This window comes from Crinia signifera, chromosome 5 (assembly GCF_055691185.1).
Source record: "Crinia signifera chromosome 5, ASM5569118v1, whole genome shotgun sequence".
NCBI classification, from domain to species: Eukaryota; Metazoa; Chordata; class Amphibia; order Anura; family Myobatrachidae; genus Crinia; species Crinia signifera.
Window position 1 is genome coordinate 245,697,174 of NC_139221.1, and position 1,113,439 is coordinate 246,810,612.

Sequence of the window (1,113,439 nt, forward strand, 5' to 3'; positions counted from 1 at the left end):
CGGGCCTATATTAACACTGATAACAAAAGTCAAAATGAAGCATAGAGGATAGATGATGACAAGATTATGGCGCATCAGCTGAAGCAATGGGGAGACAAAGAATCAGAGGCTTGTAAAATAAAGCGCAACTTAGGTGGTGATTCAGGTTGGTTTGCAAAAGCAAACTCCTTTAATGGACAAAACCATGCGCACTGCAGGTGGGGTGGATGTAACAGTATATACTGTATATATACAGTATATACTGGCTGCTTTATGCTTAAGTGGTGTACACGCGCTTCCATTTTGACAGGTTTTCGATTCGATTTTGCTTATAGAAGCAAAATCGAATCGAAATCTAATGGTTTTTAAGATGCTTTCGATCTGTATTCGATTTGATGCGCGCTCCCGTTTTCTCTATATCGAAAAGAAAATTAGACCATGCAGGCAGGGAAAACACTGGCTTGCAGGAATCTATGACCTGCAAACCGGATTTGTTCTAGGGAACAGGATTGCCACCTAGCAACAGCAGGTGGGTTAGGCAGCAAGCCTCCCGAAATTGCTGAGGGAGAGAAAGTGAAAAAAATTTCACTTACCTCTCCCTATACAGCTACAGCGACGCGGGGGGCGCGTGCGCGCAGCGTCACGTGCGCGCACACGTGAGCGCGCCCCCCAAGCGCTGGTCAGATTTTTTTTGGAAGCTTACTGGTGGCAACCTGTCCTCCAAGAATACGAGAAGGTATTATGACCTTCCAATTGGTCTATTCTTGGCCAATACCTAAGTAAGGAACGACACAAACCAGAAATGCCTTGAAACCAGAAAAAGGTTTATTAAACTGAAAAACGGAAGCCCTCCTGAGTAACTGGGCTAACTAGATTTGTTAACGATCCTTCTGCAAGGAGGATTGAATTTCTTTAGACTGAACTTGAAACAGGTAAGAAACTGGTGAAGCGTGAAGATTAACTGCCGACTGTAGGATGTAGATTACATCTGGTCCTTATTGGCAGCTGCTTGAGGCTTCTTTTGGTCCCTCGGTGCACCTTATGGGAAGAAAGAAGGGAACATTTTAATAGCCAACTAATTTATAAGAGGAAGTGCCAGACCTAGCGACATTTGGTGCAAACCAAGGGTGGGCGGGTGGGAGCTGTTGCTAGGTGGCAATCCTATTCCCTAGAACAAATCCGAAGATTTTTGTATGCCCCTTCAGGATGATATGGAATCCTGTTTGAGTACAGTACGTGACAACCATGGATCATCAGGGCCGGCTCTACCACTAGGCAGCTTTAGGCGGCTGCCTAGGGTGCCGGGATCTAGGGGGGCACCACCAAGTCTGCCTATCAAAAAATCTAGGATGTCTGTGAGGATCCTTGTTGTACTTAATGCAGGTGGTGGCTGTGGAACCTCTACGACCTCACCTCCATACTTCCACTTGAGGCATACTTCCCTATTTTGCTGCCTTCTCTTCCTGTACTCTGTTGTGGGTGGCAAAGGGGAGGTTGCTGGGGGCCTCCAGAGAAAGCAGGGGTCTTTCCCACCTACCTGAGGGGCTGGGAGGACCACTCAGTTGGGAAATGGTTATTGGTGGCAGTATGGGGGGGAGGGGGGGCGGGCGGCAGTAGGTTGAAGTTTTGCCTAGGGTGCTGAGAAGCCTTACACCGGCCCTGTGGATCATCGATGTGTATGAGGGTTAGCTCGGCCACTATTGCTGCTATAGCCAGGGCTAGTAAGGATGCTAATTTACGGGAAAGCAAAGTGATGTCGTCAGTTGTATCCTGGGAAGACCAGAAAGTTAAGAATGGCTCAATGTCCCAGGTATTAGAATATTTTGGTGTGAGTGGTCTGGAAAGGTGGATACCTCTTAGTAGTCGGAGGTAAAGTTTGTTAGTTGTTAGGTTAGGAACCAAAATGGCCAAAGCTGAACCATATGACCTTATGGTGGCTGAGGCTAGCCCTGACTGGTATTTAGATGCCAAGAAATCTAGGGCTAAGTGGAGGGGTGAGCCCCGAGTTTATAAGGTACGTTGGCCTCTCCAGAGATCGAATTCTTTAATAATTGCACAGTATCTGGATCTAATGCGTGGTCTTAAGGATGCATTAATTAGTGCCCTTGTGGGTGATGCTAGGGCTAAGTCGGTTAGCAACCCAGTAATATTGCCATCCACATGCATTGGGGAAGGGTCTCCAGTATGTCTGGAGTTCCCTGGAAGCATTCCTTGGATAGCCCCAGGGGAATCTTGGGGCCTATTCGTAGTTGGTTGACTAGGGGAAACCACACTCTGGATGGCCAAACAGGGTATACCAAGACTATATGGGGTACCCGATCTTCCCTGATCTTCTGAAGGACTTTCAGGAGTAGGGCTGGGGGAGGGAAGGCGTAAGGTTGAGGAAGGTCTGTCCATGGAAAGGACATCGCATCCATCCTCCAGACTCCCTCGGTCCATATTCTGGATACGAAACATGGAGTTTGGGCATTTGTGGGGCTGGTGAAGAGATCTATTTCTAGGTCTCCGAAAGACTCCCTAATTTTTTGAAAAAGTTGTCCTTTCAGAGCCATTGAGTCTAGGGAGATTTTTTTCTCTGGATAGCGAGTCTGCTAGTTCGTTTAGTTGGCCTGGAATGTAAGATGCCACTAGGATAATCTCCCTCTTTGTTGCCCATTCCCAAATCTCTAGGGCTTCCCTGCACAGGGAAATGGATTTTGTGCCACCCATTCTGTTTATGTACCACACCGCTGTCGTATTGTCTAGGCACAGCTGTATGCAGGTGTTCATCATGTGATTGGGAACTAGAGCTTTCATGGCCAGTTTCGCTGCCTGCAGCTCCAGGATGTTTATAAACATCTGGACTTCTTCTGCTGACCAGACTCCCCGGACTGCTTTGTCTTGTGAGAAGCCTCCCCAACCCGTTAGGGATGCGTCTGTAGTAATTGTCATAGACGGTGGGGGATCTTTCAGAGGACGAGGAGGAGGGATAGGAAGAGTGTTCCAGTGGGACAGCTCTGTCTTTGCTTTTCTGCACAGGAATATCATATCTGTCCATGTATAATGTGCGTGTAATAGGGACCTGAGGAGACCCTGCATCTCTCTGCACATCAGGGGAACATGGCGAAAACCCAGGGACATGGCGATCATTTTTCCAATGATTGCAGCTAAATCCCGAAGGGTTAGTCTGCGTTTCTTAAATGTATTGTGGATATAAGTCTGTGTCTCTTACCATTTCTCTGGGGGGAATGCCAGGGAGAAAGAATGGGTATCCAGGTTGAACCCCAAAAAGGTTATCGTTTTGGTGGGATTGAGGATGGACTTCTGGGTGTTTATAGTGAAGCCCAAGGTGGACAGGAGAGATAAAGTTATGTCCCTGTGATTTATCAAGGTATTGATGTCCTGGTGCATCAGTAATATGTAGTCTAGGTAGACAATGCACAGTATGCTCCGCTGGCGTAGGTGGGATATAACAGCATTCATGACCTGTGTAAATGTGTAGGGTGCACATGAGAGGCCAAATACCATGACAGTCCACTGATATATTCTGTCTTTCCAGACGAATCTGAGAAATCGTCTGTGGTTGGGATGTACCGATATAGGGGGTTATTCTAGTCCATTCTTTCTGACAAAATCCTTCTTAGATGGACAAAACCATGTGCACTGCGGGTGGGGCAGATGTAACTTGTGCAGAGAGAATTAGATTTGGGTGGGGTTTTTCTTCAAAGTGAGATCTATATTGAAGTGTAAAATCATGCAGTCAGTATTTTCCCTGCACAGAAACAAAATAACTCACCCAAATCTAATTCTCTCTGCACATGTTACATCTGCCCCCCCCCCTGCAGTGCACATGGTTTTGTCCATCTAAGAAGGATTTTGTCAGAAAGAATGAACTAGAATAAACCCCATAGAATGGAAAGCCTCTTTAAGGTCTGTCTATCTTTATGCAGAAGCAGTCCCTTGTCAGGATATATGGAATGTCTGATATCCTTCCATACGAAACCTTTTGGTTTTTAGGTATCTGTTTAGGCCTTTGACATTTAAAACAGGTCTTACGGAGCCGTCTTGTTTTGCTATAGGGAACAAGTGGCTTGTCCAGCCCGAAATTGCTGGGTTTGCTGGCTCTATTTTCCCCTGACTCAGGGCTAGTGTCAACACCTTGTCTAGTCGAGGGCTGCAATTCCTTGAACAAGGAATGCGACGAAACTGGTATGGGAACCGAATTAGAGGGAGGTTCAGCCCAAGTTGAATCATTTTTAACAACCATTTGTCTGAGGAAATGTTTTCCCATTCCGCATAGGATTGGCCCAGCGTTTTGTGAAATGTGGGGTGTGTGGTTACACTTACCGTAATTTCGGCCTCTTTTGGAGCTGTTCCAATTATTTCCTGTCGATGTTCTGGGGTTATTACCGGATCTGTTACTGAAACCTCCAGTGTGGGTTCTTCTCATGCCCTGATATTCTCGGGATGGACCTGCGGGTCTCGAAGTCCGACCCCCTTGGGGAAAGGGCCTCTTGAAGTGTTCACTCCCTTTCTTGAGGTCAGAAAAGGATTTCCGTGCCTTATGGCGAATTTTTACCTCTTCCATAAATTGGGGCCCGAAAAGGTTGGCGTTCTCTAGATTGGGGAATTCTAGTGACTTAGGGGCCAAGTCTGCCAGACCCGCTGTAGTGAGCCATCTGGATCTGCGGGTATTGGTAAAATTATTAAAGGTCTGGCCTATAATCAGTGTTGCTCTGCTAATAGCCTTCAGAAGAGCCATTTTAGATGCTACCAGTGCATCTAGGGAGACGCTAGATTCTCCTTCCCTCTCTGAATTATCTAGCACATATAGCAGCGGCCCAGCTGAGTCTGCAATTTTATATTGTATCTTTTTTAAGGTACGGTCAGTGGTGTCATTCTGTCTTTTTTCACCCACTATGGACATAGTGCTGGGTCTATACCAGGCGCAAATAATGCGGGTACATCTGGTAACCCTGTATGAGAGCGCAACAGTAATTCATCTTCTTTAATCAGTGCTGCTCTGAATGCTAGCTGAGCAAACTTCTGTACCTCAGAATTCTGTTTTAGCTCCCAGTGGGTAGCATATAGCTTAGGTGGAGGGGTCTTCCCTGCAAGAGCCACTCTAGCCATTTGAATGTCACTATATTCCCCCCGTTTTGAAGAAGCTGATGTTCTGGTTACTTCTTCTGACTCCCAGTCTACTGAGGGAGGGGGATTACGATCCCTATGGGGGTGATGTGACTGTTTCACAGGTGACCCTTTATGGGAGTGATGAGACTGTTTCACAGGTGACCCTTTATGGGAGTGATGTGACTGTTTTACAGGTGACCCTTTGTACTGAGAACGGGTACCTTCAGGCTGCCTGCTACGGACAGGAAAATTTTGCCAGCTACGGGCAGGAGAGGTGTGCTTGCTCCGAGCACTATCAGGTTGCCTGCTATGGGCAATGCCAGGAAATAGGGGTTTATCACCTGAACAGGTCCCCTTATCAGAAGACTTACGTTTATCTGTCTTCTGTAGACTTTTCCTGTGTGGAATGGGGCTCCCTGAGGTGTAGGGTGACCCTGCTCCCTCCTGAGGAGACTCATTTACCTCAAAGTCAGAGTCAGTCTGTGTCACTTGTCTGACTGACTTTTTCTTCCTTTTGGGAATAAATATATCCTCAGAAGAGGATGTGTCAGTGGAGGAGTGAGGCAGTGCCCTCTTGTGGCCTCTCTCCCCTAACATACTGCCAGGAATGGAGGACATATACAGTGAGTCTGTGGCAGACACAGAAACACTGTCCTCCATGTCTGCTGACAGAAAAAATCTGACCAGCGCTTGGGGGGCGCGCTCACGTGTGCGCGCACGTGCACGTGACGCTGCGTGCGTGCCCCCAGCGGCGCTGTAGCTGTATAGGGTGAGGTAAGTGAAAAAAATTTCAATTTCTCTCCCTCAGCAATTTTGGGAGGCTTGCTGCCTAACCCACCTGCTGTTGCTAGGTGGCAAGCCTCCCGAAGAACAAATATCGAATTCGATCCAGTAAATCGAATGTGTACACTGTGCCTTGAATGTAAATCGAATTTGATATCGAAATCTATATTGAATGCAAAAGTACAGATCTAATTCCAAATTGAATGCAAAGATCTTAATGCCCAATCTAATGGAAAATCGAATCGGACATCGAATCTAAAGCAAATTGAAGCGTGTGTACACACCTTTACACTGCTATTTAGATATAATTTTGAACACACCCCACCCAAATGTTACTCTCTGCACATGTTACCTCAGCCCCACCTGCAGTGTGCAAGGTTTCATCTGTTAAAGAAGGAGTTTCCTTTAGCAAACTTACCTGAATCACCCCCTAAGTACATTTGATTTTAAGTGTAGAGAGAATACTGTACATAAGAAGCCAGAGAATTGTAGAATCATTCACATATGGCTGGTAAGCAAATGACTGCAATGAGAATTTATGGAAACTGGTAGCAGCCTTGGTGTTAGATGTCATACCGTGTTACCATCTGCAGCAATGCTACACCAGCCACAGGCAACCTGTGGCTCTCCAGGTGCTTTACAACAACAAATCCTATAATAACCTGCCAGCTATCAGCTACAAGGCAGAGTATGCTGGGGAATGTAGTTTTACAATACAGTACATGAGTAGCAACAGGTTGTCCAGGCCTGTGCTACACTTAGGGTGGCCATACATTACTGCAAAAAGTTGCAGCAGTGTATGACGATCCGATCCCCCTTGGTCCCAGGTGGCAGGATCACATGCAATAAGTCACAATTGGTCCTTTTGCATTTGATGTATTGCATACAATCACGCTCTCCACCACCAGGAGGGGGGTCCGAGTTGGAGCAGGTAGGTCCGACTCTGATCCAGTGTGCATTGGACTGTGTATCTGATCGGATGTGATGTCAAACACATGCAATTTCGACATGGTTTTTTTGGGTCGATCAGTCGGAATCGGGCCAAATCGCATAAGTGTATGGGGGTCTTTAAATGGCTGCTGAGGAGGGGGGCAATAACACTCCTCCCACACCTCCCCTTATTAGACCACACACACCAAATTTTACCGGGACCCAGCATACCTCTCGGCGGCCCTGCCTAGAGCCACCAAGTGTGTCTTCCACCTACAACAGCCACTGGATCACACAGAGTATCCATAGGGTACAAGTACTGGAATCCAGAATACTGGCAAGCTACTTACACACAGTAAACTATAACAGGCAAGGGAAAGCTGGACTGGGTTCCTTATAACAGCAAGCTGGTCCAATCTGGGAGAGTCAGAATGCTAGGTAACCGAAGCCACCGTAGCTGTCTGACATCCCAGTTGCCTAGCAATATCGGGAATGTTGGACACTACAGCTGGAATATGTGGAGTGGAATTTACTAAGATGAGAGTTCTGTTACACATGGGATGTTGCTATCGGCAACCAATCAGATACTGGGCCTGACGCACTAAGCTTAAAAAGTGATAAAATGGAGACTGATAAACAGCCATCCAATCAGCTCCTACCTGTCATGTCGCAGACTGTGTTTGAAAAAATGTCAGGCAGGAGTTGATTGGTTGGTTGTTACTCTCCATTTTATCACTTTTGAAGCTTAGTGCATCTGGTCCAACATCTATTATCTTATAAAAGGGTGCTAACTAAATAAGAAGTAGATTCTTATTGGTTGCCCATAGCAACATCCCATTTAAAATAGAACTCCCATCTTAATAAATTCCCGCAGTGGTGTCCTGGTTGTGTAGCAACAACTGGGACCCACCAAAGAGACAAGCTGCCACTGTGGCTTGTAAAATTTACTAATTAAGTTACCTGTGCTTGGCTACCCTTAAAACCTTGTCTGTTGGTTGAGAACCTCTGAACTAACCTTTTGTTGCAGGAAAGGAGAAGTAGAGCATTATGTACTGAATCATGGTCATGCTAGAAGGACTGACTAATCCTTACATGTAGAACTGGTATACTATGATTTCCTTTGGAGTAGTGTTTCAACTATGTAAAATAATAATAGATAGAATTAGCAGAGAAATTGATGCGACCCAGGTAAGTATCATGTAGGTTCCCTGGTCAGTACTACATGTTATAGAGCTTTAGATGAACAGTAGATGTCACCTGGGTTGGTGAATGAGTAGTCCAACCAACAAAAGCTTCACTGCTGTTTTCTAGAGATGTTCAGAGGTATTTCCTATTGATATATAGCCAAAAGTTGAAAGTCTGGCCGATTACTCAATGTAACTGAGGTAGATCGTCATTCAATGACACTTCTTACTATAACCACTTATTATAGACTACAATTCAGTTATATATCTACTGTACTTAACCTTTGGTTCCCTTTTAAATAATATAATTTATTCTGAAAAAGATGAAACTCGTGGAATATGTATTACAATGTCTGTTTTTTCCTTATTGAACAGCAGCTATTGGATTTTGCTAGACTATTAAATTAGTAGCCCCTTTTTCTTAGTTTTTTATAGAAACTGTTGCAACTCACTGATGATATCTTAATAGATATTTTGTAGCTGTCCAAGTAGGTAGCAACCAAGTTTCCACCTATGTTATTTCAGCAGATATCCAAACTCAATATGAATCCTAGTAAAATTGCTGACTCAAAAACGATTGTCACTCCTGTCACTTATGTCACTCCTGTGCCTCTAAAGCTGGGTGCACACTAGGAAAATGTAGAAAATATTTGCTGATAACAACATGTTGCTACGACAAATTTGTAAAATCTAGTGTGTACGCACGTCAACATTATCGATTCACTCTCCCTTGGGTTGTTAGAAACATACCCCTTCCTCTGTACCTACAACTCAATCTGGGGAAGTCCTACTACTGCTGGGTTCTGACATTGCGCATGCACCATCATTATGCTGCCCATGCACAGAAAAAAAATTACATTAATGGAGATAGAAGCAGGAGCAAGTTCTCCAGCAATGCTCTCCAAATTGGATTAGAGCCTTTAACATCATCTGGAGAAGGTGTCAAGCTTGAAAATGCTATTCTTCACTGTCGGGAAAATGCATGAAAACTAAACACAAAGAACTGTTTTGAGGGGAATGAAAGAGCTAACCATTTCTGAATTCATATTTTCAAACATAGAAACCTAAGCTATCCAAAAACATGCTGGTACTGTAAGTGTATTGTCTTCTGGGGAAAGGGTACATACAGTTTAATAGGGGCTATAGATAGTACGCTTCAATGGGTCAGGGACTGGTGGCCAAATAATCTCTGTAATCCATAGTATAATATGTATGTGCTATATAAATAATACCCCATTTCCTCCAAAAGGCCAGGTCTGACCTGTAATTGAATACACGTTCAACCTGTTTTTTTAAACAATGCTTTTATTTTATTATGAATAAGTAATTAACAACACAAAGGGTATACACAGGGTATACACAGTACCATGTACTATAATTTACCATTTATAAAAACAATGGGGGTTATTTTTTTTTATTGACTAATTCTATTGAATAACTTCCGCAAAACATAAAATTCCTTTTCGCCTTACATTTGGTGTTGTATTAACTCCAGTTCAGCAATCCCAATCAATAGCTACTAAGATGAACCCAAATGACAATTTTGCAAGAAAGGCCATTGAATCTGTGATCTAATGAATCAGGGATATAATTATAAGAGATCATTGCAAGACCATTAGTATTTTTGGCAAACCTGTCAAATTGGGAGAAAGTCATTACATAAATAATACAATAAATAGAATTCTATATTTTACTTAATTTATCCCTAATTCAAGTTTTGAGAGTAGTCCTTCAATTATTACAATTTTTACCTGTATTTCTGATTTTGAATGATTGCGTTATTTGTCCCATCTTTCATTCTTAACATGTGTAAAAAAAATAAATCAGACTGAAAAGAAAAAAGATCATCTTTAAGGTTCTAAATTCATTTTACATTAAGATCTAAAAGAATAGCTAAATCTTAGCACATATCTGAAAAGCTTATTATCATGCAGTAGTAGCTTGATCTTGTTACTGATTTGCCTCATATGAATAAGTGATTAATTACTACAAAGGCTAACACAGTGCAGAGTGAGAGTATCGTAGCTCACCCTGAAAGCGGGTCTTAAACACGTTTATTGCCCTTTAAGTGCATTTCATTAAGGCCAATTAAGGACTTTCGTGTCTTATTAGAAAAACGAAGGAGATTTATGAGGTTGGTTGTAAATGCTGGGGTCTCTGAGATACTAAACTGCACAGAGATTACATGGTTTAGCAGCAATGAAAATGTAGGAAAATACTAACAGAGAAAACTTAATGTTAAATTTCATTAGATAGAAAGATTACAATAAAGTTTTCTTTAAAAAAAAAAAAACAATTAAGAATTATCCATCTGTTTTATGTCAGCCTTTGGTTTTATAAATAAAATAATGGATGTCTGGTAGTTCAGGATATTTATGCATTTCGCAGGCATTACCCTCTGTGCTGCGTATGGACGAAATCAATCACATTTGCAAAATGATGATGATCTAAGTAATAAAGTCCATATTGAGAGGGCAGTAATGGAATAAAGACCTTTTTAAATGGCGTGTAACTCCCAGGATAAAACAGATGCCTCATAAGAACCTTTCATCTACACCTTCAAGAGCAAGTGTCTTTGCATATGAAAAGCACACTTTACCTTCATAGTTAGCATTTTATAGCTAATTCTCCCAAACCACACAACATGAACACAACTAACCAGTGCACGAGGCAACGGAATCTCTGCATTTGGCAAAGATTAAAATACATGATATGAGGCTCAGCATTGTGAATAATGCCAGGAAACGTGTTAAGATGAATTCAAGGCGGTAATACCTTTTAATTATTAGTAAAATAAGCAATCAAAACTGCTTTAAATACGTCTAGTTTTACATATTTGATTTCCAAAGCTAATACTGAAGCTGAAAGAAACCAGCTGCATAAAAGTATAACAGCGACAGATATGTACATGTATCAAAATGATTATTATTGAAATAAAATACGATTCTTCTTTGCATTGGATTTCTTTAGAAGTAACACTATACATCATTAAAGACAAAAAACTCTATCAACTGTATGAATAAAAAGAATGTCTAAGCTTTTTGTACTGTTGGAACTATAGGACTACTCTAGGAGTAACAGCAATGTGTGTGTACAGTATGTGTGTGTGTGTGTTGTTTATATATACTGTACATAAATAGTGCCACTCGCGAGTGAAGCATAATGGTGTATAACCATGTCAGGAAAATATTAGACGGTAAGTTGACAATTGGGTACTTATATGTTAGTTAGGCACCCACTAAGCTATTTGCTTAGTTTTCCACGTCCCCTGGCGGAGCTCGCTACACTCGCCTTGCTTCGGGCTCAGTGGCTCGCTGCGCTCGCCACACTATATAAGATCAACTCCATGCCGACATGGATAGTGGGGGTATGAGTGTATTAACTATAGTGGGCGCCAGGGCATAAAGTGGTCATGCAGAGGTGGGGGAACTCATTTCTTTATGCCACCTAATTACACCTCCTCCCCTACCCCCCCATTAGGCAGAGACAGGGGCAGTGGTAGGGTGTTTGGCATTCCCCTGCAAACTAGAATGCTTTTCTGTAAGAATTACTGTGCAGTGCCAATGTGGAGGTTAAAAATGTTCCTCCTCACTTAGAGGTGGTGGAACTCAGTTCCACCCCGTTCCCCCTCACTTTAACCCCTGGTGGGCGCCCAACTAACATATAAGTACCGACAATTGTTCATGTTTTGAGTACAGAACATATGGGAAGGTGTATAGAGCTGAGTGATTGAGTGACTTTGATAATTATGGCCAGACAGGTTAGCCGTTATAAGTACTTACCGACAGTGTTCTGAGGAGGGAAAAATCCAAAGCTATGGATATGGTGTTGAGCAGCAAAGACCAATCAATGCAAGAAGAACAAAGTCTATCCCATCTGATATGAACCTACAGAAGGTTAGCCACAAATCTCAGAAATGTTAATGATGATATTGGTAGTAATGTGTCACAGCCCATAGTTCATTAGCTAAGTATGTGGCTTCATGGTTGCAGGCCATTTAACGTGTTAACCCCTGTCCATTGTCATAAGAAATGGGCACATGATTGTCAGAACAAGACCTTGGATCACTGGAAGAAAATCTCTGGCTCAGATGAATTCTATTTCTGTTGCATCATGTGGGCAGCTGCTGCACGCAATGGGGATGAGAAGATGGTAAGTGAAGGCAAGAAAATCCCATGAGAGAAAGAGGGCCCTCCTCAAAGGTATTCATTTCCTTCATTAGCTATCATCTGCACCCCAGTTCTGGTGCCTTACTGTATGCTGCAGCCTAATGAACCTATTGGTTAATCAGGAATGGTCAACAGCATATTACGCAGATAGAAACATAGAAACATAGAATTTGACGGCAGATAAGAACCACTTGGCCCATCTAGTCTGCCCCTTTTTTTAAACATATTACCTCAAACCATATTTGATCCTTATTTTTTTGTAAGGATATCAATATGCTTATCCCAAGCATGTTTAAATTGTACTACTGTATTTGCGTCTACCACCTTTGTTGGGAGGCTATTCCACTTATCTACTACTCTTTCTGTGAAAAAATTCTTCCTCGCATTTCCCCTGAATCTTCCTACCTCTAGTTTCATTGCATGTCCTCGTGTTCTGTTGCTCCTCTTCCTGTGAAGAATGTCTCCCACCTGTACCTTGTTAAAGCCCTTGATATATTTGAAAGTTTCTATCATGTCCCCCCTTCCCTTCTCTGCTCTAAAGTATACATATTAAGATCTTTTAGTCTTTCCTGGTACGTTTTGTGATGTAGGCCATGCACCATTTTAGTTGCTCTTCTTTGTACAGTCTCTAATGTATTTATATCCTTCTGGAGATATGGCCTCCAGAACTGAACACAATACTCTAGGTGAGGTCGTACCAATGACCTATACAGTGGCATTATTACTTCTTTCTTTCTACTGCTGATACCTCTCCCTATGCAACCAAGCATCTGACTTGCCTTCTTCATTGCTTTGTTACATTGCCTACCTGCTTTTAAGTCCCCTGAAATAGTGACACCTAGATCCCTCTCTTCCTCAGTAGTTTCCATTATAGTGCCATTTATACTATATTGAGTCTTTGGATTTCTGAGACCCAAGTGCATGATTTTGCATTTTTTGGCATTAAACTGTAGTTGCCATTCTCTTGACCATTTCTCTAATCTGCCTAGATCATCAATCATTTGTTTTACCCCTCCTGGTGTGTCTACCCTGTTGCATACCTTTGTGTCATCTGCAAAAAGGCACATTTTACCCTCAATTCCATTTGCAATATCACCAATAAAGATATTAAAAAGCACCGGTCCAAGTACAGATCCCTGGGGTACTCCACTTGTAACCTTTCCCTCCTTTGACTGTACTCCGTTTACTACAACTCTCTGTTTTCTGTCCTGCAACCACGCTCTTATCCATTCAACTATCTTAGAATCCAATCCCAAGCTTTCAAGTTTATTTAACAGTCTGTGATGTGGGACAGTGTCAAAAGCTTTACTAAAGTCTAGATAAGCTACATCTACAGCCCCACCTTGATCTATTACTTTAGTCACCCAGTCAAAAAAGTCAATAAGATTTGTTTGACATGATCTTCCCCCAGTAAACCCATGCTGTTTTGGATCCTGTAAATTGCTGGTTTTGAGATATTCTACAACTCTTTGTTTTAAGAGTGTTTCCATCAATTTCCCTACTACTGATGTAAGGCTCACTGGTCGATAGTTGCTTACCTCTTCCTTGCTTCCACTTTTGTGCAGTGGGACTACATTCGCTGTTTTCCCAGTCCTCTGGGATTACTCCAGTAGCTAGTGACTGGTTGAATAATTCTGTTATTGGTTTTACCAGCTCCCCTTTAAGCTCTTTTAGTATCCTTGGATGTATCCCATCTGGCCCCATTGATTTATCCACTTTCAGTTTTGAGAGTTCTGTGAGGACTTTCTCCTCTGTAAATGTACTTGTCTCTCCCTCAGTTTTCTGACTATACTTGCAACTTAACTGTGGCCCCTTCCCCTCTCTTTCAGCAGTGGTCATATACTGTAATTTTGGGGCATCAATGAGTGAATATAGATATATAAATAAAACACAAGTACAGTGTGCAAAAATAAAATAGTGACCAAAGTCCCAATGAGGGTGAGGGTGTGCAGGAGTCCAATTCTCCTATAAAGTTCCTTATTCGGTCATAATTGACCAGACCTCCCCTTATCCGGTTGAATACCGGGGCCCCAACTTGGAACTATTCTCTCAGCTCGTCAAAAAGGACTTTGTGACTGTATCTGAGGATATAAAAATTAAAGAAAAAAATCTCACACAAAAGGAAATCTCTGCACTTAAAGAACTAATGGACATTAAACAAATAGTGTTCAAGCAGGCAGATCAGAGGTCTGGTCATTATGACCAGAGATTATTACAACAAAGAGATGGAAAGACTTTTGTCGGACCCTATTGGTCCATATACACTGGGCGACAATGCCCAGCGTGTATGGACAGCAATCATAGCGTTCATCGCTGCGGGGAAAGCCACTCAGTGCATACACACTGAACGGCTTTCCCCCTGCCCGGCGCCATCAGCTGGGGGAGGATGGCTTTTGCATTGGACGAGCTGAGGGAACTTCTAGATCGGGGGAGACAAACTGGAGTTCTTTGTAAGGATGAATATGATTATTTGTTGACAAATTTGACCCTTCTCAATGACACTTCTTATAGATGATTCATATAGCATCATGACCCGTCTCTCGGTCCTTCCCATGTACTGTGGTAATTACTTCACTTTGTTCTCTGCAATCTTTTTATTACAAGGCACTGAAATTCAAAAATGGTTTTATATGATATTGTTTATTTTTTGCTACAAAAATATGTTAAGACAAAAATCTGAAAATGCTGTATGAATGTATTGAATGCCCATAGTTTACTTTTTCCTCGGGATACCTTTTGCAGCAGCAGCAACAACATACAGTATTTGGGTCTTTTAGAGTATGTGAATAATTGGCACACTGATCAGGAGTAATTTTGTACAGTGAAGTAGACAGTCCAAGGCTTCATTCCATGATTAGTAGTGAATTGAGCCTTAGTGATTACACAATTCATGAACTAACTAATTCAGGATTTCTTAGAGGATAACATTGAAATTTAAGCAAGTATGTTCTGTTTCTTCTCACATGTGATGTTGTCTTCTCTGCTGCTTCTCTCACAAGTGTTCTGATTGTTTGGGAGTTTTGAGGTCCTACCTTTTCTGTAAGATGGCTTAAATGAAGAATGGCTACTGAATATTGAAACACTTGGATATTGTTTTGAACCTTTTTCCTAATTTATGAGTTCTTTGGGAGGCTTTGTTTTCTTCATTTACATCTGTTCTTCAGATTCACAACTTCAACAATAATCCAATGACTGTGGGTAGTCCATGTAGACCATTTGTGAGTGTATTTAATGACCCACTGGTAAAGCCCTGACAAAGCTATCCTTTAGCTCCAACCTTTGAAGGCCCACCTTGTTTCAAGAAACACACCTCTGAAATGTAAACTCACCAGATATTGTGAATCCAGAAAATTCTAATAGAGATTTAACAAGCCGTTTACAGGGCCTTTTACATGGCCATGGCCATGGTAACCAATCAGCTTGTAGTTATCATTTACCTAGTACATTCTATAAAATTGATTGTACACTGATTGGTTCCTATTTGTCGCCTTTAGGAGGTTTGTTAAATCTCACCATTGATCTGTCTCAAGAGATGTCTTACCCTACTAAAACTCATGTTGACTAGCAGCTACTATCTATTTGCACCAATTTACGTTCTAAGGTTAAACAACTATGGGGCCTTGGAGAGAGATAAAGTGTTTGAAGAGATAGTACCAATCAACCAATTTCTAACTGACATTTTTATTGGCTGAATCTTTATCTGCATTCACTTTTTTTCTCTCCGAGGCTTAGTACATAGATCCCCATGTCACAATAATTTCACCCAAAAAATAATATAAAATACCCTGCCGCTTCATATGTTTACATGTATCAGTCCCTCACGTAACAGCTGGCTAGAGATGATATATTACTTGGTTATCTGTGAGCTGAAATAGAGGTTAGAATAATATTTTATACAATTCCGTAGGTAGTGATTTCTAATACTGTATTTATTAAATTCAAAATGCATGACATATTACAAAGCCAGCAAGGATTTATTTTTCTGTTGAAACTGCTAAATATTAATGGATATTTTACTGTAATCCTTTTAAAGCATTGCTTCTGCAGTATGAGATGTTACAGATAAAAAAAAAAAAACTGACCGTGGGACCTGAAAATCTCCCAAAAATCTAAACCTGCACCCTGCTTTACAGACGGTTAGACAGCCTGCTTCAAAGCCAGGGCAGATGCCAAAGATCAGATCAGCCATAGATCGAACAGAAGCACAATCCAGAGCCTAGCATCTGGGTAAGTTCATCTGCCAAGCTTGCCTCATAAGTAGCCACAATGGTTGGCTCCTCCACTGGAACCAGCAGTGAAAGGACAAAGGGTTCTATGTTCCAGTCTGCCAGGAATAGGTATGGGTAGAGCCAAGGCAGCATTGCAGTTACAGGAATGTGCCAATCTGCTTTGGAACTGGATTTTTGTATTCAAACAAATGAAAACATCCTTGCTCAGGAAGCCACGGCTAAACATTTCTCCCCACTGTACTTTTTTTTTTTGTCCTTCATTAAAACTATAGTAAAACGTTCTATACATTCACACTTCTACTGGCTCTCTCTAGCTGCTGCAAATTACAAAGCTGGCTATTCGTTTGTATCAAATGAATTAAACAAAAATAACGTACAGGTAGTGCTCTCATAAAAAGCTAACATGCTGTAAATATCTTGGACCCTGCTGCTGATATGAATTACTTTTCAACTAAAGCATTATTGAAATCTGTTTTAAAAATACAGTTGCTCCTCCATTTTAGGTTACAGTCCATCTGTGCCTATCTGGTCTTCATTGCAATGTTAATAAATATGATATGGAACAGGAGGAAAGGTGTCAAGTTTGTATTTATAATATTTTTCGTGAAGCATTTTTCATAAACTCTCCTTATACCCTGCTCACTGCGGAACATTTACAAGCAGGCCTTGAAGTGCTAATCCAACTAAACAAAAATTATTAACAACAGATTAGTCACAGCTGCAGTCATCCACAGCCGACGTTTAAATAGTGTCACTTGTTTCAAATATGTGTCCTCAAGTACGTGACCTTTTCAAATCTGAATTTAAAAAATGGTTCCAGTTAGGATGTCGACTTTCAGAATGTCAACAATCAAAATGTCAACACCATAATGTCAACATTATATGACGATATGTTCGGAATAACGACATATAACATGGTTGCAGCCACAATGTTGACACTGACATAATGTCGACATTGGTCAATGTCGACAGTCAAAGTGGTGACATATGAATTAAGGGTTAGGCTACAATTAGGGATAGGATTAATTTTAGGCTAATAGTGTTGACATAGTGAAAAATGTCGACACTGAAATGATGGATGTTAGCATATTTTCTGTCAACATTTAGAGCAGGGGTGGCCAACCGGTCAGAGGTAAAGAGCCGAAAAATATCGGTAGTCGAAGGTGAAAGCGCCAAAAAAAGGGGCGTACTCTATTTTGACCCCTTGGGTGGGTGTGATACAAATATGCCTCCAATAGTGCAGTGCCATATATACATATGCCCCCAATAATGCCAGATACACATATGCCCCCCACACGGTGCCAGGTATGCCCCTACACATATGCCCCCACAGTGCCACAAACTGCTATGCCCCCCACAGTGCCACAAACTGCTATGCCCCAACAGTGCCACAAACTGCTATGCCCCCACAGTGCCACAAACTGCTATGCCCCCACAGTGCCACAAACTGCTATGCCCCCACAGTGCAAATTTCCCAGCAGCAGCACTCACCGTTGTAGCTGCTGCTGCCGGGCGGGGAGAGGACAGTCTGGTGTCCCCCTGCAGTCCTCCTGTTATGTCACCGATGGGAGGAGAGCACAGCACACTGCGCATCTCCTTCCCCCTCACTTCCCTGTGACTGGGCTGTCCACCAATCAAAGCTCGCTGGCTGGCTCCTGATTGACTGCTGGCCTGCGAGCTCTAATTGGCAGACGGCCCAGTCACAAGGATGCACAGTAAGGGGTAGGAGAGATGCGCAATGCGCACTCTCCTCCCCTCATAAGGAGAAGGGATTCAGGGAACCGGCAGCAGGGGGGACTGGGACGGACGGTGGGCGGCGGGCAGCAGTGGCAGCAGGAGCCACACTTTACAAGGGGGAGAGCCGCATGAGGCTCAAGAGCCACAGGTTGGCCACCACTGATTTAGAGCATGCAAACATTCAGAACATTATGGTTTCTACATATAATAAACACTTTAAACTGCAGTATTCCCCAGTATGTATAGTTTATATACTTCTATATATTTAGTGATCAGTATAACCAAAGCCATAAAAGCTATGTTCCATAACTGTAGATTGTAAGCTTGCAGCAGGGCCCTCCTACCTCCAAGTCTGTCTATTGTTACCCAGTTTGTCTTATCACTGTCTACTATTGTAAAGCGCAACGGAATCTGCTGCGCTATATAAGAAACTGTAAATAAATAAATAAATAAATAACTGGGACATTTTGAAGTCAATCAAGCATCTACTGCATGTCTGTAAGTTAATATCTTTAATCTTTAGAATGTCCTTTTTGTTTCCTTACATTAACTGGGTTGGGTACGCGATCCTGAGTCAGAATGTTGATGATCCGAATCCTGAGCAGTGTCGGACTGTGGAATGAAGATTTTACCAGGGGAATGCAATCATAGGGGTCCACTAAGGGGTTTGGCCCATTAATGAAGGGTGTGGCTAGCCACCAGAGAGAGGAGTGGCCAGCCATTATAAGAGCATCATTGTATATTATATACACAGTGAGATATAAGGGACCCAGGTATAGGGGACATAGAGGGATGTAGAGGAGACAAAGAGCGGTATAGAGGACACAGGTATAGGAGACAGAGAGGCATAAGTAACAGAGAGGTACAGTATAAGGGATACAGGTACTGTACAGGGGATATACTGTATATAAATATGAAGGGACACAGGAACAGGGGACACAGAGAGGTATAAGAAACACAGGAACAGTGGAGAGAGGTATAAGGGGCACAGGAAGAGGGAATACTGAGAGGCATATAGGGCAAAGGGGACAATGTAAAGGGGACAGATAGAAGTATATGGGACATACAATATATATATATATATATATATATATATATATATATATATATCCACAATACTGGATGTCAGCACTCAACAACATAAATAAACTTCTTAGGTGCCCATCATAGTAGTTCCATTCACAATCCAAATTGGAAGGAGACAATCAGACACAAAAATTCTTAAAATTAAGAAGCCATCTGTATTGGTGTCTCCCCCGTCCTCAGGGCACAATACACATATAAATAGATATAAATATATCTGTATAAATATATATATATACATATATATATATATATTCATATTCTCTGTGCCCCATAGATATAGATATATATATATCTATATCTATGGGGCACAGACAATTGTAGGTGACAATGAGGGGCATGGGGACACTGAGAAATGTATATGGGATGCAGAGGGGTACATTCTAATAAATAAGTCACTCCCATGAGGCTGTGCTGCTGCTGATCTCTATGGGTCAGAAGAGCATGTTATAAGCTCCTCCAATCAGATCTAAGCCCATGCTACTATGATATTTATTGGACTGGATTTATTTCTAAGTGGTACGCTTACCAGGCCCTCATTAACCAGTTCAGTTATAAAACAATTCAGTTATAAACCAGCAGCTTCACTCTGGCCTAGATCCACTGTAACCTGCATCAACCTGGGCTGAGCTCCTTCCCCCTGCAGAAATCACCACTGATGCAGCCATCAGTCAATAGTCTGCAATGACTGCCCAGCAAGTTAATTATAATGAACGCAATTGAGAGTTGGTGACCCAGGCTCGGCCCCGCTGTTCCACAATAGAGAATGCGTCTATAAAGCAATGGGTCCCACTCACGAACCCCCAATTCCCCCGCAGCCCAGTCTGAGCCTGATCCTGACACATATTGGTAACCAAGCTTACCCTAGGGATATTGGCATCAGGACTTATGCGGTGTTGATATTCCAATGCCAGTCTTCTGACCGCTAGAATCCTTATGGGTGAGATGCCAACTACATCTTTATAGACTTGGGGATATTATTAATTATATAGAATTCTTATTCATTATAAAGAAGCTTTTTAATTTGCAGGCATCAATGCCTGGAGAATTACAAAAGGGCTATATCACAAAACACATAGAGGTTACTATAAGGGTTTCAGCAAGGGCGTAACTACCATAAGTGCAGAGGATGCAGCCAGGGGCGGATCCAGGAGAAAATGACAGGGGGGGCACCATGATAGGGGGGGGGGGGTGATAGTGGTGCCAGTGTGCCCGCTCAGAGAGTAGAGAGAGAGAAAAAGAGATAGAGAGAGATAGAGGAGGAGAGCAAAAAAAGGGTGGGAATGGGATTATAAATAGGCCCTGGCCTTTAAATACACAGGCCCACCTTGGCATCAAACACGAAAGATGCGGTTTGAAAAAAGGGTGTGTGGCCTCGTGAAAAGGGGGAGTGTCCTTGAGTGTAGTGTACCACACCATTCACCACTTCTACACATTATTGTACACAAAATTGACATAATGCCACATGGATTGAGCCAAAATTCACATGCCACACAGATTACATAAAAATTCGCAACATGGTTAACAAAGAAGGACATTGCGCACCATTATTCCCATTACACGTTAAGTCACGGACCATAATGTTCATTACGTATTATGCCAAACACCATAATGCCTATTACACATTATGCCCCAAACCATAATGTTCATTACACATTATGCTAAACACTACAATGTCCATTACACATTATGCTAAACACTACAATGTCCATTACACATTATGCCACATGCCATAATGCCCATTAGACAAAAGATCTCACATCTTAATGCCTCTCTTACACATTCTGCACAGTGTAGGGTAATGCTGGGCAATGGGAGGGTTAGATTTAGGCACTAGTGGGGAGGGTAAGGGTCAGACTGTGTGTGTGGGGGAATAAGGTGATATAATCTATCTGTACGAACACACTGACCCTGATCCCCACTGCATCTCTCTCGGTTCCCCATGCACCTCTCCATCCCCTGTCCTACCTGCACCTCTCCATACCCCTGTACCTCTATGTCCCTCTGTTCTCTGCTGCACCTTTCCAACCCCTGAACCTCTTGGTACCTCTGTCCTCCTCTGCTCCTCTGCATCCTCCTGTCCCCTCTGCACCCCTCCTTCCCCCCTTCACCTCTATTCCCCTGCATCTCTCTGTCCCTCTGTCCTCCCTGCATTTCTTTATGGTACTCAAATAAAATGTACTGTACATACAAAACATAAAAATTACTAAGCAGAAATTCTATTTACCTAAGTTAATGTAGACAGCAGGCGGAGGATGGGGAGTGCCGCGTGCGGCAGATAGCAGATGGGCTGGCAGAGGAGGTAAAGTGGCACTCTAACAGCCGCGGCTGTGTGATAGACTCCCAGTCTTATCCATTGCAGCCTGCGCTGGGCCTCACCAAAGCCATGGCAGGACAGGCTTTCAGAGAGGGGGGCCCATGGGTATTAGTGATAGCAGCTCACCTTTGGAGTCTGGCGTGACGTGCAGAAGTCGGGCGGGAAGGACGCGCAGTGCGCGCACGCTATACCCCTGTTCCTGTTAATCAGTCGGCAGCTTCCTGTTAATCAGTCGGGGGTTTCCAGAGGGGCGGAGCAAATCACGGAGATGGACACTTAGGTGACCCAGTATATGCCGGGTCAGTTAAAGTATTATAGATACACCAAATGTATATAAATAATTAAAAAAAAATATATATATATATATTTATATACAAGGGCGTCAACAGCAGTGTAGACCCCTGGGCATAGCAATGTACTGGGGCCCCTACCGATCCTCCAGCGGTAGGGGTGGGGGAAGCTTTGATGTCCCGCGGGTGGTAGGGGGTATTATATCAACCGCTCAGCATGTAGGGCCTGGATCAGTGATTTCCACTAATTACCCCTTTACTGCACAGATGGTGGGAGATGGGGTGGGAGAAGGGGGCATTGGGCTGAATGAAGGGGCCCTGATACATAACTTCTAAGGTGGTAGAGGATGTTTAATATCTAGAGGAGGGGTGTATAGTGGAGTGGGCTTATTATTCATAATTTTGTGGTGGGAGGACAGCTTGCTTGACTGCAGATATCTCCAGTTCCCGGAAATAGATTTCTTATAGAATCCCACCTACCAAATGGTACTGGGGACTAGGGTATCAGAGTTCAGGAGACAGAGCAATCTGCCAATGAGAATATAAAACTACATACCAGGTGTGTGGAGCTGGAGCAGTAACCAGCTGCTGGAAGGCTGATATCTCTGGTTCTGGGAACAGTAGAGACAAGCTACACGAGTTTATCAAAGGGGGAGAGTCCCAGCTTTTGGAATATACCCTCAGAAAAACTCTAAGTCAGACAGAACCTTAAAATATCTGACTGGGAAGAGCAATTAACAGGCTTGGATGGGGACCACTGTTTTGAAGTCAGATATCTCCGGTTCCTATGGGCCGATTTTAATTTTTTTTGTACCTATGGAAAGAGGGGACCTTCAGCTTTCAGGCTAGGTCTCTTAGACTCCTGGGGGGTTTCCGGGTACTCAGAAACCCCCCCTGCGTGCGCTACTGGCGCTCTCTACAGTCCCCACCGGCGTTGGCTCCCCAAGCAGCTGCTGCATTCAGTGTCAGAGACCACTGCAGCGGCACTTGATCCCGGCTCCCAGCTATTTAAAATTTCGCTCTGCCGCGGCCGTCTGCCTGTTGTCGGGTCACCGAACCATTCCTGATTGGCTGCCGGGCCGCGAGCGAGCTCCGATTGGCTCGCAGACCCGACAGGTGGCAGAAGCACAAGATTAAAAAAAAACGGGAACCGGGATCGAGGACTGCTGCAGTGCTCTCTGACACTGACTACAGCCGGGTACTCTGCGATCTCTGCCCGGCTGTAAATTCTTTCCAATTCCGGCAGCTAAAGTGAAAAAAAAAGTGTCAGAAATGACAGGGGGGGGCACGTGTCCGGGTGCCCCCCCCCCCCCCTAAATCCGCCAGTGGATGCAGCTGCTGTGGGCCCCTGGGGGGGGGGAACTGTGCATTTTCACTGTGAAAGTTACATATTTCAGCATTTGAAATGTATTTACACAGAGGCCTTCTTCTGTATAAGAAGGCAGAGATAACTCCAGGACATTTTAATATCCCTCTCCTCTTGGCATCTCTTCCTCCTTCAAAATAATATATCAAAATATATCAAATAAATAAAAAATATATAAAAAAATAAATAAAACCATACTTGCACATCGTGTTCTCTGGATTTCATACCATAGCATTTAAAGGGTTTACAAAGCCATGCAATTCTTGTTAAAATGCCTATGGATTTGTTTTAGCATCAAGGACAAACACTTTAAGATTTAATATATAAAAGGTACAATGCTTTAGATAAAATAAATATTAGATAATTGGCATACAGAATAGATGCAGAACAGGCATGACAAAAAGAGAGATACAATAACTGAAAATGTAGCAGATTATGTAATTATGATTGTACAATCTGAAAGCCAGAGGCTGGCATGCTAAGAAAAACTGTCAATTGACACCAAGAGGTAAATTTGCTAAGAATCGTGTTTAGCCAAGATGACACGTGCTGGGCATCGCTGGGAAACATAAACGTTTTTCAAGATCAAACACATTTATAGTTAATAAGATTTGTGTTTGACAGAATCGTATTTTTCGTTGGTCTATGCAATCATGTTTTGACATTTGTGTGTTCTGTTGTACATATGCATCCACATACATCTAGCCTGTTTATGTGGGCATGGCATGACTCAATACAAAATCATGAATCTTTTTTTGGTAATTCGATATGTCTTATTCAAACAACAGTGAAAATAGGATGCACACACAGCTACTGCTGATTAAAATCATATGCCGCATGCCTATATTCTGTGTGAGACCACATTGGTATCTGCATCCGAAATGCCACAGTACAATGTTTTCATAGCTTTTTTAATGCAGAACCAGCTCTACCTCATGAACAGGGAACCCCTGCTTGCCTCCTGCCTGCTGCCTGGGTGTGCACTGGGCTAGACTGGGCTCCCATCACTGGAGGGGTAAGCAGACTTCAGCTACTCTCTGCTGGGCACCCTGTGAGGTTGTTACATGGGAGGAGGCAGCCATTTCTTTCTTGTATTTATTTCTTACATTTCTGCCCTGGCTTGTGCCATTTCTGCTACCTGGCCCTAGCATAAGCTCTACTATTGTGGCAGATCCCCAGACTGCTTTCTGTGTGCATATATAGTACATTGGTGCCCCTCCCGTCATTGATTACTATACAGCTGCAGTCCACCATTGTAATGTAGCTGGTATACTGCCGCTCACCGGATCACTGAGTGTGCACATCACACTCCTAAAGGTCTAAAATGGACTGTGGTATGCTTGTTTAGACCCTCGACCTCCCTCCAGCATTACCTGTGCTCAAATGTGATCTAAACCATTTATGGTGCTAGTGGACCCTCCTGTTTCATTTTAGGTCTAATTGGTTTGTTTTGCTCCCCTTTTTTCATGTAGTGGAATACATATGCCCTCCAAACGGAGTAAGGTTTCCAAACCGGTGTCTCAAGTGTCATTTTTCAAACCGGCCTCCCAGCCAAGACCCTCAGGGGGCAATGGACACTCTCAGATGAGACCTTCGCAGTCCCCTTCTCCATCAGAGTCTCCCGCTTCACATGTCAGTGGTGACTCCCCTGCACTTATTGGGGATGATGCCCCTATAATTGTGGGAGCAATGAAGTCTCTCCTTACCCTCTTTAAGAATGAGGTCACGGCAGAATTTTGCACCACACTTCAAGACTGCCAGAGGTCTATTGCGGACCTGGGAGAGCGCACTGATCATTTGGAAACAAAAATGGGAGAGTTCACAGGATCTCACAATGACCTAATTGACTCTCACACTGCCCTTGAGTTAGAAGTAGCATCCCTCAAGGATAAAGTCGCAGATTTGGAGGACAGAATAACCTCAAACTTCATGGTGTTCCTGAAACTATCTCAAACAGTAGCCTTAATAATTATGCACTTAACCTTTTCAAGAAAATGCTTCCCTCCGCTCCCTCTCCAGATCTTTTAATAGATCGGATTCATCGCCTCCCCAAGGCAAGGAGTGCTCCAGAGGGTGTTTCCAGGGACATTCTCGTGCATATTCATTTTTTCCATGTCAAGGAAGCCTTATTGAAGGCCACCAGACCCTAGTCTGAGACTTCTCAAGTTCTGAGCGAACTACATCTGTTTCGTGACTTTGCTACTGCTACTCTGTTTAAGAGAAGATCGTTTCTTCCATTCACAATGGCCCTCAGAAGGGCAAACATTCTGTACCGTTTGGGTTTTCCAACTAAGATCTTGGTCTACTATCTCCGTATCCAATGTCGATGATGGTATGAAACTCCTTTCTAAGTAGAATATGGCAAATTTATCTGCTCCATCTTCCCCAGCTCGTGGATTGCAGCAAGACTGGTCCATGGCGGGGAAGCCCTCCTAATGTATTGTCTACACATTAACAGTTCACTTTGTTCTATCTAGCATTTCACGTTATCCAGATCTTTAGTTTTTGGATTTCATTGGTTTCCTATGGATGATTATTATATTGGTATGTGCTGGGGGGTGGGCCTCTACCCCCCACACTGTCTTAACACATGGTGGACATGTTATGTCGCCTCAATATGATCCCACATGGGGTCATTTTGGTTATTCTTTCTTTTATTCTTCTTCCTCTCCACACTTTTGCCTTCTTCATTTCCTCTTTTCTGCTGATTTCGCTTCCTTTATCCACCTCCTGTGTTTCCTATTTACTGGGTGCGTGCTATCTATTTGTATGTTGTGCTAAAACCACTATTATGTATTTTTTTTTTATTGTCATTATGGTTAATTTCATCTCTATCAAACTCTCCTCATAAACGAAAATTGGCCTTAAATTATTTTCACAAACTGAAAGCTAGCATAGTTGGAGTCCGAGAGACACACTTCCAGCTTTCCTCCTCTCCTAAATTTTTTTATCACAGATACCCCCACTGCTACACTGCTAACAATCCCTTGAAGAGGGCTAGAGTGGTGGTCCTAGTTGCTCACCACTGTCCTTTTGTTTTGAAATCTATACACCCAGATCCTGAGGCACGCTATCTGAACTTAGTGGGTAAATTAGACAACACAGATGTCACCTTGGCCTCTTGCTATGCCCCTAATACCAAGCAGCTTCAGTTTTGTAAACGCTTCTGTAGAATCCTCCAAACTCACACCAGAGATTTTGGTGGATTTCAACATGGTCGTGGACCCGGTCTTAGATAAATCTAGATCTACAGTATAATGATGAATCCTGGCAGGTCCTCTGATTTATCCTCAGGCTTTCGTCAGCTTGTAGCTGAGTATGGCTTATTCAATGCATGGAGGGCCAAACACCTATCGGCTAAAGATTATACTTTTTTTTCACATGTTCACCAATCCTACTCTAGAATTTATTATGCCCTAACTGATAAGTGGTCTTTAAATTCCATAAATCAGATTTACATTTTAGCCATGTCTTGATCAGACCTTTCCCCCCTACTTGTTCCCTGGCATATTTCAGAGATAAAATTAACACCAGGCCCTTGGAGGTAGGGAAGTATATTTTGACACAATTGGCGGCCTCTCAAGCTATCCATCAATCCCTGTTATGCTTTCTGTCCACCAATGCACCTGAGGAAACTTTATTCACATTGGTGTACCTTGAAAGCGGTGGTTCATGGATCAGCCATACAGGCGGCTGCCAGACACAAAAGAGAACAGAGGGAAAAATTTGAGCTTGTGGTTGCTAATTCTGCCAAACTAGAGGCAGCCCACAAGGCCAACCCATTGAATAAGGAGTGCTATAAACACCTCCTTAAGGCTCGGGAGGAAGTTAATGCTTTTTCCCTTAGAGAGATACAACGTAACATTTTTCGACTTAACCAGAAATTCTACTCCTTTGGCAATCGCACTGGTCATCTCCTGGCCCGTAAAACTTAGAGGCAGACAAGCAAAGGAGAGGGTTTATAGTGTTTATAACTCTAAAGGAGCTAAACTGACTGACCCCAATGCCATTTGCGGTTTACTACTCTAAACTCTACAAGTTAAAAGACGATGCTGATACCCCACAGCCTACAATGGAGAATATTGTAGCTTTCTTAGATAGTCTCTTTTTGCCCTCTTTAGACGGGAGACCCGGTTATCTCTGTGTGCCCCTTGGAGCTTGCCAGAGGTTGAAAAAGCGATTGATTCTCTCCATCTAAAAAGAACCGGGACCGGATGGATTCCCCTCTAACTTTTATAAAACTTACAAATCTGACCTGGCATCAGTCCTCCTATCAGTGTTTAACAAAGCTTTGGATCTTAAAAGCTCTCCAAAAGAAATGCTTGAGGCGCAGATTGTTACTATTCCTAAACCGGGTAAACCTGCTACAGCTGTTCAAAATTACCGGCCCATAGCGCTCTTAAACACTAATGTTAAGTTTTATGCTAAACTCATTTCCTAATGTTTCTGCCCTTTACTACCCTCTCTACTCAGTCCAGACCAGGTTGGGTTTGTCCTCAGGAGGCAAGCCCCAGAAAATATGCGAAGAGCCCTCAATGTAATGGAATTCTGTAATGTTGGCAAGATTCCTCTCCTACTCCTCTCCCTAGATGCCGAGAAGGCTTTTGACAGACTACACTGGAAGTATCTTCAATTGACTCTTGAGTGTTTCGGTATTGGGGAGAGGATATTGAATTCCATATTAGCACTTTACTCCTCCCCCTCAGCTAGAATTGCTGTTAACGGGTGTTTATCTTCTAGGTTTAACATTACGAATGGCACTAAACAAGGTTGCCCTCTTTCCCCCCTTGTCTTTGCTTTAGTTATAGAGCCTCTGGCTGAAAAAATCAGTTTGTCGGCCAGGACTATAGGACCTATAATTGGCAGTATCTCCCATAAAATAAGCCTTTTTTGCCGACAATGTTTTGTTGTTTTTCCTGCAACCCACATTATCTTTACCACACCTCCACTCTGTTTTGGAGGAATATTCCAAAATCTTCTACTATAAGTTGAATACTTCTAAAACAGAAACCTTACCTCTTAATATCCCGAACGCTGATGTTAAAGCACTGAAAATCACCTATAAATACTCTTAGCAGATTAAGTCCTTAAAATACTTAGGTGTTCAATTAGCTAACGATTGCGATATCTTGGACTGTAACTATATTCCCTTACTAAGGGCGTTTGAGCAACTGACCAAAGAATGGTTCCTACATGAGGTTTCTTGGTTAGGTCGAGTCGCCTCAGCCAAAATTATATTGTTCCCTAAACTCATGTTTCTATTTTGTTCCATCCCCAGACCTATTCCAAAGTCCCTCTATGCCAAATTCAACAAGGTTCTCTCTCATTATGTTTAGAAAGGGGCCAGACCTAAAATTTCTAGAAATGTTCTTGTTCTCCCAAAAATGTTTGGTGGAGTTACCTTTCCAGACCTTGAAACCTACCATGTCGCCTGCCTATTCAGTCATCTTGTTGACTGGTTCGATTTAAAAAACCCTAAACCTTGGGTGATAATTGAACAGTCCTTTTCACCCATCCCCCTGCAAGACTTGTTGTGGCTTCCAGTGAATGTATCGGTGTTGCATTCCAATCCGGGCAAGGCTCAACAGTTATCTTTGCTAGCATGGCATAAATTGATATCCTTATGTGATGGGTTTGCTCTGCCCACGCCGGAACTGTCACTCTCTACCATTGCTACATTCATTCCTAATTTATGTATCAACTCTTGGATAGCTAAGGGTATATTGCTACTTAAAGATATCTGTGACTCTGAGGTCTTGCTCCCCTTCAATAGTATACAACTATTACATGACATACCAAAACAAGAATTTTACAAATATTTGCAGGTTCACCACTGGTTACGATGTCAGTCTTCATTCAAGGTTGGCTCTCCTCCTAACATGCCGCTGATTTGATCCCGCCTCCACTTAACACGAAGCAGAGGTGCTATATCATGGTGGTATTCCTTCATGATGTGAGTTTATTAAAAAGGAAAACTGCCATCTCAGTCTAAGTGGGAACTGGATCTTAACAGGACTTTCTTGACGACTGGAACTGTATAGCGGGTTTATGATTTAAAATGCATTTTTCACTCTGAGATGTATTTCAAACTGTGTCATAGGGCCTATTTCACGCCTGACAGGTTACATAAAATATGGCCATCCTCCTCAAAATACTGCTGGTGGCAATGTGGATGTGTAGGCACCTTATATCATGTCTTCTGGTTTTCCCCAAAGCTGCAGCCCTTATGGTCAGCTGTATTTGCGTTCAGCAAGGAGGTGTTGATGGAAGATGTCCCTGTGGATCCTGTAATAGCCCTTTTTCATTATCACCCCAGTTTACAATCAAGCGATGATGCCTATTTACTAGGTCATATTTTAATTTCTACTAAAGCAGCTATAGCACAACTATGGAAGTCAGCTTCACTCCCTAGCCTTTCGGCTATTATTAATAAGATTCATAAACACTATCTTTATGAAACCTACGATTGTACTCCACTTTGAAGTACTCCACTTTGAAGTGGTCTAGATGGGGTGAGTACATGGAGAAACAGGGACACTTTGCCATAAGTAGTCCTCCTTACATAAAACAAATTTATGTTTTGTTCTCTTAAGCACGCACCCGGTACTCTTACTCTTGCTCCTCTTCTTTTCTCCCCTATGTGTTCTTTTCCTTTCCCCCCTATTTCTGACCCTTTTGGTTATTACTGCCTTCGCATTATAGTTTTGGAAGTTTCTCTTAATTTGTATGTCTAGCAGGTTTATGCATTTGCGGGAGTTTAAGGCTGTGCATCAACCCCTGAACTACGTCACTACTGTATTACTTTCTGATATGTGTAAGTTAATGCTCCTCTAAGTGGGGGCTTTCTTTGATGTTTTGATGCCTAGGCTTACTTTGATATATGTCATTTTTTTTCCTTGAATACCCCCCCCCCCCCCCCCCCATTTTCTCTTTCTGTAGCCTAATTTGTTTCTAACTATAATCTAAATAATCTAAATAAAGACTAGTACACAAGCAAACACGCTCAGTGCTACTGAGTCACACAGAGCTCACGTGTAATGTGTAACACGCCTTGCAGCGCATGTAGGAAACATGTATGTAGACACATCTGTATTGTGCCCTAATTCAGAAGACCTGCCTGTGAGATGTACGTTCTACCAATGCCTGCTCAGATTAGTGTTATGTGTGTTACTGTGTAAATAAGTTGTTAAAAGAGAGAAAAAAATGTGTTTTAAAACATTTATTTAGACAGTAAATATGCCCCCTCCGGAAAATATTGTAAAACCGCCTAGAGCTGGTCTTGGGGCCTGATATTGATTCATTCAGTCCCCCAGATAATCACATGGGAGTTCAATGTTTGTGTCCTGTGATTGCACATAATCAGTTATCCGCATGTGCAGGGCTTGTGTGTGAGTACCCTCACTGACCTTCACTGTTGGCGTGGCACTCGCACAGGTGGGTGGATGGACGGGGACAGTCGGGGAAGCTGGCTCCGGCGGTACATGGGAATGTGGTCATGGATGTTCCCATGCAAATGGTGGTGTAACGCGGGTGACCACATATATAAGTCAGTCTCCACTGACTTATATTTGCAAGCCCTGGAGAAATCATTTTGATGGTCGGCCAACCATCAAATGATTTTTCCAGCAGCGGGACATGCGAGGGGATGTGTCTTCATGAAACATCCCCCCCACATGGTTGCGAGGGGATATGGTAGAGAGGGGGGTGGCAATTCGGTGGGGCAATGGGGCAGGCATTCTGGGACTTAGCAAGCTGCAAGCTTAGCAGTTTACAGACAACCAGAATGAGTGCCTTGGTCCTGAAAATACAGGAAAAATGTGTAGGGATCTGCCTGTATTTTCATGAACCAGCATCAGGCTGAACTAGCGTGATCCCCTTGTCCAGTAGCCATCTGTTGCAAAATGAAACACTGCTTACCCGATCCATGTGGACACATACTGTACTGTATATAGAGTGCTTTCCCGACGCATGATAGAACCCATGTGGTTCTCTGCACTTCAGGCTCTCGGGAGAATGGGACTAGTAAGCACCATGGAGAAGATGAGTATGTAGCGTGAGTGTGAGTGCTGGAGAATGTTTAATGATGGGGTATTTGAAAATATTAGTTCTTCTAAATTTGACTTCTATCAACTCCGTACCCACCACTCCCAGGGTGTGCGTGATAACACTAGGCTTCAGCTCAGGCCTGGGGTATACTCAGATGTAGGTGGGTCTTCACTCTCCAAGAAAATGCCAGTCCTGGGAGAAGATAATGTTTTGGTTAGTTGAACCTGGTGATGGTTCTTAAAAAAAATAATTGGTACGCTAGAAAAATAATTTCTGCATGTTCAGCAGTTTTTCGGCTGTTTGGCCCGGTGTTGGTTACAATTTTGGAGGTGGACTCCACAATATTTTAACCAATTATTATCACAGTTACAGTACAGAAGCAATGTATAGATCACACTGATCTATGCAGGCTCTGCATGGATGAGAGGCTAAAGATGGATGAGAATGAATTCTCAGCAATACACAACTCTTAGTAAAAATTACTATAAATTGATTAGGCCATCTTTACAGCAGTACAGGCCCCTGGGCAAAGCAATGCCCCCTTTAGCAGTGGGGGGGGGGGGGGGGGCTGGTGTGTTTGTGGCAGGCAGAGGGGTTCTCTCATATGCAGCAGGGCTGCCATTGAAAATGTGGGTCCCTGCACTGACAAATAGCAAACCATTTGCTGCCAGCAACTGCAGACAGGTAACTTTCTGTCATTTACAGAGCCCAGCAGGAGGTGTGACATATAGCAGCAGCAGGAGGTGTGATCCTGACACTGCAGCACTGAACTTACAGTATTCTGATTCATTGACTTCTGGGCCAGAGCACCAGTCACTAACACCAGTCATTTTGAGCTGGTACTGCAAGACTTGCAAGTGCCAGGGTGACAGCAAAGAGCTTCACCTGTTATTTTTCATTCGCCTTTCTTTCGCCACCAAACTAACCCATGAGCTGGTTTTCCCAACAATGGCCCCTCCCACCTGTACTCTGACATACAACCTGCTGCACCAGTATACTGACCACCCTGTGTCTGCCACTGTGGATGGGCACTTTGACAGTCAAGGAGGTTTTATTGTCCACAGGCCCTTGGAATACTGGGGCATTGGGCAGGTAGAGACGACCCTGAAAGTTATACATGGCTTTCCCAGACCCACTTTAGGGATTTCACAGAGGGGAGACTTTTTCCAAAGCATACTCATTCTGTATTTAAAAAATTCTCCATCCATGAATTCTTACCTCTTGTAGTGCCAACTTATCTCAGGTCTGTAGTCATAAGATCTGGTTAGCTAGTAGCCCTCATTGTCCTGCTAACAAAAATAACACCATTTAAAAAAACACCATTTAAAACTACCCCGGTCTTCATTTAAAAAACCATTTAACACCATTTAATAATAATAACCCAGTCTTCATTTAAAAAAAAGGTACATAACCCTAGATAAAAGGCAGGAGACTCTTTTGTCTGTGACATGGATATGTCAAAATAGCTAGCAGAGACTATTTGTATTGACATAGTTACCTATCCCCTTTATTTATAGAGCCTATTTTAAATCAGTGTTTCTAAGAATAAATAATTTCTTTGAATTTGTTTTAATATTTTATCCCTTTATTGAGTCTCCACCATGACAAACTAGAGTATGAATTGCAGAAAAATCAAGTCCATCTTCTGTAAATGTTCAGATAATAGTAGCTTTATAATTCTAAGGAATGTTATGCATCAGTCTTTGGGAATGAAGCCCCAACAGTCACGTACTATAGAAATGCAGTGCATAGTAAAGTTTAAAAAAATTGGGATTTAAATTGCTTGTAGCTCTTTCTGCCATTTTCAAATTCGTTCTACAATATGAGTTACAAAAAAGACTGCAGCAAGTTTGAAAAGCTCACTTCATAAGAAGCTTTAGAATGTAACTCTACAATTGAATTCAACAACGAAAGAGCAATTCTTCCATTAAGTTACCAATGTGAATTAGCAAAAGCTGATCGATGCTCAGTCAAGCACTAGCCATGGGACCATTTCTGGTACACAAACAATTAATTACCCTGCCAGTCTTGTTTATTCAAAACAGGCTCCTCATAAATATTTCATATTTTGGAGAATATACTGGAAAGTAATGACAGTATAGGAAGGAGGGTTCTAGGAACATTCAAAAAAGGAATGAGTCGCCTTTTTCATGTTGACATTGTTAATGTCGACCTAATGACCTAATGGTTTGCTTCCCTGCTATTTATTACACCATTGTATCAGCTGAGGAGCAATACTTTCTAACAACAGCCATGTAAAAAGAAACCTCGGCCAGTAGTGTAAGTAATCAAATAAAACCAACCAATAGAAGGAAAAAGTGACTCACTGGCGTTTCGTTGAAGTTGGGATGTTACCCATAGCAACCAATCAGATCTACTTCCTATCTATTTAGCACTGCCTAGAAGATAGATTCTGATTGGTTGCTATCCCATCTTCAATAGAACTCCCATCATACTAAATAAATTGCACAGAGTCAATAGAAGCCATGACTCTCCTAATCTAAACCGCAACTTGTCCAACGTGGGGGAGACTTCAACCCAATATCCGACAAATACGTTTAACAGAACTCCAATGCGGCATGACCTCTACCAAATCAGCTCTGATGCAGAAGGTAAAAGCAATACCTAAACCTCTACCCAGGTCAGTGCAACTGGAAAAATGACAATATCACTGGGAACCCACAGCATTCAGCTATAAGATACAATATTCTCAAAGAGTTTTTAGGTATAAAACGTGCATTTGGAAGAATATACCCCAAAGCTATAATGCACAAGTGCTGCTGCCATTGACATCACTGCTACTGCCACCACTGTCATCACAAAGGACCCCCCACCACTGCTGATTCATACTCACCATCTAGGCTGGATTGGGCTCCTACTTTTTTGACCCCCATTGCTGTAAAGTGAGCTGACACTTTCCAGTGTCACTTTACTGCACAGAGGGCCACAGATCAGCACAGCCCTGAAGACTGGCAGCCCTAACAGTTCACCAGACCCTAGGTAAGCATATTTTTGCACAATGATCAGATTGTGTGTCTATTTGACACATATAGCTGATCCCATCCCTGCACTGCTAAAACTGCTGTTATTATCAAAGGGCAAATTTTATGGGGGGGGAGGGGGGGGGTTAATAAAAAAAATGATCATTCTCAGGGGTAGATGTACTATTGCAGTGCTTATCGCACCGCAATAACACTTCCTGCTTTGCCTCATTACAGATGGGCAGCAGGAAGAGACATTGACAAGATATATTAACAGTGGGAGAGCGCAAACTCCCCTCTCCAGCATGTCCCCTTGAGCAGACCCTGCATCAGTGCCCACTGGCATGCTATCACTGCCTGCCTGGCCAGCTCTTGTAAGATTGTGCGAGATCTCGCTACTCACGCAATATCTTCTGCACAGCCTGGAGTCGGTAGCAGGGACAGTGCTGTCCCTGTTGTGGGAGGCGGAACCACTCATACATTTGCCCTGCAAACTGGCCTGCTACTGTATCTTTTAAATAGCAGTGCCGATATGGACAGGGGCGCCCCTGTCATTTACTGCTCACCAGCCCCTTCCTACATGGGGGAAAGGCAGTAATAAAGTAGACAGAGATAAATATTTAACTAATCAGCTTCTTACAGGCTGTGTTTGAAAAAATGACAGTTAGTGTCTAAATGGTTAGTACTTTATCTCTTACCAATACATTTCTCTCCATGGGCCTTATTTTGGTTCACTCTTTCTGACAAAATCCTTCTTAGATGGACAAATCCATGTGCACTGCAGGGGGGCAGATGTAAAATGTGCAGAGAGAATTAGATTTGGGTGAGTTATTTTGTTTCTGTGAAGGGAAAATACTGGCTGCTTTATTTTTACACTGCAATATAGATCTCACTTTGAAGCAAAACCCCACCCAAATCTAATTATATCTGCACAAGTTACATCTGCCCCACCTGCAGTGCACATGGTTTTGCCCATCTAAGAAGGATTTTGTCAGAAAGAGTGAACTAAAATAAGGCCCCAAGTTTTGATACATTTCCTCCTGTAAGTTTGACAATACATCAGTAACAGAGTTATCAAAACCTAGAATATATTTCAAGCAAAATCATATATTATACTCAGGTAGCAAGGACCAAATGATGCACAAGACTCAAAGCAATAGAGGAAGATACCAATAGAGCAGGGATGGGGAACCTTCGGCCCTCCAGCTGTTGTTGAACTACACATCCCAGAATGCTTTGCTACAGTTTTAGCATGAGCAAATAGCAAAACTGTAGAAGTGCATGCTGGGATGTGTAGTTCAGCAACAGCTGGAGGGCCATAGGTTCCCCATCCCTGCAATAGAGGAATGATAGAATGTGCCTGCTTAGTCTAGAATGGTGTGCTGAGAGCTGGTCCCCAGAACTGGGATGAACCACCTCAAAATATGACACCAGAACATAACCATTGCACAAGCAACTGGAAAAAGACCCAAAGAAGATTTGCAGCAAGCCCTCCTAAATTCCTGCTATTGGCAAACAAGCCTTTCAGTTGGAGATAATGCAGCCTGAAATGTTTGGCCCAAGAAGCAATCTCATGTATAGGAGCTTCATTAAGCATGGATCGCTAAATTGAAAAAGAGTGGTTGCTGCGATCAAATATTTGCCGCCCATAAAGAAAGAAAAACTGCCCTTTGCAGCAGAGTACTTTCCATCTGCGCCAATCAAAAGCTTACACAATTCTGCTAAAGTAACAGGCTGGAAGTGGTCATTTCTGATGTCAGAGACTGACCCCAAAAATTTCTTGGTACACCTGTGTTTTTACAAACACACCCACAAAACACCATGGGTGACATTTAATGAGATGCGAAAATAGTTTTTTGGTGATATTTTTGTCAAAAACGGCCGAAATCGCGCGGTTTTCCGAAATCGCATATTTAATGAGATAAAAAAAGCGCTAAAATCACCCATTTTGCCGCAAATTCACACATTCTGAAGGTGCAATTTTTAGTCACGCCGGAAGTCGCATCCATATGTTTTCCCATTATAAAGTATACAAATTGCATATTTAATGAGATGCGAAAACGGGAAAACTAAAAATCGCCACACATGCACACCTGGTTCTGACAGGTGAATTTGCCAGAATCATGCACAGATCATTGAGATCTGTACATGGTCCTGTCTTAAAAAATGTGTAAAAGTTACATTTTAAAATAAAAATGGTGTGAGGTCCCCCCTCCTGAGCATAACCAGCCCCGGGCTCATTGAGCTGGACCTGGTTCCAAAAATATGGGGGACAAACGCATAGGGCTCCCACGTATTTCTGAAACCAGACTCGGACTCTTGGACCGGTCCTGGTTCCAAAAATCCGGAGTACAAAAAAATCTGGGGGTCCCCCGTATTTTGAAACCAACACCGGGCTCCAACAGCCCGCGGTGTCATGCCACAGCTGGGACACTTTTTTACATAATGTCCCCCGGCGGTACCATGAGCCCGATGGCTGGTCAGCCTTGAACAGGGTACCTGGGGGAGTGGGGCCCACCCAATAAAGTGGTCCCCCCCCCCCCAAGCTTCCCCCGTTCAGGGCTGAAGCCCGGGGCTGTCACCGGTGTCCGTGGGCTGTGGACGCCGGCTTGATAGGGTTAAATCATTTATACCAAACATTGCTTTATACAGGTGAACTACAAGTGCCAGCATGCCTCCCCTGCATGCTGGGACTTGGTGAAACACAAGTCCCACTATGTGGGGCATTAATGGGCCCACTGGGACAGCCAGCTCACCCTGCACTGACAGCAGGGTGAGCCGGCTTCCTCCATCCCTTCTAATAGCTTCCATAGCGCTGTCACAGCAATCCACTGTATTGCAGCACAATCAGTGATAACTAAGGATGGTGCTTTAATCATTAAATGGTTCCAAAATCTTATTGACAGTTATTTTGCTACTGATTCCGTTTGCTGACATTTTAATTGGGATTTTAAAGATACCTTTTGATGTATGCGAGATAGAATAATGAAGTAAGTGTTGGTCTTTTATTGATAAGCCCACCTGATTATTTTCACCAAGGATTTAAAGGAACTGCTATGTGTACACAAGAGTGAATTAGAAAGTAAGTGTGGTTCCAATTACTTATCACCTTATCTTTCACTCCCCTGAATCACAAGCAAGTTTCAGAGCTGCGCTGGTTATTCCCAAAAAAACTGTGTTTCCAATTACGTGACCTGAGCGGACACAGTGACCAGACCACGACACCCAGCGGCACAAGATGGAGAAGTGCGAGCAGGGAACGTCTGGCTGCCCAATCAGTGATGACTAAGGATGGTGCTTTAATCACTAAATGGTTCCAAAATCTTATTGACAGATGTTTGTCTCATACTTATGAAGTTACAGTAACATTTAGCCATCAGTTAACATGGCAACATAGAGCATATACAAAGAATACCAATGACTGATAGCAGAGGAGACAGAGTAATACTGTAACTTCACATTTCATTCAAAGTTTGTATATTTGTGAATAAGAAATCTTGTTTGCATTTACATCTATGAAATATATTCATAGACTCCTGCATACTGTATAACAAAATGACACTTTGGGAATACAGCTATGATAACCAGCCAAACAGTCAAAATGATATGGATGTACTATAATATCACCAACAGGAGCAATATGTAAAGCAATACCTAGAGAAAAACGTGCATTTATGTACATTTTTGTTGAAAAGGTTTGGGAAGCAAATGACATATGCTCTAATGGTACAGTATTTACCAGAGAATCAGTGGAACCTTATTTATATCTGACTACAATAGCTGTAATGAGGCGCGTACGTGCGTGCAGTGGGGGGCAGATCCCTCAGCCAGGACCGTTGTTTAGAGTGGCCACGGTGCACCCTACACTGGCTTTGTTGACCTCCTTGGGCAGATGACCGTAGTCTGCAGTTAGCTAGGCTTCACCTTTAATCATTGCGTTCGAAGGAGCGAGTTAGGCCCGCTCCAACCCCGATGCAACCAGGTCTTGTGAGATGACAAAAATACGGCAATCATCAGAGGTAGTGCAAAAAGGAGATCTAGCTAACAGGCGCTATCTGGAAGGAACACCCTGCCTGATGGCACCAGGCCAAGGACAGAGAGTGTGACTTAGTCACAGACACCAGATACAGATGGACCGGGCTGCCACCAAACAAAAACACGCCAAAGTAAATACTGAGTACACAATAACCTACGGTACCCCAAAACAGGCGTAAACCCACAGCCATGGCCCTCTCCGTACCTAGGAGAGCCAGACAAAGTAAACAATAAGAACCAAGGACTGAGGGCAGCTTGCCCACCATAATAAAGAAAGTAACAGAACCAAGCTCCACTGGAGCACTTACGTGACCTAATTGGACACAGCAACTAGACAGCGACACCCAGCACTACAGATGGACAAGCGTGAGCAGGGAACGTCTGGCAGGACTGGACAAGACAGGAAAGCTGACCAGGACAGGACCAGGACAGGACCGGACCAGGACAAGACCAAGACGAGACCGGACCAAGACTGGACCGCAGCGTGGCCAGGACACACTGCTAAAAAGCAATATCACCGGTGGAGCTGAGCTGGGCCAGATCCCTTAAAAGGGATGCTCTGGCCAATCAGCCCCCGCCATCACACCAGCGCCCAGTGATTAGCTATTCACTTCAGGTGGCCAAGCGCGCACCGCGCGGTGTCCCCCCATTGCTAGGCAACTGCCGGGCAATGCTGCCTGCACAGCCCCTGTATTGGCATCCCCCGCCCGTGCGGAAGTGACGCATCCTGGCCGGGCAGAAGTGATGCCGTGGGACCCAGCACCACTGGGCAGAAGTGTCCGGGCAACTCTGCTCCGGGCACCGGCACCCTGCCGCTGCAGCGCTGCTGACAGTACCCCCCTTGAGGAGAGGTTTTGAAACCTCTACCCCCAGGCTTATGAAGGAATTCCTGAAAGAACCTCCTCTTGAGGCTAGGAGCATGAACATCTCTGTCAGGAACGCACAATCTCTCTTCTGGCCCAAACCAAGAACCGAAGGGAACCACAAACAAACAACTACAAGTTTACCTACTCACCCATGTCTCTGATAAGAACATATATCGGTGCTTTGCTGATTTTAGCACACTTCACCATTCCCAAGCGCAATCCACATGCATGGTAAAACGTAAAAAGTGCAAAACAAGAAAAACTCCTTGACAATGCCGACCACATGATGTCAACTTATTTTCTGTCGACCTATTGACTGTTGACCTATCCTCTGGATCCCAATTACTTAATTCAGCTTAAAGACAAAAAGATAACAAAAAGAGATCCTTGGAACAAAAAGAGATCATGGAAGTCACTTCTTTGCCCATGCTACAATAGCCAATGTACTTGGAGCTGGCAGACATTACTATACTCTGATTGTTATTTTTTCTCATATGTTATTCTTGAATGCAAATAGTTTGTCTTTACTAACTAATATTAGTTTGCAATACAGGGCACAATAGCAATGGAAGAAATCTGAGGAGACTTTTCTTGAAAACTTATTTAAATGTATTGCAAAGTGCTCTCATAAATATTTCATACTGTATGTGCAGAGCCACAAATATCAAACTTCCCAAGTAAAGTATGTATCTCTTTTGACATAAATCTGGCACTGATAATATATTTGTAATGTATTAACACTACCTTTCCTCAAGGTATTTGGCTGTTTTCCATCGCTGTCAATTAAAACTGAAAGCAAACTATACATTTCTCACAATAATTCAGATTTATGACTATGCACATTATATGGTCATTTTTCCTACTTAATATGTAATTTTAGTATAATACAGTGTCATATATATTTCACTGACCTTCCTGTACCACAATGAAGTCATCAGTTCCAGGTTTGAATGGACTCACACATAACAGGATGGTTAGACATCTCAATGCTCTATGCCAGTGGTTCCCAACCCCGGTCCTCAAGTACCCCCAACAGTGCACGTTTTCCAGGTCACCCAGCAGGTGCACAGGTGCACTCATTATTCAGACACATTTGAAAAGATCCACAGGTGGAGGTAATTATAGCACTTGTGATTCTGTGTGGAGACCTGCAAAACATGCACTGTTGGGGGTACTTGAGGTCCAGGGTTGGGAACCACTGCTCTATGCGTCAAAGAAGGTCCTCTGATTGGAAGGATAGAGGGGGTATCATTTGTTGGGTGCTGCTGGTCTAGCAGCACCAGACCCTCTCTTAAGTTCCTCAGTATCTTTTTCTGCATGATGTACTTTGTTTAATTTACACTTTGAGATCATTAGTACAGAAATAAGTACATGAGATAACAGAACTAAATTAAATTGAAGACTTGTTCTATAACACGTAGCTGGCCTTGTGAGACTGCATAGGTAATATGTCCACATACAAGAAGCATAATATAACTGAAAACCAACGCACAATACAGATCTTTATTGCAGCTTGTATAAAGAATGAGAGTAATGCCAATCATCTTTTCACTAAAGCAGCAGAGTGGCTTGGCTAACCACTATGGGCGCAGTTAAGCTTTAAGTATAAGCAATAAAAGTTTAGGTACCATAATTTCTATTAAATATATTAATTAATTACTTCACCCACAAGTAAGAATGTTCCAGTTACTAAAACATAACTGGGAACTACAGGTCACTGTTCCTTCAGTTCCTTAACTTACTTTTACTAATGCACCACAACTTTTCCAAATGGATTATTGTTTTACCCACAATACACCAGCCTTGTCAATGATTTGGTCCTCAGGGGAAATTTCCCAGGACCTCCTACTGATGAAGAAATCATGATGTGGGTGGTGCAAAAAGACCTTTCATATGTGTAATGTTCTCCATTTCTTTCTAAATTCTCACCAGGCCAAAGCAAGAAGACCATTGTTTAACTTCACAGCCATTAGAATGCGCCTCATATGTGAGAGTATGAGGTGCATTCTAATGGCTGTGAAGTCAAGCAATGGTCTTCAAATGTAAGATGGCGGGGCTTGCAATAGCATGGTCAAGCATTGATGTGCGTAGTGCAGGGGTTCCCAATCTTTTTGGAATCATGGCACCCTAGAGTATCAGAATTTTTCCACGGCACCCCTATTCCCCCAAAAAATATATATGCAATTAAGCAGATTGTGTTTATATGTGCTTCTTAGGTTCAGTTATGTGGTAAAGGGCAGGATTTGCTTGTGATTGTGCACATATTTTATGATTGGCAGCCACTAGCACTGGTTTTGTCCATAAATAATTGATCATAAATAATTTGAATTGGTCCTGGACCACCAACCCGTGGCACTACTGCAAGTGTCCCAAGGCACCGCAGGGAGCCACGGCACACAGTTTGGCGTAGTGTGATCAGATTTCTGCATCTAAAGGGCAAATCAACAGTCAAAATTCATCACCAACTTGCAGTGCCAGATTAAGGTCTAAATGGGCCTGGAGCTGAAAATTATCATTGGCCTATTATGAGCAATAATAGGGGTTGAGGTGTTGTTGCCAGCACCTAATAATGTAGGGGTCGTAACCAGTGTTCTGATTGGGTGTTCTGCTCATGAGTGTGTCTCTATTTGTGTAAATACTTTCAACTAATTAAATATATATATATATATATATATATATATATATATATATATATATATACAACGATGGTCTGGCACTCCAAACAATATAGAACAATGTCCCGGGTGCCCTCACATAAAGGGTAATATAGACATGCGACGGTGCGGCACTCCTGGTATAAATGAAGACTCGCAGACAGGAAACTGTAACAACGTTTCAGTTCATTAGAGAACTTTTTTCAAGTGTACAAAGAATAAACAGTATACAACATACCTTTATAGTAACCTCACCCAATGTGTATGCGGCTTGCCAGAGCGGGACCTCACTCCCGTCCGGTACCGTCGCAGAAAAATTGACGTCATCACGCCCAGCGTGATGCATGATACAAAGTGCTGTATAGACCCGTCACCATGGAGATGTGAAAACATAGCAGTTGCCGTGGATGTCTCTGAAAGAGAGGGCAGATTAATAAACTCTGGCACCCAAACTAATGCGCACCATATGTAGAATATGAAACCAAATAATCTAATAACATACACGTAAACAATGTAAGATAAAAGTCTAAGTGCAGCGCTCTAAGTCGGCACACTGGTGTCGACCTGAGTCTGGCGGTATGGGCCGTAAATGGGATAAACGTCATAATGACTATATGAGGAATATACAATACTAGAATGCAAATAACGGACAAGGTATACATAAAGGTAAGTATAAGAAGACAATGTCCGCGGTGAATAAAGATAGACACAACTACATACTAGAAAATGACCAGCTTAATGGGAAATAAAAGAAATGTTCTCATTAAGTCCTTTGGGTGATATAACGTCCAAAGTCATGATCCACTTGGTTTCAAGTTGGATGAGTTTGGAAGATCTGTTGCCCCCCCCGTGGCAACGGTGGGACGGTGTCAATCATACGGTATCGCAATGAATTTAATGGGTACTTAAACTCCAAGAAATGCCTGGCGACTGGTTGCTCCGCTTTTCCAGAAGCCAGGGCTTTACGGATGGCCGACCGATGTGCTGTCATTCTGTCTTTGAATTTGCAGTCTGTTTTGCCTATATAGGCTAACCCGCAAGGGCAGAGTATCTGATAGACCACATAGGAGCTGTCACAATTGAACCTATGTTTTATAAGATATTTGCATCCCGTGTGAGGGTGATAAAAGCAATCTCCGGACAGAAGGAATTGGCAAGTAGTACAGCCACATTTACTGCAGCCCATTTTAGGCGTTTGTAAAAATGTTTCTTTTGCTGCGGCTGTCTTGTATTTACTGATGTCTGATTTAACCAGTATATCCTTCAAATTTCTGCCTCTGGTGTAACTGGGCATGATCTGGGTATTTGCCAGGCCCAGTGCTGTGTCAGTGTTGACTATGGGCCAATGCTTCTTGGTGATGGTATTGATTTGCTGCGAATTCACGTTGTACCTGGTCACCCAAGGTATCTTGGAGGCTCTCGGTTGGCTGCTGCTACGTGTGGGCTGGAGCAAAGTAGCTCTATCCAATTTAGTGGCTCTTTCTTTGGAAGCTAAGAGTTCTTTTATGGAGTAGCCTCTACTGTAGAATTTATTGATCAGCTCATCAAGTTGTTGAAATGCCATAGTCTTGTCACTGTTAATTCGCATCACCCTTACCATCTGGGAGTATGGTAATCCGCGTATGAGGCTCTTCGAGTGGCAGCTAGTGGCTTGCAAAATCAAGTTTCGGTCGGTCGGTTTGGAGTAAAGAGATGTATCAATCATCATGCCTTTTTTGGAGACCTTGACGTCAAGAAAATTAATTTCGGTTTGGCTAAAGCTGTATGTGAACTTGATCGGATTGTCACTTTGATTATGTCTCTCTAGAATATCTTCCAAGGTTTGTTGAGTGTTTTTCCATACCATGAACAAATCATCGATAAAACGACAGAGCAGGACGATATCCTTCATGCAATCAGGATTATCATAGAATACGATGTTTTCAATGCCATACATAACAATATTGGCATAGCTTGGAGCAGCTGAAGACCCCATAGCACAGCCTTGGAGTTGTAGATAATATAGACCATCAAAGATGAAGAAGTTATTCGTGAGGATTAACTCAAGTAGGTTAATGATAATTTCTCGATGCTCATCTGAGAAAGTGCTTTTTTGTTGTAGAAATCTCCTGACCATACTGAATCCATAACTGTGGGGAATGGATGTATATAAGCTTACAACATCTATACCCACCAACCAACTGTCAGGTGGTACCCGTGGGATGTTGTTCAATTTGGTGAGAAATGTGCCAGTGTCCATCAGATAACTCGGCTCTTTTTGAATGAGCGGTTGCAGTAATGAATCTACAAACGCGGCCGTGGGTTGCAGCAGCGATCCTTTGGCAGCGATTATGGGGCGCCCGGGGGGGGTCAGTCATACTTTTATGTATTTTAGGGTGTTGTATAAAATATAGGTGTTATGGGGAATTGCGGTACAAGAATTTTATATATCTCTTGCGTGATGAGTCCAGTATGAACTCCATATTGCAGTATCCGAACGAGAGATTTTTTGCAATGTGCTGTGGGATCAGCCGGTAATGTACGATACACTGCAGTATCTTGTAATTGGCGCATGGCTTCTTTTCTATAATCTTGCACATCTTGCAATACAATTCCTCCCCCCTTATCTGCAGCACGGATAATAAGTTGCTTGTTATTTGCTAAATTCTTTAATGCCGTTCTCTCCAGGAGTGTCAGATTAGGATGCGTCAAACGAGGTGGGATGGTGGCTACATCTTCATCTACCATCCTCATGTAGGACTTAATACTGGCATTCATGGAAATTGGTTCAAAGTTGGATTTAGTCTTATATGGTAGTAGCTGTTTAGGAATAGGTGGTGCAGTAGCATTCTGCATAGTCGGTTTTGAGTGGAAGTATTCTTTAAGTTTCAGCTTTCTATGGAAGGCTTGTTTTTTAATGTTCCATTGCAAGGAATCGAACGGGACCGATGGTATAAATGATAGCCCCTTGCTTAATAATTTATGTTCACTGGAAGACAGTTCGTACGACGATAAGTTAAATATTACGCCTTCGGAGGCTTGGGGGGTCTTCCTACTCTTCCCCTGCCTGCGGGCTTGTTGTCCCCTCTTGGTGTAGGGGCGTTTTTGCCTGCGATATTCGCCCGTGTTGCTGCTCCTAAAGGGCCCTTTGATTTTCCAGTGTTATCTGCTGATGAATTAGCGGACTCTTCGGAGGTATTAGTGTCAAAACGATTTTTCCATTGTCTATTTCTCCTAAAAAAAGGTTTTTTACGATCCGTAGATTGAGGATCAGACAACCACCTGTATACAGTATGTCTTTCATAGTCAAGATCCACTTTCAAGCTTTTGTCTTTTTTAAACTTGATCAGCTCTTTTTTATATTCGGCAATTTGCGTTTTTAATTTGTCTAGCCAATCTGTATCATGATCAATGGTGAGTGTAGTAGTATGGATATCTTCAAAATTTTTTATTTTTATCTTCATTTTTTCCATTTCCTTAGTAGATTGATCTATCACTAGAACCATAAGGTCTAGTGAGCATTTGTTTAAGATTGCGACCCAGCGCTTGCAAAACGCTGGGTCGTATCGGCCGATAGTCGGGCAATTACGTACCCGGAAGCCTCTGGGTATTTTCTTACTTCTATAATAGTCAGATAAAGACAGGCAATGCAAGTGGAAATCCACTTCTTTTTTCTTTAAGCGGAGGAGATCTCTGTAAATGCTCTCGCAAGATGCTGCTTCTGCTTCATCCTCTATGCCAGTGGTTCCCAAACTGTGTGCCGTGGCTCCCTGGGGTGCCTTGGGACACTTGCAGGGGTGCCCCAGGTTGGTGGTCCAGGACCAATTCAATTTATTTATGGTTAATTATTTATAGGCAAAACCAGTGCTGCTGCCTGACAATCATAAAATGTGTACAAACAGAAGCAAATCCTGCCCTTTACCACATAACTGACCCTTAGAATTGCATATAAACCCAATCTAATTAATTGTTTTTGGGCCTAGGGGTGCCGCGAAAAAATTCTGATAGACTAGGGTGCCGTGATTCATAAAAGTTTGGGAACCCCTGCTCTATGCCTTTGTCGCAGATGATCGATTCTACTTCTGACTCCGAGTAAGTAAATGTGTCTCCAACATGGAATTGCATGTGTGCCCAGGCTTCCGAGCCTCCTTCCGCCATGGATTAAGTGTATGCTGTCACACTGTAGATGTATATAGTGACAGATTAATGCAACTACAGCGTCTTGAAAAATCACCACTGTGTGTGACAACTGCTGTAGCGGATCCACTCCTGAATCCGGTCCGGCAATAATAAACAGGTCTGCAATGTGCAGTGTTTTTTAGTGCAGAAACATAGACGCTCCAACATTAGAGTACGTTACTTGTTTGTAGATTGGGTGCCCACGACTGGTTCCAACGCTTTCCAAGCAGTGGTTCCTATATATACAACGATGGTCTGGCACTCCAAACAATATAGAACAATGTCCCGGGTGCCCTCACATAAAGGGTAATATAGACATGCGACGGTGCGGCACTCCTGGTATAAATGAAGACTCGCAGACAGGAAACTGTAACAACGTTTCAGTTCATTAGAGAACTTTTTTCAAGTGTACAAAGAATAAACAGTATACAACATACCTTTATAGTAACCTCACCCAATGTGTATGCAGCTTGCCAGAGCGGGACCTCACTCCCGTCCGGTACCGTCGCAGAAAAATTGACGTCATCACGCCCAGCGTGATGCATGATACAAAGTGCTGTATAGACCCGTCACCATGGAGATGTGAAAACATAGCAGTTGCCGTGGATGTCTCTGAAAGAGAGGGCAGATTAATAAACTCTGGCACCCAAACTAATGCGCACCATATGTAGAATATGAAACCAAATAATCTAATAACATACACGTAAACAATGTAAGATAAAAGTCTAAGTGCGGCGCTCTAAGTCGGCACACTGGTGTTGACCTGAGTCTGGCGGTATGGGCCGTAAATGGGATAAACGTCATAATGACTATATGAGGAATATACAATACTAGAATGCAAATAACGGACAAGGTATTGTATAAGAAGACAATGTCCGCGGTGAATAAAGATAGACACAACTACATACTAGAAAATGACCAGCTTAATGGGAAATAAAAGAAATGTTCTCATTAAGTCCTTTGGGTGATATAACGTCCAAAGTCATGATCCACTTGGTTTCAAGTTGGATGAGTTTGGAAGATCTGTTGCCCCCCCGTGGCAACGGTGGGACGGTGTCAATCATACGGTATCGCAATGAATTTAATGGGTGCTTAAACTTCAAGAAATGCCTGGCGACTGGTTGCTCCGCTTTTCATGAAGCCAGGGCTTTACGGATGGCCGACCGATGTACTGTTATTCTGTCTTTGAATTTGCAGTCTGTTTTGCCTATATAGGCTAACCCGCAAGGGCAGAGTATCTGATAGAGCACATAGGAGCTGTCACAATTGAACCTATGTTTTATAAGATATTTGCGTCCCGTGTGAGGGTGATAAAAGCAATCTCCGGACAGAAGGAATTGGCAAGTAGTACAGCCACATTTACTGCAGCCCATTTTAGGCGTTTGTAAAAATGTTTCTTTTGCTGCGGCTGTCTTGTATTTACTGATGTAAAAGCGGAGCAACCAGTCGCCAGGCATTTCTTGGAGTTTAAGCACCCATTAAATTCATTGCGATACCGTATGATTGACACCGTCCCACCGTTGCCACGGGGGGGCAACAGATCTTCCAAACTCATCCAACTTGAAACCAAGTGGATCATGACTTTGGACGTTATATCACCCAAAGGACTTAATGAGAACATTTCTTTTATTTCCCATTAAGCTGGTCATTTTCTAGTATGTAGTTGTGTCTATCTTTATTCACCGCGGACATTGTCTTCTTATACTTACCTTTATGTATACCTTGTCCGTTATTTGCATTCTAGTATTGTATATTCCTCATATAGGCCCTTATTCTGAATCGGACGGTACGGCCCGCGTGCGGCCGTACCGCCGATGTTTTTAGTCTGCACATGCGCAGAGGTCAATCTGCGCATGTGCAGCCCCATTCGCCGCAGACGTATTTCGTCCGCCGCAAAGGGGGCGTATAGGGGCGTGAGGGGCTTCATACCCTCATTTCCCTATGTATACGCCCCGCGTTTCATGGGCGTTCCCATGCAAACGCGGGGCGTATGCATGCTAATCAGGGTATGACGCCACTGATGGGGGCGGAAAGCTGACGTCGCCGGATGTCAGCTCTCAGCCCCCATACAAGCTATCACACGGACGATTGTCCGTGTGGTCTCAGCTTGCGGGAGCTGCTGTGGCGTGCGGCCCTGCCTTCGATGGTCGACGACCATCGAATGCAGGGGGCAGCTCCCACCATGGTGGAGGCGTACGCCCCACCATTTTTATGCGGATCGCCAGCCGTCCGTGTACGGACGGCCGTGGCGATCCGTCTCGTGGGCGGGGATTGGTTTGTGCGGCCGGAGCACCGTGTGCGGCTCCGGCCGCACCAACCAGAATAAGGGCCATAGTCATTATGACGTTTATCCCATTTACGGCCCATACCGCCAGACTCAGGTCGACACCAGTGTGCCGACTTAGAGCGCCGCACTTAGACTTTTATCTTACATTGTTTACGTGTATGTTATTAGATTATTTGGTTTCATATTCTACATATGGTGCGCATTAGTTTGGGTGCCAGAGTTTATTAATCTGCCCTCTCTTTCAGAGACATCCACGGCAACTGCTATGTTTTCACATCTCCATGGTGACGGGTCTATACAGCACTTTGTATCATGCATCACGCTGGGCGTGATGACGTCAATTTTTCTGCGACGGTACCGGACGGGAGTGAGGTCCCGCTCTGGCAAGCCGCATACACATTGGGTGAGGTTACTATAAAGGTATGTTGTATACTGTTTATTCTTTGTACACTTGAAAAAAGTTCTCTAATGAACTGAAACGTTGTTACAGTTTCCTGTCTGCGAGTCTTCATTTATACCAGGAGTGCCGCACCGTCGCATGTCTATATATATATATATATATATATATATATATATAGACTTGGTGGTACTAGCACTGACTTTTCCTGTTAAGAGTCTCCAACCAGTTCTGAACCACAATTCCGTGTTCACTCTCAATTGCACACTCCCTTAATTCCCGGGCGGCGGCTCCTCTCCTGTTGGTTTCTGTTCTGGAAAACCTTTTTTACAATCTAAAAATATAAAGGGTGAGAAGAGCGCCTCCTAGTGCAGTATTCCAAGTGTATTGGTTCTCCCTCCACCACAAATGGACAAGACGGCACCCCACATTTATGTTAGTACCGTTTACAGTGGTATCCCACCACTGTTTAATGAGCTTGATATATCTAGTGATGCTCCCAGGTATAAATACTCCTCGTCAGATTTCTCCCCAATCAATCCTCATCTGTTATGATCTGATGAAGAAGCGTATTTCCTGGCATGTTTGCAGGGGAAAGGGAATAAGCATCCTGGAGGAAGCCAGAGGTAACTTTCCGGGATTCAAGTATCAAGGGATAAACCAGCAGGACCAGATTCAGGAATCAAACGATAACCAGCAAAGTGAGAGCAGTCTCCAAACACTTCTATAACCGGAAGAGATATGTCTCATATATTGTGAGACATACCAACGTTTCGGGGACTAGCCCCTTTGTCAAGGTAAAGGTTCTTCACCTTTACCTTGACAAAGGGGCTAGTCCCCGAAACGTTGGTATGTCTCACAATACACGTTTTTGAAAAAACCTATTGAGTGCCGCTGCTTGATTGCCATCTTCTTTATATATATATATATATATATATATATATATATATATATATATATATATATATATATATATATATATATATATATGGATGCTGGGGTGCAGCACTCAGCTTTACACTTTACAGACATCCACTCCAAATTAATAACTGCAATGTAGCACTGGTGCCCTCACTGAAGCGGTAATACCGCTGTTGTACATGGATACAGGAGTGCGGCACTCGGCTTTACAGACGTCCACTCGGGGAGGCAGTGGTTAACGACGTTTCAGTTTATTTCTTCAAGCTGTTTTCAAGTCATATCAAAGTCATATATATATGTATATATATATATATCAGATGAACAGATGCATGTTTTGTACAATATCTTTTACATTAATTGTCTGCATGTCACTTCTGTAGTGTACTTCAAACTGCTATGTTGCTTTATTGCTTCACACAGTTGGAGTTGTTCAGATTTACACTTCATATTTTAAATTAACTACATGACTGCCCCCTTTCAGCACATTTTATTAAATTTGTCTTTTAAATTAAGAGACTCTAAATGTTGTGTCATTTCTAATATGCATACGTGTGTTATAATTAATCAATATTCCAGATCTTTTTAGTACTAATAAGTCATTATTATTTAAATAACTAAGCCTAATTAGACCAAAACTGTATTATAATTAAAAATATTCTACACTTCAAGTCCACTCAATTACTTTAAGTATCCCATTGGTTTTTTTGGTGTTTTTTTTAACAATAGATAGAAAATTAAGATGCATAAAATATATGAATACATTAGGAACATATTGTCCATAAGAAAATATATTGTACTAGCTAAGCCTACTCAAAGCAAATGCTTCAATAGCTAGTCTGCTACCTTGTGATTGCCTCTGTGTTTGTGCATGTGTGAGAAAGAGATGTATTTTCACTCGTTGCCAACAGATGGCAGTGTTTTAGAGACACACAAACAGACACTAGACATATATATATCTATATCTATATCTATATATATATATATATATATATATATATATATATATATATATATATATATGGGAAAGAAAGGGGGGTTTCAGGGTGCGCTTAACCTTTCCTGATTGAACAGAATCTTTCAGGTAAGTAAAACAATTTAATATAAAACTGCCCTAAGGGCATAGCAGTGTACAATAAAGGTTTGGTACAATTACAGTGAATCACAATAAAAATGATATCTTTTTATACAAATGATGTACAATCACAACAAGTGTTTCAATACGCCCATAAGCCCAACGCGTTTCGTCATTTGCATGACTTCATCAGGGGCACGATGCGATAGTTGAACAAGATGATCACACTGTGAATCATAATGCATACATATAAGTATAATAAACATTTCATAAGAACAATAGAGTACATTTTTTTTTTTTTTTTTTTTTTAATAATATAGAGGATGAATTTAAAAAAGGAGAGAGAGGGGAGCAGGGTGTGGAGAATGAGGACAAAATAGGTGTGTTCGAAGCACATGTGGAACAAAATTGATCATTCACATACCAATTGTAAACTGAGACAAAATTCTCCCAGGCGGTGAAAAAGCGAAGGTGATTCTTAGGTAATGTTAATACAAACGACCATAAATCCTAAAAACACAATCGATACAGTCCTCAATATAATATCAATATCAACACAAATCTGGTCAATGAATGAATAGTACATACCACTGGTTGCTGTATATAATATATGGAATGATAGCACCTCAGGCTCTTTTAAGCGAAAGAAACGGGCTTCAAATATTATACGTATAGTTTTTTGCTTGACAAGTCCACAGTTGGTATCTAGTGGTGATGGGAAAAGGGGTTTATGCAAGTGTATCTTAGTGGGGAAAAATATATATATATATATATATATATATATATTTTTTTTTTTTTTTTTTTTATTTTTTTTTTTTTTTTTTATTAAGAATATATATGTATATTATAATATATAAATATATGTGGAGCGATATGTATGCACACATATATAAAGTTAAGTGAGCGAATATGATTTTAAATAGTAGCAATTCCCCTTAAAGTGCATTTTAGGGTCCCGTAGGGTACCATATATTTAACGAGTTCAGGGGTGCCCATGGGGCAACAAATATTAGTTACAGAAAAAACAAACTCTATCGAACAGTGACTTCAAAGTTAAAGTTCACCAGTGCAAATAAAGTGGTAATATGGAAGAACTTACTTGTGATCCAAAAGATGGGTGTACACTGCTCAGCTCCAAACATGAGAATGGCTGAGAGGTGAGAGTGCTGGGTATATATAGGGAATGATCAAAAACGTCACTTCCTGTGAAGTGAATTTTTTTTTTTTTTTTTACCCACATCTTTATTTAAAAAAAAAAAAAAAAAAATGAGAATGGAAGATAAATAATATATATATATAAATATAAAAATAAAATAAAAGTAAAAATGAAAAATAAAAAATAAAAAATAAATATAAAAATATAAATATAATAGTGATAGAAGGTACGATAAGGACAATTATCTATATAATGATCTGGTCTATATGTCGATATATGTATGTAATGTTGGGCATGATCGATAATATTGCAAAATTCAATCATCTTTGAACCTAGCTTGGAAGTCACTGCTCCATTTACAATAAAATGGGAATGTGGGTTAAATATCAATTCAATACCAATATACTAGGTCAGAAACATAGGAGAAAAGTAGCAAGCATTAAGACCCACAAAAAAGACAAAAAGAGGTGGAAGGTTGAGAATGGAAAAGGGGACTAAACCTAGATCGTATCTCCCAGTTGGAATTGTAAAGGGGATTATTTAGAGGAAGGCCACTATATCCACTCCTTCGTTCAAGCCTTTAGGTGATAGTGTGTCAAGAGTGTAGATCCAAAAGCTTTCTCGTTGGATTAGTTTCAGACCTCTATCTCCACCTCTTGGGCTTTCTTTAACTTTTTCAAGAATGGTGAACTTGAAATTCTCTTTTGTGACGGTGGAATTATGTTTGTCCAGGTAATGTCTCGGTATGCTGTGAATTCGAATCTTATTTTTTATATTTCTCATGTGCTCCTGTATGCGTATCTTGGCTTGTCTAATTGTTTTACCAATGTATTTGAGATTGCAGCTGCAGGTGATCATATAAATGATATATTCTGAATTGCATGTCACAGGATCCTTGATGGTATAGGTTCTGCCATTGTTTAAGGTGCAACTGAACTTGGTCTTATCTATATGCTTGCAACAAATACATTTGTTACATGGTAGTATGCCGTTTTTCTTCTCCAAGAAGTGGGAGGGGTTGGGTGCTTTTTGTTCGGATGGTTTTAACCTGCTGGGTGCTAATATCGTTTTAAGATTAGAAGCTCTACGAAACACCAAATTTGGTTTATTGGGTAAGTGTGGTCCCAGAACCGGATCTCTTAAAAGAATGTTCCAATGACGATCGAGTGTCTTCTTGATTTGTTGGTTTTCACGGTTATATTGAGTGATGAATGGTCTACACTTGAAATCCATCTTTTCTTTTTTAGATTGTGATAATAGATGGTCCCTTTCTTGTGCCAATGCTTTATGCATGGATGATTCAATGAATGGCTTATCATAACCTCTTTTAAGAAAACGATCAGTGAGAAGTTTAGATTGTTGTATGAAATCTGTGGTGTTACTGCAGTTACGTCTCATTCTAAGAAACTGCGCATATGGTACACTTTTTTTCCATGTAGGGTGGTGACAGCTATCGGCAGGAATATAACTGTTCGCGTCTACTGACTTAAAGTGGGTTCTTGTGGTGATTTCCTTTTCTGGTATACCCTCTAATTCCAGATCCAGATATTCTATCTTGATAGGGTGGGATTTGTGCGTGAATTTAAGGTTGAAATCGTTGACTTGTAGATATGCCATAAAGTCATTGATGCTGGTTTGGTCTCCTCGCCATATAAAAAGCAGGTCATCGATGTACCTTCTATACAAGATTATATTATTTTCAAAGGAGGTACCATAAATGTGACTCTCCTCCCACACTCGCATATGAAGGTTTGCGTATGCAGGGGCAAACTTGGTGCCCATGGCAGTTCCTTGTTGTTGTAAGTAGTATTGCCCATCAAACTCAAAAAAATTATGTTTAAGAATGAACTTCATACTTTTAATTAAAAAGTCTATTTCTGATTCTTTTTTTGTGGGATCATTTTTTAAGATTTTTTCAACGGAAGCTAATCCTTTGGTATGGGGGATCGAAGTGTACAAACTTTGGACATCTATTGTGAGCCAACAGAATTCGGTCGACCAGATTTTACCTTTAAGTAAATTAAGAACTGAAGTACTATCCTTCAAATAGGACTTTGTTTGGATGACGTAAGGTTGGAGTTTTAAGTCCAAAAAATGAGACAAATTTGCAGTAAGAGAGTTGATGCCAGCGATAATAGGACGTCCAGGTGGATGGGACTTATCCTTATGCACCTTTGGGATGTGGTAGAACACAGGCAGAGTTGGAAATTTGACGTTCATGAAATCAAATTCATCTTTGCAGATGACCCCCTTTTGGAGACCTGTATGCAAGAGGGATTCCAGATCTAATTGAAAATTTTCCGTGGGATTAGTCGGTAATTTCACATAGGTGACTTGATCCTCCAAAATTCTATTAGCTTCAGCTAGGTACTCTGTTTTTTCTTGAATGACCACAGCTCCTCCTTTGTCAGCTGTACGTATAATGGTACTTTCATCATTTTTTAGAGATTTGAGTGCCTTAATCTCCCCAGTGTTGAGATTTTTTGATGTTCGATTGTTGTGTTTAATTTTGTGAAAATCTTCGCGGACGGCTTCAAAGAAAATTTCTACATGGCTGCCTCTAGACTCCACCGGATAAAAACGAGAAGGTAAAGACACTAGGGGTTTTTCATCCTTTGGCTTGGAAGTATTCGTGGAGTTTTTTAAGAAATGTCTTTGTACTGTTAAGTTCCTGACGTATTTGTTGAGATCAATAAACAGATTGAAAGGGTCAATGTGATTGTCGGGAGCAAATTTGAGCCCTCTATCTAATATCGAGATCTCTGCTGCAGATAATTTCTTCTCGGAAATGTTGATGATTCCGGAATCGGTTGGGTAGATGGTGCTTTTTTCTTTTTTGGGGAATTTTTTCCCCCCTCCTCTGGATCCTCGGTATCGCCATCGAATCTCCTTTTCTGTCCGTGGGGGGAATCCAGACGAACATGAAGTTCCTCCCTGGTGACCCGAGGGGGAGCGTTTAGACTTTGTCCTTCCTCTAAAAAATGACGTCGATGGAATTTGTCTATGGAAGGAGATCTGAATACTTCAAATCTATTGCGGTAAGAGTCATCTTGACGAGAGGGGATTCTCCCCCTATAATTCCTTCTTGGTTGGTTATATTCTCTTTGATCTCTGTGGTTGTAGATTTTTGATCTGTTGGTTTGTCCGTAGTGTTCATTACGTCTATAGGAGTTCAAGCGATATCTGTTTTGGTCGTTATTTTTGTATGAATTTCTTCTATAGTTTTCTTTATAGATGTATTCATCCCTACGTGGTTGGAATTTATTAGGGTAAAATTGTGGGTTCCTGGCTTCCTTTGGCCAGCTATACACTTGACCATTGGCATAGTCTTTTTTGTCCCGAGTAAACTTTTTTTGTTTCCTTTGGGTTATCTCCTTTTCAAGTTTGTCCATTTTATTTTGAAGGTCCAGTATGTCCCTCTTGAACTCCTCATTCTGATCGAATTTGGATAACGAGGATTCCAATTTGCTGATTTCATTATCAATCGATGACAGTTCTTTCTTACGTTCGTTGACCAACAAATTAATCAGTTTTATGGAACATTCATCTAAGACCATATTCCAGGCTTTCAAAAAAGAAATGTTGTCACTCCCATAGGTCGGTGCTTTTTGCATCCTTAAACCTCTTGGGATGCGACCTACTTCAAGGTATTTTTCAAGCGTGATGATATCATACCATCCTTTAAGTTCTCTAGTTCCCAATTTTTCTAGAGTATTTAAATGTCCAAAATAATCATTATCATTATCCTCTATCTCCGAAACCTGCTCATCCTCTGAAAAAATACTCCTCGCATTAAAAGACCTTTTGGTTCTATCATTAAGAAAATGCATGGCTGCAATGTGTGGGGTCTAACAGACAGAAAACAGAAAATATCGAAAAGGACCACACTATGCGCACAATGATACTTGAGGGAGCTGCTACCCTGATAGGGTCCCCTGTTAGATGGGACCCGGTACAGAAATGGGAAAGAAAGGGGGGTTTCAGGGTGCGCTTAACCTTTCCTGATTGAACAGAATCTTTCAGGTAAGTAAAACAATTTAATATAAAACTGCCCTAAGGGCATAGCAGTGTACAATAAAGGTTTGGTACAATTACAGTGAATCACAATAAAAATGATATCTTTTTATACAAATGATGTACAATCACAACAAGTGTTTCAATACGCCCATAAGCCCAACGCGTTTCGTCATTTGCATGACTTCATCAGGGGCACGATGCGATAGTTGAACAAGATGATCACACTGTGAATCATAATGCATACATATAAGTATAATAAACATTTCATAAGAACAATAGAGTACATTTTTTTTTTTTTTTTTTTTTTTTTTTTTATAATATAGAGGATGAATTTAAAAAAGGAGAGAGAGGGGAGCAGGGTGTGGAGAATGAGGACAAAATAGGTGTGTTCGAAGCACATGTGGAACAAAATTGATCATTCACATACCAATTGTAAACTGAGACAAAATTCTCCCAGGCGGTGAAAAAGCGAAGGTGATTCTTAGGTAATGTTTGCAGGGGAAAGGGAATAAGCATCCTGGAGGAAGCCAGAGGTAACTTTCCGGGATTCAAGTATCAAGGGATAAACCAGCAGGACCAGATTCAGGAATCAAACGATAACCAGCAAAGTGAGAGCAGTCTCCAAACACTTCTATAACCGGAAGAGATATGTCTCATATATTGTGAGACATACCAACGTTTCGGGGACTAGCCCCTTTGTCAAGGTAAAGGTTCTTCACCTTTACCTTGACAAAGGGGCTAGTCCCCGAAACGTTGGTATGTCTCACAATACACGTTTTTGAAAAAACCTATTGAGTGCCGCTGCTTGATTGCCATCTTCTTTATATATATATATATATATATATATATATATATATATATATATATATATATATATATATGGATGCTGGGGTGCAGCACTCAGCTTTACACTTTACAGACATCCACTCCAAATTAATAACTGCAATGTAGCACTGGTGCCCTCACTGAAGCGGTAATACCGCTGTTGTACATGGATACAGGAGTGCGGCACTCGGCTTTACAGACGTCCACTCGGGGAGGCAGTGGTTAACGACGTTTCAGTTTATTTCTTCAAGCTGTTTTCAAGTCATATCAAAGTCATATATATATATGTATATATATATATATCAGATATATATGTATATATATATATCAGATGAACAGATGCATGTTTTGTACAATATCTTTTACATTAATTGTCTGCATGTCACTTCTGTAGTGTACTTCAAACTGCTATGTTGCTTTATTGCTTCACACAGTTGGAGTTGTTCAGATTTACACTTCATATTTTAAATTAACTACATGACTGCCCCCTTTCAGCACATTTTATTAAATTTGTCTTTTAAATTAAGAGACTCTAAATGTTGTGTCATTTCTAATATGCATACGTGTGTTATAATTAATCAATATTCCAGATCTTTTTAGTACTAATAAGTCATTATTATTTAAATAACTAAGCCTAATTAGACCAAAACTGTATTATAATTAAAAATATTCTACACTTCAAGTCCACTCAATTACTTTAAGTATCCCATTGTTTTTTTTGTGTTTTTTTTAACAATAGATAGAAAATTAAGATGCATAAAAAATATGAAAACATTAGGAACATATTGTCCATAAGAAAATATATTGTACTAGCTAAGCCCGCTCGAAGCAAATGCTTCAATAGCTAGTCTGCTACCTTGTGATTGCCTCTGTGTTTGTGCATGTGTGAGAAAGAGATGTATTTTCACTCGTTGCCAACAGATGGCAGTGTTTTAGAGACACACAAACAGACACTAGATATATAGGTGATTTTAAAAATAATTCTAAGAACAGAAGATTTTTAAGGGCTTGTAAGGGCAATATGGAGCAAATGGTGTGGTGTGTAGTAAGCATATGCAGGAACACATAACGGAAATAAAAAGCGCATATAATATATGGGCATATGTTCAGTTGGAAGTTGGAAGATGAAGGGGGTCCATCTTGTGCAATCAGCTAATTAGACTCTGAGTTGACAGAGCTGCTGATCAGCAGTGTCACATACTTCAGTGAAACATGGCACAAATAGGGGGGAAACCATGTTTGTGGTGTAGGTGACCCGTAACAAATAGGGGCATAGCTTCTCAGCAGGGGCGTTGCCTTGAACAGAGGGTGTGGCCAAATGGCTGGTCCCCATTTTCATCTCTTTGGGGGTCCTGGATGGTGGAGGTGGGATGGTTCTTGCCTATCAGTGGAAGATCACAGATTATTTCCGATCTGCATATGCTCAGTACTGGTGTAGGGCATGCACAAAGTACACAATGCTGTACAGATGCTGGCATTTAAACACAGTGGCATACATTATTTGTGTCCATTACATATACAATTGGTAGAGACATGTGGCATATTATAATAGGAACTAGATAACAACTACGCATCTTAAGCTTCAACACATATCCTTAATGGGTAAATACAACTGTGCTCATAAGTTTACATACCCTAGCAGAATCTGTGATTTTCTGGCCATTTGTCATAGAATATGAATGATAACTCAAACTTTTCTTTCACTCATGGTTAGTGGTTAGGTGAAGCCATTTATTGTCAAAAAACTGTGTTTACTCTTTTTAAATTATATTGACAACAGAACTACCCAAATGACCCAGATCAAAAGTTTACATATGTGTGTGTGTGTGTGTGTGTGTATGAGTGTGTGTGTGTGTGTGTGTGTGTGTGTGTGTGTAAAAAAGTTTCTGGTCTCATGAAAGACCCTTGCATTTTTCATCCAGTGCTGCACTGACATGTCATTCTGAGTCATGGGGAAAGCAAAAGAATTGTCAAACGATCTGCTGGAAAAGGTTATTGAACTGTATAAAACAGGAAAGGGATATAAAAAGATATCAAAGCAATTGAGAATGCCAATCAGCAGTGTTCAAACTCTAATTAAGAAGTGGAAAATGACGGATTCTGTTCAAACCAAATCACGGTCCGGTAGACCAACAAAAATTCCAGCCACAATTGCCAAAGAAAATTGTTCAGGATGCAAAGAAAAATCCAGAAATAACTTCAGCTGAAATACAGGACTCTCCGGAAAAAAAAGCACACTAAGGAGGCATTTAAAGAAAAATGGGCTGCATGGTCGAGTCGCCAGAAGAAAGCCATTACTATGCAAATGCCACAAAGCATCCCGCTTACAATACTCTAAACAGCACAGAGACAAGCCTCAAAACTTCTGGAACAAAGTCATTTGGAGTGATGAGACCAAAATTGAAATTTTTGGCCACAAACATAAATGTTACATTTGGAGAGGAGACAACAAGACCATTCCTACTGTGAAACACGGAGGTGGATCCCTGATGTTTTGGGGATGTGTGAGCTACAAAAGCACTGGAAACATGGTCAAAATTAATGGCAAGATGAATGCAGCATTTTATCAGAAATACGGGAGGAAAATTGCATTCATCAGCCTGGAAGCTGCGCATGGGACGTACTTGGATGTTCCAACATGACAATGATCCAAAACACAAGGCCAAGTTGACCTGTCATTGGCTACAGCAGAATAAAGTAAAGATTCTGGAGTGGCCATCTCAGTCTCCTGACCTATATATCATTGAGCCACTCTGAGGAGATCTCAAACTTGCAGTTGATGCAAGAAAGCCCAAGAATTTACAGGAACTGGAGGATTTTTGCCAAGAAGAATGGGCAGCTTTACCATCTGAGATGTTAAAGGGGGCAATACAAAGTATTAAGAACTAAGGTATGTAAACTTTTGATCAGGGTCATTTTGGTAGTTTCCGTTGTCAATATAATTTAAAAATAGTAAACACAGTTGTTTGACAAGAAATGGCTTCACCCAACCACTAACCATGAGTGAAAGAAAAGTTTGGGAGTTATCATTCATATTCTCTATAGAAAGGGGGTAGGGTGGTAACCTGTGCGCACTATTTTACTCTAGGAATATCTGCAGCCCTCTGTTGCCAAATATAAGAGTAACACCGACTCTTAGATGGATATGGAAAAAGGAGGTATCGGTCAACAGGCTAGGCGCACGATATTTCCAAAGTGGATATGATAATGATCTGGACCCACAGTTGGGAATTTTTACCAGAACAAAAATTTATTGTACATAAAATTTACAATTAAAAGTGCAAATGCAAAAGACAGGTGATTTAAAGTGCAAGTGCAACAGCAGTACATTAGATGATTTCCAAAGTGACAATGCATAAATATTTCAAAGTGCATTAACAATGGATACGACGGGGAAATCTGATGTCTTATCTCACCATTCCAGGGAAGTGCGGTGGGCTAGGTGCTATAGATGGTGGGTCCCGGGTAGCAGGAATGAAAGCACCACCGCACAGGCTTTGGATGGGGATACACAGGTATAACAGCAGAGTCCTCCCGTCAGAGCGTTGGCATCCTCATAACATGTTTCGGAATCAGGTTCCTTCTTCAGATGTGGATGCCAACACACTGAAGGACAGGGTTTTTATACCCTAGGTAATTGGCTAATCCAAATCACCTGTACAACACACCTCCGTTTTTCAGGAAGTGACTTTTTTTTTTTTTTTTTTTTTTTTTTTAAGTGCACTACAGAATCTTTTCCCTGTTTGTGCATGGAATACAAGTCCTCCGCATTTTAGTTCCGCTTAGATGTGAACATGAATGGACAGAACATCAGAGGATGTTTGCGCAGCGTCTGTTATCGTTCAAACCGGAAGTCGCGTCACCGGATGTGACGTTTGCGTTCCAAGACGCTTCCTGTTTGTGTTCCACTGCGGCTTATTTCGCTCACGGATGACAATACATAATTTCCACACTAAAAATTGGCGATTCTTGTTTATATTGACACCGGTGACCTTGCATCCTTCAATGTGATTTATTCATGTGAGGAATCTTTCAGCTTTAATTGGATGTTTCTTGTGAATCTCAAGTCTCCATTTTGAAAGCTGGCAGGTCAGCAGATTTGAGCAAAACGTCCTCTATGGCCACATCTATAATCTAAGCCCTACTTCATTCAGGCTGAGTCCATCCCTGATGTGGCCATAATTAATGTGCAGATCCGACAAGTTCCATATAAAATGAATAAATAGATAAAACAAAGAATTAAAATACTGATAATACATGTAATAATACAGGCTAAAATCAAATTAATCTAAAAACCACTTTAGCTCGAAATCAATATTGAGACCATGTGGTGTGAGGGTATTTAAATTAAAAATCCAGCGCATTTCATTCTGGGCGAGAAGTTTCTCCACATTTTTCTCTTTCCAGGAGTTTTTTGCGACTTGGATTCCTAAAAACCTTTTAATATGTTTTTCGTTACTGCCGTGTTTTATTTTAAAGTGCTCTGACACTGAATGGCTCATCAGGCCTTTACGAATATTGTATATGTGTTCGGCAAGCCTCACTTTTAAGTTTCTGGAGGTCTTGCCGACATACACAAGGCCACAGGAGCACTCTAAAAAATAAATCACGTTTCGGGTATGACAGGTGATGAAATCCTTTATTTTGTAAGTTTTTTCATTAATCCTGAATTCAGTATATTTCCTCTCAATGTTGGTTCTTGTGGTAGTTTTGCACATTGTGCACTCCCCACATCTATGAAAACCTACATTTCTAGTACTCGGGGGTTTTTCTATAAGCGCACTCCGTACTAATTGATTTTTTAGAGATTTGGCCCTCCTATAGATAAAAGATGGTCTTTTCGGTATTTTTTCACCAATCACAGGGTCATCCTGAAGGATTCTCCAGTTTCTCTTTATAATATTTTCTAATTTTTTATGATGACTCCCATATTGACTGATGAATGACCATTCTGTTTTATTGTCTTGGGCTACTTTATTTTTTTCTATTAACAAAGTGCTACGGTCAACTTTTTCTAATTCAACCAAGGCTCTGTCTAGATTTTGCTCTTGGTAACCTTTCTGTTTAAAACGATCTTTCATATCCCCAATTTCTTTTTGGAGAATAATTGGGTCTGCACAATTCCTTTTTAGCCTCTTAAATTGACCCAAAGGTATGTTCTCTAACCACCTTTTACGGCAAGACCTCCAGAAACTTAAAAGTGAGGCTTGCCGAACACATATACAATATTCGTAAAGGCCTGATGAGCCATTCAGTGTCAGAGCACTTTAAAATAAAACACGGCAGTAACGAAAAACATATTAAAAGGTTTTTAGGAATCCAAGTCGCAAAAAACTCCTGGAAAGAGAAAAATGTGGAGAAACTTCTCGCCCAGAATGAAATGCGCTGGATTTTTAATTTAAATACCCTCACACCACATGGTCTCAATATTGATTTCGAGCTAAAGTGGTTTTTAGATTAATTTGATTTTAGCCTGTATTATTACATGTATTATCAGTATTTTAATTCTTTGTTTTATCTATTTATTCATTTTATATGGAACTTGTCGGATCTGCACATTAATTATGGCCACATCAGGGATGGACTCAGCCTGAATGAAGTAGGGCTTAGATTATAGATGTGGCCATAGAGGACGTTTTGCTCAAATCTGCTGACCTGCCAGCTTTCAAAATGGAGACTTGAGATTCACAAGAAACATCCAATTAAAGCTGAAAGATTCCTCACATGAATAAATCACATTGAAGGATGCAAGGTCACCGGTGTCAATATAAACAAGAATCGCCAATTTTTAGTGTGGAAATTATGTATTGTCATCCGTGAGCGAAATAAGCCGCAGTGGAACACAAACAGGAAGCGTCTTGGAACGCAAACGTCACATCCGGTGACGCGACTTCCGGTTTGAACGATAACAGACGCTGCGCAAACATCCTCTGATGTTCTGTCCATTCATGTTCACATCTAAGCGGAACTAAAATGCGGAGGACTTGTATTCCATGCACAAACAGGGAAAAGATTCTGTAGTGCACTTAAAAAAAAAAAAAGTCACTTCCTGAAAAACGGAGGTGTGTTGTACAGGTGATTTGGATTAGCCAATTACCTAGGGTATAAAAACCCTGTCCTTCAGTGTGTTGGCATCCACATCTGAAGAAGGAACCTGATTCCGAAACATGTTATGAGGATGCCAACGCTCTGACGGGAGGACTCTGCTGTTATACCTGTGTATCCCCATCCAAAGCCTGTGCGGTGGTGCTTTCATTCCTGCTACCCGGGACCCACCATCTATAGCACCTAGCCCACCGCACTTCCCTGGAATGGTGAGATAAGACATCAGATTTCCCCGTCGTATCCATTGTTAATGCACTTTGAAATATTTATGCATTGTCACTTTGGAAATCATCTAATGTACTGCTGTTGCACTTGCACTTTAAATCACCTGTCTTTTGCATTTGCACTTTTAATTGTAAATTTTATGTACAATAAATTTTTGTTCTGGTAAAAATTCCCAACTGTGGGTCCAGATCATCATCATATCCACTTTGGAAATATCGTGCGCCTAGCCTGTTGACCGATACCTCCTTTTTCCATATCCATCTAAGAGTCGGTGTTACTCTTATATTTGGCAACAGAGGGCTGCAGATATTCCTAGAGTAAAATAGTGCGCACAGGTTACCACCCTACCCCCTTTCTATTGTGCATATTTGTTTGACACCAAAGGGAGGTTTCCGTGCTGCCAGGATATGTTTAAATACAGAGAAATTAGGAAAGATCTGATTAAAGATACTTTCAATACGCAAAGTGATCCATCTATTCAGGATGAAAACTTGGAGACCATCCTGAACAGATTGGAAAACAAATTAATAAAAGAAAACAGACTGTGGTGGGAAATTGCCACTCTCGAACAATATCAGGCGCATAAGCTCATCCCCAAGGGATTGGTGATCAATAAGACACCATCCTTTGGAACAACCAATGAGGATTTTAAGACCGAATGGGAGAATATTTTGAAAAAATGTTCCTCCAACCTGATAGATCTTATTATTAGAGAGAGAGGAATGGAGTCTGCTGAGCTAAATATTGAAATAGAAAATCTCAAAAAACTCATTGAACCAGCCATGGAATTAGAGGATGTAAAAGAAAAAGAAAAAATAATCCTATCCAAATTGGAAAAAGAATCCAGGGTACTTAGGTTAAAAAAACAAAAAAAGTTCAAAAGGGACTCTCCTAATACCACCATTGATCTAACCATAAAAGATGTCCCCATCAATATGGTTGAGATCCCGGCTCTAACACCAATGAGAAAACAAAACAACAATAAAAAACCCCAATGGGTAAAAAATAGAGCTCAGAAAAATTCAAATAAATCCAAGAATTATTATCAAAATACCCCCCAAAGTCAGAATAAAAGATATGGTCCATACATACCACCCCACTCTTATCGAAATAGAGAGAATAATGATTATAGATTTACTCGGCAAAAAGATTGGCATGAAAGGGAAAGAAACTTTTATAGACATAACAGATGGGAAAGAAATGAACCATTTAAAACCAGTAATCGTTATGAACCCTTACAAGAAACCAATCAAGTTAAAAGGTCTTTTTTAGAACAGAGACCGTACACCCCACGAAGACCGTAGTAAATTCTGGCAAAACCCACAGAGGGAGGAGAGGAGGTACCAATAAAGTAAAGAAAAAGAATAAAAAGGTCACCCCTCCCCTTGGTGTTACCTTAAATGAACCGGGAAAGGTTTTTAATTTAAGTAATCACACTTTGACGGATACAGAATTAAAAGTATTACAAAAAGGCTTAAAGTTTGCCCCTACGTCAAATGTTAATCCCTTTGAAATTTATGTGGACCTCCAAAAATTCGTAAGAAAGGTCACCATAAAAAAATTCTTCGAATTAAAAAAAACAGAGGAAACAGAGACCATCAATGTGGAAGAAATTCCTACCTCTAAATTTAAAAGGAGATCCAAGTTTTACCCGAAACACATAAAGGGAAACAATATAGACAGTTTTAATTCCATTGTTACTAAGGAAATAAAGAAACTGACCAGTAGTAAAAAGAAAAATGTTACAAGAAAAGAACAACTAGCTATTGAAAATCTCCAAAAAGATCCTGATCTCATTATTAAACCCGCCGACAAAGGCGGGGGGGTGGTCCTACTTAGTAAAGAGAAATATATTGCGGAGATTGATCGTCAGTTAGAGGATCAAACCACATATAAAAAATTGCGGAGCGATCCGCTACAAAATATGACTAAGGGACTCCATGAACTTACAAAAAAGGCCATGGAAAAGGGCTGCATAACAAAAATTGAAATGGAATATGTAAACATTGAAGCACCCTCCACTCCCACTATTTACATATTACCTAAAATGCATAAGCACCTTACTGCTCCCCCAGGTCGACCCATAATTACGGGGACCAATAGTTTGACCTCCAATCTGTCTGAAATGATCGACTCCTATCTTCAACCTTTAGTGGTAAAGACCATGTCCCATTTGAAAGACACAGGAGATTTGTTGAGAAAACTCAACACATGCCAATGGAGTTCAGACTGTTTTTTAGCAACTGCTGATGTCAGCACATTATACACTGTGATTGAAAACGAAAAAGGTTTAACAGCAGTTTCATGGTTTCTTGATAGAAGTGAATACTCCCAGAACTTAAAAGATTTTTTATTGGAGGGTATTAAATTTATTTTAACCAATAATTACTTTTATTTTAATGGAACCTTTTATCTACAAATTAGGGGAACCGCCATGGGCACCAGGTTCGCCCCTAGTTATGCCAACTTGTTCATGGCTCATTGGGAACTCAGTACCATTGATGCACACAGAACAGAAGGGGCGAGCCTGGTGTGCTGGTGGCGGTTCATAGATGACATCTTTTTTATTTGGAGGGGAAACCAAAACGATCTTAAAGAATTTTGTGTAAGCCTTAATTCTAATGATTTTAATATTAACCTGACCTTCACAACAAGTCAGGAAGAAATCTGTTTTTTAGATCTCACGATTTATATTAAGGATAATCATATATGCACAAAAATTTTTAAAAAAGCCACTGACTCCAACTCTTATATTGACATACAAAGTGAGCACCATAAAAGGTGGTTAGAGAACATACCTTTGGGTCAATTTAAGAGGCTAAAAAGGAATTGTGCAGACCCAATTATTCTCCAAAAAGAAATTGGGGATATGAAAGATCGTTTTAAACAGAAAGGTTACCAAGAGCAAAATCTAGACAGAGCCTTGGTTGAATTAGAAAAAGTTGACCGTAGCACTTTGTTAATAGAAAAAAATAAAGTAGCCCAAGACAATAAAACAGAATGGTCATTCATCAGTCAATATGGGAGTCATCATTAAAAATTAGAAAATATTATAAAGAGAAACTGGAGAATCCTTCAGGATGACCCTGTGATTGGTGAAAAAATACCGAAAAGACCATCTTTTATCTATAGGAGGGCCAAATCTCTAAAAAATCAATTAGTACGGAGTGCGCTTATAGAAAAACCCCCGAGTACTAGAAATGTAGGTTTTCATAGATGTGGGGAGTGCACAATGTGCAAAACTACCACAAGAACCAACATTGAGAGGAAATATACTGAATTCAGGATTAATGAAAAAACTTACAAAATAAAGGATTTCATCACCTGTCATACCCGAAACGTGATTTATTTTTTAGAGTGCTCCTGTGGCCTTGTGTATGTCGGCAAGACCTCCAGAAACTTAAAAGTGAGGCTTGCCGAACACATATACAATATTCGTAAAGGCCTAATGAGCCATTCAGTGTCAGAGCACTTTAAAATAAAACACGGCAGTAACGAAAAACATATTAAAAGGTTTTTAGGAATCCAAGTCGCAAAAAACTCCTGGAAAGAGAAAAATGTGGAGAAACTTCTCGCCCAGAATGAAATGCGCTGGATTTTTAATTTAAATACCCTCACACCACATGGTCTCAATATTGATTTCGAGCTAAAGTGGTTTTTAGATTAATTTGATTTTAGCCTGTATTATTACATGTATTATCAGTATTTTAATTCTTTGTTTTATCTATTTATTCATTTTATATGGAACTTGTCGGATCTGCACATTAATTATGGCCACATCAGGGATGGACTCAGCCTGAATGAAGTAGGGCTTAGATTATAGATGTGGCCATAGAGGACGTTTTGCTCAAATCTGCTGACCTGCCAGCTTTCAAAATGGAGACTTGAGATTCACAAGAAACATCCAATTAAAGCTGAAAGATTCCTCACATGAATAAATCACATTGAAGGATGCAAGGTCACCGGTGTCAATATAAACAAGAATCGCCAATTTTTAGTGTGGAAATTATGTATTGTCATCCGTGAGCGAAATAAGCCGCAGTGGAACACAAACAGGAAGCGTCTTGGAACGCAAACGTCACATCCGGTGACGCGACTTCCGGTTTGAACGATAACAGACGCTGCGCAAACATCCTCTGATGTTCTGTCCATTCATGTTCACATCTAAGCGGAACTAAAATGCGGAGGACTTGTATTCCATGCACAAACAGGGAAAAGATTCTGTAGTGCACTTAAAAAAAAAAAAAAAAAAAAAAAAAGTCACTTCCTGAAAAACGGAGGTGTGTTGTACAGGTGATTTGGATTAGCCAATTACCTAGGGTATAAAAACCCTGTCCTTCAGTGTGTTGGCATCCACATCTGAAGAAGGAACCTGATTCCGAAACATGTTATGAGGATGCCAACGCTCTGACGGGAGGACTCTGCTGTTATACCTGTGTATCCCCATCCAAAGCCTGTGCGGTGGTGCTTTCATTCCTGCTACCCGGGACCCACCATCTATAGCACCTAGCCCACCGCACTTCCCTGGAATGGTGAGATAAGACATCAGATTTCCCCGTCGTATCCATTGTTAATGCACTTTGAAATATTTATGCATTGTCACTTTGGAAATCATCTAATGTACTGCTGTTGCACTTGCACTTTAAATCACCTGTCTTTTGCATTTGCACTTTTAATTGTAAATTTTATGTACAATAAATTTTTGTTCTGGTAAAAATTCCCAACTGTGGGTCCAGATCATTATCATATCCACTTTGGAAATATCGTGCGCCTAGCCTGTTGACCGATACCTCCTTTTTCCATTCATATTCTCTGACAAATGTCCAGAAAATCACAAATTCTGCTAGGGTATGTAAACTTTTGAGCACAACTGTATATCCTTCACAGTTATCAGCAAAAATATCCACTCTCCTATGGATAAAGGAGTAAGCTAACTTACTTCATATAACAGTTAAAAGTTCAACTGTTCTGAATTACATTTAAGTGATGTTTCCAAATGCTCATATATAAGTATGTAAACAATGAAATAATGCATCAATGGAAAAGTGTGCTAAAAACGATAGTTGAGGAAAAAGGTAATTATATTCTATTATACTCACTTTAGCCTTCAACAAGACTCAAGCATTTAAAATGGTAATTTTTTTGTGTAAGCAGTACTTTAGTATATATACATTTAAAGAGATCTAGTGCAAAGTGAGGTCAGGAACCTCATGGAAAGTGAGCAGTTCCTAGGCATGATGGGCCTGCAAATCATAGGAAGGCACAGGCAGAGATAGCCCACTCAATGTCAGCAGTCACAGAGGGCCAAAACAGGACACCATGCCCAGGTCTCCCCTGGTGGGCTTGCTGAACAGAGAAGTCTTCAAAAACGTAAGATGTCATGAAATACAGCAATGCACAAGTATGCTGTCTAAGCTGGACAGATCATTATGGAAAGTCAAGACAGACTTGCGATCACTAGACAGTTAATTGCAGAAGTCCAGCCATGCAGCACAACAAGAGACATGACTACAGGATAAGATATCAAACTCCATGACATCTAGGTCATCATCAGTGACCCCTGGTTCCAGAGGTAAGCACATGAAAAGGTGTCAATGAAATGGAGATGTTTTTGTACACCTCATCCATTTGGTACCTGTGGTGCTTGAGCTTGAAATGTTGAATTTGTGCAGTGGCAGGATGCAGGGGTTTGCTGAGAATGGTGAGCAGTAGAACTTGCAAAACTTTTGACAAGCAAAGACTAAACCCAACAGTTCATTTTCAAATTAATACCCCTTTTCCACTAGAGACCTGGGACGGACTTGAGAATTTGTTCCTGGGTCTGACCTGGGGTGGACCCATGGTGAGATGCATTTCCACTGCACTGCTTCCCGGGATATTGCTGGGTCAGCTCCATTCACACTGAACCCGGGTAAGCCATGTTGTTTCCTATGAATTACATAGGAAATGGCTTTTTTTACAGGGCTATGACAAGGGGGAGGTCACAAAGAGGGCCACCATTACCCAAAAGGGCTATCATTAAAGAAAACATTTCCTGGTAAAAGAAGAGACAAAAAAAGTTTGAGTTTTTATTTTACTCCCAAATATTGAATATGAAACTTTTAAAAAATGTCTTTATGCAAGACATGTAATACCGTTGTATAAACAGTTTGACATATACTGTACCTGATCCATTGTTGCACCAAAGCATGTAGAAAGTTCATACAAACATGTGCAAAGTGTGGAAGTTAAATATAAAACTTTTATACATTACGTTATTATTTATTTATTAACAGTTTCTTATATAGCGCACACATATTCCGCAGCGCTTTACAGAGAATATTTGAACATCAGTCCCTGCCCCAGTGGAGCTTACAATCTATATTCCCTACCACATGTACACACACACACACAGACATTCTAGGGTTAAATTGTTGGGAGCCAATTAACCTACCGGTATATTTTTGGATTGTGGGAAGAAACCGGAGTAGCCGGAGGAAACCCACGCAAGTACGGGAGGAATATACAAAATCCACACAGTTATACGTTTACAACTTGTGAAAAGTGTATTTGCTATAATACTTTAGTGTAAATTGTTTACAGCACACCTAAGGAATTGCTGCATATAAAATGTCAAGGTGTACCGCTAACCAGTGTCCACAAGGCGACTTAACAGACCAGGGGCCAGATGTAATAGCTTCAGAGTTCAGCAGCCATGTGGGATGCAGGCTGAAGTTGGAAGTTTTTAGAAAGGGGCAGTCATGTACAAGGCATGTTTTGGCCTTAAAAATGATTGCCCCATTCCTTTAAAAGTCCTTGTGGCATACTGCACAGTTGATGAATTCAGATTCTATTACACATGGCCCCAGGTGTTCAAGATATTCCAGGTACTTTTTATGGCAAATTATGGTATACCTAAAATTCAGGGGAGCCTAGTTTCAGCAATGTAGTAGGGGTGTTGTCACTGCTACAGGGGTTTGGCCCTGTATATTCCAGACCTTCTGGGTATAGTGGGGCACTGGTCACAGTGCTGGTGGCAAAGGTAGTGGAAGTGCTGGGGGAATAGATATGCGCAGTACTGGGGGTATAGCTAGCAACAGTGCTGGGGGCGTAGCTAGTAGCAGTGCTGGGGGCATGGCTACTGGACCATCCATATTCAGAGCGGTCCTGCATGTCCTTTATTTGCATTAAGAAAGACTGCAGCACTGACGCTTATTCTTTAAAAACTTCTCCATCTTAGCATCCTCCTTGACCTGTATCTCCAAGTTCATTTTCCATAGGTGTTCCGTTACTACATATGAAAAAGCTCTTGCTACTATTGTACCTGGGGAAGGTTTGGTCTCTTCTTCCTTGGTGCAGGTGGGACAAACGTAAAATAGAATTCTCTCAGCCAATCAGAAGGAAGCTGATTGGCGGAGAGAATTCTCTCCGCCAATGAACATCCTGCGAGTCATTTCAAAATTCAGCATGCAAATGCCGCTACTATAGTTCCCAGCCGCCGCATCTTGGATGGTCCGCTGCCCACCCCCACCGCCATCTGCTGGCCGCCCACACCACCATCTGCTGCCTGCCCCCCACTGCTATCTGCTGTCCATACCCTCCCCCCCCCCCCCCCGACTAGCTGTGAGGACCACATAGCGGCATTTGCTGGGAGCTGGGTGGGATGCTGAATTTTGAAATGACTGGCTGGATGTTCATTAGCTGAGAGAATCAGCTTCCTTCCATCTGATTGGCTGAGAGAATTCTCTCAGCCAATGAACATCTGGCCAGTCATTTCAAAATTCAGCATCCCGTCCCAGCTCTCAGCAAATGCTGCTACCATAGTTCCCAGCCGCCGCTGCTTCTTACAAGATGCGCTGCCCGCCCCCACCACCATCTGCTGGCCGCCCCCTGTCGCCATCTGCTGCCCACCCCCATCTGCTGCCCGTACCCCCCCACCCCCCAGTAGCTGCGGGGATCACATAGCGGCATTTTGCCAGTCGCCCATCCCATCAGGTACATGCGATTTACATGCGATCAAATCACATGCTGATCACATGTGAAAAAGGGAACATCAAGAGCAAAATCGGATAAAGCCTTCCAGGGGAGAGGCAGGAGAATTTCAAGGGAAAACATAGTCAGATCTGTGGTCAGATAAATCTGGTTCGGTGTATGGACACCTTAAGAGTTTGACATTACTGTACACTACAGTATATGAAACTGAAGTTGGTGGACGTTAGTGTGGCCACACCCATGGTCTGGTGTTGATTACCTGGACACCATAAGCAACTAGATTCACATTTTGACAACAGTCAATAGGTGTTTTGAGGTTTGTGCGCTAGAGGAGTTCACATGACAGGATGTTACACTTCGCTCCATTGTCAATGCTTATTTTGATGGAATTATTGGTCTCAATCTATTATGATGGTAATATTTCACCATTTACAGCACTGAAGTCAATACTCTCACAGGGGAAACCGGCATCTAAAGTGTTATATGGCATGTGACCTCATTAAGGTTTAGGCTTGGTCCTTGCAGTATTTAAAATGATTATGTTTGCCACAGGCACTGCAGCATTTATTGCAAGCAGAACCATTGCAGTATTCATTTTTAATGGCGACTGTTTACACAACTTGCTTGTTGCTTCTCTTCTTTTAAACTCCATTGCACTTTCATTGAACTGCTTATGCAGCTCGCACATGCGCATAGCATTACCCGCTGTTAATTCCTTCGGTACTTGTTTCCTAGCACGGCGCCCATCGGGTCCCATCGCATACCTTAACTTAAGGTATGCGATGGGACCCGACCAACCCGATTTCGGGCTTTTTTTTTAGGTTTCCCGACAAATGTAAAATCGGGTTCATCGCATGCCATTATAATGGCATGCGATGCGACCGACACGACTGACCCGATTTTACATTGTAAGTATTGTATGTAATGTTAAATTCCTATGTAAAATCGGGTCCATACAATGCATACAATGCAACCAATGCGATGGACCCGATTTTACATAGGGACCAATGTTAAATGGCCCCCCATACCCAATTTTTGATTGTATACCTACCCTGATGGGTAATTTCTATGTCAAATGCCCCCCACCCATTGTTAACGCCACCCCATGATGAACGCCAACCCGAAGCGTGGCGAGCGGCAGCGGTACACGTCCTCCGACCTTTTCATATCCCCACTATCCACGTCGGCGTGGAGTTGATTTTATATAGTGTGGCAGGCCCTGCGAGGGGACGTGTAATACCTGTGAAGTAATGCGCGTCCCCTCGCGAGGCTCGCTGCGCTCGCCACGCTTCGGGCTCGGTGGCTGGATGCGCTCGCCACACTATATAAAATCAACTCCACGCCGACGTGGATAGTGGGGGTATGAAAAGGTCGGAGGACGCGTACCGCCGCCCCTCGCGGGCTCGCTGCGCTCGACACGCTTCGGGTTCACGTTGATCGTGGCATTAACAATAGGGGGGCATAGAATGAAAAATGGGTTCTGGGGGGCATTTAACATTGGGGCCAATGTAAAATCGGGTCTCAGGGACCATTTAACATTGGTTCCAATGTAAAAAATCGGGTCGGTTGGGTCAATCGCATTGCATGCAATTTGGTTGCATGCGATGCGATTGGCCCGATTTTTGCAACCCGATTGCATACAATTAAAATCGGTGGCGCCGTGCTAGGAAACAAGTACCATTCCTTCTCATATAGTAAATGTGTATCAGTTATATCTTATATCTTATCTTACCTTGCACGTCATAAATATAGCAGGGCAAAATGATCTAAACAAATTGATGATAATACGTTCAAATTGTTTTGCATCTTTACCTTTAGATCATAAGTAGATAATCACATTTAAATCATAAACAATTTAGGGGGTTATTCTAGTTCATTCTTTCTGACAAAATCCTTCTTAGATGGACAAAACCATGTGCACTGCGGGTGGGGCAGATGTAACTTGTGCAGAGAGAATTAGATTTGGGTGGGGTTTTTCTTCAAAGTGAGATCTATATTGCAGTGTAAAATAAAGCAGTCAGTATTTTCCCTGCACAGAAACAAAATAACTCACCCAAATCTAATTCTATCTGCACATGTTACATATGCCCCCCTGCAGTGCACATGGTTTTGTCCATCTAAGAAGGATTTTGTCAGAAAGAATGAACTAGAATAACCCCCTTAGTTAGTTATAGTCAGTCCTTTAAATGTGTTCATTTAAAGTTCTCCTTAAGCTGATTTGTTCCATTTTTATATATGTATTTTCTTATTATGTAAAATAGTTTTGTTTTAGAATGTACATATTATTATATCATGCTTGAAAACTACTTTGGCTGAAGGGGTATAACAAATAATAATAATAATAAAATATTAATAGTCATTATCAATAAATAATAGCTGTTGCAGGCATAGAAATACGTTCTTATTCTAGAATGAATGCATGCATAATAAAATCTGTAGGGCATGTTGAGAATCAAGAATTATATTTGTTTTTGTTCCGCTACTTTTCATTCTCTCATTTAATTTTTTTTATATATAAAATCTGTCATTTTTATTCAATTTATAAAAAAAACTCTGGAAAAAAAGGGTTTGGTTTAAAACTAAAATAAAATTGTTACATTCTGAATGGCATGTAAGTACCTGATTCTTTTGCCTTTTTACTCATCCCTACCAAAATAAAAAAAAAAAAAATGTGCAAATCCATTTGCTAACCAGCTGCACCTCTGTACTGAACAGATAACAACCTGTGCAAGCCAGGCTTTTGCTGTGAATCGGTGCTGATAGGCCTGAATCTCAGAGCTTTTTTTAAATGCTAATGACAAGAAACATTTCCTAAGCCAAAACGCTCTTGTAGATCTGTCTACTTCTATTATGACAGATATTTGCTTGTAAGTACATAGAACACTTGTTCGCAGCATCTTATCTGCTACGGTGCAGCCTGCTGACCTACATACCATTCAGCACAATATGATGCACAAACATCTTCTATACAATTTTTCATTTTCGACTTAAAAACAGTAGAGTGAAGATAGGATTGCCACAAATCTAACAAAGAGATGGTGTTACTTCCAAATAAAAATGTGCTTTTCCCAAAGAATGTATTTGTCTCGTAGCATTGAGTTCATACACAAGCGGAGCTTAAAAGGGTGTTCAATGGCGATTAGGTAGGGGAGACTTAAGAATAAACTGTATCCTCTCTCCTCTGGATAAAGCAGTAAGCTAACTTACTTCCTATAACAATTAAAAGTTCAACTGTTGCGAATTACATTTAAGTGGTGTTTCCAAATGCTCACATTTAAGTATGGAAACAATGATAAAATGCAGCTATAGAAAAGTGTGCTGAAATCGATAGTTGTGGGAAAATAAACTGATATTCTATTACCTCTCACTTTAGCCTTCAGCAAGACTCAAGCAATACTATAGAACATATACAATAAAAATATGTGTCCAGTTATATTTACCGACTTAACTTACGATTTACAATTGTAATTTGGCAAACTAAGATTATTATCTGTCTAAACTTTAGTAAATAAATAACAAACACATATAAATGCTACCATTCAAAAGTTTAGGGTCACTTAGAAATTTCCTTATTTTTTAAAGAAAAGCACTGTTGTTTTTTTTTTTTTTTCAATGAAGTTAACATTCAATTAATCAGAAATACCCTCTATACATTGTTAATGTGGTAAATGAATAAACTAGATACAAATGTCTGTTTTTTAAAGATATATCTACATAAGTGACAGAGGCCCATTTCCAGCAACCAACACTCCAGTGTTCTAAGGGTATATGGTGTTTGACTAGACTAATGTATGATTAGAAATTCCTTGTGCAATTATGCTAGCACAGCTGAAAACAGGTTTGCTCACTAGAGAAGCTATAAAACTGGCCTTCCTTTGAGCTAGTTGAGTATCTGGAGTATCACATTTGTGGGTTAGATTATACTCTCAAAATGGCCAGAAAAAGAGAACTTTCATTTGAAACTCGACAGTCTATTCTTGTTCTTCGAAATGAAGGCTATTCCATGGGAGAAATTGCCAAGAAACTGAACATTTCCTATAGCAGTGTGTACTAGTTCCTTCAAAGAACAGCACAAACAGGCTCTAACCAGAGTAGAAAGAGAAGTAGGAGGCCCCAGTGCACAACTGAGCAAGAAGAAAAGTACATTAGAGTCTCTAGTTGAGAAATAGATGCCTCACAGGTCCTCAACTGGCAGCTTCATTAAATGGTACCCACAAAACGCCAGTGCCAACGTCTACAGTGAAGCGGCGACTCCGGGATGCTTGCCTTCCAGGCAGAATGGCAAAGAAAAAGCCATATCTGAGAATGGCCAAAAAAAGGAAACAATTAATATGGGCAAAACTACAAAGGCATTGGACAGAGGAAGATTGGAAAAAAAAGTGTAATTCACAGATGATTCAAAGTCTGAGGTGTTTGGATCACACAGAAGAAGATTTTTGAGAAGCAGAACAAGGTAAAAGATACTGGAAGAGTGCCTGGCGCCATCTGTCAAGCATGGTGGAGGTAATCTGATGGTCCGGGGCTGCTTTGGGGCTGGTAAAGTGGGAGATTTGTTCAAGGTAAAAGGGATTTTGAATAAGGAAGGCAATCACTTCATTTTGCAATGCCTTGCCAAACCCTGTGGTCAGCGCTGGATTGGAGCCAAGTTCCTCCTCCACCAGGACAATGACCCAAAGCACACCTCCATATTATGCAATATCTGTAATAGAGTGACCAGCTCAGTCACCAGAACTCAACCCCATTGAGCTGTTGTGGGAGCAGTTTGACCGTATGGTACGCAAGAAGTGCCCTTCAAGCCAATCCAACTTGTGAGAGGTGATTCAGGAAGTGTGGGGTGAAAGTACCTCAACAAATTAACAGCTAGAATGCCAAAGGTCTGCAATGCTGTAAATGCTGCAAAAGGAGAATTTTTTGATGAAAGCAAAGTTTGAACAACAAAATTATTATTTCAAATAAAAACCATTATTTCTAACCTTTCCAATGTCTTCACAATATGTTCTGTTCATTTTGCAACTCATTTGATAAATAAAAGCCAGTTTTCATACAAAACACGAAATTGTCTGGGTGACCCTATACTTTTGAACGGTAATATATATATATATATATATATATATATATATAATATATACACTAAACATCGGCACTCACCTTTCCTAGTTTAGGGGGGTTGTGACCACATTGTTTAAACAGACATTGTAGGGGCTCTGCACACACTAAATTAACTGATAATAAATAGTGGAGATTTGGTTCATGAATTGATCAATGCATTTAAGCCTGCAGCCCCCTTTACGGGACACCACTTTTCAGCAGGTCCTAACACTATCGCTCAAAATGGCTACATTACACATAGCTATCACATCAATGCTTGATTCCAGGCATGCTATCTGGATAGTGTTAGGACCTGCAGAAAAGTGGGGTCCCGTGAAGAGGGCTGCAGGCTTAAATGCATTGATCAATTCATGAACCAACTCTCCACTATTTATTATCAGTTAATTTAGTGTGTGCAGAGCCCCTACAATGTCTATATATAAATATATATATATATATATATATATATATATATATATATATATATATATATATATATATATATATATATATATATATATATATAGCAAACAGTCCAAAGAACAAGCAGAGGCACTCAGGAGGTCTTTTTAAAAAAAACTTTAAATGGTGGTCAAGTGATAGCCAACGTTTCGGGTTTCGCTTACCCCTTTATCAAGGTATAAAGGGGTTATCGAACCCCGAAAAGTTGGCTATCACTTGACCGCCATTTAAAGTTTTTTTAAAAGACTTCCCGAGTGACTCTGCTTGTTCTTTGGACTGTTAGCTACATATTCATTGAGAGGGCACCGGGGCAGTTGCCATCCATAGGAAGAGTGCCGGGCTGAACCATACCCCTATATATATTTATATATATAGATAAGTAAGTGGAAAAGATGGTGGCACTGGCAGGCTTGATGAAAAAGATTTGAAGTGCTTTAATTTAACATCACAGCAAAGTATAAAACATGCAAGGTGTCCGACGTTTCGGGGTTATCTCCCCGTTTTCTGCACCTTGAAAACGGGGAGATAACCCCGAAACGTCGGACACCTTGCATGTTTTATACTTTGCTGTGATGTTAAATTAAAGCACTTCAAATCTTTTTCATCAAGCCTGCCAGTGCCACCATCTTTTCCACTTACTTACTTACCTGTATTGGAAGGCACGACAGCATACCCTATGAGGGAAGAGTGCCGGTCCGTTGACACTGTATATATATAGATAGATAGATAGATGTAGATAGATATATATATATAGATATATTTATATCTATCTATATATATACACTGAAACGTAGACTACAATGGATTAAAGCCTGATCCCACTGTTTCACCTTTTCCAAGACTCCGAGTGCCATTTCTTCATATTGCCTATATATATATATAAATATATATTTTTATAAATGCGGAAAGGGTGGGGCACTCCAACAGACTTAGGCAAGAGGTTACAATAAAAGTTCCATAATCCTCCATAGCATTAACAGAATTAGTACCCAATCGTACTGGACTATTTGTGTATCATACTGTATACATATATTTCTACACAAACAAACACGCACACTTTGAGTATTCCTGTAATTATCATTGAATGCTACTTTTTTGGAATTTTCATTATATTTATCTCTGTGTGCAGCTTCTGTTTAACAGAACCTGCACTGAATTGCAAATGTACTCCCCTGCCTTCACCATTTTGAAATATATTAAATTGTGTTGTCTATTTGAATAATCATCTAATCCCAAATTTATCTGAAGAATTTACACTCTGTAAAAAGTATTCAGAAATGTGCTTAAATGACACACACATATATATATATATATATATATATATATATATATATATATATATATATATATAAAACTGTTAGTATAAGAGAGTACTACTGTGCATACTCCAACATGGTTCTTCCAGGGAAGTTTCATTCCTTAATCAAGATGGCCGCTGGGGTTATTACTGTACTTGCGCAGTGCTATCTTGTCACTTATACAGTGACATACCGCAGTGGAAGATGGATATCTCCCCTTTAGCTCCACAGAGATCCGGCATTACCTTTCCTTATACTGCAGTTCCATCATCCTGCTCCACTACCATGAGTCCAGTTACCTGCTGATGATTTGCAAAACTTGCTCAGGACCAATAGGTCCATTTTTCAAAAACCAATCCTTATAGTATTCATCTCGTTCTACTTATGAGCAGGGTTATATGCCAGAATCCACCATTAAATTGTCCAAATGGAGCCCTGAATCTACTTTGCTTCACTTGGAATTCAAATTACACAACAGAGACAATAGAACTGAAACTGTTATTTAAGGGCCGGATCTACCATGAGGTAGAGGGGGGGATTCAGACACCAAGTTTCCCTATCACAACTATGGAACTTCTAAGACCCCCATCTCCACACTTTTACTTAAAGGGGCTAGAAAGCAGGTAATTGGTGGCAGTATGGGGTAGGGGGTAGTAGGTTAAAGTTTTGCCTATGATGCCGAGAAGCATCATGGAGATGCCTGCAGCCAATCAGGGCTGAGTGCTTCCTCGGCAGTATGACAGCGGGGATCCTTGCTGTCATTACGGCGGAGGAAGCCATCTCACTCTGCAGTCAGTGCGAGGGAAGCTGGCTCACCCCTCAGTCAGTGCGGGGTGAGTTGCGGAAGAGAGAGTCACCACTGGAGCCAGGAATGGTAATGTATGCTGGTGTAAAATTAGTCTATGTGGATGTATTAAAGTTATACTGTTCTCTGTGTGTGTCTTTATTTGAACATTCTTTTTACAGGTGAACTACAAGTCCAAGGGGGCCCATTAATGCCCTGCATGCTGGGAGTTTGCCTGTAAAAATTGTACACGTATCAGCCCCTCGTCCACAGCCTAGGGATGCCAGGGACAGCCCCAGGCTTCCCTAGATGGATGAAGCCTGGGGGCCTCCTTTATTGAGGGGGTCCCCACTTCCACAGGTACCCCATTCAGGGCTGTCTAGCCATGGTGCGCATGGTACGGCCGGGGGACCTTACGTAAAAAGTACCCCTGGCTGTGGCATGACACCACGGACTGTTGGAGCCCAGTGCTGGTTCCAAAATACGGGGGGACCCAAAGTTTTTTGTCCCCCATATTTTTGGAACCAGGTCCGGCTCAATGAGACCAGGGCTGGTTATGCTCAGGAGGGGGTACCCCATGCTCATTTTTTTCCTAATGTTAAAGATGGCCATACACACGCAGATTTATCTTCAGATCTGGCTGGTTGAAACAAAAACATGGTTATGGATGAGAGCAAATGACAGTTGCTGGAAAACTGACAAATTGTCACTCATCCATAACCATGTTTTTGTTCCAACCAGCCAGATCTGAAGATAAATCTTACTAGTGTATGGGCACCTTAACTTAACCCATTTTTTAAGACAGAACCATGCACAGATCTCAATGATCTGTGCATGGTTCTGTCAAATTCACCAGTAAGAACCTGGTCTATTTTTTTTGTGATTTTTGGTAAAGTTTTCCAAAAATCACACTCTATTATATTTGTGAGTTGTATACTTTATAATGAGAAACATCTGGATTTGAATTGAAGTGTGACCAAAAATCGCCAGGTCAAAATGTGCAAATTTCGCAGCAAAAGTGCGATTTTTCACAGCAATTCGCACCCTATTAAATTAGTGATTTTCGGATAAAGTGCAAATTCGGATGTTTCTGACCAGAAATCGCACCTGTCTAATAAAATTGCACCCTATTGCATTTTTGCCCCCAGTATAGTATTGCTGCTATTTTACCTATCTAAAGTCCCACACCTATTCTGCATGCATTAGAACCAGACTTATAGACCTTTTCATGTTCACTCCATTAGATCCCTGAGGTGGAAGGTGCTAACAGCCTAGCATCATGAATTGTGATTTTGCGTAGTGCATATATCATGATGATGTGATTCACAGTGAATCAAATCATCAAGCTCCTGGACCATCATGGATAATTCCTGCTTACCTTATAGCCACAATACTGTCTGCAGTTCTTGTACACTAGTATAGAGACCTTAATTCATTAAACACTGATAATGGAGAGCTTTCACAGTTTGTCTGTAGGAATCTAGGCCATCTTCAGATGGCATTGGCTCCAGGAGCCCCAGTTGTTCTTATGAGTTGAGAAGATGATCCCTCCATGCAGCCAGTGCGCATGTGTGAGATCCTGCCACTAGCATCTATCTGCATAATCAGTGATGGTAGAAGATGTGGGCCTCGCTGCTTTTTGCCATCCCCAAACACAGACAGAATGGAAACGTCAGAAAGCTGCCTTTTATTGGATATGTATAACTTCAGGCTGGTCATGATGTAAGGAATGAAAGTTGAGGCTATAAGCAACAGCTGTTTTTTTTTATGTTATACGTGAACACACAATATTTAAAATTTTATATATATATATATATATAAATGCACATTGTAAACATCATACAAATAAAGTTATTTTGTTGTGGATGTTGTGTTTTAGTATGTTTTCAGTTCTATATATTATTCTGTTAGCCTTTGGCCATGACATATTAATTAGACGAAAAACTCACAGTTCAGAAATAATTAAAGCTTACTAATAACTCAACATATTATGCAAAATGATACAGCAGAGCTTCCAGATTCATCAAATGATTGTTGCAGTCATAGGCAAAACAGAGCTGCACAACGCAAATGTAAGATGGCTTCTTTAGCCATCTGCAGAAAAGCAAAATCTGCTGCCTGATGGCACGTGGGCTGCCAAAGCTTCTAAAGGCTTTGGCGCCTATTTACTAACTGTCCATCTGCTGCATGGCACAAATGACAGCTGATTCTTTTGCAATTGGTAAGATGAAGTAGACCTGGGCTATACAGTCACAGGCTCTAATCACCCAAAGTTCCTCCTTTGAGCTTCATTAGTCTATTAGCCAGACACAAGAGATGTATTAGATGGTTTTACATATTTCTTATTAGCAGAAGAACACCAATGTTGTACATGGTCTTTAAAACCCAAAGGCATACAGTTTTGCTCATAAAGATAAAAGCATATTGGCAATGTTTAAAGCATATTGGGACATAACAATAGTCTAAAGACCTCAGTGTGAATTCAGACATTTGACCAGATGTCTATTTGACAGTGTTACTGCAGCTACACATTTACTCAGTGAACAGTCACTGTTTGTTTTATTCTCTCTGGTACAGACTTAAAGGGGAATAATAGCTTCACTGTCATTTTCACAAGTTAACCTTCTATGCTCTACTACTGTAACATAGTAACCAGGGGAGGTTAATAAAGGGAAGGGGGGGGGGGTGCTGCAGCACAGTTCAAAATTCAAATAGGGGATGCACACCCACTGACATTTCAAGTGATTCAGTGGCAGTTGGTGTTTCTCCCCTATTTGAATTTTAAACTGTGCTGCAGCCCCTCCTCTGGAGACGCCACTAATAGTAACACTTCATTAACGGGCCTATTCATAATTGGGTTGCGAGTTGTGACTCTGAATGCTAAAGTACCAGAGCAATGTAGTCTTCTCAATGTTTTTCAGCTTAGAGATGTCCCAACTAGTAAACAATGTAACCAAATACAACGTAACATGACAGTGCATTGAAGATGTAAAATGCTTTGTGTCCTTTTGGAGAAAATGTGGTATAAATAAACAGTATTCATTTGATTCTAGGGGTGGTTTTGCCTCTATGGTATACACATAGTGTTGGGAGTGATGTGTGTGCGGGTGTTGTTAGTGCAGAGTTATATAGGCAGTCAAACACCAGGAGATGACTCAAGCTACAAGCAGCCCAGGTGTTACGGTATCAAGTTTTATACAGCTCACCAGCTGGGGAGTGTATGCTGCCTGCAATTAGAGGTGCAGATTTGCTGGAACATATTTCTATTTCATAATCTCTGGAGCTAAATGGGAGCAGAGGCTGATTTTTCGCAATGTAATCTAAAGTACGTACCTGTCTAGGGCCCAGCAGGTCCCAAAGGGCTCCATAAAGATACCATGGCCATCTAACATGTTCCCATGGGAGCACTGCATGACTACCGCATGACCATGACATCACATGGACTTGCCCACACTCCCAAAGACCCTTTGATGTTCTTTGATAGGATACAAAATATTTGGACACACAAAATGGTTTCAACCACTGTATATGTGGGCAGTCAGTTTACATTATATGTGACACCGGTATTAAGCCTACTTAAAAAAGGGCTAGAGTCTGATTCAGATTTGTATGCAATGGCGATGTTCAAGCAGCTGAGCATTTATCAGTATGCCATCTGTAATCAGCAGCAAAAATATAGTTCTATGGATTGTTTGAGGGGGCCCTAAAACAGTATCTTGTGTCAGCGCGCAGAAGCTTACCACAGGTAGGGGTCGCGCTGTCTGCCCTGCGGGCCACGTGGTGTGGTTGGGACACCGGGAAGCAGGAGCACACAGAGGCAGGTTTCGGGCAGCGTGGTGTGGCAACTGAGGCCACCATTGTAGCACAGTGTTGTGGAGGGGCAGACCTGCTGCGTGTCTGTGTCCGTGAGAGGAGGTGTGTCTGGTTCTCTGCAGTGTCTCCAGTAGGTGGGCAGCCATGTTGGAGACCTAGGTTTCTCCAATGCCCTCGCCAGGAGTTTCTCCAGCCAATCCGGTGCGTCTTTCCCTGATAAAAGGGGTCTGGCCCATGTCTCCCTGCCAGTGCTTCAGTCTACCTCCTGGAGAGTGGTTTTGTGGCTTATGCTCCACAGTGTTTCCTGTCCAACCTGCTGATGCTCCTGTCCGGTGTTCCTTAAAGGTACCAATGCCACAGTGATCCACCAGTGTGCTGCAGGGGACCCACCTCTCTCCTGCTGGGCAGTAATAAAGAATTTTGATCGGTGCGCTACTACAGTATTTGCAGCTGGTACTGGGGTTGTCAATCCCAAATAGGTGTATACAAAGCAAAACAGAGAGTGTACCAGCGCAGGCTGTGAAAAAAATATTAAGTTAGAATGGTATCTTATACAATATTGCAATATTTTTGTTAACCAGCACTGTTCATATGAAAGGTTATATGAGGTATATTACCATATGGACATGAGAGTTTTGCAGTGTCTCCAATTTAGCAGAAGATGATTTAGCAGCAGATGAACCCCAGGTGGCCAATAAGTCACAGAAACAGAGTCCAAAGGTGGAAATTAGGTTGAGTTGTTAAGTGGAGATGTTAAATTGTCCGTAGTCCATATTGTAACCCTCAGTGGTGGTATATGCAGAATATTGTAGTTCTTTATAGGGTATTAAAAGCTCAACGCGTTTCCCTGGGATAAATCTCTCAAGAGCAGAGGAAGTTGGGAGGTTGATCCCAGGGTTACAATATGGGCTATGGACAATTTAACATCTCCACTTAAACCAGTCTCCTTAAACATCATATCCGGAAGGCAATCCGAGGCAGCCCAAGACTTGCACAAGTCGTCCAGGTATACCACCACCCCATCAGAGGAACCTAATCTCCACCTTTGGGCTTTGTTTCTGGGATTTATTGGCCACCTGGTGTTCATCTGCTGCTAAATCATCTGCTGCTAAATTGGAGACACTGCAAAATTCTCATGTCCGTATGGTAATATACCTCATATAACCTTTCATATGAACAGTGCTGGTTAACAAAAATATTGAAATATTGTATTTTGTTCATTTTTTAAAAATTTCACAAATATCTCTCCTGCTGGGATAGCCTTTCAGCACTTCACAGTTGCCTCCCAGTTATTCACAGTTATCTCCAAGGCTCCACAGTGATTCTCAGTCGTGTTCAAGGTACCACAGTTGTATAGTTGTCTCCAAAGTGCCATAGTGACTCACAGTTATATCCAATTGCCGCAGATATTTCACAGTTGTGTCCAAGTGCTAGTTATTCACAGTTGTGTCCAAGTGCCACACTTAATCACCGTTGTCTTCAAAGTGTCACAGTTATTCAAAGTTGTGTCCGAGTGCTACAGTAATTCACAGTTGTCTCCAAGTGCCACAGCTATTCATAGTTGTCTCCAAGTGCCAGTTATTTACAGTTGTCTCCAAAGTACCACAGATTTTCACAGTTGTCTCCAAAGCACCACAGTTGTTCACAGTTGTCTCCAAAGTACCACAGTTATTCACAGTCATCCCCAAGCCTTCACAGCTATCCACAGTTGTCTTTAAGTCTTCACAGTTGTTCACAGTATTTCCAAGTTGTACACCACCATCTACAAACTTGTTACAGTGGTCTCCAAGTTCTTCACTCATTTCCAAGTCTTTACAATTTTCTCCAAGGTCCTCACAATCATCTACAACAGTGGTGGCCAACCTGTGGCTCTTGAGCCTCATGCGGCTCTTCCCCTTGTAAAGTGCGGCTCCTGCTCCCACTGCTGCCTGCCGCCCACCGTCTGTCCCAGTCCCCCCTGCTGCCGGTTCCCTGAATCCCTTCTCCTTCTGAGGGGAGGAGAGCGTGCATCGCGCATCTCTTCTACCCCTTACTGTGCATCCTTGTGACTGGGCCGTCCGCCAATCAGAGCTCGTGGGCCAGCAGCCAATCAGGAGCCGGCCAGTGAGCTTTGATTGGTGGGCGGCCCAGTCACAGGGAAGTGAGGGGGAAGGAGACGCGCGGTGTGCTGTGCTCTCCTCCCATCAGTGACATGACAGGAGGAGTGCAGGGGGACACCAGACTGTCCTCTCCCCGCCTGGCAGCAGCAGCAACAACGGTGAGTTGAGCATAGCAGTTTGTGGCAGTGGCACTGTGGTGGCATAGCAGTTTGTGGCACTGTGGGGGCATACCAGCTTTTTGGCACTGTGGGGGCATACCCGGCACCGTGTGGTGCATACCTGGCACCATTGGGGGCATAGGTGTATCTGGCACTATTGGGGGCATATGTATATATGGCACTGCACTATTGGAGGCATATTTGTATCACACCCACCCAAGGGGTCAAAATAGGCTACGCCCCTTTTTTTGGCGCATGCGCCTTCGGCGCGCACATGATGTCGGCTCTTTAGCTTGACTACCGATATTTTCGGCTCTTTACCTCTGACCGGTTGGCCACCCCTGATCTACAACTTCTTACAGTGGTCTCCAAATCCACTAATCAACTCCAACCTCTTTACAGTGTTATTCAAGATCCATGCAACAGTCTATCCATTTATATACGAACTACTACTGATTAATACTGTTGCCTGATTCATCACATTGCTATTTGTTGCTTGTTTATTCACAGTTTATTTATTGACTGTATCGCAAGACCTTATTATTAAAACTTCTCAACATTACTCAACTTCTCCTCCGTTTATCCTGTACACCAGTTCATGAGAAAGCATTAATGTAGATTCATCCACCAAGCTTCCGCCATCCAATTCCCATCTCCTCTAAGGTTACTCCCCATTTGCCAGTCCCTACAAACCCTCAGGGTGAAATTTAATAGAATGAGAGATTCAGAAAGTGAGAACTTTGGTAAGAAATCTCTAGGTTTTATAAAGCGGCAATCATTTACATGGCAAAACCAGTTTGCCTTTGCAGTGTAAATGATTGCCGCTTTAAAAAAACTGGAGATTTCTTCCCAAATCTCTCACTTTCTGAATCTCTCATCCTATTAAATTTCACCCCCAGAGTGTGACATCTTGGTCTTTCCATGTGGTCTGAATCTGCCTCTGAATCTGCCTCTGAATAGCAGGCTTTTGTTTCCACCATTTCACTTCTCACATACAGTCTCCCTGTACTTAATAAGGATCTACAAGAGCTGCAGTCACATGGGAGGCAGTACATCAGATTGGAATACATATTTTCCTGGGTCCTAATGCTCAGCATGTATACACAGTGGGGAGTACAGGAGAGGACGGCTTTCTAACAAAGAGCACATTTGTATACTGAACCACTGTGTTTCTTGAACCACTGGATGATCACTAGTACCCTATTCTGATGTGTAACAGGCATTCTGATTACCAGATTTGAATAATTGCATTTTTTTAGAGATGTGTGCAGAACTGTGTGTACAATTACCCTCAATAACATTAATTTCTAGTCATTTCCAGTCAATGACTACCTTATACAGTAGCTCATAATATTTTTTTTTTAAAACAATGGCTGCAGTGAGCTGGTTCATTACAAAGCGACAGAGCAGAAGCACAAACACACATCTATGAAACATTGAGCATAATTCAGACCTGATCGCCCAGCTACTAATTTTCAGAGCTTATCAAACAGATATACTTTGCTCTGCCAGAGTAAAGTCCCACCCTGTGCAAGCCTGCAAATTGCTTAGCATGGCTTGTGAAAATATTGAAGGCCTGTGATTAGCTGCAAATTTATTCTCAAGCCGCTCAACATCGAAATATTCTTCCATTTACTTGGTGGCTGCAATAGAAACTAAGTTGTTCGGGGCTGGAGCTGATGTCAACATGACTTGGGCATGCCTGCATTTTCCCTGACACTCCCTATGGGCTGTATGCATGCGCAGTGTATCAATATTCGACCAGCCTGCTAAATCACAGCCGTGCAATCAGGTCTGAATTAGGCCCATTGCCACATAGCAGTGCAAGAAAAGAAAAGCAATGCAAGATGAATTGTCATTGGAAACTCTCACTCCTATGTAGGAATATAAAAAGGACATGCACGCTTAACAAACCAAGCACTTCAGCAACTGTGGCGGAAATGCTTGGTTAGTTTGGGCTCCTACACCTTTTTAGAAGGTCTACAGATGTGTCATCCTACATCCTGCTGCAGTCATGTTAAACAGCTGTTCTAGCCACACCATGCTGGTAGCATAGAACGACCCTCCCTGTGACTTTTTTCTATTAAAATGCATTGTATTTGTATATTTGTGCATATATCATACACAAGGAGCTTTTGCTGATTAAAATGATACTGTATGTATTACTATGTTCTATGTGTGACTGTGGTTGTACTGTTTCTGTATATGAAATGCTACCTTAAAGTGCTTTCATGGCATGTCTTCTCTGTACCTCTATTTACTTTGGCCTTACAAATGGATCAGATACCTTCACAAATGTTGTCAGGATTTGGGTAAAAATAATACCAGATCTGTTTTTTTTGGTCTTTTGCTTAGCCATCAAGATGGCTTTATTTTATTTTTTTTGATCACAGGCAATACCTGCTGCCACTGTAAAAATATTACCCTCTCTGTGCAATACACCCCTTACACATTATGCCCCACAGAATTAATCAAAATTGGGGAAAATTTATTAAGCTCTGTATTCTACTTCACATGTGATGTTGCTATGGGAAACCAATCAGATTCTGTCTACTATCTTCTAGAGCAGGGGTCGGGAACCAATGGCTCGCGAGCCAGGTGTGGCTCTTTTGATGATTGCATATGGCTCGCAGACTGCCTGATTTTTTATCCCCTTTCTATGAGGATACGCGGCTGACATCGGGGGAATGGATTGAGCCGTCAGCGCGGCGGCGGGGGGGGGGGGATGTGGGTGGAAGAGCTGATACGCCGCAGTGTGTACTGTAGGCTCTTCCAGCTACATCCCACACCCGCCGTGCTGACAGGCTGCCCGCCGCGCTGATAGGCTCCCCACCTCTGCTGACACGTGGGGAATCACTGCGCGCCACACGGGTGCTGGAGGCTTTTGGACACTGACGGTGAGTGTAACTTACAGCAGTAAGTTTGTGCTGGGGCATTCTGTGCACTTCTATTATACTGCTGGGGGCATTATGTGTGGTATACTGCTGGGGGCATTATGTGTGGTATACTGCTGGGGGCATTATGTGTGGTATACTGCTGGGGGCATTATGTGTGGTATACTGCTGGGGGCATCATGTGTGGTATACTGCTGGGGGCATTCTGTGCACTTCTATTATACTGCTGGGGGCATTATGTGTGTGTTATACTGCTGGGGGCATTATCTGTGGTATACTGCTGGGGGCATTATGTGTGTGTTATACTGCTGGGGGCATTATGTGGGGTATACTGCTGGAGGCATTATGTGTGTTATACTGCTGGGGGCATTATGTGTGTTATACTGCTGGGGGCATTATGTGTGGTATACTGCTGGGGGCATTATGTGTGGTATACTGCTGGGGGCATTATGTGTGGTATACTGCTGGGGGCATCATGTGTGGTATACTGCTGGGGGCATTATGTGTGGTATATTGCTGGGGGCATTCTGTGCACTTCTATTATACTGCTGGGGGCATTATGTGTGTGTTATACTGCTGGGGGCATTATCTGTGGTATACTGCTGGGGGCATTATGTGTGTGTTATACTGCTGGGGGCATTATGTGGGGTATACTGCTGGAGGCATTATGTGTGTTATACTGCTGGGGGCATTATGTGTGTTATACTGCTGGGGGCATTATGTGTGTTATACTGCTGGGGGCATTATCTGTGTTCCTGCTGGGGGCATTATGTGTGGTATACTGCTGGGGGCATTATGTGTGGTATACTGCTGGGGGCATTATGTGGGGTATACTGCTGGAGGCATTATGTGTGTTATACTGCTGGGGGCATTATGTGTGGTATACTGCTGGGGGCATTATGTGTGGTATACTGCTGGGGGCATTCTGTGCACTTCTATTATACTGCTGGGGGCATTATGTGTGTGTTATACTGCTGGGGGCATTATGTGTGGTATACTGCTGGGGGCATTATGTGGGGTATACTGCTGGGGGCATTATGTGTGTTATACTGCTCGCATTAATGGTGAGTATTATAACAACATTATTTAAAAGAATAAATTCAGAGGCGTTTTATACTGACATTTACTTGAATTCACTTTTAAAATATGAACAACGCAGTGGCTGCATAGACAGGGAGTAGTTTAAACATGATAGGCTGGGTGTGCAGCTCAAGGGTCATGTGACTCGGGGACCCTATCAGATCTTGGGTTTGGCTGGTTAGCTGGGAATATCACCTCAGGAATGGGAGGAGTCTGCCTCTTTTTCCTGTGAAATCTGAGTGAGTAAGACGTATCACTGTGACCTTAGGGGTTTACTGTGGCAAGTTCTTCTAAATTATCTGTTAGTCACACCTTTAGTACTGTGTGACTATGCCTAGGGCCAAGCAATCACCCGCTGTACGCCCCAAGCGTACTACCCGTCCCCCTGCCCGTTTTGACCAGGGCTCTGGTTCGGGCCTAGCAGAGGGTACCTCACCTGCGGCCTTGGCTGGTGCTTCGGCCCCCTCCGCGGGCTCCGGTGGCGAACGCGCTGTTGCTGCTGCCCCTGACAGGGCTGCAGCGTCGGTGCGCACTGCTGTGACGCGGGAGGAAGGGCGCGGGCGGCAGCACGCCCGCGGCGGACGTGCGGCTTCTGGCCGCGGACGTCGCGGTGGTAGTAGGGGGACCTCTGCCGGGGCTCCGGCACCCGGTCAGCGGTCCGGCAGGGGTAGGACAGCGGCAGCGGCGGTGAGCGCTGCGCCCGTTTCCCCAGACGAAATGGCGTCCGCGAGTGTAATGGCGGCGCCGTCTGGGGGGCGGGGCGGCTCGCGGCTAGCAGCGGCTGGGGCGCAGGAGCATCGGGGGGATGAGACTGCTTGGCCTGTGGCTCCGTTGAGGGCGCGAGGCGCTGGCAGGCCGGGCACTAGTACAAGCCCACAGTACAGGCCATCCTGGGAGCGCGCTGACCCTGGGCCTTCACGGAGGCAGCACTCATGCAGTGATGGAGGCAGTGTGCGCAGTGGGAGTGGATCCTCTAGGCACGCACGGTCTGGTGCTGAGGCACACAGGCGCAGCAGCAGGGGGAGATCACTTCCCCCTGATTTTGATCCTGCTTTCCTCTCTGCAGCGCTGTCTTCTGTGGCCGGGGCACTGGCACCCTTGGTGGATGGGACTCCTGGGGAGGCTAGGGCTTCAGGCCATAGCCGGCGCAGGTCCTCTAGGAGAGAGACTATCCCGGGTTGCGCCGCATTTGTGCAGGCTTTCAGGGGTACGGGCTCATCTGTAAGGGCAAATGCAGCCAGGGGGGACCGTGCTCACTCTACTGGCGCAGCATCACACAGGGTCACGCACAGGCAAGGGGGTAGGCGCAAAGGGCGTAGGGCCTCCCCTGGGTCCCCTTCTTTTTCCCCTGCAGCGGCTGACGATGTAGACGATGGTACAGAAGATGACAACCGTGGCGATGAGGAAGATGATGACGGGGACGACGACACATGGGCGGCACAGCCCGATTCGTCAGGTGAGGCTTCCTCTGATGAAGGGGGGAGTGAAGGATCTGGATCCTCCTCTGGGGGCTCCCACTCCACGCATTATTCTTCTTCCTCCTCGTCCTCCTCTGCGGCAGGTTCAGAGGTGGGCAGCGCTGCTAAGGCGCGGAAGCAGGCGGCGAAGTATGCAAAAAAGGAGGCCAGCCGTCAGGCTCGGCTGGGTAAGCGCAAGCGGGCAACGCGCATTTCACGCAGGGAAAGGAAGCGTAGGAATCTCCCCCCAGTGGTTCACTGCGATTACACCGCCGTGCTGCGGGGGCTTAGGGACAGTTGCAGAAAGAAGATTGAGAAAGGTGATTTTGTGGATTTGTTCAGTTTGACTGATGAATCCAAAAAAGCATACAAGGCAGCGAAGTCTAAGGCTGGGATCGGGGCGGAGGCTTTTCGATCATACGATAACTGGCTGGCTGGCTTTTGCGTTTTTTCTGCTTGCTACCTTGAGGACCGCCCAGAGGAACACATGAATGTCATTCGGTACATTCATATGATCCATGATATGCACATGCGTTACGGCGGGGTGGCATGGAGGACATACGACGAGCGCTTCAGGCGCAAGCAGGATTGCCTGCACATAATAGATTTCGGCTGTAAGGATGTGGAGGTCTGGATGGAGATAGCCAGGGTCCATTCAGAGGTTGGGGCGGAGGGTCACCCTCCTCCCCCCACGGCGCCGGCGCAGGTTCATGTACCACAGCGTTCGGCCAGCGAGCCAGCAGCATCAAAGCGTTTTACACCAGGGGGTAGGGCATTCACCCCCGGTTCTGCTAAGGGCAAATGCTATGCCTTTAATAATTCTTTCTGCCAGCAAGGACAGCGTTGCAAGTATAAGCACATATGCATCAACTGCGCTGGCAATCACCCAGCTTCTACTTGCTTTCGAGGAAGCCGCCCCGCAAGAGGGGCGGGGTCTCAGGCCGGACCCAAACAGGGTACATCTGGCCCCGCTCGCTAGGGCCCCCACTCCGGTTATGGTTGAACCCATGTCCGCATGGCTTCGGCAATATCCGGATAAGGCAATAGCAGATTTTTTGTTTAAAGGTTTTTCAGTTGGTTTTAAGTTACCCATACAAGGGGATGTTAGAGGTGGGTCATTTAGGAACCTTCAATCCGCGCGTGCTCTTGCTTCTATTCTCAGAGAGAAGGTTGATAAGGAAATTGCTTTGGGTCGCATGGCCGGACCTTTCCTGGGCCCCCCATTGGATAATTTGATTATTTCACCGGTGGGGGTGGTCCCAAAAAAGGTGCCTGGCAAGTACAGGCTAATTCAGCACCTGTCCTATCCGGAGGGATCGTCGGTTAACGATGCCATCCCTCAGGAATACTGCACAGTGGTTTATCAGTCCTTCGATGATGCTCTTGAGATGGTTAGATCCTATGGCCAGGGGGCTCTCATGGCCAAAATCGACATAGAGTCAGCATTTCGGCTGCTTCCACTTCACCCAAATGCATTCAGATACATGGGCTTCCGCATAGGGGCCGAGTTTTTCGTCGACAAGTGCTTGCCGATGGGATGCTCTGTCTCATGCGCGTATTTTGAGAGGTTCAGTACCTTTCTGCATTGGTGCGTGGAAGAGTCGACAGGGGTGAGCGGGATCGCTCACTACCTGGATGATTTTTTATGCGTGGGTCCATCGCATTCCTCTCAATGCATGGAGCTCCTGCACACAATCCGGTCTCTATTTGGCGAATTTGGCGTGCCAATCGCCGAGGAGAAAACCGAGGGCCCCGTGACGTGTCTGTCATTTCTGGGCATACAGATCGACACAGTACGGGGCCTGTGCCTCCTGCCTTTGGACAAGATAGTCAAACTCAAGAGCATAATCGAGCTATTTAGAGCATCTAGGAAGGTAACGCTGAAGCAGGCGCAGTCCCTGTTGGGGCAGCTCAACTTTGCATGCCAGGTCATCCCAATGGGGAGGCTTTTTGGCCGCAGGTTGGAGCGAGCCACAGCCGGGGTTGCAAGGCGACACCATTTAATACGCCTTTCAGCTGAGATTAAGCGCGACCTTGCAGTTTGGTCCTCCTTCCTGGAGGATTTTAACGGCGTCCGCATATGGTTGTCCCCGGTCGTGGACAATGCTAGGATTCAGCTCTTCACTGATGCAGCCGGTTCTTCAGGATTCGGCTGCTTCCTGGAGGGTAGCTGGTGCGCACAAGCCTGGCCTGCATCCTGGGTAGCGGATGGTTTGGTCAGGGACATGCTGCTCCTGGAGCTCTTCCCTATCATGGTTGCTATGGAATTGTGGGCCTCACGGTTGGCTAACCGTAGTGTCATCTTCTGGTGTGACAATTTCAGCGCAGTACATGCGATTAATAATCAGAAGGCGAAGTCGCTCCAGGTGCTTAGGGTCCTAGCGCAGCTGTCATTGCAATGCCTCCGCTTTAACATCCTTTTCAAGGCGAAGCATGTTCCAGGCATACAGAACGAGATTGCGGACGCGCTGTCGCGATTTCAATGGGAGCGTTTTAGGCAGTTGGCTCCTGGTGCTGATTCTGTCGGGGTATCTTGCCCACTTTATGTTTGGCAGGTCATCAAGCCGGACTGGAGGGGCTAGCGGAACTGTCGGTAGCGCCCGCTACCCTCAGGACTTATCGCCAGGCATGGTCTGAATGGGAGTCCTTTGCTGGAGGGCCTGCTCTCCCAGGTAGGCGCGGGCAAAAGCTCCTGCTTTCTTTCATTTGGGAAATGTACAACGCAGGCAAGTCCAGGGCGGCAGTGTCGCGTCACCTAGCGGGCATATCATTCTTCGCGCAGCTGAAAGGCCTTCCTGATTTTACAAAAAGTTTTTTAATAAGGAAAGCAATGAAGGGGTGGTCTCGCGCAGCTCCCGTAGCACCGGATAGAAGGCGTCCCATTGATTTCGACATGCTTAACGCGCTGTCAGAGAAAGTGTCCATCATTGCGGATTCAGCTTTCGAATGTTTATTGTTTCGTTTGGCCTTCTCAATGGCTTTTCATGGGGCTTTTAGAGTTATGGAGCTGGTTGCTCTATCCAAAAACAAAGACTCCACTCTCCAGCTGTCGGACATACGCATAGACAAACGGGCTCTTTGGTGTAGGATTAGGCGCTCTAAAACAGACCAGGCCGCAAAAGGGGTTTGGGTGCCGATGCATCAGGTGGTACCGGCTTTAGTTTGCCCCGTCACCTTGGCAAGCCAGTATGCAATGGTGAGGCCTGACATGGCAGGATCTTGGCTCCTGCACTATGATGGGGCCCCCTTGACGAGGTACCAGTTTAGCTGGATGATGCGTCGCTGTCTGAGCGAGCTGGGTCACCCCCCTGGAGATTTTGGCACCCACTCCTTCCGCATAGGCGCGGCCACATCAGCGGCTAGGGCTGGCTGGCGAGTTAGGGACATCAAGAGCCTAGGTAGATGGCGCTCAGCGACCTATAAGAAGTACATTAGGCCACACCTTCTGCCCTGATGACTGTGCGTGTCTGGTTTCTGTCTGGAGTGGATGTTCTCCTGTGTTACCCTTCCTTTAGGCCATCCTACTCGGGGATTAGCTACGCTCTGTTGTTGGGCCAGCGTCCGGAGTTTTCACGCTTTTTTACCTGACTGACGGACTGAATTCGGCATCTCTAATTCGGCTAATCAGGCACCAATTAAGAGTCCCTCAGCAGGTCCAGACGTTTTTTCTCCGGCCGAGTAATCCCCCTTTTTCCCAACCCTATCCAATCCTCACCCTCCCATGTCTCGTCCTTCCCTTCTGTGTCGGGAGTGGCTTCACTTAGTAGTGAAGCAGTGTTACCACACCAAATTTGTGCACATCTAAATTTTTTCTTTTGGCAGATCCTCCTAATATGTACTATTTCCTCTCCCTGAATAAATCAATTCTAATCCCTATCTAAATATTTCTCTCCATATAGGTGCGGGCTACGATAACTGCAGGGTCTGGGTGGTTGGACACTCTTACGTGCATTGGGCTTCTAGGCTCATGGCTTCTGGTGATGGGCCTGTGTTGGAGTGTAGGAATTTGGTGCGTTGGTTGGGAGTGAGGGGGATGTCCTGGCGTGAGCTAAGGGCTTTCCTCCTGTTGAAGGTGAAGCTGTTTGGGTTACCGGAAGTCTTGGTGATCCACCTTGGTGGGAATGACCTCGGGAAAATGTCCCAATTGAGGCTGAGGTCCTTGATCTTGGATGATCTGGAAGCTATCAGGAATGCCTGGCCCAAGTGCACCCTGATTTGGTCATTTATTGTGCCACGTCTGTGTTGGAGAGGGGCTTTAGATTGCCGGGCAATTGATGAGTCTAGAAAGAAGCTGAATGCAGCAGTTGCGCGGCGGGTGCTGGAGTTTGGTGGAGTTGCGGTCCAGCATGAGAGGATTAGGTTTGGTTACCAGCACTTGTATAGGCCTGACGGGATTCACTTAACCAGGGAGGGTCTTTGGTTATTTGTGGAGGATCTGTTATTGGCAGCGATGTCGGTGCTTTAGATCGGTGGCGGGCGGGGGTCTCGGGATCGAGATCCCCGCTTTGGCGGGAAAGAACGGCTTGTTGATAGGTTGTAAGATTTTCATTAAGTTATGTTTGCTGCGTATTGGTTGGTTGCGGTGCGCTCGCCTCTCATTGGCTTAGGCATTACGCTGTATCACCCGCCCGGGGACAGCGTCCCCATCCGGCTGGGTGGGGTAGTCATAGTAGTAGGAGGAGTGGATACCGTGTTGAGTTAGGCCAACCTACGTATGCTAGTTTGGGGTGGAGTTTAGTTTAATTTAGTTAAATAGCCGTTCTTTTCTGGGCCACCATTAAATTAATTAAATTAATTAAATTAATTAATTAAATAAAATAAAACATCAAAAATTAGCTTAAAGATTTACAAATAAATACAGCTAACAGCTTCTGCCAAACCTAAGTCTCCGAGTCTTCATTTCTATTAGAGTGTTAAGTTGATTGTATTAAGGTATGCACGCCAATAAAGGCACACATCTGCCATTACAATGTTTAGAACAACGCAGTGGCTGCATAGACAGGGAGTAGTTTAAACATGATAGGCTGGGTGTGCAGCTCAAGGGTCATGTGACTCGGGGACCCTATCAGATCTTGGGTTTGGCTGGTTAGCTGGGAATATCACCTCAGGAATGGGAGGAGTCTGCCTCTTTTTCCTGTGAAATCTCCCGCCCTCCCTCCCTCTTAAACAAGGTTCTTTAGGGTGGGGCTAATAGTTTTCTCTTCTTAATTGCGTTAGCTGTAGGCGGGAAAGAACGGCTTGTTGATAGGTTGTAAGATTTTCATTAAGTTATGTTTGCTGCGTATTGGTTGGTTGCGGTGCGCTCGCCTCTCATTGGCTTAGGCATTACGCTGTATCACCCGCCCGGGGACAGCGTCCCCATCCGGCTGGGTGGGGTAGTCATAGTAGTAGGAGGAGTGGATACCGTGTTGAGTTAGGCCAACCTACGTATGCTAGTTTGGGGTGGAGTTTAGTTTAATTTAGTTAAATAGCCGTTCTTTTCTGGGCCACCATTAAATTAATTAAATTAATTAAATTAATTAATTAAATAAAATAAAACATCAAAAATTAGCTTAAAGATTTACAAATAAATACAGCTAACAGCTTCTGCCAAACCTAAGTCTCCGAGTCTTCATTTCTATTAGAGTGTTAAGTTGATTGTATTAAGGTATGCACGCCAATAAAGGCACACATCTGCCATTACAATGTTTAATTATATGGCTCTCACTGAAATAAATTTCCAAATATTTTGCTTTCATGGCTCTCTTAGTCAAAAAGGTTCCTGACCCCTGTTCTAGAGGGTGCTAAATAAATAAGAAGTAGATTCTTATTGGTTGCCCATAGCAACATCACATGTGAAGTAGATTACACATCTTAGTAAATCTCCCCCAATGCGTCAAAATTCACATTATGCTAAATGTAATGTGCCAAAATTCTAATTCTGCCACATGGAATGAGCTGATATTCACATTCTCCCACACGTAATGTGCTGAAATTCACATTATACCACTCGGAATGAGCTGAAATTCACATTCTGTCCCACAGAATTAGCCTAAATTCACATTTTGCCACATGGAATGTGCCGAAATTCACATTCTGCCACACGGAATGCATTGAAATTCACATTCTGCCACACGGAATGCGCCGAAATTAATTCACATTCTGCCACACAGAATGCACAGAAGTTCACATCTTGACACACAGAATACGCTGAAATTCACATTTTGACACGGAATGCAACTGGGACAATTTTACACTTGGGGAGAGATCCCCCCTCCCACAGAATAACAGCATATAGAAAAAAAAACCTCTCAACTGGGGATAAACTCATTCCCCCACATGCAGTGTGTGTGTCTCCACGTTAAAATCTTACTGTACTCTATAGCTGTAAGGATAGTCACTGCTTGGGTCCAGCTTACTGGCATGCCACTGACACTGAGCCTCCCCGCTGATACAGAGCCCTCCCACCATCAATGATCTTCCCACCACTGAGCCTTCCCGCTAGTTCTACCAGGCCCCTCACTTGTGGTGCTGGGGTGCGCAGGTGATGTCATGACAACACCCATGCACCTGCACACTGCATCACTGTGAACACTAAAGCCTCTGAGAACCTCTCAGAGTCTTAATCAGATATATGCATTGGGCGATCTACTGGCGGCAGCAATGCAATTTTTTTGGCCAGCTCTGCCCTAGACTCTCTTCATTTTTCACAAATGTCTATTTGGATACTCACAGTACTTAAAGCTGCAGGGCACAGCACCTACTGAGCTTTATTGAACACATATAAGCTGTACAAATAATAAACAACATATTTTTGTTAATATTTATTAATGCAGTAGGGCATGGCATCAACTTGACTGTTCATGGCATCTACTAAGCTTTATTGAACAGTCAAGTTGATTAAAAAATGTATATGTTTTTTCCACAAATGACACTGAAAACTGAAATGCTCCGGACCAGAAGAATTTTGGCTAATGGATTATTCCGTATTTCAGAATATTTTTATATTTCAATTAGGTATCTTGAGGTATCTTTATTTACATACCCTCCAACATGGCCCATTCCATTAGGTACACAATGCTCTGTTTCTGGACTTCCTTAACAGTGGCAGTTGCAGATGTGAGACTGCAGCACAGTCCAATTTTCAAAAAGGGGAGCCACACCTAATGTCACTCCAAACATCACTGTCCTGGACTGACTGGCAGTTGATGTGACCCCCTCTTTGAATTTTGGACTGTGCTGGAGTCCAACCTCTGTAACTGCCACTGGCAGGGAAGTCCAGGAACAGAGCATATTGTACATAATGGAATGGGTCATGTTGGAGGGTATGCATTTATGTTGTGCACGCACATCAAACACCTGAAATACACACAAATATATTTTATTTGTGCATAAAACAAGGTTACAAAACATGAAATAAAGTTTGTGTACTATCTCAGGCACTGAATTTGAATGCTAAGCAATCATGTCCTTGGACATAGTTCCAGTTACATATCATGTTCTCAGTAGTGCTGTTACAGATGTCCCCAGTAGTGCCATTACATATCATGTTCTCAGTAGTGCTGTTACAGATGTCCCCAGTAGTGCCATTACATATCATGTTCTCAGTAGTGCTGTTACAGATGTCCCCAGTAGTGCTGTTACAGATGTTCCCAGTAGTGCTGTTACAGATGTCCCCAATAGTGCTGTTACAGATGTCCCCAGTAGTGCTGTTACAGATGTCCCCAGTAGTGCCAGTTACATATCATGTCCCCAGTAGTGCTGTTACAGATGTCCCCAGTAGTGCCATTACATGTCATGTTCTCAGTAGTGCTGTTACAGATGTCCCCAGTAGTGCTGTTACAGATGTTCCCAGTAGTGCTGTTACAGATGTCCCCAATAGTGCTGTTACAGATGTCCCCAGTAGTGCTGTTACAGATGTCCCCAGTAGTGCCAGTTACATATCATGTCCCCAGTAGTGCTGTTTCAGATGTACCCAGTAGTGCTGTTACAGATGTCCCCAGTAGTGCTGTTACAGATGTCCCCAGTAGTGCTTTTAGCAAGTATTTTTTTCTTCACTTTCTGGAATGTATGGTTTTCGGAATTATTTGGATAAGGGATACTCAACCTGTATTTATGAAAACAATAAAGCACAGCCTAGCCCTGAACACACAAGTTATATAATATAAAATAACATTTACTTTGTCACACACTGCTGTGAATCACTGTACCTATATAATTATAGTAATGGTGGCATGCACCAGTGTACACCAATAAAGGGTTAATACTGCACTGCTGTCAGTGACAAAAAAAAAACAGTGGGTTAATGCTGCCCCTGTACCAGGATGATAATATTATTGAAATTCCCCCTGGCAGTTTAGTGATGGTGCCCTCAGATGAAAAAAACACCAGTGGGTTAATGCTGCCACTGTATTAGGAGGATACTATTGTTAATATTTGCCGTGGCAAATGGGAGAGACTTATTCTAATCCAAAACATGCTAGATACAATGCTGGATGATGATGGTTTGCCTTGTTTTGGAATCTGAGCCTAGAAGGAAATTCCGATCCATATCTCACACTGGGGCAGATGTATTAAGCCTTAACAAGAGATAACTGCAAGGGTGATAAAGAGAGATAAACTTCCAGCCACTCACCTGCTAACTGCCATGTTACAGGCTGTGTTTGAAAAAAGTCAGTAAGGAGCTGATTGGCTGGACGTTTATCTCTCCTTATCACCCTTGCATTTATCTCTTGTTAAGTATTAATACATCTGCCCCATTCCCGCTCATCACTAATCATTTTTTGAGGAAACTTTAAATACTTTTTATTCTTATAATACATGTGTCCCGCTTATAATCATGTTGCATACCTCCCAACAGTCCCGATTTTATCGGGACAGTCCCGATTGTCAGGGGCTGTCCCGATGTCCCACCCGCGGGCGGCAGTGTCCCGCGGTGTGGGGGGGGCTGTTGGGAGTCCCCCCTGTCGGCTGCTAAGCAGCGGGGAATAAACGCTGTGCGCATGCGCACAGCGTCTATTCCCGCAGCCAGGGGGCTGGGGGCATGGCTAGAGGCTCACAGAGCCTCTGGGTCATGCCCCCATAGCGGCAAAATGGGGGCGTGGCCTCACGGGGGAGCCGCGAGTATAGGCCACGCCCCCAAATTAGGCCACGCCTCCGGCGCGCAGCAGCTGTGTCCCGACTGGTGGGTCACGAAAGTTGGGAGGTATGCTGTTGTCATAATTAGGGATGTGCACCGGACACTTTTCGGGTTTTGGGTTCTGATTACCTTGAGGTTTTGGGTTCTAATGGGTTTTGGCAAAACACCTCCTAAGTGTTTTGTGTTTGGATTTTTTGGGTTTTGGGTTCTGATTTTTTTGTGAAAAAGGCATAAAAACTGCTAAAAACGCAGAATTTTTTTTTTTTTTGCTCCTACGCTATATTAACCTCAATAACATTCATTTCCAGTCTATTCTGAACACCTCACAATATTGTTTTTAGGGCAAAAGGTTGCACCGAGGTCGCTGGATAACTATGCTAAGCCACACAAGTGTGCAGCACAAACACGTGGCTCATGTAAGAGTGGCACTGCAGCGGTAGATATGGCAGTATTAGGCAGTGAGCCCCAGACCAGACGGTAGATACGCCAGTATTAGGCAGTGAGCCCCAAAACAGACGGTAGATACGGCAGTATTAGGCAGTGAGCCCCAGACCAGACAGGTAGATATGGCAGTATTAGGCTGTGAGCCCCAGACCAGACAGGTAGACATGGCAGTATTAGGCAGTGAGCCCCAGACCAGACGGTAGATACGCCAGCATTAGGCAGTGAGCCCCAAAACAGACGGTAGATACGGCAGTATTAGGCAGTGAGCCCCAAAACAGACGGTAGATATGGCAGTATTAGGCAGTGAGCCCCAGACCAGACAGGTAGATATGGCAGTATTAGGCTGTGAGCCCCAGACCAGACAGATAGACACGGAAGTATTAGGCAGTGAGCCCCAGACCACACAGGTACGCCAGTATTAGGCAGTGAGCCCCAGACCAGACGGTAGATATGGCAGTACTAGGCACCAGACAGGTAGATAAGACAGTACTACTAGGCACAAGACAGGTAGATACGTCAGCAATACTACTATTGTGCACCAGCAGAATTTATAATAATTAATTATAAGGTACTGCTTGGCAGTGGCACACGTCAGTGCACCAGCAGCATGTAATTATTTTTTACAGTCCCACACAGCACAAGTATTATTTTTGAATTAAATTAGATATAGCAGCCTAGTATGTACTAGGTAGGTACACTAGGTAGGCAGTAGCACTGTCAGTGGCAACAGTGGACTGTGTAACTAAATAATACTGGCAGATTCAGTGCAGGCAGCACCAGTGGACTATATATATATTTATTTAATATAATTCATTAATTATTAATAATATAATAAATGGCACTGCACAGCACCAGAGGTAGGCCGCAGCACAGAGGAGACACTAGTACTACAGGTACACAGTTAGACTGTTCTCCTAAGCAGAGAGGAGAACAGAGTACACAGCAGCACTGAGGGAGACAGCCCCAGCGAATAAAATAATTAATTACAGCACAGCACACCAGAGGTAGACCGCACAGAGGAGACAGTAGTACTACAAGTACACAGTTAGACTACACAGCAGCACTGAGAGACAGCACCAGCGATTGCAAAATATTGCGCTCAAGGTCAAGCTCAAGTTTAAGCCCCAGCAGCAGCACCAACACACCCTCTCCCAACCCACTACTTGACTGGAGTGAAGATGGCGGGCGCGGCAGCCGCTTATAAAGCCTCGCGAAATCCGGCACCGGGAGATGACGTTCTAATCACGCGGACGGACCGAGTCAGGCGGGAATCTCCGTGCGCTGCTCGGAATCGGGCTCGGAATGATGACGTCCGTGGGGGCTCGGATCTCTGAAATCCGAGCCCGCACATCTCTAGTCATAATGACAGGCCTATTTTTATGTGGAAGCCTGGAAATATAGTACATCTGCTACATTATTAATCTTCTCTGCATTAAAACATAAAAATTATCTTAAAATGTTTAATTATAAAATTGAGCAGCATAGGCATGCATGGCCCGTTTTCTTAGGAGTGCACCATTTTAAGGAAGTGTCTAGCACCACCTACTGGGCGTGTCCATCACCGCATCAATGCAAACTTAATAGAAGGTGACTTATTTATGTATATGCACTTCAGAAAGAATCATTCCCCCCACACATACTAGAAAGAGGGACAGTGTGCGCCGAAGGCACGCTGCAAAAAGTTACAATGTAATGCCCATTACACATAATACCACACACTCTAATGCCCATTACACATAATGCCATGTGCAGTAATGCCCATTATGCATAATGCCACACATCATAATGCCCATTCTACATATTGCCACACACCATAATGCCCATTACACATTATGCCAGGGCTTGACAAATTTTTGTAAAATATTGCTTTATCCTAATCTGACTGTTTATTTTATCACCTGTGTCTGAACAGTGTCTTCTGGTCCGCCCCCGATTCAGCAACAGGCAGCCTCGCCGATTGGCTGCCTGTTGCTATGCCGACTGTGAGGAGGAACAACCTTCCCGCACGTCTTCCTTTTCGGCATCCCACTGAGTGCCCGTGCATCCATGCTAGCGCCGCACTTAGAGATCAACAAAACCCCCCCCAAAAAAAACACGGTACTCTGTACCAGCGGTAGTTTCGCCCCTGGCGACCACAGTACTATTTAGCAGCCAGCATGGCCGAGCCGCATCCGCACTGCTGCTACTGGTCAAAAGGTGGTGCAGAAATCATTTGGGGGGGGGGGTGCCTGTCAATAGGAGGTGCCTGTGCACCCCTGGCACCCTCCGTGCACACGCCTATGTTAAGCATGTGTATATGTAAAAAAAATAAAGTGTAAAACCACCTAATACTAAGTAGCCAAGGGTTAGCGAGGGCCAAAGGATTAAACAAATCCTGCTCAACATCTCAGAGATGGACAGCACAATCAGTAGCAGCGGACAGACAGCACCAGTGGTAGCCGTGGAGGTGAAGTACTACTGGGTTAATATTTTAAATGGAACCAATGCATTATGTGTATAAGCAGCCTTCCTGGGGTTATTATTAGTAAGTAGCACTACATTATGGCCCTCATTCGATTTCGCACCAGGGACCGATGTTGGCATTTGTGCTGGATATCTCTGTCTCAGACTCAGGTGGTGCTTATTTCCGGGTGCTGGACGGGTCCCGACAGTCGGGATCCCGACAGGCATTTACCCGACGTCGGGATCCCGACTGTCAAAACACCGACAGCCGAGTTCCCGACGGCCACCTGCTATTTTCCCTCGTAGGGGTCCACGACCCCCATAGAGGGAGAATAGAATAGGTGGCGAGCGTAGCGAGCCACTATGCCCGCAGCGTGGTGAGCAAGGGGCTTAGTTGCGCTCACCATGCTGTCTGAGTCCGGCCAGTCGGGATCCCGATGTCGGGCTAATGACTGTCGGGATCCCGACTGTCGGAGCCCTGTACCACACTCCTTATTTCCTGGCAGCAGCTCTTCTCAGCCCAGCACCCTTGCTGTATGCTGGACTGCGGTGTGTGCTTAAAGTGATATTTTTTCCTGTATTTAATTCTAAGGGTGCATGGCCAAGGATCCTGGCTGAGCATGTCAGAAATCATAGCTTTCCCCTTTGTTAGCCAATTTATAAGTTGAGTATAGAAGAAGGATAGTAAAGCGCTCACCTATTGTATAGGTAGTATAGGAGATGCAGAGTCAGGAGGTAAAGAAAAGTAATTTATTGTAATACAATATATCTCTACAATGAGTGAAAATGCAATAAAAATGCAATTAAATATAAATGGGGTGTAGGTGCCTCGGGCACAAATGTTCACTCAGGTAGAGTGGGTGGTGATAAGTCAATAGCAATGACAATGAGCCCGGGTAGGGAATGAGGGTGTCAACAGACCCCCTTTTTACCATAAACCTCCTGCAGTTTATGTCTCAAAGTTAAATGGTATGCTGGGAGGTGTGATGGGCACCTTGGGGAATGAGGGAATCAGCGGACCCCTTTAAACCATAAACCTCCTGGGTTTATGTCCCATGCACTGAGGATGGTGTATGCAGGCCTCCGTGGGATGGAGGTGCAGCAAGAGTTAATGTAAATGGGTGAGGGGGTGTGATGGCAGTGAGCGGCGTCCCACTCACTTGCCACTTACCCAGTCAGCCGGCGTTAGGGTTGCGGGACGGAGCTGTTGGTGCTGCTCCGTGTATATAGTTCCTCGTTGTTGTGGGTTCCAGCACAGGGATGCTGGATCAGCAGATGGTGCGGCTGTGGATGGACGTGCTGTCCGCCACTGTCAGCCGCTGTCCTTCTGTCCGGCTTCACGGACTGTGCGGCTAGCGCGTCACTTCCGGGTAGCGGTGATTGGCTGTGCGCCGCTGTTGCCGGAATGACGTGGCCTGGTGTCCGTGCGCTCAACTCGGAGGGGAGGAGACTAAGCCGTTTGCTGTGTGGATGTGGATGTTGCTATGCCAACGCGTTTCGGCCTCTAGGGCCTTTGTCAAGGATGCATTGAATCATTCAGGCAGTCTATTTATGTGCACTGGGCGGGTCTTAATGACATCTGACTGGTGTGGCCGTCCAGTGATAGGTCCATATTGGCGTGCCTCTGATGTTGCTCATCTGTTAGCAATCAGTGTGATGTCTGATACTATAGTCTCTGTGGGCCTTATTTTGGTTCATTCTTTCTGACAAAATCCTTCTTAGATGGGCAAAACCATGTGCACTGCAGGTGGGGCAGATGTAACATGTGCAGAGAGAATTAGATTTGGGTGGGGTTTTACTTCAAAGTGAGATCTATATTGCAGTGTAAAAATAAAGCAGTCAGTATTTTCCCTGCACAGGAACAAAATTACTCACCCAAATCTAATTCTCTCTGCACATGTTACATCTGCCCCCCCCTGCAGTGCACATGGTTTTGTCCATCTAAGAAGGATTTTGTCAGAAAGAATGAACCAAAATAAGTCCCTATGTGCACTAATTACAGTGTGCAGATAATGGAGTCATTTATGTGGTAGTTCGATGGGACAGATGATGGGGACAGGTAACAATGAGACTGAGATTATTGGTGTAATGGGCTACTAATGGCAAGTGAAGTATATCGAAAAAAATAAAATTATATGGATTTTAAAGATTAGAAATAATAATAATAAACATATGGGATCAGAAAGAATGAAAGTGGACAAAACTATAGTAGGTGGATGAATATTAATACTAAATAATAATATTAATGAAAATTAATAAATGCATAAATAAATCAATGAATATTATAATGACATTTTATGTACATGGTAGTAATAGAGGAAGTAATAGAGGTAAAGATATCCAAAAGTTAGATTGGATAGGAATATGAGAGAATAGGTGGAAGTGGAACAGGGGAATGGGATGAATGCTGTTGGAGATGTCAACAGTGTGATGAGGTAGGATAGGGTTATACTGGATTAGAATGCCTTGTGATGAGTTATGTATGTTATTATAATTAAGGGACAGTATCTTTTTGTGTCATCTGCAGTTACCCTAGATGACTGTTATGGAAGTCAATATCTAAGCCCCTAGGTGCCATTGTTTTGAGAGTGAAAATCCAGAAGAGCTCTCTCCTGTTGAGGGTTTGTGTGTGGTCCCCCCCTCTCCAGTTTCTTTTTGGTGCCTCAATGGCCATGAAAAATAGGTCTTGGGGATTGCTGTTGTGTTGTTGTTTGTAGTGTAGTGACACACTATGGTTTTCGTACCCTATCCGTATGTTTCTTACGTGTTCATATAGCCTCTTTTTTAGCGGTCGTGTTGTCCTCCCTACATACTCAAGACCGCAGGGGCATCTCAAGATGTATATAAGGCCTGCATGTTCACATGATGTGAAGTGTTTTAGGTTGAAGGTTTGTCCCGTGGTGGTGGATGTACAGGTTTGTATGCTTTTGGTGGTTTTTGTCGTCATATTGGTACATCCTGTGCATCTTCCACAGTAGTGGAAGCCTGTGCTAGAGTTTATTGTAGTTTGAACTAGGGTTTTGGGCTTGATGTGATTGTGTACTAATTTCTGTCGGATGTCAGGTGCTTTGCGGTAGACAATTCTCGGTTTGTCTGTAAGTATGTTTTTGAGATCTTGGTCCTGTTGAAGGATATGCCAGTGTTTATGTAGTATATTGTTGAATTTTCTGGCTGATCTGTTGTAAGTGGTAATGAATGTGGTTTCCTTGTGTTCAGTATTGATGGGTTTGTGTTTGGTTTGAAGTATTGTGGTTCTGTCTAGTGTTATTGTGTCTTCAAAAGCTGATTTGACTATGTGGTTGTCATATTGTTTGTTCTGGAATTGTTGTATGAGTTCTGTACCTTGTATTTTGAAATCCTCCAATTTGGAACAGTTCCGTCTGATGCGCCGGAACTGTCCCTTTGGTATGTTTTGCAGCCATGGTTTGTGATGTGCGCTTGTGTATAGAATAGAACTGTTGACGTCTACGTTTTTCCTGAAAGTCTTGGTATGGATAGTGTTATTGTCGATGTAGATTTCGAGATCTAGGAACTGTACTGAGGTTTGGCTGGTATTGGTTGTGAAGGTCAAGTTCATGTTGTTGTCATTGAGGTAGTGTGTGAATGTATTGAGAGATTCCAATGTGCCTTTCCAGATGAATATTATATCGTCAATATAACGCCGCCATAGGATCAAGTTAGAGGCCCAGTCATGCCCACTCTGTATATGGTCCTCCTCCCACTTACCCATAAACAGGTTGGCATAACTGGGCGCCACCTTCGATCCCATGGCGGTCCCTGTGGTCTGTAGGTAGAAGATGTCATTGAACCAGGTGTAGTTATGATGTAATATATAGTCTATGGTGTGTAGGATGAATTCTGTTTGTTCAGGTGGAAGTTCTGTATTTTTGTCCAAAAAGTATTTTGTGCTGTCCATGCCTTGTGAGTGTTTTATGATGGTGTATAGTGATGTGACATCGCTGGTAGCCAGCCAGTAGTCAGCTTGCCAGTCGACGGTTTGAAGAGTGTTGATGATGTCAGTAGTGTCCCTAATGTATGATGGTAGTGATTTGACCAGATTTTGTAGGAAACTGTCTGCGTATTGTGATAGGTTGGAAGTGAGTGAGTTAATGCCAGAAATAATGGGTCTGCCAGGGGGGTGTGTTTGGTTTTTGTGAATTTTTGGTAGGTAATAAAAAACGGGTATGATGGGGTGATCTTGTTGTAGAAATTGGAGTTCTTGTTTGTTGATAATGCCCTGTTCCTTTCCTGATTTGAGTAGAGTGTCTAGTTCAGTCTTAAATTTGTGTGTTGGATCACCTCTGAGTGGTGTGTACGTGGTGGTGTCTCCCAGTAGGCGTAAGGCCTCTGTTTGGTAACCCTGTTTGTTTAAGACCACTATTCCTCCCCCCTTGTCTGCCGGTTTTATAATGAGTTGTTCATTTTTTTCTAAGTCTCTTAAGGCCTTAATTTCTTTCTGTGTCATGTTGTTTGTTTGTGTGTGGGGATTGGTGTGGGTGTCTTTCATATCCTCGAGATCCCTGGCAACCAAGGTCTCGAAGGTTTTGATGTGATGCGATTTGACGTGCGTGGGGTAGAATGTGGATTTGGGTTTGAGATTTGAGTGTTGGTATTTGTCAACAGTGTCAGCGTGATTTCTTACTATGGGATTGGAATTGAAATACTTTTTAACCCCTTCCTGACAGAGCCAGTTTTTGCGTTCCTGACAGAGCCCTTTTTTTCAAATCTGACATGTATCACTTAAGTGGGGATAACTTTTTTTTGCTTTTACTTATCCCAGTAATTTTTAGATTGTTTTTTCGTGACACATTGTACTTCAAATTAGTGGTAAATTTGGGTCGATACAGTCTGTGTTTTTTTGTGAAAAATACCAAAATGTCGTGAAAAAATGGAAAATTTTGCAATTTGCAAAATGTTAAATTTTCTGCTTGTGAGACAAATAATCATACCACTCAAAATAGTTAATAACTAACATAGACCATATGTCTACTTTATGTTTCCATCATTATTTCAACTTCCTTTTAATTTTTTTGGACACTAGGAGGCTTACAATATGAATAGCAAATTCTCAAATTTTCAAGAAAATTTCAAACACTGATTTTTTTTAGGGACCAGTTCAGTTCTGATGTGACTTTGAGGGACTTGTATGTGAGACACCCCCATAAATGATACCATTTCAAAAACTGCACCCCTCACAGTATTCAAAACAGCATTTTGGAAGTTTGTTAACCCTTTAGGTGTTTCACAGGAATTAAAACAAAGTGTAGGTGAAATTTCTAAATTTCATTTTTTTTGCAGATTTGCAATTTTAATACATTTTTCTAAGGAACACAGTACATTTTACTAGAGAAATGTGACTAAAAATTGATTCCCCCAATTCTTTTGTTTTCATAAATATCCTATATGTGGCCCTAGTGTGCACGTTGACCAAACCACAGGCTTCATAATAGAAGGAGCACCTACTTGATTTTGGAGCCTCCTTTTTATGAGATTATTTTTTAGGCACCATGTAGGTTTCTAGGCACCATAAGATGCTAAAATTTAGGAACCCCCCCACAAGTGACCCCATTTTGCAAACTACACCCCTCAGGGAATTCATCTAGGGGTATAGTGTACATTTCAAACCCCCAGGGGTTTCACCAATTGTGGTACAACTGGGCAGTGAAAATGAAAAATTAAATTTTTTACACAAAAATGCAGTTCTGGCTCAAAATTTTTCATTTTCAGAAGGTATGAAGGAGAAAAAGCACCCCAAAATCTGTGCCCCAATTTCTCCCGAGTACGGCAATGCCTTACATGTGACCAAAAAATACCATTTGGGTGCATGGCAGGACTCAGAAAGGAAGGAGTGATTTTTGGATTTTGCAGCTCAGATTCTGGTGGAATGTTGGTGGGTGCTATGTTGCATTAGCAAGACCCCCCAAGCACCAATACAGTGGAACCCCCCCCACAAGTGACCCCATTTTGCAAACTACACCCCTCAGGGAATTCATCTAGGGGTATAGTGTACATTTCAAACCCCCAGGGGTTTCACCAATTTTGATACAACTGGGCAGTGAAAATGAAAAATTACATTTTTTTACACAAAAATGCAGTTCTGGCTCAAAATTTTTCATTTTCATAAGGTATGAAGGAGAAAAAGCACCCCAAAATCTGTGCCCCAATTTCTCCCGAGTATGGCAATGCCTCATATGTGACCAAAAAATACCAGTTGGGTGCATGGCAGGACTCAGAAGGGAAGGAGTGATTTTTGGTGGTGGAATGTTGGTGGGTGCTATGTCGCATTAGCAAGACCCCCAAAGCACCAATACAGTGGAACCCCCCCACAAGTGACCCCATTTTGCAAACTACACCCCTCAGGGAATTCATCTAGCGGTATAGTGTACATTTCAAACCCCCAGGGGTTTCACCAATTTTGATACAACTGGGCAGTGAAAATGAAAAATTACATTTTTTTACACAAAAATGCAGTTCTGGCTCAAAATTTTTCATTTTCAGAAGGTATGAAGGAGAAAAAGCACCCCAAAATCTGTGCCCCAATTTCTCCCGAGTACGGCAATGCCTCACATGTGACCAAAAAATACCATTTGGGTGCATGGCAGGACTCAGAAGGGAAGGAGTGATTTTTGGATTTTGCAGCTCAGATTCTGGTGGAATTTTGGTGGGTGCTATGTCGCATTAGCAAGACCCCCCAAGCACCAATACAGTGGAACCCCCCCACAAGTGACCCCATTTTGCAAACTACACCCCTCAGGGAATTCATCTAGGGGTATAGTGTACATTTCAAACCCCCAGGGGTTTCACCAATTTTGATACAACTGGGCTGTGCAAATGCAAAATTACATTTTTTACACAAAAATGCAGTTCTGGCTCAAAATTTTTCATTTTCACAAGGAATGAAGGAGACAAAGCACCCCAAAATCTGTGCCCCAATTTCTCCCGAGTACAGGAATGCCTCAGATGTGACCAAAAAATACCATTTGGGTGCATGGCAGGACTCAGAAAGGAAGGAGTGATTTTTGGATTTTGCAGCTCAGATTCTGGTGGAATGTTGGTGGGTGCTATGTTGCATTAGCAAGACCCCCCAAGCACCAATACAGTGGAACCCCCCCACAAGTGACTCCATTTTGCAAACTACACCCCTCAGGGAATTCATCTAGGGGTATAGTGTACATTTCAAACCCCCAGGGGTTTCACCAATTTTGATACAACTGGGCAGTGAAAATGAAAAATTACATTTTTTTACACAAAAATGCAGTTCTGGCTCAAAATTTTTCATTTTCATAAGGTATGAAGGAGAAAAAGCACCCCAAAATCTGTGCCCCAATTTCTCCCGAGTATGGCAATGCCTCATATGTGACCAAAAAATACCAGTTGGGTGCATGGCAGGACTCAGAAGGGAAGGAGTGATTTTTGGTGGTGGAATGTTGGTGGGTGCTATGTCGCATTAGCAAGACCCCCAAAGCACCAATACAGTGGAACCCCCCCACAAGTGACCCCATTTTGCAAACTACACCCCTCAGGGAATTCATCTAGGGGTATAGTGTACATTTCAAACCCCCAGGGGTTTCACCAATTTTGATACAACTGGGCAGTGAAAATGAAAAATTACATTTTTTACACAAAAATGCAGTTCTGGCTCAAAATTTTTCATTTTCAGAAGGTATGAAGGAGAAAAAGCACCCCAAAATCTGTGCCCCAATTTCTCCCGAGTACGGCAATGCCTCACATGTGACCAAAAAATACCATTTGGGTGCATGGCAGGACTCAGAAGGGAAGGAGTGATTTTTGGATTTTGCAGCTCAGATTCTGGTGGAATTTTGGTGGGTGCTATGTCGCATTAGCAAGACCCCCCAAGCACCAATACAGTGGAACCCCCCCACAAGTGACCCCATTTTGCAAACTACACCCCTCAGGGAATTCATCTAGGGGTATAGTGTACATTTCAAACCCCCAGGGGTTTCACCAATTTTGATACAACTGGGCAGTGAAAATGAAAAATTAAATTTTTTTACACAAAAATGCAGTTCTGGCTCAAAATTTTTCATTTTCATAAGGTATGAAGGAGACAAAGCACCCCAAAATCTGTGCCCCAATTTCTCCCGAGTACGGCAATGCCTCATGTGTGACCAAAAAGTGGCAGGACTCAGAAGGGAAGGAGTGATATTTGGATTTTGCAGCACAAATTCTGGTGGAATGTTGGTGGGTGCTATGTCGCATTAGCAAGACCCCCAAAGCACCAATACAGTGGAACCACCCCACAAGTGACCCCATTTTGCAAACTACACCCCTCAGGGAATTCATCTAGGGGTATAGTGTACATTTCAAACCCCCAGGGGTTTCACCAATTTTGATACAACTGGGCAGTGAAAATGAAAAATTACATTTTTTTACACAAAAATGCAGTTCTGGCTCAAAATTTTTCATTTTCAGAAGGTATGAAGGAGAAAAAGCGGTACTCTTTACCTAGCACGGCGCCCGCGATTACAATCGCGGGCGTCGGGGGTAAAAAATCGCGGGCATCGCGGGTAAATCAAAAACGGGTGCGACGCGATGCCCGCGATGCCCGCGATTTTCCCATAGGGATCAATGTTAAAAGTCAGATTGGTCGCGATTTTAGCGTTAATTGGCTCAATGCCCGCGATTTTTACATAGGAAACAATGTTAAATGGGCCACAGAGCCCTAATAGTCCCCCTGAAGTGTGAAATGGCCCCCACAATTTTTAACGCCACCCCACGATCAACGTGAACCCGAAGCGTGGCGAGCGCAGCGAGCCCGCGAGGGGCGGCGGTACGCGTCCTCCGACCTTTTCATACCCCCACTATCCACGTCGGCGTGGAGTTGAGAATAGAATAGTGTGGCGAGCGCAGCGAGCCACCGAGCCCGAAGCGTGGCGAGCGCAGCGAGCCCCGCGAGGGGACGCGGATACCTTCACAGTTATACGCGTCCCCTCACGGGCTTCACAGGTGTCCGTGGCGACGTGGACACCTGTGAAGCCCGCGAGGGGACGCGTTTACCTGTGAAGGTATCCGCGTCCCCTCGCGGGGCTCGCTGCGCTCGCCACGCTTCGGGCTCGGTGGCTCGCTGCGCTCGCCACACTATTCTATTCTCAACTCCACGCCGACGTGGATAGTGGGGGTATGAAAAGGTCGGAGGACGCGTACCGCCGCCCCTCGCGGGCTCGCTGCGCTCGCCACGCTTCGGGTTCACGTTGATCGTGGGGTGGCGTTAAAAATTTTGGGGGCCATTTCACACTTCAGGGGGACTATTAGGGCTCTGTGGCCCATTTAACATTGATTCCTATGTAAAAATCGCGACCAATCTGACTTTTAACACTAAAATCGCGACCAATCTGATTTTTAACATTGGTCCCTATGGGAAATCGCGGCCATCGCGGGCATCGCATCGCACCCGTTTTTTAGTGCATGCGATGGTCGCGATGGGCGCCGTGCTAGGTAAAGAGTACCGAAAAAGCACCCCAAAATCTGTGCCCCAATTTCTCCCGAGTACGGCAATGCCTCATGTGTGAAAAAAAGTGGCAGGACTCAGAAGGGAAGGAGTGATATTTGGATTTTGCAGCACAAATTCTGGTGGAATGTTGGTGGGTGCTATGTCGCATTAGCAAGACCCCCAAAGCACCAATACAGTGGAACCCCCCCACAAGTGACCCCATTTTGCAAACTACACCCCTCAGGGAATTCATCTAGGGGTATAGTGTACATTTCAAACCCCCAGGGGTTTCACCAATTGTGGTACAACTGGGCAGTGAAAATGAAAAATTACATTTTTTTACACAAAAATGCAGTTCTGGCTCAAAATTTTTCATTTTCATAAGGTATGAAGGAGAAAAAGCACCCCAAAATCTGTGCCCCAATTTCTCCCGAGTATGGCAATGCCTCATATGTGACCAAAAAATACCAGTTGGGTGCATGGCTGGACTCAGAAGGGAAGGAGTGATTTTTGGATTTTGCAGCTCAGATTCTGGTGGAATGTTGGTGGGTGCTATGTGGCATTAGCAAGACCCCCGAAGCACGGTGAAATGATGAACCTAATAATCCATAGATGTGTGGTATATTTTAAAACACTCCTTTATACATAGGCCGGATTTGTCGGGGCAAGTTTCACAGTGGAAAATAGTTTCCTTTCTTATTCCCTTTTTATAGCAAACTTTGCACCTTTTTTGTGTCCTGCCCTTTCTTGCAGTGGAGGGGATTTCGTTCGGAAAATGCTGCCCTGGTACAATACGGGGGCCAGTACTAGAAGTACTGGGGCCCTCTGCCTGCTGGTTCCCAAATACTAGGCCCTTTATGACTTCCTCTTGAAAGTGCATAAATGTCCCCCTCTGGCCGGTAGAACGGAATAGCACGTAAGCGTTATACAGTGCCATCTGGATGATATACACGGCCAGCTTCTTGTACCAGATTTTTGTTTTCCGCAGGGCACTGTACGGCTTCAGTACCTGATCTGAAAGATCCACTCCGCCCATGTACCTATTGTAATCCAGGATACAATTAGGTTTTGAGGTGTGGGTACTGGTACCTCGTACAGGGACGGAGGTGGTACTGTCTCCGTGAATTGTTGTCAGTATAAGGACATCCCTCTTGTCCTTATATTTGACCAACAACATATTTTCGGTGCATATTCCCCTGCTTTCACCCCTTCTCATTACTTGGGCAATGTGCGTTTTTGGGAGGCCTCTTTGGTTCTTGCGCACAGTACCGCAAGCTGCTGTACCTCTTGAACCAAGGGCCTTAAACAGGGGGATGCTAGTGTAAAAGTTATCCACATAGAGGTGATAACCTTTATCCAGGAAGGGGTGCACTAAATCCCAGACAATTTTTCCACTAACACCTACGAGGGAGGGGGGGCATTCTGGCGGTTCAATTCTTGAATCCTTCCCTTCATATACCCTAAACCTGTGAGTGTACCCTGAGGTGCTTTCACACAGCTTACACATTTTTATGCCATACCTTGCCCTCTTACTGGGAAGGTACTGGCGGAATTTAACCCTTCCTTTAAAATGTATAAGGGACTCGTCTATGCAAATAAATTTATCTGGGATGTACATCTCTTCAAATTTGGCACTGAAATGATCAATGACCGGCCTGACTTTGAATAGCCGGTCAAAGGTGGGATCATCTCTGGGTGGGCACTGTGCATTATCGTTGTAATGCAAAAATTTAAGGATCGTCTCAAATCGAGCCCGGGGCATGGCCATACGGTAAAATGGGGTGCTGTACAGAACATCTGTACTCCAATATTGCCTAATTTCTGGCTTTTTTATTATGCCCATATGAAACACCAGACCCCAAAACGTCATCATCTCTACTGCATCTACAGGGGTCCACCTAGCAAATGATGACGTGGGGTTTTGAGCAATAAACTGCTGGGCATATAAATTAGTTTGGTCCACCATTAAATTTATAAAATCATCAGAGAAAAATAATTTGAAAAAGTCAATTTCTCTGAGACCTGTGGAATCAAATTGAATTCCTGGCATGGCCAAAAACTCAGGAACCTGGGGCTCAAAATTGTCTGGTGGTGGGGTCCATACGAGATCAATTATTGGGGGGTGGGTCTCAGCTGCTCTACGGGGGCGTCTTTGAGGGGGTCCCTCATCACCAGAGGAGGAAGAGGAGCTTAAGACGAATCCTTCAAATTCCCCGCTTGCATCACTGGCTGTGTCAGAGTCAGAGGCAAGCATGGCATATGCCTCCTCCGCTGAATACATTCTTCTGGATGACTGGGATGACATTTGGGATGACATTTGGGATGCCATTTTTAATTTTGTGTTACTGGTAGTGAAATGTTTCAACACGTGTATAGTGTAGGGGGGGGGTACAAACTTTATTTCAACCCGGGGGGTATGTAGTGTGTAGTGTGTATGTAGTGCAGAAAAAAAAAATACTTTATACAAAAAAAAAATTGAAGGGGTTAAAAAAAAAAAAATTGAAGGGGTTAAAAAAAAAAAAAAAAGGTCCTGCGCCAAAAATTGAGCACAGATGTTGGTCAGTAACGTCCGTCACTGAACAGCGCTCAAAGGCAACAGGAATTTGATCCAAAAAAAAAAAAATAGATCAACCCTGTGCCGAAAAAGATGATCAGTGATGTACGTCACTGATTAGCGCACAGTGGCCACAGGACACCCACAAAATCACAGTGTGTGTAAAAATTTTTTTTAAAAAAGACCCCACAGCACACACAAAAAAAAAAAAGGTGATCAGTGATGCGACACTGATTACCAGTGAGGGGCAGCAGGTGCACAACCTTTGGTGCAACTGACAGTGCAACTGGCAGGTATATATAAAAAAAAAAAAACCTCTGCACCCCCAAAAAGTTGCTGATCACCTCAGATATAGTGATCAGCACAAAAGGCGGGGGCAGCAGACACAAAATTTAGCACTCTCTATCACTATCTCTCTCTATCTCTCTATCTCTCACTATCTATCACTCTATGACACTGCAGCAGCAGCACTGACAGTTATATATATGAAAAATAACCCCTGCACCCCCAAAAAGTTGCTGGGGGTGCACAAAAGGGGGGGTAGCAGACACAAAATATAGCAGTCTCTATCACTCTCTGTCACTATCTCTCTCTATCTCTCTATCTCTCACTATCTATCACTCTATGACACTGCAGCAGCAGCACTGACAGGTATATATATATATAAAAAATACCCTGCGCCCCCAAAAAGTTGCTGATCAGTTAATTTATACTGATCAGCACAAAAGGGGGGGCAGCAGTCAGTTATATAAAAAATATATAGCACAATCTGTCACTATCTCTCTATCTCTCTCTATCTCTCTCTATCTCTCTATCTATAACTCTATTACACTGCAGCAGCACAAAATATAGCACTCTCTGTCACTAGGCCTCTCTATCTCTCTCTATCTCTCTCTCTCTATCTCTCTATCTAATAACTTGCAGCAGCACAACACAGCACAACACAGCACAGGATGTCACAAGAAGAAGCAAGATCCAGGCAGTGATCAGGTAAGTATTTAGCAAAGTTCTGGTCAGTAAATGGCGACAGCTGGGCACGGTGACCGCACTGCACGCTATTCCAGACCGGAATGGCGTCTGCAGTGCAGTCACCGTTAGTTTAAACCCCCCTCCATGGCTGTGATTGGTCCGTCGGTCCGACGGACCAATCACGGCCTTTGGGGGCGGGCGGGGTGAGGTGGGGTGACACCAGTGTCACCCTTACACCCCGCGGTGATTGGTGCTGTACTTTACAGCACCAATCACCTCCGATCCCGTGTCACCGGCGAACGTTATTCGCCGGTGACACAGAAAACGCTGTAATTGGCTGTTCACACTGAACAGCAAATCACAGCGATCGCCGACGGGGGGGGCGGCATCGCAGCCCCCCCTGGGCATGCAGGGACATGTCTGCTGTCAGGGACAGCAGACATCGTCCCTCTGTCACTGCGTCTCTAGACGCAGTGACAGTTAGAAGTCATGACGTGTATATATACGTCATGTGTCGGGAAGTACTTCCCGGCCATGACGTATATATACGTCAAATGTCGGGAAGGGGTTAAGGGTGATTTTTCGTATGAATGCCTGTAAGTCGCAGTAAATGTCAAATTTGTTTGGTTTGTTGGTTGGGGCGAACTTAAGTCCTTTGGATAGCACTTGTTCTTGTTCAGGGGTTAGTGGTGTGTTACTGAGATTGAAGATGGCCGTGGTGTCTGTGATCTGTTGAGGTATGGTTGTTATGTAGTCGTTTGTCTTTGTTTTTTTGGAGTCGCCTCCTCTGCATCCTCTTCTGGTTCTATGGGTCTTTTCTTTGTGTTTGTCTGTGTGCTGGTTTTTGGAAGACAGGCTAGCCGGCCTGTCTCCGTATCTAAAAAATGTTCCCCCCATTGCGCTGTGGAGGAGGAACCTTTCTCTGTGCTCTCAGTGCCTGTTTGGTAGTCTCTAATGGTAGTGACCCAGCCCTGGTCAAAAGATAGTCGTGCAAGGTTGTCGTATTCTGTGTCTTCTTCTATTTCATGTATAGAGAAGGATGTTTCACTTTCTGAGTCGGTGGTAGTGGTATCGATGGTGATATTGCAATTATTGTCCGTTTTGATGTCTGTTAGTAACAGTTGTTTTGTTGGTATGTAGTTTGCTCATGTATTGTTGGTATGTGAGGCCTGTGTTTTTGTATATTGTGGTTTTGTGTGTGTTTTTGTGTTTCCAGTTTATGTGTTGTCTCTTGTTAGGAGTGTGTGTTAGGAGTGTGCGTTTGGTATGTGTGGGTTGCTTTGTATTGCGTGTTGTACCGTCTTGTGTCTTGCTGGGTTGCCCTGCGATCTTGAGTTTGAGGTCTCTATGTATTTTGGCAATTTTGGTTTTGACTATGTGGTCCTCTTTGTTGTTTAATCTTTGTTTGGTAATGTCCTCGATGGCTGTGTAGCCTGGTTCTGTGGTGTATGGTTCCACTAGTGCGTTGGTGTCATTTATATTAGTGTGCACTAATTACAGTGTGCATATAATGGAGTCATTTATGTGGTAGTTCAATGGGACAGATGATGGGGACAGGTAACAATGAGACTGAGATTATTGGTGTAATGGGCTACTAATGGAAAGTGAAGTATATCGAAAAAAAGAAAATTATATGGATTTTAAAGATTAGAAATAATAATAATAATAAACATATGGGATCAGAAAGAATGAAAGTGGACACAGAGACTATAGCATCAGACGTCACACTGATTGCTAACAGATGAGCAACATCAGAGGCACGCCAATATGGACCTATCACTGGACGGCCACACCAGTCAGATGTCATTAAGACCTGCCCAGTGCACATAAATAGACTGCCTGAATGATTCAATGCATCCTTGACAAAGGCCCTAGAGGCCGAAACGCGTTGGCATAGCAACATCCACATCCACACAGCAAACGGCTTAGTCTCCTCCCCTCCGAGTTGAGCGCACGGACACCAGGCCACGTCATTCCGGCAACAGCGGCGCACAGCCAATCACAGCTACCCGGAAGTGACGCGCTAGCCGCACAGTCCGTGAAGCCGGACAGAAGGACAGCGGCTGACAGTGGCGGACAGCACGTCCATCCACAGCCGCACCATCTGCTGATCCAGCATCCCCGTGCTGGAACCCACAACAACGAGGAACTATATACACGGAGCAGCACCAACAGCTCCGTCCCGCAACCCTAACGCTGGCTGACTGGGTAAGGGGCAAGTGAGTGGGACGCCGCTCACTGCCATCACACCCCCTCACCCATTTACATTAACTCTTGCTGCACCTCCATCCCACGGAGGCCTGCATACACCATCCTCAGTGCATGGGACATAAACCCAGGAGGTTTATGGTTTAAAGGGGTCTGCTGATTCCCTCATTCCCCAAGGGGCCCATCACACCTCCCAGCATACCATTTAACTTTGAGACATAAACTGCAGGAGGTTTATGGTAAAAAGGGGGTCTGTTGACACCCTCATTCCCTACCCGGGCTCATTGTCATTGCTATTGACTTATCACCACCCACTCTACCTGAGTGAACATTTGTGCCCGAGGCACCTACACCCCATTTATATTTAATTGCATTTTTATTGCATTTTCACTCATTGTAGAGATATATTGTATTACAATAAATTACTTTTCTTTACCTCCTGACTCTGCATCTCCTATACTACCTATACAATAGGTGAGCGCTTTACTATCCTTCTTCTATACTCAACTTATAAATTGGCTAACAAAGGGGAAAGCTATGATTTCTGACATGCTCAGCCAGGATCCTTGGCCATGCACCCTTAGAATTAAATACAGGAAAAAATATCACTTTAAGCACACACCGCAGTCCAGCATACAGCAAGGGTGCTGGGCTGAGAAGAGCTGCTGCCAGGAAATAAGGGGTGTGGTACAGGGCTCCGACAGTCGGGATCCCGACAGTCATTAGCCCGGCATCGGGATCCCGACTGGCCGGACTCAGACAGCATGGTGAGCGCAACTAAGCCCCTTGCTCACCACGCTGCGGGCATAGTGGCTCGCTACGCTCGCCACCTATTCTATTCTCCCTCTATGGGGGTCGTGGACCCCTACGAGGGAAAATAGCAGGTGGCCGTCGGGAACCCGGCTGTCGGTGTTTTGACAGTCGGGATCCCGACGTCGGGTAAATGCCTGTCGGGATCCCGACTGTCGGGACCCGTCCGGCACCCGGAAATAAGCACCACCTGAGTCTGAGACAGAGATATCCAGCACAAATGCCAACATCGGTCCCTGGTGCGAAATCGAATGAGGGCCATAATGTAGTGCTACTTACTAATAATAACCCCAGGAAGGCTGCTTATACACATAATGCATTGGTTCCATTTAAAATATTAACCCAGTAGTACTCACCATCTTCACCTCCACGGCTACCACTGGTGCTGTCTGTCCGCTGCTACTGATTGTGCTGTCCATCTCTGAGATGTTGAGCAGGATTTGTTTAATCCTTTGGCCCTCGCTAACCCTTGGCTACTTAGTATTAGGTGGTTTTACACTTTATTTTTTTTACATATACACCTGCTTAACATAGGCGTGTGCACGGGGGGTGCCAGGGGTGCACAGGCACCTCCTAATGACAGGCACCCCCCCCCCCCCCCCCCCCCCAAATGATTTCTGCACCACCTTTTGACCAGTAGCAGCAGTGCGGATGCGGCTCGGCCATGCTGGCTGCTAAACAGTGCTGTGGTCGCCACACCTCCTGACTCTGCATCTCCTATACTACCTATACAATAGGTGAGCGCTTTACTATCCTTCTTCTATACTGCACTTGTACGAGCCTAGACCACTCGAGTATAGCAGCTCCCGCACACATAGTGATTCTAGCGCCATACCCCAAAACCCCCCTTTTAATTTATAAGTTGAGAAAAAGCCTTTTCTCAAGTGAAAAAACTGGAGATATAGCTTTTTTAATGAATAGAATCCTAAACTAGTAAATCATTTTTTGGTTTCAATAAGAGAACCCACTCAGACTCTGAATAACATACCAAGCCTTGAGAAGTGATCAAATGGAGAGTGATAAACCACCAACCAATCAGCTCCTACTTGTCGTTTTATAAACACAGCCTGTGACATGGGGAATGGGATCATTAAGTCGGCCAAAAGATGGTCGACAGTCATTAGGTCGCCACGGTTGGGTCGACGTGCAGAAAGGTCGACAGGTGTGTAGGTTAACATAGGACAAGGTCGACAGGTGTCTAGGTCGACACAGGCAATAGGTTGACATGGGTTAGGTCGACAGTCAAAAGGTTGACGTGGGGTTTTTCACTGTTTTTTTTACCCGAATGTGAACACAGTCGACATGGACACAGTTTTAAGTGCGCCGCTGTGCTAACCATGCTTCGGGCACGGTGCCTCACTGCGCTCGGCACACTATTTTATTCTCACACCACGCCCCAGTGGATGGTAGGGCATGCAATACCACCTGATGACACATGGCGGGTCAAAAAAAAACATGTCGACATTTTGACTGTCGACCTAACTCATGTCACCCTAATGCTTGTGTCGACCTAGACACCTGTCGACCTTGTGCCATGTTGACCTAGACACCTGTCGACCTTCCAGTATATCAACCCAACGGTGTAGACCTAATGACTGTCAACCATCTTTAGGTCGACCAACCAACCGTATCCCTGACATGGTAGGTAGGAGCAGATTGGCTGATGGTTTATCACTATCCATTTCATCACTTTTCAAGCTTAGTACATCTGGCCCAATATCTCCAAAAAGTTCTACTCTGACATACAGTATGGGGCCTACACAAGGGGTAATTTCAGGGCATTTTCTATGCGATTTAACTAGAGCAGTGGATCTCACACTCAGTCCTCAGGACCCCACACAGTTCACGTTTTCCAGGTCCCCCAACAAGAGCACTGATTACTGGCTGACACATTTTAAAAGATCCACAGATGGAGCTAATTATTTCCCTTGATTCCGTAAGGAGACCTGCAAAACATGCGCTGTGTGGGGTCCTAATGCCTGAGTTTGAGAACCTGTGAACTAGATCATTTAGAAAATGCCCCTACATCGCTCCGTGTGTAGGGGCCATAGCAAAAGCGGTGCACGGCGTCCCTATCACCTGGCAATAAACTTTCAGCATGCTGGATAAATCTAGTAATATCGCCGGACAGGGCCAGTGTTCTAACCGGAGAACACTGGCCCTGACAGACCACTCAGCGCACAGCGCTGACACATTGCCATGTGCTGAGCGATCTTGATGACCATTCTGGGATCAGTCAGAACGCTCAGCACATCTCCCCGCGTGTAGGACCCATTGGTTCAACTTACAACTCACCGATATTATTCGATTTTTACATATGGTTTATTTTTATAAATATGTTTGATAGATATTTTGTTTTAACTTTTGAATAAAATGTACTAATCCGTTTTGATAACGGTATCATGTGAGCAGCAATACCACATGAATATTATTTTAAATTTAAGGATAAAAATATTTTGAAACAAATGTAAATGTACTATCTTCATACTGATCATTTTCACAGTATTTCTACAGTATATCAATAAAAGTAAATGAAATTAAAATAGTCACACATCTCTCCATGAGATGCGCGGCAGAGTGCAACAAAGCCAGATGAAAACTAAGCTATCTCTTTACAGTGCAGAAGCTGCAAGTTTTAATCGTTTCCCTAAAAATAGTCTCGAGCTCACCTGAATTTTCATTAAACAGCTTAAATTTTATGTTTCTTTTTTTAACTTTTTTTTTAATCAGGCATTTTTTTGTGAGGATGCGACCGGATTTTGATGACTGTCCCAGATTATATCCAACTGAGGAGTGGGTGTCTTTGCACCTGGTGCAGGGTACGTAGCTTAACAATACATATCATTACATTATTTACAGCTCATTTTATTTTATTCATCACCAGGCTGCGGGTTAACTCTTCGAGAACCACCAAGAGAGCATTCTGCTCCGGCGCAGGATTACTGTATATTTTATGATTGTAGGGAGAACATCTTAAACTGCATTGTATTTCTAAATAGGGAAACATGTTCATTACAACAGGGATCAGCATCAGAGCTGGCTAATTCCTCTCCCAGGAAATCTGCTTCATAATTACATTCCTAAAGACACTGCTCTTGTACTTCTGCTGATAACACAGGTTGTGAAAGCAGCTCTGCACTGTACTCAATTAATGCACTGTCTTTTTAACTTCTTTTATTAGACTACATCCAGCTCCTATGGGACTTAATGTCAAGCTGCTGGCAGTCAGAAGACCCACAGGGCATTGATTTTATGCAGTGTCAGCCCTGTCTTTAGAGTACTAGTGAATACAAGATTATGTGACGACCCCCACTTAACGCTGACTCAACACCTCAGGTACTGTGACAACATAGGACAAAGTAGGACATGTGGTAGAGAAAAGAGGACGACGTTCTACCCTGGGCACAGACTCCGACTGGGCCAAATAGAGACACACACAGGTCATGACAAAAGTGTGCAGCTGTAGTACAGGCAATCCAAGCGCTGAGTAACAAGACAGATATGGAAATAGCGTACCGCACTCTAGATTTGTAATCTTTTTAAACACCTACCAATGCCTCTGCTGCTAAATTAATCAGCCTCAAAATTATCAGTAATTTAGCTGCATTTTGTTCATAATTAGCTTGATAAATTAGCATCTGCAATGGAAAAAAAATTGACATCTTTTCTCAGATTCACAAAATGGTTCTTTCTTAGTAAATGATCCTTTCAATCAACATGTGGAAAATACAAAAACAAGGCTCGTCAGGCAGGGAAAATATATGTATTAATATACATGATGAATGGGTAATATTTACCAGGAAGATTGGTTTTAAACACTAGGAATAACAAATCAGTCTACCTGAAAAGAGCAGATTTGTATCCTAGCATATTATTTAACCTTACAATGCCTAGAACGGCAGTGTACACAGCCATGCCCAAAACTGCTAGTGATTTTGTCCTGATACTGTATGTTCTGGCTGAAATCACAGATCAATGATAGAACTGGTATTTTCAGTAATCTCCTATGTTGTTGTTTTTTTTTACAAAATCTTTTTCAGAAATTCGAAAAACTACAGTAGTTTAAGTACCATTTATCTGTATTACACACACGCACACATATATATGTGTGTACCTCGCATAAAATACAAATGTAACCCCATACCTCCCAACATGACTTAATCCAGGAGGGACAAAATGCTTTGCTCCTGGTCTTCCTAGCAGAGGTGGGGCCGCAGTGCAGTACTAAATTAAAATAGGGGAGTCACACCGACTGCCAGTGAGTCATGGATGGTGATGTTTGGGATCCCGGATGACATCCCAACACTTGGGATTCCGCCGGTCAGTACACAGACATCAGAATCCCGACTGTTCAAATGACCAACAGTCGGAATCCTGACTGACAGGGGCTATTCTGCCTCGTGGATGTCCATGATCCCCATAGCGGGAGAATAGAACCTGTGGCAATTGCAGTGAACCACCAAGCCCACAAGTGGCTTCTTTGCATTCGCCCTCCTGTCAGACTACTTGTGGGCTTGGTGTCAACACACATACAGATCTTTTTCATAAGGATGTCTTGCATACCCAGACTCACAATTGAATTGGGGATCACGAATGGTGTAATAGTTAGCATTACTGCCTCACAGTGCTGAGGTCATGGGTTCGATTCCCAAAATGGCCCTAACTGTGTGGAGTTTGTATAGTCTTCCTGTGTTTGCAAGGGTTTCCTCCAGGTACTCCGGTTTCCTACCACAATCCGAAAACATACTGGTAGGTCAATTGGCTTCCAACAAAAATGAACCGTAGAATGTCTGTGTGTGCATGTACATGTGGTAGGGAATATAGATTGGAGCAGGGACTGATGTGAATGTTGAACTATTCTCTGTAAAGGGCTGCGGAATATATGTGCGCTATATAACAAACTGTTAATAAATAATAAATAAAATATGAATAATCGCATCAAGGTTTCTTTTAAAATGATGCATAGCCCACACTCACAAAGAAAGATATAAGGATCCACATATAAGGGTTTCTTTTAACTGTTGCCACTTTAACGGAAGGAAATGTACATTGATAATTAGAAGGCATACTACTACTCAAGTAGTTTTAATGGCATCATGGTATCTTTTTTCCTCAAAAATCACCATACAGTCTCACAGTAAAAAAGTTAAATCACTGCTGTAGTCCTGCTCGGCCTCCCTGGCCCCCGAGAGGTGCTGAGGAGATCGAGCAGGACTAGTTGGGACACAGGATCTAAAATCTTTATGCACTTGCTTACATCTGATCCAATTGTGATTGGGGTACGCCACCCTTTCCTTATCATTTTCTTCACTTTGGGGGATTTGTTAAAATCAGACCTTCTACACAATATACCCTTTTCTCTCTCCCCTTTTTTTAGCTATACTTATTAAAAGGAGAAGTGCCTCTGCCCCCTCTCTTCAACTGTGGCCCTGCTCTCTTCACCACTGATGCCTGTAGTAAGTAGGCAGACATCCAGAGTAGTCTCTCCCATCCCCAGGACCAAATCTGGACCCCTTCCTGCTCCCATCCCTACAACCAGGAAAAAAGAGCTCACCAATCACTAAATGTAAGCAAAGGTGTGTTACTTGTGATGTTATTTGAATTTATGGTACTTGTTTCCTAGCACGGCCACAATCGCGGGCATCGTGTACCTTAAAGTTAAGGTACACGATGCCCACGATGGACCCGATTTCTGTTGAAATCAGGTCCATTTTGCCGGCAAAGGCAAAATCGGGGGCATCGCGTCGGTCGCGTGCATTAACATGGCCCCCCGACGCGACCGACGCGATGCCCGCGATTTTGCCATAGGCTTCAATGTTAAAATATTTTTAACATTGAAATCGGGAGCATCGCGTCGGTCTTGTGCCATTATAATGGCACAAGATGAGATGGACTTGATTAAGTCCATTTTACATAGGAAACAATGTGAAATGGGCCAATATGACTCATTTCACATTGTATATGGCCCCGTCATGGGTTACGCAACCCCATTGTGAGCGTCACCCCACGATTGACGCCAACCCGAAGCGTGGCGAGCGCAGCGAGCCCGCGAGGGGCGGCGGTACGCATCCTCCGACCTTTTCATACCCCTACTATCCACTTCGGCGTGGAGTTGAGAATATAAAGTGTGGCGAGCTCAGCGAGCCACCGAGCCCGAAGCGTGGTGAGCGCAGCGAGCCCCGCGAGGGGACGCATATACCTGTGAAGTTATACGCGTGCGCTCGCCACGCTTCGGGCTCGGTGGCTCGCTGCGCTCGCCACACTTTATATTCTCAACTCCACGCCGACGTAGATAGTAGGGGTATGAAAAGGTCGGAGGACGTGCACCGCCGCCCCTCGCGGGCTTGCTGCGCTCGCCACGCTTTGGGTTGGCGTCAATCGTGGGATGGCGTTGAGGGGGTAAAATTGGGGGTCTGGGGAATACTTTACATTGAATCCAATGTAAAATAGGGTCCCAGGGACCCTATTCACATTTGATTGAATGTAAAAATCGGGTCGATCGCGTCGGTCGCATCGCATGCGATTTGGTCGCATGCAATGCGACCGACGCGATTTTTCCGACACGATCACCCCGATGCAAATCGGTGTGGCCGTGCTAGGAAACTAGTACCGAATTTATCATATCCCATCCGTATTTTGATTTTGTGGATTGTGATAAATATTCCCCAACGTAGTAATATAGTACAGAGATGTAGTATGAGGGTAAAGTGCAGCAATGTAGCATGCAACCACAATGGAGGAAATTGTATGTGGTGTGTACTGTGAGCTGGGCACTTTTGCTTAGCATCCCCACACACAGACATACTGTATATGCATCAACCCCCCCCCCCTTCCTCCAACACACACACACATACTGTATACACACACACACATCCCCCCACACACATTCTGTATATGCACAAATCTCCCCCACACACATTCTGTATATGCACAAATCTCCCACACACGCATTCTGTATATGCACACATCCTCCCCACACACACATAAACTGTATATGAACAACCCTCCCAAACACACACACACACACACATACTGTTTATGAACACCCTTACACACACACACACATACTGTATAAGCACAGACCCCCCCTCCCCACACACACACACACATTTACTGTATATGAACAACCCCCCCCCACACACACACACACACACATTTACTGTATATGAACAACCCACACACACAAGCCCCTTCATTGCTCCCTACAAGTAGCGGAAAGCTCCGGCTCGGCGGCTCCCTGCTCGACGCAGCTGCTGAGTTTTCTTTCTTCTCTCTTGGGGGCAGCAGGGCCTGGCTGTCACTGTGACACGTGGGTATTAAGGCCACACCCACTGCCAATCTTTTTGTCCTATCCCGGGGCCGCCCCTTCCTGATGCTGGTGCCAGCTTGCAAAGTCCGCACACCCGAATCCCACTATGCGCCCGTTATTGCAGTGCTGGCAGCTTAATACCAGATTGCAGGAGCACTGTGGTATCTCGGTGGCCCAATCCGCCCCTGAGGGTAAAAACTGTCCGCTTTATTTTAACACTGCAAATTAGATTTCGGTTTGGATACACCCCACTTAAATCTAAATGTCTCTGCACATGTTACATCAGCCCCACCTGCAGTGCAACATGTTTTTTTTCCATTAGAGAAAGATTTTGCTTTTGCAATCAACTCTGAATCAGGACCATCAGTCGCATCATTGATCTGCAAAGCAACCCCCTAGTTCCTGAGAAAAACAGTTTCCACACATCTGCTTTTTACCCGTCATACCCCATTGCCTTTCACAAACATTTATTTCCCTTTCACACCTCAAATGCTGGGTCACCCACGATATATGGGCTTGTCAAGGGAGCGACCCAGCATTTGCAGTGTTTTGCTATCAACAGCAACCCCGCTTATTGCCTGGTCGCTGATGTCAGATGGGGTGGTGCGGAGCGGGGGCGCATTATCGGGGTACTGCCTCCTCTATGGTGTGAACAGGACCCAGCTAAACAGTGCATGATTTCCAGAACTCCTCCTAGAAACACAAGTAAAATAATAAGTGGCACCTGTGGATGGTTTACAAAGTCAGTCAGATGACTCAGCATGAAGTCTGGAAACACTGGGGCTCCCAGAGGACTGACATTGGTAAACTCTGACTAGGATGTTAAACAAATACAGCACTTAACAACATTAACCAATCAGAAATGACTTTGTATCTGTTTAATGCAAGACAATAAATTATTTGATTGGTTTCCACTGTATAATTCATTGTAAAATTTGCACTGAAATATAATGAGAAAATAATGAGCAACTGAGCCTTATTATGTCACACCAAAGGTCTGTAACCAAAGAAAGAACAAAAACAGGCACATTTTCATACTCTGAAAGTAATACATGTATAATGTATTTATTAACATTTACTGATAAAGCACCAGAATATTCTGTTGCAAATTACAATTGATTTCATTTCAGTATATTTCTGGTTGTGGTCTTAAGGGATATGGTCACTAGGTTTACAAGCATTAGGTCGACACCACTAGTTTGACAAGTATTAACATGGGAAAGGTCAACAATCAAAAGGTCGACATGGGGATTTTCACTTTCTTTGAGCCGACATGTGCCGACAGGTGGCATTTCATGCCCTACCATCCACTAGGGGATGAATGGGAGAATAAAATAGTGTGCAAAGCGTAGCAAGGCATCATGCCCGAAGCATGTCGAGCACAGCAAGCCATGCAAGGGGACGTGGTGCACTTTTTTAGAGTCCATGTTGACTGTGTCGACGTTCGGGTACAAAAAAAAAAGTGAAACCCGCCATGTCTACCTTTTGACTGTTGACCTTCCCAATGTTGACCTAATGCTTGTGTCTACCTAAGAACCCTGTTGCCCTAACCCCATGTTGATCTTCATGATCTCAGGTGACTTTAATCATGTCTCTCTTGCCGCCACTTTGCCAAAAAAAATTTCAGTCATTTTTATTGAATTTTTTCATAAAAGAACAAAGTAAAACATAAACAAAAGACATACAAGGATTTAGCAGCTAGGGGTACATATAAGACTGTTTGTTATATACAATTGGTAAGGCATATACAATATACTGCCAATATAACAATTATCACTGAAGCATGTTTGTGTTAGCTAGTATACCAGAAGGCGCCATTCAGGTATCATACTTAGGAGATATTACAGAGTTTATACATTATGAAAATAGTCACAGAATTTAGCTAAATAATACCCACCCTTTGAATTGCGCAACCCTGGTGGTGGCGACAGGGTGTTTCCTCTGGCCAAGTTGAGTCAGGTTGTTAGTTATATGCCTGTCTCCACTATGGCAGAGGAACTTACCGCTGAATCATCCATTAAAAGCGCTCTGATTAATGATGGGGGTCCAAGTACTAAGAGGCTCCATTTTGAGTTCAGGAATCAACAGAGGAGGTGCTCCTCACATACTGTGATTTCTCGTCCTGTAAAATCAGAGTTGCAAATCCCTAAGGGGAAAGCCCAGGTGATAGGTTCAGTTGGCATGTTTAGTGGCATCGCTTACGATTTTGGGGGTCCCGGAGTTGCTTCCGATGTTGGGGTCCCTGAGCTGCCTCCGATGTTGGGGGTTCCAGATTGGTACCCAATCTCCCGGTCCCCATGGGCCACTCCATTGCCGGGGGCCCGCCGAGCGAGTCCGATGCTGGGGGCCCGCCGAGTGAGTCTGATGCCAGGGGCCCACCGATCGAGTCCTATGCCGGGGGCCCACCGAGCGACTCAGGTGCTGGGGGCCCACCATGCGACTCGGGTGCCAGGGCCCGCTGTGCGACTCAGTTCCTGGGGCCCTGCCGCGCGACTCAGGTGCACGGCGGGTCCGCTGAGCGAGTCTGATGCCGTGGGACCTGCCGAGCGACTCAGGTGCCGGGGGCCCGCTGTGTGACTCAGGCGGCGGGGCCCGCTGTGTGACTCAGGTACCGAGGGTCAGCCGGGCGAGTCTGATGCTGGGGGTCCGCTGAGTGAGTCTGATGCCGGGGGGGCCCGCCGGGCAATTGGAATGCTTGGGGCCTGCCAAGGGCCACAGCCCCAGATGGGGGTCCAAAGGCCATAGCCCCAAGTGGGGGCCCACAGTCTCAGTTAGTAGCCCCAAGTGGGTGCCTACAGTCTCAGTTGTTAGCCCCAAGTGGGGGCCCGAAGGCACTGCCTCTGCCGAGGTCCCGAAGGCCACTGCCTCTGTCGAGGTCACTGCTTCTGCAGGGGGTTCTGTTTGTTCAGTCCCTGAGAGGGGTTCCAATTATCCTGCCTCAGAGCATGGGTCCAGCCATGCCGGTAGCATGGAGGGACCATCTGTTGGTCACAATAGTGCTGGCCAGCCAGAGATCCACCATAGTGCTGCCCAGTCAGAAGTTCTTCACAGTGCTGCTCAGCCAGAGACTCACCATAGTGCTGCCCAGCCAGAAAGACAATCAGACTCAGAAGAAGGTCTAAGAGCCATTACCATCTCAGGTAATTCAAAATACATTATCTCAAAGAGGAATTCTTGTCATAGTTTTAGTCATAGTCAAGTTTCCCCGCAGAGGGATATCAGCCCGGTATCCCTGCCGAGGGGTTCCAGTCCTGTGTCCTTACAGAAGGATTCCAGTCATGATGTCCCAAGAGGGGTTAATGGGGACATTAACTCGGAAGAGGTCACTAAAGCCACAGTCTCAGAAAGGGTCTTAGCGTTCCTAGCCCTACAAGAGATGCTAAAGGCCATAACCTCTAAGGGGGTCCCTAAAGTCACAGCCTCAAGGGTCTTAAGTGAGGTCACTGGTGCCATTACCCCAGTGAAGCACTCGAGCCAGTCAGTGCAAAAGGCCCAGCCCATAGCTATTACCGCTGGCTGTGCTCTTTTGTCTCCCTCTAACAGATATGTTCCTGGATTATTAGCTTCTAGAGCAGTGGAATCCAGGTTTGATTCTTTTTTAGATTCCAATTCAGAATTTGTGTCTGAGATTGATGGTTATCCAGTGTTTACAGGCCATATAGCTTATAAAGAAGCTTGTTTTAAACCAGGGATATCTTCTCTTACCAAACATTCCAAGAGAAGGAAAAAGAAGAATAAGCACTGACCTTTTGCCTTGTCCTGTTGTCACATGCATTTGTCTGGTCATGTTGTGTCCCAGGGCCACCTTCAAGAGGGGGGCACTGTTACAAGCTGCAGCCGCAGCTTGTTTCTGTTTTTCATGTTTTGGTTAGTACCCGCATGCCAGGGTTTTGTTATTCTCCATGTTAATGTTATTCCTCAAGGGGGGGGGGGGGGTTGTACTGTTAGGAGTCATCATTTATGACTCCTATCTGTCTTGCCTGTCATGGGTTTGTTTCAGCCTGTGTTGGTATCGACTCTCTGGTGGCCTCCAGTGGTGAGTCTGTGCCATTTCAGCCAAATCATCTGTAAATTAATTATGCACAAGTGTGATCTCATTAGTCCTGCTAGCCTGGAGGTCACAGCTGCTCTGATTACCTGAGGCCTTGATAAGGCATCCTGACCTGTGCAAACCTGCCCTTCATTGTTCTGAGTCCTAGTGCGGTGTGCAAGTCTGTTTGTCTGAGCTCCTGGTTCTTGCCTTGTATCAGTTCCCAGTGGTGGTTCCTGGCTCCTGGCTTCCCTTTAGAGCACCCTGCCTGTCGGTTCCTGTGCCTGTGTCGCAGCTGAAGACTTCATCTGTGGTTTAGTCATCTCCCAGATAAGTCAGGGGTTCTCCCTGCATTGGTTTCCTGTGTTTATTTATATTCCACCTCTGTGCATTGTTGCACCTGCACCGTGTATCTTGCTGCTGGAGTCCACGGGTGCACCACTATATTCCATTCCTGTGCATTGTTGCATTTACTTTGTGTTTTTGACCACCACTGTTCATTATTGTCACACCTGGGGTTGTTCCTCATTCCCGGGGTTGTTCTAAGGGTGTCCCAGCCTGCCCTATCCGGGTTATTTAGATTTCCTCTTGCCCTCTCCTTGCCTTGGTGGGCACGTTGTCCCAGGTAAGACCAGGCGGCATCGGGGACGGAGCCGGCAAAACCAGCTCTGTCGAACGCGGCTGTTAATGGTGAAGCCTAGCAACGCACATGTCTGCCAATTACCAGGAGAGGCAACGGAGTTAGAGGACAGGGCTGGTGGTACCCTCCAGAGCCCTAACAAGTACGGTGCTTCTCAAACAATAAACCCTGGATTAACCCTGGTATAAAGCCTCTTCTCAAAGATAAAAAGAGGGCTTTTACTGTAAGTCAGGCAGCAAGGAGGAATTGAGCGCTGTGCAAAGGGAATTGAGGATGAAGATTAGGGAGGGTAAATTGAGCTATAGCAGGAGGGTGGAGGAGCAGCTCCAGCTTAGGAATGTTAGGGGAATCTGGAGAGATCTAAAAACATTTCCGGATTCAAAGATGCGGTTTCCCAGCCTAAGGAAGATTTTAAGTGGGTTAATGATTTGAATTTTTTTTTCAACAGATTTGATCAGGCTGTCACCTCACCCCGGTAAACTGTCATCACCAACAGCGGTGTCCTCTATCACCCAAGCCAGGGCATAGCTCTGCTATCCCTATTGCCTCCACCCTGTCCTTTACAACAAATAAGGTGAAGAGGGAACTGAGTAGGTGTAATGTAAGGAAGGCTGAGGGTCCAGATGGTATCAGTTCACGAGCCCTTAAGTCCTGTGCTAAACAGCTGTGTGGGATAGTAGTGGCCATCTTTAATCTAAGCCTGGAGCAAGGGAGGGTATCAAAGCTGTGGAAAACCTTGTGTGTGGTACCTGTGCCAAATTCATCACGTCCTAAGGACTTCAATGACTATAGGCCGGTTGTGTTGACATCTCAGCTGATGAAGTCTCTGGAGAGGTTGGTCCTTGGCTATCTTCGACCCCTGGTGAGAGCTTCTATGGACCCATTTTGCAGTAAGCAGTTTGCTTATCAGCCTGGGATTGGTGTGGATGACGCTGTCATATATTTGATGCAGAGATCCCTACCTCATCTGGAGAGGGCTGGGGCCACCGTGAGAATAATGTTCTTTGACTTCTCCAGTGCTTTTAACACATTTCAGCCCATGCTTCTGGGGGAAAAGCTGGTTCAAAACTCTGGGGTGAATCATCATCTAATCACCTAGATCCTGGATTACTTTACTAACCATCCACAGTATGTGAGGACCAGGGAGTGCCAGTCTGGTATTATTATCACAGGGAACAGTCTTGGCACCATTTCTCTTTACCCTCTATACTTCAGATTTCACATTTAATTCATCAACCTGTCATCTACAGAAGTTCTCTGATGACTCTGCTATTATGGGCCTTATTGTAGACAGGGATGATGAGGAGTACATAGAACTTGTGCAGAACTTTGCTACTTGGTGTCAGGGGAACCATCTTCAACTTAATAAGAGAAAAACTAGGGAGCTGGTAGTTGCTTTCAGGAAATGTCAGTATACCACCCCCCCCCCCCCAACTCCAGTTATCATCCAGCGAATGGATATTGATAGCATAAGAACTTACAAGCATCTGGGTTTTCACCTTAACAATAAACTTGACTGGTCTGATAATTCTGCTGCTCTGTATCGGAAGGGGCAGAGTAGACTTTATCTGCTGAGGAGAATGAGGTCCTTTGGAGTGCAGGGTGCGCTCCTGAAGACCTTTTTTGACTGTGTAGTGGCATGAGCCATATTCTATGGAGTGGTCTGCTGGGGCAGCAGTGTTTCAACAGCTGACAATAAGAGATTAAACAGACTAGTAACGAAGGTGTCACGGGTGAGGGATTGGATGAAGCCGTGTGATGCTCAGGAACAGGAGACGGACCAGAAGATGAAGGATAAAAACGTGCAGGTTAAATGAAGGATTTCATATAGCTGACAACTTCACTTAAATACTTCTTTAAGTGGCAGTTAGTGGTAAACAGAAAAACACATGCAAGGTACTTGAAATGAATATAGGCAATGTCTTTGAAAGAAAGTTCAAGTGGGTAATGAGGCTGGCAGGAAGACTGGTAGTGATGATGTTCCAAAAAGAAGATGGTAATGATGGAGGGCACAATTGGATCCTTTGGACTGAAAGAGGATGGATAATGAGTCTCTGAAAAAGAATTGGGAGGTGATGGTGCCGGTAGCTCGGAAGTACGGGCTGGCTGCTGGACTTGGCTGGAACAAGAGCGATGGGGTCCTAGGCAGTCAATAGTCTGAGCGCAGAGCAGTGAGACAAAGGCACCAGGAGAGTCAGGAGTCATCCATTAGAACTGAACAGCTCAGAAGACTTTTTGTACTGACCCTGAACAGCCCTAGGCAGATCCCCTATATCCCTAGAGGGCAGCTGCCATTGGCTGTCAGGATAGTAGTGGGCGGAGACCCCTGACCTGGCCCAATCCCATTTCTGCCCTGAAGCAAGATGGCGTCGAAAGGCCTGGCCAAACACAGACACAGCACTGCACTCCCCAGCCTTCCCCGCTGCCGTCCTCACGCCAGAAGCCGCTGCCACCCGCCGTCCACAAGCCGGGAGCCCACACACGCTAGCCGTCGGCGGGCATGGACGGGTGAGTAATGTACCCGCCGTGTGCCACCGCGGAGGCGTGTGACAGAAGGCCAGTTCTGTCCTAGGAATGCCTTTGGATTCTGTAGAGATAGTGGGTGAGAGGAGAATAATTAGCAAGATAACATACTTATTGGATAATGCTTCACACCCTCTCACAAAAATTTTGTGTAGCACTTAAAGTAATAGATTAGAGAAGCAAATTTTTTGAAAAAAAACAAAGCGTGTGCCAAATTGTGCCATACGTGGCGCAATAAAACCAAGATGTATGTGGACACATCTGTAGGTTGCTTCACCCTCGATGCTCAACGGAGAGATATTGCAGATCTTTTCTTCTGGCTGCAATTAGAATGTACAACTGCCATGGTCTGTAGATGACCTACATGTTCTTAGATTCTTGATTTATATTGTTTGGACTTATCTTATTATCGTGTGTTCTTATTATTATGCTATTACTCTTATTTGTACTTGAACCTTACTGTAACAATTGCAAATTTCTCCATTGTGAGATGAATAAAGGAATTCTATCTACCTATCTATGCATGTTGACCTAGTGGTGTCAACCTAATGCTTGTCGACCTAGTTGCTGTCTATCCAAAGTTTCATACCCGGTCTTAAGGCCTCTGTATATTAGTTCTGTAGATTGTAAGCTTGCGAGCAGGGCCCTCCTACCTCTATGTCGTTTTTTTTTTTTACCCAGTTTGTTTTATCACTGTTTCCAATTGTAAAGCTCAACAAAATATGCTGCGCTATGTAAGAAACTGTAAATAAACAAATAAATTAGTGCAACTTGTCTGAAGGGCAACTTGCATCCCATTTCCCTTCGAACTTCCCCGGCAGCTCCCCAGTCGTTTTTCCTTAGCCCTAAGTGTTTGGCCACCTAAAGCACTGTAATATAAAGCTATCACAAACATGGCAGACACATGATAGATATAGTACCTGAGAAATACTAAAGGTGCCCATACACGTTAACGATAACTGCGTGCAATGTGACGCATTATCGGGCGGATCGCATCGCATGCGTTTCGCATGCGATGCCCGGGCAGTACAAAAAGTATGTGCAGCACATACTTTTTGTACTGTGCGATGGGATGCCCACAGGAGCGTGCATCCCGTCACGTCACATTGCAGCTTCTCATCGCAACATGTATGGGGGCCTTAAGGGGTACATTTACTAAGATGGGAGTTCTGTTGAAGATGGGATGTTGTCCATACCAACCAATCAGATTCTATGTATTATCTTCTAGATGGTGCTAAATATTTAAGTAGAATCTGATTGATTGCTATGGGCAATACCACATCTTCAATAGAACTCCCATCTTAGTAAATTTACCCCTTAATGTTACAATATTTTTAAGCCATAATAAGACTTGGTTGAGTTATTCAGTTCAAAGAAAGTGACTTAAAGGAGTAGAAGGTTGGGAAAATACACATAGTTTCGCCCATTTTGAAAACAAATTTGCCCTGCGATCAAGTCTGAATTAGGCCCAAAGTACCAGCCAAGCAGCTCCTAACTGTCATGTTACAGGCTGTGTTTGTAAAATGACAGGAGCTGGTTGCTTGATACTTTGGGTCTAATTCAGATCTGATCACATGGCTGCTAATTTTTGGAGCCCTGCGTTCAGGTATACCTCACCCCTGCAAAATGCTTAGAAGGGCTTGCGAAAATATATCAGTCCTGCTATTAGCTACAAATCCATTCGCAGCTACTCCTGTGTGTGTGCAGTCTGTGTGTAGCTCAGGACTTACTCAGGGGCTGCGATAGAAACAGGCTGATCGAAGGCGGAGCTTGCATCACACGACTCCCCCTATAACACCTGGGTACGCCTGTGTTTCCCCGACACTACCAGAAAATGGGTGGTCACATCCCCCAAACAATGGCTTCATGTCAATCACTTTACGAATGGCCAGCAATAAAGAAAAAGTAGCAGGATTTTATCACAGGATGGCCTAATGTATGCATACTATGGGCCGTATGCATGCATGCGATCAGGTCTGAATTAGGACCCTTATCTCCAACCATTTCATCTCTCTCAGTACATAGACTCCTTTGGCCAGATTCAAAGGTGGATGCAAACTCAGCCACAGCTGCATCTTTTTACAGGTGCCCATTATTAGTTTTATGTGAATGCCTCTACAAAGCCCTACCCTGTGGTAGATGCATGCATATGAATGTGCAAGGACTGAGATGCCCATTTGCAGCTATAAGCACTGAAATACCTCCTGGTACTTCTTTAATCACCACTATTTGTCATAGTTTGTATTTGAAACTTGCACCAAACCTATGGCAGGAGCAGATTTTCCATCTGAAAATGGCCTCCACTGTGAAAGATTGAGCATCTGTGCACACAAACACATCAGCAACAAGTCCAAGGAGCTCTTATAACAAGCCCCTAAGACGGATCATCTCCTTGTGTCTAAATAGCCATGTCCCAGTCACCACTGAGGAACAGCTAGACATCTCTGTTACCATGGATCTCAAATGCAACAGCGCCACATCTGCAGGCCCCCACCTCCACTCTCTTCTAGTCATGTGCCCGCTCTCCTGCTGCCTCCGCCTGTCTGATACCTCTGCCCGGTAAGATGCAAAAGCACTGCTTCTAAGCCGTTTCCATTGTCAGGTGGCTAATCCCGTGATCCAAGGAATCCCGGCATTGACAGTTTTTCAATCCTGAGTTCCGTGATTGGCCTCTGCACTACTGAATAATCAAGGTGTTTTGCATTGTGTATCGGGTTTGTCCTCAGGATGCAAAACCAATGCTAAATGGAGGTCCCTCTCTCTATGGTACCCATGATATTGCCCTCTAATAGCGATATCATGGCATCACTTGTTCTGGGCACACTGCCAGCACAGGCAGCATTTTTACCCTGCTATAGCCCTGGCAGGCAATATCATACTCATACCTGTAGCTCCAATATCCAAATAAAAGGAAGAAGACAAATGAAGAATTATTTGATAGTGGGAAAAGATGACATACGACACTGTGCTTTGTAGTATAACAAAATAAGCAATTTTGCTAATTTTTACAATTTCAATACAATTTCACACATTGTTTTATATGGCAATGACAGGTTCACTTTCACTCTGAACTCTGAAGTAATTTAGAGAATATGAAACATAAAACTGGGTAAATCAGTCTAGACATTCACTTGGCTTATATGTTACAGTAAGACATTGTACCCACAAATTATAATATGCGTATGTCTGCTACAATCTGTATGCAAGGGCAGTCATTCGATAACACTGGTCAACACTCCGGAAATAGTCTTTTATTTTTGAGTCTATTTAGGGTAATTTGAGGGTGGTGATTCTGAATCTGACATTAGTTTTTCCAGATTTGCTCTATTTTTTTAGATAATTGGGTACCCAATGAAGTACAGTAATACGTGTATCAGATTCTGTACATGCAGAACAGTGTTGCTTAGCATTCAGAAGTTACTACAAATCTCTTCAAATGAAACTCAAAATACTCATAATGAATATCACTGGGCAACAAAAAAATGTCTATAGTCAAGGATATTTGAATGAATTAAGGGTAATTTGATGGTACTGATTCCAAATATGCAATTGGTTTTCCCATATTGGCTCTAGTTTTTGAGATATTGCCTATACCCTGAAATTGAACATTACCCATAAACGCTTTAGACCTTCTTGTCTTAGCAAATGTGTATTGATCTTCATTGTGTTCTTACTTAATCTGGAACTTTTAGTTACTTAATTAGGTGCAAATATGAGCATAAAAGTACACTTTCTTCACAGTCACTTGGACAGATTTGCAGTTAATTTAGGTGACTATAGTGAGGAGCAAGGTGAGAGATTTCACCAAGACATAAAAGTGATGGAGGAAAGGTACCAGGGTAGATGGGACAGGAATATGATGGCTGACTACTGTTGGGGGTCTTATGCGTGACTGTAAAGATCACTCTTATAAAAGAAAATCATACAAGCAGCGTTTTTTAAAGCAATAAATGTCAAATGTTTACCATGTTTATATGTTGTTTCATTAAATATATTTATAAGACAAGAAGGACTAAAGCGTTTATGGGGAATGTTCAATTTCAGGTTATATGCAATATCTCAAAAACTAGAGCCAATATGGGAAAACTAATGGCATATTTGGAATCAGTACCATCAAATTACCCTTAATTCATTCAATTTTCTTTTGTTGGCCAGTGTAATCAGATTACAAATACGCACATTGGTGATCAACTGAATAACCCCCAAATGTTCCGGCATTCTTTGAGTATTGTCATTCAGAATTGTTGGTGAAGCTGGGTACACATTATGCGATATGGTCCTAAGGTCCAGCAGATCAGACCAACATATTGTTCACATATAAGAAAGTGTGTATGCCCAGAGAATATTATCTAATACTCTAACAATTTGCTTGTAATCTCTCACCAGTGCCCCATGGCCTAGACTTCAACCCTTGGAATGTTAGAGACTAATCTGAGGAGGAGGATACCTGGACATGGTGGGTTATCCCATAACTTTGGCCAAAAATATGCAAACTTGACATTTACAGTATTTGCAAAATGTAGTATAATTGTAATTAGCGATGTTTGGAACGTGCACCTGTGTTCCTTTTTTCTGTGTGTGGCACTAATAGTCTCATCAATGTAGCAGGGTACTATTAGGAGGAACTTGGTTCCGCAGAATTCACTCCATTGATCAGGTTATGTACTAAGCTGGGGTGGACAAACAGTATGAGACAAAGAGCAAATAAATATGTTTACTGGTGCCCAAGACCCAATATCATGCTTGTGCCAAAAAAGAGGCATAGCATTGTGTGCACTAGACCATGTCCCAAATATATAGAAAAAGTCACATAACACATAAAATACATTGAGAAAGTCACATAATACATTTCCACTGCCCCTCTAGGCCTCATGTGTCGTTCCAGCAGCCCCTTGTGTGTCACTCCAGCCTCCCATGCCACTACAACAGCCCCTAATGATGTCACTGCAGCCCTTCAAGTGCCATTATCTCTTTAATTGTAATGAGATCAGTATGTCAGGTGGGATTACTGCATTCTGTAGCCAGAAATCACTGCAGTGCTATGTCTTAGGACCCCAGAAGCCTCTTAAAAACAGGACTAGTCACAGGGACCAACTAAATTCCTGGTCCAGCATGGCAGGTGGCCAATAGCGGTGAATGGGAGATAGCTGCCTCTAATGGCTGCCACCTTTAACACACACTTGAGCTGTTCCTGAAATATTGTTTTTCTGCTGCCAGCATTGTCTAACCATTACTGTATGTCTGCCACCTGCACTGACCCAGTATGAGTTATCATTGTAGAATGTCTGTATCCATTTCTGCTCTCGATTATCTTCTACCAGCTGCTCCTTAGCCTCCTGTGTCCAGTCTTTTGTAACCAGGACGGCGTTTGGGAATCCTTAACACTTCATCTAAAAATCTTGGCCATGCCTTTTGATAAGTGAAAGACCAAGGGTATTTTAGAGAACTAGTTATCATATCAACCTTTACAGGAAAGGAGGCGTTCTAAAGGTGAAGCCCCTAAAAGCATATAATATGGGTCTCATTCCCCCACATCAATACACAGAGGTATTGCCCTAACATGTTGCTATGTTTATTGATTACAATGGATTCTTCATGTTTAACATACTGTATATGGCAGAAGCACTCAATATTTTGTATTCCTTGAATATCCTGGTGCAGGACAAAGATACACAGTGTTGTAATATGTTTACTGATTGGAAATCCTCAACCAAAATAATATTGATCTGTCCTCCCAAGAGCAGTGGTTTCAGTTGTCCCTGTGATCTTCCTCAAGACATCTTCAGTGTGATATTTGGGAAGATGGAACAGGTGCAGAAGATAGCATATGTTCAGGCATATTATCCATGTTGGTAATAAATGCAGGCAACATCGCTTACACATCTCATGTTTTTCACTCATAATTTAAGATGATTTCATTGATCCAACAATTCTAAGCATATCAATATCACAGTATCTACATATGCTCATATAACCAATGCTTCAATGCAGTGCTACATCAAACCGCAATCAAAACAGTATATACTGTATGAACCAACATATTGATTATCCAAGCGCACCCAAGATGTTGACTAGCAGCTTTGAATGTAAACCCAGGGTTGTAATGCCAGTTACGCATGGGTAGATCCTGCTGCTCAGGCCCAAATGCCAGGATTGATGCCCAATTTGAACAGACATGGGGCCAGATGCACTGAGCTTCAAGAGTGATGCAATGTAGAGTGATAAACAACCAACCAATCAGCTCCTACCTCACATTTTTCAAACACAGTCTGTGAAAAATCTCCATTGAAGCTTAATGCATCTGGCCAATGTACTGTAGGCCAAGTCAACCAAATGGATCACTGGGGCTTGTTCTGCAGTAGTAAGATGATCAAACACTGCCCTAACTGGGAATAAGTAGTAATTTTCTGACTGCGCTTATAGTATAAATATGTTTTTGTGCCTATGACCAGCATTATGATCTGAATTTTTATCACTTTTAACTTAAAGTATATTAATAACAATTGTGTTATTTTTTGTGTTGAATGGAAATTGCCGACATATTCTGCAGACATGTAATGCATTTTTTTTTTGTAACTACACAAAGGTTACAAATGTCTTTATGGCAGCAGATTTTCCTACCAAGTTTGCTCTGTCTGTGGACAATCCTGGGCCATTTTTTCAATCCTGGGATTCCCAGGATACCCGGAATTGAGTTGGTCAATGAAACAGTCCCCCCCCCCCCCCCCCCCCACTCCAACTAATATAAACATAATATTTCACTGACTCACCCAGGCACAAGCAGCAGCAGAAGCAGTCAGCTGACAGGTTCAGTTCAGCAAACTGATAGCAGCACTGGCAGGCTGCATATCATAGGCAAATGCAAGGGGGGGGGGGGTTCTGGTTGCCTGGAAACCCCCCTCCTCTATGCAAGTGCCTTAAATATGACAACAATAGCACTGGTATATAATTTGATCAATAGAGCTGCCACCACGTCATGCAATGTATAGGACTGAGCAGAGCTGCTGCACATGCCCAGTGTACCAGCTTCTACCACATTTACTGTATGTGTAGATTTGAGCCCTCAAACATCGCAATGGACCAGAGTGCAGCTACCAGGAGGAAAAGACAGGAGCACTACCATGAAGTGGGAGAATGTGAGCTTAGAAAGTGCAGTACTGGTTCTATTCTGTTTGTGTATTTCTTCTGATATGTTTTCCTGACCACTTATCTTATTTATGTTCGAAACAGCCTATACTATAGACCATTTGTAATGTTAAATATTAATTCTGCATTCCATACAGTATCCAGTGTATAAAAAGTCCTGCGTTTGCCACTGTATGCAGCTTCTTGGTTCTGGCTTGCTAAGGACTTGGTATTTAGCAGTGAAGAATCAGCAAATCCAAGACACTGTCACTCACACTGGCCATTTGGCTGGGCAGTGGTGGCACTGTGACAGGCAGCAGCAGGACTCACTCCTTATGGCAAAGTTTACCCCTCACACGGCCACATCAGACAGTTTGCCTCTTCTTAAGTGCGGTGTGGCAGGTGAGCATGATGCAGTGAGCTTTGCAGCATGACTTCTGACATCACATCATGCTGCACACAGCTGGAGGCATGGAGAGCCATGCCTGAGACATGTACTGCCCGTCATAACAACAAAAGTAATTGCACATGCACTGACTAATCACAACATTTTACGCAAAAATCCCAGGATCCTACCAATCCCGATCCTTGGTTTGAATTCCCTAGGGCAGACTATAGCTTTTTACATTCTAATTATCCATCATTCATGTGCTGGTGACAGTCTCTCTAAAATCAAACATTTGGAAACCCCTATCCAGCTATCCCATGCCGGCACACTCTACTAGTTAGTTTTTGGACTATCAGTCCCAAGGGTATGAATTTCCTCATTCTGGGACTGTCAGTCCAGACTGCTGCTAGCAGAAAACACTTCCATGGGGAAGCCACTCCTGCATTTATACCCCTTTCACACTGACAAATTGGTCAATGTCAAAGGGTCCTGAAAGATTGTCCCATGTCCAGCGTTCCGGTATTTAAACCCGGGTCTTGACTAGGGTTGGACATGGGACGCTCGTGGGTCCAGGGGCAAAGTGATTAGGTAACCTGGGTCGACGCAACCTGGGTCCCATTCACTGCACTGTAAAGGCACCACTTAGAGATACTGACATCACCCAACCCTGCCCTGGCCCCACCTCCCAATTACGTCACCCGCACAGCTTTTTGCTGGGTTGGGCAGCTAGTGCGAAAGCGCTTTTTAAGCTGGGTCATACCCAGGATCTTGTACCCAGCTTGCAAGCGCTTGCAAGTGTGAAAGGGGTATTAGTATGCCAGCACTATCTTTTTATAGGGGATGCAGACAATGCAGTCCCTAGAAATTCATTTTTTTTTTCAAATGCATATTCTTTCCTACCTTCCTTGCTTGAATATTTGCGCATGCACAATGAATGCGCCCAAACTGAATAACAGCGATGGAAGCTCCCTCTCTCAATAAAGTAGGAGATACTGCTCCAAGTTACTTTAACAGATTGTTAATATCAATCCATAAAAGCTATTACCGGAATCTAAACAAATCAACATGAAGTTACAATAACAGTAAATGTTCTTGTTATATACTGTATGTATTTAACCATATGCCTGCATACCTCCCAACTGTCCGGCTTTTCACGGGAATGTCCAGGTTTACTGCCCGGGGCCAGCAGTGACCCATGGCGGGTGGGCAGTTGGGAGTCCCCCCTGTCACTGGTGAATAGAAGCTGTGCACATCATCTATTCCTGCAGCCAGAGGGTCTGGGGGCCAGGCCAGCAGGTCACAGAGCTGCTGGCCAGTCCTCCACAGTGGCAAAACTGCACCCACATCCCAAAAATGTCAGATGCACGCCTACGCCGCGTGCAATGTCCCTCTTTCAGTCACTGAAATGTTGGGAGGTATGTGCCTGAGCCCACTGTGTCTCCTGGAAGACAAATTTCTTGCAGCTGCTGCTCTCAGATACACCTCCCAGTTCCTCTGCTTCCTGGTTCCCTCCCCCAGTGCCTGTCACTCACCACCAGTGAGTGATAAGCTGGGGAAATGCCATAGAAGTCTCCCTTACCTTGCTTGTGTACACCAATATGCAGCCACTGCGTAAATGTATATTCCCGATGGTTTTGATGTTACAGTCCAGTGACCAATATTTCAGTTATTGCTGTTTTATCAATATTTTTTTTTAAATTGTACATTTATTTTATTTTTTATTTTTCAAAAAAATAGAATTGTGTTAAATATGTTTTAAACAGATGTTCATAATTTATTCAATCATAAAATGATTAACCAATTAAGGCCGAATTTCATAATTTTATATATATATATATATATATATATATAAGTGTAGATGGTGGTACTAGCGCTAGGAATCAATCCCCTTTTAGTTAGAGGGTTAGTTCTATATTAATATAGTCAGTGCGTGTAATTTTCACACGGATGCACAGTTCCTCCTCTCTCCAGGAGTGGCAGCTCCTCTCCTATTTGTTCCTGTCCTAATGAATCGTTTGGTAGAGATCTGGAAAAGAAGATGAGATGGGCGCCCCCTAGTGCAATACGTTTATACGTCACAGTGATACCCTTCACCGTTCGTGAGATAAACACCCCAACAAAATTCAGGTGTACCGTTAGTAGTGGTCTCCAACCACTCTGACATGCGTTTGTAATAGATCTCAGATGTCAGGGAGTTTCTACTCTCCTCTTCGGTTATCCAAGAGCAATTCTCAAACAAATCCCCGCACAATGCATAAAACGATATTTGCTTATCTGGTGTATACACGATGCAGTCCGTCATCAAACACCTTGGAAAAACATAGAGTCCCCTCAACGCGTTTCGTCCGTGGCCCCTAGGCAGTCCTGAGGAAGTCCTGCCTAGGGGCCACGGACGAAACGCGTTGAGGGGACTCTATGTTTTTCCAAGGTGTTTGATGACGGACTGCATCGTGTATACACCAGATAAGCAAATATCGTTTTATGCATTGTGCCGGGATTTGTTTGAGAATTGCTCTTGGATAACCGAAGAGGAGAGTAGAAACTCCCTGACATCTGAGATCTATTACAAACGCATGTCAGAGTGGTTGGAGACCACTACTAACGGTACACCTGAATTTTGTTGGGGTGTTTATCTCACGAACGGTGAAGGGTATCACTGTGACGTATAAACGTATTGCACTAGGGGGCGCCCATCTCATCTTCTTTTCCATATATATATAATTTCATAATTTTTAATATATATATATATATAGGATAGTGGTGCGGATCGGCACTCCAACGTTCATACGTATGCACCTGGGTGCCCTCCGGATCAGTGTAGTAGAGAAAAACGGCAGGCAAGTGGCGGCACTCCAAGGATTTTTAATCGTGCAAAAAGAATCTCCAACGTTTCGGGGACTAGCCCCTTTGTCAAGGTGATACACCTATCACCTTGACAAAGGGGCTAGTCCCCGAAACGTTGGAGATTCTTTTTGCACGATTAAAAATCCTTGGAGTGCCGCCGCTTGCCTGCCGTTTTTATATATATATATATATATATATATATATATACAGAGCTGTAATAAGCGGCACTCGGAGGCTGAAGTAAGTGGTGAAACAAGCTGGAAATTTAATCCATGTGCAAGTGAAAATGTTTCGGAGCTCGGGGGCCCCTTCGTCAGTTCAGGGAAGACAGTACTTCAGCCTCCGAGTGCCGCTTATTACAGCTCTGCATATACCCAGAGGACTCACCCCTTCTTGTGAGAGGGCACCGGAGCCAGTACACTGTGGCATCCACACTCAAGTCCTGAGTGCCGGTCTCATCGGATCTTTTATATATATATATATATATATATATATATATAATATATAATTTTATGTGAACAAATATTGTGTAGTTGTGTATTGTGATATTATACAATAAGCCCTATTTGTTATTTAATTTATTATTTAATGTTCCCAATGCAATTTTATACAACGCGGTACTACACTAATTGTTTGGACACAGTTACTATATTCATTATTTAAAAGTTTCAGCGCACTCATGATTTGGAGTATCCAACAAGTGTCAGTGTCTTTGTTGTTCAGCCAGCGCATGATCAAAAGCAGTGCGAGGAAATTATCAGCCAACATTCATTTACATATATTCTTATCCATGTTTATGTGTTTAAATATGATTAAGAAGCCTGGAAAAATGTGTCTATGCTGATGTACAGTTGCCTAAAAGTCTATGACATCTGCATCATGAGGTTTTGCATAATGTGAACTGAAAACTACTGTACTCTGCATATTACAGTAATCTATATAAAAACATGGCTACGTTCTGTAAAGAGACTGATGTTTGCCTTGTATCTATGGTTGGGCACATTATGAAACAAGACAAATATTTTATTAATGGTAACTCCATATCTTCAGTGCAATGATACATGCATAACAGTAAAATATTACTAACACATTTTACAGCACGTTCCACTAATTATAATTATAATTATCAATGACTTCAGTGAGACTTGGTTGTGTCTAGATCCACTTCTGTTTTGTGGGTAGGATGTGACGTTGGGTGAGGGCGGAAGTTGTTAGATGCCTTCACAGCATTTTTTATTTTATTTGTATTTTACGTAGGTGTAGTTTATTTTAATGCATCTGTATTGTACTCTCATAGGCTCGCTTCGCTCGCCACGTTTCAGGCATGGTGGCTTGCTTTGCTCACCACAAATTTATTTCCCCCCTCCAGATATACGTGGACCCAGTGCATGATGGGAAAACTCACAAAACAGAAGTGGTTCTAGTCGCAACCAGTGAGTCATGTATTATGACGTGGCAAAGAGTTTTCTTCTACACAAAAAAAGTTGCAGGTAAATGACGCCGCTCTGTCTGCCATGATTTGATAAAAACTTACTTCTTCATATGTTTCATTACTATTTTTATATTTAAAGAAAATGACACGCTATACTACATATTTTCCAAGAGCAATTTGCTGTAAAGGAAAAAAAAAAAAAAGACTCATTTGTTAATGCATTCTACGGAATACACAAATACGAAACAAACAGCCTCAGTAATGTGAATATGAGAAATTTCACACAATCTGTGTTACCTTTCTGCTGGCTGCAACCTTCTGCCCATTTTTTTTTTCATTCTTTTTAGGAAGCGCTTTGAGGGGAATATACCATGAGAACAATACACAGCTGCTGCTGTATAGAGATATCTAATTGTCAATATTGCGGAATTTCGGCAGCTTATTACTCGCATTCAGTCTAATTCTGGGCAAATTGCCAGTCACTTCAGGGACATTCAAGGGAACCACATTACACGTGGTATGGCAGCCCAGCTTTAAGATACCCGGCTGTTTTGCCTCTGGCCAGTGAATGTTTTTACCAACGCTCACGAAAAAAGGAAGGAGGGGGGTAACTACAAATAAAAATAAAATTTTGTATTTTTTTCAAGTGGGCTGAATTTCAAGCCCAGATGTTGGTAATGAAAGATTCAATTTAAGGATTTAAATTACAAATAAATAAAGAATGAAACAGATGTGATTTTTAAGGAAGTTCAAATTATCCAGGAAGAAAAATATCTCCGTGCATGACAAAGTACTAGGGATTGTCTCGAGAGTCTGTCGGAAACAATCTGCTTTGTTAGATACACCCTAAGGACAGGCTTGGTATAGAACAGGGAGGACTGGTGGAGCTTGTCATTAAACAAAAATTGTGTTTAATAAAACTTTATAACCGTGATTAATCCTATGAGGCCCTAAAGGAGTTTGCAATTTCTGATAAACACATTTTCCTTGTTTGCAATGGTAATGATATTTTCAGGAGAAAGAAATTTGAAAGAAAGCGAGAAAGTTAACACAAAAAGTAGCTCTCCCCACCTAATATGAGGATAATGCTGATGGGGAAATATCATAAAGATCATAATGTCTGTAATAAAGCTTCTCAGTATCTTCCTTTTGAATAGGCTGCAAACTACTAATTCTAATTAATTTGTTTAATTTTATACTCTACATTCTGTGGTAAATACAATAGGTGCTCAAGATAGTGGTTTCCAGATAAAGGTATTTTAAATATATAAAATTGAGCATAATATTTAAATATACAGTACATTACTAAATGTCCTTCTTTCATTGCCATCCTCTGTGTTTAGCAGTGCTCCTCATAGTGATTGATTATAAGAAGAAATACATTGGATTATTTCTGTATGTTTTGCATAATTTCCTTGTTGTTGCAATTAGTTCCAGTTTATTTTCTGTCTCTCTAAACATTTTGTACAACAGTTACCTGGATACTGTAAAATATGCAACAGTTAAAATGAAGACTCTAAGGCAGTGGTTCTCAACCTCGGTCCCCAGGACCCCCCAACAGTGCACGTTTTCCAGGTCTCCACACAGAATCATAGGTGGAATAATTAGATCCACCTTTTCAAATGTGTCAGTGAATAACGAGTGCACCTGCCGCGTGACCTGGAAAACGTGCACTGTTGGGGGGTCCTGAGGACCGAGGTTGAGAGCCAATGCTCTAAGGGGTCAATTTACTAAGATGGGAGTTCTATTAAAGATGGAATTTTGCCCATAGCAACCAGTTTCTAGCTATTATCTTCTAGAAGGAGCTACGTAAATAAGAAGTAGAATCTGATTGGTTGCTAAGGGCATCATCCCATCTTCAATAGAACTCCCATCTAAAATTTACCCCTAAGAGATAAAGCATGAGTTTTTATAAATTTGAGATGTTTCCCATAGTAAACAAAACATATTCTACGTAACATATATCTAGCACCTTCTAGAGTATAACAGCTAGAATCTGATAGGTTGCTATGGGCAACAGCTCTCACTTAACTGCTATTTCACAATATTGTAGCAAGTTAATTTCTGTTTCAATAAAAACCTGAAACAAGATTTCTAAATGTCTTCCCCAAAAAATCATGTTATTCCTATCAAAATGTTTAGATTTTTAAAACCAGCTTTATCCTAAATTGCATTTCATAACAAAAACTTTCTTAATCTAAAAATATTTAAATACACTACAAAAACATTAGGAAAAAGTGTTTCTTTTTGTTAATATTGTTTTAGATTATGTTGGTCATTGTGAAGAAGAGCATGGGTGCTCTCAGTTGGTGCACATGCAAGTCTATTTCTTGTTTAAGAACATGTGGATGCAGGGCAAAATGGATGGATTTGGGGGAGAAGCAAATGAGAGTATGTGATGATGGTATATTGTCAGGGGTGTTCCTTGATGTGTGCGGTCATTTTTCCACCATAATAGTAGATTGGGTTTTTAGGAGACAAAACTTTTCCCAAACACAGAACACTGTGAAATAAATAATTAAAAAACAACAATGATTGTCAACCAACGCCCCTCAGGGCCGGTTTAAAGTTCTCATGGGCCTGGAGCTGAAAATGTTCAAGGGCCTATTATGAGAAATGGAGGAGGAGAGGCCAATACCGTGTAGGCATGTAGAACCCATACACACTATAGATGTGCTTATATGTGTAAAATAGAAATGCAATTGCAATACTTGAATTATGACCAACCATGTGGCCATGTGGTGTCTGCCTGGTGATCATCAAGCTGCCATGATGGTGGGCCTATTCTATGTGAAGGCCTGGAGCTCCAGCTGTCCTATTGTTCATCTGGCCCTGATGCTGCGTCTCTTTACTGCATGGATCACTAGCTCCCATTCACTATTACAGGACTTTCGGGCTGCTCCCATCCTATGGAATGCCCTTCCACACACAATAAGACTCTCCACAAACTTTCAAGTGTTCCCTGAAAACTCCCCTCTTCAGGCAAGCCTATAATATTTAAGTTCTACACGCATAACCCTCTGAGGCACTTATGTATTATATAGCTTCCCTTCTGGACTTGTAACTTGGTGGGACTGCTATGCTATTACTGGTGCCTGTCCTTGTGTTTCCCTCCTATGTCCCTATAGATGGTAAGCTTGCAGCAGGGCCCTCCTACCTCCAAGTCTGTCTGTTGTTACCCATTTTTTTTGTCACTGTCTGCTATTGCAAAAGAGAGAGTAGCAGGCAGTGGTGTAACTAGATACATTTGGGCCCCATATCAGCTGCACACCCTGCACCTATGGTAGTTACGCCCTTGGTAGCAGGTGGTGATAGGGAATGAGATGCAGAAATAAGGTGGTGGCGGCAGAGACAGGCAAGGAGGTGGTGGTGAATGGGATACAAAAAGCAGGTAGTGGTGACATAGAGGAGGGTGAATTAGATGCCAAAAGCAGGCTGTGGAAGCAAAAAGGGGAATGGGAGGCAGAAAACAGGCTGCGGAGGCTGCAGAGAGAGGACAATGGAAGACAGAAAGCAGGTGTTGTCAGCAGAGAGAGGAGAGTAGGTGAAGCACAATCGGACACAGAAAGCCAGAAGTGAAAGCAGTGAGAGAAGAGGAGGTGACGGGACATGGGATGCAGAAAGCAGCATAGAGGTGGCAGCATAGAGGAGAGGAGATGACAGTAAAATGGGACGCAAAAAAGGCGGTGGCAACAGAGATGTCATGGCTATGAGTTTTGTGAACCCAGCGTATGTGTGAAGTCTGTGCAAGAGGGTGGAAACAGGCGAAGAGGCAGAGTGCAATCCCTGACCGGGAATTGAACCCGGGCTTCAGCAGAGAAAGCCGTATACTGACCACTGGATCACCATGGAGTTGGTTGATAGCAGAATGATGTAGGACTGAACTGTACTGGTTATCAGTGTTGTATGGACAAGTCTGGATATTATGTAGAACTGGTATGGACCGGATACTGGATACAAATGGAACCAGTCTGAATGCTGGATATGAATTGCACTGGACTGGCTAGATACTGGATACTGGATAGGACCGGACTGGATACAGCTGGACCTGGCTGGATATGAGCAGGATTGGATACAACTGGACCGAGTTGGATATGAACAGGACTGGACTGGATATGAACAGGACTAGAAACTGGATACAACTGGACCAGGCTGGATTCAAGCTAGATTCAAGCTGGATTATAGCTAGGAGCTGCAGGATAACAGTAGCAGAGGTTTGCATGAACCAGGGTAGTCAGTATGACTCATACAGGAGGCTCAGACACTAAGCTGTGTGACTTGAGGAAATGACAGCCTTGGAGACCCAGGTCTCTCTATTTATACCTAGTTGATGGGTGACGAGGCAGGTGATACAGAGAGACTCAGGCTGACACAGGATTGGATGACTGATGGTCAGATGATAAGACCCTGTGATGTCAGTACTCCAGGTATGCCTGAAGTGGAGAGAGGCCTAGTAGGCCGTAAAACACTGAAGCCTACCTCCTAACATGCACAGGGAATGCTAGCTTTCAGATCCGGATAACAAGCGCTGATTTGCAGAGGTTAATCAAGGGTTGCCCCAAGGTTGTAATAATTACTTAGGGAGAAATTCAGTGAGAGTTCAAATGGAGAAATGCTGAACTACTGCTAGCAGGGAGCTTAAGGGTGCGAGGGCTGTGTGCTGTGTCCCCGTGTGACCTCACTCCCAACCCCAACCGAAATCATACTCAGAGACAGTGCGTGGGATTGAATCATTGGCCACAGTTTATTTACCACACCTTAATTACCTTTGCAGGGTAGGGACAGAGAACGGTGGGCAAGGCAAGAAACCTGTCAATGACCTTCATTGACTTAAACCGCGGAGCGTGCCCCCCGCCTACGCTGTAGGCCCTTGGCTACGCCCCTTACCTGTGAGCCAGCCCCCCGCGGATCACCCGTTGGCTGGCGCGCAGCCGGTTGGCCTGCCGTCGACAGCTAGAGCCTGGCGTGCGGCCCGACCGAGGGTGAATCTGCAAACCTCAGCTGGCTCCTCCTGTCCCGATGCCTTGCGCACTGCTTCTTCCCGCCCTGCGACATGCTTACAATGCTCAACTGTGACAATATTGCATAACATTAAAAACATTTCCCTTTATAGCTGGTTACCCAACCACCACTCAACACTTTCTTGAATACAATACATTCCCCTTGAAACAACAATGTATTCGTACATGATTACGTTAATTCCCTTGTTACCATTATCACTTTTTTTCTTAATTTTTTTTTTTTTTTTTTTAATTTTTAATTTCTATTTTTTATTATTTTTACATTTTTTTTTTTAATTTTTTTTTTTTTTCAATAATACAATAATACAGTACATATCACACCATTACATATCACCTCATTACATACCACACAACTTAAATGCCTGCTCCCTTATGGGTCCCGGACCCTATAAATACTAGATGGGATGGGTGGGTGGGGTCTGTGTCCTGGCTCTGCTTGTGCTGAATGCTGCCTCCCCCACTGGCCTGACTATTTAAACCCCCCCCCCCGGCCAGGCTCCCCCCTGCTCTCTCTGACTGGCTGGCCGGATCGCCAGGTGTGAAAGGAGGGGGTCAGGCCTACCTGCCTGCCCCCTGACCTTCCCTTCATTCGGACTTGACCCGCCACTGCCCCGCCCCCCATGCCGCTCCTGGCGCCATTTTGGCTGCCTGCGCTCCCTTAAGGGTGCGAGGGCTGTGTGCTGTGTCCCCGTGTGACCTCACTCCCAACCCCAACCGAAATCATACTCAGAGACAGTGCGTGGGATTGAATCATTGGCCACAGTTTATTTACCACACCTTAATTACCTTTGCAGGGTAGGGACAGAGAACGGTGGGCAAGGCAAGAAACCTGTCAATGACCTTCATTGACTTAAACCGCGGGGCGTGCCCCCCGCCTACGCTGTAGGCCCTTGGCTACGCCCCTTACCTGTGAGCCAGCCCCCCGCGGATCACCCGTTGGCTGGCGCGCAGCCGGTTGGCCTGCCGTCGACAGCTAGAGCCTGGCGTGCGGCCCGACCGAGGGTGAATCTGCAAACCTCAGCTGGCTCCTCCTGTCCCGATGCCTTGCGCACTGCTTCTTCCCGCCACTGAGGCCCCTCTACCTGCCCCGGGGCCGAAAAAACCCCACCCTGCCGCTTCCACTTAGTTTAGCCCCCCGGCGCCTTTGCGTGCATTGCCCTTTTACCCCTGTATAAGCCTGGTGCCTTCTGAATGCTATCCGTGCGTTGTACGGTGCTCACGACTAAAATGCTTTTAAGCATTTTCGTCTTCCGCTGGTGCTCCCTTGCGCGCCTCTTTCCCGGCCGACCTGGGACCGTATAATGCGCAACTCTGGCCCTCGCACTTTTGCCCATGCCAGGTTGTGCCGCACTGTTCCCTTAAAATCAAGGGACCTTATCCACCCAATGTAGTTGCCGCCCAGGCGTCTTAACAACCGCCCCCGTGCAGCCCATTGCTCGCTCCTCGCACCTTGGTGCCTCCCCGAGCCCCCCATCTCCCTGTCTGTCCGAACAAAAATACTTCCACTCCAAACAAGGTGATGCTGCGCTGCCGCGACTCCCCCCTGCCTCCCAACTCACTTAGGAAATGCCATGATGTCCATGAGAACATTACTTGTACTGATCTTTCCAACCATACATACCTTCTGGCCCTGCATTTGCAATACAGATTGCCCAGCTGTGTGACTGCTATCACCATGAGGGGGGGGGGGGGTGAGGAGAATGCAGCCCCCCCTCCTTCTCCCAGACCTAGCCTAGCATCTGTGTGCCTGTTATCACTATGGGAGGGTGAGAGGAACACAACCCCCCCCCCTCCCTTCTTCCCAGACCCAGCTTAGGATCTGTGTTGCTGTTATCACCCTGGGGGGTGAGTGATACCACCTCCCCCCTCCCCCTAGGCTACTTCCTGCCCTGAAAACCATGGCAACTACTAACCTGCCCTCTGGCCGTATAACAAAGGAATTCCTATAGTCTCTCAGGAATGACTGAAAATGTCCATTATACCTCATTGCGAGCAATACTCCATAGCCAATGTCCTTAAAATTCGTTTTACAGTGGCTAAATTTTTACCCCTTGTGATGGCGATAAGGCCAAGCCTTTTAATATAGATTGGCCATATGTTTTGTTTTGTTATCACCCCTAGCTTTGCTAGCATTTGGCTCTTCTAATGCATAACCTCCCGGCATTGCTAGACATTCTACGTCCCCTGGCATGCTACCTAGCCTTGCTAACTCTCTGTTTTTTCTTGGATAATGCATACTGGCATACTATTATTATTATTATAACTATCTTATCTTTATACGGTGCCACAGGGGTTATGCTAAAAGGGCCTGCCTTCTAATATAGCTGCATTTTGCAACCCGTCCTTGGCACCCCTAAAATATCACCCCTAGCATCGGCAACATTCTGGTTCTCATAATGCATAACTTTCTAGCATTGCTAAACATTCTACGTCCCTTGGAATGCAACCTAGCATTGCTAACATTCTGGGTAATTATTGCCTTCCCTTCTTGGCGTATTATATCCTGAATAATGCCTACTGGCATACTATTATTATTATTATTGTCATCATTTATTTATAAGGCGCCACAAGGGAAACAGTAACTACTAGACAGCCTTGCTAACCTTATGGATAATGTATATAGAGCTCATGGTATCCTACATAGCATTGCTAAAATTCTGTATACCATCTACCTTGGCATCCTACACATTTTTCAGGTTATTAACATTTGTCTTACCGATCCTGTGCGTCGTTAGTATTGCTCCTGCGTTGACCCTGGAAACCTCTTCTCATGCCACCCGTTACCCGCGCCGAGCAATGCGCAAGGAGGTGAGCAAATGGATTCTGGCTGAGATGACGTGAATGCTGAAGCCACGCCGATCATAGCGGTGCCCGTACTTTGCTGTCCTTGCCTGCTCCCTGCGGCCTGATGGCCTGCCCTGACGCCTTTTTGGGCCGATGTATGTGCTCCATCCATGTGGGTATTTGCTCATCTGCGGTGATGTGCTCCCATCTTCCATCCGTGCTGATAAACATGCTCACCCTGATGAAAATCTTGCTCCTGCCTCTTCTAAACGAAGTGTGCGGTTGCAGCCGACCCTTACTGCTGCGCCTTGGTGTTAGCTGCTCTGCGCTGGCGAATGTTGATCGCTTTGATGTGTTGCGGCCACTAGGGAGAGCCCCTCCAGGTCCTCTGTGCTGCTGCTGCTGAAATCCTCCCCCACTTCCTCAACTGCTGTTGCTGCTCCCTTTGTCCTGCTGGACTCCTCCCCCTCTTCCTCCTCGTGCTCATGCTGGCTATGGGGACAAGGCCTGGGTGCTGTATGGCAAATGGCTGGATTCTGCTGCTGTACTCACTCAGAGGGCGTGGATAGGTTACCCCATGTCTTCTGGCGACGATGTTGTTAAGGCGATTTTCTAGCGGCTGCGAGGCAGGATGATATAGACTGCCACTGTTCCGCTCCGATCCTTGGCTAGCTGCTGATGGTGATTTTCGCTCCTGTCTCTGCCTGTGCCGTGTCCCCATGCTGCTGCTCCTCTGGCTGTGGCCTCTCCTCTCGAGTCATATGGATGCTGGCTGTATGCTGCCTCTGTCGCTGAAGCCCCTCCCACACTTTGGCCCTTTTCCCCGCAGCTGTGAAGCAGGATGACACAGACTGCTAATATCCTGCTCTGGTCCCTGGCTGATGGATATCCTCTTTGTTGCTTAAAGCAGGTAAGGAGGCCTTGCCCTTTGTCCTCTCAGTGCCTTGTGCTTCAGCTTTAAGCTGCTGATGCTGCTTGGTGAGGTCTGTGTCCTGGCTCTGCTTGTGCTGAATGCTGCCTCCCCCACTGGCCTGACTATTTAAACCCCCCCCCCGGCCAGGCTCCCCCCTGCTCTCTCTGACTGGCTGGCCGGATCGCCAGGTGTGAAAGGAGGGGGTCAGGCCTACCTGCCTGCCCCCTGACCTTCCCTTCGTTCGGACTTGACCCGCCACTGCCCCGCCCCCCTATGCCGCTCCTGGCGCCATTTTGGCTGCCTGCGCTCCCTTAAGGATTACAGCTGTCAGAACACTGGGATAGAGTCTCAGGTGTCTTAAATAGGAAAGGCTGACCATAGTCTCACACACAGTGATTGCAGCCTAGGTGCAGGCTGAATGAATCCAGGCAGAATACAATGCAATATCACGTAGAAACTGGGGAAAAGAAGAACAAACACCCAGGTTCTTGACAGTACCCCCCTCTTCAAGGGTGGACTCCGGACACCCATCTCGAATCTTAGAGAACTTTTTGATCTGGGCAAAGAACTTGGAATCTTCTGTGAGGAGAAGACTTCATCCCTAAACATGGGACCTCCTAGGAAGGCCGTAGCATCATGATCTGAATCATAATCAGAATTTGAGTCCAAATCTAGCGTTAGCATTGAATCTTTTCCCTTGGAGGCTTTATCTACTAGGTAATCTTGTAAGTAGCATGAAGCGGGAGATCCAACACATATTGAATAATGAATCCAGGCAGAATACACTGAAATATCATGTAGAAACTGGGGAACAGATAACCAAACACCCAGGTTCGTGACAAGAGAGAGGAGAGGAGGTCATATGGATTGGGATGCAGAAAGCAGATGGTGGTGGCAGAGAGAGGAGAGGACGTGACAGGGAATGGGATACAGAAAGCAGGCAGTGGCATCATAGAAGAGAAGGGGAATGTGATGCCAAAAGCAGGTGGTGGTAGCAAAGAGAGGAGAAGAGGGGGACAGGGAATGGGATGCAGAATTCAGACAGGGGCATCAGAGAGAGAAGAGGAGGCAATGGGAAATGGTGCAGAAAAAAGGACATTGGCAGGATAGAGAGTAGAATGGGAGGCAGAAAGCAGGCAGTGGCAGCATAGAGAGGAGAGGATGTAACAAGATATGGGATGCAGAAAGCAGGCAGTTGAAGCATAGAGAGGGGAATGGGATGCAGAAAGCAGGCAATGGTGGCAGAGAGAAAAGAGGAGGTGGCGGGTCATGGAATGCAGAAATCAGACGGGCATCAGAGAGAGAAGGGGAGGCATTGGGCAATGGGATGCAGGAAGAAGGGCGGTGGCAGTAGAGAAAGTGCAATGGGACATAGAAAGCAGGAGGTGACAGCAGAGAGAGGAGAGGAGGTGACAGGGCATGGGATGCAGAAAGCAGACAGTGGCAGCATAGAGAGAAGGTGATGGGGAATAGGATGCAGAAAACAGGTGGTTGCGGCATAGATAAAAGGAGGTGATGGTAAAACGGGACACAAAAAGCCAGTGGTGGCAACATAGAGAGGAGAGGAGGTGATCGTGGATGGGATTCAGAAATTAAGGTGTGGCAGCAAAGGGAGAGGAGGTGGTGGGGAATGGGAAGAGCAGGGCAGTGGTGGCAGAGAGAGAACGGGTGGATGGATGCTGTTTTTCTTTTGTTTGCATTTGAATTTTTTTGTTTTTACATAATACAACAACACAAAGAAAGGAGTTTGCTGAAGCGGCTAGAAGTAGGTGGTGGTGGCATAGAGGAGAGGAAATGACTGTAAATTGGGACGCAAAAAAGCAGGCGGTTGCATTTTTATATATTTGTGTTGTATTATGAAAGAAAGAAACTAACAAAAAACACAGCTAGAAGGGGCAGTGGTGGCAGAGAGAGGAGGTAAGGGGAAATGGGGTGTAGAAAGCAGGCAGTGACAGCAGAGAGAGTAGAAGGTGGTAATAGGGATTGGGATGCAGAAAGCAGGTGGTTGCAGCAGAGAGAGGAGAGGACATGACTGGGAATGGGATACAGAAAGCAGGCGGAAGTACCAATGAGAGGAGGTAATGGGGAATGGGATGTAGAAAGCAGGCAGTGGAAGTAGAGAAAGGAGGTGATGGGGAATGGGATGCAGAAATCAGACAGGGGCATCAGAGAGAGAAGAGGAGGCAATGGGATGCCGGAAGAAGGGCGGTGGCAGCAGAAAGAGTAGAATGGGCAGGGCCGCCAACAGGGGGGATGCTGTGGGTTCAGTTGTCCTAGGCCCCATCTTCTGGAAGGGCCCAGACAGCAAATTTTGCGCACACCAAACCCCCCCCCCCCCCCCCCCAACTGCCTCTGCTGTGCTGCCTGCTTCTTTAATGCAGGACGCCGGCGGACAATTAAAATACTGCACTGGCTTTTGAGCCAATCAGAGCTTGTGTACCATTAGCCAATCAGAGTGGCTGCCGGTACTCGAGCTCTGATTGGCTCACCAGCTGGTGCTGTGTTTTATTTGGCCACCAGCATCCTGCATTAAAGAAGACTGTGCTTTGGGACCTGCGGCCGGAGTCGGGCAGTAAGTGAAGGGAGGGGGGGAGAGAAGGGGGAGCCACACTGGAAATCAGTCCCGGGCCCCAAAATTCCTAGTGGCAGCCCTGAGAATGGGAGGCAGAAAGCAGGCAGTGGCAGCATAGAGAGGAGAGGCTGTGACAAGAAATGGGATGCAGAAAACAGATAGTGGAGAGAGAAGGGGAGGCAACGGGCAATGGGATGCAGGAAGAAGGGTGCTGGCAGTAGAGAGAGTAGAATGGGATAAAAAAAAACAGGCAGTGGAGGCAGAGATAGGAGAGGAGGTGAAGCGCAATGGGAAAGCAAGCGGTGACAGCAGAGAAAGGAGAGAATGTGATGGGGAATGGGATGCAGATAACAGGCGGTTGTGGCATAGAAAAAAAGGAGGTGATGGTAAAATGGAACACAAAAAGCAGGCGACGGCAACATAGAGAGAGAAGGGAAGGCAACGGGCAATGGGATGCAGGAAGAAGGTCGCTGGCAGTAGAGAGAGTAGAATGGGATAAAAAAAACAGGCAGTGGAGGCAGAGATAGGAGAGGAGGTGAAACGCAATGAGAAAGCAAGTGGTGACAGCAGAGAAAGGAGAGGATGTGATGGGGAATGGAATGCAGAAAACAGGCGGTTGCGGCATAGAGAAAAGGAGGTGATGGTAAAATGGGACACAAAAAGACTTCCGGTTCTGGCTCTGACAGAGGTGGAGGCGTGAGGACGGAGCTCCATGGGCGGTGAGTCAGGCGGCACCCCTAGACACCCACTGCACGGTCCCCAAGTCCACAGCTGGGAGGCAGAACCATACAGACGCTGGGCGCTGTGTATGGAGAGGTTTTATCCTCCCATGCCGAAACACCAGAACCGCAAATCCTCTGTAGCCAGCAAATCCAAGATGGCGGCCACTCCACTGCACACGCTGCCAGGCACAGAGGGGACAGAAGCTCCCAGATCACCACAGCTGGGAACGCTCACACAGCAATCCGGGATCCAGCTATTCTCCGGCAGTGACTCCACTCCACTGATCCCAACATACACAGGTACCCCCAGATGTTTTACAGAGGGGCAGGGTGATGGCGACGCGGGGGATGACTCAGCGGCATACCAGGACATGGTGAGGGCTATTAAAGCCACTATGGCCCCCATGTTCATGGCACAAGCAGAGACATTCAAACTTAGTGTGGAGGAACTAAAGGGCCAGATGGCACAGATATCCCAGAGAGTCTCCCACAATGAATCGCAAGTAGGATATATTTCCCATGAGGTCCAGGAGCTCCAATCCCATAATGAGGACCTCCAGAAATCTGTATATGCCCTAACAAATAAGGCCGATGACCTTGAAAATCGGTCTAGGAGATGTAACTTGAGGCTGGTGGGGCTCCCAGAGTCATTTAGGAGACCCACCCTACACCACTTTGTACGAAACACGCTACCGGGCCTATTAGGTGTGAAAGATGAATGTGCTGACATGGTGGTGGAAAGAGCCCATAGGCTTGGGCCTGAAAGGGAAGGCATTAACTTGAGGCCGAGAGTAACCATCTTCAAATGCTTGAATTATCTGCATAAAGAGATACTCTGGACAGCGTCACGTAAACAGAAATCGTTACAATGGGAGGGGAATAAGCTGCACCTATTCCAGGACTATTCTGCAGAAGTTACCAGGGCGAGGAAGGAGTTTACGCCCATCTGCTCACAGTTGATTGCAGATAATTGCAAATTTGCGCTGCTGTACCCAGCCCGCCTTAGGGTGTTTGAGGGTAATAAGTTTAAGGACTTTTCTACGGCAGGAGACGCGAGGGCCTACCTCGCAGGGGAGACCCGCTCTGTCACACCACCTCGGGAGCAATTATAAAATAAGGCTATCTGGCAATGCTGACTGCTACTAATCTGAAAGGGTCGGGTGGTTGAGTGGCGAACATGGAGGAGGAGGTAGACATGTTTAGACTAATATTGGAATGAAGATTTTTGTTCCTTTTTCCTTGTTCTTTCTTTTGTTTTTGGCTCTGGTTGTTGCTGGGCCATCGCTGACATGATAACCCGTTGGGGCCATATGTGCAATTACTTTCCTACGGCAGGACATGTACGGGCCTTGCCCGGAATGGAGACTGAGACTGACACCCCACAGCGGGGATGGCTATGCTAATGCTGATTACCAATACTAGCTGATCTTCACCCGGTCCGGCCTGAGGTTTTGTATGACCACCTTATAGACAATGACGCAGTACACTTTCTAAAAGTTGTGCTCAGAAGGTTATAGGGCCTGATATAACAGGAAATTTACTGTTTTTCTTGTTGTAAAACTGGGGATAGTGATTTAAGCAATACATATTTTAGGGGGAGAGGGGGAATATGGGTGCCGACCCGTTCACGCAGCTCGGGAGTGGCAAGGTAGTATTAAATACTCCCATCGTGGAGTGATATACGGAAGTCTAGTAATTTACACTCAGTTGTGTGAGGGAGGGGGGGGGGCATACAGCTTGAGGCTAGCCCTCCACTGTTTGAAAATGTTTTTCTTCATTTTTGTCCTATCTAGGACGGTTACAGTTTTGGGAATGTTGAATTTCTCTGGGGAGGGGTTTTGTTCGTGGAGGGGGGAGGGTTGGGTCTTTGTTACATTGTTTAGGGATAGCAGGAATACCGGAGATGTTTCAATTGATAATAGGCTGTACCTGATGTGATGTCGCAATTGAAGATATGTTCATGGAATGTGGGTGGAGTCAATTCCCCCATAAAACGTAAAAAAATTATGTTATATCTTAAACAACAAAAAGCTGACATAGACATGCTCCAGGAGACACATCTTACGGAAAGTGAACATCTTAAAATGGGGATTATGGGATACAAGGTGGCAGCCCACGCATCATTCTCCTCTAAAGCCAGGGGGGTAATTATATTAGTCAGGTCAGCCCTAGCAGCGGAGTGCTCCCAGTTATATGCAGACCCGGCGGGCCGGTTTGCTATAGCTGCAATCACAGTTCATAGGGAGTCTTATGTTATGTGCAACGTTTATGCCCCAAACACTAAACAAAAAAAATTCTTCCAGAGAGTTTTAAACAAACTGTATCCTCATATGAACACACAGCTGCTGGTGGGGGGAGATTTTAATATGGTAGCTATGCCCTCAATGGATAGATCTTCTTCTTCTGTAAGACGCCCACAAACCCAAAAAATCGATATAAAGTATTTTACTGGCCAACTTCAACTTATTGACTACTGGAGAGTTACACACCCAACGGAGAGGGATTATACTTGTTTGTCGGCAGCACACGGTACATTATCACGCATAGATTATTTGCTCCCCTCCTCTGTGCTGTTTTCCAAGGTACTAGATGCAGGAATAAGCCCGAACTGCATTTTCGACCACTCCCTCATATGGTGCACACTGGAAACAGCCGTGGATATGGGATCCCATCGTCAGTGGAGATTTCCGTCCTACCTGGCCATCTCCACCAAATTTAGGCAGGCCTTGGAGGCCAAGTGGGGTGAATACTCTACCACCAATAGAGAACACTCCAAAGACCCTCTGTTGTATTAGCAGACAGCGAAAGCTGTATTAAGGGGTGAAGTAATGGCCTTTGTGAATAAATATAAGAAAGAACGCTCAAAGGATATCTTGGAAGCGCAAATAACACTGACGGAAACATATGCGAAATACAGGGAGACTTCCACGGGTGATAGTAAAACACTGTACTTAAAGGCTAAGACGCATTTTGAATCCCTTATGGAATTTCAAACCACCCAGTATATCTCTAACTCCTCTTTCCAATTTTATAAACATGGAAATAAAAATGTCCGTTTACTGTCAAACTTGATAAGGGGAACAAGGCCTCCGGCGGTAGTTACAGCCTTGAGAACACCTGGGGGAAACCGGTCTTCTGGAAGCAAGGATATTTTAGAAACCTTTAAAGAGTTCTACAAGGGTTTATACTCACAGTGCCCTATTGACATGGAAAGGAAAAGGAAATTCTGGGCCAATATAGAAGTCCCACAGATTTCGGAATCGGCCAGGGCCAGCCTGCTTAGACCAATAGATGTGGAGGAGGTAGTTCGGACGATTAAACAATTAAAACCATTAAAAGCCCCGGGCCCGGATGGCTTCTCTGGGGAATTTTATAAAATTATGGTAGACAAAATCAGTAACCCCCTGGCGGAAATGTTTAACGCCATAGTACAGGGCCAACCTTTGCCCCTGTACTTTAATTCTGCGGTGGTGAAAGTCCTCCCGAAACCGGGCAGAGATACCCGGGGTCATATCGTCCTATCTCCCTCCTCAATAATGATTATAAGTTGCTGATAAAGATTATATCCGAAAGGCTGAAATACATCTTGCCCACAGTGGTGTCTAGGGACCAAACAGGATTTATATTAGGGAGACATTCCGTGATTAATGTCCGTAAAGTTCTGACGGTGGTGCAGTGGCTGGAGCGGATGGGTGGCTCGGGTGACCATGCTATATTATCAATGGACGCTGAAAAAGCGTTTGACTTGGTCACCTGGGACCACCTGTTCGAATCATTAGATCGGTTTGGATTCCCCAGGGAGTTTAGGGCACTGCTTCGGCTGCTGTACCACGCCCCTCAGACCCAAGTAGCCTGTAACGGATACATTTCTTCTTGTCTTCCTATACAAAAGGGAACCAGGCAGGGGTGCCCCCTGTCGCCACTGTTGTTTGCCCTGGCACTGGAGCCCCTTGCAATTGCCTTACGTTCCCATCCCCTATTCAGGGGAATCACAATAGGGGCTAATACAGTGAAACTTTGTCTGTTCGCAGATGATATGTTAATGTTTGTGTCAGATTTAGCAACTTCCATACCCGCGATTGTTAGTCTAATTGATGAATTTGGATCCTTTGCAGGATTCAAGATCAATTATAATAAATCAGAGGCTCTGGTGGCCCCCCCGGCGACTTGCAATACTATAAACATACCCTCTCTATCCCAGTCCAAAGTTAATCGTCACTCTATTAAATATCTTGGAATTAATATCCCCAGTAAATTAACCCAATTATATAGATGCAACGATGACCATATTATAAGTGGTGTTATCCGGCAGTTGGAGATCTGGAAATCCCTCCCACTTTCATTGTTGGGGAGAGCAGCGGTCCTGCAGAATATAGTATTTCCTAAAATATCATACTGCATTCAGATTCTGCCGATTAGGTTACCCAAAAGCGATACCAAAAAGCTAACATCGGCCTTTTTTAAATTCCTTTGGCTAGGGAAAAATCCTCGCATAGCCAGATATAAACTATATGCCAGGAAAATAGAGGGGGGCCTGGGGGTACCGCATTTGGATGCGTTCACACAATCTGTCTTTATGCGATACATATTAGACTGGATGCAGGGCTCTGAAAACTACACACATAAGGAACTGGAATCCGAATTATTCCCACCATTCTCTACCGCAGCATTGCTCCATGTCTCCAAGTCTGCGTTGCCTCCTCAAGCTATGCATGATATTCTATTTACTCACACGTATTTAACATGGCAGGCTATTAATAAAAAATTGGGTCGTAGACATGGGGTGACACGCTACATTCCATTCTGGTGCAACCCAGACTTTCAACCGGACATACTGAATGCCACATACCACACATGGAAATCTAAGGGGCTAATGGCTATCAGAGATGTATTTGACCTGGGGGGAAAGATACTTCCATTCCAAGACTTAGTACCAAGTACTCTATTAGCAACAAAGATTTCTGTATGTATCTGCAGATACGACATTACGTACAGACTCTACCCAATGCTATGAAAAAGGAGAATGTCCAGGACCCGCTCCTTAACATATTTGCTCTTAGCTCCACCGGCCCTTATAGACTTCGGTATATGTACACCGGCCTGTTGCCACTTGAACCCAAAGATATGTGGGCGGGTACATTGAAGTCATGGCAGAAAGACATCCCAACCATGGAGTCCCAAGATACCTTAGTAAAATACCTAGAAAAAACAATGAAAATACACCAATCAGCGATGCTGCAGGAGGTACACTTGAAAACCCTACAGAAGGCGTATATATGTCCCAAGCTCAACGTAAACATTTTATACCAGAGGAACTGGGGTTGTACCTAAAGTGTAAATGTTCTAATGCATCAATGTTTCACGGTCTTTGGGAGTGTGGTAAAATTAGACAATTTAGGGAAAAGGTAACAGGGTTTAAAAATAAAGTGTGCGGACTGCGGGTGGTAAAAGACCCGATAGTCATGTTGTTTGCCAATTTTTCCACATGGAATCTGGAGGGGAAAAGGGGAAAGCTGATCCCCTTTCTCACCATAGTAACTACTGTAGCAAAAAAAGTGATATTGCGGTCCTGGGCCCTTATTCTGATCGGTGCGGATGTTCCCGAATTCTTACGGTGCGGTCCGCACGCCACGCTGTGCGGCGGCGTGCGGGCATCGTCCGTAGAAACGCCCACGTGTCCTCCGCATTCGGACGGACTCACTCTTTAAGAACAGGGCGTGTGTACGGGCGACATACAAACCGTGCGTGTGCGGTGGAAACGTACAGATTCTTGCACGGTCTTCCCGCACAAGCACGGTCTTACCGCGTCAGAACGTACGGGAAGCTGTCCGTACGCCCCGATGCGGAGTATTTACGCACAATCCAACACTTTTGTACTGAGTACACACAGCGATCACATGACCCACTTAGGCTATTAGGCAACCTCCTGAAAAAGGGATTGTTATCAATTTCAATCAATTAAATGCTCATCTATACTAACCCACATTCCTACTTCATTCATGACACACATTAACCCTTACAGCATGTGACCCTATCATACATCTATATACACTATGTACATTTTGCTTATTTTAAACATTTTAAACAACTTACACATATACTTTAGCATGTTAGGAAAAAACACTGACAACTTTGAACTTTAAATAAATATTTATTCAGAAACAATATTAACAAAAATGAAAACTAATTTTCAGCATCAATTATGCTTTCAATGAGGCTCGTCATTTGCCGCATCAGGCATCGTAGACGAAGGAGGGCCCCACGGCGACCCTCCTCTGCTTGGGCAGGCTCATCTGTGGAGGAAATTCAAATTTAAAAATGACTAATGATATTCATGCATACATTTAACATAGTCAAACCTACATTTTAAACATGCATACTGACAGGTGTGTGTATATATATATATATATATATATATATATAGATATATATATATATATATATATCTATATATATATAGATATATATATATATATCTATATATATATATATATAGATATATCTCTATATATAAATATATATATATATACACACATATCTAACTATATATATGAGACATACACCTATACATACATGCATACATACTACATGGAAAGCCTGATTTTGGCCCTCTACCCTTTACTCTGTAGAACACCTCACAGTCATACTGTTCCTTCTCAATCCAAACCCACCCATGACTAAACTCTGAGAAGCATGCCACGCGCTGCACCAATCACAATTCTGCAAACAAAGTTCAGTGTCTGTTATATGATGGAGCCTGGCAGGGGAGTTACACAACTCTCAGGAATGCTCAGTACATTTGTGCAATCAAGCATGGCTTGCCTGCTGATGGTCTGCTCCAGAAATCATTGTCATAATGCCAGTTAGGGGAAGCTGCAGCACTAACCCACTCCCATGCTCAAAAGCATTACTAAGACCAAATCCACACACAATTATGGTGCAAAACATACATGCAGACCGCAGGGGGTGGTTAGCTAGAGGAGGGCCCAGGGGCACTGACCACTTGTTACTCCAGTCTAAGCCACGCCTGGCCATACTCCATTTATGCCATACTGAATCTAGTTTACACAGATCAATCACCAGTAAACTCTACTCACCTATATGAGGCTACAGATTGTATGCAAGCAGCAGGGACATGTAACCCTTACATGAGCAAGTCATCACTTTCTTCCAGGATACAGATTAACTACACAGGTTCAGTGCCACTTAAAATCGACCTGACAGCCATCCGCACAACCTGTGTCATTAATATGTGTCCAGGATGAAAGGGATGGTTTGGCCACTCTATCTAACCCCAAAGTGTGTCTGTTGCTATCCAGTTTGTTTTATCACTTTATAGTATAGAAAAAAACAATTGAATCACCAGTGCTACAAAGCAAATAGAAGATGACAAAAGGAATAATGAATCTTTATGTATACATACCACTTTCCTCCGCCTGCGCCACCTCACAGGCCTCCTCATCCTCCTCTTCTTGGTGGTCCTCCGCAGCTGGCACCACCTCCATTTCAGCTGCTACCACCTCCTCCTCCACCAGCTCCTCCTGCTCAACCACCTCTGCAGCCTCCACCTCCTTAACCACCTCTGCAGCCTCCTCCTCCTCAACCACCTCTGCAGCCTCCTCCTCCCCAATATATCCATCTGGCACCTCCTCCCGGCCCTGCTCCTCCTCGGCCTCCTCCCTGGCCTGTCTTTCGCGTTCACGTGCTGTAATAAAAAAAATAATTAAAGAGTGTTAATGAATGCACATGATTTTTACATGCATCATTCCTTTCAAAAAAATACATATACCTACATTACAACATGTCAAACAGGAAGTCACACATATATAGTGAATGATTTTTCTAATCATTAGCAGCCATGTACCCACATTAACTGAAATAATATATTAAAAACATTCACTGGTTAATATGTAATATTTGCATTAAAACTCACATCTTGCGATCTGTAGCCTAAGGCGTTGCAGTAGCTCCGGTTGCCACCGGCGCAGATCTGACCACCTTCGCTCCAATTGGGCCACGGACCTCCGCACCTGTATGCGTGCGAAGATCCGTCTGCGGGCAGTACGATAGGCCTGGCGCTTTTGGGCATTTGTAATAAAGGGCCCCGCACGCCCTAGCCTGGTCTCCATGACAGACACCAGGACCCTTAGCTCAGCAGTACAGAATGGTGCTGCACGATGGGAGGTCGCCATTTTCCCAATGGGGCACCACAAGCAATAATGAACTTATGGTGGAGCTAGTTACCAGCAATAGGGCCCTAATGTCACCCGCTTCGGGTGCATTACCAACATCATCACTCCCTGCTGCCAGAGGGGGAAGAACATCCACCCCCTCACCAGCATGTGCTCCACATGAGCCACCATCTGACTCTGGCCGTGGACGAGGCCGAAGAACTGCTGCACGTGGCAAGGAGCCTGCCAGGGGCAAACGTGCCCGCAAATGACTTGTGTCCCCATTAATCTCCCCCGTTATGTCTTCCCAAATCTTCCATTGAGCTGTGTGTGTCAGCATCCTGTGTCCAAATCCGTGCCCAGGGTCACCACTTTTGCCCGCGGTTCAAATGTCATGTTTAGTTCCCCTGTTGCCCTGTTTCGGCTAGCATTACTGTGTGCTGTACTTGAAGTGTTGGTGCTGTACTTTTGTTGTGAAGCCACCTGATGTGTTCCTAATGATTCTGCTGTGGCTATTTATTCTATATTATTTCTTTTTTGTCCTGTTATGGTCCCATTTGTTTTGTGATGTTTTTGTCATTTTTGGCAAAGTTTCTTTAATAAATGATATTTTGGACCCACAAATGTCTGTATTAATTGATACATGCAGAAGTGCCATGTGTATTAGTATTATTAATATTAAGTTGTGTGCATTATTTGCAGTGTAAAAGTGTGTGACAAGTGCAGCATGTAATGTTCCCTTTAAGCTGCAATGCTTCCAATTGTAGCAGTGAGAAGCGTGTAATTAACAAGTAATGGGTAAAGTATGTGATTGTATTGGGTTCAGGTGACATTGGTTAAGGTGCGTCCGTCCTGATTAGGCGTTCCGATTGCCTAGCGCATGACCGAGTGGTGTCCGCAAAGCAAGAGTAGCCTTTTGGACACCGCACATTTCTTCCCTTTTTGTTCGCGTGCATTCGGCGTGCTGTCCGAATGCACGCCTACCAAAATATGTGTACTCCCCCGTGTCCGCCCATGTTTCCGCCCAGTTTAGCCCACTTTGAAACTACGCCCCTGTGTCATTCCGCATGACGCCCATAACACACCCATATTGCCCGAGTGATTGCGGTGCACATTTCTGTACGGTATTAATGAGAACAAGTACGGAGACCATGCGTGGCACATGCGCGTCGCGTTCTCCACGCATGCGCAGACGGCTAAAAAACGCCATCCGAAAGAATACGGAAAAGTACGCACCGATCAGAATAAGGGCCCTGGACTTCTACCTTAACACCGGTATTGTCCTCAGTCAAGGCAGAATTATTGAAAATGTTGTACTTTGAATGGAGGGCCACTCTGCCGGACATAGAGAATGGGGTAAAACGCTTTTATAAAAAATGGGGAATCTATATAGAGTCATTGGACGATGTCACTAAAAAACATGTTTTCAAATTGTTCGAAGACACTACATGGTATTTGCTTCGCACATTGACTTGAGATATCCTGGTTTATTTTCATCCTGCTAAGGGGGGGGGGGAATGTCTGGTTGATTTATGTCAAGTCATTAATGCATTATACTGTTATTCTGTTGACACATGACCAGGAGTTTTGTTTGGGGGGAGGGGGGGAGAAAAAACTAAAAACTACATTGAGTGTTACAAGCAAATTGTTGTTTATTGAATTTATTGTTGTATTTACATTGACGCTCAATAAAAATAGTTCTTCAAAAAAAAAATGGGACACAAAAAGCAGGCGATGGCAACAGAGAGAGGAGAGGAGGTGATTGTGAATGGGATTCAGAAATCAGGGCGTGGCAGCAAAGGGAGAGGAGGTGGCAGGGAATGTGAAAAGCAGGGCAGTTGTGACAGAGGCCCTTATTCTGATCGACGCGGACTTTACCGCATACTTTCGGATCGCGTCTTTACGGCGTCTGCACATGCGTGGAGAACGCTACGCGCATGTGCCACGCATTGACTCGGTACCAGTTCGGCCAAATCCCGTCCAGAACTGTTCACCGCTATCATTCGGGAAATAGGGGCGTATTATGGGCGTCATGCGGAATGACACATGGGCGTAGTTTCAAAGTGGGCAAAACGGGGCGGAAACATGGGCGGACACGGGGGAGTACACTTATGTTGGGGGGCGTACATTCGGAAACCACTCCGAATGCACGCGATCAAAAAGGCCAGAAATGTGCGGTGTCCACAAGTGTACTATTGCTTTGCGGACACCACTCGTTCATGCGGTAGGCGAACGTACGCCTAATGACTACAACCATTAACACCTGAACCCAATAGAATCTACTCCTTTACTCATTACTCACTAATAGGCCGCTTGTCAGTGCTTTAATTGAAACCATTGCACTTCAATTGCTGTAAGGGTTAATGTGTGCAATGCATGTGTTAGGCATGCTTGTAAGGATATATTGGAATCTAATTGATTCCAAGTCCAAATAAGCAGTTTTTTATGAGGATAGGTAATTGAATAAGTGGGTCATGTGATGTATTGCAGAAGATACTTCATAGTGGGTTGTTTGGCGTAAATACTCCGCTTACGTGCGGTAGCACCGCTTGGCTCCCGTTCGGATGCGGTATTCCCGAGCATACTCTGTAATACTCTGTAATACCGTGCCGAATCGGAGTGTTTCTCCCGCACACGCATGCTTTGTATGTCGTCCGTAAACACGCCCTGTTTTAAAGAGTGAGTCCGTCCGAATGCGGAGGACACGTGGGCGTTTCTACGGACGATGGCCGCATGCGGCAAAACACCGTGGCGTGCCGACCGCTCCGTAAGAATGCGGGAATTTCCGCACAGATCAGAATAAGGGCCAGAGAGAGAACGAGTGGATGGATGCTGTTTTTCTTTTGTTTGCCTTTGAATTTTTTTGTTTTTACATAATACAACAACAAAAAGACAGGCGTGTGCTTGGCGGGTTAGAATGGGCAGATTGAAGGTTGGAATTTTTTTTCTTTTTACATTATAATATTTTGTTGTATGTTTATTTTTTCATAATACAACAACACAAATATAGAAGGAGTGTGATGGGCCGGCTAAAAGGGGTGGTTGGAGGCCGGATTTTTCGTTTAAATATTTTTATATTTTTGTATTGTATAATGAAAAAAAAGAAACGAACACAAAACACAGCTAGAAAGGAGAAGTGGTGGCAGAGAGAGGAGGTAATGGGAAATGCAAAAAGCAGGTAGTAGCAGCATGTATGTGTATCTGTAGGAGAGGATGTGACAGGCAAGAGAGGAAGCAGTGGCAGCATAGGGGAGAGGAGGGTAATGGGACACCGGAAACAGGTGGTGGCAGAGGAGAGGAGAGGAGGTGACCAGGAATGGGATGAAGAAAGAAGATGATGGAAGCATATAGGACAGGAGGGGAATGGGATGCAGAAAGAAGGTGGTGGTGGCAGCAGAGAGAGGAGAGGAAGTGATTGGGAATGGGATACAAAAAGCAGGCAGTGGCAGCAAAGGGAGAGGAGGTGGCGGGGAATGGGAAGCAGAAATCAGGGTGGAGACAGCAGAGAGAGAACGGGTGGTTGAACGCTGTTTTCTTTTGTTTACATTTAATTTTTTTTTTTTTTAAATACAACAACACAAAGAAAGGAGTGTGATGGGCATTATTTTTTCATAATACGACAACACAAATACAGCTAGAAAGGGGCAGTGGCGGCAGAGAGAGGAGGTAAGGGGAAATGGGATGCAGAAAGCAGGCAGTGGCAGCAGAGAGAGTAGGAGGTGGTAATAGGGATTGGGATTCAGAAAGCAGATGGTTGCGGCAGAGAGAGGAGAGGAGGATACGGGGAATGGGATGCAGAAATTAGACAGGTGCATCAGAGAGAGAAGAGGAGGCAATTGGGAATGGGATGCATGAATCAGGCGGTGGCATTAGAGAGAGTGGAATCGGAGGCAGAAAGCAGGCAGTGACAACATAGAAAGGAAAGGATGTGACTGGCAATGAGATGCAGAAAGCAGGCAGTGGCAGCAACGAGAGGGGACTGGGATACAGAAAGACGGTGGTGGAGGCAGTGAGAGGAGAGGAGGTGAAGTACAATGGTACACAGAAAGCAGCCAGTGGCAGCAGAGAGAGCAGGCTTTCCCAACCATGGTCCTCAAGGCACACCAACAGTGCAGGTTTTGTAGATATCCAGGCTTGAGCACAGGTGACTTAATTAGTATCTGAGGGATTCTGATTAAACCATCTGTGCTGAAGCCTGGATATCACTAAAACCTGCACTGTTGGTGTGCCTTGAGGACCGTGGTTGGGAAAGCCTGCTCTCTCTGCTGCCACTGGCTGCTTTCTGTGTACCATTGTACTTCAACTTGCCTGATATAGAGGATAGGAGGTGATGGGGAATGGGATGGAGCAAACAGGCGGTAGCAGCAGAGAGAGGAAAGGAGGCGACAGAGAATGGGATGCAGAAATAGGCAGTGGTAGCAAAGGGAGAGGTGGTGGCAGGGAATGGGATGCAGAAAGCAGGGCAGTGGCGGCAGAGAGAGAGAATGAGTGGTTGGACGTTGTTTGTCTTTTGTTTGCATTTTGATTGTTTATGTTTTTTACATAATACATCGACACAAAGAAAGGAGTGTGATGGGCTGGCTAGAAGGGGGCGGTTGGCGGTCATATTTTTTTTCTTTTTACATTATAATATTTTTGTGAACGTTTTTTTTTTCATGATGATGTCAGCAGCCCTCCCAATGGCCAGGGAACCGCCCCCAAACACCATCAGGGTCTCAATATCCCGGCGCATCTGCATCATTCGATTATCGTCCACGTGCTCAAGTGTCGAGCATTGACACACAAAAAATGTGAAAACCACATTTCAACATTTTTGTGTTGACCTTTTTGCCATGCTGAAATTTTGCTTGTGTTGACCTTTTTGTCAACCTTGTGCATGTCAACCTTTTGCTGTTCACCTAATGACTGTTGTTGGCATTGTCTGTGAGCTGTAACTCCTGCCCCGTTTCAGGTGTGCGAAATGGAAAGGCAAAATGCAATGTGCATAATGAAACCATTAATTATATTTATACTCTAAATTGGAACGAGTGTGCTTGTAAATAGGTCATACAGACACGTATCGGGAGGCATATCAGAAAATGATTTCCCTTCTCTTTAGATTTTCATAACTTTGGCTTGTGTGAGATGGATAGCATATTTCCTCATTTGAAGGCTTTGCTGTCTACAACTGATCGAGTACAGTCACTCACGTTAACACATTCAATCCATCAGCTTTTCCAACTATTGCCAGAGGCTACAGCAATTGCTGCTTGTGTTCTGGAAACACTGATTAATGAATACAACAATTCTCAAATTTATCAATGTTACTATAGCATCTTGCTCCTTACAAAAATGCATTGTGGATTTACTTTATGTATATATTTCTCACAATAAATGTTGTTGCATAATTATTTTAATGGTCCTTACAATCTTGATAATAAAGTTGATATTGTAGGTGTGATGTGAAATGAAGTGTGCAACCATCACGAATGTAAAATATAATAATAAATCAAACCATCATACTTTAATTCATTAGTGGAACAATATACTGTAAATAAATCTATTAAGTGCCCTATCAGTCCCTGTCCCAGTGGAGTTTACAATCTATATTCCCTGTTGATATGCTAGCTCTAAATACCAGTTGTGCCAAGGGGGCTGCCGAGCTGGAGTGGTCCAGACTCCTAAGTAACAGTTGAATAGGGTAGTAGCCCTGCGCTCACCCTCTACTGTGTAGACTGATGTACTGTAAGTAACAGGTTAATGATTTATTATAAATTGTGCTGTGATGACATACAAATAAAAATGTTTGCAGAGATAACCAGTGTGCCTATAGCTCGTGCTGAGATAATATGTCAATGGCACTGATGCTGGGCAATGAACTGGCACAATGCAGGGGGTAGTGGGGGATGGGGGTGTTGGGGGGACCCTGTGGTGCGGTATTGCACAGAGTATGGTGTGGGATCTGCGGGAAGAAGTTCAAGTCTGTGACAAAGAGGTCAATGTAAGAGTGTAAATGTCACCGGTGGTGCATTCAACACTTACCCGATACCTGTCCCTCTGAGGCTTGATGTCCCTCGCCGCGTGTCTGTCTATCTTCACCGGCGTATGCACTCGTGCAGCCGGCCGCTGGTCCACACTGCTCACACGGCGGCTCCCGTAACTTCCGGGTTCGACTTGAGGGCGTGCGCCCGGAGTGCTGGTGCTGCCAGAGCTGTGTGCGCTCGACTCCTCTGTCAGGAGGAGACTTGGATGTAGGTGTTGGTGGTCTGTGGAGCTGTGTCCAATGCGTTTCGGCCACGATCCGGCCTTTTTCAAGGATGTTGCTGGTCAATATCGAAGTGGGCTTTATTGGGTGACGGGTCCCGCCACCATTGTTCCGATAGGTGGTGTATTCTGTCACTCAATGTCTCTCACAATGTGTAATAGCGGCTGTCATGATTGGACACCATCCTGTCATGAGCGACCGCCATTTTTACGCCAGAAGGAGAGTAATTGTACCATGCCATTCTGCCCTAATTGTAAATGTAATTGAGAAAGTGTCCTGCCTTTGCCCTGGATGGTTGGGAGGAATGGGGGGTGAAGCAGGAAGGCAGATGGGATCCCTTTCCTTTGAAGTCCATGCTCTGTTTACAATAATGTTTCTGATATGGTGTGCTATCTACTCATCATAGGAACAAAGGGGAGCAATTTCCCCTAGGACCCAGATCAAGATCTGGTCCGCCTGGTATGTCTCAACAAGGTTTGTTGACTCTGACCCCAGGGGGGTGCTTTGTATACTAAGGTGTGAAAGCTCTAGGTGTTGATGGCTAATTGCTCAGCTTCAAAAGGACAGTAAATTAGCCAGCCCCTGGGTATATCCTAAGGAAACCCCGTGACAGGGAGATTCCTGAGGTGGGGGCTGTATTTGTGTGGGATTTGCAAATCATAAAAGTGTGTGTCTCACAAGAAATTTGGTTAATTTCCCTTGGAATCAGATGGGTCGATACCTGTCTCTGAAATTATCCAGTATCCGGAGAGATTTCCACTCCAACCCCGTTTCATGCTGTGTGTCCTTGAAACGGTCTGTTTTTGCTATTACCCTTTTTGTTTTATTTGAAACTGTTTTTTACGTGTGACTTACCTATTAATCATATTGTTAGGCGCGTGGCGCCGTATACTCCAGGTGGTGGTGTCGACACGGCTCAGGCAGGCTAGGAACCCATGTAAGCTAGGAAGCCGAATGGGTCTAGCTGATAATCATAGCCGTTCGACAGATGTTATACCGACAAGAGTATGAGGGGTAAGTGCCGCGTAGCACGGGACACTGACGTGGACCGGTTACTGACCCGAAGGTGGGAGAGGTCAGCACCGGAGTGGATGATACTGTCCCAGCCCCTAACTCCGTTGCCACCCTGTATGTCCACCGGTAGGTGCAGAGGCCCTAGATCTTCTCGCACGGCAGCCACGTTTGAAGCACGGGTTAAGCCTGTGCAACTCCGGTGCCCTCCAAAGCGTTTTAGGTGGTGGCGACAACCTACCGACGGAGAAACAAGATGGACAAGGGGAGAGCTAACTGGGACCCCGGTGGCTGGGACAGGGGACACCTAAGAGACCTGGACAGGGACCCTAAAACAACCCCTGAACTAGGCAAGCTTGAGTAACCACAGAAAATAATAAACTACAGTACAGCAAATGAAATGATAATAGAGATAATGCGTAAATAACGATACCACTCCAGTGAAGGGGAATGGGCAGGAATGGTCTCGAGGAGAAGGGAGAATGCAGGAAGCTGGGAAGCACTGCAGGTCTCTGAGCCAGAGGATCCACGAGCGGGAGCAGGGAAGAAACTGCAGCACTGAGAAGGGAATCCACGGTGAGCAGGCTGGAGACAAGATGCAGCGTTGGAGAGGACACAGTGAAGAGCACCACAGAGTCCAACGAGAACTATAGCCAGCGTCTGCCTGGCATCACTGGCCCCATTATAAAGGCAGAACGTGCGCACAGCACGCTGAGGGGATGCGTCATGATGACGCGGACGCCGGGGCCTGCCGGGCGGCAGCGGGGATGTCGTTGCTAGGCAACGCCCCGACGCCCGGCCGCCGGACGTGACGTCGCGGACGCTCGGGACGTTGCCTAGCAACGTCCCGATAGTCAGAGAGCCGCCCGCCGCGCACCCCGGAGGACGGGGAGACATATGCGCGGCGGCGGCTTCTGACAGTACCCCCCCCTTGAGGAGAGGTCAACTGACCTCTTTATTCCGGGTTTGTCGGGAAAAGACTGAAAGAATCTCCTTTTGAGCCTGGGAGCGTGAAGATCCTGATCAGTGACCCAAGACCTCTCTTCAGGTCCAAAGCCCCTCCAATGCACTAAGAAAAAAATTTTCCCTCTGGAAATTTTGGAATCCAGAATGGATTCAACAACATACTCCTTATGCCCTTGACGTAGGATGGGCACTGGCCTACGAACACTAGGCTGGAGAGCAGGCTTGAAGAGGGAGCAGTGGAAGGTGTTGTTAATTCTGAGAGTATGGGGAAGCCACAATTTAAATGCGACCGGATTAAGCTTTTGAATGATCTTATAGGGACCAATAAAACGTGGGCCCAATTTACGTGAGAACTGCCGGAGCTTGATGTTTTTAGTAGAAAGCCAGACCCAGTCTCCAACCTTGAACAGGCATGGTCTCCTGTGGCGGTCAGAGAAGTGTTTGGCTGACATGGCAGCAGAGAGGAGCGCTCCCCGAACCACGCGCCAAATCTTTCTCTTAGAAGCCACCCACCTAGAATTACCCACTTTGGCATAAGTGGGAAAGAAAGAGTTCGCTCTAGGGTGGAAACCGTAATTACAAAAAAACGGAGACTTTTTGGTGGCGGCATGCCAAGCGTTATTATATGAAAACTCTGCGAAAGGCAAATTCTCAACCCAGTCCCGCTGAGTCTTGGAGACATAACACAGCAGGAACTGTTCCAAGGATTGGTTAACTCGTTCAGTCTGACCATTCGACTGAGGGTGAAAGGCAGTCGATGGACTAAGTTTGACTTGCAAAGCTAAACAGATCATCCTCCAGAATCTGGCAACGAACTGGACACCTCTGTCCGATACAATGTCAGAGGGCAGTCCGTGAGCACGAAAGATATGGGTGATGAATAAAGAGGCTAATGTCTTAGCCGAGGGTAAGCCCTTGAGAGGAACAAAATGTGCCATCTTACTAAATCTGTCTACCACGACCCATATGGTATTAAAACCGGATGATGATGGTAAATCCGTAACGAAATCCATGGAGATATGCGTCCAAGGTTTATCAGGAACAGGTAGGGGAAGAAGCTGGCCTATGGGGGAAAGGCGAGAGGATTTGTTCTGAGCACATGTGTTACATCTGGAAATAAAATGCTCCACCTCTCTTTTCATCTCCGGCCACCAGACGGCACGAGACATCAAAGAAAGAGTTTTAGAAACCCCCGGATGACCAGCGGATTTGCATGATTGAAACTCGGAAAAGACCCTCTCTCGGAGCCTCTGGGGAACAAATAATCTACCCTCCGGAGTGGTAGCGGGAGCCGAAGCTTGAGCCAAAAGCACCGAATCCAAGAGCCCTTGAGTGAGCCCCGCCAAAATACATGAAGGGGGAATAATAGGATCGGGATGAGGCACTGGATCTTGTATGGCCGAAAAACTTCTGGACAAGGCATCAGCTAGGATGTTTTTAGCTCCAGGACGATAAGTGATTAAAAAATTAAACCTGGCAAAAAATAACGCCCACCTGGCTTGTCTTGAATTTAACCTCTTGGCTGATCGTAAGTATGCCAAATTCTTATGATCGGTAAAAATAGTGACCTGAAATTTGGCCCCTTCCAACCAATGCCTCCACTCTTCCAAGGCACACTTGATGGCCAGCAATTCCCTGTTACCCACATCATAATTGGATTCGGCCTCTGAGAACTTCCTGGAGTAGAACGCACATGGATGCAACAAGCCATCCAATTTGTCCATTTGGGAAAGGACCGCACCTACGCCAATCTCTGATGCGTCTACCTCGAGGATAAAAGGGAATTCGGGATCGGGGTGTCGAAGAATGGGAGCAGAAGAGAATGCCCGTTTGAGCTCTTTAAAGGCCTTAATGGCAGAACCAGGCCAAGATGCAGGATCGGCTCCCTTCCTGGTGAGGGCCACGATGGGGGCGACAATATCTGAGAAGTGGGAAATAAACCTCCTGTAGTAGTTCGCGAAGCCCAAAAACCTTTGAACCGCCTTCAAATTCGAAGGTTGCACCCACTCCCGAATGGCCTTAAGCTTGGCAGGATCCATGGCGAAACCCTTGGGAGAGATAATGTAACCAAGGAAAGAAATGGAATCTACCTCGAACTCACATTTCTCGAGTTTGGCAAAAAGATTATTCTCCCTAAGCTTCTGAAGCACAGCCCTGACATGCTGGCGATGCTGATCCACAGAAGAAGAATAAATTAAGATGTCGTCAAGATACACCACAACAAAAATGCCTAAAAACTCCCTGAGAACATCGTTGATGAGGTCCTGGAACACGGCAGGTGCGTTGGCAAGGCCGAATGGCATGACTAAATACTCATAATGGCCTGAGTGAGTGTTGAACGCTGTTTTCCACTCATCTCCCGCCTTAATGCGGATGAGATTATAAGCTCCGCGTAAATCAATCTTCGAAAAAACCACAGCAGTACGCAACTGGTCAAAAAGAACAGAAATCAATGGCAACGGATAAGAATTTTTTACCGTGATATCGTTTAACTGACGAAAATCAATGCAGGGACGTAAGGTCCCATCTTTTTTTTTAACAAAAAAAAAACCTGCTCCAACTGGAGATTTGGAGGCTCTGATGAAGCCTTTTTCTAGGCTCTCCTCCACGTACTCCTGCATAGCCTTCTCTTCAGGCAAAGACAAAGAGTACAATCTACCCTTGGGTAATTTAGAGTCGGGTAACAAATTAATGGCGCAGTCATACGGGCGATGCGGAGGAAGAGAGTCCGCCTCTTTCTTAGAAAAAACATCCGCGAATTCCGCATACTGGGTAGGTAACCCAGCAGGGATGGGAGTGGTGAGAAGAGCTGGAAAACTGATACAATGCTCAAAGCACTCCTTACCCCACCGTATCAATTCCCCAGACCGCCAATCAAAGACCGGATTGTGTCTTTTGAGCCAGGGAAGGCCAAGCACAATAGGTGTAATGGGACACTGAAGAACAAAAAACTTTATGCTCTCCGAATGGGAGAGTCCAACTCGGAAATCAAATAATTCAACAAAATAAGTGATTGCTCCGCCGAGCAGGGTATTACCGTCTAATCCGCAAACGGTGAGCTGGGACGTCAACGGTTGCAGCGGTAATCCCATATCATTGACAATTTTACTGTCCAGAAAATTGGCTGCGGCGCCAGAATCCACTAACGCCTTACCCTCCCAGGAACGGAAACTAACTGGGATAAACAACGAATCAGATGGGGAAAACAATGAAAGGCCCGAGAAGATACTCCCCATTACTTCTGGGCTCTGCCGTTTCCCTGTAACAGAGGACATTTGTTCAGGATATGATCCTTAGATCCACAGTACATACATAGCCCCAGGGAACGTCGTCGGGCCTTCTCCTTGGGAGTGAGCCTAGAAAATAACCTGGTAGCCCCAAGCTGCATAGGTTCACCCAGGTCTGGGGGAGCCTCCTCTGGGAGCTCAAAACTGGGTAACGCTTGAGCCTCTCTTTCGCACCGCCTCTCCCTAATCCTCCGATCGATACGTATGGCTAGAAGGATTAATTTATCCAAAGAAGGAGGAGAGGGATATTGTACCAAGCCATCCTTAACGTTATCCGCCAGACCTAGGCGAAACTGACTCCGTAGGGCTGGATCATTCCACCCAGAGTCGGCGGCATAACGTCTAAACTTGGCACTGTACTCTTCGGCAGAAAGATGACCCTGTTTTAGGGCTCTAAGATAAGCCTCAGCGGAGGCTGATCTGTCAGGATCGTCGTAAAGGACTCCTAATGCCTGAAAAAAGGCATCTACCGAGCGGAGAGCAGGATCGTCTGGAGCCAGACTAAAGGCCCAAGACTGGGGGTCCCCCTGGAGAAGGGAAATCACAAGACCCACTTTCTGTTGCTCGGAACCTGAGGAGTGTGGCTTTAACTGAAAAAACAACCTACAACTCTCTCTAAAGTTTATGAAATGGGGCCTATGACCTGAAAACCTATCAGGGAAGTTAACCTTGGGTTCCTGGTGAGAAACCGCTGGTGGCGAAGCTGAGAATCTGGTCTCTACCTTAATCGATAAATCCTGTAACTGTTTGGTCAGGAGCGAAACCTGATTGGCCAGAGCTTGGGCCGCGTTGGGATCCATGACGACCAAGCAATAATAAAAAATGAAAAAATAGCGGTATGGGAATATGGACCGTTCACTGCGGGGGTGAATGGGCCCACAAAACTATAGGCTGGCTATACTGTTAGGCGCGTGGCGCCGTATACTCCAGGTGGTGGTGTCGACACGGCTCAGGCAGGCTAGGAACCCATGTAAGCTAGGAAGCCGAATGGGTCTAGCTGATAATCATAGCCGTTCGACAGATGTTATACCGACAAGAGTATGAGGGGTAAGTGCCGCGTAGCACGGGACACTGACGTGGACCGGTTACTGACCCGAAGGTGGGAGAGGTCAGCACCGGAGTGGATGATACTGTCCCAGCCCCTAACTCCGTTGCCACCCTGTATGTCCACCGGTAGGTGCAGAGGCCCTAGATCTTCTCGCACGGCAGCCACGTTTGAAGCACGGGTTAAGCCTGTGCAACTCCGGTGCCCTCCAAAGCGTTTTAGGTGGTGGCGACAACCTACCGACGGAGAAACAAGATGGACAAGGGGAGAGCTAACTGGGACCCCGGTGGCTGGGACAGGGGACACCTAAGAGACCTGGACAGGGACCCTAAAACAACCCCTGAACTAGGCAAGCTTGAGTAACCACAGAAAATAATAAACTACAGTACAGCAAATGAAATGATAATAGAGATAATGCGTAAATAACGATACCACTCCAGTGAAGGGGAATGGGCAGGAATGGTCTCGAGGAGAAGGGAGAATGCAGGAAGCTGGGAAGCACTGCAGGTCTCTGAGCCAGAGGATCCACGAGCGGGAGCAGGGAAGAAACTGCAGCACTGAGAAGGGAATCCACGGTGAGCAGGCTGGAGACAAGATGCAGCGTTGGAGAGGACACAGTGAAGAGCACCACAGAGTCCAACGAGAACTATAGCCAGCGTCTGCCTGGCATCACTGGCCCCATTATAAAGGCAGAACGTGCGCACAGCACGCTGAGGGGATGCGTCATGATGACGCGGACGCCGGGGCCTGCCGGGCGGCAGCGGGGATGTCGTTGCTAGGCAACGCCCCGACGCCCGGCCGCCGGACGTGACAGCGCGGACGCTCGGGACGTTGCCTAGCAACGTCCCGATAGTCAGAGAGCCGCCCGCCGCGCACCCCGGAGGACGGGGAGACATATGCGCGGCGGCGGCTTCTGACACATATCTTGTAACTTATGTTTTCTGTAATATACTGTAAGCCTTGTAGTGTTTTCACTTAAATTAAAAGTCATAATTCTGGTGTCTGCTGTTTTCCAGCCCAAGCCTCTGACGAATTTGCTAGAGCGCTACCGTGTAACTCATAATTTGGTGAGTCGACAGAATCAAAGCTGTCATGGACTAAGTCCAAAAAACTTACTTTGATTGGTGGCAAGCGGAATCGTGGTGAAATACGCACACACTTGGGATACTCAGTAAAAGTGTCACATGGCCCAGATTCTCAGATTGTCGTATCTGGAGAAACGCCAACTAGGGTCGTGACAGCGGCGCCACAGCCAGGAGGCGCACATAGAAGTTACAGATAGGCATCACTATCCCTATTTACCGGTACAGCAATACACCCACCCAGAAACTTGTAAGAGAGACATTGAGTGACAGAATACACCACCTATCGGAACAATGGGGGCGGGACCCGTCACCCAATAAAGCACACTTCGATATTGACCAGCAACATCCTTGAAAAAGGCCGGATCGCGGCCTAAACACAGTCCAAAAAACTTACTTTGATTGGTGGCAAGCGGAATCGTGGTGAAATACGCACACACTTGGGATACTCAGTAAAAGTGTCACATGGCCCAGATTCTCAGATTGTCGTATCTGGAGAAACGCCAACTAGGGACGTGACAGCGGCGCCACAGCCAGGAGGCGCACATAGAAGTTACAGATAGGCATCACTATCCCTATTTACCGGTACAGCAATACACCCACCCAGAAACTTGTAAGAGAGACATTGAGTGACAGAATACACCACCTATCGGAACAATGGGGGCGGGACCCGTCACCCAATAAAGCACACTTCGATATTGACCAGCAACATCCTTGAAAAAGGCCGGATCGCGGCCGAAACACAGTGGACACAGCTCCACAGACCACCAACACCTACATCCAAGTCTCCGCCTGACAGAGGAGTCGAGTGCACACAGCACAAAGCTCAATTTCTGAGATTTCAAACTTCCCGTTTCATATGTGCAAACAAACACCCCAGAATCCGCCTGCTTACATTACAACGTCCCACACAGAGTGGGGGACTGGGTATCCCAAACTTTAAATGATACTATATTGCAGCCCAGTTAGCTCACTGTGTCCAATGGTGCAATCACGAGGCGGGGAAGGTCTGGACAGATATTGAGGCTGCCGAATTGGGACTCTCCTCCGTCTCTTCCCTTCTCTGGATCCCGAGAACTAAACGACCCAAAGGTATAACATCCCACCCCATAGTATCTCGGACCCTGGCTGTTTGGGATTATGCAAACAAAAAGTATAATCTGGCACCTAACCCATCCCCTATCATATCTATCTTACATAACCCTGCCTTTCCCCCAGGTATGCACAAAACCGCATTCCTTCCATGGAAGGACAGAGGTATAATGTTTCTCAACGACATCACCAGAGATGAGAGTTTTCCCCAGTTCTCTCAGATCCAAACCGACAAAAGCATATCCACTAGGAACTTCTTCCAATACCTCCAACTCAGACATCTTCACTCCACGGTGAAATCTATTGTCACCAACAGGCCCTTATCTACTTTTGAAGCACTGTGCCTCCGACGGTCCAACACCAGAGGATTAATTTCCCTTATATACTCACTGACAAATCCACCCCCCAACTAACAGCTTCTGAAAAGGCCTGGGGAACTGATGAGGACTGGTTGGAGATCTGGGGCAACGCTGCCTCTAGCTCTATCTGTGTCAAAATCAAAGAAAACACATATAAAATACTCTACAGATGGTATTATGTCCCCTCTAGACTTAGTAAATATACCCCAATGTGTCAGACAGATGTTGGAGAGGATGTGACGCTGCAGGCTCATTTATGCATATATGGTGGACTTGTCCTAAAATAGATGATCTATGGAAAGAGGTCATCCAATTCACAGAAAATCTATTACTTGCACCCATCCCAAATGAACTTAAACAAAGAGAAACAGTGGTCCATAGATAGTGGGCCACCGTTCAAAAGAAGAATTCCTTTTTGGAGGCACACTTTTGAAAGAGTAAGGATAGTGTTGAATGAGTAAGATAAAACTTAACTTTTATTTCCAATTATTTTAAAATACTGATAACTCTATAATTTCATGTGTTACACAATTTACCATGAAGAGTTAACTCTTCATGGTAAATTGTGTAACATAAGAAATTATAGAGTTATCAGTATTTTAAAATAATTGGAAATAAAAGTTAAGTTTTATCTTACTCATTCAACACTATCCTTACTCTTTCAAAAGTGTGCCTCCAAAAAGGAATTCTTCTTTTGAACGGTGGCCCACTATCTATGGACCACTGTTTCTCTTTGTTTAAGTATATTAGTACTTAATTCCTGGGGGCACCTCCAACACATAATAATTTTTTGTATGTATACAAATATATTGTCTGTTTAGTTGGTTCTATAATTCACAAGTAACTAATTTATGTCCTGTGCAGGATACTACTCCTATTTGCCCCATCCCAAATGACCCCAAATATTTCCTCCTCCCACTAGATGTCACTACCCTATCCAAGCCGCAAAACAAAATGATGCGTCATGTGGTCTCTGCGACCACCTGCCAGATTGCTATGGACTGGAAATAGCTGGTGGCCCCCACCATGCACTCAAAAATATCCCGCTAATGGCACGTCTACCGCATGGAGTACATGACAAGCATCCTTAAACACTCCTCTAAAAAATGTAACTCGGTTTGTATTCCTTGGGCCTCCCTCCAGCAGATCACCTCCCCTTTCACTATATGATACTGAGTCCTCCAGACTGACCCCCAAATCATAACTATAATCACTATACCCCACCGAGGATCCACCCTCTCCATCTCCTTTTCTCTCTCCTATCTCCCCTCCTTCATTTACCACCCTCTTACTTTTCTACCTCTTGATCGCCCCTCCTCTTTCACTTCCTTTCATCTCACAATTCTCTAGCACTTCTCTACAAAACTGATAAATTTGGATCACGTTTTCTATATGACCGCAAATGGTTCTCCCAGTTTATTCGTATACCTTTATGCTTCAATGTTATGGAGGTAATGTAACTCTTTTATTATGTATCGTGGTTTACCAATAAAAAAACCTTTAATAAAAAAAAAAAATAAGTGAAGTGGGCAGTTTACGTACTGTGTCCGTAAACTTACAACCTTTTATTCCTAACTACGGGCAAACTAAAGCGAACTACGGGAAAACTAAAGCGCATCACCACGTATCAAACCTTATTTGTTACACACACCTTATACCGATACCCTGATGGCGGTATCCTTTCAGCCACAGCACAAAATACAAATACAAGGGAAAGATCAGTTACCGTCTCTCGTTCTTTGATAAAGCTGTGGAATACAGCGAAATGCATCAGGCGTGTCACCCAGACCCCATTGAATCCTGGCATCTGAACCCATCCATCATCTTTGACTGGGATCCATCCGAACCAGCCCTCTATTAGAAACCTCCACCAGTTCCAGAACAGGAGCTACTTTTCAATCCACCCTCAGCGCTTACCTTCTTCCAAATCAAACTGGACATCAACTTGGACCAGCATAACTGGTTAGCTGAGGAGGTCGCTAACAGCGCAGGACGGTACCCCATAAGTGGACGGTAAACCAACACCCCCTTATTTTCATTCTTGGGAGTGCTGTAAAAGGGCACAATAGGAACGGACAGATCCCCCCAAAATTCATATTCCATTATTACACCAGGAATCATGGAGCTTAAGTCTAGTGCACTAGCATTGTTTTAGTATTTTATTTTATTTCATTTTATTAATCCAAGCTTCAGCATTTGCATAGCAATATATAATACTGCTCATTTTAAATTTCATTTGATCACATTTTGTATAATAAATTGTATGTTTTTTATTGTGAAACCAGTCCAATTGGTCTTAGTATTTCCAACCAGCGCTGCTTAGTATCTTTTTTTTTTGCTCACCCCTTTATAGGGTCCGACTATCCCTAATTTTATCAGCAGCTCAGTGAAACACCCTCAGTCAAGCGCTACCAGCTACACCCTCTAGGGGGTGCTGCAAATTTTCTCTCTCTTTTTTCTCTCTCAACACGCTGCGCTACTTTGGTCTGAGTCTCCTGTATTCTATCCAGAGTACAGTCCAAAATAGAAGATAGAATTAATGGGAAAGAGAGCTTCCTTATGCTGGGTTCAACCTTATATAGTGTCCAGACAAAAGGGGACAGTAAAGTTCTACATTGGCCAAGAGGTCAGGTTTCGCTTCTCCTTGATTGGTACAGAAGAATGCACATCTGTTTCTTTGTCCATGGCTTGTCATAGGCCTAGAAGTCAAGCTGTGCAAACCTGTTTCATCCGGATCGTCCAATTTTACTGTCCTCATGGCAATGTAAAACATTACATATGTATTTGGTCCATAACTTTTGAATGGTACAAGTTGCGCACTTTAAACAAGAACCGGAGCGCTGCGCATGAGAGACGGAACACACAGATGCGAAATATGTCCAAGGAAGATCGTGTTTTACCATTTATACTATGTGTAGTGGATTTAAACTATATAACTACATTTTATTATCTGTGTTTGTGTGGGATATGGGTTTATGTGTATTAATATGGCTGTGCACGTGAATAGCATAATTATTTCACCTGGTTCCTATACTCTATTTACGTAACTATGCAAACCAAAATGGTTGCCATACCATACTACAGTGGTGTAGATGCAACTCGACTTTGACAAAATGGAGGGTAGTTTGGAGAAGGGATAGTAAGAAAGAAAAGCAGAGTAGGGTAGGGTAGCAGACAGATTGAAAAAGGGCATGGTAGAACTAAGTGGGATCAAGTTGGAATGGGGGGTGGAATTTGTGCCATTTTCTACAATTATTACAGTAGTTCTATTATGAATCACTAATGTCTGTACTGATCACTGGCCTTATAGAAGCCCCTTTGTAAATCATCATTAGGGTTGTCCTCCACATCCTCTATTTTATTTAATCCTGGACCTACGTTTAGAGTCTTAGGGTGGGATGTACTACGGGGAAAATGCAGTAAAACCCCCATTTTACCGCATTTTCCTATGTACTAAAACCCTGCCGCCACGTTACCGCATAGTAGGGTATCGCCACCTTTGGGTGGCAATACCCTATAGAAGTCTATGGGCTTCTTTTTGCCTCTGCCGCAAACCCACCGACCTTCCTCTCCCCCTCCCTCTGGTTTACCTTAGTCCAGGTCCTCCTGGACCCAGAAGGTAAACCCTTCCTCCCCCTAGTAACGCAGCCGGACGTCCTTCCGGCTGCAGGGGGAGGAGGAGGTGCCGGGGACAGTCTGCTTAGCTGTCCCTGGCATGAGGGGAGCAGGAGGTGGCAGGGAGGTGATGGAGACCCCCCGCACACCACATTACAGGTATCACGGGGGCCTCCGTCATTGCACTGCGATGCCAGCCGCATATGTTAGTACATATGCACTGGCATTGCAGCGGGCTGGCAGTCATGTACATTAATATATCCCGCCCTTACAGAGCTGACTACTGCTGAAGGGCATTAGTATAGTAAAAGAGACAATGAAAATTGTGGCTTTTGCAAATTACATTCTTTTACATAGGCGCAGAGGAGGATGGGAGGAGATTACCCAAGTCCAAGATCATCTGATGGGACTAGAGGAAAGTAAGCTCAGCCATGGATGAGGTGGAATGACCCTCTTCTAAGTGCATGTTACCGCAAAGCATAGTATTTTAAGTCAATTTTTGAACTAGTTGGTGCAGCATTGCCCCTCTGTTTGGCTTTGGGGGGGTTGCAATTTGGTTCCATATCAGGGCTTCAGTTAAACTTTTATGATTCTACTAGTTCTACTACCTACCCCAGATTGGTGTAGAGGTTGCCATTAATATGGGCCACTAAGTCATTGTCTTAGGTATGGTGTTGCCTTATGAAAACTGCATCATTTCCTTAATTGTTATACTGTATTTATACATATTTGGTGGTCACCATTGTTATGCAGATTACAAGCTTTCTTATCCTTTTTGATTGAAAATTATACTCAGACTGAGCCTACTTCATCTACTTTGTTGAACTACAACATAACGATAATGGGCCTATTAACTTCCATATACTGTTCCCTACAGCCATGCGTTCCATCTACGATACCGATAATTTAAGTATTCCCTACAAAATCTTGATACTTAATTAATACAATGATAGAGAATTCCTCCCACATTTAAGTCCAAGAGCTTCCTTTTATCTATGTTCTCCATAAGAGAACCCAGTTTGATCTCTATAAGACTTTGACATTCTCCAACACATGGAACCTTACAAATTCTTACAATTATCTTTTTTTTGGGGTAAGTCAAAGTTTCAAGATGTCACGATGTCATTCTCTTTTTTCAGACCCAGCAATTTACTTAATATTTTACAAATTTTATTTCAAGCTATGATAAAGATATTAAGCTCAATAAATAGCAAAATAAAATAATATTATATGAATCCTATTTCCATGTGTATACATGTACAAAGCAGTAGTGAATTAAATATTTAGTTCTTATCGGTACATACAGTGCAGCATCATTTAATATTCAAAATGTTATACAGTATTCACATAGGTTAATAAATAAGTAATATAGTAGTTAGAGAGTTTCAAAATATATGTAGAATTTATGTGTGACATGAATAGGTATCAGATACCTTTGACAGTAGTAGACAATAACAGCCCGTAACAGATACAACAGTTCAGTAGCAAGATGCATAAGGGATGTGCAAGCAGGGAAGGCAGTGCTTCTGTAATTTTGTTTAAAATAATATAAAGAATATACATATGACACATATTCTGTGTCGTAAGTATTTTCTTTATATTATTTTAGTAATTATAACATTTAAAGTCGTTTGGGAGGCACCGATAAGTGCTTCCCACTGACAAGTGAAGGGGATGAAGTGCCGGGGGGTGGGGCTAAGCCATGGGCTAAAAAAGCCGGTACTCTTTACCTAGAGGGGCGCCCATCGCGGGCATCGCATGTACATCGCATTCCATTATAATAGCATGCGATGCGACCGATGCGATGCCCGCAATTTTACATAGAAATGTGTTTAAAAATGTAAATCGCGTCAGTCGCATCGCACAGGTATCCGCGTCCCCTTGCAGGCTTCACAGGTATCCGCGTCCCCTGCACTCGCCACACTTTCTATTCTCAACTCCATGCCGACGTAGATAGTGGGGGTATGAAAAGGTCGGAGGACGCGTACCGCCGCCCCTCGCGGGCTCGCTGCGCTCGCCACGCTTCGGGTTCACGTTGTTCGTGGGGTGGCGTTAACAATTGGGGGGTTATTTGGGGTCTGTGGGCCATTTAACATTGTTCCCTATGTAAAATCGCGGTAATCGCGTCGGTCGCATCGCATGCGATTTTTTGGTCGCATTCGATGCGACCGACGCGATTTTTTACCTGCGATGCCTATGATCAAAATCGTGGGTGCCCTTCTAGGTAAAGAGTACCAAAAAAACATTGAAAAAATGGTAAAAGCAGCACTTCTAGAAGTGCTTCATTGACAGGGGCTGCTGTGATTGGACAGCAGATCCAGCTACTGTCCAATCACAGCAGCCCCTGTCAATTCATATTGTAGAAGTGTTGCTTTTATCCGGCTCTCATCTCTCCCGTGGTGCGCCTGGTGAGAATTTTTTTCAACAGGTGGGGGGGAGGTAATGGCTGTTACAGTTCCTCTCTGTACACAGCCACCACCGCACGTCGCTTTGGTGCAGCTGGCTTGCTGCTAGTTTTATTGGACCTCACATGAGCAAAACAAGTGAGAATCTCAGCATATGCCACCAAGTTTCTATCTTCAGGAAGTAGCACAAAGAAAAAAGGTTAATTTTGCACTCAAAGCTCATTACCCCTTACCTGTCTGAGAGGCCAAACAGCCAGAATAGGTAGATAGCCATATATTTGAAGAAGTTGGACACTGAGGTAAATGCATAGTGTGAAGACCAATTGCTGCTGCTTGATCAAGGGCTGTTGCTATTGTTTGATTCAAATGTGATACTGTTATCTCAGGACAGGAGAATTTACAAATTGGGGAGTTGCTAGAGAGGTGGAGAGTTTTTGCAAAATAATATAACTGAGATTTCTGTGAGTATGAGGATGTTTTTCAGCATAGAGTTTGAAGCAAGGGAGGAGAGCACGGTGAGAAAGTGATCATACAAGAGAGGGAAATGGGTGTTAAACAGATCAGAAACGTAGCATAGATTTCAGAATACTAAATCAAGGCAATAGTCATCCTAAATGACAGTACGGATGGTGTAATGGTTAGCATTACTGACTCACAGCACAGAGGTCATGGGTTCAATTCCCACCATGGCCCTAACTGTGCAGAGTTTGTATATTCTCCCCGTGCTTGTGTGGGTTTCCTCCGGGTGCTCCAGCTTCCTCCCACATTCCAAAAATATACTGGTAAGTTATTTGGCTCCTAACAAAAATTAGCCCTAGAATGAATGAGTGTACATGTGGCAGGGAATATAGATTGTAAGCTCCACTGGGGCAGGGACTGATGTGAGTGTTCAAATATTCTCTGTAAAGCGCTGCGGAATATGTGTGCGCTATATAAGAAACTGTTAATAAATAAATCATGATAAGTAGAGGAGTCAATCCACTGGGAGAGGATATGAGGCACAGACAGATATTAGCAGTTCCCACAGATATTTCTTGCATTGCAAGAAATTTGTGAACGCATCACTCTCCACTCGAAAATACAACAAGCTGTGAGTAAGTAGGAGGCTTCCACTAATCTGCAACTCTAAGTGCAACTGTGAGTAAGTAGGAGGCTTCCACTAATCTGCGACTGAAGACAGGGTGGAAGTGGTCCTCACTGATATCACAGACCCTCCTTAAAAAATGCTTGGGCATGTCTAAGTTTTATTTTCACCACACCCAGAAAATGGCAGGTTACCCCCACACACACAAACACACACACATATGCCCCCCCCCCTCCCCCTCATGCTACGCAGAATATGATATTAAATCAATCATTTTGTAATATGACAAAAGGATAATATGTTGTATCATATCTGAGAGGCAGGGTATGGAGATACCAAACAGGGATTAGTCACACCAGAAATAAAATAGGGTACCCTGTTAACCAGCATAGGGGGTATTCAATTTTGGGTCAGGAGGTCCTGATCTCGACTGAGATTTGGCAGGCAGGATTCAATCTCCCGCCTGCCGAGCGCCAAAAATGGGGCGTGTACATGAGAAACGACCATGGATCGTCGAGATACAGCTGTGAGCTCGACAATCCCCGGCCGCTCTCGCCAGTAAGGACCCGACTGCTTCTAAAGTCGGGTCCATTGTGCTGAGATGCCTGTTCAGTGCTATCAGAAAGACATAGACACCCTCCACTATTTCCCCCATCATAAATAGCGGTGGGTTATTGAATACCCCCCGGAACAAAATAAAATCAGCTTGGCAAAATGGTGTCTAGATCGCAATCCCTAAATAACACCTCGTATATTCCAGAGTTGATTAGTGTATGCTGTAGTATAGGGCTGATATACTGTATGGTGGCCCAGGACAATTATATCAATAGCGACTAGGTCACAGAGTAATGTATCTGAGGCGCAATAGTAATAGAAGCCAATAATGGTGACATCCGAAGCAGGCATAAGGATATAAAAGTATCTTGGCGGATAACCTGTCATGTTACATATGTTCCAGTTTGTTTACAGATTCCACAACAGTGCTCAGAGCTACGTAACTATTCAACTGATAGGGCAGATGTACAAAGAGTGATGAAATGGAGAGACATTTTATAGCTTGTAAGCTTATGCGCAGGGCCCTCCTACTTTTTTGACTATCTGTAATGATCCAGTGATTTTACCATTGTTGCCAAATGTAAAGCGCAATGGAATTTGCTGCGCTATATGAAAAAAACTGCCATGTTACAGACTGTGTTTGAAAAATGGCAGTTAGGGGGTGATTGTTTGGTAGTTTATCTTTCTCCAATTTATCACTCTCCAAAGCTTAGTACATATGCCCTAAACATGTATCCAAATTTGAATACAACAATAGCTAAAAACCTTACAAAACGGAACTGCCTTCCTCATACAGTAGATATCCACAGTTGTCATCATATCTAGCCATTTCATTCTTAGAAGCTATTACTTTTGCCCAGGATAGACTCTGCAGCTATACAACTAAGAGAACAGGTGACTCCTCTTATATTTTAATGGGTGCCGGATGACCTCCTGATATCAGAATCTCGACTTTTAAAACACCAACACTCGGGATCCCGACCCCCATAGAGGGAGAATAGAATAGGTGGTAAGCGCAGCGAGCCACCAAGCTCACAGCATGGTGAGCACAGCGAGCCTGCAAGGGGCTTTGTTGCCCTCACCCTCTGTTTGAGTCCTGGCAGTCAGGATTCAAACTCCCATAGTGGGAGAATAGAATAGGTGGTGAGCGCAGTGAGCCACCGAGCTCACAGCATGGTGAGCGCAGCGAGCCTGTAAGGGCTTTGTTGTGTTTGCCCACTGTTTCAGTTCAGTTGGGATTCCAACGTCGGACTAATGACTGTCGGAATCCTGACTGTCGGCATGCTATAACACACCCATTTTAATATCTGTGTATGAATTTATCCATTTTCTCTTCAGTACATGTTTTTGTTTTCATTTATCACTTTCTTTTGTCTTTTTCTCCTGGTCTGTGAGAGCGAAAACTAGAATATTTATTGCAGTTAAGAGGCAATCCGTTTTAATAGTAGACCAGAGTCATAAAGACACTAATATTTTTAAAATGACAGCCATATTTTTCTGAAAGACTATAAATAGTCCATTTTAGACTAAAACCAATATCATTGGCTACTTTCATAATGTACTCTAGTACAAAACAATTGATAATAGTTACTTATTTTACCTTACACATAGTGTTAATGACCCTTAAATTAATAATGGTGATAACCCACTTCTTGTCCGCCAGAGCATTGCATTTCTTTCATAGTATAGACAACGGTGATAAATAATTCCATTTGAATTCCAAATTTACAAACTGAAAGACAAATTATAATGATATTGTAGCTTTATGCCATGTGTTTCGGCAAATCCCAAAACTTTATCAAGCAACTTAGTGCTAATTCTTGCAATGAACATCACTGCATAGCATAGCAGCTCGGTCAATGAACCTGTGCAGTATCTTTAAAATGCTAAATATTGATGCATTATTCTACTAGGTCTTATTTTTCATAGCGAAGCAGATTTATTTGACAGCCTCTATATGCAATTGTAACCACAATTTACCATGTCAAACATACTTGACTAAACAAAATGCCACTAAGTAGGCCATTCAAATCTGTTACTATAATGCAACTGGAAAATTATGCAGGTAGAGTTTTTTATGTGACTAGTACAGAACAACATTTTGCTATTTTTTTTTTTATTTTATCAAACATTTGTTTTCAAACTTCATTGTTTTCTCAGTGCATCTGAATCAGCAGTATTTAAATACCCAGTATATCAGAACAGATATGCACACAACAAATACAGCAGGTGTTTAATTGTGGTTTAGGATCCGCATTGTTCACATTTTATAATCACAATTAAAATCAAACAATAACACCAAAGGAATTTCAGTACATGGCAATAATATTTAGCCATATAGTGAAATTGATAACGATCCAACTATTTTCTTGCCTATCGCGGTAACCCTGTGGTGACTGATTGCTGCTCCGTAGTCAATAAGCAACTAAGAAATAGTTATTTTTTTTATTCTACATTTTTTAAATTATCAATTTGTTTCTTGAATATGAGAGCTATGTAAACCCCAAGGAGAACACAATAGTTAGTGTGGTATTAAAACAGTTATATAACTAATAAAAACACTAAATCAACTTAGATATGCAGTAGTGTGTCATTTTCATTTTAATAAAAAGGCACATTATTCTCCGCTCAAAATTATAAAATGGTATTATTTTTTTTGAAACTCCGTGCCAGGACAATCTGGAACTAAAAAGTAATAAATTCACAGTTACTAAAATTGCTGTTTGAGCCATTTCACTAATCTCCAGAAAGGTAAAAAGTAACAATGGAAATGCTTGCCAATATCAGTATTCTGCATTGGAGAATTTAAACAATTCAGCTGTTTCTTGTTTCTCATTTTCTATTTTCAACTGGGATGTGTATTTGCTAATTTGCTATGTTGTGTACATAAATAAATAAATACAGGAGGTCCAAATAACCAGTTCAAATTGTTAAGTAGGAAATAAAACAATAAATGTTTCAGCTAGCGTAAAAATAAAAAAATCCATTAATGTTTAATATGTACGATAGCTAGATAGATAAATAGATAGACAGACAGACAGACAGACAGATAGATAGATGGAGAAATAGAGAGAAAGATTTGAGGTACTTGTGTATTTTGGCTGCGCCCCCGATGTCCGTCGTACGATGAACGTATCACGTCGCATCGCATGCCATGCACCCGATGGCATGCGATGCGATGCGACGCGATTTTGACCCCCTATACGATCAAAAATCGTATAAGCACCCTAATGGGTGCTTAAAATGTTAAATGCACCCCCACGCCACCCCCCACTATAAACGTGAACCCGAAGCGTGGCGAGCGCAGCGAGCCCGCGAGGGGCGGCGGTACGCGTCCTACGACCTTTTCATACCCCCACTATCCACGTCGGCGTGGAGTTGAGAATAGAATAGTGTGGCGAGCGCAGCGAGCCACCGAGCCCGAAGCGTGGCGAGCGAACGCGGATACTTTCACAGGTAAACGCGTCCCTTCGCGGGCTTCACAGGTATCCGTGTTCCCTCGCGGGGCTCGCTGCGCTCGCCACGCTTCGGGCTCGGTGGCTCGCTGCGCTCGCCACACTATTCTATTCTCAACTCCACGCCGACGTGGATAGTGGGGGTATGAAAAGGTCGTAGGACGCGTACCGCCGCCCCTCGCGGGCTCGCTGCGCTCGCCATGCTTCGGGTTCACGTTTATAGTGGGGGGGTGGCGTGGGGGTGCATTTAACATTGTAAGCACCCATTAGGGTGCATAACATTGTATAAGCACCCATTAGGGTGCTTATACAATGTTTAATCGCATCGCATCACATCGTATGGCATTGTATGCCATGTACAATGGCATACAATTTCAAAATTGTATGCCATCGTGCACTGTCGTACGATATTGCGTCGCATCGCATACCATCGTATGCGTTATGGTATGCGATGCGATGGGCGCCGCCAAAATACACAAGTACCAGATTTGATTAAAAAAATTGTTGAAACGTGTTTGTTAAATTTAATCAAAGTTCAATTTTAAATCTGTGATAAAACATCTTTACTTACATCAGATGTTGCAACCTAAAATAAACTAGATTGACAGACAGACAGACAGACAGACAGACAGACAGACAGACAAACAGATAGATAGATAGATAGATAGATAGATAGATAGATAGATAGATAGATAGATAGATAGATTGGCCCTTATTAAGATCTGATCGCAGTACAAATTTGTTCTCAAAATGTGCAAAACCATATGCGCTGCAGGTGGGGCAGATGTAACATGTGCAGAGAGAATTACATTTGGGCAGAGTGTGTTGAAACTGAAATCTATACTGCAGTGTAAAAATAATGCAGCCAGTATTTACCCTTCACAGAAACAAATTAACTCATACAATTCTAACACTCTCTATACATGTTACATCTGCCCCACCTGCAGTGCACATGGTTTTGCCCATTTTGAGAACAAATGTGTACTGCGATCAGATCTGAATAAGGGCCATAGATAGATAGATAGATAGATAGATAGATAAATAGAAAGATAGATTTGATTAAAAAAATTGTTGAAATGTGTTTGTTCAATTTAATCAAAGTTCAATTTTAAATCTGTGATAAAACATCTTTACTTACATCAGATATTGCAACCTAAAATAAACTAGACTGACAGACAGACAGATAGATAATTGTAGATATATATATATATAATTTTTTTGATCATTTCCGGTGGGGGCCAGGGATGGTCGCATGCACGTAGAGCTCTGACCTCCGAGCTCCCATCCTCGGCTCCTGGAGGAGAGGTAGAAGCTGGCAGAGAAGGAGGAGGAAGAGGGAGAAGCTGGCAGAGATGGAGGAGGTAGAAGCGTGGCCCAGACGGTGGATGGTGGACGAGAATGAGGATGGAAGCGCCGAGGAGGACTGCCTAGTGTGCGACCCCCCCCCCCACCCGTACGGGACAGGACAGGTGATGTCCCCGGCATTACTACTAAACCCCTTCCCGATGATCCACCAGGCCAAGCAGGACCCCCGGCCGCGTTACCAGGCTGCGCCACCCGGCTGAAGAAAATGTAGGATCTCTGGCCTGCCTGCCTCCCACCCGATGCTCCAGCCCCGGGAAAATCCAGCGGCAGCGGCCCCCATGGGATTAGGTACTGCTACTCTATTGGCCCTGTGAGGGCCCAACTCCAGCCCCAGGCCCCACAGACTCTATCACGGCCTCATTGACTCTTCCCCACCACAACCCACGCGGGCACTCCCTCCAGCCAAGGCCTCTGGCACGCTGCACCTCCCCCCCAGCAGGACAGCATCTGGACCCATCCAAGCTGACTCTTGTGGGTGCTGAAGCGGAGTTGTCCTGTTGAGCCCCTTCACTGCTGCCTGCAATGTTAAGATGGCGCCATTGAATGGATGCCTAGGATCTGTGCCACTAGCCAAAATATGTACCCCTTGTCTCCCCTGTAGTGTTTCATATCTGTATTGTTTTCAAATTCCTACCTATCTGGCTGGTGCAATCACCAAATGGCACCACTGAATGGCTGTCTGGGTGCTGTACAGCCCAGTAAACATATGCCCCCCATGTCCGTGTCCCTCATCAGGATACATTTAGTGCATACCTGTACATGTCCTATATCTGTACTGTTCTTATTGTCTACCTATCTGGCTGTTGCAATCACCAAGTGGCGCCGCTGAATGGCTGCCTGGGTGCTTTGCAGCTCGCTGGATATATGTTCCCCATGTCTGCGTCCCTCATCAGAATACATTTAGTAGAAAGCTGATATGTCATTCACTGTTACTATCGTTGTACCATATATGACTTGATTCTCTTTAATAAAAATATATTTAAAAAAAGAATACATTTAGTGCATATCTGTACGTGTGATATATAACTACACCGTCACTGTTTTACTTGTCCCCACCCTGGCTGTTGCACAGCAATCCAAATCTAATTCCTAGCATACGCGAGTATACTTGGCCAATAAAGCTGATTCTGATTCTAATATACTGTACATGACTGCAAAACCAGGAACTTGTTTTGCAGATGGGGTGAAAAGAAAAAAGACATTAGAGGAGAGAGAGAGAGGCAACAAGGTTAGACAACACCATATAGGGGCTCTTCAGAAAAGAGTTCATGCTGGCCGATTTGCCTGATAAGGGAAGAAAAATGATGGGTGAAGACACTTGTGTGAAGGCTCTACAGGATCAAGAGATGATTCAGCAATGAGGATCAGAAAGGATCAAAAGCGCTCCTTTAGTTGTCCCTCTGGGTAATGCTCTAATGGGTCACTATTATTATTGACCACTCTACCAGCAGTAAATTGACAAGCATTAGGGCACTAGGACCTGTCTCCCACTGCTTCTTTACAGGATCCATCCCTAGTTATATCCAAGCACAAGGGCTATGCCAAATTATATATTCTGCAACGGCATTAGGTTTATGGGTGCTGTGCAAGTTGGGCACCAAGCCCATGGGCAGTAAGGGCATAAGGCCCTGTGTAACATTCATTGCACATGGTGCCTCAGGGCAAACAGGCTTGGTCTCAGATACATGTCTATGTGCAGAAGGATGATGGTTGGCGGCGAGCACATGCATTGCAGTGTGCAGTGTATCAGTAATTGATCACTGTGCCAATTCATAGCCATGTGATCAGGTCTGAATTAGGCCCTAAGATCCTGTCATCCCGTGATGTTCTGGATTCCTGTCTCTTGGGCTTTGTTCCCTGTACATGACTCTCAGTGCTTCACTATGTTTGACTGCCAATAGCCTTTACTGCTCTCAAAATTGGCGGTTAGGAGTCTCTGGACTAGTGTCAGGGCTGTGAGGAGTCTGGTACATGGAGTGTGTCTGACTGGAGAACCGTTATCTGACTGGAATTGATGGCACAGTTAATCAGATAGGAATCGATGGCACATGATATTGGACTGGAGTCGGAGTTCAATACCATGGAAATCAGAAACAAGGCCAGCAATAGAGTACTCTGGCGCATGAACCCTACTTTTAAATACTCAGCTACGTGAACAACAGTATTGCATACAAATCTCAATCAGGCTGTAGGTCTTTTGGAAGTAGGCTTAATACCCATTTCACACTTAACCCCTTGAGTTGTGGGTTTTTCAAGGTCAGGACAAACCAGGGCAGGTTTATCCTGCCCCCCCCCCCCCCAAAAAAAAAAACAGCACAGAACTTAAGGACAGCCCCTCTCCTGTCACCTGCCCCTCCCTTCCTGTTCTCACCGCCATCCAGTGCCGACTACCCACCTAAAATTGCTGGGGTTCCCCTGCCACTGCCCCCGCCGCCATTCACAGCAGAACTCCCGAGTGCTCCCGAGATCCCCAAACATTTCCAAGAGGGGCCTGCTGCCGGCGCCTGATCACTGCTGCGAATTGTATACGATTGCCGGGGTGGGGAGTCGGGACTGGCTGAGGGGGGGGGAGCGACAGGGGAGTGGGGAGTGACAGGGGGGAGGGTTCCCCTAGAGGTTTTTTACTTAAATTTTCATAATAACCATATTGATGGTATGCCCAGAAATTTTCCAGGAGAGCCCGCTCCTGCAGCGCGGCTCAGCCCGGAAAATTTCCAGGCATACCACCAAAGTGGTTAAAGTAAAGTGATGACTGCCCACAAACAGTCCAATCATAGAACATCAGAGGGACTCTGGGAGGTCTACGTGATGTCATGACATCATGCAGTAGTGGGTAGAATGCTACTCTGTGAACATTTTGGACAGCCAGGATATCTTTAAGGGACTCTTTGGGACTTGCTGGGCCCAAGACAGGCACCTAGGTTGCCTTGAAAATCTGCATCTGCTGGAAAGTGACAGGGGCATGTCTAATCAGATGCACAGCTATTCTACATCTTATTAAGAGTGTTATGTGTCACAATCACACAGCTGTATGCCAGAAAATGGCTTTGTAGTGTTATTGGATTAAAATCACTGACAATTGCAGCAGCAAACGTTTGACTCAACCCCAAAGTGTCTTAATTTTGAATTAAATACAACACTAAATTCATGACAGTTTCTTCTTTTATAACATTTAAACACAGACATTGACTACATTGTCAGTGCAGTATGGATGGTATACATGGATAAACCCAGCGCCTCACAATGTAAATAAATATAGGCACAGCTGCAGCAGCAGTATAAGAGGCAATTCCCTACCCCCCAGTCGCAGTCAGGGCCAGTGACAGGGGGGGTCAAGGGGGAAAAGTGTGATGGGCCCCAGCGATCTAAAGGGCCCCAGAGCTTCCATGCCCCAGCACGGCCACCTTCTGTACTAGCTGGCCTGTCAGTGACCCTCGCGGCCTGGACCTCTATTGTGCACCATCTGTGTGTCACACGTAGCCGCGACGGAGCGCGGCGGGTACAGTACTCACCCGTCCGCGCCCGCCGCCGGCTAGCGTGTGCAGGCTCCGGTCTGCGGTGTGCGGGTAGCGGCAGCTCTGGGTAGGGATGGCAGCAGTAGTGGTGCCGGGAGGCCGGCGTCGCCATCTTGGTTGAGGGCAGGAGACAGATTGGACCAGAGTGGAGGTTCCCTCCTCATCCTGTGCTGACAGCCAATGGCAGCCATCCCCTGGGGATATAGGGGATCTGCCTAGGCTGTTCAGTGTCAGTGCAATGAGTCTTTGGAGTCATTCACAACTCCTAGCTGATTCCCGGATCCTGGCTCTTTCTCTCCTGACTCTGGTGCCTTGCTCCCTGCATCTTGCTACAAGGAAGTTTTCTCCTGACACCAATGCTGCAAGTCCTACCTAGTGCTTGTTCCTGCTTGTGTCCCAGAATTACCCTGCACAGCTTCCCGCTGTCCTCCTTCATACAACTCATTCATTCCATCATCTTTCAGTCATCCGGATCCATTTCTTCTGTCATCAAATCAACCTCCTTCCGGATCCTCATCTATGTACTCTGGCTCACCAAGTATACGTTTCCAGATTTCCCTGCCCGTTATTAGTATTGTGCTGGACTCTATTTAATTTATTCCAACTGTCACTTAAAGAAGTATTTGAGTGAAGTTTATCATTTATGAAATCCGTTATTAAACCTGCACGTTTCAATCCTACTCCTCCTGGTCCGTCTCCGGTTCCTGTGCACCACACGACTCCATCCAGCCCTTTAGCCGTGACAGTTTGCACTGACCCGATGGAATCGGGTGAAGCACAGGCCTCCATGACGGATGTACTTCAAGGCATCATGGCTCGATTGGAACAAGTAGAGACTACCCAGCGTCAAGTGGCTCAATTTCTCCAGACCTTGTCATCACCTCAGGCGGCTCCCTCAGTTTCAGCAGCACCAACCTCCGGAGCTTCGGCCCCTGCTGCTCCCCCTGGGCCAGCTGCTCCTCACCAGCTACACCTGTCAACCCCCAGTAAATATGACGGGTCCCCGAGGGGGTGTCGAGGATTCCTGAATCAATGTGACGTCCATTTTACCCTCCAGCCTTCCAATTTCCCCTCTCCCAAGACTCGGGTGGCTTACATCGTGTCCCTACTGGCGGGTCCAGCCCTGGAGTGGGTGTCCCCCCTTTGGGAGCGTGCGGATCCCATCCTCAATAACTATGAAGAATTTGTGGCCTCCTTCCGTCGCATCTTCGACGAGCCTGGCAGAGTGTCCTCCGCAGCCACGGAGATCCTAAGGATTCGTCAGGGCAGTCGCCCAGTGGGACAATATGTCGTACAATTTCAAACCCTGGCTTCCGAACTCAGATGGAACGAAGAGGCTCTCGTTTCTGCCTTCTGGAACGGCCTAGCTGGGCGCATCAAGGACGAGTTAGCAACTCGCGATTCTCCTTCCACCCTGGCTGAACTCATTTCATTATGTAACAAAGTCGATCTGCGACTCCAAGAACGCCAACTTGAGAGGAATCGCTCTGATCGCCTTCGCCCTCGATTTCCTTCCAATGTCGCACCAGCCTCCAAACCAACCCCGCCTCCTGCGGTGTCAACAGATGAGCCCATGCAAATCAACCGCTCCCGTCTCTCTCTCGAAGAGAAGTCCCGAAGACGGCGAGAGAATCTATGCATGTACTGTGGCTCCTCAGCTCACTTATTGGCTTCCTGCCCGCTGCGGCCGGGAAACGACCGCTCCTAATCTCCCCGAGGGAGGTCCGATTAGGAGTCTTGCTTCCATCTCCCTCTTCTTCTGATTCCACCATTCCGGTTACCCTTGTGTGTCCCCAAGGGAGAAAAAGAGTTCAGGCCCTATTGGACTCTGGAGCAGCGGGAAACTTCCTTTCTTCTTCTTTTGTTACCCAACATGCCCTGCCTGTGCAACCCCTGGATCACTCGCTGGTCCTCACTGCAGTGGATGGGAGTCGAATTCGTAGTGGACAAATCACCCATCAGACCACCCCGGTGACACTGCTCATAGGAGCTCTACATCAAGAGACCCTCGAATTCTTCATTCTTCCACAGTCCTCACACCAAATGGTCCTGGGCCTTCCCTGGCTCTCCAAACATAACCCACACATCGATTGGACCAATATGGAGGTCAAGGCCTGGGGAACAGATTGCCAGTCTACTTGCATTCCTCAGATCCTTCCGGTCTACCAGACCCATCCACAACGTGAGGGTAACTGTCCTTCATCCTCTTCAGCTCCACCCTTGTCGATACCCGCACCATATCGTTCATTTACAGATGTATTCAGTAAAGGTGGTGCCGACACCCTGCCTCCTCACCGTCCTTGGGACTGCCCGATAGAGCTGGTGGCCGGGAAATTCCCTCCTCGTGGCCGCATCTATCCCCTGTCGCTACCTGAGACTGAGGCCATGTCCTCGTACATTCAAGAGAACTTAAACAAAGGTTTCATTCGACCATCTACTTCTCCGGCCGGGGCCGGGTTTTTCTTTGTGAAAAAGAAAGATGGCGGTCTTCGGCCATGTATCGACTATAGGGGCCTGAACGACATCACCATTAAAAACCGCTATCCCTCCCCCCTTATCGCAGAACTATTCGACAAGATCAGAGGGGCAGCAATCTTTACTAAATTGGACCTGCGAGGGGCCTACAATTTGATCCGGATCCGTCCAGGTGACGAGTGGAAGACGGCTTTTAACACGCGCGACGGCCACTATGAATACCTGGTGATGCCCTTCGGCCTTTGTAACGCCCCCGCTGTCTTCCAACAGTTTGTAAATGATATCTTTCGGGACTTGCTGTACCACTCCATCGTAGTCTATCTAGACGATATACTCATCTTCTCTCCAAATCTCCAACTTCAGAGACAGACAGTGTCCGAAGTCCTACGACGTCTTCGCCAAAATCAACTGTTCTGCAAGTTGGAGAAGTGCGTTTTTGAGGTCACGTCCATTCCATTCTTGGGTCACATTCTCTCCGCCACTGGGATAGAAATGGACCCAGAGAAGGTGAGAGCCATCCAAGACTGGGCAGCCCCCACAACACTCAAAGGAATTCAGAGATTCCTAGGGTTCTCAAACTATTACCGGCGATTTATCCGGAACTTCTCTACTATCGCTGCTCCCCTCACTGCTCTCACTTGCAAGGGAGCTGATCCAAGCCGATGGTCGCCAGAAGCATCCTCTGCCTTCCAGCAGTTAAAGAGAGCATTCATGACGGCACCAATCCTCCTCCAACCAGACCTCGACAGGCCCTTCATTCTCGAGGTGGACGCATCCTCGGAAGGGATCGGGGCCATCTTGTCACAAAAAGGTGAGGATCAAGAATTACACCCTTGTGCCTTCCTCTCCAAAAAATTCCTCCCAGCAGAGAAGAATTACCCCATCGGGGAACAGGAGTTGCTTGCAGTCAAAACTGCGTTAGAGGAGTGGCGATACCTTCTGGAGGGGGCACGACATAAGATCACCGTGTATTCAGACCACAAAAATCTGTCCTTTCTTAAACAGGCTCAGTGCCTTACTGCCCGCCAAGCCCGTTGGGCCATGTTTTTTGAACGCTTTGATTTCCAAATTAAATTCCGACCTGGAACCACGAATACTAAGGCAGACGCTCTATCCCGCTCCTTTGAGACGACCTCTGACCTAGAGACACCTCCTCGTCCAATCCTCGATCCGCTGGTCTTCGCTCAAGTAACCGTACAGCCATCTCCTCCTCCAGGTAAAACGTTCGTTCCCCCCGAACTTCGCAAGAAAATATTGTCATGGGCACATTCTTCCCGCTTCGCAGGGCACGCAGGAGCACAAAAGACCTTGATGTTCCTGTCACGTTCTTATTGGTGGCCAACCATCCGCCACGACGTAACCAACTTCGTTGCCTCTTGTGTAAGATGTGCTCAGCATAAAGTGCCCAGAACAACTCCCGCTGGTCCTCTCCGCCCTCTAACCATTCCCACAGAACCATGGACCCATCTGTCAATGGACTTCATTTGCGAACTACCTCCCTCAAAAGGTCATACCGCAATCTGGGTAGTGGTCGACCGATTCTCGAAAATGGTCCATTTTTTCCCACTAAAAGGTCTCCCCTCTGCTCCAGTACTGGCTCAGCTATTCATCTCAACCATTTTTAAACTTCACGGACTGCCCAAAGAGATTGTATCCGACCGCGGAGTACAGTTCGTTGCAAAGTTCTGGAGAGCTCTCTGTGCCGCGGTACAGGTCAAACTCAAGTTTTCCACTGCCTTTCATCCCCAGACCAACGGCCAGACAGAACGGGTGAATCAAGACTTGGAGGCCTTTATCCGACTGTTTGTGTCGTCTTCCCAAGATGACTGGGTGGATCTTCTCCCGTGGGCAGAATATATGCATAACAACTCCTATCACTCTTCCTCCGGAACCACCCCCTTCTTTACAGTATTCGGCAAACATCCACGATCTCCGGATTTCTCAGAATTATCCTCTTCCGAAGTTCCTGCAGCAACCACTTCATTACAACGCTTTGCTAAAATCTGGTCGGATGTCCACACCGCTCTTCTTAAATCTTCCGCCCGATACAAGAGGATGGCAGACAGGAAAAGAAGGGCAGCGCCCAGATTGAAAGTCGGAGACCGGGTATGGCTGTCTACCCGCCATATACGCCTCCGTCTGCCCTCTATGAAGCTGGCTCCCCGGTTCATTGGACCATACCCTATCATCCAAGTCATTAATCCTGTCGCTTATAGACTTCAACTTCCTCCTTCCCTAAGGATTTCGAATTCCTTCCATGTGTCCCTCCTCAAGCCTTTAAGGTTGAACTCTTATCAAAAGAAGATTCCCAAACCGCCCAAGATTAACTCCGAAAGTGGGGCTGAATTCGAGGTAAGACGCATTATAGACTCTCGTTGCCGCAATTCTCGTACCCAGTATCTGGTGGAATGGGTTGGGTTTGGTCCCGAAGAGAACTCTTGGGTGGATTCCATTGATTTGCACGCTCCAAAACTGGTAAAGCAATTTCTCCAGAGAAATCCGCACAAGGCCCATAGGCGCCCTGGGGTCACCCTGAAAAGGGGGGGTACTGTCACACGTAGCCGCGACGGAGCGCGGCGGGTACAGTACTCACCCGTCCGCGCCCGCCGCCGGCTAGCGTGTGCAGGCTCCGGTCTGCGGTGTGCGGGTAGCGGCAGCTCTGGGTAGGGATGGCAGCAGTAGTGGTGCCGGGAGGCCGGCGTCGCCATCTTGGTTGAGGGCAGGAGACAGATTGGCCCAGAGTGGAGGTTCCCTCCTCATCCTGTGCTGACAGCCAATGGCAGCCATCCCCTGGGGATATAGGGGATCTGCCTAGGCTGTTCAGTGTCAGTGCAATGAGTCTTTGGAGTCATTCACAACTCCTAGCTGATTCCCGGATCCTGGCTCTTTCTCTCCTGACTCTGGTGCCTTGCTCCCTGCATCTTGCTACAAGGAAGTTTTCTCCTGACACCAATGCTGCAAGTCCTACCTAGTGCTTGTTCCTGCTTGTGTCCCAGAATTACCCTGCACAGCTTCCCGCTGTCCTCCTTCATACAACTCATTCATTCCATCATCTTTCAGTCATCCGGATCCATTTCTTCTGTCATCAAATCAACCTCCTTCCGGATCCTCATCTATGTACTCTGGCTCACCAAGTATACGTTTCCAGATTTCCCTGCCCGTTAATAGTATTGTGCTGGACTCTATTTAATTTATTCCAACTGTCACTTAAAGAAGTATTTGAGTGAAGTTTATCATTTATGAAATCCGTTATTAAACCTGCACGTTTCAATCCTACTCCTCCTGGTCCGTCTCCGGTTCCTGTGCACCACACGACTCCATCCAGCCCTTTAGCCGTGACACTGTGTGTGGCAGAGTCTGACTGACTCACTGTGTACCACTGCCATCTACTGTGTGTGTGCCCTGCTGCTTGGAGATCAGAGCTGTCTACTCTGTGTGTGCGAACGGCCTGGGGCTGCAGGCGCACAGCCTTACCTGCTGCTGGCGCTATGGCCTCAGTCTCTGGCTCCTGTACTTTTACTGCACATGCGTGGGTTGTCTGTTACATGCTCTACGAATGACCTGCCCTGCCTGCTCGTAGTTCTCAGTGTTCTTTTGTGAAAGTGACAGGCCAGTAGTAGTTGGGAGCCAGCAGAAAGCAGCAGCCAGGAGCTGGGCCAGCAGGACTGAGTACGAGAGAAGTCGGCACCTAAAAGCAGGATCTGGAGCAGTGAAAGGATAAATGAGGCTCATGCAGAAAAAGGTTGTGTGGATTTGGGATTAGGTGGGGGGACCCAGAAATATCATTGTACATGGCCCCAATATTTCTGTTGCCGGCCCTGCCTGCAATACAAAGAATAAAGGGAGCTGCACTGCTGTGTCTAGTAGTATAGTCAGAAGCCACACTTGGATAGAGAAATCCTCAGATGATCAGTTGCTGTTACATACAACCACAACTCATAGTCCCACACTGTGGATCACCACAATATATAGATTGTCACCTGAGATTGATTAGCAGTTCAGTTATCTGCACTGTACCGAATTGAAACTGGCTATCTTCATTTAAAGCATAGGAGTAGCTGCATCTAGCAGCCGCTCCGGGGTCAGGCAGCAGGGAGGCTCTTAGCTTAGTACAGAGTAGGCATGGCCATCGGCCATCGGCCATCAATTTTTCCTAATAATCGATGGTTTATGGCTGATGTAATATAACTTTGTCATTGATGGGGAGAAGCAGATAGTTCGGTACTTGTTTCCTGGAACGGCCACAATCAGGGGTAATCGTGTACCTTAACTTAAGGTACACGATTACCCCCGATGGACCTGATTTCCTTTGAAATCAGGTCCATTTTGCCGGCAAAGGCAAAATCGGGTCCATCGCGTCGGTCGGGTGCATTAACATGGCACGCGACGCGACCGACGCGATGGACCCGATTTTGCCATAGGGTTCAATGTTAAAATATTTTTAACATTGTAATCCGGGAAAAAATGGGAAATGGGCCAATATGGGCCATTTCTCATTGTACATGCCCCCCCCCCCATTGTGAACGTCACCCCACGATTGACGCCAACCCGGAGCGTAGCGAGCCCGCGGGGGGCAGCGGTACGCGGCCTCCGACCTTTTCATACCCCTACTATCCACTTCGGCGTGGAGTTGAGAATATAAAGTGTGGCGAGCGCGAAGCGTGGCGAGCGCAGCGAGCCCCGCTAGGGGACGCGTATACCTGTGAAATTATACGCGTCCCCTCGCGGGGCTCAGTGCGCTTGCCACGCTTCGCGCTCGCCACACTTTATATTCTCAAATTCTCAACTCCACACCGACGTGGATAGTAGGGGTATGAAAAGGTCGGAGGATGCGTACCGCCGCCCCTCGTGGGCTCGCTACGCTCGCCACGCTTCGGGTTGGCGTCAATCGTGGGGTGCCGTTGAGGGGGTTAAAATTGAGGTCTGGGGAGAATTTTACATTGAATCCAATGTAAAATAGGGTCCCAGGGACCCTATACACATTTCAATCAATGTAAAAATCGGGGCCATTGCGTCGGTCGCATCGCATGCGATTTGGTGGCATGCGATGCGATCGACGCGATGCGACCGACCCGATCAAAATCGGTGTGGCCGTTCTAGGAAACAAGTACCGATAGTTCCCCTCCATCGATGGTACAGCACAATAGTAAGGTGTTTTTTTTCTGAAGGTGCCAGGAGACGAAGCATAGCTCTACCTCCAACACCCATGAAACCCTGCCCCAAGGGTCTCTTTGGGCAAATCAATCAAAGAAAATTGCTGACCATCAATAGTTAAAACCATTAATGGTCCTCTATTACATATTATGCTGCTGTCAAAGACCATTTGTAATATTGCCATCGAAAGTAACCATCATCGGGGATCACAACGATGGCCATCCCTAGTATAGAGGTTTCCACAGACTTAGGTGTCACAAGTAGTTACAGTGTGGCAGTCTAGAAATACCTGGAAAAGAAGTCACACATGTAGGGAGTAGAAATGCATTTTGGCCACTTCTGTAGCCTCCTTAAGCTGGTATTTAAACCATGGACTTTATCAGCTTTAATAACTTACAAAAAAATGCAATCCATTTACCTACAAAAAAAGATATATATATATATATATATATATATATATATATTCAAAAACATTAACTATACCAATGGCCCTCAAGCAATGTCCACAAGGCACAACGACAGTCCAGGTTGTATGGCTATCCCTGTTTGTGCACAGATGGTATAATCAAGCTGACTGAGGTATAAATGAATACCCCTTTCACACTGACAAATATTCCTGGGATATTGCACATGAACACGCAACAACCAAGTAAATTGTTCGTTGTAAAATGGTCCTGAAAGAATATCCCAGGTCGAGCCTTCCTAGAATGGACCCGTGATGCAGTGCAGTCTGAAAGGTCCCTACCTGGAATTGGGTGCACAGGACTGATAAAAAACACTGTGATTGGAGCTTTCTTGGGCTCATAAAATATGATGTCATCTTCCAGAGCCCTGGAAAGCGGAAGAGAAGCCCTGGACAGTGCAGAATGGAGGATACAGGCATCATGGCTACCTGGTCAGACGAGGAGATCAGAGAGCCCCCATATAATAAATGTGAAGTATACTACACAGTGTAGCAAGCTGCATAATTCTTTTACTGATTGCATCAAAAAGCTGTAAAGCACACATAATCAGGAGCTCTGGCATACAATGGTTCTCCATTGGACATTGCTGCTGCAATGCTGTGAGCAGCCCCCACCCCTCCCTTTGCTTGCCTATTGGGACCTCATCTACATTTGTGCAACAGAAAAATATCCATATCGGTACTTATGTAATATCTGGGCTCCCGTTTTTCTTATGAGACCGCGTCCCCTCGCGGGGCTTGCTGCGCTCGCCACGCTTCGGGCACGGTGGCTCGCTGCGCTCGCCACACTTTATAAAATCAACTCCATGCGTAGTTGGATAGTAGGGGTATGAAAAAATGGGGTGCATTTAACATGGGAGCCCAGATAATACACAAGTACCTCCATATCTAATGACATGCATATGTATTTGCAAGGATTTCCCAGGATCAGTGTGAATGGGGCTGTCTCGGGTCGATCCCAGGTCTGAGTGCAGTGTGAAAGGGAACATTGCCGGGTTGTGTCCCGGGATGCGTCCAGGAATACATTCCCGGGTGTGACCCAGCTCTGTCAGCTTGAAAGGGGTAGTTGTCTGGATAGTCATAAAATCTGGACTGTTGGTGTGCCTGAGAACCACATGTGAGGACCACTGCACTATACTAACTGAAATGACCAGGAAAGATTTTTTCAAAACTGACAATAATAATTATTTGTGTCAGTTAAACATTACTGTGTTTAAAATGCCTTAAAACCCAGTGAAACCAATTAAAAACAGTGTGAAACCATAAATATATTGTTACTGATTCAACATATACAGTAGGATAGAGTGAAATCCTAGGTGAACATATGTAGATGTCAAAATTCAAAAGAGGTTTTAAAAAAACAACAACATACTACCAGGTGGATTGGAAACTTAAATAAATATATTAGTTCTGAGAGATGTTATTCAAACAGATATGCCTACTAATAAATCTATGATTTATGCAAATGCCTAAAAACACAATGCACACTTTACTTCAAGTTCTAGTTTATTTTACATATTTATGTTAATTTATATTAGCTGTGCCTGTCACATTGCATAGTAATGTGATGTGGTAATATTTAGAACTCAGATCAGCGGCCACCTAGGCTCACTATCGGTTTTTCCTATGGGTAACACTTTATTCCGGATGTTGGCGGGTATCTTATCCATTCTGGACCCTCGGTGACATGGCTATGGGAGCTGTTTAGCGGGACTAGGACAAAGAGTTTTTACATGCTTGTAATTGTTTTATATAGTGAGTGCATTTTATTGTTTATTAAATTCCTTCACCTTAAGGTCTCTGCACTAGATCTTTTTCTTCTTGTGGTATCACCACAAACATCTAATTTCATACTGGGGTTAAAAAAAAGGGCATACCAACCTCTTTATCAGATGGAGACACTTTTGGTGTCAGTTGATAAAAAATAAAGGATCACTTGCCCATTCAAATAAATGGACACTTCTTTTGAACTGGACTAAACAAGGGTCATTATCTATCCACATACTAAAATATATGTGATTCATGTTTATAGTATCAGCTCTTAAGCATATACTTTGTTTTGTTTTTTACATTGCATTTTACTAACTGTGACAATGAATCACATACACTGGATAAAGATGAAGTATTGGTGTGTAGTTTGTAGCAGGCAAAACAGCTTACCAGGTAATCAGCATAAGCAAGTATGGTTACAGCATTGCAGCACACAGGTGTCACAGCATAGTACAAACACTTCAGAAAGCTCCAGTGGTCCCTACCGTAGCCCACACCCCGGCCTATCACTTGGCCAGCTATTCCACCATCAAGAGCAATGACCCTGGAAACACTTTTATTAGGAAGCCACAGGTGCTACTTCAACATTGTTTAAGTCACACAGAGTTTTACGATTGATCTGTTCTTTCATAACTTACTTATTATTAGGCTTTAATGTAAAGGACTCTACTGTAAAATACAAAATGCACATTTTGTTGCTTCAGTAAGCCCAAAACCATCATGCATGCAAGTAGAAGCTTTGATAATAAAACACCCTTGCTTGTGAATATTTGATATCCTGCGTTAGGACAACACAACTTTGGGCAATGTAGGGCAGATTACCATGCACAAGTGTGCAGTGCTAGGATGCTGTAAGGATGACTTTGCACCCGTGTTTTGTAGAAGCTACAAGTTGCCCAGAATTTGCACTACACAACCTCTCTTGTTCACACAGATTGCATTTAACTTTATTTACATTGTAACCCTGGAACTGGGGGCACTCAATTATTGCTACATACAGGAGATGGTTGCAGATTATTTTTAAATAAAACACAGGTTCTAAACCTTCAGGACTTCACAGAAGTGCATGTTTTGCCGTTCTCCTCACAGAATCAAAAGTGCACTTGCCAAGTAACCTGCAAACCTTAACTTTTTGGGGTCCTGAGGACCGAGTTTGAGAACCACTGGATTAAAATATCTGTATTAAAGAATATGTAATGCTATACAGTACATGGCGTACACTAAAGAATACACTCATACAAAAACCAGCGAGGGAAGACATCCAAAATGATAGCTTTGAGAACACTCTTCGTACACATTACTGGGGCATACAACTATATGTACAAGAGTAGTTGCGCTACAAAGTATATTCAAGGTTGTGCAATAATTAAAATAATAATATTTTATTAATTAATTAATAACTAAAAAATAGGCCGCATGGCCTCAAGGAAAGTAAAAAACATAAATTATTTTTGGGGCATAAAAATATGTATTTGATCTACACAACATCGCTAATGTACTAATGGTATTACAGGGTGATTTCTTATCAATAAGAACACCTATTATATTGTCATTGCACTGTCCATTCTTCTCCTGACCAGTAAATCAACATTGTAAAATAAAAAATTATTAATATAATGACAAAGGAATATGCAATAAGGAAGCTAACACGTTGTAGTGAAATGGATCCTTCGGGAAAGTAAGAGGTGCAGAAGAAACTGTATATGACACTTAATGTGGATTGTTCCAACACAACAGAACGTGATAGGAATTATAATATTCAAAGAACACTTTTTTTTCATCAATCCGGAAAATATCTCAGTACTTTTAAAGAAAGTATAATTAATGGAATAAACCTGTTATAATAATAACTCCTTTTTCTTGTACAGTGGATATGTGTTTAATAGATTTGCAGTATATTAGCATAATGTGGTGCTTTTACTTTCTGCAGCTAATCTTTAAGAAACACACATTAATATACTGTACTGTATTCTTACTGAGATAATATTACTTATACTCAGTTGATGTTAATAAGATTTAGGTTGCTAACACTTTCATGCCGAGATGCAAATAAGGCTTTTTCTTTACTGATTATAAAAACAGCAGAACAGCATACAATTATTATGGTTTTCTGTCTCGTCAAAGTGCTCTTTTCTGTTTCTGTTTCTGCCTATCAAGAACACCAGCTCGGGACGCCTTTTCTGTTTTAGTTTTTTTCTATTTTATTTTTTTGTTTGTTTTTTTCCATTTGTTTGGTTTTTTTGTTGTTTGTTTGCTTCTTTATTTTTGGGGAACTTTTAATAACTGTCACATTTCAGCACTGACACATTCAGATATGTCCAGTACATGGACAGGAAGACTATGGAATTGATGAAATTCCTTTTTTCATCTTATAAAAGACCTTTGAAAGTCCTTTATTGTTTGAGACAGAGACATTTCTTTGTAAATAAAATTCCTTAGAGCTTTGTATGGGTGGTGTGCCATATCTTAAGACCACATGCCCAGACTTCAACCAAGCCTGGTGAAGAACAGAAAACAATCTCCTTGTTTGAATGAAAATATATTAGTGTATTTATTCGGAATTATATGTTAATACATTGTGATATCTAAATTGCAAAACAGGTACTTTTAAAATAAGTAAAATGAAAATGTTGCAGAAATGTGATACAGCTAATGGATTATTTTATAAATTAAAAAAAAAAAAGTTTTTTAGGAGAGTAAGAAATGAAAACACGTATTTACAGCTATTATGCTTATATTTGCATAACTGTATATACTAAATACTGGAAGACAAATATCAGGACATTATAAATCCTACATATGGGGCCTGATTCTGGTTCACTTGCAAAAAAAATTTCTCTCTCTAAAAGACAAAATCATGTGCACTGCAGGTGGGGCAGATGTAACATGTGCAGAGAGAGTTAGATTTGGATGGGGTTTGTATTTCAAACTGATATCTATATTGCAGTATAAAAATAAAGCAGCCAGTATTTACCCTGCACAGAAACAAAGTAACACCCAAACCTAATTCTCTCTGCACATGTTACATCTGCCCCACCTGCAGTGCAGCATGGTTATGTCCATTGGAGAGTGAATTTGCTTTTGCAAGTGAACCACAATCAGGCCCTTAATCTCTTTAAATTATGCTTTAACCCTTTGAGTGTTTATATCTCTGTGAGAGATGTTCAAGATATCCGCTAAAAATGCCAGCGTCGCTCAAAATTGTTATATCAATTCAAATAAAAAATGTTGTGTAAAAAAAAGATTAGATTTCATGTATAACAGGGATGGGGAAACTTTGGCCTTCCAGCTGTTAATGAACTACGCATCCCAGCATGCCCTGTAATAGTTTTAGCATCACCAAATTGCAAAACTGTAACAGGGCATGGTGGGATGTGTAGTTCAACAACAGCTGGAGGGCCAAAGGTTCCCATCTCTGCTATATAAGGTAAACATTACAGGTCATTTTGATGAATAAAAATGTCTGCTTGGCAATTTTCACACCTGTTTTGACAAATTCACTTGGCACTCAAAGGGTTACAATAGCTACACACTAAGCTTTTTTTCCATTACAAATAGATGATTTTTCTGTTAGTGGAAAGGTCACGATATTGATGCTAAACACTAAACATTTTTTTTTAAATTATAATTTTCTGCTACATGACACTGATTTTGCACACCCATATGGAGGATGAGATCATTAAGATAAATTGAAGGAAACATGGGCAGATTATCGAGAATTAAAAGGCACTGTATGATCTCTGCACGTTTCGGCTGCTTTCTTCTTTTTGATAAGAATATCTGAGCGTTTCTGGCCATTTTTCTACCAATTTATCAAAATAGCGTGTACCTAGTTTTAGCTGCACCTGGCCACACATCTTTCTGTCCCATTACTAATCCGTTTACTAACAACAGCAATAACATTCCATTTAGAATAAGCCTGCTATGAGCAACAACGACTCATCTATATATATATATCTATATATATATATATATATAGATATATATATGTCTAGTGTCCATTTGTCTGTCTCCGAAACACTGCCATCTGTTAGCAGCGATTGAAACTACATTTCTTTCTCTAACACAGGGCTTACTAGCGAATAATATACTCACTGGATAAATATCGACCCTCATTTCCCTAAAGGCTTCGACTTCTTAATGTTTTTGTCAAACATGAATTTGCAAACTGATTTCTGTAACTTTGGCAAATTATTTATTACTATTTTATTATAATATACATTAGACAATGCCCAGGGCCGGTGCTAGGGTGTTCGGCGCCTCCCTGCAAGTTTTAAATTTGCGCCCTCCCCCCATCCCTTTTAAAAGAACACACGCTAGGGGCAAACAACACAAAATTGGGGTTGTGTTCTCACAAAGAATGTGTTTTAAAATAACAGCAAACAGTAGCACAATGTTATTCGCATGTAGTGCCACTGATTCACATTATGCCACACATCAGTTTCCCTTATTGCCATTACAAAACACAGTAGAGTACACTATTTATGTTACTACAGGCATTTATAGTGTTTATACACATTATGCCACACAGTAGTTGCCCTTATATAAAATTCTAAGTAGTGCCTTTTAAGGCCCATACACATTGGGCGCCTTTGAGCTGAAAGACGCTCAAAACAGCATGTTTGAGCGGCTTTCAGCTCAAAGCCGCCCAGTGTGTATGGCCCAGCGATGAGTGGTGAGCGCTGCTGCGCGCTCCTGCATCATCCCTGGGAAAGTCGTTCATCTGCTGGAAATACCAGCAGATGAGCAGCTTTAAGGACGGCTTTACATAGCACTGGGCAGGGGGAAAGCGGGTCAGTGTGTATGCACTGAGCGGCTTTCCCCCAGTGATGAACGTGATCATCGCTCTCCATACACGCTGGGCATAGTTGCCCAGTGTGTATGGCCCTTTTACACATAATGTCCACAGTAATGCCACTTATACATAATTTCCAGAGTAATACAAGTTACACCTAGTAGGGCTGTCTAAACATAAAAGATGATTCAATAATGATTGGATGGGGCTGAATTTGTTCCCGTTCGGATGGTTGGGGATTTGTGTGTGGGCGTTTTCGCAGACCCCAGCGCCCAATGATTTCAGCGAGTTACACACTCGCTGGGCTGTTCATTGCAGGGATGGAGAGGTGGATGGGGGAGGAAACGGGGCTAGTCCATGGGAACACAGGGGCGCCAATGCCTGCTGGGGGTGGCCAGCTGATGTCACATGATGTCAGCTTCGGCCCCTCCTTGGCGCATACTGACAGAAATAAAATTCAGTTTCTACTGACTTTTATTTTCGAAGTGGAGAGAAATCATTTGATGGTTGTCGACCATCAAATGATTTCTCTTCCTATCGGCCTCATGTGAGGGAATGTGTTCATGTATTGTACGGGGGAGGGATGCATGGTACCGAGTGTATTTGGGGGACGGGCATTCAGCTAGGCATCGAACGACCGCTGCTTAGCGAGCGTTGTTGAATCCCCCCACCCCATAATGCCCAGAGTAATGCAGGTTTATTTATTTTTATTTATTAACAGTTTCTTATATAGCGCACACATATTCTGCAGCGCTTTACAGAGAATATTTGACCATTCACATCAGTCCCTGCCCCAGTGGAGCTTACAATCTATATTCCCTACCACACGTTCACGCACACACAGACATTCTAGGGTTAATTTTGTTAGGATCCAATTAGCCTACCAGTATATTTTTGGATTGTGGAAGGAAACCGGAGTACCCGGAGGAAACCCACGCAAGTACAGGGAGAATATACAAACTGTGCACAGTTAGAGCCACGGTGGGAATCGAACCCATGACCTCAGTGCTGTGAGGCAGTAATGCTAACCACAACACCGTCTGTGCTGCCTCATGTATATAACACATGGTGGGAATAGAACCCAGGCCCTGTGAGGCAGTAATGCTAACCACTACACCGTACGTACTGCCCATTACACCTAATACCCACAATAATATTGCTTACACATAATGCCCAGAGTAATGAGGGTTACACATAATACCGACAGTACAGTTGCTTACACATAATGTCAAGATTAAAGGAATGCAGGTTACACATAAGGCCCACAATTATCCCGCTTACACATAACAAACCATAAGACCGCTTACACATAATGCACACAGTAATGCAGCTTGCACATAGGGTGGAATTTAATGCTGCCCAAGTTCAGCGGCACTGCGAGATGTCCGCCGAACTCTGACTTTTTTTAAAGGGGAATTAACGTTACTGCTTACACATTATGCCCAGAATAGTGGCCTTTAACATAATGCCAACAATGCACTGTATTAACAAAGGTGGCAGGGGCACGCACAAAATTAAGTGTATGAATAAACACTCATAGACACTTCTCTATCTCAACAAATTCTAATTAATGCTGTGAGTGCCACTTCCACATCTGTGTTAATACAGATGATGCCTCTGACATCATGTGGGAGGCAGCAGTGTCTATAATACTGGCCCACCATTCTAGCCCTGGATAATTTCTCCCCTTTATTACTGTAGCACGCACCTTTGTTAGAAACTCTGTCACTCAGACAGTGCCTCCCTGTGTGTGTCCCGGGTGGCTCCCGCAGTGTGTCCCACACCGCACTTCTTACCTGCTGCTCGCTGCAACAGCGTCATGAGCTCCCCTGCCCGACCTGAAAGGGGGAAGGCAGGGAATTCACAAGATCCCCCACACCGTGACCCGTCACAGACAGGAGTCGGGCAGCGTCACATGGAGCGCGGTACTGGGCGGCAGCAGCGGACTGCCAAGAGTGGTCAATGCCCAAATTCAGTGGCGTAAGTTCGTTCCAGTTGCCAGGAGGCAAGATATATATTGGCGCGCGCCCCCCCACACACACACACACACAAACCTATAATACTGCATATAAAATATATATTTCTGTTCAGATAGATAGATAGATAGATAGATAGATAGATAGATAGATAGATAGATAGATAGATAGATAGATAGATAGAGAACACATATATATTTCAGAACTCAGCCACAGAAGCAATATCATTGGCTTTTAAACAACTGATTTAAACTTCCAGGGGATGGAGAGGTGCCCCCTTGGGCAGGAGCCCGGCGGCAGATGACTCCATTGCCTCCCAGAGTTCTGCCTCTGCCCAAATTGAATTAAATGCCCACCCTTGTCCAGCACCCAGGTGCCTGTCCGATGTGTTAAGCTTGCTGCTGGTGCCGCCGCTGACTGTCATATACATTTTCAGGCGCAGGCTGCGGCACCCGGCAGCTCAAAGCTACAGTGTCAGAGAAGGGTGGAAGGAAGCGCCTCTAAGGGCCGGCGCCTACCTGCTTCGCAGGCTGTGCTGAGTGGGTAGCGCCGGCCCTGACAATGCCTAAACTAAAGCAGCATTAATAGTTTTGTCATTTTTATCATTTCAGCTGAATATTATTTTATTTCTATTCAAAGTACACTAATATAGAAAAATGTATGTTTGCTCTAGATCAGGGCTGGGCAACACCGGCCCTCCAGATGTTAGTGAACTACACATCCCAGGATGCTTTGCATTAGTTTTGCTATGTGGCCATGCTGAAACTGATGCAAGGCATGCTGGGATGTGTAGTTCATCAACATCTGGAGGGCCGGTGTTGCCCAGCCCTGCTCTAGATTCTACCAATACCCATCACACCTGAAGCAGTTTGGACATATGACCTGATTCTGAGTCAACTGTAATCTTTACATATCCACTGCAAAGGCCACACAAACAAAATGTGAACACAACTATAGAAGTCACCTCAATGCAACTGCACCATTTCACTCTTCTGTCCACATCATTACAAGAGTAATCATCATCATTGTCATCGGCAAATACACTACCCCATGCTAGGAGCATGAACAGCCATGAAATTACATTTCAGAAATAAAAAAATTGGTTTACCCACAATTTCTCTGGAACCAATTATTCCATATGAACCAGCCTGGTATTAATTGTTTTTTTTTTTTTTTAGTTTCTGTGGCCAAAGCTCACAGTTACTAATCAGAGGCCCAGCTGCACTCAGTAACATAAACAATCAAATCAGGGTTTATGGACACATTATAACAATTTATTAAAAATAGAATTCATAAAACATTATTTAAAGTGCACTTTATATTGACACACAGACATACAAGACAGACGACATATAACACAAAATGGCTATGAGACTAGAGATGGCTCTGATCCTTGGGCATAAATGTGCAGAGTAGTGAGGCAGAACACCTATAGTTACCAGTCCCGCTCTAAGTGGATGCTCCAGTGGCTATATTGTACAATCCTGGGATATCAATATTGTCCAGGTATGCAGCTCCCCTTCTTTATCAGAGTGACTCTCCGAACAGCTGTTTTGTGGAGATTTTTGCTGCGGCCAGTAGGAGTCCAGCCTGCCGCTCTTACTATTGTATAGTCAGCGGTAATCACCAGAGATGGGACAGGATACAGATCAATACGCGTTTCTCTGCTTATGTAAGACACATCAGCGGCTTCCTCAGTATCATATTGAAGAACTTTTCAGTGGGCTCCAACTGATTTAGGTCCCGTGAAACTGGGCCATTTGGTTCCAGAGAAATCTGCCCTCAAACAGCATGAACAGCCATGAAATTACATTTCAGAAATAAAAAAATTGGTTTACCTACAATATCTCTGGAACCAATTAACCCAAATGAACCAGCCTGCTATCAGATTGAAGGCCCAGCGATTTAGGTTCGAATGAGATCAACCTCTTCTGTAATGCCAGGGGGGAACTGGCAGCCATCGGAACTGGGTGGGGTTCACAATTAACGGGTCCCATGTTATCCTATGGGGAAAACGTTCCAGCTTTGCCTGGTGGTATCTCCGGTTTTCTGGGGGGGGGGGGCTAGCGACATGGGGCTTGGCTCATTGGAAAGCCCCAGTCCTCAGCTACAAAATGGGTCTACAGCTTCATCAGGCCCATTGTTAATCCGGCCCTGGTTAGCATGACTGCTGAGAACTGGCAGGACTGAGCGATCATATTTCCGAATCCAAAATGGCCACCCCACAAATCTGTTTGTTTGTGTACATCTGACGATGCAGTGCTCTGGCATATTGTACCTGGCTAGGGGATGCATAGATCACAGGCAGACAGCACCGTAGGAAATGGTTAGTGGAGCTAGTGGCAAATTTAGACCTCCCCAAGGTACAACATTATTGCTCCCAATGCACATTATTGCTCCTCTTCTGTCTCTTCTGCTTTAGGTCCACAATGCCACTCCAGCACCTCATTATGGGGGAAATCTACTAAGGACTCATGTCCCAGGAGCCGGGCAGTGGGTCACTTGTATGCTGCTTGTGTCCGGTGCTGCAGGGCACTTCCAGGTAAACGCTCTGTGTGTAGCGTGGTGCAGCAGAGCTTAGCCCGACAGGCAGGAGAATCAACAGGAGATAGGATTTGCGTCAACGCGTTTCGTAACCCTTTGTGTACGGGGAACTTTTTTAAGACAGGTGAGTAGCAGTGTGTCCGAACTCATTTCTTTTCAGTGGATAAAATCAGCATTTACTCTTCCAACAGCGCATTAGCATCTCTACACTCTGGTATATTTAATTACTCCTTTTGATATTTACGGAGCGCCGGGTTTTGTGTACCCAGGTGGAGACTATTCTTCATCAGGAACTACACTGCCCCTTTTTCTTCCACTGGAAATCTACTAAGGCAAATACGACTAAAAAATTTGTATTTGCATAGTGAAATACAATTTATTTAGGCATATTCGTATTTTTGGCATTTACTATGTCAAAAATACATATATTTGTATTCGTATTTATGGCATATTCGTATTTATATTAACAAATATGAATGTATACGCCATTGGGAAATACGAATAGGATACGAATACGATCAGTCAGATCCGTGCAGGCTTCAGTGTAAAAAAAAAAGAAAATGAAATAAATAAATTTTAAAAATGGCGTGAGGTCCCCCCCACAGCTGTAACCAGCACCAGGCTCAAAGACCTGGGCTGGTTTAAAAAAATCTCCAGGACCCCTGCCCAGGCTGACTGATCGGTAGGGATGAATGCTTTGGCTGGGGGGACTTGTATAAAAAGTCTCTCCCCGGCTGTGGCGTTACCTTGCTGGCTGGTTGGGCCTGGGGCTGGTTCTTAAAATACGGGGGACCCCTATTCATTTTGTCCCCCGTATTTTGGGAACCAGACCTGGCCCTGGAGCCTGGAACTGGTTTTAAAAAGTCAGCGGAGCCCTATGTGAATTGTTCCCTAATTTTTTTAAACCAGCCCTGTCTCTTTGACCCTGGTGCTAGTTACAACCGTGGGGGGGAACCCAGGCCGTTTTTTTCTTTATTTTTCTTTTTTTATATATATATACACACTGCTGCCTGCACGGATCTGACTGATCCGTGCAGATTGCCTATACTAATTCATATTAGCGGCTGTATATACGGACCCTAATACCAATCAATACGGATGAATACGCCATCGGGGATTTCAAAGCAGTCGTATTTGACTGCTTTGTAAATTATCACCTGGAACACGAATTTGCATATGGCTAAAACAGCCGTATTCATTCGTATTAAGAATACGAGTTAGAAAAATCGTATTCGTATTCTTAGTAAATTTCCCCCTATATATCCTGCCCCATCTATCTATACAGCTTCAGTACCCCATTGTCTCCTCAGTTCCTTAGTATCTATACAGACCACTTATCTCAAGCTCCAGGCCCTGCATCCTCCCTCACAGTCACTTACCTCCTTATATGGCTTCCCTGGATGCTGCTTCTTTTCGCTGTACAGCTCCTATGCCTTTCAGCGCAGTACTGCCGTGAAATGTGACTTGATGCTATTGTAGCAGAAGCTCACCTGGCCCTGTTCATGCCTGTATTGTAAACTGCAGGCAGCAGTTAGAGATGGATTTATCTACAGGGGGACCACCACCTCCCTGCTGTTGGCAGGTGCTACCGCAAGGTGTGTACCTCACATGTCTAATGGAAGTTCTTCCACTGCTAAGAACCTGATGTGTGACAGGGCAGACTTACCTGTGTACCAGCTCCTGAGATATACTGGTGTCTTCTGGTGTGGTGGTGTCAGTTCTAATAGAATCATCTATTTCAGCGTTTCAACTGTGCAGTCTAACCCTCCCTTCCACAGCGTAACGGTAAAGTCTCCATCCTGCCAAATATTAGCATTTTACATGTTGAAAGCATAACTGTTGACATTATGGCATCAGTATTGTGAATGGCCATAGTTTGAATACCAACATGGTGACCTCATTCCGCACCAGAGACAACAGTGGACGGTACTTGTGTAGTTTCACGGTGGCAGTTACGCCGTCAGCATAGCATCCCTGTCAGAATCAGAAACATAGAAACAGAATCAGCGTAGTGTTCCCGCGGCCAGCGTAGTTAGCGTAGTCAGTCACAGTGGCGTAACTATAGCACCGCAGCCCCCGCGGTCGCGGGGGTACGCTGTGCATATGGGGGCGCCAGGGGGCTGCGGTGCTATAGTAAACCCCACCGCCCCTCATCCCCCGCATGCTTACCTGTCCACGCGTCCTGGCTCCCCTCCTGGCTTCAAGCAATGCTATGGAGACGGACCATGATAAAATGGCCGCCCCATAAAGCAGACTGTTCTCTGAAACTGTCTGCGTTATGGGGGCGGCCATTTTATCGTGGTCCGTCTGCATAGAATTTATTGAAGCCAGGAGGGGAGCCGGGACGCGCGGACAGGTAAGCGTGTGGCAATGGGGGGAGGGGGCACGGGGGGCGCCCCCCATTAACGGTGGGGGGGGGGGTGCCCCAAACAAAGCTACGCCGCTGGTCAGTCAGAAGTAGTGTAGTGTTCCCGCAGCCACTTAAGCGTCCCGGTCAGATCCAGCGTAGTCAGTCAGTGGTATTGTAGTCAGTCAGCAGTACATTATATGAGTTATGGCTGCCGACAAATTAACTATATTTAACCTGCCGCAGACAGAGGAGGAGTCAGGGAGTTTTTTGCAGCTTCACCACTTTCTCCCTGAGACCAAGACATGTCCTAATGGTCATCCAATGCGTCTGAATGTGAAGGAGCGGATGTAGCACTGCAACATCAGAAGCTGCAGCAAAAAGGTTAGCATCCGGGCCGCACAGTGGTTTAGTGGAAGCCATCTCACATTCATGACGCTTCTACGCTTTGTGTTTTGTTGGGCAGAGGAGTTAACCAGCATCATGTTTTGCCAGCAGCATCTGTCCATGTCTAAAAAAAAACATTGTGCAGTATAATAACTTGATGCGGGAGGCCTGCACCTTAAACCTAATGTCCCAGCCCCAACGCAGGATTGGCGGTCCAGGGAAAATTGTGGAAGTTGATGAGAGCCTCTTTGTGCAGAGGAAAAGCCATGTGGGATGGATGCAGCCTCAACAGTGGATATTCGGAGGCATTTCCAGAGACACTGGTGAGTGCTTTGTGACATCGGTAGAAAGGCGTGACACCAGCACCCTGATGGCCGCCATCAAACAATACATTGAACCGGGGACGACTATCTACTCCGATTGCTGGCGTGCCTATAACACCGAGCAGCTGGAGCAGGCAGGGTACCACCATGCTCGGGTGAACCACAGGTTTAACTTTGTTGATCCGGAGAGTGGGGTTCATGCACAGAACATCGAATGCCTGTGGGGATCCTGTAAGTGGCGCAACAAACGCCAAAGGGGAACTGCGCTCCAGAATCTTGAATCCTACTTACAGGAATTCATCTGGCAAAAGACTGTCGGCGCAGAAAACCCCTTTGAATGGATTATTTATACCCTGTCTCTGCTCCCACAGACTGACACAAGGCGATAACACAGATGCAGAGACAACTGTATCCACCTCTGCTGCAGTTTCTGTCAATGCTGATTGTGATTAATTACTGTTTAATTTAGTTATTTATTCTTGATGATTGTACTGTAATGTGTTTAGTAATCTTCTTCTTATTATTAACTAAAATCCAGTTATGGCGTGTGCAGCGAGCCCCGCGAGGGGACGCAGATTACCTTACATCAGGGGTGGGGAACCTTTTTTGTGCCAAGGGCCATTTGTATGGGGAAAAAATCCTTCGGGGGCCATAAGTAAAAAATTCTCTTACAAATTGTCCTGCTGCAGCCGTCCCACGCTCCAGCGGCTGCCGCTGAATAGGACTGACAGTTTATGGCTGCTGTTGATTAAGAGGAATCTCGCGAGAACTACCGACCTCTTGCCAAGGGCTTGACTCACGTTCCCCTGTACTTGACTCACGGCAAAGCCACCGGACAGGTGGGAGGGCCACTCAGACCGGCTATGGGGCCGCATACGGCCCCCGGGCATGAGGTTCCCCACCCCTGCCTTACATGTAATCCGCATCCGCTCGCCACACTTCAGGATCGGTGAATCGCTGCACTCGCCACACTACATTAATTCAGCTCCACACCGACGTGGATAGTGGGGGCATGAAAAGGTCGGGAGGATGCGTAATGCATCCCCTCGCAGGGCTCGCTGCGCTCGCCATGCTTTGTGCTGCCGTGGATAGCGGGAAATTGAAAAGGAGACATTTGCCAGTATGTAACATGGAACACTGGCAAATGCCTCCCATGCTTTGGGCTGTCATGGATAGTGGGGGTTTCAAATGGAGGCATTTGCCAGTTTGTAACATGGAGCACTGGCAAATGCTTCCTTCATTGTGAATGAGATGCACTTGAGTCCGCACTCCCTCTTCGGACAGGAGACACACACGCTACTGAACCCCTAACCCTGTCGGCGGGGTTGCTATACCCTGTCGCAATAGTTACTCAGATGCAGGAGCGTCTCATTGCTGGAGCGTCTGAGACTCTCCTGCGTCTCAAACAGATGGAGCGCCTCTCCGCCGGCGCCAGCATGATCCCCTCTCCGCCAAAGAGAAGCGATCATGCTGGTGCCGGCGGTGTTAGAGGCGCTGACTGGGCTTGCCAGGGACGCCGGGAACAGAGATGCAATAGTACGGTAGTTACTTGTGTAGCTTCACAGCGGCAGCCTACGCTGATAACATAGCTTAGGCTGCCGCCGTGAAACTACACAAGTACCCAGTGGACTATGTTATAGTAGAACAATTGGGGTAAATCAGACCTGATTGCATGGCCATGAATTTGCACGCCGGCTGGTTATTGACAGACTGCGCATGTGTACGGCCCCTAGTATGCACGCATGAGCCCATGCTGAGACAAAATCCTGCTACTTTTTTCTATTTGCAATCCATTCACAAGGTGATTGACAAGAAGTAGGTATCTGTGGGTGGAAACCGGCCATTACATGTAAGCAAGTAATACGCAGCCCTGCCAGAAAAAAATGCTGGGAGTGTCCATGAAATTGCAGGCATGTCCAAGCATTTTAGGGGAGGGTATATGGCCGGATATGCCTGTATTCATCACAGCCCACAGCTGCCAAGTAAGTCTCTGGCTACTCTGAGCCTGTGATGTGTGTTGCCCAGTGGAAAAAATCATTAGATGGTGAGCATCTAATGAAAGGTTTTGGACATATTTGCTTGGCTGCGACGTGTTTGCAAGGCATATACAGATGTAGCGCGCCTCATCTTGCCGGGGGCTGGCGATGGAATCGCCAACCGCCAGCCCCCAGAAGGGGACTCTCGCATACAAGATGCGCACTCGTCCCCTTCTGATGGAGATTCTGACACCTCCTCGTTGCTCCTCAGTCGCTGTCCACAACCCCCCTAACCTTGCCGGTCACCCTGAAGAGGAGACAGGCAGGGTTTCCGCTCCCCGCCACCGAGTGTCTGGGACACGCATGTGTGTGAGATGCTCGTGCATCCCAGTCAGATGGAGCGCCTCTCCGTCGACGATCGCCAGCGGGGGCAAAATGGCGATTCCCAGCGCTGCATGAGAGGTGCTCCATCTGTACATCCATTTGCTTGGAGCACAAATTCATTTGGCAAGGCAGGAATTCCCTATACAGTAGGAGGGCACATTTACCTGATCGCTGGCTGTTGCACATTCGCGGCTGTGCGATCAGTTCTGAATTACCCCCAATGTTTCGTAAGGTAAGAGCATTCTTAAATGCATTCTGTTATACTGTATATACTACAATTTATTTGTAACAAGAACATTAATGTAACATTTTCCTTGCTTCTTTCTAGTGGCATTCCTCAATGTCATTAGTGCAATTGATAGTACTTATATTGCCTTAAGCCGAAATCATACTTTAAGTGATCCATGATGAAAATTATATTTGACTGATTTAGTTGCAATGCATCCAACAGCATTAGCCTGTGATTAAATTATTAAGTGAAATACTGCTATGCAAACTGAGCCAAAGGAGATAAACTCCGTATACTAGGCTGACTGTGCTACATAGGCAGAGAGAAGAAAAGACAGATTGTAGCATAGTTATCCTTTAAAATCAGAAAAATATTACTGATATTCTGAAAATAATTAAGTATTTTAGGAAATGACTACTAAATAATATATTTAAACCAATGTTAGAACGCAACATAATTCAAAGCAGTGCAAAATAATAACAGCATTGTGGTCATATGTAAACCCTTTCAGGTCCAACGTCTAGTCAGGCTCAACAGCCCTAGCGCTAGTAGCAGATCCAATGGTGAGACACTTTAAAATAAGAACATTAACATTGTTCAAGATTCAATGTAGACCATTTTTGAATTAAAAAATAAATAAATCACAACTAATTTAAACATTTAAACCAGACAGCTTAAATTGCAAAAAAAAAATTGGACTGCAAAAGTTTAACTTTTGCTTTCCTAAATAGTGATGTGCTTCTATCACCACGTTTTTAAATAATACATTTTTTATTTATAACAAGGAAAAGGTATTTTGTTAAATTTCTTCCTCCCACCACTATCCACACTTTATACTAAAGTTACAAACAGGTTTTCTACTTCCCACCTTCTTCATATAGCTGGTTATATACAGTATATCTACATACTGGTGCCCTTACATCTCCCATAAATTGGGTTAAATCAGTATGCACCATGGAAGATGCAGGTGCATCCTGACCGTGTATGGGGCTGCTGCATGGCATCGCACACAGCCATTGCGACAGGTAAATTGGTAGATTTTCGTTCCGAATGTCGACATGCCTCGGACATGGTGCCTCACTCTGCTCGGCACACTATTTTATTCTCTCTGTGAGCTGGGCTGCTGCTGAGGGATTGGTAGGGTTGTGAGGTGGGCTGCTGCTGCGGGATGGGGAGAGGGTGTGAGCTGGGCTGCTGCTGAGGGACTGGGAGGGATTGGGAGGTTCGTGAGGTGGGCTGCTGCTAAAGGATGGGGAGAGGGGTGAGGTGGGCTGCGGTTGAGGGATTGGGAGGGTGGTGAAGTGGGCTGCTGAGGGATGGGGAGTGGGGTGAGGTGGGCTGCTGCTGAGGGATGGGGAGAGGGGTGAGGTGGGCTGCGGATGGGGAGAGAGGTGAGGTGGTCTGCTGAGGGACGGGAAGAGGTGTGAGGTGGGCTGCTGAGGGATTGAGAATGTGGTGAGGGGGCTGCTGCTGAGGGATGGGGAGAGGGGTGAGGTGGGCTGCGAATGTCTATATGTGAATGTATGCATTTGCATGTGGGCATAAGGGCGCAAAATGCAGAGAATGGGGCAGGTGCTGACGTCATGTGATGTCAGCCGCCCGCCTCGTGCAGGCTTCGCCACTCCTGGGTTTCGCATTTTTCTGGGTAGGCCCATTAAATGCCGGGCATCCCGATGCGACAGCTTCCTGCCAGCCCACTACCCGCCCCGCTGTGTGCAAACGCCTTGGTTGACTGGAATCGGGTCCTCCAGAAGTACAGGAAAGTAGTGAACTCTTCCGACATAGGGTCAAACTGCTCAATGAGAAGTGTCTGACTGCAAAGTTACAGGTAGTGGGTTCAAATCCTGAGTATACCAGCATTTTGAAATGTGTGCCTTTAATAAAGGAGGGTGTGACTAAAGATGCTTAGAAACAGATAGGAAAAATCAGAGGAGATAAGGGCAGCTAGGAAAAACAAATCTTTTAATAATTCATCCAATTAGCCCCTTAATTTTGGCCCTGGGGATAGAACTTGGTGAAAGGAGATAAGTCTAGGACATTGTGGCCTGGTGAGCCAGAGGAGGTATAAGGGCATCACCAAACCATTTGCCTCAATTTCTGACCAATTTTTTAAGGGCTCCAGGGTTGCACTATAATATGGTATTCGGTCACTAGGTCGACAAGGAGAAGGTTGACATGCATTGTGTCAACCACTGAAGGTCCAACGTGTATCAAGGTCATCACACCTGAAGGTCAAAATGTGGTTAGGTCAACAGGTCATTAAGTTGACACATGCATTAGGTCGATATGGGTTAGTTTGACAGTCAAAATGTCAACATAGGGTTTTAGCCTTTTTGGAGCCAACATGTGCTGACAGCCGGTATTTCATGCCCTACCATCCACTAGGGCGTGGTGGGAGAATAAAATAGTGTGCCGAGTGTGCCCAAAACATGTCGAGCGCAGCAAGTCATGCGAGGGGACATGGTGCACATTTTTAATGTCGACATTCATGATCAAAAAACATGGGTAACCCTATGTCAACTTTTTGACTGTCGACCTGGCCCATGTCTACCTAAGGCATGTGTCAACCTAATGACCTCTCGACCTAACCCCATGTCACACTTCAGGTGTGTCAACCTTGATGCATGTCGACCTTCAGCGGTCGATCCAATGCATGTCGACCTTCCCCTTGTTGACCCTATGACCCAAACCCCTATAATACTTATTGAGCATATGAGCAGCCATATATACATTCCTTGCAGCCAAGTCCTTTATTTTTTATTTAATGTACTTTATGTTACATTTTTCCACTTTAACAAAAGGCAGAGGCATAGACCCAACGTTAGAACAAAAGCACAACAATCTCCTCCATTAACGTTTAGAGAACATTTTAAATCTTTTGTAAAAACAGCAGTGGACTAACATTGTTGGTGTGTTTAGTTATATGGTTATTTATTCTTAACAATCGAATCTAAAAACACCTAATTAAACTGAAGAGCTGTGACAGCAGGGAGATCTGGAATAATTGTGTTATTTACACTTGTTTAAAAATGACTGTTTCTAATATGTTAGGAATGTAAAAAAGAATGTTTTAGAAAATGCTTCTTTAATGTCGTATTTTACAGTGAGTCCTGACCTTAAAATATTTAATTGAATAGATTAGAGTCACTAATTGCAGTTTAAAATATAGAAATATTTAAAAATAGATATGTTCATCATAAAATGACATAATTTAAAAATGCAGTAGCTATTATTAAGTTAAGTTATGGTTGTATACTGTACAGTAGGAACAAACTTACCTTGAATGGAAGGTCTTACAGGCCCCTCACGAAGAGCTAAATTGCACCCCCCCCCCCCCCCCCTATCCAGAGACAGGGGGCGAAATGTAATGGGATGCGTTTTTTTTTTTTTTGCGATTTTTCCTGCAAAATATGCCGTTTTCGGGCATTTCCCGAAAATCGCATATTTTATAGGGTGCGATTTGCGGGAAAAATCGCATTTTTTAAAGGTGCGATTTTTAGTTAGACTAAAAATCGCATCCAGATGTTTTCCCATTAAAAAGGATAGAAGTCGCATATTTAATGGGTTGCGATTTTTAGTAAAGCTTACTAAAAATCGCAAAAAAAATAGACCAGGTTCTGCCTGGCGCTTTTATCAGAAACATGCACAGATCATTGAGATCTGTGCATGGTTCTGTTGTAAAAAAATAGTTAAAACAAAAAAAAAGAAAAAAAACGGCGTGCGGTCCCCCCCCTAAGCATAACCAGCCCCGGGCTCAAAAAGCCGGTGCTGGTATCATAAAATCAAAGGAACAATCAAGTTGGGGTTCCCTGGATTTTATAAAACCAGCACCAGGCTCAAGGTCCGGCGCTGGTTCCCAAAATACGGGGACAAAATGACTAGGGGTCCCCCGTATTTTAAGAACCAGCACCGGACACAACCAGCCAGCAGGGTAATGCCACAGCCGGGGGGAGACTTTTTATACAAGTCCCCCCGGCCAAAGCATTAACCCCCTGGCTGGTCAGCATGGGCAGGGGTCCTGGGGAAGTGGGGACCCCCCCAATGAAGGGGTCCCCCCCCTCCAGGACTTACCAGCCCATGCTGATAGTCCGGGGCTGTCCCCGATGCCCCTGGGCGGTGGGCATCGGGCTGATGACTTGTGTAAAAAAAAGGATAAAAACTATTGTTCTTTACTGGCGAACTATGAGTCCCAGCAAGCCTACCCCGCATGCTGGGACTTGGGGAACCACAAGTCCCAGCATGCGGGGCATTAAAGGGCCCGCTGGCACTTGTAGTTCTGCAGTGAAAAAAATAGTGCACAAAATCACACTGACACCCTGTAAAATAAAACTTTAATACACACAAAACACACACACACTGATACTTACCTACCTTGAGCCCGTAGGTCGGTCCCTGGATCCTGGGTCCGGGCTCCGGGGCTCCAGGGCAGAAGAGTCCGGTTCCGGGGCCTTGGTCCTGGTTCCGGGGCTGGTCCTGGGGTTCCGGGGCTCCTGGCGTGAAGAATCCGGGGTCCGGGATCCGTGGTAATCCAGAGGGGTACCTAAGGAGGCAAATCCTACTCACCTGCTCCCCGGCGGCGACCTCCGGTGACAGCGCTGCTCCCGACTGGTACCCGGCTTCAAGGACTTTGCCCGGCGCTGAGATGTTTCCTCTTCGCCGTCTGTGAACAGAATGATTTCTCGGCCAATCAGGAGCCGAGAAACTCGGCTCCTGATTGGCCAGAAATCATTCTGAATACAGACGCCGACGGAGTAACATCTCAGCGCATCCAGAGCAGAGATGTTACTCCGTCGGCGTCTGTATTCAGAATGATTTCTGGCCAATCAGGAGCCGAGTTTCTCGGCTCCTGATTGGCCGAGAAATCATTCTGTTCACAGACGGCGAAGAGGAAACATCTCAGCGCCGGGCAAAGTCCTTGAAGCCGGGTACCAGTCGGGAGCAGCGCTGTCACCGGAGGTCGCCGCCGGGGAGCAGGTGAGTAGGATTTGCCTCCTTAGGTACCCCTCTGGACTACCACGGATCCCGGACCCCGGATTCTTCACGCCAGGAGCCCCGGAACCCCAGGACCAGCCCCGGAACCAGGACCAAGGCCCCGGAACCGGACTCTTCTGCCCTGGAGCCCCGGAGCCCGGACCCAGGATCCAGGGACCGACCTACGGGCTCAAGGTAGGTAAGTATCAGTGTGTGTGTGTTTTGTGTGTATTAAAGTTTTATTTTACAGGGTGTCAGTGTGATTTTGTGCACTATTTTTTTCACTGCAGAACTACAAGTGCCAGCGGGCCCTTTAATGCCCCGCATGCTGGGACTTGTGGTTCCCCAAGTCCCAGCATGCGGGGTAGGCTTGCTGGGACTCATAGTTCGCCAGTAAAGAACAATAGTTTTTATCCTTTTTTTTACACAAGTCATCAGCCCGATGCCCACCGCCCAGGGGCATCGGGGACAGCCCCGGACTATCAGCATGGGCTGGTAAGTCCTGGAGGGGGGGGACCCCTTCATTGGGGGGTCCCCACTTCCCCAGGACCCCTGCCCATGCTGACCAGCCAGGGGGTTAATGCTTTGGCCGGGGGGACTTGTATAAAAAGTCTCCCCCCGGCTGTGGCATTACCCTGCTGACTGGTTGTGTCCGGTGCTGGTTCTTAAAATACGGGGGACCCCTAGTCATTTTGTCCCCCGTATTTTGGGAACCAGCGCCGGACCTTGAGCCTGGTGCTGGTTTTATAAAATCCAGGGAACCCCAACTTGATTGTTCCTTTGATTTTATGATACCAGCACCGGCTTTTTGAGCCCGGGGCTGGTTATGCTTAGGGGGGGGACCGCACGCCGTTTTTTTTCTTTTTTTTTTTTATAACCAAAATCGCATATATGAAAATGCGCACATTTTCAGGACTGAAAATGCGCACATTTTCATGACTAAAAATCGACCTAAATCGCGGCAAATCGCATATTTTGCCGCTAATTCGCATCTCATTACATATGCGAATTAGCGTCTAAAAATGCGATTTTTAAAGGTGCGATTTCTGGCGAGTTTGGAACTCGTCCAAAAATCGCACCCTATTACATTTCGCCCAGGGAATCCAAACTGTACAGTAGACATCAAGAGGAGTGTAACTTATATAACCTGACTGGTTTCAAATTGGCAAAATTTTCTGTAAGGTCCATATTAGAGGCTTCACAAGATTTGATCCTCAAAATATCATAGGACCTACCTAGACAATCGACCCATTTACATGCCTTAGACCAAAACAACTCCCCTTTCGCGGAAGACTCAAAACGCATCACCCATTATTTGCTTAATATCTTAATATTTTTGCATGTTCATATATAATCTTTGTATGTCTTTTCTTTTTTTTCATATATTGTTTGTTACAAATCTCTTCGAAACTCAATAAAAAAAGTAAAAAAAAAAAAAAAATGCAGTAGCTATAAGAAAACTATTTGGACACTCATGGGATTATATTTACTTAAAAAAAAAAATTATAAGTAAAGCTACTCCATGGCCGTAACTGTGCGGAGTTTGTATATTCTCCCCGTACTTGCGTGGGTTTCCTCCGGGTACTCCGGTTTACTGACACAATCCAAAAAATATACTGGTAGGCTAATTGGCTCCCAACAAAATTAACCCTAGAATGTCTGTGTGTGCGTGTACATGTAGTAGGTAATATAGATTGTAAGCTCCACTGGGGCAGGGACTGATGTGAATGTTCTCCAATGGGAGCTGCTCTATAGTTAGTAGTGCCACTTATACATAATGCCCACAGTAGGAGAAACCAGGATGCAGGCAAAGAGTTGAGCAGACAGTGGTAGGAGTAGAAATAGTTAAGCTGGAGAGATCAGAAAGGTAAAGGGAGTGAAGAAGGGGAAATACAGTAAGAAAAATTAGCTTGTAATAAGGATGGGGAAACTTTTCCATTATGTGCAGGGTGAGCCATGGGCATTATACATAATGCCCACAGTAGGAGAAACCAGGATGCAGGCAAAGAGTTGAGCAGACAGTGGTAGGAGTAGAAATAGTTAAGCTGGAGAGATCAGAAAGGTAAAGGGAGTGAAGAAGGGGAAATACAGTAAGAAAAATTAGCTTGTAATAAGGATGGGGAAACTTTTCCATTATGTGCAGGGTGAGCCATGGGAGGGGCATGGCCTGCAGGAGGGGACGGAGAAGAACATCTTGTATACAAAGGCAGCACTGGGGACCAGCAGCCAGCTAAGAGACTCCTAGACGCTGCTGCTGCTGTGACAGGCAGCAAGAAATAACCAACTAAACCTGGGAGGTAAGAGAGGGCAGTGGGAGGCTAATTTAAAAATTGCTAGCTAAAGGAGGGTAGGCTACTCCGATGTGGGCGCCCCTAATGTGTGGGGGCCCTGTGACAGGCCCTCCGTCACCCTTCCCTTAATCAGGCGCTGGTGCTGTGGCACTCTGGGGAGCCATGGGACTCTTGTAGATGTGCCCTGGGTTGAAGGTGCAGGATCAATTTAAATTATGCTCAATGTAATAGGCTTCCAGTCATGACATACAGTACAAACATGTGTACAGAAGAAAATCTGGTCCCTCACCAAAAACTGAGCCTAAGGAAGACATATCAACACAATTTATTTTATGTAATATTTATTTTTCTAAATTTCTCAATTACAAACTTATGGCCTAGGGGTGCCATGAAACAAAATTCTGATATTCTAGGGTGCCGTAATTCAAAAAAGTTTGGGAACCACTGAGTTAATGGATGCAATGTTCAAAGTTTGGGGAACCTGTACATAGGTGGACATGGTTAGGCCTTCTTTGGGAATGGTTACTCCTCTGTAGCAGACATTATTGCCCTGAGAAGCCCCAGGTACTCGGTCCATGACCCAATTGGCACAGCTTCCTGCATGATGTAAAGATGGGAACTACAGTAGGTCAAACTAGTTAAAAGTGGCGGGAAAAAAGGTACATACTCAGAATAGGGCTTGGAGAGCAGAGGGCAGTGGAGGTTTGAGGGGCACCGCTCTTTCCATAGGGAAAAAAATGTAGTTTGTACTTTAGTACAATATATTCTGATAACACAACACATTATAGGGAAAAATGTGTATCTCTTAATGTGTGTACACACAATGCAATATGGTTGCAATTTTGGCTTAATATCTCTCAGAAATATATTACTCAGTGTACCGTCTTAAAATCTCTCAGCAATACAGACGGAGCGCCTTCCAGCCCTGCAGGATGTAGGTAGGTGGTGAGTTGCTCCATCTGACTGGGATGCAGGAACTTCTCACACGCTGGCTTGTCCTGTCAGCATGGCGGTGGGGAGCAGATTCCCTGCCTTCAACACTTCAGGAAGACAGGCAGGGCGGGTGGGGGCTTCGGGGGGCTACGGGGAGCAGTAGGTACCTGGCAGAGGGTGGCGGAAGGCTCCGTCAGAATGGGCGCTCGCCATGCTTCGTGCTCGGTGGCTCGCTGCGCTCGCCACACTATATATAATCAACTCCACGCCGACGTGGATAGTGGGGGAAAGAAAAGGTTGGTGGACGCGTTCTGCCGCCCCTCACGGGGCTCGCTGTGCTCGCCACGCTTCGGGGTGGCGTTAATAGTGGGGGGGGGGGGGCCTAAAACATCATTGTATGTCATACAATGATATTGTGGTACAGCTAATCTCATGGCATCGCACACCCTATAAAATTTTGCGGGACATGCGATGCTATGCCCCATGGCTGAGAGAGCAGTGAATAAATGACCGTAAAAAAATCACATTGCGTGACCCTTAAATGGCCCATGCGATGCAATGCGATTTCCCTACGGTGACGTACGTTATGTAGCAAAACTGGGCGCCGTGATAATACACAAGTACCGTTTCTTTTATATTATTTATAAGTTTGGGGTCTTATGTAATATCTGGGCTCCCGTTTTTCTTATGAGACCGCGTTCCCTCGCGGGGCTCGCTGTGCTCGCCACGCTTCGGGCACGGTGGCTCGCTACGCTCGCCACACTATATAAAATCAACTCCATGCGTAGTTGGATAGTAGGGGTATGAAAAAATGGGGTGCATTTAACATGGGAGCCCAGATAATACATAAGTACCTAAGTTAGTTTATAGATTTTTAAAAAATAATTAAATACTTTAGGACTAAAACTGTTGACTTTACTACTTGATGTACACAATGTTATTAGTTTGGCAGATGACAGTAAATAAGTGTAAAATGAGTTATCACCTTTTTAAACACTAAATACATGCATTCCACTGACAGATGAAAAAAGGAAGTATTTATATTGTTACTGATCTTCATACAAAGACAGGGACAGAGCGCATGTTAATTTTCTCAGAGTATACAATGGTATAGTACAGGGGGAATCAGACATGCTATTATTATTATCCGTGATATTATCCTGATATATAGCCATAAGCACTGCTGTAGCTTCTCTCCATATAAAGAGGGTGGTTCTGGTTGAGTCGCAATATAGCAAGTTCGGCCCCATCCCGATACTTTGGGGACTGTGCATGTGCACATAAAAGAATGGCTTCTGAGACTTGCATAGTCGCCGAGCTGCACACAATCATTGGGATAGGAATGGGGCTCATCCATGGGAATGCCCAGCATTTATGGGCGTCCCCATGAAAACGCTGAGCGTTCCCATGAGTATGCAGGTGGGCCAATGCCTGCCTAGACATCACAGCCACCCGTCTCGTCTTTGTCCAGACGCACTCAAATAAAAATCAGTTTTTACTGACTTCTATTTGCAAAGGGAGGAGAAGTCATTTGATGGTCCGCGACCATCGAATGATTTCTCCTGCAGTTCAGGCATGTGAGGGGATGTGTTACCGAGTGAAATCCGTGGCGGGGGCTGGCATCTCAGGCGTTTGACAAGCTACGATGTTCGCAGCTTACCGAGTCAACCTGAATCAGGCCCAAAATCTCAAATGCGTGGTGTGCTGGTGTGTATGTTGGAGTGCACACCGTTCATATACATAACTGTGATATAGACATTTTAAATAGGTGCCGAACAACTCACCGACAGTCGGGATTCCGACTGCTCCCTCATTGGGGTCCACAACCCCCATGGAGGGAGATTAAAATAGGTGGCAAGTGCAGCGAGCCACTGTGCCCGCAGGGGGCTTTGTTGTGCTCCCCCCGCTGTGCAGTCGGCATTCCGACGTCGGGCTAATGACTGTCGGAATCCCGACTGTTGGTGTGTTATACCACACTCGTTTTAAACATATGTGATTGTGAAATTATCTATATTACCATTTCTGGTATCACCTGTCTGTTATATCTCCAAAAATTACTTTCCCATCTTCCACAACAGAAAATGTATTTCAAGTGTCACAGTTTCTTTACTCATACGTATATACATGTTGCATCCTATGCGGAAATCTGCTTTGCGTTATATGAGTAGCAATTAAAATAAGTTTAAAAAAGCAACTTGTATATATACAAACACAGAAGGTAGCAGACTAGCTTCTGATTGAGCGGGCTTATTAGTATAAATATATATACACATGTTATTTGTTATAGCTAAAATCATCACCAACTATGACAACTCACTTTTTTCAAGGACTAAGTAGATACCAGGCACATACTTTGCCATACATAACTATCATTACTAAATTAGGCAAAAATCGATTGCTTTATGATGCTTAAAATATAAAAGACACTTAAACTAAAGGTCAGTACACTGACAGTTGCTGATAATGATTCAAGTGTCTCTAAGGTCATCTTGAGAAGGAATCATATTAAATCTTTTCCATATGAAAACGTTTTATGTACTATATAATACAGAAACAAAAGAAAGTATTGAACTGTCACTTTAAACTTCTAGTTTTGTGGTTTAATAGATTTTACCTATGTGTTCTAAAATAAATGTGTAATAAGGAAGAACAAACAGTAAGAAAGAATGGTAGCGAATAAAAGTTAGTAGGATTATAGCCACAGAAGCCTATCCCATTGTACTGCGTATGACAAACCACGGCTAATGGATTCCATGGAGCATTCCAATTAGCCCTGATAGCTGGTACTTATCAGGGATTATACTTTGTTTGCCTCAAGCATGTAAAGCATAATCCCCAATAACCAACCTTCAGAGCCATGAAAACACATGGATCAAACAACTTACCCCGGATCCCATGTGCTATTGCCCAAAATTGGGCCATTTTTCAGCAGAAAAATAGTGCAGCTAACTGGATACTCCCATAGTGTATGCAAAGTAATAATAAAATTAATAAAAATGTAGATGTTGACTGAATAGAGGCTTTTCTGTTGGATGATGATTCTGTACACTATAATAATTGATGGCCTTGTTTCAAATTACAGTATGGGGCCCATTTATCAATGAGTTTTAGCTATTAAAAACTTGGTTTGTATTATAAATGATGCTCCAACCAATCAACTGTCATGGTTTTGACAGTTGGGAGCTGATTGGCTGAAGCTTCACTTATCATATACAATGAATAGCTAAACTCATTGATAAATGGGTCCCTAAAATGTGTGTGCTTCATGAAACAATGGAACAGGAAACAGCAATGTTAAATGTATTAATCCTGGCAATATTCTCCTAGTTTCTAATACTTCGTACACTGGGATTTATTAAGCTCGGTGAAGTAAAAAAGTGGCTGGTACTTTATCACCAGTCAATCAGCTCCTAACTGTCAAGTTACAGACTGGGGGGCAGATTTATTAAGCTTGGAGAAGAGATAAACTGGAGATAAAGCGGAGAAAAGGTAAAAGGAGATAAAGCACCAGCCAATCAACTCCCAACTGTCTTTTTCAAACACAGCTGATTGGCTGGTGCTTTATCTCCTTTTACCTTTTCTCCACTTTATCTCCAGTTTATCTCTTCTCCAAGCTTAATAAATCTGCCCCTGGGTTTGTAGGAGCTGTTTGACCAGTGATAAAGTACCAAACACTTTATCACTTCCCCAGGGCTTAATAAATCTGCTCCATTTTCCTCTATGCACTCAGAGAATTCTCCAATAAAGTTTTTTTTTTTTTTTAGCAAAAATAAGGTAAGGTCTGTAGATGTATACAGTTAATTAAGAGTAATGGGGCCTACACATGTAGTGGTGTGTGTAGATGAGCGTTCTGAGTGATGTGCAGAACGCACAGCACACAGCGCTGCACAGCACTGTGTGCTAAGAGGTCTGTCAGGGCCCAACCGATTAATAACCACCGTGCTGGCTATTAATTTCCGGGAGATAGGACTGCACGGGGCAACGCATTGCTGTGGCTATGGCCCATACACTCGCCGATAAGCGCCCATCTACAAATCCATTTGCAACTCATTTAGGATTGAATGATTTTTACAGTCTGTGCGTAACCCTGACCCTTCCACAACTCTGCAATAGAATCAAGTTGATCGAATTCGGAGCTGATGTCATGCACCCTCCCTGAAAAAGCTTAAGCATGCCTGTATTTTTTACAACACTCCCAGTAAAAAGGCCAGATGACACCCACAATCAATTGTCAATCAGCTTGAATAATAGTTGGGTCAGTGGACAAGAGATCTCAAATAAAGTCTGTCCAGAGAAAATGGGACCAGTGAGAGGTAATGTATAATATTTTGTTTATGAATAAGATATAATTGCTCTGAGGTTGGTCTGTCTATACCCTTTTTAGTTAAAAAATGCAAATATAAACAGAACTACAGTAAAACTCACTTCTATCTTATGGCCAGAAGTCTCTACCAATTATGTTTCCAAAAACAAAAAAATTACAGAAAACATATTCATAAATAGTGCATCGTTTCCCACTTGTATTAAGGGGATAAATATAATCTTCAATGTTCTTCCCTGATAATGTGAAATATTCTGTTTTATTTTAACTTACCCTTTGTGTTTTCTCATTATAATGCACATGCTTTAAAAGTGAATTAAAACATGTCTGGGCTTTATAGCCATGTTGGACTGTTAAAAGTCCCATGTGATTAATCACAAATAATTTAAAAAGATGCAGCTTGGTTATATCTTTGCTCTATGTATCTTGGCTTTTGTTAGCACATTTTAATTAGTATCTGGTATCTGCAATAAACAGTAAACATAAAGAGCTTTGCAAAAATGTATTAGACTGTTTGTTTTCACACTCTAATGCATATTTGCACAATTTTACCATGAAAAAGGAAAAACATGCTAAGCTCTTGGGCTCCTTCCCAAATATCCTGGAACAGAATGTAGAAATGACTAAGAATAAAACAGTCACATCATGCTTCAGGATTTAACCAAACAGAACAGGGCAAATCCTGTATAGAGAAAACTATGTGAGAATACTCCCTATCGTCTTCTAGAGAGGGCTGGAAATCACTGGACCTCAGAAGTTGGAAGAGAATAAGTGATAATGAGATCAAATGCTTAATATTGTGAACATACTGTAGATATAAAATCTTCTATTGTAACTGATTTTGCAATAACTTTGGTAAATAGCAACAGCCACTAATGTTATGCAAAGTACTGTCAATCATATTTGACCAGTTTTGGCTACATGATCCTGGGATTGAGTAGTCACACCTAATCTTGTGATGCCTACTAGGGATGTATTAGATGTTGATGGCATAGGCGAAACTAGAAATATGGTAGTGAATGGTCCCAGATTCAGCGATGCACAAAAAAGGGGTGTGGCCTCATGTGAAGGGGCATGACTTAGTGGGGGTGACACTACTGCAAGACACTCCCCCATTTTTTTGCCACCGTAAGTGCTTGTCCAGGGCTCTGTGAGCTGCTGGCCATGCCCCCAGATTAATTTCACAAGTACAGCATGGATCTTAGCCTGCTAGTTGTGGAGGAGTCGGGACACCAGAGCTAAGATAACATATTCCAAAAGGATCATTTGGGTACTTTACAGTCCGACCAATCCCAAGACTGGCTCAACAAATTACAATCTCAATGCGAACAAAGAAACAAACATCTTACGGGCACATCAGACTACAAGGACAACTGCGTGTACAGGTTGTTAATGGGCGGAGACAACCAGAGCAAGGACAGGCTTGCATTCAGATCAAAGCCTAACTGGCTCAGAACCAGATAAAATCCAGCAATTGTGGTCCCCTCTTCAAAGAGCGATAGCGAATTCACTCTCATCGATTCTGAGGACTAAGCAGCCAGTGGCTCTACAAAAACTTCCTCTCCGGCCGCAGGCAAATTATGGGTGCCTACCCATCACGGGCATCAGAACCAGATGATTCAATTTACAGCACACTACCTGTGGATCCTACCAGCATTTACAAAAAAGAAGTCAACACCATCCTCCGGGAGGTAGACACAAGGAGGGTAAAATCAACAGTAAACTATTGGGGGCTTTGAAGCAAGAACATCCAGTCATCCCGATACTATTCATGGTTCCAAAGATCCATAAAAATTTGGAGACACCCCTGGGCAGACCCATCATATCTGCCCAGGAGTCAATATTTCATCCTGCAACCCCTGGTGACCAAGCAAGACACCTTTATCAAAAACATCATGAGCTTTCTACAATTATTGAATCAGATAGGGGATGTGCCCAAGGCCGCCATTTTATGTGTCATGGACGTTTGCAACCTCTATACAAGTATTCCGCACACAGTGGAATTGGAAATCATGAGGGACTTCCTAGTGCAAGAACAATGTCAGAAATTGATCATGACCTCTTCCTCCGCCTCCTGCAATTAACATTGGAAAGAAACTACTTTCTCTTCAACAGTAAATTCTACATACAGCGTACAGGGTGTGCCATGGGCAGCAACATGGCATCCTCGTATGCTAACATCTTTATGTTCCAAAAGGAGCACAATATCTTCTTTTGTGACTTTGCTGGTACGTGAATTTAATTGCTGACGCTGTATCATTGATGTTAGTAATAAGTGTCACAAAGGCCTCTACCCCGCCTGTCCAGACCCTAAATAGGTTGTCAATAAAGTGTGCATATGCCAGGATATTACTGGATATCATGTCACTATAGAAGACAGAAACATGTTATTATGGGCTAATAGCCACCATCCTAAAGCCCTTATCAGGGGATTTCCCAAATCACAACTAATCAGAGTGGCCCGAATCAATAGAAACCCCTAAGCGCAACCTGACTAGTTAGAAAAAGTGGTCCAAAAATTCCTTCTGAGAGGGTACGAACTGAACTTGTAAAACAATTTGAAAACAGTGCTACAGGACAAACAGGAAGATTTGTCACAGTGGAGCCCCAGGGACAACAAGAATGTTATCCCATGGAAAACTAAACATAATGGGGGAAATTTACTAAAGGAAATTTGTAAAAAATAGGTGTATTTGTATCCAGAAATACACTTATTTTTGACATTTACTATCCCGAAAATACGGCAATTCGTAGTCGTATTGATAGCACATCAATACGACTACGAATTGCCGTATTTTCGGGATAGTAAATGTCAAAAATAAGTGTATTTCTGGATACAAATACACCAATTTTTTTACAAATTTCCTTTAGTAAATTTCCCCCAATACCTCTAGTCCCATTATCCAGAGGGCCACTAGGGCATTGTGGCCAATAGTTTCTATGGACAAAGATCTTCCAGGCTTTAGAGCAGTCCGTCCTATGGCATGTGTCACACGATCTAGAAGTATTCAAGACATTATTGTCCACACAGAAATAATAGGGCTCGATTCCCCACCAGCAACCCAGAACTTTTTGACAAAGGCCCCCGGATGTTACCGTTGCTTGGATGATGCCTGTGCTGCACAGTCTATTTCTACGTTCGATTCTGAAGCCTTGGGCCCGCGCATCGGGATCGAATAGGGTGCAGGTAAACACGTTGCGATTTGAACTAACTTGCTATCGATTTTAACTATATAGTCAAAATTGATAGCCCAAATCCCTTCGTGTGTTTATACCTTAAGGTATCCAGTAGTGTGTACACAAACTCTGTTACAAACTCAACTCTGTACACAAATATTTCCAACAGTGTCAACATTATTATTGTTGACATTTTGAATATCAACATAGTCACTTTAAAAGTCTAAACTCAAGTTAGTACTACATTATTATTTGAATAAGGAATTATTTGATTTAAACTATAACTGAAGTCTTGGATGCTAGAGAATAAGGAATTACATATCAACATATTGATTGAAGATGATACTGATATATTGATAAATGTACCGAATTTCCTACCAGTCTTTAGAAAAATATTAGTATATCAATTTTACCTACAGTAGCTGGAGCCAAACAATAGAAATGTTCCACTTTGATGATATATTACAGATCAAATCAGGTAACACATTTATTATTTCACTTAACAACATGTTCTAGAAGGCCTAGTGGTAAAAAAAAAAAGCAAAGAACATTTTAATTTATACTTTTAATGTATAAAAAAATATTGAGTTACATTAAGCACATTAAAGCTTGGAAGCAGCAAGAACTTTTATGAAATTCTGATATGTTTGAAACTGTAATGGTATGTTTATCACCCTGGAGACAGGTGAAACATGTAGTGTACAATTCATTTAATCTCAAACCTTATTTGGTTCTTTTGAATATATTTAGCTCAAAACAAAGACTGGCATATTGGGATATTCATCATTCTCCACTAGTAAAGGTCAGAAAGGCATGAAATAAAAATAAATGTATACAATTTGTACACACAATACATAGATCCTAGCCAGCCCTATGGGTCTGATTCTGAGCCAGCCTCACCTGCTTGCTAGCTTATGCTTACGTGAGAGTCCATCCATTTATGCCGAATATGCAGTCGCCTGCATGTAGAAGTCCATCACTTCCATTATAGTTCCATCTGCAGCTGTTTCTGTCATCATCCGTATTTAGACTTGCACCCACACTGGGTGCATGATCCATGTCCCATCTGAGTTTAACTATAGTAGCAGAGAAATCAACTTACACACTACAATACTCTCCCAAAACAGGTAAGTCATGTGTGTACACAAAGTCGCCACCCTGTTACCAATCAGAAATGCCACAAGAGGGCTCCTTTACCGGATGGATTTATCCACACACACTAGCAAACTCCATCCTTGTCCTGGCGCATTTACAGTAAGAGATTTTGATCTATAGCTCAGTATGCAAATATCCACAATATCCGCACTGTTACTAATGATCAATTTTTTAAATCAATTTAAAATGACCAACACCATGTTTCAGGATCTACATTTGAAAATATATTTACTAAAAGCTAATTATAAAATCACCAATTGGTCTGCTGTTTTTGTCAGTTCCATTCAACATCTACTGCAAATAGCTATAAAAACAACTGACCTAAAAAATCACTGTAAAACAACCAAAATTCGACTACCGATTTTCTTTTGGACATAACATACAGTATCCCATGCAGTATCTAGTGTGGTTCCTCTAATTCTGCCCCCATGCCTCTTCAGTCAGGTGCTGATTTGCATAAAGTACTGTAGGGCCTCATTCAAAGCAAAATTAATAAAAACAGCTCCCCTTCGCAGGGCGAATTCGGGCACATGACTGCAAATGTATGTTTTACATAAACATCCATTCATAGCCTACGGGGCCAAACCCACATCATTCAATTTTTCACCAACCATCAAATGATGTGGAAGTCCCTAGCATCCCCGGGGATACCCTACTGACTCCTAAGGGTTCTGTCGGGACTCCGATGGTTAAAAAAATGCCTTGGGTGAACCATTTTAATACCTTAAGTGGATCCATTAGTAGATTTGCTAAACAACATTGGCCCCTTCTTGGCACAGACTCTGACCTTGGTTTGTCTAATACTAGGTTTATGCCCTGCTATACTAGGGGTAAAAATGTCCATGACTGGGTTGTCAGGATGGACATTACGGGTGACATTCTATGGGATGCGATTATCGTTTTTTTGCGGTAATTAGACCACAAAATGGCGATATCGCATTTTCCCATTAAATCGTTTATTTAATGGAATGCGCTCAGGGACTGAAATCGCATATTATGTGCGTTAAGGTATGCTGAATAAAAATGCGAGATTAATTCGCATTTTTATCGCATCCAGATGTTTTCCAATACAAAAGTATACAAGTCGCATATTTAATGCTATGCGCATTTGCACATCGCATTTTTTAGGTGACTAATTATCGCACTAATTTCAGACCTGGGTCTGTTAGGCGAATTAGCCAGAACCCTGCACAGATCGCAATGTTCTGTGCAGGGTTCTGCTGTCAAAAATAAAAGAAAGGGTTAAAAAACAAAAAAAAACGAGCGCGGGGTCCCCCGCCCGAGTATAACCAGCCCCGGGCTCACTGAGCCGGTGCTGGTGACATAAAATCAGGGTCCCGACAAATAGGGGTCCCCTTGATTTTATGAAACCAGCACCAGACTCAAGGTCCGGCGCTGGTTCCCAAAATACGGGGGACAAAGTGACTAGGGGTCCCCCGTATTTTAAGAACCAGCACCGGACACAACCAGCCAGCAGGGTAATGCCACAGCCGGAGGAAACTTATTATATAAGCTCCCGCGGCCAAAGCATTAACCCCCTGGCTGGTCAGCATGGGCAGGGGTCCTGGGGAAGTGGGGACCCCCCCAATGAAGGGGTCCCCCCCCTCCAGGACTTACCAGCCCATGCTGATAGTCCGGGGCTGTCCCCAATGCCCCTGGCCGGTGGGCATCGGGCTGATGATTTGTGTAAAAAAAAGAATTAAAACTATTGTTTTACACTGGCGAACTATGAGTCCCAGCAAGCCTACCCCGCATGCTGGGACTTGGGGAACCACAAGTCCCAGCATGCGGGGCATTAAAGGGCCGGCTGGCACTTGTAGTTCTGCAGTGAAAAAAATAGTGCACAAAATCACACTGACACCCTGTAAAATAAAACTTTAATACACACAAAACACACACACACTGATACTTACCTACCTTGAGCCCGTAGGTCGGTCCCTGGATCCTGGGTCCGTCCTCCGGGGCTCCAGGGCAGAAGAGTCCGGTTCCGGGGCCTTGGTCCTGGTTCCGGGGCTGGTCCTGGAGTTCCGGGGCTCCTGGCCTGCAGAATCCGGGGTCCGGGATCCGAGGTAGTCCAGAGGGGTACCTAAGGAAGCAAATCCAACTTACCTGGTCCCCGGCGGCGACCTCGGACTCCTCACCGGTGACTGCGCTTCTCCCATCTGCTACCCGGCTTGCAGGACTTTGACCGGCGCTGAGATGTTTCCTCCTCGGCGTCTCTGGACAGAATGATTTCTTGGCCAATCAGGAGCCGACTTTCTCGGCTCCTGATTGGCCAAGAAATCATTCTGTCCAGAGACGCCGAGGAGGAAACATCTCAGCGCCGGTCAAAGTCCTGCAAGCCGGGTAGCAGATGGGAGAAGCGCAGTCACCGGTGAGGAGTCCGAGGTCGCCGCCGGGGACCAGGTAAGTTGGATTTGCTTCCTTAGGTACCCCTCTGGACTACCTCGGATCCCGGACCCCGGATTCTGCAGGCCAGGAGCCCCGGAACCCCAGGACCAGCCCGGAACCAGGACCAAGGCCCCGGAACCGGACTCTTCTGCCCTGGAGCCCCGGAGGACGGACCCAGGATCCAGGGACCGACCTACGGGCTCAAGGTAGGTAAGTATCAGTGTGTGTGTGTTTTGTGTGTATTAAAGTTTTATTTTACAGGGTGTCAGTGTGATTTTGTGCACTATTTTTTTCACTGCAGAACTACAAGTGCCAGCGGGCCCTTTAATGCCCCGCATGCTGGGACTTGTGGTTCCCCAAGTCCCAGCATGCGGGGTAGGCTTGCTGGGACTCATAGTTTGCCAGTGTAAAACAATAGTTTTAATTCTTTTTTTTACACAAATCATCAGCCCGATGCCCACCGGCCAGGGGCATCGGGGACAGCCCCGGACTATCAGCATGGGCTGGTAAGTCCTGGAGGGGGGGGACCCCTTCATTGGGGGGTCCCCACTTCCCCAGGACCCCTGCCCATGCTGACCAGCCAGGGGGTTAATGCTTTGGCCGCGGGAGCTTATATAATAAGTTTCCCCGGCTGTGGCATTACCCTGCTGGCTGGTTGTGTCCGGTGCTGTTTCTTAAAATACGGGGGACCCCTAGTCACTTTGTCCCCCGTATTTTGGGAACCAGCGCCGGACCTTGAGTCTGGTGCTGGTTTCATAAAATCAAGGGGACCCCTATTTGTCGGGGACCCTGATTTTATGTCACCAGCACCGGCTCAGTGAGCCCGGAGCTGTTTATACTCGGGCGGGGGACCCCGCGCTCGTTTTTTTTTTTTACAACTTTGCGCTGTCCTGCAAATGTGCGATTTTCAGACATGAAAATCGCACATTTTCAGGACTAAATACAGCGCACCACTTCGCTGCAAATCGCCCCTCTTCGCACTTTTCAGCCTCCAATGCGCATCACATTAAATATGCGCATTTTGACTGAAAAATGCGATTTTAAAATTGGCGATTTGCGGCGATGTGGTGCGCAAATAAAACATGCGCATTTAGCGCATAGCATAGAATCTCACCCTATATCTCTTTCTAGTAAAACATCTGCTGCTTCTGCTAGTTTCTTGGATCGCCGGAATGGTTGCTATAGGTGCCTCAATTGTACCACCTGCAGGAGTCTCACTGTTGGTTATAGCTTTTGCCACATGTTTAGTGGCAAACGCTATCTGATTAGACATAGGGTCACTTGTACCACTCGCTACATAGTATATCTTATTTCTTGCCCTTGCGGGCTTCATTATGTGGGAAAAATGGATAGGACCTTGCGTGAGAGGATGGCTGGTCATCGTGGGGCGATTAGGGCGGCTTTATTGTCTGGCACTAGCAACCAGCCTGTTGCCAGACATATCGCACAGGCTGGCCACATTATGGCTAACCTCAGATACATTATTATTGACCACATGCCACAGCGATTGTGCATAACATAAAGTTTAAGAAAAAGGTGTGGTGAAATCTGGGAGCCAACCACAGAGAGGTGTATGCCGGGCACACCATGGGCATGGGGAGCATGTTCAGGGCCTTCTGCCGGACAGAACTGGTTGAGAACTTCAGACAGGGATGGCAAATGGTTTGGGATGCCTTTTGGAGTGTCCAGGACCTCTGTCTGATGTCAAGTTGGTGCTTCCCTCAGTGGCGTAACTACTGTAAGCCAGCCCCAGCTGCCGCTTGGGGGAGAGGCCAGAACCCTTTTTGGGCCCCCAGGACTGGGAGTCTGAAGCTGGCTATACACTAGAACAACCTGTTCATATGCAGGTCGTAAGAGCGGTCAAAAGAGTGATCATATGTACTTTAAGAGCACATAGACCTGCTTACGACCACAAGTAAAGCCGATGGATCATATGTGAAGCACATATGATCAGTGGAGCAACCTCTTGATCACACATCGTATCGATATTCCACACGATATGCACACAATTGATCGCACAACCCGTTGGAATTGTGCGTTTGGGCCTAAGATCATTCAAGTGTATCGGCACCTTTAGTGGCTGTGAACCTAATCTGGACCCAATCAAGCCCATACCCTCCAACTGTACCATTCTAGCCGGTACAGTACAGTTTTTTTTTACGGTCTGTACCGGCTAAAATAAAGTGTACCGATTGTACCAATTTTATTTAGAGCTCTGGCTGAGGGACTCTGTCTCTGGGAGATGTAGTTCATAACATTGCTGACTGTTCCGCAGGGAGTGTGGGGAAGCAGCCAGACAGTACTACATCTCCCAGAGTGCACGTTGGTGGGACATGGCAGGCCCGCCTCCCCCTGCTTAGGGAGAGCAGGGGGAGGCGCCCTCTCAACTCCCAGCGCCCTCTCCCCTTGCAGCTGTGGAACCTACTCGTCCTCTCCAGGCTGTACAGGCGGATACAGGTGTGGGACACCTGGATTGGAGCCCTGACCTGAGACCTATACCTGCCTGGCCTGGGCGCCGAGCACGGGGACCAAGGTGAGCAGGGATCAGGGGGTGGGAGGACGCAGAGGCCAGTGATACAAGTGTGTGTCTGACTAACACGTGTGCAGCATGGTCTGTGTATATGAGGTGAGAAGCAGCGTGTGGCATGCAGTGTGTGTGTGCGCTCTTCATCCTGTGTGAGTGTGTCATGTCAGCCCGGTTTCAGTTTGGGGTAGTGGAAAGTGAAAGGGTCCAGACCACGCCCCCTTTAAAATGGTAACACCATCTATCTATGGCCACACCCCCTGCAAGCCACTTCTCATTGGCATACCCACCAACTGTACCGTTTTTGCCGGTACAGTACAGTTTTTTAGCTGTCCGTATCGGCTAAATAAAAGTGTACCGAATGTACCATTTTTTGGCGATTGGACGCCCGTCTCAGAGGTACACAGTCAATCAGTGGTGTTGTTATTGGAAGCAGCACCAGGAAAGAGGGTCTGGCTGCAAAACCAGGCTTGCACCACATCCAATCACATAGCAGGGGCCGGGAGGCGATGCTTCAGTCCACTCCTCTCAATGCTAACTAGCCAGAGCCCTGAAGAACCAGCAGCACTGGCTTCCCATGGCGCCCATAGAAGTGCACAGATAAAAACACCTTTTCAAACTGCCTATCAGCTAGCCTGACTGACGGCACCAATAGGCACCCACCAAATCCATTTTTCTCCTGACTGACGACGGCACCAACCAATTAAAACATGGCACTGCAACCAATACCAGAGGATGGTATTATGAAACCTAAGCTCTGGTACAATTGACATAAATACCCAATTCTGTTATTCTCTCCCCATTTAGGTGTCTTCCCCACAAGTCTGACAGCTTATTCAATATTTATTAAGTGTATTATTATTATTCCTGTCACTGTTGATGACACGCCCATTTTACACATGTTCACTCCACTTTGCCAGTGGCCACGCTCCCTGTGTACCTTTCTGCCCATAAGATGTTGGAGGGTATGCATTGGTTTCACCAACTCAGTCCCACAGTGTCCGAATGCATACCGGACAAACAGACGAATAACAGATGACAAATATGTGAGGTTTAACCCCCTTCTTCAGGGCGCAATCCTACATATAATATCGCGCTATATAAATAAATGATAAAGTTGCAGATAGAGGAGAGTATTGAACGTTTTTTTTCTCCATGTGCAGCGAATCCTGTTTAGGATTCACTGCACATTCACAGGGTTCAGGAGGGCTGCAGCCCTCCCTGTCACCCTATTTAATGCCGCAGGGGCTAGCTGCCCCTGATGGCGAATTTTAGGTAGGGAGATGTAAGCCTCCCTGCCTGCCCCAGAATTTGTGAGGGAGGGCTCCCGGGGACACAGGCACGGGAGAGCTGGCAGGGGACAGGGGTAGGGAGCTACTTCACTGTTCCCGCACGTAATAAGCTGGGACCAGAGTGACATGAATATATGAATATCTATTGAGCAGCTCCCGGCCCCCTGCTGGGCGAATGTGTAAAAACAAAACAAAAACATTTAAATTAAATATATATTAATGTGCTTCAAGCACATGAATAAAAATAGCATGCCCCTTCACAGAGAAATAAATTGTGATTTTTTTACACCAAAAAAAAACAACCCTTTATTTTAAAAGATCACTTTCCAGTTCACCTTAAAAAGATGTCAAATGCAAAACGGTGAATCATGGCAAAAATCAGGGAGAAAGCAATTTGCGTTAAATACACTGACGGCGAATCCCAGTGAAATCCCCATTGAAAAACACCAGTGAATTGCAGCGAGCATGGAGCGGAGAACTGGCCGGCATTCACTGTTAGCTTTTGGCGAACAGTGAACATTGAACATGGTGAATCAGATTTTCAGTGAAAAAGATTCACTGCAATGAGTGAAAATAGCCCGGTTCGCCCCCAAAAAATCAGTTTATCGGAAGCATTGAATACTGGCCAGAGGGTGAAAGTTAACAGGATGAGAGATTCAGAAAGTGAGAGATTTGGTAAGAAATCTCCAGGGTTTTTTTTAAAGCGGCAATCATTTACACCGCAAAAGCAAACTGGTTTTGAAGTGTAAATGATTGCCGCTTTAAAAAAAAAAAAAAAAAACCCTGGAGATTTCTTCACAAATCTCTCACTTTCTGATTCTCATACTATTAAATTTCACCCAGAATATTTGTTTTTATCTAATAAAAATATACAATGTTAGTGACACTTGAAGACACTATCTGACATAAATTAGTGTGGCAGAGATCTAATTAACAGCTGCACTTCGTCCTAGTCTCACTCGCGCTTCCTGAGACCATAGTAACTTCTCGCAAAGAGCAAACTGTCCCTCCCCGGCCACTGTATTTGTGGCTGCTCAGCCCAGAGGTTGCTGGGAGTTGTAGTTTCCTGTTCCTCTCAGTGTCTCCCTGTCATGGCTGCTTCCAGTTAGGTACTGTGCTTTTCCTCTTTCTTAATAATACTCACCTCTCGTTATGGCAGCAGCAGTAGCAATCCTGCAGGGTGTGAGAGGTGACAGTGCGGGGTAATACGTATTCATAGGAGACGGTTCTGCAAACAGTTCCCTGTAGTAGTTGGGTTCCGAATGGATGGGACTGTGCATTCTTACATGGCACTGATGTTACTGTGTAAATGATGGGCTTATCGTTATAAACTTCCAGGCACTTCGGGATTGCATGCACTTGTAGTACTTCTAGCATTCTGCGGACCTACTTGGTGCTCTATATGTCCTAGCACAGATGACAGGCACTTTGTTTGCAGTGGTGAGGCTGACATGATTGTTTCCTCTTTAGTCATATGATCAAGTACGTATAACTGCAGCTGCAGAGGCTTGCCTACACTGACTGAGCTACAGTATACAGTACATCACTGTGGATAGCGTACTCTGCATTGGCTTCAGTAGTTCAGCAGGATGCACCAAGCAGAATATATGTTTATGTAAGCGAGTACAATAACAATGCTAAGCACACAGGCACTGTAGGTGTAGTGTACATTTTATAATATTATTGGGATGTTTACAAAAAGCAGAACTATGCTACTTATTTATTTTGCTTACCAGTTGGGCTGTTGTAAATACATGTTATATACTGTGCATTCAACTTAAAAAAAAAATACAGGGATAACTGTTGTCCCCATGTATCAGCTGCATGCAGGTTATATATCATGAAGGATTGGGTTTATTTTCCCTTATAGTCTAATATGGCATGAGAACCTACTGTACTCTACCTGATCCAAAATATGCCCTGCTGCATACAGTAGTGTAAAACAAGCTTTGGTGCTGCTGTCGCCTTGTTATACGTGAGGTCAGTGTTGCTTCAACATTTCTGGCTCGAAATGACGTAAATTGCAGACTAGTATAAAGCTGGGTACACCCCATAAGATCATTTCTAACGATATACACTATAACAATATAGTTAATAATGTTATTGTGCATATCGGTTTTTTTTTGTGTATCCACTATATCGTAAACATTTGATAATGTTGTTGATGACTAGGTTTTCATCAGTGTGTAAAGCTGTAAACACATGGGGGCGATAGGGGCTGAAATCGCTGGAAATATGGTCGCTGGCGACCATATTGCCAGTGATTGGGAGTGTGCCCTGGCGATAAATCGGCAGGTGCGCGCTCCCGTTTTCAGCCCCTTTCTAATCGCTGGTGGCAGGAGCTTGCTCCTGCGACCAGCTAATTACCTCTGCGGCACCGCCGGCAGAGGTTCCTTTTCATCAGCGACCATCTCTGGTCCGTCGCTGATGAAAAGGAGACACTGGGCAATATATCTCCCCCTGTGTGTACGGGGCTTAAGTGATTTTCATAAAACAAGATGGTCACTGGTAAAGCAAATTATATCTTTATCATTTGTTAAATATCTTTTTCACATCGCACAAATAATCCAGGCTTTTTAATATCACGGGTTGAGCAACCTGGTATTTCAACGCAGTTTAAACCTGGGTTGCAGTGTGAATAATGGGTAACCCGGGTTCAGTGTGAAATTGTCTGATGGGGCTGGTTCCGGGTTTGCGATCTAAAAGCGGTGTTGGTGTGGACGCACTACGTTGTTGGTTCTTGGGCTCCTTGGAGTTTAAGGGAAATCATTAACAACAACATTGACTTTTCAAATTTGATCGATCCCCCATGCGTTCGCACGGGGGAACCGATGTTGAAGCACTGCGCTTGCGTATAATCAGTTATAGTAAGTTTTATTTATATAGCGCACTTTCTCCAACAGGACTCAAGGCGCTTTACAGACATTAAAAATAACAATGCACATACTGCAATACAAAGGGTTATCAGTGCAAGGAACAGGCAACAATGGCAGTACAGATGTACATCACACATACAGTTATGCACAAGACGCATTCTAATAAGGGTCACGAACATGGGGAACATATTTACCGAGCTGTACAGTACCCAGGCAGCCATTCAGCGGCGCCACATGGTGATTGCACCAGCCAGTACTGTACATATAGAACACAAAAGAACAGTACAGGGTACACAGAACTAGTCATAACACAATTAAAGCACAATTCTTAGTACACAATACAGCTGAGATATAGGAAGTGAATGAGAATAGATGCAGGTATAGATTGTAGATGAGTAAGAGAGCTGTAGTTGAAATACAAGAAAAGTGCTGTGAGAACAGGAGGGAGGAGGGAGTTATGAGCATTTGCAGGGCTTCTGTGTGGGTGCCTTCGCCGACCTGCATAGTCAGCGTGGTCCTCGCACAGGGGGTGGGCTTCCCGAGTCAACCAGAATCAGGCCCAGTGTGTACCCAGCCTAAGAGTTCACAGGCAGGGCTGCAGAGAGGAAATGTCAGGGGAAGGATGGGCACCCCCCTTTGTTTTTATCTTTTTAGAGCTGTACAGAAACTAGTTTTTATTTTTGTGTGTTGATTTATTCAAATGGAGTTGTCTGTAAAAGGAATTGAATTTGTCAACTAAAAGCAGGAGGTTTGTTAATAGGACCCATGTTTGTTCTCCGTTGCAATTTGGTGGTCCTTCCAGTAGGCTAATCATTGTCGCATGTACCACAATATTATAAGTATCCCTTTATATTATACAAACTGGAAGAAGAATAAAGTGGTAGGTGGTCAGACTTTTACAGTGGGAGTGAAAGTTTGGGCACCCTAGGCAAAAATTCATTTTAATGTTCAAAAAAAAGCCAAGGAAAGATGGAAAAGCCTCCAAAAGGCATCAAGTTACAGATTAGACATTCTTATAACATGTCAAAAAAAAAGTTTGATTTTATTTCCATCATTTACACTTTCAAAATAACAGAAAACAAAAAATCGCCTCTCGAAAGGTTTGGGCACCCTGCAGAGTTAATAGCATGCACTGCCCCCTTTGGACAGCTGGGACCTGGCAGTGTCATGGATTGTTCTAAATCATCGTCTGGAAAGACCAGGTGATGTTAATCTCAAAGGTTTTAAAAGCCCAGACTCATCTGACCTTGCCCCAACAATCAGCACCATGGGTTCCTCTTAGCAGTTGTGTAGAACACTGAAACTGAGAATAGTTGACGCTCACAAAGCTGGAGAAAGCTATAAGAAGATAGCAAAGCGTTATCAGATGCTTATATTCTCTGTTCGGAATGTTATTAAGAAGTGGCAGTCATCGGGAACAGTGGAAGTTAAAGAAAGTTCTGGAAGACCAAGAAAAATATCAGACAGAACAGCTCGCAGGATTGTGATAAAAGCAAGTCAAAATCCACGTTTGACTGCACAATCCCTCCAGGAAGATCTGGCAGACACTGGAGTTGTGGTACACCATTTCAATATAAAGAGATACTTGTACAAATATGGTCTTCATGGAAGAGTCATCAGAAGAAAACCTCTTCTACATCCTCACCACAAAAATCAGCGCTTGAAGTTTGCAAATGAACATATAGACAAGCCTGATGCATTTTGGAATCAAGTTCTGTGGACCGATGAGGTTAAAATAGAACTTTTTGCCCGGAATGAGCAAAGGTACATTTGGAAAAGGACGGGCACAGAATTTTATGAAAATAACCTCTGTCCAACTGTTAAACATGGGGGTGGATCAATCATGCTTTGGGGTTGTATTATAGCCAGTGGCACAGGGAACATTTCGCTAGTAGAAGGAAAAATGGATTTAATAAGATTCCAGCTAATTTTGGACGCTAACTTGATGCCATCTGTGAAAAAGCTGAAGTTAAAGAGAGGCTGGATTCTACAAATGGATAATGATTCTAAACGCACCTCAAAATCCACGGTGGATTACATCAAGAGGCGTAAACTGAAGGTTTTGCCATGGCCTTCACAATCTCCTGACCTCAACATCATTGAAAATCTATGTATAAACCATAAAAGAGCAGTGCGTCACAGAAAGCCCAGGAATCTCAAAGAACTGGAAGACTTTTGTAAGAAAGAATGGGCGAAGATACCTCAAACAAGAATTGAAAGACTCTTGGCTGGCTACAAAAAGTTTTTACAAGCTGTGATACTTGCCATAGGGGGCAGTACAAGGTATTAACTCTGCAGGGTGCCCAAACGTTTGCAGACGCCATGTATTGTTTTCTGTTATTTTGAAAGTGTAAATTATGGAAATAAAATCAAATTTATTTTGACATGTTATAAGAATGCCTAATCTGTAATTTGATGCCTTTTGGAGGTTTTTCCATCTTTCCTTTGCTTTTTTTTGCACATTAAAATGATTTTTTGCCTGGGGTGCCCAAACTTTCGATCCCAACTGTATGTGGTAGCTATACTTTTGTGCAGTGCGTTGACTTTTTGGGTTCCTCACACTTCTAATTCCAGAGATCATCTCCTGAGAGTAGCTGTACATGTTCCTTGGGTATCCAGTGTGGACTTTGGGGTTCCTTGTCTGATTTCCTGGAGGCTACAGAATTTTGGGGAGCAATCTCAGACTACTGAGAGACTAGACCAGCCCTCCACTTATTCAAATTGATGGTCCAGGGCTTTTATGATGTGATTAATGGTAACACATTATGTATGTATTATAAACCTCTTGACAAACTGTAAATGTCCAAATAATAGCCCCTCTTGTTATTTAAATGAACATGTGATAGCAGCTGACTGGCATATATTATTCCATCTTTCCCTCTGCAATGCCACAGTGCTTTCTTGCCCATTGCTTTGATGTTATAAATATTATTCTGAACTTTCGTGCAACAGTTTTTACATATCAGAAGCATTTAAGTATTTTGAGTATTTTTCATGCAAGACATTTGTATTGTTTTATGTGTGTCAGAAAATTATATTTTGCTTATCAACGTAATCAATAAGTTTTCTGAAATTAAGTCATGTTGTTGGATGTAAATACAGTATATTATGGGGTGTATTCAATGCTTTCTGCTAGCTGTGACAGCGAGCAGTGCTGCCTGCTCGCTGTCACAGCTTGCAGGGTCAGTATTCAACTGACCCCCTGCACATGCCGTTTCCCCCTCGCTAAGTTTTTGGGGCAAGGGGGAAACTGCCTATGCGGCCGCTAAAACAGCGAGGCTTACGGCTAAATGCAGCAGGCTCCCTGCATTAGCCGCGATCCTCACTGTTTGGGGAATCCTTGCTGTCCTCTGACAGCAAGTATTTTCCCGGAATGCTGAATACGGTGAGCGGCCGGCACAGGGGTTAACCGTCGAGGGTCCCTTGTTTTAGGCCGCATTGAATACACCCATATATTGTAAATATATTTAGTCTGCATATAAAATGAATGTTGGAGACACCCCAAGGGCTGACAAGTTGCATAAAGTGTATTGGTGAACCTTCCCAGCGACAGCCCATAACTGGATATTATCATCAAGAGGGAAACTATGAATTTACACATGATGTCTGAAGATTACATGTTGGATTATATAACACTATGTCTTTTCCCTTATGTTATTTTATGTTTTATTTTCCTTTTGTTGTTTCTAATAATTTTATATGACATAGCGAAAATACAAAATTAGCGATTTGTGGAATATGTTAAATTGTTATCTGATTAGGACAGCAGGACTGTCCACCATGTTGTATCACCACGGATGCTTAATAAAATGGTTAGGGAAAAAAACAACCATACACTATTGCGCTCCCCCCTCCCCCCCCCAAAAAATTGTTAAATTGCTATCTGATAAGGACAGCAGGACCGTTGTATCACAACGGATGCTTAATAAAGTTAGGGGGGAAATAAAACAACCAACACGCTATTGCGCTGCAACCCCCCCCCCCCCCCCCCCCAAAAAAAAGCAAAAACAATACAAAAAAAAACAAAACAAAAACACAGTAAAAATAAATCTGCATTAATCTCTACAGGAAAAAAAAAAAAGAAAATATACAAAGGTGTATCCTGCCTACATTTAAAATATAAAAAGGAAACATCTGATCAGTTCAGCTGCCATGAATAAGAATTTTTATTCAAATGCTGGGGTTTTTTTGTTTGTTTTTTGGGACTATACTGTACAATTAAACATAGAACCACAGCAATCAAACCACAGCAATCCTAGCGCTAAACGTAAACTTAAATAGAAAACTCATTTTAGTCACACAGCTGCATTTGTGATGCAACTTCCACATTTTTTATGTTGTACAGGAATCGAAACTGTTCTAAAGGCCCATACACACTGGGATATTTAGTGCTGAAAGCAGCTCACTTTCAGCACAAAAGCCACCCAGTGTGTATGACCGGCATGAGTGCCTTCCACCACCATTCATCTGCTGGTATTACTAGCCGAGTGGACCACTTTCCATAGTGTCCTGCTGTGGAAAGCTGCACGCCCCAGCGAAAATCATTTGTGCGGGTAAAAATCGCTCAGTGTGTAATGCACTTTTATATGCATTTGCGTGATTGTCAGTTCTGTATTCACAATTTGAGGCAGTAATTCTGCAGTATTTTTTAAACGTTTGTCCCAACATTTCTCATTTTGGATTGCTAAAATAAACTAACTTGACCATAACCCTTTGTGACACTTTAGACCTTACTTTTGATTTGTTGTTTATATATTTTGTATGAAATAAGTACTGAATATTCCAAATACACAAAATGTTATTTGCTATAAGTAATTGTCACAATATACTCTTTTATGAGACACCTCATCTTGTTAACTTCCAGTTAGCAAAATTGCCCTCAACTGGTGTAAATGGTGTTCATAGCCTTTATGTGTTGGTCTAGCTGTTGCTTGAATGGAAATTAGACATTTTTGTTTTTTTTATTTATTTCTAGTACTGTAAGTTCTTGGAACTGATTTTGATCTATGTGGTGATATTGTTCCTATGATGGGTATACTGGTGGGATATTCACTCAGACTCCTGTGTTGTGCCTACCCTAGATATTGCTTTTCAGGGGCCGCTCCCTTCAGTTTGATTTTCTCAGTTTTGCTGATAGCATCTCTTTTTTAAATTAATTTTATTCTTTACCCTCGGAATGAGGCAAGCCAGTGATGTCTGACACGTTTTTCACCTGATGTTTTTGAATTTTCAATGCGGTTTTGGAAATAAGTGTTCTTCCGGATTCAGTAATTGCAAGTGATTATAATTACTGATTATACTGATTATGAGTGATTTGTTTTTGAAATTATGATATCTTTAAGGTGTCTTATAGTGTGGTGTTTCATTGACTTTTTTTTTCCTGGGGGTAAGTTGGCAAGGAGGATGCAGTTGACATAGATTTGCTTTTCAGATGCCTCACACACAAACACACACGCACACATGCGCACGCACACACACACAGCTAATTCATTGCTTTAACAAGGATCTGATCAATGTTTCTTAGTTCCAGCTATCCATGTATACTACTGTATTGTAATCTGTGTATATTTATTTAAATTATAATCTATAATGCAGCCTATATAATAGAGCACAATGACCGGATCTATGTGGATTTAGGCTGTAAAAGAATATTTTGTTCCATATGCAGCTTAAACTGAAATTCTGGAATATACACTTAGAGCGTTATTCAGAACTGATCGCCGTACAAATTTGTTCTCAAAATGGGCAATACCATGCACACTGCAGGTGGGGCAGATGTAACATGTGCAGAGAGAATTAAATTGGGGTGGGGAGTGTTGAAACTGAAATCTAAATTGCAGTGTAAAAGTAATGCAGCCAGTATTTACCCTGCACAGAAACAAAATAACTCACACAAATCTAACTCTTACCTCTGCCCCACCTGCAGTGCACATGGTTTTGCCCATTTTGAGAACAAATTTGTACCGGGATCAGTTCTGAATAAGGGCCTTAGTGAAGACAAGAATTCTTGGTGGTATTGATTCAACAAGGTGCTGGAAACATTTCTTAAATATTGTGGTCCATGGTGACTTTATGCATCATGCAGCTGCTGCAGATTTGTTGGCCGCCCAAAGGTGCTCTATATCTATATCTATATCTGGTGTCTGGAGACTACAGGAGTAAACAGAACTCACTGCGATGTCTAGTGAACCAGTTTGCAATGTTGAGTGCTTTGTGATATGGTTGCTTGGTGGAAGTAGCCATTAAATAATGGCTAGGCTGTGGTCATGGGGGGGGGGTAATTTGTGTGTGTATCCCCACCACCATTAAATGGTGCCTGGCAGGGCAATTAAAGAGGAGAATTCAATTGTTGGGGGCCTATCCCGACACACATGCACACCTGCCACCGATATTGAAATGTTTTAGTAGATGGGGGTTTGCATGTCTTTTCAGCTTGCTACCCCCGGGGTTAGTGAGCTAAAGGACGAGAAAAGTCATTGCACCTGAACCCAACCTTAATGGGCGTCAAATGTCTGATAAAATTCACCATTTCAATATTGCCCTGAGATCTCCTATCACTTTAGACAGGAGATCAGACACGATAAAACATTTGAATTCCCCCCAAAGTGTTGCTCTGCTTGGGTGCGCAAACAGCAGTGACACACACACACACACTATTCTGCTTTCAGACTCCTTAGGTGCAAGTTGGAATGTGCGATAAATTAGCCCCAAGCAGTTATTTAGACTTGTTTAATCACTTTGTACTGCTACGCACACATCCCAGTCTGATTTTATATAGCTCAGTTATTCTTTTTTCTCTAGTTTGTTCTGAATCTCTTGACCATGCCAGCATGCTTTAGTTTATTGCATTAAATTGCTGCCACATGATTGGCTGATTAAATTTTTTGCATTAACCAGTACTTGTACCTAATAAAGTGATAACTGAGTATATAATACTACAATATTTCTTGTTTGTGGTGATATTATGATATAATAGTATATATGAAAGAACTTAATACTGGTGTTTTATTTCATTATTGAGAGCTGGACCATCGCTGTGCCTAGACTACATTTGTGACTTTACAGAAAATCTGTTTGTCTATCAGCTATTATTTCTGCTGAATGCTTAGGTGTGTCAGTATTTGAGATAACTGTGTATCATTTTAATACCAAATGCAAGTGTTAAGAAGCTTTTTGCAGCTAATTTCAATGGCCCATTAACTTCAATGTAGTGTTTATTCTAGCCCCTGCATCTTTCAAAACCGTGCGGTTCCTTTTCCTTGCCTGTGGTGTCGATTTTTGCTGTGGTGATTCTAGCACAGGTCTGGTTTGCATATCAGTGCTGAAATACAGACCACAGTGTCCTAGAAGCACCACAACAGAGAGCGACACCCAAGGCAGGGAAGAGGAACTGCACGGGTTTTGGAAGACGCAGGGTTCTAGAAGGAACACTACAGTATTAACCATCTTTATGATGATGATTTTTTTCTATTAAAATGAATGGCAGAAATTCTCCTTCTGTGGTTTAAGCAGACCTACAACAAAATTAGGTCAGCAACGCGGTTTTGTGCTAAACTCGGAAAATGACCGTTCTAGAGACTAATCACCTGTGAATACTGACATCACAGCACACTGATTACAATTGGTCTAGGAGCTTCCTCCTGTTGCTATTCACAGCACTGAGCATTGAATCAACCCCAAAGTGTTGATAGTATAACACAGCTGCGAAACCAGACTTACTACTACCTGATGCTAATGTAAGATCCGTAGTACTAATTCTAGGGTGTGCTGCTGCAAAAACACGGTATATGTATCCATTCCCAGATGTCTGTCATACTTAGAATGAGCCTTGCAAACCTCCTGTCATAATTTAATTAGCCCAGAATGGCATGAAAGGGGCAAGGTTTGTTGTTACAACGCAATACTAATACACAAAAGGAGAGACTGTGGATTTATATGATACCAGTATCCATTCATGAAATGCATTGTGAAAATGTAATCGCCATCCTGAGTGATATTTTGGGGAGGGACCTGTGGGCAAATGCTCCTTGGAATGACCTTGTCGCATGGTGGGAGATTCCAGAACTCTCCTTTTTAAGCGCATTTTCTCCCTTCTTTACATGGTTTGGTTGTGCACATTTTCTGTACACGGGATGCTACGAGTTTTACGGTATTATTTGTATCACTGTGCCAAATGCATGGGGCTTTTTTTATTTTTTTTTATTATTATTATTAATTTTGTCTGCTTGATTAAAGACCAGTTGGTTTAAAGACGTTGGGATATACCAGGGTAGAAAAAGGATATACTGGTGCTGGTAAAAAAAAGGATATACTGGTGCTATAAGAAATGGTTAGAATATAGACTCAGTATTCAGAAGAAAGGCTTTGTACAATCCAGGACTCCATCAGAGCTAGAGGCATTGAGAACAGCCTTCAATCCTTAATTAGAGCAGGGGTAATCACCCAACTTCCATCGGAACAGAAGGGCAAAGTGTTTTATTCCCGACAAATTCTTCATAATAAAACCCCAAGATTTGTACTCTGCGAACACTCAAAGGAAACAATGTTATCTCCTTGACCAGAGTCAAGTTTTCTAAAGTAATGGGCAAGAATATCAGGGTCACTGCACTCTTAAGGGGTCCTTACACCAGTGGGGGGCAATCATCCGACCTGCCGTAATCCGTGATCCGGTGGACATTGATTGTTGGTGGATCAGGGACAGTAAAAAAAAAAAAGCCCAGATTCTGCAATCCCTGTGGATGGCATGGAATCAGGGGATTGCCTCAATACACTGCAGGTATATGGGCCCCTTAAGTTTGAAAAATAATATTGCATGGTTTAAAGATAAATTAAAACCACCAGATGATTTTCCAAATATCACTGAATTCTTTTTTTCATTTACTTTGAAGGTACAAGTATCTGCATTAAAGGATATACTTACTAAAGCTCATTTTTTAAAGCCGCTGATTCTCTATGGGTTTGAGGGACTGGCTTTGAAAGGGCATTAGTAATACACAGAGAGAACAAGCCTGCTTTTGCATGTATTACTATTGCCCTTTAAAATCCAGCCCACAAATCCACAGAGAATTGGCAAATTTGAAAAAAAAAATCTATCTTTGTAATTGTACCCCTAAGTGTTTTCTTACAAGATAGAATGGTCACAAAAGAATCACACATTCATTATTAACAGGCATTAAAATAGATGATCAATCTGTCAGGCCTTAGTGGTTCTATGGGGGGAATTCAATAGTTTTATCCCCGGCAGCCAGCAGATGCCCCCCCCACGTATTGGAATCCTTGCATGCCTAGTCATTTTTCTGAGACTGTTATCTCACAGCAGATACAAGAGATAAAGGGCCTTATACAGACCAGGTCGTTTCTGTGCGGTCCCACAAGGACCGATTATCGATAGACTCTGCATGCGTACAGGTCCTACTACGCATGCACAAGGCCGTCCTGAAATGAAATGCTGCTACTATTTTAAGTCCCTGGCCGTTTGCAAGGTGATTGACAGGAAGTCAGCATTTGGGGGTGGTAACTGGCCATTTTATGGGCATGCCTAGTCATTTCGAGAAAGGGTGTATGACCAGACCTCCGGCTGATTTCATTGCAGCCGCTGAGTGATTCCAGGGCTACGCACAGGCTGCACACAGTGGGGAAATCATTTGATGGTGAGTGAGCTGTGAATGGATCTGCATCTTGTCACTATGTACAATCATTAACCTAGGTTAACTGTAAGAGCGCCTTAATATGGGTTAGTTTTCTAATAAGCAGCTGCTACCGGGGGTGGTCAGTTCCCCAAAAATAAACAAACAAGAGAAAAACAGAGATGGAGCAGCGCTATACCAAAATAAGGAGTGTATGCATCAATTAAAAATAATGACAATTTAATCACATTTAGACATGCATAAATAACACAATGTTTAAAATATGGGGGACCTATTTAAGGTTTGGGGGACTTGTGGAGTGTCAATAGTCACCAATGGGGGATTGATATAACCTGCATGGATCGGGATTGACGTCCAAGTCCATCTTGTCACTATGCTACAACATCTTTGCTATCCATTTGCAGGCTTGCACAAAGTGGGATTACACTGTAGCGGCTGAGTAATTGCACAGTGAACGCACGGCACTGCTTTTTTGCTGCAGTGCAATCATATCTGAATCAGGCCCAAAATACAATTGTGTCTGGAAAATACCCCATGGGATATTGTTGTATCTGTAAGACAATATTATGGCTGATATTGGGGTATTTATTAGACAATTCAAATTCATAAGCTTACTGTAATGAAATCACAACAGGGATGGGTTCCACAGATCTCACTGCTCCTAGAGCAGCAATCAGAAAAATTAACCAAAGGGGATAGTTCAGTCCCCCAAAAGACTGCAATAAACACAAAAATGAAATTTCTAATGACGCTCTAAATATACATATATGATAATTACGTATCCAATGACTGTGAACAAGGTACGTATCCTCTTTGCCTGATTTTCTCCTGTGGGTTACCTAATACAAAAAAAGAAATGTTAAAACAATCAAAGTGTAGTAATTTTTTAAGTTCATAAGTTGAAAATGTTTTTATTCCAAGTGGCGAGAAAATCCATCAATATGAGGAGTGGTTATGCTGACTCTTATAGGGTCATCCTTTGTGTCGATAATGGTATTATTGCTTACAGGAAGCTTACATTTATCTGGTGATTACATGTTTCAGGTGAGAAAATAGCAAGTAATTTTTCAGTTCATACTTTCTGGCAACACGTCTGATGTAGGGTGGCCAATCCCGGTATCGGCGGGATCCTAGGATTTGGCCTCAAAATGTCTGGGATTTCGTGATTAGACTGCCCATGTGCAGTCTAATGCCAGGCAGCTTCTCAGCACCCGCTCAGATGCTGCCCGGCTGTTCCCGGCTGTTCATGCAGGTATAACGCTTACGGCTTTGCCTCTTTACCTAGGCAAAGCAGGAAACCCTACCAACAAGATGTATTAACATCTTGTCTGCCAAAGCGTTTGTATGAAAACTCCCCCCTCCAGCGATCCCTGCTTAGAGTGCACAGCTCATCAGCCCTGTACTGGTGCACTGGTGTCTTTCTTCCCCAACCGGCTCCACAGGGCATGCGAGAGATCTCGCTATTATCACAAGATCTCCTGTGCAGCCCAGAGCAGGCAGATGCTGCAGCCAGGGAGAGCTCTGTGCCTGCCGCGGTATATGGAAAACGACGCCTGTAGCTTCCGGAATTGATAGATGCAGGTGTCGGAATGGTCAATGGTATTGACTGTTCATACATTGCCTACAGCATTGGTGCACTTTTAGGTAGCAGCGCCAATATAGACTATTCACACACTTAATTCTTGGGGAGAAGCGATATTAGCGCACATAACGGCGCTGATTCCGCTGCTCCTCCAAATAATGCTTCATATATCTACCCCAACTTTGAAACTAAATTTAGCCCACAGAACACACTTCTTTTGTAGGTGAACTAGGGTTTAGGTGAAGTGGGGTAAATAAACAATGCACAGATCACACAATAACAGTTTTTTTTTGTTTTAAACTTCAACTAAAACCTGAGTTTGTGGGTCAAGTATTCAGAGTATATTGGGCAATTCCATTATACTTTTAATTATCAATTAAATGTTAATGTGTGTTCTGTTAATATTTTTTGCATCTTCAGTTTTAAATATTGCTTCTAGTGTTCCTTCTAGGAACTTCGGCGGGCAGGGCGCTGCTTCAAAGGGGGCAGCGTGAAGGGGGCGGACCGGGCCCGCCGAAGTCACAACAGAGGCGTGCCCAGGCCGCGCCATGACGAAAAGGGGCGGGCCCAGCCGCCGGTGTCAAGAAAAGTGGTGGGCCCGGCCACCGCCGTCACAGAAGGGGTGGGCCCGGCCGCTCCGAAGGCTTTGCACTGCCGGGGAAGCGTCGCTATCTACAGCGGCGCCGGGCTTCCCCGGTCTCACCTGCAGGGAGGAAGTCAGGCTGTTTTAGCGGGGCGCTGCCAGAGAGGCAGGGCGCATTTTGCCCTTTAAAAATCGGGCAGGGCGCAGCGCCCCGCTAAAACAGCCTAGCGGGAACACTAGCTTCCAAAATGTATATTAATAGTTTAGTTCTCTTACAGTAAGGTGGACATTTTCTCAGTATGGTATTCTTTACTGAAACACAGTAAATGTTTTGTTCTTGTTTACCAAAATTAAGACCAAACTTTCATTTTGCCCATTTGGCATTTTTCTTGATTTAGAGACCATCCTAATGCAATATACATGATGCAGATACTATTCTGCTTTCTGCATCAATTTGTTGACTTGATACTATTGATGAGTGTAAATGACATTGTATTCATACTTTATTACGTATTGATTTCAAAAAGCTTTATTCTTTACTAAAATTAAATCAGGAGTTTAAATGATATTGTCTTTTAAATATTTTTCCAGATTTTTTTTTTCCAATTAATTTGTTGCATTGATGCAAATATAATGCAATTGTAGATCTTTAAATGTTGCAGAGATAAAGAAATTTATATTTTTTTAAATCCAAAATGTATAAAATAATATTTACTTTCCTTTTACATTTTTTTTAATTTATAAAATGAGATCTGTGGATTTTTAAGGAAAATTTTAAATGGGGAGACCTCCTGGCCTTGTTTTAACACTCATTTTCATGTTTTGTCTCCTAAACTGGGCTCTGACAGTTTTTACCTTTTGTAGATGTACCTAATTGCTTTCATATTTCTGTATGGTAACCATGGTGTGTTATAAGAGAGTATTTTGCCATATAGCAGTGTATTAACCTAAAAATAGTTTGTAATCGCAACAAGAAAGCCAGCAACCAGGGACATATGGTAAACCTATACAAGTGGTGCTGCCACTCAGGGTGCAAGGTTGGTGTTACTTGCATTTTGCTTGCAGTCTAGAGAGTAGCCTGGCATGACATTAATGTACAGTACATCTAGCATTCACTCTCAGCACTGCTGAGAGGGGAGGTGGAAGGTAATTGTTACCTGAGCCAGTGCTTGTTGGAGTAGCCCATTGTGGGTCTGCCCCACTCCAAATAACCTTACCTGGTTTGTTTTCTCTGTTGCACCATCTTCATATTGACTTATTTGGTAACATGGCTCCGCACTGTTACAAAGACTTTGTTCTCTAGTGCACATGCACCATCTTCATGAATTTTGCTGATGGGGAATCCACTTTCTGGACCCAGGTAAGAAATGGATTGCTCCTTTTCAATATGCCCCCTGAGAGGGAAATGTTGCCACACCCTTGATTATGCCACGCCTCCTTACACAGTACCATGACTCTGCTCACCTTCATGCTCTCTCTACTGAGAGGTCATGATAATGCATAGCCTATGCATGGCACGAACAGCAAATAGATGCTAAAATGCAATGGTAAACCTGTCCAAGAAGAAGCGCTGCACAGAACACTATGATATTTGCAGTGCTTCTTAAGGTTAAAAGTAATTTAAATAAAAATAAAACCACATGGGGTCCCATGCTTAATACATACCCAACCAACCCAGTTCTGGTACTGGAGAATCGCAGGGAAAACCAATGTGGGGTCCTCCTGTTTTTCTAATAACCATCATCATGCTTGCAGTTTGTGTTCATCCTATAGTAAACACTCACACTTCATACTCCCTAGTATGTGCTTGTCTCAATGTAGTAGTCCAGTGGTCATGGTAAAACAAATGGACACAGTGACGCAAACAATAACGGACCTGCTGTACTCACTTGCGGAACACAATAAGAATACGTTTCAATAGGGAAGAACTGATTGTCTATTATAGTTTGGGTCATTGTGCTTTCTTGGAACTAGTAGTAATTCTTTATTAACATTTAGGATCTCTTTGTACGTGGCAATTGTTTTGGCACCCATGGCTCCCAATGGGTGTTGGATGGCCTCCCGACAGTCGGGATTCCGACAGTCATTACACCGACATGGTGAATGTGGACCCTTTTAGTGTTGACCTATTGATTGTCTATCGAGACATTGTCTGTGAGCCATCTGGATACCACCTGAAGTGACTGCAGTTAATCAATTGTTTGGGCAACTAACTCTGCACATGTGATGGGCTCATTCTCGTCCAAAAACAGGGGATTAGCTGCCTAAAGTGGGTTCTCCATGCTAATATAGAGTTAAGGCACCATAAAGCACTAATTTAGTTAATGCTTGTGCCTAAAGAGGGTGTAAGTAAATTACATGATAAGTAATGGGATGCCTAAAACAATTGAGATGTGAGCAAAGGGGAACACCTGGGGGATATGTGTTCAGATCAGCTTTATTTTATTCTCCCCGCTATACAAATTGGCAATATAATAAACCCTGTTTTTCTGAAAAGGTGGACTGCAACAAGTGTTCCTTATGCTGAGTACACATCAGAATGAGTTGGGCTCATTTCCCTCAATTTCGACGCGTCTAATGTAAAAATAGAGATCGTAGAATTGTTGGTTGCGAATGGATCGGATTTTACACAAATGCACAGTTTTTAAAAATCATCATGAGCCGGTAAGTTCAAGGGAAATCGTTTCACGATCCTCGCACTATCATGGTCGTTTTGGTGTGTACCCTACAATAGTTTTAAGAGTATTCATCTTCCATGCTAGCAGAATGACAAACCCAAAAGAAACAGTCTACATCAGAAGGAATTTTTCCTCTGGTATTCTGTTTGGAAAACAAAAAACAGCACCACATTGTCATACTATAGTACTATCGGACCTCTGAGCAACAACTCACATGGCACATGCGCAGTAGAATACACATTGGCCAACTGCGAAAATATTGCTTCTACCTCTGAATTTGGTCCTTAGTTTACTTTTCTAGCATAGGAGTCTAATGCATCTGCCGCAACACTATATCAGGGCTTACAGGTGCCATAGTTTACTACAAAGCTTGGTTTCATCCCTACATTTGTACATTTTGGGACATTCTCACTTTATCTTGTCTACAGTTTTTCTTTCTGTATGTGTGGCCCATGCATACCTATCAGAGCCGGATTAACAATGGGCCTGATGGAGCTATAGCTCCAGGCCCACTCTCCAAATAGGCCCATTTTGTAGCTGAGGGTCAGGGCTTTCCAACGAGACCAGCCCCGCGTCGCTAGCCCCCTGGGAACCGGAGATACTGCCAGGCAAACCTGGAACGTTTTCCCCATAGGATAACATGGGACCCGCTAATTCCGACCTCCACCCAGTTCCAACGGCTGCCAGTTCCCCCTACAGCATCACAGAAACTCGAGGTTGATCTCAGTCGAACCCAAATCGCTGGGCCTTTAATCTGATACCTGGTCCATATGGGTTCATTGGTTCTAGAGATATTGCAGGTAAAACTATTTTTTTTTTCATTTCTGAAATGTAATTTCATGGCTGTTCATGTTGTTTGAGGACAGATTTCTCTAGAACCAAACGGCCCAGTTTCACGGGACCAAAATCATTCGAAGGCTACATGTAAATGGGTCAGTTGGTTCCGAAGATATAGCTGGTTGTTTAAAGGGGGGTGGGGGTGGTTTTCTCTCCCCCTCACACCAGAAAATGCAGGGACTAGGCTGGTGTAAAAGGGGCCAGTCTGAGAATGTCCCTGCATGATCCTGGGACCATATTCCCTGCATTTTCTGATATGAAAGGGGTATTATTTCATGCGGGGACATGCAGTGCTCTGAATACAGCTGGGCAGCCCCCTGCTCTCTGCCCGGCTGTTAATGGCGTTAATGGCTGTCATTTCTGCCCAGCGGCGACTGTCCCCCAGTTTCCGCGAGCATGTATTCCCCCTTGGCAATGAGCATTTAATCCCACATGGCAACGAGCATGGAACCCCTGGCAATGAGCATGGAACCCCTGGCAATGAACATGTAGGTAAGCAACACTTATGTAGCATAATTTTTAATAGGCATTATGATGTTTGGCATAATACGTAATGGAGATTATGGTGTGAGGCTTAACATGTAATGGGCATTATGGTGTACATTTTAATGCACGCCTTTGGCGTGCAATGCCCCTATTTATGAAGCATATTGTGCATTATTGCTCAAGCTGTTTGGTATAGTGCAGGCATGTCCAAACTGTGGCCCTCCAGCTGTAAAACTACAAGTCCCATTATGCATTGCCGCAGTTTTGCAATTAGGGAATGCTAAAACTATGTCAAGGCATGCTGGGACGTGTAGTTTCACAACAGCTGGAGGGCCACTGTTTGGACATGCCTGGTATAGTATGTATTTTGGCTCAATCCATGTGGCCAAATGTGAATTTTGCCTTAATCTGTGTGGCATAACGTGAATTTTTGCTCAATTGGTGTGAATTTTGTCTCATTCCATGTGGCATAATATGTAAGAGGCAAGTACAGTATAAGGGGGTTACTATTGTGTTGCATGATTTGTATAAGGGGTACATGGTGTGGTAAACTTAGGTTACCACATAAAAGGTGCTGAAATGTTGTCTACCAAGTTTCGGCTTTCAGTATTTTTTTTATGACTGGAGTGCCGCCTCACCCCGCAAGTATCTTAGGACATCGGCATCCTGCGTGTGCACCTTTGGAGGGCATCCGCCAATATATCTCACTGCATTTTTCCTATGCCAGCCCCCTGCCTTTTCCAAGCATATATAATTAGTTGAAAGTATTTACACAAATAGAGACACACCCATGAGCAGACCACCCAAACAGAACACTGGTCACGCCCCCCACATTATTAGGTGCTGGCCGCAACCCCTATTATTGAGCATAATAGGCCCTTGATCATTTTCAGCTCCAGGCCCATTTAGACCTTAATCTGGCTCTGATACCTATGGGCCCTTTCACTCTCATCAATGCTGCTATTATTATTTTTTTACTCATACTGTATACTACCTTTCTTTTTTTTCGTAGTGTTATTGGTTGGCTTTCCGGAGGGTACTTGTTTTTATTAGATAAGTATATATGGAAAATTAAGAGTAGTGTTATGCCAAAACTTTTTAGAAGTAAGGGTGGGAAGACATTGGGCAAATGGGCAATTGGGATTGCAAGGGGAATTCCACTCTCCGATTGCCTGTATGTGTTTGTGTGGTTTTAATACCAGTACTTAATTAATTTATTATGTATTATACCATTACATTTAAAGGTGAATATTAATGTAATGCGGTCACTGGGTAGACAATGTCTAGGTCGACCACTAATGGGCGACAGTGGGTTTTACACCTTGAAATTGTCAACATACTCAAGGTTGACATTGACACAAGCTTATGGTCGACATGCTGTTGCAGCAGTGGGCAGCGGCGGCTGGAACGGAAGCTTGTTCTTGTAGCGCTGTTCTATATGCTGGGGCCCGGGCGGCGGAAGCTGACTTTGAACACACTGGTGGGATGCTGATTGGCTGAATCCTAACAGCCAATCAGCGCCTGGCCAGTCTTTTCAAAATCAGCAGCACTTCCCCCCGCCCAGTAAATAGCGCTGCTGAGCTACAGACTCCCAATCGCCGGTGCCGCGGTGCAGCAGCAGCTGTCCTGTGTCGGTGCCCCCCCAGCTGGTGTGTGTGTGCAGCGGTGGTAGTGAGTTTGTGCTGCTCCTCCCGCAGCTGTAGCCATAGGGTTCTGGGTCAGGAGCAGCGTCATCAGGTGTCACTGAGCCTCCTCTACCCCCTGCCTCTCACACAGCAGAAAGAGCGCTGGTTGGCCACTCAGTTATCTGGACCGCCCTGCCCATACCCGCCGCTCTGCCCATGCCTCTGCGCAGGAAAGGCAGCTAGGATGGCGGCAGCTGGCGAAGGGTGTGTGGGAGGTGCCGCACAGCCAGAGATTGAGGGAAATGCAATCCGGGGATCAGCACAGCTGTGGGGGGTTTAAGCAGCATGGCGGCTGGAAGCTTGTAGTGCTGCTGTGTTTGCCGGACGGCGGGAAGCGCTGCTGATTTTGGAAAGACTGGCCGGACGCTGATTGGCTTAGAGAATTCAGCCAATCAGCGTCCGGCCAGTCTTTTCAAAAGACTTACCGCCCTGCAGTGCAAATAGCTCAGCGCTACAAGCTCCCAGCCGCCACTTCCTGGACCCCGCTCCCCATAGGTATGTGAGGAGGGGGGGCTGCGCTAATGTTCTGCCCAGGGGCCCCTGACAATGTTAAGACGGCCCTGGGCATAGTGTGGTGAGTGCAGCGAGGAGCCGTGCCTGAAGTATGATGAGTGCAGGTAACCATGTGAAGGGATGCAATACACTAATACTGTGTCCATGTCACCATATGACCTTTTGTCAATATTGATCTTGGGTGTGTGAAGAATTTCAAGGTGTCAACCTAGTCACTGTCGACCTAGACATTGTCTACCATTTATGCCGTAACCGTATTAATGCACTGAGGGGTAGATGTATAAATATGAAGCTGTGATAAGGGAGGAGAAGTGATAAAGTGCCAGGAACTTTATCACTTCTCCTCCCTTATCACTGCATCCTACATCTACTCCCATAGTGCTACTGTAAATCAGACTGTAAGCTCTGAGATTGACAGATAGCCTCCACCAGCCTCCTTTTATTTGCTCAGCAAGGCATCATGCCCAAAGTTTGAATGCATAGCCAAAGCAAATATAACGCTTATACTGCATCTAAGCAAGTGTTTTGTGTTTTTCTAGTCCCTAGAGGCATGTGATACTTGTTAACTAAAAGTTAACCACATGTTACATGTTAATTTTGTCCTTATCTGTTTTTTTCCTTAAATCTGAAAGGCTGCCAGGTTGCACAGATTGTATGTCAAATTAAATACAAGAAGCAGTCCTCAGTCTGCCATGCATTGTGCTAACATACTCCACAAGACTTTCCGTAACCTGACTGCAGACAAAAAAAAACCAATTGTTATTTTGATTGTTAGTATAATTATTAGCATAGTGAACAGTTGAAAGCAGACATTCAACAAGAACTATTTCATATAAAGAGACTTGAATACTCTGCCAATGATTTGACAGAGTTATTCCCCCTCCACCTGTGGCAATAATTTTTAAGTGTTGAAAACGGGAACAAGACTCTATAACATTACAAAATGCTAATGATGTGTTTACTGCATGCAATTTATATTTAAGGTGCAGCTTATATCACTGTGATAGTCTACTTTATCTTAATTCATTTTCTTATACAATTATCTGTCATAAAAGCCTGCCTAATCTTGTAGTCCTTTTTATGGCTATTTTCAGAAATAATAATAATATTATATAATATTCACAGTAGCTGGTTATTATTTTAGTAAGTGAGCTCTGGAATAAATGGAGTTAAAAATGAATGCTTCCTTCAGCATTTGCTTACTACTTCACAATTTCCTTTATATTGCAGAATTATTTATTTCCTGGTTTATTTATGTATTTCATTATTTATTTGATTATTTGGTAAATTATTTATCTGATGAATTATTAATATTTTTCATGATGTGCTTTAAATTATTTATCCCTTAATTTTGAGTTTATTGCTTTTAGATGTTGCCTTGCCACTAACTAGTTTTAGTGGATTTTTTTGTATTCGCTTATTGAATTTTAACCTGTTTCCTGCCAGAGTACAGTGGCATAGTTAGAATGGGTGCAATGTGAGAGGTGCACGGGGGTCCCTGAGTCCCGGTGGGGGGGGGGCACACTGCACCTATTCTTTAATGCTTACCCTCCGGAGTCCCGCAATGAATGCAGCAGCACTGCCAGAATCGCAGGGAAAACGGCTGCCACGCAATTTTTATGGCAGTTCGCTCATGTGCTGGAGAGTCTGAGCGCTCTAGTGCTCAGACTCGACTGCGCTAGGTGGCATACGGGGTGCTGCTCCCAGCTAAGAGGAGGGGGCCCGGCTGGAGGAGGCTGCACACGGGCCTCCTCCTCTCTAAAAGAGCCCATGCCAGAGTAGATTTTGTTAGCTCCATGCAAAACACAAGTTCTACTAAATGATATGCCGTTATTTTATCACAAACACTATTTGCCAGTGTGTGTGTGTGTGTGTGTGTGTGTGTGTGTGCCAGGGTACAAGTGGGCTGTCACACAATTACTTTGAGTCCCTCTTACCACACCTAGCACTGTCATTTCATCATCTGGCATGCTTCCACTGGTTAGAACAGTAAATATAAATATGCTGTGTCAAGCAGAATGTTGGCATTTCTTCAGAAGCTGGCACTGCCTAGGTGCCTCCATATTGGATTGTTCATATGACTCTGGGTTTGTCCAGTAATTGAGAAACACATTCTCACATGACTTTGATGCGCCAATGACTTATTAGAGCACCTTATTCAACACCCCGTAGTTCAACCTGCTCATTACCATTTGTACAATACAATTACTTAGCTCCAGGATCTGCAGCTCTGCTTCCTGGCTGTTCCTGTCCAGTGCAAACTCCATGGTGCACATCAGTGTTCCTGTAGATTCTGCACAGTGCACCGTGCAATTCCATCTACACCAGTGTGCATTATCACTCTGCCTGCAGTTTGTATATTGAGCAATACAATTTACAGCCTACAAAAAGCATGCCCTATGCCAGCCTGCATTACCATACATAGTGGTAGATGTATTAAGTGTGGTGTAATGATCACTGGTACTTTATCACTGGCCAATCAGCTCCTAACTGTCAAGTTACAGGCTGGGTTTGAAAAATGCAGTTAGGATATGATTGGCTGGTGCGTTATCTCTGGCCACTTCACCAGGTTTAATAAATCTGCCCCATTGTCTGAATAGCAGCTATTCATCACCAGCATGCATTACTATTCACATAACATATATTCCAGCGTGCATGATTATCTTTACTAACACATATCACTGGTAGTTACAACTATTTGTAGACCTGTGTTAAAGACTTCAGCTAGTGGCTGTTAATATTACAAGGCCCAATACCAATCCATGAGAGTGGCTACATCTGTAGCATTGAGTGATAAGAATAGTCATTAGCCCACCTAAGTACATTCACTACAATTCTAACCAGTTCTACCCACCAGTGGTCCCAGTCCACAACCCAAATCCAGTTCTGAACCTGGCATGAGTCTAATCTGATCTTTCTGTGTGTTTTGATGTCATTGCAGTTAAAATACTTGGTACTTATGTATTATCTGGGCTCCCATGTTAAATGCACCCCATTTTTTCATGCCCCTACTATCCAACTACGCATGGAGTTGACTTTATATAGTGTGGAGAGCGAAGCGAGCCACCGTGCCCGAAGCGTGGCGAGCGGACGCGGTCTCATAAGAAAAACGGGAGCCCAGATATTTCATAAGTACCAAATACTTTTATTTCCTTCTCATTCATCCATTCAGTACACCATGACCATCTACACTCATCCATTCAGTAAACCATGAAGATCTAGACTCATCCATTCAGTACTCCATGACCATCTAGACTCATCCATTCAGTACACCATGAAGGTCTAGACTCATCCATTCAGTACTCCATGACCATCTACAGTCATCCATTCAGTACTCCATGACCATCTACACTCATCCATTCAGTACTCCATGACCATCTACACTCATCCATTCAGTACTCCATGACCATCTACACTCATCCCTTCAGTACTCCATGACCATCTACACTCATCCCTTCAGTACTCCATGACCATCTACACTCATCCATTCAGTACTCTCTAACCATCTAATGTCAACTAATCAATACTCCATGACTATCCAGACTCCTCCATTTAGTACCCCGTGACCATCTACACTCATCCATTCAGTACTCCATGACTACCTAGACTCATCCATCGAGTACTCCATGACCATCTACACTCATCCATTCAGTACTCCATGACCATCTACACTCATCCATTCAATACTCTCTAACCATCTAATGTCAACTAATCAATACTCCATGACTATCCAGACTCCTCCATTTAGTACCCCGTGACCATCTACACTCATCTATTCAGTACTCCATGACTATAGACACTCATCTATTCAGTACTCCTTGACCATCTACACTCATTCATTCATTTTCTTATATCTAAGTATTTCAGTCACAATCAGGATTCATTAACATTGCACAATTAAAGAAACGCAACACAGAAATTCAGATGTCTCCCATATCCAAAATTCTGTAATAAAGAATATTACAAAAAAAAATCAGAATTTTATGACTGAGGTAGTGACACCTTTACTTTCTGATGTTTTACACTTTAACTGTCAAAATGTATAAAAACTATTTTATAAATTACCTTTAGGCTATGAGGGGTATGCAATTGCCTGTGATCATTGATCGCAGGTAATTGCTTTACCGTGGGGCTATTCAGTTATCCCCAATAAGCCGGCGTGACCCGCAGCTTATCGGAGGTTATATTTCTCCTGCCTTCGGCAGGCAAAACAAATTCGCATAAATATCCCTATTTTTGCTTATTATCAGGTTTCACTAAAAATGTTTGTTTTCGTTAGAATTTTTGTTTTCTAAGGGACCTTGGCTTGTATTCAATTTCCTCCTATGAATAATTGGAAGTAATTGTCTTGCCACAGTGCTATTCAATTAGCCCTGGTAAGCGGACTCATCTGAACTAAAATAGGTCTTTTTTGAGTGAAAACACAGGTTTCACTGAAATCCTTTTTAGGGCAAATATATATTTTTTTTCCAGCCTTCCAAATTAGATAACTTGGAAACAACACACCTGATTTTTTCGGCGGTGGTAATTGAATACTGATAATAGAATGGCCTGGTGGGATGAAAACATATCTTTTCCTGTAATTGAATTTTCGGTACTCTTTACCTAGAACGGCGCCCGCGATTGGCATTGCGGGCGTCGGGGGTAAAAAATCGCGGGCATCGCGGGTACATTAAAAACGGGTGCGACGCGATGCCCGCGATTTTCCCATAGGGATCAATGTTAAAACTGTGATTGGACGCGATTTTACTGTTAAATGCCTCAATGCCCGCGATTTGGCCATAGGAAACAATGTTAAATGGGCCACAGAGCCCTAATAGTGCCCTTGAACTGTGAAATGGCCCCCACAATTGTTAACGCCACCCCACGATCAACGTCAACCCGAAGCGTGGCGAGCGCAGCGAGCCCGCGAGAGGCGGCGGTCCGCATCCTCCGACCTTTTCATACCCCCACTATCCACGTCGGCGTGGAGTTGAGAATAGAATAGTGTGGCGAGCGCAGCGAGCGGACGCGGATACCTTCACAGGTAAACGCGTCCCTTCGCGGGCTTCACAGGTGTCCTCGCGGGGCTCGGTGGCTCGCTGCGCTCGCCACACTATTCTATTCTCGACTCCACACCGACGTGGATAGTGGGGGTATGAAAAGGTCGGAGGACGCGTACCGCCGCCCCTCGCGGGCTCGCTGCGCTCGCCACGCTTCGGGTTGACGTTGATCGTGGGGTGGCGTTAACAATTGTGGGGGCCATTTCAGACTTCACTGTGACTATTTGGGCTCTGTGGCCCATTTAACATTGTTTCCTATGTAAAAATCGCGGGCATTGAGGCATTGAACACTAAAATCGCGTCCAATCTCACTTTTAACATTGATCCCTATGGGAAATCGCGGGCATCGCATCGCACCCGTTTTTTAGTGCATTCGATGGTCACGATGGGCGCCATTCTAGGTAAAGAGTACCGAATTTTCCCTATGTGTATAAGACATATAACTACATTTTGTTTATTTGCATGCACTTTGTTTTGGGCGCAAAAGTGTTAAAAATATTGTATAAAATTACCATCAGACTGTGCGTATAAGTGTATAGTATATGAAACATAAATACATTCTGCTTTTATAGATAGAATCCCTTTATTCGAATCCCCCCCCCCCCTTCATCCCTGCTTGATGCTGCACTGTAAATCCACAAAAAATTCCTAGTGTGCACAAGCATACATGGCCAATAAAGTTGATTCTATTCTATTTTGAACGGGAGACTTAACTTGTAAAACCTTTCCTTAAAGGCTAATAGTAACAATATTCTTGGGATAGTTGGAGATAGGCACTTACTGTATGTAGAGGAATTCAGACTTTTTTGCCTGGATGATGTGGCTAACTGAAATTCAATAGGCACCATGTTGCACCATCTTTAAATTCTGTGGTACAGTTGTCTTGGGATTCGTTGTTAGGTCTTCCATGAATGGGTATGAAGTCTCTTTATGCTGGATAGATGTTAAGAGGATATAGGTACTGTATGTATTGCAGCTAAATGCAGTTTCCAAACTGTACTGCTATGATGAATTGATAGATTCAAAGTGGAAATTCTTGTTAAAGCACCAGCCTCCTGTATCTAATAAGCATTCAAGAAAACTGTGGGTGACACAAACTACGATTTAATTTCTGCATTTGACATACAGTATGCTCTTATTCTGGATATCTAATGTGATTTTCTGGGAAAAAAAAGTTCTTTATGGTAACTCATGTGATAATAGGGTGCCTCTGTGTCTAAAAATTCTATCTATCTATCCATCCATCCATCCATCCATCCATATCATTTAGAAAAGTGTTTGATAAAGTTTATCATTTAACAAATGTTGATAGTGTGCAGCTATTATATTCTGTACTTATTGCCAGTGACCCAGAGATGTGTATTCTTTCCAGTTCAAGATCAAAGTTTCTTGGGCTTTATGTCAAAGTCACTATGGATCCTGCCAGTATAAAGAAACAGGTATAATTGTCATGGTATGGTTGATAAAAAAGGGCTAATTATAATGTTCCAATGCTTATGCTGTATGCACTATGGCCTTGATTGAAGATCATTCGGAAGAGGACAAATTTGGCCCCGTTCAGATGTTAGGGGGTTTGCGCAAGCGCGTATTTGCGCAGACCCCGGCAATGAATGGCTTCGGCGAGTAACACACTGTTCTTTGCGGGAAACTGAGACCTCTCATGGGAATGCCCAGTGTTTTATGGCCATCCCCATGAAAATGCTGGGTGTTCCCATCTTCACGGGACACCAAAGGAAATAAAAGTCAGTTTAGGGGGCATGCAAGGGGATGTGTTAGCGAACACATCCCCACGCATGGTACCGTGGGATTTCCGTGGTGGGGGTCATTTGACAGGGCAGCAATTCAGCGCTTGGTAAGCAGCGGTCTTCGCGGCTTACCTGAGCCAAGCTGAATGAGGCCCTAAGTTCCAAACAGATACATTTTTAGTACAGTATTTGCATATTTCCCATATTGGGGCAGATGTATTAAGCCAATCAGCTCCTTACTGCCATGTTACAGGCTGTGAGTGAAAAAAGTTAGTAAGTACAGTAGCTGATTGGCTGTACATTTAGCTCTCTTTAACACCCTTGCATTTATCTCTTTTTTTTTTTAATTGAGTCTTTATTTTTCATTTTTATCAAGTCATTAAAATACATACAAAATACCAAAGTACTTTTACAATACATAACATGGACAATTACATACACATATACATACATACATAGTCAGGGCTTGTGGACATTTTTATTTTGTTGTTTCTGCTTTGGAGATTAGAGATATAACTACTTTAAATACGAGGCCATCTAACAGGTCCTTCTAGAGGTGGATTCGTTACTATCTGACCCTATTGCCCCCAACATTCTTCACAGCGATACCTAACAGATACGAACACTACTCATTACTACTTATCTGTGCCAAGAATCACTTGCTTAAATCCATACTTCCCTACACGTTAGGACTGCTCGATGTATTGACCCTAATGAAAAACAAGGAGAAAAACAAGACATAATACTCTATTTGAAACTCCCACTACAGATTAGTAGGGTTTAATTATTACTATACCCTGAAAACATCCCAGGATGGGGGACAGGGGTCGCCAGGGCCAACAATAGGTCATACGCACTATGGGAGCATTCATTCTGGCTACTATATAGGCCATAGTCTCTTACAACCTAGGCTATAGTCTAAGAGAGGAGGAAAAAAAAAAAAAAAAAAAAAAAAAAAAAAAAAAAAAAAAAAAAAAAAAAAAAGGGACGTGTTCTGTGCTTATAGACATTCCATACTATATATATGAAATAATTACTTAAAAAATGTGAACAAACACTACTCATTACTACTATCTATACCAAGCATCACTTGCTTATAAACATTCCCCACTATATATATGAAATACTTATTTATACTATACGGATTCCACCTTTGTCCCCTCGTACTGTATTTGTGGAGAGCTAGTCCCCAAGACTCTATGTGCTGACAAAAGAAAAAAAAAAAAAAAAAAAAAAAAAAAAAAAAAAAAAAAAAAAAAATACCTCTTACAAAATAGAGAATATATATTCTGTACTCTCTCTACCCCTTAAATTGATAGTGTGATGACTGATGCCATAAATCCCATATTGAATAAAATTTAGTGCTAAGGCCTTTAGAGGCATAATAATATTTCTCGTGCTCAAACGTGATATTCACAAGATTTATCCATTCTATAAACGGCGGACCTTCTGCCGCCATCCAATATCGTGCCACTATTACTTTAGCTAATGCCACCAAGTGCGTCAATAACAAACGGTGCTCCTTTGTGCCTATTTCCTCCTGCCAGAACCCCATGATATACTTGATATCCGAAAAAGCAACCTGTGTCACCCCCAGATCCTTAAGGGCCATACCTATGTTGTCCCAGAAACAGGCAACCTTATTACACACTCTGATAAGGTGCCAAAAGGTTGCCCCATTCTCCCCACACTTGGGACATCTATCGTTGTCCGATCCTCCAATCCTTTTTAATTTAATCGGAGTCATATACGTCCTATGTAAAATATTAAACTGGACCTGTTGCACCCTAGTGGAGTTTGTTGCCTTTTCTGGAAGGGCTAAGATCATTGACCAGTTACTTTCATTGATCTCAGGTATATCATGGGACCATTTCACTCTTAAATGGCTAAGACCGTCATCTGGTGTACAAGCGAAAAGAAATTTATATATTTTCGCCACCGCTTTCTTCCCTGTTATCTTTCGAAGAAACACCTTAATGGGAGTCTCAATTAGCCACCCATCCCTTTCTCTTCCCCATCCATTTATGGCACTCCGTAATTGAAGGAATCTATAGAACATAGTCTGCGGTAGCTCATATTCCGCCTGAAGCTGAGAGAATGACTTAAGAACCCTATCCTGATAAAACTGACCCAGTGTGCTAAGGCCATACTGATACCACAATCTCCCCCCCTGCTGTCTCATCACTTCCTTCATTGAGGGGAACAGTATAATGGATGCTTCCGGGTCCACTCCCTGCCACTTCTCCAACCTGCAAACTGCTCTCCAAATTTTAACAGCTTGAGATACAATCGGGGGGTATTTCCTCCCACATGGGCTGGCAAGTAATATTTGCAGGGGTGTAACACTAGGGTCAATACAGCTAGTTATTTTACTAAGTTCTACCATTTGATCCTCGGGACCCACCCATGCCCTTAAATGTACCAATTGGGCCGCATAATAGTAATTCTTGAAATTAGGAAGGGCCAGACCCCCGCCCTCACGGGTTCTACATAATGTCGCTAGTTTTACTCTTGGGCGCTTATTACCCCATATAAATGAGGAAATTATGCTGTCCAAGTTTCTGAAATATTCGTCTTTGATGAAAATGGGAGAATGTTGCAGTTGATATAATATTTTAGGTAAAATCACCATTTTCAACATGTTCACCCTTCCCGTTATTGAGAGAGGAAGTCTGGCCCAGCATTTCAATCTTGATTTAGTTTCCTGGATTGTTGTTACAATATTGTCCCGTATATAGTCCTCAGCTACCGCCGTGACCCTGACCCCCAGATATGTGAACCCCTGAACCTCTACCAGCGACCCCTCTAATGCCCTGTCTTCCCCCCCGCTACTGTTACCCATATATAGCAGATTTGATTTGCTCCAGTTAACATTAAGCCCAGACATTTCCCCAAATTGACTTAAAGAGTCAATAACTACTGAAAGATCTTTGTCAGGGTCCGCTAGTCCGACCAATAAATCGTCGGCGTATAACGACACCAAATTATATCTTATGTCCCTACCGGGATCACAATGATGCAATTTGGTTCTTAAGAGACAGGCCAGGGGTTCATTTATCTCTTGCTATGGCTATTTCACTAACGTCCTTGATGGGATACTGGGAATGGTCTTAAGACATTGGGTATTAGAGGGTATCCGCAGGAGACAGGCACATCTATAACTTTGAAGCTGGGTGTACTGGCTCCTCCCCTCTGATTCCCCTCCCAGGAACCAGTTTAGAAAAATGTGCCCTCAGGAGAGGATGCACACTGCTGGAGCTCCAGAGAGTTTGTCTTCAGTTTAATTTCTTTTATTATTTTGGGGTTACTGTGTTGGACTTCACAGTATCCCTGCTTCGAGGGAGTCAGTTGAGGAGGGTTCAGCTGCAGGCCTCTTAAGGTACCGAGCTGTCCCTGCTGCAGGACCACTGTCCTGAGAGGTTGTTTGTACTCACGGGCATTGCGCTGCAGTGATACTCACCCCCAGCATGCCGCACACTCCTGACACAGTCCGAAGACGTCTGTGGTGAGTAGAAACCGGGGTCCCCACAGTGGGGTACCCCGGCTCATTGTGCGGCAAGATGGCGGTGGCGGCAGACGCGGTACCCTGCATAGGGGCTGCGCAGACCCCCTGTCACAAACTGGCTGCGGGTGACAGTCCCTGGGCTACCAGGGCAGATCCCACCATAAAACGCTGTTCAGTGTAAAGGGCGCCATTAAAACTGACAGCCAGCGCCAGTATAAAGATCAGTGAAGCCCCTGCGCCATCACAGGGGGGCGGGGCTTCAGCGGAGCGAGGCCAGAGCTCTGAGCGCGCATACACTACTTCCTGCTTCTCCCTGGGCGCCATTACTGCCTCCAGATCACTCCTCAGCGGTGAGGTGTTGGACAGAGGAAATCTGCAGAAAACAGCAAGTGTATTTAGCGCTAAAATCGCTTAATTGATCACACTGTTCTGTGTTTATGCGTGTTACCAACTCCTAAATAGGAGTTCAGGTTGTACAGGGTGTGCTGGTCTCCTCAGTGTAATCTGAGCGCTCCCCCACGTGCTTGTTAAGCTACACACTTCCAGTGATAGAGCTCACACATATATAGCTGCTATACACTGCACATTGATTTTATATATCTTTATTTCATTGTGATTGTGGTGTGTTTGTGGATAAAAGGTTACTCTTTCCTTCAACATGGTGAGGAAGTTAACCTGTCTCATTTGCAGCAGCAAGTTTGTGCCTAAGTCCACCTCACAGATTACTTGTGAGGAATGTATGACCACTCAGACAGGGGTTTCACCCCAGATCAGTGGTACTCCCCAATCAGACTCACAAGAGCCTGAGTGGGCTGCAGGCATAAAGACCATGCTGCAGGCAGTGTCAACGCAATTGGCTGCAAATACAATGCAGACCAAACAGGTGCAGCAGGACTTAACAGTTCTAGCCGCACGGGTGGATAATATGAACACCACCACGGGCCAGTCACGGAAGCGTGCTGCGGCCGCCATGTTGCCTGATTCAGATGATGATCTGCAGGCGGGTGACGACATGGATGATAACGTGGATGACGGGGCTCTGATCCCTGATTCACAGTCATCTCTTAGGGGCCCGGAACCTCTTATTATAGCAATAAGAGAGGTTTTAGACCTTCCCTTAGCAGACATGCAGGAAGGTGACCCGTTTTTTGGGTCTCAAAGGAAACCGCTCCCTGTCCCAGGGGCAGCAACACTAAAGGATAGTACAGACAAAAAACTGGATACTACCCTTAAGTCCATGTACACTGCGAGTGGGGCGTCTCAGAGACCTGTCCTCGCCAGTTGTTGGATGGCAAAGTCCATTTATACATGGGCTTCCCAAATCCAGGAAGGCATACTGGCCGATATGTCACTGGCGCAAGTTGGAGAGAGACTTCGCCATATCCAGGACACTGCAAAGATCCTTTGTGACACTCAAAAGGAGCTTGGAGCTATAAATGCTCGCTCTTCCGCAATGGCGGTTTCGGGCCGCAGGGCACTCTGGTTAAGACAATGGGTAGCTGATCCAGAGTCAAAGCGTAGTGTGGAGAGTTTGCCTTTTAAGGGAGAAAAGTTGTTTGGAGGGGGGCCGCGGTAGGTTCAGAAAGCCCGCCAGCACAGGATCTCAGGATCGTGCCGCTAATGCCACCGCCTCTAAGCCTGCGGCATGACTCGGGTTCCGACCCTGGAGTCACTTGCGAGGTGGGGGGTCGCCTGTCAGCTTTCAGCCACGTGTGGTCAGTCTCTCTCCTGGATTTCTGGGTGAGAGATCTTATTACCAACGGCTACAGGTTGGAATTCGAAAAACCTCCCCCTCACAGGTTCTTCAAATCAGGTCTGCCGGCCCTACAGGCAGATCGAGTGAACCTACAACAGGCAATACAACGCCTGCTAACGTCACAGGTCATCACACCTGTCCCATTGGAGGAACAAGGAAGGGGTTACTACTCCAATCTTTTCCTCGTGCCGAAGCCGGACGGCTCGGTATGCCCCATTTTAAATTTAAAGTCACTAAACCCTTTTTTAAGGGTTTACAAATTCAAGATGGAGTCCCTCCGGGCAGTAATAGCAACCCTGGAGGAGGGAGAGTTCTTAGCATCGCTGGATGTGAAGGACGCCTACCTCCACATACCAATTTGGGGTCCACATCAGGCTTTCCTGAGGTTTGCGCTGAAAGATCTGCACTTTCAATTCAGAGCGCTGCCATTCGGCCTGTCATCAGCGCCGCGTGTGTTCACGAAGGTGATGGCAGAAATGATGGTACTGCTCAGGAGGTCGGGTGTCAACATTATCCCCTACCTGGACGACTTGCTGATCAAAGCAAGGTCGGAACAGGTCCTGCTGCAGGATATTGCAAAAACCAGGCAGGTTTTATCCGAGCATGGGTGGATCCTAAATATCCCCAAGTCCTCCCTGACGCCGTCGCGTCGTATCCTCTTTCTGGGAATGTTCCTGGACACAGAGTTGAAAAGGATTTTCCTCCCTCGGGAGAAGATGGAAGCCATACAATCCCTGGTGATGGTGATTTTGGCAAAGCCTCAGGTGTCGGTTCACCAATGCATCCAGCTATTGGGCAGGATGGTGGCCACCTTCGAGGCCATTCAGCTCGGACGCTTTCACACCAGGGTGTTCCAACTGGATCTGTTGGCAAAATGGTCGGGCTCCCATCTCCTGATGTACAAGAGGATTTTTCTGTCGCATCAGTCCCGGCAGTCCCTTCTATGGTGGACTCAGGAGTCGAACCTGCTTGCAGGTCGGAGATTTGGCATCCAGGATTGGGTGCGACTCACGACAGATGCGAGTCTGCAGGGATGGGGTGCTGTGACCATGGACAGAACCTTTCAAGGTCAGTGGACTCGGTGGGAAGCGAGACTCCACATCAATATCCTGGAGCTGAGAGCTGTATACCATGCAGTGTTACAAGCCCAGGATCTCCTCCAAGGTCGGGCGCTCCAGATACAGTCCGACAATGCCACAACTGTGGCCTACATAAATCGCCAGGGAGGCACGAAAAGCAGGACTTGCATGAAGGAAGCTTCCAAGATCCTGACTTGGGCGGAAATGTACGTGGTGGCTCTGTCGGCCATCTTTATCCCGGGTGTGGACAATTGGGAGGCGGACTTTCTGAGCCGTCACGCCCTCCACCCCGGGGAATGGAGCCTGAATTCACAGGTGTTTGCAGCAATTGTGGACCGTTGGGGCCAGCCATCGATAGATCTGATGGCATCCCGGTTAAACCACAAGGTCCCCATGTATTGCACAAGGACCAGGGATCCCTGCGCAGTGGCAATAGACGCCCTGACAATTCCATGGGTGTTTCCCTTGGTGTACCTGTTTCCACCCATACCACTACTGACAAGAGTTCTAAAAAGGGTTCGAAGTCAGGGAGTGGAAGCCATTCTTGTGGCTCTGGACTGGCCAAGAAGGGCTTGGTTCTCGGACCTACAGAGCCTGCTGATCGAGGATCCTTGGCCTCTGCCTCTAAGGAGAGATCTTCTCACACAGGGCCCTTGCGTCTTCCAAGATTTAGGGCGGCTACGTTTGTCGGCGTGGAGGCTGAGCGGAAAATCTTAGCTCAGAAGGGTCTGCATTCATCAGTTATCACCACGATGATTCAGGCCAGAAAGCCGGTAACAAACACCCACTACTACAAGATCTGGAGAAAGTACGTGGGTTGGTGTGAGGAACAGAAGGTCCCCCCTGCGAAGTTTAACCTGAACAGGTTATTGTGCTTCTTACAAGCGGGATTGGATTTGGGTCTCCGTCTGGGCTCACTAAAAGTACAGATTTCGGCCCTGTCCATATTCTTCCAAAGAAAATTAGCTGTCATCCCGGAAGTACAAACTTTCCTTCAGGGAGTGCTTCACATCCAGCCTCCCTTTGTACCTCCTACACCTCCTTGGAGTTTGGACGTCGTTCTAAACTTCCTTCAATCCTCCTGGTTTGAACCGTTGGAGTCGATTGAATTGAGGTATATCACCTGGAAGGCGGTGGTCCTTTTGGCCCTAGCCTCGGCTAGGAGAGTGTCTGAATTGGGAGCCCTTTCCTGTAAGAGTCCCTATCTAATTTTTCACTCAGACAGAGCGGAGTTGAGAACAAACCCGCGATTTCTCCCTAAGGTGATCTCTTCCTTTCACCTAAATCACTATTTACACTTATGTTTACATAGGTGACATATAAGTTATTCCTCTCATATGTACATTCTCCTTCGGGCACAGTTTTTCCATTAACTGGTTCCTGGGAGGGGAATCAGAGGGGAGGAGCCAGTACACCCAGCTTCAAAGTTATAGATGTGCCTGTCTCCTGCGGATACCCTCTAATACCCAATGTCTTAAGACCATTCCCAGTATCCCATAAGGACTACGTGAAAAGGAATTACCGGTAGGTATTAAATTCCTATTTTTTATTTTGCCCCCATGGACTGCATATACATTGCATTGCTCACTTGTGCGTGACTAATGGTAATTTGCGTAAATTACGTAGATCACGTAGCCAGCATAGTGGTGTATTGGTATTCTCCATACACCACTACGCAAACTACGTAATGAGCGCCCTGCTAATACATAAGTACCGCTATTTATTAACTTATCATTTATTATATAGCACAGTAAATTCCTTTATGCTTTGCCTTACAATTGGTAATAGTCTTGAAACAAATCAAAACAGTCTGAAACAGCAGTGAAGAAACAAGACTGGGAAATAACAGAAATACAGCCTACACACATGCCGATATTAAGGCATTTTCTAAGCGATTTTGCTTAGTTTGGCAAAGTCGCTTAGAAAATGCCCTCACATCGGTGTGTGTGTGTGTGGCTATATCGACAGCAATGCGTGTCCCCGCGCGTCTTTGTCGCTGGCCGAGATTGATGAACAGGGTCCATCAATATCGGCATCGGCAGGGTTCTCTCACCGGAGAACACTGGTGCTGTCTGCTTGCTTAGCACACAGAGCTGACAGCTCGCTCTGTGTGCTGAGCAGAATGGCCCGACATAGCACAGCTAGGTCGCCCTACACACATCGGCATGTGTGTAGGGCCCAGATGTAGTAAGGCCCTGCTCACAAGCTTAACAATTTATAGGGAAGTAAAATAGAGGCTTTCCAGATAATGAACATCTAGCAAGGAAGATTAGTCCTCAGCACAATTCAGAATGGATTGTAGTGGGGAAAGTCTCTTTTTGGTTAAACCAGTTAAAAGACTATTGCAATAATCAATGCGGTAGATAATGAGTGCATGGATTAGCATTTTTTAGTGTCTTGTGTAAGGTTTGGTCATATTGTTTAGATCATGTTGCAAGATTTAGAGACGGATTGAATGTGGGGAACAAAGTACAGTTGGGAGTTGAGGATGACACTTGATTTCTCAATAGTGACAGAGATATGAGGTTGATAACTGCTATTGGCTGGTGAAAATATAATTAATTCTATTTTAATAATATTGAGTTTGAGGTGGTGAGATGACATCCAAGAAGGAGCTGCAGAAAGGCGTTCATACAAATGGTGACACATTTGGTGAGGATAGGTAGATCCAAAAGAGCTGATTAGTTTGCCAAGAGGTTGTGGTATACTGTAGATTGTGAAAAGCACAGGACCTAAGATTGAGTCTTGCTGTACGCCAATTGATAGAGGTAACAAAGAGCAGGGATTGTAGTGTTTGTATGAGAAGAGTGGTCAACAGTATTAAAAGCAGCAGAGAGATCTAGAAGAACCTCCCTGCACTGACAGCCAATGGCAGCCACAGCCAATGGCAGTCACCCTCTAGCTATATAGGATATCTGCCTAGGCTGTTCAGTGTCAGTGCAAAGGGTCTTCTGAACTGTTCACTTGTAGAGACTCAGGCTTCTGGCATTCTGGCTTCATGCATGTCCTCAGCTCAGCCTGTTCTTCGTCATGGTTCCTGGGGCACCTTACTGCTTCGTGGCCTCTTCTGACCATCCCAGTCCATTACATCCAGTTTCCTTCTGTCCACGGTCCACCAGACTCCATCACGGTACCATCCAGCTTCCAGCAATTCTTCGCATTATCTCCATTCTTCTGACCAGATTCAATTATCTTCACATCATCTCCATACTTCTAACCAAACACTATTATAATCACTTCTCTGTTCTTCAAGCCCGGACCTAAGCATGTTTGTCGTCAATCTTCATCTTCTTTAGTTCCTCCGTCCAGGTCCAGTTATCACTATCATTAAATTTTTCTAAACCCTATGCAAGAATTATTGATTACATTTGTAGTTAACCTATTGACTTTTCTCAAAGACTTTATTTTGGATCAGCCTGTTTGTTTTTTCCATTGATGAAAAAGTCCATCATTAAACCCGTTTTAACCCTGCAATTTCTAGTCTGAGTGTAGTTCCTGAACATCACACAAACCCATCCAAATCCACACCTGTGACAGACAGATTTTATTTTATTCATAATGGGAGTAATTGCTGCATGTAAAGGAAAGATACCAGTAGAGAGAGATTCAAGATTATAGTTAGGGTTGGGATAATGGTATAGATTCCAGAAGAGAGATGATAGAGTAGCAGAATAAGAAGAGTGTTAATACTTCATGTTCAATTGTAGGATTAAATTAAGAGAAAGTGCCAGAGAATTCAGCTATGGAATTGAGCAGGGTGCTGACTAATGAAGAGCATACCATTTAATCTCTGATCATCTCTTATCAATCTTGTCCTTTTGAAGTAGGAAGCAAGATCTTGCAAACTGTTATAGGCTGGTCACTTGGGTGAGGGTGGATGAGAAGTGATTTAGATTTATTAAAAAGTCACTTGGCTTTAGATGCTCAGAGATGAGAATTTGGAAATATGTTTGATTGGCAGTATCCAGAGCATTACAATAGGAGTGGTAGGTAGTCACTTGGTAAATCACTTGGTTACAAGAGTAACACCATTGACAATCAACTTTATGTGCTTTTGATGGTGTCTTGTTAATTTAGAGTCCCACAGTTTAACGTCTAAGCCTAAGTGGATGGGGATGTATAACAACAGCAATTAGAGTTGTGCTCCCTTGTTTTGTTCCCCAAGCCACATGAAATATTTTTATTATCATTAATAATATTATTATTGATAACCTGTGGAAAAGCATACTTCGTTGTAAATGTAGGGAGTAACAATGCTGTTTGTGATATCTTTTCTTTACATTTTGATGTTGAATCCCAAATCTTCTGTGCTTGTAAACATGTTTTTAATAAGGAAAGAACCTTTAAAAATAGCACAGCATGTGCTTCATATTTTTCTAATTTCAACATATGTTGCAAAATAAGACAACTGAAGTAACATATTTGGCCTAATTGTAATATTTTAATATTCTAATTATGCAAATAATTCAACATACAATATGGGTACAGAAAAGCGTTGTTTTTTTTTTGTATATAATCTAAACATTAAACATGCCATATTTAAAAATGACATACCCACAATAGAAATAATTGCCGTTAAATTGTAGTTTCTAATGTCATTATTTTTTTTTCTTTCCTTTCTATGCATAATGCCCTTCTGCTCATCTTCAGGAGAGTTGTTAGGTATGAGCTGGCGTCTACCCTGATAGGTGCTGCAAATAACTTGCCGTGTCAGGATTTTGGGGTGAAACTTGGCTTGGCATGCTGGCTACATGTTTTTCGCTATGTAGAAAAAAATTATTGGACACTGTAAGAAAATAGGTTGAGATTTTATTGACTTCAATACTTTGTAGGTCCACCACGTACAGTGAGTTACTGCAGATAACCTTTTTGTTAAACTGTTCAGAAGTTCCTGGACAACAGCAGGCGGAATGTTTTGCCATTTCAAATTAAGTACGGTGACCAACTGCGACATTGAAGGTCAAATTAGCCTAGAATGTCGTCCTGATAAAAACATTTGTTGTTGCCATTTTTCAGAGTTATCAGTAACATCTCTATTCTTCTCAGTGTTAATGTGACTGTGCCCTACAGCATAAGGCCACCACCTCAATGCTTTACCTATAGGTACTCTACACTCTGGCATTAGACATAGCAATGGCATAACCCAAACACGTCCATTTGATATAAAAAGTGTTAATTGTGAGTTATCACTCACTGCCATTGTTCCACTGTCCAGTGTTTGCACTCTACACCAATGTTAGCACTGAGCTGCATTCATTTTGTTTTTATTAGTAGCTGCTTGCCCATAATATCCAAGTCCAAAATGTTCTTGTTGAAATTTAGACATTAGTGGCCATTTTGAACTTTTGTGCAATGCTATGCAGTGAATTTAAGAACATTCCTAACATCCTTAATGCTACTCACACTCATTCCTCAGTCTACATTGATCCCCTTTTCAAACTTTGTAAGTTATTAGTGCCCCACTGTTGAAATACAGGTTGCATGCAACCACCTATGATAGTTTCACGGCCTGAGAATGAGTATAGTCTGACAGCAGAAAATACGGTACTTGTTTCCTATCTGGGCGCCCATCGCGGGTACATCGCATGTCATTATAATGACATGCGATGGGCCAGACGCGATGCCCGCGATTTTCCCATAGGGAACAATGTTAAATGCCTCAATTTACCCGCGATGACCGCGATTTACCATAGGAAACAATGTTAAATGGATCAATTTCCCCAAATTATCATAGGGAACAATGGAAAATGTGGCAAAAACACCCCTGAACATAAAAATGTCCCCCCGAAAGTAGTTGACGCCACCCCGCCATCAACGTGAACCCGAAGCGTGGCGAGCGCAGCGGTACGCGTCCTCCGACCTTTTCATGCCCTACTATCCACTAGGGCGTGGAGTGAGAATAGAATAGTGTGGCGAGCGCAGCGAGCCACCGAGCCCGAAGCGTGGCGAGGGGACGCGGATACCTTCACAGTTATACGCATCCCCTCGCGTGCTTCCCAGGTGGACATGGCGTCGCGGACACCTGGGAAGCCCGCGAAGGGACGCGTTTACCTGTGAAGGTATCCGCGTCCCCGCGCGGGGCTCGCTGCGCTCGCCGCGCTTCGGGCTTGCTGCGCTCGCCACACTATTCTATTCTCACTCCACGCCCTAGTGGATAGTAGGGCATGAAAAGGTCGGAGGACGCGTACCGCCGCCCCTCGCGGGCTCGCTGCGCTCGCCACGCTTCGGGTTCACGTTGATGGCGGGGTGGCGTCAACTACTTTTGGGGGGACATTTTTGTTTTTGCCACATTTCCCATTGTTCCCTATGATACTTTGGGGAAATTGATCCATTTAACATTGTTTCCTATGGTAAATCGCGGTCATCGCGGGTAAATTGAGGCATTTAACATTGTTCCCTATGGGAAAATCGCGGGCATCGCGTCTGGCCCATCGCACCCGATTTTTTATCGGCCGCGATGCCCGCGATGGCCCCGATTTTACCCCCGATGCACGCGATTAAAATCGTGGGCGCCCAGATAGGAAACAAGTACCGAAAATACTGTTTAATTTATTTGTTTATATCTTCCTCCCTCTACCTGTTGAATGCTGGAGATTTTTTGGGGGAGGGTGTATAGTGTACTTGGCCAACCTGTGGCTCTCCAGCTGTTGTGACACTATGCATTCCAAAATGCCCACAGTCTCATTCCCTCATAGAAAAACTCTTGGAATATATGCTGGGACTTGTAGTTTTAAAACTGCTGGAGAGTCACAGGTTGGGCAATCCGGTTTTAGGGAATATAGTGAAAGACATCTGGTAGCACTGTTCCGGCTGTCAGAATGTGTCCAACAGTTGGAAGATTAATTTCTTACTGTCGAATTGACATCGTAAACTAACAATATTTATCGACAGTCAGAATCAAGATTGAGTACCCCCCTATGTTGTATGTATGTTGCTCATCTGTAGCTTCTGTTTGGATACTAACATTGATAATCTACTAATGTGAATTAGTGAGTGCTGCAACTGTCTAGACAGCTAGCTTCACAATCAAGAGAAGGAGTTTAATGCATAAGCAATTGGGTAATTGCTAATGGTCTCACTGGTTACTTATTACTGAGAGTTTCTTATTTTATTGCGACTTACTGAATACAACAAATGGAGTTGACAGAAAATGATTGATTAGGGGTTGTCACTAGGCATTACTGTTCTTGCTGGTAGTAAAATCGTAGTACTGATCAGTACTACTGGTAAAATATTCCTGGGTTCTACTACTGTTAGTAACATATTGTGTTACTAGACATTACTGCTACTGGTGTTCTATTAATGGATACTACTACTATGGGTGGTGTGTTACTGGGTGCTCCTACATTAATGTTCACACTGGGTGCAGGTTGTTGATCAGTGAGGACTGCATCATTTCAGTTTGAAGGGCAAAGTTTTAGACCTGATGTATTGATACAGTATAAGCTATGGCCTGTAGCTGGGTCTGCAGCTCCTGGATTTCATGGACCCTCTCCAGCAGCTCAATTTACCTGCCCTCCTACATACTCTGACACTTTGCTTCCAGCTGCTTGTTCTGCAGCTTGTATTCATATTTAAAGCAGATCATGTCCTGGTGGTTGGTGGCCAGTGTCCAGAATTTGTCCCCCAGTTGGTACCCCTCCTTCCTTTTTGGAGGTTGGTACGCCCTCCACCTCCGAGCTCTGTCTCTACAGCTCCAGGTTCACCACGTTCAGGCCCTGGCATTGCAGCAGTCTTTGTCCAAAAAATTCAAAAGGGCCAGCTGCGGTGGGTGGAGCAGATCTAGGTGGGAGCAGCTGCTGTGCTGCCCCAAGGCACGTGCCTAGTGGGGAATTTTCCACTGCAGCCAATACTATGAATTGAAATCGCCCGTCATGATTATCACTAAACCATAGGATGTCACTAATACATCTAAACCAGCGGTTCTCAAACTGTGGGTCCTGACCTTCTAAGCATGGGGTCCCGACTTCATGTTGCAGACCATCAGGTTGATGACTTTTCTAATCTCAGTCAGTGATTCAAGGAGTCTGAAAAATCTGTTGAATTGTCTGTTATTATAGACTTTTCCCATCATTTTGTGCCTTCACAATGCTGCCTTGTATGTGCTGTCTGCTGACTACACATGTGATGTGATGACCTTCTGCAGTAGCTTGCTGGGGTCCTGTAATTATTGTTATTGTCTGATGGGGTCCCAGAGCAAAATAGTTTGAGGACCCCTGATCTATACTATCAATTACCAAGAATTAGTGGCATTGCATCACATTAGAGAAAATCTTCCCTCAGTGATTATAAAATGACAACCACTGGTAAAAGACGGCTGCACTGTCAATTAACATTTCACAGGTTGTGGGAAGACTTGCAAGTTGTAACTCACAATGTAGATTTAAATGTTTTAAAGTGGATTCTTCCATATTAAAATGTGATAGCATTTTTTTATCTTTGCACCAATCTTATGCTGATATAATCTTTAGCAGTTCTCTGTCTTTTAGATAAAGGGGTGAATAACAGCAGGTCTTATGGGGCCCCATAAAGATACATTGGCCCTACAAAATGTTCCACAGTAGCATTGCAAAACTATTGTGTGATGTCATGACAAAAACTTCCCAAACTCCCAAAGTCTCTTTGATGTTCTTTGATAGGATTAAAAATGCTTACACACACAAAACGGTTTCATCCACTGTATGTTTACAGTTTACCTTAAGGGGGGTATCCATTCCCCTGCCGCCATTTCCAACGGGGGAAATATCGGCGGGTGCCTATTCAATGCTGTCTTTCCTGACAGCATTGAAGAGGCATCTTGGCAAAACGAACCCGACTTTAAAAGTAGTCAGGCTCATTTTGCCGATAGCGGCCGTGTATTGTCGAGCTCACGGCCAGATCTCTCCTGGCCACACCCCCTTTGTGCTCGACAAGTGGGACATTGAATCCCGCCTGCCAATTATTAGTCGAGCAGGCCGAGAACGGGACAGGGTCATGGCTGTCGGGACGTCCCGGCAGTGGTGACCCGGAATTGAATATCCACCTAAATGTGACAAAGGTATTAATTACTACTTCCAAAAGTCCTAGAGCCTGATTCAGGTTTGTACACAATGCCGATGTTCATGCAGCTAAGCATTTATCAGTAGTGCACGTGTCAAGGTACTGTATCCATGCCACCCAAAATATAGTGCTATGGATAGCTTAAGGGAGAAGAGCCCCAAACCGGTATCTTGCCTAGGGCACAATGATGTATAAATTTGCCTTCGGGTGAAGTCAGTTACCCGACGTAAATTACTGTGGGTAAAAAATGGAGGTAGCCTGGCTCTTTGAAGCCCTGTGGCTATTCAGTTGTACACGTTCTCTCCCAATACCTGGTTTATCACCCGATAAATAAAAAATTAACACGTTAATAGTTGCATGTCAAAAACCCTAGATAAGTGCAGCAATAGGGGCTTACACTGGGATCAATTAGCTCTCAGTAAACTCAAGTCACTAATGGAACCCCCCTCCCCCCACCATGTTAAATATACAGTGCAAACATGCATTTCTTTTCTCATTGATTGTACCACTATCCAACCTGAAATATTTATTACTAATTCTTTTAGTTCAGTGCAGTTTTTAGTTGTTGACTGCTGTGTGTGTGTGTGTATGTGTATATGTGTGTGTGTGTGTATATATGTATGTATATATATATATATATATATATATTGTCATCTTTATGCCCACTCAACGTATTTTTCAGTGCCCACTGTGACTATTCCACACTGGCTCAACACATCCCTTATGAATGAATCCTGTATTGCAGTTGTAATATGCAATTAATGCTCTGCTGGTTCCGTAGAATTCGCTTTGCATAGTGGATATTGGCACATTAAGAAAGATCTTCAGAGTGTAGATGAAATGCCTTACACAACTCTCTCCGCAGAGATGCTTTCAGATTAATTATGACTGGTATAGAACTAAACATGTTTGTGTCTTTCTTAGGGAGAAGGTGGACAGGTTGTGCTTTGGAATCAGCAGGCCCCTGTGGGAGGCGTGCAGCTGCTAAGGTAATGTTTTCGAACAAATATAAAGTCAAATAAAAATACTGCCATGCCTCCGAAAAGTATAATTTTTGGCTAATGGAGACTTTTTGGGGTGTTCGATAGCATCTGTACCACCTACACCTGGGAATGTTATGAGATTTGATACCCCACAATGCTTCAGTGTTTTCAATTTGTGCATGTTTATGCAATACCAACAAGAAGTAAAAAGAAAAGGCTTTCTTTTATTCCTTGCTTTTTACGGCTTGTGTACTAGTGCAGTTCCTTGTCTTGTTGAATTCATGTTCTGTTTGATTTTAGTCAGCATCTCACCTCCTTTCTCACCGTATTTTCTATTTTCCTTGATCGTCTTACATGTACATTAGTGTAGCAAGGATTGTCTGAAGTATTAAAAGTGATTGTGACACAGTTATAAGTCTAATTCTAAAATGCTAAAAGTTTGCATAGTAATGTGACAAGCAGAGGTTCTTTGCTTTCTAAATAATTGCCTTTGTAAGCTGTCTAAAAACAGATGCATTAATCTGTATACTTTTGAAAATGTTCTCTTTTTTTTTTTTTTGTCAAAAGGCAGACCTCTAGCATAAGGGAGTTCTCGCCTGAAAGCAGATCTGTAAGCAATTTGTTTGCATGTCTGGCCACACGGCTTTCACCTGGTTATTCAGCAGCTGCAGGAAACAGCCATATTGTACAGGGCAGACATTGATACCAAGGGTCAGATAATAAATCTGTGGCCAAACCACCCCTGAATTACAGCTAGCTCTTGAGATGTCTTTTTACATGCTACATCATCTGGGACCTGGTTCTGAAATACCACAACTCCAAGGTTAACAGTGTTGAGTTTTATTTTTTTTTCTGTGTAAAAAAACTAAAAACCTGTACGTACGGCACATGTATTACACTGTGTGTATCTGTGTGTATACACTAGTGATGAGGTGCATGGTGTGTGATATGCACTGGGCATGGGAGTTGGCTATTTAGACACACAGCGATGTACCATCTTATTTCTGTGTTACTGGAGCACCATGGACTGATCTAGTTGCAAACACAGACTCCTAAGGCCCCATCCACTAGTGCGATATGGGCACTTCTCATGCGTTTCCGATGCATTGTTGCGATAGATCGCATGAAAAGTGTCATATCGCATGTCGTTTTCGCAATTTATATGAGGCGATTTTCATTGCGCATTGCTTCACAGATCTCAGTTACTGCCACAAGGATCTATCCTTAGTGGCAAGTGTGTGTGTTCAATATAGTTAATGATGCGTGCGGCTGCGGTTGTTAATGCCCCCATGCTGTCTGTACACCTCAATCATGTGACAATCTCATCAGTGACTGCATGTACAGATCAGGTGATGTCACTGACCGATATCGTGATACGTGGTCACTGTGAATGCCCTATATCGTTCTCCCATGGCTATATTTAACTATATCAGCTGCTGGAATTGGTCCAGTGCGTATCCGGCATTACTTTGAATGGGCAATAGAACTCTTCTGTCAGGGCTGGAAATTCGGCCAGACCCTAACCGGGTGGCACCCTCAAAACGGTGGAAACCTCCCCCCTCCCCCCCACCACCATCAAAAAAAGTCAGCAGAAACTGATTACAGTCCTCAGTTTTACGCTGTTTCATGCATAATAGATAACTTTACAGGTAGTCACTTGCATTTATCTTGCTTGCATATTATTTAGGGCACATACCCCTTAGGAAGGTACCTGAGCAAGATTACCCCTTTGGGGTTCCTGGGTGCTTGGGACCTATTGGATTTATATATAATAATTTGTCCAGGACTAAAAACAGGTTAACTGACATTATTACGTACCATAGCAGTTGTTGTTTTATGGAGCTTCTTATGGTATGGACAGTTCCATGCTAATAAAATTCTACCTGATATGAAAACGCTGGTAGACCTGGCATCTGTCTCTTTTGAGTACCGCCATATATGGATTTTCTAAGTGCTGTTGCGGCTTCCCTGGTTTAAAAATACATACCTAAACATAAACACACATTTCCCATGACTAGAAAATAAGTAAACTTACGATATAAAATTTAGTTTAACACCAAACAACTTAAGGAACCCCAGCAGTTATTGCTAGGATCATACCTAAATTCTTAACATGAAAAGAGTTGAGCAGAGTCCGAAACTAACCAAGTGCTGACTCGCTCATCTCTTTTTTGGATTTTAGGAAGTTAGGATTCTGGTGTTGGTAATCAGACTGTTGGCATCCTGATTGCCAGTATCCCATGCCCAACCATTTCTTTTCTGTCAAGTCTTTATCTGGCACCGCTGCCCCTGGTAGCTAGTTCTATGGAGACAGTGTTGGCACAGGGATATTTGGATGTGAATGCTCTTATAGAAAAGCGCGAGTCAGTGCAATTCTTGAATAAAGTAAAGGATTCCAAGGCAAATAGCTTTTTGTAAAAGACCCCCTTGCATGGAGACACACTTGTGTTAATGTTATCAGCCACCATTTATCCTATCAGTATTTCTTAATGTTTGTCAGAAAACAGAGAACACATACGTACACATTCCTCACAGACAGGGCCCTGATCAGGATAGAATCCATGACCCAAGGTTTTAGATGTAACATTCAGGTGTTTTCCATTCAAGCAAAAACGCTGTAAATAATTGATGTATTCATACTTTTAAAATGGAAGAATTAAGTATTGCCGTTACTTTTAATTATGTCTCAGTGGTTTTTTTTATATGACTGTTATATTCATTTGCAAATGTTTTACACTGACACTTAACAGTTTTCTTATCACGTTTAAATAAGAATGAGTAGCATCAAACGTGTTACAAAGCGTGGAGTATTTTTGTTATATTACCCTGTCATCAAGCTGTGAGCTTTTTTTTGTGAAACATTGTCTGAAAATATAGTCTAATAATTGTGATGAACATATCTATAACTGGGAATTTCCAAAGTAAATTTATTCTGTAATACTTCTTTATATAAAGGCTAAATGGTAATAACATAATGATCATAAAAAAGGAAGATGAACATATACTGTAGAAGCAGACCTACACATCACCAAACTAGCGAATATTGAAGAATAACCTATATTTTAGCCTATGGTAATGGTTATACCATTTAATAACATTTTTGCTTAAATTTTCAATGATAGTGTTCAATGGTTTAATGGCATGTGGTCATAGCATTGCTTCTCTGTCTTCTTGGCATTTTATGTTGCTCCAAACCATAAACGCTTAACCCAAGGTATTGGATGTAGTATCTGAAATATCTGGGGCCAGTGGCATTTCTATATTGGGTGCATGGTACCACACTGCATACCCTGCACATGTATTGGTATCTTCAGGGTACTAGAGGTCATGTGAAATCAATTCCGGGTCAGACCGGCATTGATTTCACACAACTCTGACAACTCTGACAACTCTACTCCTAACCCTAGCTCTAGTTCTTAACCCTTCAGCCTAGCCCTCATGTCAACATTTTGACAGTGTTGGGATTTACAACAATAATATTTAGGATATATCCAAAGCGCTGTCTGTGTCTGGTTCTCCTTCTTCTCCCGTTCTCACAGAGGGTCTTTATGTGGAACAAAGAGAAGAATTAAATGTGTAGGATTATAAATTTCTTCTGAAGGAATATAAATTAGGACTAGGAGAGAACATACCACACTCCCAAAAAGTGTGTGTGTCAGAAGCTCATAAAGGTATCTTTGGACACGTTGGTGTATTCTGGTGAAGGTTTCACCAGAATACACCAACGTGTCCAAAGAACTTTTTTAGACGTACATTTCCACTCACTCAGAATTAGATGTGACACATATAATGGTTTCTTTTTAGTAAGCGTACCAATGACTCACAATTCACAGAGGATTTTCAAACACATCTGGGTTTTTTTTTGCTTGGAAAATATTTTTGAAGCAACCAATGGTGGAAAATTCACATAAAAACTTTTTATTACCAAAAAAAGAATTTTAAAATTGGACCACACTTAAGTATACTGAAAACATAAATCCAAAGGTAGATGGATGATGATAGGGAACTCTCTATACAACAAATAAGACCTTCCGGATAAGTCAAGAATGTCGGTGAGTAAACCACCTGATACCTTAGGTAAATATCCAGCATTGACAAGAAGGTAGTCCAAAAAAAAGAAGTGCAGGTCCAGATAGCCAGCCAACGCGTTTCTATTTCAAATCTTTATCAAGGCCTGTCTCTGGACTTATCCAGAAGGTATTTTTTGTTGTATAGAGAGTTCCCTATCATCATCCATCTACCATTGGATTTATGTTTTCAGTATACTTAAGTGGGGTCCAATTTAAAAAAAAATATTTTGGTAATAAAAAGTTTTTATGTGAATTTTCCACCATTGGTTGCTTCAAAAATATTTTCCAAGCAAAAGAAACCCAGATGTGTTTAAAAATCCTCCATGAATTGTGAGTCATTGGTACGCTTACTAAAAAGAAACCATTATATGTCTCACATCTTCTAATTCTGAATGAGTGGAAATGTACGTTTAAAAAAGTTCTTTGGACATGTTGGTGTATTCTGGTGAAGGTTATCAACATCACCATAAAGATACCTTTATGTTCTTCTGACACACACACTTTTTGGGAGTGTGGTATGTTCTATCCTAGTCCTAATTTATATTCCTTCAGAAGAAATTTATAATCCTACACATTTAATTCTTCTCTTTGTTCCACACAAATACCCTCTGTGAGAACAGGAGAAGAAGGAGAACCAGACACAGACAGCGCTTTCGATATATCCTAAATATTATTGTTGTATTTTATTGTCTCACTTGTTTTTTGGTTGAACAAGTTTGTGTGGGTATATTGTGCTGCTTCTCTGTTTGCGCCTTGGAAACCACCAGCATTTATATCCTAGTGTTGGGATTTAACCTGTCGGCAATCTGAGAATGCCGACATGTAGACTGTCAACATTTAACCACCATTTAACTCATAACTGCAATGTGCTGTTGATATTACAAATGTCATCCCAGTTCAGTTTTTTTTGCACTACCTAAGGTGAAATAGTAGGGAAAGGAAATAAGCAAAACATTTTTGATCTTGTGCATGTGAAGCGGTTTCCTTCAAGTAATACACTGAGTAAGTCAGTGTCAGAAAGAGGGGCAGGAGAAGATGAGGAAGATGAGGCATGTAGAGGGACTTAACATCAGCAGACCATAATTTACACAGATCAGCCTACCTTCCATTATATGGAATGCACAACACATGATGTAGATTCCCTGTAGGATGCAAGTAAGTACTATTTATTTATATAGGGTGCTTTTTTCAATAGGACTTAAGATGCTTTACAAACATAAAAAACAATGCACGTAATATATAGGGTTCAGGTAGTAGAGCAATAGACAAGTCACACAGAAATAAAGGACAACCTTGAGAGCACAGGAGCACATTAGGCATTAATGCAGGATTGGATCAGGCATTTTGGATAAAAACTTCCATGGATTGTGTATACCACCCTAACAAGGTAACAGGCGAGGCAGCCAACTGGGCGCACAGAGTAGGATTACCCAGGGTGGAATAGGTTACTCCTATAATAAACTACACAAAGTAGGTGATTTCAGTGTAGAAGAGGTTCCCAACAAGACGGACAGGTCCATGTATTTTCCCCCATCCACAAGTGTACCAGATGAGGCAGCCATATTGGGTGCACTACAGGTTGCATGGTGGGAGGTCAGCCATGAAGGGCCCAATGCAGATATGAGAACCAGATGCTTGAGTAGTAAAGTAATATACCCTGCACGGAAACATACACGTGAAGCACATCCTGCCCGCAGATGAAATATTTGAAGCAACATCTTGGGTACACTGCAAAGGTCGCCGCTATATGCACTACACTCAGAGCCTGATAAGGACAACTTGTATAAGATTCTATAGAAAGAAAAGGATATAATAATAATATAGCATATCTAGAAATGAGTTGGGCTAGAGTATACACCTCAAATTGGCTGGGGGGGGGGGGGGGGGGGGACATTAATTATTTTTGTGGCTTTTTGCAAACACACCTCATACCCCTCATTAATAAAGCATTTTGCTGTAACTATTGGACATCTGTTTAGTTGAGGAACCAGTTTGTCATTTGATGAGCAATGTTTTTAGGTAGACACATAAATAAACATATTCATCTGGAATAGAGAAATCTGTTAATTCCATTTTATGAACCAGTTGTTATCTGGTCTCGCCTATGACTGATGTCCCTGTATATTATTTTTACTGCTTTCATATTGTGACGCATTGAGCTTTAAGCAGAAATAGTTAATATAATGCTTACTGTTTTTTTCTCCAGTTTATAAAAAAAAAAAAGAAATATACATTTGGAAGCAAAAGGCATACTTGTAATATCATCAAAGTTTGGATTGTTCTTTCCATATGATTAGAGTTTCTTAAAGCTGAAAAATGTGTTCTGCTTCGCAACAAACAGATGCTGCTCTAACAATGCAATACATTATGTACCAAAAATGATCTCTGTTTTAATCATAGATGCTGATTTAATGAGATAAGACTCGCTTACATCAAAAATGGATTTTGGATGTGATTTTATTTTCGGTATATTTCCTCTACATAATTAATAGAAATATGGTACAAGCAGGCTGAAAAGTGCACTCTTGTATTATTTTGTTCTACTGTGAATGTAAGCTATGCCCAGGTTGTTTACAACAGTGTTAATGTGACTTGTATAACGCCAAAAACTGGTATTTTAAATACATTATCAAACACGGTGATGTACAATTATGTCTGCTTTTAATTTCCGTTAAGCAACACAAACATACGTTTTTAAAATATGATTAATATTATAAGCACATACTACTTACATTTTTCCTGTTATTTGTATTTTTAGTATGCCTGTCCTCCACACATTAAATTTATATAAACTAACACCTGTCTAGTGTCTAGATTACATTAATTGTTTATATTTATAAACAAAAAGGGTTCCTGAATCTGGGCCTCACTTTCAAAGTGCAAAAACTTTTTGGTGGCAGGACTTGTTAGTAGACCTAGACTTCATTGAGAGAGATGACAACTTTGTTGGAGGATCCAAAGTTTGTCAAGTGGGAATGAGATGTCATAAAAGAACAAGACTATTGAAATTGGGTGGAGGGAACATTTTTAACATTTCTTTAGGCTTGTTTTGTGGAAAGGCTGCCATTATTTATTTTTGTCACATTTCAACTTCAGCCGAAAACTGGGTTTTTTTCATTTATTGTAATTAAAATATCTTGATTTGCTATATTGACATGTGTCAGATGCTGCTTTTTTTGATTGACTAGTAAGCCTGCTCGAAGTTGCCCCTGTAATAGAGAAAGTGGTATAGTTTCATTCACTGCCAACAGATGGCAGTGTTTGTGAGACACATGGACACTAGTCATAAAAAAAAAATATATATATATATATATAATCCCCAATCTGTCCGCACCCTACAAAGATGTTATAGGGTCGGGTTCTCCATATGATGAATAAATTCATCCATAGAATATACAAACACAGAAGAATGGGCACTCACCAAGGTCACGGTTATTCAAGTGTTTTAATAGTGAAACAAAGGCATAGTCGACATGACGTTTCGGTCCTCAGTGGACCATCATCAGGACTTGTGCAATGCAAATGCTGTAGGACAACCACCCATCCTTCCTCCCAAGAGGATCTATCAGCTTGACCAAGAACATGCAGGCGGGATTCAAGGGGCGTGGCTGCATATTGCGGCCGGGAAGAGGTGAGCTGCAGCTGGCAGCTCGTCACTTCCCGGCCGCTCTCAGCTAGTGATGTCGGGCTCATTCTGCCGAGATACCCTGCTCAATGCTGTCGGGGAAGACCGCATTGAATAGGGCCCGGTGGGCATCTCCCCGACGGGAGATGCTCGACGGTGATTGAATATCCCCCTAAACCTGTCATATATAGCATAAGACACATAATAAACATGTTAAAAACCGGATCATACTATTCAATGCGTGTCATCTAACTAAAATTGCAATGTAGCGGAAGGGGTATCTAAACCAGTCCGGGAGTCATCACAAATGTTTGTAAATATGGAAACTGTTTTACATACACAAAAAAAATCTATATAAAATACATTAAGAAAACATCATATATTCCATGTATCTTATTTCTGTGGACTTAGATTTTTTAGAGAAAACATTTTTTACATTATAAATTTTTGCATGAATTTTTAGAAGACAAATATTCAGAAAAATACTGAAGTCTTTAAGAAATTTTTGAAAACATTTTTTGAAAACTTTTTGACATTTTTTTTGAACATTTTTATAGAAAATAAAAAATTTTAAGATAATTATTTAAAACCCCTGGGCGATAGGGTGTCCAAATCATAAATCCATCTGGATTCACGCTTTTTCAACATAATTTTACGGACCTCCTCTTGTTGATTTGGGCATGTAGTCTATCAACATGCATCTAAGGCTGGCAATGTTGTGACCAGCTTTCACAAAGTGCATCGCTACTGGTTTGTCTGATTTTCTAGTTTCCAGTGCAGCCCTGATTTATGTACGGTGATTGGCCATTCTCTCACGAAAATTACGCTTGGTGAGACCTACATAATAAAAGCCACAAGGGCAAATCAAAATATAAATAACATGGTCCATTTTGCAATGTAACCGGTATTTGATCTTAATCTTTCTTCCACTGTGTGGATGTGTGGATGTGTGAATGTAGGACCAATCACCATTAAGCTGCATGTTGTACACCCGGTACATTTGTAGCAGCCATTTCTTTTTGGAGGCATCCATGAATCAGGTGTGGTTGACGGTTGTAACAAGGGTCTCATCAGTAAATCTTTCAGGGTACGTCCATGACGATAAGCACACATCGCCGGACTTGAGCTTACGCTGGAAAATGCCGCATCTGTTGAAATAATAGGCCAGTGTTTGGCCAAGGCTTTCATTCTATTTTGTGCTTGAGTGTCGTACGTATCCGCATAGATTAGCCTTGCTCATATATATATGAGAGAGAAAGATGATCCTTGCTGTTTACAAAGAAGAAAACTTTGTTATTTTTGCTTATTTGACAGAATCCAGAGGTGATTGTGACATCTGATAAAATGGGAAGAAGGGTTATCCAAGCAAATAGTACATTCTGTTGTTTCCTACTGATTGGCACTGATGAGTATTGCACTGAAAACAGCAATTACCCTTTTAGAAATGGTGTAGTCTGCCTATTGGCTTAAAGTAATTGTTTGGGTTAGTTGCACCCTAATTGCTTCTAATAAGGGCAGAACATGTACATTTAGTGTTTGACCTAAAGAGGACAGCCCCTTTAATTATTTCCATAACCATAGCAATATTTTATCTCTTCCCAAGTTACTACTCCTTTAGTTAGTTAAGTGGTTGGAAGGAAGTGCCCATTAAATAAGATATTGGTAGTTAATTTAAAAGAAGGCAAACGTGTTAATATCCATAATAGATCTTTATCTCAGCTGATAATTGTCAGGAGACTTACAGGTGCGTTTATCTTGAAACTGAAACGTAAATTATATAAAGCAAAACTTCAGTCTGGAAGGTTACTACAGGTGATCCTCACTTATAAAGTACAGTATCTTTAGAACCTTTATGGAACAAAGGCAATTATATATAGTATATAATTGCCAGCTTTTAGTAACCCAAAAACTAGCATGCTTTCTTCCCAGCACTGTCCCTGACTTCACTGACTGCAGTCATTACACAGGGCCTCCAACATGTGAAGTCCATTCACCTGGCTGATTGGGAATCAAGCCAAAATGTTGGCTTACTCAGAAATAGTATACCCAGTAATTCCTATTTTCTGAGCCAAGAAACTAGTATTTACCAACTTCTTGTCACTATCAAAACACACCAACCTGGACCTTATTTCACCAGGGTCGTAAGCTGGGGAAAACAAAACATGCTCAGTTTTCCAGACAACTCGCAGTGTTTATAAGTTATGTAAAAACATATTAAAATCACAGTAGGTGAAAATAACATATTAGACAACAACTGTAAGCATACACCAGAGCCCTAGCTTTGTAAATTTGATTGTATTAAGGCCTCTCGTGGCAACGAGCCCTGCTCGGCTATTGTCTCTTTAGAAGCAGCTAAGTCTTTTGACTCCATAGAGTGGCCATTTCTGTTTGAGGTTATGAAGAGGTTTGGATTAGGTACAGTATTAATACAGTGGGTGAAACTATTCTGCCATGCATCTTGTGCCAGAGTGTCTACTAACATGGCCGTCTTAATGCATGAGCTTGAAGGGCAGTCGCCAAAGGGCCCCAAAATGCTAGTGGCCCTCAGCCTGCTACCCCCATCAACAAGGCACAGGCCCCCCCACCCCCCGATCGCAGCCTGTACCCCCAAACACCACCCACCCCTGTCATGAAGGACACCAGCACATACCCCATAACTGTTGGTGCCGATGCCTCACACACGCCACGCAGTCTGCGGGCCTTCCGCAGAGCATTACTGGGAGTGTGGGAGGGGTCATGGGACAGGAAGCTGAATCTGCAACTAATCCACATTGACAGCAGCCAACAGGATTACACACTGCACCCAAGCAGCCACCAACAAGCAGCAGCCACCGCTAATTCATCAGCGTGGGACGACGAGTTGGCCCCCAGAAGCTGACTGGAAGACGGGAGAGTCCGGACCTGTCAGTGGGAGACACTTGGTGGCTATGTCCCACTCCATCGGACAAGGCTGAAGCACATTGCTATCAGCAATAAGAGGTAGAGACCGAGGTAGAATTTTTTTTCTCACGGACTTAAAAAAAAAAGCAGCTCTGTATGGAGCTGTAAACATTAAACCATTAATTACTTTTTTCTCATGGCCTCACCCACCACCGTCGTGCCCTTCAACCTCACGCTACTATCACCCACTGCCCATCACCCTCACGCAGCTATCAGCCACTGTCCCTCACACTGCTGTCACCCACTGCCCGTCACCCTCACACCACTTTCACCGAATGCCCATCCCCCTCACACTGCTGTCACCCACTATCTGTCACCCTCACCCACTGTCCATCACCCTTATGCTGCTGTCACCCACTACTTGTCACCCTCACTCATTACCCATTAATCTCATGCTGCTGTCACCCTCAGTCACTGCCTATCCATATCACGCTGCTGTCATATTGCTCATCACCCTCACCCCATATATATATATATAGAGAGAGAGAGAGAGAGAGAGAGAGAGAGAGAGAGAGAGAGAGAGAGAGAGAGAGAGAGAGAGAGAGAGAGAGAGAGAGAGAGTATAGGGAGCATCTAGGCGCCTTAAATAATACAATGTATCTTATAAAACAATGATTTATACGCGTTTCGTCCACTTATGGACTTCTTCAAGGGGAGCTTGAAGAAGTCCATAAGTGGACGAAACGCGTCGGGTCCACCCTCCAAACCTTCCTGCCATTGAACCCTGAGACTACTGCTCTGCTCCCTAGTCTTAGACTAGGAAAAAGGACTTCCTTTAAAAACTATTTGCTTTCTTTTACCCAGCTAAGTACCAACTTTGTTTTTTTATCTGAATCCCTCTTGTACATCACTCACGATCACTTATTGTCCCCCATTTACTCCCCCCCCCCCCCCGTCCTGGCCTATCCTAAAAAGCTGTTTGCACATCTGTATTTATGTGATCAAATTTATTTTATGTATATTATGACTACATGTTTATATCTTTATTTTTATCTTAATTAAAAAATATTTTTTATGATAAACATTTTGGTATATGTATAAATCATTGTTTTATAAGATACATTGTATTATTTAGGGCGCCTAGATTCTCCCTATACTCTCCACCTAAAAATCTAATCCGATTCACCAAGTCGGTATACAGTGAATCGGCTTGCCACCCTTTAGATTTGTCAGATATACCCTGAAAATCTTGAAGGTTTTTTAATATTATATTCTTCCATTTATATGGGTAATGTAATGCTCCAGTGTCTTAGAACTTCTCTTTGAAATATATATATATATATATATATATATATATATATATATATATATATACACACAAAATATAAAGAGTAGAGGGGCGCTCCATGGTGCATGTAAATGATATATTTATTTGGAGAAATAACACTTCTACGAGGCAAATAAAAGCAGATGCTCGTACCGATATAAAAGACACTGTGGGCTGGTTATCACAAGATATAGATATAAAATACCACTGCAAACTGCTCCAACCGCCGCTCCACAGACATCCGATTCACATTAACGACAGGCGCTGGTTTGTGTGGCCGGGTGGGGGAAACTCAGGCAGGAGACAGCGCCGGGACACAGTCAGTACGGGTATCACTGACCACGCCCTAACGCGTTTCGTCAGAGACTTCGTCAAAGGGAGACGCCTGCTTTTCCCCCACCCCCGGCTTCCAAATCCGGCCAGCGCAAACCAGTGCCTGTTGTTCCTGTGAATCGGATGTCTGTGGAGCGGCGGTTGGAGCAGTTTGTCATGGTATTTTATATCTATATCTTGTGATAACCTGCCCACAGTGTCTTTCATATTGGTACGAACATCTGCTTTTATTTGTCTCGTAGGAGTGTTATTTCTCCAAATAAATATATAATTTACATGCACCATGGAGCGCCCCTCTAATCTTTATATTTTGTAGATCTCATACTTCCTGACCTTGGATGTTGGCTTTGTCCATTGAGGGAGCTGCAGTCTATATCTTTGGACTTTGTTGAAACTGTTTGCCTTTTTTGAACAAGGCATTTATAGCTGGACTCATTTGGGTTTGTAAAAAAACATTAGCGCCACCCGCACAACTGTTTTCTCTAAAAATATATATATATATATATATATATATACAGTGGTCGAAGTGGGGCGGTATACGGGGGTATGGCATACCCCCACTTTAATCTGAAGATAAAAAAAAAAAGTTTTTTTCCCCCCTCAGGATGCTCTCTGATCACTCAGCAGCACATATTGTGCTTTTGTAATACCCCTGTACAACGGGGCAGTCTGGCAGGGGACGTTGATGGACAGGGGGTGTCCGAAGGTGCGCACTATATTCACTCTTTACTTTTCCATACCCCCACTTCAAAATTTCCATACCCCCACTTCAAAATTTCCACTTCGACCACTGTATATATATATATATCAGATAGGGGCCCCACTGCACTGCTTTGCTCGGGGCCCATACTGCTATTAAGATGGCTCTATCTCACCTCTGTTCACCTTAGCAAGAGATACCAGGCAGGGGTATCCACTGTCTCCATCTCTCTTTGCCCTAGCTATAGAAGCCTTGGCTTTCCTGCAATTTAGGGAAGAAACTGGCCATGTATACTCAATATAGGAGTCCTGCAATGAGAAAACCGTTCATCACATTTTAAACCCAAAATGCAGGCATGATTAGCATGCCTATCCAGTTAACATGCTCTATCATGTTAACCATGTGAACATGCCCATACATGCAATCTGGGATCAACCTAATCACTGTTGTCATAGCGACTGTAGATCCAACGTACCCAACCCATGTAAAGAATAGTAAACTGCACTGGTTCCCAAACTGGGTGCTGCTGGTTTATGTACTAGGACCAAAATCAAATTATTTATAGTCCATATGGTAGGCAAAACTGGTCATAGTTGCTGTCAATCATAAATTGTGTTGCCAAACAGAAGTGCTACCCCTACATACTTGCACCTAAGGATGACAGTGAAGCAGGACTTACTTAATTTTATATTTTTTTTCAGACTCTATAAGAAACTTTTCACCCAGGGGTGCCATAAAAAGAATGCTGATATTATAGGGTGCCGTGATTTAAAAAAAAGTTTGGAAACCACTGACTTCATTATTAGTGAGCATACTTTAATTTTAACACTTTGAGTGCCAAGTGAATTTGTCAAAATTGGTGTGAAAATTGCCAAGCAAACATTGTTATTCATCATAAGGTCCTGTAATGTTTACCTCATATAGGAAATATAATCCTTTTTTTACACAAAGTTTTTATTTGAATTGATATAACCAATGTGAGCAGCGCTGGAATTATTAGCCAACATTTTGCACACCCCGATATTTTGCGCATCTCTCAGAGATGATGGCACTCAAAGGGTGTTAGAATACAGAGTGGCAGGTCTAAGGGAAAGCACTGTACATATTGAAGTTTGAGAATTGTGGGTTGAAACCAGAGTCGTATATCAATGAGCGTTGTATAATGTGTTTAATGTGAAAGGGATTTCCTTGTCAGTGCCACGCTGTGTGATGGCAGGGAATGGCTTACAGATCGGATCTCAAATGTCTCCTCTTTCCTGCAGGCATTCTCTTTTACAAAGAAATAGTGGCCATAACTCATGGGCAAACCCCGATGTCTTGCAGTGGTCCTTTACATCCTTTTTATGTGTATTTTTTTCTTATTTGAATACAGTTAAATAATAATACACTTGAAGCACACACAAAAAAAATCTTCATATTGTATTTTTAATTCATCTGAATACCCAGCAGAGTTAAATGCAGTTTGGATGCACAGGGAAGAATTAATGATTGGAAGATACAGAGTTGGTAAATTATTTATTCTGGCCCTGAGGAAGCTGAAAAGCTGAGTGAAAGACTAATAAATCATTTGTGGTAGTGCTGGTTGTCACTTCCAATTATTTTAGACGGTTTTGTGATAAACTACAGCACCTGCTATATATCCCTACGCTATCCCTTGATGCTTGCAGGCCAGCTTGTTCAGTTGATTATTAAAGGCAACTTTGTCTAAACTTTCCTTGAGCAGCAAATAAAATTTACTTGAGATTTTTGTGGGTTTGTTCCATTTTTAGTTTTGATTTTATTTGTTATTTGTCTGTAAACCTCCTGACATAATAGATCTCAGTCCTGTTGGTGTAAATAGAAGAGTCCCTGTCTGCCTTTATTGAGAATCATCAAGTCGAACAAATTTCTTGGCATGTTGTATCCTAGGTAACTGCTTACTGCTTAACATGAACAACATGCAACTATTAGATATTCATCAAAACTTTTTAGCTTTTTATCTTATTTGTACGATTCATCTAATATCCAAGCATTTGGAGAACATTATTTAAGTAAATTGTAGCCAGTATAAAATCTGTTATGTTTTTCTGATGGTACTCAACAGGTCTGGAAAAGGCACTATAAATCTTGCACAAATTTGTAACATTAGATGTGTCCAGTACACTTTTACCTACAACTTTCCCCCGCACTAGAGCATGTGCATAAATTATATTTATAGGTGAGTTTTATACTTTATATAAATTTAAATCATATTTGGCTTTTCACATAAGAATCTATCCCAGAAGCGCTTACAGTTTCTATTGTCTACCACACATATGCATACTAGGGTTAATATTTGTCGGTACTTGTTTCCTAGCACAGCGCCCGTCGCAGGTGATCGCATACCTTAACTTAAGGCATGCGATGGACGCGACCGACGCGATATCAGGGCTATTTTTAGCCTTTTCCCCGACAATTAAAAAAATCGCGTCCATCGCATGCCTTAAGTTAAGGCATGCGATGCAACCGATGTGATGGATGCGATTTTACATAGGGAACAATGTTAAATGGGCCAATGGACCCGATTTTTCATTGTATACCCACCCTTATGGGTATTTTACATGTGAAATGACCCCCCCCCATTGTTAACACCACCCCACGATGAACGCCAACCCGAAGCGTGGCAAGCGGCGGCGGTACGCGTCCTCCAACCTTTTCATACCCCCACTATCCACGTCGGCGTGGAGTTGATTTTATATAGTGTGGCGAGCCCGAAGCGTGGCGAGCGGACGCGTATTACCTGTGAAGTAATGCGCGTCCCCTCGCGGGGCTCACTAATCTCGCCACGCTTCGGGCTCGTTGGCTCACTGCGCTCGCCACACTATATAAATTCAATTCCACGCCGACGTGGATAGTGGGGGTATGAAAAGGTCAGAGGACGCGTACTGCCGCCCCTCGCGGGCTCGCTGCGCTCGCCACGCTTCGGGTTGCCGTTCATCGTGGGGTGGCGTTAACAATGGGGGGGGGGGGGCATTTGACTCATCAGGGTGGGTATACAATGAAAATTGGGGTTTGGGGGGCATTTAACATTGGGCCCAATGTAAAATCGGGTCTCGGGGACCATTTTACATTGGTTCCGATGTAAACATCGCATCAACAGTGTCGATCGTTTTGCATGCAATTTGGTTGCATGCGATACGATCGACGCAATTTTTTAGGACACGATGGATACAATCAAAATCGCAGGCGCCGTGCTAGGAAACAAGTACCTATTTGTGCATATCTATTTAACTTACCAGTATATTTTTTGATTGTGGGAGGAAACCCATGCAAGCATATATTAAAGGAGGATGAGGAAACCTCTACCAGTGCAGGAGAACCATGCACTGCCACAAGTGAGGTGATGGGTGAAGATTGAGGTTAACCAGCGTAAATGGGTCCATGTACTGACTCATATAAGAATGGTACAAAGCATTTTCTCAGATCAGTATGCTCAGTAGATGTCAGTACTCTCTGGAATGACATTCCTGACACAAGTGGGAAGGGTCAGAGTTCAGACCAACCATCAGTAACTGTAGTTACATTTTGGTTACTTCATATTTGCATTCAGAATTTAATCAGTACGATTCTATGGAGGTTACAAGGGGTAACATCCAGAAGACATTTTTAAAAAAATGCACTGTGAAACTCTTATACAGTTTAGCAATTATAGCAACTGACTTGAAAAATGCATTGGTACCCATATAATCTAATGCAACAGAAATATAAATGCACTAGCCTTTAAAGGTTTAGAATACACCTATTTATCCAATCCAATGTAAGCATTTCAAGTCCAGTGAATAGCTGGAAATGGCATACAGGGTAAGCTTAGACTACTAGACATTACAACTAAAGTTTAGAAAAACAGTGAAAATGTATAAAGTTATAAAAAGCCCTTTCTTCTAGGAACAAGTAATGAGTTAAGAACATATAGTTATTTTGCAGTAATGACAAAGATACTTGCCTGGACTTGCATGGCCAGTGAATTACTAAAGACTGGAAGAAGATCTTATGGCCCAACTAATCAAAATTTTAATTCTTTGGTTCATAACACAGGATTTTGGTACAGTGTTGAGTAGGTGTAAAGATGGTTTCTGAATATGTTGGGTTTATTTACTAAGCAAAACGCTGTTTTCTGATTTGTTTAAGCCCAACATTTAAAAGGCCAATTTTTATTATTATTTTTTTTTATAAAAGAACACCACATTTCTTGCTAATAAATCTTAGGCTTAAACACGCTTGAAATAAAATTCTGGTAAAAGCCACCACTTAATAAATAACCCCTGTAGAACTATTTGTCAAACATGGAGAAGAAAGCATGAAGTTGGAGCGATTTGCGAGATCCCGAGTTGCACAAAGTGATTGGCTACCACTGCATTTTGTAGTGCCATGCAAATATTCTCCTTGCCTAGTTGGCCAAGGGATCATCCTACTGCAAGGTAATGATTCATACCTCCATGCTAGTCAGAACCATCTTCAATGAAAAGCATGTGACTGGACTTAAAATATCAAAATATTCAGTGCAGTATCCAGACTTAAACCCAATAGACAGTAAGCGATATTGTAAACGATATTGCTGATTTTGGCCCTCTATGAGACATCACTTAGAGTGTGTGCTCAGTATCATTAACGATGTATGGTCCCATACATGATGCCCTCCATCATCTGTTCATGAAGGTCATTAATATTGTTTACACTCAATATCATTTTGTCTGGGATAATAGCAAAGTTCAAGGGAAACTCATTGACAATATTGTTCTGCCCGTAAGTGTTTAGTATGCCCCTGGCTTTATTCAGCAGTGTCTTAGTACCAAATATTTTTGGTTTGGGGTTTCCAAATACGTGCCCATGACCACTTTGTTTTACACCTGCTCATTGATGCATGCAGTCATGTGTAAGAGGTCACTTGTCATTCATACCAAACTCCACATTACAGTATGGAAGAAATGTGATCTATGTGGCTTTGGCTCTAGAATAATTGTTTGTGTTGAGGAGGGAGGATTTAATATTTCATAAAATGCTGCTCTCCTGCTACACAACAGTTTTTGTAGCTTACAGAAAATGGTACACAAAATAAAAGCATGCGGTGAGAGGCAGCTCTGTGGCCCAAATAATACATGGTAACAGTGGTATAGACTGCTGAAGAGCATTTCTGAGCTCACAGTGAACCTAGATGGGGATGAACTACAGACAACACCAGGTTCTATAACTTTCCCGATTGGAAAACTAGGATGCCATTACATTTATCATCTACCACTGTCAGTACTGTTGGCAAGTGTAGGAAAGAGCTCGGCAAAAAGATGAAATATATGGACAAAAATATTCAGATGCCTGATATTTATACAAACAGGGACTGTAATGACATCGTATTCATATACCTATACTTTGATATGGAGTTGTTCCCTATTTGCAGCTATAACAGCTTCCACTCTACTTGGAAGGCTTTAAACAATATTTGTGAGTGTTTCTGTGGGAATTTGTGCCCATTCATCCTATAGAACATTTATGCAGTCAAGCATTAATGTTGGATGAGAAGGCATGGCTCACAATCTCCATTCCATTTCATTCCCAAGGTGCTCGATGGGGTTGAGATCAGGGCTCTTAGTGGGCCAGTCAAGTTTTTCCACACCGAACTCCTCAAACCATAAAATTAGAAGCATAGCATTGTTCAAAATGTCTTGCTATGTTGAAGCATTAAAATTGCCCTTCACTGGGGATAAGGGGCCTTCCTTAACTCTGATCCACAGCCCCATACATACCATTATCCTTCCTCCTCTAAAGTTGGCATGAAGCAGTGTCTTAGGTAATGTTCTCCTTGTATCCACAAAACCCAGACTTGCCCAAACAGAAGCGTGATTTGTCACTACACAGAACACATTTCCACTGCTCTACTGTTGGTGAGTTTATACCACTCTATCTTATGCTTGGCAGTGGACTTAGTCATGTGAGGCTTGCATGCAGCTGCTCGGCCATGGAAATTCATTCCATTAATAGTGTTCACTCAAGGAGTGACACCGGGCAGGGCTCTGGGGGGCGGACCGGGCACACCAACGTCACAGCTGGGGGCGTGCCCGGGCCGCCGACGTCATGAAAGGGGCATGCCCGGGTCGCCGCCGTAATGAAAGAGGTGTGCTTGGGCTGCCATTGTCATCAAAGGGGGCGGGCCCGGCCGCCACAGTCATCAAAGGGGGCGGGCCCGGCCCCTCCGAATACACTGTGCTGCCGGGGAAACGTCAGGCATCGCCGTCAACGGCGACGCTGGGCTTCCCCGTGAGGCTGTTTTAGCGGGGCGCTGCGAGACGGGCAGGGCGCATTTTGCTAAAACAGCCTAGCGGGAACACTACATTAAGCATCTCACCGCAAAACTTTTGAGCTTACATTAATGCCAGCGGAATTTCAGAACTCAACAAATTTTACGCACCATGCACCTTAGCAGTCGTTGACCCCACTCTGATTTTACCTGGTCTTTCATTTTGTGGCTGAGTTGTGGTTGTTCCTAAATGCATCCACTTTGTAATAATATTGCTTACAGCGGACCATAGAATATCCAGAAGGGATGAAATTTCTCAAGCCATCTTATTGCATAGGTGGCATCGTATCACAGTACCACACTTGAAGTTACTGAGCTCTACAGATTGACCCATTTTGTATCACAAATGTTTTCAAATGGAGACTGCTTGATTGTATACACCTGTAGCAACAAATCTGATTGAAACACCTGAAATCAATAATTAACAAGTGTGGCCAAATACTTTTAAAATACTAGTACTAGTAAATGGGTAAAATACTAGTGTAAATGGGTTGTAAAGAAGCATTGTGTTCCTTTTGGTGAATTTTCTTTTTGAAAATTGGAAGTTCTACAGCCAACTGCGACCAAAGGATTGAGAGGTTTGTTTAAGTCATCCTGATGTACAGTAGGTATATTGTACTGTATAAATAGCAGATCTTCTTCAACCTAACTGAGGAAAGGTGAAGAAATATGAACTTTATCCCCATACAGTTTTGTCAACGCTAGGCCCAGACAGTATCATTTAAGACGGGGCTCGACTTTGCATTAGTCTCGGTAAGCAATGTGTGTTCTTGCTTTTGTTTTTATTAGATGCAAATGTTCTCACTACAACACAAAATACTAAACGTGTATGTTCCCTGAAACAATTGCCTTCCAGGCATGCGGCAGATAAGGTGTCATGTAGTGCTTTCACTTCATTACCAGTAGAATATGTTGTGAACCAGGAATGCTTCATTAAAAAGTGTTGATCGTTTCCGTATTGAAAAATTGTGCATTTTTCAGCTTAATTTTTTCTTTAATTATTTTTATTTATTTAACTGATTTTAAAAAAAATGCCTTCCGTTTATAAACTATAAGAGAAATTGTTACAGCATGGAAGAATTTAATATCCATGTAGATCTATACTTATTTATTCGTTGTGTAAGTAGCACAGTACATGGAAAATATTCTTTACAGGCACCATTACTAGAACTTTAAATTGGCCATCATACTTCATAATTAAAATTAAGTTACAAGTGCGATAAGTAGTTCATGCTGTGACTATTAATAGTTCTCTATTTTTCATGCAGTCAGCATTTGCCACTACATACTCACTTGTTTAATGCATGTAAATGGCAGCACGAATTGTGTCATCTGCAACAGGCGACTTTTAAAAGCAATATGACTGGGAAAGCTATTTCAAGGAATGTAACTTTTTAGTGAAGTGCGCATAATGTAAATGTAATAAAATAAATAAGGGTATTTGAATAAAATATGACATTACTCTTATGTAACTGTCACATTTTGGGGAGATGTATCTAAAAACACACGTCTATTCATGAAGCAGTGCAAAAGTGGGGATGTTGCCCATGGCAACCAATCGGCTGCTACGTATGCACTTGATAATTGTTACTTCAAAGCTGATTGATTGCCACGGGCAACTTCTGCACTGGCCCACTTCTCCATTAGTATCATTGCTTCACAAATAGACCTGTGTGTGTGTTTGGATAAATCTCCCAAAATATGACAGTGTCCAAACTTTGTTCTATCTCCACCTTTGTGATTTATATGAGGGTGGTTCAAGAAGTAAGGTCACAAGACCTCTCATACGTCTCACGTGTAGTGTTATCTATTTAATTCTGCTGGTACTGTACTTCCCGCCAGGCCAGAGCGCGTAAGTATAAGTCAGTATCTGCATGATAAGTCCACAGTGTCTAGATAGACAGTCAATAGGTCGACATGCACAATATCAACATTGGCAAAAGGATGACACAAGCAAAGGTGACATGTCAATGGTCGACACGTGAAACGGTCAACATTCTTCAAGATTTTTCAAGATTTTGTGCATTTTATTGTACTTTTTAATGCATTACTATCCACCAAGTTTCCGATTGAAAATGGTAAAGTGCACCAAAGCTTGGCTAGCGAAATGGCACACTATTTGTGAGTCCACACCAAAAAAGTGAGAAACTCATGACAATGTCATGTGTTGACAATTGCCATGTTGACCTTTTGCTTGTGTTGACATTTTGTCTGTGTCGACCTTTTGTCACTGTAGATCTTATGGTTTTGACCTATTGACTGGATATCTAGAAAACGTCAACCTTTAATCCGGAACATTTTAATTCATGCTGTGCCAATGAGGTGAAATCAGATTTCTGTGTCTAAAGGGCCCCTGACTTGCTGAAATTATTCACCATCATTTCAAGGCATATGGTGATAATATCACCGAAACAGGTTTGGTGCACTGCCTATGATAATGGATCTTCAAGATGAGCAGCGATCCGGCCGGCCAAGCACGTCCACCACCAATAACAATCTGTGCCGCATTGAAGGCCTGATTCAGGAGGCTAGACACATTTGTGTTGTTGCTATTGCTGATGAACTGCATGTGCCATTTAGATGCAGAAATCTGATCACCATATACACCTCAATGTTTGACCATGTCTCCACCAGCCCCGCCATCTTACAACTCATTTTGGGAAAGTAGAGATGTGTCCCTATAAAGTTTTGCTGCATATAGCAGCTTGCTGTAGTGAGAGAACAATATGAATACATTGCGAATCCTACGTGTGTCTGCATCGCAGCCGGCTCACATTAGACACAATGGTTTTTGGGTATGTGCACGTGGTGGTTTATGACAACTTTGCCCTTAAATCTTCAACTAACTATTCTGTGTGTGTCTAGCACAGGGGTGAGCAATTAGAGGCCCTCAAGCTGTTGATGAACTACACATTCCATCATGCCTGGGCAGCACGGATGGTGTAATGGTTAGCATTACTGCCTCACAGCGCTGGGGTCATGGGTTTGATACCCCCCATGGCCCTAACTGTGCAGAGTTTGTATATTCTCCCTGTGCTTGCGTGGGTTTACTCCGAGTACTCCGGTTTCCTCCCACAATCCAAAAATATACTGGTAGGTTAATTGGCTCCCAACAAATTAACTCTAGAATGTCTGTGTGTGTGTGTACATGTGGTAGGGAATATAGATTGTAAGCTCCACTGGGGCAGGGACTGATGTGAATGTTCAAATACTCTGTAAAGCGCTGCGGAATCTGCGTGTGCTATATAAGAAACTGTTAATAAATAAATAAATAACTTGCATCAGTTTCAGCATGGCCAAATAGTAAAACGAAGACTGAGGCATTCTGGGATGTGTAGTTCATCAACAGCTGGAGGGCTGCTTAATGCCCACCCCTGGTCTAGGAGAAAGGTACATCTGGAATTGCAGTTTCATTCCCCTTTGAAAAGCATGGACGGATATATTTCTGTGTATACTATTAAGTGCTGCTGAATCAGCCTTCTCCATCTTACCCCCACTTATGTGCATGTGCCTACCACCATTGCATCGTGAGAGCGTGCAGACATATCGCAGCAACACCTTAAGAGGACACATCTGTGTGACTGAGATGAGTGACCATATAATGGCCAAGAGGGAAAGCAGCTGTCTACCTGCTCTGGCCTGGTAGGAAGGCAGAATGAAATGATAAACATTGTACATGTGACAAGACTTGTTACCTTTCTTCATGAACCACCAGCACACAAGCAAGTATAAGTTTTTCAATCCTAATACTAAAATTTTTAAGGGACTGTAAAAAATGTGTACTGATGTTCAATGCTCTTTGTCTACGAGGCGCTGGGAAACTTCTCATTAATAATAGTGTTGCATATACTCTCAAATGAGGGCTCCCCACTGAGCTTACCTCCAGCTTCTCTTCTCACTTCTAGATATTACCGCCACTTAATCAGTAATTGGAAGGAGGTGCCAACACTTGCTATACTACGCTCACTGGAGCTTCACTTTTTTTAACCTAGAAACCCTGAAATTCAAGTTTGTTCTAGTGTTGTACAAATACATTACAGAAGATATACAATTTTTTCGTGCCTGTGGTTTTAATACTTTAAATAAATGATCTGAGGCAGCTTGTCTGACGTTTATACAATACATCTGCAATTCTTCACAATGAATCCAGGTGTTGAGCTTTTTTTCTAGCTAAGCATAAGCACGCCAATAAAAAATAGCATAGTACAAATTAATTACAAATCCTTTCTTATTGCTTGCTTTAATTTGTAATATGCTGGATATATTGACTTTTCTTAAAGGAGATATGCAGCCCGTCCATTTTATATGGAGAAAAGAGCTAGCAGAGGCCTGTGATGGTTTTAGCATATGTTTGTACATACGATACGGACGAAGACTTCAAACTTTGAATCAGGTCCCGAATGTATTATCTTGCACGTTGCCTCCAAATTGCGATCAGAACATCGAACCGTCCAGTATGTAAGCACTATGCCACTGACTATGTGCACTACTTCGGTTCCTTGATCTTTTCAACATGCAGGAAAATTTGTAAATATGGTTAACGACCACATACTCCTGAATGTGGCCACTGGCGATATCTCAGTATGTATGCACTATATCGTTTGTTAGGGAGGGAAATAGTTAACAATATTGTATAATTTAAAAGTCATCTAGCGCGCCCCAGTGGTGGCTTCGACGGACACGTGAGAAGAAGCTTTCTCCCGCTGCTCCCCGATACAGCTGTCCTTTTTGCCCATTCTGACTGCTCTCATCCCTGCTGAGCTGATTGAGGTGGTGGGGGAAGCTGCCTGGATCACCCTTACGTGCTCCGAAATAGGCGACGGGCGCAGAGGAGAGAGATCCGGGTCTGACGCCGTGCAGCTCCTGGGTGAAGAGAGGCAGGTGCCATCTTGCTGCTGCTGTCACTCGATGTGATCCAGACGCCAACTCTGTCTCCCCGCTGGGCCAGGTCCTGAGCGCTGCTGACCTGCTGCCCTGCCGCATCATTCACTCCTGCCTTAGGCTGTACTGCGCCCAGTCGGGAGGAGGCTCCCGCCGCATATTGGGGTGACAGGGAGAGGCCGCAGCCATCTTGGCCTTGGGGGCTTTGTGTGAGTACCTCTTGGAGCCCCTGTGTCACTCCATATAAATCCCCTGGTGCCCTGGAGATTCTCCTGCACTAGTCCTGCAGTTCTGTGAGGTAGCCTCTGGAGGGGATCCGTGCATTACTGCTAGGTCTCTGTACATGTTGAGCACGGACAAAGAGAGGTGAAGGGTCACTGCCAGAGCAGATCCACTGACTCCACTGAAACATCCCTGCTCCATTCTTCGGTAGTTGTTGGCAGATTTCTCCCTGCGGTGTGAAAGGGCGTACAAGATGTTAGTGTAATGCTGCTTTAAAGTGACATCTACTGTATTTCTTGGGGAGGGATATACCACAAGCTAAAATCTTCATAAAGGCTCCAAACTGATTATGGCTGGCCCAGTCAGGAAACAATCCGAGTTGTGGTGTTCAAAACTATCATATTACCGATGCTACAATAAGAGTTGTGAGGAGCTGTAGGCTAGAAACCTTTGCTACTGTAGAGGGACCAGTGAGTTAAGCTGGCCATACACCTAAAGATTTATTGTCCAATCTGACTGGTTTGAACGAAAATCTGGTAATATTCGAATAAACATTTCTGTCAGTTTTTTCAGCTTTTTGAAGCTGACGGTCAACTTTCCCCATAAATTAGCAGAATTTTGTTCCAACCAGCCAGATCCGACAATAAATCTTTAGTTGTATGGCCAGCTTTACACAATAAATGGGCTGAGAAGATTAATCAGTAACCCTCCTCCCCCTCAACAATACACACACACGGACACACACACAGACACACACCGCATTAGTGAGAAACCCTGTGTATAAGTTTTGTTTCCAAATCACTGGCTGCTTTTAGTATTTTATTTAACATTTTGGTCATTTCTGCCAATGTATTTCTTACTACAGTACCTTGGTGTGCAAACAGAATTCTGATGGTCAGAAGACTGGCAACAGTATTCTGACAGTGTAAATCCTGGCAATTTTTGGTATTATACAGCTAAAGCTGGCCATATATCTACAGATTGAATGTCAGACTTGGCTGGTTGGAACAAAATTCTGGTAATGGATGAGAGCAAATGACAGTTGACCATTTGCTTTGAAATGCTGGAAAACTGCCTCAAAAATTGTCATTCAGATGTTTCCAGGTTTGTTCCAACCAGCCCAATCTGAAGGCCCCCATACATTAGGCCGACTTGTCCTCAGGATGAGTTGGACCCAATTCTCCTGTGAGCCACCCAGCAGCTCCCCGGGAGGCTCACATACAATTTGGCACTTGATGGGCCATTTTTTACATGTGATAAATCGCTTTGCATGTAACGGGGAGCTGCAGCGGACGGTGAGGAGCAGGTGGCGGGCGGTGATCATCATCTGCGGGACGCCGGGCGTGCAGTGGGTGCTGAGTGCTTTCACTAGCGGGCGGCAAGTGCTGACCTTGCCGGGCGGTGATCGAAGATATCATCAGCGGGACGGGCAGTGCTGTGGCGGGTATTAGATTTTTAAAATAACCTGTCAAATGACTGGCCGTTCTCTGATTGGCTGAGAGCTCTCCTGAGATGATCACCGTCTGCACCACTGCTCCCCTGCTCAGGCATATCTACAGGGAGGTCGGACGTGATTTTATGTGCTGACCGTCCGACCTCCCTGCTTCGGTCCGATTCGCACGGGACCACGCGATTTTGGTCCGATTTCACCCAGTTATTGGCCCAAAGTGCCGAAATCGGATGAAATCGGCACAAAATCGCATAGTGTATGGTGGCCTTGACAATCGATCTGTAGATGTATGGCCACCTTAACCCTAACCCACCCGTCCCACAGCCAAGACAGCCACAGAGTTTCTTACTGGTGCCCTGACCTTCTGTGGTGTATGGCTCAATAGCCAGAAATAATCGGTTATACTTACTGAATAATTGTGGTTTAGCAGCTCAGTGCAAACCGGCTTTTGCTAGAGCTCTGTGTTGGTATTTATCATCACAAGCTGTCACCAAGGGCCTTATTCTGATCGGTGCGGATATTCCCGCATGCGGACGGACCGCCGATGTTGATCGTCTGCGCATGTGCAGAGGTCACTCGCGCATGTGCAGGCGATTTCGCCGCACGGATTCTTTATACGCCGCACAGGGGGCGTAGAGGGGCGTGAGGGGCTACTTAGCCTCATTACCCTATGCATACGCCCCGCGTTTCATGGGCGTTCCCATGCAAACGCGGGGCGTATGCATGGGAATGAGGCCGTGACGCGTGGGTACGGGACGGGCATCTGACATCGCCGGATGTCAGCTGCCCGCCCCCATACATGATTTCACACGGACAAGTGTCCGTGTGGTCTTGTGTTGCGGGACCTGGTGGAGCGTGCGGCCCTGCATTCGATGTTCGGCGACCATCGAATGCAGGGGCTGCTCCCAAGACGGAGGAGGCGTATCCACGTCCAATTTCATGCGGATCGCCACATATCCGCGTACGGACGGCAGGTGGCGATCCGTATGGAAGGCGGGGATTCGCCTGCACGGTTGCGGCCGCATATTCTGATCGGGCCGCACCGATCAGAATAAGGCCCCAAGTGCACATTCCCACTTATTTTGATGTTTTAAACTTCTCGCATGCATGTGGAAAAGTTCTGCCTAATGCCATTGGCATCAGTATTAATATTATTATTAACATGTATTTAGATAGCACCAGACTTTTACAATTAGCATGCAAATTAGAGGGAGTAGACAGATTCAGCAGCACTCAATAGTATAAATAGAAATATTTCCCTCAATGCTTTGCGAAGAGTACTGAAAAGACAAATGCAGATGTTCCTTCCTACTAGACACACACTGAGTATTTAGTTGAAGTTTTAAGCGCACAATTGTGTTGTTGTTTTTATTTAGAAATATTAACATTACTTTAGCTCTTAAAGCCATAGTTGAAACTTCTAATGAGGTTTATCATATTATTTTTACAATTTTGCACTGATCAATATCATTGAACAATGCTGATAAATGACTTGGTATCATGCAATTCGCTTTGGTTTTCTCTTTTTGTAGTTGAAGTCATGCTATATATCCTCATATGGATAATAAGGTTCCAGTGCCAAGCAGACTGCTTTAGTTAACAAAGAATTTAACACAAATGCTTCCTTTGTCAGGAAGACTCTGGGGCTGCCAACTCTGAAAATTCAGTAGCCTAAGGCTGCTGTTAAGTTCAATTCCTGCTTGTAAGATCAGGTGGCACAACCGATTATGCTATTTCCCGAGACAAGAATGTTACAAGTTTTATTAGAAGAAAATTAAACTTTCTATACGAAAAGTGTGACAGCTCTACTCTAGACAGTTAGTAAACGTTTATACCCTGCAGGCATAATAATAGTTTAATCTACTCTTTTAAGTACTCTCCTTCCAACTTGCGAGTTGTTCCTTTGATGATGTGCACTGTTGACTTTATTTAAAACAACTTCTGTTTAAAAAACCTAATTGAAGATATAGCAGGTTGATTCTCTTATACAACATTAGAAGAAGGTACTGTAGGTGTTGTCTGTCTAGTGCAAGTTTAGACCGTGGACCTCATTTACAAAGTGCAAGTTCCACGTGGATTAAAGACCGTTCTGATGTCTCCTCACTCTCCATAAATGAGGAGAAATAACAGTTGCAGCCACTATGAGATTATTTGGCGGTGGCGGGGTGGGGAGTGGTCCAGAGTTTCCTCACAACAGGTACTGAAATGGACTTGTCAAACGCAGGAGTACAAAAACATGCATATATGATCCTTAAATGGCACAGTTCTTCTTTCAATATTGATAAAATTAATTAGTTTCACATGATTCATTTCCAATATTATCCATGTTATTCAATATGCAATTAAAAACTTGAAAGTGATCAATTGGCTAGTCTTTTGTACATTCAGCCAAACTGAGAGTAGGACAGTCAATTCTTGTTTGAATATCAACTGATATAATGCAAACATTTAAATGTACAATAGTGAAATATGTAATAGAAACAGCCCTAATGTCTGCTCACAGGCTCCATTGACTGAAACTGAATGGCATCCTGCTAATTGCATGAAATACACGTGCACCTGAACAGCTTCTGATGATGTAGGTCTCCTTTCAGTTCAGTCAAGTTCCCCTGTTCATTCCATGTTTTATACATTTGGGGGCATATTGTATTACAGTACATGGGTGTTACTTTCTTCTATATGAAACAAAGTCATAGGGTAAACCTTTAAGAGTTTATGAGCGGGACATATAGGACCGTAGTTTTATGTTTTTACTTTTAGTTTTCTAAGACCCAAATGAAAGTGAAGATAAGCACTGTCTGGCTACATTGGGCATGGCCGCATAACTTTATGGTGGACTATACACGTGCATGTATCATCTCCCGTAAAAAACACTTCTTCACTGCTGTGTGTTCATGCTATGGGCCCTGCATGGAACAGAGTCCCTGCCATCTAGGCATACTGTACCTTCTTCTGTTCTGGAACCAGGACAGTAGTCTCCTTAAATTAAGACTGTCCTGCCTAAATTAGGACAGATTAGAGATATGTAATACTGTTTTGTTAGTAAGCTGTCAGGGACTGGGGGCACTGTGTTCCCGGCTGTGCTCATAGTGGACCAGTGGTGTAGACTGGATACTGGAAACTTGGTAGTTTAATATATTGATGATACATACACTGCAGGGGATGCTGGGATACAGAGGGCACAACTTAGTAGGGAGTTGATGAAGAGTCTAAACCCACCGGTGGTCTTCTCCAAGGATCCCCACAAGAGAATATGGTTTTTGCTGCACCAGACAGGTAGGTCACAGCCCTCTGTTACAGTCTCCCTACTACAGCCTGCAATAGACTGGGGAGCTGGAAGATTAGTGAGGTCTCTAGAGAAGCTGGTATCACAATGTGACACACTCAGTTTGAGAACCGATGGTTGAGTCTGGAAACCGATGATAGTAGCTTTGGTCTGGGAACCGATGATGGTAACTTTGGTCTGGGAACCACTGGTAGTAGCTGTTAATTTTTATACCAATCCATGTTTGGTGACCTTTTTAAATAATTCCTTAGAGTAGCGTTGTTTATTCGTTTTTTATTTCCTTTTTCATGATGAAGGTAATATGTTTTAGAGGTCTTTTCTTGGTGGGAGTGGGGTTTGCTGCTTATCATTTAGAGTAATTCCGCTACAACTGCAACTGGCCTGTATTGCTAAGGATTGATTTACCACTTTGCCTTGTCATTCTTTACAAATATACATGTGTCAGCCAACTTACAGTACATAGAGGAACGTAAAGCTCAGACTTGGGTTTCAATTCCACTGACCAAATGTATTCCTTTAAAACTTATTCACAAAATGTATTTGTTTGATTGCAAAAGTTCATAATTATGTGGTTTCCAGGATCAATCATTTAAAAAAACTGCGTTCATACGTCATTATTTTTGGATTCCATCATAACTTGCTGTTTGTCATTCTCACATGCCCCTTTAAATGTCCATTAGAACTTTATTCAAGCCAACAACATTTGCCTCATGCACCTTAAATCCCCCTCAAACATCCCCAGTGCCTAATAAAGGCTCATCAGACTACACTACATGCCTTTTTATGTATTTAATATGCCACACATTCATTTAGACTGCTCTTCATGCCCATTATATGCCCCTCAGACCTCCCCATATTCCATCATACTTTCATCAGACCTCCTGATACTCCGTGTATGGCATCATACAACCTCCACATGCCCCCACTAGTTACAGGATTGATTGGTACAGTCACCGAGGAAAGCTCCACAGCATGTGTATTAATAATGTCCTGAGTAGAAAACTTTTGCAACTGGGATATCAGTAGCCTAATGAAACAGCACTTACACAGGGAACTCTCCAGCAGACTACTCAGAGCTATCCCCATGCCATGGGTTTGGCACTGAGACACAGCATACGTTTTGTAGAAAGGTCCCCACTCTGCCGCCAAAATACCACAGCATCCCAATCATGCTGTGACTAAAAGCGGAATGCTAACAACTACGCAGGTCCTGTGCTTGCACAGTTTTCCCCACCTTTGGATTTATATGGGGTCTTAGTTTTCTCATCTAACAATTTCCTATAAAATCATGTTCACGTTCTGTGTTAGATTCAGCAGTCGGGTTGCACCTACTGTACATGATATAAAGTGATGAATAAATCAGTCTTTGTTCACCTGTAAGTATCTAGCGTAACTATGACCTGGGCTTTTGGTCATTGCCAGTTTTTCATTTTAATGAACTTGATTCTCCTATGTGCATTTACTTCGAATATATCATCTTTGTCTGATCAGTAACTATGACCAGGTCTGGGACATATGTGTAGTACGGTAATGCATAATTCTCTTATTTATACAGTAATTGGGATGTTACCTAACATTTGCTTGGGAATTCTTGTAACAGTTGGCATTTGTAGGACTGATTTTAACGGTCTGAAATGAAAAACATGTTAACAAGTAGAAGGTGTCTAAGTAATGTTTCTTTCATCCTCTCAGTAAATGTGTGTAATGCCATTAATATTGAATGTTTCATGTACTTGTAAGAATAATGTAAAACTTTAAGTTTACACCTCAACAACAGTGTCCTTTTTCTTTTGGGGATGATAAAACATGGAATACTGAATGAAAACTGTTCACTAGTTGTCCCAAGTTCACTCCGGGTATAGTAAATGCTTTGCGTATAGGTTGTCTAGTGTTCTGTGGGAAGATCTGGAAGACTCACAGATGATGGGGGATATTCAATCCGTGCTGAATTATTGTACAATTAGATTTGTCCGTGGCGATTTTTCTCCTGTGCGAAAATTCCAGAATCGCCGAAAAAGGCGTGGATCACTGAATTTGCGGGCATTTTTGCCCATTTTTATGGCTGTTTTTGCCCATGCCAATTCACCCCCAGCCCCCAAATGTCTAGGTAGACAGTCAATAGGTTGACACCAAAAGGTCAACCTATGAGTTTTTACAATTTGTTTTCATTTTCATGCCTTACCCTCCTCGTGGACTCCCATTGGGAATGAAGAATAGTGAGCTAAATGCTATACTAATCGGGGGTCCATGTGCCCAGGTGTCGACATTGAAAACCCCACGGCAACCTTTTTATATGTCCACATTTTCATGTCGACTTTTTGCTTGTGTTGTCCTAGTGCATGGTGGCATTTTGCCAATGTAGACCTGGTGCATGTTGTCCTTTTGAATGTTGACCTAATTATTGGCGACCTAGACACTGTGAGCTATACCACACCCTTCTGTAAAGGATGCTGTCATAAGGGGTTTTAGTTTTACGATGCTTCATTTATGCACACAATGGAAGAGGCTCAAATAAACCTACAGTATAAGTACATAGTGTTCATTCTAGCACCCGCTATCTTTGAAAACCCATACAGTTCCTCTTCCCTGCCTGGGGTGTCGCTGTCTGCTGTGGTGTTTCTAGCATAGGTCTGGTTTGCATATCAGTGCTGATATACAGATCACACAGTGCTAGAAGCACTACAGCAGACAGTGACACCCCCAGGCAGGGAAGAGGAACTGCAAGGGTTTTCAAAGATAGCGGGTGCTAGAATGAACACTAGTACAGATGTGTCCTCATACATGTAGCCTCAATACACCATATCATGACCTACACCAATCGCCTTTTTGTGTAAATATGCTTCTAAATCACAGTGCAATGTGAGAAAGCTGCTGCATGAACTGCAATGGTTTATTTGATATGCGACACTTATATTAGTGTGCGATTGACTCATAGGGGGTTATTCTGGTTCATTCGTAATTCGTAGATTTGTGTGAGTTATTTTGTTTTTGTGCTGGGAAAATACTGACTTCTTGATTTTTACACTGCAATATAGATATCAGTTTGAAGTACACACCCCACCCCAAATATAACTCTCTCTGCACATGTTACATCAGCCCCACCTGCAGTGCATATGGTTTTGTCCATCTGAGAGTGAATTTGCCTTTGCGAGCCAAAATAATCCCCATAATCTGTATATGAAGCACAACGGAACTCGGCGTTAATGGAAGCCATATCTGCTGCATTGTAGCACTTCGCATACAGATCTAGACAATTTAACATGCTTGCCCTTATGCTTCTGAGAGAACATACTTTGGTTAGGTCAAACTGGAGCTTGCACACTCTAGCTCCCATTGAAGTAAATGCATAGCGGGAGCGTACACCTAGTGTTTGTTGTGCTATGCTGCGATTCATGTACGCCACAGTGAATAAGGACGTATCTGTATTTTTTTACTGTATAAAACCATTATTGAACTTGTGTTCCTTACGTCCCTGTTTTTTTATTCCTTTTCCTTAATGTTCTTAATTTATAACCTTTGCACCTATTTAACCCTGCACCTATCCTTTCCTATCTCACCCTTGCACCTCTTTCACCCCTGCACCTCTCAGTCTCTCCTTCCCTCTATCACCCCTACATCTCTCTTCCCTCTATCACCTCTATACCTCTCCTCTCTATCACCCTTATACCTTTACTTATCTTTCTCCCCTACACCTTTCCTCCTCTCTCATCCCTGCACTTCTCTCTATCACCCTTACACGGAGTGACGCTGTGAGGCTGAGCAGCTGGTATCAGCGCATAAGGAAAAGTAATGTAATTTAAGGGGATGGTGGGGTCTTTTGAAATGTTATTTGAGGCTGGAGGCATTGCTGGGCTGGGGTCCCCCCCCCAGCCAGCATCGTTATGCAGCACTGGGCCACCACTGCGCTGTATGCATACACCTGACTGGCTGGGAAGGATCCTCTGCCTTCCTCCCGACTGTCAGGGTGTCTGACTGCGGTTTTCTGCATTGGGGCGGGGCTTAGCGGGAAGCCCGGCGGGTGTGTGTTGTGGCGCTGCAGTGCCCAGCATGTGTTGCTCAGTGTCGGTCTGGCTGCTGGGAGCCCAATTCCCCTTCTGGTACTTGTGTATTATAGTGGTGCCCATCGCATCGCGTACCATAAGGCATGCGATGCGACGCGATATCGCGCGATATTGTACAATGTCATACAATTTAAAAATTGTATGACATTGTGTATGGCATACAATGCCATACAATGCGATGCGATTAAAAATTGTATAAGCACCCTAATGGGTGCTTACAATGTTAAATGCACCCCCACGCCACCCCCCCCACTATAAACGTGAACCCCAAGCGTGGCGAGCGCAGCGGTACACGTCCTCCGACCTTTTCATACCCCCACTATCCACGTTGGCGTGGAGTTGAGAATAGAAAGTGTGGCGAGTGCAGCGAGCCACCGAGCCCGAAGCGTGGCGAGCAGACGCGGATACCTTCACAGGTATCGGCGTCCCCTCGCGGGCTTCACAGGTATCCGCGTCCCTTCGCCACGCTTCGGGCGCGCTGCGCTCGCCACACTTTCTATTCTCGGAGGACGCGTACCTCCGCACCTCGCGGGCTCGCTGCGCTCGCCCTTCAGGGTGCTTATACAATCTTTCATCGCATAGGGGGCCACAATCGCGTTGCATCGCATGCCATCGGGTGCATGGCATGCGATAAATACATTGCGCAATGTACATCGGGGGCAGGGTGGGCAGGGGGCTGGAACAGGGCCACCCTGATTACAGAGGACAGCATGATCCCTGATCTGAATATTATCAAACATACAGTATATGGAAAGAGCAGGGACATGCAGCCTGGGGAAGGCACCATCAAACCTGCGACAGCTGAAGCATTGTGCTCAGGAGCTTCAAGACTTGGCCAATCTACCAGACAGGCACAGAAGTCTCATTGACCAAAAATCAAATTATTTCAATGAATGCCTCTAAAGGTTGTGCTAAAAAACTTAGGGTTTGGGTCCTATCATTGTTGTCTATGCAATTTTTATTTGTTTTTTATATTCTTTTGATTAAAAAATTAAAGTCTGATTTCTAATCAATACGGAATAAACATTGATGGATGCCAACTAACTTTTGTCAGTTTTAAATTATTTAACAAAATAATGAGTTCTTTTTTGCATGTGGAAATGTGTCAACGTCTGTCTGTAGGTACAGTAGGAGACCGGAACACAACCCATGAACTACAAAACAGATCTGTATGCAGAAATGGCTTGTCCTATTTTATCCTATAAACCTTTGAGTGCCAACGTCGCTGTGAGAGATCCTCAAAATATCCGCTAAAAATGCCAACATTGCTCACAGCGACTGTTCTTTTAGTATAAATAAATACAGTTCAGTTAAATATTGCACCCAAAAAGGGAATAGTCGCTGTGAGCGACGCTGGCATTTTTAGAGGATCTCTCACAGCAACATTGGCACTCAGCGGGTTAAAGCTGACCTAAAATACTGTATATGTATAATATAATACAGAGTTGTAAAATGTAAGTGAAACAGTATTGTATGAACATAATGGCAGGTGCAATCCTATGTGCAGTGGTCATGGAGAAACCTCACAGATGCAGAAACAAACGTAAATTGCTATTATATAAGCTTCATTCGGCACTTAGTTAGATTTTCTTAATTTTTTTAGTTGTTTAGTTTTAGATGAGTAAATCGGTGGCATATGTCTTAATGCCACTGGACAGCTGTAGGATTAGTGAACGTATTGTACAGTATATGCATCTCCTTAGCAGTGAGCAGCTAAGGAGCATGCTTAATGCCGCTTTTAAATTAAATAGTAATATAATTGTTGATAAGAACCTTTAGAATTCATTTTATGGTTCAATTGTAGATTGTTTAAACAGCATTTCTTTGCCTATTAAACTAATTCAATGTATGCTGCGCTTACTTTAACTTGGTAAGACACAGGACATTTCTTTTTGGATTAATTAGCTGACACGGTTTGACCTTATTCTGGCAAATGGGCTTCTCGTGAATATCGGAGAGCGAGTAATATTTGGTCCAACTACTGCTGTTGCACCATAGTATAAAGCAAATTCTATATATTTCTATTTAAAATGAAGGGATAGAGAAAATTGTTGCATAGTGTTTATAATAATTCTAAATGTTTGTCATCTAATAGGTATATGGAGTATAATACCGGTTGGGTCTCCCTCTTCAGTGTATTCCAGAAACCGAAATATTCCGAAAACTGTGTGTTTTTTGTTGTTGTCTTCCCCGCCCCTATTTTCAGGCTTACCTCGTCCCCCGATGTCCACGGTGGCCTCCGGGATCCTCTTCAGCGGCATCTCCAGTCCCAAGGGGGCATTGTGCGAGTGCGCGCCGGGGATGTCATTGGTACGCCCGCGCACTCGCACAATGCACCCCTGGGACCGGAGATGCAGCTGAAGAGGACCCTGAAGGTAACTGAGGGACAATGTGGACATCAGGGGACCACCAAGGGACCAGGTAAGTATGGAAAACAAAAAAATTATTCCAAAATCCGAAAAAAATCCTTTATCCAAAATGCTTGTGATCCCGAGCATTTCGGGTAACGGATTCTCAACCTTTATATAACTGCACTGTCCCAAAAACAAATGTCTATAGTTTTAGATTTTCAAAAATGGTATTAGTTTGCTTATTCCTCATCCCATATCTGTACTTCTTAAAGCATTTCGTCAGGGTTTAAATTGGCCCTGGAGAGGTGCCAACATAAGTGCCCTACACATCTTACAGCTCTACTAGCATTTCTACAGTGCAGGTTGCTGATGGATGATCATAATTTGAAAGCACACACACTCCCCTCTATTGAATGGGGTGACCTAGGGTTTATTAATGCCAGGTAGTGGGACATCATTTTACTTTTTGTTGTATATTATAGTTTTATTTTGTTTTAAACTTTACCTTTCTTAAAAAGTAAACCGTGCAAATTCATATTTTCTGTACTGTTTTCCATAGTCCCTCTAATAAGTTGGCTACTTTAATTTTTTCAGTTTTAAATGGCTCGCACATACTTAGCAGAAATATCGGCCTATGGATGTTATTAATAATACAGGTGATAGCTCCATAAAAAAACATTGAAAATAAACGTTGATTTGATGGTGATAGATTAACATAACCCGAAGAGATATTATTGTACCTCAAGTGAGATATTGCTAATTTCACGATAGCCTGAGGCATTTATAGCTTTACCATATGCATAAAATATCCAGTCATGTGCAATAGTGTAAGAACAGCAGTCAATCCAAGATACAGATAAACAACTGGTAATGTGCTGATTTCTATGTAGGGGAGCCCACACCTAAACGTTATTAATAGTTTTTTTATCTACAACATCTGGCACGTATTGTTGTTTTATAACGAAATAGGAATACAACTTAAAACAATGACATAGCAACTGATCATTGAATCTAAACTACAGGATGACTCCTAATAATATTCCCAATATACAATAATTAGTAATAATTTCACTATTTCAATGCATCAGTAGTAGTATTTCATCTGAACCGATAATATGTAAATGATAATCTTGAGGGAAGATTACTTTTTTTTTGTGCCCAGCAAACTCGCTGACACTTATACGAAACGCTTCTGTTTTTCATCTGGAAATGGTTGGTACCAGAAAATCCTATATTGCATAGCAAATGTGTATACATTGGCCGTTATTCTGATTCACTCACAAAGACAAATTTCTTCTCAAATGGAAAAAACCATGTGCACTGCAGGGGGGCAGATGTAACATGTGTAGAGAGAGTTAGATTTGGGTGAGTTATTTTGTTTCTGTGCAGTGAAAATACTGACTGCTTTATTTCTACACTTCAATATACTGTAGATATCACTTTGAAGTAAAACCCCACCCAAATCGAATTCTCTCTGCACATGTTACATCTGCCCCCCTGCAGTGCACGTGGTGCCTTATTCTGGTTCACTCCTTCTGGCAAATTCCCTCTTAGCTGGACAAAACCACGTGCACTGCAAGTGGGGTAGATGTTACTTGTGCATAGAGAGTTAGATTTGGGTGGGGTTTTACTTCAAAGTGAGATCTATATTGCAGTGTAAAAATAAAGCAGCCAGTATTTTCCCAGCACAGAAACAACTCACCCAAATCTAATTCTCTCTGCACATTTTATATCTGCCCCTCTGCAGTGCACATGGTTTTGTCCATCTGAATTTGCCAGAAGGTGTGAACCAGAATAAGGCCCATGGTTTTGTCTATTTAACAAGGATTTTGCCTTTGCAAGTGAACGGGCCTTTGTCTGTACCAAGGTCTGTCATGGTGTAGTAGGTTTAACCAATATTTGGGAATGTTATTAGTAGGTATTTTCTGCAAGGTGACTTGCATTTCAGGTTTAGTGGTCCTTTAAGGTTATTTAGTCAACCTTCGCGATGTTTGCATTATTGTACATGGGGAGACCTCAAAGCAGCGGAATGACATTGTAATCTCTTTATAGCTGTACTGATGAATAGGTCCCCAGACACCTTTTTGTACTGATTTTGGATATGTTCTTATACCGAGTTATCATGTGCCATCAAATGCATTTATTTTATAGTGTGATCGAACTCCATTTGAATAGCCTTTCCTTAGAACTTATATTTCTCTTATTATGTGTATAAAGATTTTTACTTCACTCCCCATTAAAACTTTGCTGGCTTCGGTTGCTATATTATATTATTAAGTTGCAAGGACATCAAATGTTGCCTTTCCTGATACAGCTTGTTTAACCATTTTAGTGCTGCAAAGATTGCAGGATGCATGTGGATCAGTTTCCTGCCCCCCACTATGTCATCTGTCAGTGATGTGGGGTGGTTTGTAAGATTCTGCTTTCTCTTTAACATTTCTTTCCCCTTTTTTGAGTCCCGAATGTCTCCTGTGGCTTTTTCTGTTCAATTTTTTTTTGTAAAATGTAATTTTGTTATATTCTAAATGTTTATAATGCAGGTACACTTGTATATACAGTATTGTGCTAGAAGATGTAGAGAAAAAATCACACAAGATGGGGTCATGGCCACATTAGCAATAGGCTGATTGTGGAACTCCAGGCCTCTACAGAAAAATAGGTCCATCATTATGACAGCATGATCATTAGCATTACAATTTTATTTCTGTTTTCCTCACAAATTTATGTGTGAGGTATGCCGGTCTGACAGTCAGGATTCCGACAGTCAGTCCACTGACATCGGACTCACCACCGCCGTACTCAGACAGAGGGGCAAGCGCCAAACTGTGTGCTCAGTGGCTTACTGTGCTTGCCCAGGTTCTATTCTCCCTCTATGGGGGCATTGGACCACCACAAGGGAGAATAGTCCCTGTCAATCGTGATCCAGACTGCTGAACATTTAAACTGTTGGAATTTCAATGTCGATTTACTGACTGTCAGAATCTCGACTTTTGGGACATCAGCTGGCACCCCAAAGTTATACATTCTGCATCTGTGCATTTAGGGAGACACTAGGCCTGAACGTGTAGTAAATATACATTGCTACACTTACATAGTACTAGTTGCATCCCCTCTGCTTCCCACAATGGCATACTTCCCAGCATTGTTAGTGGGCAATTCAGGTCTGCTGTGCCCTCACAAAAAGGTGGCATGGCATTGGTAAAATGGGCATGGATTGATGGGCTCTGCGAGCTGCCCCCAGCCCCCCTGTCTCATGTGAATAGATGCTGTAAACATGTAAACAACATCAATTCACCATTGCTCTGTTAAGTAGTGGCAGCAAGAGACAGGGATTCTCCCATGTCCCCGCACTACTACAGGACGCTGCAGCCATTCGGTGGGACAGGATAGTCCCAAAAACCGCCACTGTCCTGCAGAAATCAGGACAGTTGGGAAGTATGCAATTGGCCCTTGCTCATTCTCAACTTAAAGCTTATGGCCCTTAATGTGGCCCTGAAATGTTAGATATTGAATGTGTTTTACTGCAAGATTAATATAATGAGCTTGCTTCAATAGACCAATGAGAAGTACTGGCATGGGGGGGGGGGGAGGGGTATAGAGTGTATTCATTTGTAAGATTAATATAATAAGCTTACCTTCTGCAGACTATAGAGAAGTACTAGCATGCAGTGTGTGTGTGTGTGTGTGTGTGTGTGTGTGTGTGTGGGTGTGGAGGGGGTATAGAGTGTCTTTTAGCTACAAGATGAATGTAATTAGCTTGATACAGCGGACCAATGAGAAGCACTGGCATGGGGGTGGGGGGGGGTGTAGGGGTGTCTTTTCCTACAAGATTAATGTAATGTGCTTGCTACAGCAGACCAATAAGAATCACTTACAAGACTAATAATGGGTTTGATCCAGTGCTGGTCCATTGGAATCTTGTTTGGATTCTCTTTGTAGTTGAACGAACTTCTTACCCAGTTCCAGCCAAGTTTAAATGTTTAATTTTGGGTGTAATTATTGTATAAAAGGTCTAATTCCCTCTTCCATTAATGTATGATTCCTAAATGCTGTTTTGCCAAAACCAGTCATTGCCATGCATACGTTTTTAGCAGTGGGGCTGTTTTTGCCGTGCTTCAGAACAATTTTCATGCCTCACTCAATTTCTAATGTAAATTAGTAGTAACATTGGTTATCCATTTGAGAAATTGAGTTGGTTTAAAAATAAAAATGCACTTATGGTGTGTGGTGCTTTGTGTATCATCCAGGGAGTGTTTTTCTGTTTATCTGTCACTTACATTAGAAGAAGCAGTCACTGGCTGCAGGTGACATTAAATATTAACGGTTAACCTCAATTCCTTTACTGACCAAACATACAGCAGAAAGTTCTGCTGGATGCATGCCCTGCAAGTGTTCACAGTTGGGAAGCAACATTGTGAAATGTCTCGCTGATGTATACCTGCATGTGCGCCTGTTTGTGTGTGTTTGTGTCTGACTTTAAGCCTCTCATTGTTATTCTATCGTACACCTTCATTTTACATTTAAGATGTCACATTTACGTCTCAAGGCCACTCGCTAAAAGCAAAAGGAAACACACTTAAATATTAATCTGTATCATTGTCACAGTACTTGTGATTTGCCACCACACTGTTTTGTATTCATACGTAATCTTTAGATATTATAGTAGAACTAACCACCTCTCATTCCCTTTTTTTTTCTTTTCACAATTACAGAACAAAAAGTGATTGGTGTGTGGCAATATCATATCCAAATCCAAGAAGCACCACTTGTAAAGGTAAAAACTGTTGAAGTATGATACATTGTCTGTGTATACATCTACATTTTCTTGAATTTGAAATAAATTAGTGTTTGCTACCATTAAAAATATGAAAAGTTTATTCTAACTTTAGTAGTATTATCATTGCTACTTAGCTTACCGATAAATGCTATGCAATACATGGGTTTCCTTCCAGTTTATTGGTACACATTTAAAAGGTTGAGCACATCCATTAATTAATGATTCAACTTGTAAATGATAGTCTTCGTATTAATAAAACCATTAAATGGCTTTAAACTTTTAGAAAGAAAACAAAACGGTACTTATGAATTAGCCGAGCGCCCGGCTACGCTACGCTGACAACGAAGCTTAGGCTACGTTGTTAGCGTAGCCATTGCCGGACGCCCGTCTAATACTTAGTGCGTGCGGGGTGGCCGGCCGGAGGGGGCAGATGCAGGGCGCCCTGCTATTACTAACGGGCACCCTAGTATTACTTACGGCGGCATGAAGGGCGGGCGGCAGTGCGGTGGTGCTTGAATGGTGGACGTCCGGAAGGGGTAGATCCCAGCAGCACTCGCAATTCTGTTTACTGCCGCTGGGGGAGCATCACATGATTTCCCTGCTCCCCAGCGGCAGTACGCTAATTGCGTAGATTGCTGTGCCTGTTATGGCGGACACCATTGCCGGAGGAGGTGAACGCTGGCGGTGGTGAAATCCTTGAGGGTAAGTATAATGCACTACACACACACACACAGTACACACACACACAATCACCACTAACACAATCATATACCCATTATTAAAGTCATACCCCCATTATCCACGTGGGCGTGGAGTTAATTTTATAAAGTGTGAGCGCAGCAAGCCACCGAGCCTGAAGCGTGGCGAGTGGACGCATATCTGCGTCCCCTCGCGGGGCTCGCTGCGCTCGCCACGCTTCGGGCTCAGTGGCTCGCTGCGCTAGCCACACTTTATAACATTAACTCCATGCCCACGTGGATAATGGGGCTATGACGTGGATAGTGGGTGTATGATCCATTATGTCTTAGTAGAGCTCCAGTTACGTAAATTACGTAGTTTACGTAAGTTACATAATTTGCGTAAGTAACGTAGTTTACGTAGCCAGCATAGTGGTGTTTTGGTATTCTCAAAACACCACTACGTAAACTACGTAATGGGCGCCCTGCAGGCTACAGGGGAGGTTTTAAACAACCCGTGGCCCCACGCATCGTTAAAGATATTGCTATAGCTAAGATGCTAGAGAGCCCTACATTTTCCAATTCCTCACAGTGCTTGGTAAACTCTTCCTGCTGCAGCCAGCTGTAAGTGCACTTGTATTCTGCTTATCTTAATATAACTTTGGTAGATCTTTGCTGCAGATAGATTGAGGTGACCAGCTAGTGTTAAGGCCCCCATACATTAGGCCGACTTGTCCTAGGGACAAGTCGGACCCAATTTACCTGAGAGCCGCCCGGGAGGCTCACATACAATTTGGCACTTGATGTGCCATTTTTACATGGGATAAATCGCATGCGATTTATCCCATGTAAAAAAAACCCCGGGGAGCTGCAGGGCGGTGAGCAATAGTGGGGGCGGGCAGCGGCAGTAGTGGGGACGGGCAGCGGTGGCGGGGGCGGCCAGCGGCGGTAGTGGGGGCGGGCAGCGGCGGCGGTGGGGGGTCGGTCAGCGGCAGCGGGGACGGGCGGCGTTTGCGGTGAGCGCAGTGTACTTACACATAGCAGCAGCGGCGGGGACGGGACGCGCAGTGGCGGCTATTATATTTTTAAAATACTTGTCAAATGACCGGCCGCTCTCTGATTGGCTGAGAGCTCTCCGGCCAATCAGAGAGCGGCCGATCATTTGACAAGTATTTTAAAAATATAATAGCCGCCACTGCGCGTCCCGTCCCCGCTGCTGCTGCTATGTGTAAGTACACTGCGCTCACCGCACACGCCGCCCGTCCCCACCACCGCTGCCGCTGGCCGCCCCCACTACTCCCCCGGTGTCTGTATGCATATGCCTGTCAGGTGGCAGGCATATGCATACAGGGAGGTCGGACGTGATCGTATGTACAGACCGTCCGACCTCCCTGATCCGATCCGATGCGCACGGGACCGCGCATCGGATCGGATCAAATGTCACATACCTACGATTTTGGGCCGATTTCAACCGATTATCGGCACAAAGTGCCGAAATCGGATGAAATCGTCCCAAAATCGCATAGTGTATGGGGGCCTTTAGTTAATGCACTGTCCTGGAATTTTCAGGAGACTCTGAATTTGGGCAAGTGCTCCCAGAATAGTGGGGAACACTATTAACTGTTTGCAGTCCAAATTTTTTTTTGCAATTCAATCAGTATGGTTTAAATGTTTAAATTAATTGTATTTTATAAAAAAAATGGTTTACATTGAATGTTGGATGATGTTAATGTTCTTATTTTAAAGTGTCTCACCATTGGATCTGCGATTAGCGCTAGGGCTGTTGAGCCTGACTAGACGTTGGACCTGAAAGGGTTACTGGCTTCTAGTTACAGAGATGTATTGTTACCACTTCATGTGTTAAAGATGGCTTCAGCTGATAGTGATGCATTAGTATAATAATAGACCATGTAACTAATGACTTCCCTCTCGCAATAAGCCACTTTCTGTGCAAGTGTGTACCTATGCGCATGTTTTTGTTTTAAAAACATTTGATTTTTAAGAATGGTGACAGAACATGACAAGTGGGTACATACACATCAGGACAGGTCATGAACAGGCAAGAAGAACCCATGTTATAAGCAATAAATATAAATGAAAAAAAAAATAGCACTTTCTGATGTGAGGTCAACAAATTTGTTGTATGTATCAGTGAATTTGGGAATATTTTAATACAAGCATGTTTCGTAGCGGTCACCTGTCATTTCCTATGAGAGGCCCAAAATATAACTTTTATCTAATGGGACCTATACACGGGGAGATGTGAGGAGTATTCTGAACGAGGCTAGATCACTAAGGACGTTCAGCAAGATCACTCGGCACACAGCGATGTGTCAGCACTATGTGATGAGCGATCTGTTAGGGCCAGTGTCCTCCGGTGAGAACAGTGGCCGTGACACCGGCGATTTATATCAAGCATGCTGGATATTAATCGACAAGGCTGCACATTGCTATGGCTATGGCCCCTACACACAGAGCGATTTAGTGATCTAGTGAGATCACTTAGAAAATGCCCTGAAATCGCCCCGTGTGTAGGCACCATAACAAAATGAATGTCTCTTTTCACTGTTCCTTCATGTGAGGTACACCAGTGCGCATACTCCTTATGCCGGGAGTGCATGGTCAGATAAAATGCCTGTCAGATCAACAGACATTTTATCTGATGCTGCAGATATCCGGACATGTACTGTTAGATCTCTGATCTGCCTTCATGGAGGAGTCGTTACTTCACACGTGAACAAACATTGGAACTGGACATCGGTCAGCCACGGCAGGGCATACACTGTCCAATGCAGCCGTCCTGACACTTGGGGCGAAATGTAATAGGGTGCGATTTTTTAGACATGTGCGATTTTTGGTCAAAAACGGCCGAAATCGCACATTTTCCGAAAATCGCACATTTAATAGGTTGAAAATCGCGGTAAAAAATCGCACTTTTTACCGCGAAATCGCACTTTTAGAAGTGCGATTTTTAGTCACATTTCAATTCGCATCCAGATGTTTTCCCATTATAAAGTATACAACTCGCAAATGTAATAGGGTGCGATTTTTGGTAAATGTTACCAAAAATCGCAAAAAAAATAGACCAGGTTCTGACAGGCGAATTTGACAGAACCATGCACAGATCATTGAGATCTGTGCATGGTTCTGTTAATAAAAATGTGTAAAAGTGTTTTTATAAAAAAAAAACGGCGTGGGGTCCCCCCTCCTAAGCATAACCAGCCCCGGGCTCATTGAGCCGGACCTGGTTCCAAAAATACGGGGGGACAAAAAGCATAGGGGTCCCCTGTATTTCTGAAACCAGCCCCGGACTCTTGGACCGGTCCTGGTTCCAAAAATACGGGGGACAAAAAAATCTGGGGGTCCCCCGTATTTTGAAACCAGCACCGGGCTCCAACAGCCCGCGGTGTCATGCCACAGCCGGGGGACACTTTTTATACAAGGTCCCCCGGCCAAAACATGAGCACCGTGGCTGGTCAGCCTTGGACGGGGTACCTGGAGGAGTGGGGACCCCCCCAATAAAGGGGTCCCCCCCCCCCAGGCTTCACCCGTCCAGGGCTGAAGCCCGGGGCTGTCACCGGCGTCCGTGGCCAGTGGACGCCGGCCTGATAGGGTTAAATCCATCATACATATCATTACATTGCTTTTTACCGGCGAACTACAAGTGCCAGCAGACCTCCCCCGCATGCTGGGACTTGGAGAACCACAAGTCCCAGCATGCGGGGCATTAATGGGCCCGCTGGGACTTGTAGTCCACCTGTAAAAAGAATGTTTATAAAAAACACACACACAGAGAAGTACAAGTTTATTACACACACACACCTCAATTTTACACCAGCATACTTACCATTCCTGGATCCAGCGCTGGTCTGGCTGCTTCACAGCCGGCTCCCCCCGCACTGACAGGCAGCGGGGAGAACCGGCTTTCTCCGTTGCTTCTAACAGCTTCTGTAGCGCTGTCCGAGTGCTACAGAGGCTGAGAGCGTGATTGGCTGAGCTACAGTATGCGTCTCCATGGAGACGCATAGCTCAGCCAATCAGGACTGAGCTATGCGTCTCCATGGAGACGCATACTGTAGCTCAGCCAATCACGCTCTCAGCCTCTGTAGCACTCGGACAGAGCTACAGAAGCTACGGAGAAAGCCGGTGACAGGCAACGGAGAAAGCCGGTTCTCCCCGCTGCCTGTCAGTGCGGGGGGAGCCGGCTGTAAAGCAGCCAGACCAGCGCTGGATCCAGGAATGGTAAGTATGCTGGTGTAAAATTGAGGTGTGTGTGTGTAATAAACTTGTACTTCTCTGTGTGTGTGTTTTTTATAAACATTCTTTTTACAGGTGGACTACAAGTCCCAGCGGGCCCATTAATGCCCTGCATGCTGGGACTTGTGGTTCTCCAAGTCCCAGCATGCGGGGGAGGTCTGCTGGCACTTGTAGTTCGCCGGTAAAAAGCAATGTAATGATATGTATGATGGATTTAACCCTATCAGGCCGGCGTCCACTGGCCACGGACGCCGGTGACAGCCCCGGGCTTCAGCCCTGGACGGGTGAAGCCTGGGGGGGGGGGACCCCTTTATTGGGGGGGTCCCCACTCCTCCAGGTACCCCGTCCAAGGCTGACCAGCCACGGTGCTCATGTTTTGGCCGGGGGACCTTGTATAAAAAGTGTCCCCCGGCTGTGGCATGACACCGCGGGCTGTTGGAGCCCGGTGCTGGTTTCAAAATACGGGGGACCCCCAGATTTTTTGTCCCCCGTATTTTTGGAACCAGGACCGGTCCAAGAGTCCGGGGCTGGTTTCAGAAATACGGGGGACCCCTATGCTTTTTGTCCCCCCGTATTTTTGGAACCAGGTCCGGCTCAATGAGCCCGGGGCTGGTTATGCTTAGGAGGGGGGACCCCACGCCGTTTTTTTTTTAACTTTTTTTTTTTTGCACAAAAGCGCATTTATAAAAATGCGCACATTTTCATGACTGAAAATGCGCACATTTTCATGACTAAAAATCGCGGCAAATCGCGGCAAATCGCATTTTTTTGCCGCTAATTCGCATCTCATTACATATGCGAATTCGCGGCAAAAAATGCGATTTTTAAAGGTGCGATTTGGTGCGATTTTTTTTTAGTCTAAAAATCGCACCCTATTACATTTCGCTCTTGGAAAGTAATGCATTGAAAGGACATGCTGGACTATCTGGCATGATTTACCGATTGATATTTTCAGATCGGTCTGCCGCATACAGACTGCGATTATCTGTCCGATCTTGAGCAGATTGTACTGTGTATACCAAGCATTACTGAGGTCTTTTTCACTTTTGTATATATGACCAAGCAGTAGTGTAAAGGCCCCCATACACTGGGCAGATTTGGTCCGATTTCGGACGATTCCAACAGATCGGCTGGGAAATCAGCCCAAATCCGCAGTATGTGACATGCAGTCGGGTCCGATATGAGGTCCCGTGTGTCACCGACCCTGTGGTTGCACAGGCAGGCATCAGATGTCTCGCAATTGGACCAATTAGTGGCACATCGCGGGTCCAATCTGTAGGTGTGTGCTAGCGGTAAAGCACTGCTGGCACACACTTATGTGCAGTGGCAGGGTATGGGCAGCGGGGTCAAAGTGGCAGCTGGGAGCTGGTAGCATCATTTGCCAGGAAGTGGGTGGGAAGCGGCTGTGAATTTGAAAAAAATATTTTTAAAAGACTGGCCAGAGGCTGATTGGCTGAGTGAATTCTCTCAGCCAATCAAATGGGAGGACTGGCCAGTTTTTAAAAAATAAATAAATAAATACAATAGCCGCTTCCCGTCCTTCTGCCTAGCAAATGCCAGCTAAGAGCCACTGCTCCGACCCCTGCTGCTGCCGCTGCTGCAGCAATTTATTGCATGTAAAAATGTCACCTCAAGTGCCAAATCGTAAGCGAGCCTCCCGGGGGGCTCTTAAGGGCAAACTGGTCTTGACTTGTCCTTTGGACAAATCGGCCCAGTGTATTGGGGGCCTTAAGGGTGTGATGTACTGTATATAGTGTTCTGCTTGGATTGTTTTATCCACCATTAGAATAGCTATTGCTAGTAATTTAGTAAAGCTAATAATAAACCTTTATTTCCAGATGCAGATTCATGTGTCTTATTCCACAGAAATATTACAATTATACCATCATCTGTAAATTGTCCAAACAGAAATGCAGATGAAAGTTAACGTTAGTATTTATCGCATTACAAGATTGTGCAAAGAAATGATGAAATGGTGTTGATAAAATATTTCTGTCTAATAATTGTCAGTAACCGTAGTAAGAATAACAGGCAGTGGGTGGGCAATAGGCAGTGGATTCTAATGCTAATTATAAGCACAAGGACAATTACCTCCCACATACTTAACTGTTGTTCTGTATTTTATCATTCTGTAGAGTTCTGCAAACACTGCATATGGCTTCTGTTTAACACTTGGTGCTCTTGTCAGTTCTCTGCCTGGCAAGAGTGGAGGGAAAGGAAGTAATATGAAATGAGAGTTACAGGAGGCTGATGTTCTCACATGTCAGAGAGCCAAATGTCAGAAGCTTTTGTATAACTGATGTTTTCATTATGGGCAATATCGGGTGTGAATATAGTAGAGCTATAATACATAACATTTAGCATACTGTATGTAGAAAAAACTAGAGCAGTGGTTCTCAAGTCCAGTCCACAAGTACCACCAACAGGTCATGTTTTGTGCATTTGCTTCCACAGACAGAAATCTTCCAAACATGATCTGGTGGGAATACTTGAGGGTTAAGATTGAGAACAAGTGCACTAGTGTATTGTTCTGCTGGGATACATACAGATGATTGGCGTTGGGGATGCCGGCAGTCAGAATACTGTTGCAGGCATCCTGATGGCTAGAATCCCGACAGGGGTCAGGTAAGTATACTTGTCTCTCCCCCTGTCACGCCAAATCCTAACTTTTTCCCCACAGACTATACCTCACTGCTAGTGCCTAAATCTACCCTCCTGCCCTGCAGCCTAACCCTCACACAGACTGTTAGGATGCTGAAAACATCGCGTACTTACCATCCGCACATATCGCTTGTGAGTGTTGGAGATGCGTGATCTGAATCTTGGGTTGTTTTTTTTATTGGAAACCCCAAGATAAACTGTAGATAAATGTATTACTTATACAGTAATTCAGTGGCAGGTTTATTAGGCCTGGTGAAGTGATAAAGTGTATGCTCATAAAGTGCCAGCCAAGCTGGCTGCTACTTTATGAACGGACCGGTTATCACTGCACCAGGCCTAATAAATCTGCTTTTTCCACTAACTTTGTATTTAGCTACTAGATGTGGCAGGTATATATAGTATAAGAAAGTGGTTCCCAAACTGTGTGCCTAGGCTCCCTGGGGTGCCTCGGGACACTTGCAGGGGTGCCTTGGATTAGTGGTCTAGAGGCAAAATTAAATTATTTATGGTCATTGTAAAAGGCAAAAACATTGCTGGTGGGCTACCAATAATACAATATGTGGACAAACAGAAGCTAAGCCTGTCCCTCACATAAATAAACTCATGTATGACATACAGATCAATTTACAGAATAAGAAACTTTTGGACTAGGGGTGCCGTGAAAAAAATTCTGATGCTCTAGGGTGCCGTGATTTTTAAAAGTTTGGGAACCACTGGTATAAGATATTTACATTCTGTTCACTTGTGAAGTAACATTTATGTTTAGACTGGGGCAGGTCTGGGGCATTTTTAATTTTTTTTTTTTTACATATATATATATATATATATATTGGTATTCTTATGATGCTCAGCAGTATTATTATGTTGTATGATGCAGGTACGCTTTACAATTAAAAACCGTGCAAAATCAAACTGGGTAGTTTCAGACTGTAAAAAAGTAGGATGGGAGGGCCTTGCTCACATGCTTACAATCTATGGAATACTCTTTTCATTTAACATGCTGCATCTGCTGAATACACCTATCTGTTAAGTAGCATCGTGTCAAAAATGAATTTTAGGTATTTAAAATTTTAAATCTGCATTTTTTTTCAGCTTCTTTATTTATCCTGTTTATTGTTTATCCTGTTGTATTTTTTGTTATATTACTATTGTTTTTAGGTGCCATTTTGTTACAAAACAACTCTGTATGTCAGTGGTTCCCAAACTGTGCACCGTGGCTCCCTGGGGTGCCTCGGGACACATGCAGGGGTGCCCTGGGTTGGTGGTCCAGGACCAAGTAAAATTATTAATGGTTTATTATTTGCCAGCCACCAGCACTGGTTTTGCTTATAATCATAAAATGTGTACAAACAGAAGCAAATCCTGCCCTTTACCACATAACTGACCCTAAGAATCGCATATAAACCCAATCTAATTAAAACATTTTTGGCTTAGGGGTGCCGTGAAAAAATTATTATACTCTAGGGTGCCGTGATTCAAAAAAGATTGGGAACCCCTGCTGTATGTGTAATATTTGGTGCTGTACATGCAATTAACCATAGATAAAGAGGCCACATTTCTAGATCAATGAATGGAATGGGCTCTTTCTCCCTTCAGAAATTCTCCACAGCAAAAGAGAATATGTAAACATTGATAACAACAATGGTGTAATATGTAGTTTGGATCAACAATGGATGAATTCAAAGTGGGCGCAATTAGCAAACTCTGCTGTGTACAAATGCAGAATAGTTGCTATAGGAAAACATGCAAAGGGGTCCAGACTACTGGAAGCAAGGAGGAACAAACTAAAGTATTGATGAAGTAATATTTTGCAAGGGATTTTATTTAAAATCTCATGCTGCCTCCATTTCTTAATAAGGATTTCACTTTAAGGTATATACTCAATTGATGCCGAATCCATTCCGAAATTATTTTGTTGGAATGGATCAAGCATCCATTATTCAATACAGCGGCCAAATCCAATGTTGGATTTGGCTGCTGATTGATGCTCACCTGGCCAGTGTGGGGACCAGGTGAGCGCGGCGGCAAGAGGCATCGGGGGCCTGGCCAGAGCCTTGACGTGGCTGGTTGAGCTGCTCTCACCCGTCCCCACGGCGTGTGGGTACAGGAGTCGGCGGTGGGAGTGTGCGTGCGGCGGACAGGAGGACCAGGTTTTTAGCAGGTGGGAACATTTCGACCTGCCAAAAAAAAAACAGCCAGCACTGAATAGGTTGGATCACTTCCAATCTATTTATGTCAAAAACTGCCGTCTTTACGTCAAGACGGCAGTTTCGACAGTGATTGAATAAACCCCTAAGGGAGAAATGTGATTACCCGTGAAAACATTTCATGGGTGAAAAAGGAAGGTGCGTGGGATAGCCTCAGGGATCAATTTGCTCGCTGTAATTTACCACGGCTAGTTAAATTCTGCCATAAAGCTGCATTATCACCTATTTGCTACATTTTACTTACCTGTTCCATCCGCTGTGCTTGGGCTCCGTGGGCCACTCCTTAAAGCTATTTTCCCAGGGTTTTGTAGTTTTTTCCGCGCATTGTCATTTCTCACCAGTGAACCGTTTTCACAGGTAATCGAATTTCTCCCTTAAGGTGATATCCTCATTAAGAGATGGAGGCAGCGTGAGATTTAAAATTCAAAGTACGAATCAGTCCCAAAGTTATCTTTAATATATACTGTATGTGCAAACAAGAAAGTCTTACTAAGGTAATGCGCTATATGCAAGTGCTGGATAGACCATACTGTTGGACCTTAATGTAACACTGCCCCTTCTGTGAGGGCACATTCAGATGGAAAGTGCTGAGGGAAATGTACTGTGATTGTGGCACCGTGACCCCACCAACTGCACAGGCAGGAACGGGAATAGGATGAGGGGATGCAAACAAAGTCCATTGTGAACCCATGGTGTAAATAGGGTATGATGATAATTGGAGAGATATAATAAGCCTTGGAGAGTGATAAAGTTGGGAGAGCTATCACTCCTATTATTTTACAAGCTGTGTTAAAAACCAACAGGCTCTGGTTGGCTGGTATTATATCTATCTTTACTTTATCGCTTTTCAAGGTTTAGTACATATGCCCCAATAACAGTTGCCAGGAGCAGAGAACCACTTGTGATTGGCTGCAAACACGCTGCTGAAGCGTTCTTTGTCACAGATTATGCTTTTGTGAGCATGTTTTAGTCTTTTTTTCCCCCCAACATGATATGTGGAGTGGTTTCTGCTATATTAGATATACTTTTGTAAACGCAGTCTCATTGTGAATGTGCTTGCTACACAAAAACAAAAATAGTTTAAAACCAAAATGCATACAAGGGATCTGTTAAGTGTCAGAAGTGTTACTGGCGTAAACCGGGCGCATTTACTGCTGTAGCCAGATGGAAATTACCTCAAGTTTTGGAAATAATGTATATGTGCATGTCACGATTGCGGATTTAAATGACCATCTCCGCATCAGCACCTTCCCCTTGAACATAACACTTTTTTTTTTTTACATATATTGTACTCTAAATCCTGATTAGACCAAAACCTCCACTTATATGTCTATTGTGTCTCTGGTCTGACTTGTTACACTGTGCTAAACACCTGTGCTTGCCTTCTGCCTGATGTGGAGTCACAGTGTTTCTATCTACAGAAAGATGGCAGCCAGTGCTCCCGTTCCCAGACACACAGCTGCTAGAAGTTTTTGATATCCTTGAAAAAAAAAATCCACTTCTATTTCGTGTTGTGCTTCAGTCCTTTAATCGTATTATTTTCTGTGCTTACAGTTCTGTTTTTGTAATGGAAATTAGTAGCGTACTGTAAGAGGGAAAAACATTTGTAATTTGTGCAGAAAACAAAACAATTTTTAATTAGTCAGTGTCCCTTACATTTTGAAAAGTAATGTCTTGTCCTTATATTCCTAGAAAACTTTAGGTCTTAAGAAAAAAAAATGTAAGTTGTAATCTGGCTTTATGGATTTTTGTAACTTGTAATTTAAGATCAGTTATTAGGTGTGTTTCTGCATTTTATATATTGTTCCCAGATGCTGCAGTATTAGTTTTTATCACTGCATATTTTATGAAATGTCAGCCTTCTGTTGACTGTTCATGCTGCATTGTTAGTGATCAAAGCCGCAACATAAAGGAGAAGAATCCAAACAGTTGGCTTATCTTTGTCCTTCACCGTGACACAAATAAAATAGCTTCAGCAATAAAAGACAAGCGATACTACGACAAAAGCTCCGTGCAGCAGTTTTTGAAAAGGTAAAAATGTTTGTTTTTCTCTCTGATAGGCTGAGAAGCCGCAGATTTGTGAGAATTGTACAAAAGATGAGTAGTTAAGGCCAGGGAGAGGAGAATACCTTCCTAACTATTTGCTATGCTATGAATGTAAAATGAGCAAGTTCCTGGAAGTAACTGTCATCTACAGTTCTACTGATAAAATAAAGGGAAAGTATTAATAAACAGTGAAATAGTATGTTTATGTGAATTCAGTATTATTTTTTTTTTAAAGTGAAGATCTATCTATCTATCTATCTATCTATCTATCTATCTATCTATCTATCTATCTATCTATCTATCTATCTATCTATCTATCTATCTATCTATCTAGCCATGATATCCCTTTAATCCTTTTAAATGCAGGCCAAAATTTAGCCAGCCAGGCAAGACTATATACAGTACGTATACAGATGTAGCCGGCCTGATTGTGGGTGTGAATAATGGCATCTGCGATTGGTCTTTCATAACTAGTGTGCACATAGTGTTCATAGATAATGCATAATGCCAGTGTGGGTGCAAATAGTCACAGACCAATACACAAAGTCACTCCTGCGATATGTGCGTATACAGTACATCGGAGGTCAGCTGAGGCTGCCTACAGTTGTGTTTATATACACATGTGAGAAATCAATTAAAAATTCTTATAGAATACAGCTCAGATATGAAAAAAAAAAAAAAAAAAAAAGATCTGAATAACACACACCATGATAGTGATCATGTAGTATCATACCTTTCAACATGCATGTCAACCAATATCATTTGTCAACATAGTGGTCGACCTATTGACTGTTGACTTAATGCTTGTAGACCTAGTGACCACATCCCGTTAGACTTGCTGCGCTGTTGATTTGTTAATGCTTCTTTTTCTTTCTTAGGGGGTTATTCAGGTTCACAAAGCACATTTAATTTGCTAATGGACAAAACCATGTGCACTACAGAGGGTGCAAATGTAACGTGTAGAGAAAGTTATGGTGTGTACACACCTGTACAATTTAGACTATATTACAATTAATACAATTTAGACTATCTGCATACAATTTAGACTATCTGCATACAATTTAGACTATATAGTACAGATCTGCACTATATAGTCTATGCAGCCAAGACTTTCTGGCTGAGATACGGGAGCGCGCATCGGGATCGCATTGGGATCTGAAGGGTTAAAACCTGTGCGATCTGCATGCGATCCAGATGAGATTTTGACTATATAGTCAAAATCTCATGCACATAGTACAAGTGTGTACACACCATTAAGGTGCCCATACACTTATCCGATTTGGGCTGATATCTCCCAATTCCAATGGATCGGGCCTAGAAATTGGCCCAAATGGAATGTGTTTGACACCCCATCCGACCTGCTGAGCAGTCCTCTGTGCATCATGTCGGCTCATCGTGGGTGCTTTTTAGTACCCACGATGTGTTGATCCAATCCGTAAGTGTGTGCCAGTGGTGAAGCACCGCTGGCACACACCTATGTGAAGGGGTGGGCAGTGTGGGGTCCAAGCTGAAGGGGGCTGTGACTGCAGCGTTGTGGCGGGGAAACAGTCCAAGTGCTGCTGAGATCAAACCTGTGGCGGGAATATTTTAAAAAAATTCAAAAGATAGGCCTGGCTGCTGATTGGCTGAGGGTGCTCTCTCTCTCAGCCAATCAGTGGCCTCACTTCCTCGCCACTGATTGACTGAGAGAATGAGAGCACATTTTTTTTTCAATTCTCCTTCCACAGGTCCGCAGCACTTGCACTGCGGAGTCGGACTGCCTGCCCCGCCGCAACGCTGCACCCACAGCCCCTGGGCGTTCAGCGCAGCCCAGACCACACGCTGCTCAGGTATTTTTTTTCCTCCTGCCCCCGCATCTCCCCAGGAATTAAACGTATACACTTTATCCCATGTAAAAAATGGCACATCAAGTGCCAAATCGTTAGTGAGCTCTCCTGGGCAGCTTCCGGGGGAGCTCAGGGGAAGTTAGGTCTGACTTGGAAGGACAAGTCGGCCTAATGTAAGGGGGCCTTTAGATTTGGGTGTTACCATATATACTCGAGTATAAGCCTACTTTTTCAGAACATTTTTTATGCTGAACAAGCCCCCCTCGGCTTATACTCGAGTGAGGGTCCCACTTGAGTCAATAAGTTTTCCCCGATTTTTTGGTGTGAAATCAGGTGCCTCGGCTTATATTCGGGTCGACTTATACTCGAGTATATACGGTATTTTGTTTTTGTGCAGTGTAAATACTGGCTGCTTTATTTTTACACTACAAAATAGATACTGTATCAGTTTTAAGTACATACTCCACCCAAATCTAACTCTCTCTGCACATGTGACATCTAGCCGACCTGCAGTGCACATGGTTTTGCTCATTAGCATAACTAATGTGCTTTACAAATTAACCTGAATCAGGCCCTTAATGCGCATGTGATTAATGCATCAGTGTGGCTGAAAACTTACATTAATCTCAATGCGCGTTCATTGCATTCACCACATGGGGTTCCTCCGCATGCTTTACAAAATGTGTTTGGTTGGAATAAGTTCTAGGTAACAGCGTTCTGTTGTGTCCGAGATATAGGATTAAAAAATGCAGCTTGCATGCATCTATTGCCACAAATTGAAGCTACAAAAAGTATTAAACTTGTACATAAATGCAATGTGGTTTTAATGTTTTTAAAAACACATTAAAGTCCGTGTCTGTATATAGGTTACTGTCGAGAAAACAAAACAACCATAAATGTGCAGAGTTTGGTGTTGAACAACATTATCAGGGCCCTAGACATTATTTAGCACTCTCTCCTATGGATTGTTCCTGTAATACGTGCCCTCAAAAGGAATGTAATGCCCATCATTATACCGTTATTATTTCTTATATATCACAATGGAAGAATCATGAATCAATCTGCTAGGCTGCATAAGAGCACAAACCCTTTATATGCTCATAGGAAAGAAATAGTACAGGAATAAAAATCTTGAATGATTTTGATCAGCTGTTGTGTATGCCCAGCACAGCAGTTGGTTCAATCAATTTTATGTTTTGGGATGTTTTTATTAAAACGAGCTGCTGCTTTCTGTAAATCATGGTAAAACGTGAACAGTACTCATGGCTTCATTTCTGAACCTATAACTTATTTGAGAAACCCTGTAAAGTTATGGAACAAAGTTTTTTTTATTATTATTTTTATATCAATTGTAGATTTACCCTGATGCTGTGTTTTGTTTAGTTTTTTATTATTTGGAAAGCCAACAGTATTTTTATGATTTTGATAAAAAAAAAAATAATAATAATTATAATAATATATTGATCCTATTATATACTTGTGTGAATACTGTTAACATCAGCAGGATAGCACTGTCTTTTTGTCAACCACCTTGGAAGGGTTATAGCACTTGTTTAGTCTGCACACTAGACAAATAGATCTGTACAGTTTTAATCACCATGGGCCAGATGCACTAAGATTCAAAAGTGACTAGATGGAGAGTGATAAATTACCAACCAATCAGCTCCTACCTGCCATGTCACGGACTGTGTTTGAAAAAGGTCAGGCAGGAGCTGATTGGTTGGCTGTTTATCACTCTCCATTTTATCACTTTTGAAGCTTACTGCATGTGGTCCCATGTCTGTGGTGCAATTGAACTTAGATTTGATGATTTAACGACCATAGTGGATAACCAGAAGCTGGATTTTGAAAATGCAACTTTTATATAATGTGTTCTGTTTTTTAGGCTTTTCCGATCCAACATATTTGTTCTCTAAGGGCCTAATTCAGACCTGTTTGTTAGGCTGCCTATGTTTGCAGCCTAGCGAACAGGTAAACACCGTCTGCCACGCGTATACCCATATATGTATGCTATATGTACGGTAACACATCCCCTGGCATGTGGCATTCGATGGTCGCTCACCATCAAATGATTTTTCTGCCAATCACTAATATAAGTCAGTGAGTTTTATTATGCCTGCAGGTCGCTGAAAAGGTGGTGGGCACTGATGTCATGTGATGTCAGCCGCCTTCTCTGAGCAGACACCACCACGCCTGCGTGTGCAGGGGACCACCCACCGTTTAATTGGGACATCCATAAAACAATGGGTCTTCCCTGCTTCTGGCCCTGCCCGCCCCTCCCCTACTCAAGCAAATGGCTCTGCGAGTATAAAACTCACCAAAGCCTTTCGCGCAGACCCCGACCATCGGTGAAGGGGCCGAATTCGGACACAAAGTCATATAATACAATCCTGAACATTAACAAAAATGTATAGACCTGTGTGTAGTGTACTGATCAGAGTCATTTTTAATTATTTTCTGTGTAGCATTTACCAAAATTGATAGAGGTTTCCATTCACACAGGAAGAAATCCAAAACGTATTTGCATTACACTTGCCTAATCTCCCTGTACAGCCTGGAGGCTCCCGAATCTCGGGTGGCTGCCCCAGGAGAGTATCCCTTACACCACCCAGTCCTGCCAGCAGAGATTGTGATTCGCGCTTAATCATGTCACCATAGCCATACCCCCACTACACTGTATAGGGAAGGCGAGGCCATGATGATGTGATCACTCCATTACTCCCCCTCAGCCACTAACCTATGTAGCACACATCATACTTACCCACTCTCCCAGAATGGACTTGATTCAGATGTGGTCACAACTTTCATGGTGTCGCAAATGAGCAATTATCAGTAGACGGTATATGTGCCGAAGTACCTTTCAGGGCCACTCGCAGCGAGAAAACAGTTGACTTGTAGGCAGTACTAGTTTTCTGGAAAAATAGGTCCAGGAACTCCGGGTCTGGGGGTGGATCGATTAAATGAAAATAGAGAGGGGGCGGCACTGATGTGTAGTGTGTCCAAACCAACACAAATGGTGCATGTGGCCTCTATGAGGATCCATGAGGGCCTTGTGCGTTCATATGTTGATCATTGACACCTGACATCAAAAAAAGAATTTCTACTGTAATGTTTTATTGAATCTGCTTATTCATATTTGATATGCCTTAGGGCAATTTTTATTAAATATTACTTTTTATAAAACTTCAGGAACCCTTATTTAATTAGAGGTTCAGGAACTGAGTTCCTGCTGGTTCCTGCTGAAAAATAGCACTGCTTGTAGGCATCTCAGTTCACTTATTGGCAGCTGCTAGACTTGATATTTCCGTCACTGGAAAGGATCACTGCTGCAACACCCCTCAGTGTACTAGAGATGTTGGGCTGTGACTTTAAAAGCACAGGTATTGGTTCTAAAAACATACATGATCACAGATGAAGCACAAGGGAACGTGGAGTGAGAAAAAGCCTTGGCTACTGCATTGCAGCACTTCATACACATATTTGTATTCCATCGGACATAGATGTACAAACATCATAACATTGATCAGTGCAAAGTAGTTTTGTCACTCCCACTTGTTTTATTTATATGAATAAGATGGACATTTTCAACGAGTAAGGCAATCAATGCAGCAGAGTCACCAGCGGCCTAGAGCGCTGAGAGGTGCTATTAGCTGGGACTCGAACAACAGTGTGTGGGGAACTCTGCAAAACCATGCTATAAAATGGTGATGTCTATACTTCAATGCTTGAAATGTAACCCTATGTTATACTAGCTTGTGCTGAACATTGGGCCTACTCCATCTAGAGCTGAAGTTGGTTATGGGCCTACCTCGTACAATGAGTTATGCAATATTATATGTGTGACGTCCCTGATTGTGGGTCCCCTCGGTCTCATTTAGAGCATGTCTCTTGGTTCTGTATTTAATCTTTTTTAGAGTCTGTTTCTCAGAAGCTTTAAATAGATTACAGAGAACTGCAGGAGTGATACTAGGAACTGAAAAAAAAAACCCACATGAGCTTGAATTATTTACCTTATCCAACATACTTACAGTATATGTGTCCCACTTGACTACTACATTTTGGCACTGTTCCTCTAGGTTGCTGGCTGAGAGTTCGCTCTAGGATTTAGGGTGCTTTGCTGCAAGCCTGAGAGCAGCCGAAACAAGAATCCTTGCACTATGCACTGTACGACCAGGACTAAGGCAACCTAACTCCCCTTTGGGCCCGTGAATGGCCACTAGGGATTATATGGCATAGATTCCTATTGTAAATTGCAGATTAGAGAGTCATGTATTCCTGGATTGGTACTAAAGCATTGACATTGTTTTTTAATCTGATAACGTATGGCTTTAAATTCATGTTCCTTCAGTCGCAGGCGACAAATCTAAAGCAGCGTTTCTTGGATTTATGAGGATAAATCCTGTTTGGCAATCTGGTAGATCCTCTAGAGAATAGTTAAACAGTGATTAATCATTGTTTCTTCACTGAGTGTGCAGAAAAGAATAGGGAAGCCGCATTTCACACCTCTGAAGCAATTAATCCCCATGATCTTAGCCAGGCTTGTCTTGTAGATAAGTCAGGATACAAAACTGTACCTAATTTATCAATGTATGAATGCCATAAAGTATAAAACACACTATTTGTTTCATATCATTTATAGTCAAATGTAAAAAAAAGTGACTTTTCCGTATCCAAGAGTGCTTCTTACATTACCTTCATATAAACTAAGTACCAGAGATTACAATGGGATTGCTGTTTATTGGGCACATCTGGTGCAGTCACTATGCATTTTCTCATTCACTTGCTGGCATTTTTAGTGATTGTGGCATAAATCATTTTGCTAATCAGAAACATAAGTGACGGGAAGTCATCTCCTTTTTTTGAACAATGGGAAAAAACATATGGCTTCTTAGACAGGACTTGGCTGTTATGCTATTTATGTGGCATTATATTCTGTATTTAGAATTTCATATTAATTGCAATGGTTTGATTGAAGGCATACAGTGCCCAAGGTTTATGTTCAAAGTATTTGTTTTATGCCTTGTATACGGCACACTCTGAGCTTAACTTTTATGGTCCACCTGCTTGCAAAAATAAAGTTGTAACATAATATGTTATCGGATTCATGAGCAGACTACTTTAAGTAGTGCGGCTACAAAGACATACATTGCATTGGCAGTTTGGATCCACATGCATAAAGGGGAATTAGTCACAATACAGGAAAACTTGCCGGTTGATTATGTATTTGAAAGTCCTGATTTTGAATTGGAAGAAATATATAAGTATATATGTGTGTGTGTGTGTACTGTATATATAAAACCTTGGGCTAAACTTTGATTCAACACAAACTGCTGTTGCTTTGTTGTTGCTACCCGCAATGCATCTACAGCCGAGAGCTCCATACAGGGCATCATTAACAATTGGTACACAGCACACTGGTGTTTTTTGTCATTGCCTACTTTGCATCCCAGAGCTCCAAATAGTGTCCCCTTGGTGCAAAGCACACTGGCATTTTTTTCTTCACACCAGTTTGCAGTGTAAAGTTGTAATTTCACTTTATGCACAACTTGTTGAGTGTGCTATAAAGGCTAGAGCTATAAGTGATATCTCTAGATGTATAATGGGGAGAGAAGAGCTCCTCCCTAAGGGGCAGATTTATTAAGCTCAGTGAAGTGATAAAGTGTCTGGTTTTTATCACCGGCCAATCAGCTCCTAACTGTGAAGTTACAGGCTTGGTTTGAAAAATGACAGGTAGGAGCTGATTGACCGGTGATAAAAACCACACACTTTATAACTTCACCGAGCTTAATAAATCTGCCCCTAAGTTCCTTGATGCCAAAACACTGTGCTTAGCATCTCCATACAGTTTTTCCATTTTTGAGTACTAAGAAGCACTTTGCGTATTAAGTAGCATGCACACAGCTATAAGTGAGACCGCTAGAAGTATAATGAGGTGAGATAAAAGCTCCTTCCTAAGTTCCTGGATGCCAAAACACTGTGCTTACCGTCTTCATACAGTATTTCCTATTTGAGTACTAAGTAAATAAATAAATTAAAATGGGCTTAAAGCTTAATTTCTCAGACCTAGGTTCTTAAGGAAGGGGTGCCTTTTAGCCACCAGAAATTATGAACCCTACATTTCTGAGACCCGCAGAAACCTAAATAGCAAGTGTCAGAACCCATGGTGGGTCTGAATTAATTGACCCATTATAGTCTATGGGGAACATGTGTCCATTTTGCACCCTGATATCTCCCGTTCTAAGAGTCCTAAAGACTGGAGACTGTTACCATACTGGTACTAGTGTATGCGTTACCGGCAAGGGAAGTGGCAAGCAACCATAGGTGAGGTCCCCTCCAATTGTCTTCCCAGCTTGCAGGGGCTTCTGGCTTCCTCTACAGCCAGACTGTGGGGAGGTGACGGTGAGCAATCCTGTGCTCAGGTGGGTCAGTTCCTGCCAGGTGCTCAGCTCCCCTTTGCACAGCAGGTGCGCTGAAACCTGGACAGCGGTGTGGATAGGGGACCGGAGCAGTGGGTTGATCATTGCAGCTTCTGTGCCTCTGTCAGCAGCCTCTGTGTGTTTTAACAAGCGTAATGAGATGTACATTCAGCATTTAGACATTTAAAACCTGTGACATTGCTCGCTCTATAGATGTGGGCTTCTACAAAGCCCTGGTTAACTGGTAGCCATTTTGTTAACCCGCTCGTTGCACGAGTCTGGCCTGCTCGTACCGTATGTCATTCATACCGTAGCATAATTCTGTGTTTAACCAGTGTAGTGTAATGAGATGCACATACAGCAGTGTCCTTACACAAGTGTAAACTATGCAGTTATTAGCTACATAGATATCGGCTCCCATGAAACCCTGGTTGAATTTCGGTAGCCATTTTGTTAACCAAAGTCTGGTCTGCTACAGTACGTACTTCAACCGTATGGTATACTCACTCACTTATCCCCATAGTGTAATGAGACGCAAGTATATGCAATATTAAATATGCATTATTCTGAGCTCTTGCGCTATAGTGCATTTCAATGGACACTTAATGCTCGCGCAGTGTGGATTCTTTCACTATATCATTGCTTTAGACATCTGACGCATGCGCAATGGTGATTTTAAAAAGCTACATCAGGTGGATGATCGGTGGTATTGCACTCATCCGGTAATGCTATGTGCCATACTCCATGCTGTGTGACATTGCACTGCCGTGCAACTAGGCATGTTGGCGGGACAAGCTCCATAGGCAGGCTTGATGAGCGTGGCTCCATCTATACTTCTTGTTTTATTTAATATATAAAGCATCCTAGTGAACATCATATAACACTGAAAGCAGCTCAGTGGCCGCCAAACCATCCCAGCGACCACCATAGTGTACAGAAGACATCCCAATGATCACTATACAATGTTAATCGAAAGTTTGGGCACCCCAGGCAAAAATTCATTTTAATATGCAAAAAGAAGCCAAGGAAAGATGGAAAAATCTCCAAAAGGCATCAAATTACAGATTAGACATTCTTATAACATGTCAAAAAAAAAGTTTGATTTTATTTCCATCATTTACACTTTCAAAATAACAGAAAACAAAAAATGGCGTCTGCAAAATTTTGGGCACCTTGCAGAGGTTATCGCCCCCTCTGGACAGTTGAGACCTGGCAGTGTCATGGATTGTTCTCAATCATCATCTGGAAAGACCAGGTGATGTCAATCTTAAAGATTTTAAAAGCCCAGACTCATCTGACCTTGCCCCAACAATCAGCACCATGGGTTCCTCTAAACAGTTGTGTAGAACAATGAAACTGACGTTCACAAAGCAGGAGAAAGCTATAAGAAGATAGCAAAGCATTATCAGATGCCCATATCCTCTGTTCGGAATGTAATTAAAAAATGGCAGTCATCAGGAAAAGTGGAAGTTAAAGCAAGATCTGGAAGACCAAGAAAAATATCAGACAGAACAGTTCGCAGGATTGTGAGAAAAGCAAGTCAAAATCCATGTTTCACTGCACAATCCCTCCAGGAAGATCTGGCAGACACTTGAGTTGTGGTACACTATTCCACTATAAAGAGATACTTATACAAATATGGTCTTCATGGAAGAGTCATCAGAAGAAAACCTCTTCTCCGTCCTCACCACAAAAATCAGCGCTTGAAGTTTGCAAATGAACATATATACAAGCCTGATGCATTTTGGAAGCAAGTTCTGTGGACCGATGAGGTTAAAATAGAACTTTTTGACCGGAATGAGCAAAGGTATTTTGGAGAAGGACGGCACAGAATTTAATGAAAATAACCTCTGTCCAACTGCTAAGCATGGGGGTGGATCAAACATGCTTTGGGGTTGTATTGCAGCCAGTGGCCTTTTTTTACGAGTAGAAGGAAAAATGGATTCAATAAGATTCCAGCAAATTTTGGATGCTAACTTGATGCCATCTGTGAAAAAGCTGAAGTTAAAGAGAGGCTGGATCCTACAAATGGATAATGATTCTAAACACACCTCAAAATCCACGATGGATTACATCAAGAGGCGTAAACTGAAGGTTTTGCCATGGCCATCACAATCTCCTGACCTCAACATAATTGAAAATCTATGGATAGACCTTAAAAGAGCAGTGCGTCACAGATAGCCCAGGAATCTCAAAGAACTTGAAGACTTTTGTAAGAATGGGCGAAGATACCTTAAACAAGAATTGGAAGACTCTTGGCTGGTTACAAAAAGCGTTTACAAGCTGTGATACTTAACAAAGGGGGCAGTACAAGGTATTAACTCAGCAGGGTGCCCAAACTTTTGCAGAAGTAATTTTTTGTTTTCCGGTTTTTTGAAAGTGTAAATGATGGAAATAAAATCAAACTTTTTTTTTTGACATGTTATAAGAATGTCTAATCTGTAATTTGATGCCTTTTGGAGATTTTTCCATCTTTCCGTGGCTTCTTTTTGCACATTAAAATGAATTTTTGCCTGGGGTGCCCAAACTTTCGATCCCCACTGTACTATACAGTATGCATCCCAGTAACCACCATACAATACAGAGCTCATACCAGTGACTGCCTTACAGTATGTAAAGCATTTTTTGAGAGCTATACTCTACAGAAACATCCAAGTAAAAGCCCTACAATACAGAAAGCAGTGACCATCATAATGTGCACAAAACCTCACAATAATTTTATATACAGTACAAAATTCACCCAGTGAGCATCATACTTTAGAGAAAGCATCCAAATGACCACTGTACAATAGAAAAAAATCATCAGTGACTATCATAAAATACAGAAAGCATACCAGTGGCTGCCATGCTGTACAGAAAGCATTCCAGTGACCACTGTACAGTACAGAATGCACCTCACCATACAATACGGAAAGCATCTAAATGGCCACCACAACTTACAGAAATTATTTTTGTGAGTGCTATGCTATACAGAAGACAATCAAGTGACAACCATCCAATACAGAAAGCATCTTAGTTGCCTCCATAAAATACACAAGAAAGGACAATACAGAAAGCATCCCAATGACTGTCATACTGTACACAAATCATACCTGTGACTACTGTAAAATATATAGTCTTGGTGACAACTGTACAATGAAGAGATCATCTCACTGACCACCATAAATACAGAAAGCATGTAAGTGACCACTTTACAGTGAAGAAATAATTTTTGTAAGTTCCAGACTATACAGAGTCTAACAACGATGCAACACCGAAAAAAATCCCACAATGCTTACCAAATATTATTGAAACTATTCAGTTACCATGCTGTACAATACATAAAGAATCCCGCTGACATGTGTGCAATAAAGAAAGCATGCAAGTGACAAAATATTTTTTGTGAGTGCCATAATATATAAAAAGCATCCCAGTGACAGTCATTCAATGCATAAACTACCCAATGACCTCCATACAATGCAGAAAGAATCCAGGTGACCTCCATTCAATATAAAACAATACAGAAAGTGTCCCAATTAGTGCCATGCTGCACAAACAAAAATCCCAGGGACTGCAAAATTGTGCATAAATCATCCAACTGACCGCTGTACAGTACAGGGTGTTTCAAAAAGATGGACCCCATTTGAAATTGCTATAAGTGCATTGAGGCCCATTGAAGAACGCTATATAAATACAATTATTATTATTATAATTATTATATCTTTGCAACTGTGAAATGTCCATGAATTAAATGTTTACCACTTGAAAGGGAGGTGGATAGAGTTTAAAATTATTACCTCAACCAAGTGGTAAAGTTAACAGTCACAATGTGCACATATGGGGATTACAGAATCAACACAAAACAGTTTTGTGTCTATTATCAAAGAAAGGTTTATGGCCCTTTATTTTTTGAAGAAATTACAGTTATGGGTCAAACCTATCTCCTGCTGTGTTTCACTATGCCTGAGAAATGTTCTTATGGTCAATAGGAAAATTACACCTTACTACATTGGCATACCTCCCAACTTCTGTGATGATGAAATAGGGACACTCGCGCGAAAATGGGGTGGGGCGTATGCAACTGAGGGTGCGGCTTATGCTAATTAGCCGCAACCTCATTTTCATACGAGAATAGACGCTGTGCGCGTGCGCACGTCGTCTATTCTATTAGATTGGGGGGTCTCCCAACTGCCACCCGCCGCAGCGGGACAATGCCTGCCGCGGGTGGGACAGCGGGACAGGACCCGAAAATCGGGACTGTCCCGCTGTAATCGTGACAGTTGGGAGGTATGCATTGCTTCCCAAACTTTCTTGAATCATGGCACCCTAGAATATGAACTTTTTTTTCACACCACCCCTGGGATAAATAAAATGTATTGAAACAGTTGGAAAAGTAAGCAAATTGTGCCTATGTGTCATCCATATAATCAGTAATGTGCTGGTGTACTTGATAACCATAAGTTATAGCTGATACAGTTTATTACAAGTCTGTTAACTTAAATGACATCATAAATATTAACTGGCCATTTACGAATTATATTGCGGTCACATGGCAACAATACACTAGTGCAATCTGGCCACTTTTTGTGCGATTCCGACCCATTGCTGTGACGGATGGCATGAAAACTGACACATCGCATGTCATTTTCCTGCAATTGCGATGTGAGAAGTGTTCCCGTGAGCCTTGCATCACAGTCACAGATATTACAGGCTGACATGCATATTCATAGCAGCCCGTAATTCTTGCTAGATCGCATACGATACATTATATTACAAAGGACCACATACAATGTATCATGGCCCCTATTCAGATCTGATCGCAGTATAAATTGCAGTACAAATTTGTTCTCAAAATGTACCTTATAAGTCGACCCGAATATAAGCCGAGGCACCTAATTTTACAACAAAAAACTGGGAAAACGTATTGACTCAAGTGGGACCCTCATTCAAGTATAAGCCGAGGGGGGCTTTTTCAGCATAAAAAATAAGAGACGGAGACCCAGCAGTTTGGTCATGGGTCAGGAGGATGGAAAATGTGAAAAAGAAAGAGTAGATATGTGTGAACCATGTGCACTGCAGCTGGGACAGATGTAACATACATTTGGGTGGGGTGTGTTGAAACTGAAATCTAAATTGCAGTGTAAAAATAAGGCAGCCAGTATTTACCCTGCACAGAAACAAAATAACTCGCACAAATCTAACTCTCTCTATCCATGTTACATCTGCCCCACCTGCAGTGCACATGGTTTTGCCCATTTTGAGAACAAATTTGTAATGCAATCAGATCTGACGAGTGATTTGGCGGGGTATTGCATGCGAGGTACTGCATGTGATACCTTGTCCTAGTGAATGGTGGCCTTTAGATTACATTGAGAAGTACTTTTATATTATAAACAATCAAACGCTAAGATCTCATTTTTATGTGGAAAATTAATTATTTTGCACCCGACGGCCACCAACGGAGCCAAGTGTGGCTCCGTTGGTCCGCAACAGCCCCCAGTGCTGAAGTGTCTGTTATGATGTTCTGTCATTCTGTTGGGCTGTTACCTAGTATGTATGTATTTATGTATGTATGTATGTATGTATATTTTTATATATATACAGCTCAGGGAGCAACACTGAGTAGATCTAATTCAGGGCTGGCCAAACCTGTCCACGAGATCTACCAACAGTTCATGTGTTTCAGGCGGCTGTGGTATAGGGTCCCGACAGTCGGGATCCCGACTGCCGGACCCAGACAGCATGGCGAGCATAACAAAGCCCCTTGCGGGCTCGCTGCGGGCCACCTATTCTATTCTCCCTCTATGGGGGTCGTGGACCCCCACGAGTGAAAATAGCAGACAGCCGTCGGGAACCCAGCTGTCGGTGTTTTGACAGGTGGGATCCCGATGTCGGGTAAATGCCTGTCAGGATCATTTTGGCGGGATCCCATTCGGCACCCGTTTCAGGCAACCTGTGAGTCTATAGTAGGAATGAATGCAGCATGTTTGAAAATGTGACAGTTAGTAATGACTACAGCTATGCACCAGCTAGGTGATTTGGAAAATGTGGACCGTTGGTAGATCTCGAGGACCAGTTTGGCCATCCCTGGTCCAATTTATTCACTTTATCTTGATCCTGTATTTACTGGAATTTTCTTGTTATTCTCCACCTTAGGTGATAGGTTTATGCAAAACCCTGTGGTAAACATTGTGTCGAGATCACATCAACACCTGTCAAATCCATGCATAGGGCAGTATTCAATGTGAATAATTCTCCGTGCATGGCGAGAGATTTTTTCTCTCGCCATGCACTCGCCCTGTTCCGGAGGGCTCGCTGCCACTCCTGCTTCCTCTATTCAATGTGGTTAAGACTCGCCGCCACTCGCGGCGAGTCTTAACCCCTGCAGCGGACGAGCGTCCGTGGCAGGGAGCTGGCAGGGAGCCATGGGACGGTGGCAGCCAGAGAGATTAAAGTCTCCCTGGCTGCCCCAGAACATATGTGGAGGGGAGGGGGCTCCCCGGGACCCAGGCAAGCTGCCCCCCCCTATAGCCAGCGGGGGACCCAGTATTCACTGTACCCGATCGTGCATATGTAATGATCGGATGCAGTGAATATATGAATATCTAATGAGCGGCTCGAGCGCTACGGCCCCCTGCTGGCTGCTCTGTGTAAAAAAAAATAATAAAAAAAAAAATTAAAAAAATATATTTTTTAAAATTAAATATATATTCATGTGCTATAAGCACATGAATAAAAATAACATGCCCCTTCACAGAAAAAAAATCCTGATTTTTTTACACCAAAATTTAAAAAAAAAAACCTTTTAGTTTAAAAGTTCACATTCCAGCTCTCCATGAAAAGATGGAGAATTGCTACACGGAGAGAGACGGCGAAAATCACTTAGAAAGACGGCGAATATTTCACATTGAATAGGGTTGCTCGCTTTTGGAGAGGAAAATGCTCCGTCCAAGGCGAAAAAAGCACAAATTCGCCGTAAAACAGGGCAAATTTTTCTCATTGAATACTGCCCATAGAGTTTATTAAGACCCCCCCCCCCCCCCCCCGATGAAGTCTCCCAGGATACGAAATGCATAGTTTTTTGTCTATTATGTGTATATATATATATATATATATATATATATATATAAAATAAAAAGTGTGTGTATATATTATAATAAAAGTAGGGCTGTGGAGTCGGAATCGAGGAGTCGGAGTCGGCAAACAATGCACCGACTCCAACTCCGAAAATTATAATTAATTACTTCTCTACTGAAAGAATAAAGACCAATGCATGCAGTGCCTCACGTAACCGCAAAACGAACACGTTAAGTGACCATGAAAAAGCATGCTTTTCATGTGCTTCACTATATGGCACGCAACGCACAATTCGGAGCACCAATACTTATAAATGTATTCTCCCTTGTAGTTTACAACTTATTTCAAACGTTCAATAAGGTTTTCAATACCTCGAAAAATTCATTCAACCAAGCTCTCCCACCATACGTACAACATCTTTTTACGCGGATGAAGATCTTGTTTCATGCGCGGGGTCGTTTGTTTACCTTGGCTAAGCCATTCCTTACGCTGGTTTATATTGATGTACAGGCACCATTTTTCGTCGCCAGTAACGATTCGGTAAAGAAATCGTTCCTTGTGTCCGTGAATTGAACGGTGACGAGCAAGCAAACCAGCGGACAAACATTGTGTTTGTCCTTTGCTTAAACTGTTCAATACAGTAGACTGTTGGCTTCCCAGCCTCTAGTTTCTGTAGTAATAATATGTATGTTGCCTTTCTTTCCTTCAAGGAATGTATCAAATACATTTGCATATTAATACAGAGGAGTCGGAGTCGAGGTCAGCCGTATGAGGAGTCGGGTCGGAGTCGGACCATTTATCTACCGACTCCACAGCCCTGAATAAAACCATCACATTTTGCGAGTATCTTAAAAATAATTATGGTTTTCCTGTCCCAAAATGCAGTTTGATCCCATGTAGCTTAGGCTATTTCTAATTTAATTGGTGACCTGAACATGTATATTATTTTATCTCCATACATTCACAGCAAAGCTTTCATTCTTCTGGAAATCACTAGAGCTGGTAAATCTGAGCATTGCAGTGAGGGTTTGGGGGCGGCACTTGTAAATTAGCGGCAGATAAACTAGTGAAGGTGGAAGGTTACCTTTTTACATTGGACTTTTTTTTTTTTTTTTTTAGCAGCCTCACTCATGGGTTGTACACTGGCTTCTGTGTGAGTATTATCATAGTGACACTAATGTTTGTTTTGCATTTTCCAGGTGATATTTATTATTCCCAATCTGCTTTTCACATTTATATAACTTGAAATAAGCAGGATTAGTCGCCATCCATAAACATAGTGAGTTTGAAAGAGCAGGCTGACGTTCTTAAAATGCCAGACTAGCAGTCCTTATGGCAAATTTCTACATGGCCTTTTTGCTGTGTGTTTGTATTCATTTGTGTTTGGTATATACAAGATGAATGTGACGTACGGCGGAGTAAGATTAGCTCATCAATGCATACTATTGGGAGAGGGGAAAAAAACCTGCCTAGAAAAGAGACAAATTAACGGAGGTTGAAATCTATGTCTCACTGATTACAATTATGCACATTGCTTGCAGTTCAGACGGTTTTGCAGGCGCATTCGCCTTCCTTCTCCTGGAAACATCTGTGATCACAGTGCTGAAGGGTCTTTTGCATCAGCATTACTGTACAAACATGCTAGAGATCTGTCTAAATGATCAAAATAAGTGGACAGGCTTATATGCAGATATAGTTCTGATATTCGTTGGAAAGCTCTGCAAAATTGGACATTGCTATTAGCAGGAAGTTCCTTTGTCCATGTCAGTAATAGAATTCTTATTCGCTGTTTTTATTTGTTTTTAAAGAAATGTTCCTGCTTTCTTTAATACGGTAGCTTGAGACATCACTTAAGTGATGGTTGTGAACAGCAAAGTATTTAGTAATGTTGATTTCTCTTGGTCCTTCTATTGGTAAAGTAAAGAGATCGTAGGGCCTTACTCTGGTTTCATCGCTCCCCATGTGTTTGAACAAGGGAGCGATGTTTTGCATCTGCGCATTTATGCGCATGTGCATATGCTGGGTACCGGCAGGCACGGGATGGTGACGACGGGCTGCGCCCATGGGAATATATGGGAAATCAATATCTGCGTTTGCACAAATCTGCAATTCTCAAGTACCCTCAACACGCCCTCACATAACTTAGCCTACTTGTGTTGTCACCCAGTTACAATTATTCAGCTGCAAGTAAAGTAGTGACTGAGATACGAAACTCCGATAGATGTTCAGCACTAATAATCCTAACATCAGCCTCATTACCCGCAAACCATTATTAGAAACATAAATTTTAATCACTTGAGTAGTATTATTAATATATGGTACTATGTTTAAGAAAATGTGTCATGCGGCAAATGTGAAGTATTGTTCAGTATGGTTTGCTGTCAGCCTGGGATCCTTACTGCGGTATTCCAACACGGTGTGGGTATGGCGGCTCACTCGCTGCAAGGTTCTATTCCCCCTCTACGGGGGTCGTGAACCTCCACAAAGGAGAGAAGACCCTGTGTACTGGGATTCCAGTTGGCGGTAATGTCAGCAGTCAGGATTTCACTTTCGGGATTGTGACCGCCGGGATCCCGACTGTCGGCATATTACATACCTCAATAACAACACTGGCTGGAATTAGATACATGGGACATAATTTCAGAGATTTTCATAAATTCTATATTTATGTAAATCTCAGATATTTTCAGATATGTTTGTGAGTTGTCACTCTGTGACCCAAAACATGCAGCATGATTGACAAACTTCATGGCTGCCATGGGGAGCGATCCCGAAAATTTGAGAACGCCGGCACCCGATTTTATGTGTGCCAAAGCCAGGGGTTACATCCTCGATCCTGGACCTGGAAACATGATTTGGCCAGACATCCTGCATTACCCTCAGATTACACAGAAGTCACGCAGTAGATGGGGACCCAGCAGTGTACCAGGGAAACTGACAGTGGACGCTATTTTACTGAAGCCCCCTGCCGTATAGGGTGTTTTCTCACAGCCGCTGTGCTCCTCTCTGCATCGGGCCCATAGCAATTTTTTTTTGTCTTTCTGGTCAGTCAAGCTGAAATTCATAAGCACATTTCAATCACTGTTACACCTTTGTGTTCCAGTTTTGCATCAGTCAGTCATTAATAGAGGTCATGGCATTGCCCCTTGTCATGTTTCTGCGTGCAAGCTGTGTAATGTACTTGTTTGACTGTACCCCTGCTGCTATCATTTAGCATACTGTTGTGTTATGGAGGGGAATAATAATGTTTGTACACACCGTATGATCTAGTACACATAACTGTTTACAATGCGCGTACAGGTTTTTAACAGTAATTTTACTATAAGAGAGCCAGAAGCATTTGTACTCCTTGTGTGCATTACAAAGCTCCTTTAGACTTTTGTTTGGGATTGATTGTTTAAAATATTTGCCTATTTACATATTTATGGCTCATGTTCTTAAAATCCCTCAAAGACTGGCTGTTAATTTATTTGCACTGTGCAATGTAAACTGCACTGCTGTATATACATTTTATATTTATGGGTGGAAGAATGTTGCTAAGGGGTGCTTTGAAACCACCTTTTTAGCTCTAAATAGCTATTGTGTACATATGGTAAGGTACTGCTGCTTAACAATTAGTAACTGCTTTGATGAAACTAAATTACATTTTTAAGTTCCCATCAGGAAGTCGCTCCACATATCTGTATTAATGTATTCAAGGCTCGAGAAGGAAAGTTAATTTTCCAGCTTAAATATTTAATTCAAGCTTAAAATTTAGTCTGTAATTAGAGCTCCCAAATGGCAGGAACATGGAGTATTTGTCCATTTTAATTAGATTGTTGTTTACCTATTAATTATATATCATATCTTGTCATATAGTTTTGATGGTAACAGATGGTGCTAGGAGTTAGTAAGGGTTTGAACAAAATAAGATTCCACATGATTTATTAAGTTGCACTTTATTAGTGAGTGGTCTGCTTTAGTTAATTCTCTAGGAAAAGAACTTAGCAAATTCTTTACTAATTTTTATATGATTATTCCTTTGTGGAATGAACATCCCAGCATCATTTTTCATTGGAAAAGAAAATATTGCGGTTTCATTTCTCTCTGGTAAAAGTAACACTGCTTGGCTGTCATACTGTGTAATTTGATTTCCTTAAGATATATAGTCGCTTCTCTAAAAATCCCAATAAAAAAGCATTTAATGTTTTAGAATAGCAACTGTCATTTCTTGCAGAATTTGTGCTTTAAGTATGTGTGTATATAATTATGTAATGTGTGTCTTTCTACCTTGGCAGCTCTAGGGTTACAGTATATTATACTTGCCTACCCTTCAGGAATAGCCGGGAGGCTCCCAAAAATCGGGTCTCCCTCCCAGTTTCCCAGGAAGGTAGGCAAATCTCCCGCACCCCCTTTCCTTGCTGCACCAAGTTCGGGATTTTGCGGGTCCTCTGCAAAGGGACATTTTAGCCTCTCCACAATCACCGGACCCGCAAATTGCCACGTTTGAGTGGCGTGGTAGCGGGGCTTGCTGACATCAGCCTTGCCCCGCCCCTTCTGACAGCAGCATCTGAAAAAAGTAGATAAGAATGCAGTATTACTGTACGGGACTAGTTTTTCTGTTTTTTGGGGGGGGAGGGGGGGGACCTATATAAAGTTGAATTCTCTGTATGTCTGACTGTCTCTATCTCTTTTTCGCTAGTTATTTTTGTTACTGTCATAGATATGTTTGCCTCTGCATTAGAAGGGCTGGGCATTAATGTGAGGTCCACTCAGAAGAAAGGGGAGGGGATAGAAAGCAACAAACACACAGAGACAGAAGGACAGAGATGACACTCGCCGTCCACAGTCTTGTACTTCCTCTTCCTCTCCAGTTACGCAAGGAGACAATGGGCAGTATTCAATGAGGCCAAATCACCATGTTTCATGGCGAATTTGTGCTTTTTTCACTTTGGAAGGTGATTTTTTGTGTCAGAAAGTTAATCGCCCTATTCAACGTGCACTTTTCACCGACGGTGAACAGTGAATGAGGGACAATTCACCGTCTGATACTCTCCGCAACTCGCTGTGGTTTTTCAAAGGATTTTTCAATGCCTTCGCTTCGGGCTTGGTGGCTCGCTGCGCTCGCCACACTATATAAAATCAACTCCATGCCGACGTGGATAGTGGGGGTATGAAAAGGTTGAAGGACGCGTACTCGCTGCGCTTGCCACGCTTCGGGTTGGCGTTGATCGTGGCGTGGCGTGGCGTTAACAATGGGGGGGGGGGGCATTTCACATAGTAATTACCCATCAGGGTAGGTATACAATTAAAAATGGGGTCTGTGGGGCATTTAACATTGAACCCAATGTAAAATCGGGTCTCAGGGACCATTTAACATTGGATCCTATGTAAAAATCGGGTCGATCGCATTGCATGCGAGTTGGTCGCATGCGATGCGACCGATTTTTTTGACCCAATGAAAAAATCAGGTCCCATCACACGTGATCGCATGCCTTAAGTTAAGGCATGCTATAAAAAAATCGGGCGCCCAGATATTACCCAAGTACCGCCGCTTCTTCTTCGCCAGCCAGCGCTGGGAATATTCCTTCCTGATCCCTGCATTTTCTGGCCTCTTCAGAGGCCGCCAGAACTCTCTACGTCAACTCCACTTTCTTCTGCTCTTTGGGAACTCTTTGGGGCTCCCTCTCTACCATCAGATGCCAGGGTGTGGCTGAGTATGGTGCGGCATGCACTGATTTTGTCACCGCAGCAGTTTCTGTTTGCCTGCCAATTTGAGAGCCATGATTGGCTTCTGAACGGTGTAGGATTCAAACGCCGCTGTCAGCATTTCTTATTGGCGGCCGGATTGGTGCCAAGTTTAAAATGCTGCTCCGGCCAGGGTTGCTACCCGCCATTGCACTTCGTACGATAGGATCGGACCTTTTGATCTCAGCGCTAACTGTAACTGGGCCCCGCTGCAGACAGTTGATACTATGTACCATATAGAACATCCCAATATCTGCTTTAGAGTACAGACTGTTTGACAGTGACCACCATGCAGCAGAGTACAGACAGCATCTATGACTGCCATACAGTACAGACTGAATCCCAGTGACCTCCATAAAATACATTAAACTTCCAAGTGACCAGGATATAGTATATTAAGTCTTAGTGTGGAAAGCATATAACATAAAGGATTTAAATGACTATAAAGTAAACGGATTGTTATAATGAACCTCACCCCTGTACAGAATGTTTTTTCTTCTTTTATTCATTTTCTTGAGTAATTACAGTATTTGAATTGCGGAAAGATTTCCTGGTTGGTTACTTTTTTCTTAAGGTGCGTACACACGGGGGCGATTATTGCTAATATCGCTGGAAATATGGTCTCTGAGCGACCATATTGCCAGCGATGGGAGTGTGCACCGGCGATAAATCGCCGGGTGCACGCTCCCATTTTTTCCTCCATAGTGATTGCTGGTCGCAGGAACATGCTCCTGCGACTAGCTGATTTCCACTGCCAGGCTACTCCGGCAGTTTCTTTTTCATCATCGACCATCTCTGGTCGCTGATGCAAACGGGATACTGAGCGATATATCGCTCAGCGATATATCATCGACCAATATATCGCTCGGAGATATATCGCTGCCGTGTGTACGCACCTTTACATAGAACATTATATGGCAGAGAAGAACCACTTAACCCATGCACACGACACACATACACACACGCATACACACATACACACAGGCTCCATATTTCTGGAGATGTGAGTTTGTGCAGTGTAGACACAATGCCAGAGTCTAATGCACCGCCGGGGAGTGAAGCCTACGCACTTGCCCCATCCTCTCTTAAAGCAGCTCAGGAGGTTGGCTCCATTATTACCATCTCCAAGTTTACGGTGCTCCGCAGTTTCCCAAGTAGAGCAAGCAGTGTCACGTTATTTGGATTTTCGTTTTTCGTTGTTTTTTTTCAACATTTCTAGGAATTTACCTTGGCTATATACAGCAGTTCTATTGTACTTTGAATTAGTCTGTATAATATTGTATGCTACTTCAGTCTAAGGTTTGACAGCTAGAGGTTTCAATGCATTTTACAGTTCTACCTGTTCATTATTATTGTTTTACTTTTTTTTGTTTTGGTTTCTGCAGTGTAATCAGATGCTACTATTGTAGAAGGCAGTATTGGTGCTGCATTAGTTCATCTGACTGGTTTATAAATTAGCAGTAAATTACTGGACCACTTTATTATTCCACTAATTGCTTTTCTAAGATCTTGCAGCTAATAAAATATCTAAATACGCAGAGAATCAGCTACTGCTGAATTTATCACAGGTAATCTCTTAAATTCAGAAAAATAAAGAGCGGCAATAGACACAATTGGGTCAGTGAAATGTTCTTTATTACTGTATTCCTGGAAACTGATTGACAGTCGAGAAGATGTTTTTCTGTCTCATCTGTGTAAAACAGTATGGAGCAGTATTTTAATGCTATTAATGGCAACATACATTATCAAGTTTTTTTGTCTCCTTTCATCAAACAGCCTGCTGAAAACTTTAATGTAAGCCAAGCTTTCTTTTGATAATTAGATTACCTCGTATTTTTTTAGTCGCTCGCTATGCCAGCATTTAAGGCCAAATGGCAAGCTTATATGACAATAAATGATAATGGGCATGTCACAGAGAAAAATATGTATGTATGGGGACAGTTTATCAACTCCTTTTCCACTGAAAATCATGTGGAAATGACCATAGGGGATAGCAGCGATATCTTCTGCTTCAGGCCAACTATTGATTCAGCAATGTACCAGCTTAGTGTTCATGTAGCATCATCCACTGAATATACAGTAGGCTGCAGTTTTAGCTGGAGGGATTTTTTCGGATCCCCACTCTAGCAGTTGGACTTGTGAGCATGTGCAGCATTATGGTCGCGCATACGCTGTTGCTTCCCCAGGGCATCTAGGAAGTGAAGTCTTTTGCTGAAAAACTTCACAATAGGAAAGGAGATTTGCCAGACTTGAACAGAAATCTATCGCAGACTACTGCAGGCTGTAATTGAATAACCCTTCAGAGCAATTAATCCTTGGTTAATTGCACTGGATACATAAATACCACCCATGGTGTGCTTTCATGATGTCTGCTCACTTGTTACCTGAATGGCTGACTGCTAACAGAACTGGGAGATCATCCCCAAGGGTTTTTACACAGCATCTGCTGCATGATAGCTGCTGAGCCATAAGGAGCCTCCCACACAGTCCTTTTCTCTGCCATTGGAGAGGGGACATGTACAGAGGATCAGATGGCAGACATGCTCCCATGGTAAGCTAACAGGCAGCGGTGCCACCGCCTCCCAGACAGTCCACTCTGCCACTAGAGGTGTGGTTGTCTGTGATCTCTATTCCAGTCAGTTGCCAAGCAGCCATTAAAATGGGATGGCCAATCCAATTTGAGAAAACACAAGAAGAAAGTAGCGCTAATTCAACCAATGGTTAAAACATACTGTAGGAGCATAGGACAATATAAATACCACAACTAGCCTAATAGCATAAATGGCACTGACATGCAAGCTTCCCGTTCCTATGAAGCCGCCAATAGTGCAAAGTCTTGTACAAATGTAGAGAGTTCTTGGAATAGCTGAAAGATCCCTGATGGTATAGTTACCACAATACCATCAGAGGTGAATATCCAAATTGGAATTCATACCAGCAATGTATCCACAGTTGGTATGGTGGTGGAAGACAATGCCGCATAAATCCAAATCCACTGGAGCAAATAATGCTATACATGTGGGTGGCTGGTTTGGAAGGTCAGTGGTATAATGAATGGCAGGTAGGTGGTTGTATCTACGAATTAATGATGTATTTAGCAGTCTTAGATACAGCTTTGACACAAAGGTGTCCATAGGGGCTCTGTACAAAGGCGTACATAGGGGCTCTGAAATACCCTATTGTAATTGCAGATAGTCCGGACCTGTAACTGATTAATACCCCATTGGTTAAGTAATGAGTAAAAGAAAGGATAGTCAGAAGGCAAATAAAACATTTACTCTAATGAATTAGAAGGTGCCTCTTCACTGCTTGGGCAAAGTAGCCATCATCTTGATTCTGTATATGAAATATGCACTATCCCATGGACAAATCATTAGTCAGAGATTAGAATGCTCCATAATAAGTCATTTTCAATTTAGTTTCCCTTTAGTCTTGAAAATACTCTGATACAAGTTATTTAAATCTTGTTTTTTCCTAGTTCTTCATTTTTCAGTTTTGTGTACCACTGGATACAATCCCAAGTGAATAGCAAGAGATATTTGTGCATAAATGCACAGCTCCTGTAATAAGCATTTACCTGTTTAATTCATTGAATAATGTGCCAAATCTACTCTTAGCAGTATCACTAAATGAACCAGACGGCTTTATATTATTGGATAAAGAAAACTCGTTTTACATAATGCATATTATTCACTGAAGCTGCTACTTTTTCTGTGTTGCGTAGAGTTGTTTTTTCCCCTTGCATAAAAAATAACTAATGTTTTCTTGGATGCGATGATAAAAACTAATAAAGATGCAGTGATAATTGAAATTTGTAGAAGTGTTTCCTAGTTGTTAGCCAACTGAAACGCACAATGTAAGTTCTGTCATAATAGTTTATTTTGTCATATTTCAGTTTGAGCCTTATTATGTATGTTGCTGACAATATTTGGTTAATGAATGTTAATGATGCTGAATAATTGAGCTTTTGATCAGATTAGAATACTAACACAAAGTTTTTTCACCTTTCTGGTGAAAGTAAGCAGGTATTGATGTCATATATAGCTTTGCAAGTCTGTTTACAATTTGGGGTATTATTATTTTACGTGGCAGTAAGTGTCACGGACTGCCTTATAAGGCACCGTCTCCCCGCATAAAAGTGATGTGGAGGATCCAGAGCAGGTTTTGGAAGCAGTAGCGAATCCCAGGTGTTTAATCAGCAGCACCTGGGATTTCCTGATATAAGAGTTTCCAGGGCAGAGTCACCTTGCTCTAGATGGTGGATTAGCTACCTAAGCGATAGACGGGGGGTGGGGGGGGGGGGGGTGGTGGTCTATTGTTGGGACCATTGGAGCCTTTTAAGAGTCTATTATGCTGCGTTTGCCTGTATGCTACTGCCTGTAATTATGATCACATATGGAATCAACCTGGTATACTGTGACCTGCTGTGAAAATAGACATTAAAGTCTTCATCTGAGTCCCGTGTTTGTAATCCTTGTCACAATAGTTGTACAGGGGCTGGTTAAGACATTGCTGTGACTTTACCCTTAAGTGTGTCCTCCCTAAACTTTATAGTAACTGTAATACTAGACACACTGTAAATACACTAAAACAAAGCCCAAAACACATTTGGGCAATGAATACTTTTTTCTTGTACACTAGTTGAAATCGTCTGAGAGCTTTATTTCATTTGGCACAGGAATGCACATCAAAGAAAATATCAGTAAGCTGACAGCTACTGGTAGCTCACGAGTTCCGCGTCTGACTACTGTATGATATGCAGTTTTTTGTTTTTTACATTCTCTTAAAACGACAGAGTTGGGGATGATTTGTTAAGACAATCTGTACTGTATGGCCAGCTTTTGTGTGCTTTCATGAAATGGTTTGGGGGGTTTATTCATGAATTGTCACCTATCCAGTCCACAAACTTATTTATTTTCTCAGTGTTGCTGGTTTATATGACATAATTATTATTATTATTATTGTTTATTTTTATGATGTCACATAGGTTCTGCAGCATCTAACAAAGTACATAAACAAATAAGCAAAACAAGAAAACAATGTCTTATCCATGTAGGACACGTATACGGTATATACACATTGATGCATCAGGTGACACTACTCTGAGACAGAGGCAGAACTCTGGGAGGCAATGGAGTAATCTGCCGCCGGGCTCCTGCTCCCAAGGGGGCACCTCTCCTCCCCCTGGAAGTTTAAATCAGTTATTTAAAAGCCAACGATATTGCTTCTGTGGCTGAGTTCTAAAATATATGTGTTATCTATCTATATCTATCTATCTGAACAGAAATATATATTTGATATAAGGTTATATAGGGTTGTATGTGTGTGGGGGGGCACCAATATATATCTTGCCTCCGGGCAACTGGAACGAACTTACGCCATTGCTCTGAGATAAGCAGCAGCGTGGCAGAAACCGAGGATTAGGGTCCCTAACAGGGACGGGCAGACAGACAGGGGTGACACAGGTAGGGTAGAAGTAAGTATAGAAAGGAGAGTTAGGGTCAGAGATGGGTTTGATAAAGAAGTGGGTCTTGAGAACCTATTTGAATACATATATATATTATTCATAAGAGGTAATCCAGTAACCTGTGAATAGCTTGTGGGGGTCACGAGTTTCCATTACAATGCCATTAAAATTGAAGGATATTCTGTACAATTGCGCAGATAAAGCAGCTTAGACAAATGATAAAGAAGTAAACACCAGACTTCAACCAGATAAACAGTAAAAGAACATCAAAAGTCTTAAGCGCTGAATATGGTGGAGTAAATAGGTAAGATCACACTTACACTATTGATAGGGTAAAGTCCCATATGGTTCCTATTTTGTTTGTAACGATGTTCTAGGAACAACACAATTGATGGGGCTTGATCCCAATAGTAATCTTTTTCCTTTCTTGATAAATCTGGTAAAGAAAGGAAAATAGTGCACACACCTCTTGTACAGGGGGGGAACAATTTTATTCATTCATCACACTCACTATGGTACAAGGGTAAAAAGCATGTAAAATCACCAGCCGGTGATAAACAAAAGGGATAGATCTCACCAACCACTCCTGTGGTCGTGCTGCCGAAAGGTGCCGGTTCCTTAACGCCAAATCGCCGACAGGGTTGGAGGTGGATCAGTTGATAGAAGATGCTGTAGTTTCTCCAGCCACGGGTACAGCTGCTCAATGCATTTCGGACCATTCGCATTGCTCCTGATGAAGGACGAATGGTCCGAAATGCATTGAGCAGCTGTACCCATGGCTGGAGAAACTACAGCATCTTCTATCAACTGATCCACCTCCAACCCTGTCGGCGATTTGGCGTTAAGGAACCGGCACCTTTCGGCAGCACGACCACAGGAGTGGTTGGTGAGATCTATCCCTTTTGTTTATCACCGGCTGGTGATTTTACATGCTTTTTACCCTTGTACCATTGTGAGTGTGATGAATGAATAAAATTGTTCCCCCCTGTACAAGAGGTGTCTGCACTATTTTCCTTTCTTTACCAGATTTATCAAGAAAGGAAAAAGATTACTATTGGGATCAAGCCCCATCAATTGTGTTGTTCCTAGAACATCGTTACATTACAATGCCATGTAAATGCTGAATTTACCCCACTCATATCCCCTGCTACAGTAGTTCTAGGAATGCGCATTTTTTGCAGTCCAGTGGTACCATAAGCATACTTCTGCACAAATGCAGCTTGTGACTTCATCACAGGTAATTAGATTTCCCCCATAGACCTTATGTATTGAGTACAGGTACACCACCGACGCAGGGCTTGGTTAGGCCTGATTGAGTTGTTTGCAGTCCTAATGCAAAGCAGACGATTAAATAGCACATGCTTGAACACAATCTCTGAGAACCCTTTATGCGCATGTGTAACACAGAGTGTAGGCACAAAGGTGCTGTTGCGATCAGTACACATAGAAATGTTACAGAAATGTGATGGGCATTCTTGGTTGGTGGCTGGTAGTGGACGGAAAAATAGTCCATTCAGGAACATGTTGTGGGAGTGTCATTGCAAGTGTCTCCGTTTGCAGTAGGGTGGCCAATCCCAGGATTGGGATCGGCGGGATCCAGAGATTTCAATCCTGGGATTGCAAGCGCAGTCTAATGCCGAGCATTTGACATGCTTTTTTTTAGGCATGCCAATTCTGAGATTGAAAAAATGCCCAGGGATTGGCATCCCTAGTTCACAGGTGCATAGGAGGCCATGGTCAGATGAAGGTACTGCTCCTGCAATAGAGCTGATGCAAGTTTCTATGCATGGATGTACAGCGTGCAAGGGAAGGATTCCATTTACTTAACCCTTCATTGCATTATTTATTTTTATTTTTAAATATTTTCATGCTTCTTGTACTGACAAGGAAAAATAATGAAAAAAATCATAGGCAAAAAATAAAAGATTTATTTTGAAAAAAAAAAAAAATATATAATGGTATACCTATATACCTTATGAATATGGGTATGTAGCAAATTTGCAACAGTATGAAACAAAGGGTTAAACTCGCAGGCAGACACTGTCCTATATGTAACGGCCATGGGGTTCCATCATCCACATAGAGTTACGTTGGTTATATTCCATCCATGGCTAAGTTATATCCCGTCTGCTTGTGTGGGATACAGCTAAAGACCAGGGGAATGTGATAAGGCGGAACAGGCAAACAATAAATGCTGGAGATGGAGAGCTGACGGACATTTCGGGAATACCACCCAGGACCCGAGATAGTTTAACCTTTAAGTGGCACTTTAAGTTGCACATCTTCAAGATATCTATCTGCTAAAAATGCCCACATCGCTCACATTTGTTATAGAAATTTATATAAAAAATGGGTACTTATGTAGTATCTGGGCGCCCGATTTAGAAATCAGGTCGGATCGGGCACATCGCATCGCATCGCATGCGACCATCGGATGCGATGCGATGCGATGACCCGATTTTTCCATAGGAATCAATGTTAAAATGGACTGAGTCCATTTTAACATCTAATTCAATGGGAAAAAGGGGTCCTTTTCATACCCCTACTATCCAAGTGGGCATGGAGTTGGATATAAACCTGTGGCGAGCCACCGAGCCCGAAGCGTGGCGAGCGGACACAGAATACCGTTCGCTCGCCACGCTTCGGGCTCGGTGGCTCGCTACGCTCGCCACAGGTTTATATCCAACTCCATGCCCACTTGGATAGTAGGGGTATGAAAAGGACCCCTTTTTCCCATTAAATTCCATGTTAAAATGGACTCATTGATTCCTATGGAAAAATCGGGTCATCGCATCGCATCCGATGGTCGCATGCGATGCGATGCGATATCGCATCGCATCTGATTGTATGCCTTAACTTAAGGCATACAATCAAAAAATCGGGCGCCCAGATACTACATAAGTACCAAAAAATGTACAAAAAAGATGATATTTCCTATCTAAGGTAAACATTACAAGTCATTGGGCAGTATTCAATGAGACTGATTCACCATGTTCTACGGCGGATGTGTGCTATTTTCATGCTCGAAGGTGAATCTTTTTACTGAAAAAGTGAGTCACCCTATTGAACGTGCAATGTTCGCTGACAGCAAACAGTGAATGACGGACAATTCACCGTCTGATAGTCTCCGCAATTTGCTGTGGCTTTTCAATGTGATTCGCTGTGAGCGTATTCAATGATCAGATGGCGAATTGCTTTCTAAGTGATTTTCGCCGTGTGTCACGTGTAGCAATCGCCATCTTTTTATGGTGAACTGGAATGTGAACTTTTAAAAATTTTTTTTTTTTTTTTTTGGTGTAAAAAAATCAGGAATTTTATTATGTGAAAGGGCATGCTATTTTTTTTACAGCACATGAATATATATTTAATTTTTTTTCCTTTTTTTTTACACATAACAGCCAGCAGGGGGCCGAGAGCCTCTCATTAGATATTCATATATTCACTGCTCCCGATCATTACATTTGCACGATCGGAAGCAGTGCAAGCGGCTCCCTACCTGCGTCCCCTGCTAGCTCTCCTGGGGGGCAGTGTTGTGCTGCCTGGGTCCCGTGGAGCCCTCCTCCCCCCACATACATTCTGGGGCAGGCAGGGAGACTTCCATCTCCCTGCCTGCCGACATCCCCCGGCTCCCTGCGACAGACGCCGCAGGGTTTAAGGATCGCCGTCAGGGGCAGCGAGCCCCTGCGGCATTGAATACTGTGACAGCGAGGGCTGGCAGTGAAGGCTCCAGCCCTCCGAAACATGGCGACTGTGCAGCAAATCCTAAACAGGATTCGCTGCACATGCCGAGTATTCACAATGAATACTGCCCATTATAATGAATAAAAATGTTTGCATGGCAATTTTCACACCTATTTTGACAAAATCACTTGTCAGTCAAAGGGTTAATATATATATAGACAGAATTGATACCACAGCCAAAGTGTGTAACCGGCCTGCTTGAACCATTTTATCTTGCAGTGCGATTATATTCAATCAGATGTAACATGATTCTGTCTAATAAGATTGTCTATGAATTATGTTGATTAAAATTCATAAAGTTTATGTAAGAGCAGTTTATTAGCTATCCAGTAGAGCTCACCACATTTAACATTGTGTAAATCAATCTGTTTTTGGGATAAAAAAAATGTGGTAAATTCCTATTTTATCATGATTTTTTTCTGGACGATTTAAACCTCCTGATTTTATGTGCTGCACATTTTCCATGAAAACACACAGGATCTGGGGTATGCTCCTGGATCCATGTTTTTCCTTGATCGTAGCCAATAAAACAATGCGCTTCCCCTAATGTGTTTTTTTTTTCATTACTCTCTAGTTCACTCCTATCTACTTCTATTGTGCTTTTCACATATCGATAAATACATGACAAACACGTCACAAATAGCTCAAATAAAGCTCCATACACTCTAAGCCCGGCATGTCCAAACTATGGCCCTCCAGCTGTTGTGAAATGACAAGTCCCATCATGCCTTGCCACCAATTTTCTATTAGGGAATATTTAAACTATGGCAAAGCATGCAGGGATGTGTAGTTTCTCAACAGTTGGAGGGCCACAGTTTGGACATGCCTGCGCTAAGCGATATGCGTCACCTCTCATAAAATTAACGGTATCATTGTTGCCGCAAAACATATATTATGCGATTTGAACACTGAATGATATTGTTCAGTGGCGTTATCGGGATCACAATATGCAGTATATGTACGATATTTAACTGAATGGCCAATATAAGGGAGAACGTTCCGACAGTCGGAATCCTACCTTGTTTTCACAGGCCTCGACTGTTTGTCGACCGGTGGATTTCACTGTTCCGCCTGTCGAGTGAAGAAATAGGAGACGTTCCAGTGAAACTGGCCATGGATTGTCGAGATGCGGCCATGAATTCCACAATACACGGCTTTTTCCTACAAAACGGATCTGACTGGTTTTAAAGTCAAGTTCCACCTTCAATGCTGTCGGAAATAGCGGCGGGGATTGAATACCCCCCTTAACAATATCATTATCGTGCATATTGTTAACGCAAATCGTATAGTGTGTACCCACCTTCAGAGTCCTTGGTTCCTTTCACACATTACAGTGTAACATGTTTAATGCTGCATTGTCAGAACATGGCGTGACTTACTGTATTTCTCACACAACTAGAAAACTGCACAATATTTTTTTTTATATTATTAAAAGCACAAAGCATATGGAATATATGATAAAATCTAGTAACAAAACCATACCTGAAACGTGCTTTAATCTTCATACTTGTATGCCCGTTCTCCCAGCAAATATGTGCGAATGAGCCCCAAATGTGTCTAACGCAGGGAACTGTTGGTAACCGGTTTGCATTGTATGTTCTTCTTCCGTATATTAATACATATAAATTGTTGCAAATGAAAATGTGGAGCGTGCAGCCCTATATGTTTTACGGTTTCATCACTGTTCAGTATTTAAACTCTTTCAAATGTGCAAAGATTAAATGTTTAATAAAAATTGCCTGTTGTTTCCAACATCTGTGTTGGAAGAACAATGGGCCACTGGAGTGCGAAAAGCTTGTAAAGTTCCAAAATGTATTGAGAATGACAGAAAGTTCAGTGAAGACTTTGCTTTTCTCATTACAGAACTACTTCTGTGGCTGCGATTACACTAAGAGCATCTTTAATTGCTTTAAAATCTGAATGCATGATAAGAATGGATTAATTTGATTTTTCTGTTACTACAAGTAGCAGATGGTTTATGTCTTAGGAATGCTCGTGTTGTAAAATGAGCTCCCCAGCTCCTTCCTGATTGGTCACTGTTAATGAAGCATGCTGTGCTGATTATTGATTTAGAAAATGAGGATGACATGAGTATTGTGTGTGTTGCTGTTATAAATTAAAGAGGAGTATTTTAATAGCCAGCAGACATACACCTTAAATAACATGAAATATTTGATTTTCTATTCAGGTGGTCTCTGCCCTGTCAAAGTAATTTTATTGTTTATTAAAAAGATGTACTTTTATGGTTTTAGCTAACAAGCAGATGGTCTTTACTTATTTGCGTTTTGTAATGCTGTATGACCGATCGGATGCATGATAATAAGAAGTAAGATTAGCTTGTTGTCTGCACAGCAATGGCTCCGTGATAAGGGGGACGCTGCTGAAGGCATGTGGTGTTTTCTCCCCCAGTTTAGGATCTCTTCTCTCTTTTCTTAATAATCTTTCATTTAGCAGAGATTCATCTTCACTTCTTAGCGAAGACTAAAAATATTTTTGTGTTTTACCGTTTTGATGAGATTTAAGTTATGTTATGTATATTCTTTTTATTACAGCTAATAATCACTAAGGGATATATTTAATAAGTAGTGGATTTTAAAGAAAAATTGTGTGCTAGCTTTAAACGTTTAATGCAAAACAAGAGTGATTTTGCATTTACTATCATTGTTTTTTTTATATGGCAGACAAAAAAAAAACCGACCATAAATATGGGTTTTGAAAAGCCAGTGCTTCGTAAATATGGTCCTAAATTTTAAAACCTCTAGTGTTAATATGCAATAGCTTTGTTTTTTTCATTGTCTGCATGCTAAAAATATTTGAAACTACTGTATACAATATATTCTATTTTAAAATGTTTATAAATGATACTGCTTTCACATCGCAAAATGCAGGTTTACACCGAGACTTTGAAATGGGTCAGTTCAGGCATCACATCCCCACAGCGAACCGGCATTATTGCCAGTTCGTTGAAGTCATCCGTGGGCGCAGTTGGGAGTCGGCGCATCATTGGGGGGCGGGGGAGGAGGCAGCGCTTAGAGCTGGCGCTGCTTCAAGTGCTGCCTCCTCCATAGTGTGAATGGGAAACGGGTCGCTTGACCCGTTTAACCCGTTCACACAGCCAAGCAACACGACAACAAACCAGTAAGGACTCTGCTTTTTTACTGGTTCGTATTGCCTTGTTGCTACCTGTTTTCGGGACACAGTAACCCCTTTCACATCGCACTAATTACCAGCATCACACATCCTCCCCGAATAAATAAAAATTTAAATCTTTGAACTAGTGAAAATGTGCTCTTTCTCCAACAGGACTCAAGGTGCTTTACAGACCTAAAAAAATGCACATAAAACAGATTTGGCGCAGTAACGGGCTGAATCGCAACGCTGCACCATGCGCCCCCTAATGCTTTTCAATGAGCTTGATGCGGGTTCCCTCCTTTTGCCATGCATGCCGCACTTGTGACGTGGCGGAGCTCCGATGAGCAGGGCTACAACTGTAAATAAATAAATAAAGCGCATGGTAAGCATAATGCAGGATTGGTGTAGGCATTTTGGGCAATAACTTGTACAGTTTGTGGATTCCAATCTCACAAGGTAACAGGTGAGGCAGCTGTTTTGGGCATACTAAATCGGACTACCGTGGGTGGAATAGGTAACCCCAAAAAGAGATGACACAAAATGAATGAAGTTATAATGCAGCTGCCGATAGGTGTAAAATGACAGTTTGTACAAACGTGTTCCATTCCATTAGGTACAAAATTCTCTGTTCCTGGACTTCCCTGCCAGTGGCAGTTACAGAGGTTGGACTCCAGCACAGTCCAAAATTCAAAGAGGGGGTCACATCAACTGCCAGAGAGTCCAGGACAGTGATGTTTGGAGTGGCATTGGGTGTGGCTTCCCTTTTTGAATATTCGATTGTGCTGCAGCCCCAACTCTGCAACTGCCACTTGCAGGGAAGTCCAGAAACAGAGCTTTTTGTACCTAATGGAATGGGCCATGTTGGAGGGTATGATAGGAGCAGCAATGAGCAGGCTACAGTGTGTATGATAGCCTCCCCCCTCCCTTATGCTTTTGGGTCACCTGCATTGACAGCAGTGGCAGAACTAGAAATCTTGCGTTTCCAAGCCAAAAAAGTTTCCTGCTGCCTCCCCATACATCAATTAGATTTTTTACTTACATGCTTGTTGCCAGGGGTTACATGCTCATTGCCAAGGGTTACATGCTTGTTGCCAGGGGTGACATGCTCCTTACAAACAACAAAAATTAAGCAGCGCTGTTTAGTAGATTTTTAACACAAATATCAAGGGATTGCCTGTAAACATTACAATTATTGATAAGACAGTAATAATGCGATAAAACACATTAAAAAACATATAATAAAAAACTTTTTGGTATGAGAATTAATAACCCTCTCTGGTAGATAAATAAGTTCACTGGTTATGGTAAGTCCTCCTTTAGATAAATCAAATATGTGGCATTTTGATTTTGGTATATCTCATATATTTGGCTACATCTGTCACTCAAGCTGTGAGTGTGTCTATGACGCTGGGTGGAGTCATAGGCTAAAAGCCTATCAGAGCCTCTGACTCCACCCACACACTCACACAGTGACAGAGAAGCAGCCCCCAGTGCCAGACCTCCCCATGCTGCCCCATATGCTGACAGCCAAAGACAATGCTGCCTCCACAGCATCGCACACCCCCCCTTCCCCCCGGACATGGATACTGGCAGCCGGCAACTGACTACCTCACCTCTCCCCCACCAGCGCATGTCTCACGGACTTCACGGGCAGGTGAGTGGTAGAGCCTGCTACTTCACCCCCAGCTGTTTAGCAGCGGCTGGCGCACGCACCTCTCCCCCTCCCCCCCCCCCGGAGAAGGAGAGCAGGAGCCGGTGGCTGGGGGCTGCCGAGTCCGACCGCACCACTCCCCCACACGCTGATAAGTGGCGTCCGGCGCAAAAACCCCGGCCCAGGTGAGCGGGAGCAAGGGTGCAGGAGCCGGCAGCTTGTACTGCCGACTGCACATCTCCCCCCCAGATGGTTAATGGCACCCGCCGCAAAGACCACCCATCACAGCTCTGCGCTGCCCAAGCCCTACCGTGGAACACTGGATCAGTCCGTCCTAGAGCCCAGACTTAAGATGACATCCTTTATGCTTCAGGACAGTCCAGAATCTTGCAAGTTAAATAACATACTTTCCTTTCAGTGACCCACAATCTGCATGTGTTTTTTAAAACACATACTGTATACTCCCTCAGCATCAAGCCTGACCCTCAGCGTTGACCCCTGACCCTCCCACCCTCAGCGTCAACCTCTGACCCTCCCACCCTCAGCGTCGACCCCTGACCCTCCCACCCTCAGCGTCGACCCCTGACCCTCCCACCCTCAGCGTCGACCCCTGACCCTCCCTCCCTCAGTGTAAACCCTGACCCTCCCTCAATGTTAACCCTAACCTCCCTCAGCGTAACCCTGACTCTCCCTCAGCGTACACCTGACCCTACATCTCTCAGCGTCAAACCCTGACCCTCCCTTCCCCAGCTTCAACCTCTGACCCTCCCTCCCCCAACTTTAACCTCTGACCCTCCCTACCCCAGCGTCAACCATAACCATCCCTCACTCAGCATAAACCTAACCACCCTCCCTCAGCGTCAAACCCTGACCCTCCCTCAGTGTCAAACCCTGACCCTCCCTCAGCGTTAAACCCTGACCCTCACCTCAGCGTCAAACCCTGACCCTCACCTCAGCGTCAAACCCTGACCCTCACCTCAGCGTCAAACCCTGACCCTCACCTCATCGTTAAACCCTGACCCTCCCTTCCTCAGCGTCAAACCCTGACCCTCCCTTCCTCAGCGTCAAACCCTGACCCTCCCTTCCTCAGCGTCAAACCCTGACCCTCCCTTCCTCAGCGTCAAACCCTGACCCTCCCTTCCTCATCGTTAAACCCTGACCCTCCCTTCCTCAGCGTCAAACCCTGACCCTCCCTTCCTCAGCGTCAAACCCTGACCCTCCCTTCCTCAGCGTCAAACCCTGACCCTCCCTTCCTCAGCGTCAAACCCTGACCCTCCCTTCCTCAGCGTCAAACCCTGACCCTCCCTTCCTCAGCGTCAAACCCTGACCCTCCCTTCCTCAGCGTCAAACCCTGACCCTCCCTTCCTCAGCGTCAAACCCTGACCCTCCCTTCCTCAGCGTCAAACCCTGACCCTCCCTTCCTCAGCGTCAACCTTGACCCTTCAACCCGTGACCCTCCCTCAGCGTCAACCCGTGACCCTCCCTCAGCGTCAACCCGTGACCCTCCCTCAGCGTCAACCGGTGACCCTCCCTCAGCGTCAACCCTGACGCTGACCCTACCTCAACGTATGGTTACGTCAACGTAAACCTAACCCTACCTCCCTCAGCTCACACCAGCGTATACCCTAACCCTCCCTCCCCCAGCGTAAACCCTGCCCCTCCTTCTCTCCCCCAGCATAAACCCAGACTATATGGCGTTTACATATTAAGGGGGCAGAGCCCCTTACGACGGTGTGAAGAGCGCCCGTAGGGCGCGATGAATCACCTAGTATATGTGTATATATATATATATATATTTTGGAGCAGGTTGGCACACACTTACACACAGTCCAAATGCCTGGGGTCGCCTTTCAGTGGTCCCACGTGGAGGTCACATAAACAGACAAAAGAGTAGAAATGGCACTCACCAGGGCTTTCTTTATATAATCCAATCAGGATATTTATTCCATCACTTCAGCAGAAACATATAGATCAGGTCAACGTTTCGGCCACAGAACGTGGCCTTACTCATGACCACATCACACAAACAGACAAACAAGTCCCTATCCACAGGACCACCTCTTATTCCAACCTGGGCACCACCCATCAGTCACCCGACCAATCAGGACTCAAAATCCAAATGTGCACTGTAAAGCCCTAATCACTTAACAACATGTAAGTAGCTGGTGTAACATCGCTACCGCGATGTAACTTACCAGCCCACCGCCATATCACATCCACGAGGCCCGGGCGTCTCTTCCGGGTTCCTCGCTTCCTGGATGCGGTCCACGGGGCGGAAACGCGTCATCCTGCGTTCCACCCGCCGGCGCTATCATATATACAGACCTGGCTTGCTCAGCAAGCTCCGGTCATATGACCCCGGAAACACACACTTCCTGGAGCACGTCATATGCGCTCCAACTGCCGTTAGGGAGGTGTGTCAATGCGTTCCATATGATTGTCATGGTGTACTATTCATAGAACTAATTACCTACATATTAACCGATCGTTCAGGTAACTTTATGGTGGTCTCCCATCGGGAACCAGAGGGGGTTCCTGTTTACATTAAAAACACAAAACATACATATATAAACCCACAAAAAAGAGATATATACAGTGTTACCATCGATGGCCAACCGATAGTGCAACCATCGGGGCCGCACTGTAAATCGTACTTAAGTCACATACAAAAAATATAGCCATTAGACCTCCAGCATTTGTAACTCATCCTATCATAGGGACCTAAGGAAAATACAACCTTGTAAAAAATATACAGGGGAAAAAATGTGAAAAAAAAACAAAAAGTTGAAAAAAATTTGAATTACTCTCTCAAAAAAACTTTTGAAAGTAAGGTCCTGAGGATATTGAATTTGTACGTCCAGCAGCCATCAGTGGCATAGTCCACCTATAATATGCTCAATTACTTTTCAGAGGAATATGTTTAGATGGTTATATTCGTTTAACCCCTTTGGGGCCACACTGTCCAACATGTGGATCCAGCGGGACTCCTTCTTCAGGAGCAACAGATCCCTGTTGCCCCCTCTTCGTAGTGGGGGGACCCAGTCGATAATCATATATTTGAGCATGGAGAGTTGATGCCCTCGAGCAGTAAAATGTGCAGCCACCGGTTTATCCGTTGTCCCCCTCTCAAAGGCCAACCGGATGTCCGAGCGGTGCTGGGTCATCCTCTCGCGGAAGGTCCTTTTCGTCTTCCCTACATATATAAGACTGCAGGGACATTGTAGAATATAGACGACGAAGTCCAATTGGCAGTGAAGTCTGTACTGTAGCTGGATTCTCCTGCCCGTCTGGGGGTGAGGAAAGGAGCCACCAGTCATTAGTGACCTACAGGTCGTGCACCCCGTGCATCGGTAACAACCATTTTTTCGTACCAACCAGTTCTTGCTTTTCTCACTCTCCTTGATGTCATCGGAGTTCGCATTGGTACGGTACAGTAGGTCCTTGAGGTTCGAGCCTCTCCGTATACCAAACAACGGGGGCCCATTTTTAGCTCTACTCAGGTCTGGGTCCGTTTTAACAATGTCCCATTTATTCCTTATAGAGCGTTGCACCGTCTGTAGTTTAGTGTCACATTTAATGCTGAACAGCAATCTATCAGGTGCAGCTTTTGATTCTCTTACGACTTCTTTATTAAATAAGGCTCTTGCCCTGGTGAGGCACTTATCAATTGACGACTTTGCGTAGCCGCGTTCCAGAAATCTCTGCTTGACTTCATCAATCTGTACAACAGCCAGATCCTCTTCCGAGTTGTTTCTTAAAACACGCATAAATTGCGATACGGGTAGCCCATTCTTCAGGGCCTCCGGGTGATGGCTTGTTGCAGATAAGAGTGTATTTCTGTCCGTAGGCTTACGGTAAAATGTGTGTGCCAACCTGTTGTCCTTCTTGAAGATAAGGACATCCAGGAAGCTCATCTCTTGTGGGTCAATTGCTGCTGTGAACCTTATTGGGCTGCTTAAGGAATTCAAAGTTTCAATCATGGCCAGAAATGCATCCTTACTACCCTGCCACACAATAAAGATATCATCTATGAATCTACGATAATACCTAATGCGTTCTCCAAAGGCGGGCAAGATGTGGAGTCTCTCGTACTCATCCATATAAATATTAGCGTGGTAATATTTATATGGATGAGTAGGAGAGACTCCACATCTTGCCTCCTTCCGTCCTCCGGCTAGCCCGCTTTCTCTGGATCAGCAGGCGGACTCACAACACCTGTAAGGCCTGACAGTATAATTCTTTCTCAGTGGTCCACTATAACTTTTTGGCAGCTTGCTAATTATATCTAAATTGGAGGCACCTCATACCAGCGCCTGTTTTTTTTTACCTTGGTAAACCAACCCCTCTTGCATCCGTTACATGCTCCTTGCCTGGAGTTACATGCTTGTTGTTTGGGGTTTCTGGCTCGTTACCATGGGTTTCTTGCTCATTGCCAGGGGGTTACATACTCCTAGCCAGGGGTTGAAGGCTCACATACGGCACTTCTGGATAGCGCTTCACTGGGAGACCCTAGAGGTTTATTAGGACCTCTAACATCTGTCTCCTCAAAGGCGGTGGCAATTTTTGGAGGGACGTTTTCAGCAGATTTCATGTGGACGGACAGACCGCATTGAATCTGCAAAGATCCTGTTTACTTGCGGTGCCAGTTCCTCCCGCCACCACTTGTTTCAAAGTTGCATTGTTTTATATAACTGATTGTCAGCTATATTCCTGCTTTTCCCCGCATGAGTAGGTGACAGTCATACAAAGGGTTGTCATTATATCCCTTTGATCCAGGATACCTATGATTTACACAGGTTCTGTGGCTGGTTAAATGCAGACTTAAATTCAGCCAACCACAGAGCCTGTGTAATTCATGTCTTGGATTAAATGGATATTATGGCAACCCTAGACATACAGAATACCTCATTGTTACATAGAAATCATGGCAGTAGTGTGGCTGATAATGAAGTTATGGTGCAGTTCGGCAGCATTTCCTAAAATTATTACATTTTGAACCCATTTTTGGTATCAGGTAGGAGTCTCCCTAATTATATAAAAGTACACAAATTTCAATAAATGTATAAAATAGGAATGCAATTTTAATAATGATTTATGGCCAACCATGTGGCCAGTTCATGTCTGTCTGGGGATCATCATCATGCTGTCATGATGGTTGGCCTATGTTTATGTGGAGTCCTAGGGCTACAGCTCCATTCACCCCATTGTTAATCTGGCCCTTATAATACCCATCCAATGCTAATCTATAGAGCTAGCATGAGATCACTATTATGCATTATCTATTTATTCAGAGCTAGGACGGAGAGCTGAATCGACTCTTGCTTATTGCAAAAGTTCTGGTTCTGCACAATGGTCACCTGTGAGCCATATAAAATGGCTAATTAGCACAGCTCTTAATCTAGAGCCTTGAGCTGTTATCAAGTGTACCACCAGATATAGAGATCACACCAATTTACAGCCACCTCCAGTTCAAATGTTATTCGCTGGTCGCTGGGAGGGCCAATGTTTTTTCATATAGGGCCAATAGGTTAGCTTTTTCCCCTGGGGAGTCCATGTGTTTTTCCCTGTGTGGGTCTGTGCAAGGAAGGTAATAAGTTATAACGATAACTCCGCATTCATTGAGGTCACTGTTTTGGGCATTTGGAAGTAGTTGCGGTACTTATATGTTAGTTGGGCGCCCACTATGCTATTTGCTTAGTTTTCCGCATCCCCTCGCGGGGTTCGCCACGCTTCGGGGTCGGTGGCTCGGTGGCTCGCTGCGCGTGCCACACTATATAAAATCAACTCTATGCTGACATGGATAGTGGGGGTATGAGCAGTGCCGTCTTTCCCATTCGGGCTCCTAGCTACCGCCACCGCCGCCCTGATCCCCTTCCCCAGCGAGGATGGTCGGATCCCCGCCACCCGGCCACCATCTTTCCCATTAGCGCTATTTGCCGGTGGGGCGGGAAGCGCTGCTGCATTTGAAAAGACTGGCCGAACGCTGATTGGCTGAATTCAGCCAATCAGCGTCTGGCCAGTCTTTTCAAATGCAACAGCGCTTCCCGCCCCGCCAGTTAATTGCGCTTTGCCACTTCAGGGCAGGCTCCTAGCTACCGCCGCTGCCCTGATCCCGCTGCCCGGATCCCCAGCGAAGAGGATCGGATCCCCGGCCGCCGGAAGCTGACTGGCTGCCACACGGAGCCAGAGAGGTTAGGGTTGGGGAGGTAACTGTGGGCTCCTGGGCAAACTAATTTGGGGGGGGGGGGGGGGGGGGGGTCCAGTGAACTAGGTTGCCCAGGGGCCCTTCCTAATGTTAAGACGGCCCTGGGTATGAGCGTACTAACTATAGTGGGCGCCCAACTAACATATAAGTACCGTAGTTGCTGTAAGTTTCCAGTTTACTTCTAACAAGTCATTATTGCTGTAACTTATCAGGTAATGTATGTTGTTCATGGAGACAGGATCACTTATAGGGATCACCATTGAGTGCTACTTATTCCCGCTATTTATCCTTCTGGAGGAGTTCCTATTAATTTGCTGTTTAGTTTGCTGAGCGAGTGGAGAGACTGCTTTCATGCACTATAATGTTGGCTCATGCCAATTAATGTATATTAGTGAAGATTCCTGCTGTTTTTGTTTTGTTTTGCTTTCTGAAGCCCCCTGCTGCTGTTGATTACACCTAGATCTGCTACTGATTGGGACTGTTAAAAGGCAGATAGTGTGTTGGGTGATTACAGCTGAATCCTTTAATTGTACAAATGTAAAAAGTCTTATTTCATTCCCGCTTTACATCACACAGCTGATCAAGAACAACGTAGCAATTATTTGCAGTGACCAAATTTACTACATTTATATGTTGACATATTTCCTTTTATTAAATAGATTTACTGCAACACACTGAATAGTCTTCTGTAGATTTCCCAAACAGTTTCTTACTTTATATAGCGCAGTTATAACCCTCTGTTGATGGCTGTGGTATATTTATCATTTTAAAATGTTAACGTTTAAAAGGGTGTGCATAGGACCCCTAAAGGCATGCATGTTCCTCCAGACCATTGACTTTCTGGGCTGCTCCCATATTCAATCCAATCAAAATGTTCTCAGAATTTTTTTTCCAGCCGGGTGGGACCAATACGTAGCCAGTTGGGGCCGTCACAAGCAATAAAAGGTTTTGGTCGACATGGGCTAGGTCAACACAGTCGACATGGACACCGGATTAGTGCACTGCGTCCTCTCGGGTGAATCGCTGCGCTCGCCATGCTTTGGGCTCCAAAAAAAATATGAAAACCCCCATGTCAACCTTTTAACTGTCAACCTAGCCCATGTCGACATAATACTTGTGTCTACCGAAGCCCATGTCGACCTCCCCATGCGTTGACCTTGGCACATGTCGACATTCAGTGGTCGGCTCAAGGCATGTAGACCTTTGTGTTGTCGACCTGTCGACCGTATACTGCTATGCTATCCCTACCTTTGCAATGGTTATTGGTCCTTTATGGGAAGGTGCCAGTTTCCAGGCTTGTGGTGCCGGTGCCTCTGGATGGTGTGCAGGTTTTCAGCAGCTGGTGAGGTCTGGCATATGCTCTGAGTACTTCCGGTGGGACCGAGATCAAAAGCCTGTGTTGCTCTTTGGTTGCGTAGATGATTGGGTGCCGGACATTAAGTAGAACATTGCTTCATTCCCACATGCTCTAGTGACATAGGGTTGATCAGTTTATTCTACTGCTTGCAGAGTTGGTATTACTGACTTTAAAAGCACCCTTATGCCACACAGTCTGCACTATTATCCATAACACATGTTTGCTGGGATATCTAAGGCCTAAAACATTTTAGTAGCTGATCAGCTGCGGAAGCATCACAAGCATACTTTAGGTAATTTTTATTTTCTATAGGGGTGGTTAGGCTGTGGAGCTATTCACCACATAAGGCAGTTATGTTAATTTATTTAGCAGAATTTTAAATAGATTTTTTATTTTTATTTTACCAAATTAATATCTGTAGCTTCAATTGCTAAAGGACATTTTGGGGGAGTAATTTATCCAGGAAATGTAACAGATTGCCCATTTTTGTGCATCTGAAAATATTTTTCCCCTAAGTGAGCTAGTGGTCACATCATGGCCATGTACTGTAGAAAAGAATAGGGGGCCAGCACATGCCCACTCCAGCTACCATTCATGTCTGTCATAGCGTGAGCATTCGATTGCATGCGCCCTGTTATGAGCCGCTTTCTATTGACTTTTACTTTAACTAGATGTGATATTGTCAAAAATATCACAAACAGCACATACTTTTGGACACATCAGTCCATGCACAGGCTAAACTGCACCGCTGGCATCCGCACTGTTCCAAGCCTCAGTCCTGGACTCTGTGACATCACCATATCAGCACCGGTTGGCTCAGTCCCAAACTATTTTCCATCATGGGTGGCTTCATCAGTGTGTTGGCCTAAAACATGCACGGATAGCACTTCTTATAGCATGTCCAATCAGACACGCTCGATTCTCAACCAATCATTAGAAGATCGTATTACCTTTACCATATCACACAAACACTTGTATGAACTTACATGCATACAGTATATATGCTTGTTGTGGCTACATTGCAGCCGTGATTGTTCGTTTAGCACGTCACACCGGCCTGCCACCTAATAGATTTTCAGTGGGCTGCACATGTTTCACCTGTGACAAAAGAGCCCTTCTTTACATGGCCAAATCTGTTCTCTGAGCAGGGGATAAGTAGTACAAAATATCTACTTTAAAGTAAAAATGTGGGAATTAGCCACCCCCCCCCCCCCTCTTCATGACTAAATAGACACTAGGTGGCGAGCCCGAAGCGTGGTGAGCGGACGCGGATTACGTTACATGTATTCCGCGTCCCCACGCTTTGGGCTCGGTGGCTCGCTGCGCTCGCCACACTATATAAGATCAACTCGACGGCGACGTGGATAGTGGGGGTATGACCAGGTTGGAGGATGCATTTCGCCACCCCTCGCTAGGCTCGCTGCGCTCGCAATGCGGTCCCCCGGGGCTAAGATAGCAGTGAATAAATTACATTGGAAAATCGCATCGCACGGCCCTTAAAATGGCCCATGCGATGCAATGTGATCCGATTTTCCTACGCTGAATAGCCCACTAAGCAAATTGCTTAGTGGGCACCTGTCTACTACATAAGTACTGTAATCTTTAGGAGTAATAAGTATCTTAAAATGACCTAAATATAAACTTGTACCTTTGATTTATTGAGAACATTTATTTTGCACAAAAAGCTTGCTTTTTTATAAACTTCTTTTAATTTTTTTAAATATCAAACAGACATTTGACCCTATTTAAGTCTCCAAAATCTATTTAATATGACCTCATACACTTCTAAACTATTATTATTCTTTATTAGTTTAGTAGTTTTGGTGAGTGCAGCCCGATTTCCCTATTTTCTTCTACACTTTACTCTGGATTTGAATGTAATAATTATTGTGTGAGACCCGTTTCCACAAATGTGGAATAGGTTAGGTTGAAAAGCAAAGGATAGGCAAAAAAAAAAAAAAAAACATTTTAAGGCTTTTCTCGGGCAACAGCAACACAAACTTATTATGGGAAAATTGTGAGGTTTTCTAGCTCATTGCATACTCTTAATGTAGGATCCCTACAACCTTTATAGAACCACATTAAAGCGATTAATGGATGCTAGAAATTGCAGAATGTCAACATACAGTGATATACAGTACATGTAGCAAGCCACCCAATATTCTCTTACCACTCCCCAAAAAGCATATGATACATATAATGATGCATGCCCTTTACAATAGACTTTGCAGTCAAACTGACTTTAATTAACTGACTCATCTCTATCTTCTTGCTAGATTTTATGTTATCTCAGCATATGCTCGTGCATCTTCAATTCTGTGATCTTTGGCTTTCCTGAAAATGAGCTGCATAGATTCTGTGTTGTACCATGTGGTATCATTTATAATCTAATTAGAGAACTCTGGGGACTAGTGTTATTTTGTTTTGTTTTTTTTGCACCTGCCCATTCAAATTCTGTGCCTTTTAAAAAGTCCAGTTAACAAGACACAGGGGCTTTTATTTTTATTTGTGTTTATTTGCTTTCTTGTAATTTGTGTTTAAATAAAGTCTTTGAATAAGTATCTACGTCAAGATAGCTGTGGCAATAGCTATATGGTATTTAACAAAATGGCTGTAGGATTTTTTTTTTAAATAAAGTTGATTTTTATTAACAAAAATAATTGCGGTACAGCGTGATCATTATAGCACATTTGTTGACAAAATATATAGTCCGATTTAGAAATGTGAAAACAAGATAGGCACATGCACTTATATTTAACATTACAATTTTATTTTCTCCCCCTCCGCACCAAAAACTAGCAAACAAACAAAACCAAAACAAAATAATGCTATAACTAATTGGATGTCTAGATGTATTGACACCAAATTCGCCTATTGCTGCCTGCGTTCATAAACCTCTGGATTTCCGGTAATAAATGATCTGCACTCCTAGTCAGCGCCGTCTCTTGAATAATAAGTAGATTCCATCCATTGAAACCAATTTTTTTCAAATTTAGCACTGGCCTGTCTGCTCATATAGACATACCGTTCATGGTCGATAGTGGAATTAATCAAAGCCCGTAGGGGGGAGAATCCAGGGCCGATGGAAGCTATTCAGGAGAAAGCAATGATAACCTTAGCTAGAGCACACACATTTATTACATATAATAAATCCGCCCGAAGCAGAGCCCCCTCATCAGCAGCCCCCAGCACACATAGTTTAGGTGTCAATAGGGTAGATGCTATACCCGTGGGTATTCAATGACGTTCGAGCTCCCTCAGCCATCTCCCAACGGGGGAGATGGCTGCGGGGCCCTATTCAATGCTGTCTTCCCCGACAGCATTGAACAGGGGTTTTGCGCAGAACGAGCCCGACATCACAAGCTGTCGGGCTCGTTCTGCCGAGAAAAGCCGGAAATAGGCGAGCTCCCGGCCGGAGCTCGTCTATTTCCGTCATCAACTCGCGGCCACGCCCCCTTCTCGCCGCTCGGCGGCCGGGACATTGAATCCCGACTGCCGAGCTCCAGGCGAGCTAACCGAGAACGGGACAGGGGCACGGCTGTCGCGCTAGCTCGACAGCCGTGCCCCTGACATTGAATACCCCCCTAAAGCTTGCTGTACCTTAGTCCAAATGGCCCTAACAAGCGGGTAGTCCCATAGCAGATGCCAGAAAGTGCCCACCCCAGCCAAACATCTGGGACAAGCAGAGAAAGAGGGTGCCCCAAACCTGGCCAGTCTCACCGGTGTCAGGTATGTGCGATGTAGGATAAATAATTGTATTTGTGAAAACCTAACACCGGTAGCAATACCCTAGCAGCTATCCAGTCGTAGTTGTCTATAGGGCCAAGGTCAAGCGCCCATTGTTCTCTAAGGGCCCCCATACATTAGGCCGACTTGTCCTTAGGACAAGTCGGACCCAATTCTCCTGTGAGCCGCTTGGAAGCTCCCCTGGAGGCTCACATATAATTTGGCACTTGATGGGCCATTTTTTACATGTGATAAATCGCTTGCGGGGACAGTGGCAGATGGGGAGTTTGACTGGGGCAGTACACCTGTCAAACCATAACGCAGGTGTCCTAAGGCGAGCTCAGGGAGGACAGAAACCTCCCGTGGAGCAGAAGGGCAAAGCTCTCTCAGCCAATCAGAGAACGGCCAGTCATTTGACAGGTTATTTTAAAAATCTAATGCCCGCCACTGCACTGCCCGTCCCTCTGATGATATCTGTGTTCACTTCCCGGCCAGGTCAGGACTCGCCGCCTGCTGCACGCCCCGGCGTCCCGCCGATGATGATGACCGCCCACTCCACTGCTTCCCCGGTCAGGCATATATACAGGGAGGTCGGATGTGACCTTATGCTATGTATCTGCGGACACTTTGTGGTGCCTTATAAATAAACGAACTACTACTATGTACTGACCGTCCAACCTCCCTGATCTGGTCTGATGCGCACGGGACCGCGCAACGGATTGGATCAGATGTCACACACCTGCAATTTTGGGCCGATTTCTCCCAGTTATTGGCCCAAAGTGCCGAAATCAGATTAAATCGGCCAAAAATCACATACTGTAGGGGGCCTTAAGTGTAGTAAGGGGATCTACAAGATGATTAAATAACCGGAGGGAGTACGTTAAAGAAATTGTTTTCCGTCCACTGAGAGAAGCTAAGAAGGACCTAACGGGGAAGGAGATAGGGTAGGAGGGGAGTCTTTGAACTGTGCCTTTAAGGCATGCCTTAATTGCAGGTATCGAAAGGAAAGGATTTTAGTGAAGTGATATGTACAGTAATGTTATACTTCATGACAAACACAAGCCTATAATATATGCTAGAAAGCCAATTGTTTTTTAAAACTTGCCCTTTTCTTGGTGTAGAACTTTTATTTCAAATTCACAAAACAGTGTCATAAAACAGTAATTTTTTTTCTTTAAACAAACTATATAAAATAAAATAAAACCTTCAAAATATCGTTTTTTCACCTTCTCCACTTAACTAGTTAAGCCACTGGTCGGCAATGGCTTGGTGTCCCGATTACTGTATGTGGAACTGGGCCCGATTCAGACATGATCTCTGCTGAAGGAAATCGCACAGCCAATTATCGATGAATTTTCCATGCGTGTGGGCCACAATGTGCTTGCTAGCACATTGAATCCTGCTACTTTTTTCCTTCCGCAAGGTAATTGACAGGATATAGGTGTCTGGGGTTGGTAACAGGTTGTTTAGTAGGAGTGCTAAGAAAAATTCCAGGCGTGCTTAGGAAAATGCAGGAATGCCCAAGCATTTTAGTGATGTGTGTGTGACATCAGCTCCACATCGGATATGCCTGTATTCATCGCAGCCAGTGGAAAATTTTATGGTGAGCGGTTTGCAATGGGATTTGGACATTTTTGCTTGGCTGCGAATTCTTCACTACCCGTACACATCAATTTGCAAGGCAGGATTTCACTATAGCTACCTGATTGCTGGCCACTGCCAATTCCATAGGAACCCAGTCTGATTTTTTGACTTGCCAGCGCTGTCCAGGCAGCGGTGTCTCCCCTCCCCTGGTACTTGTAAGCGCTGTCCGGGCAGCAGGGTCCCCCGCCTCCCCTGGTATTTGCCAGCGCTGTCCGGGCAGCGGGGTCTTCCCCCCCTCCCCTGGTACTTGTAAGCGCTGTCCAGGCAGTGGGCATTCATGCATTGCTGGGGAGGCAGCAGGGTCCCTTCAGCGAATGGCCCGCTGCAGACTTCCCATACGCTGGAGGTGGAGGTTGCTCGGACAGGTGATGTGCCAGTGGTGCACCACTGGCACACACCTTGATATTAGTGGTATGTCCCAAAATTTTCCGGGACAGCTGCTGCGGCAAATTTCCGGGCATACCACTCAAGTGGTTAAATACCCTGTGCTTTACAATTAATAGGGGAAGATCTACCAAGCCAGATATTTTTTACTGAAATCAGAGACCGTACTCAACTATTTATTCCACTGTATTCCTTCCTTTAATGTTACTTTGTGTTGAAGCAAATAACAAAATCTAATGCAGGAGCTTTTAAATGCCATTTATACTTCAGTATAAATATGATTATTGTATATTACTTTAGCACTCACTAGTCATTTTGCACCCTGTGCTTCTGTATTTTTTACAGTGTTAAATGTTTTATGTATTTTCCTGTGTTTGAGTTTTGTACCTAATATCCTGCAAAGAATAAAACATGATGCTTTGAGTGGTACAGTGCTTAGGGGACCTGATTTCTCACTATCCTCCTCAGTCTCTGGGGATTGAAATGGAAACTTAACCCTTTAGATGACCTTAACTAAATTCTAGCGTATTTTACATTATGGAACTGCACTGGTAAAGTTGTGACTTATGCAGCCCATACACTTGTGATATAGGGTACAATCATGTGATTTCGATAAATCGCAGTGACCAATCGCATGTGTCACCTGGTGTGATGCACGGGCACATTGGTTGAATCTCACATCTCAAGGTATTATGTGCTGCACATAATATTTATCACATCACATGTGGTTTTTAAACACATGCGATTTTATCGCAATGTGATGAGATCTGACAGTTTATATACCCCCAGATAGCCCAGCTTCTCATTCCATCACTCGATTTCAGGTTGCAAAGGGCATGCAATTTACTGCATTATTCGATTGTATGCATATCGAATGCCAAAAAAATCACTTGAAATGTGATTTATCGCAAGGAGAGCTTCAAGGGAAATCAAAGCGCGATATCACATCGCATACCATCTCACACCATCGCACAAGTGTATGGACATATACATATATATGAGGTAACACATTATGATGGTTCGATGTGCTCAGACAACATATAGCATGTTCTTAATAGTGGAAGTGTATAAAAAAAATTTATACAAATTCATTGCATTTTTTCTTATTTTTTTATTTACCTATTTTGTATAAGTTGTCACTACCAGGGACATAGAGAAGTGTTATTCAAAGATGCATTTGTAATAAGATTCATTTATGGGGTGATATTTCTTAATTTGTGTGATACTTGCTAAGAATTTCTGCAAGTGCTAGAAAAAAAAACCTCACGATTAATAACAGAAACACATAAAAAAACAAACAAAACAAATTACAGAACAAAGGCTTTTGTTATAGTGAAAGTTTTGAAGAAAATAAAATTCTATGAGCAATGCTGTGTACACACGGTGAGATTTGACATTAGATTGTGACTATATAGTCAAAATCGCATGCAGATTGCACAGGTTTTTTACCTTGTGATCCCGATGCGCTCACCCGTGACAGCACAAATCCAAACCCAGATAGATAGGGCAGCAATGACTACAGTATATAGTGTAAATCGAATATAGATTGCATGAATTGTATGTAAATAGCATACCCTCCAACATGACCCATTCCATTAGGTACAAAAAGCTCTGTTCCTGGACTTCCCTGCCAGTGGCAGTTACAGAGGTGGGGCTGCAGCACAGTCCAATATTAAAAAAGGGGAGCCACACCTACTGCCACCTCAAACATCACTGTCCTGGACTCACTGGCAGTTGATCTGACCCCCTCTTTGAATTTTGGTCTGTGCTGGAGTCCAACCTCTGTAACTGCCACTGGCAGGGAAGTCCAGGAACAGAGCATTTTGTACCTAATGGAATGGGTCATGTTGGAGCGTATGAAATAGTACAGAGTTAGCAAAGATTACATAGCATTCGAATCTTAAGTCGAATAGCAAGGGAATCTCACCGTGTGTACACACCATTAGACACTTCACCCAATGATTGCATTATTTCAGGTTTATATGCTCCACAGTCAATACTGGAGCTATGCAACTTTAGGACAGCTTTCACACAGTTACTATGGTAACAAAATGGTACATTGTAAGGTAATGACCCATAAGAAGCATGCTGCGCCCTAGTCTGAACTAAAGATCCATACACAGCGATTGTTTCTGGTATGGACAGCTTTCCATAGCAGCAAGCTATGGAAAGCCGTCCACTCCCTCACTCATCTGCTGGTAATACCAGCAGAGGAGCGGCCAGGGCAGCAATGATGCGGGAGCGTCACCGCTCATCGCTCACCCCTTCCCCTTACTCACTGGACGGCTTTCGTGCTGAAAGCCGCTCAAAGGAAGAAACTGATCGGCTTTCAACTGAAAGTTGACCAGTGTGTATGGGGCTTTACAATCTTAGATTCAAAATGTTTTGTACAGTAGCTCTTTCTTTCTGATTTAGGGCAGTCTGAATCAAGCAATTTTGGCCTGATTTGTTCTTTCCGGACTAACTGGAACGATATATTGGGCATATGTATAAGTGACCCAGCAGTTTCCATGCAACTCTATTAGCATTGGGCATCTTTTTCCTTAGAATTGGTCGTGGCTATACGAATAAGAGGCACGCACATACTCTGCATATGAAATGCTACTTTACAGAAACCTATAAAACAGTGTAATGTAGCTTTTCATGTGCAGATACCTGTTCATTGTGAGCATTGTCAGGACTCCTGCATCGGTCTTCTCACCAGTGTCGGACTTCTGGCATCGATATTTCCACTGCCTGCATCTGATTCCCAAGCATTGGTGAGGCAACTACATCTTTAGGAAACATAAGCAATGGTTTGCCTGCCATAAGTCCTCCACAAAGCACAATGCTGCGACTAGAACTCCTTTATACTTTGCATATTACATTTTCCTCAGCAAGAGATAAAGCTGACCATAGCATACACAGCACCACTCCTATACCCAGTATGCTTATGCTGATTGTGTGCTACGGTACTATTAACAGTTCTTAGATATATTTATGTGGTCCATGAATTTATCACTGTATACACAGAATTGTCCTGGAACATCATCTCCGGTGAGTCAAGCTAACATGGTAGTTTTAGTGAAGGTTTACATAGTGTAATAATACTTTATTGACTAAACGGATAGCTTTTACCACCACACATCTCCATGGTAAACTTTACTCCCTATGGTAAAGAGCAGACAGTCATATACAGAAGCATTAACTTGGTGATCTCCATTGAGTATGGAAGATGCATTAAATATAGAGAATAATTATGGCTATATCGTTGCCGCTGTACCTGCCACCTGTTTGGAGATGCAGCTAACTATAAATAAGAGCACTGATTAGGTTACCCCTTACATATAAGTAACTATGGTAAATGGAACTGATATTTATAACACTCTCCGGAAAGTATCTATGGGTTTTTCAAGAACAGAATCCACGCAACAGAGTATAACCTGTCAGTGCCGAGACCTCATTGTTACTAGTGACACCATTTATGCCACGGGTACCGGACAGTTTCCCGACAGTCGGGATCCCGACAGTCATTACCCCGACTTCGGGATCCTGACTGTCAAAACCCAGACACTCGGGGTGTCCCTCGTAGAATAGGTGAGGAGCGCATCGAGCCACCGTGCCCGCAAGGGGCTTTGTTGCGCTTTCCCCGCTGTCTGAGTCCGACCAGTTGGGATCCTGACATCGGGCTAATGACTGTCTGGATCATATACCACACCCTTATGCCACATGAGTGACTATGATAGTCTTCCATTACTGACTGCATACAATGCACCTACTGTATGAAGATAAAACGCACCTGATAAGTAAGCAAAGACAAGCTATCTGATTATAGTCCGTTAGGACTTGTGTATTACAGCACATAATATAACCTTTACCTACTATTAATAACAGAGATAGTAGAAGTCGCCACGCTCTCCTGTGACCTGTATAAAAAGAGCTACTGGATCGGAACTGGATTCATCTTTTACCCATTTGTAAAGGGACATGATATTAAAACATGCTTATTTTAAATACATTCATCCTATTTTCAAAAGCTCCTGCATAAATAAAAAAGAAAATAACTCCGTACATGGGAAGATCCCTAAAGCATTAAAGAGTAGTTATCAGTCGTTAATTGTGCAGAGCTGCCTTTCGTACATGGAAATATTAAGCGAATTGAGGTTCTGTGTGCAGAATAAACAATAAGTAGTGATAAATAAATACATCAGTAAATCAGTTTCATAGGTGAAAAACATATTTCTGTTATTTATTATCTGTAATAACTATCTTGATGATATTGGTGGAAATAAAAATCTAATTATTCCGTAGAAATGGGGTCTATAGCCCTGTATGTCACTGTTCCTGGTTAGTGCTATGAACTATTTATAGGTTGCCAATGTATGTTACTTACAGAAGAGAGAGTAGGGGAAATAAGAGCTTAGATGCTTCACACAGCCATCAAGGGATTGACATGGTTCATTAATATATGCATGCATTAATGGCGGTGCAATAAAACTTTCAAAATTGAGTTGGCGTGAGATTACCTTTCAGGGCAATCCAAATTTATGTCTAATTTTAGATTGCTTTGTGGTATTACATGGATTAGAGAAGTCAGTGTAACAAATGTGGGTCTGTTACCTAAACAGACATATACAAAGGCGTCTTACTACTTTTTTTTTGTACTATTACTTACAAATGGTATAGCACAAAAGCTGCTATTTTTCTGGCTGTGATGTTGTCTGCCTCTGGGCAAAATGGGGCCCAGGAACAAGATGAGGTTGAGACCCTCAATACATTAGTAATGAGTAAATGGATGTATCCAGATAGCTAAAGCTGGCCATACATCAGAAAGATCGATCTTAAGATCGATTGCGCTCATGATTGTGTACAATTTCCCTTGAAATCCCCGGAAGTCCTTGGTGGTTTTTGGACACACAATCTACACACAATCCATCTTACAATCAGTCATACAATCCATCTGCTGTATGATTGTGTATACAAGATGTGCACACAATCTGCATACAATCCATCATACAATCAGTCATACAATCCATCTGATGATGGATTGTATGATTTGTGTACACAAGATGTGCGCACAATCTGCATACAATCCATCTTACAATCAAATGAGATTGTATGATTGGGTACAATATCTTTCTGATGTATGGCCACCTTAAGAGTATAGGCTATCCTAGATCTTGTGTAAGATTTTTGCAGATGGGATGTCCATTCATCACTTTTTAGAATGAGTTGGGATACGTCCAAAATGCTCATTATATATTCTACACATGCCATGTACTTCTGGATCTGCATTTGCAGTACATACCTGTCTAGTACTGTACTTGGCCAATCAAGAAGTAATGGGGGGGGGGGGGGGGGTAATGCGGCCTGACAACAGAATGCATAGCTATGCCTATCCCCTTTATGGAGTGGCTAAGCCCAAGCCCCCCTTCAATGGGGCAGTTTATAAGGGGGTGGTGGATGGGGGAGGTTGATTTTTTTTTATAATTTCCCCTTTAGAAGGATGTAAGTATGTGACAAGGGCTCTTTGGATAGTTTTTCCTGCTGTATGTCACCGAAAATAGAGGGGCACACATGTCCATATGGAAGCACCATTTAGACTAGGTGTCAGGTGAGCAGTTAAACTGTGCTGCTAGAGAGTTAGGGATACATTGTGAAGTAGGGATCTACTAAAGCCTGCATATCATTTTCTGTCATATGTTGCAGTACCCAACCACATAAATCAAAATGTACTTAAAGAAACGCGCACAGTTCCAAAGGATCCACACATACTGTAGGCTGCTGACAAAGGAAGTGATGACTGTACTTCATCATAAAGAGCAGAAGTCAACCTGTTTTAGTCGGGTATAGATCATTGGGTCTCCACCAGTTAGGTCGACACCATTAGGTCGACATGGGAGTAGGTTGACATGTCATTAGGTCAACATGGGGTTTTTCACTGTTTTTTTTTTTTGCACAAATGTTGACACATGCATTCGCCATGCTTTGGGCACGGTGCCTCGCTACGCTGTGCACACTATTTATTCTCCCGCCACGCCCTTGTGGATGGCAGGGCATGAAGAACCACCTGTCGGCACATGTTGACTCAAAAAACAGTGAAAAACCCCATGTCGATCTTTTGACTGTCGACCTTGTTCATGTCGACCTAATGCTTGTGTCGACTTAATGACATGTCGACCTACGCCCCCAGGTTGATCTAGACCCATGTCGGCCTTTCTGCATGTCGACCTAATGGTGTTGACCCAATGCATGTCGACCCAATGCTTGTCGATCTAATGACCGTATTCCTTTGAGTCAGTTTACAGTCTGTTGGTAAGTAATTTATCTCTCTGAAATATTATCACTGCATGTGTAACCCAATGTAACCGAAGACTTTTTTAAATATTCAAAACGAATTATAGTTAATAGATTTAACTTTCAGCAAAATTGAATATAACTTTTCTCAATAATGACATAAATTCTAATTGAATTTTCTTATCATTTCTTGTTTCTGGATGTTTCACCCTTGTGTTGTTCTTTTAATCAATTGCAATAGATAATGTTAATAAATACATTTCAAATATATTAATTCTGAAATTAGTTTACATTTTTTCTTTAAGCATCAAATGCCAAAATGTGAGGGTCTAGTCTTATATAGCTGTTTTTGTACTTGCACATTCCCTATACACACCAGCCTTCCCAGCAATGGAAAAAATCTGATCCAGAATAGATGTGACACCTCACCTCTAGCCGTGTTAGTGACATTATGTAATAGGCCCGTTGTACTACGCTGCATCTTATCAGTGTACAGTACGCCTTTATTTACTGTGAAATCTACAAAGGTGGACAAATCTTATAAACGGAAATCCCTCTGGTAAGGGGGAGGAATTACAGTGACTAGCCATTTAGTTTCACATGTTTTAGTATCTTTCTAGTTATTCATAATTAAGATGACAGCACTTTAGGCATTAGAATAAAACATGCTAATTATGTATATATTAAGGAGGCATATTAACAGGTGACTCTTACATATTTAAATTTTAAATGACCAGGGCAGAACTAATGCCGTACAGTGGGTGTGATCAGCTTCGGCTATACAGTACGTCTCCAATCACTATGCCGAACCACATATTAGTCTTCTGATCATTCGCAGAAGAAACTGAAGGTGACCACAAACCATGAGCCAGCTCTATGAGCAGATGGAGAAACATCGACACTCTCATCCTCTGTTGCAGACAGCTAGAGCCTGTTGAACTGTGCCTATTCCTCAGTCAACTACTGAGAAAACAGAGGGGTTACAAAATACTGCCCAATTAAATACGAGACCTAGTCTGTACTTCCTCCTTGCTTTCGAAGCATGCTTTTCAAACCCTTCCTGGGGGATCTGTCTTCTACTGACTTATTGTAATGAGTGCTCCTAAAAGTACCCCAGTACATTGCACTTGGCATTATTGCTTGTGATCGCTCAGGCAGTATGTAAACTGATATGGAGAGGGGCACTATGTAAATGTGTAAATGGCACATGAAAGGCCAAACCTCTCCCAGTTTACAGCAATTCTATAATTGAATTAAATTTGGAGACATTAGCTTTATTCATTATATATATTTTTACTGTGTGTGTGTGTGTGTGTGTGTGTGTGTATGTTTGTGGGATTCTATTTATTTCAATGTGCCTAGAAATAAGCTTCTTTACTAAGCTATGTCATACAGGTACAAAAGTTTCCTATTGCATACTTATACAATGTCCTCATTGTCCAAACGCTGCTTATTTTGTGTGTATGCCAGGGAACTTCCATGTAGGTAGCAGTTACAGCGTTTTGTAGTGGGGTTGCGTTGCAACGTACCTCCACATTGGAATCTGATATCTTCTGGAGATCTCTACAAAATGTAGGCAAATTATAGGTTGAGAGATGAAAATTATTTGCTCTAACGTGGTTTAAAAATCAAGTGCTTTGAAGGCGTTAACAAGGTAATCCATCCCATAAATTCACCAACCACCTCTTTAGATGTGCCCTCTCTACATGCTTGTAATGATCTGCCTTCACAATGCTCTATACCTCTGAGTACATCAGTTTGGTATTGTTTTAGCAAAGACCTGTGTCCTGCCCCTCACCTCTCCACCACACATGCCGTCTTCTTGTGCCATAAACCTCTGCTTCTTGGTGGAAAAGTATTCCTCCTTGCAAGACTGGAAGTGTAGAGTGAGGTCGGTGCTGTTCCTGTTTGGATATTAAGCACTTTTATCCTGTAAAATGTGTACAAGCTTCCCTCCAATCAATGGTAAAATGGTAAAAACAGAGTCAAATATTTATGAATGGAATTTTACGTAAAATAATAAAGCATTTCCATGAAAATTTCTAGTGCCTTTTGGGAAAATACAGGGCGACTTAAAACAGAATATTATACTTGAATTTAAAGTGTTGAAAAGATGTTGGTTCCAATATTTTAGCAGCTGTCATCACAAATCATTTAAGATACCTGTAGATAACGTTTTTTTTAGGTAGGCGAAGAATCTTCATTTTTTTTCTTTCTCCGCCATAGAATGATTGGTACTGATTTAGTGAATTGTAGCAATTGTGTTTGCAAACGGAGACAGCTGTTGAATCAGAATTTTCACCACTAGAGAAATGTAAACTGCAAATTACATCAACATAGTGCTGAAACTATAAAATACACCTTTTAGCTAGGTGCGTGTGTTTGCCTTTTCTCAGCTCCTGAAGATAATTTTGTTGCATTTAATTAATAATTTTAATGTTTTCCTGTTAACTTTTATTTTTACTATCAATTTATATTTTATTAAAAAAAAAAAACACTTTGGCTTACAAATAATCCACTCCTGTAACTGGGTAGGGTCTAAACTTTTATTACACAAAACACTTTCCTATTCCTACAGGATGTCCAGGAGACTACCAGATCTCTGGTCTTCTTCCATATTCTGAGGAGAGTAGATTTCCCTCATGGATTACATTCTGCTATAGGAGGATGTGATTAGCAGGGTCTGATTATGCCAATTGTATATCATGGTCCAGCCTCACACTATCCGTGGATGCCTATTGCATAATCATGGTCCAGCCTCACACTTGACCCTTATTCAGATCTGATCGCAGTTTATAAATGGGTCAAGATTTGGGTGGGGTGTGTTGAAATCTAAATTGCAGTGTAAAAATAATGCAGCCAGTATTTACCCTGCACAGAAACAAAATAACTCACCCAAATCTAACTCTCTCTGCACATGTTACATCTGCCCCACCTGCAGTGCACATGGTTTTGCCCATTTTCCAAGCAAATTTGTACTGCGATCGGATCTGAATAAAGGCCACTGTGTGATGATGCCTATTGCATAATCATAGTCATCATTCCCCACACATTGTTCCTGGTGGAGAGGTCCACAAACTAGAAGAGCATGACATTTTTGTTTATATAAAAGACACAATAATAAAGTTCACAACTGTATATATAATATATAATTGTTCCAGGAGCTTACTACAACTGACAATATTTACACTGATAACTCACCAGTTATGTTCCTACTAGTCCAGTTTTGTCAGGAGTCTTCAGATTTAAGTGCTCCTTTCCTCCATTATGATTTTTCTGGACTATTGGGATTTATGTCCATTTCACTGCTCTTGACCCCATTTAAAAACAGAGGCACTTAGAGAGGTGGAGTGGCTACTAATTACCCAGGCCCAAGCTGATAAAGTGGTCCAGGTGTGACCCGGATTCACTGCCCCTCCTCCAAGTACACCTATATTAAGGCTGGCACCATTTTCCTGTGATATCTTTGGGAACCTGGGGCCCACATATTGAAAACAAAGGCTCCGGCACTATGCTGTATTAGAGCACATGCACCATCTTTCCAAATACTACTGAAAATATGATGAAAGCCCAGTAGGAGAAACTCGCTTCCCTCAAGCAAGTTAGGAAGTGGGTGCCCTCCTGCTCTCCCCCAATCACATTACAGTGGCATTCAGACCCAAATTTACTAATTTTTAACATTCTGTTATTTTAAGAGTACATGAACATGCCACACTTTTTAGGTCAAGTCGCTGGTCATTACTGAGGCCTTATTTGGTTCTCTAGGTCCTTATAGAAATGCTGAAGTCTGATATGTGCAACATCTGTGTCCTACCACAAGTGACTATGAGGCAGATTTATTAAGCTCGGTGAAGTGATTAAAGTGTCTGTTTTTTTTATCATTGGCCAATCAGCTCCTAACTGTGAAGTTACAGGCTTGGTTTGAAAATTTACAGGTAGGAGCTGATTGGCCGGCATATACTCCTATGAGTTCAAGAATTGCCACAACTCAGATGCACAAACTAGATGAAGAGCTTTCAAATAAGTCATGGGGCCTAATTGTGAAAGAGAAAAGTTTGTGTACAATTATTATATATAGGGTCTGATTCAAACCTGATCACTGGGCTGCAAATGTTTGGAACCCGGTGATCAGGTAAACACTGTCTCGCCAGAGTCCTCCCCCTCCCCTGTGCTTGGCTGCGAATACAGTTCGTTTGCAGCCATGCAAAAAGGGGAAAACTATTCGCAATCACTCGCCATCTACTGGTTTTCACCCTGTTTGCAGTGCCATGGCGCTGCGATGACCATGGGGAGATCAAGGCAAATGATGACATCAGTGGCCCTCTTTCCCCACGGCCAGGCCTACATGTGATTTTAAGCATCAAACCAAGAAAACGCCGGGCAAACGACCCCCCCAAGCTTTCAATCGCCTAGCAAACAGCAGGCTAGCCATCACTGGCTTCCTTCGCAAGGGGACGCCCTGCGCATGTGCACAGTATACCATGTGCATAATTGTCAGGGCTGCCAATTCGTAGCCCTGCGTAAGGGTCTGAGTCAAGCCCATGGTATTGGCTATGTGTCAGTCTTGTGCATATGGTTTAATTAGTGAGACATGGAAAAACCTTGCAGCTTTAAAGTAGCAATATGCTTGGGAAACAGTATTCTAGTGTATAGCATGTTACCTCCTCACAGTGAAGGAAGCCATTTTGTGACTGGGATCCGTTTTCATGGTAACACATAAATTCTCAGGCATAGTATCAAAATGTTGTTACATTCACCCCTTTGCCACTTATCAGTCATGGGTACACAGAACATATGATGTGTTCTTTCTCTGCCCCCCTATTATATCCTTTTATAATACATGCAGAGACAAGTAGTTTTAAGTTGACAATGCTGAATGGCATATTTATTGTATAATTCATTTGGATTACTTGTTTTGCTTTAATTGCTGGCCGTCCTTTCTTATTTATTTATGACTAACAGATATTATGTTAGTATACCCAGCTGCTTATTGCTTTCTGCAGAAAACAGGTGGCTATAATCATTTGCAGTCAGGTCACTGGGAAGAGAAGGGAGACAATCATGGTGAGGAAGTGAGTGTGAGAATGGAGGGCACACAGAGGGTGGGCGATGCCAGTGCCGAGGGTTTCACAGCATAACTTACACAGCAAAAAAGAGGAACTGCTGAAACAATAACATGTTAATTAAGTGTCAGTAAATATAATTAACATAATCTTGTAAGATTATCTTCAGTATTTAGTTCCTTTGTAAGTTTACGTTCTTTTACTCCTTGTTGTCTGGAAATGTGACCATATACCTCTCACACTAATCCTCTACATGTTTTACATAATGAGGGACATTTATCATTCTTGTTTGCGAATAATATGATTTTATGTGGCTCTACTGTGCCAGTGCGGGGAGAATAAAACCAAGGTGCACAGGAAATAACACATTTCTGCATATTGCTGTTATAAAGGTGGGGGCATTCTAGAGGGAACATAGGTCATTATAGGCAGTGTGTCTAGTAAGTATTGATGAAAACTTGCAGCTTGTCATTCACTATGGTTAAACCGACAAGAGTTACAAAGAATCAATTGGAGGACATTTTTAATGTTTCTGCATTTTATGTGGATATTGACCATGTCCATATTCACAGTTAGGGATATCATGTTACCGGTGCACTGAATCGCTATGGCTAGCTGCTGCACTCACAGGTGACTGTCTCCATCAATTTGTAGCAATATGTACCAAAAGAATATGTTGATATTCACGCTTGATATCGACAGCATGACAACGTTCACTGATGAATGTTTAACAATCATTGCCTTTCCATCTCAAAAATATTTCTAGGATGAGACCATTTTTCACCATGGAGGCATATAGGAACCTTGTCTAGCAGTGAAAAGGAGAAAAGAGGACTCTCTTTGTGGGGCACTCTAACTATGTCAAATGGTTTGTTTAAAACGTAACATTTATTTACGTTTCATTTAAGATAGATGGGACAAATAGGTCTGTCGTATAAAATAGAATTAAATTAAATTAATTGAAACCTTCCTATCTCCCTTTTGCAGTGAGCCTTCGTAATATATGCTATGCACTAGGGGATGTACTTGTTGGTAGGAAGGGTTATTCCCCTCTGGGGTTCTTGAATAAATGATGCTTACCCAGTATGGCCGAAGCTCTGTGGTCTGGGGGTCATTTGGAGGCAAAATTTTATTTTAATAGAATCCTGTGTTAGGTAATTGAGGGGTGTATTCCATATTAGTGATGGAGGATTCTAAAAATAATTGATGAGGGTGAATTCCCTCCACGGAGGAGACTGCTATTATTGAAATGTCAGATATTGTGCATTCAGGGTCTGACTACAACAGATATATGTCTATGACAGCGGATTGTATCTATTGACTGAAGGTACTGTTGGCAATTTGCAACATTTAGAACGTTTTCATGAATGTTGCAACAGTGTCTTACTTTGTGTTACATATATCTGTTGTAGTCAGACCCTGAATGCACAATATCTGACATTTCAATAATAGGTGTCTCCTCCGTGGAGGGAATTCACCCTCATCAATTATTTATAGAATCCTCCATCACTAATACTCCATCACTAATAGGGAATACACCCCTCAATTACCTAACACAGGATTCTATTAAAAAAAACTTTTGCCTCCAAATGACCCCCAGACCACAGAGCTTCGGCCATACTGGTTAAACATCATTTATTCAAGAACTCCAGAGGGGAATAACCCTTCCTACCAACAAGTACATCCCCTAGTGCTGCGGTAGCCAACCCTAGTCCTCGAGATCTACCAACAGTGCATGTTTTGCAGGTCTCCTCACAGAATCACAAGTGAGCTAATTAGCTCCATCTGTGTATCTTTTAAAATGTGTTAGTGATTAATGAGTGCATCTGTGCAGCAGTTAGGTTGTCTGGAAAATGTGAACTGTTGGTAGCTCTCGAGGGCTAGGGTTGGCTACCACTGCCCTAGTGCATAGCATATATTACAAAGACTCACTGCAAAAGGGAGATAGGAAGGTTTCATTTAATTTAATTCTATTTTATACGACAGGCCTATTTGTCCCATCTATCTTAAATGAAAATTAAATAAAAGTTAAGTTTTAAACAAACCATTTGACATACTAAGAGTGCCCCACAAAGAGAGTCCTGTTTTCTCCTTTTCACTGCTATTGTACATTTGGACTCAGGGGAGCCCCTCCAACTCTTTAAAATAGCTGTACCCATTGTGGGAGATTGACATTGTTTTTGATAATTGGTTACAGGCTACCCAGGCCGCCCCCCACCACAGGTGAGACTAGATCTCTCTTGACCTCTCTCACCCCAGGTGGGCAAGAACCTAGTGCGGAATCCAAAACCACACCCCTATCAGGAACCTCGTCTACTCACTGGTCATCTCCTGGTTAGACTATAGTAACCTGATTCTATCTGGCTTTTTTGATTCCCACCTTTCTATATGCCAATTTTTCCTCATCTTACTCTCCAAACATACTACTACTGTATGTCTGCCTCTACTAGAGGCACTACACTGGCTCCCTTTTTAGCTCCAGAACCCAATTCAATCTTCTCAAAGTCCAATCCTCTCCCATTTACATCTCTTACCTAATCTTCCCTTTACACTCCCACCATCCCCCCTGCTCAACAAATGCTTGCTGCAAATCTTACCAACTGATTTCTTCATCCCAGTCCCACCTTAAGATGTCAACCATGCTTCCCCTTATATCTAGAAATCTCTTATACTAACTCTGTACCATCACCCGGCTACCTGCCCATCACCTTTACAATGTAATGTCTTATGCTGGCCACACATCAGACCAACTTCAGACCGCTTGGGAGCAAACGGCTGATAATCGTTTGCTCCCACACACTACAAAGATTATCATTCCAACAAGCCAAAAGTTGGCTGGTTGGAACGATATCGTTCTGATGTGTGGCCGGCTTTACAAACAGGGCCCTCTTCCCCCCTCTGCTTTTCCTTCTCTTGTTTAGATTAACTTCTACTCCATGCTCCCTGACACTTGGTTGCTGCAGCCCTGCTGCTTTTTTGAGTGTTATGAATAGCAACGTTCATATACAGTACCCCATGTATTCTTCTTGCATTGTTTTGTATTGTAAGTCATGGCTTCTTGTTTTGATCACTTATTTCTATACTTTTAAAAGATGTTTAAAACCATTGTGTCCTAATAATAATAAAGGATAATAATAATGAAATGGTGTAACCATGTTGTCTGCAAAACTATCAACATTCTAGTGTCCACATGATGAATGTGTACATAATGAATGTCAGCAATGTGAATGTATACACACTGATAAAAAATTAGTGATCGTTTGGTAACTAGAGGGCATCGTTTTACATTTCGATGGCATTTTCTATGAGACTGACAAATTTTGGGGAAGATATCCTAGGCTCTAGAACGAGTGAACCCTTGGGCTACATGCATGTAGGTGTGTGTGTGGGGGGGGGGGGGGGGGGGCTAGGGGGAAGAGTCCTGTAGAAATTTCAATGGCACATTAACACAAACACAATAAGGACATGAACAAGGATTTTAAGCTTCCCAGTGTCTTTTCTTCCCTACGTGTTTACTTTCACCCATAAAGTTCTGAATTTATTATTTTTTTGTGCAACTCAATCAAACCTTGAAATGTAACAACGTAAAAACTATATTGCAAAAACTTTGCAGATTTTACAAACTGAGCTCCATAAATAGTGTGATGTATCAAGTTCAATAACTGTGGTTCTGGTTAGCAAGATTCATCTATTTATGGGACTGGTTCATTATGTTGACAATATAAAGGTTGACTCCAAAATGTCGGCCTGTTCAAGGTCAACATGAGAAAATAGTCGACATCTGAAAAGGGTAGACATGAGTTGTTTTTAAAGATTTCTGGGGTGTCATTTTGGTACTCTTTACCTAGAACGGCGCCCAAGATTTGAATCTTGGGCATCGCAAGGTAAAATATCGCGTCGGTCGCATCACATGCGACCAAAAAAATTGCATGCGATGCGACCGACGCGATTACCGCAATTTCACATAGGGAACAATGTTAAATGGCCCAATTGACCCGATTTTACATAGGGAACAATGTTAAATGGCCCACAGAGCCCAAATAGGCACCCTCAAGTGTGAAATGGCCCCCCCAATTATTAACGCCACCCCATGATCAACGTCAACCCGAAGCGTGGCGAGCGGCGGCGGAACGCGTCCTCCGACCTTTTCATACCCCCACTATCCACGTCGGCGTGGAGTTCTGAATAGACAGTGTGGCGAGCGCAGCGAGCCACCGAGCCCGAAGTGTGGCGAGCGCACGCGGATACCTTCACAGGTATCCGCGTCCCCTCGTGGGCTCCACAGGTATCCGCGTCCCCTCGCGGGGCTCGCCGCGCTTCGGGCTCGGTGGCTCGCTGCGCTCGCCACACTTTCTATTCTCAACTCCACGCCGACGTGGATAGTGGGGGTATGAAAAGGTCGTAGGACGCGTACCGCCGCCCCTCGCGGGCTCGCTGCGCTCGCCACACTTCGGGTTGACGTTGATCGTGGGGTGGCGTTAACAATTGGGGGGGCCATTTCACACTTAAGGGTGGCTATTTGGCCTCTGTGGGCCATTTAACATTGTTCCCTATGTAAAATCGGGTCAATTGGGCCATTTAACATTGTTCCCTATGTGAAATCTCGGTAATCGCGTCGGTCGCATCGCATGCGATTTTTGGTCGCATGCGATGCGACCGACGCTATTTAAATTTTAACATGTATTTCTATGTGAAATCGTGGGCATCGCATCGGTCGCATCGCATGCCATTATAATGGCATGCGATGTACATGCGATGCCCGCGATGGGCGCCGTTCTAGGTAAAGAGTACCTCATTTTTCATTACAGCACATGGAATCCAAATTAGTGTAATGCTTGCTTTGCTCTCCATGCATTTGACAAGATGCCTCGGTCTGCTTCCGCGGCACTCGACACAGGTTACCGTTCCCTATTGTATTCCACGTTGATGGTAAATTATGAAAACATTTTTAAAAATGGAAATAAGTATAAAAGACTCATATTGTCCAATTGCTGTTTAAACCACTGTTTCTGTCAACCTTTTAACCATGTTGACAATAATGATCAACCTATTGACTGTCGACCTGAAGTCCAGATACCTCTATTTACAGTATGTGTATATAAAAAGATGCCTGATCTCAAATTTATCACTTTAATGTGACTAACAAATTATGGCCCTTTTTAAGGTTGACTTGGTCGGGCGCAAACTCGCACTGGGACCGATGTTTTATGTATGCGCAACAGATTTCTGCATATGTGTGTACGCTGGGAGCGTGCAAACTCAGTGCAAAATTTTTTCGCCAAGTGCCTTTGGGAGGGGGGCTTGGGGTGCCGGCCTGGGCCATTGGCATATGTCAGGGGTCCTCAAACTATTTTGCTCTGGGACCCCATTAGACATTAAATATTATTACGGGACCCCAGCAAGTGACTGCAGAAGGTCATCACATCATATGGTTAGTCAGCAGACAGCACATGCATCGCAGCATTGTGGAGGCATAAAATGATGGGAGGAGTCTAAAATAACAGACAATTCAACAGATTTTTCAGACTCCTTGAATCAATAACTGAGATAAGAAAAGTCATCAGCCTGATGGTCTGCAAAATGGAGTCGCGACCCTATGCTGATAAGGTCTGGACCCACTTTGGGGTCAGGACCCACAGTTTGTGAACCGCTGGCAGGCGGCGGGGCTTTAGCGGCGGCCGGGTGGAGGGGGGAGATACCGCCAGCAGCTGGTGGACCGCATCAACCGGCGGGGGGAGATGCATCCTGGCTGGGCGACAGCAATGTACTTAATTCAGCGTACTGCCACTGGGGGAGCATCACATGGTTTCCGTACTTCCCCAGCTGCACTACGCTAATTGCGTACATTACTGCCACTGGGGACTGTCATGGAGGACGCAAGTGCGGGGAGCCGAGTGCCGGAGGCACCGGGGACATTGTTTAGGGTAAGTATAATGCCCTACACGCATACACACTACACACACACAACACCCACTAACACAATCATATCCACACTATCCATGTCATACCCCCCTTGTCCACATGGGCGTGGAGTTAATTATATAAAGTGGCGAGCGCAACGAGCCACCGAGCCCGAAGCGTGGCGAGCGGACGCGTATCCACTTCCCCTCGCGGGGCTCGGTGGCTAGCTGCACACGCCGCACTTTATAAAATTAACTCCACGCCCACGTGGATTATGGGGGTATGACGTGGATAGTGGGGATATGAACCATTATGTATTAGCACAGCTCCAACTACGTAAATTACATAGTTTGCGTAAGTTACGTAGTTTACGTAGTCAGCATAGTGGTGTATTGGTATTCTCAATACACCACTACGTAAACTACGTAATGGGCGCCCTGCTAATACATAAGTACCAAATATACAATATTAAATTTAGCATACAGACATATGTGACAGTCATCCTAAGGGATGATCAATTATACCCCTTCTTTAAAGTAGATCTCAAACCAGTTCAGTTCAGAATCAATCCTTTGGCATGCATTTTGTACGATGCATAAGGGATCTCATTAGTGCAAAGTACCTATCGGTGCAAAGTACCAATTTTCATTATTTGCATGTGAGCAGGACTCATTCTGCAGCATAGGAAGCATGTTGGCATCAGACTGTCATTTTGAAGGCAAGAATGGGATGACAATTGCTTCTATTTAGGTGGTGGAAAGATTCCAGGGATCTCTGTAGTAGCACAAAGATTTCCTGGCCTCTGTGATGGGGGCAGCTTATGCAGCTTCATAGGTGCCAAAAGCTGCACAATGGTGACTGAGTGAACCGATGCTGCATCACTGCTGCAATAGTGTTCTGTGCTAGGACGCAGGTGAGATCACTACTGCAGCAGGTGGCATCTGTAATAGACACCTCCTGCCGCATTACCATAAAGCACCATCACTACTAATGCCAAGGAATCAACAGTGATCGAAAATCCAACCACACCTGAATGAACCCCAATTTACTAATATTTGTTAGAAGATTGACAGATCGCTCCTTTCCTGTCTACTGTACAGTTTTCCAGTTAACCTACTCCCTGTTGCTTATGGCAGAGGGGAATAGTGAAGGAAGAGGAAAGATACATGGATACACATATCCATCCTCTCGCAGCTGTTAATAACATAACTAGCAAACCTTGCATGAAAGACCTGGGGGCTCTAGGCAATTGTAGCTGAATGGTGGGCACTCATGTTATCTGTGTATGATGTCCACGCACATTATGTGGCGTGTTATAGATTGTACAGTCAGCCTCCAAACACTGTATACCTTTTTTATCTACTTAGCTAGAAGAGTTGCCGAGCCAAATATTATATTTGTGAGGCATACCACCTCCCTACCGCCCCTCCGTGCCAAAAGGTTACCCACATTATCCACTCTTTACAGCCTCCAAACACTGAATACCTTTTTATCTGCTTAGCTCAAAGAGTTGCCCACCCCCCCCAGCCCAGCCAAATGTTGTTTTTGTGAGGAATACGACTTCCCTACCGCCTACCCACACCCAAAGATACCCCCATTATCCACTCTCCCATACACCTCTCCCCCAACCACACACACACAACTTTTCTCAGGGCAGTGCTTATGCATCCGTCCCCCTTGCTGTCGTGTTGGCGGTGAACTTATCTTCGCTACCTTGCACTTTTATCATGGTGCATGCAGTTTATGTGGCATTCTGTGCCTTAGTTGCATGAGTGACAGTGACCAGGGGGGCGGAATGGGTGGATATCAAATCTCAATAATGGGTGTCCGCCATAACAGAAGGTGTATACAGCAGTCGGCATGGGCAAATGGGATGCAGACAATTCAGGTAAAGCTTAGCTGGCTCCAGCCGCATCCCATGCGCTAGTGCCAGGTGAGTTAATGAGTTGTGAGAAACTCACTATTGGGACAAATGTGCCCTGTATTTCTTAAAATGTATATCTTTTAGTAAACCTTTAGCTGAAATTCATTTTATTTGATTAAATCTTCACCTAATAAGTTCTGAATTTGTTCTTTAATTGAAGATGATACCCTGAAGAACTTTTATAATTTTTCAGTTCAACCTTTTTTTTTCTTGCAATTGTTGCTAAATTGGATTTTGTAAGTGAAAAAGATTTAAAGAGAAACAAAAAGGAACTGTAAAGTTGTCAGAGCAACTATGGATTAGAAGGGTGTGGATCATTGGGTCAACAGTGTCTAGGTCAACCCTAAAAGGTCTGTGCCTGTATTTACCATCTAGTGTATGACAGCAGTCACCTGGTATGAAATTCTCTGCTCCTGGACTTACCAACTGATGTATGGCCGCAGTTACCTGGTATGAAATTTTTTTCTCCAGGACTTACCAACTGGTGTATGACAGCAGTCACCTGGCATGAAATTCTCTGATAGTGTATGACAGCAGTCACCTGGCATGGAATTCTCTGATAGTGTATGACAGCAGTCACCTGGCATGGAATTCTCTGATAGTGTATGACAGCAGTCACTCCTTTTCATCAATGAATCACACAGGTGACTGCAGTGAAAAATCCTATGGAAGGGGATCATGTTAGCGAGTATGCTCTTTCAGAGAGTTACAATTGGGCAGGATTAATATCATGACCAAAGAAGTATACCAATATATCCCTTAGTGCTGATCGTAAATTTCTTTACTTTCATGTAGTTACCCAGAAAGAAAAAAGAAAGAAACACACAATAGTGTAACGTGATTAACAATATGTCATATATAATATGTTTCATATATGCTGTTGATAAGACTCGTACCCCTTCAGAAGGTCTACTTATATAGTAGACAATGTGCGCCTTTGTGGGAGCGGTAACGTCACCGTGAGCTCAAATGATTTCCAACTCCGAATGTACTATAGAAGAGAAAAACTGAATATGGTACAATACAGTTTTTAATAGTAAAAAATATATACAATGTTAAGAAGGCAAATGACAAGGTGGACTCTCACCAGGCATCAAAGTCCACTAAGAATTGCAGACAAATGAGCAGTTGTTTTTAGAGATCACAGGCGTCCCTGGTCGCTCCTTGGATCCAGTCACACCGAGTCCTCATCTGCAAACCGCCATTGTGTTTCAAAACACACTGTTTATTTTTCAGGGCATATAGAGGAGACGCACTATTTCCTTTATTTATACCAAAAGAAAAAAATCCTAATGCCAGACACAGAGTAAACCTACCAACCTAATCCTTTACATTGAGTGGTGATTATACCTCCACTTTAGTCTGAATTTTACTGATGCTCCATCAGCCAGCTGTCCTTGTTAGCGGTAATCGATGCAGCCCCATAAAGAAGTGGAAGTTCTGTATGCGTTCCAAATGATGCACTTTCTACCATGATACCTTGCATTCCACTTTAGCCAGAAATGATAACGGTATTCCATTCTTTGTTCCATCTTATTCCCAAAAGGGGGTGGATATATTTTATTTGCTTTGTCCACCCCGAATACCGTTTTAAAGTGCATTTTGGAAAAAAATATTAAAAAAATTAGGATACATAAAAATACAACCAGAAATGTAAAACGTAAAAAATTACATAAACCACTTAATCTCGGATTAATATCATACCCGCCTCCCCACCCCGTTCTTCTATAAATTTGTGAAAGTTCTCCCATCTGAAACTTGTATGTGTGAGTTAATAAATCACCAAAATACGCAAAAAAAATGTTATTTCGTTTCTAGAATTGGGAATTATAAAGCAAAAATATTGTACAAGAACTTGTCAAAATATTTTCATGGTAGATAGATCTTCGTGCATTTCATGTCCTCTTTTTACCATCTCATTTTCCAGTTGCATGGGATTGAATGATCAAACGAAGCAATGTTTATTTCCAGTAATGTGCAGCTGTGAATATTCACAACACCTTTCCCTGCTCACATGCTGTTCCTAGTGGCCTTACCAACCTCTAGCCCAAAATATCTTCCAGCACAGTGGTTGGGATACCTTACAGTGTTAGTGTTTCCTATACATATATAATATATATATATATTTGTATATATATATTTGTATAGAGTAGAAGGACTTTTTATCCCTGTTAGAGGGTGACATGTTGTATTTTACACAGAGGAAGAAATGTATACATATTCTCTATAAAATGATTAATATCAGCCATATCCTTAAAAATTAGCATCTGACACACAATTATTTATTTACTAGTATTTTGCAATATTTACTAAAAATTAAATTTTGGTAATATTTGGTTAGAACGTCACCCTTATTGCAAGACCTATTGACCTATAAGATTTTCCTGAGTTTTACTATGTCAAATAAGACACCCCCTGTATTTCTAATATATATTTTTATTGTCGGAGTTAATCATTTTATTTAAGCTAATAGGATATTAAAATAAATTGGTAAATTGAGACATAGTAGTACATAATCATAGTCAAAATTCTTTGACCAGACAGTTGTGTATGAGGTGAAACATGCTGGGACAGGCAGTTTCCACTTAACTGACCTGTTGTTTTTTTTTTAAGACATTCGGAAATGTTCTTTTAAAATGCATTGGTGGTATGCGGATATTCTGAACCATTTTATACCATATGACATTGTTACCAAAAATCATTTATATACCTGTTGTATTCAAAACCAATAAAACTTAATTTGCACTAAAATGCATAGGTGAGACCACACTTGGAATATTGTATTCAGTTCTGGGCACCGCACCTTAAAAAGGACATAAATGAATTGGAACAGGTACAGAGAATGGCAACTAAGCTAGTAAAAGGTTTTGAATCACTAGAATACAAATATGGGTTAACCAGGGTGAATATGTTTTCACTGGAGAAACAGAGATTAAGAGGAGATATGATTTGCATGTTTAAATACAGGATTAGGAATCATATGGCACTGGGAGATGATTTGTTCACTTACAGGCCTATACTATATGCGGGCATGTACTGAGGCTCGAGAAAAAGCAATTCCGTACTGAATTAAGAAGAGGATTCTTCACCATTATAGCAGTAAAATTCTGGAACTCATTGCAACTGGATGCATTTTTGGCCACTAAGGGAATCCTATAGATATGACTTACTCAAGTCAGTAGTTAAAAGTTAGATAGGTTGAACTCGATGGACTAACGTATTTTTTCAGCCTTAATTACTATGTTACTATGTTTATTGAAAGATCATTAGAAATCACAGAGAACTACTGTATATATAAAAAGATCGATAATATAGAAATATAATCAAAGAATTGAATGAATGACTCCAATCAAATATAAATATATAAAAACTGTGATCCATTTTTAACAATTTTGAAAATAATCAAATAAGAAAATATAGGGTTCTGAGTAATGTGGTTACTAAAAAGAACCATGATAGAGAAAAAAGGAAGAGAAAACAAAAGTGGGAGGGCTTGGTAGTAAGGAGAGAGAGATGGTGGATCCTCTAAAAAAAATTATATACAGGTATAGTAAAATTTAGATGAATATTCAATAAGCTGGCCTAGTCACATAGTGGAGAAAGTATTTGCTACGATATCCATGGACTCCATATTTTATTAAATATTGTAGAAGAGATTTTAAGAATGGTTGTCGTGTTTTATATGGTACACACATACAGTACCAAATGTGGGATATTATGGATTGTATAGAGGGGGCAGCGGATTGTTTCCAATTTATCGCGATCTTGCAGATAAAGCACATGTCGCAACAATTTGTTTTGCTGTTTGGTGATGATGGAAGACCTAGTGGAAGGAGAAAAAATTTGGACATTTAAACTATTTTAGGGCATAACCACCATATATGGAGGAATGAGTCCTCTCCAACATCTATCAGATGAATCATGATATATTTTCTGAGTTTAGAGGGTACATAATACCATCTGTATATTAATTTGTGTTATCCTTTATTTGAACACATATACTGTAGAGCTAGAGGCAGCATTGTCTCATATCTCTATTCGGTATCTTCAGTTAGGGTAGTGTCTGTTTCCCAGGCCCTCTCATAGAGGGAGGATTGGGTGGTTTGTCATTGAGCAGTGTATACATTTTGTCTGCCTTAGATGAAAGATCATCTAAGGGAGTGGTCCCCAACCCGTCGCTCGCGAGACAGGTGGCTCGACCACTTTGCAGCCATCCGCCCGTCCCTGCATCGTCTGCCACTGCCGCTTCCCTTCTGAGGGGAGGAGAGGGCATTGCGCATCTCTCCTTCCTCTCAATGTATCCCTGTGGGGGCATACCTGGCACTGTGGGACATACCTGGCACTGTGGTGAAATACCTGGCACGGTGGGAGCATGCCGGTTTGTGGCACTGTGGGGGCATACCTTTTCCTGGCACTGTGGGGGCATACCTGGCATCGTGGGAGAATATGTGTATCTGGCACTATTGGGGGCATATGTGTATCTGGCACTATTGGGGGCATATTTATATCTGACACTGCACTATTGGGGGCATATGGGTATCACACCCCCATTTTCATTGGCCGCACCCCATGTGGCATGCGGCTACACCCATTTTTTGTCGCACACACACAGTACCGCCAGCGTATTTATTTAGAATGGCACCACAATCGGACAGGCATTGTTTATCTAACATTGTGTTTTTGTCATTACTGCGGTTATTATGGGCATTGTGTAACTGGCACTGCTGGTGGCATGTGTATATATGGCACAGCGTTTATTCAGAGAGGCTGGGGGCATGGCCAGCAGCTCTCAGAGCGTTGGCCATGCCACCATAGCGGAAAAAATGGGGGATGTGGCCTCGCAGGCGTACCACAATAGTAGGTCATGTCCCCTAATTTTGGGTGCATGCCTTAGGCACATGCAGATGTCCCTTCTCCTCTGCCTCCAGTGTTTGGAGGTATGTATGCGGCATATTGGACATTGCAGTGTGTGGCATATTGTGTCTGGGGCATTGTGGTATGTGGCATAATGTGTCAGGGGCATTACAGTGTGTGGCATAATGTGTAAAGGGCATTTTTTTCGATTATTATGCAGATTTGTTTTACAAATTTATTTTAGGAGCTCTTCAGGTGGTTAATTTGTCTCGAGTAGCTCACGTCCCAAAAAAGGTTGGAGACCACTGATTTAGGAACAAGATGCCTCTGTTCTTCCATTGGAGGAAGGATGTTTTGTGCTAGCAAACAGATAAAAGTCATGATACAATCGGGTGGGACGCTTTTGCCTTAGGTCGGTTGGACCTAAAGCTCAATAGAAATGCCAGAAACCGAGGAAAGCCCCCAACTCGGCAGCTTCAGTATCAGTCCAGACCTTCCATGCCTCAGGGTTGCACCACTTTACACAATACGCCAATTGCGCAGCTTTGTAATATCATCTAAAATCTGGAATACCCAGGCCTCTATTATATGTGGAATGTTGTAGTAGTTGTTAACAAACTGTAGGGTGTTTGGGAAACTGCTCACCAGTCCCTCTTGTTGCAGCTGATCTGTGCACATACACAGGTCGGCATAGTTCCCCTCCTAGCACTTTTCTTCTAGTTCATGCTTCCTGGAATGCTGCTTGCAGGGCCTTGATTTCGAGAGTGATGCCAGCGGTCACAGAGCACAACATCACTGGCTGGAAAGTATAACTTGTATGGTGGTTGAAAACAGAACACAAGCAATTTAAAAAGAAACGGAGGAAGTGTACTGTTTATCGGTTTTTAAATATTTGGAAATGTCTTTGTTTTTATATTGGAAGATATTATTTAAAGTATGGTCTCCCTTTGGATCTTGCCATATGTACATTACAAGAGAATGAATAGACCTTGGCACAAGTTCTCACTACGCTGCTCAATATCCATTAGATGTGCCAGTAAGGGGCGAATACATGAACTTCTTTTCCGTTTACTCAGAAAGTGTAAATGAGTGCTTTGTTGCTGGCATCATGGGCAAGATATCTTACAACCCATGCTGTGCTCAGACGCTCCTCCGCAGACAGCACTGTGTAACCAACAGGGGAGCAATTTACAGTGTCCCATGTGTGAACTTAAGGAAGACAGGAAATAATTCTGCAAGGGGAATACAAGGACCAAATTGTCTTTCTTTAATTGCTAATATGATTTTACAAATTGCTTCTATAACTTCACAATTTTAGGGCAAGAAGGATATCCACATTCTAAATGCTCATTAAGATTTCAGCCATTATTAATTAACAAGAAAAACAGTATGCTTCTTACGTTAGAAGATGACATGGCACTGATTAGTAAGATGTGTGGACTATGTTTCCCTGGAAATATACATTGTAAACTGGAATTATTCAAATTTAGAGCAAATAAAATTTATTTATTCACAAATGTTATTCCTGCATCATAGAAAAACATTTACTTTTTATGTTTAACATGCTGTTACAGAGAAGAAATTGTCTTGGCAAGAAAGCTCTTGAAGTGACATACTCCTGGGTTAGATGCAGCACATTAAAGCAGTTTTATGTGCAGGCTGTTCTCTTTATCCCCACCTCAAGGGTGTGACATGCAAGGTAGACACGGTGTGACACTGATGCATTGTGATTGGTCACAACCTGGGAATAATCCAGGCCCAGGGTACCGTGAAATGCTAAGTGTAATGTCATGCAGTGTTTACCACTTATGCTGTTTACACATTAGACGATATCTAAAACAATTTTCCTTGAACTGCCTGTTCTTACCGACAAACGATATAGGGCATACACATCAAACAATATTGAATATTATATCGTTCAGTGGCCACATCCAGGAGCATGCTGTCATTGACAATATAGTCAGGATTTTACTGCATGTACAGATGACACAGGCAGGTTAAAAGTTTAACTGGGGCGGTACACCTGTCTAGCCATAGCGCAGGTGTCCTAAGGCAAGCTCAGGGAGGACAGAAACCTCCCGTGGAGAAGGGTACACATAGTTAATGACATAGTGCGTACACAATAAATGATATACACGGAAATATCATTAGCTATTTATTATCGTGCATATTGTTTAAAAAAAAAAATAGTCTAGCTTTATATTTGCCTGTCCTGAGCAGTAAAGGACAATGCTTAGCACAACTGGTTAACACCAGAATCCTGAGTTCAACCTGGTATTTTGAACATGACCAAGTCCACAGTGAAATTTGGATCAGATCCCATTTACACTTAACCTACAATCCAGGTTATTCCTGAGTAGGTCCTGCTGGAAATGGGCCTCTAAACACCTATGTACAGATGTAGCCAAGCTAATCTTTGCAGGGGCTGGCCATTCTATTGCCAGCCCCCGCCAGCGGCTGGCTACCAACAGGGGCGTGCGCGAACGAGACGCTTGCGTGCCCCGTGGAAACGGAGTCTTCCGCTGGTCCCCGCCGTCGCCGCCGGTCCCCCTCGCCGCCCTGACACCCTCCCCCCCCAAACTGGGCAGCGTCTCCCTGAAGCGGAGACAGGCAGGGAGAAGCTGCTCATCCGCCGTGATACTGGGACGTGCGTGCGCGTGAGATGCACACGCGTCCCAGTCCCTATCACCAGCACTCGCCAGTGAAAGGGATCTGCCGGGCGACGGCGACAGATGATCCCGGCTCCTTCTGTAGATACTTCTTTAAAAACAGCAGCCTAGGTTGCCTAGATCTGGCTAGAGGATTGGGGCTCCAAGTCTACCTATCACAAAACTAAGAATGCCTATAAGGAAGACATCCTTGTACTTAATGTAGGTGTCAACTGTAGAACTTCTAAGACACCACCTCAATATTTTCACTCGAGGGGCTATAAAGTGGGTATTTGTGGCAGTGTGGGGTTGGGGTGGAGCAGTACATTGAAGTTTTGCCTAGGGTGATGAGAGGCTTTACACCGCCCCTGTGTATAGTATTGCATTAATGTTAAACTTTTGGCCCAAATAAGTTAGATACAAGCTGCTTTTATAATGTCTTCAGAGGAGGTTTTTGCAGTTTCATGTGCGGTGGAAAATCATTCAAACTGCTCAAATATAATTTAGTCAGCTATGTCATGCTGAAAAAAAGCAGCCCTTGGTGAAAACAGGGAAGAGACACCACCAAAATACTTTGTTGGAAGGGTCAGAGATGATTTATTTGTATGTGTAGGTTAAAATCTCATTTGAAGTCAAGAAATTTATGTTTGTTAACTTTTACCCAGTCTTATCTGATTCTTGTTACATCAGTTTTTTGCAAAGTACCATTATTTTTCCAATAGCTGTTTGGACAATCACATGAATATAAGCAGTTGTAGGTGACAGCATTGCATTCCACAGTAACAATTCTGGTTAACAATCAAATTACTTTCATGGTAATCCATGACCCCCAGCCTATCTCCTGGCCAGCTAGCCTAGCATCAGGAGTATCTGACCTGTCCACAGAAACCATTCTTAAAGGCAGTTTAAAGGTGTTACTAATTAAGGTGCAGTGGATTCCTGAGCATGGATTCAAACCAAAACCTGGACTGAGTCCATGTTGAACTGCTGTAGCGTGCTTAACCGGCGAAATCCTAATAACCCTGTCACACTGAATTACCTTTTTACCTTTAATTTTATTTTTCTCTCTAGTTCTACTTCATTAAAGCTAGACTACTACCTTTTCAATAACACTTAAATACAGCTTAGTTGTGATTCTTATAGCATCCCTTGATGGCATATATTAATTGTTTTACAAATCTTTATGTTCCATTACATCTTCTTGGATGCAATGGCTGTGTTTCATTTGTCTCTGCAAATACCTCTTTCAAATCGATCATGATTCTGGTAAAATCCAAGGTCATGTGGGTTGGTGTGAATAGGTCTAACTAGGCCTGAGCCTAATACACTGCGTCGAGAAAGGGTGTTCCCGGATTACTCTTCCCAGGTTATTTTTAAAGGAGCTGAATTAACTCATTTTATTGCCCCTTTCACACCAAAGCATGAACCCTGGAAAAAATTCTGGTCATGCCCAGGATTGCAGGGTCGGGAAACATAACATGAGTTGACCGGCATCACACTGACCAACGACCTGGGTTTTTTCCAGTGTCCTTGCCTTGGTGTGGAAAATACAACTGGTTGCCAAGAATAGCGCAAAGAAGGGAGTGTGCTGCTAATAGTGAACACCGAGTGCCCTGTCAACATGAACACTCAAAGTGGTAGACAAATAGGAAAAGATTGATGTCACCAATCAGCGCTACACCCTATATTAAAATTATACAATACGTATCTTATGACCAGGTGGTGATCATGGATATTTTTGATGTCAGCACCTGAAACAACACAAATGATATAGCCCCTTTCTCCCAATTGAATGGGATATATGAATGTAAGGGGTATATCACAATAGAAAGATCATGGTGCAGTTTCCAAGTAAACAAACAAGTTTAATATGTACAGGAAACTCACAATATAACGGATGGTAACAAGCGTTTTAAAAAGCCAAACGGCAAAGCTGCTGCACAGTCAGAAGTTCTCCCCTCCGATACTGGATCCTGATGGTAGATGGAAACTCCGGGCACCGGTATCCCAGAAAGTTCCTGAGGTCCAGGGAAGGTAGAAGGCAGTCCAGCAAGATGAATTGAAGTATGCGTCTCACTTAATGCATTTCGGGTCTAATTGACCCTTCATCAGAAGTGTGAGTGCATACTGCTCACAGAAATCCTTATAACAATGTCCCAATTAACATAAAACGTTTTCATTGGTTAATTCGCCTGTCAGTCCTTTTCAGAACTGCACGCTACTCACACATCCAGTACTGGTGTTGTGCGTCACTTCCGCCGGAAGTGACGGATCGCCGCGATCGTAACATAGTGACTGGCTCCGATACATCACCTCCGTCGGAAGCGAGGCAGTCACCAGCAGCGTCCTTAGCAACGGACGTGTGGGGCGGATGTTTCCCAGGTAACCCGCTTGGTTACGCTGGGTGCCGGCTTACTTTCGTTGCGGGCGCCATTTTGGATAATGGCAAAAAACGTCTTTCCATGCCCACAGTTATTCGATAGCTTATCTAAAAGGTTTTAAACACAGAAAATACAAATATTTAGTAAAAAATAGTGGGACATTGTTAAAATATTAAAAGACATAAGGCAATTAAAAAATTAAAAAATATATACCAGTTAAAAAGAGACATAAATGGATAAAAATAGGATGTGAAGAGTGATCATCTATTCTAAAAAACTTTTAAGTTCAAAATCCATATTAAGACCCAAAGGTACCAGAGTTTTTAATTTAAAAATCCATTGCATTTCAGTTTGACATAAACGTTTTTCAATGTCTCTGGTCCTGGATCTTGGTAAAATTTGTGCAATACCCAAAAAGTTTTTAATACAACATTCATTTTTGTTGTGAATGTGTTTAAAATGTGAGGAGACCGAATGTGTGTCCAGGCCTTTTCTAATATTATATATATGCTCGGCCATCCGGACACGCATATTTCTCGAAGTCTTCCCTACATAAAATAATTTACATGAGCATTCTAATAAATAGACAACATTTCTGGAGTTGCATGTTAAAAAATTATTAATCTTATAAGTATTGCCGTTTACCGTAAAATTTAAAAATTTGGATGTATCACTCTTCACTGTCCTGCACATCAAACAGGACCCACACCTGTGAAAGCCTTTGGTGCGTATGCTCTGTCTAGGTTCTTCCTCAATGCTGCTCCTAACCAATTTGTCCTTCAGGGACGGTGCCCTTCTATAAATAAAATTAGGGCGTTCTGGAATGTGATTAATGAGTACTGGATCCTGTAACAATAGTTTCCAATTATTATAAAAAATCTTTTCTATATTTTTAAAAGAAGAGCTATATTGCGAAATAAAGGACCATTTGAATTTTTCCCTGGTGTCTTTTTTTGGTTTTTCTACCAGTAGTTCACTCCTTTCTACTCGCTGCAGTTTTACTTTTGCAGTCTCAATCGTAGAGGCTTCATACCCTTTACTAACAAACCTCTCAGTTAGCTCTTCTATTTGTTCTTCACAGACCATATTGTTCGTACAATTTCTTTTAATCCTGGCAAACTGACTGAAAGGGATACCCTCCAGCCAGTTGGAGTGGTGCTCACTCGAGCGATTAATGAACCCATTAGAATCTGTAGGTTTTCGGTAGCATTTTGTGCAAATTTTAGCCTCATCTATATAAATTAACAAATCTAAAAAGGATAATTCTTTATGACTGAGATTAAAAACCAATTTGATGGAGCGATCGTTATCATTAAGTGCTTGGCAGAAGTCATCAAGATTACTCTGAGGACCATTCCAAATGAATAGAATGTCATCAATAAAACGCTGCCAGGATACCAAGCCCGCCCCCAGAACGCCATCTCGCCAAATCTGTTCTTCCTCCCAATGTGCCATGAACAGATTGGCGTAACTGGGGGCGAACCTGGTACCCATGGCAGTTCCAACAGTTTGTATATAAAAAGAGCCATTAAAAATAAAATAATTATTATCAAGGATAAAACCAATACCTTCAATAATAAAAGACTGTAGTGAGGTGGAAAGATCTGATTTGTTTAAAAAGAAAGTGACAGCATTTAGGCCCTTTTCCTTATTAATGATAGTGTATAGCGTGCTAACATCGGCACTTCCTAAAACCATACCATCCTTCCACTCCGTCTCAGATAGTTTACGTAAAACATCGCCTGTATCTTTTAAAAAGGCCCTTGTTTCTCGTACTAAAGGTTGTAAGTAAAAATCAATAAAAGATGACAAATTGGATGTAATGCTGTTACAACCAGCAATAATGGGCCTACCAGGCGGATGTGTAGGATTTTTATGTATCTTTGGCAAGACGTATAAAGTGGGGGTTGATGGATTTTTAATATTAATAAAATCAAATTCTCTTTTATTAATGATATTCTCATCAAGTGCTTTCTGTGTTAGCACAAGTAGAGCTTTTTCTATTTTATTAGTCGGGTCTGACTTCAGCTTCCTGTATGTAACACCGTCATTGATCTGTCTATTGATCTCGGCCATATAATCACTTTTATCCATCAGAACAACTGATCCGCCCTTATCGGCCGGTTTTATTATAAGGTCGGTGTCCTCCTTTAGGGACTTTACCGCCAACATTTCTTTTTTTGAAAGATTACATTTTTTATTTTTATATTTCATTTTCCCGTTTTCTTTATTTTGTTCAAAAAGTTTTTCCACCTCGTCACAAACGACTTTACTAAAACAATCAATACAGCTGCCCTTAGCATGTGTAGGATAAAAAGTAGAGGGAGTTCTAAAGTGCGTAGTGCTGGTTTGAGGGTTAGGAACATCCTCTTCTTTACTTAAAAAGAATCTTTTAACAGTCAGTTTACGTACAAATTTTTGTATATCTAAATAGATATCAAAGGGTTCAGGGTTGTGGGAGGGCGCAAATTTTAATCCTTTCATGAGGATTTTCTCCTCATAAATATTAAGCTCTCTTTTACTTAAATTAAAAATTTTGACTTCACCCTCCTTAAGGGGGGGAGGTCCTTCAGAATGGTTTTCAATTTGCGATTGGATTGTAACCTTTTTACGATATTTCTTCTTACCTCCTCTTTTGCCTCTAACCGTTTTTCTTTTTAATTTATATTTCTTTGGTTGTGGTTTCTCCATTGAGCCCTTTTTGGGGTTCTTGGGTCCCACCGAAAAGGGGTTTGATAAGAGGTGGATGGGGTTTCTTCATCTATATGTAGATTTGAATATCTATTCCTCAGAGGCAGGCCATTGTGCAAAGGGTCCATTGCTACAAAGGTCTTACCTCCTGATCTCCATCTCTCTCTGTTTTGTCTAGATTCAAACCTTTTGGTATTAGTTTGATTTGTCTCCCATCTATTTGTATTGGGGCGCGTGAACTCTTGCCTTGGTGTATTAAAGAATCTTTTTTCATTATTTGTATTGGGGCGTGTAAACTCTTGCCTTGGTCTGTTAAAGAACCTTTTTTCATTGGGTCTTATTTTTATGGGGGCCATTTTTGTTTCAATTTTTTTGGGTGGTCTATAAATGGTTGTACTGATAATTGGTGTTTCCTTAGGAGGTTCTTTGGTGGCTTCTATATCTCTAAGGTATTTTTTTTGTTTTTTGTCTCTCAGCAATTTAGTATTTCTATCCATTTTAATCAGAAGTTCTTTTTCAGCACTACGAAATTCATCAGAATCTTTAAGTGGTTTGATTTGGGTCTCTAGGACAGTCATTTCCTCATTTAATTTGGTTAAACTTTTTCGACGTTCCTTAACTATTAGTTCAATCAAGGATAGGGAACATTTATCTAGGATTAAATTCCACTCCTTACTAAAATTTTCATCTATTGTTGTAAAGGACGGCGGTTTTATCACTTTCAACCCTTTAGGAATGATTTGATCTGCTTGGTATCTCTCAAGAGTTACAACCTCCCACCAAATGCGGTTTTCTTTCAGCATTAGATTTTCCAATTTACTGAACAGGGTCTCTATGCTCTCATCACCACAAGTGATGGGGATGGGATCTTTCCCAAATGTTGCAACAAATAAATCATTTCTATGTTCTCTATAAGTAAACATTATTGCTGCTTATCCTGGCAATAAATTGACAAAACAACAGAATGGAAAATACAACTGGTTGCCAAGAATAGCGCAAAGAAGGGAGTGTGCTGCTAATAGTGAACACCGAGTGCCCTGTCAACATGAACACTCAAAGTGGTAGACAAATAGGAAAAGATTGATGTCACCAATCAGCGCTACACCCTATATTAAAATTATACAATACGTATCTTATGACCAGGTGGTGATCATGGATATTTTTGATGTCAGCACCTGAAACAACACAAATGATATAGCCCCTTTCTCCCAATTGAATGGGATATATGAATGTAAGGGGTATATCACAATAGAAAGATCATGGTGCAGTTTCCAAGTAAACAAACAAGTTTAATATGTACAGGAAACTCACAATATAACGGATGGTAACAAGCGTTTTAAAAAGCCAAACGGCAAAGCTGCTGCACAGTCAGAAGTTCTCCCCTCCGATACTGGATCCTGATGGTAGATGGAAACTCCGGGCACCGGTATCCCAGAAAGTTCCTGAGGTCCAGGGAAGGTAGAAGGCAGTCCAGCAAGATTAATTGAAGTATGCGTCTCACTTAATGCATTTCGGGTCTAATTGACCCTTCATCAGAAGTGTGAGTGCATACTGCTCACAGAAATCCTTATAACAATGTCCCAATTAACATAAAATGTTTTCATTGGTTAATTCGCGTGTCAGTCCTTTTCAGAACTGCACGCTACTCACACATCCAGTACTGGTGTTGTGCGTCACTTCCGCCGGAAGTGACGGATCGCCGCGATCGTAACATAGTGACTGGCTCCGATACATCACCTCCGTCGGAAGCGAGGCAGTCACCAGCAGCGTCCTTAGCAACAGACGTGTGGGGCGGATGTTTCCCAGGTAACCCGCTTGGTTACGCTGGGTGCCGGCTTACTTTCGTTGCGGGCGCCATTTTGGATAATGGCAAAAAACGTCTTTCCATGCCCACAGTTATTCGATAGCTTATCTAAAAGGTTTTAAACACAGAAAATACAAATATTTAGTAAAAAATAGTGGGACATTGTTAAAATATTAAAAGACATAAGGCAATTAAAAAATTAAAAAATATATACCAGTTAAAAAGAGACATAAATGGATAAAAATAGGATGTGAAGAGTGATCATCTATTCTAAAAAACTTTTAAGTTCAAAATCCATATTAAGACCCAAAGGTACCAGAGTTTTTAATTTAAAAATCCATTGCATTTCAGTTTGACATAAACGTTTTTCAATGTCTCTGGTCCTGGATCTTGGTAAAATTTGTGCAATACCCAAAAAGTTTTAAATACAACATTCATTTTTGTTGTGAATGTGTTTAAAATGTGAGGAGACCGAATGTGTGTCCAGGCCTTTTCTAATATTATATATATGCTCGGCCATCCGGACACGCATATTTCTCGAAGTCTTCCCTACATAAAATAATTTACATGAGCATTCTAATAAATAGACAACATTTCTGGAGTTGCATGTTAAAAAATTATTAATCTTATAAGTATTGCCGTTTACCGTAAAATTTAAAAATTTGGATGTATCACTCTTCACTGTCCTGCACATCAAACAGGACCCACACCTGTGAAAGCCTTTGGTGCGTATGCTCTGTCTAGGTTCTTCCTCAATGCTGCTCCTAACCAATTTGTCCTTCAGGGACGGTGCCCTTCTATAAATAAAATTAGGGCGTTCTGGAATGTGATTAATGAGTACTGGATCCTGTAACAATAGTTTCCAATTATTATAAAAAATCTTTTCTATATTTTTAAAAGAAGAGCTATATTGCGAAATAAAGGACCATTTGAATTTTTCACTGGTGTCTTTTTTTGGTTTTTCTACCAGTAGTTCACTCCTTTCTACTCGCTGCAGTTTTACTTGCCTTGGTGTGCAAAAGCTATCCGTACGGATTGAAATGTGTTTATTATTCTGGATCGTGTCCGTAATTTCTGTGTGAAATGAGTAATACTGTACGTTCCAATTGCAGTAATAAAAGCTAAATAAAATAGTTAAGACAAATCCCCCTTATCCAAAACCCTCCTTGAAATGAGTCATATTGTATTAAAAACACATATATCCAAAACATGCCTCATTTGTAACATGCTTCACAGTACAGGTATATGCAATACTAGGTGGAATGTTATTAGTAATTTTTGTTCTTATTTGTGTGATTATGAAATGTAGAGAACATTGTATAGTTATAACTAGATGACCTAAACATGTCTAATATTATATGTAATATGTAAGTGAAGCTTTTACATTACTTTTATAAGTTTTCTACTACTGGGTTGTTTATTATCCTCTGGTTTGTTTGTAGCAGTCTGAGTGATAATTGTGTCCTGCTGTGCTGAGAATATATGTTAAACCACATGAGAGAAATTAAATAGAAAACATTTGACTATTACAAAGTACGGCTGCTAAAAATTGATTAGGGTTTCAAGGCGGCATCAATGGGCGATATTAAATATTGAATGACACGTGTAAAGACAAATGCTGGTACATATATAATTTATTTGGCCTGTTAAATGGATTTGTCTTGCTACATGCACACCCCCTGCAGTCATCAAGTCTATTCTGGTGGGGGCTGGAGTAAATAAATAATAAAACCACTTTAACGTACGATCTAACAATATTAAATATTAAGATTTTCAGACAATTGATTCTTAACCACCTTACTCTGTACCCCATGTAACGTTCTCTTGACTTAATAGATTTAGATGTTTATGAAGAGGAAGCCATAAAGCCACTGATGATATTTTTGGATGAGTTTTGTGTGTTTAAATGCTGGAGTTTTGTTTATATTTTTGTTGGTTTGTGTGGCAGCTGGGCCATGTCACACCTACTGCACACTATTACAAGATCATTCTGGTATACAGCCATCTCCGTATACAAATTCATTGCTGCACATAACCCATACTTACCTACACTACCAGAATGCCTAGCACATTTTCGGAGGGTCCCAATCAATTTGTATACAAAAAAAAAAAATCACGAGAACAATAAAATAGTGTGCCGAGCCCGAAGCAAGGGGACAAGGTGCACTTTAACCTGTGTCCATTCGTGTTGACATTCGGGTAAAAAAAACATTAAAAAACCCCATGTGGCCAAAAACTACAGAGCCAGTATGACGCAATTTATCGAGAATTGCATAATTTAACACCTTAAACAAATCTTTGGTCCTTGGTTATCCCCAGGGTTGCCGACTTTTTAAATCTCCTCTCCGGGAGAAGCCAGAAGAGGAGACTTTCAGCAGGAGTTTGGGGGCGGAACTTGAATGTGACATCATTAAGCCCCACCCCTATGTTGGAAAATGAACCAATTTGCCAATCTCCGTGGAGGGGGCGGGGCTAAAATGATGCGATTATGACACTTTAGCCCCCGCCCCCTTATCAGAGATAAGCACATTTATTTAAACGGTGCGTTGTGGGGAGGGGGGGAGCCCTCATCAGGGGAGGGGGGTCCTCCAGAAACCAGGAGGTTTGCCCACCTTTCCGGGGGGCTGGGAGGGGGACCTGATTTTCGTGACCCTCCCGGCCATTCCGGAAGGGTAGGCAGCCTATGTTATCCCATGACAATAAAACCCAATTTTGCAAAAATGGATTAAACTTATTGAAAATATAAACCACACAAAGCAAAACGTTTGTAATTTATATGCAGAAATCAAATGTAAAGAATTGTTTAATCCAATAAAAGGAAAGAACATTTACATAAAGTTACTTCATAAAGATTATTTAATAAACATGTGACGGCAGTTTAAAATGATATAAAGATACACTAAGCCCTTTGTTCTTTCATTTATTAGTACTGTAAGTTGGACACTTCCTGTAGACTAGAGACATGTATATTGCTGCTGCTACACGATGCATTCTACTATTCTTTATGTTTACTTGCATTAAGTAATTATTCATGAGAACACAGCTCAGTTATAGCTAAAATGATGTATAGCATGGGAAGTTTCCAGAATCGATGGTGACATGGATGGGATGACTGATAACCTGTACAGCAGTGGTTCCCAAACTGTGTGCCTAGGCACCCTGGGGTGCCACAAAACACTTTCAGGGGTGCCTTGCATTTGTGGTTCTGAAAAAAACAAATATATGGTCAAATTAGTAGGCAAAACCTGTGCTATTGACTGCCAATCATGAAGTATGTGGAGAATTAGACCCTGAAACTAAGGATGACAGGTAAGCACACTTATTCAAGTGCCACTTGCTGGCTTGACTCCAGAGAGCACACACATCCAAGAGAGAGACAGGGATTACTTTCCAATTTCATTCAATCCAATTGATGCACAACTTGGAATTTATCTGTTGAAAAAAAAATTCTTTGTTTGGATTGAAGGTTTATGGGGATAGTATGTATTGGAGTGGCATTACAACATATCGGTCACCCAAAACCTAGGTGCAGCAGCACTTAAAGACGTATTTTTGTCTTCCAATATATCAAGGCATTTATATTAATATAAAGGATTGAGTCTATTATTCTCCGTCCAGTTGGACACTACTCAGAGCCTAGATAGGCGCATAGTTGTCTTGAGTCTTTTAAATGGAATATTTAAGTTTTTTGCTTTCAAAAAGATTCTGAACAAAGTCTGGTGAGTGCGCTCTTTGTGGATATATTTGGCTCACATGCATATGTGTGACCTGAGTTTGTGGACACTCCAGCATTAACTAAGGAATTTTGTGAGTGCAAGTTTTAACACATTGTGTATATATAGCTTTATTTATTTTTTTTTTTTTTTTATTCAATATTGTATTTTTTATTGATTATTACTTATTAATACGGGATTGAAAAATTATACACAGAGACAAATTGCAATATCAGATCAAATGTATACCTAGCTACTGTAAAGAGAAATAACACAAAACCTAAAAATAACTCTCCCCACAGCCCCCCCCTTTACTACCTACCCCCAACTTAGATGTACCTGCATCCCAGAAGAAAAAAGAAAACCATTTACCCCTTCCCCACTGACTGTTACCTATCTGACGCTATATAATTAAACCCTACCCACCCCCCACCTAATACAGGATAGTAAAATAAAATTGATTGACAGGGCAAATAACTAATGACCTTAACTAAACTAGGACCAGCTCTCCCGCATTAGTAGGATACAAAGTCCCCCCCCCCCCATCCAACACTAAACATTCGTCTAAAAACCACGCAGCCTGATTTATGTGAAGACATACATTAAAGAAAACAAGACAAAAAAAAAACAAAAACACAGGCTATATAAATGGCATCCAAAACAGCCAGGTATACCAATCTGGCCAAACTTCTGACTTTTGCATTGATATTATCCCCATGTATACAGAGACTCTCAGATAAGGAAAAGTAATAAATGAGCATGGAGATCTTAAAGTGCACATTCTCCAAGGGACAGATAGTCACAGATACAGTATAACATATCCAAGAGATATCTCCCAAAGGCTTGACCCTGCCGCTAACAATGTAGAACTGATCCATGGAGATACCACAGCAGAAGGTGGCCAGGTACTCTGTGAAAGGATTTCAGGTGTAGGGATGTACCCATCCTGCATGCTGGATAGTTCTGAAGATGGCGCTGTTGTAGGAAATAGCATCCACAGCATACTTGGAGGTGCAGGAAGCATAGTATCAAACTTAGTGGATATCACAACAAAAGGAGGCCATGTACATAGTAAAAAGATTTCAGGGTCAGAAGAATACCCATCCTGTATTCTAGATAATTCTGAAGATGGCACTGTTGTAGGATACTTGGGAATAGCATCCAAATCACTTGGGGGTGCAGGCATCTTCGTATCAAACTTAGGGAGAAGTCTCTCAGTGGAGGTATTAATAGCTTGGATTATCTGCTGTATGGAACAACCCATCTGCAATGTGTCTATCCAGCAATGCAAACTTTGTAGCTAAATAAAAGGAGAGCAGCACAAACTGGTGATTGCAGGTATTCCACCAGAAATGAGCAGTAGGGGCTCCCAGGAGATAAAGTAGCAGGCAGCCAGTATCAAGAAAAGGCCCTAGAGTGCTTGCCAGAGAGATACAGCAGCGTGTTTGTTGTACGTGTAAGTTGCACCAAGGCCCGGAGCAGGATGACCCCCCGTCTCGTGATGGTGACGGCTAGCATACCGCCACACTCGCCAACGAGAAGCACAACACAGATGGACGTTGGCGTTAATAGTGGGGTGGCGTGGGGGTGCATTTAACATTGTAAGCACCATTAGGGTGCTTATACAATTAAAAATCGTATAGGGGCTTATACAATTTAAAATCGCATCGCATGCCATATGCCCGCATGCAATGCGATGCGATGAGATGTCATACAACTTAATATCGTGGGCGCCGTGTTAGGAAACAAGTACCATAATAATACATATTTAGAACCAACATTTTGGTACTGGCACCTTTATGCACTTGAAAATGTCTTCTTGATAGATTGCTATTTGTAGACAAGACATAAGATTGCTATTTCAGTGAACATGTAACTCTTAAATTAATTAAACATGAAAAAGTATACAAACGCCTGTAATACGAAGATGACTTAATATTCTCTCATATCAATCACAAACACCATAAATGCACAGCTACTACTAAAAGATGGTTGTTAACCCTTTAAGAGGGAGAGAGCACATTACTGAAAGGTTTAATGACCACATTATACATGGTTGGATTATTTTATGTGTATTGCATACAAATAGAACTTTATGTAAGCAGCCTCACAGAGAATTAATAATTTACTTTCATCATTACAGGAAAGAGGGCAGTCAGTCTAATAGTCCAGAAACAAGAAGTCAAGCATGTTGTGATCAACTCACATGGCTTACTTGTCTGGTATCCAGAGTTTTCACTTACTACTTGAAGGAATTTAGATCATGATATTTTAGTCATTATGTTCTAGTGCTTTCTTAAAAACAATAGAAGCACTTGAGTTTTACCCCAGTATATACACTTTGCCGTATTTCTAAACAATACCTTTTCTAGTGAAAGCAGGCAGTGGAGCAGATGTATTAAGCCTGCTGAAGAGATAAAGCAGAAGGTGATATATTGCACCAGCCAATCAGCTGTGTTTGAAAATTTACATATAGGAGTTGATTGGCTGGTGCATTATCACCTTCCACTTTATCTCTTCAACAGGCTTAATTCATCTGCCCCAGTATTGTGCACACGCATGCTGTGGTCAAGTTTGTCCTTCAGGGGCAATGAGACTCTTTAATCAACTCTAGGCATCATAGTACTGTACAGTATATACAATGAAAGTGGATATTTATACGGCTTGATTGGCTCATACATGTTACAGTGCTGTGCCAGGCCACTGTGAATAGTGTAATTTTAGCCCTGCCCCCTCACCAAACTTCTTAAGAATGTTGGCATTAATCTCTCTGGTGGAGGACAATGTAGGGTGGCAGGTGTCAGTGGAAAATGCAGGGCACTTGCCCACTTTCCGGGGTGGTGGTTACTTTATCCTCCCGGCAAAACCGGAAGGGGAAGGCAAGTATGTGTTATGTGTTAACATGACTTGTAGGAGGATCGATGTATGTGAATACTTCTGTATAAGCAGGGCCGGTGCAAGGCACCGGAGCGCCCCAGGCGAGTCGGGCTGGGGGCGCCCCGGTGCCGGGGTGGGGGGGGGGGGTGGTACCTGGCGTTCGGCGCTATCTATTTAAAGCTGGCGGCGGAGGCAGCGGGGGTCCCTGCAGTCTATTAAAAACCACGAGCGCTATCCGCCGGGCTATGCGGAAGCGCTTCTAGTGTGAAAACACTGGCAGCACGCTGATTGGCTGCCAGAGTTTTCACACTAGAAGCGCTTCCGCATAGCCCGGCGGATAGCGCTCGTGATTTTTAATAGACTACAGGGACCCCCGCTGCCTCCGCCGCCAGCTTTAAATAGACAGCGCCGTAGCTAGGACAGGTACCCGGGCGGCATTTTCCGCCCTCCAGTGGCCGGCGCCCTAGGCAAATGCCTAGGTTTGCCTAGTGGTGGCGCCGGCCCTGTGTATAAGGTAAAGGCATAAAACATGATATTTCACATTTCCTCTTTAACACAGCATGCATACATCACCAATATACCACTGCAATAAAACTACACCCAGCTGTGTTCTCGCTGTGATTACGCTTTTTGTAGTGGAAGCAAACACTGAATCTGTGTTTCTATGGCTGATGCACTGCTTCACTGTCTGCCCATACTTCGAGCAATGTGCTTCGTACTTTTTGTACTAGATCACATTGCATCTAGTACAAGAAGCATGCAATGTGCTGCAGCAGCATTTGCTTTGTACTAGATGCGTTGCGATCTAGTAAAAAAAGTACTTGCTGCACATACTTTTTGTGCTATGCCTTGTGATGTGTGCGGGAGCGCGCATCGCACAGGCAAAAGGCACTGTGTATGGGCACCATTAGAGCTTCTGGTAGCATATTTGCCTTCTTCAAATTATTCCTCTTCAGGAGATACCTGGAGAGGAAAAGCAGGTGGGTGGGACTGGGCTTAATACAACGATAGTCTCTATTAAGCCTATCTGCTGACACACCACCCTGATTGGATTCAATTTGCATATGGGTAGGCCCAAAATAATTAAATGAGCATAAAATTGCATCATTAGGCCCCGCCCCCTCCACAGGTACAGCAGTTCCACATATATTACCCAAAATGCCAGAGGGGTGCCTACTCTTCAAGGAATGCTGGGAACTACCCCATAACATGGGTGTCTCAGGCAGGATCTGGTTGAGTAAGCACGTTTTTCTTGTAGTCAGAACATCGGCATAACTACTGTGTTCTCCCAACCTGGCACTAGATGAATTTTCTTTTGGTCAGGCATGTTAATAGAGTTCTCGGCTATTTTGAGTTGTGTGTATGTAGATATCTTTCCAATTTCACACAGTTCTCTTGCACAGAGAACAGAAATTGTGCAGATTCACTCTGATAGGGATGACCACCTCTGCGCTTTCACAAGAGGAGGTAGGAGGGTTGTGCATTTGCATAATTTTGTCCAATTCTCATTGCAGGTATATATTTAAATGTATTACTAAGCGCAGAAAGCACCCGCAATTGTGAGTGCTTTAACTGCAATGCTGAATCAGGACCTGTACGTTTAATCTGGAATAATATATTCTATGAATCATAAATTTATAGTTTGATTATAATTTGGTTACTGCCTAATTATGTATGTGTAGCCTGGTGATCACAAAGACACAGACTGACCTTAATGATTTATATCTCCTTTCTTTCTATTGCAGCCATATCTTTTTTTTAATGTAAATTGCAAGATGCAAGAACCCGCAGCCCAAACTCGCCATCCTTTGCAGTCTGAAGAAGTCGGTTTTGATCCGCTACAGAGTGATATAGGAAAACACGATGAAGGTAAATGACAACGGGCGCTTTCTCACATCACAAAAGTAAACAAAAAATATTGAACAAGACCCATTAACATATACAGATGTGCAAATAGCGTTATTCCCAGGTTACCTAAATCATATGCAATGTAAAATACCTTAATGAAGCAACAATGTGTTAGTGTGCACTTAAACACACACATGCTAACTGCCTGTTTCATACATTGTCACCTTTTCTTTTTCTTTTTATTTGCTGTTACACAGTTTCCATTTGCATGTGTTTGGATTATCTATCTGTAATATTATTTTATGGCAGTTTGTGCAGCACTTCATCCCCCCTCCCTAACTACAACATTTTGTTTTATGTCTCTTTGATTGACACAAGGCGTGCTCTTGATTACGAAGACCATAAAATGAAATTAAAATAATTGTAGTTAAACTTTGCAGTTCTTTCAATTTAGGGTAATAATAATATGTAATCCAGCTGAGAGCTGCATGGGGAGGGAAAACGCTCTGTGATTATGTGTCACTGTTCCTTGTGTTCCTCACTCACTTGCGAGCAGTGACAACATAGTTTGAGGAAGTGATGAGTCTAACAAGCTGCTTAAAACGTGATCCTTGTCGCGAAAACATTCTGCGAGTAGTCTGTTATACACCATGACACCTAAACTAATTTTCCAGTCATTGAACATGTGCATCTGGAACCAAGGAAGTGAGATTTATTTGTAATCTTAAATCTAAAATAACTGCTGTGCATTCCACTGAAGTCTCACACTGCGCACACTATACCCAGATGATGGATGTCTAAGAAGCTGCTTTATATCATTCACAACAAGAAAAATTCACCATGTTGGTATGTTTATATGGCCAGCTAATGCGCAGCATTGCACTATATCAAGGCCCCCATACACTTATGACATTTTTCCGAAGGAAGAAGTCGCATACGATCTCACATGACCTGCCCGGCAGGTTCCTGGGCGGCAGAATTGCATACAATACACCGTATGTAGTCCTTTTGCATATGATGTGATTCCTAGCCGAGGCTGCCTGATCCGATAAATCTATAGTGCAACCTTTGCAATCTCTGGCTCCAATTCACACGGGATCGTGACTGGATCTAATCCGGAGCTGAAACGCATGCGATTTGACACTTTATATCCGATTTTGATGCATTAGGCTGAGAAATCGGATGAAAACTGTCAAATCGCACTAGTGTGTGGCCACCTTTTACAGTTTAGTGATTTTTTTTGCTTTTGTCCTATCATATGAAAACATGCAGAAGGATAATGACTGCCTCATCTAATCTGCGATGAGCAGAAGAACCCGTTTTTATTATGAGACATGATAGAATATTGAGAGCATTTATACTGTGCAGCAGATTATTATAAAGGTGGATGAGTAGAAGAACCCTGATCTCTTGTTACTTTATATTACATTCTCCTAACTGCACTAGATTTTCCCACGCACACATTTAATGAGGCTGCTATTGTACCATGTTTGCACGTCATAGTCTGCACTGTAAGGGCTATTCCACACGCGCCTGCTGATGCCGGGTGGCAAAGCTCCACACGGCCAAAAGTTGTGTCGTTCACAAAAGTCAAAGAGAACGGGTAATGGGGGAAATTTGCTAAGATGGTAATTAGACTTCACATGTGATGTTGCTATGGGTAATGAATCAGAATGTACTTCTTATTTATTTAGCACCCTCCAGAAGATAGAAGACAGGATCTGATTGGTTACCTATAGCAACATCCCATGTGAAGTCTAATTCCCATCTTACTAAATTTCCCCCAATGTGTCTTTTCGCACTGGACTTTCACAGCCCGGCCGCCGGGTTGCAGCTGGATCTAACCACAGGAAAGGACAGCTGCTGGGCTGTGGCCGTCCCGTCCTGACAGGTCAGTATGTGCAGAGGTGATGGGAGCCTTTCACATACACCAGTCATTTGGTGTGCAGTTATAGCACTCCCCTGCCCCCAACCTGATGACACTGTAAGTCTGTAAAATAACCCTAAAAACCCTTAGTTACTGCCAAGTAAAAAAAAACGGGATGCAGTTAAAATCCCGGCGGTCGGGATCCTGGCGTTCAGAATCCCGACCGCCGAAATCCCGACACTTTCTCCATCCGTGGGTGTCCACGACACCCCTGGAGGGAGAATAAATTAGTGTGCCGAGCGTAGCGAGGCACCTGGCCCGCTGCGTGGCGAGCGCAGCGAGCCTGCAAGGGGGGGCGATCCACGTCCCCCCCCCTTGTCGGGATTTCGGCGGTCGGGATTCCGGCGTCGGGATTTTGAACGCCGGGATCCCGACCGCCGGGATTTCATACTGAATCCAAAAAAACACTGGTACTAGCTCTGTATAGGAAAACTCATATAAATGTGTGTGAGTGTACGAATACTTGTACGCCTTAGTTTTTTTTTTGTGCATAGTTATCAATCGCCCTTCATTTCATAGGTTTTAAAGTTTTGCCCCTAAAAGTATTCCTATTTTTCCATGGTGACTACCCGCACAATACACTTTTATCTTTTCATTTTATGGTTTGTACTTCTTAACAATCTACTATTTATCGACAAAGTTTTGCACAGGATACAATTAGACATACTTAGCAGTAGTGTCAATGAAAACTACTTCAAAATGCTACTACCTACTGTATGCTTAACATATCCACAGTGTTTAAATTGTAGTAATTTATCACCAGCTGCACAACAGGGACTGCCCAAATTTAATTCAGCAGCATAGATAGTAATAAAGCAGAGTACGTATCCGTAGTGTCAAGGTAATTTAAAAAACAGGCGCCAGTCATTCTGTAATGCGTTACAGTATGTTCTGAATAGAAGGCCATAGGAATGTGTTCTACCTAGAAGGCCATTGGACTATGTTCCACTGAGGAAGCACTAGGACTATGTTCCATCTGAAAGGCCATAGGGCTATGTTCCACCTAGAAGGTCAGAGGACTATGCTTTGTGAATCATTGGCTTTTGTTAGGTTCCTCTTCTTGCCTAGTTGAAGCTGGAAATGTAAAGTGGGACTAGCATTCAGTATAAAATGCGCCGGGATTCAAAATGTATGTGAGTGTCATTTGAAATGTTCCTCTCCAACCCGCAAAGAAGCATCAATTTACAAATGCCACCATAGAGTCAATTAAACAATCACAAATTGTATGGTCTGTAATATTTACACAACTGCTTCTCTGAAATTGCTTATCAGCCAAATTTGGAATTTGAAGCTACATATTTAAACAATGCAATTACATATGTATTTATTTTATTTTTTTTACTTATGTTTTGCTCTGTTTTAACCATAATTCTGGAAACCTTACAGTAGTGTCTAATTAGACCCTCTGTGTTCGTCAGTGTTACTCTGCTGCTGGTACATTTTGCAGCGTGCAATAATGTTAGAGACAAAAGCCAGTAATGAAGATAATTATAAAGGGATTTCTTTGTGCAAGCAGATACCTACAGTATGAAGATTTGGTTTCTATTTTATTTTTTTATGATGTTCAATGTCTGTTTATACACAGTCATCAAATGCAAGGTTTTGATTAAATTTTGTTTTAAAAGATGTAAAAAAAAAGAATACAAATTTACCCCTGAAATGTGTAAAATGAACATTTCAAAATAATTTTGAGGTACTCGGCTTATAACCAAAGGCGGATCCAGAAGTAAATGACAGGGAGGGCAACATGATAGCAGAACGGGACGGTTAGTGATGCTAGGGTGTGCACAGAATATTGGATGACAGAGAAATGTAGTGGGTGATGGGTGAGAGTGAGGATGATATTCAAGGGGTGAATTACAAGCAGTGGACAAAAAAGGGTAATATGGAGAGGGTGACCTGACAGGAAAAGGCAGTGGATAAGAGGGAGGGACAGAGGGTGACAAAGACTGGGTAAAAGTGGGGTGTAGAAGGTGACTGAGAGAGCAGAGGTTTCTACTCCCACTGTCACCTTCATTCCCAGAGTACGTTAGGAAGAAGCTGACAAGCAGAGGGTGGGAGAAGGGGAGGCAGAAAGTGACCATGGGGGCTTAACATGAGAGCTAAAGAAAGGAGAGAGAGGGATACAGAGAGTGTAGGAGGGAGATAAAGAGAGCAAGAAAGAGAGAGAACTCCCCCATACAGGCATCACTATGTACCTCATGTTACCCTCCCCCCCCCCCCAAAGTACAGGTATGACTGGGTTCGCCTGACTTCCCTCTCCACTCGGTACATCTATCACTGGTTCCCACCCTCAGAGCTGATTGACGCAGAGCAGAGCCCCCCCGCCAAAAAAAATGTTCAGGCATGTATAATCTTCATTCCCTTTCATTAACCCCACCCCCGTCCCTTTCACTAAACAGTTGGTACCTGTATAGTGAAGGAAGCTGCGTCTCCATCATAGGTGTCAGCGGTTCTGCATCATCCCCTACAGTCATCAGCACCATGGGTACATGTCATCCGCTAAACCAGGTCCCTCGGAAACAGCAGCAAAAGGGAAGGGCCTGTAATTCCTCCTGCTGTCTTATTGCCTGCAGCCAGCCAAAGCATGCTATCAGAATCGGGTGAAAACAGGCCAAATCACACCAGTGTATGGGCACCTTTACATTAGCAAGACTTATATGGGTTTAAATGGGGGGGGATTGTATTTCAGAATAACCTAAATCCAATAGCAAACACTCAGATTTGAATCATCTAGTATTGTTTTCCTATACACCAGCTCCAATAAACTGGCATGTGGACAGCTCCGGTGCTGAAGTTACTGTAGATTAAATTGTTTTAGTGTGATAGTGAGAGACACATGTGGGTAACTGTAAGCAGTGATGGAGGAAGATCATAGATGCATAAATGATGGGCCTCTTACATGAACAGAAAACCCCTCCTCTGAAATATTCGCAAGTGTTATTTACAGAATTGTAAAATTGTGTGAATGAAGAGCAAATGCTTTTTCCTGACATCACAGACCTTAAATCTGGGATCAAGACGTCTGTGTCTACTGGGAGTATTCTTAGTCTTACTCCTAACAGGAGCTAGGTGGATTGGAGTGAAATGTTTTTGTGTTTTTTTGTTGTTGGGGGATTAAATAAGAATCAAGAGGTGGCGGAAATGTATTAATGGGAAATTGTGTTATGAAGTGTAGACATGCAGAAATCTTTTCTTTTTTCTCCATAATTCACAAATCCGTGAAAATGGTAAAAACAAGGCCGTAAACTCAAGGTACAGTGTAGCATTTGTTTATCCAATGAACTTACAATAGTCACAATTAAACATGCAATAGTGTTATTTCTGAAGCAGACTATAAGCTGTAAGCTCCAATTGTTTAGTGCCCGTTGCATTAGTAGCAGTGAGCTCAGCACACCTCTACTAATATACATTACCACAGGCAGTGACTGTTCTGTACTAAACCTCCCCCAGCTCCTGCAGTGTCTGCCGTTAGAGACATAACAATGTCTCTCCAGATCCCAACTTCAGACTCCCATTGCTGAGTAATGCATACCCCTTGAAGTGCACTGAATGAAACAAATAGGTGAATAAGTGCACAATCAAAGCACACACAGTGCACTTTATCAATGAGTCAGCAAAGGCAAAAATCCAATATTACCTGTTATGTTAGACACAGATATGCAAATTACTAATGTTCTTAATAAAGGTGAATCAGAGATGTTACTGTGTGGCATAATGTGAATAAGGGGTTCTGCTGTGTTGCATAATATGAGTATGGTGTTCAACTGTGTGATGTAACTTGAATAAGGGCAGTGGCATATCTCCAGTGAGTGCAAGGTGTGTGGTGCTAACACAGGGGGGTCCACACCACACACCCTTAACCTATTTCTTGAAAACTTTACCCTCTTGAGTTGCACTACAGTGGCAGTAGTACTGTGCAAACATTTTTATGGCATGCAAAAGAGCTGCTGGGCCATTTCCCTCAGAGACCTGGCACAGCACTAGGGTGTCCTTGTGACCCTAATGCTGACAGAAACCCTGCACAGCTGGTTAGTGGGAAGGTTCCAGTTTCTGGCACATGGCACCAAAATGTCTATTAATGACTTTTCTTTGTTGTGAATATTACATTTTGTCTGACTATAGAGTGGCTTTCTAATGGAAATGAAATATACTGTTCTCCTTTTCTAATTTACATGTAGGAGCCATACAGCCTATATTTACAATGCATAAGCCCCTGTCTAATCAATGAAATCTCCTCACACACTGCTGTGGACCCCCCTGCCTTGTGCACTACTGGAATAGAGTACCAGCAGAACATAATGTAGAATGGATTGTGAGCTCCACTGGTGCAGTGACTCAAATGAAGGAGTTAATCTCTGTAAAGTGCTGTGTAATATAAGTAAGAAAGGATACCTGATTTATATACTAAGGGATACCAGATTCCTAGCAATTGATAAGCTAAAGGCTCATAAATATTAGCTCAGCCCACAAAAGTCCATTTCATTTTTTTATTTATTTTGCAACAATGCTTGATTATAAAAATAATACAATCAATTCACACTACTTATTTAACATGTATATTAAGCTTCTTTAAATTTGTTGCATTTCTAGCAGTATTTCATTTTCTTTTTTATTACACCTGATAGCAGTTGGCAGGGTTAGCGTGAATGGCTTTTTTAGCTGTGATAACATTTATACACACACACCAGTGACACAGAAAGTTATTAGGTCTGAATTTATGTTTAAGAGTGCCATTAATTCATTTACCCCAAATGTTCATTAACAATGTAAATGTATGCTGATGTTCCAAGAGACAAGGGAGTGACTAATGACTCCTCACACTAACAACACTTAAAATGAATAGAAACTTAAGATAGCTAATCTTGAAGTAATCAAGACCCTCATTCAGGCTGGCATCGCTGTATGCTCTAAAACAGCTGTCAACTGATTAAAAAAATTACGATATATATAAAAATCACATATAAATATCTCCCATATACACATTTCCTCTGCCCTTGAATACTTTAGCATGAATCTATAATTATAAATTGTGCTTAAGTGTGATTTACATTTCGATAGAGCACAGACTGTAGCTTTACGATCTAGAAAGATTTAATTGTAGCATGCAAGGTGATCTATTTTGAACATGACAATCATTATATTAGTTCTTACTGGGTTTTTTTTTAACTTTTAATAAATAAACAAATCTATCTATCTGTCTATCTAGCTATTGTGACACTAGATGCGTGTAAATCTGTTAAAACATCTCTGCCAGTGTAATAGACAAAGATGTTAAAAGTCTTCAGTCAGTATAAGTACCATTTTATATTGTACCCACCATATCAGTTTGTGTGTTGTAAGGCTAGATCAGCTAAAACAGTTCTGAAAATGGAAACGCAATGACCTCAGACAGACTTTTGTGTTATGACTCTCGCTCGTGGCAATGTCACTCTTTTCCAATTGCCCCCTTGCGTTAAATACTTTGAGGTAAGTCAGTGGACCTGAATGTGTATAAATGTAAAATAACATTTTTAAATGTATTGTTTAAATGCTAAAAAAGCATTGGGTCCCTGGTGGGCAGCTCTTGCGATAACAGCTGTCCTTTTTGCGATGCGGCTCTGGTCCTGGACTCCCAGGTCTAAGACCAGAGTCCCTCAATGCATGTGCAGAGTGATGGTGCCGGCCACGGGGCATGCTGGGAGGGATCTGTGATGGATTCCTCACACACCGCTGCTGGGAGAAGCCCATAGACTTATTTAGGGTATAATCCTCTTTTGCTTGCAATACCCCCTGCAGTGGTATCCCGGTGGAGGGGCTTTAGTGCACGTGAAAATGCCGTAAAAACCGGGGGTTTTACCGCATTTTCACTTTAGTGCATCCTGCCCTTAATACCCACAAACAGTGAGTATGAACTGTACACACAGTGGTGAGCCACATTGCCCAAATAATAATAATTATTATTATTCTATTTTTTTTTTCCTAGAATGCTAGTCTTCCTTGTTGTTTAATCAGTGCTCAGCATTATTTGCAGTACACTTAGAAAACAGGTACTGTAGAATACAAAGTAGAGTTATTATGTCAGCAACTGTGAGATCAGGTCATCCTTTTTGTGTTTGAATGTGTGGTGATTAGGAGCAGGTATATGGGAGTACAGGAAACAACTGATAAAACAATCAAAGACCACAGATAACCCAGCAGGGATAGCCAAGACCACGGATATCCCATCAGGTATAAACAAGACCACGGATATCCCATCAGGTATAAACAAGACCACAGATAACCCAGCAGGGATAAACAAGACCACAGATAACCCAGCAGGGATAAACAAGACCACAGATAACCCAGCAGGGATAAACAAGACCACAGATAACCCAGCAGGGATAAACAAGACCACAGATAACCCAGCAAGAATAAACAAGACCACGGATAACCCAGTAGGGATAAACAAGACCATAGATAACCCAGCAGGGATAAACAAGACCACAGATAACCCAGCAGGGATAAACAAGACCTCAGATAACCCAGCAAGAATAAACAAGACCATGGATAACCCAGCAAGAATAAACAAGACCATGGATAACCCAGCAGGGATAAACAAGACCACAGATGACCCAGCAAGGATAAACAAGACCACGGATAACCCAACAGGGATAAACAAGACTGTGAATAATCCAGCATGGATAAATAAGATTATGGATAACCCAGCAGGGATAAACAAGACCACAGATAACCCAACCACTTTAGAGACACTTTTCTTGCCAAATAAATATATTTATCTGTTTCTGTCATTACTCATTGTTGTTATTACATACTAGAACATTAATATATATTAATATATTTTACATTAGAATTACATGAAGTAAACAATAGCTTTCATTGTTTGAAGGTAATGGCAATGTGTGAGTGATGTGTACTGTATAATAGAGTCTGCCAGACTGGCTCACCTCAAGGGCCAAAACTCCCATAAAAGTGATTGGGCAGGTCATAGAAGATGAAAGATGACCACTCTGCGGGTTGCAGGAACAGGGTACATATTCTGTGGAATAGGATGGGACCAGGCACAGAAGAAGGCGGACCAAGGTGACCTTGTATACTGTGTCCTTTAAATACTAGTTTATAAGCTTATAGGTATGGTTTCAGCATATAAAATGTGTTTTTTTTGTTAAGGTTGTATGTTTTTTTTTTTTGCATATAATATAAATGTACAGTATCCATTGAATACATTTAGTACAAAGAAAAGCCCAGCAGAAGCAAAGTATATAGAGAGGCACTTTACTGTAGCTTTTCTTTTTATCGTCGTAGAGTATAGTGAAGTGCAGGCAGCAGTAAGAATCAGTTGCCGTTTTGCAGGATGGATGCTGAAATAATAAGCCAATCACAAAACAAAGGAACTGTAACATTCTTAACAGCTTGTTTCATAAAGAATATTTACATTGTTTTTTTCTGCTGATACACTGTATAATGGGAAACACGGCTCGGGTAAGACACATGGAATGAATTACTTCAATTTTACACTCAGCTCATAATGAGACCTATTCATTGTAATCTATCAATTTTAGTTGAGATGTTTAAATCTATTCACAGACTTTCATAACTTTATATATGTGCTTTATAAGCAATAATCTGTGAATCTAGAACTTCATACTGCAACTGGAAACTGTTACAGGAAAGCACATTGTACTCTTCATGCAGCATGTTCCCTGCATTCTATTGTAGCACAAGTTACAGTAGTACAGTGACAGATGTGTGGTGATGCCACGGATACAAATAAATAGACTTTGCTATGTGTCCTAAAATATGAGGATTCCTGCTTACTTCATAATTGTCTATTGGTTGCATTTTTAACTATAACCCAACTAAATGGATAACATGTGTGCACATTGGTTAGCATGGCATGCAATCAATATGTTGCTATTCAGAATGTCAACATTCATTTTTTTTGTCCACGTCCCCATTACCAATAGCCACACCCTCTTTCAAAATTTGTACCGATTTCTGATATTGGAGGGTTTGCAGCAGGTTGTCTCCATTTCATAAAAATACTGTTTGGTTAACTGGCTTTCTCTAATTGTATACAGTTGCTCTGTGTTGTATGTATAACCCGCCTGTTCTCATCTATTGCTTACTGTTCAATGCAAATATACAAAGAAATGTACAGGATACTGTATATATCATGGGTCCTCAAACTGCGGCCCTCCAGATGTTGTGAAACTACAAATCCCAGCATGCCTTGCCACAGTTTTAACACTCCCCATAAAGCAAAACTGTGGCAAGGCATGCTGGGATTTGTAGTTTCACAACATCTGGAGGGCCGCGGTTTGAGGACCCATGGCATATATTATTTTGTGCACATTTTAATGAACATTTGCTCTACAGGTAGATAGTCTAATTGTAAGTAAAATGTTCACATTCATAAAAATTATTTTAATTATTACGTTTCCATTACGTTCTATTTTTTAAAATCAGTTTGAGTTTCAAAACGTCATTTATTATAATACTGTATACCAGTGCAATGTTTAGGACAGTATAATATATTTTTAAAGTATAAACCAATTGCATTTTAACCCATTCATAGCCTACAGCAGTTAGCTCTCGGAAATGCTTTACAACGTCTTTGTTGCACGTACATAATCACAAGTGGAGGACTTTGGTAATTTAATAATGATCGCTTGATATCACTGGAATTAATTTTCAGCATTATTGATATTCTTAGTTGAGAGCTACATTAACTTGGGTACTCCACATGTTTTTTTTTCCTAAAAGTTATTTTCTTTTTTTTTTTAAAGTGTGTGTATCTAATTTAAATCTTCGTCTTTCAGCAGTCTTTGCCAGATGGTATTTAATGCAGGCGGTTGGTTGGTTGGTTGATGTGCAAATCTCTAGATACTGCAACTTAGTGCTGTGTGATTTAGTAAGTCCACTGCAAATACTAGCAGTTGAAAGCATTGTAATTCTTCTAGCTATTCCCTCCAAAGGATTGCACCCTGATGTAGAATGATATTGGCAATCAAATGCCAGGTGCAAATGAAGTGGAGGGGAAAGAAGATAATAACAGTATTGAAGTATTACTTACTTTACCAAATGACAGCTCACAGGATTTTGCCTAAATACAGTGCTGATTATAAGATGATTATTAGACATCACTGGTGTTTGTTCACACTCCCACAATACAGGTGAATAAACCGGCTCATGAAAGTTGAGAGGAGAATAATAGTGGTTTATCATACTGTAGTTAATGAACTTCATAGCTATACGTCTGCTATTTACATTTATTAGCATGTAGTTTGGGGCTAATTTTCTTTTTTATATATAAGCAAATAATAGATTTCCTAAAACTCCAGTGGTACTGTATTCATCATGTTGAGTCTGCTCCCGGTACCGGTTCCCTCTACATCGGAGCAACACCGGTGGTAGCGGACACTTGAAAAGGAGCATCACCGCATCTGTCTCCCTGCACCAGCCGGTAATATATTTACAAATTCCACCTGGAACATTGTCACTATACGAAGCTTTTGGTATTACTCCTAAACTAAGGAAACTGTTGGGACATTTAAGTCCAGTGGGAACTCCCTCTATGAAATTGTTCTGTCACTGTGTGGTAACTTGGCATCCACATGATGGCTGCAGGACTCCTCTTTACTGCATGTGCTGTATGTGCAGAGACATGTGATTCAATCCTATTACGCCCAAAGGGTGCGGATGATTTGCGAGTTGTGAATCCTCATGACACCGTGCGCAGCGGGCCGAATTCGGTGGAAAGTGCTCGCAATTTTCAGCGAATTCGACCCTGCGAAGGATGCGAATAAAGGTTAATTTGGGTGCCGTTTTCAGTGTTGAAACGGCACCCGAACGGCAACTTGCACCCTTCGGGTGTCATAGGATGGACCCTATAGAAGCAAAGGGTGTGGTTATTAAGGTTAGGTGTTAGAGCTGGAGGGGTTTGATTAGATGTTTGGATCACAGCAGGATGAGACAACACCAGCGTCGGTGGGCATGGGTGCCTATTAGTGCTTAAACATTATACCGTATGGCCTATATTTCACTCTGATTAGCAAAATCGGACAACATACTGTTTACGCAGCCTATGAGTAGGAGGATTAATCAATCAATAAATAAGTAAATGCAGGGTTCTGCAAATGTTAAAATAATAAAGTTTCCGGAGTAGAGCTGATATTGATCTTCTAGTCCCTTTGCTGAAGTAACCTTCCTATTGAAGTGCATACTATCTTGAGCAAATGAAGTGCATACTATCTTGAGCACAAGAGAGAACAATCACCAGGGTAGCACTAATGCATGGGGGGCCAGCCACTTACTATTCAGCTGATTGTGATTGCTGCTGTGGGCAAGGTGCTGCTCCCATCCTCTACAGAGCCTCCATTAAGTTTAGTCAGACTACTCTGTCTATCAAACTCTGTGAGCCAGTCCCTGAGCAGAGCCTCCTGTTTTGTCTCCAATATTAATTTTATTAACTATTACTTATATAGCACCAGCATATTCCATTGCTATTTACAATTAGGAACAGAACAGTAAGAAAATCAAGGCGTAGACACAGCGGTAAGAGGGTCAGGCCGTAGACGGGCCAAAATGCAGAGGTGCGGCCAAAACCTATTGTAGCACGGTGCCGTCCTGTACAGGGGAACACCTTACATCCTTCAGCCAGGGATAGATCCAGAGGGTGGCACAATCCGTGCGATCGGCAACAAATTGCTAACAAGCCCAGGCAATTAGTATGAACCACCCCCCACCCAGCGCCACAGAAGAGGTTCCTGCTTGCAAACTAACAGCACTCTCAAAACAAAGTGAAGAGCAGTTATCATTTTTTAATTATTAATTTTATTACTAATTTATTTATCTTGATTGTACATTAGGTACAATATACAATATAGTGAATATACAACATCAGTAATATACTGTATAAACTAGTTAAATTCCCGTCAAGATGATGGCTTAGTCCCTATCTGCTTCTACTGACAATCTGTCTTCACAGCTCCCTCTCTCCATATCAAGCAAGTTTGAAACAGATCATTTTGCTTTTACTTTTTGCTAAGGAGTAATATATATACTGTATATATTGGGGGCAGTACGGATGGTGTAATGGTTAGCATTACTGCCTTACAGCACTGAGGTTATGGGTTTGATCCCCACCAGGGCCCTAACTGTGCGGAGTTTGTATATTCTCCCCATACTTGCGTGGGTTTCCTCTGGGTACTCCGGTCTCCTCCCTCAATCCAAAAATATACTGGTAGGCTAATTGGCTCCCAACAAAAAAATTAACCCTAGAATGTGCATGTATATGTGTGGTAGGTAATATAGATTGTAAGCTCCACTGGGGCAGGGACTGATGTGAATGTTCAACTATACTCTGTAAAGCGCTGCGGAATATGTGTGCGCTATATAAAAAACTGTTAATAAATAAATAATAATATATATATATATATATATTTTCTAAAGCTCAGGACCATGGCTACCAGGATCTCTGAGGGCACATACTCTGTGCTGTAAGCATGTCAGCTATTCTGTCGGCTCTTTGGCTAGAGGTCAGTGGCTGATGGCTCCTTTAATATGGACCCCACCATGAGAACATACATTTTGCTTTTGGCCAAAAGGCAGCAAAGCTATTACTGAGATCTTATCCTACCTACAGAATACAGATAAATCTAGCTTGTTTGGAGTTGCCAGTCTACGTAAGGACTTTCTGCACAGCATGTGAAGTACTACAGAGAGCAAATTATTGAGCATGTGAATAAGGTTAGGGAGAGGTTTAAGGCTCTTCCCTACTGACAATATGCAGATTTGCAATATAAAAATCTGTCACATCAAGTACATGACTGCCTTTTGAATCAGTTCTCTGCAGTTCGCAGAAGTGGTTGCTCGTACATGAAATACACAAATACATTTGCTTCTATAACTTATTGCTTGTCACCCAGATCTACCGAGAAGAATAACAATAAAGCATCAGCGTATATCAGCCCATATGTATTGTGACATAAATATTCTTTACTGGCTGCCCTTGATCTCTCATCAAAACCAGGCTGCAATGAGATTATTCCTGCACCATGTGTATTTCTAACAGAAATATCAGCTATTCTCCAGGATGATCCCACAGCATTCAGCTTATTCTTTAATGAACACCTTTGCCAAGGCCCACATAGGACACAAGGCAGATATAATCAGTTACAAGTGCACATCTTGTTTGTACGTATAGGCATTCTACCTCATATGGACAATTAGATGAGGTGATCAGGCAAGCAGATAGCCCAAAACAGAAGGAAGGCTATTTGTATCAATTTGGTGAAGCTGTGATCGTAATGAAATAAGCTAGCAATGCCATGTTGTATCAAATGGCCTTTTTTTTTCTAAGGGTTATTTTGTAAAGGTGTATGCCAAATACTGCGTTCCCTTGCCCACGCTACATACGTCTAACTAGAGGGTAGCCACTCTGTCTATATATTTATCATTTTGCTTGTGACGGGCTCGCCTGCCTTCCCTGCCGCCAAGGGGTGTTCTCCTTCTAATGAAAATCTTTTTCAATCTAATAGTGATTCAGCTGTGAAAACCAGCATACATTAATGATGACAAAGAAGTTCTACAACCAGCCAACATTTGCTTTTGTTCTCTTTTGTCCCCGCATTGCTTAATGATGAATTGCACACACAAGTGTTCCAGGTTATTTTAATTTTCCTTTTCCCTCACTGTAATAACAAATGTCTTCAGTGTTTACCTTTCCTGTTGCAGCTCCTTATTACTAATCACTTCTGATGTGTTATATATATATATATATATATATATATAAAAGGAAAAAACCCTTTCCTGCGCTAATAGAGTGAGAGCAGCAACTCTGAAGGGTCCTCTGTTAGAAAAGACCCAATCAAATAGACATAGAAAGAAAGGGGAGATCAGTGTGTGCTAGTAGACCAATAAATGTCACTTAGTAGAAAAGAGTATATTTAATATAAAATACATATAAGAGGTACATATAAATCATGTACAATAAAAGGACCCTTCTCGAGGTGTCACGAAAATACAATTGGTGAACATCAATGGTAATTGCTCAGAGATTTCTTAATCACAAACAGAAGGCCCAACGCGTTTCGTCTGAACCAGACTTCATCAGGGGCAGAAATTGCGGTCAGCAGTAACTATAGATGTTCAGTACAGATAGTTTTATGAATCGGATGTCAATAAGACATAATCCAGTAAATTTCCGCAATCAGGAAACAAAAGAGTATTCTAGCTGGTGAACTCCTGCTGTATGCTACTGCTCCTGACTTTGCTAATGTTATTTTGAGGATTCTGTTCCACCTGGCTATTACCATATATTTGGTCATTTCAAGCTAGAATACTCTTTTGTTTCCTGATTGCGGAAATTTACTGGATTATGTCTTATTGACATCCGATTCATAAAACTATCTGTACTGAACATCTATAGTTACTGCTGACCGCAATTTCTGCCCCTGATGAAGTCTGGTTCAGACGAAACGCGTTGGGCCTTCTGTTTGTGATTAAGAAATCTCTGAGCAATTACCATTGATGTTCACCAATTGTATTTTCGTGACACCTCGAGAAGGGTCCTTTTATTGTACATGATTTATATGTACCTCTTATATGTATTTTATATTAAATATACTCTTTTCTACTAAGTGACATTTATTGGTCTACTAGCGCACTCTGATCTCCCCTTTCTTTCTATATATATATATATATATTTTTATATACTGTATGTATGTATATATATGTATATATATATATATATATTATTCCAAAGCTCTAGCACTCACAATTCTTAAAAACTTTAGCGGGGTCCAGTGCCTTCTACAGCTGATCTTGCACAAGCAAAAATCAGACGAATATAGAATCCCAGCGGCGGCACTCAGAACAAACAATGACACGACAGCCAGCAGATCGCCAAAGTTTCAAATGTATACATTTTTTTAAATGAATACATTTGAAACGTTGAATCTAGACAAGATAAAGTGCAAAGTGAAATAAGTGTTTGCTTATTTCACTTTGCACTTTATCTTGTCGGATGTATGACCTGATGAAAAGACCGCAGAGGTCTTGAAACGTTGTCATGTAGATTACAACTATGTTTTGAAATACAAAAGCATTTGTAAAATCCGTCTGAGTGCCGCCTCCTATCTCATGCGTCGCCTGCAAGGTCGTGTATGAGAAACCAGATATATATATATATCACCTAGGGATGCCAGTATTTACATGACTGTCGCCCAAGAAGATAAGAAGAACAATGGAGAAGAAAGACAGCACAGTGTAGTGATGAACTAAATAATCTGGTGGAAATAGCCACCCAAAAAATCATTGAACAGTGATATATATTGACTACAGAAAATTCCAGTAAAATATTAAAACAGATTACATATAAAATATGATGATTATACTGTATATAACAATTAAAAACATAGGTATATAATAGTGTTATTTTCATTATTAATAGAGATTAAAAGGGCACGTTGATTATATATGAACTCCAGATGGGAGACACTATAGGATGTTTAACGCTTGGAATTCACCTTGGAAATCTATGGAACTCTCCATTTTGACACTTTAATTTACCACAATGGATATTGCCTCAGCAAGCATTTTGAATCCACACTTGCATAATGTAATAACCCTCATCTCATGTGATATTGAATCATCCCCCATTTTTTTTGACACCCAGCATATGCAAAACTACGTGACACCTATGGGTCTGCAATTGCTTCAGAGTAGGTGCAAAGTTGGGAAAAATAGGTATTTTATGGTAAAATGTAAGGTCTTGGTGCCTTCAATACTGTTCAACTAAAATGCAAATGGAGCAGGAGGTGTCTATAGGAAATATAGGCCTCCTGCATGGATCTGAGATCTAAATGCAAAGCATTGATGCTCATGATGACCACAAAGTTTACGACTGGCCATTGGAATGGATTAGAGGGGTCCAGGAAGTCTGTGCCCAACACAGACCATTGGCTCGGCACATCTACATTGCATGTGGCAGTTTGTATTTTAACCAGTTTTAAAGTGGCATAAAATGACTATAATGTAGATTTCCTAACTTGAAAAATCTGCAGTGTGTGTGTGTGTGTGTGTGTGTGTGTGTGTGTGTGTGTGTGTGAATATATGTATATATTCAACTAGCCTTTTCTGCTGAGCCACGGCTCACCAAGGTTTATTATCATCTATTGTTCTCAGCTGCAATACAATATATAGAACAATACAGTAACGGATTAGCAGAGGATTAAGTCCAACAGCTCTGGCTCACTTAATCCTGTTAAAGGGCTAGAGATAGATAGATAGATTTATATATGACTATACTAGCTGCAAACATCTGTTTTTTTAAAGGAATATCTACATAGGTGTATAGATGCTCATTCCCAGCAACCATCACTCCAGTGTTCTAATGGCACATTGTGTTTGCTACTCGTGTTAGAAGACTAATGGATGATTAGAAAACCTTTGAAAAACCCTTGTGCAATTATGTTCGTACAGCTGAACATGTGTTTACTCGTTAGAGAAGCTATAAAACTGGCCTTCCTTTGAGCTAGTTGAGTATCTAGAGTATCGCATTTGTGGGTTTGAATATATACTCTCAAAATGGCCAGAAAAAGAGAACTTTCATGTGAAACTTGACAGTCTATTCTTGTTCTTCAAAATTAAGGCTATTCCATGTGAGAAGTTGCCAAGAAACTGAACAATTCCTTCAACGGTGTGTACTACTCCCTTCAGAGAACAGCACAAACAAGCTCTAACCAGTCAAGTACATTAGAGCCTCTATTTTAAGAAATAGACGCCTCACATGTCCTCAACTGGCAGCTTCATTAAATGGTACTGGCAAAATGCCAGTGTCAATGTCTACAGTGAACAGGCAACTTCTGGGATACTGGCCTTCTAGGCAGAGTGGCAAAGAAAAAGCCATAACTGATACTGTCCAATAATAGGAAAATATTAATATGAGCAAAAGAACACAGACATTGGACAGAGGAAGATTGGAAAAAAGTGTCATGGACAGACGAATCGAAGTTTGAGGTGTTTGGTTCACACAGAAGAACATTTGTTAGATGCAGAATAAGTGAAAAGATGCTGGAAGAGTGCCTGATGCCATCTGACGCCATCTGTCAAGCATGTTGGAAGTAATGTGATGGTTTGGTGCTGGTAACGTGGGAGATTTGTATGAGGTAAAAGGTATCACTCCATTTTGCAACACCGTGTCATACCCTGTGGACAGCGATTGATTGGAGCCAATTTCCTTCTCAAAAAGGACAATGACCCAAAGCACACCTCCAAATCATGCAAAAACTATTTAGGGAAGAAGCAGGCAGCTGGTATTCTATCTGTAATGCAGTGGCCAGCACAAGATCTCAACCCCATTGAGCTGTTGTGGGAGCAGCTTGACCGTATGGTATGCAAGAAGTGCCCATGAAGCCAATCCAACTTGTGGGAGGTGCTTCAGGAAGCGTGGGTTGAAATTTATTCAGATTACCCCAACAAATTAACAGCTAGAATGCCAAAGGTCTGCAATGCTGTAATTGCTGCAAAAGGAGCATTCTTTTGCCGAAAAAGCAAAAGCTTTCTCACGGTTAAGACACCGTCAGCTGTCCTGAGGAAGGGGTTTCAACCCCGAAACTGTTGACTCATGCTTGCTTACCTTTGTTTTTTTGATTTGCACTATGATTTGAATACATTTTTTTTATTACAAGTGAGTGCTGCCCCCTGTCATCCTTACATCAAGGGAACATCTATATATAGATATATATATCTATATATATATATATAGATATATATATCTATATATATATATATATATATATATATATAAAGATATATATTTATATATAATTATATTATTATTATATTATATTAATGCTGTAAACACTCACGGAACATTGAGCTTCAGGTGTGGTAAGTTATGTCGACAGAATGTTTACATAAATGGTATACTAATATGTAAAGTCGACATAGAAAATGTGTACATGGTCTTAATGTAGACATTGGTGTTGACATATCTTTAGCATTTTCACAGTTTAAGCATAACAATAACCAAAACTATAACCCTATTGCTAAACCTAGCTGTAATGTCAACATTTAGGCAAGTTGGCATTTAACATGTTGATATTCTGTCTGTCAACATTATGTCTGGATATCGGAATATCTGTCTCTGACCACTCTGGAGCACATTCCAAATTCCCTACAGATAAAAAAATCAAATAAATATACTTAACCTGGAAAGGGAATCATTTTAAAGAGCAAGTACAGTACTACCTAATTATGAGTTTCCCAATTAACTAAATTGCCAGTTATTCATATGTGATCTGCGGGAAGGGACAGTAAGTTTTTAGCTGTGCGATAAATATTTTGTTTATATTCCAGTTATCGAAAGTACTATCATCTCAATAGATTTGGATAATAGATATTCTACTGTGATGTTGTTTAACATTGATACTGTATATACAATGTGTATATATATATATATATATATATATATATATGTGTAAATTTACTGTATTTAGAATACTAAGCTGAATAACATACATTAAATAACTGAAAATAAAAAAAGGACGCTATAAATGCCCTCAGTGTAATGTTTCTACAGAGAGATCTAAAGTATTCTATCTTTAAAATTCATGGCAGCAGCCGGTTACAAGAAACAGGGGGTTCGCTGTCTTTATCCTAGAAGAGAAAATCAATCCAAACATGTTCATAAAGTTTTAGATAAAAGCATCATTGTTCAGAGGTACTAACTATATTAATTACCTGTATTAGAATAAATAACAGATAATTAAAATAATGATGCATGCATAGAAAAGTGACATTCACATAGATCAGTCAGGTTGATATTGATAGCTTGCCGCATAGAGGAGCAATCATGTAATAAGAGGCTGATTCTAGTAATGCACTAAAAGTTCAATCAAATGGAATTACTAGAGGCACAGATAAAGGTCCAATGTTCCAGTGATGTAAAAATGCTCAGATCTTAACAGCGTGAGATTACTAGAATTTTTTCAATGGATTTAAAGCTCTTAAAATGGTGTATTGAAGTAAAGGACGTTAATTGGCAAGGCCGTCTTACAGAACTTTCTCGGCTCAGAGTCTCCCATGGGTATGAGGAGTCCCTCCGGTGTCTCTGATATGAAGGGTCGTGTTCCAGATCCAGTCAGCCCCTTCAGAGATGTGAGGTGCTCCAAATAGGTAGTAAGTAGTTTAAAACAATTTCAGCTGACAGAGCACACGGTGATCCAACAGACACTGCTGATGCATTTCTGTGTATTGGATACTTTTCTCAAAGGAAATAGGGTTGTGGGACTGGTGTTGCCACCAGGGTGCAAGACCTAGAGGTGTCACATTCTCTATTCCAGTGCCACTTGTATGTTGCAGCCATGGCTCTGGCCCTGATTCTAATTGAATCGGTAAGCTGCAAAGCTTGTATCTTACAGAGTCCTGGTAATGCCGCCCGGGCAAATGCATGCCCCCACGCTGTTTCCCATCACAACCACAAAACGCATCCCCCCCACATGTGCCCTCAGCTGGAAAAATCATTCACTGGTCAGTGACCATCGAATGATTTCTCCAGGGCTTGCATATATAAGTCAGTGGAGACTGACTTATATTTGCGGGCTTCCGGCCTAAGACAATTGAGGCTGACGTCATGTGTCAGCCGCCCGCCCCGGCACACCTTGATCCGCATGCAATCCCATGGGAATGCCCAGCATTTTTTGGGGACGCCCATGAAACGCTGGGCGTTCCCATGGGCGACACCCGACTTCGCTGCCCCACTGCTCTGGCCCAGGATAGCTCCATACGGACGGCTATTCGCCGAGTCCGTTCGCCCAGGGACCCGGCACATGCGCATAAATCATAATCATGTGCAAACAGGTGGTGGACCGAATTAATCGGAATGACCTCCAATATGTGTACCCAGTGTCACCACAGCTGATAGGACATAGGGATGATCAGGGGCGCCTAATTTTCAAGTGCATAAAGCACCATGGCCCCCGCTAGCAATTTAATGATGGAGGTGTCACTTATGACACGTGGTAAATGTATAGTCAGTGGTATATTGGTTCGACACTGGAAGATGTGCCTGGTACGTCGGTTCAATCTGCCGGATTAAAGTCTTATTGTCTAGTGTGTATCCAGTTTAGAAAGCTTAAAACATTTTAACTACGTTTTGTATGCAAATAATGAATGCTTAGTCATACTGCTTGTGTGCAACTAAGTCAGTCATTAAACATCTGAGTAACCCTGTGGTCTGGCAGAATGTACATGTAAAGAAGACTCTGGAAACATTTTGACAGCGCACAGGGTTACAGTTGCAAAAGGACACACTTGTCTCTGACTCGAATGCATGCGGAGTAGCAAAAAACTTCCTCTGGGTACCCCGGTTTCCTCCCACAATCCAAAAATATACTGGTAGGTTATTTGGCTCCTAACAAAAATCTGTGTGTGCGTGTGGTAGGGAATATAGATTGTAAGCTCCACTGTGGCAGGGACTTATGTGACTGTTCAACTATTCTCTGTACAGCGCTGCGGAATATGTATGCGCTATATAAGAAACTGTTAATAAATAAATAAATAAAATTACTATTGCTAATCAGGCTCATTGTCTTTGAGGCCTAGATACATTTTAATACATAATGGTTTATTGTTTAAAGTGGTATAAGAATACTGTGTACAAAAAAAGAATCCAAGACAAATATTGGTAAAAAGCTAAACAAAAAAAATCCTATGAAATGTAAATGTACCTAAATTGTTTTCCTGGTGGGCATTTTACATTGCTGTTAGCAGACATTCACATCAAATTTGATTTGCTTACTTGTGGCTGGAACAGATGCTATCTTAATAGAACAAAAAGAAAATTAGGAATGTTTATCCACACGGGCTGTTTAATATTTCCTCACCTTGCAACCTGATTTTATAAAAGTTTTGGAAAAACAAAGTTTTTATTTTCCGCAGTTCCTTTCTTTTAACAAACTGACAATATAGATACACAGTATGGACTGGCCCGTTATTTAATTAATCTACAAGGTAGGTAGCCTATCGGTTTGCTTGTAACTTATTAACTGTATACCACAGCATTGCCAATAGTTCTATGTTTTCATCTGTCCCTAAACACAAGGGACAGTCCCATGTTTTAAAGAACTCCCACAAAATGTCAACATGCACAACTCCATCGCTGAGAAGATGGAGGCCCTTGTGGGTGATGTGGGGCTGTGAATTAGGTCATGATGGCCCCTTCCCCTACTACATTTTGCAGTGAATGATGGCATTACGTTGCACGGGGTAGTTCTGTAATGATGCAGTTGATAGTGAAAAGTTTAATAACATCACCGTCCACTTTAATTAAAAACCAATAATTCTGCACTTTCTTAGGAGCCGGAAGGAGAGAGTATAGGGTTTGTTGTTAATTTACCGACAGACAAAATCCCAAATGACAGAATCCCCACAGTCGAAATACAGACATCAAAACACAGACAAACCACAATGTTAACAGTCAAAATATTGACACAAATAATACCGATTACAGTTTTTCATGATATTTTCACAAAATCCGATTTGTTCACACTTCCCAGTGATCATAGAAGGAGAATATAATAGTGTGCTGAGCGCAGCGAGGCACCGTGCCCGAAGCATGGCGAGTGCAACTGTACACTAATACGGTGTCCATGTTGACATTACAACTGCACATTTTAACATGTTCGGTATTATGATCATGTAGGTATATTGCGTGTTGGCATTTTAACTCTTGGTATTACAGATGTAGCCAGCCTCATTCAGCCAGGTGCTGGCGGTCGGATCGCTAACCGGCAGCCTCCGGAAGGGGACGCACGTGCGCTCGAGAAGCTCACACATCCCCTTCTGACTGATCCCACTGCTGCCCTCCACCGCCTCCATGCCACTCCCCCATCGGTACCCGCAGCCCCTCACACACCCCCTAACCCTGCCTGTCTCCCTTAAGCTGAGACGGGCAGGGATTCTGTCCCACACCGTCGAAAAACTGGGACACATGTGCATGTCAGACAATCGTGCGTCCCAGGCAGATGGAGCGACTCTCCGCCGGTGATTGCCAGCGGGGACATTCTGGCGATTCCCGGCACTGAATGAGAGGCTTTCCATCTGTATGTACCTGTCAGAATTTTTACCATTAGTATTTACAACCTGTCGGTGTAACAGTGTCTACCAAGTGATTGTTGGTATTTCAATTGGCAGTAAATCATACTGGACCGGAGTATAGATTCCACACTGGTAGAGTGTATGTTCCATTTCAAGTATGAAATGGAACATACAGTCAGGTGGTAGACATGACTCTGGATGCCACTAGATACACTCACAGGGTCAGATAGAGGGACCATTTAAGGGGAGTGCATGGCAGCTAAGTGTTGCTTGCACAATCTCTATTACATTTTTTGAAAAGAAGAGCTGTACTTTATGTGAGAAAGTTAGAGTGGAAGCTTTCCATCTCAGATTTCTGTCTAGTGGTAGAGTTGTTCATACAGTACAAACAATATGATGATCATGATTGTTGGCAAGTGTTAATCTGTCACATTGGCTAAATCTCTGTTAGATAAAGCTGACAATGCAACATCTTATGGGGCCTACACACATAGCGATAAAGGCCTATTTTTTGGCAATCTGACTAGATTTAACCAGTCACTAGATTTAACCAGTCACCAGAACCCTGCCTTTTTTCCTCTTGCTTAAATTCAAATCGACTGTGCTTAATTGCTTAGCACAATCACTGGGGCGCATCGCTGACACTTTCTAGATGATCTAAATTCTGGGAAGCTCAAGTGAAATTGCCCATGCTAAATCGCTGGCCAAAATCACTTTCCAAAAACGAAGGCGTAACTCGCTACATGTGTCAACCCCACTAACAAAGTCAATTTGTCTAGAAAAATAAAAAAATATATATATACACAGTGTTTAGATTACATTTTATTTGTGCTACTGTATGTAGCACTTACTGTTACAGTAGATGCAGATGATAGGAATTTTCAGGGGAAATGTGAGGAAGGGAGGAAGATTCAGGGGAAATGTGAGGAAGAATTTTTTCACAGAAAGAGTAGTAGATAAGTGGAATAGCCTCCCAACAGAGGTAATAGACGCAAATACAGTAGTACAATTTAAACATGCTTGGGATAAGCATATTGATATCCTTACATAAAAATAAGGATCAAATATGGTTTGAGGTAACATGTTTAAAAAAAGGGGCAGACTAGATGGGCCAAGTGGTTCTTATCTGCCGTCAAATTCTATGTTTCTATGTTTCTAGATTATGGGGGTATTTAATCCCAGTTCACGACTGTCGATCCATCCCGACAGCCGTGAACCTGGCCCATTTGCGTTTTGCTTGACCGCATATTGCCAGGTGGGATTAAATGTCCCACCTGCCAATTGGCATAAAGAGGAGGTGTCCACGTAAACTGCCGTGGATTGTAGAGATTCGCTCGTGATCGTGACAATTCACAGTCGTTATCGACAAAACGGGCATGCCAGCTTTTAAATTCAGGCCCGTTCTATTGATCTGCCTCTTCAATGCTGTCAGGAAGCACAGCATTGAATAGGCGTCTGCCACTATTTCCCCTGTCACAAATAGCAGCGGTGATTGGATACCCCCCTATGTCTTCCAAATATTTCTACTGAGGCAGTATACTGTATTGTAAAAAGCTTAATTTGACATTTTGGGGCTAATATAATACAGTAGCTTCTGAGTTGATAAAAATGTTTGCCACAGGATGTAATGCTCCAATTTTTAAAGACAAAAATCACCGCTATAAATCTCACTGCTAAAAATGAACACTTGAGTTAAACAGCAAAATTTCATGTTTGCAACTGTAAGTTATTTAAATGAATACAAAGTGCATTTGTATTAAATAACATTAACCTGAGAGGTCTTGATCAAAAGAAAAATATAAACCCTTGATTATAGAAAACCATATCACTTAACACTTCTTTACTATAGCGTACTAGTGGGATTTGATGCTAATTCTGAGTAGAAAAATCGCATCGCATTGTGTACCGTGTATAGTGCTGTGCGATGCTATTTCCATATTAAGTGCACAGGAGTGCTTATACAATGAAATATCGCATAGGATCGCATGGCACCAAATGCGATGCAATATTTCATTGTACAAGCACCCATGCCATCAGATGTGATGGGTGCTTACTATGACATGTGATGTGATTACATGTGATGGGTGCTTACAATTGTAAGCACCTCTGGCATTGTTTTGCATCACCCCCTTTATCCACGCCATCCCGAAGCGTAGTGAGCCCCGCGAGGGGCGGCGGAACGCATCCTCCGACCTTTTCATACCCCCACTATCTACGTCGGTGTGGAGTGGATTTTATTGTGGCGAGCGCAGCGGATTACTTTACATGTATTCCGTGTCCCCTCACGGGGCTCGCTACTCTATATAAAATCAACTCCACGCCGACGTGGATGGTGGGGGTATAAAAAGGTCGGCGGACGCGTTCCGCTGCCCCTTGCTGCGCTCGCCACGCTTCGGGGTGGCGTGGATACAGGGGGTGACGCAAAACAATGCCAGAGGTGCATCACATGTAATCACATCACAGGGAGCGGGAGCGTAAAAAAAATCGCATCGCATGCTAGTACTATGCGTTATGCGATGCGATGTGACTACGTTTGCGTACATAGCAAATCTGGGCGCCGTGCTAGGAAACAAGTACCAAAAATACTGTATATTCTGATGTCAGTCTGGCTTAAAGTGATTGTTTATGTTTAAAATGTGTGTTTTTTTGTTCTGCAAGATGAGGCTTTTTGATAGCTAAAGGTATTATTGTGACACAGGGTTATTATTAATTGATGAGATTTTTTTTATATTTTCTCTGTTTGAAGTTCTTGCATTACAGTATATATTTGTGAATGTTTATGTATATTTTGTGGTTATTGATTTTGTTTTTTTGCTGTAATTTTTTTTATAAACAATTGCTTAAACCTTTACTTATACTGCTTTATTTGAGTCTTGAAACTTGAAGAAAAGCTACTTTGCTAAGGGAACATGTATTTTAAATGAGCTATGAGACATATAATGCATATTTGCTGTTAATTTTTTATACTTTATTATGTTGTAAGACAACTGTGCACAGAACAAAAATCAAAAACAAATAAATATTTAGTAAATAGCTAATTTATTTTTCTTTAGGAATGTAAATGTGCAAAAATTACTTTCCTAGTGGGCATTTTAGAATGCCGTCAGTGGAAATTTACACCAAATTTGATTTGCTTACATGTGGCCAGAACAGATGTTATCTTAATAGACGAAAAAGAAAATTAAAAATGTTCATCCACACTGTCTGTTTAATATTCCCTCACCTTGTATTCTGATTTTATAAAAGTTTCAGATAAAAGTTTGTTTTTCTTCTACGTGTCACTCAGTTCACGTTTCCAAACGTCTACCTTCTATGAACAAACTGATCATTTAGGGCCTAATTCAGACTTATTTGCTAGGTTGCATATGTTTGCAGCCTAGCGAACAGGTAAACGCCACCTGCCCGAACGCCTTCCCCCGCCAAGTGAATCCCCACATTTCCATGCAAGTGGATGTGTACGCAAGGGTGAAAAATAATTAGATGGTCGCCAAACATCGACTAAATTTTTTTTTCCATTTGCAAATAAAAGTCAGGCTAGAATGACTTTCCTGTTAGATGGAGATGGCAGAATACGGGATGGGCGCTAAACAGGCATCAACATGTCTGGGGTTGCAGGGGAAAGCCCAGTGTTTTTATGAGGATGTCTATAAAACACTGGTTGTTCCCCTGCAGCACCCCCCTATCCACCCCCTTCCCTCCCCTGACAGCGCATGTTTGCAGATGGGTTTGCACTTGCTCAGACCCGCACCATTGGAAACTGGACCGAATTCGGCATTTGACAACTAGGGGAGCGAAGCTGTGGTAATGCATTGCCATACCTCCCACAGTTGCCAATTCGCACATCCCCGATTGGATGTCCTGGCTAAACTTCTGTTGTAATAAGTACTTTATATTACTTATTACTTTATAATTCTACGATTCACACATGAAAAAAAACATATATATTTTTTTTCTTAACCCTTTGAGTGCCAGCATCTCTGTGATAGATGTTAAAAATATCTGCTAAAAATGCCAGCGTTGCTCACATTTGTTATATAAATTCAAATATTTTTTTTTTTGTAAAAAAAAGATTCTATTTCCTATATAAGGTAAACATTACAGGTCATTATGATGAATAAAAATGTTTTCTTGGCAATTTTCACACCTATCTTGACAAATTCCCTTGGCACTCAGAGGGGAAAACACACTCACAAAGCATAGTCTATGTTAAGTAACTAATGAAGTAATAATTATGGTCAGTGAGTGTTCTCAAATTTCCTAGGTATATAATGTACAGTTTGAGTATCTTTCCCGGGTTACATGTGATTGCAAATGGTCCCATCCCATTCATCCAGACACAGTCAGTCGTAAGTGGCTCAAAAAAATATCTTCATGGCTGTCAGGATTAACAGTTTATTGGTATTCCCTACCGACATACACAAGGACCAAATGAGGCACTGAGTCTAATGGAATACTAATATGCACCGGGTTTTTCCTAAAGGAAATTTGCGCTTAGCTGCAGGTTGCGGCCCCATAGGCGTAACTGGTGAATACTTGATGCGGCAGAGACCACACAGAGTAAGTTGTTAAATATTTTCCGGATTTGAGGAAGTCTGAAGAGAAGTCTAGAACAAATACAAATGTCACCAACTTTAGACCAATGATGCGCAACACCACATATAAAGCAGCTGTTCGGAGATCTGACCCCCTAAAAACCGACTTTCCCTGGTCGGTAAACGTGGGGGACCACAGCTCCCCCAGTCCAAAGCACAGCCCCTCCAACGCGTTTCGGACACCTTGAAAAAGGACACCTCCTTGAAAAAGGACACAGAGGTGTCTGAAACGCGTTGGAGGTGCTGTGCTTTGGACTGGGGGAGCTGTGACAGTGGAACTCTCATCAGGCGTGTGTGTGATTCCTACCCGGGCTGTGTCATCTGAGATCCACTCATACCTATATGAGAGCCTTTTACTCAGTTCTCCACCATATCTGGTAAAATCCACTCCACTACTCTACTCAGGGGACGTAATTTGTCATGTTTTAACTGTGTCTTGTGTACAATAAAAAGGTGGTATTACACTATATATTTTTCCTCTTCATTTTGGGAATACCACCCTTGGTCTATGGGAGGAGAACACCTATCGTTGTACTGGTGAAAAGGTTCCTGATATTGGGTACCCCCTTCCTCTCGCCTATCGATTACGGAGAAGAGGAGACGCTCACTATCTCTAAGGGAGGTGTGGTAGTTACTTGAGCGCTGCCCGTTTGAGAATTGACCCCTGATCAGATATTCACCTCAAATATGAAGAGAAGTCTAGGCTTGACCTGGAAAAAGAGAAAGCACATACATACTTGCATATTTATATAATGTCAAATAGCCATGGTCTTCGCTACTTAGCTGTACCAAAGCACTGTTCTGAAGGAAACTAAGATGCACAACTGTGGGGGGAAAAAAGTTCCACAATGAAAGAAAATTCAAAGTACAGTTGTATGAGGATACATCTTTTCTTTGTGGTGAGTGACACGCTTGTGATGTATGGTCATGGGTTAATAAGCATATACCTATTACGCTGAGTAGTGCTTTATTACTGCTCATGTATATCTTTTTTGCAATCCATTTTTTCTCATCTTAAGTATGTCTTGGGTCCTCTATAACTACTAGGTCTCAGGCTGGGACTGGGTTGTGCATACATTTAAGGGCAGTGAGCCTGTTCTATACATGCAAGACATTTATGGTTGACAATAAGTCTCAAATACTCCTAGAGTCTGACTTGAACTGTGGTTTAGGTGTAAAGTTGATGATGGTGACAGTGTCGTATTGGCTGCAGTCGTACTACCTTACCGCTAGTGAATGATGTGCCTGTGATGTGGGACTGGGCCTAATTCAGAATTGATGACAGGGTAATTTTTTAGCACAGGGAAAATACTACTGATTGGCTGCAAATGTGAAAAAAACACCCATTTATTCATATACTTGACAACCACAGAAGCAATTCATTCTACAAGCCACTTGGGTGCTTATTAGCTGCCTTATTGCATCATTAACTTCAATACGTTTCCATTGTGTGTTGCATCTTTTTTTTACTGACAGTGAATCCATGTCTTCAGTCACAATCCAGTGTCCTCTCAGCCAGGTACAATAGAGGTGCAGTCACTTACAGGGTGGTAGAGTGACAGCAAGAGATTTGCATAGCTAAGGCTTTAACAAAAAAACTAATAATAAAATGGTCCTGTAAATTTTGTATCAGGGTGACACTAAACACCCTGCACCGATATAATTATAGTTACATTTCTGGAGTCCTCTGTTGAACACAGGACCGGATTAAGGGGCTAATGGGCCTTGTGTTGAAAATGTTCAAGGGCCGATTATGACAAGTGGAGAAGGTAAGGGCATTGTCATGTAGGCATGTAGAACCCATACTCTATAAGCCCCAGTGTCTACCTTAATATCTTAATGTACAAAAAGTGTGTAAATGTGTAAAATGGTAACATCATTTTAACACTTATAATTTATGGAAAACTATGTGGGAAGGCGTCGTCATCATTATTTATGTGGAGGCCTGGAGCTGCAGCTCCATCTGCCCCATTGTCAATCTGGACCTGGTCAGCAGAGCAGCAGAAATCACAGGAAAATGATGCAGCTCTTATTTTTGGATGTGCAGTAGAGAAGTCACCGGGAACATGGCATGTGTACCCTGTGTGCGTAGTAGACTCTGCTACAAAGAGGCTTCTCTGCTGCAGAGGGCCTGAATTGTGCCAGTAAACAAGCCCTCTCCTGTCATAAACTGCCCCTGCCCACTAGAAAGACACAGATAATACATATTTATTTATTAACAGTTTCTTATATAGCACAGCATATTCCGTTGCGCTTTACAATTGGAAACAACAGTGATTAAACAAATTGGATAGAATCAAACCAACATAGAGGTAGGAGGGCCCTGCTCACAAGCTTACAATCTATAGGGATAATAGGAGGGATACATGAGGATAGAATTCCATAGCAGGGCAGTCCCATCAGATTACTAGACAGTCCTGATGGGATGCAATTAGATATAAATGCTACTGGAGGTTGTGTGGGGGTCCTGAATATGATAGGCTTGCCTGAAGAGGTGAGTTTTCAATGAACGCTTCAAACTTTGGAGGCTAGAGGAGAGTCTTAGTGTGCGTGGAAGGGCATTGCATAAGGTGGGTGCTGCCCGACAATAATCCTGCAAGTGTAAATGGGAGCGATTAATGAGTGTGAATGAGAGACGCAGATCTTGTGCAGAGCGGAGAGGTCGGTGAGGCTATATTTTGAGATAAGCGAAGACATATAAGTCGGTGTAATCAGAGTAATGGCCTTGGATGTAAATAGAAGTATTTTATATTGAATCATTGATTATATTCAACTCTATGTCTAATTACAGTACCTATTAATTGAAACATGAATTAATATATAAAATGTAAGACGAAAGCTCTGCAATCACATAAAGGGTGAATAAACAAAATAATATCCCTTATAACATATCCAGACAAAGAAAAAGAAAAACAACTACTGTAAACATATAAACAGCTTTTCCATCTTGTCAGCATTTTTTTTTACTTTGTTGCAATTTACTCAGATTGTGATTTGAAGAAAAAAAAGAAAGCGCAAAGAATGACAACTAAAGATGAGTTGATGTAATCATGTCCGAAATTAAATATCTAAATGGACATCTCAAACCAGCTGCAAAAACATTTGGCTGCTATAAGCTTTTTGTACAAGGTATCACCGCATACTAATGCTGCGTTTCCAACCATCCTCTGTCTTCGCGTCTTTTTTTTTTTTCTGTACCACTGCATCATTAAACAACTCATTGGTTTGCAAATACTTTTCATACCTTTGCTGTACACCTGATTTATATTCACGGCATGCCTTGTTTAGATCTATTGCCGCAGCATCGAAATTACACATAGGTGTTGTCTTACATGAGTTTCCTCTAGACCTCTCCTCGGGTGTTCAGTTTTTAAGCAACAGAAGAAGAAGTGTTAGACGCGCCGTCTTTATAGGAGTTTGTGCAGAGTTACAGTGTTTCTTTTAGGATTAATAATTGATGCTCTAACACAGATGAAAGAATTAGTTACCACTAGAAGATCAGGTCACCATAACTCATTGACACATTAGACCGCATAACTGAATAATGTCTTACTTTAGCGAAATACATCAAATGAGACCAACAATTATGACTCATAAACATGCCTTGCAGGCATAAAACAGCAGGGAATTAGCATGTGAGCCTAATAAATATGCATGTAAATAAGCTCCCAAAGGAATAACATGGGTTTGATTGATAGGTTTAGAATTGTAACATATGTAAACCCCTTTATTCCTCATTCTGGTGCCGCTAACTAAAAAGAAAAAAAAAATACAATAAAAAAATAAAATAATATCTTTTCACTTCCAAAGAAGTTTTGTCAACTTTTGTAAATCTTGATGACACATCTGATATTTTTGTTTTTTTTTGCTGGTGTCGCTTGTATAAGACTAATTGATTTGTCTTAGAGAGGTTCGCCTATCTGTCATTTTGTAACATGGCCATTCGGAGAAACATTTGGTAGAATTTATATCTCATGGAATGCTCAGTGTTTATAATAATGATTCTTTCTGTGCACTCCCAGATGGGGCTAACCTTAGTTATCAACATGTGGCTGAATTGCAAATACAGTTTACAGGGTGATGTTTTGTACAAACAGGCCTGAATATGGAGCAAAGTACTGTAGCTCCTCCACCTCTTGGAGCTCTGGGTGCTTCTTCCTGAAACTATAGTACTTTTCACAGGACTACATGGTTCATCTTACAATCCTAGCCAAATAAGGCTGTGGGGGTTGATGGAAACAAAAGCACCAATCAGTAGCCACAATCACAGGCAGTGAACACCTGAATGGTTCTTGCACTCACACCAGCTCTCCTTGTCCCTATAGATCAGGGGTGGCCAACCGGTCAGAGGTAAAGAGCCGAAAAATATCGGTAGTCAAGCTAAAGAGCCGACATCATGCGCGCGCCGAAGGCGCATGCGCCAAAAAAAGGGGCGTAGTCTATTTTGACCCCTTGGGTGGGTGTGATACAAATATGCCTCCAATAGTGCAGTGCCATATATACATATGCCCCCAATAGTGCCAGATACACATATGCCCCCCCCCCCACGGTGCCAGGTATGCACCACACGGTGCTGGGTATGCCCCCACAGTGCCAAAAAGCTGGTATGCCCCCACATTGCCACAAACGGCTATGCCCCACAGTGCCACAAACTGCTATGCCCCCACAGTGCCACAAACTGCTATGCCCCCACAGTGCCACAAACTGCTATGCCCTCACAGTGCAAATTTCCCAGCAGCAGCACTCACCGTTGTTGCTGCTGCTGCCAGGCGGGGAGAGGACAGTCTGGCGTCCCCCTGCAGTCCTCCTGTCATGTCACCGATGGGAGGAGAGCACAGCACACCGCGTGTCTCCTTCCCCCTCACTTCCCTGTGACTGGGCCGCCCACCAATCAAAGGTCGCTGGCCAGTTCCTGATTGGCTGCTGGCCCACGAGCTCTTATTGGCGGATGGCCCAGTCACAAGGATGCACAGTAAGGGGTAGGAGAGATGCGCAATGCGCGCTCTCCTCCCTTCAGAAGGAGAAGGGATTCAGGGAACCGGCAGCAGGGGGGACTGGGACAGACGGTGGGTGGCGGGCAGCAGTGGGAGCAGGAGCCGCACTTTACAAGGGGGAGAGCCGCATGAGGCTCAAGAGCCACAGGTTGGCCACCACTGCTATAGATTGTAAGCTTGCAGCAGGGCCCTCTTACCTCCAAGTCTGCCTGTTGTTACCCAGTTTGTTTTATCTCGGTTTACAATTGTAAAGCGCAACGGAATATGCTGCGCTATATAAGAAACTGTAAATAAATAGTACATTCTGCTGCCATTTCTCAGTGGAGAAAACGTTAGGTGACTCTTGCTTATGACTCAGTATAAAAGCAAGGCATTATCAGATCTTGTCCTATGGGATCCCACTCTGCCAGCTCATAAACTTGTATTCACTATCATTCAATGTAATATTAAACATGCTGCTCAATCTTACACCAGGAAAACATTTAAACAACTGCCAGCACTACATTTTGTAGTTGCTCAATGCAATTTTATAGAGCTGCTTTCACTGGTATTTATATACAATACAACGGTCTCAAACCAACACACTATTGACCTCCTACCCCTTACAAAAACCACTGCATGGGATGTGGTATATCTAGTGTGTGGTCACAATGTTAGCATTCATCATTTCAACATGACAATGTAGAATGATCTCAATGCCAATATTGAACATGTTGACACAGATGTTATATAGACATTGCCAGCAGGCATCCTGTTATTTTTTTTTTCTATTTATCTCCTTAACGCTAATAGCAATTCAACACTAACTCTAAGCCTCCTGGAAATGTTGACAGGAAAATGTCAACATTTCCAATGTCGACATTCTGCATCATCCATGGTGTGCTTTAGATTTTGACATCTTGACCGCCAACATCGTGACTGCATACAATGCCTGGCGCCTCCCTCTCTTCCTGTGGATTGTGAGACTATTGGAGAAAAATAATTTGCACTTTGATACCTGTGCACGTTTTACTGACTGTAAAGTGTGAAGCTGATTAGTATGAAATAAGCAAATACATATTTTCAGACATAAAACCTTCCAGGGTTGAGTCTTGATTAATCTGGACCATCAGTAGTATTTGACATCTCATTCAATTGTTACTCTGTATTTACTAGACCGTGACATATGTGACTGCTGTGTGTTTGACAGTCATATGTGTTGCAATATTAACAATAGCATGTTAAAATTCCTCACTGATGACAACATTGTCATCTCTTAATATTCTAACTAGTCTAATACTTTATGACAATGCAAAATTGTTACAATTAGTTCTTTCACTTGCTTTGCAAGTCACGTTGTATAGTGTGATGCCAAGTGTACCCACTTGAGTTCTCAACAAGCTCAATATTTTGCAGACACATTAATTCTAGGGTTAAGTTTGTTGGGAGCCAGTTAGCCTACCACTATATTTGTGGATTGTGGGAGGAAACCGGAGTACTCAAAGTAAACCAACGCAAGTCAGGGGCCACATGAAAGGATGCCTAAGGAATGCTTACACATGACCTGTGTTTGGGAAGCCTCGTTTAGAATACCGATACCAGCATCCCAAAGAAGGGAATACTGACATGGGTCAGGTAAGTATACTTATCCTCCCCTTTAACCCGAACCACCCCCCCCCCCCCCAGTCTACCACTAGCACCTCACAGCCATCATCGCTAGTGTCTAACCCTAATTCCTGTACCCTGCTTAAATTTCACTCCCACAGCCTAACCCTCCCTCCGCCCAGCCTAACCTTAAATCCCCTCAGCCTCAGCCTAACCCTAACCTGCCCCGAGATGCCTACATTCTGCATCCCGGCAGTTGAGTTTCCGGTACTGGCTTCCTCATTGATGTTGGGATTCCAATGCCGCTCTCCTGATGGTAGTTGGGATGCCTGCAGAGGTATTGTAGATGCCATGATGCTAAATATATTTCTTGCTTACAACTCTGCTAGAGCCATATATAGATGTGTCCACAATATACCTATAATTTTGCTATATAAGGAACTATTTTTTTGCTGTGCACTTTTTCCTCACATTTGATTCTTATTACACATATAGGGCAAAATGTAATAAGGTGCTATTTTCTAGACAGCTAAAAGAATCACACCATATCGCACATCATGTGTGATTTTCTGCCTAAAAATGCACATGTAATAGAGTGTACAACTTTTTAGACAAAGATAGAAATCTCTTGTAATGGAAGTGTGTGGGTTTTTTTTTGGGTAAGATATAAAAAAAAGTGGCATGTGGTGTCATTCCCCCGTCCCCCACCACGAGCATAACCAGCCCATTGAGCCTGTCCTGGTCTCCCAAATATGGGGGGCGACGGGGTCCCCTCGTATTTAAGAATCTAGCACCAGGCTCTTGGACTATGCAAAGAGAGTTAGATTTGGGTGAGTTATTTTGTTTCTGTGCAGGGTAAATACTAACTGCTTTATTTTTACACTGCAATACAGATAACAGTTTGAAGTACAAACCAACCCAAATAGAACTCTCTCTGCACGTTACATCTGCCCCACCTGCAGTGCACATGGTTTTATCCATTAAAGAATACGTTTGCTTTTGGGAGTTATCCAGGGCCAGGCCCATAATGTACTAGTCATCTAAGACTGGATTTTTGTAGAAAAGGAATTAATTAGTATGAAGTTTCATATTAAACATAAGGATGCATGGCATGTGTCATGGGACCTGTCTCTTTGTCCTTTTCTCCCGGATTGTGTACTTTTCCCCCAACTATGCTTCTTATTTTTTTTTTCTGCACTGTGCTGCTTTTTCCTAAGTTTGGTGTTTTAGTGGGTTATTTAGACCTGATCGCAAAGCACTTTTTTTTTTTAAATAAGCAAATAGTCAAAACTATGTTGCACTGCAGGTGGGGCAACTGTAACATGTGCAGAGAGAGTTAGATTTGGGTGAGGCTTGTTCAAACTGAAATCTAAATTGCAGTGTAATAATAAAGCAACCATTATTTACCATGCATGGAATCAAATTAACTCCCTCAAATCTGAATCTCACTGCAAATATTACATTTGCCCCACCTGCAGTTAAAAGGATTTATTTTTTTATACAGCAAAGTCCGCTAAACGGCACTGGGCCAGATGTATCAAGCTTTAAAAAGTGATAAAGTGGAGAGTAATAAACAACCAGCCAATCAGCTCCTAACTGTTATGTTTTAAACCCAGCCTGTGACATGGCAGGTAGGATCTGATTGGCTAGCTCTTTATCACTCTGCACTTTATCACGTTTTGAAGCTATTTGATTTGATAGTTGTATAGTATGTGAGGTTTTGCATAGTGAAGGACGTACAAAGGCTTGGTCAGATGGGCCTTCAAGAAAACAATCCTAGTTAAACGTATAATGCCTGTGGTCTCACTTTATACCAGTGTTTGGAATTGTGTTCTCAAACCTTCACCATAGCTAAGCATGCTATCATCTATATATACAGTATGTCTAGTGTCCGTAATTCTCTGAAACACTGCGATCTGCTGGCAGAGAGTGAAAGTACATCTCTTTCTCACACATGCACAACCATAGAAAGTAGCAGACTTCAAAGCTTTTGCTTCGAGCGGGCTTACTAGAGTGCTTAATAAACATTCTATTACAATGCAGTTGTAATTTGCACAGCTTCTGAATGCTACAGACAACTATGAAACTGACATGAACATTCATTTTCAAACCATCAGTGTCAAAGCAGTTTTAATAGGCATTGATTGCAAATGTTAAATGTTTAGAATTAACACTTTTGTGTACAAAAAGCTTAAAACTGATAGGCATGTAATGCCAGATAATCTTTTGTTAAAATGTGAAATAAATTATGTTATAATCAAATTCATTAAAGACAACATAATGGGATTTGTAGTGATGCAAGGTCCTTTGAGTCAATATATGTGTGGTGTGCTTAAATGCTGCAAATTGTTCATGAAAAACTATTTCAGATATTTGTATTTCTGGCTGCTAGTTACATCACTGAGCACTGGTAATGTCAATGATGTCACAAAGGGCTCATAGATGAATTGACAGGAATAAGACTACTTCTAGAGGTACCTGTACAATTGATGACAGTGAGGTTCATCTTCAATAGTGCATTTCCTATATTCTATTTGGTGTATATTTTGATGAACAGTCACCAGTGGTGGTAAGTATTTGACTGATATTGCGCTAACCCCAACCCTTAAGGGTAGACTGGATTTGCCATCTTGTTCTTATCTGCCTTCAATTCTATTTCTTAGCAACCCTCCCTAGTGTCTAATTCTAACTCTTCCGCCCACAGCCTATTCCCTAATAATGAAATTTCACATTTCGACTTTCTGAGAATGTCAACATGTTGACGGTCGGTGGGGTAACAATGTCAGAGTCATAATTTTTGATTGTGTTGACTTGCTGTCAGCAACTTTGCATTGTTATTGTCAAACTTTTGGCTAGTGCATTTTTCAATTTCAATGCTCAGTACTTGTGTAGTTTCACGGCGGCAGTTACATCGTCAGCGTAGCGTCCCTGTCAGAATCAGCGTAGTGTTCCCGCAGCCAGCATAGTTAGTATAGTCAATCAGAAGTAGCATAGTGTTCCCGCGAGCGTCCCTGTCAGAATCAGCGTAGTGTTCCTGCGGCCGCTTATCTTAGCCAGCGTCTCTGTCAGAGCCAGCGTACTGTTTCCGCGGTCAGCGTAGTCAGTTAGCGGTAAGCAGTTAGCGGAGTCACATTGTCAGTTATGGCTGCTGAAAAGTTAACAATATTTAATCTGCCGCAGATGGAGGAGGAGTCGGTGAATTTCTTGCAGCTTCACCACTTTCTCCCTGAGACCAAGACTTGTCCTAATGGCCATCCAATGAAACTCAATGTGAAGGATGTGGCGCTGCCATATAAGAAGCTGCAGCAAAAAGGTGAGTGTCCATGCCACACAGTGGTTTCATGGATGCCATCTCACGTTCATGACGCTGTTACGGTTCGTGTTTTGTTGGGCAGAGGAGCTAACCAGCATCACGTTTTGTGAGCGTCATCTCTCCATTTCTAAAAAAAACCACTGTGCAGTATAACAACCTTATACGGGAGGCCTGCACCATGGACCAAATGTCGCAGCCCCAACACCGGATTGGCGGTCCCGGGAATTTGGTTTAGGTGGATGAGAGCCTCTTTGTACAGAGGAAAAGTCATGTGGGACGCATGCTGCCTCAACATTGGCTGTTCGGAGGCATTTCCAGAGACACCGGTGAGTACTTTGTGACACCTGTCGAAAGACGTGATGCCAGCACCCTGATGGCCGCCATCAACAAACACATCGAACCGGAGACGACTATAGACTCAGATTGCTGGCGTGCATATAACACCGAGCAGCTGGAGCAGGCAGGGTACCACCATGCACGGGTGAACCACCGGTACAATTTCGTTGATGGGGACACTGGGGTTCACACCCAAATTATTGAACGCCTTTTGGGATCGTGTAAGTGGCGCAACAAAAGGCAAAGGGGCACTGCGTGCCAGAATCTGGACTCCTACCTACAGGAGTTCAGTTGGCGAAAGACTGTAGGCGCAGAAAATGTTTTCCAGTGTATTCTTTATGCCTTAACTCTGCTACCACAGGCTGACAAAGCACCCCCCCCCCCTTTCTGCAGGAAAGGCACACGCTACCGAACCCCTAACCCTGTCGGCAGGGTTGCCGTACCCTGCCACAATACTAACTGAGACGCACAAGCGTCTCATACAGGTGGAGTGCCTCTCCGCCGGTGCGCGTATGATCGCCTCTACGCCTGCGCCGCCAGCGCAGGGAATCTGGCGGTTACCAGTGCTGTGTGAGAGGCGCTCGCTTGCCAGGGACAGAACGGTGAGTGTGCTAACTACGCAGGGTTGCTGTGGAGACAGTACGCTTACTACACGTAGCTAAGGCTGCCGTCATGAAAGTACACAAGTAAGGCAGCCGTTGGGCTTCGCTGTTCTTCGTTGACAACGTAGATGCAAACGTAGCTTAGGCTGCCGCCGTGAAACTACACAAGTACCCAACTTCTGTACAAAAGCAATCTTCGGGCTCCGAGGAACGTCATAATTGGCACGTGGCCTCAGAGCCCGGAGTATCGCCTATTGGTACTTACGCACCTAGGTGAGGCCTTGACCTTGCACAGGTGTCCACATACACCCTCAAGGAAGAAGGAAGGGAGATAGGCAGAGACAGGCATCACAGTACTGGGCCTAGTGCCGCCTCTATTCACCTACAGGCCTAGGGGCCCGAATAACACCCTCAGGCCTAGTGCCTGCCTATTAATTACACCAGCAATTTTGGCCTAGTGCCAGAGTCACTTACAATCCTACAAACCCTAACTGCAGCTCAGTCCCGTTGGTCCCGGCATCTTCTGGCCTCTTCAGCGGCCGCTGGAACTTCTTTCTTTGTCTCCCGGTGGTGCCTGGCGTCAGACACCGGGGGCAGGGCCGAGTATGGCACGGCGAGCGCCGATTGGCTTGCCGCGACAGTCTCCCATTGGCTCCCAGTATGGGAGCCTGGATTGGCTCCTGAATGGCGGAAGATTTGAACATTGGCCCCCGCACTGGGGGGAGGTGTGTCCTGTGGAGGGCAGAGCTCACTCTCCCTCTGGCCGTGCTGCTGCTGCTGCTCCGGTGCTTGGAGCAGGGAAGCTATCCCAGCACCAGGGCACATTACTACAATGATACAGTACAAAAAATGATATACATTTTTTGGGCAAACGATTGTTAGAGGTTAATATCACATAATTTTTCTTAGGGGCAACTTGAATGCCATTTATTCTATAAAAAAAAAATTGCAGTAGATAAATGCATATTTTTGCCTGTAAACAGGGTGTTTATTTTGTCTGTATTCATTATAGTTTTATACTAATATAAGACATACTACTGTATCATTTCGATCTTATCTAGTGGCTCTGTTCATTTGTTGATGTGGGTAATTGATTGCAGACTCTTAACAAAATGTTCTTGAATGATTCAAATTAATTTCTTATTTATTTTGAATATTAATACGTTGGGTTTTTTTTATGTGCTGACACTGCCTGGATGGATAGCCCCAGTTGTATATTATAAGGATGTAAGTTACCAAGAAGTACTGTGACTACATAAATGTGTAGTGACAATTAGAGGCCAAATGCCTAGAATTAAAAGAACTGCAAGGTGACTTTGTAATTCATTGTAAAACACAAATATTTCTTTAGATCAGGACACTCCGCTTAGGAAAATATGTAGTACCCCACCACCCCAAATCAGTGGTAGAAGTGGGCAGGTATGCAACAGTATAGCATACCGGCACCTTTCTCCCACTGACCCATTGAGCCTTCAGATGCAGCCCTTCGCAGCAGGAGGCGGGGGATGGCCATCGTGCCGCACTTAGAAGAGGCTCATCTATGATAGGCTTTGTTTTCTTGGTCCCCTCCCCTCTGGCATTGGCACCACTGGTCCTGGGCGAGCGGGAAAGATATTGTGCCCTATGATTGGTGGTCCCGGATCTGGTGATCCGGGACCACCGAGGAGGAGGGAAGGAGAGTGTTGCGCTGAACAGCCAGAGCGAGTAGTACACCTCAGCGGCTCCCAGCGGTGATTGACGGTGGGAACAGGCAGTGGCAGAGGACAGCAGAGTGACCCGGCGCACCAGTGTGCAGAGAGGGAGAGCCGCGGAGACATCGCTGTGCACCGGTCCCCTGCACGAGAGGCCAGCGTTGATTGACAGCGCGCAGCCGCCCGGGAAGTCGGAGGCGCTCGCACACTCCCATCTGCTCTTTCCCCCAGCTCTTTCCGCTCACCTGCCCGCCCACACACCCCTGCCTGCAGTGAAGTGGGTATACTCCAAGCCGCCGCTGGAACAGTGTGTTCAGAATCCTGTTGCTGACAAGTAAGTGATGGTGCCCTACACTGCCATGTCACTGACTCTCTACCCTCCTTGCTCCTCCCTCACCTTCCCTGCTGGAGTCCCACCGCCTGCACTTTCCACCCTCCCTCCCTTCCTGGAGTTTACCCATTAGCCGCTGCGCATGCTGCACCCTGCAGCCGCTGCGCGCCAGTAGTGATGCCCGCATGCTGCAGCCGCTGCCAGCCAGTAGTGAAGTCCCGCATGCTGCACCCTGCAGCTTTTTGATTGACCATGCCCCTTTTCAATTGACCACGCCCCTTTTACATTGGTCACACCCCCTTTTCTGGAGCATTTCCACTTCGAGCACTGCCCCAAATGCATCTACTCATATCTCCTCATTTCCCACTTACAATGGTATCAAGTAAGGGACCAAATAGTAAAACAAACTAGTATAAATTTACGAACATAAGAGAGGAAAGAGGAAAGAGTGTTCTGTTTTGGGTGCACCAATTTGAAAGATAAAATATAACCTTTATTAATTATCTCTAAAAGGCTGCGAAAAATGTTTAAAAAGAACATACACATACAAGGGTGGGATAACACACTTTAAAACAGAGGTGGCAGGCAGGTGCTGCTGAAACTTTATTTGTTATATTATGTGGTGATTGTACAGGGTGTGGCTGCCCAATTCTGTGCGGTTAGATCTACTATTCGTAGATTCTCCACCTGCTAACAGAACTCAGTACTGGGTGCCAAGAGTAACTGGGTCAGCTGACCTCTAGTTGCTCACAAATGCTTATGTCTCACAAACAGTGCTGCCACTGACATGCACTATAGGGTGCTGTATAATTTGCAATGCACTATAGGGTGCTTCTATATATTCGCAATCACCTATGCGCTGTATTGAGGGGTGTCTGCTCTGTAAATTTCAGAGAGACCTCGACCCCGGGTGGTATAAATTTACTCTTTTCCTTGCACATTTATATTTCAATGGGCAATTTAGACTGCGTCTTACACAGATGAATGCAGGGTTAGTAAATCAATAAATTGTTAGCCCTAATGACAGCTCTGTCCCTGGCAGCGGCTGCTCTACCTTTGGGCTGTATGGGAGATCTTGTGATAAGATGGAGATCTCACGCATGCCCAGTGGAACTGCCATCGTGACGATGGACCTGTTCTTGTGTGCAGGCTTGTGCCCATACACAGTACAATTGCTGGGTGCGATGAGATGTGCGCTCTGGCACAGCTGAAAAAGTTTGTGCTGCACATACTTTTTGTTCTAGATTGTATCTCATTGCATTGCAAAACATATGCGATGCGATGCAATCTAGTCCAAATTGCATACAATAATTGTACCATGTATGGGCACCTTAAGAGCTGTAGTGTCCCCCCCCCACACACACACACACACACACGCACACCATTTTTTTCCCCCTTCTCGTGTGTAAAATATGAGTTGTATGTTAATGTGGGTTTTTTTTGGGTACATAATAAACAATAAGGGATAATTCAGGAAAGGAAGTCATGGAACTTTGGACAGGGTACTCTCTGCGATTTATTTAAGCAAAAGACATGGAGTAATAGAATATGGTGCAGGAAATGTATGATTTGTACTTACAAGATAAACACATGTAAACACGGCTTGCACAAATCTTACCAATAATGGAATATAGTTGTCCTGACAATGTAAAGTTGTAAAGTGTGTGTCCAACGATGAAGTCTGAATTACAGTGATGAATCTGCTGTATACGAGGTTCATATAGAAATGGACCATATGACTGACTTTACTACAAAATAAAGGAAACAGAAAAAAAATCCCTTTTTGAATGGTTTCCCCATAAAGGATCCATGGTGTGGATAACAGACAATTGGTTGTCATTTTTGCCCTAAGACGTATTTATTTAGCGATATGCTAACCATTTATTTTTTTCTTCCTCTCTCTAACTGAATGAACAATACCTGAAAGGCATATCGCTGCACGTAATCTGTTATCTGTATAATATATGCATTAAAATGTGTTGAAACCATTTCCTCTGCACACATTTTCACCTTACTGCTTATATGAAAATTAATTTGCTTTTCCTGTTATACTTGCTAATAGTGACTAATTATTAGAGGGTGTTGTCCACTTGCTAAGCTGCACAGCAGGGAGGGTAGTTAATATACATGAAGTGCAGCAAGCAGCTCCGATACACAACACAATGTGCGGAAAGTTACACTTGTTGTGTCAGTTATATCATTGTACTCTACATTTTCTGTATTTTTGATGGATTTACCGAAGTTTATATTGGGTTAACAGTATTAGGGCATAGGCTTTCAGCAACATTCCTCAATACAGAATTTAAAAAAAATCAAAAAGTTTAGACACCCACAGCAAATGCATTGGAGATGTTTTAAAAATGTGTGAGTATCCCGGATGCTTCAAGACAGTAGGAAGTACTGTAAGTTACATACAGTCTACACAAGAGCTATGTGTTAGTTGCGTAGTTTCCATTAAAGTAACATTTTTACAAGTAAGTCTTAAATGAACTAAAATTGGAGCAGGTATAATTACTTATGAAGTATTAAAGAGGCTATCTTATTTCATATTACATGGAAGTTTCTAACTAAGCTCCTATACATAATGTGCATTGAATGTCATTGTCTCAATCTGGGTTTTATTCTGGGTTTTAAAAGATCACATTAATTAGAGGAGCCCCTCAAGCCCCCTTTTTTGTCTGTCTAAATATATCAGGCTGATTTAGCAACGAGTTTTATCATACGTAACGGGTTTTAAAACTCAGTGGGCATGATAAATAGTGCTCAAGCCAATCATTTGTTTGGCTGCAGAACCATTTACCATGCCTAAAGAGTTTTCAATTGCATATGATTACACTCATTGATAAATCAGTCCTTACTGTATGTCTTGATTTTTTTTTTCTCAGTTTTTTATTCTCCTACCTGTAAATTGTTGTGGGTTATACTGGAACTATATTCCTATATAGGCGTAATTCAATGTTGTTTCCGACTGTTAGAAAATTTCTGACAGCTGGAAATACCGACCGATTGGACCATTGGTATTCAATCTTCTGACTGTTGGAAATGTTCTGATAGTTGGAACCACTGTGGATTGTCTAAAACAGCTGCAGTTTGTCGATAATGGCTGCAGATTGGACAATCTAGCGTCTGTTTTCGACACTACAGATTCACCATTTTCAAAAGTCGGCTGTCGGGAATATTGACACACATTAACTAGCTCTCTTATGTCAGGAATTGCAGTGTGCATCAGCATCCGCAGCTGCGTCTCTTACCTGCATGCTGGTGCGCCTTACGGCACAGATCTGCGAGTGGCGCTGTCCTCGGTTGTAGTCCTTGGCAGGATGTGTCCTGTGGTCTCCATGGGCCTGGTCAGTGTCTCACACCCCTTCCACGCCTATTCCACGTTCCATGGGTGCCGCCATGACACCTTGGTCAGCTGACAGTTTTGCACCAATATGCTAGCTGGTGACTCTGACCTCTGACCTTGATCTGCACTTGCTCACATGCTCAAGGTGTGCACAGGTACTTCCCAGGTTAAATGACGCTGCGACTTGTAGCCAATCACAGACAGGCAGGGCGGATATAAGCCAGGCCTCCAGCATCCATCATCAAATTGTCTTGAACAACTTGTCTGTTTCCTGTGATACCATCCAGAGTCAGCGTCCAAGGCTTCCAGGCTATTTCTACCAATGATACCTGTGCACCTATGCTGCTGCTAGCAAACCTCCTCGTTATCTACACCTGCCAGACTGATGTTTACCATCATCAGCTCCCGAGTATCTGTGTGTTCCATGTCTCTGCTGGCGGGTATCACCATCGGCTCCTTAGCTGCTTCACCATCAGCTCCTAAGCCACATCACCATCAGCTCTTAAGCTGCATTACCATTGGCTCCTAAGCTGCATCACCATTGGCTCCTAAGCTGCATCACTATCGGCTCCTAAGCTGTGTCACCATTGACTCCCAGGCCGTGTCCCCATTGGCTCCCAGGCCGCATCTCCAGTGCTCACAGGCTTCCAGGCCTAATAACCTCGTTGGTTCCCAGACCAACACCAGTACGCTAATACACCATAATCATATCTTCATCCTGCAGTCATCCAGTATACCTCTCCCTGAGTATCCTGTAATTTCTTCTCAATTAGCTTGAACACAATGTAAATGTTTTAGTACTCTGCCAGTAAAAAATATCCTGATGACTAAATTCTGTATTAATGTAACTAAAATCTACATATATGTAGCTGTTCCCAGACAATCTGTCTAGAGATTGAGCCAACGTCATCTATCCACGGGTGTGACATGCATGTCCTAATGACTCATTGAAAATAATAATGACGCATGACTCATTGAAATAAATTACCCGGCAGTCCAGTACTCCGAGTCGCGGGTGCGACTTGGTGTGCCAAATGGGCACTAGCGGCAGCGATTTAGCTACTGTACGATGAGCGAAGCTACATCTGTATCTATCTATGAAATATATACAATGTTGTTGCTAGATTGCTGTGATCTCCAATTATAACGGTTTCTTTGTGAATTTGCTATTTAGGATGACATAAAACACTTTTCTAATGAAATGATGGTTATATTTCAGATATCTTCACTTTTGCCAAGTAGACAAATTGTTTACCTGTAGAATAGTGAATGTGTAGTGGGTGTCTCTTGAAGGGACATTTTAAATGCATTGTCATCTAGATTAAGTAGAGGATTCAGCTTTAGAAATCTTGGTTGATTTAAATGAAAGCATATTTATTTTTAAATACTGGATAATGGAAATTATTAATGTTATCAGATATTGGATAGAGGATATAGTTTTATACAATAATGCAAATAAATAACTTCTAACTGGTTCATCCTTTGGTAACACACAGTTTAGCAAAAATGACAATTGTGACTCATCTGAAGTGTCATGGTAACTTGCTCATATGGGATGTTATTAATGGCATATCTATAATGGGCATGGTGTGTGTAGTTTACAAGAAGCCCTTGATGCAGCGGTAGTGTTCATTCTAGCACCCGCTATCTTTGAAAACCCATGCAGTTCCTCTTCCCTGCCTGGGGTGTCGCTGTCTGCTGTAGTGCTTCTAGCACAGTGTGGTCTATATTAGCACTGATATTCAAACTAGACCTGTGCTAGAAACACCACAGCAGACAGCGACACCCCAGGCAGGGAAGAGGAACTGAACACTACTGGGTCTAACACCACACATTCTGCACCCACATATAGTTCTATATCAGCTGGCAGATTTCCCACAGACAAATATATCATTTGATATCCGTTTGCTGGCTAAAATGTAGTAAATGACTAAATATTATATAGATAGATAGATAGAGATATTTATGTAAAGTGCTACAGAATATGTGTGCTTATAATTAACTTATATTTAACTGTGTGCCTGCATCTATATCTATATATCTGTCTGTCTATATATTTATAGTTCAATTTGCCTGGCATTGCAAACAAACTAATAAGATGCATCCGGTGCCCAAAAGCAACAGGAGAGTAGAACAATAATAGCAATATTGCAAATAGCTCAAATAAATGAACCCAGCTGAATCATCTATATCATATTTTGTTATAAAGACCCCCCAAAAAATCTGTTTCTAGTAAGTTAACATTAAGGTACTGAACATATTCCTGATAAACAAATTTACATATAACAAAAATAATTCAATTTATTTTCACGGAAGCAAAGTAAGGAGGTAACTTTATACAGAAACCCTGAGGTATCATGTGAAAATGAATTAAAACTCTGCCATAAATGCCTGCTGTTACTGTGTGGAATATTCTTGTTTTAAACTGGTTTTCTAAAAAAAAAAATCCTGAAGTTCAATCTGCCACATCAACTTTATGTCCTAATAATTATTTTATAAATATCAGAAGTGTAGTGCACTTAATTTCTTTGCTGATGGCATTATTCTCAGCTTCTGAACACTGCCTGGAGCTTGCTCGTTTTAATCATTTGAAAAGTGTATTTGGTGTAAATTGAGTTTAACACTGTTGAAAGGGTGTTGTTCATGAACTCCAAAAAGAGCAGTAGATCAACTCTTAAACCAGAGCTGCAGCTACAGAAGTCATCTTAAACTCTCTAGCACCCTCTCTTGCTCAACATGGGAAATGCAGTTTATCTTTGAACAGGGATTATGCTGTACAGGTATTTTGCATTATAAATGCAAACATTCTTATTGCTGGATTGCTTAAGGTACTTAAAATGCAATTAATCCTATTTCTGCATATTCCTCAAGAGAGGAAAGGACAAGCACTGTAAATGACTTTACATTAAAATGTTTTTGTTATATATTGCGTTTCTACCATTCAGATTGTAAGCTCCGGAGCAAGGCCCTTTCTCATCTTGTCTATTTTGCCGCAACCTTATTTTAGGTTGAATTTTTGTGTCATGCCTGTAATTTATGACACTTGTTTGTTATATACTGTACCTATTAAATTGTACAATGTTATGCTTAATTTGTTGTTTTTGTAACCCTGCTGCACTTAGCCTGATCTGTATTTTGCTTTGTAGTGCTCTGTTCTTTGCATTATGCTGCCTGTACGGCCTTGCAGAATATAGCGGAACCATATAAATAAATGACACCAAAGGAGCTAGGGAGGAAATTATTAAAAATAATTGTACTTATTTTTCTTTTAAAAGCTGCTACTCTGCTGCCACATATAAAATAATAATTTAAATGGATCAGTTCATGATATAAACATATAAAATGTGAGAATGTGAAAAAAAAAAAATTCCATGGTACAGACATAACACACATACTATACACAATAATGTAAGCAACGCTACACTTACAACTGACGCTAAAGTGTCCAAGTCCCAGACTAAAATTCTATAAAAACAAGTCTAAATTCTAGCGATAATCTGTTTAAAAAACTTTGGCAATAAATTTTGATTAACTGGCTGGTGCCATGCTTCATGTGTGAGTTCTGAATGGTCACTCTCTGCATGGCCTGTCCTTCACCTTTCTTATATAATAGTCACAATCGCATTATACATGCTGAAATGAGGGCTGAAAATAGGAAGTGGTCATGCTAACCAGGTCATTAACCTTTTGGGCATACCTCCCAACTTCTTGAATACAAGAAGCGGGACCTAGGCCGTGCCAAAAAAGGGTCATGGCCTATGCAAATGAGGGTCGTGTCATATGCAAATGATGATACCAATGGGTCACGCCCCCTTTTCACCATCTGTTTTGCTGAATAGACATTGTGCACATGTGCACAGCATCTATTCCTTCAGACTGGGGTACTCCCAACCGCCCCCCCCCCCCCCCCGCTGCAGGACACTGCTGGCGGCGTCGGGACTGTCCTAAAACACCGGGATGGTCCCGCGAAAAACGGGACTGTTGGGAGGTATGCTTTGAGTGAATTTGTCAAAATAGGTGCAATTAAACATTTTTATTCATCCTAATGACATGTAATGTTTACCATATATAGGAAATATAATCATTTTTTGCACAACTGGTTTCATTTGAATTTATATAACAAATGTGAGAAATGCAGGCATTTTCAGCAGACATTTTGCACAACTCTCATAGTTGTTGGCACTCAACGGGTAAAGTGGAATGGGTGAGATACTGTATATGATGATGCACGCTTCATAATCATCACCACTGTTAGCTAAGGTTGGTGATGTCAGCCTAGCACATTCCTGCCACATCTCTCCAGAAAGTGCTTTTCCAGGAGAACTTCATTGTCTGCCATGAGTCCAGGTGGTCTCACCATAATTCAAGTGCCTCCTGGAAAAGTAGGCAACTATGATTTAACTTACGAGGTGGTAACTATTGCTCATAAAGCAGATGATTGAATGCACGTGTAAAATCAACGGGATTTTTATATTTTTGCACTTAAGAAACATTTTGCCTGCCTGTGTTACCACAATTATTTTCAACATACTTAAAATAATTATGCATAATTAAAAAAAAAAAGAATACTACTGTAAGATAAATCAAGAAACAAACAAATGCTCCTAAAACAAGCGTCCTATCTACTGTACAGTATGTCTCTGCTTTACTGACTGAGAAGCACAAAGCTGCTTTTCCCTCAGAGATTCCTCATTCATTTGTTATTTAATGGCAGGACCTCACATTCTTCCTGAAATTGGCTGTTTGCAAACGGGGTGCCATACGAATGCAAATTCATAATGCGTTTTCTTATATACCTTTTATTTGTCAGAGTTTGTTATCTTTCAAAACAATAAAGAGAGCCTGGACTCATCTATGCTAAAATTAAGAATTTATAACTATATGGAACAGATGTTTTCATAAACATTTGCTATAATTAATTTCAACTAGGGATTGAAGGAACAAAGCCATTTTTTTCCTCTTGAAAACTTTATTGCTATTTCCCCACACACCAAACTGAATTCTTCACTTTAATATTGTTAATGAAACAAAATTACTATTCAATTTTGTTTTCATTGCAAGAAACAAAATCTTAATAGGTGCACAAACCATTTAGACACAAATATATAAAAGTCTCAGCATAAAGCATTACTTTATAGAAATGTAAAAAAAACAGTATCTGCAATGTTCAAATTCATGTTTACCATGCCTTCATAATTTAAATCCGCTGACCCAAAATATATATATATTTTCAGAATTTATCATTTGTGAGGTCTTTGGCAGCTTTCGACTTGTAATATATTCATGTGGTAGTTAGAACAGATTTGTACAATTTACCATACAGTAATTCAAGCTTTAAATGATGCATAATAAAATATTATTGTTACCTCACTTTTTTAATATTTCCATGACTGCTCGTTGAACAAGTTGTTTACTTTGAGTGTTCGAAAGTTGTCTGCGCACATTCTTTTCTGCTATCTGTTATGTACCATGGGGGCTTTGATGCCATATTTTAAGAGGGCAAAGTGAAGTTATGGCTTAAATTCCAGAAGATAATTCCTTTTGATCTGACAGCTTTAAAACATTTCTCAAGAGACCAACCACAGCGTGTTCTAAACAGCCCAGCTACTGTGGAACTACAAGTTCTAGCATGTTCTAGCAAGGATTTGGCCATGGTAACTTGAACTGGTACAGCAGATCCACTAGAGCAGTGGTTCTCTCACTCGGTCCTCATGACACCACACAGTTCACGCTTTCCAGGTCACCCAACAGGTGCACTCATTACCGACTGACACATTTTAAAAGATCCACAAGTGGAGCTACTTATTTCTTGATTCTGTGAGGAGACCTGCAAAACATGCGCTGTGTGGGGTCCTGAGGACCGACTTTGAGCACTAGACCATGGACAGCCACTGCTTGCCTAAACCTGATTTACAGCATGTTTGATCCAATAAGGTTTCCGCAATAGCTGTTAATTTTCATTATAGACGTCAACCTCAAACAGGGGCCTCTGTGTGTGCTACTGTAGTAATATAATATCCCAGACATTAATCTCATTAAATAGGTAGTTTTTGTTTGTTTTTTTCATTTAAAAACTGTATTATCCCATATATATTTCAAAAGACTTTAATGCAATATTTCAGTGTATTTTTTATCCCCTGTATTTTACTCTACTCTGTAATCTATAAAAAAAAAAGGTATGCTTTCTCCAACCAGTTATTAGCTCACACTAGTCATTCAATAATTATCATTAATTTCTCTTTTGCACGGTAGTTCTATAATTAACTTGGCCTGTAATTAGAACTACCTTGCACACCTCCAAAAGTATAAATAAGATGCCAAAATATTGCTACTGTAGATTTGTAAAGCAGCATTTAAATTACATCCATATAATTTGCAGGAATATAATAATATTCATGTGTGAGAAAATGTAGCCAATAACAGCCTTAATATGCAGATGAGCGAAAACCCTGCTGGTAAAGCTCTGTCTGAGAACCCATCTCTGTATTAGAGCTTTTCTTCCTACACTAGTCTTGTCCCAACTTCCATGCAAAGCCGCACTCACTCCTCCAGCGCTTCCTACCCTTTCTTGCATTTGTATTGTCTACCTTGTATGTCCTTGTTTATGTATGTTCTTTACTATCCAGCACTGCAGAGCAATGTGGCACTTCTTACGTGGCCACCAAATACAGATGAGGCTGAGCATCTCACAGAATAGTCAGATCCGTACACTGCTTCTCAGTGTGAAAAATAATTAAATCATTTAAAAAAAAAACAGCACGGGGTCTCCTCCAATAAGTATAACCAGCCCCGGGCTCGCACTTTTTTTTATAAGGTCCTATGGCCAAAGCATTACACCTGTGGCTGGTCAGCCTAGGGTGGGAGAGTGGGGACCCCCAATAAAGGGAGAGGAGACTGAAAAAGTCGGCAACCCTGCGCTATGATAATGACGGAACTTGCAAGACTAAGCTGTTCCCTACTCCCCAGACTGTAGTGCAGACTGAGCCTGAGCACTGTGGTGGCCTGGTTAAAGAGAGTTCGAGAAAATTAGAAATTACTGACCGTTACTTATCACCTTTATTATCTGACTTCAAATACAATACTGGCAAGGTTTTACCTAAAAAAAATACATGGCTAGATGGATCTGGTCCAAACCTGGTACACATACCCTTCGTTATCCTACTTAAATACTGGTGGGGTTTCCATGCCCTATGAGATCTCTCTCTCTCTCTTTTCAGTGCTCTGTTTATTTGTTTGTTTGTTTGTCTGTCTGTCTGGTTATGCATTGGGATATCACTGCACCATTGGGATGAAACCAATGAAAGGTGGTCTAGTTGGATCCTAGCCAGGTTTTAGGGGTTAGGGTGTCCCAGTCGGACCTGATGGCAGAATGCACAGGTATGGGTCATATGGTCGACAGTCAATAGGTCAAATAATTGATTGTGTCTACCTTTTGACCATGTCGACCCAATGGATGTCCACCTTTTTCATGTGTCGACCTTTTGATCACAACTGAATTTAGCTAGTTTAAGATACAATACATTTTTTTAATAATGTGATCAGATTTGACCTGTCACTAGTGACTGATGCAGAGTTGGATCCCTCGCTGCTGGATATGTAGTTTGATAATATGCTGTTAAGTATATCATGTCCACCTGTCATCATTTTGTTGATCATTACCATCCCATTGCTGTGCCCGGGCTGCATGACAACACCTTTTCTCTCATCTCTTCAACCTTTCAGTTGCACATTCTGTGCAATCTGTAATAGCGCATTTGCGTACATTTGCTCTTTTGAGCATATTCTGTATGCATGACCGGACTGGCCATATAGCACTTTTGACATTTGGCAAGATATTTGATAGCATGTTACAGCATGAAAATGGAATCTATGGAAAAGAGTAAACATATTATTATTATAATTTATGGTACTTGTTTCCTAGCACGGCGCCAGCGATAAAAATTGTATCCATCGGGACCCCTAAAAATCGCATCGATCGCATCGCATGCAACCAAATCACATGCAATGCGATCGACGCGATTTTTACATTGGAATCAATGTAAAATGGTCCCTGAGACCCGATTTTACATTGGCCCCAATGTTAAATGCCCCCCAGACCCCAATTTTCATTGTTTCCCAACCCTGATGGGTCAAATGCTCCCCCATTGTTAATGCCACCCCACGATGAACGCCAACCCGAAGCGTGGTGAGCGCAGCGGTACGCGTCCTCCGACCTTTTCATACCCCCACTATCCACGTCGGCGTGGAGTTGACTTTATATATTGTGGCGAGCGCAGCGAGCCACCGAGCCTGAAGCAGGGCGAGGGGACGCGCATTACTTCACAGGTATTACGCGGCCCCTGGCCACGCTTCGGGCTCAGTGGCTCGCTGCGCTTGCCACACTATATACAATCAACTTCACGCCGACGTGTATAGAGGGGGTATGAAAAGGTCGGAGGACGCGTACCGCCGCCCCTCGCGGGCTTGCTGCGCTCGCCACACTTCGGGTGGGCATTCATCGTGGCGTGCCGTTAACAATGGGGGGGGGGGGCATTTGTCATGTAAAATACCCATATGGGTGGCTATACAATGAAAAATCGGGTCCATTGGCCCAGTTAACATTGTTCCCTATGTAAAATCGCGTCCATCGCATCGATCGCATCACATGCCTTAACTTAAGGCATGCGATGGACGTGATTTTTTAATTGTCGGGGAAAAGGCTAAAAATAGCCCTAAAATCGCGTCGGTCGCGTCCATCGCATACCTTAAGTTAAGGTATGCGATCACCTACGACGGGCGCCGTGCTAGGAAACAAGTACCTAATTTATTTATATGGTGCCAAAAGGGTTCCGCATTGCCTAACAATGCATACATTAGCAAAAACAAGAGACTAACAACTTACAATTTATGACAAGTACATGGTAAAATAATAACAGTTGCAGCAGGGGACAGTACACTGAAGCAATTATTGGAGTGGCAGGGATATATATATATATATATCTATATAGATATATAGATATATATAGATATATATCTATACAGAGAGAATTTCTGCTGGCACTCCTGAGGTTTTTCATATAAGTATAAGGTGATCAAATAAATAACACCAACACTGGAAATTGTATCAACGTTTCGGGCTGTGTGCCCTTTATCAAGACAAGATCATGACCTGTCTTGATAAAGGGCACACAGCCCGAAACGTTGATACACTTTCCAGTGTTGGTGTTATTTATTTGATCACCTTATACTTATATGAAAAACCTCAGGAGTGCCAGCAGAAATTCTCTCTGTATATTCTCCCTCGTTTGAGGGTTGCAAGGCACCCGGGTCGTCGTATCTCTACAGCAAGTGCCAGGACTCAAACCCACCATATCTATTTATCTATATATAGATATATATATATATATATAGATATATATATATATATATATATCTATATATATATATATATAGTCACTTTTTCAGCTACACAATGTATGTAGTCTCATCCTGAGGAAAAGGTGTGCCTGCTTCGAAACATCGATGACACGGACTATACCTATGTAATATACTCAGCAAACTACTAAAAAAAAAAAAAAATACATATTCCCATTATTGTATAATCATGTATAAATTTCAGTGAATTTTTTTCTTTCCCTTTCCAGTTATTTTGCATAAACATTCCACAATAACCATTCCACTTATATAACTTTCGCTAACAATAATTTGTTCGATTATTTCTTATACAGTAATAAAAAAAAACTGTTTGAAAAGATGTTGGTAGAAATAACAACATATTGCCTTATCCACAGAATATTCAGTATGACCTGATTTGATACAAGTCGCCAACATAACTTACAACTTATCTGCAAAACTATAGTATCCCCTTTCCCTCCCTCCCTCTTCCACGCACTTTCAAGACTTGGTGCACCCTAACCATTAGATAATGACCTAAGCAGGTACCAGGTTGTGCCCTCAAATATTTTCATTACATGCTGCTGTGCCCTTTTCCTCCAGCCTATAGGGCCCCGTGGCGCTCAAACCAAACACCTCCGAAAGCCCAGGAGCAAAGTCAGGGTTCCCCAAAATAGTAGCATATTTGGTATTCTGGTAGTCTCGACCCAATTTTTTATTAATACTTATACATGCAGAATATGTATCTGAGAACAGAATATTTTCGTGAACCTGCTGTGGCAATTAAGCTTGTGGAACAATCCTGCCAGGGAAAACGGTAACACCATATCTCCCTCTAGAGTCTTCTGTGTATATGAGCTATTGCACTGGAGCCAGACCAAGATGTAATGCATAAACATCGCCATGATGTTAGGTATAAAAACGGGGGGTTCTTTACCTGTGCACTGAACCTAATACATCCGGGCTAGCTGCTGCACTTAACGGTCGACTTGGTCCGCTTTGGGTTTACAGGATAAATTTGGAGTTTTGTGCTGCGCTCTGCCCTTACCCTTGTTGGTAAATGAATGCTTTCTAGTGATTAGCAGATGTACTGAATGGGTTTAAAAAGCTGATCAGTCAGTATAACATAATACACTTGGAGGTATAATGTCATTATAATTGGCATTTATTGTAAAAAATGGTATACTTAAAACTAATATACAAGTCTAAAAATCAAGTTCATATAAAACACAATTTGCAGTACGGTTATTCTAACAGTCTACTGTATGCAGGTGCAGTTTTGTCCAATAAAGTTGAATCTGTTTGCACAGATTGTGATTGTTATTGGAACCTGAGTTTCCCCAAATTTGTGGGAGGTTTTGGGCTCAAATCCCTTTGTTTACAATGTTGTGAGGAGTGGGCAGTTTGCCAGGCTTCCCTGGGTAACTGGAAAAGTTTTTAACAGATACTTGACATATTGCGGCGTCCAGCAGAATATGTCCTAGATCTGTCAGTGATGTTGCTTGACCTTTTGTGGGTGCGCCTGCTTGGACTGATGGTTCTGATAGTTATGTGGGGTGCGTCAGGGAGAGGTGGTTGGGTCACGGTTTCCGTCCGGACCTACTGATTCCCTGGTCAGCACAACTGCCACTGACGCCGGGAGAATGAGCCAGCTGCAGCTGGCATTGGCTTCCACAGGTTACCTCCAGTATGTCTGGGAAGCAAGCAAGACCCCAGCTGGACCGCTGATTGTCCCTCGCGGACCATAAATGAATCCGGTCTGATCCTCAGAGATAACTGTAGGCAAAACAATTTACAAACTGTGTTTAACAGCGATATTGGCCTATAAGAGCCTGGATCTTCCAGATCCCTACCCGACTTCGGAAGCACCTTCACTGCTGAATTAAAGTATAAAGGGAGTTGTTTACCCTGCAGTATGCCATTAAAAACTGATACCAAAGTATCACTTATCCTGGATTTCAAAATTTTAAAGTTTTTAAACCTCTCAAGGCCCTTTGGCCTTGAGAGGTTTAAGTTTGAATATCGCATGTGTCACTTCCTCTACAGTTATGGGTGCCATAACACGCTCCGCTGCCGTACTGGAAATCTTAGGCATAGAGACCAATGCCCAGAACTTTTCTTTTTCCCCTGGTCTATGCCCTCCTAAATATAAAGCTTAAAGTAAAATTCCCATAGAATGTCCATCCGGCCCTTTGTTTGTTCTAACTCCCCGAGAATCCTTTAAAATTTTAATGAACAGTCTAGAGCCTCGCATCAGGTTAGATAATAACCACCCATTTTTATTACCGTGTCTATAGAACTGAAAATTGGTGTTATTTATACATTTTAATGTTTGGGTCTCCAGCAAGGCATCAAATAGAGCCTCAGCTTGGGTATATACCTTTCTATGTGTTTGGGAAGGGGACGATTTAAAAGTAGCATATGCAGTAGTCAATAGGTCTTGGGCCTTAATTATATCCACCGACCTTTCCTTACGATATTTGTTGACATAGGAAATTATTTCCCCTCTAAGCACTGCCTTGGCAGCTTGCTACATCATTAGCGGGTCCGTCACATGTTCCCCATTATTATGTCTATACTCCATCCACTTAGCCTCCAGGGCATGTCTAAAGGTCTTAGATGATGCTAGATAGGAAGATAACTGCCATTGGGGATGCGTCCCAACATCCAAAACAGTCTCTATTAAGATCCAGGGTACTTGTGTAGTTTCACGGTGCCACCGCGCGCACAGTCTGTTAGAAACTTGGCAGCTTGCCAGACTCTGTGCGCGTACTGCTCTAGCGGTTCTCAGCGCTACGTTACCAGCGTAGCGTGTGCGCGTGCCGCTCTAGCGGTTCTCAGCGCAGCACTACGTTATCAGCGTAGCGTAGCGTCTAAATCCAGACTACCTGCGACACCCCAGCACACCGCTATCAAAGGGGGTGTCCGAAATGTACACGCTACAATTTAGACGCTTTAGCGTATGAATCCAGACTCCCTGCAAGCTGCTTAGAAGGGGGGTATCTGGATTTAGATGCTAAAGCATCTGAATTTAGTAGTGTGTCAGTGTACATAGGGGTGCACTGTGCAAAACACTCTTAAACCTGTTCACAATGACACTAGTCGACGTAACAGCTGTCGACCTTGTTAATTCCACTATCCACGCCAACGCGAGGCGTGGCGAGCGCAGCGAGCCCGCGGTATGCGTCTTACGACTTTTTCATACCCCCACTATCCACGTCGGCATGGAGTTGATATTATAAAGTGTGGTGAGCGCAGCGAGCCACCAAGCCCGAAGCGTGGCGAGCGGACTCGCGGGGCCCGTTGCGCTTCGGGCTCGGTGGCTCGCCACACTTTATAACATCAGCTCCACGCCAACGTGGATAGTGTGGGTATGAAAAGGTCGTAGGACGCGTACCGCTGCGCTCGCCACGCTTCGGGTTGGCGTGGATAGTGGAATTAACAAGGTCGACAGCTGTTACGTCGACTAGTGTCATTGTGAACAGGTTTAAGAGTGTTTTGCACAGTGCACCCCTATGTACCCCTACACCCTACTAAATTCAGACGCTTTAGCGTCTAAATCCAGATACCCCCCTTCTTAGCGGCTTGCAGGGAGTCTGGAATCGGACGCTTTAGCGTCTAAATTTTAGCGTCTACATTGGGGACACCCCCTTTGATAGCGGTGTGCCGGGGTGTGTACTTTACATGCCCCCGTTGTCAGCGGTGCGCAGGACTGCCTATTTCACTGTGGAACTACAAGTAGCACAGTGACCTGTCAGCGCTGGGCAGCGCGCTGCTGCTGCCCGGCGCCACGCTGATAACGTAGCTTACATATGGAAAGCAGCCACGCGCTACGCTGAGAACAGCTAGAGCGGCACGCGCACAGTTAAACAGAGCGTCTGGCAAGCTGCCAAGTTTCTGAAACCGCCGTGAAACTACACAAGTACCAGATCCAGATCATAGAATGATCTGACAAACACATGGGTTCTATACCCGCGTCAAGCTTATTGCTGCAGAGACCCGTGGACAGGAGTATATAATCAATACGTGACAGTGTCCTGTGAGCTGCAGAGAGACACGAATAATCTCTCTCAGTAGGATGTAACAGCCTCCAACCATCCACCAAATGTAATTGTGAGGAAAATTCCTTTATACCTAGTGTGGGCCATGCAGACTGTCGTTTAGGAGTAGATGATTTATCAATTGACGTCATGGCTACCATGTTGAAATCCCCCCTGCCCCCACTAGTAGGCGTGAATCTGCATACAGAAGAGTCATTAGGTTAGCAAAAAAAAATTTTTTTTAATTATTAGGGGCATACTGTATATGTTACACTAGACAAACTGCTCTCTCTGTATGGAAATATACACTATTAGCGTCCTTCTGGGTCTTTAATACTCTTAGTAACCGTCGCTCCCAGTGCCCTGCGTGATAATATAGCTACTTCTCTAGCCTTAGAGGTCAAAGAGGCGTAGGTCTCTACCTTAGACCTCACCATACCTAATTTGTCATGTTCCGAGTCAGTAAGGTGAGTCTCCTGAAGCATTATTACATCTGCTTTTTGCTTTTTAAGGTATAACAGGAGCTTCTTCCTTTTTATTGGGGAGTTAATCCCTCCTATGTTCCACAAGCAAATCTTTATATTAGCCATAAAACCTTTGTTACAAGACAATCCCTAGATAATGACGCACCGAGTCCCAAATCCCCCCCCCCCCATATCCCCTTCCCAAAAACAAACTCCCCCGAAGTAACCTGACAAAAATGTCCCATCCCTACCCCCTTCCCCACAAAATATATATATTTGTCTTGAGGGAGACTCCTCTCCCATTAATCCCAATATGAATAACAAACTACTAGCGGTGAAGATTGAGCTCAAAACGATAAGCCCCACCTCCATCAGCACACCTCAGTGTAACTCTCCTAACTTCCGTTTACCTCTCCGCACTGGGAGTATCCAACCTAAACTAATTCTCCCGTGCTGCATAATCGGGTCGGCACCCCTAATATTTAACCAAAAACATCTAACATTAATATCACTATCCCCATAGTGTAAAGTATAAGCCATATCGGTACAGCAAACCTACTAGACCTGTGACCATTTTTCTAGTATTCAATCATGACCAGTCCGGATTTCCCCCTCTTGGAGGGGTGAACTCCGACATTCAACATGTAGTCTCGTATGGCCCCATAGGTATTTGCTGTTAAACTTCAAGGATCCGCCTTGTGGTGGAGTGGCATCCGCCATGTCCATTCACAGGCAAGCTTTGGCATCTCCCGCTGTGAAAAATCTTTAAATGTGTCCCCCCTTCAAAAACCCTGAGGTGGGCAGGATAAAGCAGTGCAAATGTATTTTTCTCTGCGATCAATTGGGAGCATATGCCAGTGAATTCCTTTCTTGCCCTGGTTACCTCAGCCGAGTAGTCCTGGAATAGATGTAATTTATGCCCTTCCCATTGCAGTGACTTCTGCTTACGTGATGCTGTCCATAATGTCTCTTTATGTAAGTAATTTAGGCACTTGAATATAGTGACCCTCGGCCTCACATTAACTCCTTCCTTTTCAGGCCCCAGCCTATGGGCACATTCACCTTCTACACCAAGCAGTGACGGCAGTATGTTGCGAACAAAATGGTGCAGAGTGGGTCCCCTTACTGACTCTGGGAGTCCCACTAGCCTGAGATAAGATCTTCTTGACCGATTTTCAAGGTCATCGACCTTGTTAGTTAGAAAATATACAGATTTCTGAAGGTCAGCATTATGGGCCTTTACTTCTCTCACCTCATGAAAAACTGTCCCCAGCTGTGATTCATTATGGGAGACTCTCTCTGGGAGATCTGTGTCATATTTCCCTTCAGGTCATCAAAGCTTAACTGGAATGATTCAGCCTGCTTCTCAAACATGGTGGCAATAGTAGCCTTAATGGCCCTCACCATATCCTGGTAGGCCGCAGTGTCCATATAAGCATCCCCACTATCCTGTCCCCTCACCAGGCATTCTGGGGTGCCCCTGAGAGAGTATGATGGGGAGGCTGGGGTGCCTCTAAATACCTGTTGGTCGCCCGTCAGCTGTGCCAACTGTCGCTGTGCCTTTGCCAGGGTCATGTGCCTGCCAGGGGATAAGGGCGCGGCCACCATCTTGGGCATCTGTGTCAGCTTCTTAGCTGTGCTGATGCGGCGGTTCTGGCGCTTTGGCATGGGAGAGAAATATCTCCATGCACTGCGCTCTGCTCTCCTTCCTTCCCGCCGCCGGCTGCGATGCTAGGGCACCGTGAAACAGCGATTTAGGGTTGCCGCCCGCCTCACCGCCCACGGAGCTCCTGCCTCACGCGGCCGTCCTTACGGGAGCCGGAACCGGAAGTCCCACTACTAAAATTATTTATACAAGTCCGATGAGTGGCGCTATCTTGATGGGGTATAAGTGTGCATAAACAGAAGGTTAGGATGAGAGATGGTTGGGTTTAATGAAGAAGTGGGTCTTAAGAGACACTTTTGTAGCGAGGTTAAAACACACTGATTTCAATAACTCAAACTGATCTTTCTTTATCAGATTATTAGAATTAATTTCAATACCACTAACCACTATGTTAGCATGCACATCTGTACCAATTTTGGGGGGTATTTTAAAGGGATGGACATGGTAAATTAAAATTCTTTACTTTGGGTGTCATGACAAAAGTGACTTAATTGGGCTATGAAATAACAACATAATTAATGTAATGCCACTATATATATATATATATATATATATATATATATATATATATATATATATATATATATGAGAACGATGCCACATAAAAATAAAATGTTTTTTTTTTTTATTCCATTGCATTTACAATTGAGCCTATCTATGATGGATAGCTTGTAAAGTTCTGTTTAGGTAATAGGAAGCTTTATTACACATTCATAGCTAATATGAGAACAGTTCTGCTGATGTTCCCATGCAGAAGTGATTTAAGTAAAAAAAATGTATGTGGTTCTTATATCGATTTAGTGTTGCCCATTTATATATTACCCATAAATTATATTACAACGTGTTTCGTAATGAGAATATGGCAACATGTATGGGATTAGTTTGTGCAAATGTTTTCAAATGAGTCTTTACATAAATTTCCTGCATAAATCTACAAGGAACAGAATCACCCGTTCCAATAAAATTCACATATCCCTTCAATAAAAGCCTATTTTCAGATATTAGAAGACAATTTACCATTTGTTTTATAGCTTCCATTTTTTCCATATTGAATGCATTTGTTTTCAGAAAAAGCAAACCCGCAGCTGTATCCCTACTCAAGTCTGTTGTCAAACTTAATCAACCTCTCGTTTTAGTTATAGGCTAAAATGTTTTCTATTAAATAATGTGGAAATCTGATTGTGTCAGTATTGCAGGGCATTAATCTAGTGGTAATTCCCTGTCTTTCACACTTTCTACTCTGAAATGCCATGGGGTATAAGCTAAATAACATAAACTAAACATTTTTAAGGCAATTATGTGGTCTATAAAGCTATTAATACACAGATGTAACAAGATTCATTACTCTCTCTTATGAGATATATTGGTGTAGTATTGTAATTTATGATGTCAACTCTGCTGCGCTCTTGTTTTGATCCTCCATGTTTCTGGTACCTTAACATCACCTTTGGATTTGTTTCTTATGGAACCTACAGTACACTGCTCATTCTCAACATGGAGAGAAAAGGCCAGCAAATTAAGGAGCCTATATACACTATCAGAATCAGCTTTATTGGCCAGGTATACTTGGAATTTTTTTCGGTAACAGTGCAGCATCAAGCAGGGAACACTTGGGGAAAATAGGAAGGGCACAACATACATCACATATATTTCTCGTAAATAGAACAGTTCAAATTAGAATATGGTGCGTTCTGTGTTGTTTAGTTGTTGGACAGCTATTGGGAAGAAGTTTTTCCTGGTTCTTGTCATCCTTGCTGGGATGGACCTATAGCGCCTGCCTGACGGAAGGGGTTCAAACAGGCTGTAGCCAGGGTGTCGCTTGTCCGCCGAGATCTTTCCTGCATGCTTCTTGACCCTTGTTAGGTATAGTTCTTGGACCGTGGGGAGGTCCGCCCCGATGATCTTTTCTGCCGTCCTCACCACCCTTTGAAACTTTTGTCTGTCATTCTCCTTTGCTCCTCCATACCAGATTGTGATTGAGGAGCAATTAAATCAATTAACTCTATTAAAGAGTAGTAACCCATCAATCCTGCAAAAACATCAGTTGTACTTGTGTTTTTTTTTTGGTTTTTTTAGACCTGATAATTTCTTATTGGGTCAGTAAGAAATTTAGATTCACCGGAATGTGTGAGCTGATGGTTAGTAAAAGTGTGAATAATTAAACTACATATTGGGAATTGGGGTAATGATTGATAGATAGATAGATAGATAGATAGATAGATAGATAGATAGATAAATAGATATGGCAGTCACAAAATTTCAAAATAGAGAAAATACATTATGTAGTCTCTCTCTCTCTCTCTTTCTCTCTCTCTCTCTCTCACACCTTAAATCCCATCTTTCAATTTTGTTTTCATGACCTGACTTCAAAAATATATTTTCCATCTCCTATTCAGAAAAATCCTGTATAGCTGAAAAAATTGTTCTACAAAGAAATGTACTTTGTGTTTCTATAGTATATATATTCTTTATGGTAAGATCTAAAGATGTAAAGATGTACAATTATTTTATTCTGTGTTTTGTTTTGTTTTTCTTTACAGAAATGTTTGAGGATGAAAAGAAATCTAACCCAGTCATCACTTCAGAGCAAATCTTCATATCATACAGGTAATTTATATTTTTGGTATAGACATTTCTTATGCTACAGGCATAAAAACACCTGTTAAGCTGTAAAGGTCCATAAACACTGGGCAATTTTGCCCAGCGTGTATGCACAGCAATGATGAGGAAAATCATTGGGTTGAAAATAGCTCCGTGCATACACACGGAGCCATTTTTGCCCATCTTGTTTTTTTTTTTATTCAATAATTTTTTATCCATTTTCAGAGACAAACATACAAAAACAAATATATCCATATTACAAATGAGAGGAACATGGAATGGGGCTCCAATGCAGGGTATAACAGAAATGTTTAGTATGGACCGAGAGTGAGATATGCTCCAAAAAGGATAATCATACACCATGCCCGTATGCGCCACACGAGCACCGGCATATGAAGGATATAGCATCAGCCATACAATTCTACCGCTATAACCATCTGTTGCCCTACAACCCAAAATCACACCAAAATAAACATGGAATATATAGAAAACGTAATAATAATAAACCCAAAACAAACCTCCCTAAAAAAACCCACCCTGTATGACCTAACCCCAACTAAGGTATACCTGGGTCCCCGAACCCATAACTATCCTAGCTAACCCGATCCCACCCCCACTACCATATGAGGCATTACTACCTAATGCTATATTAAACTAACCCACCCCACCCACCCACCCAAATACATAAGGATACGCATACGGATAACTGACGGGGACTAAAGTATTAATGCCCAAAGCAAGGGTAGGACGCGCACACCCACATTGGAAGGATATAAAGATGCCATATCTCTATTAAGTGAACATAACCAGCTAGGGTACAGTGAGCTCCCCCACTATATAAGAGTATTAAACAATATTAAGCATAGTATCTAAGCTCCAGTTTGACCTTAAGCTTAAAGTATAGTGGCCCAGAACTCCCACTTTAATCAAATATACAGAACCCAGCTCTAAACACACAGAGGTGTATCACAGGAATAAACATAGTCATCTGAGCGGATAGTCATCTGAGCGGATCACTAGCTCCCATTCACTATTACAGGACTTTCATCGGGCTGCTCCCATCCTATGGAATGCCCTTCCATGCACAATTAGACTCTCCGCTAGCCTCCAAACTTTCAAGCGTTCCCTGAAAACTCACCTCTTCAGGCAAGCCTATCATATTTAAGTTCTACACGCATAACCCTCTGAGGCACTTATGTATTATATAGCTTCCCTTCTGGACTTGTAACTTGTTGGAACTGCTATGCTATTACTGATGCCTGTCCTTGTGTTTCCCCCCTATATACCTAATAGATTGTAAGCTTGCAGCAGGGCCCTCCTACCTCCAAGTCTGTCTGTTACCCAGTTTGTTTTATCACTGTCTACTATTGTAAAGCGCAACGGAATCTGCTGCGCTATATAAGAAACTGCAAATAAAATAATAATAATAAAATATTATAGACTAGTGTAGAATATGACCAGTTTACACATTAGCAGAGTATCCAGAAATAGGAAACAAAAAAAAAATAAGTGACACAAATGAATGTAACTTAGCATTAAAAAAAAAACTAGGAAAGTCAGTCCGCATATAGAAGCAATGTAGGGCACTATCTTTTAATCTGGCCAGGTGACAAAGCCTCTCAGATGTAATAGAACAGTGGTAGTCCAGTTCCAGATTCTAACTTTTTTGCCACATAATATAAAAATAGTAAATGGACCCAGTATCCTTCATCTTGATAGCAGAGGAAAGCTTTAAAGGATCCATAATATCATAACTCCATTCAGGCCCTGAAGGATAGCACCTCTCTCTCAACATGGGCTGACGGCTAGCACGTCGCCAATTAAGGATGATGGCACAGGATCTTAAAGTGGTATTGCTTACCTCCCTCCTCAATATGGCCGCAGTCCAGCAATGAAATACAGAGGTTTGGGGGTCCGGAGGCCAGGAGAATAGTGAGGGCAGGCTGACAGGCGGTTTAAAAGCGCTGCTGCGGGCCAGCAAGACACCGCAGCAGTGTACAGGCAGGAGAGCCGTGGAGGAGACACACCAGCAGACTTCCGGCACGGCCGCGACCCAGTGTAAGATGGCGACGGTGCCCAGATGTAGAGGCCGCAGTGGGAGGACAGATCCGGAGCACCGCAGAAAAGTCGTCCGAATCTCAGCAGGGAGCAAGCACTTGTAAGTGAGCTTTAGGCAGCGAGTGGGGCACTAGACGGGGTCGGGGACTAGGTACAGGATTAATTATAGGATAATGCCCTGAGGAGCTCCCGTCACCCACGTCCTATGTCCTTGCCGCCGTGGCCACGCCCCCATTTTTGCCCATCTAAGCGATTCTCCCAGGGGTGGACAGCTTTCCATAGCAGGACGCTATGGAAAGCCGTCCACCCCGTCACTCATCTGCTGGTAGTACTAACAGATGAGCAGCTTCCGCCGGCCATGATGCAGGAGTGCACATCAGCGCTCATCGCTGGCCTGTACACACTGGGCGGCTTTTGTGTTTAAAGAAAGTCAACGTTTTTTACAGTGAATATTGTAATCTGTTATTGCTAGGATTCACCATTACTGTATTCCTATAGTATTGCATTTATGTAGTACCTAGCTTCAATGGTGATTATACCCAGAATGATATGGGGGCTTACTTGAACGCACGCTCTGCAATTCTGAGAAATGAACATTACAAATGCTTAGACCTGGAAGCTGTGTTTGAGCTTTCATTGCCTGTGTGTAAACAAATATAATTAAATATTTAAAATTTATATTATTATAAGGTAGTTACAACTTTAAAGTTTTATATTTGAACACATACTGTATATACACCATTTATTAGTTACACCTTTCTAGTTTTGGATAGAACCCCACTTTGCACCACGAACAGCCTGAATTCTGCTGTTGCTGCAATATGTCTGCTGCATATCAAAGCTGTGGATGTCCTGTTCCATCACATTGCAAAAGTGCTTATTAGATTAACATGTTCCAGGAACCAGCTTGAGATGACGTGTGTATGACATGGGTATCATGCTTGAAGTTGCTATTTGAAGAGTGGTAGATTGTGGCCATAAAGGGACGCACATGGTCAGATACAATTCTTAGGTAGGCTCTGGCATTTTAACAATGCTCAGTTGGTATTTAGTGGTCTATTGTGAGTCAAGATCATTCCCACCACCATTATACCACATTCAGTCTATAAATTTGACACAAGACCAGGTGAATCCAGGGATTTATTTTTTTATTTTACTGAATTCTAACCATCTACATATCACGTTCACGTTCAAACTGTGCGGAGTTTTTATATTCTCCCCGTATTTGCGTGGGCTTACTGCGGGTCCCTGGTTTTCTCCCACAATCCAGAAAATAGGTTAATTGGCTCCCAACAAAATTAGCCCTGTAATGAATGTGTGTGCCTGTATATGTGGTAGGGAACATAGAATGTTCAAATATCCTCTGTAAAGCACTGCGGAATAAGTGTGCGCTATATAAATATCTTAATAAATAAATAGCAGAATCGACGATGCACCTCCTTATATGTACAACTTATCACATATCCATCCCTACAACAGCTTTTTATGCTCTTCACATTTACTTTGTTCTAAGCAGCATATTTTATGTATGCCACTCAGAATTTTAAAGGTGGAATTTAACACATAAACACATTGAGCAGATGTTAATTATGAGTTTTATTAGCATCATTAATTAATTCAAACATGGCAACAAAGAGAAAAAAATCTTTTTCAAGCCATTTAATTTATTTCTGTCATTATATATTCTATAGGCTACATATGAAATCAGAACATACATTGTTTTTAGGCAAATCTGATTTTGAACATCAGTAGTTGTTAGTATATGAAAGTATATATATTTGTATGTTTTGCTTTATAGTGCTGCCTAATTAATGCTCTGTGCATTATGTGTTCACTGACTCTTGGCATATTGCTCTGTGTATTTTACTGGATTTTGGGGAATAAATGCCGGATGCATGTGAAAAACCTGAAATGAAAAGCATAAGGATATGTTCTCTAGTACCTAAATCTATTTTTAGGATTAAACATGATATTAACTCTATTTCATGTGTAACTAGATTACACTGGATTATTTTTTTCCTCTGCTCTGGAAGAAGGGGAGACACAGGTAGCCACTGTAGGGGACTGGGTAAATTATACCATTATACCAAATTATACCATTATTGGGTTATTTCGTTATAAAGGGAGTAGGATGCTCTCCTTAGAGTCCTTAGGGAAACCCCAAACTTCGGGAGCCTACTGGTCTCTCCTGTAGGAGAGTAGATGAGCATACAGTAGATATAGATAAAATGAAAAAAACGAAGGGTACTTATGTAGTATCTGGGCTGCCGATTTCTAAATCGGGTCGGATCGGGAGATCGCATCGCATCGCATGCGACCATGCGATTCGATGCGATGCGATGACCCGATTTTTCCATAGGAATCAATGTTAAAATGGACTGAGTCCATTTTAACATGGAATTCAATGGGAAAAATGGGTCCTTTTCATACCCCTACTATCCAAGTGGGCATGGAGTTGGATATAAACCTGTGGCGAGCGTAGCGAGCCACCGAGCCCGAAGCGTGGCGAGCGAAGCGAGCCCCGCGAGGGGACGAATACCGTCCCCTCGCGGGGCTCGCTTCGCTCGCCACGCTTCGGGCTCGGTGGCTCGCTACGCTCGCCACAGGTTTATATCCAACTCCATGCCCACTTGGATAGTAGGGGTATGAAAAGGACCCATTTTTCCATAGGAATCATTTTAACATTGATTCCTATGGAAAAATCGGGTCATCGCATCCGATATCGGATGCGATGCGATATCGCATCGCATCGCATCTGATTGTATGCCTTAACTTAAGGCATACAATCAAAAAATCGGCAGCCCAGATACTACATAAGTACCAAACGAAGTATGTGCTCATTTAAAGTTTTTTTTTCCTGGTAACAAAATAAAAATGATGGAGAAGAGATTTACTATTGGAGTGTTTTTATATTTTACATATACCAGTAAATAAGTAAGCAGAAACTACAGAAAATATCCTATTTGCAGGCATTATGACTTGCCATGTTTATTTAACAGTAAGTACATGATGCACTGTACTAAAGCTTCTGTAACATAGTTGCCTACCCTCCTGCATTCTGCAAGAGACTCCCTGAAATAGCAGCAACCTCTCCTTCTCCCTCATTAGTCTAGCAATCTCCCTCATTTCTCCTAGCCCACATTACACTGTTATGCTTTTGGGGAATGAGAGATAGATACAGTTACATTGAATCATCAGCACCATTTCCCAGTACCAAGTATAGTAGCTCTTACTAACAGTTTTAGGCTCATCTACATTTGCAAGTCATTTTACAAGATTCCTCTCAGATGTAGCAGTACACACCCACTCTTCTAGTTGCCACGTTCACAATCTATTTTCACAATCTCTCCATATATGGAAATAGGCACACCCTTTGGGTGGAGCATGACACTCCCCCTTAATGGGACACTGTGCAAAATTCTACAACCAATTATAATCTCCCTGAAACTAGTTTTCAAAAGTAGGCAAGTATGTGCTGTAACCACAGCAACCATACAAAACTGTATGTAAAGACTGACAGTATCTGATTGGTTGCTATGGGTAGCAACACTTTATTTGCATAGCTAACACCTATTTTCATAAATGACCTCTTATGTATGTAAGCCAATAACATAACTTCTTGTGGTTGTTTTTTTGCAAGCACTAAACCATTTATACAGCTGTATGAATTTACACAATAAAGGCCCTTATTCTGGTTGGTGCGGTAATATCCGCGTGCGTTCGTGCCGCCGATGTTTTGTGTCTGCGCATGTGCAGAGGCGTCTGTGCATGTGCGAGCGGGACGCACGGCCACATTCCGCATGAAATGTGTACACTACGAACAGGGAGTGGAGAGGGGCGTGAAGGGCTATTTGGGCTCATTACCATATGTTTACACACCGCGTTTCATGGGCGTTCCCATGCAAATGCTGGGCGTACGTATGGTAATGCGGCCGTGACGCACGTGTAGGGGGCGGACATATGACATTGCCGGATGTCAGCTGCCCGCCCAGATCCCTGCTTTTGCACGGAGAAATGCCCGTGTGGTCTGAGGTTGCGGGAGCTGGGGGACCACTCGGTCCTGCATTCGATGGTCTGCGACCATCGAATGATGGGGGAGGTTCCCTGAGATGGAGGAGGTGTATTCATGAGAAATACACGTGCGGTCCGTTCGGCCAGCTTCTTACCGCGTACGGACGGAGTTGGCGATCCGTATGGATGGCGGGGTTTAGGACGCACGGTGCTGGCCGCATATTCGGATCCGGACGCACCGATCAGAATAAGGGCGAAAATCACAGTTTACAGTTGTAGTTATTGGGCCAGCACCACCCGAATGGTGTTATACCTTGTCGTCATGGGTTATTACTATGGGCTGTTACAGTGCCATGTCATTCACTGCCAGTGTGCTTGACAAATCCTTTTATCTATGCAATGTTTACTACCTGGGCACATTTCTGTCCAAAATGTACATGTAACATACATGCTTCCAATTGGCATGCTTACATGTCTATTTATAGTTGCTTGTAAAATGTATCCATGATGATAATTCATACAACTAGATGCTCGCTGATGCACCACAATGGGTGTTGCAGTAAATATAACATTTGCTTTCTCATGCTGTAGCCAGCTACTTAATATGGGCCGTATTCACTGCGGCCGGGGAGGGGGTTAAATGGCAAGGATCGCCGTAAACAAGCCACCCTTGCCGTTTAACCACCCGCGCAGGCCGCTCACCGTATTCAACGTTCCGGTGGAGTCCTCACTGTCAGAGGACAGCGAGGATTCCCCAAATGGCGAGGATCGCGGCTAATGCAGGGAGCCTGCTGCATTTAGCCGCGAGCCTCGCTGTTTTGGCGGCCGCACACCATTTCCACGACGCTGTATAAACCCACTGAGGTGGAAACGGCATATGCAGGGAGAATACTGATCGTGCGAGCTGTGACAGCGAGTAGTCAGCACTGCTCGCTGTCACAGCTCGCAAAAAACATTGAATACGGCCCTTTGTGGGGAACAAACACCCCAGATCACCATTTCCATCTAATGTCATAAAGTGATATATTTACTACAGTGCGGGTTTCTAGAAGTGGAGATGTTACCCATAGCAACCAATCAGATCTACTTATAATTTTCTAGCACCTTATAGCTCCAGTGTGATTGGTTTGCTGTGCACAACATCTTAACTTCTAAAGACCCACAGTTAAATATAGTGTAAATACGCTCCGGCGTGTGATATGTCATGGGCGGTTTACACTACTTTGCCTATTTTCCGACGTGCAGGAAAGCCAGGGTTGCCGACTTTGTTATTCTCCTCTCCGGGAGAAGCCCGGAGAGGAGAGTTGCAGCAGCCGCTCAGGGGGCGGGGCTTAATCGTGACATCACTAAGCCCCACCCCCATGATGCTAAAACAGTAAATTTACGGATCTCCGTGGAGGGTGCTGGGCTAAAATGACGCGATTGTGACATTTTAGCTCCGCCCCCTCCTCTGAGACCCGCGGATTGCGGCATTTTAATGCCGCGATCCGGGGGACAGCAGGGGTGCCCCCTGAATCCGGGAGGGTTGCCCACCCTTCCGGGGGCCGGGAGGGGGGACCCGATTTTCGGGAGACTCCCGGAAATTCCGGGAGGGTCGGCAACCCTGAGGAAAGCCATTCATTGTACTTTTGATTGGCTATTGAATATCTATTTGAACATTTCTTTTGTGGGGGGCATTAGTGAACCCCAATTTCTCTGGACACTAGCCCTTTATGTATTGTGTAATCTATGGAGTTTAGTGGCTCCTTTTGGTATAGGGTTGACTTGCATTAGGAGGTTTATCGTTTTCTTAATATTATGTAATGCAACTTTTTTGTAGCATGTGACTTAATTGTACATATGTCGTTATAATATAAGCTGCAACGGGGTATTGATTTAACTGTTTAAAGGAAATGTGCATACAGTATATTCATAGGGCTGGCAGCATGGTAATTGCACCTTTTGTTACACTGATGTCTAGGTTCATGGGGTTCAGGATGGACATAGCTGGAATTATAACGTTGAACTCAATTATCAACAATTGAATATAGTAAACAACAGGTGCAGGCAGTATCACCCAAGATGATCTTCATCAGTGTCTGTTGTACTGTATCTCCTCCTTTCTCCTAACCGTTGAATGTAATCCATTGAGTAGCCATATATTAAAAACATATTTTTATTTCCCTTAAGAGGTTCTTCTAGCTACATTTTAAATAGTTAACACAGTACTGGATTAATTGAAGTAATAAATCTTTTTTTTTTTTCCCCGAACATTGAAAAATTAATGACAGAACAATTGTACTTATCAGCAAATCTTTTATACCAAAGAGTTGGTCTCATGTCTAAAAGCACATCATTTTATGTATAGTACTTTATATATGTATGTATTTTTTATTCAGTATATGTGGGGGATTTTATTCTGCTGCAGTACTGAAACATTGTTTTATTGTATTATTGCTTTTACTGCAATCTGCTTTTGTGTATTGAAATGATTTTATGGTGATTACAGCTGTGTTTCAGCACAAACATTTTGTTTTTTACTGAAATGTCAGAGATTTTATTTTTATGGAATAATCTTAATCCTATATTATGACATTCTGAATATTTACTCCTGTTGTACAGTATCAGTAATTAGTGTACACAAAATCTTGGAGGCTAACTTGGCCGCATAAATGTTACAACTGCATCTTTCAATCATCAACCAACTGGGTAATATTCCAGTAAATAAAATATGCAGTACGTCAGTTGATACTGTAATATCGATCATCTTTGGTAGAGCAAGACCATCCACACGGGGGGGGGGGGGGGGGGGGGGTGCTGCATTGCTAGCTGGTCAGTCTAAAGCCAATATTTCCTTCACATGCCACCAGCATTAGATCCTGCCTTTGTTACATGCACATGGGCAGTATGACTGGCATCTCCCTGATCGCCCATGCACGTATGTTTAGCAACATTACAAGTGGAGCTACGTGTGCATTAGACTAGGGCACCTTAATCAGGCCCTGCATCCAAAAGGGATCATACTGAAGCAAATGTATACTGTAGTTACAGTACATATAATGAATAGTGATGGGGAACTCAAAGTCCACCTATTCTTGATTGTGCATCACTGTAAATGATGTTTGCCTAGGCAAACACCAGTGCCCAAAATAAACCTTCTCCATGTGGGTTGGGATCATTTGGTCTACATCATGATGGTCAACACCATTATGTCGACATGGGAAAATGTCAACATGGGTCTAGGTCGACATGGTTCTAGGTCGAAAGGTCATTAGTTCGACAGGTCATTAGTTCGACAATGTCTAGGTCGACAGTCAAAAGGTCGACATGGGGTTTTTCACTGTCTTGTCTCTTTGTGTTTTTAGTCAAACATTCCTGTTATCTGAGAGAAGTCTTACATTTAATTGTACAGATTTTTTGACAAAATTGTATCTACCCAGAGCTGTCTTGCCCCCAGACTACACAAAATAACAATTATTACCTTACTAAATAAAAAAAAAAACAATGTAAGTCGGAGTGATAAAGTAATGTAGTAAGTAAAAATTGCAAGAGGAGACTTTGAAATGAGGGCCCAATTCAGAGATGGACACAGTGCACATTGCTGCAGAAGCTGCGTGATAGTAGGCAAATGCCGCTGTAGATGTCTGAGGGAAAAAGATGTCTTCTGCCGGCAACGCAGATCCAAGTGCCACTTCATAAGTTGCCGCTATTGATCATCTGCAAGACAATTGGCTATCTGAGTAACCTTGACTTTACTCAGATTGACCCATACAGCTCTGTTGCCAAGGCCCAACCCTGGGTTCTGTATGCTAAGGAGAAGGTGGTGACATTCCGGGGGTTAATGTGTGTGAGGACGCAGGACCCCACCATCGGGTATGAACACAAATCATCGGGTTTGCATCTCTGAATTAGGCCCTATGTTGGTTAAAGTCACATAAATAGTGTTCACTCTAGAGTTTTGGTCGGACAGGGCGCCGGGGGGCGGTCTGGGCCCTCTGACATCACACTTGTGGGTGGTCCCGGGCAGCCGACATCACAAAAGGGGCATGCCTGGGCCGCCGACGTCACTAAAGTGGGCGGGCCGGGCCGCCGACATTACTAAAGTGGGCAGGCTGTTCCGCCGCAGTCACTACAGGGGGCAGGCCCAGCCCCACCGAAGATGCCGTCACTACAGGGGCGAAGGTGCCGTGATGCCGGGGGAAGCGCCGAGCATCGCCGTCTAAGGCGGCGCTGGTCTTCCCCGTGCAAGCAGTCGGGCAGGCACCAGGCTGTTTTAGCGGGGGCGCTGCTAGAGGGGCAGGGCGCATTCTGCCCTTTAAAAATCGGGCAGGGCGCAGCGCCCCGCTAAAACAGCCTAGCGGGAACACTACATAAAGGTGTAAACCACGTTCAAATTGATCAAAATACAAAGTGTTTTTAAGAACACCCAAAATCTTGCATTTTTCGTTTGCAATATATAACACCTTGTATTTTACCTTTCAAGAACTGTATGAAATGCCAAATCAAACTTGGGAATAATGTTTTTTTTTCCTTCTGATTGCCATGTTTTTAATCACGACAAAGTTAGACGATAATAAATCACATCTTTGAAAATTCCTTAGTATCAAACTAGTTATGCACATTTAGACATCACTTTTATGTATAGAGCTATTACCAAACATTCCTCGTGAATGCCTCCCTAAAACCTTTTTATAAAATGATTGTTACAGATTTACAATCCCCACAAGGGAACCTGAACAAAGAAAGATTAAAGTGTTATTCAAAAGAGTATTAAACATTGTTTGTTGATATCTAATTTAGGATTTTCTCAAGTAGATCGTACAATGTTAATTCCTTCATTAGTAAGAGCATAGAGCCAATGGAGTTAATGAATATTCTTCATACTATGGATTAAATTGATCTCCATCGTCTGATTTACAGTATACTCTATAGCAAAATCTAGATTTCTAAAAACACAAATAAAATGGTTGTGGTTAGTATGTTTTTTGGGGTATTCATTGTCTGTAAATAGTGGCAGTTAAGGTATTCAATCCTAGACGGGACTTGCCTGCCACAGACCCGCCTCCATTTGGAGGCGAGTTTGTATTGTTGGAAACACCCGTGGATTGTCAAATTGCAATACTCGAAGGCTATATTCTGGCTGTCTAGTTACTGTCGGAAGAACCGATAATGGCCCGTGATACCGACTTTGGGGACATTCCGGCAGTTGGAATCCCGAATTAAAGGCCCCCTTTATATTAAATATGTTTGGGAAAGTGGCCAGTGTGTAATGAGTATATGTGGACCGTCAGGGGAATTGTACAATAGCAGTTTATTTATTTTTTATTTCTATTTAGCAGTAAGGTATAATTTGTATATCCTCACTCACATGGCTTCATAAAGGTAAAGCTTTCTTATATTAGAAGCAACAGTATGTCTAGATTTCAGTAACATTACTGTTTTTGCTATGGTTACATTTTCTACGTATGTGCTTATTTTAAGAGTTTATTAGCAACAAAGGTTGAGTAACTAAGAATATATTAATTGCAAGCTTTGGCCAATAACCATATGTCTGACAGCACATCAAGGCTATCAGATTGGTGTGAGAGCACATTAGAAGGCTACGTCTGCTAGGCATACTCGCTTATTAGATTTGTAAAATAACACCAAGCTATTTTACACCAGGCTAGGCAGTAATATTAGAAAATGACTAATTAGAAATAATTAGAAGATAATGGAGCATGATTGCCAGCTGTAAGTAAATATACTGGCAGTCACGGAAAAAATTGGTAATATTTTTCCCATTAGTAAAAATATTCTGATCCTTTCCTGGGTACAATGTTCCCCATGATTTACTTTTTGAGAAATTTTAGAACGGAATAAATAACATTTTAGCTAAAAATAAACAAAAAAAAAACCTTTGAAAAGCAAGTTTCACTTTCTTTGCTGGGTATATATATAGCTGTGCAGAACGTGGATGCTTTGGTATATTGGGTGCACCTACATTGGCCTGGTATTATAGTTAACAGCCGTTTGACTACTATGGTCACAGACCATGTTAACCACAAAAATCCTAGGAGCGGGAGTCGGGACTATCTATTCACTGGAATTTGCAAGTGGAAAATATGCTAGGAAAAGGGTCTGGAATGGCTTATTCTCTTCTATCAGTTGGTCTGAGCTTGTTATTATTGCTCATGCAGTAGAGCAATGTGTTAGCAAGTCCTTTTTGTCAGGACGTATCCTGTCTGGATACATGGAAACCTGTATTTGTCTGTGAGCACAGGAACTGGGACCGCTGGGCTATATATGAAACTCTAGTTAGAATAGCAAAGTACTTTGTTGATTTTTCTTGCTGGAGTAGACTCTGGGATAATGCTGGATTTAGGAGATTTGGTAACACGGACAACAGGCTGATACCAGTAGAACTAAACACCTGACAGGACTGGTGGCACTTGGACTGAAAATCAGGCTGGTAAAATGGAAGGGCTGGCAACACTTTATCTTAGCCCTTACCGCCCCTCCTGCTGAAATTAAACCCAAGAAAGATGTGACGTGTGTGTGTGTGTGTATGTATATACTTCTTCTTTTTGATTGAGAGTGCATGCTGCCCTGAGGAAGCAGAGGACACGATAAGTACCGCTGCAGCTTGCTTCTTCTACTTGCAGCCAGTTCGCTCTGCGAGCATGGTCTCGCTTCCTGCTCTATGACAGCTGCAACAGCAGGCAAGGAGTAAGGCAATAGAGCCTGCACGGGCACATTGTAGCTTGTAATGACTCTGTGATAGCGCCATCATTCATTATTATAGCACATGCACTGCACATAAGGGGGGTTGCCAGGGGTCAATGGGCACCAGCTGGCCAGCATGTAGGTCAAGTTTAGGCACCGCTGCCCCAATTCGCAGGAAATTAAGAGTTCCCTGTTTCAAAGGTTGAATGTAGCTGGTTATTAAAATATTTGAGCTTGAAATCGGTATTCTCCAGAGTACTAGGTGAAGCACATCCCACCCAAATCGAAATCTCTCTGCACATGTGCTTTGCGATCCTGGATAAGGGTCCTAATTCAGACCTTATCGCAAAGCACCTTTTTCTCAAATGGATGAAACCATGTTGCCCTGCAGGTGGGGCAGTTGTAACATGTTACATGTAGGATGTTACATTTGCCCCTCCTGCAGTGCACCATGGTTTTGTCCATTTGAGAAAAAATGTGCTTTGTGATCGGGCTTGACTTACTGTAGGCGCTTGGCCCCAACACTGTAGATTTCAGGAGAAATTTTTCAACTAAGCTAATTAGTTGAGGAGACTTGGAATTAGTGAAGTGCAGCTGGAAGCAATACTGGCTTGAGAGACAGAAGTAACAGATGATACCTGTACAGATGTGTTCACTCCTTGCACGCTGAACAGCCCTCTGTGCCGTGGTGTGACTTGGTAGTGCTGAGCGTCTTTTTGTGCACTTTTTCCTTTAACATGTGTCTTATTCGCATTGCTATGTGTATAAGACACAAGCATTATATGCTGAATCAATTGCTATGCAGCATGCCTATATTCCATGTGTGGCTGTTGTTGTATCTGCATACGAAATGCAATGTTACAGTGTTTTCTTGTAGCAATGTATCATTTTGTGTGCACATACAACAATAGTCGCACACAGAATAAAGGCATGTTTTATATCATTTCAATTCACAAGGTGAGTTGAACAGAAACTCCAGGCTCACTCATGCCTTGAATCTTGCGGTGTATGGCATATAGAGGTTAGATGTATAAGGATACATCTGTAACTTTGAATACTGAGGCTCAGCTGAATATACTGTATGCACTGAAACACAGGATACATCTTTGGCTTGGAAACCTTTAGCAGTGTTGATGCTTTCAGAAAGCTAACCCAGTAATACTGTGACATTGTAGACATCACTAGAAATTGCAGTCTTGCTGCTAAACAGGATCTAGGATTTCAGCAAGGTGATTTATTGCTCTGGCAATGATATAGTGAACAGGAAGGGTTTACATAGGAGCTGCAGGTCACAGATTGGTTGAGATAGTCAGCTGAGGCAAGGAGCACTCTGAGTGGAGGAGATACAGTCAGCTGACAAGATAAAAATAGTTATGTCCTTGCATCAGCTCCACAACACGTGTGAAACAAGAAAACCTGACCTGCAGGAAAGGTATGTGAATAATCACTTAAAGTAGTACATGAAATGAGTGTTGGAAATCAGATTTCGGTACTTATGTAATATCTGGGCTCCCGTTTTTCTTATGAGACCGCGGGGCTCGCTGCTCTCGCCACGCTTCGGGCACGGTGGCTCGCTGCGTAGTTGGATAGTAGGGGTATGAAAAAATGGGGTGCGTTTAACATGGGAGCCCAGATAATACATAAGTACCCAGATTTCTGACACCTTTAAAGTCTTATGCAGTCTAGAAGCGAATTATGTAATTGCTCAGCTCAAACTAGAAGAAAGTAAGTATTCCATGTTTACCTCTCAAAGGTTTGGAAAGATTTGTACACACACTTGTGTGTTGATCTACACTCTCAGGTTATTGTAAATAAACTGTCAGAATCTGGGACCAGAAAAAGTTCACCCAACCAGAAGTTAAACAACAATGGTTCAGGGTTTTCCTTTTACATTCCCCAAATGAAAGTTGGAGTGGATAATCTGTATATTTCAACAGATGTTAAAGTTAGTTGTCCAAAATTGAAATGTTTAGCCCTTTTGTTTTTGTTCTGAAGACTTAAGGCCCATACACACTGGACGACTTTGAGCTGAAAGTCGCTCAAAACCGCATGTTTGAGCGGCTTTCAGCTCAAAATCGCCCAGTGTGTATGCCCCGGCGATGAGTGGTGAGTGCTGCTGCTCGCTCCTGCTTCATCACGGGAAAGCCGTTCATATGCTGGTATTACCTAGCGCTGCGCTATGCAAAGCCATCCTCCACCCGTCGTCCGTGCTGGGAAGGGAGAAAGCCCTCAGTGTATATGCACTGAGCGGCTTTCCCCCCAGCGATGTATTATCAATATCCATACACGCTGGGCATAGTCGCCCAGTGTGTGTGTGGACCTTAAAGAAACAAACAACTTGTAATTAGATTTCCACAAAATACAAACCATCTCAAAAGTTTGATTACCGTATTTTCTGCACTATAAGGCGCACCGGACTATAAGGCGCAGTCTCAATTATGGGTCTATTTCTGTACTTGACCCATACATAAGGCGCACCGTATTATAAGGAGCATGCTAAAACAGCATGTCTCTTCACTGGTGCCAGTGTCTTAGGTCATTGCAGTGTACGTAATACGTAGTGTACGTATTACATCCCAGTGTCAGCAGGAAATGGTCCGACAGTCAAACTCAGTGCACACATAAGGCGCACCTGATTATAAGGCGCACGGCCTATTTTTATGAAAATTTAAGGCTTAGGTGCGCCTTATAGTCCGAAAAATACGGTAACTTCTATGCACCATACGGTTAAAGAAAGGGGAAGAAATAAAGGGGGCGATTTAATTGTTTATGCGCGATCAAAAAAAAGTGAAATTGTGGGCACTATTCAATTGTTCTTTTTAACACACTTATCCTGCCTATAAGTGTTGGGTATAGCCGCATAATATGGCTAAACCTTACCTGGCTAGCATACGAAAGTGTTGTTTTTGCGCCCAAACAGTTCACTTTTGCTCATTTCTGCTTTCCAGGGACTGCGAGCTGTTTGTGTCTGAATGGAGCAACAATTGGATTGTTACATCTTGTGCCTGGCAGTGACAGCCCCCAAAACAAGCATTTTAATTCACGTCAAAGTGTTTTAGATTAGCCCTGTTTCTGGGTAGGGGAGGCAGGGTGGATCTTTACCTTATATTTTGTTGCTTACCTGTGAATATGTCTGGTAATCAGTAATTAGAGGCTAGCCTGCAAATTTTGACTCACATATGTGTCACTGTTACTACTTCTTCAATGCTCTCATTCAGAGATATAAAGTATTACACAAGGCTGAGGAGAATGGAGTATATAGACTGAGCACTGTCCAGCATGAGGATATCCAAACAGTGGGGCTGACTATCATTTATTAGCAAATAATCATTGGACATTTAATTACTAAATCCATAATCCAGTTCTCCCAGTCCTCAATATCTTTATTTAAAAGAAAAAAAATGAGGAAAATTTTATAATTCTATTTGTTTGTGAGTTTTGAGATTTATTTATTTTTTAAATGTTCTCTTTGCTGGTCACAGAACAGTGTCTTACACGTAAAAGACTACTGAGAAGAGCGAAGACTGTCTTTCACTTCTTCTCAAGGGCAGCTGACCTTCTCATCGCCAAAAAGGGGAGCCCCTTGCCAGCACATATGACTACAGACTATTACATTAATCTGTTTAGCCGCTGTACCAGCTGCTTGCATGTTTTTAATTATCTTATTAGATGAAATAACGTTGACCTATCAAATAAAAATCAAGGTGAGTTATTTTTTAACTTTCCATTTTGCATGTTATTTTCCTAAATACATCGTAATGGCTTGTCTACTATTATTGTAAAGAAAGCCATTGAAGTTGACATTTTATTTTGGCTCATAAAGGAGCTGAATTCCTGAAGGGCAATTGCAATTTGCTAGAGATTAAAGTTTAATGCTACGTTTAAAACTATACTGTCCTCTGACTTAATTCAAGACGTTTCTTCTCGTAGAGTCATTATAGGCTTCAAATAAAAGCAGCTGTTTCTATTCCCATCACTTCTATAAAACTGATTCTCCAAAGAAGTAACACCTAATACAAGTGGTTGCTGCTATAGCTACTAATATCCTACTGTATAGTTATTGGCTATCCAAAATAATGTGCCACTTTTATTAATTGGTGTATGCCAGTTGTACCCAAACATGATCCTCGTAGTACAGGTTGTAAGGATAGCCATGATTGAGTACAGATGATTTAATTATTAACTTGGACATACTGCATACTTGCCTACCCTCCCGGAATGGCCGGGAGGGTCCCCCAAATCGGGTCCCCCTCCCGCCCCCCCGGGAAGGTGGGCAAGTCTCCCGCATTGTGGCCACAGCCCCTGCTCCCCCCTTCCCTGCGGTATAAATTTCCGAATTTCGTGGGTCTGCGGGGAGGGGGCGGGGCTTAATGACGCGAATCGCGTAATTTCGGCCGCTCCCTCCCTTCCACGGACCCGCAAATTAATGCAACTGCCAGTCATGGGGGGCGGGGCTTAGTGACATCAGCCTCGTCACACCCCCAAAACGGAGTCTCGGCCAGCCCCCCTTTCACTCCTCTCTGGGCTTCTCCCGGAGAGGAGTTTTCAAAAGTAGGCAGGTATGACATACTGATTTAACAATCTGTGCTCTAACAAGGGGCCAGATGCACTAAGCTTCAAAAAAGTGATAAAATTAGGGGTAATAAAAACCAACCAATCAGCTCCTGCCTGACATTTTTCAAACACAGCTAAGAGCTGATTAGGTGGTGGATTATCACTCTCCATTTTATCACTTTTGAAGCATAGTGCATCTGGCCCATGGACTGTTAGTGTGCCTTGAGGATAGAGTTTTGGAAACATTGGTGTTATGATATGAAGGTTGAGAATACACTGGTTTTAAAGCTTGCCAAAATCAGAATAATAAAAACATAATTATTGTTACTTTTATAGTGGCTTGGAATTGTACTGCAGAACTCTGCCAGTCTAGATTGCATTTGCTGGTAAATAAAACTTTCATTTGAGATTGTCACACCTCTCACTGGGATAGTATGAATTCTAACTGTACTAATAGAATTTTAATAGAACCAGTGCAGATGGGCGGAGTCTAGCACATCAGTGGCATTTACCAGGTATCCCCACAATACGGGTTTTTGGGCATTACTGTGTCCAATAAACTGGTTGCAGCACTCTTCTGTGATATCACACATACTGTATCGTGAAGAATATTGGACTTGCTTGGGTGAGGGATTTGCTGTCTTTTTTTAAATAAAATTTGAGGTACTTGTTTCCTAGCACGGCGCCCAATTTCCGGTACATACGGTACCGTACTGAAATCGCTTCGCATGTCACGTTATAGTGGCATGCGATTCGTGCGATGCAATTTCAGTACCGCTTCCATTCCCGCTCCCTGTCATTCCCCCCCCACACACACACACACACCTGTCAGATCCTGTCAGAATCATTCTGAGATGAATTTCTGACAGGAATGGCTTCATCCCTAAACCTGCAGGACAAATATCGGGAATGGCTGTAGCAGAGAACATGTTCAGCTTGCCTCCAGTTCTTCCAGCACCATGATCTCCTTCCACAGACGCAGAATTGCAGTAACGGGCACCCTATGCGGTTGTCAGTTAAGGAATGGGTCATGTGAAAGCATGTCGTCTCAAGGTGAGCCTCAGAGCGGCCCTTTGGTTTCCTGGGTGCCGCTTATTCTTCGTCACCTTGATTCACTTCATATATTCTGGGCCCAGAAGCTCACCTCAATCAAGTATTGTGAGCGTCAGCTGGAAATATCCCAAAAAACTGCGGTCCTGTATAACCAATGGATGCGGGAGGCTTGCACCATGGACCTTATGGCACAGCCCCAGCGGCGTATCGGTGGTCCTGGGCACATTGTGGAGGTGGATGAAAGCTTGTTTGTCAAACAAAAAAGCAACCTCGGCTGTACCTTACCGCAGCAGTGGATTTTTGGCGGAATTTGTCACGAAACTGGACAGTGTTTTGCTACAATGGTGCCCAGACGTAATGCCACCACTTTGACGGCTATAAATGAAAACATTGAGCCAGGCACAACTATTTATACTGACTGCTGGAGGGCGTACAGCACTGAACAGTTGGAACTGGCTGGTTTGCTCTATTGCTTGAAAAGTAAAGGCCCCCATACACTGATGCAATTTAGCCCCTTTTAACCCGATTCCAACTAATTGGGATGAGTAATCTGGTGAAATGTGGACAATTCACATGTGTCTGACATACCATCCAATACGATGTGCAATTCCAGGCGCATAGAGTTGAAGGTCGGTCAAGCGGCACATACAGTAAGATAAAGTGGATAAATTGGCTTTTTAGCACCTGCAATGTATTACATCTGATTTCTGTTGAACTCCCCGGGAGACCTTTTTGCATGCTATAAATCGCATTTAAAAATGGCACATCAAATGCAAAATCATACAAGTTGAAGTAGTGTATGGGGGTCCTAAAAGCTGGGTAAATACTAGACCATATTTCATTCAATCCGGTGGATTTGAGCGACATATGGGGCACTCGTCTAGTTGTGTACCTTATATGTCGCTGACGATGTGCTTTCCCGTGTATCATTTTGGCAATGTCTGTATGCCTAAGTTGGGCTGGGTACACGTCGACTATTATGTACCCAGCTTATGCAGTCAGATTGGTCCTAGTGAAAATTAAGAGACAATGGAGAAATATTGGTGCTTTGGAATTTTGAATGAAAATGGATTAAAGATTTGTATGCTACTATAGCATCTTAATACTGTTCTTGGCAAGCAATTACATAACACTGTTATGTGGACTGGCTGAGGGAAGGAGGGAAGAAGCAAAGTGCACCACCCAGTCTTGTCACAGATTATATCGGCACCACTAATAGATAATTTCTCGATTGTTTAAGGCAGGGGTGTCCAAACTTTTTGCGCCGAGGGCCAGATTCGGTGAAGTATAAATGTGTGGGGGCCGAACATTCAGCCTGACATTTTTTGAATCATTAATCACATCAGAATGGTCCCCCATTCTGCCCCCATTCATTCTATGTCCCCCAGCCTGCCCCTTTACTATATCCCCCCCCCAGCCTGCCCCTTTACTATATTTCCCCCCCAGCCTGCCCCTCCTTCACTGTATGTCCCCCATTCACTGTATGTTGCCCACTCTGCACCCATTCACTCTGTCCCCAGCCAGCTCCCCCTTCCCTTAATGTCCATCACTGCCTCCATTCATTGTATGTCCCCAAGTCTGACCCTCCTTCACTGTATGACTCCCATTCACTGTATGACCCCCATTCAATATGTACCCCACTCTGCCCCCATTCACTGTATGTCCCCCAGCCTGCCCCCCTTCTCTGAATGGCCATCACTGCCTCCATTCACTGTATGTCCCCCAGCCTGACCCTCCTTCACTGTATGTCCCCCACTCTGCCCCCTCCCTTCTCTGTATGTTTCCCAGCCCCTTGTGTGAGCCAGAGGAAGGAGAGGCAAAGCAGGCACTGCAATGACAGGAGATGCTTGGGCTCCCGCTGCTGCCCTCCTTCACTCTGCATGTTACGGGAGCAAGATTCCCCCTTGCTGCCCCCTCCCCAAACACTGCTGTCACTGTGATTGTGGAGTAGGGTGATATATACGATTGCAGCAGCAGGGGTAGGACGCCAAACACTGAATGTGGTGGCCGGCACCTCCTCACTGCAGCAGACATCAGGGTAAAGCTGCGCTCGCCGGGGACCCACCTTTAGTGTCCTGTGCTGTGCTTCCCACATCTGATGCTCTGCCCACCTCCAGCTGGAGGCTGCGGGCCGCTTGAAATGACAGCACGGGCCGCAATTGGCCCTCGGGCCTGACTTTGGACATGCCTGGTTTAAGGCAATATAATAGGATGTACAAAAAAGAATGGTACTCAAACTGTTGTAAAGCTATGTCACTAACAGTTACTTAGCCATAAATGGTCAATAAAGGCTAAACATTTATGAATGTATTAGCATATTCGGGCAAGTGTTTTGTGCTCTCTGTGCAGATTGATTAGACAGGAAGCTCATGAAATTGCCACAGTGTTATTGATAACGTAGTTTATGGTTCACCCCAGAAGTATGCATCACCATTAGTGTAAATAGAATACCGGTTACCTTTGTTCCATCCCTGTTTATGATTTTCCATTATTTGATCACAATCCACCAAATACTGAAGCAGTCGTTGTAAATATGTTGCAATGGCTAATACCAACAACAGATAAGTGAGTGAGTAGCTTTGCGCACCCAGCAGCCGTGAGTCAACTAATTCTTAAGGTTCCTCAAACCTTCACCATACACCACAAACGAAAAATAGAATAGTGACTTATCAGGCGCTTGGAAATTCCATAAATTCCAGGGTCCCTCTCATGTGCATCACGTATGCAATAAAAGAGAAATGGCATAAAATAGTGAAGTACGTTTAAAACATCACAATTTAATCACAATGGCCATATAAAATACAGTTTAAAATACACAAATATAAAAGCACTACAAATAAAGTGCATCAAAAGAAATCCTCAGCAATGAATCCTTAAATAAGGAGGAGATAAGGAAATTACCAGATGGTCTGGAACTAGCTATTACGCAGTTCCAAACAAGCAGGGGTTCCCAATCCTTAGCGTGAATGCGGCTGGGCAGTCCACTGGTGGTTTCTCTGGTTCCTCCTCCCTTAGGCAGCTTTAGAATGCAGTTCACCGGTGAACGTACTTCACTATTTTATGCCATTTCTCTTTTATTGCATACGTGATGCACATGAGAGGGACCCTGGAATTTATGGAATTTCCAAGCGCCTGATAAGTCACTATTCTATTTTTAGTTTGTGATGTTGCAATGGCTGTTAATGCAGGGGATTGTAGTTCTATAGCAATAGTATCAATATGATCACATTTTTCTAGCAGAATTAACAGAACAAATTGCCTTTATATATTTATTTTCTGAGCTCTGTGTCTTGTACAGTAAGTTGGATGTTTACATTGTCGGCCTGGAAAATGACTAGGAAATGTACTCTTTTGTGATATCGAGAGCACAGAGTGAGGATGATGACTCATTACTCGTTCATTCTAATAAGAGAAATTAAATACCCACACTGTTATTGAAATGCAAACAAATGTTGCTTGATAAAGATTGAAAATTGTATAGATGTAGGTGGAAAGTAAATAATATCCTTTAATGATAAGAACAAACTGGAGCGTGCTAGGAGACGACGACCAGAATATCAAGTTACAGATGTTTCAGAATTGACCAGCTCGGCAAATATAAAAACACCAAACTGCACGTTTACATAAAAAGGAAAAAATATATAGTTAATAACGCTGTTCTTGAACGGCAGACTGTTCTGTTTTCAAAGAAAATAATCTGAAATTCCTGTTTAGATGTAGTCCTATTTATTTTACTCTGGATATAAAATGGGTCATTAAGCAAAACAAGTGTAATAAAAGTGGACTATTCATTAATGATCTGTCTTGCTCCAAAATATAACTGTCAAAAAACAAAAACCTCCCCGCAGCCTAACCTCCCCTATTGCTTAAACCCAACCCTAACCTAGTACTTACCATCAGTATTCTGACTGTCGGGATCCCAACTGGTGCTGGAGGTCTAGATAGTAGAGCTCTTCAGTGATATAATCAAAAGGAGCAGGGATCGACCCGTATTTTGGAAACCAGCATTGGGCACAAACTAATCAGGGTAATGCCACAGCCGGGCGACACTTATTTGATAAGGTCCCATGGCCAAAGCATTACCTCTGTGGCTGGTCTGCCCAAGGCTGTACCTGGCACCCCAGGGCATTGGGTGCCAGGCTGATAATTAATTAAATCATTGGTGGCAAGTGGCCTTATAAATAAACATAGGTGACATAGTGTTTCCTCCCACCAAACAAATAAACATTGGTGGCATAGTGTCCCCCCCCCCTTCCCCCAAGCAAATAAACGTCAGTGGCATGGTGTTCCCCCCCCCCAAAAAAAAAAAAAAAACATTGAACTCATTGGTGGCTAGTGGAAAATATATAAATAAATATTACATTTAAAGCATGAGTGCTGATCATTTTTCATGCAGTGTAAGTTGATCTTCAAATATTTAGAATTCTCTAGGTTTATATGCAGGGTCAGATAGCTCATGAATACAGTGTCTGAATGCAATGTCACAAGCGATGGGTTTGTGTCCCGGGTATAGCTGGATACATGCTATAGGATTATATTTCCAATCAGGCTGGTTGGAACAAAAATCTGGTAATGTCTGGGAACAAATTACAATCAACCATTTGCTCCCAAAAGCTGGAAAATGGACAAAAAAAGTAATTTGCGGAAATTGATTTAAGCAATTTGTCTGAATGACCATTTTTGTCTTATTTCCATGTTTAGTAGCAGTCAATTGTCATTTGCTCCTAAGCATTCAAATGTAATAAAGGACAGTGGAACTTTATACCAAACAATGTTGTATAGGTATTCGCGATGGATGGAATGAGAGGAGGAAAGAGACCGGGGTAGTTGGGAGATGCCTGGCTACAAAGAGGAAAGCTACAAGTGAAATTAATTAAAACAGATAATTAACAAATGCCTCCAGTGGCACCCATACCCTGCAGCACTGTGCGGTGGCATACTCTGCACCACTACCTGCAAATGGATAACCATGCTGAACTGTGTGCTTAGGTTGTAAACAGTTTGTCAGACAATCCCAGGACTCGCTAGTAGATGCCAACCTGATTTCAAGGCTGCCAGAATGGTTCTTCATTTTGGATCAAACAAGATGGCTTTTTTCCCAACTAAAGTGTACCAGGGAGAATTCAAAGTAGGATTCCGACTGTTGGAATTCTGGACCGTTTTCGGTCAGCTTGCCTGCAACTCGACAGGAGGAATTCAATGTTCCTCCTGTTGAGTGCCGAAAAGTGGGCGTGTTGGTGAAAACAGCCATGGATTTTCGAGAAAAAGCCCCCTTCAAAGCTGTCAGAAACGGCAGCATTGAATATGTGGCGAAAATAGTACCCGACATTGAATACCGCCCACTGTATGAGACTTAACAATAAGACGTCTGCTTTATAGACTACTCTACTAATATACTATACATATTGCACAGATTTTGTGTACTGCAATTAATGTTATATTCTCCAAGAACATTATTGTCAGTTTGATGCATTTATCTTCACAAACCAAATGCTCTACATTCTTCTCCTCAGACTCATCACTGAACTTTTTATCTTCTGGTTGATAATTGTTTCAATAGATGTTGCACTTTAATACATCCTGAATAGGTTTGCTATGATCAGAGGCTTCTTGAGCCCATGAAGGCAATTTAGAAAGTTTTCTACAAGATCACACCACTGAAAGTTTATTCACACTTATTAATGCTTACTAATATTGAATTGGCTCTGCAGTGTTTAGGATGGATACAGCAATTTTGCTGTGAATGATGACCATAATACTGTATGAACTGAATATTCCAGTCCTTTTATAGTAACTGTGAGCTTGTTTTAAACTATACTACATTCTTTTCTTGGACTATGATTTTCTAAAGGTAAACTTACCAACAGAACCAATTTGCTTCATTCCAGTTAGTTTGACCTGACATTCGGTCAGCTGTCTAGTGGGAGTCCAATTACTAGCAGCACTGTAAAGAACAAATGTCTTAATGGGTAATTGGGACAAACTATGCTCCAGAAGTTTTGGGAGACTCACAACTTTTTAGCTTCTCACCCACACCCCCATAAGAATAGGCGGATCACCCACAAACCACCCACTTCCTAGCGAAGTGGGGAGAAAATGCGTGTCATTTTGGGTTGGCAGGGAGGAGACATGGCTAATATCACAAATTGGCGTGAAAGCTCAACCCTTTTTCCATAATGGTCAGCTTCATGTCCTCTATGGGCTACTCCTGGAGAGGAGATAAGTTGGAAAGTAAGGTTTGGGATAGTGAGGTAGATGCATGAAGCAGTGATAAGTTAGGAGAGGTGAGCCATTGAAGAAGCTGCCCCTGGCAACCAATCAGCTGCTCTGTATAATTTTATATTATGTAAATATAGAGTAGCTTCTAAATTTATCATATATGTGTTGTGCTACAGTATCGTATTTGACTGACTTTTATATGCACATATTATTTACTTTCATTTTCCTTCTGTGTAGGTTACAAGTCTGGAGATGTTCATTATGTAATTTTAATTATGTGCATTTAAAAAAAAAAAAAACTTTTTGATTGTCCCTACATGGGTTTTTCACTTTTTTTGTCCCAAATGTCAACATGGACACCGGCCATGTCTTGCCATGCTTCAGGCATGGTGCATCTCTATGCTTGGCACACTAATCTAACACCCTCCACCCCTAGTGAACACTGAATAGTATGGCATGAATACCGCCTGTCAGCACATGTTGGCTCCAAAAAAAAGTGAAAAACCCATGTCGACCAGTTGACTGTTAACCTAGCCATTGTCGACCTAATGCTTGTGTCGCCCTTCCAACCATGACAACCGTAGGCATGTCGAACTATTTCATGTATCGACCTGCATGTTGACCTTATATGTGTTGTCCGTATACCAATTGTGCTTTCGATATGTATTATGACTTTCATTTTGGTTAAATCATACTTTTTTATATATATTTAATTTTCTTTTAAATATCCTTGCTTGTTTTTCTACTTTGATATCATTGGTTCTCTATGGGTGTAACTCGTAATCACCAGACCACATAACAAACTGTGATTGGGAGGGCCCATCCATGCATATCCACATCCTGCAACAGTAGCCCCTCTGCTTTTCTGAACATGCACGGGGGCGGGGCATAAGTGCAGTGGAGCCCGTTATCACTGGGTGGGTGTTATGCCTCTGCGTTTACGAAAAATGCGCTATGGCTGATAATAAATCACCAGCAGGTAGAAGCACTGATGCACGTTAGACAATGAAAACAAATGCCTGATTTGTCACACACATGCAGTTTGTTAGTAAATGATGTTACTGGTTTTTGATCGGTATAAGCACCTTATTCTGTCCATTAATAAAACGACAGATATATAATATATTTTTATGATTTATGCAGTGTTTGTATTTTTTACAATAAACCCCTCTGTGTTTCCTAATTGAACAAAAACAAGTAGCAAGCATTAGCTAGTCAGGTCACTGCGTACTATTCTCAAGCTGATGTGTCATTCATGACATTTGATTCACAGAAAGACAGAAGAGAAGCCAAGTCAAATTCTTTTGTTCAAACTCTGTAAATGGTTTGGGACAATTAATTTCCAATCGTTTCCCAGTAGAGCAGATTTGCTTGTATATTAATGAGGCACAGGTGTTAGGCCCCTTGTGTGTCTAAGCCTGGGAGGCATATTTAGGTTGTTTATCTAGTCAGCCATAGGTACTGCAAGGTGCTCAAGCTTGCCTTTTTTTAACAGTTTATACAGTGAGATCTTTTTTTTCATTTTTCAATGCTTTTTTATTTAAATTTGCTTGCACCTGTTAAAAATTTAAAACTGTTCATGTAGAAATAAGTGCAAAGCCATTGCGCTGGTAAATAGCACTAACAGTTAAATAATGAAGGCCTCTATTATGTTTAACAGCCCAGTCTGTCATTAAGAGAAAAAAAAAAGGTTAATTTAAGCAAATATTTTATGAGGTCTTAATAGTTATTAGCTCAAGTTCCTCACAAATAATTCTGCCAGTGTGTGTCTCCTGCCTGCGTACGGAAATATGGCCGTGCCCGTATTAATATTCATTTTTCTTGTTTACGCACTGAACTGCAGTACCAACATTTTAGAGAAAATGGAATGGCCTCCATAGGCATTATGAATTTCAGTAGCTGGCATAATTATAGCGATCTACATATTCATTAAATCCTGAGAAGAAATGTGTCCAAAAAAAAGACAACCATGCGTTTTAGAGCTGTGCTTGAATTAAAAAAAAAATTGTGTAAAAAAATAAATTAAAAATAAAATATCTTACCACAAGTGCTATTTGTATTATAACTGTGTGAAACGGAACCTGTCCCTGTAATGTGTTTCTTTAATATAATACATCCGTGCTCTTTACTTTCACAGCAAAGAATGGGAAGAACTTTTTGTAAACAGCAATTATTTGGCAACGATACGTCTGAAAGGGATTAATGGGCAGCTGAGAAGCAGCAGGTTCCGGAGTGTTTGCTGGAAGGTAAGTAGAAAATATTTATTTATAGTTTGTGGTTGCAGTGTATCAACATTTTACCTGATGCGCTGGAAGATTACTGATGCACTCAGAGGATTTTCCAAGCGACTAAATCTACTGTTTCTGAATCCTTTATTATTATGTGCAGGGTATTTTGAAATCACACAGAGCTGCCTTTTTTAGTGTGTTGAAAAATACAATAAAAAATTAGTCTAAATGAATGTATTTTTTTGGTTTTAAACAAGAGGCGCACAACTGATGCCATTTTGCTATATCTATAGAACTCCTATCCCTGTCATGTTCTAGTGATGGTTTATCTAGTTTATACACCAGAGAACGCTACAAACCACCTGAGCTAACCCAGTTTATGTCACTTTTAATGACACTTTTGTATATATATATATGCCAGGCATGCTGACGAGACACAATATGTTTTCATAATTCAAGCCTTTTATATATATCTGTTTATCGTGTTCAGCCTTTTATATACTACTTTTAGAGATCATATTATTGTTGAAGGACCAGTATCTTTCTTCGTAATTAATATCGGTACTTGTGTAATAGCAGGGCGCCCACTAAGCAAATTGCTTAGCGGGCGATTCTGAGTAAGAAAATCGCATGCAATGCGTATTCCCTATGTAATTTATTCACTTCACTCTGGCCGCTGGTGCGATGCCATTGCATTGGATTGTATCGCATGCGATCGCACCGCACCACAAAATCGCATGCGATTTTATAGTGTGAGATGCCATTGACTTTGCTATACATTTGTATGAGATGCAATGAGATTTCTGCACACCCTCCCCCCCCCCCCCACTGTCCACGCCACCCCGAAGCGTGGCAGAACACGTCCTCCCGACCTTTTTAAACCCCCACTATCCACGTCGGCGTGGAGTTGATTTTATATAGTGTGGCGAGTGGACGCGGAATACTTGTAAGGTAATCCGCGTCCCCTCGCCACGCTTCGGGCTCGCTAAGCGCGCCACACTATATAAAATCAATTCCACGCCGACGTGGATAGTGGGGGTATGAAAAGGTCGGGAGTACGCGTTCAGCCACCCCTCACGGGGCTCGCAGCGCTCGCCACGCTTCGGGGTGGCGTGGATAGTGGGGGGTGCCTAAATCTCATTGCATCTCATACAAATGTATAGCAAAGTCAATGGCTTCGCACCCTATAAAATCGCATGTGATTTTGCTGTGCGAACGCATCGCACCTGCAGCCAGAGTGAACTGAATAAATTACATAGGGAAATCGCATTGCACGCTAAAAATCGCATGCAATGCGATTTTCCTACGGTGCCGTACGTATGCTAATTGGGTGCCCTGATAATACACAAGTACCATATAATATATATTACAGGTCACCAGCAGTTTTGTTTACAAAAATATGGGATATTTTTGATCTTTAAGTGAAAAGGCTCTACACATGTTATGATGTTGCAGAGCGATTCTAGATTGCTCAGATCGCTCAGCAAGATCCCTCAGCACACAGGGCTGCACAGCCATGTGTCAGCTATGTGTGCGGAGCGATCTGTCAGGGCCGGCGTTATCTGGTGAAAACACTGGTGATCTGACTAGATTTTTCATGCATGCATGATCTACATCGCGCAGCTATAGCGAAGTGGGTGACCTCACATTTCTATCGCTACTACACGCAGAGTGAGGTAGGGTCTTTTTTTAATCGTTCTACTCAAATTAAGTCAAATCACTTAGAAAATGACACAAAACCACTAAGTGTTGAGGCCTCATTAGGGTAACCGATACTGCTAATCAGATGATATTTGTTTGGGGTCCTCATAACATTTAGCAAAGTATCGGCTCTTCCCCAGAACAATCTGGTGGCTTGCAGTATCCAATAATGCTGAGCAATACTGCCTGTTGCACAGAAAGTTCCATGCAAAGATGGAGATTTCTGGACTCTTCCCTGCTACTGAAAAGTAGTGACATGCCTCCAGCTGTTGCTAATTTTTGGGGACAAACTTTTACCCAAAAAATGTGTGTAGCACTGTGCCATGTGTTGCGCTGAGTAAGTGAAGTGGACGTGAGACTGTCATTAACTGTTCAGGTGTAGCCTGGCAATAATCGAAAATATCTTTTCCATCCACCGCTCGCCCAACTGCCTCCGCTGAGCTGCCCCCTCTGAAGCCAATCCACTGCCCCTGGAGCATAGGCTTTTCCTTCACCAAGTTCACCTCCAGACTCTGGCGGCCATTTAAAATGCGGCACCATCAGATGAGCCAACCAAAACTTCATACCAGCAGCCACTCTGATTGGCTGCCGGATGGTTAGCCCCGATTGGCGCACAACTCGGCACCATATTTTCAATGGCTGCCAGCGTCCAGACTCTGGTGGTTGAGGAGAAGACTGTGAGCAGTGGGATTCAGCTGGGTAAGGGATTAGAAATCAGTCCCGACCCCAAAATTTCTAGTGGCAGCCCTGTGTAGATTACGCTGGGTGGAATAGTTTCAAGAGTCATCACATCCACTAGTATACCATATTAGGAAGCCATGTTAAACTCACTGTGAAGGTTATTGTGAGTGGTGAGCCATACAAGACCCAATGCCTATATGGGGAAAACTGTTTTAGTATCAATACCCTGTACGGAAAGATACACAATAAATCCTGCCTGAGGAGGGACCACCCAAGGCAACCACCTGGGGTGCACTGCATAGGTTGCTGCTGGCAAGCCATGCATTCAGTGGAGGTACACATTATAGTAATAGCGTAGGTGGGGCTGAAGAACGCTGTAAGAAGGAATATATCCGCACATGGTAAGAACACATTTGCAGGTAACCAACAAAAGGAGGCAAAACGGGATACTATTATTTTGATTGAATTATAAATGTCCTGGTCTCATGGGAGCAGTGCGGGTAGATGTGGGGAGTGCACTAATTTCTAAGAAATGTCACTACTGAGCCTAGTACTAGTCATGTCCTACCTAAGGTCCCTGCTACCTTGCGGGCTATGCCCAGGCAGTCCTGATGTTCTCAGATGGAGGGGTAGTAGACATGGTCCTGGTGTTCTCATGGCAGAGGTGAGGGTAGCCTGATAATGATCCTGCCCTGCAGTGTTTGTGAAACTTGTTTCATTTGAAGTTTTAGAATAGTCCAAAGTTCAATCTCCAGCATCCTTGAAATGACATTATTAAAATACAACTTTAAATGCAGGTCAAGCCGCTTAAAATAGAAATGTTTGTTCATGTTCTAGAAACAAAATTAAATTAAACAAAGTTTACATAATATCAGTCCATACAGCAAACAGTATATACAAATCTCAATCCATATAGAATATAACATTATCTTTGCAAATTGGATTCCAACCACTTTCTGTATTCTTTCTATATGAATAATTACATATTGAGTGGTAAGGCACGTGGTTCCTTCAGGAGAATAAGGTAATACAGATGCTATATGCAAAGACCATAAATAACAGTGGAAACAATCTTTTAAATTAATAAAAACTGATTAATTACCTAATTCTCTGAACACTAATATTTCTAAAATCTAAATTTATTATTGAAAAATACCTAACCATGCAGAACAGGCAATGGGAGCGCAGTAAAGCATTCTTACTGTTGTCAGTGATTATAGGAAATGTCTAGCTGAGAGTTATCTGAGGGGCGGAATACATATTGGTAAAATCACAATTCAGTTTTATTGTGATTAGTAGACTTGAATGTAACACACAGAGAAAGCACATTTACACAGCTTATGGAAATCTGCCTCACTGTGCTAATGAGTTCACAATTTAAAGTCAACATGACATTCTCACATTTTTCCCATTGACTTTACAGTTCACCTGTTACCCACCCGCAGTGGATTCAGATGTTTACTCTTGCACAGCGTCCACTGCAATAGTAGCACAGTGATGCAAGTAGCTTTCTCATGAGTGCAGAGCTAAATTCATGTTGCCATCATGTCTGTCTGCAGTGAACGTGTCAAAGATGACCACAAAATAATTTAAACTTGCATTGCATTAGAGAAAAATCATATATGTTGTAAACGGGCACTGTACCATATTCATTTGCTGTAGTAGGCTGACATGCAACAATGGAAATGATCCGAAATGACTTAAACGCAAGTTGGATCTATTTTTTCAGAAATGGCCGCAGATTGTCTAATTCACAACTGTGTTTAGCGACAATCCACACCTGTTTTGGGCCAACACGCCCACTTTTTGACACTTGACAGACAGAACTACACTTGGTGGCTGGAAATCCTCCACCTACCACCAAACAGCACAGCTAATCACATCAAGATAGACTCTAGCCTTGCCATTGATATAAGGCACCTGGCTATGTTCTTAATCACAGAGCATTTATGATGTTGTGCCACAGAAGTGCAGCAAAGATCATGATTTTAGCAAGTCATATACTTTAACATAGGCTTCCCCTATATATATATATATATATATATATATATAGGTTAGGCTGTGCGGTCCGGCACTCTCCCCTCCAAGGATGTACCCCGGTGCCTTCCAAAGGATGTAGTTGTAGTCGACACAGGAACAGGCGGCACTCAGAGGATTTCCAAACAAGTTGACTTTATAATAAAGTGTGACACCAACGTTTCGGGGCATGCGCCCCTTTGTCAAGGTGATAAACAGTGAATTCACTGTTTATCACCTTGACAAAGGGGCGCATGCCCCGAAACGTTGGTGTCACACTTTAATATAAAGTCAACTTGTTTGGAAATCCTCTGAGTGTCGCCTGATCCTGTGTCGACTATATATATATATATATATATATATATATATATATATTACTGTTCAGCTATCCCAAGTTTATTCATGGACAACCTGGAAAACGTATAAATACAGAAAACATTGTTAATGTATCCAGAACGAAATGCACTTTTTACTTAATGTTTTTACACTACTGATAGGAGGTACTTTTGCTTGTAACCCCAAATAAATGACATAAGCTTGTCTGATTCAGCCTTGATTGAGCACCAGTCACAATCTGTACATGGGCAATGTATTGTGCATTTCCTAGAATACTCCACACATGCAGGCATGCATGTTTTACTAATGTCAACAGATGGTGGAGCACACTGCAGAGGTTAATTCAGCCATACTTTATACCAAAAGGAACATAATAATTAGGCAAAATGAACCTAAAGCACTCTATAGAGATGATACAGTGATGTGTCCGTTTTAAAATATCTTCTTTCTTGCCGAGTAAATCACCCAGCCATAAAATAATGTCTGCCTGTTAAGATCCTGTAACTACAGCACTGCGGAATGCACTAATGATATGTAAAGTGTATTTATGACTTTAGTGATTTAGGCTTTGGGAAGAAAAGCTTTTATCTTCCAGCTTTTGGACCACATACACTATTTTCCCACAGTTATGCCTGTGATCATGCACACCCACGCAAAAATCAACAGATTCGGGTGGACTAGGCCAAAGTGTAGGCAATTGGTGTGGACCTCCATATTCATTTCCCCAATATGTACCCGTTCTGTATCTTTGGATTCAGTATGAGAAATGCAGTTCCTTAAGTGATCATTTAATTCCTCTTTTTGTTTTCTGATGCAAAGACTCTTTATAGTAGAGACCTGTGATTACTTTTTTGTTTTGTTGTAACCGCTTCCTGATTGCAGTTAGTTTATACTTTTATGCATCATTTATTCAAGTTTTACAGAAGCAGTAGGGTGTTTATTTGGTCACTTTGCTGAATTAAATATAATTTTTTAAGCAGCAAATTGAAAATGTGGATGTTCTTTATACAGTTACTGCAGCTACTGTAGCACGGACTGCAGTTAGCATCCTGGCAGTCAGGATGCATGTGCTCAATATACCAATGCCAGCATCCTGACTGCCTTTAGAAGACTGGTTCTGGACCATCAAACTGGTCAGGATGCTGATGCTGGAATACCGGTGAGTATGGGGGGGGGGAGATAGGTTTAGGCACTAGTGGGGGGACTTAGAGTTAGGGTGCAGGGAAGGGAAGGTTCTGTTCAGATCCTGTTGGGATTCACTCCTTCAGGATGATTCTTAGTACAGTACAAAGAATTTTCTCAAGTTGGTTGTTGGTTTCTCAAGGTTGTTGGTTAGTAGCAAATGCATTGTATTTAATATATATATATATATATATATATATATACACACATGTGTGTGTATGTATATGTATATATTTATATATATATATATATATATATATTCACAATAAAAAAATTGAAAGATGCGCAAACACCAATTGAGAATGTCCGTGGTTTTGTCTCAGAGAGACTACAAGTCCCAGAAATAAGGAAGGGAAATTATTTCCTCTCTTCCCTAGCACTAAAGTCCGTAATTGGGACCGGCTGCTTCTTATTGCCCGTGAGGGCTCCTGGATCCACAGGAATGATTTGTGTCTAAAATAGAAAAAAGAAGCGCTCCATGGTGCAGATTATCCTGATAAGAAGTTTTATTCTTTAAAAAAAGTTCCCAAGGTTCAGACAACAAGGGTCACGTACCACAATAGGCGGTATCAGTACCGCACATTAAAAGCATAAATCACAGTGTCTCACTGTTAGTTGGAGCGGTTACACTCTCCTCTCCGTCTCCGTCTTACTCGTTTGAATGACGCCAGGCCACGCCCCTACGCGTTTCGTCACTTCGGACTTCGTCAGAGTCAGAGGAGAGTGTAACCGCTCCAACTAACAGTGAGACACTGTGATTTATGCTTTTAATGTGCGGTACTGATACCGCCTATTGTGGTACGTGACCCTTGTTGTCTGAACCTTGGGAACTTTTTTAAAGAATAAAACTTCTTATCAGGATAATCTGCACCATGGAGCGCTTCTTTTTTCTATTTTAGACATATATATATATATATATATATATACAGAAAGGAGTTCAGAGGGCGCTCTCCAATAAAACAACAGTTTTAAAAACATAAATTTAATAACATATTGATCAGAAAGGGAAATAAAAATCCAGTGGATCAATACAATGAAGTACTTTGTTCACAATTGTTAGATGTCAAGGTCAACAAAAGAACACATGCGGCCCAGCGCGTTTCGTCACACATGTGACTTCATCAGGGGCAATATGAACAGTAGACACCTTCTTAATTAGAAATGTTGCTAATTCATAAGACCTTTAGACCAACTTCCAAGTCTAGAGACACATTAACGGTCACTTTACTTATTGTTTGAAGGGTCCCAGACCGAAATAGTTTGAGAACTCCTGCACTAGGCCATTGAAAAGAAACTACGAATAGCCTGACTATGCAAGTTGGAAAGCAAATGTCAATTTTTTTATTTTATTTTAATGGCTTAGCATTCCTTCTTACATACAGTGCCAGGCATTCCAAAATCACAAGCCATGCCTCCACTATGGGGGGGGGGCATGCCCAGCATTCAGTGAGCTGCTGGCATTCCCCTGTCCTCTGTATGCTGTGTACATTCGCATAGTGTATATTCACCGCTGCTCTGTTGAGCAGAGCAGTGAGTGATGGGGGTCTCTCAACTGCTCTCCCTCTCCCACGTGGGACTGTCTCAGGACCGTCCTGAGAAAATCATCACAGTTGAATGGAATGTGTTAGTATAAATATTCACCTATTTATATGTTACTAACCCCTACTGTTATTGGACCTGATTCACGTTTGTAAGGAATTACACATCAAAAAGGAAGCTACTGTGCAATTCCACCCAACTCAAACTCTACAGCAGCAGGAGGCACATGTAGGAGATAGACACAGTCTCGGATCACCATTGCGACCATCTGTCACCATTTATGATTATTGCATGCACCGGCCAACCTGCATAAGCTTAAGCTTTCTCCGGCTAGCCATAGGATCTGGACACCTGCATCCAAGAAATCTGTGCCTGACAACATAGGTGGGCCCATCAAGCATTCAAAATGGGGGCAATGCCCTCATTGTATAGAACGGTGCACAGTGCCACCTCCACTGGGCACCCCTATTGCCGCAGCAAATCAATAATAATTGCGAACGACAATGCAAGTAAGACCCTTTCTGCTTTTGCACAGTTCGGGTCTTGGGCCAGCGCAGACACTAAAACATAATCTTTAAACATAATCTTTATATACAAGCCTCCTGGTTTGTGTAGAAATATGAGTAGGCCCATTGTTAGTATAAGCTGTGATCTTCTGTGTTCCAAACCCAGATATCCCAGGTCAGACAACTTTCCTGAACAAATGGACCCCTTCAGAAATTAGTATTAGGTAGTATTCAATGCTAGTTTACTTTTGGATTCTCATACATTAATCGAGTTTCTTCCTTTATGCCCTGCAACAATTCTTTTTCAGTTTGAAGTTCCAGTGAGCTGTATAATATGGTTTGATGCAGAGTATTTCTATTGAATGTAGTGTTAGAGCGCCACCTATCCAACTTATTATCTCTACCAATTATATTCACTTTTCCTTTTCTTGTAGCTTTAGTTTGTACACGTTATTTTTTTTCCCCTGACAATCATTGTCCTTTCCTAAGCTTATTTATAACACATTTACATTTTTTATTGGCAGCTGTTTCTAAATGTTTTACCCCAAGATAGAAGCCAATGGATAAGTAAAACGGTGCAGTTAAGAATGCGATATAAAAAGATTAAGGAAATAGTAAGTGATATTTCCACTAATATCTAGTGCTGTGCTGTAACAGTGTTTATTTGAAAGCAATGTGATGACTTTCTGTTTTGCCTTAATTTAGCATATTACAAATCCCAGGAAAACTGCTGGACAGCAAGACTTAATGATAAATAATCCACTGTCACAGGATGAGGGGGTAAGTAGATATTATTGTACTGATTAATATATAAACCATTACTACTGTCCAAACAAAACTTGGGAAGTTTTCCAATCAGGGTGATTTGCAGGTAAGCACTCACCAGGACTGAAGGGGAAGTGGTAGGGGGCGGGGCACCAGAGAATTATGTAGGTTGAGGCTAGCAGTGCTGCTGGGAGCCAGAGCTGTGTCGTGCTGAGCAGATGTGGGCATGTGGGGGTGTCTGGCACCCTCCAGAGGCTGCTGGTGCCACCACAGGGTTGAGGAGCAGTATTAGATTTTATTATATGGACTGTCAGGCATTTTAACTGCTTCCAAAATTGGGAATGTAAAATAATGATTCCAATAATGAAAAGGATTAAAACACTTTTGAATATTCATTGTTAATTTTAGCAGCAGAGAATTCAATATATTTAATAAAAAATAAGCCAAGCTACTTGGCTTCATTTTCATTTTAAAAATTAAAACAATTAGGAATAAAGTTAAGCCACTTTAAAATGTAAAATTATTGTTGGCTTCAAGAAGTTCGTTTCACAGACACAGAGTTCATAATTACTTGAAGCCCTTTAATTTTTCAGTGTCTGTAGCCTGCTCAGTAGCATGCATGATAATCTATATAATAATTGTGTAAGGTCTGTCCTGTCTAAAACATGTTAGGTGCTGTTGTAGGGAGTATCAAGTGAAAAGTAATCAAAGATAGGAAAAAGCACATGAGGAGAGAGGGCCCTGCTCTTCAGAGCTTACATTCTAAATGGGCATAGGAGACACAGAAAGGATAGATGTGAGAATGTAGTAGAGGCCGATGTGGATTTTACACAAGGCAACCTAGGTGCATGCCTAGGGCCAAGCACAAGGGGCCCCATAAAGATATCCTGGCGTTTCTGGAGGAGCACTGGGGACTACTGTGTGAGGTCATAACATCACATGGACTTGCCCACACTCTCAAAGTCTCTTTGATGTTCTTTGAATTTTGTAAAGTAAAGCGGGTAGTCCTTACTTGAATGTGACACAGGTATAATGCCTACTTCCAAAGACCTGGAGCCTGATTCAGATTTGTATGCAATGTCGATATTCACGCAGCTGAGTATTTATCAGTAACATGCCAAGGTACTCTATCGATGCCGCCTGCAATAAGTAGCAAAAATATAGTGCTATGGATTTTTGGAGGGAGGAGGGCCCTAAACTAGTATCTTGCCTAGGATCCCATGAGGTCTAAATCGGCCTCTGGACGGACCTACAGTAGTACCACAGGGCAGCATAAGAGGAAAACCTGGGCAAACACTAGAAACAGAAGTGTGGGTGAGGAGGAAAGAAAGCTTGGAGGGGCAGTGGGATGGGGGGAGTTGGTGTGGAGCTGGGGGGCAGTGCAAATCGGTATGTCTGGTTGGATGGAGCAAAGAATGAGGGCGGAAAAATGCAGCAGTAAAATGGGCATGTGCAACTGTAGAAAGCAGGGACAGGGCTGTACAGAGCAAGGGGTGCAACAAAAGGGTGGGGGTGCCCTCATCTATACACAAACTATTGTTACAACTTGTAATTACCAAGTTTTCTATGTATGCACCCTACCCCTCACCTCCTGCAGTCTTACCCGCCCCCTGTACCTAATTCTATACCTCCCTTCCTGCAACCTTTCCCTCCCCCAATGCCTAATCCTATACTTTCCTTACTGTAGACTAACACTATACCTCCCTTCCCATAGCCTAACCCTAATGCATACCTTCCAACTTCTGACGTGCGCGATGCGGGACACTGCTGCCGCGCGCCGGAGGCGCGTTGGAAATTTCGGGGGCGTGGCCTATACTCGCGGCTCGCCCGCGAGGCCACGCCCCCATTTTGCCGCTATGGGGGCATGACCCAGAGGCTCTGTGAGCCTCTAGCCATGCCCCCAGCCCCCTGGCTGCGGGAATAGACGTTGTGCGCATGCGCACAGCGTTTATTCCCCGCTGCTTAGCAGCCAACAGGGGGGACTCCCAACAGCCCCCCCTCACCGCGGGACACTGCCGCCTGCGGGTGGGACAGGCCCTGATAATCGGGACTGTCCCGCTGAAATCGGGACTGTTGGGAGGTATGCTAATGGGGTGTGTAGATTGTGATTTTAAGCTATTTAAAGAGCAAATTTATTAAAGGCAAAACACTACATTACACATGCCCTTGTATGTGACCCCTTTGTAACAACTAACTAGAATATGAATTATTTTTATGTAGATTTTTTTTTTGTGAGTTCCAAAAGATACAGGGAAAGATGGAATCATTCCATTGTATTCAGATATCAGAAACATTATTATTGGAAAAGAGAGTGGGGAAAAAACACTACAAAAAATAGCTATCCTGCTGTATTATCCTTTATAAGATTTTTTATCGGATTGTAAATCTCTTACAAGTGTCTGGGGTGACCTCCAAACTTTTGTTCTGTACCCCATTAATGTTAATAGAATATTAGAAGATTTTATAATGTTGGTATTCTAATTTAAACTTTCTGTGTTACTATTTTGTTACATGACTACACACTGTATATGATGTACCTTCATGTTACAATAATTATAAGAATAAACTACAAGTCCTAATTTACATTTTTAGAGTCTCTGGAATAAGTTTTTTCAAGATAAAGAACTAAGAGCAATGGTTGAACAAGATGTCAAAAGAACGTATGTATTGAATTTTCATTTTCAATTACTATTCACCTGTTCTATAGTATAGTATCCTTTATAAAGTGCCAGAGATTGCCATTTTCATCAGTGATTTAGTTCACTGGTGCAGATGTATTGAGCATGGTGAAGAGATACAGAGGAGATCGAATGGAAGGTGATAATGCACCAGCCAATCAACTCCTGTCATTGTTCAAACATAGCTGGTTCGCTATTACCTACTTTATCTCTTCAAAAGGCTTAATACATCTGCCACATTGATTTCTACTGAAATCCTGTTAACCATTCTCCATCAACCTCAAGTCTTTTCACAATAGCTGGTTGATTTAGAGAAGATCTGCTATAGTGTGTTGGGAATTGTGACATCTTAGTGTGACTTGCACTATTATGTACATATGGACACTGTTTGATTAAATAGTCACTAGGTATGTTTTATCTTTAATCTACATTTTTTCTTCAGTTTTTTCCTTTTATTATTTTTTTATACAGATGGGGCCGGTTTTATCTTTGCTGGCGAACCGCCAGCAGCATGCTGCTGGCGATCCGCCAGCAACACGGCGCTCCATCTGACTGAGACGCGCATGCGTCCCCCACGCACGCGCGTCCCCCACGCACGCGCGTCTCAGTATCCGGGCGGCGAGGCAGACACAATACTGTCCGCCTCCCGCTCGAGGAGGCTGCGGGGGGGGTGCGGTCGCCCGGTGTGGGCACCGGGCGACCGAGGGCAGCACCGTCGGAAGGGGACGCGCGCGCACCTCGTGCGCGCGCGTCCCCTTCCGGCATACAGATGGCGGCGGGGCAGGGGATGGCGACGCCATCGCCATCACCTGCAAAGATGAATCCCGCTACATCTGTATGTAGACTTTTCGGTATTTGTTTCCTAGCACAGCGCCCATCGCATACCATAGTTAGTGGTATGTGTTGCGATATTCACGTTAAATTAACAGGAGTGCTTGTACAATGAAATATCGCATAGCATCGGATGCCAGCAAATGGCATGCGATGAGATGCGATATTTCATTGCACAAGCACCCTGATGGGTGCTTACAATGTTAAATGCACCGCCATTGTCAACGACACCCCCACTAGCAACGCCAACCCGAAGCGTGGCGGTACGCGTCCTCCGACCTTTTCATACCCCCACTATCCACGTCGGCATGGAGTTGATTGTAGATAGTGTGGCGAGCAGACGCGGAACACGAGTCTGAAGCGTGGCGAGCGCAACGCGGTTTGCGAGGGGACGCAGAATACATGTAAAGTAACCTGTGTCCCCTCGCGGGGCTCAATGCACTCACCACGCTTCGGGCTCGGTGGCTGGCTGCGCTCGACACTATCTAAAATCAACTATGAAAATGTCGGAGGACGCGAATGGGTGTGCATTTAACATTGTAAGCACCCGTACAATTAAAAATCCCATCGCATCGCATCGTATGCCACTGAATTGCATGCGATGCGATTGCATAAGATGCACTGTGATCAAAATCGGGGGCACCGTGCTAGGAAACAAGTACTGACTTTTCACTACTTTATGGACTTTTGTGTCTGTTTGAATAATATATTTTTTGTTCCCCCCCCCCCCCCGCCCCCCTCATACCTGCTTGTTGTAGGGGATCCACCAGAGTAAGTTGTGTCTAGCTGCTGAGTACCTGCTCATTGCCTGGGGTTTCCTTCTCCCTCCCGCCTCTGTCCATCACAACTGCTGGGGTCTTTATATGTGCTTGCAAGCAATAAAAATGTCCCTCCCAAAATGGCCACATCTTCATTGAAGTCAGGTATTATGAATGCTAGAGGATTCATCAACCCATGTTGGGAAGGACATTTTTATGGTGGCGGGACCCAGCAGCATTGGCTGTGGACGGAGGTGGAACAGAGGCAAGAGCAGGTACCAGCACCGGTAGTGTTCATAATAGCCCCCGCAGACCCCCAGCACCGACAAGCTATGCAGTGCCTCCAAGCCCCTGCTGGGGCTATTGTTGCGTCACTGTGTTAGGGCCCCAAATGTGTGGGAATTTGACCCCTATCAATAAATACAATTTAAAATAGCAAAAAAGGATGTCCTTGTACAAATGGATTAACAACGATTTTTAGTCTTATATGGCTCTATAAATGTTAAAGTAACACTAGTGTACTGTAATTTTAATCATAATAGTAAATATATGTGGAAAATAACACATAGATGGTTAGGCTTGGTTGTTAGGTTAATACACGTTGCTTAGCATTTCGTATTCTACCTGGGTCTTGTAGGTTTCCTGAAATGCAGTTCTTCCAGCAGGAGAATGTGAGAAAAATTCTTACTGATGTACTTTTCTGTTATGCGAGAGAAAATGAACATTTGCTTTATAAGCAGGTAGGTTATATATTATTGTATACCTAAACAACAATCTTATTGATTATTGCTCTCCTCTACGTTATATGAAAAATTCAATGTCATTATTACAGCTGAATGGGAATAATACATACATTTGCCATATAGTTCTTTCATAGCTCCTATTAAGCTAATGTATGTTTTAAAAAGATAATTGGCATATGCAAACTATTTTGTTCACAATCCCTTATGTTATATAGTAAGTATTATAAAAGACAAAAATGTATTAGAAAAAATAATCCTAATCCTCGTGGTGTGAGTTAAACTACTAGCACTGTTAAACTGTTGTTTTTTTTTATCACCCGATTGTATTGGGTAAACTCAGGAGAGAGACAAAAAAAAAACTATTTTTCAGGGTAATGACGCCCATCTGTGTTGCGTCCATTGATGGTTATAATCAATGGGTGGTAACTATTCAGTGGGGTGCCAATGAATGTTTTCACCATTGTTGTTTATGCAGTTGTGCGGTGGCCGGCTCTGCTTCTCTCAGAGCTGAGGGTGACCGCTCAGCCTGTGAAAGAAAGGTACTGTAGGACAACCCATCCCCGGTGGATGATGCAGGGACAGAGTAGAGCTGCTGGCTGACAACTTAACAGCTCTGTACAGCAGACCTCAGAACATTGGGAGGAGGGTGGATATCTGGTGTACACCTAACATTAATAGTAAACAGTATTCAACATTGGTCAAAAGTCATCTGTGGTTTTGAAATATTGATGACCATCCATACCACTCCTGGGGTAAAAGGGATGAATGCAGAGCCGGCCCTAGCCTAAATGATGCCCTAGGCAAGATTTTGGCTGGTGCCCCCTAGCACCGCCACTAGTTCCGCCTCTGACCCTGCTCCCCTTTCCCAGCACCAACCCACATCATAGCAGTCATCATTTAGATGCTCCTACCCGCAATATTTTAAATAAAAACAGCGCACACATTCGGTGCGCAGCCCAAACAGGGGTGTGTTCTTGCTGGGAAGGGGCACGGCCACACATTAGTACCCCCAATTCAAATGATGCCACACAGTAGTGCAACTTTATTCACATTATATCATGTGATGGTGTCCCTTATTCATGTTACATCACACAGTAGTACCACTTTACCTTATGTACATTACTCCTCACATTATTCACATTATACCCTTAGAAAAAAATCCTGTATTGTATTTTAAGCACCTCCATGGTCACACTGCAACCCAGCACAAAGCAGTGTGTGCTGGGCAGAGGAGAAGAGCTGCAGCTGCTTCTGTCACTTAAGGGGAGGGGGCCGGGGCCCCCACTGGGCCCTTCCATCAGACTTTGGCCTGGGTAATTTGTACCCCCTACCCCTTTCTCTCTGCACCCCTGATAATACCACACAGTAATGCCCCTTACACATGACACACATTATTAATGTCCTTATAACCATAATGCTCCTTACACATTATGCCAACCTTTATTAATGTCCTTCATACACACATTGACACACATAATGCCCCTTACACATATGTTGCACATTATTAATGCCCTTATACACATGACACACATAATGCATGTTACACATATGTCGCACATTATTAATGCATTTATACATGACACACATAATGCCCCTTGCACATATGCCGAACACTATTGCAAAACCAACCCACCCGCAGACCGCACTCGCACAGCCACTAACGCTGTGACCTCTGCCTCTGCTTGGATACAGATGTTTCCTCATACATCTTGCCTCAATAGGCCATGCAGCACCTGGCCAGTTCTGCTAATGTTGGGTGCCTTTTTTGCTGAAAATTCATCTTATTTGCATAGTTATGACCAGCACACACAAGGAGCTTCCAATGATTAAAATGATATGCGGCATGCCTATATTCTGTGTGCAACTGTGGCTGTACCTGCATACGGAATGCTATTTTACAGTGATTTCCATGAATACACTATTTCATATGCAGATACAGCCTCACTCACACACATAATATAGGCATGCTGCATATCATTTTAATCAGCAGAAGCTGCTGATGCCCCTAGGCATTCCAAATGCCCTAGGCAATTGCCTAGTTTGCCTATGCCTAAGGCCGGCTCTGGATGAATGTGTGTCTTGTCTGTCCAGCTAGCACCCTTTCTGTCACTTCTTAATATATGGAACATTGGAAAGAGATTTGTCAAGAGGATATATTTGTAGAAGGCCACAAATTTATAGTTCACAGGGGTGGTGCTGAAAATACTAGCACCAGCCCTGGATAGGTTAATACACCATTACCTGCATGTGTAGAGAACATTGTCTCTCTATGTGTGTGTCTTGTTGTCTGACATGTAATATCGAAGCTAATACATGCTATATATCAGTAGTCAAATGTGTTTTTTTTTAAATAAATAAAGAAATAGTACTGGTGCTAAACTTGCCATTAAGGAACCAGCAGCACCCTTACCCCAAACTCTGCAACCTGGCTACTGACCCATTAAAATGACCATGTATATTTCACTATCCTCACGTCATGATCTTTGAAAGTACGACACTTGCTCCATTGTTTTATGGTTATTAATCTTTACAGTATGTACTGAATACGGAAACATCATCCATTGATGGGTCATCTTGTACTAAACAGTATATATTATCACACATATTTCATTAGGAATCTGCAACCTTTGGATAAAATGTCTGTATCTATGGGGCCTATTTATCAAGCTTTTGCTTCATAAGATTCAGATATGGTAATACAGACACTAGAGTGCTCAATGTACTGTATAGCAGTCACTTGGATGCTCTCTCTGTATTGTGAGACTGTATTATGTGAAATTCACTCAGATTGAAAACACTGGGACGCTATCTGTATTGAATGACAGTTCATGGGATATTGGGCCTCATTCATGTTGGATTAGTTCCCGGCATATTCGCACCTGGGACCGATGGTGTGGTACTGTGCATGCGTATGGCTGATTATATGCATGTGCAGGGCAGCTGTGCAAATGCTATTACAGATGTCGAGGCATTCTCACAGAGGGGGCGGGCAGGGGGAGGACAGGGGGCTGGCCCATGGGGATGCTTAGCGTTTCCTGGGCATACCCACAAAAATGGTGGGTGTGCCCAGAAAAACGGTGGTTGTCCCCATGTGAACTCAGACGGATGAAAGCCTGCACGGGGCAGGTGGCTGACGCCACATGACATCAGCGCCCGTCCCGTTCTCAGACATCTCTGAGTCAAATAAAAGTCAGCTTAGGCTGACTTCTATTTGCAAATGGGGGAAAAAATCATTCAATGGACGCCGACCATCATATGATTTTTTTCCCCGCACGTTCACATACAAATGGATGTGTCAGCATACACATCCATTTGCATACTTTCGAGGGGATTCGCCAATGACCACTGCTTAGCAAGTGGTAGTGAACCAGGCCCATTGTGGGCTGTATAACAAAAAATGAGATTTGATCTGAATTGTATTAAAGACCATAGGATGCTCTCTGTACTGTATAGCAGTCACTTAGGAGTTCTCTATATCCTGTAATGTTATTGGATTGCTTTTGGAATTATGTGATAGTCACTAAGGATGCTCTTTGCATTGTGTGGTGGTCACTGGAAAGCTCTCTGTATTTTATGATGGACATTGGGATGCTCTCTATGTTGAACGATGAACACTGGGATGCTCTTTGTATTGAATACCGGTTACTGGGAATCTGTGGGCCGTATTCAATCCCTTGCGAAATCCATTTTTTCTCTAAAAAATTTCGTTTTTTCGCGACGAAAAGACTTCGTGTATTCAATGTTGTGATTTTTCACGCATGCGAAAGTTTTAAGTTTCGCTTGCGTTTCGCTTATTTCGCTTGGTCAAACCCTTACATTTCGTGGTTTTTTTTTATAGATTTTTTCGCTTTTTCGCACAAATGTATTCAATCGTGAGATGACGAAATTGTTATCTGCACATGTTTGATCCGTTTCTCCATTTTCATTTCGACGCCCAATGGGTCACGAATACAAATTTTTATTGAGTGATGCCTCCTTTTAACCTCCATGGTACCCCACATGGTACCCCAAAGACATCATTCAGCAGCCCTGCAGCCCCCAAACAAACCTTACTAGCAGTGTACAGTAGGCTAAGAGCCACACCCTGATCTTTGGCGCAAAAAAAGGACACCCCAAACCTGCACAATAAAACAGCAAACCGCAATTTCACAAAAAACATACATTCTAAAATTGCATTTTAGAATTGTCAAATCTATCAAACCGGCCACCCCAAAACTGGAATTCATCCCTGCACACTTGTCATCATAAAAAACATTTGCAAACAAAATAAAACAATTACATTACACTCAGTTTTAAAAAAAAGGTTAACCTCAAGACCGCGAGTGATTCCAGTGCTCTGCCTTCGTTTGGATATGCTTTTCCAGCACACAGTCCACGATACAAATCAGCGCTCCGCAGTGTTCCAAAATGGAGGGTAAACTACGCAGTACACTACGCAGTACTCTTCCTTATATAGTAAACGGGCGAGGCTGGGTAGCGAAAACGAAACGCCCAGTTTTCACTTCATTGGTTAGTTTACGCATTTAGGCGTTCCACGAAAACGAAACTTTGAATACACGAAAAATCGAAATTAGTAATCGCGTCACTGTACCGAAAGAAGAGAAAGGTGCGAAAAATCGTAAACATAACCATTTTCGCACAACATTGAATACGGCCCTGTGTGTTGTATAACAGAAAATATAATGATTTCTGGATTGTAATATACAATTGAACATACAATTGAACCCTGAACACTTTTGTGCATCCCCATCTAGCAGGCTTTTTTAATGTAGCATGCCACAGTGGAACATCTCCAAATCCGCTGCAACAAACTTCTTGATTGTCGGAGGGAGGAAAGGTACTACCAAAATTACTTATGCAATAAGGACCAGTTCTGTGTGATCTTCCCGAGTGTGCTGTCAGCACTATTTACCATCCCAATGTCTATCATAAAGTACAGAGAGCTTCCCGGTGACCACAGAACAATGCAGAAAGCACTCCAATGACATTACACGATACAGAGAACTATTAAGTGACTGCTATACAATACATAGTATTCTGGTGCCTTTAATACAATTCCGATAAAATTCTATTCCATTTTCTGTTAGACAGCACACAATAGCCCATGGTCATTCAATACAGAGAACCTTTCCATGTCTGCCATAAAGTATAAAAAGCTCCTCAGTAAATTTCACAAAATACAGAGAGCATCCGAGTAACTGCAATACTGTACAGAGTATTGTACAATTCAGAAAATATCATATCTAGTATCTAAGTGATCATACCATAAGCATCTCAACGTCGGCTATTCAATACACGAACATCCCAGTCCATCATAAACAACAGAGAGCATCCCAATGTCTGTAATAAAATACTGTGAGCTTGTCCATGACCACCACATACTGCAGAGATTACCCAAGGTGACTACCATACAATACAGAAAACATTCCAGTGACACTACCCAGAGAAAACCTGGGCAGTACGGATGGTGCAATGGTTAGCATTACTGCCTCACAGCACTGAGATCACGGGTTTGATTCCCACTATGGCCCTAACTGTGTACAGTTTGTATATTCTCCCCCTACTTGCATGGGTTTCCTCCCACAATCCAAAAATATATAGATAGGTTATTTGGCTCCTAATAAAATTAACCCTAGAATGAATGTGTGTGCATGTACATGTGGTAGGGAATATAGATTGTAAGCTCCACTGGGGCAGGGACTTATGTGAATGTTCAAATATTCTCTGTAAAGCGCTGCAGAATATGTGTGCGCTATATAAGAAACTGTTAATAAATAAATAAGTGATGCTGTACATTACAGAGCGCATCCTAGTATCTGAAATACATTTCAGATAAAATCCTATTTGCTAATGTACAAGACACAGATGGCATTCCATGAACCACCATTCAATACACAGAGCTTCCCAGTGCCCACCATAAAATATGGGGAGCAACCCAGTAAATGCCACACAATACATAGATTGTGCCAGGGACCACCTTGTGGAGTGACATCAAGCCAACGTTTTCAATGTCGTGCACCCCCATCACTTTGTGAGCCTCCTGCGGTAACAGTGGCAGGAGCAGGATGAGCACCAGGAGGATATTTCCCAGCATGTAAACAATGAGTTAGCTAAGGCTGCTAAGATGGGGTCAGTGACCCCCCTTGGCCAAATGGTGCACTGTTCCAAGAACTAGTTAATGTTTTTAAACACAAAATGAAAATGGCACCAGCACGACTTAACATTGAGTGCCATCAGAAAAAGGACTGCTTTATGTGGTGTATTGGGATATTTGTAGTATTCCTGAAGAATAAATGTGAGTTGTCAAATATGTTTAAAATAAGTAATAATTGACATTCCCGGAAGTTGTACACTATCGTAAGCACATGCAAATGAGAGAAAAAATAGGCATACCCTTCACCAGTATTAGGAAAGCTGGCACAGAACTTTTTATATTAAACAGCTATCAAAGTTTTGAAGAAACATAGGGAGTCTGCTAGCAGAGGCTCATTTTCAAGTTAATGCCGTTTTTGTATTAGTTTTCGACAGAGAACATTGGGAAAAGACACTAAAGAACTTTGTAAAATCAAATTACGTTAACTAAGCAATAAACAAGTTAGGGAAATGCATATTTCCTAGCTATGTTAACTGCAATGTGAAAACGAATCGTTAAGCCAAATAAAAATTAATGGTGAGCTATTTTTTTCTTTTTTAATAAATTTGTTTGGTCGGAATTATTCAACGGTGTCCGTTCCAACAGCGTTAAGTGAATACACCCCAGGCACGCCAAGCATTGAAGTGGGAAACCGTGTATAATTTTAAACAAAGTCTGTCATTTACTGAACTAGAAAGTAATATTATTACTGGGTAAGAATTAAAACAGCTTAATTACCCCCTGCTTGGGTTTGATAACTTGAAGATGCCTTACAGAGAAATAACACCTTTCTGCATAAGGAATGAATATTTAACTTGATAACATTTAAAAGAAGGGGAAAACTTAAGTCTCCTCACAAGCTGTTAAAGCCATTATTCTGTAGTAGGTGACACCCCGTTTAACATAGACCATATTGTTAATAGTTATGGGGTTTTATTGAATTAATGAGACTGTTATCATGTAGTAGAATGTCTTGCTGTGTTAATTGAAACTGCATAGATTACATAAATGGTATTAATGAACTTTGACTGCCTGATGCTCCAGCTTTAATAAAGACTGCTTGGTGGGCTAAATGAACATAGGCATATAAAGAACAGGTTCAATTTTGCGAGCCTACAGGCTGTTGACAAACAGAAAACTTTACCTCTGCTTTCTTTCTTTTCTTTTTCTGTGTTCAAAACTGTTCACACTAATAGCAGTGAGAGGAACGTGCAGCGTAGGATCTGTTTCTATTTTGACTGCCATTGCCACATAAGTACTGCTCCTCCTGCTGATTAAAAAAATGTTAGTACTTCCTTAGCTGGGTGTACTAGAATTCCAGAGTTGATGGATATTTTGTTACCTTTTGGCGTCTAATGATTGGCCACTGTCCTGCAACTGGCAGCTAATGATTGGTTCCCTTTGTGTTAGCTCGGAAGCGGTACATCTGTCAGAATGAACTTAGGTCTACAGTCATTAGGTCGACCCCACTAGGTCGACTGGCAGGAAGGTCGACCTGACTTAAGGTCGACAGGGGCCAAGGTCGACATGACTTAAGGTCGAATTTGCATAAAGGTCGACATGAGGAAGGTCGACTGGTCATAAGGTCGACATGGGTTTTTCACTGTTTTTTTATCCGAATGTCGACATGGACACAGTTGGCAATGAGAATCGGACCCTCGCATCGCTCGCTTCGCTCGCAATGCTTCGGGCACGGTGCCTCGCTGCGCTCGGCACACTATTTTATTCTCCCAACACGCCCTAGTGGATGGTAGGGCATGAAATACCGCCAGTCGGCACATGTCGGCTCAAAAAACAGTGAAAAACCCATGTCGACCTTATGACCAGTCGACCTTCCTCATGTCGACCTTTATGCAAATTCAACCTTAAGTCATGTCGACCTTGGCCCATGTCGACCTTAAGTCAGGTCGACCTTCCTGCCAGTCGACCTAGTGGGGTCGACCTAATGACTGTAGACCTAAGTTCATTCTAATAGATGACCGATTCCCGTTAGCTCTGTCTATTCTTTTTTTAATAACCAATGGACCTTGTGGAGCAAGTTCTGGAACCGAGAAATGATGTCTGCTAATACTATGTTAATAGCTAAACAAATATCATCTGAATTTAGGAAATAACTTTTAGGCTATGCCTTGACAGTCTTGACCTGCAGATTGTGGGACTGTTTTAGCTTTACTAGCAAAGCAAAAAAGGAGGTGGGGCTGATATAACATAGATTTGGGTGGGGGTGTGTTCATCTTCAAATTGAAATTAAAATTACAGTGTAAAAATAAAGCTGTGCTACATGCAAAACCAGACCGTATTTACCCTGCAGAGAAACAATATAATTGGATTTGCTCCCCTTACATAGCAAGATGGTTTGTTTGCAGACACAAAAATACTTGCTTTTTTGCTTTACTGAATCTGGTCCTTGTATATACAGTTACATTTGTTAAGAAGGTACGTTATCTGAATAATTAGCATAATCTATTGTGAACACAAACAAAACAATATATGCCTTTGCTCTCTTCCAGGGAATGCATGAACTGTTGGCGCCAATAGTATTTATACTACACTGTGATCACCAGGCATTTATGCACGCAAGTGAAGCTGCACAGCCAAGGTGGGAATATAGTTAATTTTTTTTATTATGGTATAGTATATACAGTCAACCATATTTAGAGCCAGATGAATTGATGTGATTCTTCTATGATTGTAGAAATTATTTGTTGTGGTAAGGCCCCCATACATACAATCGGAACAGTTTGCCCTTGCGCCCTCCCCCCTGCCAATACATTTTATTGTATTTTGCACACACAGGAACACTTCCTGCGCCACAGGGTGTCATCACTGTTAATGATTGGTTTCTCTATCCATGGCCTCCAATATCTGCTGTGTTACAAAAGTGCCTCAATTCCTGTCAAACTGCTGCTTAATGAATAGGCCTCCTAGTGAGTCTAAAACTCAGGGGTGGATTTATTAAACTTGGTGAAGTGATACTGGGGCCTTAACAAGACATACTGTAAATGCAAGGGTGATAAAGAGAGATAAACGTCCAGCCAATCACCTGCTTACTGCCATGTTACAGGCTGTGTTTGAAAAAAGTCAGTAAGGAGCTGATTGGCTGGACGGTTATCTCTCTTTATCACCCTTGCATTTATCTCTTGTTAAGGCTTAGTACATCTGCCCCAAAGTGTCTGGTTTTTATCACCAGCCAATCCGCTCCTACATGTCATTTTTCAAACCAAGCCTGTAACTTCACAGGTAGGAGCTGATTGGCCGGTGATAAAAACCAGACAGTTTATCACTTCACCGAGCTTAATAAATCTACCCCTGTGTCCCTAAATTCCTTAAACCAGGGCTAACTGTAATAGGAGTTTTCAAGGACCACGTGCTGTCTTCCCCATATTTGTAATGTACTGCATACACTTTATATATATATATATATATATATATATATATATATATATACATATATATATATATATATATATGTTATGTTGTAACCACGGCTAAAACATATAATGAATAGTTGGTGCTGAGAAGTCATACAACACTAGTAAATCTTCATCTAATGCTCATTATTTGTAATAGGTTCCGGAGATTACATTTTAGTCACTTTTAGCAACATGTATGTTTTGTTCTGTTTTTGCTTAACTGATATAACTAATAAACAGAAATGTTTTGCTGTTGTTTACTAAGCAATTATTGCCAAATAATATATGAGTTTGTAAAAGGAAAAATGGATAAAACAAATCTATAAGATTTTATTTGCATACCTGTATACTCACACATAGCCCGTCCTACAGTAGATCAAGTGGTGACCAGGGTGAGAATGCCCTTTGCCCACCACCACATTGCCCATACACTCATTGCCCCATAGTCTCCCAGGCACATTACCCCATAGCCTTACACATGCTCTTCTTCATAGCCTCACACACGCCCTTCCTCATAGCCTCACAAACACTCTTCCTCAAAGCCTCACACACGCTCTTCCTCATAGCCTCACACACGCTCTTCCTCATAGCCTCACACACGCCCTTCCTCATAGCCTCACACACGCTCTTCCTCATAGCCTCACACACGATCTTCCTCATAGCCTCACACACGCTCTTCCTCATAGCCTCACACACGCTCTGCCACCATAGACTCACATGCTGTCCCCTTGGCCACACACAAAGCCTGCTTTATACACTTTCCCTATAGCCTCACACACGCTCTTCCTCATAGTCTCACACACACACACACACACACACTGCTGGCATAGAATCACATGGCCATGCCTATACATAAGGCCCAATAGTATACATAAGGCCCAATAGCATGCTCCCACGGCCTCACACACTCTGCCCTATAGCCTCACACTTCAGCCCCCATAGACTTACATCCTGTCCCCTTGGTCACACATATGGCTCCCATAGCCTTCACACACACACACACACACACACACACTCTCTGCCTCATAGCCTCTCTCTCTCTCTCACACACACACACACGCACACACACACACAATTCAAAGGTCCATAAAATGTATGACTTAACTTACAAGTCACATCACCCTTCAACAGACCATATAATATATATACACACACACACACACACACTATTTACCCCCACAGTCCTGTGCTTATGTACTTCATTCTTCATCTGCTCCAGCCTCCAAATAGCTCCTAATCCACTCCTTGTGGCCTTCTTCAAGGCGAGGCAGGAATAGCATACTCGCAGCCCTCAAATATAGCAGAGGAGGCAGCTCATGCTGGGCGTGGCAGAGAGGGCGGCTGGTTATGTGCTGATAGTGACATCACCAGCAAAGCACCGCAGCAAGGCCAGTCATAGGTTCAGCTAGGGGTGCTCTTCAAAGTTACTGTTCTCCAGGCAATGGCTCGGTCAGTCCGAGCCTGGAGCCACTCCTGCAATCATGCCATCTTACACAACTATTGGTTGTGAGAGTTGACAGAAATTATATAAATGCTGATGAAACTTATAATTGTTCTTTGTGAACCAGGTCCATGTCCATATAAAGCCAATCTACTGTACACTTTTTTTTTTTGTAAAGCATTTTATTTTGCCATCTTCTTATTTTACAACAAAATTACTTGCATATCTGTGAGACATACAAAATTATAGAAATATATTAATTCTGCATTTTGTTATTATTTGTATTTAGCATTTCATTTTATTTGGTAGGGGTTATACTGTATTTGTTTGTACGATTTCATATAGCACACAAGACTTAAGTAATGTATGTGCTTGTGAATCTTCCTGTAAGTTCTTTGCTTAGCTGGCAATAGTAAATGCCAATGATTCTGTCCTATGGATAAATGTTATCTTATTTGTTCTGCTATAATAACCTAAGGATTAATGATTGTCATAACTGTTACAAAGAAAAATATGTCTTTTATTTCATCTGTTCAAAAACAAACTACTTAAAAATAGCTTTTTTTTTTTTTTTTACCAAGAAATTATTGGCATTTGTAGAATGCAAAGTAAAGGATTTATTAATATATTTCTTTTTGTCTACAGTGAAGAAATGAAAGTTCTATTAAATCCAGATTACCTAGAACACGATGCATAGTAAGTTAGAACCCTTTACCTTGCTTAAAATCAGTTGTTTGAAGGGATTCGGCATGAAAAGCTGGCGGTCGGGATCCCGGCGTTCAAAATCCCGACGCCGGAATCCCGAACGCCGAAATCCCGACAAGGGGGGGAGGTGGATCGCCCCCCCTTGTGGGCTCGCTGCGCTTGCCACGCAGCGGGCCCGGTGCCTCGCTACGCTCGGCACACTAATTTATTCTCCCTCTGAGGGTGTCGTGGACACCCACGGGGGGAGAAAGTGTCGGGATTTCGGCGTTCGGGATTCCGGCGTCGGGATTTTGATCGCCGGGATCCCGACCGCCGGGATTTAAACTGCATCTCGTTTGAAGACCTTGTTCTGTAGCAAAAGTGGACTAGCCTTGGCCCAATTTGTACATACATTTATATTTTAAACAATGCAATTTTTCATTAAATCGATTCGTTTTTGTGCTGTGGGAAAATATGGATACCAAGTACCATATTGTTTGACACATAAACTGGTGGTCATGCAATGCGGAATAGAGATTTGGTGCCGACAGGTCTAAATTCAAGTGAGCTAAGGGACCTCCTGACATGACAGGGGAGGAGAGGGGGCGGAGAGAGAAGGAACAAGGTCGGAACAAGGGACTTTGCTCGCTCCGCTTCGCTCGCCACCTGGTTACTAAAGGCAACCAGTGGTGGCGTGGATAGTGAAGGAGCAAGCCCCGGCATTGCTCCTCCCCCTGGGTGTGAAAGGTCCTTTAGCCCTCTAAAATTTAGCAACTATCATGACTGGTTGGTGGACGAAAAATATAACATTTGTAAAGCAATAACTGGGTGTGACTTATTTTGCATTGTGCAGGGGAGAAATGTTCTTCCTAATTTCTCTTTAGCTACATTAGCTACCTGTGGTGCTTGTTACACAATGTTCTGCAGTTTACATAACCTGAGCAGTCTCTTGTTTGTTACATGACCCCGGTGATTGGGTACATCAAGGTATTTGCATGTTCAATGTGTTATATTTGGTATAAAGTAATACATATATTGTCTTTCTAGTGCCTTGTTTTTAAACCTTATGGAAAGTGCAGAGCCTTGGTTTTCCACATATGAACAAGACTCCCGCAAGGTAAGAAACATCAGTAGCTTGAGTGCACGAAAGTTCATATTTGTATTTCTGTATATTTTTCACTTGCATTGATTTTTCTTCCTAATTACTTAGCCCAAAGTAACATTTTCTTATTGCTGAGTTTTAGTGGTAAACCACAGGCAGAAGAAATATAGCCAATATAAACTTGTTAGTGTGAAGAAATAGCTATTTATTAATTACTCTGACTTCTCACAATTTGTTAATGCTGGCGTTTTGCAAATAAAAATTGCATCAATATGATGTGCCAGGTTCCATTCTTACAGTAAAAGAACAACCGGATTTTCAGTCGTAACTGACTCTGTGGCTGGGGAACCTGTAAGCTATGTGTGGAAGTGAAGGTTTGACTTCAGCTACAGAGGGGGAGATTTATTGTGTCAAATTTAAAGCAAATAAATGGAGACATTATAGATTCTTGCTATTTATAGAATGCCCCCCAAATTATATTTGTTATTTTGTTGATTGGTTGCGAGGGGCACCTCCACTAGTTCCCTTTAGAAGATTGGTTAAATATGCCCTTATTCTTTCTTGAAAGTACAGTAACCAATGTTTTTAAGGGAGCACTGTCATGACCTAATGTGAGTAATGTGTATTTATAGTTGGAGTATGAGGTTGAGAATCACTGTCGTACAGTATATCACGCATTACAGGTCCAATTGGACATGAAACCACACACACAGGCCAATAGCCATGGATGTAGCCAGAGCATTTTGGACCCTGTAGCAGCATTTTGAAGGAGCCGCTGTCCCAGCGCATTTAGGGAGATACCTCTTTTGGCGAGTGGGAGGATGCATCGCATGCATAATGCATCCCGCTCTGTGTCACATTGTAGGTCTGCCAATAAACATTGTGCAACACAGTAACTTTAATTCCCATTATGACATACAGTGTCCCCAGTTCATATTATGCCACACTATAGTGATTCCACTTCATATTGTGCCACATTACAATGTTCCACTTCATATTATATAACATTAGAATGCCCTCCAGAATGCCCTCCAGTTATACCACATTGCAATGAGCAAGTCCAGGGCAGCATCTACACACATTGTAGGCCTTAAGGTAAACATTTGTAAGTGCGCCTCTTAAAAAGTGTATATAATGCATTCAATTGTGAAAGGATAGATCGGCCCCTCTCAGCACTGTACCCAATAGCAATTGCACTCCCATTACCTATGCCGATAGCGCATGGCTTCTGTCTGCATCTCTTACCCCATAATCAATTAATTAAGATTGTATTATTGTGAGGCCTCTTTTTTGCTTTGTGGTGACACATGCTGCCGATTGCCAGTACAGATGAAATCTACCATTTCTTCCTGTATGGAAACAGTTGATGCTTAATTCTCGTATATTATGTGACAGCAAAGCTGAACATTGTTTTCCACCTTAGAAAAGAGCATAACAAAGAATATTTTACTTTTTTACAGTAAAGAATGAATGAAACTATGTAACCATAACCTATACAGTTAGACAATTAAGCAGCTGTCACAAGTTCTCTGCCTTACAAAGCAGGTAGCTCAAGGTAATCAGCGTGTTCTTTCTGACTGCAGGAGAAAGACGCAGTGTTATCCACCATGCCATTTGCTAGGCCCCAGGACATAGGGCCTTCTATTGTTATTGTAACAAAGGTGAACCACATCCAAGACCAGCTGCTGAAGAAACATGACATTGAGCTGTACATGCATCTCAACAGACTGGAAATCGCTCCGCAGATCTATGGATTGTGAGTATAAAAACATGGTTGACAAGGCTTACTTTTCACAACTCTGCGGTACATTCAGTGATTACATTTAAATTATTTCATTACAAAGCACGGTCAGTTCATTTGAATAATTGCATTCGTTCGTCAACCTCCGTTTTATTTATTTATTTACTTATTTCTCACTTTAATCGCTGACATTGGCACATGCACAGTGGTACAATTGCAATAGTGTGCTTGTACTGTACAGAATTGAATGATGTTGTAAGAACTCGTGATAATTGAATTTCACCAATCATCTACACAAGGTGAATGTACCTGCTTTGTTGGTTATATCGGTATATATGAGTACTGTATATACCCGATCATTTAACAAGGAACATAGTTTAGTCATTATAATAATCATTTTGGTGGTGTCTCCTAATTTGTCTGATTCCCTGTATTTGGTAGTACATTCATTTTATTCTGTAATTCAAGATTCTTGTATTTATCAGTGGATTCACAAAGAAAATGACAATAAAAAATTGTTATAAGCGGCGCTCAATAAAAATAATTATGAAGCAGAAGTGAATATGTAAAACCAACGCTTTAATACGAATTAACAATATATTAAAAACTAATACATTAAAAAGTTAACTGAATCTTCCCAGGAACCTCACAGATAGTTTTGGTAATAACACCTGCACTGGATCAAAAGTGTCCATCTCCATAAGTAAATAAGAGCAAGTTCCCAATAATCGTATTACCTTACTGGTCACCGCCGGAGAAAGGAATCAGGCGCATATTAGCAATCGATCCAAAGAGAATTATTCCTCAGTAGGTTTGCAGCATTACATCCAGATGTGGAAGTAGGGAAGCTCAAATGATGATGGTGCTGTAAGGATGGTTCCAGGGAATGTAGTAAGTAAGGTAACAAAGTCTCTGTGAACAGTTCCTGAGGGCACACCAACGTGTTTTGCTGATAAGGCCTTGAGGAGCGCCTGAAATTAACTACGGTTAAATATTATTTATCAGTGGATTTACTTGTTTTTCTTTTAAAGAATCTGTAATGACCGTTTTGATTTAGACCTTTACAGTCATTATAGAAAGGGGAAATGACAGTAACATTTTGATAAATATATAATGTTGTGTAACTTTAGTAATGTTCAGCAATGTATTATCTAGCTAAAATGTATGGAGAAAAAGCTGCATACACACCTAAAGGTTCATCTGTTCACTCTTTCTGGAGGGAAGAAGTCTGGTAAGATCTTCATCAGATCTCCACATGCATTATTCGCTCCTGTTCACCATTGCAGGACTTTCTTTGGACTGGGCCCACTGTGTTGAATGCCTTCCCACTCACAATAAGACACTTACTAGTCTCCTAACCTTTAATCGTTCCCTGAAAACTCACCTCTTAAGGCAAACCGCCCACATAACCTTCATAAGCCTTTCCTATCCAATTCCATCCCCATTGTACAGTCCAAACAGATCATCACTTATTTTCTCTCTAACTTTTTCATCCTCTAGACCCATGGCCAACATTGCTGGGTCACCATATCATGCAGCCCCTCAAGAAACTATGTAATCTGATGGACCATTATGCAATAGATAACAAATATCCTTTTTCATCAATGCCTATTTCCCGTCTAGATTGTAAGCTTGCGAGCAGGGCCCTCCTTAGAGGAATGGTGTGTAAAATAAATATATAGAAAAAAAGTTGTGGGTTGGAACAGCTCTGGGATTCACTGAATAATGCAACAAAACAATTCCAACGTCACAATTAATATTTATTCTAAACATAAACCGTGTGATATTGCATATAAATAAAAACAATGTGTATACACATGTATATAAGTAAAATGCCATATTAGGTGCTCAATTCCAAGTAGATAGTAAAAGGGGTATAATTAAGCACTGAGCAAATAAGCGGCAGATGAATGGTACAGTCAATAACCCACTTGCATATACTGTAGCCATTCATTTCCAAACAGCGCATTATTTGAGAGGTTATGCTACTCCACCATCGCCATGCTTTCATACATCATTGCAAGGAGGCTGACAGTCAAGGGCGATAGTTACCTCCTGCTGGGTAATTGACTGGGAATACCACAACAGGTTAATATACCTCCAGCTGCTCACCACGTGTATATATTTAATGGCTTATTGACTGTACTATTCATCTGCAGCTTATTTGCTCTGTGCTGCTTTATACCCGATCTACTATCTACCAGGAATTGAGCACCTAATATGGCTTTTTATCAATATACAGTAGTACATGCATATACACATACATACACATATTGTTTTTATTTATATGAGATATCTCATGTTTCTCCTTCATCCACTAGGTAACACTGGAGTGCTTACAGTGGGGAATAAAAGGGCGACTACAAGGAGCATGGGCACTTTCATTTTTAATCAGTGTGACCAACTCCTCCCCTTCTACTTTCCCTCCAAGGCAGTCTTAGATTGTGCGGGAGTTGGTCGCACTATGGGCTCTCTCCTGGGCTGTTTAATATTTTTCTAGCAGCAAGAGGACAGGCAGTGTCTGCTCCTACCTGCCTGTGATGCGGGTGCTGCCTCCCTTCTGCCCTCCCACAACTCCGTGGGACTTGGATCTCATTCTCTCTTTTCTCCAATCGGGTCTGTTTGAACCACTGGAGTCAATTGAAGTGAAATTGCGTGTCGGACCTTAGTGCATTATCTTGTTGTTCTCCTTACTTAGGGCCAGATGTACTAAGCTTCAAAAGTGATAAAATGGAGAGTGAAAAACAGCCAGCCAATCAGCTCCTACCTGCCATGTCACAAATTGTGTTTGAAAACTGTCAGACAAAAGCAGATTGGCTGGTTGTATATCACTCTCCAATTTATCACTTTTGAAGCTTAGTACATCTGGCCCAAAGTGTTTCATGAGGACCGAGTGGAGCTTCACGCCAGTCTGTCTTTCCTCCCGAAGGTTTTGAAAGCTTTACATATTAATCAACCTATTGTGGTTCCAACTTTTGGTGAGGGGGATCCTGCCTCCAAGTTTCTGGTTGTGGTGCAGGCACTCCACCTCTATGTGGACAGAAAGGAGGCTATCCGCAAGTTGGACACCTTTTTTGTCCTTTATTATGCAGCTAAGCCTGGGTAGCCAGCTTCTAAGCAGACCATGGCTTTGTGGATTCGCTTGGCCATCCGACATACTTATGTGGCAGCTTCGCTGCCTCCGCCTTCTTCCATTTCCCCACATTCCACACACTCCCATTCTTTTTCAAGAGGTTTTGTTCTCACCAGGAAGATTTCAGAGATAAATCTTTGTGTGTGCCCAGCCTACAGCGCCATACACACACTGGTCGAATTTCAGCTGAAAACTGCTCAGCTTCCTCGTTTGAGCGGCGTTCAGCTTGAAAGCCGCCCAGTGTGTACGGGGGAGCGGTGAGTGGTGATGCACGCTCCTGCATCATGGATGCCCTGGCCACTCATCTGCTGATATTACCAGCAGATGAGCGAGGGAGTGGACGGCTTTTAATAACGTCCTACTATGGAAAGCTGTCTACCCCAATCGCTGAAATTTGTGAAAACGATCAGTGTGTATGCAATGAGCGTTTTTCAGCCCAGCGGTTTTCCCCATAATCGTTATCTATACATGCTGGGCATAAACGCTCAGTGTATATGGATCTAAGTCCTGATGTTGGTTTCTGACCAGGTCATAAAACATTGGTCTGTTTATTTGTTAAACTTTCTAGCAGCACTTTTTGTTTTTATAAAACCACTTTCATTTTCTGAATTATGCTCCTGTTAGGATGATTGTTGTAATGTAACTTTACACACTTAGGGGGAGTGAGCAAAAATAGGAGTTTATTGTGTATTTGGTTTTTCTGTGACAATTATGTTTTTTTTTTTTTTAAACAATTGATGATGCCCATAGCTGCCAATTGAATACTTTATATCAATGTTCTTCATTTTACATGATACACCATAGTCTAGATCTGATTTGTTGGTATGGACACTATCTATTTTTTTTCTTTTTTTCAAGTTTTCTAAATCTAACTAAATTCCTCCAGTTCTATATGACCTAAGCTGGATACACTCCTAGAAGATATATCCGCCAACTTATTCTGGTAAGCATTTATACTTCCCGACTGGCTGCTCGATTTGTCGGTCCAAACATCACAGACATTTGACTTGCCTACCCAACTGTGATGTCATTTTCATCAGTCCCTGCAGCCAGTGTATGAGCGGTTCCAAAAAGAGATTTTTCTCGATTTAACAGCGCTAAACAAGACCGCTGCTGGGTCGCTAGCCAGGAGCACCACTCCTAAAGATACAGACAAGAACAAAATATAGAGTAGCTTCCTAGCGCTGGTCTATTCTTCTAGATGTTATCCTGCAATCAATTAAGGATATATTCCCGGGGTGTGTTGCCCATGGGACCACACTGACCTTGGTGTTGGTCCCTATATGTAAAACAAGGTTTCTTTTGAACGTTCCTCAAATTCGATCCTTCTGTTATACAGGGAAGTGGGATAAGTTGTGAACCAACGTGACTGACCTGATGGTTATTCCCTATATGCACATCATGGTATCTTTTATGTCTTCAAAAAACCTTCTGTTTGCTCTGCTATCCACAATTAGTAAGTTATAAAGACCGTACTGACCTGGCACCAAGGCCCTATGTTCATATCAGGGTTTCTTTAGTGTGTCCCAGGATGCGAAGCAGGTATCCAACATCAAACGTCAAAGGTTTCCAAATATTGAATGATTTATTTAAAACATGGTATAAAATTCCAAAAATCCAAAAACGAACTGATAAAAAGCCAGTATGGAGAGGGATGGAAAACCCCAAAAATACACCCCAAAACAACTCACTCTTCCGGAACAGAGGAGAATGTCCAGGGGTGGGACCGATGGAATTGGTCTTTAACAGGAAGTTGTCCGTACCTCACCCACACCACACCAACGCGTTTCAAAGTAAATTCTTCCTCAGGGTGTGTTCATAGCATCACTCTTTATGGTTTATATACCCTAGCCACTCATTTGGGGGTGGTAACCATCCTGCCCCAGTTCAGGGTGGGTATTGAAAACCAGGCTAGTACTACTTATTGTGGATGCCCCAATAAATAATATCTAAAATCCAAAATTCATCAATGACAACATATGCGGAGACAATATAAAAATTCATCAGAAATAACATATAAAATACATACAATCCAATAGAATAACAATGTGCAAACTTTATAATATGTAAGAGTCCATCGCGGGTTTCCATGTATACCCGGTCATATCTTCTAGCGCGCCGCTCGTTTGGCGCCGCTAGCAGCACGTGCAACCTCACTGTAGCTTCCGGCAGGGAACGCATTCCTCTCCTGACCGTTCCGTGACCGGAAGTGCGGCCGCGTGATTTCCGCTTCAATGGAGCGCATAGCTTTAGTTCATTTGACACGCAAGCCGCGTATTGCGGAAGTTCCATACAACCCCTCAATTTCTCAATGGGTTTGCGTTACACATCATATAAAAGAGAAAAACAGGGTATAAGTTATACAGATCGACAATCTCAACAATGACAACAAGTATATAGGAGCATTTTAGGAATTCTAAACCATTATCCTTACTGCGATAATATATATGGTAGGCAGGATAAGAACAATGGTTCAGAGAAACCATTTAAGCTCAAACTCGGCATTGAGCCCCTGTGGAACTCAACTCATATATGGTACGCATCTCGAGTTTGGCCAAAAGTGTATCTCTATCATCCTGCCTCCATATTTTAGGTGCTGTTTTGATTCCACAGAAAAAAGGTATATGATTCACATCACCACTATGTACTTTTTTAAAATGATTAGGGATGGTATGTGTCTCGAGGCAATTTCTAATATTTCTAGCATGTTCTGCCAGTCTAATTTTTAATAGTCTCTTCTTGCGCCCCACATATTGCATCCCACATGTACATTCTATGAGATAGATGCAGTATTTCGAATTGCAGGTAATAAAATCTTTGATCTCATATTGTTTACCGGTTTGGTTGGACTTATAGTGTGTTATTTTACTTGTGCTATGTTTGCAAATTTTACATAAGCTACATATACCACATCGGTAAAACCTGGTAGATAAAATATTGCCCTTTAAATTCGATGTATTTATTGCACTACGGACAATGTTCTCTTTAATATTTTTCGCCCGTCTGAACACGAACCTTGGTTTGTCCTCTATCATACCCTTCAATAATGGATCTTTAGCCAATATTCCCCAATGTTTTTTGATCACAGACTCAACTTGTTTGTACTGGGAATTATATTGGGTTATAAAGGGTATATTGGAATTGCCAGTTTGGTGAGTCGTTTTGTTAGAAAGCATAATTGCTCGATCCATGTTTTTGCATCTTTCCTTCACACTCTCTATTTTTTCTTCATCATAACCTTTAATTATCAATTTATCTTTAAGGAGACTCGCTTGTTCCTCATAACGGTTGGAATCTGTATATGTAGCTTATGTAAAATTTGCAAACATAGCACAAGTAAAATAACACACTATAAGTCCAACCAAACCGGTAAACAATATGAGATCAAAGATTTTTTTACCTGCAATTCGAAATACTGCATCTATCTCATAGAATGTACATGTGGGATGCAATATGTGGGGCGCACGAAGAGACTATTAAAAATTAGACTGGCAGAACATGCTAGAAATATTAGAAATTGCCTCGAGACACATACCATCCCTAATCATTTTAAAAATGTACATAGTGGTGATGTGAATCATATATCTTTTTTCTGTGGAATCAAAACAGCACCTAAAATATGGAGGCAGGATGATAGAGATACACTTTTGGCCAAACTCGAGATGCGTACCATATATGAGTTGAGGACCCTGGTTCCACAGGGGCTCAACGCCGAGTTTGAGCTTAAATGGTTTCTCTGAACCATTGTTCTTATCCTGCCTACATATATATTATCGCAGTAAGGATAATGGTTTAGAATTCCTAAAATGCTCCTATATACTTGTTGTCATTGTTGAGATTGTCGATCTGTATAACTTATACCCTGTTTTTCTCTTTTATATGATGTGTAACGCAACCCCATTGAGAAATTGAGGGGTTGTATGGAACTTCCGCAATACGCGGCTTGCGTGTCAAATGAACTAAAGCTATGCGCACCATTGAAGCGGAAATGACGCGGCCGCACTTCCGGTCACGGAACGGTCAGGAGAGGAATGCGTTCCCTGCCGGAAGCTACAATGAGGCTGCACGTGCTGCTAGCGGCGCCAAACGAGCGGCGCGCTAGAAGATATGACCGGGTATACATGGAAACCCGCGATGGACTCTTACATATTATAAAGTTTGCACATTGTTATTCTATTGGATTGTATGTATTTTATATGTTATTTCTGATGAATTTTTATATTGTCTCCGCATATGTTGTCATTGATGAATTTTGGATTTTAGATATTATTTATTGGGGCATCCACAATAAGTAGTACTAGCCTGGTTTTCAATACCCACCCTGAACTGGGGCAGGATGGTTCCCACCCCCAAATGAGTGGCTAGGGTATATAAACCATAAAGAGTGATGCTATGAACACACCCTGAGGAAGAATTTACTTTGAAACGCGTTGGTGTGGTGTGGGTGAGGTACAGACAACTTCCTGTTAAAGACCAATTCCATCGGTCCCACCCCTGGACATTCTCCTCTGTTCCGGAAGAATGAGTTGTTTTTGGGTGTATTTTGGGGGTTTTCCGTCCCTCTCCATACTGGCTTTTTATCAGTTTGTTTTTGGATTTTGGAATTTTATACCATGTTTTAAATAAATCATTCAATATTTGGAAACCTTTGACGTTTGATGTTGGATACCTGCTTCGCATCCTGGGACACACTAAAGAAACCCTGATATGAACATAGGGCCTTGGTGCCAGGTCAGTACGGTCTTTATAACTTACTAATTGTGGATAGCAGAGCAAACAGAAGGTTTTTTGAACACATAAAAGATACCATGATGTGCATATAGGGAATAACCATCAGGTCAGTCACGTTGGTTCACAACTTATCCCACTTCACTGTATAACAGAAGGATCGAATTTGAGGAACGTTTAAAAGAAACCTTGTTTTACATATAGGGACCAACACCAAGATCAGTGTGGTCCCATGGGCAACACACCCCGGGAATATATCCGTAATTGATTGCAGGATAACATCTAGAAGAATAGACCAGCGCTGGGAAGCTACTCTATATTTTGTTCTTGAGTGTATGAGCGGTTGATTGGTCTCCTGTGCCCAAAACCAAAAATACCAATAGATCTGCAAGATATACATATCAACTGTACTGCAGGTCCAATGTAATACGACTAATTCGCGACTGATATATTATCCGTTCAACTGATTGGACAATATATTGACCAATATGAATCAAGCCTTATGCATTACACTTTAAACGCTCACATTAGAGACTGTACTATTACTGTAAATTAAAAAAAAAGGGTATTTAGCCACTTTTTCATGTACAATTCATACAGAGCTCATATCTTCATTATGGTAACAGATGTACTTAAGGCCAACATTAGACATGTAATCTAAATGTACATTATGTGTATTTTCTATAATAATGCCTTGTATACATTCATTAAAGACCCCATAACTTTTCGTTGCTAAGTTTTTACTTTGTCATACTTATTAATTTATTTTCCACAGCTTACTCCAAATTAGCCACAATTTCCACTTGCATAGTCTTCACACACCCTAGGTGCACTTTTTGTATGCTGTATATTAGAGTGGCAACTTCCTCTGATGTTTTGAAAAGCGTTGATACAAGATAGGCTATATAAAGCAAAGGAGAAAAGCATTGGCATGTCTCCTATGGGTACGGAAATACACTCTGTAATGTAAGAGGCACCATCCAGGTTATATGAAAGTATGATTTATTACCAGGTCTCCAGTGCTTCTTAATGGATAGTATTGGAAAAAAATTAAGCCTGATATAAATAGAGTGAACTTACTGCAAATGCATAGACCGCCTAACCCCTACAATGGGGTGGTACAGACCTTATGAAATCTTTACGCTATGATTGCACATGTAAATGCCTATGGATTTATCTTGTTCTTTAGCGATGATGATGAACTTTACAAGTAGAAATTAAAAAGGTTACAACACAATTTTGTACAGATGAAATTTGTGGCAGAATATGCCTTTACCCAGAGGTGCAACATTTGGGGATGCTTTCAGCGCATTCGACCTTTAAGGGTGTGGCATAGCACTCAGAAAATGCCAGAGGGGGTTGCATGCTCCTTTCCAGGGGTTGCATGCTCCTTTCCAGGGGTTGCATGCTCCTTGGGGAGGGTTACATGGTTGTTGCCAGGGGGGATAACATGCTTGCTGCTAAGGGAGGCTTGCATGCTTGCTGCCAGGGAAGGGTTATATGCTCATTGCCATGGAAGGGTTAAACACCCATTGCCAGGGGGGGTTACATGCTTGTTGCCAGGGGGATTACATGCCTGCTGCCAGGGGAGAGTTACATGCTTATTGTTATGGGAGGGTTAAACACTAATTGCCAGGGGGGATTACATGCTCATTGCCAGTGGAGGATTTCATGCTCATTGACGGGGGGCTGCAGACGCACAGCAGGACAGCACTCACAGAATCTGAACTCCTGGCTGATAATAATAGTGCAGGAGGCTCTCTGTCTCCTGTAGTGCGGTGGAGGACATCTTTGGAGGGGTGCAGGGTCTTTGTCTGTATGCGGTCAGATACTCTCTCCCCATATCAGCAGCTCCTGACTCCTGTGCCATCTCTCCTCCTAGGCTCCTAGAGCTTGAGCACCATCGGAGCCACCCTCCCTACGACCCTGGCTGGGTTTGATAAAGAAGTTGGTCTTAAATGCCCATTTAAAGTTTTTATTAGAGAATTGGAAGGAAGTTCTCCGTTGGCAGGAGAGGTTGCATGCATTTGTTCTTCTTTATCTATCTTTATATCTATCGCACACAAATGTAATATTCAGTTAACTGCAAATGTATTGTGCAATCAAGTAGAATAAAGCCATACCTTGAATGCATGATACTAATGTATATCAAAACCGACTACAGAAAGCTTTTTAGACTGAAACTTTGATCTTCATAAGTACAGACGGCGCCGGCCTTATGCTTGCTGGCGAATCGCCAGCAGCATGCTGCTGGCGATGCGCCAGCAACACGGCGCGCCATCTGACTGAGACGCGCGTGCGTCCCCCACGCACGCGCGTCTCAGTATCCGGGCGGCCGGCCGGCGAGGCGGACGCAATACTGTCCGCCTCCCGCTCGAGGGGGGCTGGGGGGACCCGAGGAGGCTGTGGGGGGGTGCGGGCGCCCGGTGTGGGCACCGGGCGACCGTCGGAAGGGGAAGGCAGCACCGTCGGAAGGGGACGCGCGCGCACCTCGTGCGCGCGCGTCCCCTTCCGACACACAGATGGCGCGGGAGCAGGGAATGGCGATGGCGTCGCCATCGCCATCCCCTGCAAAGATGAGCCCGGCCCCATCTGTATGTGCTTGTATTAAATTGCTGGATGGCTTTATTCTGCTTGATTACATAATACATTTGCAGTTATATTTATAATGGTGTGTTGGTTTCATTATATATATATATATATATATATATATATATATATATACTATATATATATACTGTATATATAGTATATAATATAGAAAGATAAATAACTGAATACTTCTAACTTAAGAAAAACTGATTTATTTGAGTAATGAAACATTTTTTCCCCTCTGTGGACCCCTGCTATTTCCATCCTGAGAGCTTGGTGGACAACAGATTGTTATATAGACAACATGCCTTAAGGTGGCCATACATCAGAAAGATATTGTACCCAATCATACAATCTCAATTGATTGTAAAGCTGGCCATACATCAGAAAGATCGATCTTAAGATCGATTGCGCTCATGATTGTGTACAATTTCCCTTGAAATCCCCGGCAGTCCTTGGTGGTTTTTGGACACACAATCTACACACAATCAATCTTACAATCAGTCATACAATCCATCTGCTGCATGATTGTGTACACAAGATGTGCACATAATCTGCATACAATCCATCATACAATCAGTCATACAATCCATCTGATGATTGATTGTATGATTTGTGTACACAAGATGTGCACACAATCTGCATACAATCCATCTTACAATCAATTGAGATTGTATAAGTTGGGTACAATATCTTTCTGATGTATGGCCACCACAATCCATCTGATGATTGATTGTATGATTTGTGTACACAAGATGTGCACACAATCTGCATACAATCCATCTTACAATCAATTGAGATTGTATGATTGGGTACAATATCTTTCTGATGTATGGCCACCTTAAGATGGATTGTATGCAGATTGTGTGCACATCTTGTGTACACAATCATACAATCCATCAGCAGATGGATTGTATGACTGATTGTATGCAGATTGTGTGCACATCCTGTGTACACAATCATGCAGCAGATGGATTGTATGACTGATTGTATGATGGATTGTGAGTAGATTGTGTGTCCAAAAACCATGAAGGACTGCCGGGGATTTCAAGGGAAATTGCACACAATCATGAGCGCAATCGATCTTAAGATCAATCTTTCTGATGTATGGCCAGCTTTAGCCAGACCCACCCCAATATTAGCTATTACTGGCTGGGGAGCTTCCTTCCTTTCAGATAATGTACCTTAAGCTGGGGACACATTAGACAATTTTTCTAAACAATTTGCAAGATAAGGATATTGTTAATTATATTTTCATGATAATCGTTTATTGTCCTCGCACTATATCTTTGATGATGCTCTTTCCAGCATTTTGTTATCAACCCCCTCTGTGGTCTGTACAGTCAGTGAAATCCAGGCTATATTGTTAGCAACAGCATGCTTCGGGATTTGGCTACTGAGTGAAGGGCGTCATTAACGATATTGTTTGATGCGTATGCACAATAGCTTTTGTCCAGGAGTTCCAGGCAGTTCAAGGGAAATAGTTATCAATAGTGTTCATGGACGATATCGGCTAATGTGTACACAGTTTAAGTAGGAATAAGTTGAGTGTTATTGGCAAATACATTTTACTTTTCCTACAATAAATGTCAGGCATGAAATTTCACTGGGGCCTAAAACATTTTTATTTGATTTATTAATTTTTCCCGAACTGCTTTGTTGCTTCATGCACACCAAACATCCCTTCTGGCATGCTGGGTACCACGTGACATGGACTGCAAACAGGGTTAGTTTTACTCTAATATGCATCTTAATAACAATGTGATCTATATATACAAGGTGAGTATAACTTACAATGGTACTTGTGTGGGGTTCTATATTTGAGTAAATATGGATCCCGTTGTCAGATAGTTAAATTTTTGACTAGCTTCGTTTCCAGTATGCTAGCAAAAATATTTCCTGCGAAAATTTTTTTTTCACAGTTATGAAGTTACATGAAGGCGTTAATTGAAATACTACTTGTTTATGCTTGCAGTTAATCTTCCTACTGTAAGTGATCTATATACATTGTACAGGCTGAGTATCCCTTATCCAAATATCAGTTATTTCATTTATTTATTTATTAACAGTTTCTTATATAGCGCACACATATTCTGCAGCACTTTACAGTCCCTGCCCCAGTGGAGCTTACACTCTATATTCCCTACCACATGTACATGCACACACAGACATTCTAGGGTTAATTTTGTTAGGAGCCAATTAGCCTACCAGTATATTTTTGGATTGTGGGAGGAAACCGGAGTTCCCGGAGGAAACCCACGCAAGTACGGGGAGAGTATACAAACACATTTAGGGCCATGGTGGGAGTTGAACCCATGACCTTTGTGCTGTGAGGTAGTAATGCTAACCATTACACCATCCGTGCTGCCATCTATCCAAATTATTATGAAAACCATGGTCTCCATGGTTGTGGCAGCCCCTGTAAATTTTCCCTTTAGACAAATTTACACTCTTGAGGTTTTTACTTAATAAAATAAGCAGTGGTTACCTGTAAGTACAATACTGTATATGTATAGGATTGACACATTTTTCTGTGACATGCAAATAAACCTCATTTTAATTATAATCTCTAGGCAGAGTGCACTCTACAATTTAAATAATTTACAAAATATGAACTTACAAAAAATACATGTAATTATCCGAAAAGAATAGTATATAATTCTGCAGTAATTTGTGTATTTTACAGACTACTCCTGATTTAATGCTCCAATCAAATTAATAGCCAATCTTGAATTTGATTGGAATCAGCGATAGTTTACCATCTCTTGTTATATGACTCTGCCGTATGACTGGAATATAGAATGAGTTATTAGAGAGAACACCTAATTCTATCTTGAAAATTACAGATTGCATTCAATTCACGTTATCCACACCAGCAGTTGTTTGTTATTCTATATCGTTATTTTGTTGCTTTTGTTTTTAGTTTTTTGTGTCTGTATATTTTTTATATCGCCTGTCATACAGTATGTGTAAAATATACTGGGTTTTTTTAGCTAACAGTTATTGAATTGGTATATACAAACCATGGTGCATTGTTTGGAACACAGCATATTATACTGTATTTTAGTTATTGATACTATGAGGGGTATTCAAGTAATCCTGATTTTTTGCCTAAGCAAAAAAATGGACTATTTTGCCTCTATTGTATCCGATTTTTTATGTTTTTGCCTGTAATTTTTTTGTCAATGTCTTTTCACCTTTTCGGGGGGAGCAAAGGCATGGGTGAAAAATGACCAAAAAATGGGTGAGCACACGTGGATTCGCCGATCAGCGTGTTTTTCGCCTGTGGCAAATTTTTCTCCTAGGTGAAAAATCTGCCCTTTAATTAAATAATGTACAGTAAATGGAAATTCACCCTAAAATAAAAGTGCCCACCAATTGAATACCTCCCTGTAACGGGGCATACACACAGGGAGATTTAAGCAAGAAATGTGTTCCGAGCAATTTAGTGTGAGAGATTTCCAACAGTCTACATCTCCCATAAACACACTGAAGGGTCCTACACATGTAGCGATTCAGGGGCATTTTCTAAGAGATCTCACTAGATTGCTTAGAAAATGCCCCTATATTTTGCTCCGTGTGTAGGGGCCATAGTGATACCAATGCTCGGCCCTGCGCATCACTATCGTCTGGTGATTAATATTCAGCATGTTGGATAAATCTCTTATAGCCCGTGTCAAGGCCAGTGTTCTCACCGGAGAACACTGGTCCTGACACATTGCTCAGTACACAGTGCTGACACATCGCTGTGTGCTAAGCGATCTTGCTGAAGCGTTCTGAGTGATCTAGCATAAATCAGAATGCTTCAGAATCTTCCTGTGTGTAGGCTCCTTGAGAGATTTGCACAAGAGATTTGTGTGAGCGATTTAGTATAGGACATTTGTGTTAAGCAAAATAAATAAATAAATATTGGGTTGGTATTACAGGAGGATGGATGTAGATCGCTTCATCTCTCCTTGTAAACGAGCTATGGCACCAGTGCTTGTTTGGTCATACTGTACATAACTTTTTAAGGCTGAGTTGGTTAGTGTTGCACCACTGAAGTTATGGTGTGTTTCCAGACTATTGGGTCTATATGCTAAACCTTGGAGGAAGATAATGTTCAATTTGCTCCCAAATGCCACCACATGTTATGTTTGAAAATGACAGTTGTGAGCTGGATGGTTCGTACTTTATATCCGTCCACTTTATCTCTCTCCAGGGATTAGTAAATAGACCCCATTTTCATTAACTGCAACAACCCCAGACGATATTGTCTTTTTTTTTTTTTTTTTTTTTTACTAGTTATTCTGTTTGTTAATTGCAATACATGTGGGGTTTCATTGGATACCATATAGCACAACCTACCATTATACCAAACTATAAAGTTATTCATTGGTTTATTTAAAATGAACAGAGCTTCAACTCAGAGAAGTTGTTCTGCTCCATAGAGAACGTATATGGTTCCCCCTTATATATTTAGTTGTTATGAGTGATTCCTGCCCTGAATTATATACTTGAGCGTACAGGTAATTGGATTTTCTTTTTTTTGCGCAACCAAAATATCCATATAAGGTTGAAACAGTTCAGTTACCTTGTTAGAAATATTCCATTGATCATCTAATTTTATTAATGAGCTTTGTTCTGAAGAATAATGCTTCCTGCGACCAGGCGACCTCCAGTCTGAATTGCTAGACAGCAAATAATTATAATGTGTTTGAATATATTCTTTGGACTCTGGCCTAAAAACGATTGACCTCAAATGTAATAATGATGTATCAGCCCAAGTAAAAGTATCAGGGACTTTTTCAGTGCTAGCATTTTGCAGCCGGGTCACTGGGAACTTGCAAAACCTTTAAACCAAGCTTTGGAGAGCTAAAATGCAGATCTGAATGTTTCATCTGTAATAATGTGCGCAGTCACTACAAGGATTATTGTGCCTTCACGTTAAAACATTTTATAGCAGGATAATCCTAATAACAGAATAATTAAAATAGTGTCTGATTGAGTATCCTAAAGGTAGAGTGGTCCAATCCTGACCCCCCACTTAATAACTCTGGCTAAACAGAAGGGTGTTATTATTGGAGTTTCTTTCCCCTGTTCCCAGTTTCCTCCTGTAGTAAAATATTACAGTGATTACACATCATAAAGCCTATCTGTAATAAAACGCATCAGCTGGCCAAGGTTTTCATCGCTCACTCAATAATCCATTAATACAGCAATGCTGCCCAGGCGTCTTTATAATACCAACTCGGAGGTAATTTTAATCAGCCGCACCAGCTGGTATTTAACAGCAGCTGCTGGAGTCGCCACAAATATACTCAATAGCTGGCATCTTTATTTGCAGTATTTCAAGGGGAGAAGAGATCCCCATGTGGTTACTGGTGGTGTTTGTGTGTATGTGTGTGCATGTTTGTGTGTGTGTGTGTGTGTGTGTGTGTGTGTGTATTGTCCTGGAAGGAATGAAAGTTGTTTTACAAATACTGCTGTTTTCTCTCTTGATTCTCATTAAAGAGGAAAAGGACAACAGCCCAGCTTGGTGTATGGTGATCTGGTCACATTGTTCAACTGATAACCTTAGGCCTTATTTTAGTTCACTCTTTCTGACAAAATCCTTCTTAGATGGGCAAAACCATGTGCACTGCAGGTGGGGCAGATGTAACTTGTGCAGATATAATTAGATTTGGGTGGGGTTTTACTTCGAAGTGAGATCTATATTGCAGTGTAAAAATAAAGCAGCCAGTATTTTCCCTTCACAGAAACAAAATAACTCACCCAAGTCTAATTCTCTCTGCACATTTTACATCTGCCCCCCTGCAGTGCACATGGTTTTGTCCATCTAAGAAGGATTTTGTCAGAAAGAGTGAACCAAAATAAGGCCCCTTATCTGATATACATCGAACGTTTCATGTGTATGCTGTAGAAGGCTGTTTTAGTCATATCCCAGTCTATCTCCTTCATATATATTATAAGGTCATGTCAGCAACCCCATAAATTCAATGAGCTTAAGGTCTTTTCATACATATTATTAAACTGGCAATAAGGGTAATCTTTTTTTTTTTTTTTTTTCCAATAATACATAATTGTTCCTAATGTATGATGAATAGTTGCCAACATTTTAATCGTTTCCTGAGACACTGCTGCTGAGCTGGTGCATCGGAAGATGTTGTGCATGATAATATCAGAAAGCCTTTATGTACTACAATTCCCACATCACCTACAGTACACGTGTTTTTACATGAAGATCACATAACTTTAATACACATTCTCTCATCACTCCTGGTATAAAATCACCCCTTTTACAACTATGACTTAGTACTTCCTTACGTCTCATGGTTTGGAAGGTCCACAGTGAGGGTTATTTACTAACAATGGAGAGGTTCAAACTTGTGTGAAACCTGCATGCTTTTATTATTATTATTATTATTATTATTATTATTATAAGGTTATTTTTAAGTCACCACAAGTGGTTCACAGCACCGTATATGTGGCACACATTAGAACAATACAGGGTACACAGAACTAAACATAGTAACTGATAAACTAAAGCAGAGCACAGGTAACAATTAGCAGCACAGTTCTCAGTACACAATGCAGCTGAGATGTAGGGAAGTTAAGGAGATGTTCGCATACAACCAGAGGCAGGTTGTCGTTGGTAGAGATGAATGAACACAAGTGAGATGGGATGTGTAGTTCAACAACAGCTGGAGAGCCAAAGGTTTTCCCATCCCTGGTCTAGAGGGTTAAGGCCCCCATACACTAGGGCGACTTGTCCTTAGGACAAGTCGCCCCCGACTTCCCCCTGAGCTACCCCGGCTGCTCCCCGGGGGAGCTTGATTAGATTGGCACTTGATGTGCCATTTTTTACATGTGATAAATCGTCTCGATTTATCACATGTAAAAAACCCGGGGAGCAGGGGGGGGGCGCTAAGAGGTGGGAGCTGGTGGGAGCAGGGGGGCTGGGGACGCTGCGGGGGACACGTCTGTGTCCCCCGCTGCTGGGGACGCTGCGGGGGACATCGTCTGAGCGGCGAGAAGGTAGAGGGAGCAGGGGGGGCTGGAGACGCTGCGGGGGACACAGGCTGCATAGAGCCGGGCAGGGGAAGCCGGCCGGGAGCTGTCAGTAATGAATAAAAAAAAAAAGCCCATACAATGAATGGGCAGCCTGTGATTGGCTGCTGAGCGCTCTCTCAGCCAATTGCTGACTGGCTGAGAGAGCGCTCAGCCAATCACAGGCTGCCCATTCATTGTATGGGCTTTTTTTTTTTATTCATTACTGTAAGCTCCCGGCCGGCTTCCCCTGCCCGGCTCTATGCAGCCTGTGTCCCCCGCAGCGTCTCCAGCCCCCCCTGCTCCCTCTACCTTCTCGCCGCTCAGACGATGTCCCCCGCAGCGTCCCCAGCAGCGGGGGACACAGACGTGTCCCCCGCAGCGTCCCCAGCCCCCCCTGCTCCCTCCACCGCCGCGCCGCCCTACTAGGTCCCAAGTCGGGTGGTCGGACGTGCAGCAGGTCCGACCACCCGACGCAGATCCGATGCGCACGGGACCGCGCATCGGATCTGAGGGGACATCAAAACTAGCCGATTTTGGTCCGATTTTGGCCAGATCCGACTGATCTGGCTGAAATCTGACCAAAATCGGCTAGTGTATGGGGGCCTTAAGACAACCATCTATGTCCTGTCTGATGAAGTCACACACAGCCCACAAGCAAAATCATGCAAAGCACTCAACAAATCCAGCACTCATTTTTATGTTAACAGTTTGACCATATGCGCGTCAGATCTAGGTGTGATGAGTGCAGTAAATCAATGCCTTGTACTGTACATATCTCCCAACTTTGTTATAGTGTCCATTCTAGCACTCACCATCTTTGGAAACCCATGCAGTTCCTCTTCCCTGTCTGGGGTTTCGCTGTTTGCTGTGGTGTTTCTAGCACAGGTCTGGTTTGCATATCAGTGCTGATATACAGAGCACACTGTGCTAGAAGCACTACAGCAGACAGCAACACCCCAGGCAGGGAAGAGGAACTGCATGGGTTTTCAAAGATGGCGAGTGCTAGGATGAACACTATGTTAATCCTCAAAACGGGACCTACCATAATGAAGGGGCACTCGACCCAGAAAGGGGTGGGGCTAAGAATGGGTGAGGCCTCTGGTGAAGGGGACGTGGCCTAGCGCAACGACCCCAAGGTTACTTATTTTGGGGGGCATTCCCAGCACTCCCCTAGCAACTGGGCAGGCACACGGCATCTCTTCAACGTTAACCGACTCCCCCAACTGCCCCCCCCCCCCCCACCAACGGGACACTGCAACCCGCTGTAATCGGGGCAGTTGGGAGGTATGCCTTTATATACTGTATTTGTATACTGTACTGCAATGTTTTATCAAGATGACCACTAATGGGACAGATATAATGTGTGTGTATATATATACAGGCCTGTATGCACAAATAAACCTACTTTGGGTTTTTTCACCATTACCTGAGTGCCGCCCATCTCTGCTTCCTATATATATATATATATATATATATATATACTGTATATAGGGGTATTGGGGGCGGCGGCATTTAGAAAGAATGAGACACAAGGCGGTTTTGGTCCACAAAACCGCCTCGTGTCTCATTCTTTCTGAGTGCCGCCGCCCCCAATACCCCTCTATATCGAGAGGCCAGTATCTGTCCGTCTCCTCGGAAGGCACCAGTACCTCATTTACCTTTATCAGGAGATTCCGGAGTGCCACCTGCAGCACCTCTATATATATATATATATATATATATATATATATATATATATATATATATATATATATATATATATATATATATATATATATATATTATTTGCCCCCATTTATGTGCATTTTTTGTAATATCTTCTTCATTTGTGACCTGAATGTTTTTATGACAAAAAGGCAGCTCCTGTTAGCTTTTACTTTGTTCCCAAATGTTGCACCCCTCCAGTGCAACCATTTTTAATAATGTCCCCAAACATGTTGTTAATGTGTGTTCCCTTCCTACATTCACAAATTTCTGGTCTTTCTCCTCATTTCTGTGACTGCTTGAACACCGCGTCAACAACGATTTCTGTTTTTCCCCAGAACAAATTGTTAATTCATCTAAAAGTTACAGTGAAACCAGTTGTTTCGAGGGAGTTCATTTATCAGTACAAGCGATTTTCAAAGCTTCAGCCAAATATGGATCTGTCTGCTTTGGACTATGATTGAGTACATACAGTTAAATCCTGCAACAAAATGAATTACTGGAATAGCAATTTGAATACAAAAATTACATGGCAAGCAGTTTCCCTGGTATTTCTAGTGAAAACAGCCTGTTAAAGTTTGTTTAGTGTGTTTGACAACAGACAGTTTGATGTATTGCCGGGCACAGCGGTAGGTTGGATTTGAGTGGTATTAACTCCCTGTTTTGATTAATGGTAATTGTTTCAACAAAAAAGCATGTTTTACATACAACTCATAGTTGTGGAAAGCAGAAGTTGACTTGCGAGATCCATAATTAGTCTTGTGAGTTAGCATATAAAAAGATCATGAGGAACATGCAGCCGTAATACGCTTATAGCTCTATTGTTTTGCATTGTATTGCTTAGAAACTATTCTTTACACAAAATTAAACCTGGTTGTTTATCTTTTGTCCTGTGTTACAATGTGATTTATGAGCTATAGTCAAAGTCTACAGCGCTTTTAAGGGGGAAGGAAAAAATGAAATTGTCCCTGTTTGTAAGATGAGAAGACAGGTAATCAGATACAGCAATGTGTTTAATTGGATAAAAAAATGTGTTTAACAATATAAATAACAAAACAGCCAAAGTAGATTGTGCGTTGTAATTTTCAAAAGTAAGAACGTAAAAATGACTTTTTTTGGTATTGTTATTTTAAATGTGCACTATTATATATCATCGTTATGTTTTAAGATTTTGTGATGTATAAATGATACCTACTGGAGTCACTTGTCAGACTATTTAGTATTAACATAAACAGTACAATAATGCAGACTGGAAGATTGCTTTAAATGGGAGCAAGCAATGATTTTTATTACACACTTTTGTTTAACAAATTAAAAATTGAAATACGAACAATGGCTATTACTTTATTTTGTGACTGAGGGTTCTTTCTGTTTTTTTTTTTTTTATTATGTGACTAAGGGTACTTTTTGAAGTTTTGAATTCCTGTGAATTATTAAATGTATACTGGCTGGTTTGGTTCTTTCCTGTGTACTAAGATTTGTTTTCCTGAGAATATTTTTCTCTTTAGACAAAAATGATGAGTGAAGGAAGATTGTGAATAGTAGAAAAGGTCATTCGGTACTTGTGTAGTTTCATGGCGGCACGCTACGCTATGTTGTCAGCATAGGCTAAGCTACGTTGTCAGCTTAGGGCAACGGCAGCCCAGTGTAGTCAGTGTAGTGTCCCTCCAGCAGCCCTGGGTAGTCAGCATAGTGTCCCCGTCAGGCACCGTAGTCACCATACTGTCCCCGCGAGCTGCAGCTCTGTCCCCGGCATCCCTGGCAAGCCTAGTGAGTGCCTCTCACACAGCACCGGTAACCGCCAGATCGCCTGCGTAGGTGGATGCTGGCGGAGAGGCGATCATGCGGGCGCTGGCGGAGAGGCGCTCCATCTGCCTGAGACGCACGAGCGCGTCTCATACGCAAGTGCGTCTCAGTAATTCGTGTGGTCAGGTCAGGGTTAGGGGTGTGGTAGCACGTGCGTCTCATGCACAAAGGGGGGGGTGCGGGCACAAGTGCGTCTCATGCACGCGGTACTCGTCCTCCAGACCTGTTCGTACCCCCACTATCCACGTCGGCATGGACTTGATTCTATAAAGTGTGGCAAGCGCAGCAAGCCACCGAGCCCGAAGCATGGTGAGCGGACGCAAAATACACATCACGTAATCTGCATCCCCTCGCGGGGCGCGCTGAGCTCTCCACGCTTCAGGCTCGCCACGTTTTATGAAATCAACTCCATGCCGACGTGGATAGTGGGGGTATGAACAGGTCGGGAGGACGCGTACCTCATCCCCTCACGGGGCACGCTGCGCTCGCCACACTTCGGGCTGGCATGGATTGTGGGGGTGTTTCAGTAACACATTCACACCTGTTACGTCAGGCAGGTTAAAAATGGTCAATGGTTCCCACACAATGTAATAAGTGCTGACACAACACTGACTGCCTACGCTAACTGCATAACGCTGACTGACTACACTAACTGTGCAAGCTCCGGTTAGCCGTGAATGTACCCACAGTCGCAGATACAAGCTGACTACGCTGGCTGCGGGAACACGACGCTGGTGCTGACAGGGACGCTGACTACGCTGGCTGCAGGAACACAACGCTGATGCTGACAGGGAAGCTGGCTGCAATGCTGACAGGGACACTACGCTGACTACGCAAGTGCCGCCGTGAAACTACATAAGTACCGGTCATTCATTTAAGGAGCCAGTGGCAATAGTCTTATTACTGTTACAGAAATGCTTGTGGCTACTAAAGGCTGAAGCATGTCACAGAACTCAGGCAAGCTGAGCTGGGAATGCTCTGGGGAAAATTATTTCCCATAACGACACTGCATTCCACACGTTCATCAATCTGGACCATTTTGCATCCCAATCCCAGAAAGAAAATGATTGCTCAGAACAATCCGAGCAGGAGGTGGAGAGGGGCGTGAAGGGCTGTTTGGGGGCTCATTACCATATGTGTACACCCTGCGTTTCATGGGCGTTCCCATGAAAACGCTGGGCGTACGTATGGTAATCCATCCGTGACGCACGTGTGGGGGCAGACAGCTGACATAGCTGGATGCCAGCTGCCCGCCCATATCCCTGCTTTCGCACAGAGAAATGTCCTAGTGGTCTGGAGCACTCGGAGCTGTCTGACCACTCGGTTCATCATTCGATGGTCAGCGACCATCGGAGGATGGGGGAGGTTCCCACAGATGGGGGAGTTGTTCACATGAAACATCCACTCGCGGTCTGTTCGCTTGGCATCTTACCACATTCGGACGGTGTGAGCGATCCGTACGGTAGGCGGGGCTAAGAACGGTGGCTGTCCAAGTGAACTAGAATAAAGGCCAAAGAGTAGAACTGCAAAGAGCATGCAGAGTGTGAAGTTCTCGCACTGTGCATGCTCTATTGCCAAACACAAGTTTGCGTATATATGGGTGATTCAGATTTGACACATCTTGTGGTTGAGTAGGTTTAATTAGAGAACAACTGAATCTTTGCAAGTAGGATAAGTGTTCTCAGGGGGGTGTCTTGGGCATGTAGATAGAATTTTATGCTATTCAAGGTGAGCGTAAGTAGAGATTTCAGATATTAGATGGATCTCTTACACTGAGTATGCATTAATGTCCTCATGTAGATTGTGCATTGATATTGAAACAGGATGGGATGGGTGCTCTGAATACAGATAAGAATATGTATTTATAAACCATCATAAAACGTGGCTTACTTGTGTGCAACTGTGTAGCAAACCCACATTCAACCACAGCAGCGTAAGTTTGTCCCAGTTGAGGCAAGATAAATATTGGTGCCCCCCCCCCAAACACAGACATAGCACCTTATATAAATATATGCATGTGTATGTATGTATGTATGTATGTATGTTATGTATAGTATGTTTAAAATAAAGAGACTGTGGTATCTATGGTCCAGATAGGAGGAGGAGACAGCCACAGAAGCGACAGCTTTCAATTAATTGATTCAAACTGGCAGGGGAGGAGAGGTGCCCACTTAGGAGCAGGAGCCCGGCGGAAGATGACTCCATTGCCTCCCAGAGTTACACCCCTGTTCAGCCGCCTAGACTGTTGTCAAGCATTTCATAAAAGCTCACCTCTACAGATAAGCACATCAGATTTTTAAACACTCCCTTCACCTCCTAGGCCATGGTTCCCAAATGTAGCGTATCGGAAGATTTTTTTTTATGGCACCCGTAGGCCAAAAGTTTATTATTAAGAATTGTTTTAAAAAATATTAAATTAAGTAAATTGTATTTATATTTCATCCTTATGTGTTGATGGACAGGATTCACTTTTGTTTGTGCACATATCTTATATTTGGTAGCCACAAACACTGATTTGTCTATTACACTGACCAAAAAATCATTTAAATTGGTCCTGGACCACCAACTCAAGGCACCCCTGCAAGTGTTCTGAGGCACTCCTTTACATAGGTCAGACAATATTGACATGTTTGGCAATATTTACAAAGTGTCTGTATTCCAAAACCTCAGATTTCTGTGGTTTTGTCTATGGCCATTAAAATGGTAATTTAGAGATGTGCAGATGCAGATTTACCCTGATCTCAAAACGGGATCTTATTGGCCATCAGTTGTCACATGTTTTAGCTCCAAAACATGTGACAGCTGGAAAGCCAATAAGATCCTGTTTTGAGATCCGGGTAAATCCAGATCTGCATATCACTAGTATTAATATAAAACATGATAATTTTGCAATCAGTATTTCAGCATTGAAAACTCAGCACATAGTAATTATAGTTTGTGTTCACTTCAATCATTCAAGTTTGCCACATGATTGGGCCGTAATACTGTAGCTCCAATAAGCCTTGTCATTTGGCAGGACCAATAAGCAATATTTAACTCCTGTTGTCCTACAGATCATAAGATTGCAATCATTTTATGTGTGTTAATGCCCAATGAGGTTGTTTTATTACTGTGTAAAGCACTATGGGATATATGGGTGCTTTCGTACATAAATAATGATAATGCAGAATTTCCTTTTGACCAGAGTGCACCTGGTGTGACATATCCAGATGCACCTGGCCAGCAGCAAATGAGGAAGTGATTTTAATTCACATTTTGCCAATTGAAAATACATACACAGCATAATCTCTTACTATAACAAGAGCCCTTCACATAATTAAATATGTTATTCCTAAGAAGTCTGAACAACATAAATTTGCAGATATAAATGTGTTAATAACCCACATTCCTCACCTCAGGTTCTTTAGCCATCCCTTGAGATTCCCAATTAAGGTCATAACACTGATGAGATTGAGCTTCTAAGACCTAATAAATTGAAAGGCTTTTATCGTGTGCTTGCTGTGGTTCACATGCATCTGTGCAGCTTTAATATGCCGCTCACGGAAATCCACAGTGACCCTTTTTTTACTATAGTATAAATCTCGCTCTTTTTTTTTATTTAAATTTTTTTACTTAGAGAGTATTGTAAAGCGTCAATTGGAAATCTGCATATAATAATAAACGATTTTTCTTTCTTAAATCATATCATTTGTAGGATCAGTGCTGTGCTCGGGGGCAGCCTGCTCTCCTTGTTCTGCAGGAAAATGGGTTTATTTGGACCAAAGTAATCCACATACACAGGCCCATTCTGCTGCTGATATTTAACAATAGGATTACTGTCCAAACTATATAGTTAGATCAGGGATTCCCAATTATAGTCATCAAGGCACCCTAACAATCCAGGTTTTAAGAATAACCCTGCTTTGCTCAGATTGTATAATCAAAGTGACTGAGATACTAATTAAGTCAGTGTTTTACCATGGGTATCTTTAAAATGTGGCCTGATAATCTGGGTGTACACTAGGCCTTCACATAGGCCATCCTTCTGTTCCACAGACTTATCTGTCATTGGCCTAAATGTCTTGTTGTGCCTGACATTTGCATGTGACCACCCATTTGTGCTGTCAAACACCAGTGGCTCTGCAGCAAGTGTACAGGTCGTCTGCATATTGCCTGTACACACCACAATGTACCAATATATTCACAGGGAAGGGGCCAGGACTGCACACCCTAGCTACTAATAATGGGATGTGCTACCTAACTGAGACTTAGTTTTACAACATAGAAACAGAATAGCAGGTGTACCATACACCATTCAAATTCTTTATATAAAATATGATGTTCTTGGCATAGTATTGGCCAATAGTATAAGCCTGCCCACCACTCGTCAAGGTGACCTCGTCAGACAGATAAACATAAAGTGGAGTATCAGCGTGTTAGTGTTAACACTAACACGCTGATACTCCACTTTATCTTTTTATTTGTGTGGTGCCCTGGGGTGGTTTGAATGGGATGGTTTGGGGGTGCCCTGCACCCTATAGGTGAACCTCTATAATATTGGGGACCTGTCCGACAAGGCCACCTTGAGGAGTGGTGGGCAGGCGCAGACTACTGGACATTATTAAGCCAAAAACCTCATATATTATATAAACATATGTGTATGGTGTACCTGCTACAATGTACCAATATACGTATCTGCATTTCTATCAGCCATTGGCTGTGCTGCAGGACCAACATGCTGTTGGGGTTACACAGCCTGGTAGTACGCCCACAATGTATCAGTTGTTAAATTGACAACAAATATATCGACCAGAGTGCCCCAAGCATTAGGGTGCCATAAAGACAAAGACAAAGACCAAGAGAATCATCGGGTTAGTTTTTAAATCAAGAGCAAGTCTGCAGTCCTGTAACCTATGTACAGTATATAGCGGTTTAACTAGAATTCATGATCAACATCTTGAATAATACAACAAATAGCTACTCTTTGCCACTCTTGCAGGCAATATGTGTTTATTAACAGTTATTTATATAGCACACACACATTCTATAGTTATAGAGAATATGTGGCCATTCAGAACACTCCCTGCCCTAGTGGAGCTTGTAATCTATTTCCCTATCACATGGTCACACGCAGATATCAGGGCTCATTTTGTTTGTCAGAATTGAATTACCTTACTAGTATGTTTTTAACGTTGGATAGGAAACCAGAGAACCCGGGGGAAATGGTCACATGCACGGTTACAGACTCCACAAAGATAGACGCCTACAGTATGTACAGTATCCACTATGAAAACATTTTCTATAATACCTATCTAACAATGATGTATTTAGTTGACAATATCTTACAGTACTTTAAATGGCAATTGCAACATGCATGCTTTCGTTAGGTGCGTTTTTATGTTGTAAAACACTGCAAAGATAACTATTTATATAGCTCGGTTTTATTATTCACTTGTCGTTTCATTTCAAGGCATAGATAAAAAGTAATCTAGTTCTCTGTTGTTAGAGGAAAAAAGAGAAATGTACTGTTAACTTTTTTTTTTGCATTCTGTAGTGTTTCATTGTGGCATCTTTTATGGAAAGGAACTTTATTTAAGTAGCATAAACTTGTTAGATTAGCTTCAATTAAGTGATGATTTGTTAATGCAAATGTGTTGAGAATGACTAGTGGTACATCTGTCTCTTCATCAATAGGCCATTACCCAGCCACATTAGTACACGATTGTAAAGGAACTGGAAATCATTAGCTGCAGATATCACAAATTCACTCACATCTGACCTTATGTCTCAAAAGCTTAGGCTCGAAACAACCAAGAAATGGGGCGATGAAGCCAAGCAATAAACTTATATATGACCCTCCTTTATGATCAATAATTTTACATTATAAGTGACATAGTAGAAGCTGTTGGATTAATTATTATGTGCGCCCATAGAAAGACAAGTACAGTGCATGACCTTCTAATGATTCTAAGAGACTTGTATATTATATTTTATTAGAAGGCAATGCTTCACTTAAAGCAAAATGTGATACTGCAACTTAAAGGTTTCATTGGACTGAAAATTCTGCCCTTGTAATACCTTTCCCTTAACCCTTTGAGTGCCAAGTGAATTTGTCAAAATTGGTGTGAAAATTGGCAAGCAAGCATTGTTACTTATCATAAAGACCTGTAATGTTTACCTTATATAGGACATATAATCTTCTACAAGAAATGGTCCATTAATCACTGCTGTCATCCATATGGGAGAGAGAAAGACACCAGAAGTATATTAAACCATAGTTAAGCCATACTTAGGGGCTGATTCTGAGGGAGATGCAAGTCCAGATGCGCAAGGATCTCTGCATATCTGCAAACTCTGTACATGCACCGCAGAAAGACATCACAGGCTGCACCATGCATTATAATGCAAATGGGGATCGAAAGTGCAGGGGATTGTTATGTCCTTTACTAGACCTCTCTGTCTGTGAATTGGGAGTATTTTGGTGGTCACTGACTGGTTATGGTGCTGATGCATGGAACAGTTCCCTCTAATGGGAGTGTCAAAGGCCTGTAGGCCAACTTCCTGCTTAAAACAGTGGGCAGCGCTGCCTTCTGCGTGAAGATAGAAGAGATTCTAGTCTTACAAATTATTTCTTGAGACCAGGGCTTAAAGTGGTCCTGAAGAGGTTGTAGAATTCATCTGGTCATGTATGCCCCATCCTGCCCATGGGGAGCCCGGACCAGTGTTAGGGAGGTGCGCCCCCCCCCCCCCCCCCCCCCCCCGCAAAGTCTAAATTTTTTCCCTACCACCCACAACATAGAAAGGAAAAGTGCGTACCGAGGAATGAGCATGACAACACGATAGTAGTCCAAATGTTATTCACATTACACTACACATAGTGCTCCTTATATACAATGCCTTCAGTAGTGCCCCTTGTATGAAATGCATACAGTGATGACACCCACAAACACACGCTGCTCCTGGCACACTGTGGCTATCCAGACTCACTATTTCCATTTATTCTTCACAATAATTGAGAGGCAAATGCAGTATGCTAAAGGTGCCCATACACTACAGCAATTTGGGCCAATTTCACCAGATCCCGATGGATTGGCCCGAGAAGCCATCCCACATCGAATGTGTGTGACTTCACATCCAACCGTATCCGCTGTCCCGTGCATATCGGGTCGGACCCTACTGATTGAACCCGCTGCACATAAAATTGATTGGATCGGACCCATCAGCGCCGCATCGTGGGTGCTTTTTAGCACCCACAATGTACTGGGTCCGATCTGTAAGTGTGTGCCAGTGGGGCACCCGCTGCTGTCCTTAGAACAAATCGGACTTGTTCTAAGGACACTGATTGTTGGGCAGGATGATATAGCACAGTGTGATGTAATTTTGTTTAACATCCTGTGAGAAGGAGAGGATAGTAGTCACCACTACAGGCAGCAGGCCTGTCAGACCACCCCAGAATATACAGTAATATGTGTGTTCTCAAATGGTCTGTATTTGTAAGCTAGTACACTACCAGCAGGAACAGTCGGAGACTTGTATGGTGTCTTCCGCTGCAGGGGCTGACTGCAAAGCATCATAACAAGTAATAGAAGCATACACATAGTTGGATTTTGTCTATTTTTTTATCTAATTGAAATCGAATGCATTCAAATTTGATTCAATCCCGATGTGTGGCCCTGCGGCATCGAAATCGAATAGAGAAATAGACTGTGCAGGAAAGACTATATAGTACAGATCTGTACTATATAGTCTAAGTCGAATGTGTACAGGGCAACGTGTGATTCGTTCGGGATTTAATAGAAAGTACATCGCACCATGTGTACAACCCTTAAGTCTTAGGGGTTGAGATGTAGCTGTATTTGCTACAATATTGACAGGATGAATTTAAACAGATGTGCAATGTAAATTTATTTTAACCCCCTCTATGGTATTACACTTTTCCTTTCCCCTTACGTTTTTCATTTACACTTTCCTGCCTGGCCAGCTGGAGCTGATTCAATAGAGAATAGACACTGAATGGTTAGAAGAGCAGAATGGGGGCCACTGTAAACCAGGATTCCTCCAAATTTTGCAGTAGAGCCCTAACCATGCTGGGTTCTGCCTCTTTTATCACCAATTTTGTTATGTATTATTAACATGCATCACAGGCTGGTGCAGATAGGTCAACTGTGTACAGTATTCAGAGTTATATTAAGAGGGGAAGCGATTCTTAGCAGAGAAAATAGTTGAATCCACTGATCATGTGCATTTATTATTAGTATTTTGGTTCTGTCATTTACCACCACATGCTTCTAAAACATGATAGGGATGGAAACTTGTACAGTATCTGTTAATGTTTCCTCTAAGGGGTGTTTTAAGAGAGGAAAATGCCTGTGTGCAGCCTCTGTGCAGCCTCTGTCTACCCCCCCCCCCTTCCTCTCTATTGGTAGCATTGTAGTCTCTCTCCCCACTCCTCCTCCTCAGTCTTCCCACATCTACTGTAACTCTCATCCCTCACTCGCTCCCCCGTTCTCTTTTCTTGTAGCTTGCCTATTCCTCTCTTTCTTGACCCTGCCCCCCTTATTATCCCTTATTCTTTTTCTCCCCCTCTATTCTCCTTTGATCCATCTCCTTCCCCTTTCTAACTCATTCTGCCTCCTTTCTTACTCTCTGCTCCCTTATACTTTAGTAGCTATCATTTTAGTCTGTATGTTACTTTTACAGTATCATCCTTTTCTTCTAGCTGTTACATTTTTTGTTTCCATTTTATGTTCTAACTGCTAGCCTCCTTCCAGCCCTGTGTCCCCCTATTTATAACCCTCTGCCTTCCCGTCACCCTTTCTGTCACCACTGCCTTTTACTCTCTAAGTGGTGTCACTCACTGCCACTCCCTTCCATCCTCTACCTGGCGTAGCCCACTGCCACTCCTGTGGCACGTGTGTACTACATTTCCATTGAGACCATGTCATATTTTGCAAGGTCACAACTAGTTTTTGTGAAGCATTCTTTAAAGTCACATGCAGAAGACTCCTTCCCTTGTCATTCTACCCCCTTGTCATTTTTGTTCTGGATCCGCCTTTCCTTGTACACATGCATGCCTGTATGCATGCCTGTATTGAAAAGGCTCAACGATGGGATAATAATTGAGAATTAGGTACATTTGTGGGTATGAGGGCTGGCCAAGCTGTCCCAGAGTGTCATGTTGATGCCAGTCGCACCCGTGAACAGTAGGCACGTGAGGTGCATGCTCACCACTGTCCGGCTCTCGCTCCATATGGTATAGCTTAGCAGCATTATATATTAGATAGATGAGTGGAGGAATGTGTGTTTGACATACAGAAGAGAACATGACTAACTGGTTTGTGTGTAGTACCTACTTGCTTTGGCAGCTAGTGGAAGTAAGTTTCTGTATCTGGAAATAACACATTTAGTCATGATGTCTCATCTGCATGCATATTAACACCTTTAATGATTCAGCACATTAAAGATTAGAATGAGTTAAATATGGATTTAACGAAAGAGGTTAATGAGCTCATTAGGGGTGATTTACATAGTGTCTGTGGCTTTTAGGTACGGTCTCAGTGAGACAAAAAGGAAAGTGTGTTATCTTTAATGTTAGAAATGTTGCTTGTTGACCCCATACTGTCTGCTTACTCGGTCTGCGCGCGCTGGTCTGGGCTTTCATTTTCATTTAAGTAATTCAGGATTTAATTGAGATAACTACATGGAAATTGTCACTTTGAAAAAGATGTTGGGTTCATTTTAAAGCTCCTGCTGTGGCCCATGGCAACCTATGAGAACTTTGCTTTCATTTCATTATTATTGGTTTTACAAAGTGTCCGCATACATTGTGGCTTGAGTTGTGCCAAATAGCCTTTCTCGGCACACTAGGTCCCGGGCAACTTGGCTGCCTTTTTTTGCATAAAATGTGCTTCAAATAATAGAGCAAATGGAACCAACAAAACTAGTTTGTTAGCTTGAATGATCAATTTGATGTGCAACTTTTTTTACCGTATCTTGTCAACGGAATGACCGTGTTATGGTTGACCACGCTTAGTTGAACGCGTCTAGTTAGACACCTATAGATAGTTGACCTAATGCTTGCATCCAACTTTCATTACGATCTATCTGACCATAATGATAGTTGGATGCAAGCGTTAGGTTGAAGGGAGCTTGGTCAACAGTCACTTGGTGGCCCTCATTTTTTTCTAGTGCAGGTTGACTTGGTTCATACTTTACTATCCAAGTGAACAGAGCGTTAGATTATAATAGTGTGCCCGAAGCATGGCGAGGGGACACTGTGCACTTACACAGTGTCCACGTCGACCTATGTCGACATAGCAACCAAAAAAGTGATATCAACCATAGGACTTTCAACCATTCTCCATTCGACCTAATGCTTGTGTCTAACTTAAGGTGCGTACACACGGGGAGATATATTGCTAGCAATATATTGCTTGCAATATATTGCTGAGCAATATATTGCTCAGTGTCTCTTTCAACAAGCGACCAGAGATGGTCGCTGTTGAAAACGAACCTCTGCTGGGGGAGCCGCAGAGGTAATTAGCTGGTCGCAGGAGCAAGCTCCTGCGACCAGCGATTACAATGGGGCAGAAAACGGGAGCGCGCACCCGGAGATTTATCTCCGGGGCAAACTCCCAATCACTGGCAATATGGTCGCCTGCGACCATATTCCCAGCGATTATAGCACCTATCTCCCCCGTGTGTACGCACCATTACGTTACTGTCAATCTAAGGGTGGTCAACCATAACATGGTCGATCTAGACAGCGTATTTTGTATATCTGTGTGCAAAGGAGTCTGAATTTGTATATGTAAATGCAAGGAGGGCGTTTTAAGAGAGGAGCAGCACAGTGTGTAGTAGGGACTGAGCACTAGAGAGCTCAGACCCTACTGCTCATGTGCGTATCTCAGGAAAAATGGCGTGGTGGACATTTAATTGGCGATTTTCAAATCACTGTTGCTGGCGGCGGCCGACTTTGGAGGGAAAGTATCAAACAAATGGGTGCAGCGTGTGCGTTGTGCCCTCCCCCCCCCATAGGACTCAGAGGCCTGTGAGAACACTGTACCCATTATAAATACGCCACTGGATGGTAGGCATCTGTAGAACATTGTTGTATACTGTAAGTTACAGTACATGATGTTCCACTTCCTCCACACCTCCTGTTCCCAATATGTTTAGTTCCTTTAAGAAAAATAGATTCTTGTATTTTCACCACACTCTCCAAAGTTAGCTCCCAGTTCTACTATAAGGCGACATTTAAAGAATCCTGGTACTAGAAGTTGTGAAATACTTACAAATGTATTTATTCATGGCTGATTTCTTATTTTCTTCCTGAATATACTGTTCATTGATAGACAGTTTGCCAACTACTTTTTAAGAGAACACAAGTCTGATGGGTAATCACACACGCTACTTGACATTTGTCCCCAATCAGACCGGATGCTACATGAAAAATTTACTCCGACAAAGGGGCTCGCAGGAATACAGCATTCTCTAGTGACGCTCACTGGGGACTCTGCAAGGTGAGCGGAACTTCAGCTTGTCACGGATGCACTGTTCTGACAAACATAAGTAGATGCTAATGGCTAAATCGTGACAGAATAAAGTCCCACCACCATATGGCTAATTGCCACAACAATATCTTCAGTGTTATTAATCAAGTTTTCATAGTGTGCCATGATAATTGGAATAATTAGAAACAGCCTAGACTCTTTGCCTGAGCCACACATTGTGCAAACAGGGACCTAGAAGTACTGCAATCACACTTTCAGGACTACATTGTTTTAATGCTTTCTTTCCTAGCGAATAGCGAGGTTAATTAATAAATTAACCGCTTGCTGCCAAAGCCATTAGTACGTAAGTGAAAGCAAGGAGATAGTTATATTAAGCATGCACACATCCTGTGCTGTGGCTCATTAATAGAGGAACTGTTCTACTTATGGAAAAGTATGTAGTGAAGATTTAGAACATTCAAACATGCCAAGTGCATCAAAGAGAGTCGTGCGTCCCTGATGCTTACCTTCTGTGCAAGCCTACTGTAAAGGCTTCTCTACCTACTGTAATAGTGCTCTCCCTTATTAATAGACCGTCACATCAATACGACGTAGGGATTTATGTCATGTGCTGTAGTGCTGGGTCTCTGCAGACTGAAGGGCACTGGAGATTGTGACATGTGACTCTTTCTTGGCAGCCTCACAGATTATTAGGCGGCTCAGTTGCTGCACACAGTTCATTATCTCTTAAAGGACCACTAATCTTATCACAGAAGTAGCCTGTTCTACAGCAGCTGTTAATACCATCTATAATTATATTTTTATTTATAAAGCACTGACATACAGTATTACACAGTTCTGTACAATAAGTTGCTCGTGGCACAGCTATGACATAAATTACATGAAACAGGAGGTGTAGATGGCCCTATCCAAAATGATCTTACAGTACGATTAAAGAGATGGAAAACAATACATGGGGGAGCAGAATAAATTTAGTAGCTGCAGTTCATTAGTGCACAGCAAATAGGTGTATTTTTACTGTATGTCTGCAACCCCCATTCTGTTTTAAACTTGTAACTCCTTATGAAGCGAGAAACAGTAGGGAGAATGGAAGGGGAAGGCTGAGTGTAGGCTGGTCCTAGGGTTCTGGGTGTTCCTGTGAGAGGAGACACAAATAACAGTGGGGAGGAGAGAGGGAGGCTGATGTTGTCAAGCCCTGCCCCCTTTTCACAAAAAGTCCACGATTCGTGGCTCTCTGGGAATTGCATCATTTTAGCCTATATATATATATATAGAGAGAGAGAGAGACCACAGTTAGTGTGATGATTATGTAGGCTGCCTAACTTACAAAGGGCCAGATGCACTAAGCTTCAAAAGTGATAAAATGGAGAGTGATAAACAACCAGCCAATCAGCTCCTGCCTGACATTTTCCAAACACAGTCTGTGACATGGCAGGTAGGAGCTGATTGGCTGGCTGGTTATCACTCTCCATTTTATCACTTTTGAAGCTTAGTACATCTGCCCCAAAATCCAAGGGGGATGGGAGAAAATATGGAGTACAGGTACAGATGGCGCCCCTAGTGTTGATCTTTCCATTAGATCAGAAAAAGCCTTACAATATTTTTCTCCTTCAAAGCATGTAAAAGAAGTCCATCTATTTCAAATATTTATTAAAAAGTCTCTTATTCAAACATTAGTGGCAATATTCCAGATGACAGTGGAAATACCAGAAAGCATTTCACTGTCATCTGGAATATTGCCACTAATGTTTGAATAAGATACTTTTTAATAAATATTTGAAATAGATGGACTTCTTTTTCATAGGAGAAAACTATTGTAAGGCTTTCTCTGAACTAATAGTAAGATCAACACTAGGGGCGCCATCTTACAACTGTACTCCATATATATAGAGAGAGAGAGAGAGAGAGAGAGAGAGAGATTGTTTCATATAAAGTAAGCCATTTACATTGCAACCACATTAGATAAGCCAAACCTGCAAGTATTTATACCGTGCTTCTTTTCCTATTGCCATGCACTGGTAGAAAAGCCACGGCCATCTGCCCTCATGAACCCCAAGGCTAAAAGTTGCATGCCAGACAGCTAGCCCAAGCACGCAGTACAGTGCTGTGTATTGATGTATTCCAAATTCTGTAACATTATTTTGCATTCTGCACTATCTTATGTTAATGGATGAGACAGTATTAACCCTTTGAGTGCCAAGTGGATTTGTCATAATGACTGTTAATGTTTACCTTATATCAGGTGCATAACTAGATATTCATTGGCCCCATAGCAAAAGTTTTTAAGGGCCCCCTATTTAGCAGTTGACGATGACAAATGTATGTAAAACATATTACTTAGACAGTAAGAGGGGCCCCCTTCAGCTCTGGGCCCCATAGCAGCTGCACCCCTTGCCCCTATGGTAGTTACGCCCTTGCCATATATAGGAAATCTAATCTTTTTTTACACAACATTTTTTATTTGAATTTATATAACAAATGTGAGTGACTGGCATTTTTAGCTGATATTTTGCACATCTCTTACAGATGTTGGCACTCAAATGGTTAAACTGGAGCTGATTATTTTGAAGGTCACATGTTGTCCTGCATTGGAGAACCTTATGGGCGCATTATTTGATGCTGCCTGTGTTTAACATGTATTCAATAATCAGTTAGAAAACAACTGCAAACCTGCCATTGTCTTCTGTACTCTCTCTGCACTCCACACTAATTTTACAGGTCAGGTGAGAATGCTGAGTTACATTTGCTTATTACAGCTAATGCTTTTGTCATTAGGACATTATTTATGTTGCTCTTTGTTGCTTTGTACGAAAAGCATCTGATGGGGTGTTTTTTTTTTTTTTTTTGTTTCTTTGCAGAGCATAATTGCCAAGAAAGACTGGTAAAATATGAATTATTATATTATTGCTAGTGATAAAACTCAGAGCTATGAACATTTCATTGTGCAGGTGTAACAGATGCAAAACAAGATTAATAGGACAAAGTTATAATTAAACCACAGCCAGCTGTCTGAAAAAGGATGTGTTTCTCTGGTCCCTAACTAACATTTGTGGGGTACCTAATATTTTAAATGTCAGTGAGATACCCTTTTTCACATGAAATTAGGACTTAATTACAGTAGATGAAATCCATCAGTATTGCATGTGTACCAACTCTGAACACTGTAGTATACCATGGAGGACATATTTGCTATCTGTGGGCAATAACACAGCTTTTCTATCACTGCTTATATCAGCATTAGTATATATATATACTATACTGTATATATACTTTTAATATATTTTTTGACCAATTTGCTTCTAGAATATTGGTAGATGGTTAATCATATCTATGTCTTTCTACGGTAATCAGTCTGTACCCAGACAGGACTGCCTGTACCCTCCCGTAGCCTACATGTGCAGATGCAAGCAGTTTTCATGCATATCTGTGTGGCTAACTGGACTCACGATAGATTGACTCTAGGTCCACAGTCATAAGGTCGATCACTATCGGTAAACAGGGTCAAAAGGCCGACAGTCAAAGGTCGACATGAGTTTTTTTACAAAACAAATTTGAGCCAACATGTGCCGACAAGCGGTATTTCATGTCCTAACGTCCACTACAGCATGGAGAGAGAATATAATAGTGTGCCCGAAGCAGAGCGAGCCATGCGAGGGGACACGGTACACTTAGACGGTGTCCATACTGACCCAGGTCGACATGGACACCAAGAAAACATGAAGAACCCATGTCAACATTGTTCACGTCGACCTTTTTCATGTCATCCTTTTGACCCTGTCCACCTATAGTGGTCGACCTTATGACTGTAGACCTAGACATTGTAGATCTAAAATATCATGAACATCTGTGTGAGTATAATGAACCTGTGCAAGGATGCAAAAATGTTAAGTGGTGACTTCCTCCGTAATCCCCATTGTAACCTCAGCATCCCATAACACTTTTCTTTCAATCCTAGTAGATCTATAATGTACCTGCATGCCAGCATAGTATATCACCAGGAAAACATTGCATCATAACCTTTGTTCCTGGACCCGTCTGCTAAGCCTTGTATAAGCTATGATATTTATTATTGGGCGGTTTGGGAGAATTATTTGCCAATCCAAGAGCATCCAAATACAGTATACATTCTAGTTATTCCGGAAAGAAAATATACAATGTAGCTGTGTAGCCTGTTCCCTACGCTAATACCCCTTTTATGTCACAATGCCAGGTCAGACTCTGGTCCGGAGCGTTTACATTAAACCCAGGTCGCCCATTATACAGGGGTTTAACCCTTCTAAAAACCCAGTTCGATTTGCTGGGTTGGTCGACTCGGGTTATAAGCTTCGGTGCTTTTATGCCGCACATCACCAACCTGGTAATTACCCTGGTCCGAGGTGTGGTGTGAAAAGGGTAAAATAAACAAATTATTTAAATATTTGGGAAATAAAGTGGGTGATTTTATAAGCATTAAGTACAGTATATAAAATGTTATTTAATGGATTCTGGCTCTATAAATCATTTCACATTTATTGTGTAGATTTTCTGGGTAACATGAGGCCAGTCATGTTAGCGTTAATTTGAATTAACTTACTTTGCTGTAGAGCGTCTGGAATCAGTAATTCTAGGTGCAGTAAGCACGCCAATCAGCCAATTCTCCGCTGGTAGGTCAAACTACTGCCAGATTGTACCAGAACCGTCCCTATCCAATTTGAAGCCCTAGGAAAGATTTTTGTTGGTGCCCCCTAGCAGATGATACCACTAACAAACTTAGGGGGTGATTCTGGTTATCGAACCTCAATGTTGAAGACATGCTCATAAGCTAATATGCGCTTGTGCAGGTCTTCTCTGCAAGTCTCCAAGGTGCTCGCAGCAGGTGGAGCGTGAGGGAGGTGTGCTGGGGGCATTGGCAGGCAAACACCCAGCGTTTCCTGGGCATACCCACGGAAACTCTGAGTGCCCCAGGAAAACGCTGGGCAACACACACACATATATTATACATAAAGCACTCTTGTATATAATGTTTAGACACCTGGGTGCCCTTCAAGAAAAGATCATGCATATGTGTTTGTGTTTTAAATAGTTAAAAAATACTTGTACAGAATGCTGCTGCATTTACTTAAAAATCAATCTAGGCTGCGCCTCTGGGAAAAAGGTTTGGTTTGGACTGTGATAGCGACAAGTATGCACGTATTAAGTACACATGGGACAGTATTTATAAATGAGAATATACAATTTATTGATCACAGAGAACAAAGGTATGATAAAAAAGGGGGAAGGGGGTTTTAACATAAAAAAATTATTTAAAAGAAATTAAATAAAAATATAATGTATGCACAATAAAAGGTATGAGGACGGTGTTTGTCAGTACAGCAGACTGACCAAACTGAAAAAATACAATGAGTAAACTAATAGCTGTTTTCTAAAAGCAGGATCACTATACTGACTGGTATATGAGTAGATAAAAATATACAGTTTAAAAAGGAAAAAAAATAAAGAGATCAGCTTAACTTAGAGCAGTGCGGTGAGGAGCAGGTGACCGAAGTTATCCCAACATGTTTCGTCCAACAGGACTTCGTCAGGGGTAAGGGACATAGGGCCTTATTCTGGTTCGTGCGGCTGGGCCGTACACGTACGTTCCGGGGTTTTTAATGATCTGCGCATGCGTACCATCTCCAATGCGCAGGCGCGAACACTCCACAACGCTTACGGACGGGTCTCTCCGTGCGAAAAAACCTGTACGCGAGAGTACGGTCATTGGGGGCTGCATAGGGTCGTGTTGAGGGGAGCGGCCGAAATAATGAGGGAAAACGGGCGTAAACATGGGCGTACACGGGGGTGTGCACAAAAAATGAACGGTGCTACTACCGCTCGATCGGCTAAAGCACCGTTCATTTCGGACACAAAACAGGCGGCCGCCAACCGCCACCTCAGACCACCCCTACAGATACCGCATGACAGCGGACGCCTGGGTTTGCTAATTTACGCTGATTACTACTCAAACACATACACCTGAATGTAATAAGCAATGCTGCAGTCTATTAAGTCCAAACCATTATTTCACTACCTGAAAGCCACACACAGCACTGAAACACCTTGGAAGCTTATCTTTCTATACTTTTCTATACTTCCGGTGGGAAGACGGACGAGAGACGTCCGTAAACAGGGGCGTACGCTCTGTTGTACGCCAGTTGTCGGTGTCTAAGGGCTGATCCGTCCGTGTACGTTGGCGTACGCTCAATTGTACGCCACTCCCCTTCGACGTTGTTTCTGGCCGTACGTATGCGGCAGATTTGTGGGTGGACTTAACCTCAACGGCCGCGTACGGAGAGCGTACGTTAATATGGAACGTACGCACGTTTGGCCGCACCAACCAGAATAACCCCCATAATGACTGAGGCTGTATTTATACCAGGGATAGAGTCTAGGGTGCCGCCCCCCTCATTAACACTGCTTAATTGGATATGTTGCATATTAGCAAGAAACACCAATCTAATGCATATACGATATGCTGACAGTGGTATCTATTGGACCCACTGACAGGCTAAGAGAAACGAGTATTATACAGGCAGAAAACATGATGTGAAGGTTTGGAGTGTGTCAGCTCTGTTTATTAGGAGCGTGACATCACATCCGCCACACTTCCGCCACACATCCGGCGTTCGTGGAGCGCTACTGCGCATGTGCGCCTAGTTTATATAGCGCTGAAATGTCTTTCAGCTTCCATCTTATGGATTCTTGTGCGCATGCGCGCAAGGGCGTAACTACCATAGGTGCAAGGGGTGCAGCTGCTATTGGGCCCAGAGCAGAAGGGGGCCCATCTTTGCTGTCTAAGTAATATGTTTTACATACATTTATCACCATCAGTTGCTAAATACGGGGCCCTTACAAACTTTTGCTATGGGGCCCACTAACATCTAGGTACGCCTCTGCATGCGCGCTTGGTCTCATCCATCTGTTCGTGCGCATGTGCACTCAGTCTCTGGTGCTCTGTGTCATTCTTATATGATGGTCTCGTGCACCAGCACTGCGGGGGTTGCCATGGTGATGACACTATGCCTCAGTCCACCTCTGTACTTTTCTCTTGCAGTGGGAGAAGGAGTGTGGTGAGTCGCGTGACTGTGGCGCCTGGAGTCAGACTGACTCCGCAAAGGATCATGAGAGGAATGCTGCTGCTGGGCATGTGCAGCAGCCCTCCTTCATGACAAGTCAGTTCCAGCTTTGGCGCTACCAATGGCAGACGGGCAGTTTATTTCAGCTCAAAAATGCCAGTGGTGGTGGGTGGCGCTGACAAAAGGCTGACCCATTGAACACCGATGTTAAAGGAGGCTGCCCCTAGGCATAGACCGATTCCCTAGGCAATTGCCTAGTTTGACTATGCCTAGGGCCGGCTCTGATGTGTATGCAGCACACAGTGCCGACTGCCATCCAGGGACCCAACAGACATCTGGAGTGCTGAACGGCATTTGTCAGCTCCAACACGCTGATGCAAATGCTTTGTGTACGGGCAGCATCTGACAAACTGTATTTAAAAAAAAAACATGACCTAAACGATTTTTAGGGAAATGTACTGTTCTTATAAGGAAGATAATTATGTAGTATGTATACAGGAAATCTGATGTTCTCTGGAGAAATTATAGACAACATCTGATGGGTTTCAATACACAACATCACCTCTTTTCATTTTTAGAAGCTTTAGTAAATGTACCCCTTGGAGTTGCTGTGGACTCATCTGATGTTGTACCATAATAAAGTGAGCAACAGAACTTGGAAAAGATAAACCTGTATTTACATGTGTTATTTCATCTACATGTGACTTGCCTTGAACTCCCTGTAACTCCAGAATGAACGATGTAATGCATATATACTGAATCATTTAACATAAGATAAAGATATGTTGTTTGCATTACCAGTGACCACCTTGTCTTATGAAAAATGTATCTATCATTCGTACACATTGAACGATATGCCCATAGTCATAAACGACATAGGCAAAATTGGACTGCATGTAAAGACGATGGGGGGCTGTTAGATAACGATTCATTAACGATATAGTGGGTGCACAGTAGACGATATGCATGATAATATTGTTACCAATATCGTGCATATAGTTACCTTATACTAGCGTGCTTAAGGACCAATTATTCTGTAAGTTTTTAGTTGTCTTTTAAATTGTTGCAGTAATTTATAACATTACCAGTTGTGGAATAAATGCCTACTCAATTATTGGTATGATAATGTCCATTCTAGCTGATGAAAACCAGATCACAAAGTCTACAGCATCTGATAGTTCTGCTTGGCGCATAAGGCCCTTGGCCCAGGCACCTGCCTTGGTTGGCTTCTAGGTCATCTAGACCTGGCAGGAAGCCTTCCTTGTGCTGCAGATCAAATGTATTATTTAGTTATATAGTCGTACATCGCCAAACATTTCTGCAGCTATTTATTTATTTAGTGGTGACAGTATTTCTAATGCTCTTGCTCTGTGCATGCTTTTATATTTTTGTTTGCAATATATATATATATATATATATATATATATATACTACTATATATATTATCTTAAATGCCAAATGTAACCAAATCTGAATCCATTTTTTTACTACTCCTTTAAGTCTCAATCATGAAGCAAATAGTTTTATAAACTAAAGAAATAAGTTGCTGTGCATTTTGTGCCGATAACATTGTTTGTCAATAATTAGGAAAATCCACTGAATTATTCACAATTTTTCACATCAGCATTGAATAGAACGTCTACAGTCAGAGATGTGGCTGACAAAGGACATCGCTTGTCAACTTCAATGATCTAATCTACAGCTTCCTTTCTACTTAAGAAATAATTTTTATGTCACATACCAACCTGCCAGGTGTTTCAAACATAATTTAAAAATTATTTGACGTGTTTTTCTAATTTTGGATCGGTACCATATCACATTGTGATGATTTGATATAACACATGTGCACGCAGGTGGAAATTCACCAAGGTAGTGTGATTTTACTGCTTCCAATTATTTGTGGTGCCGCTTACTTATAACATGATAATTGCCACGCATGGAGATTTGTTCAGTGTTTGACTATTCCTTGACTACAAGCATGCACATTGAGGGGTCTATTTAATATAAGAGAAGAACTGTAACTCCGGTAAAGATCTGCCTCTACCTATCTGACAAGGCCCAAAGTCTATAAAAGCTGTAGTGCCAGTACTTGTACCACGGCAGTCCCCTAATCACGATCACCATCTCTGCATATTAATGGCCATTGACTAGTATCATAAAATAAGTAGTTTACTTTTTAAAATTTTCAAACTAATTTCTTTTACTTATTTTTGTTTAAATATCGTCTCCTGTGCAGTGACAGATGGAAAGAGCATCAGCATGGTATCTGCAGTTGGAGCTGCTTCAGCTGTGTTATTGCTGGATGTCAGGGAGGGTCAATACCATAGTTATCCCCTGCTAGTGCCTGTGCTCTGCAGCAATAGGCCGTGAGACCCTTGTTACCCCTGTTCTGTTTTTCTCTGCATGTATCTGCACCCATTTCATTAAAATCTGCCTCATCTGGACCTGCCTGTCTGACAGACAGCTGTGTCATGGGCACATTTATATATTGTGACTAAAACAGGACAGGAACAGATTAAACAGGAGGAATCTCCAACAGGTAAATTGGGGTTTTAAGGGGTTATTAATTTATTAGGGTTACTTGGGATTAAGTTGGTTTTACTACAGAGATGCAATTAGGTTTACTACAATTTAATGCTGTCTGTAATATATGTTGGCCACTAATGATGTCTGTACTATATGGCGATCATTAATGCTGCATGTAGTATGTGGCAGTGACTAATGCTGCCTGTAGTGTATGACGGTCACGAATGCTTACTGTAGTATATGGCGTGAGTAGTGCTATCTTTAGTATGTGGTGGTCACTAATGCCGTCTGTAGTATGTGGCAGTGACTATTGCTGCCTGTACTTTATGACCGTCACGAATGCTTACTGTAGTATATGGAGGTGAGTAGTGCTGTCTGTAGTATGTGGCAGTGACTAATGCTGTCTGTAGTATGTGGTGGTCACTAATGCTGCCTGTAGTGTATGGCGGTCACGAATGCTTTCTGTAGTATATGGAGGTGAGTAGTGCTATCAGTGATGTGCGGTGAGGTTAGTGACAGGTGAGGCAGGCGCTTTGGAAAAACATCCCTAATGATGATATATAGATATATACACCCAAAAGCACATGCATTGTATTACATACAAAACCTCACACATCTTATACCTATCACCCCCCCACCCTTATATCATTATACTTATCACACCCTTATCACGTCACGCCTATCATTTTTCCACACAAAAAACTTATATCTATCACTCTACCCCTGCCCATATATATCGTTACCGTTTTGGGCTTAACTGTGGCTGGGTTTGTACCTCCAGATGTCCATTTTCTTTGCTTCAGCGCTCCCCAAGTGAGATGTAGAGGCAGGAGGCAGTGGCTGGCCGAGGTCAGCCAGTCAGCTGAGGACAGCTGTGCGGTCGCTGAAAAGTTGTGTATGCTGGGCCAGCAGCTCCCTCACCTCCCTGCCAACTGTCATGACGGCATCTGTAGGCACGCGGAGCCTCATCACCCTGGCTGCTTCTAGGTAGCGGGATGACCTAGAGCTCGTTAAGAGCACAACAAGCAGGGACCAACGGGGAGAAAGGGGAAGTGCGGGTACTGCAGGTTTCCCCAGCGCAGCTGTCTGTCACATAGACAGAAGCAGCGGCCGCCACCTGCACATTAAGTAGGGACAAACCGTGGGAGAGAGCGGAAGGGCAGCGCTGCAGGGTTCCCCAATGCTGCTGTCTGTCACATAGCTTGACAGGAGCAGCGGCAGCTGCCAGCACCTTATGTCCCTGCACTGCGGACTCTGTGACAGTGGATCAGGCTGTCAGTGTGTGACAGCCTGATCTGCTGTCCTATCACATCTGCCTCAGTGACATGGGCGTGCTTTGTATGGGGGCTGAAGGCACGTTCCTGTCACTGAGGCAGAGGAGTAGGTGCCGCTTTCCTGTTGCTTTTCAATGGGCTTTTCAGCCTCATTTGTCCCTGCAATTTAGCCCTGCCCCTGCTGCTGACAGTTTTCAATTGTCAGCAGGAGGCACAGCTCCCACTGCCTCCCACACCAGCAACTCACCCCATAGATAATAAAGACAAAAATTCCAATTAGATATTTATTACACAGTATGTGTTCTAAATAGCATCTTTGTATTTTTATTTTATGATTTATGACAAGGGAGGCTCTGCCTCCCCTGCCTCCCCTGACTGCACGTCCCTGAGTGCTATCTGTAGTATGTGGTGGTCGCTAATGCCAACTGTAGTATGCGGTAGTGACTATTGCTGCCTGTACTTTTATGAAGGTCACCAATGTACTATATTACAGTGACTAATACTGCTTGTACTATTTGGTAGTGACTAATGCTGTCTGTAGTATGTGGTGGTCACTAATGCTGCCTGTAGTGTATGGCGGTCACGAATGCTTTCTGTAGTATATGGAGGTGAGTAGTGCTATCTGTAGTATGTGGCAGTGACTAATGCTGTCTGTAGTATGTTGTGGTCACTAATGCAGCCTGTAGTGTATGGCGGTCACGAATGCTTACTGTAGTATATGGCGGTGAGTAGTGCTATCTGTAGTATGTGGTGGTTGCTAATGCCGCCTTTAGTATGCGGTAGTGACTATTGCTGCCTGTACTTTATGGAGGTCACCAATGTACTATATTACAGTGACTAATGCTGCTTGTACTATATGGCAGTGACTAATGCTGTCTGTAGTATGTAGTGGTCACTTATGCTTTATGTTGTATGTGGCATTGACTAATACTGCCTGTAGGGTACTTGTTTCCTATCTGGGCGCCCAGGTTTTCTACGTACGGCACCGTAATGAAATCGGATCGCATCGCATCGTACACATACACGATATTGAACGATGCGATGCGATGCGATCCGATTCGATTTCCCATAGGAAACAATGTGAAATGGCTCAATTTAGCCAAATTATCATAGGAACAATAGTAAATGGGCCAAAAACACCCCTGAACATTGAAATGTCCCCCCAAAAGTAGTTGACGCCATCAACGTGAACCCGAAGCGTGGCGAGCGCAGCGAGCCCGCGAGGGGCGGCGGTACGCGTCCTCCGACCTTTTCATGCCCTACTATCCACTAGGGGCGTGGAGTGAGAATAGAATAGTGTGGCGAGCGCAGCGAGCCACCGAGCCCGAAGCGTGGCGAGCGCAGCGAGCCCCGCGAGGGGACGCGGATACCTTCACAGTTATACGCGTCCCCTCGCGGGCTTCCCAGGTGTCCATGGCGACGCGGACACCTGGGAAGCCCGCAAAGGGACGCGTTTACCTGTCAAGGTATCCGCGTCCCCTCGCGGGGCTCGCTGCGCTCGCCACGCTTCGGGCTCGGTGGCTCGCTGCGCTCGCCACACTATTCTATTCTCACTCCACGCCCTAGTGGATAGTAGGGCATGAAAAGGTCGGAGGACGCGTACCGCCGCCCCTCGCGGGCTCGCTGCGCTCGCCACGCTTCGGGTTCACGTTGATGGCGGGGTGGCGTCAACTACTTTTGGGGGGACATTCCACTGCTCTGTGGGTTTTTTGGGGGTTTCTGGCCCATTTACCATTCTTCCCTATGCTGATTTGGGTAAATTGATCCATTTAACATTGTTTCCTATGGGAAATCGAATCGCATCGCATCGTTCAATATCGTGTATGTGTACGATGCGATGCGATCAGATTTCTCTACGGAGAATAGCATGGTGCGCAATTAACTTAGCGGGCGCCCAGATAGGAAACAAGTACCGCCTGTAGTATATGGAGGTGAGTAGTGCTATCTTTACTATGTAGTGGTCACTAATGCCGTCTGTAGTATGTGGCAGTGACTATTGCTGCCTGTACTTATATACAGTGACTCATGCTGCTTGTATTATATGGCAGTGACTATTGCTGCTTGTACTATATGGCAGTGACTAATGCTGCGTGTACTAAATGGTAGTCACTAATGCTGTTTGTTGTATATGGGGTTTATACTATACTAGCGACCCGCCCCGGCTTTGCACGGGAAGCACTAATTATCTATAGCCAGATGACTTCTGGTGGATGGATGGTGGCAGTCATGTGACGAAGTTTTAGCAGATATCTATAGGTACAGTGCCTTGCTACGTCCAAGAAAAAAAACACACATGTATTTAAGGCAAATGGGAAATTATATTTATTTTATTAATTCATCTTAAGGCCAGCGGATAGACAATTTTTTTGTTTTTTTATTTGGAGTAAAAACGTATACATGAATTTTCCAAATTTAAGCCAGCAATAGTCAACAATTGTCCTTGAGCTTTGTTGATGGTAATAGCAAAGGCAAGACGCAAAGGGAACTGGAGCCGCTTGAATTCAAATGGTAAATCGTTGGAAATCATCGGTATGCATGGAATCAGTACATCTTCACCTTTGAATTTGTCACCGATGATTGTTGCCTCGATTAAATTTGGTGACAATTTTTTGATGGTCAATCTGGTTCCGTTGCACAACTTTGGTGAAAATTGCCCCAAAAAAACAAAAAAAATTCTGTTGATCCGATACCACGATCACCCACTGGGCTAATCTGAAGATTGCCTGATAATGTCATCAAAATCGGTCAGGCCGTTTTGGAGTCATATATATATATATATATATATTTGTATTATATGGTGGTCATGTAATTATAGGTTGACTACTATCTACTGTAGGACAAGGAATACACACCATGGTGAGTCTTTGCCCCAGGTGACAAACAGGCTGGCTTCACCCCTGTCCCTATTCATAAGTAGCGAGTAGATTTTTTTCTATAATAAATTAAATTACATATAATACAGATTGAATACCCCTAATATGTGATACTGAAATGCCCTGTTTGGGAGGTATGTAATTGTAATGTTATACATTGAATCTGACAGGACCAGTGAATGAAAGGTTATTGAGTTCCATTTATTAAAGGAAAATAATCGGTACTTGTGTAATAACTGGGCGCCCGATTTTGAGATTGGGTCGGAAAAATCGCATTGCATCGCATGCAACCAAATCGCATGCGATGCGATGGACGCGATTTTTAATAGGATTCAATGTTAAAATGGTCCTGTTCATTTCCCACCATCCAAGTGGGCATATAGTTGATTTTATATAGCGTGGTGAGCGCAGCGAGCCACCGAGCCCATAGCGTGGCGAGCGCACGCGGAATCCATTTTAAGTAATCCGAGTCCCCTCGCCAGCTCTTGGATAGTGGGGAAATGAACAGGACCATTTTAACATTGAATCCTATGGAAAATCGCGTCCATCGCATTGCATGCGATTTGGTCGCGATGCGATTTTGCTGAAAATCGCGTTGCATCGCATCTGATTGTATGCCTTAAGTTAAGGCATACAATCAAATAATCGGGCGCCCAGATATTACACAAGTACCAAATAATCAGATGCCAATAGTTTTTTCTTCATAGTACTTTTAGCAGAAATACTTATTGGTGCTTGATGTTAAGAAACAAAACTTAATTATTTTCTAACACACCTTATGTTATTGTAACCGAGTGGTATGTTTTGGATTTTCAGGCGATGGGTGAGACTTCTGTTTGGCCGAGAATTCCCTTTGCAGGACCTCCTTGTCGTCTGGGATGCCCTATTCGCAGACAGCATCATGTTAGACTTGGTGGACTATATTTTTGTAGCCATGCTGCTATATATTAGGGATGCATGTAAGTACCTCTCCTTCATATGCCACACTTTTGTTTTGTGAAATACATTCTGCCTGTAAGTAATAATTGGCAACACTGCTATCTGGATTCAGCTTATTCTATACATATATACAGTAAAACAAAGTGTATCGGTCACCAAAATTTTTTAACCCACATTTTAAAGACCCCACTGTAATTGGAGTAAAGGTTTGCGTCTCCATACTGTAGCATTCATAGGGGTAAAGTTACTAAGATTGGAGTTCTATTGAAGATGGGATGTTGCTCATAGCAACAATCATATTTTATTTATTATCCTCTAGAAGGGGGCTACATAAATAAGAAGTAGAATCTGATTGGTTGCAATGGGTAACATCCTATCTTCAATAGAACTCCCATTTTAGTAAATTGACTCCATAGTTTCCTTGCAAGGAAGCTTGTGACAACTTTGAATGTGGAAATGCAGGTAGATTGAGATGTAATAGCTGGCTAGGCTGGTCATGTGACTGAATGACATCATTGACAGCCTTTGTGATTTCACTCAGCTCTGGTATGAAACAGTCAGCAGATGAGTGTGAGCTGATAATTATGCCTACATTGTTTGTTGATGTGACTGTTTGCTGAATGACGTCTTACAGGTCAGCGTCATATTACCTAAATGTTTGATCATACTTGCCTTCTCTCCTGGAAGGCATGGGAGACCGCTATTTTTTTTTGGTAGCCCCCAGAAGAGTGGGTAAATATCCCGGTTTCCAATCACTTCTTAGAGTATTGGGTACAATTATGAGTGAATACTGTGAATATTGGGGCAGAAGAGAGGAGCAACAGTTTGTGTTAGAAATGAAAATAGCGTTAAAATTAGCACTGGCTATACGTAAAGCCAATTATAAAATTTTTGTGTAGGATCTTCATCTTAAACCGATAAATCAAAAATGATTAGGCTTACACACTTTCATTGACATTCATAACATCAAATACAGATGCTGATCTGACCATCAATGAGAATCTGCTATTTATTTACCCAGCAAGTGGAAGGCGTGACATTCATTTCACATCGAAGTAATGATAGAGACTCAACTGTCTGAACTCTCCATAAATTGACACTCTCTATTAAAGCTCCAGTTTCATAAAAAAAAACCTCTGGAATGGAACCCGACTATCATTCTGCAGATTGAATTTGTGTCTTAGAGGCCCCGTAATAACAGATTCAGCCAAGGGGCAGTGTGATTTCATGTAAAGCATCTACCACTTTGTGTTCAGGCACCTGCAGTTTCCCATCAGTCTTTGTTTACCCAACACCACTAAACAGGGTCTGGTTCAGTCCTTCAGTGTGGATGGGATGGAGTAGACTTCAGGAATCCATGATTCTCTCAGACACACCGAAAGACGTGTTGCACTGCAGGAGGGACAGATGTAAAATGTGTAGATTTAGATTTGAGAGGATATGTGTATATCTGGACACATAAGGAATGCATGTGCAATAGAAATATTCTGCATAGTGTGTGCAGCTTTAAACCTGTGTTCACATACGTCCAGATTTCCATTGATGGTGATCTGGTATCCTTAGATGGGACCAATTCTGACAGTAAAGTAGCCAGATGTGTGCACTAAACTCTTCAGTGCTATTGCGTTTCTTCTTTGATGAATCGCTGTACACTTACATTTAAACTGGAATATACAATTGTGGCATTGATAAAAACAGTACAGTCTAAGTCATGGCATCTTGATGAATCACCTAGGAAACTCAGGATTTAATACTACATTTTGCACAATACAGGAAAATAAAGCACAGTATATTTAAATATAATTATGTTTAGCCAACATGAGGATTCTCTTTTCTGTCATTGTTTTTTATGTTACTGTCAACTAAGTACCAGTAAATGAAAATGATTATTATATATGGTAGGAGCTAAACTGGGTCAATTGCAGATAAATTCTGCCAACTCCGAAATGTGAGCAGGAATTTAGTGCCAATGTAATAACAGATAAAGATACTGTATACCTTTCTAACCAGAGCATGCAAATCCTCTGTTGGAAATGAAGCTACTGTATTCTAAAACATGTATTTACTCTAATTAAATAATTAGCATGTGTAAAGTAGGAATGTTTTATTGTAGGAGATGGGCTTTTATACTTCTTATTTTTGGTAAACATTGAAAGTGGAATTTTAACATGTTAAAAAAATGATAAACCAGTGCAATTAATATTCAAAAATTAACAGTTATTAATAAATGATTCAAAATCCAACGTGAAAGTCTAAGCACTGATCAGCACTATCATCTGGCTGGATTAACTGTATTTTTTTTTTATGAGGAACAGACCTAGAACTGTAGTAATAAAATCATAAGCCTAGCTCTATATATAGCTACCTTTCTAAACACTGGAAGGATGGTTTATACTTTTTTAATTAAGATTTTCGTAATATTTTATTAACATATGCTGTCACTGGCAATTAGGATTACATAGAATTAAAAGTTATGTTGCTAGTGAACTTTTTTTATTTTACAGTTGGCAATGCCTTTAGGTTTGAGTGCTGTGTATTTAATATTACTTGCTTGTTGCTAAATACTGTATACGCTTTTTTAATGTATTTTTTTTATTAGTTTGCATAGATTTAGCAGGGTAAAAGGTAAATATGGTAATCCTAGGTCTACATTTCTGTGTGGGTAAAAGAGTTCTCACAATCTGTGTGGTCCAGATACTAGATCTTGGAGAAAAATAAAGTCTGTCTAAACCTGTCACCTGGCAGTTAGGAGCTGATTGGCTAGTACTTTTTCTTCAACCACTTTCTCTCTCCCCATGGCTTAGTTTAGCAGTTCTCAACCTAGGTACTTGTACCCCTGGGGTTACTCTGCAGAACTGTCAGGGTACTTAAAAATAATATTGGTAATGGCGTAAGAAGAAGTTGTCTCTAACTGTTATGGAGACAAACCACATTGCATCACTTCCGGTTTAGTCTGTAGTGTCATCAGCATCTCCTTGTGCTTTCGCGTGACCAGCACCGTAGGAGGTACCCGCACTGCCCTCAGACATCATCGATCATCTTCCCCGCGCTACTGGCGTTAGCAGGAACCCCGGAAACAGTACAAAGCCAGCGGCCAGACAAAGAGAGACCTGATTCCTGACCGCACACTACTCCTCTGCTACTATAAGGACATGCAAAATGTTCACTTCCACTATGGATACTGTGGATATTTCAAAATGAGAGGAAGGGGTACTCCTAAATGAAAAGCCTAATCAATGGGTACGAAAGGGAAAAAAAAGGTTGGGAACCGCTGGCTTAGTTCATAGACCCATACTTTATGGGTTTATGAAATTGAGAGATGTTTATTAAGCTCACATTAGTCGTTGTTGTTATGTAGTCTGCAGAATATCATGATACATTTTCAGAGATTTTGGTTTTAGTAAAGCTGACAACCTGTTACAGCAAAAAAAGGGGCATGCCTATAATAAGGCAAACTCAGATAAAACCGTAGCGAATTACTGTCACTGCAAAGAAGAGAAACATTTATTATTAAGTGTTACCTTGTCAGTAGCATTAATAATGATTAATGTTTATAACATATAATGTGCCTAATTCAGCATGGATCACTAATTAAAGAATTTGCAAATCAAACGACTGTCGAATGACTGTGAATGTGTATCGTATGCAATGCGCATGTGCGATGGGAATTAGGGACAGAAAATGCATATACAGTAGATAGTAATTGTAGTCTATTCACAGGAAGCTGGCGTTTAGGGATGGTAACCTGCTGTTTTTGTGGGTGTGATTCTTTTACGATTTCGCTGCTTTTTAAATAAAACTTAATAAAAGTAATTTTTTATTAGTTACCCCCTCCCCGACATTTGACGTACATTTACGTCATGGTCGGGATGTACTTCCCGACGCATGGCATAAATGTACGTCATGCATTTAAAGTGTCACCGCGTCTATAGACGCGGTGACAGAGGGGAGATGGCTGCTGTCCCTGACAGCAGACATCTTCCCTCATTGCCCGGGGGGGCAGCGATGCCCCCCCCCATCGGCGATCGCTGCGATTGGCTGTTCAAATGTGAACAGCCAATTGCAGCGTTTTCTGTGTACCGGCGAATAACGGCGCTCGGTAACACAGGGATCGGTGGTGATTGGTGCTGTTAAGTACAGCACCAATCACCACCGGGTGTAAAGGGGTCACTGGTGGTCACCCCACCTCACCCCACCTGCCCCCAAGGCTGTGATTGGTCCGTCGGACCGACGGACCAATCACAGCTATTACACCTCAGAGAAAATAACGGAGACAGCCCTGCAGCCGCCATTCCGGTCAGGAACAGCGTGCAGAGCGGTCTCCGTGCCCATCTGTCCTCTTATACTGACCTGATCAGCATTGGTGGTGTCCGTGCTGCCTGCTGCTGGTGCTTCCTGGTTGTTGTGCTGCTGCTGCAGCGTCATTGTGTAATATAATTTTGTGCTGCAGCGTCATTGTGTAATATAATTTTGTCTCTGCTGCCCCCTGCTGCCCCCCTTTTGTGCTGATCAGTATAAATTAACTGATCAGCAACTTTTTTTGGGTGCAGGCTTTTTTTTTTTTATATATACCCCGTCAGGTTGCACCAAAAGTTGTGCGCCTGCTGCCCCTCACTGCTAATCAGTGTTGCATCACTGATCAGCAGTTTTTTTTAATTATTTTTTTTTTGGAGGGTGCTGTGGGGTCTTTTTTTTAAAAAAATGTAACACCCACAGTGATTTTGTGGGTGTCCTGTGGCCGCTGAGCGCTGATCAGTGACGTACATCACTGATCAGCATTTTTGGCACAGGGTTGATCTAATTTTTTTTTTGGGATCAAATTCCTGTTGCCTTTGACTGATCAGCAGTTTTTTTTATTTTTATTTTTTTTGAGGGTGCTGTGGGGTCTTTTTTTTTAATTTTTTTTACACCCATGGTGATTTTGTGGGTGTCCTGTGGCCGCTGAGCGCTGATCAGTGACGTACATCACTGATCAGCATTTTTGGCACAGGGTTGATCTAATTTTTTTTTTTTAAATCAAATTCCTGTTGCCTTTGACTGATCAGCAGTTTTTTTTATTTTTATTTTTTTGGAGGGTGCTGTGGGGTCTTTTTTTTTAAAATTTTTTACACCCACGGTGATTTTGTGGGTGTCCTGTGGCCGCTGAGCGCTGATCAGTGACGGACGTTACTGACCAACATCTGTGCTCAATTTTTGGCGCAGGAGCTTTTTTTTTTTTCTTTTAACCCCTTCAAGGTTGTACCAAAAGCTGCCTTGAAGCTGCTGCCCCTTAAGTGCACTTACACGTGTTAAAGCACTACATACACACTACATACCCCCCGTGTTGAAATAAAGTTTGTAACCCCCTACACTATACACGTGTTGAAACACTACACTTACACAAACACAAAAATAATAAAAATGTCCCAATCATCCCAAAGACTGTTTTCAGCGGAGGAGGCATATGCCCTTATTGCCTCGGACACTGACACAGCCAGTGATGTAAGCGATGAATTTGCATTCGTCTTAAGCTCCTTTTCCTCCTCTAGTGATGAGGGACCCCCTCAAAGACGCCCCCGTAGAGCAGCTGAGACCCCCCCCAAATGATTGATCCCGTATGGACCCCACCACCAGACAATTTTGAGCCCCAGGTTCCTGAGTTTTTGGCCAACCCAGGAATCCAATTTGATACTACAGGCCTCAAAGAAATTGACTTTTTCAAAGTATTTTTCTCTGATGATTTTATAAATTTAATGGTGGACCAAAGTAATTTATATGCCCAGCAGTTTATTGCTCAAAACCCCACGTCATCATTTGCTAGGTGGACCCCTGTAGATGCAGTAGAGATGATGACGTTTTGGGGTCTGGTGTTACATATGGGCATAGTTAAAAAGCCAGAAATTAGACAATATTGGAGTACAGATGTTCTGTACAGCACCCCACTTCATCGTATGGCCATGACCCGGACTCGTTTTGAGACGATCCTTAAATTTTTGCATTACAACGATAATGCACAGTGCCCACCCAGAGATGATCCCACCTTTGACCGGCTATTCAAAGTCAGGCCGGTCATTGATCATTTCAGCGCCAAATTTGCTGAGATGTACATCCCCGAAAAATTCATTGGTACTTGTTTCCTATCTGGGCGCCCGCTAAGTTAATTGCGCACCATGCTATTCTCCGTAGAGAAATCTGATCGCATCGCATCGTACACATACACGATATTGAACGATGCGATGCGATGCAATGCGATCCGATTCGATTTCCCATAGGAAACAATGTTAAATGGCTCAATTTAGCCAAATTATCATAGGAACAATAGTAAATGGGCCAAAAACACCCCTGAACATTGAAATGTCCCCCCAAAAGTAGTTGACGCCACCCCGCCATCAACGTGAACCCGAAGCGTGGCGAGCGCAGCGAGCCCGCGAGGGGCGGCGGTACGCGTCCTCCGACCTTTTCATGCCCTACTATCCACTAGGGCGTGGAGTGAGAATAGAATAGTGTGGCGAGCGCAGCGAGCCACCGAGCCCGAAGCGTGGCGAGCGCAGCGAGCCCCGCGAGGGGACGCGGATACCTTCACAGGTAAACGCGTCCCTTCGCGGGCTTCCCAGGTGTCCGCGTCGCCATGGACACCTGGGAAGCCCGCGAGGGGACGCGTATAACTGTGAAGGTATCCGCGTCCCCTCGCGGGGCTCGCCACGCTTCGGGCTCGGTGGCTCGCTGCGCTCGCCACACTATTCTATTCTCACTCCACGCCCTAGTGGATAGTAGGGCATGAAAAGGTCGGAGGACGCGTACCGCCGCCCCTCGCGGGCTCGCTGCGCTCGCCACGCTTCGGGTTCACATTGATGGCGGGGTGGCGTAAACAACTTTTGGGGGGACATTTCAATGTTCAGGGGTGTTTTTGGCCCATTTACTATTGTTCCTATGATAATTTGGCTAAATTGAGCCATTTAACATTGTTTCCTATGGGAAATCGAATCGGATCGCATCGCATCGCATCGTTCAATATCGTGTATGTGTACGATGCGATGCGATCCGATTTCATTACGGTGCCGTACGTAGAAAACCTGGGCGCCCAGATAGGAAACAAGTACCAATTCATTTGTAAAGACGAGTTACTTATACATTTTAAAGGAAGGGTTAAATTCCGCCAGTACCTCCCCAGTAAGAGGGCAAGGTATGGCATAAAAATGTATAAGCTGTGCGAAAGTACCTCAGGGTACACCCACAGGTTTAGGGTATATGAAGGGAAGGACACAAGAATTGAACCGCCAGAATGCCCCCCCTCCCTCGTAGGTGTTAGTGGAAAGATTGTCTGGGATTTAGTGCACCCCTTCCTGGATAAGGGTTATCACCTCTATGTGGATAACTTTTACACCAGCATCCCCCTGTTTAAGGCCCTTGGTTCAAGAGGTACAGCAGCTTGCGGTACTGTGCGCAAGAACCAAAGAGGCCTCCCAAAAACGCACGTTGCCCAATTACTGAGAAAGGGTGAAAGCAGGGCACAATCCACCGAAAATATGTTGTTGGTCAAATATAAGGACAAGAGGGATGTCCTTATACTGACAACAATTCACGGAGACAGTACCACCTCCGTCCCTGTACGAGGTACCAGTACCCACACCTCAAAACCTATTTGTATCCTAGATTACAATAAGTACATGGGCGGAGTGGATCTTTCAGATCAGGTACTGAAGCCGTACAGTGCCCTGCGGAAAACAAAAATATGGTATAAGAAGCTGGCTGTGTATATCATCCAGATGGCACTGTATAACGCTTACGTACTATTCCGTTCTACCAGCCAGACGGGGACATTTATGCACTTTCAAGAGGAAGTCATAAAGGGCCTAATATTTGGGAACCAGCAGGCAGAGGGCCCCAGTACTTCTAGTACCGTGCTTCGGGGGTCTTGCTAATGCGACATAGCACCCACCATTCATTCCACCAGAATCTGTGCTGCAAAATCCAAATATCACTCCTTCCCTTCTGAGTCCTGCCATGCACCCAAATGGTATTTTTTGGTCACATATGAGGCATTGCCGTACTCGGGAGAAATTGCGGCACAGATTTTGGGGTGCTTTGTCTCCTTTATTCCTTGTGAAAATGAAAAATTTTGAGCCAGAACTGCATTTTTGTGTAAAAAAATGTAATTTTTCATTTTTACAGCCCAGTTGTACCAAAATTGGTGAAACCCCTGGGGGTTTGAAATGTACACTATACCCCTAGATGAATTCCCTGAGGGGTTTAGTTTGCAAAATGGGGTCACTTGTGGGGGGGTTCCACTGTATTGGTGCTTCGGGGGTCTTGCTAATGCGACATAGCACCCACCATTCATTCCACCAGAATCTGTGCTGCAAAATCCAAATATCACTCCTTCCCTTCTGAGTCCTGCCATGCACCCAAATGGTATTTTTTGGTCACATATGAGGCATTGCCGTACTCGGGAGAAATTGCGGCACAGATTTTGGGGTGCTTTGTCTCCTTCATTCCTTGTGAAAATGAAAAATTTTGAGCCAGAACTGCATTTTTGTGTAAAAAAATGTAATTTTTCATTTTCACAGCCCAGTTGTACCAAAATTGGTGAAACCCCTGGGGGTTTGAAATGTACACTATACCCCTAGATGAATTCCCTGAGGGGTGTAGTTTGCAAAATGGGGTCACTTGTGGGGGGTTCCTAACTTTTAGCATCTTATGGTGCCTAGAAACCTACATGGTGCCTAAAAAATAATCTCATAAAAAGGAGGCTCCAAAATCAAGTAGGTGCTCCTTCTATTATGAAGCCTGTGGTTTGGTCAACGTGCACACTAGGGCCACATATAGGATATTTATGAAAACAAAAGAATTGGGGGAATCAATTTTTAGTCACATTTCTCTAGTAAAATCTACTGTGTTCCTTAGAAAAATGTATTAAAATTGAAAATCTGCAAAAAAAATGAAATTTTGAAATTTCACCTACACTTTGTTTTAATTCCTGTGAAACACCTAAAGGGTTAACAAACTTCCAAAATGCTGTTTTGAATACTGTGAGGGGTGCAGTTTTTGAAATGGCATCATTTATGGGGGTGTCTCACATACAAGTCCCTCAAAGTCACATCAGAACTGAACTGGTCCCTAAAAAAATCAGTGTTTGAAATTTTCTTGAAAATTTGAGAATTTGCTATTCATATTTTAAGCCTCCTAGTGTCCAAAAAAATTAAAAGGAGGTTGAAATAATGATGGCAACATAAAGTAGACATATGGTCTTTGTTAGTTATTAACTATTTTGAGTGGTATGATTATTTGTCTCACAAGCAGAAAATTTAACATTTTGCAAATTGCAAAATTTTCATTTTTTTTACGACATTTTGGTATTTTTCACAAAAAAACACAGACTGTATCGACCAAAATTTACCACTAACTTAAAGTACAATGTGTCACGAGAAAACAATCTCAAAATCACTGGGATAAGTAAAAGCAATAAAAAGTTATCCCCACATAAAGTGATACATGTCAGATTTGAAAAAAAGGGCTCTGTCAGGAAGGCAAAAACAGGCTGCGGCGGTAAGGGGTTAAAACAAGTATTTTCTTCTCCTGGTGCACCACACCTTTACATTCTCTTGCCTATCCTCCCCATCTTATCAACTTAATTATGTTTGTGGTAGCACACCCCTAATTATGACAGAGTATTATCCTGAGAAATCATAATAAACAGGGGGCCTTATCTCCTTATTTCTATATCAGCATCTCCAGATAAAAATCCTGTGCGACTGGCCCCAACACAAATTCGCCAGTCATAGACACTACAGGCAGTCCCATTGGTGTTCCCTCTCTTTGGCACTGGCAGTATGGGCTGCAATAACCATCCTTAAGGAGCATACACACAGAGCGATTTTTTTGCTCTTTTCTAAGCAATCTGACTAGATTGCTTAGAAAGTAAGCACAGATCTCTCCGTGTGTATACCCCAAGCGATTATGCTATCACCTGCTTACTAAGTCAGTGCATGCAGTCAAAATATAGTCAAATTGCTTAGCAAGTGACTGCAAATCTCTCTGTGTGTACAGAATGAGAGATACTGATCGAGATCTCTCATTCTGAATCACTACCCTGCCTTTTTTGTTTGTTGCTAAAGCAAAATCGCTTAGTAAAATCACTGCATGTGTATGTGCTCTCCATGGGAGATCTGTACACAGGGAAATCTCCTACCATAAATAGCTTAGCAAAATCACTTAGCACACACCTCTACGTGTGTATGCCCCTTTGTGGGCATCCCAATCCAGCTTCTATGCTCTGCAGTCTACCAGGCATGTGTTTATGGCACCTGCCAGATCCAATGTGCAGGTGCAGGGAACTTGGGTTGTCTCCTCTTCATGCAGTAGAGTAGCAGCAACCCCCCTGCCCAATATAAGTAGGAGCCACCACTGGTATCAAGTAGGTCTTGGGTTAACAATAAGGTACTGTATGAAACAAATGTGAACTGTACACCTGTGTACTCTCAATGTACAACACTGAGACTTACTGTCTACATCAGTGGTGTCAAACTCATGGCCCTCCAGCTGTTGTGGAACTACAAGTCCCAGCATACCATGCCAGTTTTAGCAATCCATTATATAAAATCTGTGGCAGGGCATGCTGGGATGTGTAGTTCCACAACAGCTGGAGGGCCATGAGTTTGACACCACTGGTCTACATCAACTAGCTGCCTACACAATGGAGTCATTGTACTAAACTTTTAACAATGGGGCAGATGTATTAAGCCTGGCGAAGAGATAAAGTGGAATGAGATAACGCACCAGCCAATCAGCTGTGTTCTACTTGTTATACTATTATTGACTGCTATATCAGGGGCGTCTTCTGAGTGTTTGTGTTTGGCGTTTCCCCCATTGACCACCTACCTGTTTTATAATTACCATAACTGAGATTATGTTTATTAATCTCCAGACAAGACTGCCCCAACAAAAAAGAGAGTCTTTCTGCTCCTTGAAATCAGATGTGTTTGAAATATGAAAGCTGAGAGTTTATTGGCTGGTGCATTATCTCATTCCACTTTATCTTCAGTTTAACGCTTCGCCAGGCTTAATACATCTGCCCCATTGTATGTTATACTTTTGATCCCTATGTATCAATGCATTGTAACATGTATATATCTATATTTCTTCATTAAAACTATTGTCTGCATATTAGCCATCATTGTTTATTCCACACTACCCCTAGAGGTTTGAGTGCTCTGTAACCATATACAGTACATCTTCAGGGTTAATACAAAGTTTTAATTTTTTCTTAAACTGGAAAAAAATGTATACACATGCCCACTTAAGTGGACAACATGTACTTGTATAAAACATTTCCTTATTATCATGGAACAATATTTTAACCATGAATGTATTTTATTTTTGCAAAAAAGTAAGGTCTATCTATCTATCTATCTAAACCAAATGTCTGGTGTGTTTCCTGTTTGTTCTTATGTTGCTTACTGTATATTTTTCCCAAGAAACAGAAAAATCCTCTAAGTTGAAAAAAAATCGGTACTTGTGTATTTTGGCGGCGCCCCCGATGTCCGTCGTACGACGAACAGATCGCATTGCATCGCATGCCATGCACCCGATGGCATGCGATGCGATGCGACGCGATTTTGACCCCCTATACGACCAAAAATCGTATAAGCACCCTAAAGGGTGCTTTTGAGCACCCAAATGGGTGCTTACAATGTTAAATGCACCCCCACGCCACCCCCCACTATAAACGTGAACCCGAAGCGTGGCGAGCGCAGCGAGCCCGCGAGGGGCGGCGGTACGCGTCCTACGACCTTTTCATACCCCCACTATCCACGTCGGCGTGGAGTTGAGAATAGAATAGTGTGGCGAGCGCAGCGAGCCACCGAGCCCGAAGCGTGGCGAGCGGACGCGGATACCTTCACAGTTATACGCGTCCCCTCGCGGGCTTCACAGGTGTCCGTGGCGACGCGGACACCTGTGAAGCCCGCGAGGGGACGCGTTTACCTGTGAAGGTATCCGCGTCCCCTCGCGGGGCACGCTGCGCTCGCCACGCTTCGGGCTCGGTGGCTCGCTGCGCTCGCCACACTATTCTATTCTCAACTCCACGCCGACGTGGATAGTGGGGGTATGAAAAGGTCGTAGGACGCGTACCGCCGCCCCTCGCGGGCTCGCTGCGCTCGCCACGCTTCGGGTTCACGTTTATAGTGGGGGGTGGCGTGGGGGTGCATTTAACATTGTAAGCACCCATTTGGGTGCTTAACATAGTATAAGCACCCATTAGGGTGCTTATACAATGTTTAATCGCATCGCATCGTATGCCATGTACAATGGCATACAATTTCAAAATTGTATGCCATCGTGCTCTATCGTACGATATCGCGTCGCATCGCATACCATCGTATGTGTTATGGTATGCGATGCGATGGGAGCCGCCAAAATACACAAGTACCAAAAAATCTATATATTTTTTACACCTATTCATGGATATATTAATCCAGAAACAAAAATGTCCTCAGTATATTCATACCTAGAAAGTTAGCCTTTTTCACAAACTGATTCTAATGCTTGGGATGAAAGTTATCAAGAGCACCCAGGACACAAAGGCACAAACTGCATGCAGATGTATTTAGTTTTACATTTGCAAGAGGCATTGTGGCACCTGTTAGCATTTGTAAGCTTTGGCCATCGCTGCAGTTTAATGGAGGTGGTGCCTTACTTGGTCTTCTTCTTCAATGTTGCTCCATAGAGCCAGCATTGTTCAATGCACATACTGTAGATGCTCTGAAATCCACCTGATTCTTGTCATTGTATCCAGACTTCCAATACAGCAGCCATGAATTTAAACATATACAGCAAGAAAGAGAAAAAAAACACGAATATACACTGATCCATGAGACCCAATCCTCCCATGTGCATGTTATACCACTTTGTAGCAAGCCTTGTTGCTAGATGCTCTTGATGTCTGAAGACAATAAAAACCATACTAATAAAGAAGCGTTCCCCGCTATTACCACAGCTGCTGCTAATGATAATAATTTAAATAATTTGCAATTCAAATAATTTAAGATAACATCTAATGAAACATATAATGCTAGCAGCTTTTACAATAAGGATATATGGATATTATAAAAAGGAGAATATTTAAGCAAACTGTAGGCTACAGTATGGATCTTTATTTTTCATGACATCCACTAAGTATTTGATAAAAACATCTACCACATTATGCTATAACCGTTACTTTCCTTGAATTTATTTTTGTACCTGCTTTAAGTAAAATCAATAACGTGCGCGATGTTGATGAACTTTTCTAAGCCATTTTTGTAGAAATTAAAAACTGCCCCAAGGTAACATACTTTGTCGATTTGGTAGTGCTCCCTGGAAGAAGGCACAATGCACTAGTGGAGTCACAGGAGACTTTCTATCGGAAATGACTGAAAAACAGCAGCCCACTGTAGAGTCCTCAATGTATGAAAGGATTAAAGTGCACACCTGTGCTATGTCCTTTGGGGATGCTTCTGCAAATTCGAGCTACCCCTCAAACCCCTGCATGCTGCTCCCCTGCTGCTACTTCTATTTATTTTTTCTGCGGTATCCATAGCTTTTTCAACAATAGCTGCTTTGGTTCTGATGTACCAAGCAGCTTTATTTCTGCTGAGAGATTATATGAGATCCATCGTTCCTATGAAATTGTTGAAACTGGTTGAACTGCTGCATCTGCTAATTGTGGGGCTTCCTTTGGAGTACACTCCTCTTTATGCCTCTTACAACATGAGTGCGGCAGCCAGTGCAGCGGTACTAAGCAGTGTCCACAGAACATGCTCAGCATAGCAATAAGACTCCTCTGCTGCCGAGCTGAGACTGTCGTCCTGGCTTAGGCCATGTAGCAACCGATTTAACTTTATTGGAAGCAAAACTGCGTTAAAGATGACTGTTATTGAGGTAAGATTTTGTATACTCCGGATGGTGCTGAAGCATTGTTAATGGTGCTCTGGAAGGTTTCAGGGGATCCTTGTAAAGGGTATCAATTTCTATTGGCACTCTGGGGTTGTGAAGACTGTTTTTGATTTAGCACTATAACTTATTGCTTTGACTTCTTGCTCAATGAGGCCTCAATGGGGACCTGACAGTCTGGAGTTTTTATGGCCAACAGAGAGGGTTGACTGGCACTTTGCCTCCAAGGCTATAAGCAAGTAAACATGGTAGATCTGTTCCTTTTTCCTGCTCCTGCCCACTCTGGATTTCTTCAAAAGTAGACTCAAGACTTTCCTGTTCTCTGAAGCATTTCACTAATATCGAATTGGCTGCCGGTGCTACATTTGAAATACTGCTCTCTTGCTGCCAGCCTAATAGTAAGTGCCATTTACACCTGAGCATCTGCAACCTAATCATGTCAATCTTGGGATTGGTGATCTTCTTAGTTAGATACCATTCAATAACCACTGGTAACTCCTCAAATGTTTGTGAGTCAGCCTGAAGAGCCCTGAAGAGAACACCTGTACAGTATAACATGGTCTAAAGCAACAACTTCCACTATATATGCTGAGGGTGTTTTTTGTCCAGCTTGTAACAAGATCTAATTTGTCTGGCTAGTTCTGCTTGTTGGACATATTTAGGATGCGAGAATGGTTCAGTCTCCATTCATGAGATTTTTGAGCTTTTGCAGTGCCCTGTCACCCAAATTCTTCCAAGGATAGCTTTACACAATACAGCGTTTCTCAGCCTCTAAGCCACGTACGCCAACATCAATAATGTTAACTTTGACCATTTGCTGTTTAATGGCTGGCCAACCTGACTCGCTGTCAGTGCAGCTCAGTGTCAGCAAGTTGGGGGTACAACGGGTAGCGTCCTGCAATGCGTCTTGCTGCTGTGGGTAGATCCAGTCACCTTTCCAGGACTCTTTGGGGGGCAGGTTGGGAGAGTCTGTGATCAGTGCTGCTATGATCTGCAAAGCACCTGGTCATCACTGAGAAGATGCTGTACGCATGTTCACTGCATCTAACAGTGCGTGGAGAGGAGCCGGGGGGCTGCCTGATTACTCAGGGAGCGCCAGGTACACCACCAACATGATGACAGTAGGGGTTATGGTGAGAGGCCCTGTCACGCCCACCCATTGCCCACCCTTTTCTTGGATGTGGTCACAGCTCCTTAACCCTTTGAGTGCCAACTTTGCAAGATTCTTAAAATATCCATTAAAAAGGCCAGCGTTCTTTTTTTTGGACACAATATATAACTAAACCTTGCTTGATTGACTTGGCTGTATTTGTATTTATTAATACTAAAAGAACAGTTGCTGTGAGCGATGCTGGCATTTTTAGTGGATATTTTTAAGATCTCTCACAGCAACGTTGGCACTCAAAGCGTTAAGGTGCCCATACACAACTTTTAAAGTTCAAAACGCATCGCATGTAGTTATAATCGCACTGTGTACCTGTATAGAACAAAAAAGTATGTGTAGGCAGTACTTTTTGTGCTACATCGCATCACTTTAATAGTACAGTAATGTACCTAGTGACCATTAGGGTATATATCAGGGGTTCCCTATCTTTTTTAACCATGGCACCCTGGAGTATCAGAATTTTTTTACGGCACGCCTAGGCCCCCCAAAAATGTAGAAAAAAATATTAAAATAATTGGATTGTGTTTATATGTGATCCTGAGGTTCAGTTATCCGGTAAAGGGCAGGATTTGCTTCTGATTGTACACATATTTTATAATTGGCAGCCACCAGCAATAATTCACCATAAATAATTTGAATTGGTCCAGGACCACCAACCCATGGCACCCCTACAAGTGTCTTGAGGCACCCCAGGGAGCCACGGCACACAGTTTGGGAACCACTGGACTATATACTTTAAAAAAAAAAAAAAGGCTAAAATCACATTGCATCACACAGTACACATCAAAATCGCACAGCACCATTGTACAGTACAAAACGCACAGCACACAAAATCGCAACGTTTATGGGCACCTTTAGGACTCCTGTATACTGTGAGGCAGCAGTCAGCTCTACTACTGGTTCCCAGCTTCCAAGGGTATGTACAGCAGAATAGCCTCTGTACATAACTTTATTGGCATGTTATAAGCAATCAGTTGTAACTCCTATTTTACTATTTACTCTCTCTATATAATATTAAATTAATGTGAGATGTCTTTATTTATATCAGACCTCAGGTGTAGATACAGAGACACATTTATATACTTTATGTGTAGGTGCCTGTGTTAAGGCATTTTGAGTTTGGTATACGACCGTATACCAAACTCAAGGTCGACATGCCTCAAGGTTGACATGTCTGAAGGTCGAGACAAGCATTAGGTGAACATGGGCTAGGTCTATAGTCAAAAGGTCGACATGGGGTTTTTCACTTTTTTTTTAGCCGACAGGCAGTATTTCATGCCCTACCATCCACTAGGATGTGGTGGGAGAATAAAATGGGTGCCCGGAGTATGGGCAGCGAAGCTGTGCACTTTTTAGTGTCCATGTCGACTGTGTCGAGATTCGGGATAAAACAAGTGAAAAAAAACCCATGTTGACCTTTTGACTGTCGACTTTGCCCATGTTGACCTAATAAATGTGTCGACATAATGTCCCTATGGACCTAACCCCATGTCTACCTTCAGACATATCAACCTTGATGCATGTCAACCTACAGTGGTCGACCTAATTAAAACAAGTATTAAGAAACTTTTGGCTGTCTACAGTTTTAAAAGAATTACCACTGAGAGAATACTTGTTTGCAATGCACTCCCAGATAGTATTGTTGCAGGCAGTCAATATGGTATACTAAACAAGCATCATTAATAGGCTGTGCTTTGACAGCCACAGCAGATGGATTGCTTGCATTTCGATTGGAGAAAAAAAATGCAGTTTTCATAGACCTGCCTTGAATGATGGGTTTAGTAATTGCCCTTGTAAAATGTATGATTTTGGAAGTAGCGGAAAAGAATTGGAAAAAAAAAGCAGTGCTCGGAGTGAAAAGTCACATATTAAATACAGGTATTGTGCTTTGCCACTCAGAAAATACATTACCATGGATAGATTATTTAAACTCTAAAGCTGACACTTTGTTTTAGTGTAGGTTTACCTTGAGTATGAACTGTAGCTTTATAAAAAAAAAATGTGCCTACATTTTTTTTATTGTTATCTTAATTATTTGATTGATTTCCCAATGTCAGTGCTTTGTCAAAGAAAAAGGTGGTGGTTTTGGTTTTTTATTTCTATACTGTAAAAGGTTATATCATTGTGCAGAAATGAGGGTTGGAGGAGATTTTAAACTAGGCGACGGGGGTGGGATGGGGGCAGCAAGACATTATGGGACCATCAGGGAGAGAAGCTGGACTGGGATCAGGAATCATATGGGGAAGGAGATGGGGGGGGGGGGGGACGGAGACATAGACAAAGTCCTGGGACATAACAAGGGTATAATCGGGGGTAACTCTCAGGGTGCATCAGGAATGTCATGTAATAAAATGTTATGTTGTAACAGTCACGTTACCCCATTACAGTTCTTAGGTACAGATGATCTTAGTATACGGGAAGGACAGAGGAAGAATTCCCAGAACTATAAAGAGGGCAGGCAGTGTGCATGGTGGGGAGGCCTATTGAAGGGGAGAGGGGAAAGAGGAAGCTAGTAAAGAATTCAAATGGGTTCTGGGGTGAAAGTAATCACAATATTAGAGCCATATCTAAAAATTAACATAAATTAAAATGCTTACTGGCTAATGCAAGAAGCTTAGTGAGTAAAATCGGGGAGCTAGAAGCGGTGATCAGTAGGGACGACTACGACATCATTGGTATTACAGAAACATGGTGTAATGAGTCGCATGACTGGGCATTAAACATTGAGGGATATACACTCTACAGGAAAGACAGGGAAAATAGAAGGGGCGGGGGTTTGTGTCTATATGTAAATAATAACTTAACATCATGTGAGAAAAATATGAGCACAGACCTGGAAGAAGAAAACTCGGAGACAGTGTGGGCAGAGATAACCGACAATAATAAAAAAAAACAAAAAACAAATTTATAATAGGGGTATGCTATAGACCACCAAATATAAACGAAAGAAGAGTCTCTTCTTTTAAACCAAATCAAACAAGCATCAAATCAGGGTCAGGTATTAATGATGGGGGATTTTAATTTACCTGACATTGATTGGGAAAACGAAACAGGTAAATCAGCAAGAAGCAATGGGTTCTTAAGCTTACTTAAAAAGACCAGTTTATTACACAAACGGTAGAAACTCCACCTCGTGATGAGGCGCTCTTGGACTTAGTATTAACAAATAACACAGACTTAGTTTCAAACACAAAAGTAATTGAACAATTAGGGAACAGTGATCAAAATATGGTTTCACTGGAAATCAACTTTAGTAAATTACATGAAAAAGGATCTGCAAAAATACTAAACTTCAGAAAAGCGAACTTTGAATTATTCAGGGAAGCCCTAACAGGAATTGGGTGGGAAACTGTTATGGAGGGAAAAAATGCAGAGGAAATGTGGGATACTCTAAAAAAAGGTGCTTGATTCACTAACTATTGAATACATTCCTAAAGTAACTAAAGGTAAATTCAACAAAAAAAAGCCACCATGGTTGGACAAAGAAGTAAGGTCAGCTATCAACAATAAAACCAGAGCCTTTAAATTCTATAAAAATAACTTGAATGAGGAGGCGTTCGCAAAATACAAAGAATCAAACAAAACTTGTAAAGGGGTAATCAAAGCAGCTAAAATATTATATGAAGAGTGCATAGCCACTGAAAGCAAAACCAACCCAAAGAAGTTTTTTAAATACATAAATAGTAAACATTTAATTAAGGAAAACATAGGCCCACTAACTGATACTAGTGGAAAAAGTGTTACTGAGGACAAGGGAAAAGCAAAATTGTTAAATGAGTTCTTCTCATCAGTATTTACTAAGGGAGAGCAGACTGTGGAACGAACATTTACCACAAACGGGACAAATAAGCCAGATCTCATTGTGGATTTCACGCCGAAGGAAATAATACTGAGGCTAAGCAAACTCAAAACAAATAAATCACCAGGGCCAGATGGGATTCATCTGAGGGTATTAATGGAATTAAGGGATGAACTACAGTAGCTTCCCCCCTACATTATATCTTTAGCAAGTCACTATCGTCAGGTATAGTACCAAAAGATTGGAGAATAGCAGAGGTAGTGCCAATATTCAAAAAAGGAAGATCCCGCTAATTACAGACCCGTTAGTTTAACATCAATTGTGGGTAAACTATTTGAAGGATTTTTAAGGGATGGTATCCAGGAATATTTAGATCATCACCGTCTACTCAGTACTAACCAACATGGGTTCGTGAAAAATCGTTCATGCCAAACTAATCTACTAGGGTTCTATGAAGAGGTTAGCAAAAACCTTGATAATGGAAATGCTGTAGATGGGATTTTCCTAGATTTCGCTAAAGCATTTGATACTGTCCCACACAAGAGATTGATTAATAAAATGGAGAACCTAGGATTGGGTGAAAATATCTGCAGATGGGTAGGGAATTGGCTATGTAATAGAGAATAGAGTGGTTGTGAATGGTGCCGTATCAGATATGATACCGGTACCAAGTGGAGTGGCCCAGGGTTCGGTTTTGGGGCTCATTTTGTTTAACATTTTTATTAACGATATTGGGATAGGGTTACTCTGCAATGTATCCATCTTTGCGGACGATACAAAACTTAGCAAAGTCATCAAATCATCAGAAGATGTCACCATGCTTCAAAATGATCTTGCAATTCTAGATGAGTGGGCAAAAAAATGGAAGATGAGGTTCAATGTAGATAAATGTAAGGTTATGCACCTTGGGAGACACAACCAGTGTGCAAGTTACAACCTTAGCGGAGAGGAACTGGGTAATTCCATACTTGAAAAGGATCTAGGAGTCCAAATAGACAGCAAACTGGGATGTAGCGCCCATTGTAATTTAGCTACAAAAAAGGCCAACAAAATTCTGGCATGTATTAAGAGGAGAATGGAAACTAGGGACTCAAGGGTAATTATGCCACTATATAAAGCATTGGTGAGACCTCACCTAAAGTACGGAGTACAGTTCTGGGCCCAACACTATAAAAAGGACATCATAGAATTAGAAAAAGTCCAAAGGCGAGCAACAAAGCTTATTAGGGGAATGGAGAATTTAAGCTACGGGGAGAGATTAAGCAATTTGGGACTATTTACATTAGAAAAGAGACGTTTAAGGGGGGACATGCTCAACATGTACAAGTATATCAAGGGCCAATATAAGGAACTGTCACACACCCTATTTTCTACTAGAAAAGAATCGAGGACACGAGGGCATGAGTATAGATTATAAGAAAAAAGATTTCATTCAGCTGGCAGAAAGAATTTCTTTACGGTCAGAACAGTCAAACTCTGGAACTCTCTTCCCAGAGAGGTGGTAACGGCTGGCTCATTAAATGCGTTCAAGGCAAAGTTGGACAAACATTTACTGGAGAAAAACATCCATGGGTACAATTAAGAAATATAATTTGTCTGTAAAATATCAGAACCTACGAAATCAGCAATGGATATCTATACCAGGTTGAACTAGATGGACGCAAGTCTTTTTTCAGCCTTACCTACTATGTAAATGCCAATCCCACAACTATGCTTGTATACAAGTGCGGGGAAAAAATATAGAATTTTTTTTTTAATATAGAGGTCACATTGGGGGATTCAATTAGCCACAGTTATTTACCGTTGGCTATTTGTTCCCCGGGCTATTCAATTAGCCAATAGCCGGTTCATGGTTAACCGGCAACAAAAAAGGCCTGTATTTGAATGTATTGGTGTACAAGTTACAATGCTTTCTGTACTAAATTGAATAGTCATTAAAGCTGACACCATTTTTTCACCCCCATTAAATTAACTGACTAACTGGATTCGGCCCTTAGATGCTCAAATTGGTTACACTTGTATCTCTTGCTTCAAACTTGAACAGACAAGCAAGAGATGGTGCAAGCTGAAATACTTTGTTCTTTTAACATTAGAATGGTCTGATTGGTTACAGGTTCTCTTCTACATGACCGTATGTTATTAAACAATGAATAGAATAGCTATTTTGACTATAGCCAAAGGCAACCAAAACTTTTAACACTGTCAGGTTTTATTTTTGTGTGGTTGTTAGGGAGTTTAGAAGCTAGAACTGCAGGTTGCCAAAAATTATCAAAAATTGCACAAGTTATCCTGGCGTTTATCGAACTTGTAACTATGACACTATCTATAAAGACATGGAAACATCATTTTGTGGTTTGGACGGATTGCGGTCCCAAAAATAAATCTCCTGCCAAGATTCCTTTTTCTATTACAGACACTGCCTGCAAGGGTTCCTGATACTACTCTTACCCAGATCCACACTTTGGCCTTATTCTGGTTCACTCGCAAAGGCAAATTCCTTCTCAAATGGACAAAACCATGTTCACTGCAGGTGGGGCAGATGTAATTTGTGCAGAGAGATTAGATTTGGGTACGGTTTTACTTCTAAGTGAGATCTATATTGCGGTGTAAAAATAAAGCAATCAGTGTTTTCCCTGCACAGAAACAAAATAACTCACCCAACTGTATTTATCTCTGCACTTGTTATATCTGCCCCACCTGCAGTGCACATGGTTTTGTCCATTTTAGAAGGAATTTGCCTTTGCGAGAGACCCAGAATAACCCCCTTTGTTTGGAAAGTTTGTCTGATGAGACAGGAACTGGACAATCTATGTACGGCCACCACAAATAGTGGTCATAGCTTCATGGATCTTAAACTGTAAAGGGTATATCTAGCTTCGCACCTTAGCCAAGCATGGTTAGCTTCCAGTAGTCTCCCATGTGGTGTCTTCCCTTCCTCCCTCCTGGGTTTTTCCTGCCCTCTCTCCTTCTTTTCCAGGCTCCAGTTGTTAGCTTTACCTTCCACATTTGGAACTCCTTTACCAGGCTTTACAAATTGACCTGTAACCAATCCCCTCTTGCTTCGCTTTGGGATAACCCTGAGTTTCCCGTGGGCTAGTCCCTCTCTTTCTCTACTTCTCTACTTTCTCTAAAAATAACCAAAATGACTAAACCATATGTTTTTGGTTTACTTAGGACCTCATTTTTTTACTTTACCATTTCTTTACTTTATTATTACAGGGATACACCGGAAATATGCAATGGGTCATAAAAGGTTTTCAGTTTCTCTAATTACACCATTTTGTTAGCTCTCTTCTCTGCTTGGGTCTGTCCCATCCCCTGAATTCCTTCCAGTTCCTATGTTACCATAGACCATCACAATCCGGTGTAATTGCCCTCCTCTACAATTCCCTCCTCATCTTGATATACTTTTCCATACTTAATGTACATTCCAATATAGTATTATTTGGGTGTTATAGTTCATTGATGGTTAAGGAAACGCATAACTCAAGATGGCATCAAATGCTGTATAGGGGGAGATGTATCGGAGCTTGGAGAGAGATAAATTGGTAAGAGATTTATTATAGCTTAGAGAGAGAACGTTTTAGAACAATTTTTTTTTTAAAGCTGGTTGTTTTTTCTTAAAACAAATAGCTGTTTTAAATGTGGCGTATACATCACAGATATCTTACCGCTTCCTGCATCTCACAGGCTATTGCATTTGGGCTATAAAATAAATTACTTCATTAATTACTTATTCTCTCATTTTGCGTGGGACATTTTGGAACCTGCTTTTTCATTTCTATGTTTATATCCATCCAGTGAGGACCACAGACTGCATTATCACCAGGTCATGTGTCTTGTCAACATTATCAACTGATGAAAGTGGTCTATTGAGCATGCCATACAGGGTTTTTTTCCTCTGGCCAAAGTAATATTTATGGCTAAATTTAAATCATATGAAATCACTTAATTGAATATACTGTAACTTTGTTATGACCTTTTCAAATACATTTTGATAATTAGGTTTCTCATATAATGGGTATGAGGCTTTTTGTATCTCTAACATGTGTTTTAATATATTTTCTTTTCTCCCAGTAATCACCAGCAACTATCAGACGTGCCTGGGTCTCCTAATGCATTACCCACCTATCGGGGACGTTCATTCCCTCATTCTCAAGGCTCTATTTCTGCGAGACCCAAAGGTACAGTAACACTAAAAGCTTGTTTTCCTCAGTGCCTGGAGGATACCAACAATTATACTACCAAAGTGTATAAATGTGTTTTAGACAGAGAGCTCACTTGGCAGCTAGTAATAGACATTAGCATAAAGTTTTGGGACCTCATGGAGAGATTACGTCTGGAGGCTGTAATCTACTATCTGTACTGACAATAGTACATATCATTAATCACAGAGGGTGCTTGTAGAGGGGGGAAACTTAAAGGATGTTTTAGATCTGTATTAGTCGTTGGCTGTATAGCAACAAGTACAGCAGAAGTGTTTTAAAACAGGTGATAAATCTATATTCTGAATTTACTATGCTATTATCTATAGCATGTTAAGTTTAATTTGCAGTGCAAAAGGTAAGAAATGGATCGCAAAGACAACAGAGGAAAAATGTCTTCATCGTCCCTCTCACAATGCACATTTCAGTTTGGTCCATGGGTTCAACTGACCAACTATTTCATCATGTGTGGAATTGTCTTAATGAAAGAAAACCCAGTGTCATTGAAGCAAATTTCATTTTTTAAGGTCCCAAACCGGTTTGAACGATGGCCCTCATTGCTGGGTATAGGAGATTGTTGCTTGACCTGAAAGCTGCATTGCAGTACAAAACCTTTCCAACTGAATCCATGCATTTTGGGATTACGCAATGATCATGCTGAACATCTGGAATAGGACAAAGGCAGCTGACGTTCATACAAGACGTTTTAGGAGCATACAGTATAGCCAACATTTAACACAGATTTTTTTAGTATTAAACAATTGACAAAAAAACTCTCAATGGTCTTTATAAAGGATCAGAAATACCAAAAATATAAACAATAATGTTAGGATCCCGTGTTCCAGTCATTTCTTCATGCCTTCATTCAACCAAATGTACCCATAGGTACTCTGCCAACCTTAAAGCTTTTTGACTCCCCGAATGTTCTCCAATCTTGCTTATTGTTAACTTAAAATCTACTAGCACAGGGCTGTCTGTGCTGAATATAAAGATGATTCATTTACAGTGAAATGCTTTGGTCCGAATGGATATTTTCAATAAATGTAATATGGAAAGTATATGTAATACCTGTTGTCCTATATATACTGTGGTTGCTAGCCACACAACAATTTTACCTAACATAGGGGTCTATTTACTTAGCCTTGGGTGGAAATAAAGTGCATGGAGATAATGCACCAGCCAACCAGCTTCCTACTTCCATGTTACAGGCTGTGTTTAAAAAAAATGAAAGGAGCTAGTTGGTTAGTACTATACCAAGATAAGTCCCATGTCTGTTTGTGCTATCTTACAATAAACATGGAGAAACAGTATTTGGAGGCATAGTCCAATTGAGGCATCTAGGATTGGATTGATCGCCACATGGGCCTGTGTATGATATTGACCAAGGGCCTACATTGTTAGAGGTGGGTAAGAGGCCTTTGCCAAATTCTACTGATTTGGTCCAGTAAACAAAATACAGGAGACATACCCATTTTAATTGTGGACAAATCTACAATACATTATTAGACTAACTGCCCCTTCAATCGCTTTGTATTTTGATCTTTAAATGACCTCCCTAGTGTTTACTAGCACACTTTGTGATAAGAGGAAGAACCTAAACCCAATTACAAAAAAAAGTCATAGAGGATGTGAACATATTGTTTTCTTTAAATAGCCAGATGTTCCTTTGTGTCCTGAAGGCAGAAAGGCCTAAGAAGAAAAGGTTTTAAACTATTGTTTTAAGTTAACGGTGAATTTTGAAAATCTGCCTGTACCCTTCAGCAATTAAAATTCTAATACAGCAACATAAGCATTGGAATATTTTGTTGATGCACATCCATATCCCTGTTTCATTAGTTTTAAAAGTGTTAACCTTATCACAATGAATAATACCTACTGCATTGCTAAATTTGTGTAACAGGCATTAACATTTTAAATTAGCAACTAAGAACAAAACAAGTGCTTTCCCTTAATTTTATGACCATAAATGTCTATAAAGATATCCAAAAGTAAGTTTAGCAGTAAATGTTTGTGTCATAAATTGTGTTCAGCAAGCTTTTATATAGAACCCTGTAAGTGCTACGGCTTTGTCAAGTCTATAACTCAACATTCTGTAGTTGTATAAGAAAACATTATGTACTATTTGATACCCATTATTTTTTTTTACAGTACATTCAAGTTACAGTATGACAGGGATCCAAGTCCTGTTGGTGCTGTCTCCCACAAATCTGCAGTGCCCCACCCCACCCTGCTTTTCCTAACACCTTTTTCCAATTTCACATGTCAGTTTTTTGTTATTATATTAAGATTTTTCTAAATAATTTAAGGGAATGGAGGCACACCAACTGGGGTGAACTGATTAATTATAGAGAATACTAATGTTTTCCAGGTCAAGGCCAATTTATGATACATATCATAAATAAAACCTAAAATCTAAGATGATGTACATTGCTTATTCATTCCAGAAGAAACAAGGGCATAAAGAAGGGCATTTTTTTTTTGAGGAGTCCGTAAATGGGTAAGATGGAGTTAGATATCAATTTCAATAAAGGAAACTTGAATAGGAGGTGTGCAGTCTGGCTCTGAGGCTTTATATACCTCTTTTACACCAAAATCCTGGATCCGACCTGGTATGTGGGACACAGTTCCAATCCATGTCAGATCCAGATTGTTGCCCTGTTTACACTGAGGTGCCGACCCACAGTGTAAACGGGGGCGGCGCTTGGCGACAATTGCCACGCTGAGGGCAAGTCCAAGCACCCCTAGCCTCGGTGCACCCCCTAGCCCCGTCCATGATGTGAATGGATGCCGCATATAGGCATCGCAGCGTGTGAGGGGGGGGGGGATGACAGGTGGCCGTGAGGGCGGCGTTTGGGGGACTCATAAGGCTTTTAGACCACATGAAAAAAGTTTTTGGAAAATTTTTGCAAATTTACTAAAAATAAAAAACTAAGTAATCAAATGTACATAAGTATTCACAGCCTTTGCTGAATACTTTGTTGATGCGCCTTTGGCAGTAATTACAGCCTTTTTAATATGATGTCACCAGCTTGACACCTATCTTTGGGCAGTTTTGCACATTCCTCTTTGCAGCGCCTCTCAAACTCTTATCAGGTTGGATGGGAAGCGTCAGTGCACAGCCATTTTCACATCCCTCCAGAGATGTTAAATCGGGTTCAAGTCTGGGCTCTGGCTGGGCCACTCGTGGAAATTCACATAGTTGTCCTGAAGCCATTCCTTTGATATCTTGGCTGTGTGCTTAGGGTCATTGTCCTGCTGAAAGATGAACCGTTGCCCCAGTCTGAGGTCAAGAGTGCTCTGGAGCAGGTTTTCATCCAGGATGTCCCTGTACATTGCTGCATTCATTTACCCCTCTATCCTGACTAGTTTTACGGTTCCTGCCACTGAAACACAGCATGATGCTGCCACCACCATGCTTCACTGTAGGGATGGTGAACATGATACTTGGCTTTCACACCAAAGAGTTCAATCTTCGTCTCATCAGACCAGAGAATTTTGTTTATCATGGTCTGAGAGTCCTTCAGTACATTTTAGCAAACTACAGGTGGGCTGCCATGTGCTTTTTACTAAGGTGTGGCTTCCATCTGCCCACTCTACCATACAGGCCTGATTGGTAGATTACTGCAGAGATGCTTGTCCTTCTGGGAGGTTCTCCTCTCTTCACAGAGGAATGCTGTAACTATGACGGAGTGACCATTGGGTTCTTGGTCCCCTCCCTAAATTCTTCCATTTATGGATGATGGAGGCCACTGTGCTCATTTGGACATTCAAAGCAGCAGATATTTTTCTGTATCCTTCCCCAGATTTGTGCCTTGAGACAATTCTGTCTGAGAGGTCTACAGACAATTCCAAAACGGACATGCGCTGTCAAGTGTGGGACCTTATGTAGACAGGTGTGTGCCTTTCCAAATCATGGGAATATTTATGTACAAGTCATTTCTTGGGTTTTTTTTTTTTAAGTTGCAAAAAATCTCCCCAAAACTGTTTTCACTTTGTCAAAAACATGTGCACTGCAGCGGGGGACAAATGTAACATGTGCAGAGAGAATTAGACTTGGGTGGGGTTTTACTTCAAATTGAGATCTATATTGCAGTGTAAAAATAAAGCAGTCAGTATTTTCCCTGCACAGAAACAAAATAACTCACCCAAATCTAATTCTCTCTGCACAAGTTACATCTGCCCCACCTGCAGTGCACATGGTTTTGTCCATTTGAAAAGGAATTTGCCTTTGCAAGTGAACCAGAATAAAGGCCTGTGTGTAGAATCCTGGGGGTTAGGAATGGATTCCATTTTAGAATAAGGCTGTAATATAAAATAATATGGAAAAATAAAAGCGCTGTGGATAATTTCCAGATGCACTATAAATAAGCAATTTTGCAAATTCAGATGTAGTCTGACTGTTCCTAATCTTGTTCTTAGGAATCTTAGCAAATAGTTTGATGTCCACTATATGTGGATCTGTAACTAGCACATAAAGCGGGGTCTCATCCCTCATTATCGAGAACAATGTAGTAAAAGGATATGGAATTTGGGTCAACATGGTCAACAGTCAATAGGTTTTTGGGTAAGTCAGGTCTCCTTCCAACTGCTATTTGCCAATTAACTGGACATTTCTACTTGGGACACCACCACCTGCAAAGTCTGAGGATGACGAAATGCGACAGGCCAAGCCACAGTCCCATGTTGGACTCTGGAAACTTCTTACTGAATATCCCACTTGGACCAGCTCTCCTTCCAACCGCTATAGGCCAACTAACTGGACATTTCTATTTGAGACACCACCACCTTCATATTCTTGGAGCCTATCCCGAACGTGAGTTAAAACACTTTTTTTCACGAGTGGAAACAAATTACAAGGCATCCAGCCAGGTTCATGGACACCCACCATACCAGTTTACTGCAGACTTTAATGTGATACACTACATCCAATCACTGGAGGGGAGCAATACTAGGAACAAGCGGGGCTTTCTTTAGTATATACTTTCCACTGTCCTTCTATTTCATATCAGAGTGCATTTTTTAATGTTATTTGGGTACTTCTTTACTTTCACGGCGCCAGCATGGCGCCGCGCGTCAGAGTCCCCTTGCGGGGCTCGCTTCGCTCGCCCACGCTGCGGGCTCGGTGGCTCGCTACGCTCGCCACGCTAATTAAAATCAACTCCATGCCAACATGGATAGTGAAGGTATGAACTATCCATGTTGGCATGGCGTTAACTCCGTTTATTTAACTTAATTAGTGGCGAGCGTAACCCGGAAGTACGCGCGGCGCCATGCTGGCGCCGTGAAAGTAAAGAAGTACCGTTATTTGCTATATGATTTGCACATATTATTGCTTTTTATTAATTATTAATTCATCTTATATTTTATTAGATTTAATAAACCTTTATGTGATACCCAGTTGATCATAACAGATTGTTTTATATAGTACCAATATATTACATCTGAGTGCTCCACAACCTATTTTTTCTTTAGGTTTTTGGGTACTTGTCTAGTTTCACGGCGGCACTGCCTACGGATGCAAATTGCATATGATTTGCATACGATGCGATTTAGCACAACTTCCCCACTATTCACGTCAGCCCAAAGCATGGCAAGCGCATGTGGTCAGGGCCGGATTAACAATGGGCCTGATGGAGCTACAGCTCCAGGCCCACTCTCCAAATAGGCCCATTTTGTAGTTGAGGGCCAGGGCTTTCCAATGAGCCCAACCCCGCGTTGTTAGCCCCCAGGGAACCAGAGATACCGCCAGGCAAAGCTGGAAGGTTTTCCCCATAGGATAACATGGGACCCGCTAATTCCGACCCTCACCCGGTTCCAACGGCTGCCAGTTCCCCCTCCGGCATCACAGATGCTCAAACCCAAATCACTGGGCCTTTAATCTGATACCAGGTTGGTCCATATGGGTTCATTGGTTCTAGAGATATTGTGGGTAAACCGATTTTTTTCATTTATGAAATGTAATTTCATGACTGTTCATATTGTTTGAGGACAGATTTCTCTGAAACCAAACGGCCCAATTTCACGGGACCAAAATCATTCAAAGCCCACATGTAAATGGGTCAGTTGGGTCCGAAGATATAGATAGTTGTTTAAGGGGGTGGTTACCTCTCCTCCTCACACCAGAAAAGGCAGGGACTAGGCTGCGGGTAAATTCCTGCATTTTCTGGTGTGAATGGGGTTTTATTTCAAATTGCCGGGACCTGCAGTGCTCTGAATACAGCCGGGCAGCCCCCTGCTCTCTGCCCGACTGTCAATGGTTGTCATTTCTGCCTGGCAGCGGCTGTCCTTCAGTTACCGCGAGCATGTATTCCCCCTTGGCAATGAGCATGTAATCCCACATGGCAACGAGCATGGAATGCCTGGCAATGAGCATGGAACCCCTCACAATGAGCATGTAGGTAAGCAGCACTTATGTAGCATCATTTTTAATATGTAATGCGCATTATGGTGTAAATTTTTAATGCACACCTTTGGCGCGAAAAGCCCCTGTTTATGAAGCATATTGTGCATTATTGCTCAATCTGTTTGGTATAGTGTGTATTTTGGCTCGATTTTTTTTTCCTTAATCTGTGTGCCTTAAATAGAATTTTGACTCAATCTTTGTGCAATAGTGTAAATTTTGGCTCAGTCGGTGTGAATTTTGGCTCATTCCATGTGGCATAATGTGTAAGAGGCAGGTACAGTATAAGGGAGTTACTATTGTGTTGCATGATTTGTATAAGGGGTATATGGTGTGGTAAACTTAGGTGACCACATAAAAGATGCTGAAATGTTATCTACCAAGTTTCGGCTTTCAGTATTTTTTTTATGACTGGAGTGCCGCCTTACCCCGCAAGTATCTTAGGACATTGGCATGCTGCGGGTGCACCTTTGGAGGGCACCCGCCAATATATCTCCTTGCATTTTTCCTATGCCAGCCCCCTGCCTTTTCCAGGCATATATAATTAGTTGAAAGTAATTACACAAATAGAGACACACCCATAAGCAGACCACCCAAACAGAACAGTGGTCTCGGCCCCCACATTATTAGTTGCTGGCCACAACCCCTATTATTGCGCATAATAGGCCCTTGATAATTTTCAGCTCCAGGCCCATTTAGACCTTAATCTGGCACTGCATGCGGTGCGCGTCCTCCCGACCTGTTCATACCCCCACTATCCACATTGGCGTGGAGTTGATATTATAAAGTGTGGCAAGCGCACCGAGCCCGAAGCGTGGCAAGCAGACGCGGAAAACGAGCCCAAAGCATGGCGAGGGGACGCGAAATACACGTCAAGTAATCCGTGTCCCCTCGCGGGGCTCGCTGCGCTTGCCACACTTTATAAAATCATCTCCACGCTGATGTGGATAGTGGGGGTATGAACGGGTCCGGAGGACGCATACCGTATCCCCATGTGGGGGTTGCTGCGCTCACCACACTTCGGGCTGACGTGGATAGTGGGGGGTGCTAAATCGCATCATATGCAAATTGATGCAATCCGCGGGCAGTGCTGCCGTGAAACTAGACAAGTACCGGCTTTTGTAATAATAAAAAGACACATTAAGTATGCAGTATAATAAAAATATGCTGTTAAAGGGGGGGCAGGATTGAGAGGGCCCCAGATATCATTGTACCGGGCCCCAAGATTTCTGTTGTTGGTCTCTGCATCAAATACTCAAGACATTGGAAAGCTGTGTGTTTTTATGCTTGTTCAGGGCACTTTGCATTTGCTTGGTATGCCCTGCAGTGGGTGCCGGATGACCTCCCGACAGTCGGGATTCTGACAGTCAGTATATCGTCATCAGAATCCCAACTGCAAGAGGGTTCAATGCGCTCTCCCCTTGTCAGAATAACAGCAGTCGGGATTCCGATGTCGGTATACTGACCCTCAGAATCCCGACTGTTGAGGCACTGTACCACATCCCCCTTGCAGTTTCTTTTGTGTAATTCTTTTTATAGAAGACTTATAAAACCACCCGTAAATTGTACTTCTCTTTCAATACAGAACATTTCACAGGTAGTCCATTTGTATAAAATCTATACCAAAGAACAGGAAGTGTATTTAAATGTTCCCCACAGTATTAGTATTGGTGTCACTTGAATGTGTAGCTAACTATTGTAGAACTACTGTATGGGTCTCAGCATGCTTGTCAGCCACAAGAAGATCCACGTGTAATGCAGCCCACACACGCATCGATTTTAGAATGCGTTTTGTACTTTTAAAGTACAAAACGCATCGTGCGTACAATTATCGGGGTGTATTAGTGCGGCATGTGCGACGCGATGCTGTGCTATGCGCGTTCCCGGGGGCCGATTTTAGATGTCCAAAAAAGTATGTGCAGCAGGTACTTTTTTGGACATTATCGCATAGCATCGGGCTCAGCATTATACAGGCATACGAGCCGATGCTATACGACGGGTTTTTTTGGGGGGGGGGGAATTAATTACATACAAATTGTTATCAACAACTTTATTGCAGTTTTAAAACATGTGAACTCGAACAAAATAAAGGTCAGAAAAAGCCAGTGAAAAAATGTGCTTAAATCGCACAGCATCGCATCGCAGACATCAAAATAACCATCACATCGGGTCATGCTTAATTCTGCCAGAAAAATTGTAAAGAACCATTGTACAGCCAAAAACGCATAGCACTGAAATCGGTGCGTGTGTGGGCACCATCACTCATGCCTGCTAAGCATATTGCAGTTGTATAATAATACATAGCAATTAACATTATAAAACCAAATGAAATTCTCGGTTGACATTGTAATTTAGACAGAAAATGAAATAATAGATCTATTTATATTTACTGGTTTATTAACCCTTTGAGTTCAAAATATCCTCAAAAAAATACCAGCGTCGCTCACCATTTTTATATAAATTCAAATAAAAAGGGTTGTATGTTTGCTTGGCAACTTTCACAACTATTTTGGCAAATTCACTTGGCACTGAAAGGGTTAATGACGATGAACAATGCCCCCCTGACACATTTACTGCCGTAGATGCAAGTCCTGCAACATATAGCTGTAATGTAGAAAACATCATCCACAAGATCTCGCCATGCTTCTTATTTTCTGCTTCAAACTTTCATAATTTTAGCAGCAATTAGCAAAGATATAAATGAGTTATAATAACTTAGAAATTTGGATGCGTACTTTAACATCAGATAGATGGAGCTGGCAGGGTTCTGCGAAGTGGTTGTACTACATTGACCATTTTCAGCTCCGACAGCAACTGGAAAATAAAAGGCTAAATTAGCATTTTCATTTAGAAATATCACAGGCTTTGGAAGAATTAAGATGGATCTAACATCACAAAGGAGACCAAGGAGAGTATTTCTACAAGCTGTCTTTTTTAGAAATATTTGTTTAAATAAGGCTAATTTAGTTAATCCTTAGCAGTTTTGCGGTAATTGCACTTCTATCAGGCTGTTTGTTCCAGGTTTAAAATACTGCAGAATTTTACAATCCAAAAACAGAAAGGAAAAAAAAAATCTCTTTTCCTGGCACTAGAGAGACAAATATTTTTTCTGACAGTTTCACTTTGCATATACTGTTAACTATCGCCATGTATCTTCATCAGCCACATGCGTTCAGACTATTTGGTTTCAGTTATGTTCCTCTAAATCCCTTTTAGTGGCTGAGGTTTGGCCCACCTGTCTCCTGTAAAACACCTGCAACATATGTTTGCGTAACCCTAATATGCATTTCCTTTTGGGGCCTATGAATTTTCCCCTGAGCTTTTTGCTTATAAACAGCTGAGTAATTTTGTTTCCTAATGATGGTTTCTTTTCCCCTGGCAACGAGGCAATAACATATTCTCCAAGCTAAGAGTGTCATTTTTCTCTCAGCCACATTTGTTTTTTTTTTGTTTAAAATGTTTTTTTTTTTCATCATAACTCTAAATGATTCTTTATAATTAATACAGTAACTAAATGCATATTACTTTTGTTTTAGCTGTATTTTGGCCACTGTTCTACCACAACAAAGTCTGCGCGACGTAAGACAAAAGGAAACATTGGCTTTTTGTTTTAGAGCACTAAATTATATCTGTATTTAACTAAATAAAGGGGGTAATTCAGATCTGCTTGCTAGGCTGCATATATTTACTGGTAAACACCACCGCATCTGCTCGCATGCGAATTTTTCTCATTTTCTTTGAAACATTTTATGTTGGTTTTTCTCTTTTTTTTTGGTTTGATTTTGAAATCACTGCGTGCAGGTGTGTTGTGTCTCTAAACACCGTGCACAGCAGTAACTGTAGTTTCCATCTGGTGATGTCTCTTCCTCTACTTCGTCTTCTACTGCCTTACTTACCTCTGAGCCATAAAATATATGGACATTTTCATAACGTTTTTAACTGGAAAATCAGGATAGATTAGACCAATGGGTTTCAATCCCTGCATTTGTGACAGAAATTGCATGTAGAGCACGTTAAAGAGACACAGCTCCCTAACTTGAGCTATAGGGTCTGCTACAGTACATATCCCAGGTATCTACCAATACAGAACGAGCAAATCTATAAAGTTCCCTATCTTTAAATGGTGGCAGATGGGGAGGGGAGTATATGAGTGGGATGGCAAATCACAGGCCACAATCTTCAGCCATAACTGGTACTAGAAATGGAAGATCCCTGGAAAATATGTCAGTACCTAGAAGGGATGGCAAGGAGTAAAGATATTTTAGCAAGCTGTAGTACTGCTATAACCCGTGTATATGCTAAATCATAGAATACTTTAGGTAAAATACAGATAAAAATATGTAAATAAAAGTTGCTATTTTAAGAGGGATTGGTATCGTTTGGTCTATAATAACTAGGTCGACAAGCATTGAGTCGACATGGGTCTAGGTCGACAGAAGCATTAGGTCAACAGACGCATTATGTCGACATGGACTAGGTCGACAGTAAAAAAGGTAGACATGGTGTTTTTCGCTGTTTTTTTTTACCTGAATGTGGACACAGTCTTCGGGCATGGTGCCTCGCTACGTTTGTCGACCTTTTGACAGTTGACCTATGCTTGTGTCGATCTAATGTCATGTCGACCTAGATCCATGTTGACCTTGACCCATGTCGACCTTAACCCATGTTGACCTTGCTGCATGTCGACCTAGTGGTGTTGACCCAATGCTTGTCGACCTAGTTGTTGTAGACCTAATGACCGTATCCCTTTAAGAGTATGATTTTTTACTCATTACATATTTTACCCTCTGCACACTTTTTAAATGAGTCTACTTTCAATTGCACTCATGCCCCTTTCAGACTGTACTTATTACTGGTTAAAATGCAGTTTTTTGGACCCTACACTGGACCCCTCCCCTGGTACCTGGCCAGCGGGATCTCGCCCCCCCCCCCCCCCTCGAACCTTGCAAGCAGGGTCCCCCATCCCTTGGAACCAGGCAAGCGGGGTTTCCACATCCGCCCCCCTTTCCCCGGAAACGCAGGGTCTCCGTCTCCCACACCCTCCCCAGGTATCTGGCAAGCACGGTCCATTGCTGGGGAGGCAGCGCGGCATGTAATGCTGGGGAGGCAGCGGGTCCCTTGAATGGGCTGTGTGCGGACCCTGCTGCTGGAAGACTCACCCCCCCTGTTGACAATGGGGGTCCCTGCGGCAGATGGGCAGTCAGCGCTACTAGTTCTTATCCGCCGCAGGGACCCTGCCGCTAACTGCCCATCCGCCGCAGGGACCGAACGCTGCGTGCCATGCACAGACCCCCTGCAGTACTGCCTCAATCCATGCTGGCACCATTTACACTGGCCTCTACACGGTCCTAGCCATGTTCCACCCATGTCAGGACCTGGGTAGAGGTCCCGTGTAAATGGACACGGGTTGACCCCATGTACACCGCCGCTGATCAGGGTCTGACCCGCCGCTGACCGGGATTTTTCGGCGGTGTAAAAGGGGTATAAGTCACTTTATGAACATTTCTATTTCCTAAATGATAAAGAGATGATTTGCAAAGTTCTGTCTGCCCCCCCTTTGCTACAGCAGTACAGAAAAAGATTGCCTACTTCTGCTAATTGTGGTGGTATCTCCCTCTTCAAAACTGAGTACATAGGCAAGATCTGCGAAATCCTAGGTTTTGGGGTCTCTGTATACCTTGCTATGGGGATAGTCCTACACTCACTATGTTCTCCTGCTGGAATAAGATATTTGTACTGTTGCTTGGAGCTTCCAGAGCAGACCTGGCCATACCCATCCCTCCCTGTCTGTCCCTCCCTCCCATCAGTGCGTCACTAGAACCTGTTGGTATAGATAACCTAACCCAGAAACATCTTATTTTTGTTTGGTTACTCATCAACAGACTCCAGCAGTCACAGGTACATTATTTATATCTTTGCTTAGTTGTGGTTTATAAATTGAAAATATATTTTAACCATCATTTTTTGTCAGTATAGGTGCTGTATTTTATCGTGTTTGTGTCATGTTTTATGGCCAAGTCTTGACTCAAAGCACTATGCAAAATGTAGTTGACATTTTGTTGGGTGGTCTGGTTACAATTTATTTGTTGATGTTATTTACACTCTTAGGTTAAAGTGTTCCATTGCAGTAAGGTAATAAATATTTGAAGCAACAATTCAATTTTCTCAGCCACTTTTACAGAGTAGCTGCTATAATAGCTCTCAATAACATTGCTCAGCATTCTAAGTCAATAAATAAATGACATCTAAGTGTTGTAGCTGGTTGATGGTCACTGATTACTGCAGAGTGGGTGGCTTTCCCCATTTCTTACTCTTTTCAGTACATGGTTGTGGATCAGCTACTGTATAGGGTATGACTTGGCTCAAGGATATGACTGGGTTCTTGGGGCCAGATGCACTGATATTCAAAAGTAATACAGTGGAGAGTGGTAAATAGCTAGCCAATGAGCGCTTACCTGCCATGTCACATACTGTGTTTAAAAAATGTCAGGAGCTGATTGGTTGGTTTTTTATCACTCTCTATTTTATTATTTTTGAAGCTTAGTGCATCTGGCCCTTGATCCTGCACCAATACCCTCTCCTCGGTATCTATCTTTTTCCTTACCCCTTCCATTCCTGCCCCAGGCTCCAGTGGGATTTCAGAATCTTTGGTCATGTCTAGAGACAGGATTATATGCTTTTGCATATTTTGCCCATTCTCGCCAGTATACCTAAAATCTAGTGATGTGCATAATTTTCCAAAGGGGGGCACTTCACATATTAGGCTCCGCCCCCTTCCCACCCACAAATCACGGCACTGATTTGCCCAGCTGCTGCTGGTCAGGTAGAGGTAGAGTGTGCATACCGGGCCAATATGTGCGCAGTTTGGGGGACCTTGGATGTACACTACGTCTGACACGGCTCTAGGCTGCCAATCCATTTTAATAAAAGTCAGTCAGGGCGGATGCCGTCACAAAGCTCCTGAACCTTTGCCTGCCCCTGGCCTTGGACTTTGTGCCAAGACAGAGACTTCTTTAGCATAGGAGGCGGGCAGAAGGGTTGTGACATCACATAGCGCAGAGGAAACGCCGGGTCACAGTGAGTATACGGTGCAGAGAGGAAGCCTTCCACTGCTCCGCCCTCACACTCTATGCTGACATTTGATCCATCGGTGCTAGAGATGAGGGTCCGTGTAGTTAATGGCTAGGACGCTGCAGACGCCAGCAAGAAAACAATAAGTGCTAACATAACACCCAAATTCAAATACTGCCCAGTTACCTCAGTGGATGTGGAATGGTCCTTTTCCATTTTCCACTAAAAATATTTTGAGTGATCGAAAAAAAAATCTTACTACCGAACATTTGGAACAGTACCTGATTTTTTACGTTTTCAAGAGTAACAAAATGTAAAATAATTGTTAATTATCAATATGTTATTCTACTGCTTACTAAATGTATGCTGATTTTTAAATACTTGTTTTTATTATTTAATGTAGCACATGTTAACACTTTTCATGCATATTTTAAGTATTTTTCATGCATATTTCACGTTTTTTATGTTGCATATAATCCTGTCTCTAGTCATGTCGATGAAATCACTGTGCAGCGCCCATTGTAAAAGTCCCATGAAACTTTATATGCAGATACACGCTGACATTGGCCTGTCACAGAGACAGATCTCCAGTGATGAGGGCACAAGCCATTGCCATCCCTGAGCCATTGGAGCCTCAAAAGTTCTAGTTCAATAGAACAGCCTTAGTTTGCCTACCTCTAAATCATGACAGACTAATAATAATAATAGCTCTGTCCTTTTAGATACATTTATTATCTGTCACATGGATTACTTGTGTTTTTACACTTGTCTGATTTGGACCCGATTTCACCTGATTCCTACAGATCGGGCAGAGAAATTGGCCCAAATCGGATGTGTTTTTTCGCATGTAAAAATGGCACATTCCATTAGGTGCCAAAAACGTATGTAAACCATCCGAGGAAGCTGCCGGGAGAGCTCAAGGGAATTGTGTATGGCCTAGTGTATGGGGGCCTTAACCCTAACTGCCCATGCTTGCTGCCTAACCCACCCCTTAGTACCTAACCATAACCCCTGTACTTACCTCTCGGATCCATCGGGTTTCTGGCCATAGGGATAAACATGTTGGCCTCCTGACTGCTGGGATACCAACTGTCTGAATCTTGTCCGCATCCTGATACCGTAGGTCCGATGGTAAAACACAAGACCACATGGCAATGTGAGTGTCGAGTGAATTTATAAAAACAGGTGTGAAAATTGCCAAGCAAACATTTCTATTCGTCATAATGACCTGTAATCTTTTTCTACACATTTTTTATTTAAATTTACATAAGAAATGTGAGTGATGCTGGCATTTTTAGCAGATATTTTGCACATCTCTCACAGAGATGTTGGCACTCAAAGGGTTAATATTAATTTATTGGCATTTGTGCCATCACTCTTGCGGGTGACCTCGCACAAAAGTTCTCGCTGCCCCATAAGGCTCTGAGCAGTTTTGTATGAATGTGTGGTGATTTCAGCCTGCAAAGGTTATCGCTGGTTAAGAGAATGAATGCATCTGAATCATTATTAGAGCACTCGGACAGCTCAGAAGACTCTCTGACAGTACAGGGATCCCTGATTGCTCAGCTGTGTCTGTGAGTATGACACTGGAAAGCAGAAGATGGATCATATCAGTGTGCAGCTTTACTCTGAGGGACATAAAGAGACCACCTACAAATGTGTCCACATACACCCTGTCACCCTCTGCCTCTCCTGGACTCTCCCTGTCACCCACTGCCGTTTTGCATATTGTGAACTTACGTTGTGGTGGAGAGGGTAAACCAGGGTTGCCGACTCTCCCGGAATGGCTGGGAGTCTCCCGAAAATCGGGACCCCCTCCCGGCCCCCCGGAAGGGTGGGCAAAGCTCCCGGATTCAGGGGGAACCCCCCCTGCGCCCCGGATCGCGGCATTAAAATGCCGCCATCCTCGGGTCTCAGAGGAGGGGGCGAAGCTAAAATGACACAATCGCGTCATTTTAGCCCCGCCCCCTCCACGGAGATCCGTGAATTCTGCAGTTTGACATCATGGGGGTGGGGCTTAGTGACGGCACACTTAAGCCCCACCCCCTGAGCGGCTGCTGGAACTGTCCTCTCCGGGCTTCTCCCGGAGAGGAGAACTATAAAGTCGGCAACCCTGGGGTAAACATTATATTTTTGCACTTGGGCTCACCACCCCCAGGTTCCGGCACAAGTGAGTCATGCTGAGAGTTGTAGTGTCATTTTCTGGCAAATGTGTATCACAATCTGATGCTTCACAGACTGCACTGAACAATTTGAACTGCAACACTTATATATCTGTGTGTGAATATTGGTATGAAACCTCGAAACTTGGCGTGAAAAGACGACACTTGGTAGTATTCGAGTTGCAGGAGACCTGCTGCACCGAGAAGGCATGTTTAGCTTGACTGCAGCAATAAGGCACATCTGTATATGAGTGCTGGCAAGTTACAGGAATATTGTATTCAGCCATCTGACCTGGCTGCAGGGGAGGCAGCCCCCTATACATTTGTGCAACTATCTTCTTTTACAGTAAATCACACCATTTCCCCCAGGTGGATGATTAGGAGATCAACACATTTTCTTTTCTTTAGTGAGTGTCTTCATTTGTAGAAGTGGTAAAACACAAGTATTCATGTCAGAGGGATGGCACAGAATACATGGGACTTTTCTGTCTCTATCTCAAATTTCGAAGAAATAATTCTTCAATTTTGTTCTCACATTTTCCATTATACCTTCAAAATTGCATTTCAAGTGCACTTTTTAATCTCCCCATACTGTAAACAGCTCATTTTAATACAGCAAACCTCACAGGAATGTAAATTGCCCTGCTATAGTAATACTTGCATCTTATTCATATATTCAGGTAGGATCATTATTCCTAATAATGGATGTGAGCACTTAGATGGCAGATCTATGTTTCTCGTCCTGAATTGCTTGTCAATCCTTTGAAAACACATGTGCACCATATGATCTATCCGTTCAATGTTTTCAATAACAAGAAGCTTAATGCTGCCTTTATTTTGTTAGAACTAAAGACTGTAATGTGTATAGAAATACCTCGCTGGCATGTTGTTTCCAGCTTGCAGGGATTTATATTAACAGTTTTGTCTCCATTAAGAGCTGGCCGTTTATTATTAATATAGAAGCTGTGGTTCGGAAAGGAGCCGGGCTGTTGCAGCCAATGTCTCCCTGCATTCAGTCACCAGCTACAGTACAGCTCGTGATACCTCAAGGTAACCTGCCAACTCCTTCAGTGGAAATACAAGGAAATGTAACAAGTCTATGAAGTCGGATAGTGACAGCATGGTATAAGCAGCAGCTCCTGAAAACACTTGCTGTAGTTTAGTTATAAGCATGTATAATATGCAGGAGGTTTTATGTGTGCATGTTAGCCGTAGGCTGTGGTATGCGCTGGTGGGCTGATTGTAGCAGGGGGCCTGATTCCAAGATGGACGCTATTGTATACTGACTATGTACGCAGCAGCTGTGTGATAATATGCTAATGCCGCAGGAGGCGTTCTATGTAAATAGACACCTCCTGCCCATGGCCAACTTAACAATGGGGCAGATAGTGCTGCAGCTCCAGGCCTCCACAATAAAATAGACCCATCACATGACAACATAATGATCATCAGACAGACACCAGCTGGCTACATGTTTGTCCATGAATCATAAGTATTAATATTGCATTTCTATTTTCCAAACAAAATTGTGCAATTTGTTTACTTTTGATATACTTAGGAAGACATTGGGGCTTATAGTGTATGGGTTCTACATAGAATTGGCCTCACCTCCTCCAATTCTCATAATAGACCCTTGAACATGTCTTTGAGATGCACTATGTGGTCATCTGCAAGACCATCAGCCATCTCAGTAACCCTCTTGTTGCTTAGGATAGCCGGTGTTTTCACACTGCAGAGGCCACTTTTTGTACATCTCTGAATTAGGCCCCATGAATCAGTAGTTACATGCTACATACTCACTGGCATGAAACATATTAAACAGAAGCATTTAATATGTGTTTTCAACATAAGTTAAGTGCATGTACAGTAGATAGATGTGCCATATGAATCAACGCATTATTTTAAAAGCTTCTTGTTCCAGTTTAGTGCAGTGCTAGGCCATGCCACCCCTCCTACAGCTCCGCACTCTTTTCATGCAGGTCCCAATGAGATCTGCAAAGTTGGGATGTATGAGTACTGTATACTGCATTTAAATGTATATTTTGGTGTATTAAATACTCCTTTTCAATAAATATAATTTATTTTATCTACTAGAGAAGAATAGCACATACTTGCCGACTTCAAATAGCCTCTCCGGGAGAAGCCCAGAGAGGACAGCCGGATCTCCAGGTCGGGGGGCGGGGCTGATGACTGAAATCCAGGCAACCGCCGCAATTCGCGGGTACGGTGCTAAAATGACGCGAAATTACGCGATTTGCGTCATTTTTATCCCGCCCCTTGCTGCGGACTATTAGTGCGGCACGGAAGGGGAGTGCGGGAGCTGCCTGGCAATTGCGGGAGGATTGCCGACCTTCCCGGGGGGGCGGGAGGGGGATCCGATTTTCAGGAGCCTCCCGGCAATTCCGGGAGGGTAGGCAAGCCTGGAATAGCATGTAGTGTAAGTTACATGTGACACACACTGGGGGATGTTTATTGTGTATTTAGTCAATGTTGAAAAATAGAGAAATTTCCAGAGACGTCTATGTGCCTGCAAATTAGGGGCAGGTGTTTTACATTGGGTTTTTTTGTACGCCTTTTTTTTATTTTTTGAAATAGGCTTTTCCAGTGTGACGTTAACCTTAGGATTTTGATATAATTAAACATTAGTCCTATAAAGGTATGCCAGGATGTGAAATGCAAGACACACATGCCATTATAATATACAGGCTGTCCTCTTATATGACTCATAAACATGGCATATTTACAGCACTGCTGCCTATCTGTATGTTTACAGCTATTTATAAAAACAATAACACTGTACTTTATGATTTAGTATTTCTAATTTAAGATTAAATAAATATGTGGGTATTAATCTTCTGCAAAGAATGAAGATTGTAATTGAGGTGTTTTGGGTTTATACAATTGTGTGGCAGATAAAAGTTGTGCATCACTGATTGTTGTGCATCACTGATGTTTGGTGCTGTAGCATGCTTGGCAAGTTAATACTTAATCAGAAGATCCCGGTATGTGATATGTACAACTATGTGACAATCTCATAATAAATACAGTAGGTTTATGATTGTGTATGTTGCTTTCAATACAAGTCCAAGGGCATATGTATCAAAATCTGGAGAGAAACAAAGTACCAACCAATCAGCTCCTGTCCTGTTTTTCAATCACAGCCTGCAAACTGACAGTTAGGGGCTGATTGGTTGTTACCTTTGCTCTGTCCATTTAATCTATCTGGGGCAGATATTTATTAAGCTTAAGTGAAGTGATAACGGGTACTTGTGTATTATCACGGCGCCCAAGATTTCCATCGTACGACATCGTATTGGTCGCATCGTATTAATTCGATCGCATGCAATCGCCTGCGATGCGATGTTATTTGACCCAATTTTTAATTGTACAGGCACCCTGATGGGTGATTATTATGTTAAATGTCCCATTGTTAACGCCACCCCCACTATCAACGCCAACCCAAAGCGTGGGGAGCGTCGCGAGCCTGCGAGGGGCGGCGGTACTCGTCCTCCGACCATTTCATACCCCCACTATTCACGTTGGCGTGGAGTTGATTTTATATAGTGTGGCGAGCCACCGAGCCCGAAGCGTGGCGAGCGCAGCGAGCCCTGCGAGGGGACACGGATTACTTCACATGTAATCCGTGGATGCTTGCCACGCTTCAGGCTTGGTCGCTCACTACGCTCGCCACACTATCTAAAATCAGCTCCACGCCGACGTGGATAGTGGGGGTATGAAAAGGTCTGAGGACGAGTACCGCCGCCCCTCGCGGGCTCGCTGCGCTCGCCACGCTTCGGGTTGGCATTGGTAGTGGGGGTGGCGTTAACAATGGGGGTGCATTTAACATAGTAATCCCCCATCAGGGTGCTTGTACAATTTAAAATCACATCCCATCGCATTGCATGCCATTTTTTAATGGCATGCGATGCAATATTTTATTGTACAGTGCGGGTCTTTGCACCCAAAAATCGGGTCCCATCGCATACCTTAATTAGTGGTATGCGATGCGATGGGCGCCGTGATAAAACACAAGTACCTGATAAAGTGTCTGTTTTTTATCACCGGCCAATCAGCTCCTAACTGTGAAGTTACAGGCTTGGTTTGAAAAAGTACGGTTAGGAGCTGATTGACTGGTGCTAAAAAACAGACACTTTATCACTTCCATGAGCTTAATAAATCTACCCTTCTGTGAGCTACATATTCCGTGCATGCACAGGCTCTATACTGCTCATGCTCTGGTCTTCTACAGTGGAGTCTCTCACAGTTCCCCAAAGCAGAAGCTTGATTGGCAGGTAATGGATGTGGACCAGAGATGGCCAGTGCTCACAAAAACAGGTGTGTTGCCCTGTTTTCTTGGAGTGCCGCAGTTACGGAGCTGAAAAGTACAATCATAGTACCCACAGACTCAGGTGGCTTAAGGTTTCTCAGAGTGATCCAATGCTGCATCTTAGGACGCAGCAGCAGATCACAGAAGCACAGATCACGTCTGCTTACATGAAACGCCTCCTGCTTGTTAGCATACTTTGACATCTCTGCTGTGTCCAAAAACACTGGTCCATTGTCCACTGTAGTCATCACAAAACTACTTGCACCCCCGCTGTAGTTGGTGTATAATTCTACTACAGCACCACCTCAATGCATCTAAAGTAGCAATATTTGTATGAGACCTGCAATACAATCTTCCCTTTCAATGATAATGTATACCGTTATAAAAAGAAATGTTAGTTATTCAATTTTACACTAATAGAAAAAATTAAATGAGCAGCTAAAACTGAGACTTGCAGAGGACAATCTGTCTGTTTAATATCCTTACTACACGTCTCTTCCATTAATGGACATTGGTAACATTTGCACTGTGTAGCGAGGTTACTGTGGGGCAGATTTATTACGCTCGGTGAAGTGATAAATTGTCTGGTTTTTATCACCGGCCAATCAGCTCCTAACTGTGAAGTTACTGGCATGGTTTGAAAAATGACAGGTAGGAGCTGATTGGCCAGTGATAAAAAAACAGAAACTTTATCACTTCACCGAGCTTAATAAATCTACCCCTGTATGCTGTGTGTGGTTCTTGACAGATTTGTAAATTTTCAAATGTTCTGCTCATTTCTAAAAAGATCTGCTAACAGAAATGCTTTTGAGGTAAGAAAAGACAAAGACTAACGCTGCCATCTAGTGGACATGTATTGTATCAGCACTTGCCGTATTATCAAACACCTCATCTGTAATCAGTCAATAATGTTGTTATTTACTTACGAGCGCTCAGGTTGCCCTAATTATATGTAGATCTGGAAAATGAATGCATGATTGATGTGTTAAAAGGATCAGCTTTATTAAAGTGTAACTTGCTGTGCAATTCATAACTCCAAAAGAAGTAGAATGCTGTCTGAGGAAGATAAATATATCCTATAATAGGCTATTTTTCAACCCTGAATCGGTTATTAAAACCTACCATGTTCTAGGTATCAAGAGAAACCTACTGTACCAATTGGGGTGATTAGTGGATTTACTTGTCAATCTCTAGAATCAGGCACAAGCTTGTGACTTTTACAGGTGGGCTCTGGCATTTGTCATTCACAAGGTTTTATATTCTCTAAATGTATTTGACATGGGAGCGTTATAGAGAAGCCAGTGGAATATAGTTTTGTCTTTATATATTAAACAATCTATTTATCTTTTTGGAACATGGTCCAGACACCTTGTCTTGCTGGACGGACTGCATTGATTCAGTGTTAGCTACAGACCTTCTGGCTCAATGTCTGTTAAGCAGCCCATACACGTCCCAATGCGGGTGTGCGTTGTGGGCTGCAATAGCAGGGATCACATTGCATTGCATTGCATGTGCATGCGTTGTGCATGCAATGCGATGCATTTGATGAAACCTAAGTACAAAAAGTTTGTGCAAGCACATACTTTTTGCACTGTGCGATGAGGTGCGTGGGGGCGCGCACCTCAAAGCACACATCGGAACAGCACGCTTAGCAGCGTGTATGGGCAGCTTTAGCCTGGAAGATACAGTTGCTAAAGCAGAGGCCAATTCAACTTTGCAACAAGAGCCTGTCACAAAGGGCCTTATTCTAGTTCACTCTTTCTGACAAAATCCTTCTTAGATGGACAAAACCATGTGCACTGCAGGTGGGGAAGATGTTACTTGTGCAGAGAGAATTAGATTTGGGTGGGGTTTTACTTCAAAGTGAGATCTATATTGCAGTGTAAAAATAAAGCAGCCAGTATTTACCCTGCACAGAAACAAAATAACTCACCCAAAATTAATTCTCTCTGCACATTTTACATCTGCCCCCCTGCAGTGCACATGGTTTTGTCCATCTAATACCCCTTTCCCACTGCAGCCTTTACACGGTAATTTGCCGGGGGTTTTTTTGGCTTTTTAAACGGGTACAGCTGCAGTGGGAAAGCTCCAGGTTGCTGTACCCGTTTAAAAATACCGTTTTTTTTTAAACAGGTAAAAAGCAGTGTTTTACCCGCTTAAAAGCCGTTTTTTCGGCAGTGGGAAAAAGCCCGGCATGGGCGCCCCCCCCCCCCCACTGCCGTAACCAGCACCAGGCTGAAGGAGCCAGGGCTGGTATTAAAAAAATCAGGAAACCCGACAAATAGATGTTCCCTGATTTTTTTACAACCAGCCCCAGGCTCCAGGTCGGGGGCTGGTTCCCAAAATACGGGGGACAAAATTAATAGGGGTCCCCCGTATTTTAAGAACCAGCCCCAGGCCAAACCAGCCAGCAGGGTAATGCCACAGCCGGGGGACACTTATGATATAAGTTCCCGCAGCGAAAGCATCACCCTACTGACCAGTCAGCCTGGCCAGGGGCCCTGGGGGAGTGGGGACCCCCCCTCCAGGACTTACCTGACCAGGCTGAAGCCTGGTGCTGTCCCCGATGCCCCTGTGCGGTGGGCATCGGGCTGATTAAAGTGTGAAAAAATGGAATAAACTATTGTCTAATACTGGGGAACTATGAGTCCCCGCAAGCTGGGACTTGGAGAACCACAAGTCCCAGCCTGCGGGCATTAAAGGGCCCGCTGGAACTTGTAGTTCCACAGTAAAAGAAATAGTACAATAAACACACTGACACACGTGAAAAATAAAAGTTTAATACATCCACAGCCCACACATACTGATACTTACCTATCTTGAGCCCATAGATAGCCCTGTGTCCTGATCCGGGGGTCCAGGGGTCCGGTGTCCGCGATCCAACGAAATCCATGGTGGAAGCTTTGTAAGGAAACTATACTCACCTGTCCCAGGGCGACGTAGTCCAGGGAAGGGGTCTTTGCAAAAAAACAAACCATCGAACCAAGCGAACAGCTGAGAGCCGCACGGTGTTTGTGTACATCGTGCGGCTCAGCCTCCCGAATGCCGGTATTGGCCGCCTTGCGGCCTAGCGGCTCCTGATTGGCCGCTAGGCGGCTAATAGTGGCATTCGGGAGGCGGAGCCGCACGGTGTACACAAACGCCGTGCGGCTCTCAGCTGTTCGCTTAGTTCGCATGTCGGTTTAATCAGCCCGATGCCCACCGCACAGGAGCATCGGGGACAGCACCAGGCTTCAGCCTGGTCAGGTAAGTCCTGGAGGGGGGGGACCCCTTCATTGAGGGGGTCCCCACTCCCCCAGGGCCCCTGGCCAGGCTGATTGGTCAGTAGGGTGATGCTTTGGCCGTGGGAACTTATATCATAAGTGTCCCCCGGCTGTGGCATTACCCTGCTGGCTGGTTTGGCCTGGGGCTGGTTCTTAAAATACGGGGGACCCCTACTCATTTTGTCCCCCGTATTTTGGTAACCAGCCCCGGACCTGGAGCCTGGGGCTGGTTTAAAAAAATCAGGGAACCCCTTTTTGCCGGGTTTCCTGATTTTTTATTACCAGCTGCGGCTCTTTCAGCCTGGTGCTGGTTACGGCAGTGGGGGGGACCCCACGCCATTTTTTTAAAAATCCCCCCCCCCCATCTTTACACTGCTTAAACGGGTTTTTAAACAGGTAAGTGTGAATGTGACAAAAACAGCTTTTAAACGGTAATTTACCGTTTAAAAGCTGCAGTGGGAAAGAGTCTTTATGGCTCTAACCCGTTTAAAGACCCGTTTAAAAAAAATGGGTCATTACCCGTGTAGGCAGTGGGAAAGCAGCATAAGATGGATTTTGTCAGAAAGAGTGAACTAATTAACCTGTTCATAACAGGTGATGGTAATCATACATTCAGAGGAAAGTCCAGGAACAGAGCATTGTGTCCCTTCTGGAGAGGGTCATGTTGGGAGGTATGGAATAAGGCCCACAGTGACAAATCTTATTCATTAGCCCATTTACTTGTTCATTGCAATAAGAATAACGACGCTGAGATTCGGAGACGGGTAGCAAACTTAACCCAAGTTAGGATGTCGGTATGAAAACAATCAAACCTACTGTAAGTACAGACTAAATAAATGTGCATTATTATGTGCAAAAGTGTAACTGTTTTCTGTCTATTTGATTGTTTTTTTCATTGGCCAGTGGAGCAGGCCTAATAAAATTAGTCTGTGCCTAATGTACTGTATTTACTGTGCCTACTGGAAAGATTAATGGGAGGTATTGATCAAAGCTTTGGGAGAGATACAAATTGTGAGAGATAAAGTACATTATTCCTCAGATTTTTATCTCTTCCTGAGATGTGATGACTACCCGGTAAATGGTACTTCAAGGTCAAGGTTACATACAGGTTCGTTGACAGTTGAGCTGGGTCCTGGGGAAAATGAGATGGGGGAAGGTGGTGTGGTAAATGCCTGGATTGCATCATTTAGCTCCACCACAGACCTAAAAATTGCATGTGTTTCCCTATGTTGGGGCGGGGCCAGATGAGCAGACCATTTGGCCCCGCTCCCTGAAGTGGTGGCAAATGTGGTGTGTGTGTGTGTGTGAATGTTATCCTTTTTTTTTTTGCATAGACTACAAATTCATTGTAGTGTGATCCAACAAGAATGTCTCATAAATCTGATTATGTATTGTATACAGATTCAGACACACATAGGTATACACATAGGTCAGTGCAGTGTCATGAAGCAGTTTTGTTGCATCATATTGTGACTAAATGGGTGTACACACAGTGCGATTGCCTTTATATTTGATCTGGATCGAATCGCACGGCAAAAAAAAGACACATTCATTTTGGACTATATAGTACAGATCTATGCTAGAGTTTTGACTGCAGTCGATTTTTCTATTAAATTTTGAGGCTGCGGAGCCACTATATAGTCAAAATCGAATCGAAAGTTTGTTATAATCACACTGTGTGTACGGGCAATAAATGTGCACTCAAGTATAAAAATATGTTCATTCTAGCTCACCCGCACCAGGCATCTCATGTCACATGGCGTATTGAGGGTACCTTTATGAGGACACTCACATCTATTCTTTTTCCCAGTTACAGAGAGCCATTCTCAAGTGATTTTAAGAATCTCTTACTGTGAATTCTGATGTATTGAATGGTGTTTTAATAAAAACATAAAAAAAAAAAGAATCTCTTACTATATTTGAAGGACTGAACTGCATGTAACACCTCAGCAACTGCTCAGTGGCTGGACTGCATACGATACATCATATGTGGTCTGGTCTGTTTGCATACGATGTATTGTATGCGACCTCCAGCAACTGCTGCCGGATAAATCTTATGGTCAGCACTTGCGTTCTCCAGATCATATCGGATGCGCACGGGACCACGCCATCTGATTGGAATCGGAGGTCAGGCACATACGATTTGGGCACTTTTCACCTGATTTCTCTGCCCAACCCATCGGAATCGGATGAAAAGGGACCCTGATCTATTAAATATTTGCTCTATTTTAACCTTTTTTTTTATTTTATTGTGCCTTAAGGAGATGGTAACGTTATTCCAATAGCAATTTCTTTTCAAATCTGGAAATGGCTGCACACAGTTTTTTACTTGTCAGTTTATTCCTTGTGTGATTTATCATAGACAAAACGATGTTGGTATACTGTATATTCCTTATTTTAACCATTTAAAAATGTATTTATTAGTCTCTGTAATTTTTCAGACTTTTGCAACATTACTCTTCCGTGTATTATTATTTTTGTTTTTGCACACAACGTAACTTTTGGTTTAACTTTAATCTATATACTAAACTGTATGTTCAGTAAAAGCAAAAAAGAACTGAACTGTATGACCCAGCATTATATTACTGTGCAGTTATGGTGAAACATTTCATGTGCACTGTTTATAGTAGCAATTGTTGGGGTATTATAGAATGATTAATGTATTTATTAATGTATTCATTAATTAATTAATGTATATATGTATATATTTTTCTTTATTCACAGAAAAATCCAAGGCCAGTAAGTTATCAATTTCACCAAAATTTAGACTATTACAGAGCACGTGGACTTGACCTCATGAACAGATCACGGTTAGTACTTTATTACTCATGATTAGCTGGATAAGCCTAGGTAGAGAGAGAGAGAAAGAAAAGCCCTGCACACACAGGACGATTGTAGCCAGTATCGCCGAGCGACCATATTGCCCATGGTTTCTGTATGTACTGGGCAATAAATCGCTAGAAGCGCGCTCCCACAGCCAGCCCTTAATGGTTGCTGGTCGCAGGAGCATGCATTATGGCTAGAAATTGCTGGTTGCTGGTGAACAATACACTATGCGATTTCTAGCCAAAATATATTAGAGGTTAAAAAAAATACATTTTATATTTCATTTTACTACATTCAGAAACAGTGGCGGCAGAATTTGAAAAAAACTATTTAAAACATTGGTCGGCCCTCTGAGAGAGCTCTCTCAGCCAATAAGTGGTCACGTCTGCCCAGTGTTTTAAATTTGTTTTTGTTTTTTTCAAATCTGCCGCCACTGCTGAGCCCTGCCGCCGCCAGCCTTTCTTCACAGCGCTGACCTCCACTGCTTTAGTCCCCGGTCCGGTCCCCACTCCCACGCTCTGGCCCTGCCACCAATTGCATTCAAACAAATGTATATGGTTAAAAACCAGTACTGTAAAATATTCTTATCCTATCCCACAGCACAGTTAGGTATTTTTGCCCTATGCAATGTATTTATTCAGACCTACTGTATGTGTAGTAACCATTTGATTTTCACCATTTTATTCTAGTGCGAACACCAAGATTGCACCCATTAATATAAACAAAGTGTCCAGCAGTTTAATAAATTTTGGTCGGAAGCTAATTAGCCCAGCAATTCCTACTGGTGGAGCAATGAGTCCTATGACATCACCATCAAACACTAACACAAGCCATAGTGGTAGAAGCACCAGTGTTGCAGCGGATTTCTCAGCTGAAGCAGTTATTGTGCCCACTCGATCGAGTGCTCCCGCACCTCAGCCGATGCAGCACAGTCAGCGCATGATGAAGTCTGAGAGCATGCCAGTGCAGCTTAGTAAAGGTAGGTTGTGTAAATGAACTGTGGCACCTAAGTTACTCATGCCATAGTGGTTATATACAATACAATGCAAATGTAGGTATGTGTTCTTACTCTACATACTGACTCAATAGCCCAAGAAAGTGCACTGTTTGCTGCACCAGAGCACACAGATAACCAAGGTAATTGATCCATATTGCAGCAGATTAGGCCTCTTGTATATCTGAAATATATATATATGCATATATTGGTATACTGTAATTAGTATGCAATATTTTTAAATGATATGCAGGATAACAAAATCGTTAATGAGATTATCATGCATATCCCCCTTGTAGTCTGAACATGAAGAAATATCTGCCTACAGTATATGGACAGCGGGATGCTGGATGATGTCACTAAACGACAGTGTGTATGGCCTATATCATTAGTCTAGGAGGTTTAATAGTGTTTTGCACACTGCACCCCTATGTACCCCTATACCAGACTAAAATTTAGATGCTGTAAGAGTCTAAATTTAGACCCACCCTTGTTAGCGGTTTGCGTAGCATCTAAATTGAGATGCTAAAGCATCTAAATGAACAGTATGCCGGTGCTGTACTTAGACGTCTGAATTTTGCGTCTACTACTTAGACGCTATAGTGTCTAAGTAGTAGACGCAAAATTCAGATGCCCCCTTTGCGGTGTGTCGGGCTGTCTATTTCTCTTTGGAACTACAAGTACCACAATGACCTGTCAGCGCTAGGCTGCCGTGAAGTCACTACGCTGACAATGTACAGATGCTACGCTGATAACGTAGTTTAAGGCAGTCTGGCAAGCTGCCAAGATTAATCTGTAGAGTGTGCGCGCACTGCCTCCGTGAAACTAAACAAGTACCGGCTCTTCTTCCCCCTGCACCCAGAAGAGGATCATAGTGCAGGGAGGAGGAGGTCACAGGTCCGGGAAGCACAGCACTGTGCTGCCCGGACACAGGTGAGGAGGGGGGGAGGGGGGGCGGCGGTGGCGGCCCGCGGTAGAAGCCCATAGGCTTCTATGGGGCATCGCCAGATTTTCCTGGCGATGCCCCCCGTCACGATAACCCGGCGGGGGATGCTTAGAGCATTCTAAAATGCGGTAAAAACCCAGGATATCCCCCTCTATATCAGTCAAATCACATTTTTGTTCCAATATTTTTTTTTATGAAAACACATATTCATAACATGTTCATAGGCGTGCGCACAGGGGGTGCCAGGGGTGCACAGGCACCTCCTTATGACCGGCACGCCCGCACAATTGCAACACCTCTAATGACCATCAGCGACAGTGCCCCCTACCCCCCGCTGGCTAGCAGTACCTGCGCTGGCCTGGCTGCAGTGGTTGGGCTCCTCCTTCAGCACGGGTTTTTTTTTTAAGGGGGCGTGGCCACGGAGGTCCATGATTAGGCCACGCCCCTGACATGTCCTGTGCTCGGGTGGAGAGTGGAGACGGACTAGTGAAGCTGCAGCCTACCTAGTGAACTGTGGCAGGCTGGCTCCTGGCTGAAGCCTGCAGGTAATGTGTGCAGAGACTGGGGACAAGTGAATAAGGGTGTGTGTGACATATACTGTGAGGGAGTAGTGCGCTGTTTGTGAGAATGCAGTGAGGGGAACAAGGGGCCTGATTCAGGATCGTTCACTAAGTACAGCTGGGGCAGGTCCCATCTTTGCAGGGGATGGCGACGCCAGCCGCCATCCCCCGCCAGCGCCATCTGTATAGCGAGAAGGGGACGTGCGCGCGCGTCCCCTTCCGACGGCGCTTCCCCCGGGTCACCGCCGGCTTGTCGCCGGTCACCCGGGGTCCCTGCCGCCTGCCCGCACCCCCCCAACCCTGTCCGTCTCCCTGAAGCGGAGACAGACAGGGTTCCCGTCACCCCGCCAAGGGAGATTGAGACGCGCGTGAGACGCACGCGCGTCTCAGTCAGATGGTGAGCCAGGCTGCTGGCGGATTGCCAGCGGTGACGTTCTGGCGATTCGCCAGCAAAGAAGAGGCCTGCCCCATCTGTAGCAATCTTTTGCTTTTTGTTTGTGCTGTGTAATGTGAATATGGATCACTACAAACTGTGTAATGGGAACGCCCAGTAGGCGTGATGAACACGCCCCTCCAATGGTGCACCCCCTAAGGAAATGGGCTGCGCACGCCTATGAACATGTTCATAATTGCACTGGATTTACATAAAATATCACAATGTATTTTTTTACAATACACAATTTCTAATGTATCCCCTATCTATATAGCTGTCCTGAGACATATAATAGATCATTACATTTCTATATGGATAAAAAATGAATACTTTAAACATCCAGATAATTATGAATAATTCTTCAGGTGATAGAATTGTAATCAATACTTGAAATGTCCAGATTGCTGTAGATTGAGGCTGTATTTAGATTTTGGATTGAGGCAAATAACAATCAGGATCCAATGATAGTGTCCAGTACTAGCTGATATTGGCATAAAAAGGCTAAAATCGCACGTTTCTCCACCTTTACAGATGCTCAGCAGCTTCCCCCACCGAGCATCTGTACCATTACTACCATTGGACCCTGATTGTTATTTGCGACAATAGCCGATATCAGCACCATACGGCTTTGAGGATTTGGTATGACTGTGGTCATCATTGATGATGTACAGCTAAACAAGTCCCTAAATCTAATTGACTAAACAGATATTTTCTGTTTAATCATATACATAAGTAAGTACAAGACAGTGCATTTCATCCATTGCACACACACACACACACACACACACACATCATTATGTATTTGGTCAACACTTAAATAAGCTACTGTCAGTTGTGTTAATTTCACACCAGTGCCTTTGGTTTATCTAGTGCGCAGGGCCCGATTAAGGGTTCCAGCAACCCTGGGCTAATACAGAAGTCGCCTTCCCCCCATACATTAATTCAAATTTTTCTTACCTACGTGCTCATTGCCAGGGGTTTGTTCCCGTTTGCCAGGGGTTACATGCTCCTTGCCAGAGGTTACTTGCTTGTTGCCTGGGGTTATATATATGCTCACTGCCTGAGGTTACATGCTTGTTGCCAGGGAGTTTCTTTCTCATTGTCAGGGGTTACATGCTCGTTGCCAGGGGGTTACATGCCCATTGCCAGGTGGTAGCATGCTTGTCGCCAGAGAGAGTACATGCTCATTGTCATGGGGTTACAAGTGCACCAGCGCTCCTGGGTAGCACTGGTCATGCTACCTTCCCTTGAAGGCAGTAGGACTAGGTCTATTAGAACCTCTAGCATCTATCTCCCAGAAGGCGGCGGACATTATTAGGAGGCCGGTTTTGCAGTCAGCATGGAATCTGCAGAGAACCGGCTCTCCACCGCCAAAGCTTCCAGTAGTAGGTACAGCCACAGTGTCTATTGTGCCCCTTCCCCAGGACCCAGCGCTCTAGGCCACAGTCTGATCAGCATATTGGTTGATCAGGCCCTGATAGCGGTTTACAGGTGACCTAGTGTTCAGTCCTTAGAATCTCAGTTGCTGCATCTTCTCCGCCACTAGTTTGCTGCTTTTATGTTTCTACCATCTTGCAACAGCTGTAAGGAATAACTTTTCTAACTATAGTCATTTCATTGCAGGCAATATGGTAACCATCAGCATCCTTCCTGCCCAAGGATGCACTTTTATATCCAACATGAAGTACATTATTCTTTCTTGCTTTGCTGTCCAAATTGATATTGTAATTTTATTTGCTAGTCCAATAAACAAGTAGGTTCTGTTAAAGAATCATACAAAAACTTCAATGCGTTCCTCTAATAGCCAGATCATAGCCTAGAGACACCCTTTATGAAAATTTAGCAGAGACATTCCTATTTTACTTGTCTCTGGGAAAAGAAAAATATTGACAAATGTAAAATGTAAAAAAAAAAATGCTTACCCCATAGAGAAGACAAAACTAGTTCCATGTTTAATATGCAGATTTAAACAAATGATTAAGGCTTGCTTCCTGTACATGTGGCTAAGTGATCCCTTCCAGGCAGGAATTCACAGAGATGATATGGTCTGCGGGGAACAGTGCATGACTAGCCAAGCACAGCCTGTGTTATGCCTTATTATCTCTCACTCAGAGAGAGCATATATCAGCCGGGATTTATTCTCCCCATCAGTCACTTTTGTAAAACTGTCATTGTGTTTGTTTACTGTACATATATCCCAAGATTAATAATGTGCGATTGTCTGGATGAAGTATATGCTGTTGCAGGTATCCTTTGTAGATATGGATGGGATCTTTATAAGAATGTTTTTCTGTATTTTGTATAGACGAGCAAAAAAACACATGGTTTAATTTGGATGTGTTTTTGGACACGTTTCACAGAAGCAAAATTGAATTGAAATCGAACAGGGTAACTACCTTCGTTCTAGATTCGATCCTGAAGTGCAGCACCGCGGCATCGGGATCGAAAGCAGAAATAGACTTGCCTGGCACGTCTATTTCTGCTTCAATCTGGAAGACACACTTGCCTACTTTTGAAAACTAGTCTCAGGGAGATTATAGTTGGTAGTAGAATTTTCCACAGCGCCCCATTGAGGGGGCGTGTCATGTTCCACTTAAAGGGCGTGTCTAGTTCCATATATGGAGAGATTGTGAACGTGGCCCCTAGAAGCGTGGGTGTGTACTGCTACTGTACATCTGTGAGGAATCTTTTTAAATGATTTATATCCAAATGTAGATAAGCCCCAAAGTGCTGGGAAATGGCGCTGATGATTCAATGTAAATGTATCCATCTCTCATTCCTTTTTTTCCCCCAAAAATGTAACAGTGTAATGTGGGCTAGGTGAAATGAGGGAGATTGCTAGACTAATGAGGGAGAGAGGGAGATTGCTGCTATGTCAGAGAGTCTCCTTCAGAATGCAGGAGGGTAGGCAACTATGCTGGAAGATCTAAAGCAGTTACATGCTGCTCTATGCAGCATTCCCCCCACCCGGGCCCGAGTCGGGCATCTGTCCGCTCTGCAGCCTCCTCCTCAGACGCTGATGTCACGGGCGCCGCCGGGCCGATAAGAAGTGCCCGTGCATCTGTCCGTGTGTCGTTTACCCGCTTTGGCACTCCTGAGCGATGACGACCCCAGGGACAGTCCCCAGGCTTCTGCGTTATTCTGCGACAGCAGGAAGGGGTCAAGCAGCGTCCGCGTGATGGCTGTTGGTGGCTCCTCTGCACTGCACAGAACATGTGTGCAGGGGGAGCCAATCCTGGCCAACAATAAGGTAGGCAGGGCAGGCCTGTCCAGAAGAGCAGAGCACTAGTTATATTCTTATCATTGTCCAGGGCAGTGGTCTCCCCCGTCCATGAATGGGATGTGTGTGTGGAACTGTCAGCAGTCAGTGGTGGAATTCAGACCAGCCTCTACCCGGCCAATGGTAGCAAATGGGTCTGCAGAACCAATAGTACATTAGGTATCGGTTCTGTAGAACCGGTGTGAACCGGCTGAATTCCACCCCTGGTTACACTTCTGTCTGTATTCAGGTTCAGTTGCATGGTTTTGCATCTCATTACACTAACAGTAGATATGTACTAAGGGAGGGGTGGTGTACAAGTATACAGCAGAATGTACAATACAGTATGTGTCTGCTTGGAGGTGTTTACCTTGAACCTGTTACTAGTTGTATGTCCTTGCAGGTGAAGCGATGACTCTTGTGCCTCTCAGGAGATATACAGCCTAGTGCACTGAGGATGAGGATGATTGGAAGCCACTCCTGATTGGCCAAGTGTGCATGTTTTGATCCCTTACATGTACACGATTTATATTATTAGCTCAAATTATGTGTTCTGTGGAGATGCATCAAAAATTTACAAAATGCACAAAAATGTGCCCAGTTCTGCCCTAATTGGAGCACCACTGCTTCTCCTGTCAGGATAATGCCAATGGTATGCATGGGAAAATGTGGAGGTCATTTTTACGCATCAGTAGATTTAGGCAAAAACATCTAATTTATTCTTGCTAAATAAATCCCCATTGCAAGTAATGTTAAACAACATATTAAAATCAAAGTTTGGTATTTCCCAGTTAAAGAAAACAACTCTACAGTATATTTAAATATGTTGTGAATTTCCTTTCAGCGACATAAAGTATCCTCATACATCCTACCTCTGTATTAATGCCAGCAGATGTTTTACTTACAACATGCCCGAGGAGTGAACCCTTTCTCAGCGTAAGCATAAAATCTGCAGATGCTTGAAAAGTAAGGAAATGTGTTCTCTCTGCCAGCGGTGGTTCCTTACCCTCATTCACCATCACCGTATAGTGGAAGCTGTACTGATGAAATGTAGTCATGGCTCCTATTTTAAAAATACATAAAATCAGCTCTTTTTTATATAGAAATTTCTGAGTTAATTGTAGTCAATCCATTTTCCTAAACATGGTAACGTTATAAGACATTTAACTACTGGTTTTGCTAATAAGTCCGAATTTTTAAGAAAGTCAGAAATTTACTGCAAACCATAGGACTCCTACAGTGTGTCATTCAGCAATCGATCGACCTTTCAGGTTGTTAATAAATTAGGGATGTGCAGGCTCGGATTTCTGAGATCCGATTCTGCACGAACGTCATCAATCCAAGCCCTGATCCGAGCGGCACTCAGAGCTTCCCGTCTGACCCGGATCCAGCCGCACGGGCAAAACGTCATCGCCTGGCGCCGGATTCTTGTGATGCTTTAAATAGCGGCTCCCGTGCTCGCCATCTTCACTCCAGTCTAGGAGAGGGTTGGGAGAGGGTGTGTTGGTGCTGCTGCTGCTGGGGCTTGCACTTTAACTGAAGTTGTCGCTGGGGTTGTCTGCTGGGGCTCCCTCAGTGCTGCAGTGTACTCTGTCCTCTCTGCTTAGGGTGGGATCACCCTAGCAAGGAGGACAGTCATAAGTGTAACTACTGCAGTGTAAAGTAAACTAGTGAACTGGTTCTGCTGTGTGTAACTAACTGTGTACTTGTAGTACTACTGTTTCCTCTGTGCTGGGGCCTACCTCTGGTGCTGTGCTGTATATAATATTATATTATATATATAGTCCACCGGTGCTGCTAGTGCCTGCACTGAATAGAGGCTGCCAGTACCTACTCAGTCCACTGGTGCCACTGATAGTGCTACTGCCTACCTACCTAGTAGTACCTACTACCTAGGCTATTATATTTAATTAATACATAATACCTGTCCTGCAGTGCTGTAATAAATTCCAGGCTGCTGGTGCCCTGCCAACCAGTACCTACCTACTGCAATATAGTTATTATAATATAATTCTGCTGGTGCCTAGTACTGCCGTATCTACCTGTCTGGTGCCTATACTGCCGTATCTACCTGCCTGGTGCCTAGTACTGCCGTAACTACCTGTCTGGTGTCTAGTACTGCCATATCTACCTGTTGGGTGGGTAGTACTGCCGTATCTACCGTCTGGTGCCTAGTACTGCCGTATCTACCTGTCTGGTACTTAGTACTGCCGTATCTATCTACCTGTCTGGCACCTAGTACTGCCGTATCTACCTGTCTGGTGCCTAGTACTGCCATATCTACCTGTCTGGTGCCTAGTACTGCCGTATCTACCTGTCTGGTGCCTAGTACGGCTGTATCTACCGTCTGGTGCCTAGTACTGCCGTATCTACCTGTCTGGTGCCTAGTACTGCCGTATCTACCTGTCTGGCGCCTAGTACTGCCATATCTACCTGTCTGGCACCTAGTACTGCCATATCTACCTGTCTGGTGCCTAGTACTGCCATATCTACTTGTCTGGTGCTTAGTACTGCCATATCTACCTGTCTGGGGCCTAGTACGGCTGTATCTACCGTCTGGTGCCTAGTACTGCCATTTCTACCTGTCTGGTGCCTAGTACTGCCGTATCTATCTACCTGTCTGGTGCCTAGTACTGCCATATCTACCTGTCTGGTGCCTAGTACTGCCGTATCTACCTGTTTGGTGCCTAGTACGGCTGTATCTACCGTCTGGTGCCTAGTACTGCCGTTTCTACCTGTCTGGTGCCTAGTACTGCCGTATCTATCTATCTACCTGTCTGGTGCCTAGTACTGCCGTATCTACCTGTCTGGTGCCTAGTACTGCCGTATCTACCTGTCTGATGCCTAGTACTGCCATATCTACTGTCTGATGCCTAGTACTGCCATATCTACTGTCTGGTGCCTAGTACTGCCATATCTACTGTCTGGTGCCTAGTACTGCTGTATCTCATTCTCTATCTATACTACCTGTCTGCTGGTGCCTAGTAGTGCCGTATCAGTCCAGGGGTGCCCCCATGTGTGCTGTATAATTATATGGGTGTCCTCATGTGTCCTGTATCAGTCCACGGGTGCCTGCATGTGTGCCATATAATTCCAGGGGTGAGCCAAGTCTGCCTTATAATTCATGGGGTGCTGCCAAGTGTGCTGTATTAGTCCAGGGGTGATGCTAAGTGTGCTGTATCAGTCCAGGGGTGATGCTAAGTTTGTCGTATCAGTCCTGCGGTGCCTGCATATGTGCTGTGTAAATCCATGGGTGCCCCCATGTGTACCGTATTTCCAAAGGTGCCCGCATGTGTGCCATATAATTCCAGGGGTGAGCCAAGTCTGCCATATTATTCATGGGGTGCTGCCAAGTGTGCTGTATTAGTCCAGGGGTGATGCTAAGAGTTTCGTATCAGTCCAGCAGTGATGCAAAGTGTTCAGTATCAGTCCATGGGTGATGCTAAGTGTGCCATATCAGTCTAGTGTTTGTGCCGCAAACACTTGTGTGGTTTAGCATAGTTATCCAGCTACCTCGGTGCAATCTTTTGGCCTGAAAATAATATTGTGAGGTGTTCAGAATAGCCTGGATATGAGTGGAAATGAATGTTATTGAGGTTAATAATACCGTAGGAGCAAAAAGAAAAAAAAAACAATTATGTGATTTTAGCAGTTTTTATGCTTTTTTTAAAAAAAAATCAGAACCCAAAACGTTTAGGGGGTGTTTTGGAAAAACCCATTAGAACCCAAAACCTGAAGGTAATTAGAACCCAAAACGCGAAAAGTGGGCGGTGCACACAGGGGCGGATTGGGTTCAGCACGCGGGGGGGTGGCGGCATGTACGCCCGGGGGAGGGGGTAGCGGCGGCAATGGTATGTACGCCCGGGGGGTAGCGGCTCACCTGCTGCTGCTTCCTCAGTGCTGGCCGGGCTGAGGGGGAACGGGAACTTGGAGCCTGGGAGGTGCTGTGAGCACCAGCCCTCCCGCGGACATTTTGGAAGTGGGCAAAGTGCTCCTTTTTAATGACTTTTGGGCCGGCCCACCGGGAAATGGCCCGGTTTCCCTGTGGGCCAATCTGCCCCTAGGTACACATCCCTATAATAAATTAGGAGGACCTTTAGGCACTAAGGGAAAAGACCTTAAATTCAGCCAGAACTGGGCATGTTCACTGAAGATAGGCCTACATCCTGTGTACAGGCTCCCTGGCATCACTGGAGATAGGTCTATTCCCTGTGTACAGGCTCCCTGACATCACTGGAGATAGATCTGCTCCCTGTGTACAGACTCCCTGACATCACTGGAGATATGTAGGTCTACTCCATGTGTGCAGGCTCTCTGACATCAATGGACATAGGGCTGCTCCATGTTTACAAGTTCCTTGACATCAGCACATACCTTTGGCAAAAGTTGCTTAAGGCTATTTACAAGAATATCTAATATATAGGCAGAGACGGATTAAGGCTTCATGAAGCCCAGGGTATTTAAGGCCCTTAGCCTTAAATACCCTGGGCTTCATGGAGAATTAATCCCTAAGGATTAAATTCACAAATACATACACCAAATGCACACATACATACACCAAATGCGTACACAGTTATAGCATAAATACACCCAACACACACGCACACAGCATACATACACATACATCATGCAGAAACACACAGCATACATACACAGTGAGCACACAAAGCATACATATATACACACACACACACTGCATGCATTGAGACACACTGTACTGTACACGTACGTACAAACAATACACACAACTTACATACATATACGTACAATTCCCCCCCTTATACATAAAACACGTACACTTCATACATACACACACTACTCAGCATACATGCAATCACAGAGCATATATACATACACAGAGTATGCATGCACAGATCACTAACCAACAGTAGGAGATCCAGAGTCTGGGGCTGCATATATTCTTAGAAGCTCACTCAGCTGCTGCCTGTGGAATTAAATCAATGCAGAGAGCTCTGCTGGCTCTGAGTTTTCTGTGAGGAAATGCAGTACTGTCAGGTAGGTGGCACTTCCATTGCATACCCTGTCTTTGTCTTTAAAAACTAATTTTGTGTGGTGCTTGCCTGAAGGCAAAACGGGGTCCCTATGAGATAGGGACCAATGGTAATGTACCCACCTGGGCCCTTTTACTTAATCAAGTTCTGAGTACCTACCAAAAATACTATAGTCACAGGAAAGATAACTGGTGAACCGGCACCAGAGTCGTGGGTGCCCAAGGCTCATTGATACTCATGGAGAGTGCTATCTGTCTCTGGTCCAGTCCCACAGAAAAGCTATTGAAGCACAGCTTGATGAAAATGTCAATGATGGCTATGATAGAAAGGTATCAGAACACATGGTATCAGTATCAGTATCAGATTTCAGTATCATCTGTATGCGGATGATACTCAGCTCTACTTATCCTTCCTGGACCTGTCCCCATCTGTATTGAGCCGTGTCTCTGAATGCCTTTCTGCTGTTTCATCCTGGATGTCATCTCGCCACCTCAAACGTAATATTTCAAAATCAGAATTAATTATATTTCTGCCAAAAATAATAGTTACCAACCTGAAATCTCTCTTGCTGTTGAGAAGATGACAATCACTCCTACCTCTCAAGCTCGCTGCTAGGTGTTATCCTTGACTCTGAGCTTTCCTTTGTACCCCACATTCAATCTGTCTCAAAATCATGCCACATGCTACTTAAAAACATATTTAAAATTCGCCCTTACCTTACACAAGACACTGCAAAAACTCTAATCCATGCTCTCATCATCTCATGCATTGTTTATTGCAATGCTCTCCTTATTGGCCTTCCCCAATACAGACTCTCACCACTACAGTCCATTATGAATGCAGCTGTGAGGCTAATCTTCCTAGCCAGACGTTTATCATCTGCAAAGCTACTCTGTCTGTCACTTCATTGGTTACATGTATTCTACCGTACTCAATACAAAATTATTTTACTTACACACAAAGCCATAAACCAAACTACACTAACATACATATCTTCTCTTATATCAAAATATCATCCAACACGACCTCTACGTTCCTCTCAAGATCTGCATCTCTCATCCACACTCATTACTCACTCCCATTCCCGACTGCAGGACTTTCTTCGAGCTGCACCCACTCTGTGGAATGCCCTCCCAAGCACAATAAGACTCTTCTCCTGTCTCCTAACCTATAAGTGTTCCCTAGAAACTTATCTCTTCAGACAAGCTTATCAAATTCCAGAACCAGTCACAGAACCTTGCATTCTGGTGGAATCGATGCAATAAAAAATACAGTAGCTATCCTTATGTATCAATGCCTATTTCCCTATAGATTGTAAGCTTGAGAGCAGGGCCCTCCTACCTTTTGACTGTCTGTAAATACCCTGTTTGTTGTATCACTGTCTCCATTGTAAAGCACAACGGAACATGCTGCGCTATATAAGAAACTGTTAATAAATAAATACATTTTAAGAAAACCCCCCCAATAAAACAATAAGTGGCGCTAGCTGTAAATATTGAATTAAAACTATGACTGTATTAATTAAGATATTCGTAATTATTGAACAATAATAATCACTTTTATGACTTAAAAAAAACTATAAAATACATATGTTTATAGGACTAATGGAGAATAAGAAGGAATTTGTTAAAAGAAACGGTACTTATGTATTATCTGGACTCCCATGTTAAATGCACCCCATTTTTTCATACCCCTACTATCCAACTACGCATGGAGTTGAATTTATATAGTGTGGCGAGCGCAGCGAGCCACCGTGCCCGAAGGCAGCGAGCGCAGCGAGCCCCGCGAGGGGACGCGGTCTCATAAGAAAAACGGGAGTCCAGATATTACATAAGTACCGAAGAAACAGCTTGTTGCTATACTGCTCAGTTCTCACGACAAGTTTTTAGAAGCCAGTGGTTTGTTGAAATCATTGATACAAGTTTATGGCCGATGTCGAATAGTTTTTCCTTCGATGGGGGAGAACTAGAGGGTTTCCCACCATCGATGTCAAGTTAAATCAAATAGTTTCATTTTTGCATTTTCCCTAAGGTGCCGGGACACGGGACACGGAGCACAGCTCCACCCGCGAAGCCCACGCATTTTGATTGGCGCACAAAACAATCAATCAAAGAAAATGGATGACCATCGATATGTAAAAGCATCGAGGGTCACCCATTGAATATTTCTACACTATCAATTGTCAGTTGCACTTTGGCCATCGTTGGCAACCATTGATGGCAAAGGCAACGATGGCCATCTCTAGTTTATTCACTGAAAACAATAATACATCACCAATTGATCCGGATTTTTTTAGAAAATCACCAAGACACAAGAGTTCAAGGTGTTGGTTTTACCTTCAAATTCCTCATATCTTAATCCAATCTGAGTATCTGTGTAAGGGAATGGAAAACTAATCCTGAGCCATGTAGGCCCCTTATAGTCTGCTGCCATCTTTGTATCTTTTGTTCTGACATTTCAAGATGGTACTTGAAACATTTCAGTAAATTGAGAACATTTCACCACACTTAAAAAAGCTAAACGATTCACCTGAAAAGCTCTATTCATCACCATACATATATAAACGTGTCTTTACCAGAGCAGTTGCATCAGTTCCGTTGGTCATGTTAATGGTCCATCCTGGTGCAAGTACTCGTTGAATACGGAAAACCAATTAACTTTAGGGACTATTAATGGTTGACTCAATGAGATGTATACATTTAGCTCTCACATACACCCTTGTAAATGCCTTGTGGCATAATGCTTATCCTGCCCATTTTAGTAGGAAGTAGGCAGGATGCGGTGGGTGATCTACTTATCTATGAGTTCCTGATACTCCCCAAAAATCCTAGAATCCCCTGGAAGTTCTAGTAGAATAGGCAAGTATGGTTTGGATCCTACAGGTGTGTGAGATGTAGAAATGTACTGTAGTCCAAACCTGGTTAACCTTATGGTGTACTAATTATACAGGAACTAGTGAAAAGTAATATAACTGGTCCACTGTGCAGAACTATTGGTTTTCTGTTCAGTCCTTTTCCCCAGAGCCTAATAATAGTTCTACCGCATTTGGTGTCCCAGCTGTGTCATTGGATGGGGCTGCAAATGTGCGATACCTGAAATGTTGCAAAATAAAAGAAAACAAGTGGCTTCATATATAAAGCAGATTGGGAGCACAGCAGGAGAATTGCATCCTGCCAGGACCTCAATCAGTTATTTAAAGAACAGACAGGCAACTGTTGGTTTTGACATGCTGACAATTCTACAGTAAATCAGTGTAGGAGCAACTGGCGGTGTCTGTTACCTTACTTGCCCCGGTGAAACCCTTCCAAATGTTTATATAACTCAGTCAGCATGGGTTTTGCATTGCACTCTTCACCCTACAAAAACTGCAGAAACAGTTAATGAAATTCTACAGGCAGAAAAAAGCAAAGGCATGACTAGGGTTGGTAAATTCGGGCTACAATTCATATATATATACAGTAACTAGATAATCCTGTATTTCTTTGCCAAGTGTTCAATTCTGTATGAAACTATGCTTCTTCGTTACAAATAATTAAAACAATAATAATTAGCGTACCTCTCCGCTTTCTGTAAAGAATAATTGGGACACAATATGCGCATGTCTGATGCATCCAAGCTACATCCGGCATTTACCCAGCCACTCCTTAGGGCTATTTCACACACTCCGACTCCTGCCGGGCGGCGAAATCCCTCGCGGCCAGGAAGCCGTGCAGCACACAGCAGTTTAGAATGGATGGGATGGCCACAGCCAGGCAGCCGTCCCTTCCAGTGGTGGGATCCGGCTGCAACCGGACGGCCAGGCCGTGGCTGTCCCGTGTGAATGGACAGAATAGTGTCCATTAACAACTACTGTGCACGGCACTGCTTTTGGCCCTGGGGGATTTCGCCGCCTGGCAGGAGCCGTAGTGTGTGAAATAGCCCTTAGCGTAGAACGTTTTAATACAGTTAAGGTGCAAACACCCTGGGGGATATTCTGAACAATATCAGTCAGTGTGTGTATGCAATGAATGATGCACTCTTGTTAATGAGGGCTACATGCAGCTCAATTTTGGCTATGTCGTTCCCAAAAAGCTACATGTTACTAGATTACAGCTAGACCGTTGTTTGTCCAGGATACTGGAAAGTTCAAGGGAAATTGTTTATAAATATAATTCACTGAACACATTGGGCGGTATTCAATGAGAATACCGGCGAGGGGCAGCGAATCCTTTTTAGGATTCGCTGCACATTCGCCACGTTCCAGAGCCTCGCCGGCTCCGGTATTCAACGAGTCAGGGGCTCGCTGCCCCATACCGACGAATATGAGCTCCTGCGGGGAACGCCGCAGGGAGCCTGAGGACGGTGGCAGGCAGAGAGATGGAAGTCTCTCTGCCTGCCCCAGAACGTTTATGGGGGGGAGGTGGGCTCCCCGGGTGCCAGGCAGCTGCTGTGTAAAAAAAAAAATACATTTTTTATAATTAAATATATATTCATGTGCTTACAGCACATGAATAAAAATAGCATGCCCCTCCTCAGAATAAAATTCCGGATTTTTAGACACCAAATGTAATAAACAAAACACTTTATTTTAAAAGTTCACATTCCACTTCTCCATAAAAAGATAGTGATTGCTACTCGGTGAATCATGGCGAAAAAAACCTTCAAATGTATTCGCCATGTGGTCATTGAATAGGGTGATTCACCGTTTTAGTCAGAAATTCGCCAAACAGCACAAATTCGCCATAAAAACATGGCGAATCAGGCTCATTGAATACCGCCCATTGTCTAGTGTGTATGGGCCGTTAGTCACTCGATTCAAACATCTGAATTATTGTACTTGGGGTCTGAATGGCATTAATTGCAAAAAAATATAACCGTACGTTTAACATGGTGATCATTTTGTATGATGATTCATGTATTTAAAAGTCATGTTTTGGTATCTTGTTCTCTTGTTCATTAAAAATCTTGAAGGAAATTTGATTGCAATGTATTTTCAAAACAGACGTTAATACTGTATAGGGTCAATCTGTTTAGCAAATCTGATGCCCCTGTTTTCTTCAGTGATATACTGCAGCACAACACTTGGGAGCAGACACTGTACACCATACCATATCGCTTATCGCGGGAACGTCCTGGTATTTGGGGACGTTTCTGCGTCCCTCGGCAGTGTTCCGCGGAGGGGGGGCAGTTGGGAGTCCCCCCCTGTAATCCGTGAATAGATGCTGTGCGCGTGCGCATGCGCACAGCATCTATTCTTTCAGGCAGAGGGGCTGGCCAGTAGCTTACAGAGCTGCTGGGCATGCCCCCACCGCGGCGTAAACTTGGGGCGTGGCCTCGCGGCAGCACCGCAAGTATAGACCATGCCCCCTTTTTGGTAGGCCACTCTGCAAAAAATTGCCGCACGCATCCTGTCCCACGATAGCCAGCTGAAATGTTGGGAGGTATGGTAAACTTATATGGTGTCCATGTCGACATAGTCACTAAAAACCGAGAAATTCTCACTTCAATCTTATTCATGTTGATTATGTGCATGTCGTCCTAAAGCTTTTGTCGACCTAGAGTATGTTGACTGTTCTTAGGTGTCGACCTAGTCACCGTCTATCATCTACAGCAGGCATGTCCAACGTTGGCCCTCCAGATGTTGTGAAACTACACATCCCAGCATGCTTTGCCACAGTTTTGCTATTAGAGAATGCTAAAACTATTGCAAAGCATGCTGGGATGTGTAGTTTCAAAACATCAGGAGGGCCAACGTTGGACATGCCTGATCTACAGCATACCGTAACCTTTGATACCTATCCTACAGATAAAGTGTATTCATTCAATATATGTCAGCATGTGGCACAATCATGGTTTAAACATCAGCAGCTGGTTTGGATGAATTATGTGAAAATGTAATTATGACAATACAGCTCTGTGGATAATTGTGAAAAAAAATAGTCAGAGAGAATAATCAGTTCTAAATATATTGAATTCGGAGCTAAAGGTCCCCAGCCACAGAATGTGATAACAGAACGCGATGACAGAATATTTTCATAAAGCTAATATGTTCTTAGTTGTTGAGTAATGTGTTAGGATATGATACATTACTATATTTTCAAGCTTTCTTGTGGGATTATATATCACACTTTTACCCCTTTCACATCCCTAAGCCGATTGAACCCACTTTCACATTAAACCTGGGTCGCCCTCTATATAATGGGATTAACCCATTTTACAACCTGGGTCAAATTGTTGGGTTGGTTGACTCAGGTTATAAGCTTTGGTGCGTTCACACCTCATCTGGACACGTCAGCAACCCGGCAATAACCAACGTCCGAGGCGTAGTGTGAAAGGGGTGTCCGATAGATCATCTGTCTCCAGGTCCAGAACCGCAGCCCCCTCCTATGTTATGCAGTGTTTTCCAGGTTGTTTCAGTGTTTTGTTTTTTAAAGTGAATCCCATATTATCTTGCTACGTATTCTATATACTTTGAGTGACATTGATCTCATCAAATGGTATCCATCTTTTTCCCATATAAAGATTACAGTACAGTGCAATGCATTGTTTATTGCATTATATAGGCAGCACAGCACAGATCTTTCTTAAACTAATCAGAGATATGTCACAAAAGAATATGGATTGTCCACTTACTACTGTAGTGTATCATTTACTGTACTAAACTCTGCTCTGTCTGAGTCACAGAATGGTCTCATAGTCACCTAGGATTATTCTTACATTGGTTATACTGTGCTTATACTGTTATCTTTTTTACTAGTCATTCAGTTGTGATTGGATTTGTGGTTACAGCAGTAATGTAGAGTCATTGCTTTTATTACAGGCTTTCAGTGAACTGAAATTCATGTATCCGACAATATGTTTTCTATCCACAGTGGGGCACTGTTGCTTGAAAAAAGAATAAATGAAAATAGTGTTTGATGTTCGGCGGATCTGTATTATTGGGCAGGAAGGACGATGCACTATTTCATGGGTATAAAATAGTAACGGCATTAAATCTGCTCTAAGTGTATGGGAATAAATACTTAGAAACAAATGACAAGGGCAATAAGAAGAAATGCATGTGTTTGATAGCAGCACTTCACATTGAAAGATGAGACTTTGAAAAGATTTTTCTGTGTTTGCGTTGACATTTTTATATTTTTAACCAAACAGATAACGTTCATTATTAGGACTGATCCTATCATTCATTTACATTACAGAATAGCTAGCAGCTTGCTGTGCTGTAGTTAATGGTAATATATCATTCCTTGTAGCCTTGTAGATTTGCACGATGTAAACATTTTCCTGAGTAAGTATGTTAACACCACTTCTTTATATTTATACTGTTAGTGGAATCAAGTAAAAATGAATAGAAGCTGTTTTGCAATTAGTGCATTTGCCCAGTATGTATGGGGAGAAGGTTGTTTGGTGCATTCCACTTCTTTTTTTCTTCTTAAAAAAATGCTGATTGCGGGTGTGGCAACACCTACTATGATATTGCAAGTATTGCAATCAGAACACACCACTATTAAAATGGCAGCAGGTATATGATCATTAGTACCAATGGTATAGATACTCTAATAACAGTGGTATGGTGATACACTGTTACTGTAACACAAGTAACAATCTATAGATTGTAAGCTTGAGAGCAGGGCCCTCCTACCTTTTGACTGTCTGTAAATACCCAGTTTGCTGTATCACTGTCTCCTTTTGTAAAGTGCAACGGAATATGCTGTGCTATATAAGAAACTGCTAATAAATAATAAATAAGTAACAGTGGTACTAGTAGCAGTGGAACAGTAGCAGTGACACTTTCAACAGTGCAATACTGACACCTGTATAAATTGCATGTAGACACTAGTAATAAGGGTTTCGACATGCAATTAAAAACACTGCATATTTAATTTTAGTTATCCCACCAGCTGCTCTTAATCGGGATAATTTTGGGGTGCATGAAGATTCCAAAAAGAAATCCCTGATAAATAACCATGACCCTATAACACATAGGTCTCATTAAAAACAGGGGCTCATGTGTCTGGAATTTAATAGGCCCAGCCACTAAAGCTAAAACTATCTCCTGTTAAATTAACAAGACTAATTGAATACGTCCCTAATGCTCCTAAGTGTTTGAAAAGCATTAGGTCACTAGTTGTATTATATTATATATCCCAGTTCATGGACCTGTAGACATGAAATGCAGTTTCAGCAGACAGCTGTTCCTTGTGTCCAGCAACTGTATCTACAGTATATCTGTGTTGGCCACAAAGCCAGGAAACAATGTACTGGCATAATTCTGGAATACTGGTTTGTCATTTTTAAGCTCAGTGTAAATCTCTTTCCGGGAGAGACCAAACACCCCCACCCCCCTACCCTTCTACTTTTATTTGTAGCTGGACAAACAGTGCTAATACTTGTTTTTACGAGAGAAAAAGTTTGATGCCCTCTTCCTTCACAAATAGTGCAGACCTGTCAATTTCACAAAACTTCTCATGAAACCGATAGCCATAGGTGTGTGCAGCTGATTTTATTAAGGGGTGCACCGTCAAAGGGATGTGTATAGCATGACCTATTGGGCACGTATAACACCACCCATTGGGTGTGTCTAACTTCGCCAATCAGGCGTGTCTACCATCATCAATTGGCGCTCGCTGCAATATGAAACTTCTCTCAGCCACACCATGATCTCCTGCCTCTTTAACCTTTAATCTTCTAATTACTCTGTGTAACAGTACATGCAAATAAAGTAAAATACATATATGGATGATGCAGCTATGTAGAGATATGACAATGGTCTGGTACAAGTAACAATGCAAAACACACATAATTGATTGATAGGAACTTCTTTTAATGGAATACAGCTCTAAAAAAGCAAAAGTATTTGGTAAAAGGTATTGCTGGTATTGCAGGGAGGTTTTCATAAGGGTGGGCACAGCATTTACTATGTGTTACAGCTGCTTAGTTTCTTCTATATGCACACTTTTTTATATGCAACCAAGGCCGCCACTAGAAGTCATGGGTCCCGGACTGACCTTCAGTTGTCGCCGCCCCCCCCCCCCCCCCCCCCCTTCATTATGGGCACCACCACCTCCACCCCCCTCTGTGGCCTAGGCTCGGCGCTCTGCAGGTTGCACTGTGTATTGTAGGCAACTCTATATATCCCCCAGCCTTCCCTCTCAGACTTCTGGCCACACAGCATCCATTCTGTTCTGCTATATTGAACAGCATAGAAACAGAAAACACTTCAAGTTTCCAATGTAACTACGGTCAATGGAGTCAGGGCAAATAAAAAACTAATTCCCCTTGAAAAACTCTGGTGCCCTGCAGGCAAACCCCAGACTGGTGTCCCCACCGCATCGGCACCCAGGTCACATGCCCAGTTTAGCTCACCCTTGTTAAACCTCAACTTGTAGGTCATACTGTAGTTACAGTATCTGCATGTGAGTATTTTTACAATTGGGAAGTATAGTATATACAGGAGCATGTGCACTTTACTTGTGAGAAGTGCCCTGTGACCTCATTGACTTTTTGATCAGCTTTCAGTACTTTCAGCGATCATATTGCATTGCTTCATAAAGTGAGGTGCCCTGTCTGCACCGAACATGGCTTGACTGAAAATTATAATGGGGAGGGAGGGTGATTGATCGCACTGGAATTTAAAGATAATGTATTAACCTCTTTATTATGATTCGTGGTAAATGTTCTATATAATCATGAGGTGTGCTACCGCCAGACAGTAATACAGTAGTACAAGGGAAACAACAGAAAGTCTTTTTTGGCGGTGCACCAGGAGAAGAGAAAAAAAGTTTTAAAAAGTAACTTTTATTAATTAATCAGTTAAATGCGAAATATAAAATCAAAACATACAACATAAATTGACACTGGACTTATTAAAAAGGGTGAGAGAAACTCCCCTTATCGTAGTGGGGGTAGATATGGATTTATTTATATATAATAATCACTAAATCTGCTGGTTGCTTGGTGTGTACCCTAATACACTGGGGTGTACAATCTATAGTCACTGGTGTTTATTCAAAAGTATACGTGGAACCATGTCCCTTTATTGTATGAACACCTATATAGAGTAACAAAAACCCTGGTTTGTATCAAATACACGGTGTAACGGTGTTTCTATTTGAATAAGCAATTTAACAGTAGCCGGATAAACACACAATGTTTCTAATGTGCGCCGTGCTGCAAGATCATCAGCTACGGTCACACTTAGAGGGGAGTCTGCAGGGACGGCGTCCCGTCTGCAGCTATCACCCCCTGAAGGCTGCGTGTGCTGCCGGTGAGGGCTGGTGGGCACACGGACAAGTCGCCAGGAGAGTCAAGCTCTCTATGGCGCTAACGGCTACACCGATAACCACCGTGTGTGAATAGCCGGCGGCGGTATATGCTGTCACCGGGATGTGACCCACATATATCACCGGCTGTCAATCGGGCACTTCAATCACATAAATACACAATCAATATTAATTCCCCAGCTACCCCCACTAAACGATCCACGCCACCGTTGTTTAGTGGGGGTAGCTGGGGAATTAATATTGATTGTGTATTTATGTGATTGAAGTGCCCGATTGACAGCCGGTGATATATGTGGGTCACATCCCGGTGACAGCATATACCGCCGCCGGCTATTCACACGCGGTGGTTATCGGTGTAGCCGTTAGCGCCATAGAGAGCTTGACTCTCCTGGCGACTTGTCCGTGTGCCCACCAGCCCTCACCGGCAGCACACGCAGCCTTCAGGGGGTGATAGCTGCAGACGGGACGCCGTCCCTGCAGACTCCCCTCTAAGTGTGACCGTAGCTGATGATCTTGCAGCACGGCGCACATTAGAAACATTGTGTGTTTATCCGGCTACTGTTAAATTGCTTATTCAAATAGAAACACCAGTACACCGTGTATTTGATACAAACCAGGGTTTTTGTTACTCTATATAGGTGTTCATACAATAAAGGGACATGGTTCCACGTATACTTTTAAATAAACACCAGTGACTATAGATTGTACACCCCAGTGTATTAGGGTACACACCAAGCAACCAGCAGATTTAGTGATTATTATATATAAATAAATCCATATCTACCCCCACTACGATAAGGGGAGTTTCTCTCACCCTTTTTAATAAGTCCAGTGTCAATTTATGTTGTATGTTTTGATTTTATATTTCGCATTTAACTGATTAATTAATAAAAGTTACTTTTTAAAACTTTTTTTCTCTTCTCCTGGTGCACCGCCAAAAAAGACTTTCTGTTGACTGAAAATTACACCATTTTGCTTTCCAAAATCATGCAACATTTGGAAATCTGGACACACTTGTACAATTATGCTGCTTTCAAACCAATCTTATACCCTGGGTTATTGCCAGGGCGACCTGGGTCCAGGTTTAGTGGGAAAGGATCTACCAGGCTTGTTACCCAGGGATCTGACCCTAGTAGCTACAATACCAGGGTTGAATCTGGCACCAACTTGGGTTGTCTGTAGAGTGAACAGTGTGACCCCAGTCACCTGTCCTCAGTCATGCTAAATGCATACAAAGTGAAGTGGATCGCCCGCACTTGAAAATGATGTTATCTACAGGTGCTTCCAGCAATATCCCAGGTCAAGCCTGCTGAGTTACTGGGGTTTTACACTGTGTTCAATAACCAAGGTTGGACTCTGGGTTTTCCATGTAAAAAGGGGTATTAGGGGCACACAGCAGAACCCAAGGGATGTAAGGGACAGAACATATAGGAAGGATTCTACCTTATTATTTATGAAAAAGTGAAATATTTTAATTATCTATTCTGACCATGTTATCATGAAAAATGAAAAAATATTTCTGTAGCTCTTAATCCCTTAGACTTGATATAGCTTTTGTTACACTTCAATGAGTATTATTATGTACAGGAAAGTGAAGAGTAGATGTGTGGAGAAATGTACCATGGCAACCAATTAGCTGCTATATACAATTTTATAGAGTGCACTTGATAAATGTTACTTCAAAGCTGATTGGTTGCCATGGCACACTTCTCCACTCTTATCACTGCTTCATAACTGATGCTTCACAACATAGGAATCCTCAGTTCCAATAAGGGTTCTATGTTGGGAGCCCAGAGAGCAGATTAACGCCATCCCAACGAATGCACATACGCTTAAAAACACAATGCGGCTTCTATGGACTGCAGCAACTAGAAGCACCGTAAGGCTGTTGGAATAGAAGGAGAGTAGATTCACATTGGAAGCACTTTCTGCTAATCGCACTCCGAATTGGCAGTCCTAGGGAAATTGAATGTCTGGTGTGCAGTTAGAAGAAGACACCCAGGGGGAAATTTACTAAGGGGAGTATTCAATGCTTTTTTTCTCCATGTGCAGCGAATCCCGTTTAGGATTCCCTGCATGTTCACAGGGTTCCGGAGGGCTGCAGCATTCGCTGCCAGCCCTCCCTGTCACCCTATTCAATGCCGCAGGGGCTCGCTGCCTCGAATTTTAACCCGCCGCAGGGATCTGGGGGACGAAGGCAGGCAGGGAGATCTAAGTCACCCTGCCTGTACCCAGAATTTGTGGGGGAGAAGGAGGGCTCCGGGGACACAGGCAGCAGAAGCTGCCCCCAAGGAGAGCTGGCAGGGGACAGGGGTAGGGAGCCGCTTCACTGGTCCCGCTCGTAATAAGCCGGAACCAGAGTGAAGTGAATATATGAATATTTAATGAGCGGCTCCCGGTCCCCTGCTGGTGACTGTGTAAAAAAATTAAAAAAATATATATATTAATGTGCTTCAAGCACATGAATAAAAATAGCATGCCCCTTCACAGAAAAAAAAAACATTTATTTTAAAAGATCACATTCCAGTTCACCTTAAAAAGATGTTGAATGCAAAACGGTGAATCATGGTAAAAATCATGCTGAAAGCAGTTCTCCATCCTAGCACTGAACACACTCTCTGCGAATTCCAGTGAAAAGCCCATAGAAATACACCAGCGAATTGCAGCAAGCATGAAACGGAGAACTGGCCGGCATTCACTGTTCGCTTTCGGCGAACAGTGAACATTGAATAGGGAGAATCAGATTTTCAGTGATAAAGATTCACTGCAATGAGTGAAAATAGCCCGATTCGCCGAAAAAAAACAGTGACTCGGGAGCATTGAATACTGGCCTAAGATGTGTATTCTGCTTCACATGTGATGTTGCTATGGGCAACCAATCAGATCCTGTCTACTATCTTCTAGAGGGTGCTAAATAAATAAGAAGTAGATTCTGATTGGTTTCCCATAGCAACATCACATGTACAGTAGAATACACATCTAGGTAATTTCCCCCTCAATGTGAAGCTACTGCACATACTGAGCGATTTTACTGGAGGCTGTAACCATGGAGCCCCTTGGTAAAATCCACCAGTCGTCAAAGATTACTCTAGTGCGTGTGTGTGTAAGCTCCAGTGGGGTAGGTATGGATGAAAACATATTCTCTGCACAGCACTGCATAAAATGATTGGCGATAGATAAACAATAATTTATTGAGAGTGAGCTTGATCCACATTCAGCCACACAGCATGCAGCCATAAGTTGTCCTTTTTGATCGCTTGTTTTCTCTTCCACTGTCATCCCTCGGAAACAAGTGTCATATAAGAAAGTGCATTGAACTAAAGTTTGTAATAGTCATACAGATACTCAGTGGCATAACTACTGTAAAGCAGCCGCAGCTGCCGCTTGGGGGAGCAAGCCACAGTGGGGCCTGTGTGGGCATCGCTACCCACTTGACGCACTGACATGCTGCTGCCTGCCTCTGTCCACTGGCTGAGCACCGGAGGCTAGTCAGACACAGCGCGGGTGCGGCCATGGCAAAGATGACAAATCCCTCCAATGAATAAATTGACTGTACACAGAGCCGGATGGGCATGCTAGAGCGGCCTGGGATGCGTTGGAGCCAAGGGAAGCAGCAGTGTCTGCTGGTCTCTCTTCCTCTATCCTGCTTCAGCTTCTCCGTTATGCATGTGATGTCATCACGTCACACGCTGGAGAGGAGCCCAGGGGGGCGCCACAATTTTTTTGGCAGAGGGGGGAGCAAAATTTATAGTTACACCACTGCAGTTACTAACGGACATAGGGATCTTTAGCTAGATTACTAGGGAATGTTGATTGTAAAGACATCATATTAACATATTATCCATGTTGATGATGTGTATCGACATCCTGGGCATTGTAACATGCTGCATGTCAACAGTTTGACATGATGAATATTATATAATGGGGGAAATGTAATGATGAAAATACGCCTCTATTTAGCATATTTGTAGGCAGTGGTATGCAAATATAACTGCCAACATGTATTTTCGGCATATATGCAGAAAATACGCCTATTCGTATTCATGGCACATTCGTATTTATGAATGTGAATGTATAAGTCATCGGAAGAATGCGAATAGGAAACGCCATTCAGTCGAATGGTGATTCCTAAATTACTAAACGGCCGTATGTAAAGTACTGCAGTACAGCCGCTAATTGCCACGAAAGTACATTTAATACATTAAACACGGGACACCCAAACCCTGATGACCTTACTGTATGAAGTCTGGTGAGTGCTGTTTTCCCTTAGGGGAGTTACTGTACTGTAAATCATATGTATAAGTTGTAATGAAGAGTTATGGAGAAGATATTTTTTTAAATAAGTTATTTATCCCAATTACTGTATGTCTATAAATAATGTTGTTTCATCTTTGCTGTCACTATCACCATTAGTTATTAAGTTGCAGACAGCAATTCATTAATCTAGGGTCCAAACCTGAAATTGCACAACAATAAATTATACAGTCACCATTAGTTCATGAAATGCTTTTGCTGACGACCAGACATTCATTCACTGCGACGTGTAAGCATTTTTATTGTTAGTCCAGTGATTTCCAAGTTACATAATGGAAAGATCAAAGCTGTATTTAAAGTAACCAACTCAGTGTTCATACTAGCACCATGCACCCAATCAGCGAGAAGGCATATTTTAATTTTGATGGGCAAAATTTTAGTCATGATGTATCACTATGGCTACATCCAGGGGAATGGATATCATTTTGACCCATGTGCTCTCTTAGTTCTTCCGATTGACTCGAAATACATGAGCTCTAGTTCTAGGTGCACGCAGCTGGCTCTTCATGGGAAGGTAGGAGAAGTTGTTTCAACCCTGTTAACTCTGCCTTAATCAACTTGTTGGCGGCTAGCAGATTTGGGCCCCACGTTGGCCGCCACTTGTGAGGCACTTTAGATGGAAGAAGCACAGACACTGTCAGTTTTGCAAAGTAGAGTAGTCTGTATTCTCTCACAGCTGCATATAGTGGACAACCTGTTGGTATCTTTATGGGTCACCAGTGCACCAGCTCCCATTGTTCACCCCACTTGACAAAGGCTCCCAAATGTTTTCCACTACCTATCACCTGGCCACTTGCTGTCATTAGAAGCCTTGACCACTCTCGCTCAGCTAAATAGGGAATTGTCTCTCTGTGGTGTGCATGGTGGAACCTACCCTTGCTTCCAGGGAAACCTGGATTCTGGACTTTGGGATGGGGTTCCCCAACTAACCTCTTTCAGACTGCACCCATGTTGTATGAGTTCCGGACCACCTATTAGCACCTTAAGCTGTGGCACCTGAGCTTTTCTGTTGATATGGCATTTTTACCCCACAAACACATATCCTGCTCTGGTCTTCTTAATGTCCTTGAAACACATCTTTTGTATGTAATATTTTTTGATCCTGATACATTTTGAATTAATAAACTTTATCAAATAAAAAAGGGCACCCCTCCCTGTCTAAGTATAAATTAAACCTAAAATACAATTAAAGATGAAGTCGCCTGTCTCCTTAGAATATGAATATAGGCAATGCTGCTTAGAAATAATAGGAAAATAAATTACACAGCATAATACAGCTAAACATATTCTTCCCCATTCATCCAGATAGCAGGTATTACACTCGCATGGATTCACTTAACAACTTCACAATGAAAATCGAAAGCCAGTGGTAATCTTACATATGCTTCCTGTAGACACACCAGAATCAGGAACAAAGCTTTCATAGGAGGATATGCATTTACTGCCTCAGTCAGATGACGCTAAATCTCCAAATGCAGCTACGTTATCATGCATAAATGGGCTTGCAGCCAGTGAAAATGAGCAGGTTTCACTGAACCTGTATGTTTTTGGAAAAATTTATTTTATTTTTTATAGGCAATCTAAATGGATAGCCTTTAAAAAATTATCTGGACATTTTTCATATCCAATGTTTTATTGTGACTAATTGGATACTCTCAATAGTGTAACATGTAACATGCATATATAACATTCGTGTGCTATTGTGCTTTGATTGTTAAAAAAAATATATATATATATATATATATTAACAATAAGATAGAACAATGGCAAAAGTGCCCCAAGCAGAGTAGCAAGGCCTCATAGAAAAGCTGTACAAGTACTATAACAGAATTTTTCATCCCAGATTGAAATCCTACTGTATGCATAATTCTCAACTGTCCAGTTTTTCGTGGGACCGTCCCGTCTTTTGGGGATAGTCCCGCATCCCTCCCGGGGCCAGCAGTTTTCCGCAGCAGGGGGCGGCAGTTAGGAGTCCCCCAGCCTGTAGGGATTAGAAGCTGTGCGATCTGTTCCATTCTGGCTGGGGGGACAACAGTGATGCAGAGAGCGAAACCCCTTTTCGGCCGCGGGACTGCCCGAGCCACCAGAATTTGGGAGGTACTGTATGTCCTAGGTACAGTATGCATTTCAAGCAATAGAAGTCACAGTGTAGAACTCTGTCCAGAATCCACTGCTGTCAAAGGGCAAATGCTGGATGTCTAGAGGTTTCAAATATCACATTTCAGACTAAAGCAAACACCAAAACTTGTAGGAATAAACCAGCAACATATTTTCATGATTTGTTTTAGATCAGAGTGGAAAACAAAATCCGTAAAGCTGAAATATCTCCACCAGCTTTTTCCTGACATGTTCTTTATCTATCAGCTTTCCTGCACATGCGATCTATTCACCAGATTCTCCCTCACATGGGACGCAGACCATTAGCATTTTTACACATGCCCTGCAGGCTACTGACTTTTCTCCAACATGACCCTTTGTCTCACAGTTCTACCCTTACATGACACCCAGGACAATCATCTTTTATCACCCTTCCCCATTGATTACCTGATTTTCTCCCACAATCCAAATTCTTTTTCTCTTTTTTTTCCCCTGTTATTCTGACATTCCTAAAAAGAAGGGTATGGGTCATTGGGTCGACCACAGGAAGGTCGATATACATTGGGTCGACCACTAAAGGTCGACATGGGCCTAGGTCAACACCAGAAAAGGTTGACAGTGTCATTAAGTGTCATCACGTTTTTTGTCCTGAAAGTCGTCGACATGACACTGCATCTGTGCACCCCGTCCCTTCGCATGGCTCCCTGTGCTAGCTACGCTCATCACGCTTTTCTATCCTCCACGCTCTAGTGCAGTGGTTCCCAACCCTGGTCCTCAAGTACCCCCAACAGTGCACGTTTTCCAGGTCTCCACGCATAATCACAAGTGCCATAATTAGCTCCACCTGTGGATCTTTTAAAATGTGTCTGAATAATGAGTGCACCAGCCGGGGGCCTGGAAAACTGCACTGTTGGGGGTACTTGAGGACCAGGGTTGGGAACCACTGCTCTAGTGGGTGGTAGGGCATGAAATACCACCTGTCGGCACATGTGAGGTCCAAAAAATGTGAAAAACCCATGTTGATCTAATGCTTGTGTTGAACTAATGACCCTGTCGTCCTAAGCCCATGTCCACATTTTCAGGTGTCAACCTAGACCCATGTCTACCTTCAATGGCCGACCCAATGCATGTCGACATTAGGTGTGTCAACCTAACGACCGTATACCCCTGTAGAAACACCAGAATATTCTGTGCTGCACTGTATGTCTCCTGCCTGGCTCCTCCTACCTGTGTTGCTATGAGTGAGTGTTTGGAGAGTAGCACAGGTCAGCAGGGCTGGGCACACTCACAGTGTGCGATAACTCCCCTTGTGACATAAACCATGCCCTTGTTGGTTTAGTCATGCCCCAATTGTGACGTTACACTGCTGGTCCTGATTCACAGATCAGAAGGGGTGAAAGGGGTGTAAAGCCATCTTTATAATTTTACCCCTGTCATTGTGACGATGGTACACCTTGGCTTCTGTTGGTTTTGCCACTGCTAGTGATGGAAATCTGAAGATCAACCTAATCCAACCTAACTTAGATCCATGATGTAAAAATCAAATAAAGACCATGATACTGTATGTCATCATTAATTGTTTCTTAATTTTCACCCATTTTCTTTAGTACTTGTGTATCACTGATTTCTTCCCCCAAAGCAATACATATGCTGAGGTAAAGCTATTCTTGTAGGTTTTAATTCTGTGTATTTCATTCCAGGCCAAGGCTCCAAGAACATGACTTCATCTCCCAGCATTGAGAGTTTGCCTGGAAGCCATGACCACACAGATTCCCCTCCTCTCTCAGCAGGGAAGAAAGATTCCTTCTTCAGCAACATCTCGCGCTCTCGATCTCTTAGCAAATCCCAAGGAAAACGGGAATCTGTAAGTTCTTCCTGCTTACTGGAAAACTATAGGGACATTTATAATAGCTTCCGGGAACATGGAGGGCATAGGACTTTTGCATTTATTCATTTATTATTATCACTATTATCTTGTAATTATGGCACTAGCATAGTGTACATCACTATACAGTCAGATAATCAGAATACAATTTATACCAATTGCTTATCCAGTGTAGATTACAATCTATTTCACCTGTCATAGACATAAAAGCACTTGCACACTAGTGTCTGCATTTCTGTCTAAATCGTATTAGCACATGTACATTATTCTGTGGTGAAGCCGGAGCACAGGCAGTAAAGGAAACACTTCCAGATAATACTATTACACTGTGTTGACCAGTATTGAAAGTGCCAGTTTTGGGGGGGCTCATATATATTCTAGATGAAAATATTTCTAATTTTCACATGATTTGCTTTAGAATAGATAGCTTCAAATTGCAATCAAAGCTAATCAGGTTAGGGTGCTTGAGGTAACATATTCAGATTCATTTGCAGTCCATCCAGAAGCTTCAATCATATTTTATTCTAGTTTCAAATATAAATGTTACTATAAGAATGCAATGGGAACAGGGATGCTTTGAGGTGTGCTATTTATTATGGACTGTTAATTAATGCATCTCCTGAAATGAGAACTACAGTACAGGTTTAGTAACCCTTATCCAAAATGTTTGGAGAACAGATTATTCCGTATTTTGGAATATTTTTATATTTGAATGATGTTTTGACATTTTATTTGTGCATGAAACAAGGTTTTAAAACCATGAAACAAAGTTTGTACTACCTCAGACACTGAATTAGAATGCCAAGCAATCATTTTCTTGCACATATCTAGTGCCAGTTACATATAATTTCCCCAGTAGTTCAGGTTACAGATGTCCCCAGTAAATTTTTAGCCCAAAAAAAAGTACATTTTGGATACTATGGTTTTTGGAATCATTTGGATAAGGGATACTCAACCTGTACTATTAATCTTAATTGAAGTGACATGCCCAAAACACACTACACTGCTATTTATAGACAGTAGGTGGCAACATAGAGCTCTACTATACGGTTTTATCTGCATATCACTGTGGATTGTCAAATTCATCATTGCAGGTAAGATTAGAATAGAGAATCATCAGTGCTGTTTTACCCATACCTGGGACTCTGTATAATACTGAGACGGGTCTTACTTTACAATGGTATTGTGTGCCCGTATTATCACATCTAAGACAAACTAACAAAGACTTCTTGTCATTGATACATTGATTACTAAGGGGTGAGTTAAACTTCCTTAATTCCAGTAAATGTCTTCTAACTTACAGTACCTCCCAACTATTGAGGTGTGGAGGGCATGCCTCTGAAACTAGGAGTTTTGGCTTAGTGGCAAGGTGCCGTGGGCTAAAGAGATCCACTTCCCTGTTTTAGCACTCTATGAGCTGCCTGACAGCCCAGAACCTATAATGAAGCTGACACAGTATTTATGGATCACATGGATGACAGGCGCATACACCTGTCAATGGGCATCACTGATTTTCCTGCTGGCCAGATACAGCGTGGGAATGGGGCTTTGTGGGTGTCAGAGGTGGAGCTAAATGACAGGGACAGGGCCAGGAGAGAGAGAATAGGGACAGGACAGTGGTCACAAGATCATGACAGAGGAGGCAGGGACAGAACAGGGAGGTTGGTAGAGAGGAGTGACATGGGCAGGGCAGAGAGGACAGGCAATAGGTGACAGGGACAGGACAAATAGGTCAGGATACAATAGGAAGAGGGTTAGAACAGATGGGACAAACCAGGACATAGAGGGCAGATTCTGGCCTCAATAGAAATCAGGCAAAGGTGAAAAACAGAGACCACGGGCTACTGCATCAGCAGGGAGGCAAGACCAGTGGAGGCCGGGTGCTGACTGGATATAGTAGTAGTATTGGAGGTGGTATGCGGCATCAGCGGTCTGCAAACAATTCATAACCATTGCTGGAAGAGTGGGCCACATACTGTAAGTTCTGTGATTGTACGCAGAGCCCTCCCCAGTTGCCGCCCACTGTGGAGCAGGAGCAGTGCATGATAGGCACATAAGAAAAGCAACTCTCTGAGTGGTCAGTGGGGGAAGCAGTTGGGTGAGGGGGCTACCATGACCAGTAGGTCACACTCCCAGTTGACTCGCGATAAGAGTCCCAGGCATCATGCTCAGTCTGTAGAAGCAGGCTGATGCTAAAATACAGATTGGATGACCAATTTAAATGGGAAAACAATAGATGTTTGTGTTTAAAAGAGTTTCATTTGTATTTACAGTAATTGTAGTTTACACTGGCTGCCAGGCACTTCACTACAGTATTACATTGTGTACAAATTGGATAATGATGTTAGTATTTACGATTACCACTGTCCTGGTGTACACCAAGTGCCCATGCTAATGTTTTCAGTGGTGTAAGCCTGGCATATATGCTGCTGTTGCAACTCCGGGGATATTTCTCAAGATACATCCCGCTCTACATCTGATAAATGCTTCTCTACATGCAAGGGCGTAACTACCATAGGTGCAGGGGGTGCAGCTGCTATGGGGCCCAGAGCTGAGAGGGGCCCCCTTTACCTGTGAAAGTATCATGTGCTGTATACATTTTTCAGCATTAGGTGATAAGTAGGGGCCCTTACAAACTTTTGCTATGGGGCCCACATGTATCTACTTACGCGACTACATGAGCCTCACAGAGTGCGCCATACATGTTAGATGAGCAGACCGCTATTACTGTATATAAAGAATATTAGCACTGTAACTGTAACTATAAAGTTGTTTTATTCCCCAGACTGGCACTTGAGCCTGTTCTTACATAACATTCTTAAACACAGCAGGGGCTTATGTTAGGGTTATGTAACTCCTGCTGAAGTCTTTCAGGCAACATATTGTCATTTAATATACCCTGATACCCTGGCAGAATTAGAGAAGTGAAGCAGTTTGTAACGTTTCCATGATTAAACGTCTGAATTAGTAGCTGGGGTGACTTACTGATGTTGAACACATATTATGAATTGCTCTCTGTTTCTAATCTTCAAAAAACAAAACATAAGTCATTACGTGAGCTTAACTAACACCCGAGGATTTCTCTACTTTGCTATCTGTGATACTTTTTGCTTAGATATATCCGGAGAGCTTTGCATCTACGCGTGTTTGGAAATTTGTGATAATCCCGGTATAAGAGCTAATGTGATTGAGAATTCCCTCAGTACTGCAGAAGTGTACCTAAGTTCCTTTGTCTGAACTTAATTAGAACAAGTTGGTTTAGAATGGCATACATAACATTACAACATATTATTGTAGCTGACATAAAACAGTACAATGAGTTCTATAACAACTAAACCTTTTATGTAATTGGGTTCTTTTTTCCAAAGCTAAGCACAAAAACACATGAAGCTGATTTTAGCATTTCTTCTTCAATAAAGGAGCATAATTTAATACATGTGTATTGCAGTGCATGGTTCAGTAACTCAAAAGGAGAGTGCATTAAAAGGAATAAAGGTTGCACTGTTTGTATAACACCTATGAATATACTGTTTTGTGTATATGTAAAATATATTTGATTAGATTGTTTATATCATTGTTTATATGGGTTAAAAATCCCAAGAAAATGACTGACTGCAATTCGACTTTCTATTCAGCAAGCTGCTTCTGCTGCCAAATAGATGAATGATATTAAAGTCGTCTTTCCTTAGCCCAACCATATCTGACATCAGATCTATGGGGGTTGTGTTGGATGTCATATGTGAACTCCTGTGTGGTCTGTCACAGGCCCAGCAATGGCCTATTTTATCACAGCGTTCTGTGTTCCCTGGCTGTCAGCCCGAAGTGACATTTCATGGTAAGTCTTTATTTTTAGATTCAGCTGCAGCTGTAAATAAATTGCAATATTTATTGGGTTTCCGAAAATTAGTTTTCAAACAGAGTATAATTTAATATGAGCGGCAGGTGTTAAATATTAGCCATTCAGAAGCAAATCTGTTCTAATCAAAACTGTAAACAGCATTTATTGTGAACTGGTTATTGGTTAAGAAGTTGGTACTAGGCTTTCTTTTTGACACTGGAGATAAAAGTTATACTACTATTTAGCAACATGCTCAATATCACACTCACTGATTATCTAGCCTCTATATGGCTGCCCTTTGGCCAATAATAAATAAGCCATGACCCCAAAAGTGCATAGATTAATATAGAAAAATGGGTAACTTTTTAAAGGAAAAATGTGGGCTTCTTTTGCCATTACAACTTGGCATAACGTTGGGGTGCTGCAGTTAATATTTAGGAGGCACTGATTCCGGGTCATCTAATAGACCTTCGTAAATATAGATTATAGCATTGGTTGCCTTCACTGTGTTTTGATAATGTTAACTGGGTTGTATGGTTTTGTATAGAAAGCACATTGCAGACAGTTCCACCTCTTGTTTGTTCACGTTCGCAATTCTGCATGGATATTTAGAGCTTCTTGCAGTATCTAACTCAACAGTTGGCCATAATACAGACTAGTACATGTAGTATCCCTTATCTGTAGATTCCTTATCTGCAACATTAAAAAAACTTAGGTTTTCAGAATATATCAGGATTTTTTTTCTCTCCTCCTTTTTTATACTCCCCTCGTCCCCTGGTGTCCACGGCGGCCATCCGAATCATCTTTATCGGCATCCCCGGTCCCAAGGATACAGGTGCGCCAGTGATGTCATGATGTCACCGGTGCTCTGTTGCACCCACGCAATGCATCCTTGGGACCGGGGATGCCACTGAAGATAAATCCGAAGGTCACCGGGGGTCCTCCAGTGGACCAGGTAAGTATGTTTAAAAAAAAAATCTGAAATCCGGAATAGTCCCCGATCCAAAAAGTTTGTGGTCCCAAGCATTTCGGATAAGGGATACTTAACCTATATTAATAAAACACATCAAACTGGATGCATGAATGCCTTAAGCTTGCCGTACATCTACAGATTTTTTTTGTCAAATCTGGCTGGTTGGAACAAAAACCTGGTAATGTTGAATGACAGTTTCGCAGTTTTCCAGCAATTTGAAGCAAATGGTCAACTGTCATTTGCTCTCATCTATTACCAGGTTTGTGTTCCAACCAGCCAGATCGGACAATAAATCTGTAGATGTATGGCCAGCCTAAGCCATAGTTATCAGTGCTCAACATATATTTCAGAGGTTTGTTTTTTTCATTAATTAACTATCCCCTGAAAACTCTGTAAACTCTGCTGGTAAAGTCATACTAGGACACATCTGATTGGAGGCTGTCCTGGTAATGACTTTGCTCCTATAAAACCTCCTTCAGTTCCTGCTTATCACAGCGGTGAAGGAAGTGTGTGTACTACTTAAGCACTCCATCTATATACGGGATTTGAGAGTCATACAGATCTCAGCCGTAGCTCCACTCGCTGCTTAGTGGATGTAGCTGTACTACACCGAAGCATGTGCACATAGGATGTGCACCATGGACGCAGGGACAGCATTGTGAGTTGTGCATATGTGGAGATTCATCTTGTTCCAGATGGATCTCCTGCACCTAGGATAGGCCTGGTGCAAATCCATGCTGTGTCTACTTTAAAAAGTTGATGCATGAGCCTGGTTTGTTGGCTTAGATGTAGCCAACTACTGATACAGATGGAAGCTCCCATTTATTTCCAAGCATGGAAAGTGCTTGCTGTGCATGCAGCTCTAACTCAGGACCATAGTCTGTATGCAGTGTCTAAGGTAAAGGGAGGAATCAAGCAGTCGATGTACCAAGCATTGGCAAGAGATAAAGGGGACAGATATAAAGTACCAACCAACCCCTAACTGCCATTTTGCAGGGTGTTTTGAAAAATTGCACATGGGAGCTGGTTGGTTGGTGCTATATAGCTATATAGCCAGCTACTTTATCTCTTTAATGCTTAGTACATAGACCCCTGAGTATGACTGTCAGCTGACAATTGGAGCATACAGGAGAGGTAGAATGAAGCAGGAGTGTGGATCCTGGAGGAATAGCAGGAAAGATGGACCTTACGTTTCTTAAGGGGTATCTACTAATAAATCAACGCGTCTCCTGCCCTGGTGGAGTTACAAATGGAAGTAAATTCTATCTTTTAATTATCTTCTTCAGAGCTGTAGTATTGTTTTACAATGTTGCTTTATTACACAAATTAGTTATATTACTACTACTACTAATGGTTTTTCAATAACTCCACTTGTCTGCAGTTCTGGTCATTGGATTTAAAAGGGCATTAATAGTAAATCCAAATTCAGTAATTTTGCATTTAATATTATCGCCTATTTCAATCCTGCATCCAGAACCTCCAATTGCTTGATAACTATACCCGATGATATTAGTTATGCTGACGACATCTACTAACAGAAATATTAAGGTATTGTAATGCCATACTGTAAATGGGCCGGTGAAGTCAGCATCAAATTCAGATGATGTCATTTTATTGAGTGGGTAATGGGGGTAGTGGGCAAACCAGAAGCAATACTTGTTGTAGCTGTAATTCAGTAAGTTCTAAAGCATTAATAATTATATTTAGTTCACAACTTATTTGGGTCAGCAATTTATGTGGACATCTCCTTTTATGAAACTGATAAAAAGAATGTCAGATCTAAAACATTCCAGAAATGAAACCATGTTTCTAGACTAAAATATGTTACATAATTCATAATTTTCCCTACAGCTTTCATGAATTGCATATGGAAGTGCTTTACATGTTAATTGCTATGTTTTTCCTTTGGCAAGTTTATAGTGACAAAAAGATATGATGCCCAAGTCCACAGCTACTTGTAGTGAATGTCCTGTTACGCAGTTTCCCGCACTGATGTAGCTGTTTCAGCGAAATCTTCCTTTCCCTTCTTTTCCTTAATTTGTGGTGTTATGTTTAGTGCTGGGGTGGGGGAGGGGGTTGGCCAAAGTCTACCAATTTGACAAAAAAAAAAATGCTTAGAGCATCATTACAGCCACAAGGGAGCAGCAAGTTGTTGCATAAAACACATGCACAGAATTGACTTTATGCATTTTTCTTCATGTCCGTCCTATTCTCTAGTGGACAAAATTGTCTGCATCTGTCTTTCTGTGTATGAAGGCATTTCGGAACAGGAAGTGGGTGGAGCCATCCTGACTTGTGGAGTATCAAAAGCTCAGTGTATAGTATAAGTGAAAAAAAGAAAGCCTGAATGGGTCTTCTGATATATAAATGATGGTTGCAGGGACCGGTGTAAAGTCAAAAGACAGGACTGATTTGCACATGCCCATGCCCAATTCCTCTCATTAGTAGAATGGAGACTCACATAGCATAAGTTAGTAAATCAGGCTTCCTTGGGTGTGACTCAGAATCAGCCCGTAAATCAGGCTTCCTTGGGTGTGACTCAGAATCAGCCCTAATCACTCCAGAAAAATGGACATTTATACGTTTTCTTCTGCAATGCTAAGGGTTCATCATTTCTTCTAGACCTGTGCATAAAGTTTAATTAATCACAAACCAGTTTCTTCATATCCAGCTAAACATATAAAAACAGGTTTCCACAGCAAACTACGTGGCAATTTTTTTTTAGGCATGTCTTGGCAATTTTTAACATACTCTTTATTTTATATGGAGAGGGGATCTGTAAAGACTTGATCCAAGATCATCAAAAGTTACTTGCATAGGGTCATTCTCATAGAGTTATGATATTTTTTTCAAGGGTAAATGCTGCCACTTTGACACATACAGCTGCGACTTTGGACACATACAGTAATAGTAGCTAAACATTTCTATAGTTACGCAGCATGGTCATCGTCAGTAAGACCGGGTATGGATCATTAGGTCACCAGCAGCATTAGGTCGACATGCAGGAAGGTATGACATGACTGTACATCGACATGGGTTAGGTCAACACAAGTATTAGGTCGACAGTCAAAAGGTTGACATGGGTTTTTTTCACATTTTTTGTCCCGAATGTGTATACAGTCTACATGGACACCGGAACATAGCACCGCGTCCCCTCGCATGGCTCGCTGCGATCGCCATGCTTCGGGGACACTATTTTATTCTCCCGCCATGCCCTAGTGGATGGTAGGGCATAAAATACCGCCTGTTGGCATGTTGGCTCAAAAAAATGTGAAAAACCCCATGTAGACCTTTTGACTTCGGACCTACACCCATGTCGAACTAATACTTAAGTCGACCTAATGACCCTATCGACCTACAGTCATGTCGACCTTCCTGCATGTCGACCCAAATGTATGTCGGCCTAACGGTGTCAACCAAATGACTGTAGACCAACATGCTGGTGACCCAATGACCGTTTCCCAGATGGATTGCAACATATCTAATTTAGGTCACCATTCCCACGTTACCTCAGTCACTTTGCAAATAAGTCCTCACTGTGCAGTGCAACATAAAGACATTGCACCACTACATCAACATCACCACTACGTCTATCTCAGGATCACTAATGCATTCCTTTCTCTCAAGTTACAATGAAATATATAAATGATAAAATACTGGCTGAGGTGGATGTGCATGGCTGGCTGGATTGCTGCCTTTAAAGACAGACACAAAGCCTGTATTCGTGACATGATGTTACCACCGTACACCTCAATGTTTGACCATGTTTCCGCCAGCCCTGCCATCTTACAACTGATGTTGGGAGAGTATGAGTCATATGAGCCATAGTCTAAAGGTCATGAGGGAAGCCACGGTCTACCTGCTTCCCCTTATGACAGTAGACATGAAATAGAGAAAATAGTAGCAAAGTAGAATGAAATAAAGAACATTACACATGTGAGGGGTCTTTTTACCTTACTTATTGTACCATCCTCAGAATTAACAGAGCTTTGCATTACTGAAGTCAGATATACTATACAATATATATAAATACTGCTCTTCAGTGTTTAGCTTAAACATATTGGTATCAATTGAAGTTCCCTCAATTTATAATATAGCTAGCAATATGGCGAGTGTGGTGGTAGTCCAGCACTGTGGTGATCAAACATGGCTTCAGCTCGTTACCTTCCCTTAAAAGCACCCTTCAAATGCCTGCTAGGCAGGGCAGCAATGAGTGGGAGACAGTACCCTAAAATCGGGACTGTAATGGGACATCTTGGGGATATGCGGTCATATTATTCTTCACCCAGGTATCGCCATACTGTATGTATACAGCGTAAGCAGCATGTTTTCATATACCAACAACAGCACTTCTGATATCACTGGTATGTGCTTAGTGTTCATACAGTATGTGTTACAATTGTGTATTAATGCTACAGTACATTTTAACTCTGTAGCTAAGCATATACGCCATCTTTTGTCTTACTTGTGTGTCATGCTGGAGCTTGGCAAAACTCTGGGAAATCTCCTGCAGGATTTTGTTCAGTTTACAGTTCATAGAGGCTTTTTTTCTTTTTTTGTCAAGGAGCCTGAAAACATAATTTAATTCCAGTGTAATTAGCATATTTGGCAATCTGGTGCACAAATGCTTGATTTCACATAACATTTTGGAAGATGTTAGTTTAGCTGTGGATTATTGCCATTTCCTGTAGGGAACTTCAGTAGTGGCAACGTGAGTAGAATAGAGATACTGATGTCATACAGTAGGCGGCTTTGGTTTCAGCAAAACATTTGTGAACAACGCTGAACATATCCATACTGTCTGTGTTCTTCTTATATGTGTCGGGGTAGCACGGATGGTGTAATGGTTAGCATTACTGCCTCACAGCGCTGAGGTCATGGGTTCGATCCCAACCATGGCTCTAAAGGCCCCCATACATCGAGGTGATTTGGTCCGATTTCGGCCAATCGGCCCGTTAAATCGGACCAAATTGCCTCTCCCTGTCATGCAGTCAGGTCCGATGCGCGATCCCGTGCGCATCAGACCCGACTAGGTGGTCGGACCGGCTGGCCGTCCGACCACCAGTTCTGGGGCGGGCGGGAAGCAGGGACGCATGCGATCCATCACAACGGATGTAGGGTGTCCGTACACTGCTGCGAGACGTCGCAGGCAGTGTATGGGCACCTTAACTGTGCAGAGTTTGTATATTCTCCCCGTGCTTGCGTGGGTTTACTCTGGGTCCTCCGGTTTCCTCCCACAATCCAAAAATATACAGATAGGTTAATTAGCTTCCAACAAAATTAACCCTAGAATGTCTGTGTGTGTACATGTGGTAGGGAATATAGATTGTAAGCTCCACTGGGGCAGGGACTGATGTGAATGTTCAAATATTCTCTGTAAAGCACTGCGGAATATGTGTGCGCTATATAAGAAACTGTTAATAAATAATAAAATATGTGTATGTGTTTTAGGTACAGTGGTTTTCGGGGAGAGAAAGGGCTGTTCAATGCCCTGTGTAAACGCTTGGCAAGCATAGTCTTTGTACAGTATTGCTTTACTATTGTATAGTTGATAAACAGCTCCCAAGTATTCATAATTAAACACGAATGCCACCAATAGCAACATTTTTATATTGAGTACAGTTCATGGCATGTGATTTGCTTCCCCGCTGTTGGGATGCCAAAATGACGCTGCTGGAATCCTAATTTGCATCCAGAAGACCGGCGCTAGCATACCGGAATCCTTATTATGAGTATGCAGAGACAAGTAATGATGTGGGGGTTCAGGTTTAGGCACTAGGAGGTAGCTTAGGGTGCAGGGAGGGAGGGAGGGTTGGGGACAGGGGCCAATCCAGGAGAAAATGACAGGGGGGCCACCATGATAGGAGAGGGTTAGTGGTGCCAGTGTACATGCTAAGACAGGGCTGGGCAACACCGGCCCTCCAGATGTTGATGAACTACACATCCCAGCATGCCTTGCATCAGTTTCAGCATGGCCACATAGCAAAACTAATGCAAAGCATCCTGGAATGTGTAGTTCACTAACATCTGGAGGGCCGGTGTTGCCCAGCCCTGTGCTAAGAGAATGGCGAGAGAGAAGAGAGCAGAGGGAGGGCGGGAATGAGATTAAAAATAGACCCTGGTGTTCAAAATACACAGGCCCACATTGGCGTCAAAAGTAAAGGATGTAGTGGTGCGCACGCCAAAGGCACGCTCCGGAAAAGGGGGTGTGGCCACTCAAAAGGTGGCATGTCCTTGAGTGTAGTGTACCACGCCATATCCCATAACGCCACACAAATTGTGCCAAAATTCACATTGCTACACAGATTGAGCCAAAATGCACATAATGCTACACAGATTAAGCCAAAATTCACAATATGCTTCATAAACAGGGACATTGCGCACCGAAGGCCACACACCATAATGTCCATTACGTATTATGCCAGACACCATAATGCCTATTAAAAATTATGCTACATAAGTGCTACTTACCTACATGCTCATTGCCAGGGATTCCATGCTCTTTGCCATGTGGGATTACATGCTCATTGCCAAGGGGGAATACATGCTCTCGGTAACTGGGGGACAGCCGCCACCGGGCAGAAGTGACAGCCATTGACAGTCGGGCAGAGAGGCTATTTGAAAGAATACCCTTTCACACCAGAAAACTTACACGGAAAATGGTCCTAGGATCATGTAGGGACATTCCCAGGTTGGCCCCTTTCACACCATCCTAGTCACTGCATTTTCTGGTGTGAGGGGGAGATAAAATCTCCCCTCCCCCTTTAACCGGCTATATTGTTTATCCGGCTATAACCTCGGAACTATCTGACCCATTTACATGAATTATTGGTCCTGTGAAACTGGGCCAGGATTGGTTTGAAATCCCGGTGGGCAAAATCCCGACCGCCGAAATCCCGACAATGGGGGCCGTGCATCCCCCTGCCTTGTGGGCTTGCTACGCTCAGCACACTAATTCTCCCTCTATGGTTGTCGTGGACACCCACAGAGGGACATAGTGCCGGGATTTCTGCGGCCGGGATTCCGGCGTCGGGATTTCAACCGCCGGGATTCCGACTGCTGGGATTTCAACTGCATCCCACTGGGCCATTTGGTTCCAGAGTAATCTGCCTTCAAAGAACAGCCATGAAATTACATTTTAGAAATTAAAAAATCGGTTTACCCACAATATCTCCGTAAACAAATGACCCAGCCTGGTATCAGATTGAAGGCCCAGCGATTTGGGTTCAAGTGAGATCAACCACAAGTTTCTGTGATGCTTGAGAGGGTACTGGCAGCTATCGGAACTGGGAGGGGGCCGGAATTAGCGGGTCCCATGTTATCCTATGGGAAAACATTCCGGCTTTACCCAGCGGTAACTCCGGTTCATGGGGGGCTACTGGCTCGGTGCTGGTCTGGAGATTGGGGCTCCTTGATTGAAGGAAATGGGTCCCTGGGTCGGATGACTCGTGTTACCCATTTACACGGCCCCTGACTCTGGCGAAGCCCCGTGTCCGACCCTGAACATTTGCCGGTTCGGACTCCGGGTAACAGGACCCGGGTTATTCCCCCTCCCTCCCCCCCCCCCCCCTTTACACCAAGCCCTTACCCGGACTGGAGCGGCAATAATCCGGGTCGCGGCACTGGTGTAAAAGGGGTATAACTGTGCTGCCTCTTCCTCAGTGCTGGTTATACTGCTTGTTACCTGCCTTTCTGCACATTCTTCATTCTTTGCCTGATAACTTGTTGCTGAGCCAGATTACTTTTGATTGTTATGACTCTTCCTTTGTTCTAACCTGGACTTGTGGATACTCTTTGCCTGCTTCCAGCCCCAGACCTGGACCATATTCTGCCCTGATTTGGCCTGCTTCCAGAGTCTTTTCTGATCTGTTCATCAGTATCCATTTACTGGAATTTCAACTGAACCCAAACACTTCTCTTTCACAATCTTTTGTGCCCAGCCCAATTCAAATCTAGATACGTTCAGTGCTTCACTAGAAGCCATTATCTTCACGTCACATCTATGTAAAAATGCAGTAAAATCTGGCATCTTTTCATAATATCAAATGTTAATGTTATGAGCGGTGACTGCAGACTATAAACATCCTTTCGCATGTCCTTTGTCCATATTGACCATGCTATTCTGTATTTTCCAGCCCAGGTATTTCTAAAGGAATTCTCCTTCAACAGTAAATTCCTCCCATTAATGAAACTGGGAATGCTGGGCCTTAGATGTGCTTGAGTCGTACATGGCTGCTGCTTAATTGGAAGCAGCATCAATGCTAACATGTGTTATGCTGCAGAAGGCATCTGCTGGTACAAGTAGGCACCTCTTGTATGCATGAATGCGGCATAGATGCAGCATTGGATCACCTGCGACACCATCAGCCAGCAGCATGAACCATGGGGTCACACAAGCATCAACCACACACAGAGAAGTGTACTGAAAACGGAGTTGGTGTTCTTTGATAGGGATGCATTAGTGCAGTGTGAATGGTGCACACTGGCCCCTGTTTAATTACTTACATTCCCAAGTCCCACATCAGCACTGTAGCAATGGCATACCCACCATATCCACTGTAGCACCCACCATGTTATGAAAAATCATAACATGGTGGGTGCCATGTTTTCGGAGATCTAGACATGCACAGTAGACTCTTGCACAGAGCCTATTGCACTTTAGAGCGGAGGGAGCCCTACCGAAGTCGGCCCGCTGACCCCTCCTCTGAGAAAACAGACTTGTAGGCGGGTGTCTTTGCTTACACATGGAGATGGTCTGTCTTATGGGCTTGTTATGAAAGTGTCGCGGGCATGTGTTGGAGAAAGTGGCTGCATATACAGATGCTCAACTGCGCAGATCGAAGGCCATACTCAGGCAGCCATGGGGTTCAATGGGGCAGCAGGTGGTAACCTAAGCAGTATTGTAGAATTATTTGCATAAAGTCACAGATGGATGACCATCATTAAATGCAGCTGCATTTGCATCCACCTCTAAATCTGCTTCATTGCGTTATAAAAATCCAAAGAAAACCACCATACATACAATACTTTATATGTGTTTACCATGTGTTTGTTACAGAACTATCAGTGTTCTTTATAAATTAGTTGAACTCAGATACTCACACCTTGATAAGTGACCTTGACAGCTAGTAGAGGATCCATTAACACAAATTCCCTTCGCTGTACTTCCTATATTTCCGTGACCGTGGTAGAAGCCTCATGCATTAACGCTGTTTCATTGCTACAGTTGCTCAACGTCTCTTCATTTCGCTCTCAGCAAAGTCAGTGCATCTTTGAACTGCTAAAGACTTCTAACTCAGAGTAATTTCAGCCTTTATCTAGAATGTTTTCAATTACAGTAAGGGGGCCATTTATTAAACAATATTTGCTGCTATGTCCCCGAAAGCCGCAAATATGTACCCCTGCAATGTATGAAGCGGGCCTCGCTGAGACCTGCTGCGATCCCTCCATTCCTGCCCACAGCTGCATCACCCATAGGTTTCTATGGGGGATGTAATGCTGCTGGATGCTGGCCCCTGCAGCTACTGTAATCTTTTTATTGCGGTAGCCCACTTCGCAGGATGTAGTTCTGGCAGGGTTCTCCAGGAACCCTCTCCTGGAAAAGGCACCTGTGCATGGCGGTCAGACTGACTGAGTATTTGTAAAAGCCCAGGACATTCATTCAGCCCATTGGGGGATGGACTCCTTTTAGAGCACCTGTCCCTGCTTGTGCTGGGTGATACATACAGTACACGGTAGTTGTTATCTTATAGCATAGTGTATCTAGCATGGAAATACCACATGCACAGTAAGCAATATTTTACCTGGTTTTCTATAAAGGCCAAAATCCCTTTGTGAACTGAATTGGGTACAAATATAACTTCTCTGGAAACACGTTGCAGTCACATTATGATTATTAGGATGGAATTCAATTGATTTTTTCCCAGGATTTTAGCTCGCTATCCCCAGTGGTGAGCTGAAATTTGTGAATGCATTGCTAAACCTGACCATAATGTGCGCCATATGCGCAAAAAAATTCTCACCTCCCATGTTCATTTATTGATGGCACATCCACTAGCCTAAGTGTCTTGGATTTATCACTGACTCCTCCTTCTCCTTCAAATCACATTTCAGTACCTTTCATTGTACTGCCATTTGTATCTCAAAAAGATTTCCAGGACTAGACCGTTTCTCACCCTGGATGCTGCTAAGACATCACCTACTCACTTGTCATCTCCAGACTGGACTGCTGTAATCTCCTCCTATCTGGCCTCCCTGACTACCACCTCTCCACTACAATCTGTTGGCTGGCCCTGCTCCTTTCCACACATACTACATCAGCCTCCTCACTTTTACAAGCCCTAAAGTGTCTCCCCTTCAGATTCCAATTTAAGCTTTTCCTGCTCAAAAAGCCCTTTACCTTCCATTTACATCTTTGACCTGGTCTCCCTCCACATTCCCATCCGCCTTCTATGCATCATAAATGAATGCCACCTCTCATTCCTACTGACTAGTTCTTCCCAGATTTTTCACATGATACTCCATATCTCTGGAATTTTCTACCTCTCCCTATCAGACTTTCCATCTCTTTCCACTTTGAATAGTCTCTCAAGATCCACATCATCAAATCCAGTGATCTCTCATCCTATTCCTCTGTTCTAAACTCACTGGCATATATTCAATGCCGTGGGCGAGCGGTGACTGCGAGCAGGACTTTTTGCTCGCAGTCACCGCTCACCCTGTCAGTATTCAACTGACCCCCCCCTCATTCGCAAATTCCCCCTCGCTCCGTTTTTTGAGCGAGGGGGAATTTGCGAATGTGCCTCCAAAAGCTGAGAGAGCCGAGGCTAATTACAGCGAGTTTGCTGCACTAGCCGCGGCTCTCGCAGTTTAGGGGAATCCTCGCAGTTCTGTGACTGCGAGGATTCCCCCGGAACGTTGCATAGTGCGAGCGGCCGGTGCGGGGGTTAAACTGCGAGGATCACTGGTTTTCTGTGATCCTCGCAGTTTAACCCCCTCGCCAGCCGCTCGCACCGGCATTGAATACTGCACACTGTCTACCCAATCAGTGTCATCCCTGTATATCTGCCCCTCCCCCTTTATATTATAAGCTCTCATGGGCAGGGCTCTCTTTACTCATGCGCTTTTCCATCTCAAACTTTGACCATCTTCTGCTCCATATTTCAATGTTTTAGGGTGTGCAGCTTAGGGCCCCTCACTATATATTCTATACTGTGTATTCAAATTTCCGTGTTTAAATACTTATAATAATAGTAATAATAATAACTAATAATTGAGTGCCAGGATTATAAAATTGGCATGACATTGGTTTCCCTACTCTCAATGTTTATCTGGGTTTCCTTCATGTGTTCCAGTTTCCACCTATGGCCCAAAAACATGCATATTAATTTAATTGGCTTCTTACAAGTATGATACTTGAGGTAGGAAAATATGATTAAAAACTCCACTGGGACCAGGGCCTTGTGTGTAAATAACAATTTCTCTATACAGCACTACATAATATGGTGCCGCCAAATAAATAAAGACTAATAATATTGTTATATCTCTATAAATATATTTATAGGAAGAAGATCTTGAAGCTCAAATTTCATTCCTCCAAGGACAACTAAATGATTTGGATGCAATGTGTAAATACTGTGCAAAAATAATGAATACTCATCTCGGTAAGTATTAATCTCACTATCATGTATAAAAAAAATGCTTTTAGCTCAGAACTCTAAAGTTAATGAAAATGATTGGTCTGCAAGGGCTCTAGATCTATGTAGATCGATCTATCACAGAGGTCATGGCTTTGACTCCCACGATGGTCCTTACTGTGCAGAGTTTGTATATTCTCCCCGTGCTTGTGTGGATTTTGCCCCCAGGTACCAGTTTCCTCCCACAATCCAAAAATATACTGGTAGGTTAATTGGCTCCTTCAGAATTAACCCTACAATGTCTGTGCGTGTAGATGTGACAGGGAATATAGATTGTAAGCTCCACTGGGGCAGGGACTGATGTGAATGTTTAAATATTCTCTGTAAAGCGCTCGACAGCCGTGCCCCTGTCCCATTCTTGCTTGGCTCGACTGGAGCTCGGCGGTCGGGATTCAATGTCCCGGCCGCCGAGCGGCGAGAAGGGGGCGTGGCCGCGAGTTGATGACGAAAATAGACGAGCTCCGGCCAGGAGCTCGCCTATTTCCGGCTTTTCTCGGCAGAACGAGCCCGACAGCTTGTGATGTCGGGCTCGTTCTGCGGTGAAACCCTGTTCAATGCTGTCGGGGAAGACAGCATTGAATAGGGCCCCGCAGCCATCTCCCCCATCGGGAGATGGCTGCGGGAGCACGACTGTGTTTAAATACCCCCCTTACTATCCCGAAAATACGGCAATTCGTATTCGTATTGATGTGCTATCAATACAAATACGAATTGCCGTATTTTCGGGATAGTAAATGTCAAAAATAAGTGTATTTCTGGATACAAATACACCTATTTTTTTTACAAATTTCCTTTAGTAAATTTCCCCCATTATATATGTCACATGTATATCATCATATACAATCATAAGGTGGCCATACATCTACAGATCGATTGTCAGATTGGGCTGGTTGGATGAAAATCCTGGTAATGGATGAGATCAAATAACAGTTGAATATTTGCTTTGAAATGCTGGAAAACTGCCAAACTGTCATTCAGAGATTACCAGGTTTTTGTTCCAACCAGCCAGATCTGACAATCGATCTGTAGATGTATGGCCACCTATAGGTTGTACATTAGACATGAGTAAAATTCTGTTCTCTCCTCTTTGCCCTTCAATAGGCAAAAACAAAAAAGCCACAATGCAGGTCTCACAATGAGAAAGAGGGAGCACGACCCCAGCCTCCCCTTAATTTTGCAAGTTGCCCAATTTACCCCTCAGTGTTAATCAAGGACTCCCCTTCTATCATCTGAAGGGTGTACCAATGAGTGAATTTGATGGATTCTGAGGTCTACATGTAAGAATGCAATATAGCTCTCCCATTTGCCTAAAAATATTTTCACCTGTCTTTTATCCAAGATCGTCTCGAACCATTCCATGTTAAAAACATGAAATAGCTTTTCTCTGAACATTCTTAGTGATGGGGGGGGGGGGTCATCCATGGCTGTAATATTGTTTTACGTGCTACTGCACTAATAATCAAGGGCAATTTAGAACAACCTCATGCCACTCTATGACTCCTGAACAATGCCAACTTATCGTTCAAAGGAACATAATTCAGCAAATACACCAAAATGAACTCTCGTACTAGTAGCCAAAACTTTCTTATGAAGGGACAGCTCCAGAAATAGTGATAGGAATCGGCTACTGCAGAGTGGCAGCGAGGGCAGGAGACTGATGGGATCATACCTGCTAGGAATTGTTTATGGGGAGAAAAATAAGCGTTGTGGAATATATTAAGAAACATCTCCTGATTATGAACTGCCAGAAGGAATAATCTCAAAAGTTTACATGCCCTACAGTAGATAAGTCTTTACAAGATAGGATGGAGTGAAGCATTCTTATCACTTATAATCCTGATAACACTCGTTGTTGAACAGTTCTTAGATGTTATATCCTCCACTCCCCATTTGTGCACTTCATTATAAATCATACATACAGATATAGCCTTACACGTCTAGGCTCAATATGCCATAAAGTGGAATATGCCTGGCGCAAGTGAGCTGGCAGATCCCATAAGATTCTGCTACAAATTCAGATCTACAAGTGTCATGTATCAAAATAATTACATAGTTTCCTTTTGTTTGCTTTATAGAATTGTTAGTTTTTACTGCATTTTGTATTATTTCAGTACAGTATGTACTAGTTCAAAGGAGCAATTCATTAATACGTACCCTTCCAATGAAGCAATCCAAAAAGCCGTCCTCTCTGTAATCCTGATGAGAAGTGCGGTACTTCCAAGACACTGCATCCTTATAACTGTATGGGGGATTGCAGATTTACTAGTGATGCCCTGGCTGCACAGCAGTTGCAGCTGGCCACGCAATGAGGAGGAATGATCCAGTGTTCACTAGCAACATGGCGAGGAGACGTTCCTAGCCTCCATGCAGCAGCATCATTTGCAACTGCAGACAAGAGTCGGGGGGGGGGGATGCTGGTCATGTGATGATCAGCTGGGGTAGGGGGCAGAGTGCAGTGAAAGTCTGGGTGGTGGCAGTGGGGGGAATGCAGCTGCTGATGTGGCGGTTGCGGGGGGCATGGTGCTGTGATGGAGCAGAGTGCAGGTGACATCTCTGTTTTTTTTTTTATAGTAGCTCTGTCCACCTCTTATTGGCTGGTGATAGTGAAGGAGGCAGGGACAACATACAGGATGCGGGGAGAGTGCTGCCCTTCTCCTCACAGGAACCTCCTTATGCCATCCTGAGGTGGCAAATTTCACTATAGAAAAAAAAGGAAATCTGAGCTTTTGTGGTTTCTACAAATTGCTCTCCCATAGTAGTGTATGGAGAAGCGATATCTTCACAGAGCGGGGGCACCGCTGAAAATTTCACATGGTAACCCCTTCTGTGAATGGCAGAAGGCAGTGAAATCCCCTATTATCAGCGATAAAAGGCTTCTAACTCCTCCATAAATGGACCCCCTTACATCGATCACCAACAGACCAAACCCCGGCTTTTTCTTTATGCTGCAGGGGAAACATTATATTGCCCTAATTGTAACCACTGAGGGCACCATATAACTTCAAACTCTGCATCTGGAGTTCTGGAAACACTATACTGAACTCCTTCCATGAAATGTTATAGGTAAGATCCGGGTGGGCTATACTGACTGCAATAAGGCTGGGCCTCTAGCGATCAGATTCCATACTGTGCCCTTGAATTAAACATTATGCATATTTTACCTTATACTAAACAGTATTGTGGTGTATTTCTGTTAATAATCTGGTACATTATCATGCATGTACTAGCAATATTTACTATTTGCATATTTGTTAAGGAGCCCAGACCAAACACACTCTTGCGGTGTCCATACAGTAGTGGGACTTTTTCAGGGGGAGAAGTTGCATGCAATTTCCCTTAAACTGTCTGCCAGCTTCCTGGGTGGCAGGACTGCATATGTTACAGCGTATGCAGTCCTATTGCATACAGTGTATCGCATGCAATCCTAGCCAAGCCTTCCAGAGGCTGCCCGATCCGACATAGTGCAGCCCTCCGATCTTCAAGCACCGATCAGACCTGATGTCAAACACATGAGATTTTGTCACTTTTCATCCAATTTCTTGGCCCGATCCATCAGAATCGGATGAAAAGACCCAAAACACACTACAGTATGTGTATGGGCACCTTCATGGTGGAAGCTAGCCACACCCCTACACAGGTGCCCCTACCTCTGCATACCCCAGGTGGGCCCTTCATGCCTCAGTCAGACACTCTGTAAGATGAAGGAAACTGGGGAATTGAGATGAATATATTGTTTTCCTTCCAGGCACTGACATATGCAGTAATTTGCTGCCTATCCACATTACTCACTGGTTTCATTTCTGTTTGAAAAATGCCTAATTGTTACTATGGAAGTGCATTGCATGTAACGCAGTAGCTTGGCTGCAAATTAGTGCGATAAATTACACATGCCACACTGAGCATTTGTGGGGGATTATTTGTTTAACTAAAGCAGCCAAGCTAATTTGGAACTGATGAATAACTAAGTAGTTCTAAAACCACAATGTAGAATTTGTATTTTGAAATAAGTTTACCTTTGTTTTAGTACTACTATGAATTACCTATATTTTATTCCGGTCTTTATAATTATGTTTATTATTTTGGTGCTGCAGAGAAATTAGTTATTTCTCTTAAAGGGAAAACTTAGTTAAAATAACATTTTATGTGATCGGTCCTGAGCTCAGTATCTCAGTATTATCTGATACAGTCACTCATTGCTTTTAAGCATTGTTAACCAGCTTTTTTAACCCCATTTTTTTAATGCCTTACATAAAAATTTCCTCTGCATTCTGCTTACTGTATGCTTGCATGGATGCTCAGAGACTTGCTCATACACATTTATACTGTAGGTGCTCAGGGACTTGCCATTCATAATGCCTATGTGCATGCAATGATGTAGGATGTAGGATCTAATGTAGGATCTACAAGGCATGTAGGATCTAATGCTTGTGGTGTGGAGAGGAGACATTGGCTAGAGGCTGCTCAGCTGGTGCTGCAGCACAATGTACATACAAATGGAGCCGCTCTCTTTAGAATGGCTCCCGGTGCAACTATCGCCATCGCCGCCCCGCGCTATACACCAGAATAGGGCGCTCATGCCCTCATTATCAGCAATGGGAGGCACGAGCGAATGAGATGCTCGCACATCCCGGCCTGCCCTCCAGCGCTCGCCAGCTAGTGAAATCTGGCGAGCGAGTGGCTCCATCTGTAAAGTAATGTTCCGTCAGTAAGTTACATTGGCACAGCCATCTGGCAGCCACTTGGAATCTTGTTTGTCCACATAAATCTCCAAAAAAACCTCTGGGTGCGAATTGATCAAATGGTGGATGAATCACGTGGCAATTCTCATAGGGGATACGGGAGATAAGAATAAAAACAACAATGTTTGGGATGTCCCAAACAAACACAGCAACAAGGGGTGTCCCAATAATACTGTATATAGCGTACCTTCACTCACACAATGTGAAGGGTGAACAAGAGCATCATGGTATCTTAAACACGTCTGGGGTCTCCGATGATGTGTAGCAACTGACAACTACTTCACAGAAAAGCTTACGTACTGTACTCGCACCCATACAAGGCAGATCTATCCTGTAAAGGTATCTTTATTAGAGCTCCCATGGCAATGATCCAGAGGAATTCACTTGGTATTTAAGCAAAAATAATGAGAGGTTCTCTCAGTCAACGCGTTGACTGGCTAAAGATATCTTGATGCGCTTGTTCACTATATATTATTGGGACACCCCTTGTTGTTGTGTTTGTTTGGGACATCCCAATCATTGTTGTATTTGTATTTGTTCTTATTTTTGCCGTATTTGTTTACTTTATCATACTTTACTATCCACGTGGACTCCGAGGGAGAATGGTAAAGTGTGCAAAGTGCACTGATATCTGAGGGAGGCACCTGGCCCAAAGCATTGGGGGCCCATGTGCTCATGTGTCTACATTGACACCAGCAAAAACTGATATTTTCATGTGTTGACCTTTTCCATGTCAATGTCAACATTGTGTATGTCGTCCTTTTGCCATCGACCTAATTACTGCTGACCTCGACATTGTCTGTGAGATATAGTACACCTGGAATTAGGGCCAGTTCCAGACCGATTAAATTCTGGATGCATACTGTCTGCAGCATCAATGAAAATCTCAAAATGTCATGACTCTAAGTTAGTTTTAGAGTCATTGTTCATGTTTATTGTGTCATGATCATTTTTGTAAGCCCGATCCAGATATCCTTGTTTTCCTTTTTTTCCATTGTATTCCATTACTCTTAATCATACGCTGCTAGGTTACCGATGGTTCTCATCACAACAGATAGAAGTTCTCCGTTTCACTCACTTTGCTCTGAGATTCACCTTCTCAGCAAATGTTAATCACAGGAGATGCATGGATTGAAAGGGGTGACCTTTATTTTCATGCTCTAAATACAACACAGTAAAACATTTGCCCATAGATGGAACATATTGCAGAAAACATCCTGATTTTACAGCATGCTCCTTGGCTTTTCTATTAGATTATCCACTGTCAGAAGAACTTGGATTTTCATAACCATTTCAACACTGCATTAAAATAATTGAATTGATATTCTTGATCAAAGCTTTAGGAAGAGATGAAATTGTGAGATACCGTTTTTTAAAAGCAGCTCCTAACTGTCATTTTCAGACACAGCCTGTAACATGTAAATTAGAAGCTAATTGTATAGTACTTTACTCTCTAAAAATTGTATCTCTAGCAAATTTACTAACAAAATGAAGAAGATGAAATATAATCAGGTCGGATACGGAGATCCAGTAGCAACGAAACACAGAACCTTGGTTTACAGCAGGGTAAAAGATGATAGTCACAATAATAGTTCAGTTTGGAGGGTTTTCTGATTGTTAAAAGTAATTGTAGCAGAACGTAAGTAACAAATAACATGACCTTAAGGCCCTCATTCTGATTGCTTCGCTCCCATGCGCATTCACACACAAGAGCGATGTTTTGTAAATGTGCATAAACATGTACTGTATGCGCATGTGCAGCCTTTTTGGGCGAATGGGTGTGGTGAATTGATTATTCACCAGCCCGTTCATATGGAGTAGTGCGAGCCGGGGGCATGGGATGGTGGCCATGGGTAGTAGTGCCCATGGGAACACCCAGCTTTTTATGGGCATTCCATGAAAACACTAGACGTTCCCATTTGCAACATGGCACCGGTTGTCAGGGGCGGGCAGCTGCCATCACCGGATGTCAGCTGCCCACCCTGTTTCCCTACTAAGGAGCTGCACATCGAAGTCACCAGAGGGTGACTTACATTTGTGAGCATTTAGGAAATCATTCGATGATTTCTGCCCCGCACGCAAGGCTGAAAATGTTTATGCAAATCATCAATTTTCATGCAGGGGCCCTGTGCAAGGGGGAGAAATTGGGGGGGCGCGCGTTTGTGGTTGGCTTTTTCAGCAGCATTGCGAGTCAACCAGAATGAGGGCCTAAATACAGAAGGACATAATACTAGTGTTTGAGGATTCAGGCTGTCACCTTAACTTGAAACCACAGTCTTCTACTTGAATAAGGTGTCAGAGAACCTTGGAATCACAGTGGTAAAGTTTAATATAGAAATACTGATATACCGTATTTTTCGGACCATAAGACGCACCTGACCATAAGACGCACCTAGTTTTTGGGGAGGAAAACAGGGTGAAAAAATATTCTGAACCACAGTGCCCAGGTGCAGTCACTGCCACCCAATGCCCTGGCATAGCACTATAAAATAATAGTGGACCGTGGTGTGAGGTTATCAGATTCACTGTAAATCTGTAATTACTATATTTTATTAGGTGTAGTAATTAATGTACTATTTTAGTCCGTCGGTACCCTCATATTCCCCATAGATGTTTCTATTCCCCATATCTGTGTGTACCATAGTATTAGATGCTGTTAAGCAAATCTGGTCGGACAGGAAATAACCTTGTGGTGAATTCTTTCCTGTGTATGTCCAATTACCATACTTTTGTTCCTGCTATCACAGGAGGGTGGAAGCTGAGGGACAATCTTCACAGGGGGTGATTCAATTCCCCTGCTACCAACAGGAAATGTTCACAGGGGGTAATCAGGACATAATGTAATCAGACTATGATTGTGTCTCTACCTTCAGCTCCTTTGTGTCAATACCAGACTTAGTGGAACCCGGCACCACAGGGGGTGATCAGCCCATAACGTAATCTTGTGTTGTATTGTATCTTGCTATGCATATCTTGACCACTTCCAGACTTTCTGGAACCGACCCCAGCAGGGGGCAGAAGCAGATGGGCAGCAGCAGTACCTGGGAGGGGGGATAAACCTGACTTGAATCCACCAATAGGGATTGAGTGCAAGCCCACTGATGGTATGGAGAAGCGTGGGAAATTGGAAGTTTTTAAAATGACTGGCACACAAGCCAGGAGGGTGGGAATTTGATGGACTGTCCTGGACTAAGAGGTTATGCTCTGTCTAGGTATCGTGTGGACTTATATGCTATCACTGCGGTGTGGGATAAGTGATAGTTTGCCCTGTGGAACTGATCTGGGACTGTGACTATACAAGGACTGTCTGTTTGGGCCTGCTACCTGAATATCTTTCTACTCTGCAATTTACCTTTGCCACTGTTTATTGTCTATTTGTGTGTGCTGTGGAAAATAAACCATTCTTCTGGTTTCATCTGCTCGGTGTCTGAGTGATTGAGGAACTCGTACCCTCACATTTGGCGGCAGCGACAGTGGGATCATTCAGACACCAACCATCGAGCACAGAAAGCACAGAGAACAGAGGATCAGACCATATGTAAGGAAACGGAAAATGCAATAAGGTGATGTTCAGCAAGTGAGCAGGTGTCAGTCCTGTGAAAGGGAAAATGTTTCCAAGGAAAGAAAATCGATGCCTCAAGACCCCTGTAGCAGAGGAGCTCAGGGATGGAGGTTCTTCAGTGTATCGGCAGGCTGGGAAGCCGGATCTGTTATTTATTGTCAGGAAAATGCAGTATATCTGGAAGTACTGGGAAGACGCTCAGCAGATGGTCAGCGGGTGGAGAGTATCCAGCATACAGGACAAAGTGTGTTACCTGGGGGATGCATTCCTGCACTGTAAAGGTGAGGCCACTTCTTGGAATCTGCTAGGAGAGCCAGAGTTTGTAGAATTTACAGAGGAAGTGATTGCCACAGTTACCCAGATGCTACAAAGAGGACAATATTCTGAGGCTGAAGGACAAGTCCAGAATACATTGATGCCCCAGATAGAACCAGAGGAAAGGTCTAGAAGGGGGCTACTGCAATCTGGGCAGACAACCGAGGGGTCTGCCACAGAATTAATTGTTACTGCAAGAGAAGGGTCGTTGTCAGGGGGGCCCCTAACTGCCCTTGAAGAAATGAGTATGGAGGAGCTGATAGCAGAAGGTCAGCTGCGAGGGATACCCATCCGATCCTGCACTCGCGGGGAAATCCTTCAGCAGATCCTTCACGATCAGGGAGATCCTACAAATGCATTTGCTGATTACCGAGCATGGATTCTCCATTTCGGTGCACAGTTGAGTGTGTGGGAACAATTGCAGTGTCTGGAGGAGTGCTTCGTGGTGGCAGAGGAAGAGGCGATTGATCGGGGGCTCCTGGATACCCCAGCATGGCAAGATCAGTGTCGCAGGGGGCGTGATGAAAGGCACCGTTTGCAATTGCTTCTCCCCCATCCTAGGGAGGAAGCTGCTCAGTGTTCTCTGCAGGGGGAGGTTATCCCCAAAGTGAAGGAGGTTATTCAGGAGGAGCTGCACTACTGCTTCCCTTTTGCTGAGGTGGGAGATGCAGAGCTATTATGCTGCTGCCAGGGGATCTATGAGGACTGCGTCCAAGAAGAGATCGCCGTGGTTAGAGGAGTATCCGACAACATCCAGGCCACCAGCCCACCAGTCACAGATGACGTCGTGTTTCGGGCTGCCCAGCATACTCAGCTGGGGAAGGAGGCTATCGCGGAGAAGGAGGTGTGCGCAGAAGTAGCGGCAGGTGAGCGTCTGGCTTTTAAGGGGACAGAGCTGACACAGCCTGTCCTGCAGCCACCAGCGGAATTGTTTGTGATGGAGGGTCCCTCCTCAGCCCTGGACATTGAGACCAAATGCTGGACTGAAATTTGCCATGCCCCTAGTTTGGGTTTGGGGGAGGAAGGACATGACGGGGTGGTGGAAGTGCCAGGGCCAGAGCCCCTATATTGGCCTGCTGTTTGGCCCCTGTTCCTTGGGCAAGAGGGGGAGGTGGAAAGTGGTCCCTGCCCCATTGTGCCCGAGGCAAAAGTATTAGTAGGTTACAATGTTGCAGAGGGGGGGTACCCAGAATCCGAAGAAGAGGAATCGCTACATCCCTTGTTAGTTCCAATGTATGACTTAGACTGTAATCATGCCCTTGCTGGTTCTGCAAACCAGCCGCCTTTTACAAGATGGGTTTGGTATGATGTCACCCTGTGGGACTCAGGTGGTAAATCCAAACCCCAGATTCTCTGCTCTGCATCCCGCTATTCCAGGTTGTTATTGGTTCCTGAACAGCTGGGTACCGGGACTACAATAGTAGGGGAAGGAATGTGAGGTTATCAGATTCACTGTAAATCTGTAATTACTATATTTTATTAGGTGTAGTAATTAATGTACTATTTTAGTCCGTCGGTACCCTCATATTCCCCATAGATGTTTCTATTCCCCATATCTGTGTGTACCATAGTATTAGATGCTGTTAAGCAAATCTGGTCGGACAGGAAATAACCTTGTGGTGAATTCTTTCCTGTGTATGTCCAATTACCATACTTTTGTTCCTGCTATCACAGGAGGGTGGAAGCTGAGGGACAATCTTCACAGGGGGTGATTCAATTCCCCTGCTACCAACAGGAAATGTTCACAGGGGGTAATCAGGACATAATGTAATCAGACTATGATTGTGTCTCTACCTTCAGCTCCTTTGTGTCAATACCAGACTTAGTGGAACCCGGCACCACAGGGGGTGATCAGCCCATAACGTAATCTTGTGTTGTATTGTATCTTGCTATGCATATCTTGACCACTTCCAGACTTTCTGGAACCGACCCCAGCAGGGGGCAGAAGCAGATGGGCAGCAGCAGTACCTGGGAGGGGGGATAAACCTGACTTGAATCCACCAATAGGGATTGAGTGCAAGCCCACTGATGGTATGGAGAAGCGTGGGAAATTGGAAGTTTTTAAAATGACTGGCACACAAGCCAGGAGGGTGGGAATTTGATGGACTGTCCTGGACTAAGAGGTTATGCTCTGTCTAGGTATCGTGTGGACTTATATGCTATCACTGCGGTGTGGGATAAGTGATAGTTTGCCCTGTGGAACTGATCTGGGACTGTGACTATACAAGGACTGTCTGTTTGGGCCTGCTACCTGAATATCTTTCTACTCTGCAATTTACCTTTGCCACTGTTTATTGTCTATTTGTGTGTGCTGTGGAAAATAAACCATTCTTCTGGTTTCATCTGCTCGGTGTCTGAGTGATTGAGGAACTCGTACCCTCACACGTGGTTTTACAGCAAGTGTGGTATTATACATAGATTCATGAGATGAGAAGCCCCTACAATAACCACATGCAGCAACTGTGCATGTACACATGGATAGGGAGTTGAGCAGGGTCACAGGCACAGAGGAAGTGGGGTAGTGGGGGACAAGGTGTCACATACAGGGGGCTCAAACAGGGGGGTGGTGGTTACAGCGATCCTTGGGCACTCACCAATCTGTGAGGAGAAGCTGCAGGGTAACAGGGAGGCTTGAGGATCCAGGGACAGAGAGAAGGCTCCAGTACCACAGTGCTGCCCAGCTTGGGGGACTTGGAAGAACAGATCTGCTTCGTGCACACTGTGGCTGCGGGAGGTGCCGCTTCCCCATTGATTACACCCCTGCCGTGTTCCTTTAAACTGCGCTCCAGACGGGAAGCACTTGGCACGCTGCGCTGCTCTGACAGACACTAGAGGTCATACAAACCTCTAGTGTCTGTCTCCTGTGCAAGGCGGCAGCCATCTTTGATGCGGCCACCACATACAGAGACTACGGCACCGGCTCCCCTGTCAGCGCTGCAGTCTGAGGAGAAGGGAGCTGGTGATCATTCGGTCCATAAGACGCACATAGTTTTTCTCCCACATTTTGTGGGAGAAAAAGTGCGTCTTATGGTCCGAAAAATACGGTAAGTATAGAATGGCCTTAAATCACAGTGGTGTACATTCTTGAGTAAAGGCAGAACTGACTGGAACAAGGATGGAGAGAACCTGTAAATATAGCAAAGCATAATCAACTTCAAGGGCAAGGCCAAGGTCCTGTCCAGAACACTAGATTTAGCACTTGCAGTTCTGACAGTCAGATATGTCTTCATTAATTCTTTTAACTTACATTTTTACCATTATAACCATGGGGATTTTAATTCTCAGTGTGCTCTCATCTCTTACCTATTTATCATCCAATTTATGTCTTAAAAAAGAAGTGCAAGTTCATCCCAGTTGTCCCCTCTTCCCCTTAAAACAAAGGTGGGACAAAGCTTGGTGGGTGAGCATCAGGCTCACGAGATTCAGCCATCTGCACCATGCAGAATCCACGTTCATCATTGGGTCCCATTCCACAGTCCAGCAGCAGATGCACCATCACCTTCTGCAGCACAGGCTGAGGGGTACCAGGCATCAAGTACATATTTTGGTGGATTTTGTGCAAATCTATATTAATTCCAATATGCAGCTGTCAATTAAGGGAATACTCAACCCTTATTACCAGGTACCAAGCAGAAGCTGTCCTCTCCAATATTGTAGGTGTTAGCAAGGCTCCTGGGGCAGAGAAGATTAACTGAGCATTAGCAGCGTGCACTCCGCAAAGCTTCCTTGAAAGGCTTGTGGTCACACTTGGAGCCTGCTGTGAACCAGCAGGTACCCTTTTAGGGTTTCGAGCCTGGAGGTAGTCGTCTTTATTGCCTAATGTCTTTTTCTAGCAATTTTTATGACAATAAAATGTATGTACTGTAAATGGTTCCAACATTAGAAGCCATTGTTGTAGTGTCACTTTACTTACTTGAAGCCATTTGTCCTGGGGCTTCACCATTTGTCCTTGAAATGATAGTTCATTTGTGGTACTTGTGAGTTATCCGGGCGTCCGATTTTTAAATCGGGTCGGATCGGGACATCGCATCGCATCGCATGCGACCATCGGATGCGATGCGATGCGATGCGATGCGATGACCCGATTTTTCCATAGGAATCAATGTTAAAATGGACTGAGTCCATTTTAACATGGAATTCAATGGGAAAAAGGGTCCTTTTCATACCCCTACTATCCAAGTGGGCATGGAGTTGGATATAAACCTGTGGCGAGCGTAGCGAGCCACCGAGCCCGAAGCGTGGCGAGCGTAGCGAGCCCCGCGAGGGGACACGGAATACCGTCCCCTCGCGGGGCTCGCTTCGCTCGCCACGCTTCGGGCTCGGTGGCTCGCTACGCTCGCCACAGGTTTATATCCAACTCCATGCCCACTTGGATAGTAGGGGTATGAAAAGGACCCCTTTTTCCATAGGAATCATTTTAACATTGATTCCTATGGAAAAATCGGGTCATCGCATCCGATGGTCGCATGCGATGCGATGCGATGCGATATCGCATCGCATCGCATCTGATTGTATGCCTTAACTTAAGGCATACAATCAAAAAATCGGACGCCCGGATAACTCACAAGTACCTCATTTGTCTTTCCACTCAAACATCAGCCATGAAAAGGTGAGTAAAGTAATTTGCCCTCTTCCTAGAGTCAGGGACTCCCATACGATAAATGTTTTCCTGGTGCAGCTTTCATTGCATAGTGTTGCTTTTTCTTAAAAATTATAAATAAAAAGTTGGCATGTGTCATTGCTGTCAACACGGATTACAAATGGTTATCAAATTGTATAAATAAGGCTGAGCCCAAATAGCATGTGGATACATTTTACAAGGCTAACCATAGCCTAAAAATAATGTTTGAATTCAGAAAGTAAATATCTAAATCTGGTATTTCAAAAAATTCTTATGTACTTTTGAGGCGCCACTGTTTGCCCAATCTAAAACATCTGTCGAGTCTCCTTATATTCTATACTGCTCTTCTATATACAGTAGTAGCCCAGTCACAGGAATTCCGGAAAAACCACTTGATTTACAGAGCTTCTTAATATGCTGCCACTTTATACATAAGTATTAATAATCAGTAGGAAAAAGGTTTAACAGAGTTATAAAACAAATCTCCATTGCCTGTATTATATTACTGTAACTCAGAATAATACTTGGTACTTGTGTATTATCACGGCGCCCACATTTTTCATCGTAGGGCATTGTGCAACCAAAAAATCGCGTCGCATCACATGCGATGCGACGCGATTGGACCCGATTTTTAATTGTGCAGGCACCCAGATGCCTGATTCCTATGTTAAATACCCCACCAGACCCGATTTTTAATTGTATACCCACCCTGATGGGTAATGACTATGTTAAATGCCCCCCCATTGTTAACGCCACCCCACTATCAATGCCAACCCGAAGCGTGGCGAGCCCGCGGGGAGCGGCGGTACACGTCCTCCGACCTTTTCATACCCCCACTATCCACGTCGGTGTGGAGTTGACTTTATATAGTGTGGCGAGCGCAGCGAGCCACCGTGCCCGAAGCGGGGCGAGGGGATGCGGATGACTTCACATATATTCCGCGGCCCCTCGCGGGGCTCGCTACGCTCGCCACGCTTCGGGCCCGCTGCGCTCGCCACACTATCGGGTCCCATCGCATGCCATCGCATACCTTAATTAGTGGCATGCAATGCGATGAGCACTGTGATAATACACAAGTATCTAATACTTTAATACCTGCTCTTACATAACATACGTACATTTAGAAATAATTTACAGTAAAGATTATTTAAATTCTGACCTAGTATTACAGGCAACTTGTTGTCTATAAATATACTGTGGTCAAATTAACAAATTGAAATGGTAACATTTCCAAGATGACACATGCCAAATAGTAGCCTAGTTGACATGGTGATGTAGTTGCACACGCACTGTATAAGTAATTGCTAGTACTTACAAGATTTAAAAAAAAATAAGGAAACACAAGACCTTTCAAGTACTTATGGGGCTATTTATCAAAGCTTTAGAAGAGATAAAATACTGAGAGATAAAATACCAACCAATCAGCTCCTGTTGTTTTTCAAATAAATTTTTTTATTTACTGTATATGTCTAGTGTCTGTGTGTCTCTGAAACACTGCCATCTGTTGGCAGCGAGTGAAACTTCATCTCTTTCACTCTCTCTCAAAGGCAACTATCTTTCAAAGCTTTTGCTTCGAGCGGGCTTTCTAGCATACAATAAAAGCTGATTGGTTAGTTCTTCTCTGATAATTTTATCTCTTGCCAAGCTTGTGCTGGGTACACACTGGGGGTTATTCTGATTCATTCGGTCCTCCATGTGCACGCACAGAGGACCAATGTTTCCTTTGTGGGCATGCGCATTGCTGAGCATATTCATGCGTTGGGTGCATGTGACCACGGCGAACTGACTGTTCCCATGAAAGTGCTGGGCGTTCCCATGGAAATCGGCTGGTGGTGCATGGGGACAGGCACCCGCATCGCCGGGGAACGGGCAGCTGACATCACCGGATGTCAGCTGCCATCCAGTTGCTGTTAAGTGTGCATGCACATCTAAGTGACCCGAGAGTCACTTAGATATGCATGCACCTTGCACATCATTCGATGGTCGTCCATCATCGAATGATGTTGGTGTTTTCTCATAGCCTGCAAATGGATGTTTATGTTAAACATCCATTCACAGCCGTGTGGGAAAACCCATCGTGTGAGGGGGTGGGCGGAATAAGTCAACCAGAATAAGGGGCACTATACGATATACTCCATTAGCGATATCATTAGTGTTGTCCCTTGAACTCAAATAATGTAATGCATGCACACTGAATGACCAGGGCCATATGTATCAAACTTCAAAAAATTATAAAGTGGAGAGTAATAAACAACCAGATCCTACCTGTTCTTTTTCAAACCCAGCCTGTAACATGGCAGGTAGGAGCGGATTGAAACATAATTCATGGTACTTACTACAATAACACTAATATGTAGATATACTCTATTCTCATTATCCTGGGTGGTGGTGCACGATTTTTCCTTTTATTTTTGTTGTTATATTTATTGTTCATTTTCTTTAGTGTTTATTTTGAGTATCACCTGCCTCCTCCTGATTGCAATTCCTAATAATTAATCTTTTATGTGTAAATATGTGTAAACTAATGTGCTGTATAACGCAGAACTATTTGTAAGATTGCTTTCTTATCATCTGCAATAATTGTGATATTGTGTGGTCCCGACAGCCGTGACCCTGGCCCTTTTTCGTTTTGCTTGACCTCAAATCACCAGGCGGGATTCAATGTACCGCCTGCCGATCAGCGAAAAGTGGGCATTTCTATAAGATTGCTCTTCTGTTATTTACACCAATTGTGATAATGTGTAGAATTACCAGTGTATTATTTGCATATGGTGCTTCAGTAAAAACAATAACAAAAAAGTAATATAAAAAAAATGATAAAATAAAAATGGTGACAGGTTCACATACCCAGCATGAATGGATTTAGGTGAATAATTTTTAATGAAAGAAAAAAAAGACAACAATACTAAGGATTATCATAATTATTTTTATTTATTATTATGAAGTCAGTCTAGAAATCTACAACTACAAGTATATTAGTGTTCATATTAATACTCATGAGTACAGAACCATACTGTATAGTACTATATATTGTTTCTCCTTGACAGTAACCAAGGTTTCAAAGATCAGAATGTTTGTCAGTTTCTCTGAAATTGGAAGCAGACACATTTTCCAGTCTTTCTAACAAATGGCAAATACATTTTGCATATTCTGTTGGCCAGACACATTTTTCTTATGCTGTTTATAATCTTTGGAACATTGTTTACTTGTCAACATCTGTCCTGGTTCCCATTTCGTGTGTGAATTTTGATTCTGAACAGATTTTCTTTTTCTAAAATGGCTATCAACAAGATGCGATATTTTCGTTTCATTATTTTTTGTGTGGTTTAATTATTTACTATATTTGCAATCGTAAAATTGAAGGTTGTTCTTCATATATGAAAAGGAATCAACAAATGTGGTGGTTTATATATCTATATTGAAAATGCATTCAACGGTACTTGTGTAGTTTCACGGCGCCACTTACGTAGTTAGTGTAGCGTACCTTTCAGAATCGGGTGGTTAGCGTAGCGAAGAGAGGCGTGACGCCAGCACCCTCATGGCTGCCATCCAGAGGCACGTGCTCCCGGCGACCACAATTTATTCTGACTGCTGGAGGGCCTACAACACACAGCAGTTGGAGCAGGCTGGGTACCACCACGCCAGGGTCAACCACAGGTACCACTTCGTGGATCCGGACACCGGGGTTCCCACCCAGAACATAGAGAGGTTGTGGGGTGTCTGCAAGTGGCGCAATAAGTGCCAAAGGGGAACAGTCCGAAGACTCTTTCCTGCGCATCCTGCACGCACTGACCCTGCTCCCCCAGGCAGAGAAAGATGACGCCGCAGAGGCAGAGACAACTGCGTCGACGTCGGCTGCTGTTTCTTCCAGTGCAGTTTCACATGAATGACTTTTTTTGTGTGTGTTCTTTATTGTTCTTATTAATTGTATTGTTATTGAATCATTTATCCTTCATTATTCTTCTTAATCTTAAGTGAATTACAGTTAACAGTTAACATATGTCGTCATTACTGTCTCAGGTGTATGATATGACAGGTGTGAATGTGTTCCTGAAACACCCCCACTATCCACGGCAGCCTGAAGCATGGCGAGCGCAGCAAGCCCCGTGAGGGGACCCGGTACGCATCCTCCCGACCTTTTCATACCCCCACTATCCACGTCGGCGTGGAGATGATTTTATATAGTGTGGCGAGCGTATCGAGCCACCGAGCCGAAGCCTGGTGAGTGGACGCGGAATACATGTGAAGTTATCCGTGTACCCTCGCGGGGCTCGCTGCGCTCCCCACACTATAAAAAATCAACTCCATGCCGATGTGGATAGTGGGGGTATGAAAAGGTCGGGAGGACGCATTCCGGGTCCCCCCGCAGGGCTCGCTGCACTCGCCACGCTACGGGCTGCCGTGGATAGTGGGGGTATCAAATGGAGGCATTTGCCAGTATGTAACATGGAACACTGCCAAATGCCTCCTTTATTGTGAGGGGACCCGGTACGCATCCTCCCGACCTTTTTCATACCCCCACTATCCACGTCGGCGTGGAGTTGACTTTATATAGTGTGGCGAGCGTAGCGAGGCGAGTGGACGCGGAATACATGTGAAGTTATCCGCGTACCCTCGCGGGGCTCGCTGCGCTCCCCACACTATATAAAATCAACTCCATGCCGACGTGGATAGTGGGGGTATGAAAAGGTCGGGAGGATGCGTACCGGGTCCCCCCGCAGGGCTTGCTGCACTCGCCACGCTACGGGCTGCCGTGGATAGTGGGGGTATCAAATGGAGGCAATTGCCAGTATGTAACATGGAGCGTCCGCACCCTCTCTTTGTGCATGAGACGCACGCACTCCCGAACACCTAGTTACTGTACCCAGCCGCAATAGTTACTAAAACGCATGGGCGTCTCAGACTCATGGGTGTCTCAGATGCACCAACGTATCACACAGATGGAGGGCCTCTCCACCGGCGTCCGCATTATCCCCCTCCACAGGCACTCACTAGCTTAGCAAATTAAGGCAGCCATAAAAGTGAGGCAGCCATTGGACAACGTCAGCAGCCTATGAGTGCTGCTGCCAGCGCTATGCTGATAACGTAGCTTATGCAGAATCCACACTTAGCGTAGCGCAGAGCTGCCGCGAGGTGGAGCCGTGCAGGCGCTATGCTGATAACGTAGCTTAGAGCTGGCGAGCTCCCAAGATTCAAATGGCAGAATACAAACATAGCGTACCGCTGAGCTGGCGCCGTGAAGCTACAGAAGTACCCATTCAACTGTACATTATAAAACAAATTTGACAAAGTCCAAAGCTCTCTAATTGTAGTAAATTAATAGGATTCTAGCTATGAAAATATATATATATTTTAAAATAAAATTATCCATTTAAATGCACTAAGTAAAAATAATTAGACTAAGGTGCATGTCAAGTTAGCCACAAGGCTACCTCTGTCTTTTTGCTGTACTTACTGTGAAACATAAATCCACGTTAAGCAGGGTTTCTGCCCTTACCTTGGCCACCGTTAGCACGTTAACCCATAGTTCCACTTAACCTGGTGGAAACTATGGGTTAATGCACATTAGCTGTGTGTTTACCATGGGAGAAATGGGCTTAAAATTAATATCTATCCTCCCGCGGTAAGCCATGTGTTTAATTGACTATTAAGTATAAGGATTATAATTACTAAGCAGATGGTTTTCAAAGCCACTGATTTTTGGCGGTTTTGCACATAGAGTTTAAAATGACAATATTGAATGCAAAACCATTGCATATAAAATTATTGTAATTTTAAATCCTGCAGGGAAATCATCAGCTTTGAAAACCTGCCATATAGATGATATAGCTCTTTAGATGTGCAATGATTTTTGTTCACTCTCATTATTTGGAATAATATTGCTTTCCTGCAATTTCAAAGTCGTGGACCCAACATTACAGCTCCCTAGAGCTAAAATGAGATGTTACCATATGCACTTCTCTGGATTTTTTTTTAACATTAATGTTTGTTTTCAGCTCAAATTTTATAAAAATCTCTTTGTACAGAATGTGACATTCTGCTAAATCCTGATAGTGTTCACTCTAGGTTTTTTCAGGGCAGGGTGCTGACCACCAGACAGGGCACATCGGGAGGGCACATTTTATATTAGAAATGTACATTAGAAACAACAACAAAAAATATATAAAAAAATTGCACACTGCACTAGGATTACGCCCATTAAACATTGTCATACTCTGCTATGCCCATTACACATATGCTGTTGTAATGACAATTACACATTATACCACACACCATAATGCCCATTACACATGATGGCACACAGCGAAAGTTCTCAGCGGCATGTCAGCATGGGACAGTGTAAGGGCGCAGGATTTAAAAATGGTTGTGAATTTTTTAAAATGGGCAGGGTGCGGCACCCTGCAAAATAAGTTTAGAGGGAACACTTCCTGAAATATGGATCCTTTGCAACCACAGACATAAATACAACATATAAACCAGAGTTTTGACTATATAAAATATATGAAAAATATAAAGAAAATATTTCACCTTCTTTACCTTTTTCTAATCAATTTTATGCTCAAAATACTATATTAACCCCTTCACGACATTTGACGTATATATACGTCATGGTCGGGAAGTACTTCCCGACACATGACGTATATATACGTCATGACTTCTAACTGTCACTGCGTCTAGAGACGCAGTGACAGTTAGGTGATGTCTGCTGTCCCTGACAGCAGACATCCCCCCTCGCCGCCCAGGGGGGGCAGGGGTGCCCCCCCCGGTCGGCGATCGCTGTGATTGGCTGTTCAAATCTGAACAGCCATTCACAGCGTTTCCTGTGTTACCGGCGGCTAAGCCGCTCGGTAACACAGGGATCGGTGGTGATCGGTGCTGTCAAGTACAGCACCGATCACCTCCGATGTGCAGCCCCCCCTCCAACCCGCCAGGCACTCACCCGGCAGCAGCAGCAGCTCCCCCGGCTCCCCCGGAGCGTCTGAAGCGCACGCAGCGCTGACCTCCTCCCCCCTCCCCCCCGCAGCAGCAGCAGCAGCATCAAGCTGCAGAAAAAGTAAAAAAAATAAATATATGCACTGAAAAACTATATATATATATATATATATATATATATATATATATATATACACACACATATATATATATATATATGTGTGTGTATATATATGTATATATATATATATATATATACACACATATATATATATATATATGTGTGTGTGTGTGTGTGTGTGTGTATATACCGCACCGATCGCCAGCCCCCCCCCCCCCTCCCACCCGGCAGCCCCCCTCCCTCCCACCCACCCGGCTGCCGCAGCACCAGCACCCCTCCCACCCCCCCGCCAGCCGCAGCGCCAGCCCCCCTCCCAAAGCTGGTGACTAAAATGGGGTCACTTGTGGGGGGGTTCCACTGTATTGGTGCTTCGGGGGTCTTGCTAATGCGACATAGCACCCACCATTCATTCCACCACCAAAAATCACTCCTTCCCTTCTGAGTCCTGCCATGCACCCAACTGGTATTTTTTGGTCACACGTGAGGCATTGCCGTACTCGGGAGAAATTGGGGCACAGATTTTGGGGTGCTTTGTCTCCTTCATTCCTTGTGAAAATAAAAAATTTTGAGCCAGAACTGCATTTTTCTGTAAAAAATTACATTTTTTTACACAAAAATGCAGATCTGGCTCAAAATTTTTCATTTTCACAAGGAATGAAGGAGACAAAGCACCCCAAAATCTGTGCCCCAATTTCCCCTGAGTACGGCAATGCCTCATGTGTGACCAAAAAATACCAGTTGGGTGCATGGCAGGACTCAGAAGGGAAGGAGTGATTTTTGGATTTTGCAGCACAGATTCTGGTTGAATGACCCCCGAAACACCCATACAGTGGAACCCCCCCACAAGTGACCCCATTTTGCAAACTACACCCTTCAGGGAATTCATCAAGGGGTATAGTGTACATTTCAAACCCCCCGGGGTTTCACCAATTTTGATACAACTGAGCTGTGAAAATGAAAAATTAATTTTTTTTCATTTTCACTGCCCAGTTGTACCACAATTGGTGAAACCCCTGGGGGTTTGAAATGTACACTATACCCCTAGATGAATTCCCTGAAGGGTGTAGTTTGCAAAATGGGGTCACTTGTGGGGGGTACCTAACTTTTAGCATCTTATGGTGCCTAGAAACCTACATTGTGCCTAAAAAATAATCTCATAAAAAGGAGGCTCCAAAATCAAGTAGGTGCTCCTTCTATTATGAAGCCTGTGGTTTGGTCACCGTGCACACTAGGGCCACATATAGGATATTTATGAAAACCAAAGAATTGGGGGAATCAATTTTTAGTCACATTTCTCTAGTAAAATCTACTGTGTTCCTTAGAAAAATGTATTAAAATTGCAAATCTGCAAAAAAAATGAAATTTTGAAATTTCACCTACACTTTGTTTTAATTCCTGTGAAACACCTAAAGGGTTAACAAACTTCCAAAATGCTGTTTTGAATACTGTGAGGGGTGCAGTTTTTGAAATGGCATCATTTATGGGGGTGTCTCACATACAAGTCACTCAAAGTCACATCATAACTGACCTGGTCCCTAAAAAAATCAGAGTTTGAAATTTTCTTGAAAATTTGAGAATTTGCTATTCATATTTTAAGCCTCCTAGTGTCCAAAAAAATGAAAATGAGGTTGAAATAATGATGGCAACATAAAGTAGACATATGGTCTATGTTAGTTATTCACTATTTTGAGTGGTAAGATTATTTGTCTCACAAGCAGAAAATTTAACATTTTGCAAATCGCAAAATTTTCCATTTTTTTACGACATTTTGGTATTTTTCACAAAAAAACACAGACTGTATCGACGAAAATTTACCACTAACTTGAAGTACAATGTGTCACGAGAAAACAATCTCAAAATCACTGGGATAAGTAAAAGCAAAAAAAAGTTATCCCCACTTAAGTGATACATGCCAGATTTGAAAAAAAGGGCTCTGTCAAGAAGGCAAAAACTGGCTCTGTCATGAAGGGGTTAAAAAGTCTGACAGGTGAGGCAGTACCTCACGATCCACGATCTGAAGCGCACGCAGCGCTGACCTCCTCCCCCCTCCCCCCCGCAGCAGCAGCAGCAGCATCAAGCTGCAGAAAAAGTAAAAAAAATAAATATATGCACTGAAAAACTATATATATATATATATATATACACACACATATATATATATATATATATATATATATATATATGTGTGTGTGTATATATATGTATATATATAGATATATATATATATACACACATATATATATATATGTGTGTGTGTGTGTGTGTGTATACCGCACCGATCGCCAGCCCCCCCCCCCCCCTCCCACCCGGCAGCCCCCCTCCCTCCCACCCACCCGGCTGCCGCAGCACCAGCACCCCTCCCACCCCCCCGCCAGCCGCAGCGCCAGCCCCCCTCCCAAAGCTGGTGACTAAAATGGGGTCACTTGTGGGGGGGTTCCACTGTATTGGTGCTTCGGGGGTCTTGCTAATGCGACATAGCACCCACCATTCATTCCACCACCAAAAATCACTCCTTCCCTTCTGAGTCCTGCCATGCACCCAACTGGTATTTTTTGGTCACACGTGAGGCATTGCCGTACTCGGGAGAAATTGGGGCACAGATTTTGGGGTGCTTTGTCTCCTTCATTCCTTGTGAAAATAAAAAATTTTGAGCCAGAACTGCATTTTTCTGTAAAAAATTACATTTTTTTACACAAAAATGCAGATCTGGCTCAAAATTTTTCATTTTCACAAGGAATGAAGGAGACAAAGCACCCCAAAATCTGTGCCCCAATTTCTCCCGAGTACGGCAATGCCTCATGTGTGACCAAAAAATACCAGTTGGGTGCATGGCAGGACTCAGAAGGGAAGGAGTGATTTTTGGATTTTGCAGCACAGATTCTGGTTGAATGACCCCCGAAACACCCATACAGTGGAACCCCCCCACAAGTGACCCCATTTTGCAAACTACACCCTTCAGGGAATTCATCAAGGGGTATAGTGTACATTTCAAACCCCCCGGGGTTTCACCAATTTTGATACAACTGAGCTGTGAAAATGAAAAATTAATTTTTTTTCATTTTCACTGCCCAGTTGTACCACAATTGGTGAAACCCCTGGGGGTTTGAAATGTACACTATACCCCTAGATGAATTCCCTGAAGGGTGTAGTTTGCAAAATGGGGTCACTTGTGGGGGGGTACCTAACTTTTAGCATCTTATGGTGCCTAGAAACCTACATTGTGCCTAAAAAATAATCTCATAAAAAGGAGGCTCCAAAATCAAGTAGGTGCTCCTTCTATTATGAAGCCTGTGGTTTGGTCACCGTGCACACTAGGGCCACATATAGGATATTTATGAAAACCAAAGAATTGGGGGAATCAATTTTTAGTCACATTTCTCTAGTAAAATCTACTGTGTTCCTTAGAAAAATGTATTAAAATTGCAAATCTGCAAAAAAAATGAAATTTTGAAATTTCACCTACACTTTGTTTTAATTCCTGTGAAACACCTAAAGGGTTAACAAACTTCCAAAATGCTGTTTTGAATACTGTGAGGGGTGCAGTTTTTGAAATGGCATCATTTATGGGGGTGTCTCACATACAAGTCACTCAAAGTCACATCATAACTGACCTGGTCCCTAAAAAAATCAGAGTTTGAAATTTTCTTGAAAATTTGAGAATTTGCTATTCATATTTTAAGCCTCCTAGTGTCCAAAAAAATGAAAATGAGGTTGAAATAATGATGGCAACATAAAGTAGACATATGGTCTATGTTAGTTATTCACTATTTTGAGTGGTAAGATTATTTGTCTCACAAGCAGAAAATTTAACATTTTGCAAATCGCAAAATTTTCCATTTTTTTACGACATTTTGGTATTTTTCACAAAAAAACACAGACTGTATCGACGAAAATTTACCACTAACTTGAAGTACAATGTGTCACGAGAAAACAATCTCAAAATCACTGGGATAAGTAAAAGCAAAAAAAAGTTATCCCCACTTAAGTGATACATGCCAGATTTGAAAAAAAGGGCTCTGTCAGGAAGGCAAAAACTGGCTCTGTCATGAAGGGGTTAAAAAGTCTGACAGGTGAGGCAGTACCTCACGATCCACAGACTTTCTGACACTCGACAGCCGAAACATTGAAGTACAACTGTAGATTTTGTGTCAGAAGTTCACGTAAACGGCCGGGATTCAGACTGTGAGGACATTCCAACAGTCGGAATCCTGATTGAATACCCCCCATTATGTGTAAATCTGGCTCTGTTACTAGCCATTACCTCCTGAGAGTGAACCAGAATAAGGCCCTTAGTGCCTGGGATTAGCGAACCATCCAATCTCACCACAAATATACATTCCATGGTCAAAATTAATGTACTTCAGTTCACTTTAGCTCCATTCTGGTGTTTGACTTGAGCAGCACCTGAACTTCCTGACCGTGCATGTATGCTTGTACGCATTGTGTTGTTGTAACATGATTGTCTGACTAGATACTTGAATTAACAAGCAGATGTACAGGCGTATACCTAATAAAGTGACAAATGAGTGTTCGGGCTATAATACATGGGATCTGAGATAAGCTCCTCAACCCATGTGTTATTGCGGCTCCAAGGGTTAACTTTTTTTAGGGACTGTAATGTTTAAAAAGGGAGGGCCTAATTGTAGACCCCCTGCCAACCCTATCAGCAGCAGTAAATTACAGTTGCTAATAGGACACCGGTCATAACATTTTCTCCCAATGAGCTGAGAGCCTCAATTTTTTATATATATATATATATATATATATATATATATATATATATATATATATATAAAAGAAACCCTCTAGTTTAATTGGGACGCATACTAATATGCCCTTTTCCTGATGCAATACTTTCTTCTTTTGTCACAATTTATTTCTTATATAAATGAATCATTAACTTGGTTAAATACAAGTATTCTTTAATAATTTACCATGTACTTTCTTATTTAAAGTTAGAAAATAATTGTTTCCACACGTACAGTAGGATGAAACATTATATTTAAAATTTTACATTTTAAATAATATGTGAAAGTAAAGATCAAACTGTACTGGTAATATTTTGACAGACAGCTCTTATTGATGATGATGATAATAATAAGAAGAAGAATATGAATATAGATGTATATTAGTGTGTTTGTTTCCCCAGAGGACTGAGTTTTCTGACCTGGGGCTATATTTTTTTTTTTATTCGTATTGCAAGTTATTAGGGTGTAACTAAACAGATGGACAAATGTGCCAGTGCTGTTCAGTTAATTATAAAAATATATGCACATTAAGGTATCTTGCATTGAGTCTTTTTTTGTATTTTGTATTAGTTGCTATGTGTCCTTATTGTAACCCCTTATTTTCTGAAATGTTTTAATCTTATAAATGCTATGGTATTGTAGTGCATAGAGGCAACATACATGTATTATTAGGGATTGTTAATGGTGCAGACTTTTATTTAAATGAATGCATTGCTTTTCCCTGCTTCAGAGACACAGGTAGTGCCGGTAGGTTTTATTGTGGTTACACCAGAATATCCCACAAATGTGCAATTTTGTGACAGTCATGACATAAAAGACCGTTTTATGCAATTATTCCAGCATGGGGTGTTGTAACCATGGAAGACAAGTCTCCACTGTCAGCAAATAAAGTCTACAGCAAGAGGTTTACCCAGTAGGAAGCCATTTGTATTGACTGTATCTTCTAATGCTGGTCATACGCATTAGCCCTTTGAGTGCCAACATCTCTGTGAGAGATGCCCAAAATATCTGCTAAAAATGCCATATATAATTGTAAATAAAAAATGTGTAAAAAAAAAAAAAATTTCCTATATAAGGGAAACATTACAGGTCATTATGATGATTAAAAATGTTTGCCTGGCAATTTTCACACCTATTTTGACAAATTCAATTGTCACGCAAAGGGTTAATATTATGTTTCCAACCATCCAACTAATCTGATTCTGGAAGTAAAATACAAATTAAGACAATTTGATAATAAGTCAATTACTGAATTACATTCCCATTGTTTCCTTTGTTTATGTGTCTTAACAGGTCACATTCAAGATGTTGTTTTACAAGAAAAGTTAGAAAGAGAGGATAAAATCCAGGTGTCTCTAGCAGTGCTGAAACAGGTATGAATTACTATACGTTGCAGACATTTAGTGTGGGATATTTTTGTACCTTTGCACCTAGAATATAATAGCTTGTAAATAATGCATAACTTTTCTTTAATGCCATTTGCATATTGACCATAAACTCCACTGAGAGGTCTTACCAAAGGCGCTCAGTCTACAAGCATATGCTCATTTACACCACAAGCCTCTTGTATAAGCTAAAAGTGCGCACACACTGGGCGTTTTTAAAATCGCTGGCCTGAAAAATCGTTCTGTGCATACACACTGTGCAATCCCCCCCCCCCACACACACACACACACTCAGCGATTTTCGCCGATGTGAACAGCTTTCCATAGCAGAAAGCTATGGAAAGCATTCACAGCTATCAAAGCGACCACCGGCATAGGGAAGGCCGTTCAAAGTCGTGAAAATCGCTCAGTTTGTATGCACTGAGTGATTTTCAGCACAGCGATTTCAGTGATCATCGCTGTCCAGTGTGTATGGACCTTCAAGAGCAAACAGCTCAAACATTAAGTGAATCACTGTATTTGTGTGTTGCACCCAAAGGTCTTAAAGATCTTCCTAAATCCTCAGAGTTTTAATAAGCTATTTTTTTGCACATTTGTTTTACTTCAAATACTTTAATTCTCTGCCATGGTACTGTCCCTATAATTCAAGAATAAGATAAAAAGCTGCCACCATTCACTGAATCCGGTTGGCAATTCTTTATCCTGTAGTTCTTTGTTGTCATGCTCGCTGGGAATGTGTGGATACTTTTAGTTTATAGCATATCTTATGGAATAACGTAAAGTCAGAGCTTTTACTAGCTACCTTCTTCAACCCACTACCCCTATATACATTGTGTTTTGTTTTTATTATCATGTATATCAACTGTAATGAGAATAATTAAGGCATGTGGTGAGTGATATTATTCTTACGTAAAATGTACATGAACAGTAGTTTAGCATTTATTATCTTTATTATATGTTACATACAATACAACAATACAATATATTTATTATTTGTTTTTGTCCGATGTTTATATTTATTTGTATAAATGCTATATAATTCTGACAGGCAGGAAGAAACAATACTAGTTTGGTGTGCATATACTATAGAAAATAATATTGTTGTCTACAATCAGGTAAAGGACATTTTAAAAGGATCGCTGCGTTTCAACCAAAGCCTTCTTGAGGCTGAAGAAAACGAGGAAATTACAATCACTGATGATCATTACTGCCCCAGTGTGCAAGGACAACTGGGTGACGACGGCTTCCTCAAGGACATGGAACAGTCAGTACATCATAAACCAGTACAGTCACAGGAGGTAATTATATACTCTTTTAATAATACTTGATTAAAATAAACTGACTTTGATGTAATTTGGAGTGGCCATCAAATAATCATGGCTTGTGTTTATTTTGTAGTCCTTGAAAGTCATTAAAGGGCAGATTATTACTAAATAAGTTTGTAATGATATTCAGCGGTTACTCCATACTTACCTACTCTCCTGGTAGTTGCAAGATACTTAACAATGTTACAGATAGTCCTCCGGATACCAGGCAGTATTTACAATGATCTTATTTTGGCAGGACAAATCTTATCAAATAAATCACCTTTCCCAAGCTGCTATACCTTTTGCAGGTCTTACCTGTTGTTCTCAGCAAAACTAATATAAATTACATTGTCAAAGTCGAGGCAGTTTATTTGTAATGGTAAGAAAAACTCATCTTAGTGTGCAACTGCCACAATGGACTAGACCAGAGGGGGGAACTAACTTCCCAAACATGGCAATATATAACTATGTGGCCATTTGCAGACATGATTGGATCCCACACACTGCTCTATATGCTATTTATTCAATAAAAAAAAAACTTTCTAACTCATTTAGACTTGGGATGTTTTTTTAACCCCTTCACGACATTTGACGTATATATACGTCATGGCCGGGAAGTACTTCCCGACACATGACGTATATATACGTCATGACTTTAAACTGTCACTGCGTCTAGAGACGCAGTGACAGAGGGACGATGTCTGCTGTCCCTGACAGCAGACATGTCCCTGCATGCCCAGGGGGGGCTGCGATGCCGCCCCCCCGTCGGCGATCGCTGTGATTGGCTGTTCAGTGTGAACAGCCATTCACAGCGTTTTCCTGTGTTACCAGCGAATCAGACGCTCGGTAACACAGGTGTCAATCACCGCCGGGCGTCAGGGGGCATGAGGGGGTCATCGGTGACGATGACACCTCACCCCACCCTCACCCCACCTGCCCCCAAGGCTGTGATTGGTCCGTGGGACCCACGGACCAATCACAGCCAAGGCGCGACATTTAAACTAACGGTGACTGCGCTGCAGACGCCATTCCGGTCTGGAATAGCGTGCAGAGCGGTCACCGTGCCTATCTGCCGTGATACTGACCTGATCCTTGCTAATACTTACCTGATCCTTGCAAATACCTTACCTGATCACTTGATCACTGCTTGTAGCGTGCTGGACGCTTCCTGGATCTGACTTCCTGAGACTTCCTGCTGCTGCTGCAGTGTGATAGAGAGATAGAGAGATAGAGAGAGATAGAGAGATAGTGACAGAGAGAGCTATATTTTGTGTCTGCTACCCCCCCTTTTTGGGGGTGCAGTTTTTTTTTATATATAAATAACTGTCAGTGCTGCTGCTGCAGTGTCATAGAGTGATAGATAGTGATAGATAGTGATAGATAGTGATAGATAGTGAGAGATAGAGAGATTTGTGTCTGCTACCCCCCCTTTTTGGGGGTGCAGGTTTTTTTTTATATATATAACTGTCAGTGCTGCTGCTGCAGTGTCATAGAGTGATAGATAGTGATAGATAGTGAGAGATAGAGAGAGATAGTGACAGAGAGTGATAGAGAGTGTATATTTTGTGTCTGCTATCCCCCCTTTTTGGGGGTGCAGGTTTTTTTTTATACATATAACTGTCAGTGCTGCTGCTGCAGTGTCCTAGAGTGATAGATAGTGATAGATAGTGATAGATAGTGAGAGATAGAGAGATAGTGACAGAGAGTGATAGAGAGTGTATATTTTGTGTCTGCTACCCCCGCCTTTTGTGCTGATCACTATATCTGAGGTGATCAGCAACTTTTTGGGGGCGCAGAGGTTTTTTTTTTTTATATATACCTGTCAGTTGCTGCCAGTTGCACTGTCAGTTGCACCAAAGGTTGTGCACCTGCTGCCCCTCACTGGTAATCAGTGTCGCATCACTGATCACCTTTTTTTTTTTTGTGGGTGCTGTGTGGTCTTTTTTAAAAAATTTTTTTACACACACTGTGATTTTGTGGGTGTCCTGTGGCCACTGTGCGCTGATCAGTGACGTACATCACTGATCAGCTTTTTCGGCACAGGGTTGATCTATTTTTTTTTTTTTTTTTGATCAAATTCCTGTTGCCTTTGAGCGCTGTTCAGTGACGGACGTTACTGACCAACATCTGTGCTCAATTTTTGGCGCAGGACCTTTTTTTTTGTTTTTTTAACCCCTTCAATTTTTTTTTTTTAACCCCTTCAATTTTTTTTTTTTTTTAACCCCTTCAATTTTTTTTTTTTTGTATAAAGTATTTTTTTTTTCTGCACTACATACACACTACACACTACATACCCCCCGGGTTGAAATAAAGTTTGTACCCCCCCCTACACTATACACGTGTTGAAACATTTCACTACCAGTAACACAAAAATAAAAATGGCATCCCAAATGTCATCCCAAATGTCATCCCAGTCATCCAGAAGAATGTATTCAGTGGAGGAGGCATATGCCATGCTTGCCTCTGACTCTGACACAGCCAGTGAGGCAAGCGGGGAATTTGAAGGATTCGTCTTAAGCTCCTCTTCCTCCTCTGGTGATGAGGGACCCCCTCAAAGACGCCCCCGTAGAGCAGCTGAGACCCCCCCCAATAATTGATCTCGTATGGACCCCACCACCAGACAATTTTGAGCCCCAGGTTCCTGAGTTTTTGGCCATGCCAGGAATCCAATTTGATTCCACAGGTCTCAGAGAAATTGACTTTTTCAAATTATTTTTCTCTGATGATTTTATAAATTTAATGGTGGACCAAACTAATTTATATGCCCAGCAGTTTATTGCTCAAAACCCCACGTCATCATTTGCTAGGTGGACCCCTGTAGATGCAGTAGAGATGATGACGTTTTGGGGTCTGGTGTTTCATATGGGCATAGTAAAAAAGCCACAAATTAGGCAATATTGGAGTACAGATGTTCTGTACAGCACCCCATTTTACCGTATGGCCATGACTCGGACTCGTTTTGAGGCAATCCATAAATTTATACATTACACCGATAATGCACAGTGCCCACCCAGAGATGATCCCACCTTTGACAGGCTATTCAAAGTCAGGCCGGTCATTGATCATTTCAGTGCCAAATTTGCAGAGCTATACATCCCTGATAAATGTATTAGTATCGACGAGTCCCTTATACATTTTAAAGGAAGGGTTAAATTCCGCCAGTACCTTCCCAGTAAGAGGGCAAGGTATGGCATAAAAATGTATAAGCTGTGTGAAAGCACCACAGGGTACACCCACAAGTTTAGGGTATATGAAGGGAAGGATTCAAGAATTGAACCGCCAGAATGCCCCCCCTCCCTCGTAGGTGTTAGTGGAAAAATTGTCTGGGATTTAATGCACCCCTTCCTGGATAAGGGTTATCACCTCTATGTGGATAACTTTTACACCAGCATCCCCCTGTTTAAGGCCCTTGGTTCAAGAGGTACAGCAGCTTGCGGTACTGTGCGTAAGAACCAAAGAGGCCTCCCAAAAACGCACATTGCCCAAGTAATGAGAAGGGGTGAAAGCAGGGGAATATGCACCGAAAATATGTTGTTGGTAAAATATAAGGACAAGAGGGATGTCCTTATACTGACAACAATTCATGGAGACAGTACCACCTCCATCCCTGTAAGAGGTACCAGTACCCACACCTCAAAACCAAATTGTATCCTAGATTACAATAAGTACATGGGCGGAGTGGATCTTTCAGATCAGGTACTGAAGCCGTACAGTGCCCTGCGGAAAACAAATATCTGGTACAAGAAGCTGGCCGTGTATATCATCCAGATGGCACTGTATAACGCTTACGTGCTATTCCGTTCTACCGGCCAGAGGGGGACATTTATGCACTTTCAAGAGGAAGTCATAAAGGGCCTAATATTTGGGAACCAGCAGGCAGAGGGCCCCAGTACTTCTAGTACTGGCCCCCGTATTGTACCAGGGCAGCATTTTCCCAACGAAATCCCCTCCACTGCAAGAAAGGGCAGGACACAAAAAAGGTGCAAAGTTTGCTATAAAAAGGGAATAAGAAAGGAAACTATTTTCCACTGTGAAACTTGCCCCGACAAACCCGGCCTATGTATAAAGGAGTGTTTCAAAATATACCACACATCTATGGATTATTAGGTTCATCATTTCACCGTGCTTCGGGGGTCTTGCTAATGCCACATAGCACCCACCATTCATTCCACCAGAATCTGAGCTGCAAAATCCAAAAATCACTCCTTCCCTTCTGAGTCCTGCCATGCACCCAACTGGTATTTTTTGGTCACATGTGAGGCATTGCCGTACTCTGGAGAAATGGGGGCACAGATTTTGGGGTGCTTTGTCTCCTTCATTCCTTGTGAAAATGAAAAATTTTGAGCCAGAAGTACATTTTTGTGTAAAAAAAATGTAATTTTTCATTTTCACAGCCCAGTTGTACCAAAATTGGTGAAACCCCTGGGGGTTTGAAATGTACACTATACCCCTAGATGAATTCCCTGAGGGGTGTAGTTTGCAAAATGGGGTCACTTGTGGGGGGGTTCCACTGTATTGGTAATGCAACATAGCACCCACCATTCATTCCACCAAAATCTGTGCTCCAAAATCCAAAAATCACTCCTTCCCTTCTGAGTCCTGCCATGCACCCAACTGGTATTTTTTGGTCACATGTGAGGCATTGCCGTACTCTGGAGAAATGGGGGCACAGATTTTGGGGTGCTTTGTCTCCTTCATTCCTTGTGAAAATGAAAAATTTTGAGCCAGAAGTACATTTTTGTGTAAAAAAATGTAATTTTTCATTTTCACAGCCCAGTTGTACCAAAATTGGTGAAACCCCTGGGGGTTTGAAATGTACACTATACCCCTAGATGAATTCCCTGAGGGGTGTACTTTGCAAAATGGGGTGACTTGTGGGGGGGTTCCACTGTATTGGTGCTTTGGGAGTCTTGCTAATGCAACATGGCACCCACCATTCATTCCACCAAAATCTGTGCTGCCAAATCCAAAAATCACTCCTTCCCTTCTGAGTCCTGCCATGCGCCCAACTGGTATTTTTTGGTCACATGTGAGGCATTGCCGTACTCGGGAGAAATTGGGGCACAGATTTTGGGGTGCTTTGTCTCCTTCATTCCTTGTGAAAATGAAAAATTTTGAGCCAGAACTGCATTTTTGTGTAAAAAAATGTAATTTTTCATTTTCACTGCCCAGTTGTATCAAAATTGGTGAAACCCCTGGGGGTTTGAAATGTACACTATACCCCTAGATGAATTCCCTGAGGGGTGTACTTTGCAAAATGGGGTGACTTGTGGGGGGGTTCCACTGTATTGGTGCTTTGGGAGTCTTGCTAATGCAACATGGCACCCACCATTCATTCCACCAAAATCTGTGCTGCCAAATCCAAAAACCACTCCTTCCCTTCTGAGTCCTGCCATGCGCCCAACTGGTATTTTTTGGTCACATGTGAGGCATTGCCGTACTCGGGAGAAATTGGGGCACAGATTTTGGGGTGCTTTGTCTCCTTCATTCCTTGTAAAAATGAAAAATTTTGAGCCAGAACTGCATTTTTGTGTAAAAAAATGTAATTTTTCATTTTCACTGCCCAGTTGTATCAAAATTGGTGAAACCCCTGGGGGTTTGAAATGTACACTATACCCCTAGATGAATTCCCTGAGGGGTGTACTTTGCAAAATGGGGTGACTTGTGGGGGGGTTCCACTGTATTGGTGCTTTGGGAGTCTTGCTAATGCAACATGGCACCCACCATTCATTCCACCAAAATCTGTGCTGCCAAATCCAAAAATCACTCCTTCCCTTCTGAGTCCTGCCATGCGCCCAACTGGTATTTTTTGGTCACATGTGAGGCATTGCCGTACTCGGGAGAAATTGGGGCACAGATTTTGGGGTGCTTTGTCTCCTTCATTCCTTGTGAAAATGAAAAATTTTGAGCCAGAACTGCATTTTTGTGTAAAAAAATGTAATTTTTCATTTTCACTGCCCAGTTGTATCAAAATTGGTGAAACCCCTGGGGGTTTGAAATGTACACTATACCCCTAGATGAATTCCCTGAGGGGTGTACTTTGCAAAATGGGGTGACTTGTGGGGGGGTTCCACTGTATTGGTGCTTTGGGAGTCTTGCTAATGCAACATGGCACCCACCATTCATTCCACCAAAATCTGTGCTGCCAAATCCAAAAATCACTCCTTCCCTTCTGAGTCCTGCCATGCGCCCAACTGGTATTTTTTGGTCACATGTGAGGCATTGCCGTACTCGGGAGAAATTGGGGCACAGATTTTGGGGTGCTTTGTCTCCTTCATTCCTTGTGAAAATGAAAAATTTTGAGCCAGAACTGCATTTTTGTGTAAAAAAATGTAATTTTTCATTTTCACTGCCCAGTTGTATCAAAATTGGTGAAACCCCTGGGGGTTTGAAATGTACACTATACCCCTAGATTAATTCCCTGAGGGGTGTACTTTGCAAAATGGGGTGACTTGTGGGGGGGTTCCACTGTATTGGTGCAACATAGCACCCACCATTCATTCCACCAAAATCTGTGCTGCAAAATCCAAAAATCACTCCTTCCCTTCTGAGTCCTGCCATGCGCCCAACTGGTATTTTTTGGTCACATGTGAGGCATTGCCGTACTCGGGAGAAATTGGGGCACAGATTTTGGGGTGCTTTGTCTCCTTCATTCCTTGTGAAAATGAAAAATTTTGAGCCAGAACTGCATTTTTGTGTAAAAAAATGTAATTTTTCATTTTCACTGCCCAGTTGTATCAAAATTGGTGAAACCCCTGGGGGTTTGAAATGTACACTATACCCCTAGATGAATTCCCTGAGGGGTGTACTTTGCAAAATGGGGTGACTTGTGGGGGGGGTTCCACTGTATTGGTGCTTTGGGAGTCTTGCTAATGCAACATGGCACCCACCATTCATTCCACCAAAATCTGTGCTGCAAAATCCAAAAATCACTCCTTCCCTTCTGAGTCCTGCCATGCGCCCAACTGGTATTTTTTGGTCACATGTGAGGCATTGCCGTACTCGGGAGAAATTGGGGCACAGACTTTGGGGTGCTTTGTCTCCTTCATTCCTTGTGAAAATGAAAAATCTTGAGCCAGAAGTGCATGTTTGTGTAAAAAAATGTAATTTTTCATTTTCACAGCCCAGTTGTACCAAAATTGGTGAAACCCCTGGGGGTTTGAAATGTACACTATACCCCTAGATGAATTCCCTGAGGGGTGTACTTTGCAAAATGGGGTGACTTGTGGGGGGGTTCCACTGTATTGGTGCTTTGGGAGTCTTGCTAATGCAACATAGCACCCACCATTCATTCCACCAAAATCTGTGCTGCAAAATCCAAAAATCACTCCTTCCCTTCTGAGTCCTGCCATGCGCCCAACTGGTATTTTTTGGTCACATGTGAGGCATTGCCGTACTCGGGAGAAATTGGGGCACAGACTTTGGGGTGCTTTGTCTCCTTCATTCCTTGTGAAAATGAAAAATTTTGAGCCAGAACTGCATGTTTGTGTAAAAAAATGTAATTTTCCATTTTCACATCCCAGTTGTACCAAAATTGGTGAAACCCCTGGGGGTTTGAAATGTACACTATACCCCTAGATGAATTCCCTGAGGGGTGTAGATTGCAAAATGGGGTGACTTGTGGGGGAGGTTCCTAACTTTTAGCACTTATGGTGCCTAGAAACCTACATGGTGCCTAAAAAAAAATCTCATAAAAAGGAGGCTCCAAAATCAAGTAAGTGCTCCTTCTATTATGAAGCCTGTGGTTTGGTCAACGTGCACACTAGGGCCACATATAGGATATTTTTGAAAACAAAAGAATTGGGGGAATCAATTTTTAGTCACATTTCTCTAGTAAAATCTACTGTATTCGTTAGAAAAATGTATTAAAATTGAAACTCTGCAAAAAAAAAGAAATTTTGAAATTTCACCTACACTTTGTTTTAATTCCTGTGAAACACCTAAAGGGTTAACAAACTTCCAAAATGCTGTTTTGAATACTGTGAGGGGTGCAGTTTTTGAAATGGCATCATTTATGGGGGTGTCTCACATACAAGTCCCTCAAAGTCACATCAGAACTGAACTGGTCCCTAAAAAAATCAGTGTTTGAAATTTTCTTGAAAATTTGAGAATTTGCTAGTCATATTTGAAGCCTCCTAGTGTCCAAAAAAATGAAAAGGAGGTTGAAATAATGATTGCAACATAAAGTAGACATATGGTCTTTGTTAGTTATTAACTATTTTGAGTGGTATGATTATTTGTCTCACAAGCAGAAAATGTGACATTTTGCATATTGCTAAATTTTCCATTTTTTCACGATATTTTGGTATTTTTCACAAAAAAACACAGACTGTATCGACCAAAATTTACCACTAACTTGAAGTACAATGTGTCACGAGAAAACAATCTCAAAATCACTGGGATAAGTAAAAGCAAAAAAAAGTTATCCCCACTTAAGTGAGACATGTCAGATTTGAAAAAAAGGGCTCTGTCATGAAGGCACAAACTGGCTCTGTCATGAAGGGGTTAAACCTTAATAAATCTTATATACCTGCAGAAGCATTAGCGAATCATTCAAGTTTATACTTTCTATAAGCCAATATTCTGTTTCCTATGTTACTTTCTTTCTCTTACCGGGAATGGGTCATAGGGTCATCAAGAGGAAGGCCGACATGCATCAATGTCGATATGGGGTTAAGTCGGCACAAACAGGTTGACCTGGGCAAGGTCGACAGGGCTTCTGGCATGGTGCCTCGCTACGCTCCACACACTATTTTATTCTATTTTATTCTATATTATCCCTCTCACCTATGGGCTGATTGGACCAGTTAAACATGATCCTCCTATCCTCTGCATAGTTATTTCATTTTTTACCATTGACCACAGAATGGCCCATACTGTATGTAACATTCCGACGACTAGTCCAAAGCTGTCACTAATTTGCCGCAAACTGCTATTAATACGCTCAGCTGTGGCAAGGCAATGTATGCTTCACCCCTGACTACAATCTTCCCCTTCTATGCAAATGTCTAAAGAAAAACTTTTTCTCATGTTTAAAATGGACTGGGTAGAAACATCTCTACACACAGAAAAATGATTTGTAAATCTTTTATTGATTCTGGTATGAGACCAGAGTATTTAAGTCCAAACCTATGGTTCAAATCTACTGAGGTGCAGTTATATATTTGGGAGAGATTTTGGCTATGGGCGATCTTTTTTTTTTTTTTTTTCGCATTTTCCTTAACCCCTTTTTATTGTAATTGATAATATTATCTCCATTCAGTTCATTGTTGTGAATGTTTAATTATTCTCTGTAAAGCGCTGTGTAATATGTGTACGCATTATAAATAACTGAAAATAATAATAATAATTGTTTGATATCTGTACTATTGATCTTTTCATTTGTATTCATTTGTAATCCTTGTTCCCATATGGTTTTGTAACCAAAATATTGAAAATCTTTGTAAATATGTTTGGAAAAATAAATCAATAGCATTTACTGTAAATGTAATAAATAGGCATAAATATCTAATCACGATAATATTTAGGGGAGTATTAAATTTGGCCCTTTTTTCGGCTGGCCTTGTGTATTCAGTTGCAGGCTTTTTCATCCGTTTTCAAGTCCTTTTTTGCCTCTATAGTTTCGTTTTATTTCATTTATTTTTTTGGTTGTTTGGTTGAAACTGCATTGGTGAAAACTGACTAAAACCAGGCGAAAATGCTTGTAATTTCGAAAAAAACACATGGAATGAAGAGCAATTCGCCAGTGCCCATGGATTCTGACCGCACAGAATTTTTCACCTAGGCATAAAATCTGCACTTTAACTGAATAGGTGGAATTAATGTTCAACTGAAAAACGTCAAAGTCACGATTTTTCTACTAGGCTAAAAATTGGGCACCGATTGATTACTCCCTTAAGTCAGTAATATTCACATTTAAGAAACATACCTATTTCCCCTTGGTCAGCCCTAGCAACTATAGCAATAGTAAGTATGCACATTATGCATTAACTTTTTGATCTTTAACTCAGAGACCCCACATGTCATATAGGTGTTTCACATTGGCAGCTGGTATTGGGATACTGACATTGTGGCTGCTTTCCACGCAGGTCAACAGACCCGACCACTTCAGGTTGAGCGTGTACATACTGATGGTCCATCTCTTCAGCATCATATGTTTAGTATAAAGTTCTCTGTGGTTATAAAAATGTGTGTTTATGAACAACAAAAACAGGCACTCGGTCTTCCATACTGTGTGTGCCCAAGTACCTTCCAATGGTAAATCTCTACCATGAATATGTATACAAAACTGTCAATCAATCTAATCATCGGGGTCTTCTGACTTCACAAACCTTGCGATGCACACCCCCTAACATGCCAAGGCAGTCATGCGGAAGCCTTGCAACTGATCCAAACAATAATTTTAGAACACTGTGTCACTTTTTGTTTGGAATGGGTTGCTAGGCTACCGCCCCACTGTTTGTGGTGTCAGAGAACCAGACACACAGCGGAATGCAGCTCCGTTTTTCATTCTTTTTATGTAAACTGGGCCCTCCTGTAAGCGTAAGCAGCAGAGTTTCAGTGGCAGTGAGCAGAGGACTCAGAGACTTGGCAGCGGAGAGTGGCGAACAGGAGACCCGGGCCCCGCCGGCAGTGTGGAGCCAGAAACCCGGCGGTGGAGAGTGTAGAAGTTGGAGACCTGGTGGCAGAGTGCGGGATGAGGAGGACACTCGGCAGTAGGGTGCAGGGGGACCAGAGACCCGGCAGTGGAGAGCAGAGATGCCGGAGAATCGGGGGCCCACTGCCGGTACACAGCTGTTGCTGAAGGGTGAGGGCTGCGGACAGAGAGAGGAGAGGGGAATTATAACATGATGGGAGTCAGAGCCTAGCAATCTCTCTCTCCTCTCACATTCACTCTTTTAGGCCTGTAATCACTTCCCAAAAAATCCATCTGTAAATGGATATCTCCTTGTCTTGCAGCCCCCTCCCCACTGTCTTCCCCAACTCTTTAAACTCCCCGAGCCCCTCCTCTCCTTTTTTCTTTTTTTCTCTCTCCCCTGCCCCCCCCCCCCCTCTTCTCTCCCCTGCCCCCCCTCCTCTCTCCCCATCTCTATCCAACCTTTCTCTTGCACCCCCTTTCTCACCTGCTTCTCTCCTGTCTTTATTCTCTCTGGGGCCGGTTCACACCTGTTCATAATAGGCCAAATTTTGCCCAGCCCCCAATGGTCAGGGTTTGCGCATGCGCAGAGATGCACATGCGCAAATCCTGGGATCTCTCTACCTGAAATTCCCTCTCTATCCCTGTCTCTCTACCCGACACTCACTCTACCTTGCTGACCTCTTTCTTTTTCTCTCTCACTCCTGTTCACACCCCTCCCTTTTACTCTTGCTTTTCACCCTCTCTCTTTCACTCATTACCTCTTTTTTTCATGAAGCACTCTCTCTCTCTTCTGACCACCCCACTCTCCCTCTCTTTGTTGCTTCTCTCTTTCTGGCCACTAAAAGGCATTGTAGTGACAAGTGGGGGAAAAAATCTTTCAAGATTTTTAAGTTTTTACAGATATGATTAACTTTTCTGTTTGCATGTTACATAGCAGAAAATGTTACGTGCTGTAGAGAGCAATTACTTATGCTCTACAATGCCATGTTGTAGAAGTCAGGCATTAACAGACAACATAATTGCAATATCTTCTCCATTAAGACTTTCCTATAAAGCCAAGGATCTTAAAACATGCTAAAACTTTCATTTCCACATGATATGAGTTTGACTTGCTAAATAGGCTCAGTGGTTTTACATTTATTTTGTGAATGGCTTTTATATTTTTAAACTCTTATTGAATGGACTATGTTTATTGTATGTGGGACAGTAGATGTCTCTCAGCCCATTCCCGTTTACCGTAGTTGTAAAATTCTGTTGATTGAAAATAGTGGCAGCAGAATGTGGGAAGTCAACAGAAACTGGCTCAGCATCCTACAGGTTTCAGAAAGTTTCCCTAAAGACACAGACTATTTTGAGCTAATCACAGGTTTCACTGAGATTTTTGTGGTCTTAGAGGCCTTTATGCCTAATACATGGGGACATATGACAGGAAGGCTAACATCTCGCTGGAAATAGCTGACCTAGAGGAACACAATTAAAAACAAAAGTGTTGAGTAAATGAAAAGTATATATAGTACATCCGCATCCACTGAACCACACACAAAGTTCTTAACCTTTACAAAAGAAACTTGCCAAAACTGCTTTAAACCTCCCAGCATGTATTTGAGCATGTTAATAAGTCGGTATATTATTGGCCATGTTTATTTAAAAAAAAAAAAAAACATCCGTCCTAATTCCCTTGATAGAAAATATGTGAAAAATGTAGCAAAAAGGATGACTTCACGTCTAAATAAGATCACCACAAAGGAGATATAAGTCTGAGTTTATGACAGGGATATCTACTACCATTAAAACTATTATTTGTTTTAACACAGGTTCAGTGAAACCTGTGTGTTTGCGGCCATAATGCAGTCAAAATAAATTAGATAACTCTGGGCAAGCCTGTTACGTGCAATCAGTGATCACAGGTTTTAGGAAACCCCCCATTGTATGAAGTTACATTATTTTCTTCCAAATAAAACTATGCATGAAATATGATATACTGTACTCTAGTCTAGATCACCATATGCAATGCATCCCTTTAAATATTCTCTTAGCTGTGGGACAATCACTGTTAATACTTCAGTGGTCTGTGTTTCCCTCGCTCCTCTTATATCCATGTTCAGGGAGCTCAATAGCATGGAATTCATCTATAGGGGGTGATTTAACTGTTATTTGGGTGCCTGACAGTAGAGGGCATCCACCAGAAGCAATTCAATTGTTCTGCCGATTTAGTATGAATGCAGCAGGCACCGACATTTCTTCTCTCCGCCTCCAAGTTGTCAAGCAGAATTTTGCAAAAATTGGGCCCTTAATAGGACTTTTTGTCTGCGTTAGTAGTAGTGGGCATCTAATCATAGCAACAATTGAATTGCACTGTCGGGCACTGCTCTCTTTAGGTGCCCCCCCCCCCCCCCCAGAAAAAAAACAATTGAATATTGACTAATCAACTTATACATTATATGAAGTGACAGATCACTAGTTTGTGTGTTTATATTTAATTTATTACAATATTCTATATATACCACTAACAGGTGTATTTCCCAACCTTCGGTTGTTCATCCCCCACCCCCCATCTTTCTCATATATGTCCCGTCACCCCCCCCCCCCCCCCCCCATTTTTGGCTTATTCCTCCCTGCCCCCGCTTTCAGCTGTATCCCCCTCAACAACCCAATCTGTCTCATGTTCTTTTTTGTTTTGTGGCGATTGGATTACTGGGAGCTGTAGCCCAATACTACACATTGTCCCTTATTCAGATCTGATTGCAGTACAAATCTGTTTGGAAAATGGGCAAAACCATGTGCACTCCAGGTGGGGCAGATGTAACATGTGCAGAGAGAGTTAAATTTGGTTGGAGTGTGTTGAAACTGAAATCTAAATTGCAGTGTAATAATAATGCAGCCAGTATTTACCCTGCACAGAAACAAAATAACTCACCCAAATCTAACTCTCTCTGCCCATGTTACATCTGCCCCACCTGTAGTGCACATGGTTTTGCCTATTTTCCAAACAAATTTGTACTGCGATCAGATCTGAATAAAGGCCATTGTGTGTGTTTTTTGCTTTTTGCTGACCCCGTCTACAATGTTTATTTTGCACTCTTTTTATTCATCACAGTTTTAATTGGAGATTTCCTCCTTTGGCACCTTCCCTTAGATTGTGCTTGTTTGCGTTTATTGTGACTGCATTGTTTGTAATGGAGCAGTGTATCATCTTTAACAGAGGAACATGTTGAGTAGACATATGGCATTAAGTGTAAGGTTATTATCAGAGGAAGCTACTGCTAGTATATTCTGTCATCATTCATTTAATCAGCAGCAGGGAAAGCTTGGTGAAAACATGCTTCGTGTCATTGTGGATTTCCTATATCTGAGACAAGCTCAATATATCACCTCTGACAAATCTACGTCAAAACACCACATATCAAAACATACAGCCTGAATACGTTTGTCTGTGGGTTATTATTACTTCTCTCTTCTCGTTAAACCACATCTGAGCCTATGTTGGTTCTATGCGCTGTACAGTATGTCCACAGATCCTTGGGGCAAGCCCTTTATCGCTGGATTGCTGCCATCATTCCCAACTGGATATTGGCCAGTAATCATTTGCAGATGTTAAAGAATGATGTTAGTCGGAACATAAATAATAACTCAATGTGGTTTTAGTTAAGCCTTATAGTAATAAAATATGTTTGTTAATATGGTTTAAGAACAAAAGTTTTCAAAATGATTATTATTTGCATGCAATACAGGCTGAAAACCATGTATACCATGATGGAACCTGCAATTTACTGCGTAGAAACTAGCGAAACCAGCGAGGCTTCACCTATAGTTGGTCTGATTCAGCATTTTAATTATAACAGTTTCTGTAGCATAATATATAGTACTGATGCGGGTATTGTGAGGGGAGGCATTCTAATGGTATTCTTAGTGTTCATTCTAGCACTCACCATTTTTGAAAACCCATGCGGTACTTGTTTCCTAGCACAGCGCCCATTGCATCGTATACCATAAGACTAAATATGGTATACAATGCGATGCGACGCGATATTGTACAATAAAATATCGTATCGAATCGTATGCCATACAATGCGATGGTATACGATTTTTTATTGTACAACCACCCTGATGGGTCCTTACAATGTTAAATGCCCCCCCATTGTCAACGCCACCCTCAGGATCAATGCCAACCCAAAGCGTGGTGAGCGTAGCGAGCCCGCGAGGGGCGGCGGTACACGTCCTCCGACCTTTTCATACCCCCACTATCCACGTTGGCGTGGAGTTGATTTTATATAGTGTGGCGAGCACAGCGAGCCACCGAGCCTGAAGCGGCTCGCTTCGGGCTCGGTGGCTCGCTGCACTCGCCACACTATCTAAAATCAACTCCACGCCGACGTGGATAGTGGGGGTATGAAAAGGTTGGAGGACGCGCACCGCCGCCCCACGCGGGCTTGCTGCGCTCGCCACGCTTCGGGTTGGCGTTGACAGTTGGGGGTGGCGTGGGGGTACATTTAACATTGTAAGCACCCATTAGGGTGCTTATACAATTAAAAACGTATCACATCGCATCGCATGCATCGTATTAGGCTATATGGCATGCGATATGATTGCATAAGACGCCATAAAAAGAAAATCTTGGGCGCCGTGCTAGGAAACAAGTACCACCCATGCAGTTCCTCTTCCCTGCCTGGGGTGTCACTGTCTGGTAGTTGTAGACCCTCACCCAAACTAATGTCTGCAGGTGCTACACCATTGGTGTCACTAATAGTGATGATCATACTAATGATGATGAACAAGTCAACTAGATGGCTGCTTTAATTGTCTACCTACTAATTTAATGTTGCTAGTAACTAACAAGTAATTTCTGCTTCCACAACCAAGCACACCACTTGATGCTGCTAGATTTTTTTTTATGCAATTCAGAAGCTTGTTTGTGAGGGTTGGTGATGGAGCTTGTTGTGTTTTGACAATGCCAGGGCCGGAATCCCGACTGTCGGCACCCGGATTGTAAAGTATGCCGGGGAGGGTTAGCTTTAGGGTGCTAAAGGTAAAGTTTAGGTTTAGGCACTAGAGGGAGGGTTAGGCTACAGAGGTGTAAGAGGGGAGGTAAGGAGTAGGCTGCAGGGGGCAGGGTTTGGCACTGAGGGTGGAGGGTTAGGGTTATCCTATGCGGTAGGATAAGGGTTTGGCTGCAGGTAGGGAGGATTAGTATTGGGGGTAGAGAAGGGGTTGGTATACATCTCTAAAAGGTGTCAGGATCCCTACCATTGGGAAGCCACTGTCTTCTGTCCATCAGCATCCCAAGCGCCAGGATCCCAATAACCTTCTCCGTTAGTGTATTATATTGAGAACTGTGCTGTAGGTACTTTTTCATGGTCCTCTTTTCATTCTTATGTATGCAGCTGTGATATCCTTGTAACACCTGACCATATTACATCTTCTTTCCTTTCCCCCCTTCTTGATATGGTCCTTGATAACTGTTTTGTATGACTGTAAATCTGCTTGTTACAGTGTTTTTGGCCATACAATGAAAACGCCTATTTTGCAACCTATTTTGAGTGAAGCTATTTTTCATCTCAAGGCAATGGTAAGGTAGTAATTATTTTACCAGAGCCCAAGCTTTTTTATCATTTAAACTTTAAATGATAAAAAAGCTTGGGCTCTGGTAAAATAATTACTACCTTAATCAGTTTGATCCAATTATCTGCTCATCCATGGATATCCTTAAAAGCTGGACCATTACAGTGCCTTTATGAACCCTTTTAGGACCACTGAGTTAAGCCCTCAAAGTGCCTGTCTCCACCATCAGTGAGCAGCAGACTGCGCTGCCAATGGCACCTCTGACTGTGTGTGGAAGCAGACATGAATGCTGACAGAATCTATTCTCGAAAACATGGAATATGTTTGAAATGTTTCATATACTGTACATAACTGTTTTTTTGTTTTTATTAATTGTATTATGCGATCCTTATACTACAGAAATAGTAGGCTTGGAGTATTGTGTAATAATTGTGTAAGGTCTGTCACATCCCCAACATACGTATGCCACAAGGGCTCCCATGGCTAGGGAGACCGGACAGACTTTAGCCTATCAGGAGCCAGAGGAGCAGGAAAAATATGCTGCCAGGAACGCGGTGAGTGTGGAGTTGGGACTTGAGCAGTGTTGGGCATTATAGAGCGGCAGGAGGGTATTGAGTGGGAGCAGCCGGAAGACAATGAGATGACCCAGCATATGCCAACACTTGGAAAAGAGCTGCATGAATCTCTATTCTGCAATGAGTGATCTCCCTGGGGATGTTGTGCAATATGGCAGGAGATAGATGACACTCACATTTTTATTGTATCTATGTCTGATTTTGTCTTATCTTTGTGAACCTGACAGGCTCCTGGAGAACAGCTCTATGAGCTGCGGCAAGAACTATAGGCTTTTGTTTATTTATCAGCCTGTCACATTTAAAAGCTTTTTCCTTTGTAAAATCAAATTGCATTTATATATAGAAAAGTGTGTCTTTTTCTATCCTTTGATATACTTATTTTTCTCCTGTGTTTTTTTTATATATATAAACCCCACTCTACCATTTTCTCCTTGTGTGTGCCTCTATAACCCCCATGATTTGCTTCTATGCACATATTGAATTTCTTGCAGAAAATGTCATTGCATTTTTATCACTAGATATTATACATAGAATGTAGTTTGTGCGTGACTCATGAACATTTACTAAATGTGTTAAGTGGCTCGTCATACTGAATTAAATGCCAACCCCTCTGTTAACTCTTCAAATTGTACAGTGAATGATGGAATAATTTATCTTACCATTAGAACATCTGGTGACATACAGTAATCTCCCATCTTCCTTAAATGACAATAATATTAAAGTGAGGTCAGATCAGAACACTGTACTGCATAATGTATACTGTAGGTCTGTATAACATTATTGGAGCAGGACATTTAAATGTTCCTGGTTCTTCCTACATATAGTTGTCGTAGGCAACATGCATAGCAGCAATACAGCATGTACACCTCTCCGGAGGGGGCAAGGAGTGCCCACTGGGGAATGTAGTGGTAGGGCCCATGCTAAAGGGTATGGGCAGTTATCAGGGGTTGAGACCAGCCCAAACAGAGGATGGTACACAGCCCTTATAGACCATTGTACTGACCCTCTAATAGAGTAACAATGTACCATTTGAGTGCACTGTTTGGAACCTGACATTAGTGAAAGGGATGGGGTCGTCAGGTAATGGGGCACACCAGAGGGCCACTATGACCCTGCCTGTACATTAACTAGTAATTAAGTATATAATTGAGGTATGGATGTTGCATTCTTGTGTTTAGATAATGGCTAGAAGTACACAATTTTGGCATTTATCGATCATTCACATTAACCAAGTTGCAGTGTTTTGTTAAATACTTATAAATACATATACTATATGTATGTATATATAGATATGTTGCTGATTATTGATTGATCAGGACAATAATCACACAGTGTTTAGCCATGACAGTCTGAACGCAAATTATGGGCCTGACTGTCATAATGTATGTCTGGCATGTCCGACAAATCCGGTCATTTCTGAGCTAAAAGTTGGCTGCATCATTCAGTGAATGCTTCCTCTTACCTGATAGACAGATATTTCCGTCTACAGGATGCAGAAAAGGTATTTACCAAAGATAAAAAGTACTGGGCGCTGGTAGGAGGTTCTTCTAATTAGTAAGACTGAAAAAAGCTGCTGCTTAAATGTGATTATACCACTAGAAAACAGATGCAATAAAAATAGAAATAAAGCAGCGCTATTGTATTAACATTTACCACAATACCATGGGATTGCCTGTTAACATAACAATTTTTAATTAGAACATAACTAATAAAATAAGACACACAGGAATAAAATTGGGGCGATATACATAAAAATATCAAGGTTTCGAAAAAAGAGAACCCTCTCTGGCTTGATGATAGAGTTCACTGGCTATAATGAATCCTCATTTTAGTCTGCTGTATAGACATGGCAATTGGTTTAGTAGATTTGTATAGTTTCACCACTAGTAGATATGGGGTTTTCCGGCTTGGGTCCGATAGTCCTCACTATTGTGCGGTTGTGCATTGGTGGTAAAGGGCCGCTGGAGGAATTTCAAAGACCTTATGGAGCTTCCCAATGGTGGTGGTGTCCTTGCTGGAAATGGAGAAAGCTATTTTCAGTGGTTGCCAAAAATTTCTTGCTGTGATGAAGGATGCAGATTGCAGAAGTTGCCAGGATTGATGTGCCGGGTAGAGGGTACTGTGGATAGCACAAACACGTTTCGCTGAGTTAGTTCAGCTTTTTCAAGGCGATGTAGCTGCCATAACTCAGCGAAACGCGTCAATTCATTATAACCAGTGAACTCTATCATCAAGCCGGAGAGGCTCTCTCTTTTTGAAACCTTGATCTTTTTATGTATATCTACCCAATTTTATTCCTGTGTGTCTTATTTTAATATTTATGCTTTAATAAAAAATTGTTATGTTAGCAGGCAATCCCATGGTATTGTGGTAAATGTTAATACAATAGAGCTGCTTCATTTCTGTTTTAATTGCATCTATTTCCTCTACAGGGGAAGAACAGGGAAATGTGTTCTCATTTAGGGGAGTTACGCACAGTGGCATAAGTTCGTCCCAGTTGCCTGGAGGCAAGATAAATATTGGTGCTCCCCCCCCCAATAATTCAATCAGTAGGGTGTCTGTCTCCATCGAGACATGTCATGGGTTCTAATACAGAGTGTGACACTTGCAAAAATTATGTTAGGAGGGCGAGCGGCCACAGAAGCAATATCTATGGCTTTCAATTAATTTATTCAAACTTGCAGGGTAGGAGAGGTGCCCCCATGAGAGCAGGAGCTCAGCGGCAGGTGACTCCATTGCCTTCCAGAGTTATGCCTCTGGTTCCACAGATATCCTGTGGCCATATACTGGCAGATATCTCTCAGTGTATGCCCATGATATCTAATGGGTGTTAGTAGGCTATTTTTCCGAGGTTTATAGAGGTCAGGAAAAACCCAATGCATTTAAAATGTATTTTAAAGTTATTTTAATGCTTAATTTATTATAGTTTACAAATAAGATACTGTATACATACTGTATACTGATGTACTGGAATATTGAAGATGTAAAATTACTAGTGATTTTCTAGCTTAGGAGCTAGGTTTGAACTTGTATTTAGGGGTGGATTAAGCCTTGCAGGTGCTCGGGGTACTTTAGACAGTGTGAAAAATGGGGGGGGGGGGAGGTTACATGACCCATTCCAGGAGGTACACATGCTCTCTACCTGAACTTTCCTCTTAATATGATTGGTGTCTCCTGTGTTAAACTGTTTAATTGGTAAGAAAGGGGTGTCACAACAAGTGATTGCAATCATACAGTTATACCCCTTTCACACCACACTTGTTAAATGGTATATTGCCGTTTTTTTTCCATTTTAAAATGTTTAAGGCTGCTGTGGGAAAGCACCAGAGTTCATTTACCAGTTAAAGATAACCGGTATTTCAAAATGTTTAAAAAGCAGATTCCTACACGTTTCAGAGCTGTTTTTTATGCAGTGAGAATGGCTCTGAAATGATATTTAGTAGAAACAACAGACTACAGACCTGTGATAGGCTGGCCCCTGCGTTCTGCCTTGAAACGTGTTCAGGGGATTAAACGGGTTGACTGATGTGAATGGTTCTGGCATACAGATGGCGGGGATGCAGGTGATGGCGATGGCGACGCCATCGCCATCACCTGCAAAGATGAATCCCGATACATCTGTATAACTTAAGAAGAAAATCCAGGTAGAGAGCATTTTGTCCTTCCTGGAATAGGTCCAGTTGGGATGTATGGATTGTGTATATTGCATTTGAACCAAGGTTGTATATATGTATGTTAAACTAATAGTGTAATAATGCCCAGACACCTTAGCAGAGAGCAGAAGCTGACATCCCCATGTCCCTTATAGCTCTCTCCACCCTCCTTTCTCTTGTCTGGTCGGGAAGCTCCGTCGCAGCTCATGTTTCATGTTTGCAAACTGGGCCTGATTCATTACCACTCGCTAAGCAGCGGTTGTTTGCTGCTAAACGAGCTGCTTAATGCTGCCTGGCTGAGTGTATGCCTCCCTGCCGCCACCTAATCCCCTCGGTACCGTACAAGGGGATGTACGCTAATACATCCCCTCACATGTAGCAGAAGGGGAGATAAATCATTAAATGGTCTGCTTCGGAAATAAGTCAGTGAAGACTGACTTTCATTTCTGTCGGAGTCCGCCAAATACAGGGCGGGGACTGAGGTCATGTGACGTTAGCCACCCACCCCGAGCAGGGTACACCATGCCTGCGTTCCCAGTGGAACACCCAGTGTTTTCATGGAGACACCCATAAAATGTTGTGCGTTCGTCTCCAGCCATCCCTGCCCTCCACCTTCCAACCCTCCACTACCTGTGCAAACGCCTCGGCATGTGTGTATGTTACTGTCAGGAACCAGGTTGAATGGTTCAGTCTGTTTTTTTTTCTGTTCAGTTTGTGTTTGCCATTTGACTCACTGGTGGCCTCCAGTGGTAGGTCTGTGCCATATCAGCTCAATATTCTGGGAGCTAATTATTCACTAGTCTGCGAGGTAATGAGCTCGTTAAGCACAAGCTTGGGAGCTGCCTGGATTTCCACCAGGTGTAATTAATCACTTGAGCCCTTTATAGGGCAGGCTCTCCTGCAATACTCTGTCAGTGATAGCTTCCTGCTTCTAGTGTCCAGTATGCCCTGCGCCACCCCCTTAATCTTGCTATGTTTGTATGTCTTTGAAATTGCCAAATTAGCAAATGGATAAATAAAATAAAATAAAAAAACAGTCAAAACACAAGAACAGTAAGTCAAAAAATGTTGGGGCTTCCAGCCATTCAGAGGCCCGGGGACATTTCCCCTCTAGATTCCCACACTGGTAGGGTCTGGGTGTCAGGGAGTCAGATAAAATGTCCATCTGACAGAGATTTTATCTGACCATGCATAAAGAATACCCCTATTTGGAATATATAGATAGAAATCTCCTTAAACATACCTAACTGACCACTCTATATTTACATTTCAATACAGAAATTGGCATTATTAAAATAGACATTTGCACACAGGTAGACCGCTTGTGTGAACAAGTCATATTAATTGTATATGTTTCTTATTTTAGGCTGAAGATGCCATATGTGGAAATCCTGAGAGCCGGCACTCGGAAGACTACATCCTCATCCCCAAGGAAGATGAAAGCAGTTGCTTTGCTGCTGACGCTGAACCGGGACAGGAGGAGACGTTGCAGGAACATGAGGGTGCAGCAGAGAAGTCAGAAACTCCTTCCCACATACTGACCTTCTCAGACCCTCTAATGGGGGGGACCCCACCCTCCAGCAACCTCAGTTCTAGCCCAGATGACGACAGCAGCAACAACAGCAAGGATTCTGATTTCACCATTGTTAACCCATTAGACATTTAACACTTGTCATTTTTGTTTCCTTTTTTCTTCCGTTATTTTTTTAGATACATTGCAAATGAGGAATTTCCTCTGTGTACAATAACACATATAGGGATTACTTTTGTTACATACGAGCAGAAGGCGATACCATTCCTGCTCATTTATGCAAGCTGTTATCCAGAGCACAAATAATAGACATTACAGAGAATATAGCCATTTACATTATTGCCTTACACGAATATCTACTACTAGTGTATGTCTGCTGGATGTATGTATGCTACGTCCGGCCTAGCTTCAGCCCTCTAACACAGGCACTGACCATAGCTCGCTCTCCAGCCAGCATACAAGTGAATGGCAGCTGGGACTTACAGTTCCACAGCAGAATGAGGAGCCCCATGATGTCTAACCAATGCTTTACTTGAATTTGATGCGATAGATGCTCAATATTTCCATTATGCCAACAGAAGTATGCATTAATAAAATAAATTGCAAGTATTTTACGGATGCTGTGAGACCCATATTTCACCAAGGCTTGTTCCTCAGGCGGAAACATGTTCCTGTATTATGTGATGTGCCAAGTAAAGAAGAAGAGAGGAGTATGAGTCAGAGGCGATGCTTATGTGCAGCACGATGTAACAGTCAGCAGGAAGGTGTCATGTTAGTGCATTGTAAGAATAGCAGATCATTCTGTTACTGTATATTACTAGGATCAGCAGTGTATGTAGTAGACCTGTTATATTTCCTTTTAAAACCTTTAAAATACTTCTTCTTGATCACTTTGTATTAAATACAAGGAAAAAAATAAGATTTAATAAAGTTCTCTATCCTCCAGGAGCAATCGCTAAATGTCTACTGTTATGGTATAAAGCGGGGATGGGGAACCTTCGGCCCTCCATGCTACACATCCCAGAATGCCATGCAACAGTTTTAGCATGGCTAAATAGCCCAAATGTAGCAGTGCATGCTGGGATGTGTAGTTCAACAACAGCTGGAGGGCCGAAGGTTTCCCATTCCTGGTATAAAGGGTTGACAGTGCCTATGTCAAACCCAAATGGTCAACACGCAAAAGGTCGACATAGACAAAAGGTTGATGCAAGCAAACAGTCAACATATGAAAATGTTGACATGTTTTTCATGTTTTTGTGTGTCAGTTGTAATTTCATAACATGGACTCCAAATGAATGTACCACTGCATTCAGCACACTTTACTGTTTCCAATTGGATTATATGTGGATGGTTAAAAAAAAAAAAAAAAAAAAAAAGGAAAAATTGGCAAAAAAACAACCTTTTTGACCATTTCATGTGTCAACCATTGCCATAATTACCTATTCCTTGTGTCAACCTATTTCCTATGCTGACCAAATGGTGTCATCTCATCATAGTGATTGTTAACCTATTGATGGGATACCAATTTCTACAGGGGGTTTCCAAATTCTTGATAAAATTTTTTTAATACATTGCAAATATGGTTACGCTACCATTCAAAAGTTTGGGGTCACCCAGACAATTTCATGTTTAACATAAAAACTGACATATTTATCAAATGAGTTGCAAAATGAATAGAACAGATAGTCAAGACATTGGCAAGGTTAGAAATAAGGATTTATATTTGAAATAATATTTTTTTCCTACAAACTTTGCTTTTGTGAAAGAATGCTCCTTTGGAAGCATTGCAGACCTTTGGCATTCTAGCTGTTAATTTGTTGAGGTAATATCACCTCACATTTCTTGAAGCACCTCCCACAAGTTGGATGGGCACTTCTTGCGTACCATACAGTCAAGCTGCTCCCACAACAGCTCAATGGGGTTTGGATCTGATGACTGCGATGGCCACATTACAGACAGAATACCAGCTGCCTGTTTCTTCCCTAAATAGTTCTTGCATAATTTTGAGTTGTTCTCTGGGTCATTGCCCTGTTGGACCTCCACATTGCCTCCACCATGCTTGACAGATGACATCAGTTAGAAAAATGAGTTTGTATAAGTACCTCTGACACCATTTCGCTGAGCACTGATGATTACATATTCAAACTTGTTCCTAGTTGCGCGAGCCACTGGATGACATTGGTGTGGTTTTAGACATTGTAACAACTTGCCTCACCTTCCCCGTACAATGAAGATAGGAGTTTTTGCTGCTCCACAATGTGGATGATGCCACTAACAGAAGCTGGGTACACAATAGATGAGACTTTTAAATGATATGCACGATAACAATATCATTAACTATATTTTGGTGCATACCATCTAGTGTGTACGCACTATATCGTTAATAATGTGCGTTCCTTTGGGTTGTTGATAACCCCCTCTGTCGTCTGCACATGCAGTAAAATCCTGACTGAGGGTGTGATGCTTTAACATGAAAATGCGGTAAATACCCTGTTATCAGAGTTTTTACCACATTTTCGTATTCTCTAAACCCCCACCGTTGGGGCAGCACTGTTGAGAGAATCGCTAGCAAAAAGCTGGCAATACCTTGTAGAAGCCTATGGGCTATGTAAGGGATCCATCTATGTAAGGGATCATCACGGATCCCTCCCAGGATGCCCCGTGCCCAGGCCGTCGCATGCGCAGAGGGACTCCTGAGTCTCAGACACAAAAGTCCAGTGCCGTAGCTGTATCGCAAAGGTCGGCTCTTATCGGAAGAAATGTCTTTTGCATTAATAATCGTATATGTTTTTTTATTATTATTATCCTTTATTTATATGGTGCCACAAGGGTTTCGCAACACCCAGTTACAGAGCACACATAGTCAAACTGGAAAACAGTGACTTACAGTTGAAGACAATACAGGACAAATACAGGGTAAATGATTATAGGAACATCAGCCAATTGCTGCAACATAAGTATCAAGGTGGCAGCAAACAGCGTGCTTTGGTGCAGTCGAAGACTGCTGAAGTAAGAAAGGTTAAGTACATGAAGTAAGATGTCCCTACTCGTGAGAGCTTACATTCTATTCATGTTAGAGAATATGCGGGATGCGGTCATTTGGTCTACTGCATTATGGTCGACAGTCATTAGGTCGAATCCATTAGGTCGACATGCTAAAAGGTCGACATGACTCTAGGTCGACATGGGAAAAGGTCGACATGATTCTAGTTCGAAAGGTCATTAGTTCGACAGGTCATTAGTTCGACAAGGTCATTAGTTCGACATTGTCTATGTCGACATTCACAAGGTCGACATGGAGTTTTTCACTGTTTTTTGAGCCAACATGTGCCGACAGGCGGTATTTCATGCCCTACCATCCACTAGGGCGTGGTGGGAGAATAAAATAGTGTGCCGAGCGTAGCGAGGCACCGTGCCCGACGCATAGCGAGCGCAGCGAGCGATGCGAGGGGATGCAGTGCACTTTAAACTGTGTCCATGTCGACTGTGTTGACATTCAGGTAAAAAAACAGTGAAAAACCCCATGTCGACCTTGTGAATGTCGACATAGACAATGTCGAACTAATGACCTTGTCGAACTAATGACCTGTCGACCTAGAATCATGTCGACCTTTTCCCATGTCGACCTAGAGTCATGTCGACCTTTTAACATGTCGACCTAATGGATTCGACCTAATGACTTACGACCATAATGCAATAGACCAAATGATCCCAACCCGAATATGCGATTATTAAGAATGCGGTAGACTGCAGAGGGGGGCGATGTAGGGTGGCGAATGTTACAACATCCCACCCTATATCATCAACAACAGCATGCTACCGGATGTGGCCATTGAAGATATTTTTTAAGATATATTTTGTGAAATCTTTCAGTTTTCACAAAATAAGTGTTTTATCCCAGAGATCACTAACAATATCTTCTGAACTTCCTGGAGTACAGTATGTGCAGAGCAGGCTTATCTGTGACAATGATGGGAAGAGGCTAATGGAGGGGGAGGTGCTGAACTACTTGAAGGCTCATTGGGGTTGAATAGGAATGAGCACTATCGGTTGCTGCCCAGTGATGCATTGCTGGGTAAAGTGGCAGCATGCGAATCGGAAGTAACCAAACAATAACGATTTAAAACCGTGCTTCCTAACCCTGGTCCTCAAGTACCCCCAACAGTGCACGTTTTCCAGATCTCCACACAGAATCAAAGGCAAAATAATTAGCACCATCTGTGGATCTTTTAAAATGTGTCTGAATAATGAGGGCACCTCCCAGGTGACCTGGAAAATGTGCACTGTTGGAGGACCAGGGTTGGGAACCACTGATTTAGAAGAAGGACGTTCTGATGCAGTCATTAAAGCAATGGGTAGAACAGCAGGCAAGGAGACAGTTGATTAATGATCAAAATGCAACATGTTTGGAACTTGGTAGTGGGACTCCCTCTTGCCCTCCTGCATGCTCCAGGGGCTAAAAGTGATCATCCAACTCCCCAGAGACATCTCTTGGATACAGGCTCAGAAACTCCTAAACCCAGCATGTCCATGCCAACTACATCTTCCTCCTGATGATCTTGGAATCGGGGAATGGAGAGCAAATCCAGCATGTATTGGAACTAGTAATCAGACTGCAGTGGTATGGGGGGTAGGTGTCACGGGAATAGGGAAAAGAAACATACTGTAGCGTCTTTAGTATCTGTAATGTTGCCTGCCTCTCTCAAGGTGCCCATGCATGGAGCGATGTGCTCCGTACTGCTTGTACTAAATAGCATTGCACCTAGAACATAAAGCATGCGCTGTGCTACAGCAGCATGCTTTTTGTGGTGCGATGTGATCTAGTGCAAAAAAGTACAGGCTGCACATACTATTTGTGCTGTGCGATGTGATGTGTGCCGGATCACGCATCGCATCTTATTGGGAAAGTGCTCCGTGTATGGGCACATTTAGAGTGCAAGCACTGCTTCAGTTCTGACATGGATTTATTCATTTTCCAACTCAGTGGTGCTGAAAGGGAGAGCAGGCGCTAAGTACCTGGGTCTCCTGTCGCCACACCCACCCACAGATCTGCTCCTAGTTAACAGTCACACAGCATTTTGTTTGGTACAGGACACTCTTCTAAAAAATAATGAAAACAATTGCACATAGCAACTAATCAGTTCGTATCTATAATTTCTCTATTGCATCCCAGAAAATGCTAGACATAGTCTGATTAGTTTCACCTCTTTTAATTTTTAGAAGCTTTAGTAAATGTACCCCCTATGGCTCTGGTCACGGGCACGTGCAAGTTCCAGAAAGGAGAAGGCTGATGCATGGAAGAGGTCCATACTGTATGTCTCAAGTCACTCAGTGGTCTGGGCACAGAATCTGGCCTATAAGACTGCCCAGCACAAGCAGACAGATTCCCTGGGCACCAACAAATGTACAATGGTGCTACAGGGGTAGATGTATCAGGCATATGTACCTACTTTTGAAAACTATTTTCCGGGAGATTATAGTTGGTAGAATTTTGCACAGCGGCCCATGGAGGGGGCATGTCATGCTCCACCCAAAGGGCGTGTCCAGTTCCATATATGGAGAGACTGTGAAAAGAGATTGTGAACGTGGCACCTAGAAGCGTGGGTGTGTACTGCTACATCTGAGAGGAATCTTTTAAAATTACTTAAGGTGCATACACACTGTACAATTTTTTTGACCAATTTGGTTGAAAGACATTTCCATTGAACCCAGTGTCCTGGACGGAAGATGTTGACAAAAGATATTGTCAACAAACAAACGATGAATGATGATGCGCATACCCGCCAGTTGTTCATCAAGATTGTTCGTCAACTGTGCATGCAGCTCAATTTGAATATCTTTCAAAAAGAGCCTATAAACTGTAGCTAGATCTTTCTTCTTTCGTCTGTTGTCAATATATTTCGTCAACATCTTTAGTCCAGGACACTGGGTTCAATGGAAATGTCTTTCAACCAAATTGGTCAAAAAAATTGTACAGTGTGTATGCACCCATAGAGTATATCAAAATGTAGATGAGCCCCAAAGCAGTTAGTAAGAGTTACTATACTTGCTAAACTGCTTGGAAATGGTGCTGATTATTCAATGTAACTGTATTTGTCTCTCATTCCTTTTCCCCCCAGAAATGTAACGTGGGCTAGGTGACATGTGGGAGATTGCTAGACTAATCAGGCAGAGAGGGAGATTGCAGCTATGTCAGGGAGTCTCCTGCAGAATGCAGGAGGGGAGGTAACTATGATGTAACAGTGTAATGTGGGCTAGGTGAAATGAGATTGGTAGACTAATGAGGGAGAGAGGGAGATTGCTGTTATTTCCGGGAGTCTCATTAAGGCGGGTAGGCAACTATGGTATCAGGCCTATGAGAGCGATGAGGGAACTCTGTAATTATGTACAGATGGGGCCGGCTCTTCTTTGCTGGTGAATCACTAGAACGTCACCGCTGGCGGGGCGATGGGAACCCTGTCCGTCTCCGCTTCAGGGAGACAGACAGGGTTAGAGGGGGTGCGGGGAGGCAGTGGGGACAGTTGTCACAGTTTGACAATAAATGGCTTCACCCAGCTACTAACCCTGAGTGAAAGAAAGGTTTGTGATTCATATTCTCTGACAAATGGCCAGAAAATTACAAATTCTGCTAGGGTATGTAAACTTATGAGCACAACAGTAGCCCTAGAGTAATTGCACTGAACTAGCTTCTTGTATAATGTCCAAATGTGCAGTAAGGCAAGTGTACTGTATGTGTGGGTGGTGGCATCCTGCTAACTGTAACCTCTGGGTGAGGTACGGATGACCCCTGTGCGCTCCTGCCGGCGGCCATTTTCCTGTAGCCGCGGCCGTGTTCTGGAAGCCACGGCCAGCGCTGGAGGAGGTGGACAATGTGCAGGATCACCAGGATGGTGATCCAGCGCGGCCCGCAGCCAGTGACTGGGTAAGCGGCCTGGGGGCACATGGAACCCTGACCCCTGGCCCAGCCCGCCCCTGACCATGATAGTACTGTGCGCCTACAATAGGCCAACTGGAAGCCTGAAAGCCATCTTCCCAGTCAAGTCTGCAAACAGTGTATCGCTTTCCCCAGATGGCAAAGCATGCTGAAACTTGTAGTTTCACAATAGTTGGAGTGCCACAGGGTGGCCAGGAATTACTATATTAAATTGGAAGAGTTGAAAGCTGTCTACTGTATCTACACGAAGACAAACTGTTGCTATGGGACCCACAAGTATCTGTGTCTTCAACTCAGCTTCCATGTAACATGTACACATATTAAAAAGATAATAATGTGTTTTGGTTTTTTACATATGTATATGTAAAAAAAACTTAAAGATAATAATGTGACTATATTTTTGTAAGCTCGGCTCCATATGTCTTTGATAATAAAATAAAATTGAAGTTAAATATAAGAGACCAGATCTCATAGGTGGTGTGATCTTAGTAAAAGCCTGACATTTTGTAGTTTCAGTAAATTGTGCTAAATTATTATTAGCAGTAATATGCATAAAATTGCCTTGAGTCCCTGTGATTCCTTCTGTACTGTACTTCAGTACATGAACTGCAGACCAACTGGGAAACAACATGGTAAATTATGGGTATTGCTAGAGGGACACTGCTATAAATAGCTGTGCTAAATCCCCAGGAACAATCTTTCTCACTAAAACTCAAACACGCTTTCATTTAATAATGTCCACAGATTGGGGCAGTAACAGTTCTCAGCTGTAGTGCATGTGATATACAGGCCAACATTTCACAGGCTGCCCACGTTACCCTGTTATGTGACAGTGTGCGGAGCTGAGAAATTGCTTGTTAATTTGCAGACTTGCTATTTTCTCTCCACATTGCTTTGAGCTGCTATTTTTAAATCCTGTATTCCTAAATTAAATGTACTATTACTGTACATTAAAATACATTGGGGTCGATTTACCCCGAAGAGTGAGAGTTGCCGTTCGGGTGCCATTTTAACGGCTGAAAACGGCACCTGAATTAAGCCCTACTGGCACCCTTCGCAGGGCCGAATTCGCTGAAAAGTGCTCACACCACTATGGAGGTGCGAGCACTTTTCAGCAAATTTGGACCATGATTTGCACCATTCGGGGTTAATAGGATCGACCCCATTAACTTAAAGCATATTATACGATTTTTCGGTACTTATGTATTATCTGGGCTCCCATGTTAAATGCACCCCATTTTTTCATCCCCCTACTATCCAACTACGCATGGAGTTGATTTTATATAGTGTGGCGAGCGCAGCGAGCCACCATGCCCGAAGCGCGGCGAGCGCACGCGGTCTCATATTAAAAATGGGAGCCCAGATATTACATAAGTACCGATTTTTCTTTAGAGAAAAAATGAAAGTAAAATATCACATATTGGGGCAGTTGTATGAAGGTATGGGGAAGAAGGGGGAAACCGTGCATGTTATGTGCACTGATACCGCTTCTCCCCCATGTAAGAAGGAGCCGGTGTGCCCAGGCCGATATGCAAGGTAAATGTTTGAATGGTCCACAGCGCTCACTGTTCCGCCCCCTGCAGGGCCAGATTTGTGCCTAGGCCCGTGAGGCACGGGCCTCAGGGCGGCACCAATCAAGGGCGGCACAGCAGGCTGACGTTCTTTTAAATAGCAGCATGGCAGAGCTGGTGGGCAGCGGCAAGTGACAAGCATCGCCGCCACCGACATGATTCATCATATATCGGCGGCAGTGCCGCTCATCACCCGCCGCTGCCCACCCGCTCTGCCATGCAGAGTACATCAAAGGCTATCTCCGACGGTCCCCCTGCGCGTCCGGCTCCGCCGCTGGGTGAGCTGAGCTGAATTGCTCTGGCTCACTGCTGCCAGCGGGGAAAGCAGCTAGGCTGAGCAGCGCGAACCTCCCTGCAGACAGTCAGTGTGACAGAGACTGACTGAGTCTGCACATAAAGTTAATTCACCCTCCCTCTGTCCGGGTCCTCCATACAGCCGTCCAGACTGCTTTACATTTTTTTGAGGTGGGCTACAGTAAAATTTGTATGATATATATATATATATATATATATATATATATATATAGACTTATACCTTAATAATGATTATATTAAAATAGGGGGGCACCCACAAATGTTGTGCCTAGGGACAGCCTGACCCCTAAATTCACCCCTGGCCCCCTGCCGCTATCCGTTTCAACAGCTGCAGGGTGATGAAGCCCTATACCCAAATCAGTGACATCACTGTCCCTGCTGCTGGCTTCGGACTGCGCTGGGGATCTCACGTTAATAGCGAGATCTCGCGCATGCCCAGTACAGCCGGCCATGCGGAAGGAGACAGCTCGTCAGTGTTAACTGATGCGCTGTCTCCTCAAGGGGACATCGCTAGAGGGTGGAGTTTGTGCTCGCCCGTTTCGTCAGACAAGATGTTAATACATCTTGTCGATGTCCCTTCTGCTTCGCCTCATTAATGAGGCGAAGCAGGAAGTGTTATAGTATTCTTTAAAAGCCAGTTTTGCACTGATAAAATATCATTATAAATACATTACATGTAGATTGTATAAATAATACGTAAAATATCTATCTATAGTCAAATGTAAGTTGGGCTTGTTTTTTGGTCATCAGTTGCTTGTTTTACGTTTCAGAGTTGGCAACACTGTGTACCATCCCTCACTGGTTGCCAGGACGGTGGTGGGGGCGAGTTACCTGTCACCGCTGCCTGGCTCCTCCATGAGACCGCCTCCTCTTCATGCGCACCCCCCCACGGTGACTTCCGCCGCCGCCAGTACTTGAGTACTCAAGACGGAGCCGGTGCAGTAGCGCATTCGTCGAGTAATGGTTGCTAGGACGGTGGGGGGTGGCCCAAGTAACCGGGGAGTGTGCATCACTTCCTGGCTCCTGCATGAGATTGCCTCCTTCTCTGGTGCACCCCCACACGGTGACTCCCGCCGCCACCGCCGGTACTGGAGTAATGGTTGCTAGGAGGGGGGGGGGGCGAGTGACCGTGGAGTGCAAGTCACCACCTCCTCCTCTGACGCACCCCCGCACAGTGAGTCCCGCCGTCGGTACTGGGGCATGACCAGCACAGAGGTCTCCTGTATTTCTCTGTGCTTGCTAACCGACGCCATAAGCCACTGGTGTGACGTCATAGGCTTGGTGGGAGCGAAGGCAGTAAGCAGCCCCCTCTCTCCTTCTCCATATATGTTAGGTTCCTGCCCCTCCCATAAAAAGCCTCCATAGCAGGATTTTCTCATGGTGTGATAGATAGATATAGATATCTATATCTCTATCCTACATAATAGCTCATATTGGTCACTGTGCACCCACACCTGCCCCTTCCCCACGCATGCCATACCGCCCTCTCCCCATCCACAGCACACCAAGGTCCCGTCTCTCACCCACGACCGCCCATCCCCCACCCACAGTACCCACGCACCCATCCCTCCCCCACCCACAGCAACCCCGCGACTGTCCGTCACTCAACCAGTGCACCCCCACACCTTACCAACCCACACCACCTGCACGGGCCAATCCCACACCTGCAACTCCACCACCCACAGTATCCCCGCACCCACCACTCCCCCACCCACCCCACCCCCAAGCACCTTACCCCACCCATGGCACCCTTGCACCTCACCGACACAATAAAGTCATTCACAGGTTAAATATGTGGATAAACAGAAGTGAATTCTGTCCCTCACCACCTAACTGGACATAAGGATGACATATAAGCACAACTTATTCAATTTTATATTGTTTTCTGAAATTCTCGGTAGCAAATTTTGCACCTAGGGGTGCCTTGACAAATATTCTGATAATCTAGCGTGCCGTGATGCAAAAAAGTTTGGGAACCTCTGACCTAATATATAATAAGTTGAAGAGTATGTGTGAATGTCAGTCACATTTCAGAGACACCGTGGCACTCAGAGCAGCCAAATTCGGCAACAAGGTACCTCTGGGCCTGGTAGTGTGCTCCGCGAAGCAGTCTCTGGGAAATTGTACTGAAAAATGTAAAAAAAACAGCAAGGTTCAGTTTGCCTTGATTGATGATCTGGAAAAAAGATCAACAATCTGGGAAACAGATGACGGAGGAACAACATCACACCTGATTTCATTGCTGTCATTGAGTATGAATGCAAACACATTCTAACATTATGGTGGAGGCTTTAGACAATTAGGAATAATTTGGTATATACATATATCACACATCACACACATACATATTGTACACACACACATACAGTACACCACATACGCACACACAGCACACTACACATATATATACGTAGCGCACCTCACACACTTGCACATTGGACAGATACACACAACACACACAAACAGAACACACCACATGCAGTATAACACACACATACATTGCACAGATACACAAACACACAACACACACACACACATATATACGCATACCACCCAACATGACCCTCTCCAGGAGGGACACATTGCTCTGCTCACCCTCTTCATTTTGATTGCCATCACCTGTGTTGAAAATAAAACCCCTTTCTTATTAGTGAACCTGTTCAAAAACAGGTGATGGCAATCATACATTAAGAGGAAAGTCCAGCAGCAGAGCATTGTGTCCCTCCTGGAGAGGGTCAAGTTGGGAGGTATGTATATGTAGCACACCGCACATACTTACACATTGGAGAGATACACACAACACATAACCGACCACTCACAGTACAACACACACCCACATGAACTACAACACACACAGAACACACAATTAAACATTGCACACATACACAATAATACAACACACACACACTTACACATTGGACAGATACACACAACACAAAATACACACATAACACACCACTCACAGTACAACACACAGCCACATTCACTACAACACACAGAACACACACGCACTTAAAAATTGCACACAACAAACACACTTAAACATTGCACACAAACACACATATATAAGTAGCGCACCTTACACATTGGACAGATACACACAACACATACACACACACACACATACATAACACACCACACACAGTACAACCAGTGGTGTAGCTAGGAGCCATGGTGCCTGGAGCAAGGGCATGTATCAACCCCCCCCCCCCCATCACCCCACACCCTATGTCCCCCCAGTCACAGCCTGTCACCCCACACCCTCTGTTGTCCCAGTTACAGCCTGTCACCCCACATCCACTGTTCCCACAGTCATAGCCTGTCACCCCACAACTTCTGTTCCCCCAGTCAAAGCATGTCACCCAGTTACCCCAGTCACCCCACAATTTCTGTCCCCCAGTCACCCCACACCCTCTGTTCCTCCAGTCACAGCCTGTCACCCCACACCCACTGTTCCCCCAGTCACAGCCTGTCACCCTACACCCACTGTTCCCCCAGTCACAGCCTGTCACCCCACACCTTCTGTTCCCCCAGTCACCACCTGTCAGCCCACACCCTCTGCGCCCCCACTCGCAGCCTGTCACCCCACACCTTCTGTTCCCCCATTTACAGCCTATCACCCCACACCCTCTGTACCCAGTCACAGCCTGTCACCCCTCACCCTCTGTACCCCCAGTCACAGCCTGTCACCTCCCATCTTCTGTCCCCCCCCAGTCACAGCCTGTCACCCCACACCCTCTGTCCCCCCAGTTACAGCCTGTCACCCCCCCAGTTACAGCCTGTCACCCTCCACCTTCTGTCCCCCCAGTTACAGCCTGTCACCCCACACCTTCTGTCCCCCCAGTTACAGCCTGTCACCCCACACCCTCGGTACACCCAGTCACTCTAATACATGCTCTCATCATCTTAGCATTGATTATTGCAATAGTCTCCTTATTGGCCTTCCTCAATACAGACTCTCACCACTACAGTCCATCATGAATGCAGCTGCAAGGCTAATCTTCCTAGCCAGACGTTCATCGTCTGCATAGCTACTCTGTCAGTCACTTCATTGGTTACCTGTAGTCTACCATATTCAATACAACATTCTTTTACTTACACACAAAGCCATAAAACAAACTACACCAACATACATATCTTCTCTTATCTCAAAATATCATCCAACACAACCTCTACGCTCCTCCCAAGATCTGCGTCTCTCATCCACACTTATTACTCGCTCCCATTCCCGACTGCAGGACTTTCTTCGGGCTGCACCCACTCTGTGGAATGCCCTCCCAAGCACAATAAGACTCTCCTCCAGTCTCCAAACCTATAAGCGTTCCCTAAAAACTCATCTCTTCAGGCAAGCTTATCAAATTCCAGAACCAGTCAAAGAACCTTGCATTCTGGTGAAATGGATGCAATAAAGAATACAGTATCCATCCTTTTGTATCAATGCCTATTTCCCTATAGATTGTAAGCTTGCGAGCAGGGCCCTCCTAAGGTTTGTTGTATCACTGTCTCCTTTGTAAAGTGCAACGGAATATGCTGCGCTATATAAGAAACTGTTAATAAATAAAATAAATAATCACCCCACACCCTCTGTACCCCCAGTCACAGCCTGTCACCCCCCATCTTCTGTCCCCCCCAGTCACAGCCTGTCACCCCACACCCACTGTCCCCCCAGTTACAGCCTGTCACCCCCCAGTTACAGCCTGTCACCCCACAACTCCTGTCCCCCCAGTTACAGCCTGTCACCCCACACCCTCGGTACACCCAGTCACAGCCTGTCACCCCACACATTCTGTTCCCACAGTCACAGCCTGTCACCCGCAGCCTTCTGCCCCCCCCCAGTTATTACAGCCAGTGACCCACACCCTCTGCTGCCCACACTCCCCTGTCCCTATACTCAGGTGCTGCCCCCTAATTCCCAGCCACACACTGCCTAACAGTGCCAGACCTCCCCAGCTATGTTACAGAGAGTCAGCCGGCGGTCACCCCCTGGGGTCGGTATCCGCAGTCTCCCCGCTACTGCACATGCATCTTCTGCCCGTCTCACTGACACATCAACAAAGATGGCCGCCGTCAGCACCTCCACCCTATCTGACTAATCATCGCCGCACCTGTGACTGATGTAGGAAAGTTCACCTCCAGTTTCAGTGCAAGGTGACTAGGTGTGGGCGGGGCCATATCGCTGTCACTGTGTGTGAGCAAAGGAGACCCGCGGCTGCTGGCTTTATTGATAAAGCCGCAGCTCAGCCAACAACCGGGCAGAGCAGGGGAGCGGGCTGCACAGCTTCGGCGCCCTTTGACCTCCCGCCAGCTCCGCCCTCCCTACGCCCCTGAGTACAACACACACAAACACACAAACACAAAATATCTCAGGAGTGGATGTGGAATTCTTCAACACACACAATCTATCAAGTTAGGAGCAGTGTGTTTCAAACAACAACACCCACACCTGATTTCATTGCGGTCATTGAGTATCAAAGCAAACACATTCTAACATTATGGTGGAGGTGTTAACAAATTAGGCCTTTGGTACAGCATAAGAAGAAATTTGACAGCAATTTCAGAAATTAAACAAATCCCCAAGGTTTTCCCAGGCAATGCCGGGCGGGTCAGCTTGTTTTTTATGGGGGAAATTTACTAAGCCAAAATTGTAAAAAATAGGTGTATTCGTATACAGAAATACACCTAATTTTTACACATTCATATTTTCAGGATTTACTATCCCAAAAATATGCCAATTCATATTGATGGCACATTCGTATTTGTATTTATAAATACAAATTAATACACCATCGATGGAATACGAATAGGAATCACCATTCAAAAGAATAGTGACTCCTAATTTACTAAGTGGACAAACTGCTGATAATTGTCGGCCAAATACGCCAAGAAAATGGACTTCATTTTCCTGGCGTGTTTGGCAGAAGCCTGCATGGATCAGTCAGATCCGTGCAGGCTTCAGTGTAAAAAAAAAAAAAACGTTAAAAAATAAATTAATAAAAAAAAAAACGGCGTGGGCTACCTATGGGCTCAAGAAAGTTAAGTATCAGTATGTGTGGGCTTTGGATATATTAAAGTTTTATTTTGCATGTGTGTCAGTGTGTTTATTAACTATTTTTATTACTATTGGAACTACAAGTTCCAGCGGGCCCTTTAATGCCCCGCATGCTGGGACTTGTGGTTCTCCAAGTCCCAGCATGCGGGGAAGGCTTGCTGGGACTCAAAGTTCCACAGTATTAGACAATAGTTTTGAATTCTATTTTTTACTACTTAATCAGCCCGGTACACACAGCCCAGGGGTAAGTTCTAGAGGGGGGGGACCCCTTCGTTGGGGTCAGGTGACTGGTCGTTAGGGATGAATGCTTTGGCCGGGGGGGCTTGTATAAAAAGTCTCCCCCTGGCTGTGGCATTACCCTGCTGGCTGGTTGGGCCTGGGGCAGGTTCTGTTCATTTTGTCCCCTGAATTTTGGGAACCAGCCCCGGCCCTGGAGGCTGGGGCTGGTTTTTTAAAGTCAGCTGAGCCCTATTTCATTGGTTTCCTGATTTTTTAAAACCAGCCCCAGCTCTTTGAGCCTGGTGCTGGTTACGGCCGTGAGGGGGGACCCCACGCCGTTTTTTTATTTATTTATTTTTTAACTTTTTTTTACACTGACCATCTGACTGATTCGCTCAGTCAGATGTTAGCGTATACGGACACTAATACAAATCAATAGGAATCAATACGACATTGGGGATTACAAAGCAGTCATATTTGACTGCTTTGTTAATTATCCCCCGGATAACTTCAATCGTATTCATTCGTCTTAAGAATGCGAATACGAAAAGTCGTATTTGTATTCTTAGTAAATTTCCCCCTATATTTCTGCCCCCAACATTGCAATTCCCAGAGATGATGGTAAATTATAAGTAAAATGCGTAACCGTATTTCAGCCAAAGTATCATTTGTACAAAGCGTATCCCTGGTACTGATGCAGCATTAGGGAAGGCTATTAGCATCATGTTATTTTTGTGTACTCCATTCAATGTGAATAGGGAAATGTTTTCACTTTCAGCTACTGAACAGTAATTGCTGTGAAAGAAAACATCCAGCCAGATAAGTACTATTTTTCCTTGTGGATGGATGTGTGCTTGGACAATAACGCCCATTAGTGTACATTATGTCATTCTCCTGCTGGCACTATGCATTATGTTTGTGATATCGGCTGTATAATATTATTTCATAACTGTAAGAGCACAGCAGAAGTAGAAAGGGACGGAGGCCATTTTCTTATTCTGAAGCTCATAGTTTCTTCACATTTGAAATAATCATTTCTTGGGCAATTAGTACTGCTTGATCTACCGCTTCAGATGGTATGTTGCTGATAGACGGTCGAAGGGTCAACATCAATTGGTTGACATGCACATTGCCATGTCGACACAAGCAGAATGGCAACTGGCATCACAAAGGTCAACGTGCGTTTTTTTAGGATTATTTTTTTTATTTTTTCGGATGTTAACATGCTTTACCATCCAGGTGTACTATAATTGGGTATGGTAAAGTGTGCTGGGTGCAGCTGTAGTGGACTGAGGCACCTAACCTGAAGCACGTTAGGCAGTTTGAGTCATGTGATTATACAGAGTTCACTAATTTGGGGTCAACTTGGCAATGGTCGATCAACATGCTTTTTTTTTTCATCAGTATCTGTGTCTTGATTCTCAAAGAGAATCAGGAAAGGAAAGGATAAATTATTTTACACCACAAGGTCACCAGTTTTGCAATCCCATTAGAAACATGCACTGAATAGTAAATTCACATTTTTACGTTTGAACCTCACTAATGTGAGCGATGGTAGGGAAATCTTTATTTCAAGGTTAAAATGTCAGGACACTGTGCAGAACCCATTGGACATCTCCTACTAATGACTAGTTATCCATTTAGAAGTTTTCAAACAGCTTCATTGGGCAAATATTTTTGGGGGGAGTAAAAAAAAAACAAATGGCTTCTACTTACCACCAAAATCAACTTTTAGATTAGATTATGCACCCCAAATTTAGTGGTAGCATTTAATTAAACCAAAAATAGCTCAGCACAGCTCCTAGTGCCAGGGCAGCCGACAGGGGGGTGCTGTGTGTACAGCTGTCCCGGGCATCAGCCTCTGGATGGGCCTGGCAGCTAATTTTGCCCACCGAAACCCTCCGCTGTGCTGCACTCGGTGCGCTGAAGGAAGTACAGGCTTCTTCAATGCAGGACGCTGGCGGCCAATTAAAATGCTGCACCGGCATGTGAGGCAATCAGAGCTTGTGTACTCTTAGCCAATCAGAGTGGCTGCCGGTACACAAGCTCTCATTGGCTCACCAGCTGGTACTGCATTTTAATTGGCCACCAGTGTCCTGCACTGAAGAAGCCTGTGCTTTGGGACTTGCTGAGGTGGGTGGTAAGTGAAGGGAGGGGGGCCCAGAGGGTTACAGACTGGAAATCAGTCTCAGGCCACAAAATTCCTAGTGGCAGCCCTGCCTAGTGCACCATCGATCGGACCTCCTGGCTCCACATCAGAAATATGTCACTGAAAGAATACCTCCAACGCATTTTGTCACACAGTTGGACTTCGTCAGGGGGTGACAAAGTCCAACTGAGTGACGAAACGTGCGGAGTGTGTTCTTCTAGTGACATACTGTAGTTCTGGTGTGGAGCCGGGAGGTCCGATCAATGGTGCGCTAGGAGCTGTGTGGCTCTAGTGCGATGTGAAAGACAATTACTTGATGTTCCCATATACATTTCTGGCAGGCTGTATACGCTGAATTTTAATTGTATATGAGCTGCTTTATTATATAAAGGTGTTTTGATTATATATATATATATATATATATATATATATATAATCTTTGTACGCTGTCCTTCTGTGGAGCCGTGGGATCGGCTTTTCCGAGGAGAGCTGCACCGTACTATGAATACATTGAACTTTTAATATAAGGACTAGCCTCTCTCTCTCTCTCTATCTCTATCTCCTCCCTCCCTCCCTCTTTCTCTCCTCCCTCCCTCTCTCTCTCTATATATATACAGATTTCACTTAATATTTATATATCAAAGATGATTGGTTCCTATGGTCAGCGTCTCCTCTTGTCTCTAGAAGATTTGATACTATATCAACCCCAAACAGAACTAATGTCTAGATATTGGTAGGCCAATGTTCTGAGTGGGAGACTACTAGAGCTGTGTAACTCCTGGAGGAAGTGGAATCATTGGCCTCCAGGGCTCCAGCTGTTAGAGGTTGCAGGAGGTTAGAAGGAGCAGTGGTATACCTTCACAGAAGTTACTGGTGTAACTATAGATCCGCAGACCACGCAGTGGCTTGGAGGTGCTAGGTAGGTTTGGGCACTGCTAGGTCTGTGGAAGCTATTGCTACGGCCACCACCGAATATGTTGATGCCACCAGCAGGGCCCAGCAGAGCTCCATGTCTGCAGTCTCGCACTCCACATGTTAGAATGTCACTTGCAAAATGTCCGCCCCCCCTCACAGCAGATGGTTATTAAGGATACTAGAGGAGGTGGCAACCTCCTCTTGCATCCTAAATAATTATCTGCTGTAAGGCGTGGCCATTTTGCAAGTGACATTCTTATAGGAAGAGTGTCGGGACTGCAGACAGGAGGATCTTCTGGTCCCGGCGTGCCGTGAACAGAGCAGGAATGGACCAGGCGATTGCAGATACAGCGGTGAGGGGGAGGACACACAAATTTTAGGTGGGGGGCGGGGGCACACAAATTGTAGTTATGCCACTGACAGGGGCTACTTAGCAATAGCAGAGCTCTCGCCACATATTTCATAAGTGATTTGATGCATATCACTGATGTCTTTGCACAGCAGTTTACCTTAGTAGCTCCCCAGCAAAGCCATTAGCTGAAGAGTACTGGAATGTGTAACAGACATATTTACTACTGCTAGCATTATGTGTATAAGGTGCACTAATGTTTGGCATAATGTGAATAAGAAACACTACTATGTGGTTCAGTAAAAATCAGGGGCACCACATGTGAATAACATTGTGCCACTGTATGACGTTCTGCAGATTGGGGGTACTATTGTGTGGCTATGCCACTTCCTTTAAGATCATTTTTGCATGATGGCTCCAAAAATCCCATCACCGGCGCTGATTGTACAATTGGCCATACAATTCTGTGAGTAGTCGCAGGAGTGTATGGCCATCCGATCACCCTTGAGCTGTCCAGGACCTTCCTGGGCAGCAGGATCGCATGTGATATTTTGCATGTGGTCCTTTAGCATGTGATGCATAGCATGCGATCCCATTCTCCACCACTTGAGGGAGTCCAAGTCAGAAGTTGAACTGGGCAGGTCCGATTTCCGACTCCGATCTGATGTGCACAGGACATGCATCGGATCAAATGGAATGTCAAACACTTACAGTTTTTTTCGGATTTCACCCAATTTCTCGACCCGATATTTTGGAATCGGGGGAAATCAGCCCGAATCAAATGAGTGTATGACATAAACATCCATTCGCAGCCTGCAGGGGTGATTTACATAAACATCCACATTCACAGCCTGCGGGGGAACATCCACATCATTGGATGGTCTCCCACCATCCAATGATGTGTAATGTGCAGGCAGATGTTAGGTTGCTCTGAGCAACCTTACTTCTGCCTGCACATTCTGAGAGAAGTGGGCGGGCAGCTGACATCCGGTGATGGACTAGTAGTGCTACTAGTTCCCACAAGGACCCCATCGTTGACTGCCCATCCGCAGCAGGGACTAGGGATGGCCATCGATGATTTAAAATCATCGATGGTTTGTGGCCGATGTCGAATACTTTTGCCATCGATGTGGGAGTATATTCTTACGCTTACAGTGTTATTATATGACAATCTATAAATCTTTAACCTAGGAACTAGAACAAAATATAAATATCAATGATTATGTTGATATTCTCATTTACATAGTCTCATGCTAAATCAATAATTTGAATGTAATGCACCCAAAAACTTTAGAGCCTTATTTAGTTAATATATTCTGTTCCAACCTAATAATCTTTTTCTGTTCTCTTTGAAGTTAAAATGTATTTTCTATTTCAGATCTGGATAAGCACTTTTTACTTCTAATTAGATCACCTATTATTTCTCCACTGATGTGTAGGCTTTGATCTTATTAAAACCTTGCCTGCCCGAAGGTAACCTATCTGGAAAATATTAAAGGTCCGTAAGTCGAGCAGCATTATCATTTCAGATATTTTTATTTAGCTGTATTTTCTACTTCCAAACACTGCGGAGAACATTGTATCCACTTATTATAATGATGAGGCCATTATATTGTATTAGAATTTATGAACCTGAAAATACCCTAGCCTGCAAAGTCCAAATGATAACCTTGAAGTTAATTAAATGCTAGTACTTAGCGATCCGTGTATAATATCCAGGTACTGGATTAACTTTAGGAAAATGGTGACTCCGAGGCTGTGAAGGTTTTCTGGAATTTCAGTTCCACAACAAATGGAGAGCCAGCGGGCAGCCATAACTACCTAGTCCACCAGACATCTGTATTTCTTCTGACAATATAGCAATATGTCCTAACTCTCAAGCTTTCTGCCTATATGCCATACTGGTCTCAGAATTGTGTCTTAAACACACATCCAATCTGTATTTAAATCCTCTTACATACTTAAGAAACATTTCCCGAAGACGTAGTATCTAACACAAGACACAACAAAATCCTTAATTATGCACTCTTAATCTCCCACATAGATTAATGCAATTCCCTTCCTTTAACTCTAAAATCAATTCTGAGTGCTGTAGCGAGACTTATCTAATGCTTTTCTACCGGTTTTCAGAAAGCCATTAACAAAACTTTTCTATTACATTGTCTCAAAATGCTGTATATCCCAGCTCATCCCTTCCCTTCTTCCCAAGATATGCCCCTCTAAGGGCAGAATTCAATGTAAAATGTTGCCGTGTGCAGCGAATCCTGTTTAGGATTCGCTGCACACTCGCTGTGTTCCGGACGGCTGGCTGCCACTCGCTCTCCCTGTATTCAATGTCGGAGGGGTGAGTTGCCCCTCGCGGCGAATCTTAACCCCTGCAGCGGACAAGCGTCCACTGCAGGGAGCCGTGGGACGGTGGCAGGCAGGGAGATGGAAGTCTCCTGCCTGCCCCAGAACATATGTGGGGGGGAGGTGGGCTCCCCGGGAGCCAGGCAGCACAGGCTGCCCCCCGGGAGAGCCAACAGGGGACCGGGTATTCACTGTACCCGATCATGCATATGTAATGATCGGGTGCAGTGAATATATGAATATCTAATGAGCGGCTCGGCTCCCGGCCCCCTGCTGGCTGCTCTGTGTAAACAAAAAATATATATATTTTTAAATTAAATATATATTCATGTGCTATAAGCACATGAATAAAAATAGCATGCCCCTTCTCAGAATAAAATTCCTGATTTTTTTACACCAAAGTTAAAACAAAAAACCTTTTATTTTAAAAGTTCACATTCCACTTCTCCATGAAAAGATGGAGAATTGCTACACGGAGAGACACGGCGAAAATCACTCAGAAAGACGGCGAGAAGTGCACGTTGAATAAGGTTGTTCACTTTTTGAGGCCAAAATTCTCCGTCCAACGCAAGAAAAGCACAAACTCGCCATAAAACATGGCAAATTTTTCTCATTGAATACTGCCCTAAGTCACACTCATTAGTAGTGGCGGTTTTACCTAGGGGCTGCAGTCCCCCAGGTAAATACCACTACTGTGCTCTGAATATGTGAAGCCAGATCACTGTGACTGGCAGTGACTTCCTATTGGAAGTCTGACCTGCCAGTCGCCCAAGGCAGTCCCAATGAGAGATGTTCCCTGCCTCCTGGATGCCTCTATGAGCTGCTGGGACCGTGATTTAGCTTCTATGGGCTGCTGCTGAAGCATTTTTCGCTTTCACTGTTCTCTATAACAGCTATGAAAAAGCAAAACATGTCAGATGACTGTGGAAGGCATTGCTCTGCTGTGTGTGGGAATCCACTTTTTAGGTGAGTGGGTCCTGACTAAAACTTTAATGTTGTTGGGCAGTCAGTAGCGGATGAATGACCTGGCAGCTGCGAGATGCTTTTGTTATTGCCACTGGGTCAGTCAATAGCAATAACAAAAGTGCCTTGCGGCTCAGGCTGAAAGGGAGAAGAGGAGCGGTGGTCAGGTATGACACTGCATGCACACACTGGCGGCTATTATGTCTGGTTGACAGAAGTGTAGGACACACAACCATTAAACGTAAGTGTTTATACCTAATGCAGAAGTAGCATTGCCCTATCTGTATACAATCTATGATTGTAATAAAAACATTTTGCTACTTGGTAATATTGTGCATATATAGGATAATGTGGTCAAATACAAATAAGATAGTTTTATTAGTAAGTCACTGTGAGGATACGAGTTCTTCAATCACTCAGACACCGAGCAGATGAAACCAAAATACGGTTTATTTTTATCACAGCACACACAAGTAGATAAAGACAGGAGCAAGAGGCAAAATGTAGCATAGAAACATCCAGGTAGCAGTTCAAGTCCTTGTAGCATCACAGTTCCAAATCACAAAACTATCACTTATTCCACACAGCAGTGATAGCAGAAACCTGTGTAAATCCACACAGCACCGGACGCTCCACACCAGAGCTTAGTAGGATCCCCCCCCCCCCCCGGGCAAACAAATGTGTTCCACAAGATCCAGTGGAGGGTATGACCCCTGGGCCAGGATTGCGACTAACATAAGGAGCTGGCATGTGTACAAGTCATTTTAAAACCTTCTAAATTCCCACGGTGCACATACCAAAAGTGGACTTGCACTGGGTCTCGATTGGTGGATTCAAGAGTCAGGTATATCCCCCCTCCCAGCTTCAGCTGTCCATCTGCTGCTGCCCCCCCTGCTGGGTCCGGTTCCAGTAAGTCTGCTAGTGACCAGAGATGCAAGAGAGAGTCAATACAAGGAACAATAACCAGCTGATTGCGTTATGTGCTGATCACCCCCTGTGAAGATTGTCCCTCAGCTATCACTCTTCTGTAAAGAGCAGGAACAATAGTATGGTAATTGGACATAACATTTTGGTGAAATCATACACTGTTCTTTCCTGGGTATTTTCTGTCCGACCATACAGTCTAATACTAGGGTTCTGGAAATACACACAGATTTGGGGAATAGAACAAGAGGGTACAGACGGACTAAAAAGTACATTAATCACTACACCTAATAAAATATAATAATTACGGTCTTACAGTGAGTCTGATAACTTCACAGTCACATTTTTCAATTAAATAATAAATACATCCTCTACATCCATTGTTTTCCCCTTAAAATTAAATGACGATAGTCATGCATCTTCTGCATGGAAATGACAGATAAGTAATGCAACTAGAATTTATATAACACCGTAATACAGTGGTGGCCCGTACTTTTTCTGGGGAGGGGGGCTGCCTTTGACCACGATGCAGACAGGCACCCCTCCCAGTCACCGCCACTGCCAGTCCCTGCAGACAGTGTTCCCGGCGCCTGTGCTCTGATTCGGCAACAGCCCATAGAATTAATCATGGTCCCTGTACAACGCAAATGACAGGCACCGGGACCAGCGTGTGCGCAGTACCGCTATAGGTACTGTGTATGCGCAATCGGCAATTCAGCATGGCAGCCCGCAGAAAGCGTCCTGGAAGGAGGGAACACCTCCCAATGGGACTGACTTGATGACTATCAGGATGGACATCCAATAGGAAGTCACTGCCAGTCACAGTGAAGCCAGTGCAGTCTCACAGACTGCATCTGGCTTCACTACAGTGGTGGATTTTACCTGGGGGGGGGGGGCTGCAGCCCTGCAGCACATAGGTAAAAACCACCACTGCCATAATATAATGTTTCAGTGCTGTCAGCTGAAGAAGTCAATCCATAATCAGAAGTGACTACATAATAGTGCAGACCACCATCATCATAACCCTGTATGTTTGCATTAGACCTTTAATTGAGCCACACTTGCAAGAAGAACACACCCTTCTTATCTTATGGGAAACTTACTTTACAGCACTTTCACCTGAACATGAGCCCCATTATCTGATGTTTAGTTTTTATGGATCCCCATTGAGACTACAATATTTTAATAATAAAAGCAGATGGTGGTTCCCCTGGGCATAAAAGCAAGCCAGTTGCTGCTATTTTCTGGGCCCTCCTTATCTTGGGAGGCAAATGCTGCCACTGTATGTTTGATCACCCCTAGCTTCCAGATGTACGATGCCTGTCTAGGGATTTCCAAGCTTGGTGGAATTACAGGCCACGTGGGGAATCCACACATCTGTATGATCTCACCTTTAGGATTATCAATATTATCACATATTAGATTCCTTGTAATCTCACCTGTCACGATTCAGAGATAAACCACAGCATTAGAGTACAATGGTCTAGATAAGGGAGAATCTCCTTGAGGATTATCTATTATCCAGATGTCCTCTAAATTTACCAGCAGTTATGTACATGCTTATATACCACAGTCTCAATGTCACTCACATCTGAATACTGGTGATGCCACCACCGTGATGCTACTGTGTACTGTACTTATCACTGTAACGGCTGTAAGCTGGCAGTGACTTATGTGACATAAAGAGTACCAGTGCCGGGCTATAGGTGGTTAATGCTATGGACAGGACAAGGGTATATTACCAGAGAAGCTTATATCATTAGCATGGCAGTAACTGGTAGTCAGGTCTGAATGTATAGAAAAGCAGTGTACTGAGCCTGAACATAAAGCTTTAGTTATATTTTTTTGTAGTATATTTTATTACATTTCTAATCACATGATGTGGGAAATTACATTGCATTACAGCACTGACTGATCTGTGGCCCATGCCATAAGTAGTATTCCACATGTAAAAAAGAAATGGGCCTCATTCAGGTGCCCTTTGCAATGTCAAAGCAGCTGCGATCCTTTCAGTGATAGAACTGCAAGGTAACACAGGAGCTGCTGCTGCCCACAAGTGAACAGATGCCAACCTAAGCAACATTCTCTATGTCATAACATTGATGCCCAGAGTGCCTCCATGCTGTAATGCTGGTGCCATGTTTTATGGGTACGATATGCAGTTGCACACCGAGACATGCCTTGAAAACAGTTACGACACGTCTGCGTTTTTGTAGACACTCCCCATTACCTATCCCAATGGGCCTCATTCTGAGACTGATTCCTTACTGGTACCTTGGGGCATGGGCACAAGGTTGTTTACAGATAACCATCCAGTTGTGGCACCAATGTAGTTAAGATCACATCTGTATCAGGCCCTATGTATTTTCTCTTCAAACAATGGGCAGATGTATTAAGCCTGGAAATAAGGTAAATAGAGATAAAGCACCAGCCAATGAACTGTGCTTGAAAATGACAGTTGGGATTTGATTGGTTGGTGCTTTTATCTCTTTTTACCTTATCTCCACTTTGGGGGGTATTCAATGTCAGGGACATGGCTGTCGACAGCCATGCCCCTGTCCCGTTCTCGCTTTGCTTGACTTGAGCTCGGCGGTTAGGATTCAATGTCCCAGCCGCCGAGCGGCGAGAAAGGGGCGTGGCCGCGAGCTGAGAATGGAAGTAGACGAGCTCCGGCCAGGAGCTCGCCTATTTCCGGCTTTTCTCAGCAGAACGAGCCCGACAGCTTGTGATGTCGGGCTCATTCTGGTGAGAAGCCCTGTGCAATGCTGTCGGGGAAGACAGCATTGAATAGGGCCCCGCAGCCATCTCCCCCGTTGGGAGATGGCTGCGGAAGCATGCCAAATATTGAATACCCCCCTTTATTTCCAGTTTATCTCTTCTGCAGGTTTAATACATCTGCCCCAGTGCCCTGTATCCAGGAGGTAATGTTAGTACAGGAAAGCAAAGGACATGGAAGGTTGGCTGGAAAATACATATGTACAGTTAGCTCGGTATTCCATGCAGTAATTGAAAAAATGAAAAGACTAAAAATAGATTGCTGTTCATATAGGAGATATGGGGAAAAGTTGCTCATATGACTTAGGGAGAGATTTATCAAAGTTTGGAGAGAGAGAGAGCAAATACCAGTCAATGAGCTCCTGCATTTGACAGAACTGGAGTTTAACGGAGGTCCTGTGGCCCTGGGGCCCTGGCAGAGGTTGTTTAGGCGGCTGAAGTAATTTGGGTCGGATTTATTGTTTGTGCAATAACAGTATGAAAGAATACGAACCCATCCCCTTGCATCCGTCTGAAGGGCACAGAAATATTTTGATGGTCGCCAGTTCCTGGGAATCTGAACCACTCCGCCAGTCTCTGCCTTCTTCCCGGTATTGGATTCTCATGAGACTTAGATCCCATATAAGTTGCCAAGCCTGCAGCTGGGCGCCATTACATGGGATCCAAGAACTGGGGGAGCACCCTAAGCTGCACATTCTGCAGAACTGTGTTTTACATTTACTGTATATCTGAACCACCAGTGTGTGCATACCTGGCCAGCTATAACACACTGTGCGCTACAGCGAGAATCTGATCTCTAATACATAAGACTATATTTACTGTTCCTGATAAATAAATGCAATAGTTATACTATATTGGTTAACCATCTGATGTTATTGCCCCACTGTATATTTTGTTGGTTCTTTCACCATTCAGGTACAGTACATCAGATGTACTTACATTGATAATGATATTGACTGAATCTATATTGAGTGTTGTTTTGTGTTTGTGTGTTTTATATACCATGCACACTTGGTTTTCCTTATTCTAGTGCTAATTAAAAGCTATATTTTACCATAAGTGTTCCCCCAACAAAAAGAGAGTGCCCCCAACAAAAAGCATTGGAAATTAGTGTCTGTTCTTTCCTTTTTTGCTTCTTTTATATAAGTCAAGTTTCACAACAACAGTGTCTCAGTAACTGACTGCAGTATTTCTCTTCACCTGTCATTTATCTGTAATAGTAATAGTCAGTCTAGAATGGCTGAGGTCATGATAATTTATTAAATTACTGCAGCCAATCAAATTCCTTGTATTGCCTGATTTCATTTAGGGCAACCTAGAAAACTATTCCAATAACTCTGAATAACCTGGGTGGAAGCCTGCACTCATTTTAGAATGTTTTTGAACAAACTGTATTCAGACTGAGCTAATTGTATAACACTGTACTGTGCAAATAACCCTTTTCAATGTAGCAATTATTTGTCATTTACATTTCTGTCAGTCAGCTAAGTATAAAGTCATCTCCCAGCTGGTGTGTCTGTGTGTCCCATAGTATGTCACTTGTAGCATGTTACATCTTGTGGCCAATAATTCAATAGAAGAGATTTTCTGTCATTAATAGAAGCACTCCACACTGTGGGATTAACTGTGAAGCAACAGACTGAAACAAATGACCCACGTTTCCGCACTCATTTTCTTTTCCCTGACCTAAATAATTCAATAGCATCAACTAAATTCCTCCAGAGCTAGCAAGGCGTATTTCATTCCCATAAACACATTTCGCCAAATAGAACAGTTTTAATTAATAAAGAAAAGCCGTGAGGTTAAGAATGTCCTAATTCAGCAATTAGAATAGGTCTCTTCTTAAAGGAGAGTATACCAATAACATTCGTTGAGTCGATCTCTTAAAAATACTGGTCAGATGTACTAAACTATAGAAAGTGATAAAGTATGCAGATAAACTACCGACTCTGGTGCAGATGCTATGATATAAAGGGGTGGATGTATTAAGCAGCGATAAGGGAGGAGAAGTGAGAAAGTGCCTGGTACTTTTTTTCAACGGCCAATCAGCTCCTGACTGTTAAGTTACAGGTTGGGTTTAAAACAGATAGTCAGGAACTGATTGGCCAGTGATAAAGTACCAGGCACTTTATCACTTCTCCTCCATTATCGCTGCTTCACACATCTACCCGTCAGTTACTTGTTGTCCTAGTTGAATATTGTGCAGTTATTAGTAGTGATTACAGTTTATTGATTATTATTGATGAATATTACCACACAGATCATTAATCATTTCAGTAGGTTAAATGGGTATAGGGTCAACAGTGATGTCGACAGTCAATATGTTGACCACTACTGGTCGATAAGCCATAGGTTGACACATGAAAAAGGCCTACGATCCTTAGGTCGACATGGTCTATAGGTCAACACAAGCAATATGTCACCATGAAAAGTTTGGAGTCCCTGCGGAGAATGGGAATGAGGCACTCATTCCCATCCTCCGTAGGGACCCCGCCACTGTCTGCCCATCTGGCGCAGGGACCTCCTGCCCTCCCGTGGTGCCTGGACCCAGTAGCACTCCTGCTCCCCACCTTTAGACTGCCCGGACCCTGCTGGACTCCTGCTCCCCACCTTTAGACTGCCCGGACCCTGCTGCACTCCTGCTCCCCACCTTTAGACTGCCCGGACCCTGCTGCACTCCTGCTCCCCACCTTTAGACTGTCCGGACCCTGCTGCACTCCTGCTCCCCACATTTAGACTGCCCGGACCCTGCTGCCTGCCCGGACCCTGCTGCACTCCTGCTCCCCACCTTTAGACTGCCCGGACCCTGCTGCACTCCTGCTCCCCACCTTTAGACCGCATGTCCAGCCAGCCGACTCCCGGAGCCAGTAAGCGGCTCCCATGGATCGCGGCCTACTTTCTGCCCGTGATCACCTGGAGAAGTCTGGTCCGCCGTGAAACGGGTTGAATGTGAACGGACCAAAAATGTTATTGAAACGGTAATTTACCGTTTAGAAAATGCAATGTGAAAGCGGTTTAACTAGCTTTAGACCCGTTTGAAGAAACGTTTACAATATGGGTTGAAAGCAGGTTTGCAAAGTGAAAGCAGCATAACAGTCTAGGCTAAGTGAGCCGATAAGGACGGTTGCTGTGATGGATAACATGCGTGACTTTAATTTTACAATGTAATGGAAAGAAACCAAACATCACAAATATTTACTTGGAGGCTTATTGCACTCTTCTAACTGAAGAAAATAGTAAACAGTTTTTAAAGTTACAGGAGCCATTTGTGACCTATCCAACGGTGCTAGAGAGAGGTATGAGACGGAGATTACATAGTAACAGTGTGTTTCTGCCGTAGATGAACCTCATGCAAGAAGCACATTTCCAGGAATTGGATGGTTTTGTGGTTTGTTTCTTAGCAATCTTGATCAGAGCCAAATAAATACTGCGCTAGGCTACATTTAGTGCTATTTGCAGCTCAGTAAGAAAGTATCTGTAACATGAGATCTCTCTGCTCTCGTTAGATCAATCCCAAGACCTGCCTATAGCAATTTCCTCTGCCAATGAGCAAAGAAACAGCAAATCACTGGAGCATTATATGCATAAATGATTATTCCGTATCATTTGTATCTTTGTGGAAATCTGATTGGCAATGATTTCATTTGCTTAGTTGGAAAATAACTAAACAAGAGTTTTGCAGTTGTCGATTTACAAGTAAATAAGTTTATGACTCTATGGGTGTCATGGACATAGCAGTGCGGGCGGGAGGGTGTGGGGCGGCGGCGACGGGGCTCAGCCCATGAGAAGCATTCCATGGGCATTCCCATGAAGACTCTTGGCGTTCTCATGTAAATGAGCCAAATGTCAGCTGCCCGCCCGCTTCCTGCACAGGGTGTTTGCAGATGTCAGACACCAGAGAGATATCTTACATCTGCGAGCGCTGTAGAAATCATTCAATGGTCGGCGACCATCAAATGATGTCCTCCCTGCACTCAAACTGCGAATGGATGTTTATGAAAAACTCGGCATGCGGGGATGGGGGGGGGCAGACAGCCATGCGGGTGGCATTTGGTTGACTCACAAAGCTGAGAAATTCGCAGCTTTGCGAGTCAACCATAAAAAAGTCCGAATTATCAACTCCTAGCTGTCATTTTTCTAGAACAGCCTGTAACTTGGATCTGATTGGCTGGTATTGTCCACTTTATCTCTCTACAGCAGTGATTTTCAAGTTTTTTACCTTGTGGCACACGAAATACGATTTTTAAATTTCCAAGGCACATCATGAGATCCCCACGGGGCAAAACAGATTGGCCCCCGCAGGAAACAAAAAACAAACCTATTGGCCCCATATAAAAAACAATCCCACTGGTCCCCACAGGTAACACATTGGCCCTTTACATGACAAGAAGAAACATTTGAACTGGTGGTGGCTGTTAACTGGTTTGGGCATCTCTAGATCTGGGGGCACACTTCAGAACAGCTCAAGGCACACTAGTGTCCCCACGGCACAGCGGTTGAAAAACACTGCTCTACAGGCTTAATACACAGATCCCTTAATCTAAGAGGGAAATATATATTTCAGGTACTGTACTTTATATTAGACACAGGTTATGAAAAAAAATCAACCAGACGTTGTATCAGATCAAACAGTCTGATCTCCAGTTTCTGGGGCAATGTAGACAATATCTTGGGAGCTGAGCAGCCTCTCTCTGTGATTAGATAAACAATCAGCCATAAGCAGCATCCATACTGGAGTTTGTGTGATGGCGAGCTACAGACTTAAAGCAGGAAATAACCTGGAGGACTGGGCAACATGGTCATAAACCTGAACAGGAATGTGAATAACCAGCATCAACAGTTCCAGGACAGGATGCCTAGCAATGTAGCAATGGGCGAAAGGTAGAGACACACCTGGGAGTCAGACAGAGGACAAGGGTAGCAGACACAGATACATTCCAGCCAGCCCGAAACCAGGCAGGACATATACAGACAGGAGATCAAGCTCCATGTATAGGACCTTGCACAAAACTCCTTTTATATACAGTAGGTGCTAGAACAATTGACAGAGGGCTGATCTGTGACCTTGCCTAATGAATTGAATGTTCTCCGAATATTTATTCAGCATACACATATTTATGAAATCTTTGTATACCTAAAATGCATATAATTAGGGGTAAAAATCAAACACCACAGCCACATTTACCAGCCAGGGTAAAATGTTTATGTACCAGTGTTATAACATCAAGAGATTACATTTATATTCTAAATTCGTTAGAATTAAGAAAATTGGACACATGGCTTTGGAGCTGGATAGGTGAAAGAGAAAAGTGTAACATCCAGTTACATTCTGTACATAATATTTTCGTTACTTTAAATTTTTTTGAAATAATACATTTTTTTAATATATATATATTTTGGGTATCCCGAGCTCATGAACTTTAAAACCTTACTATACATTTAAAGTATTTGGCCGCTCTTAAAAGCAGTGACGCAGTACAGAAGAGATGTTAATTAGCAGGAAGAATGCATCACTTCTCAGAAGCCGATCTTATTTCTAGACATGCCACAATTACAGAGACCACAAGAAAGCCGCGTAGACGTGCCTTAGCATGATAATATCATGCAAACGTTTCCATTTCTACTACTGTTACATGCTATTTTAGGCAAACACTGGTTTGCCAAACCCTGAGTCTATCTGTGGAAGTTCCCAGCCCCTAGTGGGCTATGGACACAGACACCGGCACTTAACCACATTGGTCAAAAAACATCTTCAAGTGATTCATTCATTCTGAAATAGCAATGTACAGCATACAGTCAAATCCATTTCGACAGCGAAATATATAAAATAAATGAATCTGATATAATTTTAAAGTTTTTACTCTAGTTTCAAAATATAAATATCACTGATGAGAATGAGAAGTCATTTTTAACTAAATGCAGTCCTATAGATAATATTTGGATATAATACTATGGGGGTGATGTACTGTCCTAAGCCTTGGACAGTGACAAAGTGTGGAGCAATAAACTACCATCCAATCAGCTCCTGTCATTTTTTTTAAATACAGCCTGTAACATGACAATTATAAGCTGATTGGCTGGTGTGTAATCACTCTCCAAGACGTAAGCTAGTCGAATTGAGCAGCTGGTGCAACGTGGGCTCATCACTGGGTGTGTACCTCCGATGCATCTTCTGTATGTAGGCATACACATTCGTTCGATAATCATGAGGCCTGAATCGGGCCCAATGTGCGTGATAACACTACAACAAGCTAGCTGCCATCCTCCATAGGATAATGCATAATATACTGTATAATGCATTTTGGATTGAATGCTAAAAATAATGTAGCACTGTGTCATAGCCAATATCTGTCAGAAGAAATCTGTTTCTTTATTTGTTGTGAAAAAGTGGAATGGAGCCAGACAGCTAAAGCAGAAGGTTATATACTGTACATACAATAACATAAGGCATATGCAATTGGTCTGTATTTACATACTTATCTTATTTTATATCAGTTATTAGCAGATTGCATGCACCAATAAACAAAGACAAACTACAGTATACATGTTTTTTGGATGTATTTTCACATGCATTTCTCCTGCAGGAATCCAACAGCCAACACATTTAATAATAATAAAATAGCAAAATAGATTCAACTAGTGATTAATAACAACAGACAGAAAAATACTTAAAGCCTCTTCATAGCAATCACCATTCTTCTTCTTCTTTGTGTCTTGTTAGAGAAGGTCCATGTGACAATCAACAGATTAGAGCAATGACTGTAAAAATAATTGTACCATGCTCAGAAAAGTGGACAGAAACTGGAGCAATAATCTGGGACTCAGGGCCTGATTAAAGGTTCCAGGTGCCCTAGGCTAATTTACAGTACATGTAACTCCCCGTGTAATACTACGAAACCTACAGCACATGTATGGGCACCCAGGGACTCGCTAGTCATGCTGCCCCTGTGTATGTAATGAAGGTTATATAACCGGTATGTAGGAGTTAATGCCTGTGGCGTGTGACTTTGGCTTTAGGCTGCCCAACTGGCACTGTAGCACAATGTACATAAAGTAATGTTCTGTTAGTTAATTACATTGCCACATAACTTTACCTCACACAGTACAGTGTGACGGGTGATAGCTAACCAGCACGGAATCATTTAGCCCCCCCCCCCCCCCAGTCCTGGCACCCTAGGCTGCAGCCTACTCACCCTATTGGGTATATGCTTATTTTGTAATGCTTATTCCTTTCACTGCCATCCATTATTTGTTCATATTTTAACCAGTTCATGATGAAGAAATATTATGCTACATGTGCTGCCCTAGTTAGGGTTTCTCAAGTTGAATCCACCATTTTGTATGGATGCTATATGATTTATTGAGTTCTTATGTATTTGTTATCCTTTGCTGCCATCTACTGGCCAATGTTATATTTACCTCTGTAAGTTAATGTAATTACCATATGTATGTGTCATGTGACCACTCCTGTTCTGTAAGCTCACTTCCAGTTCCTGTGTCAGCCTCATGTGTAGCAGACATGTTTTCCTGAGCTGCAGAAAGGATTTTGCTTTGACCTCTATGTATCATTCCTCAAGGTATATCTGTGCATCATCTCAAGGTACAGCAATAAAATACCTAAAGCATTACCATTGTATCCTCCTCACTGGATCCTTACATGCAACTGGTGTGCTAGGGGAATTTAACATAGCGAGTTCACTATCTTCCACTGTTTGCATAAGGGTTGCCACTCACAACTATAAGAGACTTCCTTCACGTGCATCTGTGGCAGAATAGTCAAAGCAAACCTAAGTCTACAGCATCTGCATGTATACACATAGTCTGCAAGCAAGTGTAGAGCTGGCCACCATCTTATGAGAACACATGGCCACAAGCGCTTCCTAACTCAGCTCTCCACCTATAAGTTAAAGCACAATTCTACCTTCAAGAGGCAGTTCTAAGCTAGTTATAACATGTCCACAAAAGGTTCTGTGGATTCCTCTGTGGCTGCACAAAAGCAAGTCCATCATGCCTTTGATAACTCAGATGTACAGGAAGCAGAGTTCAAGCTTACTGAAGGACAAGATGTACGCCCTAAACGTGCATTCAAACCTACACAAAAGATTAGAGAGACTTTTGAGGCAACCAGAGATGAATTTAAGGACAATTTAGATGACTTATGGGAAAGAGTGGAATACCACATAGCAGCTCTTCCACGCTTTAACAATGATGCAACAGAGTTAACCGCGGTTTTGAATCGCTTATCTACCGCCTATGATCGCTACCAGAGACTGTCCGCAAAATACATCACATTTCTGGGTATTTCTGATTTTGATGATGCCTCAGCAGAGCTAGCTGAGATAGAGACTCTACTCCAAAGAAATAATGCTTTAGTTCAAAATGCCAAAAATAAATCAGAATTCCGCATCGCACACTTACAAGAAGTTAGGTCACATCGATCAACTTCAACCAAGCTTACATCCTCATCTGCCAGATCGTCTCATTCCAGAAGGTCAGCTTTACATGAGAAGCTAATAGAAATCCGTGCAGATGCAGAAGAAGCTAGTGTAAGAAGTTCCTTTGCTAAGAAGGAAGCAGAGGTAAGAGAAAAAATGGCACGGATGAAGGCTGAGGCAAAGATCCTCCAAATGGGGATGAAGGCTGAGGCAAAGATGCTCCAAATGGAAAGGGAAGAAGCAGCTGCCATAGCCAAACTGAAATTCCTTGAACAAGCATTAGGCCAAGGTACTGATCTGAACCACTACATCCCAGGAGAAGTAGAAAACCCAGCAGACCGCACTGCTGATTATGTGCTAAAGCAACTAACACCTATACCTCCTGCTTACCATGAAGATTCAGCTCTCAAAACAGAAGCTTCTAAGTTGCGCATACCGATGCCACCCCCAATCTTCAATGCAGACATAACCACACAGCAACAGGTGATGCCACCTACCAATGACAAGGTAATTTCCAGCTACAAGCTAGCAGATTCCCCAGTAACTAAACCACAGCTTAATCCTTATGCTACATCATTTTGGCCTGACATATCTCAGCCTTATACGCCAGAGAACTTACATACCCCAGCGGCACCACAAGTTCATCCAGCAACAAGGAATGAGAGAACCGACATGTCTGACCTTGCCAGATACATGATACGCAGGGAGCATATAAACACCAGTCTCTCAAAGTTTGATGACTCTGCTGAGAACTATAGAGCCTGGAAATCGACCTTTGAAGCTGTAATCCATGATCTTAACTTCACCGCCAAGGAAGAACTTGACCTGCTTGTCAACTGGTTAGGCCCAGAATCTGCAGAACGCATCAAGACATTAAGAGCAGTTCATACCGGCCACTCAGAGGAAGGTCTTGCTGCAGCATGGGAGAGACTTGAACAGACTTATGGCAGTTCTGAAGCTATAGAAAGTGCCTTATTCAAAAGACTTCAAGCCTTCCCAAAGATAACTAGCAAAGACAACCACAAGCTCCAGGATCTAAGAGACCTATTAAAAGAATTAGAACTAGCCAAGTTAGATCCTCGTCTGACAGGACTGAGTTACCATGACACTGCTCATGGCGTGAATCCAGTGGTGTCCAAACTACCTTACGGCATGCAGGAAAAATGGGCAGACCAGGGTTCCAGGTACAAAAGAGAACACAAAGTGTCCTTTCCCCCTTTCTCTTACTTTTCCAGATTCATCAGTGACCAAGCTCGGAAGAAGAATGATCCCAGCTTTGACTTCACTGAACCTATTCCAGCAGCTTCATCATCCTCAAGGTATGATAACACTGCTACCAAACATAGAGATTTAAGGAGAACAGTATCTGTCAGAAAGACTAACGTCCCACTTACTGCGCCCTCCTACACCAAGCAAGATGCTCCTGCTCTTAAACAAAGGGACTCCAGTCGTGTGTGCCCTATCCACAAAAGGCCTCATCCACTAAAGGAATGTCGTGGGCTTAGGGCTAAGACTTTGCAAGAGCGCAGAGATACTTTAAGAGAGCTTGGAGTGTGTTACAAGTGTTGTGCCTCTTCAGACCACATTGCAAAAGACTGTAAGGCTACCGTCAAGTGCACCGAATGCAATAGCGATAGACATGTTACAGCCATGCATCCCACTCTACCTCCAGAGTACACACAACTTTCAACAGCGCCTAACCCCGTTGCAAAACATGGCGGGGAGCTACAACCTCAAGACTCAGCTACACCCACAGTTTCCTCATCATGCATGGAAGTATGTGGGGAAGAGAACAATCCAAATGCTGTGCTAAGGTTTGTCTGGTCAAGGTCTACCCAGAAGGGCAATCTGAGAAAGCCATCAGAATGTACGCCATCATAGATGAACAGAGCAACAGGTCTTTAGCAAAACCTAAATTCTTTGAGATCTTCGGTATGAAGGGACAAGCAATGCCGTATTCCATTGACACCTGTTCCGGTCATACAGAGACTTTCGGCAGAAGGGCCACTGGCTATGTTATCTCCTCAATCAAGGGGAATACCCACATACCCTTACCAACATTAATTGAATGTGACCAGATACCTGATGAAAGAGAAGAAATTCCTACTCCAGAAGCTGCACTTCATCATCCTCACCTAAAACACCTTGCTAAAGAAATTCCTCCGATGGACATGAATGCTGACATTCTACTACTACTGGGAAGAGACATTCTGAGGGCCCATAAGGTACGCCAATATTGCAATGGTCCAGATGACGCCCCATATGCACAAAGACTCGATTTAGGCTGGGTAATTGTGGGCGATGTGTGCCTGGGCAAGAGCCATAAACCTTCTCAAGTTAACTCTTTTAAAACTTATGTGCTCAAAAACGGTCGCACAACTCACTTCAAGCCATGCTCACATCACTATGAAGTGAGAGAAAAGTTCTCTGACCTCATCCAGGTGCCAGAAGTAATTCCTACACCTTATGATGACTTAGGAAGATCAGTGTTTTGCACAACGCAAGATGATAACAGAATAGCCTTGTCCATAGAAGACAAAGAGTTTATTAAAATAATGGACAGCGGATTCTGCAAGGATGAATCTAACCACTGGGTTGCACCTTTACCCTTTCGGAATGTTAGAACACGACTGCCAAACAACCGAGAACAGGCTTTATCCAGATTCATGTCATTGCAACGTACATTAAAAAGCAAGCCTGAAATGAAAGATCACTTTGTGACCTTTATGAATAAAATACTTCAAAATGACCATGCAGAGCTAGCTCCACCCTTGCAAGAGAATGAAGAATGCTGGTATCTTCCCTCCTTCGGAGTATATCACCCACGTAAACCCAAGCAAATCAGGGTGGTATTCGATTCAAGTGCCAAGCATTGTGGCGTATCTCTAAATGACGTTCTCCTCACTGGTCCGAACCTAACCAACAATCTGGTAGGAGTGCTTATGAGATTCAGAAAAGAGCCAGTTGCCATTACCGCAGACATTGAACAAATGTTCTATTGTTTTATTGTACGACAAGATCACAGGAATTACCTTAGGTTTCTATGGCACCGAGACAATGATACCAGCCAGGAAATGGTTGAATTCCGCATGAAGGTGCATGTGTTTGGCAACAGTCCTTCACCCGCAGTCGCTACATATGGTCTACATAGAACTGCCTCTGATGGCGAATCAGAGTTTGGAAAAGATGCCCGACACTTCATTGAAAGAGACTTCTACGTGGACGACGCACTCAAATCTTTACCTACAGCAGAAGAAGCTATAGATCTGCTTAAAAGAACACAAGGTATGCTTTCTAAGGCTCATCTAAGGTTACATAAAATTGCTTCCAATAGTGCTGCTGTCATGAAAGTTTTTTAACCCAGCGATTATGCCACAGAATTTAGAGACTTGGATCTCGGCCAAGGCAATCCACCAGTACAGAGAAGTCTGGGTTTGCAGTGGGACTTGTTGCATGATTCCTTCGGCTTTCAAGTAAGTTGTGCAGATAAGCCATTTACCAAGCGGGGAGTCCTCTCAGTGGTGAACAGCCTATATGATCCACTGGGATTTGTAGCACCCTTAACTGTACAAGGCAAATTTCTGTTAAGACAGCTCTCAGAGTCTATTGAGGACTGGGATGCTCCACTGCCTACAGACAAACAGCAAAGCTGGGAGTCTTGGAAGGAATCTCTACAAGCCTTAGATGGGATTCATGTACAACGATGTTACACTCCAACGTCTCTTGCCACAAGTCAGAGAAAAGAAATCCACATATTCTCAGATGCATCTACTGAAGCCATAGCAGCTGTCGCCTATTTGAAGGTAATAGACTCTTGTAATGAAACTCATGTTGGATTTCTATTTGGGAAGGCTAAGTTAGCTCCTAGGCCTCAACATACCATTCCTAGGCTCGAACTTTGTGCAACTGTACTGGCTGTAGAGATTGCAGACTTTATACAGCGAGAGTTGGATATTCACATAGATGATGTTCAGTTTTACACAGATAGCAAGGTCGTTCTGGGTTATATAAGCAACCAGAAGAAACGCTTCTATGTTTATGTCAGTAACCGCATTGAAAGGATCAGAAAATCCTCTAAACCTGAACAATGGCACTATGTTCCAACACATCTCAATCCTGCAGATTGTGCCACCAGACCAGCGTCTTATAGTGCCTCTAAAAATTCTTCTTGGTTGACGGGCCCAGAGTTCTTGCAGAACCAGCCTGAAGAAACTTCCCTACAAGATGTCTTCAGTCTCCAAGACCCTGACATCGACCCAGAGATTCGTCCTGAAATAAGTACTCTTATCACAATGTCCAAAGAGAAGGTTGGCTTGGGCTGTCATCGATTTGAAAGCTTCTCCAGATGGCTAAATCTTGTACGCACCATCACAAGGTTAGTTCACATTGTACGGTGCTATTGTGCTAAGAACACTGACGCTGATTGTCATGGTTGGCATATGTGTCAGAAGCCTCTCTCTGCAGAGGAAATTACTCTAAGTGAGTTGATGGTAATACGAAATGTACAGCAGAGTGCCTTTGATATGGAACTGAAATGTATTCGTGACAACAGAGACATTCCTAAGAACAGCCGTATAGTCAACTTGAAACCAGTAATTGATGATCAGGGTATGCTGAGGGTAGGTGGTCGTTTAACCAGGGCCAAGTTGGAGATGTCAGAAATGAATCCTCTTATTATTCCTGGCCATCACCATGTCACCACCCTGCTGATACGGCATTATCACGAAAACGTAAAGCACCAAGGCAGACATTTCACTGAAGGTGCTTTAAGGGCTGCAGGCCTTTGGATAGTAGGAGCAAAAAGACTGATTGCCCACATAATTCATAATTGTATTCAGTGTCGCAAATTAAGAGGTAATTTGCAACAACAGCAGATGTCTGATTTGCCAGCTGATAGGACAAGTACCGACCACCATTTACCTATGTTGGTCTGGATGTCTTTGGTCCATGGACGGTCAGTGCACGTAGGACCAGAGGTGGTCATATAGATAGCAAACGATGGGCAGTGTTATTTACTTGCATGAGCGTACGTGCTATACACATAGAAGTAATAGAATCCATGGACGTTTCTAGCTTCATCAATGCTTTAAGACGATTTCTTGCCATCAGAGGACCAGTTAAGCAGTTGAGATCTGACTGTGGAACCAACTTCACCGGTGCCTGTCGAGAATTACAAATTAACTCTAAACCAGTTCAAGACTACTTGGCTGACAATGGTTGCAGATGGATCTTCAACCCTCCTCATGCATCTCATATGGGCGGTTCATGGGAAAGGATGATAGGCGTCTCTCGTAAGATCCTAGACTCTATGCTTATGAATTCCAACTTCTCTAGACTTACCCATGAGACTCTAACCACATTTTTGGCTGAAGTGACTGCTATTGTCAATTCAAGACCTCTTGTTCCTGTATCCACGGATCCAGAGACCCCTGTTATTCTTACTCCAGCAACTCTTCTCACTCAAAAACTTGGAGCTGTTCCTAGTCCACCTGAAAACCTTACATCTGGTAACCTATATCAGAAGAAATGGAAACATGTTCAACATCTCGCCAACTGTTTCTGGAACAGATGGAAAAGGGAATACCTCACTCTTCTTCAAGGACGAAGAAAATGGCAGCAGGTAAAGCCAAACCTACAAGTAGGAGATCTTGTTCTCATGAAGGACCAGAAAGTAGAAAGAAATGCTTGGCCTATGGGACTCATCTCTAAAGTCTTTCCCAGCGAGGATGGCAAGGTTTGTAAGGTGGGAGTGACCATTTCAAGGCAAGGTGACTCCAAATCTTTCATCAGGCCTATATCTGAGGTTGTCTTACTTTTACCTCTTGACAAGTAATTTGCTGTCAAGCTTAAAAGAATCTTCAAGAACTTTGTTTAATTTGTTTCATCACTTGATACGTGCTTGAGAGACTTGTCCATTGGACTACTCCATATACACATTCCAGTATTGTTGTGTTTTGCATTCTTGTATTTTGTCTTTCAGGTCAGAACCATCGTTGATTATATCATGGACATTAATCCATAATGTCAAATGGTAAAGTGAAATCCTAGGATTTCAGACGGGGAGTGTGCTGCCCTAGTTAGGGTTTCTCAAGTTGAATCCACCATTTTGTATGGATGCTATATGATTTATTGAGTTCTTATGTATTTGTTATCCTTTGCTGCCATCTACTGGCCAATGTTATATTTACCTCTGTAAGTTAATGTAATTACCATATGTATGTGTCATGTGACCACTCCTGTTCTGTAAGCTCACTTCCAGTTCCTGTGTCAGCCTCATGTGTAGCAGACATGTTTTCCTGAGCTGCAGAAAGGATTTTGCTTTGACCTCTATGTATCATCCCTCAAGGTATATCTGTGCATCATCTCAAGGTACAGCAATAAAATACCTAAAGCATTACCATTGTATCCTCCTCACTGGATCCTTACATGCAACTGGTGTGCTAGGGGAATTTAACATAGCGAGTTCACTATCTTCCACTGTTTGCATAAGGGTTGCCACTCACAACTATCAGAGACTTCCTTCACGTGCATCTGTGGCAGAATACTACACATATTAGCAGTATGTTTATTAAAGGATTTGCACATATTCATGCAAATAATAAAATATCCAGGCATATATTCATGCACATATTAGTATACTGTATGTACATATCACAATGACCTATTTTGTGTATAGACTTACATTAAGAGGTTCTTTTGCACATGGTATCTACAGATGGAGCCAGGCTCCCTCTTGCTGGCGAATCACCAGACTGTCTCCGCTGGCGATCCGCCAGCAGCCCGGCGCTCCATCTGACAGACGCGCGTGCGATGGGAACCTGTCCGTCTCCGCTTCAGGGAGACAGACAGGGTTAGGGGGGGGGGGTGCGGGGAGGCGGTGGGGACCCTGGGTGACTGCCGACAAGCCGGCGGGGACCGGGGGGAAGTGCCGTCGGAAGGGGACGCGCACGCATCTCGTGCGCACGCGTCCCCTTTCGCAGATACAGATGGCGGCTGATGGTGGCTGGCGATTCTGCCGCCATCCCCTGCAAAGACAAGCCCGGCTCCATCTGTATATAAAGTATTTGTATTGTAACTATAGATTGCCACTACCTTATACTCTACACTACTGACCCCTCTATGCCCACCACTACAACACGGACTTGGTCCTATTCCCTGCAGATCATCACCAGACCCTCTATTATATATTTATGACTCCATTATACCTTACAGTCCATCACTGACAACCCTTATACCCACCGCCACATTACAGACCCCTCTATACCCACCACTATACCATGGACCCCAGTATACCCTACACTTCTTACATTACTTAAGCCTTTGTTTAATAAATCTCCCCATATATCATTGTCACTGTCCTCCCAGTTCCCTACAGACAACCCCATCCCCCTCTTTGCCATTTCTGTGTAGACACCTACAGTAACTTACCTGTCACTGTTCTGTTATCAATGCCTGTATGGACCCTACCACTCTTCTGCAGTAACACTAACATCCTTATGGTGCTGAGACCCCTTGGATCAGGCACTAGCAGCAGGGCGTGGGACGAAGCAAAGGCAGCAGCTGCACAGTTGAGTTGACCAAGTGGAAGAAAAATCTGTAGGATGAACCAGGGGCTAGACTCTAGTAGGGATGACCATCCTTGCCTTTGCCATCGATGGTTGACATCGATGGCAAAAGTGCAACTGGCCATCGATAGTGCATTACTATTCAATGGATGATCATTAATGTTTTTACATATTGATGGTCATCCATTTTCTTTGACTGAAACACAGGTGAGTCGGCGCAGGCGCGGCCATGACACTGTGTCAGTGTCATAAAAATAATGTCCGATGGGAGGGAGTGAGTGCGGGCAGCCTGTTCAAAGGGAGGGTGGGTGGGCAGGCCGGTACACAGTATCAAATGCTGCAGAGAGATCCAGAAGGATGAAGACTGAACATTCACCTCTGTCTCTTGCCATCAGAAGATCATTTAGCACATATACCAGGGCTGTTTCTGTGCTACATTACGTCTTCTTCTGAATCCTGATTGGAATAGATCATACATACAATGACTTATCTGTTGGATTTAAAGTGGATTTGCAACAACGTTTTCAATTACTTTATCTAGAAAAGGAAGTTTTAATACCGGTTACCGGTCAATAGTTGGTCATACAGTATGGATCTAAATAAGGTTTTTAAAAAGAGGTCTAACAATTGTTTCCTTTAGGGGTTGAGGAAAAATTCACGTCTGTAAAGAGCATTGAACAATTTTTGCAAAGACGAGGTTAATTATATCCATACACCCTATAAGGAGCTTAGTTGGGGCAGTGTCCAGATCACAGGTAGGAGGCAAAATCGTGACAATTTCAGCAATGTCTTTTACATCCACTGGGTCAAAGCTGATCAATGAGGATAGGTGGCTTACATTGTCAGGCTTGATTGGCACTCATCTGACAGGCAATGGGTGTGATGTTATACTCCCCGCGGTCCACCATTCAGATGGTCTGGAAACTTCTGCGGCGTCCAGACCATCCCCTGGCAGTGCCAATGATATGTCCCCAAAATGGCCCTCCACACCCTGCCAGGCCTCAGACTGTGGCTGCAGTTGCACGGCTTGCACATGTGTGCTACCATGTGTGCGCATAGATCGCCGAAAATCGGCAAATAGCTATTTTTGATGATCAGAGAATTGCTTGGAATACAATTCTGTTTTGTCTATTAGCACCGAGTAAGCATTTCTCTTTCATTTCTACATTATGGTCAATTCTCTTTTAATATGCCTAAAAGTCCTTTGTCATGCCTTTATCGTATCCACTTGTTCTACAACTAAACAAAACAAAATCAATATACAGTATTGTATCGAAGGTTTTAGCTTTGGGGAAAAAAATGTCAACATTATTTTTGCCATGGAAAACCCTTATTGATTCAACTGAACTCAACCTTTGTACCACATAAAGCAAAGGTTTTACCCTATCTACACATGAATCACTTCATCATTTGTGAGCAATTTCATTTAATGATGATAATCACATGAAGCTCATTTTACTTTATGAAGTTATATTATTCTAATTAGACTGAATAACCTGATTTTGAACAAGTACAAAGCATTCTTTAGCAGCTGTAGTCAATTGTATTTTAATGCATAAAATGTTCTTTAGAAGCTGGTGACATTTTCCATCCGCTAAGTCTTGCTTCGTGACGTGCTCAATGTCAGTGATACCGCTAAGATTGAATATTTTCTTGCTGTACAATTGATGGCCTAATGGGATCTAAAGTAATATTTCACATTTTGAATTAGACTTACCTTTATCTATGGCATAAATTAGATCTGTGAAAATACTTGATAGCTGCACAGTCTGAACAGCAGAAGATTTCAAAGAGACTCTGTTCGCAAGGGACATGTCTATTGTGTGCTCAATGTATTTATTCCACTAACAATGCACCTAATCATTCTTTTCAGAAACTGAGCCTTACATTACATTATAAATTCAATGTTTAAACGTTGAATATTATCCTCATGCTTTGCAGTGGGATCCAGATGGTAGGTCAACAGTGTCTTGGTCAATAGGCAAAAGGTCAACACCCTATGGTAAACATGCAATGGTCAACCCAAGCAAAATGTTGACATGATAATTAAGGACACATTAAAAGGTCGACGTGAATTTTTCACTTTTTTATTTTTTACTTTTTCATACTTCATGCCATCCACGTGTACTATGATTGAGAATGGTAAAGTGTGCCAAGAGTGGTGGCAGCAGAGTGAGGCACAGGACCCGAAGCCCGGCAAGGGAAGCGAGCCATGCGATGTCAAACTAGACACTGTTGGATTAATGACCAATGATTCACACACCTTTGCCAGACCTGTTCTGCTGTCTCCATCTCTGGGCCTAAATAACCAAGGAAGACATGAAGCAACATTTTATTTTTTTATATCTTCAGGGCAACCTGTCTCCATATGCCCCTCAAAAGTGCTAAGGAAAAATAAGCAACAAAAATAATAATAATAATTGTTAATAAATACTATAGGCCCATGCAGGTATTAAATAATAATGTGCACAGCCCACTTTTGGTATTCCTGCAGAAAAATCTGTTTGCTAAATAGCTAGTGCCACTGGTTACAAATGTTTGTGGGAAATAAATATTACACATACTGGTACGTTATCATTACTCATACATTACACCAATGGCTGTTACCTTACAATACACTGTGATGTCAGATAAGGACCAGTGATGATGTATGCCTGTATAACAAGCGAGTGCTAAATATCCAGATCTGAGGACAGTTTTTATTTATTTATAGAGAACCAGATTGACGAGCATTCAGCTAAAACATTATACCTAAAAGGAGGAGGCAGCCTCGGATCTCCTGTGACACCATTGGCCAGGTGTGTGACCAGTAGGCGGTTACTCAAGGGTATGTGGTCATTAGGTTAACCAATAGTGGTCAACAGACAGTAGGTCAACATATGGAAAAGGTCAACATGGTAAAAAGGTCGACATGCAAAAGGTCGACTGTCCCCAAACGATTCATATCTCATGCAAGCCGGCCGCCGTAGCTCTGACCAAAAGGCCAGAAAATATCCATCTTCATAGATCCTAACTTCGGAGGTCCCCAAAAATGGAGGCCTTAATTCTCTGTTTTGGGAAATGGGTGCTGTGGCAAACCTCTCTGCAGCAGTAGTACACCCAGCGACACAGGACCTATACTACGCATGTGCAGTTCGGGTTCAGTGCATGCAACCCAAATCCCGGTATTTCACACATGTGCAGTAGACTCTGGGAAAGCACTATGGACCGCTAATGACCCTGGTGCCAGGAGTCTACATGGCTGCCAGTTAGAGATGAGGGGGGCCGATGATTTGCTTCTGCGCATGCGCAGACCCATTTATGCTCATTTGCAGATGCAGGATGCATGCGGCCACGACGAACAGAGTGTTCTCCGGGTGCAAGCACCCAAGATTGTGGTCGGGGGGGGCGTGGTGCCGCAGGCCGGGGGATTCACCCATGGGAGCACCCAATGCTTCACGTTCCCAATAAAATGCTCCCATGGAAATTTCCCGGTGAAGCAGGGCTGGGGGTGGGTAGCTGACATCACCGGATGTCAGCTGCCCGTCTATTTCCTGTCAAGTGTGCACGCAAATCTAATTGACCTGAGAGTCACTAAGATATGCGTGCACTGTCCACGTCATTCGATGGGCTGCAAATGGATTTTTATGTTAAACATCCATTCGCAGCCGTGTGGGCGAAGCCACCGTGCAAGGTGTCTGGGCCAATATGTAAGGGGCATTTCTCTGTGGCATTATGTGTATAAGGGTCACTAGCAACGGTGCTAGTGGGCACCAACCAAAATCTTGCCTAAGACATCAAATTAGCTAGAGCTGGCTCTGGTACTGCCTCCTTTCAAGCCACCAAATACAATCTATTACAAATGCCATTGTTTCCAGCATTGTAAAATAAACTAAATATACAGCACCCATAGCATTTATAATGTCCATCACGTTAGTTCAGGCTAAATGTAATTCTTTCATCAGAAGTATACTGTAGCAGAAGAACAGTATAAATAATAACCAGACAAAACACAGATGTTCTCCATTTGAAGAAAACTTCCTTCTTAGATACAAGGGTAAAATATTACAGCACCATGGCACACAATGAGTTCATTGACATGTGGATATTATCTATAACACGCTATGTGAACAAAGCATGTAACTACCAAACTATAAATATTGTTATAGGAGGAAAGATTCCAATATCAATCTGTGGCATAAAGATACTGGACAGTACAGACAATGAAGGACAGCCTTTTCTTACATACTTTGGTTTACATCTGCATGTATATAGCCCATGGGGGTTATCAGACCTGATTGCAGCCCTGCAATTTCATGGGGCAGATGTTAATAGAACAACTGCGCATAAATATGATCCTAGTGTCCATGCGTGAGACCATTCAGCTAAAAAATCCAGCTACTTTTTTGCTTACAAGTCTCTTGCAAGTTGATTTACAGAAAGACGCCGTTTGTGGGTGCCACCCGGTCGTTTTCTTGGAGTGTCGGGGAAACAGCAAACGTGCCCAAGTGTTTTCAGGGAGGGTGTGACATCAGATCCATTCTAGATCAACCTATTTCTATCGCACAGGCAGAGTAGGTTCCAGGTAACCCACAGACTGGGGAAATCATTGAAGGCGAGTAAGTTGTGAATGGAATTGCAGCTACACCGGCTCGTGATTTTCGCAAGCCATTTGGCAACCAGCATAACCTACACCTGGTAGTTAGTACATGAATGTTCTGACTGTGTTCTGTTTTAATGCTATGTGGTAGAGGTGCTCTAAGCCAGGTGACCAGAATGGAGTCAGGTCTGTCTGGTAGAGGTAAGTGTTAAGGCAGACCATCTGAGTTATATTATTGTGCAATCTCCTACAGTGCCATCAAGGGCGTAACTACCATAGGTGCAGGGGGTGCAGCTGCTATGGGGCCCAGAGCTGAGAGGGGCCCACTTTGCCTGTCAAAGTATCATGTGCTACATACATTTTTCAGCATGAGGTGATAAATAGGGGCCCTTACAAATTTTTGCTATGGGGCCCACATGGATCTAGTTACGCCACTGAGTGCCATATAATCTGTGCTGCTACATGCAGCATCCTAAACACCCTAGTTACCTTAATAAGGCATTCCTACCCTTCCCCTGGGGCACAGGTTTATGCCAATATGCTGCTGCTCTGCGACTGACATGTGGGACAATGTTAAACCACCAGCAGCAGAGGCAATGGAGTCACCAGCCTCCGGGCTCCAATCTCTAAATATACAGTATATATATATATATATATATATATATATATATATACAGTATAGCAGCACCTGTGTGGTTCACGGCAGGATTCATGTGTGACCACAACTCTTCCAATGAACCTCTGCAGTGTACCTTTTCATTGTCTCTGTCCCAGGAGTCCTGGTAACACCTGCAATAGGGGGCTGCTACTGGACTGTGAGATGGGAAGCTGATTCACGCTGCAGACCACTGAATCTTGTGAGTCTTACCCAGACCCACCAGTCAATGTGACACTTTTTTATGGTGGGGGGCACCAAATTACCACTTGCCTCCAGGCGACTGTGATGAACATACGTCTCTGGCCACCATGGTCTATATGTTGGCATTCTAACATCTCAGCATTTCATTACTGCCTACATTATAGCTGTCGACGTGTCATATGCAACCCAAATGACAGACTCAGAATTCCTACTGAGAGCCCCATATATCTTTCTGTGGTCACGCTGTATAATATCGGACATTATTCTCACGCAGGGAAAGATGTAGTGTCTTTAACTAAACTGCTTTAAGCTGGAACTTGGATATAAGGAGATAACCGTCCATTATGTTCCACATAGGACTTTGTTGTACTGTACAGTAAGTAAGGGCTGCAGTAAATCATATGGTATACTGCTTAGAAAATGTAAGTGGGAGACATAAATATGTTCTGTTGCATGACTGTAACAGTAAATCACATACAGAGACTTCCCCCAATGTCACATTCTCTCTCATGTCTCCTCACACTTCTCAGGCAGCTTGTGTGGAATGTGTAACATACAGATAAAGCAGAAACATGGAAGTCATATTCCCAAAGCTGACTTTTATGCTCTTGTTTATATAATAGATGTATTGAAACAAACTAATCACACATAATAAAAATAAGTCCAAAAACATGAATAAGCCCCATTTGGAATATCTATACAAATTGCAATATACTCTCTATAATGGCATGCCAAGAGTTTGGTTTTCTTTCTGCTGTGTGTATGTATATGTGGGGGTGCACACTATAACACATTGCCAGTGGCTTTTTAACTACAAACTGAAGCATTTAGGGGGTTATTTTGGTTCACTCCTTCTGCCAAATTCCTTCTTAGATGGACAAAACCATGTGCACTGCAGGTGGGGCAGATGTAACATGTGCAGAGAGAGTTAGATTTGGGTGAGTTATTTTGTTTCTGTGCAGGGAAAATACTGATTGCTTTATTTTTACACTGCAATATAAATATCAGTTTGAAGTAAAACCCCACCCAAATCTAACTCTATCTACCCCACCTTAGTATCCTGACATTTGTGTGGTGAAAGTTCAAACCACTGGTGATCTGTGTAGGCTTGAGGACACATAAATATATGTGGTTTGAGTAACCCACACTCAGGGCCCATTTTAGACCATGTAGAGCCCGGGGCGAGAATTTTCTTTGGCATAACCATTGCCAAAAATAAACATTACACCAGCTCCAGACCCTACAGAACAAATGACAGGTCCCATGTGTAGTACTGAGCATATCCTCATCTGTGGAGCCAAGCATTTTGGAGAGACTGGGTGGCCAGAGAGCATGGGAAATCCATGTAATCAGGGGGATACAGGAAACAGGGATAACATTACTGTACATACAGTACTATGCAGCCAGCTGTTAGCCGAGCCCAGGGAAAGTTGCACATATGATAAATGTATTTGTACCCCCTGCTATATACAGCACTGTAAAAACAGGCATTGCATAGTAGGAGTACAATGATGTGAGCCAGTGTGAATTACATCACTGCATCCCCTTGGTCTGCTCAAGTGGCCACCTTTACAGGGTGCCAGGTGGGCCAACAGATTTTCGGGCAGTACCAGGAAGGTAGGCAAGTATGCATTATATTATATTAGTGTGCAGAGGATACAGCATGATATGTGTACACTAAGATAGAAATACCTATAAATAACACATGGCACTCACGGCGTGACTGCGGCTGAGCTCCCAGGACTCGGGCAGTATACCTACTATAACCCACCATTTGCGCTGCCACTGACTAAAGTGATATACTGAACAGTAGGCCAAATAACATTACACTACTATGGGAATAAACGTAGTACATGTACAGTACAACACACGTACACACGTATGCTGCATGTTTATCCAAAATAAAGAAATCAGAGACTACCTTTTGAGAATATCACTGAGTGCTGCACAGTGCAGAGAGCACCCATGTGAAGACCCTTCATGTTAATGTGGCATGACAGAGGGCATTAATACAGAATAAAGAGCCTCCTTGTGCCAGCCACACAATACACATAGCATAATTGTTAATTGTGACACCACATAGTACAGAGACTTATCATAGCCACAGTATTCAGCATCATGCTCACTCTAGCCACTTTTTGCAACCATTTTGTAAGTTTTTGTGCCTTTATCTAACTGGCTTGTTAGAGCATGATATAGCTGAGGGCTGCTGGACAAGGACCACTAACAATTTGCCAGTTAGGAGCTGCTAACAATCTTGGGGGAGCAGTGCTGGGCTGTCTTGGCTTTGGAACCAGTGTTGGCTACTTACAGTACCTGTCTGGCCAGGGGCCTGCATTGTGTCGGGCTCACTGCTTATGCAGTGGGACATAGGGCCTTATTCTGATCTGAGCTCTGTACAAATTTGTTTGGAAAATGGGCAAAATCATGTGCACTGCAGGTGGGGCAGATGTAACATGTGCAGAGAGAGTTAGATTTGGGTGAGTTATTTTGTTTCTGTGCAGGGTATATATTGGCTGCATTACTTGTACACAATTTAGATTTGTTTCAGCACACCCCACCCAAATGTAACTCTCTTTGCACAGGTTGCATCTGCTCCACCTGCAGTGCACATGGTTTTGCCCATTTTCCAAACAAATTTATACTGAGCTCAGATCAGAATAAGGCCCATAGAGTCTAAATTCAGGGGTGGGTCTAAAGTATTGCGCATAAATTAGGTTGGGTACAAGGGACTGCATTGGCTGCAGCCCCTAGAAACCAGAGACTACACCTTCACAAAGCCACATCTATGGGCGAAACACATTGGTGACACTGCTGGGACCTACTTTGGCTTAACTGCATCACCTGCAAATTGATCTGAACTCTGCATTTTAATCTTTCCCAACTGGGTAATCATCCACGACGACCAAGTATAAGTATACTCTAAGGAGGACCCACTGTGGCCGAACCAGTCCACCATTGGATCAGGAAACCCCCAGTGGTTAGCTTGGTGACCTTCCAAGTACTCTCGCACCCTGGAGAGGACCCCCTCTTGGTACTCCTAAAACACATCACGGGATTGGGAAACCCCCCAGGACTCAATTTGTAATCCATTTGGACTACTCCCTGGGAATTGAACTGTCCAGAGCAGGTTTTTCACATTGTTTCCTTATATAGGCCCTAGCATTCTAACAATCTCATGTTACTGAGCAGCTCTTAGTTTTTTAACTAATTTTTATCAATTGTCATTTTATTATGTTAAACATTTCTCATTAAATTGTCTTTTTATACTATAATTTGGCACCATATTAATTTCCATTTGTGGAACTTAATTTATTAGCGCGGTGTACAACCACTCTCCTTTTCCTCTGTATTTGTACGTGTGTCAACCCTTGTTTCTGTACACTGCAGCTTGACAGAACCACTCATCTATTGCGCCTTATTTGGTAACTGAGTTACCATCCCTTCTTCTTTTCACCTAGAAACCAGAGAGGGTACCGTAAAAGCAGGGGAATGGCTTCCCATGGGAAACTGTTTCCTCCTGGGACTCTCAGTGATTTGAAGGGACTGGGAGTTCTAATGTGACATCACTGACACTGCCAGGCATTCCCTGTGGGTATCAGATATTACTGCGGTTTGTATGTGTGTTGGGGGGGGGGGTTGCTATTTGTGTAACAATATTGCTTATACCTGTTTTCAAAATCAGGATATGTACTTGGTTCATAAGTGTCTAATTCATAACACAAATATTCTTGGCGTGTGCATCATTTTGCCTCACTGACGTAGTAAGAAATGTCAGGTATGCACAGAGAAAGCACATGCCTCTGTATCGTCATTCAGCATCAGTGAAGGATAAAATGGATTAGACTGAAATGATTCATATCATTTAATTTGTTTATAGCTTAGATCTCAGCGACTCTGATCTGACAGCTGGAATTACACAAGTAAAGTTACTGTCCTTGCAACAGAGTCTTGTATAATGTTTAATCACCTGTAAACAACCCATAAACAGTGGTACTAATAAAACATCATCAATAATTTAAGAAAGAATATTATCTCAATAGTTCTTCATACATCGGAAAACATCTCCGCAATAGAAACAACCATAACACTGGAAATACCTTGAAAGAATTTAAAATATTTGGACTTTTTGCCAAACCCACAAATACAATTTTAATTAGTTTTCCTGATTCCGTGACAATGTCAATGTTATATGGCTTTATGGTTTTACTAGCTGTGATAGTGGGTATGGAAAATGTAGCATGTAGGCAAACCCTATCCAGCTACTCTGCCGCTCTCTAATCTTGCATGACAGATGTCAGTGGACACATGCCCTTACGCATAGCTTTGTTCCGATAATGGCGATAGCAGAATGCTTTGATTTTGAGTAGTTCATAAAAATGACTATTGTTAAAAGGCAGATAGTTCCTTAACCAATGAGTCCCGACTGACTACTAGACAGCTCCTGCACACTGGGCTTCTGCCCAGGGCTCCACATTTCTTGGGGCCTTCCAGCAAGTGCAATCCAAAGCAGCTTGGGTGGCCTCTCTATGGGCCTTATTCAGGTCTGTTCATTGGCCGCGTGTGTTCGCGCGGGGGGGGGGGGGCGATGTTTGCGCCTTCAGCATTTCTGCACATGTGCTTGGTGGGTGCACCCATGGTGAACAAACTGTTTGCTTTGTGCACACACCCATCCTTGCGGGCGGAGGGTGGGGGAGGGGCTGCAGACTGGCCCATAAGTATGGTCGCCCACTTCCCCCCGAGCGTACACGCATAATTTGCTCAGAGCAACCTTACATATGCATGCAAGTTCCACATCTTTCGATGGTCGGCGACCATCGAAAGATGTGGGAGGGTCCCAGAGGCATGTGAACAGGGCCGAAACTAGGGTTTCCGGCGCCCGGGGCAAGGCATTCATTTGGTCGCCCCCCACTGACTGGGGGGGGGGGGCAAATGACTGCCTTGCCCCTGGCTCCGGAGGCTGAGCAGACCCTGCGCCCACATACCGTTGTGCAGCGGGGTCCCGGGACGGGCAGCGGGGTCCAGGGACAGGCAGCGGGGGTTCCGGACCAGGCAGCAGGGGTTCCAGTCCAGGCAGCAGGGGGACGGGCAGCGGGGTCCAGGGACAGGCAGCGGGGGTTCCGGACCAGGCAGCGGGGGTTCCAGTCCAGGCAGCAGGGGGACGGACAGCGGGGTCCAGGGACGGGCAGCGCTGCGGCGGCTTTATTCCTTGTAGTGAGCTACGCTACTTGCCTGGCGGCGGGAAGCGCTGCTGATTTTGACTTGCCGGACGCTAATTGGCTGAGAGAATTCAGCCAATCAGCGTCCGGCAAGACTTTTCAAAATCTACTTCCCGCCGGGCAAATAGCGTAGCTTGCTTCCAGCTGCCGCTACGCCCGTCGCCCGGATGCCTGCTGCCTGTCCCCCGACCCCCGCTGCCCGGCTTGACAGCGCCCCCCAAATGCAGCGCCCGGTGCGCATGACCCCCCAGCCCCCCCCCTAGTTACGGCCCTGATGTGAATTGATGTTTATGTAAAATATCCATTCACAGCCTGTGCGAACGTATGCGCCTTGTGAATGGTGGGCCGGTGTATCACCATTCGCAAGGAGGGATCTGGTTCACTCGCAAGGATACTAATTCGCATCCGAGCGAATAAACCAGAATACCCCACCATATATGTGAATGACACACACTCAAGGCAGCCAGATGGTGAATGGCTGTCAGCCTGCTGATTGATGGATGGTGAAGTGCTGACATCTATTCACTTTATGGAAGCATGTAAAGAAACAGGCGTATCCTGGAAAAAATGATGGGGAGGCACCGTGATTAGTGGAAGCATAGTTGCAGGGATGAGGTCAGATGGGAGAGAGTGGGGATGTGGCCCCATACATGTGTTGTGAATTCGTAGTGTCCACTTAATATATATATATATATATATACTGTTGTGTGGGCTCCAGCACCCCAATGGTCCTCCCCCCGTGGGGGTATCGTGATCCTGTGCCTTCCTATAGGACCGGGTTCCAAACATGTAGCCAAAAGAAATGAGGTGGCACTTGGAGACTTGTATGCAAAAAAACAAGTGTATTCAAACAGAGAAATGCATCTATGTTTCGGGGAACGCACTCCCCCTCCTGATGAAGGGAAGTGCGTTCCCCGAAACGTAGATGCATTTCTCTGTTTGAATACACTTGTTTTTTTGCATACAAGTCTCCAAGTGTCGCCTCATTTCTTTTGGCTATATATATATATATATATATATATATATATATATATATATATATATATATATATATATGTTAAAAAATGGGACAGGAGGGGCGCTCCATAGTGCATAAATGACAGTTTTATTAAAATGATCATAAAACCACTTTAAAAAAAAGAGACAAACAATTGCTTGTACCATAAAAAAGAACGCTGTGGGCTGGGTACCACAAGGCTTTTGTATATACAACACAACCCGGCAAACTCCTACCAGCCGTCCGGAGCACTATCGCCAACCAGGATCACCCACTGGGAACACCGATGGTGAGAACAGCGTGTCGTTGGAAGCCATAGGAACAGAGGCGTGTAGGGGAGCCAAGTACACACACAGCAGACGTCACAGGCCCCGCCCTAACTAGTTTCGTAGTAAAACTTCATCAGAGGGCGTGTTGCGTTGCTAAGTTACAGAGACTCTGCAGCTGAGCCGCAGAGAAAGCACAAGTACTATGTTATGGTGCGGGGGGTGCGGAGGAATTTAACTTTTGAGCTGCAGCGATAATGGAAAAAACTATTTATTGTTCACTAAGCCTGCTGTTTACTACGTGGTTTCAGCTAAGGCCGTTTTGCAATGCGCGGGTGAGCCGGGATCGTGAACCTGGCATTGGGTGGAACAGCAACGCCAGGCGGCAACGTCACAGCAGCCGGGAAACCCGGAAGTCTGTGCGTTCCATCTGTGCGTGTCAAATGCCGACACTTCCGGGTCCCGAACTTCCGGTGATGCCGGAAGCGCGGCTCAGCTGTGCAGGAGGCGGCGTCCTCGTTTGCTAAATCAATGTGTTGGGTATAAATGCCGGGCCCGGGCAGTGTTAGGCAGCTGCTGCTCCTCTCACCATGGGTTTCCACCTGTTGCACCGTTGATTGCAGAAACTTTAACCTGACCAAGTAATGTACAACTTTTTTGTCTTTTTGTGTATAAGCAATGTTCTGTTTGCATTGGTACCCTGTTTGTAGGTTACTAAAATGCCATTTCCATATGTTTATAGGCTCCTTGATAAAGGTCCGCTATTATATGGACCGAAACGTCGGGGCACATATGGAATACAAATATTGTGATTTTTGCTGATTGAGTACATTGGATGCAATAAAGCACAGATTGGATTTTATAATCAGTCTCATTCCTGTATTATAAAGGCGAGTGCCTGACATCCCCCACCAAAACTGTGGTGGATACTCCTGGATTATAATTGGGGTTGTGTGTCAAAGCACATTTCCCTTGTCTGGCACCCCAGATTGCTGAACTCTTTTGAAGTGTGAGTGCGGTCTTACCCTGGAATTATATATATATATATATATTCAATGTTGTTGTGGCCGGCACTCCACTGACAATAGTAAAGGACTGGGTGCCCTCCCGGGAGGTGAGGATTCACTCCTGTGTAGCAGCATACAGGTGGGTGGCACTCCAAAAAAACAACAACTCAGCAGCCAAATCTGGTAAACCGACGTTTCAAATGTATTGTGACATTTTTCACACCCTGATGAAAATTTTCACAATACATTTGAAACGTTGGTTTACCAGATTTGGCTGCTGAGTTGTTTTTTCCGGAGTGCCGCCCACCTGTATGCTGCTATATATATATATATATATATATATATATATATATATATATATATATACAAAGTCCAGTATCGGCACTCTCCCCTCCAATGATAAGTATAAGCCAGGTGCCCTCCAAGGTATTTGGGATAAGTAGCAGGGTGTAGGCGGCGGCACTTACGGCGATGGAAATAAATCAAGCAACTACAAATGGAAGCTTAACGTTTCAATTCTCAAGTGGAATTTTCATCAGAAGCCTATATATATATATATAATATAGACTGCCCAGTTACCTCTGTAACTGTAGACTGGTGCTAATAAACTGTACAGTACATAGCTCAAGAGAGAGTGATACCTTATAGTTTTATCTGGTGTTTGGCATTAATGAGGTGTATCCTGTTATATTGTATAAAACGTTGGCTTCCAATGAATATGTGTGGCCTAAACTACTACGTACCTACCAACTTGAAGACATCTGCCAATACTACATTCTCTAGTCTAGAAGAGATGCTATCCAGAAAGGTAAATTTGGGATGTTGAAATAATGCCAGGAACAGGAACATTATTATTTATAATGAACTTATACTCCCTGATTCGCACCTGGATAAGATTGGAAACACCTGGACATCAGTCTCTTTCATCTCTTTTCATTCTCTCATATTTTTCCCATAAGTCATGTTTTAAGGCAGTGGTTCCTAAACATGGTCCTCAAAACACCCTAACAATCCAGGTCTTAAGGATGTCCATGGCTAAGGGGAAATAGTCAGAGGCGTCACTGGCTGAGCACCCTGCATAGGCACCCCCACCACCCTCCGCTCTGAGAGTATGGCTGACGGAAAAGGGAATGGGGCCTAATTGAAGGGGGTGCGGCATTGTGGGACCCCATTTTCCTTACTCTGGGAGTATATCCATCATAATCAGAGATTCTGGCTGTCCCCGAAGAAAGGGCTGTTTTCAGTGACGGCACTTTGGTGTCATCCAAGTGTGGGCCGAAATCCCCTCTCCACTCTTGGCTAGTGATGCCACTGTGTCATTTTGTCCCCAAACATGGTTATCCATAAAACCTGAACCCTTAGGGTACCTTGGGGACCTCTGTTTTAAGGATTTCTGCATGTGGAAGCAGGTAGTATAATTACCAATCTGACAGATTAGATAAATTCATCTGTGCATGATTAACCCCTTGAGTGGGGGGGGGGGGGTTGCTGGGGCAGGACCAACCTACCAGGGCAGGTTTCTCCTGCCCCAACAAAACCCTCCATAGAATGTAAAATGTGGTAAAATTGCCAAGTCACACCACATGAGATCCCCACAGGGCAAAACTCATTGGCCCCCACAGGAAAAAAAAAAATTTTGGCCCCATATAAAAAACAATCACACTGGTCCCCTCAGTTAACAAAAATAAAATACATTGGCCCTTTACATGAAAAGAAGAGACCAGTAAATAATAGTTGAACTGGTGGTGGCTGTAAACTGGTCTGGGCATCTCTAGATCTGGGGGCACACGTGAGAACAGCTCAAGACACACTAGTGTGCCACGGCACAGTGGTCGAAAAACACTGCACTAGACCATACCTTAAAGATACTTGTATCTACTTATTTTGACTTGTAACCAGGATCATCTTTCTTATCATTTTTTGTTTTAAACTCCCCAATGTAAAGCCTTATAAAGAATTGTAGCATTCATATAAGAAGAAATATTGAAATATTTTACTAATGATAATGCCACCTTCTTATCAGTCATTAAAGAACGACCTTGTGTTATGCAGAACTTCTCTGGACCTGAATAGGTTACAGTATACAGTAAATTGGCTTTAGTATCCCTCTCAATGCTTCTGTTGTATATCCAGCAAGCCAATTTTAGCTCATAAGTACAACAATCTATTTTCATTATTCAGTTCTATTGCTCATCTCCAGACAATAAGCTGTTGCACAGCGCAGTATGCATGCCAGCACACATGACTATATTGCAGCCTCTATCTCTGAGTAATACTGCTTTGAACTTTTCACCCACATCTGGCTCGCTAAGGTTAATTGAACACATTAAGTAAACCCAATTTCCAACCTTTTTGTATAATTTGCTGCATATCTTTGCATCCTGGAGCTGTGCTAGGGAAATCTACATAAGTGAAATGTAAGAGCATTACATAAAATCTGTCCTGGGGCTGCATTATACAGACCTGCATACTGTATATCTATAAAGTCTTAAATTGTCGTGATTTGTGATTGTCCGAAATGTTTGGGTCAGTTCTGTGATCAGGTCTGAATAACCCCCAGAGTGCAGAATGCAGTGTAAGTCAGTGTATCCGATACAGTGCAGCAAACAGTGATGGTCGGATACAGTATCGGTTACAGTGATTGTTGGATACAGTGTGGGATATAAGGCTCGATTCAGACTTGCTCGCTGAGCTGCGAGTGACCGTAGCCCAGCGACCAGGTAAATGGGGCTTTCCGGTCTTTCTCCCCACGCCTCTGTGCATGGCTGTGAATGCGTTAGCAGCCGTGCACACGGGGAAAATCACTCACCATTGGATGGCTTCCCCCTGCAAGCAGTGCTGAGTAAGTCTAGACTTGCTCAGTGCTGCGAAGGCCATGGGGAAAAGGTGGCTGCTGCTCATGTCAGCGGTCCTCCCTCCCAATGGCCGGGGAATGCGTGCGTTTTCCAGGGCATTCACGGATAGCACCGGGACTGACACTGGTCAGTCCCTCTCACAGGGCCATCTGAGAGTCAATTAATACACCTTCGTGCGAGAGTGTGAGTAGGTGAAGTTTGGGTGGCTGAGGCCTTGTGCCAATGATGATTTTCACCTAACCGGTGAAGACCGCAGCCACCTGTGGGTGCCGACGGCACACACCCACCTTTAGGCGGGGACAGTTTGTGGATTACAGGTTTATTTTTCTTTCTTTTACTGTCTTGCACACAATGGACCTTATTCAGGTCCATTCGCATGGCCGCACGTGTTCGTAGGCGATCAATGTTTTGTGTTTGCGCATGCACATTTCTGCGCAGGTGCATGTGCTTGGTGCGTATGGCTGCAGAGAACAGCATGTTCGCCAGGTGCATGCACTCAACCTTGCGAATGCGGGGCGGCGGGACAGGTCATTAGCATATGGGAATGCCCAGCGTTTCATGGGCGTTCCCATGAGAACGGTGGGGGTTCTCATGCTAATGAGTCCATGACGGACATGCGGAGGGCGGGCAGCTGACATCACTGGATGTCAGCTGCCCGCCCACTTCCCCCCCCCGAGCGCACACGCATATGTAAGGTTGCTCAGAGCAATCTTACATATACATTCACCTTACACATCTTTCGATAGTCGGTGACCATCGAAAGATGTGGGAGGGTCCCGGGTGCATGCGAATTGATGTTTATGTAAAAAATCCATTGGTAGCCATTGCAAATGTACGCGCCTTGCGAATGGTGGACCGGTGTACCACCATTCGCCAGGCAGGATCTGGTTCACTTGCAAGAATAGGGTTTTGATAAAAAGCGCTGAAAACAAGAATGCAAATTTGTATCTGAGCGAATGAACCAGAATAACTGTCAGTGTTTGTTGACGATTCCCGAGGGGTGATCCAACCCGTGTCGGTTGACTCATATGTATTATACAGTAAGTATTGCCTAAATCTATATCCTGCGCTCAGTGTCGTAACTATAGCACTGCAGCCCCCGCCACCGCAGGGGGCACTGTGCATATGGGGGCTGCGGTGCTATAGTTACACCTCCCCCCCAATCCCCCGCAAGCTTACCTATTTCGCTGGTCCCGGCGGCTCCGTTCTTCTGCTGAGGAACACCACAAAATGGCCGCCCCCATATAGCACACAGTTCTCTGAAGAACGGAGATGCCGGGACCAGCGCGAAAGGTAAGGCTGCGGGGGATTGGGGGGTTTGAATGGGCGGCGGGGGGGCGCCCAAAACGTAGCTACGCCGCTGCCTGCGCTTTCACATATACTTTACTTTTATGTTCTCTTAATACTGGGCTATGTGGCTTTGTGATATGAACCAAATTATAATATACACACTGTATCCTGTGTGCTTATATATGATTATAAAATGGCTATTGATGTGTCCTTTTTTCTTGTTTTGATAAGGTTAAATGGTTTGCAACATAGCTCTGGATCTCTGATCTGTACATAAGAAGATATGTAAGTAAGAGATCAAAACAAGCAAAATAGCCAATTACTAACTAAAATGACGACTATGTGAACACACATTTCTCCCTCTACGTTCTTAATGGATCAGAAGTCCTGATATAAGATTTCCCTTTGATCTGTAGAATTTAGCAGTTTCCATCACTGTTGCTTTTTGCCTTCGGATGTTTCATTCAGACTTCAACCTTCCTGACTGAAGGCTAAATTGTACTATAACAGTGTGTGTTATTTCCAGGTTACTATGGCTTTTGTCAGTGAACCCGGTATATTTGTCACAAATGAAAGCACCAGCTACTTTTCTTTAGTTTTTATATAGATTATTTCATATGTAATATACATATAATCGAAGAGGAAGAAGAAGCGGCACTTGACAGTCTTCACAAATAGCTGGTTACTTTATTTCCAACAGGTTTCTGGAGACAACCTCCCGTCGTCAGGGATCAACTGAGGACGGGAGGTTGTCTCCCAAAACATGTTGGAAATAAAGTAACCAGCTATTTGTGGAGACTGTCAAGTGCCGCTTCTTCTTCCTCTACTATATTGAATCTTTTGATTTAAAGATGTCACCGAAGCACTACACCTGTCGACTACATTGCTGAGTGCCGAGTTACCCAACTTGTGAAAAACAGTACACAGAAAAAACAGAATAATGTTTTGTACTATATTTGCGCTAATGCCTGAAAGCTGCCAGTAAATGATAAAAAGAAAGTTCACCAACCTTCTAACAAATGCACAAGACAAGAAAATTCAAATACCCCTAGCGCTTTTAGGTCATGCATATAGAACTTACACTGTAATGACACAGATAAAGGATAAATGACCTCAGTTATTTTCGAGGGAAATGAGTCCTTATGAAATTTTCAGCGGAACCCAGATATATAAGTAAGTATTGTTATCCCTTTAGCAAAAGGTGAAAATTTCATAAGGACTCATTTCCCTCAAAAATACCTGAGGACATTTATTCTTTATCTGTGTCACACAGTGTAAGTTCTATATGCATGACCTAAAAGCGCTAGGGGTATTTGAATTTTTTTGTCTTGAGTTACCCGACTTAATATGCATTATATATATATATATATATATATATATATATATATATATATATATATAAGCATGTGTAGGACGGCACTCAGAAACGAAAAAATGGAATGAGGGGTGCAGGGTCCTTAGACATTGAATAGATAGCACTTACCCTAACCTCCAAGAAGGAAAGGAATGGACCAGCACTCACAGTTTGATGTAAAGAAGAATTGTATTTGCAGTTATAGCATAATGTACAAGCAGGCTGACCCAACAGCCGTTTCAACTGGATGCCTCTCCAGTTTTCATCAGGGGTGCATCACTGTAACACCAGACATGTTTAAATAGCATGGATGCAAATACAATTCTTCTTTACATCAAACTGTGAGTGCTGGTCCATTCCTTTCCTTCTTGGAGGTTAGGGTAAGTGCTATCTATATATATATATATATATATATATATATACAGTGGATAGCCGCGGCACTGGGGACTTCATTCAAATGAAACAAACAGACAAGCTTTTCTGTAACGTTTCAGCCTTTACTTTAGGCTTTTTTCAAAAAGCCTAAAGTAAAGGCTGAAACGTTACAGAAAAGCTTGTCTGTTTGTTTCATTTGAATGAAGTCCCCAGTGCCGCGGCTATCCACTGTATGTATCTGACCCTGCTTGGGCCTTTACCGAGGGCACGGGGCCCATTAAGAATATTCTGGAGCTGAGTGCCGGCAACCCGTCCAAGATATATATATATATATATATATGGATCCAAGCCTGCCAGCACTCAGGGCCGGCGACAGGGGGGGGTCAAGGGGGACATATGTGACGGGCCCCGGCAATCTGAAGGGCCCCAGAGCCCAGCAGTGGCCTGTCTGTATTACCCCCCTCGGCCGGACTGTGTGTCCGGAATAGGCGTGCGCACCCCGATCCTGCCTGCCGCCCGGCACTGACAGCAGTAGTCAGAGGGACCTGCTCATATTTACAAGCAGGTCCCCGCTCACTGTCAGCACCGGCTGCTGCTGTCATCCTCTCTCCCTCCCTCTCTTGTCAGGCTCCCACTACCTGCCGGTGCGCCCGGCGACATGGGGGGACAAAGGGCTCAGCCACTCGGCTGCTTACCCCAGCCACACAGCCTCTATCCCCTCCCTGCACCCTGGTCAGCGCTGTACATTGATTGCTGCTGGGCAGCTCTCAGTGGGAGATGGCCGCAGGGGAGGTGCAGGCAGGGCAGAGGCATGCGATCGGATGCAGGAACCTGTCAGCAGCAGCAGCGCTGCTACACAGACTCAGGATCAGAATCAGCTGTGTAGCAGCGCTGCTGTTTCTGACAGGTTCCTGCTCACTCCCCTCCTTCTTACCCAGCACCCGGACACCCGCCCCCCCCCCCCCCCCCCCGCCTGCCAACTATAAAAAAAAAAGAAGTGCGTGTGTCCCCCGGACCCGGTAACTGGCTATCACGCCCGGGTATACCTGTACTGTACTCGCCCCCCTCTTCCCTGAGATGGCCAGCGGGAGAGGCAGACAAGCTTTCTTGAATGTATGTATTTATTAATTTTCTGTGTATATATATATATATATATACAGGTATCCTGGATGTGGGGGGTTAATAGTGCTTGAGGGGGTGGGGGCTCCCAGAGATATTAGAGTATAGGGCCCCAAGATTTCTGTTGCCGGCCCTGCCGGCACTCAAACAAATACACAGCGGTCCCCGGTGCCCCTCATGTGCTACCTGGATGTGTCAAGTCTGTACACATCCATACCCCATGATGGGGGGTTGGATGCAGTACAGTCTTTTCTTGAATTGTATTTGGATAATTCTGTGTTTAACCATCAGTTGTTTCTGAAACTGCTCAGTCTGACCCTGGAACGCAACTTCTTTTTATTTGATGGTAGGTATTACCTACAGCTATGGGAGTGTGCTATGGGTTCCGCAGTAGCAACCTCGTATGCTAATATTTTCATGTTTAAAAAAGAGGAGGAGTTGTTCCTCAACAATCCAGAGGTCAGTGAGCACATGCTCCTGTACACCCGCTACATAGACGATATTTTTGTCTTGTGGACGTGTGGGCAGGAGCGTTTCGATGCTCTGATGGTGGATGTGAATTGCAGGGACTCATGGATTAAATTTACTTATTCATGTCATGCATCTGTCACTCGGTTCCTGGATGTGTCAGTTCACATCGATAATTTGGTATTATCAACAGATATATACTACAAAAATGTTGACATGAATACTTATGGATGCATAAGATCCATGAGATTAAAAAATCGGGTCCATCGCGTTGATTGTATGCCTTAAGTACCTTAAACTTAAGGCATACAATCAATGAGATGGGCGCCGTGCTAAGAAAACAGTACCATTTTTTCTCCCTGTACTTTCAGGCTCCATCACGTCCAGAGCCAGCAGCCTGATAGGAAGGAAGTGGCTGCACTGTGATGTGCCTGGAATGCAAGTGGCGTCAGTTGCTATGCAACGGCACCTCTGACTCAGGCCGGAAGTGTGCAGGAGAACTCCGCCTCCTGGGACTGTCGGCGTGTGCCGCGTTCTGAGCAGTGGAGACGCAGGGAGATGTGAGTATAAATGTCTTTGCTGTACTTGTATTTGTGCTGTAGGTTTGTGTCCTGAAGAAGGGGATTAAACCCCGAAAGCTTGACAATACAATCTCTTGTTTGCTGCTAAACTTTATTGCATCTCGATTGCCATTGATTTTTTGGGACTTTGTATATATATATATATATATATATATATATATATATATATATATATATATATATATATATATATATATATATATAAAATAATTAAAATGATTAGAAAGCAAGCAATAAAAGCACTGCACCTGCTGCACCAATAGTAGCTCCTCCTCTGAACAAGGCCATGACACTCTAGGAAAGGTGTTCTCACTACTGTTAATACGCCGAACCATGAGCTGTAGTACAGTTGGAGACCCTCTCAACTATCTTCCTTAGGTCGTAGCTCACCATGGCTAGCCATGGCTATCCTATTGTTCTCAGCAGCAATGCAATACATAGAACAGTACAGTAGGGGATACTCATTTAATCCTATTAAAGGGCTAGATGAAGAGGGTTGCATCTGTAGATCATTCCTCATGTTCCAGCTGGGAAACATGCACACAGTGAAGTCACTACTGGATCACACCTCAACTGACTGCTGGAAGACCACTGAAATAACGCTGAAGCTGTGTGTTCAGGAGAGCTGTAGCTGCAAACATACCATATATACTCGAGTATAAGCCTACTTTTTCAGAACATTTTTTATGCTGAAAAAGCCCCCCTCAGCTTATACTCGAGTGAAGGTCCCACTTGAGTCAATAAGTTTTCCCAGTTTTTTGTTGTAAAATTAGGTGCCTCGGCTTATATTCGGGTCGACTTATACTTGAGTATATACGGTACATTCTGCCTCGTGGAACATGAGCCCTCACCTGTCCCCATTCCAATGTGATTCGGGCTTCACCACAAATTATTCACTATATATATATATATATATATATATATATATATATATATATATATATATATATATATATATATATATATATATATATATAAACTCCAACAAGAATGGCACTCCGGAGGCAAGAATACAACATATAAAAAGCGTGTATTTAAGAAACCAAGCTTTCGGGGTTTGATCCCCTTCGTCAGGATACACTACAGCCTGACGAAGGGGATCAAACCCCGAAAGCTTGGTTTCTTAAATACACGCTTTTTATATGTTGTATTCTTGCCTCCGGAGTGCCATTCTTGTTGGAGTTTGTGTACGGATTTTTCATTGGGCACCGGGGCCCGCTGCTTTATTTACTACTATTCTTCTAATTGAGTGCCGGCAGATTTGTATATATATATATATATATATATATATATATATATATATATATATAGTGGGTTATTCTAATTCATTCGCATCCCCTGTGGGTTCACATGGGGGACCGATTTTGTGCGTATGTGCATGGGACATACACCTGGTTTAGCCATCATCTGAGCGGATCAGATATTATATGTATATTCTCGCTTATATTAGATGCTGCATATTGTTGGGAATCCTTTTGATCAATTTATGTCGACATGTGTTATTGATTAATTTGGCCCCCGGGTTAATTTATACATTTATTTATTAATTTGTTTATTTATTTGTGGAAATTTTGTATAATAAATGTTTTAATTGTGATTATGATGCTTATGTATTAGTAAGCGCTACATGAATTGCATGTTTCACTACATAGGATTACCATGGGTGAAATAGTTACACCTAGAAAAGATGACCAAAAGGAGTAAGACACCAACATGAACTTCAGGTCCATGTTTTTTCATTCCAACAATGACACATCATGTAAGACATCCATGTTGGGTGCACTGCTAAATTGAAAATGGCTGGACAGGTGGAATGAATGGCAAATGGTGACAAATCAGTACAACAGGAGGACACTATGCAAGCAGTAATATGGATGCTGTGACCCAGTTTCAGTGTTTTCCCCTCTGAAGTTCTAGGTCACCTGGAGCTCACCCATGATCCAGGCCACCATCATGGTCTACATATCGAGCCTCCTGACCAATTAAAATTGTCAGGAGCACTTCGGCCAGTGCACATTCCCTTCTTGTCATTTTTTGCCATTGACAAAAATGCTACAATATCTGTTAGATTTCATAGAGCTAACAGGCACTATGACCTGCCATTGCTCTAACGGCCATGCAGATTCCACACACTATGTATGTGAAGCAGGGCCACCCAGCGCTTTTACATTAAACCCAAGTCACCCATTATACAGAAGGTGACCTGGGTTAAACCCCTCTTTTAACCTGGGTCTATTTGGCGGGTTGGGGAACCCGGGTTATAAGCTTTGAAACCGCACCTCGACCAGGGTCTATACTGTACATCACCAATCCAGCAAGACATAGTCTTGCTTGCACATTCTATCTCTACTTGCGATACCGACCTTGTGGGGCTGGGCATCAGTATCGCATGCAGGGTTAACACTGTGCAATTTGGGCTAACATACTATACTATTTTGACTATCTAGTCAAAATCATAAGCCAAAATCACACCATGGGTTTTTTTTGGGGTTCACTCTTTCTGACAAATTAGATTGAAAAAACCATGTGCACTGCAGGTGGGGCAGATGTTACTTGTGCAGAGAGAGTTAGATTTGGGTGGGATTTTACTTCAAAGTGAGATCTATATTGCAGTTTAAAAATAAAGCAATCAGTATTTTCCCTGCACATAAACAAAATAACTCACCAAAATCTAATTCTCTCTGCACAAGTTACATATGCCCCCCCCCCCCCCCCCCTGCAGTGCACATGGTTTTGTCCATCTAAGAAGGATTTTGTCAGAAAGAGTGAACCAAAATAACCCCCCATGTGTACACAACTTTAGTTCTGCAACATTGTCACAACAAATTCCTAATCAAAAGTGTGGACACCCACAGACATCAGTTGCTGAGATATGGGCCTTAATTCTGATCTGATCGCAGTACAAATTTGTTCTTAAAATGGGCAAAACCATGTGCACGGCAGGTGGGGCAGATGTAACATATAGATAGAGTTAGATTTGTGTGAGTTATTTTGTTTCTGCGCAGGGTAAATACTGACTGCATTATTTTTACACTGCAATTTAGATTTCAGTTTCAACACACCCCACCCAAATTTAACTAGCAGTGCTCATGGTTTTGCCCATTTTGAGAACAAATGTGTACTGCGATCAGATCTGAATAAGGGCAATGGACATCAGCTTATTGATATAGTCACTCATACTTGTGAATTGATTAAAATTAATGTTATATAGTATTCACCTCACATTAATTCTCATCAGGCACTTAAAAGTGCTTAATATCTGCTGAGATATTCACATGTTTAATAGAATCAGCATGCTATTCAACACTTTAGCCAATAGTTCCCATGACCTTATACAGTATATATCATCCAGATTTGGGCTGTCATCTGGAATATGCGGAACCTTTCACGGTTCGCTTTCGGCGAACAGTGAACATTGAATAGGGTGAACCAGATTTTCAGTTAAAAAGATTCACTGCAGGGAGTGAAAACAGCCCGATTCGGCGAAAAAAAAAAGGTGAATCGAGAGCCTTGAATACAGCCCAATATTTAGTTGTGCTGTATTTTAGGGACCGTGGTACAACATGACTGCTTTATTGTTTGCACTGTATGCATTTTCTGGTGCATTCACCAAATTGCAAATTAGATGCAAATTACAGGGGTCCAAGATGTGGTTGGATCCCTCTCTATGCACATAAAAATGTCAGGAAACACATTTTGCAGATAATTGTATTGTTTAACCTGTACACTGTATACCAATCAGTCAGAACATTAAAACTACTGACAGTTAAAGTGAATAACAGTGATTATGTCGTTACAATAGTACCTGTCAAGGAGTGGAATACATTAGTCAGTAACTGAACAGACAGTTCTTGAAGTTGATCTCTTGGAAGCAGAGGTGGATTTTCCACAAGGCAACCAAGGCGCCTGCCGCCGTCCCAAGGGGCCCCATAAAGATGTCCTGGCACATGATGTTGTGACTTAACGTGGACCTGGCCACACTCTGAAAGTCCCTTTGATGTTTTTTGATAGGATAAAAAGTTTGACACATAAAATGGTTTCATCCGCTCTATGCAGTCAGTTTGTTTTATATGTGACACAGGTAATAAGCCTTCTTACAAAAGACCTAGAGCCTCATTCATATTTGTACACAATCAGTAGACTGTGCACGCACCAAGTTACTAAATCTATGCCAGCTACAAAAGTTTATAAAATATAATGCTTTGGTTTGTTGGCGGGCCCCAACGAGTATAGGGCCCCATAAGGTCTAAATCCACCTCTGGTTGGAAGCAGGAAAAATGGGCAAGCGTAAGGATCTTAGCTAGAAAACTGGGTCACAGCATCTTCAAAACGGCAGGGTTTTTCCTTGTTAATATCTATGAAAAGTTGTCCAAGGACGGACAGACAGAGAACCAGTGACAAGGTCATGGGTTGTTCGGGAATGGTTTGTGCAACATGACAAAGCGTTCAAGGTGTTAACTTGGCCTCCAGATTCTCCAGATCTCATATTGTTGCCAATGTCTTGGTGCTCTAGCACAGGACACCGCCAGAGGTCTTGCTGAGTTCAAGCTTTGACAGAGCTGTTTTTTTTGGCACGAACCAGTATCCTGAGTAAATGCTTGTCTGCAGCCCGGCAGCCTGATTCACAGTAGGTGGTAAAGCCCAAGTATAAATATTTTGCTGTATTGTTATATTACATGCATACAGTACATTTACCCACACTGTATGTGTGCATCTGATTTACCATCCATCTGGCGTACAGTACATTAGTCCTCTTCTGTCCAAGTAGGCAACCAGACCTACATCAGCCCGGCTAACACCGCCCAGGGCTGACCAGCCAGGGTGTCATGTTTTTTTTGGGAAAAGACGTATATAAAAAGATTCCCCTGGCTGTGGCATGACAGCGCTGGCTGTTGGAGCTCAGTGCTGGCTATAAAAATATGGGTGACCCCTATTTTTTGTGTCCACTGTATTTTTGTAACCAGGTCTGGTCTAAGAACCCAGTGCCGATTTCTTGAATATAGGGGGAACCTATTTATTTTTTTCCCATGGTATTCGAGAAAACAGGATTGCCCCAAAGAACCCAGGGCTGGTTATGCTCATGAGGGGGGACCCCACGTCGTGTTTTAAAATGATTTATTTTTCTACTTTATACACAGAGAAGCTTGCATGGATCTGACTGATCTGTGCAGGCTTCAGCTAAATATGGATGGAAAACAAGTAATTTCGTATTTTCTACTGCATTCGTAGCAGAATTCAGCAGTACAAATGTTAGTAAATGAGCCGATCATCATAGAACTCATGGCCATATATGCCCGAGTTCTGTCAATGGTGTACTCGAATTCAGCTGAATTTGACATTTGTAAAAATAGCAATTCAGCCAAATTCAGCTGTTAGTAAATCATCCGAACGGCTGATTCCGACGGTAGTTCAGATCAAATGGGTACGAATGGGTGCATTTGTACCCACTCCATTTTTAAATTTACCCAATACAGATGGAGCACCTCCCAGCCAGCCTGTGGAATCTCCAGAAGAGGGAAGAGGATTCCCTGCTCATCTCTGCTTCAGGGAGACAGGCAGGGTTATTGGGGGCTGCGGGCAGCAACGGGGAGGCGGCGGAGGGCTCCAACGGAACGGGACGCTCGAGCGCCTCGTGCGCGCACGCCCGCTTCCTTCGGCTAGCAGGGGGTGGCGGCGGCTGGCAAGTGGCAATTCGATCACCAGGAGCTGCTCCATTTGTATGTTCGTTATGGCTTACTTGTGCAGAATAAAACACAGCAGAGAAGGTCTTGCAGTTTATGAATGGGGGAGGATGCATCTGTTCATGTTGTACTTTTTAAATGACTAAATTGTTCTACAATGTTATTTCCTAATCCTCATAAGGTGGATGTTTAGTGGATATTATCCACAGGATTAGGATTTCAGCTTCTTCTTTTTTGCTGTAGGCAACACTTATAGCAGACTTGATTATATCTTTATTAATAAACATCCACTGGTACTTTTGAAACACTGACCAGAGATAACATCTGTGTGGATATTTAGTATTTTTATTTTGAATACATTTTTTACTAAACAGATCTATGGCTCAATTAAAATAGTGTTCTCATAACATCCTGCCCAAGAAACAATGCTGCTCAAAGGGTTTTGTATTTCTAGATCATGCAGAAAGAAAGCCCCAGGTCCAGGCTGGACACTCCATCCCCCCAACCAAGAAAGGCTTCCCAGACACAATACATGTTAGACAACACATTAACATGCAGTAGGTAAGGGCACACAATGTTGTTTAAATGACTTGTCATACTTTAACGAGTGTGTAAGTAGTGAAACAAAATAAATGATGTTTTTGTAATACAAGCAGGGTGGATATTGATAGTATGGGCTTGTCTGAAGAGCCTACTGATGTGCCAAACATCAACCCCTTCCCCCCATCCCATTGCGGTCTATATACCAGACTTTTAGAAAAGCGAGTATGACTAATAATAATAGTTATTTATATAGCACTTTCTCCTAACAGGATTCAAAATGCTTGCATTAGCCTTTTACAGCACAAAATACAAAACAAACGTAACAAGACACATTATTGAAATGCTTGGGTGAACAGGAAAGTCTTGAGTCTATTTTAGAATGTTTCCAGAGTGGAAGCATCTCAAACTGTGCAGGAAAGTGAGTTCCATATAGTTGGAGCCACAGCGCTGAAAGCTCGACCCCCAGATGAATTCAGGGAAATTCTGGGTAATGTTAGTAGTCCTTTATCAACCTATCGCAGCAATTGAGTGGGAAAATAAGGGATCAGAAGCTGCTTCAGGGGGATGCAGTCAATTTACCTACAATCAAAATCCCGGCAGTCAAAATAGCGACAACCTTCGACCGACAGTCAAAATACTGACATTTGAATTGTAGACAGGTCAAACAGTCAACATGAGTTTTTCTTGATTTTTTTCTCATTGAAACCGACTTGTACCATCCCAGTGAACATGGAGGGGAAATATAATAGTGTGCCGAGCGCAGCAAGGCACCGTGCCCGAACCACAGGGTTCATGTCGATCTATGTCAACATACAGACCCAAAAGAATATGAAAAACATTTGTCTAATTTTTGACCTGTCGGTATTTTGACTGTTGGTCAATTGCTGTTGGTATTTTGACCGTCAGGATTTTAATTGTAGGTAAATCATACCGAACTCGCTTTAGGTACCTTTATGTAGAGCTTTGCAATTCAGTAAGTAAATCTTGACTATTATTCACCATTTTATAGGCAGCCAGTGAAGGAAGTACAGAATGGGTGTTATGTGGCTGATTGGTTAATAGCCTGGCAGCTGTATTTTGTACCATCTGCCAGCGGTGCAATTATTTTGCGGGGAGACCAAGGTAGAGGGCATTGCAGTAGTTAAGGAATAATGATTCAAATGCATGAATGACTACACCCCCATGCTTGGTCATGCCCCACTAGCTACAGAGCCTGTCAGATATCTTGATGGTCCTGGATAGAAACAGGGCTATGTCCCCGATATACTCCATCATTGACACTACAAAGTTGGTGGGGGTGGGGGGTGGGTGTCCTTAATTGAAAGAAGACTTTCAAACTAGGTGCCAAAGATACTGTCTGGTGAGAGCCCAAACGTTCCCTCCTGCAGTACATACATTTAAGGGAGTCCAGAGATTAGGGAAGGTCAAACAATATTTAATGAGCAATCACATTTGTAAGACTGGCACCATTAGTACTTACTGTCTGGAAATCACAAGGCAGACAGTATTTTCCTGAGCTACACCAAGCAGACATTTTTAATGTATGGATGAGAGGGCACTACAAGATCTTTGTCCACAATGAGGCCTGCACATGTGGGGTCGACCAGATTTGAAAGAAGTCCCTTATCAGCTTTTACCTGGTGACAATAAATAATGACTAAACCATACCACAAATCAGATTCTCAACAGACTGGGAATGGAAGAGCCCAGATCTCCAACATTGTGTGATGAATAAAAAAAAAGTGGCCTGTTCGTTTTAGGCGGTAGGTTTTAAAGGTCATAGAAATTGCAAACCGTGTTGGGCTATTATTATTCATAGACATTGTAAATGAAAACGGCGAAAAACAATGGAAAAAAAATCCCTTAATATTTTAGGTGCACAATTTGTTATGGAAACCTACATGTACTGCTGTTGTTTGTAAGTTAGATGCACAAGCAACAACCACATCTAATTTATTTATTGAAGAAAATAACACTTTTGATTATTTATGTTCACTTTCTTGAGATTTCAATAAAAATAAAACACTGACATTTTGGTAAACTTTGGTTTGAATGGTTATATGGTGCAATACATCTAATGGTATCTTCTAAAAACACAATGAACAAACACTATATAATCAGTGATATTGTTGGTGGAATATGATGAGCAAAACACTGTAAAATGGGCCCTGCACGGGACTGAAAAATACCTCAGCAGTGAAGAAGTTAACTGTAATCCGAGGAAACAAGAATTTTAAGAAGAAGTAGGTGAATTTTTGGTAAATGTCTCCTGGCCTGAAATTTTCTTAAAAAAACAAAACTGTGTATAATATCACAAATTTGTCACATAATTTGAGGTATTTAGACGAGATTCATTGTACAGTACATAGCAATAAGGATGTTTGTTTGTAGTAAGAGCCAGAAGCCATGGAAACCTATGTTATAGTTATTTGCGCAGAAACAGAAAAAAAAAGGTTTTCTGCTGGGGCAAATCCTCCTTGGAATATAGAAATTGAAAAACAAGAAATTCCTGCGCTTCAGACAGGTGCAGAATGCCTGTGGTAATCACCAACTACCACAAAATACAGTATAAAGAAAAAGGGTGATGGCACCAGCACAACTACTTGAGGCTTTTCAATTTTCAGAATGTTAAAGATGGTCATGGTTTGTGTCTTCCTTCTACTTCTCAATCCATAAGCCCCGTACACACGGGGGAGATATTGCTCAGCCATATATTGCTAGCAATATATGGCTGAGCAATATATTGCTCAGTTTCTCCTTTTCATCTCTGGTCGCTGATGAAAGGGAACCTCTGCCGGCAGTGCCGCAGAGGTAATCAGCTGGTCGCAGGAGCAAGCTCCTGTGACCAGCGATTACAACGAGGCTGAAAACGGGAGTGCGCACCCGGCGATTTTTCGCCGGGACACACTACCATCACTGGCAATATGGTCGCCTACGACCATATTTCCAGCGATTTCAGCCCCTATCGCCCCCGTGTGTACACAGCTTTAGAGTATCTAAAAATCACAGGACCCTCATGGTGCACAGCAATAATTTTGCACTTACCTTTAAATGGCGATTATTACCTATTCAGAAAACCACTGATGTGCACCATGAGGGTCCTGTGATTTTTTGTCTTTGAGGTACTCTAAGATTTAAGAAGTTAACATTCTGAAAATTGAAAACCCCAACTCGGCGCGCTGGTGTCACCACCCTTTCTCCTTGGAATACATTTAATAAAGGTCAAGTTGGATCAATTTTTTTACTCATTTGTAATTGATTTGATTATTGTGGTTCAGGAGAAAGAAAAACACTTTAAAAAAACAATAAATTTAAATAAATGTAAGTAAATCTGGTCCCTGAACCATACCGATTTAAAACATAGTAAAAATATTGATTTAATATCAACCCAAATTGACTTGTAGTAAATACTGTATTGTAGTGTAATGTATTGACATTGAAATCTTTGGCGCTATTTTGTTAATAAGGCTAGTACCACCGTGGTAATCTTGAATTGCATTTATACCAAAGAGATTAGATAAGATAAGATGATTCAAGGTTTAATTATGAATTGTAAAGTGTTGCTGTTATTTTTCTCATCATGGTACCTAATGCTGTAAGTTGGGGAGAATATACAAACTCCAAGCAGTTAGGGTCATGGTGGGAAACAAACCCATGACCTCATTGCTGTGAAGCTAAATCAATCAGTATTGCCGGTTTTGGACACTCCGTTTCCTCCCACAATCCAAAAACATACAGGTAGGCTAATTGGCTCCCAACAAAATTAACCCTCAAATGTCTGTGTGTGCATGTATATGTGGTAGGGAATATAGATCGTAAGCTCCACTGGGGCAGGGACTGATGTGAATGCTCGAATATTCTCTGTAAAGCGCTGCGGAATATGTGTGCGCTATATAAGAAACTGTTAATAAATAAATAATAAATAAATTTGGTGCCTCCTACAGCTATGTCCTAGATGTCTGGGTTCTTTCGTATAGTTCTAGCGAAACCTAGGTGACAGGTAGTATTCATGTCTTGGAGTGTTCGTGTTTAGACCACCTTTATAATAATTTTGTGGAGCTATATTATGCTCATTTATATGAAAAATTTCAAATACCTAATTGATTCCCTGAAATGCCTGATATGCAGGTGTTTGGAATCAAATGTTAGGTACTGTATTAAACAGCTTCCTATGCTTTATTATACCCCTCTATTTCTTGCACATACTTCTATGTAGGGCTCCCATGGGTGAATCTCCTTATTTAGCCCTTTCTCTTTTCATGTTACATGACAACAAGTCCATAAGGTTAATGCATGTCACATGTGTCCTAGTAAAGACATGTTAATTTGACCTGCATGTTTTCCCTGCTCATATCTCTTGGCTTTGTTTCCTTGTTTCTGTAAAACATGTTCTCAATAAAATTATACTGCATAAAAAATACATTCCAGGATAAATAGAATGCTGTGATGAGAACATATTTAAATTATTATTATGTTTAAATAGGCAATGGAATAAAGGGAAAAAAAGTTTGTAAAAGTCTGTATACTGGCAACAGAGCAACATATTTATCAGTTTTAGGGCGGGATGTATCAAAATACATCGCCGCCCTTCGCGCCGCCCCCGCCGCATATGTACTAACATTTGCGTCTGGCATTGAGGTGCGGTGACGGAGGCCCCCCGCGATACCTGGAATGTGGTGTGCGGGGGGTCTCCGTCACCTCCCAGCTGGCTCCTGCATCCCTCACGCGGCGTCACGCCGGGGACAGCTAAGCAAGCTGTCCCCGAAGCCTCCTCCTCCCCCCTGCAGTGCCAATGCTATTTTCCTGATGCTCCACATTTTCTCATGTGCATTTAGTGTTATGGGTAATCACATGGATTTACAAGCCAACATAGGGCAGTATTCAATGCTCTTGATTCACCGCTTTTTTCGATGAACAGGGCAGTTATTCGTCCGACACTGTGAATTTTTTCTCCGAAAATTATATACACCGTATTCAATTATTACTGCTCGCCGAAAGCGAACAGTAAATGCCGGCCAATTCACCGTTTCATAGTCGCTGCTATTCGCTTTTGATTTTCAATGGGAAAATCAGCACAGTTACCGAAAGTGTATTCAATGCCAAAATGGAGAACTGTGTTCACTGTTTTTTGGGGTGAAGTTCCCTGTTCTGCTTTCGACATCTTTTTTAGGTGAACTGAAATGTGTACTTATAAAATAAATGTTTTCTATAATTTTTTTTTGTGTCTAAAAATCTGTTTAATTATTATTTGAATGATCTTGCTATTTTTATTTCTTGACAAGCAACACATAAATATATTTAGATTTTTTAGTGTTTTTTTTTCCATTACATATGCAGGGGGGGCGGGGACCCGCTCATTAAATATTGACTGCGCTGGGTCCCGCTCATTACATATGCACGGAGCAGGACCAGCTCATTGCTGACTGTTAGCCTGGCTCCCCCGTGTAGTATCCTACAGAGGATAATTTTGCTGCAGCGAGCCCCTGAGGTGTTGAATACGGTGACCGGCGAGCTGGTGGCAAATCGTGGAAGACAGAGAATCATGGCAAGCACACAGTGAATCTAAAACAGGATTCACTGCCGTGCGCTCACCATAGAATCATCTGTGAGATTGTAAAAGGTTGCACTGCATCCTGGGAGGTTCTGAGAAGACAAGGCAAGAATCTGTTTTTGCACCTAAATGCAATGAAAATAAAATGTCATTTTTTTTTTTTTTTTAAAGATTGGACTATAGTAAATAAAAATCTAAGATCAACATTATTTTTTAGTGGGGTATTATTATGTCAAAAGAAACAATATTCAGTTTGATAAAAACCTGACTTCCTATACATTGCCAGTGTGATGAGCAGTGTGCGCACCAATATCCCACTTTGGAATTATTGTTGGTTAAATTCTCCATCATGCAATCCCATTATTCCATATTATAGCCAAATAACCCAATAACCTGATTTTGCCCTGTCTCAAGGGTCCACTAGCTGGTACCGGAGAACAACATAATAGTACCTTGTGTCAATGGATATCAGGTTTTAGAATGTGCACTTGAATTACACATTACAAATCTACCTTATCCTGCACAGGACTACGGTATGGTGCATTTTCTACAGTGCATTGTAGGGGTGTGGTACGGGACTCCGACAGTCGGGATCCCGACAGTCATTATCCCGACTGCTCGGAGTCAGACAGCATGGCGAGCGCAAAAAAGCCCCTTGCGGGCTCGCTGTGATTGCCATGCTGCGGGCACGATGCGCTCGCCACGCTGCAGGCACGCTGCGCTCGCCACGCTGCAGGCACGGTCGCTCCCTACAAGAGCCACCTATTCTATTCTCCCTCTATGGGGGTCGTGGACCCCCACAAGGGAAAATAGCGGGTGTCCGTCGGGCACCTGGCTGTCAGCGTTTTGACAGTCGGGATCCCGACGTCGGGTAAACGACTGTCGGGATCCTGACTGACGGGAACCCGTCCGACACCCCATTGTTGTTACTAATCTGGTACATTATCATGCATGCACGAACAGAATTTACTATTTATAGATTTGTCAAGTGCCCAGACCTTGCATTATCTAATTGTTAGCTAAACCTCTGTGGAAGCTGGCCACACCTTCTCTGGTGATTGGCCATTCCCCTACACATGGCCCCTGCCATTGCATTCCCCTCCATTGGCCCTTCATGGCAGTCTGACATTGCACCAGATGACACAAGCAATATCCCCCTACATCTGGTGCTACATTATTTGAATACACAAGAACGCCAACCAAAAAAATAAATAATGGTCTAAGAAATAACTTGCCTCCGATCTTTTATGTTTATTGCATTATGAGATGTGACTTTATTAAAAAAAAATATAGGCATAAAATGATGTGCTGATTTCTTATAAATACAACTCAGTCCCTGTTACCTTTTGAAAAAAAGACAAATTTCAGAAGACAATAAATTGGCAAAAGTTTCTAACAATCATTGCACATTGTAATATATCATAACATATCACCCCTTCATTAAAATAAAACAAAAAGGCTAATTTCTGTTAAAATCTATGACAATTAATATAATAAAACAGTTTCTTTTTTTTTAAATGTGGACACTTCACAAAATAAAAAAACTGATATATATATATATATATAGATATATATATCTATATATATATGCAAATCTTCCACACACACACATACACACACACACACACACACACACAAAATACATCTTCAGATTTGGTCACTTTAGATATTAACATTTGTACATTTCTGCAGGAAGGTGATGTACTGTATGCTAGGTTGTGGTGGAGTGCTTGCATTAATGTGTCCCACCTACAGTGCACAAACATCCTGTGATCACTGATATTGCAGTCTCTGTACTTCATTTATATACAATATGGCTCAATAAGAACACAAATATGTTACTAGCCACATCTTTATATTCAATCTCCAGTGCAACACATCTTAGTCCGTTAAGTACTATATATATATTTATGTTACAATAAACACACAGTTTATGAAATGTGAGGATTTCTCTTTTATTTAAAGAGGTCTATTAAAATGTAACTTAAAAAAAAAACCACTGCTACGCATCATTAAGCAGCAAGTACCTCACTACTCATATGCTATTAGGTATATTTTTCCTCAACCCTCCTTGGCCAAGAATGCCATTCGCAAATTTGCATGTTTACCTGTACTTCCTTCATTAAAATGATCTAACTACTGTACTTTCACAGATTAACAGACTGGTCAATCTCCAGTTGTGCTTCAGAAAAACAAACACAAAAATCCATGTTTTTCTCCTGTAAGTGCAAAGCAACATCCTGTGCAGCTACATTGGTCCTAGAATTAGGAATTCCATCACGATGAGCACTACGAGCTGTGGGGTCAAGGAATTCAATCGCCGGTTTCATCTCCTTCCTTCTCTGTAATGGCCTCCAAGCTTCGTCTAGGCTTGGATGCCTCAGCATTTCCAGAGGCTGCCTTGTTCAGTCTACAAGATACTGCAGCATAATGAATTTGCTTTAAGTTCTCCATTGTCTCTGTTTTGGCATACTTCAGAAGATCCGCCTGTCCCTGTAAAATAATAATTTGGTTACATTTTCATACCATGGTTTTTGTTTCTCAAAGTTATAATGCAGACAAACTGGAACAACATAATACATTTTAAAGAGTCTACATACCAGATGACAGGTTTGTGAACCAGTGATGGAACAGCATAATTTTTAATAGGCATTATGGTGTTTGGCATAATACATAATGGACATAATGGTGTGTAATTTAACGTGTAATGGACATTATGGTATAAATGTTTAATGTGCGCCTTTGGCGGACAATGACCCTGTTTATGAAGCATATTGTGAATTTTGGCTCAATGTGTGGCATTATGTGAATTCTGGCTCAAACCATGTGCCATTATGTGAATTTTGGCTCAATCTGTGTGGCATTATGTGAATTTTGGCTCAATCCTTGTGGCATTATGTGAATTTTGGCTCAATCCTTGAGGTATTATGTGAATTTTGGCTCAATCCGTGTGGCATTATGTGAATTTTGGCTCAATCCGTGTGTTATTATGTGAATTTTGGCTCAATCTTTGTGGCATTATGTGAATTTTGGCTAAATCCTTGTGGCATTATGTGAATTTTGGCTCAATCCGTGTGGCATTATGTGAATTTTGGCTCAATCCATGTGGCATTATGAGAATTTTGGCTCAATCCGTATGGCATTTTATGACTTTTGGCTCGATCCGTGTGGCATTATGTGAATTTTGGCTCATTCCATTTGGCATCATGTGTTATGCTGTGTACACATGGTCCGATTTCCTTTCCGATGTTGCCGATATAGTCAACATCGGATCGGCATCGGATGCAGATCGCAAGGGTTTTAACCCTTGCGATCCCGATCCGATCCCGATGCGCGTTCACATATAGGAAGCCAGAAAGTCTTGGCTGCCTTGTCTATATAGTGCAAATCTGAACTATATAGTCAAGATAGGATGCAAATCGGATGTGCCTTAAGATCCTATCCACGATCCTATCTGATCAGATCGTGGATAGGATCTTAAGGCACATCTAACGTGTGTACACACCATAAGGGGCAAGTATAATGGGGTCTAGTATTTTGTTGCATAATGTGTAGAAGTTGTATACGGTGTGGTACACTACACTCAAGGACATGCCCCCTGCTGAGTGGCCACACCCCCTTTCCCGGGGCGTGCCCACAACTACATCCTTCACTTTTGTCGACATGGTGGGCTTGCATACTTTAAATGCCAGGGCCTATTTTTAATGCCATTTCCACCCTCTCTCTGCCGCTCTCTTATTATGTACACTGGCACCACTAACACCGCCCCTCCCCCAAGGAGGGGGCACCTTTTATCATGGTGCCCCCCCTGTCATTTTATCCTGGGTAGGGAATATAGATTGTGGCAGGGACTGATTGGTCAAATATTCTCTGTAAAGCGCTGCGGAATATATGTGCGCTATATAAATAATGGATGATAATAATAATATAACTTTTTTTAAATGAATGAAGCAAGCTTTTGCACATACAGAGACATTTCTGTATACATAGTCCAACATTCAGTTTTACGCAAATTGGGTTCTACTAACCTCTTTTTATAATGGGCAGCCAGATACTGTCCTGTATTTTTGATGTGACTGGTAACCTAAAGGATACTGAATTTCTCCTCTGATATTAATATTAATTAATGAAGAAATGAGTTTGAATATCTTGTACCGTACATGGCACTTCTCGTGCTTGTAGAGTAATTCTATGTGTGTCTCACCGTCACTGCCAAACCTTTATTTCTGTTCGAGAATATTGTGTAAATTCTCCTGGAAGGATGCAAGAATTCCACCACGTACATGAAGCTGGGAAGCTGGATTGCAAGGTAGGTAATACTTTTAAATATGCTGCCATTTGCTTCAAGTTTCTTGCTAATAGTTCAGGAAATCTATCTCATCCAAAAGATTGATATGGAAAGTGATTATTTGTAAAGGGATTATTAAGGTATGCTCTAAATTGTATGTTGATTACTAGGATGCTTTATGTACTGTATGGTGATGGAGAATTGCATGGTGGTTAGCAGGATTCTCTGTAATGTACATCATGTTGACCTTCTGACTTTTGACCTTCCCATTATTGACCTAATGCTTATATCAACCTTCTGACTCTGTTGACCTTAGCCACGTTGACTTATTTCAGGTGTCCACCTAAGGCTTCCCTATGCAAATCTACAGTATTTGATAAGTACTTCAACGGAACGTGCACTACTACAGTATGATACATGTCCTGTCCTCGCTATTTATCCCCTGCCACTTGATGATCATACAGTTGCTGTACTAATACATGTCCAGTGATAACAGAACTACACTATTAAAGTACACTATTGCTGACAGCAACTAGCTCAACAAGCATTAGCTTGGACACCACTAGGTCGACATGACTGAAGGTCGACATGGGTTAGGCTGACAGGGTCATTAGTTCGACACAAGCAATAGGTCGACATGGGAAAGTCAACAGTCAAAAGGACACATGGACACTGAAATGTAGCCCCACGTCCCCTCGCATGGCTCGCCATGCTTCAGGCACACTATTTTATACCACGACCTAGTAGATGGTAGGGCATGAAATACCGCCTGTCTTGACTGTTGACCTTCCCCATGTCGACTTAATGCTTGTGTCAACCTAATGACCCTGTCAACCTACCCCTTTTTTGACCTTCAGTCATGTCGACCTAATGCTTGTAGACCTATTGACCGTATCCCAAATACTTATACCAGGTTAACTTTGAGTTCCAAGTGAATTTGTCAAAATAGGTGTGAAAATTGCCAAGCAAACATACCTCATAATGACCTGTAATGTTTCCCTTATATAGGAAATATCATTTATTTATTTATTACACATTTTTATTTGAATTTATATAACAAATGTGAGTGACATTTTTAGTGTATATGTTGCATATCTCTCACAGAGATGTTGGCACTCAAAGGGTTAATACATTAATGATCTAATTTTTTTATTTCTAAATCAATCTATCTCATCCAGTAAGTGTTTGGAAACCCAAATCCGAGCTTTCACAATGTTTTTTGCATATGAAAGTTGCCTACCTTATTTAAAAATCTGCATAGCTTCTAACAATGAAAAGAAATGATGCTCTATTGCGGCGGGTGACAACCTTTTTTCTCTCCCGTACCCCTTTATTTGGCTTTTCATTTAGGAGTACTCACTTCTCTCAATTTGATATATCCACAGTACGAGTGGAGTGGAAGTGAGCCGTATGGGTAACCTTAAGATGCCCATACACGGTGCGACAGGGCAGTGCGATGAGATGCGCGCTCCCTTGCACATGCCATCGAACAGCACATAAAGTCTGTGCTGCCCGTGCTATTAGTACTAGATTGCATCGTATCTAGTACAAAAAGAACGCTGATGTAGCACATTGTATACTTTTTATACTAGATGCTATGCAATCTAGTACTAAAAGCACGGAGTTCATTGCACCGTGTATGGGCACCTTCCAGCCTGTCTTTATATTAATGTGAAGCGGAGGAGTAGTGTGCCTCTATGGGCAGTATTCAATGAGAATTTTCTCCTTGCATGGCGAGAGGTTTTTTTCTCTCGCCATGCACTCGCCGTGTTTTGACTGAGATTCTCCATGTTTGGAGATTCTCCGTCACGGGTCTTTATACACTATTCAATGTCGCAGGGGCTCGTTGCCCCTCGCGGCGAATCTTAACCCCTGCAGGAGCCGTGGGACGGTGGCAGGCAGGGAGATTGAAGTCTCCCTGCCTGCCCCAGAACGTATGTGGAGGGGAGGAGGGCTCCCCGGGACACAGGCAGCAGAGGTTGCCCCCCCCCCAGAGCCAGCAGGGGACCGGGTATATTCACTGCTCCCGATCATGCATATGTAATGATCGGGTGCAGTGAATATATGAATATCTAATGAGCGGCTCTCGGCTCCGGCCCCCTGCTGGCTGTTCTGTGTAAAAAAATAAAAATAAATTAAATATATATTCATGTGCTATAAGCACATGAATAAAAATAGCATGCCCCTTCTGAGAATAAAGTTCCTGATTTTTTTACACCAAAATAAAAAAACAAAACTTTTATTTTAAAAGTTCACATTCCACTTCTCCATGAAAAGATGGAGAATTGCTACATGGAGAGACACGGCGAAAATCACTTAGAAAGATGGCGAAAATATCACATTGAATAGGGTGGTTCACTTTTTGAGACCAAAATTCTCCCTCCAACGCGAAAAAAGCACAATTTCTCCATAAAACACAGAGAATTTTTCTCATTGAATACTGCCCTACGTTTGGCAGCTGGCTGTGTACTGTCTCTGGGGTTCCCTATAACACCTGTAGGATTAATGCCACTGCTTCCTCCACCCGTGCCAGCATGGGGCATATGATCAGAAATATCTCCCATTAAATTGCTGATCGGGCAAAAGCACGAGGAGACGCGGATGACGCTGCAGACGGAACCGGAAGTGACGCAACGGTTCATCCCCACAGGTGCGGGAGACTTCTAACACCATCGGGAGACTTCTCCTTCCACCATTATCAATATTATTTTCAAGTACCCCCAACCGGTCTGAAGAGTACCCCAGGTTGGGAACCACTGCTCTACTGTATCCTAAAAAGTTATGGACAAAATCTGATTGGTTGCTATGGGCAACATCACCTCTTTTCATTTTTAGAAGCTTTAGTAAATTGACCCCATCGTGTGCCAGGAAGAAAATAAAAACCTTAAGAAATTATGTGGTAACTTTCCTAAATCTTCTAAAAGTGAAAGTGGGGATGTTGCCCATAGCAACCAATCAGATTCTGCCTGATTCTTTCTATTGCATCGTTTTCACTTTTAAAAGCTTTGGGAAATTGGGTGTGTCACCAGCAAGTTGCTAGAAAGTCATTAGGTCAACATGCATTTAGGGCGACATGTGTCTAGGTCGACAGGGTCATTAGGTCGACATGGGCAAGGTCGACAGTCAAAAGGTCGACATGGGGTTTTTCACAGTTTTTTCCCCCGAATGTTGACATGGACACAGGTTAAAGTGCACCGCATCTACTCGCCATGCTTCAGGATCGGTGCCTCGCTTTGCGAGGCACACTATTTTATTCTCTTACCACTCCCTAGTGGATGGTAGGGCATGAAATAACGCCTGTCGGCACAGGTCGGCTAAAAAAAACTGTGAAGAAACCCCATGTTTACCTAACACATGTCGACCCTGTTGACCTAACCAAAGTTGACCTAGACTCATGTCGACCATCCTGCATGTCGACCTAATGGTGTCGACCTAATGACGGTCTAACAACTTGCTGGTGACCCAATGACCGTATCCCAGTAAATGTACCCCTATCTGCCTAAAAAGTACTTGTGCCCAGCAGCATATTACATCAGAACCTGCTCATCATGGGGGTAAAACCACTGATTGCACATATTTATAATCTTAAAGTATACACACATATAAACTGTTCAATATTCTTATGGGGTTTTTTTTATCCACTCCCCTCTCCCCGGCAATGTGAAATAATGTGGAAGATGAATAACTTGAAGATGCCGTTGTAGACAGCGGCGCATACCGCGCATACTGACAGTGTAACTTCACTTACCAATAATTGTACTTTCACTTTCCATCACATGCTAGGAACAGATGTTTTTTTCTGGAATTGGTCTTATTATACTTCATTGGCAATGTTAAAAACTGTGACATTGTCCATTCATCAGTAGGATTCAAAGAATAATAAACTATTACTTATTAACAGTTCTTTATATAGCACACACATATACCATAACGCTTCACAGAGAGTTCTTGGCCATTCACATAATTCCCTGCCTGGGTAAAGTTTATAATCTATACTCCCTACAACATAGGTGTGCGTACATTGAGTGCTGTGCCTTCCCTAATCAACATCTCCCTGCCTCTAACAATACCTTTCACCAAATACTTTTTAGAACTGTAATCCATTAAAAGAAGCGTCCATGAATGAATTATGTGTGTTTTGCATTATCAATTGTACTAGACCAGTGTCCTATAACTACATACCTGCGTCATCCATATATGTTTTTGACTTTATTTGCATGTACTGTTACACAGAGTAATTAGAAGATTAAAACTGAAATAGGCAGCAGATTATGGTGTGGCTAAGAGACTTTTTATATTGTAGCGAGTGACAATAGATGATGGTGTTAGACACAGGGCCGGCGCCACCACTAGGCAGGACTAGGCATTTGCCTAGGGTGCCGGCCAGTGGAGGGCGGTACTGAACCGCCGAGGTACCATAGAGAGGGAGCAGGGGAGTATATCATCCTCCTCCCTCTCCCCTTCCCCCATCCTACCCGTTAATTAACGCTACCCCCTCCGCGCCGCCCGCTTCCTGCTCCCCGCTGGGGGGATTTCAGTGCGGCAGTATCGCCCACACACACTCCCCCCCCCCCGTTCCGTAACGCACCCGCCGAACCAACACCCCCCACTATCGCCCGCACACACTCCCGCCTCCGTGCCGTAACGCACCCGCCGAACCCCCCCCACTATCGCCCGCACACACTCCCGCCTCCGTGCCGTAACGCACCCGCCGAACCCGCCCCGCAGTATCGTCCGCCGGGCGGCACAGGGGGCTTTGCCTGGGGCGGGCGGGGGGCTTACACCGGCCCTGGTTAGACACACCCAATGGGCAGTGTTAGACATGCCCAATAGGTGGTGCTAGGCACACCCTTTTGACGGTGCACCACCTAATAAAATGTGTTGCGCACGCCTATGCCCTGCAATATGTACCCTACACACCATACCTGCCTACTTTAAAAATAAGGTGACCCTCTCGGCTTCCCCGGAAGAATGGGCAAGTCTCAACTCTGTGGGCAGCCCCAGAGGGTCGATGACACGTCATCCCCAGCACCGCGACCATTACTCTTCCTCTCGGCTGAGCCAACCTGCCAGCTCTAGCATGAGAGCAGCAATGAAGTCAGCGCGTGTGCTACACACACACATATAAACTAGGGTTCATTTCATGTAAAGTACATAGTAGAGATATTAAATTGCAGTTATCAGATCTAAAACCCAACAATTGATAAAAATGCCCCATAGTACTACATTAACTTTTTTTTTATACTACAGTTTCTTTCTGAGAGAAAGAATTCATTTTTATTTCACCTCGAGTTCTGTACAAGATATAATTGGGCTTTTGATAATAAACAATCATTACTGTATTAGTGCTCCACAGCATGTTACACAGATCTGCTGTAAGAAGTGTACAGGGAATGCTGACACTGACACTGACCTCCTCCCATTTATTGTATACAGTGTCAGACTACACATTGGAGACCCCTTCTATTATCTGCTGGATGCTTTTATGTCAGACAGTTAGTTTGCCACTGTTCCAATTAAAGCAGACACAGCCATGCTTTAATTCAAACCAGACATGGTGAAAGGCCTTACTGAGGCATGTAATTGACATTTCACTCTACGCAGGGAACATATGAGGTTCAAACGGCTATTCTGCTTTCCTTGTTCTTTTATGAAGCATGCCGCTGTTCCTGCTATGTGCATCAGTAGTCTGCGCAATTTCAAGAGGTGACCTGTTTTACATAACGAGAGAGCAAATGGCTTAGTCAGTGTTGATGGGAGGTTGTATCTGCTCTGTAAATAGTCATGAACCATTATTTTTTTAAATAGTTAAGGACGGGAATATTTGGAATAACTACTAAAGCAATATAAAGAGGCAGTCTAACAGGAAGGCAGCCATCAGTCCATGTGACAGATCAGTAATAGCACATGTTCTGAATATGCCATCTATTTTGTATCTGCAGTCAAGGCTGATGCCTGCTTTACATGTCTGAACTGATCGGCATAAGGATGAAGTGTGACGGCTGGAGGGCGAATATACTCTGAAAATGTATTATCAGCAAACAAGGCCGGGATCAGATAAAGGTCACTATACGACCACAGAGAAGAAAAATTAAATAATCTGCTGTGTTGCCAAGTTGTCAGATTCCGGCTAAGTGAACGATTAGATCTTCCTAAGGTTTTACTGCAGAATATATAAACAGCAATATTCTGACCTCCACCCGGTACATAACAGGAAAAGAACAATGACTTCGCCATACTTGGGTATATGAACTGTGGATGGAAGCAATGCATGTCTGTTTTGCTGACAGATGTCGCATGCATTCTCACAGTGGGAGGTTTATCAGCTCTTGGAGCGAATTTATGTACTAAACCAGGCATGTCCAACGTTGGCCCTCCAGATGTTATGAAACTACACATCCCAGCATGCATTGCCACAGTTTTGCTATTAGAGAATGCTAAAACTATTGCAAAGCATACTGGGATGTGTAGTTTCAAAACATCTGGAGGGCCAACGTTGGACATGCCTGTACTAAACAGTCAGGTTCTAATGGCCTTTATACAGCTGTGCTAAAAGAAAATGTCAGGAGCCGATTGGTTGACACTTTACCTTTCCAAAATTTGATACATCTGCCCCTATGCATTCTACGTTGCTGAGTGAACATATCTGTGGGTGATTCAGAATTGTACACAACACTGAGGTAGATGTATGAAACAGTGATAACGTGCCTGGTACTTTATCACCAGCCAATCAGCTCCTGACTTTCCATTTTTAAACCCAGCCTCTAACTTAACAGTCAGGAGCTGATTGGCCATTGATAAAGTACCAGGCACTTTATAATTTCTCCTCCCTTATCATTGCTTCATACATCTACCCCTCATTCACATCTAGCGGGGGTACTGGTGGGTAACAGGGCATTCACATGTAGATACATTTAATGAGGGAATAATTGCAGACTAGGCAGAGATGTGTGTATGCGGAAGTTCTTCTGTTGCTAGATAGATCTCTTGCGCCAAGGACAGGGCTGTTGTATGTGTGCACTGATCACAAGGACTGTTATGAAATCAAGGGTATACTGTAGGTAAAGGGGCATCTTAGACACATAATGATGTGATGATCTCTGCATATGGCCAATTTCCATTCCATGTTGTATAATTCCCCCAGGTTATTACTAAGTGGCCCTTTCTTTGTGATTGTGTGTCCTAATGATTCATAGCTGATCAGTTTTTATCATAGATATTTCCAATACCCAATACCAACACTTAAGCAGCCTACACACAGGGAGATGTGGGGAGATGAACTTTCTGAGCAATGCTCAGATCACTCAGAACTGAGCGACACGTGTGCCGTTGAGCGATCTGTCAGGGCCAGTGTTCTCCGTTAGAACTCCCTGACTCCGCGATTAACTTGATTTATCCAGCATGCTGGATGTTAATTTCCCGGAGCGATAGCGATGCTCGGGGCAGGCATCACTATGCCCCGACACACGCAGCAATGTAGGGGCATTTAAAATGCCCCGGGATCGCTATGTGTGTAGGCCCCATTGCAGTTGACTGGTTAAGCTCTAGCACAGAAGAGTTTTGCTGAAATGACTTGTTTGAAAAGATTGCATCTTATGACAATAGCACAATCACAGTCCCCAAGCGCTTCAGTTTGACCCTTTCCACTTATAATGTGTTACTCGGAAGATCACATGGCTGTATGGTTCAGTATGTAACGGTTCATAATGGGTTTGGCGGAATTGGAAAGACTGTCTGCATTATTGTAGACATCCAGTGGTGTGTAATAGCTATAGCTATTCGTGCTGATGGATTAATGTTAGTAATATGCTCCATCATCTCTTCATGTGAAAGGAAGACAATTAGGCTTTTTACATGCAATAGCTTTTATGTTGGCTTTAAAATCAATGCGTAGCACAAGCAAGGGACTGTGTATATAAATATAAAAGTGTATAATAAACACTGCAGCGGGTTACTTAGATCATAACTGCTGAGTCTCCACCATTTGTCACTGGCCTATGTCCTCTTGAGTGGTGACATAAGGAGCAGGGAAGTGGCTGGGCTAAATGCCCAGGAACCCTCTGCATAGAAGAGACATGGCAGGGCAAGTGTGAGCAAGTACAACCCATGACACCAGTTCAGAATGTTAAGCTGGGTCGGTGCCATCTTTCCAGATACTTAATATTCATTGGTGGCATTGGTTTCATGTCTGTTAGGGTGGTATCCATCCAGGCTGTTATGATATCTGTGTGCCATCTTACCCATTATAGTAATGTGGTCATAGTTTTTGTCACTGTGTGCCAAGCCACTTGACATATACATAACCTGGCACATTTAATAAAGTCAGTGGGATATGTTTCATACTCCAGCAACCGTGACGCCACCTGGTAATTTCATAGGTGTAGAAAAAAACACACTGGAGTGTGACAATCACTTCTATATGAAGCACACTGGGCATCACAACTTGTTCAAGGTCTACAACATTGCATATTATTCAATAATTAGAATGCCAACACACTTCTAACAAGCAGACACAGGGCCAGATGTACTAAGCTGTAAGAGGGCTCAGCCCGTCAGAGGGCCGCCCAGTGTTTTAAACAGTTTTTTAAAATTCTGCCTCCACCGCTGACCCCTGCCGCCCACTAAATCATCCAGACGGACGCCGCCAGCAGTCCCTCCGGTCCCCTCTCCCAAAACCTGACGCTGACGAAAGCGTTCCCCCCACCCGTGGATTGCATTGTGGTGTGTACACACGGTCAGATGTGCCTTAAGATCCTATCCACGATCTGATCAGATAGGATCGTGGATAGGATCTTAAGGCACATCCTATTTGCATCCAATCTTGACTATATAGTGCAGATCTGCACTATATAGACAAGGCAGCCAAGACTTTCTGGCTTCCGATACGTGAACGCGCATCGGGATCGGATCGGGATCGCAAGGGTTAAAACCCTTGCGATCTGCATCCGATTCCGATCCGATGTTGACTATATCGTCAACATCGGAAAGGAAATCGGACCGTGTGTACACAGCATTAGAGTGATCGCATGTGGTTAAAAACCACATGCGATCGCTCCTGCAATTCAATAGATATTATGTGCAGCACATACTAAATATCGACGCAACATTCGACCAGGCGCATGGTCCCTAAAATGTGCTTACAAATATTTGATTTATCGAACAGATGTGGTCGAAATTGAATGATTGAATGAAATATCTCAGGTGTATGGGCTACATTACATAGACTATAACCACTACTACTCACAAGCTCCATCATGTACATTGCATTGTAATAGCAAGGAAGACCAACTTTTGCCACAGTTCTGTTAAGAACAAATTTTTGCATGACAAAAGAAAACACCATGCTACTACATGCAGTTGCCCCATTCTGAATAATAGCAGAACCAAAGAAATGAAGGTGATCCAATCTAATGTGACAGCAGTTATTCTTTCGAGATTTATACAGTGGCTCTTTCAGGTCTCAGCCTTCCGTTGACTCTTCCTTGCACCAAAGGTGACTCCCCACCAATGGGTGCTTTGCTACTGGCAACTGATAAAGCTCACCCATACTTTCCTGGCCATCGTTTAGGCAGGAAGGCTTCTTTACCTTCTGTTTCATGTCATTGTATGTAAATACATTCTATGGTGATCGCCTTAGGGGGTATTCAATCTGTGCCGATATTTCCCGACGGGAAATATGGGCACTCACCTATTCAATGCTGCCGTTAATGACACCATTGAAGGGTAGGGGGGGTAGGTAGTCAGGAGTGGACTGAAACAAATCTTCTCCGGGCTATACAACCTGGTGCTTAGTATTTAGAATCAATTTATTATTTATAAAATATATAGAGGTATAATTATACCAGCTGCAGCAAGCACCTCTGTGAGTCCGCCTAGACTTACGTCGATATAGCACAAAAGAAAACACAAAATCAGATGCAATGCGCTGCTGGATATAGTAATACTCCGGATAATTGGCTAGAGCAAAACAAATGAGAAAACACTGTTTAACGAATTATAGATTTATATAAAAGACAATTGAAAATAAGCACATAATTTACATACACATAATAGGCAATACAAGAAAAAGTATAATAAAAATCATTAACGAATTTATTGAATGACAAGTCTCAACTGGGTTTCCGATTTTAAAGTGAAAAATGATGTTAGTATAGGTTAGGGTAGTAAAAAAGCAACAGGCTGTCAGTAGATGGTTAGGTAATTTTCCATATAATGAGGGATTAGTAAGATGTTGAAGTCTTTAGCATGTAAATTACGCACTTTTTTTATATTGAAAGAGCAGGCTCAAGTACATACCGGGCTATGGTGTATTATAAATTCTCACCCTCAATTTTCACACATCCCAGGGACAATTTAGGTGGCCAAGTGATTGAAATTTTCGCTCACCCTTATAGTAGCAGTATGTCCGTGCTATAAAATAAAGGCGGTCCTCTGCCGCAGCAACATATCCACTCTGTTTAGGAGAGATGGTCCTCTAGGGTGCCAGTAACTTATTTCAGCGGCCAGAGAGGTTGCACGCCAACCGGGTCCACGTGCAGCAGGAGACGGAGTAACCGCCCAGACCTCAGCGGGACAAGGATCGAGGTCGGCGGCAGACAGAGTCCACGTCCAGCAGGAGACAAAGTAACCGCCCGGGCTACAGTGGGATAGAGGTCAGCGACAAACAGCTGATTGCCGGCAGCATGGAGAGAAGGCTGCGCTTCAGCTGGACGTCTGACTAGAAGTCACGATAAAACAGAATCCCAGTATCACAGTATCAGGACGGATCCGTCTTGAGAAAGTTCCCAGCTGACTACGGGAACGAAACGCGTTGACGTCATTACAATCTGCATACTGGGATTTAGTTTTATCGTGACTTCTAGTCAGACGCCCAGCTGCACCATAGCCCGGTATGTACTTGAGCCTGCTCTTTCAATATAAAAAAAGGACGTGATTTACATGCTAAATACTGGCTTCAACATCTTACTAATCCCTCATTATATGGAAAATTTCCTAACCATCTACTGACAGCCTGTTGCTTTTTTCCTACCCTAACCTAAACTAACAGCATTTGTCACTTTAAAATCGGAGACCCAGTTGAGACTTGTCATTCATTAAATTCTTTAATGATTTTTATTATACTTTTTCTTGTATTGCCTATTATGTGTATTTAAATTATGTGCTTATTTTCAATTGTCTATTTTATATAAATCTATAATTCGTTAAACAGTATGTCCTCATTTGTTTTGCTCTAGTCAATTATCCGGAGTATTACTATTTCCAGCAGCGCATTGCATCTCATTTTGTGTTTACCATTGAAAGGTGTACAATCCGAGTTTTTATAAAGTTGGATCTGTTTTTTCAGAAACGGGTGCGGATTGTTGAATTCACAGCCATTTTTTGACAACCCGCGACCTGTTTCGCCAATCATCGGACTTTCTGACAATCGACAGCCCGAACATTGAATTCCAACTGTTGATCTGCTGTCGGACCGGACGAAAACAGCCCGGGAGTCCGTCTGTAGGATTGAATACCCCCCTTAATGTACAGCACTACATGATATGTCCATTAGACAGGGCCGGTGCAAGCGGTTTGGCACCCTAGGCAAAACTTCTAATAATGCGCACCCCCCCCCCCCCCTACCCAGTTTCGGTATTCGTTAGGAATAAATTATATATATATATATATATATATATATATATATATATATATATATATATATGTGTTTCTGTGCGGGCACCCGGTGCGCAGCAATGTACTTCAAAGGAAGAGCCAGATCACTCAAGACTGTAATATATTATATATATTTCCTTCCCACACCTGTACTCCAGTATCCCTCACACACCTGTAACCCTATCCTGCACGCTGCAATTTTCCTTACTCACATGTAACTAGGCTATGCACCCAGCCTCATCCCTAACACATGTTCCCCAGCCCTGCACCTCCCCCAAACCACATGTTCCATCCCCAGCCCTGCAACACACATGTCCCCCAGCCCTCACTTTACCCAACACACATGTTCCCCAGCCCTGCACCTCCCCTCCCTCAAATACATAAAGTATGTGCCAGTCATCTTTGCTGTATGTCTGGATGATCTGGCTGCTTGCAGGATCGGATCTTGTGCTGGAGGGGGCGGAGCTACCAGACGATCTCTGTGAAGAGCAGCAGCAGGAAGCAGAAGAGCAGGGACACAAGCCTCATAACTGCTGGCTGCTGCTGGAAGCTGAGCCCAGCAATCAACCACAGAATGCAGTACCTGCTCCCAGGCCTGGGTACCAGCATTCCAATGTGCAAAATGTGCTGGGGGAAGTGTCAGACTCCCCTACAATGCACAAAGTCCAGTAAAATACTTAATTTACATGATCACGGTACTGGGGCGCCCTCTAGTGGCCAGCGCCCTAGGCAGCTGCCTAGTGGTAGCTCCGGCCCTGCCATTAGATCACATAATATTAGTAATTTATCAGGATTGTATTTGTTATTTATAATCGTATAACTGTGACACCACCGCTAAAGCATACTTGCACCGCTGTTTTAATAATGAACAATTCTGCACATTACATTATTTCATACCTTAACAGAAATTAATGGAGAATCCAGATTTTTTGGGTAATGCCCCGCCTCTCTGCAAGAGTAGGCAGATCTTCCACAGCCCACCAGTTTCCTAATGAAGCAGGTAGGATGGGGAGATAGTAAGTGGACAATCAGATCTGTGTGGAGGGGGAGGGGCTATATAATGTGAATTGAGTCACTTATCCTCCCCCCCCCCCTTCCCTCACAGACCCACAAATTGCGGCATTTCCCATGTTGGTGGTGGGGCCTAATGCCCTGGAAAGTCCGACCCTAAATCTGTCAGCTGCATCTCCCCTCCGGGTTTCTCTTGTAATTTTTAAAAGATACAGGGTGACATTTAATGGGATGAGAGTTTTAGCCCATTGTCGCACTTTTTAAAATCGCATTTTTTGCCACGAATTCGCATATTTAATGAGCTGCGTGTTCCGGGCAAAAAAGTGCTATATGGTGCGATAATGTGCGATTTTTAGTCATGAAAATGTGCGATTTTCAGTCATGAACAAACAGGTCCCCCCTTCTGAGCATACCCAGCCCCGGGCTCATTGAGCCGGACCTGGTTGCAAAAATATGGGGGACAAAAAATATGGGGATCCCCCGTATTTTGAAACCAGGTCCGGCTGAACTGAGCATAACCAGCCCTGGGCTCAGAGGGGGGACCTCACGCCATTTAAAAAAAAAAAAAAAAAAAACATTTACACATTTTTTAAGACAGGACCCTGCACAGATCTCAATGATCTGTGCATGGTTCTGGAAAATTCGCCTGTCAGAACCTGGTCTGCATGTGTGGCGATTTTTAGTAACATTTTCCCTTTTTCACATCTCATTAAATATGCGATTTGTATACTTTATAATGGGAAAACATCTGGATGCGAGTTCCGGCGCGACTAAATATTGCACCTTCAGAATGTGCGATTTGGCGGGTTTTGCCGATTTTCGCATCTCATTAAATATGCGATTTTGGAAAACCGTGCGATTTCGGATGTTTTTAGCAAAGAAAAAAATTGCACAAATCAAATTTTTGCATCTCACTAAAGGTCACCCAATGTATCACAAAGCACATGTCCATAGCTCCAAAATGATTTGTGTTCTCCTTATAATGTAATCCTCGGGATATACATAAAAAGTACAAAAACAAGATATTAATTGAAGCTTTGAGCTGCAAACTAGTTTTACAAAGAAATAATTTATCTTCTCTGCAGTTTTACATCTAATCTAAGGAGATTGCTGGCATTTATTTCTTTTTCATTACAACAGTGAAGAAGCTGGATAGAAGGAAATGGAACAGAGCTGTAATCCATCCAATAGCTCAGGACCATATGGATAGACAGCGCTGAAGTGCCCAAGGAACAAGGTTGCGAGCTGGAAGAAAAGAATACATTTGAAACACTGGCTAATATCTACCTTTAATATGGTTATATTCCATGTAAAGCTCTCCACGGCTTTAAGCATCTTCCTCTCTTTCAAACCTTCTTTAGCTCCGATAGAGTTGATGTTCTCATGGAATTCCATGGCTGAAACAAATACAATGTACGTGAGACAAGTGTTGCTTTTCCATGCATCATTTCAAGATTCCGAGAATTAAGACAACTGAAGGCAGATTGGAAAGAATATCTTTAACTGAAAAGTCCAGGTCTAATTTATTCATTTTAAGGAGGTAAAAACATACAAACCCAGACAGCAATAAAAAAGTAAAAGCTGTACATGTCTATACATGATTGAATGTAGATTGTACACACAACAGATATGTTGGTGAAAACATATTTAGGCCGGAATTCAGGTAGCCATAGTAGATTACTGCATTCTAATTGATTCCATCGGGGCTATCCAATTAACCCAGATGCTAGGATTTATCAGGGATTTTTTTGCACCTGCCTCAGTAGTTTGAAAAATAATCCGATAACCTCTGTTAGTGAACATCCATTAACCTGTTAACCACGATTAACTAAATAACTGAAATTGTAAGAGTGTAACAGTCACTAATTAACAAGTTCTCATATAACAGCAAATTAAACTACTGTATGTAAAATATAACAGCAGCAAATAGTAATAGAATAAACCAACTAAACCAATAACTCTAAACTAATCTTTTTGAGTCAGTTTGTGCAGCACAAGAATGTCTGTTATATACAGATAATGCATATAGTAATAATCTAAGCATGACAAGACAAAAATGATCTTACTGTACATTGGTTCTGCATGCCTCAAAAATGCTGATTCTTAGTATTATTATTAATTTTTATATATAAGGTGCCATACAGAGGGCATACAGTAGAACAGTACAGGGAAACATAAAATAACAATATAGTAAATAAATAACAAAAATGGAGTACAGGTCATAACGAGCACGACAATTCAAGACATACTACGGCTTATACAGTATAGTAAAGGAGTAATCAGCGTACTACAAGAGGCTGGTGGCAATAGATAGAGGTCGGGGAGAGTCTAAAGGAGCGAGGAAGTGCATTATGCTGAAGGGGTGCAGCATGGGCAAAAGCTTGATCTCGAACATGGGAAGCAGTGATCAGGGTAGAGTAGAGACCACGGTAATTAGCTGACCATAGAGGGTGGGAAGGAGTAGGATGAGGTTGGAGATGTGTGGATCAGTGGAATTAGAGATAACCCTGTATGTGAGGGTGAGTAGTTTGAAGAGGATTCTGATCATAAAATTAACCAAAATCAGGCCACATCTGAGTTTGGCAAATCAATCCCTGATCTGCCACGCTGGTTTCACATGAAGGCCGTAAACTTTCTGAAAGACCAAAATTGTAATGGTACTGGAAAAATCAGCACCAGTGGCGGACATACAATGTGGTTATACGCCTTACGTGGAAAATAGATATAGTAATGAATATACTCTTCTTGTTTATACTGAACATAGAGATGACTGCACACTTTTGCTTTGCTTTTATCAGTCTATGGGATGTTAAGTAACAAATCTCAAAATGTCTTCTCATATCAATAGGCCCTGTACATTCGCTGATGCCTCACCATATGAGATGTACGCAACCCCTTGGGCTTCAGCGCCATGCCCCGCACAACATATCTGTATGTTTAATCTGTGACTATATACCAATATTAACATTTGCACAAAATGACTAATCTAGTGTGATTGGTACACTGTAATGATTGTGTGTGCACATACCACATGCATGAGAAACAATATGTAACTTAACGTAAGGTAATCGGTACATTGTTACTCATCGCAGAGTGTGTAAGTCACGCCTAGTACCTCGCGTCAGAAGGCTCAAAAGGTGAAAGAGGACACATCTGTTGTGGAAAATACATTTCTCTCTACATATAATGTACAATACAAGTTATTATCTGCAGTTTGTCCGTAGTAAGAGCCAGGGGCATTGTCAAGGACACTGTTTGGTACAAGAAGTTCCAGAAACAAACAACTCTACGGAACTCATAGGCTGCTCCTTGAAACATACTCTTTATGTCACGAAGCCCAAAAAGAGTTGTATTATTATGAGTACAAAGCATTTTCATGATAATGGACAATTATCATTAACTTAAAGCAGTTATATAATGATTGCTCAGAAATCCTCATATATCTAAAGTCCCATACACAGTAGATGAAAAAGTAAAAGAAATCGCTCAAAAGGGCCATTCTGAGCAATAAAGTTGTCTTTCACAAACAAACCCCTCCCTTGTCTATTCAGTACTTACAAGGGAGGACCTTGTTAACAAGCATTGCCCCTGCTCCCCCCACCGGCTTCGGCAAGAGTCTATGCACTTGCCAATGTCAGCGCCTTCATGAGTCATACAGTTACATAGCATGCTCAGTGGAACTGTATAGCCGTAGGGAAGCAGCTGTGCAATACTATACAAATAAAATGCCATTGCAGCAGGAGGCATCTGTAGAAGATAGTTGCCTCATTCATTCATCTGCAATACGAGAGATTAGATCACCATGTCAACAATTGAGCGCAAATCCAGATGATAGCAGTCCACTGTGTAAGACAAAGCTTAACAAACTGGTCATTGGCCCAGTCAGCCGGGTCCGGGAAGTCTGGGTTCCAACATTTTTACAAAACTTACAGCAATGTGCCCACGTTTTGTAAGATCGAACTGATCACCTCCAGCACTCCACCACCCAAATGCTGTCGCTAAGGGGCTGAGAAGCGGTAGTGCAGGACTCATTCTGCACATGCTCAGACTCACATGTCTGTAAGCCAGTGGGTTTGTGTACAAATCCGGATCTGGCTCAAAGTCAATACTGTATACTAGGTGTTTCATCGCGCCCTACGGGTGCTATTTACACCATTGTAAGGGGCTTCGCCCCCTTAACCTGTAACAGCCTTTATTGCGTGGTGTTGCGGTTGGGTGTGGCGGTGGCGTGGGTGCTTGGGGATGGTGTAGGAGATAAAACACACTGTAATGGCTATTACATATTAGGTCACAAAGTAATGTCCATTATATATTATGCCGCACACCGTAATGGCCATTACATATTACGTTTCACACCGTAATGACTATTGACTATTAGATATCATGCGACATAACTGCCGCTTACGTACATGCTTGTTGCTAGGAGTGACATACTTGTTGACAGGAGTTTTTTGGTTAAATGTCAGTGGTGACATGCATTGTTGCCAGGGGTTACATGCACCTTGCCTAGGGTTTTATGGTGATTGCCAGTGTTTTTATGGTTATTGGCAATGGGGAACGGGGGGGGGGGGATTTAATGGTGGTTTCCAGGGGGGAATACATATCAGTTGCGAGGGGGAACTACTTGCTGTGTGCAGTGAACAGTGTTACCTGTTTTATTACCAGGGAGAGCAGTGCACCCCAGCACTTTGGAAATTCGCAGTTTTGGGTAGCATGGGGCAATTTGTAGTGGGGGATTAGCGGCTGTGACTTGGGGGAGAAGCAGCAGGCAGTAGGCGAGCTGACCGCAGCTGTGTTTTGTGTGCGGTGGCTATGACTTGGGGAGGAGGGGGGCGGCGGTGGGCAGTGTGGGATTAGTGGCAGTGATTTGGGGGAGCGGGCGGCAGGGGATGTGGCTGTGTCCTGTGTGAGGTGGGCCCGTGGGCTGGTGGCAGCAAACGATCCGCAGGCTTGACTGGGGGGGGGGGGACACGGCCAGTGGTGGATGAGTGGCAGTGATTTCGTGTGACACACAAACAGCGGACAATCCCGATGTGGCTGGACAGGGCACCGACACCCAGCAGAGTGGCTGCGCAGGGCCGAGGGCCGGTCTGGGCGCTCCCCTCTTATAGCTACAGGGCTCTGCCATGCTCTGGGTGCTGGGAGGGTGAGGGCTGCAGACCGTAGTGTGGTGGCGGTTACCTGCTCTAGCTGTGCGATCAGCTCTCCTCAGTAGTGGTCGCCACCTCCTCCTGCTGCTGCTTAATGGCAGCTAGTTCTGGGGCGGGGTGGAGGGAGGCGGCCAGTGAGCATTCATACAGTGGTGGTGCGGTGTGTGATGGGCGGCAGAGGACGGGGCTGTACAGGGAGGTGAGAATCTCCAAGGATGGAGCCGTGGGGTCTCTCCTCACACTCCCAAGATTACCGGCTCCGTCCGCCAATCCCTGGCCAAGACCCACCCCTTCCCTGCCTAAGCTGCTTAATTAAAGCCGGGGGAACTGCCCCCCTCCTGCCCCCTGTTAGCGGTAGCAACTTAATCCCTGGCACCCGACAGGGTACACAGCAGCCCCTATGTACTGTCTGTACATACTGCTGTGCCCCACTGCCTTCCTAGCCTGAACATACTGCTATGCCCACTGCCCCCCTATAGCTCTCCTATATATTAGCCCAGACATGTGTGTATAAAGCTGGGCGGAGTTTCACTCTGACTCTGCCCAGCGTTATACACAAAGTCACAGAGTGACAGATCTGGCTAAATATATAAGAGATTCTATAGACTTAAATATACATCAACACAACAATGAACAGTACCAAATTGTAACAGCTTGAAAACAAACATCAATAAGCGGATATCCAATGTGGCAACTATTTTGCCTGGGGAGAACAGCCTACCGCTATTCAATGGGGAAGGGAAATGCTGTCTGTTCTATCACTGCCGGGAACTCATTCTCCCAGCAGATGACTGGCCCAAGGCAGTGCAGGACAGACTTGTATCGTGCATGATTACATACATGTGATCAAAATAGCTCTATTAGAGAACTTATTATTGGCAAAAATAATATAAATTTTTTATCATTCAAGTACAAATGTAGTAGAAAAAAATAGCTAACAATACAATGTTTTAAAGCAAAGGACCTAGAACATATTATAATAAACAAATCAATTTTACCATAATTGAAAAAAAAAACACAATTTTTTTTTTTTTACGGAAGATGAACAGTTGTGTAAGCTGATTTGCAGAGTCCCAGTCCAGCCATGCAGTTATTAATAGTCTTATCAATAGTACAACCTTAATTGCTTTGTAAAGGTATTGATCTGTGTCCTTCTCCTTTTTCATTCTGTAGCTGGTATTCCAAATCCAAATGTTAATGTAATACAAATGTTAACATTTACAATGTTAACAATGATGTGCAATGCAGAATATCAACATGGTCACAATGTCATGTGGACATACCGCATTGACCATCGGCAGAATGTCAGAGTTAAGCTGTGGAGGGGAGGGTTAGGCTTAGTGATTAGGCATAGTCAGACCCAGAAGAAAGCATTGGAGCTGCCGGCCCCATCATTCTAGGTAAGTCACTACTAGACCACAAGTACCGTTCTAAACATGTTGACATTTTTATCAACGTCGACCTAGTCAATGTTGTTATTGGTAACTGTGCATGCCGGGAAATGAGAATGATAGGCAAGAATTAAATGAAAATAAACAAAATAAAATAAAAATAAAATATATAAAATGCAATTAGCAAGGTTTTCACTTTGAATGTTTACAGCTCCTTTTGGAGCAAATGGAGTTTTTCTTCCAGTGGGTTTTTCCGTGGAGCGCACTTGGATGGAATAGCGGGGTTGATTGTAAACCGGAGGTTGCCGTTGGTAATATTCGGGAGGGTGCGGAAGCCCTATCTGTCCCTAGTCTTAACTCTCCTTCAGGTGTTCTTGAATATCTGCGTCTTCTCCGTCCCCGTCTTCCTGCTCCGTTTGCACGCTGCTATTCCGAAACCGGAAGTCGCAGTCCGTGCTTCCGGTGGCGGCGGATGTGCTGTTCTCATGTCTCCCTCTCTCCTAACCAGAGTCTGGTTCGGTGCTAAGGCGAGGGCTGCCGGTCATTGGGTCTTCCTGCTGCAACTGTGACCCCTGCTGCAGTAAAGTGAGGGGGGTCACAGCTGCAGCAGGGGTCACAGTTGCAGCAGGAAGACCCAATGACCGGCAGCCCTCGCCAGCCCATCTAGATTAAGATCATTTTGAAGCGCGGAGACATCCTTTGTTGATTTAATAACTCTGCTCAATTTTGTGTCATCAGCAAAGATGGATACATTGCTGAGTAACCCCATCCCAATATCATTAATAAATATGTTAAATAAAATGGGCCCTAGTACCGAACCCTGTGGCACTCCACTTAGTACTGGTATCATATTTGATACGGCACTGATCACAACCACTCTTTGTTCTCTATTACACAGCCAGTTCCCTACCCATCTACAGATACTAGCCCCTAATCCCAGGTCCTCCATTTTATTTATCAACCTCTTGTGTGGTACTGTATCAAAAGCTTTAGAAAAATCTAGGAAGACCACATCTACAGCATTTCCATTATCAAGGTTTTTTCTAACCTCCTCATAGAAACCTAGTAAATTTGTTTGGCATGAACGATTTTTCACGAACCCATGCTGGTAAACTATGAAGGTCTAAATATTCCTGGATACCATCCCTTAAAAATCCTTCAAATATTTTACCCACTATTGATGTTAAGCTCTTAGGTCTGTAATTAGCTGGGTCATCCCTTTTTCCTTTTTTGAATATTGGCACTACCTCTGCTATTCTACAGTCTTTTGGTACCTTACCTGATGATAGTGAATAATCAAAAATGTAATATACTGTAGAGGGGTCGCTAGTTCCTCCCTTAATTCGGTACTTGTGTATTTTGGCGGCGCCCATCGCATCGCATACCATAACACATACGATGGTATGCGACGCGATATCGTACGATAGTGCACGATGGCATACAATTTTGAAATTGTATGCCATTGTACATGGCATACGATGCCATAGGATGCGATGCGATTAAACATTGTATAAGCACCCTAATGGGTGCTTATACTATGTTAAGCACCCAAATGGGTGCTTACAATGTTAAATGCACCCCCACGCCACCCCCCACTATAAACGTGAACCCGAAGCGTGGCGAGCGCAGCGAGCCCGCGAGGGGCGGCGGTACGCGTCCTACGACCTTTTCATACCCCCACTATCCACGTCGGCGTGGAGTTGAGAATAGAATAGCGAGCCACCGAGCCCGAAGCGTGGCGAGCGGACGCGGATACCTTCACAGGTAAACGCGTCCCCTCGCGGGATTCACAGGTGTCCGCGTCGCCACGGACACCTGTGAAGCCCGCGAGGGGAGGCGTATAACTGTGAAGGTATCCGCGTCCCCTCGCCACACTATTCTATTCTCAACTCCACGCCGACGTGGATAGTGGGGGTATGAAAAGGTCGTAGGACGCGTACCGCTGCGCTCGCCACGCTTCAGGTTCACGTTTATAGTGGGGGGTGGCGTGGGGGTGCATTTAACATTGTTAGCACCCATTTGGGTGCTCAAAAGCACCCTTTAGGGTGCTTATACGATTTTTGGTCGTATAGGGGGTCAAAATCGCGTCGCATCGCATGCCATCGGGTGCTTGGCATGCGATGCGATCTGTTCGTCGTACGACGGACATCGGGGGCGCCGCCAAAATACACAAGTACCCTTAATTCCATTAGTACCCTAGGATGAATCCCATCTGGCCCTGGTGATTTGGTTGTTTTGATTTTGCTGAGCCGCATTATTATCTCATCGGTCGTGAAATCAATATTGAGATGCGGCTTGTTTGTCCCATTTGTGGTACATGTGCGTTCCACTGTCTGCTCTCCCCTAGTAAACACTGATGAGAAGAACCCATTTAACAGTTCTGCTTTTCCCTTATCTTCTGTAAAACTTTTACCATTGATATCGGTTAATGAGCCTATGTTCTCTTTAATTATTCGCTTAGTATTTATGTTTTTGAAAAACTTCTTGGGGTTGGTTTTTCTTTCAGTGGCTATGCTCTCTTCATTTTCCCTTTTAGCTACTTTGATTACCCCTTTACAAATTTTGTTTGATTCTTTGTACTAGTTGAACGCCTCCTCATTTACACTATTTTTATACAATTTAAACGCTCTTGTTTTATTGTTGATTGCTGTCCTTACTTTTTTGTCCAATCATGATGGCTTTTTTTATTGAATTTACCCTTATTGACTTTTGGTATGTGTTTAATAGTTAATGATTCAAGCACATTTTTTAGTGTATCCCACATTTCCTCTGCATTTTCCCCCTCAAATACCGCTTCCCACTCAATTTCTTTTAGGGCTTCCCTGAATAATTCGAAGTTAGCTTTTCTGAAGTTTAGTATTTTTGCCGGTCCTGTATGTTGTAGTTTACAGAAGTTGATTTCCAGTGAAACCATGTTGTGGTCACTGTTCCCTAGATGTTCAATTACTTTTGTTTGAGCAGAACAGGTGTATGGCCTACATCAGACAGTGTTGATGAGGGGTGGGTTGTATGTACCTTGACCTGGGCCTGTTGGAAGAGCGCAGCATTTTTTGAGACATTGGAACTTGGGACAGGGAAAGAAAGTACTGCTGCAACATCCCAGGTCACAGCAGTGGCAGAAACAGTACTCTCTTTCCCTGCATATTGTGCAGTGGGTAAGCAATCGCACCCACCACACCTCAGCCTCCTTCACCCATCTGTCCCCTCACACCAGTGCCCCCAAGGGCTGCTCAAAAAGGTAATTTTACAAATACTTCCTAACAAGGGGGAATCTTCACACCTTCTTGTATCAGCCATGCCAATGTCACTGAGAAGGGCCTTTTATCCTCTCTGGGTTTACTTGAGCAGTTGCCCAGTTCTGCCCTCTGTACTGCCCAGCAAAAATATGTTCCCTATGTCTATAATCCCCAGGGTACATCTAGAGAATTCCTGTATGTGTTATGTACTGTCACTGCTGAACTGTTACCTAACCAGCTGTTGCACAGCAATCCAAATCCAATTCCTAGTATACGCAAGTATAGCTGGACAATAAATCTGATACTGATTATGCTGGGTACATGCCAGAACAATTTGGCCTCAATTCCCCCAATTTTGATACAATCTCGACCGATTGTATGTAAATTGGGAATGTTTCAGATCCGATTCTGATCCGATGAGCATCCCCGCTGGTCGTTTTGGAGATCCTACCGGCTGCAGTCAGGATTTGTAAAAGATCCATTTAACTGGATACAGATCGAATGCAGATCGTGTGCTCCAACAGATTGTGCGGCCACACGATCTGCTCACAATCATCGTTCTGGTGTGTACCTAGCATCATTCTGTACTGTGTGCTGGATTATCTATTTGTGTGCAGCACATGGCATTTCTATAAATTGGAGCACAGGTTTTTGTACTTTTTTGTACAACCAATTTGATTCTGTTACTTTTCTAGTACAGTTTCAAAATTTAAGCAAACATATACTCAGTTGCTATGGGTTACATCAGTTTTTCTAAGCTACTATGCATTACTGTATGTATGCTGAGTAAGAAGTAGTGCAAGAGTAATACTATACTGTATTTTTTTCTGTGTAATGTATAAAAAAGGTACAATTCTTCAATGATTTCAACAATAATAAACAAGTGCTGCCACCATTATTACATGTGGTTTCTTCCCATCGCATACACTACAGTATGTAGCTTCATAGGTGTGCGCAGCCCATTTTGTTAGGGGGTGCACCGTCAAAGGGGTGTGTCTAGAACCACCTATTGGGCGTGTCTAGCATTGCCCATTGGGTGTGTCTAACACTGCCAACCATGCATGTTTACCATCATCTATTGGTACTCACTAAAATATAAAATGTCTCTCAGCCAGAACATAATCTCCGGCCTATTTCAGTTTTAATATTCTTATTACTCTGTATAAAAGTACATGCATATAAAATAAAAAAATATATGGATGATGCAGGTATGTAGTGATATGACAACGGTCTGGTACAATTAACAATGCAAAACACACAATTGATTGATGGGCACTAATTTTAATGGAATACAGGTCTAAAAAGCAAAAGACTTTGGTAAAAGGTATTGCTAGTGATAGGAGTTGTTCATAAGGGTGGGCACAGCATTTGGGGGTGCCTGAGCACAACTAACACTCAATGTGCGCACACCTATGTGTAGCTTCCTGCTTATACAGTATTTAGCAGACAGAGAAACATTATAATGGGCTGCACAAAGTATGCAGCTGCTGACCTTCTCATTTCCCTTTCTCTATTTTGTGTCTCAAGAGTATTGCCAAATCAGATATGCAGCCTACATAATGGGCAGCACGTGTTCAAACAAGAACCCTAAATGTGCTACAGATGCAAGTCAAATAGCAACCTTGTTCATGAGTCACATGTACAGTATAACAGCAAATCACTTTTTATTTTATTCAAATCAAACATTATTTTTAAAAGGTAAACATAAATGTACAGTACATAGGCTTACCACCTCATCCCTTTAATTCCGGACACATATTCATTACACAGGTTCTGTGGATAGCTGACTTCAAGACTCCATTTCACCTGTTTTTTTTTTTTTTAAACTGCCACAGAACCTGTGTAATTAATAGGAGTCCGGAATTAAAGGGATGAGGTGGTAACACTAAATGCACATGATTAACGGATCAAAATAAAATAAATCTCCAACATGTCTAAAGGCAGTCATAACGCTTTACACATACAGGGACAGGCCATTGATACAATACACCATTGCGCAGGCTGGAGCTATAGGAGTGAACCAATTAAATGGGTTGGCAGTAAGGGATATGGTCATTAGTTCTACACCAACTAGGTCGACAAGCATTGGGTCGACACCACTAGGTCGACATGGGTTTAGGTCGTCATGGGTCAAGGTCGACATGAGTCTAGGTCGACAGGTCATTAGGTCGACACAAGCATTAGGTCGACACAATCATTAGGTCGACATGGGCTAGGTTGACAGTCAAAAGGTCGACATGGGGTTTTTCACTGTTTTTTTGAGCCGACATGTGCCAACAGGCGTTATTTCATGCCCTACCATCCACTAGGGCGTGGTGGGAGAATAAAATAGTGCCCGAAGCATTGCGAGGGAAGTGAGCAATTCGATGCACTTCAAACTGTGTCCATTTTGACTGTGTCGACAGTCGGTTCAAAAAACAGCAAAAAAAAACATGTTGACCTTAATGCTTGTCCTATCGACCTAGAACCATGTCGACCTAGACCCATGTCGACCTAGACCCATGTCGACCTAGTGGTATCGACCCAATGTTTGTCGACCTAGTTGGTGTAGACCTAACAACCCACACCTGGCAATAATGTGCCATTTTTTAAATGAAATATCTTGGCCAGTAAGAAATGCCAGGAAAGCTGTCTATCTTCCGGTTAAGTAACAATCCATGGTTTCCCCCAGCTCACTGAATGGTATTAGTAACCAGTCTAGAATACTACATGATAATAAATTATAGAGATATTGGTTACATATATTCGTGCAAATTATGTGTATGCCCCTAAGCCATCGTTAAGGCTTCCCTGTATATTGTGGGTTCCTGGCGCTATAGCTAGGTGAAGGGTGCGGCACCCCAAAAAACCAGCATAAGCTAGAAAGCCCAGAGTAGCACACCAGTGAAATACTATAGGGTTAATAAATACCCCTTTCACACTGCAGCTCTTAAACGGTAAATTGCCGGGGTTTTTTGCCTTTTAAAACGGGTAGAGCTGCAGTGTGAGAGCTCCAGGGTGCTTTAACCGTTTAAGAAATACCGGTATTTGTTAAATGGTTAAAAATCAGTGTCCTACCCGTTTCAGAGCTGTTTTTTATGCAGTGTGAATGGCTCTATTTCTATGGCTTGAAACGTGTTCTTTGGGGGTTAAACGGGTTGAATGTGAATGGTACTTTAATGCTATTTAAAACGGTTTCCACCTGCAATGTGAAAGGGGTTTAGTGGCTCAGACACGTTTTAAATACCATTTCGAAATAGCAGGTCTTAAACGTTTAGGCAATGTGAAAGCAGCAAAATATTAGTGAGAGGAAGACGAAGATATATATAGAAAGTCAGGGAGAGAAAGAAGAAAATAAATAAATAATGAAATGTAATTAATTAATTAAAGAAATAGTGTTAGTGAAAAAAAATGTGCTAAGTGTTATTGGAATTTAAAGGCGTGCCACGTTATAGCCGCCAAGCCAAACCAGTCCAGGGGCACCGCCCCCCACACCACCGTTACCATAAATTGGGTCTACGATTAACCAGCCATATGATAATGTCTCCTTACGTAAATATATCTAAACTAAGAGCTACCTACCTTGGAGCAACCCCATAATACTCCATGTGGCATTTCAGGACCTGCATCTCCTCCTAATGCAGGCTCCTTTCTGCCTCTTACAACATATATATAGATAGTGGCAGGTGCTCAAATCGTCCCGTTACCATATAGGTGCGTAGATATACATCATGATGTCTGCCTATCCTGCTGAATAAAATTGGCACTTTTTGGGAGAGTTTTAGATGACTGTAACACATGTTCCGGTATTGTCTTGACAGTGGCGCAGAACTAATTGTGTATACCTGTATTAATTAATTTTGAATTTGCATTAATAGAACAAATAAACTTCAATAATTGTAAATCTATCCACTCACTTTGTAGTCCGTCTAATAAACAACCTTTTTCATTAAGGTTTACTGTGGAAGTAACAGTGTACCATTAGCATGCCCCAGACACACAGCTGTAATATTAATTTAGGCCTAGACCTCTGTTGTTGTTTGTGGCCTGCTGTGGTTTGACCCTCTTCACACCAGCAGCATGGGTCCGAAGCAGTACTATCGAGGATCAGAGCCTCCTGTGAGGGAGGAGAGCTACTGTGCTTCCAGGCGGCTCTCAATGGACTACAGTATTTCATTTACAGTATTTTCATTTCACTAATATATTCAATAATTAACGATACCTAAATTAGATAATATTTTGATGAGTTTTTGCCTCCATAATTTATAAATAATGACAAATCAGTTTAGGGAAATGACATCATGATGCTTTTGCATGTGGACATCAATAAACACATTGCGATACTCTAGCGATGAATAAAGATGTATTCACTGTTGTAAATAATAGTTCTATAAACAGTGAGTTCTAATGTAATCCTCCAGTACTACTAAGAAAAGCGCGTTTATTATAAGAAACAACATAACCAGCACTGTAACCATGATGTGGGATCTGGGGCTATTTTGGTCATGCATCTCCTTGCTGACTTCCATTGAAAGTACATTATCCCACATAGAAATAATCCACCTACATACACAACTCTTATTATACTGTATAAGAAAAGTTTATTTCAGCCACAGAACCTTGGAAAGGGGATTACTTTATTAGATCCTAAAGCAGAGGAATTGGATTGTTTATGTTGTGTTGCCCCTGACTACTACTAGCTAATTTTCACATGCACGCTGCATAAGGAATCATTACTGCGAGTACACATTAGCATACATCTCTGAATCATACAATAATAAATCTCTAAGAGCTTTTTAAAAAAAATGACTTTATGAGTCTAGGCAATGGCGAAACAACGTCACTGCAGCCCAATCGGAGCAGGGGGAACCACTCCATGGGAGGGCAGGATCTCTGCAGATTCCATGCTGTCTGGCTGTCTACATTGGATCTGTGGAAAACAGCCCTCAAAAAAATGGCGGCTGCCTTAGAGGATACAGATACAAAAGATCCTACTGCATCTGTCAGGGCAGTGTAGTGCATACAGTGCTGCCCGGAAATGCCAGATTCCAGGAGTGCAGGCGCGCCTATCAGCACTACACCCATTGCAATGATCAATAATCCAGTAACCCTTGGCAACAAGCATGTAACCCTCTGACAATGAGCATGTAACCTCCTGCCAACGAGCAAGAAACCCCAGGCATCGAGCAAGAAACCCCTGGCATTCAGCAATAAATCCTTGGCAACGAGCACGTAAACCCTGGCAATGAGCATGTAGATAAAAAACCCATAATATTTAATGTATGGGGAAGGACACCAGAAACTTCTATTTACACCACTGACTCAAGGAAATTAAAAGGAACAGCACAGAACAGGCAAATATTTGGCTGGTTACTATGACAAAATGTTGTGTTGTGTTGTTTACACATTGTTTCTTTTTTACTCTGTGCTCCAAATGTTTGAAAAGTCAATTTTGTCCACTAATCACATATATCAACACTTTTTTTGTTGCTAGTTCCCTTATTTTCTAAGGCTGATTTATTGCGAAGTCATTTATTCCACTTCCAAATCCATTTACCACTATATAATGCTTATTGACATACTGTAGGTAAGTATCCAATTACTCATGGTAATTTTATCGTCTGGGGCATACCATTGAAACCAATATGGTATAGCCCCTGAGACACTTCTTATCAGGCATTATGGGGGAAATTTACCAATAAGAAAAACCTAGTTTTTCCTATTGGTATTTCCCCTCCGACTGCATACGACTGTTTCAGTCGTATGCAAAGTCGTGTTCCGGAGGGGAAATTACAAAGCAGTAATATATGACTGCTTTGTAACCCTCCGATGGTGTAACCATTCGTATTAGCGGCACATATATACGGCCGCTAATACGAATTCGTACAGGCAGTCTGCACGGATCAGTCAGATCCGTGCAGGCTGCAAGGTTTAAAAAAATAGAAAAATTAAATAAATAAATAAAAAAAAAACAGCGTGGGGTCCCCCCCACAGCTGTAACCAGCACCAGTCTGAAGGAGCCGGTAATTAAGAATCAGGGAACCCGACAAATAGGGGTTCCCCGATTTTTAACAACCAGTCCCTGGCTCCAGGTCCGGGGCTGGTTCCCAAAATACGGGGGAAAAAATGACTAGGGGTCCCCCGTATTTTAAGAACCAGCCCCAGGCCAAACCAGCCAGCAGGGTAATGTCACAGCCGGGGGACACTTATGATATAAGGTCCCGCGGCCAAAACATTAACCCTACCGACCGGTCAGCCTGGCCAGGGGCCCTGGGGGAGTGGGGACCCCCCAATAAAGGGGTCCCCCCCTCCAGGACTTACCTGGCCAGGCTGAAGTCTGGTACTGTCCCCGGTGACCCTGGGCTGTGGTCACCGGGCTGATAGTGGTGTAAAAAAAAGAATAATCTATTGTCTAATACTGGGGAACTATGAGTCCCAGCAAGCCTCCCCCGCAAGCTGGGACTTGGAGAACCACAAGTCCCAGCCTGCGGGGCATTAAAGGGCCCGCTGGGTCTTGTAGTGCCACAGTATTAAAAATAGTACAATAAAACACACTGACACATACTTAAAATAAAACTTTAATACATACAAAGCCCTTACATACTAATACTTACCTATCTTCTTTCCGTAGGTAGCCCTGGTCCTGATGTTCTGCAGTCCTGTGTCGGCGTTCTTCTTCATGTCGACATCGCTGTCGGCGATGGCGTCCGGAGTCCGACAAAATCCATGGAGGAAGCTGTGGAAGGAAACTATACTCACCTGTCCCAGGGCGACGTAGTCCAGGTAAGGGTCTTTGCAAAAAAACAAACCGACACCCGAAACCAGCCGGACAGCAGGAGCCGCACGGTGTTTGTGTACATCGTGCGGCTCCACCTCCCGAATGCCGCTATTGGCCGCCTTGCGGCCTAGCGGCCAATCAGGAGCCGCTAGGCCGCAAGGCGGCCAATAGCGGCATTCGGGAGGCGGAGCCGCACGATGTACACAAACACCGTGCGGCTCCTGCTGTCCGGCTGGTTTCGGGTGTCGGTTTGTTTTTTTGCAAAGACCCTTACCTGGACTACGTCGCCCTGGGACAGGTGAGTATGGTTTCCTTCCACAGCTTCCACATGGATTTCGTCGGACTCCGGACGCCATCGCCGACAGCGACGTCGACTTGAAGAAGGACGTCGACATGAAGAAGAACGCCGACACAGGACTGCAGGACATCAGGACCAGGGCTACCTACGGAAAGAAGATAGGTAAGTATTAGTATGTAAGGGCTTTGTATGTATTAAAGTTTTATTTTAAGTATGTGTCAGTGTGTTTTATTGTACTATTTTTAATACTGTGGCACTACAAGACCCAGCGGGCCCTTTAATGCCCCGCAGGCTGGGACTTGTGGTTCTCCAAGTCCCAGCTTGCGGGGGAGGCTTGCTGGGACTCATAGTGCCCCAGTATTAGACAATAGTTTAATCTTTTTTTTACACCGCTATCAGCTCGATGCCCACCGCCCAGGGGCATCGAGGACAGAACCAGGCTTCAGCCTGGTCAGGTAAGTCCTGGAGGGGGGGACCCCTTCATTGGGGGGGTCCCCACTCCCCCAGGGCCCCTGGCTAGGCTGACTGGTCGGTAGGGTTAATGTTTTGGCCGCGGGACCTTATATCATAAGTGTCCCCCGGCTGTGACATTACCCTGCTGGCTGGTTTGGCCTGGGGCTGGTTCTTAAAATACGTCAATATAGTCATTTTGTCCCCCGTATTTTGGGAACCAGCCCCGGACCTGGAGCCGGGGGCTGGTTGTTAAAAATCGGGAAACCCCTATTTGTCGGGTTCCCTGATTTTTAATTACCGGCCCCGGCTCCTTCAGCCTGGTGCTGGTTACAGCTGTGGGGGGGACCCCACGCTGTTTTTCTTTTAATATTTTTTTTTCTATTTTTTTACACTAAAGCCTGCACGGATCTGACTGATCCGTGCAGGCTTAAAGCAAATATGACAGGGAAAGCAAGGTGTATTTTCCTGTCGTATTTGCGTGGGTGTTTTACACCACTTAGCAGCCGTATTATCAGTACGGCTGCTTAGTACATCAGGAACCACCATTCTTTTGAATGGTGATTTCTGTCGTATTCTATCGATGGTGTAGACATTCGTATTTGTAAATACAAATACGAATGTAAATACAAATACGAATGTTCCATCTTTAGGAATACGAATTGTTGTATTTTCGGGATTGTAAATCCCGAAAATACAAATTCGTAAAAAAAAGGTGTATTTCTCCCTACGAATACACCTTTTTTCTACGAATCCATTTTGGTAAATGTCCCCCTATGTGTCACCTGCAGAGGAAGCCAAAAAACAAAATTCCTGGTAAGTGCTGGCTTCTCAGGGATGTGAACACAAAAACACACAGGTTTCACTGAACCTGTGGGTTTTGATGCAAATTTGTAATTTTAATACAGTACGATATCTCATTGGATTGCCCATGGAAAAATTGAAAAAAACTTTTTTCTCACCAATGCATTTTTAAACTTATTGTATGCCCCCCATACTTGGCAATGTGGAAATAACATTTTCCAATCACACTTTAGCTACTGACAGAATTTAAATAAATAAGTAAATAAATCCTACTGCAGCTCATGTTTTAAATTATTCAAAAATTGGCCTTTGTGTTTGCAATCAATTGTTTTCTAATAAACCTTAAAAGCTGTCATGGCACAATTAGCACATGAGTGAACTCATCATTCCCGATGGATTTCAAGAGTGTAAAATGTAATTTTTCCCCTGTGAGTCACAAGTTATTGTACTGTTAATTACAGTCATTCTGCCAAAAGCTCTAAAAAACTAGAAACCAAAGATAAAGCAAGCTGCAGATAGAAGGCTTTTCATAAGGGGCTACATGTGTTATTATGCAATATTCACTCATAGGGCCCCCATACACAACACAGTTTGGGCCCGATTTCACCCGATTCCGATAGCAGAGAGAGCAGAGAGAGAGGGAAGAGTGGGGTCTCTCCAGAGGGAAGCGGTACATCTGTCAGACCAGACTTAGGTCTACAGTCATTAGGTCGACCCCGGAAGGTCGACTGGCCCCAAGGTCGATAGGGTTAAAGGTCGACATGGGTCAAGGTCGACATGGGTTTAGATCGACAGTCACAAGGTCGACATGAGTTTTTCACTGGTTTTTGACCCGAATGTCGACACAGTTGACATGGACACAGTTGGAGTTGAACCACAGCCCCTCACATCACTCGCTTCGCTCGTGATGCTTCAGGCACGATGCCTCGCTACGCTCGGCACACTATTTTATTCTCCCACCACACCCTAGTGGATGGTAGGGCATGAAATACCGCCTGTTGGCACATGTCGGCTCAAAAAACAGTGACAAACTCATGTCAACATAATGACTGTCGACCTAAACCCATGTCGACATTGGCCCGTGTCGACCTTTAACCCTGTCGACTTAAATGTGGTCTGACAGATGACCGTTTCCCCTCCAGAGAGAGAAAGAGAGGGATGAAACGGGAATCACCAGTTATGTCACACTACCTACAGCACACATGTTGTACCCCCCCCCCCACACACACACACACACTTTAAATATAGAAGACCTTAAGACCAGATGTATCAAGCTTCAAAAAGTGATAAAATGGAGAGTGATAAAAAGCCAGCCAATCACTTCCTAACTGGCATGTTACAGGCTGGGTTTGAAAAATGACAGGTAGGATCTGATTGGCTTGTTATCACTCTCAACTTATCACTTTTTGAAGCTTGGTAGATCTGGCCCATAGTGGGGTAGATGTATGAAGCAGTGATAAGGAGCCCATGTGCAACCAATCAGCACTGAAGTAACATCTATAGTTGGCATACTATAAAATTATACAGAGAAGCTGATTGGTTGCCATGGGCCACTTCTCCTCTGGCTCACTCTCCCTTATTGATGCTTCGTATATCTACCCCAGTGTACCTTAGGCAGCAGCAGGTCCTCCTGCTTCAATGGGTGCTGAGCAGCAGTGAATCCCATGTAGGTAGCGCCGGGCAGCAGCAGCGGGTCACATGGAGGCAGCACTGGGCGGCAGCAGCGGGTCCCTTGGAGGGTGTGCCGGTTGGCATCAGTGGGTCCCCTGGAGGCAGTTCCGGGCGCCAGCAGTGAGTCCTTTGGAGATAGTGCCGGATGGCACCAGCGGGTCCCTTGGAGGTGTGCCCGAAGGGCATCTACGGGTCCCCTGAAGGCAGTTCCGGGTGACAGCAGTGGGTCCCCTGGAGGGAGTGCTGGGCGCCAGCAGCAGGTCTTCTGTAGGCAGCACTGGGCAGCAGCAGCGGGTCCCCTGGAGGCAGTGCCAGGCAGAAGCAATGGTCCCTGTAGGCAGCATCAGGTCACAGAGGGAGTGCTACCCAGCAACATTTCCAATCGTCAACTCCTCCTGGGTCAGATGCACTAAGCTACAAAAGTAATGAAATGGAGAGTGATAAACAGCCAGCCAATCAGCTCCTGCCTGACATTTTTTAAAACACAGCCTTTGACATGACAGGTAGGAGCCGATTGACTGGCTGTTTATCATCCTCCAGTTTATCACTTTTGAAGACTAGTGCATCTGGCCTCCTCTCTTTTTATCTCGTGCCGCGGCAGCAACTACATCATGATGTTGAGCCCCGGCAGCAACAGACCGGCCGCATTATACAGTGCTTTTTAAAATAAGTGCCAAAAAACTAAAGGGGGGTGCACGGGCTCGTGTGCCCCCCACCTAAACCCGCCAATGCACTGATCCTAATTGGGGCACATAAATGCTTTAGGCTTATTAATGGCTTAAAATGGCCTTGAATAAACATAAAAAGCATACAGCAGTATATTCATTAACAGATACATAAACATCAGACTTGATGTTATCTGAGTATGTGTTAATAAGCTACCTCTGAATTAAAATAGTCCAGAAATAATGTTTTAGTGTTAAAGGTGAAGACATGCCAGTCTGCCGACTCTAGACATCCCATGTGGCCCTAAGGCAAGAGAAGAACATTTGCCATTTGTTACTATTCCTTCTTCTTGGACTAAAGTCTGGTTGATCCCTTGTGAGATTTCAGTGCTATTTATGTGTAATCTTTATTATCTTCCATCAATCAGCCACAGCTTCTAGAATTATTCTACATGCTTGTTTTAGTGTATTATTGTTCCCACAAGAATTCTCCTTTCTGCTCTGATCACCCTTATCACTTGGCAACTTCAATTTAAACATCAAACCACAGTTTCCAGACGAGCTTTACAAGACACATAAAACCGTCAGGGCGGGCCTTCACACGTGTTTGCTTTTTATTTTCTTGCTCTTTCCCCACAATGGAATTTTAAAGTTTTAGCGGTGCAAATACAATTTTTAGAATGTGGCACAATCTAGTTCTGTGTTAACACACTTTTCCTATGATTTATTTTTTTACTGGGAAGCGCAATACAGAAAATGACAGAAAACAAATAAAGCATCTTAATGTACGAGCCGTAAAAGTGGTATTACTGTATATTCTTTTGGTGACATGCTAAGGTTTAAACAACAACATAACATATACTGTACACGCTCTGAAGTATACCTGTAAATCTCTGTATTATGGTGGTACTGTATATATTAAACAATTCTTTTGTTAAGGTGCTTAGTTTCTGATCCCTGGCTACAGTAAAGGTGCGCACACATGGATAGATTTGACAAAAGATCTGGGTGTTCCCGACCGATTGAAACGACCAATCCCTCAAATCGTTCTGTGTGTATGAACGATATATCGGACGATGCGCATACCCACCGGTCGTTGGTAGAGGTTGATGATCTTTCTTGCATGCCGAACGATCATAGATCAATCGTTAGCTATGTGTACCATTCGTTTCATGTGTATGCACGATGAACCATTTGGTAAGGCTAATTGACTGGCTCCCACTCCCCCACCATCGTTCAAGATCAATCGTTCATGTGTAATCGTTTGCTCAATCGTTAATCATTTGACACCAAATCGTTTGTGCAGGAGTTCAGAGGAAATTGTTAACTAGATTGAAACGTTGGCCAAATCTATCCGCGTGTACTCACCTAAAATTGATAAATGTATATATAAATATTAATTCATAATTAATTAAATTAAAACAAGGACATATTATATTGACTCCAGAAAGAGCAGGTAACACTTCACATTCTGCTCAACTGCCTAGGTAAGTATGTGGGGCTTGATAATAGGACTCGTCACGAATGGTGTCATATTGGTCATAAGATGTGCAATGATACACATACTGTATACAGTACATGGTTTGTGCCGAAATGAGGGGGAAGTGGATACTAAGTACCTGAGTTCAGACTTGTTGGAGGGGCCCCAGGTACACTGCCCTCCCCCTCAAAGGATACTTACATTGCTCTGGAAAACAGGTGCTGGACAGGTAAAACTAAAGACTCTGGCACTGTGCTTGCTAATGTGCCACCTTTTTGAATATCACTGGGAAGATGGAGCAAGCTGAGGAGGAGGGACCTGTATTGTCGGAGCAAACAAAGTAAGCGGATAATGAATATTTTTGTAATATATACGTTTTTTAAAGGAGGTGTGGCCATGACACTATAGTACCCGGGCCAGGCTCTATATGTGCCTTTATGCCATAGTGAGGACAAGACCATGATGATGTGAACACATTGTCATTGAGTGAGAGGACCAGCTCACAACCGTACAGTCTATAGGAAAATAGAAATACGGTACATGAGGTTATGTTCCATGAAGTGCATAATGGTCCACGCAGATTGCAATGAGAAAAAGTAGTTAGTGGGGTTATATCTGTACATTTGTTTGAGGTCACAAGTTTGGAAATAACAGGAGAATAAATGTACGCTTTAAGAGCTGTGCAGATGGCTGACAATTTGATAGAATATCCTCCTAATGCTATTGCGTTATGTTACGATATTAGGTTGGGGATTTGTTAGCCTGGATAGGAAGTTTTCAGGAAAAACAAATGTTTAGGGACTAGAATCTTCGTGTGAGGGAAAAGTCCCAGTGACTATTAATGGAAACTGGTAACGAATGTAAAAGAGAGGTGCAGCTCATGGCCAGTTTGGAGTGGTCAAGCTAGGAGATATTTTAAGCTAAGTGATGTATGTTGGTACAGTTTCGTCAAAGTATTTATATGTCAATAGTAGAGCTGGTAACACAAACATCTAATGAAGAGAATGGCACAGTTACAATAAAGTGTTAGGGGAAGACCAATCAAAGTGGAAGTGCAATGGTCAACATGGGAAATAATTGTGGACCTAGTTCTCATAGGATACAGAATGGTTGTAAAGGAAAAAGAACAGTTCAGAGGGGTTTCTGCTGTGTTTCCCACAGAAATAAGTTGTCAACTATGCCCGGTAGCTTCTCTTGTTTAGCAGGATTATTAACTCTGGTTTTGAACGATTGAGTTGAAGAAGCAAAATGACATCCAAGATGAAATATCAAAAAGACAGTCAGTAGCGCAAGCCAGCTCTGATGGCAAGAGATCCCTGGATAGCAAACTGGAGTAGAATCCATATAAACAGATACCAAGTGAAATGGCATAGAGAACAAAGGGGGCCAAGGGCTGAGCCTTATGGTACTCCAAATGATAGAGGAAGCAGCTAGGGGAAGGATCCACAGAAAATTAACAATAAGAGGTAGATTTACTAAAGCTTCTAAAAATTAAATTAGGTGTTTTTTTCCCATAGCAACCAATAAGATGATGTCTATAATTTCTCTATTTCATCATAGAAAACAAGAGACAGAATCTGATTGGTTGCCATTGGCTACATCACTTCTTTTCATATTTAGGAGCTTTAGTAAAGATGAGAACTAGGAGAACAAGACCAATGGAACATAATGTTTGTATGAGAAATGTATTATCAACTATATCAAATGCAGCAGAGCTATACAGGAACATTAATACTAAATAGTTTCCTGTAGATTTAGCAGTGATAAGATCATAGGCTTAGAGACTTCTTTGTGCAGTTATGGCAAGGAATACTTAGTGAAGCGAGTCCAATAGGTTGCGTGAGGAGCCAAAGCATGTGAGCACAGAACATTGGCGTGGCAGAGTATACAAGGGGCCTACAGTATCAGACAGACCCGGATACGATTTTATTTTCACATTTGAAGTTTACAGACCCTTATTTAAAGAAAAGTTACCATTAGAGCGAGGAAATGAGATTACAGATTTCAGTTGAAGGGGAGATGGGGATAATAAAAATCAATTATGGATTAAGTGAAGAGGTAGTAGAATGGGAAGTGAAGAGGAGATTAGAAACATCATCTTTCAACTTAATTTGTGGGATCAAAGAAAAGTTTCCAGAAATATATTGTGTTGCTCTAACAAGGAGACACCCTTTTATATTAGAGGGCATATGTATTAATTACAGAATTGCCGCCATTATTAACACTACAATTCACAGCGGTTATTTTCTTTTTTAACTAAAATATCCCTGCTAAGTATTGTATGTGGGAAAACACTTTGGAACAGCTGTAGTGATAACCATTGTCTCTGGACCAGATGTATCAAGCTTCAAAAAGTGATAAAATGGAAAGTGATAAACAGCCACCCAATCAGTTCCTACCTGCAATGTTACAGGCTGGGTTTGAAAAATGACAAGTAGGATCTGATTGGCTTTTTGTTTATTACTCTCCACTTTATTACTTTTTGAAGCTTGATGCATCTGGCCCCCAGTTCATCCTTTGATGAAGCTACCAGGCATAGTGAAAGGCGTAAAGAGGGCATTGGTGTCTCCCCCAACCCAGTGTTCCTGGATTGCAGACCTGAGCACCCCCATCTGGATTCACTTCCATCTTTTCCAACTTGGATACAACTGCTCATCTATTATCATCCATAGGAGGTTGAGGACGTATTTCCTGCACAAAGATCTGCAGTAGGAGTTAGTTATTTGTGCCATCCTGGGCCACTCCTGGCAAAACTTGCAACACATTTGTTCTCCCTCTGGATGACCATTTGGGGACTCATGCCACCATTGATGGGCTTGTAAAAATCAGGACTCTCCAGGACACCTGAACTATACGGTTGGTGGGGACCCTACAAAATCCTGAATTCAGTGTACACTTGTTTTTATTCATGCTGGCTATTTAACGTATTTTTAGCTTATTAATAATAAATACTTAGTGATAGATCAACCAGTGTTATAGTTTTAGTTTTTAGTGCTGTTTATTTTTGCACTCTTTTTTCTATCTGGCCCCCAGTGAGGTACTGTACTTTCATGGCATCTTGGAGGAGTTTCTCCGCAAACGTGTACATATATGTATGCACATAGTGTCAGTTTTTAGGATCACAACCGACACTTGGTGGAGGCTGCGGGAGGGGGAACCCAAAGATCTCTCACTCTTGCTACTATGCCTCATAGTCTTAAAGCAGTTTACACCATCGGAAGATGGCATGAACTAACATGGCATCTCTGAATAGCTTCACTTTTCAGGAAATAATAGACAGGGCTCAGATCATAGTCCCCAGTGGTGATAATGAGGATTGTGATCTGTATTGTTATCAAGCATCCTACAGGAGAATTCTATGGCATATCCTGCATTATGCAATTAACCACAAACTGTAAATTATGCAGAAACAAGATATATTGGCCCCTAGATTATCAATTTTATCCTTTGCATAGTGACCCAGATCATAGGCATTGGAGAGATTAGAGGTTTAGACAGGGATAAGAGATTATAAATACAGTATATGGTTGTACATATCAGCAGTTGGTTATAAAGGGGCAGATGTATTAAGCCTGGCGAAGAGATAAACTGGAGATAAAGTGGAGAAAAAGTGGAAAGAGAAAACGCACCAGCCAATCAACTCCCAACTGTCATATTTCAAACACAGCTGATTGGCTGGTACATTATCTCCTTCTACTTTATCTCCAGTTTATCTCTTCGCCAGGCTTAATACATCTGCCCCATTATCCCAGCAGTCAGAACAATGGAAAATGTTAATTCTTTTCACTCAACCCATAAACTCCATCCGAACCCAGATTGTCCCATTACACAGCCTAACCCTAAAGCTGGCTATGCACTAGTGTGATTTGGGCACTTTTCATCCAATTCCGATGAATCGGACTGAGAAATCGGATGAAATGTTTCAATTTGTAGGTGTAACAGCTCCTATTCCAATCCAATGTGCAGTCCCATGCGCATCAGATTGGAGACGGTAGATTTATCTATCTATCTATCTATCTATCTATCTATCTATCTATCTATCTATCTATCTATCAGCAGCTGGCAGGGTATAAATAGGCACATGTTTGCAAGGTAAACAATGCCTAGATTTCAAATTAGCATGAGGAAAGCAAATTTAAATATAACCTGTCAATCAGCAGGAATCCGTTAATTGTGTTCAGTCTCAGTATTTGGCACATGGAATCAAATTATCTGGTTTTACGCAGGAATTAGATTTCTCACATGAGGGTGTCCTTTCTTAAGACATGTCTGAAATAGTCCATAATTCAGGAATATCCCCTGGAGTGCATGCAAGCTGTACAAAGGTTTTACTTGGTCAAATTAACACTAAACCTTCCAGACCAGAATAATTACCACATGGCAGAATGTCACAAAGCGATCTACTCACCAGACGGGCAATGCCTTATATATCAAAATACTGCCCCTTTTCTAAGCGATCTGACTAGATTGCTTATAAACGGAGCACTGATCGCTCCGTGTGTATGCCCTGCAGCAATGGCGATGTGTGTCGTTATCGCCTGCTGGGAAAGGCAATGCAAGGCCCCGCTCAGCACGATCGCTCAGAACACAGCATTGTGGTTTGTATCGGTGCACAGCAATGGGTGCTGAGCGATCGCGCTGAAGCACGTCTCTCAGCCAAAAAGCCGGGTCGCCACGTCTGTATGCCCCTTAATTGAGCAGTCGATATATTTAAACATAAACAGCTACACAAATAAATAAAATAATAAATTAATAAAAAATCATCAAAATAATATCCCAATATCTGGATACTTTTAAAACAATAATTTCTGTAATCCCAGTGACTAGCGCTAGAACAACCGACTTCAGGGCTGTAGCAGCTATGCCTACTACAGTATGTCATTACATCTGCAGCTGACATTAAGGTCCTCTTTTCACAGCCTTGTGAGTCTCCCAGATGCCACCCGCATCGCCCCCGCGCCCCCCTCCTCGAACACCTGCAGGCATGCGAATGGGTGATTTGCATAATCATCCATTTGCAGCCTTGGGTTCAGCGCTTGCAGATCTGAGACACCTCTATGGTGTCTCAGACCTGCAAGCGCCCTGTGCGGGAAGCAGGCAGGCAGCTGACATCAAGGAAAAGGGGGATATTAGCAGCGCTAAAATTTTAAATAAAATTGGTTCTCACAAGTGAATCAATTTTAAAGGATAACAATTTAATGACACAATATAAAAAAACAATTCAATCCGGATATAATTAAAAAGGGGAAAACAGTGATAGCTGATGTTAGGTTTTGGACTTTATCAATGGATATAACCTGCACTGGACCGGGCGTGTGTCCCTTATGTTCAGTCCTTGGGGGAACCACTTTGGCTGGAAGGCCACTGGAGGTATGAAAATCCTGTGGAATTAGGGCAATGGTTACCCAACACTTGGAATTGGCCTCAACGATGGATGCGGTGTAAGTCCAAAAGATGGTAAAGTTCTCCCAGGGTTTGGGGCTCAGGTCCAGGAAGTGTAGCAGGAAAGTCCAACAACAATGTAGCAAGGGGAAGATCCACGTAAAACACCTACGCGTTTTGCTGTCCCCTGTCAGCTTTATCACATCCATTGACATCAGCTGCCCGCTCCCTGCCACTGCGTCATTGGAGAATTACCATGGGAGCACACAGCATTCTCAACGCTGGGCGTTCCCATAAGCAAATTCGCCGGCCTGCCGCAAAACCACTCCACCCCCTGCTCTGACTTCTGTGCGCGAGCACTGTGGCCGCTCGCACACAGCGGCCCACATGCACATAAAAACCTATGCGGATGCGCAGTCACGAACAATCGGTCCCTCGTGCTAATACACGGGGGACCAATTGAAATAGAATAAGTGCAGAACCTCAACATTTCTCCTTGATGGCCTCCTACTCTAAACACAGATCCATGGTCACACCAATATTCTTAATTTTTTTTTTTGAAGGCAGCATGTTTCATTAGTGTATATGACAGGATTATTGCTAATGCTTAGTAAAGGTTATCAAGAGACACTTGATCAAGGGCTGTTGCTACTGGGTGATTAGGATAAAGTAATGACAGATTAGGAAAGGAGAATGTAGAAATTGGAAAGAGAGGTTGTGCCAAAAAAGGTAGAGAGATGATGAAAATGAAAACACACACACACACACACACACACACACACACACACACACACACACACACACACACATATACTGTATACATACATAGCATTAGTATTTACACTCAATAACACTTGAAAAAAACAACTACAATGCACAGTGGTGGAATATCTTGAATGGTTGCACAGGAGCTGTTATTTTGTATTTACTACAGCTAAGGTTGGTATCTGATATACAGTATAAGTATAAGCATTGCATTACTGTAGAAAGTGCTGTTTGGTCAAGTAAATAGGTGCTAGGGCAAGGGCCCCCCCACACACACACACACTATTTGAGTGGTGTCACCTCCCCCCCTCTACGCTCACGGCACCCCGTGACCTCCCATTATTTCCAAATGGTATCAGCTGAAAATGTCCCCAGCATAGCCTCATTACCTTCCACGCACAGCTGCGTGCGCATGAGTGATGGGTGGATCTGGTCTCATCACTTCTACATAAAGTCACTCACATGTTAAGCCTCATACACAACAGACAACTTTTTTAAAAGACTTCCCTCATGATATCGCCGGTGGAGCCCCATTGCGTACTGTGTATGGGGCTTTACAGTTATGTTTTTTGGGGGATGTTTATTATACAAATGTTGTAGGAAATCACCTGAAAAATGTAAATTAATATACACTGAAAGTATTACATGGGTTCTGCAGTGGATACCAAAGCTATGTGCTGCGCTTTCCCGGATTCTCATCCCAATAGTGATGGCGTTGGCCATAGTGGGTCCGTGGGCTACATATCGTACAACATACTTGGAGAGGGATTGTCCTGACCCCTCACCAGTAACAGCCACTGGTATAGTGCTGTATAATTGCTAACAATGTGCAGGAGATCCACAACATAAAGTAAAGTAATCCTCGATGCAACCACTTTGTGTGCAAACTGCTGGGATTGGTGCCTATTGGAGCTATTGACATTGGATTATATTTTATTACATTTTGGCAGAAATTAAATTTATTATTGCCTGAAAACAGTGAGAATAAATTCTATTAATCTAGAATAAACCTCAACAAACAGTAAATAGGATCCTTAATGTTGTATTTTTCTTCTCGTACACTGTTATCTGCATTCCCCATAGTGTCCTCTATGCTGTTTCTTACATAAATGTGTGTGTGTGTGTGTGTGTGTATGGATAGATGGATAGACGGATGGATGGATAGATAGCCCTTGGGGGATGCATAAACTGCAGTACATTACTGCAGCTGATAGGATACCCCCTTGTGTCTTTAAAACATTAGTGTATAGTCCATCTAAAAATAGAGCAGTAAAAGGCAGTATAAACAGCAATTTCACTTACCAGTCTTCTGACACTGTGCTATTTTCTCATAAACACCATCTGCATTCTCAATTAGAGCCTTGCTGCTTTGGATTATCTGTGGATTAAGAGATACAAAATGTAAAATCTAAAGCATACAAGACATATACTACATACAGTAGATACATGCAGTTTATTGTAGGGTATTTTCTGATGACTAGTCTGTAATAAAATAAGGATGCAGGGAAAATACTTTTGGGGCTTCTTAAAATTGGATTTATTTTACCAATTGTTCAAAAATGTTAAAGTGGATATTTGAGAAAAAAGAACTCAAATATTCTCTTTTCTTTCCCAAGAGGATACAGGTGACACCTGGTAAAATGCTGGCAGGGATAAATGGGTGAGGAGCATGGTCACACGATGGGGGGTCATTCTAGAGATGCAGGCTGCCCCCAGTGACCAGTGTGAGTGCAGTGCGGGCTTCAACACAGTAACATAATGTCGCATTGCAGCACCCAGCTCTTGTTGGCACTCTGGGGTCACCCACTTGGGGGGTATCGGAAGAAAGATTGCAGCGCCACTTAAAAATACACCATTACGCTTTAGATTATATAGGAGTATGAGCAGATAAGGGGGTGCACACTGGTCAGATAATGTATGTAAAGTACTTTAATAATAGTAAACTCTTATAGTACATCTAAGTTTCCAAATACAGGCACTCTCCAGACCGACGATCCTGGTAACCTTAATTACACCAATTCCTCCTGGCCTCTAATTTCTTCTGCACATGATCAGACCTAGGCGGGAGAGTTACCAAAGCTTGAAGAGAAATCAAGTATCCACCATCAGCTTCTAAATGCCACGTTACAGCCAGCGTTTGAAAAAAGGACAGTTAGGAGCAGATTGGTTGGTATTTTCTTTTCTCTCTGTGTTCTTTCTCTCCAAGCTTTGGTAAATCTCCCCCTAGGCCTGATTAAGTGGAGAAATGTGCTTTGTTCTCCAACTGAATCAGGAGCATTATTTTAACAATTTTCACAAATTAATTATTTCAAAATCTGTGTTACATTGTTTAGGTTCTTTCTCAATTGTTAAAAAGAAACCACAGAAACTCAATTAATAATCGCTTCTGGCAAAGTAACACTTAAACCTAATACCAAGAAAGATGTTATTGCTAACTTATCTACTTGTGAGATGGATATGAGAATTGGCTTATAGAACAGATGACAGCCTGTTCTCTTCCTTATTAATGGTAACAGGACACAAGCTGAAGCTAACAAAAGATGATTTGTTTTTCTTACATTTTTTTATATACATTGCATTTTTATTAACAATTACAAATTAAATCAATAACAATGTTTACAAACAGTATTTTCCATTTTTAGTTTAGGAATATGGGCATCTAGACGAGTCAGCATGTCGACATTTTCTGAATGTCAACATAGATGCTATGCCCACTAAGCGAGATCCCTGCTGTATACTGTGCTTGCTTAACCATGTAACTGGCTTCGTTTTTTTATTTTTTATTTTGCTTTTTAAACTTTCCCGATTTTTGTTTTAATTTACTTAAGTGTACAATGTTTTTTTTTTTTAACATGTTTAACATTTTAAAGAAAAAAATGCCAAAATTGTTTCTTTCTTCCGCTGTGTCCAAAACTCCAACTTAAAAAAAAAAAACTGCAACCTACAAATCCCCCAGCAGCAATACAACGTACTCCTAGTGATGTGTTAGTATCCCCATGTGTCACCCAATAAAATATCAATAAATAATTTTGTGGGTATCACCCATTACCCACTCACCTCCCTTGTACACTCAACCCACCCCCATCACGCTTGCTTTTGGGTTTCCCAGGGGGTCATTGTTTGTTTATCTGCTGGGACAAGTAACAAACTAAAGGCAATGGAGTAAAACTGATGTTCGTTGATGCGTGTATATGCCATACTTAACTACTCTTCTTGAATGGCCTGGAGGCTTCCCAATCTCGGGTGGTGCTCACAGCCACTCGGAGGAGAATACAAGTCTCCCGCAACTGCCTGGTGCCATATCACTGGTGGTTCAGACCTCCCATTTTACTTTGGTAGTAGGAAACCTGGGATTCTTATGACACGTATCAATAAAACCATATCATCATAGCTATTATAGGGGTGGGGCCATGATGATGCCCCCCCCCCCCCCAATGCTGCCCAGTTCTGAAGTACCATGCCCCCATTATGCGCACTACAAAGTGCCAATCTGGCTACCCAATCTCTTGTAAACCATGTAACCATGTTTCAGACAAAATTGTATTCATTTTACACTGCACCCTTTAGTTAAAATGCTTCTATAGTTTCTCATAGCTTGTCTAAAGGCACAAACTGTATGTAATGAAACTTACAAGAGAAAATGTGTGTCTCTGAAGACGTCTCAGTTATTTTGTGTCCCCATACATTATGTATTCAAAATTTGGTTTCACCTGGTCTAAATTTTATTACAAAAAATTCCATAAAAAATAGTGTTGTAGATGTATTAAAGAGATGTAACACTGCGTGTTGTGCTGCTATAGCACTCTCTGCTTCGCCTCATTACTAGGCAAAGCAGGAAGCCACACTGACTAGATATACAGTAGTACTAGAATCTTATCTGCTGGAGCAGGGGAGTGAAAACTCCTACCTCCAGTGACTTCCCGCCATAGCACACAGTGTATTATGGAAATACGCAGTAGCTAAACATCGTTCACACAGGGGAGCGTGTAAATTAGAATGACCTGCTTTATCAACAAACTTTACAAACCACTTAAGATAGAGCAGTGGTGCCCTGGGCTGGTGGTCCAGGACCAATTCAAATTATTTATGGTGAGTGTAATAGGCAAAACCAGTGCTTTTGGCTTCCAATCATGAAATATGTGGACAAACGTAAGTGAATCCTGTCTCTCACCACATAACTGAACCTAAGGATGACATATAAAACACAATTTACTGAAGTTAATATTTTTTTTATGGTTTTTGGTCTATTGATGCCAAGGAAAATTACTGATAATCTAGAGCAGTGGTAGCCAACCCTAGCCCTAGAGAGCTACCAACAGTTCACATTTTCCAGACAACCTAGCTGCTGCACAGCTGCACTCATTAATCACTTACACATTCTAAAAGATGCACAGATGGAGCTAATTAGCTCACTTGTGATTCTGTGAGGAGACCTGCAAAACATGCACTGTTGGTAGCTCTCGAGGACTAGGGTTGGCTACCCCAGATCTAGAGCACATGTTCTCAAAGTCTTGAGGATCCCACACAGTGCATGTTTTGCAGGTCTCCTCAAAGAATCAAGTGAAATAATTTGCTCCACCTGTGGATCCTTTAAAATGTGTCAGTCAATAATGAGTGCACCTGTCGGGTGACCTGAAAAACATGAACGGTGTGTAGGGTCCTGAGGACCGAGTTTGAGAACCACTGATCTAGGGCACTGTGATTTGAAAAAGATTGGGAACCACTGAGATAGAGACATCCAAAACAATCTTCAAGCTAGCTGACCTGTGGCCCAATGTGACCAAACTGAAAAAATAAAAGATCAATTAGGTAATAAGAAACTGTATATCTGAATATGAAACATGCTTTTCATTAAGTTATACAAATCTCATCCTGTCCTTACTGTAACTGTCTGCATTTCCCCAGTGAAATAAAGCCTTAAGTGACCCTAGTTTTACATTGACCACACAGTAGAGTAATTGACAGTCATTGTCCCATCTCTATTCATAGACAACTATCTGATGTGCCCAGTTCAGGAATTAGGAATTAAACCACAGGTGCACAGGGAGAGTTCACCAACTGTCAAATCTTCAAAGAGCTTTGGACATTTATCTCACTTTATCACCCTTGTATTTATCTCTTGTTAAGGCTTAATACATCTGCCTCAATGTCCAAAAACTCCAAAATGAAGCAACCAAATTACATTGCCAATATAATTCTGCATATTAACAGACCAAGGGGGTGATTCAACACTGCTCGATAAAAAGTGGTCATTCTCTGCTTAGTGAGCGGCTTAACGCTGCCTGGCGCCCGGTCGAACGACCTCCCCGCCGAATCCCCTCGCTAACATACACGGGGATGTATGCAAACACATCACCTCACATGTGGCTGAATCGGAGAGGATTCATTCGATGTGATTGTTGACCATCCAATGATTTCTCTCCCCTTCAGAAACTGACTTTTATTTCCTAGCGGCACACTAAATAAGATTGTAAAATTACCATGAGAACCTCACAGGGCAAAACACATTGGCCCCCACAGAAAAACAACCAAACCTATTGGCCCTCATATAAAAAAAAATCACACTGGTCCCCACAGGTAACAAAAATAAAATACATTGGCCCTTTCCATGAAAAGAAGAGACCAATAAATAACAGTTGAACTGGTGGTGGCTGTAAACTGGTTTGGGCATCTCTAGATCTGGGGGCACACTTGAGAAAAGCTCAAGGGACACTAGTGTGCCACGGCACAGTGGTTAAAAAAACACTGAACTACAGCATCAAAGAGATGTCACCAAAAAAAAAAAGTAATCTTTCTGCTATTAATATATAGATGAATTATGTGAATCATGAAAAACCTACAGAACTTCTGTGCAAGAGCCAATACGTTTTCTTTCATCGGATTTTAAAATGTCAGAAGAATGCGAGTCGCATTGGGAATAATTGAGTTACATCACCTATGTGTCCTTTCCACTGGAACAAAAATATATCTCGTGTTTCCGATTTGCCATAATGCGGAGAAACAAATATGAAAGGTATGTTTGTCACTTTCATTAGCAATATTTAACCTCTGCTAAAAATGCATTTAATAAACAAAATACCATTAGAGAAGAGCTCCGGCAATGCCCACGCTGTAACCTTGAACGCATGGAGCGTATTTCATGGATACTTTTTTCTAAACATTAAATCTCATATTTCACTGCAGGTTGCTAAATAAATGCTAGATAATTCCACTGCATAAGCTTATGTGGGTGTACACTTAACCACACATTCTTTTAAATAGAAAATGTTTTGTTACTGTATGTGTGGAATGCATTATACTGGGATATTAAGGGGCACATTCACTAAAGCATCTAGAAATGAAAAATGGGGATGTTGACCACACAAACAATCGGATTGTGTCTATCATTTCTCTATTGCATCCCAGAAAATGATAGAAACTACTTACTGGTTGCTAGGGGCAACATCCCTTCTTTAAATTTTTTGAAGCTTTAGTAAATTTACTCCTTAGATTAGTGTTTTTTTTTTAAATGGCACATGAATGGCATAGAAATCATTAATGGGGTCCTTCTCATTTTTAATAAGCCCCTCTCTTTGCTCCCCACTATGCTTCTCCAAACGTACCTTTGCTCATTCCAGCCAAAAAGTTATATTTTAACCTCATTGGTCCACATAACTTGCTTCCAAAATGCATCAGGCTTGTCTATATGTTCATTTGCAAACTTCAAGCGCTGATTTTTGTGGTGAGGACGGAGAAGAGGTTTTCTTCTGATGACTCTTCCATGAAGACCATATTTGTACAAGTATCTCTTTATAATGGAATAGTGTACCACAACTCCAGTGTCTGCCAGATCTTCCTGGAGGGATTGTGCAGTGAAACGTGGATTTTGACTTGCTTTTCTCACAATCCTGCGAGTTGTTCTGACTGATATTTTTCTTGGTCTTCAGGATCTTGCTTTAACTTACACTGTTCCTGATGACTGCCATTTCTTAATTACAATTTAATTACATTAAATACAAGCTGTCCTCCCACCAGAAAATTATGAATAAAAAGCCCACTCCACTATACACCCCTCCTCTGCGTATTAAACATCCTCTACCACCCTGGAACTTATGTATCAGGGCCCCTTCATTCAGACCAATGCCCCCTTCTCCCACCATATGTGCAGAAAAGGGGTAATTAGTGGAAATGTATGTATGTATGTATGTATGTATGTATGTATGTATGTATGTATGTATGTATGTATGTATATATATATATATATATATATATATATATATATATATATATATATATATATATATATATATATATATATATATATATACATACAGGTTGAGTATCCCTTATCCAAAATGCTCGGGACCAGGAGAATTTTGGATAACGGATTATTCCGTATTTCGGAATATTTTAATATTTCAATGATGTATTTTGAAGTATCTTGCATTTATGCTGTATAAACACATAATATACACACAAATATATTTTATTACCACATAAAATACACACAAATATATTTTCATTGTTCAAAAAACAAGGTTTCAAAACGTGAAACAAAATGTGTGTACTATCTCAGCACTGAATTTGAATGCCAAGCAATCATTGTCTTGCACATATATAGTGCCAGTTACATATCATGTCCCCAGTGATGCTGTTACAAATGTCCCCAGTGAGTTTTTAGCAAAAAAAAATTTTTTTTTCTCTTTCTGGAATGTCCGTATTTCGGAATAATTCGGATAACGGATATTCGGATACGGGATACTCGACCTGTATATATATATAATGTATATATAACAAATCTGTGCTTACCGGCACTCCTCGGACTTCACTCAGCAAGCAATATATTTCAACTGGACACATAATACTTTAACTGACCCGGCATATACTGGGTCACCTAAGTGTCCATCTCCGTGCTTTACTCCGCCCCTCTGGAAACCCCCTTCTGAAAATCCTGCATTTGCCCCTGAGACCCCAAACCTGACCTGCACCATCATGTCGTCCACTACAATGCTGGGAGCAAACCCCACCCTTTCTTGTGACTTCATCTTAAACAGCGTAAAAAGGTCAGTCTTTAATGACACCAGCAAGGAAAGACAAGGCTGATCCGTTTTCAGTGTAAAAGGGCATTACAAGGTAATAACCTGGATTGAAGTGCAGTGTAAATGGGGTCTGAGGCAGGGCATGCCGTGGCAATTTCCTGTGTCCTACCCGGCATTCTGGTGTAAAAGTGGTATCAGTTTCAGTGTTTTACACAACTGCTTTTAGAGGAACCAATGGTGCTGATTGTTGGGGCAAGGTCAGATGAGTCTGGCCTTTTAAAACCTTGAGATTGACATCACCTGGTCTTTCCTGACAATGACTGAGAACAATCCATGACACTGCCAGGTCTCAGCTGTCCAAAGGGGGCGGTGCATGCTATAAACTCTGCAGGGTGCACAAACTTTTGCAGATGCCATTTTTTGTTTTCTGTTATTTCGAAAGTGTAAATTATGGAAATAAAATCAAACTTTTATGACATGCTATAAGAATTTTTTTTTTCTTTTTGGTACTACACAAGGCACGCACTTCTCTTCTACCTCCAGTGTTCGGACATATCGGACATTGCAGTGTTTGGCATATTGTGTCTGGGGCATTGCGGTGTGTGACATAATGGGTGAGATTTAATAGGATGAAAGATTCAGAAAGTGAGAGATTTGGGAATAAATCTCCAGTTTTTTTAAAGCGGCAATCATTTACACTGCAAAACCAGTTTGAATTTTTAGTGTAAATGATTGCCGCTTTAGAATAAACTGGAGATTTCTTCCCAAATCTCTCACTTTCTGAATCTCTCATCTTATTAAATCTCACCCAAAGTGTCAGGGGCATTACAGTGTGTGGAATATTGTGTAAAGGGCATTTTCTTGGTTGTTACCGGAATCCCAAACGCCGCAATGCCGACAAGGGGGGGCCGTTGATCACCCCCCCCCCTCTTGTTGGCGCGCTGCGCTCGCCACGCAGCAGGCCCAGTGCCTCACTGCGCTCGGCACACTATTTTATTCTCCCTCTATGGGTGTCCACGGCACCCATAGAGGGAGAATAAAATAGTGCCTGCATTGCGGTGGTCGGGATTCCAGCATCGGTATTTCGGCCGCCGGGATTTTGACCGCATCCCGTGGTGGCAGCTCTATTGATCATATTATATACCAGTGCTATCGTTGTCATAATTTAAGGAACTTGCCAAGAGGAGGGGGGTTTCTGTGTAACCAGAACCTCCCCTATTACCCCCCCTCCCTACCCTCGTTTGCCTATGCTATATGGTATTTCAGTTTTGCAAACCAACCTGTCAAGGAGCCTCAAAAGTTGACCTGCAAGAGGGAGATAAGGAGGTGGGGGAAAGTATTGACACATAATATGCAAGATTGCTTAAAGGGTGTAGAAGTACAGAAAATACCTACAAATACATCTGTTGCTGGTACTTAAGGTGCCCATACGCTATGCGATTTTGGGCCAATTTCACCCAATTTCTGCACTTTGGGATGATAAATTTGGTGAAATCTGCCCAAAATCACATGTGTGTGACATTCGATAAGATGTGCGGCCCTGTGCACATCGGACCGGATCAGGAGATTGGACATGCAGCAGATCAGATCATGTCTGACATCCCTGTTGGCTCATGGTGTAGATTTCCCTGCAAGTCACCTTGCATCCGGGCAGTGGGTGCTGAGCGCTAGCGGGCTGTGATCAGCGGGACGAGCAACAGTGGGTATTAAAATGTTAAAATAACCTGTCAAATGACTGGCTGGCCTCTGATTGGCTGGGAGCTCTCTCAGCCAATCAGTGGCCGTCCAGAAGGGAGGCAGCTGATTGGCTGAGAGTGATCTCTCTCAGCCAATCAGAGGTCGGCCAGTCATTTGACACGCTATTTTATAATTCTAATACCCGCCGCTGCACATCCTGCTGATCACTGTCCGCTAGCGCTCAGCACTCGCAGACTGCCCCACTGCTCCTCACCACCCACTGCAGCTCCCCGGTCTTATATGTGATAAATCGCATGCGATTTATCACATGTAAAAAATGGCACATCAAGTGCCAAATCGCACGTGAGCCTCCCGGGGAGCTCCCGGGTGGCTCACAGGAGAATTAGGTCCGACTTTTCTTTAGGACAAGTTGGCCTAATGTATGAGGGCCTTTAGAATCTTCTCATCTTCATGCAATCTTCCCTCAAACCACTGAGGTGCTAGTGTGGCTATAGGAGAGAGAGCTTAGCTGTCATGTTACAGGCTGGGTTTGAAAAATGACAATTAGGAGCTGATTGGCTGGTTGTTTATCACGCTCCAATTTGTTTTGCCCAACAGTGAAACAGGCTTCCTCAAACTGGGGAGGGGCAGACCATGCCTAACCCACTACATTCCCCCCTTCATACTGCCCTTTAGTGCTACCTGAGGGACACCTACCTCCTCGCTGTTTATCTGCCATCTCAACTATTCAGTTTCCCTTTCCTGTGTGCTCTTTAGAAGGTCAGCCCATTATGTAAATTTCAGGCATACTTGGCACATTTCATAAGGACAATTTGCCAGTGTGTACTGAGGAAGATTAAATTTGCCAATGTCCTCAACAACAGATACATCTGCAGATGGCAGTGGTGGTTGATCAGTGTTTATGAACAACCACCATCTACAGATATATCTTTATGTGTGTACCCAGCTTTTTAGGGGGACTCAATGATCAAACTTGGCAATCACTGCGCTAGCAAATTTAAATTGGCAGAACTGCACAAATTACCATCCGTTTTCTCTAGGTTGGTAAAAATTGACCAACCCTCATTTTTCTAGAGATCTGTCCATGCTCCACTAGACTCTAGCACAGCGCTAGTATTCAGAGCTGTCAGCTGCCATTCTCCTTACTGGAGAATGAACACAAGCACCCTCCACTTTTTTATACACCCCTGTTTTTCTCTGCATTCCCCAGTAAACCCACGAGACAACAGAAAGCAGTATACAGTATGTACCAAACTGATTTCTAGAATAAAAAGAGCATTAGAAGCCAGCTTAACCAAACACACTGCCTTCAGACGTCTGACTACTGCTCAGAAAAGTGAGGAAGAAACTATCCATCACATCATTAATTCTGAGACATGATGTGAAACTAAAATATAGTCCTCATTTAGCTCAATTATTCAAAACAAAATGCTAATGAACATCTGCAATTATTGGGGATAGTTGAAGGGAATGTTGCATTTCCATTTATATTTGCCTTGTCATAAGGGAAAGCACTCAAAGAAAACAATTTATAACTTTCTCCAGCTGTTGAACCAAATATGGATCATGGAAAATAATGCTCATACACAATATATTCATTGGCTGAATAGTGCTCTAACAGAAAAAAACAACAAATGTAGGATCCTGCAAACACAAGATGTGTGACCAGCAAAGACAGCAGCTACAGTATTACAAACATTCCTGTTAGGAGAAAGCTTAAGGCCCCCAATTTGGCCACTTTTCACCCGATTCTGACGGATCTGGCCAAGAAGTGAGGTGAAAAGTGGCCAAATTGCACATGATTGGCATCTGATCCAATGTGTCGTCCCGTGCACATCGGATCAGAGATTGGGCATGCTTCAGGTTCAACCTCCGACATGGCATATCAGCTAATTATATTGGGTACTCGTGTAGTTTCACGGCGTCAGCATGGCGCCGTGCTACTTCCGGGTTCTACGCTCGCCACAAACTATGTTAAAAAAAGTAACTTAACTCCATGCCAACATGGATAGTTCATACCTCCACTATCCATGTTGGCATGGAGTTGATTTTAAATAGCAAGGCAAGCGTAGCGAGCCACCGAGCCCGCAGCGTGGGCGAGCCCCGCAAGGCGCCGTGAAACTACACAAGTACCTTATATTGTTAAGGGTGCATGCTCCTGCAGGTGGTTATCGCCCCCTCTGTCATCTGTACATCAAGGTAAATCCAGTCAAGGACAGCATACTCCTGGATGTGGCCACTAAATGATATAGATTAATGTGTATGAACACTTGCTTGCTCAGGGAGTTCCAGCCAAGGAAAATCGTTAATGATATCGCTCATGGACGATATTCTCTAATGTGTTCCCAGGAGGGAGGAGGGCGGCGGGTAGAGAGAGACAGAGAAAGAGAGAGAGAGAGATAGGGGTGTGAGGGAAAGACTGGTGATGCTGTGAAGACTTGATAGTGTTAAGGCAGAGTGGACAGGATGCTGATGTGACTGGAAATACAGAAAAGAGAGTGATCCTGAGACAAACTGTACACTGATAAACCTCCTGCTCCATAAACTTTGCTGTTATTAAACCAATTTGAAGTTTATTCAGTGTAGTCCAGGGCTGGCCAAACCGGTCCTCAAGATCTACCAACATTCCAGGTTTTCCAAATCCCCTAGCTGGTGCACAGCTGTAGTTATTACTAACTGGCACATTTTGCATGCCGCATTCAGTCCTACTATAGACCAAGGTTGCATGAACAACATGAACAGTTGGTAGATCTTGAGGACAGGTTTGGCCACCCCTGCTGTAGACTGATCATCTAGTTACAGTATAAGCCTACTGCCATTTTAACAAGGACAATGACACCACACAGGTTCTCACAATTGCCATGTAAGTCAGTTGAGCTTCTGTTTTGCACTCTCCCACTAATAAACTTCACCTCCTACACGTTTTTAATACTCCGCATCTAACCCCTTCCTTTTCAGACTTCTCAGCTCTTCAAGCTTCCTCCAGTCTTCATACTGTCCGATGCTGGCAGTCATTGGTGCAGGGCAGGAGACTGTGAGAGCTCCTTGTAAAGCACCTATGGGGGAATTGTTGCAGCCGTGTTGGGGCCTCCAAAGTGTGGGGGCCACTAGGCGACTGCCCCTGTTGCCGCCTCCCTATAATCCAACCATTGCTTCAGGTAATGTCTATGGGCCTGATTTGGAGTTGGCTTCTCCTAGTAAAGGAGACTTATGCTGGCGGTAAATTTACTAAGATGGGAGTTCTACTGCAAATGGGTAACCATATGTTATGTTTCCCAGAGTAACCAATCAGATTCTATTTATTATCTTAGAGAAGGTGCTAAATAAATAAGAAGTACTATCTGATTGGTTGCTATGGGCAACATTTCATCTTCAATAGAAATCCCATATTATTAATTTTACACCACAAGCCAGTATTCAATGCCTCAGATTCGCCGTAGTTTACAGCAAATCTGGCATTTATCCGGGCTAACAGCGAATTTTTCCTCTGAAATAACGTTTCTCCCTATTCAATGGAGACAATTCGCTGCAAGTGAACAGCGAATGTCTGATGATTTGCCGTGTGCAATTCGCCGGTGGTTTTCAATGGGGTTTTTAGTCAAATTCGCCGAGAGTGTATTCAATGGTCAAATGGAGAACTGCTTTCTCCAGTGATTTTCGCCATGATTCACCGTTTTGCATTCATCATCTTTTAAAGGTGAACTGGAATGTGATCTTTTAAAATAAAGGGTTTTTTAAAGAAGTCAATCAAATCTTAAATTCTTCTATGGACAAAGATTTTCCCACTGAATTGTAAAGTTAAAAAGCATAGACAACTATACTGCAGCTATTTCTCTCATTTCAAAACATTCTTGCATGCTTCTCTGATACCCATACAAAGGATCAGGGTTGATATTCGCCAAGCTGTATCGGACCTGTCAAATGATACTGATGATTTTTTGTTGTACATAAGGAACACCCAACAAGTTCGTTTTTCAATTGTGTTTCTTTTTTCTTTCCCTTAACAAGAGAAAAGGGTCAATTACACTTCATTACAAATTGACTCAGCCTGTCTAAGCTAAAGGCAGCAAATGTGTGATGAGGTTATTATTGATCTCTGCCTTGTTAGTAGATTCTGTTATTTTTGCTCTGCCACACAGCAGGAAATTCTACCGCAAACCAAGACCTTGGCAAAATGCACAATAATATTGTATGTGTGTGTTATTATTGTAATGTACATTTGCTAATTATTTGGTTAATTTAAATATAAAAAAAAAGTATTAAACCTTCCATGGCAGTAATCACAGCTCCTAAACCAGGCCTTACCAAAATGTGGCACCCCAGCTGTTGTAAAACTACAATCCCAGCATGCTCTGATACAGTTTTAGGATTCCCTAATAGGAAAAACCTGCAACAGGGCATGCTGGGAGTTTGTAGTTTAGCAATAGCTAGCGAGCCAGGTCACCTGACGGGATTGGTTTGAAATCCCGGTGGTCAAAATCCGGACACCGAAATCCCGTGAAGGGGGGACGTGGATCCCTCTTGCGGGCTCTCTGCGCTCGCCACGCAGCGGGAACACTAATTTATTCTCCCTCTATGGGTGTCATGGACACCCACAGAGGGACAAAGTGCCGGGATTTCGGCGGTCGCATCCCCACCTTTGTGTAGATCAGTGGTTCCCAGCCCAGCAGGTGCACTCATTATTCAGACACATTTTAAAAGATCCACAGGTGGGGCGAATTATATTACTTGTGATTCTGTGTGGAGACCTGGAAAACGTGCACTGTTGGGGGTAATTGAGGACCAGGATTGGGAACCACTGGTGTAGATAAAAGAAAGCAGCCGTCCTAATTTCGCTTTAACAATATTTTCCCACTTTTCCTTGCAGGAATCTTCTAGCGCAGAATTATTCTAAGGTCTTTTTGTAGGCACGGATTGTATGAGATCTTCCCACAGAGATATTATTAATATTTCAATAATATTCAACTCTGGGGACTGGACTGTGAAGGCCATTCCAAATCCTTAATCTTTCGTTCCTGCAAGAACATTATATTTACTGTATATCGAGGTATGTTTTGATATCCATTTTCATTTCAGATTGACATCCTTCAGTGACATTAGCATTTGTTTGTAGTTAGCCCTTTATTCCATCCAGATCATTTCTCCTGTGTCATTAGCTTGCACAAAGCAGTAACGTATAATATACATAACAGTTGACAACGTGTTCTTTTATTCAAAAGCTTTAGTGGACTTGTGGGCCCAATACAGACCCGTTCGTTAGGGACCGAATTCATCAATGATTTTAAGGATTTGTGCATGTGCGAATATGCGCATGGCAATGCCTGTTTGGGGTGGGCAGCTGGCGTCACGTAAAATCAGCACCTGCCCCGAATTTAGCGATTTGAGGGCATATTACATGCAGCCTAGCGAACAGTTCTGAATCAGGTACTTTATCCAACTGTACAGTCGCTTTTGGAATTGTGGACTGATTCGTCCTCAGCAAAATGGCAATTAGCCGCAAGCTGGTGTCAGCATTTATCTACCTGCTACGGTAGGTAAATTCTTGTTTTTGTAACATTTTTCTACAGTTGTGCTCATAAGTTTACATACCCTAGCAGAATTTGTGATTTTCTGGCCATTTGTCAGAGAATATGAATGATAGCTCACAAACTTTTCTTTCACTCATGGTTAGTGGTTGGGTGAAGCCATTTATTGTCAAACAACTGTGTTTACTCTTTTTAAATCATAATGACAACAGAAACTACCTGATCTAAAGTTTACATACCCTGGAGATTTGGCCTGATAACATGCACACAAGTTGACACAAACGGGTTTGAACAGCTACTAAAGGTAACCATCTTCACCTGTGATCTGTTTGCTTGCTCAGTGTGTGTGTATAAAAGGTCAGTGAGTTTCTGGTTTGTGAGTTATTATTCACATTTTCTGACAAATGGGCAGAAAATTACAAATTCTGAGTATGTAAATTCTGAGTATGTAAATTCTGAGTATGTAAATTCTGAGTATGTAAACTTATGAGCACAACTGTATATATAGATGTAGCGCCTCTCGCTCAGCTCCAGGGCTCGCCAGGCCGCCCCCGCTGGTGCGGCGGCACTCCATCTTACTGGGACGTGCGAGAGTCCCACGCGCGCGCATCCCAGTTCCGTTTCTGCGGGGGACGTGATCCCTGCCCATCTCCGCTTCAGGGAGATGGGCAGGAATAGGGGGGGGAAGCGGGTAGGTGGGATTGGGCGGCGGGGACTGGCGGGGAGCTCCGTTGTAAGGGGACTCGCGTGCGTCCCCTTCCGGCGGCTGGCGAATCTTCCGCCATACCCTGCCTGAATGACAGCGGCTTCATCTGTAGTTATCGGCAGTCTACAGCGGACATTTGAACACATCCAGATATACAGTAAGTGACAAATGTAAGGTAGTTTGATAGTTAAAAATGTAATTACCCAGGGAATATTGTGAGCAGGCAAAACAAAGAGTGTCATATTGGTATAAAGTTGCAGTGTGAACAAACATTGAGATACAAAGTTATTAAAGACGGATCTGGTACATATACGGTAGGTACATTTGGCTCACAGTTCCATAGGGTGCGAGAGGAATCTGCCTTCTGTAGTTAATGAGCAGAAGCTGTTGGGACCCATTACAGAAGCTTCCACAGCAAATGGAAACTGTCCTGTGTACTGTATTCTTTTTGTGCACTTTACTGATGTCCACTGTTGTGAGAAAGTTAAGCGAACAGTCTTATTTGGAAAACTCATATGAATCTGAGCATCTATGTTGCATTATATCTGATACGAAGCAGCTTATACAGTAGTGCCCTTAGGACTAGCATGGCTGGAAGCATGGTGCGACTCACTGATATAAGTCTCCAGTCTTTCGCCTTTCTTACCCAGGTTAAAGTCACATGCAGCATCTGCATGCAGTGCCAGCATCCTCACCCAGGGTACCCAGGCAGTGTACATTTATTGCATCAGTGGTGCAAATTCTGTACAAAATTGTGTGGTGCAGCTTATTGGAAAAATCTGCGATTTGTGGATAGGTGTACAGGACAGTTATGGGCCCCATACATCAGCAATTAATTGTGATCGCAAGTGTATGGGGCACTTTACACATTTGTTCAATCAACAAGTGGTTGTGTTAAAGGCCCCATACACCTGCGATCACAATTAAATGCTTCTCAGATCCAGTAATTTTTCCCCCAGATCAATTGTTTTATCAATCTAGCTGACTTGCCCACACATTACAGATTTGTTTCAGTGATCGGCAGATTTTTCCTGTTTATAAGATTGCATCTTCATATCTGGAAAGAGCCCATATATCACCTCAATCAATTGTCTTTTCACCTGTCACTCCTTGTCATAATTTAAATAATGGGCGATGCTATAAAACTATAAGGGGAAAAACAACACAGCTAGGGATCCCCCATGTTTTACAAACCAATACTGTGTTCTTGAGCTGGTGCAGGTTCCCAAAATACAGGGGAAGAAACAACTAGGGGTCCCCCATATTTCAGGAACCAGCACCGGGCTCTTAGAACAGGTGCTGGTTCCCAAAATACGGGGGGGGGGGGGGGGGGGGGGGGCGACGACAAAATGACTAGGGGTCCCCTGTATTTTAGGAACCAGCACCAGGCTCCACTAGCCAGGGTGGTAATGCCACAGTCAGGGGAAACGACATTGGTGCCGTGACCGAAGCATTCAGCCACCCTAGCTAGTCAGCCCATGCCGGGGATTCCTGGGGAGGTGGGGGGCCACCTCAAATAGAGGGGTCTCCGCTCTCCAGTGTACCCCAGGCATGTGCTGAAACCTGGGGCTATCCCCCGCAGACCTAGGCGGTGGGTGCAGGGTTGACAGCTGAAATAAAATAATATTGTTCATTACAGGAGTACCCAGCAGTTTAGTTCCAGCATGGTGGCATTTGGAGCACCACAAATGCCACCTTGCCAGGACTTTAAATTCCTGCAGGAACCTATAAGCCCCCTGTATTGAAAATATTAAAATAATACACACAATACATGTTTTGAAAAATAATTTTATTAAACAGCAGTCTCTCCTCACCTAGGGGAGCAGCAGCCTTTTAGCTCTTTTGCATGGCCGCTGCCCTCTACTAGGACTTTTGTAGTCTTCATCCAGGTGTCTTCACCCAGGGGGCAGCAGCCAGCTAAACTCTTTTGCATTGGCCTGCCACCCACCTGAGATACTGGACTTCAGGAGCACTTGAAACTTGACAGCTCCTCTCCTGCCAAAATGCCCGCCCAGGTCTGATGTATTTATATATCAGCCTGGGGGTGTGGTTATGATGGGGCAAGATCCTATTGACTGTTTAGTTATTTAACAAAAAACAACAAATAATAATAAAAAAGAAGCTGCAGCTTGGACATAAAATGCTGTAATGGACATAGAAAATGTCAGATCCCCGCCGCCGCACACCCCACCAGGGATGCTAGATGGCACAAATGGAGGACCCCTTCAGAGACCTTAACGGACTGCAGGCCACCCAGAGCCCCGCCACCACCTCCATTGGGGGGAAGGAGGAGCCATGGCCTGCCCGCTCCAAAAACATTAAAATAAACGTAGAGTCCCAGAGCCCAGCCACCGCACCCTCCCCTCACTGACCACAGGCCACCCTGAGCCACACAGCCACCGATGGGGGAAATTAGGAGCACAGGAGACACGCCACGTGTTCTGTGCTCCTGAGCCCAGCCGCCGACCCCACTCATGAACACTGTGGATCGCAAGCCACCCGAAGCCCTGCCACCACACAATCCCCCTGCCAAAGGATGACAGGTAAGCAAAATTTACTTAGGGAATGCCCACACATACAAAAATGAAACTCCAATAAATCCAGATTTTTAAACATGTTTAAAAATCTGATTCAGAAATCGATTGGCGATCCTGATCAATTTTTGATCGGAATCGCCAAAAGGGGGAGCCCACACATTAATGATTAATTGTGACAATCATCTCCAGAATGGAGGATTGCTACAATTAATTGCTGATGTATGGGGCCCAATACACTACGTATATTTACCAGTAATTTGCTATTTTGTTTGATCTTAAAATTGGATCTTTAAATCTGAAAATGCCCATACACCACCTAATTGTAATCTCGATAGCAGTGATGGATTGAAAACCACTGCACAAAAGACATATGGCCCTATACATTAGCAACTGCAAGTCCAATCCATCCAATGCAATCATGGGAGAAATTGCAAAATCTTCAAATCATGGATTGCAAATTGCAATGGGCACCTTAATTCATGGAATAGAAGCCTATGCACTTTGCTTTATTCTAGGTTTATTTATTCCAGGTTCATTTCCCTATAAATATCAAATGCTATGCTTCTTATCTGCGTAGCAAATTATAATGTTATTTTAATATTGCAATTACTATACAATAGCATTAGCATAATTGGGTGGGATGTGGACACACATTCCAGACAGAAGGAACAGTCACATACCCTCCAACATCTGAAAGGCAGAAATCGGTACACATCCAGAAAGGGGGCGTGGCCACTAGTAAAGTGGGCGTGGCCATCCCCTTTCCGAATGTGTACTCAGCATTTAAAATACAATAAAAAGTGAGCGCATATATATATATATATATATATATATATATATATATATACACACACAGTATATATATATATATATATATATATATATATATATATATATATATATATATATATATATATATATACATACATACATATATAATGTATTTCTGATGAGAAGAAAAGTCAAAAAATGTATCCTATTAATAAATCCTATTTAGGTGATAAGTCTTGTGCACCTTACCACAACTACTGTGGTAGTGACAGCCATACTTAACTAGTGTTGGCTGCTGTGGGGTAGTGATCCTATTGTCAATGACAGTTAGTGATCCGCTGATCAGTTCGCTTCACAGAGCTCTCTAGCTCTGGTGTGAAGTTGGTAGGAAACACTGTTGGTGGGTTAGTCTGCATCTGTGAAGTGGGGACTACTGCAGGGAAAGGGGGGGAAGTGTCTGCTGCTGGGGAAAGAGGGGGGGGGTTCCGTCAGGCGGGCGTTGGTGCTGGGGTGCACCGCAGGGTGCCGTCCCTTACCTCAGGTGGTACACCTGCACGGTTGGGGTCCACCGCTGCAGTCATTCCCCCCACGTCACTCCCGCCGCTGCTGCACCCCATGCTGTGCTAGCTCTCCTCTCTCTGCAGCGCTTGGTGTCCAGCAAACACCACTGCTCATGCGAGAGAGGGCTGGCAGACACACTAAGAGCGGGACATTCGGTACACTTGAATTTTGCCGGTATAGACCGTTTAATAATGGTACATATTAAGCGGTGCTTGGTCACATGGTTCTAGCACTGTACAGTGCTAAAGCCAACAGGACTGAAATCCATTTTCTGCTTTTCTTGTTATGTTAAGTGTTCCCTTTACAACCTCACATTCCAGTATCTACTCTTACCCTGTTGATTTCTACCCAAAAAACTACAGTGAACATTTTAAGAGTCTAGGTCAGGTTCTGCAAGAAATGAACGGTTTCTGTGTTGTTCTTACTCAGATACAGGGCTTTGGAGAATGTAATAGCTGCAAGCCTTTTAGAAACAGCATATAAATTAGATGTTTGCAAAAACAGGGAAGTAGCTGAATACACAAGGTTACAAGGTTCTCATAGTGATATCAGATACATGCCCAATGCTTTTCTGAAACCAATTCATCAACAAACACACAGACTTCTGGTATTCACCTTGTATCATGATACTGGGAACAATTGGTGAACGTATAAATGGCTCGAAGGAAAGTTATCACTTGAAATACCATTTGCCATAGTCGCTCTGAAAAACTCTGAGTGACCACAAAACTGGAGGACAAATTTATCAGTGTGTGTTCCAAATTGGGAAGATCTAAAACAGCTGGTCAGGTTCATGATGCTATGATGGAAAGTAAGAAGAAATGCATGTTTATTGCAACCGTCAAACACCTCCTTGTAGTTAGTGACTTGAAGGAATTTGGATCATCCGGATAGGTGTATCTGAGATTCAGTGGCGGATTCATTGGTGGATGCAGCACAGTTCAAAATTCACATCAGGGAGAAACACCAACTGCCGGTAAGTAAGTAAGTAAGTAAGTAAGTAAGTCCACCCCTGGAGCCGCCACTGGTGAGATGCAAATAATGAGCCAAAATCACCTACAAGACAAGTGGGCTCAAACATCTAACAAATTGACAGACAGATTGCCACACGTTTGCACTGCAGTGATTGCTGCTAAGGGCAGATACTTTGATGACCGAAATATTTAAGGAAATCAAAACTCTATTTTTAAACAATGTGTAGGGTACCCCACCTTAATATACAAATAATCAAAGAAAAAATAATGGACAACAGGTGATGATTTTGGCTGCTTAATATCGTGAAGGACTGTGATCAGTAACCCTCATACCTGAGATGCCTGAACAATTTGCTGCCGTTTCCAATTTTTGACGAAATAAATAGTTTTTGCATATGGTGATGCGCTGGTCTCTATTTCTGTCTCTACAGGATTGGATTACACGTTGCGATTTTAACATGCGTTTTGAACTTTTAAAGTTCAAAACGCATCGCATCGGTTAAAATAGCACCGTGTACCTGTGGAGATGCAATGCGATGCACGTCCCCACGGGTACAATATTGTATAGCACAAAAAGTATCTGCAGGCAGTACTTTTTGTGCTACATCGCATCGCATCAGTTTTGTAGTACATGCGATGCGATGCGATGTCCATTAGGTAACTATAAACTCCCCCCCAAAAAAGGCTAAAATCGCATCACAGAGAAAAAGGGGGTTTAACTCGTGGCCTGGTGGCCAGTAGTTAGAGGGCGCCTTAGTGGGTTGGTTTGTCAAGCTGCTCCTACTTGGGGGTGTCAATCCCCGGGTATGGTTACAAAATGGAAAAAAGAGGGTGGGTGGAGCGCTGTGAGCAATAATTGGTTAAGGATAAGTTTATAACATGAAAAATTTATTAAAATAGTAAAATAATCAACTAGTGCTATGCACTGGGTAGGTATAGAATTAAAGTATTGGACACAATGTGTTGCACAGATAAACAATAAATACAGAAATACATTAAAGGAAAATATACATTGGTATGAAAATAAAAATAGATAGGGTTGTAAAAATGGGTCTGATACTTATGGTCTGAAGTCCCGTTTACCCCAGGGTGGGGAGACAGAGGTGAAGTTGGGGTGATCCTGGGATCATTCCTTGGATTGCTGGGAATACTGGGAGTCCATTAAACCTTGCCGGATTCTTGTTTTCACGCTGGAGGATGCTGTTAGAGCCCCTGATGGAGTGTGGGAAATCCTCAACAATATTGCGGAATTTGTAATCCTGAATATGCAGGTGGTGGTTCCCAAATTGGTGTTATAGCTCTGTAGCCCAGGTATTGCAGAGTTATGGTAGTCAGTCTCCAAGTGACTGTATTGCAAATGAGTGGTAGGGAGGGATCAGACCAAAGATGCCCAATTAAAATCAGCAGGTGCTCCCTGACATGTTTCGCCGTCCAACTGACAGCTTTTTCAAAGGTGTAGCACCATGTGCAGAGTCCAGATTTTTATACCAAACTACAGGAAGTTCAATTAAGCAATTTAAGCTGATTCATTAACCAATTTTATACAATATCACATTTATTAAAATCATCCGTTTAATTATACATTTATATATCAATAGGAGGCAGACCTATTATCAAAGTAAAGTGTAAATACCTGTATTAGGGCTTGAGGGAGGCATAGAGGTGTATATAAGTGTGGTCACTGGTGTATATCCCATTGTTTCCGGGATCCGGAGCGCTGTGTTGGTATTGGCTTACGGGCGGTGGAACGCAGGTGACCCGCATTATGCGCGTCACTTCCGGGCTCCTTTGATCAAACACGCGCTGGAAGCCTCAGAGCGTGTGGAACGCAGTGAGCTTCCTGTTTGCGCGTCAGGTGTTGCTAAGTTACCGCTTTCTCTGTGCGGCTGGCGGCTAATTTGTATTGTCAAAAATATTGTCGCTGTGTAAGAAATGTAAGCAGTTGTTCTACCAGCTTACTACTTTGAGCTCAAAAACGGAGCACATCTAGCATATATATATGTATAATTGGTATTCATACATATAGTGGTTGGAAATATATATATGCAGCTGTTCTGCCAGCTTATTGGTAGTTTCTCAAAAATGAGGCACATCTGGCATATGTATAGATATATTTGATAGTAATACATATAGTAATTGTGGATATGGTATCGGTATAGTATATACTGGTTGTTATTACACATAAACATTATAATATGAAACGATTATCTTATTATTTGGAGAAAAGGCACAGTCAATCAGTTTAAGTGAAAATTAGATTCTAACAATAATGGTCATAGTTAGGGTTCGCATCACACCCGCACAGTACAGTAGATCGCATCGCATCCCCCTACAAGTGTCAAAATCGCACGGCACAAATGAAGTACAAAACGCACAGCACACATATCGGCACGTGTATGGCACCTTTATATACAGCATGACATTCTTGCAGTGCCTGACTGATGAACACATCTCCTGGTTTTAAGGTGACTTTCCCTGGCACTTATAGAAATTTTCTAATTGTTCAATTATGTTAACACGGGACCAAGGTCTTCGATATACAAAAAAGTTTTTATGGCTATTGAAAGATTTTTCGCGCACAGCATACATTGCTACTCAGTTAGAAGTGACAAAGTACAGAAAACATAAGGCTTTAAATATCCAGCCAGACAGTGCCTCTATATAGAACTTGGATATCCTGACCAATTCATTCATTTAAGGTTTTCCGATTGTTTTTAGTTTACCCCTGAAGAAGTCCCTTAGTGGACGAAACGCATCGGGTGTTACAACACATTCATGAATGTACAACAAAAACAACTTGAATATGTTTTATCCAGCTGAGAGACTTTTAATAAATAAAAGAGAAAAAAAAAACATTGATCCGTTTGCCGGACACGCAAACGGAATATATATATATAGCTTTGGACAACATCCCATCTTCAATAGAAAGCATATCTTAGTAAATTCACCCCTAAAAATCAGGAAGAAAATATAGCCAATGTGAGATATAAATAATGACCCCGGTCCTTGAAAGTGGAATTACAACTGCGTAGAATTGTATGTAAATGTTTTATTTCACATAGTGATACTCTAGAACACTACATTGATTAGACTGTTGAGCAAACACGATGATCTATAAACAAGTGTACTAAGCAAACAGATGTCTATGTACTCCTAACACTTTCACTGCTGACCTTATGTCAGACATACCGGAGCACAACAAATGACTGAACAAGGGGTTTCAAATATTAACTTATCTTCCATTGTAGTGTCAAAATATCACCAGAGCAATGGCATGAACATTTTATGAAAACTTCAAAGAAAAACAATATTAATCATAATGCTTATTTCAAAGTAACCATCACCTACATACAAGATTTTTTAGAAAGTTTACGGAAGCAAAAAAAAGAAAATTTCATAGTGAGAAGAAGAGCAGGTTATAGGCAGGAGGCAGTTGGTGATGGCTGCAGTCTCTATCCATCTTCCCACAAATATAGAGCTGGGAAATATGTGAAGGGATTGGGAAAGGGTCATTGCTTCAACCCAATTTAGGTCGACATGCATTGGGTCAACCACTGAAGGATGACAGGTTTATGTCAACACCTGAAATAGGCTGACATGACCAAGGTCGACAGGGTCAAAAGGCAGACACAAGAATTAGGTCAACAATGAGAAGGGCGACAGTCAGAGAATCGACATAAGTTTTCAAGTGATAACAGTTTGGTTGAGTCAAAAGCATATGGCCCACAAGCCTCTCCCAAAGCGGCCCTCCTATTTTTTTATTCCCCATTTATGATACTGTGCTCAGTTTTTGTGATGTGGCTGTACTATTTGTGCACCCCGGAAACTTGCATGACCCCATTCCTCTATGCCAGTGATTTTCAACCTTATTACCTTGCGGCACACTAAATAAGATTTTAAAATTGTCAAGGCACACCATGAGATCCCCATAGGGCAAAACACATTGGCCCCCACAGGAAAAAAAAAACCTATTGGCCTCCATATAAAAAACAGTCAAACTTGTCCTCACAGGTAACAAAAATAAAATACATTGGCCCTTTACATGAAAAGCAGAGACCAGTAAATAACAGTTGAACTGGTGGTGGCTGTAAACTGGTTTGGGCAACTCTGGATCTGGAGGCACACTTGAGAACAGCTCAAGACACACTAGTGTACCACGGCACAGTGGTTGAAAAACACTGCTCTATGCTTTATATGCAAAGGTTCTGCCCGCAAAATCATCATGTGCATGCCCCAAAACTCTGCATCAGCTACTTCTGCTCCTTCTTGGTGCCAGATCAGCAGACAGATATGCAGAAGAAGCATTATTTATAAGGCTTCTACTTTTTAAAGGGAGGCAACATGTATCGAGACAGCTATACAGTCTCTAAAAGTGAGCTTGAAGTGGTATGGGTAGATCGGGTTTGTGGAGCCCCATACCAATATCTTGTCTAAGGGCTCCATGGGATCTTAATCTATGTCCGATCCTCCTCCTACCATATATTTGTCTAACTATATGCCCTAGTTTGTTTCTTCAATTATCTTTGCCGCTCTGACTCCAAGTCCGATGTGAACCTCTCTGCTTGATTTGTCCTCTGTACCCTCCTGTGCATCAACCACTTCATGAATCCCCTCTTTCTATTTCAGTCTCTGGTTTTGTAAGTGCATCTCTATCTACCCAACTGTTGCTCTTAGTCCACCCCTAGTGTCCGTCTCCTCTATCCTCTTATCATATTTCCACCTACCATTTGCCCCAAGCACACCCTTTACCCCTTTGCACTTTATTTTTATTATCCCCTTCTGATGACCTCTCTATAATCCTGCTGGCTGCCCATCACAATCACTTAGGACAAACAGAGGCCCAAGTGTGCATAATGCCACATATATGATCCTAAAGCTGGCACATGAGCACTATATTTGAATTTCAAGCCTTGTTACTGAGCTTCTTGATGGGAAAAAATTGCTCAGCACTGTTCCTGAGAAGCTAGGCGAAGCAGACAGACCTCAATATAAGCTTCTAGGTAGGTGGCCTTCAATCAATGACACTTCACTTTTACCAATGCCTCAGGCTCTCCAGTGCTATAGAACCACAAAGGACAGAATAAGCTAGAACTTGTTGTTTCTAATTTACCAGAAAGAGATCAGTTACATGATCAGAATGCAGACATATAATACACATGGAACAGCCATTACAGAGATAGGCTGCTGTTCATGAGTTTTTTTAACAAGTGTGAAACTGCAAAGATCTTTGGAAATGTCTCATGTCTTGTGGGTTCATTTTGCAAGACCTCCAACAGACAGGTTGCCATATCGACAATTATTGGGAAACCCAGTCAAGGACTGGAGAAGGGGAGTGTAAATGTGTCACATCTACTACAGTATCTGTGGCCACAAAATAAATAGAATCAATAGGCACAATTAGTTAATGGGTAATGTGTAGGTTGTGATTCGGAGTATGTACAATATGTTCATGGCCACGGACTACTGTATATATCGTTGGTCATTTGAAAGATCGCACAGTGTGTACACATTATATCGTTTGACCGGTATCATATAGTTTGCATGTCGTATAATGTGTGCCCAGCTTAAGTGAAGACCCCCATAAGTACAATACCGTAAATCCTCTATGATCAAGAACAATACAAGACATTTTAAATGGCATGAAACACAAAAGAGATTCATCTGATTGGAGCAGGCAGGGAGCAGAAGGGAACCATAAGGAATACTACAGAACATCTCAAAGCTTTGGTCTTGGAAATGAATGCATGACTTTCAGAGATTGATCAGGTCAATCTAAATTCATTGTTCTTCATGAGGTAACAATTCTTAGACCAGGGAATTGTAGTAGATGTTGTCTGAACTATAAATTGCAGTAAATAGGTTTAGAGGACACAACCTGATTAAGTTTTATGGATTGAAAGGGTTACATCAGCATTTGCCAATAATGATAGAAAATAAGGCACAACAGTTAACTTGGCAGAATGATTTCTCACCTATGTACTGTCAAATTAACATATTTAATTCTTGGGAACTTATGTAGCATATTAAATTCAACATTAACAGTAAAGCAAAGAAAATATTCTACTGGAAATAAGGATTTAGCTAATACAGTAATACCCCTTTCAGACAGAAAAAAAGACCCGGGAATTTCCCTGCTCTTGCCGTGTCGACCCGGGTTTTTCTTCTGTCTGAAAGGGTCAACACGGGTCTAAAGTTCCAGGACTTCGACCCAGGTATTTACCTGGGTTTTTCCCGGGTCTGTATTCCAAAAACCCGGGTCGCCGGCTGTCTGAAAGGAAACGACCCGGGTTTTTGGGATTATTACACATTGTTAGGCACTGATTGGCTCTCCTGGTGGGGTGCTGGCTGATTGGTTGTGAGGATAGGCTTCTCTGATTGGCTGGGAGGGCATGGCAATGGAGCTGGCCTCTGAGGTCATTAGGGAGCTGAAAAAAGGATAGCATGGCCCACTGGTAGAAGCAAGAGGTGAGAGCTGCTGGCAGTGAGAGGGGAGGAGGATATCGGCAAACAGATGACTGGGACAGTCAAAGATGCCACAGTGTACTCAAACATTGCAAATATACTAACAGCCATGTGAGGTAACATGTACCTTCCAGTATATAAAAACAATAAAACTTGTTTACAACATATCCTTGTGTCATGCCATGGTTAATGCAATGCAGTGAGCAGTCACCACCCACTTTTGATGACCTCATCTCTGTGTGCCTTTAAAACTGTCCTATTCTTATGACACACAGAGTTTTGCAGGAAAAATCCAGCTTCTGTGTGAAAGGGGTCGACACGGGAAATACCCGGGTTTTTGCTCCTGTGTGAAAGGGGGTTAAGTATACTATTCGACTGGAGAATGTATGCTGCTATCTTTCTGCTAGGTCAATGGGCCTGATTCAGACTGGATCGCACAGCTGCTAATTTGCCGCAAACAGCGATCAGGTAAATGCCGCTCTGCTATAGTGAAATTCCACTCTGAGAATTAATATCACCACTGATCGAAGGCTCTGAATAGCTCTGGACATGTTGGCTGCGATGGAATCAGACTGATCAGGGCAAGAGGTGACGTCACACACCCTCCCCTAAAATTTTTGGGCACGCCTGCGTTTTTCTAGGCTCTCCTGCGGTTTTTGTAGCACTCCCACTAAACGGTTGGCTTCCACTCCCAAATGCCGGCTTCCTGCCAATCACCTTTGGAACGGCTAGCGAATAAAAAAGTTGCAAGATTTCAACGCTGGATAGCAACGCCCAGATGTATGCGCAGTCTATCTATAATCGCACAGCAGCAATCAGGTCTGAATTGGGCTCAAAATCTTAAATTTAAAAAAACTGTGTCTAGTTATGCTAAGTATTTTGTAAAGCAAATATACTAAATTAAAAAAAAACTGTGTCTAGTTATGCTAAGTATTTGCCATCCACATACCTCCCAACTGTCACGATTTTAGAGGGACAGTCCCGATTTTCGGGTCCTGTCCCTCTGTCCCACCCGCGGCAGGCATTGTCCCGCTGCGGGGGGTGGCAGTTGGGAGACCCCCCAATCTAGTAGAATAGACGCTGTGAGCATGCGCACAGCGTCTATTCTCGTATGAAAATGAGGTTGCGGCTAATTAGCATAATCCGTGCCCTCATTTGCATACGCCCCGCCCCCTTTTCGGGCGCTCGCGCGAGTGTCCCTATTTCTTCAAGACAAAAGTTGGGAGGTATGCATCCATCAGAATTTTTAAAAATTGTATTTATTATATATAATATATAGGGTGAGATTTAATAGGATGAGAGTTTCATAAAGTGAGAGATTTGGTAAGAAATCTCCAGGTTTTTTTAAAGCGGCAATCATTTACACTGCTAAACCAGTTTGATTTTGCAGTGTAAATGATTGCCGCTTTAAAAAAAACTGGAGATTTCTCACCAAATCTCTCACTTTCTGAATCTCTCATCCTATTAAATCTCACCCAATGTACTAGATAACAACATTCTAGCTAGAATTAGCCAAGCTGTCTGCACGCATGACTCAATGGGTTAATAGACCTGTTACTTCTGTCTACATGTATAGTGGGATTTGCTATACTGCATGTTATTCAATTGATGTTTGGATTCACTATAAAGTGCTATGAAATACAGAACATGAATATGAATATGAGGGAAGGTAGAAGGATCTCTGCAAGGATACCCAAGTCTGCATTCTATGAGATAAAGCCCAGGACAATTGGATATAAAGCCAAAATGTATTCATAAAATATACACTATTTCCATGGATACAAAATATTTAAATTTCATTTCAATTGCAATAAAATTTCAATAGGAATAAATAAAACATAAGGTAAAAGTAAAAAGTTACAAGGAAACACATTAGCTTATAAACATTGCTGTTAAAGATACCAATAAGTAACACTTGTATCGGAACTTGCAAAGTGCGGCAGCACGGATGGTGTAATTATTAGCATTACTGCCTCACAGAACTAGGCCATGTGTACAATTCACACCATGGCCCTGTGTGGAGTTTGTATAGTCTCCTTGTACTTGCGTGGGTTTCCTCCGGGTACTCAAGTATCCTTTAACAATCCACAAATATACTGGTAAATAAATTGGCTCCCAACAAAATGAACCCCAGAATGAATGTGTGTGCGTGTACATGTGGTAGGTAAAGGTGTCCTCCCTTGCACATCCCATTGCACAGCTCAAAAACTATATGCTGCACATACTTTTTGTACTAGATTGCATTGCAAAACGTATGCACTGCAATCTAATCCAAATTGGCTACAATAATTGTACAGTGTATCGACACCTTAATAAAGATTGTAACTGGTAAAGTACATTTCTTTATATGAATGACCAAAAAATAGGATCCCGCAGGGGAAATCATCTCGTTATAATTTAAGGTACAATTTCCATAAAATGTATGGAGTCTCATTTCTGGTGATTAAGCATTAGATGTGGTTTCAATAGGCTGAGAAAATACAGTAACCATGGGGATTTCAGAAAAACACAAAAGAAACAATAGTGAATGAGGTACTCACAGAGTCATATGCTGTTAAAATCCTTTTCATGACCTCTGGAACTGTGCCTTGTAGCTCCATTGTAGGATACTGATCACTGAGGTTCATTACTACCACTGGAGTGTTGTCAGGTCCGGCTAGTCGGGTGGATAGAGCCATTATACACTGCATAAGATTAGCTACAGGAGACAGTCCACACAACTCTTTGAATGAAACAACCGCAGTCTGTATGTACAAAAACAAAGCAAAAAAACAGTCATTATTTCTCAACATTAGTGTGACCTTGACAAGTGGTATATAATACAGGTATTATGTGACAACATTAACCATCCTGAACTAAAAAGCTTTATTCGTATGCCGTGTGTTTATTAATCTAGAGCAGGGGTTCTCAAACTATTTTGCTCTGGGACCCCGTCGGATAATAAAAATTATTACAAGACCCCAGCAAGTTACCACAGAATGGCCGCCACATGTGTGGTCAGTGAAGTAAAGTGACTGCTATTGTGACAGGGAGGCAGTGGGTAATGAGGGGATGGAAAAGGGAAGCAGAGGGTGGTTACTTAATGAGTTATCCCCTGTCCCTCCCTCTACAGGCACACTAATCTGATGGTCAGCAACATGGAGTCGTGACCCATGCTGAAGTGGTCGGGACCCACTTTGGGGTCAGGACCCACAGTTTGAGAACCGATGATCTAGAGGGATGATTTATCAAACCTCTAAATAAGACAAATGGAGGCGTTTGTTGCTCATAGCAACCAATCAGATCAAGATAAAGTAAGAAAGAGCAAGTGACTGTGCACCTGGAAAAAACACACTGCAATGCAAAGTGTGCGATTACATACGTGCATTAGTTTGCATGCAAGATAAATACTGGCTGCTTTTGTATGTAACACATGCTGGACAGCCTTGTTTTTACAATGCAGTTTAGAGATTTGAGTTTGGCTCTCTCACATCTACATCGCTGCATGTTACATCTGCCCCTCCTACAGTGCAGCATGGTTTTACCAGATGCAGTAACTTTATGGCTTTGGGTCAAATTTGGACCCAATGCTTTGTGTACATCTCCAGTGTTTTCAGATCTGCACATATACAGGATTGTACTGTGCAAGTGCTTGCAGTGTAATTTTGGGGTGAGGAAAGGTGGTGATGGGGACAGTTTCTCAAAACAAATGTGTGTTGCGTGAGTTCTGTAGGAGTTCCATGGCCAGTGTGTGCTTTGTTCAGGGCAAGTTTTCAGTATTGGCCTCAACAGCGAGAGGAGGCAGACATTGAGATTTGGGTTCATTCAAATTACCGATGGTCACAGCTAATTCATGCACAGCGCTTAACTCTATAAAAAATGCAGGCAGTGGGCGTCTTTTGCCTTTAGGCGCCTTCTGCGGCATTAGCATATTTTTTGCACAGCAGCTGCCTACATCTCTGAATCAGGCCCCTTATTCCCAATTTAGGATCAAGCCTCATGTTTCAACAGTCAACAGAAACACTCTGCTCCATTTGTAGAACATGACTGACTCTAGGACATCTACAAGGCAAGGTTTAATCTAACTGGCAATAGAGTTGCTGTTAGAAACTGGACAGAAGTCAAAGTTATAAATGCATCAAATTAGAACACAATGAATGAATTAATGTTTAGCTTTGAATTGTGGTGAGGTAAAAATAGATTCTGCAGTTAAGGCCACAGTCCATTTCCTCATGCCTGCACTCTCTCAAATGGATTTACTGTTCAAAATCATTAGTCTTCTAGAATTCGGAAAATACCCAGACAGTCAGGGTCGCCAATAAGGGGGTGCTGTGGGTACAGCTGCCATGGGCCCGGACAGCTCATTTTGCCCACGCAACCCCCCCCCCCCACACACCCCGACTGCCTCCGCTGCGCTGAGTTCAGTGCGCTGAACAAAGCAGGTCCCGAAGGGCAGGTTTATTCAACCCAGGACATCGGTGGCCAATTAAAATGCTGCACCGGCCTTTGAGCCAATCAGAGCTCGCGCACCGGCAGCCAATCAGAGTGGCTGCCGGTACATGAGCTCTGAATGGCACACCAGTCGGTGCTGCATTTTAATTGGCCGTTGGCATCCTGAGTTGAAGTATTCTGTGCTCCGGGACCTCCGGGCTGCAGCTCAGCGGAAGAGGAGATGGGGGAGCAGGAGCTGGGTTACGGTAAGTCAAGTGAGGATGGGGGGACTGGAAATGTGTCCCGGGCCCCAAAATTCCTGATGGCAGCCCTGCAGACAATACTTACTCCCTGAGACAGCTGCTGAACTACAGATGTGACATGCTGTCATAAGGAAGAACAAGGGCTAAATCAGGGTTGCCTACCTTCGGGGAGAAAATGCTCTGTTCCTGGACTTCCCTGGTGATGATTACCATCTCCTGTTAAGAGCTACAGTAGGTAATTGATAAGAAAGGGTTTTTCCCACAGGTGATGGCAATCATATATTACCAGGGCAGTCCAGCAACAGAGCATTTTCTCTCTGAAGGAGATGGTCAGGTAGGCGACCCTGGGCTAAATTCAGTGACGCATGGTCTCTGCAGTTTCCATGCAGTCTGGCCAACCGCATGGAAGCAGCTGGCGTTTAAAGGTTTGGATGCTAGCAGTCCTACTGGGCCTCTAGCAGCTGTCGTGGAATAGCAGCGCATATATTGTTACCTGGAAGTGCCTGATTCTGTGAATGGTTGCGCACCTGGCAATAACCAAGAAATCCTGGCAATGAGCATGAAGGTAATATATATATATAATTAATGCACAATGAAGGCGGAAATGGAGGGCACCAGAAACTTTTTTGAGCAGGGAGGATGCAAGATTTCTAGTTACATCACTGGCCATATTAGTGGCGAAACAGTGGGGGCAGGGGATGCAGCTGCTATGGGGCCCGGCAAGCAATCCCCTGCACATATTTGTGTTTTATTTATTATTAATACAAAAGCACCAAGCAGGAGCAGGGGTAGCGCGCAGAGCGGGGGAGGACGGCCGGAGAAGCATAATGGACAGGGCGAGCCAGTAGAGCACTCCGGAGCAAGAATACGTGCAGGGTGGGGAATCCAGAGTAGCATGACAGGCTGGGGGAGCCAATGTAGCGCACCTGGCCAGAGCCGGAATAGCGCGTCACGCTGGGGGGTGTAAGCCGGACTAGTGGAGGTGGTGTGTTACGTAACCGCCCAACATAACCCTCTGGACACAATGCTCTGCTCCTGGACTTCCCTCTTAATGTATGATTACCATCACCTGTGTTGAACAGGTTAATGGATCAGAAAGGTGCTGCAACACAGGTGATTGTAATCATACATTAAGAGGGAAATGCAGGAACGGAGCATCCTCCTGGAGAGGGTCATGTTGGGAGGTATGGTGTTACCGTGTCTGACAGTCACAGAGCGCATGAAGCCTGTGTGTCATTCATACCCGGCTTTACATGTCAGACCCGGTGCCTGCTTCCTGGAGAGGAAGAAAGACTCCAGTGTCCAGAAGTCCAGAGTGTGACTGCAATGTGAGTGTGAGTGATGAAAGTCCTGCGGCTGCTGTCTGGTGAGCTGGGCATCTAACATGTGGATACTAGTCTATAAGAGCAGTATATGCGGTACTTGTTTCCTAGCACGGCGCCCATCGTATACCATCGCATACCACTAATTAAGGTCCTAAGACCCACACTGTACAATTTTAATATCGCGTCGCATCGCATGCCATTGCAATGGCATGTGATGCAATGCGATTTCTAATTGTACAGGCACCCTGATGGGTGATTATTATGTTAAATGCACTCCCATTGTTAACGCCACCCTCACTATCAACGCCAACTCAAAGCATGGCGAGCCCGTGAGGGGCAGCGGTACACGTCCTCCGACCTTTTCATACCTCCACTATCCACGTCGGCATGGAGTTGCATTTATATAGTGTGGCGAGCGTAGCGTGCCACCAAGCCCGAAGCCTGGGGATGCGGAATACATGTGTGGCGGGCTCGCCACACTATATAAAATCAACTCCACGCCGACGTGGATAGTGGGGGTATGAAAAGGTTGGAGGACACGTACCGCCGCCGCTCACCACGCTTCAGGTTGGTGTTCATAGTGGGGGTGGCGTTAACAATGGGAGTGCATTTAACATAGTAATCACCCATCAGGGTGCCTGTACCATTAAAAAATCGGGTCTGATCGCATCGCATCGCATGCGATCGGGTCGCATGCGATGCGATCAAAACTATGGCATAAGATGAAAATCGTGGGCGCCGTGCTAGGAAACAAGTACCGTATATGCTAATGTTAAAATAAGCTTAAAATTATTTATTTTCAGAATATTTTAAATCTGTTTCTAATCCTATACAGAAGTAGAGTAGCCATGTGATTGTTTCCTGCAATGCGGCATACTGCGCTGCGCTGTGACTATTCTCAGTCAGTGATCACTCCATTAGGATTAAATGGAGCAATCACAGCACGGCGCAGTATGCTGCATCGCAGGAAACATTCACATGGCTACTGTACTTCTGTATAAGTTAGAAAGTAAATAGCACTACATATTATCACAAATTATTTTATATAGTGCACACATATTCCGGAGCACGTTAAAGAGAATATTTGGCCATTCACATCAATCCCTGCCCTGGTGGAGCTTTACACTCTAGTGTTCATTCTAGCACCCGCCATCTTTGAAAACCCATGCAGTTCCTGTTCCCTGCCTGGGGTGTCACTGTCTGCTGTGGTGTTTGTAGCACAGGTCTGGTTTGCATATCAGTGCTGATATACAGACCACACTGTGCTAGAAGCACTACAGCAGACAGCGACACCCCAGGCAGGTAAGAGGAACTGCATGGGTTTTCAAAGATGGCGAGTGCTAGAATGAACACTACATTCAGCATGCATTGTGCAAATTGAGTGATTATCAGACTACTGCACAAGCATACCGTACGCAACACACATGTCCAAGGGGAAATAGCAACTGAAAATGGATACGGTTTGTAATCAACTTGCAGTTTGACCGACAGGAAGCCAGCATTTCTATGGAAACCAATCCTACACTGTGCAAAGATGACATGACCACATGCACCAAGGAGTGACCAGCACTCCCAAAGCACTGTATGTTCCCCTTCCTGTTCTCCTCTGCTATGATGAACATAAAGGCCAGTGATAAAGTGATATACATATTATAAGTATCACAGATTTATTTTTAGAGATGGAATATGTTGGCAGGCAGTCCCAGATATAAATTATAACGACAGGCCTGTGAATTACTGATTGCTAAGTACAGTATGCCCTAGTCTGTGTAAAACACAGACACACACCAAATCTCTAGAGACGCTCTAATCAACAAGTACAGTACAGCTTGAAATAAAAATGTATAGTAGAATGACAGAAGGATATCAAGGGACTATAACATGCTCAGTGACATTAACACCAAGAAACTGGTAATGAATAGTGGACTCACCCTCCCTTTTCACTTTCAATTATGAACTGAACTGCAGCATTAATTGTATGGCCACATAGAATAAACACCATTAGCAAGGTTTATAATAAAATGTGTAAATGAATGCTGTAAGTTGGTAATCATGAGCTAATTATTATTATTATTGTACTCCTTTTGATCACTATCCCCTTATTATACTATATATTCTGTCCCTAAACCTACTTTATTTCTAAAATTAAACATTTCAATAAAAAGAATGATAGAAATGTATATCCTATGTCAGTGGTTCCCAACCTGGGGTACTAGTACCCCTGGGGGTACTCTGCATACCAGTTGGGGGTACTTGAAAATAATCTTGGTAATGGCGGAAGATGAAAAAAAGTATTTTGATGGCAGAAGAAGACCCATTGCCATGGAGAAGAACCACGTTGTCACGGTTCTGTCTTCAGCGTCATCAGCATCATAAGTGTTTCCTTGTGCTTTTGCCTGACTAGCAATCCACTGGGAGCTTTCCATGCTGCCCTCAGACATCAGCAATCATCTACCCTGTGCTGACAGGTGGAGGAAGCAGCGGCATTAATCCTACAGGTGTGAGTGGGAACCCTGGAGACAATAATACCCCTTTTACACCAGAATACCGGATCGGACCCGGGAAATCGAACACGGGATATTGCCAGGGCATGCCCTGCCTCAGACCCCATTTACACTGCACTTCAATCCGGGTTATTCCCGGGTAAGGCCCTTTTACACTGAAAACGGATCAGCCCTGTCTTTCCTTGCTGGTGTCATTAAAAATGGACCTTTGGGCTGTTTGAGATGAGGTCACAAGAAAGGGAAAAGGGAGGGGGTGGGTTCTGCTCACAGCAAAGATGGCAGACGGAGTGGCTGTGTTGCAGTTTGTGCTGTACTTTTCTGCAATAGAGAGTTTGAAGCAGCTTCTCAATGCCACCATTGCAGCAAACCTTCCCTCAATGATTTAAAATAAAAATCAGACAGAAATCTTCCAGTTGTTTGCTTTATAATGAAAATATGCATCAAACTGTACATACATTTCACATCTTGTTTATAGATGTAAAGAACAAGATATGAGAGTCCAACTGGGAATAGAGAACAATTGTAAAACTTTGTGCCCATACAGTTTAACATCATAGGACACATTATTATAAAATAGAACTGTATGGTGACTGCTCCTATAGAGAATCACACAAATATTCAGCAATAAAGTGCAACCTTTCTAAAGACTATAAAAACATTAGTGCAACCTTTTTGAAGATTTCAAAAATAAGTAAAGTGCAACATTTTGGAGCAATATTTGAAGACTTTAAAACTTAGCTCAAATTCCGGTACACGGAAAACTCTGGGGACTCTAGGATTGGCGGGTCACTACTAGCAGCACTATTGCCAAAGTTATAATTGGGCCCTCTGTATTCTGGTGTCAGCTGGTTTGGTTGGGTAGATGTGGCAGGTTTGAAACTGACACCTCTATTGTAATGATCATATGGGTTGGGTGGGTAGTTAGGTGGGTGGTGGGGATGTGGTGCAGGTTGTGTGAAAAAACCTCCAAATGTACGTTCTAAAAAGGACATTTGCCTATCTTGCATTGCCAGCAATTGAGACATAAATGCCTGCTGGTTCTGTCTCTCAGCTTCCAAATATTTGTCCATGCGAGCATCCTCCTTTGCTTGGACATCAGTATCCAATTGGCGTAGATGGTCCACGATCACCGATGTCATCGCTTTAGCCGCTAGTTCAGACCGATTAAGCTTTTTCTTTTTGGCAGGAACGCTGTACACTGTAATTTTAAAAAAAAATTAACATTATACTTCCATGTTAAGTGTACAATAAACAGCAGTATTGTTTGCCAAAATGTGCTAGTGGCCTTCTTCCACCTGCATGCTCGCAACATACTGCAACAGGTACTGGGCCTCATCCCGCCCTAACCCCACGTTGGTTGTTTAATGGGTGTAAATATATTGAATGTCTACTTACAATTAGAACGTAATGGAGTGCTTCGATTGGGGAGCGTCGGCTGACTGTTTTCTTCCACAACATCATCTGTGGCTGCTTGTGCGCTGTCAGACTGCATGGAAGCATCCATTATATTCTCTGCTGCACCATCATCACCAAACAGCAGCGGTGAAGCCGGGCTCATGTGTGCTGACATCTGCGTGGCTTCAGAAGGCGTTGAGACTGGCGGGGACAGCTGGGAAGCCTGGGTAGTCGGTACATCATGGCTGTCCTGGCTGTTGTCCGTTTGGCTGCAATGGGGTGCTATGGAGGAGGACAGGGCTACAGGGTTGCAGAGTGCCGTGTTTCCAAACGCACTGTAGCACAGGTCATAGTGCACCCAATCGGGCCTAGCTGCACCGCTTTTCTTGCGCTTCTGGTCATTCACTTTGCAGAACTGCTTCCGCAGAGATTTCAATTTGTTTACAACCTGCTGTTGGCTGCGCTGAATACCTCTGGATGCCAGCAATTCTGCGATATTGCGATACACCACTGCATCCCGAACGGTGCCGGTCATTTGGCGGCGAATCTCCTCATCTGCCCTGATTTGCAGGAGCTCACGTACCTCCTTGTCAGACCAGTTGGAAGTGGACATGATGGCTCAGATCAGGCTTGGGGTCAGCCAAACTGGAAAACACTGCACAGGCAGTGTGTGCTGCAGCCGATGAGACTGTGGAGTCAGCTTGTAGCGTGGTAGCGCGGTAACGCTGCTGCTGCGCTGCTGCTGCGCTGCTACATGCGCCCTGTGCGGGTCTCCAGCTGATGACATCATCTGCCAGAGCCGCAGAAGCTCCAATCAGGTCTTTGCGCCCCTCTTCCCACCAAATAACCCGGATAATGGCCGTTTACACTGCCCTGAGCCCCGGATAAGCCCCGTGTCCGACCCTGAACATTTGCCGGGTCAGATTCCCGGGGAACAGTACCCGTGTTATTTTTTTTCACCCCATTTACACCAAGCCCTGCCCCGGACTGGAGCGGCAATATCCCAGGTCCAAAGTCTGGTGTAAAAGGGGTATAAGCAACCAGCGGCCAGACATGGAAGGGCACAATTCCTGTCCATTACTCCTTAATATAAGGACATGCATAAGGATAGGCATACCGCTCACTTCCTCTCCACCCATAAGTACTGTCTATATTTCAAATTGAGAGTAGGGGGTTCTCATCAATGAAAAGCCTAATCAAGGGGTACGGGAGAGAAAAAAGGTTGGGAACCACTGTCCTATGTAATAAAAGGCTAAAAGCTGCTCCTCATCTCTACAGAGGAAATTGTAGTGCACACTGGTGGCCACTAGACTCTACCCAGCAGAGCGATTCAAGTATTGCTCTGTTTGTCCACTCACAGTGCTGATATTACTATTATGTTGTCATTTTGGCCGGCTGGTAACTAGTATAAGATATACTGTATGTTAAAACCAAAAATATTGGGGAAGCTAATTTTCCCTTCACAACCTTTCATCGGGAGGGAGTATAGGATGTGGGATATATAGTTGACTATTCTAATAACAAGCCAATGGCACATCAAATCTTCCCCATAGTAAGAGATTATCCGCTAGCATTCCTTCAAAGGTAAACATTATGTTAGTGAAGCAATGAAAATTCTAATCCGAACCAGATCTGTCAAACACCTTGGATGGGGCGTTGAGGTCTCCCCCAGCTATCAAAAAAGCTACAGAATATCTATACATTATAGAATTTTCAATGCCCAAATAGATTACTCTATTACTCAGTCGGGGATGAACCAATGGTTGCCAAGTTTTCCAGCCCTGACATGTGAGCGGTTGTTAAATCACTAATTAATTCATGAAAACTCTTGCCAGCAGCACAATACCAAGAGATGTTCTTGAATATTTTTCAACGGGCATGTTACTCGCCTAAACGACATTTGGCGGGTACAGTATGACAGATTACAATAAATGCCTTAAGTGTATAACTCCAGAAGCAGATTTGGAGGTAATTCAACACCGCTCGAGGACCAGCGAGTGCCATTCTGATACTATTATTTGTAGTACAGGGGCACCTCAGGGAACGGTTTTGGCACCATTTCTCTTTACCCTCTATACTGCAGATTTCGCATATAATTCATCAACCTGTCATCTACAGAAGTTCTCTGATGACTCTGCTATTGTGGGCCTTATTGTAGACGGGAATGATGGGGAGTACATAGAACTTGTGCAGAACTTTGCTACTTGGTGTCAGGGGAACCATCTTCAACTCAATACGAGGAAGACTAGGGAGTTGGTAGTTGATTTCAGGAAACGTCAGCATACCCCCCAACTCCTGTGAGTATTCAGGGAATGGATATTGAGATTGTAAGAACTTACAAGTATCTGGGTTTTCATCTGAACAATAAATTGGACTGGACTGATAATTCTGCTGCTTTGTATAGGAAAGGGCAGAGTAGACTTTATCTGTTGAAGAGACTGAGGTCCTTTGGAGTGCAGGGAGCGCTCCTGAAGACCTTCTTTGACTGTGTAGTGGCATCAGCCATATTCTACGGAGTGGTCTGCTGGGGCAGCAGTGTTTCAACAGCCGACAATAATAGACAACAGGCTGGTAAGGAAGGCCAGTTCTGTCCTAGGAATGCCTTTGGATTCTGTAAAGATTGTGGGTGAGAGGAGAATGATCAGCAAGATAACATCATTATTGGATAATGCTTCACACCCTCTCAAAAATATTTTGACGGATCTGTGTAGCACTTTCAGTGATAGGTTGCTTCACCCTCGATGCTCAACGGAGAGGTACCGCAGGTCTTTTCTACCTGCTGCAATCAGAATGTACAACTGTCATGGTCTGTAGAGACCTACATGTTCTTAGATTCTAGATTTATATTGTTTGGACTTCTTATCTTATTTGCTATTTTAACCCTTATCTGTACTTGAACCTTGCTGTAACAATTGTAAATTTCTCCATTGTGAGACGAATAAAGGAATTCTATCTATCTATCGCTAAGCAGCGCTCATTCGCCGGCACCCAGCCGAACACCAATCCCTCCACTCGCTGGTAACATGTGAGAGGATGTATGTGAACACATCTCTTCGCATGTGGCCAGAAATAAAAGTCGTGTCAGCCGAAGAGGGGCCTGTCTGACTTCCCAGGGAAATGACCGGCGTTTTCATAGGGACGCCAATCAAATGCCGGCAGTTACCCTCCAGACGAATGGCGGCTTTCTCATCTTACCCATCAATGGCCCCAAACAAACTTTATTTTAGACTAGGGGGAAAAGATTTAGATTGGCCAATGTGAAACCATCAACCATGGCTGCATGTGCAGCATTGGCTTATGCCAAGGCAGTGCATGTACCCTAGCAGTGACCCAGCACATGTTCATCTATGTTGCAATACATATGGCCACAAAATAATAAACATGGTGAGAATGATCACATCAAAACAGATACACCTCCCAAAAAACGCTGTCTGCCTTAGTATGAAGCCAACTACCGATAGAACAGACAGGCTGCAATGTGAACCCGCCACTTTGCCAAACATCTGGCTTTGGGATAGACAAGTATATCAACTATTATCAAGTATGTACAGGTACGGGCCTAGCTTGCCTAACAAAAATTGGCTTTCAAAGCGGACATTGCTGCAAAGTGATAGTTTTACCATCATACTAAAAATATCTTTGTTAAAATAATACATAGCCTTTATAATAAAAACAAAACCAAAACACTGTGGGGTGTATTCAATGCGGCCATCGAGGGGCTTAAACGGCGGGGATCGCCAAAAACAACCGATCCTCGCCGCATAACCCCTGCGCCGGCAACTCACCCTATTCAACTTGACTGGGAAATCCTCGCTCCAAAAACCTAGCAAGGGGAAATGGCGTGTGCAGGGGGTCAGTTGAATATTGACCCTGCGAGCTGTGACAGCGAGCAGTCAGCACTGCTCGCTGTCACAACTCGCAGAAAGCATTGAATACACCCCTATATTGTCAGTTGAAATAATTTCTATTTATTTATATGGGATATTACAAAATGATGTGTTTTCTTCTATGGAAAACGCTGCGGAAACATTGCAAAGCATACGCGTTAGTCACATTAAGTCACTATTGCTTGTCAGACTAGAATTATATTACTCTCTTTTAAACAAAGCAAAACATCAAAACTGTGAATTAAAACAGGATCCTTAAATATTTATTTAAGCCACATGCTACCATTGTGAGGCTCAGAGTGTTGTTACATAAACAAATATGCTCGAGTCGCTAGTAGAACTGCTGAAGAAGCTATTAAATAAAAGGAACAAAAACATTAAGACAAATAATCCAAATACAAGAGACAAGATAAAGCCAGCCGGGCTGAGCAATATTGCAGATGGAGTTTGCTGCCAATTCTGTGACATGTTAATTATTTTGGTTATTGGAGAAACATAAAAGAGGTGTTGGGTGGTTAATGAAACAGGAGGATACATTGTGGATGGTTTATTTTGTAGACATCATTATGTCCAAAATATGGTATTTAACCCTTTCAGTGGCAACGATGCTGTGAGAGATGTGCAAAATATCCACTAAAACCGCCAGGGTCAAAGGTCGAGGAATATGAATCACTTTAATTATTGCCGGCAAATGATCTGAAGTCAATGACATCCAAAAACACCAGTCGCTGTAATTGAGCCATTTTTAGCAGATATTTTGCACATCTCTCACAGCAACTTTGGCACTCAAAGGGTTAAGCAGTGATCTTGCATAGGGTTTGTTAAAGGATTATTTAATGTACCTACTGTAGCGTTTGCTAAAAGACCAGTTTGTATCGTGAATGTTTATTACACGTGTCCTCATAGCAGCACCAAACTGTCCCTCCCGGAGCACCAGGACTTAGGGGACCATGCCACACTGAGGGGTACATTCACTGATATGGGAGTTGTAATGAAGATGAGATGTTTCCCATGTCAGAATCGACATTTATTTAGCACCTGAGAAGATAATGGATTAGATAGAATCTGATTGGTTGAATGGGAAACATCCCATCTTCAATAGAACTCCCATCTTAGTAAATGTACCCCTGAATATCCCTTTTTGCTCAAAATGTGTATCTTATTTGCACACGCAAAACAGCTGGAAGTGGCAAAACTGATGTGTGACATTCGTGCATCTCTGTGTAACAGTGTCTGACTGTATACACAGAGCTACGATGCAGCGCCGAGTTCTGTTGTGCTCCACCTGCAACTTCATTCAAACTAATTCCTGTGCGGTTAAAGTTGCAGCACAGCATCTGCAGAACACTGTGAGCAGCATTTCAGTGCACCTGCAATGCTTAGGAGATGCAAAATGTAAAAGATGAAGACGGCACACTGTATCTCTCGGGTTAGATGCGCCAGGTGTGTTATACACCATAGGCTGTACTGAGGCTAGGTATATGAGAACACATCTGGATATTGCAACAAAGAAGTTTGGATTAAAGGATCGACAGTGTATAAGCCGACAGTCAGTAGGTCACGAACCATTGACGTGTACTAGTTCCACATTGAAAAAAGCTCAACATGCCAAAGGGCGCATGGGTACTAGGTGGACAATGGCAAAAGGTCGACACAAGAAAACGGACGATATAGAAAAGTCTCACTTTTTTGTGTCAGTGTTGACATCTGACGTGGACCCCCCAATTAGTGTAGTGAGTACCCTCCCATACTTCACAGCGCTACCGCTGCATTCCACACACCTTTCCCAATCAAAGTCCATGTGGATGTTAAAGTATGATAAGTCTAAAAAAAAATCACAAAAAGATCATGTTGACCTTTTCATGTGTCGACTATTGTCACATCAACATTGTGCTTGCAACGACCTTTTGTCAATGTCAACTTACAGCATGTTGGCTTAGTGCATTCCAACCTTTTGTCCATGTCAACCTACAGTAGATGCTTTCTTGTATTACATGGTAAAATATTAGAGAGAGGTTTACAGGACAGCACAAAGCCCTCCACAACAAAGCAATGGTAAAATTAACTGAAATTAGTACAGAAAATGTTTTCCTGATTCTGTATAGATCCATGTTATATACAGATCCATGTTATATTGTAGCTTTAAAGTGCATTCTGAAACATACACTTCCATCAATATTTCCATTATTGAGCTCATTAACATTGCTGCTTCTTCATCGTTTAGTGTACTGTGGCATTACTCTTTTACGTTTACTTACTTTTGTCCTATACAAACACATATTATATATCTCTTACCTGCATGTTTTCTCTCAAGTCTGTGGCTTCTCTTATATACTGTAAAGCATTTTTGAAGACTTCATCAATAGACTTTATAAGTAATGTTCTCATTGATGCATAATCCCTTGATTTCTTGGCTTTCCTAACGGAGAGACCTCGTTTATGAGGCTTCCCTCCACCTCTGCGGTTTGTAATTGCTACATGGACAAATAACGATGTATGAGCCAAAACATCTCCAGTTAATGACTGTAGAGGAACATGTCTGTAGCCAGGCTGCAGACATTCAAATGGAATAGTGTACTGTCCTATAAACTCATCTCCAATATAGTCATCATCGAGCACCACAAACCGCACCATTGTCAACTCTGGCAGATTTATTTGAAATTCAAAGCTTTCATCAAAAATGGGATTGTCTCCATTCTGATGCACTGTTTTTGTCCTCTGTTCAGCACAGTCAGCAGGTATTCCATGGATTTCAACATACACATAAGGATCTACAACATCTCCCTTGGCTCCAGACCCCTTAGGCTTTGGAAAATTCTGCCCACTGATAATCTTAATGTGGAGGAGCTGAGGAGAAACTCCAGGCACAGAATCCTTTGTGTTTGCACTAAAAAAAGAGATCTCCTCTCGCATGATGGCTGGTCTCAGAACATATCCACAGTTTCCATTTTGACGGAACCAGCCAATGTTCAGATCCATCATCAGCCCGGGAGTTTGGAAATTCATTGCGACTATTTGGCATCCGCATTTCCAAAAATCTTGAGGATTCATGTTGCTTGAGTCTATTCTCATTGGACTTGGGAAAATCCGAGATAGGAACTTTTTGTTGTAGTTGACAAAATCTCCAGGATTTTCATTTGCATATTTACCAGCTGCCACTTCATTGAAGGAGCAAACTTCCCAATATTTTTGATTCTGGAAAGATGACTGGAAATCAGTGAACTGAACGGATTTGCAAATGCTGACAAGATCTGAAAGCTCTTTACAAAGCTGAATGCGCTTCACAGGGGCACTGTTTTGTTGCTCTTCACCTTTGTCTATCCTTTGAGACATCTCAACACCTTCGTCTTCGTCTGTAACATCACCTTCAAATCCTGAGCAGTCGGGAGCAAGTTTTTTGCCCTTTATTATTATTTTGCCCTTTAAAGACTCAGGTGATGGAAGATACGATTCCTCTGTGTTTGGAGGGATGGTGTAAAGTTTATCTCCAAAAATCTTCTTCATGTGCTGAACCATACCCTTCTGCTGCTTAACAGAGCAATGGTTTTCTAAACAGAGAATTAAAGGGAACTCCGATGCATGGAAGACATATTTGTTAATTATGTCTATCACACTACGAAAGACTATTTGTGTGGTCATCGTGTGCCCAGTATAAATTACAGGCTCATTGTCTGGACCATCCCAAACATCCAGTTCAACACTCCGGCACCCCATTTTCAGAGCACGTATATAGCCTGTAATATCGGATGGACCCCTAAACTGATCTTCTATTAAGTAAGTATTATGGGAGGCATTTATATAGTAGTGGGACAAAGGTTGCGTCATATCCTGGCAGACCCTTTTGTGTTCTGGATCAAAAATACTACAATCTGGAGACATAAGATAATTTGTAAAGCCATCCAAAGAAAGACAACCTTTCTCCTGACCTTTGGATGGTTCATATTTCCTAATAATATCAAGACTAATCTCCTCTGTCAACTGTGCTACACCTTGCTCTGCTTCCAAAAACATCATGAGGTCCTTGGTATCCAAATACTCTTTATTGCTCGAAAACTGAACCAGCAAAAAGTAAATCTCTGGCCTAGTGCAAAGTTCGTGGAAAACTTCAATAAACTCATCTTGCGTCACTTCAGTGTTACTTTTTTCCTTTGATTTCTGTAATTCTTTGAATTTTAACTCGATTTTGCTGTTCTTAAGACCTGGATTTATACTTCTTATAAACTGCACAGCTTTACATAGAGGTAACTGCCCCACGTTCTCCTCGTCTACTTCCCTGAACATTTGTGAAAGCCATGACATCCGCATGTTATCTTGAAAACTCTCAAGCATGTCGAGTGTATGCTTCCCGTATGAAATTAAATATCGTAAACCCGTAACCCATATATTGGCAATGTCAGCAGAGTTTGCAACAAGATCTAAAGATTCATAATTATCTCCATATATCATGGAGAACGCACAGTCTTCTGAAATCTGGTCATAAATCCCATTGGTACGGAAAATATCAGTATTCTTTCCAGTTCTCACTTCTTTTACGGACCGAATGTCAATCTTTGCTTTTTCAGAATCTTTCTTTGAAGGCTCCCACCGTAAAGACTGCATATCGGCGTCTAAAAGGAAATATCGGTGGTAGATTCTGGAGTTGGATCTGACTTTTTTCAATTCAGACCCTTCGACCATTGCGTTAATGCAATCACTTGCGCTGCTGATCTTCTTCTCTGCTGGCATGCTGCTAAATGATACAGTCTTCTTACGTTCTCGCTTCTGCTTGGTGCCATCCTATAAATGAAAGATACAAATAATGTTACTATAATTTCAGATCCCATAATTCACCTACATTACATTATAACTATTACAATTTTAATTTGAATTAGTTATGAGACACAGTGTTTCTTTAGCAACATACTAATAGCAATATAAATTTTTCATAAATCTAAATGATAACATTTCATAAGACACTTAGGGGGTCATTCAGGTTGACTCGCAACCCTGCGCAGGGTTGCGAGTCAACCTGAATGGCCCCCCGCATGCAAAATCTCCTTGCATGCATGTGAATGGATGTTTAGTATTGCACTTGGGGGTGAAATTATTTGACGGTCACTGACCATCAAATGACTTTGCAAGTGCTCACAGATCTAAGTCACCCTCTGTTGTCCTTTGTTCTGCGGCGCCCTTGTACGGGACATCAGCTGCCCCCCTCTGCACACCCGCGTCATGGCCGCATTAGCATGGGAATGCCCAGCATTTTCATGGGGTTGCCGATGAAACGCTGGCCGTTCCCATTAAACGCTACCCAAATAGTTCACCGCACCTGCTGGCAAATGGAGCATGCAAATGTACATACATGTGTATGCGCATGCACAGTCAAAAAAGATCGCTCACCCGTGCAAACATGCAGGGGAAGGAATGAACTAGAATGAGGGCCTTAATGCAATGATGTCAAAACAATATTACTATAATGAGACAAGTGGGCAAAGTAGCCCCTTCATTGTAGTGAGGCACCACGGACACCTCTGTGCATTATGACTAGACCGTTTCTAGCTGAGAAGCACTAGCATTCATTCCTAATATAATTCTATTCATTTAGATGAACACACTGGGCAAACAATATGCGATGGTCACTTGAGATGTAACTCTAGAGTTTTGCTTGTAAGGGAATCTGATACTGTGCGTACAGATAATACAAGTGTTCCTTCCAATCCTCACTAATTATCAGGCCTAATGATCAGAGAGAATAGAGATGTAAGTATGCACACCAGACCGTACACACTGTAAAATGAGCACAGGACCGTTACCACTTTTATCTACTCTTACAAACCTGCTTGAATATCCAGTCACGCACCACTTTACTTGCAATAAATGGAGACTGTAACGCAAACACATTGCACAATACTCTTGCCTATCATAAAATTCTCAGCTGATCAGAGAATGTTATGATAGGCAAGAGAATTGTGCAATGTGTACGCATTACAGTCTATGCCAGATAATTGTACAGATTTTACCTCGAGATCAAAGTCACTATTATTTGCATCAATAGTTGAGCCACCCCCAACCCTGGGGGTTGGAGACACAAGAAGAAACAACTATTAGTAATATTGATAGAATCTGCATTGTTCAGATCAATGTCTGGGGAAGATTGTACATGTAAGGTTGGGTACACACCTGGCCGACAGATTGGCCATCCAGGCTGATTCCGCAACCAATGCAACGAATGGGAAGGTGTATGCACAAACAATCTTGTGCACACACACTTACCAATCCTCCACTTGATTTGTCTGGCAGCAAAGTCATTTTAATGTACCCACCCACTTTGTTTCATCATATTAAATGGCTGCTGTTCTATACCTATTGTCCATCAGTAGTTTGGCCGTAGACAGAGCCAGATGTACCATTATATTTTTAACACATATTGGTGCCAACTGCGCTGAATGGCTGACACATTATATTTGTGAACAACGTTGTATATGTTTACACGCCCACCGATGTACTCAGGATAATGTACATCATCTACATAAGGAACCATATATTGCAAAGTGTGTACCCAGCATAAGGTGGGCTCTTTTCTCAAAACATTTGGTTATGTCAAAATATATTCATTTTGGAGTGATATTTATACTGCTCTCAAGAAACCTGTGCAGTCTTGAAACATGGAATCCCAAAAGCTTCTGGGGATGGGATAGGATTGGTTAATAGAACACTAGGGACAACATGATGTTTTATAATGCCGACACAGTAAATCCTTTTACTGTGCCGGCATTATAATTGAAAACATAATGACATAGCCTCACATTTACAAATCATAATGCTAATATTATATGTATTTATGTAACATTGTCATTAAGAGTTCAGCATTGTGGCAGTCAACAGAATATTTATTGACCATTTAACTAGATCCAATTGAAAAAGCTTCCAACATTTAAATGGCTACTCTCTGCATTCGTCTGAAACGGTGTTGTTTGCACTGGGCGTGACGTTGGTAGTTTTGTTGTTGTTGTGTTTTTTAAAAGAGAAAAATAACCAACAGAAGCAGACAAACATTAACCAGTTGTAATAAAGCATGGTGTATATAAAGATGGTCTACAGTTTTCTTCTTCACAGTGTTATAGCTTCAATTAAATATGTTTGGGCTCGAATACGAATCTGGCTACAGACATTAAGTGACTCTCTGTCACACTAAAACATTACATGTTATATTTTAGGATACTTTGAAAAAGTACTTGGTGGGCAGCAGCTGTCGGAATAGGCTGGAGCCAGGAGATTTAGCATTAACACTCTGTACTATGACCCTGCTCCAGGAGTTACTTTACTGCCGAATTTAGTGCCAAGAAAAAAAGAAGAACAGGACAAGGACAGCAACCACCCCTCCTTCCACCAACACATACACACAAACTGGCCTACTTGGCACATATCAGCACCAACTATGTTGGCGATACAGTGACTGATTTGTTAACATTGCCAATCCCCATGGCAAAACGCACACACAAAGACTATCAGAGCTCTACAGATGTGTCCTCATACACCTGTTGCTAAATTGCGCAGAGGATTTAGCAATAAGCCACATCTGCCACACAATTATTAACCAAAATGCCTTTTAATTGCATCACGAAATGCTCCAAAACTACAAAATAAATGGGATACATACAATATCCTGGCTGTGGGGATGCCAGCGGTCAAAACAGACCGACCCGGCATCCCAATACAACAAATCCCAACAGAGGCTCCATAAGTGAACTATCCATTTTCCCCTACCTCCTAACCCTAACCCCTGTACCCTGCCGCCTAACCCTAACCAACCCTTTTTAAGTGCTTAACCCCCACCCGCATAACCCAAGTTCCCCCCTAGTGCCTAAACCTAACCCCCCCATCCTTGGCCTGACCAAACCCACCCTGGAATACTTACATTTGGGATAGGGGTTGACAGGAATCTGGCATTGTTATCCTTATCCATGTTGAAGTTCTGATGCTGGGGTTCTGACGGTGTAACCGTGTTCTATCTAGTAACCCCTGTTCCCCAAGAGCAGTTAACTGTTAAGTGCAATTAAGGATCAAAATTCTATTGCACCAAGCATTGTGCTTAATCTGCAACTGTATACCAAGTCCTCTATGACTAAAATGTCAGCCCAAAGTACCTAGAACACTACGGGGCATAGCTAATTAACTGCAGGGTAGAACTAATTACAGGGCAATTCAACTAGTGGGGATTGACTCGCACATGAATTCCCATGGGTATACAATTTTAGCTGCAAGGAAAAGGCAATTTAATTTATTAACTTTTCCCCGCACCGCACGATGCTAACTACCCAACAACTAGGCACCAGTTCAACATTGCGGTCAGTTGAATATGCCGATATATGTGACTTTGTACATGCTTTGAAACAAATAAGACACTAAATTCAGGAAAAAGAAGAAACCCAGGAATCAGTGGCACAATGGCAGGTATTCAATGCTGTGGGCGAGCCGTGACAGCGATCAGAGCTTCCTGCTCGCTGTCACCACTCACCCAGTCAGTATTCAACGCACCCCCCCCCCCCCCTCATACGCCAATTCCCCCTCGCTCCATTTTTTGAGCGAGGGGGAATCAGCATATGCGGCTCCAGAACCAGCGAGACTTGCGGCTAAATACAGCGAGTTTTCTGCATTAGCCGCGGGTCTCGCTGTTTTGGGGAATTCTCTCCGTCCTGTGACGGCGAGGATTTCCCCAGAACATTGAATAGAGCGAGCAGGCGGCGCTGGGGTTAAACAGCGAGGATCGCTGGTTTTCTGCAATCCTCGCTGTTTAACCCCCTCACCGGCCACATTGAATACCTGCCAATGTCTAACTACTTGCCAAACAAATCTAATAAGCTTCTATGAGGAAGTTAGCAACAATCTAGACAGTGGAAATGCTGTAGACGTGGTCTTCCTGGATTTTGCTAAAGCTTTTGACACTGTATCACACAAGAGGCTAATAAATAATTTGGAGGAACTGGGCCTTGTGGTAAAAAATTGTAGAAGGGTAGGAAATTGGCTGCGGAATAGAGAACAGAGAGTGGTTGTAAATGGTGCAATTTTTATATGATACCTGTAGAGTGCCACAGGTTTCAGTGCTAGGGCCTCTTTTATATACCATATTCATTAATGATATTAATGATATTGGGATGGGTATACTCAGTAATGTCTCAATCTCTGCTGATGACACAAAACTGAGCAGGGTAATTAGAACAGACATGGATGTATCTACACTTCAGAGTGATCTAAGAAAACTTGATGATTGGGCAAAAAAGGAGAAAATGAGGTTCAATGTGGATAAGTGCAAGGTTCTGCATCTAGGGACACATAACCAGTGTGCTAGTAATAACCTAAATGGAGTATCATTGGGTAAATCAGAATTGGAAAAGGATCTAGCAGTTCAAATAGACAACAAACTGGGATGTAGTGCTCAGTGTCACGTAGCTACTAAAAATGGCTAAAAGGATACCAGCCTGTATAAAAAGAGATATGGTGTCTAGGGGCGCAACGGTAATTATGCCGCTTTATAAAGCATTGGTCAGACCGCATCTAGAATTCTGGTCCCCTTGCTACAAAAAATTACATCATGGAACTGGAAAAAGTCCAAAGAAGAGCACCAAAGCTAATAATAGTGTTGGAGAACTTGATTCATGATGACAGATTGGACAATTTGGGATTGTTTACGCTAGATAAGAGACGTTTAAGGGGAGACATGCTTAACATGTATAAATATATCAGGGGCCAATATAATGAACTGTCAGGCACCCTCTTTGCTTTGAGGAAGGATCCTAGGACATGTGGGCATGAGTTTAGACTAGAGGAAATAAGATTTAATACCCTTAAAATAACTTTTTTACGGTCAGGGCAGTGAAATTGTGGAACTCTCTTCCTGCAGAAGTGGTGTAGGCAGAGACAAAAAATTATTTTAAAATAAGGTTGGACAATCATCTATTGGGCAAAAACATCACAGGGGTACAAATAACAATTAAAATCTGTATATAATTCAATCAGATTTCAGTTTTATAAGGGATGAAGCCAATAGATCATGCACTTTAATAACAAAGGTTGAACTTGATGGACGCAAGTCTTTATTCAGCCTTAACTACTATGTAACTACCAATGAAGCACAATTCATCCAGCATGGATCTGGCGGCCGGATTGCCAACAGTCAGTCCCTGCCGCGCTCGTCCCCTTACAATGGAGCTCCTCACCGCCGGTCCCCGACGCTGGTCTCCACTCCCGCCCCCTAACCCTGCCCGTCTCCATGAAGTGGAGATGGACAGGGTTCGCGCCCTCCACCGCCCGGAACCTGGGACACATGTGCACGTGGGACGCTTGCGCAACCCAGTCAGATGGAGCGCCATCTCGCCAAGGGGCATTCTGGCGAGCCCCGGCGCTGGCTGTGAGGCACTCCATCTGTATATTACTTATGGAGCAAAAAGGATAGGTGTATGTTGACACATCTATAAAAGTCACAAAGTATTTTTTTCATCTATTACATTTCTGTAATATAACCCCCCCCCCCCCCTTCTTTCCTCCCTAATTAGCAATATATGTTGCATCAGAATTACTAATACCTCTTTAGTTTTAACTTAGTAACTTAGACCAGGTTTGACCATCACGCACGGCAGTGCTGATGAAGCCATAGGCACAGGGAAACCGCAGTACAGTTTACTTTACATCCCAAACCATAATACAGCTATCTTAAAATAAAGAATTCATCCTAATAATTATGACTATTTTTACCCAATCTATTTTATATTACGTTTGTTACACCTATCCTGTTATACCATAATCAAGATGAACTTAAGGATGAGCATACAAATAAAAATCATTACAATAAACCCACCCTGCAATATACCAAACAGGAAGTTAAGAGACTGATAGTACCAGGGCTATTTTTCAGCAGGCTCCAGCAGGAACTGAGGCCCTTATTCTAGTTCACTCTTTCTGACAAAATATTTCTTAGATGGACAAAACCATGTGCAGGTGAGGCAGGTGTAAAACCCCACCCAAATCTAATTATCTCTGCACAAGTAACACCTGCCTCACCTGCAGTGCACATGGTTTTGTCCATCTAAGAAATATTTTGTCAGAAAGAGTGAACTAGAATAAGGGCCTCAGTTCCTGCTGGAGCCTGCTGAAAAATAGCCCTGATTATCAAAGTATTTTAACCAACTCTCCAAAAACATACTTAAACCTAAAACATTTGTTTTGAATATAATCAGACAAAAGAAAAACACACAGTGACGTCATTTTCAGTGTCAGAAAACTAAGGACAATCAGATTAATGGAAAGTGAGTTAAAGGGAAGACAGAACCCACACAAATCCCATTCATTCACAAAACAAAGTGCACTATCTGGAAATAGCAGAGGCTAGTCACAAGGAGGACCCCAGATACCCTGTGCCCAACAGGCATCCTGTGACAGGGATAAGGCCACAGAGTCCTACTTGCCAACTTTTTGAAATAGCATCTCAGGGAGATTGTGAACATGACAGCTAGAAGAGTGCGTACTGAGAACATCGGAGTCATAAAATGACTTACATGCAAATGTAGATGTGCCCCAAAGCAGTCAGTAAGATCTACTGTACTTGTTGAACAAAATACACTGATATGGGTCAGGGCTTGTTCGTATATTGGGTATTATACATAGTTTTTAAATAAGTGGCCAAAAGAAACCTTATTTTATTTGCATGTAGCCATAGGGATCATTGTGTTGTACAACCAATGCAGGAAATGCCATTGATGATTCCGTTTGGATATATAAAAGACTGTAAGCGGCATATCTACATTATTACCAGTTATTTATATAGCGCACAAGTGTTCTGACATTAATGAATGCATATTGGTGCTAGACAAGGGCTGGCCAAATCGGTCTTTGAGATCGGTCAACGTTTACCAAATCCCCTAGCTGGTGCATAGTTGTAGTCATTACTAACTGTCACATTTTCAAACATGCTGCATTCAATCGTACTATAGACCCACAGGTTGGCTGAAAAACATGAACTGTTGGTAGATCTTGAGGACAGGTTTGGACAGCCCTTTTATATAGCTATGCTACATGCTAGATATAAAGGATAGGTATATCTGAAGATGCGAGTAACTCAAAATACAAACCTGAAACCGGTAGTGTGCAAACATAGCAGGCTGTAAATGTTCACTGTACATGTTTTACAATTGTTTCAAAAAAGCTCGTCATGTTTCAAATTGCAAATATACTCTGCAATAGCTATTCCAATATTTACAGTAACATTCTTTGTAAAAGCCAGATGGCAAGATTCTCACATTCTGATGTTGTAGAATGTAACACACGCTTAATACAATGTGTTGTGCTGGTCTTAATAGGGCACTGCCTGTTTTAGGTATACAATATACAAAACTCATTCTTATGACGTCCTCTCCTAATTTCACATATTTAAGGAAAATCAGAACTCTTAACCACCAAGTCTGCTTTATTGATAAATCCCCCATGTAACCTTTTGTACGGCGGTTCTACGCATGTGAAGACAGAATGCTTGAGTGGTAGAACAACAGCTTAGCATCTGGACTGCATTTGTACAGTAATTCTCTGGTTAACCCCTTTATGGCAGGGAAAACTAAGGTACCAAAAATAACGCAGCAGAAATTTTGATCCTACTAGAGATTCACTGAAACGACTACTTTTATTTAAATAAAGCAGATTAGAACTCTAGCACCCCTTTCCTAAACAAAAATGTATTTCTAACAAACAATTTGATGGCATATTACCTAAACGAGGTGCGTGCTGGTTGCTAGGTCCATGGATTTATGAGAATACCAGTTACCCATTAAAACTGCAAGCCTTATTAGCCATGGGAGTTCATATCATTCATAATTTAAAGATGGGTCAGAAGATACAGTAGGTGTGAGCAAAAGATCTAATAAGAAGTTCTGTACTTATGGCTACATGTGTGTTTTCATAGCCACAGTCACTCCCGCCCTCCACTAATTAACTCTGCCCCAGATTTAAGCAGTGGTTACTACAGTGGAATTTCCAGTAGGATCACTGGTAAGGGAGAGCGAAGTAGTATAAGTGTTCTTTACCTTACTATTGATGCACCATTGCAGAGTAATTTGGAATGCATTGCCGTGATCATACATGTACATTGGGAGATCTATCATGCCATGGTACTAGTGGGCATAGCCAAGCATGCGGGCGCTTGTCCAGACCCACTATATATATATATATTTTTTTTATACGATGTACCGCCTGCTTAAGTAGTGATGTCTCGAAGTAATGGCTGTGACTTCTTAGCCCAAGTTCCTGGACAGACCTACGCGTGAGTACCTTGTACCCTATACCACCCCTCTTGGCACCTTGGTGATCATCATCCAGCTTTTGTCATTGAAGAACTATAGACAGGTGGCATTTTCATTAAAGAACTTATTTTCTAAATATCTGCAAACATTTACTAGTATTTTGTAAACCACCTATCATAGAAGCATATGTTTATTATTCTTTTCTGGTAAATAAGGGGTGAATAGGTACAGCGCAAATAGACTAGAAAACAATGTTTTTCCCTTCACTGGTTTTACGGTCCCATCCTGGCAGTATAAAGAATTGAAAAAGAACGTAGAAAGCGCAGTTTGAATAGGTAATGGAGTACCAGTTTGCTGGATTTAAATCCTGATAATCTGCCAAATCTCGTGGTCTTTATTTAACCTCTGTCTTTTAAGAGGTGCAGGGTACAGAGTGAGGTATTGTCCAATAATTAAGGAGATGAATCTGAAATGGAAGCAAAGCAAGCAATTTGTTCCAGACAGAGGAAGAAGAGGAAACAGAATCCACTAAAAAAATCACAAGGGTAATTTAGGGAAAGTCTACTGCTCAACAAGCACCTCTGAGTCCTCTATTATATTCACCTAGGGGACGCCTTATATTTAAGAGCAGGGCTGGGCAACACCGGCTCTCCAGATGTTAGTGAACTACATATCCCAGGATGCTTTGCATTAGTTTTGCTATGTGGCCATGCTGAAACTGATGCAACGCATGCTGGGATGTGTAGTTCATCATCATCTGGAGGGCCGGTGTTGCCCAGCCCTGTTTAAGAGTTAGCTTCTTTACCTTCAGTACTACTAGGATTTGTTTTAAAACGGATTCACTGTTAAATCTCAGCAAAGAATGTATGACTATATAGAACTTTTACCAGATGTTATTTTGCTGGATTCTATTATTATCATTGCATGATTACTGGCAATTTCAAAGCCTTACCACAAGCAATCTGTCACAAAGGGCATAGGGAAATCCAATACATGGCATGACAGCAGAAAGGGCCTCAAATGCTATACAGACGCTCGCAAATGGCCTCTACTATAGATCTAAGAACTATAATGATTTTATATCAAAAGCCTACTGGTAACATGATCAAGCTTGATGTATACATACTTATGCATATTAAAGATATAAAGCTAGACCAAACACTGTAAGACTATCCATTGCCATTAAGCATTTTCAGAAGAATTTAATAAGTGTGATTTGTGATCAGGTCCTGCTTTCCTATACTGCAGAGGACAATGGACCGGCATTATAGATGGATGGACGGAGAGACAGACAACAAGAACTCATTCCCCATTTTTGGGACATGGTCTGGTAAGATATCATACAGGTCATAAATATGAGAAACCGTGACATCACTAGTCGTAATTATATGCATCTACCAATCACAGCTCATTTACACAGAAGTCTGCAAAGCAAGAATGCTTAACTCATAATATATAATACTATTCCTGCTTAGAGAAGCATTTTAGTCCTAAAATGATTATATACTGTAGACAAGCAAGAGCCAGCATAGTGACCTGATCTTGTAGCTTACTATAGAAAGGTTATTTTATGTATACTATTCAGCTGAGTAATACACAACCTGTATATATTAACGTCAAATAGTGGCTTTACTTGCTCTTAAATGACGGTTTTGCATTCACCGGCATATTTTGCCAGAACACACTATGGAAGGTGTCCTATTAGCAGTAGTAACTTACCATTACTAATTACATCACCAGAGGCTATCCAATTAGCCCTGATTTGGCATGCTCCTCCCCCAATGCAGGCACTTATCAGGAAAAATGGTTTGGATTCTGGTGCCTCAGGCACCCAAAGCGTATGTCGCAATAATCATCTTTCCAAGCCTTGAAATGGCCTCTAAATCGCAATATCAGGCTGTTTTTCTCAGACAAAAATGTATTGAATCTAAGTATATATATTGAATCCTATATAATAGCCTAGTATCTGGGCTATTATATAGGATATATATATATATATATATATATATATATATATATATATATATATAATATATATATATATATATATACTCTGAGAGTCCCCCGTTAGCTGAGACCCAGAACAAATAGATATACAGAACAGGAACAGAGTGCGCTTAAAGGTGAAAGTACACAACTTTTTTACACAATATAAAAATTTTAATAAAAGCCCACAACACGGCTCATAAAAAATACAGTAATAGTATGATCATATATTGGAATCAATTTGACAAAATCTGTGATAATTCAGTACAACAGCAGGCCCAACGCGTTTCGTCAACCACGTGACTTCATCAGGGGCATTTGACGACTTGATTATCAAAGCTGCAGTTGCTCTTCTTGCAGTGTCTCAAATTGACTGAGCACAAATAATTAAAGTGGATAATGATATTACACCAACAGACAGAGCTCTTGTTAGTTTTTTGTGGTACACTTTTCAAAAATCCCACTCTATTACAGATGTCAGCAATACAATTCATTCAAGAATCCAATAAACCTGGATAACCGGAAGCATGCTACACTGTATCCAAACAGCCGAGTGTTGGTGCAGGTTGGTGGCGGACTTTGGAAAAAATTAGTCAAAACGTTTTGTAGCTCAAGAAACACCCCCCCCCCCCCCCTATGTATCTCCAAATGGGATACGGTCAATGGGTCTATAGCAACTAGGTCGAAATGGATCTAGGTCGACACAAGCATTAGGTCAACATACGTAATGTCGACAGTCAAAAGGTTGACATGGGGTTTTTCACAGTTTTTTGTGCCGACAGGCGATATTTCATGCCCTACCATCCACTAGGGAGTGGTGGGAGAATAAAATAGTGCCCTCGCGAGCGATGCACTTCAAACTGTGTCCATGTCGACAGTGTTGACATTCGGGTAAAAAAAAAACGTGAAAACCCCACGTCGACCTTTTGACTGTCGACATTGCCCATGTCGACCTAATGTCCTGTCGACCTACACCCATGTCGACCTTGAGCCATGTTCACCTAAACCCATGTTGACCTTGCTGCCTGTCGACCTAGTGGTGTCGACCTAGTTGCTGTAGACTGAACGATCCCAACCCCTCCAAATGCATATTACACAGAAAGGTTTATCAAGGACAACTTTGTACATGCATTATCCCCCTTTGTCCATATGTAACCCCTAGAGTAATGGGAGATCTACAAGGTTCCATTGCAGATAATACATAAGCACTTGATTACGTGATTACGTAACATGTATCTGGCATAATTCCAACAGGAGTAGTAAGTATAATTAGACACACTTTTTTTTTTTTTTTTTACACACAGCGTGTACACTATATTTTCTTCCTTACTTGGAATATTATTGGATACCTACAACTTATAATTACTCATTACATTTTGAAAAATATATCAATAAAGGGTTAAGGGGTAAGAAGCACCAGACTAACCCCTGCACACATTGAACCCCCGTACACACGTCTTACTTTTTTTCAAAGACCTTGCTCAGAAGGGCTCTTCTGATCTATATCAAATTTGTTAACAATGTGCATTCCCCCCCAACGGGTGCCTTCCCCCAATTTTGGCTTTGTAGCCAACCTGCATGCTTAGCGGGTCCTGTTGAAGTCATTTAACAATATCGTTCATTGTACAAGCACTATATCGTCCACCCGTGGCCACTGTCGATATCGTTAATGATATCAGCAGTGTCGCGGGTTCATCTAGTGTGTATGGAGTTTACTTTCTGTGGGAAACTGTGTGACAAGATCCTGATGTTCCAGGCCACACTTCTTGTAAACTTCTCTCTGCTTCCATGAGTCAATAAAGAATGAATTAGCCTTTGTTGTAGTATGGAAATAAATGTGGAGCAGGGTTTGTTAACAAAAGGCACAAGAATATACGCACCCTTTTGACAATGAGCCAGCTACATTAGACACATTGGTACAAACTAGGCTAGACTGAGACTACCAATAGAAATGATTTATAGCGCTTAGTGCAGGGGTCAGGGAACAGGGTTAAATGACCCCAAATGGAGTAAAAATGAATTCATGGAGGTAATGGATGGTCGCTCTGCTGAGACTGGGCATGCGTATGAATCTACAGGCTTGTCCGGCAGTGTCTCGGCAGCGCGACCATCCATTACCCCCAGGAATTTCATTTCCTTGCTTATGATGACCCGGGCCCACCTCCCGCATCTTTAGTAGAGTCAACTAGTTGCAGTCTGTACTGCCGCTGCGGCGCGGAGTTTCTTTGCCTGGTTATAGGCTCCTGTCAAGGTACTGTACACCCATCTCTAGTCTAAGGAAAAAACTGCACCGACTGTTACTATATCATCTTGAAATACTTACACTAATAGTTGCCTGGATGTCACACTATCAATAGCTACACCACACACAGCCTGGCAGCCATTGATGATGATGATTACCATGTATAGCTGTTTGTGGTAAAAATTTTGTACCACACACAGTCATACATGGTAATCATCATCATCATCAATGGTTGCTAGGATGTGTACCGTACTAGCAGTATATATCAGTTTCTGGGGGAGTGTAATACAATTATATGATTTCCTTCCTTTCAAATCAAGGGGGTAACGTCAGCATAGCTAAATATATTTTGGGGGGAAAGGTTACAAAGTTTCCTGACCCCTGGGTTTTGTGGAAACACTTTCAGCAGATACTTTTCATGTATTTCAAGACCAAAATGCAGTTGGCATAAATAAAATAGAATATATATATTTTTTTATATTATTGCTGTCTTTGGGTTGTATAATTCACTGTATATGCAAAGGATTTCAAATATAAAATACAATGGGAAAAATTTACTAAGATGTGTATTCTACTTCACATGTGCTGTTGCTATGGGCAACCAATCAGAACCGGTCTACTATCTTGTCCAAGGTTCTAAACAAATAAGTAGATTCTGATTGGTTGCCCACAGCAACATCACATGTGAAGTAGAATAAACATCTTAGTAAAATTCCCCCAATAGATTTTAGCACAAGAAAAGAAAGATGTTCTTAGTGTATAATTTTACAAATGCACAACTGCAGACACCTGCAATGTACAGACAGTAGAATGTACAGTATAACTGAGAAGTCTGCGTTCAGTCCCCAATTCTGCAACAGCAGATTACTATTATCATCAGTTACACAATCGCTTTTGTGTTACACTGGCGACAGCTATTATCTAGGAAAATGTGAAATTAGAGGGCTTTAAAAAGCAATCTCCAGTTGAAGCCAGTGAAGAGCTAACCCGGCACAGCTCTGTGTCCTTTGCCTGTGGAACTGAAAATCGAGCTCCACTAATGTGTTTCCTGTGGTTTGATGTTGAAATCGAAACACTTACATGGCAAACTGTAGTTTGCAGTACATTAAGAAAGTACGCTTCTTTAGCAACATCAGTGATTACTCAGGAAAAGGAAAATTGTTTTTTATTTACACTCCTTACCATACTACGCGATAAACATCAAAAATACAAATCAAGAAAGTGATTTTTAAAAATGCAGTCAAATTATCTTTAGAGTTATTCATATAGCAGCATTAAACTGGAAATAAGCCGGAGTTTGTACATACAGTAGGCTACTCCTTGCAGGAAACCATGACTGTATTGTGGTATTCATTGTTGATGCCAGTGTGTAATAATTTTCCATAGATGACATGTAACCAAGCTGCAGCCTAGAACAAGTGATGTTTAATTGATTATATATATATATATATATATATATATATATATATATATATATATACACACACACATATACAACATATATATATACTGTATATCGCATATCATCTCTATACACACATAATGCATGTGTACTTACCCCAACGGACTGCGAGGCCCATTTAACAAATACAAATACAGAGATATTCCATTAGCAGCAGAGCATTACAGCTTCTAATATGTTCCTCGGGTTCTATACTACTAGCCCTGATATCGGCATCCCTTAGTGCCAATACCAGCTTTTATCGGGTATTTTGCATAGCGTGAAGCATAATCCCCATAATAAGCCACTGGGACTTGCAATGTTTTCACCTGATTGTGGGTCCATTTTTGGCCAATAAAATAAAAATGAGAGCTAAATTGGATACCACCAACCTGAAATGCATAGAATATACATATTAATAAGAAGTGAAACTTGTCGCTGGGTGATATAGACTCTAGTCTGGGAATGAACGGAATGCACACTGGGGGTTATTCAAGTTCTTTCAGTCCTCCGTGTATTCGCACGGAGGACTGATGTTGTACGTCTGCACATGCGCAGGCGCGTTTCTGCGCATGTGCAGACATAAGGTGCGTGCACCCACGGTGAACTTTCAGCGTGCGTGGGGGAAAGGGGGGGGGGCGGAGAAGGGTGGAGAAGGGCAGGGGGCGCAGAGGTGCCCCATTTCCATATGGGAACGCCCAGCGTTCCATGGTGTTCCCATGAGAACGCTGGGCGTTCTCATGGTAATGAGGCGGTGACGTGGGAGCAGGGGGCGGGCAGCTGACATCACCGGATGTCAGCTGCCCGCCCATATCGGGTCAAAGTCACTTTTATATGTGCGTACTTTCCACATCTTTCAATGGTCACAATCAATGCCATTATTGTATGTGCAAATTAACCATTAAAAAGATAGGGGGGGAGATTCTCTAAGAATCCATCGAATATTTAATTATCGCATATGCTGTAACATATGTGATAATTAAGGCAAAGGAGAGCTCTTGCGTTAAGAGCTGTCCTTTGCGGTGAGAGTCGCCAGGTCCCAGCAGGTCCCGGCGGCTCTCCCCTCCCTCCCACACCCGGCGCTGCTGCGCCGGGCTCTCCTCCTCCCTGCACCCGGAAGAGGTTCAGTGCAGGGAGGAGGTCACAGGTCCAGGCAGCACTGCGCTGTGCTGCCCGGACACAGGTGAGAGGGGAGGGGGCGATGCGGGGCGGCGGGGGGGTCGGCGCGGGGCGGCGGAGGGTTGTGATAGAAGCCCATTGGCTTCTATGGGGCATCGCCAGATTTTTCTGGCGATGCCCCCCGCCGCGGTAACCCGGCGAGGGATGCTTACAGCATCCCAAAATGCGGTAAAAACCCAGATAACGGGGTTTTTACCGCATTTTTAGCTTAGAGAATCTCCCCCAGGGTGCGATAAAAAAATCGCATCCCATCACTTCGCATGGCAAACAATAATGGCATGCGATGCGATGGGATGCGATTTTTTATTGCACCCTATATTTGTCATGTATTCACTGACAGAGAGCAGTCAATACATTACATACACAATATGGCATGCGATGCGATTTCACTACGCTGAATAGCCCACTACGCAAATACGTAGTGGGCTACGTGCTAGGAAACAAGTACCCGAGACCAGAGATGCGTAGTGGGCGCCGTGATAGGAAACAAGTACCCGAGACCTAGCTCTTTCCCACAAACACTCATTGCTCAGGATAACAGTGTGGCACATTCAGATCACGAAGAACAATTCTGATAATCTGCTATAACTCAATGTAGGCGTAGTGTGCCGCAATCCAAAACGTTGCTGCCTGTATATGCAATACAGATGATTATTTTCAGTGCACAGTCCCTGTCCTTGATAATGTTTTTTTATTTTATTTTACACTGTCTGACACATGGAAGTGATGGACCAGTGCCAGAGATCTGAGCACCTCACTTTCTACTCCCAATAAACATCCATTAGTTTTAATGTCACACCATCTGTAGCATTACCCTTTACATTCTCATGCTCCTTATTGCTTAGTAACAGTTTATATATAGAGAAATAAAAAAATCACATATAGCCCTTTTTCGTGTGAAATGTTGGCAATCCGAATAGTTAATCACCGAGGGCGGGATGCTCTATTCTCCCCCGCAAGTGACCGCCACCCTCCACTGGCTACCGCAACGATACTAATTGCATATGCTCTAACATATGCGATTAGTACAGCAACGGGCAGCTCTTGTGATAAGAGCTGCCCGTTGTGAAGCAGCCGGCGGAGGGTGAGCTTGTCCCAAGTGACTCCCCCTCCCTCCCTTACCCGGCTGCTGCTGCGGGGTAGGCTCCACCTCCTCCTCCCTGCACGCGGAAGGGGATGTACAGTGCAGGGAAGAGGAGGTCATTGGTCCGGGCAGCACAGCACTGTGCTGCCCGGACACAGGTGAGGTGGGGGGGGGGGGGGGGTGTAGGCTGGGGGTTGGTGCGGGGCGGCACTAGGTCGCGTTAAGAAGCCCATAGCCTTCTATGGTATAACACCAGCTTTTGCTCGCCATAGCCCGTGCAGCGAAAACCCGCCATGCGGGTTTTCCTGCATATCAAAATGCGATAAAAACCCTAATTCCATCTTTTTTCTGCATTTTTGCGTTGGAGCATCCCCATAGGCGATTGCAGTGGTTTCACAATTTATTAAGCTGCAGTAAGATCAACTTCTTGCAATCTGCCAACAAAACATGGCACCTGCTCAAGGTGGCGTTATGCCTGTGATCAAGCAGTCCGAGGGGGAAATTTACTAAGAAGGGAGTCCTATTTCACATGGGATTTTGCTTTGGGCAACCAATCAGAAACAATCTATTATCTTCTAAAAGAGGCTAAATAAATAAGTAGATTCTGATTGGTTACCCAGAGCAACATCCCATGTGAAATATAACTCCCTTCTTAGTAAATTTCCCCCAGAGAGTCTCATCTCCCAGAAATGGCAAAATGTAAATGAAACCCTACCCCGGCTCCCGGCCGCCAGTGCACATAACATACAGGCTCTTATTCAGATTGCAGTACAAATTTGTTTGGAAAATGGGCAAAACCATGTGCACTGCAGGTGGGGCAGATGTAACATGTGCAGAGTGAGTTACATTTGTGTGGGGTGTGTTGAAACTGAAATCTAAATTGCAGTGTAAAAATAATGCAATAAATCTCTCTCTATACATGTTACATCTGCCCCAACTACCCCAACTGCAGTGCACACGGTTTTGCCCATTTTGAGAACAGATATGTACTGCGATAAGATCTGAAAAAGGGCCATAGTGTCACAATGCTCACTTTTAACTGGATTGTTACTATTCCAACAAAGGAGCATAGAAACCACATGCAGCATTGCATGTTGGATAAGTATTAAAGTGCTGCAGTGATAACACAGTTTGTAATAAATCAGCATAAAGCACATTAGGGCAGATGTATTAAACCTGGAGAAGAGATAAAATCGAAGATGATAACGCACTAGTCAATCAGCACCCAACTGTCAAGTTAAATGCTGGTTTTATTAAATTACAGTTAGGAGCTGATTGGCTGGTCCATACATCTGAGCGATGTATCTTATCGCTACAAAACCATGTTTATAAGTTAATGACGTTAGAAAGAGGGCACAGAATTAGGTACACCTTTGTTTGACCCATGGTGGCCAGGTTTGGGGTTCTCCACTAATCATAATGATTATGGCAGTCAGCACAATACACCTGCATTAATACCAAGTTAATAGAAATGAAGACATTAAAGAAGGAATTCTGAAGCCTTCATTCCCATGCCGTTCCCATGTATACAATGTCACCCATAAATAAGCAATGCATATACTGTATTGTTAATATTTAACCTTTCAAAACCCATTCAGTTCCTCTTTCCTGCCTGGGGTGTTGCGGTCTGCTTTGGTGCTTCTAGAACAGTCTGGTCTGTATTGAGATATTGTGATAGACAACACAGCAGACAGCGACACCGCAGGTAGGAAAGAGGAACTGCACAAAATGTGAAAGATGCAGGGTGTTCGTATGAACACTATGAAAGTGCCACTCTGGGTGCAGTACAAGCACAGCCTTATGACATCAACCAGTTTTAATGGTTTCTGTGTATACAAAGCAGTCATATGCCATATTTTGGTTTCCATATTTCATTTTCCTGTCACCTTGGCGACCAGAATATGTCAGAAAAGAAATTATCTTGCCAATGGAGAAATATTAACACAGCAAACATCAGGAAAAAATTATTATAAAACATCCTTTATGCTGTTATCAGGATAGAAAATTCTTTAATATGGCAAATACAAAAGCATTAGAATAGATTATAATCTATTTAAATGTGTTTTGTAGGTGTATAGGCCTGAGCTATCAAGCGAGCAGATGGTATTTATTACATTTCATAAGCAGTGAAAAAAATATAAAAACATATCAAGACTTTGGGCGGGATGTACCAAAGCAAAAATGCGGTACCACATTTTGGTATTAACTAAAACCTGATCACAGGGTTACTGCGACGGACCTATGAGCTTCTTGACGTGACCCCCGCCGCACCACCCCCCCCCCCCTCCCCTATGTCCAGGCAGCCTCCTGCTGTGCTGCCTGGACCAGTGACCTCCTCCTCCCTAGCCCCGTACTTCCACTTCCTGGTGCGGGGAGCAGGAGCCGGTAGAGTCCCTGGCCCTGCAGCAGCACAGGAGCAAGAGCTTTCCATTACAATAATAATCACGTATGTTAGTGCATATGAGATTATTATCTATGTGGTAGCCGGAGATGTGTAGCAGAAAAGGGCTGCCGATGTTAATGCATCCCGCCCTTTAGGAGACATCCAACTAGTCCTGAGGCTGGTTCTCGTTCTCTGACCCCCTGCCTGCATACATCCTGCTTTCAAGCCACCTCCCACTTGCTTGCACCTCATGTAATCTGTCTGTCTCCCTTCCTACTAGATTGTAAGCTCCTCAGAGCAGGGCCCTCTTCCTCCTGTTGACTAAGCCCTCTTCTCTTCACATTTCACTCACAGCTCTCCCATACTCAGTAACCATCTTTGTCCGCAAACTCATCTCCATCATTGGCCTCAAGCCTCTAGTTGTATGTTGATTGAGTCCTCACTACTTATATTTAAGCTGTAATGTGTATTGGTGCTCTTTACCTGTACTCTATTTTTGTTATTTATTCAATGTAATGCTTAGTTTTGTCTCCCTGTACGGTTCCTCTGTACGGCTCTGCGAAATAGTTGTGGCGCCTAATAAATAAAATAATAATAATAATTACCCACGATCACTAATTGCGGGTAATTGCATCCAATTACCTAGCATTGGCTTATCAGGTTTAAAAAATATATATATATATATTTTCTGGGCGATCTTATTGGATAGCCCTAAAAAAATACATTGGGGAAACATTGGTAAAATTAGCAAAACATGGGCATTGTTCACTCCTAATGTTTTATCAGAGGTAATCGGATACCCCAGTTTGTATTTATACAGTAGATTATTCACAATGAATGGATGCATAACTAAAGTATTAGCATTATGCCCTCTCTATTGTGCTGCTAAGAACTAGAAAGGTCTTGTATTGCACAGTGCTACAGAATATACAGTAATGGCAACACAAATAAAACATTGTTATTGTTAAACATAGTGCAGTGAAGCTTAATCCATTAATAAACGATCATGCAACTTGTGGCCTGAAGATGTTTGACTTTGTTTTGCACCAACAATAAAACAGCCCAAGCAAGCTCTTAGATAAAAGCAACAGCAGAGTCATTAGCCAAATTCATCAATGCTTAACATTGATTTATTCAGAATCACGGCAAGGAAGTGTCACGGCACTGACCTAACATTGTGTCTGCTGCTAGCTATTATTTCACGCACATAGCTATCTACCACAATCAGGGACGGCACTGCCCAATTTAGTACTTGTTTTTACTTATGATGATATTCCATTTAAAACTGTATTTACTTGCCAATGGCACATATTCCTACATAGTGCTACTTATCTAAGAAAACACAGGTGACAGGTACAGTACTCCCAAGTGCCACCAGGGGGAGGTGGCACAAATAAATTACATCCCCACGTTCAGCAAGTACCTACGGTGCAGAGGTTCAAGCAATGGGGGTAGGTGGTCTCAGTATTGCTAGGGGGTTCTGTTACACTTACTGCACACTCCAGGGTCACTGATTTCCTCTTGCACAATAAACAAACCATTTACTATTCTTGTCCATATAATATACATATTTTCCATTTGGAATCCTTGGCAAAGATCTGGCAGACATTTTACTATTCTAGCTTCCACCTGATATACACATTTCAATAGATGATGCAGGGTACTACATACTTTAAATGGCTCCAAATACTGGATTAGGATTGCTTAGTGAATATGGCAACTAAAAACCTGTCTTCAGATTGCTCATAATGGGTGAGATTTAATAGGATGAGAGATTCAGAAAGTGAAATCTCTCACTTTCTGAATCTCTCATCCTATTAAATCTCACCCCACATATTACACACTGGAGAGTGATCAATGATAACTAGCAAGGCAATGGGAAAAATTTACTAAAATTGGAGTTCACATGGGATGTTGCTATGGGCAACCAATCAGATACTATCTATTATCTTCTAGAAGCTGCTAAACATTGTAAATAAGAAGTAGATTCTGATTGGTTGTCCATAGCAATATCCCATGTGAAATACTGTAGAACTCCCAGCTTAGTCAATTTCACCAATAAATCCAACACAAGAACACCAATGGGGAGTTTACTAGTGCTGACCTCACGTTATTTCGGCCTGTACGTGAGTGTTATACACAAATCAGACAGCAGCATGGTTTCAAACTACCACCACCACCACCAAATTTTTACACTTGGAAAAAATACAATTTTTTTTTATTGTTTTTGCAGTCTGTAGGCAAGTAATCATATTTATCCCTACAAAAATGATGAACTCTATACCGCTAAGTATAAATTAAAAAAAATCGTGAATATTACTGGGATAAAAATATGTGAAATAAATGTGTTGTGCCGTGATGCAGCCCTATGTGTAATCATTTTCATAATAAAGTTATTTATATATCAAGCTCTGCCTGCAGTCATCATTTGTTATTGGGCCTGATTCATGTGCGGTTGTATAAATCATTGCTGCTGCTGCTTCCCTGACATATGGTAAATATAATGAGGTTTCTGTTATAAGTAGATTCTGCGTCATCAGCTCACTCTGCGTCACTATTGTCCAGACGAGTAAAACTGAGGTCATGTGCACCGGACCCTGCAGCTCCATTGTGTATGCCAGGAATCCTGTGTTGAAGACTGAGAACCAGTCCTCAGCACTCACACAAACGGAGATGACATGCCTCCATTTTGTTACATGGAGACCATCACTGCTCCCCTCCCCCCACCCCCAGCCCTACATGGCTGCAGAATATCAGTCATCTGTAGCATTGCAACAGTAGGTCCCAGGATGCAATACTACACATCAGTGGTGCAAGTAGAATTTTTTTCTTGGTGGTACTGATAGCATCCACCAAAAATGGGTGTGGCCATGTGCCATGAGGGGGCATGGTCACACAAAGCTAGAGGAGTGACTAAATGACAATAGTGGCATGGCATCAGGATACATTTTTTGCGATAATTAGTAAACAAAATGTCGTTATCGCATGTCGTTATCATCAAATCGTCCATTTAATAGGGTGCGCAAAGGGCCGTATATCTAATTTTTTGTGCGATAATTCGCACTTTGTAAATGTGCGGGAAAAAATTGCATTCTATTAAATGTCACCCAGGGAATGAGGAACAGGGAATGACTGGGAGTGGGTTGGCTCTAGCTTGGGGGAGAGCCGGGCAGCTTGTGCTTACAATTGTGGAGCTTGCTCTTCATGCTGTCGGTGCCGCTGATGCCTGTCACATTGACAGGCTAAATCAGCAGTTGCCGGTAGCTGTATACAGCACTAATCATAACGCTGGGTGGGCGGGCTGCGGATGCATTATATTTAGACTTAAAATAAAAATAGAATTGACAGATGGTCATGGGGTAAGTGGTACTGCGTACCTGCAACATATTTCTTACAGGTACTCCGTACCACGCCGTACCCCCTTACTTGCAACACTGCTACACATGCCCAGTACAAGTCCTGCACATTCACAATGTACAGGACATTGCTACATTGCGACTCTTACTAGTAACAAGACCCGAATCAGTCCCAATGACCTTTTATTGTAATACTTGGATATAAGTAACCATTTCTTCATTAGCTGTATGAGAACATCCTCTAATATAGAGGTTACATTTATTTCTCATATCAAAACAGTCAAAGCCCTTTAAGTTGACAGATAGCTGTATTTTTATTCTAATAGAAACTTTTATTAATAAAATGAACCTATTATACCCTTTCACATCGCACCTCGGACACGGGTTATTGCTGGGTTGCTGATGTGTCAACCCGGGTCGAGGTGCGGTGTGAAAGCACCAAAGCTTATGAACCGGGTCCACCAATCCGGCAATTTGACCCAGGTTATTAGAAGGGTTAAACCTCAAGCAAGGACAATGAACAACTCTAATGTGAAAACCAACGATTTGCTTTAAACAGTTTTCTATATGTAGTTTGAGTCTTCAGCCTCTAATCCACAGAACAGCAAGTTCAGTGGTTCAACTATAAGAATCGCATGCGACTTGTGCTTTAGGAAACCGAATACAAAGCCACTATAATTACCAGCATCCCCACAAGAATCATAATGTGCCTGCAGGTAAACTATTCCCCCAATGAATATTATTTTTAGTTTCTGCTGCACAGATTATGTTAACGGGCCTGTGACATTTAAATGATCACATTTCAGACCGATATTAAATATACTAAACGTTCGACATTTTAAACTGTCAATAATTAGAATGAAACACTTTAATTTGATACTGTTTGTTTGGTTAAATGACCCATATACCAGGGATACATTTACATATTTTCTTGATTTATGTAGGTATGCTCAGTGGCCATTATCTAATCCAATGAAGACAGATGACGCAAAAAATACTATATAAAGATTTTGTTAAATGATGCATGATACATTTCCTTTCCCATCTCTGCCAAATGACCATGGTGTGATTGGACCTAAATCAAGATTACACATCAGAGGTCTCCGTCTCGCTAAGCTCGTAGTTCATTATTTGGAAAAACAGATCGCATTTGAGGATGTAAATAAATAAATACATACATTCATACATACACACACACACACACACACACACACACACACACACACGTTCCAATATCTATATACACATATAAACAGTGGCAATAAAAAGGGTATTACCCCCAGCTAACTCAGCTAAGAAATATTTGAAGGTAAAGGTAAATATTTATAGGATGTTCTCAGTATACAATTACTGATATTAAGGTATATAGAATAATACAGGTACCTATAATAGTAATATTGATTCAAGTGAAGCATATACTGTAGTTCAGAAGATATAGTATTCTCTAGTAAAAGAAAAAAAAATGATTTGCTAATTACAGTAGATTAAGGGACAGGTTTATAAACAGTCACAATAGGCCAGCATTTACCAAAAAGATTTAGATTGGCTCACCCAATAAGTAGTGCTACAGTCAATAGATTCCTGTGTGTCCAATTGTTAAAACCACAAAACATCAAATTGTATATTTATTGAATGGCAGCTAGAGCCGTGATTACAAGGACATTGTGTCTAATACTCCATGTGTTTGCTAGACATATACAGCATTTGGGACTGAATTGTTCCTAATTATCCACAGGAGTTGTACCAAAACTAGATAAAGATTGGACTGTTTTTTTTACACAAAAATATTTTGATAAAAATGTAATTTGTTCAAGGAGAGAAACACTGGGTACACAAGTATATTGTGTCTGAGGAGCTGACTCATGTAAAGAAGATATGCAAATGCCCAAATCAGAAATGTCTCAATCAAAACATTCATAAAAATGTAAAAGTTGATTTGTAAGTTCAGATTTCTCCTTACCTACATAAGTATATGGCCAATGCTGTAGCCACATTAATACCCATGGCCGTTCCAGTAATTTTCTCGCATATCCATATCCAAATTCTCATATCCATATCCAAATTTTCTCTCATATCCAAACAAATGAAATATTTCAGTTTCAATCGAAATTCCAAATCTCGTTACCAGCATGCTAAGCATCAGATCCTCTCTTGGTGCCCAATGCTGGTTTCACGCCACCAGCTTGACTCTCACCATTGGGTATTTTCTCTTTCTTTTTCCCCACTCCATCTGCTCTCTTATCAAAAAAATAACATTTTATAGTATGATTTATTGTATATATCATTGTCGTGTAGGAATTTAAATAATCTGGTCTTAATAATCATATGTTATAAAATGACTCTCGCCAGACTTCACCAAAGCAAAGGGACCAGTATACTTTAAACTCTTCCAAGAGCTTCCTTGCCCCCAGGGCTTAATCATTAAGGATTGTTTTGGCTTAACTCATCATCTTTTGTTTTTCTTCTGCCGCTTCATCTGCGCTTTTGTCTTCGGCACAGCATCTTCATTGTCTCTTCAGCTCTTGTATGCTCTTTCTCTGCCATTGTTGTAATGGCTTATTGTTCACATGCCTCTTAAACATTGCCAAATTTGACAAGCGACTTCTCCATTGGAACTGGGGACACATTTTAACCTTGTCTTGTGGATTAATCATGGCTGGGTGGTGGTGTGGAACCTCTAGGGTGCCCTAGGCAAGTAACTAGGTCTATTTATTTTTCGACATATAGCGCATACTGAGTAAAACTATATTTTTTATTTATATTTTAGCACTGCACATGCTATGTGGCTTAGCGCACAGAAATACAGCCAGCTATATGTACCTCTGTTGTATTTTGACTTGAGGCTCAGTGGGTGTAACTAGGCAGCAAATAGTGAAGTCAATCCTGGATCTTTTTTTAAATCCCTTCTACCTGACCTACTACCTCCCTGAAGTCAGACTGATAAACCCTCTCCTTGTGTGCTACTCTCCTCTGCTGCCTAGGCCATAAGCCTGTTAGTCACTGCAACTTACTCCTTCGGGTAATCAGATGCACTACGTGTCTGTCTAGTGTGACCCCAGACATTGCATGGCTCCGAGCACAGCAAGAAGTACACGTGCACAGATTAATCCCCCCCACGCACCCACCTCGGCCACCCATTTAAGTGGGCCATCCGAGGAGAATCAGATGCAATGATTCAGCGCATTGCCTGGAATCTCAGCATTGTGGAGAAGAGCTGTGGCAGGGATGCTACCAGAAAGATGCAATCACATATGATCTGTAATGCCTCCTATACTCAGTCACATCCCGGAAACCGCATCACCCCACCCCCTGCTGTGCAGAGCTAGCTATCCCATATTCCTATAGAGGGAAACCAAAATGTCAGCAACCCTGAGGAAAGAGCCCATAGATTATAAACTTGCAGGCAAAGGCCACTTACCTATTTGTCTGTATGCTAATCCCCAGTCTTGTTATACTGTATTACAGTCTGTCACAATTGTAAAGCACTACAATGCATGCTAATGCTATATAAATAAATGTGATTAAAGAAATATTAAAAATGCTCTCAGCCTGTAGATATATTGGTGAGAGCCAGAGAAACATAGAGGATGGCTTAAATGTAAGACCAGCTTAACAATGTTAATCTCCCCAAGTCAGAAAAGAAGCCAGAAAATCTTTTAGTAGACTTGATAAAATGTAGCGGTCACTTTAATTCATATTTGCATTTTCCGGACCATGATATGAAAAGCTGTAATTTGATTTCTTCCTTAACTGGAATTGTCTGCAGACTGATATCTGTTCCACATCAAGTTAATCTCCCAGCAGGGCATGTCTGCCGCAACTGGCACTTCTGAAAGTGTTGTTCTTATTATTTAGTCATGCTTGATTAAACTTTGGCTTGGCAACCTTGGTTAACCCCATGACTTTTAGATTTTTTGTTGTGGATGAAGTAGCTTGTTGTGCAGAAACAATAATGGCGGCTGTTTATTAAAGTAGCAGAATAGGAGAACCAAAGGACATTGCAGCCAATTTTTTCAAATCATCTTTTAAAATGTACATCTTATGGGGCACTGTACAAGGGAAGCTAATACCCCTTTCAGACATACCACCTGGGATTTTAAACCCAGTACAATACCAGTTTTTTTTTTTTAAATCCCAGTTCAATTGCATGTGCGCAGGACTCGGAATTTTAGTTGACTAAAATCCAGGGAATCGCCTTTCAGACATACGCTATTCCTAGGTAAATCTAGGTAAATTGGCGGTGCTCCCAAATACTATATATCAGTAAAGTGTTACAAGAGAGGGAGAGAATCTCTTTTTTGTTCAGGGCACAACTTATATATACCTCAATCAATAAAATCCTGTATTTGAATGGAATCGGTACATCTGTCAGACCAGACTTAGGTCTACAGTCATTAGGTCGACCCCGGAAGGTCGACTGGCCCCAAGGTCGACAGGGTTAAAGGTCGACATGGTTTAAGGTCGACATGACTTAAGGTCGACATGGGCCAAGGTCGACATGGGTTTAGGTAGACAGTCATTAGGTCGACATGAGTTGTTCGCTGTTTTTTGACCCGAATGTCGACACAGTCGACATGGACACAGTTGGAGTTGAACCGCAGCCCCTTGCTTCGCTCGCAATGCTTCAGGCATGGTGCCTCGCTACGCTCGGCACACTATTTTATTCTCCCACCACGCCCTAGTGGATGGTAGGGCATGAAATACCACCTGTCGGCACATGTCGGCTCAAAAAACAGTGAAAACTCATGTCGACCTAATGATTGTCAACCTAAACCCATGTCGACCTTGGCCCATGACGACCTTGACCAATGTCGACCTTTAACCCTGTCGACCTTGGGGCCAGTCGACCTTCCGGGGTCGACCTAATGACTGTCGACCTAAGTGTAGTCTGACAGATGACCGTTTCCCATTTGAATACAGTAAAATCATTTACGGGAAATCGTTTACCAATGGCAAGGAAAGGGCGCTTGTTGATTGGATGCTGTGCAAAGAGCTGCCAACACACAGGGAAGGTCAGTTCCCAAACAATAAAGAACAACAGGAAAAGCAATTGTGTGGCGCTTACAAAGTTATATATAGATTAAAAAATAAAATAAATCAATTGGGTATTACAACATTTATATATTTATTCCATATTTATCTAATTCATAAAAGGGTATAAAATTGCTAGCGTAGATGTATAAAATTGAATTACTCTAAAATAAATTAGCACTTGATATATGATATGCTATTCGGACAAGGACAATCATATACTTATGTTGGAATCCCATTTGTTCCTATAAGGCTCCCATGAGGTAGAAGATGGTAGTCCTCAGTAGTATCCACTTAGAGCTGGAAAAGGAGGGTGTCCATATACCTGACTGGGTTATGAGGCCATGTGGAGAAACCTATCTCCTGTTCTTTAAAGATGGTGGCAAAGTCTTGACTTTGTAGACCCAAGAATAAGCAGGTGGTGGTTTCCCCAATTATTTGTATTCCACGTTTGTTAGGCTCTTTGTTAGGTGGCAAAAGTGGTAGGGAGCTGGTTCAATTTGGTGAGTTCTTCAAATAGTCCAATGTCCAACAAGAATCAGATCATCGGACACGTTTTGTTGTCCTCTGTTCCTATAGGGCGCCCTTCTACATCATGGGAGCCTTATAGGAACAAACGGGATTCTAACGTAAGTATATGATTGTCCTTGTCCTAATAGCATATCATCTATCAAGTGCTAATTTATTTTAGAGTACTTACATTTTATGTATCTACGCCAGCAATTTTATACCTTTTTATGAATGAGATAAATATGGAATAAAACTAAAAATGTTGTAATACTCAATTGATTTATTTAATTTTTTAATCTATATATAACTTTGTAAGCGCCACACAATTGCTTTTTCTAAAAACCAAAGGACTCAAAAAAGATACACACAATTAACAAACACAAGTCTTATTGATGGATTTTTTATATCCTGAGAATTGTTCATAAATATGTACAGTAGTGGCGCTGCTGGTCATATTTCAGATGTGGAGTATGTAGCAGCACAGAAACTGGGGCAGAATTAGATTTCATATAGAAATAGTAAGACTTTTTTAAATTTAGTTTGCAAAAGCTCTTTTATGGAATCAAACCAGTGGATTTTTTCTTTAAAAAGGTAGCAAAGCATATTTTTATGGTCAAAAGCAAAATAACAAACATAGGCCCTTATTCTGGTTGGTGCGGTAATATCCGCGTGCGTTCGTGCCGCCGATGTTTTGTGTCTGCGCATGTGCAGAGGCGTCTCTGCGCATGTGCCAGCGGGGCGTACGGCCAAATCCTGCATGAAATGTGAACACTCCGAACAGGGGGTGGAGAGGGGCGTGAAGTGCTATTTGGGCTCATTACCATATGAGTACGCCCCGCGTTTCATGGGCGTTCCCATGCAAACGCTGGGCGTACTTATGGTAATGCGGCTGTGACGCACGTGTAGGGGGCGGACATATGACATCGCCGGATGTCAGCTGCCCGCCCAGATCCCTGCTTTTGCACGGAAAAATGTCCGTGTGGTCTGAGGTTGCGGGAGCTGGTGGAGCACTCGGTCCTGCATTCGATGGTCTGCGACCATCGAATGATGGGGGAGGTTCCCTGAGATGGAGGAGGCGTATTCCGTGAAAAATACACGTGCGGTCCGTTCGGCCAGCTTATTACCGCGTACGGACGGAGTTGGCGATCCGTATGGAAGGCGGGGTTTCGCACGCACGGTCCTGGCCTCATAATCGGATCCGGCCGCACAGATCAGAATAAGGGCCAAGGTGTGTGGCATGGAGGCTTAATATCACTTATAATACGTACAATAGGGTACAATTATAGTGATAAAATAAATAAAAGCTCAACCAAAAGAAAAATCATGCCAAATGTCTCTTAAAATAGATGTTGGATTCAGTCAAATGCACAGGAAGAACTGCTAGGGCCAATTTGTAATATCCAAATATAATATGCAGGATAAACATTAAAGCTTTGAGTATACTGTATGTGAGTCGACAGGTGACAAATGTTAGACCAGCCCCCCTCTTCCTCCCCAATATTGATGAAAGTCTTCAAATAACCTCCATTTAGGAAATGACAAATAGTTCCATATTAAGTAACATATTATTCAACGGAAGATAAGAAACTCTTTGCCCATCCAGTGTGACCTTTTTCATTTATCTTTTTTGGCAACTTCAACCCTATTTGTTCCTTAGGTATTTGTCATGATATTGTTACGCCTAGTTTTCATGCCAGCTCCTAAATTTCTTCACTGTGCGCCCTAGCTGCTGAGAGTGGTGGGGGAAGAAATGCGGCTGGAAGAGCTGACACACTGCTCAACTTAGAGAAGTGTGTCAGCTCTTCCAGCCACATCACGTCCCCTGCTGCGCCGACGCCGCTCAAATCCCCTGCTAAGCGCAGCCTGAAGCTATTCCATGTGCCGCCGCACTAACATGCTTCTCAAGTCCCCTGCAGAGAGCTTCCAGGTGTCTCCCATCACAGCATCTACCCGTGGGGGTGTATAGCCTGCTTGCTTTGCCCGCTCAGTGTGTGTGTGTGTGTTGGGAGGGGGGGGTGCTCGATGGGCAGCACCCTGTCCTTAAAATAATCCTGGCGTGAATGCTACTTATGTCTATCTCAAGTGTGTTTAAATTGCTCTATCATTTTTGACTCAACCACCTGTGGAGGGAGGCTATTCCACTTATTTACTACCCTTTTTGGTCCCGCTCACATCACATCCCACAGCACAAAAAGTCTGTGCAGCCCGTACTTTTTGTCCTAGAACACATCGTATCTAGTACAAAAAGCGCAGCGCATGCTTTTGTACTAGATGTGATGTGATCTAGTACAAACAGTACACATACACACTAGGCGATATTGTTCACAATATGTGTACATTCCCTGTCGTTAATGACCCCTTCCCTTGTTCAGCATGTCCGGACTAGGTCCTCATTAACCGTTCTTCCCCCAGCCGCCCCATGCCCTTGCTCACCTCCCTTTTGGCTAAGATCAAGTGTAGTATCTGTTCTTATTAGTGGGTATGGACTGGCCTCTGGCAGAGAATAGAGAAAGGTTGGACTGAGTAGCTGCTCTGATGGGCGGAGGGTGTGGGACCCCTCTTTTTTGCCTGGGAGTGGTGAAAAGTCTCACTGAGTATCTTCACCTCTGCCTTTGGTAGGAGGTGTTGTTTCCGTAAATCCACTGGTAAGAGGGGGGGAGAAACACTGGGCCTAGTAGTTTGACTCTCCTGACGGGGTTTGTAGCCCCCGAAGGATGAGCAGCGAAAGGCTCAGTCTAGTATCCATTCCCAGGGAGCGGAGAAAAGCTGAGACCGAGTAGATTGGTCCAGGTTGGGGCTGGCCCCCATCCTGGGCACAGCGAAAAGCTCAGCCTAGTATCTTAACCCTGGGAGCGGAGAAACACTGGGACTGAGTAGATTGCTCTTCCGAGGGGGTGCAGCCCCTAAGGGAGTCTTTCGAAAAGCCCAGTGGAGTACCCATTCCCATGCCGGGGGCTGGAAAATGCCTGCTGGTGAGACGGAGAAAAACTTGGTCGGACGCTGATTGGTCGGCTGCCTGGAGCCCGAGGCTGCACTGTGCCCCCGGGGAAACTCGGGGGTGCCTGATTTGCACTGGTGATGTCCAGCACCATGCACTGAATGGCACACACACTGCGCACTTCCCTCTAGGTTAGGCTACACGTCCTTACCTCGTCCTTTTGGATGGGGAAGGACAATTTTTTACACCCCCACCCCGGCCTTCTGGCTAGGGCCTCTTTTTATTTCTTTCTTTGATTTGCACTTTTGAGCACTTCACGTTTTTCGTTAGTTTGTCACGTTTTTTTGATTTGGGTAGTGCGGCTGTCCCTAACGGGCCTTCCGTTCCCCAAACGTGGCTGGGACTCTTCACCTTTTGGGGAGAGTCCCGGTCCCCTCGAGGGCAACCCCGAGCCGCAAGGCGGAGGGAAGCCTAAGCGGGTCTCTCCAAACCTTCGGGTGCGGAGGACCCACCGTCCAAAACCCTTCCGGGGGTGGAGGAAACGCGGGTCTCTCTGAGCTTCGGCGAAGAGGACCCACCGATCCCTTTTTTCCCTTCCTCGGCCTTATGGTTGAGGGGGGTTAGGGGAACCATGGGGCCTTTCTCCTTTGGGAGAGGGTCCAAACGTTCGTACGGCTGCCCCCTTTGCACGTGTTTAGGCACAGCACTGGTGGTGGTGGGAGCACACCTCGGGCTCCCTGAGTTTCTTAGAACAAAAAAAAAAAGAAAAAAAAAAAAAAAAGATGCCCTTGCTCACCTAGGAGCCGGCATCAGCAAGTGTGTATGGGGCTTCATACAGTACCCTTGTAGTCTGCAGGGGTTTGCTTCACTCCATTCGCTTCTCACTACCATTCACCAGTAATTTCAATAATATAATCACAAATTGAGAGTTCTTTCACTACAATAATGGCAAACCGATCTCCTGAAAAGTTCTGTGCAACTGTATAACGTCACATTATAGTTTAGCCACTGCCACTTGACCTTTATTCCTGTGACACTTGAGAATTACTGGTTAAAATAATTACTAAAAAATACAAAAGGAAAGTACAAGCAATAAAAAAGCAACAATAAAATCCAGAGTAAAAAAAAGCTCTTACATCAACAACTAAATCAGCACAAGTGTGTGTTATGTCGACTATTGGGTTGGATGATCTGCAAAATCTTGGAAATTCTCGATTCCGACCAAAAATGGTCATAATTGGAGAATCAGGGAAATAAATTGCATTCCATGTACATTTAGATTATGTACCAAAATTCTGAACTGCATTTATGGATGGCTTTTTTCTGGGGGGTTTTTTGTATTTTTTTTCTGCCTCAGCCAGTATTTAACAATATGCACAGATTAAGCTCTTCTTTTTGACTATTGAACGTTGAAACGTGGAAATATAGTTTTATGACTATTCGTAAGAGTGTCTATAACACACAGCAACAGTTCCCACAGCTTCTAGCACACTGCACTGTCATTTCAATACAATACCGTCCATGTGTAAATTTCAAAATATGATTTTCACATGATAATGTGGCATAAAGTACAGTAAACTCCCTTCACTGAGAAGTTTCTGCCTAGACACGTCATTGCCGGTTTACTTTTAAGCAAAGGGATGGGTTGGAACTGAAGTGTGCTCCTGCAACTGACTGCATCTTTTCACTTTCTCCACTTCCTCCCCACATTGCGAACCCTGCACATGTGTTTTCATTTGCTCTTTATCAATGAGTCATACACTTCAGGTACCATACTTAGGAGATGGATGAACTTTCTTTCAATAACCTGAGGATTCTAGAGCAGAGCTGCCCAAACAAAGTCTATAGACAGCAGCCCAAGGATGATAGAGAGTAATCTGTGTTTTTACTGCTGTCCAATAATAAAGCTTATCGGTTCTGATCAGGGACAAACTGAGGTTGCTCAGGGATGCCTACCCTGAGCAAAAATCTGTTCCCACTCTCCACCCCCCACCCCCCCCCCCCGTAAAGTGGGCAAACCGCCCACATGCCCAGGGGGCTATAATTATGCAGTTTGCGTCGGAGACTCGCAAATTTGGTATTTGCAGTACTGTGGATGGGCGTTGATGACGTCAAGGTCAGGCCCGCCCCCCGAAGTGCTGCTGATAATCTCCTCTTCAGGCTTCTCATGGAGAGGATAATGTAAAAGTAGGTAATCCTGAGGTTGCTTTCCGGCACTAGAGTTCAGTTTGCTCATGCACACATTACATGGAGGCATGCCCCCATCTTTCTTGGAGGAAGGAAAATTAGAAGAGGTGATGGGCAAACAAAAAGCTGGAAGACTGCACTGTGTGCGGCCATCCCAACTCTCTGAGCGGCTGGTCTGGCCCAACAGGCCATCAGCCATTTGCCAGATGGCTAGTCCGGCGTTTATTCGGATCCGAAACCATGAAATCACAGCGGTTTCATTGTTTAGGACGATCTGTGATTTCATTAGATGGAGTCCCCACAATTAAATGGGCTGAAATCACTGGTCTTCATTATTTATTGAGCAGTGCTGATTGCTCGTCGTCACAGCTCTCAAGTCAGTATTCAACTGCCCCCCCATGCACATGCCGCTTCCACCTTACAGCGAGGCTCGCGGGTAAATGCAGCGGGCTCCCTGCATTAGTCGCGAGCCTCGACGTTTGGGGGAATCCTCGCCATACTCTAACAGCGAGTATTCCCCCTGAACGATAAACAGGGGGAACAGCCGGCATGGGGGTTATATGGCGAGGGTGGCTTGTTTCAGTCGATCCTCGCCGTTTAACCCCCTTGCCTGCCACATTTAATACGGCCCAGAGTGAGAGGAAGTGCAACTATGTCAAACAGTCATTCCCCTTCCATCATATATGTCTGATCGAGAGTGAGTAGAGAAAGGTTTTATACAAGTGCGTTTCAGCAACAGATTCAATGCCCCTTCTGTATGGATAGGAAGCAGCTTATTGTTTGCTGTAGGGTAATTACAAATGTTAAGACAATGATTGTTAATTAAACTCCGAAATTTAAGAACACAGATTTAAAGCAAGGGTGGCTATGCTCTGATTTTCACATGACTGTATCAGTGTTTCCTTTCCCCATAATGAATATATTCTCTCAAGAGAAGGATTCAGCATTAACACTGATTATGTTTAGCAAAAACAAATGTTTCTAATGTTGCCTATCTGCTTGGAAAAACCACAAACTTGAGGATCAAATGATTTCATTACACAACAAATTATATTTATATGACATCTTTTCAAAACATGTCCGCATATAAAGAGCAAAGCTTAGACAGAGTGCCCAATTACCCGCAACACTAACACGAGGACTGACAAAACACTTGTCTGGATTCCCACCAGATTTAGCAGCTGTGCAACTGGTAGGAGTCTGTTCGTCAAAGCTTAATATAGCAAATATAAAATATATTTAGCCTCTGTTAAAATAATTAAACATTTATAGTTTGACATAGAGCTTGGTGCTCCTCATTGCTGCGGAGAGTAAGTTTCCATTAGGTCTGTGTCAACACAAATGTAAAATATGATCAATTGAATGCTGCGTGACAAGGGGGCCTAAACCTCTTTATGGCAAGCACGGGTCCAGTAATGGCGGCACTCCCAATGGTGAGCTTGCAGTATGACAGTATGACGGCCATTATGACCCCACTTGAATATCAGGGTCTTCTCCACCCATCACCCTCCACAATACAACCTGCACTTGTATGGTTTTAAATGTACAAAAACATGCACATTTTGCCATATGATAGCTACCCTGATAGGAATCATAAGTATGCTTATTCATTTTTATTTTGTCCTTATGATCTGGCAGAATCCACATGATCCTCTATTTTTCTTCTATACATTTTGACAATTGGCCAGATAAGCAGGGAAGTTTTTTCCTGACAAATAAGAGATAGAGAACGGGATGTACTAAAGAAGACATTCGATTAAAAAACAAACAAACAGTTTTCAGGGTTTTTACCACATTTCTAAATGTACTAAAACACGTTCGGTGGGGCTCCATTGTGGAAGGTAATGTCAGATATGGCTGGAGTTACCCAATAGAAGACTATGAGTTTTCACCAGGCACGGATCCCTCCCAGCATACCCTGCAGTAGCCGGCATCACTCTGCAAATGCACAGACCCGAAAGTCAGGGGACCAGCAGCCATGGCAAAAGGCCGTTCTTACTGGAAGAGCTGTCCTTTGCGTTACTTATAGCATATGTTAGTACATCGTCACGATGGGTGGAGGGATGTACTGCAAGTGCTTGGTACATCACGACCAGATATAGATGAATCTCCTAGGTGTAGGGACTTCTCAGTATAGGACTCAGAAGTCCTTCTTTGCATGCTTGGCCTTCGTCCAGCAAATGAGCAAGCCACAGGGGATACTGGGTACTCGTGGGTACTGGGTACCCTCTTGGGTACTGCTGCAGAGAGACGCCCATAGACTTCTACAAGGCCACACTATCTATAGGCAGCACTGTTCAAGCTCCAGAGCTTAGGGTATATGGAGAATGGCGCATTTTCAGAGGTTTCACTGCATTTTGCATCTGATGCATCCCCCCTCACGCCCTTAAATGAATGCATTATTTTTTGGAAAAAAAAATTGAATGATGAATACAAATACAATTAGGTTATTGTTTAATGCAACTGCACATGTCAGCAAGCATGAGCGCTTAAGGGGTGTACACGCAGTGCAACTTTGCTTGCAATTCAATCCCGATTCGATTGGGATCAAATCGAACAGCATGCAAAACGGACTCTATTTAGACTATAAAGTTTTGCCTACATAGTCTATTTTTGTATTCAATTTTGATGCGGCATGGCTGTACATCGGGATTGAATCGGCAATGAATGCGCCTGAAAAGCGTTCAATGTCCATTCGATTTGATTTTGCTTATATAAGCAAAATCAAATAGAAAAATAGACCAAATCGAACCGTGTGTTTGGGGCATTACCCTCCATCTGTTTACCTGCACTAGACAGTGTAGTGTATATATTCTGCAACACAGGGTCACTAAAATGATCTATGTCTGCAGCAAAATAGATTCAGTATATCAGAGGTTTCCAGGGCTGATGCAGGCAGGGACTCTAAGCATGGTCTGACTGAGATAATGCGGACAGCTGTTATCTTCTGATAATTATTAGCCCAGTCATAAACATAAGGATGGGTTAGCAGCTAGTTTTCGGAATACCAGTCCAGACCAAATGTCATCATATTGCTGTGTGTGAGTAAACCGAGAACCAAACTTGACAAAAAAAGTGGATAATCCCTTTGAGTCTACATCCTGCTGCACAAAAGCCCTGTGTAAAATGCAAAGCTGTGTGTGGCAGGCAGACAGAGGTCAAACGGGGAAAATGCTTTATGCTGCTGATCTGAAAACACAATGAGATGGAGTGGTCTAACTAACTAGAAATCTTAACAATATTATCTTCCGGGAACACACTAGACATTATTTTTGCATGGAAAACAGAACATACATAAACTGTTACATACTAAGAATTAAAAGGAAGTGCATAATGTACATAAAAAAGGGTACGGCTTCGATAACAGGCACAAGTGTGGCTAAGGCTCCCACACACAGGCCCTTATTCAGATCTGATTGCATTACAAATTTGTTCTCAAAATGGGCAAAACCATGTGCACTGCAGGTGGGGCAGATGTAACATGTATAGAGTGAGTTAGATTTGCGTAAGTTATTTTGTTTCTGTGCAGGGTAAATACTGGCTGCATTATATTTACACTTCATTTATATTTCAGTTTCAACACACCCCCACCCAAATCTAACTCTCTCTGCATATGTTACATCTGCCCCACCTGCAGTGCACATGGTTTTGCCCATTTTGAGAACAAATTTGTACTGCGATCAGATCTGAATAAAGGCCACTATGCGGTTAGGCCCAATTTCACCCGATTCAGGTGAGATTGTAGCCATTCAATCAGGTGGGGAACTCCTCTGGAGCTCAGCCCTGATTGGTTGAGCGGAGTCCCAACCCTCAGTATTGGGAAAGAGGCGCACCTGTTGAATATATTCAAGCGCGGGGTTAGCTAACAGCATTATTTTTTTTAACCCCCTTGAGTGCTACTGGACAAGAGACAGAGCTGTGCTGCCCGGACCTGTGACCTCCTCCTCCCTGCACTATGATCCTCTTCCGGGTGCAGAGAAGAGGAGGAGAGCCCAGCGCAGCAGCGCAGGGTAAGAGAGGGAGGGGGGAGCCGTCGGGTCCCCATGGGACCCGCTGACTCTCACCGCAAAGGACAGCTCTTAACACAAGAGCTATCCTTTGCCATAATTATCGCATATGTTAGTGCATATGCGATAATTATGATTGCGATGGGCGGCCAAGGGGGGCAGAGTTGGGGTGCGGATGTTAGAACATCCCCTTAAAGCTGCACTGTTCTTGAGGTATGTGGTTTTTTTTTTAACATTGGTCATGTTGTGGGACAACAACTCCCAGTGGGTCCTTTAATGCCCAGCATGCTGAGACTTGTGGTTCTCAAAGTCCCTGCATGCGCGGGAGGTTTGCTGGGACTTGTTGTTCCACAGCACAACTCAATGTTATTTTTAAAATCTATTCTTACACAAAACAATCAGCTAAGCACTCACCGCTGAAGACCCTCTTTATTGGGGGGGGGGGGGTCCCCACTTCTCCAGGGACCCCATCTAGGACTGACCAGCCAGGGTTCTTGTATATAAAGTCTCCCCTGGGGGGGGGGGGGGGGGGGTCATTTTTCCCCTGTATTTGGGAAACCAGGACTGACTCAAAGAGCCCAGGGCTGGTTATGTTGGGGAGGGGACCCCACCCAGTTTTTTTTAATTGTTTTTTAAACACTTTTTTTTAGACAGACCCATGCTCACTGATCTGTGCATAGTTCTGTCAAACTCGCCGGTCAGAAGCAGGTCTATGTTTCTTGCGATTTGTGGTCATGTTTAGAGTGCGATTTGAAATTTGCTCTTCATCTTGTATTTCAAATAGTTGAAAATAGTTTAAGATTGCTATTAAAACATATTGTCTGCTAAACTGCAGTCTGAATATAATAAACTAAGCATTAGGAGTTGAAGGAATAAGGAAACGCTAGGAAAACCGTTACACAAGGACCTAACCATCACCAGAAAACAGAACATGAGGGGCCCTAACCATCACCTGAAAACAGCACATGTGGGGGCCTTAACTAATACCTGAAATCAGCACACCTCTGGCCCATAACCATCACCCGAAATCAGCACATCTGTAACCCCTAACCATCACCTGAAATCAGCATGTAGCCCCAAACTGTCACCTGCCTGAAATCGGCACTTGTGTAGACCTAACACCACCTCAAATATGAACATGGGGGGAAGGGGCATTATCAACTGGTGCAAGCACATCTGGGGAGTCCAACATCACACCTGGGGACTCGCACCACCACCTGCAGATCAGCACACCTACTGCTGCCTGTCTTTTCTGTTTTGCTTTCATCCTTGTGCTCACAAATCAAACAGAAAAATGTCAAGAAGCACCCAAACAGGGAAACTGGTCAAGTGGAAGTGCTAGCAATAAAATCATTTATCTTTATTGAATACAACCACTGGTTAAACGACAGTTTCACCTCAATATATTTAAAGTTTCTGTGTAAAATGGTCTGCAATTCACAGATCATATATATTTATCATTAGACAATGGTGAGAAACTGTTCATACAGTATACACAAAGCAAAATCATTTCAATAGATTTATCAGTAAAGAACAATTTCCTTTAGACTACAACGGAGTGGCCATTCCCTAAAGAAATGCAAAGATAACCATCTCCAAATGTGCGAAGCTGAGCCCTTCTCCATCGGATCATTTCTAGGTTGCTATTCTCTCTCTCACTCTCACACACACATTCCAACATCAATATCAGTATTTATTTGCGCAGTAGTTATATAAATAATGTTAAATTGTTAGTTTTCAGTAACCTTCACATTTCTAGAGAACAGAATTAGTATGTGTCTTTACACAGCAAATACATTTTATCCAGAACTATCAAAAAAAAAGTGTAAAATTCCCAAAAAGTGAACTATGAGTTTAAGGGGGTATTTAATCCCAGCCGCTATCTCTACTGGCAGAAATAGCCGTCCCCCCCTATTCAACACTGCTGTTTCCAATAGCATTGAAAGTAGTCTCCGACAAAAGAGATCGTATCCGACAAAACAAGTAAAGTCTGTTTTGTCAGAAATGGCTCGGAATGTTGAATTCGAGGACATTTCTTTTACAATCCACGGCCGTTTTCGCCAATCCTTGGACTTTCGGACACCCGACAGACGGAACATTGAATTCCAGCTGTCAAGTTTCTGTGAAGAGAAACAAAAACGGCCTGGGATCCTGACTGTCGGAAATCCCAGACTGAATGAACCCCCCTAACCTTAGAATGATTTTGAAATAATTATTTCACTTCTCTCACAACGCAGACACAGGGCTCTTTCAGGCAATGCATAATATCTTACTGCCACATACTTGTATAGGCCGTGATTAGAAATAATAATGAAGAAAGTTGGATATTATATGGTAAGTATGGGATTCTTAGCAATTCAAATGCTAAGGGAGGTGCATATCCCCCTTTCTGCAATTGCTTAAACTGTGATGAGATTGCAGTTCAGGATGAACATCGCAACCTGTGACTGAAGCCTGAATATGTCTGACCATACTCGGGGTGTCAGCTGCAGGGTGCATGCGCGGCCAAGGAAAACTGAATTGCAGGCAAAGTACTTAGCCTTGCCACGCCAAGAAAACGCATTTTGAATACCGTGATATGATCGAAGGACCCGTCCTGCACATATGCAGAATAGGTCATGCACGTATGCAGTTTCCCGATTAACGGCTAATAGCGGGTTAAATACAGAAAACCAATGTGTTGTCCTTGTAGGATTCATGTGAGTGTGCTAGAAAGGTCTCATGGCTTGTCCATTAAGCATCCAACTAATTGACAACCACGCATGCGCATTAAGGGGCATATTCATTCACAGCACTGGCACAATTCAATTAGCAGGAATTAACCCACGGAGCTGCAAGGAAAAGTCCATGAGACAAATCTGTGTTTAACGCATCAAGAAAACACATTTACTTCACCATTTACTCGGAAACAGTGTGTTTCCATCGGTTAACTCCAGATTTTCGGCACAGGGAGTTATTTTAAGGGGCGTTGTTAAGAGAAAAGGGCTTAAATAAGTACTTGACAACTGAAAGAAGGTCTTATAGACCAGTTAATGAAAACTTACAATTCTCATTGCACAGGTTTTATGCGCCATCCTTAGTGTGTGAGGTTTATTTACTAAGTGCAGAAGCCACCACTTATTTGTGCGTTTAAGCCAAAATGTAAAGGGTACTATGCCTAACTGGTCTAGGCTTTATCTAACAGCAAGATATTTAGCCAAAACATACATCAATTTATTAACAGTTTCTAATATACAGTAATATAGCGCACACATATTCTGCAGCGCTTTACAGAGAATATGTGAACATTCACATCAGTCCCTGCCCCAGTTGATCTTACAATCTATACTCCCTACCACATGTTCACGCACAAGCAGACATTGGGAGCCAATTAACCTAACAGTATATTCTTGGATTGTGAGAGGAAACCGGAGTACCCGGAGGAAACCCAAGTAAATATGGGGAGAATATACAAACTCCACACAGTTAGAGCCATGGTTGGAATCAAACCAGTGACCTCAGTATTGTGAGGCAGTAATGTTAACCATTACACTGTCCATACTGCCTGGATATGTCAGGATTACTTACAAGGAAATCAACAAAATGGTGGACTTCAAACTATGAAGTGGCCTCCAGACTTGACCACCATCATGCTGGTTTAGGGTGAACTGGAGAGAAAGGGTCCAAGCAAAGCAGCCTACAAGTGAAACATATTTGTGGAAATGTGAATAGAACAGTATGGGCGGGATGTATTAATATACATCGCCGCCCTTCGCCTGCCAGCCGCCGCGATGCTACCGCATATGTACTAACATATGTGGCTAGCATCGGGTTGCGGTGACCCCCGCGATACCTGTGATGTGGTCTGCGGGGGTCTCCGTCACATCCCGGCGGCTGGCAGTGTCCCCCTGCGTCTCCTCCTCCCCCCTGCAGCCGGATGTCCTCCTGGCTGTGATACCTGCTGGGGGAAGAGGAGATCAGGAGGACGGGAGGGGGGAGGGTGCGGACGGCGATACCCTGCCAAGCGAAAACAGGGCGGATGGGTAATGGTAAATAGGAAAATGCGGTAAAACCCCCGTTTTACCGCATTTTCCCTTTAGTACATCCCGCCCTATGTGAGAAATTCCAGTATTTGATTTCCATTACAGAAAGAATGGCATGCTTGTTTTGCCGTTATCTGGTAAAGGTGGCTACTATAATGAGTACAAATGTAGATACAGGGTTGTATCCAATTATCACCAATGCATTTTCAGCCATTATTGCTGTATCCAATTAGAGGCAGTTTTTATTGGTCAGGGAAAGCCCAACTTACATTTCTCTTGTGTTAAGTGCAGAATGTTCACGTAGCATAGGCTGCTGTACACTGTAATTGAACTGCGGAGGGCAACAATTGTAACTTTAGGGATAATTGAATTCTGTCCTTAGTGTGAAACATTTATCATAGAGCCCTTCGAGTAAATACAAATCAAACTGATTGGGGTCACAAAACAATGCTTAGAAAATTATTTACTTTTCTCATCGTAACAACAATAGAAAAAATACAAAATTAAATCAATTCATCAATGCCTAAATAATGTAGTATATACATATACACATTTCTCAGAAAAAGAACTTTCATTAACTTCGTCTGAAAACAACAAGTGGATATGGCAGAAGCTTTTAGTTCTAGAGGGGAAAGAAAGAAAAAAATAACGTATACAACTCACGAAGAAAAAAACATCAGGTGAATGTGGATATATAGAAAAGATACATTTACCAGCCTAACTTAAACAAAAAAAAAAAAAAACAGATAAAATAAAAAAGGCGGCGTTTACCTGCCGGGTCCAGGACCTGGAGGAATTTAAGCCAGGGGGTCAGTATCTGCGGCGGGTGGAGATACCCTGCCCGCCGAAAAATGGGGCGGCCGGGTGTTAGCGGGGGTTTTACTGCATTTTTGCTTAGTGCATCCTGCCCCAAGTCTCCTCAAGTCATGCAATTTTTTATCATGTCACTAACATGGGGGCAGATTGAATGAAGCGCCAGGTTCCACTGAACTCCTGTGCTACACACATTGCAAATAATTATGGGAAGGAAAACATTGCTCAATGTTGCTTGCACCTCTAAAGGATGCAAACATGCCCACATAGATTGCAAAATAGTGGTGTGTAAGGTTCAGCTGGAATGTCACTAATTAAATCTGCTTTAGTGTTTATTTAGCTTAATGTAAATTAAACTGTATCAGAGGGTCCTCTGAACTGTGCAGAATTATCCTAATAACAAAATCAGACATTAGCTTATATAGTGTAACTAGAATGAATCTTCTCTATTTACTAATTGGTTGCTATGAGTTACTGCATATTAATAGCACTGCAAACATGACTTTATATAACAGTAAAAATCTTTCATCCCAAACTTCCTTTATTTATAACAACATGGCGATAAACATAAAATAAGGGTCAGTATGACGGAATCCAGGTCTTCGGGGGACAGAGACCACAGCTCTGGCATTCTACTAACAGTGCAGCTGCTATAAATTGTACCAACAACAATAAAACAATAGCCACATCCAAGCCTTGCATCGCTGCCCATATTTTGTTTTCCACAGTGAGAATGAAGGACAGTGTAAATTGAAGCCAGAACCTGTGATATTAAATTACTTCCCCTTATGAACTCCAGGGCAATGGAATCATTTCCACTCATAAAAAAAAAACCATAAAAACAAAAGGCAAAAGTGAGAGAAGGTAAAATAGAGGACTTATCCCTAAGTCACCTCTATGCTCCACTCCACTGTACAGTATCTCTATGGTATAGTGTACAGTATCTCTATGGTAGAGTGTACAGTATCTCTATGGTATAGTCTACAGTATCTCTGTGCCACGGACTGCAGCGACAAAGAACGTCAGGAGAGGCGGCAGAGGAAAGCTCCTGACTGAACAAGATTTTGAATATAAAGTGGTCAATATAAAATCATTTAAAAACAGAACTAACATTTTTCTTTCCCAATATGTTATAATACAGGGTGAGATTGAGTTTGCAAAAAAAATTCCCATGTAAATCTTTTTTTCTTTAAGCAGTTTACATAGCGACTAAAGAAACTGCCAAACTCCCACCCCCCCCCCCAAAAAAATCTGCAAATATTACATAAATTACTGTAAAAAGTATAGAATAGAGGAAAACTAGTACAGTATACAGCAGTTTTAGTAACCTTAAACGGATTCAGTATGATTTCCCAACATTCAAAATAAAGACGGTTGAAATACCAAGAAACATTTCCAGTCAAAATACTGACACGTTCAAAATGCCGACATGTTGACATGTTGTGTTTTTTGGGGTGTATATGTCATCAAAGGACCATGGACCATTTGCGCTTGCCAAGATTCAGGCATGGTGCCTCACTGTATTCGGCACACTATTATAATCTAAATCTATGCTCACTTGGATCCTGAAGTAAGATTAAGTCTGTTTCCAAAAATACTCATGGGTTTTTGACATGTAAAATGACGCCATTTTGACCATGTTGGTATTTGTACTGTCTGACAATGGTTATCAGTATTTTGACTTTCGGTAAATTGACTGTATATCCCATTAACTCACTGGTTTTGGACAGTTGATTATGCCTTAACCAGGAGATGGATGAGATAAATAATGAATTATATAAGAATAAATATAAGAAACCTGTATTGCATGCATTTCCCCATTCTGGTATATACTGTAGGCTATATATAAAAAAGATAAAAATAATAAAAAAAAAAGTTTACGGTATACCTCATTCTATGTTTTTTGAAAATGTGAACATGGTGGTTAAGGCATGCAAAAAGGGCAGCAATACCGCTCGCTGCTAAGGAAAGTGGTTTCTCCACCTGCCTTTCATTGAGATGGATAACACAATAGCTTCATCCTGTTCACCTCTTCTTTTAAACTACTGCACCCAAACTGATGACCCCCATTCCTTCACACCATAGCCAACAAAAAGAACCCCAAAACACCAGCCAATAAAAGGAGAAGACTGGGTAAGGTCACACCAATCAAAGAGGTTTGTCCCTCACAGCCTTAAATCTAATCTAACATTAAACCACACACTCACAATTAGTGTCAGACTGGGGCATGAAGGACCCACCAGTAGAATGCAGTGGTAGGGGTGTGATCCGTCTACAGTGGGGTTGTGGCCACCTTTAGAGGGTGTATGGTCTGGGTCCCTTGATAATATACAGTAAAAATTGCTAGTGCATACATGATAATGTATTCGATTAATAGCATAAATGCACTGTTTATTATAGGATTGCCTACTTTTTGAACCTCCCCTTCCAAGAGTTCTCAAAGGGGGGGTCAAAGGGCCAAGCACATTGCATATCATCATCTCTAAATCCCCCTCTATGTATTGATATGAAACGCACTTCACAAGGAAGAGAGCATAGATCTGAGAGTGTGAAAAGTTTACTTTTTTATGTGTGTGTTATTCAATATTTCCATTGCTGCAGAACTACAAGACCCCGATGGCCCTTTAATGCCCCGCACACTGGGACTTGTGGTTCACAACAATGTCAAATAGTTGTTGTTTTTTTACACAACAATCAGCCCCGTGCCCACAGCCCAGGAGCACGGGGGCAGCCCTGGGCTTCAGTCTAGACAGGGTCAACTCTGGAAGGGGTGACCCCTTTATTCCGGGGGTCCCCAATCCTTCAGGGTCCCTGCCCGGGTTGACCAGCCACAGTGATGAATGCTTTGGCCGGGGGAACTTGCATAAAAAGTTTCTCCCAGCTGTGGCATTACCCCAGGGCTCGACAAACCGTGGGTGCCAGGTCGCCACGGTGACCAGATTCTGCTTCCTGGTGACTAGATTTTGAGGGGGAGGAAGCAGAATCTGGTCTTGGCCGGGTTGGGGTGCGGTCCTCAATCTCCCCCCGACTGTTAGTGTTCACTCTAAACTTCCTAAGCAGGGCACTGTGCCTTGCCCGTTTTTTAAACTTGTAAATGCGCCCTGCAGCTGCCCCTCCGCTCCCCCCTTCCGCTGATTAGAGGCGCCTGTGTGTAGTGCAGCAGAGGCGCAGCGGAAGATAAGGTGCGCTGGAGACAGTTACTGATGCTATGCTCTGTCGTACTGACAGGCAGCAGCAGCGCTAGAAGTAGGCTCCCCTCCGCCCACATATGCCGCTGATCAGAGTATGCCGTGCAGGGAGGCTTCGTGCCTAAGAGCTCTCGCTGCTCTGCTAGGTTGCTGCAGCCATCTGTACTGGCTGTCACACAGGAAATAGCATCGTGAGCACGAAGCAGGCTTCAACCCAGTAGCCCCAGCAATGTCCCAGGCGGGGGGGATGGGGGAGCTACAGTTAATCGGTGGGCAAGCCCCCCTTTGGCTTTCAGTGGCTGCACTCCCCCCACACTGGACTTAGGGCGAGATGTACTAAAGGGAAAATGTGGTAAAACCCCCGTTTTACCGCATTTTCCTATGTACTATTACCCGACCGCACCGTCACCGCAGTGTAGGGTATCACCACCTTTGGGTGGCGATACCCTATAGAAGCCTAGGGGCTTCTTTTCGCCGCCGTACGCCTCCGCCGAAAAACCTGCTGACCCCCCTCTCCCCCTCCCTCTCTTACCTGGTCCAGGTCCTCCTGGACCCGGAAGGTAACACCTTCCTCCCCCTAGTGACGCAGCCGGACGTCCTTCCGGCTGCAGGGGGGAGGAAGAGGCGCCGGGGACAGCTTGCATAGCTGTCCCCGGCGTGAGGGATGCAGAAGGGGGCAGAGAGGTGACGGAGACCCCCCGCACACCACATTCCAGGTATCGCGGGGGGCCTCCGTCACCGCATCGCGATGCCAGCCGCATATGTTAGTACATATGCGGCGGCATCGCGGCGGGGGGGCCGCGATGGGCGGCGATGTATTTTAATACATCCCGCCCTAATTCATTTATATGCAAACAGAGCAGTGAGGGACTGTCATACAGTGGCTGCAGAGAGAGCACAGTGACAAAGCCCTCCCTGCAGTCTGCTTTGCTAATTCTACGATGCTCAGTCCGTCATAGCCAGGTTTGGGGAGCAAGCCCCGCCTCCTTCCTCCCCTCAGACAGCCTAGTCACAGCTTTCTTTGTACCGTGCACTGTCCCAGCCATATCGGGGTAGCAAACCACGCCCCCTTCTTCCCTTCAGGCAGCCCAGTCCACTCCCACCTTTCCCTGTATTCTATGTGGTCAGAGGAGCAAGCCCCACCCCCTTCTCCCCTCTGGCAGCCCAGTCCCAACTTTCCCTGTACCCTGCTCTGTCCCAGCCAGGTCAGAGGAGCAAGCTCCACCCCCTTCTGCTCATCCAGTCCCCATTTTCCTTGACAATGAGAATGTTAACCCCTGGCAGACCATGGTAACCCCAAAGTAACAAGCATTAACCCCCTGGAAGAGCATGGCAACCCCTGACAAAGCATGTTAACCCCTGGCAGACCATGGTAACCCCATAGCAACAAGCATGTTAACCCCATTGGCTATGAGCATGTTAACCCCTGGCATCAAGCATGAAACCCATAGCAACGAGCATGTAGGTAAGCTGAAGTTATGTGCCATAATGTGTAATAACGGCATGTGGTTTTATATGTATTGAGCATTACAATGTTTGGTATAATGTGTAATGGACACGGGTGTGGTATACGGGTCCGACAGTCGGGGTCTCGACAGTCATTATCCCGACGTCGGGATCCCGACTGGCCGGACCCAGACAGCATGGTGAGCGCAACTAAGCCCCTTGCGGGCACGCTGCGCTCGCCATGCTGCGGGCACGTTGGCTTGCTGCGCGAGCCACCTATTCTATTCACCCTCTATGGGGCTCGTGGACCCCGACGAGGGAAAATAGCAAGTGGCCGTCGGGAAGCCGGCTGTCGGTGTTTTGACAGTCGGGATCCCGACGTCGGGTGAATGCCTGTCTGGATCTGGACTGTCAGGACCCTGTCCGGCACCCATGGACATTACGGCGTGTGGTATAAGCAATGGGCATTATAGCGTGTGTCTATTTTGGGGGCGTGCCTTCGGCACAAACTGTTCCTATTATTTTATCTGGCTCCTACATTTTCATCCTGGCTCCTAGATTTTAAAGAAATTTGTTGAGCCCTGCATTACCCTGTTGGCTATTTGGGCCCGATGCTGGTTGACAAAATATGTGGGACTAATACTCATTTTGGGCACCGTATTTTGGGAACCAGGACCGGCCCTTCAGCCTGGTGATGGCTTTAGAAATCCTAGGTATGTTTTTTTGTACCCTGAATTTCTAAAAAGTCTAAAAAAGATATTACCATGTCTAAAAAATGTGCATTAATTCGCACATTTTCATGACTAAAAGTCGCACTTTATTGCATCACAATTCACAATATGGTGCAATTTCAGAACCTTACTAAAAAAAAAATCGCATCCTATTAAATGTCACCCTTTGTCTCTGTACAAGGTCAAGCTAGAATTGAAGCAGGCACCATAAGAAGCTATAATAAGTGAAATCCTCAACCAAAAAAAGTCAGAACTGGAAATAATTTTAAGCATAGGCCGGCAAACTACATGACAATTCATGAGAAAGTATACAGGCGATTTCAAACATTAAGATATTCATCCATGTTTTGCCTCTTCGGTAGTAAGAATATTAGCAAGCGATGACAGTAACAATATTCCTCACCTGGGTCTGCAAGGCATAACCAAGGTCACAAGACATGCCAGCTCAAATTTTCATATAACAAGGGTAGGACTGAGATAAGATTCTGGAAACTGCAAAGTGAACATGAGAAAAATGTAACTAAACTGGCTCTTAGAAGCCACAGACTTACGGTTATTATTTTTACAAGAGTCTGCATTTGATTGGAATGCTATTCATTGTAAATAGAGATGCCTATTTATTAAATTATCAAGACATGGACTTGGAAAGCCAACTCTGTTTCTTTACTACTGAACACATTCATATTCTGAAATACCATGTGCTGCTGTGAACAATATGATTAATATCAATATGATCAGGCGAACAGTTGTGTCATCATCCTTCCCTTCAAAACTGGTAATTAGGGAAGCATATCATGGTCCATTTTTTTCAATCTCTCAATTCCGGCATTCTGGGATACCCGGGATTTGTCTTTAGACGCCATGCTACGCTGGGAACTGCTGTTTAGCAGTCCTTGAGTCAGATGTACCAAGGTTTAAAAAGTGATAAAATGGAGAGTGATAAACAACCAGCCAATAGCTCCTAACTGGCATGTTTTCAACCAGGCCTAAGGGGGGTATTCAATGTGTAGGTCACGGCGGTCGAGCTCTCCATGATCCTGTCCCGTTCTCAGTCTGCTGTAGGTGGGATTCAATGTCCCGTCTGCAGTGGGACGAGAAGGGGGCGGGGCGGTGGGTTGCAGCCGGGAAGAGGCAAAACGTTCTCGGCAAAATGAGCCCGACAACTTTTGAAGTCGAGCTCGTTCTGCTGAGAAACCCTGCTCAATGCTGTCAGGGAAAACAGCATTGAATAGGGCCCGGCAGCCATCTCCCCCGTGGGGAGATGGTCGCCGGCGATTGAATACCCCCCTAAGTCATAGCAGATAAGAGCTGATTGGATGGTTGTTTATCGCTCTCCATTTTACCACTTTTGGAAGCTTGATACATCTGGCCCCCTGAGAGGAAAGACAGACACTTCTGAAGGGCGGGGGAGAGGTGGCAGGTTCTTGTTGTGCAGAGTGACCTCTAATATTCCACTGTACAGCCACCAAACCTGGTTGCCGGGAAGCATATGAGCACAGCACTGTTGGTGCAGAGCAAATCCTGACATTAATACGGAAATCTGATGCGCAAATTCCAAAATTTTGGGATTGATAGCTCCAATCCCAGCAATTTTGGTCCTAAATCCCCAGATCCCGATACTGTGATTGGCCTCCCTACTGGTAAGATGAGGACATGCAGGGGATTAAACCATGTCCAAAGTTTGACACCCACCCTCTTCAAACAGAACAGCAATCAACTTATGGTAAATGTAACTTGGTCAACACAATACCTTATCTAGACAATAGTTTCCCAGTTTTAGTATGTGATCTGTGACATATTTGTCTACTCTATGGGGTCATTTGGGGGACTCACAAATATCAGGGAGTCCCCACAGACTTTCCTTACCCATTACCCATAATGCACACATGTAGTAGTCTCCTAACACATTGGCCTTTATTCAGATCTGATCGCAGTACAAATTTGTTTGGAAAATGGACAAAACCATGTTCACTGCAGGTGGGGCAGATGTAACATGTGCAGAGAGAGTTAGATTTGTGTGAGTTATTTTGTTTCTGTGCAGGGTAAATACTGGCGGCATTATTTTTACACTGCAATTTAGATTTCAGTTTCAACACGCCCCACCCAAATCTAACTCTCTCTGCACATGTTACATCTGCCCCACCTGCAGTGCACATGGTTTTGCCCATTTTCCAAACAAATTTGTACTGGGATGAGATCTGAATAAGGGCCAATGTGATGATGCATTTCGCTGACCACCTACATAGGGGAGTTTGATCTGTTGAGTTTCTGCCTGTTGAGGTTTGTTATTTTCTTTATGAACTACAATTACTATTATCTGATAGCACTTTCTTCATTTCTCTGGTAATTCAATCTAAAGGCCCCTATACACTAGTCGGACTTGTCCTGAGGACAAGTTGGACCCAATTTTCCCTGAGCTCCCCGGCAGCTCCTCGGGAGAGCTTAATAACGATTTGGCACTTGATGTGCCATTATTTTTAGGCAGGCTGTGGGTGAGACTGCAGGCTGGTAATGGTATGCACCAGGTAGGCTGCAAGCTGGTATTGATGTGCACTAGGTAGGCTGGAGGTGAGACTGCAGGCTGGTAATGGTATGCACCAGGTAGGCTGCAGGTGAGACTGCAAGCTAATATTGATGTGCACTAGGTAGGCTGTGGGTGAGACTGCAGGCTGGTAATGGTATGCACCAGGTAGGCTGCAGGTGAGACTGCAAGCTAATATTGATGTGCACTAGGTAGGCTGTGGGTGAGACTGCAGGCTGGTAATGGTATGCACCAGGTAGGCTGCAGGTGAGACTGCAAGCTGGTATTGATGTGCACTAGGTAGGCTGCAGGTGAGACCACAGGCTGGTATTGATGTGCACTAGATAGGTACCAGCCTGCAGTCTATTTGCACCTGCTCGAGACTGCAGAGAAATAGGAAATGCACAGTGAGTACTGCAGGAAGCTGGAAGCCAGAGGAGTCAGATACAATATTGTGCACAATGGCGTGTTCACGAGGTAGCCAGCAGCGAATGACAGGATTGTGATGTGAGCAGACAGTTCTGAAGACTGGTGCCTGGAAAGTGCACAACAGCGAGTATAGGGCCTAATTCAGACTGAATCACAAACCACATATTTTTTCTCTAATAGACTACACTAATGTTGCACTACAGGTGGGGCAAATGTAACATGTGCAGAGAAAGTTGGTAATTTTTGGGGGAGTTATTTTTTCTGCACAGGGTAAATAATGGCTGTTTTGTTTTTCATTAGACTGCAATTTACATTTCCGTTTGAACACATTCCACCCAAATATAACTTTATTTAAATTATATTTATGCTAAATACACACAGCGCACACCAGTGACGTGCGGTGAGGTTAGTGTCAGGTGAGGCAGGAGCCTTAAGGGACAGTGACAGCAGGGATGGGGGAGAGTGAGAGTGGGGATATTGACAGCGGGGGATGGGGGGAGAGTGACAGTGAGTAGAGTAACAGTGGGGGATGGGGGAGTGACAGTGGGGAGAGTGACAGCGAGGGATGAGGGAGTGACAGTGGGGAGTGTGACAGCGGGAAAAGTGACAGTGGGGGATGGGAGTGTGACAGTGGGGAGAGAGTGACAGTGGGGACATAGGTCTGAACCATTACTTACTTTTGAAGCCTACCAGGGCTCCAGCAGCATTGGCAGTGGGAGGAGGGGATACAGCTGCAGATCTCATCATGAAGACAGATGGCTCAGGCTGCAGTGGGAGGAACGAGGGGAGCCAGGCCTCCCGGCGGGGTGCAGAAATACAGACGCCAATCATGAATAGAGCTGGCCCCGGTGGCTGGAGGAGGGAGTGAAGCCAGGCCTCTGGCGGGGTACGTGAATCAAGCCGCAGCATAAGAAGAGAGCAGAGTCATCCAGCGGGGTGAAGGCCACAGGGAGGGAGGTTAGCCGGGCCACCCTGATATGTTGGGCAAACTGTACCCGCTACTGCCCCTTTTGGCGCCACTGCAGGCAATACAGCAACTCCCAGAGCCTGTCCCACACCAGATCCCTGTGCACCCTCCGCTCCCAGCATTGCAGGTTATTGCTGGCAATGCTGAGTGTCCGAGGTAGGCTCTGCTTTTGGCCATGCTTCTGCCCCAGCATCAGGCAGCCAGGCCCCCAATTTCCAGGGCTTGCTCTGACTGCCATTAGTGGTCCAGCAGCCTCTGACCCAGCTGCGTGTGACAGCGGATCAGTCTGTTAGTGTGTGACAGACTGATCCGCTGCCCAATCACATCTGTCTCAGTGACAGGGGTGTGCTTTGATGTGAGCTGAAGGCACATCCCTGTCACTGAGGCAGAGGAGTAGGTGCCGTTTCCCCATTCTTTTTCAATGGGCTTTCAGCCTCTTTTGTGCCCCAACTTAGCCCCGCCCCCACTGCTGACAGTTTTAAACTGTCAGCTGGAGGCACAGCTCCCGCTGCCTCCCAAAGCTCACACAGCCTCTCACACCATAAATTATATAAAAAAAATACAAATAATATATTTATAACACAGTATATGTGTTATAAATATCATCTTTGTATTTTTTATGATTTATGACAGGTGAGGCTCTGCCTCCCCTGACTGCACGTCCCTGGCGCACACATTAAAGCCACAATGTGAAGAAATAACAAAATGTTCTCTGCTGAAGCAAAAGGCATCCTGGCAAGTTCTTTATATTTTAGATAAATGCATCTAATCATAGGACCAAATAAACAGATCATTTATAAGCCGAGCGGAATATGGCATGTCATTTCTTTTCACATCCACACACAGTTAAGCCAGTGCGATGAGGCAGGGGACAGGCATAAATATTGCCCTTCAAACACAGTCATTACAATTCCATTTGTAAAAAGTCCCAAGTATAAAGTGACAAGAGTTATTATTCAGTTATAGCTGCTGGCAATGGCTTCTCGGGTTAAACTGCCAGTGAAAGTGGATTGAGTAACCGGAAGGCACGTTACATCTCTACTTGTAAAAGTGAAAAGGCAGAACAGAGGATAGTTTCTGCTGCAAACGCAAACTAAAACACAATTAATATTCAACTAAACACACACAAACAAAACATGGGCAATGCAGCCAGTGATGGGATCAGAAAAAAAGTGATATGCTGCTTTTTATTGAAAATATGTAGAATATATTTAGAGAAATATGCAAAGACTAAAGGCCCATACACACTGGGCAATTTTGAGGTGTACGGCCCGGCAATGAGCGGTGATGCATCATCGCCAGGAAAGCCGCTCATCTGCTGGTATTACCAGCAGATAAGCGGCTTTGTGGACGGCTTTGCATAGTGCTGTGATGTCCGATGATGATGACATCATCTCCAAGCCCCGGGACCGCGATCACCCCCGCTGGGGCCCTCGATCGTCGTGCTGGGGGCAGCCCAGCACCAATTTCAAGTGACTTAAAGGCAGGGAGGCAATGTAACAAAGCAATGAGGAAGGCTAGTCAGATGCTTGGTTGCATAGGGAGAGGAATCAGTAGCAGAAAAAAAGACGTAATAATGCAACTTTATAGGTCATTGGTACGACCTCATCTGGAATAATGTGTCCAGTTCTGGAGACCATATCTTCAGAAGGATATAAATACATTGGAGAGTGTACAAAGAAGGGCAACTAAAATGGTTTATGGCCTACATCACAAAACTTACCTGGATAGACTAAAAGATCTTAACATGTATAGTTTGGAGCAGAGAAGGGAAAGGGGGGACATGATAGAAATCTTCAAATATATCAAGGGTTTTAACATAGTACAGGTGGGAAATTTTCTTCAAAGGAAAACAAGTAATAAAACACGAGGACATGCACTGAAATTGGAGGGAGGTAGGTTCAGGGGAAATGTTAGAAAGAATTACTTCACAGAAAGGGTAGTGGATAAGTGGAATAGCCTCCCATCAGAGGTGGTAGAGGCTAAGACAGTAGAACAATTTAAACATGCTTGGGATTGGCATATGAATATCCTTACAAAGAAATAAGGATTAAAAAGGGTTGAGTTTACCTGAAGGGTAAAAAAAAGGGGCAGACTAGATGGTCCAAATGGTTCTTATCTGCCTTCAAATTCTATGTTTCTATGTAATGTAAAATTGGCCCCAGCGGGGGTGATCGCGGTCCCGGTGCTTGGAGATGATGTCATCTCCAAGCACTGCCTCCGTCTACACTGCAGGTAGGCACCGCAGTGTAAATGGTGACAATCCCGGATAAGGACCTGGGTAGAAGTCCTGTGAAAAAGGAACCCGGCGTCACACATTTATATTTCTCATTGGAACGCGGCAGATAAGTGATCCTGTAACTGTACACAAGAGTATCTACACAACAACAATGATCGCTGAGGGCTAGTAGGGTTGCTAAGACTTCAATTAGACAACAGTTGGAGGGTGGTTTGTTTCCGAAGCCCGATGTAGTACTTACCACATACCATTGCTCGCAAAGTTCAGTGACAGACTATTAAACGAGGTGGATCAGGCCATAATAGGAAGTGCTGAATGTAAGGCATTCAAAACACCTATTAATCTGATTGCTAGAGCTACATATTATACTAAAGATGTTAATACAGTGCAGTCATGTTACATTTTTGTTGCCTGAGGCACACGCCCAATTTACAGCATTATGTGCACATACTCTATAGGACAGGAATGTAAATGTCTCTCCCAGGGAATTAAAGTGTCATGATGAGAAACCACATCTGAAAATGTATATATCACACTTACTGTAGATATCATAAATAGTGACTCTCTGTTATAGAGTTTGGTGAGCGTTACTGTAGTATTTCCCTTTAGAAAAACTGCCATCCAAATTTTTGTTCATAAATGGTTTATATGGATGTACACTGTATATACACACAATATAATAAGATCCAAAGAAACAGTTCAACAGGAATATAAAATATAAATATATTAAAAAGGGACAGCTAAGTGAGTGACAGTTATTAAGTGTAACACTCAGTGAGAGAGTGCCCAGGGAATGTCAGAAAGAAAGGATCGCGTGTCAGTTAATGGGAGTGCACTGGAGCCCAAGTTCAGTGTAGCGTAAAAACCATGAGGGTGGAAGGCCTTGCTTATAGTCTAGACCAGGCATGTCCAGCCTTTGCCCTCCAGCTGTTGTGAAACTACACATCCCAGCATGCCTTGCAATAGTTTTACCATTACCTAAAAGCAAAACTTTGGCAAGGCGTGATGGGACTAGTACTTTCACAATGGCTGGAGGGCCATGGTTGGACATGCCTGGTCTAGGAGGTCATGAATCCATATATCCACAGACTGGCCATGCAAAATGGTAAATTAATCCTTACTGCTCCAGACCAGTAATGCCAAGTCAAATGAGTGACCGCCTTGTTATTAATTTTTTAAAACACAGTCATCTTCATGTTAGGCTATTTGTGCTATGCCCTGCACAATTTTGAATGGAAAAAATGCCTTTTTTGTGCCCTGATACAAAACCTTCCCATTAACATTAACGGGAGAGCTTTAATGAAGTGCAGGGTATACCCCAATTAGTGATATGGACAGCTGGGGCATGCCCCTACTGATAACATGGATAGTCCTAATAGTGACACTAACAGAGTTATGCCCTCCTCCCTGGCCGGCAGCAGTGTTTAAAATGACATCCATTGTTGAAACCTCTTAAGTATGGCTCTTTAATGCCACTTTCTGTAATAAAAGAATTGCGGGAAAGCAGAAGGGTACAGTACCTTTTAAATGTAATTCTGGGTACACACCTATACAATCAATGGTCCGATCATCCAATATAATGTGATTGGGCTGATGATTGTCTAGTTGTGTATGTAGCATACCTCCCAACTTTTGTATTTCTTAAAATTGGGACCTGCCCCAAAAAGGGGGGGGGAAGCTAAAGAGCAGGTGGGTGTCACCTCTGGGAAGAAGCAGTGATCTCTGACATCCCCCCAACTGCCCCTCCCCCGCAGGACATAATGTAAACGTTAAAATATTCTCAGCAAAATGCTGTGGAATATGTGTGTGCTATATAAAAACCTGTTATTAATAACAAATAATAATACAGGGTGATTCAACAGTAGCATACCCTCCAACTGTACAGATTTAGCCGGTACAGTACCGTTTTTAAACGGTCTGTACCGGCTAAAATCCACTGTACCGATTGTACCGATTTTTGATCCATCAGGTGGCTCTTCATTTCATAGCAACTGTGACAGGCAAGCCACTCTGCAAATCCTTAGTCCCCCCTCACCTACTAAGAAAATATGGCCCTGGAATGTCCTGCACCCGTTCCCAGAGGTGCATTGCGGGTGGAGGCCAGCGTGGATCTGTGAGGAGGTGAGGGAGAGAGCGGCATATGTGCCCTGCAATTATCCGCTACCTTTGCAAGGGGTCATGCGTCTCCACACCGGGTTCATCTTCACTGGCCTGGGTGGGTGCTGTTTTCACTCCTTGTAGGAGCCACTGCTGGGACTGGCCGGTGGCCACACCCCCTCTACCAATGACCACGCCCCCTATATCTGTGGTCAAGCCCCCTGTACCGATTTTTATGACTAAAATGTTGGAGGGTATGCAGTAGCAGTTCACCATTTGGTTTCAAAAACTTTGCAGGAAATAGGAAAACACAAAGTATTATTTTTAAAGTAATAATTTTTATAGACTAGATGCAAACAGCATGTATAAATGTATATTGCCTCACAAATCACACCAAGCCAAAGCTTGGTGTGCAGCATACAGTACAGAGTGGAGTTATTTCATCTGTGCTTCTAAGTACAGTACACTGAGTTCTATTTGTAGGCAGCTCATGAATCCAACAAAGAAGTCTGAGGACCCCAAATCATGTACAGTGAGTACTAAGGGCAGGAGTGCACTTCATTACCCTGTATATAATCTGACATCAAAGCCTGAATAAAGTGCGCAAACCAGATGAAATATAGACAAGCAAATCAAGCTATTGTCCAAATTACCGCTCAACTGAGAAAACAGATTCCAGATGACATTTTAGACTTTATTACATTAGACTATAACTTGTTTTAGAAGTACAGTTCATTGGCAGCATAGAGTGGTTTTGTTTGTGATTCTTCTCAGTAAGGGGGGACAATGATCATTTCTAATTGAAGATTCCCTCATTGAGGAATATCCTGCAATGGGGGAATCTTCAATTAGAAATGATCATTGTTATTATCATTTATTTATTGGTCATCACAAGGGGCTCACACCAGTGGCGTGCGGTGGGGCGAGTCAGGTGAGGCACAGCCTTTCCTGTCTTACGAACGTATATGCCGGAGTTTTGACTTTATAAAGTATGTAAAAAAGACAAAGAATATATCTAAAAAATATTATTCTAATAATTTTTGTAGACAAAACTCTGGAGTAAAAAGTCTATGGCAGGTGCCTCACCTGGCTACCTTTTCTGCACATCTCAAACTCAGCGACTCTCCAGCTGTATATACTGCTGCACATGTGTATAATGCCGGCATGTAGCCCATGGCTCATTGGATTATGCAAACCATCCATTCGCAGCCGTGCGGGGGATCGGCCCATGCGAGGGGGTGGGAGGCGGCCGGCACACGCAATGGGAGGCGGCCTCCACACGCAATGCTGCTAAATCCTATATACAGGAAGTGCTAATTGTTTGTTAAGTCGCGTTTTAACATGAGTTTCCATGGAATGACCCATACAGAGGTATATGTGAAACCCACTGGTAAAAAGTATAATATTTTGGTGCAGATTTAATTAGCAGTAGTATGAGAAGTGAAGTATATTCTTGCAGCTAAAGTGGTCAGAGCTAGGAGGGTGCGAACAGAAATTATCTTTAAATACAGCCTTGGGGCTGTTCGCTAGTTAATCGTGGGTTTTGTAAGACACACAAAAGTATATAGGCCACCTATTTCCAAGTTTTTACGAATAAAACAAAGCATACTGTACATCTAAAAACTCAAATATATTAGTACATAGGGGGGAATTCAATTAAGATTTTTTTGATGTGCCCATTCCTGGGCATTTGATGGAGCTATTCAATTGTTCTGTCAACAGACACAAGTGCAGAGGTTACCCATTACTTAGGATAGTTGTAGCATCCAAAAGAGCGGGGTTTAATTTTAGATGCATAAAGCGAATACAAAGTTCTTGGGCATGCTACCGAAACAGCAGTTTGGGCATCTAAAAGTACAACTTTTTCTACATTTCTGCTCGCAATCTCCGGAGGATCATGCCCAATCTGCAGACCATTTGAGTATATCCAATGGGCCGGGCCAGCCATCCATTACCAATGAGCCACCCCAAAAAAAAAAAAAATGAAATTAATTTTCCTCATAGATATAGTGAATATAGCAATGTACACAAGCCATTGGGAAATGCTAGCATTGTATAGATAAGGCCCCTTTGTCATTCTTAGGATCTACTTTCAATTACCAGAACAAAACAAATAATAATATGTAAAGCAATAAGCTCTGAAACATGAAAGATTAATGCCATGAACACGTTAACACTCATTCAAAGTAGAGATGTACTGGGTCGGATTTCCCAGATTCGAGCCCACACGAACGTCATCCATCCAAGCCCGGATCCGAGCAACGCTCGAAGCTTCCCACCTGACTCGGATCCGGCCGCGCAGGCAAAATGTCATTGCCCGGCGCCGGATTCTCGGGGGATCTGAACCGCTATATAAATAGCGAGCATCCGGCGCCATTTGTCACTCATGATTTGAGCTTGTTAGAGAGAGTAGGGATAGTCTGTGTACGGAGCTTTGTTAGGTTAGGTAGGTAAGGGAGCTGTATTTATTTTGCTGCTGGGGCGACTGCCAGTGCCTACTAGTGCCACTGAATACAAGGGTCAGGGACAAAATGCCTCTGACCTGAGAGCGCTTGGTATGTTATGCTTCCTTAAAGCAGCTGCTTGGATGGGGTGGGTCGGTCCCCAAAGAAACACAAAAATGAGATCAAAACTACAGAAAGCAGCGCTGGGAATTAATGATGGGTGAATCAATACATTTAAAAAATACAAGTTTAGTAAAAAGTGCAAATCGAATAAAGAACATTCACAATAAAATGACATGCATAAAACACTGGTATATATATGAAAGGTGGAGGATTAGTCATCCAGATCTCACGTGGTTAAGATTGTCCATTGTCAGGGTTGTTGTGACCTGCAATGTCCACACACTCTTTAGTCCCAATTTGTAGAGGAAATCCCAGGGAAACACAGCAATTGAAGGTCTTATAAATTGGCTGAGGGAGTGGCTGGTGTTGGAGCCTACCTTCTACCTCACCGTGCTTTGTATCCACATTTGGAGATGCGTGGCTGAGGAGTTTCCAAAAAAGTGGGGACCTTGTGGTCAGGTAAATGGGCAGAGGATTATTCAAAAAACACCCTGGATCCATAAAAGTGAAGCAGCACCACCAACGCGTTTCACTGGACTACCGCCAGCTTGGTGGTGCTGCTTCACTTTTCTGGATCCAGGGTGTTTTTTGAATAATCCTCTACCCATTTACCTGGCCACAAGGTCCCCACTTTTTTGGAAACTCCTCAGCCACGCATCTCCAAATGTGGATACAAAACACGGTGAGGTAGAAGGTAGGCTCCAACACCAGCCACTCCCTCAGCCGATTTATAAGACCTTCAATTGCTGTGTTTCCCTGGGATTTCCTCTACAAATTGGGACTAAAGAGTGCCTACTAGTGCCACTGTCTGCTATGCTCTCTGGTGGTGTGTGTTCTGCAATGCCAGTGGCTGCCAGCCCAGCCCAGCCAGTACCTGGCCACTTCAATCAGTAATAGAAATGTGTATATGACTGTGCAGTGTGCCACTTGTATACCAGTCTACTTGTGTATCTGCTGTATAATACCTCCCTGCTGGTGTTTTTACAGCCTTATATAACTAGTAGAAACATAGAAACATAGAATTGGACGGTAGATAAGAACCATTTGGCCCATCTAGTCTGCCCCTTTTTATCCTTCAGGTAATCTCAACCCTTTTAGTAAACATATTCTCTGCTGGTGCATCTACTGTACTGATTCTGACATATAAATAAATATTAATAACAGTGTACTGGTGCATCTAATGGCGTATAAATAAAATAATATCTCTCTGCTGGTGCATATTAATTATACTGCCGTATATATAATATCGCTCTGCTGGTGCATAATTATACGGCTGTATAAAAAAAATTGGTACTTGTTTCCTAGCACGGCGCCCAATACTCTATTTGCGTACAGGGGTATTCTCGCATCGTATCGCATGGGTCATTTCAGTGCCGTGTGATGTGATACGATTTTTTTTTTGTAATTTATTAACTGCTCTGTTGGCCCAGGGGATCGCATCACATCTCACCTCCCGCAAAATCGCATGCGATTTTATAGGGTGCGATGCCATGGCATTAGCTATACACTTGTATGATATACAATGAGGTTTTAGTCAAACCCCCCCACCCCACCCCACCCCAAAGCGTGGTGAGAGCAGTGAGCCCCGTGAGGGGACGCGGATTACTTTACATGTATTCTGCTGCACTCGCCAGGCTCCTCTGCTGGTGCATAATTATACTGCCGTATAAATATAATATCTCATTGCTGGTGCATACTTATTATACTGCCGTATGAATATAATATCTCTCTGCTGGTGCATATACTGATTATATATATATATATATATACACACACACACACACACATATACATACACATATACATACACACACACACACACACCTCTCTACTGGTGCATCTACTGCCATATATACTTGCACTCCAGTGGTGCTGTCCTGTGGTGTAATATATGGCATAACTCCACAAAAATAATGGAGATTCAAAATATGGAGAATCAAATAGGGAAAGATGAAGGGCCGCTTCCACCTACTTCTGAATCTGCTGCAAATGCAAGTAGTAATGACGACATAGACGATAAAATGCCATCAACGTCGTCTTCCAAGGCCGATGTCAAGTGTCAAAGTCTGGGGCATGTAAAATCCAAAAAGCCAAAGTTCAGTAAAAGGAGGACCAAAAAAAAAAAAATTCAAACCATTGGAGAAACGTAAAATTGCCAATGTGCCATTTACGACACGGATTGGCAAGGAACGGTTAAGGCCCTGGCCTGTATTTATGACTGGTGGTTCAACTACACATGACCTTTCAAGCCCTCCTACTCCCTTTAGAAATTTGAAGAGATCAAAAACACAGCAAACATCTCTGCCTACTAAAGGACACATGTTGTCACAAATCCCCAAGGAGAGTCCAAAGGTGTTGGTGGTTGCGATGCCTGAACTTCCCATCGCTGTACGGGAAGAGGTGGCTCCTTCCACCATTTGCAGCACTCCCTCTGCATATGCTGGAAGGATCACCCACAGTGCAGTTCCTGATTTAGATAATGAAGGTGTCAATGTTGTAGACCGAGAGGAGGATATTGATGTAGCTGGCGCTGAGTAGGAAGTTGACGAGGAGGATGCTGAGGTGGTTTGCTTAATTGAGGCATCGGGAAGGGGGGGGGGGGGTGAATTGTTGTCCATGGGATGAAAAAGCCCATCGTCCTGCCTGGGCAGATGACCAATAAATCGACCTCTACAGTCTGGATTTTTTGTTTTATCCGAATCCGGACAACAAATGTATTGCCATATGTAGCTTATGTAAAGCTCCAATAAGCAGGGGTAAGGATCTTGCCCACCTAGGGACATCCTCCCTTATACGTCACCTGAAGACCCTTCATAAATCAGGGTTTAGTTCAGGAACTGTGGCTAGCAGTCCAGGGACACCTAAATCTCTTGGTCCTCCTGTTGGAGCCAAGCGCCAGAAAAGCACACCACCAACTCCCTCCTCGTCAAATTCCTCCTTGATCCGGATCGGGGGGAGTCCTGCAATCCATGTCACCAGCATGACTGACTCCTCTTCTATCCGAGATTCCTCTGGAGGATCCTGCAGCGCTAAGCCTACTACTGCCGCCGCTGCTGCTGTTGGGAGTCGGTCATCATCCCAGAGGGAAAGTCATAAGACTGCTACGTCTTTCACTAAGCAATTGACCGTGCAACAGTCGTTTGCCATGAGGAGGACATAAGACAGCAGTCATCCTATGGCAAAGCAGATAAATGTGGTGTTGACAGCTATGTTGTTGTTAGACGTGCATCCAGTGTCCGCCATCAGTGGAGTGGGATTTAGACAGTTGATGGAGGTATTGTGTTCCCGGTACCAAATCCCGTCTAGATTCCACTTCACTAGGCAGACGATACCCGGGATGCACAGGGACGTCAGAAAAAGTGTCCTCAGTGCCCTGAAAAATGCGACTGTACCCACTGTCCACTTAACTACGGACATGTGGACAAGTGGATCAGGGCAAACTAAGGACTATATGACTGACAGCCCACTGGGTAGATGCATCACATTCCGCAGCAGCAGCATCTCCTGCATGCCAGCTCCTTCCAAGGCAGGCTACGCTGTGTATCACCGGTTTCAGTTAGAGACACAACGCCGACAACCTCTTAGAGAAACTGAGGGAAATCATCTCCCAGTGGCTTACCCCCCTTAGACTGGGGATTTGTGGTGTCGGACAACGCCAGTAACATTGTGCGGGCATTACACATGGGCAATTTCCAGCACGTGCCATGTTTTGCCCACACAATACATTTGGTGGTGCACCATTTCATCAGAAGTGACAGGAGCGTGCAGGAGATGCTTGCGTTGGCCCGCAAATTTTGTGGACACTTTCGGCATTCTGCCACTGCCTGCCGAAGGCTGGATCGACAGCAACAACCCCTCAACCTGCCCTGCCATCAGCTTAAACAAGAGGTGGTGAGGCGCTGGAATTCCACCCTCTATATGCTGCAGAGGATGGAGGAGTAGCAAAAGGCCATTCAAGCCTACATGGCCACCTATGATATAGGCAGAGGAGCGGGGCTGCACCTGACTCAAGCGCAGTGGAGGCTGATTTCCGTGTTGCGCAAGGTTCTCCAACCATTTGAACTTGCCACACGTGAAGTCAGTTCTGACACTGCCAGCTTGAGTCAGAGGTAATTCCCCTGATCAGGCAGTTGCAGAAGCAGCTGGAGAAAGTGAAGGAGGAGCTAAAGCATTGCAATTCCACAAAGAATGTAGCTCTTGTGGATGAAGCCCTCCATACGCTTTGCCAGGATATGAGGGTGGTCAGTCTGTTAAAGTCAGAGGAATACATTCTGTCCACCGTGCTGGATCCTCAGTTTAAAGCGTATGTTGTGTCTCTGTTTCCGGCAGACACAAGTCTACAAAGGTGCAAAGACCTGCTGGTCAGAAGATTGTCATCTGAAGGGGACCGTTACACGGCCACAGCTGCTCCTTCATTTTCTCCCACACCTGTGGCTGCGAGGAAACAGCTGCAATTTTTCACACAACCCGCTGGCGGGGATGCAGGGCAGGCAGGAGGGAGTTTGGACATCTGCTCCAGACTAAAGGACCTGCCAACGATTGCTGACATGTCTACTGTCGCTGCATTGGATGCTATCACCACTGAAAAAATGGTGGAGAATTACTTTGGTGACAGCATCTAAGTAGACATGTCAGACAGTCCTTACTTGTACTGGCAGTAAAAAAAAAGGCAGTTTGGAAGCCCCTGTACAAACTGGCTCTATTTTACCTGAGTTGTTCCCCCTCTAGTGTGTACTCCGAAAGAGTATTTAGTGCAGCGGGGAACCTGGTCAGTGAGCGGCGAAGTAGGTTGCTTCTGCAAAATGTGGAGAAGATGATGTTTATAAAAATTAATTATCAATTATTCAATGAAGACCAGGAATTGCCTCCAGAGACTATAACAGGACCTGTGATTGTGGAGTCCAGCGGGACGAATTGATAATCTGTGAGGATGAGGAAGTACACACTGAAGGGGGCGAGGAATCAGAGGAGGAGGAGGATGACAAGTGACGATGACATCTTGTCTCTGTAGAGACAGTTTATACAAGGAGAAATGAATTGTTTTTTTGTGTGGGGGCCCAAACAAACCAATCATTTCAGCCACAGTTTTGTAGGCCCTGTCGCTTTGGTTTGTTAAAGTGTGCATGTCCTATTTCCACAAAATAAGAGTGGGTGGGAGGGCCCAAGGACAATTCCATCTTAAGTGGACTAGTCTTTAATCACATACAACTGTTTGCGCTCAAGTGGTAATAATCACAGAGCTGACCAATCCCACTGCTGAGAGTCATCGATTGCTGCACGAATCGCCCACTGCTCCTCGGCTGGTCATCGCCTGTTTATGTCTGGTCAATAGGTTCCATTCCATTCTACTGCCGTACATATAATACCTCTCTGCTGGTGCATCTGCTGCCATAGATAGGGTGTTACAGGTGTCTCCGGGAAGCCATTCTGCAGTGTTGTTAATGGAGGCACTGTACCTTAAGCACAGATAACAAATACATGACTGTGTGCCATTCTGCCACTGCCTGCCGAATCGCCCACTGCTCCTCAGCTGGTGGTAAACATGATCAAGCCAGATAGTGGTTTTATTGGATATTAAACTGATAAAAACAGATATACACTCGCAGACCAACTCAGTGCTGCACAAATCGCCCCCTGCTCCTCGGCTTGTTGGCGCCTGTGGTCAGAAGGTTCCACCCCTTTGCAGCTATTGCAGTGCTGCACTGAATCGCCCACTGCTCCTCCGCTAGTCGTCGCCTGTGGTCAGAAGGTTTCACTCCTTTGCAGCTATTGCATTGCTGCACCAATGCCCCACTGCTCCTCGGCTGGTGGTAAACACGATCAAGTCAGACAGGGGTCTTTTTGGGGCCTATTTGGGGCCTATTTTTTCAAACTGCCATTGTGTCTGCCGCTGCAGTGCTACTCCTAGATGAGCCATGTGTTTGTGCCACACACTTGTGTGGCTTAGCATAATTATCCAGCTACCTCGGTGCAACCTTTTGCCCTAAAAACAATATTGTGTGGTGTTTAGAATAGACTGGAAATGATTTGAAATTAATGTTATTGAGGAGTAAAAAAAAAAATCTGCGATTTTAGCAGTTTTTATGCTTTAAAAAAAAAAAAAAAAAAAAATCAGAACCCAAAACATTTAGGGGGTCTTGCCAAAACCCATTAGAACCCAAAACCTGAAGGTAATCAGAACTCAAAACCCAAAAGTGCGAAAAGTGGCCGGTGCACATCCCTAATTCCAAGTAAACAATATTATTCTTCTAGATAAATATTAATAGTCCCAAGGAAGTTATCAGCTATTTGCCCACATCCCACCTAATGCCACCTCAACTGTTCAGAAACAGAATTATACGAAGTCACACAGTTAATCAGCACGCATAGCAGTGGTAAGGAAAATTACAGTATGCCTAGCCTGCTTTGAAATTGCAGGGGCTTACACACTTTTCATAGGCAGATAGCAGAAAAAAAGGATAAAACTTTAGCTGCACCTCAGGGAGTCTCCTTTGAAATATAGAATTTGGACAGTATTAAGGCAATGTGAACTTCTTCAAATGATATTAGAGAGAGAAGAGAAGCACAGCCATGATTCTAAAAAGGTAAAAAAAAGCTTTAATGGGTGACTTGTGGGTTGAGGAAAACAAAGAAAATGTAATGTAATAAAAAAAAATTACATAAACCATATACACCCATTATGGTAGTATCCACACCCTGGGCCATTCCATGTATGCTAAGGCGATGCAAGAAGCCTGTAAACTACACTAATAGGGCCCATTCCTCTGGTCTAACCTTACCCCCACTGGGACAAAAAAAATTCTAAAAAAAATACACAGGTTCGGTAAAGCCTGTATGATTTAGAGGATTATACACGTTTGCATTCGCACGCAGGACCGATGTTGCGTGTCTGTGTTTCGGTTCGCCGGGTGCACGCACCCATGGCGGCGTGCGGGGCCGGAGATGGGCGTGGGGCGTTCTCATGGCAATGAGGCAGTGACGCTGGTGCGGGGGGGCGGGTAGCTGACATCACCGGATGTCAGCTGCCTGGCCATATCCACGCCAGCGTGCACGCATATGTAAGTAACTTAAAAGTCACTTATATATGCGTGCACGCAACACATCATTCAATGGTCGGAGGCCATCGAAAGATGTGGGCGGTTACCCGAGGCATGCGAATGGATGTTTATACAAAACATCCATTCACAGCCTGTGCGGGTGAACCCGCACTCCGAGGGGGTGGTGGGTGGGCGTCCATTCGCCGGGCGAAATCGCAGCCTTGCAAATTAACCAGAATAACCCCCCTTTGTGAGAAACAGCCCTGTTGTCAGGGATTTGCTTTGCCTGCCGCCTTATAGGGTTTTTTGACTAGCCTCCTCGTGAAGTAAATACCCGCCGGTAATTACATAGCCCCCTTACAAAAACATAAATAAAATATTAAAATTATACAAAAAATATTTGTATGAACAATAAAGCATTTTAATTCTGATGTCCACTTCCTGTTAACAGAAGATACATGTACGGATATCGCTGGCAAATCTTACAGGCACTTGGGGTTGCCTTCTCCAGTACAGGCACCAATTGACTCCACTCAAAATAGAGCTTTTTTTATTTTGCAATTTAAAAAATAGAGCCCATAATCCAATAACAGCAAGGCATACATAGTAACAGAGCATTATGATAGAACAACAGAGTTTAGCGGTTTATAAGAAAATTTGTAACCATTGCAATACATTAACAGACCAAATCATGTATTCTATGGTTGTTAAATACAGCCAGTTGCGTTATGTAACCTTTGTATGCTCTCAAACGCTTTGGGAAGTCATAAATGGAATTAAAAAGTGCTGGAAAAAAAAAGCAAGAGAATAACACGGAGACAAGTGGAGCTGCACTTACAGCCTGCCTATTACATATTACAGCCACAATAAAGGCACTAGATCAATGCCCGCCTAGGGAATCTCGCAGTAATTTATCTGTATGCCTCCCACAGCTACTGACAACCATAAAAAGACAAGAGTTCCAGAAGATAGATGTTTTCAATTATTAATGCATACCATTTTTTTCCCCTACCAGGTGATTTCTAAAGAAATCACACCGCACTGCCTCCTCGTTTCTGGAGTCAACTTATCTAGCGTGATTACCACCTCATTGATTTTAGCCGCGTCTGTATGCTCTTGGCGAAAAGAGCATCTAAATTTAAAAGTTTTTAGGCAGCCCTGCTTAATATTATTTGTCCATTTAATTTATTTTTTATTATTCTGAAGCATATGGTGTTCTGATCAGTCAAGAAAGCCATGCAGACAAAGGGGTAGCAGGTATAAAGTAACCACATCCAGGACTACCCAGAGACCCAGGCTGCTGAGAAAGACCAACCCAGCAGACAGAGGCAGCCCTGGTTACTTACAACTGAGCGAGCCAGCGCCCACACTCACTCATCATCTGATAGGTCATCTACCACAACATGTCCACTGTTCACACAGAGAGAACCCTAGGCCAGAACCGAGCAAAGGGTATCATAACCGTAAGGCAGAAATGCAGTGTGTCACTATTTTGCTCCCTCGAGATTGGAATATTTTTTCTCATTTTTGGGGGTTGGGACATATTTCTCAGGTGCATGCACTGGGGTGCAGCAAAATATTATTGTGGTATCATAGGCCGGGAGGATGCACAAGACATTAGAAGGGCTAAGTAGTCCCCATGGGTTCCCTAATGCTAGGGGGTATGTAGGGCCAGCTCTACCATTAGGCAGCTTTAGACCACTGCCTAGCGCAACCGGACCTTGGTGATCTTGGGATTTCTAAGACAATAATTCAACACATTCACTTGAAAGACTGGAGAGGGGGTATTTATGGCAGCATTGGGGTTAGTGTGTGTGGGGGGGGGAGGGAGGGGGAAGTAGTGTAGTGATTAACATCAAGCAGCAAATGACTTCGCAAGCCTTTAGCTGTGGCCCCAAATCCTTCCCCATTTCAGAATCACAAAAGATCTTCAGCAGTGGATGAAGCACAGCAGGTCATAAATAAAATAAAGGGGAACCAGATTACTCGCAGTAAATCTCCAGGGACCATCCAATTAGTCCCGGAAAGCCAGCACAAGGCTTAACAGGAATTTAGTTTTGCCTTTATCTGGGATTTTGTTTTCACCTGCCTCAGACAGACGAAACAAGAACCCCCTAAAGCAGCCCCATTTTCATGCATAAACACGTTTCACTGAAACAGGGCACCCTAATAACATTGTGCAAAAAAAAAAAAATCAGCAAAAAATTAAAGTTTTTCGTTTTCACTCATTTTTCATTATTCTTTGGATTCGATATTAGACGCTCAGACAAACAGACGCTCTTCAGGGACTTTCTGTTATACTATGTAAGGATACCACCAATGAATGTCGACATACTGTAACATACAGAGCTCATCTAAGCATATCTGTAAAATAGAAATAGGTGGGGCAGAGAACGTGTGGTCTATGAGAGGTTGCGGTGTTCTGTGGGAAATGAGAGATGCTGTTTTTTTCTGTTTTCTTACAACACACTGAAGAAATGTGTTCCATTTACACTGAGAGGGTTTCTAAATAGGTTACACAGCATGGTCACAAGACAAACCAATACTAGGAAGCAATGCACATTCTAGCTCCTTGCCTTAAAATCCAGATTGTGAGCAGTACGGAATCTAGGCAAGAAAGTCATAGAGACTTGTGAATTCCACACCCAGATGTGATTATATAGGCCAGTGGTGTTTAGGTACACAACCTCTGAGCTCTTCATGTGAAAAGATGAATCACCACATCTTTCCGGTGACAATTTCATCATTTCCCTTTTTAAACCTAGAGAATTTGAATGACCTGAGGCAAACGGTGTAACTATAATAATAACCAAACTTCACAAGCAAATATTATAGTGTATGGATTTTAGGTGTTATCAGTGGAAACCAGCGGCTAACACTCCTGACGACAACAGCAAAAGCAACCAGGCTATAAGACACATTTGCCGCATTAAAAACAGACATACAGTAGAAGGTAATCTGCAAGGAAATTATTTTTGTTTTGTGCCTCTATGGTCACACCCAATCTACCACCAACTGCTCTGCCAAAGTCAAAATTAGAGTTGTAGAATTATGTTTTTCTAAAACAGCAATTACCTTAATAATAAATGTAGCCGGTATAGAAATTAATAGAGGTACATTTCAATTACAGGTATTTGGTGCTTTATTCAAGAAAATCTTGTAATAATAATAAAATAATAATGATATGCATATGTAACCCAGGGGGAGAAGAGACTACTATAATCCAACTCTGGTGTCCATCGCTTTGAAAATGCTTTAACTAGTATTAATAAGTGTGTGTGTGTGTGTGTGTCGGAAAAGGAGGAGTGGTCACTCAAAAGGGGGAGTGCACTTTAAATTGAGAGAGGTGGTTAGGTAGACTGGGGAGGTGATGCTGACACACAGATGCTGATACGCAGACACTGACACAAGGACAAATGTACGCTGACACACAGACAGATGCTGACACACAGACAGAGGATGACACATGGATGCAGGCTCAGATGCAGACAGACACACTGACACAGATTTGCCACAGCCACTGGGTGGGGGAGCAGGAAGGGGGGGGGGGGGGCAGAGATAAAGTGACCGGATAGGAAGAGGGCTGGGGAGACACAGCTGTCTGGTGGAAAAGCAGGAAAGGGGGTAGGTGGAGATACGGATGCTGAGTGGAAGCGGATATACATGAGTAGCCGCTGAGTAGAAGGGGGAAGTAACTGTACAATCTGTGCAGGGGAGGGAGGCAGGAGATGGGACACAGTGCAAGCTGCCGCCACATATGGTGGGTGCTGTTGGCTTATGAAAGATAAAAAATTGCCAGTATGACATACCAATGCACACCACCACACTTCGAGCACTGCCTTCAGAATTAAATCACTACCTACCTTCTGAAGAGAGTTAAATGTAATTACTGAGCGTATGAAGGGAATTCAATTGCCGGCTAAGGGTCAAATTCCCATTGCCATGGCTTTTAAATGTGGGCGACGGCAGCCAGATTCACCCCACTTGACCATCGAGCCGCATCCGCTTTGCTCAAAAGTGCCCGATACCCAATACTCCCAACCCAAAAAGATGTGGATGATCTGGATTTTCATTTCATTGTGATTTTTTTCCCTTACAATGACAATAAAGTATTTACTTACACCAAACTATATCATTAAATGTCAGTAAGAATGACAGGAGAGTTCTGCAAAGAAATTTAAGGATGAAGGGGAAAAAGTAGAACAAAACATTTCACATCTGACACAATCAGAAAAAATTAAACCAGTTATTGGAAAACAATTTACAAAAGCTAATGTAACACAAATGTTACCATATTTCTGCAGTACAAAGTACAAGTCCAAGTCTATTTAGTGTGTCTTTGGGAATGAATATAAATGGGGAATAGGTACTCCATGTAATGTAATGTAATGTTAATCTTAACTTTCACTGCGACCCTATTGGGCAAAATATAAATTGTCTCAATGTATTAACCATTATATGGCCAAATAATCTAAATGAGGAACATTAGTCAGTTTTTAAAGTAATAAATGAGACTGAAAACAGACAGATGCTTTGCAAAGAGAACTGGCTAACTAATGTGATGTGAAAACACTTTATTCAACATACGCCTATACCAGTGCAATTTGTCAGACTCATCTAGCAGATGCAGTGTTACTTTGTATAGAATCAATTCACATCCATCTGTAATTAGTGTACTGCCAGAGTCTGCACTCTGCTACACAAGATGTTATACAGGGACACAGTACAGTGGCGCTGCCAAAAAAACATAGCACATAAGTCACAATAATACGGTTTCACAGCATCTTTAGGGCAGATGTACTAAGGCTTGCCGTGTGATAAAGTGAAGAGATATATTCAATCCAGGATCACGGCTGTCGATCCCTCCATCGTGATCCTGGCCCGTTTGCATTTTGATCGACAGCAGATCAGCAGGTGGGATTCAATGTCCCACCTGCCGACCAACGCAAAGGGGGCGTGGTCACGAAAAAGGCCATGGATTGTCGATCTGCAGCTGGGATCAGAACGGGCCTGACAGCTTCTGAAGTCGGGCTCTTTCTGCCGTGATCCCTCTTCAATGCTGTCGGCAAAGACAGCATTGAATTAGGGACCTGCCGCTGTTTCCCCTGTCGGGAATAGCAGCGGCACATTGAATACCCCCCATAAAGTACCAGTCATCTGCCCCTAAATTCCATGTTTTCTGTAAAGCGATGAGGAATGTGTGCTATCTAATAACTGGTAATAAATAAATAATGTTACAGGCTGGGTTTGTAAAATAACAATTAGAAGCAGATTGGTGGGTACTTTATTTCTCTCCACTTTATCACTCTCCAAGGCTTAGTACATCTGTCCCTTTACCTTTTCCAACAGATAATAGGAAAACAGTGGCATTTGTAAATATTTTATCATAGTAACCATGCTGATGGAGTCTGTCTCCATACAAGACAAATGCGTTCAATAAACAAACCATTGTTAGAGTAAAGGAATTCTCAGAAGTGAAATCACTAAGGGGGAAATTAGCTGCGGTAAATCACCATGACTAATTGATTCCAGGTGGGGGGTTAATTCGATTACCCGCTAGAGCCAGCATGATCAATTTTGTTTCACCTGCCCGGAGGCAGGAGAAACAAAATTCACGATAAGGGCTGTGTTTTAGTGCCATGATAACGCATGGATTTTGAAATTCATTGCGGATCCTATGTGGGTGTTTTTTTTTTGGGGGGGGGGGGGGTACAGGTAATTAAACTCCCCTTCATCCCAAAAAATATTGTATTTTTTATTTTTTGAATAGTGGTAAAATTGGACCACACAACTACTTTGTACTAAGGGAACGGATAGCGGGTAATGGAATTCCCACCACAATCTGGATTCTAGTAAGGGCACATCAACAAGTATCGTAAAGTGTCATAGAAGTAATGCCTGGGTGATAAAGTCAAAGTACTTGGTGTTTTAATTAACAGATGGCCTAGTTTAAATAATTAAGGAAATTAATTGGTACAATTAAATCATAGCTACAAGCAATTACTTTGTACTCTTTTAATTGGGGTCCTAAATATTCAACAAAGAACAGTTAAAGTACCAAAAATATTGAAAATGACAGCTGCTCATATATACAAATGTTCATGAGAAGATATGTAAATAATTGAACACAGTGTTCTATGCCAATATGCCTATTATTCCCATTTCAACAATGTTTATGGATTTATGGGTCAATCCAATTAGCTGTGAATTGCGAGACGTGAGGTGTGAGTTATTATGAGGTGAGAGATGACAGGGACAATCATTATGTGAAGATTAAAACGTTGTAATATTGTACAGAACCGCTTGGACATCTCTTCCCGTCCCCTACCCCATGACTATTAGACCATTTTCAAATAGCTTAATTAGGGCAAATACTGTATTATATGTTATTTTTTGGGATGAAAAAAAAAATAAAAATAAACACACCCAAATATGTATTAACAGCATTTGTTTTATGCCAAACATAATTTCATTGGATAATGCTTTTTTTTTCTTTTTTTTACAATATTTTATTAGAGAACTGTGAAATCAGACAATAACAGCAAGCACGTCAATGTATAATATACAATGAAGAATCATGAAAATAAAAGAAAGTTATTGAAACATAGTGGGTATTCGGCCTTCATTCTAATTAAGAAAATATGACATCACCTTCACACATAATAAAGTATATAAAATCTTTAATAGATGGGGATAAAGATTTAACGTATGGAAACCAAATAGCAAAAAAACATTTTTGCACCCTTATCTTTATTAAGAGGCATCTCCGGCCAGTCCATTTGTACGGACAAAGGTCTGAAACCAGGTACAGGGTTAAGTTGGACACCCTTAGCACTGATAGGCAGGCTGGTTGTAGAAGCCAGCCATGTGATTAAATAGGCAGTACCCATGTTCCAGAATGGCAGGAAGCTCCTCCAACCAGACTTGCAGATGAATGAACACAAAACTTAGGAATGTCCCAGGGTGTATGGATCATTGTATAGACAGCAACTAGGTCGACATGCATGAAGGACAACATGACTGAAGGTCGACATGTAGTTAGGGTCGTTAGGTCAACAGTCAAAAGGTCGAAATGGGGTTTTTCACTTATTCGACCTAATGACCCTGTTGACCTTCATGCATGTCGACCAAGTGGTGTCGACCTAGTTGTTGTAGACCTAGTGACCGTATCCCATCCCAGGCAGTCACAGAGGATGTGGATGACACGGAGATTGTACCCCAGACCGGATAAGGTTGCTTGGGACAGCCCTTATGTTTTACATCTATTCCAAGGGAGGCAGTTACCACCAGCCACTGTATAATTACAGTTAAGACTGAGGTTATTATCAACACCTTGCTAAATATGTAAATTATAATAAAATTTATTAAGTGCTTCAAAAAATTAAACCATGATTATTTTACTGCTGATTTGACTAGGAAGTAAATGTCCAATTGGTTACTATTAGGGTGGCCAATCCTGGGATCGGCGGGATCCCGGGATTTGGCCCCCAAAATGCTGGGATTGGAGTTTCCAATCTCAGGATTTTGGGATTAGACTGCGCAGTCTAATGCCTGGCAGCATCTGAGTGAGTGCTGAGATGCTGCCTGGCTTCTCCCGTCCCCGGAAGTGCAGCTCTACGCAGCGTGACCTCTGTCCTGAGCCGCACAGCCTGCCTCCGCTCCGACATGGGCTTAGCCTGCCGACCCACCCTGGCTTCATCAGCCTGGCTCACCCCCACCCACCTTGGCTCCATCAGCCTGCCCGCCCAGCTCCACCGCCCACCTTCCCGGCCGCATCATGCATCATGTACGTAAATATGCGGGGCGGGTTTTTTTTAAATTAGAGAAGCCAATCCCAGTAATTCCGGGATTGGGCATTTTTCAATCCCGAATTCCGGGATTGAAAAAAATGCCCCGGGATTCTATGTGCCAAATGTAATGGTGTGCGAGATTGTGAATGTGCCAAGATTTCAGCAAGGTTAGTATTTGCCTTATTAAACATTGCAGCTTTAAAGTGAAAAGCAACCTCACGGAAATCTTGATTCAGAATCACATATTGCATTTGGTCCTGTATTGCTCTGCTGTACTTTTTGGCAGTACATACTGCATGGCCAGCATTGTAATATTTTATTGCATTTAACAAAGTGTCAAATGCATTTCCATTGAAAAGTATACAACACACATATAGGGGCAGACCTATTCAATTTGTGAAACATTCCCATGCCTTTAGCCCCACAGGGTGATCCTATACATTCTGGCAGTGCAGTTTATGGTTAATGAGCGTACCCACAGTAAAATGCTGAATATTTCAATAGATCCAGGCTTTAAACCCAAAGCTCCACCCATGCAATAAACAAATTGGGTAACTGAATCTGCCCTTTGTTTTATATATTATACAATTCCATAGTTATTACACATTTGTTTTTTGTATTTTTAGGAAACATCAGAACCATGACCACAATGTAAGTATCTTAAAAACGTATCAATTGTACAGCTGTGTTAAAACCATTTGGTACTTATATGTTAGTTGTGCGCCCACTATAGTTAGTACGCTCATACCCCCACTATCCATGTCAGCGTAGAGTTGATTTTATATAGTGTGGCAAGCGCAGCGAGCCACCAAGCCTGAAGCGCGGCAAGCCCCGCGAGGGGACGTGGAAAACTAAGCAAATAGCTTAGTGGGCGCCCAAATAACATATAAGTACCAAACATTTCAATTTTATCAATGCTGATGTAACTTGTTAACATTAGATTTCATTCTGATTATCAAAACCAAAAGAATGTCCGATGTCCTATGAAATAGCATTTTAACACACAAGCAAATTCAAATATAGGTGAAAAATCTGACATTACTTTTTCTCTCTGGTGCTACTCATTCTCTAAAACATAATATGTCACAGACTGAGCTCCGCATAATCCCGCGTAAAACCTGGTCCTATTAACACCTTTCTTAATAATGTTGACAACACTTGTCTTATAAGCCTGTGGAAAAGGTGTTGTTTGTAACAAGTCTTTCACTTTATTTTCTGTAAAATGTAGATGCTACAGTATGACTCCCATCATTGCTAACATCTACTGTTCTGCTTCTAGGATGTAATTTAAAGTAGGATGTGTTCTTGATTTTCAGAGTATTTGCAAATATAGAAAATGCTAGACAAAATCAGACAAGTACAGTAGCTAAATGTGTCGTACTGGTGCAACTTCGAGAAAATATTCTATTCAGAATTAAAATGAATTTTCAACCCTTTTGTTGTTAATGAAAAGTGGAAAAGGTCATGGATCTCACAGATAAAGGATTAGCAGTTATGTGAGCATCCAATTCAATTACTGAGCTGATATGCAACTTCATCCATCCTCCAAGCCACACTGCTTGAAATTCCAGCTCAGACAATTAAATAAATACATCTCTGTTTCAGCAGTAACTTCAACAATATAATTCAATTACTCCCCCACAGGAGACTTAAATTGGAGATACTGGTACATCAACTTCAGTTAAGGCTGCCAGAATGTATTCAATATAAAGTGATATCTAGTAAACAACTTAAAGACAATTTGCAAACTTCATTATTTCAACAACAAAAAATGTCTTAATTACATCTGAAACAGAATCTAATCCTGAATGAAAACTGTAAATAAAAATACAGTATATAAAAAATGTGAACCAATGTTTTTTTTTTTTTATATATATATATAGTCTCTGGGCAAAATTTAATTTTATACACATCCCCCTTTTCTGGAACCCTGACCATCGCCACCCCATCTTCAAATGGCCACAGCCTGACAATAAGGCTGTTGCTTATGGGGCATTGCACATGATCTCACAGACAGGGATCTGTAAAATGCAAATCTGTAAATATCAGAGATGTATTTAAGGATTAAGTCAATCTCGCACTTATGCAGCCCATACACTTGTGAGATATTGTGTACAAATCATGCGATTTCGATAAATCGTAGGGACAAATAACATGGATCGCACGCCAATCGCATGTGTCTCTCGACACAATGCATAGACACATTGGTCGAATCTTGCACCTCAAGATATTACCGTATGCTGCACATAATATTTATCGCATAGCATGTACGATCACATGCACCTGCGATGTATCGCAACGCCATGTGCAATCTGTCAGTTTATATACCCCCAGATAGCCCAGCCCTCATTATATCACCTGATTTCTGGTCGCAAGGGGCATGCGATTTATTGCATGATTGAATTTTAAAAAAAAGCACTTGAGATTTACAGAAATCGCAGCGAGATATTGCATCGCAAGTGAATGGGCACCATTAGGCCCAAATATGCCGCATACCGATGTAGGTGCTGTAAGTACAATTTGATTATTTCATGACTGAACATCAAAATAAATGATTACATGTTAAATGTTTTTTTTTTAAGATTTGTTGGGTTTCTATTTTAATACTAAAAAAAATGTTTTCTCTTTCAAAACCTTGGGCAGCATTGTTAAGGAAGATCCAAGGACACACAGCCGCCATTCTCCTCAAGGACAAAGAACAGCAACATGTAAGATCAGTACTGGGTCCCCTTTCCCTTGTTAGAAACAACCATAGCTAATTGTGCGCTGAGGCAGTAAGCTTGGAGGAAAGCCACCTACTGTATAATGGGGAGAATGTGGATCCAGACCGCCTCAGTATTGGTGAGGGTCTTAGGAGACACGCAGGAGCAACTAAGAATATTAAGAAATAGCAGCTGCAATCTCTCAGTTCTGTAAAACATAGATTAATGACATGCAGAGCGTTCTGCCGGAGTGCTCCTTAGCATTAAGCTGAATGCTTTGCAGGCCAGTTATCATATGTAGCCACCTACCTACCTACCGCACATCGCCCACACACTCCAGTGACATATCGTATTCACACTCCTCCATTTATTTCCAAACTACAACATACTAAACATTCATATTAAAGACCTAGGGGGGTATTCAATCCCGACCGCTATTTCCGCTGGTGGAAATAACGGCTCTCGCCTATTTAATGCTACCGTGCCTGACAGCATTGAAGGCAGTTACCGACAAAACAGATTTGACTATAAAACAAGTGGAATCTCTTTTGTCTGCAATTGCTACGAATTGTCCAATTTACAGGCATTTTTCACCAATCCTTTGACTTTCCGACACTCAGAACACGGACTTCCAACTGTCGACTTTCTGTCAAGAGAAACTAAAATGGTCTGGGATTCTGACTGGCGGGACATTTCGACAGTCGGAATCCCAGATTGAATACCCCCATAAGCCTAAACAGCATATGTATAACAATATCTGCAGTCTGTACACAAAAAAAACAATATATATCTCCTTCAGCTTTCATCAAAGGCCCACCGGGGGGATTATCAAATTAGCCACAGCTGTCGACACGGACCGATTCATTTAGCTGCCAAAACCATGGCCTTTAATTATGTCTATGTTGTTTACAAAGTTATTTATTGGGATGACACAAAACACAACACCTTTTAAAACATTTTTAAAATCAAAATGACTTCTACCAAGAGAATATTTAAAAATATTTTGACTTTGGTAAAAGACAGAGGGGGAGAGTCTCTAAACTAAAAATTAGGTAAAAACCCCGTTATCTGAGTTTTTACCGCATTTTGGGATGCTCTATACATCCCTCGCCAGGTTACCGTGACGGGGGGGCATCGCCAGAAAAATCTGGTCGATGCCCCATAGAAGCCTATAGGCTTCTACTGCAACCCACCACCACCCCGCACCGCTGCGGATGTTAGAACATCCCGCCCCAAAACTGAAGGTTACATTTTTTACACCCAGCAGGAAACACAAAACATTAGGCTTGTTTATCTTCTTTCAAGTGATTGCATTTAACCCTTTGAGTCCCAACATTGCTGAGAGTGATCCGCTAAATATCCACTAACATTGCCAGCATCGCTCACAGCGACTGTTCTTTGTAAATAAATACAAATACAGCCAAGTCAATGAATTAAAGTTTAGTTAAATATTGCACCCAAAAAGAACAGTCGCTGTGAGAAATGCTGGTATTTTTAATGGATATTAAAGGGTTAACAGCAGCCCACATTCTGATTCCCAACATCAGGTGTCCTCAGAATTTCAACTCTCAAAGAGTTAGATGTATCAAACCTTGGGAGAGAGATAAATTAGAGAGAAATAAAGTACCAGCCAATCAAACAGATATATACTGTAGATATAGATATACATAGAAGGAACATTTAATTTTATTCCAAGCCCAAGCTAAACTGTACATATAGTACAATGACTCTGTTATATTTGGTTTATAGTTTGCAACAAACAATATTAAATGGCTGAACAAGTGTCTTTGGTTTTGCAATATTGAACTTTCCTTCCATTACCATTTGACCCCTTTAACTATGTTACAATCTCCAAGGCTTCTGATTCAATGGCTCCCTCATGCCCGCCCCCTCCCCCCCCCCCCAACCCTGCCTGTCTACCTGAAGCAGAGAAGGGCAGGGTTTCCGCCATCCACCACCGAGAGAAGGGGACGCTTACTTGTCCCAGTCAGAAGGAGCGCCTCTCCGCTAGCTCTTACTAGCTCTGACTGAGAGGCGCTCCATCTGTAATTGTACATAAGGATGACACAAAAAAACACAGTTTACATACTTCCATGTTTTCCCCTAAAATTCTCAATAACAAAATTTCACCTAGTGTGTACCCAGCTTTAAGATCGCCGATTAGTTGCTGTGGGCAACTTTGCCACAAATCTCTCTTGCAGGTGTTATACATCTCCCCCTAACAGGGATTTGCAGGAAGAATACCTCTAACAGGATGTAGACTTTTTTTTCCCCAAAATCTCTTTGTACACGATGAAGCAGCAGCAGAGCTTTGAGATGCATTAATGTAAACACTCTGTTGACAAATTGACTCGCTGGTTTGCTTTGTTTGTTGGTCAGCCCGTCTACTGTATACAACTCCTAAAAGTAGCAGATAAATGGATGAAATATTTGCAAATAGTTATATTATCAGCAATTGAAGGACATGATTAAAAAAAGACCTTAAGTGGACATCTTTAAGAATCATGGTCATTCTAGAGATCTCTAATCTACAGTTAGCAGTCATCCTAGTTTCCTGTATATAAACTTATGGGGGGTTAATAGCCTTTACAAATAAGGTTTTGTCAAACAAAATGCAAATTTCAGTCAGTATACTGGGCCAAATAAACAGTAAGTCACAAATAAATGAAAGGCCTAATTCTCAAGACGTCACGGAAGTGGCTCGTCAACAAAGTGTCAGTAATACTGAGAGATTTCAGAACTTCAAAATGTGCTACTAACTGGCCGCACCCACTTGTGCTTCTGTGTGTACAGGGCCGACATGCACCTGACTGTGTGGTAAATTTATGTATCCTCTATATCCTCTGTTGTTGGGTTATTTTTACCTATTACATTTTATTATTTTTGTGTTATAACAGCGATTTTAACCTTAGCTCATTAAAGAGAAATTATAACATTATGATGAAAAAGTTTAGATTTTTCTTTTTCTTCCGAGTGCAGCTGTAATAGATCATCTTATTTATAAAGAAAGATAAACTGATATATTGAATCAATACAGTAGTAATTACAGACAGGGCCGGCGCCACCACTAGGCAGCTCTAGTTATTTGCCTAGGGCGCCGGCACCTGGAGGGCGGCAGTTCGCCCCTCACCCCCAGCGAACTGTGTAAAAAACTTGCGGCCCCGCCGCCCCGGCGTCCCTGCAGCACTGGGGCGGTCAGGGGTGTCCATGCCGTAGGGGTACCTGCGGCGCCGTCATGTGTATAAAGCTGGCTGCGGCCGGCGGGGTCCCTGTAGTGAATAGAAAATAACTAGCGCTATGCGCGCGGCGGCGCAGGAAGCGCTAGTTATTTTCTATACAGGGACCCCGCCGGCCGCAGCCAGCTTTATACACATGACGGCGCCGCAGGTACCCCTACGGCACGGACACCCCTGACTGCCCCAGCACTGCAGGGACGCCGGGGCCGCAAGTTTTTTCCACAGGTACCACCCCCCCTCCCCCCGGCACCGGGGCGCCCCCACCCTGACTCACCTGGGGCGCTCCGGTGCCTTGCACCGGCCCTGATTACAGATAGACCTGATCATGTGAAAGAGGCTCAGAGATTAGTCACCTATACTAAGATTTTTTTTAAAAATGAGCTCTCCGTAGCTTGAGCCAGATAGGCAATGCCATCTATAGGTGCATATCCTCCAACATGACCCATTACATTAGGTACAAAATGCTCTGTTCCTGGACTTCCTTGCTAGTGGCAGTTATAGAGGTTGGACTCCAGCACAGTCCAAAAATCAATGAGGGGGGTCACATAAACTGCCAGTGAGTCCAGGACAGTGATGTTTGGAGTAGCATTAGGTGTGGCTCCCCTTTTTGAATATTGGACTGTGCTGAAGCCCCAACTCTGCAACTGCCACTGGCAGTGAAGTCCAGGAACAGAGCATTTTGTACCTAAAGGAATGGGTCATGTTGGAGGGTATGTAGGTAGCATTGTTAATAAACGCCTACGGGATTCTTCTTGATATGAGTCCCGGGGGCCACCCATGTGTAGTAGGAAATACTTCATTGGGACAGCTCCCCAGTGGGTCAATCAGGTATACCGGCAATAAATAAAACACCACTGTGCAATGGAATTGGAGCAGTATGTATTGTAATCTAATTGCGATACACAGGATACATCTTGGTAATATTCTGAACACCAAAAGGGGATTCAATAGCTCTGTATTAAATAACCTACTATACAAACAGGGCTGGCAACAGAAATCTTGGGGCCCTAATCTTGACACCTAATCCCAAATCCACACAACGCTCTTCTGCATGAGTCTCATTAAACCTTTTGCTGCTCCAGATCCTGCTTTCAGGTGCAGACTTCCCTCGTTCTCAGTCCTGCTGGCTTGGCTCCAGGCTGTTGCTTCCTGCTGGCTCCTGTTGCTGCTGGCCTGTCACTTTCACAAAAGAACGCTGAGCACTACAAGCAGGCAGGGCAGAGTGCGGAACAGACGACCAGCGCATGCATAGTAAAAGTACAGGAGCCAGAGACTGAGGCCACAGAACCAGTGGTGGGTACAGCTGTGTGCTTACGGCCCCAGGCCGTGCGCACACACAGAGTAGATGGCTCTGCGTACCAAGTGGCAGGGCGCACACACAGTAGACGGCAGTGGCACACAGGGCCTTATTCTAGTTCACTCTTTCTGACAAAATCCTTCTTAGATGGACAAAACCATGTGCACTGCAGGGGGGCAGATGTAAAATGTGCAGAGAGAATTAGATTTGGGAGAGTTAATTAGTTTCTGTGCAGGGTAAATACTGGCTGCCTTATTTTTACACTGCAATATAGATCTCACTTTGAAGTAAAACCCCACCCAAATCTAATTCTCTCTGCACAAGTAACATCTGCAGTGCACATGGTTTTGTCCATCTAAGAAAGATTTTGTCAGAAAGAGTGAACTAGAATAAGGCCCACAATGAGTCAGTCAGACTCATCCAAAAACAGATGGTGCACAGTAGACGGTCGGTCTGCAAGGATCAATGACAGGCCAGCTAGTACAGGCAGTGGCCATGCCGGGGTATGGAAACTCTGGGGCCCATCACACTTGTCCCCCTTGACCCCCGTCGCCTGCCCTGTATACAAATACACTACTATGGGACTATTCTAAGGGGTGATGTGGAAGACGGAGCAGTTGTTCCAACTAAGTGGTTTGTGCACCAACTCATAGAGAATAAACTGAATGTGCTTATATATAATTACATACAGTATATGCTATCTCAACCCTCTGCAGCAGGATGCCATATGAGCGAACAAGTTCCACTACCTTAACAGTAATATCAGACCGCAAAACTGGCTTTGACCAGGTATTTTAAAACGTTTCTAAAAATGGGTCGGCCAGCTAAGACCCCTTTCACACCGCATGTCTTTAAACGGTATTTCAGTGCAGTTTTTGTTCCTTTACAACACTGAACCCGTTTTAACCCATAGAAAACAGTGGATGAAAAAAAACGGGTCTGAAACGGGTAGGATCCTGCTTTATTACCGTTTAGAAATACCAGTTCAATAGAACCGGTAAATTCACTCTGCACCTTTCAGACTGCACAAATTACCGTTTAAAACGGTAAAAAAATGGCAAAATAACAGGTAAAAAGGTGCGGTCTGAAAGGGGCATAAGAGTGACAGCTCTGCAGAAATGCACTATGCGGATTGGTGGATAGCTTAAAAGGGCAGGGTCAGGGATGTCAAAAGCAAAGGTGATGCACCCATTCTGGACTGTGCAAGTTCCCTCTCATTAGGAAACTGTCCAAAAGATGTGGGAGGATATTCTGTTCTGCGCAGACTTGAGAGGTAATGCTTTCTGGTTGTAAATCTGCAGCATAGAAAGTCAGCTTAGTACTAGACAAAAAGACACCTCTGTTCATCAGATCTGAACATTTTAATTTTAATGGTAGTGGTTCTTTAAGACTTGTGACTTCTAAAATGGAACTGGGTTCCCCAGTAAACGATTTTCTATTAGACATGCATTCCAATCGCCTGTAAAGCATTATTATAAACCAGAACGGGAATGCCATCTCACACTTAAGAGGACTGACATATTCTTAAATATGGGAAGCATTCAGCTTTACAATTGCTCATTGTTATTTATTTCTTGTTTTCCAAATGAGTAAATAAGTGTGCCATACATATATATTCATATACAATATGTTTTAGTAGTTTGTTCATTGGTTATTCTTCAGCTTGAGATTTGTATCTTGTATGCAAACTTTCTGAAAATCGTAATTGAAAACCCAAAAATAAATACACCATAACAGAAGCAGTGGTTGCAAAAACTATGAGGGGAATTTACCGCTGACTAATAGATCCCCAGGGCTATCAGGAAGCAGCTGCTAACAGGGATTTTTTTATCTGGACCTCAGCAGGTTCTGAATAAATAATAATCTCTATTAAGTAGATTTATTTTGTGAAAAACGCACTGTTAACACACAGGGTGAGATTTAATAGGATGAGATATTCAGAAAGTGAGAGATTTGGGAAGAAATCTCCAGTTTTTTTAAAGCGGCAATCATTTACACTGCAAAATCAAACTGGTTTTGCAGTGTAAATGATTGCCGCTTTAAAAAAACTGGAGATTTCTTCCCAAATCTCTCACTTTCTGAATCTCTCATCCTATTAAATCTCACCCATAGGGCGGTATTCAATGAGGCTGATTCGCCAGGTTTTTTATGGCGATTTTGTGCTGTAAGGCGAATTTCTGACTAAAACGGTGAATCACCCTATTCAATGACCAGATGGCGAATACATTTGAAGGTTTTTTTCGCCATGATTCACCGAGTAGCAATCGCTATCTTTTTATGGTGAAGTGGAAGGTGAACTTTTAAAATAAAGTGTTTTGTTTTTTACAATTGGTGTAAAAAAATCTGGAATTTTATTCTGAGGAGGGGCATGCTATTTTTATTCATGTGCTGTAAGCACATGAATATATATTTAATTTTAAAAAATATATTTTACACAGACCAGCCAGCAGGGGGCCGGAGCCGAGCCGCTCATTAGATATTCATATATTCACTTCACCCGATCATTACATATGCATGATCGGGTGTAGTGAATATACCCGGTCCCCTGCTGGCACCCCCGGGGGGCAGCCTGTGCTGCCTGGCTCCCGGGGAGCCCACCTCCCCCCCACAAACGTTCTGGGGCAGGCAGGGAGACTTCCATCTCCCTGCCTGCCACCGTCCTCAGGCTCCCTGCGGCGTCCGCCGCAGGAGCTCAAATTCGCCGGTCAGGGGCAGCGAGCCCCTGACTCGTTAAATACCGGAGCCGGCAAGGCTCCGGAACGCAGCGAGCAGTGGCGAATGTGCAGCGAATCCTAAACAGGATTCGCTGCACGTCGCCAGTATTCACATTGAATACTGCCCTATGAGTTAATGTCCAAAAAAACAGGCCCAATTAAACAGTCCAGAACTAAAAATTCAGAAAAAGTGCAAAGCCACCCCATTTTTCGCACCCATTATATTTTCAAAGCAAATTGAACAGCTATAGTTACACAGGCATAGGAGCCAGACGACTGCTTAAAATGACTTAAAAGTTGCTTCCAAATGACTGAAAAGAGGCAGGTATAGAAATGGTTAATATATGTGGCAACACAAAAGGGGTGCTGGAAGACCCACAGAGCTGTACCTGATACACACAGGCACCTGTTCGTGACAGGACTACACCAGGATAGTTGTAGTCAATCTAAATGCTTTCCATTGACAACGATTCAGCAGATTACCTCACCTCGAATGAAGAACACAGAACAATTAGTCAGAGTAAGAGTAAATTACAATACAGGAGTTGTATCCAACCAGGTAAACCAGTCAGGTGCTGCCTGAAAAGCACAGACAGCAGCAGGAAGGCCCCGGGGCACACTTCACAGGAAACCTATTGCCTCACTTAAATGTTTTCATGTTATGCAACTGGGACATAGTTTAGATGTGCAGATATATTTCATAAAAAATGTAAGTACATACAGTAAGTACATAGGGGCCAATTCGGGTTCGCGTGCACATGTGCAAACCCCTACTGCAAGGGGCTGTGTCAATTTACAGTACATTGTCGCTGGGCCGTTCACAGCGGGAAGGGAGGGGGCGTTGCGGTGCTGGGACATGGGAATGCTCAGCATTTCATAGACATCCCCATGAAAATGCTGGGCGTTACCATGGAAATGTGGGCGGGGCGGAGTGTGTCAGGGTTGACGTCAGCCACCCACCCTGTCTTCGTCCTGGCACCCGCAAACATAAGTCAGTCCCCACTGACTTATATTTGTGAGCACAGGAGAAATCATTCCAGGGTCACAAACTATCAAATGATTTCTCCTGCTGCGTTCACATGCAATGGTATGTGTATACATAACACATGTCTTCACATAGTTGCCAGGGGATACAGTGGCGAGGATTCTGGTTGACACTCTATGAGTCAACCAGAATCAGGCCCATAGTATATATGTAGTACCAAGTATATAATATACAAAGCTTCTACACAAGCAGAGGGGTATGGTATAGCTCACAGACAATATCTAGGCTAACAGTTATTAGGTCGACATGCACAAGGCTAACAAAAAGTCAACATGAGTTTTTCCCTTTTTTGTGTTGACGTAGCCACTTAAGCGCATGGAGCCCCAATTAGTGTACCGCTTCACTCGCCATGCTTCGTGGACTTACCGTTCCCACCGGGAGTCAACGTGGTTGGTAAGGTATGAAAAAGTGCAACAAAATTTAAAAAAAAACTGTGAAAAACTCAGGTAACCTCGTCACGTATCGACCATTGCCATGTCGACCTATTGATTGTGTCAATCTTTTGTCAATAGCACACATGCGCATGTCAAAATTTTGGTGTCGACTTATTGACTGTGCATCTAGACACGGTCAGCCAGCCGAATACCAAAACTCAGATTGCACTTTAAGCAGTAAATTTACTAAAGTGTCTAAAAAGAAAAAAAAAAATAGATTTGGTTTATCATTTCTCTATTGCATCTTAGATAGACAAAAATCTTGTGGGTTGCTAGGGGCAACATCACCGCTTTAGTAAAATTTTACATTTAAGAATGCTAAAACTCATTGATTATGATAAATGGTGCTCAGTCAGCTCCTACCTGTACTGCGTTCTGCCCCTGTCACGTGTTTTAAATAAGGACAGTTTGCAGCATATTGACCGGAGCACCATTTATTACTCATTGACAAATGGACCCCTATTTATACAAATACCATGCCACCATTGTCATGTACAAGAATAAGGACCTGGCCTTCTTGGATATAATTACGGCTAGTAGCACTGTAAGAGGAAACCTCAGTCACTTCAGAATCGTGGGGCATATTGGGAAGGGGATTTCATTGACAAGACATTTCTCCTTGCTAATGTTTCATGTACAATGAGGTCAGCATGAAATAGAAAGGACAACAGTGGGCAGAGTCACAAACGCCAGGATCATCGTATCCATGTATTAACTTGAAGTGAAACAGGAAGAACAAGTGGCTGGGAAATTGCAAAACAGGCAATTTCCTGTGAATATATCCAAATTATTGTGACCAGATCCCCACACAGCAGGATAACATGTAGCAGAGTATATCCGCACAATTCACCTGGCACTGCACATTTGGGAATTCAATGATGCAAAGAACACAAACAATGGACCAAGCAGTGGAGTGTGGCGATATAGTCAGAGGAATCATCATTCATCCTATTCTCCACAAACCGACATGTGTGTATACGCTGTGCCAACTAAAAGAACACCACACCCCTCAGTGCTGGCTTCCAACAGTGAATGGTTCCATAACATTGTGGTGCACATTTGCCCGAGATAGGGCCTAATTCATGTTTGTAATGTTTTTGCAGCAGAGCTATTATCAGCAGATTATACATGTACGGAGGTCACAGTGCGTACACACCAAGGTACCTCAGTGCTTGCACTGACATTTTATACCCAGCGTGACTGACAGGAAGGGACCGTTTGCAGAATTTAACAAGGGAGTGGCAGCAATATCGCAGACATCATGGGCAGTTTAGAGGGGGTATGGATCATAGAATAGACATGAACTAGGTCAACAAGCATTAGGTCAGTACCACTAGGTCGACATGCAAGAAGGTCGACAGGGGCATTAGGTCGACATGCAAGAAGGTCGACAGTCAAAGTGTCGACATGGGGTTTTCCACCTTTTTTTGTCTCGAAAGTCGACAGTCGACACTGAAACGTAGCACCGCCTTCCTTCGGGCACGGTGCCTCCCTGTGCTTGGCACACTATTTCATTCTCCCACTATGCCCTAGTGGATGGTAGGTCATGAAATACTGCCTGCCGGCACATGTCGGCTCGAAAAAAAAGGGAAAAATCCCAGGTCGACCTTCCCCAAGTCAACCTAATGATTATGTCGACATAATGACACTAGTGGTGTTGACCGAATGCTTGTCGACCTAGTGACCATATCCCGTTTAGAGGCGTGTATCTGCCTTCATGTATGGGGCCAGATGTACTAAGCTTGAAAAGTGATAAAATGGAGAGTGATAAATAACCAGCCAATCAGCACCTACCTGCCATGCCACAGGCTGTGTTTGAAAAATAACAGGTAGGAGCTGATGGGTTGGAGGTTAATCACTCTCCATTTTTCATCACTTTTCAAGGCTTAGTACATCTCGCCCATGTGGAGAAACATAGTACCAACGGTACTTGTGAGTTAACTGGGCGCCCGATTTCTAAATCGGGTCGGATCGGGCACATCGCATCGCATCGCATGCGACCATCGGATGCGATGCGATGCGATGCCCCGATTTTTCCATAGGAATCAATGTTAAAATGGACTGAGTCCATTTTAACATGGAATTCAATGGGAAAAGGGGTCCTTTTCATACCCCTACTATCCAAGTGGGCATGGAGTTGGATATAAACCTGTGGCGAGCGTAGCGAGCCACCGAGCCCGAAGCGTGGCGAGCGTAGCGAGCCCCGCGAGGGGACACAGAATACCGTCCCCTCGCGGGGCTCGCTTCGCTCGCCACGCTTCGGGCTCGGTGGCTCGCTACGCTCGCCACAGGTTTATATCCAACTCCATGCCCACTTGGATAGTAGGGGTATGAAAAGGACCCCTTTTCCCATTGAATTCCATGTTAAAATGGACTCAGTCCATTTTAACATTGATTCCTATGGAAAAATCGGGTCATCGCATCCGATGGTCGCATGCGATGCGATGCGATGCGATATCGCATCGCATCGCATCTGATTGTATGCCTTAACTTAAGGCATACAATCAAAAAATCGGGCGCCCAGATAACTCATAAGTACCGTACCAACATCTCTACTGCTGCAGCCAGGGTACATAGCCATAAACTAACCCTAGGAGTTAATGTGCCTCAATTTTGCTTAGGAGTACACCATTGCGGATGGCTTTGCGATGCTCCGGTGAGTGTCTATCTTCTTTCCTGTGCAGCAGCTTTACTTGCTATGATCAGCAATTCCGTAACCTAGAAATATACAGTTGTGTTTGCATTTGCGCACATAAATTAAAAAAGCCCATACTCTTGGTGCAGTCAATTTCATTAAGATGTAAAGTTCATGCTAATCACTAATAAATGGTATACAGTGTGGGGTGTCCTCCAGGATGACAATGCCCCATCAAGACTGATCAGTATACCCACATTAGAATTCCAACCGTCAGTACTCCGACAGGGGGGCGAGATCAATGAAGCCCCTTGCAGTGCTCGCTACCAGCTCTATTCTCCATCTATGACAGTTGCGGTCCCCCACAAGAGCAAGTAGCTCCTGTCAGTCGGGATCCGAATGTCAAACATTTAAACTGCCGGAATTGCGACTATTGGGTTGTCATCCAGCATGGGATACGGTCGTATTCTCCACCCGATCCAGGTCGACAGTCATTAGGTCGACACCGTTGGGTCGACAGGCAACAAGGTCGACAGGTGTCTAGGTCAACATGAGAGAAGTTCGACATGGTTTTAGGTTGCCAAATGCATTAGGTCGACAGGTTGCGAGGTCGACATGGGTTTTTTCACAGTTTTTTGAGCCGACATGTGTTGACAGGCAGTATTTCATGCCCTACCATCCACTAGGACGTGGTGGGATCATAAAATAGTGTGCCGAGCATAGGCACCGTGCTCAAAGCATAGCGAGTGATGGAAGCCATATGACAGAAATCTACCACCAGCTAAAAAGGATGAAAAATCCTTTGATGGTTAGTAACCATTGAAGGATATTTCCTCTGTGTAGGAGCTTGCAGCATAGCGAGGGGATTCAGGCAGCAGTGTGTGTGTGTGTGTATGTGTGTGTGTGCGTGTCTAGGGAAAGGGAAGGGGGTGCGGTACTGCAAGTGTAATCTAATATTATTTGCTGCCCTTGTGTGATTTTATGGTTGTAGAAGTGCTATATAAATATATATTTAATTTTTTCTGGTATTTTTTTTTTCTCCCACAATGGGCGGTATTCAATGTGAATACCGGCGAGGTGCAGCGAATCCTGTTTAGGATTCGCTGCACATTCGCCACGTTCCGGAGCCTCGCCTGCTCCGGTATTCAACGAGTCAGGGGCTCGCTGCCCCTGACCGGCGAATATGAGCTCCTGCGGCAAACGCCGCAGGGAGCCTGAGGACGGTGGCAGGCAGGGAGATGGAAGTCTCTCTGCCTGCCCCAGAGCGTATGTCGGGGGGAGGTGGGCTCCCCGGGTGCCAGGCAGCACAGGCTTTTACAATGGAAGGACACCGCTTTTACAATGCACCATTCCAGACACTAGTGGACTGAATGGGAGAATTCAGCTGTGCACAATTTGGTGCTTGACATTGCCACAATGCCTGGGTGTGCACACATAAGCCAAAGATGGCAGCGTTGGCGTACATCACTCTTACTTTATGATGTATGAGGGAAAACTTGCAATGTCGGGGAGCGCAAAGTGCTGATCCGGAATGGTGCTTTGCATTGTGCTCAGGGAAGCTAATTCCCCCCAATGTCTCTTAACATCCATGCCTTAACGGTTGCTCAGCATACTAATTGACGCTGCGTTGGCGCTTCTACATTTATCCCCAACCTGCAAATTGGAGGAAAAGGTACCTTCTACAGCCATATTGTTATGCACATCAGACTCTATGATTAATATATCAAGTTTCATTGTAAAACAAATGAAAGCACCACATTCAGCGCTGACTGTACTGTATGGAAACAAGTACAAGATGTGTTTACATGATCTTTATTTACACAATACAATAACAGCTGAGAAACAGAAGAGATCTTGGGCACATGCCAATATGGTAATTAATATCTCTCTTGAAGCATTCTACCTTGTATTTAAAACTCTACATCAACAACTAGTAGAGATGGGAAACTTCCCAGCGGGAAAGTGGGCTTGTCCCCATTTGGAGGAACATTACAAAGTACACCTGTAGGGAAGACTGGTGACAGTATCTCTGCTGGATGTTCTGCTGTGATAAAAACATTCAGATATTAATAGGACTAGTAACCAAGTTCAGGAAGGAATATTTCAAGAAAAACACTGGCAAGTATTAATTGGCTGCTTTACTAACATAATGCTCTTTCAGCAGAGGTGGTGGAGTGTTAATTAAAGGAGATGTGGTTTGGGCAGATGTTCCTAGGAGAGTGATCTCATGTGATCATTCAGAGTGATGTACTAAGGCTGGCAGCTGATGAGGTCACTGGATGCTTCTTAGCAGTCAGCAAGCACAATCTGCCATTGCACGGACTGCTCGCTAACCCACGATTACTCTTGATTATCATAGGGAAAATGGCAATCCACATACAGTCATGTAATTAAAAGGGATTAAAAAAAACGATATAGCGGTCACACATAATTAATGTAAACGTTTATATGCTTTTTTTAATCAGATATATTTCTAAAGTGTAGTTGTGTATTGGACAATGACCAGGCCCAATCAGTGGACAATAGGGGCAATTATTTGCCCTCCTGATGTCTGGGTCGGGAGACTGGGAAAATCCAACATGTTGGAAATCCTCGATTTGCAGATTCCGAACAACAAATAACTGGAATTGGAACATTTGGGGTTTTAACAAACTGAATTTTGAAGATTCCTTAATGGACTGGCAATTATCGATGTCAGCTAATTGGCATTTTATTGATGATCAGAGTTTGGGGGAATTGAAGAACAGCTTGGCTAATGTACGACCCACATAACTGGTTAGTAAGAGATTTAACTAGCTCATTGAAAAATGTGCCGATGAGAAAAGAAAATACACACACACACACACACACACACACTTTCTTGCTCATGAAAAGGGGCCCGCATCATTCTAATATCTGCATCTTGCACCAATAGAAATGAAGTGAACAGGCTTATTATCTCCGCAGACATCAGAGATGCTTGCACACGATAAACATGGTCATATTATCCCCTGGGCTAGAAGCTGCTCCTGGAATGGCTATTTAGGTTTTGTTACAGTAGTAGGAGAGTTCCAGCTCATGACAAGAGGAAACAGGTAAATGGCAAATTCAGTTTCATGGTACAGAGATAAAGGGGTCGCTCCTAGAATGGCACATGGTAATCTGTAATATCGCTAGTTTTACCTTGTCACCATAGAGAACAGTTAAGGTCCATACACACTGAGTGATTTTCGCCCTTCTGGGGAATTTTACATAGCAGGACGTGGTGTGTAAAACCGTCCACCCCGTTGCCCATCTGCTTGTAACACCAGCACATGAGAAGCAGCGGCCGGCATTCACACGGGAGCGCGCATCAGTGCTCACCGTTGGCCCGTACACACTGGGCGGCTTTTGAGCTGAAAGCAGAACAAATGACGAAAGTGAGCTCAGTGCTTTCACCTCAAAATTGCCCAGTGTGTATGGGCCTTAAGAGATGTTGAGCTACTGTTAAATTGTAGGTAAAAATGTGTGGAGCCATGTGCTGTAGCAATCACCCCAAAACGGGTAATTACCTGCCATAATGATGCCCCTGCTTCAGAGCCACTCAATTGGGTGCATTCTCTTGCATGGCTCACAGCTACATTCAGTGCAGCTCCAATGGAAATGATAATGATAATAGTAGTAATAAAATACTTAATTTGCATAGAATACAGCACAATGTACCACAGATCAAAGCCAGAATATGAACCCTAAGGGAGCAACATTCCGGTTATGAAAGTCTATTATTTCATAAACCAGTGGACATAAAGGCAGTTACTCGGTTTCCGTTACCTTGCAACCGATCAGTCGTTATCCTTAGCAACCGCCATGCCATCATTTAATTTACAGCAGTGGAGCTCTGTCTAAGACATCTTCTTTCACTGACAATATGAAAGGTTGTAAAACATTTACATATGAATAGATGCAGCCACAAACCATTGTAATGTGTCTTAACAGTTTTTACCTTATGCTTACTGAGAATAAGAAAACCTTTTTACAGCATCTCATACGCTATATACTAATAAAGGAATTGATACGCACAATTGGTTATGGTGGGATCACGGATCTAATCCCGTGTCCTAGTATATTGTAGTCCTTAATGGACAATGGTTCACAAAGGATAACAAACGCTTAAAGGAAACAGTCTCCACAATACAATATAGGGTATACAAAGTTTACATTACAGAGATGTAATAACACAGGCACAGCTATTACAATGCAACAGTCACACATATATGAATATCAATTACTGTGACAGATGCATAGATGCGATTGACCATGTTCTCTCCCCAGGATCCCAGGCATACGCTCTGTAAGATCACATCTCTGACCAGGGATCACAGTGTTGTTCCTTTTAAAGAGAAAGGGCTGGGGGTCAGTCTTGATGGTCATTGGATAAGACAAAAAAACCATGGGCGAAATGTAATAGGGTGTGATTTTTGGACATGTGCGATTTTGGGTCAAAAACAGCCGAAATCGCACATTTTCCAAAAATCGCACATTTAATAGGTTGAAAATCGCACTTTTAGAAGTGCGATTTTTAGTCACATTTCAATTCGCATCCAGATGTTTTCCCATTATAAAGTATACAACTCGCAAATGTAATAGGGTGCGATTTTTGGTAAATGTTACCAAAAATCGCAAAAAAAATAGACCAGGTTCTGACAGGCGAATTTGACAGAACCATGCACAGATCATTGAGATCTGTGCATGGTCCTGTTAATAAAAATGTGTAAAAGTGTTTTTATAAAAAAAAAACGGCGTAGGGTCCCCCCTCCTAAGCATAACCAGCCCCGGACTCATTGAGCCGGACCTGGTTCCAAAAATACGGGGGGACAAAAAGCATAGGGGTCCCCCGTATTTCTGAAACCAGCCCCGGACTCTTGGACCGGTCCTGGTTCCAAAAATACGGGGGACAAAAAATCTGGGGGTCCCCCATATTTCGAAACCAGCACCGGGCTCCAACAGCCCATGGTGTCATGCCACAGCCGGGGGACACTTTTTATACAAGGTTCCCCGGCCAAAACATGAGCACCGTGGCTGGTCAGCCTTGGACGGGGTACCTGGAGGAGTGGGGACCCCCCCAATAAAGGGGTCCCCCCCCCCAGGCTTCACCCGTCCAGGGCTGAAGCCCGGGGCTGTCACCGGCGTCCGTGGCCAGTGGACGCCGGCCTGATAGGGTTAAATCGATCATACGTTACATTGCTTTATACCGGAGAACTACAAGTGCCAGCAGACCTCCCCCGCATGCTGGGACTTGGAGAACCACAAGTCCCAGCATGCGGGGCATTAATGGGCCTGCTGGGACTTGTAGTCCACCTGTAAAAAGAATGTTTATAAAAAACACACACAGAGAGAAGTAAAAGTTTATTACACACACACACACCTCACTTTTACACCAGCGTTACTTACCATTCCTGGATCCAGCGCTGGTCTGGCTGCTTCACAGCCGGCTCCCCCCGCACTGACAGGCAGCGGGGAGAACCGGCTTTCTCCGTTGCCTCTAACAGCTTCTGTAGCGCTGTTCCAGCGCTACAGAGGCTGAGAGCGCAATTGGCCGATACGTCTCCATGGAGACGCATAGCTCAGTCCTGATTGGCTGAGCTATGCGTCTCCATGGAGACGCATAGCTCAGCCAATCGTGCTCTCAGCCTCTGTAGCACTGGGACAGCGCTACAGAAGCTGTTAGAGGCAACGGAGAAAGCCGGTTCTCCCCACTGCCTGTCAGTGCGGGGGGAGCCGGCTGTGAAGCAGCCAGACCAGCGCTGGATCCAGGAACATATGGAAAAGAAAAACAAAGCTATTTTTTGTGCCGATTTTTATTTAGAGTAACGAGTGAAAGCGCTAAATCGATGCCAGTTACCAGCTTCATTGGGATACAATTTTTACTTTTAAATGGACACACTAGTTTGGACTTCATCAGGAGACAACAAGGCATGCATTCCACAATGTGCACAGTTTGTTTCCTGCTTTATGCTATGACAGGTTGTTGGCAGTCTACTTCATAAACCCGACTCCAAACCTCATTTAGCTTAGGCAGGTTTCATTATTTTTAGTTTACTGTGGCTGTGCTACATTTCTGTGGTACGCTGTAATACTCTATCTTTAATATTTCAAATGTGAAACATTGTCCTGCCAAAATGGAAGAGATCTGTGATACACATAGGGCCAAACATTATAGTTTGCATGTCCACTGCTAAATATAGTGTTCAATGTGATTAGCCACTGTACTTCTATACAGCCACGTACTGTAAAAACTAGCATCCAATGTGGGAAATAGCAAGTTACTACATTACAGTAATGGCTGTTGCCAATATGTAGCTCTGTATTATACAAAACCCTACATTGGTGGTGATTCGGAGTTGAGAGCAGTGGCGATTCCTGCAGTGGGGCTGCATCACAGTTTAAAATTCAAACAGATGAGCCACACCCACTGCCAGTGAACCAGTTTGGGATGGCAGTTGGTTTGGCTCCCCTATTTGAATTTTGGACTGGGCTGCAGCCCACCTCTGGAGAAGCCACTGGTTGGGACCAAAGAAATTAGCAAGTAAAGCCCCGTACACACGGGGGGAGATATATTGCTGAGCAATATATTGCTAGCAATACATTGTTGAGCAATATATTGCCCAGTGTCTCCTTTTCATCAGCGACCATCTCTGGTCGCTGATGAAAAGGAACCTCTGCCAGGGGAGCCGCAGAGGTAATCAGCTGGTCACAGGAGCAAGCGCCTGCGACCAGCGATTAGAATGGGGCTGAAAACGGGAGCGCGCACCCGGCGATTTATCGCCGGGGCACACTCCCATCACTGGCAATATGTCACCTGCGACCATATTTCCAGCGATTTCAGCCCCTATTGCCCCCGTGTGTACACAGCTTTACTGTGGGGTGGATTTATCAACAAGTGATATTCTTGTTGTCACTCTTTACAAATAATAAATTGAGCTCCAGACAATCAGGGTCTAACAAGTGCTTAAAAAATGGCAGGAGCTGATTGGCTGTAGCACCAATGAGTGATAAAAGACTATCACTCATTGATAAATCTACCCCTGTGCACCTTGGTAAAACTATGATACACTGGAGGACGGAGGGGCAGATGTAAAGTGTGCAGATAGCTGTACATGTGCAAGGGGTATTTTCAAACTGAAATCCTAATTGCCGCGTGAAAGTCTACCTATCCAACATTTGTAAACTACATGCAAAAGCAGCCAGTATTTACCTTGCATGCAAAAATAATATATGTATTTGCTCCTCTTGCATTGTCTCATGATTTGATCCAGAAACAAAAGGCAAAAATTTAAGAATTCACAATAGCTAACAAGGTTTAGCAATGTTTGACTTTTGTTATGTTCAAGCAAACATAATACATGGTCATTCTTATATGCTTGCAAAATAATAGAGTCTAACTGGGATGAAAAATTGGATTGAGAAATTTCTGGAAGCAGCCTTCATAGAGGTGGGGTCTTTTGAGAGGGTGGGATCTGTTTAAGGGGCAGGATCCCTCCTCATAGGGCCTGATTCTGAGCTGGACACAGTTGTGTCTATCTCTTTATACTAATTCCACTACAATGCCTTTTCCTGGTGTCATGGGCAATTGGGAATTTAAAGTGGCCCTGGAATAACGTCCAAAAAAAGTGTCCCTCCCCTTACATGCCCATATTGCCAGCCTGACACCTTCTACACACAAATACCAGCATGCCACCCTCTAAACCCTAACACACCGACACAACCGATCTGTTACCCTCTAACCCCTCCTGGCCACAGACAGCCGCGTCAGCCCACCGGAAGTCCTTATTGCCAATCCACCCTTCGAGTCAAAAACATAACAGGCAAACATTTAAAAAGTCCTAACATTCGACTTCTGCTTGTACCACATTTGTACTGCAATGACCGTGGTAACTGAGGTCTAAAATGTCTTAAAGTCCATTTAATTGATTAAGTCTAAATTACTGCAATCAAAAATAAGTGGGAAATGCCGAACAAATCAGGTGAGCAGGCATGTTTATTCAGCACAAACTAAGAACACGTACAGTATTATAGTGATGATCTTAGAACAAGAACCCTATGACGGTGTATTTGTGTTTAATGCCAGTGAAAACGCAGGCAACTAAATGCAAACGTTCATGACAATCATTTGTGGCTGACATCTGGAGCTCACTAAAGGCTTGGCCAATTTGTCTACCAAGGGCTAAAACAAGATGCATTCCAAAAAGGGACCAGAACCAAAACACTACCAGACACCGGCAGTTTCATTCCCATTTATATGCAGTCTTCCAGTATTAAAATGAATGGCAGCGGGTAATAACAATTCCTTGATAATACACAGTACCTAAATTCACACAGCAATGACTATTGCGCTAGTTGTGAATGTCGGTCTTTTGATCCAGAAGAAAAAGTCGAGGGAAAGTGTAGGTTACACAAGCTTACAAGAAGAACCAACCAAGCATTTTCTTCTCTATGTATATATTGTCAAATAGAGAACTACATAAACAGAACAGCGGATAGCCAAAGCTCTGATAAGTTCCTTGCTCTTCTCTTCTTGTGTACAACTAGGCTGTAGTGGAAAACAGATGCAGCAAAGGCTGGCAGAGAGAAGAAAAGATGTATATGTTATATGTAAAGATGTGTCGGTTAAATGTACATGTATATGTTATATGTAACGATGTGTATGTTAGCGTAGGATTCAAGTTACCAAGGGTAATGAGAAAGGATGTGTATATTATAATCTCTTCCTAATCGCTGTGAATGTCGGAATCACTCAGCATTACCTATTAATGTGTTTTTGACTTCTGTTATGCAAGATGCCCGCTACAAAGTCATACAGCTTCAGTACCGGGTAACAGGAAAAGACCCCCACACAGTGGTCTTACTCAGAGACAGATGTGAACTTGCTGCATTTATCAGCAGTAACTCTTCTTAAGTGTGGATTGCATGCCTGGCGCAGTCCTTCATATTCAGATACTCCAGGTACTTATTATCTACACTATACAGTTATTAAATGTCATCTGTCTGCATTGCGTTCTGCGATTGTTAGCAGTCACAGTAATGTCACATCTCCATCCATATTCTAGCCATATCTGACACAGGTCTGTAAAGTTGCATTGGGTGGGTCTGTTCATGTCCACCAATGTTTGCATAAACCTCCCCATTCTCACATGTACTCATTTCATGCAGATAGTCTGTTCATGGCAAAAGTAGAGGAAATGCAGCTACAGCACAGTGCTAAAAGTACTTTTCTGCTTATTCCAAGAATAGTTGGACAATTACTCGTCATGGTGAAACCACGATTAAATAAAGGACCTTAAAGGCATACAGACTTGTAGACACAAGCCTCAATTCTTAGTTCCTCTTCTGAGAAAACAGAAAACAACTACAGCTCGCAGCCATTCCAATGTACTAAAAACAGCTTATGCACACTGAACAACTTTCACAAACAGAATCAATGGGGAGGAAAGACATGGACTAACATCACATGGCTACATTTCCTATGGTGAAATAAAGAAAATGAATGATTCCAGTAATGTGTGCACATAACTCATACTTGGGGCGAGATGTATCAAATGGAAAATGCGGTAAAACCCCGGTTTTACCGCATTTTCCAATGTATCAAAAATGATACCGCAGTGTAGGCGATACCCTATAGAAGCCTATGGGCTTCTTTTCGCCGCCCGCCGACGCAAACCCGCAGCCTCGCCGACCCCCCCTCTTGCTTACCTTCCTGAAGGGTCCTCCTGGACCCTGGAAGGTAAACCCCTCCTCCCCCTAGTGATGCAGCCGGACGTCCTTCCGGCTGCAGGGAGGGAGGAGGAAGCGCCGGGGACAGCATGCATAGCTGTCCCTGGCGTGAGGGGAGAGCGTGGCGGCAGGGAGGTGACGGAGACCCCCGCACACCAGAGTACAGGTATCGCGGGTGGCCTCCGTCACCGTACCGCGATGCCAGTCGCATATGTTAGTACATATGCGCTGGCATCACAGCGGGGGGGTGGCGAAGGGCGGCGATGTATTTTAATACATCCCGCCCATAGGGCGAGATGTATTAAAATACATCGCCGCCCTTTGCACCCCCCCCGCCGAGATGCCGCCGCATATGTACTAACATATGCGGCTGGCATCGCGATGCAGTGACGGAGGCCCCCCGCCATACCTGGAATGTGGTGTGCGGGGGGTCTCCGTCACCTCCCAGCCGGCTCCTGCATCCCTCACGCCGGGGACAGCTAAGCAAGCTGTCCCCGGCGCATCCCCCCCCCCCCCCCCCTGCAGCCGGAAGGACGTCCGGCTGCGTCACTAGGGGGAGGAGGGGTTTACCTTCCAGGGTCCTTCAGGAAGGTAAGCGAGAGGGGGGGGGGGTCGGCGAGGCGGCAGGTTTACATCGGCGGGCTGCGAAAAGAAGCCCATAGGCTTCTATAGGGTAATCGCCACCCAAAGGTGGCGATACCCTACACTGCGGTATCATTTTTGATACATTGGAAAATGCGGTAAAACCGGGGGTTTACCGCATTTTCCATTTGATACATCTCGCCCATAGTCAAGGTAGCCATGTTGTGGGCGGGACCAATACTCGACCACGTAACCTGTGAGCACATTATGAAATAATGCCTTGTGAAATCTAAAAGTTCCACCAGTGACATACTGTACTGTAGCGATTGAGGTGGCATAAATACAGAGGCTCTGGGGCACACTGTGGCACAAATGTCATGTAAGCTCAGCACTGCAAATTTACTTCTCCTTTCTTTTTTTGGAACCACGGTCCAAAGCCTGAATATGAAGCCTGTGGCGTCCACAGAATTGCCACGGTTACTAGATACAGGAGGCTTTCAAAATGAGAAACACTGCAATGGCATCACTGCGGGGCTCTTCCACAGGTGAGAACTATAACGTGCCCAGTGCCTACTAACTATACCATGCTGATGCCTCACAGCTATGAGGTCATGAGTTCAATTCCCACCATGGCCCTAACTGTGCACAGTTTGTATATTCTCCTCGTGCTTGCGTGGGTTTCCTCTGGGTACTCCGGTTTCCTCCCACAATCCCAAAATATACCTGTAGGTTAATTGTTTTCCAACAAAGTAACCCTAGAATGTCTGTGTGTGCGCGCATGTACATGTGGTAGGGAATATAGATTGTAAGCTCCACTGGGCCAGGGACGGATGTGAGTGTTCAAATATTCTCTGTAAAGTGCTGCGGAATATGTGTGCGCTATATAAATAATTGTTAATAAAGAAATATATAATAAATAAGAAGCATTTACCTACACCAACTAGTGCCACAGTGATGTCACTGGATACCAGGGAATTGCAGAGCTGAATTCTTAGGAATATTATTGATAAGGCCACAATAGGTCAATATCTGCATTGTACACACACACAACATGTGCTCTTTAGGCATATAAACCACAACACAATGGCAAATGAACATGGTATCTAGACACGTCTGTGCGAGTGGCCAGTATTAGAAATCTTCGGATAAAGATTAGGCACACAGTTTGTACAAATCAATGACCAATACGATAAGCCGCAACATAGTATCATTAGTAACATCATCCTATGTATAAACTGCACTGTTTCGTCACACTGAGTGAAAGTCTACTTGTGCATGCTCATTGGCAGCTGCTATGACAGATGTGTGAGAAGTAACCAATGATATGACAGCAGGTCCTCTCACCTTGATAATACTGCTCCTGCGAGGCAATCCTTGCTTGTCCCCTTTGTCAATTCCTGGGCTCTCAGGTTGAACAGATCCAGAATCATCTTTGGAATCCACAGGAGCACAGTCTCCATTAGACACACCAGTGTTAGGAGTAGTCTCAATTCTGCACTTTCCTCCATTACTCTCTGCACTTCCTCTATCGCCATTGCTAGTGGTTAAAGTCAACTTGGCAATTGCAGAATCCACTGGTAAGGGCACACTACCAGTGCCCTCGCCAGCCCCGTCTCCTCCTCCACCTGTTTCTGCCATGAGGCTGTCAGCAGCAGAGCCTTTTCTGTAATGACCACTTCTTTCCTTTTCTCTGCAAAATCAGCTCACACCAATTTGATCACAGAAAGGCCACAGCCCAGCGCCTTATGCTGGCACCTGAGTCCCCAGTTGTATTGTCAACGAAAAAATTGAAGAAAAAATAAATTCAATCCTCAACATTAGTTACCTGAAATAATTAAAAACAAAGTTAATTATGAGAGAAAAAAAAAACATAACCAGACATGCCTAATCAATAATTCTTATTTATGTGCAAGTTCAATGCTTAACACATTACAGAATGGTTAAAATATTACACATACTAAAACATGCAATACAGTGAAAACAAAAGCCTGGACTATTGAATGTCTTGTATGTAAGAGTCACATGCCTTTCCTGCTTAGCTGAATGCATTGCATAATGATATAGGTAATGTCTTGAAGAATGGCGTGTGCTCCTGCACACGGATCTGACAAATAGACACATCATGGCATGGGAGTCAGTGTGAGAATGTGCGTGCAATCTCACATCCTCAGTGTGCCCCAGCTGTCACATACACACACATGCACACTAAGCTCTCCTGAGGAGGAGGAGGAGAAGGAGAAGGAGGAGGAGAAGAAGAAAGCCCCAGGGCTCATCCTCTGTACTAAGCAAGACACACACACACAGCACAAAGCCTTTATCACACATGTACATAGCACATCCAGGCGTCTCCCCTTCTATTGCCGGTCACTTTGCTATAGCAGTCCTTAATGTGACAGCTGTGGCTTTGTGTGCTACTGCCATGCTGCCTGCCAGGGTATACAGTGCCCTGAGATGTGTGCTACTGCCATGCTGCTTGCCAGGTAGTGCCCTGAGAGGTGTGCTACTGCCATACTGCTAGGGTGTACAGTGCCCTGAGATGTGCGCTACTGCCATACTGCTAGGGTGTACAGTGCCCTGAGATGTGCGCTACTGCCATACTGCCAGGGTGTACAGTGCCCTGAGAGGTGTGCTACTGCCATGCTGCCTGCAAGGGTATACAGTGCCCTGAGATGTGTGCTACTGCCATGCTGCCTGCCAGGTAATGCCTTGATATGTGTGCTACTGTCATACTGCCAGGGTGTACAGTGCCCTGAGATGTGTGCTACTGCCATGCTGCCTGCAAGGGTGTACAGTGCCCTGAGATGTGTGCTACTGCCATACTGCCAGGGTGTACAGTGCCCTGAAATGTGTCCTACTGCCAGGGTGTACAGTGCCCTGAAATGTGCCATACTGCCAGGGTGTACAGTGCCCTGAAATGTGTCCTACTGCCATGCTGCCAAGGTGTACTGTGCCCTGAGATGTGTCCTACTGCCATGCTGACAAAGTGTGCAGTGACCTGAGATGTATTCTACTGCAAGGGGTGCAGTGATCCTGCCAAGGGATGCAGTGCCCTGATATGTGTGCTACTGCCAAGGCGTGCAGACAGTGCCCTGAGACGTGTGCTACTGAAAGGGGTGCAATGCCCTGAGATGTGTGTTCCTGCCAAGGGGTGCAGTGCCCAGAGATGTATGCACACCATATGCTGCCAGCAACTGCAGTCAGGTCACTTTCTGTCATCAGAGCCCAGGTTATTACATCACACAACAGCAGTACATGTATGATCCTGACATTGTGCATTCATAGAAATACATGGATGGATGCATGCAGATACACACACACATACACACTAGCTATGATAGAGCATACATGCACACATTTGCATTTGTGTGTGTGTGTAAGGGTGTGTACACAGACACTCAGCATGCACACACAAGTAGAGTTACACGTCTCTATGCATGTACCAGCTCGCTGATGAGGATACATGTATGACTCGCATGCGATGCATATGTGCAATGCACAGCGCTTCCCACTCCCACTGCTGCATTCAACTTACCCTGATCCCCGGACTCCCCGGCGGGAGCGGCAGCCGCTAGAACCGGCACCCTCAGCTGGCTCTGCACTGCCGGGGTGACACCACAACACCCGCGGGGGGTGGGGCTTCCCCTGTCAATCAATCTGTAAGCTCGCCGTTTATTGGCCACCAAACTAACCCGTGAGCTGCCTTTCCCCAGCATTGGCCCTCCCACCTGTCAGTTCTATGACACGCCCACCTGCGGCCGCAGACTTGCTATACCGGGCGGGTGGGAGCGCAGCAGGAGAGCGGGCGTCGGGCGTCAGCATCACACACCCATTATGATCCCCATTGTGCTGCCCTCCTCACTGCTGCTGGTATCACAGCCCCACTCACTGCACCCAGACAGAGATGATGTGACACAAGGCTGTGAGCTGTGGCACACTCACCTCAGTGTCTGCCGAGCACACTACACCAAAATGATTTCTTCATGTCAGGAAAGTAAAAAAAAAGAATAAATCAGAAAGTAGTGGTAGGACACTGAAAGTTTTTGCTTCTGCTCATAGGGGCTAATTTGGTAAGCCTCACAGAAGGGCGACGCAGGGTTTGGGGGTAAGGACCATTTCCAGGGTGACTGTGGGCCTTATTCTGATCGGTGCGGCCGGATCCGAATATGCGGCCAGGACCGTGCGTGCGAAACCCCGCCTTCCATACGGATAGCCAACTCCGTCCGTACGCGGTAAGAAGCTGGCCGAACGGACCGCACGTGTATTTTTCACGGAATACGCCTCCTCCATCTCAGGGAACCTCCCCCATCATTCGATGGTCGCAGACCATCGAATGCAGGACCGAGTGGTCCACCAGCTCCCGCAACCTCAGACCACACGGACATTTTTCCGTGCAAAAGCAGGGATCTGAGCGGGCAGCTGACATCAGGCGATGTCATATGTCCGCCCCCTACACGTGCGTCACGGCCGCATTACCATACGTACGCCCAGCGTTTGCATGGGAACGCCCATGAAACGCGGGGCGTATGCATATGATAATGAGCCCAAATAACCCTTCACGCCCCTCTCCACCCCCTGTTCGGAGTGTTCACATTTCATGCGGGATTTGGCCGTACGCCCCGCTCGCACATGCGCAGAGACGCCTCTGCACATGCGCAGACACAAAACATCGGCGGCACGAACCCACGCGGATATTACCGCACCAACCAGAATAAGGGCCTGTGTGATGTCGCATCCAGCCGCTGTGACTTAAAACATAATTCTGTGATGCATTTGCAATTAAAATGTTATGCAGGCAGGAGTTTACGTTCTGGGCAGCCCTCCAGCATGAGTTTCAGTTTTGCTATTTTAGAAAAACCGAAGCTGAATTAGGCAAATTGGGGGAGATATATTAAGCTTGGGGAAGAGATAAATTGGAAAAAGATAACGCACCAGCCAATCAACTCCCAACTGCCATTTTTCAAACACAGTTGATTGGCTTGTGCGTTATCTCCTTCCACTTTTTCTCCACTTTATCTCTTCACCAGGCTTAATACATCTGCCCCACTGTTCGCTATGGGGGCAATTCTCTAACACAGAAATGCGGTAAAAACCCCGTTATCAGGATTTTTACCGCATTTCTGTATGCTCTAACCCCCCTCCGCAGTGTCACCGCTCCGGAGGGAATCGCCAGCAAAAGCTGGCAATTTCCTGCAGAGGCCTATGGACTTCTTACCGCAGCGCTGTGTGAGGGATCCGTCACTTATCCCTCCCAGCATGCCCTGCGGCAGGATCCGGTGCTCTGCGCATGCGCAGATGGACTCCCAGGTCACAGACCCAGAAGTCCAGCACCGCATCGCAAGGGACAGCTCTTATCACAAAAGCTGTCCCTTGCGTTAATAACCGCATATGTTAGAGCATATGCCGTTATTATTAATGCGATGCCCGGCGATAATGGGCAGCGGATGGTACAACATCCTGCCCTATGGGAGTTACATGTTATGGACATTTTCGGAATGGACGGATAGAAGTTGCAGACAGTGCTACATGGCGGCTTACCCCCATGGCTAGCAGACAACTGAAAGATCTCTATGGGGCTGTCGTTCCAAAGGACATCCTGAAAAACATCAAACTCCTGGATGTGGAGAAACAGGACCCATACTCATTTGATTGTGGAGTATTTGTTATAGCGAATGCTGTGGAGTTCCTCTTCACCGGAGACATCTGCCGATACAACCGTCCATTAATGAGGCCACATCTCATACAGTGGAAAAGAAAAGTATGTGTGTACCCAGCGCTGAATAATGGGTAGCAGCTGGTCTCTTGTAGTGGGTTTACGCAAAAACCCCAATACAATATACAGACAAAAGAAGGAACAAGTGACCAGCGCTGTAGCAGATACTCAATAAAGGTTATCTTTCTTGGAGTTTGTTTCTATTCTCCGCAATAAATTCTTCCTGATGCTAGTAGGTAATAAACTCACAATTAAATTCACTCAGGTGTGCCTGTAGCAGTTTCTTTGCATATCCCTCATACAAGCAGAGAAGTCGACATGCAGAACAAACGACATGGAGTTGACTTACATGAAAATTCAATCTCGCGTGCACATCAAGGTATCTTTGCTTAGTCAGATCACTGCGGACGTCCAGGAACAGGTAACAAGGTATATTTATTCACAGGTTCATAGATTCACAGCGTCCAACATGGACAAACACAAAGACAAAAAAATCCAGATAGCGACGGTGCAGGTGGACGGATGATCGGCGGCTTCCTCCTTACTGTGCGGTTAGCTGCAGACAAACCGAGTCGGAGGTAGGGGGTCCAGAGGTTGCTTGTGGTGCCGCGCAGATCCGTTCCACTGCTCCTGCCAAGTGGGGTGAGCGGGGTGAGCGGCTTGATCAACGCGTTTTGGATATTTAACGATATCCTTTTTCAAGATCTGCCGCCATGTTCACAGGGGTCTGCTTTTATTGCACACCTGTGTTGGTCACGTGGTTCTAGTCGGCCAATAGTTTGAGACCTGTGTCCGGCTATTTACTGCTGGATACATTCTAACTATGTAAACTAGAATAAAGTGCTAAATAGTATACAATTTATACTAAAAATTACATACAGTAACATTATTTAAAATTGGTTAAAATCTGACATATTATGTTATACACGAAAAATACAAAAATACAAAAATACAAAAAGCGTATGAATTTATGCATATAAAATTATAAAAATATACATATAAAATTTCATATAGACAGTTACATATATAAAATGAATTATTGCACATATTTGAAATAGCAGCATGTTTATTGCACATTAACTGACAACTCATTAATAGCTGGACATTAGAGGGGAAAGAAGAAATGGGAGAAAAAGGAATATGGTTAGTGGTATATTGGTGTAACAAAACCACCCCCCATAATGATTCATATCAGCCATTTATACTCATAGTCCACATTTAGTCCATATGGGACCATGGTATTAAGCGTAAATATGCATTTCATTTCTAATTTGGCTAGACGTTCCTCTAAATCATTCTTTCTCCAGCTGGATTTACAGATTTTAATTCCACAGAATGATTTTAGCCCTCTAATATCACAGTTGTGTCTTTCCTTGAAGTGTAAGGAGACATTATGTAATTCATGGCCTTTTTTTATATTACGTGTATGCTCGGATAAACGGTCTTTAAGGTGTCTTCCCGTTCGTCCGACATACTGCTTTCCGCAGTGACATTCTAGTAAATATACCACATTCTTAGAATTACACGTAATGAAGTCATTGATGGTAAAATTCTCATTGTTAGTATTAGACTTATACTCCATAATTTTGGGTGCAGTTTTACATGTTTTGCACATTTGGCAGATGCCACAGCGATAAAATCCTTTAGATAACACGCGAGTGGTGCGTTTAGGCACTGTTTGGGCACTTCTAACTAAGATGTTATTGAGATTGTCGGCCTTGCGGTATGTGAATTTAGGACGGTGTCCCACATAGTCTTTTAAAAGGGGATCTCTGGTGAGGACACCCCAATGTTTGCTGATAAGTTTTTCAAGTTGTCCGTGTTGGGAAGTATATTTGGTTATAAATCTTACTTCCCTACTTTCTGGTTTTTCAGGTTTGTTACTGTTAGTGGGGACAATCTCATGATTTTTATTATATGCTTCACATACCCAGGACTGATTATACCCCTTCTGGTGGAAGTCTTCTCGCATTTCTTCCGCCTGGATTTCGTAATCACTGGTATTAGTACAATTCCTTCTCAGTCTATAAAATTGGCTGGAAGGAATGCTTTTTATCCAGTTGGCATGGTGATTACTTTCACTGCTTATATACGAACAACAGTCCGTAGGCTTGGTATAATTCTTGGTGCAAATTTTCAATTCATTAATAAAAATGGTCAGATCAAGAAAGTTGACAGCAGTGGGACTTATGTTGTAGGTGAGTTCTATATTTTGGTCATTATTATTTAAATATGAACAAAACTCCTCGAGTGTATGTTGACCACCCCTCCAGACGAACAGGAGATCGTCAATGTAACGGACCCATAGCACCAGGCTGGCACTCCATGGGTGGTCGGACCAAACTTGTTGATCCTCCCACCTAGCCATGAATAAATTAGCATAACTGGGTGCCAGCCTGGTGCCCATCGCCGTCCCTGCCGTCTGGAGGTAAAAGTCACCCTCGTATCAAAAGAAGTTATTTTTTAAAATCATAGAAATACCCTCTAAAATGAATTCCTTTTCCTTTCCTTCTATTTTAGCTTTGGTGAGATGGTGGTTAGTTGCTGCAATACCATGGTGGTGTTGAATTATGGTGTACAGGGCTCTTACATCGGCAGTGACGAGCAAGTCACCCTCTTCCCATACCACTTCTGATAATTTGTTTATTACAGCTGTGGTGTCTTTTGTGTAAGACTTGGTGTCTTTAACCAAAGGTTGAATCTTGGAATCTATAAAATGGGATAAATTAGAGGTAATGGATCCCACCCCTGCTACAATGGGGCGCCCAGGGGGATTAACTGTGCTTTTGTGCACTTTTGGCAAGATATATATGACAGGCACAGCTGGATGTTCTATATTGAGATATTTTGACTCCTCTTCTGTAATATTGCCTTGGGATAGGTATAGATTAATAAAGACGTCCATTTTCTTTTGGATTAGGGCGGTGGGGTCTCCTCTCAGTTTTTTATAGGTTAACTTGTCAGCCAATTGGCTGGCAATTTCCTTGTGGTAGTCTGTTTTGTTAAGGATGACTACCCCACCGCCCTTATCCGCCGGCTTAATCACTATCTCTTCGTTGTTTTTCAACGTTTTAATAGCTTTCCTTTGGCCCGGCGTTAGGTTGTTTTTTTCTCTACTCTTGAAGGACATTTTATTTAAATCCTCTTTGACTAGATTTTCGAAGACGTCCACAAAGCTGCCCCGTTTGTGACGCGGATAAAATTTGGATTTACGTTTGAATACATTAATTTCACCAGTAGGGGGCTGGTCAATTTCTTTATTATTTTCAAGAAAAAATCTTTTTAATGCTAACTTTCTGACAAATCTTTGGAGATCTGTAAATACCTCGAATTTGTCGGTGGTATTGGAAGGGGAGAACTTTAATCCCTTTTCAAGGAGATCTTTCTCATCTGCTGTCAGGATATAGTTGCTAAGGTTGTATATTTTAGACATGTTTTTATTTTTATCTAAATTTTCTACGTTAGCATCAGATTGCTCCAGGGGTATATTGCTGGATTCCTGTCTTTTAAATTTTTTTCTTTTGTTTTTAGACATACCTAATTTACATCCTGCTCTCCTGCCTCTTTTGGTGGCATGATATTTCAAGTCTGATAATTTCTTTGGGGGCGCTTCTCTAAAAAATAATCTCTATTTGTATCCTTATTCCGCCATTGTTTTCTATTGGTTTTAATTTCGGGTGGGTCAAACCATTGATCTTCTTCGTACTCATCTGAAATTAGATGGGTTTGTGTGGGTTCATGATAATTATTGTATCCTCTTTCTCTCCATGAGGGTTGGGGAGTATCCCCATGATTTTTGAATTTGGGGTAGGATTTAAATCTGTTATATTTGGGAGTATTGCGGTCATCTCTCTGTACACTTTTATTTTTTATATCCTGAATGTTTCTATTTTCCCTCCTTTTTTGGGGGGTATTGGGAACAAAATTCTTAGTATTTAATTTTCTAGAGAAATTTTTCTTTTTATTGTGGGTAATGAGTGGTATTTCTTTATTTACCGTAGGGATTAGTTTATCTTCTTTATCGTTAAATTTATCTCTTTTATCCCTATTGTATTTTTTCTGTTTTTTACTTCTTAATTCCTTTTCATTTTTCTCTATTTTAAAGGTAATCCGTTTCTCTAATTCCTTAAATTCCTCAGAGTTTTTGAATGGTTGTGCTAGGCTATACAACACTTCAATTTCTTGCTCTGTTACTTTAAGAGTTTTTTGTTTTTCTTGCACTATGTGTTCCATAAGGGAAAATGAGCAAGCATCCAGAATTTTTTGCCATTCTATCTTAAAGTCCTCTGACTCTATAAGGAAGGAAGGGGTTTTATCTATTTTTAATCCCCTAGGGATTAATTTCTCTTTTAAATACCTTTCAAGGGTGACTATTTCCCACCAGGTTTTCCCTTCGGAAATGAGGAGTTTTTCTATTTTAAACATAATGCTGTCTACACTTTCATCACCCAAAGAAGCCTCACTTTCCTCTCTATCAAAGAGGGTACGGATGCATTCTTCTCTAGTTTTCCGGTGAGAAAACATTTTATACACAGGCTAATACAAAAAAAGCAAACAAATGGTGTAAAAAACACAGTGGGTGTAAAAAACAAAATGGATTCTGCCGCTGGATTCACACAAATAGCGTAATGGAGGTATACTGGAAAAGAAAAGTATGTGTGTACCCAGCGCTGAATAATGGGTAGCAGCTGGTCTCTTGTAGTGGGTTTACGCAAAAACCCCAATACAATATACAGACAAAAGAAGGAACAAGTGACCAGCGCTGTAGCAGATACTCAATAAAGGTTATCTTTCTTGGAGTTTGTTTCTATTCTCCGCAATAAATTCTTCCTGATGCTAGTAGGTAATAAACTCACAATTGAATTCACTCAGGTGTGCCTGTAGCAGTTTCTTTGCATATCCCTCATACAAGCAGAGAAGTCGACATGCAGAACAAACGACATTGAGTTGACTTACATGAAAATTCAATCTCGCGTGCACATCAAGGTATCTTTGCTTAGTCAGATCACTGCGGACGTCCAGGAACAGGTAACAAGGTATATTTATTTACAGGTTCATAGATCCACAGCGTCCAACATGGACAAACACAAAGACAAAAAAATCCAGATAGCGACGGTGCAGGTGGACGGATGATCGGCGGCTTCCTCCTTACTGTGCGGTTAGCTGCAGACAAACCGAGTCGGAGGTCGGGGGTCCAGAGGTTGCTTGTGGTGCCGCGCAGATCCGTTCCACTGCTCCTGCCAAGTGGGGTGAGCGGGGTGAGCGGCTTGATCAACGCGTTTCGGATATTTAACGATATCCTTTTTCAAGATCTGCCGCCATGTTCACAGGGGGCTGCTTTTATTGCACACCTGTGTTGGTCACGTGGTTCTAGTCGGCCAATAGTTTGAGACCTGTGTCCTGCTATTTACTGCTGGATACATTCTAACTATGTAAACTAGAATAAAGTGCTAAATAGTATACAATTTATACTAAAAATTACATACAGTAACATTATTTAAAATTGGTTAAAATCTGACATATTATGTTATACACGAAAAATACAAAAATACAAAAATACAAAAAGCGTATGAATTTATGCATATAAAATTATAAAAATATACATATAAAATTTTTTTTTGTATTAGCCTGTGTATAAAATGTTTTCTCACTGGAAAACTAGAGAAGAATGCATCCGTACCCTCTTTGATAGAGAGGAAAGTGAGGCTTCTTTGGGTGATGAAAGTGTAGACAGCATTATGTTTAAAATAGAAAAACTCCTCATTTCCGAAGGGAAAACCTGGTGGGAAATAGTCACCCTTGAAAGGTATTTAAAAGAGAAATTAATCCCTAGGGGATTAAAAATAGATAAAACCCCTTCCTTCCTTATAGAGTCAGAGGACTTTAAGATGGAATGGCAAAAAATTCTGGATGCTTGCTCATTTTCCCTTATGGAACACATAGTGCAAGAAAAACAAAAAACTCTTAAAGTAACAGAGCAAGAAATTGAAGTGTTGTATAGCCTAGCACAACCATTCAAAAACTCTGAGGAATTTAAGGAATTAGAGAAACGGATTACCTTTAAAATAGAGAAAAATGAAAAGGAATTAAGAAGTAAAAAACAGAAAAAATACAATAGGGATAAAAGAGATAAATTTAACGATAAAGAAGATAAACTAATCCCTACGGTAAATAAAGAAATACCACTCATTACCCACAATAAAAAGAAAAATTTCTCTAGAAAATTAAATACTAAGAATTTTGTTCCCAATACCCCCCAAAAAAGGAGGGAAAATAGAAACATTCAGATATAAAAAATAAAAGTGTACAGAGAGATGACCGCAATACTCCCAAAATATAACAGATTTAAATCCTACCCCAAATTCAAAAATCATGGGGATACTCCCCAACCCTCATGGAGAGAAAGAGGATACAATAATTATCATGAACCCACACAAACCCATCTAATTTCAGATGAGTACGAAGAAGATCAATGGTTTGACCCACCCGAAATTAAAACCAATAGAAAACAATGGCGGAATAAGGATACAAATAGAGATTATTTTTTAGAGAAGCGCCCCCAAAGAAATTATCAGACTTGAAATATCATGCCACCAAAAGAGGCAGGAGAGCAGGATGTAAATTAGGTATGTCTAAAAACAAAAGAATTTTTTTTAAAAGACAGGAATCCAGCAATATACCCCTGGAGCAATCTGATGCTAATGTAGAAAATTTAGATAAAAATAAAAACATGTCTAAAATATACAACCTTAGCAACTATATCCTGACAGCAGATGAGAAAGATCTCCTTGAAAAGGGATTAAAGTTCTCCCCTTCCAATACCACCGACAAATTCGAGGTATTTACAGATCTCCAAAGATTTGTCAGAAAGTTAGCATTAAAAAGATTTTTTCTTGAAAATAATAAAGAAATTGACCAGCCCCCTACTGGTGAAATTAATGTATTCAAACGTAAATCCAAATTTTATCCGCGTCACAAACGGGGCAGCTTTGTGGACGTCTTTGAAAATCTAGTCAAAGAGGATTTAAATAAAATGTCCTTCAAGAGTAGAGAAAAAAACAACCTAACGCCGGGCCAAAGGAAAGCTATTAAAACGTTGAAAAACAACGAAGAGATAGTGATTAAGCCGGCGGATAAGGGCGGTGGGGTAGTCATCCTTAACAAAACAGACTACCACAAGGAAATTGCCAGCCAATTGGCTGACAAGTTAACCTATAAAAAACTGAGAGGAGACCCCACCGCCCTAATCCAAAAGAAAATGGACGTCTTTATTAATCTATACCTATCCCAAGGCAATATTACAGAAGAGGAGTCAAAATATCTCAATATAGAACATCCAGCTGTGCCTGTCATATATATCTTGCCAAAAGTGCACAAAAGCACAGTTAATCCCCCTGGGCACCCCATTGTAGCAGGGGTGGGATCCATTACCTCTAATTTATCCCATTTTATAGATTCCAAGATTCAACCTTTGGTTAAAGACACCAAGTCTTACACAAAAGACACCACAGCTGTAATAAACAAATTATCAGAAGTGGTATGGGAAGAGGGTGACTTGCTCGTCACTGCCGATGTAAGAGCCCTGTACACCATAATTCAACACCACCATGGTATTGCAGCAACTGACCACCATCTCACCAAAGCTAAAATAGAAGGAAAGGAAAAGGAATTCATTTTAGAGGGTATTTCTATGATTTTAAAAAATAACTTCTTTTGGTACGAGGGTGACTTTTACCTCCAGACGGCAGGGACGGCGATGGGCACCAGGCTGGCACCCAGTTATGCTAATTTGTTCATGGCTAGGTGGGAGGATCAACAAGTTTGGTCCGACCACCCATGGAGTGCCAGCCTGGTGCTATGGGTCCGTTACATTGACAATCTCCTGTTCGTCTGGAGGGGTGGTCAACATACACTCGAGGAGTTTTGTTCATATTTAAATAATAATGACCAAAATATAGAACTCACCTACAACATAAGTCCCACTGCTGTCAACTTTCTTGATCTGACCATTTTTATTAATGAATTGAAAATTTGCACCAAGAATTATACCAAGCCTACGGACTGTTGTTCGTATATAAGCAGTGAAAGTAATCACCATGCCAACTGGATAAAAAGCATTCCTTCCAGCCAATTTTATAGACTGAGAAGGAATTGTACTAATACCAGTGATTACGAAATCCAGGCGGAAGAAATGCGAGAAAACTTCCACCAGAAGGGGTATAATCAGTCCTGGGTATGTGAAGCATATAATAAAAATCATGAGATTGTCCCCACTAACAGTAACAAACCTGAAAAACCAGAAAGTAGGGAAGTAAGATTTATAACCAAATATACTTCCCAACACGGACAACTTGAAAAACTTATCAGCAAACATTGGGGTGTCCTCACCAGAGATCCCCTTTTAAAAGACTATGTGGGACACCGTCCTAAATTCACATACCGCAGGGCCGACAATCTCAATAACATCTTAGTTAGAAGTGCCCAAACAGTGCCTAAACGCACCACTCGCGTGTTATCTAAAGGATTTTATCGCTGTGGCATCTGCCAAATGTGCAAAGCATGTAAAACTGCACCCAAAATTATGGAGTATAAGTCTAATACTAACAATGAGAATTTTACCATCAATGACTTCATTACGTGTAATTCTAAGAATGTGGTATATTTACTAGAATGTCACTGCGGAAAGCAGTATGTCGGACGAACGGGAAGACACCTTAAAGACCGTTTATCCGAGCATACACGTAATATAAAAAAAGGCCATGAATTACATAATGTCTCCTTACACTTCAAGGAAAGACACAACTGTGATATTAGAGGGCTAAAATCATTCTGTGGAATTAAAATCTGTAAATCCAGCTGGAGAAAGAATGATTTAGAGGAACGTCTAGCCAAATTAGAAATGAAATGCATATTTACGCTTAATACCATGGTCCCATATGGACTAAATGTGGACTATGAGTATAAATGGCTGATATGAATCATTATGGGGGGTGGTTTTGTTACACCAATATACCACTAACCATATTCCTTTTTCTCCCATTTCTTCTTTCCCCTCTAATGTCCGGCTATTAATGAGTTGTCAGTTAATGTGCAATAAACATGCTGCTATTTCAAATATGTGCAATAATTCATTTTATATATGTAACTGTCTATATGAAATTTTATATGTGTATTTTTATAATTTTATATGCATAAATTCATACGCTTTTTGTATTTTTGTATTTTTGTATTTTTCGTGTATAACATAATATGTCAGATTTTAACCAATTTTAAATAATGTTAATGTATGTAATTTTTAGTATAAATTGTATACTATTTAGCACTTTATTCTAGTTTACATAGTTAGAATGTATCCAGCAGTAAATAGCCGGACACAGGTCTCAAACTATTGGCCGACTAGAACCACGTGACCAACACAGGTGTGCAATAAAAGCAGCCCCCTGTGAACATGGCGGCAGATCTTGAAAAAGGATATCGTTAAATATCCGAAACGCGTTGATCAAGCCGCTCACTTGGCAGGAGCAGTGGAACGGATCTGCGCGGCACCACAAGCAACCTCTGGACCCCCGACCTCCGACTCGGTTTGTCTGCAGCTAACCGCACAGTAAGGAGGAAGCCGCCGATCATCCGTCCACCTGCACCGTCGCTATCTGGATTTTTTTGTCTTTGTGTTTGTCCATGTTGGACGCTGTGGATCTATGAACCTGTGAATAAATATACCTTGTTACCTGTTCCTGGACGTCCGCAGTGATCTGACTAAGCAAAGATACCTTGATGTGCACGCGAGATCGAATTTTCATGTAAGTCAACTCCATGTCGTTTGTTCTGCATGTCGACTTCTCTGCTTGTATGAGGGATATGCAAAGAAACTGCTACAGGCACACCTGAGTGAATTCAATTGTGAGTTTATTACCTACTAGCATCAGGAAGAATTTATTGCGGAGAATAGAAACAAACTCCAAGAAAGATAACCTTTATTGAGTATCTGCTACAGCGCTGGTCACTTGTTCCTTCTTTTGTCTCCACATCTCATACAGTGCCTGGAGGATGGAGAGTTCACACCTTTTCCAAAAATCAGGAAAAGAAGACGCCAAGAAGAGTATGGAAGTAATAAGCGGAGAAGACTCAATCCGGCTTTTACTAACAGCATCGAAGAAACTGAAAAATTGAGACACCTCCAAAAACCTGTAGAGGAATATGCGTCATTCATTAAGGATGTAATAAACTGGGGGAACCTGATGTGGCAGTTATTAGCTGAAGCTCCACATTAAATCCCACGTGGCGTCATATTATAGAACTGAGCAGAAGGAAAAACTGGGGATTAGGGCTACTGGCGACACCCCAAAAACAAAAATGACACACAGCAGCCACCTCCTGGGTGTGTTGGAAGAGCTGCTAAACTGCTAATTATTATTTCAATGTTGTCAGTTACATCAAACTCATTGATAACTTAATAACGTGAAGAGATAAACCCTGGGTACTTTGGCTTGTAAACAAATAATATAAAGGGGGGGCGGGGGGCAGATGTAACATGTATAGAGAGAGTTAGATTTGTGTGACTTATTTTGTTTCTGTGCAGGGTAAATACTGGCTGTATTATTATTACACTGGCATTAACATTTCAGTTCCCACACACCCCACCCAAATTTAACTCTCTGCACATGTAACAGCTGCCCCACCTGCAGTGCACATAGTTATGGTGCGATTCTATCCAATGCGATGCGATTTGAACTTTAAAAGTTCAAAACGCATGCGATAATCACAGCGTGTATGGGCACCTTAAGGGCCATAGAGAAGATTCCGGGTTACAAATGTCACCCCTGCAGTAGGATACTGTTTTTATAGGGGATGTGTTTTAGAGGTGAGGGCAATTCTGTAGGCAACTGGGGATGAAGGCTGACTTTTTCAGTCTTTTGTAATTTTTTTGCGCTAATCTTGATTTTAATTTCAAATATCAACAGGCTGAAAAATGAGTTCCATAAAGAAAAGAAAGGTGGACAGTGAATGCAGATAATTCAACAAAGAATGGACTCCAGTCCTAACTATTTCTTTTACCTTGTGGGTGAAAAAGCTGTGTGCTTAATCTGTAAGGAATCTGTGGCAGTATTCAAAGAATATAATTTAAATCGACATTTTGAGACAAAACATGCTTTAAAGTATAAAGCGGAGAAAGCCAATGAGATGGTTGCTCGAATGCAAAAAAATGTCACTAAATTATCATCTGCACAGGATGGAATTACTAGAGTGAGCTATATAAAAGCACACAAAATCGCCAAAAACAGTAAAACCATTCAATGAAGTTATAAAGGAATATATGGTTGACGCTGCTGCAATATTGTGCCCTGGCAAGACAAAAACAGTTTGAAAACCTTAGCTTGTCACGGCGAACTGTTGTGAGGCGCATCAAGGACATATCCGAGAATATTGAAGTGCAATTTAAAAAAAAAAAGTCAACAAGATGTAATTTTTTGCATTGGCACTGGATGAAAGTTATGATGTCAAAGACACAGCCCAGTTGATGATTTTCATTCGAGGTATCTATGAAAAATTTGACATTAAAGAAGAATTGGCACCAATGCAGCCCATGAAAGATACAACAACTGGAAAGGATTTATTGCAGGCTGTGAATCAGTGTATGTACAAAATTGGAGTGGATTGGAAAAAATTGGCTGGTGTGACAACAAATGGATGCCCCAATCTAACAGGAAAAAATGTTGGATGGCTAAAAAGAATTCAAGACCAAGTCACAGAAAAGAATCCAGAACACAAAATTGTCTTTCTACATTAGATTATACATCAAGATGCCCTTTGTAAAAGAATTTTAAAATTAAGCAATGTTGTAGACACTGTTACAAAAGTGGTCAACACTATCCGTGCAAGAGGATTAAATCAATTTACATCACAAAATCGGAAAATTTATCATTGGTCTCCAGGGCAGGTGACAGGGGAGGTCAAGGGGGACACTTGCCCTGGGCCCAAAGCTTGTGAGGGGCCCCAAAGTTCTGACGGGCTGTAAGCATAGCTGCGGCAGTGCAGTGCCTAGAAATGGTTTATAAAGGCACCCACCTGGATTCCTGTAAGGGTACTTACCCAGACACCCCTCCAGTATTAGTGAATATTAATTGTGTCTTTTGTAATAATAAAAAAAACACATTCAATAAGCGGTATAAAACAAATGTTCTGCTCAAGGGGGCGTTGTTAGGGGGCCCCAGAGATATCAGTGTTCCGGGCCCCAAGATTTCTGTTGCCAGCCCTGGCTCTGACACCTGTCACCAGGGAGAGGAGAAGGGGGAGAATACAGCCTCCCTGCATAGTCCGGGGGTGCAATAAAAACCGGAACGGTCCGGACCACACAGGGAGGCTGTAATCTCCCCTTCCCCATGTCCCTGGTGAAAGCTATCACAGGGACCCCCCGAACAAGACCCCCCCCCCCCCCCCCCCCCGGACAGAACACTCCCCAGAACCAGACACTACAAACTCTGGAATGCGGAGTTTGATGTCCGGTCCGGCGTTCCGGTGTCTTGTCCGGGTCCGTTTTTTTACTTAGTCCCCTGCTGGCTACTGCATCGATAATAATCGCATATGCACTAAGATATGCAATTATTATCACAAAGTACAGATCTTGCGTTAAGAGCTGCCCTTTGCGAAGCAGTCAGCTATTTGTCAGCGAGTCCCCAGTGACTCTCCTCCTGTGACTGTGCCCTGCTGCTTGCTGCCAGCTCCTTCTCCTTCTCCCTGTACCCAGAAGGGGAATTATGGTGTTGGGGAGGAGGAGGTCACTGGTCTGCGCAGCAAAGCAGAAGGCTGCCTGGACATCAGGGCCCTTATTCTGATCGGTGCGGATATTCCCGCATTCTTACGGAGCGGTCCGCACGCCACGGTGTTCTGCCGCGTGCGGCCATCGTCCGTAGAAACGCCCACGTGTCCTCCGCATTCGGACGGACTCACTCTTTAAGAACAGGGCGTGTTTACGGACGACATACAAACCATGCGTGTGCGGGAGAAACACTCCGATTCTGCACGGTATTACAGAGTATTACAGAGTATGCTCGGGAATACCGCATCCGAACGGGAGCCAAGCGGTGCTACCGCCCGTAAGCGGAGTATTTACGCCAAACAACCCACTATTATGTATCTTCTGCAATACATCACATGACCCACTTATTCAATTACCTATCCTCATAAAAAACTGCTTATTTGGAATTGGAATCAATTAGATGCCAATATATCCTTACAAGCATGCCTAACACATGCATTGCACACATTAACCCTTACAGCAATTGAAGCAGCAATGGTTTCAATTAAAGCACTGACAAGCGTCCTATTAGTGAGTAATGAGTAAAGGAGTCGATTCTATTGGGTTCAGGTGTTAATGCTTGTAGTCATTAGGCGGTCCGTTCGCCTCCCGCAGGAACGAGTGGTGTCCGCAAAGCAATAGTGGCCTTTGGACACCGCACATTTCTTCCCTTTTTGTTCGCGTGCATTCGGAGTGCTATCCGAATGTACGCCCCCCAACATAAGTGTACTCCCCCGTGTCCGCCCATGTTTCCGCCCCGTTTTGCCCACTTTGAAACTACGCCCATGTGTCATTCCGCATGACGCCCATAATACGCCCATATTTCCCGACTGATTGCGGTGAACAGTTTTGTACGGGATTTGGCCGAACAGGTACGGAGTCAATGCGTGGCACATGCGCGTGGCGTTCGCCACGCATGCGCAGACGCCGTAAAGACGCGATCCGAAAGTATGCGGTAAAGTACGCGTCAATCAGAATAAGGGCCCAGGTGAGGGGGAGAGGTTGGAGGGCAGGAAAAGAAGCCCATAGGCTCAGCGGTAACCCACTGTGTGGGTTTTAGTGTATATGAAAATGCGGTAAAATCCCCAATAATAGGGTTTTTACCGCATTTTCCTGTTAGAACATCCAGCCCTGTGGCTGGTATGTAGGAGTACAATAGTACTGTTATTATTTACTCATAAATCTGCATTTTGTCAGCTCACCTGCTATGACCTGCATGGGTATCTGTAACCATTGGCGGATTCAGGGGGTGGGAACCCAGGCACGTGCCCCATGTCATTTCAGTTGAGGACCAGGGCTTTCCAACGAGCCCAGCCCGTGTCTCTAGCACCCCGGGAACCGGAGATATCGCCTGGCAAATCTGTAACGTTTTTCCCCATAGGATAATATGGGACCCATTAATTCCGACCCCCACCCGGTTCCAACGGCTACCAGTTTCCCCCCTGGCATCACAGAAGCATGTGGTTGATCTCATTCAATTCCAAATAGCTAGGCCTTCAATAAGATACCAGGCTGGTCCATATCGGTCAATCGGTTCCAGAGATATTGCGTGTAAACCAATTTTTTTTTTTTTATGTAATTTCATGGCTGTTCATGTTCTTTGAGGGCAGATTACTCTGGAACCAAACGTTCCAGTTTCACTGGACCAAAATCATTCAAAGTCCACTCAAAAGTTCTTCAATATGATACTTGTCTCATCAGGGGCGGATTGGCCCACCGGGAAACCGGGCTATTTCCCGGTGGGCCGGCCCATTTCATCCATGTAGGGCCGCTCGCCCCCCCTGGCTGGGCCGCGGACCGCCGACTGCCATCTCTGCGCATAGCGGTCGCGGCCACAGCCATTTCACCCATAACAAAGATGTGTAATGCGAGCCTGCCATAGTCCACACAGCCCCGGTGCTGGGGATCGAGGAGCGGGGACCTGGCTGCGTTACTGGGCTATGCCATGCCGGAGAACGAGTGGACAGCTATCTTGTAGCACCTGTGCCCACACTCTACCCCCTACCATACCCTGCAGCCATCTGCACAGACTGGAGTACGAGAACCTTGTAGCCGCTTTCCTTCCTATGCTGGCTACGGCGCCGTGAACGCGCATAGTGATGGGACTAGGCAGGGAACGCAATACAGGGATCCTCTTTTGCATGCAGCCCCTGTAGCATGCCCCATCTACCCGCCACCTGCTACGCAGCCTGGGCATGCTGGGGCTTGTAGTGCCGCAAGGGTAGGCACAGCAGCACTGATAATGGCCGCGGGAGGGCTGGTGCGCATGCGCGGTCGCACGCAGCACCTCCCGCGGCCCCACTGACTGTGATTGTGCGGCTGGTTAGGTGATCCCCAGCAGGCAGCGCAAGTTTTTTTGCGCGCTGGGGATCAAAAACAGGGTGGGCGGCGCTGGCAAAGCGGCAGCAGAATTAAAGACTGAGCAGTCTGTCTGCAGCCCACCCTTCTGCTATCCTCGAGTCCTCCCTGGCAGCCCCAGCCCACAGCTGATGCACTGGACGAGCCAGCAAGGCATGGGCAGAGCCTGGAGCAGCTCTACAGCCAGCCAGGTATGTAATGTGTCATGGGAATGGGCATGATATGTTAATGTGTGCTGTAATGGGTATCATGGTGTGTGGGGTATATGTATAATGGGCATCACGGTGTGCGGCATATGTATAATGGGCATCAGGGTGTGTGGCATATGTATAATGAGCATTATATTGTGCGGCATATGTATAATGGGCATCACGGTGTGCGGCATATGTATAATGGGCATCACGGTGTGCGGCATATGTATAATGGGCATCAAGGTGTGTGGCATATGTATAATGGGCATCACGGTGTGAGGCATATGTATAATGGGCATCACGGTGTGAGGCATATGTATAACGGGCATCACGGTGTGCGGTATATGTATAATGGGCATCACAGTGTGCGGCATATGTATAATGGCATCACAGTGTGTGGCATATGTATAATGGCATCACAGTGTGCGGCATATGTATAATGGCATCACGGTGTGCGGCATATGTATAATGGGCATCAGGGTGTGCGGCATATGTATAATGGGCATCACGGTGTGCGACATATGTATAATGGGCATCACGGTGTGCGGCATATGTATAATGGGCATCACGGTGTGGGGCGTATGTATAATGGGCATCACGGTGTGTGACATATGTATAATGGGCATCACGGTGTGTGGTATATGTATAATGGGCATCACGGTGTGGGGCGTATGTATAATGGGTATCAGGGTGTGCGGCGTATGTATAATGGGCATCACGGTGTGGGGCGTATGTATAATGGGCATCACGGTGTGTGGCATATGTATAATGGGCATCACGGTGTGTGGTATATGTATAATGGGCATCACGGTGTGGGGCGTATGTATAATGGGTATCAGGGTGTGCGGCGTATGTATAATGGGCATCACGGTGTGGGGCGTATGTATAATGGGCATCACGGTGTGTGACATATGTATAATGGGCATCACGGTGTGTGACATATGTATAATGGGCATCACGGTGTGTGGCATATGTATAATGAGCATCACGGTGTGCGGCACAAGTATAATGGGCATCACGGTGTGCGGCATATGTATAATGGCATCAGGGTGTGCGGCATATGTATAATGGGCATCAGGGTGTGCGGCATATGTATAATGGCATCAGGGTGTGTGGCATAAGTATAATGGCATCAGGGTGTGGGGCATATCTATAATGGGCATCAGGGTGTGCAGCATATGTATAATGGGCATCATGGTGTGCGGCATATGTATAATGGGCATCAAGGTGTGCGGCATATGTATAATGGCATCAGGGTGTGTGGCATATGTATAATGGCATCAGGGTGTGGGGCATATCTATAATGGGCATCAGGGTGTGCAGCATATGTATAATGGGCATCATGGTGTGCGGCATATGTATAATGGCATCAGGATGTGTGGCATATGTATAATGGGCATCACGGTGTGCGGCATATGTATAATAGGCATCACTGTCTCCTCCACCACTTTGTGACTCCCCTCCCTGCATCCCCTGCCACTCTGCATTCCCCCTCCTACCCTGCATCCTGTGCCACCATGCCCCCTCACACTCTGCGTCCTGTGCCACCCTGTGTAAGTCCTCACTCCCTTCGTTCTCAGCCACTCTGCATCTCCCCTCCCAGCATTCTACGGCACCCTCCATCCCCCCCCCCCTCCCTCCCTGCATCCTCTTCCACCCTGTCACTCTACTGTGTTGGGAGACCCCCTGTCACCCCCCCCCCATCTCTATCTCCCCAGCCCACAGGCTGCAGAATAAACGCTGTACGCATGCGCCTATTCTGCAGCCTGAGGGGCTGGGGACATAGCCAGCAGCTCAGAGAGCCACTAGCCATGCCCTCACAGTGCCAAAAATTGGGCGTGGCCTTGTTGGAATAGGCCACACCCCATATCGATAGGCCACGCCCCCTAAAAAAAACCCTCCCCCCCGTTAGGGCTGCTTCAAGATTTTTCCCGGGCTGGTTTTAATTCCCAATCCGCCCCTGTGTCTCATGTAAATGGGTCAGTTGGTTCCGAAGATATAGCCGGTTAAATGAGATAACTGGTTAAAGGGGGGGGGGGGGTGGTTTTCTCTCCCCTCACATCAGAAAATGCAGGGACTAGGCTGGTGTAAAAGGGGCCAGCCTGGGAATGCATTTTCTGGTGTGAAAGGGGTATTATTTCAAATAGCCGGGACCTGCAGTGCTCTGAATACAGCCAGTCTCTGCCAGTGGCTATCACTTCTGCCTGGCTGCGGCTGTCCCCCATTTACCGAGAGCATGTAATCCCACATGGCAACGAGCATGGAACCTCTGGCAATGAGCATGGAACCCTTGGCAATGAGCATGTAGATAAGCAACACTTATGTAGCATAATTTTTAATAGGCATTATAGAAACATAGAATTTGACGGCAGATAAGAACCACTTGGCCCATCTAGTCTGCCCCTTTTTTTAAACATGTTACCTCAAACCATATTTGATCCTTATTTTTTTGTAAGGATATCAATATGCTTATCCCAAGCATGTTTAAATTGTACTACTGTATTTGCGTCTACCACCTCTGTTGGGAGGCTATTCCACTTATCTACTACTCTTTCTGTGAAAAAATTCTTCCTCGCATTTCCCCTGAATCTTCCTCCCTCTAGTTTCAGTGCATGTCCTTGTGTTCTGTTGCTCCTCTTCCTGTGAAGAATGTCTCCCACCTGTACCTTGTTAAAGCCCTTGATATATTTGAAAGTTTCTATCATGTCCCCCCTTTCCCTTCTCTGCTCTAAAGTATACATATTAAGATCTTTTAGTCTTTCCTGCACCATTTTAGTTGCTCTTCTTTGTACAGTCTCTAATGTATTTATATCCTTCTGGAGATATGGCCTCCAGAACTGAACACAATACTCTAGGTGAGGTCGTACCAATGACCTATACAGTGGCATTATTACTTCTTTCTTTCTACTGCTGATACCTCTCCCTATGCAACCAAGCATCTGACTTGCCTTCTTCATTGCTTTGTTACATTGCCTTCCTGCTTTTAAGTCCCCTGAAATAGTGACACCTAGATCCCTCTCTTCCTCAGTAGTTTCCATTATAGTGCCATTTATACTATATTGAGTCTTTGGATTTCTGAGACCCAAGTGCATGATTTTGCATTTTTTGGCATTAAACTGTAGTTGCCATTCTCTTGACCATTTCTCTAATCTGCCTAGATCCTCAATCATTTGTTTTACCCCTCCTGGTGTGTCTACCCTGTTGCATACCTTTGTGTCATCTGCAAAAAGGCACATTTTACCCTCAATTCCATTTGCAATATCACCAATAAAGATATTAAAAAGCACCGGTCCAAGTACAGATCCCTGGGGTACTCCACTTGTAACCTTTCCCTCCTTTGACTGTACTCCGTTTACTACAACTCTCTGTTTTCTGTCCTGCAACCACGCTCTTATCCATTCAACTATCTTAGAATCCAATCCCAAGCTTTCAAGTTTATTTAACAGTCTGCGATGTGGGACAGTGTCAAAAGCTTTACTAAAGTCTAGATAAGCTACATCTACAGCCCCACCTTGATCTATTACTTTAGTCACCCAGTCAAAAAAGTCAAAAAGATTTGTTTGACATGATCTTCCCCCAGTAAACCCATGCTGTTTTGGATCCTGTATATTGCTGGTTTTCAGATATTCTACAACTCTTTGTTTTAAGAGTGTTTCCACCAATTTCCCTACTACTGATGTAAGGCTCACTGGTCGATAGTTGCTTACCTCTTCCTTGCTTCCACTTTTGTGCAGTGGGACTACATTCGCTGTTTTCCAGTCCTCTGGGATTACTCCAGTAGCTAGTGACTGGTTGAATAATTCTGTTATTGGTTTTACCAGCTCCCCTTTAAGCTCTTTTAGTATCCTTGGATGTATTATGGTGTTTGGCATAATACATAATGGACATAATGGCATGTAAGTTAACGTGTAATGGACATTATGGTGTAAATGTTTAATGCGCGCCTTTGGTGGACAATGTCCCTGTTTATGAAGCGTATTGTGAATTTTGGCTTAATCTGTGTGGCATTATGTGAATTCTGGCTCAATCCGTGTGGCATTACAGTATGTGAATTTAGGCTCAATCCATGTGGCATTATGTGAATTTGCGCTCAATCCGTGTGGCATTATGTGAATTTTGTCTCAATCTGTGTGGCATTATGTGAATTTTGTCTCAATCCGTGTGGCATTATGTGAATTTTGGCTCAATCTGTGTGGCACTATGTGAATTTTGACACAATCCATGTGGCACTTTGTGAATATTGGCTCAATCCATTTGGCATTATGTGAATTTTGGCTCAATCCGTGTGGCATTATGTGATTTTTGACACAATCCATGTGGCATTATTTGAATTTTGGCTCAATCCATGTGGCATTATGTGAATTTTGGCTCATTCCATTTGGTATCATGTGTAAGGGGCAAGTATAATGGGGTCTAGTATTTTGTTGCATAATGTGTAGAAGTTGTATATGGTGTTGTACACTACACTCAAGGACACGCCCCTGTTGAGTGGCCACATCCCCTTTTCCGGAGTGTGCCTTAGGCGCGCGAACAACTACATCCTTCACTTTTGTCTCCATGATGGGCCTGCGTATTTTAAATGCCAGGGCCTATTTTTAATCCCATTCCCACCCTCCCTCTGCTGCTCTCTTAGCATGTACACTGGCACCACTAACACCGCCCCTCCCCCACCTAAACCCTCTTTTATCATGGTGCCCCCCCTGTCATTTTATCCTGGATCCGCCCCTGTCTGTAACCAACAATTTCAGAAGACTTTGGGGACGCGTATACCTGTGAAGTTCTGCGCATCCCCTCGTGGGGCTCGCTGCGCTCGCCAGGCTTCGGGCTCGGTGGCTCGCTGCGCTCACCACACTTTATAAAATCAACTCCACGCCGACGTGGATAGTGAGGGTATGAAAAGGTCGTAGGACGCGTACCGCCGCCCCTCGCGGGCTCGCTGCGCTCGCCGCGCTTCGGGTTCACGTTTATACTTGGGGGGTGGCGTGGGGGTGCATTTAACATTGTAAGCACCCATTAGGGTGCTTATACAAGTTATAACCACATCCCATCGCATTGTATGGCATAGTATGCCATATACAATGCCATACAATATTAAAATTGTATGACATTGTGGAACATCGCGCGATATCGCATCGGAACGCATGCCTTATGGTCTGCGATGCGATGGGCGCCGTGATAGTACACAAGTACCCAAAAATGAGTGTGGTCTCACAAGGAAGGGGCATGGCCACACTGTAGTATCCCCAATTTACATTATGTACAATTTTTTCCACATAAGGCTGCATGTAGTACCACTGATTCATATTACACCACATAGTAGTGTTCCTTATTCAAATTTCAACATAAAGTATTGTCACACAGCAGTGCCACTTATACACACAATGTCCATAGTAGTAATGCACTTACCCATAATGCACACAGTAGAAGTCCCCTTACACATAGGCCTTTATTCAGATCTGATCGCAGCACAAATTTGTTTGGAAAATGGACAAAACCATGTGCAGGTGGGGCAGATGTAACATGTGCAGAGAGAGTTAGATTTGTGTGAGTTATTTTGTTTCTGTGCAGGGTAAATACTGGCTCACAATATTTTTTCATTGCAATTTACATTTCAGTTTAAACACATCCCACACAAATGTAACTCTCTCTGCACATGTTACATCTGCCCCACCTGCAGTGCACATGGTTTTGCCCATTTTCCAAACAAATTTGTACTGCAATCAGATATGAATAAGGGCCATAATGCCAACAGCAGTAGTGGCCCTTACACATAATTCCCACAGAAGTAATACCTCTTAAACATAATGCCCATATACACATACTGTAATGCCCACAGTAATAGTGACACTTATACACATAATGCCCACAGTAGAAGCGCCCTATGTCCATAGTATTAGTGCCTCACATACACATTAAGCACATTGTAGTAGTGCCCCTTACACATAATTTGCACAGTAATAGTAGTGCCCCTTACACATAATGTTGACAACAGTAGCGCCCATAACACATTATACCCACAGTAGCAGTGCCACTTATACACATAATGCTCAGAGAAGTAGTGCTCCTAACATATAATGTCTCTTACAAATAATGCCCACAATTGTAGTGCTCTTAGCATAAAATGTCCACAGTAGGGGAAGGGAAAGAAGGGGGGCTGCAGTGCTAAAAACTGAAGGGCCTACCACTGCTGCTTGTCTGTCATAAATGTACAACAGAGGGAGACAACCAACCCTAGAGATCAGCATCAGGTGGACTGCAGTCTGAAAAGCCATGCTATATGCTTCTGTCGCAGCTGCCTGTCAGACAGTTTTACTGGGGCCCCAGGCAAGTTGTAATTCCTGGGTCCATTCACCTTGTATTCACCCCTGGTATGTCAGTATAGGTTAATTATATTGCCATTTACCATAATGGTGCAGGCCTGTTGGTAAATTGGAAAGATCTCATGGACTGCATCTGGCTTCACTGACACTGAGATGTGAGGAGGATTTTACCTGGGGATGCTGCAGTCATGTATCCCATAGGTAAAATATGCCACTGATCTGTACCCCTTTGTTCCTCTTTGTGCCTATACATGCACCATTTTCTGTTTCTTTTTGCCTCTAACTGTACCAGATTCTTCCTCCCTGTACCCCCTTTTTTCATCTGTGCCCCATTCTGCCTCTATCTGTACCCATTACTGCCTCTTTGCCCCCCTTCTGCTTCTCTGTACCCACCTCTGTCTCTCTGTTCCCCATTCTGTTCCCCTAACTGTACCTCGCAACCACTGTGTCACTTCCCACCAGTGGTAGATTCTGGGGAGGGTGAGCAGGACAATTGCCCGTTGTCACACATGATCAGGGTTAAAGCCGGTGCCCTCTTCAATGAAGGAGCTCACAGCTGTCTGCCCAGCCAGCTAGCTATTCTCAGGCATACAGTACCTACAACAAGCCTATTTGCTGGGTGATCACCATGATACATGATTTAATAGCAGTGCACACGGCTCTGGCTGTCCCTGGCTCAGCTGCTGCTTCAGCAGTAGGCAGGGATGTTACGAAAAGAGCAGTTAGGTCAGTTTGCATACATATATGCTGTGCAAACTGGTCATTAAGGGACAATAATTAATTTTCAACATCCTTTTAACAATCCTTTTAATTTAACTTTGACTATGTACAATTTGTTACTGATTATCTATGCTTTGCAAAGGACTGTAAAAGTTTTATTGGGTCCCGTAGGCAACTGTTTGTTTCTAATATACTAATCAAAACTTGTAACATTAATATGCTACTTTATTTTAAATGATAGATTATTAGAAATCTGCACATGTACAGTATATACAATACACAATACAATTTGTACAAGGTGGAACATACGCAACATTTTAAGTCAATGTTAGTTCAAACATATAAGATCACACATTACCATAAAAACAAATCCTGAAAGATATTTATTTTTAGAAAGGCACATGTTCTCATAAAGCCAGTGGCGTAACTATGGAGGGTGCAGGGGATGCAACTGCTATGGGGCCCGGACCTTTGGGGGGCCCGAGGGCTCAGCAGGCATCCCCTGCACCCTTAAGAATGTTTTATTTGGTGCCTCATCCCGTCCAAGTCCCGTACCTCCTCCCTGCCCGGCCCGACTGCGGCGCTATGTTTTGGACTATGGAGGGGGAGGAGCCGGTCTGGCTAATCCAGCCTCTGCTCTCCCCTCTCTCTTTGACACGGCCGGGGCTCAACGTCACTAACTGGTGACCAGCCCCGGCGTGAAAATGGTGTGCTGCGGCTGGTTCTGTTGTGTGCGGGGAGTCTGGGACCCGGGCCTGGCAGCGCTGCTGCTGCCATGCTGATGTGGATGTCGGCGCCCACACTGAAAAGAGATCTGTGCTTCTGAGGACACAGAGGGGACCTGCACAGCTGAAGAGACCCGGCAATAAGGGAAAAAGCAGGTACCGCGGAGGGGACCCACGATGCTGAGCCTGAGAACCGGTGATGATGCAGAGATCTGGTGCCGTTCCACTGCTGCAAGCCTGGAGGTACCAAGCAGTGTCTCTCTCTCTCTGTCTCTCTCTGTGTGTGTCTCTCTCTCTCTCTCTCTCTCTCTGTGTGTGTGTGTGTGTGTGTGTCTCTCTCTCTCTCTCTGTGTGTCTCTCTCTCTCTGTGTGTCTCTCTCTGTGTGTGTGTGTCTCTCTCTCTCTCTCTGTGTGTGTCTCTCTCTCTGTGTCTCTCTCTCTCTGTGTCTCTCTCTCTCTGTGTCTCTCTCTCTCTCTGTCTCCCTCCCTCTTTGTTCTGTCTTGCACTCTGACATTCCAACAGCCCCCTCTCTCTCTTCTTTTACACTCTTATCTCACCTGCCCTCTCTTCCCCCTCCCCCTCCCTGATATTCTCACTGACTCCTGCTCTTACCCCTACCTTTCTCTCTTGCTCCTCTCCCTCTCTATCTGACACCCTCTCTCTTTTTTTTTCACATTCCCTCTTTCCCTGATAACCCTCCTCTCACCTCTCTGTCCCCAAAACCATCTTTGTCTCTCACTCCCGTTATTCTGCCCCCTAAGGGGCATTGTAGCGACAGTGGTACAAGGGGGGGGGGCCCTTTGAAAATGTTGCTATGGGGCCCCAAAAGTTCTAGTTACGCCTCTGCATAAAGCTGTACTTAGGGCCTTATTCTGATCGGTGCGGCCCGATCAGAATATGCGGCCACGACCGTGCAGGCGAATCCCCGCCTTCCATACGGATCGCCACCTCCGTCCGTACGCGGATATGTGGCGATCCGCATGAAATTGGACGGGGATACGCCTCCTCCGTCTTGGGAGCAGCCCCTGCATTCGATGGTCGCCGAACATCGAATGCAGGGCCGCACGCTCCACCAGGTCCCGCCACACAAGACCACACGGACACTTGTCCGTGTGAAATCATGTATGGGGGCGGGCAGCTGACATCCGGCGATGTCAGATGCCCGCCCCCTACACACGCGTCACGGCCTCATTACCATGCATACGCCCCGCGTTTGCATGGGAACGCCCATGAAACGCGGGGCGTATGCATAGGGTAATGAGGCTAAGTAGCCCCTCTACGCCCCCTGTGCGGTGTGTCAAGAATACGTGCGGCGAAATCGCCTGCACATGCGCAGAGTGACCTCTGCACATGCGCAGACGATCACCATCGGCGGGGCGAACGCATGCGGAGAAATCCGCACCGATCAGAATAAGGCCCTTAGTCAGGACTGTTACTGGTCCTCAGTACTTCAAACTTGTACCATGAAGTCATTAATACTGCAGCTCTCAGTTCACATTACTCTGCTCCAATAGTCTGTAGTTTATAATAATATTGGTAAGCAATCCTCAGTAACCTGCCTTTTGTGTACTACAGCCTTATGGAGCTTTGGTGTCATTTAAGCTTAGGTCAGAACAGGTACTGTAGTATAGTTCGACAGAGACTGTGATCCTGCTTTTGGTCTTAACAGAAGGAACACATTGACATACTGTAAGAGACATATTAAAAGCTGTAATTATACTGTGGACATCAACATTAAAGATAAAAGTTGATTCTATGCCCAAATATAAAGGTTACTCAGGGCCGGTGCAAGGCTTCTCAGCACCCTAGGCAAAACTTCAAGCTACTCCCCCCCCCCCCCCCCCCCCCCCGGGTCATCCAATCCCCATGACCCCGCCCCCCCCCCAGAAGGTGGCCAAATCCCCTGCTTTTCCTCTGCACCCTTTCCTTTGCCACCCACAATACAGAGTACAAGGAAGAGGGGGCAGCAGATTAGGGAAATATGCCTCAAGGGAAAGTATGGAGGTGAGGTCTTAGAAGTTCCACAGCCGCCACCTGCATTAGGTACAACAGGAATCCTCATAGACATCCTTGATTTTTTTGATTTGCAGACTTGGTGGCGCCCCCCAGATCCTGGCGCCCTAGGCAGCTGCCTAAAGCTGCCTAGTGGTAGAGCCGGCCCTGAGGTTACTAACAGATTGGGAGTATATATGTTGTTTGTTGAAACAAGGTAGCGGTTTTTATTAGTGGGAAACCCTCATTGGAGCACTGGTTACCTCTTCTCATCCTTTTTTTTATTTCCACAACTTGTGTGTTTATCGGAGATACAAAGATGATCACACTGGTCCTGTACCCAAACAATTTTATCTTTAAGCAGCCAGTGGAAGCCATGATGGGTCAGCCATATTGCAGTGAGCCCTGTAATAATGCTATCCCAGGATGGCATAATTATTAAAGGGCTAACTGTGGTTTTTTTAAATAAAATCATAACTTTGGCCAGATTACATTTCACATTATAAGTATAGAAAACGCAATCTGGTTACTAGAAATATCAGAATTAAAGGGTGTGGAGCAGTTTTTCACCAAAAAAAAAATGCTCCAAAAGCCCTTTATTATATTTAGGTGATACTAAAACCACGTGAAAGGGTGTGAAAACACAGTTTTTTTCCATTATTTTAGTAAAAAAAAAAAAAAAATCTGCCCTTAAAACTGGTAGTTATCTCTTAGTAGTTAGTATACGACATTGTAAGAGACCTTAAACAAGAATACATTGACCGCAGAAGTGATACTGTGCAGATGTCCCTACAGCTGTTGATAAGTACAGAATGTGAGAATTAAATTCTGCAAACAGAACAAAAAAACTATACTGTGCAGTTGTTCATACATAAGAACATATGTACAGCGAAGTAGTTTAGCTTCATGTAGCAGAACACTAAAGTTTTTAAAGAACTGTCCTACGTCCTGCTTCAGTCAGTTAAACACAAGTTAAATTATAGATAGATAAATTTTAATCACTTACAATACAAGTGCCACCAGGAAGACCGCAGACTGCAGGAGCAGCTAGACAGCTGAAGCACTCATTTATAAGGTAGTTCTCTGCAAGCCGCAAGTAGTCTTGCTTTGATGGGACAGCCACCGAGATCAAAGGGAGTCGCAGCTAGGGGAAACAGAGCAGGAAGGTTTGCAGCATAACCCGTGATTTGCGGGTTTTTGAAGGAGGCGGGGCATAATGATGGGTGGGCTTAAATTGCAGGCAAATATATGAAATAAAAAAATACATTCAGTCCTTCCCCAAATTGCTAACCAGCGCCTACAAGTCCATGTACTAAGGGGAGAAAAGGGTGGAAAATCAGTGGCGTATCTATCGTGTGGCAGACCCCGCGGTGGCTTGGGGGAGTCAGCACCAGCGGGGTCTGCGGGGCACGTGCTAAAAGTGAGACAGATAGAAAGACAGCTGGGCGCTTTTCTTGCTATACAAACAGCGCCTATTGGCACTGCTGTGTGTAGCGTGAGCTGTGAGAGCCGGAAGCAGCTGGACTCTGCCGTCTGTCCGCAGCCGGACTCAGCTCCCTCACACATCTCTGACTCTCTCCACTCTTGAGTGTTGAGGAGCGGGAGAATGCCATCCCATCCCCTCGCCAAAGCCGCAAGTCTCCTACAGCATCATCATCCAGCAGTGCTCCCAGCATAGCGGAGCACGATTACTGGGGGAAGGGCCTGGCATCGTTGAACATGCTGTAGTGAGAGTGCTACACAGACAGTGGGGGCTGTGTATATTTTCCCAGGGGGAGAGGGAGATGGACCTCACTGACCTGTGTGTGTTATGTGGAGGGAGAGATACTTCACATGCATTGTACTTCATGGTACATGTATACTGTATATATATATGCAGGCAGTGTGTGTGTGCTGTATGTTTTTACATGTATGTATGTATTTATGTATGTATCAAGGTGTATGGAACGTCGGTCAATTGCTGTACATGTTTCAATACAGGCTATTGAAAATATCCGCAGCGGCACTATATGTGTGCATATATATATATATATATATATATATATATATATATATATATATATATATAAAAAGGAAAGAATAGAAGTGCGCCCTAGATATTTCACCACTTATATATTTCAATGATAATTCCAATGTATAAAAAAACTGTATTGATTCCAATTCATAACACAGACAAAATTCAAATAAAGACTTGGTACATGATTCAATGAGTGACCCAACCTCCAGATACAATGAGTGCAGATGAATATCAAATGATCCAATAGGCGATCCAACATTAAAGAGTGATTTTCTTTGGTGTATGACCCAATTTTCTTTGGTATAAAACCCTACGCGTTTCGTCCGTTAGGACTTCATCAGGGGTGATATGGATTTCTCTGTTTGCAATCTATTGCTTTGTGACATGTCTTGTTACAATTATAACACTTGAAACTGAATTCACATGTCTCTGAAACTGTAATATCTTAGCACTAACTGTGTCTGTTGTTTGCTTTTGCTGTGTTTTCCTCCAATGCCACAACTACCGTAGGAAGTCAAACTTAGGCAATAAAGTCTGCATCATCATCTACTTGTACTCTAACATGTAAATTGCTGAGAGACTGATATCACCCTGTCTATATAATGCATGTCTCCAATGTATTCTTCTCATAAAACCTCATCCTGATATTCTCCCTAAATCTAGGATGTTTTGCAATAGCGCTCAAATTTGTCTAGTGATTGTACCTGGATTTTATCCAGTGATGGATGTGGGGAGCTGCTGGGTATAGGGTATGTCCAAAATACCCTGTGATTGAAGCTATAAATTTGGGAAATACCAAGCGCTCACCCTTTTGATGAAGAGAAGTGTGTATTCTATAGCAAAATCAATAAATGAAAGAGATGAGAAAGGTGTTGTCATAAAATTGTGTTTATTAATAATTATCATAGGCGTGCGCAGCCCATTTTATTAGGGGGTGCACCATTGGAGGGGCGTGTACATCACCGCCTACTGGGCACCAATGCAAACTAAATAGAAGGTGACTTATTTATGTATATGGGCTTCAGAATTAATCATTCCCACCAGACACACCAGAAACAGGGAAAGTGCGCGCCGGAAGCACGCTGCAAAAATTTACACTGTAATGCCCATTACACCTAATGCCACACACGTATATAGCGCACACATATTCCGAAACGCTTTACAGAGAATATTTGAACATTCACATCAGTCCCTGCCCCAGTGGAGTTTACAATCTATATTCCCTAACACATATACACGCACACACAGACATTCTAGGGTTAATTTTTGTTGGGAGCCAATTAACCTACCAGTATATTTTTGGATTGTTGGATGAAACCAGAATACCCGGAGTAAACCCACGCAAGTACGGGAAGAATATACAAACTCCACACAGTTAGAGCCATGGTGGGAATTTAACCCATGATCTCATTGCTGTGAGGCAGTAATGTTAACCATTACAATATCTGTGCTGCCCATTACACATAATGCCACTCTCCGTAATGCCCCACACCATAATGCCTATCACACATAATGCCTATCACAGTAATGCCCATTACACATAATGCCACTCACCGTAATGCCCATTCCACATAATGCCACACACTATAATGCCTATCACACTATAATGCCACACACAGTAATGCCCATTCCACATAATGCCACCCAGCATAATGCCCATTACATATAATGCCACACACCATAATGCCCATCAAACATAATGCCACACAGTAATGGACATTCCACATTATGCCAGGGGTTGACAAATTTTTGTAAAATAGGGATAATAGGGACAGTGCGTGCTGAAGGCGTGTGCCAAAAATTTACAACATAATGCCTATTACACGTCACACACCCATTACATAGTATACCACAAGCCATAATGCCCATTACACATTATGCCACACACTGTAAGGCCCATTACATATTACACCTCACACCGTGATGCCGTTACACCCCACACTGTGATGCCCGTTACATGTTACGCCACACACTGTGATGCCCATTACATGTTGCACCTCACACTGATGCCCATTACACCTCACACCATGATGCCCCTTACATATTATGACTCAGACCATGATGCCCATTACGCCTCACACCGTGATGCCCATTACACATTATGCCATGCCCATTACACATTACTCCTCACAACGTGATGCCCATTACACCTCACACCGTGATGCCCATGACGCCTCACACCGTGATGCCCATTACACATTATGCCATGCCCATTACACATTACTCCTCACACCGTGATGCCCATTACACATTGTGCCATAATGCCTGTTACACATTATGCCACACACCATAATGCCAATTACATATTATATCACACACTGTAATGGCTATTACATATGCTACCACATAAATGTCGCTGGGGGCCCCACACGCTGTACACTGTTCACCCATTTAATTCTACTTACCTCATCATCGGTCCGGCAGAGCAGCGGTAAATGTCACATTACACAGCGCTTGGGCCCATAGTCACATTACACAGTGCGCAGTGACCAATATTGACCGATATTCACATTACACAGCATGTATTGACCAATATTCGCACATAGTGACCGATATTTACATTACACTGCGCATAGTGACACATATTTACATTATACAGTGTGCGCATTGACCAGTATTCGCACGTAGTGACCCATATTCACTTTACACAGAGCGTAGTGAATAATATTAGCACATACTTACCCATATTCACATTACACAGGGGTTCGGCAAGAGGTGTTCTGCTTGCTAAGCAGCAAAAGATTGCTGCTTAGTGAGCAATCCTGAATTAGGCCCCCTGTTCCCCTCACTACATTCTCATACACAGCCCACTCCATCACAATATATGTCACACTCACACACACTTACTCACTGGTCCCCAGTCTCTGCACACATCTTCAGCCAGGAGCCAGCCTGCAGCTGCACTAGTCCACCCGGGCACAGGAAATTGCAGGGGGCATGGCCTAATCGCGGACCCCCGTGGCCCCGCCCCCTTTTGAAGAGACTTGTGCTGACTGCTGAAGCCTGAAGGAGCCCAGCCAGCCAGCCCAACGCAGCAACTGCTAGCCGGCCGGGGGAGGGGGCACTGCCGGTCATAGGAGGTGCTGCCTGCAATTGTGCTGGGGGTCATTAGGAGGTGCCTGTGCACCCCCGGCACCCCCCTTGCGCACGCCTATGATAATTATTTAAACTAAGCTAATAATGTAGTGATGCAGTAATGTATGGTCCTGGGTATCTTCACAGGAATAGGCCAGCGAGGTATCACTCTGCGTGGCCTTTATGGGGTTTAAGGGTGTCGGATTAAAGATCCCTTTGTTACCTTAGGTCTCTCACCTGGGACCTAAGTCCAAACGCAGGTGACCGCAGCGGTCTCTGGTTGGGCAGGAAGGGAGGGTAGGCGAGAAATGCCTCCGTAACGATTGTGTTCAGGGTGTATGTGCAGTATAGTCTCTGCAATTGATTGGGGTTATATAAAGACATGTCAATGTGCAGTTTGTCCATGAGAAAAGTTAAAGTACAGTAAAGCAGAGAACAGCGTCCCGCTAACTGCTGCTTACCCCTTGCTGCTGTTGGTATTCCTGCTGGGGGTCTGTGCACCCTCCAGTTAACAGTCCAGTGTTTTAACCCGTGATATGATTTTTGGGTACTTCTTTACTTTCACGGCGCCAGCATGGCGCCGCGCGTACTTCCGGGTTACGCTCGCCACTAATTAAGTTAAATAAACGGAGTTAACGCCATGCCAACATGGATAGTTCATACCTTCACTATCCATGTTGGCATGGAGTTGATTTTAATTAGCGTGGCGAGCGTAGCGAGCCACCGAGCCCGCAGCGTGGGCGAGCGAAGCGAGCCCCGCAAGGGGACTCTGACGCGCGGCGCCATGCTGGCGCCGTGAAAGTAAAGAAGTACCGATTTTTGAGAATAGGTACAACCATACTCACTGGGAGGGAATTGAATTGTTAGCACCAGCCTCAGTTTCTTCTGTGTGCATGGCAAAGCTATTCAATTGTTGCTCCTGCCGAGCATGACCAGATGCCAGTGCCAGCATTTCAGATTGCACACCACCCTCCATAGGTAGCATGTCGAAATGTGTGAAAGTTACTTGTTTGATCCCTCAAATGGGACTTTTTGCATCAAGCCCATTAGTTTAATCATGTTTAGCTGCTTTAAGCGGTTAAACACGACCTTAATGAGCACAATCAGTGCAGTATCCAGCATCAGTTGAACACCACCCCTGCCATCTCCCATCACTTTAGATGGCGGCAATAACAAATGAATGCCACACACACACACACTCACTGTGTCGTATCTGTGCAGAACTGTATATGCAATCTTTAGTGGTGTAGAGATGAAGAAAAGGCATTGAAAGCAGGTAAATTGCAGGATCTTTCTGGAGTTAAGGTTGATATGTCACTCGTCAAAGTTGCAAGGTGGCGCTGTGCATGCATCCACCGACTCACACTGAAGTATATCCATAGCGGTAGTGTATAAATAGCGTATGCCCAGCTATGCCATAATCAGTGTGCTTCTATGTGTACGCATCTGTATAGCGGCCATCTTACTAGGGTGACAAATCCCGGGATTGGGATTGGCGGAATCCTGAGATTTGGCCCCAAAAACACCGGGATTTCAATCCCGGGATTGCATGCGCAGTCCAATGCTGGGCAGCGTCTCAGACTCTCATGTGGCCAGACACTCAGGTGCTGCCCGGCTGTTCCCGATGTCCGGCCTGCGGCTGTGCCCAATGTGACGGTCAGAGGTCAGCACTCTGCCCAGGCACACGGCATCACTCCCTGGCCCGGCTCCCAGCCGGCCTGCTCCTGGCCACTCCTGCCCGCACCCAGCCATGAAGGTAAACATATGGAGTTGCCGAGACATTTTTTTGGTACTTCTGTAGTTTCACGGCGCCGGAAGTGCAGAGGCTCGCGTGCCGCTCTAGCTATGAAACTTGGCAGCCTGCCAGAGGCTCTGATTAACCGTGCGCATGCCGCTCTAGCTCTGTCTGACTGAGCTTGTGCCGCTCTAGCTGTACGTAAACAGCGTAGCGGCCGGCCAGCAGCAGCAGCGGCGCTGCCCAGGCGCTGACAGGTCAATGTCACTGTGGCACTTGTAGTTCCACAGTGAAATAGGCAGCGCCTGGGCACCGCTGACAACGGGGGTATGTTAAAGTGGACACCCGGGCACAGCGATGCCGGGGCTTCTAAACTGTACGCGAGATTCAGACGCAACTGCGTCTGAATCTCGAGTCACATAGATAGCCGCTAAGAAGCCGGAAAGCCTGGATTTAGATGTGGCCCTAGGGGAGCACTATTTAAACCCACCCTCAGTGCCACTAGTGGACGCCACAGCTGTGGACCGTGTAAATCCCACTATCCACGCCCACCCGAAGCGTGGCGAGCGCAGCGAGGGGCGGCGGTACGCGTCCTACGACCTTTTCATACCCCCACTATCCACATCGGCGTGAAGTTGAGAATAGATTAGTGTGGCGAGCGCAGCGAGCCACCGAGCCCGAAGCGTGGCGAGGGGACGCGGATACCTTCACAGCTATCCGCGTCCCCTCGCGGGCTTCACAGGTGTCAGCGTCCGCTCGCCACGCACCGAGCCCGAAGCGTGGCGAGGGGACGCTGACACCTGTGAAGCCCGCAAGGGGACGCGGAAAGCTGTGAAGGTATCCGCGTCCCCTCGCGGGGCTCGCTGCACTCGCCACGCTTCGGGCTCGGTGGCTCGCTGCACTCGCCACACTAATCTATTCTCAACTCCACGCCGACGTGGATAGTGGGGGTATGAAAAGGTCGTAGGACGCGTACCGCCGCCCCTCGCGGGGCTCGCTGCGCTCGCCACGCTTCGGGTGGGCGTGGATAGTGGGATTTACACGGTCCACGGCTGTGGCGTCCACTAGTGGCACTGAGGGTGGGTTTCAATAGTGTTCCCCTAGGGCCACCTAAACTTCTTAGCGGCTATCTATGCGACTCGAGATTCAGACGCAGTTGTGTCTGAATCTCGCGTACAGTTTAGAAGCCCCGGCATCGCTGTGCCAGGGTGTCCACTTTAACATACCCCCGTTGTCAGCGCTGCCCAGGCGCTGCCTATTTCACTGTGGAAGTGCCAAAGTGACATTGACCTCTCAGCGCCTGGGCAGCGCGCTGCTGCTGCCCAGCGCCACGCTGTCAATACAGCTATACGCTGTTTACGTAGCTGTCAATACAGCTAGAGCGGCGCGAGCACACTGACCTAGAGCGGCACGCGCACGGTTAATCAGAGCCTCTGGCAGGCTGCCAAGTTTCATAGCCAGAGCGGCACGCGAGCCTCTGCACTTCCGGCGCCGTGAAACTACAGAAGTACCTTTTTTTTTTATTAGGGAAGCCAATCCCGGGATTGAGCATTTTTAATTCCCGAATTCCAGAATTGAAAAATGCCCCTGGGATTGGCTTCCCTGCTTCCCTACTTAGGGAAAGAAGCTTCCCTGGAGGAACTAGTTTGGAGCATTCGCATTACCACACTCCTATACCAACACAGAAACGTGCAGTAAGAAGGATGGAAATCATAGGCAACAAGACCAACCAGATTGGCACATACCTCCCAACTGTCACGATTACAGCGGGACAGTCCTGATTTTCGGGTCCTGTCCCGCTGTCCCACCCGCGGCAGGCATCATCTGCATCGCATGCGCACAGCGTCTATTCTCGTATGAAAATGAGGTTGCGGCTAATTAGCATAAGCCTCACCCTCATTTGCATATGCCCCGCCCCCTTTTCGGACGCTTGAGTGTCCCTATTTCTTAAGCACAGAAGTTGGGAGGTATGTTGGCAGCATCCTACAGTAGTACACATTAGCAAAATCTGTATTTTAAAAGAAGTTTATTTTATTACAGTACAAGTTCAGTACACACATGTTCTAACCTCCTTGGGGCGAGATAAAGCTTTCAGCATAAATATATGTCCTTGGCACTTGTTTGTGTCCTAAACCATCTGCCCTTGATTTTTCCCACTTTACTTCCAGTTTATTGCAAAGTCCTTTGTGTAACTGTGTACAGGCAATTCTCCAATCTTTTTTTATTTAAGATAAAAGCTTACTATGTATATCTGTTAGCAAATGAAAGACTGCTGGGAACAAATTCAAGCAGATCAATATCATCATCAATATCATGGCACTTTCATGGATCAAATGTATCATTACTCACAGCTTGACAAAGACTCCAGACTGTTTTTTCCTTCAAACATCCAATCTCAGTGATAACAGAAAGGTGTCACAAATACAATACTGTCAAAATACCAAAAAATCAATACTTGGAGAAGAAATTAGAAGGTAAAAGTGTTTGTCAGTCAGAATAGTGTTGCACTGTAACGGATCACATGACCTTACTATTGAGGAAAAGGGCAAGAGGCACATCTTAAACTACTATAAGAAAAGCTGGGGGAAATTTGCTACCATCCCCAAATACGGCCGATGCCAGGTACGAATTCATACGACGACGAATGGTTTTTGCAGAGGGCCTGATTTGGAAGTAAAGCAAAAAAAGCAATTACAGTAACTGCACCTTGCACTGCAGGTGGGGCAGATGTAAAATGTGCAGAGAGCTTTAGATATGGGTACGGTTTGTCCACCCTGAAATGTAATTACAATGCAAGAATCAATATGTCTAACATTTGTGGTGTACATGCAAATGCAGCCAGTAATAACCCTATGCATAAAAAATGCTCCCCTTGCATAGCAACATGGTTTGTTCAGGTACAAAGCAGGTGATTCAGGTTTGATCGGTCCCCAGCGAATTAGCTGCGGGGATCGATGTTCCGGGTCTGTGCATGCGCATGGTTGAAAATTTGCATGTGCAGACCCGATGTGCAAATGCCCTCAGCGAGTATCACACTAGTCAGGCATTCACACACTAAGGGGAGGGAAGGGGGCGGAGAGCGGGCTGGGCCAGCGTTCGGTGGGCTGCAGGGGGCGGGTGTTCGTGTCCCCAGTGGGTGCCATTTACCTGCTCGCTAAGCAGCGGAAGAACACTGCTTAGTGAGAGGGTCTGAATCAGGACCAAAGTTACTTTTATTTTTGCTTTCCTTCCAAATAAGAGTCAGGCCCAGAGTCAAAAGCAGAATATGTAATTGTAAATGAGTTGCAAATAATGCAAATGTAATTCTGTTGTACAATACAAATGGAAAGCTAATGCAAATTTATACCTGTATTCTGATACAGTATCTCATACTTTCCAGCCAACCCAATTCAGCGGAACAGTCAGTGATTGACAGTCTAATGTCATTTAGGGGAGACAATGGCACCCATTTCTGCTGCAGGGAAGGGACGAGGCCAGGATCCCCATAAGAGAACAGGAATTTTCAGTCCTTTTACTTGGACTTGCGGCAACCAGCTTGCGCAAACCCGTGAATCAAGCAGATGGCCAATGGTTTTGCAGTTCAGCTGATGCTGCCGCCTAGGTTGGAACTGTAATGCATGCAGGAAGCATGACTCCTCCTACTGCATTACCATATTAGTGCTGTTGCTTCCGAGAAAGTGCCTAGATGACTACAAATATAATATACTCAGTTGCTACTTGGATGCCAATGTCTAAAGTCTGCCACTATTTTACATATTACTACAGTGCAGATTTAAAAGTTATTTAATCACCAACCACAACATCATTGTCGGCAACGGGTAAGTAATACACAAAGCCTTAATTGGGAATGAGCATGAACAATTTTATACAAAAACATTTTCTTTTACCAACACATTCATCCTAAAGTAGTCAAAAAGCTGACAGTATTATGGATTATTTCATTATATCCTGTTGTTTCCATGAGCTAGTTACAATATATTTACTTAATTCAAAATAGTTTCCTAATACAATGACTACTTGAATAATCATAATGCAGAATATGCCAGCAATGTAATGTTACAACACATTATATTAACACAGTGCTCTTTTTGAACGGAATCAGTCATATAACAGAACAACATACAGTGTAAGCCTTTACTATCAAAATAATAATGTATTTCTCTATTGGAAATAAACTGGTGTTATTCTAATGCAACTACAGTATTCATATGTTCCTGGATTGCTAGTGATACTTATTTTCACATCTGCTTTCAATCTGTAATTTTATTGCAATCTAAGAAGACAGTTTTAAAGAGAGAACTATTTTTTTGTGAGCAATTATGGAAAGTAAACCCTTCAGATGTGCTACTTGCATTGCATTAATATTTAGTAGAGCTACCTTTGCCCCAATAACAGCTGAAATTCCTTTCAGTATATGTTAGCATACTGGCTAGGAAAGAGCCTCACCCATCCCTCTTGGCAGATTTACGAATGCTCTTTGATGTTTCTCAGACAGTGTTTGTGGATCTTAATTTAAAAATCATGCCACATGGTGGGGTTGAGGTCGGGACTTTGACTGGACCACTCAAGGACTTTTTTTTGTTTTTTTGTTCTTGAGCCCTGTGCTTTTGATTACAATCCCACGGAAAGATGATTTTTCTCTCAAGCTTTAGTTATAAATATAAGACTGAAATAAGTTCTATTCTGCTCACTGATTTCCTTCCATTGGTTTTTTCATTTTTTTTATTTCTAAGACGATACACAGTGCCTGTTGATGAGATGCATCTGCACCAAGGCACAGTTCTGCCCAAGCTTTGCTACACAACTTATAGGAAGGAGAAGGATGTTATCAGTTAAACACTAGTTAGCCATTTGTGCTACTGAACTGCATGCACAGAACTCAAACCTCCCACATAACAGTCCCGTGTTATGGACACTGTCCTGATGTCCCACCAGCAGGCTGCAGTGTCAGTAGCATCAGACTTAGATGAGTACAGTAGTATCAGACTGAAACATGGAGTACCCAGTAAGAAAAGGCAATGGTTAAGGGCCCTTGAGTGTAACTATCTAACAGGTCATGGCCAGTCACCAGAGGCGGTGTGGAAAGCTAAAGGTAGTAATTGAGGAATATCAATTTTGTACATGAAAAAAAATAAACAAAAACAATTCATAGTGTATTTCGTCAACAATAAAAGGGTGCGGTATATTCAGTCAGAGGGCAGTATTCAATGAGATATATCGCCGTGTGCAGCGAATCCTGTTTAGGATTCACTGCACACTCGCTGTGTTCCGGAGGGCTGGCTGCCACTCGCTCTCTCCGTATTCAATGTCGGAGGGGCGAATAGCCCCTCGTGGCGAATCTTAACCCCTGTAGCGGACGATCGTCCACGGCAGGGAGCCATGGGACGGTGGCAGGCAGGGAGATTGAAGTCTCCCTGCCTGCCCCAGAACGTATGTGGGGGGGAGGTGGGCTCCCCGGGACCCAGGCAGCACAAGCTGCCCCCCCCCCCCCCCCAGAGCCAGCAGGGGACGGGTATATTCACTGCTCCCGATCATGCATATGTAATGATCGGGTGCAGTGTATATATGAATATCCAATGAGCGGCTCGGCTCCCGACCCCCTGCTGGCTGCTCTGTGTAAAAAATTTAAAAAAAATATATTTTTTAAATTAAAATATATATTCATGTTCTATAAGCACATGAATAAAAATAGCATTCCCCTTCACATACTAAAATTCCTGATTTCTTTACACCAAAATTAAAACAAAATACCTTTTATTTAAAAAGTTCACATTCCACTTCTCCATGAAAAGATGGAGAATTGCTACACGGAGAGACACAGCGAAAATCACTCAGAAAGACGGCGAGAAGTGCACGTTGAATAGGGTTGCTCGCTTTTTGAGAGCAAAATTCTCCATCCAACGCGAGAAAAGTACAAACTCGCCATAAAACATGGCAAATTTTTCTCATTGAATACTGCCCAGAGTCCTACCCTTATCCAATGTCTACTGCACTGGTAGACAGTATGCACGCATAGGAGGAGGGACACCGCCTCTATGGGAAAGCTTGTGCCAGGTAGATTCTTCAGTGTTGTTGAGCTCATATGACATGGTACCGAAAATGAAAGAAATGCTGGTATAGTGTAATACCGTTAAACAAACTATTGGATAATTCAAGGGGTAGGTCTAAAATGATCCAATAGTTTGTTTAACGGTGGTTTTGAGCCTAAAGCAGCTCACAAGGTAAAAGTGAGTTAAAAATCGCCCATTGTGTATGGGCCTTAAGGATACAAAAAAAAAAAAAAGACATCGCTAGAATTTAAACATGTGATTAATTATTCAAAGATATATAGACTTATTTATTCATGGCACTGTGTTTTTTATTGGTGCAGCAATAAAGTTTAAATATTCTCTGAATAAGTATGCGCTATATAAATAATGTAATAAATAAATATATAGATAAATAAAGTCTCCTATTACCAATATTTTACAGATAAAACAAAAAGACAGGAGCAGCTCACAATACTTGATGTGAGCAGTAAGGATTAACTATCTGACTTTACTCTTCAGCATGACACAGCCATATGTTAGTTTTCAGAAACACTCTTCTCTACATATATACATCTATTTAATAATTCAGGGTGCCTGTCATATTTCTCACAACAGCTCCCATTGCCAATGATGGAGACATGATAGCCAGGGAAGGATACACCATACGGTAATGCTGGGCATACACTACAATTATCTGGCCGCCTGCCGTATACCTCTGGATCAGAAAGGTAATCGCAGCGTGTATGTCCTAGATATCTGCAATATATGATACAATGGGCCTAATTCAGACCTGCTTGCAAAGCTGCTTTTTTATCACATTGACAAAACTATGCTGACCTGCAGATGGGGCAGATGTAACATGAGGTAGATTTGGGTAAATTGCAGTGTGCAAATAAAGCAGCCAGTAATTACCCTGCACAGAAACAAAATAACTCACCCAAATCTAACTCTGTTACATTTGCCTCTCCTGCAGTGCACGGGATTTTGTCCATTTGCTAAAACAGCCTTATTAACAAGCCTGAATTAGTCCTAATGTCTGACAAGCATTGTATCTGACTGTGTATGCCCAGCATAATTATAGCAGCACAGGAGCAGGGATGAAGCTGGAGGATGGTGGTGGAGGCAGGGACAGTGGACAGAGCTGTGGATGGATGCTGTGAAATCCTATGTGCCAAATGAATGCTGTGTACATATGGTACAATTTGACATTTGATTTTAACTACACAGTCAAAATGGAATTGGGATCGCATATACATTGTATTGAGAAAGAACATGTTTTTAAGCTTTCTACTCCAATTTGATGCAAACCATTCATCTGACAAAGAAAAGCTAAATAGACAGGCAGCAATGACCATATAGTGCAAATGGAATGTAGATAGCATGAGTTGTACATGAGTTAGCAAAGATTGCATAGCAATTGAATCTTCAGTGAAATAGCAGGGGAATCTCACCGTGTGTACACACCATAAAAGTGAACAGATTGAGTAGAAGAGTATCAGAAGAAAATTATTTGTCTGATAACTATCAAAAGGTTTGGTGAATACAGATGGAGCGCCGCTCAGCTTTGCGAGGGCCAGCCCTCGGCAGCCACCAGGCCCCGCCATCCATCGTAGGGGGGCGCGCACGCACAAGACGCTTGCACTTCCTGTTCCGCCGGAGCTCCCCCTGCTTCCCGCTGCCTCCCTGTCCGCCGTCACCGGTCCCTGCCGCCTCCCTGCACCCCCCCCTAACCCTGCCAGTCTCCCTGAAGTGGAGTTCTGAAGTGGAGTTCTGCCTGACTGGGACACGCATGCGTGTGAGAGACTCGCGTGTCCCAGTCTAAAGTAGTCCCTCTCAGCCAGTGCTCGCCAGCGGGGACATTCTGGCGAGCGCTGGAGCTGAATGAGAGGGGCCCCATCTGTATATGTTGTTTTAGAACCATACAGGTGGTGATACCAATACTACTATGGCTTATTATGTAGCCAGCACTACGTAGTCGCCCTCCATCTTGTGGCTTGGTGCCCCTCTTTATAATAAAACACAATAATATTTAAAAACATCTTTAAATATGGTAAAGTCTGACTTTCCTTCATGTAATGACAAGCACAGCTCAGATCAGACTCATGGCTGAGCTGGAAAATAAATGTATGTCTTATCTTCCATCATGTTTGTCTTTGTTGCATTTTTTTGTGTTAAAAACCATTAGACATGATTTAAAATAATAAAAACGAAACACGTCTGCCTATTTTCTACGCCTGTCTCCTCACTTATCAGGGAAAATATTATTCTCAGACCGGCATAATATGATTTATAGCAGAAAGAGGGGTGGAGGCTGGTTTATCAGAGACGTCAAAGGAACTAGAATGATGGTTTCCACGTTAATCTAAAGGCAATTACTTCTCAGACACAATTTAGCTAGACATACCATTCCCAAGGACCATGACCAAGGGCCTGAACCAGACCTAGTCCCTGGACTGCGAGTGTTCGCAGTTCAGTGAGCAGGTAGCCGCCGCCCCGCTGAACTCAGTCCCCTCACTTCTCCTGTGCATGGCTGTGAATACGTGCGCAGCCATGCACACAGGTGCACAATCGTTCACCAGGGAATGATTTTCCAACTGCTCACATCGCTGAGTGAACCAAGACTCCCTCGGCGCTGCAAAGGCCAAGGGGAGAAGGAAGCCGCTAATGACTTCACTGGTCCTCCCACCCGATGGCCGGGGAATGCCTGCGTTTCATGTTGAACACCCAGAAAAGGCCAGGGGCTTACTCTCAAAGACCTGCAGGGTGTTAATCACCCTGTGAGCAGCGAACAAGGGCTAGCCTTTGCTCGCTGCCTTCAGGCGGATGGATTGCGCATGTGCACACCGTACCGTGGACATGCGTGGTTGTTTAATAATCAGATGGGCTGCGAATTTACTGCCCGTTTGAAGGGGTCTGCATCGGCCCCCAAGTCCGACACTGCCAGTGACAATAACCGTAAAGTACATTGTCAAAAATAAATCTTATGGGGGCAAATAAAAACCCATTGAATCTGTACCAAATATTTCCTTTTAATGTTCTATAGATCTTGGCCTAAGAACTTACTCTTTAATGAGCAATGGTGTTGGATCAGCTACAGTATGCATGCATAGCTGAATGTCTGCATTGGCATGTCCTGGGTGTGGATAACAGCATCTTCCGGAAGTATACTGTAGGCAAATACTGTATATACAAACCTGAGCATTTGTTTCCTATCCGTACAGTATGAATCTGATTTCCTAGTCAAGGAGTAGCTAAAAAGCTGCGGAAGTAGCAAAGCTTGTTCTAAATGCCTCAAGAATCTCATGGAAGGAAATGTAGTAAATCTAATTAAATAGACAGAGATGGCACCAAAATAAGCAGAAGGGATATCCTGTTGACACATACAGGAAACCAGCTAGAGCTCAGTGTGGAACGCAAACAATGTAATTATATAGAGAAGCAAACTATGTAAGAAAGTATTGTGTGCTAGATCAACAGAACAATGCAAACATAAATATTATCAGGGAATGGTAATGTCAACACAGCATATCTGCATAGGAATGAAGAAAAGTAAAGAACAAGCTACTGTACTGTAAAGCAAGCCGAAGCCTTGTACAGGGCTGCTCACGGATGTGGACAAATGGTACAAAGTTATTATTCAAGATCCATTGAAAAAAATGTCATTTAGAGGGTAATGGGTGGCACTCTAGCTCCTATTTACCTACATAGGCATGCGCATGGGGGATGCAGGGGTGCCGAGGCACCCCCTAATGACCACCACACCCAGAGCCAGCCTGCCCGTTATGCAGACTAAGCAGGAGAGTAAGGTGCCATTGTAATCAGGGAGCTGACAGTGTCTTCTCCATTGCTGTCAGCGCTCTGATTAATTATGGCGCCTTACTGTGTGCTGCCGCTCGCTGTAACGGGGTGATGGGGGACAAATGGGCAGAGAGTGGTGGACAGCCCGGCTGTATCAGCGCAAGTCTGCGGCTATTTAAAATCTTGCACCAGGGACTTCCGGAGGGCGGGCCAAGCATACGGCCGCGTTTCAAGTCAGCTCCCAGCTCCGGTCTGATTAGCCGATAGAATACCGGCAATCAGGCTCCACACGCCGGAGGAAAAACCCCACAGAGACTCGGGGTCTGAAGGAGCTACCTGAACCCCCGGAATCTAAGCGCACATAGCGGCGCAATACTCACGTACCGGAGGCAGAACACGCGCCCCGGCCGCTCAGGGCAGCGGTGATACACGCTACACAGCCTGCTGCAGGAGGGGAAGCCGGACGCTGACTATTTCCGGCCCGGCACAGCCCCGTCGCATCGTGACAGCGGAGGTAGTGGCGTGTCTGGAGGTCGAGGTGGGAGAGCCGGGACCTCACTGAGAGGGACCTGACGGCGGTGGCACGCGACCTGAGGGGGACAACACTCACTGCCCGGAGTCAAGCGGCATATCAGCCGGGTGGTTCAGGGTAGAGAGGACATCCGCCACAGTAGAGCGGCACAAGACGCCGGGGATCGCGCTGCCCTGAGGGGAGGCAGAGGGTCGTGGACGGCACCATCCACGGACCAGAAGGCCCAGCATCATATATTGTACCAGCGAGGGAAAGGACAACCCTGAGCCCAGACCGGCCACCTCCAAAAGGAACTGCATTGATTGACCACAGGACAATACGTGGTCAGAGGAGGTACAGGGGGGCTGGGAGTGAGTGAACTGGCATAAGAGTATAGCAGGGGGCTACATTGTGACTGAGATTGGGGGTGACTGGTAGGAGGTCAGTGGCAGGGACCCCTATCAAAACTTTAACTCCCTACACAAGACACAAAAGGCCCCTGGCAGATCTGAGTGGCCAAAAAAAAAAAAAAAATACCTACTCAAAGTGCCAAATCCCTGGAAAAGAGAGAGATAAATCCCCCCTCCAGCCTGATATGGATAAATACGTGGGAAAGTCCCAAAAAAGCGGAAAGGGGAATACAGCAGCAAAGGCAAAAGAGAATAAAAACAAAGGCCAGTCCTTTTGCAGCCCCCCATCATCACTAGTAGGGGAGGACATTACAAAAGACCTAAATGAGTCCCCACAGCAGAACACAGCCACAACTTTCAAAGCATTGGAGATTTCAAACATCCTGGCTCCTTTATTAGATGAAAAACTTGCTGGCCTCAAAGAGGCCATAGAGCGGGTCGTTACCCAAATCAAGGATTACAGTGCCCGCTTTGAGGAAGCAGAGCAAAGGATAATGGCAATGGAGGAAGAGCTCACCCTGGCCAAGGCCACCATAGCAGCCCAAGAGTCATCTTTGTTAGCGGTCCAAGAGAAATTAGAGGAGATTGAAAATAGGGATCGCCGAAGTAACATTCGCCTAATAGGCTTACCCGAATCAATTAAGAACAAAGACTTGATGGAGCTGGTCTCTGACTGGCTGCCCAAGGAACTAAAATGTACCATAACTGAAGGCCCAATACAAATAGAAAGAGTTCATCGCATAGGGCCAGAACACCCAGAGCGTCGCAGGCCGCGTCCAGTTATTTTCAAACTCCTAAAGTACACAGACAAGGTCAAAAGTATGGAGGCGTACAGGAAAACCCGGGACCTAGAGTACAAAGGAGAAAAGCTATTATTGTTCCAAGACTTTTCCTATCAAGTGGCAATGAAAAGAAAAGCATTCACACCTATCTGCAGCTCAATGTACAAGGCAGGAGTACGGTTTGCACTCCTATACCCGGCAAAATTGAGAGTTCATTATAACGGACAGCAGCATGTATTTGAAACAACCACGGAGGCTCAAATTTTTTTGGACTCACTGCCAAAAGTATACATGGAAAACAGGGACAACACGAGTTAATCGGATATAGACATGCTAATACAATATTGTCCCATAAGATGAGGGAATGAAAGAAGGCAGAAAACAATTGCTAACACCTGCTGAAAGGAATTTTTCTCTTAATTTTTCACTTTCTGTTTTTTTTTATTGTTATTTTTTTCACAATTTTTTCTCCTGGACACTTTGGGGGGAGGGGGCAAAAGAGAGGGATAATCGATGGGGCACAACAATTATTAGAGGATAAATCCAAACACTTTGATAGTTTTGACGGGAGTTGTTTTCAAATAATCATTAATAGGAATAGACCTATCTACACACACAGTTTACTTTTTTGGTATTTAAATCACTGGCAAAGAGGGGGACATAGGGGAAGAAAAAGTCTCCCAAAGGTTCACATAACTATTGATAAGTATAGTAATGGCATATTATGTTACAGACACTTGATTAGGCATGGCACAGAAGTAAGTAGGAAATGTTATAGGCACTTAATTGAGGATAATGCTTTGCACTTTTTTATAACCTTATGTCATTCCTGTTATTTATGGTATAGTATTGTATGGAGATTGGTGTGGCCAAATAGGCCAAGGAACAAAAAAATTACCACAGGGCAAATAAAACCCGAACGGAAGTTAAGAACGTTACATAAAGGGTCAAAGGTTAGGAGATTGAGTATTTCTATTTGGTACAATGCAAAGGGTATTAATAGGAACGGTAAACAGAACAAAAAGGGTTTGATAAGTGTCTGGCTACTCGGGGGTAAGCCCATGGTAGTGGGTCCAGATGAGCGGACCATTGACTGTGTGAGAGAGAGAAGATGCTAAAGAGCCTATAAAAAGAGAGAATAAGAGTGGGCAAAGTGAAATGAATATAATAGCTAAAGATCTGGAATTCGGAGGGTTAAGGGTTGGTATACTTGTGTGGTATATAACAGTAAGGAGCTTGAAAAATAAGAGAGAAGGGGTGCCACACGACGATGTTGTCATAATTACCTCGGATGAGAAAAATGATGTTAATGGGTATGGTAAACATAATAAAAAGGGCGTAAAAGGTGGCAGGATAACAAGGTCCAAAGCTGCAGATATGGGAGGGTGGGGCATGGAATATGTGAGTCAAGGTCTCCATACTGGTTAAATTTTGGAAGAGGCCAGACATATTTTAAGCTAAAATCCATAGTTATGACAATGCTTTTTACTTGCTGTCTTAATAAGCTCCTTCAACTGCCCGGGCACAAAAATTTCGGGAGAGCGGAATGCCCAGAAAGTATAAGAGTGGGCAAAGTGAATCGAATATAATAGCTATATATCAGGATTTGGTGTTTTTCTGTGTGGTATATATCAACAAGGAACTAGAAATTAAGAAGGTATATGAACATGCTAATAGAGGGAACAAGAAACAAAGTTATAATAAATACATAATAGGATGTGGGTGGAAAGGGCGGAGCCAAAAAGTAGAACATGGCTAATAGTATAAATACAGAAGTTCCAAGAACCCGGGAGAGTTTAAAATTTCTATCGTGGAACATTGAGGGTCTCAACTCCCCATTAAAAAAGAAAAAAATACTGCAACACTTAAAAAGATTAAAACCTGACATAGCAGTATTACAAGAGACGCACTGGAGGGAGGGCGACCTGAACACACTGAGGGACAATTGGTTTACAGATATTATACAGGCTTCATACATAAAGAAACAAAGAGGGGTTATGAATATTGTTAATAAAGCATTGCAATATAATATCTTGGATAAATGGGGAGACCCAGAGGGACGATATTTGTTCTTGAAGATAAAACTAGAAGGGGAATTGTTCACGATAGCGACAATTTATGCCCCTACTGGCCCTAACACAGCCTTCTTTACTAAAATATATGTCCACTTACAAGAGTGGGCAGAAGGACACATAATACTGGGAGGAGATTTCAACTCCACCATAAATCAGAGACTGGATAGGTCTAGTAATACTAGAAACAACAACACACCGCCAGCAATGACATTGTTGATGGAGGCATTAACACTGTCAGACCCATGGAGATATCAACATCCGGTGGATAAGGAATTTACATTTTACTCACACCCACACCACACATCTTCCAGGATTGACTTCTGGCTAATCCCAACGGCCCTACTACCTAGAGGAAGACAAACAAAAATAGAAAATATAGCGATATCTGACCATGCCCCTACTTGGTTTTCCCTGGCACTAGTTACACCTAGAGCTTTCTCATTTAATTGGAGGTTCCCTAGCTACTTGATAGACTCCACGGAGTTCAAGTCCTTCCTAGAACAGCAGTTTTTAAATTATGCAGAAGATAATAAACAACACATAGAAGATATAAACTTATTCTGGGCCACATCTAAACCAGTTATGCGGGGACAGATTATGGCGTACGTAGCAATTAAACGCAAAAAAAAAAAAAAAGATTTGAAGAACTTAGTAGAGAGGTCTCTAGAGCGTACTCAAGCATGTTGGGAGAGAGCACAATCGATACCCGCAAAGCGTATATAGAGACAAAAGCAATGTACGATGCACTCTGCACGGAGAAAGCACAGTACAATTTAGAGCGCCAAAATAACCGATATTTTAGAGGGGGAAATAAGGCAGGGAAATTACTGGCATCTTTAATTAGAAGCAAACGCCCAACAACACACATTTCGAATCTTGTAGTAGGAACACAACAGATAAATAATAGTAGTAGTAGTAGTAGTAGTAGTACGTTTATTTATAAGGCGCCACAAAGTGTCCGCAGCGCCGTACATAGCAAAAAAAACAAAAAACAAATTACAAGGTAACGTACAGGGTGTGTAGAAAGATACAGTATAAATAGGGGTATAGCTGGTAGAACTAAAATCAGCATCAGTTCAGAAGTAGGTGTCAAAATAGTCAAGGAGACCGAAGATGAAGTAGAGGAAGGGAAGAACAGGACAGGAGCACAGGTGAGGTAATGAGGTAGGGTGAGTACGTGAGGAAGGAGGGCCCTGCTCATAAGAGTTAACATACTAAAAATAGGTGGGTGGACGAACGAAATACAATAGGATAAGTAGGAACGGAGGGGAACGGAGGCAGGATAGGAGGATCAAAAGAGGTTAGGAGGAGGGATAGGCTAGTCGAAAAAAGTGGGTTTTGAGGGAGCGCTTGAAGGAGGTAAGGGAATACACCAGATATGGCCAAGGCCTTCTTGGAATACTATTCCCAACTGTATAAAGCACCAGCAGATAATCCAGGAAGAGGGATGGATTTTATAAAAGGAGCAGGGATACCAAAATTAACAGATTTAGAAAATGCAGACCTGGCTAGGCCCATCTTAGAACAGGAAATTAGGGATTGTATTGGGAAATTACCTAGGAACAAGGCACCAGGGCCAGACGGGATGAGCGCAGAATATTATAAGATTCTGACTCCCCACCTGATACCCCACCTTCACTCACTATTTAATTCAATATTAAAAGGAGAGCCTGCATATAAGGAATTTAACAAGGCAAGAATTATTATAATACCAAAAACAGGTAAAGACACTACCCAAATAGCCTCATACCGCCCCATCTCCCTCCTGAATCAGGACCTAAAAATTTTAACATCCATCATAGCAAATCGGCTACAATTAGTTTTGCCTAAACTTTTACACAAGTCTCAGTCAGGTTTTCTAAGGGGAAGGGTGTCAGTACAGAATATACGTCAGGCCATAGCTGTTTTGGTGCAAGCAGAGAACAATCCCGAGGGGAGTATAGCAATGGTCAGCTGTGATGCTGACAAGGCCTTTGATAGGGTGGCATGGCCACATCTCCTTAGAATGCTACATACCCAAAATCTAGGTGTGGGATTCATTACCTTTTTTCGCAAATTGTATGCATCACCTACAGCTTTTATAACTGTTAATGGTTTGAATACACCTGAATTTACACTCTCTCGAGGCACCAGGCAAGGATGTCCCTTATCGCCGCTCTTATTTAATATAGCAATAGACCCGTTAATAAGACACTTCCACCTAGATAAAACCTGGCAGGGTAATCAGTTCAATAAGGAAACTTTGAAAGTATCAGCATATGCAGATGACCTTTTGCTCTATTTTAAAAATCCTCAAGAAGCAATCCCCGGCCTGATGCAGACATTAGTAAACTTCGAACAAGTGTCTGGATTCAAGATAAACAAAATAAAGACAAAAGCACTGGCAGTAAATGCCAAAGCAAAACAGGGATGGTCAGATCCCTTTCCCTTTACATGGGCAACATCAACCTTGACATATTTAGGTATCAAAATATCAAAAAAGACAACAGACATATACAAAAACAATATACAGCCAATTATTATACGTATACTGAAGGACTTTAAATCATGGAGATGTCTTCCATTATCATATATTGGAAGATGTCACCTGATTAAAATGGTGGCATTTCCGCGGTTACTATACTATATACAGATGTTGCCATATATGATAAAAGAAGCAGATCTACGAGTAATAAACACAGCATTAAGCAACTTTATTTGGGCGGGGAAAAAACCCAGAATATCTATGTTTAAGTTAAATCAGGGGCCCAATCTAGGAGGAATAAATTTGCCCTGTATACGAAGCTATGTTTTGGCAGCCAATTATAGATACGCCATAGATTGGATAAATAACACAGATAACTACGCAAATGTCAGGATAGAGCAGGCATTCTGCCCAGATATACCCCTAAATAGTTTAGTACACATGAGACCATCAAAATTCCCACCAAAAGTCCTAGCGAATCCATTGCTGATAGCAACGTGCTCGGCATGGAGATCAGCTCGCGCTAGACAGGGATTATCACCCTATAGATCTTTATTTCTATCAATACACTACAATACATCTAAACAAATCCCATTGACCCAGAACAAGACGACCTCACAGAATTGGATAGAGGGAGGTATTAGGTCTGTAATAGATGTGTTAGAGGAAAAAAGTATGTGCATACTATCTTATGAAAAAATATCAGAGAAATACAAAGAATTAAACATCTCTAGATTTAGCTACCTGCAAACAAGAAGTTATGTAAAAGAGGTATTGTCAGACTTAACGGAAAAGGAATTAACAGAAGAACTAGAAATAATGACAAGCCAAGCTAAAAAGAAGAAATGTTCTACATCTTTGTTATATACACAGATAAAAAGGTCGATTCAACTTGAGAACACACAAACTGGTCTGGTGAGATGGAGAGAAGACTTACCTGAGGTGACTCTTCAATCCATCTTAACAGCATTCACTCGTATAAATAGATACTTAGTAGGAGCGACATATATGGAAATGCAATATAAGCTGCTCCATAGGGCTTACTACACACCAAAAAAAAGGTTTTTGATGGGAACATCCACAGACTCAAAATGCTTTAAGTGCGCACTGCCTGAAGCCGACATATTCCACTGTATGTGGAGTTGCTCGGAAGTAACAGGTTTTTGGAATGTAGTAGGTCAACACATACAAAATGTGTATAATATAAATATGAGCTTTACACCAGAATGGGCCCTATGGGACATATACACAAACTCCCCACAGAATAGCTACTCACAAGGTCAACGCACACTCATAGCTAAAATAGCAGCAGCTACCCGTAAGACAATCTTATCACAATGGATTGAATCAAATACTCTAACAATAACGTTACTAGCTCCAAGAATAACACACTTGTTTCAGATGGACTGGAGTGAAATGAATAAAAATAAAGATAAAAACGCCCCAAAATTCTTCAGTATATGGCTACCACATGTTAAAACCTTATCTGCTCAGGTAAAGAATATATTTAGGAATGTAGTCTCATCGACATCATGGTACGAAAGGGAGACACTAATCAATGGAGAATATCCCTTTTGATTAGGTGATAGACTATATCTAGTTAATGAAAAGGTAGAACGGGCGTGGGAAGGGGGGATAGTATGTCAATTTAACAAAAATGTGTGACGTGACAACACGATTGGAATGTTATAATATATTTGTTATAATACGATGTACTAAGAACGGATAATTGTAAACTAAGATATGATGTGAATTTTAACTGAAATTTTATGTTTTTTTTTTCGCAATAAAAAAGAATTAAAAAAAATAAAATCTTGCACCAGCTTGAGAGTCAAATGGGAGTTCGTGGTCTGGCAGCCAATCAGGAGCGGCAGTGATGGCTCCTGATTGGCTGCCGGACAGAAAGCTCCAATTGGCTTACAAGACTGTGCGAGATTTGAAATAGCAACAGACCTGCTCTGATACAGCCGGGCTGTCCGCCACTCTCTCCCCATTACAGCAAGCAGTAGCGCACAGTAAGATGCCATAGTAATCAGGGTGCTGACATCAATATCAGCACCCTGATTACTATTGTACCTTACCCTTCTGCGTAGTCTGTGGCAAAAAGCATTTAACTTTCCCGTGGCAACGGGCATTTAACTCCCCAAAGGCAATGAGTATTTAACTGCCCTCTAGCAAAGAGGTAACCCTGGCATTAAGCATGAAATCCCTGTCAAAGAACATGTAACCTGGCATTGAGCAAGAAACACCTAGCAATGAGCATGTAGGTAAGCAGCACTTATGTGGCATAATATTTCATAGTCATTGCGGTGTGTGGTATAATATGTAATTGACATCAAGGTGCGTGTCATAATGTGTATTGGGCATTACAGTGTGTGGCATAATGAGCATCACAGCCACACAGCATTATGGGCAATTTGCATCACCATGTGGGGCATATTGTGTAATGGGCAGTTTCCAGTGTGTGTGTGTGGGGGGGGAATGATTTATTCTGAAGCCCAGATACATAAATAAGTCACCTTCTATTTAGTTAGCATTGATGCCCAGTAGGCGGAGATAGACACGCCTGTCCAATGGTGCACCCTTAATAAAATGGTCTGTGCACACCTATGTGTACCCACATAAACTTTCAGGCTGGTGGGACAAACTGAGAACTGTATACCACCCAACTGCCTGATTACAGCAGGACAGTCTCACTAATTGGACACTGTCCCAGGTTGGATGAGCCAGTGATCACCCCTGCTCCGCACCGCAAAGCAGCCAGTGAATCGATGCTGTGTGCTCACCCCTAAGCACACACAGCCCTAAGTGCACCCGTGCTAAGCACCCCCTCCACATGAGGCTCCACTTTTCCACCTAAGGCAAAGTGTAGTAGTAGACGGAATATACTGTGTTCTCGATATCAACGTATATATATATATATATATATATATATATATATATATATATACTGTATATACAGTATGAAAAAATACATCCTGTACTCCTGATTTTACTTCTTATTTACCCACTTAGAGAGGGTTATGTTGCTTTAATGTTATATTTGGCACATACTGCTTTATTATGATGCTGTGACTTAGATATTATGCAATAGACTATGTATGTGCACTTGTGGATTTACTGGCAACCCCCTTCTCCTTCCCTATGGGGGGATTCCGACCTGTACGTTCAGGTCAGAATTCGCCTGCCTGGGACGGGCAGCTGACTCCATATGACAGAAATCTACCACCAGCTAAAAAGGATGAAAAATCCTTTGATGTTAGTAACCATTGAAGGATATTTCCTCTGTGTAGGAGCTTGCAGCATAGCGAGGGGATTCAGGCAGCAGTGTGTGTGTGTGTGTGTGTGTGTGTGTGTGTGTGTGTGTGTGTGTGTGTGTGTGTGTGTGTGTGTGTGTGTGTGTGTGTGTGTGTGTGTGTGTCTAGGGAAAGGGAAGGGGGTGCGGTACTGCATTCGGAAGGGTGGCGTTCACCTGTACCTCACTCCATCAGTATTTTGAAAACTTTCAACAAAAAATTTTGATTTATGATATTTTAACTGAATTTAAACTATGGGAGACACAATAAATAGATTTAGTTTCCAATACATCAGCTTCTATAGGTATATGTATTTTATGCAAATTTGTAGATTTATATATATTTTTTTCTTAAATGTTTTTTCCTCTATTATAATTTTTTTTATATATCATTCAATAAAGTAACATAATTTTCTTGTCATGCTACAAACATGCAATTACTGTATGCAGATTCATTCATATTTCAATTTGTGATCATTTATTACAAAAAAACCATGGTTCCACCAGTAATGGATATCATGCTCTGTAACAGTGAGACAGGGATGATCATTTTTACCCATGATTTGTTTTGCCCATATGATCTGTATAGAAAAGGAGCATAGCTCCACTTTGCATTTCTATGGTTCACCTAAGCGGACAGCTTTCATGGCATAACACACAATGTAGCCTCTGCCAGCCCCCCAAAAAGCAAAATAAACTATACTTTTATAAAATAAATATAAAATAAATGATACTACTATTGCAGGAACATACATGTCTCCTCTTCACACGTATCACTTCTCGCAGTGTAGCTTTGTCAAAATATAGCTTTCATGGCATGTAGGGTGATTTATTATTACATTAAATGCACAAGTCACGTATATTTTTCACATTTATTTTTGCAACATGAATTTCCTTTTTTCAATTAAAATGCCCTTATGCAGTAAATGCCATTATATGGCTTGATCTAGTCACTTGCAACTTTAAATCTATATATACACATCAGGCTGCCAACAATCAGTCGGGTATCTTCATGATGTTGGCCACTTGCCTTAGGCCTATGGAACTTACTAGTAACCCTTTTCTACTGGGTTATTGCAGGCTCTTTGCGCATGGCAGCTTAGTAGAAAAGGGTCTTTTAAAATGAACCCTGGTCCGGGGACCTGGGAATCAGGCCAGAGTGAATGAGTGCCCAGGTAGGATGAAAGCATAGGGAGAGAAAAATCACTGGCACTTAGAGATGAGGTAATCTCCGAGCACCAGCAGAACATATACATTTGATACGGGTTATGATATGGGCATTATGAAAGGGCCATCCCTGGAAAAACCAAAGTCTAAGGTGCAGTGGAAATGGACTCTAACCCGGTTTGGAACAGTATTCCAAAACCTGGGTCAGACCCAAGATGTTAGTGGAGAGGGGGTATGAGATATATTTCTTTAAAGTCTCAATCTGGTGGAATAGCTTCATTCATCTGGCCCCTTAGTGTGGTAATAACAACCTAGGGCTAGGAGATTTTTAGCATGTGGGGGTGGCTTACGCAGCCCAGCTGAGCATATTTACCATCTAATTTCTGTAGCGAGATACAAAGGATTGGTGAGTGGCAGTGTGGTTTGCTTAGGTGTCCCAATAGTTATATAGAAAATGAACAAATGTTCCCACAAGCTATGATTCTGTTTCAACAACGCAGCCAACATACGTGTTTCTGATATCAAGAAATCAGCATATATTGTTATGTCAAGCCAGCTATAACATTTATTTTCACATCATTAGTTACATAAGGGTACAATTGCTGTGCAGTAATCCGTACACCATTTCATCTAAAGGTTTCAATATATACACAAAATGAGCTATACACCACTTGAACTAGTACATAATACCTACATAAAACCTTTCGTTATATAGCACTTGTCAGAAACAAATTTGAAAAGTATATAGTCAATGAACTGGTAGCAATAAAGACATTAAATAATTATATGCAGGGAAACTCATGTATTATTGGCAGGGCTATTTTTCAGCAGGCTCCAGCAGGAACTGAGGCCCTTATTCTAGTTCACTCTTTCTGACAAAATATTTCTTAGATGGACAAAACCATGTGCACTGCAGGTGAGGCAGGTGTTACTTGTGCAGAGATAATTAGATTTGGGTGGGGTTTTACTTCAAAGTGAGATCTATAGTGCAGTGTAAAAATAAAGCAGCCAGTATTTACCCTGCACAGAAACAAAATGACTCACCCAAATCTAATTCTCTCTGCACATTTTAAATCTGCCCCCCCCCCCTGCAGTGCACATGGTTTTGTCCATCTAAGAAAGATTTAGTCAGAAAGAGTGAACTAGAATAAGGGCCTCAGTTCCTGCTGGAGCCTACTGAAAAAATAGCCCTGATTATTGGAATACTGTATGGTTGCAAAGAGCAATAACTCTCTATATGAAGTGACTTTAAGGATACCGGTAGTACCTAGCTGCAAGCCTATATTGCAGAGGTGGAACTACCATTGGTGCAGGAGGTGCAGTGCACCGGGAGCCCTGAGAACTAAGGAGCCCACTGCTGCCCCGTCACCCACTGTTTTTCCATGTCACCCACTGTTCTTCCCTTTCACCCTCTGCCTCTCCCTGTCACCCACTGCTGTGTTGCATATTGTGAACTTGGATTGGGATGGAGGAGGGAGGCCCAAATTATCAACATAATCACAATCAATGTTCTGGTGTTGACATTATGAATGTAGTCATCCCATCACTGCATGCAGAAAAAGAAAGCGGTACTTGTGAGTTATCTGGGCGTCCGATTTTTTGATTGTATGCCTTAAGTTAAGGCATACAATCAGATGCGATGCGATACGATATCGCATCGCATCGCATGCGACCATCGGATGCGATGACCCGATTTTTCCATAGGAATCAATGTTAAAATGGACTGAGTCCATTTTAACATGGAATTCAATGGGAAAAAGGGGTCCTTTTCATACCCCTACTATCCAAGTGGGCATGGAGTTGGATATAAACCTGTGGCGAGCGTAGCGAGCCACCGAGCCCGAAGCGTGGCGAGCGAAGCGAGCCCCGCGAGGGGACGGTATTCCGTGTCCCCTCGCGGGGCTCGCTACGCTCGCCACGCTTCGGGCTCGGTGGCTCGCTACGCTCGCCACAGGTTTATATCCAACTCCATGCCCACTTGGATAGTAGGGGTATGAAAAGGACCCCTTTTTCCCATTGAATTCCATGTTAAAATGGACTCAGTCCATTTTAACATTGATTCCTATGGAAAAATCGGGTCATCGCATCGCATCGCATCCGATGGTCGCATGCGATGCGATGCGATGTCCCGATCCGACCCGATTTAAAAATCGGACGCCCGGATAACTCACAAGTACCAAGAAAGCTAGTATTTGCACCTTTTGAATCAATTATCTAGATGCACATTTGCACACTTTGGGGCTCATACAGCGTTAAACATACTGTAAATGCAATTTGTCCCTGCTATTTTTTTTATTCCTATTCTGTTCAACAGAATAGGAATAAAAAAAAATGTAATTGTTTCTCATACAACTTAGATTGCATTTTAATTTAGGACTCCTTGCACTAATGGCAGCAAAATGGGATTTGGATGGGGATGTAAGCATGGACAAACTATACTAAGGCTGTATCCATGCAAAATACTTCCCGTGGTGACCACAAGAAAGTCAAATTTGTGACTGTTAGCAGGGCTGAAACTGGGATTATTGTCACCCGAGCAAGGTCTCCGCTCCATCTCTCTCCCCAGGGGCGTAACTAACTATTTAGCGCCCCCCCTGTCGCACATTTATTCTGCGCCCCACCCCCGCACACACCTAACCTGCCCCCCCTTCTTACCCGCGGTCTGCTTCTCGCCCGGCTCTCTGTCGGGACCTGCCTGACCGTCACGGTCCCGGCCGGCTCCTGCTGCTACAATGAAAACTGACTCTTAGAAAATGGCTGCCCCCATACTGCAGACAGAAAACTGTCTGCAGTATGGGGGCAGCCATTTTCTAATTGTCAGTTTTCATTGCAGCAGGAGCCGGCCGGAACCATGACGGTCAGGCAGGTCCTGGCAGAGAGCCGGGCGAGACGCAGACCGCGGGTAACTATAGCCCCGCAGCCCCCCCGGCGGCGCCCCCAATTTCTCTGCGCCCCCTACCACCGCGGGGGCTGCGGAGCTATAGGTACGCCACTGTCTATCACAACCAGCATTCCCCCTAGCCCTCCATCCCCCTCAGTGGCAAACGCAGGATTTTTAGAGGATTTTTAACAGTACAGATAGTATAAAGTACAGTATAGGCTGTTTCAAACATTTCAATAAGATAAGTGTTCAGAAAATGTTTAACCATATAATAAATAAATATACAAACATAATAGAATCAGTACTTTCTGAGCTCACATTCTACAACCTCGTCGTAAGGCTCTTGTCTCTTCTTTCTGGTAGCTGCTCTCTGGTCCAGTGCACTGATTAAGGACTCAGATCCTCACACACACAGCAAACCTAAAGAAGCTGCTACCACTGGGCATGTGCAGCAGCTTTGCTCTGTCCCTTACGCTGCATGATGTGGTGGCAGCTCTATTGATCATATTATATATGATTGCTATTTTTGTCATAAATTAAGGCATTTCAAGAGGAGGGGGATTTCCTGGCAACCAGAGCCCCCCCCCCCCCCTTGCATTTGCCTATGCCCCTAATAGGGGGGCCCTGCTGTTAGCGGGCATATCACTTGTAGGTGCTTGAAAACTGGTGTAAAATAAAAACTCATAATGATGAAGATAGGTGCCCATTTCTGATTGATCAGTCATCAGCAGTAAAGCATATTATACAGTATGTCATAGTCACAGGTAGGTGTATATGACTACCTAAATGAGGCTAATGATTGGAAGCTGTAACTACGGCTCTCCTAAAGTGGGCGGTGCTGTTCTTTATACACAAAGAACAAAGAAAATTGTTTCATGTTGCAAAGATTTGCTTTGATCATCTTTTGAAGTGTAAAATGTAAACAGGCAAAGGAAGTTAAAGAAAGTCTGTTGCATTAGAGAAGGGCGTTCGTGGCTGATTACAGGGTTGTCTATTGTGACTATTGATGTGAGATAGATTTTCGTAGACATTTGCCAGCACATAGCAGCATGCAACTCTGGAATGATTGTAAAACAAAATTGTTTTGACAATCATGGAAATGTATGACAATATAGTTTATTCTCCTCACCGTACAAGATTATTTTTTTTAGCCTTAGATCCACTTTAAACCTAAAATGTGTCATTCTAAAAATACATTTTCATATACATTCCAAAGTTTAAATATTTAAATGCTATTTTTATCTATTTGTAAAAACTGTATTTATAGGCTAGCACACGTTCCCTTATAACATTACACTGTAAAGTGCACACTAGTAGCTTGGTCCTGATGGTAAAGCGTATGAACAAAGGTGCTCTGAATGGTGAATATGTCTTTATAAAGTTCTGGGAATAAGTGAAATGTGTTTATAAAGAAGCATATTTTTTACTACAGCAGACTCGTTAATACAATCTGGATCTATCTATTCACTATTAGGGAATCCAGTACAATAATGTAAAACCCCTAGAGCTCTGGGCAGGATCTTCTATCCATAACAGCCACCCGATGTTCCCTTAGTACTAGACTCACCAGCGGTACTTAGGTGGCAGACAGGATTTAAACCTCCAGGAGTAGGTGCCGACACAATTGCCTAGAGACGGTTAATGATTAGATGGAGAGTAGAGAGCTGGACTGGAACACACTGTTGAGGTAGGGATGGACATCGGAAGCCTACCATCAAATCACCTAATTAGGCATTGATTTGCCAAGGAAAGCTACAAAACCACAGTAAACTAATGGGCACAATGGAAAAAGTGTCATTACTGCATTTAAATTGCTGACTTTTTGTATATTATAGCTCGCCATCCCCAGGGTGTGCAAGCTGAAATATATCTCCCGCAGTTAATGTTTCTGATTGGTGCAGCAATCGAATAGATCCAATAGATGCCAATTAGTTTAGCTGCCTTTAAAAACAACTGAAGTGTCCTCAAAGTCCATTACATTTTCCTTACAGCACAGAATACCAAATAAGCTTAACAGTGGATATAAGTGAAATGTTTGAGTGAATAGGAAAGACTTGAGTCTATTTTTTGAAGGATTCTAGAGTGGGGGGCCTCTCGAACTGTATGGGGAACGGAGTTCCATAGAGATGGAGCCACAAAACTGCAGATGAGATCAGGGAAATTGTACGTACAGTTAAAAGTCAATCATCTGCAGATCGCAGTAGTCAAGCGGGGCAATAAGGAAGCTGCTTCAAGTACCTTGGGACCTGGTAATGAAGGGCCCTGAAAGTCAGTAAGTCAATCTTAAAGGCTGTTCACCATTTCATGTAGACAGTTAAGGAAGTAGAGCTGGGGTTCCCAATCTTTTTTGAATTACTGCACACTAGAGTAAAATAATTTTGTTCACGGCACCCCTAGGCAAAAATAGCAAACCAATGCAGAATAAATATAACTTTAAGTAGGCTGGGTTTATATGCCATTCTTAGGGTTGTTATGTAGCAAATGGCAGAACTTGCTTCTGTTTGAACACATTTTATGATTGGCAGCCACCAGCACTGATTTTGCCTATAAATAATTAACCATAAATAATTTTAATTGGTCCTGGACCACCAATCCAGGGCACCCCTACAAGTGTCCCAAAGCACCCCAGGGAGCCATGGCACACAGTTTGGGAACCACTGGAGTAGAGAATTGGTATTATATAGCTGGTACAGGGCTGGTTTGTTAATAGTCTGTCAGCTGCATTTTGTACCATCTGAAAGCAGTGCAATTCTTTTGCTGGGAGACCAAGGTAGAGGGCAATGCAGTAGTCTAGGCCTGGTAATACCAATGCATATATGACTATAGTAAATTAAATGAAGTGCTTGATTCTGGCTACAGCATGTTCCTCAGATGAAAGAATGGAAATTTGGTTGTGGCTGATACCAGATGTTTATGTGTCAAGCCACAATCCAGGCCAATACCAAGATCTACACATGGTCAGAGTTTAGTAGTTCTGAACCTCCAAGTGTAAGTCCAGTTTGTAAGCTCTGTAGTTTTGTCCTGTGATTAATTATAAGGATTTCCCCATGCTGTAAACAGGTCCTAGGATGACTCTTACTCATTTACACTGCACATTAATACGGGTCTGTCCCAGGACCAACCCTTCAAGCCAGTCAGGCTGGATTCCCAGGTCACTGGACCCAGATTAATCATTTTCCATTGAGCTATGGTTATGGTTTCCATATACCCAGGTTATCAAAGCAATAACCATTCAAAAGGGAATAAATTAGGCTATAAGAAGAAATAGAAACAGGGCTGGATTATAGGAGGTGTGACAGGGGCAGTCGTCCTGTGGCCCCCACACATTAGGGGCCCACACACTCAGTCCCCCAGAATCATCCACTGGCACTATTAAACCATGAGCCCCTTCTCTTTGATGGCTCAGCTGTTCATTAAAAGTGCCTGCTGAGAAGCTCCTCACTACAGTCAGTCTAGTGGGATTGCGACACTGTCCTGAGCCAGCCATGGCTGCTGTGATGCTGAAGGGGCATTGTCTCACCACACTCTCAACTCCCCACCATACCAGCTCAGGCTGTTGCTCCATGACTGCTGGAAGGAGATGGCAACCACTGGGGCAGTGGTGTCAAAAGGGTGGTGTCACCTGCTGAGGGGTGACACCATAGTGATGGCTCCTGTTCAGTGACAGGAGCTAGGTGCACTGTTACAATATGTGCAGAACCTGACTCCTGTTCATGTGTAGGAGTCAGCAATGCAGCCACAGCTCTCCCTGTAGGCAGCCCATACTGCCCAGACCTCCAAAGTAGCAAAACGCTCGGGTTCAGTTGATAAGGCCACACCAATCCTGTGAGGCCATGCCCACTCCACAAAACCAGTCCCTTTTCCACGATGCAAACCTTCAGTGTGTGTGTAACCATGTACACACCAGAAAAGTATGCAAAGTATCATATACTGTTAGATAGTCTCCCTTGTAGAAATACCCATATATAACTAGGAACAATCCAAACAACATCATGAACCTTGGCTATAAACATAGTACACAACAGTGGCCTAAATTTGTTCCAGTTGCCTGGAGGCAAGATAAATATTGGTGCCCCCCACCCTATACAAATGTATGTATCCAGAAAACATATCTATAAATCTTGTTAAATTGCACCACATTTATTATAAACAAATACATTGCTTAACAGTCATACCCAGGATTAGAATTTATGACCTGTCTCACTGGAGGCAGACACCTTACTGATAGTGATAGAGCTATTTATTACTGCACTGCAAGTTTGCAGAATTTGACTATGTAGAATTGTTAGTGCAAAACCATTACTATTAGGCAGAGCTATGTAGTGTAGTAACTTCATATAGCTAGAATTTGCATACTTCCTATGCAGGAGCAGATAACTCATTCAGTAAGGAATTTGCTTCTAGTGAAAGAGGTCATCGGTTCAAATACAGGGTGTGACACTTGCAAATATTATGTTTAGAATAAAGAGTGTAACATCTATTGTCCTGCTAGCAGGGGGAGTCAGCCACAGACATGATATCAACGGCTTTCAATTAACTGTTTCAAACTCGCAAAGGGGTGAGGTGCCCCCTTCGGGAGCAGGAGCCCGGCAGCAGATGACTCTATTTACTCCCAGAGTTACACCTCTGGTACACAATAAGGTTTAGCCGAGCAGCTGACAGGCCGCGTCTCCATCAGCTCAATCCCCTGGTCTGACTTGTGTACTCCCTGGCATTCGTGTCCTGGAGCCGGTTTCCTGGCAACCAGGGATGCTGAGGTGGTTCCGCCGCGACTTCTTCTCAGCAGTTTCCGGGGTAACGGGAGATGCCGGGCAGGTGTGCCTTCCTGCAGCTGCACTCATTAGGTTTGGGGGCTGGCTGGAACCTCTGCAGCTAATTGGTCACCTGAGCCCTTTTAAGGGATTAAATCCAGCACAGCCCCACCAGTGATAGTTTTACCTTTGTGGTAGTCAGCTGCCTTCCTCTTGGTTCCTGTTTCCTGCAGCAGCGTTTTGAGCCACCTGTTCCTGGAAATTCCAGCCTGCTTCCAGTCCTGATTCTGGGACACCGTTAGTGCTCCACTTGGAGCCCTGGTATTATTTCTTTCATTACCTGTTTGCCTGTATTGTGCATTCTTGTAGTGTATTTTGTATTTACAACTAGGTTGCCCTTGGTTTGCAACAAGGTCACTCCTACTAGCTGCGTTATTCTTTTCCCCCTGAGGTTGGCCTGGTGCCTGTAGTTAGTTGCTTATTCAGGCATGGCCCTTTAGCCAGTTTCACCTTTTGACCTATTTCCTTCACTGGTACCTTGTCCCTGCTTAAGACCTGGTGGCACCGGACTTAGGGCAGACCTAATTTGCCCCTTCAAATATGGCTATTATAGACAAAGTCTTAGTTGTTGCAGGTACCAATCATCCTTCTGGGAGGCCGAGTAGGGTTTACTGTGGCATCCTAAACAGTGGTCACAGCTGTGGGTTCACACCCAAAATCATAAAATATACGTTGTAGATCCTTTTATAAATACACCTTCTTTTACCTAGGTAATTATACAAATCTCTCATAATAGGAACTCAATTTTAAATAATCCTCTTGTATACAAAGGTCTGTATTAAATTTTATGCACACAATATAAAATAATTATAATATATATGATGATGATTAATCGTGACTAATTAGACAACTGCAATATTTTTATACATAAAAAAGTGGCAATTTTCTCATCACACTAACAATAACTCATTCAGGTCTGGCTATTGAAATATAATTATACAAAATGTTCTTTTAGAAATGCTTTTATATGTACTGTTTTGTATGTCATATGAATAAATCAATTAAGGAAAGTAAGCCATGTTAGAAACATCCCCTAAGCACAGACTTGCAATGGCCAAGATATGAGTTCATGTACTATAAATGAATACAGCCAATCTTCTAGCAATTTTACCCATGAATGAATTTAACGAGCACATCCGGCTACAACATATCTCCTTTAATTGGTCCTCCTGTGTAATTGGTAGGCTACTAAGTAGTACTTGCACTTTGGCTCAGAGGGAGGTTAGTGGCCAAATGATACTCTTTAATATCTGGCTCGGCAAATAATGTGCGTTGTTGTGTAAATTTATATACTGTAGTGTGGATTTAAAATAGAAGAGCTAAAATTAGTAATGCACATATGCAACCATTTGTCCCAATAACTGTGTTAAACAATAATTTCTTATAGAACAGATGTATTTTCCATATTCTGGGACAGATGTATCAAGCTTCAAAAAGTGATAAAGTGGAGAGTGCACTGGCAGGCATATTTAAACTGAAGTCAAACCGCATACAAATATATGTATAGCTTCAATGAGGCTCAATGATCAAATAAATACTATTCGCTCTTAGAAATTTACTATAGTTTTATATGAACATTGCTGATTTATGGTGTAGTGACTTCCTGTATCTCCATTACTGTTATCTTATAAAATACTTTATCTGTTAGCAATTGTATAAAATACACATTTCTAAATGTTTTTTTGTAGTCTCAAATATAAATGCCTCTTTGTCTGAATATGGTATATTGATTGTTATTGATTGATTGATTGATTGATTATTATAATATTACTTTGCTTCTCTGCATTGTTCCATTTCCTCTAATACCACTTTCGGAGAGAATTGTCTGTAAATCTCAGCTTTTGCTCAGCAGTTGTTTTGCAGGTCCCAGTCTGACTCCCTTTCAAACAGCAAAGCAGATTGGTAATTTGCTGATAAACACAGGTATTTCTTCTGTATGAAAGGATTAATATTAGGTATTCCCATCATGTCTTTCTTGTCACCCAATGTATCTCCCAATCATCTTCTCCCTGCCTCAGCCACTGCCTCGTCATCTTCTACTACCTCTACCCATCATCGCTATAACCCTCTGCCTCTCCATATCCCACTATCTCTTCCCATCACGTCTTTCTTGTCACCCAATGCATCTCCCAATCATCCTCTCCCTCTCACCCTCTGCCTCACCCACTGGGGGAAAATTACTAAAATGTGTATTCTACTTCACATGTGATGTTGCTATGGGCAACCAATCAGATTCTGTCTACTATCTTCTAGAGGGTGCTAAATAAATAAGAAGTAGATTCTTATTGGTTGCCCATAGCACATCACATCTTAGTAATTTTCCACCACTGCCTCTTCTTCCAGACTGGTTGGGTGAGGAGTCTGGCATAAGGCGATTGAGTATGGAAGAGTGATGAAAATGAGGGCATGGCTGTTGGATATGGTATTCTCGGACGGCTGCTTCTTTACTGAGTTTACTTTGCTATCAGGTATACGCCGCTCACCCAGAGAGAATTCCACCCTGGGCATGGCTTTAATAAGCCCTGTGATTAGCTGCAAATCCATTCGCAATCACTCACCATTAAATCATTTTTACACTGTTTGCAGTCTGTGTGTAGCCCAGGACTTAACCAGCGGCTGCGATAGAAACAGGCTGATCGAGGCCAGATTTGATATCACAGCCAGTTACCACCCCAAATGCCGTCTGTCTGTCAATCAACTTTCATATAACCAGCGAATAAAAAAAGAATGCATCCATAAACATGCCCAGTCTATCGATAATTGCCTGGCTTGCAAATTCGCAGCGGTGCAATCAGGTCTGAATGACCCCCTTAGGGCCTAATTCAGACCTGATCACAATGTACTTTTTCTCTCAAAATGGACCAAACCCTGCACTGCAGCAAATATAACATGTGCAGAGAGATTCAGATTTGGGTGAGTTATTTTGTTTCTGTGCAGGGTAAATACTTGTGCTTTTTTTTTAGGTTTTAATTTGCACACCCCTGACCAAATATAAATATCTGCAGTACAACATGGTTTTGTCCGTTTGAGAAGAAAGGAGCTTTGCAATCATGTCTGCATTAGGCCTATAATTCAAGCAGTCTCCATGATATGAAAGACAAATAAATTAATGCACGCCAAAGAGCTACTTCTATGCCTCCGTAGAAGTAATTGTTTGATCTGTATTAATTTATTTGTTCAAAACAAACTACAGTGTTGACTCTATTTGTCTTTTATAATGTACCCCAGAGACTGATTAAATTGGACTTCCACATCTACTAATATAGGGATAATATTGGCTGTATATGTATACGATATCCTTACAGTAGTATTTGTATTTTGACCTAATGGAATGCCCGAAAATAGGGGGCGTGACCTCATGATCACAGTACTCCTGCGAGGTCACACCACATTTTTGCCGCTGTGAAGGCATAGTCAGCGGTCTATGAGCTGCTGGCCATGCCCCCAACCCCTTAGTCTCCCTGAAAAGATGTTGTGCGCATGCGCACAGTGTTTATTCACCGCTGCCCTGTTAAGCAGAGCAGTGAGTGGCAGGTGTGGCTCCCAACTGCCCCCCACTGTGGAATACTGCTTGCTGGCCGCATGTGGGCCATGGGACAGTCACAAAAAAATCATAAAATCTGCGAAAAATCAGGACAGTTATGGGGTATGTTGTATCTCAATATTCTGCAACTAATTATATCTGTGTGGTCAGCATGGATACAGCTCAGCTCCACAATAACGGTGTCACATCATTTAAAAATATTGTTTTTTTCCCCCTCCGAAATCAACAATTTAGAAACTTCTAAAACGGTAATTTGTGCAGTCTGAAAGGTGCAGAGTGAAATTACCGGTTCTATAGAACTGGTATTTCTAAACAGTAATAAGGCAGTGTTTTACCCATTTCAGACCCCTTTTTTTTCATCCACTTGTTTTCTATGGGTTTAAACGGGATCAATGTTGTGAAGAGACAAAAACGGCATTGAAATACCATTTAAGGAAAAAAAAGGGCTTTTTAATACCGTTTTAAGAAATGCGGTGCGAAGGGGGTTTTAGCTGGCAGACCTGTTTTTAGAACCGTTTTAAAATACTGGGTCAAAGCCGGTTTTGTGGTCTGAAAGCAGCATTACTTGCTTCTCTCTGCTTCCAACTCTGAATCAGCTACAAAGCCTCACTTCTCTTTCCTTCTACTTTGACATCAGGGAGAGAGATGAGAGCAGAAGAGACGGTGTGTCTAAGTGGGGGGGCAAAAAGATTAGATAGATGGTGCTGGTGAGAAGGACAGAGATGAGACATGAGGCGATAGGAAATTGGGAAATGGGAGGTGGGAAGACGAGATGGAAGACATGTGTGGAGGGACGGGCAGAAGTGATGGGCAGAAGGGTTAGAGATGGGTTTAACGGATAAGAATGCGAGATGATGAGGGCAGGGATAGGATACAGTGAGACAGAGTAGTAAGGACGGATGAGGGGGACAGAAATGATAGACAGTGAGACATCACAACAGAAATGAATGAAAGATACATTGGTGTCATACAGCTCACAGCTCACATGCAGCATGCAGTTCTAATGTGTCACTTACATTCTCAGAATGTCTATAGCATTTTGCATGCATACAGGTTGGGAGTCGTTGCTGACTGATCTGTCTGGAAAGTTGCTAGGCAATTCTGTGCTGGTACGTTCTCTGTATATTACAGCTTGCATTATGGTTTCTGTACCGGGTGGAAAAAAACATAAAACTTTGAATAAACATGCACGATCTTCTATAGAACTGGAATATGTCTTTGATGTCTGCTTCCCCAGATAAATAACCACACTAACCGTCCATCTATTCTACTGCAGCTGTACTAACTCCGTTATTGTAATCAAATTATCATTACGGTATGCAGTCATATTACTGACAAAATACCAACCACCAATGGCGACAGTCAAAGTACGGCATATCTGTGCATGCGCAAACCCCCCGCCTTCGGACACGGGGCCAAATTTGGACCCAAAAGAATGTGTCTGTATCGGCCCCCGAAGTACAGTAAAGTGTCTGTGTGCCACAACCCTAAAATCCATGGCAGAGGTACTAAAGTAGCTCAGGTAAGAAGTTCTCACAGAAGCAATCAATGTTCCCATGTATCAGCTTATACAGTAAATCACAGCACTCTGTTCTACGAAATACAGAATTGGGCCTAAACCTGGCCCAATTTTTATTTTTTTTCATTCTTTGGAATTTTTCATACGTCACCATCCATATTGGCACAGGAGGAGAATACAATAGTGTGCAGAGCATAGGGACGAAACATGCCCAAAGCAGGGAACGCATTACATTAATTGATGATCCATGTCGACGTGTGTCAAGATTGACACCCAACAAATGTGAAAATGCAGACCTTTTAAATTTCTACCTTTTGATCCTATCGAACGTTTCCATGTCGACAACCATGGAGGGAGGCACTAAGATGTTCTAATGTTTTTGTAGGGAATGAAGTACAGTGTTTCTTTCAAAAGGTTTTAATTAAGGTAGTGTATGATAAACAATAGAATACAGTTTATAGATATGCAGGTTGTACAATGTCATCATTTTCATTGAAACAAATACTAACAAGTCAAGACAATAACACAGAATGAGGTTGTGACACTTATACATAGATATGATTCAGTATTTAACCATCATATTTTGATATATCATCCATAGGTTTAACAATAATAAATTGCATGTTCAGGATAATGAACAATATAAAATATAAATGACGATTAGGATAAGATTGTCGTTCTGGTCCACGCGCAGCGCTGTGAAATTCACAGCGCTGCACGTGGATGGAAAACCACCTGCATGGCCGCGAGACCCAAACTTGCCGAGTTCCCCCTCACGGCTGCAAATTGATGTTGAGATTGTTCAGACTGACTTCAATCCAGTCCATTCTGAACAAGTGAAATAAGATTGGCTGGTATTTTATCTACGTCCACTTTATCTTTCTCCAATGCTTAGTAAATAGACTTCATACAGTTCTGCAATTCTGAGTGGAATTTTGTGGTATACAACCGCTGTGCTCACCTGACATTAAGCAAAGAGTAGGGCAACGTACCAAACAAGAACATAACACTGCTCGTTACTACCATTATTAAGATTCTCCTATAGTAGGTCTTCCTGGTTTATTCAACAAATTCCAAAGACAGCATGCTTACTTACACAGAATTCAGACTTTATGTAAGCTTTGATTGAAGTGGTAATGTTCAGTTAAGACAGAATTTTACCCAGCATGCTGTGCTCTCTCCCGGACAGGTTTTCGCTATACTTTATAGCCGGACTGCTTTGTAGCTGTAGGAAGTCTGTCCAGAGGGTGCTGTATAAATAGCTTTCTCTATTTCAAGTGAAATTCCACTTTCAATGGGTGTTGCAGTTTGATATTGAAAAACATGGACCTCTTACTCAGCTCTCCTCTTATTCTATAATGAATCTGGTAAACCATGTGACCTCAAGTTTGGAAAAGTCATGAAATTCCCCCTCATCTAACCTTAAATGTGAAATAACGTTAAACAGTTATAACTACTCAATCTATTTATTTGCATCATCACAGGCTTTAATTATTGGGTAATAAGTATTCTGACTTAAAAATTGTTAACGGAAAAAGGTGACTACAGTATATAGGGTAGACTGGAACATGTAGGTAGTTTACAGTACTACTGTGTTTGTAATGACCAAAATAATAATAATAATAATAATAATAATAATAATAATAATAATAATAATAATGTATTTTATTTATATAATGATTTTCTATAATAGACTCAAAGGGGTTAAACTTTCCATTGGCAAAAATAGGAAAAAGAAGATCCCAGATTTGTTCACATTACCAATGATTTACCAGGGGAGACAGCCATCTGGGTGCACAACATACTGTGCAAGACCCATAATATGAGAGCTACAAAATACTAAAGCTACATGCATAACCAGGTATTATCGAGGTGTTTTACCTCTCTCAATTGAATTACCCCCCTACGGGTTATTCAATGTGTGCCAATATTTCCAACAGTTGGAAATATCGGCAATGAAGTCATACAGATATGACTTTTGAAAAAGTCGAATCTGCATTTTTTGAAAAAAATGGCTGCTGGATTGTCGAATCTGTGGTCATTTTAGACAATCCGCGGCTGTTCCAACTGTCGGAATGTTACTGACAGTGGGAACATTAAATTCTAACTGTGGCGCGGACGATATTCTGACTGTCAGAAATGTTCCGACAGTCGGAATCATGATTGAATACATCCCTTAGTCTGCAAGTATTTCTGCAAAAAATTCTCACTAGTGTAGACATAAGGCCCATACACAATGGGCAACTTTGAGTTGAAAGTCGATCAAAACAGCATGTTTGAGCGGCTTTCAGCTGAAAGCCGCCCAGTGTGTATGACCTGGCAATGAGTGGTGAGCGCTGCTGTGTGCTCCTGCATCATCGCTGGGAAAGCCGTTCATCTGCTCGTAATACCAGCAGATGAGTGGCTTTGAGGACCGCTTTGCATAACGCTGCGCTATGCAAAGCCATCCTCTTCCTGCTGACGGTGCCGGGCAGGGGAAAAGCCACTCAGTGTGACGCATTGAGTGGCTTTCCCCCCAGCGATGATAGTGATCATTGCTGTCCATATACGCTGGGCATAATCACCCAGTGTGTATGGACCTATACAAAGAATTTATGAGAAAGTTGTGAACAGGCTGAGCCAATGCAAATATATAGTGAGAGTCTTGTGAGAAAAATAAATAATTGGTTAGGATGTCATCATTCATACTCCTCATGTTCATAATGGTGCTGTACTGTATATTCTATAATCCACAATAAAGCATCCTTCTAAATGTCTAGCCATTGAGCTAAGGAAAAGAGCTCAGTATTTGTAAAGCCCCCAAAATGTGTTACATTGATGATTTAATTCACTGTGTACTACCCAGAAATGTCTCTCTTCTTTTCAACATTAACAAAACACTGGGAGGTTTTATTGCACTATCAATGCAACTTATTAATAATATATTATCTGAGAAGCAGAACATACATTTATATGAAATACATTTCAATATGATATTCTATTCATATGATATTCATATTCATAGGATATTCATAAACACTGAATATCCTATTGTGGAATATTGGGAAATTAATGTCAAATACTCAGGGCCGGCGCCACCACTAGGCAAATCTAGGCATTTGCCTAGGGCGCCGGCCACTGGAGTGCAGCATTTCACCCCCCCCCCCCCGTGCCGCGGGGGTACCTGTCCTGCGGCTGTGTATATAAAGCTTGCGGCGGCAGCGGGGGGTCCCTGCAGTCAAGAAATAACGAGCGTTATCCGCCTGGCTACGCGGAAGCGCTTCTGTTGTGGAAACACTGGCCGCACGCTGATTGGCTGAGATTCAGCCAATCAGCGTGCGCCGTGCGGCCAGTGTTTTCACAACAGAAGCGCTTCCGCATAGCCAGGCGGATAGCGCTCGTTATTTCTTGACTGCAGGGACCCCCCGCTGCCGCCGCCACAAGCTTTATATACACAGCCGCAGGACAGGTACACCCCCCCCCCCCCCCGGCACCAGGGCGCCCCCACCCCGACTCGCTTGGGGCGCTCCGGTGCCTTGCACCGGCCCTGCAAATACTAGTTTTGATTCACTATTTTTTTCACGGGAGTATTTAACAGTGAAGTTATATGATGTCAGGGCAGGCAGCAAACCAGGCAATGAGTAAGTCTAGGCTAAAGGTCAGGGCAGGCAGCAATCCAGAAAATGGTCAAGGAAGGAATAAAAGTAATAATAACTTTATTCAAATTTCCATCATAGAAATATAATAAGATGCAGAAAATTCTTTACACTTTCCTTATTGAAGTCACTGAGCCCTTGCTCTGCTTTTACCCTCTACAAATAGATGAGAATATAAACATTTCCATGTGGGAAAACATTTTATCCTCTCAGCCATTAAGACAAATTTATGGACACCTAACATTTAAATCAACAGTGACCATAGAAAGGTAATATGTTTGAGATGTAAGCTTTTAGTGCTGCGTGTCTGAATAATGTATTCATCTTCCATCAGAGGCAAACCTGTTTTTTTTTTTTTTTTTCAAATTCCCGAGCATAAGGTAATAAAATGTAATGTAGGCTGAGAGTCATAAAATATGAATTCCAGAAGCACATATACTGTAGTGAACATTTGCATGTGTTTAAATCTATTCTGCTTTGACACAGGAACAATAATATTTGAGTCTCTATTTGGGATGGTTCGTTCCGTGGAGCCAGTGGTCCAGACATTGTACAGTTGTTTCTCTATATTTTCTTGTAAGAAACTTGGAGCCAGATTAGAAATACTGAAGATGAGTCTTTTATCTAAGCATAGTGCTTGGAATGAATTCATATTCTAGATCAGTGTAGTATCTAAATATGAGGAGTGTACAGGTCTGTTTAAAACCCTTGAGGGCCAACATTTCTAAGAGATGAGCAAAATATCCGCAAAAAATGCCAGTGTCACTTACATTTGTTATATAAATTCAAATTAGAAATGTGCAAAAAAGATTAGATTTTGTATATAAGGTAAACATTATATAAACATAAAAATGTTTGTTTGGCAATTGTCACACCTATTTTGACAAATTCACTAGGCACTCAAAGGGTTAAGCCTTGTACTTATGGGTCAGTGTAGAGTGTAATAAGGTGCCTAAAGATAGTGATCTTTCACTAATTGTTCACATGTAATGTTAATCGCTATCTACATTTTACAATGAGAAAATAAAAGGATATAGAGCTCCTGTTAGGATTCTTTTCAGGGGGATAATTCAGAACCTCATATGAAATCTCAAGTCGGATGTATCAATCATATGAAAAACACAAAACAGGTCACGAAGAAAGTTTAAAAAGTCCAAATAACAATAAAGTTTGTATCAATAAAAACAGAATACATCATAAAAAAAAAAAAAAACAATAAAGTTTGTATAATGAGGTTCAAATGATGAGACTAGATATTCCCCAGGGTCCGTGTACTGGGATAACGACTGGATCACCGCGTGTAGAACTTGGGAGAGATTAATTCTCACTTTGCAGCTTACATAGAAACAAGATAAAGGTATATTTTGCACAGGATTCACAGTCAAAATGAGATGCTCATGTGTATGCTTACTTCTATAAAGGTGTTGGAACTCCTGTGAAGGTAGCTTTGAATTCAAATGTCGGGCCAGCTTTTTCTACCAAACACACCTTTAGGCCATGGTAGATAAAAACAGCTTTATTTTTCCAAAAGATATCAAATATAAAAGTATATGGTCCAAATGGACACAAAAAGGAAACAGTGGGTTGTCTCTTATATCAGAAAAATGGAAAACACATATGATGTTCAAACAGGCTTGAATTAAATTTGGGACAAATACCCGGGATGCTGTGCCACCAATAAAACCAACCTGGAATATGTGTATTTCGGATATTCAGAGGCCCATCTCCTTACACCACACCAACATGTTTCGACTGACAGTCTTTTTCAAGGAAGTGGAGTCATCCCGCACATGACCATATTTATGCTGGACAACCCTCCTCTTTGGTCCGGGGTAAAAAACAGTATAGCTGACCCGTGTGTATGTGTATCATATCTTATCCATTTAAGATAAAATTTATAAAACCAGGGCATTATGATATATACGTTTATTTCCTGCCGGAATGGTTGCGTGATTGGCATGCTTTAACGCCAATGAAATCCATGCTGATTGAATGTCATGTGTTTTCCTTAAGTGCCAGGGAGCTGTTGGACCACATTTAGTGGTTCATGCTAGTCTGTCTAGCATGATCAGCCAAACATGATCCCGCTGTACCCTTCCTGTCCTGTCCCCATCGATCTACATGATCTCTCTGTACGCTGGAACGCAAAAGTGCGTTTCAGCGGCTTCAGCATAGTCCGGCAACTTTCAGTTCCGGTTTATGGAATGCAAATGCGCTCCAAATAGGTTGCAGAAAGGCTTGCTCCCTGCTATATACAACTCCCGGACAAATAGCTATACCCTTAGCAGTACAAGTATATCCCTGAAGCGGAGACAGACAGGGTTTCCACCATCCGCTACCGAGAGAAGGGGACGCGCAAACATGTGAGACGCTCGCGCATTACCGTCAGATGGAGCGCATCTCCGCCAGCTCTTGCCAAGAGGGGATATGGCGATTCCCAGCGCTGACCTACCATCTGTAGGAAAATTCAACATTTGCTTCCTATACACATATAAAGTGCAGATGAATAAAGAATATTCAAAATTATAATAAGAATATTGAAAATATAAAAAATATCTACATATTAATACAAATATATTTCCAATCCTCATAACATGAATTTTGCAGGTAGATTGCGACAAAAGGAATATAATTAATTATTTCAAAGAATATTAATGGCAAATTAATAAGAACCACTTAAAGTTCAAAGTCCAAATTTAGACCATATGGTACAAGGGTTTTGATCGCATAAATGATTTTCATTTCTGTTTGAGCTAGTAGATTATTGTTATCGGTTTGACGCCAGTTTTTGTTAACTTTTTTAACCCTATCATTTTCTGGATGGAATTTAAAGTATTTAAACTACTCCATTAGAGCGTGGGTTGTCCTTCTGATATATTGTAAACGGCATTCACATTCACTTAGATAGATGCAATTTTTTCTATTACATGTTATGAAATATTTTATTTTGAAAGTTTTACCATTAGCATGTGATATGAATTCAGTCACCTTCCTGGATGTATTTGGATGGTTCTGCACATAATGCAGTCTCCACATCTGTGGAAACCATAGTTCTATTGAAGATGGGATGTTGCCCATAGCATAGGCAAACGCAGGGGGGGTTACGGTTGGGCGGAAACCCCCCTCCATTTGGCAAGTTGCTCAAAATGTAACAACAATAGCACTGGTATATAATAGGATTACAGTACTTGAGCTGCAGCAACATCATGCAGTGTAAGGGACAGAGCTGAGATGCTGCACATGCCCAGTGGTAGCAGCCTCTACCTAGTTTGCTGAGTGAGGGGATTGAGTCCTCAATCAGTGCACTGGACCAGAAAGTAGATACCAGGAATAAGAGACAGAAGCCTTACCATGAGGTGGGAGAATGTGAGCTTAGAAAATGCAGTACTGGTTCTATTATATTTGTGTATTTATTATGGTATGTCTTTTCCTAACCACATATTTATATTATTTAAATAATTGATACAGCCTATGCTATAGGAAATTTAGTGATAAATATAATTACTATATTCCATACAGTATTCAGTGTATATAGAAAGACCATTGTTAACACACTAGGTTCTTCTACCACTCCCCCAGTGACTCACTTGCTCCAATGTTCTACATAGTGGGAGGATGTGGACTGCATTTGGAAACCCCCCCACTAGAAATCCTGCGTTTGCCACTGCATAGCAACCAATCAGATTCTTATTTATTTAGCAACTTCTAGAGGATAATAAACAGAATCTGATTGGTTGCTATGGGCAACATCCCATCTTCAATAGAACTCCCAACTTACTAATATTACCTCATTGAAATATACTGTAGCTTCTTTTGTAGACAGTGGCAGAACCTCTATGAAACTCCCCAATAGGGCGGGATGTACTAAGGTCAAAATGTGGTAAAACCCCTGTTTTTGAGGGGTTTACCGCATTTTCAAATGTATTAAGTCTCGGCCGCAGTGTTTTTGCCGGCCTATGGGCTTCCTACCGCCGTCCGTCGCAATCAGCTGACCCCCACCACAGATGCTTACCTTCCTCCAGGAAGCCTGGACCCAGAAGTTAAACTCCTCCTCCCCCTAGCAATGCAGCCAGAGGTCCTTCCAGCTGCAGGGGGGTGGAAGAGGCATAGGGGACAGCCTACTTAGGCTTCCGGCCGTGGGGGAGTGAGAAGAGCCCAGGGAGGTGATAAAGGCCAAGCATTACAGTCTGACTTCTTGGGATTCTAAACAGAAGTTATTCTCACTTGGACCAACTCTCCCCCTCCCAAGCTTTCCATCTGCTGGACATTTACACTGGACATTACAAGGGACACCACCACCTGCCATTCACTGGAGCTTCCTACCAAGGACTGAGACCAAGTATCCATATACAACCAGGATCAGGTTCCTAATCTCCAGTCAGGTTTATGGACACCTGCCATTCCAGTTTCCACTAAAATCAATATGGGAGATTGCGATTATTCCATTTGGGAGAGTAACCCTGGGAACAAGTGAGAAATTACCTTGTTTACATGTGTGCCTAAAGATTTATATGATCCCTATCAGGCTGTATACCAGTATATGTCATGTTTTTATTAGTGAAAATAAAATAAATTGTAATACCCAATTGGTCAGACATATTTATATTGTTTATATTGTAGCGCTCCACCACCCCTTGTGTGTTTTCTAGGTGATAAAGACAGACACACCATCTCACAGGTATCGTGGGGGCCTCCGTCACCACATGTTAGTATATATGCAATTAACATTTATGCGAGGGGCGGTTATGTATTTTAATAAATCACGCCCAAAACCTCTTAGTTCAGGCTTCTTTCTGAAGCGGTGCCTTCATCCAATCCACATGGATAAAGAAAAAAACTTCTCTTTAAATATTTAAATAGTTGAATAGATTGTTTTAGGGGCAGCAGATAAGGTAGCAGTAGGGTTGCCACCTTAGGCATCTTCGATTCCTGGAGATCCCCCCCACACCTTCATGTGCAAGTGCGCTCCAGGAAATGTGGGCGTAGGTTTGTAAAACGGACATGAGCTCTTCAGAAAAGTAGGCGTGGCCTCTAATACAGACATGTATTGATGTCCCTTTGTTACATTTAATAACACATTTCCCCTAATGACAACTCCACAGAGATACCTCATACATCCTCCCCTCACCGTGACACCAGTGACAACAGCTTCACAGCAACCTCCCCCACCCCTTCACTTCTCTAACATGCATATCTGCCTCAAACACTGACCGTCGACACAAATCCCCCCTCCACACAGGCCTCACCATTTCCTCACCTGACAGCACAGAGGGCTCTGCCCTGGGACTGATACACAGTAGCTGCTGGCTTATCTCTCCTCCGAGGCTCAGTTTGGAAGGAAGTGATGCTCATCCCCCCCCCCCCCCCCCTCCCATGTCTAAATGAGCTCCCATACCTTTTTCGACCTCTGACACAGCAGGACCCGATTAGACACTTTCCAGGGTTGGGAGGTGTGTTAATTATGTATTACTTATTTACAGTTTCTTATATAGTGCAGCATATTCCGTTGCGCTTTACAATTGGAATGATATGCAGTCTTCTGCACAGATAAATCAAATAAACTGAGATACTATTTGGTCATCTGTGCTCAAACTTGGATATTACTAAAACCTGGACTGTTAGCATGTCAGGAGGACAGTGGCTGGAACTGCCTGCCCTAATATGCCAACAAAATCCTATGGTTAGCATTACTGCCTCACAGCGCTGAGGTCATGGGTTCAATTCCCACCATGGCCCTAACTGTGCAGAGTTTGTATATTCTCCCCGTACTTGCGTGGGTTTCCTCTGGGTACTCCGGTTTCCTCCCACAATCCCAAAATATACCAGTAGGCTAATTGGCTCCAAACAAAAATTAACCCTAGAATGTCTGTGTGTGTGTGTGTGTGTGTGTGTGTACATGTGGTAGGGAATATAGATTGTAAGCTCCACTGGGGCAGGGACTGATGTGAATGCTCAAATATTCTCTGTAAAGCGCTGCGGAATATGTGTGCGCTATATAAGAAACTGTTAATAAATAACATAAATAAATAAATGTCAGTGTATGAGGTAGCTCAAGCATACAGGAACTCCTTACAGCAAAAGTAAAGAAAAATAATAATGTAAATGTGATAGCCTCCGAGTTGCCGGAGGTGGGAATCTGGCCATTTTTTAAAGCAGAAATCATTTACAAGGCAAAACGATTTAGATTTACCTTTTCTGAAATGATTATAAGAAGCTTACATACTGACAGTAAGACCATGTTTGACAATGAAAATACTTTATTTAAATAGATTATTACCTTTAATTAGTGTCTTTCTCATAGTATGATACCTCATACTTGCCTACTTTTGAAAACTAGTTTCAGGGAGATTATAGTTGGAAATAGAATTTTGAACAGCGCCCCATTTAGGGGGCGTGTCATGCTCCACTTAAAGGGTGTGTCTAGTTTCATATATGGAGAGATTGTGAAAAGAGATTGTGAACATGGAACCTAGAAGTGTGGGTGTGTGCTGCTACATCTGAGAGGAACCTTTTAAAATGCCTTATAACCAAATGTAGATGAGCCCCAAAGCAGTTAGTAAGAGATACTATACTTGCTAAACTTCTGGGAAATGGTGCTGATGATTCAATGTTAATGTATCTATCTCTCATTCCTTTTTTCCCCATTAATGTAACAGTGTAATATTGGCTAGGTGAAATGAGGGAGATTGTTAGACTAATGAGGGAGAGAGGGAGATTACTGTTATTTCAGGGAGCCTCCTGCAGAATGCAGGAGGGTAGGCAACTATGTGATACCTGTACATCTTAATCACAGCATTATAGAAGGATACGGGACTCCACAGCTGCTAGGACCTATTCAATATTTTCAATGCAAAATGGTTAATTCTGTTTAAATTAGCAAAATCTTTTTCCCTCTTTCCTTATATGAATAGAATTGCTTTCTCCTTCTCTCTTGATGTGCTATGCCTAAATATTCAGAATTACATTTTTAAACAGTACTCTTGTCTTTCAACACTGTGCCCCAGGCATCCCCCTTCCATTACTTTGCTCAGCAGCACCCCTCCCAGTAAGAGCAATTCAGAATGGGATCATTCGTCAGACTGCATGTAGGTCTACAAGCATTAGGTCTACACCGTTAGGTCGACTTGCATTTAGGTCGACCTGACTGAAGGTCGACATGGGTTAGGTCGACAGGGTCATTAGGTCGACATGGTCATTAGGTCGACAGGTATAAGGTCGACAGGGTCATTATGTCGACAGTGAAAAAGTCACCTTTTTATTTTTATTTTTCAAGCGTCGACAGAGTCAACATAGCACCGCGTCCTCTCGCATGGCTCGCTGCACTCGCCATGCTTCGGACATGGTGCCTCGCTACGCTCACACTATTTTATTCTCCCACCACGCCCAGCCTAGTGGATGGTAGGGAATGAAATGCAGGTCGACCTAGTGGTGTAGACCTAATGCTTGTAGACCTAAATGCTGTAGACACTATGACTGTATCCCGAGCAATTCTACACTGTGCATGATAAAGGTAATATAGTTAATTAATGTATGTAGGTTATAAATGCATATTATGTAGTTATGTTTATATATTATGTACACATTTATATTGCTTTCAAACAGTGCATTACATAATTACAGATATGTAATCTAACACGTGAATAAAAACACTTAAATAGAGCAGAAGTAGGTAAGAAAAATCTTTTATACTCTCATGGACAAATCTTTCAGGAATAAAGGAAAGGGCATTTCTGGGGATAAATGGTTTCCACAAAAAAGGGATTAGGTAAAAACAATTGAACAGTCTGGTCCCTGGAACACCAGACCGGCTCCTGCCATTCTAGAACTTGCAGTGCTTGTCCCCATCCAGGGAGTGTGGGAATGCCTATGTCACCTGTCACCGGGGAGTCTGGGAGGGACCGGGACATGCAAGGCTCACAACAACTGTCACAGACACAGGCCAGACATCCCCCTGATGGGGCGAACATTGCAAGCTCTAGAATGGCAGAGTTTGCTGCGGGGACTGGTCCGGTCTGGCATTCCGGACACCTTACATACAGATAGTGGTAGATGCTCAAATTAGTTCAGTACTACTTTTCAGGTGCATGAAAGGGAGGGGTTAATACTTAGGGTGTGGTATGGGACTCCGTCAGTCGGGATCCCGACAGTCATTATCCCGACGTCGGGATCCAGACTGGCCAGAGTCAGACAGCATGGCGAGTGCAAAAAAGCCCCTTGCGGGCTCGCTGCGCTCGCCACGCTGCGCTCACCACGCTGCGCTCGCCACGCTGCGGGCACGGTGGCTCGCTACGCGAGCCACCTATTCTATTCTCCCTCTATGGGGGTCGTGGACCCCCACGAGGGAAAATAGCGGGTGGCCGTCGGGCACCCGGCTGTCGGTGTTTTGACAGTCGGGATCCCGACGTCGGGTAAATGATTGTCGGGATCCCGACTGTCGGGAACCCGTCCGGCACCCAATACTTAGTCAGTAACAAGACATTGGTTCCTCCAGCACACTGAATAGTAATAGTATTACGGACACCTTGTCAACATTTTTTTTCCATAGTTGAAAGCTTTTCCAAATATTTTGGTATGTCTACAAAAAATTTCGGTACTTGTTTCCTAGAAGGGCGCCCACGATTTTGATCTTAGGCATCACAAGGAAAAAAATTGCGTCGGTCGCATCGCATGCGGCCAAAAAAAATCGTATGCGATGCGACCGATGCGATTACCGCGATTTTACATAGGGAACAATGTTAAATGGCCCAATTGACCCGATTTCACATAGGAAACAATGTTAAATGGCCCACAGACCCCAAATACCCACCCTGAAGTGTGAAATGCCCCCCCCCCCAATTGTTAACGCCACCCCACGATCAACGTCAACCCGAAGCGTGGCGAGCGCATCGAGCCCGCGAGGGGACACGGATTACTTAACATGTATTCCGCGTCCCCTCGTGGGGCTCGCTGCGCTCGCCACGCTTTGGGCTCAGTGGCTCGCTGCGCTCGCCACACTTTCTATTCTCAACTCCACGCTGACATGGATAGTGGGGGTATGAAAAGGTCGGAGGACGCGTACCGCTGCACTCGCCATGCTTCGGGTTGACGTTGATCGTGGGGTGGCGTTAACAATTGGGGGGCCATTTTACACTTCAGGGTGGCTATTTGGGGTCTGTGGGCCATTTAACATTGTTCCCTATGTAAAATCGGGTCAATTGGGCCATTTAACATTGTTCCCTATGTAAAATCGGTAATCGTGTCGGTCGCATCGCATGCGATTTTTTGGCCGCATGCGATGCGACCGACGCGATTTACATTTTACCATACATTTCTATGTAAAATCGCGGCCATCGCATCGGTCGCATCGCATGCCATTATAATGGCATGCGATGTACATGCGATGCCCGCGATGGGCGCCCTTCTAGGAAACAAGTACCAAAATTTCACATCTCCAGCCCTTAGAATGTCTCACCCTTAATGCAAATTGTCATCCACTTTACTGGGCCACTCTTTTGAAAGTCCAGAAAAAACACCCCAAATGTTAGGATTCGCCCAGACAAGTATGCATTTCATAGAATGGTGCATTATACACCAAATTGTTTTAGTCCTAAATTGATACATTATAGGCTTTATCTGCTACCTAACACTATTTCCATCCATTCACCTTCTTATGTTGTAATGCTCCCCCATAATATTCTTCTCTAATGTAGGCCCATGAGCAGTGGTGTTGGGAGAGGAGGGAGCGGGTACTTTTCACCCCAACACAGTTCTTTTGGAGGTGCCCGAGTCCTGCTCCTGCCCCCCCATTGCAGGAAACGAGACATAAGTAACTGTTGCTGCAGCAAACTCTTTCTCCATCCCTGTACATGCTGCTTAGTGCTGTTTGCTGAGCAGAGGAGAGAGGCAGCTGCAGTGGCAGCCTGTCCTCAGTTTCTACCTGTGTGCGGCTGTAACCCGCAGCCTGCCGGATCAGACACCATCCGCACAAACTAAGTTATATTTCTCCCAATATTCCTTTTTGTTAAGTAGGAGGCCTTACCACGCCTCCTCCATTGACCACACCCTCCTGTTGGCCACACCCACTCTAAATGACCATGCCTCCTCCTATTGTCCTAATTTCATATATTACAACACTCATCAGTAGCGCACGCAGGGGGGGTTTCTGAGTACCCAGAAACCCCCCCAGGAGTCTAAGGGACCTAGGCTGAAAGCTTAGGGTCCCCTCTTTCCATGGGTACAAGAATTTTTAAAATCGGCCCATGGGAACCGGAGATATCTGACTTCAAAGCAGTGGTCCCCATCCAAGCCTGATAATTGCTCTTCCCAGTCAGATATTTCAGGTTCTGTCTGACTTAGAGTTTTTCTGAGGTTATACCCCAAAATCTGGGACTCTCCCCCTTTAAGGGACACTAGAAGCTGGTCTCTACTGTGCCCAGAACCAGAGATATCAGCCTTCCAGCAGCTGGTTACTGCTCCAGCTCCACACACCTGGTATGTAGTATTATATACTCGTGGGCAGATTGCTCTGCCTTCTGAACTCTGATCCCCTAGTCCCCAATACCATTTGGTAGGTGGGATTCTCTTGTTTTTAATTCCAAAAGCTAAGAAATCTAGTTTCGGGAACTGAAGATATCTGCAGTCAAGCAAGCTGTCCTCCCACCAGAAAATTATGAATAATAAGCCCACTCCACAATACACCCCTCCTCTGCGTATTAAACATCCTCTACCACCCTGGAAGTTATGTATCAGGGCCCCTTCATTCAGCCCAATGCCCCCTTCTCCCACACAATCTCCCACCATCTGTGCAGTAAAGGGGTAATTAGTGGAAATTACTGATCCAGGCCCTACATGCTGAGCGGTTGATATAATACCCCCTACCACCCGCGAGACAACAAAGCTTCCCCCACCGGTACCGCTGGTGGATCGGTAGGTGCCCCAATACATTGCTATGCCCAGGGGTCTACACTGCTGTTGATGCCCTCTATGTGTGTGTGTGTGTGTATGATGCCCTCTATGTGTGTGTATGTGTGTGTGTATGTATGTATGTATGTATATTATTATTATTATTATTATTATTTATATACATTTGGTCTATCTTTAATACTTTAACTGACTCGGCATATACTGGGTAACCTAAGTGTCCATCTCCGTGCTTTGCTCCGCCTCTCTGGAAACCCCCTTTTGAAAATCCTGCGTTTGCCCCTGCTCATAGCGCTACTTTTTGTTACAACAGCACAAAGTCAAAATTCCTCCTGCAATTCCCCCTTCTCCCCATCACCAGATTAACCCCACTCACCCTCCAATGGTATAATCCTCCCTTCTCCCCCTGTTACCAGGCTACGCACCTTCCCCCCCATCAGACTAATCCTCCCCCCTCCCCCTGTCACCAGGCTATGCACCTTCCCCCCAATCAGACTAATCATCCCTCCTTGCTGTCACCAGGCTACACACCTTCTCCCTCACCAGACTAATCCTCCCTCCTCCCCCTGTCACCAGGCTACGCACCTTCCCCCCAATCAGACTAATCGTCCCTCCTTGCTGTCACCAGGCTACACACCTTCTCCCTCACCAGACTAATCCTCCCTCCTCCCCCTGTCACCAGGCTACGCACCTTCCCCCCAATCAGACTAATCGTCCCTTCTTGCTGTCACCAGGCTACACACCTTCTCCCTCACCAGACTAATCCTCCCTCCTCCCCCTGTCAGCAGGCTACACACCTTCTCCCTCACCAGACTAAGCCTCCCTCCTCCCCTGCATCACATGCTCTGTGACCCTTTCTATACATGGGAGTGCCACCATGCTGCATGTTGTGCAGTATTATGAATATAGGACAGTGACATTACCATGTTCCTGTCACCCCTGCCTCCCCATTCATCCACAATATCCCGGTCTCCTCTACCCCCCCCCCCCCCCCCCCATCCCCAAATATGTAACGCCTGCCTCCCCATTCACCAACTATATCCCTGTCACCATAGGCATAATTCCCAGAGGCAATAGAAATGGCTGCCTTTGGGCTCCAAGCCTGTATAGCAGCAATAGTTTGGTTTACAGTGGATCCAAGTGTGACCATTGGAGATCTGAGGCACTTCAACTACTGCTGTAGAGTTAATTGGCTGTGTCCCAGAGCCCTAATAACACCTGCAATGGAGGACAGGAGAGTTCTTGCCTGATACCACCCAGCTTATGCTGCATCAAGCAACAGTGCACTAACAGCTGCTGCTATACTGTGAGATGGAATCTGTTGGAAGTAGCCAAGCTCACTATATACAATATATAATACTGTAATGCTGGCCATACATTAGAAAGATCGATGTTAAGATCCATTGCGCTGATGATTGTGTACAATTTCCCTTGAAATCTCCGGCAGTCCTTGGTGGTTTTTGGACACACAATCTACTCACAATCCATCATACGATCAGTCATACAATCCATCTGCTGTATGATTGTGTACACAAGATTTGCACACAATCTGCATACAATCCATCATACAATCAGTCATACAATCCATCTGCTGCATGATTGTATGATTATGTACACAAGATGTGCACACAATTTGCATACAATCCATCATACAATCAGTCATACAATCCATCTGTTGATTGATTGTATGATTGTGTACACAAGATGTGTACACAATCTGCATACGATCCATATTACAATCAATTGAGATTGTATGATTGGGTACAATATCTTTCTGATGTATGGCCACCTTAAGTCATGTATGCTTTACACACACACACACACACACACACACACACATTCTCACACACCATATTTGTTTACCCTTTTTATTGAAAAAGCATCCAAACGCCAAATTTATTCCCTCTATCGTATTATTTAAATCATTAAGCTTGGGCTAGCCCTGTCACAACACTCATCTCATGAAATACTGTAATATGTGTCTTCTGGAATGTATTACTTTAGGGCAGGGGTGGCCAAACCTGTCCTCAAGATCTACCAGATCTACAGTGCATGTTTTCCAGGCAACCTGTGCATCTATAGTAGAAATGAATGCAGCATGTTTGAAAATGTGACAGTTAGTAATGACTGCAGCTGTACAGCAGCTAGGTGATGTGGAAAATGTGGACCGTTGGTAGATCTGGAGGACCGGTTTGGCCACCCCTGCTTTAGGGTTTTGCTGTGACTTTATACTTTGTACATAAAAACAAACAACAAGAACAAAAACTCACTTGACCTTGTCACATTAAGGCGAAAGAGAAAGCACTGTAATCACTAAGGGCGAGATTTACTAAAGGGAAAATGCCGTAAAACCCCCGTTTTACGGCATTTTCCTATGTATCAACAAACGTCCGCAGCGTTTTCGCTAGGCAGGGTATCGCCACCCTCTGGGTGGCGATACCCTATAGAAGCCTATGGGCTTCTTTCGCCGCCCGCCGTATGCCGTCCGCGCGCCCACCCCCTCCCGTCCTCCTGTGATCATCTCCTCCCCCTGGTGTGACAGCCGGCGGGACATCCGGCTTCAGGGGGGAGGAGGAGACACAGGGGGACGCTGGCAGCCGCCGGGAGGTGACGGAGACCCCCGCAGCCAACATCACAGGTATCGCGGGGGTCTCCGTTACCGCAGCCCGATGCTGGCCGCATATGTTAGTACATATGCGGTAGCATCGCGGCGGCTGCCGTGCGAAGGGCGGAGATGTATGTTGATACATCCCGCCCTAAATGTGTGTATTTTTTGTAGCCACAAAGTCTATACTGAAAAGATTGGAAGAAATGAATTAACAATGGTGTAACTGATCATTATGGTTCATCTTCACCAATTTAGTTTCAAGAAAGGTATTGGTGAGCAACAAAGAAGCCGGCAGTGTCAAAACAAACAGATATAATATAAAGCAGTGAACCCCACATAAATATTTTGAAGGGTCCCTACAATTAGCTAATGGAGTGTTAGTTTTAGGGCGGGATGGGCTGATTTTGCAGTCAAAGCTCTGAAAATGCCATTTTCGTAGGTTTTGCTGCTTACTGTGTATATACATCAGGCTCTGGAATTTGATACATTATGGAGTTTGGATGCAGTGGGTAATGCCATCTTTAGACACTACAGCTACTACATCATAGTTGCCTACCCTCCTGCATTCTGCAGGAGGCTCCCTGAAATAACATTAATCTCCCTCTCTCCCTCATTAGTCTAACAATCTCCCTCATTTCACCTAGCCAATATTACACTGTTACATTAATGGGGAAAAAAGGAATGAGAGATAGATACATTAACATTGAATCATCAGCACCATTTCCCAAAAGTTTAGCAAGTATTGTATCTCTTACTAACTGCTTTGGGGCTCATCTACATTTGGCATTTTAAAAGGTTCCTCTCAGATGTAGCAGTACAAACCCACACTTCTAGGTGCCACGTTTACAATCTCTTTTCACAATCTCTCCATATATGAAACTAGACACACCCTTTAAGTGGAGCATGACACGCCCCCTAAATGGGGCGCTGTTCAAAATTCTATTTCCAACTATAATCTCCCTGAAACTAGTTTTCAAAAGTAGGCAAGTATGTACTACATGAAAGTAATACAAAAAAAGGATCTCATGGAAAATAATTTAATCTCTGTGTATTCAAGAAATATTTAAAAAGTTGCACTGTGATAAATTATTATATAGACAAAAATAAATAGATAAGGCGTTAATAAAATGAACAACAATATTCATGTATATTAGAATGAAAACAATTCCATTGTCAGACAATTCCAATCTTATATTATATACGCTTTGAGAGACAATTGATAAATTGATTTAATATTTGCGCCTCTGTGATGGCTAATTGTACTGTGTCAGGCATATAGGAGGTGGTTGGTAACCGATCAGCCTATTAAGCTATACTGTAGCTCCTTATTCGTTGTTAAGGATACAGCTATCTTGCACCTAACTCATTGTATAATCAACCTGACAGAGCATCTCAGAAGCACTCACATCCTATTTTCCTTTTCCCTTTGTACTTGTCTAATGGATATATTTAGAGAAGAACATGTAATAAAATATTGATAATAAGACATTACTATGAATGTGTTACTAAGTCTCCTTGCAGAACTCACCTGATAGGAATGTACTGTTCTTAGGGGGTTATTCAGACCTGATCGCACTTCTGCGATTTCACAGGACGGGCGATTATCGATAAACTGCACATGGGTAGGCATCTTAGTACCCATGATTGAGGCCATGCTGCGAAAACATCCTGCTACTTTTTTTTTATCACTGCCCATATGCAATTTGATTGACAGGAAGCCGTGATTTGGGGGTGGTAACCGACCATTTTCTGGGAGTGTCAGGGAAAATGCAGGCGTGCCCAGGGGTTTTAGGGGAAGACGTGTGACGTCAGCTCGGGCCCGATCCAACTGTTTCCATTGTAGCTGCCGAGTAAGTCTGGGCTACGCAGAGACTAAACAGAGTGTATAAATCATCCGCACTAAGCAATTTGCAGGCGTGCACGGGGCAAGATTTCACTCTGGCAGGGCGGCGTATACCTGAATATGCGCCGCCCTACCTGAATATCTGAATTAACCCCTTAATCCCCTTCTCCACTCAGAATCCACTTTTCCCTGTTTGATTATAGTGTCGCAATACAATACGTTGTACCCAAGTGGCAAGTGATACCTATTATCAGGGATGTTTTTAGACAATATGGCTCTATATGGCAGGAAACCAAGAAGAATTTGTGCGCACCTAAGGCGTGCACAGCAAAACTGGTGCAAGGGGCATGGCCTAATATTGTTAATAAAGACACCATGTGATGACCCTATAATATACAATCAGTAAGCATCCAAGGCAGACTGCAGTGAATTGGTGTCTGGAGCACACCATGTTGCAATTTAATGGGAGAAAAAGCATTTATTGCAGGGTAAATACTGTCTGCTTCTGCATGTAGCCCACAGATGTTAGAAAGATTTATGTTAACACTGCAGTTTGGATTTCAGTTTGAACACACCTCACCTAAATCTGAAGGCCCCCATACATTAGGGCAAGGTATTGCAGACAAGTATCTTGAAATGAGCCAGCAGCTCCCCGGGTGCTAGATGGCGGTCATAAGTACTATTTTTCTGGAGAAATAGGTCCAGGAACTCTGGGTCTGACAGTGGATCGATTAAATAAAATAGAGAGCGAGAGAGAGATATGTTATATTGTATTTAGAAATGAAGGCTATCACAGGGGACATTAAAATAAAACTTTTCTTATGGAAAGTACATTTTGCCCCCGAACAGGTGCAGGAACCCAGTTCCTGATGATGTCATATTTAATTAGAGGTTCAGGAACTGAGTTCCTGCTGGTTCCTGCTGAAAAATAGCACTAGCGGTCATTCTGCATACACTGTATCGCATGTGATCCCATTCACCGCTCTGGGTTTTACGGATCCAATCCGATGCGCATGGGACCATGCATCCGATCAGAATTGTAAGTAAAAGCCATACGATTTGACACTTTTCACAAGATTATTGGTCTGATGCATCAAATTGTTTAGAAAAGTGCTAGTGTATGGCCACCTTAACTGTCTCTGCATGCTAAACCTGACTCACCCGCAGTGCAACATGCTTTTGCCCAGTTGTTTGCTTTTTTGCTTTGCTTACACATCTGAGCCAGGCTCAAAAACAGCATTGTAAATATCCTTAGTACCCCTGGACCGCTTACCACTTTTTTTTAGCAGAGCTATAGGACAAAAGCACTCTGTCCCAAACTGCATAGGACCCATTAGGGGAGGATCCCAGTCCAGGCTGTCAGTGGGGCCCAAATAACCATTGCCGCAGCCTCCCTCTCTGCTACAGCTGCCATTACATGGGGGAGGAGTACTTAGTGTGCATTGTAGGCAGACCTCATGGGCCCCCGGGAAGTATGGGGAGTCAAGGAGAAAGGGGAGGGGCACCACTCTTCTTAATATCCATTCCCACTGGAGTGAATTATCTCTCCGTCAGCGCCCCCTGTGTGCAATGCATGGAGGACATGGCTGATCACACACAAATCGCAGATGAAGATTATATGCATTTGGGCCAAGGTGGGTGAGTTTGCACAACTCATTTGCCACAGAAAGGACCCTGTTTATGGTATCATTCAACAGAGCTGCTGAGACATTCAGAACACCCCAATGCTGGGGAGAGGACATGGCCAAATGGGGAGTGCTTCTATGGGTTGCTTCTGTCAGTGTTACACTGGGGCATCAAGGGCCAACCGGGGTATTGTAGTTGTTAGGGGACCATGCTTAGGGTGGGGGATGGTCTCCAAATGGGGCGTGGCCAGCCACAACAGAGGTATGGCTAACTATTAGAGTGTATGGTCTGGGCCTCTTGATAAATACATATTGTAAATATTGTTGCATGATAATGTACCATATTAATAACAGCAATGTTCTGTAGAAAATACATCATACTATAGTCCTATGCAGAATAAGGTAGCAAATGCACTATAATTCAAGTGCACAGTCTGGAACATGATCCCTAGAGGAAGAGGTGGGGCCCTAACCTCTCCAAAGCAATGGGGCCCACCAGGGGTTGCCCCAGTGGGCCATTCCAACCCTGGCTCCTGTACAACCTTTTGCACCACCATGCCATCATGAGTGACTGCTTTAGGTACACTGCTGCTCCTCGATAAGCCTGTCAATCATTTGCTTCTATTACAGGACTACTGTATCTCAAACACACTATATACAAATACAATGAAAATCTGTTGCACTGACATTTCAAATACTGAATTTGGCATTTTGCGATTGTTTCTATAGAGAGACAAATAGGATACATACAAAGATTAACACAAGCAAACCACTTGTGATTGGAGGATTGTGATTGTGCCCCTTACACTGGTACCGTCTTATTCATTACTCTGTTGTACAGTCATTATGATTGCATGGGTGCTGTAAGACATTTATTTTTTATTTTGTACAAAAAGATGCAGAATTATATATGCTGCATTAGAGATGAGTCCCTGAAGAAGTTTGCACTTTGCAGAAGAAATGCGTAGGACCATTTGTTACATAAGAGTGGAATTATAAAGCAGTGTTATTTGCAGGAGTCCTTACAAAAAGATGCTGTGGGAGTCAGTGGTACCCATTGATTTCTAGTTATATCAGAAGCTCTACCGTTGGAAGCCAAAAGTGGCTGCATTGTCAGCCTCAAACTGTGACTGTTGTTTAAGGACACGCAGAATCACATTTATTGGGAAACCACAAACTGTTATAACAGCAGGCTAACATGGCCTCATAAGGAGACCCTTCTTCTGAAGTGTGTATCTTAAGCATTTACCTGAACAGACTTTCTTAATTATGAAGTTCATTCCTTAAATGTTGAGTGAAATTCTTTTATGGACTTGTAACATTTTTATTACAGTAATTAAATGCATTTGTGAGAGATAATCTATTATATTACAACAGTTTTTTAAAAGGCATTTTATGTACCTACTGTGAATTCATCTTATGTGTAGATCTTATCTTATGTATAGACTTTTTTAAGTGATAAATGCATATTTAAGTTCATTATACTTATACCTTTCAAACAAATGATGATGATGATGATGATGATGATTATTTTGATGATGATGATGATGATTACAAATTTTACAAATAGAAATGTAAGACCAGGATATAAAGATTCCCTACAATGTAAAACACAACACTGTACATGTACACATTTCATATTAGAGAGACTAGCAGCATTTAATTATAAAATAAACTGGTACTTATATGTTAGTTGGGCGCCCACTATAGTTAGTACGCTCATACCCCCACTATCCATGTTGGCATGGAGTTGATTGTATAGAGTGTGGCGAGCGCAGCGAGCCACCGAGGCCGAAGCCTAGCGAGCCTCACGAAGGGATGCGGAAAACTAAGCAAATAGCTTAGTGGGCACCCAACTAACATATAAGTCCCGATTATTTATCCTACAGAACAACATAGGATAAGAAAGATCAACAACCCCAAAATAAGCACCTAGACCCAACAACTCTAAAACAAAGGAGCACTTTAAACTTTTTCTTGCTTACTCTCATGGAATGGGTGGGAGGCTCACAAAAATAAGGTGTCCCTCTCAGCCCCCTGGGAAAGTAGACAAGTCTCCCAGGTCCTCCTGCATGCAGCAAGCCGGAAGGTGATGCCATTCGTGCTGAATCATGCCATCATAGCTCCACCCCCTGCTTTACAATGCCAGGAATCTAGGCAGAGCAGGGGGCATGGCAGAATGATGATAAGTATAAGTATGCTTTTAGTTAGTGCAATTATCCCTAAAGCCCCGTACACACTGGGTGATCCAGATTTTTGGCTGCGCAACGTGCTTCAGTGGTATCGCTCAGCACACATCGTGGGTGTCCCGCGATGCTTTGTGTTGAGCAATTGTGCTGAGCGGGCTTTGCCTATTTTTAATAAGCAAAGCCCTGTGATCTAGGGAAATCTAGAGCTATCACTGGCTTTCCCTGCTGGTGATAGCAACGCGCGGGACCACGCATCGCCATCACTGCAGGGCATACACACGGTGAGATCCGTGCTCCATTTGTAATAGATCTAATCAGTTCGCTTAGAAAAGGGGCTGAAATTGCCCTGTGTGTATGCCCCTTTACATTGCAATACATTGCCTACCCCACAAGCTTGTTGCCTAGAGGTTATCCTCAACTCTGAACTGTCCTTTGTTCCCCACATTCAATCTGTCTCCAAATCATGTGGCATGCATCTAAAAAACATATATCCAAACTACGACTGTATCTCACACAAGACACTACTAAATCTCTTATCCATGCACTCATTAGATCCTGCATTCATTATTGCAATAGTCTCTTAACTGGTCTACCTAAGAACAGACTCTCATCACTGCAATCCATTTTAAATGCTGCTGCTAGGCTGATCTTCCTAGCAAGACGCTCATCGCCCGCTGATCCACTCTGCCAGTCCCTCTGTTGGTTGCCTGTATTTTACCGTATTCAATATAAAACACTTCTACTCACATATAAAGCTATTAACCGTACTGCACCAGTATATATCTCGGTACTTGTATACTATCATGGCTCCCATCGCATGCCATATGTAACGGCATGTGATGGCATGCGATTTTACCGGGCTTTTAATGCATTTGTGAAAGAAAATCGCATGCCATGCCATGCGATGCGATGCCATGCGATGCGATGGCATGCGATTTTGTTCGCAAATGCATCCAAATGCCTTTAAATTAGTAGTAAACATGTTAAATGCACCCCAAATGTAATTTTTCACACTGTACCACCCCCACTATCAATGCCAACCCGAAGCATGGCGAGCGTAGCGAGCCTGCGAGGGGCGGCGGTACGCGTCCTACGACCTTTTCATACCCCCACTATCCACAACGGTGTGGAGTTGAGAATAGAAAGTGTGCCGAGCGCAGCGAGCCACCGAGCCCGAAGCGTGGCGAGTGCAGCGAGCCCCGCGAGGGGACGCGGATACCTGTGAAGCCCGCGAGGGGACACGGATACCTGTGAAGGTATCCGCGTCCGCTCGCCACGCTTCGGGCTCGGTGGCTCGCTGCGCACGCCACACTTTCTATTCTCAACTCCTCGCCGACGTGGATAGTGGGGGTATGAAAAGGTCGTAGGACGCGTACCGCCGCCCCTCGCGGGCTCGCTGCACTCGCCACGCTTCGGGTTGGCGTTGATAGTAGGGGTGCTACAGTGTGAAAAATGACATTTGGGGTGCATTTAACATGATTTTAACACAGGTCCATGATTTTTGAGGAAAATGGAATCGCATCGCATGCGATCACATGCGATGCGATGCGATTTTTCCCTGTGCGATGCCCATCGTGGTAGCCGTGATAGTATACAAGTACCTATATCTCTTTACTTATCACAAAATATCTCCCATCTCGACCACTCCGCTCTGCACAAGATCTGCGTCTGTCTTTTACACGGATCACTAGTTCCCACTCACTGTTACAGGACTTTCATCGGGCTTCTCCCATCCTATGGAATGCCCTTCCACGCATAATAAGACTCTCTACTAGCCTTTCAAGCGTTCCCTGATAACTCACCTCTTCAGGCAAGCCTATCATATTTAAGTACCACACGCATAACCGTGTGAGGCACTCATGTATTATATAGCATTTGCAACTTGGTGGGACTGCTATGCTATTACTGGTGCCTGTCCTTGTGTTTCTCCCCTATATCCCTATAGATTGTAAGCTTGCAGCAGGGCCCTCTTACCTCCAAGTCTGTCTGTTGTTACCCAGTTTGTTCTATCACTGTCTACAATTGTAAAGCGCAATGAAATCTGCTGCGATATATATGAAACTGTAAATAATAATAATAAATAATAATAATAATAAATACTTGTACAGGTCGAGCATGCACAACTTAATTAAAATTAGGCTTTAATAGATATAGAATAAAAATATAAGCATACCATGCGTACGTCTTATTACAAGAGAATGACTGAAATGAAGTACACTTTATGAAAAAGGTAAAAATGGCATAAATGTCCCGTAATAACCTTTCCCCGGAGAATACCTCGGCACCCAAACACGTTTATTGGGCCTTTTTACTATTTTCCAGTGGCTGGGATTAGGAAGATAAATGCACTGTATTACTTTCCTCTTGAGCCTCTAAACTTAACAAGATTTATTTCTGCAGTTCCAAAACTGCAAAAGATTGGCAATGCTTTCAGGACCCAGGGAAGCTTTACTGTATGTAATATTTCTTTGTTAACGTATGGGAAGGAATTAAATAGTCAGACTTGCTTTAAAACATCTATTTATCCAAAACCAATGCATTTGACACTGAAAATCAAGTATGGCCTCATTAACAGTTTAAAGACTATATGAAATGTTATTGCAATTCACGATAATACACTGCAGATGCACAATTAGGCACTCTAATAGAAACATAATATCAGCGAGAATTATGGGCTTCAGCAAGGCTTACCAAGCACAGGACCACAAAAAGGGGGGGGGGGGAGCGGGTACTAATTAACCTTGCTGGAGGGGCCCTAGTCTGACACCCCCCCCCCCTTCCCCCTCCATCCCTCCCAGGCGGCAGCAGCACACACACCTACAGCATGAGCATCTCACTGACCGTGAGAGCTCATGCTGAGCCTGCTGTCAGCACAGCACATGCTGTAGGTGTGTGCTGTTGCCATGGGGGGGGGAGACAATAACACCCCCCCTCGACTTTAGTATGTTTTCACCCCCGCTTGTGGCCCCGCTCCCTACCTCACAATGCTATAACCTCAGCATTGTGTAGCAAGGATGGGTGAGCTGTATGTGACATGTCCCTTCTCCACCCCTACCCAGCATCACTCCCCTCCTACATGCCCAACAAAGTCCCTGCGCTGCGGAACCGGCTGCCTCCTCCCGGATAAGGCATCCAGAATACCGGCAAGTATATTACGATATATAGTATGAAATTAAATCTAGTGTTCATTACAACTATTTCAGTGCAAAAATAATTTTACCGTTAAAATATATTAAAGAATGAGGGAAAAAAGTGTAAAATTTGGTACCATTAAATTCAAGTAAAAAAATATAGAAGTAAAATACACAGTACATCAATTTTTACATATCCTATCAAATAAAAGAGTAACGCTGCTCCTCACATCTATGTGGAGAATACAAGGGTTTTGCTCACCGGTGACCACTAGATACAGCCCTTGCAGCAATTTGTGTTGCTCCGTTTGGCTGCGCACAATCACCGGCACTGACATTACTGTTATTTTGTTTCGCCATTTTGATGTGGCGTCAAATAATTGCTCAGTTACTTATGTTCCTGTAGCGTGTGTAGTACAGTAGTACATTCTTGGCCAGAAGACAGTATAAAAGCAAGTTTGATGGTTTGTTTGCAGTACGATACAATTAAAGTTGCTTAGTGTAACACAATACTTAGGTGGAATCTATTCAATGCGCTGCTTGCTTCCTTTCCAGACTAAGCAGTCTACGTGTATTGCTGCCCATAATCCCTGCAGGCAGAGTTCCTAAAACGGATAAAGATACCGTGTTTCCTTCTGTCCAGTGATGTCCCTGCATGGTTAATGTTTTGTGGTTTTCAGTTTGACTTCTTTATTGTTTCATAAGATGTACATATCATGAATCCCAAGCAATTCCAGTAAGTTTGCCATATTCTAATGTGTTGGTGTCAATAAATACGTGTTTCAGAGAGTGCAGTTGTGGATTCTGCTTCTGTTTTCCGAGACTCCTATTACTTGGCAAAACTTAAACCACAAGTCCCTATTTCTATATTTAACAGAGCTCTATAAATGTTTTTTTTTCTCCTAACCATAGCTTAAAATACTAAAATGAGTCCTTGTACGGCTTTTTATATTTTGTTCACTGTGTGTTCTAAGCTAATACAGTGCCAGCAGTTTCCCAACTTCTTAGTATTCATAGCTAGGATACTCTGGGCAGTATTCAATGAGAATTATCGCGATGTGCAATGAATCACCGTGTTCCAGAGGGCTGGAGCATTCGCTGCCAGCCCTCCCTGTGCCCTATTCAATGCCGCAGGGGTTCGCTGCCCCTGACGGCGATTCTTAACCGCTGCGGCAGGCACAGAGATGGAAGCCGGGGGGACAGCGGCAGGCAGGGAGATGGAAGCCTCCCTGCCTGAGCCGGACACTTGTGGGGGAGAAGGAGGGCTCCCGGGGACACAGTGGCTCCCTACCCCCCCCCCCCCACCCCGGAGAGCTGACAGGGGACATGGGTAGGGAGCCACTGCACTGCTCCCGCTCGTGCATATGTAATGAGGGGGACAGTGTGAAGTGAATATATGAAGGGACATTGCTTAGGCAGGATTATGACAGTGGAGGGATGATGCTGGAGAGACAAATTGGGGGATAATGGCACTGGAGCGATGCAGGGGTTAGAGAGAGTCAGGTGGATTGTGCTGGAGATGCATGGGGATGATGTCATTAGAGAGAAGTAGGTGGAATGCAGTGGAAAATCCATGCAGGAATGATGGTGCAGGAGAGATGCAAGGGTGATGTTTTGGAGCAATGCAGAGGGATGGAGTTGGAGAGAGTTTCCTGGAGAGATGTTGTGGAGGACTGTATTGGAAAGTTGCAGGGCAATCGCACTGGATGATTGCACTGGAGAAACATGTCAACCTCTGTATCTCATATCTCCAAACCTGTCTCTATGTCTCGCAGCAGTGTACGGCCAGCCGATACCCCGTGAGCCGGCGAGACCTTCCCGGGTGGCAGAGATGCATGCGAGCCTGCTCCCTGCCCAGCCCGCTGCCAGAAGGGAGGTCCGAGGTCAGACAGCCAAAGGTCTTGAGGGGACATCAAACTGACCCGATTTGATGCCCGGATTCCTTAGAATCGGCCAAAATCTGCCCAGTGTATGGGGGCCTTTAGGGCCATTGTGGGAATTGTACCCATGACCTCAATGCTGTGAGTCAGTAATGCTAAGCATTATACAGGTCCGTGCTGCCCAAGTCATGACTTACAAACTCGGCTCCCATTATATCGGCCAAGTTGTATGTTTAACATGGTGAAAACATTGGGATCCAACTTTTTACTGGCAGCTCGTATTCAGACCTGAAAGCGGACACTGTTACTTTGTCCAACTTTTAAAAATGTCTGATTTTTACATAAAAATGGGAAAGTTCCCATAACTGGACCAAATTACCTATTACTGTACATCTGAGCAAATGTTCTAAATAAGCACCATAAAGGAAATACACATGCAATTTAAATCTAATCCAAAATGACATGTTTTGCAGCAGACCATTACAGCAAACAAGACTCTCATGTGTGGTAATTAAATTGTGTATTTGTGAACGTGACTGAGTCCATATTTAATGTTCTTTAATGTTTGTGCACACGTTGCACGTACATATAGTTGTTGACTCATTTGTGTCATTTGTGCCCAGTCATGAAGGTTCAATAATGTTCTTTGTATGGATTTATGTTTGACCTTATACTATTGTCTGCTTGACAGAAGGTAACTCTTACATTGTGCGCAGATTTCAAACTGTGTTATATGTAAAACATTTTTCAACTATGCACAACATGAGGGTTATTCAGACCTGATCGCAGCGCTGCTAATTTGCATAGCCCTACGTAGCCCGGGACTTACTCGGTCAGGGGCAATAGAAACAGGCTGATTGGAGCTGAAGCACGACTTCCCTTCCCAAACTTGCACGGGTGGGATTTCACTCTGTTTGTATCTGATGGCAGGGATCTGCAAATAGCCCATCAGCAATCAGGTCTGAATCAGACCCAATGTTTTTTTGGCTAACCATTTACAGGGTTGTGCAGTCTTCATGGAACAGCCATGTCTTTGATCCAAGGAGCTAAATATTTTTCTTGTAATGGAAAGAACATACTGCAAATGTAAATGAGCAATAAGAACAAATACACATTCCAGTCTAGTATCACAGAGGGACTAATATGGGCACTGGAGGGCATTTTTGTACAGCTCAATAAATCCCTAATATCAGTCAACATTGTTTCCAGACTTATAATTTACTGCCACATAGCTGTTCTTTTAATCCAATATAATAATGCATCATTGATCAAAGTGCATTACAACATATGTTCCATCCATGTACAGTACTAAAAATCACAGTGCCCAAACATTGATATGGGCTTGTATAAAACAAAAAAAATGTTATATGCAGGGCTTAAAGTGGTCCTGAAGTAGTGGTGGAAACTCATTTCCCTTAACATCGACCCCCCTCCCCCCACCCCATCATTAGGTAGAGCCTAGACCAGGCATGAACAAACTATGGCCCTCCAGCTGTTGTGAAACTACAAGTCCCATCATGCCTTGCCACAGTTTTTCTATTAGGGTATGCTAAAAATATAAATATAGCAAGGCATGCTGGGATGTGTAGTTTCAGAACAGCTGGAGGGCCACAGTTTGGCCTTGCTGGGCCTAGACCAATGCCAGGGAATTTGTGCCCTACCTACTATAAAAGGGGTAGTGCACACTAGGAAGGTGTGTAGTCACACAATAGTAACTCCAATTAAAATTACAGCACAATCATATACACATTACACCACATGTAGTGCCCTTGAATTATATTAAATCACACAGTAGTGCCCCTTATTCACATAATGTTCACAGTAGTGCTGTTTATACACATCTGTCTGTCGCTTCAGCAGCTCAATGTCCACGTCCATCAGCCCCTTAATGCCCTGTATCCCTCCAGCAGCTTTCCCACCTCTGAGTTCCTCCATCCTCCTCTCACCATGTATTCAGTAAGCACAGAGCCTGCTCCTCTAAGTGGCCATTCTTCATTTCAGCGGCGGAGATGGCATGACATCACTTACGCTGTGCCAGAAGAAGCCGTGGGGATGGGCTTTTCTGTTGGAATACAAAAACAACAAGATTGATGGGTGCGCTACTATCTGCTGCTGGTACTGGGGTTGTCAGGCCCCAAGAATGTAGGAACAAGGGTAAATGTATGTTCCAGCGCAGGCTGTTAAAATTACTGTTCAGGGCTGTGGTAGAGGTTACCATTAGAGGTGGTGGAACTCAGTTCCACCCAGTTCCCCCTCACTTTAACCCCTGGTTATAATGTGATTAGAATCGGAGCAATAAATGGTGGGATGTTCCGAGCAAAAAGGTTGGTGCATCCTGCCCATGGCCTCTGGGATCAGGAGGGCCCACCCTGCATACACTGCAGCAATGTTTAATAACTTATCTTTCCGGAGTCATACATTGGCACTGCAGCTTCTGCTAAAAACCACCAGGAAAATGGCTGTTGCAACTGCAGTATGACCCTCGTTAAGGAGGTTCTCACTTGTTTGAACTGCACAGATGAGGGATGGGACGCGGCGTTGGGACATGGCTTTGGGGGGGGGGGGCATGGTCGGGTCAACTGAGGCATGTCTGGACTGTTTGCAGTGAAGTGTTTGCATATTTGCTATGCAATTGCAACATTTTGCAATTGTATCGCGGGAAGGGACTCAAGATGCTGGATGGCCTTTCCCTGTGCTGCGCGCCTCCTGTATGCGTGGAAGGGGTTGCAGTTTTTCAAATTCTTGAACTACAACTTGCAGTATGCTGAATTAGGCCCTCTGTATGTAACGAATACTGGTGTTAAGTATTAGTTCAAGGTGCATATGAGGGGAAATTCTGTTTCTTGAGGTTTACTGCAACAGGCTGGTGTTTGACTAAAATATTATTTCAATTGTAAAGATCAAAACATTTGCTTTTCTGTAATAAATCTGGAAGGCAGCTGGCCTAAGTTTGGACTCATATCAAGATATGAATGACTCACTGTGATGCAAATGGAACTTCCAATTATTTGCTATGCAGAAAGTTCAGTGACACAGATTCTATCATGTTATTTGGCGGGAGGACAAGTTCCATATTCCCAACATTCATTATATAGAGATAAAACACAGAGGGGGATATGTATCAAGCCCTGGATAGAAAAAAAAGTGGTGACAGATAAAGCACTTAACCGGTCACCTTCCAACTGTCATTTTACAGTCAGTGGGGCCGATTCTCGATCACTCGGCCCCTGCACCCATTTCTGCTGTTCTTCACTTAGCAGGCCTTTCGCATTGGGGAAGGAGGGACTGGGACGGTGGCGGCGCTGGTCCATGGGAATGTCGTCATGAAAACGCTGGACATACCCATAGGTAGGCGGACGGGCCGATGCCTGCTGGGGTTGGGCGGCTGAATTCACATGACATCAGCCGTCTTCGTCCCAGTGCCCGCAAATATGTCAGTTAAGACTGACTTATTTTTGCGACGGCAGGAGAAATTATTTGACATTCAGCGACCATTGAATGATTTCTCCTGCAACAACGCCATTCAAGGTTAAGGGGGGTATTCAATGTGAGGGTCACGGCAGTCGAGCTTGCTCGACCGCCGTGACCCAGTCCCGTTCTCGGTCAGCTCGACCGAGAACATGCAGGCGGGATTCAATGTCCCGCCTGCAGCGGGATGAGAAGGGGGCGTGGCTGCGAGTTGCGGCCGGGAAGAGGCGAGCTGCAGCCGGGAGCTCGTCACTTCCCACCGTTCTCAGCAGAACGAGCCGACAGCTAGTGATGTCGGGCTCGTTCTGCCGAGATACCCTGCTCAATGCTGCCGGGGAAGACAGCAGTGAATAGGGCCCCGTGACCATCTCCCCAACGGGAGATGCTCGCCGGTGATTGAATACCCCCCTAAAAGTGTCTTCTATAGACATCTTCTCGACTGCTTGTGAGAGAATTGCCACCGGGGGGGGGGGGGGTGCTGGGTATTCGGCTGGGTGGCTTCTCTGGCTCTCAGTAAGCTGCAATCTTTGCAGCTTACCGAGCCAACCAGAATCAGGCCTTGATTTTGAAACATGACAGTTGCTGTTGCAGCTACTTGGTTGGTACTTTGGGGGAAATTTACTAAAGGAAATTTGTAAAAAAAATAGGTGTATTTGTATCCAGAAATACACTTATTTTTGACATTTACTATCCCGAAAATATGGCAATTCGTATTCGTATTGATAGCACATCAATACGAATATGAATTGCTGTATTTTCGGGATAGTAAATGTAAAAAATAAGTGTATTTCTGGATACAAATACACCTATTTTTTTTGACAAATTTCCTTTAGTAAATTTCCCCCTTAATGTCTATCTTTCTGTACAGTGTGGGATTGTTATTTTACTTTTTTGTACATATTCTTTCTTGTAATTTAATAAATCTTGGCCATTACAATGTATTGCAGTATACGGTTCTTAAATATGGATCGCAAGAACAGCAATAAAAAATAAAACAACATAAAATGGAAACTAAAACCTAATGGATTTGTTACTTGCCCGCTCTACTCCAAAATAAATAAATAAAACAAAATTCTTTAATTACAATGGGAGTATTCCACAAGGGGTGACTGTTTAATGCTGAAATGTGTTCTGAGGACCATTGCATGAGTGGTGTAAAAAAAAATCTGTATTACACAGATGTCAAATAAAGCCACATATTAATATCTTAAACCAAATCAAGAACAGCAGTTCCATTCCTATTTATTTCTATACAGTTATCATTTATGATCTGTGCTCACATACAACCAGATCTGAATAAAATTCACATCTGCTTTCAAAAGGTATGTTGAAGTAAAAATAAAATATCCAAATCTACACATGTCCATCTAGTCCAGTTCATACTTACTGCACTTATTGTCCCAAAGGTGCGGGAGACTGCTGATCTGTTGGGTTGTTTCCATGAACCCTGTGAGATTAGGTGGATCCACTGCATCCCACTCGCCTTCTAGTAAGTAATCAGGATGGGGAGAATAATACAGGTAATCTCGGGTCTGACATGACTCACAGCATTTTAACTCTGCTACCTCCAAGTGGCCCTGTAATTTGTGGTATACTGTGGAAGTGCTAAGGACTAAAGGTGCCCACACACTAGAAAGATCTGCGATCGTAAGATGTGCGCATAAATTAGCCTTCAAATCTTTTGCGTGTCCTGGACAAAAGATTTCAGGCAAGCGCACATCTTTACCAAAGATTTTTCTTAAGATCCCGTGTGCGTTCCTATGGATCTTTTTTTAAATCTTCTGATCTTTCATGCAGCATGTAAAGGTGCGTACACACGGTAAGATATAGTGCACAATCTAGCACACTATCTAGCTAGTTTTGAATAGTATGCTAGATAGTGCTCTATATCTTACCATGTGTACGCACTATCCGATGTACGATGTGCGCTCCCGCCGGTCGTCTGGCAGGGAGCTGCTCGGGTGAGCATGCAACTCAATTCTGTCTAGAAAGCATAAGATAGTATAGTGTAGTATAGCTGTGATGTCATATCGTATATGATATCTTATGCACATTGTACATTATTTTAAGCCCAGATCTTATGCTTTTGACCACTGGAAATAGTATACAATATCGTACGGAACATAAATCGTACCGTGTGTACGCACCTTAACCCCTTCCCGACATTTGACGTATATATACGTCATGGCCGGGAAGTACTTCCCGACACATGACGTATATATACGTCATGACTTCTAACTGTCACTGCGTCTAGAGACGCAGTGACAGAGGGACGATGTCTGCTGTCCCTGACAGCAGACATGTCCCTGCATGCCCAGGGGGGGCTGCGATGCAGCCCCCCCCGTCGGCGATTGCTGTGATTGGCTGTTCAGTGTGAACAGCCAATTACAGCATTTTCTGTGTCACCGGCGAATAACGTTCGCCGGTGACACGGGATCGGAGGTGATTGGTGCTGTAAAGTACAGCACCAATCACCGCGGGGTGTAAGGGTGACACTGGTGTCACCCCACCTCACCCCGCCCGCCCCCAAAGGCCGTGATTGGTCCGTCGGACCGACGGACCAATCACAGCCATGGAGGGGGGTTTAAACTAACGGGGACTACACTGCAGACGCCATTCCGGTCTGGAATAGCGTGCAGTGGGGTCACCGTGCCCAGCTGTCGCCATTTACTGACCAGAACCTTGCTCAATACTTACCTGATCACTGCTTGGGATCTTGCTTCATCTTGTGACATCCTGTGCTGTGTTGTGCTGCTGCAGTGTCATCGAGTTAGAGAGAGAGAGAGATAGAGAGAGAGAGATAGAGAGGCCTAGTGACAGAGAGTGCTATATTTTGTGCTGCTGCAGTGTAATAGAGTTATAGATAGAGAGATAGAGAGAGATAGAGAGAGAGAGATAGAGAGAGATAGAGAGATAGTGACAGATCGTGCTATATATTTTTTATATAACTGACTGCTGCCCCCCCTTTTGTGCTGATCAGTATAAATTAACTGATCAGCAACTTTTTGGGGGCGCAGGGTATTTTTTATATATATATATATATATATATATATATATATATATATATATATATACCTGTCAGTGCTGCTGCTGCAGTGTCATAGAGTGATAGATAGTGAGAGATAGAGAGATAGAGAGATAGAGAGAGATAGTGACAGAGAGTGATAGAGACTGCTATATTTTGTGTCTGCTGCCCCCCTTTTGTGCACCCCCAGCAACTTTTTGGGGGTGCAGGGGTTATTTTTCATATATATAACTGTCAGTGCTGCTGCTGCAGTGTCATAGAGTGATAGATAGTGAGAGATAGAGAGATAGAGAGAGATAGTGACAGAGAGTGATAGAGAGTGCTAAATTTTGTGTCTGCTGCCCCCGCCTTTTGTGCTGATCACTATATCTGAGGTGATCAGCAACTTTTTAGGGGTGCAGAGGTTTTTTTTTTTTATATATACCTGCCAGTTGCACTGTCAATTGCACCAAAGGATGTGCACCTGCTGCCCCTCACTGGTAATCAGTGTCGCATCACTGATCACCTTTTTTTTTTTTGTGTGTGCTGTGGGGTCTTTTTTTAATTTTTTTTACACACACTGTGATTTTGGGGGTGTCCTGTGGCCGCTGTGCGCTGATCAGTGACGTACATCACTGATCATCTTTTTCGGCACAGGGTTGATCTATTTTTTTTTTTTTTTGATCAAATTCCTGTTGCCTTTGAGCGCTGTTCAGTGACGGACGTTGCTGACCAACATCTGTGCTCAATTTTTGGCGCAGGACCTTTTTTTTTTTTTTTTAACCCCTTCAATTTTTTTTTTTTTAACCCCTTCAATTTTTTTTTTTTTTAACCCCTTCATTTTTTTTTTTTGTATAAAGTATTTTTTTTTTTTCTGCACTACATACACACTACACACTACATACCCCCCTGGTTGAAATAAAGTTTGTACCCCCCCCTACACTATACACGTGTTGAAACATTTCACTACCAGTAACACAAAAATAAAAATGGCATCCCAAATGTCATCCCAAATGTCATCCCAGTCATCCAGAAGAATGTATTCAGTGGAGGAGGCATATGCCATGCTTGCTTCTGACTCTGACACAGCCAGTGATGCAAGCGGGGAATTTGAAGGATTCGCCTTAAGCTCCTCTTCCTCCTCTGGTGATGAGGGACCCCCTCAAAGACGCCCCCGTAGAGCAGCTGAGACCCCCCCCCCCAATAATTGATCTCGTATGGACCCCACCACCAGACAATTTTGAGCCCCAGGTTCCTGAGTTTTTGGCCATGCCAGGAATCCAATTTGATTCCACAGGTCTCAGAGAAATTGACTTTTTCAAATTATTTTTCTCTGATGATTTTATAAATTTAATGGTGGACCAAACTAATTTATATGCCCAGCAGTTTATTGCTCAAAACCCCACGTCATCATTTGCTAGGTGGACCCCTGTAGATGCAGTAGAGATGATGACGTTTTGGGGTCTGGTGTTTCATATGGGCATAGTAAAAAATCCAGAAATTAGGCAATATTGGAGTACAGATGTTCTGTACAGCACCCCATTTTACCGTATGGCCATGCCCCGGGCTCGATTTGAGACGATCCTTAAATGTTTGCATTACAACGATAATGCACAGTGCCCACCCAGAGATGATCCCACCTTTGACCGGCTATTCAAAGTCAGGCCGGTCATTGATCATTTCAGTGCCAAATTTGAAGAGATGTACATCCCAGATAAATTCATTTGCATAGACGAGTCCCTTATACATTTTAAAGGAAGGGTTAAATTCCGCCAGTACCTTCCCAGTAAGAGGGCAAGGTATGGCATAAAAATGTATAAGCTGTGTGAAAGCACCTCAGGGTACACTCACAGGTTTAGGGTATATGAAGGGAAGGATTCAAGAATTGAACCGCCAGAATGCCCCCCCTCCCTCGTAGGTGTTAGTGGAAAAATTGTCTGGGATTTAGTGCACCCCTTCCTGGATAAAGGTTATCACCTCTATGTGGATAACTTTTACACCAGCATCCCCCTGTTTAAGGCCCTTGGTTCAAGAGGTACAGCAGCTTGCGGTACTGTGCGCAAGAACCAAAGAGGCCTCCCAAAAACGCACATTGCCCAAGTAATGAGAAGGGGTGAAAGCAGGGGAATATGCACCGAAAATATGTTGTTGGTCAAATATAAGGACAAGAGGGATGTCCTTATACTGACAACAATTCACGGAGACAGTACCACCTCCGTCCCTGTACGAGGTACCAGTACCCACACCTCAAAACCTAATTGTATCCTGGATTACAATAGGTACATGGGCGGAGTGGATCTTTCAGATCAGGTACTGAAGCCGTACAGTGCCCTGCTGAAAACAAAAATCTGGTACAAGAAGCTGGCCGTGTATATCATCCAGATGGCACTGTATAACGCTTACGTGCTATTCCGTTCTACCGGCCAGAGGGGGACATTTATGCACTTTCAAGAGGAAGTCATAAAGGGCCTAGTATTTGGGAACCAGCAGGCAGAGGGCCCCAGTACTTCTAGTACTGGCCCCCGTATTGTACCAGGGCAGCATTTTCCGAACGAAATCCCCTCCACTGCAAGAAAGGGCAGGACACAAAAAAGGTGCAAAGTTTGCTATAAAAAGGGAATAAGAAAGGAAACTATTTTCCACTGTGAAACTTGCCCCGACAAACCCGGCCTATGTATAAAGGAGTGTTTTAAAATATACCACACATCTATGGATTATTAGGTTCATCATTTCACCGTGCTTCGGGGGTCTTGCTAATGCCACATAGCACCCACCAACATTCCACCAGAATCTGAGCTGCAAAATCCAAAAATCACTCCTTCCCTTCTGAGTCCTGCCATGCACCCAACTGGTATTTTTTGGTCACATATGAGGCATTGCCATACTCGGGAGAAATTGGGGCACAGATTTTGGGGTGCTTTTTCTCCTTCATACCTTATGAAAATGAAAAATTTTGAGCCAGAACTGCATTTTTGTGTAAAAAAATGTAATTTTTCATTTTCACTGCCCAGTTGTATCAAAATTGGTGAAACCCCTGGGGGTTTGAAATGTACACTATACCCCTAGATGAATTCCCTGAGGGGTGTAGTTTGCAAAATGGGGTCACATGTGGGGGGGTTCCACTGTATTGGTGCTTTGGGGGTCTTGCTAATGCGACATAGCACCCACCATCATTCCACCAGAATTTGTGCTGCAAAATCCAAATATCACTCCTTCCCTTCTGAGTCCTGCCACATTTTGGTCACACATGAGGCATTGCCGTACTCGGGAGAAATTGGGGCACATTTTGGGGTGCTTTGTCTCCTTCATTCCTTCTGAAAATGAAAAATTTTGAGCCAGAACTGCATTTTTGTGTAAAAAAATGTAATTTTTCATTTTCACTGCCCACTTGTATCAAAATTGGTGAAACCCCTGGGGGTTTGAAATGTACACTATACCCCTAGATCAATTCCCTGAGGGGTGTAGTTTGCAAAATGGGGTGACTTGTGGGGGGGTTCCACTGTATTGGTGCAACATAGCACCCACCATTCATTCCACCAAAATCTGTGCTGCAAAATCCAAAAATCACTCCTTCCCTTCTGAGTCCTGCCATGCACCCAACTGGTATTTTTTGGTCACATGTGAGGCATTGCCGTACTCGGGAGAAATTGGGGCACAGATTTTGGGGTGCTTTTTCTCCTTCATACCTTCTGAAAATGAAAAATTTTGAGCCAGAACTGCATTTTTGTGTAAAAAAATGTAATTTTTCATTTTCACTGCCCAGTTGTATCAAAATTGGTGAAACCCCTGGGGGTTTGAAATGTACACTATACCCCTAGATGAATTCCCTGAGGGGTGTAGTTTGCAAAATGGGGTCACTTGTGGGGGGGTTCCACTGTATTGGTGCTTGGGGGGTCTTGCTAATGCGACATAGCACCCACCAAAATTCCACCAGAATCTGAGCTGCAAAATCCAAAAATCACTCCTTCCCTTCTGAGTCCTGCCATGCACCCAACTGGTATTTTTTGGTCACATGTGAGGCATTGCCGTACTCGGGAGAAATTGGGGCACAGATTTTGGGGTGCTTTTTCTCCTTCATACCTTCTGAAAATGAAAAATTTTGAGCCAGAACTGCATTTTTGTGTAAAAAAATGTAATTTTTCATTTTCACTGCCCAGTTTTATCAAAATTGGTGAAACCCCTGGGGGTTTGAAATGTACACTATACCCCTAGATGAATTCCCTGAGGGGTGTAGTTTGCAAAATGGGGTCACTTGTGGGGGGGTTCCACTGTATTGGTGCTTGGGGGGTCTTGCTAATGCGACATAGCACCCACCAAAATTCCACCAGAATCTGAGCTGCAAAATCCAAAAATCACTCCTTCCCTTCTGAGTCCTGCCATGCACCCAACTGGTATTTTTTGGTCACATGTGAGGCATTGCCGTACTCGGGAGAAATTGGGGCACATATTTTGGGGTGCTTTTTCTCCTTCATACCTTCTGAAAATGAAAAATGTTGAGCCAGAACTGCATTTTTGTGTAAAAAAATGTAATTTTTCATTTTCACTGCCCACTTGTATCAAAATTGGTGAAACCCCTGGGGGTTTGAAATGTACACTATACCCCTAGATGAATTCCCTGAGGGGCGTACTTTGCAAAATGGGGTGACTTGTGGGGGGGTTCCACTGTATTGGTGCAACATAGCACCCACCATTCATTCCACCAAAATCTGTGCTGCAAAATCCAAAAATCACTCCTTCCCTTCTGAGTCCTGCCATGCACCCAACTGGTATTTTTTGGTCACATGTGAGGCATTGCCGTACTCGGGAGAAATTGGGGCACAGATTTTGGGGTGCTTTTTCTCCTTCATACCTTCTGAAAATGAAAAATTTTGAGCCAGAACTGCATTTTTGTGTAAAAAAATGTAATTTTTCATTTTCACTGCCCAGTTGTATCAAAATTGGTGAAACCCCTGGGGGTTTGAAATGTACACTATACCCCTAGATGAATTCCCTGAGGGGTGTAGTTTGCAAAATGGGGTCACTTGTGGGGGGGTTCCACTGTATTGGTGCTTGGGGGGTCTTGCTAATGCGACATAGCACCCACCAAAATTCCACCAGAATCTGAGCTGCAAAATCCAAAAATCACTCCTTCCCTTCTGAGTCCTGCCATGCACCCAACTGGTATTTTTTGGTCACATGTGAGGCATTGCCGTACTCGGGAGAAATTGGGGCACAGATTTTGGGGTGCTTTTTCTCCTTCATACCTTCTGAAAATGAAAAATTTTGAGCCAGAACTGCATTTTTGTGTAAAAAAATGTAATTTTTCATTTTCACTGCCCACTTGTATCAAAATTGGTGAAACCCCTGGGGGTTTGAAATGTACACTATACCCCTAGATGAATTCCCTGAGGGGTGTAGTTTGCAAAATGGGGTCACTTGTGGGGGGTTCCTAACTTTTAGCATCTTATGGTGCCTAGAAACCTACATGGTGCCTAAAAAATAATCTCATAAAAAGGAGGCTCCAAAATCAAGTAGGTGCTCCTTCTATTATGAAGCCTGTGGTTTGGTAAACGTGCACACTAGGGCCACATATAGGATATTTATGAAAACAAAAGAATTGGGGGAATCAATTTTTAGTCACATTTCTCTAGTAAAATGTACTGTGTTCCTTAGAAAAATGTATTCAAATTGCAAATCTGCAAAAAAAATGAAATTTTGAAATTTCACCTACACTTTGTTTTAATTCCTGTGAAACACCTAAAGGGTTAACAAACTTCCAAAATGCTGTTTTGAATACTGTGAGGGGTGCAGTTTTTGAAATGGTATCATTTATGGGGGTGTCTCACATACAAGTCCCTCAAAGTCACATCAGAACTGAACTGGTCCCTAAAAAAATCAGTGTTTGAAATTTTCTTGAAAATTTGAGAATTTGCTATTCATATTGTAAGCCTCCTAGTGTCCAAAAAAATTAAAAGGAAGTTGAAATAATGATGGAAACATAAAGTAGACATATGGTCTATGTTAGTTATTAACTATTTTGAGTGGTATGATTATTTGTCTCACAAGCAGAAAATTTAACATTTTGCAAATTGCTAAATTTTCCATTTTTTTTACGACATTTTGGTATTTTTCACAAAAAAACACAGACTGTATCGACCCAAATTTACCACTAATTTGAAGTACAATGTGTCACGAAAAAACAATCTCAAAATCACTGGGATAAGTAAAAGCAAAAAAAAGTTATCCCCACTTAAGTGAGACATGTCAGATTTGAAAAAAAGGGCTCTGTCAGGAACGCAAAAACTGGCTCTGTCAGGAAGGGGTTAAGATCAGAAGATTTAGCAAAAGATCCACGGGAGCGCGCATCGGACTGAAATCGGCCGATTTTCGACCGATTATGAGTAAACATCGGACGATATATCGGCCGATTTATCGGAAATCGGCCAAAAAATCATAGTGTTTGGGCACCTTTAAAAAGCACATCCCAGTCAGATGAAGCTAATGGCCGCCACCCTGCGCCAGCTGAGGAGATACATCAGGCTGGCTGACAGGCACTCCATCTGTATCTAGAACCTTCCAATAGGTCTGGAGTTTTGCAGAGGTCCAGGATGCCCGACAAGATTGGGGGAAATTTATTAGGATGTATATTCTACTTCACATGTGATGTTGCTATGGGCAGATCCTGTCTACTATCTTCTAGAGCTGGGGTAGCCAACTCCAGTCCTCGAGAGCTACCAACAGTTAATGTTTTCCAGATCTCCTCAAAGAAACACAAGTGAAGTAATTAGCCCCACCTATGGATCTTTTAAAATGTGTTAGTGAGTAATGAGTGCACCTGTGCAGCAGTTAGGTTGTCTGGAAAATGTTAACTGTTGGTAGCTCTCGAGGACTGGAGTTGGCTACCACTGTTCTAGAGGGTGCTAAATAAATAAGAA

The 1,113,439-nt window shown here is 43.1% G+C and overlaps 3 protein-coding genes across 4 annotated transcripts; 1 reads left to right on the forward strand and 2 right to left on the reverse strand.

Moving 5' to 3' along the window:
• Positions 1–244,463: 244,463 nt before the first annotated feature.
• On the forward strand, positions 244,464–740,072 carry TBC1D5 (TBC1 domain family member 5). Of its 2 annotated transcripts, XM_083188782.1 has the most exons (23): positions 244,464–244,565; positions 287,434–287,498; positions 327,698–327,759; positions 429,820–429,943; positions 491,805–491,871; positions 518,582–518,690; positions 527,158–527,247; positions 527,339–527,413; positions 529,991–530,058; positions 532,303–532,405; positions 541,052–541,140; positions 544,041–544,091; positions 545,127–545,196; positions 546,765–546,937; positions 593,990–594,132; positions 617,062–617,168; positions 643,137–643,222; positions 643,928–644,217; positions 672,816–672,979; positions 689,375–689,474; positions 715,840–715,919; positions 717,047–717,229; positions 739,031–740,072. In XM_083188782.1, the coding sequence occupies exons 4-23, from the start codon at positions 429,850–429,852 to the stop codon at positions 739,328–739,330; spliced, it is 2,442 nt and encodes an 813-aa protein (XP_083044908.1). In that variant the 5' UTR covers positions 244,464–244,565; positions 287,434–287,498; positions 327,698–327,759; positions 429,820–429,849; the 3' UTR covers positions 739,331–740,072. The 2 variants fall into 2 exon arrangements, with proteins under 2 accessions (XP_083044908.1, XP_083044909.1); XM_083188783.1 differs by lacking the exons at positions 244,464–244,565; positions 287,434–287,498; positions 327,698–327,759; positions 429,820–429,943 and adding an exon at positions 431,755–431,813.
• A 74,599-nt stretch (positions 740,073–814,671) lies between these two features.
• PLCL2 (phospholipase C like 2) lies at positions 814,672–1,004,985 on the reverse strand. The gene is made up of 7 exons (XM_083188785.1): positions 1,004,850–1,004,985; positions 1,002,662–1,003,142; positions 901,783–904,263; positions 888,244–888,447; positions 859,754–859,829; positions 831,690–831,799; positions 814,672–815,944 (listed from the first exon to the last, which is right to left on the reverse strand). Exons 2-7 carry the CDS (start codon positions 1,002,953–1,002,955, stop codon positions 815,765–815,767), a joined length of 3,345 nt encoding a protein of 1,114 aa, XP_083044911.1. The 5' UTR covers positions 1,002,956–1,003,142; positions 1,004,850–1,004,985; the 3' UTR covers positions 814,672–815,764.
• LOC146080979 (uncharacterized) lies at positions 894,227–898,790 on the reverse strand. The gene is made up of 2 exons (XM_083188784.1): positions 895,601–898,790; positions 894,227–895,403 (listed from the first exon to the last, which is right to left on the reverse strand). The coding sequence occupies exons 1-2, from the start codon at positions 896,211–896,213 to the stop codon at positions 894,940–894,942; spliced, it is 1,077 nt and encodes a 358-aa protein (XP_083044910.1). The 5' UTR covers positions 896,214–898,790; the 3' UTR covers positions 894,227–894,939.
• Positions 1,004,986–1,113,439: the final 108,454 nt, after the last annotated feature.

What these genes read in the sequence shown, in the direction of transcription:
- TBC1D5 (XM_083188782.1), top strand. Translation starts at nt 429,850, where the DNA reads ATGCAAGAACCCGCAGCCCAAACTCGCCATCCTTTGCAGTCTGAAGAA. An exon ending in TCCGGAGTGTTTGCTGGAAG is followed by an intron (nt 518,691 to 527,157) that starts GTAAGTAGAAAA and finishes TTTTATTGGCAG; the next exon opens with CTGTTTCTAAATGTTTTACC. An exon ending in TACCTAGAACACGATGCATA is followed by an intron (nt 544,092 to 545,126) that starts GTAAGTTAGAAC and finishes TTGTCTTTCTAG; the next exon opens with TGCCTTGTTTTTAAACCTTA.
- LOC146080979 (XM_083188784.1), bottom strand. Translation starts at nt 896,213, where the DNA reads ATGTCCACTTCCAACTGGTCTGACAAGGAGGTACGTGAGCTCCTGCAA. An exon ending in CACTCCATTACGTTCTAATT is followed by an intron (nt 895,404 to 895,600) that starts GTAAGTAGACAT and finishes TTAAAATTACAG; the next exon opens with TGTACAGCGTTCCTGCCAAA.
- PLCL2 (XM_083188785.1), bottom strand. Translation starts at nt 1,002,955, where the DNA reads ATGGCAGAAACAGGTGGAGGAGGAGACGGGGCTGGCGAGGGCACTGGT. An exon ending in ACTTGAGAGAAAACATGCAG is followed by an intron (nt 888,448 to 901,782) that starts GTAAGAGATATA and finishes TTGTACATACAG; the next exon opens with ACTGCGGTTGTTTCATTCAA. An exon ending in GGAATATAACCATATTAAAG is followed by an intron (nt 815,945 to 831,689) that starts GTAGATATTAGC and finishes ATTATTTTACAG; the next exon opens with GGACAGGCGGATCTTCTGAA.